Genomic DNA, 1,153,433 nt, shown 5'->3' with positions numbered 1-1,153,433 from the left:
AGTCCTCACCAGAGTTGGCTGTAGATACCATGTCCAAGTGCCTGGAATCCGTAAGTGGATGGATGGGAGAGAACAGGCTGAAGCTGAATCCTGACAAGACCGAGGTGTTGCTTGTGGGAGACAAAGGGAGGCTGGGTATTACAGACCTGATGCTTAATGGGGTGAGATTACCCCTGAAAGACCAGGTCCGCAGCCTTGGGGTCATTCTTGACTCCCAGCTGTCCATGGAGGCTCAGGTGTCAGCAGTGAGTTGGGCAGCTTGGTATCAATTACGTCTGATACAAAGGCTGCGTCCCTACCTTCCTGTTCATCTGCTCCCACAAGTGATACATGCCCTGGTCTCCTCTCGCTTGGACTACTGTAATGCACTCTACGTGGGGTTACCCTTGAAAATGGTCCGGAAGTTACAGCTGGTACAGAATGCGGCGGCGCGCTTGATCAAGCACAGCTGTCGCCATGATCACATCACTCCAGTGTTAATGGATCTTCACTGGCTACCAGTTGTCTACCGGGCCCAATTCAAGGTGTTGGTATTGACCTTTAAAACCCTAAACGGTTTCAGCCCAGTTTATCTGAAGGAGCGCCTCCAGAGTCACCAATTATGCCGCCTGACAAGATCAGCCTCACAAGACCTTCTCTCGGTCCCACCGGTTAAAATAGCTAGGCTGGTGCGGACCAGAGAGAGGGCTTTCTCGATTGTGGCCCCCACCCTCTGGAACTCCCTTCCTCTTGATCTTCAACATACTCCCTCCCTGACAGGTTTTCGCCGAGCCTTAAAAACCTGACTATTCAGGCAGGCCTATGGGATTGGGGAGGGTTAGTTTTATGATGTTTTAATTGGAAACTGATTTTAAATTGACTATGACTGTGTTTTATTTTGTATATTGTATATGATGTATTGTTTTTTATTGTAAGTCGCCTAGAGTGTCCATTAACCTGGACAGATAGGCGACCAATAACTAAAATTATTTTAAAAAAATGATTATTATAAAAAGATCATACAACAGAAAGACCAATATTTTTTCCTTTTCTTGAAAGTGTTCCTGTTACACTTCACTACTAAATGATTTGCCCAGGAAAGTTCTGGGGTCTAATCTGGGATAGTTTGTTTTTCCTTCAGACCTGGTTTTCATTCATAATATAAATTCCCTGAGGAATTATCCTTGAAATTGGAGAGATTTTGCACCAGAGATTTCTGCCAGTTCTGCTTCCCTCCCTGCCCTTATCTGCTTTCTCCAGGGCGACCCATGTACATAACCTCTTCACATGTAGGTATTCAAGCATCTCGGTGATTTACAGCCTGCTTTGGTAAGAACCAATTTGTTACATTAATGGCCCACTGTGATTTATTGCCTCAAAACTCCAGTATGTCTTTGGAATTGCTCTCAGGTAGAAACAGTGGGGTGTTAGGGCTCCTAGAATGAGGCAGCAAGGGGCTCAATGGAACGTGGGACAAGAACAAGTTCAGAGAAACTCCATCACACATCCCAAAATAAAATGTTAGAACTCCATAGTTGGTTGAAACATCATGACGTCAAAAAAAATGAAATAGACTTTCTAGATTAGACATTCATTCTAGAAATAGACGTTCTAGACAGAATGTTTTTAACTGTAACTGTGTTTTAGAATGTTTTTAATTTTTTTTCTTTTTCTTATTAAAATGTTTTGTTGATATGCTTGCCGCACTGGGCTCCTTAAGGAGGAAGGGTGGGATATTAATTAAATTAAATTAAATTAATAATAGATCTGATACTTGCAGAAATGAAAACAATATTAGGGCAATACATGTTTTAGACCAACCAAAATGTCACAAAGCTGACACTCTGGAATGCAGGAATATGTTTTGACTATATGATACTTCTAGAAGGCAACAAATATGAAAAAATTCCTGCATTGCACAGGCAGTTGGATTTGATGGCCTTATAGGCCCCTTCCAAAAAGACCTCTCCAAACTGAGTAAATGGGCAGAAAAATGGCAAATGCAATTCAATATAAACAAGTGTAAAATTATGCATATTGGAGCAAAAAACCTGAATTTCACATATACGCTCATGGGGTCTGAACTGGCGGTGACCGACCAGCAGAGAGACCTCGGGGTTGTAGTGGACAGCACGATGAAAATGTCGACCCAGTGTGCGGCAGCTGTGAAAAAGGCAAATTCCATGCTAGCAATAATTAGGAAAGGTATTGAAAATAAAACAGCCGATATCATCATGCCGTTGTATAAATCTATGGTGCGGACGCATTTGGAATACTGTGTACAGTTCTGGTCGCCTCATCTCAAAAAGGATATTCTAGAGTTGGAAAAGGTTCAGAAGAGGGCAACCAGAATGATCAAGGGGATGGAGCGACTCCCTTACGAGGAAAGGTTGCAGCATTTGGGGCTTTTTAGTTTAGAGAAAAGGCGGGTCAGAGGAGACATGATAGAAGTGTATAAAATTATGCATGGCATTGAGAAAGTGGATAGAGAAAAGTTCTTCTCCCTCTCTCATAATAGTAGAACTCGTGGACATTCAAAGAAGCTGAATGTTGGAAGATTCAGGACAGACAAAAGGAAGTACTTCTTTACTCAGCGCATAGTTAAACTATGGAATTTGCTCCCACAAGATGCAGTAATGGCCACCAGCTTGGACGGCTTTAAAAGAAGATTAGACAAATTCATGGAGGACAGGGCTATCAATGGCTACTAGCCATGATGGCTGTGCTCTGCCACCCTAGTCAGAGGCAGCATGCTTCTGAAAACCAGTTGCCGGAAGCCCCAGGAGGGGAGAGTGTTCTTGCACTCGGGTCCTGCTTGCGGGCTTCCCCCAGGCACCTGGTTGGCCACTGTGAGAACAGGATGCTGGACTAGATGGGCCACTGGCCTGATCCAGCAGGCTCTTCTTATGTTCTTATGATAAAGTGGAGAGAGAAAGTTTTCTGTCCCTCTCTTGTAACACTAGAATTCAAGGACGTCCAAGGAGGCTGAATGTTGGAGGATTCAGGATAGAGAAAAGAAAGTACTTCTTCACTCTGGATTTGGCTGTCACAAGAGGCAGTGATGGCCACCAACTGGATGGCTTTAAAAGAGGATTAGACAGATTCATGGAGGGTAAGGCAATCCATAGCTACTAGCCATGATGGCTATGCTCTGTCTCCACAGCCAGAGGCAGTATGCTTCTGAATACCAGTTACTGGAAACTGCAGGAGGGGAGAGTGCTCTTGCACTCAGGTCCTGCTTGCAAGCTTCCCATGGGCATCTGGTTGGCCACTATAAGAACAGAATACCAATTGCTGGAAACCGCAGGAGGGAGAGACTGGCCATGAGGGACTACTGACCTTGGCCTCAAAAAAAGGACCACACTCTTGCCTTAAAGTCTGTGAGAGGTTTTATTCTCACCCATACTAGCAACGTCCTCTGGTTGGCCACTGTGAGAACAGGATGCTGGACTAGATGGGCCACTGGCCTGATCCAGCAGGCTCTTCTTATGTTCTTATGTTCTAATGGGAATCCCACAAGCAGGACCTGAGCACAAGAGCACACTTTCCACTTGAGATCCCCAGCCAGAGGCATCCTGCCTGCATCAGTGGAGGTAGAACATAGCCATTGTGGCTAGTAGCCATCCATTGCCTTCTCCTCCATGAATTTGTCTAATCCTCTTTAAAAGGCCATCCAAGTTGATGGCCATCACTGCCTCTTATGGAAGCAAATTCCATAGTTTAACTGTGAAGAAGGACTTTCTTTTGTCTGTCCTGAATCTTCCAACATTCACCTTCAGTGGATGTCCACGGGTCCTCATGTTATGAGAGAGGAAGAACAGCTTTTCTCTATCTGCTTTACCAATGCCATGCATACTGTTGCACACTCCTATCATTTTCCATCTTACTCACATTTTCTGTAAACTAAAAAGCCCCAGATGTCATCTTTTCTCATAGGGGAGTGGCTCCAGCCCCTTGATCATGTTGGTAGCTCTTTTCTGAACCTTTTTCAGCTCTGCAAAAGATCACAAACTAGCTTTCCATGAGTGAGACGTACCATCAACTGGAAAGGTGTGCTCATAGATGCTTGCCCGTGAAGTTTGGGGTGTCCCTCCACTGGTGATGCTACCCTGCTCATGAGAGTAGTTACCAGCACAGGCAGTTATGTATAAGAGAGCCAGCTGTGTTAACATACAAGTCAGCTCTGTTTTTTTCCTGCAGTGCACCTGTGGTGTATTTCATAAAATCATAGAATAGTAGAGTTGGAAGAACATAAGAACATAAGAACACTTCTATCATGTCTCCTCTGACCCGCCTTTTCTCTAAACTAAAAAGCCCCAAATGCTGCAACCTTTCCTCGTAAGGGAGTCGCTCCATCCCCTTGATCATTCTGGTTGCCCTCTTCTGAACCTTTTCCAACTCTATAATATCCTTTTTGAGATGAGGCGACCAGAACTGTACACAGTATTCCAAATGCGGCCGCACCATAGATTTATACAATGGCATGATGATATCGGCTGTTTTATTTTCAATACCTTTCCTAATTGTCGCTAGCATGGAATTTGCCTTTTTCACAGCTGCCGCACACTGGGTCGACATTTTCATCGTGCTGTCCACTACAACCCCGAGGTCTCTCTCCTGGTCGGTCACCGCCAGTTCAGACCCCATGAGCGTATATGTGAAATTCAGATTTTTTGCTCCAATATGCATAATTTTACACTTGTTTATATTGAATTGCATTTGCCATTTTTCTGCCCATTCACTCAGTTTGGAGAGGTCTTTTTGGAGCTCTTCAGAATCCCTTTTTGTTTTAACAACCCTGAACAATTTAGTGTCATCAGCAAACTTGGCCACTTCACTGCTCACTCCTAATTCTAGGTCATTAATGAACAAGTTGAAAAGTACAGGTCCCAATACCGATCCTTGAGGGACTCCATTTTCTACAGCCCTCCATTGGGAGAACTGTCCGTTTATTCCTACTCTCTGCTTTCTGCTTCTTAACCAATTTCTTATCCACAAGAGGACCTCTCCTCTTATTCCATGACTGCTAAGCTTCCTCAGAAGCCTTTGGTGAGGTACCTTGTCAAACGCTTTTTGAAAGTCTAAGTACACTATGTCCACTGGATCACCTCTATCTATACGCTTGTTGACACTCTCAAAGAATTCTAATAGGTTACTGAGACAGGACTTTCCCTTGCAGAAGCCATGCTGGCTCTGCTTCAGCAAGGCTTGTTCTTCTATGTGCTTAGTTAATCTAGCTTTAATAATACTTTCTACCAGTTTTCCAGGGACAGAAGTTAAGCTAACTGGCCTGTAATTTCCGGGATCCCCTCTGGATCCCGTTTTGAAGATTGGCGTTACATTTGCCACTTTCCAGTCCTCAGGCACGGAGGAGGACCCAAGGGACAAGTTACATATTTTAGTTAGCAGATCAGCAATTTCACATTTGAGTTCTTTGAGAACTCTCGGGTGGATGCCATCCGGGCCCGGTGATTTGTCAGTTTTTATATTGTCCATTAAGCTTAGAACTTCCTCTCTCGTTACCACTATTTGTCTCAGTTCCTCAGAATCCCTTCCTGCAAATGTTAGTTCAGGTTCAGGGATCTGCCCTATATCTTCCACTGTGAAGACAGATGCAAAGAATTCATTTAGCTTCTCTGCAATCTCCTTATCGTTCTTTAGGACACCTTTGACTCCCTTATCATCCAAGGGTCCAATTGTCTCCCTAGATGGTCTCCTGCTTTGAATGTATTTATAGAATTTTTTGTTGTTGGTTTTTATGTTCTTAGCAATGTGCTCCTCAAATTCTTTTTTAGCATCCCTTATTGTCTTCTTGCATCTCTTTTGCCAGAGTTTGTGTTCTTTTTTATTTTCTTCATTTGGACAAGACTTCCATTTTTTGAAGGAAGACTTTTTGCCTCTAAGAGCTTCCTTGACTTTGCTCGTTAACCATGCTGGCATCTTCTTGGCCCTGGCGGTACCTTTTCTGATCTGCGGTATGCACTCCAGTTGAGCTTCTAATATAGTGTTTTTAAACAACTTCCAAGCATTTTCGAGTGATGTGACCCTCTGGACTTTGTTTTTCAGCTTTCTTTTTACCAATCCCCTCATTTTTGTGAAGTTTCCTCTTTTGAAGTCAAATGTGACCGTGTTGGATTTTCTTGGCAATTGGCCAGTTACACGTATGTTTAATTTAATAGCACTGTGGTCACTGCTCCCAATCGGTTCAACAACAATTACATCTCGCACCAGGTCCCGGTCCCCACTGAGGATTAAGTCCAGGGTTGCCGTCCCTCTGGTCAGTTCCATGACCAACTGGTCTAGGGAATAGTCATTTAGAATATCTAGAAACTTTGCTTCTTTGTCATGACTGGAACACATATGCAGCCAGTCTATGTCCGCGTAGTTGAAGTCACCCATTACTACCACATTTCCTAGTTTGGATGCTTCCTCAATTTCATATCTCATCTCCAGGTCTCCCTGAGCATTTTGATCAGGGGGACGATAGATCGTTCCCAGTATTAAGTCCCTCCTGGGGCATGGTATCACCACCCACAACGATTCTGTGGAGGAGTCTGCCTCTTTTGGGGTTTCCAGCTTGCTGGATTCAATGCCTTCTTTCACGTATAGAGCGACTCCGCCACCAATACGTCCTTCCCTGTCCTTCCGATATAGTTTATATCCAGGGATAACCATATCCCACTGGTTTTCTCCATTCCACCAGGTCTCCGTTATGCTCACTATATCAATGTTCTCCTCTAAGACCAAGCACTCCAGTTCTCCCATCTTGGTTCGCAGGCTCCTAGCATTAGCGTACAGGCACTTGTAAGCAGTGTCTCTCTTCAAGTGTCTTTGGCACTTGTGGTTAGGCCTGTGGTAATTTTGCTCTTCTGAATTTATATCTTGTGTCCCTGCTCTCACAATGCCTACTTCTAGGCCTACCCCTTTTAAAATTTCATCATTTCTTTGGTTTTTATCCCAGGGGGGAGGTTTATTCCGAACCGGACCTTCCTCAGCTCCTGTCGGGTTTCCCCCCTCAGTAAGTTTAAAAGCTGCTCTGCCACCTTTTTAATTTTAAGTGCCAGCAGTCTGGTTCCATTCTGGTTCAAGTGGAGCCCGTCCCTTTTGTACAGGCCCGGCTTGTCCCAAAATGTTCCCCAGTGCCTAACAAATCTGAACCCTTCCACCCGACACCATCGTCTCATCCACGCATTGAGACTGCGAAGCTGGGCCTGTCTGGCTGGTCCTGCGCGTGGAACCGGTAGCATTTCAGAGAAAGCCACCTTGGAGGTCCTGGCTTTCAGCATCCTACCTAGCAACCTAAATTTTGCTTCCAGGACCTCACGGCTGCATTTCCCCATGTTGTTGGTGCCAACGTGCACCACGACCACTGACTCCTCCCCAGCACTGTCTACCAAACTATCTAAACGACGGGCGATATCCGCAACCTTCGCACCAGGCAGGCAAAACACCTTGCGGTCTACACGCCCATCACACACCCCACTGTCTATGTTCCTAATGATCGAATCACCCACTACAAGGATCCCTCCACCCCCTGGATATATATCCTCGGCACGAGAGGATAGCTGCTCATCCGCCAAGGAATGGGTCCCTTCTATGGGATCGTTTCCCTCTTCCTCAGCTGGATGCTCTCCTTCCCCGAGACCATCGTTCTCCATGATAGCAGGAGAGCTATCATCGTTGGAGTGGGACACAGCTATAACGTCCCTGAAGGCCTCCTCCACACACCTCTCTGCCTCTCTCAGCTTTTCCAGGTCCGCCACCTTGGCCTCAAGGAAATGAAGTCGTTCCCGGAGAGCCAGGAGCTCATTGCACCGAGAGCACACCCACGACTGCTGTCCAACAGGCAGATAGTCGTACATGCTGCAGGCGGTGCAAAACACTGGAAAGCCCCCACACCCCTGCTGGCTTCTTACCTGCGTAGTTTTGTTTCAGGGTTATTACGTCAATGGGTTGGAGACTGCGGTTTAGTTGAGGTCAGGGAACAGAAGGGCAGAGTGGGGGGCCCTGGCCTCCTCGCCCTGGCCTCCTCGCCCTGGCCTCCTCGCCCTGCTGCCGAACTCGCTCTGCTGCTTAACTCGCCTTGACGCTTTGTCAGCTGGGGCCTTGACGCTACTGCTGCCAGCCAATCAGAGCTTGGAAAAGTTACTTTTTTGAACTACACCTCCCATCAGCCCAATCCAGTGGCCATGCTGGCTGGGGCTGATGGGAGTTGTTGTTCAAAAAAGTAACTTTTCCAAGCTCTGCAGCCAATGATGTGTTAATTGAGGCTGATGGCTATCAGCTGGGGCTTAACTCTTTAGTATTATCTCAGGCTTCCTTCCTTTGAAGGCAGGAAGGCAGGCTTCCTTCCTGAGCGAGGGGCGGGGCTGTTTAAGCTTTTGGCTGCTTTTAATCTCAGCAAGGGGCTGCAACTTCCAGGCAAGTCTTTTGTGTTTGTTGTTTTCACACCTAGAACAGCCTGACCTTTCTTTAACCTAGGGAAACAGAGCTTGTGGTTGTGTTTCAGGAAGGCTGAAGCTGCCCTTTTTAGCACGGACTGAGCTGACTCTCTCCCTGTATGTATCGGTGGAGTTTCCTTTTCCCCCTTCTCTCCGACTGGAATTTAGCCTTGTTTACAGTGTCCCCTGAAGCTTTCCTGCTAGGGTGGTGTTCAAAACTAGCTTTCTATGGGCTTCCTTCTCCTAGGATCTGTCTCCTAAGATATAGGTTCTTTCAGGATTTGGCTCCTAGCTCAGGGTGACCTTGGGCTGCCCTTATTAGTTATTTCTCTGAGCTGTTTCACTTCAATTAAATAATGGAATAAATGGGAGCTACTTACCCTCTTTTCGCTCTGCTGCTTAACTCGCCTTGATGCTTGGGGGCATCTGGTTGGCCACTGGTTGGTGAGAGCAGGATACTGCACTAGATGGGCCACTAGCCTGGTCCAGAATGGCTCATATGTTCTCATGTTCTGGGAGAACATAGGAACATAGGGAACTATCTCCAACCAAGTGAGATGATTGCTCCATCTTGCCCAGTAGTGTCTGTACTGACTGCCAGCTTCTCTAGTGGCTGAGACAGGAGATTTCCTCTTTAATCCTACTGAACCTGGGACCTTCTGCATGCAAACCAGATGCTCTGCCACTGAGCTAGGCCCTTCCCCAACAAAGCCCCCCTCTTCCATTGCACTATTTCTGTGAGTTAACCAATCACATGAGCAGTTAAATCCGCAAGGTAACATATGGACTGGTCTACAGCACCAGTCCTCTGCAGACCTACTGTATGTAGAAGGATGGCCCATTTAAACTCAGTTGTACTGAAGAAAATAAACATACCTAAGATCACACTGCATTGCTGCAGTCTTATTGGGAATCAGCGTCATTGAGTTCTGTGGGACTTCTGAGCACAGCCTCATAGGAGTCAGTGGCTGTTCTAATTCCTTCCCATGGTGCTCTTTTCTGCGTAACTGTAGATGGAACTGCAGCCTAAGACTTGCATATATCTGCAATATATAAATTAGCAAAGACTAATTCATTTAATAAATGAATAGGATGGAATTTCCTCGATATAATTAGAAGTTGTTGGCCTGTAAATTATTTAATCACATGAACCTAAAATGTGAAAATTACCTAGAACTGTTTTAATTAGGAAAATAAAAAGCTAAATTGCTCGTCCATGATGAGTGGTCCTCAGACTGCAACTCTGTGAACTGTGCGAGCCTCAATTATCTGGAGTTAAGTTTTTTTGACAGATAAATAAATGTTACTTGCCTTCCTATGAGAAATTGGTTCTTTTAGAATTTTAGAACACAGGACCATATCAAGACCTTGAGTTTGCCAAAGATGGTGGCTCCCCTCACAGTTCATTAAATGAAACTGGGAAGTGACTTCTCCTAAAAAGGTGTGTGTGTAAAAAGCAGAAAGCCAGTATGGAGTAGTGGTTAGAGTGTCGGACTGGGACCTGGGAGACCAAGGTTCAAATCGCTGCTTGGCCATGAAGCTCTGGGTGACCTTGGGCCAGTCTCTCAGCCTAACCTACCTCACAGGATTGTTATGAGGATAAAATGGGGGGGGGGAGAACCATGTTTGTACACCACCTTGAGCTCCTTGGAAGAAAGGCAGGATAACAATGTAATCATAAATAAACAAAACACATCCTGGGATTCTTTGGCCCTGTAACCTGACTCTTCAAGTTAAATGGGTGCTGTGCTATATATCTACAAAATTCCACAAACCTAGGGTGGCCATGTGTCCTATTTTATAGAGAACCCTCCTTTCTATTGTGTGTAGAGGGATTGTCTTGCCCCATCCATGCCTATTTGATCCTTCAATCTGTGGAATTTGCACTTGTACAAATGCCACATAATGTCTGTTCTGCATTTGTGAGGAATTGATCCTTTAGCATGCCAGCACCTGCACTTTGAAACTCCCTGCCTATTGGCATTAGGCAAGCAGGCACCCTTGTTATATTATACAGCTTTGTTGTTCCGGCAAGGCCGTCTACATACGTTCTTAATGTTTTAATTGTTTTAGAAGCTTGTAAGTATTTTTAATATGTTTTTATTTTATATTTAATTGTATTATTTCAACACTTTGGTGTTTGTCACCCTGGCTCCTTTGTGAGGAAGGATGGATAGAAACTGAATAAATAAATTCCATGCATATAATTTAGTTTCCCTATATCTGGTTTTGTTGATGTTATTTTTGTTTTAAATGATAATGGTTTGGTGCATGTTTAGGTTTTTAAAATTATTTTTATTTGCCTTTATAAAACATAAAATGGATTTGCTTATGTATGTATTTCTGTATGTTTTGCATTTTTAAAATCTATGTAATCCACCTCAGGACCCAGATTCCAGGTGAGAGGCAGACAAATTATTATTATTATTATTATTAAATAGCACAATACTATTAATACATATTAACAAATGAAGGAGAGCATTGGGTGTGTAATTATATTACATCATGTCAGTGTGCTTACTATTATTTAAGACTTATTTTATTCATCTTTCCAGTGTCATCTTATACAATCATTCCATAGTAGTCCACGCACTTGCAACTTGATGGTGGTTGCAAGTTAAGAACATAAGAACATAAGAAGAGCCTGCTGGATCAGGCCAGTGGCCCATCTAGTCCAGCATCCTGTTCTCACAGTGGCCAACCAGGTGCCTGGGGGAAGCCCGCAAGCAGGACCCGAGTGCAAGAACACTCTCCCCTCCTGAGGCTTCCGGCAACTGGTTTTCAGAAGCATGCTGCCTCTGACTAGGGTGGCAGAGCACAGCCATCATGGCTAGTAGCCATTGATAGCCCTGTCCTCCATGAATTTGTCTAATCTTCTTTTAAAGCCATCCAAGCTGGTGGCCATTACTGCATCTTGTGGGAGCAAATTCCATAGTTTAACTATGCGCTGAGTAAAGAAGTACTTCCTTTTGTCTGTCCTGAATCTTCCAACATTCAGCTTCTTTGAATGTCCACGAGTTCTAGTATTATGAGAGAGGGAGAAGAACTTTTCTCTATCCACTTTCTCAATGCCATGCATAATTTTATACACTTCTATCATGTCTCCTCTGACCCGCCTTTTCTCTAAACTAAAAAGCCCCAAATGCTGCAACCTTTCCTCGTAAGGGAGTCGCTCCATCCCCTTGATCATTCTGGTTGCCCTCTTCTGAACCTTTTCCAACTCTATAATATCCTTTTTGAGATGAGGCGACCAGAACTGGACACAGTATTCCAAATGCGGCCGCACCATAGATTTATACAATGGCATTATGATATCGGCTGTTTTATTTTCAATACCTTTCCTAATTATCGCTAGCATGGAATTTGCCTTTTTCACAGCTGCCGCACACTGGGTCGACATTTTCATCGTGCTGTCCACTACAACCCCGAGGTCTCTCTCCTGGTCGGTCACCGCCAGTTCAGACCCCATGAGCGTATATGTGAAATTCAGATTTTTTGCTCCAATATGCATAATTTTACACTTGTTTATATTGAATTGCATTTGCCATTTTTCTGCCCATTCACTCAGTTTGGAGAGGTCTTTTTGGAGCTCTTCAGAATCCCTTTTTGTTTTAACAACCCTGAACAATTTAGTGTCATCAGCAAACTTGGCCACTTCACTGCTCACTCCTAATTCTAGGTCATTAATGAACAAGTTGAAAAGTACAGGTCCCAATACCGATCCTTGAGGGACTCCACTTTCTACAGCCCTCCATTGGGAGAACTGTCCGTTTATTCCTACTCTCTGCTTTCTGCTTCTTAACCAATTTCTTATCCACAAGAGGACCTCTCCTCTTATTCCATGACTGCTAAGCTTCCTCAGAAGCCTTTGGTGAGGTACCTTGTCAAACGCTTTTTGAAAGTCTAAGTACACTATGTCCACTGGATCACCTCTATCTATACGCTTGTTGACACTCTCAAAGAATTCTAATAGGTTACTGAGACAGGACTTTCCCTTGCAGAAGCCATGCTGGCTCTGCTTCAGCAAGGCTTGTTCTTCTATGTGCTTAGTTAATCTAGCTTTAATAATACTTTCTACCAGTTTTCCAGGGACAGAAGTTAAGCTAACTGGCCTGTAATTTCCAGGATCCCCTCTGGATCCCTTTTTGAAGATTGGTGTTACATTTGCCACTTTCCAGTCCTCAGGCACGGAGGAGGACCCAAGGGACAAGTTACATATTTTAGTTAGCAGATCAGCAATTTCACATTTGAGTTCTTTGAGAACTCTCGGGTGGATGCCATCCGGGCCCGGTGATTTGTCAGTTTTTATATTGTCCATTAAGCTTAGAACTTCCTCTCTCGTTACCACTATTTGTCTCAGTTCCTCAGAATCCCTTCCTGCAAATGCTAGTTCAGGTTCAGGGATCTGCCCTATATCTTCCACTGTGAAGACAGATGCAAAGAATTCATTTAGCTTCTCTGCAATCTCCTTATCGTTCTTTAGTACACCTTTGACTCCCTTATCATCCAAGGGTCCAATCGTCTCCCTAGATGGTCTCCTGCTTTGAATGTATTTATAGAATTTTTTGTTGTTGGTTTTTATGTTCTTAGCAATGTGCTCCTCAAATTCTTTTTTAGCATCCCTTATTGTCTTCTTGCATTTCTTTTGCCAGAGTTTGTGTTCTTTTTTATTTTCTTCATTCGGACAAGACTTCCATTTTCTGAAGGAAGACTTTTTGCCTCTAAGAGCTTCCTTGACTTTGCTCGTTAACCATGCTGGCATCTTCTTGGCCCTGGCGGTACCTTTCAAGGAACCTTTCAAGTCACCCATTACTACCACATTTCCTTGTTTGGATGCTTCCTCAATTTCATATCTCATCTCAAGGTCTCCCTGAGCATTTTGATCAGGGGGACGATAGATCGTTCCCAGTATTAAGTCCCTCCTGGGGCACGGTATCACCACCCACAATGATTCTGTGGAGGAGTCTGCCTCTTTTGGGGTTTCGAGCTTGCTGGATTCAATGCCTTCTTTCACGAATAGGGCGACTCCGCCACCAATACGTCCTTCCCTGTCCTTCCAATATAGTTTATATCCAGGGATAACCGTATCCCACTGGTTTTCTCCATTCCACCAGGTCTTGGTTATGCTCACTACATCAATGCTCTTCTCTAAGACCAAGCACTCCAGTTCTCCCATCTTGGTTCGCAGGCTCCTAGCATTAGCGTACAGGCACTTGTAAGCAGTGTCTCTCTTCAAGTGTCTTTGGCACTTGTGGTTAGGCCTGTGGTAATTTTGCTCTTCTGAATTTATATCTTGTGCCCCTGCTCTCACAATGCCTACTTCTAGGCCTACCCCTTTTAAAATGTCATCATTTCTTTGGTTTTTATCCCAGGGGGGAGGTTTATTCCGAACCGGACCTTTCTCAGCTCCTGTCGGGTTTCCCCCCTCAGTCAGTTTAAAAGCTGCTCTGCTACCTTTTTAATTTTAAGTGCCAGCAGTCTGGTTCCATTCTGGTTCAAGTGGAGCCCGTCCCTTTTGTACAGGCCCGGCTTGTCCCAAAATGTTCCCCAGTGCCTAACAAATCTGAACCCTTCCACCCGACACCATCGTCTCATCCACGCATTGAGACTGCGAAGCTGGGCCTGTCTGGCTGGTCCTGCGCATGGAACCGGTAGCATTTCAGAGAAAGCCACCTTGGAGGTCCTGGCTTTCAGCATCCTACCTAGCAACCTAAATTTGCTTCCAGGACCTCACGGCTGCATTTCCCCATGTCGTTGGTGCCAACGTGCACCATGACCACTGACTCCTTCCTAGCACTGTCTACCAAACTATCTAAACGACGGGCGATATCCGCAACCTTTGCACCAGGCAGGCAAAACACCTTGTAGTCTACACGCCCATCCCACACCCCACTGTCTATGTTCCTAATGATCGAATCACCCACTACAAGGATCCCTCCACCCCCTGGAGATATGTCCTCGGCACGAGAGGATAGCTGCTCATCCCCCAAGGAATGGGTCCCTTCTAAGGGATCATTTCCCTCTTCCTCAGCTGGATGCTCTCCTTCCCCGAGACCATCGTTCTCCATGATAGCAGGAGAGCTATCATCGTTGGAGTGGGACACAGCTATAACGTCCCTGAAGGCCTCCTCCACACACCTCTCTGCCTCTCTCAGCTTTTCCAGGTCTGCCACCTTGGCCTCAAGGAAATGAAGTCATTCCCGGAGAGCCAGGAGCTCATTGCACCGAGAGCACACCCATGACTTCTGTCCAACAGGCAGATAGTCATACATGCTGCAGGCAGTGCAAAACACTGGAAAGCCCCCACACCCCTGCTGGCTTCTTACCTGCATAGTTTTGTTTAAGGTTTATTATGTCAGTGGGTTGGAGACTGCGGTTTAGTTGAGGTCAGGGAACAGACGGGCAGAGTGGGGGGGACCCTGGCCTCCTCGCCCTGCTGCCGAACTCGCTCTGCTGCTTAACTCGCCTTGACGCTTTGTCAGCTGGGGCCTTGACGCTTTGTCAGCTGGGGCTCCCTCTAGCTCGTGGAGCTAGGGCAGATCCGTGAACCTGAACTAACATTTGCAGGAAGGGATTCTGAGGAACTGAGACAAATAGTGGTATCAAGAGAGGAAGTTCTAAGCTTAATGGACAATATAAAAACTGACAAATCACTGGGCCCGGATGGCATCCACCCGAGAGTTCTCAAAGAACTCAAAGGTGAAATTGCTGATCTGCTAACTAAAATATGTAACTTGTCCCTCGGGTCCTCCTCCGTGCCTGAGGACTGGAAAGTGGCAAATGTAACACCAATCTTCAAAAAGGGATCCAGAGGGGATCCCGGAAATTACAGGCCAGTTAGCTTCTGTCCCTGGAAAACTGGTAGAAAGTATTATTAAAGCTAGATTAACTAAGCACATAGAAGAACAAGCCTTGCTGAAGCAGAGCCAGCATGGCTTCTGCAAGGGAAAGTCCTGTCTCAGTAACCTATTAGAATTCTTTGAGAGTGTCAACAAGCATATAGATAGAGGTGATCCAGTGGACATAGTGTACTTAGACTTTCAAAAAGCGTTTGACAAGGTACCTCACCAAAGGCTTCTGAGGAAGCTTAGCAGTCATGGAATAAGAGGAGAGGTCCTCTTGTGGATAAGAAATTGGTTAAGAAGCAGAAAGCAGAGAGTAGGAATAAACGGACAGTTCTCCCAATGGAGGGCTGTAGAAAGTGGAGTCCCTCAAGGATTGGTATTGGGACCTGTACTTTTCAACTTGTTCATTAATGACCTAGAATTAGGAGTGAGCAGTGAAGTGGCCAAGTTTGCTGATGACACTAAATTGTTCAGGGTTGTTAAAACAAAAAGGGATTGCGAAGAGCTCCAAAAAGACCTCTCCAAACTGAGCGAATGGGCAGAAAAATGGCAAATGCAATTCAATATAAACAAGTGTAAAATTATGCATATTGGAGCAAAAAATCTGAATTTCACATATACGCTCATGGGGTCTGAACTGGAGGTGACCAACCAGGAGAGAGACCTCGGGGTTGTAGTGGACAGCACGATGAAAATGTCGACCCAGTGTGCGGCAGCTGTGAAAAAGGCAAATTCCATGCTAGCGATAATTAGGAAAGGTATTGAAAATAAAATAGCCGATATCATAATGCCATTGTATAAATCTATGGTGCAGCCGCATTTGGAATACTGTGTACAGTTCTGGTCGCCTCATCTCAAAAAGGATATTATAGAGTTGGAAAAGGTTCAGAAGGGGGCAACCAGAATGATCAAGGGGATGGAGTGACTCCCTTACGAGGAAAGGTTGCAGCATTTGGGGCTTTTTAGTTTAGAGAAAAGGCGGGTCAGAGGAGACATGATAGAAGTGTATAAAATTATGCATGGCATTGAGAAAGTGGATAGAGAAAAGTTCTTCTCCCTCTCTCATAATACTAGAACTCGTGGACATTCAAAGAAGCTGAATGTTGGAAGATTCAGGACAGACAAAAGGAAATACTTCTTTACTCAGCGCATAGTTAAACTATGGAATTTGCTCCCACGAGATGCAGTAATGGCCACCAGCTTGGACGGCTTTAAAAGAAGATTAGACAAATTCATGGAGGACAGGGCTATCAATGGCTACTAGCCATGATGGCTGTGCTCTGCCACCCTAGTCAGAGGCAGCATGCTTCTGAAAACCAGTTGCCGGAAGCCTCAGGAGGGGAGAGTGTTCTTGCGCTCGGGTCCTGCTTGCGGGCTTCCCCCAGGCACCTGGTTGGCCACTGTGAGAACAGGATGCTGGACTAGATGGGCCACTGGCCTGATCCAGCAGGCTCTTCTTATGTTCTTATGTTCTTAATGCCTTCTTTCTACATTCTTTTGTTCTACATACTTAATAAAATTAAACCACATGGCCTGAAATTTCTCTTTTGTCTTTTTTAAATTGTCCCTGTCCTTTTTGTGTTAATTTCCTCATAAGGGCTATGGTCCATATTTGCTGGTAATATATAGATGCTAAATTGTTCCCCAAGGCTTTCCATCTCCTAGCTGTTGTCAAAGTGCTGCTGTCAATAAAAGTTGTATCAAGTCCTTATCTGAAACATTTAATCCATCATCAAATATAGACAGCAATGCTATCTTTGGGTCTAAGTTCAATGTCTGTCTTGTGATAAGTCCTATTTCATTAAAAACAAAAAATTAAAAATTCTTGTATTTTGGCATGGGATCACCACATATGAAAAAAGGTTCCTGATGCACATACAAACCACACACACACTCTCCAGCATAATGGAATATTATTAGTCGAGATTCTACTAAGACTGTGAACGCTAGTCTACAACAAAGAGTTAACATTAGCCACACCTGGAGGAGGAATGGGTTGATCTGCCAATCAGTTGTGAAACCTCTTTGAAACTGATTTTTTAAAAAAAACAAAACTACGTAAGCTGCTCCCACCAGGTTTTATAGTGAAAAGAGGCGTTGTGTGCCCCTTTTTTCAGAAGAGAGAGGTGAAGACACACTGGAACCAGAAGAACAGGGAGTGTGTTTCTATCCTAAGGATGTGAAGAGTTGGGCACCATCTGTATAGTATTTTAAATGAGTTTTCTTTCATCCTTGATGACACTGACATAAAAGGTATAGAGTCCCAAACCTCATTCCATTTTCTACGGTCAGTGTCAGCTTGTATATTCTGCCCCCATATTTCCCATAAGGAATCTAATGTTGCTGTAGTTTTCTGTAGCAAAAGTTTGTACAGGGATTACAGACATAGTCCCTCCATCAGAAAAGGGTCTCTGTCCGTATATTTGGTTTTAAGTACATTTGTTTTTAATTGGACTGTGGAATTTCGCTCTGCTTTTCTCCAATTTTATTTGTATACCACTTGATCAAGGGGTTTATAAATTATCTTAAAAATGCATGAATATATAAATAAAATAAGAGGGAGGAAAACAGATAAAGCATTTGGGGCTCTCAGGAAAATAAAGTTGGAACTTGGACTATCCCACAAATACGTAATTCAGAGGTTGGAAAAGTTACTTTTTTGAACTACAACTCCCATCAGCCCCAGCCAACATGGCCACTGGATTGGGCTGATGGGAGTTGTAGTTCAAAAAAGTAACTTTTCCAACCTCTGAATACGTTTTGCTATTTTTCAAAAGCAACCTTCTTTTGATATTCAAAAAGTAGAGAACTGACTGAACTAAATCAGCTGAGAGACACGGCCTGATCTAAGTTCTAACCTGTATGGGCACTTAGCCTTGTTACACACAGGCTTCATTCTTATCAAAGGCAAGTGTTGCATCGAGTGGAACAATATACAAAGCTGTCCTTCTGTACGCTGAAGTACCTGAGGAAGCCCTTGGCCAGGTGGAAGGCCCTGTCCCCACACTAACAAAATTGCTCTGGCTCAAGCTGGTTGCTTGGACTTCAATGGGAATTAAAGAGCTAGATCAACAGGTCCAGTGCCATCCCTACCATCAAAGGATCAGGAGCTCCACGTTTGCACCTGAACTCAGCCAGGCTTTTGGATCAGGGCTGCTATCCTTAGAAATAAGATGGCCACGACATGACCAGCGGTTTCAGCTATGCAGTGCCACTCTCACCTATTCAATATTGGCCACTCCACTGCATCCAGCTTTGAAGCTATTTATAAAAGTGAATTTTCATTCCAGGGGAAAATTCCAAGTCATTTTCCTGGAGTGGACAATGGAAAAAACACACCTTTCATCCAAAAGAAAAATGTCCAGTGTTGTTGTGTGTTTTTTTTAAAAAAAGAAATGTCATTTCAGATTTATGCCTTGACATAAAACCTTGTTTTGAAAAGGGAGGGGGAGAAATAGAAGCAAGTTGACATTCACACATGAAAGCCAAGAACCCGTAAAAAATGACGATTCAAATGTTCACGCTGACATTTCTTCCTTCAGTTCAAGTAGATGTATTCAAACTGCCCCCCCCCAAGAATTTTCACTAAGCACCATGAATCTTTTAACTTCCCGTGGAAGTTTCGCAAGTACTTTGCCTGAGCAGGACTGCCCAAATTTGCCTTGAAATTTTGCTTTAAGAGAAATTCACTTTGCCAGTCTCATAGGTACAGTCGTTCTTCTCTCTGCCCCTGCTTTTCCAAACCAGAATAATCCTCTGTGATCTGAGGGTCAAACAGGTGACACAGGCAACAATGGTAAGTGAGCCCTTCTGTCGCTTCCCCTGACAATTTGATGGGTGCTGCTCATACGCTTTGAGCTCTGCCCATATATAGGCTGGGCATGGAAAATACAGAAGGGTTCAAGCTTGGGCACCATCCTGCTTCTCACACCCATCTGTCCTGCCACGGACTCAAAAGGGGACTCAGCAGGCCCTGTCTTCCAGCCACAGTCCCTTCAGAGGCCAAATAGGATATGGGTTTTCCAGCTCAAGCCTTAGTCTTCTTGGAAAATCCTAACCACATATACACTATTGGGGTTTGAACCGTCAGTTACTGATGAGGAAGGAGACCTTGGGGTCATAGCTGATAGTGAGTGGCAGCTGTAAATGCCTGAAAGACCATCTTACCCCTCATATTCCCAGTCAATCACTGCGCTCTGCAGGTGAGGGCCTCCTGCAGATACCATCTCATCAGGAAATCCATTCCACACAACATAGGAATCGGGCCTTTAGTATTGTGGCACCGGCACTTTGGAATTTCATCCCCTTAAACATTAGACAGGCACCACCTCTGTTATCTTTTTGGTTCCTACTGAAGACCTTCCCCTTTCAACAAGCCTTTTAAGCAGAGACCTTATCCCAGCCTGTGACTGTGTTGAAATTGTTTTAGACTTTTTGAAAAAAATGTTTTGAAGATTTTTTAAATACATTTTGTTTTTAAGATTCAGTGTGGCATAGTGGTTAGAGTGTTGGACTATGACCTGGGAGACCAGAGTTCGAATCCCCCACAGTCATGAAGCTCACTGGGTGACCTTGGGCCAGTCACTGCCTCTCAGCCTCAGAGAAAGGCAATGGTAAACCCCCTCTGAATACTGCTTACCATGAAAACCATATTCATAGGGTCGCCATAAGTCGGGATCAACTTGAAGGCAGTCCATTTCAAAGATGTTTTTAGTGTTTTTGTTTGCCACCCTGGGCTCCTTCTGGGAGGAAGGGTGGGATACTAATAATGTTGTTATGTTCCTTCAAGTCAACTACGACTTATGGCGACCCTATGAATCAGCCACCTCCAACAGCATCTGTCATGAACCACCCTGTTCAGATCTTGTAAGTTCAGGTCTGTGGCTTCCTTTATGGAATCAATCCATCTCTTGTTTGGCCTTCCTCTTTTTCTACTCCCTCCTGTTTTCCCCAGCATTATAATCTTTTCTAGTGAATCATGTCTTCTCGTGATATGTCCAAAGTATGATAACCTCAGTTTCATCATTTTAGCTTCTAATGATAGTTCTGGTTTAATTTGTTCTAACACCCAATTATTGGTCTTTTTCGCAGTCCATGGTATCCGCAAAGCTCTCCTCCAACACCACATTTCAAACGAGTTGATTTTTCTTTTATCCGCTTTTTTCACTGTCCAACTTTCACATCCATACATAGAGATCGGGAATACCATGGTCTGAATGATCCTGACTTTAGTGTTCAGTGATACATCTTTGCATTTGAGGACCTTTTCTAGTTCTCTCACAGCTGCCCTCCCCAGTCCTAGCCTTCTTCTGATTTCTTGACTATTGTCTCCATTTTGGTTAATGACTGTGCCAAGGTATTGATAATCCTCGACAAGTTCAATGTCCTCATGGTCAACTGTAAAGTTACATAAATCTTCTGTTGTCATTACTTTAGTCTTCTTGACGTTCAGCTGTAGTCCTGCTTTTGTGCTTTCCTCTTTAATTTTCATCAGCTTTCGTTTCAAATCATTACTGGTTTCTGCTAGTAGTTTGGTATCATCTGCATATCTTAAATTATTGATATTTCTCCCTCCAATTTTCACACCTCCTTCATGTTGGTCCAATCCCACTTTCCATATGATATGTTCTGCATATAGATTCCCCGATGGGGAACCAATCAGTTTCTCCATATTCTGTCCTTACAGTAGCCTCTTGTGCAGAGTACAGGTTGCACATCAGGACAATCAGATGCTGTGGCACCCTCATTTCTTTTAAAGCATTCAATAGTTTTTCATGGTCTGCACAATCAAAGCCTTTGCTGTAATCTATAAAGCACAGGGTGATTTTCTTCTGAAATTCCTTGGTCCATTCCACTATCCAATGTAAGTTTGCGATATGATCTCTGGTGCCTCTTTCCTTTCTAAATGATGATGATGATGATGATGATTGATGATGATGATGAATCCCATGTTAGGGATAATTAGGGAAGGGAATGAAAATAAAACTGCTAATATTATAATGCCATAATACAAATCTGTGGTGTGACTGCATTTGGAATACCGCTTGCAGTTCTGGTCGCCTCACCTCAAAAAAGGCATACTGTAGAGCTGGAAAAGGTTCAGAATAAGGCAATTAGAGTGATCAAGGGGTTGGAGCAACTCTCAGCATGAATGACTTTAAAGGGAGATTAGATAAACTCATGGAGGAAAAGGCAATCAATGGCTACTAGTCCTGATGGGTATGTACGACCTCCAATGTCAGAAGGAATATACTCCAGAATACCAGTACGTGGAGAGAGTTCTGGGGCATCTGGTTGGCCACTGTGAGAACAGGATGGTGGACTGATTTTCTGATGTTCTTGTTGACAGAATGAGCTACTTTATCCTTTGTCCAGCCATTGCTTGATTCAGCCCAGTGCCCTCATCCTTCCTGGCTGCCCTACCTCTGGTCCTTTACTGGAGATTCCAGCATTTATCAATGAAACTTTCCACATTCTGTAGGCAAGATGCTCAGCTGCTTGTTTCCTAGTTTGTTTCTAAACATTCTTGCTTATGCTGGTAAGGAAAAGGCTCCCCCTCCACCCCAACCCCCCCAAAACCCCTCTTTCAGCAAACAAAGCTCCTTCCAGCACAGGAGTTCGTCCCCTTATATATGGTCAAGTCTGGAGACAGGAGGAAGGCGTCTGTCTCTGAGTTTGCAACCTGGAGGCTTTGAAGCGACTGCAGGAGGAGAAGCAGCAGCCAGCTGATTTATAATCCCCATCTCCATAAACGAAATGGCTTCACTATGTTCATCTGTCCTCCCCTGTGATGCCAGTCCTGAGGGCAGTTTTGATTTTCTTTCTTCTGTTTTTGTGATTTCCCTTCACTCTCTCTTCTCCCTCCCTCTGAAGACCCTGTGATACTCTCAGCAGGGGAGTAAAAAAAATGGCACTCTCTCCTGAATACAGGCTAAAAACCTTTGCTGCATCTACTGGTACTGCTATAAAATTCATCCTGTGATGAATTTTTATGACATTCTATTCTCACTGCGAAATTGGGGGTGTGAGAAGGATGTTTGCAAAGAAAATCTGTACCTTGTACCTTTTTTTGGCACCTGTTTCTGGTCCTTAGTCACCCTCATCTGCTTCTGGGTTATTTTTTTTAGGGGGGGTGGACATATCCCCTGATTTCAAAGTGACACAGTGAGGACGAATGCAATCCACAGTCAGAGGTGCACTCAGATGCACACGGTCAATTAATTGGCGTTCCTCTGCACTGAGTTACGGGGCGTCATCCTAAGCTGCCTCAGCAATGGAGGCATGTTCTCTCTTCCGCCTCCAGCCTTACCTGGAGATGTGAGAGTGTGAACCTAGGACCTTTTGCATGCAAGCCCCGTACAAAGCATATCACACAGTTGTGCAAAGAGGCGTGAAAACTGCTGAACAGAAAAGCTCTTTTTTGAGGGGGTGAAATTGTTTGAGAAACTTGCCCTTCTTTCAGCAGGCGGTGCAGGTCTGGCTAACCTCCAGTCTGTCTCTTTCATACAAACAGAGCTTGGAAAAGTTATTTTTTTGAACTATAACTCCCATCAGCCCAATACAGTGGCCATGCTGGCTGGGGCTAATGGGAGCTGTAGTTTAAAAAAGTAACTTTTCCAAGCTCTGCATACAAAATATGGTTGCAATGAATTCTATCAGGTGGATCCACAGCTGGCTCCAGAATCGTACTCAAAGAGTGCTTATCAATGGTTCCTTCTCAAACTGGGGGGAGGTAATGAGTGGGGTACCGCAGGGCTCAGTCCTGGGCCCAGTGCTCTTCAATGTTTTTATTAATGACTTGGATGAGGAGGTGCAGGGAATGTTTATCAGATTTGCAGATGATACAAACTTGGGAGGGATAGCTAATATTCTGGAGGACAGAAACAAAATTCAAAGCGATCTTGATAGGCTGGAGCACTGGGCTGAAAACAACAAAATGAAATTTTGAACTTAAATGAAATGAAATTATAACTTAAATTGGATTTTTGCAGTGTATTGTTTTTTTTCTTGTATTTCTTGTATTTTTCTGCTGTTCACCGCCCAGAGAGCTATCGCTAGTCGGGCGGGATATAAGCCAAATAAATAAATAAATAAATAAATAAATAAATAAATAAATAAATAAATAAATAAATAAATTCAACAGGGATAAGGGCAAAGTTCTATACCTAGGAAAAAGAAACCAAATGCACAGTTATAAGATGGGAGACACTTGGCTCAGCAATTCTACATGTGAGAAGGGTCTTAGAAATGTTGTTGATCACAAGCTGAATATGAGCCAAGAGTGTGAAGTGGCTGTAAAAAAGGCAAATGCTATCTTAGGTTGCATTAACAGTAGCATACATCACCTAGTACTAGTTCCCCTCTGTTTGGCACTGGTTAGGCCTCATCTTGAGTATTGTGTCCAGTTCTGGACACTGCACTTTAAGAAGGATACAGACAAACTGGAACGGGTTCAGAGGAGGGCAACAAGGATGATCAGGGGACTGGAAACACAGGAGAGTTTGAAAGAACTGGGCATGTTTATCCTTTAAGGGGAGATATGACAGCATTCTTCAGGTACTTGAAAGGTTGCCACACAAGAGGAGGGCCAGGATCTCTTCTTGATCGTCCCAGAGGGCAGGACACAGAATAATGGGCTCAAGTTACAGGAAGCCAGATTTCAACTGAACATCAGGGGAAAAGCTTCCCAACTATTAGAGTGGAACCAATGACCTACGGAGGTGATGGGCTCGGCAACCCTGGAGGCCTTCAAGAGGTAGCTAGAAAGTTACCTGTTGGGTATGCTTTAATTTGGATTCCTGGATTGAGCAGGGGGTTGGACTTGATAGCCTTATAGGCCCCTTCCAACTCTATGAGTCTATGAAGTAGGAGAATAGAACAGGAGGATTCTAGTTTTGGTTTCAGCTAAGCCACCATGTGCTCCTCGATCAGGCCATGTCATGCCACCCCCAGTTTTTGTTCCATCTCACACTATGGCTGCAGAACATGCTTAATTCTCACTGAACCCTAGGGGGATTGCCCCTTTTCAGATTTTTTTTTAATTGTACATCTGCAAACTGAGGCTTCGCTCCCCAGTATCCTCCACATTTCTCAGTGGTTTCATCTTTGATGTAGTTCCATCCATACCCACTACCTGAGTTTGCTATTGGATAGAGTGACGGCCTTAGGATAACTACAGTTGCTCACATTTAGCCATTGATTCTCTTCCCAATTCCCTTTTCTTTTCTCACGTTGTAATCTCCCCTCAGTATCAGACTGTATGTTGGAACTTCCTCCGAGCTGGTGCAGAAATTCAATTCAGTTCGTATGTAAAGTCAAATTTATCAAATTTGCACTTAATATGGGAACTGAAACACAGCTATCCTTCCAAATTCATGCTTATCTGAATTTTGCTTTGCAGTTTTTCAACCAAGCAATATTTACAAAAATGCATGTATTGAAGAAAGTGTGCAAAAAATGCATATATCAGTGAAAATAACATACAAAATGCATTACGTTAGGATAAATTGTTTGAAAAAACGTACATTAGTGAAAACTGCGTGCAAAAATGTATATTTTTGAAGTACTAGTTCCCCTCTATTCAGCACTGGTTAGGCCTCGTCTTGAATACTGCGTCCAGTTCTGGTCTCCGCACTTCAAGAAGGATGCAGACAAACTGGAACAGGTTCAGAGGAGGGCAGCACGGATGATCAGGGGACTGGAAATAAAGCCCTATGAGGAGAGACTGAAAGAACTGGGCATGTTTAGCCTGGAGAAGAGAAGACTGAGGGGAGATATGATAGCACTCTTTAAGTACATGAAAGGTTGTCACATAGAGGAGGGCAGGGATCTCTTCTCGATCATCCCAGAGTGCAGGATACGGAATAATGGGCTCAAGTTGCAGGAAGCCAGATTTCGACTGGACATCAGGAAAAACTTCCTAACTGTTAGAGCCATATGACAATGGAACCAATTACCTGGAGAGGTGGTGGGCTCTCCGACACTGGAGGCCTTCAAGAGGCAGCTGGACAGCCATCTGTCAGGAATGCTTTGATTTGGATTCCTGTATTGTGCAGGTGGTTGGACTCGATGGCCTTATAGGCCCCTTCCAACTCTTCTATTTTATGATTCTATGATTTATTAGGAGAAGTTTGCACTAAAATGCTGAAAATTTTTCATGAGGATTTTTTTTAAAAATTGTAAATTGCTGTAGAAATGTGGAGAACTGAATTTAAGATTTAAGACCTGAAACTGATAGATCCTTCCACTCCGGCTGAGTAGAGAGTTTGTCTTTGTTCATGTTGAAAAATGAAATGGACTGCCTTCAAGTTGATTCCGACTTATGTTAACCCTATGAATAGGGTTTCATGGTAAGCAGTATTCAGAGGTGGTTTACCATTGCCTCCCTCTGCTTATAAAGCCCTGTGTACATTGATGACACCTGACAGTGATAGTGGTGGCAACAAGTACAGAGGCTGGCCAAACAATATCCTTCCTCCTATGGATGTCTGGCATTTCCTAGGTGCTTATCCTCCTGCACTGGATTAAGCCCTTCATTTCTGCTCTTTAATCCTGTCTGCTGCGGCTGTTCCTGATGTACATTCCACTTTGCTTTTAACAGTATGAATCTAAGTACTTTATAAATATTAAATGTTTTTTTTTAACATGAAATTTAGTACATCACTGATCATGTACTAACCTGACCACAACATCCTTCAGTGCTATCAATAGGCTTCTGGTCCTTCAGCTCCTTTCCAGCCAAAACAGAAATCCAGCGATGATGTCCATTCAGCTAAAGACCCGCCTGCCTTAATTTGTGAAGCATCTTAGTAACGATTTCCCTATCCACCTCCTCAGACCACAGAGGCACTAAATTAAGTCCTGGGCAATACATACAGCTGAGGGAGGAGGTAGAGTGAAATGTACTACTTCAAGCTGCGTGCTGGAGGTACCATTTTTAAAAAGTCTTCCTGCACATTTTTAAAGGTGCATCAGAAAGAGACAAGCTAGCATAGCTCTTTGCTTCCACTGCAATTTGCAGGGAGGCTTTTTAAAAATACAGATAGGGGAGCATTTTGCATAAACAGGGTTCTCTCTGAGGTGGTTTGGTCTATTCTGTCCCCATGCTTCTTCCTCCTCTTGTGCTGCTGCCGGTACAGACTAGGCCGTAGGGCCAAAGCGCTTTTCATATCGGAGGCCTTTGCTTCAAAAGGCAGCCGCAGGGCCCCCAGTTTGGTTTGAGAGGCAATTCAAACCTTGCTCCCTGTCTCCACAGCACTGATCAAAATCCCCCTCCTCTGAGCTGCCACTAACCACAGAGGAAGAAATATGGGAAGAAAACTTGTGCCAGCATGTTTCCTCCCATTTGCCCAACCTCTGGAACTGGCCCAGGCCACAAGAGTTAAATTTCCCTCTCTCCCAGTGGAGCCTGGTCCATTAGCAAATCTTTTAAAAGTTTCTCCAAAAATCTCCAAACTGTCCCACAGATTCTTCCATAATCCATTTCAACGTAGAGAAGTCCTGGATACAATCTCTTGTTCTTGTGTGTGGTGGCTGTGAAAAAGTGGATAGAGAAACATTTTTCTCCCTGTCATAAAGCTAGAACTTGTGGACATCCAATGAAGCTGAACGCTGGAAGATGCAAGACTAGGGTTGCCAGGTGTCTGGTTTTCACCCAGAGAATCTGATTTTTTGGGGTGCTCTCTGGGTCTCCAGGTGAGTCACCTTACTCTCCAGACTCTTAGCTTTCATTTTTTAAGAAATTAAGTTTCTAGGTGGCCTGGTTCAAACGTTATAAACCAAAATGTCAGCCCCCCCCCCACGTCGTCCTTCCTCCCAGTAGGAGCCCAGGGCAGCACACAAAAGCACTAAAAACACTTCAAAACATTATAGCAGCACTGTTCTCTTATTTTGCTAAAATTGTACTGTGGCCCATTTTACAGGGTTGTTGTGAGGATAAGAATCTATAAAACATTTTGGCAAATTTAAAATGCTATCCCAGAAAGTAGGAAGCCACAGGGGGTGCTTCAAATCAGAATGCAGTATGCAGAGCCTGCATGTAGTATTATGGGACCATGGGTTACACCCAGCCTGCACAACCTCCCCACTTCCCTGCAAGCCCCATGGCTACGCCTTGGATTTGCTGAGGACCTGCATGTCAAGTCCAGTGTCTGGAGATCAAATGAGAAGTCCGCAAACAGGGCTTGAGTGAAACAGCAACTCTCCCCTCCCAGTTTCCAGCAGCTGGGGGGAGAACATAGTCATCATGGCTGGTAGCCATCAATAGCCTTACCCTTCATGACTTTGAGCAAAATCACCGGCTGAGGTTTGAAAAGGAAACATTATCCCAGCCTACCTCTGCAGTAAACCAGGATCCAAAGCCCACATGGCTCTCAGAAAGAAGCTCCCATTGCTGCGCGGCCCCGAGGAACTATGTGTAAGGAAGCCAAATTATTTTTAAAAACCTGCCCTTGAGGACAGACTTTTAAAAAGGCCTCCTTCGCACAAGGTCTAATTAATGTGTGCCACAATGAATGCTGATGGTCACTATTATTAACTCAGAAAGCTAGGCAATCTGCATCCTATATCGATTACATAGTTCACAGTGCACGTCTAAGGGTGAACCAAATAATGACTCTGTTTTCAGGTAAGATGAAGAGAGGGAGGGAAATGGGTTACTTGCAATAATGTTAGTACCAAAACATGGGGGAGGTGGTCAAATTCATGGAAGAAGAGGCAAGATCTACTGGTGGCTGTTAGCCAGAATCTCTAAATGGAACTTCCATATGCAGAGACAGTGTACCTTTGAGTAACATCTGCTGGAGGATAACGTCAGCAGAGGGCTTGATGTCAGGTCTGTGTTCTTCCCAGGGGCATCTGGCTGACCACAGAGGAACAGGATGCTGATGGCCTTCTGGCCTGATCCAGAATGTTCTTCTTATGTCAGTTGTGTAGTTTAGGGATGTGCTAGAATTCTGCCCAATTCAGATTTGGTACCGAATTTTCTATTAATTTCCTCATTCTCAATCACTGAGGATCAGTTTTTAATGTTGCGAATTTCCATGGCTATTTGTGAAAACTGACTTTTTTTAAAAAAAATCTGCCTCTAAAACATCAATGGTAAGAATGATAATTTATCAGTATTTCCTTCAAAATATTGACATTCCCTTCAAAATATTGACATTTTAGAGGAAATATTGATATTTATTGCAAAATATGTGTGGTGTATTGGTGAAGGTGTTGGACTATGACCTGGGAGACCAGGGTTCGAATCCCCACATAGCCATGAAGCTCACTGGGTGGCCTGGGGCCAGTCTCTGCCTCTCAGCTTCAAGAAAACCCTATTCATAGGGTTGCTATAAGTCGGAATTGACTTGAAGGCAGTACATTTACATTACATTTCCTTTAAAAGTATTGATATCAATATTTTTTCTAGGTGAAAAAAACCCCGGATTGGTAAAAGCAGCGATTAGCAGACAAAGAACGAACTCAAATGGCTGCCAGCCTGTCAGGTTGACGGAATGCTTTTGAACCGGCACCGGCCAACGGATCCCGTCCCTAATGTAGATTCAACATAAACAAGTGAGAGAGTGAGAGCGAGAAGAGCAACAGGGACAGATTGTGACTACAGCACAAGACCATCAGTGTATGTCTTGCAAATGCCCTCGTTGGCTCTTACAGAGCAATCATGATGAGAAGACCGAAAGGTCAAGTATAAAACTACTTAGTTACTCTGCCTCTTGTTAGAAACTATCTATTGCCAATGTTCTCTTTCTCCCTGCTCAATTGACTGCATGCATAATAGGAAAATCAGTCTCCCGGGGAAGTATGAGCACTTTCCCCTCTCCTTTATAGACCCCCTTTTAACTTCCATCTTCACTTTTGCAGATTTTACCCACTGCTCCATTTCTCTCTCCCTGCTTTCATCTGGTTCACTCCCCAATCTCTATTGTTTCCTCCCTTCTTGGCTGTCCTCAGATTTCTGGTGTTTTCGCTGTCCTCCTTTTCAAGTTTCTTCCTTTCATTTGGATTCACTTTCTAAAATGCCTATTACCAGTTCTCTTTCAGCAAGAGCCTGAATAACAATATTTACCATGTACATTAGATGTATTGAGTTGCAAAGCAATCTCACTCCTGGGAGTTCAAAGTTCATCTCCCTTCAACCCTGGCTTTCCTTGACATCTGTATTCCTTTTCTTCACAAACAACAACTAGCTTCCAACTTTGCACTCAGTCTTTTTCAGCCGTGTTCACTAAATAATGTTTCTGTCCTTCCTTTGGCACTCTGTCTCCTAAAAGAGGAGGAGGTTTTTCACTGCTGCAGCTGAGACGTTATACGACAGGCTCCTGTGCAATGCTGTAACCCCTCCTTGAGCAAATTAAAGCCACAGGTTCTTTTGATTCCAGTGAAGCAGACGTATCCACCCACAATCAATTCATCATAAAGTGAATGCACACTTAAACAAAATAGTGTCACACACCAGCAAAAAGCAACTTAAAAACAGGCATACATGACTGGATGTACATAGATGGCCAGTGTTTTTACCTCCAGAAGGAAGACAGGTTCAGTAGCACAGAGATGGAGGAGGCAATGGGCCAGTGTTGTGCCTATGCACGGACCCTTCATTGGGGAAGAGTAAGAAGCAAGGCAGTCCTAGTTAGGGGCGAATCTGCCATTTACGATTTTTCTCCATTTCACATCTTTTCAGTTCTCCACGTTTCTGCATCAGATTGCAATTAAAAAAAAAAAAGCCCTCATGAAAATTCATTAGCATTTTAGTGCTGTTGTTATGTGCCTTCAAGTCGATTACAACTTATGGCAACCCTATGAGTCAGTGACCACCAAGAGCATCTGTCATGAGCCACCCTGTTCAGATCTTGTAAGTTCAGGTCTGTGGTTTCCTTTATGGAATCAATCCATCTCTTGTTTGGTCTTCCTCTTTTTCTACTCCCTTCTGTTTTCCCCAGCATTATTGTCTTCTCTAGTGAATCATGTCTTCTCATGATGTGTCCAAAGTATGATAACCTCAGTTTCATCATTTTGGCTTCTAGTGACAGTTCTGGTTTAATTTGTACGAACACCCAATTATTTGTCTTTTTCGCAGTCCATGGTATCCACAAAGCTCTCCTCCAACACCACATTTCAAAGGAGTTGATTTTTCTCTTATCCGCTTTTTTCACTGTCCGACTTTCACATCCATACATAGAGATCGGGAACACCATGGTCCTGACTTTAGTGCTCAGTGATACATCTTTGCATTTGAGGACCTTTTCTAGTTCTCTCATAGCTGCCCTTGCAAGGCCTACCCTTCTTCTGATTTCTTGACTATTGTCTCCATTTTGGTTAATGACTGTGCTGAGGTATTGATAATCCTTGACAAGGTCAATGTCCATATTGTCAACTTTAAAGTTACATAAATCTTCTGTTGTCATTACTTTAGTCTTTTTGACGTTCAGCTGTAGACCTGCTTTTGTGCTTTCCTCTTGAACTTTCATCAGCATTTGTTTCAAATCATTCCTGGTTTCTGCTAGTAATATGGTATCATCTACATAGCTTAAATTATTGATATTTCTCCCTCCAATTTTCACACCTCCTTCATCTTGGTCCAAATTTAAGATCCTGCTTTTATGTGATAAGGCTCTTCATGAGGTCGGCCCACTCTATTTAAAGAGTCGCCTTCACTCGCTCCAGGGGCACTGGCTTACAAGATCGTTCTTGAATGGCTCACTTCTTATACCTCCAGTAAAAGAAGCGAGGTTGGTGAGGACAAGGTCTAGAGCCTTTTCTATCGTGGCTCCTACGCTTTGGAATTTGTTGCCAACTGACCTCCATCAGGCCCCCTCCCTGTTATGCTTTCGGCGGACTTTGAAGACCTGGCTTTTTACCCAGACATGGAATTAGGCTGGCAGATTGCAGTTCTTGGAGGGTTTAAATTCAAATTTAGGCTGGCAGATTGCAGATCTTGGGGGGTTTAAATGTTTAAGCTTTTAATTTTTAATCTCTAATTTTTAGGATTTTGATTATGTCTATATGGAATGTACTTGTGTTTGGTTGTAAATCGCCCAGAGTGGCAGATTAACCTCTGCCAGATGGGCGTCTAACAAATCTAATAAATAAATAAATAAATCCATTGAGGTCTTTCTCTCTTTTTAACTAGAGGGTTTTTTTATGCATTCTTCCCTGATAATGTCTCTGACTTCACTCCATAGTTCTTCTGGTTCTCTATCAACTAAGTTTAAAGCCTCAAATCTGTTCCTTATTTGATCTTTATATTCTTCTGGGATGTTATTTAAATCATGATTGCTTTGTTCTTCTTCTTTAGCTTAACTCTGATGTTCAGTATGACCAGTTCATGATCTGTACTGCAGTCTGCTCCTGCTCTTGTTTTCGCAGAAAGTATGGAACTTCTCCATCTTCTGCTACCAATTATATAATCAATTTGATTCCTATATTGACCATTTGGTGACATCCACATGTATAGTTGTCTTTTGGGTTATAATATAGTTATAGCTTTCCCCCCCTACACTTCTAGAAGCTGTAGGGTTTCTCCCTAGCATGCAGATTCCTCTCTTTTGTTTCTCAGCTGGTTACATAGCCCTTGGCATCACTGCCTGAGTTTAATATTAGAGAGAACTTTGCTGCATCTGAAGATTTAGCTCTCATTTAGCTATCACATCTGCTAGCTTTTTGTATCAACCTATCCTCCATTAAATCTCTCAAGCAGCGTGACAACTGTTTTTGCATGCAGATTGATTTTATGGGATCGGAAAGAATGCCCATAAATTACCAAATTACTAGTGGTGCCTGGCAGTTCCATGTCAGTGGGACAGTCTGTCCCGGGTTTTAGTCTGAACTTTCAAGGAGCAGATTCCACTGCCCCACGGACATGGAGCCATCAGCCGCCACTGGTCCTATACCAGGCATCTCCAACCTGGTGCCCTCTGTTTGGGACTACAACTTCCATCATCCCTGACTGTAAGTCCTAAAAGAACCCAGAGGGCATCATTTTGAGGAATAGTGTCCTATACAAGTATGAACCATGATTACCAGAAGATTTCTTAAAAAAATAATAAGCAGAGATCTCAGGTCAGAACATTTCCCAGCTGAAAAGCAGGCTAAAAAGTGGGCATGGACTTGGTGTCCTTCTCCTGCAAGAACCGTGCTCTTTGTTTTCTGTCGCCCACATCCAGGACATTCAGATGGGCTTAGCAGGGATGATAGCAGTCTTAGGAAGTGACCTCAAGTTGAACTGAAGAGAAAAGGAACAGTTTTGTCATTGGTATGTCAACAACGTAAGAGTCATCTGGGGAAACAGTTCCTTTATCATCCATCTCCATGGAGAGATGCAGGACTCTAACAATCCCCTTCAAGGAAAAGTATATATTTCACAAAGATCTGCTGCATCCTTATATTACAGAGTTTAAGACAGAAACCTCTGTTGCCAAGATTAGATGGGATCTTTTGCAGCAACAGTCTCTCACTCCTGCCCTCCTGGTCCAACCCTTGCAAAGGAAGTCCTTTGGCGGTGCTGAAACATTTTTGCTTTGTCTGGGAGAACTCAGTGATTTTGGAGGAAGGGGGGCTACTGCACATTTGTGCATATGTGAGAAATAAGTGCATTTTGTTATACTTTACGACCACATTTCCTCTTCTGGGAGAGTCAAGGTGGACTCTGAGAAAAGGTGGGCTTCCTCCAGATTTTGCTTGGAAAATTGGCCCTACTCGGTCACTTTTGGAAAGTTCACCTTCTATTCCTGACCCACTAACTGGGGCCCTTGGAATTGCTGTTTTAATTAGATATTATGTTTAGATGTGTTTATTTTCATCACAGTGTAACTTTTATTGTGGGGTCCCTGAGATGGACAACTAGAAAATAAAATAAATATGTAAAATGGACCGGTGCTGATGTACACTTCCATTGGTCTAATCCCTAAAGGTATGTAATGCTGTCCTCTCCAAAATATACTATCTGGGTACATGGATATTGTATTTTCTATTTGACTGTAAATTTAAGCCCTCCCCTCCCTGCCCCAGCTAAATGTATAGCTTAATGATATTGAAAGTATTGCTTACTTAGCTGGAAGGTAAAATAAACTGTTCCCTACTTTGTAGCAGTTGTGTCTGAGCGATGCAGTTGCTCAGGATTAGTAATATTTATCTTGTAAAGCTGCAACTATCTTGCAAGGGCTGAGCTGCATATCTAACAGTCCAGGAATAGCAAAGTTTACCATTATTAACTGGCAAAGGAGCTGGAATCTTAATCTGGGTGTCTGATCTAATGTAGTAGATCAGATTCTGGAAGGCTTGTTTTAATTAGCTTGCAAGGGAGTTAATCAGTCCTGCAAAGGGCACTGCTCTACCCAGCAAAATTATTTGACAGTTTATCATTATTATCAATAACCACATGGCCTACTCAGTGAAGGTGAAACAAAGCAGAAGGTTTGGAGGTCAGATTCCAAAATGCGAGGGAGGTGAACCTGAAAAACAGGTAGTCACCTGCCCTGCTTTGAGTCAGGGGATCACCCTCTGGAATGTGTCTTCAGTGCTAGAGTTATGAACCTGATATGTGAAACAATAAGGGGGAGTGCCACTGAAGATGTGCAGAGGACATTGCTTTCTTCACTGGCCACAGTCACTGGCTGTCCACTAGAGTTATGTGCTGGCCCCAAGATTAATCTTGCATCTGTACGTTTTTTGAAAAGTCCAATCTCTTTCTGAGTCACTGTGTTCTCTCCGCTTTAATCTATGTTCCAGGTCCTTAGTTGTTATCTATAAAATGAAGCTCTATGCTCCCCATCCACTGTAATGGAGAATATAAATTGCTATTACTTTTCCCCTTTTTGGCCAAAGTGGGTGAAATTTACAGGCAGAAAAGCTTCTCCAGAGTATATTAAGCTTGCCAAACTGAAGATAAATAGGTCCAGGGGTTCTTTGTGGGTGAAGTAAAAGGGACTCACTTTCTTCAATCCCAGGGGGTGGGGGCAGAGAAGGGTTTTTTCCCTTAAAATAATTCAGAGGTGGCCAAGTGGTGTATATTCTACTGTGTACATTTTAAAAAACCATTGTAGCTTCATACTGGCCTTTTTTCTGGTAGTTCTTCTGTACCGTACTAGGCCTTCATAGGCCACCTATCGATAGGCATTTTGGGGTGTCCAATAGGCCTTACAATTTGAGGCTGCCTGTGGGATTCTGAAAAGTGTTGTGGTTTTGTTAATGCAGAACAGAGGAGGTTTTTTAAAACTAAAAACTTAACTTAAGCTTTTAACTTTTTTTAAAAAAAATCCTCCCCTCTGTTTTAACAACATATAATATTTTGAACAGCCTTGCTTCTTGCAAAGCCCATGGACCTAGACAAACATAGATATATATGGAAAAATATAGAACTATAAGGAACAGGAAAACAGAGCAACACAGCAACATTAGGTTGTGTGGGGCACTGATCGAACTCAGGGAAGAGGTGTTGACTTCACACTTTGACTTGGGGAGGAAGACCACACCCCAAAATCACCCTGCTTATTCAGACTGCACAGAGAACCACTTCACATCCCTACTGTCTGTCACCTTCACACCCTGCCTGTGGGCTTCCCAGAGGCATTTGGCTACATTGGCAAATGGATTGCTAGGCAAAAATGACTTCAGCCTGATCCAACAGGGTCCTTGATTGTACTAGGCAAAAATCCACATTAAAGATCCCAAGTGCAACAATCAAAACAACTATTAAACAATTAGAACCCAAAAAACATTGAACCAAAAACTGATGAGACCAAATTACATCAGCAGTAAGTAAGGGGAAGGACAAACACTAGCATGCAAAGACTCAAAAATAAAAACCCAGCAGATCAGCCAGACTCGCAAAGCCCCATATGCATTCTGAAAAAGTACTACCTTTGCAAACAGGGCATAGGATAGCATTCCCTAGGGAGGGAGAGTTCTAAAACTTTGATGCCATTGTGAAAAAAGGCTCTTCTGATACATCATCTGCCTGAGATGAAGACAGAAGGAAGTCCAGGTCAGTCACCTCTTCTTTCGGAAATGAACCCATGCCATGGCCTCATTCAGGTTTCCTGGTATTATATTTCTTTAGGACAGAATAGCAACTCTTTTGATCAGGGTCTAATTTAGGGTTCCCGGCAGCAGAGTCTGAACACCCCTTTCCCACACTCTCTCCCCTATGGCCTGAATTTCTCTTAAGCGCAGCCATCTGCCCACCCACTGCAGTCTATGAAACGCCTCAACCAGTGGCCACTTGTCAAGAAAGCATGAGATCTGCAGCATGGAAGGAAGAACATACTGGAAACATTTATCACTGCATGCTTGGAAATATATATATATATATGGCCTAATGTGCCAGGCTGTACATTTTAAATAACATGTGAAGTAGCCAGTTTGTGCAATGTTTGAAGTCTATCTCCTGCCTAGTCATATATATTTTCAAGTCGTCTGCTATAAATTTAGATCAAACACACACTGCAAATGGATGGGAACAGGCCACTTTTCTCCCCATATGGGGCTAATCTCCGGGAGGTGACAGAGACACATGGTAGCAATTCTCGAAGGTTTTGGTTTTTCAACTCGCACTCCAAAAAGTCGCCGTGGAGAGAAGATGGGAAGCCCCAGCAGGTTAACCATTTGCCATCCCTCAACCCCGTAAACCCACAAAAGAAGGTTCCCTGAGTTTTTCCAGATTACGAAGCTTTAGTTCAGTCTTTACAGAGGAGAAAATATGAGAGGCAATTCATCAAAGCCAACTATGTTTGAGGATGGGAACAGTTCCGTGTGGGAAACTCAGAGAGAAGAAGCTAAAAATAAGGTGCCGGCAAGATGAATGGGCGTTTGCCTGAACAAAAGCCCATCAGAATGAATGGCAGCCATTCACACCAGTGGAAAAGAGTGAAGGGATGAGCTTGGGTGCCCCAATGGAGGGAGGCTCAGCCTTCTTGCTGCTCCTGATGAGTCCACAGGGCCATAGAGAATCAAGCCTACCCTTATATTTATGGCCCCACACATTCATCTGCATAGTCTCACCCTAGATTCTTTCTCTAGGTCACTCGAGATCATGGGTCACCAATGTGGCACCTGTGGGCACACATGTGCTCACAGAGGCCTTTCCTGGCATTCATGGTGACATGCCCCTATTCTTCTCCTGCTGAAATTAAGCTTCTATTGTAGCGAAAAGAAGGGTTTTTTCCCCCCCGATCGGAATTGCTGGCAGGGGTGAGAGTAACTGCATGGTTGCGAGGTGTGTGGTTGTGTGTGTGTTGGTCCAGGTATGTGCAGGATGCCCACAACAGTTTCTCCTCACGACAAATCTGCCCAAGGGCACGAAAAGGTTGACAGCCCCTGCTTAAGACTGTGATGGAATGCAGGAAAGTCAGTTTTGTTATAGTCAGGCTTCTTCAGGTTTCTACCATTTGACAAATTGTATACAGTAGGGCCCCACTGATACGGCGAGTTACGTTCTGGACCCCCACTGTAAAGCGAAAACCACTGTAAAGCGGAACCCATTGAATAGAGTGGCACGCAATGCCCGAAAACTGCCGTAAAAGCAGAACAAGCACCATATGAGTGGGGCTTTAGTCTAATTGCATCTAATTGAGACCGCTGTATTAGCGAATCGCTGTAAAGTGAAGCACTGTAAAGCGGGGCCCTACTGTATAAAGGTCATCCATCCATTTGGCATAGAGCACCTGTCTGAGGAGGGCTGCAATTTGAATCTGGCAAAAATTTCAGAAGACTGAATTCTGCTTTGGCATCCTCCTCAACCTGTAGAGGAAGTAATGGAGGCTGGTGGCTCTTGCGTCAGTGGGGCAGTGAATCTGCTCCGGGTTTTTGCTGGAACTTTCATGGGGCTGCCAGCTTCTTGGACTGAAACCCAGCACGCTTTCACTAGCCCACTGACATCGGAGCCACCAGCCTCCACTGAGAGGAAGGCGACTGGGGCTGAAAGACGGAGGGAACGTGTGGAGGTGCACGGGTGGAGGCTAAGTGCTTGTAAGTGAGCCTGATATGGGAGACAGCAGAAGAAGGACCAGAAACATCCATGGCCCTCCAGTCATTGTTGGACCACAATGCTCATCAGCTGCAGCCAGCATGGTCAATGGTCATGCTTTTGAGAATTACTTTACTAATGTTGTCAGTTCATGTCAGAATTCCCAAATATCAAGTTCCTCACGTACGCCTAACTTGCCCCATGGGAAGCAACGTGCTGGTATGGTTTGAAAACAGCACCACACCATCAGCTGATTCACTCTCTTCCACCAAGTTCTTCCACTCTTAAATGTGCAGAATGGACGGAGGATGTGGATGGGCACCAGCCCAAATCTGGTCCCCATTAGACGTCGGGCAGGATAATTCAATGGACTGCAGTGCAGAGTGGGGCAGAGATGGACCACAAACCTCTTCTTGGAGCCATTTAACTCTGCATAAATTATGGCATAATTTAGGTGCAAACTATTTCACGCTCAATTAGTGCCCCTTTTATGGGGAGACAGTTCTGAATGCGGGGCACAGCACGGGAATATCCCTCTGGGCTTGGGGAAATTGTATCTTAAAGGTAAAAGTGTAACCATGGAAACTGCACACAGACATCTTGCCCAGCGCAAGAGACAGATATTGACTGTATCTGAAGGTAGATAAAAAGGCAGGGCACCAGGAAGGATTTATTGGGGGAATTGGATAGACTTCTTAGAGAAACAGGCTGGTAATGATTTGGAAACAAAACCAGTTGGGGAAACGGAATCCTCATTTTTTCCACTTTCACCAGAAGAAGCTGCTGAATTGCTCCGTCCATCACATGAAGGCATGAAGAAGCATGCACTGAAAACTGCTTCACGTGTGACATTTTAAGTGTAAGCCTAAAAATGTCTTGACAATGTGACCGATGTGTGTTTGCAAACCTGTGGATGATGATGATGGTTTCCTAAAAGGCCCAACTCCTTCTGCTGGGGGAGCACTCATGCTTTGCCTGGGCCAACCCCTGGCGCCTCTAAGTACGGCTGAGAAAGAGAGCCTCTGCCAGCCAGTGCTGACAATATTGGGCTAGGTGACTGGGTATAAGCAGTGGGCCATGGGGTGGAGCAGAGTGCCTGCCCGGCATCTCTGCAGCTTATCTACCCTGCCCCATCCAGGTACGTTTCAGGGACACCAGTGCTGGAAGTGCAGCTCCACCTCACGCACTTATACTGGGCATAACGGAGCTTCCCTGGCTCAGAATGAAGGGCCGTGGCTCAGTGGCTCTGCTTGGCATGTAGAAGGCCTCAGGTTCAATCCCCAGCAGCATCCCCAGGTAGGGCTGGAAGAGTCTCCTACCTGAAACCCTGGAGAGCCATTGCTGCCAATCAGCGCAAACAACAGTGAGCTAAATGGACCAGAGGACTGACTCCATGTAGGGCATCTTCCTGGGTTCCTGTGATCCACAGCTCAGAAGAAGAGCATGCACGAGGCCCCAGGCTCAATCCCCTGCATCTCTGAGGAGGGCTGGATTATTATTAGAGTTTTTATCTTGCCCTTCCTCTTGAAGAAGCCTAGCAATGTAGATTCTGTAGATAATACTAAGTTAGGTGAACCAGGGTCTGACTAACTCTAAGGCACTTTCCTATGTCCCTGTGCAGCCCTTTCCCTTAGTCCTAGATGTGCGTGGAATGTACTCTGTCTTCAGGAAGAGAACTCTGTACATGCTCAAAGAGACGCTGCTTTGCTATAACATATTCCAAAGGTAAATCCCGGCACTGAGAGTGGGATTTAGGTTGAGCTCTAGATCAAAGCGATCACGTGGCCCTTGGCTTCATCCCTGCAGAATCAGGGCCTCTTGGAGTTCATCCTGAGATGTCCTCACATAAAACAGCAGCAAGTTATTAATAATCGGGATGATAGAAGTTGCAGGTGACAAAACAGGTTGTTTTGATGGAGAATGCACTTTGTAAAAATGTCTCTTTAGACAACTGCAAAAGCTGTGAATTTTGAATGAGGTGCCAAATTTATATTCATTAAATGCATTGCTGGACAACTGTTTCGTTCTGAATTTTTTTTTTAAACACCCTCTTTTGTCTTATCCTTCTGAATATTCTTTTCTTCATTCCGGGGTCTTCAAAGCCCCGCATATTGAAAATATCCTGGTGCTTCCCCTCATCCAGAGATGCAAATATCAGAATCCTTCCCCCTGGCTCTTCCTAAGTAGCAATTTGCTTGGCAAACGTTTCCTCGCCGGTTCTTCTACTTAATATCATCTATAGATATTATTAATAGTCTGTTTACCTCCCCTTCCACGCCATCAATAAAGATGTTCAACTCAGCCAGGTTTTTCCCATTAAATGCCAATGCCCCTCTGCAGGCCCACATCCAGCCCAGTTCAATGCCATTTATCAGCCAACCTGTGCCAATGGCCCTTAAATCGCTTTCCAAGCAGGTAGGGGGGTCAGAGCCAGGCCAGTCAGAATTAATTTCTCGGGAAACATTTTGTGAGGCACTTTATCAAACCCCTGCTCTAAGTGGCCCCATGGTGCTGGCAATTTCCCTTCTCTTAATAGAAGTCCCTTTGCCGGAAGAGATAGCACACAGGTTGGAGAGCATGTGGAGGCCTCTGTGTCTGATATATGGGTGCGCCACAGCAGCTAGCCAATCCCCAAGGAGTTCCCGTCCTGCCTGCGTTTTTATCTGGGTTCTCGGGCCTCTATATTTCAGGTGGAATCAGAGCTCAGGAAGCCTGGCTCTTTGTGATTAGACATGTCTGGCAGAGCTGCTTGCAACAGACAACAGGTGCATTTAATTGAGTCCAGGGCTGCTGGTTTGTGGGATTTCTGAAACAAACATGCTTGAGAAACTTGAGATACCACCAATTCTCAGCCTTCAGGAAATTCACACGCTTTCTTTGTGCCACTCTCTGGTTTCTTTTAAAGTAAAAAAGTCTGGGTTGTTTTTTTTTATAAATGGCCACCTGTTTCAGATACACTAGAATTAGCTTCCCCACCTTCCTGGGCTTGCAGGAAAGTCCAGCTGAGGACACCACAGTGTGCTTTTGTGTTGTTGTTCCGTTTTGTCTTTTAGGAAACACAGGTACCCAAAAAGGCTGACGAGTGCAGACTGAATACAGAGATGGTCTAGGACATTCGCAAACACCCCTCAGCCACCCTGAAACTCATGAGAAATTCATAGAATCATAGAATAGTAGAGTTGGAAGGGGCCTATAAGGCCATCAAGTCCAACCCCCTGCACAATGCAGGAATCCAAATCAGAGCATTCCCAACAGGCGACTGTCCAAACTTCTCCCTTCTCTTTGGTAATTTTCAAATGTGCTCTCTCTGTATGTATGTACCTATGTATGTTAGGGATAGAAAGAGCTGTCAATTTCAGTTCTCTCAGTTTCTCATTTTTTCCAATCTTAATTTCAGTTCTCATTTCTGCAGCAATTTGCATTTATTTAAAAAAAGAAAAAATCCTCACAAAAATTCTCCAACATTTTAGTGCGAATTTTTCCTAATACACATTTTTATAAGCAGTTTTAACAAAGATACACATTTTTGCAAGCCACTTCTCGTTATCTAATGCTTTTTTGCACATTAATTTCACGCATACATTCATTTTTATGCACACTTTCCCCTCATATATGCATTTTTGTAAATATTGTTTAGTTGGCAAACTGCATTGCAAAATTCTAATAAATGCAAATTTTGAAGGATGGATGAGTTTCGGTTCTCATGCTGATTCAGAAAGTGCAAATTTGATAAATTCTGCGTAAAATGTGAACTGTATCGAAATTCTCACCCATCCCTAATGTATGTATCATGAGAGAGAGAGAGAGAGACAGACAGACAGACAGACAGACAGAGAGAGACAGAGAGAGAGAGAGAGAGAGAGACAGAATGGCTGGAAGAAAGATGAGGGCAAGCTTTTTGGCACAGCCCTAGTGAATGATGGCACAAAGAAGCTCCCTTGCCCGCTTAGGTCTTGCCTTGGCCCCTCCATTAGTCTTCCCTTTCTCGACTCCATGCCACAACATTTCCTCGTCCAAGCCTTACCTTTTTGCCTGCCAATCTGCACCAATGTTTCTGGACCTAATAATGTCTCACCTCTGCCCTGGATCCGACCACCGTTGCCTCTTTCCTGGCAAAGAGACCTGACTGAGACTCTTCCAAAGCCAGGATCATACAAACACTCATGAGCCTACTCAACGTCTGGGTTTCCTGGCATCACATTCTTGACCTTGACAAGGCTTCCAAGCCTGAAAACAAAGATGAACTCTCTAAATATATTCTCTGAGTGGTGCCATCAAAACAAAGCCTCATGATGATGCATCATCAATAGAGCCAGGATTTTTTATTTTTTTTAAAAAAACAGCCCAGATAAATGAAGAAGATCTTGCATGGAGTTTGAACTTGGCAAGATTTGGGGTCTGAGCTAATTTGAACATCACACACAAGCACCTGGCCTCCAGTTTTACAGCATCCCCACCACCACCATCAATTTTCAGCCTGCCTTATTAACTGCTACCCACTTCCAATTTCCATGCCAGCACTGCAGCCAAACAGCTTGCTATCCTGATGAGTTGATGATGGCCTGTCTCTTTTCGCGTGGCTGGCCCTCACATTGTCTCATTAGCCGCGGGTGCCGTGCATATTCCTGGCACGCTCACCTCCGGGATCATTAGCGACAGGTCTCTAAATGGCTTGACATTCTCAGCTTTCCGGAGAAGCGAGCGACGCTGACAGAGCTCTCCAACTGGAATATGAAATCTATTTGTTTAGATGCATAATGACCGATTCATCTTCGAATGCAGCAACTGCCAAACACAAGGGATGGTTAGTTACAGGGGCAGCACCCAGAGCAATCTTCTTTGTGCTGTCACCTCAGAAACTTCCTAGAGAATTTTTATTTATTTACAAAATTGATTTAATCATTTTATATTAGAAATGTCAAAGTGCTGTACAACTTTTTTTGTGGGGAGGCAGAATTAGGGTTGCAAGGTCAGAAGCATCCCAAACCCTGAGATTTCAGGGGCTGATCCTAGTAATGTCATAGGAGTGCCCTGGTGATGTCATAGAGGTAAGTCCTAGTGATATCATAGGGGCTGGCCCCAGTGATGTCATTAAGCATGATACATTATGTACCACTCAAACAAAAAAAATTCTCTAATTGGAAATTACGATAGAAATCTTAGCTAAATGAGGGTGTTTCCAGGTCCAGCTGAAGTGACAGGATCATTTCTTCTCACCTGCTTAAGGAACATTTAATCTAGCCAGAGCTTGGAAAAGTTACTTTTTTGAACTACAACTCCCATCAGCCCCAGCCAGCATGGCCACTGGATTGGGCTGATGGGAGTTGTAGTTCAAAAAAGTAACTTTTCCAAGCTCTGGATCTAGCCTACTTGCTTCTGGCAAGAAACGTTTAAGTGCCCTCATGCCATGCCAGTCACGAGAAGGTCGTTGTAGGAAGAAAGCCCAGTGTTGTGGAGATGTTAGATGGGTGCACTCAGGAGTAAAGATGGATGCCCCCGAAGGCTGCAATTCTAAACACACTTACAAAGGGATAAACCACATGGAACTTAACAGGACTTACTTCTGTGAAGATATTGTTAGGATTGCGGTGTTGGTAAGTCTTGGCCCATGAACATCCCAAATGGAGGTCGGCTATTATCAAAGGTGCTATGGACTTCGAAGATGCACGAATACAGGGCAAATGGGACAAATGAGCTAAGTGGAAGCCACATCAAACAAATTGTCATTGCGACCATCTTCCATCTGGAAACCTATGTCCTCACTGTTGGAGGCTGTGTGGATCCAGAATTGGCCTCCACAGTCACTTACAGACCCACTGTTAAAGACCTAATCTTGGAAGACAATCTTACTCAGCCACGAGTGATCACCAATGAATGAATGAAGGCTTGACTAGGGATCCTCTGCAATGATATCCATATCAAAGCAGGGTTGGCAACCCCCCGCCTGAAATGTCCTGCCTGCCTTTTAAAGTTGCTGCTCTAAACTTCTTTACAGACTTGACTCTTCACTGTAGAGAGGTTTGAGAAATGAGTAAGAGTTAAGAAGATTCTCTACTCTTCCCTGCCTACTCTGTAGGCTGCTATAAACTCACTTTGACAGCCAACCCAATTCCAGAGAGTAATAATTGACAGAGAGAAAACACACATGGTTTAGTCTACCTTCACAGGCAGTAGCTTGGGAACAATAGCAACTGAAGCAACACTTCCCAGTATGTGAATTCTCTTTTACCACTATGGGGCAAGAAAGAAACCATCATGCAAATAACAAGATGCATCATCAGTGGGTTAAAGGGGTTGAACTGATCACATGGAACCACTGTTGTTGCTTCTATGGATGTAAGGGAATGAAGTCAGAGGTAAACAAAATGCAAATAGAAATAGAAAAAGAAAAGACAGTGATGATTTCCTAAATGCAATACCATTCCAAAACCAACAAGATTCCTATGAGTAAGACAGAAAACTCAGCATCCCACAACCAGTCAGGATTCCTAACTAAAACTAAAAAAATCCTGGCAGCCAGTCAGCCAAGGTCACAGAAATCCTTACACAGCCTGACCCCGAGGCTGCAGTTAGTGCAGAATGCTGCGGCACAATTGCTGACATGGGTGAGATCCTATCACCACATAATATCTCTACTCTGAAACCTGCACTGGTTGTCGATTTGCTACTAAGCCAAGTTCAAGGTGTGCTTTCCATATTACGGGTTCCACATAGTACTGGTTCTGCTTTTGTAAGAAATCAACCCTTTAGTGTGGCAGTACCTACACTTTGGAACTCCCTGCCTATTTCCATTAGGCAGGCACCTTCATTGTACTCATTTTCAACACCTGCTAAAAACATCTTGGTTTAGGCAAGCTTACCCAGGCATGTAGAAGCTATTATGTTTTTTTCTGCAACTCAGTGGCAGAGCATCTGCTATACGTGCAGAAGGTCCCAGGTTCAATCCCAGGAATCTCCAGGTAATGTTGGAAAAAAAACCTCCTGCCTACAGTTCTGCAGAAGTGCTGGTGCCAGTCAGGGTAGACAACACTGAGCTAGATGGACTTGCTGGGGCTGATGGGAGTTATAGCCCAACAACACCCAGAGGGCACCAGGATGGGAAAAGCTGACTTGGATCAAAGGCCAGTCCTGACATTTGTCAAATAATTCCAAATAAGAGCGGCAGTCTCTGCCAACGCTTTTCCTTAGTGGTTTGCAAGCTGCTGTATGGAAAACCCAAAGTAACCTCATGACTCTTACCTAGAAGGGCCATTCTCTAGAGGGACGGATAACCTTATCTCCATCTCTCTTCCTCCCTCCCCTGCTTTTCTCTATTGCCTCTCCCTCTCTTGAATCTTAGTTTTTAAGCTCCTCAGGGGAGGGACATGGCTTCTTGTTTGTAACACTCTAAAGCACCATGTGGCGTACAAAGTAATGATGCTTTAGCCACAAGAGGCAGGCAAACAGGTGGGTGGGTGGCAGAAGAATAGGAGATTAGATAGATAGATAGATAGATAGATAGATAGATAGATAGATAGATAGATAGATAGATAGATAGATAGATAGATAGATAGATAGATAGATAGATAGATAGATAGATAGATAGATAGATAGATAGATAGATAGATAGATAGATAGATAGATAGATAGATAGATAGATAGATAGATAGATAGATAGATAGATAGATAGATAGATAGATAGATCGATCGATCGATCGATCGATCGATCAGTGGTCAGCCGTGGGGATAGGGTCATGGAGACATCCTTTGGTCCAGGCTGTATGCAGAGGTTGGTCGAGGCAGGCAGAAAGCACCAGTGAGCAAACGGTCCAGGTCTACAGCTTGGTGGTATGGCAGGGAAGACATCAGAACCCTGAAAATGTATAAACCCTTACTGAAAATGGATATGGAGGAAGAACAAGTAAAAGAGTGTATGGTAAAGTGGGCAAAAAAATTTGGTTATAACATACAAATGGATCAATGGGAAAATATGTGGAAAAAAGGCTTGAGATTTACACTATGCTATAATCTTAAAGAAAATTTCTATAAAATGATGTACCGTTGGTACATGACTCCAGAAAAGTTGTCAAAAATGTATAGTAATGTTTCTAATGTTTGTTGGAAATGTAAACAACAAGAAGGATCATTTTATCATATGTGGTGGCTGTGTAAAAAGGCAAAATCATTTTGGGCACAGATAGGTAGGATGATGCAAAACATTCTAAAGATAAATATTCAGTCAAAACCAGAATTTTTTTTATTGGGTTTTATGGATAAACAAATAGAAAAGAAATATGGAAGAATAATATTATATATGATTACGGCAGCAAGATTATTATATGCACAAAAGTGGAAAATGGAATCAACACCAACAACGGAAGAATGGCTATTGAAATTAATGGACTTAGTAGAGATGGATAAATTGACATGTCTACTTAGAGAAAAATCGACAGATACATTTCTTAAGGAATGGAAGCCTCTCTTAGACTTTCTGTTGAAAGATCAAAATAAAATGATGATATTGGGATTTGACGATTAACTAAGATAGCCTATGGAGAAAAGTGATCCTCTATGTATACATTAAGGGACAGATTTGATGTATATTATATACTTATAGCTGATCTGCGACAAATCGGAAGTCAACTATTTTATTTTTATTTTTTTTGTTGTATTGTTATGTTTTTTGACTTCGTTTTGTTTGTCTTTTGAAAAACTTGAATAAAAATTATTAAAAAAAAAAAAAAAGAACCCTGGACAGGGCACAGAGGAGCTGGATTCAGGGCAATGGCCATCCAAGAATACCTCTCCAACTCACCTGAGGCGCAATATTGCTCGCAGGCATGGCCCAGACTCCACAGAAAGCAGCACCCATCCCAGAATCTCATTGGTTCTGGGAAGTCTTCTTGCCACAGGGGAAATGCAGCGGCGGAGAGGAGGAGTTGCCAAGAGCTCAAGCAGTCTTGTACCAGCGGACATCAGCAGAGGGACATTGCTAGAGATGTGTGACAGAAGCACCGTTCCCAATCATCCCTCCTCTCCTGCAATGGGATGGACACCTTCAAAGGAGAACTCCCTCCAGCCGCTCCTTCCTTCAGTGGTCCATGGTGGGTGGGGTGGGCACCTCCCTCAGTCTCAAGGCCCAAATCACCTTCTCTGATGCAGAGGATTCTGGGCCTGGGACTTGGCAGGAGTTGGGATAAGGAGGAGGTTTTAAACAGCAGCTGCAGACTAGGGGGAGAAGAGGAGGTGTTTCAGGGAGGTATATAATGAAGATATTTGACTTGACAGAGAAGAGGGAAGCTTTTTCGAGTAAAAAAGAGAAATAAGAAGCACCTATCATTATATAGCATGTTCAAAGCACTTTTCGTGCAGGATCACAATAATCCTCACAAAGAGTCTTGTAAGGTAGGCCGTATTGTATCCACATTATAGACAAAAGAGTACTGACTTTCTTAAGGCCACTGAGCAAAGTGATGCTTGAACTGTAGTCTTGCGGTTCACAGTCTAGTCTAGCCTCCCCAAGGCAGATATTTTGGACTACATTTCCCATCATCCCTGGCTATTAGCTTAACTGGATGCAGGAGTTATAGTTCAAAATGCCTAGAGGGCACCAGGTTGGGGAAGGCTTCTATAGCCACTACACTACACCCATCTCAGTACTCCAGAGCACAATTGTCATTGTCATTATGTAGAAGCCAGGGCTTTTTTTTTTTAATTGCCTGTATATCCCAATTCACCGTTGGTCCTCATTTGTAACTCCATGCTGAGCTAATCTCATGCAAATTGCTCCACTTTATCAGAGCTTCTGATTATTCAAGCCTTTTGAATGTCCCTCCCTGGCCATGTTACAGAACTTGGCTTTTCCCTGTGGTAAACACAGCTACAGTGAATAATTTAATTTATTCATTAGCATTGTCACATGACTCATCCCAGACATTTAGGGTGGTCATGATGAAGGCTGCATCAAAAGGACTCGCCTCATTTCGTGTTCATTTTCAAAAAGTGTCAAAAGCTACCTCCCGTTTTTGGCACTCATTACAATTTTCTTCACTTTATTTTAATGTCATTGTGGCAAACGTCTTCACCTTATTTAATTGAACAAATCAATGGGTTGTCACAGGCTGCCACATCAAACAGCAGTGAGGGCAGATGAGGCCAAGAATAGCTGCCATTGACAACTCTTGGTTGACCATGTGGTTTGGTCAATCACATCATGGTGATCCGGCTAGTGTGATGATGTCATGGACAACCACAATCAAAAACATGTGGTTTGTAACAGCAAACTGGATTGCATGGCAGTGTGGGTAAATGAGGGCAAGGACAGTGAAGGCAAAGAAGAAAAAACTTCCTGTATCAAAGCAGCAAAACTCTCCCAAACAGCATCAATACAATGCAAATATACAGCTGGGTGGGGAGGGGTCTTTAATTTGTTCAGCAGGTACATCAAATGTGCACTTCAGAGTGAATGTCAAGATTAGACAATTTTCAGCACATTTGAAATAGTAATATATTTAAAACAAAATTGTCCCTTGATTTCAGTGGGACTGGGGCATGGCCAACTTTCTCTGGATCAGGGCCAGGATCGATGTCCAAGGGAGCTGATTTGCTCCCCCTTTGTATGTTCTCGTTTCTAATGTCTGATTTGCACGAGGACCTCTGTCCCTGGCCACAGAAGCAAGAAAGGAGGATCTCCGGCTCACCCAGGTAGCACCTCCCCAGCACATCTTCTAAAATGCACTCCCAGCGATGCACACATTTCTAATTCAGCTTGCATGAAACAACCTCAGTGAGCCCTGGAGGGAAAATACACCAAACATGATTGTCCGTCACCTGAAGAAAGGAACATGATCAGGCAAGATGCCCTTCCTGGTATTGCCACAGGCAAAATACAAAGCAAGGAAACAAATAAACCTGCACACCATTTGCAAAAGAAAGTACACAAGGAACCGTCCCTTTGCTTTGCGTCCTGAAGAAATGCCCACGTGTCTTCCTGTTACAGCTTGACTTGTTGTTTGGGGCTCCTTTTGGTCATCACATCACCGCCTTTCCATCTCCCTAGGCTTCCATTGCCGACTGCTGGCCTGAATGAAGTGGAGGCCTTTACGCTCCCGTTAATGGCAATGGCCTTTGACAGTCTTTGAAATCCACATCAGCTACGTTGAGCCAGGGTAGAGACTATTTGTGGAATCAATAGGCAGTGCCCTACTGATTGCAGTGGAAACACAGGAGAACTGGAAAGGGAATTTTAAAAGTGGTGGTGCTGTGTAAAAGGAAAGGATGGCAAACGAGATGGGCAGTCCACAGCAGTGATATTCACTGGGCTCAGTTTTTCACTTGCTCACGCTGGTTAGGTAGCAATGCTCAGCTCTCCTAACTGCTCCACATTACTAGATACTTGGTTTTTGTGATGGCTTCTTTCCTTTCCTCTTTAAAATCCAATCACATTTCTTTGTCTAGTTTCTGTTTATATTCACTTATGTTTTCTAAGCAGTGTTACATTCCCTGAACAGCTAAGCCACGCAAGGCCTGAGCTTGCTTGTTTGCTTGCTTGCTTGAAGCTAAACACTTTGCAACACACCTCCACTCAAGAGCAAAGTGGTTAGCCTGTACTTGGCAAGATCTAACATATTGCTTTGATGTTGCAGGCTCAGCTCTTAGATGTTTATTCACTAATAGGCAAAAAACCTTGTGGTTTAGGAACATACCTATAGTGAACAGCAGAGCTTGGAAGATTACTTTTAAAAAGTAATAAATTACAGTTACAATTACTTGGCCCCAAAAAGTAGTAATTACCGTTACAATTACAATTGCTCTGAACGTAACTGATTACTTTACTTTTTCTCAAAAGTAATCACTACAATTACATTTCAGTTCCTTTTTTTAAAAAACTCCTACAAGGTGCTGGCCTTGGCTGCTGCACATCTAAGAAGCCTAAAACAATATTAAAAATAAACACACACACACAGGGGGTACTAGAATAAAAAATTTTATCCGTAAGATTAACATAATGGCATAACAGAATCTCACATCCCCCCAAGCAATGAAGATACCCCAACTCTTGAAATCAAATTTTACACTTGAAATGCTTTTATAATATGTTTCTGTTATGTCTCAAAAGAACAAGATGCTCAAAGAGCATGTCAGACAAGGAATGTCTTTTTACAGTCATTACGTTGCCACCAGTACTCAACAGGCGTTCTACTGTGGCGCTTGAAGGCATGCCTGTGTTGTGCTGCAAAAAACACCGCAGCACACGTGGAAAGCCATGGAGTGATGACACTTCCCTGCTGGGAAACCTCAGGTACCTCACCAGTTCCTCCTCAGCAGTGTCCACTGCTGACTTTTTGCCCTGGGGCAGAAAGTTAAAGAAATCATCTTCTAAGTCATCTCCTTCCTGGTCTTTATCTGAAGACTGATCACTGTCCTCATTAAGTACACCCATCTTTATTTCAGCTTTCAACAAGGCTTCCATTGTGTATCTAAGAAAGAGAGAGGATATGTTAACACATATATGTTAGGAAACCATCATCTGCTCTTCATTTCCTGATGCTTGTCATGTCCCCTGGTTCAGGGTCCAGCCTGAGCCTGTGGATGATGACATGGAAGGTAGGAAGGTGACCAAGTCACCACACTCATGGGGCAGCACAGCAGACCCTTAAGGATTACCTGCAGCAACCCAAGGTTGTGATGAGGAGCCCCAGGAAGAAAAGGCCCAGCCCCTGCCTACCACCTTAAGCCCTCTGATGCCTCCCTTGAGACAACATTTCCCTTGGAGTAATCCACCCAAAGGGCTTCCCTAATGTTCTTACTTGTTGGTATGGGTGGTGGCCTGACACAATTCCAGCCGATCTAGTTTGAAGCGAGGGTGTACGCAGGCTGCCAGAAGAAGCAGATCCCTGCCAGATCCCCACCTCTCAAGGGTTGTCTGCTGCTGCTTCAGCATTTTGGGAGGAGGGGTGTCATGCATTGGTTCAGGAAGGCCACGTCTCCTTGCCTTTATTGCTTCTTCAATTGCTCTCAGCTTCTCAGGGTGTGCCCTCTGAGGAAGAAGAACAAAGCATGAATCCAAGAAAAAATGGAAGAGGAACTTCACAATTTAAACATAAATAGACAATGGACACTCTTTGAGGACCAGCATGACAAAGGCTTACCTCAAAATGTTTCTTCACATTGGATGAGGGGGAAACAGCTGATCTCAGATTTTTGATCCTTGGAAGGCAGTAATTGCATCGTACAACAACATTTTTCCCACTCTGGCTCACAAATGTACAAGCTTTCTCAAAGCCAAACCATGGTACTTGCTGTTCTGCAGATGTGGCTGTGGGCAACTGGCACTGCTTCATGCCCTCCTCCTCCTCGTGCACAGGGCCTCCTTTCTGAACCTCACTTTCTAGTTTTGCCTCCTCAGGATCAACAAGCTGTGACTCAAGTGGCCGCACTAACTGACTGCTGCTCTCAGCAGCAAAACCTGCAACAGGCGTCTCTGTAATAAACAAGAGATAATGCTCCTATATGGGTGAACTTCAGCTGTGATGTGCCCCCATCTCTTCCCCATGCTGCAAGATCCCCCAGTCAGAGTGGAAGTAAGCAGGTCGATAGCACAATTAAAAGAGATCCTATTTGCTCACTGAACAACCCTGCCTGGGCCAGTCTAACCTACTATCTCACAGGGTTGTTGTGAGAACAAAATGAGACTAGGGTTCAAATCCCCACATAGCCATGAAGCTCACTGGGTGACCTTGGGCCAGTCACTGCCTCTCAGCCTCATGAAAACCCTATTCATAGGGTCACCATAAGTTGGAATCAACTTGAAGGCGGTACATATATTTTTTATTTTGAATATGATGATTATGATAATAAATATGCAGCATTTCAAATTAATTCTGTATGAGAAGCATTCCATGCCAAGCTTGGAAAACCAAGGATGAGGTATAAAATGTAGACAAAAATACTTTTGACAAAATGCCGTTTATATTTTATATATATGAGCCTGGGTAGGGAACATTTAATCTAGCCTACTTGCTTTCAGCAAGAAGGGTTAAGTGCCTTCAGGCCAGGGCAGTCACCAGAAGGCCACAGCAGAGACAAAGGAGCCTAGTGTTGTGGAGATGTTAGATGGGAGCTTTGGGGAGTAAAGATGGAGGCTCCTGAAGGCTGCAATTCTAAACACACTTACTAAGGGATTAAGCCCCATAGAACTCAACAGGACTGACTTCTAAGTAGATATAGTTTGGACTGTGCTGTTGGTAAACCTTGACTAGGGTTCTTCTGCAAAGACATCCATATCCAAGCAGGGTTGGCAACCCCCTGCCTGGAATACCCTGCCCTTATCTTTTAATGTGGCTGCTCCAAATGTTTTTACAGATTTGACCCTTTACTTCAGAAAGAGGTCTGAAAAATGAGTAAGAGTAAGAAGTATCTTTTAAAATTGTTCTTTTCAATTCACTCTTGAATGAACATCATACCTAGGGCAGATCCACACCATTCCTTTAAAGCACATTCAACACCCATTTGAAGCACATGAATCCCACCACAGAATCATGGGAACTGCAGTTTGTTAAGAGTGGTGAGAACTATAACTGTGAGGGAGAAATGACACTTCCCAGAATTCTTTAGGGGAAGTCATGCGCTTTAAATGCGAGTTGGATGTGCTTTACACATATTGTGTGAATCCACTTAATAAATTTTGCCTGCACGTAAATTGTTTTAATTAATTTTTCAAAATGGAAATAAGCTATAAAGTGTAGTGGGTGACCATGGGCTACTCACCATTTCTCAGCCTATCTGCCCCTCAGGATGAAAACAATGGAGAACCATGACTACCCCAAGGCATACTTAAAATGTAAAGGAAGTATTGTACAACCATAGTATGCAATTGGATACTTATAGGGACACAGCATGACAAAACTGGGTGGAAGTAATGAGTGGGGTACCACAGGGCTCGGTCCTGGGCCCAGTGCTCTTCAACATTTTTATTAACTACTTGGATGAGGAGGTACAGAGCATGCTTATCAAATTTGCAGATGATACAAAATTGGGGGGCAAAGCTAATACTGTGGAAGACAGAAAGAAAATTCAAAGGGACCTTGATAGGCTGGAGCATTGGGCTGAAAACAACAGAATGAAATTCAACAGGGATAAATGCAAAGTTCTACACTTAGGAAAAAGAAACCAAATGCACAGTTATAAGATGGGGGATACTTGGCTCAGCAGTACGACATGCAAGAAGGATCTTGGAATTGTTGTTGATCATAAGCTGAATATGCGCCAACAGTGTGATGTGGCTGCAAAAAAGGCAAATGCTATATCAGGCTGCATTAACAGAAGTATAGTTTCCAAATCATGTGAAGTATTAGTTCCCCTCTATTCAGCACTGGTTAGGCCTCATCTTGAGTGCTGTGTCGAGTTCTGGTCTCTGCACTTCAAGAAGGATGCAGACAAACTGGAACAGGTTCAAAAGAGGGCAACAAGGATGATCAGGGGACTGGAAACAACGCCCTATGAGGAGAGACTGAAGAAACTGGGCATATTTAACCTGGAGAAGAGAAGACTGAGGGGAGATATGATAGCACTCTTCAAGTACTTGAAAGGTTGCCACACAGAGGAGGGCCGGGATCTCTTCTCAATGATCCCAGAGTGCAGGACACAGAATAATGGGCTCAAGTTGCAAGAAGCCAGATTTCGACTGGACATCAGGAAAAACTTCCTAACTGTTACAGCCATACAACAATGGAACTAATTACTAGAGAGGTAGTGGGATCTCCGACACTGGAGGCATTCAAGAGGCAGCTGGACAGCCATCTGTCGGGAATGCTTTGATTTGGATTCCTGCATTGAGCAGGGGGTTGGACTTGATGGCCTTATAGGCCCCTTCCAACTCTACTATTCTATGATTCTATGAAAATATTTATATAAGCATGACTATCAAATATGTTTATTTATATAACCTGTAAAGATATTTATAGTGCAATCCTATGTTTGTTTACTCAGAAGCAAGTCCCAATGTATTCAATGGGGCTTACTCAACCAGGGAAAACTGCGGCCTCAAGTGATAAGGAACTTGTTCTTTTAACAAGTCCTTTAAGTTGAGACCTTATCCCAGTCTGCGTCTGTGTTGAAATTGCTTTTTAATATGTTTTTTAACTTTTTCTTTAAAAAAATGTTTTTAAAGCTTTAAAAAATGTTTTTAAAGAAGTTTTGTTTTAATATATCTTAAAGTCTGTTTTTATGATTTTTAAAGTGTTTTTAGTGCTTTTGTTTGCTGCCCTGGGAGGAAGGGTGGGATATAAATAAAATAATAAAAATAAATAAATAAATAAACTTCATTCATTTTTTTAAAAAATGAGTATTAGTTTCCTACGTAATAAAAACTGTGATAAACCCTGCCTAATTTCTTTAAAAATAGGGTTGGAGGGAGAGAGATTTACAACACAAACACAAGTCTGCACTATGTTTACTCACAAGTCCCATTAATTTACAGCACAATCCTAACCATGTCTACTCAAAAGCAAGTCCTAATGGAGTTCAATGGGGTTTACTCCAGGTACATGCTTTACTCCCAGAAATGGCTTTACTCCCAGAAAAGCAGATATTGGATTAAATACTTTCATATTTCATAGCCCAGGGACTGACTCTTGGACAGAAGAGGAAAAAAAACATTAAGCCATATTACTTACGCAAACTGCAAAAAACTCAAAGCCACCATATTCTGACGTTCAGCCTAGGCATGCCTGGATCAACAAGTCACAACTCTGGCATCATTGGCTACAATCATGAAAGGGCGGGGTTACAGCCAGAGCTTTGAAAAGTTACTTTTTTAAACTACAACTTCCATCAGCCCCAGCCAGCATGGCCACTGGATTGGGCTGATGGGAGTTGTAGCTAGAGCATGGATCTGTTTAAAAAAAAGTTGTGCGGGGGGGCGGTTGACGTTTTGGTGTATATCTCGGGAATTAGACCACCTAGAAACTTACTTTTTTAAAAAATTGAAGCTGAGAGTCCGGAGAGTAAGGGGTGGTAGCCAGAGAGCCGGAGGGACCCCCCCAAAACCAGAGACTCCAGCCGAAAACACACACACCGGGGCACACACACACAAATCATCATCACTCACCTCCACAGCTCTTCGCCATTCTGCTGCTGTCTTCCTTGCCCTGGCTTTTTCCTCCGGCGTCCATTTTTTCCTCTCAGAGTCAGACGCTAGCTAGCAGGCCCTGCCTATTCACCTCTTCCCTCGTGCCTCCTAACACAGATCACGAGGGAAGAGAGAGTCTGCGCAGAGGTCCAATCAGTGTGAGGCACATGTCTTGTGTTAACCAATCACAGCCAGGAGCTGACTTTCCCTTGTTCCCGCCCCCAAGTAACGTCCAACCTAACGTGGAAACGTTAAAGTTGCAGCTGAAAAGTAGGGAAATTACTAGTCGTTCCTTTACTTGCCAAATGTAATGGAATTACCCACTCGTTATTTAAAATTGTAACTAATTACAAGTAACTCGTTAAAAATAATGAGTTACTTCCAAGCTCTGGTGAACAGATATTTCTATCAAACTTTAAAAAGCAGGGAAATTGGGCAGCTATAGTGAATGCACCAGGGGAGCAGGAGACCTGACCTCTTCTCTGAGACCTGACCTCTTCTCTGAGATATTGTACTACCCTACAAATTTGTCAAAATGCAAACACAATTTCGGTTGGTCTTTCACAATCCAATCCCTGTGTGAAGTGCAATCATGCTTAGAATAGGTAAAACTGACCATGGAGAAGGAGGAGGGAGAAGGGGACAGGAAAGGGAAGGAGAAGGAGGGGGGATTGGAAGGGGATGGGGGGAGGGACGAAGGAAGGGGAGGAGGGGAGGGCAAGTTTGATAATTTGCATGCTTTTTGAGTTCAATAGGATTTACTCCTGTACAATCATGCTCAGGATAGGTGAAACTGACCTGGAAGAGGGGCAGGGAAGAGGGAAGAGGTGGAAAAGGGAGAGAAGGGGAGGAAGGGGAGTGGGAGGAGATTGGGTGGGTGGGCACTGGGCAGAGGGAAAGCCCCTTTGCTTTCCAAAAGGAAAACATTGTTAACAGTATCATGGTTTTTCAGAGTTTTCCCCACCTTTTTATTCTACAGAAGTCACATGTAGCCTCCCACCCAAATTTAAACCAAAGCTGTCCCTGGCCACATCCACACCAGACCTTTATTCCACTTTAGACAGTCATGGCTTCCCCCAAAGAATCCTGGGATGTGTAGTTAGTGAAGGGTGCTAAGAATTGCTAGGAGATGCTCTGTTCCCCTCACAGAACTACAATCCCCAGAAGAGGGGCTGGCCATTGGAGCTCTTTCAGGGGAATAAGAGTTTCCTCTCAGCACCCTTCACAAGCTACACTTCCCAGAATTCTTTGAGGAAGCCAGGATTGTCTAAATTGGAATACCTGTCTGGCCTGGGTGTGGCCCCTGCCTCGCCAAGCCAAACAGCTGCGAGTCTAGCTTTTAGAACACTGACAGTTGGTTCTTACTGAGCATGCCTGTGCTTATCATAGACTCCAATGTGAAGTTTCTTAAATTAATTAAAAATCAGTCATGCATTATTATTTTTAACTTTTAAACTGCAGAAGATGAAAGTCAGAGTATGGTACAAAGTCAGTAATAGGATTACAAGCACTCTGTGGACAAGGCTGATTTTTAATTAATTTCAACAAATTATGAGACCACTGACAAAACAAGTCCAACAGGGATTTGGATTTTCCCCCTCTCTTTTTAGAATTTGAACTCTCGATTCTCTCTGACTGTTTTGTGTATTGCCATGAAAATTGACAGGGTTGTTAAGCAAGCGTTTCTGAGTTCAGAACTATAAGTTTTGTAAGGTTTTGTTTTGAGATGAGTTTATGGGAAGCATCAGAATGGCATGGGGGGTATTTTCAATGTAACATTGCAGAATGTGAAAAATCCACTCTTGTGGCTATATAATAAAGTCTTCTGGAAACTCACAGGCTGCTAGATCAAAGCAGCTCACAAGATGAACTCAAGTGTTTTGCACATTAATTAAGACAAAAATGACATGTGATCTCCCGGATAGCTGAGATCTAAAATTCTGACAGCAGACTTGACAGAGGGAGTCTTGCTTGGCATTTATAAGCATAACAGAATAATGAAGATTTAATTGTACTTTTAAGCCTCAAAGCCTCACAATAAACAACATCTTAATAATTCTGCTTCTAGAAAGCATTTAGGAATCGTATTTGAATGATCATAAAATATTTACCTGGATTTCAGGACTGTACATCAGATAGAGAAGATTATTTATTGGACCAGAAACTCCAAAGCCAGATTAGGAGCTGAGCACCTTGATCCTAAACATGCTTACCTTGGAGTAAACCTCACTGGAAGTAGAGCAGAAATGATTTTTTCCTCCCCCACCATTCTCTGAATTCTCCCCAGTGAAATTTGATGACAAATATTCTTTGAGCATTCAGAGAAATGTTTGCTATTCTGGATCTGCACTTGTCATTTGAAGATTTTGTAGCATATAACAACATCTGAAAGCCATACCAAAGCTGGTCAGTATTTTGAGAAGTTCTGACACGGTGCTGTGACTTGTTGACAAGATTTGACCACTGATGTACAGGATTGGTCAACTAATAGATGACTTGGAACATACACTTGTAAATTTTATACAATCTTCATCCACCCATTCATTCATTTGACTTATCAAAACAGGCAAATACTAGGCTTTCGTGTCAAAATGTGATTCCAGGATTCAAGTTGTGAATTGAGAGGTCAAATTCTGACATAAACATCTGGAATTACAAATTGTGAAAAACTGATACATTTTCACATTTTTGCAAAATTTTATGTCAGTTCTTGTACGATGTGAGGGATGGTGGGCTGGGGGCAAAGGGAGCACTAGCCAGCAAACCTGTCAAGATAAGCTGGTAAGCTGGTGGGACCCCGAAAGAAGCTCAGTCTGTGCCTAAAAACAATTTTCTCCAACTGAGGAATGAGACCAGTGGCAGCAGCTTTATAAGACCAAGTAGAACCCTGAACTGAAGATTTGCTTTATTAATCTTTCAACACCATTATCACTATCACTATCGTTATAGCGCTCCACGAGCTAGAGGGAGCCCCAGCTGATGAAGCGTCAAGGCCCCAGTTGACAAAGCGTCAAGGCGAGTTAAGCAGCAGAGCGAAAAGAGGGTAAGTAGCTCCCATTTATTCCATTATTTAAATTGAAGTAAAACAGCTCAGAGAAATAACTAATAAGGGCAGCCCAAGGTCACCCTGAGCTAGGAACCAAATCCTGAAAGAACCTATATCTTAGGAGACAGATCCTAGGAGAAGGAAGCCTATAGAAAGCTAGTTTTCAACACCACCCTAGCAGGAAAGCTTCAGGGGACACTGTAAACAAGGCTAAATTCCAGTCGGAGAGAAGGGGGAAAAAGAAACTCCACCGATACATACAGGGAGAGAGTCAGCTCAGTCCTTGCTAAAACGGGCAGCTTCAGCCTTCCTGAAACACAACCACAAGCTCTGTTTCCCTAGGTTAAAGAAAGGTCAGGCTGTTCTAGGTGGGAAAACAACAAACACAAAAGACTTGCCTGGAAGGCGCAGCCCCTTGATTAGATTAAAAGCAGCCAAAAGCTTAAACAGCCCCGACCCTCGTTCAGGAAGGAAGCCTGAGAGAATACTAAAGAGTTAAGCCCCAGCTGATAGCCATCAGCCTCAAGTGACACATCATTGGCTGGCAGCAGTAGGTGGGAGGAACCAGCCACACATATAAAGTCAGAGCACCCTAGCGAGGGAGCCTGCTCCACGAGCTAGAGGGAGCCCCAGCTGACAAAGCATCAAGGCGAGTTAAGCAGCAGAGCGAGTCAAGGCCCAGCTGACAAAGCGTCAAGGCGAGTTAAACAGCAGAGCAAGTTTGGCAGCAGGGCGAGGAGGCCAGGGCCCCCCACTCTGCCCGTCTGTTCCCTGACCTCAACTAAACCGCAGTCTCCAACCCATTGACATAATAAACCTTAAACAAAACTATGCAGGTAAGAAGCCAGCAGGGGTGTGGGGGCTTTCCAGTGTTTTGCACCGCCTGCAGCATGTACAACTATCTGCCTGCTGGACAGAAGTCGTGGGTGTGCTCTCGGTGCAATGAGCTCCTGGCTGTCCGGGAATGACTTCATTTCCTTGAGGTCAAGGTGGCGGACCTGGAAAAGCTGAGAGAGGCAGAGAGGTGTGTGGAGGAGGCCTTCAGGGACGTTATAGCTGTGTCCCACTCCAACGATGATAGCTCTCCTGCTATCATGGAGAACGATGGTCTCGGGGAAGGAGAGCATCCAGCTGAGGAAGAGGGAAACGATCCCTTAGAAGGGACCCATTCCTTGGGGGATGAGCAGCTATCCTGTCGTGCCGAGGATATATCTCCAGGGGCTGGAGGGATCCTTGTAGTGGGTGATTCGATCATTAGGAACATAGACAGTGGGGTGTGTGATGGGCGTGTAGACCGCAAGGTGTTTTGCCTGCCTGGTGCGAAGGTTGCGGATATCGCCCGTCGTTTAGATAGTTTGGTAGACAGTGCTGGGAAGGAGTCAGTGGTTGTGGTGCACGTTGGCACCAACGACATGGGGAAATGCAGCCGTGAGGTCCTGGAAGCAAAATTTAGGTTGCTAGGTAGGATGCTGAAAGCCAGGACCTCCAAGGTGGCTTTCTCTGAAATGCTACCGGTTCCACGCGCAGGACCAGCCAGACAGGCCCAGCTTCGCAGTCTCAATGCGTGGATGAGACGATGGTGTCGGGTGGAAGGGTTTGGATTTGTTAGGCACTGGGGAACTTTTTGGGACAAGCCGGGCCTGTACAAAAGGGACGGGCTCCACTTGAACCAGAATGGAACCAGACTGCTGGCACTTAAAATTAAAAAGGTGGCAGAGCAGCTTTTAAACTGACTGAGGGGGGAAACCCGACAGGAGCTGAGAAAGGTCCGGTTCGGAATAAACCTCCCCCCTGGGATAAAAACCAAAGAAATGATGACATTTTAAAAGGGGTAGGCCTAGAAGTAGGCATTGTGAGAGCAGGGGCACAGGATATAAATTCAGAAGAGCAAAATTACCACAGGCCTAACCACAAGTGCCAAAGACACTTGAAGAGAGACACTGCTTACAAGTGCCTGTACGCTAATGCTAGGAGCCTGCGAACCAAGATGGGAGAACTGGAGTGCTTGGTCTTAGAGGAGAGCATTGATATAGTGAGCATAACGGAGACCTGGTGGAATGGAGAAAACCAGTGGGATATGGTTATCCCTGGATATAAACTATATCGGAAGGACAGGGAAGGACGTATTGGTGGCGGAGTCGCTCTATACGTGAAAGAAGGCATTGAATCCAGCAAGCTCGAAACCCCAAAAGAGGCAGACTCCTCCACAGAATCGTTGTGGGTGGTGATACCATGCCCCAGGAGGGACTTAATACTGGGAACGATCTATCGTCCCCCTGATCAAAATGCTCAGGGAGACCTGGAGATGAGATATGAAATTGAGGAAGCATCCAAACTAGGAAATGTGGTACTAATGGGTGACTTCAACTACCCGGACATAGACTGGCTGCATATGTGTTCCAGTCATGACAAAGAAGCAAAGTTTCTAGATATTCTAAATGACTATTCCCAAGACCAGTTGGTCATAGAACCGACCAGAGGGACGGCAACCCTGGACTTAATCCTCAGTGGGAACCGGGACCTGGTGCGAGATGTAAGTGTTGTTGAACCGATTGGGAGCAGTGACCACAGTGCTATTAAATTAAACATACATGTAACTGGCCAATTGCCAAGAAAATCCAACACGGTCACATTTGACTTCAAAAGAGGAAACTTCACAAAAATGAGGGGATTGGTAAAAAGAAAGCTGAAAAACAAAGTCCAGAGGGTCACATCACTCGAAAATGCTTGGAAGTTGTTTAAAAACACTCTATTAGAAGCTCAACTGGAGTGCATACCGCAGATCAGAAAAGGTACCGCCAGGGCCAAGAAGATGCCAGCATGGTTAACGAGCAAAGTCAAGGAAGCTCTTAGAGGCAAAAAGTCTTCCTTCAAAAAATGGAAGTCTTGTCCAAATGAAGAAAATAAAAAAGAACACAAACTCTGTCAAAAGAAATGCAAGAAGACAATAAGGGATGCTAAAAAAGAATTTGAGGAGCACATTGCTAAGAACATAAAAACCAACAACAAAACATTCTATAAATACATTCAAAGCAGGAGACCATCTAGGGAGACAATTGGACCCTTGGATGATAAGGGAGTCAAAGGTGTACTAAAGAACGATAAGGAGATTGCAGAGAAGCTAAATGAATTCTTTGCATCTGTCTTCACAGTGGAAGATATAGGGCAGATCCCTGAACCTGAACTAACATTTGCAGGAAGGGATTCTGAGGAACTGAGACAAATAGTGGTAACGAGAGAGGAAGTTCTAAGCTTAATGGACAATATAAAAACTGACAAATCACCGGGCCCGGATGGCATCTACCCGAGAGTTCTCAAAGAACTCAAATGCGAAATTGCTGATCACCTAACTAAAATATGTAACTTGTCCCTTGGGTCCTCCTCCGTGCCTGAGGACTGGAAAGTGGCAAATGTAACACCAATCTTCATAAAGGGATCCAGAGGGGATCCCGGAAATTACAGGCCAGTTAGCTTAACTTCTGTCCCTGGAAAACTGGTAGAAAGTATTATTAAAGCTAGATTAACTAAGCACATAGAAGAACAAGCCTTGCTGAAGCAGAGCCAGCATGGCTTCTGCAAGGGAAAGTCCTGTCTCAGTAACCTATTAGAATTCTTTGAGAGTGTCAACAAGCATATAGATAGAGGTGATCCAGTGGACATAGTGTACTTAGACTTTCAAAAAGCGTTTGACAAGGTACCTCACCAAAGGCTTCTGTGGAAGCTTAGCAGTCATGGAATAAGAGGAGAGGTCCTCTTGTGGATAAGAAATTGGTTAAGAAGCAGAAAGCAGAGAGTAGGAATAAACGGACAGTTCTCCCAATGGAGGGCTGTAGAAAGTGGAGTCCCTCAAGGATCGGTATTGGGACCTGTACTTTTCAACTTGTTCATTAATGACCTAGAATTAGGAGTGAGCAGTGAAGTGGCCAAGTTTGCTGATGAGACTAAATTGTTCAGGGTTGTTAAAACAAAAAGGGATTGCGAAGAGCTCCAAAAAGACCTCTCCAAACTGAGTGAATGGGCAGAAAAATGGCAAATGCAATTCAATATAAACAAGTGTAAAATTATGCATATTGGAGCAAAAGATCTGAATTTCACATATACGCTCATGGGGTCTGAACTGGCGGTGACGGACCAGGAGAGAGACCTCGGGGTTGTAGTGGACAGCACGATGAAAATGTCGACCCAGTGTGCGGCAGCTGTGAAAAAGGCAAATTCCATGCTAGCGATAATTAGGAAAGGTATTGAAAATAAAACAGCCGATATCATAATGCCATTGTATAAATCTATGGTGCGGCCGCATTTGGAATACTGTGTACAGTTCTGGTCGCCTCATCTCAAAAAGCATATTATAGAGTTGGAAAAGGTTCAGAAGAGGGCAACCAGAATGATCAAGGGGATGGAGCGACTCCCTTACGAGGAAAGGTTGCAGCATTTGGGGCTTTTTAGTTTAGAGAAAAGGCGGGTCAGAGGAGACATGATAGAAGTGTATAAAATTATGCATGGCATTGAGAAAGTGGATAGAGAAAAGTTCTTCTCCCTCTCTCATAATACTAGAACTCGTGGACATTCCAAGAAGCTGAATGTTGGAAGATTCAGGACAGACAAAAGGAAGTACTTCTTTACTCAGCGCATAGTTAAACTATGGAATTTGCTCCCACAAGATGCAGTAACGGCCACCAGCTTGGACGGCTTTAAAAGAAGATTAGACAAATTCATGGAGGACAGGGCTATCAATGGCTGCTAGCCGTGATGGCTGTGCTCTGCCACCCTAGTCAGAGGCAGCATGCTTCTGAAAACCAGTTGCCGGAAGCCTCAGGAGGGGAGAGTGTTCTTGCACTCGGGTCCTGCTTGCGGGCTTCCCCCAGGCACCTGGTTGGCCACTGTGAGAACAGGATGCTGGACTAGATGGGCCACTGGCCCGATCCAGCAGGCTCTTTTTATGTTCTTATGTTCTTATTATTTAAATCCTGCCTTTCTCTCAGAGTGGGACTCAAGGTAAAAGGTAAAGGGGTCCCTACACTTATAGTGCGAGTCGTTTCCGACTCTTAGGGTGACGTCTTGCGACGTTTACTAGGCAGACCGTATATATGGGGTGGGATTGCCAGTTCTGTCCCTGGCCTTTCTTTACCCCCCAGCATAGGCCGGGTACTCCTTTTACCAACCATGGATGGATGGAAGGCTGAGTGGACCTCGACCCCTTTTACCGGAGATTCGACTTCCTCCTTCCGTTGGAATCGAACTCCGGCCGTGAGCAGAGCTTCAGCTGCGTTACCGCCACTTACCACTCTGCGCCACGGAGGGTCTTTGGGACTCAAGGAGGCTTACAAAAATAAAAACAAATACTGTTAATAACATAAATAAACATACAGAAGTTACAATTAAACTACTGACAGAAGAAGAGCAAGAAGGGAGAGCAATCTGTTTTTACTGATTTGTATTGGGGGTGTTAATCACTATGCTTTAAATATTTTTAATTTTATAGTTAGTTTAATTACATATTGTCTGCAAAATGCTGGGCAAATTTGTATATTTAAAATTTTTTTTGTCCTTTCCGTTTATCTCACGGCAGCTCACAACACAATGATACATGGTACATAAAAACACAACCAAACATTAAAATACATAAAATACAGTTAACAATTCAAGGGGGGTGATATTAAAAGGGGCCTAAAGAGATAAAACATGAAAGGGGAGGAAATCAAATCAGTGTCAAGCTATACCAGTGGTTCTCAAACTTTTTTGGTTCACGGCACACTGTAAAACATATAAAGATTTTCTGGCGCACTTCGTGTACAAAGTTAAAAATATATTAATATATGTTAAGCTATGAATAAAAATAAACTATAGAAAACTATTACTTACCCTATACAAATGGGTTTCTTCTAATTTTTAAAATATACTTTCATAATATTTGAGGCACACCTGGCCACACACTGCCCACACCTGACCTGCTTAGCTTCCGTGTAAGCTATAACTGCATAGAGCTGGTTGTTATACGGCCACAAGAGTGGCTGTATACTACAGCCAGCGTGGGTTTTTCACATTCCGCAATGTTAAATGGAAAATACCCCCCATGCCATTCTGGGGCTTCCCATAAGCTCATCTCAAAGCAAAACCTTACAAAACATCTAGTTCTGAACTCAGAAACGCTTGCCTAACAACCCTCTCAATTTTCATGGTGATACACAAAACAGTCAGAGAGAATAGAGAGTTCAACGTTAAAAAGAGAGAGAGAAAACCCAGAGCCCTTTGGGACTTTTTTCTCTGAGAGTTCTCACCACTCACCATATGCTCAAAGGCACATGTTACCAAATTCTTCCAAGCTACACAGCAAGTGGATTGGACTGTGAAAGACCAACCCAAATGGTGTTTGCATTTTGACCAATTTGTAGGGCAGTCCAATATCTCAGAGAGGAGGTCAGGTCTCCTGCTCCCCTGCTGCATTCACTATAGCTGCCCAATTTCCCTACTTTTTAAAGTTTGATAGAAATAGCTGTGGGCTATAGGTATGTTCTTAAACTGCAAGGTTTTTTGCCTATTAGTGAATAGAAGCTATGAATATGTTGTGGTTGATGGGGCCACTGAACAACAAGAATTAAAATTTGAGATATCAGAAAATTTATGTTCATTTGGACGCCAGATACCCTTTTTTGTCAGGCTTTTAGAGGTTGATGGGTTAAGTCATTTTTAGCGTACTCCCCTCCCTACGGCACCTGAACCACGATAGGATGTGGTGGCCCCGTCCATCGCTTTCCCTTCTGCCAGCTCCACTGCTGCTGGCCTCCTCTGTGTTGGATTGCTGTGCCCAGGATTTTATGAGAATTATTTTTAATGTTGTTGTTTATTATGTTTTATATTGCCTTATTTTGTTGTAAACTGACCTGTGACCATTTTTGTCATGAAGGGGTTTGGATCAGGTTCACCAAGCTCTGCCAAACACATTTTTCCTGGTCCTCATAACGTGCAATCCATCTCCTGCCCACAGCTCCTCACTACTGTTAAAAAGCTTCAGGCTCTGAAAATAACTGCTCAATTGACCACTAATAGTAGTAGTACTGATTGTAACTTAAAGTTGACAACAAGGACATTGAACTTGTCAAGGATCATCAATACCTCGGCACAGTCATTAATCAAAATGGAGACAATAGTCAAGAAATCAGAAGAAGGCTAGGACTGGGGAGGGCAGCAGTGAGAGATCTAGAAAAGGTCCTCAGATGCAAAGGTGTATCATTGAACACTAAAGTCAGGATCATTCAGACCATGGTATTCCCGATCTCTATGTATGGATGTGAAAGTTGGACAGTGAAAGAAGTGGATAAGAGAAAAATCCACTCATTTGAAATGTGGTGTCGGAGGAGAGCGTTGCACATACCATGGACTGCGAAAAAAGACAAATAATTGGGTGTTAGAACAAATTAAACCACAACTATCACTAGAAGTTGAAATGATGAAACTGAGGTTATCATACTTTGGACACATCATGAGAAGACCTGATTCACTAGAAAAGACAATAATGCTGGGGAAAACAGAAGGGAGTAGAAAAAGAGGAAGGCCAAACAAGAGATGGATTGATTCCATCAAGGAAACCACAGACCTGAACTTGCAATATCTGAACAGGGTGGCTCATGACAGATGCTCTTGGAGGTCGCTGATTCATTGGGTCGCCATAAGTCGTAACTGACTTGAAGACACATAACAACAACTGGCATTACTACTCCAGCAGGGCAAACACCCAGCTAAAAGATCTGATGATTGTAGCACAGTAGCATGATCCAAAGATCTGATGATTGTCTATGATCTCGGTCGTTCTGGCTACTGATGAAAAAGTGAACATTTCCAAGCTCAATTCAAGGTAGTGTTGCTTACCCGCAAGACCCTATATTGTCTGGAACCTGGAGGAATGTCTGCTTCCACCCAACCTGCTTGTATACTTTTTTTTTTTACAATAATTTTTATTCAAATTTTCATAAAACAAACAAAACAAAATCATAGAACATTCAAAGACAGAAAACAAAACAAAACAAAAATGATTAAACAAAAAAATAAAATGTTGACTTCCCATTTGTCGCAGATCAAATCAGTTATAGGTCTACAATATGTAACAATCCTGTCTCTTAAATTATATTATAAAATCACTTTCCTCCAGTAGTTATCTTAATTAATCATCAAATCTCATAAACATTACTTTATTCTTTCCACAAAAAGTCAAGGAGAGGTTTCAATTCTTTAAGAAATATATCTATCAATTTTTCTCCAAATAAACATGTCGATTAATCCATCTCAATAATAATAATAATCTTATTGTCATAACCATAGTGCAAATAAACATATCGATTAATCCATCTCATCAAAATCTGTTAGGTCCAATAATTTCAATAGCCATTATCCATATTAATTCCATCTTCCATCTTCAATAGTCCTGTTAAGTCCAGTAATTTCAGTGACCAATCTTCCATTATCAGTATTCCATAATAATCTTGCTGTCATAGCCATAGTCATATAATAAGAGTCTGATGGGAATTTCCTCTATCCCAAATATTTTCTTGCCATCGATTCTGAATAAGTTGTTGAAATATTGTTGTAAAGTCATATCTCTGTTCTTCTTTTTTACAAAATGCACTGGCTCATCTCTTAAGAGTTTTTCCATTGTCACATGGCTGCAGTTAATTCCATAGATTTTCTCTATATCAAGCTCCATCACATCATTCCAGTCCAGAAGATTATCCAAGCCATTGATAACTTTATCTCTAATATCTTCATTAATTTCTTCAGAGATAACATTAAATTCCAAACAGTAGATTTTATTTCTAATATCCATAAACTCCAGATCTTTTTCCAATTCCACATTTGTTCCAATCTCCAGGGCTTGTATCTTCCCTTTATTTTTTCTTTTCTCATCTCTGATCTCATTCTCCTCTCTCACAGGATCCCCTATTTCTTTAAGCTCCTGCGTCATTTTGCTCAGTTCAATTTTCAGCTCCTTACTGCCCTGTCGCAGGGTTTGTTTCGTTATCTCAATCTCATCCATTATTTTCTGAAACATGATTACTTCCAGATTCTCAGCCACTTTCTTGATTGCCATTTTTAAAACCACGAAAACAAAACAAAACAAAAATAAAGAAGAACCACTTCTTATTTCAGCAACAATTGGGTTAATATTCCAGGCTTGATGACATCACAGTATAAACAGAGCAGCCTGCCTTATCTCTCTTCCGGGAAGGGTGACTTCGCTTGTGCCTGCTTTTGAGACGGGCTCCTGCCTCAGAAGAAGCTTATTCAGATATAAATCAGTCAGAACATTTTTTTTTCGACTGATGAAATTTCTCCCGGGCAGGGAGAAACGTAGAGATCAACCTCAAAAGCCTGTTTTTGTTGGGAGGACTGGATTTCATTAATTTATGAGAAAAGGTCCAGCCAGCAATGCCGGACGGACTTCCGAACAAGCTCTATCTGATTAATACGATACGTTTATCTTTTCTTCAAAGAGAAAACGGACTAACAGGCAAGCACCCTTCTTTCTATTTTTTTTTTACTTGGTTTAAATTGTTGCAGCAAAAAGAGATTTATCAAATGAATCAGCTTTAAAGAACTTCTGGGTGAGCTATAACTCTTCTCTGTTATTCACGAAATTAACAGCTTATCTCTGTTTCTATTGCAAAAAGCTGTCCTGGAAGTGCATTCTAAAGATATAAACAGAAGAGGGATTTCTATTCCGAGGAACATTATATCGTCTGGGACTATTCTCTTTTTGGTCTATTTTATTTTGACGAATCTGCTTCTTCACGACGCCACTAACTGTTTTGATGCTGGGAACTAAATTTGTTTTGTATTCCCAACCTGCTTGTATACTGAGGTCGTAAGACGATGTTGTCCTCCCAGCGCTTTCACCACCAGAGGAGAAGTGGGTGGTGTCCAGCTGTGGGAGGAGGCTTGCCTGGCTGCCAGTGCCACTATCTTTTTTGCACAAGGCAGAGACCATTCCCCCCTGCAGGTAGGGCTGGGAATGACCCCTGTCTGAAACCCTGGAGAGCTGCTAACAATCAGTGTTGACCAGAGGTGAGGAATTTTTAGCCTCCCAGACAGTTGCTGGACCATAACTCCCACCATCCCTGACCATTGGTCATGCTAGAGGGGACTGATGGGAGTTGGAGTCCAACAGCTTCTGGAGAATGACATGTTCCCTATCCCTGGCATAGACAAGGCTGAGCAGTTAGAGGGACCAATGGTCCACTTGGCAAAAGGCAGCTTCTTATAATGTGCAAAATGTCCTACATTCAGTCCCAGGTCTCTACAGGTAAGGCCTTGAGCGAAACTCTGGAGAGCACGGCCAGTCACTGTTGACAGTACTGAGCTATGGGGATCAAGGGTCTGACTCTCAGCAGAAGGGTGATTCCTATGCTACTAAAATGGAGCCCATGAATGTGAGCTTCCTCCCCCCATTTCATTCCACACACACACCTTTCTTCTATGAGAAAGGCTGGAAAGAAGAACCGCTGTTTGATTCCTATATTTGCTCCTGATGGATCCCCAAGAAATGAAAAGGGTCAACATCCTTTGCATAATGCCCCCCCAATCTTCATGTCAGAGCATAGCTGTGAGTGATAGCATCTCCTCTAAGGTACATTACCCACTTCGACATAAATTTCCTTCCAATTTTATGGGCAAGAACTGAAAAGAAATGGGTAGAGGTAAGGGTGGAGGTGGAGAGAAGGATCTGGAAGGAGAGAGATAAATAATCTTCAGATGGAACAATTAACCATTGATTGTGACACAGCCACAGATCACCCTGCAATTTGGATTTCTCTCTGATTAAGAAAGCGGGAGGTCTGAGAGGCCCTCCAGGGCACAAGGAAGCCATTCAGGGCTGGCTGATGTCACAAATAATCAGCCATTGTTAATCTCTTCTTGTCTTCTCTGCTCCAAGCCCCTAATAAATAGGAGCCAGCAATCAGTGGCAACCTCTGAGAATTTCTCTAGTTCAGAATTTTGCAATGTGTTCAGTTGTTGTTTGCAGAGCTCCCAGTTGGCTGGTTGTTAGGTTGATTTTCCTACCTCTTGCTCTGCAGTATCATCTCCCAACTTTGCTTTTCATTTATATCTCCATTTTTCTACTTTTCCCCCCTCAAAGCAACATGCAACAAGCAAAGTAATCAATGAGAATCAGAAAGTAATTAAAACAGAATATTTAAAAATACAATGCTACCATGACAAGTACAAGCAGCAGAGGAAACTTGAATAACAGCCCTATATCGCTTGGGACCAGGATACCTGAAAGACAGTCTTACCCCTTATATACCCAGTTGATCACTGCACTCTGCAGGTGAGGGCCTCCCGCAGATACCATCTTATCAGGAGGTCCATTCTGCACAACATAGGAAACAGACCTTTAGTGTGGCGGCACCTACCCTGTAGAATTCCCTCCCTTTGAATATTAGGCAGGCACCATCTCTGTTATCTTTTTGGCACCTACTGAAGACTTTCCTCTTTCAACAAGCCTTTTAAGTAGAGACCTTATCCCAGTCTGGGTCTGTGTTGGAATTGCTTCTGAAGATGTTTTTAAACCTTCTTTTTTAAAAAAAATGTTTTTAAATCTTTTTAAAAGATTTTTTTACAGTTTTAAAAAAATGTTTTTATAGATGTTTTGTTTTAATATATTTTAGGGTCTGTTATATGATGTTTTAAAGTGTTTTTAGTGCTTTTGTTTGCCACCCTGGGCTCCTGCTGGGAGGAAGGGCGGGATATAAATCAAATAATAAATAAATAAACAACAGAGCACTAAATGAACTTAAGAAGCAGCCTTATACTGAGTCAGGCCATCGGTCCTTCTAGCTTAGTGTCTACACTGACTGGCAGCAACTCTCCAGGATTTCAGTCAGAAGCCATTCTTAGCCCTACTTGGAGATGCCTTTGAGGATTGAACTTGGGACCTTCTACATGCGAAGAAGATGCTCTTCTGCTGACCTACCGCCTTTCCCAATTTGAGAAGCCTGTCTGAATACACAATTTTTCAAAACCCATCTGAAAGCAGGAAGAGCAAGAGTCTGATAGGTCTTCCTCAAGGTAAGCTCTCCAAAGTATTGGTGCCACCACAAAAAAGACATTCCCTAGTCCTTCTTGTGGTTGGAGTGCAGAGAACAAGGACTCCTAAGAAGACCAGAGAGCTTCTCTTCTGGCCAATTTGGGTTGATTTCTTTTGTAATATTTGCATTCCTTTGTTTCACCCTGGGTCAAACAGAGAGGTCAGAAACTGGTGGTTTCAAGGTAAAGCATGTATTTTACACAGCTACAGGTGAATTAATTTATTATTATTATTATTATTATTATTATTAATTACAATTTACAAAAGTTAAATAACTGCTCTTAGGATAACAATGTAAAATGCACGACACATGAGGGAAAAGGAAAAGGGAAGAACAAGGGGAAAAGCATGCTCAGGCACCAGTTCTTAAATTACAGTTCTTATCATGACCAGCTGGAATGGAAGCAGGTAGCCTGATAGCACGGTGGCTAGTGGAGAGGGCATGGGCAGCTAGTCGCTCAGCAGAGGCGATGAAGCAGCTCAGGGATGGATCAGCTTTGGCACAGAAACAAAACACATCTTTGCTGCTGAAGCCACGAGGCATCCTGGCGAGCCCGTTGCACGGCGCCCTCCTCCCCCACACTCTGCCCCTCTCGCTCGCCTCTCCCTTGGGTTCCTTAGCCACCATGAGGCTACGGAGACGCTGGATATGCTCGGGGTCAGTGGGGGCTGGCCAGCTCAACTCCAGGTACACGTCCTGGCAGAGCAGATATAGATACTATTGTGGTGGATTCAACTATCCTGGAGGATATTTATTTATTTAACCCATTTATCAACTGCTCTTTCCAAGGGCCTTATTATGTTGGATAAAATCAGCTTTAAAACATGTCATATATAATTTTTTTTTAAAAAAAATACAATAATAAACAGCAAGAGTAAAAACAACATTTCAAACCAGTTGCTGGGAATCACAATTGAGGAGAGTTGTCACTACGCTGAAGTCCTCCTGGTGGGCTTTCCAGAGGAGGCATCTGATTGACCGCATTGAGAACAGGATCCTGGACTACATGGGCCTTTGGGCTCTTCTTAGGCTCTGATGAAAAGGAAGAACACACCTATATCTCCCGCGACATGGAGACAACATAAACAACCATGGCCTGTTCCTGGAGGGAAGGGAAACCTAAGAACTAAAGAAGAGCCCGCTGGATCAGGTCAGTGGCCCATCTAGTCCAGCATCCTGTTCTCACAATGGCCAACCGGATGCCCATTATGGGAAGCTTGCTAGCAGGACCTCAGTGCAAAGACCACTCTCTCCTCCTGCAATTGCTAGCAACTGGCATTTGGAAGCATACTGCCTCCAACAATGGTGGCACAGCATAGCCATCATGGCTAGTAGCCACTGCTAGCCTTTTCCTCCATGTATTGGTCTAATTATAATGAATTTAATAATCGACCATGGTATCCTTCTGGAGAGGCTTGCGGAGTTGGGAGTTGGAGGCACTGTGTGGCAGTGGTTCCACTCCTACTTGGCGGGCCGTCTCCAGAAGATAGTGCTTGGAGAACACTGCTCAACGCCGTGGGTACTCCAATGTGGGGTCCCGCAGGGTTCGGTTTTGTCTCCCATGCTTTTCAACATCTATATGAAGCCGTTGGGTGCGATCATCAGGAGTTTTGGAGTGCGTTGTCACCAGTACGCTGATGACACGCAACTCTACTTCTCCTTTTCATCTTCTGCAGGTGAGGCGGTCGATGTGCTAAACCGTTGCCTGGACGCGACAATGGATTGGATGAGAACTAACAAACTGAGACTCAATCCTGATAAGACTGAGATGCTGTTGGTGGATGGATTTTCCAGTCAGGTGGTGGATACATATCCTGTCCTGGATGGGGTTACACTCCCCCAGAAGGAACAGGTTCGTAGTCTGGGAGTCGTTCTAGACTCTTCCCTGTCACTCGAGGCTCATGTAGCCGCGGTGGCACGGAATGCGTTCTACCAACTTCGATTGGTAGCCCAGCTACGTCCCTATCTGAGTAGGGAGGACCTTACATCAGTAGTACATGCTCTGGTAACCTCACGTTTGGATTACTGTAATGCGCTCTACGTAGGGCTACCTCTGAAGACGGTTCGGAAGCTACAGCTGGTGCAAAATGCGGCGGCCAGACTGCTAACAAGAACGAAGCGGTCTGAACATATAACACCTGTCTTGGCCCGCTTGCACTGGCTCCCAATATGCTTCTGGGCCAAATTCAAAGTGTTGGTATTAACCTATAAAGCCTTATACGGCGCGGGACCTCGATATCTGTCGGAACGCCTCTCCCACTATGAACCGGCTCGTACACTACGGTCTGCTACGAAGGCCCTCCTCCGGGTTCCGACTCATAGGGAGGCCCGGAGGGTGGTGACAAGATCAAGGGCCTTCTCAGTGGTGGCCCCCGAACTGTGGAATAGTCTCCCTGAGGAGGTCCGCCTGGCGCCGACACTGTCATCCTTTCGGCGCCAGGTTAAAACCTTCCTTTATTCCCAGGCATTTTAATTTTAATTTTAATTTTTAATTTTAATTTTTGTTAATGTATTGTAATGTCTGAAACTTGATTCTGAGCCTTTGCTGTTTTAGACTGTGATATTTGATTTTAGACTGTGATGTTTTTTGTACCATACTGTATTTTATTGTATCTATGTTCACCGCCCAGAGAGCTATTGCTAGTCAGGCGGTATATAAGTTTTAAAAATAAAATAAATAAATAAAATAAATAAATATTTATTTGTTAATTTGTATTATGTATGCATTTGTATTGTGGTTTTATTGCATATTTTTATAATATTTGCTGTTTTCTGTACACCGCTTAGAGATTTTTATATATATTAAGTGGTATAGAAATGTCTTAAATAATAATAATAATAATTATTATTATTATTATTTTGTTATTATCAAATTGTTATTAGATTATCTTGACCCATTCCAGTCTGCATTCAGCCCTGGTGATGGGACTGAATCAGCCTTAGTCGCCCTGATGGATGATCTTTATCGGGAGAAGGACAGGGGAAGTGCGACCCTGTTATTCTTACTTGATCTCTCAGTGGCTTTAGATACCATTGACCATGGTATCCTTCTGGGCTGACTTGGTGAGCTGGGTATTCGAGGCACTGTTTTACAGTGGTTCTGATCCTATCTCCAAGGTCACTCTCAGAGAATAGCATTGGGTGACTGTCATTCAGCCCCCTGGCAGTTGTACTGTGTCTTGTCCTCCATGCTGTTTAATACCTATATGAAGCCCTTGGGAGTGGTCATCAGGAGATTTGGGGCGAGGCGTCAGCAGTATGCTGACAATACCCAGCTCTATTTCTCTGTCACATCTGAATCTGGAGAGGCCGTGCAAGCCCTGGACCTCTGCTTGGACTCGGTGGTGGGCTGGATAAATAAAGAATAAAGAATCCCCTTCCTCTCAGTTTGTCCGCCCACCTCCAATCCTCCTTTTATGAAGTGCTTCTTAGAAGTTTCCTTTTCATGCACTGTTAGTTTAGTTTAATAATGTATACATTATTTTACACATCCAAGGCCTGTCCCAAAGTGGTTTGCAATTTTAAAAAAAATACAATGTACATAGGAAATTCGATAAAACAGTCCAAATTAGGGATGGGCAAGGATTTCTCTAATTTCAGATTTCCCACCAGATTTTCCTTATAGTCCACCTCCACATGCTCCTCCAACTCTGGCAGCGCCAGAGGCAGGACAGGAAATGGCTCTGGAGGCTGAATGGAGTCCAACGGCCAGGTGATGGACGGGACACTCTCAGACTCAGATACGTCTACCACAGCCAGAGCTTCAGGGGCTAGGCTGTCACTGGGCAAACTACTGACGTCCTTCCCAGTTCCATCCCCCTCCTGCTGGAGACCACTGGGCCCCACCCCTGGATCCCAGTCTTCCTTCTCCTCCATTCCTCTCTGCCAAGAGGTCTCCACAGGGCTCTGTCCCAATTGCAAATATGCCCCCTTGCGGGCGGGTTTGTCACAAGGTAATACCATGATGCTGCTCTGGAGAGAAGACTCCATTTGTCAAGGGAAAGCAAGATTCACTTGCATAAAGCATTATTCAAATGTTCCCAGCTATAGTGCAAAGTAAATTAAAAAGTGTCTAGTTCAGACAATGGTTCCTGAATTCTAATGCCTTACTTAATATACCCCATTAAGAATGGCCTATATTCATTTGCTCTTCCTCATTCACACACACACAGAGTTCACTGCCCCTGGAATACGATTTGAATGTCAGAGCTCATCTGTGGAGAACATATATTAAAATGAATGCCTCTGAGCATGAAAACAGTGCCATTCCCTCAAACCAGCATACGAGGTTCGTTTCATTTCTGTGTCAAGAGCAGAGGCATTGCTAGGGACTTGGAAGATTTGAGTCACAGACCACATACAAAAATTGGCATAAAACGTGCACATGCTAATTTATATTATTATTATTATTATTAAAATTTATATCCCTCCTTTCCTCCCAAAGGGAGCCCAGGGAGGCAAACAAACGATAAAACACAAAAAACAAAACAACTTTAGAAACATCTTTTAAAAAATTGCTTCTTAAGCAAATTTAGAATTTAAATGTCACAGAAGGCAAGCCGACTAACGGTGGGTGAGTGGGTTGTGCCCCGGCCTCATTATGGCTCAGAGCTTGGAAAAGTTACTTTTTTTGAACTACAACTCCCATCAGCCCTAGCCAGCATGGCCACTGGATTGGGCTGATGGGAGTTGTAGTTCAAAAAAGTAACTTTTGCAAGCTCTGTTATGGCTGTAACACATCCACTAAGTTATGGGGTGGGTTAGTGTATCTTTCACTCAGGAGAGAAAATTTTATTTGAAATTTAGTGCTGTTGTCCCTTTACTGTATGCTCTCGAACTGTGTTTGTTGAAATATGACTTGTATTTTAATATTTTTCCCTTTTACATGTGATGAATTGTGGTAGCCTATGGCTGTGAGCAATAAAGATTCATTTCATCATAATATCCCACCCAAATTACCACAGGTAAACTCTTAAATAAATTTGCACCCAATTCCAGATCACCCCAATCAGTTCCTCTTCGATTTATTTACACTCTCCCATTTATTTTATTTTATTAATTTATACATCATTTTCCACATGTGTCTCAAGACAATTCACAAACATACCATGAAAACAACTACAAATAGTTTTGAAAACAGGACAAAAAAAAGCAGAAAATAGTTTTAAAAACAGTACAAAATAAACACCTACGGCAGGAAATCTTTTCATCTAGCTGGAAAAGCTTATCAAAACAAAAACATCTTCAGTTGTTCCTGGAAACTACAAATAGTGGGCACCAGTTGTATCTCAACAGAGATCCTGTTCCACAAAACCAGGGCAGCCACACTGAAAGCCCTGCTCTGAGATAATGTGGAGCAGGCTTCTGATATTTTAGAGATTTCATGGAGAAACTCTCCTGCAGAATGCATTAACTCAGAATCAATATCCTGTCCAGCAACACAGATCACATACACCCCAAATTCCATTTCTCAAAATCCATTACTCACCCAGAAACTTAGGAGAAGATTTGGGGGCCTTGTTGCATGAGCTAGCAATGTCCCTGGTCGAGAGGAGAATGTATGCCTGCTCCTCAACTCTTTGTCCATGTCAGCCTTTTGTTAGGGAAGCTTTAGATCCAAACTAAATCGAAAGTGCTTCATTTTGGAAATGAGAGGTGTTGTGAAAGAATCAGACCAGCCCCTTCACCCTTATCTCGCATTCCGGTGGAGCTCCAGCAGTACTGGAACAGGTAAACTACCTGGTTCTTCTCTCAAAGCAGAATCGCCCCATCCCTGGCACTTTCTGTCCCAACTCCATCAAGAGAGTTTCGGCTATGGGGCGGTATACAAATGTAATAAATAAATAAATAAGTGCTCATCTGAAATTGCACTGAAACTCCTGTTAGAGTTCTTCTGCCACATGTTCAGGATGGGAAGCAGATGTTTACACACAGTAACCTAGCCTCTGTCCCAATATCCTTTATAAAATACACACCACTCCAACAAGCCGCAGTCATTGAAGGTGACCAGGTCCATGGAGCCTAGAAGTGGGAGCGGGGAAGGCGGCTAGTCTTCAGGGGATGTGGGAAAGGGAATTCAGATTCAGGGCCAGTCAAAAGCACCTAAGCAACCAGAAGCACTTCCACAAGACAAGCCCCTCCTGTCTATATAATGAACAGTATCTTTGAGAAACTCCTCTCATGCTATTTGCTTAATTAATGGGATAGCAAACAAACGAACTCCAGCAGTTGTAAATTATGTTTCATGTTATTCTATGTTAAAAGCATTTGAATGTTTAATAAAATGATTCGGAAGGGGTATCTGGCTTTGCGTTAAGGTAAAGTGATGGTTTGACTCCCAATAGGGATTTCTACATGGGAGTGTTTCTTATACTTTTGAACATGCCAGGCGTGAGGCAGCAGTGCGCCACCTGGGGAGTCAGACATCCTCCCCGCAGCCCGGGCAGGTGGACCAGCTCACCAACAAGGGCTGTGTGGAGGCGGAGAGGGACAACTTGGCCGACAACATTATGCGCTTCCAAGAAAAGAAGGACTGTCTCTTCTAAGACCACGTCTGCTGTGGTAACTGTGCATCATTTGAAAACTAAGAAAACATTGTTTTCGTTGCAATTTTTTTTTGCTTTGTTCTTGTTGCATCGTTCTTGCATCTACGTTGTATTTGCATTTTTGTTGTTGCATTGTTTTACTGTATATTTTTTACTGGTTATATCTTGCCATTTTTTTTTGGTAATATGTTTTAATATGTTGTTCATCACATTGGGGGCCTTTTGCCCAAAAAGTGGTATATAAATAAACTATAAACTAAAACTAAACTAAACTGTCTGAGGACGTCACATTGCTCCCCCTCTCCCAGCTCAGAAGTCCTATTTATTTATTATTTATTTATTTAAAAAATTACTATCCCACCCTTCTACCCTACAATAGGGCACTCAGGGCGGCTACAATGAAATCGCACACATACAGTAGGGCCCCGCTTTACGGTGTTCCGTTTTCTGGTGTTCCGCTGATGTGGTGGCTTTCAATTAGGGGAAATTCCCCATTTTAAAACCGATTTTGCACTTTTGCTGCATTTTGCGGCATTTTTGCGGCATTTTCGCGCGATGTGACCCATTATAGTCAATGGGTTCCACTTTACAGCGATTTCCGCTTTACGGTGGGGGCCTGGTCCCTAACCTGCCGTATAAGCGGGGCCCTACTGTATATAATAAAATACACAATAAAACATAAACATTACAGTAAATTAAAATGTATAAAATACTATTAAAATACATAAAATGCATTATGCACATACATACATAAAATGCATTATGCATACACATACAAACATGTATATATGTGCATACACATATAAAAAAGTGAGAATAAAATAAGTGAAAAGATCAAAATAAAAGATAAAAAACTTAAAACAGCGTCAGGCTGACCCATCAATCAGTGCAACCAGCATCTCCACCACTATCAAAATAGCCCAGCTAGGTCAGGCCAATAGTCCATCTAGACCAGCATCCTGTCCTTGTAGTGGTCAACCAGGTGGCTCTAGGGATCCTAAAAAGGAGTGCATGAGCACAACGGGCAATCTCCCCGCTTGTGATTCCCAGCAACCGGCATTCAACAGCACCCTGAGTCTGACGGTGGAGTAGCCCCTCTGAGTGCTAAAGCAGGCTGGGCCCCTTTAAAAAGGAGAGGCTCCTCTCAGAGAAGGTGAAGCTACTGAGTTGGAGCTGTCGGTCCTAAATAAGGCTCAGTCTGAGAGTAGCTGTTGCTGAGGCAACATCTGAGTTCTGTTCGCATCTTCTCAGATGTAGGTGGGGTGTTTGCTGATTAGCCGAGACTGTGCTGCTGTAATCAAGGCTGATTGATGTTCTATAAGTGTTCAGTCATTTTTACTATGATCAGTTATGAGTTCTTAGATCACTTTGCTTTTAATTCAAATGTATGCCTGATGGCGATAAAGCTGTTTCACTGATATTGAATGTAATCACTTATAACCTGATTATTTGCCCATTAAATAAGCAGATGCAAAAATGTGCCTGGAAAGTAATCAATATTCATCATGTCTAGACTCCCCCGAGCCCCTCTTCCACTTTACAAACACTTCTGTGGGTCCTGACAGGCCTGGGGAAAACTTGCAATGGGAAGCCATCATGTTATGCATTTTGCAATAGTTGGCATTATTAAGGGGGGGGGAGAGGAGGAAGAGGAGGCGGCAAGGTACTCCTGCTCTCTGTCTGTGCTCTATGATGTCTTGCTCAGCCTGGTGCTATCGAGATATTGTTAGACCATCAGTCCCATCACTGGCCATGCTGGCTGTGGGTTGATGGGAGTTGGAGTCCAATAACATCTGGAGTGCACCAGGTTGGGAAAGCCTGGTCAGGAATTTAAGCTCAAATGTCAGGGATTTAAGCTCAGTTCACAAATGGTTTGTGGTATCCAAATTCAAATGTTCAACCTGAGGTGGCTGCTAATATTTGGTCAAAGTGTTCTGTTGGAACAATGTGGTACTGACACAACACCACCCCTCTGACCTTTTAAGCAGCTGTCCTGGCCAACCCTGTTGGATTGACATTCAGACTCACTGGTGTGCTTTCCTCTGTTATGTTTAATGTGAAATGTTAGCTGAGAGCATTTCATAGATCAACTTACAGATTATACAGAACTCTGCATCTCTACACAACAAAACTAGGCATTACTTCTCAAGCTAAGACGTTGCAGCAATTAGACATGCCCCTTGAGACCCTTTAAGTGGGCTCAGGGTGGGATCTCTCTATTTGCATGGGGAAGCTTTCTCTGAACAGGATTGCGTGAGCAAGCAATCACTCCTACAGACAGGTTGAAAAGCTGGTGCTACCTGTCAGCACCTACTCATCTGCCTGCATGTCCTTGGTGACGGCAGCTTCTGTTGTGACCCAGTTCAACATCTGTGGCTGCAAAGATGCTTAGTCAGGGTTAGTAAGAGCAAATAGTTCCTTCGCAAAGCCTTTGAAATTGCTGTAACTTTCATGAAAAGAGAAAAACTCACCAGACCAAGTTTGCCTGGATTTCTCGACTTCATTGAGCTCCTCCTCAGATACCACATCTGGCTGAGTCTCCGATACCTCCTCCTCGAGAGGAGGTGCGAGTGGTGGTGTCTCGTGTGACAGGGGATGGCTCATTGTCATAAGAACATAAGAAGAGCCTGCTGGATCAGGCCAGTGGCCCATCTAGTCCAGCATCCTGTTCCCACAGTGGCCAACCAGGTGCCTGGGGGAAGCCCGCAAGCAGGACCCAAGTGCAAGAACACTCTCCCCTCCTGAGGCTTCTGGCAACTGGTTTTCAGAAGCATGCTGCCTCTGACTAGGGTGGCAGAGCACAGCCATCATGGCTAGTAGCCATTGATAGCCCTGTCCTCCATGAATTTGTCTAATCTTCTTTTAAAGCCATCCAAGCTGGTGGCCATTACTGCATCTTGTGGGAGCAAATTCCATAGTTTAACTATGCGCTGAGTAAAGAAGTACTTCCTTTTGTTTGTCCTGAATCTTCCAACATTCAGCTTCTTTGAATGTCCACGAGTTCTAGTATTATGAGAGAGGGAGAAGAACTTTTCTCTATCCACTTTCTCAATGCCATGCATTGTGGTCAGACTGTGGTTCTTCAGTTGTACCCAGAGCTACAGGGGTGAAGCTGTCACTGTCTAAAGTGCTGAAGCCTTCTCCTGGCTGCTTTCACACATGGGACTAATAGCGCTAGTTTAACGGATTAAGAAGATAGCGCTTCTGTCCCGATTTTTAAAATCCCTTTCACACTGCAGTACCTCTTGCGATAAGGAACAGTACTTTTTCAGCCAATATAGCTGCATTTCGCGCAACTGTCTTTCACACAGCTTGTTTTTGTCCCTCTCCCATGCACGCTGTTCCCCACTGTGTAGGAGGTCTAAGATCTTGTCCTGTCACCATGCAAGCTAGCGAAACACTCCCGTGATCTTCTGGGTTCCCAGCCTTGCTAATGGATTATTTCTGGTATCATTTATTGCGGAAATTAGTGCTACACTTGCACTACATTCTACCAGAATTCCAGAGCTTCCCGGTATGTCGTCTGAAAGCTCAGATATAATGTGCAAATTACCAGGTAAGAAATCATCAGGATAACGGAATAAAGTGCAGTGTGAAAACACCCCTTGTTTCAGTCCTCTCCCACTGCAACCCACTGGGCCCCTCCCCAGAGTCCCAGACTTCCTCCTCCCAATTACTCCAGGAACTCTCCAGGGGCCCATGACAGCAGCCAAAGCTGAGCCTCCCCTATCTTTCTTCCCCACCCTCATTAAAAATATTTTCCCAGGTTCATTTGGGGAACCTAAATCTTTGCTTTGATTAAGAGGATAGATGTTTCCAGACAGGGACTTTGTTCTGAAAACAGGTCATTCAGATATTGCATACAGGTTGCTGGCAAAGGGTGTTGGCAACAGAGTTTTTGAATTTATTGGATTTCCCCTAGAAACGGTAAATCCAAATTAAATGGGGAACAATATGGGCTGTCACCTTGATGCCAATGATGTCACGCAGATACTTCAGAAAACTTGCCTGAGGCACCCCCATCCCACAACAGACAACTGTCTGGAAACACCCAGTGTTTGGGGGGGGGTACTCTAGGGAGTAATATATCTTGAAGAAACACTAGCAGAACAGCCTTTCTCCAAACAAATATTAGGTCCTGTGAAGGCAAAATATTGATCTAAGACCATCTGAGTGTAAATGTCTCGACTTCAGTTAAAGCGGCACTCGGATTATCACGCCTCTCAAAGGCCATGGGTTAGGGATGGAAGTATCTCTAATTTCTTTCTCTACATTTCTCATTTTTCCAGTCTTAAAGTTAGTTCCCTAAATTTCTGCAGCAATTTGTAATTTTTTTTTTTAAATCCTCATGAAAATTCTCCAGGATTTTAGTATGAATTTCTCCTAATAAACACATTTTTGTAGGGAGTTTTAACTGACACACATTTTTACAAGTCATTCCTCATCATAACACATTTTGCTTATATTCATTTCTATTCATACTTTCCCCTAATATATGCACTTTTATAAACATTGTTTGGTTGGCAAATTACATCACACATTTTAAAAAACTGTGAATTTCAAAGGATGGCTGTGTTTGTGTTCTCACATTGTTTTGGAAAGTGTGAATTTGACAAATTCGGCTTCAAATGCAAACTGAATCAAAATTCTCATCCATGACTGCTGTGGATCCAGGGAGTCACTACTCTTGAAAGACTCAAAAATAAAAGGTTTAGCTTGCATGAAATAAGACAGCAATCACAACTGGAGCCTAAAGACTCTGCAGATGCTAGTCCTCATGAGATCAGAAAGGCATTAAAGGTAACATTTGAAAGACAAGTCAAACGTACACAAAGTGGAATGGAGAAGGTCAGTAGATAAGGGAAATAACACCATCAGCTGCCACTTCATAGAATCATAGTCTTGTGGATCATGTAGTCCATGAGTGGGGAATCTTTGGCCCTGCAGATGTCCCTGGACATTGGGCCATGCTTTCACAGGCTGATGGGAGTTATAGTTCAGCAACATCTAGAGGGCCATAAGAACATAAGAAGAGCCTGCTGGATCAGGCCAGTGGCCCATCTAGTCCAGCATCCTGTTCTCACAGTGGCCAACCAGGTGCCTGGGGGAAGCCCGCAAGCAGGACCTGAGTGCAAGAACACTCTCCCCTCCTGAGGCTTCCGGCAACTGGTTTTCAGAAGCATGCTGCCTCTGACTAGGGTGGCACAGCACAGCCATCACAGCTAGTAGCCATTGATAGCCCTGTCCTCCATGAATTTGTCTAATCTTCTTTTAAAGCCGTCCAAGCTGGTGGCCATTACTGCATCTTGTGGGAGCAAATTCCATAGTTTAACTATGCGCTGAGTAAAGAAGTACTTCCTTTTGTCTGTCCTGAATCCTCCAACATTCAGCTTCTTTGAATGTCCACGAGTTCTAGTATTATGAGAGAGGGAGAAGAACTTTTCTCTATCCACTTTCTCAATGCCATGCATAATTTTATACACTTCTATCATGTCTCCTCTGACCCGCCTTTTCTCTAAACTAAAAAGCCCCAAATGCTGCAACCTTTCCTCATAAGGGAGTCGCTCCATCCCCTTGATCATTCTGGTTGCCCTCTTCTGAACCTTTTCCAACTCTATAATATCCTTTTTGAGATGAGGCGACCAGAACTGTACACAGTATTCCAAATGCGGCCGCACCATAGATTTATACAACGGCATTATGATATCGGCTGTTTTATTTTCAATACCTTTCCTAATTATCGCTAGCATGGAATTTGCCTTTTTCACAGCTGCTGCACACTGGGTCGACATTTTCATCGTCCTGTCCACTACAACCCCAAGGTCTCTCTCCTGGTCGGTCACCGCCAGTTCAGACCCCATGAGCATATATGTGAAATTCAGATTTTTTGCTCCAATATGCATAATTTTACACTTGTTTATATTGAACTGCATTTGCCATTTTTCCGCCCATTCACTCAGTTTGGAGAGGTCTTTTTGGAGCTCTTCGCAATCCCTTTTTGTTTTAACAACCCTGAACAATTTACAGGAGGACCAGCAGCAAAGGCAACAGGAGCGGCAGGAGCATTGGAAATGAATGGGAGAGATATATGAAAGCATCTTTGGAGAGAAAAAGGAGACCCCATGTGAGGAGGTGAGAGCCCTGCCTGATCAGCCACTACAAGGGGTCGAGGGTGACCCAGGAGTCCAGCTGCAGAGCACCCAGATGGAGGTGGCTAAAGAGATCCAGAAAGTGGATGGGCAGCTGGAGGGAGTGGGCTGTAAGGAGTTGCAGTCAGTAGTGGAGGAAGAAGAAGTTTTGATTGTCCAGGAGCCTGCCAGGGGGGGAAACAGCAGAGAGCTGGAAGTGAAGCCCCAAGATTTGAAGGAGGACAGGCTGGAAAAAGAAGAGGAAGATGCCTTCGAAGAAAGTAAAATAGAGGCTGGAGAAGAGATGCTGCTGATAGATTTCTCTGCTCCCTGTGTGCCAGCTGTGGAAGAGAAAGTGCAGGAGGAAGAAAAAGCTTCAGACAAAGGTGAACTAGAGGCTGGAGAGGAGCTGCCAGCGCCTGGAGAAATGGCTGTGAAAGAAAAGGTGCAGCAGGAGAAACCTGAGAAGGGAGTTCAAGTCCAAGAGAAGCTCCCAGCGCCTGGAGAGATGGGTGAGATAAAATCCCCAAGTGACTTTGTCCCTTGGGTGCCCCATAATGGTCTTGTGGGGTGGGATGCAGCTCCTATGATGGGTGCAGTCCTTGGGCGAATTCCAGCAGTGAGAGGCACCCAGTACCCAGTGAGTTTGGAGGGTAAGAGACACTGGGAGGGTTTCCTGCCTCTGTTTGGGCCCATGTTTCATACTGGAGATTGTGAGGGAGGACAGAGAAGATTTCTTTCTGCCAGCCTGGGTGGACTAGGCCAGCTAATCTTTAAGAAGATCCCCCTGGATAAAGACTTGTGGCAGAACTTTGATTTGGCGTTTGGGGCAGGAGACCAAGTGGACTGGCTTGAAGACTTTTCCCAGAGCAGAGAGTGGCAAGAACATGGCTACAGCCTGCCATGTGCTGGGGAGGAAACAAATCTGTTCCTGGAAAGGAGTCCCAACCCCCTGCAGGCAGCAGCAGGGATCAGCTTGGACTGGGGACGCCATGAAGCCCCAAGACAAAGGGCCATGTTGGCAACCGCATGGCTTCGGGGTGGGGGTTGTGCTTATGGGACTGTGTAATGCTGTTGATTTGTGCCTTTCTGCATGCCGGTGGGGATATGAGCTGTTTAATGGTTTTTTAGGAATCATGCTGATAGGTTTTTTTTTTGTAATAAGATTTTAATGTTTAGGATTTGTTATTCTGTGACTTGGATTGTGGGTGTATGTACAACTGTTTGGGAGAGCAAGGAGTAAATGTACATGTGGTTGAGGGCATGCTTAAACATGTCAGGAACTCAGGCAACTGCCAAGTTATGAGGACTGGGTAAGCTGTTGGATGCAGAACTGTGACTGGGAGCTCCAAAAAAAAAAAGAAGAGGAAGCCCAAAGAGAGAGTAATTAATTGAAAAAGGTGCTGTAAGGGAATGGACTGTTTTTGTACTTGTATGGAAATGAGACTGTAATATGACTATGCTTTTAATGATGTATATTGCAATGTCTTGCTAACCTGTATCTGTTATTTCTTTGTAGGAAAAGTTGTTATTCTGTTGTTGTTTTTGCAGGTCTGGGACAGACCTCTTTCAGAGAAGGGTGTAGTGTTATGAGCATGGGGGGGGCTGGAATGGATGGTTTCTGTGGGTCACCTTTCCAGCCTCTGATTTGGAATCCTATGCCTGGGAGCCTGGCTCTGCTAGCCAGATGAATCTCCTTTGTTAATCAAATAGAGTGGCCAGGTAGTTAATGGGCCTGTTTAATTGCCCTGGCAACTGGTGAAAGGGCTAGGAAGATCCTTTTGTCATTTTAAACTCTACTGGAGGAGAGTCTCTCCCCCCCACTCCTGGGCGGGCAGAAGTGTGTTTGTAGTTGGTAGTGTGTGTTCGGGACAGAACTAGGTCTGCAGGCATGCAGAGAGGCTGGCTCCCTGCATGGTGGCGATAGGATGCCCCTGCACCTAGATGGAAAAGCTGGATATTAGACTGCTGATGCCTTGAACCCCTCCATCCTAAGCTCAGGTTGGAATGTGTGTACATAAATAAACCATATTTCATAAAGACACCGCAGTCTCCGCTGGCCTTCTTCCCAAAGGAAACCAAACCCTGGATGGGTGCAGGGACCCCCTGAAATCTCACCACTCGGAGATTGGGGGAGGCGCGCAACACTATATTTACTTTGATCTTAACCATGTTGTAAGTCACTTGGAGACCATCAGGTAACAAGTGACTAAGAAATCTAAGAAATAATAATAATAATAATAATAATAAGAAGAAGAAGAAGAAGAAGAAGAAGAAGAGTAGGAGTAGGTAGGAGTAGGAGTGGCTTAGGGAGTAGCAGCTTAGAGTAGCTTAGAGCAGTTGGCATTGGGAGAGGTGGGTTGTTGTTATATTGTTTTGTCCTTCAAGTAGCCATAGCTCAGGAAAGGACTGTACCTTAATGGTAGACTGCCTACTTTTTAAGCAGAAGATCCCAGACTGAACCCTCAGCATCTCCAGACATAGCCATGGGAAATCCCTATCTGAAACACTGGAAAAAACCACCCTGTGAACCTCATAACTTAGCTGAGGAGGGATTTGGCCCCAGATCTCCCCAAACCAGGTCACAGGAACATAGGACACCTCTCTCACACTGAGTCGAACGACTGGTCCATCTAGCTTAGCATCATCCATTCCGCCACTGGCAGCAGACTCTCCAGAATTTAGGCAAGGGACATACCTGGTGAAAGCGGGGATTGGACCTGGGACCTTCCATGTGCAAAGCAGGTGTTTGAAAGGTGAGCTACAGCCCTTCTGGAAGATCCAACATCCTCTCTACCGGGCCACTCGTCTGCTCAGTCCTGTTCTTTCTTCGGCTAGTAGTGACCGATGGTGGAGGGAGGGAAGGAGGCTGAAGGGTGGTGCAGAAAAGGGAAAACTGCCAGCCTCAAAATCAAATTCCAAACACTCATCTGCTTCTCTCCAACTTAATTGTTCAGCGGTTATTAGCAGCCACTCAGCCCAGGAGATTTATCAAGCAACCCAAGCTGACCAGGACGATACAGCTAAATCTAATCCTTTATGTGGAATCAATCCTCCTCCTTTCCACCCTCCCCCAGCAGTCCTCCTCTCGTTAAAACAATTCCTGCATCCCTTCCTGAGCTCTGCCTCCTCCCCTCACCCCCAATTTCCAGTGACTTCATCCATCCTGGCTGCCAGTCTTCTGACACCTGCCATCTGCCCTCAGGCCTCGTTCGGTCAGAGTGCTGGTGACCCACAGCATACATCGGGCGAAATGCGTTATTAATCTAAACGTGGCCGTCCACCTGCACCCTCCCCCAGCTGTAACACAAGCACTTCTTGCGTTCCCACCTGCCGCATTCCTTTTTGGGAAGAATCAGACGCTTGCTGCTGAAACCTCCTCACCACCACCACCACCCTTTGACTCTTCAGAGCTGCAAAGGCCCAATCAAGGGCTGAAACCAATTTGATTTCCTTGGTATGGCTAGGATAGGAGTGCAGCAGATTTCTTTAAATGGGAGAGTCAGAAGAAGAGAGGTTCCTGGAGACCAAGGAACTCCTAGACTAAACCCTTTTACTGATTGATTGATTGATTGATTTGATTTGATTTATATCCCACCCTTCCTCCCAGAGGAGCCCAGGGCGGCAAACAAAAGCACTAAAACAACTTTAAAACATCATAAAAACAGACTTTAAAACACATTACAACAAAAACATATTTAAAAATGTTTCTTTAAAAAAAGCTTTCAAAACATCATCTAAGATTAAAAACATTTTAAAAAAGAAGGTTTAAGAACATATTAAAAAGCAATTCCAACACAGAAGCAGACTGGGATAGGTCTCAACTTAATAGGCTTGTTGAAAGAGGAAGGTCTTCAATAGGCGCCGAAAAGATAACAGAGATGGCGCCTGTCTAATATTTAATGGGAGGGAGTTCCACAGGGTCAGTGCCGTCACACTAAAGGTCCATTCCCTATGTTGTGCGGAACGGACCTCCTAATAAGGTGGTATCTGCAGGAGGCCCTCTCCTGCAGAGCGCAGTGATCGACTGGGTATCTAAGGGATAAGACGGTCTTTCAGGTATCCTGGTCCCAAGCTGTATAGGGCTTTATACACCAACACTAGAACCTTGAACTTGGCCCTTTAGAGCAGTGTGCTACGTTTCTAAAAAGGCAAGTGAGGCTGTGGTTTAGGGATAGGGGATAAATTCAGTTCAGTAACTCACACTTCACAAAATACATGGACCGAAACTATCCCTTGAAATTTTGTGGTGCAGTTCTTCAACCAAATAAGGAATACAAAAATGCATGTACTAGAACAAAGTGTGGATAAAAATGAATTTGTTGGTGAAAAGGGCAACCAACATGATCAAGGGGATGGAGCAACTCCTGTATGAGGAATGGTTGCAGCATCTGGGGTTTTTTAGTTTAGGGAAAAGGCAAGTCAGAGGTGACATGATAGAAGTGTATACAGTTTTGCACAGTGTGGAGAAGCTGGACAGAGAAAAGGTTCTTCTCCCTCTGGCATAACACTAGAACTCATGGACGTCCAATGAAGCTGAATGTTGAAAAATTTAGGACAGACAAAACAAAGTACTTCTTTACACAGTGCATAGTTAAATTATGGAATTCGCTCCCACAAGAGGCAGTTGATGGCCACCAACTTGGAAGGCTTTAAAAGAGGATTAGACAAATACATAGAGGATAAGGCTATCAATGGCTACTAGCCGTGATGGCTATGCTCTGCCACCATAAACTGAGGCAGCATGTTTCTGAATACCAGTTGCAGGACGCTGCAGGAGGGGAGAGTTGCTGTTGCGCTCAAGTCCTGCTTGTGGGTTTCCCATTGGGGCAGATATACTCTTGAAACTCAGGGCAGTTACGGCAGCAGAGTGGGAAGCTACATCAGAATGGAAAATACAACCATTGCATGCCGAAATGAAAGAAACTGTATCTTAATACAGTTTAACGAAACTTTAACTATGGCCATGGCTGCTAAAGAAATTGGTCTCAAAAACAGAGCCCCTATGAAAGCATTGTCTCGGGAGCAACAGAATACACGATGACAAATGGTGGATTATGAAGATCGAGGTCCCAGAAAAAATATTAGGGTGAGAGGAGCTCTGGAAGAAAGGAATAAAACCAATGTGACAGAAAGTTTTGTAAGTTGGATCAACAGCTTATTGCCAGAGCCGAATGTGTCAAAAGATGATTTTGAAAGAGTACATAGAGCTCTATATCAGAAGCTGAATGCTAATGACAGACCCAAGGATATAATAGCGTGCTTCACAAGATATCCTCTAAAAGGAGAGATTATGCAAAGGCTTCAAAACTGAATGGGAAGGCGCCTCTGTGCTTATATTACAAGACCTGAGTCAGGATACCCTAAAGAGACGACACGAGTTCAGACCATTCACAGAAGTGCTTGCTAAAGCAGGAATCCAATATAAATGGGCTTTCCCTTCCAGCTGCTTGTCAGCTTCAATAATTTTCCCCGCTCAGTAACCACATCTAAAGAAGCAAAAGATCTATGGTCACAACTGGGAATCAAAGCTAAACCCCCAGATCGCTCCAGAAGCGATAGTGAAGCCAGTAGTGGAGAAGACAAGATTGGTGGCTGGCAAGTCATCCATTGTCGAATATCAGGTCATTATCAGCCTCACAAAGACAACCACCACCTCTGGAAAAGCTTGAATTCTTTATGTTAAACTCAGTATCAAAATGGCGATTTGCCAGGAACAGTGTTAAATGAAACGCTCTTATTAGCATTGTTGGAGACACAGGGGAAATTTTTTTTTTCAAATGTCCGTATCAGTCGGTTGGGCGAGGGAAGGATATAAATTCATCCCCAAGTTAGCTTCTTTACTCAAAGTGAGAGCCTTATCAAGCAACACACAGACTCCGCTTGAAATGTGGGGCCAGGGAGTAATGAAGCTTGGGTTTGGAATTACTGTTTGGTACTGTTTTTGGGGGGAGGGGCTGGGGAGAGAAGGCGTGGGTTGGGAATTAAGGGGGAGAGACATGAAGCAGTCTGCTTATATAGAACAGTATGGAGGTAATTTTCAAATTTCCTGATGGAAGCAATGCATGGCAAAGAGATTCATTACTATAAGGACAAAGTAATACAAAGTAATGACAGATTGCAATATACCTTGGTGCATTAATGACTGATTTAACCATTCTGTCTTCGAATACTAATGGATTGGGTTCAGTTGTTAAAAGAAGAAGAGTGCAGTTGCTGAAGGAAATGAATCCAGACATAGTTTGCATCCAAGAAACTCATGAAAAGAAAGGTAACAAAATTTTTATTCTCACAGAGCACAATGGCATTTGGTTCTCAGTTCCTGGAACTTCACACTCCAGGGGGGTGGCTATATGGTTGGCACACACAATAGGCTTCCAAGTTCTTAGAATATTGAAAAACATAAATGGACGCTTTCTTTTCATTAAGGGGAAGGTGGATGATCAAATATAAACAATAGCCTCTATATACATGCCAAATGCTTATCAGTTACAATTTCTGTGTAATACCATTCATAAATTAATGACTTTTGCAGAGGGGGAAATAATTATTGGGGGAGATTTTAATGCAATTATTAATCCACAATTAGATAAGAATGAAGGAGCACATAAAATTAGTGCGATGATCCCTGGCTCAGGAGTATCCAATTTATGAGAAAAAATTGATTAATTGACTTAAGGAGATTCAAACATCCTAATGAACTTGATTTTACATTCCATTCTTTAAGGCATCATACATATTCCAGAACTGATTATATTCTAATTAATTATGAATTAATCTCAGCTCTTCAATTAGCAAACATTGATTCCATAACTATATCTGATCAGGCCCTGTTTTAATAAAATTGATTTCTCAAGCAAAAAACAGACATCCATTCACATGAAAATTAAATCCAATTTTGCTGCAGAACACGCTAACAATTGATAAGCTCAGAACTGAATTTTTAGCATCTAATGATACAGGAGTCCATACTCCCACAGTAATGTGGGAAACATTAAACGTGGAGTTTTAATAAGTGAATATAGTAGGACTAAAAGGTAAGGGGAACTCGTCCCAGACAAGTTGTGTCTGTGCCTTGTTCCGGTTCTCCTCCTATCCACAGGACTGTTGGTTGTACTGTCAGCCAGCTCTCGGATCTCCAGGTGCTGCTTTTAAATGCTAGGTCGGTCGTTAATAAAAAACCCCTTATCCACGATTTGATTGTGGAGAAGGGTGCCGACCTTGTGTGTATTACCGAAACCTGGGTGGGTGAGCAGGGAGGAGTTGCTCTTTCCCAGCTTTGCCCACCTGGGTATTCGGTGCAGCACTGTGGTAGATCTGAGGGCCGGGGAGGCGGGGTTGCTGTGGTCTATCGGAGTTCTTTCTCTCTCACTAAGCACCCTGTCCAGACGGCGACTGGTTTGGAGTGTCTTCATCTTGTGCTGGGCCAAGGAGACAAATTGGGAATACTATTGGTGTACCGCCCACCTTGCTGCCCAATGGCTTCCCTAGCTGAGCTGACAGAGATAGTCTCGGAGGTATTGTTGAGATCCCCCAGACTTGTGGTATTGGGGGATGTCAACATTCATGCCAAGGCTGTCTTGTTCGGGGCAGCTCAGGACTTCATGGCCTCCATGACAACCATGGGGCTGTCTCAAGTTGCTACTGGCCCGACGCATGTATCAGGACATACTCTTGATTTGATCTTCGCCACTGGTCATGGAGATGGTGATCTGAGGGTGGGGTATTTTTCATCTACTCCATTGTCATGGACAGATCACTGCTTGCTGAGCTTTAGACTCACGGCAACCCTTTCCCTCTGCAGAGGTGGGGGACCTATTAAGTTGGTCCGCTCCCGGAGGCTTATGGATCCTGTTGCTTTCCAGAGCGCTCTGGGAGTTTTTCCGGCTGATAGCACTGGCGCTCCTGTCGAGGCCATGGTCGATCTGTGGAATGCGGAGATGACCCGGGCCATTGACATGATCGCTCCCGCGCGCCCCCTTCGGTGCAGAACTCAAACAGCACCGTGGTATACCCCGGAGCTGAGAGTGATGAAGCAAGAGAGAAGGAGGCTAGAGTGCAGGTGGAGGCGAACTCCTGACGGATGTAGTCATTCTTTGGTGAGTGCTTCCACTAAGTTGTATGTAAAAGCGGTTAGGGCGGCAAAAAAGTCATATTTTGCTGCCACCATTAGATCATCTCTTTGCCGCCCAGCGGAGCTTTTTAGGGTGGTACGAGGGCTTTTACATTCTGGCCCTCCTGATACTAAGGAAACATCGGAAGCTCGCTGCAACAAATTTGCGGAGCACTTCCAGGATAAGATTGCTTGTATCCGTCGGGACTTAGACTCTGATGTTATGACAGATGACTCCACTGAAGTGTCCAGAGTGCGGTCTTGTCCTTCATTGTTGGATGAGTTTCAGTTGGTGCAGCTCGAGGAAGTGGACAAGGTGCTTGGAATGGTGCGGGCGACCACGTCTGCCCTTGATCCTTGCCCATCTTGGCTGGTGAAGGCCAGCAGGGCTGTAACCACCGGCTGGGCCAAAGAGGTGATAAACGCCTCCTTGAGAGAGGGAGTAGTCCCTGGTAGTCTCAAGGAGGCAGTAGTGAGACCTCTTCTAAAGAAACCTTCTTTGGACCCAGATATTTTGAACAACTATAGACCGGAGGCGAATGTCCCTTTTTTGGGCAAGGTCCTGGAGCGGGTGGTCGCCGGCCAGCTCCAGGCGCTCTTGGATGAAACCGATTATCTGGATCCATTTCAATCCGGTTTTAGGCCTGGTTTTGGCACTGAAACAGCCTTGGTCGCCCTGTATCATGACCTTTGTCGGGAGAGGGACAGGGGGAGTGTGACCCTGTTGATTCTCCTTGATCTCTCAGCGGCGTTTGATACCATCGACCCTGGTATCCTTCTGGGGAGGCTCGCGGAGTTGGGAGTTGGGGGCACTGCTTGGCAGTGGCTCTGCTCCTACTTAGCGGATCGTCGCCAGAAGGTAGTGCTTGGGGAACATTGCTCGACACCCTGGACTCTCCATTGTGGAGTCCCTCAGGGGTCGGTCTTGTCCCCCATGCTCTTTAACATCTACATGCAGCCTCTGGGTGCGGTCATCAGGAGTTTTGGAGTGCGTTGCCATCAGTACGCTGATGACACGCAACTCTACTTCTCCTTTTCACCTTCTTCAGGTGAGGCTGTTGATGTGCTGAACCGTTGCCTGACCGCGATAATGGACTGGATGAGAGCTAATAAACTGAAACTTAATCCAGACAAGACTCAGACACTGTTGGTGAGCTCTTTACCTGCCCAGATGGTGGATGTTCATCCTGTTCTAGATGGGGTTACACTCCCCTTGAAGGAACAGGTTCGTAGCTTGGGGGTCCTTTTTGACCCTTCCTTGTCGCTTGAGGCTCAAGTGGCCTCGGTGGCACGGAATGCATTTTACCATCTTCGCTTAGTAGCCCAACTACGCCCCTATCTGGACAGTGACGATCTCGCCTCAGTTGTTCACGCTCTGGTAACCTCTAGACTGGACTACTGTAATGCGCTCTACGTAGGGCTGCCCTTGAAGACCGTTCGGAAACTTCAGCTAGTGCAAAATGCGGCAGCCAGGTTGTTAACGAGGACCCGCTGGTCTGCGCATATAACACCTGTCCTGGCCCGCCTGCACTGGCTGCCTATTTGTTTCCGAGCCAGATTCAAGGTGCTGGTTTTGACCTATAAAGCCTTACACGGTGTGGGACCACAATACCTTGTGGAACGCCTCTCCCGCTATGAACCTACCCGTTCACTTTGTTCAATATCCAAGGCCCTCCTCCGGGTACCAACTCATCAGGATGCCCAGAGGATTGTTATTAGATCTAGGGCCTTTTCTGTGGTGGCCCCCGAACTGTGGAACAGCCTACCTGTGGAGATACGCCAGGCGCCTTCGGTACTTTCTTTTAGGCGCCAGGTTAAGACCTGGCTATACTCCCAGGCATTTTAATGTTCAATGTGTTTCATTTAATTTTTTTTTCATTTAACTTGTTGCTGATTTTATTGTAATTTTATTGTAATATTGTATTTTAATCTTGTTTTGTTCACCGCCCAGAGAGCTATTCGCTATGTGCGGTTTAAAAATGAAATAAATGAAATGAAATGAAAAAATGAAAAATAAATGAAATTAAGAGAACAAGCCCGCATAAAATTGTTACAGGACATTCATCAACTGGAATCAATTCATAAAAATGCACAAGATAAAAATTCATTTACACAATTCGTTTAAAAAAGCATGGAACCAAGCTCTCTGGACACTACAGACATCTCCACCTTGTTACAATTCTTAAACCAAAGTTGGCGACAAATAGTCAAAATTATTAGCTAATAAATTACGAAGAAGAAAAGTGAAAAATAAAATAATATTGCTAAAATGTGGACAACACAAAATTTACAAGACCACCAATATTTTAGAGACATTTTTTTTAAATTACAGTTTCTTACATTCCTCTCAATCCCCCACCACACAGAAAATTCAAGATTACATTGAAAAAGCAGGAATCAAGAAACTCACCACTGAGCATAGCAACTACCTGATTCGTCCTATATCCTTGGAAGATATAAAAAAGTCAGTATCAAAACTGAAACCGTGTAAAGCCCCAGGCCTCAGTGAGTTTAATGGAGCCTTTATTTTAAAAAATTCAAGATCTTTTGCTACCTGAATTACATAAACTATTTAACGATATCATGCAACAAGACCAAATACCGGACATATGGAAACTAACTAGAATCATAGTCTTTCCACAACCTAACAAAGACAAAGAAATAGTTGAATCCTATAGACCCATCTTAATTAATGTAGACGCTAAACTTTTCACAAATATCCACAAATAGCGGAACTTCTTTCAAATCTGGTACCAAAACGTATACATTTAGATCAGACAGGGTTTATCAAAACAAGATCAATAGCTGACCCTATATGCAGATTACTTAATTCGATACACTTTACTAAACAAAAAAAGAGTCGATTGGCCTTGATCTTTCTTGATGCGACCAAGGCTTTTGACAAATTGGAATGGGATTTTCTTTTTAATGTATTAAAATTTGTGAATATAAATAATACATTTTATCCAAGTTTTTCAGAATCTTAACAAGAGGGGGGTCAAGCATGCATACGGATTAATGATATAGATTCAGACAAATTTTTCTATTAACAGGGGCACTAAACAAGGATACCCATTGTCTCCAATTCTTTTTGCAATGGCCATGGAACTGTTAGCAAATGTGCAACTCCCCAAATATTAAAAGAATTAGAATCATAGAATCTAGAATCATAGAGTTGGAAGGGGCCTTGTAGGCCATCGAGTCCAACCCCCTGCTCACAGCAGGAAATCCACAGCTAGAGCATCTCCCGCAGATAGCTGTCCAGCCTCTGCTTGAAGACATCCAGCGAAGGGGATCCCACCACCTCCCTAGGCAGTCGGTTCCATGGCCGAACTGCCCTTACTGTCAAGAAGTTCCTTCTAATGTCCAATCTGAATCTACACTCCTGCAACTTAAAACCATTAGACCTAGTCCTACCCTCTGGGGCAGCAGTGAAAAAATCTGTACCCTCCTCTATGTGACAGCCCTTCAGGTACTTAAAGAGTGCAATCATGTCACCCCTCAGCCTTCTCTTCACCAGACTGAACATGCCAAGTTCCTTCAACCTTTCCTCATAAGACTTGTTCTCCATACCGGCTATCATCCTCATCGCCCTCCTCTGAACCCAAATGGGGGGCAAACACATTTAGTTAATTTTTTTTAGCTGATGACATAGCACTGATGATTTCAAACTGAAATGAAGCTATGCTACCACTAATGACTATAATTAACAATTATGGTGAAGTTGCAGGATTTGAAATAAATTTTCTGAAATCAGAAATGCTTTGTTTACTGCTAATGAACAACTTAAAATAAATAAGCTTGCTAAATTAAAAATCTGCAAAAAGAATCATTTAAATATTTAGGAGCTGAAATTTCTAAAAATGTGGACCATTTAGATAGGGTTGCCTTATTGCCCAGTTAGCCGGGTTTTACCCGGATTCTTTGCATGCCACCTGGCGTCCGGTTAGCCCCTTAGGTGGCCCGGATTCCCAGCTTTAATTTAAAAAAAAAAGTTTCTAGGTGGTCTGATTCTCGAGATATACATAAAAACGTCAGCCGCCCCCGACTATTAAATCTTTCTTTAAACAGTACTGTATAGCACTTTGTAGCTTTAACCCCACCTGTTCAGGATTGCAGCCAATCAGTGAAGCCAGGGTTGTGTTTCAGTTTGATTGACCTGAGGCAGCATCTAGAAAACGTCATTGCAATGCCAGAAAGTGGTGGTTTCCCCCCCTGTTTATCTGAAAAGCTCATAAATTGGGTAAGTACATACATTTCAGTTTTTTTTCCTCTTGTGTGCAGGAGTCAGATCCTGGGCAGTGTTTTGAAAACCTTCCCAATACTTGCTTTTGTAAATACTGATTGTAAATACTGATTTTTCTGCAATGACCAACTGGTTTGACAGTAAACTATTATATGGGCTGTATGTATTTAAGTTTCCTTTTCTTGTTTGTCTACACATCAGAAGTTAGTGAATGTATAACTTTCAGCAGCAGCAATATTGCATTTCTACAATAATATACCAGGAATTTTAGAAGATCACAGCAGGATCTTGGCATATGCAGTAAACAATTTCAGTTATTATGATTATAATAAAAGTGTACATGTATATTTTTTAAATTACTTGCAAAAACAGCGTATTATACATTTTATCTTTCAAATGATTTTTGAACAGAAATTTGAAAAAGTGTACATGCTGCAGCTCATGATGCCATTACAGTATGTTGTACTTTTCTAATTATAAGGAGTCAAACAAGTTTAAATTTTACTGGGCTGTTAAAGAGGGCAGTTTATTTGTCTAATTCATAGCCTGTTTTGAAAATCACCTTCCCAATATGAAGCTTTAATCCTCTACCCAGTTTTCTGGGAGTAAAGCTGCAATGCGAATCCCCCATACCTGAAAGTAAACCCCATTGAATTCAGTAGGACTTACTTTTGAGTAGACATGGTTAGGATTGTGCTGTAAATCAATGAGACTTCTGAGTGAACATAGCAAAGGATTGTGTTTGTGCTGTAAATCTTTCTCTCCCCTCCAATCCTTTTTTTAAAAAAAGCAACTAGGCAGGGCTTACTTGAAATTATTATTAGAATTAAAATTCATTACCTGTCCTTCACCCAAAGGTCAATGCTTTTATTTGGTAGGAAATTAATACTGATTTAAGAAAAAAATATTCTGCAATGACCAACTGGTTTTGACAATAAACTTACTATACAGGGTGTGTGCATTTCTAATCTCCGGTGTGTGTGTATATGAAATCTTTCCAACAACCCTGTGAGGTAGTGTTGGAAACCAAGGCAGCTCATAACAAGAAATCAATCAATTTAAAATCCAATAACCATAAAGCAGATATAAAAGAGTTGCACAACAGCTTAAAGTGGCATGATTCTGAATTTTGAGTTGGGTGAGTGAAATTCCTTATCATTTAAGGTTGCAGTCTTCTGCACACTTCCCTGTTTTAGTAAGCCCCATTGAATATAAATATTTCTTCATACTATGTCCCGATATGTATCTGATTTCACACTATGGTTGTACATTATTATTTCTTCTACATTTTAAGTGTACCTTTCTTGCTTGGGGTGGTCATGGTCCTACTCTGTTGGTTTAAATAGAGAGATGTTGAGTAGCCCATGTTAACCAAGTAAACCTTGTAGTTGATTTCAGTTTTAAAAAATAATTAAAATGATTTATATGCAGGCAAAGTTTATGAAGTAGTGCGGATCCACATAATACATTTAAATCACATCCAACTCACATTTAAAGAGCGTGAGGTCCCCCAAATAATCCTGGGAAGTGTAGTTTCCCACTCACAGTTATGGTTCCCATCACCCTTAACAAACCACAGTTCCCATGATTGTGTGGTGGGATTCATGTGCTTCAAATGTATGTTGAATGTGCTTTATATGCATGGTGTTGATCTCCCCTAGGTATGTTATGCATTTGGATAATTGGTCAGTTGCCTGCTTTGGATGGGGTCATACTCCCTCTGAAAGAGCAGGTTTGTAGTCTGGGGTTCTCCTGGATCCATCTTTGTCACTAGATGCCCAGGTGACCTCTACGGCTAGGAGTGCCTTTTACCAGCTTCTGCTAGTAAGACAGCTGCAGCCGTTTCTGGATAGCCTGACCACTGTTGTCCATGCACTGGAGCTAGATTATTGTAATGCGCTCTATGTGAAGCTGACCTTGAGGGTGGTCTGGAAGCTGCAGCTGGTGCAAAATGCAGCGGCGAGACTGCTCACTGGGGCAGGGTATCGCCAACATGTCACCCCACTGCTGAAAGAATTGCACTGGCTGCCCACTTGCTACCAGGCCAAGTTCAAGGTTCTAGTTTTGGTGTACAAAGCCATATACAGCTCGTGACCAGGATACCTGAAAGACCATCTTACCCCTTATATACCCAGTTGATCACTGTGCTCTGCAGGTGAGGGCCTGCTGCAGATACCATCTTATCAGGAGGGCCGTTCTGCACAACATAGGAAATGGACCTTTAGTGTGGCGGAATCTACCCTGTGGAATTTGTTCCCTCCCCTTAAATATTAGGCAGGCGCCATCTCTGTTACCTTTTCAGCACCTTTTGAAGACCTTCCTCTTTCAACAAGCCTTTTAAGTTGAGACCTATCCCAGTATGCGTCTGTGTTGGAATTGCTTTTTAATATTTTCTTTTTAAACAATGTTGTTTAACCCTTTTTAAATATGTTGTTTAACCCTTTTTAAATATGTTATTAAAGCTTTTTAAAAATGTTTTTAAAGTTGTTTTGTTTTAGTGTATTTTAAGGTTTGTTTTTGGTGATGTTTTAAAGTGTTTTTAGCATTTTTGTTTGCCGCCCTGGGCTCCTGCTGGGAGGAAAGGCGGGATATAAATCAAATAATAAATAAATAAATAAATAATTCATTAGTGAATTGAAAACAGCAATTTTAAAAGATAATCTTTGAACAGGGGAAGGGCTGTAGCTCAGTGGTAGGGCACATGCTTTGCATTCAAAGGTCCAAAATTCAATCTCTGGAAGAGACTATTGCCTGGAATCCTGGAGAGCCAATGCTAGTCCATGTCATCATTACTGAGCTAGATGGTGTCAAATGGCCTGAGTTGGTATGAGGTAGATTCCTTTGTTCCTAAGAGAGGAAAGAGACCCAAGGGCCACAGTGACTCTGCAATATATTTATGTATTTATTTACAACATTTATATACCGCTTTATTGTAAAAAACCTCAAAGCAGTTTATAGAAAGAATTAAAACAATAAGATTATTGGCAAAAATAGTTAAAGATAGGTATTTGTTGTTATATGCCTTCAAGATGATTATGGCTTATGGCGACTCTATGAATCTTTATATATAAAGATGCTGAAAAGAATACAATGAAGGCATCTGCCTAATGTGCCTAGTGAGGCAGGGAGTTCCAAAGGGTAGGTGCTGCCACACTAAAGGACTGATTTGTTACAAGAGCAGAAGAAGCACTATGTGGCAACTGTAACATGGAAATCACACCTTGAACTTGGCCTGGTAGCAAATCTACAACCAGTGCAGATTTCAGAGCAGAGGTATTATGTGCTGACAGGGTCTCACTCATGTCAGCAATTGTGCCACAGCATTCTGCACTAACTGCAGTCCCTGGGTCAGGTTGTGCTGCATGGGGATTTCTGTGACCTTGACTGGGTGGCTACCAGGATTTTTTTAGTTTTAGTTTTTGGTTAGCAATCTCAACTAGTTGTGGGATGCTGAGTTTTCTGCCTTACTCGTAGGAATCTTGTTGTGGTTGGTATGGTATTGCATTTAGGAAATTATCACTGTCTTTTCTTTTGCTGTTTGCATTTCATTTACCTTTAACCTCACTCCCTTACATCCATAGAAGCAACAACAGTGGTTCCATGCACTCAGGTCAACCCCCTTAAACCCATTAATGATGCACCTTGTTGTTTGCATGACAGTTTGTTTCTTGCCCAATAGTGGTAAAAGGTAATTGATTCCATTGTCGTATGGTTCTAACAGGTAGGAAGTTTTTCCTGATGTCCAGTTGAAATCTGCCGTCCTGCAACTTGAGCCCATTATTCCGTGTCCTGCACTGTGGGATGATCGAGAAGAGATCCTGGCCCTCCTCTATGTGACAACCTTTCATGTACTTGAAGAGTGCTATCCTATCTCCCCTCAGTCTTCTCTTCTCCAGGCTAAACATGCCCAGTTCTTCCAGTCTCTCCTCATAGGGCTTTGTTTCCAGTCCCCTGATCATCTTTGTTGCTCTCCTCTGAACCCGTTCCAGTTTGTCTGCATCCTTCTTGAAGTGCGGAGACCAGAACTGGACGCAGTATTCAAGATGAAGTTGAGATCAAACCACCTTCATTCTGCACTCAGAGGCACTTGAGGTGGGAAGTTCAACAGTCTGAGCTGAGGCAGTCTTCATTTGCACGCACAATCCAAGCCTACTTAAGCTGACACGGGGGGGGGACCCAGTTGCTGAGTCAACGTCTTAGAGTTGTGAAGTCATGCTTAATCAGTGCTAGTGCAGAGCTGAGTGCCTAGAAAGAGTAGCTAGGTTAATGAGGCAAACTGCTTTGGATATATCTATTACTTTAATAAAAAGAGAAGAAACCACAGCTGACTCTGAATCTGAATCCCTTGACTTTGGGCAGGACAGTAAGCCTTTTGTAGTGCCTTCTAAACATGAGTTTCCAGCAACTTACTCACTTTGTGAGTGTGTGTTTTTAAACAGGATTGGGAGAACATTACTGAATGAGCAGAGATCTAGGTTTCTGTTCACTATTAAGGAGGAGTGATTTAACTATGTGCATACTCATGAAAATGAGCATAGAACTAAAGCTCTGTTAGGTGCTCAGCATTACTAAAACTGCAATTTTTAAGTATCCAAGTAATTTGCAAGGGAGGAAGATAGGGAAAGAACCAGAATAGGTGGAGGCCGCACAACCTTTTCCCCATTGGAGAAGCAACTGTGGCAGCATCAGGAATCTCTTCTGAACCAAAGTAAGACACTTTACAGTTCAGTTGGGTGCTATTTGTAAAACTACAATGTTAAAGTGTCCACAGTATGTTTACAAGGGAGGAGGATGGGAAGAGAGGGGGAACAGAAATCCACCGTGACCTCATTGGCCACTCCTCCATAGCAGCCCTTCCTAGGCCAGTGGGCACCAGCTGCCACAGGTTAGACATGTCCATTTATTTCAATGTGTCTACTCTTGATAGGCCTAACAACTCTTGCACTTTCTTCACTGTCCACCTCAAGAGCAGAAGAGCCATGTGACAGGGTTCTTCTCACACAAGAAGTGTAACTACTGATGTTCCCAGAGTTACTTGCATTGCAAAGGGCATTTGTACAGCTTGCAATGTTCACTTGTGTTCTGGATCAAGTGCCACCTTCCTCATAAGTTTTCCCCTGGTTTCAAGCATGCACAGAGTTCAATCAAAAGTTACGTCAGTTGGTCTGTAGGTGTTGCTTTGTAAGTCCTTGTAGCACAAAAGTTCTTTGATGTTTCTGACCCCTTACTATCAAGAAAACTCGTGGAATAGCATGAATGACATGAAAAGTCCATTCACCCCAAGTGTTTGGGAAGTAACTGTTTTATTTGAGTCAGTTCTCTTGATTGTTTCTTGTAAACGTTTGTGTGGTTTATGGATCTTCAATCCTGTGTCTTGTTTGGCCCTGAGCATTCACTATATAGTTACAAACACCAATATTTGGAATCTGAATATGTGAATTTGAGAATATGAGTGAAATTTGTCACCCATCCATACACCCATCAGTATTTGTCATTCTGCTCTGATAATGATGCTTTAGCAGCCTTGCAGAGTTTTTAACTGAGCAAAGCTACATATTTTATTCATCATGACTGAGCATGGTCTGGAAGCTACGTGTCTATCCTTCCACCAGAGACAATGTGCTTCCTCACTCTGCCCACTGGGCAATACTGCTGTCAGCTCTAAAATTTAGCTCGCTTTTGTGTGGTGCTATACACTGTTTTCACATATGACCTGTGGCAGCAACTGATTTTTTAAAAAATATATAATTATATTTCCAGGCTATACACAAATACACGATCAACATATAACAACAACAAAAGATTTAATAGCCATCATTATACACAATGATAATTAGGTAAATAATTGTAATTTTCTATTTAGATGTAGATTATTGTTTTTGCAAACATGAAGAAATTGTCCTTTTTTTTGGTTTTTGCTTTTGCAAAATTATCCCATTTCCACCTCTTTGCTTTAGTCCTATTATACAGTAATTCATAGTTGCAAAACCCAACACTTTCATAATCTGTTCTTTTACTGACATTGTCGCCAGTATTTTTCATGCAACATTCTCACGGCAGAGAACACATACGAAGCTAAGCCTCTATTGATTTTTAACTGAGCAAGGACTGAAAGTCATTATCGGCTTGACCTGCAGACTCGTCCTCACACAAGCCAAGACACAAACAACGGGCTCTTCATCCCCTTCTCTCTCAGAATGATCAGCAGCAGAGCCTTTGGGTTTTTCATCTGCTCACTGTGTCTTGGCTTGCACACAGGCATAAACTGTTGGAAGCTCTGGGGTGCAACTCAGCTTGATGAGGGGTTTACATGGGGTTGGAGGAGATGGGGGAGACCTCTGTGCTTCCTATTACTGGGCAAGGTCAGTAATAGCATTACAAGTACTCTGTGAACATGGCTGATTTTTAATGAATTTCAACAGATTATGAGAACTCTGAGAGAAAAAAGTCCAGAAGGGGTCTGGGTTTTTTCTCTCTCTCTTTAGACTTTGAACTCTCAATTCTTTCTGACTGTTTTGTGTATCGCCATGAAAATTTAGAGGGTTGTTAAGCAAGCGTTTCTGAGTTCAGGACTATAAGTTTTGTAAGGTTTTGCTTTGAAATGAGCTTATGGGAAGCCTCAGAATGGCATGGGGGTTATTTTCAATTTAACATTGCGGAATGTGAAAAATCCACGCTGGCTGTAGTATACAGCCACTCTTGTGGCTGTATAATGAGCTTACTGAGTGGTCAATCTGCTTATCCAAAGAGATGTGGCCAAGCGAGATCCTGTTGCTATTGGAACTCTTTTCAGGAGACAAGCCCTTCTTCTTCCCCTCCTGTAGCCAAGGAGAGGCTGGTGTTTTTTCAGTCTTGTCTTGGGGTAAAACTGGAAAGAGACAAAGAGAGGCCTGTTCCTTGGGTCTGAACCCCCAAGCTATGGGCTTTGGGAAGCAAGAACTGATGGACTGTTAATGCTGTGAACCCCTCCATATTACACTCAGGCTGTATATATGTATAAATACATACATATGTGTGTGGTGTAGTGGTTAAAGTGCTGGACTATGACCTGGGAGACCAGGGTTCGAATCCCCACACAGCCATGAAGCTCACTGGGTGACGTTGGGCCATTCACTGCCTCTCAGCCTCAGAGGGAGGCAATGGTAAACCCCCTCTGAATAGCACTTACCATGAAAACCCTATTCATAGGGTTGCCATAAGTCAGGATCGACTTGAAGGCAGTCCAAAAACCATATATCCTATAAAACACCATGGTCTTCGCTGAACTTTTTTCCAAGGAAACCAAACCCTGGGTAAGTGCTGGAACCCCCATAAGTCTTGCGGTGGTACAAAACAATATTATTGATTTTCAGGAGAAAAGTTAAAACATCTATGTTAACCCAGGCATCTGATGGCTGAGAGATACTGGCCATGGCAACTGTGAAATTAGTAACTGTGAGGGTAAGCTTTTTAATTTTTTCGCTTTCTAAATATTTTTAAATGGTTTTAGGTAGCTTTTAATTGTTTTAAATATGTTGTTTGATTTTAACTTGTACTAGCTTAACTTTTTGCTGTTTGCCACCCTAGGCTCCTTTGGGAAGAAGGGCAGGATACAAATTTAATAAATAAATATACCTAGTTGGCCACTTTGAGAAGAGGATGTTGGACTAGATGGGCCGTCGGCCTGACCCAGCTTCAGGGATCTTCTTCTGTTCTTATGTTATTGCCTGTGCAAGTAGTTAAACTGATGCTGAATTGTGTGTGTCAGTAAAACAACAAAAAGCAACACCCTTTTTCAGTGCCTAGCACTTTACATATCATATGGCAATTGATCAAGCACACAAACAAGCACACTTGTGATGGTCTCTCCATCTCAGGGCCCACAATGTAGGATTCTGACAACTTTCAGAAGAGAGAAAATAGAGCTTCTTGACCTCGCCTCCCGACAGGAAATTATTGAGCGCTGCAAGAGTGAAACAAATCATCAACCCAGTCCCTGTGGAGACCCTGGAATGCTTTGTCCACTTCTGCCCCCCCCCATTCGCTCTCTCTGTCACTATCAAAAAATCTAGTCTGTAGCTGTGCTGCTGACCCCGAGTTCAAGGAGTTTGTGTGAACAACTCTCTCCAGCAATGAGCTCCATCGAGCCTGCCTGGAAAAGCTCAGTGATTGATATGAGCGGGGAATGAGTGGGGCTGGAGATGCAGAAATGGGGCAACGGACTTCCAAATTCCCAAAAGTTCCTCTGCCTGATCCAGCAGGGGGGCTACTTTTAAACATGCCAAGCAAGACAGAGTGCTGCAAGAACAATTAAATTGAATTAAATCCTTCTCTGAGCCAGCAGCTGCCCAGACCCCTCCCCCCCACAAACAGAATCCTTTTTTAAATGCTAAAATCTTAGCAATTGGATACTCAGGGGGGTCACTTTGGTCTCTGTCTACTCCACCTTCCGCACCAAATAGCTGACTTGCAGGATTTAGCTACCTGCATGCCCCGTTGCTTCAGAGATGCTGCCTGGGGGTGGGCCAGCACACCCGGAGAAATTCCACTAAGCTTAAATCAACGGTTTCTAAATTCCTCTGCTTTTTAACTAAACAGGGCCCTCTCATTCATTCTGACCAACCATATGGAACAGGGATGAGCTAAAATGCCACCCACCCTCATTCAGCCCTCAGGCAGGAGTGGGAAGCCTTTGGCCCTGCTGAACTACAACTCCCATCAGCCCCAGTGAGGATGTTCAATGGCCAGAGAAGATCATGGGGATTGTAGTTCTGCGACATCTGGAGGGCCAAAGGTTCCCCACACCTGAGTTAAGGGATCAATGGGGAGAGAGAGAGACTGGTGGTGATCTTATTGCCAGCAGCAGCAATGGCTCTCTCCAAAGTCTCAGTGGCTGGTGGCCGCCATTTCATTTGAGAGAGAGAGAGGGAATGGCAGACAACTTTTGGTTTGGTCTTAGCTGAGCAAGGCTATTATAAGATCCCACAACAGGCTGATCCCACTGTCCCTTACAGTGCAATCCCATGCATGTAGGCCTCATTGAATTCATTAAGGCTTATTCCCAGGTAGTGGATAGAGCAGCCTTTCCCAACCAGTGTGCCTCCGGATGTTGTTGGACCACAACTCCCATCCACCTCAGCCAGCATTGCCAATGGTTAGGAAGATGGGAGTTGTGGTCCAACAACATCTGGAGGCACACTGGTAGGGAAAGGCTGGGATAGAGGTTTGCAACCTCAATGATCCTAGAAGTCCTATCTATCTATCTATCTATCTATCTATCTATCTATCTATCTATCTATCTATACACCGCCCCATAGCTGAAGCTTTCTGGGCGGTTTACAGCAATTAAAAACATTAAAAACAAATATACAAATTTTAAAACACAAACAACAATTTAAAAACACAATTTTAAAAAGTTTAAAAACAATTTAAAAACACATGCTGAAATGCTTGGGAGATGAGGAAAGTCTTGACCTGGCGCCGAAAAGATAACAGTGTTGGCGCCAGGTGCACCTCGTCAGGGAGATCAGTCCTAGACCACCCTTTTCCACCTACAGCTGATGGGAGCTATAGTTTAAAACAACTTGAGGGCACCAGGTTGGGGAAGGCTGTCCTAGAGACCTGCAGATAGATATTTGTCTAAAGTTTCACCTGAAGAGGAAGCTTCAGACTTGCTTCAAATTTTGTTTCAGGTGAAGCCCAATGATGATTGAGAGGTGCCGTCCCTGAGAAATTTCACTGGCCTTGTCAAAGCTCTGTTGGGCTTCCCTCAAAATGCCTGTGGGGGAATGCTGAAGTTCATTTCGAATTTAGCTATAGGCAAAATGTCGGTGTCACCTTCTCTTTCCCTGCATCTGTTTTGGATTGTAAGCCCCTTGAGGGAGGGACCTGCTGTTCCTCAGGGCTGCCCTACCATTAGGTAGAGTGTGGACGCTTGCTTCAGGCACCTGCTTTGAGGTGTCATGAAAAGGGCAGCAAATTGTTAATTATTTAATTTATTGTTATTGTCTTTTTAATGCCACAGTGTGAGAGAGGTGCATGTGGGATTTTGAGCCCCTGGCCTGGGTTCCAGAGAGCACAATATCTTAAGCCAGCCCAGATCATTCCAGTTCTCTGTAAAGCACCACATACGTAGGCAGTGCTATGTAAAGAACAATAACTCTGGGAAATAAGACAACCTTAAATGAGGTGACATCTGAACACAGCTCTTCCAGCTATAAGTCTGGATGAACTAGCCTGAACTCTGTGGCGCTTCAGTTAGAAGTGGGATCTCAGTGCCAGGCTTTTCCAAATGGATTTTTTCGTTCCCCTTTAATTTCAACAGAAAGCAAGCTTTTTAAGGTGATCTAAAAATATGAGCATATTATATGCATTATTATGAGTATATTATATGCATATACACTCCAGGTTTCCTATAGTAACCAGCACATGAACAGATACATTCAGCAATACATATAACTGTATAAAATACTTAACATGTTTAATAATAAAATTATGCTGCAGAAATAAAATACTATGAGGTTCGACTCGTTTATACATATTATATGTATTTTTGCAAATGATTTTGCATATGATCAGTCAGGCTTGGTGGAGGCAGGTTGCTCCAATGTCAGCACTTTGGACATCTCCTTAAACGTTTGGATTAAAACCCGGAGCAGATTCAGTAACCCACTGACATCGGAGCTACCAGCCTCCACTGGTCAGGCTTTTTGAAAAATAAATGGGAATACATGTGTCAGGACCCCTCCCATGTGGTCTCCACCTGTCAGGGTCCTACCTCAGGCTCCTGCTTTCAAAACGGTTCTCTCACTGGCCCAAGCACAGATGTCTCAAGATCCCACTGCTAGGCATCACCACCTCACACTCTCTGTAAACAAGATTGCCTTGTGACTGTGCCTTAGTCTTCTCCTGGTCTATTGCTACGTGATGTCTGGGTCCACTTACAGGCCACAACCCCCCTGTATCTTTGTGCCTATAAAGATTACAGCCCTGGGTTGTTTTGGATACCTGATGATGTTACACTATCTCTACACTGCTGCCACCATTGATACTGTTTCCCAACCTTGGTACAGTAGGGCCCCACTCATATGGCAGCTTAGGTTCCAGACCCCCGCCGAAAAGCGAAAACTGCCGAAAAGCGGATCAGCTGTAGTGCAGGGGTCTGGAACCTAACCCCCTGATCACACCGGAGAAGGAGGAGATCAGCTCAAGCGCAGGAGTCTGATTGTGCCAGAAGAGGAGGAGATCAGCTGTAGTGCTCTACAGCTGATCTCCTCCTCCTCCAGCAAGATCAGCTGGAGTGTGGGGAGCTCCAGTCCCCCCTCCAGCTGATCATCCCGCTGGTGCTGTATTAACGGAATGCCAAAAAGCGGGGTGCCGAGAAGTGGGGCCCTACTGTATATGCCCTGCCCACCCTTCTGGTCTGTGAAACCCAGCCAAGGATCAGACGTTTTGGAAAACCGAGAACTATTTATTTATTTACACAGGGAATAACAAGATTACTTAAAGGTTCAGTAACATGCGTGTGGTTTCATAAGATATGTTACTCTTAGGCGGTTCATGACAGATGCTCTTGGAGGTCACTGATTCATAGGGTCACCATAAGTCGTAATCGACTTGAAGGCACATAACAAAAGTCATAAATAACGTGCCTCACTACCCACCTAAATCCAATCCACGCCACCAAAACCCAGAACCACCCTCCCCAAAAGACCCTCTCAGCACTCCCCCCTCACAACTGTCATCCTCCCATTGATACCTTCAGACACCCAAACGCTCAGCCAATCATCACACAACACTCATCAACATTCCAACCCATGTACTCCTCTCTCTCACTCAGTCTACTTACTCTAATAAACTTGTACTTACCATATTTACAGTAATTACATTTACAGGGGCATCATAGCATGACTGGCTCAGAAAAAATTAGTGGTTTAGTGCAAGGGCTGGACCACTGTAGGTAAAGCTCAATCAGGTCAGACTGACCACGTTTCATGTATAAATTCCTCCTCCACCCCTCACCCCGATGTCCTTTGATTTCCCTCCACCTGAAGCTGCCTGTTCCTCTGACCCAAACCAGGGAGGCCATCCACGCTTCTAATTCCCAGCCCTCACTTATTTTCATTACTTCCCTCACTGTATTTTACTCCACACTTTCCCATTTTGATTAAATCCTTCTGGCGTTTCTCACGATCCTTCATAGCTGATATATATATATATATTTCAAAGGAAATAGTTCTCTGTCACTTGAGGAGATTTCATCACCTCTTCTGTCCTCCACAGCTTTCCAAACCATTCATAAATAGATTAATAAACCACAGAGCCAGGACAGGCCCTCCAGGGCCTGACTCTCCTAACCTCCTTTCTCCCTGCGCACCAACGCTCTTTGTTTCCTTGAACATGAACCATTTTTGATCCACAACAGGATGCTGACCCTTCCCCCACAGACATTTATTTTCTTTAGTAGTCTCCTGTGAGGAAACTTGCCCAAACGTCTTTGGAAAACCCAACTAAACTGTGCCCAGGAGTACTCTTGATTTCTTCTTTGCATTAACTCTCTTGTAGGCTTCCTATCAAACACATACTTATAACTCACTGTGGTAGGCATCCAGGGCCATGGGACTTGTGGAGCCTTAGGTTTAATGCTTTTATTTTTTTAACGAGGGGGCCTCCCCTGAATTCTTGCACTATATAGTTTTTCCTCTGCCATCAAACATACACACAAACCAACAGCCAGATGCATCCATCACTGCACAGCCGACCTCTTCCCACAATCCCTAGAGCACCTCAAATGTCATCTGCAGGATGCAGAATGTTCTGCTGTCTCTGCTGGTCAGGTAAACAGAAGTGTCCAACTCTCGTTCTCTTCATTGTGAGAGCTGCTCTGAACTATAAGTAGGGGACGGAGGAGAAAACTAATTTAGTTTGAATTCAGTGTGAACCTAGCTCATTTGCAGTTTCCGAAACTGCCCAGACTGAAGGGCAGCCGTCCTTCAAAACTGGCACTTCTCCAAATTTTGCAGTGCAGTTCTGCAGCTAAAACATGTGAACGGAAATGCATATATTAGGGGGATGTGTGCATAAAAACGCACATACCAGGGGGAAGGGCCACGCGGTATGCATGACGTCGAGGTTGGAGCTACTCAGTGAAGCATTGCTTGCATGTTGAACTCTTAACACCTGGCTAGGGGTGGAAGTATCTGTCAATTTCTCTTCTCTACTTTCTCATTTTTCCAGTCTTAAATTCAGTTCTCCATATTTCTGCAGCAATTTGCATTTTTAAAAAAAAAAACTCATGAAACTTCTTCCACATTTTAGTGCAAATTTCTCACAAATACATTTTTGTATGCAGTTTTGACTAATGTACTTTTTGCAAACATTTTGTCACTTTCACTAATATTCGAGGAACTGTAATTTGTTTTAACTGTTTTTAATAAAGGGCCCCTTCTTAGGGTGGGAGCATGGTGCTCTTGTTTTGCGATCCATGGCAGTGTTGACTCCTGATCCTGCTGCAGATCACAGACAGGGAGCTCCCGGGGACCTCCTGCGACGCCCATCAGCAAGCTCCACTTACCTCTCCCATTGCCATGAATGCTGTGCACGCCACATGCACACACCTACCATTAACTAAGATGATGGCAGAAGCTTCTCTAAGGGGCTGATGCCCCTACCGCCATCTTGGTTGATGGCAGGCAGGTGTGCTTGCGTAGTGTAGCACACATGCATGACATCAACCAAGATGGCAGCCGGGGCATTAGACCCTTAGGGAAGCCCCCACACACAGCCATCTTGGTTCATGGCAGCCCTGCATGTACAGGGTGCAAGGCATCCTTCCTAAGGAACAACAGAAAGGTAGGTGGGGTGGGCAGGTGCCGTGGGTGCCCAAGGACCCAGTCATGCCTGGTGCTGGCCCTGCCAACTGTAGTTAGATGAAAGTGTGTTTGCTATTATAAAGGGTGCTGGCTGTTTTAATTGTTCTCATTTTCTATTATTTTTTTAACATGATTTTTATTTTATTTTTTCTGGGAGCCTAGGGGATATTTTTTCAGTCTACTGTGTTTGCTAGGGGTTTTTCTGTATTTTTTGCAGTTCATTTTTACATGCAAGGTTTATACTAAAGGTTGATACTAAACAGGATGTTCTGTTCAGCTATTAATTGTACTTTATATTTGTGGGGGGTTTTTTCTTATATTTGCCGCTTAAGATGTTTTACCTTACGTTGTGGACTGCCTTCAAGGGGGATTTCATGGTAAGCGGTATTCAAAGGGCACACTGCTTAGAGTTTCATTTAAATATAAGCGGTATATAATTTGTCTAAATAAATAAAAGTAGGAAAGAAATCTGTCCTCAGGACAGGAGGCCCAGAAGTGTCCAGGTCTTTGGCTGAGAGCCAGTATTTTTATTTTCAGCTTCTGAGATGCTGGTTTTGGTCCCCATCCATCTTGAGAGCTGCTCTGCAGTCTCTTTGCTATTAATCAAGTTGACCCAAAGCCAGCAAGATGCCTCCACCTTTTTTAAAAAAACAGGTGTGGGGCAGGGGGGGGAGAGAGAGAGAGAGAGAGAGAGAATGGAAGTCCAAGCTTGGAGTTTCTTTTAACCTGGGTCATCATGAGAAGAAACCCACATCCATGCAGGCCTAAGAGCCACAGCTAGATCTGGCCTCTTGTCAAAGGGCACTTTTGATTCAACACCAAGGAGAGAATGAGAAGTCTAGAGGGAGTTAGATTTAGATAAGCCCTTGGGAAGGTCTTCCTATCTGCTAGACCAGCTCAGCGCCAGACCAATAACAATAATAATAATAATAATATTTTATTTATTGGTCGCCTCTCTGTCCAGGTTAGTGGACACTCTAGGCGACTTACAATAACAAAAAGCTAGGCATAATATACATATACAAAAACAAACCACAGTGCTAAACAATTTAAAACCAATTTCCAATTAAAACATCATAAAATTAATCCTCCTTAATCCCACCAAAAAAAAAAAAAAAAAGGCAGCACACAAAAAACAAACAAAAAACAAACAAACACCCAGGCCACCCCAGCCAGCCGGCTCATGTATCCCTCCAAAGAGGGACAGGTGGTAGCAATCAGTCCCAGCTGGCTGGGTACCTGGGGCCTGGTCCTGCAGGATGCAGGTCTGCCAGGCAGAAGTCCCACAGGGAAGGGTGGTGGAGGTGGTGATCCCACAGCAGCAGCAGCAGACTCTCCTTCCCTGGGCGGCGATGTTCTCTTCCTGCAGGCCCTGGGTCTCCCAGGCCACCCCAGCCAGCCGGCTCATGTATCCCTCCAAAGAGGGACAGGTGGTAGCAATCAGTCCCAGCTGGCTGGGTACCTGGGGCCTGGTCCTGCAGGATGCAGGTCTGCCAGGCAGAAGTCCCACAGGGAAGGGTGGTGGAGGTGGTGATCCCACAGCAGCAGCAGCAGACTCTCCTTCCCTGGGCGGCGATGTTCTCTTCCTGCAGGCCCTGGGTCTCCCAGGCCACCCCAGCCAGCCGGCTCATGTATCCCTCCAAAGAGGGACAGGTGGTAGCAATCAGTCCCAGCTGGCTGGGTACCTGGGGCCTGGTCCTGCAGGATGCAGGTCTGCCAGGCAGAAGTCCCACAGGGAAGGGTGGTGGAGGTGGTGATCCCACAGCAGCAGCAGCAGACTCTCCTTCCCTGGGCGGCGATGTTCTCTTCCTGCAGGCCCTGGGTCTCCCAGGCCACCCCAGCCAGCCGGCTCATGTATCCCTCCAAAGAGGGACAGGTGGTAGCAATCAGTCCCAGCTGGCTGGGTACCTGGGGCCTGGTCCTGCAGGATGCAGGTCTGCCAGGCAGAAGTCCCACAGGGAAGGGTGGTGGAGGTGGTGATCCCACAGCAGCAGCAGCAGACTCTCCTTCCCTGGGCGGCGATGTTCTCTTCCTGCAGGCCCTGGGTCTCCCAGGCCACCCCAGCCAGCCGGCTTATGTATCCCTCCAAAGAGGGACAGGTGGTAGCAATCAGTCCCAGCTGGCTGGGTACCTGGGGCCTGGTCCTGCAGGATGCAGGTCTGCCAGGCAGAAGTCCCACAGGGAAGGGTGGTGGAGGTGGTGATCCCACAGCAGCAGCAGCAGACTCTCCTTCCCTGGGCGGCGATGTTCTCTTCCTGCAGGCCCTGGATCTCCCAGGCCACCCCAGCCAGCCGGCTTATGTATCCCTCCAAAGAGGGACAGGTGGTAGCAATCAGTCCCAGCTGGCTGGGTACCTGGGGCCTGGTCCTGCAGGATGCAGGTCTGCCAGGCAGAAGTCCCACAGGGAAGGGTGGTGGAGGTGGTGATCCCACAGCAGCAGCAGCAGACTCTCCTTCCCTGGGCGGTGATGTTCTCTTCCTGCAGGCCCTGGGTCTCCCAGGCCACCCCAGCCAGCCGGCTCATGTATCCCTCCAAAGAGGGACAGGTGGTAGCAATCAGTCCCAGCTGGCTGGGTACCTGGGGCCTGGTCCTGCAGGATGCAGGTCTGCCAGGCAGAAGTCCCACAGGGAAGGGTGGTGGAGGTGGTGATCCCACAGCAGCAGCAGCAGACTCTCCTTCCCTGGGCGGCGATGTTCTCTTCCTGCAGGCCCTGGGTCTCCCAGGCCACCCCAGCCAGCCGGCTTATGTATCCCTCCAAAGAGGGACAGGTGGTAGCAATCAGTCCCAGCTGGCTGGGTACCTGGGGCCTGGTCCTGCAGGATGCAGGTCTGCCAGGCAGAAGTCCCACAGGGAAGGGTGGTGGAGGTGGTGATCCCACAGCAGCAGCAACAGACTCTCCTTCCCTGGGCGGCGATGTTCTCTTCCTGCAGGCCCTGGGTCTCCCAGGCCACCCCAGCCAGCCGGCTTATGTATCCCTCCAAAGAGGGACAGGTGGTAGCAATCAGTCCCAGCTGGCTGGGTACCTGGGGCCTGGTCCTGCAGGATGCAGGTCTGCCAGGCAGAAGTCCCACAGGGAAGGGTGGTGGAGGTGGTGATCCCACAGCAGCAGCAGCAGACTCTCCTTCCCTGGGCGGCGATGTTCTCTTCCTGCAGGCACTGGGTCTCCCAGGCCACCCCAGCCAGCCGGCTTATGTATCCCTCCAAAGAGGGACAGGTGGTAGCAATCAGTCCCAGCTGGCTGGGTACCTGGGGCCTGGTCCTGCAGGATGCAGGTCTGCCAGGCAGAAGTCCCACAGGGAAGGGTGGTGGAGGTGGTGATCCCACAGCAGCAGCAGCAGACTCTCCTTCCCTGGGCGGCGATGTTCTCTTCCTGCAGGCCCTGGGTCTCCCAGGCCACCCCAGCCAGCCGGCTCATGTATCCCTCCAAAGAGGGACAGGTGGTAGCAATCAGTCCCAGCTGGCTGGGTACCTGGGGCCTGGTCCTGCAGGATGCAGGTCTGCCAGGCAGAAGTCCCACAGGGAAGGGTGGTGGAGGTGGTGATCCCACAGCAGCAGCAGCAGACTCTCCTTCCCTGGGCGGCGATGTTCTCTTCCTGCAGGCCCTGGGTCTCCCAGGCCACCCCAGCCAGCCGGCTTATGTATCCCTCCAAAGAGGGACAGGTGGTAGCAATCAGTCCCAGCTGGCTGGGTACCTGGGGCCTGGTCCTGCAGGATGCAGGTCTGCCAGGCAGAAGTCCCACAGGGAAGGGTGGTGGAGGTGGTGATCCCACAGCAGCAGCAGCAGACTCTCCTTCCCTGGGCGGCGATGTTCTCTTCCTGCAGGCCCTGGGTCTCCCAGGCCACCCCAGCCAGCCGGCTTATGTATCCCTCCAAAGAGGGACAGGTGGTAGCAATCAGTCCCAGCTGGCTGGGTACCTGGGGCCTGGTCCTGCAGGATGCAGGTCTGCCAGGCAGAAGTCCCACAGGGAAGGGTGGTGGAGGTGGTGATCCCGCAGCAGCAGCAGCAGACTCTCCTTCCCTGGGCGGCGATGTTCTCTTTCTGCAGGCCCTGGGTCTCCCAGGCCACCCCAGCCAGCCGGCTTATGTATCCCTCCAAAGAGGGACAGGTGGTAGCAATCAGTCCCAACTGGCTGGGTACCTGGGGCCTGGTCCTGCAGGATGCAGGTCTGCCAGGCAGAAGTCCCACAGGGAAGGGTGGTGGAGGTGGTGATCCCACAGCAGCAGCAGCAGACTCTCCTTCCCTGGGCGGCGATGTTCTCTTCCTGCAGGCCCTGGGTCTCCCAGGCCACCCCAGCCAGCCGGCTCATGTATCCCTCCAAAGAGGGACAGGTGGTAGCAATCAGTCCCAGCTGGCTGGGTACCTGGGGCCTGGTCCTGCAGGATGCAGGTCTGCCAGGCAGAAGTCCCACAGGGAAGGGTGGTGGAGGTGGTGATCCCGCAGCAGCAGCAGCAGCAGCAGCAGCAGCAGCAGCAGACTCTCCTTCCCTGGGCGGCGATGTTCTCTTCCTGCAGGCCCTGGGTCTCCCAGGCCACCCCAGCCAGCCGGCTCATGTATCCCTCCAAAGAGGGACAGGTGGTAGCAATCAGTCCCAGCTGGCTGGGTACCTGGGGCCTGGTCCTGCAGGATGCAGGTCTGCCAGGCAGAAGTCCCACAGGGAAGGGTGGTGGAGGTGGTGATCCCACAGCAGCAGCAGCAGACTCTCCTTCCCTGGGCGGCGATGTTCTCTTCCTGCAGGCCCTGGGTCTCCCAGGCCACCCCAGCCAGCCGGCTCATGTATCCCTCCAAAGAGGGACAGGTGGTAGCAATCAGTCCCAGCTGGCTGGGTACCTGGGGCCTGGTCCTGCAGGATGCAGGTCTGCCAGGCAGAAGTCCCACAGGGAAGGGTGGTGGAGGTGGTGATCCCACAGCAGCAGCAGCAGACTCTCCTTCCCTGGGCGGCGATGTTCTCTTCCTGCAGGCCCTGGGTCTCCCAGGCCACCCCAGCCAGCCGGCTTATGTATCCCTCCAAAGAGGGACAGGTGGTAGCAATCAGTCCCAGCTGGCTGGGTACCTGGGGCCTGGTCCTGCAGGATGCAGGTCTGCCAGGCAGAAGTCCCACAGGGAAGGGTGGTGGAGGTGGTGATCCCACAGCAGCAGCAGCAGACTCTCCTTCCCTGGGCGGCGATGTTCTCTTCCTGCAGGCCCTGGGTCTCCCAGGCCACCCCAGCCAGCCGGCTCATGTATCCCTCCAAAGAGGGACAGGTGGTAGCAATCAGTCCCAGCTGGCTGGGTACCTGGGGCCTGGTCCTGCAGGATGCAGGTCTGCCAGGCAGAAGTCCCACAGGGAAGGGTGGTGGAGGTGGTGATCCCACAGCAGCAGCAGCAGACTCTCCTTCCCTGGGCGGCGATGTTCTCTTCCTGCAGGCCCTGGGTCTCCCAGGCCACCCCAGCCAGCCAGCTTATGTATCCCTCCAAAGAGGGACAGGTGGTAGCAATCAGTCCCAGCTGGCTGGGTACCTGGGGCCTGGTCCTGCAGGATGCAGGTCTGCCAGGCAGAAGTCCCACAGGGAAGGGTGGTGGAGGTGGTGATCCCACAGCAGCAGCAGCAGACTCTCCTTCCCTGGGCGGCGATGTTCTCTTCCTGCAGGCCCTGGGTCTCCCAGGCCACCCCAGCCAGCCGGCTTATGTATCCCTCCAAAGAGGGACAGGTGGTAGCAATCAGTCCCAGCTGGCTGGGTACCTGGGGCCTGGTCCTGCAGGATGCAGGTCTGCCAGGCAGAAGTCCCACAGGGAAGGGTGGTGGAGGTGGTGATCCCACAGCAGCAGCAGCAGACTCTCCTTCCCTGGGCGGCGATGTTCTCTTCCTGCAGGCCCTGGGTCTCCCAGGCCACCCCAGCCAGCCGGCTCATGTATCCCTCCAAAGAGGGACAGGTGGTAGCAATCAGTCCCAGCTGGCTGGGTACCTGGGGCCTGGTCCTGCAGGATGCAGGTCTGCCAGGCAGAAGTCCCACAGGGAAGGGTGGTGGAGGTGGTGATCCCACAGCAGCAGCAGCAGCAGCAGCAGCAGACTCTCCTTCCCTGGGCGGCGATGTTCTCTTCCTGCAGGCCCTGGGTCTCCCAGGCCACCCCAGCCAGCCGGCTCATGTATCCCTCCAAAGAGGGACAGGTGGTAGCAATCAGTCCCAGCTGGCTGGGTACCTGGGGCCTGGTCCTGCAGGATGCAGGTCTGCCAGGCAGAAGTCCCACAGGGAAGGGTGGTGGAGGTGGTGATCCCACAGCAGCAGCAGCAGCAGCAGCAGCAGCAGACTCTCCTTCCCTGGGCGGCGATGTTCTCTTCCTGCAGGCCCTGGGTCTCCCAGGCCACCCCAGCCAGCCGGCTCATGTATCCCTCCAAAGAGGGACAGGTGGTAGCAATCAGTCCCAGCTGGCTGGGTACCTGGGGCCTGGTCCTGCAGGATGCAGGTCTGCCAGGCAGAAGTCCCACAGGGAAGGGTGGTGGAGGTGGTGATCCCGCAGCAGCAGCAGCAGCAGCAGCAGCAGCAGACTCTCCTTCCCTGGGCGGCGATGTTCTCTTCCTGCAGGCCCTGGGTCTCCCAGGCCACCCCAGCCAGCCGGCTCATGTATCCCTCCAAAGAGGGACAGGTGGTAGCAATCAGTCCCAGCTGGCTGGGTACCTGGGGCCTGGTCCTGCAGGATGCAGGTCTGCCAGGCAGAAGTCCCACAGGGAAGGGTGGTGGAGGTGGTGATCCCACAGCAGCAGCAGCAGCAGCAGCAGCAGACTCTCCTTCCCTGGGCGGCGATGTTCTCTTCCTGCAGGCCCTGGGTCTCCCAGGCCACCCCAGCCAGCCGGCTCATGTATCCCTCCAAAGAGGGACAGGTGGTAGCAATCAGTCCCAGCTGGCTGGGTACCTGGGGCCTGGTCCTGCAGGATGCAGGTCTGCCAGGCAGAAGTCCCACAGGGAAGGGTGGTGGAGGTGGTGATCCCACAGCAGCAGCAGCAGCAGCAGCAGCAGCAGACTCTCCTTCCCTGGGCGGCGATGTTCTCTTCCTGCAGGCCCTGGGTCTCCCAGGCCACCCCAGCCAGCCGGCTCATGTATCCCTCCAAAGAGGGACAGGTGGTAGCAATCAGTCCCAGCTGGCTGGGTACCTGGGGCCTGGTCCTGCAGGATGCAGGTCTGCCAGGCAGAAGTCCCACAGGGAAGGGTGGTGGAGGTGGTGATCCCGCAGCAGCAGCAGCAGCAGCAGCAGCAGCAGCAGCAGCAGACTCTCCTTCCCTGGGCGGCGATGTTCTCTTCCTGCAGGCCCTGGGTCTCCCAGGCCACCCCAGCCAGCCGGCTCATGTATCCCTCCAAAGAGGGACAGGTGGTAGCAATCAGTCCCAGCTGGCTGGGTACCTGGGGCCTGGTCCTGCAGGATGCAGGTCTGCCAGGCAGAAGTCCCACAGGGAAGGGTGGTGGAGGTGGTGATCCCACAGCAGCAGCAGCAGCAGCAGCAGCAGCCTCTCCTTCCCTGGGCGGCGATGTTCTCTTCCTGCAGGCCCTGGGTCTCCTTCCTTGGAGGTTTTTTGGATGGCAACTTGTCAGGGATGGTTGACTGCCTGACTGCCTGTCTGGTTTTGTTCTGAAATTTCTATCCTGCCACCTAGCCTGTCCACCTGCAGCTCGTGGATTGGTTTTTAGAACAGGATGATGCCCTGAGCCAAGGCAGGGAACTGGAATAGACTGAGCCTTTCATGCAACTCTTCCCGTTCTACACGTATGGGATTGTTGACAACGCATCAGCTCAGAATGAAAGAGTGAAGATGCTGTCTGAAATACCTTCAGGCGTTTGGAATCTGGCACTCCTGGACTCATTCATTATTATTTAACCAAATTTATATACAAATGTATATACAAATTTATATATACGTCCAAGCATTTATAAAGAGCAATTTTAAAAATTCATTTAACAAAGGAAACATTAAAAGCATTTTTTTATATAAACGGAATCAAAATTGGTTTGTGAAATGTAAATGTAAGCAAGTACAGCGGCATACATGCACACCCTTTGCAGGATCTTTCCTCCTTTCATTTAGGGTTTCTGTCCTGCCGTAGTGCCCAGGGACCTCTCAAAGCAGCTTGTAAATCAAAACTATATTGAAAGAATTGGGCATGTTTAGCCTGGGCAAGAGAAGGTTGAGATATGATAGCACTCTTCAAGTACATGAAAGCACAGTGAGAAATCAAGTACATGAAAGCACGGTGAGAAATTGAAATGCAAACTCCTCCCCTCTGCCGCCACAGAACAATAATGCAGCCTCTGCTTCTGCCAACCATGCCAAAGGGAGCCCACCAACCCTGTCAGAGGGCACTTTTCCCAGATCCCTCCTCAAAACTGGAGCTGGCCCTGTGATGCCTAATTTGAATCACACCATCTCACCAGCGGCAGGCAAACTGCTGCTCTCTCATCTTCAGCCCCACATCTGCAACATGGGTATAAGAACAACATCCTACCTTACAGGGCTGTCATAAGGATTACAAAACATATGTGACCATGAGCCACTTTGAACTTTTTTGCAGATGCAAAATGTCATTCCTGAACCCAGTAATAATTGGAGGGGGGTTGCTGATTATTGTAGATGGATTTATTCCAGCAGGCATTTATTTCTATGTGGCAGATAATGGCTTTCTGCATTTTCTTTTAACTTCTGGCCCTTTATCTTTGGTTGATTGTTTCATTCGTGTGGGCGCGCGGACGCACAGACATGCTCTTACAAAATGGCAATGCTTATTTATTTCATTTATTTTATTTAAAATATTTCTATCCCTCCCTTCTACCCCATAATAGGGCACTCAGGGCTTCTTACAAAAATAAAATTGTAAACAATAAAATCACAAAACATTAAGATAAATTAAAATACATAAAATACAATTAAAATACATAAAATACTACACACACACACACATATACATATACATAGGGAGTGGTACTAAAGGGGACTACAAGGGTAAAATTTAACGTAGAAGGCATAAAATCACAAAATCAGTGTCAGGCTCTACCTTCAGTCCCTCCCAAAGGCTCTCCAGAACAATATCGTTTTCAGAAGTCTCTGGAAAACCATCAGGGAGGGACCAAAGAGGATTTCTTGGGGTAGGGTATTCCAAAGCTTGGGGGCCACAACTGAAAAAGCTCTCTCCCACGTGCCTGGCAGTCTAACGTCTTTCACTCCTGGCACACAGAGGAGACCAGAGACTTAAATGTTGCAAGACACCCTGAGTGGTGCTATGCAAATACCAATGCTTAAAGAAACAAACAAACAAATTTGTATAAATAAATACACTCTATGTAGGGATGCCTTTGAAGACTGCTTAGAAATGTCAGCTGTCTCAGAATAGGCCAGGGATGAGAGACCTCTGGCAGCCCCCAGAAGCTGCCAGACTCCAATTCCCATCAGCCCCCACGGCCAATGGTCAGGGGTGATGGTGGCTGTTGTGGTCCAGCAGGCATTTAGGAAGCATGTGGGTTTCCCATCCCTGAGCTGGACTGCTCCAGCTGACACACAAGCTGTTTCAAGTGAACATATTTCTTCAGCCAGGAGCCCATCCCGTTGTTTGGGCCCAATTCACGCTTACATGGGGATAAGTTTAATTGAACCAATGGGACTGACTTCTGAACAAACCTGTGTAGGGATTGCTGTGTTAGAGTGCTGGCTTTAGCCTTTAAAGACCGGAATTGTTGCTGTTTATTGAATTTCTATCTGGCCCCAGGGTGGCAAGCACATCAACTAACAGGGCTGTGCACAACCCCCCCCCACCTGCCCCATGGCTTCAATTCAGGGGGGTCTTCTGGCCGACCCACTCTGGGTTGACCTCGGAACCACCGCCTGCCCTGCCTCAGATTCACTTCCAAATAGGTTCAGGGCAGGGCTACTTTTAATTAGGGTTTTAAAACCCTATTAAACATGTAGCAGGAAGAGGGGCAGGGAAAGGAGACTTTATGTCTTCTCCTCCTCCCCATGACTGAGACGGGGGTCAATTCTACAGGGTGCTGTGATGCCCCCCCAATCAATGCCTCAGCAGAGGCATTAATGTGGGGGAAGGCATTGCAGCACCCTGCAGAATTGCCTCTCCACTGCAGACCTGAACAGTTGATCAGCAGAGGGTGCAATCTTGTGATGGTGATGCTCCACACCTTTTCTCTAAACTAAAAAGCCCCAAATGCTGCAACCTTTCCTCATAGGAGAGTTGGTCCATCAACTAATGGACTGCCTTCAAGTCGATTTATGACGACCCTATGAATAGGGTTTTCATGGTAAGCGGTATTTAGAGGGGGTTTACCATTGCCTCCCTCTGAGGCTGAGAGGCAGTGACTGGCCCAAGGTCACCCAGCGAGCTTCATGGCTGTGTGGGGATTCGAAGCCTGGTCTCCCAGGTCGCAGTCCAACACCTTAACCACTTTGCCACGCTGGTTCTCTGGTCCATCAACTAGCTAGAGCTAACTAGCTAGGGCTAATTAACTAGACAGGGATAATTCTAGGCAGGGCTTTAAAAAATATTCTGCTTGAGTATAGGTAGCGTCCAGAAAGGTATAGACCAACCCATCATTTGGCCATAGGGTGCCGGTAAAGGGAAGTGTTCACAAACAAAACTCTGCTCATTAACCACACTGGCATCCTCTTGGCCTTGGCGGTACCTTTCCTGATCTGTGGTATACACTCCACTTGAGCTTCTAATATTGTGCTGTTATTATTATTATTAATTAATTTGTATCCCACCCTTCCTCCCAGCAGGAGCTCAGGGCGGCAAACAAAGTGCTAAAAACACTTTAAAACATTATAAAAACTGATCTTAAAATATATTAAAACAAAACAGCGTTAGAAACATTAAAAAAACTTTTAAAAAGGGTTAAAAACATTATTAAAAAACATATTAAGAATTCTAACACAGACACAGACTGGGATAGGTCCCAACCTAAAAGGCTTGTTGAGAGAGGAAAGTGAAACAACTGTTAAACAACTCCCAAACATTTGACCTGCTTTTGACTTTGCCTTTCAACTTCCTTTTTACTAATCTCCTCATTTTGGGGAAGTTTCCTCATTTGACAAAGACAAAATGGTAACATGTGACCATGTTGGATCTTCTTGGCAATTGGCCAGTTACATGTACACTATTAATTGCACTATGGTCAGTGCTCCCAATTGGTTCAAATTTTCAGAAGGCATTTGGAGGAGGAGAGACCTGGTTGTTGCTGCTATTAGGAATTGTCACACACTGAGTTCTTGTTATAGAAGGAAGGCTGAGGGTGGCATAAGTAGCCCATGAGCAGAGCAGAGCAAGGCCAGTCTTCACTCTGGTCTGCTCATGGGGCCCGCCTCCCCAAGAGCCAAACCGCAGGCTGAAAGGCCCCTGTGGGACCACCCCCCCTCCAGTCTCACTAGCGAAGATGGCACGCTCATACTCCTCTTCCATCCCTGCCTCCCTGCTGTGCCGCAAAAGGGGGTTCCAGCCCAGGTAAGTAGTGGCAAATCCAGAAGTGCAGGGTCCCTTCATGATAGTCACAGCTACGCCCCCTCACGGCCATACCCCTTCTAAGATTATACAACCTAATATTATAGAATAACCTGGCCAGGTTTGAATACTGCTTTCTGCTTCTCTGTCCTTGTTAACGCCTTCTCTCACAACTTCCCTAGGAGCCAACTGGCAGTAGTGTTAAGTACTGACTCACCTCCTTTCACTTTGATTGGCTCCAATTAGCAGGAAAGGAGAAAGAAGCCGGCTAGAAGACTCTTCTCAGTGGCTAACACATTCTCCTTTCATGCTGATTGGCTCATAGAATGCTGGAGGCATAGGGGCCCTGCTGGGACCCTGCTCCCAAAAATGTAAAAGATCTAAGACCCCCCGAGACCCTGGATGACTTCACCCCTGAGTATGAGACCCAGATTGATTTGTGTTCCTTATGGATGTTACTGTATTCGTGCTTGTAATTTATTGTTTGTATTGCCCACTACCTGTGCAAAAGGCAGTATCTATGCTATCTGAAGGCAGTGTCTATATCATCTGCCACCCTGGTCTCCTTCTAGGGGGAAGGGTGGGATGTAAATAAATAAATAAATAAATTCTTGGACTTCCTGTAGAAGACATCTTCTGGCAGAAGAACTTCCATCCAAGCTGCTGTTGCTAGCCCACTCGAACGTATTTTCTTCCCTCACGAACCCATCAGAACATGTAATCATCAGTCACTGAGACAGAGGTTGCTTCTCAAAATCTGGGCCCCTCCACCTCTATGCCCCCATGCAAACGGCACTGCAAATTCACTGCCAGTTCTTGCAGACTTTGCCTCATTGTTGTTTTGATCTGAGAAGCAGGCTGATTGCTTTCAAAAGCAGTTGGTCCTCCATCTGAAAGCAGAACAGAGGATAGCCGCTGCCGGAGGCTTTCAAACCAGTATCCAGCTGACAGACTTGAAGGGAACCTATCAGGATTTCTGCAAAAGGACATATGCAAAAGACGGGGAGGGGGCGGCGGGAGGCTTTGAAATCCTTTGTTTTACTGGTGTGAAAGCACCAAAGACAAAAGCGCCACACAGAACGGTTTGGGTTTGAAGTCCGCGCATTTGTGATTCTCACACACGAGGATTCTGGGAGCTATCAAAAGATTGGCAGCAGGTGGGAACCAGCTGCTTACCTTTGAACAAGAGTGGGAGCCAAAGCTTGCACAAGACCCACTGCCAGCCCATTCCCCACTTGGAGCGTAAACAGGCATCAGGACCCGCACTGAGCAGCATCAGACACACTGGGCTCAGGACGAAGCATCCTTCCCTCCTACCGGGCTAAAGAGATGGTTCAGCCCTTAACCTCTGCTGGTGGGTTTAAGGTTGAAATGCTACTTCATTAATCCTAAATAATGTTCATTGGTAATTAATACGACAGCTTGTTAGTACAAAACTGGCCAGTGGATTTCTCAGCTTTGTATTTCAATTGGTGTTTCAACTCTTCCATGTGTGTACATTGCTTCCGGCATCTAGGTATTCATAGAACAGTCTTTCCAACTAAAATGTTGGATAAAAAGGTATGCTTGTTCTAATGGTTTATTGATCAATGGAAAATACTTCATCCTTAAAATTCAACAAAATAAAGTTTCACAATTGGATAGGCAACCTGTCATCTTCCAGCTAACTTCATGCAGCCCTTGACCTAATTTGGAAAGTCCTCTGAAAGTTATCAGTTCTTCAGACCTCTCGCAAGAGCGATCTATCCCTCCCCGGGCAGGCTTCCTTGCAGGGAGAAGGAAGGGAGGAAGGAATGTGGAGAGAGGGAATGGGATGTCAGAAGTAGGCATGGGGGAGAAATTCAATTCTGCTCACATTCATAGTCAAGCCTACCTAATTTGCACTTCTTGAAACAAAACACAAACTGAAACACAGTCATGCTTTCAAATTTGCACTTCTCTGAAATTTGCAATGCAGTTTTCTAGCCAATTGATGTGTACAAAAATGCATGTACTAGGGTAAAGTGTGAATAAAAATTCATATTTTAGTGAAAAGAGCATACAAAAACTCATTAAATAGTGGAAAATTCCTTTGCAAAAATGTGTAATATTGGGCAAAATTGCACACACACATCTGGATATTAAGAGAAATCCACACTAAAATGTTGCTGAATTTTCATGATTTGCTTTTAAAAAAAACCCCACTGATGTGGAGAACTGAATTTAAGAGTGGAGAGATGAGAAACAGAATTTGACAGATGTGCCCATCCCTAATGAGAAAGCCAAGGGAGAATGAAAAATGGGGCGACTCTCATAAACCCAGAGTTTAGCAGCAATCCAGACTCAGAGTAAGAGGCTGCAGAGTCTCCAGCTAAGGAGCTGGACCAGGAACAGGGCTGTGAGCCTCAGGCTGACAGGCAGGAGCCGTACCCCTAGGGCCTGCAGAGCCAGCGAGAGGACACTCACCGGCACCTTCTTCCTGAAGCTCCCAGTGTCTTCCGCAGGGCCTCACCAGTCCAGAGGCACAGGGAGTGCACCAAGTGGGGGGCGGTGGAACAGAGGAGGAGTGCTCACCTTCTGGCCAGAGGGTTGGCCCTTGACGAATCTGGTTATCCGCAAGGGAGCAGAGCTTGGGAGGGGACTGAGGCTTCACAAGGCTCTGCCTGCTGGCCATCTTTGCAAGAGCAAGTTACTCACTCAGAGCTGTCTGTGGTCCTGCAACTCCTGACCTGCCTTGCTCTGTGGAACCAACCCATGATAGTGATCCTGCCCACTTTGGGATCCCATCCCACCCAATACCAGCATGCCGTCCCCAACAGATTGAAACCAAGGGAACATGTTCCTTGACAGAATACCCTCCCGTTTTTAAAAGTGGCACAAAAGCAGAGCTCATGACTGAGGGTAGAGCTACACATTACACTCAAATGGAGGCGGCACAAGCCCAAGAGCCATGAGAAGCAGCCTTGGCCACAATTTGGAACGGAGAAGCAGCGGGAAGGGAAAGGGTTCAGCAACCTCTCCCCATGGCAGCTCTGTTCCAAATCCTGAAACTGTTTCCCAAGGAAGACCCAGCCACTGGGTGTGTTTGTGTGTAGCATGTAGGCTCCAGAACTGACATGTGAAATTGCCTGAGTTGTAAAAGAGTGAAATACAGCTCAAGTAAGGGGAGGTTTTCCACAGGTGGCAGAATGTGTGCCAAATAGGGCCATCCTGAGATCCTCCAGAAGGTGGGTGCCACAGCAGACGCTAAGGCGTGTCTTCTGCCATCTTACCTGGGATACATAACAGGGCTGCACTTTAGGCCCACAAGAAGATAAGAAGCTGGGAGGAGGCCAGAGAGATTTGGCCAAAGGTCCAAATAGCCCAACACCTGGCTCCCAGAGTGGCCAACCAGGCAATGGTGGGAAGCCCCCAAGTAGCTCATGAAGGCAACAGCACATTGGTCTAACTCCCTTTTGAACCCCTTTGTGTGTATATTTATTTTATTGTTACAGTTATTTATATTTTCATGTCACTCTCTGACGCAGAGTTCTTAGTGCTAGGGAAGGAGGAATCTCTCAGTTTCTCACTTTTCCCAGCTGAAGTTCAGTTAGTCACTTTTCCCACGTCACTTTGCGAATTTTTGTTTTAAAGCCCTCGTGAAAATTCATCTGCATTTTAATGGATACTTCTCAAATTTTTGCAAGCAATTTTCCCTAATATAATAAATGTATGCATGTTATTGTCAGTAATATATGCAATTTTATGCACACTTTCCCTAATTATATGCATTCTTTGCATACATTACTTGATTGGAGCACTGCACCACAAAATCCCGAGAAGTGCCTGTTTTGAAGGGGAACTGCATTTCACTTCACACATTCTTTCAGGAATTAGGTGTTGGCAAACAAAACAACCATTTTAAAACAATAAAAGTGTGTGACACAATAGGCATAATGGAGTTGTTCTTTTTAAATTCTGAATTAAAACTAGATCTAAATGCAAAGACAGGAGGGTAAACTTATGAAGCTACAGCAAGATTTTTAAAAGATTTTTTAAAGGCTGTGAAAATTGGAAGGACCTTGCCTGTTTCCAAAAGGGCATTATGGAAGGTGAAAGGTGACCCTCTCTGAAAGATTGCAGGGTCTAGGACAGTCCATGTGGGAAGAAGCAATTGTCCAGGTAACATGGTCCCAACTGCAAAGGGCCTTAAAGGTCAACATGAGTACTTTGAACTGGTCCTGGAAACAGACTGAAAGCCAGTAAATACTGGTGTGATATGTTCATAGTGCCCTGTCCCAGTTAGCTAATCTCACGTCTGAGTCAATGAAGTTTCCAGATCATTTTCAAAGGCAGCCCAACATACAGATTTGGCAGGATTTGTTCTTGATAAATCCATGTTGGCTTCTAGTAATCACTGCATTGTTTACAAGGTGCTTACAGATTGACTGCTATATAATCTGCTCCTGAATTTTCCCAGGGATCGATGTCAGGCTGACTGGTCTGTAGTTCCCAGGTTCCTCCTTTTTGCCCTCTTTGAAGATAGGGACAACATTAGCCCTCCTCCAGTCATCTGGCATTTCATGCATCCTCCACGATTTCACAAAAATAATAGACTGCAGTTCCAAGAGTTCTTCAGCCAGTTCCTTCAATACTCTAGGCTGCAGTTCATCGGGCCCTGAAGATTTGAACTTGCTCAAAGTGATTAGATATTCCTTGACCATTTGTCTATCAGTCTCAAATTGCAATTCTGCCCTTTCAACTTCGCCTCATAGACACTCTTTTGGAAGAAGACTGAGCCAAAGTAGGAATTGAGCACTTCTTATTTATTTTATTTATTTATTATTATTTATTTATTAGTTTTAGGTTTATATCCCACCTTGCCTCTCAGTAGGAGCCCAGGGCCTTTTCTTCTGCCTTTTCTTCATCATCTGTTATCATTTTGCCATCCTCATTGAGTAGCTGTGCCACCATTTCTTTTCTCTGTCATTTACTATGGACGTACCTGAAGAAAGCTTTTTTGTTGCTTTAGGCATCTGTTGCTAGCCTCAGCTCATTCTCAGCTTTAGCCTTCCTGACGCCATCCCTGCAATTCCGTGATACCTGCCTGTACTCTTCCTTTGTGGCCTGGCCTTTCATCCACTTCCTGCATGTGTCCTTTTTTGTTTTCAGGTCATCTGTAAGCTTTCTGTGAAGTCACATTGGCTTATTCTGTTTTCTTCCCCCTTTTTTCCTTGACGGAATTGTTTGCCATTGTGCCTTTAGAATTTCCTCTTTTAGAAACTCCCACCCATCTTGGACTCCTTTTCTCATTGGAGTTTTTTGCCACGAAACCTTACATATCGTTATTCTGAGTTTATTAAAATCGGCTTTCCGGAAGTCCAGGGTACACGTATGGCTACCCTCAGCTTTTGCTTCCTTTAAAATCAAGAACTCTAGTATAGAGTGGTCACTTTCCCCCAGAGTTCCCATAACTGCCACTTCATCCCCCAAGTCATCTCTGTTGGTTAGAATCAAGTCAAGGATAGCTGGTCTTCTAGTTGCTTCCTCTACTTTCTGTAGGAGAAAGTTATCTCCAACACCAGTCAGGAATTTCCTGGAGGAGCCGTGTTTGGCAGAATTTGTCTCCCAACAGATACCAGGATAATTACTACTACATCATGCCTCCTCGAAACATTAGCAGTTTGCTTTGGAAAAGTTTCATCCTCATCTTCTCCTTTATTGGGTGGTCAGTAGTAGACTCCAACCACCATTTTCCTCTTATTCCTTGCCCCATTTATTTTAATCCTGATGCTCTTGATGGGGCTACCAAGCCCATCTACTGCATTTCTGTGCAGGAATATATATTTTTAACATATAGTGCAACTCCGCCTCCCTTCCTGTTCCTTCTGTTCTTTTTGAACAAGCTATTCCCTTTGTTTGCTGTATTCCAGTCATGGGAGTCATCCCATCAAGTTTCAGATATTCCTATCAAGTTGAATCTCACTTTAAGATTTCTGGAGTGGTAGCTGTGTTACGTCTGTTGCATCAAAATCATGTTCTGTTCATCAACATTATGGCACCTTATAGACAAACGTTGTTTATTATGACTTAAGTTCACATCTGATGACACGGACTCTAGCCCATGACGCTAAGGCCATAATAAAATTTGTTCAAGGTGGTACAAGCCTTTTTGTTGAATTCAGTTTATCTGCAATAAAATCTCTCTGATAAGCTCTTTGGGGCTAGCCAAAATTTTGTGGCTTGGGGAAATCTGCAGATGGGCCATGATGAGATCTTGAGAGGTGCAACAAAGCAGGGCTTTGGGGGCAATTTCTACCTTTACGAGTGGTGACGGAGCCAAGCCTTCCTCTTTCAACAAGCCTTTTAAGTAGAGACCTTATCCCAGTCTGTGTCTGTGTTGGAATTGCTTTTTAACATGTTCTTAAACCTTCTTTTTAAAAAGTTTTTAATCTTAGATAATTTTTGGAAGCTTTTTTTAAGAAATGTTTTTAAAGATGTTTTAATATGTTTTCAAGTTTGTTTTTATGATGTTAAAGTTTTTAGTGCTTTTATCGGCCGCCCTGGGCTCCTGCCAGGAGGAAGGGCGGGATATAAATCAAATAATAAATAAATAAATAAGGTGATCCAGGAGGCAAAATCATCTGCTCCTTTGAGACATTTGATTTGATATTATTGTCTTTTCCCAACCATTTGCATGTTGCTGAAGCAAAACCTCTTAGTCTAAATTACCTTGTCAGACTCATACGTGAGGTTGTTGAGAAGGAGAGGAAAAAAACCAATTATGAATTTACCACGTTTGCAAAACACCAGTGGAACAAAAGCAGCACATTTGCTGCTGTTAGCAGGCGCTGGATCCTCAAGGGAGTGACGATCTTTGTTTCCCCAGTGGGAAACGTGCTAGTTGAGGGAAGAAATGAAGTTTGCCACCCACCACCTCATTTCTTAATGATACGTTGGATTTCCTTATGAATTCAGGGAAGGGCTGTAGAGTACACAGGAACAACATAGGAACTGCCTTAATCTGAGTCAGACTCTTTGTCCATCTTGCTCAATATTGTCTACACTGACTGGCAGCAGCTCTCCAGGGTTTCAGGCAGGCGTCTCTCCCAGTCCTACCTGGAGAGACCATTGGGGATTGAACCTGGGGCCTTCTGCGTGCAAGGCAGATGCTCTGCCCATTAGCTACAATGACCCTTCCCCAATGCACCTGCTTTGTATGCAGAAAGCCCCGGGTTCAATCCCCAATGGCATCCCCAAGGCAAGCCTGGGGACATTCTGCCCGAACCCTGAAAAGCTGCCATTAGTCAAGGTGGACAATACTGAGCACGGCTGAATTGGTCACACTGGATCATATCTAATGCTAGTCCTAGTTACTGGGAATGACCGCCTTGGATTCATTCATTTCCACGGGTCTACTTTGAGTAGGACTATTACTAGACGCAACCTATTCTTGTAAACCGCTTAGTGGTTTTCTTACAATCAAGTGGTATATACATTTTGTTAAAATAAATGAATTGTAAGAATTCCCTGCTGTCTTCCCTCCACTGCTATCCAGCCTTTTCGTGTTGTCAGTATTATTTATTTATTTATTTATTTATTTAGTGTATTTATATACTGCCCCATAGCCGAAGCTCTCTGGGCGGTTTACAATAACTAAAAACATTAAAAACAAATATACAAATTTAAAAACACATCTTTTAAAAACAATTTAAAATACAATTTAAAACAAAAAGTAACGTGGCTTATATACCTCTGCCTCCTCCCCGATATTCGGATATTAGCAGAGATTGCATTAGAGGGGGCTTTGTGGGGTTAGAATTGGGAGGAACTCAAAACTGAAACAAGCGGGTGGTTTTTGGAAGGGCAGAGAAACAGGGCGCTCGAGGTCCCAGAGGAGGCTGAAAATGATACACGGATACTCAGACCCTTTTTCATTTTGCCCCAAATAGCTGGAGTCTTGGTTTTTGCTTGGTGTGGGGGGATTGAATATTAGTGACATCTAAACCTCTGGAGACTCTGTTGTGTACCTGGGGGGCCAATTGCAGAGAATAGCCCTGGGGGACCTTGCTTCTCAAGGCCATGGCTGTTAAACTGCAGTCCTGTCTTCTTCTCCCATTGTTCACCTCTACATGAAACTGCCAAGTGTGATCGTCTGGGCATTTGGAGAAATAGCATCAGTATGCTTTGCAGATGGTGCCTGGCTCTGTTTCTTCCTTTCTTACCATTTCACATGGGCGAGGCTTCTGGACCGATGTCTCGGATCTGTAATGAAGGCTGATTTGCTTGAACAGACTTTAATATTGCGTTTCTAAATTGTTGTAACCCGCCCTGGGTCCTCATGATGAATGGCAGGTAAGAACTCTAATAAGCGAATTACACATCAGGATAAGAGATGGGCCTATTCCTTGACTTGGCCCAAGGCAGCTTCCAGCATTCCTAATGGCTTGATGTTTTTCCAGACGTTTCAGCAACTCCGCCCCCTGGGAGATCACTATGTACTTCCAGAGGGGGTTGTGGTCAACAGGAATGGGGGGGTTGCAGATCTGCCCCTGTTGCCATCGCAAGGATGGACGAACAGCTTCCACTAATAAATCTTCATAAATCAGAGAGAATCTGTGTGAGATGTAAGCATTGCTCTTCTCCCTCTCATTACTCAGTAATACTGCTCAAGTGCAACATCCTCCGTCTTGCCTCGTCCCATCAGGCCGCTTCCCTTTTCCCCTTCGATGGGCTCCTGCACCATTAACCAGTGAGAATGAGCAGACATTCAGCTGGTGAAGCTTTTTCCATCATTGTGTCTGCATGCCAGGAAAAAGCTCTGGCTGCTGTGGCTGCTTTGGTACAAAAATTCAATTCAATTCAAAATTCAATTCAAAATTTGTAATTGTTTTTTCTCTCCTTTTGTTCTCAACAACCTCACCTATGAGTCTGACAAGGTAATTCAGACTAAGAGGTTTTGCTTCAGCAACATGCAAATAGTTGGGAAAATACAATAATATCAAATCAAATGTCTCAAAGGAGCAGATGATTTTGCCTCCTGGGTCACCTTAGCTCCCTCACCACTCGTAAAAATAGAAATTGGCCCCCAAAGCCCTGCTTTGTTGCACCTCTCAAGATCTCATCATGGCCCATCTGCAGATTTCCCCAAGCCACAAAATTTTAGCTAGCCCCAAGGAGCTTATCAGAGAGATTTTATTGCAGATAAACTGAATTCAACAACGAGGCTTGTACCACCTTGAACAAATGTTATTATGGCCTTAGCTGTTGGGGGCTAGAGTCCATGTCATCAGGTGTGAACTTAGGTCATAATAAACAATGTTTGTCTATAAGGTGTCATAATGTTGATGAACAGAACATGAACTAATAATGTTGATGAACAGAACTGTGTAATTCAGACGAAGAGGTTTTGCAAAAAGTTCAGGACATCTGAACTTCCACGATTTCCGAGCAGTGGCTGGGTGTCCACCTTTCAGTAGTGCTGTAGGAATCATGGATTTCCTGCATTTTTCTGCCTTTGAGGTTATTTCTAACACTAGAATTCTAGGATTCTTGCCAGAACAAGGAAAAAGCTGGGGGAAGCAGCATCTCTGTTTTGGAGAAGGGGAACTGAGTTATTAGAACAGGAGGGGGGTTGTACTAAAAAGTCAAAAATGGCACAAAATGACCAGCACAACCCTCATCGTGGGTTATTTATTTCTTATTTTTATACCCTGGTTTTCTGTAATTGTCATAATCGAGGCAGGTAAACATACAAGTAAAACCCACAGATAAAAGTTGCCTTCTAGTAACCTTATCAGTTGCGGCACTCCACCTGTGGTATTGCCTCCCTTATAAGGCAGTCTGACAGTGCTGTTATTTCTGTGCCCACCCACCAATCACCTGACCCCACTGGGTGCTTTACTAGATGGGCCCCTATGGCCTGATCCAGCAGGTTCATCTTATGTTCTTATGATCCCGGCACTGTGCTGATCAGCAGCACTTGCAAAGTCCTGCATCAATCAGCTGATTGTTGGTGCTTGCAAAGCCCTGTATATCTATATGCAGAGTTGCCCAGAGCCTAACCGCGACCCCACACTGGCTCTCCTTAACAGTGCTGCATAGGTGCATTGGTCCCAGCAGAAACCACCATTGCCATCTCCGCTTCCCCCATTGCTGCTGCCAACTAAGTTGTAAACCATGTAGCTGCTACAATCGATTATGTATGCTGCCTACCTCTGCTGTCTTCTGAGTCTCTGTAGGTTGGGCTGGTCCAGGACTAAATGGGCAGGATTAAATAAGGATGAGGCTGCAGGAAGACCCAACTCACAGTCACTGCAAGAGATGTTTTTTCTACTTACAGCTGTGCTTTGAAAAATAATGGAGAGAGTGAGTAGGGGAATATAGTTTGATCCTGAAAAGGAGATGATGGCCCTGAAATATAAAGACTGGAAGGCTGAAGCTGAACAAGAAATGATAGGGAGCTGGAGATCATAAGCATTGCTTGCTGGATCAGACTAAAGGTCCACCAAGTTTAATGTACTTCTGCCTCTAATTAAAACAAGCTGGATACCTCTGGGAAACTCACAGGCAGGGCATGGCAGCAATAGCCTGCCTGTGTTTATCTGCAGCACCTGATCATCAGAGATATAGTGTCCCTGAGCATGGAGGTTCTATGACCAATGTGTGCTATACGTACCCTCTGTGAAATTGTCTAATCTCATTTGTGAAGTTAGGGTGAGACGTATCAGTCTATTTCCAGTCTGTGCCAATTTTGCATGTATTCATTATTAAAACCATTCTGGCACATTTCCACATTAATCTGTGAATCTGCTTTTTTAAAAAAAAACTAAGAAAATGTGCATGTAAATAAGTATTTCACACTGAATACATATTTTATCTCAATACACATCTAAATGTTTGTTGTTGTTGTTGTTATGTGCCTGCAAGTCGATTTCAACTTATGGCGACCCTATGAATCAGTGACCTCCAAGAGCATCTGTCATGAACCACCCTGTTTAGATCTTGTAAATTCAGGTCTGTGGCTTCCTTGATGGAATCAATCCATCTCTTGTTTGGCCTTCCTCTTTTTCTATTCCCTTCTGTTTTTCCCAGCATTACTGTCTTTTCTAGTGAATCATGTCTTGTAATTATGTGTCCAAAGTATGATAAACTCAGTTTCCTCATTTTAGCTTCTAATGATGTATTTTACCCTAAAATGCACATTTTGCATTGCATTTTGGTACATATTCAGACCTAAGAACTGTATCAGAAAATATGGAGAAGGGCAAATTCCACAGGATAATTATGTTCCAATTCTTGCATTTGTCCAAGAAGAGTTCAGTTAACAGTGCAGACCAAGCAACGGTGTCCACCACCCCTAATCTAAGCCCACCGCCATCACTACGTCTTTTGGTGGTGAATTTCACAAGGTAATTAAGCCCTGGGGGGAGATTTATAGAAAGAACACCAAGCACATTGAGCTATAAAGAAAAGGTTAAAAATATACTAATTCCAGCTGACCTAGGGAGAGTTCCTGATATTCCTAATAAAAGTGGAAGATTTCTCACAAATGAAGAGACAGTAGAAGGGACCTTCTCAGCACCTGGCATCAGTCAGTGGCAGCTGGTAGATTCCACTGCCCCATTGGCATGGAGCCACCCACTGCCACTAGCATCAGCCAGAGACAAACTTCCTGGGGGTTTGCTTTAAACCTGCCAAGGAGGTTAAGTTGGAGGTTAATTAAATAATGAGTGGCCTGGCAAACATTAAGAGGGAACAGCTGGATTGGCAGCCACGGGAGGGCCAGAGGTCACAAAGGAAACACACGCGCCCCGTTTCAGATGGGCAAAGGGAAACCTTTTCTTCTTTTGTCTAGCTAGGCATAATTGATCTGCGGAAACTGCTGCCCCTGAGAATGGTGGTAGAAACAGCCATACATTAAAATCTAGCATTGTTGCCCTCTGTGCCCTGGCCTGATTTCCTTTGAGGAAGCTGGAACTTGCCACTCTCTGGAACAGAATGTCCTTATTACAGATGCAAAGGAAAACTGGTTCTTACTGTATGTCAGAGTTGCTAAAGTCTATTCTTTGAGGTTGCTTCATAGGCACACATTCAACACTTGACTAGGGCGACAGCCAGTGATGTGTGTGTGTGTGTGTGTGTGTGTGTGTGAGAGAGAGAGAGAGAGAGAGAGGATGGTCCAGTATTCCTTTTCCAGCAATGGATACCTCTGGGCAGCAACAGGCCTCACCTGCTCTCCCACTTCCCGGCACCTTGCATTCAGAGGTATACCACCCCTGAACATGGATGTTCTATGCGGCTTCTGCATTAAGCACTGACAGAACATCAGCTTCTAGGGGAGTCCCAGAGCTCAACACCAGAGCTTGCATCCTTCCATTAGATGACAAATTCACTCTGCACATCCTTAGAGGCACTGTTTGTTTACTTCATAGGCCTCCCAGGGTAAATCCTGTCATCATAAACAGGTGCTGGGCTGAGCCCTGGACACTCTTAACACAAATTCAGCCCTGAATTTATATCACGAATCTCTGATGGTGTTGCTGGTGGGGAGACAGTTTTTGTGGGATGTAGACTAGTAGCTACCTGATCACAGTCTGGACAACCCAGGTAGGGAAGGGTTAACTGCAATCTGCACCTGGACGTCTGCACTGTTACCAGCACTGATGAGGTACAAATTCAAATGACACAAAAGAAGCTTTAAAACTCTCCTCCAGACATCATTCTTATTGTGCATTCATTATGATTTGAGCTCATGATGGTAGTGGAGCGGTTTGCACCTCCAAAGGTTCTGGAGTGGTCACACTGCTTCGTTTCAATCAGGGCAACTTCCTACTGAAACCCTGTAACTCTGCATACCACAAATGAATCTGATTCACTATTTGTCCTGCTTCTGTTTCTCAGTATTGCAAGAGTTCCCCTCCAGGCCGCCAGAAAGAGATAATCTTGCAAAAGCATCACAGAGCTCATGTACATGGGAGCATTTCTTCGTAGCAAATACACTGCTTTTACCTTTGTAACAGATTTGCACTGTCCACAGTAAGTGCTCAATGTCAGCTGCAAACACGGAAGTTTCCATTCACACCCTCTATGAACATAAGAACATAAGAACATAAGAAGAGCCTGCTGGATCAGGCCAGCGGCCCATCTAGTCCAGCATCCTGTTCTCACAGTGGCCAACTAGGTGCCTGGGGGAAGCCCGCAAGCAGGACCCGAGTGCAAGAACACTCTCCCCTCCTGAGGCTTCCGGCAACTGGTTTTCAGAAGCATGCTGCCTCTGACTAGGGTGGCAGAGCACAGCCATCATGGCTAGTAGCCATTGATAGCCCTGTCCTCCATGAATTTGTCTAATCTTCTTTTAAAGCCCTCCAAGCTGGTGGCCATTACTGCATCTTGTGGGAGCAAATTCCATAGTTTAACTATGCGCTGAGTAAAGAAGTACTTCCTTTTGTCTGTCCTGAATCCTCCAACATTCAGCTTCTTTGAATGTCCACGAGTTCTAGTATTATGAGAGAGGGAGAAGAACTTTTCTCTATCCACTTTCTCAATGCCATGCATAATTTGATACACTTCTATCATGTCTCCTCTGACCCGCCTTTTCTCTAAACTAAAAAGCCCCAAATGCTGCAACCTTTCCTCGTAAGGGAGTCGCTCCATCCCCTTGATCATTCTGGTTGCCCTCTTCTGAACCTTTTCCAACTCTATAATATCCTTTTTGAGATGAGGCGACCAGAACTGTACACAGTATTCTAAATGCGGCCGCACCATAGATTTATACAATGGCATTATGATATCGGCTGTTTTATTTTCAATACCTTTCCTAATTATCGCTAGCATGGAATTTGCCTTTTTCACAGCTGCCGCACACTGGGTCGACTTTTTCATCGTGCTGTCCACTACAACCCCGAGGTCTCTCTCCTGGTCGGTCACCGCCAGTTCAGACCCCATGAGCGTATATGTGAAATTCAGATTTTTTGCTCCAATATGCATAATTTTACACTTGTTTATATTGAATTGCATTTGCCATTTTTCTGCCCATTCACTCAGTTTGGAGAGGTCTTTTTGGAGCTCTTCGCAATCCCTTTTTGTTTTAACAACCCTGAACAATTTAGTGTCATCAGCAAACTTGGCCACTTCACTGCTCACTCCTAATTCTAGGTCATTAATGAACAAGTTGAAAAGTACAGGTCCCAATACCGATCCTTGAGGGACTCCACTTTCTACAGCCCTCCATTGGGAGAACTGTCCGTTTAGTCCTACTCTCTGCTTTCTGCTTCTTAACCAATTTCTTATCCACAAGAGGACCTCTCCTCTTATTCCATGACTGCTAAGCTTCCTCAGAAGCCTTTGGTGAGGTACCTTGTCAAACGCTTTTTGAAAGTCTAAGTACACTATGTCCACTGGATCACCTCTATCTATACGCTTGTTGACACTCTCAAAGAATTCTAATAGGTTATTGAGACAGGACTTTCCCTTGCAGAAGCCATGCTGGCTCTGCTTCAGCAAGGCTTGTTCTTCTATGTGCTTAGTTAATCTAGCTTTAATAATACTTTCTACCAGTTTTCCAGGGACAGAAGTTAAGCTAACTGGCCTGTAATTTCCGGGATCCCCTCTGGATCCCTTTTTCAAGATTGGCGTTACATTTGCCACTTTCCAGTCCTCAGGCACGGAGGAGGACCCAAGGGACAAGTTACATATTTTAGTTAGCAGATCAGCAATTTCACCTTTGAGTTCTTTGAGAACTCTCGGATGGATGCCATCCGGGCCCGGTGATTTGTCAGTTTTTATATTGTCCATTAAGCTTAGAACTTCCTCTCTCGTTACCACTATTTGTCTCAGTTCCTCAGAATCCCTTCCTGCAAATGTTAGTTCAGGTTCAGGGATCTGCCCTATATCTTCCACTGTGAAGACAGATGCAAACAATTCATTTAGCTTCTCTGCAATCTCCTTATCGTTCTTTAGTACACCTTTGACTCCCTTATCATCCAAGGGTCCAATTGTCTCCCTAGATGGTCTCCTGCTTTGAATGTATTTATAGAATTTTTTGTTGTTGGTTTTTATGTTCTTAGCAATGTGCTCCTCAAATTCTTTTTTAGCATCCCTTATTGTCTTCTTGCATTTCTTTTGACAGAGTTTGTGTTCTTTTTTATTTTCTTCATTTGGACAAGACTTCCATTTTTTGAAGGAAGACTTTTTGCCTCTAAGAGCTTCCTTGACTTTGCTCGTTAACCATGCTGGCTATTTCTTGGCCCGGCGGTACCTTTTCTGGTCTGTGGTATGCACTCCAGTTGAGCTTCTAATATTGTGTTTTTAAACAACTTCCAAGCATTTTCGAGTGATGTGACCCTCTGGACTTTGTTTTTCAGCTTTCTTTTTACCAATCCCCTCATTTTTGTGAAGTTTCCTCTTTTGAAGTCAAATGTGACCGTGTTGGATTTTCTTGGCAATTGGCCAGTTACATGTATGTTTAATTTAATAGCACTGTGGTCACTGCTCCCAATCGGTTCAACAACACTTACAATCTTGCACCAGGTCCCGGTCCCCACTGAGGATTAAGTCCAGGGTTGCCGTCCCTCTGGTCGGTTCCATGACCAACTGGTCTAGGGAATAGTCATTTAGAATATCTAGAAACTTTGCTTCTTTGTCATGACTGGAACACATATGCAGCCAGTCTATGTCCGGGTAGTTGAAGTCACCCATTACTACCACATTTCCTAGTTTGGATGCTTCCTCAATTTCATATCTCATCTCCAGGTCTCCCTGAGCATTTTGATCAGGGGGACGATAGATCGTTCCCAGTATTAAGTCCCTCCTGGGGCATGGTATCACCACCCACAACGATTCTTTGGAGGAGTCTGCCTCTTTGGGGGTTTCGAGCTTGCTGGATTCAATGCCTTCTTTCACGTATAGAGCGACTCCGCCACCAATACGTCCTTCCCGGTCCTTCCGATACAGTTTATATCCAGGGATAACCGTATCCCACTGGTTTTCTCCATTCCACCAGGTCTCCGTTATGCTCACTATATCAATGCTCTCCTCTAAGACCAAGCACTCCAGTTCTCCCATCTTGGTTCGCAGGCTCCTAGCATTAGCGTACAGGCACTTGTAGCAGTGTCTCTCTTCAAGTGTCTTTGGCACTTGTGGTTAGGCCTGTGGTAATTTTGCTCTTCTGAATTTATATCCTGTGCCCCTGCTCTCACAATGCCTACTTCTAGGCCTACCCCTTTTAAAATTTCATCATTTCTTTGGTTTTTATCCCAGGGGGCAGGTTTATTCCGAACCGGACCTTTCTCAGCTCCTGTCGGGTTTTCCCCCTCAGTCAGTTTAAAAGCTGCTCTGCCACCTTTTTAATTTTAAGTGCCAGCAGTCTGGTTCCATTCTGGTTCAAGTGGAGCCCGTCCCTTTTGTACAGTCCCGGCTTGTCCCAAAAAGTTCCCCAGTGCCTAACAAATCCAAACCCTTCCACCCGACACCATCGTCTCATCCATGCATTGAGACTGCGAAGCTGGGCCTGTCTGGCTGGTCCTGCGTGTGGAACCGGTAGCATTTCAGAGAAAGCCACCTTGGAGGTCCTGGCTTTCAGCATCCTACCTAGCAACCTAAATTTTGCTTCCAGGACCTCACGGCTGCATTTCCCCATGTCGTTGGTGCCAACGTGCACCACGACCACTGACTCCTTCCCAGCACTGTCTACCAAACTATCTAAATGACGGGCGATATCCGCAACCTTCGCACCATGAAGGAATGATCACACCGTTTCCTAATGACCACACCCTCCAATTTACATTTGCTCTCCCTCTGGTTGCCCTCTGGTTTCTTGGTAACCGAGCACGCTCAGTTTGTTCTATCAGCTACAGCAGGTTCCTTTTTAAAAAGAAAAAAACAGAAGTGCAATTATTTCTATTTTCACAGCTATGATACAGCTCAAATTCAAATCTTTGTTTGAGCAGTGTTATGCTTTTGCACACAAGTTAGGGGGGAAAGAAAAATAACGGCACAGTTTTCAGCAACATAAAAAAGGCCAGCAGAATGGAGGAGAGTAGCCAGAAGTTGCTTGCCAGCCCACAGCAAACAAAATGAATGAAGAGAGGAGGAGATAGTGGGCATGGAGAGGGGAATGATTGACACACTGACCTGAAAACAGTGAAGCAACACCCCTACAAGGAGGAGCGCAGTGCAGTGGAGACATATTTTTCTCCACTTTTCGTATTATCAGCGGCTTGGGTTAGCATGGATTTACAGAGGGGAAACTGCGTGATAGCTTCTGTTTGCTGGTAATGTCATGTGAACCATGCAAATTTAAAGATGTGAGTAGCACCAAACACACAGTAAACCACTGTGTAGATGAGCCCACAAAACAAGTTAGAAAGCAGAGTGATGTGTGGATGGTCTGTTATTGACATGTTGCAGAATGCACCCTCAAAAATACCCCTCTGGAGGGCCCTGCTGTTAAAACCATATCAGTGTGATTGGAAGGTGACTTCTGAACAGACCAAGATCCATTTTGCCCCACACTCCAGCGCCAGTCCCCAAATAAAAAGTCCAGCAGCTCTCTCTGAGTCATGCAAAATAGATCAAAACCATTGTTGTGCATAAGAGTTCCTCTTCTACAATACAAGCACATCTTTCTTTAAGCAGCCTAATGTAGACTCACATCAAGTCAGAGAGGGCTTTCAATGAGGAAGGAGATGATTGAGCATTAGCAATCAGGCTGTGAATTGGACGTGAGGCACACTTAACCTACTTCTTCCCATCCCCAAAACAGCCCCTTTCTTTTTAAGAAGTGGGAGGATGTGCACATGTGCGCTTTCCTAACCAAACAAACAAACAAAAGGTATTTTAATCAGCATGAGACAAAGTGCATTTGGACTGCATCAACAGTGCAATTCTAACCTTGTCTACTCAAGAGAAAGTCCTGTTGAATTCAGTGGGATGTGGGTGTAGGATTGCAACCTCATCTATGAACTAACAAGCTGAGGCCTTTCAATTCACTGAAAGAAATGTCGAAGCAAGTGTGCACATCATGACTGCTTCCTTGGTTATCATAACCTCATCATCACCGTACTATTTATAAAGTGCCTTAAACTATGAGGAGTTCTCCCATAATTTTTTAAAGGTCATTTCCTGCCCATAGGGTCACAATCTTATTTTTTTCTTCTATCTACCACACCTCTACAGAACAGTAGAGATTAAGAGGCCAGCTCAGCCACATCCCTTGAGCCTGGGTTTTCACAACAGGACATCATATGAACAGACTACATGCCCGTGTGTCAGCCCTAGACATCTAAGGCACCTTGGGCAAAACACCCCCCATGGGCCTCCTTCAGTGAGTCTACCTCCTTGCCACCAATACCACCAGATGCTGCTCTTCCTTCGGCCTCCTCTTCCTCACCATTGCTTGTTTGCCAGGCAGAGTGAGTGAGTGAGTGAGCAAGCAGGCAGGCAAGCAGTGGCATCTCCTAGCCCTCCTCCTCACCACCACCATTTTCTGGGTCAGAGTGAGAGGAGCATTGGTCCATCTAATTCAGTTATGTCTACACTGACTGGCAGCTGCTCCCCAAGGTTTCAGGCAGGGAATTCTCCCAGCCCGACCTAGAGATGCTGGAAGTTGAACCCAGGACTTTCTGTTTGCCACTGAACTACAGCTCTTCCCCATTGTCAATAGGCCCCCTTCTAGTGTATGGGCCCTTGGCAAATGCCCAGTCAAGCCAACTCCTGGCCCTGGCCCTGCTTATATGGAGTTAAACCATTGACCCCTATAGCCCTATATGGCAGTAGTTCTCCAAGGCGTCAGGCAGGGAAAGAGAGAGATGAAAGGGGGGAAAGAGAGACAGAGAGGTCTTTCTCAATCCTGCAACCCTCTTTTTAAGTGGAAATGCCAGAGCTGTCCTGGACCTCTTGCTCTTGATCTGACTTTTCAGTTATTATTTTGTTGGTCTAAAAGTTAAACCATTTTCTCCTTAAATGAAACAAGAAAAACAACAACATTATTTTTGAAATTAAATATATGAGTGTGGCTGTGCCTCTTTGCAGATCATAAATTTAAAATGATGTTGTACTTGCCGCATTACAAAAGGGGAGCTGGCATTGTAATGTGGCATACGCACTTCGGCAGATGCTTTCGCTCTGAAGCTGATTTATGGCTTGTGCCGTCCTCCGTTCACAGTTCAAATAATAAATTGCACCTCAATGGGAAACAGACATGACACTACCTTTGTCACTGTGCCTCGGGCTCCATCAACATGGCTGGCACCAGGGAAGGGATCAGGGGCAAGACACCCCATTTATACAGAGAAACAGAGGTATACACACCCTCTCTGGCTGAAGCAATATCATCATCATCATCATCATCGTCAATGTATTACCAGCCCTTCACCCAAATGTCCCAGGGTGGGTTACACCAATTTTAAAATACAGCATTAAGAACAATTTTAAATAATCTGAAATCACAAAATAGAGCAGGTCCTAAAAATATACCTTTCAGGTGTCAAAGGCCAGGGTTAAGAGGTGTGTTTTCAGCATATGACGGAAACTATATAATCAGAGTGCCAGACACATTTCTGTGGGGAGGGAATTTGGTAACTTATGGGCCACCATAGAGAATGCACTGTCCTGGGCCAACACCCCCAAGCTTCTGAGGGCAGTGCAACTACCAAAAGGGCCCCCTCTGCTACACTGAGGGATAGAAGACGTTAGCCACCCCTTGTATTCACCACTCCGACAAAGGAGGAACGTCTGTTTGTTTGTTAGATTTATACCACACCCTTCCTCCCAGTAGGAGCCCAGGGCAGCAAACAAAAGCACTAAAAACACTCTAAAACATCATAAAAACAGACTTTAAAATATATTTAAAGAAAACATCTTTAAAAACATTTTTTAAAAGCTTAACATTAAAAAAAAGCTTTAAAAACATATTAAAAAGCAATTCCAACACAGATACAGATTGGGATAAGGCCTCAGAAGCACTAAAAACACTTTAAAACATAATAAAAACAGACTTTGAAACACATTAAAGCAAAAACATCTTTAAAAATGTTTCTTTAAAAAAAGCTTTCAAAACATCGTGTAAGATTAAAAACATTTTTAAAAAGAAGGTTTAAGAACATATTAAGAAGCAATTCCAACACAGATGCAGACTGGGATAAGGTCTCTACTTAAAAGGCTTGTTGAAAGAGGAAGGTCTTCAATAGGCGCCGAAAAGATAACAGAGATGGCGCCTGTCTAATATTTAATGGGAGGGAGTTCCAGAGGGTCGGTGCCGCCACACTAAAGGTCCGTTCCCTACATTGTGCGGAATGGACCTCCTGATAAAATGGTATCTGCAGGAGGCCCTCTCCTGCAGAGCGCAGTGATCGACTGGGTATATAAGGGATAAGACGGTCTTTCAGGTATCCTGGTCCCAAGCAGTATAGGGCTTTGTACACCAAAACTAGAACCTTGAACTTAGCCTGGTAGCTAATAGGTAGCTAGTGCAAAGTTATGGGGAAATCACTCCTTACAGAGTAGCTATTGGAGTCTGGTATATAGTGCAGCTGACTGCAAAACTAAATAGCTGTTGGTTGAAAGAATAACAAAACTTAAGGTTTATTACTACTGGGAAATAGTCATTCTGACTACAGTAATACATGTGGCCATTATAGGGCCACCAGAGCTTGGAAGTAACTAGTTACAAGTAACGAATTACTTGTAATTCATTACTTTTTTGAGTAACGAGTGGGTAATTCCTTTACATTTTGATTGTAATAGAACTAGGAGTAATTTTACTACTGTTGTAGAGTAATTGTAACATTTCCAGAATTACTTTTGGGCATTACTTGGGGGGGCATTACTTGGGGGGGGAGCTCCTCTGATTTGTGGATGAAAATCATGTGCCTCAAATGGGCTTCTGTGCAGTGTCGCTCTTTCCTCATGCTCTGTGGATGGGTAGGAGGTGACGAGGGAGGAGGCGGAGAGTGAGACGGGGTGGAGTGGAGAAAACAATTATTTAAAAAAACAGATAGTGGTGGTAAAGAATGGAGTGGAGGGGAAAAGGATCCGGAGGTCAAGAACATGGATAAAGAAGGAGAAGGAGGCAGCAGCAGAATGGAGATAAAGAACTGTGGAGGTGAAAGATGACTCTGCGTGTGTGTGTGAGAGAGAGGGACAGAGAGAGAGTGAGAGAGAGAGAGTGTGAGAGTGAGAGAGAGTGTGTGAGAGAGAATACTGTGTTTGTACTTGGCACACAAAGTGGCCTCCACCACCCTCTCTGGCTACTGTGCTGCATTTGCAGTATTTTAACTTTTTTGCATCTCAGGGGAAAATGTTTGCTTGAGTGAGTGTCCCTTAGTTGGTGGCAGGGCAGGGTCTGGGAGGTGGTTAAGAGACAGAGATTATGCTGGCTGGGTGAGTGGGGGGGTGGCACTTTGTTTGACATGGAAAGATCTGAGTAGTGGCCTCAGCCTCCCTCCCCACCACCCTTACCAGTGGAGAGACCACCATTGCTATCTTATGAATACAAATAATTATTCTACCACCTCTGTATGTGTTTGTTTATTTTTAATGTTGTTTTAGGCTACTTAGATGTGCAGCAGCCAAGGCCAGCACCTTGTAGGCATTTTTTAAAAGTAACTGAAATGTAATTGTAGTCATTACTTTGGAGGAAAAGTAAAGTAATCAGTTACTTTCAGAGCAATTGCAATTGTAACGGTAATTACTATTTTTTGGGCCATGTAACTGTAACTGTAATTTATTACTTTTTAAAAGTAATCTTCCAAGCTCTGAGGGCCACGAGGCCCACATTCACAGACACTATCTCTGACTAGAAAGGAAGAGGAAGGTAGTACAGTCTGGGGAAAAACGAACAAGTAGTTACTAAAAAAGGAATCAGAGAGGGACGAACAGTTTGCCTTTCTGTCTATCGCCTCCACCTGTGTCAGGTGACTTGTTGCAAGCGTTGGTGCTTTACTCCCAACCAGAGCTTGGAAAAGTTTTTGAACTACAGCTCCCATCAGCCCAGCCAGCATGGCCACTGGATTGGGCTGATGGGAGTTGTAGTTCAAAAAAGTAACTTTTCCAAGCTCTGCTCCCAACGGTAGCCGCATATCGCTAAGCCTAAACAGCTTTTTTCTCTCTTGCAAAGCACCTTTTTGCATTGGTCAAGGGGTGGAGAGAAGGGCCAGAGTAGCTCAGTGGCAGAGCAACTGCTTTGCATTCAAAGGCCCCAAGTTCAACCCGACAGCGTCTCCAGGAAGGCCTGGGAGACACGCCTGTGTGGAAGAGCCTGGAGAACCACTGAAAGTTAGTGCAGACACTACTGAGTGAGACGGAGCAACGGCATGACTCGTGACAAGGCAGCTTCCTCGGTTCCTATGAAGGGAGCGCTCAACCCTTCCCCAGACAGTTGCTTTCACTCTGAATCTATCCTCCCCTCCCCCAAGGCTTTCACCCCCACCTCCATCCTGGGTTGCAGAGCTGGCTTTGCAGAGTAACCCCAGGCTCAAACCACTAGTAGGAGTTATTTCTCCCAGACATATATCTTTATGGAGATTGGGACCTCCCTGGGCCCATAGCTCAATAGTAGCACATGTGGCCTTCATACAGAAGGTCCCTAGTCCACATCCTGAAATCTCCAGTTTTGTTTTTGAACTTCCCCCGGTAGCTACTGGGCAGCCAATGCAATTCTTTCAGCAGTGGGGTGACATGTTGGCAATACCCTGCCCCAGTGAGCAGCCTCGCCACTGCATTTTGCACCAGCTGCAGCTTCCAGAGGCTAAATCCATCATGGCTAAATGTCCCCAGATGTTGGGAATGTCGTCCAGCACCCACTGGAGTTCCTGCTTGGGAAAAGAGATGACAGTAAAGAAAAACAGAGTAAAACTTCCCCAAGCCCACGATGACCAGAAAATGAAAGGGAAAATTGCAAACAGAGGCAGAAGAGGCAGTGGTGGATGAGATCCAGGCGATTTGGAAGGAGTGGATTTTGAGATGGACACGCCATGGAGGTTAATTCCTGCAGCAGCCATATCTCTGAAACTCTTATCTCTCCCCAGCCTTGTGTTTCTTCATGCTCAGGGCAGAGATTTTCTTTCTTTGCTCAAGAGGAAAAGCAAGCATCTAATGACTACAGCTGGGAACTTTGTGTCAAACAAAACTGCCCACAGAACATACATTTGCTTTAACGTGACTAGGGTGGGGGTGGGCTACACCAGAACCTTGAACTTAGCAAGGTAGCTAAGCAGATGCACTGCCACTGAGCTATGAGCTATGTGCCTAAGACCAGGAAGAGCCACTGCCAGTCAGAGTAGACAGTGCTAGGCTAGATAGCTAGTCAGTCCTGCTTCCCACTTGTTCCATTGCAGAAAGTCAGGCTGTGCTGGCTGGGGCTGATGGGAGTTGTGGTCCAAAGCAGCTGGACAGCACCAGATTTAGGAAGGCTGCCCAAAGGTATAATGATGAAACCAAGGAGCATCATCAAAAGGGAGAGGAAGAAATGGGTGAAGATGATATATCCTGAAATCCCCCCAGAACAAGGGCTTGGAACTGCTTCCAATCCTGACTGTTCTGTTGGTATCAGATTCTAATTCATTTTAGCTCTGCAACTGTTAAGTTGGAAATGTAGATTTTGATGGTTATTGTTATTTAACTCTTGTAAATTGTGTTTTGCAAACTGTATTGCTTTATTGGATTGCTTTATTGTTTTAGTGATGTATTCTTATGTTGTATTTTGATATTTGTGTCTTCTGTAAACTGCCTTGAGGGCCTTCGGCCTAAAGGCGGGGTATGTATGTATAAATAAATAATTCAGCATTCTGAGAAATGAAAAAAATCTATCGTAGAAGCGCTATGAGAAGAAAGTGTACAAGTGGGCTGCACATTATAACCAGACATCCATGCTGCTTTCAAGAGTGTAAAAAAGCCAACATGCAGATCAGTCCCAAAGAAATTCAGTGGAGCTTTCCCCATCCGCAAAGTCAAAATCTTTGCATGATGGACTCAAGATAACATCCCCTCTCTTTCTCTACAAATGTTAATCATTAAATGGCTGTTTGTTGTCCAATTGTACACCCAAGCAGGTCACTATTATTCCTATTCCCTATGGGGAGCTGTCAGGCCCAGGGTGAGACTCAGGAACCAGACCAGAGGTTGTAAGTAATTTGTGTTTTATTAGGGTAATGTCCAAACAAAGACTGCGTTTTCTCATGAAGCAATACAGGGATACAGGTCCTGCAACATTGGGAGAAAGTTGACAGAGCAAGGGGCTGCTTCCCGCCTGTTCTTTAAGAAGGGGCCAAACGGGCGCGCAATCTTTCGCTCCTCCTTAACTGCCCCTCAGGTACTGCCCGCCTTCCCCCCCTTCTCTCCTGTCTTTTCAGCTGTCTACGTGTGCGCGGTGAGGGGGGAAGCATCACCCCCTCCTCTTCTGAAGTTTCCGATTCCACTATGGGGGATAGGGAAGGGGCTGATGGTAAACTGCCTGGTAAACTGTCTCGCCGCTTTTCTGCTGTGGGCAGCCCTCCCTCTTGCTCTGAGCTGCGGAGAAGGGGGGGCATGGGAATGTCCAGGGAGGATTCTGAAACTCCAGAGCTCTCAGGCTCCCCGTTGCTAGGCGACCCTATCACTGGCATTTCCTCTGTTTCGTCTTCACTCCAAAGGGGGGAAGTTCCTCCCCCTTCCCTCTGCCATCCATCTGAATCCTCTTCTCCCAACTCCCTGGGACCCCCGGGACCCCAGCTCTGCCTCCCGACACCATCCCCCCTCCCAAGCTGTGCCCCCCTCCCCCTGTCTGGCTTGGGACGGTGGGGAAAACGTTGATGGAAAAGTTTCACCAAATCTGGAGCGTGCACATCAGCTGCATCTTCCCATGATCTGTCAGCCACTCCATAGCCTTTCCAGTGAATCAAGTACTGCAGCTTGTGGCGTCTGATCCTGGAATCTAAGATTTCCCCAACTTCAAACTCAAGCTGCTCATTTACCAGGAGTGGAGCTCCGGGAGGCTCCTCCGGCCGCAACTCACTGGGAGGGGCAGCTTTCGTTAAGAGGGATCGATGAAACACAGGATGTATTTTAAACGTGTCGGGTAGCTTCAGTCGGTACGCCACGGGATTAATTTGAGTTTCTATTTCGAAAGGACCCACCCTCTTGTCTTGTAATTTTCTACATTTGCCTGGCATCTGGAGGAAGCGGGTGGACAGTCATACCTGGTCTCCCGGTTGAAGGGGGGGGGGCTCCTTCCTGTGCAGGTCAGCAACTCGCTTGTACTCCGTTTTGGCTTCGTTTAACTGCTGTTTCAGTGTCTGTTGCGCCGCTTGCAATTCTTTAAGGAAGTTCTCAGCTGCCGGTACCAGCATTCCTTCTGAGCTGCTTGGAAAGACTTTAGGATGGAATCCATAATTAGTGAAGAACGGGGTTTGTTGAGTGCTGGAGTGCAGAGAATTGTTGTAGGCGAACTCTGCAAAATGCAAATATGATACCCAGTCAGTCTGTTGGTAGGACACATAACTTCGTAAATATCTTTCCAAAACGGCGTTCAAGCGTTCCGTCTGCCCATCTGTCTGGGGGTGATGGGCGGAGGAGAGTTTTAATTCCGTCTGCAACTGTTTCCACATTGCTCTCCAAAATTTGGCTGTGAACTGAGTTCCTTGGTCTGAGACTACGCTGTTTGGCAATCCATGCAGCCGGTAGACTTCTTTGATGAATAACTTGGCCGTTTCTTTAGCCTCTAAGGCCTCTGAACAAGGAAGAAAATGCGCCATTTTGGTAAGTAGATCTACCACTACTAAGATGGCTGTCATTCCTTGGGACTTGGGTAGATCAGTTATAAAATCCATGGAGAGGTCCTTCCAGGGTTCGTGTGGGACAGGTAACGGTTGTAACAATCCTGCTGGTTTTCCTGTTTGTGTTTTTGTCCGCAGACAGACAGAGCAGGACTTTACATAGCTTTCAATATCCCGACGCATTTTAGGCCACCAGAAGTCCTTGGCCACGTTCTGAATGGTCTTGTAAATCCCAAAGTGTCCCGCTGTGATGGAATCATGGCACTGGCGTAGGATTCTGAGCCTTAATTCCCCTTCTGGCACATATCTAGCTGTTTTGAACCATAATAGTCCATTTCTCCAGTGAAAGGTTACTTCTGAGTCTTGACCTTGTCCCGTCTCCTGCCGATATTTTAGCATGTCTGCATCTTCTTGTTGTGCCTTTTTGAGTTCCTCTTCCCATGAAGGCTGGCATGCTCCCAACATTAATTTCTCTGGCGGGATCACGTACTGAGGTTGGTCCTCGGGTTCACTTTCCTTGTATTGTGGCTGTCTGGATAAGGCATCCGCTCTCTGGTTTTTGGCTTGGGCATGGTAAGTAATCTTGAAGTTAAACCTAGTGAAGAACTGGGACCATCTTATCTGTCTCTGGTTCAGCTTTCTGGCTGTTTGGAGGCTTTCAAGATTCTTGTGGTCGGAGCGCACTTCAATCTGATGAGAGGCCCCCTCTAGATATTGTCTCCAGTTTTCAAAAGAATCCTTGATGGCCAGCAGCTCCTTCTCCCATACCGTGTAGTTCTTCTCTGCAGGCTTTAACTTCCGAGAGAAGTACGCGCAGGGGTGCAGCTCCTTCCCTTCTTGGTCTAATTGCAGAAGGACCCCCTCGATGGCAAAATCAGAAGCATCTGCTTCCACGACGAAAGGGCGGGTCGGGTCAGCAAAGCGCAGAATGAGCTCGGAAGCGAACCTTCTCTTCAACTCCTCAAAGGCCTTGGTGGCATTCTCTGTCCATTGAAACTTCTTCTTTCCCCTTAAGCAGTCAGTCAGAGGAGCTGTTAATTTGGAAAACCCTGGAATGAACTTTCTGTAATAGTTGGCAAACCCTAGGAACCGTTGTACATCCTTTTTGGTATTAGGCAGGCCCCAGTCCAATATACAACTTACTTTCCCTGGGTCCATCTCCACTCCTTCCGCAGAGATTCGGTACCCAAGGAAGTCCAAAGACTGGAAGTCAAATCCACATTTCTCTAACTTGGCATACAAGTGATTCTCTCTCAGTCTCTTCAGCACTGTTTTCACATGCTGATCATGATCTTCCTGGTTCTTTGAGAACACCAGGATATCATCTAAGTAACAGATTACATACGTGTCCAACAGGTCTCTAAACACGTCATTCATGAACTTTTGAAAAACTCCTGGACTTCCACAAAGTCTGAACGGCATGACCAGGTACTCAAATTGACCATAAGCGGTCAAGAATCCCGTTTTCCATTCATCTCCCTCCTTCATTGTGATCAGATTGTACGCTCCCCTCAAATCCAGCTTCGTGAAGATTTTTGCGGAGTGCAGTCGATCCAGCAACTCTGAGATCAGGGGCAGCGGGTAGCTGTTAGGGATGGTGATCTGGTTCAATGTGCAATAGTCGTTACAAGGTCTGAGTTCCCCCCCCTTTCTTCTTCACAAACAATAGCGGCGCTCCAGCAGGGGACTGTGAGGGTCGTATGAATCCTCGCCTCAGGTTTTTATCCAGGAATTCCTTCAGGGCCTCCCTCTCAATCTCTGTGAGAGAGTAGATTCTTCCCAATGGGATGCTGGCTCCTGGCACGAGATCAATCGCACAGTCGTAAGGGCGGTGGGGGGGTAGAGTCTCTGCCTCTTTTTCATCAAATACATCTTTGAATTCTTCATACTTCGGCGGCAGGGTCACTTGCTCGATCTCTTGCACTGCCCCCGCTAAGGTGTTCTTGATTCCTTCAGGTTGACAGTTCTCCTGGCAATACTGTGAGGTGAACCACACCACCGCCTCCTTCCAACTTATTTTGGGTTCATGTTTTGCTAGCCAGGGCATTCCCAGAATCACCTCGAAGTTCGAGAGATCTGACACGTATAGCAAAATGAACTCTTCATGCCCAGGGATTTGAAGTTTCACTTCCTCCGTGGCTTGTGTCACCCCTCCTGACTTCAGGGGTCTCCCATCGATGGTCTCCACGATTAGGGGAGCGTCCAGTTTCCACCGGGAAATTCCATGACGCTTGACTAGTTTTGCATCAATAAAATTTGTGGAGGCTCCACTGTCAATTAAGGCCGTGGAATTAAACACCACTCCTCTGGAAGTTGTAATCCGAATAGGCAAGACCAACACCCCTTTTGAGGGGGGTTGGATCGTTGGGGGGCCTTTATACAACGCTGCCCCCAGTCCACCGGCCTGCACGTGAACTGGGTGTTCTAGTTTCCCGACGGCTCGGCTTTCCCCCCTTTCAGTCCACAGTCTCTGGCCACATGGCCCGGCTTTGAACAATAAAAGCATAAACGTTCCCGGCGTCGTCTTTCCTTTTCTTCTTCCGACAGTCTTGGCCTAGCCCCTCCCTGTCCCTCAGTTGCATTACCTGCCATCCCTGCAGTGGGAAGGGTCTTGCTGCGGGATGCCGAGGCTGAGTATCTCGGGACCTCCTGCTTCCTTTCCAGGCGCCTTCCTTCCATCCGGTGATCTATCTGTAGGCATAGCCAGATGAGCCCTGGTAGGTCAGCGGGGTGGGGAGGTCCTGGCCAGCTCATCCAGGATTTCAGCATTTAATCCATTCCGGTACATAAACATCAGGGCGGCGTCATTGTAACCTGTTTCCTGGGACAGAATTTTAAAAGCGTTAGTGTACTCGGAAACAGTCCCTTTAGCTTGCTTCAGAGCGCCTAGCTGCCGCGCTACTGTTTCAGCCCTTTGCGGATCTTGGAACATCTCGGTCATCTCCTGTATAAATCCTCTGTACCTTCTTAAGACAGTATCCTTTCTCACGAGATACGGAGTCACCCATTTTGCAGCTTCCCCCTCCAGGAGGCTAATCACGAAGGCTACTTTAGCCCCATCGTCTGTAAATTCCGTGTGCCTGACATCCAGATATAACTCACATTGAGCCACGAAAGTTGCCAACTGATCACTTTGTCCCGCGTATTTTGGGGGCAGTCCAATGGGGACCTTTACTGCGGCAGCTGGAGGGGCTGTTCGCATCTGGTCTATCGTGGCCTTCAAGGTTTGATTATCCGTCTTCAGCGCCTTGACTGCTGCTAGCAGGGCTTGAACATCCGTCTGCAAATCAGCTACCTTAGTCCTCAAGAGTTTCACTTCTTCCGTCTCAGAAGTGGGGTTCGTTCCCCCCGCTGCTCCCTTTGACATCTTGTCCCAGTCAAGTGAAGAGAGCGTTGAGGGTGATTTAGGTGGCTCTGTCAAGCTGTCAGGCCCAGGGTGAGACTCAGAAACCAGACCAGAGGTTGTAAGTAATTCGTGTTTTATTAGGGTAATGTCCAAGCAAAGACTGCGTCTTCTCATGAAGCAATACAGGGATACAGGTCCTGCGGCATTGGGAGAAAGTTGACAGAGCAAGGGACTTCTTCCCGCCTGTTCTTTAAGAAGGGGCCAAACGGGCGCGCAACCTTTCGCTCCTCCTTAACTGCCCCTCAGGTACTGCCCGCCTTTCCCCCCCTTCTCTCCTGTCTTTTCAGCTGTCTGCGTGTGCGCGGTGAGGGGGGAAGCATCACCCCCTCCTCTTCTGAAGTTTCCGATTCCAGGATGGGGGATAGGGGAGGGGCTGATGGTAAACTGCCTTGCCGCTTTTCTGCTGTGGGCAGCCCTCCCTCTTGCTCTGAGCTGGGGAGAAGGCGGGGCGTGGGAATGTCCAGGGAGGATTCTGAAACTCCAGAGCTCTCAGGCTCCCCGTTGCTAGGCGACCCTATCACTGGCATTTCCTCTGTTTCGTCTTCACTCCAAAGGGGGGAAGTTCCGCCCCCTTCCCTCTGCCATCCATCTGAATCCTCTTCTCCCAACTCCCCGGGACCCCCGGGACCCCAGCTCTGCCTCTCGACAGGAGCTGACAGAGCAAGAGTAACTTCGCAAGACTGCAGACAGTGGTCACACCCACACCATACATTACAGAGCTTGGAAAAGTTACTTTTTTGAACTACAACTCCCATCAGCCCCAGCCAACATGGCCACTGGATTGGGCTGATGGGAGTTGTAGTTCAAAAAAGTAACTTTTCCAAGCTCTGCATTTAAAGCACTCTTATACCGCTTTAACAGTCATGGCTTCCCCAAATAGTATCATAGGAACTGTAATTTAAGTGTGCTGAGAATTGTAGCTCTGTGAGGGGTGAACTACAGTTCCCAGGATCACGCACCATGGAGTTTGCAGCCAGGCAGGTGACGGCACTGGGGGCCTCTGTTTTATTTATTTATTTTATCTATTAATATATTTATAAGCTGCACTTTTCATAAAAGTATGTCAAGGCAGCATTAAAACATGATAGAATTAAAAACCAATGAAAATATCATTAAAAACAATAATAAATGCATCTGTAACTACTGCATTGGTTGGAAAATAAAATTCATTTTAAAGGCCTGTTTCAAAAGGAGAGCCTGAAAGAAAGAAGGGATGGTTCCTGCCAAACCTCTCTTGGTAGGGAGTTCCATAGGGCAGGGCCTGCCACACTAATGGGTCGGTCCCTGGGGGAGGCCAACCGAACCTCAGGGGCCATGTGGGGAACCACTAAGAGTGCCCCATGAGACGATCTCGGTGATCAAGTTGCGCCATAAGGAGTAAGGTGGTTCTTAAGGTCCTTTGCGACCAAGTTGTTTGTGAATTAACGCAAGTACCTTGAACCTGGCCTGGAAGCAAATCGGCAACCAGTGCAGCTGTTTCAGCAGTGCACTAACATGTTGCCAGTAACCTGCTCCTGTAAGCAGCCTGGCCGCTGCATTCTGCACTAGCTGCAGCTTCCAGACCAGACACAAGGGCAGCACCACATAAAGCACATTACAGTAATCAACACCAAAAACATCTTAAAACATCTCAAAAACAAAACATCTTAAAAACATATATTGAAAAATCTTTTAAAACATAATCAAAAGCAAGTCCAAAACAGATGTAGACTGGGGTAAGGTCTCTACTTAAAAGGCTTGTTGAAAGAGGAAGGTCTTCAGTAGACACTGAGAAGATAACAGAGATGGTGCCTGTCTAAGATTTAAGGGGAGTGAATTCCAAAGGGCTGGTGCCACTACACTAAAGGTCCATTTCCTATGTTGTACAGAACGGACCTCCTGATAAGATGGTATCTGCAGGAAGCCCTCACCTGCAGAGCACAATGATTGACTGGGTATGTCAGGGATAAGACGGTCTTTCAGGTTTCCTGGTCTCAAGCTGTATAGGGCTTTGTACACCAAACCTAGAACCTTGAACATGGCTCAGTAGCAAATGGGCAGCCACTGCAATTCTTTCAGCAGTGGGGTGGCATGTTGGCAATATCCTGCCCCAGTGATCATTTGCATTCCCACATTTTGCACCAGTTGCAGCGTTTGGACCAACCTCAAGGGCAGCCCCACATAGAGCACATTACAGCCTGGAGGTTACCAGTGCATGGACAACAGTGGTCAGGCTATCTCGGTCCAGAAATGGCTACAGCCGAAGCTGGTAAAAGGCACTTCTAGCCGCTAAGGTCACCTGGGACTCTAGTGATAACGATGGATCCAGCAGTACCCCGGACTGCATACCTGCTCCTTCAGAGGGAGTGCGAACCCATCCAGGACTAGCAATTGACCTATCTCCCAGACTCAGGAACCACCTACCCACAAGGCCTACATCTTTCCACATATTACTATCTGGATTCGACCCTGCAGTTAAGGACAGAGCCACTGCAGCACTGTGCCACCAATACCCATTCCACAGAGCCATTCCAGAAGGATACTGTGGTCAGTAGTATCAAAAGCCACTCAGAGATCGAAGAGGAGGACTGCCCTCCCCCTGTCCTTCTTTCTAGAAAGGGCATCCTTCAAGGCAACCAAGGCTGATTCAGTCCCAAACCCATGCCTGGATCCAGATAATTCAGTCTCATCCAGCACTATCTGCAGTTGTTGCCCCACTTTCCCAGGAAGGGATCATTTGTGACTGGGCGATACTTGTGACTGGGCAATAGTTGTTATATTCCATTGGATCCCAGACTGTTTTTTTCAGTAGTGGCCCCACTACTTCCTCTTTTAAGGCAGCAGGCATCATCCCCTCATGCAAAGAGGCATTTGTCACTCCCTGGACCCACCCAGTCAGCCCTCCTCTGCTCGATTTCAGTAGCCATGAAAGGCAGGGATCGAGAGGGCATGTAGCTGGACGCATTCTTAGAATCCTAGAATCATAGAGTTGGAAGGGGCCTGTAAGGCCATCCAGTCTAACCCCTTGCTCAGTGCAGGAATCCAAGTTAAAGCATGCCCGACAGGTGCCTGTCCAGCTGCTTCTTGAAGGCCTCCAGTGTTGGAGAGCCCACCACCTCCAGAGGTCATTGGCTCCATTGCCATACAGCTCTAACAGTTAAGAAGTTTTTTCTGATATTCAGTCAAAATCTGGCTTCCTGCAACTTGAGCCCATTATTCTGTGTCCTGCACTCATTCCGTTCCTGCAAGCATCCTGTGCATGGTGTCAGGCCTTATACATTGAAAGTAATCTCACAAAGTCAGAGAAGTCGTAGCATTGGACACCTCAGCTGGAACTGCAGCCATAAACAGGAGCATCTAGATTGCTGCGAGTCGAGTGACTTTATCCACCAAATCTTGGGCCAAACAGTCACAGAAGGCTTCCGTTGCCTCCAGAGGCCCATCTCCACCAGCAGGTGAGACCAGATTCCAGACAGCCGGGAAGACCTCTGCTGGACAATTACTTGAGGACACCATAGAGGCTGGGAAGTGAGCCATTTTTGCTGCCCCAGTTGTCCCTGGAACTTTCTGTGGCTGATATGCACTTGCCCTTTGCCTAAGTATGCATGGCAGAGAGCAGCAGCCACAGAAAATCCTGTGGCCTTCAACATCATGAGCCATGCATATGAAGCGGACCACAATTAGGTCAGAAGAACTGATGAAACATGGACACAGCATGTCTTAGGAGAAAGGGGGACAACATAGGTCTGGGCTGCCTTCAAGTTGATCCCAACTTATGGCGACCCTATGAATAGGGTTTTCATGGTAAGCGGCATTCAGAGGGGGTTTCTCATTGCCTCCCTCTGAGGCTGAGAGGCAGTGACTGCCCAAGGTCACCCAGTGAGCTTCATGGCTGTGTGGGGATTCGAATCCTGGCCTCCCAGGTGGTAGTCCAACACTGTAACTACTGCGCCACACTGGCTCTCTACTGGGGTCTAAATCTGTGTTAAAATCTTCCTGAGCACTTGAGAGAAAAGAATGTGTTGCCCATTAGTGTAAGTGTCAGCAGATACTGACAGAAATGAGAGCTGGCTTGGGGATAGGGGATCATTAGAGGAAGCATTAAGAGCACCATGCAAAGGTCAGTGCAGAGATTTCATTCCAATGCAATGATACTTGGGTCTTGGGGAATCCCAACCTGGCATGAGGATGAAGAAAAGAAGAAAAGCTGAAAAGGGTAAACTGGGGAAAGATGAGAAGACAAAATTTAAAGGAAAGCTCCTGGTCTAAAATGGAATTTAGAAGGGAATCACAGAATGGTAGAGTTGGAAGGGGCCAATCCCTTGGAGTTTGTGAAGTTCTGTTAAAAAAGAGTGACGTCCGGAACGTGCAGGCAGAACATGTCACAAACAATCCACGCTGGAGGGGAGGAGAAGGTGGACATCCCAGGAGAAGATTTCTGGAAACCACTCTGGCAGAACCTGAAACACTTTCCCCTGTTTGCAGTCTGTGCATATTTATTTAGATGATTTATATACCGCTCGTTGCACAAGCCACAAGGTGGTTTACAACAAGGCAAATGGATAAAAATACACAAAATCCATTTTTTAAAAAATAACACAATCCTTTGCAAACACAAAACAACAAATCACTGAATAACAATTACTCATAGCAGCACCAGCAACCAGATCTCTCCTCCTCCAAATGCTTTCCGACAAAGATAAGTCTTAACTGGAAAAAGAACTCTAATGCAACGATTGTGAAAAGCACAGAAATGAAAACGTTCACACTATCAGCCCTCCCTAATAAGAGGAGATAGCTGTCTACCCAGTACACTTCCTGGCAGAGGATCATTTCCAACAAACAGTAGTAGTAATAAGGGCCTTCCCAGGAGTCCTTTTGATTGTGCATCCATGCTTATTTGTGCTCATGGTGGGATCAGAACAGTAACAAGCAATCCCATTTCCGATACTGTTTGTGCCTGCAGAAGTTTTGGCCTGGACGTACTGCTTTGTCTCCAATCAGTGCATATCCAATAGCTTCCTGTGGAAATCCTTTTAAGTTTTCATAGCACAAATGTTCTGGGCGGGCGGAAAGCATAGCTGAAGAACTAATAAAGCAGAATTATGTGTGGACAGTCTAGTACAAATCCACCACTCGTGGACTGTTATTGCACAAATGACATGTTTATTTATTCTGTTATTTGATTTATATCCTGCCCTTCCTTCCAGCAGGAGCCCAGGGCAGCATGTTGCAGAAACTCCACGCACACACAGACACACACGCATATAAACCAATCTGGAGGGTTCCTAACAAGTTTGGGGAAGGGCTGTAACTCAGTGGTAGAGCATCTGCCTTGCATGCAGAAGGTCCCAGGTTCAATCCCTGGCATCTTCAGCTAGGGCTCAGAGAGAACCCTGCCTGAAACTCTGGAGAGCTGCTGCCAGTCAGTGTAGACAATACTGAGCTAGATGGAGCAATGATTTGACTCAGTATAAGGCAGCTTCCTGTGTTCCTATGTTCCAACCGCCCCAGTTGTTGTAGTTATGTGCCTTCAAGTCAATTACGACTTATGGCGACCCTATGAATCAGTCACCTCCAAGAGCATCTGTCATGAACCACCCTGTTCAGATCTTGTAAGTTCAGGTCTGTGGCTTCCTTTATGGAATCAATCCATCTCTTGTTTGGCCTTCCTCTTTTTCTACTCCCTTCTGTTTTTCCCAGCATTATAGTATTTTCTAGTGAATCATGTCTTCTTATTATGTGTCCAAAGTATGATAATCTCAGTTTCATCATTTTAACTTCTAGTGACAGTTCTGGTTTAATTTGTTCTGACACCCAATTATTTGTCTTTTTCGCAGTCCATGGTATGCACAAAGCTCTCCTCCAACACCACATTTCAAATGAGTTGATTTTTCTCTTATCTGCTTTTTTCACTGTCCAACTTCCACATCCATACATAGAGATCGGGAATACCATGGCCTGAATGATCCTGACTTTAGTGTTCAGTGATACATCTTTGCATTTGAGGACCTTTTCTAGTTCTCTCATAGCTGCCCTCCCCTGTCCTAGCCTTCTTTCTTATGTCTGAGGCACTATCCCTATTTTTTTTTATCTTTCAGGATGCTTTAAAAAAAATTGTAAATGTACTTTCACATGTTCCTTTCCATTCCACTCCCCTGTAATAGTCTACACACGTCTACCTTGCAAAATGTTACAGAATGTAAGGATAGATGTCCAGTTCTCCTGAAGGAGGTATGTAGGAAGTGGAATCCCCCTTGGGACTTCCTCAGTGATGTAGACTAAGAGGTCAGCAACGAGATGGCCAAGTTTGCAGATCCCACTGGATTATTCAGAGTGGTAAGATAAAAAATAAGGATACCAAGAAGCTCCAGAACTGGAGGACATTATAATGGCAAATGCCATTTTCAATTTAATGTAAGTAAATGTAAAGTAATGCATGGCAGGACATATTGGAATACTGTAGAGCTGGAAAAGGTATGGAAGAGAACAAGTAAAATGATCAAGGGGCTGGAGCACCCCCCTACGAGGAAAGGTTATCATATTTGGAGCTATTTAGTTTAGGGGAAAGGCAGGAAAGACAGGTCATGACAGAAAGAAGTACTTCTCCTCATAGCAGATAATTAAATGGTAGAATTCAGTGCCACAAGATGTAGTGATGTCCTCCAACATGGACAGGTTTAAAAGGGATTTAGACAAATTCACAGGGGAGAAGCCTATTGATGGCTACTATTGTTTATTTACTATTGCATTTACATCCCACCTTTCCTCCAAGGAGCTCAAGGCAACGTAAAAACATAGTTCTCCTTCTCCTAATTTTATCCTCACAACAACCCTGTGAGGTAGGTTAGGATTAGAGGCAGTGACTGGCCCAAGGTCAGCCAGTGAGCTTCATGGCTGAGTGGGGATTTGAAGTCTCCGTCTCCTACGTCCCAGTCTGACACTCTAACCACTACACCACACTGGCTGTGTAGTCATGACAGCTGTATCAGCTGCCAGGGAGCACAAAAAGGAGGGTGCTGTTGCACGCATATCCCCCTTGTTGGCTTCTTAGAGGCATCTGGTTGGAAGCAGGATGCTTTGGACTCCTCCATCAGGGATCTTAGGAACTGCAAATATTCAAGAACAACTGGATCCACTGCAAGATTTAAAACACATTCTTACATTTGAAAAGAAAGGAACTGTGATGACCAGTTTCCTAGCACTCTCTGCTTCTGGTTATTGCAGAATAAACAAACCCTTTTTACAGCAGCTGGAGAAGACCTTTTGGCAATTGGAGAGGCACTCAGCTAGTGAGCTTTCATATGAAAAGAGGGCACTGATAGTACATGGGAGCGCACCTGTTTTCATCTTTGAAATGTTGGAAGATATGGAATAAATACGAAAATTAATTTTTATACCCAGAAGAAAGGGGGCAACTCTGCCATATTCCTCTCCAGGCTGTCTTGAGCTCCTCTGAGCCTCAATCTTTTGTAAAGGAAAAACAATATCAGTTTTCAAGAAATGTTGACTTTGGGATTTGTCAAAAACCCATGGCATAAAATTAGGAAAGAAATTGCAGCAAACACCAACTTCAATATCTTACACACCCAGCTCAGCCCTTCCCCTGTCTCCTATCCCATTTGTTCTTCTTTTGATCAAAGACGATTAGATGAGATTTCAATTTTTATGCTCAAGGCGGCTTACCATACACAAAGTAGAATGACAATAACAGCAAAAGCAGCTGGTTGATCCACGTATTTCATCTTCCTAACCCTGGAAGCAAGCTCAGTTGTTTGTTTGTTGTCATTATCATTGAAGCTCCTTGGGAATTATAGTCATGTGGAGAAACTTTCATTGCAAATTCCGAGTCCCTTCACACAAAACTACAGTCCAGTTGCCAGACTCTTGTGGATGAGCACCATGACTTGGTACTGGTTTAGATTTGCAATGCAGAAATGCAATTTTCTCATCCCAACCCAGATTTCTGAGAGCATTCTGAGCCATGGTTTTGGAGCACTGGCAATATGACCACAAAGCGTCCCTCCAGAAGTCCTTTTCATTGAACATTCATGATTATTTGTGCTCCAGAACAGTCATACACAATCCCACTTTCAATACTGTTTTGCACTTGCAAAAGTTCTGGGATGGTCACCCTGCCGGTCAGTGCATATCCTGTAACTTCCTGCTGATATCCCATAACTTTTTATGCCACAAATGTTCCACTTAATTTTTGTCCCACTTTTGTTGCCATATAGTCCCTCTGGACAACAATAAGGTAGTAGCATTGGGGAAGCATTGCAGAACAGCTAGTAAAGCAGAATAAATCCACTGCTAAGGCTCTGCTATTGTGTCAAGAACATGTTTCAGGATGCACTTGCAATAAAACACCCGTTTGGAGGAGGCCATAATTTCCACATAAGAATCAGCCATCCAAAATAGCCATTCAGTTGTACACATAGGGTTGGATCCAGCTATATTCTGCTCAGAGTAGCCCCACTGAAATTAATGGATCTAAGTTAGGCAGCTCTATTTCTCCTTTCCACCTAATGATACCAAGGAAGCTGTCCAGGTTCTAAACCGATGCCTGGTATCAGTGATGGACTGGATGGGGAAGAACAAGCTGAAACTAAATCCCGACAAGACAGAGGTGCTCCTTATCAGTCGGAAGGGAATAGGGATTCAGCTTGTGCTGGATGAGGTAACACTCCCCCTGAAATCACAGGTTCGCAGTCTGGGAGTACTCCTGGACTCGGCTTTGAGCCTGGAGGCCCAGGTCTCTGCTGTGGCCGGGAGTGCTTTTGCTCAACTGAGATTAGTTCGCCAGTTGCGCCCGTTCCTTGACGTGCCAGACTTGACTACGGTGACACATGCCTTAGTTACATCCGGATTAGATTACTGTAACACGCTCTACGTGGGGTTGCCCTTGAAGACTGCTCGGAAACTTAAATTGGTACAAAGAGCTGCTGCCAGAATGTTAACTGGAGCTGGGCCCCGAGAACATACAACTCCTCTGTTATACCAGCTCCACTGGCTGCCAATTTGTTTCCGGGCACAATTCAAAGTGCTGGTATTGACCTATAAAGCCTTATACGGCTTAGGTCCAGGTTATCTGTTAGATCGTGTCTCCCTCTATGAACCTATCTGGACTTTAAGATCATCTGGTGAGACCTTACTCACTATTCCATCTTTTCCACAAGTTCTTCTTGCGAAAACACAGAATAGGGCCTTTTCGCTGGCTGCCCCCAGATTGTGGAACTCCCTCCCCAGGGAGGTTCGATTGGCCCCTTCGCTTTTGTCTTTTCGTGCCCAGGTGAAGACTGTTTTATTTAGACGAGCTTTTAACTGAAATTAACAAATATTTTTATTTTCTCTTTATTTTTAATCATTTTAAATGTCTTAATCTGTATGATTACTGTTTTAATTGTTTATGGTTCTTAATTGTAAGCCGCCCTGAGTTCTCCAGAAGTAGGGCGGGGTATAAATATTATATAAATAAAAATAAATAAATAAATATCCATTCTTCTTCTCTGTGTATGGCTAATATTTACTATATGGCAAGAAATGCAGCCAGCACAGTAAAGCATACTAACATGATGCTAAGATTACCCTCTAAAGCTGTCGATGATTTGGGACCCGGGTATTTGTTGGAGCACTTCTCTCCATATCAACCAATCTGACCCTTCAGACCAGGGGAGGTAGGGGAGAGCTGTTTGTTGTTGTTATGTGCCTTCAAGTTGATTACGACTTATGGTGACCCTATGAACAGCAACCTCCAAGAGCATCTGTCGTGAACCACTCTATTCAGATCTTGTAAGTTCAGGTCTGTGGCTTCCTTTATGGAATCAATCCATCTCTTGTTTGGCCTTCCTCTTTTTCTACTCCCTTCTGTTTTTCCCAGCATGATTGTCTTTTCTAGTGAATCATGTCTTCTCATGATGTGTCCAAAGTATGATAACCTCAGTTTCATCATTTTACCTTCTAGTGACAGCTCTGGTTTAATTTGTTCTAACATCCAATTATTTGTCTTTTTCACAATTCATGGTATGCGCAAAGCTCTCCTCCAACACCACATTTCAAATGAGTTGATTTTTCTCTTCTCCGCTTTTTTCACTTTCCAACTTTCACATCCATACATAGAGATCGGGAATACCATGGTCTGAATGATCCTGACTTTGGTGTTCAGTGATACATCTTTGCATTTGAGGACATTTTCTAGTTCTCTCATAACTTCCCTCGCCAGTCCTAGCCTTCTTCTGATTTCTTGACTATTCTCTCCATTGTGGTTAATGACTGTGCTAAGGTATTGATAGTTCTTGACAAGTTCAATGTCCTCGTTGTCAACTTTAAAGTTACATAAATCTTCTGTTGTCATTACTTTAGTGTTCTTGACATTCAGCTGTAGTCCTGCTTTTGTACTTTCCTCTAACACCCAATTATTTGTCTTTTTTGTGGTCCATGGTATCCTCAAAGCTCTCTTCCAACACCACATTTCAAATGAGTTTAGTTTTCTCTTATCCACTGTTTTCACTGTCCAACTTTCACATCACTTTCTCATTGTCAACTTTAAAGATATATAAATCTTCTGTTGTCATTACTTTAGTCTTTTTGACGTTCAGCTGTAGTCCTGCTTTTGCGCTTTCCTCTTTAACTTTCATCAGCTTTCGTTTCAAATCATTACTGGTTTCTGCTAGTAGTATGGTATCGTCTGCATATCTTAAATTATTGATATTTCTCCCTCCAGTTTTCACACCTCCCTCAGAGGAAGGCAATGGTAAACCCCTTCTGAATACTGCTTACCATGAAAACCCTATTCATAGGATCTCCAAAAGTCGAAATCGACTTGAAGGCAGTTCATCATCATCATCTTGGTCCAATCCTGCTTTCTGTATGATATGTTCTGCATATATATTAAACAAATAGGGTGATAAAATACACCCCTATCTCACACGCTTTCCAATGGGGAACCAATCGATTCCTCCATATTCTGACCTTACAGTAGCCTCTTGTGCAGTGTATATCAGGACAATCAGATGCTGTGGCACCCCCATTTCTTTTAAAGCATTCCATAGTTTTTCATGATCTACACAGTCAAAGGCTCTGCTGTAATCTATAAAGCACAGGGTGATTTCCTTCTGAAATTCTTTGGTCCGTACCATTATCCAACATATATTTGCAATATGAATTCTGGTGCCTCTTCCTTTTCTAAATCCAGCTTGGATGCCTTGCATTTCTCACTCCATATATGGTAAGAGCCTTTGTTGTAGAATCTTGAGTATTACTTTACTTGCATGGGATATTAAGTCAATAATTCGATAATTACTGCATTTCCTGGGATCCCCTTTCTTTGGAATTGGGATATATATTGAACGCTTCCAGTCTGTGGACCATTGTTTAGTTTTCCATATTTCTTGACAAATTTTTGTCAAAATTTGGACAGATTCAGTCTCAGTAGTATGGTTATTGTTTTATTGCTTATTTTAATTTTGTTTATCAATGTTGTAGATGCTATCAATTTGATGCATGTAAACATCTTTGAGGTCACTGCTGGTGATGGAAAGTGACATACAGGAGTCCCAAGCAAATATTGTAAGTTCTGCTCATTCATGTAAGCATGACTAGTCAGTGGCCTTGTCAAAAGCATGTCTGATTTCAGAATGGCATCCAGAATCTTCCGATGAGAATTTGGAAGTAACAGAAATCTGGATTGCAGTCCTTCTTTGCATGTAGTTGTGGAGAGGGTGGACTAGATACCCGTTCTGAGCCGCCTTTGCCAACCTGGTGTATTGGTGCTATTGGAGTTGCCGCCCCAAACATCTGGAGAGCACCAGGTTGGCAAAGGCTGTTCTAGGCCTTTTTGTGTACAGGTGCAACTTGATTACTTTGGAAATTTGAATTTAATCAAGCCAGCCAGTCATTCGCTGACCAGCTCCAGTTCAATCCAGTTTGTGACTGAGATTGAAAATGAAATATCTGTTCAGTATTCATCAAGTTTCATTTGCCGGCACACAATGACAGCTTTGCCCTCCTTGGGGAGACAAAAAGGAAAAAGACGAAAGGGGGAGAGAGGGGGAAGAGGTGTTATTGCAAAGAGATGCTAATAAGCGGGGGGGGGATCTCCAGAAGAAAAGCGGCGGTTGTTTGGTCGGAGCAGCAGGTCTTGCTGCCTTCACGTCCTTGCCTTCCCTCTGATTTCTTCAAGATGAAGAACAACATCGGCAGCAGGGAATAATTCCTATGGATTCTGAAGGGCAATGAAAGGGCACAGCATCTCTTGTCTTTTGCAAAACAGGCACAGGCAGCTCCTGCAGGCTGGGTCTGCCCACTTTATTCAACATGCGCCAGGATTCCACCAGCCTCGGTCTCCATATCGTAATTTCTGCCTCCTGTCGGCCAGGTTTGCTGGCCTGGCTTAATTTCCAAGTTTGGAATTTGGGTGTTTACACTGGACAAACCCCGCGGATTTGTGACACCCTTCACCGCTTGCCCACATAGGCGACTATAGATTACTTCTGTTTAGAATCTGGATCCCCTTTGAACAAAAGCATGTACTGTGCTTAGCATGCACATAGATGCCACATCTCCTCAATTGCTCTGGCACCATTAATCTGGAAGAACTACCACTGCCTGGCTGGGGGCTGATGGGGGTTGCGCTTGAAACATCTGGAGGGCAGCAGGCTGGCAAAGGCTCCTCACACCTGACCTGTTCCTGGATCCAGCTGAGGAGAATCCCTGAACTCCCCCCACCCCCCACCCCAACGCCTGACCTTATCAGAGCCCACTCAGTGGCGTCTGGCTGAAGTTTATCTTACAAAAGGATGAGTAAACTTGATCTGCAGCCTGTGAAAGCTGGGGAGCCCAACCCCTCCTGTGTGGGCAGCTCAGGCTGTAGAAGATCATTCTCACTGCTTGACATCTGGCCCTGATTTTAAATGTGTTCAGTTGCAACTCTCAACCATTGCCCCCCCCCTCTCTCTCTCTCTGTCTCTCTTCCCCCCCCCCACATTGCCTGAATAAAGAAGTATTTGTTTGGCATCCAGTCGCTGATGTCTCTCTCTCTCTCTCTCTCTCTCTCTCTCTCTCTCACACACACACACACACACACACACACACACACAGGGGGTGGCTTTGGGGCTGTTTTCCTCTCAGCAAGATGGAGAGCCTCATCTAGGCTGTGGCTCAAGCTCTACATACATGTGCTGTTCTTGGTGATGGGCTTCCCATTTGGGCATCTGGTTGGCCACTGTGAGAAGGAGGGTGTTGGACTAGATGGGCCCCCTTTGGTTTGATCCAACAGCCAGGCTCTTCTTACATCCTGGTGAAAGACAGACAAGATACTTCCTGGTTCACCCATGGCTGCAATCGTGTGCACATGTATGTCCGAGTAAGCAGGGTGAGGGTCAGGCTGGAAGCATTCATTGTGCTAAACAAAGGTTTGCCAATGTGGTGCCCTCAAGTGCACATTCCCCCCCCCCGAGGCCTTTCCTGGTGCCCCCAGGGTCACCTCCCTACACTGAAGTTAGTTTTGAAAAGCTCTCTATTGTAGGTCATGGGGGGGGGAGTCCACAACAGTTTATCCAATTCGCAACTGTCAGAGGTAGAGGGGCAGTAACATCATCAACCAAGCTGGCAGCGTAATTTGTTAGCTGCCAATTTTAGCATCTAAACAGTATCTCTCAGCTTGAAAAACCCCATTCCTAACTTGGAAACAGTGGGATATGACCTCGGCCTCTTCCAGAACCAGAGAGAAATCCCTTCAAGCTATTTCGGAGTGCAAGACTCAGCGGACTCAGAAGAGGATGAATCTGATATAGGCCCCAATATAGCATGCAAATCAGCACACCTTTCGAATAATGTACAGGGAACCTATACAGGATATTCTCTGGCAATTCAAGAAGGAACTAGTGGCAGAATGGAAACAAGAGTTCTCTCAAGTAGAAGCTGAACTCCAAGATATATCATGCAAACTTATTTAGCTCATGAAAACAGCAGATGCTGAATTTGAATTGGGTATGCAACATAAAACCACTATTAAAAAGCTCAACACCACCACGGCAGAATTACAGCTATGGATGGAATCCTGGGAGCACCAAAGCCACAGAGAGGATTTGAAGGTGAAAGGAATACCTGAACTAGCTGAAGGGAATAATACAAAATCCTTCTCTCATAATACTAGAACTCTCATAATACTAGAACCGAGCTTGGAAGTAACTAGTTACAAGTAACGAATTACTTGTAATTCATTACTTTTTTGAGTAACGAGTGGGTAATTCCTTTACATTTTGATTGTAATAGAACTAGGAGTAATTTTACTACTTTTGTGGAGTAATTGTAACGTTTCCAGAATTACTTTTGGGCATTACTTGGGGGGGAGCAGGGGAAGTCTTCTGCTCCTCTGATTTGTGGATGAAAATCATGTGCCTCAAACTGGGCTTCTGTGCAGTGTCGCTCTTTCCTCATGCTCTGTGGATGGGTAGGAGGCAACGAGGGAGGAGGAGGAGAGTGAGATGGGGTGGAGTGGAGAAAACAATTATTTTAAAAAACAGATAGTGGTGGTGAAGAATGGAGGGGAGGGGGAAATGAGAGGGAGAGAGAGAATACTGTGTTTGCACTTGGCATACAAACTGGCCTCCATCGCCCTCTCTGGCTACTGTGCTGCATTTGCAGTGTTTTAACTTTTTTGCATCTCAGGGGAAAATGTTTGCTTGAGTAAGTGTCCCTTAGTTGGTGGAAGGGCAGGGTCTGGGAGGTGGTTAAGTGAGAGAGATTATGCTGGCTGGCTGAGTGGGGGGGGTTGCACTTGGTTTGACATGCAAAGATCTGAGTAGTGGCCTCAGCCTCCCTCCCCACCACCCTTACCAGTGGAGAGACCACCATTGCTATCTTATGAATAAAAAGAATTATTCTACTACCTCTGTATATGTTTGTTTATTTTTAATGTTGTTTTAGGCTACTTAGATGTGCAGCAGCCAAGGCCAGCACCTTGTAGGTGGTTTTTTTTTAAAGTAACTGAAATGTAATTGTAGTGATTACTTTGGAGGAAAAGTAAAGTAATCAGTTACTTTCAGAGCAATTGTAATTGTAACGGTAATTACTATTTTTGGGCCATGTAACTGTAACTGTAATTTATTACTTTTTAAAAGTAATCTTCCAAGCTCTGACTAGAACTCGTGGACATTCAAAGAAGCTGAATGTTGGAAGATTGAGGACAGACAAAAGGAAGTACTTCTTTACTCAGCGCATAGTTAAACTATGGAATTTGCTCCCACAAGATGCAGTAATGGCCACCAGCTTGGACGGCTTTAAAAGAAGATTAGACAAATTCATGGAGGACAGGGGTATCAATGGCTACTAGCTGTGATGGCTGTGCTCTGCTACCCTAGTCAGAGGCAGCATGCTTCTGAAGACCATTTGCCGGAAGCCTCAGGAGGGGAGAGTGTTCTTGCACTCGGGTCCTGCTTGCGGGCTTCCCCCAGGCACCTGGTTGGCCACTGTGAGAACAGGATGCTGGACTAGATGGGCCACTGGCCTGATCCAGCAGGCTCTTCTTATGTTCTTATATTATTATTCTTCAAATGGCTCTGAAATTCATTCCCAGATATGGGCATAGAAGACAGAGTTATAGAACAAGTCCACAGAGCATTAACTCCACAGCCTCCCCCAAGAGTCATTATCACTAAACTGGCATTTGTTGTTATATGTCTTCAAGTCGATTACAACTTATGGCGACCCTATGAATCAGCAACCTCCAACAGCATCTATCATGAACCACCCTGTTCAGATCTTGTAAGTTCAGGTCTGTGGTTTCCTTTATGGAATCAATCCATCTCTTGTTTGGCCTTCCTCTTTTTTTATTGCCTTCTGTTTTTCCCAGCATGATTGCCTTTTCTAGTGAATCATGTCTTCTCATTAAGTGTCCAAAGTATGATAACCTCAGCTTCATCATTTTAGCTTCTAATGATAGTTCTGGATTAATTTGTTCTAACACCCAATTATTTGTCTTTTTCGCAGTCCATGGTATGCACAAAGCTCTCCTCCAACACCACATTTCAAATGAGTTGATTTTTCTCTTAACCGCTTTTTTCACTGTCCGACTTTCACATCCATACATAGAGATCGGGAATACCATGGTCTGAATGATCCTGACTTTAGTGTTCAGTGATACATCTTTGCATTTGAGGACCTTTTCTAGTTCTCTCATAGCTGCCCTCCCCAGTCCTAGCCTTCTTCTGATTTCTTGACTGTTGTCTCCATTTTGGTTAATGATTGTGCCGAAGTATTGATAATCCTCGACAAGTTCAGTGTCCTCCTTGTCAACTTTAAAGTTACATAAATCTTCTGTTGTCATTACTTTAGTGACATTCAGCTGTAGTCCTGCTTTTGTGCTTTCCTCTTTAATTTTCATCAGCATTCGTTTCAAATCATTCCTGGTTTCTGCTAGTAGTACGGTATCATCTGCATGTCTTAAATTATTAATATTTCTCCCTCCAATTTTCACACCTCCTTCATCTTGGTCCAATACTGCTTTCTGTATGACATGCTTTTCCATAAAGGAGGGCACCATGAAATAAAGAAGAAATGAAATAAAGAAGAATAAATGAGAAATAAACAAGACCTGCAATGTGGAGAAGCTGAAGTCCTGGTATTTAATTATCTGACACCGAAATGCTACAGAAAAGAAGGAATTTTAAGGAGATTACTGCTAAACTCTGTGATGCTGGTATTCACTACAAATGGGTATTCCCATTCAAGTTATTCCCGTTCAAGTTGCACATGATGACACCACATACAGTTTTGTCTGTGTCAGAAGCCTATGAGATGCTTTCATCCCTCACACTACAGGTTCATCAAACTGTGTGTTTGGTGCTACTCATATCTCCTTTAAATTTGTATGGTTCACACAACATTACCAGCAAACAGAAGCTATCAAGCAGTTTCCCCACTGTAAATCTGTACTAACCCAATCCACTGATAATACGAAAAGTGGAGGGGAAACTTCTCCACTTTGTTTCTCTAGTGGTTGCAGACACCTTGCTCTGATGCTTTTGTGTGGGTGTGTCAATTTCTCCCCTCTCCATGCCCACTATCTCTTCCTCCTTTCTTTTTGTTTCCTGTGGGCTGACAAGAAACTTCCAGTTGCTTTCCTCCATTCCGCTGGCCTTTTTTATTTTGCTGCAAACGGCACCTTTATTTTCTTTTTCCCCTAACTTGTCTGCAAAAGCAAAACACTGATCAAACAAAGATTTGTGTTTCAGCTGTATCCTACCAACCATAGGCACAAAAAGCACAGATATTCACAGGTTTTTTTTAAAAGGAACCTACTGCAGCTAGTAGAACAGACTGAGCATGCTTGGTCACCTAGCAACCAGAGGAAGTGGAAATGTATAATTAGAGGGTGGGGCCATAAGGAAAGAGTGAGACTAATCCTTCCCAGAGGAATGCCTGCTTATGCGAATGGCAAAAAATGATTGGCAGCTAACTTTTGAGCAGGAATTTAATTGTGGATGATGGAAATGAAAAGCTAAGGTAAAAGAAGTGTATTTCCTACAAAGAAATGTTCCCATGTAGATGAGCCCTACAAAACGAGAGCAAGCAGGATGGTCAGGAAGAAGACAGCAAGAATGATTACCACTTCAACCATTTATATGAATGGCAATGTAAAATGAAGAAAAATTTAAAAAAACAAACACACTTTAGGATCTGCTGGACCGAGTCACCACTGACCGCTACACAGCAACGCTTTGGACTGTCTTACCGCTTTTCATGAAACCCTGTGGAACACCTCTATGTTTCCTGATCGATTTTTATCCTAAGGATATGTTGTTGTTTTATATAAGATAGATAACGGTGGATGAGGGGAGGGCAGAATGGGGATATTAACACCTCCCTTAATATTTTGTTTTCTATTCCCTCTCAGTAGTTCCTGAATTACAGGTTCTACTCAGGCGTATAGCACCGCATATTCCTGAGGGGATGGGGGAGAGAGATGAGGATGTTTCCTCAGTGTTGGTTGTTGAGTTATTGTTGTCTAGGGAGGGTAGGAAAGCTGGGAGGGATAATGGATTCAACTGCCTATTGCCGGTTAATCATTCTGCTTCAAAGCCAGATTTTTCATGACTGTAGGAGTCTCCAGATAGATGATCTTATAATTAATAGTCTATGCTGTTAAATCTTTGCTCTTGGAATGTGGGATTGCTAAAATGGGGAAATCCAGACTTAGTGATGATGCAGGAAATGCATCAGAAAAAGAATGTGGAACATATTCCAGGCATATCCCATACAGGAGGCAGATGGTTCCAGTCTTCAGGCATGTCTAAAGCGAGAGGGGTGGGCATACTGATAGCACCTAGGGTCCAATTTCTAGAGTTAGCCACACTAAAAGACCTGGAAGGTCAGTATATTTTTCTTAAAGGTCTTATTCATGGCAATCCAATCACTCTAGGTTCAATATATAGTCCAAATTCTGGCCAGAAGGAGTTCCTTACATCACTTCTACAACAACTGCAAGGTTTTAAAGAGAGCAATTTGGTGATCAAAGGTGATCTGAATTGGGTGGCTGATGGAAATGTGGACAAAAAAGGGGAAAACTTACTTACCATCACAACGTGACTCAGGTGTCTTGAAAGACCTTCTTCTAAAACATAATTTGGCTGTTTCATGGTGTTTAAGGAATGGTACTAAAAGAGATTATTCTTTCTTCTCTAATTGCCACAGTGTTCCCCTATTCTAATAAGCAACATCACAGCTTTCTACATGGGCCCTGTTCTGGTTTCAGACCACAGTCCAGTCTATACATCATTTAACCTTTATTCAGATAAGCCATCATGCCCTAGCTGGAAGTTAATCCCAGCTCTAATGCAGCACAGAGAAGTGATAGATCATATAATTTCTAAGATTAATGATTTCTACTATTACAACACTCCCTGAGAACATCCAGAATACTAGCTTTGGGATTATTGTTGTTGTTAAAATCAAAATTTATATCCCGCACTTCCTTCCAGTAGGAGCCCAGTAATTCCCAGTATTGAGAAGGGAATTTATAAGTGAGTCTACTTGTTTTAAAAAAGGAAGAGACAAGTTTAAAAAATCAACTCATAGCTCAAATAACAATAAAAATGTACTGCCTTCAAGTCGATTCCGACTTATGGCGACCCTATGACTAGGATTTTTTTCATGAGGCTGAGAGGCAGTGACTGGCCCAAGGTCACCCAGAGAGCTTCATGGCTGTGTAGGGATTCGAACCCTGGTCTCCCAGGTCATAGTCCAACACTTTAATGCACAGGTAGCCACAGAATATACAATAGTTTGATCCAAAAAGGGGCCAAATGACAAACTTTACACATTGGGAAAATCTCAACCTCTCTACAATATATCAACCAAACATTTTATGAATTTGGAGATAAGAGCTCCTGGATGTTAACCTCAAGATTAAGGGAAAAAATAGAAAAGAATGTTATTTCCTCTCTTAAAACAGAAAAAAGGGGGGAAGGTGTTCAGAGAAACATTTAAATAATTCTTCAAAAACCTGTATGCTGTTGCTGATTACACCTGGATATGATTCAACAATCTATCCGTAAACACACCCCTAGTATATTAACCCCTGAACAAAGTGATTTTCTTATGAGTCCCATTACAGCAGATGAATTGGACTTAGCTTTAAAAAACCCCTCAAACCCTTAAAAGCTCCAGGAACAGATGGATTCACTGGCATTGTTATATATATATTTAGAATTGGCAAACATATTGTCCCCACATTTGTTAAGACTATTCAATAGCATACTTGCTGATGACCCAATACTTCAATCATGGAAAGAATCCAGGAGATTTTTACCCTTGAAACCGGACAAGGATGCTGAATTACCCGATTCATATAGGCCAATATCGCTCACCAGCCAGGATGCTAAATTATTTACTGGCATTGTGGCCGACCGGCTTGTTGCTTTTCTTCCAAAATTAATACATAAAGATCAATCAGGCTTCAGATATATTAAGGGCCCAGTTTCAATGTCTTTTTAACACCATTTATTATGGTAAACATTCAGGCAAACCATGTGCTGTTATGTTACTTGAAAGATTCCACCAACGCTGCCTCCGGAAAATTCTGCAAATTACTTGGGAAGACAGACGGACTAATGTTAGCATTTTGGAAGAAGCAAAGACTACCAGTGCTGAAATAATGATCCTTCAACATCAACTTCGCTGGACCGGCCATGTTGTTTGAATGCCTGATCACCGTCTTCCAAAGCAGCTACTTTACTCCCAACTTAAGGATGGAAAACGGAATATCGGTGGACAGCAAAAGAGGTTTAAAGATGTTCTCAAAGCAAATCTAAAAAAATGCAACATGAACATTGAGAAGTGGGAAGCCTTGGCCCATGAAATGGCGGCTTAGGTGTAGGAGCTTGCGTTTGGAGCTCCTGCCGTTTACCTTCTTTAACACCTATTTTAACATCTTTTTAACATCATCTGTGCTTTTATGGGAGTAGGTGGATGGGTGAATGCTTTTTTTGGTGTTACCCACCTCTCCCTGGTAAGCTTGGAATAGTGGAACAGGGATTGCGTTGTGGATGCTGTGGACGGCTGGATCTCAAATCGGGAGATGTAAAATCGAAGCCGGGGATGAGCGAGGCCTCTTACCTCTCTGCTAGTATCATGCTGCACCGCGTTGCACTTCCTGCTGTGGCTGTGCCTTTTGCTGCCGCTGCTCTCTGCTGCGGCTTGTGTGGGTTCTGTCTGCGGTCTGCGGTCGCCTGCTGACGTCGCTTGTGCTCCTTGTTGCCGCCCCGCCGCCGCCGCTGCTGCACCCTTCGCTGCCGCCGTTGCCGGGTTCCGCTTTCTTTCCTCGTTTTGTTGCTGTTGTCTCTGTGTTTTCTGTTGCTACCTTCGTCGTCGCTGCTGCTGTGCCCTCGCTGCCGCTGCTATTGGGCTCCGTTTTCTTCCTCGTGTGGCCTGGGTTGCCCCTGTTGCTTGTCGGGGCTGTGGCTGGTCATTGCTGGGCGGCTGTTCTTTTCTGCCGTTGTTTGCAGCCGCGGCGTTTTTCGCCGCTGTTTGTGCTTTTTCATCGCCAGCATGACTGTGCTCTTTATTGCTGCTGCTGTTGCTGCGCTTTGTCCTTGCCGTGGCCTGGGCTCTGTTGCTGCTATGGCGTCTTCTTTTTCACTGCAGCTGGTGTCTTCCTTGCCGCTGTTGCAGCCTGCGCTTTCCATCTCCGCTGCTGCGGTTTCATGCTCTACCTTGGCGGCCCATGTCTCTTCGTCATCATTATCGTCTGGACTTTTCGAGGGTGGCGTTTTTCATGGGAAGAAGAGAGGTTTAGAGCTGGCGTCTGCGTGCACAGAGTGCGGGACTATGTCTGCTGTGTTGGTTTCACTTGGATGAGTGGGTGTGTGTATGAGTGTGTGTTGTGAGTGAGTGTGTATAATTGTCTATATAAGTTTTTTGTACTTATAGTTTATTATGTGCCTGGGGAAGAGGTTTTTCCATCAAGTGGGGAGACTTGAGGGGGCCCCAATTGCTGTAGTGACGGGCAGAGGGAGGTATGGCGTTATGAGAAGGACATGCCAGGTAAGGGGAACGCGGCCCAGACATGTAGTGGCTGTGCCTTGTTCCGGTCCTTCCCATACCCGCAGGGTCATTGGTTGTCCTCTCAGCCAACTCTCAGATCTCCAGTTGCTGCTCTTAAATGCCAGATCGGTACATAATAAAACCTCTCTCATCCACGATTTGATTGTGGACGAGTCAGCCGATCTGGCATGCATAACCGAGACCTGGGTGGGTGAGCAGGGAGGAGTTAGTCTCTCCCAGATCTGCCCACCAGGGTACCTGGTCCAGCATCATGGTAGATCTGAGGGTCGGGGAGGTGGGGTTGCTGTGGTCTATAAGAGTTCCATCTCACTCACCAAGCACCATGTCCATGCAGTTACCGGTCTGGAGTGTTTGCACCTTGTGCTGGGCCAGAGGAACAGGCTGGGAATCCTTTTGGTGTACCGCCCACCTTGCTGCCCAATGGCTTCCCTAACTGAGCTGATGGAAGTGGTCTCAGAGGTATTGTTGAGATCCCCCAGACTATTAGTACTGGGGGATGTCAACATCCATGCCGACGCTACTCTGTCCGGGGCAGCTCAGGACTTCATGGCTGCCATGACAACCATGGGGCTGTCTCAATATGTTAGTGGTCCAACACATATATCGGGACATACTCTAGACCTTATCTTTGCTACTGGACATGGGGATAGTGATCTGGATGTGGGGAGTCTTACATCTCTCCCGTTGTCATGGACAGATCACTGCTTGTTGAAGTTTAGACTTTCAGTGGCCTTTCCCCTCTGCAAGGGTGGGGGACCTATTAAATTGGTCCGCCCCCGGAGACTAATGAATCCTGAAGGTTTTCAAAGGGCTCTGGGGGATTTTCCGGCTGATAGGACTGGCGCTCCTGTTGAAGCCCTGGCTGATCTGTGGAATGCGGAGATGACCCGGGCTGCTGACACGATCGCTCCTGCGCGCCCTCTCCTGTGTACAGCTCATACAGCTCCTTGGTATACTCCAGAGCTGAGAGCGATGAAACAAGACAGGAGGCGGCTTGAGCGGAGATGGAGACGAACTCCCGACGAATGCAATTATGCACTGGTTTGTGCTTCTACCAAGCTGTATGTAGCAGCAGTGAGGGTGGCGAAAAAACATTTCGCCGCCACTATTAAGTCATCCCTCTCCCGCCCAGCGGAGCTTTTTAGAGTAGGCCTACAGGACACAGTAGATACATCGGTGGCCCACTGTAATGAGTTTGCTGAGCACTTCCAGCATAAGATCTCATGCATCCGCCGGGACTTAGACTCCCACTTTATAGCAGTTGATCCTAATGAGGTGTCCGGAGCACAGTCTTGTCATGTTTTATTGGATGAGTTCCAGTTGGTTCAGCTCGAGGACGTGGACAAGGTGCTTGGACAGGTACGTGCAACCACTTCGGTACTCGATCCTTGCCCCTCTTGGCTAATAAAAGCTAGCAGGGATGGAACAGTTGGCTGGGCCAAGGAAGTGATAAATGCCTCTTTATGAGAGGGAGTGGTCCCTGGCTGTCTGAAAGAGGCGGCGGTGAGACCACTCCTGAAAAAACCTTCCTTGGACCCAGAAAATTTCAGCAGCTACAGACCAGTAGCGAATGTTCCATTCCTGGGCAAGATCTTGGAACGAGTGGTTGCTGGCCAGCTCCAGGCGTTATTGGATGAAACCGATTATCTAGATCCATTTCAATCGGGTTTTAGGCCTGGTTTTGGCACTGAGACGGCCTTGGTCGCCCTGTGTGATGACCTATGTCGGGAGAGAGACAGAGGGAGTGTAACTCTGTTGATTCTCCTTGATCTCTCAGCGGCTTTTGATACCATCGACCATGGTATCCTTCTGGAGAGGCTCGCGGAGTTGGGAGTTGGAGGCATTGCTTGGCAGTGGTTCCACTCCTACTTAGCGGGCCGTCTCCAGAAGGTAGTGCTTGGGGAACATTGCTCAACACCGTGGGTTCTCCAGTGTGGGGTCCCGCAGGGGTCAGTTTTGTCTCCCATGCTTTTTAACATCTATATGAAGCCGTTGGGTGCGGTCATCAGGAGTTTTGGAGTGCGTTGTCATCAGTACGCTGATGACACGCAGCTCTAGTTCTCCTTTTCATCATCCTCACAAGACTGAGATGCTGCTGGTGGATGGTTTCTCTGATCGGATGGTGGATACATACCCTGTCCTGGATGGGATTACACTCCCCCTAAAGGAGCAGCTCCGTAGTTTGGGAGTCCTCTTAGACTCTTCCCTCTCACTTGAGGCTCATGCAGCCTCGGTGGCACGGAATGCGTTCTACCAACTTCGGTTGGTAGCCCAGCTACGTCCCTATTTGAGTAAGGAGGACCTCACATCAGTTGTACATGCTCTGGTAACCTCACGTTTGGACTACTGCAACGCGCTCTACGTAGGGCTACCTTTGAAGACAATTCGGAAGCTACATCTAGTGCAAAATGCGGCAGCCAGATTGTTAACAAGGACCAAGCGGTCCGAGCATATAACACCTGTTCTGGCTCGCCTGCACTGGCTCCCAATATGCTTCCGGGCCAGATTCAAAGTGTTGGTATTGACCTATAAAGCCTTATATGGTGCGGGACCACGATATCTGTCGGAACGCCTCTCCCGATATGAACTGGCCCGTACACTACGGTCTACTACGAAGGCCCTCCTCCGGGTTCCGTCTCATAAGAAGGTCCGGAGGGCGGTGACAAGATCTAGGGCCTTCTCAGTGGTGGCCCCTGAATTGTGGAACAGTCTCCCCGAGGAGGTGCGCTTGGCGCCGACACTATTATCCTTTCGGCGCCAAGTTAAAACCTTCCTCTTTTCCGAGGCATTTTAATTTAAGTTAACTTAATTTTAAATGTGTTGTAATTGATTTTAGATTATGTTGTTTTTATATGCTCTATTGTATTATATTGTGTGATTTTATTGTACTCTTGTGTTCACCGCCCAGAGAGCTATTGCTAGTCGGGCGGTATAAAAGTGTAATAAATAATAATAATAATAATAATAATAATAATAATAATAATAATAATAATAATAATAATAATAATAATAATAATAATAATAATAATAATTGGAGGTTGGCTATTATCAAGGGTGCTGTGGACTTTGAAGAAGCACGAATACAGGGCAAATGGGACAAACGAGCTAAGCGGAAGGCACGTCAAGCAAATCCTCATCGCGACCATCTTCCATCTGGAAACCTATGTCCTCACTGTGGGAGGCTGTGTGGATCCAGAATTGGCCTCCACAGTCACTTACGGACCCACCACTAAAGATCTTACCCTGGAAGACAATCTTACTCGGCCACGAGTGATTGCCAATGAATGAATAAAGCATTTGATAAAGTCCACTGGAAATTTCTATGTGAGCTGTTACACAAATGCAGTTTAGTGATGGATTCATAGTTATATTACAAAGATTACTTGGATAGCCATGCAGTGATTAGGGTGAATGGCCAAGACTCGGCTCGCTTCCCAATACAATGGGGCTCCAGGCAGGGGTTCCCATTGTCACTCCAGTTTTTGCCCTGCCTAGACATTGAACCTCTAGCGGCTGCACTTCGAGATAACATTAATAGCAAAGATATTCAGAGGCATAGTACACACAAGGTGAATCTGTTTGCAGATGAGATTGCCCTGATGGTCTCCAAACCAGAGATTTCGATATCAGAGGCCCTCAGGGTGATTGATGCCTATGAATCAGTTGCAGGATTAAAAATTAATAAATCCAAATCTGAAATTCTGTGCATTAATTCCACAGGGAATGTACAACAACATCTGAAAGAACTAAGGGGATTTAAGTTGTGTCACACGCATCTTAAATATTTAGGAGTCCAAGTTCTGAAACATTGGCACCAAACATGGAGACTTAATTTACTCCCATTGGTAAAGAAAATTAAACAAGACCTAAAACGCTGGACCTCATTGAACTTGTTCTGGTGTGGGCAACTAGCTGCGATCACAACGATGGTATTGCTTTATTCTTTTTTCAAGTTTTACCTGTTCGCATACCTTCTCAGTTGCTCAGTAAACAGCAAAAGCTTTGTCTAGCCTTTGTCCACTTATAAAAAACCCAGTCTCAGGTGTATGTACAAAAAGGCACATTTGCAGGGTTTAGGCCTCCCTGCTCTCACCTGATATTATGAAGCAGCTCACCTTCAGAATATTATGCAGATTTTACGTAACTCAGATGAATGCACATGGCTCAGCATGGAACACACTAAAAGTTATCTTCACAAACTCACAGTGCTACCATTCCTCTTCAAACATAAAAAGCAAGTAACAGGGAATATAAATACCTTTTTCTCTGCAGATTTGGAAGTATGGTTACAATGGAAGAAACACCTAGCACCAGATGTATCACCATTAATCTCACTCTGGCATCACCCTCTGTTTTATAATATCAGATCCCAGAATTTCACAAAATGGAAAGAAGTAGGTCTCTATCACTCATGATCTCTTTATGAGGACCAAAAACTTTTGTCAGGACCCCAAATGGCATCTAAACTAGGACATGGGAATTATAACTGGCTTCTATTACATCAAGTCTCGCACTTCATCTCTAACAAAACAGTACAATTACAAGCAACACACAATCTTACTCCCTTTGAGTTTGTGCTCTGGAATATGCCCCCAAAATCAAAGTGAATGCTGTCTATAATATACAAGCTGTTATGTGATTTCCACACAGGAGGCTCTAAAGTACCTCTGGGAAAGTGACATAGGGACTGATACTGAATGGGCAGATTGGAATAATATGTGGGCAAGAAAACTTTGTTGTCAATATCTGCAAAAGTAAGGGAGAATATGTTTAAAGTGCTACACAGGTGGTATCTAACCCCCTTATGTTGCCATAGAATTAACCCCCAATCATCACCTTTGTACTGGAGAGGATGTACACAAATAGGCACACAGTACCACATGTGGTGGACATGTGATATAATTCCAAAATTTTGGACTAATGTGTTTAGTGAGATAACATTAATCACTGGCCAATAGGTTCGCTGCACACCACAACTGGCATTCCTGACATTATTCTTAAATGATCAAGGTAACCTACAACATAAGAAACTGATTACTTTTTTTGCTAGTTGCAGCAAGGCAAGTAATTGTCCAACATTGGAAACAACTTGGTACCTTGTTTGGATATTTGGAGACAAAAGGTTTGGACACTGGCCTTGATGGAAAAACTGACGAAACAAATACCATTTCTGGACCAGGATAGCCTGACCACTGTTGTCCATGCACGGGTAACCTCTCGGCTGGATTACTGTAATGCGCTCGATGTGGGGCTGCCCTTGAGGGTGATCTGGAAGCTGCAGCTGGTACAAAATGTGGTGGTTCGACTACTCACTGGGGCAGGGTATCGACAACATGTCACCCCACTGCTGAAAGAATTGCACTCACACCCATTAGCTACCAGGCTAAGTTCAAGGTTCTAGTTTTGGTGTACAAAGCCCTATAGAGCTTGGGACCAGGATACCTGAAAGACCGTCTTATCCCTTATATACCTAGCAGATCACTGCGCTCTGCAGGTGAGGGCCTCCTGCAGATACCATCTTATCAGGAGGTCCGTTCCGCACAACATAGGAAATGGACCTTAGTGTAGTGGCACCCACCCTTTGGAATTCTTTCCCTTAGACAGGTGCTATCTCTGTTATCTTTTCGGTGCCTACTGAAGACCTTCCTCTTTCAACAAACCTTTTAAGTAGAGACCTTATCCCAGTTTCCATCTGTGTTAGAATTGCTTTTTGATGCATTTTAATGCTTTTTTTAAAAAGTTGTTTTTAAAGCTTTTTAAAAAATGTTTTTAAAGATGTTTTGTTTTAATATATTTTAAAGTCTGTTTTTTTGATGTTTTAGTGTTTTTAGTGCTTTTGTTTGCCGCCCTGGGCTCTTGTTGGGAGGAAGGGCGGGATATTTATTTATTTATTTATTTGTTTGTTTGTTTGTTTGTTTGTTTATTTCACTTGTATACCACCCCATAGCCAAAGCTCTCTGGGCGGTTTACAGCAATCAAAAACATTAAAACAAATATACAATTTAAAACACATATTTTAAAAACAATTTAAAACACAATTTTAAAATTTAAAACATTATAAAAACAATTTAAAACACATGCTAAAATGCCTGGGAGAAGAGGAAAGCCTTGTTCTGGTGCTGAAAAGATAACAGTGTTGGTGCCAGGCGCACCTCGTCAGGGAGATCATTCCATAATTTGGGGGCCACCACTGAGAAGGCCCTCTCCCTTGTTGCCACCCTCCGAGCTTCCCTTGGAGTAGGCACCCGGAGGAGGATATAAATCTAATTAATAATAATAATAATGCGCATTCAGAGGAGACCAAAATGAAGATTACTTTATTGAAATATGGTTTTGCTTTCTCTCTTATTTGAACTCACAGCATCAGATAATGCAGCCCCCAGCAACTCACATAGTTATGGAGGGGAGTCCTGTATTGAGTCTTTACTGTGTTAAGCCCGTGGATAGACATGTTCTCAACTTTATGTACATTCTTAGAAATGTGCAAGGAAAAAGAAAATTATGGTTATGTTGTGAAAGGAGGGAAGGGAAAGGACGGTTGGGGGGAGGGAAGAAGGGAGGGAGGGGAATTGTATACTTGCCTATTTGCTTATTCCTGAACATTTTAATAAAATATATTTAAAAAAAAACACTGTCAGAGGTAGCGCTGGAAATCACAAGTGGGGAGAGTGCTGCTGTGCTCAGGTCCTGTTTGCAAACTTTGCATAGGCACCTAGTTGGCCACTGTGAGCACAGGAAGCAGGACTAGATGGGCCTTTGCAGAATAGACATGCTCCAGCAGGCCACACTCTTCTAATGTTCTCAGGATTGTGATGCGTTGCAGCACAATTCTATACATTTCTACTCAGAAATAAGCCCCATGGAGGTCAGTGGGGCTTACTCCCAGGTAAGTGGGCATAGAATTTCAGCCTTAATCCAGCAACCTCTTCTATGTGGTACCTATGGAGAAGCCCCCCCCCTGAGATTGCAATGGTTTTGAACCAATGGTCTGGGTGCCTACTGAGAGGAAGGGCAGCTGTGGAGTCGGTACGCCAAACCTCCGACTCCAACTCCGACTCCTCTATTTTTCTACTCTCCGACTCTGACTCCTTCATAAATGGCAAATGTATATTAATTAGTAATAACAAATTTACTGTAGTAAAATGGTAGCACATTTCTACCAACTCCGACTCCACCCAAAATTGCTTCCGACTCCGACTCCACGACTCTGTCTCCAACTCCACAGCCCTGATAAGTTTAATAGATAGATAGATAAACATCCCCTGCTCTATTTTATTTCTTTATTGATTACATTTATACCCTGCCGCCACGAGTTCCAGTTTTGGAAGGATGGTGGGATATAAATAAAGACAATAATAATAATAATATTAATAACCCAGAGAGGCTTACATATAGTTTCCAGGAAGTCTCCCATCCAGGCACTGACCAGACCTGGGCCCTGCATTTCTTTCCAAGGTCAGCAGGGAGTGACGCCTTGGTAGGCCTCCTCTGGGAAGTTATGGGGGGCATTGTAGATTTCATCCCTTTACAAGTGCCACATAATGTTTCTTCTACACTTGCAATGAATCGATCCTTCAGTCGGGCAGTGCCCACTCTCTGCAACTCCCTGCCCAGTTTTAGTTTTGCTGTATTGCTTTTAGTGCCTGTTCAAAACCTTTTTTGTTTAGACATGTAACTTTTAACATGGTGTAATTTCAACATTTATTTATTATTTATTTTATTTAATTTAATTTATATACCGCCCTAAGCCAAAAAGGCTCTCAGGGCGGTGTACGTGATTTTATTGTGTATATTTGTTTCAGAACTGCTGGTTTTATTTATATTTTGATAAATGTTATGCAAACCTGTTTTTAACATTTTATTTTATTGGCATTTTAATAAATATTTTATCTTTTATGTAAACCACTTGGAGATTTTTGTGGATTAAACCGTATATACATTTTGTTGAGTAAATCAGGTGAAGCCTAGAGCTGCAGGGTGAATGTGGAGGGAGGCGCATTCTTTTGAACCTGGGACTCCGTGGGTGGCTTCCACACTCACTTCTGAAAAGAGAAGAGAGAAAGTCTTGGAAGCCTTCACCACCTGGTTCCCACTGCCTTTCACCTCTGTCACAGGGACTGCACAGCTGGGCAGCAATCTCTTGCTGACGGTTTTCCTAGAGAGCAGTTTGGAACAATTGATGGCATCACAGCAGCCGACGGCAAACAACAGGTGGGTAACATCCAGCAGACCAATTTTATCTTATGTAAATGAGATGGTTCTTATGGCTCCTGAAATGTGAAGCTGGGATCATAAGCAACTCCACGCCAGCTCTGTGAACCACAGCACAGACTGAGCCAGGCCAGAACACCAGATGCGTCCACTAAACAAGACTAGCGGTATCATTAAATTCCTGAGCCATGAATTCAAAGGATCCTGCGTCCCCAGCCAAGCTTTGCTTCTCAAAAGTGCTCCACCTTCATCATCATCATCTTCTTCTCTCTCTGTCTGTCTCGGTCTCTCTCTTTGAACTGTTACCATGAACAGAATGGCAAAACTGAAATGTACAGCTCCTGTCAGCAGCTGTTACCCTTCTGTCCAACGTGACTCATCAGACATCTACGGGCGTCAGAAGAGGAGCGTGGTGGTTCATAGCAAGAGGAGCCTGCAGGAGCAAACAGGTGGAGTGTTAGAGAGTGCCTGCTTGCGTACCAAAAAAAGAGTCCCCAGCCAATGCTTAAACTTTTGCTTATTTACCGCTCCTGTAGCTGTGCCAAGATCTACTGCGTTTACACCCAAATAAATCCTCCATAGGAGACAGGTGGCAGATCCCACCAGCCAGTTATTTACGGCTACTTCATGGTGGAAACTGAGAATTGTAAAATGCCCATAGCATGCCAAAGAGATTTATACAGCTCCTCGTTTTAAACTCTATTCCCTGCTCCCCACATATTGTGGGCAGGCCCCCCTTGCAAGGTGCTTGAGAGAGTTGAAGCTTCATTTACCTCTCATGAGCACTAGGGGGAGCTCCAGCTGACGAAGACTCTCAAGCGTTGAGTTAAGGAACCTGCGCAAGTTTAGCAACAGGGAAGGAGGTCAAGGTAGCCAACCGCTCCTTTGCTGATCTTACAGTTCCCAAGTTCTCAAGTGAAGAGAACCAATAAACAGTTGGGAAAAGCCAGCAGGGATGCGAGCGCCATCCCAGTCTATTGTACAGAGTCTCACATGTACAACTGCCTGTCTGCTGGACAGACGTGGGCGTGTGCTTAATGAGCTCTTAGCTCTTTGGGAAGATGTTTGAAGTTAAGGTGGTTCACCTGCAGACGCAGAGAGAGGCAGAGATGTACATGGACAAAACCCTCAGGGACAGTGATTGGGACATGCTGCTCCCAGGGTGACAGGTCCTCTCCTGTCAGGGAAAATGAAACCTAAGTACCAAAAGGACGGGGGACAGGAACAAAGGGTATTTGTTCATTCCTTTATATTTATTCATTTATTCATTAAACTTCTATCCCGCCCTTCCTCCCAGAAGGAGCCCAGGGCAGTAAACAAAGGACAAAACACTAAAAATATCTTAAAATGTCTCAAAACTATTTTAAAAATAAAACATCAAAAAAACAGCTTTACAAATATCTTCAAAAGCAATTCCAACACAGAGGCAAACTGGGATAAGGTCTGTACTTAAAAGGCTTGTTGAAAGAGGAAGGTTTTCAGTAGGCGCCGAAAAGATAAGAGATGGCACCTGTCTAATATTTAAGGAGAGGGAATCTCAAAGGGCTGGTGCCACAAGAGTAAATGTCTGTTCCCTATGTTGTGCAGAACGGACCTCCTGATAAGATGGTATCTGCAGGAGGCCCTCACCTGCAGAGCGCAGTGATCAGCTGGGTATATAAGGGGTAAGACGGTCTTTCAGGTATCCTGGGCCTAAGCTGTATAGGGCTTTGTACGCCAAAACCAGTACTTTGAACCTGGTTAGCCTGTGGGCAGCCAGTGTTATATTTTTGATGTGTCCTTCCTCTTATGGTCCCAGGAACTAGTGCCAGTTCAATCTGATCTCTGACCACACTCTGCCACTTCTGTGGGGACCCTCAATCTCCGCCTTCATTCTGGTGAACTGCCATGGGATGATCGGGGGGGTGGAGATCCAGAGGGTGGAACCCCTTAGCACAGATGGCTAGAGATGGGGAAGAGATTTCATTCAGTTCACATTAAAAGACAAATCTGTCAAAAGACAATTCTGGGCTCCTGCTGGGAGGAAGGGCAGGATATAAATCAAATAATAAATAAATAAACTTTAAAAATCGCTCTTTCCAAAACAACGTGAGAACCGAACACAGCAACTCTTTAAAATTCGCTTGTATCTGAATTTTGTAGGGCAGTTCTCCAACCAAAGAATATTCACAAAAACGCATACAGTATATTAAGGGAAGTGTGCATAAAAATGAATATATTTGTGAAATTAACATACATATATTACACATATTAGGGGAAATTGCTTGCAAAAATATGTACATTAATCAACACTGCACATAAAATGTGTTTATTAGGAGAAATTCATATGCAAAAGCTGAATAATTTTCATGAGGATTTAAAAAAAAAGAAAAAAAAAAGATTGCAAATTGCTGCAGAAACATGGAGAAGTGAAAAAATGAGAAAGAATAAAGTGACAACTTGTTCCATCTCTACCGGTGGTCGTGCCTTTCCTCCTCAGTGCCCACCACCAAAACGTGGCAGCCTTTTCTTCAGAGGAGCTATCAGGGCTGCTGGAGATAATGTCCTCCTTAACTAAGCTGGCCGGTGCCTTTGGCAGATAACAAACTTTGTCCCTGCAGGTTTAGTTGGAGTTGCTGCCAATGGCAAAGTGCTGCCTGCTCCAGAAAAAGAGAAACTAGGGATGGAAAAGGAATCAATTTTAAATGGATTTGTACACAGAATTTGGTGGTTCTGTCCAGACGGAGCTTGCCTGCATCGGGCCACCTCTTGCATCCAGGCCAGATTAAAGTCTTTGTAGGCTCTAGGTCAGCCTTTCCCAACCGGTGTGCCTCCAAATATTGTTGGACCACAACTCTCATCAGCCTCAGCCATTGGCAATGCTGGCTGAGGCTGATGGGAATTGTGGTCCAACAACATCTGGAGGCACACCGGTTGGGAAAGGCTGCTCTAGGTAGTCTAATGATTGTTGACCCCTCAATGATCCTCCTCCTTCCTCCTGCTGGAAGGATGGGCGGGATACAAATTAAATAAATAAATAAATAAGAGATCTACACATAAATACAGGTCCCAAAATCATAGATCTATACACATTGGAATGTTGCTGCTACTACTGGAGTTTGCCCTCCGGGTTTTAGTCTGACATATCAAGGAGCTGTCCAAGGTGCTTCTTGAAAGTTTAGACTAAAACCTGGAACAGATTGCACTGCCCCACTGACATGGAGCCACCATCCACAACTGAGTCTGCCCATTTGCAGATTCTGTGAGAGAGGAGACACATGAGTCTTCACATCTGTGAATAAGCTAGAAGACAAGAAGATACTTGGTGGAAATAGTCAGTAGCTAGAGAGAGGTGGGGGCACGCGCGGTAAAGTCGTTCAGTCATTCAGTCAGTTTTAGACTGTCAGCATATGAAAATATGAGATGATAGGGGAGGGGGACAATGAGTTATTTAATAATTTGTGTTTGTTATTTTCTTCATGAGGAGAGAAATCAATGATAGACGGCCGTGCCTTTGCCCCTATGCTGCCATGGAACCAAGCATGCTGAGTGAATCAAACAATAATTTGCTTTTATTGAATTGAATTTCTTTTGTAGGCTCCCAGATTTTTCTTGGGAGTTCCGTAGAGTCTGCTGGGCACTGTGCCCATGGAATCTGATGAATAACCCAGCCCTCATTCCATCAAGCCCTTATCCCATTTGCTACCGGGCCAAGTTCAAGGTTCTAGTTGTTTACCGGGCCCAATTTGAGGTGTTGGTCTTGACCTTTAAAACCCTATACGGTTTCGGCCCAGTTTATCTGAAGGAACGCCTCCAGCATCATCAATTAGGCCGCCTAACAAGATCAGCCACACAGGACCTTCTCTCGGTCCCACCAGTCAAAACAGCTAGGCTGGTGCGGACCAGAGAGAGGGCATTTTCGGTTGTGGCCCCCACTCTCTGGAATTCTCTTCCTTTGGATCTCCGCCATGCCTCCTCCCTGATGGGTTTTCACCGAGCCTTAAAGACCTGGCTATTCAGGCAGGCCTACAGAATCCTCGGGGTGGATGAGTTTTTATAATGTATTAATTGATGTTTTAGACTACCTTGTGCTTTTTTGATTGTATACTGTATTTTATTATGTTTGCTGTAAGTCGCCTAGAGTCTCCGTTAATTCGGACAGATAGGCGACTAACAAATAAAATTTATTATTATTATTATTATTATTGGTGTACAAAGCCCTATACAGCTTGGGACCAGGATATCTTATCCCTTATTTACCCAGTCGATCGTTGCGCTCTGCAGGTGAGAGCCTCCTGCAGATTCCATCTCATCAGGAGGTCCTTTCTTCACAACATAGGAAATGGACCTTTAGTGTGGTGGCACCTACCCTGTGGAATTCCCTCCCCTTAAATATTACACAGGCGCCATCTCTGTTGTCTTTTCAACACCTACTGAAGACCTTCCTTTTTCAACAAGCCTTTTAAGTTGAGACCTATCTGTGTCTGTGTTGGAATTGCTTTTTAATATGTTTTTTAAAAAAACAATATGTTTTTAACCCTTTTTAAAAGATGTTTTAAAAGCGTTTTTTAAAAGAAATGTTTTTAAAGTTGTTTTGTTTTGCTGTATTTTAGGGTCTGTTTTTATGATGTTAGCGCTTCTGTTTGCTGCCCTGGGCTCCTGCTGGGAGGAAGGGTGGGATATAAATCATAGAATCATAGAATCATAGAGTTGGAAGGGGCGTTGTAGGCCATCGAGTCCAACCCCCTGCTCACAGCAGGAAATCCACAGCTAGAGCATCTCCCGCAGATAGCTGTCCAGCCTCTGCTTGAAGACATCCAGCGAAGGGGATCCCACCACCTCCCTAGGCAGTCGGTTCCATTGCCGAACTGCCCTTACTGTCAAGAAGTTCCTTCTAATGTCCAATCTGAATCTACGCTCCTGCAACTTAAAACCATTAGACCTAGTCCTACCCTCTGGGGCAGCAGAGAACAAATCTGTACCCTCCTCTATGTGACAGCCCTTCAGGTACTTAAAGAGTGCAATCATGTCACCCCTCAGCCTTCTCTTCACCAGACTGAACATGCCAAGTTCCTTCAACCTTTCCTCATAAGACTTGTTCTCCATACCGGCTATCATCCTCGTCGCCCTCTTCTGAACCCGCTCTAACTTGTCTATATCTTTCTTAAAATGAGGCGCCCAGAACTGAACGCAGTATTCCAGATGAGGCCTGACTAATGCAGAATATAGTGGGACTATTACTTCCCTCGACCTGGAAACTATAGCTCTGTTTATGCAGCCCAAAACCGCATTTGCCTTTTTTGCTGCAGCATCACACTGCTGGGTCATGTTCAACTTGGGATCCACTACAATTCCAAGGTCCTTCTCATACGCACTACTGCTAAGCCGGGTATTTCCCATCCTGTACCCGTGCATTTTGTTTTTGTGGCCTAAATGCAGAATCCTGCATTTGTCTTTATTGAATTTCATTTTATTAATTTCAGCCCAATTTCCTAGTCTATCCAGGTCCCTTTGGATTTTATTCCTGTCTTCCATTGTGTTAGCTATCCCTCCCAGTTTCGTATCATCCACAAACTTCATAAGGCTTCCCTCCACCCCGTCATCTAAGTCATTGATAAAAATGTTGAAGAGTATCGGCCCCAGGACAGAACCCTGTGGCACTTCACTCGAAACCTCCTTCCAGTCCGAAGCAGAGCCACCGACGACCACTCTTTGAGTACGGTTTTCCAACCAGTTGTGAATCCACCTGACGGTATTTCCATCTAGTCCGCATTTGACCAGTTTGCTAATCAAAAGGTTGTGGGGGACTTTGTCAAACGCTTTGCTGAAATCTAGATAGATGACATCTACAGCATTTCCACCATCTACTAAGCTAGTGACCCGATCAAAAAAAGAGATGAGATTAGTTTGACAGGATTTTTTCTTGACAAACCCATGCTGGCTCCTACTAATCACAGCATTGTCATCTAGATAGTTGCCAATGGACTCTTTTATTATCTGTTCTAATATCTTTCCCGGTATTGAAGTCAGACTGACCGGCCTGTAATTCCCCGGATCTTCTTTTTTACCCTTTTTAAAGAGCGGGATGACGTTTGCCCGTCTCCAATCCTCCGGGACCTCTCCCGTTCTCCAGGATTTCTCAAAGATGATGGCAAGAGGTTCCGAGAGTACATCCGCAAGTTCCTTCAATACTCTGGATGAATGCAGTTCATCAGGCCCTGGAGATTTGAACTCATTTAGGTTAACTACATATTTCCTATCTCCTTATCAATCTTGAACTGCAAACCCGACCCCCTTACTGAGATTGCTACTGATACAAGGTTGCACACTGTTCCCTTTTTGGGAGAAAACGGAGGCAAAATAGGCGTTGAGCAGTTCTGCCTTTTCCTTGTTATCTGTCAACATTTTGCCATCCTCATTGAGCAGCAGACCCACCGTTTCCTTGGTCTTTCTCTTGCTTCGAACATATCTGAAAAACCCCTTTTTGTTGTTCCTCGCTTCCCTCGCCAGCCTCAGCTCATTCTGGGTTTTAGCTTTCCTTACGCTATTCCTGCAAGCCTGAGCCGCTCGTCTGTACTCTTCCTTGGTGATGCGTCCTTCCTTCCATTCTTTATACATGCTCTTTTTTATTTTTACCTCCTCCACCAGTCTTCCATGTAGACACATTGGTTTTTTCCAATGTCTTCCGTTTTTCTTTCTCTTTGGAATTGTTTGCGATTGCGCTTTTTGTAATACCTTCTTCGTGAACTCCCACGCTTCTTGGGCTCCTTTTTTCTTTAGTCTATCTAGCCACGGGATCCTACCCATCATTTCCCTGAGCTTGCTAAAATCAGCTTTCCTGAAATCCAAGGTCCATATTTGACTATCTTCTTCTTTGGCTTTCCCCAGAATCACGAATTCCAGCATTACGTGGTCACTTTCCCCCAAGGTACCGACCGCTTTAATTCCCGTGACCAATTCGTCCCTATTAGTTAAGATCAGGTCCAGGATTGCCGATCCCCTTGTTCCTTCTTCTACTTTTTGAAAGAGGAAATGATCAGCAAGGCCCATCAGGAATTTGTTGGAGGCTTTGTGCTCCGCAGAGTTTGTCTCCCAGCAGATATCCGGGTAGTTGAAGTCCCCCATCACTACTACTTCTTGCCTCCTTGAGATTTCAGAGATTTGTTTGAGAAAGGCCTCGTCTACCACCTCTTCTTGGCCAGGGGGTCTGTAGTAGACACCTACTACCATGTCGGTTTTATTTGTTTCTCCATTTATTTTTACCCAAATGGTCTCTACCGGACCCCATTGTTCGCTCTCTTGGATTTCCATAGAGGTGTATTTGTCTTTGATGTATAACGCTACTCCCCCTCCTTTTCTGTTGCTTCTATTCTTTCTGTAGAGTTTATATCCTTGAATGGCTATATTCCAATCATGGGAGTCATCCCACCAAGTCTCTGTTATCCCTATGAAGTCATATTTGCCTTGATGCACTAAGACTTCAAGCTCCTCTTGCTTGTTTTCCAAGCTCCGCGCGTTGGTATATAGACACCAGAAGTCTCTTTTGTCCTGATTGGATTCCTCCGTTAATATACCGTGAGCTTTGCCGTGCATCCCTTTCTCTCTCCCAGTGTCTCCTGTACCCTTCAAATCCTTGCGTTTACAACCTGCTGTCTTTGGATCGGTCTTTAAGCTATCATCTCCATCCCCCAGAGGCTTTAGTTTAAAGCCCTCTTGATGAGTTTTGCCATACTTCTGCCAAAGAGATTCTTCCCAGTCCTCGTGAGGTGCAGCCCATCTCTTGCCAACAGTCCCCCCTCCAAGAAGCTTAGACCATGGTTCCAGAATCCAAACCTCTCCCGTCAACACCATCTGTGTAACCAGTCATTGACCTGCAGTATCTTCCCTTCCCTTTGTAGTCCTCTATCCTTCACGGGAAGAATTGACGAGAAGATCACCTGCGCCCCCAAATGCTTGACCTTCCTACCCAGAGCCTCATAGTTTGAGGTTATCTGTTCCAAGGTGTTTCTGGCCATGTCGTTAGTGCCCACATGGATGAGGAGAAAGGAGTACCTATCTTGGTTCCCAATTAGCCTCGGCAGGTTGTCAGTGACGTCCCGGATGCGTGCCCCAGGGAGACAAAAGACCTCCCGATTCATTATTATTCATCAAATAATAAATAAATAAATAATACGTGCCCACATGACTTAAGCTCCGTGGGCATTGTCAGTATTTTTAAAAATAAAAGCTCAACTAATTACATGTAACATAAATACATATACTTTATATGTATATAATACATATTAGCTAGTCATTGTAATGATTGTTTTTAATGGGTTTTTAAATGCTTCTTATATTGCTGAATACTGCCCTGATATCTGACGAGAGGGCAGTGTTTAAATACTTTTATAAATAAACAAAAATTTAATAGTCGAGTCCCAAGGCAGAACTATATTTCTGCAGCATAATTTTATCAGTATTAACACAGCCATACCTTTATAGAGCTGTATGCACTGTTGTATGTATCGGTTGATGTGCTGGTTATTTTAGGAAACATGGAGTGCATCTGTGTACAATACAATGCATATAATAGCAAGCATTAAAATGCACCTGATATGCAAGAATTGTTCATATTTTTAGTGGAGCAAGTAAAACAATAAGAACATAAGAACATAAGAAGAGCCTGCTGGATCAGGCCAGTGGCCCATCTAGTCCAGCATCCTGTTCTCACAGTGGCCAACCAGGTGCCTGGGGGAAGCCCGCAAGCAGGACCAGAGTGCAAGAACACTCTCCCCTCCTGAGGCTTCCGGCAACTGGTTTTCAGAAGCATGCTGCCTCTGACTAGGGTGGCAGAGCACAGCCATCACGGCTAGTAGCCATTGATAGCCCTGTCCTCTATGAATTTGTCTAATCTTCTTTTAAAGCCGTCCAAGCTGGTGGCCATTACTGCAACTTGTGGGAGCAAATTCCATAGTTTAACTATGCACTGAGTAAAGAAGTACTTCCTTTTGTCTGTCCTGAATCTTCCAACATTCAGCTTCTTTGAATGTCCACGAGTTCTAGTATTATGAGAGAGGGAGAAGAACTTTTCTCTATCCACTTTCTCAATGCCATGCATAATTTTATACACTTCTATCATGTCTCCTCTGACCCGCCTTTTCTCTAAACTAAAAAGCCCCAAATGCTGCAACCTTTCCTCGTAAGGGAGTCGCTCCATCCCCTTGATCATTCTGGTTGCCCTCTTCTGAACCTTTTCCAACTCTATAATATCCTTTTTGAGATGAGGCGACCAGAACTGTACACAGTATTCCAAATGGGGCAGCACCATAGATTTATACAACGGCATTATGATATCGGCTGTTTTATTTTCAATACCTTTCCTAATTATTGCTAGCATGGAATTTGCCTTTTTCACAGCTGCCGCACACTGGGTCGACATTTTCATCGTGCTGTCCACCACAACCCTGAGGTCTCTCTCCTGGTCGGTCACCGCCAGTTCAGACCCCATGAGCGTATATGTGAAATTAAGATTTTTTGCTCCAATATGCATAATTTTACACTTGTTTATATTGAATTGCATTTGCCATTTTTCCGCCCATTCACTCAGTTTGGAGAGGTCTTTTTGGAGCTCTTTGCAATCCCTTTTTGTTTTAACAACCCTGAACAATTTAGTCTCATCAGCAAACTTGGCCACTTCACTGCTCACTCCTAATTCTAGGTCATTAATGAACAAGTTGAAAAGTACAGGTCCCAATACCGATCCTTGAGGGACTCCACTTTCTACAGCCCTCCATTGGGAGAACTGTCCGTTTATTCCTACTCTCTGCTTTCTGCTTCTTAACCAATTCCTTATCCACAAGAGGACCTCTCCTCTTATTCCATGACTGCTAAGCTTCCTCAGAAGCCTTTGGTGAGGTACCTTGTCAAACGCTTTTTGAAAGTCTAAGTACACTATGTCCACTGGATTACCTCTATCTATATGCTTGTTGACACTCTCAAAGAATTCTAATAGGTTACTGAGACAGGACTTTCCCTTGCAGAAGCCATGCTGGCTCTGCTTCAGCAAGGCTTGTTCTTCTATGTGCTTAGTTAATCTAGCTTTAATCATACTTTCTACCAGTTTTCCAGGGACAGAAGTTAAGCTAACTGGCCTGTAATTTCCGGGATCCCCTCTGGATCCCTTTTTGAATATTGGCGTTACATTTGCCACTTTCCAGTCCTCAGGCACGGAGGAGGACCCGAGGGACAAGTTACATATTTTAGTTAGGTGATCAGCAATTTCACCTTTGAGTTCTCTGAGAACTCTCGGGTGGATGCCATCCAGGCCCGGTGATTTGTCAGTTTTTATATTGTCCATTAAGCTTAGACCTTCCTCTCTCGTTACCACTATTTGTCTCAGTTCCTCAGAATCCCTTCCTGCAAATGTTAGTTCAGGTTCAGGGATCTGCCCTATATCTTCCACTGTGAAGACAGATGCAAAGAATTCATTTAGCTTCTCTGCAATCTCCTTATCGTTCTTTAGTACACCTTTGACTCCCTTATCATCCAAGGGTCCAATTGTCTCCCTAGATGGTCTCCTGCTTTGAATGTATTTATAGAATGTTTTGTTGTTGGTTTTTATGTTCTTAGCAATGTGCTCCTCAAATTCTTTTTTAGCATCCCTTATTGTCTTCTTGCATTTCTTTTGCCAGAGTTTGTGTTCTTTTTTATTTTCTTCATTCGGACAAGACTTCCATTTTCTGAAGGAAGACTTTTTGCCTCTACGAGCTTCCTTGACTTTGCTCGTTAACCATGCTGGCATCTTCTTGGCCCTGGCGGTACCTTTCAAGGAACCTTTCAAGTCACCCATTACTACCACATTTCCTAGTTTGGATGCTTCCTCAATTTCATATCTCATCTCAAGGTCTCCCTGAGCATTTTGATCAGGGGGACGATAGATCGTTCCCAGTATTAAGTCCCTCCTGGGGCACGGTATCACCACCCACAACGATTCTGTGGAGGAGTCTGCCTCTTTTGGGGTTTCAAGCTTGCTGGATTCAATGCCTTCTTTCACGTATAGAGCGACTCCGCCACCAATACGTCCTTCTCTGTCCTTCCGATATAGTTTATATCCAGGGATAACCGTATCCCACTGGTTTTCTCCATTCCACCAGGTCTCGGTTATGCTCACTATATCAATGCTCTTCTCTAAGACCAAGCACTCCAGTTCTCCCATCTTGGTTCTGAGGCTCCTAGCATTAGCGTACAGGCACTTGTAAGCAGTGTCTCTCTTCAAGTGTCTTTGGCACTTGTGGTTAGGCCTGTGGTAATTTTGCTCTTCTGAATTTATATCCTGTGCCCCTGCTCTCACAATGCCTACTTCTAGGCCTACCCCTTTTAAAATTTCATCATTTCTTTGGTTTTTATCCCAGGGGGGAGGTTTATTCCGAACCGGACCTTTCTCAGCTCCTGTCGGGTTTCCCCCCTCAGTCAGTTTAAAAGCTGCTCTGCTACCTTTTTAATTTTAAGTGCCAGCAGTCTGGTTCCATTCTGGTTCAAGTGGAGCCCGTCCCTTTTGTACAGGCCCGGCTTGTCCCAAAATGTTCCCCAGTGCCTAACAAATCCGAACCCTTCCACCCGACACCATCGTCTCATCCACGCATTGAGACTGCGAAGCTGGGCCTGTCTGGCTGGTCCTGCGCGTGGAACTGGTAGCATTTCAGAGAAAGCCACATATCATTGAATAACTCACATATCATTGACATCAAGGCATGAGATGGGAATTAGGAAAAACATGTGGATAATCTCAACATTGAGTTTTTCAGAAAAACCCATTCATAGGAGTGTCCAGATAGGATTTGGTTCCATTACAAAGTCTGCCATGCTCAGAAGAGGAGGGGGGGATCTGCCATTTTATGTCCTCACTGCTCCTGTCTGCTACAGTGAAGATGAGTTTGGATTTGGTTTGGGGAGGGGAATAACTCAAGAAAGTTATATGAGTTAGAAAGTGGTGCTGGAAGAATACTGCTCGACCCCCTGGCCGTTGGCCTGTGGGGTACCACAAGGTTCCATTCTGTCTCCCATGCTCTTTAACATTTATATGAAACCGCTGGGAGAGGTCATCAGGAGATATGGAGTAAATGTCATCGATATGTTGATGACACTCAGCTCTATCTCTCCCTACCACCTGATTGCAGGGAGGGAGTGCTCATCCTAAACTGGTGCCTGCAGACTGTGAAGGGCTGGATGTGGGCTAACAAACTGAAACTTAACCCAGACAAGATGGAAGTACTGCTGGTCAAGGGAAAAACTGCACCAGGGACGGGGTTGCAACCTGTTCTGGATGGGGTTGCACTCCCCTTGAAGGAGCAGGTCCGCAGTTTGGGAGTTCTCCTGGATCCTGCCCTGCTGCTTGAATATCAGGTGACTGCAGCAGCCAGGAGTGCTTTTGGCCAACTCAAACTGGTCTACCAGCTGCATCCGTTCCTGGAGGCAGTTGACTTGGCCACAGTGACACATTCATTGGTGACATCGAGGCTTGATTACTGTAACACACTCTATGTGGGGCAGCCTTTGAAAACAGTTCAGAAATTGCAGTTGGTTCAAAATGCAGCAGCCAGAATGTTAACTGGAGCATGGCACAGGAAGCATATCACCCCTGTGCTTTATCGACTCCGCTGGCTCCCAATTAGTTTCCAGGTCCCATTCAAAGTGCTGGTTCTGACCTTTAAGGCCCTAAACAGCCTTGGACCAATATACCTGAAGGACTGCTTACGCCCATATGTACCTGCCTGGGATTTAAGATTATCTGCCTCTGGTCTCCTCTGCATGCCTGGAATAAAAGATGTTATACTGACAGGCATGTGGGAGAGAGCTTTTTCAGAGGTGGCCCCCAAGCTTTGGAATATCCTACCCCAAGAAGTCCACTCTGCTTCCTCCCTGTTGGTTTTCCAGAGGCTTCTGAAAATGATCTTGTTCCAGAGAGCCTTTGGGAGGGACTAAAGGTAGAGCCTGACACTGATTTTATGCCTTCAGTGTTAAATTTTACCTTTGTAGTCCCTTTAGTACCACCCCCTATGTGTTTGTGTGTGTGTGTGTGTGTGTGTGTGTGTGTGTGTGTGTGTGTGTGTGTGTGTAGAATCATAGAAAAGAATCATAAAATAGTAGAGTTGGGGCCTATAAGGCCATCAAGTCCAACCCCCTGCGCAATGCAGGAATCCAAATCAAAGCTTTCCCGACAGATGGCTGTCCAGCTGCCTCTTGAATGCCTCCAGGGTCAGAGAGCCCACTACCTCTCGAGGTCATTGGTTCCATTGTCGTATGGCTCTAACAGTTAGGAAGTTTTTCCTGATGTCCAGTCGAAATCTGGCTTCCTGCAACTTGAGCCCATTACTCCGTGTCCTGCACTCTGGGATGATTGAGAAGAGATCCCGACCCTCCTCTGTGTGACAACCTTTCATGTACTTGAAGAGTGCTGTCATATCTCCTTCAGTCTTCTCTTCTCCAGGCTAAACATGCCCAGCTCTTTCATCACTTGAGTTTATCTCATGTGCCTCCAGTGTCAGAGAGCCCACTACCTCTCTAGGTAATTGATTCTATTGTCGTATGGCTCTAACAGTTAGGAGGTTTTTTCTGATGTATATATATATGTATGTATGTATGTATGTATGTATTTTAATTTATTTTATGTATTTTAATTTATTTTAATGTTTTTGTGATTTTACTGTTTACAATTTTATTATGTACGTGTTTGATTTTATTTTTGTAAGCCACCCTGAGTGCCCTATGATAGGGTAGAAGGGCGGGATAGAAATATTTTAAATAAATAAATGCCCAGTGCTGCGAGCACCAGCTCTGCTCCTGCCGCCACCTCAGACAAGCCCCGGAATCCCCTCCAAAGCCCCCAACTCTGGTTTAGGATTTATCCAAATCTGCTGCAGATCTCCCCCCCCCCCAAAAAAAAACAACATTAAACAAATTTTGGGTACAGTTTAGTTTTAGCTGTGGATATACTTAGTAGTTACCATACAACAATTAATATGTTTGAAATATAAATTATGGCTTCATTATAAATGTTACTTTAAAAATGGTTATGTTTAAATATGTTACAATTTATTTCATATTCATAATTAAATTATTTTCTCCATTTCATTACATAAATATATAAGAAGAGCCTGTCTGCTGGATCATATCAAAGGCCCATCTAGTAGAGCATCCTGTCCTCATCATGGCCAACTTGATGCCGCAATGGGAAGCTTGCAAGCAGGGCCTAATCTCCAAATCATATTTACTGGCTGTCTACTAATTGGGACAGGGTGTCCATTGAGGCACAAGACTATACATTAAAAATGGCCTGTGCATTGTTAAACAGTGGAATTCATCACAGCAGGATGTGGTAGTTCCATTTCTTGATGCAACAGAACCTTCGCTTCTTACTTTTATAGATACTTTGTTATTTCTCCTCTGATTCCTTGGTTTCCCCAATCAACCAGTATCTACCATTCATGTACCTTCCAGGCAGCCCAGAGTGGTTTACATGGGACTATCCTAACTTTCACCCCTCAAAACAAACTTATCAGTGAGGTTGGTTTAAGGTGTGCTTAAGATCATCCATATTCTGTGGCTGAATAGAAACTAGAATCCAGGTCTCTCCTAAGGCCAGCACTTGACCTTCTGCACCAGCCTTTGCCAACCTGGCTGTGCTGACTGGGGCTGATGGGAGTTGTAGTCCAAAACATTGAACAGGGCACAGGCTGGCAAAGGCTGCTATGCACAACGCTGGCTCTCAGGTGATTAACTTCTATAATCTTGGCCTCCCCAACCAACTCCCTGTGGGTCACCAAGCACTGCCACAACTAGGAAGGGTGGATAGACCTGGCTTTCTGTCCCAGAGAACAATTTGGTCAAATGCCTGGATGGACAAATGCTTGGGAACCTCATGAAAGCTGTTTTGGTCTTCTCAGGGGAAATGTGAAAGAGAATTAAGAACATAAGAACATAAGAAGAGCCTGCTGGATCAGGCCAGTGGCCCATCTAGTCCAGCATCCTGTTCTCACAGTGGCCAACCAGGTGCCTGGGGGAAGCCCGCAAGCAGGACCCGAGTGCAAGAACACTCTCCCCTCCTGAGGCTTCCGGCAACTGGTTTTCAGAAGCATGCTGCCTCTGACTAGGGTGGCAGAGCACAGCCATCACGGCTAGTAGCCATTGATAGCCCTGTCCTCCATGAATTTGTCTAATCTTCTTTTAAAGCCATCCAAGCTGGTGGCCATTACTGCATCTTGTGGGAGCAAATTCCATAGTTTAACTATGCGCTGAGTAAAGAAGTACTTCCTTTTGTCTGTCCTGAATCTTCCAACATTCAGCTTCTTTGAATGTCCACGAGTTCTAGTATTCTGAGAGAGGGAGAAGAACTTTTCTCTATCCACTTTCTCAATGCCATGCATAATTTTATACACTTCTATCATGTCTCCTCTGACCCGCCTTTTCTCTAAACTAAAAAGCCCCAAATGCTGCAACCTTTCCTCGTAAGGGAGTCGCTCCATCCCCTTGATCATTCTGGTTGCCCTCTTCTGAACCTTTTCCAACTCTATCATATCCTTTTTGAGATGAGGCGACCAGAACTGTACACAGTATTCCAAATGCGGCCGCACCATAGATTTATACAACGGCATTATGATATCGGCTGTTTTATTTTCAATACCTTTCCTAATTATCCCTAGCATGGAATTTGCCTTTTTCACAGCTGCCGCACACTGGGTCAACATTTTCATCGTGCTGTCCACTACAACCCCAAGGTCTCTCTCCTGGTCGGTCACCGCCAGTTCAGACCCCATGAGCGTATATGTGAAATTAAGATTTTTTGCTCCAATATGCATAATTTTACACTTATTTATATTGAATTGCATTTGCCATTTTTCCACCCATTCACTCAGTTTGGAGAGGTCTTTTTGGAGCTCTTTGCAATCCTTCTTTGTTTTAACAACCCTGAACAATTTAGTGTCGTCAGCAAACTTGGCCACTTCACTGCTCACTCCTAATTCTAGGTCATTAATGAACAAGTTGAAAAGTACAGGTCCCAATACCGATCCTTGAGGGACTCCACTTTCTACAGCCCTCCATTGGGAGAACTGTCTGTTTATTCCTACTCTCTGCTTTCTGCTTCTTAACCAATTCCTTATCCACAAGAGGACCTCTCCTCTTATTCCATGACTGCTAAGCTTCCTCAGAAGTCTTTGGTGAGGTACCTTGTCAAACGCTTTTTGAAAGTCTAAGTACACTATGTCCACTGGATCACCTCTATCTATACGCTTGTTGACACTCTCAAAGAATTCTAATAGGTTACTGAGACAGGACTTTCCCTTGCAGAAGCCATGCTGGCTCTGCTTCAGCAAGGCTTGTTCTTCTATGTGCTTAGTTAATCTAGCTTTAATCATACTTTCTACCAGTTTTCCAGGGACAGAAGTTAAGCTAACTGGCCTGTAATTTCCGGGATCCCCTCTGGATCCCTTTTTGAAGATTGGCGTTACATTTGCCACTTTCCAGTCCTCAGGCACGGAGGAGGACCCGAGGGACAAGTTACATATTTTAGTTAGCAGATCAGCAATTTCTTTTTTTTTTACAATAATTTTTATTCAAATTTTCATAAAACAAACAAAACAAAATAAAAAAACATAACACAATAAAAATAAAAATAAAAAATTTGACTTCCGATTTGTCGCAGATCAGCTATAAATATATAATATATATCAAACCTGTCCCTTAATACATACAAAATCACTTTTCTCCATAGTCTTAATTAATCGTCAAATCCCAATATCATCATTTTATTTTGATCTTTCAACAGAAAGTCTAAGAGAGGCTTCCATTCCTTAAGAAATGTATCTGTCGATTTTTCTCTAATTAAGCATGTCAATTTGTCCATCTCTACTAAGTCAATTTCAATAGCCAGTCTTCCGTTGTTGGTGTTGATTCCATTTTCCACTTTTGTGCATATAATAATCTTGCTGCCGTAATCATATATAATATTATTCTTCCATATTTCTTTTCTATTTGCTTATCCATAAAACCCAATAAAAAAAATTCTGGTTTTGACTGAATATTTATCTTTAGAATTTTTTGCATCATCCTACCTATCTGTGCCCAAAATAATTTTGCCTGTTTACACAACCACCACATATGATAAAATGATCCTTCTTGTTGTTTACATTTCCAACAAACATTAGAAACATTACTATACATTTTTGACAACTTTTCTGGAGTCATGTACCAACGATACATCATTTTATAGAAATTTTCTTTAAGATTATAGCATAATGTAAATCTCAAGCCTTTTTTCCACATATTTTCCCATTGATCCATTTGTATATTATAACCAAAAAATTTTGCCCACTTTACCATACACTCTTTTACTTGTTCTTCTTCCATATCCATTTTCAGCAAGAGTTTATACATTTTCGCAATTATATTTTCATCATTTGTACACAAACCTATTTCAAAATCAGATTTACTTATTTCAAACCCATACATTTTCTTATCCATTTTATATCTCTCTAACAATTGTAAATAGGCAAACCATTGAGAACTATATCCTTCCTTTATCAGTTGTTCTCTCTCTTTCATTATATATTCTCCATGTACATTTTCTAAAAGTTCTTGATAAGTTAACCATTTCTCTTTTCCAGCCATTTCTCTTCTATAAAACGCTTCTTGACTTGAGACACATAATGGTATTTTCGAATAAAACCTTGGTTTATATCTATTCCATATTTTCAACAGAGGACGTCTTATAAAATGATTATTAAAATCCACATTAACTTTTACTTTGTCATACCATAGATATCCATGCCATCCCCACTTCAGGTTATGACCCTCCAAATCCAATAGTCTTTTATTCCTCAATAATAACCATTCCTTTATCCAGACTAAACAACAGGCAGCATAATAAAGTCTCAAATTTGGTAATCCCAGTCCTCCTCTTTCTTTGGCGTCTTGTAATAATTTAAATTTAACTCTTGGTTTTCCCCCCTGCCAAACAAATTTAGAAATATCTTTTTGCCATTGTTTAAAAGGTAAATCAGAGGATATTACAGGTATTGTTTGAAACAAAAACATCATTCTCGGCAATACATTCATTTTTATCACGGATATTCTGCCCATTAATGACAATTGTAATTTATCCCATTTTAGCAAGTCTTTCTTAATCTCTGTCCATACTTTTTCATAATTATTATGAAACAACTTTGAATTTTTATTTGTCATAATAATATCTAAATATTTCAACTTTTCCTCTATTTTAAAATCTGTCTTGTCCATCAACTCTTTTTGTTCCCTTGAAGATAAATTTTTCACCAACATCTTTGTTTTTTGATTGTTGATCTTAGCAGATCAGCAATTTCACATTTGAGTTCTTTGAGAACTTTCGGGTGGATGCCATCCGGGCCCGGTGATTTGTCAGTTTTTATATTGTCCATTAAGCCTAGAACTTCCTCTTTCGTTACCACTATTTGTCTCAGTTCCTCAGAATCCCTTCCTGCAAATGTTAGTTCAGGTTCAGGGATCTGCCCTATATCTTCCACTGTGAAGACAGATGCAAAGAATTCATTTAGCTTCTCTGCAATCTCCTTATCGTTCTTTAGTACACCTTTGACTCCCTTATCATCCAAGGGTCCAATTGTCTCCCTAGATGGTCTCCTGCTTTGAATGTATTTATAGAATTTTTTGTTGTTGGTTTTTATGTTCTTAGCAATGTGCTCCTCAAATTCTTTTTTAGCATCCCTTATTGTCTTCTTGCATTTCTTTTGCCAGAGTTTGTGTTCTTTTTTATTTTCTTCATTCGGACAAGACTTCCATTTTCTGAAGGAAGACTTTTTGCCTCTAAGAGCTTCCTTGACTTTGCTCGTTAACCATGCTGGCATCTTCTTGGCCCTGGCGGTACCTTTTCTGATCTGCAGTATGCACTCCAGTTGAGCTTCTAATAGAGTGTTTTTAAACAACTTCCAAGCATTTTCGAGTGATGTGACCCTCTGGACTTTGTTTTTCAGCTTTCTTTTTACCAATCCCCTCATTTTTGTGAAGTTTCCTCTTTTGAAGTCAAATGTGACCGTGTTGGATTTTCTTGGCAATTGGCCAGTTACATGTATGTTTAATTTAATAGCACTGTGGTCACTGCTCCCAATCGGTTCAACAACACTTACATCTCGCACCAGGTCCCGGTCCCCACTGAGGATTAAGTCCAGGGTTGCCGTCCCTCTGGTCGGTTCCATGACCAACTGGTCTAGGGCATAGTCATTTAGAATATCTAGAAACTTTGCTTCTTTGTCATGACTGGAACACATATGAGGCCAGTCTATGTCCGGGTAGTTGAAGTCACCCATTAGTACCACATTTCCTAGTTTGGATGCTTCCTCAATTTCATATCTCATCTCAAGGTCTCCCTGAACATTTTGATCAGGGGGACGATAGATCGTTCCCAGTATTAAGTCCCTCCTGGGGCATGGTATCACCACCCACAACGATTCTGTGGAGGAGTCCGCCTCTTTTGGGGTTTCGAGCTTGCTGGATTTAATGCCTTCTTTCACGTATAGAGCGACTCCGCCACCAATACGTCCTTCCCTGTCCTTCCGATATAGTTTATATCCAGGGATAACCGTATCCCACTAGTTTTCTCCATTCCACCAGGTCTCCGTTATGCTCACTATATCAATGCTCTCCTCTAAGACCAAGCACTCCAGTTCTCCCATCTTGGTCCGGAGGCTCCTAGCATTAGCATACAGGCACTTGTAAGCAGTGTCTCTCTTCAAGTGTCTTTGGCACTTATGGTTTGGCCTGTGGTAATTTTGCTCTTCTGAATTTATATCCTGTGCCCCTGCTCTCACAATGCCTACTTCTAGGCCTACCCCTTTTAAAATTTCATCATTTCTTTGGTTTTTATCCCAGGGGGGAGGTTTATTCCGAACCGGACCTTCCTCAGCTCCTTTCGGGTTTAAAAGCTGCTCTGCTACCTGTTTAATTTTAAGTGCCAGCAGTCTGGTTCCATTCTGGTTCAAGTGGAGCCCATCCCTTTTGTACAGGCCCGGCTTGTCCCAAAATGTTCCCCAGTGCCTAACAAATCCAAACCCTTCCACCTGACAATTGTTGTTGTTATGTGCCTTCAAGTCAAACACAACTTATAAGCGACCCTATGAATCAGTGACCTCCAAGAGCATCTGACTTGAGCTACCCTGTTCAGATCTTGTAAGTTCAGGTCTGTGGCTTCCTTTATGGAATCAATCCATCTCTTGTTTGGCCTTCCTCTTTTTATACTCTCTTCTGTTTTCCCCGGCATTATTGTTTTTCCTAGTGAATCATGTCTTCTCATTATGTGTCCATTATGTGGCCAGTATGATAACCTCAGTTTCATCATTTTAGCTTCTAGTGATTGTTTTGGTTTAATTTGTTCTAACCATGCCAATTATTTGTCTTTTTCGCAGTCCATGGTATGTGCAAAGCTCTCCTCCACCACCACATTTCAAAGGAGTTGATCTTTCTCTTATCCGCTTTTTTCACTTTCCAACTTCCACATCCATGCATAGAGATCAGGAATACCATGGTCTGAATGATCCTGACTTTGGTGTTCAGTGATACATCTTTGCATTTGAGGACCTTTTCTAGTTTTCATAGCTGCCCTCCTGAGTCCTAGCCTTCTTCTGATTTCTTGACTATTCTCTCCATTTTGATTAATGTCTGTGCCAAGGTATTGATAATCCTTGACAAGTTCAATGTCCTCATTGTCAACTTTAAAGTTACATAAATCTTCTATTGTCATTACTTTAGTCTTTTTGACGTTCAGCTGTAGTCCTGCTTTTGTGCTTTCCTCTCTAACTTTCATCAATATCGTTTCAAATCATTACTGGTTTCTGTTAAGGTATCATCTGCATATCTTAAATTATTGATATTTCTCCCTCCAGTTTTCACACCTCCTTGATCTTGGTCCAATCCTGTTTTCTGTATGATATGTTCTGAGTATAGATTAAACAAGTAGGGTGATAAAATACACCCCTGTCTCACACCCTTTCCAATGGGGAACCAATTGGTTTCTCCATATTCCGTCCTTACAGTAGCATCTTGCTCAGAGTATAGGATGCGCATCAGGACAATCAGATGCTGTGGCACCCCCATTTCTTTTAAAGCGTTCCATAGTTTTTCATGATCTACACAGTCAAAGTCTTTGCTGTAATCTATAAGGCACAGGGTGATTTCCTTCTGAAATTCCTTGGTCTTTTCTTCTTTCTTCGGAAGAAAGAGAATTACCTGAATTCAATAAATCTGGAGCAGGCCAAGAAAATAACTTTCCATTTCCATTTATCTATTTAATTGTTTGAAGGGTGGATGCTTTTATCCATTCTGTGCTTCTGGCATTTCAATAGTTGCATGTCCCCTTCAGAATCAGAGCTTGGAAAAGTTACTTTTTTGAACTACAACTCCCATCAGCCCCAGCCAGCATGGCCACTGGATTGGGCTGATGGGAGTTGTAGTTCAAAAAAGTAACTTTTCCAAGCTCTGCCCCTTCTCTCGAATCCTTCAATAGGGGTGAAGATTATACATAAATCCAAAGTCATAAATTGAGGCTTCTTGTTTATGTTTGACGACATTCAATGATATATAGAAACTCTAAGTATCTTCTGTACAAGCTAGGAAGCAAGAAAATATTTATAGGTTACCTAGATGAACTAATGAGAGGTTTTTTAAAAAAAAAAAATCTCTCACATATTCCAACATGATTGCAATTTGGATTTTCACCAAACTTTGCATCGGAGGTGTTTCAGCTTCAACTATTATGAATTGAGAAGAAGAGTTAGGATTTTTCAAAACCTGGGGGCTTATGGAAATTATTGATATCAAACACATTTTCACAAACATTCACATGACAGTTGTAGGGGAGGAGGCAGAGCCGGCCCCAGGCATGCCGGGGCCCTTGGGCACCTGCCTGCCCTGGGCCCTGGCACCTGCATGCAAGCCTCACCCACCTACCTACCTACCAGGCGGGGGCAGGACGGTGGGCAGGCGAGCCAGAGGGCGGCGGGGTGGGAGAGGGCAAGGGAGCAGGCGGGGGAGAGCGAGCAGGGGGCAGTGTGGAGGGCAGGTGAGCGAGCAAGTGGGAGGAGGGAGAGGGCAAGCGAGCAGGCGGGGAGAGGGTGAGTGGGCGGGGGAGAGGGTAGGCAGGCAGCTGCCTCCCTGCCATCCATGGCAAGGAGCCTGCCACGGACGTGGAGCACTACTCCCCCATCATAACAAGGGGCCCTTCAGGGGTCCCTGTGGGCCGTGGGGCCCTCGGCCAAGGCTCCACCTGGCCGCCCTCTGGAGCCTGCCCTGGGAGGAGGGGGGACCTCAATACAATTGAATAGAAATTTGCAGGGGTTTTTTTTCCAGAAATTGTGGGTATTTCACTCTTAAAAATTCCAAATGTTTGGGGTGAAAAACTTGCCTCCAAAGAAGGGGATGAAAAGAAACGGAGACATCCCTTTGCTTATCTAAGGGAGGAAGGGTTGTTGTTAGGCAACTGCTCTCAAGTTTAATTAAGGTGTTGAAGTTCTTGAGCCAGAAATGCTAGGCCCAGCTAATTTCTTAAAGTGCTCTGTGGCACCTTTTGAAACTGAACTCATGTAGCAAATTAAAAAATGCTAATAGCTGGCCAATAAAATAAAGAAGTGCCTTCTTGCCTGTAATTCCAGCAGGTCTGTGCATTAATTAACTCTGAGAAATGAAGCCCTTTCAATTCAGGAAAATTAGCAACACAATATAGACACCTAGTTCTTTATTCTTCCCCAGAAAGGTCTTCAGCTGTCAGCTTCTGCATACGGAAAAAATGGCAAAAACAACTTTTCCCCCATTTCACCTTTCAGTAGTTCCCATGGAAAATCAGTATTCCCTGGTCGGGGATTCTGTCCATTTTGGTTTCTCTCAGTTCCCCTTTATTCTAATCTTAAATTCAGATCCCCACATCAACTTGCAATATGTTTTTTGAAGGTCCTCATGAAAATTCTCTAGCATTTTTGTGTGAATTTCTCCTAATATATACATTTTTGTATGCACTTTTGCCTAATGTACACATGATTGCAAAATATTCTCCTTAGTATATGCATTTTGTACACATTTAAATATTTATAATCCGCACTTTCATAAAATCTATCATGGCAGTATACAATATACACATAAAATCAGTAAAAGTATCCATAAATTAAAACGTAATTAAAAGCATCAATAAAACATCAGTTGACACTGGCTGGTTGAAAAAGAAAATTCATATTGTTAAGGCCTGTCTAAATAATGCTGTTTTCAGACAACATCTAAAAGAAGGCAGGAGTTTCTTACTGAATCTCTACTACTAGGGAGCAGAGCTTTGAAAAGTTACTTTTTTGAACTACAACTCCCATCAGCCCAATCCTGTGGCCATGCTGGCTGGGGCTGATGGGAGTTGTAGTTCAAAAAAGTAACTTTTCAAAGCTCTGGTAGGGAGTTCCATAGTGCAGGGCCCACCACACTAAAGGCTCAGCCCCTGTGGGAGGCCAGCCAAACCTCAGGGGCACCAGCAGTGCCCATCAGAGGATCTCAGAGCTTGAGATGGAGCGTAAAGGATCAGACGGTCCTTCAAGTACTTTGGGCCCAGGTTGTTTAGGGCTTTGTGAATTGACACAAGAACCTTGATCTTGTCTGGAGAACTGCATTGGAAAATTCAGAGAAGCATGACTTTCAAAAGATGCTTGTTTTTTTGATTTGCGTATTGTTTCAGAAAGCACGAATTATCTAGGTTTACCTTTTAATCAAATTTCTCCAGCATCCCTGGGGGAGGAGTTGTGGCAGAAGTGGGAGAGGCAGGCCTATAGCCAAGGAGGGGCAAATGGGGGTGCTGCTCCCTCTAGAATTGTGCCCCACCCACTCTAGGAGTTTTGGGGGAAATTGTCTTTTTTTAAATAAATTGTGACATGACAGACAATGACAACCTCCATTTAAAGAATGATAGCTTGTTTTAAGAACAGGACCAATTTAAGAATGGGACCCTCTGAAAAATTCAGTAAATAAGGCAGGGTGAGTGCACAACAAAAGCCTCATTTGGAAGAGCCCCCCAAAGTCTGCTCACTCAAGATTTTCTCTGACTGAAGGGGGAGTTTTAATGATCACAATCACCCTATAATTACATAAGTGATCTTGAAAAAAACATCTTCTATAGTAACATAACCCTTTAAGAATTACTGTAAATGTTAGAACTTTGTATTATGGGCTAGAGTTAGAATCCACCCCTTGGACTTTCCTTTGCTCTGCTTTTCGTTTTCATTTCCATTTTCAGTCGTGTTCACTACCGAGCCAGCAATAAAGAAGCTTGTTTGTCCGCCTGCAGAAAGAAATAATAATTTGTTTATTCTGTCATTATAATGAGTAGAGCAGGATTGGGTGCTTGTTGCGAAAGGGTGAAATAAAGAGATGACCTTACACGGCTTGGGACCACAATACCTGATGGAACGCCTCTCCCGATACGAACCCACCCGCACACTACGTTTAAGATCAAAGGCCCTCCTCCGGGTGCTGTCAGGATGCAGGATTGGGGCCCTGAGGTTTCAGAAGATGAGGAGAGAGAGGGAATCGTTTGGCCAGAGTTGTGGGAAGAAGAAGCAGGAGAGGAGGGGGAGGAAATCCGAGAGATAGAACTGTCTAGCAGCAAAGGCCTTGAAAGTCTCACAGACACCGGCCCTTCCCTGGAAGTTCCCACGCATCCTCCCCCTTCGAGTTCAGAGCAGTTGGAGAAGGAGGGAGGGCCTCCTGAGTCAGGGAAAAGCAAAGAGAAGCCGCCAGACACCCCCCCGCTTTCCCCCATACCTGAGTCAGAGTCTTCAGAAGGGGTGGGGGCCGTGCTTCCCCCTTCCCCGCGTACCAGAAGACAGCTAAAGCGAAGGCAAAGGAGGGAGGAGAGGAGGGCGGTGGATGAAAGCACGTTGAGGCGGAGTGAGAGAATTCGCGCCCGTTTTCACCCTTCTTAAAAGACAGGAGAGATAGTGGCTCCTTGTTCTGTCAACTCTCTTGTATGTCGCAGGATATGTTTTGTAGTGCAACTTCATGAGAAGACGTCGTTTGTGTCTGGATATTACTTTAATAAAGACTGAATTGCTTTCACCAACTGGCCTGGTTCCTGAGTCCCATCCTGGATACGACAGGTGCCTACTCCAAGGGAAGCTCGGAGGGTGGCAACAAGGGAGAGGGCCTTCTCAGTGGTGGCCCCCAAATTATGGAATGATCTCCCTGACGAGGTGCGCCTGGCACCAACACTGTTATCTTTTCGGTGCCAGGTCAAGACTTTCCTCTTCTCCCAGGCATTTTAGCACGTGTTTTTAAATTGCTTTTATATTGTTTTAAATTTTAAAATTGTGTTTTAAATTGTTTTTAAAATATGTGTTTTAAATTGTATATTTGTTTTAATGTTTTTGATTGCTGTAAACCGCCCAGAGGGCTTCGGCTATGGGGTGGTATACAAGTGCAATAAATAAATAAATAAATAAACTTAAAGTGATATGAAAAAATGGCTGCCCTTCACTCTTTTAAAACACTCATATAATGGCTATTTTTTCTTCTTTTTCTTGAGTACTTGATGGCAAAAAATGAAAACAGCCTTAGAGGAGTACAAACGTTACTGTGTATGCTACAATTAGCTAGCTGGCTGGCTGGCTGGCTGAAATTCAGGCCATATTTCTGACATTCCCAATATATGCAGCTCAGCACGAGGCCTTGTCAGTGTTTGCGGACAGAAAAATCAACGCAGGAACCAGTAAAAAAAAATCCAATTGCTTAGTTACTCTTTTGTATAGCAGCCAGTTAAAAAGTTTTCCCTTGATTGTCCAACAGGAAGGAAAATCTAAAGGTCAGGAATAAGACTGGAAGGAGGGACTCTCAAGGAGGATTTAACAAGCATACCCTAAAGTATTTGTTTTCTCTCTGCCTTTCCCTAAACAGTATGGACAAGTTTGTTTTTCAAGTGGAATCTAAAACTGAGATATCTAATGCAGCATCAAAGCCAAGCTCAGGAGCTCACAGTCTTTGCCAAAGTAGTTCAGTTCATGAAGAAACAGAGAACAGGGACAGATCACAGGTGAAAGAGGACTGAAGCTATAGGAAAAGACAAGCTTTTGAGTCTGGTATTCCTTGGGATCTCTCTCAAAAAAGGGTGAGACAATTCAACAGATTAAGAACATAAGGAGAGCCTGCTGGATCAGGCCAGTGGCCCATCTAGTCCAGCATCCTGTTCTCACAGTGGCCAGCCAGGTGCCCATGGGAAGCCTGCAAGCAGGACTTGAGTGCCAGCGCACTCTCCCTTCCTGTGGCTTCTGGCAACTGGTTTTCAGAAACATACTGCCTCTGACAATGGTGGCAGAGCACAGCCATCATGGCTAGTAGCCACCGATAGCCTTCTCCTCCATGAATTTGTCTAATCCTCTCTTAAAGCCATCCAAGTTAAACCTGGGTTATGTAAGATTCATGTAAGTTAACACACTCTGGATGGAGGAGTGAGGGGGAAGGTCACTGTCTTTCCCTTCCCCTGGCCTGGCCCTCTCATCCTCTCCACCAGTGGGAGGGGATTGGCTGGTGCTATGCTCCTCTCCCCCCCCCAATGTCCCACCTAGGTATGTGGCTGCCCCACCTAACAAGTAAGGCTGGCTACAGGGCTGGATAGAGGGGATTGCATGCTCCTGCAAAGATGTGATCTCCCTGCCTCTGTGAACAGAAAGCATTGCAAAATGGCAGAACTCGAGGGAAATGGCCCTTGAGTACAAGGTATTGCAATGCTGCTCACACAGGTTCCAAACTGTACAGCCATCTCACATCCACTCTAGACACTCAAAAGGCCGAAAACAGGTGGGGGGAAATACATTTTCCAGATTCTGCTAGCTCATGTGTCACATTAGGTTATTTAAACAGCATCATTTGTATTTCATTTCCTCTAGGAACTTGTGATATTGTCCCCACCTCGACCAAATAGTCTTTCTTCAAAAACCATGGAACATGTGCTAGGAATGGATGAGACCGTATGGCATTTGCTTGCTGAGCTCTGTATGGAAGTGGAAAACATCATTAGGGTCTGTGTGGGTTTCTAGTTCTCCCTGTGCCTGGCGTTGCAATAAACAAACCTGCCACCTCCCTAGAGAAGCCGGGCCTTTGCATTCTGTCACACTGCAATGTGACATAGACTGTGTACACACTAGGGATGGGTGAAAATTTCAATTCAGTTTCAAGCAGAATTTATCAAATTCACCATTTCCGAAACAATCTGAGAACCAAAACACAGCCATCCTTCAAAATTCACATTTATTAGAATTTATTATTATTACTATTTCCATTTATAAACCGCTTACTTTCTAAAAGATCTCAAAGTGGTTTACAATAGAACACACAAGGTACAATAAAAAAATCAAATTAATTTACAAAGCAAAATACATAAACAATATCCATATACATAAACATAAGCACAGTATAAAAGGCAGAATTCCCAAGGGAAGCCTGTCAGCTGCTCTCCCTGCTTTATGAAAGTGTCAGAAAACTGAAATTTTGTTGACCATGGAGGAGGGCGACAAGCAGGTCGAAGGTTATCGCTCCCCTGGTGCGGCTTGCCCCCATTTCCTTCTCCTTCCTCCCGGGGGGGGGGCGGTGGGAGCACCCGCCGGCTGTGAGGCTCCAGGACTGAAGTCTCGGCAGGCCTGTGTGTCCATTGTTCTGAAGGTGGAGAGAGTTGTGATCAGAGAGCAGGACGGGCTTTAGCTGGGGGCTAAAGGGGGTGGCCGTTGTGTTGATGTTGATGGGGGACTGCATGCCACCCCCATAATAGGGAAAATCAGAGGCTCACTCTGCCTTGTGTGGATAGCTTCAGTGACTGGTCCTGTAGCCAGGAGGACCTGCCTCCAAGGGGGCCCCCTCCGAATCTTCCTCGCCGGCATCTCCGTCTGCAGCGGCTAGTTGGGCGGCCAGTGGCAGCAGCCGGACAAGGAGGTGGTGGCGGCAGCGGCGGAAGAAGTCCAACCTGAGCCTCTCCCGGGCACGCATCCTCGTCGTGGCTCCACGCGGAGCGTCTCCAACTTTTGAAACTTGGGGGGTGATTGCTCGGCACATGAAAAGGGGTTAAGTGGGTGGAGGAATTACCCACTGTCTGCACATGGCTGTCTGTGCAAGGGTTCATATGCACATGTAAGGATCTATTATTACGAGTTAAGTCCCAGGCAAGGATGCAGGTGCAATGTGGATGAGTCAGGAACTATTCAGGAATTTTGGGATGCAGTTTGCCAATTAAACAACATTTACAAAAATGCATCTATTAGGAGAAAGCGTGCATAAAAATGAATACATGAGTGAAATTTTTGTGAGGATTTTAAAAAAATATTGCAGAACACTGTAGAAATGTAGAGAACTGAATTTAACATTGGAAAAATGAGAAATGGAGAGAACCGAAACAGATCTTTCCATCCCTGGTATATACCGTCTCTTTAAAGCACATTTAAAGCACTTGAATCCAGGGAACTGTAGTTTGTTCAGGGTACTAGAAATTGTAGCTCTGTGAGGGGTAAACTACAGTACCCAGGATGCTTTAGGGGAAGTCGTGCTCTAAATGTGATTCAAACGTATGGTCTGTACACACAGGGACAGAATGCAGAGGGGCTATGCATTAAAGATTCTCAGTGCTAGGGACAGACCTTCATAGCTCACTGGTAAAGCCCCTTAGTGGCAGAGCAGAAGGTCCCAGGTTCAAATTCATGGTATCTTCAGTGGAAGGACCTCTAAGAAGAGGGGAAAGGAAAGATCTCTTTGCTGAGACTCTGGAGAGCTGCTGCCATCAGAACAGGCAGGCTTGGAGGCACAAAACAACTACAATACGACAACTTCCTATGAAAGAGCAGTTGCACCTCTCTTTTATCTCCTTTCCTTTGTCTTCTATCTGTGAATGACAGTGGGGAGCCCAACAGCCGCAGACAGGGATGCCTTTTGGGGAACAATCTCTCTTCTCAACTGCCTGAAAACAACTCCAGTCAAAGAATCAGTTCTTCGCTGCTCTATGTCACTTTCACCCATACATTCATTTCATCCGGGTTCTGCACTAATCTTCCACTTTTAAAAAACCCACATGAAAATTTGCAGGTAAATACATATTTTAAATGTTTTTCTCCCTCTCAAAATATTCTTTGAAATAGTTTTGAGCTAAAAACGCATCAGAAGATTCAGGACGCATTGGCCCAGAAGCTGCAAACCAAGTCAGTTCATATGGAACGTTACAAATATCAGTTTCCACAAACGTCCCTAGTTCCAGGGCTGTAGGGGGCAGAGAAGCTGGATGCTTCTTATCCTTCCCCTCCTGCTTCAAAAGGAAACCCAGGAGCTGCATTTGGAAAGTGGAGGAGGGCATTACCTTCTCCTGCTACCTCGGTTCAGTCTGAGTCTCTGGTCTTCAGCTGGTACGCTCTGCAAAAGAGAGAGCCTTGCCACAGATGTCTACACTTCAGTAACATCCAGCTTAGGTTACAGTAATGTATTATATGTAATGCAGTCCTGCCTTTGAAGATTGTTCTGAAACTTCAGGTTGGTTGTTCACTGGTACTAGTTTTGACCTGTAAGGGTGTAAGCAGTTTGCTTAGGACCTGGGAAATGTAAAGATACTATTTGTCTAAAAAGAACCTTTAACCCATGTTGAGTAGGAGCTCATCTACATGGTGGTTTAGAGCAGAGCTTGGAAAAGTTACTTTTTTGAACTACAACTCCCAGCCCAATCCACTGGCCATGCTGGCTGGGGCTGATGGGAGTTGTAGTTCAAAAAAGTAACTTTTCCAAGCTCTGGTTTAGAGTGTGTTTGGTCCTACTCACATCTCCTTTAAAATTGCATGGTTCACATGACGTTATCAGCAAAAAGAAGCTATCACGCAGTTTTCCCCAGCACAGTGGGGAAGAGAGCCTGGCTGGAAGTCCAGAGACTGTGAATTCAAATCCCTGCTTGTGTCTCCTAGGTTTCAAGGGCCAGCTAAAGATCACCCCCACAGCAAGTGGCTCAGGGGTTACGTGCCCTGCCCCCTGTGCAGCCGTGGGCAAGTTGCATAATCCCAAGGAGTCCAGTTGCCCCCCAGCTGACAGTTGTGGACAAGGAAGGGGCCGGCTTGTGCAGCTGTGGCAAGCTGAGCAGGCCCTCGCCAGCTGGGGAGGACTAGCCTCAGAGGGAGGCAATGGTAAACCCCTTTGAATACTGCTTACCACGAAAACCCTATTCATAGGGTCGCCATAAATCGGGATCGACTTGAAAGCAGTACATTTCCTTTTTTCCTTTCAAATCTGTACTAACCCAATCCTCTGAAAATACGAAAAGGGAAGCAAAAAACTCCTTCACTCCCTTTCTCTAGTGCTTGCAGACACTGTGCTCCAATGCCTTTAGGTGGATGTGTCAGTTGTTCCCCTCTCCATACCCACTGTCTCTTCCTCCCTTCTTTCATTTCATTTCCTGTAGGCTGACAAACAACTTTTGGCTGCTCTCCTCCATTCTGCTGGCCTTCTTTATGTTGCTACAAATGGTGCCTTGTTTTTCTTTTCCCCCTAACTTGTGCGCAAAAGCATAACACTGCTCAAACAAAGATTTGTATTTCAGCTGTATCTTACCAGGGAAAACACAGATATTCACACTTCCAGGTTGTTGTTTTTTAAAATGAAACTTACTCGTAGAACAAACTGAGCATGCTTGGTTGCCAAGTAACCAGAGGGAGTGGAAATGTTAAATTAGACGGCATGATCATTAGGAAACTGCATGATTGATCCCTTCCCCTCAGTGTGAATAGAAAACACAGTGTTTGCAGCTGGTATTGAGCCCTTACTGTGGACGTGCAAATAGAAAATGGAGGTAAAAACAGAGTCTTTAGTACGAAAAGCCCTATGAGGAGAGACTGAAAGAACTTGGCATGTTTAGCCTTGAGAAGACAAGAACGAGGGGAGATATGATAGCACTCTTCAGGTACTTGAAAGGTTGTCACACAGAGGAGGGCCAGGATCTCTTCTCGATCGTCCCAGAGTGCAGGACATAGAATAATGGGCTCAAGTTGCAGGAAGCCAGATTTCAACTGAACATCAGGAAAAACTTCCTGTTAGAGCAGTACGTCAATGGCACCGATTCCCTAGGGAGGTGGTAGTCTCTCCACCCTGGAGGCCTTCCAGAGGCAGCTGGACAGCCATCTGTTGGGGATGCTTTAATTTGGGTTCCTGCATTGAGCAGGGGGTTGGACTCTATGGCCTTATAGGCCCCTTCCAACTCTACTAGTCTAGGATTCTATGATTTCAGTTATTACTGAGTTTTAATGCTTTCATTATTTACTTTATTTTTTATCTGACTTTGGGTCTTGTTCTGGATATCCCCACTAGCTCTCTGGAATGAGTCGCATGAAGCTGAATTCAAAAGCCTATTTTCAATAGGCAGCCCAAACCATAGCTAATGTGCCACACCCTTGTTCTCCACCAAGGCCTTTAACGGGCTGCCAGGGAATCCACCCAGCTATTGAGGCTGTTCTAGCGTATTCATAAGAGACTGCATTCCTCACCCCCATCCTTCAGTCAGTGGGAAGATCAGAGAAAAGAGCACAGACCACAGTTGATGCCTTTATGTTCATCTATTTGCTGATTGCAGGTGGAGAAGAAATGGTCATTCCAGGACAGGACAGAAATGAGTCCCAATATCTGACTTTGTTCAGGTTCCAAAGTTCCAAGACACCCACCTTAAACCTTACTGCTTTGTGCTTTCCACTAATTATTTTTATTTCTCTGTTTTATTTCAAAACAATTTCTACCCTGCTTTAATAATGGCAATAGCCAACAGCAGCTTACAAACAAACAGTATAATATGACAACATCTTAAAACAGAAATATGAGAAGAGCAGAACTAACGAACAACATCAAGAGGGAAACAGTAGTTTTTTAAACTTAGCAATCAGATGCCTCCTGATGTAAATCAGCTGGCCTGTCAAACAGCTAGTGCCAGGACCATTCCCCACCCGCAGCCCCATCCTCATGCCAAACATTTCATCTTGATGGAAGAACAGAGAGCAAGGCTGTGGCTTGAAAGCCTTTGGCTAAAGTGGTAGCCCCCCCCCCCGGCTAATGAGGTTCTAATCTTCGTATATTGTCTGTTTTGACATTAAGTTAAGTAATCAGTGGAGACTGGTGGCTCTGATGTCAGATGCATCTTGGACAGCTCATTGAAAGTTCGGACTAAAACCTGGAGTGGATTCACTGCACTACTGACACTGGAGCCACCAGCCTCCACCGGTTGTAACAAAATTAAGTATTATGTTACTGTATTGTTTTAATGCTGTTTCTTGATCTGGGATTGTGTGAACAATGAAGCGATGGGGTAAAAACACAAACACAATTTGGGTTGGTCTTTCACAGTCCAATCCATTCTCTGTGTAGCTTGGAAGAATTTGGTAACGTGCCTCTGGGCATATGGTGAGTGATGGCAACACCTGCAATCAGGACTGCATCTCCAGCCGATCGCTGCGCTCTGCAGGTGAGGGCCTCCTGCAGACACCATCTTATCAGGAGGTTCATTCTGATGGAGACCCAGTGCCTGCAGGAGGAAGAGACCATCACTGCCAAGGGAAGGAGAGGCTGCTGCTGCTGCTGCTGCTGCTGCTGCTGCGCTTTCTATGCATGTTGTATGGATTTGAACTGGATGTGTGGGTGTCTGTATGAATGTACGTTGTGAGTGAGTGTGTATTTTATGTATTTGAGTCTCTTGTATTTTTCTTTCTGTATTTATAGTTTACAATGTGCCTGGGGAAGAGATCTTTCCATCTAGTGGGGAGACATGAGGGGGCCCCAATTGCCGTAGTGACTGGCAGAGGGAGGTATGGTGTTATGAGAAGGACGTGCCAGGTAAGGGGAACGCGGCCCAGACATGTGGCTGTGCCTTGTTCCGGTCCTTCTCATACCCGCAGGGTTGTTGGTTGTCCTCTCAGCCAACTCTCAGATCTCCAGCTGCTGCTTTTTAATGCCAGATCGGTTCATAATAAAAAAACCCTCGTCCATGATTTGATTATGGACGAGGCAGCCGATCTGGCATGCATAACCGAGACCTGGGTGGGCGAACAGGGAGGAGTTAGTCTCTCCCAGATCTGCCCACCGGGGTATTCGGTTCAGCATCATGGTAGATCTGAGGGTCGGGGAGGTGGGGTTGCTGTGGTCTATAAGAGTTCTATCTCACTCACCAAGCACCATGTCCATACAACTACTGGTCTGGAGTGTTGCACCTTGTGTTGGGCCAGAGGGACAGACTGGGAATCCTTTTGGTGTACCGCCCACCTTGCTGCCCAATGGCTTCCCTAACTGAGTTAACGGAAGTGGTCTCGGAGGTATTGTTGAGATCCCCCAGACTATTAGTACTGGGAGATGTCAACATTCATGCCGAGGCTACTTTGTCTTGGGCGGCTCAGGACTTCATGGACTCCATGACAACCATGGGGCTGTCCCAATATGTTAGTGGCCCAACACATATATCGGGGCATACTCTTGACCTTATTTTTGTTACTGGACATGGGGATAGTGATCTGGACGTGGGGAGTTTTACATCTCTCCCTTTGTCATGGACAGATCACTGCTTGCTGAAGTTTAGACTTTCAGTGACCTTTTCCCTCCGCAAGGGTGGGGGACCTATTAAATTGGTCCGCCCCCGGAGACTAATGAATCCTGAAGGTTTTCAAAGGGCTCTGGGGGGTTTTCCGGCTGATAGGACCGGCGCTCCTGTCGAAGCCCTGGCTAATCTGTGGAATGCGGAGATGGCCCGGGCTGTCAACACGATCGCTCCTGCGCGCCCTCTCCTTTGCAGAGCTCATTCAGCTCCTTGGTATACTCCAGAGTTGAGAGCTATGAAGCAAGATAGGAGACGGCTTGAGCGGAGATGGAGACGAACTCCCGACGAATGCAATTATACGCTGGTCTGTGCTTCCACCAAGCGGTATGTAGGAGCGGTGAGGGCGGCGAAAAAACAACACTTCACCGCCACTATTAAGGCATCTCTCTCCCGCCCAGCAGAGCTTTTTAGAGTCGTCCGAGGGCTACTCCATCTAGGCCTGCAGGACACTGTAGATACATCGGTGGCCCGCTGCAATGAGTTTGCTGAGCACTTCCAGCATATGATCTTACGCATCCGTCGGGACCTAGTCTCTCATTTTATAGCAGTTAACCCTAGTGAGGTGTCTGGAGCACAGTCTTATCATGTTTTGTTGGATGAGTTTCAGTCGGTTCAGTTCGAGGACGTGGACAAGGTGGTTGGACAGGTACGTGCGACCACTTCGGTACTAGATCCTTGCCCCTCTTGGCTAATAAAAACTAGCAAGGAGGGAATAGTTGGCTGGGCCAAGGAAGTGATAAATGCCTCCTTGCAAGAGGGAGTGGTCCCCGGTCGTCTGAAAGAGGCAGCAGTGAGACCATTCCTGGGCAAGATCTTGGAACGAGTGGTTGCTGACCAGCTCCAGGCGCTATTGGATGAAACCGATTATCTAGATCCATTTCAATCGGGTTTCATGCCTGGTTTTGGCACTGAGACGGCCTTGGTCGCCCTGTTTGATGACCTATGCCGGGAGAGAGACAGAGGGAGTGTAACTCTGTTGATTCTCCTTGATCTCTCAGCGGCTTTTGATACCATCGACCATGGTATCCTTCTGGGGAGACTCGCGGAGTTGGGAGTTGGAGGCACTGCGTGGCAGTGGTTCCGCTCCTACTTGGCAGGCCGTCTCCAGAAGATAGTGCTTGGGGAACATTGCTCGACACCGTGGGTTCTCCAATGTGGGGTCCCGCAGGGTTCGGTTTTGTCTCCCATGCTTTTTAACATCTATATGAAGCCCCTGGGTGCGGTCATCAGGAGTTTTGGAGTGCGTTGTCACCAGCACGCTGATGACACGCAGCTCTACTTCTCCTTTTCATCCTCTTCAGGTGAGGCGGTCAATGTGCTGAACCGTTGCCTGGACGCGACAATGGACTGGATGAGAACTAACAAACTGAGACTCAATCCTGATAAGACTGAGATGCTGTTGGTGGACGGTTTCTCCAATCAGATGGTGGATACATATCCTGTCCTGGACAGGGTTACACTCCCCCTAAAGGAACAGGTCCGTAGTCTGGGAGTCGTTCTAGACTCTTCCCTGTCACTTGAGGCTCATGTAACCTCGGTGGCACGGAATGTGTTCTACCAACTTCGGTTGGTAGCCCAGCTACGTCCCTACCTGACTAAGGAGGATCTTATATCAGTAGTACATGCTCTTGTAACCTCACGTTTGGATTACTGTAATGCGCTCTACGTAGGGCTACCTCTGAAGATGGTTCGGAAGCTACAGCTGGTGCAAAATGCGGCGGCCAGACTGCTAACAAGAACGAAGCGATCGGACCATATAACACCTGTTCTGGCCCGCTTGCACTGGCTTCCAATACGCTTCCGGGCCAGATTCAAAGTGTTGGTATTAACCTACAAAGCGTTATACGGCGCGGGACCACAACATCTGTCGGAACGCCTCTCCCGTTATGAACCAGCTCGCACACTACGGTCTGCTACGAAGGCCCTCCTCTGGGTCCTGACCCACAGGGAGGCCCAGAGGGTGGTGACAAGATCAAGGGCCTTCTCAGTGGTGGCCCCCTAACTATGGAATAGTCTCCCCGAGCAGGTGCGCTTGGCGCCGACCCTATCATCCTTTCGGCGCCAAGTTAAAACCTTTCTCTTCTCCGAGGCATTTTAATTTTTTGTTAATGATGGTAATGTTTGTAATTTGATCTTAGTTATGCAGTTTTTAGATTGTGAAATTTGATTGTAGATTGTGATGCTTTTGTATTTTCCTGTATTTTATTGTATTTATGTTCACCGCCCACAGAGCTATTGCTAGTCGGGCGGTATATAAGTTTTAAAAATAAATAAATAATAAATAAATTCTGTACAATATAGGAAACGGACCTTTAGTGTTATTTAATTTTGAGAATTGCATTATTTTATTGATGAATGTATTGCTATATTCATATTTTTGTAAGCCGCCTTGAGGGCCTTTTGGCCATAAGGCGGGGTATAATAATAATAATAATAATAATAATAATAATAATAATAATAATAATAATAATAATAATGTGGAATTTCCTCCCCTTAAATATTAGGCAGGCGCCATCTCTGCTATCTTTTCGGCGCCTTTCGAAGACTTTCCTCTTCCAACAAGCCTTTTAAGTGGAGACCTATCCCAGTCTGCGTCTGTGTCAGAATTGCTTTTAATATGTCTTTTAATATCTTTAGCCCTTTTTTAAAAAAGATTTTAACGTTGTTTTGTTTTAATGTATTTTAAGGTCTTTTTATGACGTTTTAAAGTGTTTTTAGTGTCTCTGTTTGCCGCCCTGGGCTCCTGCTAGAAGGAAGGGCGGAGTATAAATAAAATAATAAATAAATAAATAAATCTCCAAAGATGGAGAATTACATTTTTTGTATGTTTGTTGGTGTCCTTCTTACTTTGCTTCTTCCCTGTGTTACTACTGTTTCTATAGAGAATCTAACATAGAAAATTATATTTCATTCATCATATATTGTAGAAATCTGTGTCAAATTTATTTTTATTAATTTCAAAGCCTTTTTTACTGGCCAGTGTCATATGATGGTGAAGACAGCCTTTTGTGTTTCAAACTGGAGGTTATGCTCTATTTCTATTTTGGGTGCATTAACAGTTGAATCTGGAACTGCAGTTTGATGTAAAATCAGACGGATTACAATATGTTTCTACTTAAGCAATGACTCCAGCTGTTGGAAAAAAACAAACTTGGCCTCCCAAGATGCATGTTTTCAGCCTGCTATGCTTAAACCACTCCACTTAAGGAAAGGTGGATACGGTCAATTAAAAACATAGAATTTTGCTAGGATATCTTTCACCTCCCTCTGTCTTATCTTGTGCAAACTGAGAAACTCCTCGTGTCCACTGGAGACAATTCTGCAGAATAGTCAGTGCCATTATTCCACAATTGTTTCTGGAGGTTTTTTTAGTGCAAATTATGCAAAATGTTACTGTACTTCATATATTCACAGAAACAGAAGCAAAAGAAAATAAGTTGTTGTAGGAAACTTCACTAAAATTGCAAAGTAAATCAAACATATTTAAAGTGACTATCTGAACTGTATCAACTGTCATAATATCGTTGCTTCCTCCCTGCTAAAACAAGATCAGCACAGCACATATCTTGTTTCACCACTCACCATATGTTCAGGGTCACATGTTACTAAATTCTTCCAAGCTACACAGGAAGTGGATTGGACTGTGAAAGACCAACCCAAATTGTTTGCATTTTGACCAATTTGTAGGGCAGTACAATATCTCAGAGAGGAGGTCAGGTCTCCTGCTCCCCTGGTACGTTCACTATAGCTGCCCAATTCCCCTGCTTTTTAAAGTTTGATAGAAATATCTGTTGGCTATCGGTGCATTTTTAAACCACAAGGGTTTTTTGCCTATTCATGAATATAACACTATAACACAGAACCACACCATGAAACTGAATGTCAGAGAAATCAGGATGTCAGTGCACACAATGTAAAACTGATTTATGGAATGCATTGACACAAAAATGTGGCAATGGTCATTAGCTTATATGAGGCTTCCGCAACTTGGTGCCTTCCAGATGTTGTTGGATTCTGTGCACCAACTGGCATGGCCAATGAACAAGTTTAGGAAGGCTGGCTGAGATGGCTTTTGAAAGGTTTAGACAAATTCATGGAGGCTATAAGAGTTAAAGCTGAATGGAATCTCTATGTCCATACGCAGCACGCCTCAGATGACCAAATGGCAGGGAATAGCAGCATGGTATTGTGGTCACCTTCCTGCCCTGCTTATGAGCTCCCAGAGACATCATCATCATCATCATAAATTAAAATTATCTCCCTCCCGAAGGACCCGAGGCAGAAAACAAAACATTAAACAACAATCTAAGAATGTTGGACAGGATAGACTTGAGTCTGTTCTCGCAGACAGTTATGTACAGACCATAGTTGGCCAGAATCATGGTCCCAGTAGGTCAGCACTCTGGTTTGGGGCAGTGGCCTGCTGACAGTCTTCCTGCTCCTGTTCATCTGACATACTTCTAATATTTGGAAGCATCTCTGAACATGCAGGCGGCAGCGCTGTCAGTTATTGTGGCTAGAAGCAACCAAGAGACCTCACCTCCACAAAACTCTCTCTCTCTCTCTTTGTGTGTATATATATATGTGTATATATGTGTGTGTGTGTGTGTATGTGTGTGTGTGTATATATATATATATGTATGTTATGGACTTTTCCATAACACCAATAGAGATGCCAGCAGATCCAGCAGCATTGACCAAAAGGGAGAACTTTTGGATTTACTCTCTGGACACATTGGCACCACATGGCCTGACCCTGGAGGACAGTACCACTACTACTTAGCGTCTGCAAGTGAAGCCCCTCTGAGCATTCCATCCTCAAAGCTCTATAACTGCCACCTTGGTAACAGCATTTGTATGTTGGCAGCTGATGAAGGCGGAAGCTGAAACGTTTTGTTAATATAATAAAAACCTCTGTTTGGTTAATCACAATTACGTATATATATATTCACACACAGATATATATATACACACACACACACACACATATATATATATGTATGTATGTATTTAAAAGCCACATACTGGTGGGTTTCACAACATCCTGTGGCAATGGGTTCCATTGGCTGATTATGCAGAAATGCTTCTCTCCATTAAGCTGGCAGCCTCTCCATTTCAACAGATGAGCCTGAGATTTTGTGCATTGAGAAAAAGTAGGACATTCCCCCTCCCCCAAATGCACTTCTCTCCATTCCACTCACAGTTTTGTAAACCTCTGTGACATGTGCCCTTGGGGCTAAAAATGCTCACGTTCTCTAAAATGATATCTCCGCCAGTTTGTTGTAATTTTTCCCTCCCCCCACCCCCACCCCCGCTCTGCCTTCTGCACCTTTGTTTTATTCTTTTTTATAGGAGGCCAGTGAAAATAGCAATAAACCCTCTGAATGTGTGGATGCGTCACAGACAGATATAATGGTTTCATAATGCATGCTGTTCTGTTTTGTTCCTCTTCCCTAATAATCCCCACAGTTGTGTTTGCCTTCTCTGCTGCTATAGTACAACTAGCTTATGTACAGTGAGCTTTTTGCTGTGAACCCCCCAAACACCCCTCCCAAAGGTCTTACTTCAGCAGCAGCAGCCAATTTAGCACCCATCAGAGTGTACTTGTAGTATGGATTGTTTGTCCCAGTGTGCATCATTTAGCAGCCAGCGCTGAATCCCCATCGCCCATTCTGTCACCCAGAAACACAACCTGCAGAGACCTTTGCAGAATGCTTGGCAGTCTGCTTTGGATTTGCCAGCCTTAATAACTTGGTGCCATCTGCAGACTTGGCTGTCTCACAGTTCGCACCACTCCAGAGATAGATCCTGGGAGACCCTGCTCTTTGCTTTCATCCAGAGTGAGAAGCACTTGTTTATTCCTACCCTTTTGCCTGTAATCAGTTTCCCTAACAAGACACGCCCCGTGCTCATATTGAACTACACCTTACATTAATTACGCAGTTGCAGCCTCCCCCAGACTGGTACCCTCCAGATGTGTTGTCTGGGGCTGGCAGGAGTTGTAGGAGAAAACAGCTAAAGGACACCAGATGCACTAGGCTGGCAAAGGCTGCACAATTGCATGCAACCATTTCTCAAGCACAATCAGTGCCAATTTCCTGATACAAACAGTAGCTTTGGGCTTTGGAGAGCAATCCAAACCCAAGATCTGTGGGGATGAGTGGAGTTTGGAATAGATGGGTCTCCAGATGATACAGCTGAGCCTGGTGGATGCCAGCTGAACGCCCTCATCTTGGCTCAGCTGGAGATATGTTGGCATCAGTCCTCCATCCTGGCTCAGATGGGGCTAGCTGAAGCTGGCTGAGCTGAGGCCACGGGTAAGTCCCCAAAAAGGGGCATTCCAAGGGAGTGGCAGGGGCTGGATGGCACAGGGGGAGACATACCTCTGTTCCAAACTTCATTCAGCTCGGTCATGTGGCCTTGCAACCCAGCAGAATTTACACTGGCAAACAGAGTGGCGTAAGTGAAACTCTCTTTTAAAGGCTTGTTTTCCCTCTGTCATGTTCGGGCCTACTCAGATATTCTGGGAATGAGGACATACATAAGAACATCAGAAGAGCCTGCTGGATCCGGCCAGTGGCCCATCTATTCCAGCATCCTGTTCTCACAGTGGCCAGCCAGATGCCCATGGGAAGCCCCAAAACAGGACCTGAGCAGAAGAGCTCTCTTCCCCTATTCTTGAGGTTTCCAGCAACTGGTATTCAGAAGCATACTCCCTCCAACTGTGGAGGCAGAGCATAGCCATCGTGGCTAGTAGCCTTTGAGAAAAATGAGGATGAAGATCTGTGTAATCTTGGCTCGTGCAAGGTCCCACACCTGTGTTTGCCAAACTAACATGACTGCATTGAAGCAGTGATGTAAGTGACCAAAAGACATGGGTTACCTCACAAGAGGATTCCTCTAGCCACGCACACAGAAAGGCTCAGATAGGAACACAGGAAATCGCCTTGTGCTGAATCAAACCATTGGTCCACCTGGCTGATTATTATCTACACTGACTGGCAGCAGCTCTCCAGGCTTTCGGACGGGGGACATTCCCAGCCCTACCTAGAGATGCCAGGGATTGAACCTGGAACCTTCTGCCTGCAAAGCAGATGATCTAACCACTGAGCTAGATGCTGAATAAGGCAATGTAGGACCAGCATTATAAGTGCACCAGATGAAAGAAACAGATTTCATATGAATGACAAACAGCCCATCTCTGCATATTTACTCAGAAGTAATCTGAATGTAATGGAACTTCTTGTGAGGTGACCATAGGACAGCAGCTTTATTCTAGGTTCTTAAAAGTCTACCTGTATTTATGAATTATTTAAAGTTAACATAATTATGAAAAACATGGGATTTCATTAAACAGATAAAATTACATTTCAGTCAAATACCAGAGCCACTCCGCTCAGAAATGCATACTTTTAAAAGTCTCTGTGTTCTATTAAAAAAATTATGAGGCTGCATCCCCTTTGTGGACTTAACCAAATCTGTCAGTTGTATTAATTCAAAGTCAGTCCAGGTTCTGATTAACCAGTCATTGTCTGAAGGGATCCCTTTATATTTTTGTGCTATTTCTACTTTACAAAAATAAAGATTAAAAATTACTATTACTGCAAAGATTTCTCCCATTGTCTTTCAAAACAATAGCCTTCCCAAGGTAGCTTATGTTAATAGCAAATACAAAATTTAATTAATAGCAAACGTTGAAACATCCAATTCAATTTACAATAAAGTAGTCACTTTAAGCCGACTTGCTTCAATAAAATTCAATAACCACCAACAAAAATTGGCTTTTAAATATGTGTTTTTAAATTTGTATATTTGCTTTTATGTTTTATGTTTTAATTGTTGTGAACCGCCCAGAAAGCTTCGGCTATGGGGCAGTATACAAATGTAGTAAATAAATAAATAAATAAATAAATAAATAAATAAATAAATAAATAATAATAATAATAATAATAATAATAATAATAATAATAATAATAATAATAATAATAAAAAGCTCAGCAGCAGGGATATACAATAAAACTTTCAATTTAAATCCCAGGAAAACACGTGAGTGTTTTCAAACATAAAAACATGGAAATTGCCATTTGTTAAGGGTTCTGGGAATTATAGCTCTGTGAGGGGTAAACTACAGTTCCCAGGAGTCTTTGGGGAACATCGTGTGCTTTAAATGTATGGTGTGGATCATCTAGTCCAACCTGCTGATGATGCAGGAGATCTGCAGCTCCTGCATTCCTGAGAGGGGAAGCTATCTTAAGAACATAAGAAGTGCCTGCAGCAGCTGGATCAGGCCAAAGGGGGCCCATCGAGCCCAGCATCCTGTCCTCACAGCATGTCTCTTCGGTGAAACCCATAAGCAGGACGGGAGCACAACAGCACTCTTCCCCCCCACCCCACGATTCCCAACAACTGGTAATCAGAGGCACGTTGGCTCTGACAATGGAGATAGAACATGGCCATAATTTGTTCTGACACCCAGTTATTTCTCTTTTTCCCAGTCCATGGTATGCACAAAGCTCTCCTCCAACACCACATTTCAAATGAGTTGATTTTTCTCTTATCAGCTTTTTTCACTGTCCGACTTTCACATGCATACATAGAGATCGGGAATACCATGGTCTGAATGATCCTGACTTTGGTGTTCAGTGATACACGTTTGCATTTGAGGACCTTTTCTACTTCTCTCACAGCTGTCCTCCCCAGTCCTAGCCTTCTTGTGATTTCTTGACTATCGTCTCCATTTTGGTTAATGATTGTGCCAAATTATTGATAATCCTTGACAAGTTCAATGTCCTCATTGTCAACTGTAAAGTTGCATAAATCTTCTGTTGTCATTACTTTAGTCTTTTTGACGTTCAGCTGTAGTCCTGCTTTTGTGCTTTCCTCTCTAACTTTCATCAGCATCGTTTCAAATCATTACTGGTTTCTGCTAAGGTATCGTCTGCATATCTATTGATATTTCTCCCTCCAAAGTTCACACCTCCTTCATCTTGGTCCAGTCCTGCTTTCTGTGTGGTATGTTCTGCAGAGCTTGGAAGTAACTAGTTACAAGTAACGAATTACTTGTAATTCATTACTTTTTTGAGTAACGAGTGGGTAATTCCTTTACATTTTGATTGTAATAGAACTAGGAGTAATTTTACTACTTTTGTGGAGTAATTGTAACGTTTCCAGAATTACTTTTGGGCATTACTTGGGGGGGAGCAGGGGAAGTCTTCTGCTCCTCTGATTTGTGGATGAAAATCATGTGCCTCAAACTGGGCTTCTGTGCAGTGTCGCTCTTTCCTCATGCTCTGTGGATGGGTAGGAGGCGACAAGGGAGGAGGATGAGAGTGAGACGGGGTGGAGTGGAGAAAACAATTATTTAAAAAACTGGATGGTGGTGGTGAAGAATTTAGTGGAGGGAAAAAGGAGCCGGAGGTGAAGAACATGGATAAAGGAGGAGAAGAAGGCAGCAGCAGAATGGAGATAAAGAACTGTGGAGGTGAAAGATGACAAAGCGTGTGTGTGTGTGTGTGTGTGTGTGTGTGTGTGTGTGTGTGTGTGTGTGTGTGTGTGAGAGAGAGAGAGAGAGAGAGAGAGAGAGAGAGAGAGAGAGAGAGAGAGTACTGTGTTTGCACTTGGCAAACTGGCCTCCACCACCCTCTCTGGCTACTGTGCTGCATTTGCAGTATTTTAACTTTTTTGCATCTCAGGGGAAAATGTGTGCTTGGGTGAGTGTTCCTTAGTTGGTGGCAGGGCAGGGTCTGGGAGGTGGTTAAGTGGGAGAGATTATGCTGGCTGGCTAAGTGGGGGGTTGCACTTGGTTTGACATGCAAAGATCTGAGTAGTGTCCTCAGCCCCTCCCCACCACCCTTACCAGCGGAGAGACCACCATTGCTATCTTATGAATACAAATAATTATTCTACTACCTCTGTATGTGTTTGTTTATTTTTAATATAGTTTTAGGCTACTTAGATGTGCAGCACCCAAGGCCAGCACCTTGTAGGTGTTTTTTTCCAAGTAACTGAAATGTAATTGTAGTGATTACTTTGGAGGAAAAGTAAAGTAATCAGTTACTTTTAGAGCAATTGTAATTGTAACGGTAATTACTACTTTTTTGGACCATGTAACTGTAACTGTAATTTATTACTTTTTAAAAGTAATCTTCCAAGCTCTGATGTTCTGTGTACAGATTAAACAAATAGGGTGATAAAATACACCCCAGTCTCACACCCTTTCCGATGGGGAACCATTCGGTTTCTCCATATTCCATCCTTACAGCAGCCTCTTGTCCAGAGTATAGGTTGCGCATCAGGACAATCAGATGCTGTGGCACCCCCATTTCTTTTAAAGCATTCAATAGTTTTTCATGGTCTGCACAATCAAAGCCTTTGCTGTAATCTATAAAGCACAGGGTGATTTCCTTCTAAAATTCCTTGGTCTGTTCCATTATTCAATGTATGTTTGAGATACATCTAGTGAGAATGAATTTTCCAAAGTTTAACCATGCACAGAAACTGAAGGAGCCAGCCATAATTCTCTCAGAAGGGAATTCCATGGAGTCAGGCATCAGAACAGACAGTGGAAAGCATTACCCAGCACCTACTTAAACTTTGGAATTAGATACCGTCTTTCCTTAACAACCTTTCTCATGGATCAATGCAAGCCAGGGCTTAGCCCCAGAACATATTTTGAATATGGGTGCTGGAACATGTGAAGGAGAGATTACCTCTACACATATGTGGAGTGCTTTCCCCTCACTGCTTTGAGTAATCTAACCACTGCCTGCTCTCTTCTATTTGGTGTAAGGTGGCAGAGTGTCTTCTTGTGGGCTTGACCCTCAGCGCTTCCCTTCCTCAAAAACAGCCTGCCACAGGCCTTCTCTTAGAATGCCAATCCCAGGTGCCATTTCCTTTCCTTGCATGCATTTCCATCTCTTCCCAAATGAGTGCTATTTCATGGCATTTGCACACCTTGTTGATGCTGCCTCTCCTCTTGTCTTTTTTCCTCCCTCTATATCTTCTCAGGCACTTCCGGAGCTCACTTAAGCTGAGTTACCAGCAGGGTCTAGAGATAACGTTTCCCTGACAGCTAGCAACTGTTGCTCGATAACATTTCTATCCTGAAATGGAGAAGAGAGAGAGCAATCTTTTGCATTCGGAGTGAAGATCTTTATCTCCCGAGACGTGGGGGCTGCATCTGGGGAAGAGGAGATTCAGGGAGAACTTGTCCTCCTCCAACCGATTGGCGCTGGTAATCATCACCACCTTGCGCAGAGCAGGGAGCTCATTGTGCCTCACACATCACAACACCCCATATCCTTCTTGGTGTGGTCACTCTGTACATAAGGCCTGGATTGCAGCAGCCCATGAGATTTGGATGGATTTGCATCATGTTGCCCTCACGGAAGCCTGGAAATGGAAAGCAATTCCAGAGTCATTATTTTCAGGTTGGATTCAGTTACTTAAATTGCCCAGTAAGGTGCATTTGTCTCCATCACTATTGACTGTCAGGAGAAAATTGAAAACATCCCTGTTGACCCAGGCACCATTCCTGGCATAGCACAGTGGGGAGGAGAGCCTGGCTGGGAGTCCAGAGTCTGTGAGTTCAAATCCCCGCTCATGTCTCCTGGGCGTCAAGGGCCAGCTAAAGATCACCCCCACAGCGAGTGGCTCAGGGATTACGTGCCCTGCCACCCGTGCAGCTGTGGGCAAGCGGCATAGTCCCAAGGAGCCCAGTTGCCCCCTAGCTGGCAGTTGCGGACAAGGAAGGGGCCGGCTTGTGCAGCTGTGGCAAGCTGAGCAGGCCCTCGCCAGCTGGGGAGGACTAGTCTCAGAGGGAGGCAATGGGAAACCCCCTCTGAATGCCGCTTACCATGAAAACCCTGTTCATAGGGTAGCCATAAGTCGGGATCGACTTGAAGGCAGTCCATTGCTGACCACCTGGAGATCACTGGATAGAATAATATTTTAAAACTGTAACTGCTTTTTTAGAATACTTTTTGTTGCATTGATGTGTTTGTTTGTTTCTTTGTTGCCCTGGGCTCCTTTGGGAGGAAGGGTGGGATATAAATTTAAGAAGCAAATTAAAAAACAAAATAAATAAATAAATCACATACCTGCAAATTCAGGTTGCCCAATCAGAGTTGATGTGGAGGGTCTTGGACAACAAATCTACTTCCCCAAAAGATCTGACTTTTGCGATGAGAAAAGTGATGGGGAAGCTGCTGGAAAGTGTGGGATAACCTTTGCTTTGACGCAACATCATCTAACCTCCACGCAAACAAATCAGAATGCGTGCTCGCTAAACAGCCAATGCCTTCTAACCTCTCTACAAAGAGAGGATAAACGTTCAACAAACGGGTCACCTGGAGGCGCCTGGAGAATCCCATCCCTGAATAAGTAGTATTAGATGGCTAGTAAGAATTCCGTCTCCAGCCTATCCATTCAGGGGCAAACTAGGCATGATATAGGGAGGTGTCAGCGTTTAGCCCTGGGGACTCCTCAAACGAACAGGCTGTTGGAATACATGGGGTTCAACTCCAACTTGTGGGCTGAGGCTGCATGGGGTTAAAAAAGGTAGCGAGACCTCTTGGTTGCTAGGCTATACCTATCCCTTGATCTCCTGCTGTCTCTTCCTTCCTGCTAGACTGATATGCAAGGGATGTTGATCCCAGTTCCTTGCCTCCTTCCCAGTCTTCTTCTTTCTCTTGAGAGGGGAGCAGACGTATTCCTTTGTCTCTCCCTCTCCTCCAAGCATGAGGGCAAGCACTGGGCTCAGTGTTTGTGCCTCCAACTTAGCTAGTTAGCTAGATATAGGACTCTTTCCTATCAAGCATGTACTTCCAGAATAAAGTAGTTATTTCTTATTTTAAAGCTTAAAGTCTCTGTCTGACTAATTTGCAGGGAAGGTATAATCTTTAGCAAAGATTCAAACACATACATAAGCTCGCTAAGAACTCTCAGTTCCCAGCATCGCGACTCTCCGACACAGGCAAGGGGAGCTGGACCTTCCATCAGTTCTCAGCACTGCCAGGAGCCATCAGATCTGAATATCCCTGCTGCTTCTGGACTGGAGAATCCTCATCCCAGCCTCCTGGTTCCTGGCTGGCTTTCACACACACCCCATCTCGCCTCAAGGCCACAGCGTCAGAGGAGATGGCAAACCAAGCAGGAACTTTTTATTTGCAGCCCAAGTGCCCAACTAGCTGTCTCTACAGCTGCTTGGAAGGAGGGGGAAGTGCAAAGAAATACATGCTGAGGTGTAGGGCCTGATAGGAGCCGGAAAGAGGTGGAATTATTAAATTACAATAAAATATGCCATTATGAAAGCAGATAATTCAGTTACAAAAACCAATAATCCATTCCAACCAGAACAATGCAATATTAATCCATTGGAAAACTTTTTAATTCAGTTAAAAAAAAAACCCTATTAATTGGCCAGCTCTCCTTTAAAATAAAAGATAAAAAATGTAAAGTTTTTTTAATATACGTAGGTGTGAAAATTGCAGAAAGGAGCATAAAAAGAGCCCAGCTGGATGAGACCAAACGCCCATTTAGTTTCCACAGTAGCCTGTGAAGGGTGGGGAGAGTTGTTAGGAGACCCCCTCTTCCCCTCACAGAGCTTCTCAGAGGGTTCTAACAATCCATCCTTCTTCCTTGGGAATTGCAGGTCTGTGAACTCCCCCTCCCCAAAAATAGAGAAAGTCTGGAAACATCTCCTGTTTAAATCAACCCCTCAATATAGCAGGATGTTTTCACTCACTTCCTTTCTCTCTCACATGCAAGGGTGTAGTTGTCCATGGTCTTGTGGGAGGAGGTCTTAGACCCCTTACCTTTTTGGGAGCAGGGTCCCTATGTCTCCAGTATCCTACAAGCAAATCAGCACGAAAGGGGAGTTTGTTAGCCACTGAGAAGAGTCTTCTAACATGCTTCCTTGTCCTTTCCTGCTGATTGGAGCCAATCAGAGTGGAAGGAGGCAAGTTAAACACTGAGAAGACTTTTCTAAGAAGCTAACACTCTCCTCTTTCATGCTTATTAGCTCCTAGGGATGTCTATTGTTGTGGGAGAAGGCGTTCACAAGGATCTCATTCTCAACCCACCAGCAAAACAAAAAAAAACCAAAAAGGAGAGAGAGAGGGCGTGGCTGTGACTAACATGAAGGGACGCCGCACCCCTTCTGCACTCACACTCTGGTGGAAATAACAGGAACTTGACCCACAGCACTGGCTGCTGGGTGACTGTGATCTTTATTTCAAAATGTTGGAAACTTAGAAATTCTCTTTTGAAAACTGGGTAGTCTGGAAAAAGTCAGAAATCTTCAGCTAGGGCAGGAAACAGCAAGCCTAGGCTTCTTATTCCGATTAACTTGCTTGTTTTGTCACTGCAATTTGTTATCTTGTTATGCCATTTTTAATCCATATGATTTTCTAAGTACTATATTGTGGTGTTACATTTTCTTTTTATGCTGCTATGTGAGTAACCTGTGGCCCTCCTGAGGTTGGACAATGACGTCTGTCACTCCTGGCCTGATTATTATCAAACTGAGGGGTTTGTTTCAGCTGCAGTCTTGATCCTGTGGTCTTCATCATGAGACGGGCCCCTTTGGGCCTGATCCAGCAGCTGGGCTCTTCTTATGTGTTTATGCACTTCCAGACAATCACTATTTTCAAGTTGGATTTACTCACATCCTGGGAAATTCAGGCTCTGCAATTAAAGCTGATTTGGAGTTCTAGTGAAACAAATCTGCATACCCAAAACATTGGACTTTTTTTGCGATAAGGAAAGTGATAGGAAACTGTACTGGGAAGTTTGGGATAACATTTGCCCTTTAACCTCTGCACAAACACATCAGGATGAAAGTTCATTAAATAACTGGCATCATCTAATCTCTCCACAAACAAACCAGGCTGACTGTTCCTTAAACAGGTCATCTGGAAGTGACCAAATTCTCCCAGAGGAAGAGCATATGTTTGAAACATCTGAGGGGACCCAGTGCTTTGCATAAATTTATCATTTGCACCCATTGATTCTCTTCTTCTTGATCCCTATTGACTGAGTACTCCCCTCTGGTTTCATTAAGCACCCATCTCCAACCTGGTGCCCTCCAGAGGTTTTGGACTACAACTCTCACCAGCCCCAGCAAGCACAGCTGATGGGAGTTATAGCCCCAAAACAAGTTGGGGAAGGCTGCATTAGAGGTAGTGTAGGTAGCACTTAAGTGATTGAAAATATGGTTTTCTCTAAATATTTCGATAAAGTCAGATATCTTTGACTTAAGCAGGTCTAGCAAGAAGACATAGAAATAGACATGTGGGGGATCTTGGAGTGGAAAATATTAGTAAGTAAAAAAACAGAAGAGGAGAGAAGGGGGGAAGCATTTTAAGCCAAGAGCATCTGTGTTTTTGGGCCACTGTCTATGGAAACTTTGGACAAAGAGCCAGCCAGCCTATATTTTCAATTTGAAAATTATTAGAAAACAATCCAGAGCATCATTTTGAAATTAGAAAGAAATCTCTACTCCTTTGTGTGTTTGTTTTTCCACTGCCATCTCTGCAGGCTTTGGAGCCAGATTTTCAGGTCCCTGTTCCAAGGCACTGGCCCAACTCAGGGACGTGGTGTCGGCAGCAGCAGCAAGCAACAGGCAACAGGCAGCAAGATGAACCTTAGTGCTCTCTCTTCTAGCGTGTCCTTGCTCACACATGATCTAGGCAGCCTGTCCAGGCCCAGAGGCAAAAGAATCCAGGAACGACGGGCTGGCAGGTGGGGCAGAGGAGAGCTGCAGAGTGCGAGAGCCGCATACTTTGGTAAGGGCACATCCTGATGACGGCAGGGACAATCCCAATAGAAGCCCCATCAAGTGCTAGTCTGAACACTTCCCAACATTTTAAAGATTCCCCGCCTAACAAACGCTCTGCATGCTGTAAACCAGAACACTAGAGAGAAAGGTTTGGCTTACTCCTCTTGTCGAGGAGCTACTTGCATTCAGAGAGCTCACAGAAATGTCTCACTGCACTCAGAGATGGTACAGCCCAGAATCCTGCCACCTTAATCTATGCACTGTATGCAAACCGGGTTTCAGATATTTCTGAAACCCTGATTGGTTCCCAGCCTGGTTTCCTGATTGGCTGGGCTGGGGAGGGTGGACTTATATAAACTCCCTTTTGTGAAAACCTCTCAGTCCAAAATATTCCACTGGTTGACCTCGTACTCAGCTCTCTGCTTTCAGTTTGGAACATCCTTCGCCTTGAGGAGCTGCCAACTGTGGACGAACAAAACCCAGGCCTTTGCTGCAACATCAGGCCAGAGGAACTCAAAAACCCCATTTGGTTTCTCTTCTTTGTTCATAGCTTGAGCTCTGGCCATCCTCTTCTGACAGCTAAGAAAGGACACAGGAAGACTGCAATTGTGCCCCAGAGCAAATTTCCACTGTGGCAGCGTGGGATGGGGGTAGGGGTCAGTTCGCTAGCTGTAAACCAGCTACAATGCCATCCCCACCCCACTCCTCAATTCCTCCCTGCTTTTCCTCTGTGCCGCTAACCACAGTACTTAGCCACAGACCACAGACAGAGTCCCATCAACATTCTTCTACCCCGGGGTGGGGGGATCACTTGCCTTTTGGCATGCATTGAATTCCAGGTGCACACCTTAAGGTGGTAGTGGCTTATTTTGTTGTTGCGTTATGATTTTAGTTTTTCTGTTGTATCTGTAAGTCACTCGGTACACCCTAGTTTGAGGGAAGAGAACGGAATATAAGCAATCGTAGATGCATTCACTGCAGCCTCCTGGCAAGAGACTGACGCTCAGAGCCCCTCCAGACTGGTGTTTTGTTATTGCTGTTGTTGTTTGCAGGTGACTCCTGCAACATGTCATTGACAAAATAATAGTGCATTTGTGGTGGATTTATACCAGACCATCCACACATCATTCCACTTTATTGGCTGTTCCGTGATGCTTTCCCGTGGTTATTACATAATTGCCATCTCTTGTGCTACAAGAAAGAACAAAAGTGGGACAATACATAAACTGGAACATTTGTGGCATAAAAAGGATGTCAGCAGAAAGTTATGGGACATGCATTGATTGGAAATGAAGCAGTGTGTCCGCCCAGAAACTTTTGCAAAGAGTATTGAAAGCCGGATTGCATCTTCACAGCCCCAATCCCATCAAAGCACAAATAGTCATGAATGCATAATGAAAAGGAAGCCTGGAGGGGCCCTCTCAGAACTTGATGAGCCAATGGGTCTGACTTGGTATGAGGCAGCTTCCGATCCAGGGTTCCCGAGAAGCACTGCAGATTAGTTGTGTGCTCAAGGGATGCAAGGGAGCACAGACAAAAACTAGGGAGCAGAAGTCTTTCAATGCAAGGCTTAGAATTAGTAGTAGTAGTTAGTGAAAGGTGCTGAGAGTTGCTAGGAGAAGCCCTGTTCCCCTCACAGAGCTTCAATCACAGTGGCTGACTGTTGAACCACTCTGGCCACTAGAGCTCTGTCAGGGGAATAGGAGTCTCCTCTCAGCACCCTTCACAAACTACACTTCCCAGGATTATTTTGGGGGAAGCCATGACTGTCTCAAGTGAAATCAAAGTCTGGTGTGGGTGTGGCCCCCTAATGAGGTAAGCCCAGCAACTGTGAGTCTGGATTTTAGAACACTGACAGTTGGTTCTTACTGAGCATGCCCGACGTTATAATACACTTCAATGCTAAATTTCTTAAATTAATTAAAACTCAGCCATGCATTTTTTTTTAACTTTTAAACTACAGAAGATGAAGGTCAGAGTATGGGACAAGGTCAATAATAGGATTACAGGTACTCTGTGAACATAGCTGACTTTTAATGAATTTCAACAGATTAGAAGAACTCTGACAGAAAAAAGTCCAAAGGGCTCTGGGGGTTTCTGTCTCTTTTTAGACTTTGAACTCTGTATTCTGCGTCTGTGTTGGAATTGCTTTTTAATATGTTTTTTAAAAAAACAATATGTTTTTAACCCTTTTTTAAAAGATGTTTTTAAAGGTTTTTAAAAAAATGTTTTTAAAGTTGTTTTGTTTTGGAGTATTTTAAGGTCTGTTTTTATGATGTTTGGGTGTGTTTTTAGCACTTTTGTTTGCTGCCCTGGGCTCCTGCTGGGAGGAAGGGCGGGATATAAATCAAATAATAAATAAGTTAATAAATAATAAATATTTTCTCTGACTGTTCTGTGTATCACCATGAAAATTTAGAGGGTTGTTAAGCAAGCGTTTCTGAGTTCAGGACTATAGGTTTTGTAAGGTTTTGTTTTGAAATGAGCGTAAGGGAAGCATCAGAATGGCATGAGGGGTATTTTCAATTTAATATGGCAGAATGCGAAAAATCCATGCTGACTATAGTATACAGCCAGTCTCGCGGCTATATAATTAATTAAATTTAGTAGCCGCTTGTTATGTAAAAGTTCTCCAAGCAACTTACATTTAAAAACACACATACATTATATCATAAGGAAAAAATCATGTAAAATATTAATATTTCATATGACATATGTAGAAAACCCCAGCCACCTCCATAACAGTGATAGTGGGCTGCCAAAGCTTCCTAACAATAAATCAGACTCAACCCGATCTGGGAAAGGTCATTTCTGCGGCTTGCTCTCTAGCCCAGTTAATGGACCGATGCTACGCTTGCCATCCAAAGGTCTGTCACTTTCTAGCACAGGCCTGCCAAATGCCTCTGGGAAGCTCACGTGTGGGACTGAAAGAGCAGGACCTTTGCCTGTTGTCCATCCCAGCATCAGATGATCATAGAAGAATAGAATAGCAGAAATGGAAGGGGCCTGTAAGGCCATCGAGTCCAACCTCCTGCTGATCAGCTCTCGAAACAAGACCTTTCCCTTCTGCACTTGTCTTGGCTAACTGCCATGGATGTTTGTCTTCTGTGAATGCATTTTAGCTTGAAAGTCCACTTATGCTCGTGGCCATCGCCACCTCCACCAGCAATGAGTTCTAAAAGTTAAGATGCCACGTTTGGAAGCCTGAACGTGGCGAGAGGAATGATGGGGAGCTGGTGTCTCAAGCTGTAAGGAAAGTGGTGAGGTGTCCATGGCAGTAGGAGAGATAAATAACTTGTAAAAAGGACTTCAGTCATTAAAACGCTGCAGTGGTAACAATTAAGGCAGATGTCCAATCTCAGGAAGGTCTGTCTTGTATGGAGGGTTTGTACAGGTGTGATTTATGTCTGCTTTCTCTCCCAGTGCGAGTGGCCTGAGCAGCCACTGCATGTTGCTCTTAATAACGGGTTTTGTTCTGGTGCGATTGTGTACACACAAACAGAAAGGGAATTCAGCAGCACAACTGAAAATACGCCTCTTGGCTCTCAACTGCAGATTCTTAGCTGCCCCATTCTCCTGCTTCTAAATTATTTCCTGAAGGCTTTTAGTTCCTCCAACCAAAGGGTGAAGGGGGGGATTATTCCCCATAAAGACTGAGTTGTGTGTTTGCAGGGGGTGGGGGGTGGGGTGGAGAGGACAAGAAATGGTGAAAAGTTCACACCCAAAGTAAATGTCTTTCCATTTCCTTTCATCGCTGCTGTCACAAGGACAGGACCCCCCACCCCCCGCTGCGCCCTCCCATCCCTGGGTGAGAAAGAAGACACCATGGGTTGATAGAAATGTCAGTTCCATGCCCCCCTTCGTTCCTCGGCCGTGAGGAGAGCCTGGGGTTGTTTTCCTGCCTCTGACTTTTTCACAGTCCTTGGGGGACAGCGCAAGCATGTCTGTTTTGAAAGCATTAAGCTGTGGGGCAAAGTGCTGTTGACCTCCTTCCGAGCAAGGAGAAGGCCGTGAGGGGGGCCGACGTTTAGCCGCCCAGGGGGAGTATTGTCAAGACAGGCCGCAGTCTGTGGGCGTGCTGCGTGCAAGCATGCACTTTAAGGCTGATGCAAAGGCATTCGAAGATGCTGCTTCTTAAAGCAGGATAATGGTGGCCTGGGACCAGTTTCATGAGACTCACGCTGAGTTGGAGGGGATCCAGTGGATCGCCCGAGCAGCAAAACACTGGCACTCATGAGGTCAAAGCGAATTGTTGACAGATTGTTGCCACCAAAACAATGCCTTAGTTTGCCAGGAAGCCTTTTTTTTATTATTGTATGCAGTGCTTGCAGCCCATGCCGGTTGGGGCTTGTGCTAATTGTAGTCCAAAACATCTGGAGGGCACCAAGTTGGTGAAGCCTGCTTCAGATGTAGAGACTTCTGTCCTGCAACAGGTAGACAGATGACTTGCACTGGAAATTACGTACACATTTCCCCAGGCATCACACATGCTCCGTTCTGCACTTGAGCAGCAGGGCTGTGGCCACCCTCTGAGGTCAGCTAAAGGCAGAATCACACCTTGTCTACTCTCAGCAAACTTATCTCCACCATCCCACATTTGCGAAGATAATGCAGAGACAGGGGATACTTGCAGGAGGAACCCAACAGATGGGAGGAGGAGGAGTGCTCAATCCTGTTAGCAGCGCTCCTCCCGCTGTTTTTCCTTCAGCTGGATTTACTTCCAGTTTTGGAGATCTGGTGGGGTTGGGGGAGGGACATGAGCTAAAAGCAGCCCTGGAAGGCTTTTGCAAGAGAAAAGCGGTGGATGTGGGAAGGATTAAGCACACTCCAGTCACCGGCTGATTCTCCCTTGAAAATGCACCCTCCCCTGCTCTTACAAAGGGAAGTGTTGTGTAGTGGTTAGAGTGTCTGCCTAGGAGCCGGGAGATGGCCAGGGTTCAAATCCCCACTCTGCTATGAGGCTCGCTGGGTGACCTTGGGCAAGTCACAGTCTCTCAGCTGAACCTACCTCATAGGGTTGTTGTGGCGATAAAATGGAGAGGGAAGAGAGCCATGTACAGCATCTTGAGCTCTGTGGAGGATAGAAATGCAATAAATGAATAGATCCTTGGGGAAGGGCCCCAGCTCAGCAACAGAGCACCTGGTCTGCATGCAGAAGGCCCCAGGTTCAATCCCTGACAGCATCTCCAGATAGGGCTGGGGGGAAAGCCCCGTCTAAAATCCTGGAGAGCTGCCACTGCCAGCCAGAGCAGACAACACTGGGCTAGATGCACCAATGGCTGGACTCGTTTTAAGGTGGCTAACTATGTTCCTATTTAAAGCAGTCCTTTATTCGAAGCCATGAGGACTGGAACCTTGCTTACTTTTTAGAGGGAGGACCACAGCTCAGTGGCACAGCAAGTGCTCTGTGTGCAGGAAGTCCGAGATAAGGGTAAGAAAGGCCCTTGCCTGAAACCCTGGCAAGGTGCCACTGCCAGCCAGTGTCAGCAGTACTAGGCAAGATGGACCAATGGCCTGGCTCTGTGTAAATCCCCTTCCTAAGTTCCCATGTGGAGAGGGCAGGGCAAGGAGCAGGATAGATGGAAGGAAAAGGCAGTGAGTGGCACTTTGGGAGAGGAACTCTGGGAGGACTGAGCCTGGCCACAGTTGATCCCAGAAAGTGGGCAACAGAGGAGGGAGGGAGGAAGTCCTGGGGGGAGGCTCCCAGCATTGTGGGAGGAAAGAACTGCACCCCCAGCAGCAGTCTATCTGAGGAGTTTAGAGCCCACAGGGAAGGAAAGCGGTTCCAAGGCCCAATTCACCATCCTCACCCCAGAGACTGAAAGGAGCACCTTTCCTCTGATTTCTTCCCCTGCGCCGCAGCTCTGAGGCCCCTGAACATTCCAGCTCTCTTTTCCAAGCTGACACTACCAGGTGCCAGCAGCTTCTCTTTTCAGCATCTCTGTCTTATGTGCATCTCTTTTCCAAAGTGGAGAGCTGGTCATGGGGAGGTTACGAGCAGTGTAGCAAGAGAGTATGTGAGAGCTACTAGCTGTGGTTTGGTGTCTCTTCTGGAGCATGGAGGGGATGTTGGCTGACTGTAGGCACTCTTGGAGGAATCTCTTTTTGCATCTGATCAGGCCATTGGGGCTTGCTGGCATGAATGCGCCAGTTGCCACCCTGTGTGTGCACCATCTGGGTCTTGCGCCAACCTCTTCAATGAGCCTCTGTGATCTCCTGGCTGTCTCGCACTTGGCACAGACCCCTCTGGAATCCAGCAGCCAATTGTTTTCCTCTCTGAGGCCATCTGGATTTGGTTCTCTCCTTGTCTTTGTTAAGGGCCCTTTTATCCAGTTGTAAAACAAGGAAACACGACAAGTGCTGCCCCTTGAACAGTGTCAGGAGACGGGTCCATCCCACTACCAAGCATGCTGATGAATGGAACCACCCACAAAAACCTCGTTAGCACCGCTGAAATGCAAAGGACCATAAAACAACTCAGCAATCACAACTTCCCCCCGTGTGGCCTGAGCCTTTCCAACATGTTGCATGACACAGGCCAGAGCTTGGAAAAGTTACTTTTTAAAATTACAACTCCCATCAGCCCCAGCCAGCACGGCCACTGGATTGGGCTGATGGGAGTTGTAGTTCAAAAAAGTAACTTTTCCAAGCTCTGACACAGGCAAACTGCGTGCAAAAGGCCTCCAGAGGTTGAGCAAAAGGGCTAGAGGTAGCTTGCTGGCACAAGCTACCTCCCCGAATGCTTTGTTCTCTTGCGAGGGGTCCTGGGATGCCCCTCTCAGATTCAGAGCCAGCAGTTGGGGTGCTTGAGGCAGGAAATAGGAATGGTACTGCTGACTTAAGAACATAAGAAGAGCAGTGCTGAGTGAGGCCAAGGGGGGCCCATCTAGTCCAGCATCCTGTTCTCACGGCGGCCAACCAGGTGCCTGGGGGAAGCCCACAAGCAGGTGCTGAGCGCAAGAGCACTCTCCCCACCTGCGATTCCCAGCACCTGGTATCCAGAGGCATCTACTGCTTCTGACAATGGCGGAAGAACACAGCCCTTGTGGCTGATAACCACTGATAGCCTTATCCTCCTGCTGCGCATTAATGGGACTGAGCTGCAGCTCAGTGGTTGCAGGATCTGCCTTGCATGCAGAAGGTCCCAGGTTCAGTCCTCTCTGGCATCTCCAGGTGGGGCTGGGAGAGACCTCAGTCTGCATCCCTGGAGATCCACTCCGTCAGTGTAGACAACTCTGCTCTAGATGGACCAATGCTCTGATTTGGTACAAGGCAACACTCTACGTTCATTCATTTATTTTATTATTGCATTTATATCCCACCTTTCCTCCTACGAACTCCAGGTGTGTATGGATTGCTGCCCCCCCATCCATTTTATCCTCACAACAGCCCTGTGAGGTAGGTTAGGCTGAGAGGCAGTGACCGGCCCAAGGACACCCAAGGAGCTTCATGGCCAAGTGGGAATTTGAACCCTGGTCTCCTAGGTCCTAATCCAGCACTCTAACTACTTCCTATGTTCCTAACATTGGACACAATCCACTGGGAAGTTCTCCTGCATGAGCCTGACTGCAATGAACAGGTCTGATGTGCAAGAGCATGCTATATGCACCCAGAAATAACTATGAGAGACCAAAAGACAAGGGAAAGGGGGGGAGAAGCCTTTTGTCCAGCTCAGACAGAATACCTTTTAGGACAGCTTCTCATGGGCCTGATATTTAAGTGTATACATTAAAATGCAAATGCTACAATCAGGTGCTTGGAACCATTTGAGCTCACTCCTCAAAGAACCGGCCTCAGTTTCAGCCCCCGATCATGTGCACATTCGCAGTTCCAAAACAAGGTTTGTTCCTGTGTAATTCATGAAACAGCCCTAAGCCCTACATTGAATGAACAGAAGGTTTATAGAATATAATTGTGAGCAAGGCAAATGAACCATGCAGCTTCCAAAGGGCTTTTTGGAAGCTATTATTAGCTCCAGAAATACACCTCTCTCAACTCAGGAAGCAAATTTTCTCACTGAGCAGTTGTACCCTTGCCTGTTTTAATTGCAAGACAAAATCTCATCTACAAAAAAGTAGAATGTTTAGAATTTCAAAAGTGAATACACATTAGCTGGGCTGTGAGGTTCAGTTCCCCCAATGGGCAATTATGCAAGCTACATTGATAGGCTTCAGCTTGAGGTGGAGCTTTATTTGATCTGGGTGTCCCCAGAGCTCAGTTCCAGGCCTGTTTTCCGGTGCCCTACAGCCCAGCCATCAAGCAATGGTTTTCTGCTGAGGTCCCTTGGAGATTTGTCTTGGTTTCCTCCTGATAGCACGTTATCAGGAGCCAAGCATGGGCGACACGGAGGGGCAACTTTACCCACCACATGCAGAGGCCCCTGTTGCCATGAGACAAACACTGAAGCAAAATTGTAAGCCATGCTTGAGGGTGCTGCTGATTAGGGATGAGAGAGAGATTCAATTCACTTTGCACTTGAAGGCGAACTTACTTAATTTGCACTTAAACACAGCCACTCATTTCTCTGAATTTTGCACTGCAGTGCTGCAGCTGAGTACAAATGTATATCCCAGGGTAAAGTATGCATAAAAATACAAATATTTAGTGGGGGAAATATACTGGAATGCATTACATTAGGCAAAATTACTTTGCAAGGATGTGTGTATTTGGAGAACTTCACACAAAAATTGTGGTGAATTTTCATGAGGAGTTTTTTTTTTAATTGCAAACTAATGCAAAAATGTGGAATACTGAATTTAAGATTGGAAAAATGAGCAACTACAGGAAATTGAAACTGAGAGATTTGCCCAACCCTAATGATGATGCAAACCTATTTCCCTGGCCTGGATCTAGATGGGGTGTCCAGAGCTTTCAAGATCTGCCAGAGCCGGTCAGAAGTATTACAACAACACAAACAGCATTTGAAATAGAGAGCATGATGGAACAGGCCCAGAGAGAAAGACGGGAGGTGAGCGGACAGGAGGGTGTTTATGCAGGAAAACCCTAGAATGGGCCATCCTGTGTCACTGGACCTCCCACGAACTACAAATGCCAGAGGTCTTCAGTTTCATTTGGCCTTTAGTCTGCACTTGGAAAGTGTGAATTAGCTGGGTTTGCCTTTATATGTGGACAGAATTGAATTTCTGCCTACCTGAAGCGAAAGGACACCAATCTATTCTCCGTTTCTTCAAAACAGACCAGAAGTGGGGAGGATGGGAAGGGGCTATAGATCTTTACTATGTCCAGAGTAATGATGCGGCTGGTCAGCACTCCTGACTGTACACTTTATAAGAAACTCCCAGAATATGTGCCCAGGGATTCCACAGCACACAAAACAAACAGAGATCTCTGAAAGTAGACAGTAGAAACCATGGTCCTAGGCTATTTTTTAAACTACAGTGCCCTGGAGCATGAGCACCTTGGACAGCCCCTTGGACGTTCAGACCAAAACCTGGAGTGGATTTCGTTGCCCCACTGACATGAATCCAGCAGCTGCCACTGACACCTTCCTGCTTGCTGGACTGTCACATTCAACCAACATCCAGATGGGGTTAGAGGGAAGAGCTTCCTTGTCACAGAGGATTAGCTTGGCGGTTGGGGCGGGGGGGCTCTGCTCAGGGGAGAGTGCGTGTTCTGCCTACAAAAGGCCCTGCAATCAGTTGCTTGCATCTTCAGTTAAAAGGGTCTCAGACAGCAGGTGACGGGAAAGGGACGTCCATCATGGTTTCTCACAACCGCTCTATTCTGCACAGTAACTTCCCATAACTGCCACATACAGGGGTAGCAGAGAGCAAACTAACAGGAGTGGGGAATCTCAAGGGCCAAATGTGCCCCTCCAGGTCTGTCTGGCAAACCCAGTGCCTTCCTCAAATGATTTTGCCTGGCTCTAATGTGTTCTTGCATGCTGCATTAATGCCTCTTGCTTTTGGGGAGGCAGATGGGGAGGGTGTGTGTAGAAACCTCTCTGATTTGTGCATGGGATGTAGCTTAGAGGCGAGAGTCACGTCCTGTGGCCTTCCCACTATTGCCTCTTGCCTCGTCCACCGCTGACAAGTGGCCCCTAGAAGATTTCCCATGAAGGAATGTGGCCCTCAGGCTGAAAAGGCTTCTCCCCCCATGCTGCATAGAGTGAAATTTGTTGTTGTTGTTATGTGCCTTCAAGTCGATTACGACTTACGGTGACCCTCTGAATCAGCGACCTCCAAGAATGAAATACATGCCAGCAATGCAAAGGTTCAGACTGTTTTTCCATCATGATTTCCTCAGCGTAGCTAATGACACGGATGTATAACTGGCAGGGCTGATCTGAATAACTGGTGCTAAGCCTCTATTTTTCATTAGTTTAGCAACATGTGCAATTAATTAAAATAATGGCCCCAAATTATCCCCTGCTGAGTGTGTCTGCTGCCTGCTTTCCATGTGCCAGGAAAGCGCGTTTAGGGATGCTAGGCTAAGTTGTATAACTAGCAATCCAGGGGAGCCAGAACAACAGCGTGGTACCCAAGTTCATCTACAAAGCATCAGCTTCTCTGAAATGTATTGTCAAGTTGGCATGGAAGTGTCTTCCATGTCTGTTTGGTATGGCAGTTCCAAATGAAGATTCCCCAAGGAAAACAGCATGAACAAAGCGGCCTTATAATGAGTCAGACCCCGGGCCAATCTGATTAAAAACAAAACGAAACAAAACTTAGTGTTTATACAGTTCTTAGTGTGCAAAGCACTTCACGTAGACTATTTGTTTGTTTAATTTTATAACACTTCTCTTTAAACAAAACTCGCGGTTTACAACATCAGTTAAAACATCTTAAATAAACAGCAAGTACAAAACCCCCCAAATAATTTCTACATTCTATAAAACACAATCAACAACTAAACAGAACATTCTCTTTAGTATCAAAATAAACATTACACATAAAAACCCACTACAAAAACTACAAGAAAAATCCATAATAAACACAGTAAACAACTGAGCAAAATATCCTCTGTACACCACAAATAAAATTACGAATAAAGATCAAGTAAAAAACAGCAAAGATTCAACAGAACATTCATACCAAGCAGTTCCCCTTGTCTCTTAGTCAGGGGTGGGAGCAGAATCTGTCCCTGACAGCCTCTCACCCTGGGGGTACAGAACCACTGTGACCTTGTAATCTTTGCAACAACCCTCAAAGTTAGGCTAGTTTTATTGTCCCTGTGTTGGGAGGGTAGAAATTATGCTGGAAGAATGTTCATGACAAAGACCAGGTTCCTGATTTGCAGCGCAGCATCTTAGCCACTGCACTCTGCACTCTGCGCTGGGAGGCCAATGGATACCTCCTTGCCAGGGATATCAAGCAGGGTCTTTCCGAGCCAGCAGCCATGAATTCTGGTATTCTGGACTTCGTTTGGAAGTGGAGTAACCAAAAAAGCCTCCCTGCCGGGTCTCAAATCTCAGACAGGTCCATGCAGTGGGTGGGAGACACTCCTTCAAAGATCTGAGTCCTAAACTATTTAGTTAGTTATTTAGAAAATCTTTCATGGTTTGCTCAGGGATGCAAGTCAAACTACACACCAAAACAGGAGTAAAATACACAAACCAATTAAAAACAAAATATACATAAAAGCATCATTAAAACCAAAGATAAAATCAATAAAACATTTAAAACAAAAGTAACAAATTCACCTTGATCTGGGTTCAGTAGCCAGTAGGCAGTCAGTACAGATCTTTAAGGGCTGGTGTTATTAATGCAGAACATATTACTTGTGGCAGCTGGTGGCTTCATGAACATAAGAACATAAGAAGAGCCTGCTGGATCAGGCCAGTGGCCCATCCAGTCCAGCATCCTGTTCTCACAGTGGCCAACCAGGTGCCTGGGGGAAGCCAGCAAGCAGGACCCGAGTGCAAGAACACTCTCCCCTCCTGAGGCTTCCGGCAACTGGTTTTCAGAAGCATGCTGCCTCTGACTAGGGTGGCAGAGCACAGCCATCATGGCTAGTAGCCATTGATAGCCCTGTCCTCCATGAATTTGTCTAATCTTCTTTTAAAGCCGTCCAAGCTGGTGGCCATTACTGTGTCTTGTGGGAGCAAATTCCATAGTTTGACTATGCGCTGAGTAAAGAAGTACTTCCTTTTGTCTGTCCTGAATCTTGCAACATTCAGCTTCTTTGAATGTCCACGAGTTCTAGTATTATGAGAGAGGGAGAAGAACTTTTCTCTATCCACTCTATCCATGCCAGTGGGGCAGTGGACTCTGCATTGGGTTTTAGTCCAAACAAAAGTATGGCTTGGTGCCAGAGCATGTGCTTTGCATGCAGAAGGCCCCAGGCTCAATCTCTGGCATTTTCACCCAAACACATGGGCTTCTTGGTGGTAGCACCTTGGTTGTGGAACACCCTTCCCTCGTTTAGGTTAGGTTGGTGCCATCATTAAGTAGTTTTCAGCTCCACCTAGAAACATTCTTTTTTCTGCCAGGCCTTTGAGTGGAGAGTGTTGGCCTATTTATTGAAGTATATTGATTTACAGACTGCATTTTGGTAAAAACATGTTATGATTGATTTTTGGTAGTGCTTCATGTTGTGACCCAGCCTGAGTTCGCTTCACAATGAGGGGTGGAATATAAATTGTCGAATGAATGAATATTGTGGAAAGGGTGCCTAGACAATGCCTCTTGGTGTGAAAATGAAGGGCTCAGTCTGCAAGGGTGCTCCTGCATCCTTTTGAGGAATGTAGGAAGGCGTGTGGCACCATGAAGGTTCCTCAGTCACTGTCAAGGGATTCAGGGCTTGCATCAAAAACCGCAGTGCCTTGGTGGCGAGTGTCCAAGACACTGCACCCTCTTCAGGTGGATAATGGGTGAACAATATCTGCCTCTCAGATTGGCAGGTGGATTGGCCAGGTCTAGTATCAATGTGTGGAGCTTCTCCTTTTGCCCTTGCCTGGTTGATAGAGCAGAATCATCCTGTTGGAAATAGAGTAGCTATGCTTGTAACAAGTGACCTCAACCAGTAGTGGGGGACAGACAGAAAGGCAACATATTCTTCTTTCACCGATTCCTTCTTTATTAACCACTTACCCTAGGGTCGCCATGAGTCGGAATTGACCTGAAGGCAGTCCATTTCCATTTTGTTGATATGCAGATTATACTTCTCAGTTTTTATTCCCTTCCACCTCCTCGTTAATTAATGAGTTACTGTTAACCTCATGATTTCCTAATGGCAATTACAGTATACATTTGTACTCAGAATGCTTTTTATTTTCCAGGAGTAATAAACCTTAAGTTTATTTATTCTTTCAACCACCACAATCTTACCAGACTATTCATTTCTGGACTCCACTGCTATACATACCAAACTCCAACAGTTCCTCCACCCCAGCCCTGACTAGAACATCTTCCCTTGGTCTGTGTCCAGGACTAGCCTGGCAAGACCTGGACACAGGATCTGGCCTGCCCTGATACTCAAACACACCCGCTAATGCACGCATGCACACACACACACACACCACAAACCTAGGCAAACCTAGGGCTGGGAGCCCTTGCAGTCCAACTCCCAGGTTATGTTGCCGAGAAGGCGCAAATCATTCCGCTAAGCCTCCCATTTTGAGAACAGCTCTCCTTCTTCCATGTCTCACTCCCATGCATTATGTTTCATTTCCCTACAGCCACGCTGGGCCCTTTTGCACTCCCTAACACCCCCCTGCCCACTCATCAACTGCCACCTCCCATTTCTGAATTGTTTTGTAGAAATATTGCCCAAATATTGTTAGTCATTGCTGAAAACTATAAATGCTGTGCGGGATCACTCAGGGCAATATTAACTGTTAAGAGACCTGTTTTCCATCTCCATACTTAGCAACTGAAATAAAACAGGTTTGCTAGCTATACTTGGTGAAATTAAGACCCCTGGGGTTGTACTTATTTTCCCCAGGGATGCAATGAGTGTCCATAGTTTGCCAAGGTTAAACGTGGTGAATTGAGTTGATGGCTCCGCCCTACCACTTTCAGCTGTCTTAAGGCACTTCCTTGGGAATAAGCCCCACTGAACACTGGAGTAAACATGCAAGATTTGTTGCTGCACTGCACAAAGTAGTCTCCAGCCTCTGACAAAGGGGATAAAACCAGATTGTATATCGAGGGATGGAAACAGCCATTTTGACCCCAGCATTCTTTAAAAAGTGTTAGTGTTTGCAAGCACTGGGTTTGCAAAGGCATCTCAGAATGTTTTCTAAAGCCTTTCCCTGTGGGGCTTTTCTATGCCACCCAAGGAGGATATCTAAAGTATTTTCATGGAGAAAACCTGTTAAGCGTTAAATGGGTACCCGGGAGGATCAGCTGTCCTAGCATGCCTTGAGGCCAGGAATGCAGCAGCAGGTACCTCAGGAGGCCTCCTGAGTGCCGTCCGTTGTCCCTTGAGAAAGACGTCCCCCCTCCCATCTGAATAGCCCCCTAAAGCCCTCCTTTGCATCTTATGAAGGCCCTGCCATCAACCAATTAAAGCATTATTTCTAAAGGGCTTTCTGAAAATATACCACATTGTGTGAGGCCACACTGCCTCACGCGCCGAGGGGTGACTCCAGCAGGTCTGTATTTACTAACTGCAGAGAAGCAGCAGTTTCAAACAGGACCACAACACACTGAATGTATGGAGTTCACAAAACCTGCTTTTTTCAAAAGTCTTGCTTTGGGTACTTTTCTCGGCCGCAGCCCACCCTATGGGCAAGAGCGGTCTTTTCCCCCACTTTCCCCAAATAGAATCCCCCCATCATCCCCCCAAAATGCTTTCCCCCAAATCCAGAGCAGACCCTGGCAGCAGGTGGCGCTGCAGGCAAAGCGAATCAGTCCATCATCTATATTCCGAAGGGCTGTTTCCCCCATTTTCACCTTCCCTTGAGAAACCACGGGAGAAATATTTTTTTCCCCTGTTGCTCTTAAAAGCTGCATCTTTACGGCTTTGTAATCAGCTCCCCGTGCCAGACAAGGAAATGACGGTGACGTGCCGGGTGTGTGTGCGTGAAAGAGGCAGAGACGGAGAGAAGAATAAAAACAAGCTCTGTGTGCACACACGTTGGTGAAGGAAGGGGAGACGAAATGCTGGAAAAGAGAATTTAGGCAGCGGATGCCATCTAGCTGGGGGCTCAGCCCCCCCCCCCGGCCTATTATCAGAGTTAAGGCTGAGTCCTTTTCATAATGGTTATGAATGGTTATGGAGTGCACATAATTTGTGAGCTCACTCTACTATGAATAGAGATTGCCCATTTGTTGCGATTGTTCGTTCCCTCTGAAGAAAAAAAAAGTGGCTAACTGGGCATTTTGTGTTAATGGTGCATCAGTGCTAATAACTATGTGTCGTTCAGCCCTTTGATGGATTGAATTAATCAATACCTCCTTTGTCAATCGCGTGCAATCTGCAGCGCCATCAGCCTCGAGTCACGTCAATGCAATGGTGCCAGATAGAAAAAAATGCTCTCCATGTTTAATTATTTCGACAATGTGACTAGATTGTCCAGGATCGTGCGGTAGTTGGAAGAAGCTCCTTGATGGCCGCACACACGCACGCACGCACACACAGAGGGAGACCCCCTTTCACTGCCTGTGTGACTGATGACACCAGTGCTTTACAATTTAAATCAGTCATCATGACACCCCCCCAAAAAACATCAACAGTCACAGCTGGGTGAGACTGCTGAGGTTCCTCTCCTGGTCAATATCCCTTTGACAACCCTAGCCCTCACAGACCTCACCAGGAGGAACTATCCACAGGTTGTTTCCAGACTAGGCCTCCTCTCTGGAAATGCCACACTGGGTTCACTCATTGAGACAACGTCACTGGTTGCACTCCCCTGTTTTCTATGTAGTCTTCATCTGCTTTTTCATCACACCTGATTTGTGAAGGTGTTTTGGAGGGGGCAGGGCCATGGCTGAGTGGCAGACCTTCTGCTTTTACATACAGAAGATCCCAGGCTCACTTTCAAAGCTGAAAGCTCTTGTCCTTTTCAGGGCTGTTGTTCTGAGGCTTGACAATATTCGAGAGCCAAAGGAGGTAATGAAAGTAAGTTGCACACATGGAAGGGAGGCAGTGAGCGGAGGCTGTGTGGGAGGTCTCGTGGGAGGCAAGGGCACTGCGTTGGGGATCTGTGCCTTATGTGAACTTTCTGAATGATAAGACGCTCTTAACAGTGCAATCCTGTTATACGTGCCTTCTCAGAAACATGAACCCAATGGTGCTTGCTCCCAATGCGAAGGAAATGTGTAAAATGACTGTAGCCTAAAACTGCAGCCTTGTTATAGGCAAAACATTCCTAATCATTATTTTTAATTCCACCAAGGGGAAAAAAAAAAGTCTCCACTGACTTTTCCAGAAATATTGATGTATGCCACATCATAATGCTTCACTCTTTTTTGTGTACACACAAAAAAACCCTGGAGGAAATTATTTTGTATAAATTAAAATCAGCTTAACATGCTCCATTAGGCTGTGGAGGGGGAGGAGGGGATGTTAAAATTTTGATGCAAATTTGCATTTTTAAAATAAATAAATAGGAGCATTTCAAGCAGCTCTGAGACTTCCCTGAATGCGTGGTTTTGCATGGAAATTGGAAAAAAATTGTGTTTTCCACTAAGAATCTCCATCCAGATGCCATGTTATCCCCCCTTTCTCCACAGTAATCCTCATTTCCAGAGAATTAAGACATTTGTTACTTTGCTTTTGGTATTGCCTCTCCACGCCCCCCTTTTCTCTCCATCTTCACTATACTGCCACGAATTTGTCACCATTAACTTCTGGGCGGACTGTGCACGGTGATGCTGAAGGGGAGTGATGGATGCACATCCAACCCCATCAGTCTGTCTGTGCCAGCAGGCAACTCCATATACAGCTTTCCCCCATTTTGTCCTCATAACAGGATCAGCCAAAGGCCAAAGTAGGCATGATGTAAGAAAGTATGGCTAGGCAAGGGTGGCTATATCTTCCACCTCCAAAAAACCTGCTGTGCCCTCTCTCTCTCTCTCTCTCTCTCTCTGTATGCAGGGGTATTTCCCATTTCAGAGCCCTACTAGTTATGGCACAAGGGTTTGTTTTTAATTTATTCTTTATTTATTACATTTCTATTCCATCCTTCCTCCCAGAAGGAGCCCAGGTGGCAAACAACAAGAGATAAAATACTAAAAACATATTTTTAGGCTTTCAACAAGCCTTTTAAGTTGAGACCTATTCCAGTCTGCACCTGTGTCAGAATTGTCTAATATGTTTTTTAATAATGTTTTTAAACCCTTTTTAAAGGTTGTTTTTTTTAATGTTTTTAATGCTGTTTTGTTTTCATGTATTTTAAGATCTGTTTTTATGATGTTTTAAAGTTTTTTAGCGCTTTGTCTTTAGAACCTTCTAAGAAACATCTTCTAAAAACATATTTAAAACAATTCCAATACAGACCCAGACTGGGAAAAGGCCTCTACTTAAAAGGCTTGTTGAAAGAGGAAGAGTTATCTCCCCCATTCATTCTAAGCTGTTTTCCAAGTCCCTCCCTGCATCTCATTGTATATGGATTTGTCAGCAGACCCAGTTTTGAGCCACCAACTTGTGTGTGGGGAGGTGTTGTCTGTTGCCATCACATCAAGTTGGGTTAATAGTGTTGCAACCATCTGTGCCTCCAGGGAGAACTAGTTCCAAAGCCGGGATGCCACCATAGAGAGTTTACTATTTAACTATTAAATAAATAAGTGGCTAGGCAGGTGTAGCCTTCCTTAGAGATCCAGTGTGGTGCAGTGGTTAGAGTGTTGGGCTGGGACCTGGGAGACCAGGGTTCAAATCCCTGCTTGGCCTGCTTGGCCATGAACCTCACTGTGTGACCTTGGGGGCCAGTCACTGTCTCTCAGCCTAACCTACCTCACAGGGTTGTTGTGAGGATAAAATTGGGAGGGGGAGAACCGTGTTTGTATGCCACCTTCAGCTCCTCGGAGGAAAGAAAGTGAGATGTAAACACTGGGGGACTGGAGAAGACCTGCCCTGGGAGTGACTACCTGAGCATCCGGATGCTTGCTTGCTCTGCCTCTGGATTGCTGTCTCTCGAGACAGCTGAAGTCTGAGAGTACAGGCATGTTCGCTGTCTGTTCAGTGTTATCTTATAGCGTTCAAGCTGTACCATGTCCATGTAATCAGCAAAAGGTGTGATACCCATAATCATTGCATTTTTATTTAGTCCTGAGTACTGTTTGGCTTGCCTCTTCAGGCACTCTTCAGATTCGTAGTCCAAACTTCTTCCACCTTCATTGTAGTAGATGGGATGCAGGAAGGGGGAAATTTGCTGATTACATGGACATGTAATCCATGTAATTATGGATTTGATGCTTGGATGACTGGACTACACCAGGGAGCCATATGACAATCGTACTGTGGTGTGAACAGCAGCTTTATCACAAACCCAGTGGCTGCCTGATACTTCTCAGGGTATTTGCATGAATGTGACATGGGCAGAATGGGTGAGAAAGGACAAAAAAGTATGTGACATTGTGTGAAGCTAGTAGTTTATCTAGCTTCAAAGGAGGTAGCTGATGGGGAATCTTTATATACAAACAAGAAGCAAAATATGTTCTTATATAAAGCTATAAAGGTTTATAATATTTTAGTAGCTTAGTAGCCAGCCAGAACCTTTTTCTTTTCTGAGCTGTCTTCCCTGACTGCTTTTTAGTATGGTACAGCTTGAACTCTATAAGATAAGATAACACTGAACAGACACTGAACATACCTCTACTCTCCAAGACATAGAAAGGATTGCATTAACTGAAATGCTTAGCTCATAGCCTAAATGTACTGGTATGTGAAGTTTTGAACATTGCCAAATTGACTAGAACATAATGCAATTCCAATGCAATGCGTATGCAATGCTGACGTATTGCTCATGTAATGCCTATGTAATGCCTATGTAATGCTGATATGTAGCCCCGATTACGGAAATGCTAATGTCTTTGTCCTGGAATGTATAAAAACCGCAGGCACACAGTGCCATGTTGCAGCTTGTGAGGATCCCACCTCAGACCACCACCTGTCAGATCCCTCCAGTCAGGATCCTGGGTTTTATTTGTTCTCTCACTAGCTCTAGCACAGATCTCGCAAGATGCCATTGCTAGGCAGCACCACCAGCCACTCCCTGTTTCACAATATTGCCTTAGGACTTTGCCTTAGTCCGCTTCTCGCTTATTGTTACTTTGTGTCTGGGTGCACTTGCAGGCCACAACCCTCCTGTGTCTTTGTGCCAATAAAGCATACAGCCCTGGGTTGCCTTGGAAACTTGATGATACACTATCTCTTCACCGCTGCCACCATTGATACTGTTTCCCAACCTTGATAATTACCCTGCCCATCCTTCTGGTCTGTGAAAGCCCCAGCCAAGGATCAGGCTTTTGGTAAACCAATAAAATATTTATTTATAAACACCAGGAAATAACAAGATTACTTTAGGTATATTTAACAAGTGTATGGTTTCATATAGTGTCACTCTTTCCATTCATATATAATCTGCCTCAATATCAGCCAAATATAATCCAACCCACAACCAACTCCAAGCCACAACCAACTGACCACCCTCTCTCATCCTCTCATTTATACCTTCAGCCACTCAAATGCTCAGCCAATCATCATACAGCATTCTTCAGCATTCTAGCCCATGTACTCCCCCCTCTCACTCACTCTACTTACCACATTTACCCTACAAAACCTGCACTTACCATATTTACAGTAATATCTACATACAGGGACATCACACAGCTCTCCACCAACATCATGGGAGACTGACCATGTGCACGTAACCAATAAAGGCCTAATGTTGCTGCAAGCCTGAGTCTTCAATTTCATCTAGGACCCTGCATCCAACAAATCCCAGAATTCCCCATCATGTGCAGTGAAATGAATGATAGGAGGAAGTCGCCAGAGTGAGAGTCTGTAACTGGCAGAAGGTTGGCCCTCCCTGGGTGTGGGACGGGGGGGGAATAGATGTGCCCTGTGAAAAAGATGTTGAGCGGGTCTGACTAAGAACATAAGAACATAAGAAGAGCCTGCTGGATCAGGCCAGTGGCCCATCTAGTCCAGCATCCTGTTCTCACAGTGGCCAACCAGGTGCCTGGGGGAAGCCCGCAAGCAGGACCCGAGTGCAAGAACACTCTCCCCTCCTGAGGCTTCCGGCAACTGGTTTTCAGAAGCATGCTGCCTCTGACTAGGGTGGCAGAGCACAGCCATCATGGCTAGTAGCCATTGATAGCCCTGTCCTCCATGAATTTGTCTAATCTTCTTTTAAAGCCGTCCAAGCTGGTGGCCATTACTGCATCTTGTGGGAGCAAATTCCATAGTTTAACTATGCGCTGAGTAAAGAAGTACTTCCTTTTGTCTGTCCTGAATCTTCCAACATTCAGCTTCTTTGAATGTCCACAAGTTCTAGTATTATGAGAGAGGGAGAAGAACTTTTCTCTATCCACTTTCTCAATGCCATGCATAATTTTATACACTTCTATCATGTCTCCTCTGACCCGCCTTTTCTCTAAACTAAAAAGCCCCAAATGCTGCAACCTTTCCTCGTAAGGGAGTCGCTCCATCCCCTTGATCATTCTGGTTGCCCTCTTCTGAACCTTTTCCAACTCTATCATATCCTTTTTGAGATGAGGCGACCAGAACTGTACACAGTATTCCAAATGCGGCCGCACCATAGATTTATACAACGGCATTATGATATCGGCTGTTTTATTTTCAATACCTTTCCTAATTATCGCTAGCATGGAATTTGCCTTTTTCACAGCTGCCGCACACTGGGTCGACATTTTCATCGTGCTGTCCACTACAACCCCGAGGTCTCTCTCCTGGTCGGTCACCGCCAGTTCAGACCCCATGAGCGTATATGTGAAATTCAGATTTTTTGCTCCAATATGCATAATTTTACACTTGTTTATATTGAATTGCATTTGCCATTTTTCCGCCCATTCACTCAGTTTGGAGAGGTCTTTTTGGAGCTCTTCGCAATCCCTTTTTGTTTTAACAACCCTGAACAATTTAGTGTCGTCAGCAAACTTGGCCACTTCACTGCTCACTCCTAATTCTAGGTCATTAACGAACAAGTTGAAAAGTACAGGTCCCAATACCGATCCTTGAGGGACTCCACTTTCTACAGCCCTCCATTGGGAGAACTGTCCGTTTATTCCTACTCTCTGCTTTCTGCTTCTTAACCAATTCCTTATCCACAAGAGGACCTCTCCTCTTATTCCATGACTGCTAAGCTTCCTCAGAAGCCTTTGGTGAGGTACCTTGTCAAACGCTTTTTGAAAGTCTAAGTACACTATGTCCACTGGATCACCTCTATCTATATGCTTGTTGACACTCTGAAAGAATTCTAATAGGTTACTGAGACAGGACTTTCCCTTGCAGAAGCCATGCTGGCTCTGCTTCAGCAAGGCTTGTTCTTCTATGTGCTTGGTTAATCTAGCTTTAATAATACTTTCTACCAGTTTTCCAGGGACAGAAGTTAAGCTAACCGGCCTGTAATTTCCGGAATCCCCTCTGGATCCCTTTTTGAAGATTGGTGTTACATTTGCCACTTTCCAGTCGTCAGGCACGGAGGAGGACCCGAGGGACAAGTTACATATTTTAGTTAGCAGATCAGCAATTTCACCTTTGAGTTCTTTGAGAACTCTCGGGTGGATGCCATCCGGGCCCGGTGATTTGTCTATTCCCAGTTCTCTCAGAGGCCTACAGAGATAACTGATTTAGGTACGTTTTGTTGGTGGGCTTTTGTTGTGCCAATATCAGGTGTTTAGGAGGAGTCTTAGTAAGGAGGGACATGGGTGATGCCACCCCAATCTTAGTGATCACAGGTACAGGAAGGTATAGCCGTGGGGAGGTGGTGAACTACCACAGAAGCCGAAGGTAAGTCTAACTATGCCTTGTACCTCACTCCCATTCCTCCCATGGACAGTTCCTCATTGTTCATCTGCTGTGCCAACTGTCCTGTGTGTGTTGTTGTTCAATGCCAGATTGGTACACAATAAGACCACACTCATCCATGATTTGATAATGGATGAGGGTGCTGATTTGCAGTGCTTTACTGAGACCTGGGTGGGTGAGCTGGGAGGAGTTGATCTGACCCAGCTTTGCCCACCTGGATATTCAGTGCAACACCAGCACAGGCTGCAGGGACAGGGTGTGGGAGGAGTTGCTGTGGTCTCCAGAACTTCCATCTCTGTCACCAGGAAGCCACTCTGTCTTGGAGCTGGCTATGAGGGCCTGCACCTGGTGTCGGGCCATGGAGATAGGAAACCAGGGCTGCTGCTGGTGTACCATCCACCCTGCTGCCTGGCAGCTTCTCTGACTGAGCTGGCGTAGGCCATCTCAGCTGTGGTACTGGAGGAGCCCAGAACAGTAGTCCTGGGTGATTTCAATGTCCATGTTGAGGCTGCCTCTAATGTTCCAGCCTGGGACTTCATGGCCTCCATGACAACCATGGGACTGTCTCAAGTTGTCACTGGCCTGATGCATAGGTCAGGGCACACCCTCGACTTGGTTTTGCTCCAGATGGAGGAAGGGGTGGACTGGAGATCGGGGGGTGGATGTCACCCCATTGTCATTGTCAGACCACTTCCTGGTGAAGTTTAGATTTATGGCTCTGATCCTCCCCTGTAGGGGTGGTGGACAGATTAAGATGCTCTGCTCCCAGAAACTAATGGAATCCACAGGATTCCTGAATGCCCTGGAGGAGTTACTGGTAGATAGGTCAGGTGACCCTGTTGAAGATTGTGTCATACTGTGGAACAGTGAAGTATGTTGGTCTCTTGACACAGTTGCCCCCAAGCGCTCTCTCTGGCATTGTGGAGCCCAGTTTGCACCTTGGTACACCAGGAACTAAGGCAATGAAACAGGCTGGATGATGGCTAGAGCGTAAGTGGTGACAGACGTGCTGTGAGGCTGATCGACTGTCCTGCTCAGGGTGAGAGCCATGAGACAGAGGCGAAGGTGAAATCAATTCTTGTTTTATTAGAGTAATGGATACATCAAAGGCAGCACGCTTCATAGAACTCCCTATGCTACACTCACTACAATTCCCTAGCTAAACTCTACACATGCTCTGCAGCTTATGGAGTAAGTTGACTCAGCACCCTCATCCGGGAGCTGCAGTCTTGAGTAGGAAAAGTCTTGGATCATAGTCTCTGACTCCTTCACAAGCCCTGCCTCTGCCCCGTCCATTTCTCGCAACGTCGAGAGCAAGGCGAAGGGGGGGCGTGCTTCCAAAGGCTCAACCAAAAGAACCAGCTCCTTAGTGACAGGCTCGAGGTCAGGAGGCGGAGAAGCGTTCAAAGCATCCTGAGAGCCGCTTGGTAAAGGGGGACTCAACACATGCTCTGAAACATCGCCCAACGGTTCTCCTGGCATGTCTGGGGGCTGTGCGCTGTCCTCTTTGGAGGCAGCGCCATCCGTGGGAACTGGCATGACATCAGGGGGTTTGACTGAGTGGATCCAGGGTGTGGTCAATGCATCATTGTAGGAGGGAGTGGTTCCAGCTGCCCTGAAAGAGGCGGTGATCCAACCACTCCTGCAAAAGCCCACCTTGGACCCATTGGTTTACAACAACTACCAACAGGTTGCAAATACCCCCTTCCTAGGGAAGGTGATTGAAAGGGTTGTGGCACAGCAATTGCAAGTACTCTTGGCTGGAACAGATTATCTTGCATTCAGGTCTGGTTATGGGACTGAATTGGCCTTGGTCACCCTGATGGATGACCTTTATTGGGAGAAGGACAGGGAGAGTGCAACCCTGTTACCCTTACTTGATCTCTCAGTGGCTTTTGATACCATTGACCATGGTATTCTTCTGGGCCAATTTGGTGAGATGGGTACTGGAGAAACTGTTTTACAGTGGTTCCAATCCTATCTCCAAGGTTGTCTTCAGAAAATAGCATTGGGTGATTGCCTTTCAGCTCCCTGGCAGTTGTGCTGTGGGGTGCCGCAGGGTACCATCTTGTCCCCCATGCTGTTTAACATCTATATGAAGCCCTTGGGAGCGGGCATCATGAGATTTGGGACAAGGCATCAGCAGTATGCTGACAATACCCAGCTCTATTTCTCTGTAACATCTGAATCAGGAGAGGCCGTGCAAGCCCTGGACAGATGCCTGGACTAGGTAGTGAGCTGGATGAGGGCCAATAAACTGAGTCTGAATCCTAGCAAGACAGAGATGCTGTGGGTTGGTGGTTCCCGAGTTTGTATAATTGGTCAGTTGCCTGCTTTGGATGGTGTTGTACTCCATCTGAAAGAGCAGTCGTAGTCTGGGGGTGCTCCTGGATTCAACTTTGTCACTAGAGGTCCAGGTGACTTCCGTGGCTAGGAGTGCCTTTCACCAGCTTCGGCTGGTAAGACAGGTGTGGCTGTGTCTGGACTGGGATAGCCTGACCACTGTTGTCCATGCACTGGTAGCCTCCAGGCTGGATTACTGTAATGCACTCGATGTGGGACTGCCCTTGAGGCTGGTCTGGAAGCTGCAGCTGGTGCAAAATATGGCAGCACAATTGGTCACTGGGGCAGGTTATCGCCAACATGTCACCCTGCTGCTGAAAGAATTGCACTGGCTGCCTATTAGCTACCAGACCAAGTTCAAGGTGCTGGTTTTGGTGTACAAAGTCCTATACAGCTTTGAAGCAGGATACCTGAAAGACCGTCTTACCCCATATATACCCAATCGATCACTGCAGTCTGCAGGTGAGGGCCTCCTGCACAAACCATCTTATCAGGACGTCTGCTCCGCACAACATAGGAAGTGGACCTTTAGCGTTGTAGCACCAACCCTTTGGAATTCCCTCCGTTTAAATATTAGACAGGTGCCATCTCTGTTGTCTTTTCAGCACCTACTGAAGACCTTCTTCTTTCAACAAGCCTTTTAAGTGGAGACCTTATCCCAGTCTGCATCTGTGCTGGAATTGCTTTATGAGATGTTTTTAAAGATTTTTTAAACAATGTTTCAAAGATTTTTTAAAAAATGTTTTAAACATGTTTTGTTTTAACATATTTTAAAAGATGTTTTGTTTAAATGTATTTTAAAGTCTGTTTTTATGATGTTTTAAAGTGTTTTTAGTGTTTTTGTTTGCTGCCCTGGGCTTCTACTGGGAGGAAGGGCAGGATATAAATTTAATAAATAAGTAAACAAAGTGGATGAGCCAAATGTAGCAATTCCACATTAAACACCTAGTGTGAAGCCACCTGTAATCCAAAGAAACAGACTCTGCACATTACACAGGGATTTGCCCATCTCTGGACAAAGGAAAGGAAAGTGGCACAAGCCTGGTGGTGAAACAGGGACAGGATGATGGGAAGCTGGGGCTGGCATTTGTTCCCCTGCTCAGCTATGGCCCATCTTTATGGCTGTTTGTGGGCAACTCAGAAGGGAACTATGAAGTTCTCTGTGGGCAGGATCTTGCTTATTTTTAGGAGCATATTCCCCATGATCTCCTGGGAGTTCCTTGCTGGGGAAATCTTTGGGATTAAAAAAGATCTCAACTAGCGCTCAGCATCTCACTTTTGGTTGCAGGATTGTGGAGTTTGCTCCCGAGGAGAACCTACCTGAACCCAACATTGATGGTCTTTTGTGAGCATAGTACTGTAAAACATTTCTGTTCTGTTTGGGAGAAGTGACTCAAGTCATTTGGCAGCTGTTTGTTTGTCTCTATGATCAGGAATATTTTTTGCGTTTGATCTTCTTGGTGTGGTTTCATTTGTGACTCTTTCATATTATAGTTTGTTGTGGCAAGTCACTCTGAACTTCTGAGTGGGCTACAAGTCAGCGTGATGAATACTCCACTGACTGCTCGATGAGCTTCGTATTTTATTTATTTATTTATTATTTGAGTTATATCCTGCCCTCCCTCCCGGCAGGATCCCATCTTTTGCCGTGTTCCTTTCCAGCTCCATTCTGTTTCCAGCACTCCTTTTCCCTTTTGGCAGTTATTTTCTCCCTCAACTCCAGCGTTCAAAGGAGGCACAACATTCCCCAAGGCAACACACTTGTGCTGTGGAGAGCCCACAGCCTGGGTGGAAATTCGAGCAGTTCTTTTCCCTGAACCCCCAGGCCCTGTCCCCCTGGCATCATGCTCTTAGCAACCAGAAGGCATCATTGGGATTGGAGATATTTTAAGAATGGTCTCAGACAGCCATGTTGTTATGTCACCTGCCTGCTTTGAAATGGAAGGGGCAGACTTTGATCAGGGAAATTACTGAGGGTGCGGGGCCAGCCAACATCTCTTCCATTTTGCCCTGGGATGGTGCAATGGTCATCGGGTCATCGGAGCAAGCTGGCCACCTGGGTGCCAGACTAGTTGGCATGTTGCCTTGCATTATATTTCTGCCACATGAAAACCTGAATCTGCTCCTGAGCCACCAAGTAAGCTCTTTTTCATTTCTAATGAACCCCATCTTGGAGGCTCAGGGAAAATAAAGGCACACTTCACGTGTGTTTAAATCTTCGAGTTATAAAGCAGCACGTGCGTGGAGATGAGCACAGAAAGTTCCACCCACCCCCTTCTCTCCCTTCAGGAATTGGAGGGGCCAGCCTCGACAGTGGGCAGCCTCCAGTACTCATAGAGGCTCCCTGAGTGATTTAGATCCTAGGGTTCAAAATCACACAGGGAGCATCCCACTGCAGAAGCTCGCTCTCCAACTCACAGAGAGAGACAAGATGTGCTCATCACTTTTGTGGCATTGCCTTTACATGTGAGTAGAACGCCTGAAGAGGTGGCCAGATGCAAAAGGCAATGAGGCTCCTGCACCTTTCATAACCATGCAGCTAGCAGAGGAAGTTTCAGGAGGCTGAAATACCTGCTGAAATGCCTCCTTTTATCCACACAACTATGAAAGGTGGAGGAGCCCTCACCTAGCTCCTGTGAAATATCCGCTGCTGCTTCTGAAAGGATGCTGAAGCTTTGCAAAATTAGTACCAAGGGAGGTTGTGGAGCAGTAGACAGAAAGACCCTAAAGTGAGGTTGTCATGCAATTAAAGAAGTCCTAAGATTTATCATATGAGTTTTAGATGCTCTCGGGAATCACTATGCTTCTTTTACTCACTTCTACATGCAACACCTTCACCCTTTCTTTTCCCTGAGCTGCTTCTGTATTTTTCAGACTGCAGAAATTCCACCCTTTGTCTCCACTGTGAAGGTGCCTCTAGGGACCTTAGGGTTCTGTTGTTTTTTTAAAAGGGCGGGTTTTTTATGTGGGTGGTGACATGTCAGGAAAGAACCTGTCACAGCTCAGCACACACATGGGCTCCATTTTATGGCCCTGTTTTCATGTTTGTTTATTGATCTTTTAATTATTGCTAAAATGCTTTTCAGGCTGTATGCCAGGCTCTGGTAAGACCTCAAACCTGAGGACTCCTCCTCAGATGAGGAGCAAGAGAAAATAGATCCTCTAGCAGATTTCCACATTACCAATGACTCTGTGGAGCCATCGGATCTGGAAATCCCGGCCTCTGGCCTGGAGATCCTCACACTAGGCGCCCAAGTTATGGTCTGACTCTCAGGTCCCCAACCTAACATCACAGGAACTGAGGAGATAGCAAGCTAGGCAAGAACTTCAGAGCCACTGCTTGAATGCCCCACTAGTTGTCCATCAGGCTGCTGAGGAGGGACCTTAACGGCTGGGTCCATCTAACTCAATATTGTCTGCACTGACTGGCAGTAGCTCTGCAGGGTTTCAGGCAACGGTCTCTTCCACCCCTAACCTCGAGATGCCAGGGATTGGGGCCTTCTGCATGCAAAGCAGATGCTTCACGGCCCTTCCCACAAGTGGAAACATCTGCTTGGATCAAGGCAGAGCTGAGAGCCAGGGATGGAACTCCAGCTCCTACTTAAACTTTAGCCTGAGATGCTTCATTGCTAAAGCAACAGCTTTTATTCAAGCTCTAGTCTGGCTGTTGTGGGGAAATAGGCATTATACTATATGTGTGTGTGAATGGAAGGGATAACTTTATAATTATTTTATTTATTTATTTTATTTTATTATACTTGTTTACCGCCCCATAGCCGAAGCTCTCTGGGCGGTTTACAGTAACTAGAAACATTAAAACAAATACAATTTAAAACAGATCTTATAAAAACAATTTAAAACACAATTTAAAAATTTAAACAGTATAAAACACATGCTAAAATGCCTGGGAGAAGAGGAAAGTCTTGACCTGGCGCCGAAAAGATGACAGTGTTATGACAGTGTTGGTGCAATTTTTTACATTAAAAAAAACCCTTTCTGGCCACTGCCATTAATCATGTTGCAACAATTGCAGTGATCAGAAAGTTTTTAAAATTATTTTTCAAAATAATCATTACTCTAGCATAGTGCTATGGTACTATAATAAATTATTGGTGTTTTAGTTCAGTGCTTCTCTTTTCATGTTTTTTTAAACTACACCCAGAAAAATATTTTGGCTATAATTAAATGATTGATTAAAAATGAATAAGCATGTTGTCTACCGCAAGGATTACAGTGAGTGTGTGCTGAGCTTAAGATATCCCCTCACACAGCAGTGATATTATGCCTGTTGGTGTGGAAGGAACGCAGAGGGGTGTGCGCACCAAAAAAACGCAATATTCCTGATAAGTATGGAAACACCATTGCAATTCTGCTTGTCGCTTACAACAGAACAGCAAGGCCTGAGGAACGCTAGGAGCCACCCACCCAACCTCGGTCAATTAATCCATCAGTGAAATGTGCATATTAATAGAAAATAACCACCAGTACATCTAATGCAAGAAGCATACTTTGTTTTTAGTTGAGACACATCTACATCATCGCAAGCATCATCTTATCAGAAATGGGGAAAGGTCTCGTTTAGGATTTGAGGGGGCTTGCCATTTGCAGCCTATGTATTTTTGCAGCTTTGTAAAGTACCACTAGTATTTTAAAAAAAATCTACTGCCCAGTTAACTGGAAGTAGATTTTTAAGATCTAACTGATTTGTCAATTTAGCATTGAAGCCCTGTTTCTAATATGACTTGGGGAAAACAGTTTTGTTTTGTTTGGGGATTTATTTGCACTTGTATTTGTGCTGGGTGAGGGGCAGTTGGATGTGGCAGACCCCTGGCACCACCAGGACGCTGCAGGCTCAGCCGGGGGTCCACCGGGGGTGGCAAGTCCAGCAGATGGAAAGCTGGCAGAAGACCCCAAACAGAGCATTCTGGGGGTGTGGTGGAGCCCAAGGGGGGGACTTACACTTCCTACTCGCATTCGGGGTGTTCTTGCGGGTCCCAATCAGGGCAGAAGTTTCGCCAGCAAAAGGTCAGCGTAGGAAAATAATTACAATGGCACTCAATGGGGAGTGCTTACTCACCGGTAGGAGTATTCGTTGGAGCTGGCTTTTGCTTTTGCTTACTGCTCCTGATTCTCAGGTGCAATCCTGAATACATTTATGCTGGGGAAAACAGCAGGGAGTAGAAAAAGAGGAAGGCCAAACAAGAGATGGATGGATTCCATAAAGGAATTCCAAAGACCTGAATTTACAAGATCTGAACAGGGTGGTTCATGACAGATGCTCTTGAAGGTCGCTGATTCATAGGGTCGCCATAATCATCATCATCATCATCATCATCATCGACTTTAAGGCACATAACAACAAAAGTCCCAATGAACTAAGTGGGACTGACTTCTGAGTATTCCTGGTTAGGATTGGGCTATTAGTTTGGGCAACTGAATTTGCTCACATGCATCCCAGTTTCTACCCTTCTATCTCTTTTCAGATGGATTTCATAACTGTAAGCTCCTTGGGTGCAGTGTACCACCTATATTGATGGTGTCCTATAAACAATAAATGACAATTGCATATACATCATGAGTTGGCCTAGCAAAATGAAGAAGAGTAGTCTTGACCTTTCTTGTGTGTGGCTAGAGTTTGCTGTGAGTGGATGGAAGGAACCTAGCACCAAAAGTAATTTTAAAATTTATTTTACAGATTTATAAACTGCTGTGCAGACTGAGGCCATGACAGTGGTACACAAGATTTAAAAAATCCAGATTTTTTTTTAAAAAAACTAATTCTAAAAATGCAACAATTCCTGCAAATGTACAATTAATATTTCATAAATGACTGGGTCACACCTCTGGGAAAACCTTCTGAAACAAAAACACATGCAGATAAATCTTCAGAAGCTGAGTAATGTTTAAAATTTCAAACTTTTCAGATGCAGATTTTTAAGCCCTCTGAATCTTAATCCTTTTTGACAAATTTCAGGGCCATAATGTTAAACATTTACTTGCCAGAGGAAATACCCTGTTTTTGCAAAACCTCTAAATGAAAACAGCATCTGTGACTGGAAGAGTCTGTGTCTGTGCTGGAATTACTTTTTTAGATGTTTTCAAAGTTTTTTCAAACAAATGTTTTTAAAAATGCTTTGTTTTAATATGTTTTTAAAGATGCTGTGCTTTAATGTCTTTTGTTTTTAAGATGTGCTTCCAGTGTTCTTGTCTGCCGCCCTGGGCTCCTTCTAGGAGGAGGGGAAGGATATAAATTAAATAAACAAATAAATAAACAAGAGGGACTTTCCAGCATCTCATACATGCAAATAAGAATACTCTTCCTCCCCACCCCTTTTTTCATATGATGAAGGATACTCTCTGTTCACACCTGAGATATCATTACCGGAGTAGTACTTAGCAAACGCACACATGGTTGGCCTGGCCTAATCTCAACTGATGTGTCTTTTTGAGCTACTGAGAGAATGTGCCCACTAATAAGGAAAAAGCACCACATTTGGTGAGTAAGGGAAGCTATCTTTACAGTCACACACAGGTCTGCAGCCAGCCTAAAAATTCAACAGGGCACAAAAAAGTGTGTGTGTGAATCTGTAATAAATGTAATGATTTATTTTTTGTAAAAAAAAAAAAAGAGTTGGTAGAACTGGAGAAAAGTTCTTCTCCCTCTCTCAGAATACTAGAACTCGTGGACATTCAAAGAAGCTGAATGTTGGAAGATTCAGGACAGACAAAAGGAAGTACTTCTTTACTCAGCGCATAGTTAAACTATGGAATTTGCTCCCACAAGATGCAGTAATGGCCACTAGCTTGGATGGCTTTAAAAGAAGATTAGACAAATTCATGGAGGACAGGGCTATCAATGGCTACTAGCCATGATGGCTGTGCTCTGCTACCCTAGTCAGAGGCAGCATGCTTCTGAAGACCAGTTGCTGGAAGCCTCAGGAGGGGAGAGTGTTCTTGCACTCGGGTCCTGCTTGCGGGCTTCCCCCAGGCACCTGGTTGGCCACTGTGAGAACAGGATGCTGGACTAGATGGGCCACTGGCCTGATCCAGCAGGCTCTTCTTATGTTCTTAACCATTTTAGGGAGGGCAGGCCCCTCCTAGATCTCCCCCCCCCGACTATGGGCCTGGTAACACACCAGAACCAAAATAGACTCCAAAAATCTAAATAAAAAGTGTGACCTTCAAACTTAGCACCACTGATTGAAATTGTCCCTCCCTGATTAAAATTGGCACCCCACAGGCTAATTGAAGTTTTACAAGTCCTAGGTCATGTGGTGCATGAGAGAGATACAAGCAAATTCCAGTGACTTCAATTTGCTAAGGAATCAGTTTTCCAGATTCATTTCATTGCTGGTATTTGGCCAGTAGGGGTTGTGGCCCGTGTGGATTCAGTTTCCTCTGAGTAACTGGAGGACTTGCTTTTTCCATGCTGATCCTGTGCCCAGATGACCATTTCAGCGCCTGCTGCCTCTAAGGCACGGTTAGTGAACTTGTGGTCTTCCAGATATTGCTGAACTACAACTCCCAGCATCCCTAACTAGGCTGGCTGGGGCTGATGGGAGCTGGAGTCCAACATAAAAAGTGCCCTACAGCTGGATCAGGCCAGTGGCCCATCTAGACCATCATTCTCTTCTCACAGTGGCCAACCAGATGCCTATGGGAAGGCAGCAAGCAGGTCACGCTTATTTTATGTCCTCAGTCTGATTTTGGGGGAGCCATTCGGGGTTCCACGTTGCATATGTTGTTGTTCTGAACTAGTATCCTGGACCAGTAATCGAATTTCCCCCTGTGGTTCTGTTCTGGCTCAGGCTAAACAGAGACTTTCAGAGAATGGTTCCAAGTTCTGTTTTGGTCCAGCAAAAAAGGGTTCATTCTGTTTTTTTATTTAAGTTTGGTTTGACTCCCTGAATCGCCCTAAATATGTCTTTGTCAAAGATTCCCATCATAGAATCAAATCATAAAATAGCAGAGTTGGAAGGGGCCTATAAGGCCATCAAGTCCAGCCCGCTGCTCAATGCAGGAATCCAAATTCATTCCCAACAGATGGCTGTCCAGCTGCCTCTTGAATGCCTCCCATGTCAGAGAGCCCACTACCTCTCTAGGTCATTGGTTCCATTGTCGTATGGCTCTAACAGGATGTTTTTCCGGATGTTCAGTCGAAATCTGGCTCCCTGCAACTTGAGCCCATTATTCCATGTCCTGCACTCTGGGACGATCAAGAAGAGATCCCGACCCTCCTCTGTGTGACAACCTTTCATGTACTTGAAGAGTGCTGTCATATCTCCCTCAGTCTTCTCCAGGCTAAACATGCCCAGATCTTTCGTCACATGAGTTTATCTCATGTGGCAGTGACCATGCTGCTGTGCAACATCCTGCAAGTTTCACAACCCAAATTTATCCATAGAATTATGCAAAGGCATAAAGCACAGAGGTCTATCAAGGACTACTAGTCACCTGAGGCTCAGCTGCCTGGATGCCAAGCACCTGAATTCGAAAGTGCTGGGAATGTGATAACTCAGGGAGGGAAAACCTCTCTGCCCATGATCAAGTGAACTCTCCACAGCAATTGCAGAGCAAAGCCGCTATGCAGAGAATGAGTGACAGAGAGTGGCTTTATAGCTTCAACTTTCAGTGCAGATGAGGCCTCTTCCAACTTCCGCCTACTATTATCTGTTTTTAAAGATTCTGTCACCCCCACCGACATTCAGTCCAGGAACCTGATGCTTCCAGCCCAGCCGCTAGCCTAGTCCAGCCCAAGAGGAACAGCTGGCCCCTGCTCTCATTCAACGCCAGCCAGTGGTATTTGGGTGCAAAAGGTGAACAGAGGCGTGTGCAATTACTCTGCTTCCAAAATGTAGCACAACTGCCATTCATTCCAGTGGAAGGGATCTGTGCCAGGGACTTTCCTGCTAGGTTTTGTGGCCTGTAGCAATTATTGGGGGTCCCAACTAGATGTTCTGCTTCATGCACCCAAATATCTTTGAGATATCCCACCTGAGAGTCCCTGCTAACGTGCCTTGAGAAGGCGCAGAGTCGGAAAGCCAAGCCCCACAGCTGAGCAAATGTGGTCCAGATCCTTGTTGTGCACAAAGTGGGAAGGCAGCCGCTCTGTCCCCCGTCCCCCAGCCCCATTTGGGCTGCCAAGCAGTGGTGGGGTCCTGGGCAAGGTGTGTCATCTCCCCACATCTTCAAACCAGAGTATAAGACATGTGGGGCAAACTTTTCCCTTGTGCTTCTGGAGAGACCCCCAAGCAAGTGTTTGGCTGCTCTGGGAGACTCAGCGTCCAAGGGAAGAAGCGTCCCAAGAGGAGCTCTGTGGAGCCATGAAGTTCTAAGGGACCAAGAGCCCATCTAGTCCCCCCCTCCCACCATGCATCTGGTTGTGCCACCTCTTGCATCGTCGCATGCCTACCATTTGCCAATATAGCGGCAGGGGTGTCACCGTGTCAGCACGCTTGCCTGCCATCAGCCAAGATGGGGGGGCTGTTGACACCCCCGTCACCATCTTGGATGATGGCAGGCATGTGTGCTGATGCAGCGACACAAGAGGTAGCATGGCTGCGTGTACTAATGTGCACATGCACACGCGGGAGGCCACAGCAGTCTGGTGCCCAAGGGCCTGCGGTAAACTGGCACCAGCCTTGACTGGGGTGAGTGGTTGTACGAATGCGTGTTATACATTTGTTGAAAGTTTGTATCTTGCCTTGCCATGCTTTCTGATTTCATATTGTGTATTGTGTATTCGTATTGTGGATATAGATGTTGTTCATATATTTTGTTATGTAAATTTGACATGGTTTTTATTGTACTTTTATTGAGTTCATATCTCTGTACTCTTATTGTAAACTTCTTTGAGATCTTTCTGATGGTAAGTGGTCTATAAATGAAATGAAATTGAAAAATTCTAGTGCCCGTTGTGACCCCCGTAACTGCTCTTTGAAGAAAGCGTTGGGGAGATTAAGTGGAGAAAATCAAGGGGCTGGGCGGCTTGTGGTTTCATTATGCCCCCACCCCACCATTTAAGCTAAGCAGATCAGACTGCCCAACCCACTCCATCGATTGCCACAAGCAGAGAGCAAAGAGGCCACTGGAAGCTGCCCCCCTCCTCTTCCTCCTTCTCCTCAAGCCCACTCCCTTTAAGCCCCACGGCAGTGGAGGAAAGGCACTCCTCCCGTTCTCAGAGGCACTCTTGCGTTGGCGAAAGCACCACCCAGTCCAGGCTCCGTACGGGCGTGGGGAGGCTCCTCCCCCCGCCTCTCTCCTTTGCGGCCTCCCCCCTCCCCCGGGCTCATGTTTAATGCAAGAGCCTTTCTCCGGAGGCCGGTATTGATTTGCAAATGGCCAGGACAGCCCCCCCCCGCTCACTGGCAGCTCGCAGGCTTTGTTCCAGATGCCGGGGCGCGCGGGAGGCGGAGGCGAGTCCTCTCGCGGCTCCGAGGCAGTCCTGCGTCTGGCTCGGCGGGCGAGGAGGCGCTGGCGGCCCGGCGCAGGAGCCTTGCTCCGCGGGCATAGAGCGTCATGGCGTCGCCGGCCCCGAGGGAGGCAACCGCGGAGGCAGCGAGCGAGCCTTGCACCTCGGGCCTGAGGCAAGTGGGAGCTGCTGCTGAGTGAGGAAGGAGTCGTCGTTCTCGGGTGAGCCGCTCGTGGGTACTGCCCGCCGCGAGTCCTGCGCGCCCGCCCGCGCCCGGTTCCGCGTCTCTCTGCGTGGCGAGGGGGTCCGGATCGCGGCCTCGGGCGTCTTGCGCGCCAGGCTCCTGCCTCTGGGCGTGACGGCGACCTGCCCACGAGACGCGGGTCCGGCGAGGCGTCGAGGCTGCGCGCCCAGGGCGCGGAAGCGAGGCGCTGGGGCCTCCTTCCGGGCGCACGTGGGTGCCGCGAGGCGGAGGGGAGCATGTGTGAGAGAGAGTCGCTTGCGCTGGGGGGAGGGAGAACGAGACGGAGGCAGGCGGTGGCCGTCTGTCCCGCGAGGGACTTGGGGAGCTGCCGAACCTTCCTTGGCGGGGCCCCTTTGCTCGCGTGGGCCCTTCTTGGGGGCCCTGCTGGAGGCTCCGCCCCGCTTTGCTTGGCGGCGCGGGCAGCAAAGTGCTGCAGAGAAGTGCTCGGCGCCGTCGTCGGGCGGCCCCTTCTTGGTTGGTTCTTCTGCCTAAGCGATCCTAACGTTGCAGGTTCTTTGCCAGTGTGTGTGGATGTGCAGACGCGTGTCGGCGCCCACCCACTTCCCAACAGGCCCTCCGAAGGTAGCTGGCCTCTTTGGGGTCGGTGTCGCGCGCCGTCGCTCCGCCTTGTGCGGCCACGTCGCTTTCAGGCATGTCCACACACCCCGGGCCATCGCGTCCACAGATGCGTGTGCTGTCTTGGGACCTTTGTGGTAAGGCGCCGGTTTGGAAGGGATAGGGCAGCTTTTTCACGCATGTCGCCTTTCCCCCTTTAGGCTGCATCTTTGTGCGCACATGTGTGGGAATGGCCGGTCGTACTTCAGAAAAAAAGTGCAGGGCAGGACTACTGTGCGTGCTTGAGTACGCTGTGCAGGCAGACGCTGGCTTGGTAAATCCCGCCGGCTTGGGTGGGTGATTGGTGCTTTCGCTGCTGGGCGAGGATATGCCGCCTTCCGCGCGCCAGGGGGAGGTGCCTTTTGCTTCCTCGTGTGGGTTGGGAACGCGGAGGGAAGAGCCCTGCACGCTTACTCGGGAGTAAGCCGCTCTCGAATTCAGCCGGGCTCGCTCTCCCGCTTCCAACACGCTTTGGATCGCGGTGCGTTAGCTAGCGCCTATTCGGAAGCCAAGCCCGCCTCGGCGTTGGATGCGCACGGGTTCGCCGCGAGCCTTGGATCGCCGCCGGCGGATCACGCACAAGTGCCGCTTGGCTGGAGGGTGCGCCTTTTCTTCGTGGTGTTTTTCGGGGAGGGGGTTGATGGCGTTTTGGAGGTGCCCAACGGGGGGCTCCCGTCCGGGCTGCTCTCCCGGCCCCCCCTCCTTTATCCCCTCCCCCTACGTTTCCTCGGCTGGTCACATGGGGGGTGGGGCGCGCGGGCGGCGGCGAGGGGGGGGAGTTTAAAAGAGCGGCTCCGGCACTCCGGCGCTCTCTTTGCAGCCGGTGCAGAAACGCCGCCGCCGCCGCCCGGCGAAGAGCAGCAGTAGAAGCCGCCGCAGCCGGAGCGCTGGCTCGCCGGGAGCCCCGCGGAGGCGGAGGAGGGGTGAGTGGGGTGGAGGGGGCGACTCTGGGCGCGCGGTTCTTGGGGGATTGGACCCCGTGCAACGATGGGGCGGCGGCGCGCGGCTTGGGTTGGGTTCGGGGCTGGGTGTTTCGTGAGCGGGGCCAACAGGAGGCTGCCCCAGCCCTTCGCCGCGGGCTCCGCTCGTTCTCTTTGCAACCCCCCCCCTGCCGCTTTTGAAGTGGAAACTTTGCGGCGCTGTCGAGGGCGGCCGGCGGGGTGTGGTGGGAGCGCGTCTCCGGGGCTTCGGAGGGGAGGGGAGGGGGGCCGAGAGAGAGGCAGGTCAGGGGCCCCTCTTTGCGCCGTCGCCGCCTTTTTGCACGGGAGCCCCGAACCGGCGCCGATTGATGAAGCCGGAGCGGAAACGCGCCCCCCCCCCCGCTTTTCTTCTTTCTGGTTCCCGCTTGCCGGCCTCCCCCGCCCCGGCCGCCGGTTTCCGCGGCTCTCGGAGAAGCAGCTGAGCTGGGTGCGCCTCGGAGCCTCTTGCAGGGGCGGGCAGGGGGCTCTTCCTTTGAAATCGGAGTGGTGGGCGAAGCGGGGGGAGGCGGCGGCATGTGCTCTCGGGTTCAGTGTTGCGGCCGGGGGACGGCAACAGGTTCACCACGCTTCTCTTCTCTCCCCCCCCCCAATTGTTGCCTTCAATCTCCCCGCTGATGGCATCTTTTGCAATACTGATCTGGGAAAGGGGGAATTTTGAGCTCCCCTGAATGTCTGGGCAAGGAGGAAAGGGTGGGTGTGAAGAAGCACCAAGGCAGCGGGAGAGGGCGCCAAGAATGTTCCTCCACTTGGGACACGTTCTCGCGCTCTCCCCTTTGGATACAGATACTTTGTTTTTTCAGTAGAGCTGTGTGGAGCATAAAGTACTTTTATGGGGACTCCTCACGTTAATAACAGGGACATATTAAAAGTGGGTGCAACATGAGCTGTCTCCTCCCTGCCCCCATCAACTCCCTATTTCTGTTTGGATGTTTCTTTCCAACTTCTAAAAAGAATCTCTCTTGATGATTGTCGAAAAAATAACTGCACAGACTTGCCACCCCCAGTTCATTTTTTTTGGGGGGGGGCTATGAAAAGAACCATCTGCTCTCCACCCTAGCTACCTCCCTGCCCATGAAAAATGTCAATATGTTCACCCTCCTACAGTCTTGATTTCCAATTCCCCCCCCCCTTCTGCAAAGGCTCCTTGTAAAATTTGCAAGAACTCAGATGTTTGCACAAGCATGCTTTCCCGCCCTGGTGTAGATTCTTCAATAAGGACATAAGAGTATTTTCTTGGTACGTGCATATGTGGGTCTTGCTAAGCTTGCCTCTCTGGGTAGGTACTGAGAGGGCAGAAGCGAAACAATGGGGCAGATTTTGGGAAGGGGGTATCTAGCCGGACTGATCCCTTCCAAAGCTCCCCCAGTAGGTTCTCCTGTCAAGAGAATTGGAAACTGCTGAACACTGGGATTTGTAAAGTATAAAGAAGTATCGGCACAAGTCGAACTGGCCGTTATTTGCTGCCCCAGAGTTTCAAACATCTGACATGATCTTTCTGAGGTTGGGAGGTACAACTCTTGCTTGTGGGTCAAGGGAGCTCTTTTTATTTGTGGTTCTGGAGGGTGGGACTGAACGGGGCTGTCTTTTTCCCCCATTGTCTGCTGTGCCCAGTCACAGACCTGAAGGTGGGAGAAGGAAGGGACCCTTGGGATCCTTTGGAATCGGCATCCCGAAATCCCAGCGGGAGTCGGGTTAAAAGCTAGTTTCCTAGTTGTTACAAAGTGCAGCAAACATCTCCCCTCCAGCTGTTAGTTTTGCAGAAATGTTTTGGGAGGAAAAATGCATATGAACAGAGAAATTGCCTTTCTTGGATTTTGTTTCCCTGCCTTCCCCGCCCCCCCCCCAAAAAAAACCCCACACACCTTTCTTGAAACTGCAGTCTTCTCCAAGTTTCTGGGAGGGGAGAGAGAGAATCCATACCTGATTGCAAAAGAGCATTTTGCATCTTGGGGAGCCACTCCTCTGATGTCAATGGTTTCAATTGCTTTTTAAATATTACATTATTGTTGGGGTCTGCCGTGTGATGAAGGGCAGGTGAGAAATCCAATCAATAAATTACCTTTTTAAGCGATGGACAGAGATCGAGAGGGCTTGGTCAACATCTGGTAGACCAGTTTGGTTGTCTGCGTCTGCTCTGATTGTGACACTCCCGCAGACTCTTCAGGTATATCTTGCCTTCTGCAACAGTCTGCTCTCTGCCTCGCTGCTTCCCTTTGCGCCTGTCGAGGCTGTGTTCGCAAGTGAATTTCTATGCAGCCCTTGGGATTCCTCTTCCAGCGTCTGCCGGGGACTGTGATTTGTGTGTTGGGGTGGGGGCAGGAAGGAGAACTGGAGGGGGAGTGCTCTGTCTGAAGAGCAAATGTCTTGTCTTAACGGTTGTAGCGGCCACTGTTTTGAAAAGAGCAGAAATGTTGGGGCTTGCATTCAAACTCTGAACTCTGCTGACCCTTAATGTTAAATGTTCTTGTTTGGTAACTTGCAATGAACTGGTGCTTGTGAGGAGGTGCTGGGGACCTGTTCTTCCATTGGATTTTCTCTGGGTTGTATGAAAGGGTTAAATCCCAAAGCAGAAACATGTTGGACAACTCTAGAGTCATCTTCTCCTAGCAGAAGGCCTTTGGCAGTCTTTCATATAATCAAACAGTGCAGAATTTTGGAAGGAACCTCTTGATTAGGTAATTACCGCCCAGTATCTAATATTCCTTTTCTTGGCAAGATAATAGAGCGGGTGGTGACTGCTCAGCTCCAGGGATTTTTGGATGAGACGGACTATCTAGATCCAGCTCAATCTGGTTTCAGGCCAGGTTGTGGAACTGAGACGGCCTTGGTCGCCTTGGTGGATGACCTTCGCAGAGAGCTGGACAGGGGGAGTGTGTCCCTGTTGTTTTTACTGGATCTCTCAGCTGCTTTCGATACCATCGACCATGGTATCCTTCTGGGCCGCCTCGCTGGGATGGGACTTGGAGGCACGGTAATACGGTGGCTCCGGTCCTTCCTGGAGGAACGAACCCAGAAGGTGGTTATGGGGGACTCCTGTTCGACCACCTGGCCATTGACCTATGGGGTCCCACAGGGTTCAGTTTTGTCCCCCATGTTATTTAATATCTACATGAAACCGCTGGGAGAGGTTATCCGGAGTTTTGGGGTTCGGTGCCACCAATATGCAGATGACACCCAACTCTATCTCTCCTTTCCACCTGATGAAACCAAGGAAGCCGTCCAGGTTCTCAACCGATGCCTGGTATCAGTGATGGACTGGATGGGAGCGAACAAGCTGAAATTAAATCCTGACAAGACAGAGGTGCTCCTTGTCAGTCGGAAGGCGGAGCAGGGAATAGGAATTCAACTTGTGCTGGATGGGGTTACACTCCCCCTGAAATCACAGGTTCGCAGTTTGGGAGTGCTCCTGGACTCGGCTCTGACCTTGGAGGCACAGGTCTCGGCTGTGGCTAGGAGTGCTTTCGCTCAATTAAGATTGGTGTGCCAACTGCGCCCATTCCTTGACCAGTCAGACTTGACCACGGTGACACATGCCTTAGTTACGTCCCGATTAGACTACTGTAATGCGCTCTACGTGGGGCTGCCTCTGAAGACTGCTCGGAAACTGAAATTGGTACAAAGAGCTGCAGCCAGGATGTTAACTGAGGCGGGATATAGAGAACATACAACCCCGCTGTTGTATCAGCTCCACTGGTTGCCCATTTGTTTCCGGGCACAATTCAAGGTGCTGGTTTTGACCTATAAAGCCTTATACGGCTTAGGTCCAGGCTATCTGTCAGAGCGCCTCTCCCTCTATGAACCTGCTCGGACTGTAAGATCCTCCAGCGAGACCCTACTCATTACCCCTTCTTTCCTGCAAGTACATCTTGCAGAGACACAGAACAGGGCTTTTTCGGTGGCCGCCCCTAGACTGTGGAACTCTCTCCCTATTGAGGTCCGGTTGGCTTCCTCATTATCAAATTTTCATGCACAGGTGAAGACTGTTCTATTTAGACGGGCTTTTAACCAATGTAGTTAGTTTTAACTTATGTTTATTTAATTCCATTTTAAATTGCTTAAGCTGAATATCATGTTTATTAATTATTGCTGTTTTAATGTTTTAATGTAAGCCGCCCTGAGTTCCTCGGAAAAAGGGCGGGGTATAGATATTTTAAATAAATAAATTTGACCCCGACCCCACATCGCCTAGGGTGTCTCTCACACGTCCAGCAAGTAGTGCTAGGAATCTGGTATATCCAATGGCTTCTTAAATCTCAAAATACTTTTGGTGTTGGGTGGGGATCCATTGCTGGCCACGGCTCCCGGTGCGATGTCAGTTTGTGTCTATTGTTCATATAATGGTGGGTTGTGTGTGTGTGTGAGTATAAGGCAGGCTTGCCATCAGGGTGCCTTGGGCCATGTGGATGTTGGGTTGGAATGGCACGAGTCTCGCCCTGATGGGCTTGGCAACAGGATTGGCTGGCTGTATCTTCAAATGGGTTGCCGTGGGTAATTGTTTTCTCAATTATCGGAACTGCAAGAGCTGCGGTGTGGGTGCCGGGGGGGGGGCTCACTTTGATTGACTTTCGGCACATCCTGCGGTTTATAACGCTGCAGAAACAGTTCATGGGATGCGGAGCCATGTGGTGGGTTCTCTGTTCTCAGGAGGCTTTTTAATATTCCAGGGTAGCTTGGAAGCTTCTGCAACGGCACTCGAAACCTCGAGAGTCCCAGCTTCTTTGCTTTCTCCTACTTTTCTCAAACGAGAGTTTGATTCCAGCTACTGTGGTTTCTGAGAAGTCTTGAGAGCGTGATGGCAATGTAGTGTGTTGCAAAACCAAGAGACAAATAGACTGAATGAGTAATTTCTTGAAGTAGCATGTTTGGAAGGCCTGATCTGAGATTTGTGTGTGTAGGTCTGCTACTTTCAGTGGATTTTTTCATCCTGCAGAGTCGTATGAGCAGCAGGGAACTCCCAGAATTTGCAGTGTTTGGCATGTGCTCCCTGTGCCCAGTAAACAACGACTTTGGCTAATAAAGAGCGTTCCATAGGATCCTGCTTCTCTGGGGTAGATGGCAGGAATCCATGAAAATTAAGCAATCCCTCTTTTCTCCCCATCACAGTGGATAATTATCTGAAGCTAGGGGAAAGAGTAACCCTTTGACTGGCTTTGGGTGTCAAAGAGGTTGGGGCTCTGCATATCGGGGCAACTTGTTTCCGGGCTCCTTTATTCGTAATTGCTACAGATTTGAACCATCAGGTTGGTGACTGAACATCTAAGCCCTTTTAGTTGAATTTTGGTTGGGATGCCTCCATGTGTGTACCTCATAGATGTTTTGTGTGTGTGTGTGTGTGTGTGTGTGTGTGAATATGAATTAGTCACTTGGAAGCCTGTCCTTAATTCGTATTACTTAACTTGTATTGCAACTGCTGAGAAAATAGTGCATTTGTGCTTATGTAATACAGAGTGAGTTGCAATAAGAGGCTGAGATGGCATGTGTCACAAATGTAATGAGACCTAGTCACCTGGTACTCTACACTCTAGCGAATGAGCTTGTGACTAGTAACAAGGCAGGATTGACTAGGAACTCTGCCAAAGTGAGTCCTCTCAAAACAAAGGGGTTTTTCCTCATATGCAGCTCTCATTCAGTGTTTTATTTGCTCTCTTTGTTGCTCAGTGACTGACTAATGTTCACGAGGGGGTTTGTGCTGGAGACATTCCAGCAGGTGGTGCCCTAAGAGGGTTGCCTTGACCATCTAAGTGCACATCTTTTTCAAACCGGGTGTGCTGCTGTTAAAGTTTTCTTGTGCTGTGTTAAAAATTTACTTCTCAGTATTACAGTTTGCATATCAGCATTGATTTTGTGGATTGTTCACACTTGAAAAAGCTGCACTTTAAGGAAGTTTTAATCTGAACAGGGTGGTTCATGACAGATGCTCTTGGAGGTTGCTGATTCATGGGGTCGCCATAAGTCAAAGGCGACTTGGAGGCACATAACAACAACAAGACTTGGCACATTTTTAGAAAACAAATCTAAGGAGGGCACAGTCTGCTGGGCAGTCCTCTTTTGCAAACCCCATTGCAATGCTCCCATTGCATTTCGGTGGGGTTTGCAAAGCGGCACTGTGGGTCTTCACTTCATGGGCTGTGATCCAAATCCTTCCCCCCCCCCCCGAGTGTGGAGGGATTTCCATTGTGCTTTATGAAAGGAGCTGCTCCATAGGGATTCCCCACGGCTCACAGGGACAGTTCTCACCTGCTTGGAAGAGGATGGGAAACCTCGACCCATACGGAGTTTTACGTGCCATGTGGAGCCTCTGGACCGTGGCTCTAAATAGACAAAAACTAAGTAGCTCAAGGGATCTTTAAACTTAAATTATCGCTCATGAATAAAACAAAATTTGAGCAATTAAGGGATTCCAGAATGTTGTGTACTGATCACATGAATTTTGAATTAATGGAGCAGCAAGCCTGGAACGATTGTGTTCCGTTAATAACTTTAAGAATGCTTGACAGATTTTATTTTAAACAACCCTGTGAGACAGGTTCCCGTCATTCCCATTTCTGAGAAGGTGAAGCATCAGGGTAGGCTAGTGGCATGCCCAAGGCCACGTGTAGGGCATGGCAGAGGTGGGACACACACAGAGCAAATGATCATGGAAATCCATGTACAGTATGTGTAGGCAACTGGTTACATTCATGCAACCAAAGAAAGGAAGCAGCTTCTAGCTCATAACTCAGTGGTAGAGCACCTGTTTTGTATGTTAAAGGTCCCATGATCCACCTCTGGCATCTCCAGTTGAAGGATCTCTGGGCGCCAGGTGGCGGGCAAGGCCTCTGCCCAAGACCGTAGAGAGCTTATAGCCAGCACTAGCAAAGATGGACCCACAGTCTTGATCAGATTGTATAATGCTGTTCCATACATTCCTTCTTTCACCTATTCGAAGAGCGCCTAGTAATGGAGTCCAGGATTCCCTGAAAACAGCGAGATGCATCTTACTCCCAAATGGATTACTATTGCCTCAGTTGCGTATGCTCTCAGTGTTGAACCCTTTTGGAGTCGATTAAGACGGTGGACATGTCAACACCCCCTCCGCTTCTATTCATGCAGAGATCATCTGTGTTGGAGAGCGTAGCCTTTGCATCGCTTGTGTTGCAACCACCAGGGTATTAGATTCGCTGACCACCTGCAAATGGTGCCAGTTAGCCAGAGTCTGATGAGAATGCGTGGATGCTGCTCTTCAGGCCCAAGAGTCCTGTGGACATAACTTGTAATGTGTGAAGAAGCCCTGCCTGTTACCCATTTTCCTTCCTGACATGCCCATTGCTGGTGTGTCTTAAATTTGTCTGGGAGTCACTGGACAGAGGCTGCAGCTATTTGGACTGGGGTGGTTCTCATCTTCTCCGTCTTGTGCAGCTTTCCTTACGGGGACTGACTTTTCCCCCTCTAGGTTTGTGGGTGTGAGCTATAGCAGGGTACAAATGTGGGGTGTGTTCTGACTAGCCAAAGAACTATTGAGCCAGATCTCTGCCAGGGCGGCCTTGGTGGAGCCCTCAGTGAGAACTTGGAGGGTTTCTGAACCCCTCTGATTTCCTGGGGAAAATTCCCCCCCTGATTCTTTCTTTCATTCACTCCAGTCTTTTTACTTATTTGACAACGTAGTGAAAGCACGACTTAAATGGTTTGGGTGTCTTGAGGTCAGGGATCTGGGAGGGTGGAAAGGCATTTGAAGAGTGGGGGGCACAGTTTTATGAGAAAGCATTGCATGGCTGGGGAAGGGAGTGATTTTATTATGGACCAAAGGGTTTTTGGGGGGAGGGGATTAATTTTATTCTACTGTTACATTGCAAATAAACTGTGAATCATTTTAAAAAAGAAAGTGACTAGGAAGTCACTCAGACATTGAATGACAGGCTTGGAAGGGTTTAGCACCTGATAACTTTGTCAGCCCTTCAGGTTTATGTTTATGAATTAGTATTTCTGTAAAATTGTAACTTGCTCATTGGATAAACATTTCTCACTGTTGCAAGCTGCCCTGAGAACTTGATTAAAGGGTGGCATGTAAACACTTGAAATGAAACTAAACAGCTAAAAAGAATTGGCAGGGCAAGCTGCTGGTCCTCATGGAACTTGCTTGCTCATTGGTAGTCTCCCTAATTCTGTGATTTGCCCACAGCAGGAGGCTGATGCCGGGTGCCCGGTCTTGCACTGGTGCAAGCGCCTTGGCATCATGTGATAGCCTGGTTTGGGGTAAGTGTGTGCCATTCAGTGCTTTTCCCTTGCTCAAGCCTTTGGCCAGTCTTTCTTTTGTGGCCTGTGGGCATGTGGTGGCATCTGGCAGTACTCGATGATGCCAGTGTGAGGCTGAGCTTTGCCTCAGTGTGCTTGCCGGTGTTCTTGGGGGCTGTTGAGGCCAGTGTCCTTTGTGTCTTGTGGCTGGGATGTTAGCATTGGCAAAGGGGCATCCCCTCCTGTGTCTCTGTCGTGTTCAGGGTTGTGCCGAGTTTTGCTCCTTCCCTTCTGACCTGTGCAAGAGCTGGAGTGCCTTTGCTGCATTTGATCTGCATCCTTGGACTGGTACAAAGGCCCCTTGCAGAGAGCTGATAGGGCTAGGTGCGTCACCCAGCACACCAGGGGCTTGTGCCCTTCATGTCAAAAATGTGTGCAAATCCTGTGGGAAACGGCATACGAGCGCAGGAGCTTCTGGGTCTGAATACTGAGAGCTCACCCTTTTATAGGGCTTGCCAGCACCTTTTATTTTTTGGAAGTTCTTGGCTCTGATGAGCGAGGACACCTTTACTTGAGATGCAAGGCTGTAATTCTGCAAGCTGGCAGTAGGTGGCAGAAGTCCTGCTTGACTTATTTGGGAGGATTTGAATGTGTCGCTGGTTGGAGGTGGGTGAGGTTTTTCTTTTTTTGGTGGTGGTGGTGGTGGGGAGAGGATGCAAAACAGCCCTGTTGTCCTAAGAGCAGGAAGCTTTTGAGCCGGCAGAGTGAGATTGTGAGGCTGGAGAAATACTCTCTTCCCTGGAGTTTGAACCCAGGATTTGTCTTTGTCTTATAGTTCGGCAGAGACCTTGTGGAGTCACCAGGTGTGTTTCCACAGGTGTGCAGTGACACTTCCCTGTCTCGGCAGGGAAGTTGAGCCGTGGAAGTCCAAGTGTTGGTAATGAAACAAGCGTGTGCGGGGAAATAATCCTTTTCATGGTGAGATGGCAGATTCTTCCCCAGCTTTTCAAAATAACTCGGAAGTGGAGATGATCGACGCTTTCTCTGTAAAAGTCTGCTTTGTTTCCCCCAGTGTTTTATTTATTAAAATATATTTATTTTCCACCCTTCCGGTGCAGAAGCATTGTTCAGAGTGACTGGCAACATTTAAAATGTCCATTTCTTAAAAATACCAGTGTAAAACTACTAACCAAGAAGACAAGACCAGCAGCTGAAATCAAACATAAGATGGTTTCTCTCATATGCAATGAAAGCTTGTTGGAATAAAACTGTCTTCAGTAACTGATGAAAGGCAGCAAAGGCCCGACGCGGGGGGGGGGGGGTCTGCAGTTCACCTAATACTTGCTTTTTTAAAAAAAATATAATTGCTTGATCAGACTAATCGCCCTTGAACTCTGCACTGCACAGCTTCCTCAGTGGCAGCTGGGGAGGTGCTTCAGGGCGTTCACAAGCAGTATGGCCTGCGGCTAATCTTTAGCATCTGCTAGCCAGGACATGCTGCTTGCGCACAAAAGGGTTCCCTTACTGGCTATCATGGCTGGTAGCCACTAATTGAGGAAAGCTTTTATAAAACAATGTGAACTTGTAGCCTTGAGTTCCAAAGGCTAATTATATATTTAATGAAGTGTTTCCTTCCAACTATTCTGTGTCTTCCTTTTGCTGGGGGGTGGGGTCAGGTGGAGGGTAACTGACTTCTTCTGAACAATGTGGATACAAATCTTAAGTTAAATCTTCCTCCATAGCAAGAAGATAACATGGGGAAAGGGATGACTTTGCCCCCTTTCTTCGAAAGGATGACCTCCCAGCAATAAAACCCTTTTTGGGGTGGGAGGAACAGCGTTATTATTATTGATTTCGCTCTGTATTTTGAATATATCAAGGCAACCTTGGAAATAAGCCCACAAAAATTACTTGTCTGGGGAAAACAAAGATTTACTAGCGTTCAGGGGCTGTCAGAGAGAGGCGGAGAGCGTCATTTCTTCTGCACTCGCCTGCCTGCAGTTGCCTGGAATTGCTTGCAGCCTCTGGCTGCCAGGTTAGGGCTTTAAATACAAGCACGTCTACTTCATACGCAAGCACATATGCTGCTCCTGACAACCTTGGAATGAGCAGCTCTGAGGATCTGTGTGTTGAATGTATTATTAAAAAGTTTTTAATTTTGTAAAAAATGGTATCTTGCTGCTTTATTGGTGGTAGCACTACAGGGAGCTGCCTTGTGTTGAGTCAGGCCATCAGGCCATCTACCTCAGTGTTGTCTGCACTGACTGGCAGCAGCTCTCCAGGCTTTCAGGCAGAGGGCATTCCTAGCCTACTTGGAGTTGCTGCTGGGACTGAACATGGGACCTTCTGCATGCAAAGCAGGTGCTCTCCCTTGATTGCTACTTTGGGTTTCTCTGGAAGGAAGGATGGGGTAGAAATGAATATTAATCGCCATCATCTGTTTTGAGACTTTTGCTGCATTCGTGGACTCTGAGAATGTGTCTGCTGCGGGGAATGGATTGGCCTGGATCATGCCCTTTCTTAATGTGTTTGAGGCTGGTGGTGTTGCTAGAGGAAAGGCTGCATGGGCTGTGGGCCTGAGCCTTTTGCACAGAAATGGGTGCTGGGGCTAAACATTTGAGGAGCCTCGGTTCATTTTTAAAAAGAGAGGCAGCCTACTGACTGACCTTCATGGTGTCTTGCAGTAAATTTCAAATGCATAGAAGCAGACAGAGTGGGATGTTAGTCCCCTGCCTGGACTGCTGCTGATGTGACTGATTCAAGAGTCACTGGCTCCCACGCCCAAATATGAATGAGCATCTCCTCTCCCCCGCCAGTCCCAGAAGCTGCAACAAATCAAGGCCGCTATATCATATGAATGTTGGAAGATTCAGGACAGGCAAAAGAAAAGTAATTCTTCACACAGCGCGTAGTGCAACTGTGGAATTTGCTCCCACAAGAGGCAGCGATGGCCACCAACTTGGAGGGCTTTAAAAGAGGATGAGACAACTTTGTGGAGGAAAATGCTCTCCATAGCTACTTGCCACAGTAGCTATGCTCTGACCCCACGGTCGAAGGCAGCATGCTTCCAAATACCAGTTGCCGGAAACCTCAGGAGAGGAGAGCTGCTTTTGCGCTCAGGTCCTGCTTGCTTGTGGCTTCCCATTGGGGCACCTGGTTGGCCACTGTGAGAACAGGATGCTGGACTAGATGGCCCATTGGCCTGATCCAGCACACTCTGCTTATGTTCTTATGTTAGTGCCTGAATGTGAGCTGGACTTCTTGGCTTCAAAACATGTACCAAGGATAGCTTTCTGAGTGAAACTGCTGCTGTTGTCCTGTGCATCCCCCATTGAAACGAATGGCAGATGCGTAAGAGCACATAGGGCTGTCGGCAGTCCTACTCAAGACTTAGGTCCATCAATTTCTGCTCTGAGTAGGGACTAGCATTTGATACAGACCATAGTGCTCTTGGGCATCTCCCATTCATTTCAGAGGGACGTGCGAAGGACCATTCCAACAACAGCGTTTATTTATTTTATTCATTTTATTCGATTTATATACCGCCCACAGCCCGAGGGCTCTCAGGGCGGTGCACAACATGGATAAATACAATAAAATCACAAAAACAACAAAGTATACATTATTAAACAAGTAAACAACCTGATATAGATTAAAAACACAAATAGATTAAAATGCCTGGGAGAATAAAAAGGGTTTAACCTGGCGCTGAAAAGATAAAAGTGTAGGCGCCAGGCGCACCTCATCGGGAAGACTATTCCATAAATCGGGGGCAACCACTGAAAAGGCCCTAGATCTTGTTACTACCCTCCGAGCTTCTCTGTGAGTCGGAGCTCGGAGGAGGGCCTTAGATGAGGCCTTACTCTCATTCTGAGTAAGGGCGTCAGCAACAGCAGTGTGAGGACCTGGGATAGTCATCCCCCCTTCTTCCTGGTTGCTTCTCCCTCAGCCTCCTTTGGCATCTGCTATGTGTGGTATAGGCAGATGCCTGCTCTTGCTGTGCTTCCTCCTGAAATGGGCCTTAAAACTGTTCCCTTCTGTTCATAAAACCCCATTCTGAATCTCTGAATGCTGGGCATCTATTCTGTGAGGATGCAGACACCCACTGTGTATTAATATATACTTTATCTCTCCTCCCCCCTGTCCCCCCCCCCGGTCTTCTTGTTGCCAAGAAGAGTGTTTGAGACAGGCGAGGGATAATGGTTCAGGGTCAGTTTCAATATTTATTTTTCGTGAGTATTGATGCTGCCCAGCATCTCCTTTATTATTTGTTAATATTATTCCCTCCCCCCCCACTATTTCCCAGGTGCTTGTTGGGTTAGGCTTCCCTCTGTTGGCAGAGCCGCTGGTCCGTCCTTGCAGCGAGCAGATGTTTGGGTTCCAGGCGGGGATTTTTCCAGCTGCATTTCTAAATGGTTCAGCTTCTTCAGTATCTCTGTGTTATATGAGGGATTGGATCCTTTGCCATAGCTACTGCATCTCTTCTCTCTGCCTTGTGAGGAGGCTCAAATATATGGCAGGAGGGAATCTGATCCCCAGCCAAGCACCCCTCCCTTCCCCGCTGCTCAGCGAGCTGTCCTAAGAAACTGATTAGACCAGGAGAGAACCCCTGTTCTTTGTTTTTTCTTAGACTTTGCATTGGCAGCTCTGACTTGGAAAGCCACCCGTGAGTTCGGGATGTGCAGTGTTGAGCTGCCTTTTACCCTCTTAAGTTGGGCACTGGTTTTTTTGTGCGTGTGTATCTAGGGCCGTGGAGACTGGAGTGGTGTTTATGGGGCATATGAAATGGGTGGGAAGGTCTTCCCTAACCTGATCTCCCTTGGATGTTTTGGACTACAAATCCCATCAGCCCCAGTATCCTTTCCCCATGCTAATGTCTGTGGCTAATGGGAGTTGCAGTCAAAACATCCAAGGGGGGGGGCACCAGGCCCATGAAAGCTGGTCTAGACCCACAGTGGAGAAAGGCTTGTTTTGGCTCTAACCTAGGCTTGCTTAGAGCAGCTGTGGCTGGCCTCTGTGCGTTTGTGTGTGCGTGCGCTGAGAATGGCGTTTGACCCATGCTCAACCCATTGTGGACTGCATGTCAAAGTGGGTATGGCCAATTTTAAATTATTTTTTTAAAAGACACATTGGAAGGGTTGCAAACACTTTGTGGCATCAGAGATTGACAACAGTGTTTTAAATGGACGAAAGCAATACACTGAAGAACTCTATAAAAGAGATGCCATGTGACAGATTCATTCATGGAGGAACGGTGTCATGAAGAACCAGAAATTTTACAATGTGAGGTGAAAGCTGCTCTTAAAATTCTTGGAAGAAACAAATCACCAGCAACAGATGGCATACCAACAGAGTTGCTACAAGTTACTGAGACTGAATCTGTCCAAATTTTGACAAAAAAATTGTCAACAAATATGGAAAAGAAAACAATGGCCCACAGACTGGAAACATTCAATATACATCCCAATTCCAAAGGAAGAGGATCCCAGAGAATGCAGTAACTATTGCCTTAATATCCCATGCAAGTAAAGTAATGCTCAAGATTCTACAACGAAGGCTCTTACCATATATGGAGCGAGAAATGCCACATGTCCAAGCTGGATTTAGAAAGGGAAGAGGTACAAGATATCATATCGCAAACATACATTGGATAATGGAATGGACCAAGGAATTTCAGAAGGAAATCACCATGTGCTTTATAGATTACAGCAAAGCCTTTGACTGTGTAGATCATGAAAAACTATGGAATGCTTTAAAAGAAATGGAGGTGCCACAGCATCTGATTGTCCTGATGCGCAACCTGTACTCTGCACAAGAGGCTACTGTAAGGACAGAATATGGAGAAACCAATTGGTTCCCCATCGGAAAGGTGTGAGACAGGGGTGAATTGTATCACCTTATTTGTTTAATCTATATGCAGAACATATCATATGGAAAGTGGGATTGGACCGAGATGAAGGAGGTGTGAAAATTGGAGGGAGAAATATCAATAATTTAAGGTATGCAGACGATTCCATACTCTTAGCAGAAACCAGTAATGATTTGAAACGTATGCTGATGGAAGTGAAAGAGGAAAGCACAAAAGCAGGACTACAGCTGAACATCAAAAAGATTAAAGTAATGACAACAGAAGATTTAAGCAACTTTAACGTTGACAATGAGGACATTGAACTTGTCAAGGATTATCAATACTTCGGCACATTAACCAAAACGGAGACAATAGTCAAGAAATCAGAAGAAGGCTAGGACTGGGGAGGGCAGCTGTGAGAGAACTAGAAAAGGTCCTCAAATGCAAAGATGTATCACTGAACACTAAAGTCAGGATCATTCAGGCCATGGTATTCCCGATCTCTATGTATGGATGTGAAAGTTGGACAGTGAAAAAAGTGGATAAGAGAAAAATCAACTCATTTGAAATACGGTGTTGGATGAGTTTTGTGCATACCATGGACTGTGAAAAAGACAAATAATTGGGTGTTAAAACAAATTAAACCAGAATTATCACTAGAAGCTAAAATGATGAAACTCATACTTTGGACACATCATGCGAAGGCATGATTCACTAGAAAAGACAATCATGCTGGGAAAAACAGAAGGGAGTAGAAAAAGAGGAAGGCCAAACAAGAGATGGATTGATTCCGTAAAGGAAGCCACAGACCTGAACTTACAAGATCTGAACAGGGTGGTTCACGACAGATGCTACTGGAGGTCACTGATTCATAGGGCCGTCTTAAGTCGTAGTCGACTTGAAGGCACATAACAAAAAAAATTGAGTGGATGGTTGTGAGCCATCTCCAATAATTTCTGGATGAAACTGATTATTTTGATCCCTCCGCATCTGGTTCATGATCTCTCCCAAGAAGAGGGTGGGGAGACTGTGTTTCTGTTGCTTCTGCTTGGCGTTCCATGGTATTCTTATGAGCCATTTTGCCTGGATAAGAATTGGCGGGACTGTTTTGTGGTGGCTCCAGTCCTTCCCGGAGGATGAGTTTCAGAAGGTGGTGCATGGGGTGGGGGGCCCATTCTAGACTGTTTAGCCTTTGGCTTATACATCCTGCAGCATTCCATTTCATCCACTGCGCTTTTCAGCTTCTACATGAAATGACTGAGACAGACAATCCAGGGTTATGGAGTTGGGTATTCATGTATGCAAATGTTACCCATGACCTTTATCGATCTTTGTCATCTCAGTGTAGAAATTCTGCTCTGGTGTTTGATTGGAAGGGATGTGGGTTAAAACTGTGTGGTGGTGTTATATTGTATTATTGTATTTTAATTGCATTTTTGTCTGTTTTTATTAGCTACTTTGTCCCGGTTTGGAGAGAAATTCTGAAGTTCAGCCTATTTATTTATTATTATCTCTTTATTAGATTTATATCCCACTCTTCCTCCCAATAGGAGTCCAGGGCAGCCAACAAAAGCACTGAAAACACTCTAAAACATCATAAAAACACACTTTAAAATATATTAAAACAAAACATCCTGAAAAACATATTAAAAGAGCTTTTGAAACATGCTGTTTTTTCAAAAAGCTTTAAAAACGTATTAAAAAGCAGACACAGACTATGGTAAACTAGCAATGCTTCATCTTTTACTTACTTTGAAATTATAGAGTAAAATGGCAGTCCTTGTAGAACAGGCCATATGTGGTGTATAACTAGTTGGCTTGGAGGGAACAGTGAGTCAACAGGAGGCAGTTCATGGAGGGAGGGCCTGTGTCCCCCAAAAGCTGTGCCAGAGGGCCAGCCAGGGGGCACTCCTGAACAATGTGAGATGAGGCACAGGGGCTGCTGGGAAAGAGGAGCCAGTCCTCCATGAGTTTTGGTGGTTCCCCTCTCGGCAGCCTAGGCACCGCCTTTATACCAGACCCCTGGTTTGCTTCCTGTTTTGTGGCTTGTGGCAGCACCTCTCTGCCTGCAAGTCCTTCCCCGTACCATCCACCGGCATCTTGTCCTATATTGCTCAGGAGAGCCCCCCACCCCTCTTCCAGAAAAATATGTAGGTGGCCTGAGGGGGTGGGGGAGGAGGAGGAAGGACAGGCGAATTTCTTTCCATAAACATTATTTTCTGACTTGGATCCTAAGACAGATGTAGTCCTGGATTTTCTTAAACTTTGTATCTGAAAAAAAAAAAATGAGAAAGTGTTCCACTGCCCTACACAGATGGAGGTTTAATGTGTGTATTTGTTTGACCGGCTTTAGTTGTAATTGCCAAATATATGCCATGTTAATTTTGCGTACTTTATAATTAGCTCCAGAAAATTTCAAGTAGCAAAGAGATGGGGGAGGGCTGGGCAATTAAGTGTGCTTAGTGTGGCTTACATTTTACATATTCAAACAAATGCAAAGCTTTCCTTTGAAATTTATTTTTATTGGAATACTTGTAAATATTTACAAGATGTGATAACTCAGTAGCATGCATTTCCCTTGCTGTGTTTAGGTTTTAAGAAAAATGAAAGCACCAAGGACTGTTTCAACATACTAATTTTAACATGCCTGGCCCTGAAGAACTGTGCTCATAAATATGTACTTCCTAGGGAGACGTCTCCTGAAAAAAAAAAGTTAATTGCAACTAGATTTGATTTGCTATCCGTTCCAGTTGCGCAATTTGACTGGTATTCATTATGTTACCAATACATTTTATGAATCAATGCATTTCTAAATAGTGCCAAAGAGAAACACAAAAGTACAAAATATTTTCTGGCAAAATTTTGATCCCCTCTATCTCGTAGGGTTGGGAAAGGGAGGAGGCCTTTTTTCCCTTGCACCCTTTTGTGGGAAAAGAGAGCGACGGGAGATTGGTTTCGTGCTCTGGAACATAATGTGAATCTGGAGTCCAGAGTTTGCTGAAATCTCATCTATAGTTCCAGCCATTGGAAAATGGGTTCTGGGGGTGGGAGGTTCATTTTGTTTGTTTATTTATTTTAAAAAACCTCTTGTTTTTATTCCAGCTGGTGCTAGCGGTAGGGTGGACATGCTTCACTGACTAAACCACTGGCGGTGTAGTTTTGTGTTACTTGCTTGCTATTGATTTTGTTGTAATGCCTTTGTCTGGGCGGGGTGCTTGGAGCAGACGGCTGCCCTGCTTTTATTGGCAAGGGTGTGCATCTATGGAGGTGCTAAATATAGCAAACAGATGCAGGGCTGTTGCCTTTAGCCTGGTCTGCATTGCCTTGGGGTAGTCCGAATACTCCCTTCATGTCCTCCCGCACACAGTCCTTCCATTGGGGACTGGGTTGGATGATCCTTGCAGCTAAGCCTGGTAGGAGCCGCCTACAGCTCCGGAATTAATTAAAATTAAAATTAAAAAAATAATTTTTAAATTAAAATTAAAATTAAAAAGGTGGCAGAGCAGCTTTTAAACTGACTGAGGGGGGAAACCCGACAGGAGCTGAGGAAGGTCCGGTTCGGAATAAACCTCCCCCCTGGGATAAAAACCAAAGAAATGATGAAATTTTAAAAGGGGTAGGCCTAGAAGTAGGCATTGTGAGAGCAGGGGCACAGGATATAAATTCAGAAGAGCAAAATTACCACAGGCCTAACCACAAGTGCCAAAGACACTTGAAGAGAGACACTGCTTACAAGTGCCTGTACGCTAATGCTAGGAGCCTGCGAACCAAGATGGGAGAACTGGAGTGCTTGGTCTTAGAGGAGAGCATTGATATAGTGAGCATAACGGAGACCTGGTGGAATGGAGAAAACCAGTGGGATACGGTTATCCCTGGATATAAACTATATCGGAAGGACAGGGAAGGACGTATTGGTGGCGGAGTCGCTCTATACGTGAAAGAAGGCATTGAATCCAGCAAGCTCGAAACCCCCAAAGAGGCAGACTCCTCCACAGAATCGTTGTGGGTGGTGATACCGTGCCCCAGGAGGGACTTAATACTGGGAACGATCTATCGTCCCCCTGATCAAAATGCTCAGGGAGACCTGGAGATGAGATATGAAATTGAGGAAGCATCCAAACTAGGAAATGTGGTAGTAATGGGTGACTTCAACTATCCGGACATAGACTGGCTGCATATGTGTTCCAGTCATGACAAAGAAGCAAAGTTTCTAGATATTCTAAATGACTATTCCCTAGACCAGTTGGTCATGGAACCGACCAGAGGGACAGCAACCCTGGACTTAATCCTCAGTGGGGACCAGGACCTGGTGCGAGATGTAAGTGTTGTTGAACCGATTGGGAGCAGTGACCACAGTGCTATTAAATTAAACATACATGTAACTGGCCAATTGCCAAGAAAATCCAACACGGTCACATTTGACTTCAAAAGAGGAAACTTCACAAAAATGAGGGGATTGGTAAAAAGAAAGCTGAAAAACAAAGTCCAGAGGGTCACATCACTCAAAAATGCTTGGAAGTTGTTTAAAAACATTATAGTAGAAGCTCAACTGGAGTGCATACCGCAGATCAGAAAAGGTACCGCCAGGGCCAAGAAGATGCCAGCATGGTTAACGAGCAAAGTCAAGGAAGCTCTTAGAGGCAAAAAGTCTTCCTTCAAAAAATGGAAGTCTTGTCCAAATGAAGAAAATAAAAAAGAACACAAACTCTGGCAAAAGAAATGCAAGAAGACAATAAGGGATGCTAAAAAAGAATTTGAGGAGCACATTGCTAAGAACATAAAAACCAACAACAAAAAATTTTATAAATGCATTCAAAGCAGGAGACCATCTAGGGAGACAATTGGACCCTTGGATGATAAGGGAGTCAAAGGTGTACTAAAGAACGATCAGGAGATTGCAGAGAAGCTAAATGAATTCTTTGCATCTGTCTTCACAGTGGAAGATATAGGGCAGATCCCTGAACCTGAACTAACATTTGCAGGAAGGGATTCTGAGGAACTGAGACAAATAGTGGTAACGAGAGAGGAAGTTCTAAGCTTAATGGACAATATAAAAACTGACAAATCACCAGGCCCGGATGGCATCCACCCGAGAGTTCTCAAAGAACTCAAAGGTGAAATTGCTGATCTGCTAACTAAAATATGTAACTTGTCCCTTGGGTCCTCCTCCGTGCCTGAGGACTGGAAAGTGGCAAATGTAACGCCAATCTTCAAAAAGGGATCCAGAGGGGATCCCGGAAATTACAGGCCAGTTAGCTTAACTTCTGTCCCTGGAAAACTGGTAGAAAGTATTATTAAAGCTAGATTAACTAAGCACATAGAAGAACAAGCCTTGCTGAAGCAGAGCCAGCATGGCTTCTGCAAGGGAAAGTCCTGTCTCAGTAACCTATTAGAATTCTTTGAGCGTGTCAACAAGCATATAGATAGAGGTGATCCAGTGGACATAGTGTACTTAGACTTTCAAAAAGCGTTTGACAAGGTACCTCACCAAAGGCTTCTGAGGAAGCTTAGCAGTCATGGAATAAGAGGATAGGTCCTCTTGTGGATAAGGAATTGGTTAAGAAGCAGAAAGCAGAGAGTAGGAATAAACGGACACTTCTCCCAATGGAGGGCTGTAGAAAGTGGAGTCCCTCAAGGAGCGGTATTGGGACCTGTACTTTTCAACTTGTTCATTAATGACCTAGAATTAGGAGTGAGCAGTGAAGTGGCCAAGTTTGCTGATGACACTAAATTGTTCAGGGTTGTTAAAACAAAAAGGGATTGTGAAGAGCTCCAAAAAGACCTCTCCAAACTGAGTGAATGGGCAGAAAAATGGTAAATGCAATTCAATATAAACAAGTGTAAAATTATGCATATTGGAGCAAAAAATCTTAATTTCACATATACGCTCATGGGGTCTGAACTGGCGGTGACCGACCAGGAGAGAGACCTCGGGGTTGTAGTGGACAGCACGATGAAAATGTCGACCCAGTGTGCGGCAGCTGTGAAAAAGGCAAATTCCATGCTAGCGATAATTAGGAAAGGTATTGAAAATAAAACAGTCGATATCATAATGCCATTGTATAAATCTATGGTGCGGCCGCATTTGGAATACTGTGTCCAGTTCTGGTCGCCTCATCTCAAAAAGGATATTATAGAGTTGGAAAAGGTTCAGAAGAGGGCAACCAGAATGATCAAGGGGATGGAGCGACTCCCTTACGAGGAAAGGTTGCAGCATTTGGGGCTTTTTAGTTTAGAGAAAAGGCGGGTCAGAGGAGACATGATAGAAGTGTATAAAATTATGCATGGCATTGAGAAAGTGGATTGAGGAAAGTTCTCCCTCTCTCATAATACTAGAACTCGTGGACATTCAAAGAAGCTGAATGTTGAAAGATTCAGGACAGACAAAAGGAAGTACTTCTTTACTCAGCGCATAGTTAAACTATGGAATTTGCTCCCACAAGATGCAGTAATGGCCACCAGCTTGGATGGCTTTAAAAGAAGATTAGACAAATTCATGGAGGACAGGGCTATCAATGGCTACTAGCCATGATGGCTGTGCTCTGCCACCCTAGTCAGAGGCAGCATGCTTCTGAAAACCAGTTGCCGGAAGCCTCAGGAGGGGAGAGTGTTCTTGCACTCGGGTCCTGCTTGCGGGCTTCCCCCAGGCACCTGGTTGGCCACTGTGAGAACAGGATGCTGGACTAGATGTGCCACTGGCCTGATCCAGCAGGCTCTTCTTATGTTCTTAATGCAGGGGGCTTTGACCATTGCTCAAGAGTCCAGTGCTGAGTGTGCCCTTCCTCTTTGTCAGGCCCAGGATGTGACTCAGGAACCAGACCAACGATTGTAGTTAATTCGTGTTTTATTAGGGTAATGTCCAAACAAAGACTGCGTTTTCTCACGAATCAATACAGGGATACAGGTCCTGCGGCATTGGGAGAAAGTTGACAGAGCAAGGGACTTCTTCCCGCCTGTTCTTTAAGAAGGGGCCAAACGGGCGCGCAATCTTTCGCTCCTCCTTAACTGCCCCTCAGGTACTGCCCGCCTTCCCCCCCTTCTCTCCTGTCTTTTCAGCTGTCCACGTGTGCGCGGTGAGGGGGGAAGCATCACCCCCTCCTCTTCTGAAGTTTCCGATTCCACTATGGGGGATAGGGAAGGGGCTGATGGTAAACTGCCTCCCCGCTTTTCGGCTGTGAGCAGCCCTCCCTCTTCCCCCTCTTGCTCTGAGCCTGAAAGAGGGGGAGGCATGAGAATGTCCAGGGAGGGCTCAGGCTCCCCGTTGCTAAGCGACCTTATCACTGGCAGTTCCTCTGTTTCGTCTTCGCTCCAAAGGGGGGAAGTTCCTCCCCCTTCCCTCTGCCATCCATCCGAATACTCTTCTCCCAACTCTCCGGGATCCAGCTCCCCGGGATTGGGACCCCAGCTCTGCCTTCCGACACTCTTACAACAGCCTCTCCCATGCGCAGCTTCTGATGGTTGTTGGACTGTCTGGTGGGCTTGTCTTATTTCCTTGTGGTTCATCTAAGCGATGGATCATGCTGGACATCTCTGGTTCACGTGCGCCAGCCTCCAACCTGGTGCTGTGTTCATACATACATCGAAGCACGTCCCATATGTCTTGGTAGGAGCCACCCGAAAGCCACTTAAAACATAAGAACATAAGAAGAGCCTGCTGGATCAGGCCAGTGGCCCATCTAGTCCAGCATCCTGTTCTCACAGTGGCCAACCAGGTGCCTGGGGGAAGCCCGCAAGCAGGACCCGAGTGCAAGAACACTCTCCCCTCCTGAGGCTTCCGGCAACTGGTCTTCAGAAGCATGCTGCCTCTGACTAGGGTGGCAGAGCACCCTAAAAGCTTTGCACATGGCACATCTTAACCCCAGGCTGGATGGGTTCTTGCTTGGCGAAGCCAGATGCTCTTGGCTTTTCATTTCCCCCACTAGAGTTGTGGAGAGTGGGAGATAGTATTGATTTTCAGTTGGGCACTTGTAATGTGCAGTGGTAGTGTCAGTTGCATTGTAGTAGTAGTAGTGCCTATGGCCATACTACCCTGAACATGCCCAATCTCGTCTGATCTCGGAAGCTAAGCCAGGTCAGGCCTGGTTAGTGCTTGGATGGGAGACCACCTGGGAATACCAGGTGCCATCGGCTTAGAGGAAGGCAGTGGTAAACCACCTCTGAATATCTCCTACCATGAAAACCCTATGAATATATCCCAAAAGATTCATAAAAAAATAGACTGCCTTCAAGTGGATTCCGACTTACAGCAACCCTATGAATAGGGTTTTCATGGTGAGCAGTATTCAGAGGGGGTTCACCATTGCCCCCCTCTGAGGCTGAGAGGCAGTGACTGGCCCGAGGTCACCCAGTGAGCTTCATGGCTGGGTGGGGATTTGAACCCTGGTCTCCCAGGTCGCAGTCCAACACCTTAACCACTACATTCATAGGGTCGCCATAAGCTGTAATCGACTGGCAGGCATGACAACAACAGTCGTAGTAGTAGAATTTATTAGACTTGTTAGCCTTTTCTTTCTTGGTGGTCTCCAACAGAGTTACAACACATTAAAAACATAAATAAAAATACATAATACCATAGCACCATGAAACAGAATAAACAACCTGCATAACAGTCACAGAAAGCTTGACAGCACACTAATAACAAAACTGACATTTCGTGCATGAGAACTTCAGTAACTCTCATGTGTGTATTCCAGTGAACAGACACATTTGGAGCTTGGGTCCATCCCTCTGCCACTGACAGCAATCCAGCCCCAACGTAGTGGAGAAGCTTGAACTAACCATAATATAGGATACCATTTTTCATGCAAAGCATGTGCTCTGCGGCTGAGTCTGAGGCCCTTCCAAATGTGGTTTTGGAGGAGAGTTTTGCGAAAAAGACAAATAATTGGGTGTTAGAACAAATTAAACCAGAGCTGTCACTAGAAGCTAAAATGATGAAACTGGGGTTATCATACTTTGGACACATCACGAGAAGACATGATTCACTAGAAAAGACCATAATGCTGGGAAAAACAGAAGGGAGTAGAAAAAGAAGAAGGCCAAACAAGAGATGGATTGATTCCACAAAGGAAGCCACAGACCTGAACTTGCAATATCTGAACAGGGTGGTTCATGACAGATGCTACTGGAGGTGGCTGATTCATAGGGTCGTAAGTCATGATAGACTTGAAGGCACATAACAACAACAATTACCTTTGGTAAGCCTCAGTTGTACATAAGTACTAAGAAAATATAAATATAAAAAATATCCTTTCCGGGATTGCCGCATAAGGATCTTATTTGGATGATGCCTGCAGTATCTTGTAGGTAGACATTCAAGGTATGTGTGCATGTGTGGATAACTTTTTTCTGTGGAAGTGAAAAAGTAAACCTTGCAGGGCTTCCTTCCAATCTGAATTGGGCAAAAGTGTGCCTTGACTATTGCAAGTTGGGGAAATTCCTGGTTTGAAGGAGACCAGTGTTCCAGTCTCCAAGATGGGCTGCAGCAGGGGAACGCTTCAACTCCAGATTGCTGGGTTGCAATTTCACATGCAGTGCTTGGGACTGGCAACAGCCTGGGGTAGTCCCAGTTAATAACTCCTTTCAGGGTGACCCTCCGAGACCTTTTCTCCAACTGCTGTAGCTGCCGCTGTGGCGGCTTGACTCCCTCACAATGGCAGAGCTGTGGATTGGCAGAGCTGACCTAAGATTGCCTCTGCCAGAACCCTCCGGGGAATTCCTTTCCCTTTTATCCTTTATATGATCAATTATAAGAAGCACAGAGTCCCATCCCCCCCTGCCTTTGGTGGCTGGGATGGAAGTGAGAGAAGGGAATGCACTTACTGCTGCCCCCTGTAGGGCCTTGGAGAGAATGCAAGCAGTGCTGCACTTTCTTGTTTACTCCATGACTTGAGCCGCTGATTGATGATGCTACAGGTACAAACAGCCAGTTATCCCTTTTTGCACTTTGAATGATTTCCACACTTTGAATTCTTCTTGCACTCTCCAAGCACAGCAGTTTATGTAGAATTGTGGTGTACCAAAGCATCATGGTCTGCCTCAGCTTTCATGCAGACCTGGCAAGTAGGTTGGCCAGATAGGTGCAAAGGAGCTGCAGCAGCCCAAATCCCCTCTTCTGCTCCTCTGTTTAAAGATAAATGAGCCCCGTTTGCAGCTGGACATCTTAATGGCAGGATTGCCAACTGCTCTGGAACTTCATACGCAATGCTAAGATTGATGCAGAACTGAGGGCTTCTTTGCTAGTGAGTTGAGCAGGAGATGCCTTGACCAGAATTTACAGAGTAGAAGAATTTATTGATGGTTCAGTGATCTGAATAAATGCAGCTATGACAACATCTACGCTGAGCTTTTAGTTCTACTGCCTTTCACACCGTGGGTTCAAGGAATGGGGGACCGAATGGGGGGTGGGAGTGGAGGTGATCTAAGTCTCCCAGGCCTAGTCTTCTCAGAAGTAGGCGGTGTGTTGCTAATGCGTGGTAGTTGCCGATGTAGTTGCTTTTTATGCTAATGGAAGAGTAATCAGAGGATGATGGAAGGTCAGCTTGATGGAATGGATCTATGTGGCAGAAGCATACAGGTGAGTTCGGTAGTCAGGAAAAATCCCCCTGCAGGGATCACTGTGCAGATGAACATGTTCACAGGGAATGTTGTGGAATCAGTGTGTTTCAAGTATAGCTTAGTGGGGGTCTTTTTACCAGAATTTAGTCTTCATCTGTGTTAGAATTGCTTTTAATATGTTTTCTTTAGTAATATGTTTTTACCCATTTTTTTTAAAAAAGTTTTTAAAGCTTTTAAAAATGTTTTAAATGTTTTGTTTTAATGTATTTTATGGTCTTTTATGATGTTTTAAAGTGTTTTTAGCATTTCTGTTTGCCGCCCTGGGCTCCTGCTGGGAGGAAGGGCGGGATATAAATCAAATAATAAATAAATAAAATAAATTTCTTTTTTCTTACTGTGTTTAATTTAAGGATTCATGAATCATTCCTCTCTGGGGCAGCCTTAGGGTGTGCGGTCCGTTTGCCTTGGTGGGGGGAATGGGGACAGCCTTATTCTGCCCCCAGCATTGCCTCCACCTTGGGCATTGGGGGTGTCTCACCTTCATGGAGACAACCAAAGGCTGGGAGTGCCTTCTGGCTCCTGAAGGGATGGGCTTTCTGGTTGTTTTTAAGAACGTAGGAAGCTGCCTTATGTTGAGTCAGGCTGTTGTTCCATCTAGCTCTGTATTGTCTACACTGACTGGCAGCAGCTCTCCAGGGTTTCAAGCAGGGAGTCTCTCGCAGATGTATCTGGAGACGCAGAGAATGGAACTTGGGATCTTCTGCATGCAAAGCCATTGCCCTGTCGTTGAGCGGGGGCCCTGCCCTTTCAGTATTTGCTTTTAAATTTTTCCACTCGTGTCTGTGTGCTGCTAACGGCTTTATAGTTTATGTGAACAACTTGGATTTTTTAAAATTAAATGGTTTATAGACTTTTCTAAACAAATAATAAAATAAAATAATTATTGGTATGCTCTCTTTTTTTTGAATGGCTTTCAAGATGTCTTCGTCAAAGTCCCACAAATATCTGTGGAGTACAAGAATATAGCAATTAAAATTCAAACACAATAAAAAAAACCCCCACCATTTATACAGAAATAATGGAGAGAGTGGCAATTAGCTATTCATCAGTTTATAAGTCTGGTGTAGCCAATGTGATGTCCCCCCAGATGTTGCAGTACAACTCCGATCAGTCCCAGCCAGCATGTCCAGTGGTCAGAGAGGATGGGAGCTGTAGCCGCAAAGGCATCTGGAAAGCACCATGCTGGCTACCCCTGCTATGAGCTACCTGCAGTCTGTTCTAGGCAGGCTGACGTAACAAAGGGAACCAACAGTTGCAATAAATCAAAACCACCTAAATTTACTACCAGAGCTTGAATACCCAGCGCCTGCCACCTAAATGAGGTGGTTGTTAGCTCCAAGTTGCTTGTATGTGTTTGCTGGGCAGTTTCCTAAGAGCTGCTTGGCTTCATGACTAGATCTGTTGGATGACTCTTTGGGCTCATCTGCTGAGCTGGCTGCATCAAAGCAAAAATATTCAGCTGTCTTTGAAAACTATTGAGCTTGCAAAGTTGCGAGTGTTTTCTTATGACCTGCCAAGCTCAGTTTCTGGGCGAGTTGCTCTGGGTACTGCTTGTCTTGAACTGGGCTTTCCCCTAGAGCTGGTATGGGAGGCTGCTAGTCCATTTCTCTCATAGAATCTTAGCATCTTAGAGTTGGGAGGGGCCTATAAGGCCATTGAGTCCAATCCCCTCTTCGGTGCCGGAATTCAACTTGAAGCATCCCCGACAGGTGGCTGTCCAGCTGCCTCTTGAAGGCCTCCAGTGTTGGAGCCCACCACCTCCCTAGGTCATTGGCTCCATTGTCATACCGCTCTAACAGTTAGGAAGTTTTTCCTGATGTTCAGCCAAAATCTGTCTTCCTGCAGATTTTGAGCCCGTTATTCTGTGTCCTACACTCTGGGACGATCGAGAAGAGATCCCGGCCCTCCTCTGTGTGACAACCTTTCAAGTGCTTATAGAGTACTATCATATCTCCCTTCGGTCTTCTCTTCTCCAGGCTAAACATGCCCAGTCCTTCCAGTCTCTCCTCATAGGACTTTGTTTCCAGTCCCCTGATCATCCTTGTTGCCCTCCTCTGAACCAGGGCTGTGGAGTCGGAGGTGGAGTCGGAGTCGGAAGCAATTTTGGGTGGAGTCGGAGTCAGTAGAAATGTACCGACTCCGACGGGCTTCAGAATAAAAACTTTCATAGGAATTTAGGAAAGTTTTCTTGTTCAGAAATTTTAATCAAATAAATATATTTTATGTTCTCTCAATCTAGCGTGATGATTCACGTGGTGGTGATGAAATGCCTTGTGCTACCATTTTACTACAGTAAATTTGTTATTACTAGTTAATATATATTTGCCATTTATGAAGGAGTCGGAGTCAGACAGTAGAAAAATAGAGGAGTTGGAGTCGAAGGTTTGGCGTACTGACTCCACAGCCCTGCTCTGAACCTGTTCCTGTCTTTTTGCTGGTACTGTCTCCTCTTTGGCTCGTTCGGAGCACCAAAATTTTAGTCCTTTTCTGTGTTTGGTTTAGTGCTTAGCATATTGCTGGTGCCACATTCAAGAGCTGTGGAAAGTCGCTGCTGAGATAGAAGCCCAATCTTTGCCATTTCCCTCCGTAGTGCAAACTCTTGTTTGTTTATTTAACAAAATTTATATAATGCTTGATTGTAATAAAACTGCTAAGAAGCTTACAAGAAATATTTAAATTATCAATAAACAGTTAAAAACATTTAAAATTAAGGGTAAGTGAAAAAGATGGTAAAAAACAATCTACAAGGTTGGAGGTCTGGCTGAACAGTCTCTCCAGCTTAGTTGCTGACTGCCCTGTCAACATCTACGTGTCTGGATAGGCTTTCCTAAACAGAAATGTTTTAAGCAGGTGCCAAAAAGAGTACAGCAAAGTCACCTGCTGATGTCTGTAGGCAGGGCATTCCAAAGGCTAGGGGGCTGCTGATTCCTTACAAGTGTGGAGTGAATATTATGTGGCACCTGTAACAGGCTAGTTATGCCGTTGTACACACCTGGGGTAAGGCGATCCTGGGATATGTTTTGGCCCTAGATATAAGACAGTACGTGCAATCTGTTTGCTTGGGTGGCATTTCTCCTCTGGAGGCTTGAATACAACTGAAGGCCCTGTAGAAGATTGGAGAGCATGGTGCAGTGTGCACATGGCTGCAAGTGTTGTGTCCCAGCAGCCGTCTCTGAAGGTGTGCAGTGATCTGGATGTGGCCTGGTAGTTCCTATCAGTCTTGCAAGGCGCTCTTTTTCTGCAATTTTCTCGCTGTTTCCCTGTCTCTCTCCCATCCCCAAATCCCATCCCACATGTTGGAATGAGTGAGCAGTCTGAGACAATTTCCTCTGGGAGCATGGTGTGCAGAGAGGGTCTGATTGCTCTTTCTGATGGCTCTCTAACCCTGCATTACAGAGTCAGTTGCACACATTCACTCCCCCCCCCCCGTGGTCCCAGGCGTTCAGTAGCATTTCCTTTTTTTCTCTCCCCCCCCAACTTCTTCTGCCTGTTTATGTGCTTTTCTGTTTACTGCTAGAACAATCCGAAGCTGCTCTGTGCCACACTGTTTGTAAAGAGGAGGAGGGAAATAGAGGCGGCCTGGTGGATGGGTTTGTCTGAGCATTTATTGAATCTGCTCCCTGGAACGATGGAGGGCTCTCTGTCTCCTCTATCCACAAGCTCTTCAGGGCTCTGGCTGCTGCCATTTCTCCTGCACTGATAGCATAATTAGCCTGACAGGCCCACTGGGTGTGCTGGTGAGCCCCGTGTGCGTGTTTGGTTAAGTGAAACAAAGTATTATTTGGGGCTGGGGGCGGGAGAGGAAGGTGGCTTTAAAAGCAGAGTGCTGGGCAAGCGGGAAGCTCTTTTTTTCTCCTTGGAAACTGGGTGCCTGCTGGCCTCCTAGATGCCAGTGCTGCTCAGGTGCTGTGTGCTGGCACTTGGGCAGTGGTGTTCGATTCCTCTTAGAATAATAGAATCATAGAATAGTAGAGTTGGAAGGGGCCTACAAGGCCATCAAGTCCAACCCTCTTGCATGTCTTTAAATAGCCCTGGTGCGCAGGGCTAAAAAGTACAGTAGGGTTATGTATAGGAGTGGGTGAGACTGCCGAGGTTTGCTCTGGGGCTGCCAGAAAGCTGTGGGGCAGAAGCTGCTCAGCTGGTTCCAGGGGTCTAGGCACCAATGAACCCAGGAAGGCTTTGCCTTTCTCTCAAGGAGGTTTGGCAAAAGCAGCGGGCGTTTGCCAGCCGTGCTGCTGGAAGTCGCCTGTGATTCGGCTTGTCGTTGAGCAGGATTGGCAGTGTGGGGAGCTGGTGGGTTGTTTGATAAGTCACTCCCCTTCCCCTGTTTGGACGTATGGCTGTGGATGAGCAAGATCCTCTCACCTGCAGCCTCTGAGGGGAGGAAACGCTTGCTGGCAGGCTGCATTCAGCACTGTGTGTAGTTGGAGCTAATAAATAAATTCTGCATTCTGTTTTAAATTATGCAAACGTGCATATTCTTTTTTTCTCGTTGTGCCATTTGTATGTTTGCATAAATGCTTCTGGCTGCTTTTTAATCACTGGGCAAGGGGGCTGCCGTTTCCCTCTTCAGTAACCTCCCACTCACCCTGTCCTGGAATGGCCAGACTGCTTCCCACATGACCCTGCAAAAGCCGGGAAAAGCTGCATCCTGCCTCTGATTGCCCAGAGGTTGGCAGGTGTTTGCAGGGAGCCGTGGTGGAGAAGGGCTGTCGCTCCCTGGTAGTAATGCCTTGCATGCAGAAGGTCCTAAGTTCAACCCCCAGTGGCATCTTCAGGTAGGACTGGGAAAGTCTCCTGCTTGAAACTCTAGAGAGCTGCTGCCGGTCAGTGTAGACTGTACTCGGCTAGATGGTCTAAGGGCCTGACTCAGTTTCAGGTGGCTTTGTCTGTCCCTGGGGTGGGTTGGCCTCCTCTCTCCCTATCATTTCTGGTTGCTGCTATATTGGTGAACTTACAAGATCTGAACAGGGTGGTTCACGACAGATGCTCTTGGAGGTCACTGATTCATAGCGTCGCCATATGTCGTAATTGACTTGAAGGCACATAACAACAACAAAAAATGTATCAGTTGTGGGGCACCTTTGGCCATCCAGATGTTGCCGAACTACAATTCCCATCAGCCCTAGCAAGCATTGCCAATGGCCAAGGATGATGGGAGTTGTAGTAGAGCAACATCTAGAGCAGCCTTTCCCAACCAGTGTGCCTCCAGATGTTGTTGGACCGCAACTCCCATCTTTCCTGACCATTGGCAATGCTGGCTGAGGCTGATGGGAGTTGTGGTGCAACAACATCTGGAGGCACACTGGTTGAGAAAGGCTGCTCTAGAGGCTCCTGTGGCATCTGTTAAACTTTGCTCCTTGCTTCCATGGTGGGAGGTGGTGCTGTATTACCTCTATAGAAGCCTTCCCAGACGTTCTGGACCACAACTGCCATCAGCCCCAGCCAAAACCTTTGTGAGATGCTAGGTTGGAGAAGGCTGTTCTAGAGGTAAGAGTTGGTTGTGCTGGCCCAAAACCAAGCGCAACTGTTCCACCCAAACCAAACAAACCACCCAAGGTAAGGTAGTGTCCATTTGCTGGTCTCCCAAATCGATACAAATGGGAAGAGAACTATCAAACTCACCAGAGCTGTTCCTTCCAGCGGGAGACTTTTAAGGCGTGCTGTTGAGCTGTTCTAAAAGAAGCTTAAGTGGTGGATTGATCATGTTCTGTAAGCAAAGCAATTGCAGCAGCAGTCTTTTTCTGAAGAGAGGCAGTTTTTTTTTAAAAAAAAAAAAACCCAAAATGCAACCCAACAGGCAATCAGGGTAGAGCACAGCAGGGAGAAGCAAGATAACGTGTGGGCTCCAAATGAGAAGCCCATTTGCAACCATGGAGTGGTTAAAAGCCTGGATCCACAGCCGTTCTTGATGTTGAGACCACAATCCCATTGGAGTCCCATGCTTGGTTTGCAAGTGTGTATCATCAATCCGGCCCTTTGCCAGAAACTTTGTGGTGGTGGATGAGGCTCTTGCAGGGCACCCAGGACATAAATGCAGCTTAATATTTTTAAAGCTATTTAATTGCATTACTACTTATTTATCTAAAGCATTTTTAACCTGCTGTTCAACTGTAAGATGCTTCCAGAGTGGCTTGCAAATATTAATAATAAAACAGTCCCTGCCTTTGGCTTATAGGCTAAAAAGGCAGAGTACAAAAGGAAAGGTGTTGGGAGGGAAGAGAGGAATAAAGGAACCTTAGGCACTTGTTCTTAACCACAGTTAATGATAGCCACCTGTCAGGGATGCTGTTGCTGCATTCTGAATGGCAGATCTAGCATTGCACATAGGGGGTTGGTCTGCATGACCTCCAAGGTCCCTTTTTATTATTATTATTATTATTTATTTAATTTATTAGTCGCCCATCTGGCTGGTTGTCCAGCCACTCTGGGCGACGTACAAGATAAAACAATACATTAAAACATTAAAATTTAAAACCATAACAGTAAGAAACCTAACCCACCCCAAAAGCCTGCCTGAAGAGCCAGGTCTTCAAGGCCCGGCGGAAGCTCATCATAGAAGGGGCATGGCAGAGATAATTTGGGAGAGAGTTCCACAGGGTGGGGGCCACTATTGAAAAAGCCCTCTCTCTAGTCCTCACCAGTCTAGCTGTTTTAACCGGTGGGATCGAGAGAAGGTCTTCTGAGGCTGATCTTGTTGAGCGGCATCCCTGACGATGCTGGAGGCGCTCCTTCAGATAGACTGGGATAAAACCGTATAGGGTTTTAAAGGTCAAAACCAACACCTTGAATTGGGCCCGGTAAACAACCGGTAGCCAGTGCAACTCCTTCAGCACTGGAGTGATGTGATCTTGCCGGCGGCTGCCTTTAATCAGACGAGGCGCCGCATTCTGTACCAGTTGCAGCTTCTGGACCGTTTTCAAGGGTAACCCCACGTAGAGCGCATTACAGTAGTTTAGGCGAGAGGTGACCAGGGCATGTACTACCGGTGGGAGCAGATGGTTGGGAAGGTAGGGGCGCAGCCTCCATATCAGATGGAGTTGATACAGCGCCGCCCGGCTCACAGCCGAGACTTGAGCCTCCATGGTCAGCTGGGAGTCAAGAATGACCCCCAGGCTGCGGACCTGGTGTTTCAGGGGCAAACGTACCCCATTGAGCACCAGGTCCACATCCCCCAGCCTTCCCTTGTGTCCCACAAACAGTACCTCGGTTTTGTCAGGGTTCAGCTTCAGCTTATTCCTTCCCATCCAGCCACTCACCGACTCCAGGCACTTGGACAGGGTTTCTACAGCCAACCTCGGTGAAGATTTAAATGAGAGATAGAGCTGCGTGTCATCCGCATACTGATGACATTGCAGCCCAAATCTCCTGATGATTGCCCCCAGCGGCTTTATATAGATGTTGAACAGCATCGGGGAGAGGATGGAACCCTGTGGCACCCCACAAGTGAGAGGCCAAGGATCCGAAACCTCATCCTCCAATGCCACTCTTTGGTACCTACCAGAGAGGAAGGAATGGAACCACTGCAATACAGTGCCCCCCATGCCTAACCTCTTTAGGCGGTCCAGGAGGATAATGTGGTCAACGGTATGGAAAGCCGCTGAGAGATCAAGGAGGACAAGGAAGGTGCATTCGCCCCTATCCCACGCCCTCCTCATATCATCTACCAAGACGACCAAGGCTGTTTCAGTCCCATGTCCAGGCCTGAAGCCCAATTGAAATGGATCCAGATAATCCGCTTCCTCCAAGTGCGCTTGCAAGTGTTTTGCCACCACCCGCTCAATCGCCTTGCCTAAGAATGGCAAATTTGAGACTGGGCGAAAGTTGTTCAGATCTTGGGGATCCAAGGAGGGCTTCTTTAAGATTGGTTTTATTACTGCCTCCTTGAGCGATGATGGCATTACTCCCTCTTCGAGAGATGTATTTACCACCATCTTGATCCCCTCACCCAGTCTATCTTTGCAGCTCATAATGAGTCACGATGGGCAAGGATCGAGTAAGCAAGTGGTTGGCTTTAGAGTTGAAAGCACCTTGTCCACTTCATCAGATGGAAAAAGCTGGAACTGATCCCACACCACCAGAGCACCACTGGTCACCTCTGGCTCGCTCACTGTGTCCAACGCATGTGATAAGGAGAACCCTGCTGGCTCCAATCAAGGCAGCAGGGCCATCTAGTCCAGCTTCCTGTTACCACAGTGGTCAGTCAGATGACTCTGGGAAGCCCACGCTTGGGTCACAAAGGAAACAGCCCTCTATTTACGCATGACTGCTAACCAGAGGTGCCCTGCCACGTCATTCTTGCAAAACTGTAACACAAAGGAGAAAATACAGAACAGGGAAAAGTAACAATACATTATCATAAATATTTGTTAGAATTGGCAGTTATTTACGTGAAGTGTAATCATTTGCTGCTATATAACATAAAGGTTATTGCTCCCCTCCCCCCAGGAGTGGGTAAACTGCTCTTGAAAATGGAAGTTTCTTATTTATTTATTTATTTATTAAACTTTTATACCGCCCGACTAGCAATAGCTCTCTGGGCGGTGAACACAAAAAATACAATAAAATTACACAGTAATACAACAAAGCATATAAAAACTACAAAGTCTAAAATCAGATTACAACACATTTAAAATTAAGTTAACTTAAATTATTTATTTATTTTATTCGATTTATATACCGCCCGCAGCCTGAAGGTTCTCAGGGCAGTGCACAGCATAGGATAAAATACAATAAAATCACAAAAACAGTAAAAACATACATATTGAACAGTTAACAATCTGCTATACATTAAAAGCTAAAGATAGATTAAAATGCCTGGGAGAATAAAAAGGTTTTAATCTGGCGCCTAAAAAATAAAAGTGTAGGTGCCAGGCGCACCTCATCGGGGAGACTGTTCCATAATTCAGGGGCAACCACTGAAAAGGCCCTGGATCTTGTTACAACCCTCCGAGCTTCTCTGTGGGTCGGAGCTCGGAGGAGGGCCTTAGATGTTGAACGCAGTGAACGGGTAGGTTCATACCAAGAGAGGCGTTCCGCTAGGTATTGTGGTCCCGCGCCGTGTAAGGCTTTATAAGTCAAAACTAACACTTTGAATTTGGCCCGGAAACAAATAGGTAGCCAGTGCAAATGAGCCAGAACAGGTGTTATATGCGCGGACCGTCTGGTCCTCGTCAACATTCTAGCTGCTGCGTTTTGCACCAGCTGTAGTTTCTGAACTGTCTTCAAAGGCAGCCCCACATAGAGCGCATTGCAGTAATCCAATCTCGAGGTTACCAGAGCATGCACAACTGAAGCGAGGTCGTTGCTTCCCAGATAGGGACGTAGCTGGGCTACCATCCGAAGGTGGTAGAACGCATTCTGTGCCACCGAGGCCACCTGCGCCTCGAGAGACAGGAATGGATCAAAAAGCACCCCCAAGCTACGAACCTGTTCCTTCAGGGGGAGTGTAACCCCATCTAGAACAGGTTGAACATCCACCATCTGATCAGAGAAGGCACTCACCAACAGCGTCTCAGTCTTGTCAGGATTGAGCCTCAGTTTATTAGCTCTCATCCAGTCCATTATCGCGGCCAGGTTCAGCACATTAACAGCCTCACCTGAAGAGGATGAAAAGGAGAAATAGAGTTGCGTGTCATCAGCATACTGGTGACAACGCACTCCAAAGCTCCTGATGACCGAACCCAACGGCTTCATGTAGATGTTAAAAAGCATGGGGGACAGAACCGATCCCTACGGGACTCCACAATGGAGAGTCCAGGGTATCGAACAATGCTCCGCAAGCCCTACCCTCTGGAGCTGGTCCACCAAGTAGGAGCGGAGCCACTGCCAAGCAGTACCTTCAACTCCCAACTCTCAAATGCCATTGTGATTCGGTGAATTTCATTGAGAATTTCATCCTCAAATGAGATGTATCACTGAACACTAAAGTCAGGATTATTCAGACCATGGTATTTCCGATCTCTATGTATGGATGTGAAAGTTGGACAGTGAAAAAAGTGGGTAAGAGAAAAATCCACTCATTTGAAACGTGATGTTGGAGGAGAACTTTCCGCATACCATGGACTGCGAAAAAGACAAATAATTGGGTGTTCGAACAGATTAAACCAGAACTACCATTAGAAGCTAAAATGATGAAACTGTCAGCTCTTCACTGAGACAGCAGTGTCGGTGGGGGTGCAGGCAGGGCTGGAGATTCCTTGGTAATTGCCAGGCCGTAAGTCCTCAGCCGGCAGCTTGGCTATAAATCTGCCAGGCTAGCAAGGAGGAAGCAAGATAAGGGCAGAGGCCGTTCGAAGCTTATGTGCCAAGCCAGAAATCCAGAAGAGACGTCAGTGAAGGTCCGGGTCTAGTTTGCTGAGAGATCAGTCCAAGTCAAGGTTCAGGGGATAGGAAGACACACAGTGGTCACGCCTGACGTTGTAGTCAGCAACAAGCTGAAGCCAAGGTTTGACTTTTAAGGAGCAGGTTTGTCAGCAGGTGTGAGCCCTCAGTGTTTTGGCCTTAAGTGGACAGGCCTGCCCCTCTTCTGCCTGACCTTCTGTTGTCTATGTTCTGCAGGTGAGGGGGGAGTCTCCTGTTCACTGGCTGCGTCTGGCTGAAGGGCTTCAGCTGTGTCTGGGGTGCTCTGCAGCTGAGGGGGAGAAGGAGCTGGGTTCTCAGGGGTTTCCTCCGTTTCTCCTTCTGGGTCTGCTGCTGTTACTCCCGAGTCATCCTTGTCTGATGAGTCCTCTGACGGGGCCATGACAGAAACTGTGGTTATCATACTTTGGACACATAATGAGAAGACATGATTCACTAGAGAAGACAATAATTATGCTGGGAAAAAACAGAAGGGAGTAGAAAAAGAGGAAGGCCAAACGAGATGGATTGATTCCATACAGGAAGCCACAGACCTGAACTTACAAGATCTGAACAGGGTGGTTCATGACAGATGCTGTTGGAGGTCACTGATTCATAGGGTCGCCATAAGTCGTAATCGACTTGGAGGCACATAACAACAAATTTTGTGAAGTACTTTGTTTGCACTGTTTGTATAGGCCACTTGTGTCATCTGCTAACTGGGCATGTGCAAGAGCTCATCTTGTGTTGCGTGATTCATTTGTGAGGTGTTTGGTGTCAACAGCAAATGGTATGTTGAAAAGTATTCTGGGCACACAGTCTCTCCCTGTCCGTCCCACCCCCCTATGTCCTTGAGCTAGCATTCCCTCTGGGCTAGTGATCTGGCTTAGCCAATTTGCCCATGGAAGTTGGGTGCTTCTGAGGCAGTGGTGGGAGTTGCATTGGCTGTCTAGATTTTGTTTGTCAGATCCTGGTGAATCTTGCATTGTTTAATATGTGGCACAAGAGGTCAGCGGTCCCCCAGATGATTTTCCCCGAGATTAGCTGGAGAGTGTAATTGCACGCTTGGGAAAAGAGACTTGACACGATTATTCAGTAGCTTGGCTTTCACTGCAAATAAACAAAAGGCAATTTGTCATGCCCTGGATTGTGGCGGCGGCAATGAACTATTTATATGACACCATCCATGTGCAAAGTGCTCTAGAGCAGTCTTCTACAACCTGATACCCTCTACATCTTTTGGACACACACACACACACTTTGCTTTTTCAAGGTATCTGGGTAAATGTTGGATTCAGAATAATTAATTTGAGCCTAGAGGAAGTGGGGAAGAGTATCACTCTTCCAATTTCCTCCTTCAGCTCTCATGTACTTTTCAGGGGAGGAAAAGGTAGCACCCATTTCACCTTGTGACCGAGGGGGCAGTGAGTGTGTGTGTGTGTGGGGGGGGGGTTTGCAGGTTTTCAGGGTGCCAAAGGAGGACCTCAGGGGCACCACATTGGCAACCGCAGCTCTAGAGAGACAGCAAATAAGCCAGGATGCTTCCCAGGTCTTGCTTAGTTCAGCCACACCTGGGGATACAGTGGAATATGGAGGGCGATGGGGTTGTACTTTTTCCTACATTGCTGAAGACGTGGCTTTTGAGGACAGACTAAATGGCAGAAGGAGAGTTGTGTGTTATGCAAAGTCCACATACCTGGGGACATATGCTTCCAATATAAACGGTGCGTTCCTCACTTCTAACAATCACACGTCTCTATCCAAAAATGGCTGTTCTGTCTTCAGTGATGAGGACCCAAAGTGACACTTCAAAAGGTTGCTCTTGTTTATTTGGGCCGCTGCAGTGTCTTCTCGGGGCCGGGGAACATTACCTAACCTGCAGTGGTCCATTGGCATTGGCTGACTTCCTGCCTTCAGGGGTCGTTGTCGTCCTAAGCGTCCTCCTTTGGCGCTCACTGATGTTCTGGCTTGTGACGCAGAAGAGCCAAAGAATGCCCTCCTTGCAGGCAATTCCTCCCCCCCCACATCTAGCTGGGTTCCCATTCAGAATGCACATAACCTCTGTTTTGAGATACTTGATTGATTGATTGATTACATTTATACCCCACCTTTTTTTTTTCCCAGGCGGTCTCCCATCCAGGCCCTGGCCAGACCTGACCCAGCTTAGCTTCAGCAGGGAGCTGGCCTCAGGTGCCTTCAGACCAGAGCCTGGGACCAAATAGCTGCATTGGTTGATAGTTCATTTCCAGACCCAATTCTAGATGCTCACGTCAGTGTTTGGAGACCAAAGGGCTTTGGGTCCCAAATATCTGAAGGCCACCTCCTTCCGTGCAGGTCCTCTTGGTGTTAAGATCAACATTTGTGGGGCGTTCTCTGTGGCAGCCCACAATTCAATTTGCTCCCCACAGAGGTGCATCTGGCACCCTCCTATAATTTCTATCATACGTGGGAGATGACCCTCTTTATGCTTGTGATACATGCACATATTTCAGGACCCATCCTATTATGACTGTTGTTTGTTTTAATGGATTTTAATATTGTATTTTTTAGTTACTGTAACCTTCTCTGGGACCATATGGTGAAAGATGGGTAGGAGATCTAATAAATAATCATAAATCATAACCCTGGGTTTTAATGTTATGTTAGAGGGAGAAAAATCTCTTCCTATCCACTGTCTTCACACCATGGCTAATTTTTTACACTTCTGTGTTGGCTGCTACTCATCTTTTCTCTAAACTGAAAAGCCCTGCATGCTGTGTAGCCTTTACATAAGAACAGCCTCCTGCATCAGGCCACAGGGGAGCCATCTAGCACAGCATCCTGTTCCCACCATGGCTAACCAGATGCCCATGGGAAACCTCCAGGCAGGACCCTCCTGCACTTTCCAGCAACTGGTCTCTATGAAGGCAGAGCATCACCATCATATCTAGTCGCCATTGATAGCCTTTTCCTCCATGAATTTGTCTCATCTTCTCTTAAAGCCATCCAAGTTTGTGGCCATCACTGCCTCCCCTGGGAGCAAATTCCACAGTTTAACTGTGCGCTGCATGAAAGAGTCCTTTCTTTTGTCCTGAATCTTCCAACTTTCAGTTTCACTGGATGTCCACGAATTATGAGAGAGGGAGAAAAGGTTTTCTGTTTACCTTCTCCATGCCGTGCATAAATTTATGGACTTCTGTCATGTTGCCTTTCCCCTCCAGATTTGTTGGGGTGAAGGCAAATAGTAAAAAATTCCTTGCCACTCTGATACAACTGGTTATTTTCTCCTCAGCCAATGGTTACTTCTCCTCAAACCCAAAATTATCACTCTTGTCTCATAATCTGAATTGCCCTCATTTGGGGAGGGGAGGGTTTCTCTTGAAGACACACAACACACCTTTTCCTGTTTTGTGGACTGTTGCTCTTCGTCCCAACTGTGATGTGTTTTAAGGAGCGAGAGTAGATCCAGCAATATGTGCCATCTTGTCAAAGAGTCGTGTGGCGTTGGTACCCCCTTGAAAGCCAGTGGGAGATTCTCTCATCGTCCTCTTTGCTCTCAAAAGGAACTTATGCAGGTATAGGTGGGTTAGGTTTTATTACTACCGTTTGAGATTTTAATGTTTTAATGTATTTGTGTGTTTTTATTTTGTACGTCGTCCAGAGTGGCTGGATAACCAGCCAGATAGGCGACAAACAAAGAAACAGCTCACCCTTCTGTGCTGAGGAATGCAATTGAAATGAAGAGAGCATCTCTGAACTCGGGAGGGAGGTGAACGCTTCTAACTTGCTGAGTTGCCGTCTTAGAGTGCTAAGACTGGTTTGGGCTTGTAGCACTTCAGAACTTCTTGTGAAGTTGTCCTGGAGGGAGGGGGTGGAGGGGATATAAGAAACCATTGCTGGACCTGAGATGCTGACTAAAGTAGGTGTGTATTCCTGTGATCAAGCAGTGCCAAGCTGTGGTCCAGATGTTGCTAGACTCTAGCTACCATCATCACTGACGGAACTTGGGAGTCCACCAACATGTGGAAAATCACAATCCCCCTGTCTCTGCCTTAACCGGCCACTGAGTGGTTAGTCCGATAATTGTTGCAAGATGGAGGGGGGAAATGTCTGATTTTTAGAAATCTGTGTGCAGGCAGACTAGTGTGTTGGAAGACCCACTAAGGGAAATGGGAACAATTCCTTTGTTGGAGTAGTCCATTTAGGTCAGTGGTTCTCAAACTTTTTTGGTTCGTGGCGCACTGTAAAACATATAAAAATGTTCTGGCGCACTTTGTGTACAAAATTAAAAATATATTAATATATTTTAAACTATGAATAAAAACTTAATAATAATATGCTTTCATAATATCTGCAGCACACCTAGCCACCTCTTGCGGCGCACCAGTGTGGCCCACCGCACCGGTTGAGAATCACTGATTTAGGTTCATCTCGCATCACGGTTTGGCTTGTCCCTGGGCAGCCCATGAGCATGCCATAAAGGTGGCATCAATCTTAAGTGTCCTTTGGCATGCTTCCTTTGACCATGGAGAGAGAGTATCAGTGGCTACTAGCCATGATGGCTATGTTCTGCCTCTACTGTGTGAGGCAGTTGCCTCTAAATTCCAGTCGCTGATTATTGTACGTGGGGGACGTTGCCCTTGTGCTCTTCTGGTTGTGGGCTTCCCATCTGGTTGGCTGCTGTGAGAACAGGATGCTGGCCTAGATTCGGTTTAATCCAGTAGCCAGGCTCTTGTTATGTTCTGTCCCTTGTTTTTTTTAAAAAAGTGAAGAATATTTGTGCTTTATTGCTCACTTAGTACCTGTTGGAATATATGGGGTTCAACTCCAACTTGTGGGTTGAGGCTGCATGGGGCTAAAGGTGTAGCTAGAGAGGAGATCTCTTGGTTGCTGGGCTATACCTGTCCTTTGATCTCCTGCTGTCTCTTCCTTCCTGCTAGACTGATATGCAAAGGATGTTGATCCCAGTTCCTTCCCGCCTTCCACCAGTTTCTTCTTTCTCAAGAGGGGAGCAGACCCCTTTCCTTTGTCTCTCCTGTCAACCAGCATGAGGGCGAGTACTGGGCGCAGTGCTCGTTGCTCCAACATGGCTAGTTAGCTAGATATAGGACTCTTTCCTATCAAGCATGTACTTCCAGAATAAAGTAGTTCTTTCTTATTTTAAATCTTAAAGCCTCTGTCTGACTAATTTGCAGGGAAGGTAGAATCTTAGAAAAGATTCAAACATACACACGTAAGCTCGCTCAAAACTCTCTGTTCCGCTATGCAACTCTGCAGGGTCCTACAGGACATTGGGCCCAGCCTCTTATAGTACCTGCCGGAGCTGGCAGAGGGCTCTGATAGTTAGAAGATACTTAAATGCATGTTAAAAAGGCCAGTGGGAAACTTGGGAAAGTCTGCCACCCTCTGTGTATGTACAGGAGGCATATTCAAAAGAGGAACTTAGTATATGTGAGTGTGAAAGAGCACTGCTTTAACAAAAATAAAGTCAGAGCACCAATCCCAAGTCAGTTCTTCAGCACAAGCCCCAATGAAATAAATGGGAGCCATCCGAGAGTGCAAATTCCCATTTATTTATTATTTTATTTATATCCCGCCCTGCCTCTCAGCAGGAGCCCAGGGCGGCAAACAAAAGCACTAAAAACAGTTTAAAACATCATAAAAAGACCTTAAAATACATTAAAACAAAACAACGTTAAAAAACATTTTTAAAAAAGCTTTAAAAACATCTTTTTCAAAAAAAGGTTAAAACATATTATTAAAGAAAACATATTAAAAGCAATTCTAACACAGACACAGACTGGGATAGGTCTCAGCTTAAAAGGCTTGTTGGAAGAGGAAAGTCTTCAAAAGGCGCCAAAAAGATAGCAGAGATGGTGCCTGTCTAATATTTAAGGGTAGGGAATTCCACAGGGTAGGTGCTGCTATTTATTTCATTGGGGCTTCCGGGGGGAGGGAGAGACTGCTTGGTGGATCATGCCCATAGGCAGCTGGGTTCCAGTTCATGAGGAAACATGTAAGAAGGTGGTCATCAGAGGCATGTGACTTTTTCTGACTTCCAATCTCTGGCCCCACCTCATGTTTAACTTTTAAAAATGGGGGCTTGTGTGTTGATCTGCGTGGGAGTGTTCACAGGACAGGTCCTTAATGACTTCAAAGTGAGAGGAATTTTGCTTAGCTATGTTAAAGGAAAAAGTTTTGTGGGGTTAATAGCCCCGTTGTGCTGTCCTGATGGGGATCAGGCTGGGCGGGTTCGTCATGATGCTTGGGCCTTAATTCCCCATTTCTAGGAGATCTTACTAGCATGCTGTTCATTTTCCCCTCCAACCCTTGCCTTTGCAGACCTTTGGCGGGAAGCTATTGAGCAACAAATTGGCCAGGAGTGTCTTTCATTGCATTCTGCAAAACATATAGGCTGGTGTGTATCAGGTGCTTTGATCTCTGGGGAATTTGTAAGGAATCAAAAGGTTTTCTAATTGCAGGCACTGGGCCAGGCGGTTGAGAAAATAGTCCTCCTTTTAATCAGAGTCCACATGCTCCAGTGTGTTTCCTGCTGCTGCCCCCACTGCTGAATTGTTAAATGTGGTTTTATAAAAATAGACTTCTCCCAGGTAAAAGGGCTGGAAGCTGTTGCAAGACGTAGAGGGCCATGGATGATGTCTGTCTTTCCCAGAATGATGCTACGATCTGCCAGCCCCCAAAGACCAAAATTCTGTAATCCAAATTCCATTTTTTGGTTGTGGACTTAGGGTTTTGTAGACCCCTGATTGTTGAGGTTCCCCTTTCTTTGGAGCTTGTGAAAATTCATAATTTGCACCCACAAGAACATAACATAGAATCGTAGAATAGGGGCCTGTAAAGCCAACAAGTCCAGCCCCCTGCGCAGTGCAGGAATCCAAATCAAAGCATTGCCGACAGATGGCTGTCCAGCTGCCTCTTGAATGCCTCCATTGTCGGAGAGCCCACTACCTCTCTAGGTCATTGGTTCCATTGTCATATGGCTCTAACAGTTAGGAAGTTTCTCCTGATGTCCAGTCGAAATCTGGCTTCCTGCAACTTAAGAACATAAGAAGAGCCTGCTGGATCAGGCCAGTGGCCCATCTAGTCCAGCATCCTGTTCTCACAGTGGGCAACCAGGTGCCTGGGGGAAGCCTGCAAGCAGGACCCGAGTGCAAGAACACTCTCCCCTCCTGAGGCTTCCAGCAACTGGTTTTCAGAAGCATGCTGCCTCTGACTAGGGTGGCAGAGCACAGCCATCATGGCTAGTAGCCATTGATAGCCCTGTCCTCCATGAATTTGTCTAATCTTCTTTTAAAGCCATCCAAGCTGGTGGCCATTACTGCATCTTGTGGGAGCAAATTCCATAGTTTAACTATGCGCTGAGTAAAGAAGTACTTCCTTTTGTCTGTCCTGAATCTTCCAACATTCAGCTTCTTTGAATGTCCCCGAGTTCTAGTATTATGAGAGAGGGAGAAGAACTTTTCTCTATCCACTTTCTCAATGCCATGCATAATTTTATACACTTCTATCATGTCTCCTCTGACCCGCCTTTTCTCTAAACTAAAAAGCCCCAAATGCTGCAACCTTTCCTCATAAGGGAGTCGCTCCATCCCCTTGATCATTCTGGTTGCCCTCTTCTGAACCTTTTCCAACTCTATAATATCCTTTTTGAGATGAGGCGACCAGAACTGGACACAGTATTCCAAATGCGGCCGCACCATAGATTTATACAACGGCATGATGATATCGGCTGTTTTATTTTCAATACCTTTCCTAATTATCGCTAGCATGGAATTTGCCTTTTTCACAGCTGCCGCACACTGGGTCGACATTTTCATCGTGCTGTCCACTACAACCCCGAGGTCTCTCTCCTGGTCGGTCACCGCCAGTTCAGACCCCATGAGCGTATATGTGAAATTCAGATTTTTTGCTCCAATATGCATAATTTTACACTTGTTTATATTGAATTGCATTTGCCATTTTTCTGCCCATTCACTCAGTTTGGAGAGGTCTTTTTGGAGCTCTTCGCAATCCCTTTTTGTTTTAACAACCCTGAACAATTTAGTGTCATCAGCAAACTTGGCCGCTTCACTGCTCACTCCTAATTCTAGGTCATTAATGAACAAGTTGAAAAGTACAGGTCCCAATACCGATCCTTGAGGGACTCCACTTTCTACAGCCCTCCATTGGGAGAACTGTCCGTTTATTCCTACTCTCTGCTCTCTGCTTCTTAACCAATTCCTTATCCACAAGAGGACCTCTCCTCTTATTCCATGACTGCTAAGCTTCCTCAGAAGCCTTTGGTGAGGTACCTTGTCAAACGCTTTTTGAAAGTCTAAGTACACTATGTCCACTGGATCACCTCTATCCATATGCTTGTTGACACTCTGAAAGAATTCTAATAGGTTACTGAGACAGGACTTTCCCTTGCAGAAGCCATGCTGGCTCTGCTTCAGCAAGGCTTGTTATTGAGCCCATTATTCCGTGTCCTGCACTCTGGGACGATCGAGAAGACATAAGAAGAGCCTTGCAGGATCTGGCTGCAAAGGCCCATCCAGTCCAGTATCCTGTGCTCACAGAGGCTAACCAGGCTCCTCTGGGAAGCCTGCGAACAGGACCTGAGTGCCACAGCACTCCCCGCCCCTGCGGTTCCAGCAACTGGTATTCAGACGCATGCTGCCTCTGATTCTCACTCTCTGAGAGAGGGAGAAGAACATTTCTCTGTCCACTTTCTCCACGCTGTGCATAATTCTGTAGACTTCTGTCCTGTCGCCTCTGACTCACCCTTTTATCGAAACCAAAAAGCTCCAAATGTTGTAACATTTCCTCCTAAAGAAGTTGCTCCTGTCCCTTATCTAGCTAGATTGCTCTTTTCTGGGCCTTTTCCTGCTGAACAATGTCCTTTTTGAGGGGCAGCAACCTGTACACAGTATTCCAAGTGTAGTCACATCATAGATTTGCATAACAGAATTGACCTTTTACACAGCTGCTGCACACTGGATTGATATTTTCACAAGCACTGTGAACTCGGTTGTTTCCCCTACCTTTAAAGAAAGGGGACAGTTGGTATAACACAGTGGGAAGGAGAGCCTGGCTGGGAGTCCAGAGTCTGTGAGTTCATAAGAACATAAGAACATAAGAAGAGCCTGCTGGATCAGGCCAGTGGCCCATCTAGTCCAGCATCCTGTTCTCACAGTGGCCAGCCAGGTGCCTGGGGGAAGCCCGCAAGCAGGACCCGAGTGCAAGAACACTCTCCCCTCCTGAGGCTTCCGGCAACTGGTTTTCAGAAGCATGCCGCCTCTGACTAGGGTGGCAGAGCACAGCCATCATGGCTAGTAGCCATTGATAGCCCTGTCCTCCATGAATTTGTCTAATCTTCTTTTAAAGCCATCCAAGGTGGTGGCCATCACTGCATCTTGTGGGAGCAAATTCTATAGTTTAACTATGCGCTGAGTAAAGAAGTACTTCCTTTTGTCTGTCCTGAATCCTCCAACATTCCGCTTCCTTGAATGTCCACGAGTTCTAGTATTATGAGAGAGGGAGAACTTTCCTCAATCCACTTTCTCAATGCCATGCATAATTTTATACACTTCTATCATGTCTCCTCTGACCCGCCTTTTCTCTAAACTAAAAAGCCCCAAATGCTGCAACCTTTCCTCGTAAGGGAGTCGCTCCATCCCCTTGATCATTCTGGTTGCCCTCTTCTGAACCTTTTCCAGCTCTAGAATATCCTTTTTGAGATAAGGCGACCAGAACTGGACACAGTATTCCAAATGCGGCCGCACCATAGATTTATACAACGGCATGATGATATCGGCTGTTTTATTTTCAATACCTTTCCTAATTATCGCTAGCATGGAATTTGCCTTTTTCACAGCTGCCGCACACTGGGTCGACATTTTCATCGTGCTGTCCACTACAATCCCAAGGTCTCATCATCTGCACTGTCCACTTAAGGAACCCTTTTTTTGATACTCATAACAAGATTATGCACAATTCACTTAAATTCTCCCTTTTTCTTATTTGGAGCAAAACAATTCTAGCTCAACACACATTTCCAGGCTAACAAGAAAGAGTGTAACAAACCAAACACACCACATCCATGGTGAGAGTTTGTGTATCTATGAACCAGAACATTGTAATCGGAATGTTTCAACTCTTAAATCTTACAACAGAAATCATGAATTGGCTTCTTTACAGCCAAGACAAATCCCCGCTCATGTCTCCTGGGCATCAAGGGCCAGCTAAAGATCACCCCCACAGCGAGTAGCTCAGGGATTACGTGCCCTGCCACCTGTGCAGCTGTGGGCAAGCTGCATAGTCCCAAGGAGCCCAGTTGCCCCCCAGCTGGCAGTTGCAGACAAGGTAGGGGCTGGCTTGTGCAGCTGTGGCAAGCTGAGCAGGCCCTGGCCAGCTGGGGTGGACTAGCCTCCGAGGGAGGCAATGGGAAACCTCCTCTGAATACCACTTACCATGAAATCCCTATTCATAGGGTCACCATAAGTCAGGATCGACTTGAAGGCAGTCCATTCCCATTTTTTAAAGAAAGGGTGCTGAGATTGCCAGAATGTCAAGTCATACATAAGGTTGCTGGTTCAAATCAAGAGTCAGTTAGCCAAGTAGTTTTCATCTCCAGCATAAATAGGCAACATCTTTGTTTTTGATCTGACAACAGTCGCCACACCCTGCATTCAGCCTTTTGATTTCCCAGTGTAAGGAATGTTTTTGAGATGTTGATGACTGCTGGGGCTGGTGCCGGGTATCCAACCTATTGCATTAGAATGCTTGTATGGGAGCCTGTGGCTCTCCTAGATGGTTCCTATCTTCTCTAACTAGTTGTGCAGTTAAAACAAAGTGCAAGGCAGGCGCTCCCACAGCCTCTGCTGCTTGTGTCATTTAGGCATCTGTGTAGTGCTTACATTTCACTTCTGTTTAGTACTGCAGTCTTAGGATGCATCCAGATGTGCATAGAGAGGGAGTCTGCTGTGAAAACACATTTACTGTGTTAGACAGATGTGTGGGAGGGGGCATTCGTTCTGTTTGCGGCAGGGGCTGGCTGTGCATGGTGCTGATTGCCTGATCCCCTGTAATGTTGCAAGACCACAGCCCTTCTCTGTTCAGAGCAGTTTTTCATCTTTAAAAAGCTGTGACCCTACAATCCATAGGACAAGGGGTGAATGTACAGTTGAACAAATGTAGATCCTGCTGATGCTGATAATGCTGTGCTTTTTTTTTTTAAGGATCTCTAAGTCAGGATTTGATTTGCTGGTTGACATATTCGTCATTAGCATTCCAGATGTAGGACTCCCGTCTGTCTGCATCCTTAGGGATGAAGGTAGCTTTAATTTTAAGCAACAGGAAGGTGGTGATTAAAAGTGAAGGCTAGAAGTAGCATGTTTGGATTAAAGGATTTGTTGCAAATTTCTCAACATTTTTGGTTTGGCTTAATAATCATCTGAAGTCTTCCAGCTGGGATCAAGGAAATCCCTTGCATGGGTGGGAGGCACTTCTATTCATGCATGACCCCCCCCCTCCCAATTCCTTTTGCTCCAGCCTCCGTACAAGATACCACGCAACTCCAGAAGTTGCTTGGTCCATCTGGAGCAATGTTTTGGAGACCATCAGGGCCTGCAGCGGAAGGGGAAGTTTCATCGCGCAAGCAAAGTTCAGTGCACACTTCGGCAGTGTTTTTTTCCTTTCAGTTCAGTGTGGTTAATCATAAAGCACTGAAATAGCTCTGTTTGTACAGCTACTTCCCAGAGGTGTGTTTGGGATTTCTGAACTCAGAATAGGGTTGTGTGTGTGGCTTCTGTTTTGTGTGCTGAATCCTAGCCTTTCATCAGCCTGGTTTTTGACCCAGTAACACTCTGCCCCTTTGCGTGGTGATAGACTGCTGTCTTGCATTCTTCTGAGACTGAGTGGGGAGGTCTGTCTGCACATAATTTATGGAGCGTGCAGGAGTTTTGATAGCTCCTGTGGTGGTGATGGTGGAAACTGTAAAACGGTGAGCTGTGGAATCTGACTGTGGAGGGGTCCAACGCTTGACCCCCTTCCTTATGCTTGCTTAACAATATGCCAGCAGGAGATCCCACCATGCCTCTGAAGTGTGAAATTGTAGGTTGTAGGGAAACGACGGGGCTCCTTTTTATGGAGTTCTGAGGAATCGCTGCTCAGGATGCATCTTCCGTACTCAAGGGCAGAAGCTGGAGAAAAATGGCAGAGAGGAGTGTCTCCACTGTTCCCATCTTGGAAGCTTCCAGAGTCCACCTGGTTGGACTGCTCTTGTAGATAGGATGCTGCTGCTGCTGTTGCTGTTGTAAATGGTCCCTTTTTTTCCGTTTGGTCCTGCAAGATGGTCCTCATATTCTTGTTGGTGGAGGCTGCTGGGAAGTTGAGGGTGAATGGTGCAGAAGGAACAGGCAGGAATAGATGGTTACCCATTGAATTCTAACATATGGAGGGTCCCTGGGATTTGCATCATTAAAAGGCCTTTGGGGAGCATCTAGCTGAAATCTCAACCCCTCTCTTAAGCAGAAAAGGCATGTCTTCTGGAATTCGTTCCCCCTTAAGCTCAGATGTGGAATAGTCTGCAAATACTTTAATGGGTTTGGCATTCTGCATATGTTCAGAGGCACAGTTTCCACTTTTTTCAGCTGAGCTGCACACTAATGCTGTCAGCTTTGGTGCTGTGGAGTGGTTTGGTTTTTTGAGGGAAACGCGGTAGTCTCTGAGGCAGAAAGAGGGTTGATACTGTCCTGCAGGCAGCAATTAATCTACAGTAAACTTCGCAGTTGGCCTCCTTGGCAGCATTCTCCAAAGTCCATCTCATTGGCTCCTCTCTAGAAAAAAGGCCACTGAGCTGGAAACCGAAATGTTAATGATGAAGAAGACTGAGTGTGTTGATCATTTGGCCCCTGGAGCTATTTCTTAAGTGGTTGTAACCTCTTCAGCTGGTGCTGTTGAGAGTCTCTCAGTAATACTGAGCCTGCATTTAGATGAGCAAGACAAAAATTCTAATGCTTTGGCTAAGAGTGTGAAGGCTGTGAGGTCCTGGGTTCAAATCCCAGTGCCGGCAACAGCTCGCTAAGTGGCCTTCGGCGAGCCACTCTCTGCTCTCTCACTTGCACACGAACTCACCCCCCTGATATCTATCAGTAACGAAGCTGCATATTACAGATCGGCTGTTGGGAGTATTGAACAAGTGCATGAGTTGCTTTGAATCCTTGAAATGGGAGGCACAAAATGTGTAGATGAGGCATCTGTGAACAGCTGGCATGGCAGTAGAAAACGCGTGGGACGAGGCTCTGTTAGGAAAATGTGGGGCACAAAGAGACTTCTCGATGTGGCTCCTCAAAAGTGAATGCAGGAAGACACCCCCACCTTTTGAGAAGGGTGCAGCGGTAAGTGCAGGGTGGGCCAAGGAGGCTGGCGGTCAGTGGCTCGTGGTGTTGGGCTGATGGCTTTCTAGAGTGCAGCAGCATGTGCTTGGCAGTTCACTTGGGTGGAGCTGATCACATTGGTGCTGCTCAGTGGCAGAGCGCCTGCCTTGCATGCAGAAGGCCCCAGGGTCAGTCCCTGGCATCTCCAGGTAGGGCTGGGAACCCCTCTGGCCTGCAGCCCTGGAGAGCTGCTGCCAGTCAGTGTAGACAACATTGGGCTTGGTGAACAAATGGTCTGCAATCTGTGTTCCAGTCGTAGGAGGCTTAAGACTAATTCTGGCTTTTGCACGGTTTCTTTCCTATTGCACGTCTTCCCGAGAACATTTGTGGGGGGGAGATACCAGCTTATAAGTATGTGGGGAGTCCTGGCTGATTGCAGTGTTCTGGCGCATGGGTCCGCTTCTCCATCCCTTCCTTCCTTCCCTCCCTCGCCCCCACCATGTGACTAGATGCATGTCGTCCTAGAATGCTGTGCCATTAGCAGAATTGGCCCTTAGCAGGTTCTTGAGCTGGAGATCTCTTAGTTTGACAGTGCTCTCCTAGACTGGTCTTTACAGAGGCAGTGGGGCACATCCATCATGCTTATCGATCCCTTACTTTGGATCATTTTGGCTTAGAGCAGTAAAATTTACAGAAATTTTGAAGCCTTGGGAAAAAAACAGTCTCCCCCCTCCATTGTTCCTCCTGGAAAAAAAGGAAATTTGGGGGGAAATGTGCAAAACGTTTAAACACCTTTTGCAGATCGAAAGTCACTTTGTTTCTTTAGGAACATAACATGTATTATGTGTAACTTGGTTTGCCATTAAATTAATCATGTTTATATTTATTGTATTAAAAGTAAAGTTTATTCAGACAATTACAAATTTAATTTATTTCTTACATTTTTTGTTACAAATGGAGCTGCAAGCTGCTGAACTGTGAGGAACTGCAAGCACCATCTGCTTACGAGGGGGAAGCAAAACAAAAACAGGAGAACCCGTCAAATTTATAGTAAAAAAAAAATTATGTGTTCTGGAAATTATTGTTTCCTCCAGTCCTCCACAGTGACAAGCAGACATAAAGGACCCATTTCCGTAAAGAGTAAACTGAGACCCACTGAGTAGTACCTGAAATTTAATCAGGCTCATTTTCTGAGCTGTTGCTGTTTCCTTTGGCTTCTTCCTATTTGTTAGTGCATTTATCATGGACTTCTAAAAACCGAAATGTGCAAAACTGGATGGAAACAAGCTTCTATACCCTTCCACATGCTGTAGTCAAATTGTTTTTAATTTTGAAGACAAAAAAAAAAGGCTTTGGGGAAAAATGGGGGGAACCACATACACACCCTGAATTTTTCAGTTTGTTTCCGAGCCTTTACCTCATTTGTTTGTTTATATTTATTTATTATTACATTTATATCCCACTTTCCTCCAAGGAACTCAGGATGGTGTACAAACATGGTTCCCCCCCACCAATTTTATCCTCCCAACAACCCTGTGAGGTAGGTTAGGTAGTGGAACAGTGGCTGGCCCGAGGTCACCTGGCAAGTTTCATGGCTGAGTGTGGATTTGAACCTGGTCTCCCAGGTCCTAATCCAGTGCTTTAAATGCTACATCACACTGGCTCAGTTCCAGGCCTGGGTTGCACGAATACTTGCCACAACTGCCTGGATGCTGAATGTATGACTGGTCTCTTTTTCAGAGGTCTTGTGAAGCTGTTACGAATGCTCTGTCAGTAGCAGAAAATCTCTGTTGGCCCCAGGTCATGCAAGGCGGGCAGTGCTCTTGCAGCCTGTCCAAGGCTTAAGCATGCATGCGTTGAACCAGCCTAAGCTGAAAAAGGTTCACTGGACCACTTGGTCCAAGGTCAAATGCAGAACTACAATCCTTCATTCTTTTCTGTTGAAATGGTACACTAGAGTTCTGTGTATGTGTGAGTGCACACTTCATTGGCAAAGCCCACTTTTTATGCATTGAGTCAAGTAGACAGTCTTCCCTGTGAGCCCTTGCCACATCTGCTGCAAGAGAATGATGCACCACAGCACCTTTCTGAAAATGAGCATGGCTGCTCTTCGGAATGGACTGCCTAAAATTTGACCCCGACTTATGGAGACCCTGTGAATAGAGATTTCATGGTAAGCGGTGTTCAGAGGGGTTTACCATTGCCTCCCTCTGAGGCTAGTCCTCCCCAGCTGGCCATGGCCTGCTCAGCTTGCCACAGCTGCACAAGCCAGCCCCTTCCTTGTCCGCAACTGCCAGCTGGGGGGCAACTGGGCTCCTTGGGACTCTTCTGCTTGCCCATGGCTGCACAGGTGGCAGGGCATGTAACCCCGGAGCCACTCACTGTGGGGTGATCTTTAGCTGGCCCTTGACACCCAGGAGACACGAGCGGGGATTTGAACTCACAGACTTTGGACTCCCAGCCAGGCTCTCCTCCCACTGTGCTATCCCAGCTGTCGGCTACTCTTCAGGCACTCTAAAAAGCCTAGCCTCTCAAAAATAAAGCCTAGCCTCTCAAAAATTAATCCTGCTCTTCCAAGCCTGATCTTGCCCTGTCACTTGTTGCTTCTGCAGCCTCTGCACCTTGAGTGTTTTGGTGCTGTATGATCACCAGCTGGCTGTGAAAACACACGCATGCACATAGAGCATTTGAACTCTCAATTAAGCTGTATTTGCTCTGCCTCTAACATGCATATCTCAATACATCTTGCACGACGTCTGAGCCTCTGGGATCCTTAGGTCTGAACTTCAGAGAGCTGTCTGTTTCTAAAAAACAAAAACCCTAGCTTTTTCAAGTCTGAAACAAAGTGGTATTTTTTGGACATGCAAGGATCTCTCTACCCGTACATGTTCCCTGCCCAGGGAGGGGAGCAGACCAAAGGAATGAGTTATTCCCCTCCTCATTTGCTCTGAAATTGCCTCTAGGCTGGAGGTTTCTCTGTCTGAAGCTAACGTCTGTCTGGAGAGTGAGAAGGTGTGCTTGTCACTCCAGACGGCAGCTCAAGTTTCCTTGCCGCATGCCAGAATTTGCACCCTCCGTGTTCCATTGGAGGGATGGTGAGGCCGGCCAGTGTGAGTTGATGAGAGGGTGCACGTCTTCTTTCTGATTCAGAAATGTCTCGTTTCTGATTCTTATTGTGTTGCATACTTTGGGTCTGCTCCTTGAGGACTCTGCAAGTTTTGATGTTGATCGGATGCATTTCCTTGACTTTTCCCCCTTGGCTTGTGCTATGTCACCATCTTGGAATCACTTCTGGTCTCTGTGCCCTGGAGTGCCCTTTGAACAAGAAATATGAGGCAGCGGGGAGAGGGGGGCCAGGTAGGTTACTGCTGGCCCTCTACAGTGTCAAGAGCATACTAGTTCCTGTACTCAAAACGGAAGCTATTTGGTCTCTGGCCAAAGATTCCTATCACGTTGATTTAAACCGTAAGGCTATCAATGGCAACTAGTCATGATGGCTGTTTCCTATGCCGCCAAATACCAGCTGCTGAGAATCTCAAGAGAGGAGGCCACTGCTGAGCTTGTGCGGGCTTCCGAAATGGGCCCCTGGTTGGCCCCTGTGATGGGCCCCCTTTGGCCTGACCCAGCAGCCGGTCTCTTCTTATATTGTTGAGGTTGGCCAGGGGTGGTGTGGCAGGTGAAAGGAGAGGAGTGCTGGGGGTGGGTTGAAGGACGGGGGTGGAGTTCATGCTTTTGTGTGGAGAAGGCTCCTGGGTCAGTCTCCTCCATTTATTTATGAAATTGAAGACATTTATACACTGCTTAATATTTTTAAAATCTCTAAGCGGTATGCTGTACAAGCAAACAATATCATTAAAACAAAAATACAACATAAAACGAATAAAACAGCAGCATAAAATATATAACAGCAAATAGAACACAAAATTGCGGGATGCAGGCACATAAACCAGGGCCCGATTTATGGGTCGGGGAAAGCCTGGGCAAAAAGAAAAGTGTTACAAGGCGTCTCAAGCAACTGATGGTTGCTGCTTCACATATGGTAGAGGAGAGCTGCTGCCTGCCAGAGCAGACCATATGGGGCTAGGTGGTCAGTCTGACTCCATATTTATCGTTGCATTTATGTCCCACCTTTGCTGTAAGGGGCTCAAGGTAGCAGATATAGTTCTCTCCCTCTCCATTTTACCCTTGCAACATCCCTGTGAAGTAGGTTAGGCTGAAAGACTGTAACTGCCAAAGGTCACCCAGTGAGCTTCAGGGCTGAGTGGGGATAAAATAGATGCTGTTCCACACACCGGAGGCGAGATAGGATGTGAATAAGACTGTAATTTCATGTACACTTAGAGCCCTTCCAGACTGGTGTGTGTGTGTGTGTATTTGTGGATGTCTTCTGCAACAAAAGAAGCAAAGTTTCTAGATATTCAAAATGACTATTCCTTAGATCAGTTGGTCATGGAACCGACCAGAGGGACGGCAACCCTGGACTTAATCCTCAGTGGGGACCGGGACCTGGTGCGAGATGTAAGTGTTGTTGAACCGATTGGGAGCAGTGACCACAGTGCTATTAAATTAAACATACATGTAACTGGCCAATTGCCAAGAAAATCCAACACGGTCACATTTGACTTCAAAAGAGGAAACTTCACAAAAATGAGGGGATTGGTAAAAAGAAAGCTGAAAAACAAAGCCCAGAGGGTCACATCACTCGAAAATGCTTGGAAGTTGTTTAAAAACACTATATTAGAAGCTCAACTGGAGTGCATACCGCAGATCAGAAAAGGTACCGCCAGGGCCAAGAAGATGCCAGCATGGCTAACGAGCAAAGTCAAGGAAGCTCTTAGAGGCAAAAAGTCTTCCTTCAGAAAATGGAAGTCTTGTCCGAATGAAGAAAATAAAAAAGAACATAAACTCTGGCAAAAGAAATGCAAGAAGACAATAAGGGATGCTAAAAAAGAATTTGAGGAGCACATTGCTAAGAACATAAAAACCAACAACAAAAAATTCTATAAATACTTTCAAAGCAGGAGACCATCTAGGGAGACAATTGGACCCTTGGATGATAAGGGAGTCAAAGGTGTACTAAAGAACGATAAGGAGATTGCAGAGAAGCTAAATGAATTCTTTGCATCTGACTTCACAGTGGAAGATATAGGGCAGATCCCTGAACCTGAACTAACATTTGCAGGAAGGGATTCTGAGGAACTGAGACAAATAGTGGTAACGAGAGAGGAAGTTCTAAGCTTAATGGACAACATAAAAACTGACAAATCACCGGGCCCGAATGGCATCCACCCGAGAGTTCTCAAAGAACTCAAATGTGAAATTGCTGATCTGCTAACTAAAATATGTAACGTGTCCCTTGGGTCCTCCTCCGTGCCTGTGTTCGAGCATCTTCAGAGCGGGATTTCCGCCACCGGCGTTCTAGTCGTCTCACCTCCTGTCTCAGACTTCGCAACCGGGGTGTGTACCATGGTGCTGTCTGAGTTCTGTTCAGGGGGAGAGGACGTTTCGGAGCCACCCGGTCTAATGCCCTGGTGATTCCCTCATTCCACTCCATCACCAGGGTTTCGACCAGGCGACCTTCAGCAGGTTCCAATTCCCCCAGCGCAGTCAGGAATCCATCCGGATCCATCAGGCGCCTGGGGCGGACCATTCTAATAGGTCCTTTACCCCTGCGGAGGGTGTGTGGCATCGAGAAGTCAAAATTCACCAGATAGTGATCTGACCATGACACGGGGGTAAAAGAAGTGGCCCCCAACTTCAGAACACTCCCCTCCATTCCCAGGACAAATACAAGGTCGAGAGCATGACCGGCTACATGGGTGGGCTCAGTGTTACTAAGGTGCAGTTCCCAGGAAGCCATGGTTTCCAGGAAATCCCGAGGGGCTCCAATGAGAGTGGTCTCAGCGTGTATGTTAAAATCCCCCAGTACTAACAGTTCTGGGGTCAACGTTCGCACATCCGAGACCACCTCCAGCACCTCGGCCAGGGAGTCTGCCGTGCAGCGGGGCGGGCGGTACACAAGCAGGATCCCCGGACTGCCCTTCTGGCGCAACCTCCAGTACATGCAGTCAACAAACTTGGTCCTTGGGAGCGGAGGCCTGGTGAATATCAAGGACTCCCGATAGATGACTGCCATTCCCACTCCCCGCCTTCCTACCCTCGGTTGCTGCACATAACGGAAACCTGGCGGACACATGGCCTCAAGAGTGGGAGCTGAGGCCTCGTCCAGCCAGGTCTCCGTAATACATACCAGGTCAATTATTTGATTTGTATCCTGCCCTTCCTCCCAGCAGGAGCCCAGGGCGGTTGCAGATGAAATGGCCTCTCTGTTTCCTTCACCGCATTACCCTGTAGAGCTCTGTGCAGCATCTATGAGCTGCCTGTCTTTGTCTTTATGCCAGCATGGTTAACAAGCAAAGTCAAGGAAGCTCTTAGAGGCAAAAAGTCTTCCTTCAGAAAATGGAAGTCTTGTCCGAATGAAGAAAATAAAAAAGAACACAAACTCTGGCAAAAGAAATGCAAGAAGACAATAAGGGATGCTAAAAAAGAATTTGAGGAGCACATTGCTAAGAACATAAAAACCAACAACAAAACATTCTATAAATACATTCAAAGCAGGAGACCATCTAGGGAGACTATTGGACCCTTGGATGATAAGGGAGTCAAAGGTGTCCTAAAGAACGATCAGGAGATTGCAGAGAAGCTAAATGAATTCTTTGCATCTGTCTTCACAGTGGAAGATATAGGGCAGATCCCTGAACCTGAACTAACATTTGCAGGAACGGATTCTGAGGAACTGAGACAAATAGTGGTAACGAGAGAGGAAGTTCTAGGCTTAATGGACAATATAAAAACTGACAAATCACTGGGCCCGGATGGCATCCACCCGAGAGTTCTCAAAGAACTCAAAGGTGAAATTGCTGATCTGCTAACTAAAATATGTAACTTGTCCCTCGGGTCCTCCTCCGTGCCTGAGGACTGGAAAGTAGCAAATGTAACGCCAATCTTCAAAAAGGGATCCAGAGGGGATCCCGGAAATTACAGGCCAGTTAGCTTAACTTCTGTCCCTGGAAAACTGGTAGAAAGTATTATTAAAGCTAGATTAACTAAGCACATAGAAGAACAAGCCTTGCTGAAGCAGAGCCAGCATGGCTTCTGCAAGGGAAAGTCCTGTCTCAGTAACCTATTAGAATTCTTTGAGAGTGTCAACAAGCATATAGATAGAGGTGATCCAGTGGACATAGTGTACTTAGACTTTCAAAAAGCGTTTGACAAGGTACCTCACCAAAGACTTCTGAGGAAGCTTAGCAGTCATGGAATAAGAGGAGAGGTCCTCTTGTGGATAAGGAATTGGTTAAGAAGCAGAAAGCAGAGAGTAGGAATAAACGGACAGTTCTCCCAATGGAGGGCTGTAGAAAGTGGAGTCCCTCAAGGATCGGTATTGGGACCTGTACTTTTCAACTTGTTCATTAATGACCTAGAATTAGGAGTGAGCAGTGAAGTGGCCAAGTTTGCTGATGACACTAAATTGTTCAGGGTTGTTAAAACAAAAAGGGATTGCGAAGAGCTCCAAAAAGACCTCTCCAAACTGAGTGAATGGGCAGAAAAATGGCAAATGCAATTCAATATAAACAAGTGTAAAATTATGCATATTGGAGCAAAAAATCTTAATTTCACATATACGCTCATGGGGTCTGAACTGGCGGTGACCGACCAGGAGAGAGACCTCGGGGTTGTAGTGGACAGCACGATGAAAATGTCGACCCAGTGTGTGGCAGCTGTGAAAAAGGCAAATTCCATGCTAGGGATAATTAGGAAAGGTATTGAAAATAAAACAGCCGATATCATCATGCCGTTGTATAAATCTATGGTGCGGCCGCATTTGGAATACTGTGTCCAGTTCTGGTCGCCTCATCTCAAAAAGGATATGATAGAGTTGGAAAAGGTTCAGAAGAGGGCAACCAGAATGATCAAGGGGATGGAGCGACTCCCTTACGAGGAAAGGTTGCAGCATTTGGGGCTTTTTAGTTTAGAGAAAAGGCGGGTCAGAGGAGACATGATAGAAGTGTATAAAATTATGCATGGCGTTGAGAAAGTGGATAGAGAAAAGTTCTTCTCCCTCTCTCATAATACTAGAACTCGTGGACATTCAAAGAAGCTGAATGTTGGAAGATTCAGGACAGACAAAAGGAAGTACTTCTTTACTCAGCGCATAGTTAAACTATGGAATTTGCTCCCACAAGATGCAGTAATGGCCACCAGCTTGGACGGCTTTAAAAGAAGATTAGACAAATTCATGGAGGACAGGGCTATCAATGGCTACTAGCCATGATGTCTGTGCTGTGCCACCCTAGTCAGAGGCAGCATGCTTCTGAAAACCAGCTGCCGGAAGCCTCAGGAGGGGAGAGTGTTCTTGCACTCGGGTCCTGCTTGCGGGCTTCCCCCAGGCACCTGGTTGGCCACTGTGAGAACAGGATGCTGGACTAGATGGGCCACTGGCCTGATCCAGCAGGCTGTTCTTATGTTCTTATGTTCTTAACATGTCATTGATGCAATCACAGTGTGTTAGTGGTGGATTTATTCTGGACCATCTGCACACCATTCCACTTTATTAGTTGTTCTGAGATACTTCCCAAATGTTACTTGCCATCTGGAGGGGCTCTCTTTTGCTGTAGTACAACCAGAGTGGGACACAAAATAAACTGGAACATTTGTGGTATGAAAAGTTGCAGGATTTCAACGGGAAGTTACAGGCCATGCACTGATTGCACAAAGCATCGTGTCTGCCTCAAAACCTTTGAAGGTACAAACAGGTTTGAAAATGAGTTTGCACATAATTGCCGTGTTACTTTCAAGGAGTTCCTTTAAGGTTCGGACTAAATCCTGGAATGGATTCCACTGCCCCACTGTCATGAGCACAAATAATCATGAATGCGCAATAAAAAGGACATCTAGATTGGCCCCCCTAGTTCCTTGGAAGAAGGTCAGGATACCAAGAATCTCCTGCGCAGAAGATAGCCCCCATTTTTTGCCCCTCCCATTTTTTGCCCCTCCCACGACCTGCCCCACAAACTGCTTCAGATAATCATGCAACCGGCCGGATTATGGTTTTTCTGGGAAGCTTGCAGTGTGCTGTCTCCTGGGAGGCAGAAGGGTGCTCCCCCAAATGGGTAGGGGCCTCTGACCTTTTCTGAAGAGGTCTGGAGGGCAAAGAGAAGATTGTCCTCCCTCAAGCAGAGCGGAGATAGATGGTAATTTTGCATCAAGCCCAAACTTTCCCTGCTTTTCTCCCAGTCCATAATTAAAATTGATGCTTTGCTTTCGGGGAAATCTCTTTTAATTTGATTAAGTGTCAAAGAGTTACAGGCAAATAGGTGGAAAGTCTTTTATCTCAAGTGGAGCTTTTTAATTTAAATCAAAGTAAAAAGCTGTTCCTAACCAAAATGTGAAGTTTGAAGTGCAGTTTGGAATTCTGGAATGGAGTTTGCGGGAGGGGGGAGGGTTTAGCTAGAGTGATGTGTCTGCAGTGGTGCTTGCCTGTAAGAGGAAGGCGAGGGGGTTCCATGAAGCTTTAAATCCTAGTCCAATTCTAGAGAATGTTGTTGTTATGTGCCTTCAAGTCGATTACGACTTATGGAGCCCCTATGAATCAGCGACCTCGAAGAGCATCTGTCATAGACCACCCTGTTCAGATCTTGTGAGTTCAGGTCTGTGGCTTCCTTTATGGAATCAATCTATCTCTTGTATTCTAGAGAATACTGTTTTGAAAACATTTTCTTGGGGAGAGCTTTGTCCCTTTATGTTTTTGCTTGATAGAAATGGATGAGATTTTGCATGCCCATCCTTCCTCCTCCCATGAGTTAAGGACCCTCCTAACAGCTTGTAAGTTAGGCTGTGAGAGTGACTCTCTGTCTTAATGGCTGCAAGTATCCTTCCATAGTTTATTTATTTATTCAATTTGTATCCCGCCCTTCCTCCCAGCAGGAGCCCAGGGTGGCAAACAAAGCACTAAAACATCATAAAAACAGATCTTAAAATACATGAAAACAAAACAGCATTAAAAACATTATTAAAAAAACATATTAAACAATTCTGACACAGATGCAGACTGGGATAGGCCTCAACTTAAAAGGCTTGTTGGAAGTTCAGTGCAGATCCGAACCCAGGCCTTTCCAGCTCACCCAGTGGACGAGCCATGGCCCTGTGTGATCCTGTAATTTATTCGCATGTTCATTATTATTCTGGAAGAGCCTCTGTTGGTGGTGTTAGCAACCTGTCCAGCATTACTAAGAAATTTGACCATATAACACCTGTCCTGGCGCAGCTGCACTGGCTACCGATATGTTTCCGGGCCAGATTCAAAGTGTTGGTTCTTACCTATAAAGCCCTAAACGGCATCGGACCGCAATACCTGGTGGAACGCCTCTCTCACTATGTACCTACCCGTTCACTACGCTCGACGTCGAAGGCCCTTCTCTGGGTCCCAACTCATAAAGAGGCCCGGAGATCAACAACTAGATCTAGGGCCTTCTCGGTGGTGGCCCCCGAACTATGGAATGCCCTCCCAGACGAGATACGCCTGGCGCCTTCTTTGTTATCTTTTCGGCGCCAGGTAAAAACCTACCTTTTCGCCCAGGCTTTTTAAACATTTTAAATTTAATTTTAAACCTAATATGGATTTTAATTTATAAACTCAATGGCAATTCTATTTTGGATTTTTATCATGTTTAATGTTTTTATAATTGTATTATATTTTTCACACTTGCTCATATTTTAATTGTGATTTTATTTGTTGTACACCGCCCTGAGAGCTTTCTGCTATAGGGCGGTCTAGAAATGTAATTAAATAAATAAATAAATAAATAAATACTATCTTCTTCCAGTACAGCTTTCACAGATAGACTAAGAGGCTGAAAAGAATAGATAGTCAAAAAAAGGTTAAGGCCCAGTTTCTGGCAATCTGAAATTTGGCAGAGCCTGGGAGGATGTCAGCCAAAGGTCTCCATGCCTGATATGCAAATATTTGTTGGACATTTTCAACGTGTGACCTTCCTAGTGGAGGTGGTAGAGATGTGGATGTGGGATTGACTTTTATGTGAAGTAAACGCTGATTAGAATGTGATGGAGCATAGGGTGTGGATCAGTGGTCCTGGTTATTTGAAGGACTGCCTGCACCAGTATTCCCCAACCTGGTGCCCTATCCCTGTGCAGGCTGGGGCTGGTCGGAGCAGTAGTCCAAAAACATTTTGGGACACCTGCTAGTCGACACCTTCACGAACTAGCCCATGTTTTAAGATCAGCTTTGGGGACCTATTTGTGTGCCTTTAAGATCAATTAGGGTAGTGGTCACAACTGAAAGGGCCTTTTCCGTGGTGGCTCCTGTCTTCTGAGGGAGAAATGACTGGCTCATTCATTCTAGGATTTGAAATAGTTTTTTTTTCCTTTAAAAAAAGAAACGGTTTTCCTTTACTTTTAATTGAAACTGTTAATTATTATGTGAACTGCTGCTGTGGTTCTTGTTGGTGTTTATTTAATTTTAGTGTATTGGTATATTTAAATTGGCTGATTTTGTTTCATTTAAAAAACTGATAAATTTAAATCTTCTGTTGCTCAAAGTAAGCTATCTTGAAAGGCAGCTTAAAATGCCTGAAATGAATAGAAATAAATTCTTCAGTCCTTGGAATTCCCATGTTTGCTCTGGGGAAGTGGCAGAGCATCTGCCTTGCACGTAGAAGGTCCGCCAGTCCCCAGTGGCGTCTCCAGGCGGGGCTGGGAATGTCCCCTGTCTGAGAGCCGCTGCCAAGTCAGCGTAGACAATATGAGCTGATGGACCTCAGTGGTTCTGATTCTATATATCAGGCAGCTTCCCATGTCTTAAGGCGCATCAGAGGGCTGTGCTGCCTGAAGGAGGTGTCCAGCCATCCTCTGTCACTCTGTAAAGGATCCTGAGAGGTCCCAGAGTTTGCATGGATCAATTGGCATCCGTAGGAATGTTGCCACCCCAGTTCAATGGCTTGGGCTGCCTACGTGCCCTGTCCAGGCCAGGGCTGTGGAGTCGGAGTTGTGGAGTCGGAGTCGGAAGCAATTTTAGGTGGAGTAGAGTCGGTAGAAATGTACTGACTCCGACTTCAAAATAAAATTAATATTTTAATATTAATTTTTAATATTAATACATTAATATACATTTGCCATTTATGAAGGAGTTGGAGTCGGAGAGTAGGAAAATTGAGGAGTCGGAGTCAAAGGTTTGACGTACCGACTCCACAGCCCTGGTTCAGGCGCTGTGAAAGACCTAGTGGCAGTTAGTGTGTTTATGTATGCGTTGAGGGTGGGGGGAATAGTGACTCCTCTAGATGGGCCACTTGGAATAATGCAGCGGTTTTTAAAAAATGTGGATCCATTTTAGCAAACACAAGCGCATGGGGGTTGCTCTGGGCACTGTTCCATTCATCCAGACGGCTTTTACATCTGAACTGGTGGCTTAAAAAAAGAAGACGTGGATAAAACAGAGAACTGGGATTCTTGTTGCTATGTTTGCTGGGACCTGATCTGGAGGGACTCTTGATGGAAGGTTCTCAGTGGCTTTTAAGGCGCTCTGCAAGGCTGGCTGTCTCCTGTGCTCTTTCAACTTTGCTGGCCGGGACGGTTGCCAGAGGGCATTTATCTCCTGAGTGCTGGGGAGGGGAAGCCGAGGGAAGGGCTGCTGTGTGCTGGTTGCTGGCAATTGTTCATTTTAATTTCTCTAATGGACCTGGATCTTGCAGAGATGGTCATGGTATAAATAAATCACGAGCGAGAGGACGCGGAGAGAGCTGACGGGTGTGGGAAGCTCCCATTAGGGCCCATTTAGCTGGCAACAAGCCCCTTCGGCCTCTCCAAGGCCGTTTGCCACTGGGCTTCTCCTGCATCTTTGGAAAGGCAGGAGTGACCTGCTGAGGGCATATTTCCGTGGCCTCCCTCAGGGTTCCAGGGCTATATTTTTAGATGGGCTATGCCTGCCTTTTAACGCCAAGGCTTAGCTAGTGGAGTGAGAGTGTCTCTGAGCATGTGCAAGGAGGTCTCTTCCTACAAATAAGAATCCATTAGGGTTGCTGGTTTGTTTAAAGTATTTCTAAACCATTCAACATTTGAAAATACTGTGGCAGTGTGCACAAAAGGAATTAATAGCAAAATACAGCTAAAAACAGTAAAGAATGTATGTAAAATCCATCTGTAAAACCAGCAGGAATAATAGCCAACAGCTCTACCCAGGAAGAAGCCTGCATGGATGAAAATAGCTGTAAGGAGGTGCCTAAAGGCACAAATTGTGCAGGGTTCAAAATTGCCTTCAGCTGAGGGTTGGCAGTGAAATGTGACTGTGGTAGACAGTCTATTAGCATATTCTGTGGGTGCATTAAAGTTAATAGGATCCATAGGCAAGATTTTGGGGGGGGGCTGAGTGAATTGGATTGAGGTGGTAGAGGATGAGGGGCTAAACCCTTTCCCTCCCAGCTGTCTCCCCATTTTAAAATCGCTTCCCAGCCCTGACCCTCCGGCTGGCCACTGTGAGAACAGGATGCCGGATGAGATGGCCCGCTGGCCTGATCCTGCAGGCTTTTCTTAGGTTCCCATGTAATTGCAGTTGTTACCTGGATGGCATGGGAGCAACCAGGCAGCCCTAATTTTCCACAATTGCAAAATGGAACTTCCATGTTCAGAGGCAGAGTACCGGGTGGCAGGTGGGAGCACAGTGGAGAGTGAGCTGGGACCCTGTTTGTGAACATCTGGTTGGAATGAGGCTACTGGACAAGGTGGGCTGTTCATCTGATGCAAGACTGACCTTAGAGCTAGCCTAGTGGTAGGGCCAGGGATGAGCTGTGAGCCTGAAATATCCCAATTCAGATCTGCTGGAACCCTGCGGTGTAGCTTTAGGCAAGCCTCTCTTGGTTTGTTGCATCCAGGCCCCCATGAGCACTACTAGGCATTGGGGAGGGGGGGAAGACTGAGTAACACTGTTAAAGTACTATTATAAGTGCTGACTTATTGAGAACTGATCCTGGGGCACTCAAGGTCAATCAGTGCAGGTCAATTATCCCTCAGTGCCTTAACCTGCTCTGTCACGTTCACAATGAGAGTGGTAAAAAAGGGTCTCCACACACACACACATTTCAGTGCGTTCTTATTGGCAAGTGAGGACTACAATCTGTTTCAGTAATTGTAGAATGGAACCTGTGGCTGTTGATTCTTTGGAATTTAATGTGATCTGTGTTTCTTTGCTTATTGAAATATAATTACATCTCACCTTATTTCATCTGATCTCAAGAATGGGTACATCTTCGTAATAACAAGAGATACAGTAATGCATAATAACATAAAAACATATGTTTGCACATTGCTGGCAAAGAGAGGGTGGCCATATACCCATTTCGCTCCAGGAAGAGGAGACATACTTGCATACACTTTCCATGTGTTAGTCTATGTGTCTAGATGAAGATGTTCAATATTGATGGGCAGCTTCAAGGTCCTTCAAATGGAGGACTGTGCTCTGCAAAGTAGGTCACATGGGCACTTTGGGTAAGAATCATAGAAAGTACAGAAAAATTATTTGCTGGACCAGGATTCGAATCCCTGCACAGCCATGAAGCTCGCTGGGTGACCTTGGGCCAGTCACTGCCTCTCAGCCTCAGAGGGAAGCAATGGTAAACCCGCTCTGAATACCGCTTTCCATGAAAACCCTGTTCAGAGGGTTGCCATAAGTCGGGATCGACTTGAAGGCAGTCCATTTCCATTTTCCATAGTACTTTAGCTTCTGCCTTACAAGGGTGTGAGTCTTTGGTGGTAGCTGAAGGGCGAGAGCAAAGAGCCTCTCACCCTGAGGAGAGGATATCAATGATATATTGATCCAGGCAGGAGGCGTATGGAGAGGAAGGGGGAGCTAAATGGCTCTAGCACATTAGTTGTGCCTCAGTTTGGTCCATCAGCCTTCTGGAGGCACTGTTATTGGGAGTTTGATGGAAATTCACCGCTTTCTCCAGCTCGTTTGTGGTTTTGGGTAGATTGCTTTGGAGTACTGATTTTGTAGTTTTATTGCTGATACGTTACGGTTTTATATTCTATTACTGATGTTTGTTGACATTCAGTTATGTTGATTGTAATTTGACTTGTAATTTGTAATGATGTGACTTGTTTATTTGTAATTAAACTGCTTCGAGATCATTTGTGACAAAAGCGGTATGTAAGTTCAAATGTAATAATAATAGTCATTTAATTATCTCTACCTAAAAGATTGTCTCATTTCTTATATATACCCAACGGATCACTGTGCTCTGCAGGAGAGGGCTTCCTGTAGATATCCTCTTATCAGGAGGTCCACTCTGCAGAATAACAGAATTGGGTCTTTGGTGTAGTGACACCTACCCTTTGGATCTCCTTTCCATTACATATAGACAGGGACCATTTATGTCCGTCCGTCCGTCCGTCCATCCATCCATCATAAAAACACTTTAAAATAAATTAAAACAAAACAACTTTAAAAACATTTTTTTAAAAACCACCTCTGCTGTTTTGTCAGTGCTTGTTGAAGACTTTTTTCTTTCAGCCACGCTTCTAAGTGGAGATGTTTATTCTGGTTCAGGGGGTCCCAGATTGTGGCCCACAGACCACCAGTGGTCTGTGAACTTCATTCAGATGGTCCGTGGCATGTCTGTGAAGAATCCTTACAGTACGAATTCTATAGAATTATGTGGAATTCAAATTGTAATGCAATAAAAGATACATTTATTTATTTATTTATTTTTATTTATTTTATTTTATTACACTTGTATACCGCCTCATAGCCAAAGCTCTCTGGGCGGTTTACAGTAACTAGAAACATTAAAACAAATACAATTTAAAACAGATCTTATAAAAACAATTTAAAACACAATTTAAAAATTTAAACAGTATAAAACACATGCTAAAATGCCTGGGAGAAGAGGAAAGTCTTGACCTGGCAGCGGAAAGATAACAATGTTGGAGCCAGGCACACCTCGTCAAGAAGATCATTCCATAATCTGGGGGCCACCACTGAGAAGGCCCTCTCCCTTGTTGCCATCCTCCGAGCTTTCCTTGGAGTAGGCACCCGGAGGAGGGCCTTTGATCTTGAACATAGTGTATGGGTGGGTTCGTATCGGGAGAGGCATTCCATCAGGTGTTGTGGTCCCAAGCCATGTAAGGCTTTATAGGTCAAAACCAGCACCTTGAATCGAGCTTGGAAACATACAGGCAGCCAGTGCAAGCAGGCCAGAATCGGTTTTATATGTTCAGACCGTCTGGTCCCTGTTACCAATCTGGCCACTGCATTTTGCACAAGCTGCAGTTTCTGAACCATGTTCAAAGGCAGCCCCACATAGAGTGCATTGCAGTAATCTAATTTGGAGGTTACCAGAGCATGGACAACTGAAGCCAGGTTATCCCTGTCCAGATAGGGACGTAGTTGGGCCACCAACTGAAGTTGGTAGAAGGCATTCTGTGCCACCGAGGCTACCTGAGCCTCAAGTGACAGAGATGATTCTAGGAGAACACCCAAGCTACAAACCTGCTCCTTCAGGGGGAGTGCAACCCCATCCAGAACAGGTTGGACATCCACCATCTGGTCAGAAGAACCACCCACTAGCAGCATCTCTGAATTGAGCCTCAGTTTATTAGCCCTCATCCAGTCCATTGTCTCAGCCAGACAATTAAAAATTGTACAGCATGTAGCCCAGTGCATTACAATTCCTATGACAATCGGGGGGGGGGGATGACTGATCTGCCAAGACTCTCATCAGTTTTCAAGTGGTCCATGGGAAAAAACTGTCTCAGTCTGTATCTGTATTAGATTTTATTTTTTTTCATACACACTGATTTCATGTATGTCTTTACTGTATTGTGAAATCACTTTGGAATACTGGTGAGGTGAAGTGAGACTCCTCAGGGTTTTTTTTAACTGTACCATCTAGCTGATGATAGGCATGCCATCTTGGCCATATTTTCCTTTTAGAATTAAATGTGTATTCTGCAACACCAACCCAGCTGAACCAACGAGAACTAATGAAATGGCTCACATCTCAGTGGAAGCAATGAGAGTTGAGCTGCTATGCTAACTACGCTTGAGTAAGTCCTATTGATTTGCTTCTGAGTAGACACGCACCAGCTTTGTGTAAATCTGAGTTCGATGAGGGCTTGCCCTGGTAAAGTTTTAAGTGTAGTAGAAAGCACTGCAGTCTGGCTTTAGCTGGATCGAAGAGATAAATATTCATTACTGTATAGATCACCTTAATTGAGTTACTGAGGATGAGCCCCTGCTCTGCAGGCTTACAGTCTAGCAAACAAGATGATTAGGAGTACAGGTGAGGATGGGCCCAAATGTAAGTTGGAGTGAAGTTGAGGAAATACAGCCGCCAGTTCATAATGTGCTCAAACGTTCCTCCTTGCTGGGCCAGCAGAGCTTGCAAGATCTGGCTTTTATAGGTTACTTTGGGCTTGTCTTAAATTTAAAAAGGGATAATCTCACCCGGTGTTCAGTTTTTAAAATGAGAGCTGCTGGTTTCCTAAACAAGTGTAAAATTATGCATATTGAAGCAAAACAATCTTGATTTCACATGTTCGCTCTTGGGAGCTGAACTGGTGGTGGCTGATCGGGGATGAGACCGTAGGGCCGTAGTAGATGGCTCAATGAAGATATCGACTTAGTGTGCAGCAGTTGTGAAAAAGGCAAATTCCATGCTAGGGAGGATTAGGAAAGGAACTGAAAAGAAAATTGCTGATATAATGCCTTTGTATAAATCTGTGGTGCGGCCGCATTGGGAATACTGTGTCCAGTTCTGGTCGCCTCATCTCAAAAAGGATATTATAGAGTTGGAAAAGGTTCAGAAGAGGGCAACCAGAATGATCAAGGGGGTGGAGCGACTCCCTTACGAGGAAAGGTTGCAGCATTTGGGGCTTCTTAGTTTAGAGAAAAGGCGGGTCAGAGGTGACAAGGTTGAAGTGTAAAAAATATGCATGGCATGAAGAGAGTGGATAGAGAGAAGTTTTTCTCCCTCTCTCGTAACACTATAACTTGTGGACATCCAGTGAAGCTCAATGCTGGAAGATTCAGGACAGGCAAAAGAAAGTCCTTCACGCAGCGCATAGTTAAACTATGGAACTCCCTCCCTCAGGAGGCAGTGATGGCCACCAACTTGAATGGCTTTAAAAGAGGATTGGACAAATTCATGGAGGATAACGGCTTCAGAGGCTACCAGCCACAGTGGCTGTCTCTACCTCCATAGTCAGAGGCAGCATGTTCTGAACACCAGTCTCTGGAAACGGCACAAGGGGAGAACTGCTCTTGCATTCAGCTCCTGCTTGTGGCCTTCCCATTGGAGCATCTGGTGGGCGACTGTGAGAACAAGATGCTGGGCTAGATGGGCCCCCTTGGGCCTGATCCAGCAGGCTCTCCTTATAAGAACATAAGAACATAAGAAGAGCCTGCTGGATCAGGCCCAAGGGGGCCCATCTAGTCCAGCATCCTGTTCTCACAGTGGCCAACCGTGGAGGATAACAGCTTCAGAGGCTACCAGCCACAATGGCTGCCTCTACCTCCATATGTTCTTATGTGGATGACTGTGTGTGTGTGTGTGTGTCTGAGAGACAGTGCTGTCTGTGTTCTGTTTGTGTGTCAGCATGCCCATCAATGTGGATGTGTGAAAGTGCATGCAGGATATGATGGGTCACACCCACCTTTGCTTTGGCCACACCCTCCACAACATGCGGCCCTTGGAGGACGGGCCCACCGAGTTGGTGGCCCTCAGACTGACACAGGTTCCCACCTGTATCCTAGACCAGTATTTGGACTGTGGGATGTACCCTGAATTTCTTTTCAGGCGTGGGCTAGTGAGTTCCAGACAGATATGTTTCCCAACGTATTTCTTTAGGGCCAGGTTTATTTATGTATTTATTATAAATAATAATAATAATAAATTTAATTTTTGTGTCGCCTATCTGGCCGAAACCACTCTAGGCGACGTACAACATTAAATTCAACCATACATAATAATACAATACATAATAAAATACAATGCAGTCAACAATAACCATTTTAAAAAGCGGCAGTACAGGGCCATCAATAGACAATTTTAAAACAATATAAAGAAATTAGCCCACCCCGGGGACCCCAAAGGCCTGTCCAAAGAGCCATGTTTTTAAGGCTCGGCGAAATGTATCTAGGGAAGGGGCATGGCGAAGATCGAACGGGAGGGAGTTCCAACCTAGCTGTTTTCGTTGGTGGGACGGAGAGAAGGCCCTGTGTGGCTGATCTGGTCGGGCGGCTTAGTTGGTGGTACTGGAGGTGCTCCTTCAGGTAAACTGGGCCAAGACCGTATAGGGATTTAAAGGTTAAGACCAACACCTTGAATTGGGCCCGGAAAACAACTGGAAGCCAATGTAGATGAAATAACACCGGCGTGATGTGATCACGGTGGCGGCTGTTTGTAAGCAGGCGTGCCGCCGCATTCTGCACCAGTTGTAGTTTCCGGACCATTTTCAAGGGTAACCCCACGTAGAGCGCATTGCAGTAGTCTAATCGAGAGGTGACCAGGGCATGTACCACCAGTGGGAGCTGATGAATAGGAAGGTAGGGTTGCAACCTCCGTATGAGGTGTAGTTGATACCAAGCTGCCCGGCTCACTGCCGAAATCTGAGCCTCCATGGACAGCTTGGAATCAAGAACAACCCCGAGGCTGCGGACCTGATCCTTCAGGGGCAATTTTACCCCATTAAGATTCAGGTCAGCAACACCCAACCTTCCCCTGTCACCCACAAGTAGCACCTCGGTCTTATCAGGATTGAGCTTCAGCCTGTTTCTTCCCATCCACCCACTCACGGATTCCAGGCACTTGGACAAGGTCTCTACAGCCAACTCCGGTGAAGATTTAAAGGAGAGATAGAGCTGCGTGTCATCAGCATATTGGTGACACCGCAGCCCCAAACCCCTGATGATAGCTCCCAGCGGTTTTACATAGATGTTAAATAGCATGGGAGAGAGGATAGAACCCTGTGGGACTCCACAAGTGAGGGGCCAAGGGTCTGAAACCTCATCTCCCAATGCTACCTGTTGATGCCTGTCAGAGAGAAAGGATCGGAACCACTGTAAAACAGTGCCTCCTATTCCTAATCCCCCCAGGCGATCTAACAGGATACCGTGGTCGACGGTATCAAAAGCCGCTGACAGATCCAGGAGGACAAGAAAGGTGAATTCTCCCCTGTCTAATGCCCTCCTCATATCATCTACCAGAGCGACCAAGGCTGTTTCAGTACCATGTCCAGTCCTGAAACCCGATTGGTATGGATCTAAATAATCCGTTTCATCCAAGTGTGCTGACAACTGGTTAGCCACCACACGCTCAATGATCTTGCCCAAAAATGGCAAATTCAAAATGGGGCGAAAGTTGTTCAAAACTTGGGGATCCAAGGAGGACTTTTTTAGAATGGGTTTTATAATTGCCTCCTTGAGGGCCGGTGGCATTACACCCTCCTTCAAGGATGCATTTACCACTGCCCTGATCCCTTCGCCCAATTTCTCCTTGCAGTTCATAAGGAACCATGATGAGCAAGGATCAGTCAGACAGGTGGTAGGCTTCACCGTTGAAAGTACCTTGTCCACATCCTCAGAAGGAAGAGGCCGGAACCGATCCCACTGAACCGGATTGCAACTGGTTAACTCTGGATCCTCTACTGGATCCACAGCATACAGAATCGAGTTCTTCAGGTGTTCGACTTTATCGGCAAAGTGCCTTGCCAATTTGTCACAGGAAGCCTTTGAATGCTCCAAGGGTTCCTGAGCGACTGGACCGACCAGGCTTCGGACCAGTTGGAACAGCTTCCTGGGACAGCACTTTGCGGATGCAATAGAGGCAGCAAAGAAATCTTTCTTTGTTGCCTTTATTGCCACCTGGTAGGCAGCTATTGCTGCTCTAACCTGTGTTCGAGCATCTTCAGAGCGGGATTTCCGCCACCGGCGTTCTAGTCGTCTCACCTCCTGTCTCAGACTTCGCAACCGGGGTGTGTACCATGGTGCTGTCTGAGTTCTGTTCAGGGGGAGAGGACGTTTCGGAGCCACCCGGTCTAATGCCCTGGTGATTCCCTCATTCCACTCCATCACCAGGGTTTCGACCGGGCGACCTTCAGCAGGTTCCAATTCCCCCAGCGCAGTCAGGAATCCATCCGGATCCATCAGGCGCCTGGGGCGGACCATTCTAATAGGTCCTTTACCCCTGCGGAGGGTGTGTGGCATCGAGAAGTCAAAGTTCACCAGATAGTGATCTGACCATGACACGGGGGTAAAAGAAGTGGCCCCCAACTTCAGAACACTCCCCTCCATTCCCAGGACAAATACAAGGTCGAGAGCATGACCGGCTACATGGGTGGGCTCAGTGTTACTAAGGTGCAGTTCCCAGGAAGCCATGGTTTCCAGGAAATCCCGAGGGGCTCCAATGAGAGTGGTCTCAGCGTGTATGTTAAAATCCCCCAGTACTAACAGTTCTGGGGTCAACGTTCGCACATCCGAGACCACCTCCAGCACCTCGGCCAGGGAGTCTGCCGTGCAGCGGGGCGGGCGGTACACAAGCAGGATCCCCGGACTGCCCTTCTGGCGCAACCTCCAGTACATGCAGTCAACAAACTTGGTCCTTGGGAGCGGAGGCCTGGTGAATATCAAGGACTCCAGATAGATGACTGCCACTCCCACTCCCCGCCTTCCTACCCTCGGTTGCTGCACATAACGGAAACCTGGCGGACACATGGCCTCAAGAGTGGGAGCTGAGGCCTCGTCCAGCCAGGTCTCCGTAATACATACCAGGTCAATTATTTGATTTGTATCCTGCCCTTCCTCCCAGCAGGAGCCCAGGGCGGTTGCAGATGAAATGGCCTCTCTGTTTCCTTCACCGCATTACCCTGTAGAGCTCTGTGCAGCATCTATGAGCTGCCTGTCTTTGTCTTTATGCCAGCATGGTTAACAAGCAAAGTCAAGGAAGCTCTTAGAGGCAAAAAGTCTTCCTTCAGAAAATGGAAGTCTTGTCCAAATGAAGAAAATAAAAAAGAACACAAACTCTGGCAAAAGAAATGCAAGAAGACAATAAGGGATGCTAAAAAAGAATTTGAGGAGCACATTGCTAAGAACATAAAAACCAACAACAAAACATTCTATAAATACATTCAAAGCAGGAGACCATCTAGGGAGACTATTGGACCCTTGGATGATAAGGGAGTCAAAGGTGTCCTAAAGAACGATCAGGAGATTGCAGAGAAGCTAAATGAATTCTTTGCATCTGTCTTCACAGTGGAAGATATAGGGCAGATCCCTGAACCTGAACTAACATTTGCAGGAAGGGATTCTGAGGAACTGAGACAAATAGTGGTAACGAGAGAGGAAGTTCTAGGCTTAATGGACAATATAAAAACTGACAAATCACTGGGCCCGGATGGCATCCACCCGAGAGTTCTCAAAGAACTCAAAGGTGAAATTGCTGATCTGCTAACTAAAATATGTAACTTGTCCCTCGGGTCCTCCTCCGTGCCTGAGGACTGGAAAGTAGCAAATGTAACGCCAATCTTCAAAAAGGGATCCAGAGGGGATCCCGGAAATTACAGGCCAGTTAGCTTAACTTCTGTCCCTGGAAAACTGGTAGAAAGTATTATTAAAGCTAGATTAACTAAGCACATAGAAGAACAAGCCTTGCTGAAGCAGAGCCAGCATGGCTTCTGCAAGGGAAAGTCCTGTCTCAGTAACCTATTAGAATTCTTTGAGAGTGTCAACAAGCATATAGATAGAGGTGATCCAGTGGACATAGTGTACTTAGACTTTCAAAAAGCGTTTGACAAGGTACCTCACCAAAGACTTCTGAGGAAGCTTAGCAGTCATGGAATAAGAGGAGAGGTCCTCTTGTGGATAAGGAATTGGTTAAGAAGCAGAAAGCAGAGAGTAGGAATAAACAGACAGTTCTCCCAATGGAGGGCTGTAGAAAGTGGAGTCCCTCAAGGATCGGTATTGGGACCTGTACTTTTCAACTTGTTCATTAATGACCTAGAATTAGGAGTGAGCAGTGAAGTGGCCAAGTTTGCTGACGACACTAAATTGTTCAGGGTTGTTAAAACAAAAAGGGATTGCGAAGAGCTCCAAAAAGACCTCTCCAAACTGGGTGAATGGGCAGAAAAATGGCAAATGCAATTCAATATAAACAAGTGTAAAATTATGCATATTGGAGCAAAAAATCTGAATTTCACATATACGCTCATGGGGTCTGAACTGGCGGTGACCGACCAGGAGAGAGACCTCGGGGTTGTAGTGGACAGCACGATGAAAATGTCGACCCAGTGTGCGGCAGCTGTGAAAAAGGCAAATTCCATGCTAGCGATAATTAGGAAAGGTATTGAAAATAAAACAGCCGATATCATCATGCCGTTGTATAAATCTATGGTGCGGCCGCATTTGGAATACTGTGTACAGTTCTGGTCACCTCATCTCAAAAAGGATATTCTAGAGTTGGAAAAGGTTCAGAAGAGGGCAACCAGAATGATCAAGGGGATGGAGCCACTCCCTTACGAGGAAAGGTTGCAGCATTTGGGGCTTTTTAGTTTAGAGAAAAGGCGGGTCAGAGGAGACATGATAGAAGTGTATAAAATTATGCATGGCATTGAGAAAGTGGATAGAGAAAAGTTCTTCTCCCTCTCTCATAATACTAGAACTCGTGGACATTCAAAGAAGCTGAATGTTGGAAGATTCAGGACAGACAAAAGGAAGTACTTCTTTACTCAGCGCATAGTTAAACTATGGAATTTGCTCCCACAAGATGCAGTAATGGCCACCAGCTTGGACGGCTTTAAAAGAAGATTAGACAAATTCATGGAGGACAGGGCTATCAATGGCTACTAGCCGTGATGGCTGTGCTCTGCCACCCTAGTCAGAGGCAGCATGCTTCTGAAAACCAGTTGCCAGAAGCCTCAGGAGGGGAGAGTGTTCTTGCACTCAGGTCCTGCTTGTGGGCTTCCCCCAGGCACCTGGTTGGCCACTGTGAGAACAGGATGCTGGACTAGATGGGCCACTGGCCTGATCCAGCAGGCTCTTCTTATGTTCTTATGTTCTTATCTTCTCAACCTGCAAGGTGTGTCTGGCTGTGAGAGTACACATCTGGCCCAGTAGCATCCTGTCGCCTTCCCGGCTCTCCTTCTGTCGTGGAGTTGATCAGATGGTCGGCTGCATAAGCTGGGCACTCCTGTGCTGACTGGCAAATGGCACTGAACATTTAGGCAACTGGGGAAAGAGGCAGCCCGCATGGATGACAGCCTTTGTGGTAAAATTGAGTACCATGTCCTAGTGCAAAGCACTCCTCCTAACCAGATGGGGCCCCTTGTTGCACCAGCTCCCTCTGATAAAGTGAGGTAACCTTTGTGGTCTTGTCTGACCTCTGTTTGGTGCCGTGGTTGATGTGGGTGGGGGGAAGAGGGGGCTTTGACAAATCATCATATTTGACAATCAGGGAGGTATCTTGTCCCATGGATAGATTTGTCCTGTGACAGTGCGACTCAGCTTGCTTGCATGAGTCATCTGGTGCTATTCCTCAGTAAGCATTTCTTGCTGTGAGCTTGCTTTGCGTTTCTGGTGTGTGCTCTGCCATGAATTGCGTAGGCTCACTTGGGGTGAGTGTAAACCTACCTCCCCACCATGGGGCTGGGCTGGATGACCTTTTGGTCTCCTTCAACTCCGCAGTTCTTCAAGCGTTTGGAAGCAACTGTGGGGCATGAGGAGCCAAGCAGGGCAGCAACTCTGTAGAGGATAAGATGGAGGCAAAGGGATTGCAAGGATCTGGGCCAGCTGCCTAACGGGAATGTCAATCGAAAAGTCTGGTACAGTCTCTCCCGGAGTGACGGGAGGAAGCAGAGGTGGCAACGGGTGTCAAAAGTGCTGTACTTACTGTGGCACTCCAATGAAATTTGACAATGATGAGTGTGCTGGTGAAACAGAGGCGAAGCAAAATGCGTTTCCCTCTTATTTTTTGCTGGGACTGGAACAATTGCAGCAAAATTGTTTCCAGCGACTCCAAACTGCCAGTTACCTGACTAATAAGAGTCTTTTAGCCATGGAAGTGCGCTGTAACAAGCCCATCTAAATAAGGGAGCGATTTTAGGTAATGGGCAAGTGGGCAAGTATGTGTTTCCAGGATTTCACGTGCTGGGCCTGGCGCTTAATAGCAGGGCAAGCTGAGAGCATGGAATGCTTTGCCTACCTGGCAGGGTGGCGGCGGCGTTGGACGCTTTGCGGATTCTTGGTTTTACACCACAAGGGCACGGAGCCTGAAGAACTCCACTGATTTCTCTCTTTGGTTGCTAGAGATCAAGAAAACTGTCGTGAGTTGGTGGCTTGGAGGGGGAGGAAAGAAGATGGGCAACTTTTTTGGTGCCCTGGGCTCCTGCTGGGAGGAAGGGCGGGATACACATTAAATAAATAATAATAACTGGGGGAATGAAGCAACCTTGGGAGCGTGGTGCTCCCTCTCTAAATGGCTGCGTTTTGGTGGACTCCTGTCTTAGCACTGGCTGGCCAGACCCTTCTGGAAGCCCACAAAGAGGGCACAGAAATGATGGCTGCTCCCTGCTGGTGTGCAGCACCTGGTACTCCTCGGAGGTCGACTCTCCCTCTGCCTATGGAAGTTCCACCGAGCTGGCATGACCTCTCTTTCTGAATTTGCATTTTAAGTTAGGGGTGATCCCTACACCTTGTGGCAGAGAGTTCCGCCAGCTAGCTATGTGGAAGTACTCCTCACATTTCTCCCCTGAGCTGATAGGCCCAGTCAAACTCCTGGGATCTAGGGATTGATTGATTTGTTTATTTCGGTACAAGACCAGCAAATTTAAAACAATAAGATTGTAAACAATGACCAGATCAGGTACAAAATAGTTACAAGAAATGTTAAAATGCTTGGGCCAAGCTCTTTCTGCGTCCCATGGCCGCCACACAAAATCTCGCCACCATATCCGTAATGAGTGGATCACGGTCGTCAAGTAAAACATGCACCTGGATATCTTCAAAAGGTCTGAATCTTTTTAAAAGGCAAGGAGATATAAACAAAGTGCGAAGGTCTGTATAAAAGGAGGAATGTAATATGACACGCTCTACCCCTTCTATCGCTCCAGAACTACAAATACAGACCCGTTGTTTTAGCGGTACTTTCTTATATCTCCCCTCCAATACAGCAGAGGGGAGAACGTTAAATCTGGCCAGAGAGAACGCCCTTCTATACTTGGGGATGCTTAAGGAAGTTAAATAGGGCGCGGGTACAGGTGCTCTTACACTGGGCCCTATATTGTTGAACGCTGACAATTGGCTCATATTGTGCTGCAGCTCAATGTCCCTAATACGTAAAGAAATAAGCTCTTTAGCTTTAAAGTATCCCAGTCGTAGTATATCTGGCCATGAGAAACCCATAGACAGCAACTTGGAGTTCATCGCACGTTTCCAACCCGATTGATTAGGCTTTCTGAGAGTTAATGGGGCAAGTCCCAGAGGGGAGAAAGTTAACTTTAACCACATATTTATCCTGTATACCCAAGCCCTAGTCTCAACCAGCAAGGTACCTCTCCCTCTGCCTATGGAAGTTCCACCGAGCTGGCATGACCTCTCTTTCTGAATTTGCATTTTAAGTTAGGGGTGATCCCTACACCTTGTGGCAGAGAGTTCCGCTAGCTAGCTATGTGGAAGTACTCCTTGCATTTCTCCCCTGAGCTGATAGGCCCAGTCAAACTCCTGGGATCTAGGGAGGAATCAAGGGGTTTCCTGGTATGTATGGGGTGGTGGTAGTAAGAGTCTGAAGATTAGTTTTAAGGGAACAACATTTTTTAATCCAGAAGAATACTCTTAATTTAGGTGTTAAAGTCAAAAGGAGGTTGTTTTATTGATTATTTTCTTACATTTATATTCCACTTTCCTTCCTCTAGTAGAACCCAAGGTAGCCCTCGTAGATGTGGCAGTTCTCAGGAGGTCATCCATCCAGGCACTGACCAGACCCAGACCTGTTTAGCTTCAGTTCTTGACTGTAGTGTGTAAGCTATTGCTGTCCACCTTCACTAGAAGGCCCTAGGGTGGGTCACAGCAATACAAAATGCAATATTAAAAATAGTTTAAAACAAATTACAATCACAGCTGGAGTGGGTCCTAAAACATCTGTCTCTCAAGTGTCAAAGGCCAGGGTGAAGAGGTGTGTCTTCAGCATATGAGGAAAGTCAGGCACACCTCTGTGGGGAGGGAATTCCACAACTTAGGGGTTGCCCCAGAGAAGACCCTCTCCTGGGCATCCACCTGTCTGAGCTTCTGAGTGTGAAGGAACTACTACATGCTGTGGACTATGGCTTGAGAAGGGAACATCTTTCAAAGAACCGCTGTTTTGCAGAGGTGCCCTTGGAGCGCATAAGGAGATGCTCATGTTGGCGCTTTGTACAGTCCTGGCATCTCCTAACCAGCCTTGCTCAGCCTGATGCCATCCAAACGTCAGTGCTCTTCAGCTATGCTGGCTTGAGTTCAACACCATCAGGTTGGGGAAGGCTGATCTAGCCTGTTGGTGTGCAACCAAGTAAGTGATAGTAGTAGGTGTGGGCATTCATGAACATTTCGCTTCTGTGAAGGGCCTGAGAAGCAGCTGGGCATCTTTGAAGTGAAAAAGGCGACTTGTTGGTGGGTTGGCAGCTTGGTGGCTGAGTGAATTTAACATCTGTCAGTCCGTCCCAGAAATGGGACATGTTTAGGTTTCCAGGTAGTATTTGCCAAGACCCCCCCCCCCAATTCCTCACTTAGGAAACTACTCAACTTGCTGCAAAGTGAAGAGTAAATAAGAATTGTCCTTTCTGGCAATGTTGCCAGAGAAATTGACCCCCCTCAGTAGTTTTCATGCATTTCAAAAGATCGGCGCTGTTCACGTCAGAAAACATTTAACTCCTGCTGCGAAGGGAAATAGGATGCTTGCGGAAAGACTGTCGTTTTAGCTGTTCTCAAAGAAAGGCGGGTGTTACAGTAAACTCGCTTATTCCACCAAAGGGGAATCCAGAGGGCTTGATGGAAAGCGGAGGAGACAGGCACGGCAAATGGGTTTTGTTGTGTGGCTCTTGCAAAGGCCCAAGATGATTAAGGGAGGCTGGCGAGCTGGCCGCGCGCTGCAATAAGCCACCTCTTTCTCCGTCAGGCTATTCATTCTGGCATCTCTATGCAAAGGCAATTGAAAGCAGCCAGCCCAGTGCGGCCCCTTCAGCCCTCCGTTCCCAAAGCCCCTCCATCTTGTCAGTACTGAAGGAATGTCTCTCTCTCTTTGTTGCCTTGCGGCCCCCGAAGCTACCCACGGAGCTGGGTCATACTTCTTAACCTCTGTGCTCCCTGGGTGGAGTCAGGAAACCATTTCTCTTTTAATTTACTCTTTCCCTCCCCCCACAAAAAACCCCCATGTCCCTGAGTATGAACTCCTTGTGATCACCAGGGAGTGAGAGCTTGTTGGTTTGGGCTTCACCCGAAATGGAGAAAGAGGAAGAAGCCCTGTTCAGTGTCCCGCAGTGATCTTAGCTCAGGTATGCCTCTGCAAATGATCAGCTGGAAGTGATTCCAGTGGAGTGGAGTGGTGCATCTGGGTCTAGGGTGGAGCTCCTGCTAATGTAGCAGGGGGTGCTTTCCCCCCCAAAAACCCAGGTCCTCCTTACAGACAGGCAAATGTGTCAGTTTCAGTTCCTCATGTTTTGAGTCTTCAGTTTTCCACATTTTCACATCCGTTTCTGCTTTTTTTTAAAAAAGCAAGTCCTCATGAAAATTCATCAGTGTTTCTGTGCAAAACATTTTTGTCCTAATATACACATTATTGCAATGCAATTTCCTGTAATAGAACAGGTTCGCTGTCTTTAGTTCACATATTGTTTTGGAAAGTGTGGATTAGGATCGAATTTCTGCCCATCCCTAGTCCTTTGCCTGAAATGTCCTTTGCCTGAAACCCTGGAGAGCTGCTGCCGGCCAGTGTAGACAGTACTGAGGTAGATGGGCCCATGGTCTGTGAGTCAGAGGAAAGCAGCTTCCCATTTTCCAATTTTTAAATTGGCAGGACTGAGTTGTGGGCTCAGGTGAATGAGGCTCTTGGTTTTGGTGTGTTTTTGTTTTAAGAGAGAGCAGAGGGGCCTGGCGGGGCGGGGGCAGGAATGTCTTGATGGTGGGACATGTGTTGGATACAGGAGGGTCCCAGTTCAGTCCCTGGCATCTCCTGTTATAGGGAACAGATGCGTTGATGCTAAATTAATTAAATGTGATTGGTTGCTTTTTGTCTGGCAGAATAATCACCTAAAATTGGCCTGTTCAGTTGACAGCTCAAACAATTATAAGTTTATATAATTATAGTTCACTTCTTAACACCTACAGACTCAGTAGAAAGGATGAAAGAGCTTGAGGAGTCTGTCAGGAGGGTGGAAAAATAAATGAGAAACAGCCAGTACCCTGTTAATTTATTCAGGAAAATGTCTAAACTGCATATTATTACATTAATAATGCCCTCTAAGCCAGCCTTTGCCAACTGGTGCTCACTACAAGTTGTCATTCCCGTCAGCCCCTGGGCACCAGGTTGATGAAGGCTGCTCTAAGCAGAGTATGTAAAACAATATATAACCTTTACCAATTTTTATGACTTGCTTAATTTATGAAGCATCCGGAAGCAGTTTACCCTTGTTAACCTTACTGGTGTGGCAGGGTTTGCTTGGAGTGCCCTGTGCCGTTTGGGCTCCCCCGTCTCAAAAAGGAGATGGCAGCAGTGGAAAAGGTGCTGAAAAGGGCTGTCAAAGTAACGTAAGAACATACTAGTGTTCCTAAGCATACTGCCTCCAACCATAACCATCATGTCTACCCATTGACAGCCTTTTCCTCCATGAACTTGGCTAATCTTCTTTTAAAGCCATCCAAGTTGGTGGCCATATCTTGCAGGTGCGAATTCCATAGTTTAACTATGTGCTCTGTGAAGAACTGATTTTCTTCTGTCTGTCCTGAATCTGCCAACATTGACTTTCATTGGATGACCCCAACTGGGTTCTAGCTTACAAGGGAGTAAGGAGAAACACCCTCTCCATTTTCTCCACTACTTGTGAAATTTTATGTGCTTCTGTCCTCTTCCCTAATCAAAAAAGGATTGCCCCCTTAATTAACACAGTAACCTGAATGCTAGATCAGGTCAAAGGCCATTTAGTCCAGTATCCGGTTCTCACAGTGGCTAACCCATTTGCCCCCATTGGAAGCCCATGAGCAGGACCTGAGTGCAAGAGCACTCTTCCTCTCTGCAGCTATCTGGAAGCACACCGTCTGCACCTATGGAGGCAGAGAATAGGCATCGTGGCTGGTAGGCACTGAAGGCCAATTTATCTGCCATGAATTTGTTTAATCCTCTTCTAAAGACATCCAAATTGGTGGCTCTTACTGCCTCTTGTGGGAACGAATTCCACACTATTAATTATGCACTATGTGCAGAAGGACTTTCTTTTGTCCGTCCTGAATTTTCCACCATTCAGCTTCACTTGAACGTCCATGAGTTCTAGTGTTATGAGAGAGGGAAAACCCTTTTCTCTATCCACTTTTTCTCCATGCCATACAAGTTCTTATACACTTCTATCATGTTGCCTCTGACTCGCCTTTTCTGTAACCTAAAAAGCCCTAAATCCTCATAGGGGAGTCGTTCCACCCCCTTGATCATTTTGGTCGCCCTTTTCAGAACCTGTTAAAATTAAAAAGGTAGCAGAGCAGCTTTTAAACTGACTGAGGGGGGAAACCCGACAGGAGCTGAGAAAGGTCCGGTTCGGAATAAACCTCCCCCCTGGGATAAAAACCAAAGAAATGATGAAATTTTAAAAGGGGTAGGCCTAGAAGTAGGCATTGTGAGAGCAGGGGCACAGGATATAAATTCAGAAGAGCAAAATTACCACAGGCCAAACCGCAAGTGCCAAAGACACTTGAAGAGAGACACTGCTTACAAGTGCCTGTACGCTAATGCTAGGAGCCTCCGAACCAAGATGGGAGAACTGGAGTGCTTGGTCTTGGAGGAGAGCATTGATATAGTGAGCATAATGGAGACCTGGTGGAATGGAGAAAACCAGTGGGATACGGTTATCCCTGGATATAAACTATATTGGAAGGACAGGGAAGGACGTATTGGTGGCGGAGTCGCTCTATACGTGAAAGAAGGCATTGAATCCAGTAAGCTCGAAACCCCAAAAGAGGCAGACTCCTCCACAGAATCATTGTGGGTGGTGATACCGTGCCCCAGGAGGGACTTAATACTGGGAACGATCTATCGTCCCCCTGATCAAAATGCTCAGGGAGACCTGGAGATGAGATATGAAATTGAGGAAGCATCCAAACTAGGAAATGTGGTAGTAATGGGTGACTTCAACTACCCGGACATAGACTGGCCGCATATGTGTTCCAGTCATGACAAAGAAGCAAAGTTTCTAGATATTCTAAATGACTATTCCCTAGACCAGTTGGTCATGGAACCGACCAGAGGGACGGCAACCCTGGACTTAATCCTCAGTGGGGACCGGGACCTGGTGCGAGATGTAAGTGTTGTTGAACCGATTGGGAGCAGTGACCACAGTGCTATTAAATTAAACATACATGTAACTGGCCAATTGCCAAGAAAATCCAACACGGTCACATTTGACTTCAAAAGAGGAAACTTCACAAAAATGAGGGGATTGGTAAAAAGAAAGCTGAAAAACAAAGTCCAGAGGGTCACATCACTCGAAAATGCTTGGAAGTTGTTTAAAAACACTATATTAGAAGCTCAACTGGAGTGCATACCGCAGATCAGAAAAGGTACCGCCAGGGCCAAGAAGATGCCAGCATGGTTAACGAGCAAAGTCAAGGAAGCTCTTAGAGGCAAAAAGTCTTCCTTCAGAAAATGGAAGTCTTGTCCGAATGAAGAAAATAAAAAAGAACACAAACTCTGGCAAAAGAAATGCAAGAAGACAATAAGGGATGCTAAAAAAGAATTTGAGGAGCACATTGCTAAGAACATAAAAACCAACAACAAAACATTCTATAAATACATTCAAAGCAGGAGACCATCTAGGGAGGCGATTGGACCCTTGGATGATAAGGGAGTCAAAGGTGTACTAAAGAACGATCAGGAGATTGCAGAGAAGCTAAATGAATTCTTTGCATCTGTCTTCACAGTGGAAGATATAGGGCAGATCCCTGAACCTGAACTAACATTTGCAGGAAGGGATTCTGAGGAACTGAGACAAATAGTGGTAACGAGAGAGGAAGTTCTAAGCTTAATGGACAATATAAAAACTGACAAATAACCGGGCCCGGATGGCATCCACCCGAGAGTTCTCAAAGAACTCAAAGGTGAAATTGCTGATCTGCTAACTAAAATATGTAACTTGTCCCTCGGGTCCTCCTCCGTGCCTGAGGACTGGAAAGTGGCAAATGTAACGCCAATCTTCAAAAAGGGATCCAGAGGGGATCCCGGAAATTACAGGCCAGTTAGCTTAACTTCTGTCCCTGGAAAACTGGTAGAAAGTATTATTAAAGCTAGATTAACTAAGCACATAGAAGAACAAGCCTTGCTGAAGCAGAGCCAGCATGGCTTCTGCAAGGGAAAGTCCTGTCTCAGTAACCTATTAGAATTCTTTGAGAGTGTCAACAAGCATATAGATAGAGGTGATCCAGTGGACATAGTGTACTTAGACTTTCAAAAAGCGTTTGACAAGGTACCTCACCAAAGACTTCTGAGGAAGCTTAGCAGTCATGGAATAAGAGGAGAGGTCCTCTTGTGGATAAGGAATTGGTTAAGAAGCAGAAAGCAGAGAGTAGGAATAAACAGACAGTTCTCCCAATGGAGGGCTGTAGAAAGTGGAGTCCCTCAAGGATCGGTATTGGGACCTGTACTTTTCAACTTGTTCATTAATGACCTAGAATTAGGAGTGAGCAGTGAAGTGGCCAAGTTTGCTGATGACACTAAATTGTTCAGGGTTGTTAAAACAAAAAGGGATTGTGAAGAGCTCCAAAAAGATCTCTCCAAACTGAGTGAATGGGCAGAAAAATGGCAAATGCAATTCAATATAAACAAGTGTAAAATTATGCATATTGGAGCAAAAAATCTGAATTTCACATATACGCTCATGGGGTCTGAACTGGCGGTGACCGACCAGGAGAGAGACCTCGGGGTTGTAGTGGACAGCACGATGAAAAAGTCGACCCAGTGTGCGGCAGCTGTGAAAAAGGCAAATTCCATGCTAGGGATAATTAGGAAAGGTATTGAAAATAAAACAGCCGATATCATCATGCCGTTGTATAAATCTATGGTGCGGCCGCATTTGGAATACTGTGTACAGTTCTGGTCACCTCATCTCAAAAAGGATATTATAGAGTTGGAAAAGGTTCAGAAGAGGGCAACCAGAATGATCAAGGGGATGGAGCGACTCCCTTACGAGGAAAGGTTGCAGCATTTGGGGCTTTTTAGTTTAGAGAAAAGGCGGGTCAGAGGAGACATGATAGAAGTGTATAAAATTATGCATGGCATTGAGAAAGTGGATAGAGAAAAGTTCTTCTCCCTCTCTCATAATACTAGAACTCGTGGACATTCAAAGAAGCTGAATGTTGGAAGATTCAGGACAGACAAAAGGAAGTACTTCTTTACTCAGCGCATAGTTAAACTATGGAATTTGCTCCCACAAGATGCAGTAATGGCCACCAGCTTGGACGGCTTTAAAAGAAGATTAGACAAATTCATGGAGGACAGGGCTATCAATGGCTACTAGCCGTGATGGCTGTGCTCTGCCACCCTAGTCAGAGGCAGCATGCTTCTGAAAACCAGTTGCCGGAAGCCCCAGGAGGGGAGAGTGTTCTTGCACTCGGGTCCTGCTTGCGGGCTTCCCCCAGGCACCTGGTTGGCCACTGTGAGAACAGGATGCTGGACTAGATGGGCCACTGGCCTGATCCAGCAGGCTCTTCTTATGTTCTTATGTTCTTTTCCAACTCTACAATATCCTTTTTGAGGTGAGGTGACCAGAACTCTACCCAATATTCCAAATGCGGCCGCAATGTAGATTTGTACAACAGCATTATGATATTGGCAGTTCTGTTTTTAGTCTCTTTCCTAATGATCCCAAGCATGGAATTTGCCTTTTTCACACCTGGCACGGACTGGGTTGACACCTTCATTGAGCAATCCACCATGACCCGAGGTTCCTGGTCAGTCATCACCAGTTCACACCCCATGAGCGTATATGTGAAATTACAATTTTTTTGCTCCAATATGCATAATTTTACACTTGTATATATTGAATTGCATTTGCCATTTTTCCGCCCATTCACTCAGCATATCAAAATGTTGTTGCACCTTGGCTATGGAAAGACCCACTGCTTAGGGGCCTGAATTCTGGCCATGGTATTTGCCAGAAGGGAATGTGAGGGTTCACACTAAGGGAAGTCTCGGGTAGATTTTGAGGCTAAATTCCTTGTGGTCTGGTTGCAAAGTTAATCCCACTTTGGACTGAACCACTAGAAAGATGGTGGAGTATTCTTAGAGGTGAGGAAGGCCATGGTTTGGGGGGTGCATGTGGGTATGGACACCTGAACTCAAGTCCCATCTTGGCCAGGGACTGCCGGTGTCTGTGCATGTCTAGATCAGCCTTTCCCAAACTGGTCCCCTCTATATGTTTTCGACTGCAACTCCCGTCATCCTGACCAGTGGCCAGCTAGAGTCCAACATCTGAAGGCTGTCAGACGGCAAGGGCTGGTTTAGATTATGGCTAATCTAAAGGATTAATCTATAGGAGGCTGGGCCCAATGTCCTGCAGGACCCTGCAGAGTTGCATAGCGGAACAGAGAGTTTTGAGCGAGCTTACGTGTGTATGTTTGAATCTTTGCTAAGATTCTACCTTCCCTGCAAATTAGTCAGACAGGCTTTAAGCTTTAAAATAAGAAAGAACTACTTTATTCTGGAAGTACATGCTTGATAGGAAAGATTTCTATATCTAGCTAACTAGCCATGTTGGAGCAACGAGCACTGCGCCCAGTACTCGCCCTCATGCTGGTTGAGAGGAGAGACAAAGGAAAGGTGTCTGCTCCCCTCTTGAGAAAGAAGAAACTGGTGGAAGGCGGGAAGGAACTGGGATCAACATCCTTTGCATATCAGTCTAGCAGGAAGGAAGAGACAGCAGGAGATCAAAGGACAGGTATAGCCCAGCAACCAAGAGGGTCTCCTCTCTAGCTACACCTTTAGCCCCATGCAGCCTCAACCCACAAGTTGGAGTTGAACCCCATACATTCCAATAGCTAGCTTAAAATGAACTGCAAATCTGTACATGTACACACGCACACTTACACAGGCGCACACACACACAAAGGTACTGAGGGGGGGGGAAGGAAGCAAAGTTCAGTTGCAAGAGCAAGTTGTGCCCTGGGTTCAACGTGTGATGATGATGATGATGATGATTACATTTGTATACTGCCCCATATCCAAAGCTCTCTGGGCGTTTTACAACAATTAAAAACAAATATACAAATTTTATTTATTTATTTATTTATTTATTTATTTTATTAGATTTTTATACCGCCCGACTAGCATTAGCTCTCTGGGCGGTGTACAACAAAAAATTTAAAACACATTTTTAAAAAACAATTTAAAAACACATGCTAAAATGCCTGGGAGAAGAGGAAAGTCTTAACCTGGCGTCAACGCTGTTATCTTTTTGGCGCCAGGCACACCTCATCAGAGAGATCATTCCATAATTTGGGGGCCACCACTGAGAAGGCCCTCTCTCTTGTTGCCAGACTCCCAGCTTCCCTTGGAGTAGGCACCCGGAGGAGGGCCTTGGATCTTGAACGTAGTGTACGGGTGGGTTCCTGTCGGGAGAGGCGTTTCATCAGGACATCTCCAAGTGTGTCTGTGTTGAAGGCCTTTTGCTCTTTTTGGGTGGCAGAGCTGGGGAAAGATCCATTGCCGAGACACCGTGGAAAGTGGGTGCTATCCAGGGTTGACTCTGCCAGCTTTGGACCACCTGTGGGCAGCTCCTTATTAAATGTGGCTAATAAATGAAATGCATAAGGTGGAGAAAGTGGCAGCAGTTGCATGTTGGGGTAACTCCTGCTCTGCATCAAGGCAGCCTCCCTGCTTTTGGGGAGTCCTGTGGTGCCATGGTGGTTGTGCACTGGCAGGCATCTCTCTCTCTTCCCCCCCCCCCCCCCCCAGCTTCCTCACCCAGAGCACAGTAGAAGAAGAAAGAAACAGAAAGGCTGTCAGTGCCGGGCTCCTTCCCAGCATCATTTACAATTGTAATTGCCTCCCTGGCCTCTTTGGGAGGGGGACAGGGAGGGAGGGAGGGAGAGTGTTGAGATCTGTGGCCTCCCCCGGAGCAGACTTGAAAGTTCCAGCCGCCGACGCTGCCGCCTGATGAGCTGGCGAAGGAGGAGGCTGCGTCCCTTAGATCGTGCCCTTCACTTGCTGAATGAATGTCCTAATTTCGATGCTAATTTCCTCCATGCACTCCCCAGTTTTTGCTGCTGCTGACAGTGGCACTTAAATGACTTTGCACCTCATCTGAACTTTGCTGCGGGTGGGGGAGTTGGCTGGCAAGTACCTCTACCTGCCAGAGAGGCACCTGACACTTTTCTGAAGAGGCTGGAGGCATTGCAAGACCCCGGCTGCTGCAGAGAGGGGCTGAACCGGAGGGATCGCAGTTGACTCCTTGATGCCAGCTGTCTTGGGCTTCTGACAGGTAACCTTCCCCATCGTATGACCCAATTTCTTATCGGGGTGGGGAATGTGGCAGAGGAACAGCCTCAGAAGATGCTTTGAGGAAGCTGACCTTTCTCACTAGTGTGGCTGCACAGGGTCTTAAGTCTTGCATTGGCAGGAGGTGCGCAGGTCTGGCCATTGGGAAACTTCCCAGGGGAAATGAATTCTGCATGTAGAACAGTTCCCATTCAAAACTTGGAGGGGCTTCAAGCTGCTGCTGTTCCTGGTGGATTGTGTTTGAGTGTGGTGGGGCCCCAGGAGAAGTGGCCTCTCCTGTAAGTCCATCCATGCCTCTTTGCTTCTTGCCCAGGTAGTCCTTTCCTTGGGGGGAATTTTCAGAGCTGTCGTAAGAAATTCAGCTTCTGGGCTGAATCTTCCATGCAACCTGTGAACTGGGCTCTGTGATACATTCAGAATATTTGCAATTGCGTTGTGGATTGGGGCCATGTGAAGGTCACTTGTACTCTTGCAGGGCAGTTCGGTGATAAAGACCAAAGTGCCGCTCCCCCCCAATGCCACCAAAGCCTTTTCTCACTCCAACAGTTTTTGAAACCTGTCTAGAGGCTGCACATTTTTCTCATCCTGTTTCTTGGGGTCCTATAAGCATGATGTGCTTTCGTGCTCAAGGATTTGTGGTTTTTCTTGCACAGATTATCGCTTGGATATGCTTCTGGAGTCCCTTTCCAGGTCTTCGTGTGCGTTTTCACACTCTCACACGCAAACACACAATTAGTGGAGTATGCATGAAATGTTTCTGCATGCCATCTTGTTCAATGGAGCACACATCTCATGGGAAATGAAGGACAGAGAGTAGTGTTGATTGGCAGCAAGGCCAAAGGAAGAATGCTTCTGTTGCTCTTGCAGTGTTGCAGGTGGACTAATGTGCTGCTGAATCAGAAGAGTCTGTTTCACTCTGACTAGTGGGCAAGAACTGTGGAATGAGTGAAATGAGTCATGCGACTGTTTTTAGGTGACCATGGAAGATAAGTCTTCCAAAGTAAAGGCCCCAAGTCTTTAGGATTTGATGTGATGTTTGCCCTGTGACATGAATGACTGTGTTACCTATTCATTTAAACTTGTTTATTTATTAAATTTATATTGCACCCATCTCAGGAGCCCTGGGTGGCAAACAACAAGCGATAAAGCAATAAAGACATATTGAAAACAATTCCCAAATATATTAAAACAAAACATCTTTTTTTAAAAAAGGTTTAAAAACATATTAAAAAGCAATTGCAACACAGACACAGACTGGGATGAGGTCTCTACTTAAAAGGCTTGTTGGAAGAGGAAGGTCTTCAACAGGCACTGAACAGATAACAGAGATGGTGCTTGTATAATATTTAAGGGGAGGGAATTCCACAGGGTAGGTGCCGCCACACTAAAGGTCTGCTTCCTTTGTTGTGTGGAACGGACCTCCTGATAAGATGGTATCTGCAGGAGGCCCTCGTCTACAGAGTGCAGTGATCGACTGGGTATCTAAGGGGTAAGACGGTCTTTCAGGTGTCCTGGTCCCAAGCTGTATAGGGCTTTGTACACCAAAACTAGAACCTTGAACTTACCATGATAATAATTTTAGGTTGTTTTCATTGTTTTTAATTATATATTTTAAAACTATTGTAACCTGCCCTGGGACCTCTGGGTGAAGTGTGGGTAGTGGTAGTAGTAGTGCTAAGAAATTGGGTAACTTGCACCTGAATAGCCCAGATGGACACAAAACATGGAGATCTTATTTGGAGAAAGCCTCAAGGCCCTGAAGAGGGAACTCTGGGCATTCTGAGTCAAGCCACAAACACCCCTGAGCTTGGGAGTTCTGATTGATCCAGGAGAGCCAGTCCTCCAATTTGGGCAAGCCACTCCAATTTGGACCCCCCCCCCAGCAGTTGCCCTGTTTCCTTTCTGCCTACTTCCCTCCTGTACTTGCTTCCTGAATCCTTCCTTCCCTACCTTCATATGGCTTTGGTGCCTTTTCTTGCCTGAGGAGAGCTACAAACACGCTTCCCTCTTTCCAGTTTCTCTTTCTCCTTAAGCCACTTTGAAATCTTGCCTGCTAGGATGTACCTCATTCCCCAGGGATTTGGAGCTCTGAGCACCTGTGAACTCAAAGGATGGTTGCAGGGATGATGCTATCCTTGAGCAGGGATTGCCGCTGTTGTAGGCACTGAATCCTCATGCACCCATGTTTGATTTTGTTCCATACCTGTTTTTGTTGTTATGTGCCTCCAAGTCGATTGCGACTTACGGCAACCCTATGAATCAGTGACCTCCAAGAGCATCTGTCATGAACCACCCTGTTCAGGTCTTGTAAATTCAGGTCTGTGGCTTCCTTTGTGGAATCAATCCATCTCTTGTTTGGCCTTCCTCTTTTTCTACTCCCTTCTGTTTTTCCCAGCATTATGGTCTTTTCTAATGAATCATGTCTTCTCATTATGTGTCCAAAGTAGGATAACCTCAATTTCATCATTTTAGCTTCTAGTGACAGTTCCAATTATTTGTCTTTTTCTCAGTCTATGGTATCCGCACAGCTCTTCTCCAACACGACATTTCAGATGAGCTGATTTTTCTTATCCACTTTTTTTCACTGTCCAACTTTCACATCCATGCATAGAGATCGGGAATACCACAGTCTGAATGATCCTGACTTTAGTGTTCAGTGATACATCTTTGCATTTGAGGACCTTTTCCAGTTCTAGTTTTTCACACAACTGAGTGTTAACTTAAGGGATTCCTTGCCACAAGAGATAATTCTGGATGGCTTGAAAGAAAGAAATAAAATTACACAAATTCATGGAGAATAGGGCAATCAGTGGCTATTAGCCATGGTTTTAAAATGGAACCTTCACAAGCAAATGCAGTATATCTCATTTGTTGTTGTTATGTGCCTTCAAGTTGACCACGACTTACGGCGACCCTATGAATCAGCGACCTCCAGAAGCATCTGTCGTGAACCACCCTGTTCAGATCTTGCAAGTTCAGGTGTGTGGCTTTCTTGATGGAATCAGTCTCTTGTTTGGCCTTCCTCTTTTTCTACTCCCTTCTGTTTTTCCCAGCATTATTGTCTTTTCTAGTGAATCATGTCTTCTAATTATGTGTCCAAAGTATGATAACTTCAGTTTCATCATTTTAGCTTCTAGTGACAGTTCTGGTTTAATATGTTCTAACACCCAATTATTTGTCTTTTTTGCAGTCCATGGTATGCACAAAGGTCTCCTCTAACACCATATTTCAAAGGAGTTGATTTTTCTCTTATCCACTTTTTTCACTGTCCAACTTTCACATCCATGCCTGTGGTAAACTGCAAAAGCTGATTATAAATTGCTGAACCAAAAAACCTCTCAAAGCATTTTCCATTCTGTTTTTTACATCTTGCACCTGTATTTTGCCTTTTGAGCCCAGAGTGCACCACTTCTGGACAGCGATAATGGTTAGATCACATTGAGCTAAATAAATAACTTGAAAATGAATCATGCCATTCTGTCCTCCTCTTCCTCCTAGAAGTATTTGCCACAAAATCCCCCCCTTCTGGGCAGCTTTTTTGTGGTCTCTCCTCTTTCTCCTCCCCCCCCCCCTACCAGGAGCAAATGGATGGCAGGTGTAATTTCAATGCAGAGAGCAAATCTCTTTTGAGCCCGGAAGACAAAGGCGGCTTGGGAGCCTTTGTGGCTTGGTGGAGAGAAAAGGCGGGCTATGCAAATGGGGGCTTTGATCTGCCTTCTGCAGCCTCCGTGGAGGAGGCAGCTCCTGCATTGTAGGGCCAAGAGGGCTCCCTGCTTCAGTGTGTGTGTGTGTGTGTGTGTATTTGTGTGACACAAAAGGAGCGCTGGGAGGCCTCACAAAGGATGTGCCCGAAGGCCAGATGAATTGCTCTCTTGACAAGTTGGGGAAGTGGAATGTCTGGAGACCAGCTTAATGTTTTCCTCCTCTTTGAGTGGGGAGGGAATGGTTTTGCTTTGGGAGGGAGGCTAGCTGTCCAGACGGTGGGAGACCTTGCTAGCAGCCTTCTCCTCCTCGACCTTGCCTGGAAGAGGAGGAGGGCATCCCAGGATATCTTGAGGAGTTGTCATTCATAATTCAGCCGATGCAGAGAGGGAGAGGAGGGGAAGAGAACCGGTGGCTCTGGAAACCAGGCTCCAATTCTGCCATGGGCTTAACTGGGTGGCCTCTTTCTTTGGCCTCTGTTCCCATAGTTGTTTGTTTTTATTTTATTACATTTATAACCCACCTTTCCTCCAAGGAGCTCAAGGGTGGTGTACGTGGTTCTCCTCCCTCTCTATTTTATCAACACAACAATCCTGTGAGGTAGGTTTAAGCTGAGAGCCTGTGACTGGCCCGTGGTCACCCAGCAAGCTGTATGGCTGAGTGGGGATTTGAACCCTGGTCTCCCAGATCCTAGTCTGACACTCTAACCGTTTCACCACACTGGCACACTCCAAACAGCACGCTCCTTACAGATAAGGTGTTGTGCTGACAGGCTTCTGGAGGCAAAATGCAAGGGAGGTCTGAATACTTTCGCAAATAAAGTGTTTTAATTGCTAGTGTACCCAAGAAGCAGGTGGCAGATTTAAGCTGATATTGGGAAGATTAACAATCAGAAAAGTGGAGGATACTGTGGCACAGATCTTCTTGGGAAGTGCTGAATAAAAGGGTCTAGGAGGGGATGCTTTAGAGTTTAGGTGAAGGCTGTTGGAGCAGATGACCTTCAGAGACCCCTCCTTCCTCTTCTTATGTATCTAGAAGCATTCTTCCTCCAGGGCAAATCATCTGCTTATTAAGATTAGTGGTGGTATTGGATTCTGCTCTGGTGACACTAGAAAGTTTTGGACCTAGAGGAAAGGGAAACTCTCTTTCGGGTAACATAGAGATTATAATATCTCCAAAATACAGAAATACTTCCTCTTCAGGCACAAGCCCAAAACCACACACATGCATAAACACCTACTACCACCACCACCACATTTCAAAGTTCTAATTTTGGAAAATGTCCCAACCCTCCCAGTCAGTCTGTTCCCCCCCCCCCGGTTTTGGTTTCAATTGCAAAATAGTTGGAATGAAGAGAGATGTAAAGACTTCCACAGGGGGTAGCGGTGATGGTCTTTGGCAGCAAAACCGGCAGCAACTTGCAGCAATTGAAAAAACCAACAGGCCACCCACACTCAGGCCAGAATCAGTTGAGCTTTGGACCATCCATCCTTTTCTCACTGGAGTCCACTTGAGAGTCAGGAGCAGGGTGACCTTTATGAGACGGGTTGGGAATGTGGGCCTGGGAGACTCTGCTCAAGCCAAGCCCTTCACTGGTCTGCTCCATGCTTTCTCTGAGTGCTTTTGCCTGGCTGCAATGTGTCCCTGACCTGGGATGATAAATCTTACTTGCCTGGATGGAGAGTTGGCTGTGCAGTAACTCCCTCTGCTTTGGGGGGGGGGGGGAGTCTGTAGCTCAGTGGTAGTCGACCTGCTTTGCATGCAGAAGGTACCAGTGGCACCCCTAGGTAAGCCTGGGAGAGAAATCCTGGAGAGCTGCTGCCAGTCTCTGTAGACCACTGTTCTTCAACCTTGGCTCCCCAGATGTTGCTGGACTGCAACTCCCATCATCCTTGGTCATTGGCTAAGCTGGCTGGGGTTGATGGGAGTTGTAGTCCAACAACATCTGGGGAGCCAAGGTTGAAGAACAGCCATGTGGACAGCACTGAGCGAGACGGACTCTCTAGAAGGCAACTTCTGATTTCCCTATGTACGTGTAGGAAGCCTCTGACCTTTTTTTTGTGGCTGGAATGCAGGTTTCTGTGCAAAGATAAGAGTCTCATTCATTGCCCCCACCCACCACTGTCATGCGGCCCCCAGAAGGTTGTCCACAAGGAAATGTGGCCCTCAGGCCTGAAAAAGTTCTTATATACATATACACATGCACATAGATTCTGGGGAAATGCTTTTCTGGTCTGGCACTTCCCTAGAACTTGGGCGGACGCTTGCTCAGGTGGCTCCTGTGCCTTCACACAGCCGGATTTGGGGCTTTCTCAGTGTTGGCACCTGCTGCCTGGTGCCCGCTTTGGATATCTTATCTGGCTTCCTTCTACCAACCATTAAAATCCATTTCAATTTTGTTGCATGCTTAATGTAGACATTTAATGTTTTTAATTAATGTGCTGGACTTTTGAAAGACAGCACATAGTTGTTGTTGTTTTAAAAAAACTCTGTTATGTCCCTTGTCATTTTAGTAGGTCAAACTGAAAGTCTGTGTTGGGTCCTGTTAGGAATGGGATCCGTATTTCGGTGCTGGTTCGATTTTCACTCTGTCGAATTTCATTCCGGTACCACTTAATCAAGGGATCAGTGTTAACTATTTGCGATAAATACCAACTTTCCCACAAAAATATTGATATTAATACCAATATTTTAAAAAAACTTCATAGATTCTGTGAAAATATTAATATTTTCCTCAAAATATCAATATTAATATTCTGAGGAAGATGTTGATATAAATATCAATATTTTGTGGAAAATATCAATACTGATATTTTTTGAGGCAGTTTTTTTTAAAAAAAATTCTTCAGTTGCAGAAAACTGCTAGGAAAAAACCCAATCCACAACAAAAAAAATATGAATAAATAGGAAATGGGTGTCAAATTCAAATTTTGCAAAATTTGAGCACATCACTAGACCCCACAAACAAAAATGCAGAGAATCAATAACTAATAGTAAACCATCTGGGGCTTAAATCAACGTTGGCAGGGAGCTTTCAAGTAGCACACAAAAGAACTCTTCTTCAGGCTGAGCTGTTTGGAGCCAAAAATGTTACAAACAAAATTGTTGCTTGGGCAGGTTGGTATTCCTTTTGCCTTACGTGCTGGGTTTCAGATCTCCAAGAATCCTGAAGTTAGTTTCAAGTTATTTCAAGCTCCTCCAGATACAAAGCAAGTAAATAAAAAGTGTGTGTGTGTGTGTGTGTTCGAATGCAAATATATTATTGTTAACTAGTAGATATTTCCCAGGGTATTTCAGGATGTTTCCTGCACCCATGAGGGCTAGGAGCTTGTTTTTGGCACATTGTCACTTTATTTAAAAAAAAAATCTTAAATTCCTATTGTGATTTTGCAGAATTGCAGTGTTGTTTAAGAGGCAAATTCCTGAACTCACATTAGACTTACCCACTTCTGCTTAGTTTTGACGGACAGACCTCCCTACCCCACCCAAGGATACCAGAACTTGGCCCCTTCCAGCTCTCCTAAAGAGCCTCACTCTGGACCTGTTGACCCCACTCTCCTGCGGCCTCTTGTGATGAAAGGCTATTGGTCAAGCTGAATTGTCTGGTGGGTTTGTGACGTGCAAAGACTCCCACCAAGGAGTCAAGCGCCAGGCAGGGAGCTTTCAGCTCAGTTGTGCTGGTGACTAAAATCAAATGAGGACCCAGGATTAAAAAAAGGGGAGGGGAGGAAGGAAACGGGTGTGTGTGTGTGTGTGTGTGTGTGAGAGAGAGAGAGAGAGAGAGAGAGCTTTTCAAGGCCGTGGTGGAGATCCATAGTAGGTGCCTCTTGCTGCTCCCAAAGAACAGTCTTCTGAAATTCCTTGGTCCGTTCCATTATCCAATGTATGTTTGCGATATCATCTCTGGTGCCTTTTCCCTTTCTAAATCCAGCTTGGACATCAGGAATTTCTCGCTCCATATATGGTAAAAGCCTTTGTTGTAGAATCTTGAGCATGACTTTACTTGCATGGGATATTAAGGCAATAGTTTGATAATTACTGCATTCCCTGGGATCTCCTTTCTTTGGAATTGGGATGCATATTGAACACTTCCAGTCTGTGGGCCTTTGTTTTCTTTTCCATATTTGTTGACTAATTTTTGTCAAAATTTGTACAGATTCAGTCTCAGTAACTTGTAGCAAGTCTATTAGTATTATATCTGTTCCTGGTGATTTGTTTCTTCTCGGTCAGTCATTGTGTTCCCCTGTTGATTATTCAACATCCCTACTCGTGGTTTAAATTTCCCTTTCATTTCTCTAATCTTTTGGAACAGGGCTCTTGTCCTACCCTTTTTGTTGTCCTCTTCTATTTCTATACAGTAACTCTTGTAATAGTTCTCTTTGTCCCTATGTACTAGTCGTCATATAGTTGCATTTAGGGTTCTGACCGTGTTTCTATCTCCTTTTGCTTTTGCTTTTCTTCTCTCTATAACCATTTTAAGAGTTTCTTCAGTCATCCATTGAGGTCTTTCTCTCTATTTAATGAGAGTTATTGCCTTTTTGCATTCTTCCCTGATAATGTCTCTGACTTCACTCCCTAGTTCTTCTGGTTCTCTGTCAACTAAGTTTAAAGCCTCAAATCTGTTCCTTATTTGATTCTTCTGGGATGTTATTTAAATTGTATTTTGGCATTATGATTACTTTGTTCTTTAGCTTTACTTTGATTTTCGATACTGACGAGTTCTTGATCCGTAGCGCAGTCTGCTCCTGGTCTTGTTTTTGCAGAAAGTATGGAACTTCTCCATCTTCTTCTGCCAATTATATAATCAATTTGATTCCTGTATTGACCATTTGGTGATGTCCATGTGTACAGTCGTCTTTTCGGTTGCTCAAAAACTGTGTTCGTGAGAAACAAATTTGGCTTCACAGAATTCAATAAGTCTTTCTCCTGCTTCATTTCTGTCTCCTAAGCCCCATTTCCCCACAATTTCTATTCTTCTCTGTTCCCTACTTTTGCATTCCAGTCCCCCATGATTATCAGCACATCTTGTTTTGGTGTGTGATCAATTTCTTCCTGTACTTCTGTGTAAAATCTCTCTGTTTCCTCTTCTTCTGTGTTTGCTGTTGGCATAGACTTGGATGATGGTTATGTTAATAGGTTTCCCATTCAATCTCATTGATATCACCCACTCAGACCTTGTGTTATAGCTCCTAATTGCTTTTGCTATGTCACTTCCCACTATTAGAGCAACCCCGTTTCTTCTTAATTTCTCATTTGCTGCATAAAATATTTAGTGAAAGTGTCCCATTCCCGTCCATTTTAGTTCACTCACACCAAGTATTGTAACGTTGATGTGTTCCGTTTCTTGCTTGACAATTTCTAACCTTCCCTGGTTCATGCTTCTCACATTCCATGTTGCTATTGTGTAAGCCGTACAACTTCAGACTCTCCTTTTGCATCTGTGCGCATCAGCCTCTGGGCTTCCTTTCAGCTTTGACCCAGCTGCGTCATTAGTCACAGCGCTACTCGTACTTGCCCTTTGTTCTTCCCCAGTAGCTCGGTGAGTCCCTTCTGACCTGGGGGTCTCATCTTCCAGCACTATCTTGTGTTGCATATTGGATACTCTGTTCATAGGGTTTTCATGGTAAGAGGTATTCAGAGGTGGTTTACCATTGCCTTCCTCTGAGTCTGGATGCATCTGAGTCTGGTGTCTCAGCTTTGACCATTCCACCTTGGGTGCCCCTGCTGAGTCTAGCCTCTTGGTCTACACTCCTGACAGCTTTGCTCTCATCTTCTTCAACACTCTCAAATCCCCTCACTAAAGGAGGAGTATGTGCTTTGAAGGGAGGAAAATGGTGCTTAGTGTGACTGTATCACTGGCAAATAATAAGGCTGGCCCCTCTGTGAATCCAGGTCAGGGGGCAAGGGAAGTATGTCCAAGACATGGCAGCCAACTTTGGGAAGTGCGGGAAACAAGGCTGCTCCCCCTGGCCTTGAAGTTCCACCTCCAATCCCCATAGCTTGCAAAATGGTGATGTATTTCAGTCGCATCTCTTCATATTCTCAAGTCTGTGCTGAAGCACAAAACCCCTCCCTTGGGATCCCCCTTTGATGCTGAAGATTGAATGGTGGGCTGTTCTGTTCAGTTTGCAGGTACAGGGAAGTGATCAATGCTTGAACTGGTTGTGGTTTATTATTATTGTGGGTTATGCACGATTTTATGCTAATTATGATTTCATAGTTTTATGTTGAGTTGTTTTATAGATTGTACCTTGCCTAGAGATCAATTGACATAGGGTGGGCTAGAAATTTTAATAAACAAATTAAAATGTAAATTAAAAATGAATAGAACCAACCTCAGTTATTGCAATCTGCAAGCAGCTTTTGCAAGTTGTTAAATCCAAATTTCTTTCATTAACAGGCCAGCATGGCAAAAGGCTTGCAAGAGAACTGAGCTAAGTTGCAAAGTGCTTTGCTTTGATAGATAGCACGACCTAACTCTCATCAGCCCTTGGGTGTTTTTTGCCTTAAAATTGACAATAAGATTGCATGGGAAGCCATAATGCAGGCGAAATGGACTGGAACAAAGGCAGGGTTGACAGCGTGGGAGCAAGATTGACTTTAAAAAGGAGCATCTCTTACTCAAATAAGGGAAGTCTTCAGGTCTGTGCATTGCATTATTACTTGGAATGGGGAGGGAGGGAGGGGAAGCAGGTTTCACTTGGCTTGGGAGCATTTCCCCCTTTATATACACCCTTTCTACAATCACATTTTCTTCCATCCGAAGGGCGAATCATTCCAATGTCTAGAGAACTAGCGAGGAGATGGATGAGTAAAGTTGGTCCACCCGAAGAGGCCATGTGGCTCAGTTGCCCAATGGCACTCTTATATGTTAATTGCCATTGGCCTGTCTAGGAACACAGATAGCTGCTTTTATTATTATTATTGTTGTTGTATTAGGTATCCCTCCCAAGTTTGTATAATCTGTAAACTGAATAAGCATTCCCTGCACCTCCTAATCCAAGTCATTAATAAAAATGTTGAAGAGCACTGGGCCCAGGACTGAGCCCTGTGGTACCCCACTCATTACCTCCCCCCACTTTGAGAAGGAACCATTGATAAGCACTCTTTGAGTACGATTCTGGAGCCCACATTTAGCTAGCTTGCTAATCAGAATGTCACGGGGCACTTTGTTAAAAGTTTGCTGAAGTCGAGATATATTATGTTCGCAGCATTCCCACAGTCTACGAGGGAGGTTACCTGATCAAAACATGAGATAAGATTAGTCTGGCAGGATTTGTTCCTGATAAATCCATGTTGGCTTCTAATAATTACTGCATCGTTCTCAAGGTGCTTACAGACTGACCACTTTATAATCTGCTCCATAATTTTCCCAGGGATCAATGTCAGGCTGAGTGGTCTGTAGTTCCTAGGTTCCTCCTTTTTGAGATAGTTACAACATGAGCCCTTCTCCAGTCATCCAGCACTTCACCCATTCTCCACAATTTTGCACAGATAATAAATAGACAGTGGTTCCAAGAGTTCTTCAGCCAGTTCCTTCAATACTCTATGATGCAGTTCATTGGGCCCTGCAGATTTGAACTTGTTCAACGTGATTAGGTATTTCTTGACTATTTTTCTATCAGTCTCAAGCTGCAATCCTGCCCCTTCAGCTCCATATTTCCCAGGAGGGTCATAGACCCTCTTTTGGGAGAAGACTGACACAAGTAGGAATTGAGCACTTCTGCCTTTTCTTTGTCATCTGCTATTTTGCCATCGTTGAGTAGCTGTACCACCATTTCTTTTCTCTGTCTGTTGCTATGAATATACCTGAAGAAAGCATTTTTGTTGCTTTAGGCATCTGTCGCTAACCTCAGCTCATTCTCAGCTTTACCTTCCTGACACCATCCCTGCAATTCCGTGATACCTGCCTGTACCTTTACCTTTGTGGCCTGGCCTTCTTTCCACTTCCTGTATGTGTCCTTTTTTGTTTTCAGGTCATCTGTAAGCTTTTCTTTGATGGAATTGTTTGCCATTATGCCTTTAGAATTTCCTCTTTTAGAAACTCACACCCATCTTGGACTCCATTGCTCATTAGGGTCACTTGCCACGGAACCCTACTTACAATTGTTCTGAGTTTATTAAAATCTGCTTTCTTGAAGTCCAGGGTATGCATATGGTTATTTTTGGTTTTGCTTCCTTTAAAATAAAAAACTCAAGTATAGCGTGGTCACTTTACCCCAGAGTTCCCGTAACTGCCACTTCATCCACCAAATCATCTTTATTGGTTAGAGTCAAGGATAGGTGATCCTCTAGTTGCTTCCTCCACTTTCTGTAGGAGAAAGTTATCTCCAACACAAGTCAGGAATTTCTTGGAGAGGCCGTGTTTGGCAGAATTTATCTCCCAACAGATATCAGAGTTCAGTAGGGCCCCGCTGCTCCAGCTGACAGCGATTAGCTGTAGCGCGGAGAGCTCCAGCCACTTGGCCCCTGAAGCTCCCCCCGCTACAGTTGATCGTGTAGTGCGGGGAGCTCCAGCTGCAGCACTCCAACTGACAATTCTTGGCCCCTGAAGCTCCCTACGCTGCAGCTGTTCTCCCCACTGGTGCTGTATTAGCAGAACGCCGAAAAGCGGGGCCGTACTGTAGTTGAAGTCCCGCATTACTACTACATCATGCCTCCTCGAAACATTAGCAGTTTGCTTTGCAAAAGTTTCATCCTTGTCTTCTCCTTGATTGGGTGGTCGGTAGTAGATTCTAATTCATAGAATCATAGAGTTGGAAGGGGCCTTGTAGGCCATCGAGTCCAACCCCCTGCTCACAGCAGGAAATCCACAGCTAGAGCATCTCCCGCAGATAGCTGTCCAGCCTCTGCTTGAAGACATCCAGCGAAGGGGATCCCACCACCTCCCTAGGCAGTCGGTTCCATGGCCGAACTGCCCTTACTGTCAAGAAGTTCCTTCTAATGTCCAATCTGAATCTATGCTCCTGCAACTTAAAACCATTAGACCTAGTCCCACCCTCTGGGGCAGCAGAGAACAAATCTGTACCCTCCTCTATGTGACAGCCCTTCAGGTACTTAAAGAGTGCAATCATGTCACCCCTCAGCCTTCTCTTCACCAGACTGAACATGCCAAGTTCCTTCAACCTTTCCTCATAAGACTTGTTCTCCATACCGGCTATCATCCTCGTCGCCCTCTTCTGGACCCGCTCTAACTTGTCTATATCCTTCTTAAAATGAGGCGCCCAGAACTGAACGCAGTATTCCAGATGAGGCCTGACTAATGCAGAATATAGTGGGACTATTACTTCCCTCGACCTGGAAACTATAGCTCTGTTTATGCAGCCCAAAACTGCGTTTGCCTTTTTTGCCGCAGCATCACACTGCTGGGTCATGTTCAACTTGGGATCCACTACAATTCCAAGGTCCTTCTCACACGCACTACTGCTAAGCCGGGTATTTCCCATCCTGTACCCGTGCATTTTGTTTTTGTGGCCTAAATGCAGAATCTTGCATTTGTCTTTATTGAATTTCATTTTATTAATTTCAGCCCAATTTTCTAGTCTATCCAGGTCCCTTTGGATTTTATTCCTGTCTTCCATTGTGTTAGCTATCCCTCCCAGTTTTGTATCATCCGCAAACTTCATAAGGCTTCCCTCCACCCTGTCATCTAAGTCATTGATAAAAATGTTGAAGAGTATCGGCCCCAGGACAGAACCCTGTGGCACTCCACTCGAGACCTCCTTCCAGTCCGAAGCAGAGCCACCGACAACCACTCTTTGAGTACGGTTTTCCAACCAGTTGTGAATCCACCTGACAGTATTTCCATGTAGTCCGCATTTGACCAGTTTGCTAATCAAAAGGTCGTGGGGGACTTTGTCAAACGCCTTGCTGAAATCTAGATAGATGACATCTACAGCATTTCCACCATCTACTAAGCTAGTGACCCGATCAAAAAAAGAGATGAGACTAGTTTGACAGGATTTTTTCTTGACAAACCCACGCTGGCTCCTACTAATCACAGCATTGTCATCTAGATAGTTGCCAATGGACTCTTTTATTATCCGTTCTAATATCTTTCCCGGTATTGAAGTCAGACTGACCGGCCTGTAATTCCCCGGATCTTCTTTTTTACCCTTTTTAAAGAGCGGGATGACGTTTGCCCGTCTCCAATCCTCCGGCACCTCTCCCGTTCTCCAGGATTTCTCAAAGATGATGGCAAGAGGTTCCAAGAGTACATCAGCAAGTTCCTTCAATACTCTGGGATGCAGTTCGTCAGGCCTTGGAGATCTGAAATTTAGGTTAACTAGGTATTTCCCGACTATCTCCTTATCAATCTCGAACTGCAATCCCTTACTGAGATTGCTACCGATGCAAGGTTGCACACTGTTCCCTTTTTGGGAGAAAACGGAGGCAAAATAGGCGTTGAGCAGTTCTGCCTTTTCCTTGTTATCTGTCAACATTATGCCATCCTCATTGAGCGGCAGTCCCACCGTTTCCTTGGTCTTTCTCTTGCTTCGAACATATCTGAAAAGCCCCTTTTTGTTGTTCCTCGCTTCCCTCGCCAGCCTCAGCTCATTCTGGGTTAAGAACATAAGAAGAGCCTGCTGGATCAGACCAGTGGCCCATCTAGTCCAGCATCCTGTTCTCACAGTGGCCAACCAGGTGCCTGGGGGAAGCCCGCAAGCAGGACCCGAGTGCAAGAACACTCTCCCCTCCTGAGGCTTCCGGCAACTGGTTTTCAGAAGCATGCTGCCTCTGACTAGGGTGGCAGAGCACAGCCATCACGGCTAGTAGCCATTGATAGCCCTATCCTCCATGAATTTGTCTAATCTTCTTTTAAAGCCATCCAAGCTGGTGGCCATTACTGCATCTTGTGGGAGCAAATTCCATAGTTTAACTATGCGCTGAGTAAAGAAGTACTTCCTTTTGTCTGTCCTGAATCTTCCAACATTCAGCTTCTTTGAATGTCCACGAGTTCTAGTATTATGAGAGAGGGAGAAGAACTTTTCTCTATCCACTTTCTCAATGCCATGCATAATTTTATACACTTCTATCATGTCTCCTCTGACCCGCCTTTTCTCTAAACTAAAAAGCCCCAAATGCTGCAACCTTTCCTCGTAAGGGAGTCGCTCCATCCCCTTGATCATTCTGGTTGCCCTCTTCTGAACCTTTTCCAACTCTATAATATCCTTTTTGAGATGAGGCGACCAGAACTGTACACAGTATTCCAAATGCGGCCGCACCATAGATTTATACAACGGCATGATGATATCGGCTGTTTTATTTTCAATACCTTTCGTAATTATTGCTAGCATGGAATTTGCCTTTTTCACAGCTGCCGCACACTGGGTCAACGTTTTCATTGTGCTGTCCGCTACAACTCCGTTTTAGCTTTCCTTACGATATTCCTGCAAGCCCGAGCCGCTCGTCGGTACTCTTCCTTGGTGATGCGTCCTTCCTTCCATTCTTTATACATGCTCTTTTTTATTTTTACCTCCTCCCCCAGTCTTCCGTGTAGCCACATTGGTTTTTTCCAATGTCTTCCGTTTTTCTTTCTCTTTGGAATTGTTTGCGATTGCGCTTTTTGTAATACGTTGTTCCATGTTCCTTTTATTCTTCCATGGATCCCCCACTCTTGAAGTGTGGAGAGGGTACATTCAGCCCAAATCTTACCAGAGAATGGTCTGTCGGTGAGAATGGATTTACGGCAAGTGCCGCAATTAACAAATCTGCTCTGTGGCAAAGGCCACGTCGAGGTTATGCCCAGCCACGTATGTTGGGTCATTGATGTACTGAGAGAGTCACATGGTTGTCATAGAGACCATGAAGTCTAAAGCTGGCCCATGTGAGGCAACCTCGGCATGGATATTAAAGTCCCCCAACACCACCGTGAAAGGTTTATCCAACACCACATCTGAGATTACTTCCACCAGCTTGGTTAGGGAGGTTGTAGCACAGTGGGATGGATGGTACACTAACAGCATCCCTGTTCCGTCTCTGTGGCCCAACACCAGAAACAATCCCTCGAACCCAGCCACAGTGCAGATTGGTCTGGTGAGCAAGATGGAATTGTTATGGATGTTTGCAACTTCCTGTCCCTCTGACCTGGAATGGTGCTGCAGTGAGTATCCAGGTGGACATATCTGGGTTAGCACACTGAGATCATCCACACAGATCTCAGTTATACATGCCAAGTCTGTTTCCTCATCCACAATCAAATCGTGGGTGATAGATTGACCTGGCATCTTAAGAGAAGCGCCACACGGCTAGAGCACCAGCTGGCCCCCACCCCCAAATTCCAAAGCACAGCAGGTGAAGCAGAGGGAGGAAGGGCTTTGATTTAACTAGCCCTCCCCCCATACACCTTTGCCCACCACCATATCCCCCCCTACCTACTACCGTCACAGGGATGCCAGCCCCACTCCCAGCACCCACCCTGCAGTCCCTGGCCAGGGCACATACTTCCCTGACCTACCTCTAGTAAAACAAGGGAAATGCAGCAGAGGTGACGGAGTCAGGCCGTTGGTCTGTCTAGTTCAGTATTGTCTGCACTGACTGGAAGCAGCTCTCCAGAGTTTTGGGCAGGAGGATCTCCCAGTTCTTCCTGGAGATTCTGGGGATGAGCTAGGAGCCTTCTGCAGGAAGAGCAGTTCCTCTGTGACTCAGTTGTAGCCCTTCCCCTGATTGCTGGAGACTTATCCAGCACTCTAGTATCACTATTTGCTTTTCATTAAATGATCCAAGACATCCTTTGTGACCTTCTAAAGATCTAATTTGTTGGTCCCGGAAGAGCAAAGCGGCTCGTCTGACTTTGCCCCATTTGCTGTCTCCAAGACTGAGAGTCCCCCCTGAGTTTCACATAAGGTGTGTCAAGTCCGGGGGTGGAGGACGTCCTTGGTGGCTGCTTCTCTGATCTAGAGCTTCATTCCTTTCCTTTCCTTTCCTTTCCTTTCTGGAAGTTTGCCAATGTTCAAGACCAAACTTTCTTTGGAAGGCTTATCTTTTCAAAAATGTCCCTCTAATGGATATTGATGTATTGCATATTTTAATAGTGTAGGTTATTTTTTTAACTTATTTGTGTGTGTGCGCGAGAATGTATTGCAGAGAAAGGATTCGGAGCTTAATTTGAGCCAGGAAGCTTTGGAACCGTCTGTTCTTCACCAGAGTTCAGCCGAGGTATGGGCAAGTAAAGATGTGCCTTTGACCATGTGCAGACTCCCCACCCACCTGAAAGGAAGAAGGGCAGAGGGTGTGGGTGTATGACTTGCAGAGAGGTTTTGAGCCCCAGCACCTCACCGTCCAGAAGTGGGCCAGTTTCCCTGATGACGTCTGTGGCTGACGCAGGCGCCCCCCTCTCCAAACTCAGCCAGCATTTCTGTGAGAGCGCTGATGTTTGACAAACCCATTAAGTTAAATTAAGCCCCACGCGCCGCCGGAGAAGAGGCTGGAGGCTCCTGCCTGCCTGCCTGCCTGTTAGCAGAACTGTCTGCTCTCCTCCCCCCCTTCCTCCTGTTTAATTTTCTGTGATGTTGAGCTGGTTTTCCTGCTGACATTTAAAGCTGTACGGAGGGGGTGGTTGGGGTGGTTGTGTGTGGGTCGGGAGCCGGGGGAAGGGAGTCTTTGCACTTGGAAGATTCTTACTGCTGGAAAAGGTTGAGCTAGGCGGGAGTTGCATCCCACCACCACCACTTTTGAGCAGGATGAAACACTGGAGCCTTGAGACTGAATGTCACCTGTTCCTCCCCGGGGAAACTGGCTACAGAATGATTACTGCTGCCATTATCTCATGGAAGGTAGCATTCTCTTATGTTGGGAATTGTGTTGGGAGTCTGATGTGCGCCCCACTGTGTCCGTAAGCGCAGAGATGATGGTGATGATGGGGGGGGGCACAAATGCAAAAGTTCACACATGGTTTAGCTGTCTTTTTTAAAATGGCAGGGGCTTGCTCAGCTGCTAGCAGAGTCAATTTAGGCCCTTTTGACTGGCATGGCTGCTGTTTGTTTCATCATTTCCAGTGCCACTTTAAATGAAAGTGTTCTGCAAACTAGGCCTGTCTGTTCCTTTGCACAGGGCTGGGATTTAGTGGTAGCTCAGTACTGGGCACATGGAAGCATCCAGCAGCTCCAGTTAAAATGATCTCTGGAAAACAGGGCTGGAAACAAGTATCTCTGGCTCTGACTGGCAGCACCTTGCCATGGCCTCAGACAATCCGTCCTTGTAGAGGGTGGCCTCCAACGTTCCAGAGCAGGAGCCATAGCTTAGCGGTCGAACATCCACTTTGCGATCAGAAGGTTCAACCCCTGCTGGCATCTGCAGCCAGAAGGAGGAGGAAGTGGTGCGAGAGACGCGGAAAGATCTGCTCCCGGAGTCGATCGCTGTGGATAAGGAGGACTAAAGCTGTGACTTGATAGAAGGCAGCTTTGTAGGCTCATAAATAGGAGCTATAGTAGCCTACCTCACAGGCTTGTTGCGAAGAGAAAAGCAGTAAAGCACTTTGAACATCAGGTTTGGTTCCTGAAATGGAATGGGTTGCTTTTAGAACGCCAAGTTGTTGCAATATTTGAGGAGAACTCTGCTTTTATTTATTTATTTATTCTTCGGTTTATTAGTCGCCCATCTGGCTGGTTACCCAGCCACTCTGGGCGACGTACAAAACAGAATAATACATTAGACATTAAGCATACCATAAGCATTAAAATTTTTAAAACATACAGTAAAAGTTTCAACCCATCCCAAAAGCCTGCCTGAAGAGCCAAGTCTTTAAAGTCCGGCGGAAGCTCATCATAGAGGGGGCATGTTGGAGATCATTTGGGAGGGAGTTCCATAGGGTGGGGGCCAATATTGAGAAAGCCCTCTCTCTGGTCCTCACCAGCCTAGCTAATTTAACCGGTGGGATCGAGAGAAGGTCTTGAGAGGCTGATCTTGTGGAGCGGCATCCCTGACGGTGCTGGAGGCGCTCCTTCAGATAAACTGGGCCCAAACCGTATAGGGTTTTAAAGGTCAAAACCAACACCTTGAATTGGGCCCGGTAAACAACCGGTAACCAATGTAACTCCTTCAAAACTGGAGTAATATGATCTTGTCGGCGGCTACCTTTGATCATACGAGCTGCCGCATTCTGTACCAGTTGCAGCTTCCGGACCATTTTCAAGGGTAACCCCACGTAGAGCGCATTACAGTAGTCTAGGCGAGAGGTGACCAGGGCATATACCACCGGCGGGAGCAAATGGTTGGGAAGGTAGGGGCGCAGCCTCCATATCAGATGGAGTTGATACAGCGCTGCCCTGCTCACAGCCGAGACTTGAGCCTCCATGGACAGCTGGGAGTCAAGAATGACCCCCAGGCTGCGGATCTGGTCCTTTAGGGGCAATCGTACCCCATTGAACATCAGGTCCACATCCCCCAGCCTTCCCTTGTCTCCCACAAACAGTATCTCGGTTTTGTCAGGGTTCAGCTTCAGCTTATTCCTTCCCATCCAGCCACTCACCGACTCCAGGCACTTGGACAGGGTTTCTACAGCCAACCTCGGTGAAGATTTAAATGAGAGATAGAGCTGTGTGTCATCTGCATACTGATGACATTGCAGCCCAAATCTCCTGATGATTGCCCCCAGCGGCTTTATATAGATGTTGAACAGCATTGGGGAGAGGATAGAACCCTGAGGCACCCCGCAAGTAAGAGGCCACGGATCTGAAACCTCATCCCCCAATGCCACTCTCTGGTACCTACCAGAGAGGAAGGAACGGAACCACTGCAATACAGTGCCTCCTATGCCCAGCCTCTGCAGGTGGTCGAAAAGGATACCGTGGTCAACGGTATCAAAAGCCGCTGAGAGATCAAGGAGGACAAGGAAGGTACCTTCGTTCCTATCCCACGCTCTCCTCATATCATCTACCAAGGCGACCAAGGCTGTTTCAGTCCCATGCCCAGGCCTGAAACCCGATTGAAATGGATCTAGGTAATCCGCTTCCTTCAAGTGTGCTTGCAACTGTTTTGCCACCACCCGCTCAATCGTCTTGCCTAAGAATGGCAAGTTTGAGACTGGGCGAAAGTTGTTAAGATCATGAGGATCCAAGGAGGGTTTCTTTAAAATAGGTTTTATTATTGCCTCCTTAAGTGCTGATGGCATTACTCCCTCTTCGAGCGATGTGTTAACCACCATCCTGATCCTCTCACCCAGTCTATCTTTACAGCTCATAAGGAGCCACGATGGGCAAGGATCAAGTAAGCAGGTGGTTGGCTTTAGAGTTGAAAGCACCTTGTCCACTTCATCAGAAGGGAGAAGCTGGAACCGGTCCCACATCACCGGAGCACTACTGGTCACCTCTGGTTCACTCACTGTATCCACAGCGTACGGAATAGCACTCTTAATACGATCGATTTTCTCCGCAAAGTGTTTTGCAAATTCGTCACAGGAGACCTTATTATGTTCCATCGGTTCCGGAGCAACTGGACCGACCAGGCTCCGGACCACTTGGAACAGTCTCCTGGGACAGCACTCTGCAGATGCAATAGAGGCAGCATAAAAATCTTTTTTTGCTGCCCTTATTGCCACATGGTAGGTTGCCGCAGCTACTCTAACCTGTGTTCGATCGACGTCAGAGCGAGACTTCCGCCACCAGCGCTCTAGCCGTCTCACTTCCCGCCTCAGAGTTCGCAACTGTGGGGTAAACCACGGTGCCGTCTGAGCTCTATTCAGGGGGAGAGGGCGTTTCGGAGCCACCCGGTCTAATGCCCTGGTGATCGCGGTATTCCACCCCTCCACCAGGGCTTCAGCCGAGTGGTTGTGTGCCTGCTCCAATGAATCCCCAAGCGCATTCAGGAATCCATTTAGATCCATCAGACGCCTGGGGTGGACCATCTTAATGGGTCCTCCCCCCCAACGGAGGGTTTGTGGCGTCGAAATATCCATCTTCCCCAGATAATGATCTGACCATGACAAGGGGTTGATGGACGTATCTCCAATTTTCAGATCACTCCCCTCCTCTCCCGAGACAAATACTAGGTCGAGTGCATGACCGGCTACATGGGTGGGCCCCATTGAAATAAGGTGCAGCTCCCAGGAAGCCATGGTTTCCAAGAAGTCCCGAGGTGCCCCAGTGAGACTGGCCTCCGAATGTACATTAAAGTCCCCCAATACCAGAAGGTTTGGGGACTGCACTCGCACATCCAAGACCACCCCCAGCACCTTGGCCAGGGAGTCCGTCGTGCAGCGGGGTGGGCGGTACACGAGCAGAATCCCTAGACTGCCCTTTGGGCCCAACCTCCAGTACATGCAGTCAGCCACCTTGGTCTTACAGAGAGGGGGTCTGGTGAGAATTGAATTCTGCTTGAATTCTGTCTGAACTTTAGAACCCCAAAGAGGCTTGTGCTAGGATTTCCCCCCTTTTTTTATCCTGCAGAGAAGCTGCTTGTTCTGAGGAACTCCCAGCCCACTCGCCTCCCCTCCCTTGATCCATCCTTCCTCAAACTGACCCCCCCATGCCAATTCATGTCTCCTTCCCTTTTTCCCAGCTGCCTTTTCAGTGACAGCAAGGAGGGGGTGGAGAGCCCTCCGTGTCACGGTGCAGGTCAGGCTGAATCTAATTTTCTGCCTGCCTCTAGGTCAATCAGCCTGGAGGGCTGTCGCGTTGTTCCAGTTACTGCTGGAGGCGTCTTTCAGGCTGCACAAAGGCCCCCATTTGAACTTCTAGGGCTTAAGTTCTGAAATGGGAGGCAGTGGGGACTCTGCTCTTGCCATGGAAGCCGTCCCTGGAGAGCCATTTGCAGGTGGGGGCTAGTTAAGGACAGCGGAATCGCCCTACTGGTTTGCTCACAAGGCCCAGCATCCAGGCAGAAACTGGCAAGCCGGGCACGCTGTTGGCTCCTGGCGTCCGGTAATGACAGGAAGACTGGAATCTATCATGCCTAGCAGGCCTGTTTTGCTTTGATTCATTTATATCCTCCTTTTTGGGAAGGGCCGTGGTTCACTGGCAGAGCAGCCGCCTTGCATGCAGAAGGTTCCAAGACCAGTCCCCAATGTTCTCTCCAGGTAGGCCTAGGGACTCCTTCCTGAAACCCTGGATAGCTGATGCCTGCCAGTGTAGACAGTTCTGAGCTGGATGGGCCAGTGGTCTGGCTCAATGTAAGTCAATTTCCTCTGTTTCTCCCAGTTGCAGAAGGCAGTGAGCTTTTTGTTCTCCTGCTGCTTTTGTCCAACAGCCCTTTGAGGTGGGTTAAGCTGAGAGCGTGAGAGTGACTGGCTCAAGGTCTTGCAGCGGGAGCTTCATAGCTGAGTGGGGATTTGAACCTGGGTCTCCCCAGTCTGAGTCTGACACTGCATCTGCTACTCCACACTGCCTCTTTTTACGGTCCGGTCTCTGTGAATGCATCTAACCCTTTAAGGCCATCGTGGGCATTGCGTATCCCCACACTTTGGAGGCAGGGAATTCCTGAAGTTTATGGCTTGGGTGATGAAGCCCCTGCAGGATTGACAAGGATTCTGGGGTGTGTTTGAGGGTGGTATGCTTTCGTTTATGTCCAGGCTTGTCTGATCAAGAAGCAGTAAAAACACAATTAAAAACCGGGCAGCATCTAGCACAGCGCGTTACAACGGCTACAAGAGGCAGAACAGGCATTAAGTGGTCCACCAAGACACTCAGGAATTTTCAAGTGGTCCCTGGGGGAAAAAAGTTTGAGGGCGCCCTGTATTGGTAGATCTCTGGGTAATTTTGAAGTAGATCGTCAAGGGTTTCTGACTCTCAGTTTTCTAATAATAGCAGATAGCAACAAGTAAAAAAGCTTTCCCCTCCGCAGTCAGGTTACAGGGAAGCCAGAGAGGGATTAAGTGTGATAGGACTGGTGAGCTTGCTTCTAGTACTGATCACAAATTTCTGGGCTGAGCTTGTGCTCAGAGGCACCCTCTTCCTTCGCTCTTAACATACGTCTGCCCAGCTCAGGCACTGTTTTGCATCCGGCTCTTGTTAGTGGATCTCGGGGTTCTTGTTAATGACAAAAAGGTGATCCTGCAGTCCTCTGTTTTCCCACTCCTGTCCTAGAACAGTGGTCTTCAGCCTTTTCAGATTCCAGGCCATTGATTTGTCTGGTGCAAGTGCTGCTGTTGTGACCCACATTGGAGCTGGCCGTGAGCCGGCAGCGGGTCCTGACCCACCCGTTCAGGATCAGTGCCCTAGAATGTGCGAGAGGGAGGCTCATTGCAGTGTGTGTTGACACCTCTTCCTCCTCAGGGAATCGTTTGTGCCGTATTGGTCTTGGTAGGAGCACTGGGATGCTGCTGAGGCGCTTTGGTGAAAATGAATGCCCCCCTGTCCCACCTTGTACACAGTGTGTGTGTGTAGACTGTGTGTGTAGATTGTGTGTCCTCCTTTAGGTTTGTCACAATCACAGCTGCTTTTAGTGTTCTGCACAAGCCAGTGGAGTGAATAAAGGAGGCTCCTACTCCTCTTGCTGATGTGTAACAAGAGTGTGGGGGTTGCAGTTGGAAAAAGTGGAAGGTGAAAACCTTGGATCAAGTTGACCCGAAAGTCTGTCCCCCTCCTTGGAGAGCTTTCTGTGCTAGCCTGAAGACTGGATTTCTGCTGCCTGTTTGGGCTGGGCTGGTCCCAGTTCCTTAAGACACAGTTGGAGAACAACTGCTTCTTCTGTGCGTTTGGAAAAGCTGTCCAACTCTCTCATAGGACACCTGCAGCGCAGCTTAACAGCTGTGTGTTTGAAGTTCCCCTGGACTGAGAGGAAGGGCTGCCTGTTTTAAACTGAGCCCTGAAGTCTGGCTGAAAGCTCCAGGTGAGCGTGAGAGAGATGATCGCGGGGTGTGTGGATTCTCTGTTAGGACTGCTATTGTAAAGAGATGATTAAGCACACCCCCACTTTCAAAATCACAGGTATTTCCTAATCTAGCAATAGTGGAAAGAAATTGCCATTTTTCTGTGTGCTTCTCTAGAGGACAGATTTTATGCCCTTGATCCGCAAGTCTATGAATTACATATTCTTGGAGTAGCGTAAAGCAGGGAAATGCAAGGTTTTAAACTGTTCTTTTACTTGTCAAGGCTAAGTGCATTCATAACACATGCCCCCCCTCCCAAACCGCTCATCACGCTGTTGGATTTGTATCTAAATTGCTTGTTTGTTCACTTTCAAGGAAGGCTTTCAATCTGCAAAGTCCATAATAAAGGGCATGAGTCAAGTTAATTTTCACTGGGAGCTGAGAGTGCTCTGTAGTGTTGTCGATTTTCAAACAAGACTTTCTTAGGTCTGTCTGTTGCTGTTACTGAAGACATGCAAAAGGGCAGCTGCATCCAGAGAAGAGAGCCAGTCTTAAGCGCATGAATTAAAAGCATGCTCCCCTCTAAACGGAAGCTATTATCATGCTGCAAAGACCACGAGCCCTTCTTGAGAGTTCCCTTCACATTTTTTTCCACTAGAGAAAGAGAGGTTGGAGCTAGGCGCCAGGCGCAGAACTTAAATAATTTGCTGGAAGTGTTAGAAGGCAATGGAGCGTCTGGACAGTTGCAGGAGATGGTTGGAAAGGGTCTGGCTTTACAGGAGTGCAGGTTTCTGTAAAGATCACACAGTGTGCTTGCAGATTGTGCCAGTAAAAGGGCAAGGGAAAGGATTGCGCTTGTTGACTAGTGTGTCGAAGGGGGTGTTGATGTCATTTGAGGCAAAAATATTCTCTGCCAAGGTCACCCAAGTCCTGTGGTTGTAATAGATACTCTAAAGTAGAGACACCTGCATGCATTTGCTAGCTTCACAGAGACAGGTGTGTGTTTTCTTTTCAAGAGAGGCTGCCTATTGGAACAGATTGGAACAGTGAGGCTGTTGAAGCCCCACCTGCCAACCGCCTTGCCTTACCTCCTCCCAGCCACCCAACCACGTTTTAGAAATGTCTCTTTAGTACTTCTCTTTCTTTTCTCTCAGGCGCAACTTGCTTTTTAAATCATCTGGGCGCTGAATTCTGGGCTACCTTCCATGTTTCTGCAACAAACTTGCATATGCATGGAATATCTTCTAACTGGGGAAGATAGAATTCAATACTATTTCTAGTCGTGGATTTGGACCAGTGTCAACATAATAACATTATATAAATCTCTGTAGAGCTCTATGTGCAGTATTCTTAACTGGAATGGAATTGGGAGACAGAGGAAATTAAAAAATCTCATGCTCCCTGGCAGGAAATGAAGTTTGAGAGCATCACGTTCAGAGGAGAAGAGGCCGGCAAGGCTTCACCACTTGTGAGCCTTCTCCATTACCCATTGAAAATGGAAATGGACTGCTCATGGTAAGTGGTATTCAGAGGGGGTTTCCTATTGCCTCCCTCTGAGGCTAGTCCTCCCCAGCTGGCTAGGGCCTGCTCAGCTTGCCACAGCTGCACAAGCCAGCCCCTGCCTTGTCCGCAACTGCCAGCTGGGGGGCAACTGGGCTCCTTGGGACTATGCGGCTTGCCCACGGCTGCATAGGTGGCAGGGCACGTAACCCCTGAGCCACTACCTGTGGGGGTGATCTTTAGCTGGCCCTTGACGCCCAGGAGACACGAATGGGCTTTTGAACTCACAGACTTTGGACTCCCAGCCAGGCTCTCCTCCCCACTGGGCTATACCAACTGTTCCATTGCCAGTTACTCTCTCCCATTTTAAGAGCAAGATTTTTGGGCTAGGGAAGAGGGGGATGACACAGTGGGCTACTTACAGGTGGGTAGACCCTATTTGGAGCTTGATTGAAGATCTGAGGGTCTGGCCCAGCCTTGACTTCTGACCTGGGAGTTTGTATTTTAAATTCACCCCCATTGCTAGTTTTTGCATCTCACTCAGGCTGTCTGGCTTCCTTAGCCAACCTTTTCTCACCCTCCTGTACTCCATCAGATGATTCTCCTCCTTGCTCTTGAAGACTTCAAAGGAAGTGGGTTCACGGGGTGCCTCCAGACTGTCAGTATTTTGCATGAGGGATTCAAATGCCTACCAGGAACTTAAGGTTTGCACAATTAAATTGGATTCAAGGCTTCGGTCACTCTAGCACAACAAATCCATCTTTAAAAAACCCTGGACTCCTTGCAGTTTGGAAAGTGACAGGGAAAAGCATTGAAAAATGTGAGGTGAACAAATGACTTAATGGGAAGACGTGGAAACTCCTGCAAGCAAATCAGGGTGAATGTTCATTGTCTTATAACAGCCCAGCAAACAAATCAGAATGAATGCCCAATAAAGACTGGGCATGGCCTAACCTCCATGTATGATGAACGTTGTGCAGGCAAATCGGGATGCAGGTGCAATACACAGGTCCCATGGAGGAGCCGTAAAACCTCCCCAGGAAGTGTTTGCCATTGTTGAGCTGCTCTTACACTAGTGATGTTCATATGGCTTACTTGAGGTTCATCTTCCTGTAAAGAGACCCTGGACCAGTCTCTCTCTCTCTCTCTCTCTCTCTTCTCTTCTCTCTCTCTCTTCTCTTCTCTCTCTCTCTCTCTGCCCCCCCCTCCCGTCTCCTTGGCCTTTCTTAAATATCCTTGTGCTTGCCTTGAAAACGTCTCCAATGGTTGCCATTCTTAGTTGTGGTGCTCAGGAATGAACTGCAGCTTTCTTGGCCGTTTGATCTTGGCAGAATATGGGTCCCAGAGACACGGGGGTAGGGTGGGGGGGAGAGACATCTGCTTGTTTTAGCTGCTAAAAATGTTGTATACAAACTCTGGCTCGGTGGAGATTGATCCAGTAAGGCGAATGGGATGTTGTTCCACCAACCTCAGTCTGCCTTTAGCCAGCTGCCCCCCAAACTCCCTGCCTGCCTTCTTACTCCCATCCAGTCCAGGGGGTGGTAACACTGGCCTGCCAGCTTCCTCCTCCTCAGTCTCAGTGCTGCCCCTTGTGGAGAGGAGGGTGGGAAACAACACTAGAATTAGTTGGCTCTGCCTGGCCGTTGACTCTCTTTCGGCTTGCCATTGGCTCTCCGCTGCTGTTAGGCTCCCTGCCGTCCGCCCCGCCAGTCTCAGTGGGCACCAGCCACTGCTTCTCTGGCTGCCTAGTACTAGGTGTCGTCTACTCTGACTCGCGTAGGCCGTTTTTCCCTTTGTGATGCTTTCAGCCGGAGAAGCTGGTGAGCTATGGCCCTTAGCATCTACCTGCACTTCATTCCACACTGTTCAGGAGGGGCCCCCTCCACTGGCCCTCCAGAGAAAGTTTTTGGGTGGAATAGCAAAGCCAACGGCTCCAGCACTCTTGGTGACATCCTGTTGCCCTTTGGATGACTCTGCATGAGGCCTTCAAGTTATCCTGCTCCTCTTCGCTTGACTGGGCCCTCTCCAAGGCCTGCATTCTTTCGAGTCCTTATGTCTACGCAAGGGGGCTGTTTAACTTGGTTTATACTCCGTGTTTGATCCTCCTCAACACAGTTTAATGAATTGACAGTCTGCAAGTTCAAACTGGAATCATCATCTCGTTTTATGCAAGTAGCTGACATCTGTTGCCACTCTTTTTGTTCAGCTCTTCTGAAGTGTGGTGTTTTAATTTTGCTTTTATCACTTTGAAGAGTCGCATTTTATATATATACACATATATTTTAATTGTTGCGCATTTCCTTTTAAACAAATGCAGCTGATGAAACAGGAGATGGCTGGCTGCACCTATTCCGTGGATCTTGACTATTTGCAGAAAACCCAAAATCTTGGTCTTGTTGTAAGTCAGAGGAAGCACATATCCTCACCTTGCAAATTGTACTTTGAACAAATATATCAGCTGCATGACTTTTTTTTTTTAGGTGTTGAATGGGGGGGAAAAAACCCAGGATTAAAATGCCACACACTTTTCAAGTGTGATCATGAGGTTTTGTGTGCTTTTTAAAAAATGTGGTGCTTATTTCAGCTGTTATAGATGTGAACAAAGAACCAACTGGTGGCAGGAAACCATTGGAGGAGGCTCAAAAGACAACAGGAGTTGACATGGCAGGTTTTTAACAATCTGGAAAAGTTGAAAGGAAAAGGGGACCCCGTGGATGCTGTTGGGTTCCTGAAGAGCCGACAAGGAAAGGGCGAGACTTGTGCAGGGCAAAATGCTTTTTAGTCATCTGAAAATCAAAAGGAGAATCGTGAGAAAATATCAAAGCTACTTCCATGGAAGATGAAACAAAACCAAGGTGGCTAGCCATTTTTTGGCCCATGGGCCATATCCAACCTTGCCCAACTCTCTGGGAGCTTCATGTGAGCCGTGGGTGTGGACACCTCACACATGTGCATGCGTGAAGTCAGCTGAAAAGCAGCAGGCGGTTATTGCCTCCACCGCACTCATCACATGTTCAGAAGTGTGATGTCTTCCAGATGTTGGTGGCCTACAGCTTTCCATCATCCTTGCCCATTGAGCATGATTGCTGAAGCTGATGGGAGTTGTAGTCCGTCAACACCTGGAGGATACCACGTTGGCCATCTCTACTGCAAAACAATATGTGATGCTAGTAATTCTTGCCACAACTCTGTAAGGTAGGTCAGTGGTGTTATCCCTGTATTAGCAGTCAGGCAGCTGAGCTGCTGAGTGGCTTTCCTAAGGCTGCACAGGGAGTTTGCGGCTGAGGGAAGATTTGAACCCAGCTCACAATCCTTGCCATTATGTCATATCAGCTCTCATCCGAAGCGAGAGGTTGGAGTATGCTGGTTCTTCCCTACAGCTTGCCTGTCTCCCTCCCAGAAAGTTCCTCTTTGGGTGTTAAAATGCCAAATCTAGTAGCCATTGGTAGCCTTAATCCTTCATGAGCGTGTCTAACCCTCTTTTAAGCCCACAAGTTCTAGTGTTTATATGAGAGAAGCAGAGCTTGGAAAAGTTACTTTTTTTTGAACTACGACTCCTAACAGCCCAATGCAGTGGCCATGCTGGCTGGGGCTGATGGGAGTTGTAGTTCAAAAAAGTAACTTTTCCAAGCTCTGGAGAGAAGGAGGAAAACTTTTCTCCGTCCACTTTCGCCATGCCATGCAAAATTTTATACACTTGCATCATGTTGTCTTTGGCTCGCCTTTTCTCTAAACTAGACAGCCCCAACCACTGCAGCCTCCAATTAAGTTGACCATCTTCTCCTGTGCTCCATCTGAAAACTGTGATTCTCAAGCCGACTTGTGCAGATTTGGAGAAGAGGTAAAAGATTTGCAGCTGAATTGGAGCTGAGGAACTGGGGAGTTGTTTCGCCTGGAGAAATGAAATTTCAGGATTTGGGCATAAGTTTCCTTATGGCACGGGAAAAATGTGTGAGTGAGAATGTGGTTTTCGCTGTAGAGTGGCTACTAACAACAATGGCTGTAAGCTACCTCAAGGATCAGAGACTGCATGCCTTTGAAAACCATTTGCTGGGGATCCTGGGTGGGAGACTGCTGTTCTGCTCGTGTCATGGTTCTGGGCTTCACATTGGGACATCTGGTTGCTTCTGCAGGAAGCAGAATGCGGCACCTGCCCTGTGGAATTCCCTCCCCTTAAATATTAGACAGGCGCCATCTCTGTTATCTTTTCGGCTCCTGTTGAAGACCTTCCTCTTTCAACAAGCCTTTTAAGTAGAGACCTTATCCCAGTCTGTGTCTGTGCTGGAATTACTTTTGAGGATGTTTTTAAACCTTCTTTTTTAAATAAGTTTTTAATCTTAGAAGATGTTTTGAAAGCTTTTTTTAAAGAAACTTTTAAAAAGATGTTTTGTTTTAATGTGTTTTAAAGTTTGTTTTTATGATGTTTTAAAGTTTTTAGTGCTTTTTTGCCGCCCTGGGCTCCTGCTGGGAGGAAGGCTGGGATATAAATCAAATAATAAGTAAATAATCCAGATGGGCCCCTGTTGGTCTGATCCAACTTCAGGGCTTCTCTTACGGTTCTTCAGTAGCAGTGGCTTCAAGATGAATTCAGCCCTAGGCTGTCAGAACCTGAAAGGAGCAAGTCGTTGAGGGAGAGTCTTGTTATTATTATTATTTATTATTTATTGCACTTTTAGACCGCCCTTTAGCGACAAGCTCTCAGGGCTTAAACCTGGGATGGGTGTTAGTGTCAGGGCGGAACAAAATGTTCACAGTCCTTGGCTAAAGAACTATCATGGTGTTGCATTTAGCCAACAAGCCAGCGAGCCCAGTCAGAGAGAAGATGGAAATGCACAGCATTCAACAGCAGTCAGTCTTCGGCCATCTTCCATGAAGGAAAAAGGCAGGAGAGCCAAGCATGATGAGAGTGGTAGTTTTTGCAGCAAATACCAAAATGTGGAAAGTGGGAGGACCCTGCTCTGGCACAGGGCATTTTCAGTGATGGTGCCAAGGTATTTGTGAACCTGGGCAAGGAACGTGCTAAAAAAGTCTTTTTCTTCTGCTCCTGAGAGCCTCCAGGGTCTGAAACGTAATCCGCAGGGGATTTGTTTTCAGCTGTAATTGGCGCCCAGAGTTGGTGCAGCAGCTCATTGGCTGGGCTTGGTGCGTGATTCCCCTCCAGGCTGTTCCAAGTGCTGGCAGAAGGTGCTTGGCTCGCTGGATGCCCCTATTTAAGCAGACATTGACAAAAAAAAAGCAGAGGGGGCAGAGGGAAGGAGGATGCAAGCTGTAATTACGCTGCATTTATTATTAATATGCTGAAATTGCTAGAAGGAGCCTCTAATGTGAATACTGATACAAGTTTCAGAAGACAATTTAGCTCTCATGTCTGTGTTTATTAGCTCCCTCAACCACCGTAGTCACTGAACTAAAGCCTCATTTGCTACTGTCTTGTTGGGAAATTGAATCTCTCCACAGTCTCTCTCTCGCTTCCCTCCCCCCCCCTGCCAAATCTACATCTATGAAAAGGCTGCACTCTCTCTCCATGCCCTCCCCAACTGTTTGTCCCAAAGTGCTGAGGAGTGTTCTGTACTAAGGATTTACAAGGGCTAGCGTGCACTACATGCTGCTCTTCAGACTCGACCAACTTGTGAATTTGGCACTGATGAACTGGAAGGGTTGAGAAGGCAAGCAAGCATTTAGAGCCTCTGGAAAAATTTAAGGGGCTGCAGGCAGCCTTGTGCTCTTTGCCCAGTTAAGAGGGTATCCAAGGACAAGTCCATAGCCGAAGGGAGGCAAGTCAAACCGCTGCCAGCGTTTCTCCAAGGAATACTGGGAAGTGCAGAGATGTGAAAGAGGGCAAAGCGGAGCAGCAGTTGTTGTTGTTATCTGCCTTCAAGTTGATTACAACTGATGGCGACCCCATGAATCAGCGACCTCCAAGAGCATCTGTCATGAGCCACCCTGTTCAGATCTTGTAAGTTCAGGTCTGTGGCTTCCTTTATGGAATCAATCCATCTCTTGTTTGGCCTTCCTCTTTTTCTACTTCCTTCTGTTTTTCCAAGCATTATTGTCTTTTCTAGTGAATCATGTCTTCTCATGATGTGTCCAAAGTATAACCTCAGTTTCATCATTTTGGCTTCTAGTGACAGTTCTGGTTTAATTTGTTCTAACACCCAATTATTTGCCTTTTTTGCAGTCCATGGTATGCACAAAGCACTCTTCTTATGTTTGTATGGAATTGCACCTTGAACTTGAATTGAACTTGAGTGCTGTCTTCATCAACAGCGATTTTACTTGTTGTTATGTGCCTCCAAGTCGACTACGACTTATGGCGACCCTATGAATCAGTGACCTCCAAGAGCATCTGTCATGAACCACCCTGTTCAGATCTTGTAAGTTCAGGTCTGAGGCTTCCTTTATGGAATCAATCCATCTCTTGTTTGGCCTTCCTCTTTTCCTACTCCCTTCTGTTTTCCCCAGCATTATTGTTTTTCCTAGTGAATCATGTCTTCTCATGATTTGTCCAAAGTATGACAACCTCAGTTTCATCATTTTGGCTTCTAGTGACAGTTCTGGTTTAATTTGTCCTAACACCCAATTATTTGTCTTTTTCGCAAAACTCTCCTCCAAAACCACATTTCAAATGAGTTGATGGTGAAAGCTGAGACACCAGACTAAGATGCATCCAAACTCAGAGGAAGGCAATGGTAAACCACCTCTGAATACCGCTTACCGCGTAAACCCTATGAACAGAGGAGCATCAGAGACTTCCTGAAATCTCTGGAGATGTTCCTTAGTTGAGTAAACTCCACCCCTGGTCAGAATGGTCCTCCTTCCCCTCTCCAGGGGAGATCAGAAGCATCTCCCCAGAGCCATAACTGGAAAAGCCCTATAGCTCAGTCTTCTCTATAGCAGAGATGGGGGAACCTGTGGCTCTCCAGGTGTTGCTGGGATACCGCTTCCATCATCCCTGACCATTGACCATGGGGCAGTGGCCCTTCAGGGTTTCAGGCAGCTGTCTTTCTCACCCATTCTTGGAGCTGTCAGGGATTGAACCAGGGACCTTCTGCATGCAGAGCAGATGTTCTCTCATTGAGCAATGGTTCTCCCTCTCCTTTCCCCCCCAGGAACTCACTTGGTGATCTAAGGGAGCCATCAGCCTCAAACTGCTACTACCCCCTGTAATAATGGAAAGAGGTGCCATGTGAGGTTATTGCAAGGGTTTTGTTTAGGACCTGTCTACCCCTCCGTTCTTCTGTTGCTCAAGACAGTGTACAGTGGCCTCCCATCTAGGCGCTGGCCAGTCCTAGGCTTGCTTAGCTTTGGCGAGAAGGTGGCTGCATTGTGTTTTCTTCAGACCATGTCTAGGGAATGCAGTTATATGCCCAGAATTAAATGAAATCAAAATCTAAATCATGTCACAAATATACAGACACTGCTTTGAAAGTGGCCATTTGGAGGGAGGTGAGTCAACAGTTAGTTTTGCTGCTGTGATGTGTCTGCTTCTAGTGTGGGATCGGCCACTGCAGAGTGCTTGGCAGCAAAGTCTGCACTACCCATAATGCTGATCTCTCTAAAATATGGTCCATGCACTTAGGCGGAATTAAGGAAGCTGTGAATGTGTGATGAACGACGCAGACGGCTCAGACCTTGAGCAGACACCGTTCCTTTTCAGAGAAACAAGCTGCCTTGCCCCTGCTGCTTCAGTCTCTGATGCTCCTCTGTTCATAGGGTTTACGCGGTAAGCGGTATTCGGAGGTGGTTTACCATTGCCTTCCTCTGAGTTTGGATGCATCTTAGTCTGGTGTCTCAGCTTTCACCATCAACTCATTTGAAATGTGGTTTTGGAGGAGAGTTTTGCGAAAAAGACAAATAACTGGGTGTTAGAACAAATTAAACCAGAACTGTCACTAGAAGCTAAAATGATGAAACTGAGGTTATCATACTTTGGACACATCATGAGAAGACATGATTCACTAGAAAAGACAATAATGCTTGGAAAAACAGAAGGAAGTAGAAAAAGAGGAAGGCAAAACAGGAGATGGATTGATTCCACAAAGGAAGCCACAGACCTGAACTTACAAGATCTGAACAGGGTGGCTCATGACAGTGGCTCAAGACAATAATGCTGGGAAAAACATCAGGGAGTAGAAAAAGAGGAAGGCCGAACAAGAGATGGATTGAATATGCTCTCCTCGTCCTCTTGGATCTCTCAGCAGCTTTCGATACCGTCGACCATGGTATCCTTTTAGATCGCCTGGAGGGAATGGGAATAGGGGGCACTTTTACGGTGGTCCGTTCCTATCTCTCAGACAGGCATCAACGGGTAGCATTGGGAGATGAGGTTTCAGACTCTTGGCCTCTCAATTGTGGTGTGCCACAGGGTTCTATCCTCTCTCCCATGCTATTTAACATATATGTAAAGCCGCTGGGAGCCATCATCAGGAGATTTGGGCTGCAGTGTCATCAATATGCGGATGACACTCAGCTCTATCTCTCGTTCAAGTCCTCACCAGAGTTGGCTGTGGATACCATTTCCAAGTGCCTGGAGTCCGTAAGTGAATGGATGGGAGGTAATAGGCTGAAACTGAACCCCAACAAGACCGAGGTGCTGCTTGTGGGAGACAAGAGAAGGTTAGGAGATATAGACCTGGTGTTTAATGGGGTAAGATTGCCCCTGAAGGACCAGGTCCGCAGCCTCGGGGTCATCCTTGACTCCCAGCTGTCCATGGAGGCTCAGGTCTTGGCAGTGAGCCCGGCAGCTTGGTATCAATTACATCTGATACAGAGGCTGCGACCCTACCTTCCTGTCCATCTGCTCCCACGGGTGATACATGCCCTGGTCTCCTCTCGCTTAGACTACTGCAATGCGCTCTACGTTGGGTTACCCTTGAAAACGGTCCGGAAACTACAGCTGGTACAGAATGCGGCGGCACGTTTAATTAAGAACAGCCGTCGCTGTGATCACATCACTCCGGTGTTAGAAGATCTACACTGGTTACCAGTTGTCTACCGGGCCCAATTCAAGGTGTTGGTATTAACCTTTAAAGCCCTATACGGTTTCGGCCCAGTTTATCTGAAGGAGCGCCTCCAGCATCACCAATTATGCCGCCTGATGAGATCAGCCTCACAAGACCTTCTCTCGGTCCCACCAGTTAGAACAGCTAGGCTGGTGCGGACCAGAGAGAGGGCATTTTCAATTGTGGCCCCCACCCTCTGGAATTCCCTGCCCTATGACCTCCGCCATGCCCCCTCCCTGCCAAGTTTCCGCTGCGCCTTGAAAACCTGGCTATTTAGGTGGGCATACAAGGTTGCTGGAGTGGGCTAGTCTTATTTTGTTATAGTTGTGGGTGGTTTTAGCTCATTATAGTTGAGGTTTTTTGGGTTATCTGTTGGTATTTTATATGTTGTATTTTATCCTATGATGTACGTCGCCTAGAGTGGCCGTTAACCCGGCCAGATAGGCGACTCAGAAATAAAATATTTATTATTTATTATTCTGCGTTGACTGTGATTTAGCATCTGTGTAGGGTGGGCAGAGAGCTGCGTGCTGCACAGGGCACTGAACTGGCACCTTCATGGTTTGCAGCAGCCCATCTTCAAGAAGCGAAGACAAGGACCTGTTTGGGGGTGCTTTACGGAGAGGCAAAGGTGGCTGGCAGCAGGAAGGCTGGGGCCAAAGCTAGCCAGGCAGCAATAAACTCAGGCCATGATTAACTGTGAGGGCCCCGGGCCGGGGAGCCTTTCCAACAGCTTTCACTTCTTTCCTTAGCTGCCTGAGGGGCACAAATGGAGGAGGGGGACTCTTGTTTTTTTTTTTTTTTCCCGTTGCTGCCTGGAAAAGCATTGCCTCCTGAATTTCTTCATGTTTGTTGTTGTCGTTATGTGCCTTCAAGTCGATCACGACTTATGGCGACCCTATGAATCAATGACCTCCAAGAGCATCTGTTATAAAACCACCCTGTTCAGATCTTGTAAGTTCAGGTCTGTGGCTTCCTTTAGGGAATCAATCCATCTCTTGTTTGGCCTTCCTCTTTTTCTGCTCCCTTCTGTTTTTCCCAGCATTATTGTCTTTTCTAGTGAATCATGTCTTCTCATGATGCGTCCAAAGTATGACAGCCTCAGTTTCATCATTTTGGGTTCTAGTGACAGTTCTGGTTTAATTTGTCCTAACACCCAATTATTTGTCTTTTTCACAGTCCACGGTATGCACAAAGCTCTCCTCCGACACCACATTTCAAAGGAGTTGATTCTTCATGTTAGAGTGCCACAAGTTACAGTTTATAAAGATCTCATGAAAATTTTACCGCATTTTACTGTGAATTTCTCCTAAATTTTTGAATGTTGTTTTGACTAATATGCACAGTTTTGCAAGCAATTTCTCCTAATGTCATGCATTTTGTGTGTTATTTTCACGGATGTTGTAATTTCTGCGCACACTTTCCCCTAATGTATGGATGTTTGTAAACTTTGGTCGGGTGGAGAACTGCATCTCAAAATTCGGACATGTGCGGATTTTGAAGGATAGCTGTGTTGTGGTTCTCATTACTTTGGAAAGTGCAGATTTGATAGATTCATCTTTAAATGCCAGCCAAATTTCAGTTCTCCCCCAGCGGGGAGAGTCCTTGCAGACGGGCTACTGGCCTTGGGTCTGACCGGGGCAGACGTGTCAGTATGTTGCTGAAAGGGCAAAAGTAACAGAAATGTATACTTTTTAAAGAGACGGTAGGAAGCAATATATATCTGTATGTTTTTAGGATGCCTGATCTCCTTACGTTTATTTTATGACAATGAAGCAATACAGTTTGGATCCAAATATGTGGCTTTATCTTAACTGAATTCAGTTTAGTATAGTATTGGAGATGTATTACATTCTATGTCATTTTCTGTTTGGTATAAATTTTCTTATATGAAACATTCTTTTCAAGATTCTAATAAAAAGAAAAATTATGCTCAATAATAACAGAATTTGTGATTGACAAACTAGTCTTGCATGTAGAAGATTCCACCTGTGTTAAGAGGACGACTTGGTATCTGTTCCAGCAGATATTTGAGCAAGGGTCTCCTGTTTCATCTGCATTGTTGGGGGTCCATAGAAATGAAGATTTTGTTCATGTCTGGGGTGGGTGGTGGATAGGAAGGCTCAGGGCCAGCACCAGGCATGCTGGGACCCTGCCCTCGGCCCCGGCCCCTTCATGTACACCCCTCCTACTTTTTCCTTGAAGTGAATGCTGGCTGAGCTGTACGTGCATGCCTACCATCAACCAGGACGGCGGCTGAGGCTTCCCTAAAGGACTGACGTCTCTGTCACCACCTTGGTTTGGAGCGGCAGGGGCATTAGCCTCTTGGGGAAGCCTCAGCTGCCATCTTGGTTGATGTCAGGCATGTGCCCAGCATTCACTTCAAGGAAAAGGTAGGAGGGGGGTGCTGGCGAGTGTTGTGGGCCTGCTCAGTAGTAGGGGAGTGCCTGGGAGCTCCCTCTCTGCTATCTGCGGCAGGGTCCGGAGCCAATGCTGCAGATTGCGAAAGAGAGCGCTACCCACCCACCCTAAGGAGAGGCCCTTGGCCAGGGCCCAACCTGGCTGTCCTCTGGCGCTGGCCCTGGGAAGGCTTCCTCCCCCCACACCATATTGTCCCATGATGGTGTCACCCTTCCCCTGCAGTATGTCCCAGAGTGCTTCCTGGAGGCATCCTTGATCTTCTTTCTTTCTTTCTTTCTTTTATTTATTGCACTTGTATACCACCCCATAGCCGAAGCTCTCTGGGCGGTTTACAGCAATCAAAAACATTAAAACAAATATACAATTTAAAACACATATTTTAAAAACAATTCAAAACACAATTTTAAAATTTAAAACAATATAAAAACAATTTAAAACACGTGCTAAAATGCCTGGGAGAAGAGGAAAGCCTTGTTCTGGTGCCGAAAAGATAACAGTGTTGGCGCCAGGCACACCTCATCAGGGAGATCATTCCATAATTTGGGGGCCACCACTGAGTAGGCCCTCTCCTTTGTTGCCACCCTCCGAGCTTCCCTTGGAGTAGGCACCCGGAGGAGGGCCTTTGATCTTGAACGTAGTATATGGGTGGGTTGGTATCATATGATTATCGTATGATAATTCTCTCCCTGGCTTTCCACACATTGTATGCTGGACTACATCAGTCGGCTGGGTTCTGGCATTGTGGGGTTGGACCAGACGACCATTTGAGTTCATCCCAGTAGTAGAATGTTATTCCAACCGGCTTCAACCTATCACATTGCATCTTGCAGAATTACATTCTAACTCCCTGAATTAGTTGCTGTGGCGGTGGTAGTGTTATAAACCTGGATTTTGGCAAGACTTGGTGCTCCTGTATGCTGTGGTTATCATCAGGGCTGGCCCCTGGGACCACACCACAAAAACAGGCAAGCGAAATAGTGTTATTAGCAACTGTTTGCTTTGTGTCCCTGTGGACAGCTGAGGAGCCCGGGGTCAGCGATCTGAAGCCATGGCTGGAATTATCAGTGCTGCGATCGGCCCCAGGGAGCCATAGTCACTGTGACCTCCTAGACCCCGCTCCTCCTCGAGAGGCTGTGCTCCTGTGACTCAGGCCTGGACTGATAACAACAGCAAGGCCATCTGTCAAGTGAGCCTGCCATCATCCCTATCTGATTGCTGATGAGGCATTTGACCTTGCTCATGACACCGAGTCATGCTTGGCTCTGACTCAGACCCAGAGTTGCTCCAGCACGAGTGCAGAGATAGTCTTGCAGGCCTACTGAGCAGGGCAGCCTCTTGGGGCATCCGGTCCAGCCTCCTTGCAACAGCCAGAATGCCAGTATTGGCAGGTGGGCAAGATATAGGCTAGTTGCCTTGCAGCATGCCTTGCTTTCCAGGGCTGTTTCCATGCTGCTAGGACAGAGTAGGTGAAAAGTGGTTAATTCAGACAGAGTCCCTTTATGCCTTTTGGCTACCGAACAAGCAACAAGCCCTGCGTACTTTTTACTCCTTAATTTGTAATTACTTGTCTAATTGACAAAGTTGCATGCTTTTTCCCAGGAGAAACCTTTTATTTTTACTAATTTAGTTAGCTTTGGAGTGGAGCGGCCATTCTGCAAACTCCCGTGCTGTTGTCCCCCAGTAAAACCCTTCTTTCTAATTAGTTCTAGCTCAGACTGGCTATTAGTCAAGATGGATAAACAGAAACTCCATCGTCAGAAAGGACTTACTCCCCGGGGTACCAGATCTGGAGCTGTTTGCCTTCATGCCCAGCTTGTGAGCTGTCAATCCATCTGTATAGCTGCTGCTGGAGCAAATCTGGACTAGAGGAGACCTATTTTATTTATTTATTGCATTTATATACCGCCCCATAGCCGAAGCTCTCTGGGCGGTTTACAGCAGTTAAAAACATTAAAAACAAATATACAAATTTTAAAACAATTTTAAAAAACATGCTAAAATGCCTGGGAGAAGAGGAAAGTCTTGACCTGGCGCCAAAAAGATAACAGTGTTGGTACCAGGCGCACCTCGTCAGGGAGATCATTCCATAGTCTGAATCACCAAAGTTCTTGCATTTTTATTTTTATTTATTAAATTTATGTATCACCCTTCATCAAGAGACCCCCTGGGTGGTTTATATAGAACATAACAAACAATGTGTGTGAATATTTATTTATTTATTGCATATAACAAAATTTATAGATTGCTTGATTGCAAAAAAACTCTAAGCGGTTTACAAAAGATTACTTAATGCAATATCTGCAATGCAAAAAATTAAAGCAATTATAATAGGAAGGAATACATGATAAAATATGAAGTCTCACAACATAAGTTATTACCTACTTATCTCAGGTACAACAATAAAACAGTCATAATGCACAAACAACAGCAACAACCTACATAATAAAGAAAGGGAAAATCAGATGCAGGGTATATAAAATATAAAATCAATGCATGAGTGTACACAGTCTTCTCTATACAAAAGGAGCTCTTAATTCTGCCCTCACAGAAAGCGACTTGCGGTGCACGTCACTGGGCAGAAGCAGGACTAGTTTCTCTCTTCCCATTCTAAAGCACATCCTCAGGGTGGAGAGAATCCATGTTGCCTGCCTCAATGCAGCAGCAGCAGCAGAAGCTGCTAATCGACACTGTCGCATTTGTGCTTGAGATCTCGTGAGGGCAGAATGTTATGAGCCAAAAAGGGTGTTCCCACGCTGATGAGCATCTCTGGAAAGGGCAGGAGTGCCTAAGGCTTTGCAGCCATGTTCCAAATGCTGAGAAATGGACATTCAGCGTGTTACTTCCCCAGCCGTGCCCCCAAGACTGGAGATTAGCTTTGTCTGGTGGAGAAATGGCCTCAGGGAAGCGAGTGGTATTTGCAAAGGGAAATGAGCTGGTGCTGAAAGGCTTAAGCACCCCTTCCTTTCTGCCCACCGGTTTTGCCCCTGCAAGGGCTTTGCCATCCCTCTCTTGACGGTGGGTTTGAGAGCACTTAGTTGCCAGGGCTAGATGCATTTTTGTGCTCTCCCAGCTGGTATAGCCCAGTGGGGAGGAGAGCCTGGCTGGGAGTCCAGAGTTCAAATCCCCACTCATGTCTCCTGGGTGTCAAGGGCCAGCTAAAGATCACCCCACAGTGAGTGGCTCAGGGGTTACGTGCCCTGCCACCTGTGCAGCCGTGGGCAAGCCGCATAGTCCCAAGGAGCCCAGTTGCCCCCCAGCTGGCAGTTGCGGACAAGGCAGGGGCTGACTTGTGCAGCTGTGGCAAGCTGAGCAGGCCCTAGCCAGCTGGAGAGGACTAGCTCAGAGGGAGGCAATGGGAAAACCGCCTCTGAATACTGCTTACCATGAACATCCTATTCATAGGGTAGCCATAAGTCAGGATCGACTTGAAGGCAGTCCATTTCCATTTTGCATGTCAGGAAGGGGCCATAGCACAGTGATGCAATATGTGCTTCAACCGAAAGGCCCTTGGGTCACAGGGGTATTTTACAGCCCCCTCTGCCCAAGTCTCTGAGGACATCTTCTACTATTCTGTGTGGGCTGCCCTGGGCCAGGTGGGCTAGTGGCCTTGGTCAAAGGCAGTCTCTGTGGTCCATCTCTTCATCAAGTAAACAATTGCTGTACACATGTGCCTGCTGTGGATCGGCTGTGCTGCACCTACTGTGCTGTCAGCCTAACACAGGCTGTTCCCACAATTGCCCTGATTCCTGTGTGAAGATGGAGGGGAGGGGAAGATCACTGCAGGCTGCTGTCTTCAGTGTAGCAATCGTCATTAAGTGCCTCCTTGCTCGTCCCCCCACCACACTGTGGCATGAAGGCTTAGACAACGCCTCAAATGGATTGGAGAAAACCCCTTCAGTCCTGAGCAAGAAATCCTGCAAAGAAGATTCCACCCCTTTTCTTACCAGCTTGTTTAATTTTTCCAGGTGTGTGCGCATCCAGTCCCCCGTCGAGAGTGCTCGTTTCCCCTCTGTGTCTCACCTCTACCACCATCTTGCCTCTTCAAAACATTTAGAAATGATCCTTCCTCTGTTTTCTTTCAATTCACATAGTTGTTGTTTTAAAAAAACGCAACCCAATTTCTCAGTTGCCTGAGCCTGGATCTGATTGGACTAAATGAGGGCCATGCAAAGTGCACCATGTCTCAAGGGCCTTCCTCTGGCCCACACAGCCCACCAATGAGCCGGAGCCGCCTCTTCTTCGTTCTCTCTCTCCAGCCCCTGAAGTGCTCAGCCCTTCCCAAAACAGTTGCCGTTCTTGAGCCTCTGGTGTCATCAATACCTCAAACCTCCATGAAGCTCCTAATTCTGGGAGGTGGCAGGTGGGCCGGTTCCGGCTTTTTGTAGCTTTCCATCTTCTATCAGAAGTTCATTTCTGGTGGGAAATGAAGGGTGAAAGGCCAGAACGCGCCATCAGCAGCCGACTGTGGATCAAGCCACCTGCGCCAAGTCTTCTGATTTTTACCTGTTGTTAAATCTTTAGGTATTTATTTCCCCAGGTTTATAACCCAGCGCATCTATAGGGGCCTGGGGAAGGTAACAACCTTTTGTGAACACAAGAATATTGCGACATAAAAATATTAATTATAGAGCAACCGTGGTACAGGGGGAAGAAATGACAAGATAAAGCATGTCTATATTTAAAAAAGGGTCCTTAAAATGTACTGTTGAAATAAATGCTTGATTAGCCTGAGCCAGTAAAAGCGTGTTCAGACAGGAGAGGCACACAGGGAAAGAGGTTCCGAGGGTGAGTTGCAAGAGGGTGGGGAGCTGAAGCCCACCCGCCAAAGTCTGCTCTCTCTCTCTCCTTGCTCATTGCCCATGGAGCTCTGGTGTAGAGGGTACCCTTAGGCGAATGGGCAGCCCAGTTGTATGAGGTGTTGGAGAGCTGCAATTGCACCTCCTGCCTCTTAAATTTTAGCCAAGCAGCAACTGCCTCCCCTCTTGCAATGCAGATCGGGATCAGTAGCACTTCCTGAAAGGAACAAACAAATCCACCAGTCCCCTCCCTCAGTTGCAAAGGTTGACACGCCGTTTTGATCCAGTTTGGCCCTCCCTCCATTTTTCTTCTGGGGGTCCTTCAGGGGTTGGCATACAAATGGCAGTTTCGTTCCTGTTCCCGCTGTTCATCCATATCCTTGTGAGGTCCTGCACGAAATAGGCCAGGAGGGCCAATGCTCTGCTTTTTCCACACCCAGCTCTCCCAGCAGCTCAATAGTCGCTGCTTGAGTCCATGGGTGATCAGCCAGCCCATGACATACGGTGGAATGAAAGAATCTGCTGCCATGAGATGTCCAGGTGGCCACTAGTTTTGATGGCTTTAGTGAGACATTAGATGGGAGATGGCTCTAAAAAGTTAAGATGGCTGTCTAGAACCTCCATGTTTAGATGCAATCTATCACTGGATGTCAGTTTCTGGCGGCCCACAGTGCCTGTTGCCCTCATGCTTGTGGGTTTCCTGATAGCAGCATCTTGGCCACTGTTGGAAATAGGATGTTGGACCCGCACAGTGGATCCCTTTGGTCTTACCCAGCAAGGCAACTCTTCTGTTCTTATGGTGCGACACCCTGGCATACTGTAGAGCGGAACATAAATGCAGCACATCCCATCTACAGGGGAGAATCCATAGCTCACTGGTAGAGCACATGCTTTGCATGCAGAAGGTTCCTGGCATCTGCAATTAAAAAGCCGAATGGAGTTGAGAGATTTCTTCTTGCTGCTCTGGTAAGAGAGTCCTGGGCTTTGAAGGACTGTTGGTGTGGCTTAGCAGATGGAAGCTTCCTATCCTGTCTATCTTTTGGAAACTACCAGGAGTTAAACAGAGGTTGCAAAAACAACAGTAAAGGACTAAAAAACAAAGTGGTTTCAGATATGGTTGAAAATCATATTTATTTTTAAAAAATTATATCCCGCGCTTCCTCCCAGTGGGATCAGACAATGTCCTAAGCTTATGCCCTGCAATTGCTACCCCCATTTCAAATTTCATCTATGCTGTGAACCTGCTAGACAGCCTTAAGCAAGCTGTTGTTCTGTCTCCACGTAATAATGGCCTACTTTACAGGGATGTTGTAATGATTGCAACATGATATTGTGAAGCACTGAGCATTCTAGGGTGAAATGTGATTGCAAAATGTTTATCACCTTCTGTGTGTTGGAAGCTGCTTCAGCTCAGCTCTCATGGTTTATTTGTCGTATTTGTAAGCCACCCTGTAACAAGGTTGTCAGGGTGGCACTTACAGGATAAACCAAAACAAGCTAAAAGCAGACCAAAGTACCAGCAGTACAATGTGGGATGCACCACTTATGCAGTCTCAAACAAAACTAAAACGGAAAGAACGAAGAAGAAAACCTGAGAGCTTCCATGAGATAAAAAGGCCCTGGAACATTTCTCTTTGCTCAGTGCCTGAAAAGACACTCCAGGAAGTGCTAGGTGGGCTTCTCTGAGGAGGACATACGACAGGCAGGGAGCCACCCCTAAAAGGGCCCTCTCGCTAGTAGCCAGCCTCCGCACCTCATGACTGGGGACCCTGGGAGAAGGGCCTTCAGAGGTGATCTCAGAGTACATGTGGGAAGCGCATATCCTTCGGGTACCGTTTCATATCCTGTGCAGCTTCCATAGGGACCCTCTAGATTATGAAGGAAGTTTCCAGGCCTGAAATAGATGCCTCTGAGGTGAAAGCCACACTCAAGATGCCCAAATTGAGCATGGATCTATGCCAATGGGAAGTAGTCCCCCAGGTGGGTAGAATCATAGAATCTTAGAGTTGGAAGGGGCCTTGTAGGCCATCGAGTCCAACCCCCTGCTCACAGCAGGAAATCCACAGCTAGAGCATCTCCCGCAGATAGCTGTCCAGCCTCTGCTTGAAGACATCCAGCGAAGGGGATCCCACCACCTCCCTAGGCAGTTGGTTCCATTGCCGAACTGCCCTTACTGTCAAGAAGTTCCTTCTAATGTCCAATCTGAATCTACGCTCCTGCAACTTAAAACCATTAGACCTAGTCCTACCCTCTGGGGCAGCAGAGAACAAATCTATACCCTCCTCTATGTGACAGCCCTTCAGGTACTTAAAGAGTGCAATCATGTCACCCCTCAGCCTTCTCTTCACCAGACTGAACATGCCAAGTTCCTTCAACCTTTCCTCATAAGAATGTTGTGCAAACAGACTTGGCACCAGCATGTGTCATTATTTGGCAAAGGCTGCAAGGCCCCTGGAAGGTGCCAGGTGGGCCTTTCTAAAGAGTTTGCTTTTAACCCTTGGTGCGCTGCACTGAGGAGCATGTTGGGGGGGCTGCAATAAGGTAATGGGCTGTCCTTTTAATCACTCTCCAGTGCTGCTGATGTAGATGCCACTGGGGTGATTGAAATGGTGGCTTGCTCCCTCAGTGCAGTTGTTACTTATTTTACAAAATGTTTATGCTGCTTGATTATAAATAAAACCTCTAAACCAGCCTTTCCCAACCAGTGTGCCTCCAGATGTTGTTGGACCACAACTCCCATCAGCCTCAGCCAGCATTGCCAATGGTCAGGAAAGATGGGGATTGTGGTCCAACAACATCTGGAGGCACACTGGTTGGGAAGGGCTGCTCTAAACGGTTTATGAAAAATGAAACAAGCATTAAAATTATCAGTGAAAGACAAATTTTTTAAAAAATCCAAAAAAGGTTTAAAATTCTACAATAAACTAAAAACTGATTAAATAATTTATTTATTTATTTATTGTTTGATTTATATCCCGCCCTTCCTCCCAGCAGAAGCCCAGGGTGGCAAACAAATGCTAAAAACACTTTAAAACATCATAAAAACAGACCCTAAAATACACCAAAACAAAACAACTTTAAAACATTTTTTTAAAAAAGCTTTTAAAACATCTTTGAAAAAGGGTTAAAAACATTGTTTTTTAAAAAAGATATTAAAAAGCAATTTCAATGTTGACTTCTTCACATCTTATGTATTATAACAATAAGTCCAATGCTGACTTCTTCACGTTTTATATATTATAACAATAACAACTAATTAAACGCACCATCTACAAGCGAAGCGTACTCCAGACCCCACACTTTATAATCCTACAAGAACTCCAGCTTTTCTGCTGCAGGGATGGGAACGTCAGGCCTGGGGATCAAATGCGGCCCTCCAGTTCTCTCCATCTGGCCCTTGGGATCCTCCCCTGGCCACACCTCTTGCTGGCCATGCTCCACATCCTCCCCAAGTGCTGTTGCCTGGCTGGAGTGCATTCTCGAACTGTCATAATGCCTCTTGCTTACTTGGATGGGGGATAGAGAGAGATTTGTAGCAGCCCCTGGTTTTTATTGTTTACTTGGGTGGGGCACAGCTTACTGTACAAAGCCTCACATCTTTTGTGACACAATGCCCACCCCTGGAGTGTGACCCCGAGGAAGTTGCCCATGGGGGGGATCATAGCTCAGTGGTTAGAGCAGATTTCTTACAGTGAATTGTGTAGCCTTTTTTCTGTTCATGTTGTGAGCTGCCTTGTGCATAAATTGTTATGGAAAGGCGGCATACAAATAAACAGTGACGATGATTATTTGCTTTGCGTCTAGAAGGTCCCAGGTGCAATCCCCAGTGGCATCTCCTGGGACGACTGGGAAACCACTGCATCTGAAATCCTGGAGAGCTGCTGTCAGTCAGTGTAGACAGTTCTGAGCCAGATGGATCAAGCCGGTTCCTATGCTTCCTAATGTGCCCTTGAACTGAGAAAGAATCGCTAGCCATGGTCTACTTTGACTGGTCGGGGCTGTCCGGCGTTTCATATCAACTGCTGCCTGTTCACTTTTCTGCTGGACCCTTTGCATGCAAAACAGATGCCCTGCCACTGAGCAACGGGGCTCTTCCTCTGCAAATTAAACTGATATAACTGGAAACTTACTTGATTGACTGTGACTTCTTCAGGCTAGTGCCAGCCCTCGTAGTCATGTTATTTTGTCCCAAGTTGAGTTGAGCTGAAATTTCCCAGTTGCCGCTCCCCACCCCAAGGGATTCTCCAAAGCTGTCCTGCACATGTCTCTAACAACCCGGCAGCAAGGGGGGAAATGGGCTTGCTGGTTTGTTGCCAGCACAGTTCAGAGCTGCAAAGGGTCTATCATCTAATTTTACTCAACAGGTCTGTGAGCATTGGGGTACAACATGCAAATGGCAGGTGCGGGGGACACACACACACTCCTGTCACATTTGTCAGTCATTGTTCTGGTGGTCTAGCCATCCTCACAGCATGTGCTCTGAATGATGGGGTGGGAGGGGGGAAGGCACAGTTAAATTTTTCCGTGGCTGACACCTGACAAGCGTGATAAATTGGTGTACGGCAGGGGCTGCCAACGAGACAAACAGCCCGCTCCCTCCTTCAGGCTCCAGGAAAACTTTGCAATTATTTCCTATAGCTTTGCAAATGAGTTTCTCAAGCAGGCTTGCACGGGAGTTTCCCTTATTTACCCCTGTTTAATGGTCCTTCTAAAGATCAGCTCCAAAAGCCTGATGGAAGTCAATGCAAGGACTCCCACATACTTCTAAGTAGTTCTCAGTGAAGTTCTCCATCTGGGCCATTTGACACAGAGCATTGACTCGCCAGGAGTGTGTATTCCAAGCCTGGCCTTTTCCAACAATGCCAACCACGTTGATCAGGCTTGCATGATGGGCATCTTAGTATTTGGTGCAAAGGCAGGTCATTAACTATCAATTGTTACATGCCTTCAAGTTGATTACGATTTATGGTGACCCTATGATTCTTTTATATATCTATATCTATATCTATATCTACATCTATATATCTATATATATGTGAGGTATTCGGAGGTGGTTTACCATTGCCTTCCTCTAAGCCAGTGATTCTCAAACGGTGTGCCATGGCACACTGGTGCTCTGCAAGAGGTGACTTGGTGTGCCGCGAATATTATGAAAGTATATTTTAAAAATGAGAAGAAACCCATTTGTATTTAATTTATTTTTATTCATAGTTAAAATATATTAATATATTTTTAATTTTGTACACGAAGTACACCAGAAATATTTTATGTTTTACAATGCGCCGTGAACCAAAAAGTTTGAGAACCACTGCTCTAAGCCTACGGCACTCAGGCATATTCCCAGGCGGTCTCCCATCCAAGTACTAACTAGGCCTGACCCTGCTTAGCTGACGAGATCAGACGAGATCGGGCGTGTTCAGGGTAGTACGGCCGTAGCTAACTATCAATACTAATAGCAAAAAAGCTGCACCAAGATCTCCTAAGACTTCAGCTGACTCGACATACCCTTTTATCTTGGTAGAAAGCCCTGGATTTCCAAGACGAGATCCCAAAGCAGGCGAAGCGTGGAGAAGCTGGGAAGAGTTGGATGAGCAATTTCGGCCACACTTTGCGATCCGGAGCATCTGAGAGGTGAGTGCCTGATGAAGACAGACCAGTGTGTGTCTGCTCAGTGCCTGTGGAAGTTACTCCCAAGTCCGTGTCTGCATCACTGTGTTTGGGTAATCTTCAAATTGTTTCTTGATGGATGAGAATTGTTACAGGTGTGCTGTTTCTGTTTGGATGCAAAAGTTCTCTCTCACTCTTGCGCTGTCCACTGGTGGCTTCTTGGCACCAAGTCGCCTTAATGATGCCAAATACATTCCGGGTTTTGTCTATCCACCATTGTGGCAAAGAATTGTTATGACTTGGTGGCTTTTTACTATTCTGTTCATGGAGGGCTGTGCATATTTGATAGTTTTTCCACCTGGAAAACTCCCAAAAGCACAGATTTCAGACTTAGCATTGCAGTAAGTGACTTGCGCCTTCCTTCAGCAGCCTGGCTTCAGAAGAGTGTTTGTGTCTTTTGAACTCTCCTTCACTCCCCTGAGAGTTCATTCTTATGTATCATGTTCCAGGGTGATGTCATGAATGATACAGGCAGTATTTGTGTCATCATGACAGTGGTGATGTCGTTGAGTCAGTCCTGGAGATGATCTAAGACTGGTCTGATGTCATTGCTTTTGAGGGCCATGTGAAAAGAATGATTCGGCTGAGACTCCCGTGGGGACTCTGAATGATTCTAGGAAGGTTCATCTGAATTTTATCTGATTGTTTCTTGTTTATGCTTGGATGCCATTTGAGAATATATCTTAAGCCTGCATAATGCAAGACAGGAAATCATTTCTTGAAGCTTATTTGCTACCGAAGGGGGGGAGCTAACATGGAAATTGTGATGGAAATTTCATTGCTATGGAATTCAAGCTGGTGGATGTGTTTTCTTTCTTTTCTTTCCCTTTTGGGGTGATCTAATCTGTAATAGGTTTTGAGGCATGACTGATTTTGATTTGAGTGGTTTCGCCTCTTTTTGAGTTACATGATTGACATTTTGTTTTCAGCTGAAAGGGCATTGCTCTGCAAGTGTCTTTATAATCCTTGGAGAGATTTTATGACATCTCAGTGTATCCTTCCTGGGATTATATAGTCTGTAATTCAAAATACTGTGAGAGGGGAATGGAAGACAGCAGGCATGGGCCTCATCCCTGACCCCTGGTCACAAGAGGAGCATTCCCCCTTCACTTCCAAAGATGTATCCAGTCAATAAGTCTTAGAAGGGCGTCGAGCTGTAGGATGGACACTGAAAAGCACGTCTGAATGTAAATGGGTAGCCTGATCTCCTCAATCTTAACTTTGCATGGCCTATAAAGATACCCCCTGAATTCTCAAATCTCCATTTTTAACAAGGTTCAGGCCCCATGTTCAGAGTCTCTCTGTGTTCGTTATGTGCATGGAGGTCAGGGGCAGAGACCACAGGGAGGTATGAACCTGATTCCCCCCCCCCGCCTGCATACATTGCTACCCAGTTGACTTGTTAGCTTTTCTCTCCTGCACTTCAGAGAATGCCACTGAGATCTCTTTGATATACCAGACAAAAACCTCCCTGCTTGAGCGGCACCAGAGATATGAACAGCGGCTGCCTCTTGTCTGCAAGTTTGACATTTGGGGCTGGACTTGCCTGCTTGTGGGATTCGAAGAGACAGGCTTGCCTGTTTGCTTTACCCAGGATGCAGGTGACACGGGCTAATGCGCTTCTCTCTCCTTGCCCCCAAATCTCTGGTCAAACAACAGCATCTAGTCCAGGGAGCTCACAGCATTGGGGAGACTGGAAATGTTTGCCTTCTTCTAAGCAAAGCCCCTTTGAGATTCCCTCTGCTGCTCACTTTGCCAAATGCATCAGCAACAGGTACTGCTGCTTCGGCCTGTGGTGTCACTCAGGCAGGCGGCATGGGGGCGTTCTCTAGCAGGGGAGTCGAGACAGGCGTGCCCCCAAGGGTTGTTGCAAGGAGCTGGCCTGTCTTTCAGAAGAGGCCTTCTTGCAGCTAACCCTTTTCATCATTCCGTGGCGGCCTCAGCAGCTGTTTCCCATCACCAAATGGTCCCAGGTTCAGTCCCCAGCGGCCTCTCCAGGCAGGTCTGGACAACACTCTCTGCTGCCTGAAGCCCTGGAGAGCTGCTGCCAGTCAGTGTAGACAGTACTCGGCTAGATGGACCCGTGGCCTGACTTAGTAAAAGGCAGCTTCTTCTGTTTCTGTTCCCCTGACGGTTTTTACTTGTAGAATCATAGAATAGAATAGTAGAGTTGGAAGGGGCTTATAAGGCCATCCAGTCCAACCCTCTGCTCTTTGCAGGAATCCAAATCAAAGCATTCCCGAGAGATGGCTGTCCAGCTGCCTCTTTAATGTCTCCAGTATTCTGCCTCTTTGTAGGCTTTACTCCGTCAGTTTGCTCCCCTTTCACCCTGCCCTAATGTAGCTTTAAGATTCCCCCCTGCAGTAATTTGCTCTTCTCCCCTTTTCACTGTGCTGAGCCCCTGCCGACCTGGCTGCCCCCATCTTTCTCACCCCCTTTTCTTGCGTGGCACGTTGCTAATAATAGCAATTACCACTACACATTGGCTGCAAGGTACAGCGGCGATAATGGGATCCGGAGGGATGAAATTAAATATGCTAAGATAAATTAACGCTGTAAAATTAGCCATGGGTCTAGTCAGACATCTGACAAATGTCTCGCAACTTTGTTACGAGCTGGGAGCGTGGCTCAGTTGGATTAGTGGACCAGAGCAAAGTGGAGAGAAGAGTTTATGAAGGCTTTCTTGGCTAAGAAAGTGCTAAGAGTTGGCGCTGCTGTTTCTTCTCCTTGTCGGAGCAGAACACGTTGCCTCTTCGTCCCCTCTGAGAGGTGGAACTCTAGTTCTTGTTGTGTGGCTCTAGGAAGACGCTGGGCCAGTGGGCAGAGTTTTTAGATATGCCGTGAGATGGCCTGGCGGTCCCCTGGTCAATATCGGGAGGGCATGGAGTGTGTCCCACTTGGCCCCAGGGCCAGGAAAGTCTGACTGGCTGGGGGTGGCGGCATGTGGAGGATGCACGGCCAGCCCTAGAGGCAGGGCTTGGCCATTAGACAGAACGGACGGACCTCCTCCTTCACAAATCAGGTTAGATTTGGGAGATGTGCTTTGTATGCAGAAGGTTCCAGGCTGAACCCCCCAGACTCTCCAGATGAAAGAATCTCAGCGATCAGGGCTGAGAAAGACCTTTTTCTGCCTGGAAACGTCAGAGAGCTGCTGGATATGTAGAACAATGGTTTGGCTTGGGCTTGGTTGGGCCCTGGGGCCACTGCTCTCTTAGGACCCTTTGTCAGGCTTGTGCAAAATGCATGTTCCTAGAGCAAGAAAAGGCAGCATGGTGCTCTCCAGATGTTGCGGGACTTCAACTCCCATCAGTCAGCGATTAGGAATGATGGGAGTCTTCATTCCAGTGCACACATGCAGAGCACATGAATTAGCTAGGCTGGAGTCCTCCAGATGTTGTTGGGCTGAGGAAGGTCCATAGCTCAGTGGCGGGGCATCTGCCTTGCATATAAAAGGTCCCAAGTTCATTCGTTTGCTCATTCATTCGTTCATCATTTTATGTGTATGCCGCCTTTCCACAAAAAAAATGTGCTCAAGGCGGCTTACAACAAGGTGAACAGAAATACGTCTCAAGAACAATTGCAAAAATAATTTCCTAATAACAAAAAGTAATTAAAACAGTAACATAACAACAAATACTACAGCAAGCAAAATCAACTTTTCAATATTATGAACATGGCGAAGTTCAATCCCAAACATCTCCAGGTAGGGCTGGGAGGGGTGTCCTTCCACAATCCCAGACAGCGCTGTTGCTAGTTAGTGTCATGGTACTGAGCTTGATAGTCCAAAGGTCTTGCGTCTGTTCAAGGCAGCCCCAGGGGATATGAACATGGCATGGCACCAGGAGGGCACCACCTCAGCTGCCCCTGCTCTAGAGGGCTGCACAAGGAAACTGGCCGGAGTGGAGATGGTGGGAGGCGGGTCCTGATGGCCTTGGGACAGAGGTGGCACATTGACGGCTTGTGGGGTCCCTCCTTTCGTCCTGTTCCCACCACAAGGAAATGCAGAGCGAGGCTTTTCCTCTCCATCCTTTAGAGCCAAAGCGTTCCTGCCGCTTTCTATGCCAGCATCTTGAGGAAGCTTCCCCGCCTGCCCTGCAGCTCTCCGCTGCCATTGCCCACCTGAGAGTGCCAAGCCTTGAGGCAAGTGAGTCTCCCGGGTCACAGAACGGCATCCTCCTCGGTGACTGCGTCCTCTGTGCCCTCATCCACTGCTGGGGGGGCTCCAGCAGGGCATTGCTGCCTTTAACCCCCAGGTCCAGGGAGGGCTAAGAACCTCCAGCGTTTGTGTGTGTCTGTGACATGCTGAAAGCTTTTCACTGTTGGGAGATCCAAGGCTTAAATAAAAAAAATGGGTGGTTTGAGACTTCAAACTTCTCTCATGGCCTGAAACAGTGGCTTAGCAGGCAGTGCAAGGCACCTGGATTTCCCAGCTGAAATTAGTTAGTAGCCTAATACGTTAGCAATACGTTAGTAGCCTGACAGTGTGCTTTGCCTCTTGCACGCCCTGGCAACGGAGGAGTGTGCTTTCCTTCAGCTCTGGAGTTTCCAGGGCAACGCCTTGCAACAACTGTGTGCAAAGGGTTGACCCAAGGGGTCTCTTCCTTTAAGGCCAGTATCATATCCTCCAAAACCCTCCATTTTTGTGCCATAATTCATCCACACACACCGCCGTTCACTCACTCGGTCCACGTTGGCAAAACAAGATGGCATTTGTGTGTCATGGCCAAACTGGAAAATCCACAACCCTTGCACGTGTGTACAGTCAGGGGTTACGAACAGGGCAGTACTGCAGATTGCTTTCAGTATTTTGCCTGTTCTCATCTCTTAGGCCCAGAGATGGATTGATTCCATCATGGAAGCCACAGACTTGAACTTCCAAGATCTGAACAGGGTGGTTCATGACAGATGCTCTTGGAGGTCACTGATTCATAGGGTCGCCATAAGTCGTAATCGACTTGGAGGCACATAGCAACAACAAACAATCTCTTAGGTACCAGGGCGGGTAGCAAAATGGTAGAGGGCTGTTGTGAAAAATGCTGAAACGCTCATAGAGGTTGATGTGGTGCAACACTGACCCTTCCCCACTCCTTACAGCTCTGACTTGAACCAAATTTAAGCAGCGACGGAATGGTAGCTGTCTCCCCCCCCACACACACACTTTTTCTATGAGTTGGGTTTGGGGGAAGAAATGGATCTAGCTGTTTAAACCAGGCTTGGCTAATTGGACAACAGTGCAGGAAGGGCTCAGCTTGGAGGAAGAAATAATTCTCTCTCTCTCCCCCCACGCCTCCAAGCGGTGGCCTTCAAACGGGCAGCCAGAGCCTTTTTAGAGATTTGTAAATGCAAGCTAATTGTGTTTAATGGCTGGTGCATACTGAAGGGCCTGGTGAGGCAGGAATGAGTTAGATCTTCATCATCATCATCATCATTTTATTTGTATGCCGCCTTTCCACATAAAATTGTGCTCAAGGCGGCTTACAACAAGGTGAACAAAAATACATGTCAAAAACAATTGCAAAAACAATTTCCTAATAACAAAAAATAATAAAACAGTGACATAACAAATATAATAACCAAAAACAACTTTTCAACATTATGAACATAATAAAACAATTATTTAAAAACAAAAAAGTAACCATTAACACCCCAAACCCCTAAAGAAAACCATTTACTGTATCTCCTACAAAACTTCATTATTCAGAGGGGAGGCTTGTTTTGTATCAGCACATGTCTACTCAGAAGTACTTCTCACTGAGTTCACTGGGGCTTACTCCCAATAAATTGGTGATAGGATTGCAGTAATCTTGCTTAATAAGATTAAGATCTTGCTTAATAAAGCATATGATCTGGCCCATTAAAAAAAAATACTGCATCCACTCCAGTGTGTGATCCCTGGCAAGGCACTACAGCTGTTATCTGATCGGCTAAGTCCCCCCCCCCCAAAAAAAAACAACTGTCCAAGGAAAATAGGAAGAAGAGTTTGGGGGTGGATGGTTGGGAAAGAGAGGCCAAGTGGAGGTGGATATTTTTCTCCTTCTAAATGTCGTAGCATAGCCTTCTCCAACTGGGTGCCCTCCAGACGTTTTGGCCTGTGACTCCCATCAGCCCTAGCTGATAGCTGGATGTGCTGGAGGCGTAAGTCCACATGGAAATGACACTGGTTGACTTGGCAGTGCTGCTGCCTAATTGTGGGGAAGAGGTGCCAGACTGCAGCTTTCAGGAGTTGAAGTCTGGAACGCCTGGAAGGCATCAAGTTGTTGTAGGGTCTTCATCAGATGTGGGCAAAGGAGACAGGATGTCAGGAGGACTCTGGTTGGGTAAAGGGACACCCGGCACAGTTGGGCAAGTGAACCCCCCTTCCCTACAGACCCTCTCAGTTGTTCAGATTAGCAGAGGGGCCCCTCTTGGTAGTTCCACTGCCCCCAGACATTTGGGGAGTGGGGTGGCGGCCCAGGAGAGGACATTTTCTGTGGCAGCCCATAAGTTGTGAAACTCCCTTCTCGCCGAGGTGCGCCTGGCACCTCTTTATTCTGGCCTTTGGCAAATGAGATGTATATTTTTAGGGCCCACCCTGTTTTTAATGTTGCGTTTTAATTGTTGCAGCCTGCTGTGGGACCTCAGGGTGAAGGGAGGGTCGTATGTCAAATTCATCACCACCACCATAATTGTCTCTGTTATGACGCATAATCGAGTCAAATAAAACTTGATTTTATCGTCATTGTTTTCAGATTTTTAATGTCTGTTATATTTGTATGCCTATCTTGTACGTCGCCCAGAGCGGCTGGATAGCCAGCCAGATGGGCGACTAAGAAATGCAATAAGAAGAAGAAAGAAGAAATGAAGAGGCGACAGGGGCCACCTCTGTTGCTGCCGCTGGTGATGCCGAGAAGTGGGCTTGGGGAGGCTTGGCTGAAATGAAAGAGGCATGGGGGAGGTCCTTCCCTCAAGGTTAGCTCAGCGCAGGACAGGAGGTGCGAGTCTCTCCCAGTAGTGTAGTGCCAAATTCAGAAGTGCAGGATCTCTTCAAGTTAGTCACAGCTATCTCCCCCTTTTTTTAACTGCTCAGTTGAGAATGAGATCCTTGTTAATTCCTTGTCCTACAACAACACATATATGCCTAGGAGCCAATAAGCACGAAAGGGGAGATTGTTAGCTGCTGAGAAGAGTCTTCTCAGTTGCTGGCACACCTCCTTTCACTCTGATTGGCTGCAATCAGCAGGAAAGGTTAAAGAAGCATGCTAGAAGACTCTTCTCAGTGGCTATCATGTTCCCCTTTCATGCTGATTGTCTCATAGGATGCCGGAGACAGAGGGACCCTGCTCCCAAAAAAGTAACGGGAGTCTAAGACCCCCTGAGACCCTGGACCACTACACCCCTGGTCCCTTCCATGACCCTCCTCTGCTTCACCATGCATCCTTCTCAGCTGCAGGGTGACAGCCCAGTTTTCGGTTCATACAGTTGCTTTCTGGGGCTTCCAAAGAGGAGCTCCAGCCACATTGCTCATTATTGTATTTTGTTTGTTCTTGGCTACAGCTCGTGATTAGCGAGGAGAGAGTTTAGCCACAAGCCCAGATTCGGACAACGCACTAACTCAGACCTTGAATTAGCTCAGCACAGCACGGGAGTAACAAGGTCTGAGGAGAGGCAATATGGCAGCGAGTTTCTCTCTGGGAGTGTGCATAGGGGAAGGGCCAGAGGTCAGCGGCAGAGCATGCAGGAGGTCCTGGGTTCAGTCCCCTATGGCGTCTTGAGATAGGGCTGGAGGAGAAGGCCCCTCCTTGGAACCCTGGAGAGCCACTGCCAGTCAGCGCAGACAACACTGAACTAGAGGGACCAACGGTCTGACTCAGTAGAAGGCCGCTGTTCCTACATTCCTATGTTTGCACACTCCTGGTAAGCCACTGAGTGGAACGAATGACATCTCTGACTTGTGCCAGCCAGTGGTGTAAAGATGTGCTGGAAGCTTTTGGACTTGCTTGCCCATCCCTCTTCCTCCACATGTTTGCCAAAGTGCCTTGGCTTGTAAACCCTCTGGGCAAGGATTGCATCACTTCTGTACAGTGTGCGGTACTTTAGCTGGTACTAGTATCATGCCAGGCTACCTAAACCATAAACATCTAAACATTAAAACTCTGTCCTTGACTATGTAACATTTTGCAAAACCTGAAACTGTATTTCCAGTTCAGTTTTCCAAGCTACAAACCAGTGGATTTCTCCAGTAAAGTAGTAAACAGGTGTGTGTGTGTTTCTGTGCTTTCCCAGTTCACAGCAACACTTTGTCTCAAGTCCTTGGTTGCTTTGAGGCATCCGTAATGCATGGAGGATTTTACATGGCTGTGAAATAAAATAATAAATAATAAATTTAATTTCTGTGTCGCCTATCTGGCCAAAGGCCACTCTAGGCGACGTACAAAACAGTTAAAACACAATGAGATAAAATACAATAATACAATAAAAAACAGTATGAGAATAATACAGCAGCAACAATATTAAAACAGGGTAGGAGGCATTTCAGTCACAGTAATTAACCCTCCCCGGAGATCCCAAAGGCCTGTTGAAAGAGCCAGGTCTTTAAGGCTTTACGGAATACATTTAGGGAAGAGGCGTGCCGGAGATCTTGTGGGAGGGAGTTCCAGAGAGTGGGGGCCGCCACTGAGAATGCCCTCTCTCTTGTACCCGCCAATCTAGCTGTTTTTGTCGGCGGGATTGAGAGAAGGCCTTGAGTGGCTGATCTTGTTGGGCGGCATAATTGGTGGCATTGAAGGCGCTCCGTAAGATAAACTGGGCCGAGACCGTATAGGGATTTAAAGGTTAATACCAACACCTTGAATTGGGCCCGGAAAACAACTGGAAGCCAGTGTAGATCGAACAACACTGGTGTGATGTGATCCCGGCGGCGACTATTCGTAAGTAGTCGAGCCGCCGCATTTTGTATAAGTTGTAATTTCCGGACCGTTTTCAAGGGTAACCCCACGTAGAGCGCATTACAGTAGTCCAAACGAGAGGTGACCAGGGCGTATACTACCAGGGGGAGCTGATGAGCAGGAAGGTAGGGTTGCAGCCTTCGTATGAGGTGTAGTTGATACCAGGCTGCCCGGCTCACCGCCGAAATCTGAGCCTCCATGGACAGCCTGGAGTCAAGTACAACCCCAAGGCTGCGGACCTGGTCCTTTAGGGGTAAACTCACCCCATTGAACTTCAGGTCAACATCTCCCAACCTTCTTTTGTCCCCCACAAGTAGCACCTCGGTCTTATCAGGGTTCAGCTTCAGCTTGTTCCTTCCCATCCATCCACTCACGGATTCCAGGCATTTGGACAAGGTCTCCACAGCCAACTCTGGTGAAGATTTAAACAAAAGATAGAGCTGAGTGTCATCTGCATATTGGTGACACTGCAGCCCAAATCTCCTGTGATTGTCCCCAGCGGCTTCATATAAATATTAAATAGCATGGGAGAGAGGATAGAGCCCTGTGGCACACCACAATTGAGAGGCCAAGGGTCTGAAACCTCCTCCCCCAATGCTACTTGTTGGAACCTATCGGAGAGAAAGGAACGGAACCACTGTAATACAGTGCCTCCAATTCCCAATCCCTCCAGGCGATGTAAAAGGATACCGTGGTCGACAGTATCAAAAGCCGCTGAGAGATCGAGGAGGACAAGAAAGGTGAATTCTCCCCTATCTAATGCCCTCCTCAAATCATCTACCAGAGCGACCAAGGCTGTTTCAGTTCCGTGACCAGTCCTGAAACCCGATTGGTATGGATCCAAGTAATCCGTTTCATCCAAGTGTGTTGACAACTGGTTGGCCACCACTCGCTCAATGACCTTGCCCAAAAATGGTAGGTTCGAAATTGGGCAGAAGTTATTGAAAACTTGGGGATCCGACTTCCGGGAAGGGTGACTTAGCCTGTGCCTGCTTTTGAGACGGGCTCCTGCCTCAAAAGAAGCTTATTCAGATATATCAGTCAGATTTTTTTTTTTTTGACTGATTAAACTTCTCCCGGGTAGGGAGAAACGAAGAGATTAACCTCAAAGCCTATTTTTGTTGGGACGACCAGATCTCATTAATTTATGGGACGAGGTCCAGCCGACGAAGGTGGGACGGATTTTCAACAACAAGCTCTATCTGATAAAGCGAACGTTCATCTTATCTTCTAAGAGAGAACGCACTAACAGGCAAGCACCCTTCTTTCTATATTTTTCTTTTACTTGACTTAAATTGTTGCTGTTTAAAAGAGATTTGCCAGATTGATCGGTTTTTGACATCTCACTGGGGAGCCATAACTTCTCTCTGCTACTCACTAATTAATAGCTTATCTCTGTTTTTGTTGCAAAAAGCTGTCCTGGATTTGCATTCTAAAGATATACACAGAAGAGGGATTTCTATTCCAGATTTTTATTTTGAAGAATATTATATTGTCTGAGACTACTCTCTTTTTGGTCTATTTTATTTTGACGAATCTGTTTCCTGACGACCGCCATTAATTGTTTCGATCCTGGGAACTGCATTTTGTTTACTTAAGCATGGAGAGATAAGGCTGTCTGCTCTGTTTATACTGTGATGTCACCAAGTTTGGAGTATTAACCCAATTGTTGCTGAAATAAGAAGTGGTTTTCCTATATTTTTCTTTTAAAATGGCAATTAAGAAAGTGGCTGAGAATCTGGAAATAACTATGTTTCAGAAAATAATGGATGAGATTGAGATAACGAAACAAAACCTGCGACAGGGTTGTAAGGAGCTGAAAATTGAATTGAGTAAAATGAAGCAGGAGATTAAAGATATAGGGGTCCCTGTGAGAGAGGTGACCCTGGAAGGGGTCCCTGTGAGAGAGGAGACCCCGGAGATTGGAACAAACGTGGAACAGGAAAAAGATTTGGAGTCTATGGACTTTAGAAACAAAATCTATTGTTTGGAGACACAGGAGATTAAAGACATAGGGGTCCTTGTGAGAGAGGAGACCCTGGAGACTGGAACAGGGGTCCCTGTGAGAGAGGAGACCCTGGAGACTGGAACAGGGGTCCCTGTGAGAGAGGAGATCCCGGAGATTGGAACAAACGTGGAACAGGAACAAGATTTGGAGTCTATGGACTTTAGAAATAAAATCTATTGTTTGGAACTCAATGTTATCTCTGAAGAAATTAATGAAGATTCTAGAGATAAAGTTATCAATGGCATGGATAATCTTCTGGACTGGAATGATGTGATGGAGCCCAATATAGAGAAAATCTATGGAATTAACTGCAGCCATGTGACAATGGAAAAACTTTCAAGAGATGACCCAGTGTATTTTGAAAAAAAGAACAGAGATATGATTTTACAGCAGTATTTCAGCAACCTATTCAGAATGGATGGCAAGAAAATATTTGGGATAGAGGTAATTCCCATCAGACTCTTACTATATGACTATGGCTTTGACAGCAAGATTATTATGGAATACTGATAATGGAAGATTGGATACTGAAATTACTGGACTTAACAAGACTACTGAAGATGGAAGATGGAAAATGGAACTAATAGGGATAATAGAACAATGGCTACTGAAATTACTGAACCTAACAGATTCTGATGTGATGGATTAATTGAAATGTTTATTTTGACTATGGTTATGACAATAAGATTATCATAATTAGTAATGAGATGGATTAATCGATATGCTTATCTGGAAAAAAAAATTGATAGATATATTTCTTAAAGAATTGAAACCTCTCTTTGACTTTTTGTGGAAAGAATAAAGTAATGTTTATGAGATTTGATGATTAAGTAAGATAACTACTGGAGGAAAGTGATTTTATAATATGACTTAAGAGACAGGATTGTTATATATTATAGACTTATAACTGATTTGATCTTTGACAAATGGGAAGTCAATATTTTACTCTTTATTTTTTATTTTTGTTTTTTTTTTTTCTTTTTTTCTTTTTGTTTAACTATTTTTGATTTTGTTTTTTGTCTTTGAATGTTTTATGATTTTGTCTTGTATGTTTTATGAAAATCTGAATAAAAATTATTGAAAACTTGGGGATCCAAGGAGGGCTTCTTCAGGATGGGCTTTACAATTGCCTCCTTGAAGGCTGATGGCATCACACCCTCTTTCAAGGAAGCGTTTACCACCGCCTTGATCCCCTCGCCCAATTTCTCTCTGCAGCTCATAAGGAGCCATGATGGGCAAGGATCAGTTAGACAAGTGGTAGGCTTCACAGATGAAAGAACCTTGTCCACTTCCTCAGAAGGGAGAAGCTGAAACCGATCCCAACTTACCGGCATGCAACTGGCCAACTCTGGTTCATCGACTGTGTCCACGGCGCACGGGATCGAGCTCCGTAAATGTTCGATTTTATCAGGGAAGTGCTTTGCTAATATATCACAGGAGGCCTTTGACTGTTCCAAGGGTTCCTGAGCAACTGGACCGACCAGGCTTCGGACCACCTGGAACAGCCTCCTGGGACAGCACTCCGCAGACGCAATAGAGGCAGCAAAGAAAGCCTTCTTTCTTGCCTTTATTGCCACTTGGTAGGCAGCTACTGCTGCTCTAACCTGTGTCCAGAGATCTTCGGAGCGAGATTTCCGCCACCGGCGCTCTAGTCGTCTCACCTCCTGTCTCAAACTACGCAACCGCAGTGTATACCATGGTGCTAGTTGAGTTCTATTCAGGGGGAGAGGACGTTTCGGAGCCACCCGGTCTAATGCCCTGGTGATCCCATCATTCCACGCCTTCACCAGGGTTTCGACCAGGCAACCTTCAGCAGGTTCCAATTCCCCTAGCGCAGTCAGGAATCCATCCGGATCCATCAGGCGCCTGGGGCGGACCATTCTAATAGGTCCTTCACCCCTGCGGAGGGAGCATGGCATCGAGAAGTCCATGTTTACCAGGTAGTGATCTGACCATGACACAGGAGTGGCATGAATCACTCCCAACTTCAGACCACTTCTCTCCTCTCCCAGGACAAATACAAGGTCGAGAGCATGACCGGCTACATGGGTGGGCCCAGTATTACTAAGGTGCAGTTCCCAGGAAGCCATGGTTTCCAGGAAATCCCGAGGGGCTCCAGTGAGAGTGGTCCCGGCATGCACGTTGAAGTCACCCAGCACTACCAGCTCTGGGGACAACGCCCGTACAGCCGAGAGCACCTCCAGCACCTCGGCCAGGGAGTCTGCTGTGCAGCGGGGTGGGCGGTACACCAGCAAGATCCCTAGACTGCCCTTTGGGCCCAACCTCCAGTACATACAATCAACAAATTGAGTCCTATGGAGAGGAGGTCTGGCAAAAACCAAGGACTCTCGGTAGATGACTGCCACGCCCCCTCCCCGCCTTCCTACCCTCGGCTGCTGTGCATAACGGAAACCTGGTGGACACGTGGCCTCAAGAATGGGAGCAGAGGCTTCGTCCAACCAAGTTTCCGTAATGCATGCCAGGTCTGCCCGCCCATCCAAGATCATATCATGAATGAGTGAGGTTTTCTGAGCCACAGACCTGGCATTACATAACAGCAGTCGAAGGTCGGTAGGAACCTTGCGTCCCCCAGTTTTCATCTGGTTCTGAGCAGACTGGGAACATGGGATGGATATAATGCATCTATCCCGTGTTCCCCTATTCCGGCATGGTCTGCCAATAGCACCCTTCCAGCGCCTGCCGCCCAAACTTCCTATAACTTGGCCCCCCACTTCCCTCCCTGGCTTGCACATGCCTCTATCCCTATCTGCCAGTCAACAGGTCACCCACCCTAACAATTTTGTCCGGAGACCCGCCTCCGTACCCAATAACAGCTGTAATTAGTTAAAATAAATTAATTTAAATTAAACTAAATCAATATAATTCCCCCACTTTCACATTCACACATTCATACACACTCACACACAACACACTCCCTTCTATTTGCCAACAGGCAGGCCTACTCCCTAAAGCAATAAAAAATAAAGATAAGAAAATACAAATACAATAAAAATAAAATAAAATAAATAAAAAGAAAGCAGCAGCAAGAGCAGCAGGCTGTCCTTCCCTGGGTGGCGATGTTCTCCTTCTCCCGGCAGGCACTGGGTCTGCAGGCACTGCAGGCATTTAGTCTCTGTGTTGTGCTGCATCATGGACTTTGTAGTCTCTATACTGTGTTAGATACAGCCGTGTTGTTACACGTATATTTCTTGCCAGGTTGTGCTGGTGTGTGGGACTCTGCATGAGAGAATTTGGTAACAATGAAACCACAATAACATATCACCCTTGTTGATAGGAGTGTTTTGTATTTTGGTACACCTATTGCAATTTTTGGGGTGGGATTTGAAAGTTTATCATAGCTTCAGCCCAAACTCTTTGGTGGGTTTTTGTAGTTGTTGCTCTTGAAATCTATAGTTCTCCTTCCCCCTCCCCCTGTGTCTCCTCTTTCCCCCCCTATTGTTCTGCACAAACCTACATAGACAGTCATTCTTATTTGTCTCACATCTTCATGAAAGGGACTATGAAAAGCTGAGGAGTAGCCTTGCAGATCACATTTGTCATTGTTTGCATTAAATGCTAAACAGTGGTTTAGTGCTGCATCGACGAGTTGACCAAAGTTTGGACCCCCCCCCCCCCAATTGCAGCCAGGAGGAAGACTTCTGTGGAAGTCAGTTTCACTTTCAAACAATGTCATTTTGTTGTGTTGTATGAATCAGGAGTCCTGGCATGAGACGATCTCTGGTAGGTTTCAAAGCAAGCCAAACCATGGCATATAAAACAGGCCTGTTTGACTAAGTGCAGATTGTTCTAAGCCAGGATTCTTGGTTCTTCGGACAGAACACCATTCTTTGAAAGTGAAGGCCTCCTCCAAGTCATGCAGGAGCGGCAAACAAACACACAAAGCTGATGCTTCAGTAGTGCTCGCTGCGCACTCATCCAGGTAACAGTAAATCACAGCTGAGTGTTTCGTGTGAATGCGGAGCCTCTATGTGCTTTCATCGTTCTGACTTGCCCCTTCCTTCAGGCAGGATCAGTACCTCAATTTTCATGGCACGAGACATTTATTGGTCTTTGTAGTAAACATATACAGGGTGAAGAGGAGTTTGGAAAGACTTCATTCACTATTTAAATCAGCAATAGGAGTCTAGCCTCTTGGTCCAGACTCCTGACGGCATTGCTCCAACAAACCTTTTAGAGATGAAAGAAAACCAAAAGGCAGCCACTGAAAAAAGCAGCTTCCACTGAGCTTTTTTTTCCTCCTTATTCTCTGTGAGCAGAGCAGGCTCTTCCCATTACTCTGGCCTAGCAGTGGGGGTTGTATTTCTTTCTGCTATTGATAGGGAATGCACCAAGCGGGATCCAGGGGCTTCCCCAGAGAGCAGTGTATTGAAAGCGGCTGTGTGACTGAGTTGATGGAGCCCTTATTGGCTGTGTTGTATCTCCTAATGCAAACAGACAGTGTTTCCTGATAAGTCACATCCTTCAGTAGGGATGGCAGTCTATCATGTCTGGCAAATATCGTGAAAATACAGCAGCTGGTTTTGCCGAGAGGAGGAAAGCTGAATTGTAAGATGAAATGCTCTCTGGCTAACACATGCACTTCAGTGTCCTGCGTTAAAACTGTGGCATTAAAGAGGACAATATCTAAACAGAAAAATAAATATTCCCGGGAGCTGTCAAATGTGTTGGTAGCCAGAGAACCACCCACCTGCCTTTCAATAAAACCTTGTCCACTAAGATCCGGCTGGGGCTGCCTGGTGGTGTCCTTGCCATGAACTGGGAGTTGCTAGGAAGTAGGGACATCTCGGTGCTTGGGAGGCCTCTGTCTTGGCTTGTGCATAGATTCCTTCCCTTCCTCCTTTGTAGGGCGGTGGTGTCACGTTTGGTTCAGGCAGCCAGTTGGTGTAGTGGTTTGAGTGTTGGACCAGGTCCCAAATCCCCATGAGGCCATGAAGCTCACCTTGGGCCAGTTACTGTCTCTCAGCCTAACCTACCTCACAAGGTTGTTGTGAGGATAAAACTGGGAGGGGAGAAACAGGCACACCTCCCTGAGCTCCTTGGAGGACATAAGTGTAATAAATGTCTTTTGGGCATTCTGCTCTGCCTCGGCGCCTCTCCTTTTGGCTGTTTGCAGCCATCCCTTTGATCTCGGGCTCTTAGGATTCTCATTACCGGCGTTGTTGCTGTGGTCATTGATTTTGTTGCTCCTGATTGCCATGGGGATCTGTTGCAATAGGAGGGCAGGCCCGCTGGGTCCAGTTAAGGCAGGACTTGGCAACCCTGGGCCTCCAGGTCTTGCTGGACTACAACTTCCATTATCCCCATTTCTTGGCCATGCTGGCTCAGTCTGATGGGAACTGGAGTCCAGCAACATTTGGATTGCCAAATGATCCCCAGCCCTGTGTGACGAGGATCCTGAATCGCAGGATATCTGCCTGCAGAACTGTTGTCAGTCAGAAGAGTGGACTGAACTGGGTTTGGTGGATCAGTGGTGTAAAACAGTGTCACTAGAAATATTAGTGTAGCCTTTGCCAACCTGGTGCTCTCCATATGTTTTGGACAGCAACCCTCATCAGCCCCAGCCAGCATGAAGCCATTGGGGATGTGGGGTAGTGGTGGTAAATGCTGCTGGGGGAGGGGTCTCTTATTAGTGGCAGTCCTATGTCTTTGTGGATTGCAAAAAAGACAAATAATTCGCTGTTTGTTCTAATTAAACCAGAACTATCACTAGAAGTTAAAATGATGAAACTGAGGTTATCATACTTTGGACACATCATAAGAAGACATGATTTGCTAGAAAAGACAATAATGCTGGGAAAAACAGAAGGGAGTAGAAAAAGAGGAAGGCCAAACAAGAGAGGGATTGATTCCATCAAGGACGCCACAGACCTGAACTTCCAAGATCTGAACAGGGTGGTTCACGACAGATGCTATTAGAGGTTGCTGATTTATAGGGTCACCATAAGTCGTAGTCGACTTGAAGGCAGATAACAACACCAAAGTGTTGGAGGAGGGGGCTTGTAAGGGCATCTAGTCCAACTCTCTGTTCAGTGCATAACATGAGCATTTCCAATGGATGGCTGTCCAATCACTTCATGAAGAACTTTGGAGAGGGAGAGTCTCCCCCACCGCAGCCAACCCTAAAACATCTACTTCTGCCCTTTTCACCATTGACACCAGGGCACGCATGTATATACTGCACAGTAAACATTAAATATCTTAGGTTTACACTTTAAAAAAACTTCCTGTGTGAAACATGGGCATCTCTGGGAATTCTTCTGGGGTAGGTGGGCCAAGGACACTGAAAGGGCAGTGTGTGGGGGGGGGAGCAGGCTAGTTTGTCACAAAAGATGTGAAGAATAGAGCCTGTACATTTTGTCTCATATCTCAGGTTCTACAAATGCTAGAATTTTTTTCTCTCTTTTAAAAAAATGAAAGCTTGGATTTGGGGGATTATAGTTCAGCTGGGAGGAGGCTGTGATGTTCCTGCTTATAGTGTAAATATGGTAAGTGCTGTTTATATAGAAGGCATATGGTAAGTGGAGTGAAAGAGGAGGGGGGAGTACATGAGCAGTAGAATGCTGGATGATTGGCTGAGCGTTTGAATGGCTGGGAGTATAAATGGAAGAATGACAGTTGAATGAGGGTGGAGGTCGGGAGTGTGGAGAAAGAGGGAGTTGGAGTTCTGATTAATAATAAGTCAAGTACAAAACAGGAATAGATGAAACCATACGCTTGTGAAACATTCTAAAACTAATCTTGCTATTTCTGATATTTAATAAATACTTATTTGGTTTACCAAAGGCCTGATCCTTGGCTGGGGGATATACAGACCAGAAGGGAGGGCAAGGTAATTACCAAGGCTGAACAGAAACTGTATCTAATGGTGGCAGCGGTGAAGGAGGAATTGTAACAAGTCAGGTATCCAGAGCAACCCAGAGTTGTATGCTTTATATATAAAGATACAAGGGGGTTGGGAACAGCATAAGCACGCAGTCACAAAAGTAACCAGCTAGAGAGAGACTCAGGCAAAGTCTCTGGGAGTATTGGTTATAGGACGTGACTGGTGGTGTTGCCTAGCAGGGGGATCTAGTGATATCTGTGCAAGAGCGGAGTGAGAAACAATATAAAGGACGGTCCGGACTGGTGGTGTCCCTGGTGGTGCCTAGTGAAAGTCAGTAGCCACAAGCAGGTGGGAACCTGACAGGGAGAGCCAGGGAAGGACGTCACAGAGGCCCTCCTCCCCCCCTGCCCCCCAGCTGTGAAGAAGATGCCCTTGCTGCTGCTGTGCTGCTTGCCTCATGCTCCTTTTGGAGCCAGGTTCTCACAGTCGGGGAGTATTTCCCAAACTCCTGCTTGGTGTTTGAGCCTGTGCTGCAGCCCACGGTGATTCCTTTACAAGTGAAGCAGCTCTCTGCTCATTACTGTGTCTAACAAACTCATGGAGACAGATTCTGCAAAGAGATCACACAAGCCTCTCTCTCTCTCTCTCTCTCGTTCGCTTGCTTCACTTTTGCTAAATTGTTGCACTTACTACATGAAAAGAAAAGAGAAAGTTGGATGTTGGGGAAAGTGGGGAGTGAGAGCCGAGACGTGTGCAGACTGCACAAATTTATGGATCAAAGATTTACATGCTCCTGGGATGCTGTATATTTCCTCTGCCATGACATTTCATTGCCACAAATTACCAGGCAGGCACGGGCTTGCAAGTGACAGCAGGCACAGCGGTTAAAACATTGCCGTAAAGGTTGGAAGTGTCAAAAGCACAGCTGGAGCAGAAGGTGAACAGGGGGTAGCAAAGCAATGTTGCCTGTTCAGGAGGGGACAGAGCAAGGGGACTAAGGGGTGCTTGGCAAATAATAATTGGTAATAATAATAATAATAATAAATAAGTAAATAAAAACGCCAGTAAGAGCCTACATGATCAGACTCTGGGATCCTGCATAAGGATCCCTTGTCCTCCTCGATCTCTCAGCGGCTCTTGATACTGTCGACCACAGTATCCTTTTATATCGCCTAGAGGGATTGGGAATAGGAGGCACTGTATTACGGTGGTTCCGCTCCTTTCTCTCTGACAGGCATCAACAGGTGGCATTGGGGGAGGAGGTTTCAGACCCTTGGCCTCTCTATTGTGGTGTGCCACAGGGCTCTATCCTCTCTCCCATGCTATTTAACATCTATATGAAGCCGCTGGGGGCAATCATCAGGAGATTTGGGCTGCAGTGTCACCAATATGTGGATGACACTCAGCTCTATCTCTCATTTAAATCTTCACCAGAGTTGGCTGTGGAGACCGTGTCCAAGTGCCTGGAGTCCGTGAGTGGATGGATGGGAAGGAATAGGCTGAAACTGAACCCTGACAAGACCGAGGTGCTGCTCGTGGGGGACAAGAGAAGGTTGGGAACTGTTGACCTGAAGTTCAATGGGGTGAGTTTACCCCTAAAGGACCAGGTCCGCAGCCTCGGGGTTGTACTTGATTCCAAGCTGTCCATGGAGGCTCAGATTTCGGCTGTGAGCCGGGCAGCTTGGTACCAACTACACCTTATACGTAGGCTGCAACCCTACCTTCCTGTTCATCAGCTCCCACTGGTAGTCCATGCCCTGGTCACCTCTCAATTAGACTACTGCAATGCGCTCTATGTGGGGTTACCCTTGAAAACGGTCCGGAAACTACAACTTATTCAAAATGCGGCGGCTCGATTACTCACAAACAGTCGTCGCCGGGACCACATCACGCCAGTGTTGTTCGATCTACACTGGCTTCCAGTTGTTTTCCGGGCCCAATTCAAGGTGTTGGTTTTAACCTTTAAATCCCTACACGGTCTCGGCCCAGTTTATCTAAAGGAGCGCCTACAACGCCACCAATCATGCCGCCTGACAAGATCGGCCACACAAGGCCTTCTCTCAGTCCCGCCAACCAAAGCAGCTAGGTTGGCGGGCACTAGAGAGAGGGCCTTTTCAGTGGCGGCCCCCACCCTCTGGAACTCCCTCCCACAAGATCTTCGGCACATCTCTTCCCTGAATATGTTCCGCAAGGCCTTAAAGACCTGGCTTTTTCAGCAGGCTTTTGAGACTTCTGGGGAGGCTTAATATTCTTCTGTTTTAAATGCCTCCTATTATGTATTGTTTGCTCTTATAATTTATATTATTTCACTGTATTTTTGTATTGTATTCTGCCATATTTATTGTATGTATGTCGCCTAGAGTGGCCACTGGCCAGATAGGCGACACATAAATTAAATTTATTATTATTATTATATAAGGACATAAGAGGAGCCTGCAGGATAAGGCCCAAGGGGGCCCGTCTAGTCCAGCATCCTGTTTTCACAGTGGCCAACCAGATGCCCCCCTGAGAAGCCTGCTAGCAGGACCAGACATCAGAAGGGACCTGCACAGTGATGACGGCAATGATGTATTAGACTTGTTAGTTGCTTGTTACCCAGAGGTCTCCAAGTGACCTACAACACATAAGCATAAATCCATTATACCATTAATATATATATATATCATACAGTAGATCTATGTGTGCATGTGTATGTATATAGCTACATGTGAATGGACGTCTGCACACATGCACACACCATAACAGTCAAAGCAACTTCATCTCAGCCTGTCAAAAGTCTGGGAAAGAAGTCTTTATCTGGAGCCAAAAAAATGTCTCTGAAGGCACCAGGGGGACTTTGCTGGGGAGAGCATTTCATAGATGGGTATCAGACCAAAGGTCTATCTAGTCTTTCATCCTGTTTCCCTCAACATCCAATCAAGTGCCTCCAGGAAGTGTACATAAGAACATAAGAACATAAGAAGAGCCCTACTGGATCAGGCCAGTGGCCCATCTAGTCCAGCATCCTGTTCTCACAGTGGCCAACCAGGTGCCTGGCGGAAGCCTGCAAACAGGACCCGAGTGCAAGAACACTCTCCCCTCCTGAGGCTTCCGGCAAATGGTTTTCAGAAGCATGCTGCCTCTGACTAGGGTAGCAGAGCACAGCCATCATGGCTAGTAGCCATTGATAGCCCTGTCCTCCATGAATTTGTCTAATCTTCTTTTAAAGCCGTCCAAGCTGGTGGCCATTACTGCATCTTGTGGGAGCAAATTCCATAGTTTAACTATGCGCTGAATAAAGAAGTACTTCCTTTTGTCTGTCCTGAATCTTCCAACATTCAGCTTCTTGGAATGTCCACGAGTTCTAGTATTATGAGAGAGGGAGAAGAACTTTTCTCTATCCACTTTCTCAATGCCATGCATAATTTTATACACTTCTATTATGTCTCCTCTGACCCGCCTTTTCTCTAAACTAAAAAGCCCCAAATGCTGCAACCTTTCCTCGTAAGGGAGTCGCTCCATCCCCTTGATCATTCTGGTTGCCCTCCTCTGAACCTTTTCCAACTCTGTAATATGCTTTTTGAGATGAGGTGACCAGAACTGTACACAGTATTCCAAATGCGGCCGCACCATAGATTTATACAACGGCATTATGATATCGGCTGTTTTATTTTCAATACCTTTCCTAATTATCGCTAGCATGGAATTTGCCTTTTTCACAGCTGCCGCACACTGGGTCGACATTTTCATCGTGCTGTCCACTACAACCCCGAGGTCTCTCTCCTGGTCGGTCACCGCCAGTTCAGACCCCATGAGCGTATATGTGAAATTCAGATTTTTTGCTCCAATATGCATAATTTTACACTTGTTTATATTGAATTGCATTTGCCATTTTTCCGCCCATTCACTCAGTTTGGAGAGGTCTTTTTGGAGCTCTTCGCAATCCCTTTTTGTTTTAACAACCCTGAACAATTTAGTGTCATCAGCAAACTTGGCCACTTCACTGCTCACTCCTAATTCTAGGTCATTAATGAACAAGTTGAAAAGTACAGGTCCCAATACCGATCCTTGAGGGACTCCACTTTCTACAGCCCTCCATTGAACCTGGTTCAGGCACAGCCATCATGACTTCTCTACTTCCACGGATTTCTCCAATCCTCTTTTAAAGGCATCTGAGTCTGTGGCTGTCACTACATCTTACAAGGATGAATCCCATAATTTTAGCTATGCACTGTGTGAAGAAATACTTGCTTTTGCCTGTTCTGAATGTTCCACCTTCAACATCATTGGATGACCTCATTGGATTCTAGAATTGTATCAGGAGAAAAAGAAGTCTCTCTATCCACTTTCCCCACACCATGCATAATTTTATGAATCTCTTACGTGCCTTTTTCTGAATTAAAAAGCCCTGCACATAGTAACCGTTCCTCATAGAGCAGTTGCCTCCTGATAATTTTGGATGCAGATTTCTGCCCCCTTTTCTAGCTCTACAGTTATCTTTTTGGATATTTGGGGTGGTTGAAGGAAGATCTCTGGTATCCTCTTCAGCTGAGGCTCTTACAGGGGTGCTCCTGCTACTGTCAAAGAACATAAGGAAAGCCTGCAGGATCAGGCCAGTGGCCCATGTAGTCCATCATCTTGAAGCCCAGCAGCCTTTCCCAACCTTCAGGTCCCCAGATATTGCTGGACTACAATTCCCATAATTCCTGACCATTGGCCATGACGGCTGGGCCTGATGGGAGTTGTAAGATATGGGGGGGCGGAGGGGCGAAGTCCCATTGCATAAACAGAAATCCTTGTGCTACTCATCTTAAATTGGGCTCATCTAGCCTAGCTTATCATTTCCAGCAGTGGAAGAGAGGAATATGTAGGACGTTTCCTTATACTGAGTCCGACCGTTGGTCCATGTAGCTTAATAGAGGCATAACCCGCTTAACGTCGCTTCACTTAACATCGCCTCGCTATAACGTACATGCTCCGTATGCCTGTATTTCTCCAGAAACGCAGCGCAGCAGCAAAGGCTTTAGGGCGTGGGGGTGGAAATAGATGCGATTGCGCCACCGCAAATCAGCTGGGAGGCCCGATCATGTTCAGCTGGGAGGCGCGGCAGCGCAGCAGCAGAGGCTTTAGCGCGGGGCTTTGAGGCTCCGCATGAAGGAGAGGTAAAAAAAGTTTTAAAAGGTAGTGCTTCACTTTAAGGACATTTTCGGTTTACGTACTCGCTCTGGTCCCGTTGAGTACGTTAATGTGAGGTATTACTGTATTGTCTCTTCAATGACGGCAGCAGGTCTGCAGGATTTGAGACAGGGGTCTCTCCCAGCCCTGCCTGGAGCAGACTCAGGATAGAAGATGTTTCTGCATGAAGCTTTATTCAGGAAGTCAGTACAGGAACACAGCATCACACTCAAGGCATGAGTTAGAATACTGGAACAAGAGAGCTGGTGTGGTAAAGTGGTTAAAGTGTCGGACTAGCAACCTGAGAGACCAGAGTTCAGATCCCCACTCAGCCATGAAGCTTGCCTGGTGACCTTGGGCCAGTCACTATCTCTCAGCCTAACCTATCTCACTGGGTTGTTGTGAGGATAAAATTGAGAGGGAGAAGAAACATGTATGCCACCTTGAGCTCCTTGGAGGAAAGGTGGGATATAAATATAATAAATAAATAATATTTCAGGGTACCAAACAGTCTAGGCTTATCTCAGGGACAAGGCATGGAGGCGACAGCAAGGAGTTGCCACAACAGCACTAAACAGGCATTACCACACTTTTATATCAAAAAGGAGGGGGGACCTATTTCTTCTGGTTAATTCTGGGTCTTTCTTGCTTTTACAATAAGGCGAAAACTCTTCTAGGAGCTGAAAACATCTTCTGAAGCTGTCTCTTATCTAATTTCCTTGACCTTGGCAAAAGCGTAAGCTCCAGCTCAGACTGACTGCTTTTGTTACAATATTCTGAGTTGGAGATCTTCCAAGCATTAGGATACCAACAGAAACTTCTGTTGGTTCTTATGCCTACAAGCCCAGTCCCAGTACTTATGTATTTGGTTCAAGTAGTGGTGACTATAGGGATTGTAATACCGAGGGTCCCCCTGCATCCACTCCATGCATAAATATCCTTCCTCCTTAAAACCCAGTGAAAGCAGGAATCCGAAGCAAGGCTGATAGTTCAAAAGAAGAATTTCATGGATAACCGGAAACAGAAGCAAACACACTCTTCACACTCTTAAGCAAGCAAAGTAATCTTAATATTCACAAACACTAAAAGACAACAAGGATCCTTGGGCCACCTCTCCTTTCCCCGACTGAACAACATGCATCTCTGAGTTTCAAGGTAGGCTAATGGCCCCAGGGTCCTATTTAAATATCCCCCCATTTCCAGTAAGCCCCTGCCCTACTAATTAACTATTAATTTTATGATAATCTTCCTACGTTGATTGGGTCTTACTCTCCTTAGAACATACCCCTCTTGCGAGAAGGATCTGCCCCTGTCTATGTAGATTGTTTATGTCAAATACACCAACATCCCCCTTTTTGTGGTGAATCCTGTGGTTTTTACCTTCTCTCATTTCTCCTTTTCAGGAGAGAAGGGGCTTTTTCTGACCACACTGTCAATCATTACTATGACCTTCTTTATTAAAGCCTTATATGATATGTATCTTTTGCCTATAACTTATGCCTATATAAGCCTTACAACAATGATTTTATCTAAACTGTACCTTGTATTATCTTTAGTTGTGGCATTTTATAGCTGCTATCATTCATTTCAGCTTGCTAGGGACAACAACAGGATGTTCTTTGCAATCTTCCAATGGTACAGAAACAGTTAATATTTCTCTTCTGTTAGTCTTCATTAAATGTTCCGTGGTCCCCACAATCTCTTTTAATTGCCTGCGGTCTCTTCCTTATGCTTTATATACAAGCACCCACAATCTCTGATCTCCCCTCTAAAATATTTAAACTAAAATGGGTTCCTACGGGAGGAAGGGTGGGATATAAATCTAATAATGATAAGTAATAAAATCTTAAATTTAAATTAAAATCTTATATCATGCAGCTCCTTTACCATTTAAATGGAATGTGTACTGCCTTCAAGTTGATTCCGAGTTATGGTGACCTTCTGAACAGGGTTTTCATGGTAAGCGGTATTCAGAGGGGGTTCACCATTGCCCCCCTCTGAGGCTGGGAGGCAGTGACTGGCCCAAGGTCACCCAGCGAGCTTCATGGCTGCGTGGGGATTCCAACCCTGGTCTCCCAGGTCGTACTCCACCACCTTAACCACTACACCACATCATGCTTAACTATCTAGATCACTTAAACTTCTAATATATCTCAGTTTCTTCACCCTCCTGAGATCCCTCTTGAATGTCATATATGAAAACCTAGAAACTGTTATTATTCATATTGTATACCATTGTCACCAATAGATGGGAGTAAAGCTCACATTCACCTTGATCTTAAGAATCTGTTTACCACATACTTCAAGCAGTCGGTGTTAGTTCCTTGATCTTGTGGTTGTACTGTACTGTGTTAGTTCCCTGTTTTTGTGGGGCGCACAGGATGTCATGTGGTTTTGTGACCATTTCCCCCAATGCCACTCTCTTACAAATATTACTAAGAGGGTGAGTTTTAGTAACTCCACTCGTGTTTATTTATTTAATTTGTATCCCGCCCTTCCTCCCAGCAGGAGCCCAGAGCGGCAAACAAAGCACTATAACACTTTAAAACATCATAAAAACAGATCTTAAAATACATTAAAACAAAACAGCATTAAAAACATTTTAAAAACAACCTTAACAAGGGTTAAAAACATTATTAAAAAACATTAAACAATTCTGACACAGATGCAGACTGGGATAGGTCTCAACTTAAAAGGCTTGTTGAAAGAGGAAAGTCTTCAAAAGGCGCCGAAAAGATAGCAGAGATGGTGCCTGTCTAATATTCAAAGGGAGGGAATTCCACAGGGTTTAACTCTGTTAAACCAGAGTTCCCTGAAGACCCTTGTTATGGACCCCTACAGTTTCCAATCTTCTAGACTCCACCACTTCGCTTTGAGCTTTGAGCTATTCATTGATTTTTAACTGTTCCACAGCTAAATCTGGGCTGGGTGCCCAGGCAGATTCATCACTAGACGGATCAGAAGAAAGGAGGAGGGGTTCTGGGCTTTTCTCAATAATTCTATTAGCAAGCCCAGATGCTTCTGAAGACCTTTCCCCTGTGCGTCCTTCATACCTTTCCTCAGTACTTGCAACCACCTCCCCAAGATCTATACCCCATTCCTCATCCTCCCGCTCTTGCCAGAGCTTCTCCTTGGAGCCCATGACAGGCAGATGCTTTACCCACTGAGCTACGGCCCTTCTACATTGGCCAGCCAGACGGTCCTGGAACAACTCACAGGCAGAGCACTCCTCTGGTGTTTGTCCCCACTGCCTGATATTCAGGGCTGCAAGAGCTGCTTCAAGACTGTGTACAGATGGGGTGGGAGCCAATAGCAGAGTGCATTCTTTACCTGCAGGAGATCTCAGGGCCTGAAGCTGGGCTCTTTAGTTAAAGGGATGCTTGACAGGAAAGCTGAAGAGACCATGGAGAGTCTCTGCTAGCCAAAGAGACAGCACTGTGCGCGATGGACTAATGAACTGATTTAAGACAGGGATGGGAGACCTGTGGCCTTCCATATGTGGCTGGACTACAGCCCCCATCTTTCCTGACCTTTGGCCATGATGGCTGGGGGTTGATGGGAGCTATAGTCCAACCACAGCAGGAGGGCCAGAGGTTGTGGTCATCTTCAAATGTTGATGATAAAACACTTAGCGCATTCAGTAAGCTCACCGTAACCCTCCTCTGCTGAGATCACGAAAAAACTGGAGACTATTTTGGCAATTCACGCCTGTGTAAGTCTGCACCGCTTTGATGGGTGCCAGTGGCTTGTGTCTGCTCTGGGCTTTGCCATACCACAGTATTTGTGCTCTTAGTGTTCATTCCTGGGTGTCCCCATGCAACTTCAGCAACAGAGTCCTGGTGCTCAGCAGTCTTCAAACAACTTTTTGTGGAGTTGGCCCCATTCATGTTAGTAGGAGGTTTAAAACAGATGAAACTGCACTAGCGCCCAATCTTGCAAAGCTCGCTCATCAGTAGCCCTCTCAGCAGTAAGTCTGAGTATTCCTCTTCTGATCAAGATGGCACCCTCCTAGCAATCATCCACCCTGTGACTGTCAGGCCAAGCGCATATCTTTCCCAAGGCACCAATAGATGCCAGCTGCAGTTCTCACCCAGGCTGCTGTGTATTCCTACTTGGTTCTGCCTCACCACAGGAACAGACAAGAAGTATGCAAACACTCCAAGGTGGGGGGGGGAGATCCCCCTGGGCAAATGAGACCTTTGGAAATGGCATTGCCATGAAACCCTCCCTGGCACAGTGGCCCTGATGTATTTGTCTGTAGCAGCGAGTTTGGTAAACAGTTATGGGGAAAGAGCGGAGGCTTCTGCCCTCTTGTAGGTACTATCCCAGAATGCCCATGACTGTGTTTGAGTGACCATAGAGAGAAGCACCTGGAAGCGGCTATCTGTGTTTGGTTGGAAGAACTGACATATATGCTTTTCTCCAAAGTGTGTGTTAGGTAGATGCAGGTTAGGTGGATTGGCTCGGCAACAACTCAAGATGATTAGAGTGGAGCATTTTATTTTTCACCCTACTTTGTGTCAAGAGTTGAGAGTAAATTACTAACTGTCCTCTCATCCCTCTCTTTGCAGTAACCTTTGTGAGTTTGGTTAGGCAGATAGGTAGCAGTATGTCCTGGGGCTTCTCAGAGCAAGATCAATGCTTTATGTTGGCTTATCCAAAGTGGATTATTTTGTGTTTCTTCCAAAGACTGAAAAAAAGGCTGGGGAATGTAGCGAGAGACATCTGTTTTGACCACATTTTCAGTCTGCAAAAAAAAAATCATTCCATCTATTGCTCATCCTTATTCCTGGCAAAAGCTCTGCTCCAGGGCAGCTTATTAATATTCCCTTTTTTACAGGTAGGAAACTGAGGCCAAGGACTCTTTTTGAAATGTGACTTGCATCTGTGCATTCTTAATTGGGGTTGGGGCGTTGTCAGGTCACGAGAGCAGTGTAAAATGAGAGCTGGGGGGGCATGGAATTTGACAGCTGTGGCAACTTTTTTAACCATTGCATGCCAAATGTACCTTCAAGATTATGGAACCTGTCGTTTCTGAAATTTTGCAAGTCCCAGGGAAACGTTGCATTGTGTTGCATTTTGCACTGCCCCTACGAATTGTCAGCTGAAGCATCCTAAAGCACAGAACGGAACAGCTCTCGGAGCAGAGCCATCCTGAGAGTAGGTGACTAAAGGATTTGGTCCCAAGGTCTCAGGCCATTATTTTGTCTCTGCTGACTCTCCTGTGATGGTATTTGACCTCATGACATATGGCATGTTCTGTCATGCCTTGCTGGTCTTTAACAGTATTCCCTGACAGTAAGTCCCACAGAGAGCAGTTTGACTGCCTGGTGTGCTTCCAAAGGAATTCATCCTCTTGCTGAATGGGGAGAACTCTCGGCAGGCCCAGCTAAACTCATTCAGCTGCATCAGATATTGCTCATCCACGAGTGACCTTCCAGCCCAGGGTAATGCTCTTGCAAAGGGCAGTTGACATACCTCTAGGCTCCTCTCTTGGGGTCGAGGATGGTTTTTCTGCGGGCAGTGCAGGAGGAGGCTGTGCCTGTGCTTTGCCAAGCGGTGAAATAAGGCTGCCTCCTTCTCCGTCACGAGCCATTACCTTGAAGGGGGGCTTTCATTCACTTGACGAATTCTACTTAATAAAATAAATACAGAGAGAAAATGTAATTGGATTTCATTTATTACCCAGTTCCGCCTAGCAGCTGCCAATTACACAAAAGCAATTAGAGCGAGCTCTCCATTAATAGCAATCTCCAAGACACCAACAGGGTCCCTCCATCAAACTTTCTGGCTCATGTCGGGTTCATTTGTTCATGCTTCCCTACACCCCGACCCCCCTACAGCCCCAGTTCTTTTAGGATGCCAGCTGCGGAGGCGCAAGGGCTGTTGCCAGAGAGTGGACACTATAAATTGCTGCACGTGGCAGCCTCAGCCACCTTAAGGGGATGTGTCTTGTGAGCAGTGGCTCACCCCATAGAATGGCCCATTTCCCCCCACCCTGAAGCACCCAGGGAATCTTCTGCACATGACATGCAATGTGGTAGCTGTAATGTGGCAGTCATAGTGCTTGTGCTGGCTTGGAGTTGCTGGGGGTCCTTTGCAAAAAGAACTCAGCAGGCTTTGGTAGGGTGGGGACCCCCCCCCCCATGAACTCTGATGTAGACTTTTTGCCTTCACAGCTCAGTGGTGGAGTGCACATTTTGCATGCAGAAGGTTCAATCCCTGACATATCCAGTTAGAGCTGGGGAAAGTCTCTGAGAGAGCCGGCACCACTCAATAAAAGGCATGTACACGTGGCGTGATGGAGTCTGTTCAGGGCTTGATGCAAGCATCTTTAGGGGCATCTAAAGTGCCGCAAATGCCCTTCTCAAGTGCTTGCTGCATACTTGTGTACGCAGAGAGCGCTTTCTCGGGTCATCTCCTTCTGGGGTGGGCCTGCCGACCTCGCAGGGGGCCGTGCCACTCCCCTTCACCATGTCTACCTCGTCTAGGAATGAAACAGGCAAATTAGGGAGCGGGACAGTCGCTTTGCCGCGTCTGTGGAGCAATATATATCCCTGTCTCTCAGTATCTCCACCCACCAGTTTCCAACCCTTCTCTTTTGAAAGGTTTCAATTTTTTTAAAAACAAGATATGTGGAAACACTAATTGAGGGGAGGGGAGTTTGAAAACACACCCAGCTGTGTGCAGAGACGACACGGATAGTACTTGCCGCTTTAGATGACATTTTTGTGCAGAGGCAATTGCAAACCGCTGTGTACAAGAGGGCACTGTGGAAAAATGACCCCTGTGCATTTCAGAGGCCACTTGTGCAGGTGCCATAGAGAATACTGATCTGGTCCAGCTCTGTGTCTCATGCGTTGGAAACCTCAGACCTCAGGACTGAATGTGGCCTCTAGACCTCTCTCTGTCAGGCCCTCGGCCTCTCCTCAGCCGTGCTCCACAACCTGGAGGCCTTCAAGAGGCAGCTGGACAGCCATCCATCGGGAATGCTTTGATTTGGATTCCTGCATTAAGCAGGGGGTTGGACTTGATGGCCTTATAGGCCCCTTCCAACTCTACTATTCTATGATTCTATGACCTCCTTGAGTGCCTTTGCCTATCTGGAACAAGTCTTTGGATTCCTGTGTAGAAAGTCTCTTGGCTTTTGCTGGAATAGAGCCTCCTGTACGAAGATACGAGTCACACCCATTTCCCCCCGCCCACTTCTGCTTCTGGCTCCGCCCACCTCTGGCACCCAGCGCTGCCCAAACATCTGGAGGATGCCAGGCTGAGGAAGCCTCTTTTACACAGAGCAGCTTCTTATATTCTGTGCAAGGAGAGGCCCCCGCTTCTAAAATGGCCTCTGGGGGGGGGATTAACAGGAGCTATGGGGACAATCTGTTTTGGGATGATTTGTCCCTTAGGCAATGATGTCGTAAATCTTTCGAGCAGGGACAGGGGGATAGCTGTCAACGAGCAAAGAGGGGGGAAATGCCAGCTGTTTAAAAATGATCATTGCTGCCGGAAGGCAAGCACCCTCGAAGCAGATCAGGAGAGGTATGCCGCATGTACGTATCTCTGCTGTTTTGATTTTATTATACATTATTAGGTGACAGTTGCATGTTCTGCTGTTGTTTGCTGCCTTGGGTGCTCCTGTAGAAAAGCAGCATGATATTTTTATTTATTTATTTATTGTATTTATATACCACCCCATAGCCGAAGCTCTCTGGGCGGTTTACAGTAACTAAAAACATTAAAAACAAATATACATATTTAAAAACACATCGTTTAAAAACAATTTAAAACACAATTTAAAATTTTAAAACAATTTAAAACACATGCTAAAATGCCTGGGAGAAGAGGAAAGTCTTGATCTGGTGCCGAAAAGACAACAGTGTTGGGGCCAGGCGCACCTCGTGGAAAAAAATCATTCCATAATTTGGGGGCCACCACTGAGAAGTCCCTCTCCCTTGTTGCCAGACTCCCAGCTTCCCTCGGAGTAGGCACCCAGAGGAGGGCCTTGGATGTTGAGCGTAGTGTACGGGTGGGTTCATGTCGGAAGAGACGTTCCATCAGGTATTGTGGTCCCAAGCCGTGTAAGGCTTTACAGGTCAAAACCAGCACCTTAAATTTTACTTTATTAGGTGACAGTTGCATGTTCTGCTGTTGTTTGCTGCCTTATGTGCTCATGCAGAAAAGCAGCATGATAATTTTGAATAATAATTGTACCAGTGGATTATAAAATAATAATAATAATAATAAACTTGATTTCTACCCCGCCCTTTTTCCAATAGGACTCAGAGCGGCTTACAACTAAAAAAAAACACCATTAAAACATACAGAAATATACAATTAAAAATAGAATTAAACTATGAGAAAAATTAAAACCATAAAACATACGTTAAAAACAGTGGACTATTTAAAATAATGAAATCATATCCTATAGTCACCAATCCTATGACACTTAATCCTGGTCGTTCTCTATCCCAAATGCCCATTGAAATAAAACAGTCTTTACTTGTCGCCGGAAGACGGCAAGGAGGGAGCTAATCACACCTCACTCAGAAGGGAGTTCCATAGCCTAGGGGCGGCCACCGAAAAGGCCCTATCTTGTGTCTGCGTCATATGTACTTGCGAAGGTATGGGGAGCACAAGAAGGGCCTCACCTGAAGATCTCAAATCCCGGACAGATTCATATAGGGAGATACGATCTGTCAAATAGTCACGATAAGAACATAAGGAGAGCCTTGCAGCTGGGTTGGCCAATGGAGGCCCATCTAGTCCAGCATCCTATTCTCACAGTGGCCAGCCAGATGCCCCACAGAGACCCACAAGCAGAACCGGAGAACAACAGCGCTCTCCCCACCTGTGATTCCCAGGAGCTGCCCCTGACAGTGGAGGGAGAGCATAGCCATTGTAGCTAGTCGCTGTCTATCACCTTGTCTTCTATGAAGTTGTCTGTGCCTCTTTTGAACTTGGTGGCCTTCACTACATGTGTGAATTCCAGAATTTAACTATGCACTGGAGGAAGAAGGACTTTCTTTTGTCTGGCCTGAATCTTCCCATATTGACCAATATCACCAGTCCAGATGAGAAATGGTGTATGTGGGCAGGTACAGACTGTGAAAAGATTAATAAACATAAACCTTATGAAAAATTGCTGCAAAATAATATACAAGTGCTATTACGCTCCAGTTAAATTAGCAAAAATGTTTTTGATAATGTTTGACCTATGCTGCAGATGGGAAAAGCTAAACACACTTTTTCCCATATACGGTGGGATTGTTGTCAAGTAGAATGATTATTGTGAGGAGGGAATTGAATGAAACATCAAAGAAATCTCAGGCTGGGAATTACAGTTCAGCTCTATTATAGTAGGGCCCCGCTTTATGGCGCTTCGCTAATGCAGCGGTCTCAGTTAGACACAATAGACCAAAGCCCCACTCATACAGCGTTTGTTCCGCTTTTACGGGGGTTTTGGGGCGTCGTGCACCATACTATTCAATGAGTTCCGCTTTTCAGCGGTTTTCGCTTTTCAGCGGGGGTCGGGAACATAACCCGCCGTATGAGTGGGGCCCTACTGTATAATGCTTTTGGGTTATGTAAAGGGTTCAGGTATGGAGAAACGTTTTTGTTGTTCTAATTGCTACCAATATGTGTGCCAATCAACAAATAAGTAAAGAGAACTGATAGTCTACCTACAATTGCCCAATTGAAGAGGGATATCATGGTCATGAGTGAAGCTATGACATATAAATAATGATGGGATGGAAGAACTTTTGGACACAGCTGGAATCAATATAAAACAGATGAACCTCTTGTTATGGATACATTAATAGTCTAGGTAATTGTATGTATGATATTGTATGTAAATATAAAGTTAAATATCTAAATTAAAAACTATAAATAAAAAGTCCTTCCTTTTGCTCCTTCAGAATCTTCCAACATTCACTTTCTTTGGATGGGTCCACTGGGTTCCAGTATTATGAAAGAGGAAGAAAAAGATTGCTCTGTCCACTTTCTCCATGACATGCACAATTTTATACACCTTCCTTTTAATTAAGAAAAGGGGAATCCAGAAAATTACAAGCTACTTAGCCTAGCTGTTATCTTGTCAGAATACACTATTAAAACTAGAATTATTCAAACCAGGAGAATGAGCTCTGGAGAACAAGAATCAGTAATGGAAGAACGAGCCCTGCTGACGAAGAATCAGCATGGCTCCTGCAAAAGGGAAGCCCTGTCAAATTAATCTTTTGGACGTGCCAGTAAACATGAAGGTGAAGGCAAAATGACATACACTTTGCTGGCATACAAAATGACATACACCATTCTGCTGGTTCCAGTGTGTCTCCACCTTTCTGTTCTGAAAATGGTGGTATGCGAGGTTAGTCAAACCCCATCCATTTTTTACTGTAAAAATCTGCTGGGATCAGCTTAAGTGCATTAAAAAAAATTCGCAACTGATCAGCAGGTCAACCCATTGCCCCTCCAGGTATGGCCAGTGGAAACACTTTGCTGTAGGTGACTACTGTGCTCATAGCCTTGGACTTTCAAAAAGGTTTTGGCAAAGTCCTTTTATCAAAGTCTCCATCCAGGGTAAACGCAGCAGTTATTGGATAAGAGGACACATAAGCAGAGCCTGATGCATTAGGCAAGGGGCCCATCTAGAAGGACATGAGTGCAAGAGCAACTCTTCCCCCTCCTGTGGTTTTCAGCAACTGGTATTCAGAAGCACATTGCCTCTGACCATGAAGGCAGAGCATAGCCATTGTAGTTAGTGGCTGCTGATAGCCTTCTCCTCCATGAATTTGTCTTTGTTGTTGTTGTTGTTATGTACCTTCAAATAGACTACGACTTATGGCGACCCTATGAATCGGCGACCTCCAAGAGCATCTGTCATGAACCACTCTGTTCAGATCTTGTAAGTTCAGGTCTGTGGCTCCCCCAGTAGCTCAGTGAGTGCCTTCTGACCTGGGGGTCTCATCTTCCAGCACTATCTCGTGTTGCATTTTGGATACTCTGTTCATAGGGTTTTTGTGGTAAGAGATATTCAGAGGTGGTTTACCATTGCCTTCCTCTGAGTCAGGACGCATCTTAGTCTGGAGTTTCAGCTTTGACCATTCTGCCTTGGGTGTCCCTGCTAGGAGTCTAGCCTCTTGGTCTAGACTCCTGATGGCATTGCTCTCAGCTTCTTCAAAACTCTCAAACCCCCTCACCACATAATCCTCTCTTAAAGCTCTCCAAGTTGGGGGTCATCACCGCCTCCTCTGGGAGCAAGTTCCATAGTTAACTATTAATGTCATTGCAGATTTTGTACAAAATACTTTATTTATTGCAAAACACTTTATAGCTCGCTCTTCTGAAGGAGATCAGAGTGGCATATATTAAAACCAGTTAAAAAAAAATAGAAACAAGCAGCAAAATCTGCAGCATCCCAGGGACCTAGAAAGGGCTAAATAAAAAGCCTGTGACAGAAGCAATCGACTGAAAATTGGTATGGATAATCAGCCCAGAATTCTTTGATAGCCCTAATGAGAAGACTAGCCCAAAGATCTGCCTAGTTCAGCCTCCACATCCCAGACCAGGGCTTTCAGAAGCCCACATGCGGAGGATAAATGGAACAGTCATTCACTGTTTGCCCCCCCCCCCGCAGCAGCTGGTGTCCAGAGGGAGATTGCCTCTACCATGGTACCTCTCTCTAGTCATGACTACTGGTAGCCATTGATAGACCCAGTGATGAATGGCATGCTGTGTGTGTGTGTGTGCGTGTGTGTGTGTGTGTGTGTCCTGCTCACTTGAACTCCATTGGGTCACATGGCTGCTTACCAGCAGGTAGAGGGGCAAAGCACCGGTGAGACTGGTCCGGTGCAAATGCACCAGCAGAGGCAATCCAGTGCTCCCACTGCAACCTTTGCATCATGCTGACCTTCCAACGCCTCCCCCCTTCACCTCTACCTCCCGAGACCATCTAGAGGTCAGGTGAGCGGTGGTGCCCCACCATCCGTTCCTTGGTGGACCCTCCCCTTTCTCTCTGAAAATGTCTGACATCCTTCTCAAGTCACCAGTGATAGATAAGTGATATCCTTAGCAGGTCGTGATGAACAGTCGTGCCCTGCACATGCCTGAAGCAATGTCCTTTGCAAGCCACCTAAGCTAGCACCCATTGTCGTATCTTGAATCAGCGTCCCCTGCCCTACCCTACCATGTAGCTCATAGGAATATAGGCAGCTTCCTATGTTCAGCCCATTGGTCCATCTAGCTCAGTATTGCCAACACTGACTGGCAGTGGCTCTCCGGGATTTAAACAAGGGACGTTCCCATCCCTGCCTAGAGATGCTGCTGAGGGAACTTCCGTGTGCAAAGCTGGTCCTCCAGTGCTGAACTACCCCATAAACAAACATCTTTGGATGGTTATTGATGGTCTTCTTACCTTGTGGTCTCTGCTGGACTCTCTTCTGCTTGGAGGCATTTGATCCCATTCATTAGAACGCCTCTTGTCTCCAAGGAGAAGGGGGGGTGGAAGAGCAAGTAGGCAGGGGACGCCTTTGTTCTGGAGACAAATCTAGAGAGGCTTCCCACTGTGAAGAGCGCCTAATCCCTGATAGAATATCTTGGAGCCTCTAATTGGACAAGCTGTTCAATGGCAGTCAGTTCTGCCAGGGACAGCCACGCTTTGGCAGCCGCACATTGACGCTGTTGCCGCAGACGGTGTACAGGTTAATCTGTACTGATGGGTCTGCTTTTTGTTTACAGCCGTGAGGAAAGACAATTATTGCGAGGACGGTTAGCATGGAAGAAGGGAAGGGGGAGGAGGAGGTGGAAATTAGAAAATAATGACAGGTTGCTGGACAACTGAGTGCATGAGCTGGAGTGCATTGTGGGAGCTCAGGGCGTTCATTAAGTGAAAAGGCAAATGGGGGGTATGTGTGGGGCAACGATTGTTGGGAGTGTTAACTAGTTACATTATGACGGAGTCCAAATGTTTACACAAGCTCCCACCTCAGGGAATCTGTCTTCAGAGCCTGCCGGAAGAAATGCTCCATTTTTGGCTTCCTGACCTCAGTGAAACTATCTATATGCTGTTGACCCAGGCCTGTGGCCAGGGAGGGGCAAATGGGGGAACCCCCAGGATTTTGGGAGGGGGGAATTGTCTTTTTTAAATTTTTGATATGAGAGACGACGAGAACCTCCATTTAAAGAATGTTAGCTTGTTTTAAGGACAGGGGGCATGCCTCTTTACAAAGCAACCCTAGCTCACAGTGCCAGCCTGCCTGACTTAGTGGGATGGAGTCAGGAGACTTAGCTACGGGGTCGCCAGCGTGGCTGGTGCCAGCATGCCCACCAGTATCCCCTATGACACCTGTGAAAGCTCTCAGGAAATGTTCCACAATTGCAGGAGAGACTGATTGCTCCTCCTGCTCATTTCTTCTTTGCACGGGCTCGGCCCTACATTGACCATGCTCCATTCAGCATGGCCACGTTTCGTGGGGAGCCAGGACTGGACACCCTTCCTCCCTCTCCTTCTGAACAAAGGAAACGGACAATGAACTGCTCTCTGTGAACAAGCGTGGCAGTGGCTGATGTAGCTGCCCTCCCCCCACTGATGGGGCATTTCGTGGCCTTATCTCTCTTTTTCTGCTCTTTTACATTTGATAGCCGTTTCATCTTAATGGCACCCATTTTGCAACTGGCACCCATGCAACTTTCTAAACATTCCAAAAGTGCCCACAGGCTCTGAAAGCTTGGCAATCCCTGACTGAGCTCAACAGACATTACCCTGTTTTCATTTATTTGATTTATTTTCAAGGCGTCTTACCTGCCCTTATCCGTATGGTCCCGGGGCAGGATACAGCGATAGAACATATAATTATAAAAACAAATCAAGCTATTACAATTTTAAGATGCACGAAACCCTTCCAGCTTGAGATACCTGGCAGAGATTAAAAGGAGGGAGGTGGGAAGGAATCCCCCCTACTCTAATTCTAAATGCAACAATAAAAAAAGAGATCTGTGTGTGTTGATGGTGATACATTTTCCAGCCAGCAGGGTGCCCAAGGAATGGAAGCCCCACGTCTGCTCTCCTGGGGATGTGGCTTCCCCTGAAGCTCCAATGGAGGTCCTCCCCCAAATTCAGACAGACACTTAATCAAAACTAAGTGGCTCAGTGGGAAGCCATCAGCTTTTCCGGTGTAGTACATACATATGTTGTGCGTCACTCTGCCCTAATCTCTCCTCTTTGCTCTCTGTTTCACTCTCCCTCCTTCTCAGTGCTCTGTTCCTTTTCTTCTCCTCCTTTTAGTTATCTGCATCACAATTAGTGAGGAAGAAGGCGATGAAATGGTTACGCATGCAGGCCATATAATGAAAAAGCTTAGGGTGTTTATCAAAGTCAACTGCTGCGAGAGGGCATAGCTGCACATAAAGATGGTGCATTGAAATTCAAAATGGAAGACAGGATTTGGGGGGTTGTTTCCACTGTGCTATAAAATCAGCTAAGCTGCAGAGAGCTGGCTCACTTTCAGGACTGCTTGGAGATCAGAAAATCATAATGGAGCACCCATCCAAAGTGCAAGTGAGCTCCTCTGGGCTCCTTTGGGAGAAAGGGCAGGATTTAGTTAGTAAATAAATTAAATAATCCATTTTTCTTCTTTTAGTAATGCGGGGATGTTGTGATGGATTTGCCAGATCAATATAGTTGGTTAATTGCCAAGTAAAATGCTTGGACGTATGTCTTTGCTCAAGTCTTAGCACTGCAGAATACAATAGAGTGAGATGAAGTGCAATAGTGACACCTAGTGACAGAACATAGCATTAGGCCCCTTAAGATAGAAGAGGATTCAGAGCAGAGAAAAATTGCTACACTCTTTAGTAATGTCCGTGGGATGAAAGTGTAGATGCTGTAGAAGGTATGAAAAAGTAACCATGTGGGTGGGATGGGGGGAAAAGGGGGGAAGAAAACATCTATATGACTATTGTGAGAAAAAGTTACACCATTTGGGGCGTTTTAGTTTAGAGAATAGACAAATAAAAGGGAACGTGATGGAAGTGTATAAAATGATGCACAGAATGGAGAAAGTGGAGAGAGAAAAGCTTTTGTCCCTCTCTCAAAATATTACAACTCATATGCATCCAGCGGAATGTTGAAAATGGGAAGCGCTGATCTGACCTCACAAGGGAAAGTATTCCATAGTCTAGGGGCCACGACAGAGAAGGTTCTGTTGCAAGTATTCACCAATTGGGCTTCAGATATAGTAGGCACTCACAACAGGCCGCCTTCCCCAGCTGTCGTGCAATGGGCATGACTAATGTGGGGAAGGCTGCCCTGGGCTCCTGCTGGGAGGACGGGTGGGATAGAAATCAAATAATAAATAAATAAATCTAGTAAGTAAGTAAGTAAGTAAATAAATAAATAAATAAATAAATAAATAAAGTGAGCAGTCAGATATCTAGGTCCCAAACCGTTCAGGTTGATGTAAGATAAGGCTATCAGTGGCTGTTAGTAACTATGGCTGTGAACCTCCAGTGTCAGAAGCAGTGTGTCTGTGCATACCAGTTGCTGGGAATTTTATGCGGGAATAATGCTCTTGCATTCAGGTCCTGGTTTGGCTTCCTGTAGGCATCTGGTGGGCCGCTGTGAGACCTTAATGCTGAACTAGATGGGTCATTGGCTCTAGATAGCCTTAATTTCTCATGACTTATTTTATTATTATGTGTTCCCCCCTTCACCGCTTGACCTGCTAGGCTCACAAAATGTTGGCATTTGCAGGACAAGACATCAGTGGGCGAGAGGCCTATAGCGTTCACCATTCCCCTTCTTGCTGGCCAGTCAGTGTGAGGAGGTAACGGATTCCCTCCATCTGGAGATGAGAGCTCAGCCACAATAAATATTTAACATGCTTTTAGCTGTGGAGGATTTTGCCGCGAGGCTATCATCCTCTGAAGCGAAGGCCAACCTTGATTAATGGGTCAAAGTACTCCCGTTTATGGGAGGTTGGGATCAGTCCCAGTTCTCAGCTAATTTCCTCAATCTTTAGTGCTGTTTTACTGGGGGAGGATTTACTTGGCAGAGGCTAGAGTTTTAATAGGGCCACTTTAACCGCATGGATTTTAAAGAGGAAAAGCCAAAAGAGGAAAAAAAGAGAGAGAGAAGAAATCCTTTTATTTAAAAAAAGATGTAAATGTTAAAGATGTTAAATGAAAAGGACATTAAGAAGGGAATTACAAAAAAAAAAGTTTCACTTAGTACAAGCCATTTTTCCTCCCCAGTGATTTTATGGCATGTTCCTCGCCCCCCCCCCCAGCTCCTCTGAGTTTCCATTTGCAGAGTCTCCTCCTCTGCACCAGACCCCAGTCCATGGGGTGCTTGTTTCTTGGAAAGCGGTTGGACCAGCCTTGAGAAGGATGGCCCTTCTCTCCCCCCCACACATACACCTGTACACCCCACATGTCCCGATGCATTGCCCCAGCTCCTCTCTGATCTAAGGATCATTGCTCCGTGAAAGAGTATCGGGCTCTGCATGCAGAAGATCCCAGGGCCAGTCCATAGCAGCTCCAGGGCTACGAATGTCCCCTGCCTTGAATGTCTTGGAGAGCCACTGCCAGCCAGAGGAGACAGTACTGAGCTTGACAGACCAGGGGGCTGATTTGCTTAAGGCAGCCTCCTCTGCTCCTTTAGTGGAAGGGCCATAGTTGAGGAGGAGAGCGTTTTGTTTGCATGTGAAAGGCCCCATGTTCAATCGCTGGTGTCTCCTGTAAGAGATGCGGAAGATCTCCTGCTTGAAACCCTAAAGAGCCACTGCTAGGCAAACCTCTGGAGGGCACCAGATTGGCAAAGGCTGATTTAAGTCATCTTCTTCCCTGACCATTGTAAATCATGATTTACGGTGCTGAATTAATTTGCCTTGAGTTTAGGTCAATCCACTCTGTGGTGAATCGTCCAAGACCCACATAATCTGGCTGTGGCAGAGGTGAGTCCTGGATTTGGATGATCCCCAGTGTTGAAAACCCAACTTTCCCTCTTCTGACCACACCATGGGGGTGCCTATATAGTGTCCATTTCTACGACCCTGAATTTTCTTCCTTAGGTCATTACAAGTTGAAACTAAATCTTAAAACATGACCTTCTATGATCCACTGCAGCCTTGCATGGAACGAATCACTTCCTGGTGATGTTTAGACTTATGGCTCCGATCCTTCCCTGCAACAGGGGGTGGACAGATTAAGATGATCTGCCCCCGGAGCCTAATGGAATCCACTGGATTCCTGAATGCCCTGGGGGAAGTCCCGGTAGATAGAGCAAGTGACCCTGTTGAAGCCCTTGTCATGCTGTGGAACAGCGAGGCGCGTCAGACTCTTGACACGGTTGCTCCCAAGTGCCCTCTCCGGCATTATGGAGCCCAGTTTGCACCTTGGTACACCAGTGAGCTAAGGACAATGAAACAGGCTGGACTACGGCTAGAGTGCAAGTGGCGAAAGACGTGCTGTGAGGCTGATCGGGCACGAGTAAAACATCATAACTGTGCCTACTGTGTGGTGGTGAGGGCGGCGAAGAAGGCCCACTTCTCTGCCACCATCGCATCCTCAAGTAGCCGTCCAGTGGAGCTTTTTCTGTGTTGTCAGGGGTCTGTTGACATCAACTTCAGGAAATGGAGTTTTAGACCCTTTGGAGGCCCACTGTGAATTGTTTGCAAGGCACTTTGAGGGTAAAGTTGCTTGCTTCTGTAGCAGTCTTGATGCCCCATCCACATCTACTGTAGTCCCTGGTGAGGTGTCCAGCGCAACGTCTGTTGCAACTTCTTGGGAATGGTTCCAGTTGATGCAGCCTGATGATGTAGACAAGGTGCTTGCGATGATGCGGCCAGCAACGTGTCCTCTCGACTCTTGCCCTTCTTGGCTTATTAAAGCTTGCCAAGGGGGTCTGACCGAGTGGATCCAGGGTGTGGTCAATGCATCATTGTGGGAGGGAGTGGTTCCAGCCACCTTGAAAGAGACGGTGATCCGACCACTCCTGAAAAAGCCCACCCTGGACCCATTGGTTTGTGACAACTACCGACCGCTTGCAAATACCCCCTTTTTAGGGAAGGTGATTGAGAGGGTTGTGGTGCAGCAATTGCAAGTACTCTTGGATGAAACAGATTATCTTGACCCATCCCAGTCTGCATTCAGCCCTGGTGATGGGACTGAATTGGTCTTGGTTGCCCTGATGGATGACCTTTATCGGGAGAAGGACAGGGGGAGTGTGACCCTGTTATTCTTACTTGATCTCTCAGCGGCTTTTGATGCCATTGACCATAGTATCCTTCTGGGCCAACTTGGTGAGATGGGTACTGGAGGCACTGTTTTACAGTGGTTCGGATCCTATCTCCAGGATCGCTCTCAGAGAATAACATTGGGTGATTGTCTTTCGGCCCCCTGTCAGCTGTGCTGTGGGGTGCCACAGGGTACCATCTTGTCCCCCATGCTGTTTAACATCTATATGAAGCCCTTGGGAGCAGTCATCAGGAGCTTTGGGGCGAGGTGTCAGCAGTATGCTGATGATACCCAGCTCTATTTGTCTGTAATATCTGAATTGGGAGAGGCCATACAAGCTCTTGATCACTGCCTGGACTTGGTGGTGGACTGGATGAGGGCCAATAAACTGAGTCTAAATCCTAGCAAGATGGAGGCACTGTGGGTTGGTGGTTCCCGAGTTTGGATAATTGGTCAGTTGCCTGCTTTGTACTCCCTCTGAAAGAGCAGGTCCGTAGCCTGGGAGTGCTCCTGGATCCATCTTTGTCGCTAGAGGCCCAGGTGTCCTCCGTGGCCAGGAGTGCGTTTTACCAGCTTTGGCTGATAAGACAGCTGCGGCCATTTCTGGACCAGGATAGCCTGACCGCTGTTGTCCATGCACTGGTAACCCACAGGCTGGATTTCTGTAATGCGCTTTATGTGGGGCTGCCCTTGAGGTTGGTCTGGAAGATGGAGCTGGTGCAAAATGCGGCAGTGAGACTGCTCAGTGGGGCAGGGTATCGCCAACATGTCACCCCGCTGCTGAAAGAATTGCACTGGCTGCCCATTTGCTACCGGATCAAGTTCAAAGTTCTAGTTTTGGCGTACAAAGCCCTATACAGCTCGGGACCAGGATACCTGAAAGACCGTCTTACCCCTTATATACCCAGTCGATCACTGCGCTCTGCAGGTGAGGGCCTCCTGCAGACTCCATCTTATCAGGAGGTCTGTTCTGCACAACATAGGAAATGGACCTTTAGTGTGGCGGCACCTACCCTGTGCAATTCCCTTCCCTTTGAATATTAGACAGTTGTCATTTATGTTATCTTTCCGGCACCTATTGAAGACTTTCCTCTTTCAACAAGCCTTTTAAGTTGAGACCTATCCCAGTCTGCACCTGTGTTAGAATTGCTTTTAATATGTTTTCTTTAATAATGTTTTTAACCCTTTTTTTTAAAGATGTTTTTAAAGCTTTTTAAAAATGTTTTTAATGTTGTTTTGTTTTAATGTATTTTAAGGTCTTTTATGATGTTTTAAAGTGTTTTTAGCATTTCTGTTTGCCACCCTGGGCTCCTGCTGGGAGGAAGGGTGGGATATAAATCAAATAATAAATAAATAATAAATAGATAAACAAGCCTTTTAAGTTGAGACCTATCCCAATAGAATTGCTTGTTAATATATTTTTTAATAATATGTTTTTAACCCTTTTTAAAAAGATGTTTTTAAAGCTTTTTTCCCCTTTTTTCTTTAAATGATTTTAACATTTTGTTTTAATGTATTTTAAGGTCTGTTTTTATGATGTTTTAAAGTGTTTTTAGCGCTTCTGTTTGCCACCCTGGGCTCCTGCTGTGAGGAAGGGCGGGATATAAATCAAATAATGAATGAATGAATGAATGGTCGGAATAATGCAAGGCTGTGGTGGCGATGGTGGGGAGGAAATGTCTTGAAACTGGGAGCTGGCAGCTGTGCTTTCGAGGCATATCTTAAATCTGCTTGATTGCACAGGAGATGAGGTTCTGTAAAAGTCTTGTGCTCTGATCTAATAAGCTCCGCTTATTACCCAGCTGATGCTAACTGGTAGTGACTTTTTAATAAAAGTTTAGTCAAGAAATTAAAATTTTGGATAGTGCCTTGGATGGTGTTGGTCTGAATGAAAACCAAACTACAAGGCACCCATTGTGGGGAGGCAAGGCTTCAACTGTTAGTCTACAGCAGCCAAGTTGCTGGTGAGGACTGATGGGAATTGTACTCCTAAACATCTGGAGAGGACCAGGCTGCAGAAGCTGGCCTACTGCTCCGAGCAGGAGACGGTGGGTCCCATTTCTCCACCTATCTGGAGCTCGCTGAAGATTGGAGTCCCTGTGAGGCTTTGGTGAAAAGCCGGATGTGATGTTATTCTTGCAGTTAGTTATTCCATCATTTTATTTTATTTTTAAAAGTAAAATAACCGCTGCAGGGCAAGGGATGTGCCACACAGGGGGCTTTAACCCTTTACCAGGGCTCTCATCCCATCCCGTATTCCTCCTCTCCCACAGCGGCTGTAAGCATTGTGGGGACAGCTCTCCTTGGGGACAGTTGGGTGGTTATAAGCATGCTGTAAGGTGCCAGCGATTCTCAGCCCCTTGGTTGCTCTCTTGAGCTATCTCAGACTCAACCCTGGTGTTACTTCATTCCTTTGGAATATGCCTTCACTGCAGCATGCAAGACCTTGAGTACTGGGACCCGATCGGCACCTTGTTCTGTGGAACGGCGTTCCTGTTGGGATACGGCTAGTGCCCACGACTGGCACTCTCTAGAAAACAGCTGAAGACATTTTTGCTCCTAGACGTTTTCCCAGCTGGATGAATGGGTCTCTGCCAGTTTTGTTTTAGGTGTATCTGCTGTCTTTTGTGTTTTTGAACCTTTTTTGCTCTTGTAGTTGTACATTGCCTTGAGACCACTGTAGAAGGTGAATAACAACAACAACAACAACAACAATAATAATAATACTCTACACTTGATTTGTGTGTGCACGCACGTGGTATGTGTGTGTCAATAAATCAGATCAAGCTTCTGCATTATAAAAGGTTGAATTCTACACCCAGTATAGATTATGAATAATTAGAATGTGCATATATTGTGCTTATTGGAAGCTGTATTGGACACTGACATCCTTCCTCCTGGCTACAGGAATTTGTATCAAGTTACCTGGTGTCACACTCAGACTTCCTGGCAGCCACGAGAGCTAGAAACACGGAGAAAAATTGAGAGTCTCAAGAAGATGGATGTTGTGCCTAGTTCCACATTCTGTGTGTGTGGTGTGTGCATTTGTAAGCTCTGCCAGGAAGTTCCTGTTATTGTAGCACCAGCAGTTTGTTAATGATCTGATGAGCCATGATGGGTGGTCTGGCTGGCCATATACCTCCTGGGGTGCGTGTGCAAGTTTTGCAGGCGTGCCCTGGAATTAAGTGGCTTAAGAGCATTATACCTGTTTTCTTGTTATGGTCTGACAAACCTCCAGATGAAATTAATGGGAATCTTGCTTGGCTCTTTTGTCTGTGTCAGATCAAAGGCAGTATAAAAAATTGGTTTGAGATGCTTTGGAATCCTGAGTTGGACTGCATTTTTTGTGGCCGTGTTTGTTTTGTGTTTTCTCCCCTGCAAGCTGCATTAGTTACATTTCTGCACCCTGTGCCTCCCCTCCTCTATCCCCCACCAGAGCAGTGGATGCACAAGACCTTGTTGAGCGCTCTCAGACAAAATGTGTTTCATTAGCCATGTATCAAAGTTGTTTTGCTGCTGTCATGCAGCTGAAAAGTTAAACATGTCTGATCAAAGGCGCGTAAACAGAGCTTCAAAACAAATGCCCCAGGGCCCTGCCAGAAAACACAAGAGCTGTCAGAAACTGAGCCCCCTCTAAAACACCGGGCACGGATTCCCACATGTGTGGCTCTCAGAGAGGATCTGCAAGACCGTGTAATTTTATTTCATTTTTTTTGTCAAAAGAACTATTTATACACCCTGCCTTGCACATAGCCAGGCTTCGAGAGGACTATCAAAAACTCCTGTTGTCTCATGAATGCCAGTGTGTCCTCGTGGAAACTGGGGGTGTTTGCAGTTGTCTGCAAGACATGCTGTTGATGAAGGATGGGTGTTCGTGAGCTGTTGGCATCTATCAAATGTTCTTTCCTTTTCTCTTTCTGTCTTGCTCCAACTCTTCCTCTTGGGCAGCTCAAATGGCATAAATCAGTGTGTCCATTGGAATCCCCCTGGAGCTGCAGGATTTTTGGGCGAGCCTTTGAAGGGCACCGTACAAACACACTCCTCGCTGGCACCATGCTAGAGCCACATCGCTACACAGCGGGGAAGGGGTGAGATTAGCGCTGCCACTGGAAAGATAGCAAGGCTTTTTTAACCATCATAATCATAATACAGATTTATTTATTTTATTGAATTCATTTACATGCTGCTCTTAGTTTCCAAAGTCTCAGAGCAGTTCGCAAATCAAACTAAAAAAAGTGTAGGAGTTGTGTGCTCCAGTGCTGAATAGAGGAGTGGCAAAGTTTTTGAAGTAGTAGAATTGGGGGAGGGGGGGCACAGGGAGAAAAAAAAATATTTAGGAATGGGGAGGTATTCAAAAAGGTGTGGGCAGGCTTCCTGATGTGCCTTGCAGTGATGTCTTTGACTCTCACTACTAGCAGCCCAGAAAGTCATTCAGACTCATTCTATACCCCACAGAAATGTCAAAAGGAGATTTGAGTGTAAAAGTGCTGAAATTTGATTCAACCATTTGGGTGTCCTTTTCTACATGCAACAGGAGTTAATTTTGGCAATTTTAAGATGGCAGTGTTAATCTACCATTAGTACAATTGAGAATGGTGACCACCCTTGTTTTGCATATAATTCAGTAGAACTACTAATCAGTCAGTCACCTGCCATGGATGACCCAAGGTGATGTACAAACTGAGGAGATGTCAGTCAGAAAAAATGAGCTTAGGTATTGTCACAAGCTGTCCTTTTTGCATTTTATGACATTTGACCCCACGTTTTACCATCTTGCCCCCATTTCTGCACCCACGGGTATATATTCTTGCTAACGTAGGCTAACACATCCATGTTCCTGATGAAGTGGACTCTAGTCTGTCAAAGCTTCTGCCAGAATAAATGTGTTGGTCTTCTACCAGTTGGATTTAGGAGTTGGAGATGGTGCTGGAAATCAATCATTCCACCCCTCCCTCCAATAAAGCAGTTACTGGGGTAACTTCTGCAGTTTTTAGCAGTGGTTGAGAAGATCCTCATAAGAAAACTGTATCTGGAAAGGACTCAACATCTTTCTGTAATCAGCAGATTCCAGGGGCCTAGGCTAATCTCCGATCAAGCCCATCCCTCTGCCAAACCCAATGCCTAATGGCGTTAATGAGAAAGGCAGAATGCAATTGGCGCTCCTCCTCATTTGTACTTGTAGAATCCCAGGCCGGCTGAGAAGTCCCCCCAGGTGATGAAAGCTCGGTGAAAGGTCAGCAGCCACGTCAACTTTCATAAATCAGCCCTAACGAGACACAAGAGAATACAGTCCGGAGGCTCTTGACTCTGCCTCCAGAGCCTTGAGGACCTGATTCCTCTTCCTCGTTATTCTTTTCTTGGATCTTGTTCTTAAGATTGAGGGGAGGGGGAGGGAAAGAGAGGCTGGGGGTGGTTCCACGTCAGCAACCCTGGGCAGTGTAGGCTTCAGTTATCGAAGGCTCAAGGAGGCAGAACATGCACTTGGAATGACAACAAGAGCATAAGTCCTGTTTGTAAAGAGAAGGAACAAAGTTATCATTAAATGAGCAGAAAAAATATACTTATGAAATTCCCTCCCCCCCGACACATATCAAGATATACTTAAGGAATGCAACCTTTTACTTTTGGGGTACTTTCTACATCTCATAGCTGTCTCTCTAACTATTAGAGTAAATGGAGGTAGCTGGCGTTGTTTTTCCTTGCAAACATCCTGCCATCTGTGACTGTCCAGTTAATATACTTTCCGCTCGTTGACCTTCCCTGCCACTCCTTTAATTTGTGGCCCATGGACCTTGACTGGCCTGAGACATTTTGCCTCTTCAGATGGCTGCGTTGCATGATTTCAGAGGTGAAGCACAGGCTGCATGTGTGAATCAGCAGCGCAATACATCCTGAAAATATAAAGTTTGTGGGGAGGGGCAGTTCCAGGCAGATTGTCATGCCATGAAGAGTGGGATGAGGTTGTGGGCTGCTGCCCAGTGTTTTGGGGTTTTTGAAATTGGGATGTTAAGAGGGCCATCTGGTTAGACTGGTTCCAGACAAGAGTGGGATGCAATTCCTCCTCTCTTACCTGTGGAATACCTTGGGATCATCCGTAGTTCAGATATGGTTTAGACTGCAACATCGTTCATTGCAGAAGGTCCTACGTCCAGTCCCCACTGAGAATGTCCCCTGCCTGGACCCTTTTGAGGCAAGGGCCTGAGCATGCGGTGGTGGTTGAATTTCATGGAGGATAAGGCCAACAGTGGCTACTAGCCAGGATGGCTATGCTCTGCCTCCACTGTGTGTGTGTGTGTGGGGGGGGGCAGATATGCTTCTGAATACCAGTTGTTGGAAAGTGCAGAATGGCAGAGTGCTCTTTACACACAGGTCCTGCACGCAGGCTTCCTATGGGCACCTGGTTGTGTGAACAGGATGTCAGGCTTGATGAGCCACTGGTCTGATTCCACAGGCTCTTCTTACATCCTTATGTCCTTAATGTGGATTTTCTAGACGTGTTTCAAGCTGCTGTCCAGACTGGCTTAGGGGCTTCAACTGCTTTTGTTGCCCTGATTGATGATCTTCACTGAGAACGGGGAAAGTTGCTCTGTTGATGCCACTGGACCTCTTGGCAACTTTCAATACTGTAATAAGAACATTAGAAGGCTGCTGTTGGATCAGCAGCCCGTCGTCCAGCAACCTGTTCCCACAGTGGCCAACTGGATGCTTATAGGAGGCCTGCAAGCTTTTGACAAAATGCCCCATGATATTCTGATTAGCAAGCTAGGTGAATGTGAGCTGGATGGAACAACTATCAGGTGGATCCATGGTTGGCTCCAGAATTGTACTCAAAAAGTGCTTATCAATGGTTCCTTCTGAAACTGGGCAGAAGTAACGAGCGGGGTACCGCAGGCTCAGTCCTGGGCCCAGTGCTCTTCAACATTTTTCTTAATGACTGGGATGAGGAGGTGCAGGGAACGCTTATCAGATTTGCAGGTGATACACAATTGGGAGGGATAGCTAATATCCTGGAAGACAGAAACAAAATTCAAAGTGATCTTGATAGGCTGGAACATTGGGCTGAAAACAACAGGATGAAATTTAACATGGATAAGTGCAAAGTCCTACATCTAGGGAAAAGAAACCAAATGCGCAGTTATGAGGATACTTGGCTCAGCAATACTACATGCAAGAAGGATCTTGGGATTGTTGTTGATCACAAGCTGAACATGAGCCAACAGTGGAAGGTGGCTACAAAAAAGGCAAATGCTATTTTAGGCTACATTAACAGAAGTTAATGTTAACATAGCAAAGTTTCCAAATTGCATGAAGTATTGGTTCCCCTGTATTCAGCACTGGTTAGGCCTCATCTTGAGTACTGGGTGCAGTTCTGGAGACCACACTAAGAAGGAGGCAGACAAACTGGAACGGGTTCAGAGGAGGGCAATGAGGATGATCAGGGGACTGGAAACAAAGCCCTATGAGGAGAGACTGAAAGAACTGGGCATGTGTAGCCTTGAGAAGAGAAGACTGAGTGGAGATATGATAGCACTCTTCAAGTACATGAAAGGTTGTCACACAGAGGAGGGTCGGGATCTCTTCTCCATCATCCCAGAGTGCAGGACATGGAATAATGGGCTCAAGTTACACAGAGCCAGATTTCGGCTGGACATCAGGAAAAACTTCTTAACTGTTAGAGCCATATGACAATGGAACCAATGACCTAGGGAGGTGGTGGGCTCAGGGAGATGGGGGCTGGGGGCATTGTACTTTAGGGGTTCTGCTCCTACCTCCAGGGGTGTTTGCAGAAAATAGTTATGGGAGGCTTTTGTTCAACATAGTGGGAGCTTTTGTGTGGTGTTCCACAAGGTCCCATCTTGTCCCCCATGCTATTTCACATCTATATGAAGCCACTGGGAGCTGTCAATCAGGAGATTTGGAGTGAAGTGTCACTGATATGTGGATGACACTCAGCACTACCTCTCTGTGCCATCTGAATCTGGAGAGGCAGTTGAGGTGCTTGACAGGCGTCTGTCTGGAGGCAGTGATGGGCTGGATGTGGAATCCTGAAAAGACAGAAGTGCTGTGTGTTCCAAGCTCTCAAGTCCAGGAGATGGGAAGGTGGCCTGTTCTGGACGAGGTTGTACTCCCCTGGAAGGAGCAGGTTCATAGCTTGGGGCACTCCTGCATCCACCATTGTCACTGGAGGCTCAGGTGGCCTTGGTGGCCTGGAGTGCCTTTTGCCAGCTCCGGCTGGTTCACCAGCTATGGCCCTTTTGGACAGAGAAGAGTTGGCCACAGTGCTCCATGCTCTGGCAACTTCCAGATTGGATTATTGTAGTGCACTCTACTTGGGGCTGCGCTTGAAGACGACTCAGAAACTTCACTGTTCCAAAGTGCAGCAGCCAGATTCCTGGCTGAGGTTCCATGTAGAACTCATATAACCCCCGTTCTAAAACAGCTGTATTGGTTGCCAGTTTGTTTCTGGGCCCTGTTCAAGATGCTCATATTAGTGTTTAAAGCCCTTAACATCTTAGTTCCCAAATGTCTGAAAGAATGCCTTCTTCCCTACAGACACTCTCTGATGTTGAGATCAGCAGAGGGGGCCCTTTTGGTAGTTCTGCCACCCTCAGAAGCTCACAGGGTGGCGGCCTGGGTGAGGGCCTTCTCTGTGGAGGCCCCCAAGTTGTGGAATTCCTGCCCTACAGAGGTGTGTCTGACATCTTCACTATACAGTTTGTGGTGAATGCTAAAGACACACCTCTTTACCCTGGCCTTTGGCTCCCGAGATGTATGTCTGTAGGGCCCACTCTATGGTTGTGATTGAAATGTGTTTTCATAGTTTTTAATATTTTAGATTTTGTAACCCACCCTGGGACCTAATGATGAAGGGCGGGCAAGTCAATAATAATAATAATAACAACAACAACAACAACAACAATATAAACAAATAAATAAATAAATAAAATACCAAGCAGCAGCCCTGCTGGATCAAACCGAAGACCTCTCTAGGCCAGTATCTGTTTTTGCAGTGGTCATCCAGATGCCCAGATGGGACACACACACACACTCTTGCATTGACACTTGCATGGGAGTGGGAGACCTTGTGCTCCGATCTGGCAGGCTGATTCTGGAAGGTGGGGCTAAAAGGTTTCTTCGCAGCGTGGCAGCATGTTACGCTGCAAAGGCTTGCGGAGAGCCCTCCTCTCCACCACACCGTTTAACATTTACATAAGGCCACTGTTATATTCACAAATAGGTCACAGGTATTAGCGTGGCTGGCTCTAGTTATGCTTTGGTTGGCTACTGCTGCCGCTTTTATTTACTTTTACTGTTGCATTGAGAGAATTTTTTTATCAGCTGCAGTTTGTACTGGAATTGTATTTTTTGGTCCAGTGGATTCCATCTTCTTCTAAGCTGCTTTGAATACCACTGCGTGGCAGAAAGGCGGCATAAAATATTTCAAAGAAATGAACGAAAGCAAGCCAGAACAAGGGGCAGGCTGTGATTTACACACCCGGTACCCAGGGAAGAAACCAAACACCTGAAATGTAATGACCAGTGCAATCCTACAGGGCACTGCTCCTCAAAAGTAAGCCCCACTCAGGTCAAGGGGACTGGCTCCTAGGGTAAGTGTGTGTAGGATTGTAGCTCAACTGTGTTGCCTGGATAGTTGTGGGTCTTTGCCCAAGATATAGTGGAATGGGAGAGGTTGGAGGACATGAAAGCATGCAGAACCTGTGTAGTTGTAGTGGGCTGAGAATGACCTGTTTTGTGGGACAGGAATGTCAGGGAGTAATTGAAAACCTCCTGACATTTGGGGCCAGCCTAAACTTTTGACTTCGCAAGGGATCTTGGATTGCACCTCTGGCTGGTTTATTTATTGCATCCAGGACATGTTGCTGTCCTAGCTTACTATGTCTGTTGTCTGTGCAGCTTATTATTTATTTCAAATGTATTATTCCCCCCCCCCCGTTCCGCTCGGTTGGTGGAGATGTCGGTAAACATGGAACAGTTTGTGTGCAGTTCAGCATTGCCACTTGTCTTAGTTCATGCATGGTGAGGACTTGGTTTAAATACATAGTGGCTACGGGTGGGCAGAGGTAGAGCCTTGGCGCTTGTCATCAGTGGCTCTGATTTGATTCTTGAGCCTGTTACTTCCTTATTAAACAAATTTATATGCCACCCAAGCATTAAAGCAGCATACAAAAAAAGAATACGTTATACCATGAAAACATTAAATATTACAGAATAAGATAAATCATATTGGTCAATTGTAGATGCAGCAGAGTGTGTGTGTCATGTTTCAGGGGAAATCCTGTGGGGACAAAAGACGTCTGAAGCAAGTGTCTGAAGCTTCCTTCATCATTAGGGAGCAAGTTCCGTAATTCCAGTTAACAGCAGGTGCTGCCCATGTAATAATGCTGAGCTGGAATCGATTTTGCATGTTCTTTTTAATTGTAGTTGCTCTTTCCCAGGCCGATCTTTGGAGTCTCGTCCAGTTATTCTGCAAATAGGTCAATTACTGAGCAAGTTGCAAAAATGTTGAATGTGGCTATTTTGACCAGAACGTTTCTGACTGTCTGTGGATACCATTTACAGTATCCTGTAATTAATTTATATTATAATAGTAATATTAATATGCATACTTTCCCTAGTTTTTACATACTCCGTTTTTGTGTTTGTAGTTTACTGTAAATAAACTCAGCTAAGGCAGGTGCTGCAGCCTCAAACACCTGACGACCTTGGAGAGGACACTAGGAGTGTGGGGCCCCAGCAAACCTGATGACTGTGGTGATGAAGCAGGAACATATGGCATGTGTCCTGGTCCCAAGTTCCTTAGGCCTTTGTGTGCTCACAGTGCAGTCTTGCGGAGTGAGTCCCTGCTAGTCTTGTTGATAATACCCCTTTCCTGAAACCCTGGAGAGTCTCTGCTGCCAGTCAGTGTAGACACTACTGAGCTGGATGGACCAATGGTCTGATTTAGGATTAGGCTGCCTCCCATATTCCTGTGCCACTTTTTGTACATCTGTGATGTTTTCTTATTTAAATGAAAGTTATTGCCAGGATGTAAGACGTACAATTGGTGGGGGGAGGAAAGGGTTGCTTGGGAATAATACCCTGTTATCAGTATCCATGGTGCTTTGCAGGGTAGGAGATGGCAGGCCCCTGCCCCGAGGAGGTTCCCATCTAAAGTTTTAGGAGAGGAAGGTAACAGAGGGATGGGAGAGAGATGGAGGCAGGTTGGTAAACAAAGAAAGAATGTGATCTCAATATATATAAACTGATAAATTATGGAGCAATTTATTTGAAGTTCAAGCCTTGGACCATCATACCAGTCAGTGGTTTTCCAATTTCCTGCTCTTAGGGAACCTTTTCCATGTCAGTTTGTCTGCTAAGAATCCCCTGTGGCACATTCCAGGCACCGTCTTTCTTTGTGTGGGCTTCTGGCTAGCTCCATTTGGCTTTGCCGCTGCCCACGCAAAGGGGGAGCACACCTGAGCAAGGCACCAAACCCTGCCTTGCACTGCCTGGGCTTGCAGAGGAAGATTCATAATAGGAGATGTTGGTCATACTGCCTGTCTTATTATGCATTCCTGATGTTCCTCCATGAAGATCCCTGTAGGAATCTCCTGGCTTCTCAGAATGCAGTTCTGCAAAATGCGTGCTCAAACTCTTTCTGTATTTGTTTATTTATTTATACCCTACCTTTCTTTTCATGGTAGAAACCAAGGCGGCTTACATATGCTTCCTAGGTGGTCTCCCATCCAGGCACTGACCAGACCTGGCCCTGCTTAGCTGCAGCAGGGTGGTCGCCTTATGTGCCTTCAGACCATAGCCTGGGACCTATGCACTGTGTATCCTGTCAGTTGCTCTCCAAAATGCCTGGCATAGATCCATGCTGTGCAAAATCTTTAACTTGATAGTAAGGCCATGGATTCACTCTGGAATCATGCTCCTAACTATTAGGCTATGGGCTCTTCCATAGATCTGTTTTCCCCCCCACCCCCCGGCCTCTGACAAATGGTGATCTTGGGTTCTGCAATCATCTGCCATTTCCAGCCCAGGTCTGGAGGCTCCAGCTGGTGCAAAATGCTGTGGCTAAGCTGCTGACAAGCACATCACTTCAGTGCTCAAAAAGCTTGCATTGGCTACCCATACGACTACCACTCTACGTTCAAGGTTCTTGTATTAGGGTGGTATTCATTGCTAGTCCTACTCAGAGTAGACCTATTGAAGTTAATGGGCATGACTAACAGGTTCATTAATTTCAGTGGGTCTGCTCTGAGTAGGACTTAGTTGACCCCAAGCATACATTTAGAAGTCCCTTAACAACTTGAGTTTGGGATACTTTAAAGACCACCTGATCCCTTATATTCCTGCCTGATCACTAAGGTCTTTGGGGGAGTCACTGAACACCAGGAGCCGTGGGTCTAGTTTCATGGAGCTCCCTTCCAGTTGGGGTGAGATGAGCCTCCTCCCTGTTGAACATCCTCCGCCTACTACGGAATAGTTTAAAAAAAAATATCCATCAGTCATTTTAACTGAATTCTGATTTCATAATTTGAACTTAGTTTTATTTGCATTGTATGCAGGTTTTTTGTCCTCCACTTAGAGACAGTTGAAATTAAGGGGAGTATAAATTGTCGAAATAAATATTTAAAGTAAATCTGTGAGGGTGCATTTTACGGCAGAATGCGGAGGGTCTTTCTAAAACTATCCAAAGGTGGGGCTATTCTGTTCCTCTTCTTTTGTTGTGGAAGAGGCTGTTTTCCCCCTTTTCAGACTTCATCCACCAGTCGGGCATAGTAAGAGCTTGTGGACAAGGATGGGTCAACGAGAGAGGGGGGGGGAGAGAGAGAGAGAGAGGGAGAGGGAGAGAGAGAGAGAGAGAGGGAGGGAGAGAGAGAGAGAGAGGGAGAGAGAGAGAGAGAGAGAGAGAGAGAGAGAGAGAGAGGCTTTGGTCTAAAGGGCAACCATGCCATGAGGAACCCCTCCTTGCTGTGATTGTCACAGAAGAAACAGCCCCAGATCCTGGATTGCTGAAGGGAGAGTTTCCTGAGCAGTTTTTGCTTGGGGGAAAATGTAAAGGAGCCTTAAAAAAGGATCTGAATAGACATGGGCAGACATCCCCCTGTTTGCCTAAAAATGATCAGGCATTTGCAAGCCCTCCAGGGCTGTTGTGAGGGCATGAAAACAATATTTGCAAACTGCCCCCCCCCCATAATGTAATGGAAGGGGGAAATCAGAGCCATTACCTTTGCTTGTCAGGTAGGGAGGGATGGATTTGAGAAAACCTCTCTTCTCTCTGTTGAGAAAACCTGAAAAATGCTGGTGTGGGGGGAAGTGAGGATTGAAAAGTCTGTTCTCTATCCTCCCCCACAGCAGCATTTTTCAGGATACAGCTCCTCAGAGCAGCTCTCCTCTGCTGGCTCTGACCCCCGCCACTCCTTCCTCAAAATCAGTGTTTTGCCTTTGGTTGTTTTATCTTAAGGGGAAGAGGTAGCAGAGGGCTTGGGGTGCAAGCAGAAGGGGGCTGCCTTTTGAGACTGTACCCCCCATTCTTATTGCAACACTTTGTGCAGGGTGCTCACGTTATCAACTCCTTCCTCAACCGGTTTCCTTTTTTCACCCCATCCCAAGAGGCAAAGGAAAAGTTCAGAAATGAAACGGGGGGGGGGAAGCGGGGGGGGGAAACTATTTTCATCTAATGTTGAACGTCACAAGTGAGCCCGGCTTGTTTCAGTTTGGACTCCGAGGATGGTCAAGGTGCCGCCGCTGGCTGCTCTCGCTTAGGGCAGCTTCAGCTACAAAACGCATCAGCTGCCCCCGATATGCCTCACCAGAGATTGCATTTCTCGGCAGGCGGGGGGGGGGGGAGGGAGAAACGTACTGGGGCTAACAGAAGAATGCCGGAAGAGCCCGGCTGCCGGGTCAGCGCAAAAGCCCATCGAGGCCACCGCCCTATTCTCCTGGGAATCCCCCATTCCCAGCCTCGCTTTGGAGTTCCAGCCTCGTTCCCTCTTTTTTTCCTTCAAAAAGGCAGTGGGGAAATGGTTTGGCACTGCAGCCCTTGTCTGTGGGGTAACACTTTCCCTTTGTGCTGTTCTCCTGGTCTGAGTTGCCCCCTCCTGCCCAAACAAGCAGAGGGTAATAGCCGTGTGAGGGATGCCGTCTCCCAAATGCTGATGCTCCCTGCTGCCCTGAGGACCAGCGCAGGGACACGAGTCCTGGCATAATCTGGGAGTCCTTGGCCTGCGGGGTATAGTTCCCACTGAAGAGGTAAGCCTGCAGGTGATGGCTCACATGACTAATACATCTTTGTACAAAAAAGCATTTCTGCAATTAGGTAACGGGTTTGACCCGACTATCTCCCTGATATGGTACTTGGAATCATAGAATCGTAGAGTTGGAAGGGGTCTATAAGGCCTTTGAGTCCAACCCCCTGCTTAATACAGGAATCCAAATTAAAACATCCCTGGCAGGTGCCTGTCCAGCTGCCTCTTGAAGGCCTCCAGGGTTGGAGAGCCCACCACTTCCCTAGGTCATTGGTTCTATTGTCATACAACTCTAACAGTTAGGATGTTCTTCCTGACGTTCTGCCGAAATCTTCCTGCAACTTGAGCCCGTTATTCCATGTTCTGCATTCTGGGATGAAGAGATCCTGGTCCTCCTCTGTGTGGGAACCATTCAAGCAGAATCATGATTCAGAGGATTCAATGGAACAGAGTTCCATGTAAAGGAGCACTCAAGCCATGTGACCTCTGCCAGCAGCCTGAAGGGGTATTCAAGTGTAGCCCCTCAGTGAAAATTCAGCCTGAGACTCGGGAACTTCCACTGTGGTTTGGGTATGCTTGGAATGGCCACATCCACTCCCAATCCCGTGGGAAGTCTTTGGATGCCATCGGCGCATGCCTGGGTGTTGCCAGGGCTCAGCTGCACCGGGGGGGGGGACTTCAGTGGCATCCTTGCGGTGCTGCAAGTGGCTTGCAATGACAAGGAACACAAATATATTCGGAAAGGATTTGGGAGTGAGGGTTGGAATTCACCAGATGAGAACACCTTTGTGCAGGAGCTTGCTTGCCCAGCGTTACCTGCAGAATCTTCCCTCGTGTTGGAATGACTGGGAATGAGCTGGGTGTTGGTCAAGGGTGAGCTGTGGCTCAAACATGGTGCCTTGGGAGGATGAGGAGTTTGTCTTGCTGTGAAAGAGTTTTCTTTAATTTCTTCCCTTTTTTAAAGCCAAGTTTCATGTTGCGTTTTAAGCGCTGAGACTTTTGGGAATAGGATTTCATGTGAACAAGTCTCAGTACCAACTTGCTGCAAGAAGAAATGCTGGTGTGTGTGTGTTATCACACCATGAGTCACTGTTCCCTCCCCTCTCTCCCCCCCCCATGCGTAGGAGGCTGACTCCTGCTGTTTTGAGCCCCAGAGCTCCTGACAGCTTTTCGGCTGGGGAAAGGGGTGGCAGTGGGGAAGACGACTCACCTGCCTACTCATTCCAGCATTACATGGCTGTGTCAACGCTAAGCTTCAGTAGGTACCTCTGTTGATGCCCCCCTCTTCCCTTCAACGTGCCCCCATCCCACGCCTCTGGGTCAGGCGATCCAGCGCTTCCTCTCCTTGTTAATCCTTGGAAAGTTCTTTGCAGCAGTTGCAAAGTCCAACGAAAAACATCTCCTTGGCTTGAGAGCCGGCTACCTGCAGGGCTGCATTAATTTATTTTCTGGGGAAGCACATCCCCACAGTTGCACTTGGTTCCTGTAAGAGGCAGCCGAACTGGGAGAGACTTCCTTTTCAGACTTGGGGCCCACCCTTCGTTCAAAGAGGTCTGTGCCTTTGGTCACCGTGGCACAGTGACTACGCATATAAATGCAAGATCTGGCAGAGAGATGCTGTAGCAACCTGATGCTTTGGAAAATCCCTAGTGTGCTTAGGGAGGGAGGGTGGCAGGCTGGGCTGCAAAAAGGCTTGTCTGTGTGTGGGAAGGGTCCCCTTCATGTCACTGTCTCGTCAAGTAAGGCAAACTTCAGGTGGCAAATCTCATTAAAATTCATCCCAGACAGATGGAATCGCTTAAGAAATCCAAACTTGTTAATGCAAGCCTGTGTGATCCTCCACCTCCGGCTTCCCATTTAGCTCTATGGGGACCACTGCTGCTTCCAGTCAGTGTTCTCCCCCCTCCCACTCCGGCTTTCCCCCCCATCCGCTCCTTTTTTTTTTTCAAGGGACACCTTTTTTGTTTGAGCACAATCATACAGTTTGCAAGAGCAGTTTACTACGGGTTTACTCCTGAAGCGGCCACTTAAAATCTCTCATCTTGCCTTAACTCCAGTTGAAGCAATGCAGGAGGGTCACTGTCTCTCCTTCTTGGCACCCAGGGGGAAAATGAGACAAGGAGAGGAAAGTTTGACTCCAGCAGCTGCATCATGTGAAACAAAGCAGTGTGTTGCTAAACTTAATGTGGGAGGGACCACATGACACACAATTAAGTGAGATGCACGAACAATTTTTATTTATATTTTTAGTTAACAAAATTTGTACACCACTTGATTGTACAAAACCTCTAAGCAGTTTACAAAAAAACATTCAAATTATCAGTAAAACAGTTAAAAATAAGTAAGTAAAAACATTGGTAAAACAAAGCAGACTAAAAAGACTGAAACACAGCAGCATCTGTATTATTTTCCGGGCCCAATTCAAGGTGTTGGTTTTGACCTTTAAAACCCTATACGATCTCGGCCTAGTTTGTCTGAAAGAGCGCCGCCAGCTTCATCAAGGATGCTGCTCAACAAGATCAGCCTCAAAAGGCCTCCTCTCTATCCCACCAGCTAGACTGGTGAGGACTAGGGAGAGGGCTTTTTCTATTGTGGCTCCCACTCTGTGGAATTCCCTCCCAAATGATCTCCGCCATGCCCCCTCTATGATGAACTTCTGCTGGGCCTTGAAGACCTGGCTCTTCAGGCAGGCTTTTGGGGTGGGTTAGGTTTATTACTACTGTTGAGATTTTTAATGTTTTAATGTATTTGTATGTTTTTATGCTGTATGTCGCTGGACAACCAGCCAGTTGCGCAGGTATACTTGATGGTCAGCTCCACTGTTTGGTGCAATTTAGGAGTGCAGAGAGATCACCCTTAATAGTCTGGAGGTGGGTGCTTGAAAGACTGGCTTTGTCTATATGAATCTGCCCCAAGTCATAGAATCATAGAATAATAGAGTTGGAAGGGGCCTATAAGGCCATCAAGTCCAACCCCCTGCTCAATCCAGGAATCCAAATCAAAGCATTCCCGACAGATGGCTGTCCAGCTGCCTCTTGAATGCCTCCAGTGTCAGAGAGCCCACTACCTCTCTAGGTAATTGGTTCCATTGTCATATGCCTCTAACAGTTAGGAAATTTTTCCTGATGTCCAGTCGACATCTGGCTTCCTGCAACTTGAGCCCATTATTCCGTGTCCTGCACTCTGGGATGATCCAGAAGAGATCCCGGCCCTCCTCTGTGTGACAACCTTTCATGTACTTGAAGAGTGCTATCATATCTCCCCTCAGTCTTCTCTTCTCCAGGCTAAACATGCCCAGTTCTTTCAGTCTCTCCTCATAGGGCTTTGTTTCCAGTCCCCTGATCATCCTTGTTGCCCTCCTCTGAACCCGTTCCAGTTTGTCTGCATCCTTCTTGAAGTGTGGAGACCAGAACTGGAAGCAGTATTCAAGATGAGGCCTAACCAGTGCTGAATAGAGGGGAACTAATACTTCATGCGATTTGAAACTATACTTCTGTTAATGCAGCCTAATATAGCGTTTGCCTTTTTTGCAGCCATATCACACTATTAACTCATATTCAGCTTGTGATCAACGACAATTCCAAGATCCTTCTCACATGTCGTGTTGCTGAGCCAAGTGTCCCCCATCTTATAACTGTGCATTTGGTTTCTTTTTCCTAAGTGTAGAACTTTGCATTTATCCTTGTTGAATTTCATTCTGTTGTCTTCAGCCCAATGCTCCAACCTATCAAGTTCCCTTTGTATTTTGTTTCTGTCTTCTATGGTATTAGCTATGGCCCCCAATTTTGTATCATCTGCAAATTTGATAAGCATGCTCTGTACCTCCTCATCCAAGTCGTTAATAAAAAATGTTGAAGAGCACTGGGCCTAGGACCGAGCCCTGTGGTACCCCACTTGTTACTTCCACCCAGTTTGGGAAGGAACCATTGATAAGCAACCTGATTTGTTTTATCAGTTTTATTTTTCACTTGACTTTGAATGCACATGTGCAGAAATATGGTCTGTAAATAAGGTGAAATACTGTTATCTTTTAAATTTTAAATTAAAATAATTGGCTTGCATCCAGTGTAGTGCTAAGTAACCCATTCCAATAGTGCAAAGATTGATGCTTGCTCAGAAGAACTCCACCCCCCACATGCCCCCTAAATCTGTTCTGGCTTTCTTCCCCCCAACCCTGTGGAGCAATTTTGGGGAGGGTTCGGGGCATACTCGGGGAGGAGAGGGGGGAAATTCAACTGTGTAAACATAAATCCTTGCACTAATGGAACTGAGTGCAGGGCCGGATTATCCATTAGGCTTAGTAGGCTGAAGCCTAGGGGCCCGGAGCTCTTGGGGGCCCGCAATCTGTGGAAGCAGGACAGGAGCCGCGGATCGCGGGACAAGAGCTTCTGAACCGCCCGCCATCCCCCCGCTTCACTTACCTTTTTCTCTGCTGGTTTTTGCAGTTTGCCATCAATCAAGATGGCGGCTGAGGTTTCCCTAAGGGGCTGAAGCCTCTGCCGCCATCTTGGTTGATGGCATGCATGCGTGCTACACGCACGCATTGCTGCCATCAACCAAGGTGGCGGCAGAGGCTTCAGCCCCTTAGGGAAACCTCAGCCGCCATCTTAATTAATGGCAAACCTGTGCGTGCATTGCGCGCAGCCAGAAAGAAAGCGGAAAGGCAGGTGAAGTGGGGGGGATGGGATGGGATGGGATGGGACAGGACGGCGGGCGGCTCAGAATCAGCCTAGGGGCCGTCTTCAGCTTAATCCGGCCCTGACTGAGTGCATTGGATACTTCCCACTCTCCAGTGCTTTAACATATATAATTGCTTGTACGCATCCATTATGTGATGGGAGAAATTCCCAGCGACGAATTGCAGGTCACAGACAGCCATGGCAAAAGAAAAGCTGCGAAAACACAGCACTTAAAACCCAAAGTATCTCTGAATAAGGTGCAAGTTTTCTAGTGTTCTTCATCAGGCTAGATGCTGAAAAAAATAAGGTACTGTATTGTGTTTAGAAAATCTTGGCTGATGGTAACGCCACGAGTCTGCATCTGGTGAGAAGACATAATTTGGGAGGAAGTAGCAGATATTCACCCTGTAGGTGCTATGGAGGTTGCAGTTGGTCCTGCTGGAATCAAGAAGCACAGCGGTGGCTGACTCCCCTTCTCTAGAAACGCCTGCTGTTACCCAAGTGTGTCTTCATCCTTGGATGAAACACACACATTCCTTGATAGGTAGAAAAGAAATAAAGAAAAGTTAGGTAGTCTGTATGTTAGTGTTGGTGGAAATTAATTTTAAGATGATGTGCCAGCTAAGAATAGTCAAGAGAAGCCAAACTGACTAACCGTACTTAGCTGTTGGAAGGCATCGTCCTTCAGATCATATAAAATCCCCCTTTACTCCAGTTTAGTATCCTGCTGTTGAAAGTTCCTGTTCGGTATTTTCCAAGTCACGCAAGAAGTTAAGGTAGCTGTGCTGGCCCATAGGACAAATTCACTCTATTTACAAATTTTGAAAATAACGGCAGGCAAATGGCAACAGAGTGGTAGCTTGCTACTAGGAAAAGGTCATTCAGATCCCCCAAATCCTGGGAGAACTGGGGGGTGGAATTTCCAAGGGGGAAAAAACCTTTGCGTTGTTTGGCTATATTCTGTTGTGTAAACAACTCTTTGAGCAATATGAATGCCGCACCACAGCGTGGGCTGGCTGCAAACTGGCAAAGTGTTGCTGTGTTTTCCAGCTGGAGAAATAAGACAGCCTGGTTGCTGGTGTGGTGATGGCACGAGGTCTTGTCTCAGAGGCCTATCTCCTGCTCACTCTTCTGTTCCCTCTGTTGGAGTTGGAGCAGCACCAGCAAGAGATGCAGTCACAACTTAAGCCTCATGGAGGTTTGATAGAGAAAGTTGTTCTTGTTTAAGCAGCAGAGATGGCCCAACTTTTCCTCTCTGAGACTAGCTTATCTCCTGGGGCTTTCGGTGTGTAATTAAGCCTGGACCACCTGAACGTCTGCTAAGCTTCTGATATCCCATCCTAATCCTCTGTAGCTCAGTCTCCTGTGACATTTGCTTGCTGGGAAGCAGCTTAGGTTTTCCCCGCACTTCCCGTTTTGCTCAGCCTCTGTCTTGCTTGGCTCGAGATGCAAACAGGGCAGGAAGATGAGATCTTTTTGTTGCCTTGTTTATTTATTTCTTGCATTTGTGGAAGTGGAGTACAGCCGCAGCAAGACTGCACTGAAAGGCTTGTTGACTTTATTTAGGGTGAAAATCTGGAGTTCCTTTTTTTTTTAAAAAAAAAGAGAGACTTTGGAAAAGATATGTTGGCACTTCTGACCAAACTAGTTCCATTCAATTTTCTGCATTTCTGTGTTTGCCTCAGAAAAACTGTAATTCCTGTCAGGCTCTGGTTTCCCTTGAAGTTTCTTTTTTCAGATGTTCCTCTGCTTTTCCCTTATTTGTTTGTTTGTTTGTTTGTTTATTTATTTATTTATTTATTATTTGATTTATATCCCACCCTTCCTGCCAGCAGGAGGCCAGGGTGGCAAACAGCAGCACTAAAAACACTTTAAAACATCATAAAAACAGACCTTAAAATACATTAAAACAAAACAACATTAAAAACACTTTAAAAAGCTTTAAAAACATCTTTTTAAAAAGGGTTAAAATATTAAAAAAACATACTAACAAGAAATTCTAACACAGACACAGACTGGGATAGGTCTCAACTTAAAAGGCTTGTTGAAAGAGGAAAGTTTTCAAAAGGTGCCTTCAAACTCCATCGCTTACACCTCCGTACCCAAAGAGTGACATGTGGTATCAGGTGACTATATTTCTTTTTCTTTGATCGATTTTCACTAATGACAGGCTCTTCTTGTGACAACCCCAAACCTGTTTACAAAATTTCAGGATGAGAGTGATGTCCATGACTGCATCATGCCAAACCATGGTATTATGGCTCTGAATCTGGGTTCAGCTCACAAACCATCGTCAGCTGTCAAAACAAGGTTATTATCCAGCCATGGTTTCAAGGTGGTAAACTCTAATTTGTACAAACAGTAGTTTTCTATTACTTCTGAATTCACAAATTGTTGGCTCAATTTATTTCTGTTGCTGATGCAGCAGAGAGATGGGCTGGAAGTTTGAAATGTGGAGGAGACATTCAAAGTGTGGTGTGGTGGAACAGCTCACTAACTGCCTTGTCAACCTGGACCTCAAGCAGATTCAGGGCATTTTGACAGCCAGCACACAGAGGTTGGTTGAGGTTGCTTTGCCTTATCTTCTGGCACCATGTGGCAAGTCAGTCTTGTGACAGCTGCCACACCCCATTGCAAATTTCCAAAAAATAAAGAAAGGTGCCTGAAATGGAGTGGTGAAAATTTGGTCTATCTGGATGGCATTGCTGGTTGTGTGTGTGTGATTTCCTCCTCCTTACGTTATTTGGCCGTGCAATGAGGTGGCCGCCTGCTCGCGTTGTCACCTCTCATTTCCATGCAATGAAAATTCTGGGAGTTGTTTATTTCTATGCTGCTTTGGGGCCAAAAAGGGACCTTAAGGTGACTCATGAATCATAACACACAAATGCAAAATTCAAGTACCCGCCCCAAAATACCATTTACCAAAATGTAAAGCAAAACCTTAACATTTCAAAAAAGACTAAAAGCCAAATACTTTCAGGTTCCTGCCAAAAAGGTGAAGGGTAATCCCTCTCCTTATGAAGGGTCCGAGGCAGGGAGGTGGGGCAGGACAGATGGAAAACCTCGTCCCTTAATAGTCCAGCACCATCTCTCCCCTGCAGCAATCCCTTGCAGGCAGTGCGCAAAGCATTCTATCATTTTCCCTTCATGCAAAGACTTTTTGTTTGTATCTGAATATTTATATGTCTGTGTGTGTTCTGAAAACTTCAGAAAAAGTCTTCCTATCAAGGAAATGAGGCAAGAAGCAGAAGCTCATTTGCACTCTGCTTTTACTTGTGCATAGTGCCACTCATAGTAGGGAAAGCAGGAGTCGAAATCTCCCTTTGGGCATTTCAGGAGCTGGCGGGAGTGTGGGCATCCATCTCCATATTGGCCCCTGAAACAAATCATGCCAGCAGTTGGACTGGCTCCCTGCGGATCCGCTCTCCTGAGAATAGACTTCTGCTGCCAGACGAGGCAAGTCCATCCACGACCAACTGGTGTTTGTAGACATAATTTGAGCTGGCTCTGCCTTTGGGCAGGCTCAACCTGGTGGATAAAAGCCCAGCTTCCTATCAGATAAATCTGATCTCTTGCTGACTTTGGAATAAAAGCAAACCTGGCAAGTAGCGGGTTGTGTGTTGTTTTTTTGTAATCCAGGGGCAGATGATGTGGTAACTGTGGGCTTTTTCCTTTCGTATTAAGAAAGTGACAATTTAATTGCAGGCTAGCCCCTCAAGAAGGGGGTGCAAATCAATAGGTGTCAGGCAAGGCACTCGTTTTCAGATAAAATCTATTTGTAAATTACAGTCATTTGTCTGCTTGCAGAGTCAAAAGGAGTTAATTGCAAACAGCTTGAGCTAGAGCTCCAAAATGGATTCTCCCATTTCCCTTCTTCCATCTGAGCCTCGTCCTGGGTGCTGCAGGGGGCACCAAGATATACCAGCCGGATAGCTGCACCTTCCAAGAGCAGAGTTTGGTGTAATAAATCATAGAATCATAGAATAGTAGAGTTGGAAGGGGCCTACAAGGCCATCAAGTCCAACCCCCTGCTCAATGCAGGTATCCAAATCAAAGCATTCCTGACAGATGGCTGTCCAGCTGCCTCTTGAAGGCCTCCAGTGTTGGAGAGCCCACTACCTCTCGAGGTAATTGATTCCATTGTCGTATGGCTCTAACAGGAAGTTTCTCTTGATGTCCAGTCGACATCTGGCTTCCTGCAACTTGAGCCCATTATTCCGTGTCCTGCACTCTGGGATGATCGAGAAGAGATCCCGGCCCTCCTCTATGTGACAACCTTTCATGTACTTGAAGAGTGCTATCATATCTCCCCTCAATTCATGTACTTTGCATGCATCAGGTGTCCCAAGTCTTCAGGGGCAGAGCAGGGACCAGGGTGGGGGGCTCACTGGGGTGCAGGCAGGCTGAGAGATGGATGCCAACTAGGTCAAAAGACCCACTCCCAGGTTCACCCACAAACCAGCTAAGCTGAAGTGTGGGTCTGCGGATATGTGTTAGTCACTGGTGCTACAAAAACTGCACAGGAATCTTAAGTGGCATGTGTGTGTGTGTGTGCGGGAGGCGGGGAGGAGATGTTTGCATCCACCTTTACAAAAAGCAGTGACTTGTCACACTTGAATCCCACCTTGGAGGAGCTCAAGGCAGTGTACATAGTAGTTACCTTATTTTAATCTTAGGTTAGGCTGAGTCACCAGCTGTCTAGGGCTTTGCTGCTGGAGCTGTATGGGAGTGTTGTGTTTTACTGTTTTGGTTTTTATAGTGCAATATATTTGTTTTGTTGGTGTTGTAAGCCACTTTGAGACCTTTGGGTAACAAGCGACTAACAACAACAACAATAATAAAACCACTTGATGCTGGATTTAGATGGGCCCCTTTGGCTTGATCCAGCTTCACGGCTCTTCTGAGAAGGGGATGGGAGATATATTTGGCTCACTTCCCAAAACAGCATGTGAATCCAAAAGCTCCTAGCCTTCAAAATGTGCACATTGCCACATCTTTGCAGTATGGTTCTCCAACCAAAACAATTATGTACAAAAAGGTGTACATTAAGAGAAAGTGTGCAAAAAATTCATATATCAGTGGAAATAACGTACAAAAATGTTAGGGGAAACTGACGGCAAAAATGTGTGTGTTCAGCAAATTACATACATTAAAAGAAATGCACAACGAAATGGTGATGAATTTTCATGAGCACTTTTTTAAAAAATCTAGAACTGACACAGAAACCGAATTAAGTTTGGAAAAATGAGAAACCGAGTTAAACCAAGAAGTGTAGATTCGTCCTTGTTCAGTTCTGTATTGGTCACACAAGATCCGCCTCCATATCTGAGGACTGGAAAGTGGCCAGTGTAGCGCCAATCTTTCAAAAGGGTTCCAGGGAGATTCCAGAAATTATAGGCTGGTTAGCCTAACGTCTGTTCTGGGAAAACTGGTGGAAGGCATTGCTAAAGATAAAATAGCCAAGCATAGAGAAGAACAAGCCTTGCTGAAGCAGAGCCAGCATGGCTTCTGCAAGGGAAAGTCCTGTCTCAGTAACCTATTAGAATTCTTTGAGAGTGTCAACAAGCATATAGATAGAGGTGATCCAGTGGACATAGTGTACTTAGACTTTCAAAAAGCGTTTGACAAGGTACCTCACCAAAGGCTTCTGAGGAAGCTTAGCAGTCATGGAATAAGAGGAGAGGTCCTCTTGTGGATAAGGAATTGGTTAAGAAGCAGAAAGCAGAGAGTAGGAATAAATGGACAGTTCTCCCAATGGAGGGCTGTAGAAAGTGGAGTCCCTCAAGGATCGGTATTGGGACCTGTACTTTTCAACTTGTTCATTAATGACCTAGAATTAGGAGTGAGCAGTGAAGTGGCCAAGTTTGCTGACGACACTAAATTGTTCAGGGTTGTTAAAACAAAAAGGGATTGTGAAGAGCTCCAAAAGGACTTCTTCAAATTGAGTGAATGGGCAGTAAAATGGCAAATGCAATTCAATGTAAACAAGTGTAACCTTATGCAAAAAATCTGAATTTCACATATATGCGCATGGGGTCTGAATTGGCGGTGAATAACCAGGAAAGGGACTTTAGGGTCATAGTGGACTGGTCAGTGAAGATATTGACTCAGTGTGCGGCAGCTATGAAAAAGGCTATTTATTTATTTATTTATTTAATCTGTATCCTGCCCTTCCTCCCAGCGGGAGCCCAGGGCGGCAAACAAAGCGCTAAAACCACTTTAAAACATCATAAAAACAGTTCTTAAAATACATTAAAACAAAACAGCGTTAAAAACATTAAAAAAAACTTTTTAAAAAGGGTTAATTCTATGCTAGGGATCATTAGGAAAGGTATTGAAAATAAACCTGCCAATATCATAATGCCATTATAGAAATCCATGATGCAACTATGCTTGGGGACCTACGTACAGTTCTGGCCACCTCGGTCTCCAAAAGGATATTGTAGAATTGCCTTTAAATTGTGTCATGTCTGAATTAACAGGAGTTAAAAATGCTAAGCGACTCATCCATAATGACAAGTCACAAGGAAGTGAAGGCAGAGTGTGGAAAACCAGTTTTAAGGCTGCAGGCCTATATACCTATATAGGTGACTATATTTAGGTGACAAACAGGTTTTATTGAACTTGGTAGGGCTCAAGCTCTGAATAAACCTGCAAAAGATTGGACTGCAAGTTGTTTTTTGTACGTGTGAGAATTGAAATTGCTAGGGAACTTAACACTGTTGTAGCTGAGCACTGGCTGTGCAGTGTGAAGAATAATACTTTGCAGATGGCAAAATTAACCACAAGTTGGGAGAGAACAGCAATCTATGGTGCTGAATAGCAGTGAGATAGGTTTGTGTGTTACTGGAATAGCAGATACAGACCTGGATTTCCTGTAACGCTAAGTTAAGTGATGGCTTAACACATATGAGCAAATGAGCGGGTTTCCAGACCAGGGATCACAGCTGCAGAGCACCTCCCCGGTCTTGCTGCTGTGCTACCCAGGCCTAAGCCATAGTTTGACTTCAGGCTTATGTCTGAAGTCAGGCTCCCGTTTATCTCGCTCCAGACAAACCACAAACTGTCATCAAGGTTCTGCCTTGGTTTGCCACTCATGGATCGTGTGGGCGTCTGGTTGGCTATTGTGAGAAAGAGGATGCTGGCCTTTGGTCATCTTATGTTCATCTTATGTTTTGCTATATCGACTTTAGAGCAGGCATGGAGAAACTCCAGTCCTCCAAACTCCCATCATCCCACAAGAGCCAGTGATGGCCACCAACTTGGATGGTTTTAAAAGAGGATTAGACAAATTCATGGAGGATAATTAGGCTATCAGTGGCTACGCTCTGCCACCATAGTCAGTGGCAGTATGCTTCTGAATACCACAGGAGAAAGCGCTCAGGTCCTGCTTTTGGGCTTCTCATAATGGGCATCTGATTGGCCACTGTGAGAACAGGATCTGGACTAGATGGGCCCCCGTCTTATTTATTTATTTATTTATATGTTCTTATCCCTGACCGCTTGCATGATTGCTGAGTCCAAAACATCCAGAACTCCATCAGTACTCTAGAACAGCCTTTCCCAACCAGTGTGCCTCCAGATGTTGTTGGACCACAACTCCCATCAGCCTCAGCCAGCATTGCCAATGGTCAGGAAAGATGGGAGTTGTGGTCCAACAACATCTGGAGGCCCACTGGTTGGGAAAGGCTGCTCTAGAGGCTCCAGTTCCATTTTTGCCTGACACTGCAGCACCTAGTGAAGGTCTCTGTTCAGAATCACCAGTTTGTATCTTCATTGGCTTCTATTTATCAGAGTGAAATTATCTGTCCAGTGCCACCTGTGGAGCCGTGGGCAAGCTGCCTAGTCCCAAGGAGCCCAGTTGCCCCCAGCTGGCAGTTGCGGACAAGGAAGGGGCTGGCTTGTGCAGCTGTGGCAAGCTGAGCAGGCCCTCGCCAGCTGGGGAGGACTAGCCTCCGAGGGAGGCAATGGGAAACCCCCTCTGAATGCCGCTTACCATGAAAACTCTATTCAGAGGGTGGCCATAAGTCGGGATCGACTTGAAGGCAGTCCATTTCCATTTGAGATCCAGTGTGGTGTAGTGGTTAGAGAGTTGGACTACGACCTGGGAGACCAGGGTTCAAATCCCCACACAGCCATGAAGCTCACTGGGTGACCTTGGGCCAGTCACTGCCTCTCAGCCTCAGAGGGAGGCAATGGTAAACCCCCTCTGAATACCGCTTACCATGAAAACCCTTTTCATAGAGTCACCATAAGTCGGGATCGACTTGAAGGCAGTCCATTTCCATTTGAGATCCAGTGTGGTGTAGTGGTTAGAGAGTTGGACTACAACCTGGGAGACCAGGGTTCAAATCCCCACACAGCCATGAAGCTCACCGGGTACCTTGGGCCAGTCACTGCCTCTCAGCCTCAGAGGGAGGCAATGGGAAACCCCCTCTGAATACCGCTGACCAGGAACCCCTATTCATAGGGTCACCATAAGTCAGGGTCGACTGGAAGGCCGTCCATTTCCATTTTCGACATCACCATGGTTGCTGTCCTTGGGTGCAGTTGCTTCTGTACTCCGGGTCACAAAGACTGCCTGTTGCATGGAGTTGCCGATGTGGCTCCGCTCAGGGTGCAAAACTTCAGAACGTAACTGACTGTGGTTAGAGGACGTTTCAGTAACAGAATAAGAAAATGCACAATGCTGGCAAAAAGATGAGGGAGTATTTAGCAGAATAATAACCAGGCACTGATCAGCCAAACTGGCACTCGTCAATTTTCAGTGGAAGAATGTTAAATCTGTGGTCTCAGGCTGCTTTACAGAGTCAGACCACTGGTCCATCTAACTCCACACTGTCCACTCTGGCTGGCAATGGCTCTTCAGGGTTTCAGGCAGGAGTTTCTTCCAGCTCTACTTGAAGATGCTGGTAGGGGTTAATCTGGGACCGTCAGCGGATGCTCTTCCAATGAGCCTACAGCCCTTCCCAAAGCTTTTCTATTCTGGTTGCTAGCCTGTGATTTCTGAGGTGAGTAGGCGAATTTGCCATTGCTTACCCAGTAGGCTGGATCCAGGGTGTCTGCGTTCTGCATTACGGTACCGCGCTGGCAGGAGACTTATCTGTTCAGTGTTAACAGGTTTGCCAGCCACTCAGCTTTACAAGGTGACAGTTTTCCTAAAATAAGTGCAGGTAATACAGTGATTGTATTTGCAAAGATGTGATCCCGGATTGATGTTTGCTGGTAATTTGCAGAGATGAGGTTGGTGGAAAGCAAAGACAGCAGGTGTTGGGAGTTGTGAGGAATCTCTTCTTAGTAACAAGGATGGAGGAAATGCCGGGTAAAAGTCTGCCACAAAAGGGACACGCTCTTGGCATCTTCCTTACCTTTGTAGAAAGCATAGATGCCCGGCGTGGGGGAGACTTGCCAAGGCTGTGGGGTCACAAAGGTGACCCACAAGTCCCAGCATTTTGCATATTGTTTTAATGGGGAGGGCTGTGGAGTCTTGTGGAGCATTGAGAAGCTCTGTTCACAGGCATTAGAAACCTCATTTCACAACTCCTCTGGCTTCTGAGATTCTGCTAGACATTTTGGACATATTTTCACAGCCATTTAATGAGGCTTGGAAGCCTGTTTCATTTAATTTGTAAGAAAACAAAATTGGAAGCTGAGGTTTGCAGCAAGCCGTATTCTGCGGCCCTTTTTAGATAACACTGCAAGCCAAAATGAACCTGTCTGAGTACCGACATCATCTTCAATTTCAATCAGGCTTCAGGCCTGGACATGGGACTGAAACGGCCTTGGTCGCCTTGGTGGATGATATGAGGAGGGCGTTGGATAGGGGCGAATGCACCTTTCTTGTCCTCCTGGATCTCTCAACGGCTTTTGATACCGTTGACCACAGTATCCTTCTGGACCGCCTGAAGAGGTTAGGCACAGGGGACACTGTATTGCAGTGGTTCCGTTCCTTCCTCTCTGGTAGGTACCAGAGAGTGGCATTGGGGGAGGAGGTTTCGGATCCTTGGCCTCTCACTTGTGGGGTGCCACAGGGCTCCATCCTCTCCCCGATGCTGTTCAACATCTATATAAAGCCGCTGGGGGCTATCATCAGAAGATTTGGGCTGCAGCGTCACCAGTATGCGGATGACACACAGCTCTATCTCTCATTCAAATCTTCACCGAGGTTGGCTGTAGAAACCCTATTGAAGTGCCTGGAGTTGGTGAGTGGCTGGATGGGAAGGAATAAGCTGAGGCTGAACCCTGACAAAACCAAGGTACTGTTTGTGGGAGACAAGGGAGGGTAGGGGGATGTTGACCTGGTGCTCAATGGGGTACAATTGCCCCTGAAAAACCAGGTCCACAGCCTGGGGGTCATTCTTGACTCCCAGCTGTCCATGGAGGCTCAGGTCTCGGCTGTGAGCTGGGCAGCGCTGTATCAACTCCATCTGATATGGAGGCTGCGCCCCTACCTTCCCAATCATCTGCTCCCGTCGGTGGTACATGCCCTGGTCTCCTCTCGCCTAGACTACTGTAATGCTCTCTACGTGGGGTTACCCTTGAAAATGGTCCGGAAGCTGCAGCTGGTACAGAATGCAGCGGCTCGCCTGATTAAAGGCAGCTGCCGGCGAGATCACATCACTCCAGTGCTCTATGATGAGCTTCCGCCAGGCCTTGAAGACCTGGCTCTTCAGGCAGGCTTTTGGGGTGGGTTAGGTTTTATTATTATTGTGGAGATTTTTAATGTTTTAATGTATTTGTATGTTTTTATTTTGTACGTCGCCCAGAGTGGCTGGACAGCCAGCCAGATGGGCGACTAATAAATTTAATAAATAAATAAATAAAATAAATTCAATGACCCTTCAAGAGCCCTCTTCCTCCCAGTGGCTGGAAAGATGGGCTTCTCTGTGGTGGCACCCTCCTTGTGAAATTCTCTCCCTAGACAGGTCTTCCTGGTGCCATTTTTGTTAAGGATTAGGTGCCAGACTGACACCTTATTTGCCTGAGCTTTTTTTTTTAATAACCGTTTTGCCTACTGTACTTAGGGCTTTATCTTGTTTTTGTTTCATCTTGACATGTTAGATTTTGGGGGTTTTTTTTACCTCGTCTTCTTATATGCGATGTACAAAATGTTTAACTTAAAAGTGAAGTGTGACTTACACATCTTTGAAATGAAATAACTGTGTTGTCTTTTTAAAAACTATTATTATTACATTTATATTCTACCTTTCCCCTGAGGAGCTCAAGGTGGCTTACAAACATGGTCCTCCGCCTCTCCATTTTATCCTCACAACAACCCTGTGAGGTAGGTTAGGCCGAAAGCCTGCAACTGGCCCAAGCTCACCCAGTGAGCTTCATAACTGACTGGGGATTTGAACCCTGGGATATGCTCTAACCACTACACCCCACTGTGATTTGTAGGAATGCATTAAAAGAGAGAGAGAGAGGCCTTAGGTCATTGCTTTCTATTGGCTTTGTTTTCATGGCAGAACAGTCAATGGGACTTCTGAATTAGATTATGAATCTCCCTTTTGGGACCTCATATGTTCTCTAGGATACCCACTGAGACCGTTTCAGGCAGCGCTCCAAAGCATTCACCCCTCCCTCCCCAAAACAGTTGATACAAGGAGTCCTCCTGCAGGTGACGGAAGGGTTTCTCAATTCGCTTTCTCTCCAAACTGCACTGGTTTAGCAATCCAAAATTAATGCCTGGAAGAATTGTACAGTCACATCTGTCCTGGGAGTGACTTTGACCTCACTGTCCCAGGCAGAGCAGAGAGAATGTTGTATCTATATACACACACAGGTAAGGGCAAGCACCCCACCCCACCCATATTCATATAGGAAAATTGCAGTTTTGGGGGGTGGGTCTGTAACAGCCCCCCTTTCTTTGCCAAGCTTGCATAACTTGGACACATCAAACCAAGTGCAGCCCCTCCACCTAGCTGCACGTGGAAGCTTCTGGGTGACACCCCTGGTTTTTTTCCTGTCCCATTTAAACCAGCAGACATGCTGGTTTTAGCTGGTTACTGCACCAGGCAGGGCTTAGGGGCTGTGTTTTGGCTTGATGGGTCCCAGGGTTACCTCTGCAATCCATTCTGCAGTTTGGAGGCCACCACGAATGGAGAGGAGTCATGCAGCAGCCAACTTGTAGGGCAAATGGTGGCCGATAGCTCAAGCAAGTGATTTTTAAAAAAGTTTTACTTATTTATTACATTTATGTCCCAAGGTGCTTAAGCTGGCATACAAACGTAGTTCTCCCCCTCCCAAATATTATCCCCACAACAACCCTGGAAGGTAGGTTAGGTTGAGAGATAGTGACTGACCCAAGATCACGCAGTGAGCTTGGTGACTGAGTGGGGATTTGAACCCTGGTCTCCCAGATCCCAGTCCAACCCTCTGGCCACTGCACCTCATTGGCGTAGAGACCGGAATTCCATAGTGTGGAGAAAAGCAACATTATCTCAGAGCCAGTGTGGCCTCAGGAATTTGATCCTGACCCCAAATTTGGCAGTTGTTTTAAACCTGCGCAAAGCAAACCACGTTACCTGGAGCGGCACGTTTGCCACCAGGGTTGCACCTGTGATGCTCCTAGTGTGCATTGTGCTTCTGCAGGGCAGACTGCAGGGTGATGTCCTGTGCCACTGACTCAGCCCGAAATGATTTTAGCTTGCGGGTGGCCAGCGTGGTGCTCTCCCATCACCCTTGACGGTTGGCTGTGTGGGCTGGAGCTGATGGAGTCCAACATCTTCTGGAGGGCACCCTGTTGGCTACCCCTGTTGTAGACTACTCCCTGTGGAGCGCAAGGATTTCATCTGGTTGGTTTCACTTTCCTGATTCTAGAGGTGAGACAGACCTTCTTTTAATTGTCATTTGATTTTTCTCCAATGCCACCCCTCCAACCCATTCTCTCTGTCTCTCTAAGGTGTGCTTCTTTTGATCTGTGTGTTTTTCACTCGCTGGGCTTGGGGAGACAGGCACACATGACGGCATCCATGCCTTGCAAGTTGCACGTGCTGATCTAGTGCTCTGAGCCTCTTGCAGGGCCCAGAGGAGCCATTGAGAGAGCACTGGGCGCTGACTTCCGGGAAGGGTGACTTCGCTTGTGCCTGCTTTTGAGACGGGCTCCCGCCTTAGAAGAAGCTTATTCAGATATAAATCAGTCAGAACTTTTTTTTTTTTTGACTGATGAAATTTCTCCCGGGCAGGGAGAAATGTAGAGATCAACCTCAAAAGCCTGTTTTTGTTGGGAGGACTGGATTTCATTAATTTATGAGAAAAGGTCCAGCCAGCAATGCCGGACGGACTTCCGAACAAGCTCTATCTGATTAATGCGACACGTTTATCTTTTCTTCAAAGAGAAAACGGACTAACAGGCAAGCACCCTTCTTTCTATTATTTTTTTTACTTGGTTTAAATTGTTGCAGCAAAAAGAGATTTGTCAAATGAATCAGCTTTAAAGAACTTCTGGGTGAGCTATAACTCTTCTCTGTTATTCACGAAATTAACAGCTTATCTCTGTTTCTATTGCAAAAAGCTGTCCTGGAAGTGCATTCTAAAGATATAAACAGAAGAAGGATTTCTATTCCGAGGAGAAAAAAATAAAAAATATGAACTTTGGAACATTATATTGTCTGGGACTATTCTCTTTTTGGTCTATTTTATTTTGACGAATCTGCTTCTTCACGACGCCACTAACTGTTTTGATGCTGGGAACTAAATTTGTTTTGTATTCTTGAACATAGAGAGATAAGGCAGGCTGCTCTGTTTATACTGTGATGTCATCAAGCCTGGAATATTAACGCAATTGTTGCTGAAATAAGAAGTGGTTCTTTATTTTTGTTTTGTTTTGTTTTCGTGGTTTTAAAAATGGCAATCAAGAAAGTGGCTGAGAATCTGGAAGTAATTATGTTTCAGAAAATAATGGATGAGATTGAGATAACGAAACAAACCCTGCGACAGGGCAGTAAGGAGCTGAAAATTGAACTGAGCAAAATGACGCAGGAGCTTAAAGAAATAGGGGATCCTGTGAGAGGAGAATGAGATCAGAGATGAGAAAAGAAAAAATAAAGGGAAGATACAAGCCCTGGAGATTGGAACAAATGTGGAATTGGAAAAAGATCTGGAGTTTATGGATATTAGAAATAAAATCTACTGTTTGGAATTTAATGTTATCTCTGAAGAAATTAATGAAGATATTAGAGATAAAGTTATCAATGGCTTGGATAATCTTCTGGACTAGAATGACGTGATGGAGCTTGATATAGAGAAACTCTATGGAATTAACTGCAGCCATGTGACAATGGAAAAACTCTCAAGAGATGAGGCAGTGCATTTTGTAAAAAAGAAGAACAGAGATATGACTTTACAACAATATTTCAGCAACTTATTCAGAATCGATGGCAAGAAAATATTTGGGATAGAGGAAATTCCGATCAGACTCTTATTATATGACTATGGCTATGACAGCAAGATTATTATGGAATACTGATAAAGGAAGATTGGTCACTGAAATTACTGGACTTAACAGGACTATTGAAGATGGAAGATGGAATTAATATGGATAATGGAATAATGGCTATTGAAATTATTGGACCTAACAGATTTTGATGAGATGGATTAATCGATATGTTTATTTGGACTATGGTTATGACAATAAGATTATTATTATTATTAACGAGATGGATTAATCGACATGTTTATTTGGAGAAAAATTGATAGATATATTTCTTAAAGAATTGAAACCTCTCTTTGACTTTTTGTGGAAAGAATAAAGTAATGTTTATGAGATTTGATGATTAATTAAGATAACTACTGGAGGAAAGTGATTTTATAATATAATTTAAGAGACAGGATTGTTATATATTGTAGACCTATAACTGATTTGATCTGCGACAAATGGGAAGTCAACATTTTATTTTTTTGTTTAATCATTTTTGTTTTGTTTTGTTTTTTGTCTTTGAATGTTTTATGATTTTGTTTTGTTTGTTTTATGAAAATTTGAATAAAAATTATTGTAAAAAAAAGAGAGAGAGCACTGGGCGCTGAGCACTGCCAAGAATCCTCTGCAATCCTCTCCCTTGTGTGGTCTCCTTGCAGGTCACCGTCAAAGTTCAGACCAGCAGGTGCTGGAGCTCGCCCTCCCCCGCCCTCTCCATTTAGCCAGCCTCCGTTCCCAGGCCAGAGATGCTTCCCTCCTGTCAGGTTTGCTTTTTCTCTAACCTCAGACTTGTGAGGGGTGCATGGGAGGGGGGGAGGGAGGCAAGCAACTGCCCTCTGCCCGGGCTGGATGTTTCCCTCTGCTGTGTCCTGCCTCCCCTCTCAAAAGTCAAGTGTAAATATAAGCTGGGCAGTTCCTCTGGCTCCAGAGTGGCCAGGCTGCAATGGCCAGCAAGGCAGGAATGAAGCCCCTGCCCTCCTGTTGAGAGACCAGGCTGCTTCGCCCTTGCTCCTGTCCTTCATCTCAGGCCAATCTGCAGGCCACATGCTGATGCAGCTATAAGCAAAGGTGCAGTCATCCAGGGTTTCGAGTGGTCTTAGATCCCTTAATTTTTTGGAGCCAGGTCCCATCAGGTTCCCTATGTCTCCAGCATCCTATGAGCCAATCAACATGAAAGGGAAGTGTGTTCGCCACTGAGAAGAGTCTTCTAACTTGCTTCCTTGTCATTTCCTGCCTACTGAAGCCAATCAGAGTGAAAGGAGTCCCTATTAGTTCCTACTTCAGAAAGCCAAATTGTGGAGAATGAGAGTTCTGTAACTATAGAAGAAGAGACAGTGAGTCCTGATGGCAGCATCCCATGTACATCGTCAGGCAGTTTGGTAGCAGCAGGAGATAAATGTGTAGACACTGAATCCAACAATTCAAGCAAAATCTCTGACAGTGAGAAGGGCAATCAAATGGTGAGAGTCAAAGCGAAGCAGGAAGCGCTATTTGAGCCTGGCCAGATTATTCTATATGCTTAGAAGGGGCGTGGCTGAGACTATTATAAAGGTACCGTGCACTTCTGAATTGGACACTACACTGCTGGCTATCAGCGGAAGTCTGTTGCGTGTCCACCTCTGGTTGCTCTGGCCAGTGAGGCCAGATAGCAGGCCCTTCTCTAGATTAAGCAGGGGGAGACGAGTCTGAGCTTAACAGTCACAGCCCAGAGCACAGAAATCAACAGCCTCCGCATGCCCCCCTCCCTTCCTCCCACCCTAACCCTCGCAAAAATGAGCCATTTTCCTTTCCACCAAAGGAAATACTGTGGAGCGCTGGCTGCTGTGATGGGCCTGACACCAGCCCCTGTTTGCACTCTGTTGAGCAATCACTGGGACACTTTGTTCCTTGTTGTTCCCAGCTGAAGTTTGGCAGGGGGTCGCATCCCCCTCCCTGGGAGGATGCTTTGGCAGTGCAAGCCCCAAGTGCAACCTGGACGGTACACGTCACCCCTGGAAAAGCCTGGAACACGATGGGTGGGTGGAATGTTTTCTTGTCCCCAGGCAGGATCTGAACAGACAACAAATGGGCTTTCCCTGCTAAGCATTCCTGTCCTGTTTTGTTGCCTCCCCTCTCCTGCTCCTTTGAACTGGGCTGTCGAAAGTGCAGCCTGAGAATAATGTCTAGCTGAGTTGTACCAGTTGGAAGAGGAGCCCGTGGGCTGCAGGGGGCTCTGGCTGCAAGGTTTACTTGGCTGGAGCTGCAGCAGGGTTGCTGGTGGGCCGGGGGCCCAATCTCCGCCTCTGCCTGTTGAAGATCTCAGGAATCTGAGAAAGGCCTCAGTGAAAGATGAACTCGGGACACACACAAACAGGCACGGGCATGCACACATACACCTTGCATGTGCACACAGTGGGGAATCAGTTTATCAGGCTATATTCTACATGTGGTAAAGACACAACAGCCTGGAGAGGTGTTCCGCATCTTGCTCCCACTGTGCCAGTTATGCCAGGCTCTCCCTCTTGCCACCCCAGAGCTACTCAGCATAGGAGTCTGGCCACTGGTCCATCTAGCTCAGTATTGCCAACACTGACTGGCAGCTGCTCTCCAGGGGTCCAGGCAGGAGTCTCTCCCCACCCTACCCGGAGATGCCCCTGGGGATTGAACCCGGAACCTTCTGCATGCAAAGCAGAGGCACTGCTGCTGAGCTGCGACCCTGCTCAAGAGCCGTCTTGCCCTGAGGAAGAAGGGGTCTAGCTTTTTTTGCAGGGGTGGAGGTGTCCTTATAACTTTTGTCTGCTCTTACATAATTTTAATTTTTTAAATCACATTGTGCCGTTTGCCTGAAAAGCGGCATACAAATATTTGAAATAATGAATAAATCTGTGGAAACGTGATGGACCTGCCGAGGAAGACCGGATGCACAAGGGTTCTAGGGCTTTGGACTTCCTTTAGCAGCAGTCATAAAGACGACAAAGGCAATGAATCCATTTAATATATATGAAGGGTCACAAGGGTTCCCCATCCCTGCAGTGTACAGCAGGGGGTTGGTCTTGATGGCCTTATAGGCCCCTTCCAACTCTACGATTCTATGACTCTTATGATTCACTGTTGCTTTTCCAACAAGAGATGTTTCTCCAGGGCACTGGAAATAACTGATGCTGCCAAACAAAGGGGCCTTTCACGTTGACAGAAGGGTGAAAAACGTCAGAGTTGGTCAAAAGGGTCATCCGTCAAGGGCTTCTTGCTCGTGAGTCCCAGTTTCCATTTTGACTTGAAAAGAGCCCCCCACCCCCACCCAGTGGCTGGAAGCTTCTGGAAATGCTTCTTTGTGGTAAGCATCTAAGAATGTAAGAGCAGCCCTACCTTCTGTCTAGCCCAGCGTCAAAACAGGAACCATCCAGATGTCTCCAGGAAGTCCACAGATAGGGCAAGAAGGCAATATAACTCCCCATTGTCCCCTTTCCAGCAACAGAAATCCAGTGGTAGACTGCCCTTGGATATGGAGGTTCTATTTGCTATCATCAGGGATCTATAAATGCTGGCTAGGCATAGTAGCCAGTCATTATTTTGTGGTCTCCACCACACCTGACTCCACCTGGAGACCCAAGAGATGCATGCATAGAGGATGCAGGGAAGAGCCAGAGTTTCATCTGTGGCTTCACGCTGTAATTACAAGGCAGAAGGGACACCCTTCCTTCCCCCCCATAGTTTGAAGCCCAGAAGGAGAAATGGGCTTGATCTCACGTTGCACTAGCACCCAGTGCTTCTGAAGCGCAGTGTGAAGTCAGAAACAAGGATGCTTGCACATGTGGGATCTCCTCCTTATAACATGGCCAGTTGTCATTGAGAAAGATCTCTCCTCCCACATGAATCTGTCTGAGGGTAGAAACACACTCCCTCTTCTGCTGGTTCTAGTGCATCTCCATCTCTCTCTTCTGAAAAAGGGGGCATGCACAACCCTAGTCAAACGCTGCCCCTTTTTACTGTAAAACCTAATAGGAGCAGCTTGAGTGCATTTTTTTAAAAAAAAATAAACTTCAAAGAGATTTTGCAATTGATTGGCAGATCAACCCGTTCCCCCTCCAGGTGTGGCCAATGGAAATGCCTTGTTCTGGCAACTGGTGTGTTCGCAGCCTGATTACCTTTTATAGCTATTACTGTGTCCACACAATGGGACTGAACCGAGTGACCAGTGGTTGTTGCACTCTTAACGGTGGCTACATGGTGATGGCTGGTTCCATGCAAAAATATTTCTCTCTCTCTCTCTCTCTCTCTCTCTCTCTCTCTCTCACACACACACACACACACACACACACACACGCACACACACACACACAGAGAGAGAGAGAGAGAGAGAGAGAGTGTCCTGTTGGAGTTAGCTCCAAGCCACCCAAAGCAGTGGTTTTTGTGACTGAGGACAGAGTTGAATCTGTCTATGCCCTCCAACCCATCCCCAGAATAGAGACTTTTGCAGCTCTTGCTCACATCAACACTTTTTGAGTTGGGGGGGTGTCTTGATGGATCTGGACAGTAGCTGGAACTGAGTCTGAATAGGTTCCAGCTGGGTGCCTCCCTACGGTGGGAGTATTTTTGGTATCCATGAAAATATGTATTATGGTATTAATTCCCCCCCCTTTTTTTTTTAATACTGGGATGCAATTGTCTAACAGACCTTCGCAAAGCCATTTGTTATGTTAATGGGAATCACTTGGGAGGAGATCTGCTGAATTCAGCACTTTGGAAAGAGCGCTTGTCCAGAATTGTTCTACATACACTGATTAATTGGCTTCAGGATCCCCAAATATGAGATGGATCTCTGTCCCTGAAGGGTGGAGATTAGGAATCTTAAGGGCTTGATTCAGAAGCCCTGGTCTGGCTCCCATTCCTCTAATCCACATGGGGCATAATGTAAGGTCCTCCTGCACACATTTCCTTGAGCCAGGCGAGAGTGTCACTGTGTACAGATGCTGGAGGGTTTGTGTTCAATCCATATTTTTAAGTGAACTGGCCTGATTTGCAGTGCTCAGACAAATATGCGAGCTGTTTTTGCACTGCATTGAATTCTTGATACAGTTCTTGGCTCATAAAAGTGCCAAAATGCATACAAAAGCATGCTTCAGAGTAGAGTACATACAAAAAATGTGAGCTTTTTTGTGGGGGGGAAGTGTTCAAAATTGTTATTATTTATTAGAAGCTTTTATAGGCTACTTTATGTCAGAAAGATCTCAAAAATGGTTTCCATATGACTAAAGCATCAATATTGTGGATTTTAATAAATAAATCACACACACACACTCCTACCTCTCCAGAGAAATTAAATGCAGGGTTGCCTGATTTATTTATTAGCAACACTCCTGCCTTTCTCTTCAGTTCACAAGGCACTGGGAGCAGCTTAGCTTCTTAAAAACATAAATGCCGTCAGTAATAATGTCAAAGTAGGAGCACATTGTCACGACAAAGCAGCTAAGATGCGTCACTGAGGAGAGCACTTTAAAAATGGATATTAACCAGCCTATGGAAATTATATTTCAAGGCAAGGGCCTGCCAGCGCTGAAGACATCAGAGGTGGTGCCAGGTGAGTCTCCCGGGGGGGGGAACATGCCATCTGCCAGGCTGCCCCTGGAGGGAAGGGTCTCCTAACCCCAAACTATCTAACTCCCATTTTCTGATATGCTGAGGCATTTGTAGTTTGGTTCGTTGGGGCTAGTTGTGAATATCCTGGCCTTAGTTCTCACAGAACATATCATACAGAAAGGAATTGTCCTGATGCGCAACCCATACTCTGGACAAGAGGCTACTGTAAGGACAGAATATGGAGAAACCGATTGGTTCCCCATCGGAAAGGGTGTGAGACAGGAGTGTATTTTATCACCTTATTTGTTTAATGTATATGCAGAACATATCATACGGAAAGCAGGATTGGACCAAGATGAAGGTGGTGTGAAAACTGGAGGGAGAAATATCAATAATTTAAGCTATGCAGAAGATACCATACTACTAGCAGAAACCAGGAATGATTTGAAACGTATGCTGATGAAAATTAAAGAGGAAAGCACAAAAGCAGGAGTACAGCTGAACATCAAGAAGACTAAAGTAATGACAACAGAAGATTTATGTAACTTTACAGTTGACAATGAGGACATTGAACTTGTCAAGGATTATCAATACCTCGGCACAGTCATTAACCAAAATGGAGACAATAGTCAAGAAATCAGAAGAAGGCTAGGACTGGGGAGGACAGCTGTGAGAGAACTAGAAAAGGTCCTCAAATGCAAAGATGTATCACTGAACACTAAAGTCAGGATCATTCAGACCATGGTATTCCCGATCTCTATGTATGCATGTGAAAGTCGGACAGTGAAAAAAGCGGATAAGAGAAAAATCAACTCATTTGAAATGTGGTGTTGGAGGAGAGCTTTGTGCATACCATGGACTGCGAAAAAGACAAATAACTGGGTGTTCGTACAAATTAAACCAGAACTGTCACTAGAAGCCAAAATGATGAAACTGAGGTTATCATACTTTGGACACATAATGAGAAGACACAAATCACTAGAAAAGATAATAATGCTTGGAAAAACAGATGGGAGTAGAAAAAGAGGAAGGCCAAACAAGAGATGGATTGATTCTGTAAAGGAAGCCACAGACCTGAACTTACAAGATCTGAACAGGGTGGTTCATGACAGATGCTCTTGGAGGTGACTGATTCATAGGGTCGCCATAAGTCGAAATCGACTTGAAGGCACATAACAACAAAGTTCTGGTGTCTGGAGAGAGGCCAAAGGCATCTGGCTTCAGTTTGGTGTAATTGGCTTTAAGACCCAAACATAGGAAGTTGCTGTATAGCAGCTCAAGACTGTTGGTCCATCTACCCCAGTATTGTCTACACCAACTGGCAGCAATGGCTCTCCAGGGTTTCCAGTAGGGGACGTTCCCAGCCCTACCTGAAGATGCCTTTGGGGATTGAACCTGGGGCCTTCTACATGCCAAGCAGATGCTCTGCTACTGAGCGACGACCACGCCCCAACTTGTAAGCCCTGGCAGGCGGTAAAACAACAGGGAGTGGAAGTGTGTGAGGTTTTGCCAAGACTCCTTGGGAATACTGTGGGCTATTTTCGTGCAGCAGAAAAATGGTTTGGAAGCTGAAATGTGATTCAGTATAATTATTCTTAAATGAAGAAGTATCAGATTATTTTGCATAGTTATCTCTTAAAAAGACATCTGGTACTTTAGCCTTAATTTGTATACTTTGGTAAATGTATATTTAGCTTTAGTTTAACATAATGGAGAAAAATGAAAGAAAAAGTTCTTCCACGGGTTGTAGAATCATAGAGTACAGTAATACCTCAGTTAATTAACCCTCCAGGAGCAAAGCTCCTCTTAAGGAAGTTTTTTTTAAGGTGAAACTAACCAGATTTTCAAGCCTCTGCCTTTGCTTTTAGGTGAAACTGACCAGGTTGTGTCTTTGGTTTGCTGCCCTCACCATCTCTGAGCGGGTGTAGGAACCCATCCCTATTCTTTCCATGTTATCCCTGCCTCTGGTACCAAAGTTTCTGTTAAAGAAGTGATGTCCAGGAACGCATCTAATTTGTTAACTGAAGTTATTACTGTAATAGAGTTGGAAGGGACCCATAAGGTCATCAAGTCCAACCCCCTGCTCATTGCAAGAATCCAACTTAAAGCATAGTGCTGATCAGCCTTTGCAATTATTACCTCATTTTCTCCTCTCAATTCCTTGTGAGGTAGTAAGGTGAGAGCCTGAGAGGGCACACCCTGTGAGGTAGTGCAGTGCGGATTCATGGCTAAGAGGATGGGTTATGAGGGCCACTGTTTAAGAGCTGAACTCACTGGAGGCCTGACGCAAGCTTTTTTTCCTCCCAGCTTTGCCTTTACCATCTCTCTGATATGGGGAGAGTATCTGCCCACCTTTCAGGGTTATTGTAAGGATTTCTTTCAGACTGAGAGAGTGCAGGCCTTTGGGTTGGTTTGCTTGCTTAAACTAAACCAGATAATTTGAAACAATGTTTAAATATATAAGTTCTTTGAACACTCTTCAAGTGCTCTATTATTACAAATATTTGTTAGCTGCTAACAAGGTATCATATCTAAACCCAGCACTCCAGTCAATGGATTTCAAGGGGAAATGACTCACTCTGCCATGTGAGTAACATACTTTCCTTTTTTGAAAAGTGTTTCCGTTTGATGATCCATAACAGCCTACAGTTTTGCTCCAGATATGCTGTGTTTTTCAGTCACTTGGAAGGGGCTTGTCAAAGAATTATGGTGTCACTTTTCTGCTCAAACAAGAAGCGTAGGTCACCTTAAGCCTCTGGGAATGCGGTGGAGCTCCATGTTCCCAGAAGGATCCACTTCTGGAAGCAAAGTTTTTTTGGTCCTGGTTTTACCTTTGGGGTTCAAAATGGATTCCCAATTAAAAACAATTTATGAAAGAGCTTTCAATCCTAAAAAAGCTTGAAAGCAGGGTACAATCCGAATATAAATATATCCTACTTTGGACACATCATGAGAAGACCTGATTCCCTAGAAAAGACCATAATGTTGGGAAAAACAGAAGGGAGTAGAAAAAGAGGAAGGCCAAACAAGAGATGGATTGATTCCACAAAGGAAGCCACAGACCTGAACTTACAAGATCTGAGCAGGGTGGTTCATGACAGATGCTCTTGGAGGTTGCTAATTCATAGGGTCGCCATAAGTCGTAATCGACTTGGAGGCACATAACCACAACAAGTGTTAAATAACTTTTGCATTTAACTGTTTATATTTAAACACATTTATCAGCCAGTCTCTTAAACATTAATTTTAAATGTACCCACGTTGCATATTAAGAACTGCCTCTAACGTTTATCTTTGCTGGGAGTCCTTGAACTTACCCTGAAAAGAAATCCATTTGGAGACAGATTACAAAAGCATATGATTTTGTTAAAAGCTGTCAAATGTTTTGAATCTCATTCTCCTTAATCTGCCATTAAGCTGACGCTCACATATTTCTACCAGACTAGAGAACTGGAGATCGACAATTTTCCTTCCTCAAACTTTGTACCATTTTTATCTTGAGAGTTTCCTTTTTAAGACCTCTTGAATGAAATAAATTTTGTGGGTGTGTGTTATATATATATATATATACAGCATACTTTCTCTTGCACATACAGTTCCGTCTTCTCTAATATGGCTTAACTAACTGTTTGCCAAATCCAAGCACTTAACAAATACATCCAAAATAACATTGTGAATAATAACCTTAGGCCCTTGGAGTGTGTGGCCTGGCCTCTTTGCACTGGAAATGTTTGTGGTGCCTGTACTCTCTGGTTGTAGCACACAGGGCTACTGCCAGAACCCACCAAGGCTGGGAATGGCATTTAGATACGGCATTCTTGCTTAGCAGGGGCAGGCTGGGTGAGAATAGTAACATCAGGAGGTAATGGAGGAACTGTCATGCCTGACCTTCATGGGGACTCATCAATCCACCAGGTGCAAAATAACAGGCGAGAACCTCTCCTCACCAAAGAGTTACCCACTTGTGGGTGGGTGACTTAGTGCTGGCATAAAGCGAGATCCTCCCTCTTCATTTTAAAATGTTTTATTGGGTGTTATGCATATATAGAAAGAAAACATTACATGGTTGAACTTGATTATATATGCTAACAGTGTGACCCTTCCCCAACAGCAGCTTCAGCGTCCTTAGAAATTTGGGGTGCATGAATTTGATGCAATATGGATTACTTCTGATTATGTACCCATGGGACAAGATTGTATGCTTAAAATTGGTTGGTGTCCTCTCCTGGTTTTGTTTTGTTTTTAGGTGTGAATTTTTTGGTGTTTGCTACTTTTGTTTTCTTTGTAGATTCCCCTTCCCTCCACCTTCCACATTCTTTGTGATGTGTAGAGGACTTGAAGGGTTTGGGCATCTGGGTGAAGGGCAGACATTCCATCACTGGAGGTCAATTCCAGCACCCTGCCTCTTATTGGTTTCATGGGAACGTTGGGCATACTTTGCCCAAGGGCCGTAGGATGATCTTGGATCAGTGCAGCATGAGGTGTCTGGTTGTCTGCATCCACACTCACCCAGGTCTTCTCATTGCAGTGTCTCCCATTGCAACAGGATCTTGCCTGCTGTGTAGGGCAGAGGGGTGCTTCTGACTTTTCCATTATGCTGCGAATCATCAGGGAGCAGTGGTCACGCAGGTGCCTTTAGAAGATGGGGGAGTCAATCAGGAACATTAATTTCCCTGAGGGGTGCGCCGTAGACTTTTTCAGCAGACTGTGTCCATTCTCCTCACCTCCAGAAAGAAAAATAATGTTTTAGTGAAGTTCAATAACCTCAATTCTGACCCAAGGATTTATTTTGGGGCTGTTATCTTTGTTAAATTGATTTAAAGCACCTGTTATCTCATAATAGACTTAAGAAACAATAAGGAAGATGGACTTACTGTATTTTATCAATTGGCAGGGATGTATAATTTCAGAGGGATTTTTTTAATAATGCAATTCAGTAGGAAAAAAGTGTAAAGCTGCATTGATTTTATTGTGTAATTTATGCATGTGCATTGACTCGCACTTAAGCCAATCAATATCTGTTTTTAATGAGGTCTGAGATAATTTTTATGTTTCTTTCTCCAAAAGGATTTTGTGGTTAGTTTCCACTGTGAGGTTATTGATGAGAGGATAGAATTTATTTTGCAAATTCAATGTTTCATACACCAGAGGGAAATACTTAGCAACCTGTGACTCAGGAAAACAGCTGTGGTTTCTTTCTCTTCTTCAGAAATGTTCTATCAAGTCCAAAATTCAGGATGGCTGGTGGCTTGCTCTTAGATTTTGTCTCTCCTTTCCCTCCCCCAACATACACATTTCTCCAAGCCCAGATCCTAGAGAGAATTGCACTTTGATCACCCCCTCGATAGATTATGAAAGATGGAGAACACACAGCCGAGAGAGTGATGGGCTTGCTGTGAGACCTTGCCACAGCCCACAGAGCTCCTTTTTCCTGCAGCGGAAGAGGAGGGTCATGGAGGCCTCATATCCCTCCATGCACAAGTCCTGTTGCAGTGCTTGTTGAAGGGGAAGGGGTCCCTGTTCTGGAAAATCCACCCCCCCTTTCTGGCAGTAATAATAACAACAACATATATATCCCACCCTTCCTCGCAGAAAAAGCCCAGGGTGGCAGGCAAAAGCACTAAAAACATCTTAAAACCAAATTTTTTTTTTAAAAAAAATAGTTTTATTAACCCTTTATATAACGTACAGAAAGACAAACAACAGTCAGGAAACATGGAAAGAGACAAATCCAGTCATAGAGGAGCTAGACATTTGAAAACTGGCAAACTAAAAAATCTTTAAAAAAATATCAATCCAAAGCAGAGGGGTAGGTCTCTTCTTAAAAGGCTTGTTGAAAGAGGAAGATCTTCAGTTGGCACCAAAAACAACAACAGACAGCACCTGTCTAGTATTTAAGGGGAGGAAATTCTGGTCAGTGATAGAGCACATGGTTTACATGCATAATGTTTTGGGTCCAAATCGCTGCCATCCCAGTTTAAAAGAATCTGAGAGAGAAAGTCTGGGAAAGGGGTCTCTGCCAATGCCAGCTGGGATGAGCATGCTGGTTCTAGATGGACTGGTGGTTTGACCTGATATACAGCAGCTTTACCTCTTCAGCTGGAGGCTTGCTGCCTTTGGATGTGAAACGGCACAAGAAAATGGCATAACTAGATCAGTTTTATAATCTCAGGTCAGGCGGAAGGGGGGGCAAATTTTGAATTGTGTTACTGTACTTCACAGTAACATTTCTTTCCTTTAATCACAGCACTTTAATAGTGTGAAAGAGGACCCTTGGGACAGAGCACAACTGTCTTCGTGCATGTAAAATACTGTTACACCATCTGCTAAGGAATAGTATCATTCATCCATAAAGCACAGGAGAGGTTCATAAAAAAGATATCAGTACAGGAACAGTAATACCCAATTTGGGCTTGGGTTGAAATGTGCATTCTATTAAGGCAGCCTTCCCCAATGTGATGCCTCCAGGCATTGGTGGAAAAGAACTCAGCCCATAGCCAGCCAGACGGATGGAGGTAGTAGTCCAAGACATCTGGAAGCTCAAACTGTGGTGAAGGTTCTAAACTGTGGTTAGCACAAATCATAGTTTGGTGTGATGTTGGAACTGAACCTTTGTGTCATTGTATTGCTGCAGTCAGTGTGTCAAAAACTGAAGCACCAGCAGTCCCCATTCCTATACAACAACAATAACATTTATGTTCTGCCCTTACTCCCAGAGAGAGCCCAGGGCGGCAAACAAATGATAAAGTACTAAAAATAAAAACAATTCCAGTACAGAGGCAGACAGGGATAAAGATCTCTACTTAAAAGGTTTGCAGAAGGCATTGCTAGCACGTGAGGTGGGAATTCCAAAAGGTCAGTGCCACAACACTAAAAGTCCACTTCCTCTGTTATGTGGAACAGACTTCTTGATGAGATGGGATCTGCAGGAGGCCCTCATCTACAGCGTACGATGATCCACTGGGTATATAAGGGGTAAGATGATCTTTCAGATATCCTGGTCCTAAGCTGCATAGGGCTTTGTACACCAAGACTAGAAACTTGAACTTGGCCTAGTAGCAAATGGGCAGCCAATGCAATTCTTTCAGCAACAGGGTAAAATGTTGGCAATATCCTGCCTCAGTGAGCAGTCACACCACCTGTTGCATGAGCTGCAGCTTCCGGACCAACCTCAAGGTCCTCAAGGGCAGCCCCACATAGAATGCATTACAGTGTTCCAGGATGGAAGTTACCAGTACATGGACAACAGTGGTCAGGCTATCCCGGTCCAGAAACGGCTGCAGCTGTCTGATCAGCCGAAGCTGGTAAAAGGCACGCCTAGCCACTGCGGTCACCTGGGCCTCTAGTGACAAAGATGGATCCAGGAGCACCCCCAGACTAAGAACCTGCTCTTTCAGAGGGAGTACGACCACATCCAAAGCAGGCAACTGACCAATTATCTGGACTCAGGAACCACCAACCCACAGCACCTCTGTCTTATTAGGATTCAGACTCAGTTTATTGGCCCTCATCCAGCCCACCACCGAGTCCAGGCACCTGTCCAGGGCTTGCACAGCCTCTCCCAATTCAGATGTTACGGAGAAATAGAGCTGGGTATCATCAGTGTACTGCTGACACTTCGCCCCAAATCTCCTGAAGGGGTTTGATGTCATCTTGAATAAGAACATAAGAAGAGCCTGCTGGATCAGGCCAGTGGCCCATCTAGTCCAGCATCCTGTTCTCACAGTGGCCAACCAGGTGCCTGGGGGAAGCCCGCAAGCAGGACCCGAGCGCAAGAACACTCTCCCCTCCTGAGGCTTCCAGCAACTGGTTTTCAGAAGCATGCTGCCTCTGACTAGGGTGGCAGAGCACAGCCATCACAGCTAGTAGCCATTGATAGCCCTGTCCTCCATGAATTTGTCTAATCTTCTTTTAAAGCCATCCAAGCTGGTGGCCATTACTGCATCTTGTGGGAGCAAATTCCATAGTTTAACTATGCGCTGAGTAAAGAAGTACTTCCTTTTGTCTGTCCTGAATCTTCCAACATTCAGCTTCTTTGAATGTCCACGAGTTCTAGTATTCTGAGAGAGGGAGAAGAACTTTTCTCTATCCACTTTCTCAATGCCATGCATAATTTTATACACTTCTATCATGTCTCCTCTGACCCGCCTTTTCTCTAAACTAAAAAGCCCCAAATGCTGCAACCTTTCCTCGTAAGGGAGTCGCTCCATCCCCTTGATCATTCTGGTTGCCCTCTTCTGAACCTTTTCCAACTCTAGAATATCCTTTTTGAGATGAGGCGACCAGAACTGTACACAGTATTCCAAATGCGTCCGCACCATAGATTTATACAACGGCATTATGATATCGACTGTTTTATTTTCAATACCTTTCCTAATTATCGCTAGCATGGTATTTGCCTTTTTCACAGCTGCCGCACACTGGGTCGACATTTTCATCGTGCTGTCCACTACAACCCCGAGGTCTCTCTCCTGGTCGGTCACCGCCAGTTCAGACCCCATGAGCGTATATGTGAAATTAAGATTTTTTGCTCCAATATGCATAATTTTACACTTGTTTATATTGAATTGCATTTGCCATTTTTCTGCCCATTCACTCAGTTTGGAGAGATCTTTTTGGAGCTCTTCACAATCCCTTTTTGTTTTAACAACCCTGAACAATTTAGTGTCATCAGCAAACTTGGCCACTTCACTGCTCACTCCTAATTCTAGGTCATTAATGAACAAGTTGAAAAGTACAGGTCCCAATACCGATCCTTGAGGGACTCCACTTTCTACAGCCCTCCATTGGGAGAACTGTCTGTTTATTCCTACTCTCTGCTTTCTGCTTCTTAACCAATTCCTTATCCACAAGAGGACCTCTCCTCTTATTCCATGACTGCTAAGCTTCCTCAGAAGTCTTTGGTGAGGTACCTTGTCAAACGCTTTTTGAAAGTCTAAGTACACTATGTCCACTGGATCACCTCTATCTATATGCTTGTTGACACTCTCAAAGAATTCTAATAGGTTACTGAGACAGGACTTTCCCTTGCAGAAGCCATGCTGGCTCTGCTTCAGCAAGGCTTGTTCTTCTATGTGCTTAGTTAATCTAGCTTTAATAATACTTTCTACCAGTTTTCCAGGGACAGAAGTTAAGCTAACTGGCCTGTAATTTCCGGGATCCCCTATGAATCCCTTTTTGAAGATTGGCGTTACATTTCTGGATCCCTTCTGGATCCCTTCTGGATCCATCTCAGCCCTGAATTTAGAGATGATGGTTAGATTCCCCATTAACAGAACATTGCCAAAAGTCTTGGCTCAGTTCAAGGTTTTGGTTTTTACCTTAGATGGACTGGGTCCTTGTTGGGATCCAGTGTGAGCCCCCTTGTGATCTACAGGAGCTTCTGCTAGGCAAAGTCAGGTCAGCTGCCAGGAGCAACCCTTTACTGCAGCTGCCACAAGAGGTTTTGGCATACAGCCTCCCAGAAAGGTGGTTCCCTCTCCGTGACATTGGGAAGGATGCAGAAACCTCCTTTTCCAGAAAGCTTTTGATTTTCAAAGTTTGGCTATTTATCTCTAGTTACATTATTAATTATTTTTGCCTTCTGTATGGTTGGCTTTGCCTTTTAATCTTTGCCATTATGGTAATATTGAAAAGTCTGCTTTTATTGTTTGGGGAAGGGCTGTAGCTCAGGGGCAGAGCATCTGCTTGGCACGCAGAAGGTCCCAGGTTCAATCCCCAACATCACCTGGTACGGCTAGGAGAGAATCCTGTCTGAAAGCCTGGAGAGCTGCTGCCAATCAGAGTAGATAATACTGAACTAGATGGACCAATAGTATGGTATTGTATAAGACGGACTAATGTTAGCGTTTTGGAAGAAGCAAAGACCACCAGTGTTGAAACAATGATCATTCAACATCAACTTTGCTGGACCGGCCATGTTGTTCGAATGCCTGATCACCGTCTTCCAAAGCAGCTACTTTACTCCCAACTTAAGGATGGAAAACGGAACATCGGTGGACAGCAAAAGAGGTTTAAAGATGTTCTCAAAGCAAATCTAAAAAAATGTAACATGAGCATCGAGAAGTGGGAAGTCTTGGCCCATGAACCAAGAAAGGAGACGGCTTGAGTGCAAATGGAGGCGAACTCCCGATGGCTGTAATCATGCACTTGTGAGGGTCTCTACCAAACTCTATGTGAAGGCAGTGAGAGCAGCAAAGAAGCAATACTTTGCTGTCTCTATTCAGTCATCCCTTAACCGCCCAGCGGAACTTTATAAAGTTGTCCGGGGACTTTTACACTCTGGTCCCCAGGACGCAATAACACCATCAATTGCCCGCTGTAATGAGTTTGCGCGACACTTTCGTGATAAGATCATGAACATCCGCCGGGACCTTGACTCCATTATTGTAGCAGTTGATCCTAATGAGGTGTCCAGAGCACAGTCTTGTCCTGTTTTACTGGATGAGTTTCAGTTGGTACAGCTCGAGGATGTGGACAAGGTGCTTGGACAGGTGCGGGCGACCACTTCTGCTCTGGACCCTTGCCCCTCGTGGCTAATAAAAGCTAGCAGGAATGGAACAGCCGGCTGGGCCAAGGAGGTGATTAATGCCTCTTTACGAGAGGGAGTGGTCCCACCCTGCCTGAAACAGGCGGTGGTGAGACCGCTCCTAAAAAAACCCTCCTTGGACCCTGATAATTTGGACAACTATAGGCCGGTAGCAAATGTTCCATTCCTGGGCAAGGTCCTAGAGCGTGTGGTCGCTCGCCAACTCCAGGCTCTCTTGGATGAAACTGATTATCTGGACCCATTTCAATCGGACTTTCGGCCGGGGTTTGGTACAGAAACGGCCTTGGTCGCCCTGTATGATGACCTCTGTCGGGAGAAAGACAGAGGGAGTGTAACTCTGTTGGTTCTCCTTGATCTCTCAGCGGCGTTTGATACCATCGACCATGGTATCCTTCTGGAGCGACTTACAGATTTAGGAGTGGGAGGCACTGCTTGGCGGTGGCTCTGCTCCTATCTCGGGAATCGTCTCCAGAAGGTGATGCTGGGGGAACATTACTCGAGTCCCTGGGTACTCCAATATGGAGTCCCGCAGGGTTCAGTTCTGTCCCCCATGCTTTTCAATATCTATATGAAGCCGCTGGGTGAGGTCATCAGGAGTTTTGGAGTGCGCTTCCAGCAATATGCTGATGATACGCAGCTCTACTACTCCTTTTCATCTTCGTCAGGTGAGGCTGTTGATGTACTAGACCGCTGCCTGGCCGCGATAATGGGCTGGATGAGAGCTAATAAACTGAAACTCAATCCTGACAAGACTGAGATGCTGTTGGTTGGGGGGCCCTCTGCCCAGATGGATGATGTCAGACCTACCCTAGATGGGGTTACACTCCCCCTAAAGGAACAGGTCCGTAGTTTGGGGATCTTATTAGATCCTCTCCTGTCACTTGAGGCTCAGGTAGCCTCGGTGGCACGGAATGCATTCTACCAGCTTCGGCTGGTAGCCCAACTACGACCCTATCTGGACAGGGAGAATCTCGCCTCAGTTATCCATGCTATGGTAACCTCTAGATTGGACTACTGTAATGCACTCTACGTGGGGCTACCTGTGAAGACGGTTCGGAAACTTCAGCTAGTGCAAAATGCTGCGGCCAGAGTTCTCACTGGGACAAAGAAATTTGACCATATAACACCTGTCCTGGCGCAGCTGCACTGGCTACCGATTTGTTTCCGGGCCAGATTCAAAGTGTTGGTTCTTACCTATAAAGCCCTAAACGGCATCGGACCGCAATACCTGGTGGAACGCCTCTCTCGCTATGTACCTACCCGTTCACTACGCTCGACGTCGAAGGCCCTTCTCCGGGTCCCAACTCATAAAGAGGCCCGGAGATCAACAACTAGATCTAGGGCCTTCTCGGTGGTGGCCCCCGAACTATGGAATGCCCTCCCAGACGAGATACGCCTGGCGCCTTCTTTGTTATCTTTTCGGCGCCAGGTAAAAACCTACCTTTTCACCCAGGCTTTTTAAACATTTTAAATTTAATTTTAAACCTAATACGGATTTTAATTTATAAACTCAATGGCAATTCTATTTTGGATTTTTATCATGTTTAATGTTTTTATAATTGTATTATATTTTTCACACTTGCTCATATTTTAATTGTGATTTTATTTGTTGTACATCGCCCTGAGAGCTTTCTGCTATAGGGCGGTCTAGAAATGTAATTAAATAAATAAAAATGAACGTCCCAAATGGAGGTCGGCCATTATCAAAGGTGCCGTGGACTTTGAAGAAGCATGAATACAGGGCGAACAGGACAAACAAGCTAAGCGGAAGGCACATCAAGCAAATCCTCATCGCGACCATCTTCCATCTGGAAACCTATGTCCTCACTGTGGGAGGCTGTGTGGATCCAGAATTGGCCTCCACAGTCACTTACGGACCCACCGTTAAAGACCTTACCTTGGAAGACAATCTTACTCGGCGACAAGTGATCGCCAATGATGAAATGAATGACTTGGTATAAGGCAACTTCCTAAGTTTCCTATGTTATTTAATGTAAACCACAGAAAATGTTTTCTAAAAAAAGAAAAAGTGCTCCAAACAATCTCAGGTGACAAAAAAGATCCCAGTTTATTAGGATTCCTTTCCCTCCAAGATCTAGAGCGAGGGCAGGGAAACCTTTTCAGCTCCAGGGCCACATTTCCTCATGGGCAACCTCCCAGGGGCCGTGGCCCAGCGGTGGAGGAAATGGAGGCAAAAATGGGGGGCACGACAGGTGTGTTTCTTACCTTTGGTCCGTTGGCTGCATTTCAGCTACGCAAAAGCCAGAGAGTTTGACATGTACCTGCATCTCTCTGTCAAGAACGACTTGATTTTAACTTTGTGTGGCATTTTGAGATTTATTTTTGTTTTGCTTTTGAGTTCTGTTGGTCATTTCAATATCCTTCTACTTTATTTGATCGCCATGTTGTATCTTGTTTTTGAGATTCCTTTATATTGTATCTGACTTCGATATGTTATATGGTGTATTGATTTGAGGGTTCTCTCTTCTTTTCTTTTTTGGGGGGGTATTGATTTGTGTTTTTGTACATTTTGCTGTTCCTTTGTATGGTGCTGAACCTTTATTTTTTGCGATGTTTTGAGATTATGTTAGGTTGGATTTGATTTTTTTTGTCCATCGCGTTGAGATTCTTTGAACGTAAAGTGATGAAGGGATTAAATAAATAAACAAACAAACAAACAAACAAACAAACAAATAAATAAATAAATAAATAAATAAGAGCATCACAATTCATGGGCATATTCCAGCCAGGTAAAAGCACCTGAGGAGGAGAGCTCAGAGCAGGAGGGCGTTTGCAGAGTTTCTCCTGGGCAGAGGAGGTTTGACCTTCAGGAAGGGTAAGGGCTGGTAAGAGTTATGAGGGGCGGGGAGGGAGCCACATTCCCGCTTCTGATCTCAAGGGGAAGCTAAGCTTTCCATGCAGGAAAGGGCCACTTGGAATTTGGGAGGTTGGTTTCCCAAGGACTTCTTTTTTTTTTTTTACCAGATTCTGGAGGGTGGGGGGAAGGATGGACTAGATGCCCTCGGGATCTTTCCAATCCAGTTGCTACTATTTCCATATATCGATGTTCTCAGGATCCTCCTGTTCTTTGATGTTTATTGGGCATCCCTCCCCATTATATATAATGTTTCACGACCCAACTTTTTTATCTCAGTACATTGCAAATCCAAACTCCACCAAAACAAGCCAAATTCACATAATTTATTGCAGTTGGAGACTTTGGGAGTATTTTAGGGCAGAATAATTACAGCCTCTCTCCGGCTGAGAACCAGTACACACGGCAAATTAGCAGCTGAGTGTTAACAGCCACGTCCTCTATGGCGGGTGGTTCCTTCAGCCAGGCCCGGTCATGGCGTGTTTAAGATTGATTCTTGTGGGGGAGCTGCAATTTCCCACGAAAGGCATTCCTTCTTTGCATTACATTAGTGTTTCTTAACCTTTCGTCTTCCAACAAGCCTTTTAAGTTGAGACCTATCCCAGCCTGTGTCCGTGTTAGAATTGTTTTTAATATGTCTTTTAATATCTTTAACCCTTAAGATGTTTTTAAAGTTTTTTTTAATGTTTTTAACGTTGTTTTGTTTTAATGTATTTTAAGGACTTTTTATGATGTTTTAAAGTGTTTTTAGTGTTTCTGTTTGCTGCTCTGGGCTTCTGCTGGAAGGAAGGGTAAGGTATAAATAAATAAATAAAACCTGAATAATTCCTCTAGGAGTGGCAGCAGAAGCCTCCAAGCAGATATGAAATGTGAATGAGATGAAGAGAGCCACTGGGCGAGAAAAAGCGAGAGTGAAAGGAATATTTGTCAAGAATGTACCTCACAAGCCTGTCTGGGAAATCTGGGGAGGGATCATTTAAACTACGATAACTGTTGGTAGTGCAGAAAGCATGTTTTAAGTGCTTCAACTGTTTCTTACACCCTTCTCTTCCGTATGTTGGGTTGTGCCCGTAAGATTTATAGTTTCATTAACTTACAGCGTCCCTCACTTTACATGGGCCAGGGCAGGTAGGTTTGCTATTAACTTGCCCTCCCTGACACCAGCCCTTAAAGCTCCCATTTTACAGAGTGGGAAGCTGAGGCTGGGTGACTTAGCCAAGGGCTCCCAGCTTCTCTGCAGATGAGTTGGGATTTCCCCCCCTCTTCTGTGCTACATCAGGGCAGAGCCAGGCAATAGTTTTGTTTTGTTTTCCCCCAGAGAGCTGAGCTTGGTATTGTTACCTGTGGTAAGTTGATACACTCATCCCATCATGATTTCATTAAGTTTTACAGGTTTTTAAAAAGAAGTTTAGAAGAAATTGTTGGATCAGAGCTGGCAGTAAGGGCCTCCCCTCCGGAGAATTCTAGTCTGTCTCCAGCCCACAGTGTGGAATGGCTGATAGCTTCAGGCCTGTAGAAGCGAAGGCGATGCCTTCTGTAGTTTTATTTGGTGGGAAATGTGACAGGCTCACATCTGACTCTGTATATAATCGATGTTAGAAAGTTCTTGCTGAGGAGAAGAGTGCGCTCAGCAGGTCTGGCGTTTGCAGGAGACTGACTGCTGTGAAAAGAAGTATTAAAATTACAGGATTCGCAAGTGGACGCTTTCAGCATTTGCAGAAGGGGCTGCTGTAATAGGCTTATTCTAAATGTTGCCTGGCGCCTCCCCCCCCCCCCCCCCCAGTCTCTGTGTCCCAGCACACCTTGTGTGAGCCACGGCAGGGAGAATGGCAATAGCTCCGTGGTGGAGCCAGGCCTTGCATGCAAGGCTCATGTCCAGGCTCAGTCCCTGGGCTGCCTGCCCAGCGCATGAGTAGCAGGGCGCAGAAAGGCTATCTGCATGAGAGGCTGCAGAGCCGTTGCCAGTTGAGCGGACAACACAGGGTTGGATAGACATACTGGGCATACGGGTTTTTATGATTTATTTGTGTTTGTTTTGCGTGGCCTTTTTTACTTGGGGCAAATCTACTAGCATCTTCAATTTGGGCTCAAGAGGAGCCCCTTTCAGACCTCCTGTACATGCACAATTAGTGTGCGTGGGGGGGGGGGATTGTGCTGCGGACCCTCCCCCCAAATCTGTACACTGTCGCCACTCAGGTCTGAAACGTCTTGTACGGATTCAGCTGTGGGCAACTAGGGCCCCTTCCTGAGCTTTTGGCTTTACGCTCCAAGTTTGGATGTGGGGACGGTGCAGTGCACATCGCTGAGGGAAAGAGAGGCCCAGGGATGATCCCTTCTCCTCTCATGCCAATTGTACACCTGGAGGACACCTGATCAGGGCAAAGAACATGGGAGGAGCCAGTTGTGGGAATGGTCCAATGGGAACGAAGCCTACGAGTTGTTGTGCCACCTTAAGCTTGCTAAAGGTTCGGAAGGCAACAACAGAAAGTGGCTAGCATCCAAACCAGGAAAAAATAGAGGGCAAAAGCCAAGATGCTAGAAAAATAGAAATTTATTGTGTGTTCAAACCCGATGCGTTTCAGCCTCTAGGTTTTTAGGCCTTCATCAGGGGATTGCAGGCTATCGAGAAGTTCAAATGAGCAGACTGCTTACAACAATATAAACGCCTCCATTTGAACTTCTCGATAGCCTGCATTCCCCTGATGAAGGCCTAAAAACCTAGAGGCTGAAACGCGTCGGGTTTGAACACACAATAAATTTCTATTTTTCTAGCATCTTGGCTTTTGCCCTCTATTTTTAAAGGTTCAGAAGGGCCATCACTCAGTGGTGTAGTATGTGCTTGCATGCAAAAGGTTCCCGGTTCAGTCCCCACTGTCTAATATTTCAGGGGAGGAAATTCCACAGGGTAGGTGCCACCACACTGAAGGTCCATTTCCTATGTTGTGTGAATGGACCTCCTGATAAGACGGTATCTGCAGGAGATCAACTGGGTATATAAGGGGTAAGATGGTCTTTCAGGTATCCTGGTCCCAAGCTGTATAGGGATTTCTACACCAGAACCAGAGCCTTGAACATGGCCTGGTAGCAGATGGGCAGCCAGTGCAATCCTTTCAGCAGCGGAGTGACATGTTGGCCATACCCTGCCCCAGTGAGCAGTCTCACAACTTCATTTTGCACCAGCTGCAGCTTCCGGACCAACCTCAAGGGCAGCCCCACATAGAGCACATTACAGTAATCCAGCCTGGAGGTTACCAGTGCATAGACAACAGTGGTTAGGCTATCCCGAACCAGAAACGGCCGCAGCTGTCTTACCAGCTGAAGCTGGTAAAAGGCACTCCTACCCACGGAGGTCATCTGGGCCTCTAGCGACAAAGATGGATCCAGGAGCACCCCCAGACTATGGACCTGCTCTTTCAGAGGGAGTACGACCCCATTCAAAGCAGGCAACTGACCAATAATGCAGGTTCATGAAGCACCTACCCACAGCACCTTCGTCTTGCTAGGATTCAGACTCAGTTTACTGGCCCTCATCCAGCCCACCACCAAGTCCAGGCAGCAGTCCAGAGCTGTACAGCCTTACATAGAGCACGTTACAGTAATCCAGCCTGGAGGTTACTAGTGTGTGGACAGCTTTTGTTCTTTCAAAATATTCCAGGTGCTTCACGTGATGTAATCCTTACAGTAGCCTTGTAAAATGTACAAAAGCCAGTGAGGGGACATTTCAACCCTCTGGAACACTCTGTAAAGTGGCCATCCTTAAACAAAGGAATTTCAAGGGGGCCCTGTAGCATGAAGCCACTGAGTCACGTTTCATCAGGAGGTTCAATGCTGTCTCTTGTGGACTAAACCGCCCAGAGAACTTTGGTTATGGGGCGCTATACAAATGTAATAGATGGATAGATGGATGGATGGATGGATGGATGGATGGATGGATGGATGGATGGATGGATGGATGGATGGATGGATGGATGGATGGATGGATTAGTTAGATAGATAGATAGATAGATAGATAGATAGATAGATAGATAGATAGATAGATAGATAGATAGATAGATAGATAGATAGATAGATAGATAGATAGATAGATAGATAGATAGATAGATAGATAGATAGATAACCAAGGATTCTTATCTTCCTATATATATGTCCAATGTAATATGTATTATCAGTGCCTGTATTGTCAACAACTGTTTTTGTGAATGACCACTGTTAATAATGCCATTATCACCGCCTGTACTTCTCTGCATTTCCTTTCCTGTTGACCATACTGTTAACAGTCCCCCCCCCAATGCACCCAAAATTCACATCACATATGAAGCAGGACATCCTGCTTTGTCACCCAGCCTCTTAGCCATTGAGCTTCGCCACCATTATTATTGAGAATAAAGGAAAGGCTGTTTTTCACCTCCATGAGAGAGATTTTCCTTTTGCAGTGTTTGAAAGTCCTAACACGAAGGGCTTCAGACTCCCTTGCGTCTGCCCCCCCCCCAAATTGCCTGGCCACAGATGCCTCCTCTGATCCCGGCGATCGACCACTGGACTCTGTGCAAGTTCATTAGAGCTCTGCTATCATCTGCTCATTAATTTATTTTTGCATTTTGCCATTGTGTGGAGAGAGAGATCGATAACTCAGCGGAGCATCAGAGTTATTAATTCGCAAACAAACTGTGCCGGGGCTGATGAGAAATGGGAGGAATGTCAATTTTCTGTGCTGGCGTTATGACAGGTGGCCTTCAAGGAGGGTTTGTTTAGCAACTCAAGGCCACCAGAGACAACTTACTCTTTCGCTGGAGAAGCAGGAAGAAGCTGTAGTTGTAGCGTAAAGAAAGGGAGAGGGAATGGGGGATAGTTTTGGTTGGTTGTTGCAGAGAGGAGGGGGAGAGGAACAGAAGAGAGGCAGCTGCTGCACACCAAGTCAGACCACCCGTCCATCTAGCTCAATATTCTCTTCACTGACTGGCAGCAGCTCTCAAAAGTTTCAGATGGGGGACATGCCCTACCCAGAGACATTAGGGATTGAACCTTCTGCATGCAAAGGGTGTGTTCCACCTCTGAACTCTGGCTTTTTTCCTAATGGAATTGGAACCAAGTCATGATGTATCCAGGAGAGAAAAGATCTCTGGCCTGCTCTCCTGAGTGGCCTTCCCTACCTGCCATCCAGAGCTGGGCACAGAGGGCAGGAATTGGGGTTAGTTTTGGGAGCTGGGGGCTCCTGGTGGTGTTGTCTCATGATGCCCCCCAGTGGTCCAGTCCTGCACAGAAATGCAGAAGTGGCCTGAGTGGAATTACTGAAGGAGTTTGGGGGAAATAAAGCCTTGGTGGTTGTCTTCAGTCAGTCAGTGCTCTTTTGTTTAGAAAGGAAGGAAGGAAGAACACCTTTAAATGTTTTATGAGGACTGAGTGATGGTTGTTCTCCAGGGGTAGCCAAAGTGGTGCCCTCTGGGTGACATTGGACGTCGCCTAGAGTGGCCATTGGCCAGATAGGTGACTTATACATTATTATTATTATTATTATTATTATTATTATTATTATTATTATTATTATTATTATTATTATTATTACTATTATTTGACTTCCATCAGGATGATCCCATTGGTCAGGGATGATGGGAGTTGTAGACCAGCCACGTCAGCTGCCCCCTGACCTGCGCAGTGAATTCTTCTCCAGGTGTCTCCCACTGAGCTTGCCAAAAATTATTTAAAGACACTTTGGTAAAGCCGATGATCAGCTAGAGAGTTCAAAACTAAGGTCAGACAAGATTGCCTTGCGAGCAAATAGGCTTCAGAGTCTGATTTCATCTAGCAAGTCCTGCTCTTTGGGGAACGGCTGCGGCTCAGGGGTTGAGCGCCTGCTTTGCATTCAAGGTTCAATCCTCTCTGGCATCTCCAGGTAGGGCTGGGAGAAACCCCACTCTGGAACCCCAGAGAGCTGCTGCCAGTCAGTGTAGGTAATACTGAGCCAGCTGGACTAATGGTCTGACTTGGTATAAGGCGGCTTCCTGGGTACTTTAATTTCTGGTAGTGTTGTCTGAGGAAACTGCAACAGTCCTGGTCTGTAACTGAGCAGAACAGGGACAGCGGAGGCGATTTCAAATTAGTGGAAATGAAATTCAACAGCAGGAGTCTCTTGCTCAAAGAGGAAGAGGCTGCACATCTGGGACTGAACTGTCAGTACGCTCACCTCGCCTCTTACCCTGGAGTCTGTGCATGTGCATCTCCAGTGTGTGTCAGAATGGTTATAATTACTCAGCAGTGAAGGACATGCCATCTTTTCATGCTCAGAGGACCCCCTTCTCTTGATTACACCATCTTTAAGAGCTGAGCTCTGATGTACAAAATAGTTTCTGGAGCTCTGCTCCAGCTCAAATTTAAACCTTCTCGAGTAATATCCACACATCCCTCTTCTAATTTAATGAAGATACTGCACTAGAATCAAATTCTTAATCTAATGTTCTTTAACGTGGCAGGCAGCAGCCCAAGGTGTTGAGGCTGACATTGCAAATGAATGGCTTGCTCTTTCCAACCTTCCTCATTAATTTTCAGATTTGGACAGATGCTAAGTCTGAAGTCCTGATGAAATTTGATGACATTTCCCCCCAAAATTGGACACACTTGCTGCTGTACGAGCATCCATAATGAAAACAAAGGGGCATCTGAGTGGCTGTTCTGTCTCTTTTGGTTGCTCAGCTAAGGAGAAATGAAGATAAAAAGAACAGGAGACCATTTTCCCCCTGCTGCTGTCTTTGCTCATTTGATCCTAGCACAATGCAAGTTCATCATCTTCCCACCAGATGGAAGTGAGCTGTTGCCTCCTTGGACAGCCCAGTTCACAGGTTTGATTGCACTGTTATTCCCTGGACAGTTGGCCGCCTCTTCTCCACACTGTGCTGTTTCCAGAACAACACTTGACTCAGTATGTAGAACATATAACTGGCAAGGCTAAAGCAGGCCCAGTCTTAGGGGCAGGCAAGCTGGGCAGTCGCCCAGGGCACTCAGCTGAGGGAGGTGCCTAGCTGAGCTCAGCGGCTGCGTTTTTAAAGTAACGTCTGCAGGGAGCTGGATGGCGGGAGAGAGGCAGAGTCTGCCACCTTTTTTCCACGGTTCTACAGGTTGTTTGGGTACCAACTACAAAAATGATGTTCCTTCAATTAGTGAGAATTCTCACATGTAATCCCTGCATACAATAATTCTCGTATGTGGTCCCTAGCAGCAGATCCCCAAAACCTTCTGATCACGGGGTGTTGGTGGTGCCAAAAGCACTCCTCGTCCAGGGCCCTCTTCATCCTAGGGCTAGAGCCTCCATTTTCAATCTCAGCAGCAGCCTGATGTTCAGCTTAGCAGTTTAGGATTTGCTGTTGGCATTTTGCCACATCCCAAGTTTGCAATGTACCATGTGACGACTCTCATCCAGCTCTTAAGAAATGCAGGAGGAATCTCTCTCTTCTTTTTAGCCTTATGGTGGTGCAACTCTCCTGTTTCAGTGAGAGGATCTGGCAGAAGCAAAGCAGTAATGAGATTCAAAGCAGTCTTGGTAATAAACCAGGGAACAACAAATTGAAATTAATCAAGGCCAACTGTGAAGTATTTTTCTTTCCTGTGTGTAAGAAGCATGTATAAGATTAAAGTGAATTGGCCACCTCAGAAAGCGCCTTGAGGTTTGTACAAGATAAAAAGCTGAAAAAGAGCCAGCAATGTGATGCTGCAGCACACAAGTCCAATTCCTTTTTAGGGTACAATTCATCAGGAAATTCTCTCCTGCTGTGTTCTTTTGCAACTCCCATTCATTTCAGTGGGCCTTGAGCAGAAGAACTACTCAAGGAAATCTGTCATTGGTTACATCAACAAAAACATTGTTTCTAAAACTTGGGAAGTAAATTTGCCATCTCTTTTAGGACTGGTAGGAAATAGTTTGAAACCCTTTGTTCTGTTCTAGGCATCTTTTGTGGGAAAGGATTCAGAGGTGCACTGCAAAAGGAGTGGCAACCAGCTCTCCAGTCACTCTCTTTTCTACATCATTGTGCAAAAAAAAATCCAGCCCAAAAAAGAAACAAGCACATGGTTTATATATACAAATAGGACACAGAATTATAAAATCGCAAATTAATTAAAAAAAACCAAATAAACTCAAACAGCAGTGTGAGGAGTTACAGAATGCTGACTGACTGTTGTGGGAATCAGAGAATCAGGAAGGGGAGGAGGGATGGAATAGAGTATCCTGGCAAAGGGCATAGCTGACTGGCTGGAACCCTGAACAGGAGCTCTCTAAACTGCAACATTTGTTAAGAGTTCCCACTTGTAAGGCCTAGCTCTCATCTGTTTTTGGAAACTTACAACTGACGGTGTCTAAATCTTTCCTTCTTCAGGAAAGGTGTACCACACCTGTGGGGTGATGACTGAGAACGACACTTGGGTGTTGTTTGTTTGTTTTGTCATCAGATCTTAAGGAGTCGGGGCCTTCCTGCTGTAAAAATATGTGCCCAAAGGCATAGGGGATCTAGACTTGTAGCGCGGGTGAGGTAGGCTTGTAGGAAGTCCGCTCCAAATCTCTGACTCTACTCTTAAGTAGAGCTTAGAGTAAAGCTGTTAATTTACTTGGTCTTCCTTGCTCTGGCCTCATTGGTAGATGTGCAAAAAGAGTGTCCCGACCCACACTCAGTAGCTCAAGTAATCCGCCGCAGATCTCCAGTCGTCACTTGTTTGCATCCCCCACATTTGGTCAGCAGGAACAAGAGTGTCACTTTGCATCTCTCCAGAGACTTGGGGAGTCTGCCTTTGTCACGCTTGTGGGGCAGCTCCGGTTTCTGGGCTAAGGAGAACAAGGTGACAGTGGAGGAAGTAACATGGACTGTCTATCCAGGACGTGAGCAGAGGCTGGCCTTTTGCTGCAGATCGCAGCTGATGGAGAGAAGTGGTGGTGATACGATACTCATGTGCGCGAGGCCAACACTTGATGGCTGAGCTTTCAGTCATGCAGATAAAAGGCTGTGCATTTTCCTCAAGCAGCTGCTCTAGGCCAGACAAGTGGCTGTCAAGGGCTCTCCAAGTGGCCATTATCTCCACGGGGCCCCTGAGCCCTGGGCTTAGAGTGCAGAACTTTATGGTGCACAGCCTCCCACCTAGGGGCACCATGCAGCTGAGATGGAGGTTAAGGCTTTCAAAGAGGCACTTCAACCCAACAGAAGAGAATCCCGTAGCCCTGTGGTCACAGAACAATGGGTTCGATTCCCCTCGTGAATAGATCAAGCACCAAGAGGATTGAACTTTTCTTGCAAAGGCAGCAACAGGAGATGGGAGAACCATGGGAAGCTGCCTTGCCCTAGCTCAGACCAGTACAGTTTACTGTCACTGGCAGCGGCTCTTCAGGGTGTCAGGCGGTGGGAGGCCTCTCATGCATCACCTGCTGGCTGACCCTTTTTGTCAGCCGCAGCTGGGGCTTCGTGGCCATGGGGCAGTGGAATCTGCTCCAGGTTTTAGCCCAGACTTTCAAGGAGCTGTCTAAACTAAAACCTGGAGTGAATTCCACTGCCCCACTGACATGAAGCCATCAGCTGCGACTGTTTTTAACGGAGTGTTTTTTCCTTAAACCATTAGGTGGATACTTTGCACATTCTCTGCCTGGGTGCCTTGTTCTCATTCTTCCACTCTAACAGAGGTTTAGAAAAAGAACAAGCTGCCAAGAGGGATTGGGGCTTCTCCCCACTTTGGATCTTCCAGTGACAAGTTGGGCAGCGGCCTGCTAGGGATGCCTCTGGTATAGAGAGGTACATAAAATTATGCATGGCATAGAGAGAAGGGACGGATAAATGTTTTTCTCCCTGTCTCATAACAGTAGAACTTGTGGACATCCAATGAAGCTGACAGGACAGACACAAGAAAGTCCTTCATCTTCACGCAGCTGATAGTTAAAACTATGGAATTTGCTCCCACCGGAGGCAGTGATGGCCTCCAACTTGGAGGGTTTTAGAACAGGATGAGACAAATTCATGGAGGATTAAGGCTATCAGCAGCTGCTCACCATAATAGCTATGCTCTGCCTCTACAGTTGGAATCATAGAGTCACAGAATAGTAGAGTTGGAAGGGGCCTATAAGGCCATCCAGTCCAACCCCCTGCTCAATGCAGGACTCCAAATCAAAGTATTCCCAACAGATAGCTGTCCAGCTGCCTCTTGAATGCCTCCAGTGTCGGAGAGCCCAGTACCTCTCTAGGTCATTGGCTCCATTGTCGTATGGCTCTAACAGTTAGGAAGTTTTTCCTGATGTCCAGTCGAAATCTGGCTTCCTGCAACTTGAGCCCATTATTCCGTGTCCCGCACTCTGGGACGAGAAGAGATCCTGGCCCTCCTCTATGTGATACCCTTTCATGTACTTGAAGAGTGCTATCATATCTCCCCTCAGTCTTCTCTTCTCCAGGCTAAACATGCCCAGTTCTGTCAGTCTCTCCTCATAGGGCTTTGTTTCCAGTCCCCTGAACATTCTTGTTGCCCTCCTCTGAACCCATTCCAGTTTGTTTGCATCCTTCTTGAAGTGCGGAGACCAGAACTGGACGCAGTATTCAAGATGAGGCCTAACCAGTGCTGAATAGAGGGGAACTAGTACTTCACACGAGGCGGTATGCTTCTGAATACTAGTTGCTGGAAGTTGCAGGAGGGGAGAGTGTTCTTGCACTTCGGTCCTGCGTGCAGGTTTCCCCTGGGCATCTGACCCTGGAGGCATTCAAGAGGCAGCTGGACAGCCATCTGTCGGGAATGCTTTGATTTGGATTCCTGCATTGCGCAGGGGGTTGGACTGGATGGCCTTATAGGCCCCTTCCAACTCTACTATTCTATGATTCTATGATCTGGTTGGCCACTGAAAGAACAGGATGCTGGACTAAGTAGGCAACTGGACCAATCCAGCTGCAGAACTCTTCTTAGAGGCCTACAGTTTAAGCTCTTGTCTGTCTTGTCTTCTCTGGATCCGTTCCACCTCTCTCCCCTGCTTTCCAAAAATCCCAACTCCCTGGTTGCTAAGAAAGGAATATGACTGTTGCACCTGAACAGGATGCCAGACTAGATGGGCCTCCTTTGGCCTGATCTAGCTGTAGAGCTCTGCTTATGGGAACCCAAATAGTGCCTCCCCTGAGACAGTTTTGTAGACGCAGAAATAGATGCACTGTAACCTCATCCCAGCTGGGACATTGGCTTCCCCTTACACAAAAGTAAAGGGCAACTTCAAGGGAAATGAAACCATCTTGTTTGCTCTGTTGGCTTGGATTTTTGCTGAGCTGAGATTCCTGTGTGCTGAAGGAAGGAGTTCTTGCCCAGGCAAAGTGCATCCAGCAAGGCCAAGCTGTAGGTGTTTACCCCCCCTTTTCCCTCTGGAACAAAATAAGCTCTTGAAGTCAACCTTTGCCAGAAGAGCCCTGAGTTTTATTGGACCCGTGGCAATTCCCCAAAGCAAGATGTGCTACTTTTACAGACCCCTGGACTGGGCAAGGCATTAGAAAGCAAGGAAGGCTCTTGCACAGGCCCACGGGGAGCTGGCTTTCCTCTGTTTGTATTTCGAGGACTCTCTGAAACAACCCTTTTTCCATCTCAACCTCAGTTCTGTTCTCAGGCTGGCTTGGCTCTGACTTCTGGCTACCCTTGAGGAGTCCATTTTGCCTCATTAAATCCTCTCACTTTCCACTACTGACACTGACTGGCCAAAGGACAAAAACTGATCTGGACCAGAGGGGAAATTGCCCTGGAAATAAGGATCTCTAGAGCATGTGTTGATCCTTCCAGGGAAGTGCTAGTCTGTTCCAATAAAGGTATACATGGTAGGTTCCCCATAAAGTAATCATCCTACCCCCCCCAAATAAAACACATTTGCCAGTAAATAAATCCCAGTCCTCATTGTGTAGCCTAAATTATTTCCTTCTTCCTCTGTGAAAAGGTCCTCCCCAATTGTCTCTGTGAAGAAATGCCATCTCAAGGCTAAATCAGACATGTGCTAATTGCAAGAAACCAAGTAACTTGCACAACAAAGGGGTATAAGGTATTAAACTTGCCCACCCCACCCTCATGACCCCAGTGCTTCACAAATTCCTCCACAACTCACTGCATTTTCACAATTAACATCAGGTCTAGTAGGATTAAGATGGGGAGGGAAGGAGGAGAAATTTGGTTAGATTTTTCACTTCCTGAGACAATTTGCAATCCTAAACTCAGCTATATATTGGTGAAAATATACAAAAATGCATTACATTAGGGGAAATTGCTGGGAAAATGTATATATTAGGCAGAGTTGCAACAAAAATGTGTGTATTCAGAGGAATGTGGAGTAATGCTGATGAATTTTTGTGAGGACTTTTTTTTTTGTTAAAAAAGTTGCAACCTGATGTGGAAATGTGGACTGAACGTATGACTAGAAAAATGAGAAATGGAAACAAAACAAAATGGTCCGATTCATCCATCCCTAGTTGTGAGTTTGGGCAAAAGGAAGGGGAGAGAGGTTACTGGGAGCCAGTCAGCACGGCAGAGGACAGTTTTTGGGAGGTTGAACAATGAGTTGCTATGAGGCCGCCAATGAGGGAGTGATGGAGAAGCCCAAAGCACAGTGAACCTCTGACATTTGCTCCCACAAGAGGCAGTGAGGCCACCAATTTGGATGGCCTTTAACAGAGGATGAGACAAATTCATGGAAGAGGATAAGGCTCTCAGTGGCTACTAGCCAGGTTGGCTGTGCCTCACCTACAATGTCGGGAGGTGGCTGGCCTCTGAATATCCGTTGTCTGGAATCACAAGCAGGGAGAGATCCTCTCACACTCGTGTCCTGCTTGCAGCCTTCCCATGGGGGCATCTGGTTGGTTGCTGTGAGAACAGGATGGGGCCCTCTTGGCCTGGTTCAGCAGCCAGCCACTTCTCTTCTTATGAGGCTGGTGCGGGAATATAATGAGCGTTTAGTGGGTGCTCCTTCCCCCTTTCATTTGGGAGGCTCTGAAGCGAGGAGGCATTGATTGGAAGAGACTGTTGAAAACTTGTAGCAGCCTTCTTAGGAGCAGGAATAAGGCAAGGAGTGATGTTGCTTCAAGCAGTAGCCTTGCTTTTTATACCAGTTTATTTAAAATCTCTAAGTGGTTTACATAATAATGTTCATTTAAAAAATAGCTGTAAAAGCAGACTTCTTTAAGACTGCTTCAAGTACTGGCCTAGATAGATGTGTGTTTATTCCTCTGCTCTGTCTTTCAAAATCCCTTGAGGGGGGGGGGGATTTCTAATGTGCTTTTTCTTGCGGGTCTTGGAGGCCTCTGGGTTTTTGCAGGGCACTCCTGTGGTTCTCCCAAGGAGTAAAGGCCAAACTTGTAAAGGCCTGAGAAGGTTATGGACGCTGATTTGGGGACTGATATCTTAGCTTGTTTTCTTCTTCTTGTAAATATTTTAAATCTTGGGATATATTTAGAGCTACATTTTGGCAGCTTGTGTTCAATGCAAGGGTGTCTGTGTGTGTTTAGAACTTCTTGGTTGATTGTGTACTTCTGGGTTTATAATAGTTCCAAGCCTTTGGGATCAGGGACATTTTTTTCTTTTTTAAAAAATAATAATAATTATAAAACACACTGGTCCGTTCTGCCAAAGCTGTGTAGTGTCGCAGTTACCAGTGAAAAGTGTGTGGTTAGAAGAATCCAGTTGCGGCCTCTGTTTTTGGGGCTGGAACAACATTTTGCCTGCCAAATTCTGCTGTGTTTGATATTGCGCAAAGTAGCAGGGGGGCATCAAAGGGGATGGTCTACTTTTATTTGTTTATATTAAGTCATTGTTTATCGCAACTCTTTCATCTGCAAAAGGTTTCTGAAGAGTCTTCTCATGAAAAACTACAGCACTGTAATTAAAACTCTTGTAAAGTATCAACAGTGAAATGGCATGCAAAGGAAATCAAAATCTGTTGTGCAAATACACAAACATACGCAACCAAGCCACATTAGCCAAACTTTTTCCAAAGCCCCACAGTTTATGAAGAGTCTTCACCAGCCTTCTTGATGCCATGAGTCAGCCAGTGTGGTGAACCCCCTGAAGCAAGGAGTTTCACAGTGAGCTCTTCCTCCTTGAAGACACAGTCTTCCTCCAAGGCAGACACAGTGGGACCTCTCCTGACAATCCATTGAAGGGCTCATAGGGACGCCCGCCTCCCCCCTCAGCCGAGAGACGCAGCCTTTTTAGGCTTCCGTTGGCCTTCCATAATGAGGGTGTTTCACTCTTGAACTATCTATCAATGAACTGCTTATCAAGGGATGGCAAACAGGCCTTTGCTAACTTTCTTCAATATTTGTGTTCCGCGGAGCAAGGACACATCACAGTCATTGGCAACTTTCTCTTCTCTGGGGCTTTGTAGCTCATGAACTTAGCCTGCCTCTTTCGAAACGGCACATTGGCCTTGTTACTTTCTTCCCCTCTCTGCTAATGTGTGCACTCTTGTGCCAGCATGACCTCCCTGCCGGATGGGGGTGCCTGTGTGGATTTATAAGGACTGGCCTTCTCTTTAGGTCTCGAGATTTTCTATCTGCCAAAGAAGACAGAGGCGGAGAGATCCCCAAGTAGACGCTAGGAAGGAGGAAGTGTGTGTGAGATCATAGCTTATCGGACAACAAACTTTCAGGTGAGAATAATTTTGCACATGCACAGAGAGGCAGATCTGTGCTTGGCTAATTTCTGCCCTTCTCTTAGGGCCTCATCCAGACTGGTGTTTTATTGTGGGTGTATATACGCCCAGAGAGAGCCAGTGTGGCATAGTGGTTAGAGTGTTGGACTACGACCTGGGAGACCAGGGTTCAAATCCCCACACAGTCATGAAGCTCACTGGGTGACCTTGGGCCAGTCACTGCCTCTCAGCCTCAGAGGAAGGCAATGGTAAACCAGCTCTGAATAGCGCTTACCATGAAAACCCCATTCATAGGGTCGCCATAAGTCAGGATCGACTGGAAGGCAGGCCATTGCCATTTTCCATATACACCCAGAGGCAGTCCAAGGTCCTCTGTCAAGGGGGTCTGGCAGAGGAAAGACAAAGAGTCCAGAGGCAAGGTAGGCAAGGTCTGGAGCTGGAAGGAAGAGGCCGTTCCAGCAGCTCTCTCACCCTGGCATTGAGGCTTTGAAGCAGCAGCTGGCAAAGCCCTACCAAGGGTGGTGTTGTAGCGTCTTAGAGGCATATGGAAGTCCTCCCCAGGAGAAGGGCCGTACTCATGGGGAGCCCTTTCTGTAAATGAGCTCTCATCCCGAGTGGATGGATCCTGGCCTGACTCTTGAGATGCCGAGAAGCTCGAGGATTGTTCTACCCTGGCTCATTCTGGACCGTGGGCACGGGCTGCTCCTGGATGACACTGGCTCCTGGGGGGCCCGGGTCCTCCTCAGAGCAGGAATCCTCCAGCGGGTGCATGACAAGGGACAGCTGATATGTGTGTGGCTACTGCTGCCTGAGAGAGAGAGGCAAGGGGGTGCAGGAGGATCATAGAATCATAGAATAGTAGAGTTGGAAGGGGCCTATAAGGCCATTAAGTCCAACCCCCTGCTCAATGCAGGAATCCAAGTCCAAAGCAAAATCCAGGAACTTTGAGGCTCTGGTGAGGGTTCCAAATGGGTCGCCTGGCAATGCTGGCGGGGAGACCTCGATACGTGCAGTGCGCCAGCCACCTGCCTTGAGGTCTAGCGTGTTGGGCTGTCTTACCCAAACCTGCTGCAGATTCCTTTAAGGCCTTCTGCTGCAATTGAATGAGATAATGTGAGCTCAACTGGTCCCCCACCTCACATGAATATCAGCAGCAGATTGTGTGAAAATGTGCCAGGCTCTCAGAGACAACTCAGTTTGCTTCAGGACTTGAAACTTGAGAGATTTCACATCCTGTAAGCCCAGCTCTGCTGCTGAAGCAAAACAGGTTTCTTGTGAAACCCGCAGTCTTGAATACAGCTCGCTTTTTCCAGAAGACAGGGAAAATTTTCTTTTGGGGGGTGGGGGATGCTGATAATGTGATTTATTCCTTCTCTGGGAAGCAAAAATCCCCACAGGAAGCTTTCTCTGTTTTCTGCAATGGTGACATTTTGCCCCTTCTACCTTCTCATAGTTTGTTCAACACATTTCCTTCCAGTCCGCTTCTCCGCCTAGTCCTAGAACAATGCTTAATATTATTACACTTCAGCAGCAGAAGCAGGTAATTTAAGCTCACATCTGCTTGCAATCTGGATGCAGGGAAGGGGCGCGCTGTGCCTCCCTTGCAACTTGCCTGTTCAAAGATAGCCCTCGATTTGCAAACTTGGAGGTGACAGTAAGGCTTTCTCGAGTACCTGACCTGCAGAGCGAAAAATGGGCCATGCTCACTTGGGTGTGTGTGTGGGTGACCCTATAAAGCATGCTGCAAGCAGGACTGCTGAAAGTGCTGCCCCCCCCCAGCTTACCACTGTGAAATGCTGCTCTGGGGACACTGTGTAGAGGTGTGGTTGCAGATGTACACACATAAACACACCCACCAGTACGGTCATGAACCAGCAGGTGGGTCATAATCCAGTCAGAAGATTTAAGAAGGCAACTCCGTGGACATTTGGGAGTCCGGTCCTTTGACCCTGGGCATTTGGAAGATTTTCTTCCGGCTGGGGAAAATAGTTGCAGGGAGACCTTTCATGCTTTGAGGCATATCTTGTATGCACACAGCTAGCTAGAAATTTTGTCCATGGGAGGGACTAAGTGCAATATCTTTAAAATATAGGACAGTTGTAAGAAGAATTTAAATTACATTCTAATAAAATAAGGGCCATTTCTTGTTGTAGAGATTTTGCACCTATTGGCTAGAGTGCTAGAAGGCTCAGAGTACAACTATTGTGTCAAGCAGCTGAGCAGGGAACAGTATCCGTCTTTATTCTAATATCTCCATAAGGCAAAGCCTACTAAGGAGGGTCTGGAGCGTGCCAGAGGGGAAGGGCACCCCCCCTCCAATTGGTTGGCCACTGTGAGAACAGGATGCTGGACTAGATGGGCCTCTGGCCTCATCCAGATATATTCTTATGCTCTTGGATCCTTTCCTACCGTCACGAGTTCTTATGTTCTTATGGACAGGGCTATCAATGGCTACTAGCCGTGATGGCTGTGCTGTGCCACCCTAGTCAGAGGCAGCATGCTTCTGAAAACCAGTTGCCGGAAGCCTCAGGAGGGGAGAGTGTTCTTGCACTCGGGTCCTGCTTGCGGGCTTCCCCCAGGCACCTGGTTGGCCACTGTGAGAAGAGGATGCTGGACTAGATGGGCCACTGGCCTGATCCAGCAGGCTCTTCTTATGAGTGGTCCTTCATGCAGGACCCAAATACCTTTTGGCCTTTGCATGATCGTCCTTTTCGGTCTCGTTCAAGAGCAGTCATGCCTGCGTACCCAGTTGATAACATTGCCATGTCCCCTTTCTGGAAGGATCAGGACTCGTCCCTTTTTGGAGAGGGGGAAAAGCCCCTGGGGGGGATGTATCTTCTCTGACTGACAGTTTCCCAGATCCAGATGATTCTCCATCCCCTTTGTTGCCGAGAAAGAATCTTCCATGTGCGTCAATTTGCAGTATGCACTCCAGGAATTTGGTGAACCTCCCCGAGGTTCCTTTTGAGACCTCGGCTGCAAGTAGATGGATTGCGAAGCACAGTGGAGCCATTGGGGGTGGGGGGAGAGAGAGATGCACTCTCTGTATTTGTGCTTGCTGCATCTTCTGTCAGGCAGCCCACAAGAGATGGCCCCACTGGGAGGAAGGACCAATACCTTGAGTCATCTGCAATAGCTGGGCAGGTTCTTCATCTCACTTGTTTTTGTGGCTCCTCTGAGTGAGAGGACAGATGTGGAGCAAACAGCTGGCTGTGGCTTTCCTTTAGGCTGGAACAATTTCTGCTAGACTGGGGAGGTGAGTCCCCCACTCTCCTCCCCCCAAATCCAACACTTGATTAAATCAGGAATAGGGAACCTGTGGCCCTCCAGATGTTGGTGGCTGGTTTGATTTTGCTGATGGGAGTCCAGCAATATGAGGAGGGCTACAGGCCCCACAACACTGGTTTAAACTAAGTAGGAAGGACCTCTCCTGGGACATACTGGTGAGGATCCACAGAATTGCTGACAGTTTCCATCCCCCTCCCCAAGCTCTGCATGCAACTGGGGGTAGGGAGCCAGGTCTCATGCTGGGGCCAGAATCACAGAGGAGGGAGCAAGCAAGTCAGGTCTGGTGTGCTGCCTGCCATGAAAAGCCAATAGCAACAGCAGCAAACTTAACTGGGTGGTGCAGTGCCAATTTATCCCACTTGCAATGCTCAGCTGTGCTATGAGTAGGGTTTTCTACAAGAGGTTTTCTCTGGTTTGCAGTGTTGTTTGCAGAGGTCAGCATTCAGCAGACATGGGGCAGTTTGCTGAACAAGGGAAGGGGGATCCCTCAGCTGGGGTTGAGAAAGGCACAGAGGCGGCTGCTCCTGCTCCATGCAGCACTGTGGCCCACTGAGCAGCCATGGGCAAGCATGATGCAGAAGTAAGAGCCGGGTTTCCTCTGCCAGCCTCCAGGGAAGGTCTTGCATCTCCCTCCCCCATCCTGTGGAACCTGGTAGTCAGTTTCCTGTTCACTCTTGTGAAACAACATTATTTTTTAAAAAAGGCCTGTAAGTTACAAAGAAAATGATGACCATACCATTCACAATCCATGCATCTTGGTTTTCTCTCACCCTACCACACTTGCCTTCCCTCCCCCCTTAAACTGAAGCATTTTTGCATGCTTTTCAATGCATTTCCACTTTTTTAAAGATCAAAAGGGCATCACAAGAATTTGAGAAGTGCATAATCCAATTAATAGCTGTGTTCTCTGTAAAGAAGTCCAGGACTGGTTAATGAGGTTGGGTTGTTTCAAAATGAGGACTCCATTCCTAGTCATGGAAGCTAAGAATGGAGATTCCACATTCGGAGACAGTCTACCTCTCGAGTGCCAGATGTTGGCAACAGAGACTTCTGTTTTCAGGGTTTCCTGTGTATGATCTGCTCAGTGGCATTCTGGTTGGCTAGCCTTGGTGATCAAGTGTTGGACGTGATCCACGGCAGTAACTTCTTGATCCTGTGAGACCTTGTGGTTGCAAAGAGACTTGTATTTCAAGGTTGGAAGGACAAACACCTTGGTCTGAAGATCTTACTGCCCTTTCTTCATTTGAACATATAATTGTCAATCTCGTTTGTATATCTGTTGTTAAAAAATTTTTTTAGCAAGATTTAATTAAAGAAAATCTCTATTTTGAGCATATGGACTGTTTATATTTATGTATGTTTGGATTAGGATTGGTGGATTATTTGCATTGTTAATGTGAGCTGATGTTATTTCTTTCTGTTATATTTGCCAAAACCTTTTTTTTAAAAAATGGACAGTAACTTCCAGTTCTAAGCAGGGTGATATTCTAACTTCCCTGGTTATGTGGCCTTCTGAGTGCCACCAGCAATAGACTTCTGGTTGTTGGTGGCAGAGAGAAGGTTCAGGGACGCAGATCTAACAGAGGAAGATACCTTGTATCAAGTCAGACCATAGGGTCCATCTAGCTCCATACTGTTTACACTGGCTGGCAGCTGCTCTCCAGGGTTTCAGGCAAGGAACCCTCCCAGCCCTTCCTGGAGATGCCTTTGGGGATTGAACCTGGGACCTTCTGCATGCAAAGCGGATGCTCTGCCACTGAGCCACAACCCTTCCCCGAGCAGTGAGTACTGTGACATTCATATTTCTGAAGGAGTGATGCGACATTAGAAGCAGCCCTGAATGTGACGAGGAAATGACAGATACAGCTGTTTCTGCTGCTGCTGCCCCAGCCTGGCTCGCTCTGTGCAATGGGGTGGTGAGGCAGGCAGGTGACTTTTCAGGTGTGCAATCCGTCAGCTGCCGCCAGAGAAGAAGACGTCCTTCTGGCACAAATCAGTTTTCTCTTCTCGCTCAGCTTGACAGCAACTTTTATCTTGCCTGCCAATAGAGCGAGATCAGGCACCTGGGGAAGGTATTTCTGACGCACGGAGATCTGGGCGATGTTTCCTGAGAGACTCGCTTGTCCTCTCATTTGGGTTTCGCTCTTCTGTCTCCTTGTCAATCATGGCACCACGTAAAACGCCTTCACCAACTCACCTGCTGTGACTCCCCCCCCTTCTGCCATAAACGATTCTTGTTGGCCCTTTCAGAGAGGACAGGCTGACAGGGCCAGTTACAGCTGCACAGGAGACTGAACAGTGGCACTTTGCACCCCGCTCCATCCTGTCCCAACCTGCACGCCCTCGGCACCCTCCCACAACCCCAGCACTGCTCCCCCAAGGACTCTTTCATCCAGGTCCTGCCACTGGTGTGAACCCCTCATGGCTGAGACACACAGAGCATTGCAGCCTGCGTTATGTGATCACCCCTCTCCAGCTGTTTGGGAGAAAATTTGGCCACTACATCTTTCTACCTCCAGGGAGAAAAGTTCCTTGAGGAAGGCAATTTTTAGTGGACAGACTGCCTACAGGTAAAGGGTTCTCCCTGCAGTTCAATTTTTTTAAAAAACCAACCTGTCAGGAAGACCTGTCTTTCCTGGCGTCCATGTCACATGACCCTTGGCCCTTGTAGTCACTTCTCATTCACTCTACTCTGGTAACTCATCCCTGACAACTTAGGCAGATGCTGTAAGAGTGGCCAAAGGGATTCATGCCTTTTGCTAGATTCCCCTGGCACTGTTAGATTATGTTAGATGTAATATTTATACCCTGCTTTACTATTAAAATAATACTCAAAGCAGCTTACAGTACAAAACAAAAATACAATAGAAAATACAGAATACAAATAACATTCAGGATACTAAAATTACGTATTCAGAGCAAAAATATGAAAGCAGGAACACACGCCGCTGTGGAGGATATCGTGACAAGGGAGAATATCATGGGGAATAAGGCTATCAGTGGCTGCTGTTCTATCTCCATGGTCAGAGGCAGGATGTTTCTGAATACCAGTTGCTGAAAACCGCAGGAGGGGAGAATGTTCTTGCGCTCAAGTCCTGCTTCCCACTGGAAGGATGCTGGACTATATGGGCCACAACTTATGGTGTTCCTCTTGCTATCTTCAGTGATCGTTTTCAGGGCAGATCTTGCATGTTCAAACCACTTCTGACATGCTTAGAATGCTCCTTCACTTCCTGAGTTTCCCCAACCCAGGTCTGCCCATTGCTGCATTTCTTCTCCACCACTGGCCAGTCCGATGCCTTCGAGGAGTTCACAAGCAAGGCCTGAGGTCTTCAGGCCCAGTTGTGTCATTTGCTCCTTTGACTGTTTGGCCCCTGTACAAAGTCGCGATTTGAGGCTTTTGCCCCTCGGTGGGATTCCTAGATGTAGCCATGGGAAAGAATGTCTTCTGTTCCTGGGAGATGTCCTTTTCTCATTTGGGGGAGGGGGCTGTTTGTTTATTTTGGCCCGTTCTATGCACATTCTCCAGTTCTCAGCCCCCTCCTCCACCCACACCCCTTGCCATATTCCCATTCCTAGTTTCTCTCTCACTGCAGCTTCAGCTCTGAAGAACATTTGTCTCTGTCCATGTGCGTCCCCCACTCTGTCCCGACTCCCCCCAGTAAGTCACCCCAGCTTGCCAAGATCTGCTCTGGGCAGTGGTGTCCCTGTTCAGTTTGGGTTTTCCACACTTGACATGTTGAGAGAAGGCAGCCAATCCCATGATAGAACCTGAGAATAACCGGGCATGAATTGGTTCCGCCAGAGAGAAGATCCTGCTCTTTTTTAAATTGATTTTAAAAAACAAAAGCAGAACTCCTCTTGGGAGATTAAGATTGATTCTGAAAATTTTGATGTAAGGAATAATTTGGGATATTAAAATCAATCCTATATATTAATTGATTTTTAAAAGCTGGGGTTGAGGAGAGGAAGAAGAGATGAATTAATGTTGTTGATGAAATTATTTTGCTGGTCCCTAGTGAGAGGAGAACCTCGACTCCCAATTGTGCCAGCAGCGAGAGAGGAGCAATTTAGTCAAGTGGGGGGGCACTCCTGGGATCTCTCTCATTTTGGGCTGGGGGCGGGAAAACATTCCATATCCTGCTTGCCACTGAGTTTTGCAGATCTCCCCATCTCTCCTTGGCCCTCCTCCCTGTCTCTCCCCCACCCCGGCTTTCTCTTGGCTTTCCACAGAAACCACTAAAGGAAAGGCAATCAGTTACTGATAACCAATCTCACAAGTGACCAGGACTTGGACATGTTGATTTGTAAGAGCGTGGGAAAAGGCCCAGACTGTTGGCAAACCCAGGTGAAAAATAATTTCACTGGGTTTGGGAGGAAGCAGACCATCTCTCTCTCTCTCTCTCTCTCTCTCTCTCCCCCCCCAGCATATGAAAAAACATTTAGAAGAGAGGCTGTTTTGAGTCTGACAGATCTGGCTCTTGGGACCCCCAAGAGTGTGTGGATGTCTGCATATGCACACACATACTTTTTTCTGAACTTACAGAAATAAAAGAGTTCAGGATGTAAGAGCCATGTGAGCCCTGACCTTTGGAACCAGTCTGAGCAATCTCAACAACTTGACCAGTACCATCAGAATATGGAACCCAGCTTTTCCAAGTAGAAGCCGTTGGCTTGTAGCAGAACATGAAATCACTCAGCAATGCTCATGGGTCACAGAGAGAAACATAGTTAACTTACAGGACTCACTCTCTCCTGATGTGGTGATGTCAGTAGCTCAGAAGTCCACAGGTACCTGGGAATACTGGCTTTGGTGGCTTCCTAGCGGGGAGGTAACGAGCGGGGTACTGCAGGGCCCAGAGCTCTTCCTCATTTTTATTAATGACTCGGATGAGGAGGTGCAGGGAATGTTTATCACATCTGCAGATGATACACAATTAGGAGGGATAGCTAATATCCTGGAAGACAGAAACAAAATTCAAAGGGATCTTGATAGGCTGGAGCATTGGGCTGAAAACAGCAGAATGAAATTTAACAGGGATAAGTGCAAAGTTCTACACCAAGGAAAAAGAAATGCATGTGAGAAGGGTCTTGGGATTGTCGTTGATCACAAGCTGAATATGAACCAACAGTGCAATGTGGCTGCAAAAAAGACAAAAGATATCTTAGGTTGCATTAACAGATGTATAGTTTACAAATCGTATTAGTTCCCCTCTATTCAGCACTTCTTGGCCTCATCTTGAGTACTGCATCCAGTTCTGGACACGGCACTTCAAGAAGGATGCAGACAAACTGGAACAGGTTCAGAGGAGGGCAACAAGGATGATCAGGGGACTGGAAACAAAGCCCTGTGAGGAGAGACTGAAAGAACTGGGCGTGTTTAGCCTGGAGAAGAGAAGACTGAGGGAAGATGTGATAGCACTCGTCAAGTCCTTGAAAAGTTGTCACACAGAGTAGGGCCGGGATCTCTGCTTGGTCATCCCAGAGTGGAGGACACGGAATAATGTGCTCAAGTTGCAGGAAGCCAGATGTAGGCTGAACATCAGGAAAAACTTTCTGTTAGAGCGGTACAACAGTGGCACCAATTACTTAGAGAGGTAGTGGGTTCTCCGACACTGGAGGCATTCAAGAGTCAGCAGAACAGCCACCTGTTGGGGATGCTTTAACTTGGATTCCTGCATTGAGCAGAGGGTTGGACTTGATGGCCTTATAGGCCCCTTCCAACTCTACTATTCTATGTTTCTATGATTCTAAGTAAAGATTGGCCTGCCCCCATCCCTGTGGCCATATGGATCTGCCAAGAATGTTTAGGCCTTGTTGACTCTGTGGGTCCACCATTCCAATCGTAGATGGTTTGCTTAATTTTAGTGACACAGACCTTTAAAAAGTCAATTAACAGTAAAAAATATTTGTGTGAATTAATCCTAAGTTTTTATTGATGTCTTAAAACATATAGTTGACTAGGAACTTGAACTTCATTTTTCTTACCCTGTGCTTTGGTACTCAGGGAGTTGCAAGAGTCTTACTTGGAGAATGAGATCCTTGATTTATTATGGTCCATTTGAGGCCAGGCAGATTCCTTGACCTCAATGCCTGAAATGGGCCATATTTAGGAGAAATGGTATTCTCTGCAGATGGTCGAAAGACAGATGTGCTAGGAAGCCATCTGAGATGAGATAAACTACACAGCTGTAGGAGAGGGCCAAGGGAGCTGGCCTACATTTGCACCCCCAGCCCGAATCCTCACAGCCCCAGCCTCTGTTTCACTGACTCAACTGGGTTTCTGGGCTTTTCAGCATTTCCAGATGCAATTCAGATAGGGAGGAAGCATCCGAAATCTTTGGGGGCCGTTCATTCCCAGAAAGTTTCCAGACCAGCTTTGCAGATGCTTCAAAGTTGGAATGCACTCAAACGAATATTGTGTCTCTTCTTTTTCTTTGCAAATGGGTCAAGCAAAGGCGATGGAAAAGGCACTAGGCAGAAATATCTGGGTCGTTTTTCTCTGGACCAGTCACACTGCAATGAGTGGGACTTGTGCAAGGCAGCCAATTTACTCGCTTATGCTCAGGAGGAATCCCTTGTAGCTTGTGCCAGCATGTGGTTAATTAGATCTAATATGTGCAGCCTCAGTTCTTTGTTGTGATTATTAGGGGGAAATTGAACTTTGCCCTTATTAAGTGCCACTAACACTTCACTTGGAGACTGAGGTTCACTTTTGGGCATCAAAGATTCCAAAGAACTCCCCCCCCCCAGTATGCTGAACATTTCTGCTCCATATTTTATCTAACACAACGTAGCTCATGCTTCTCACACGACTTTGGATGTGGCCAGAGCTTTGAACAACTTGGGTAGTCAAAGGGACTCCTAAACAAAAGCAAGATCCGTCCAGGAAAATGCACGCACCCAGTCAAATGTAATAAAACACCACCATGAGACAGCATTTGGGTTTATGTTCTTGCATGGCACAAATGCTGAACGCTGTATGTTCCAGGGTCATGCTGTCAATGGGACTAATGTTTGCCAAAATATTTTAGCAGGAGATCTCGCCTGCTCATTCAATTACCTCTTTTGATTACTGCTGCTTCTGTTTTCTTGATACACATTTGGAGTTTGTTTACTGAGTGCAGTTGTAGAAAGGGTTAATGCGGTTGGGTATGTGTGCAGGTATGGGGGAGGGAAGGGGAATGCAGAAAAAAACTATTATAATTTAAAAGAATTAGTGAAAATGTAAACTATTAGTGATAAAAGAATAACATTGTAGCAGGACAAGTTAACAATGCGTGTGCAGCAAAGCGCACCCAGGGGTAGCAGTGCTGAGTGACGTAGCTTTTGCAAAGGCGTGCATAATGGAAAAGAGACATGACGAGCCAGGAAGACGGACAGCAAAGGACTCTTTCCGGACTTCTCTCTTTCTCTCAAGCTTTCATGGGACAAAACCCAGAAATTGAGCACTAAACTATTTAAAGGACTGGGCTCTGCATGCTTTCTGGAACCCTGAGTCCCTGATGAATTGCACTGGCTGCCAATTAGCTATGAGGTAAGTTCAAGGTATTAGTATAGGTGAATACAAAGCCCTATAGAGTTTGGGACCAGGATACCTAAAATATTGTCTCATCCCTTATATAAAACACAAAAAATGAGCATCCCAACAAACCCAAGTAAAAAAGTGAAACATCGCAAAATCCTGGCTTTTTTTTTTTTATTAAAGCCCAGTGCAGTTTAGCCTGCTTGTATTCTAGGCCTTCATCAGGGGCGGTAAAAAAAGAACAAGCCATCACAGAAAAAATATTTTTAAACCAATACAAATAATTAAACATTCAAAAATAAATATAAATAATTGTATATACGTACAGAATTCAAAATGAGAAAACAAACTTCGAAGATCTCTGGCAAGACAGTCAATATTTTCTCCTAACACCTCAGATCATCAGCTGAAGGCACCCAGTTATATACTTTATAAAAAAAACCCATAGCAACGGTGTTGCTGATTCAAATTAAGTTATCAAGGTGTGTTTTTTCCAGATAGGCATGACGTTGCAAAAATGAAGAATAAGGGAACGTCACCAAATCCCATACTTTATGAAAGAGGAAACACCACCTTATATACCCAACAGACCGCTGCGCTCTGCAGGAGAGGACCTCCGGCAGACACCTCTTCTCAAGAGGTCCGTTCCATACAGTGTAGGAATTGGAACTTTAGCTTGGAGGTGCCTGGCCTTTTGGATATCCCTCTTGCTGCATAGTAGGCAAGTGCCATCTCTCATATCTTTTCATGCCTATTAAAGACCTAACTTTTTTCAACAAGCTTTTCATGTGGTGATTCTTATTCCAGACTGTATCTGTATTCAACCTGTAGTTTTGTTTTTATTATCAAATTGCTCTGGGGTTCTTTATCAGAAGCAATTCACAAAATAAATAAGTAAGGAAGTAGAGTGCCTCTTTGTTCTCTTGAGATCAGCAAACAAAGCTCTGCCCTGAGTTGCTTTGTTTGCGGCAGTGAAATCTTGCAGCGTCACAGGAGAGGCTCTTTCAGGTTTGACACCCTCTGACAGGATTTTTAAAAAAGTTTTATTTATTATCCTCCTCCCCCCAAAAAGCGCACAATGCACACTCTACTCTGGATTCCAAAGTACTTGAAAAACAATGACAAGAACCTGTTACCACCCCCACCCCAAAACAGTTTCAGGTATTCTATCACATTTCTTTTTAGATTTCATAGGTCTTTAAAGGTCAAACCATAACTGACCATGTGTGAATGGCAATTCATTGAGTGGTCCTGGTTGCTTCCCAGGAGAGACTCTGGGTTCCATTTGGGTGTTTTTTGTGGAGCTTCGGCCAGTAGCTGAAAACTCTGTTGTTCTCCAACTCTAGCTGGTCCTGATTGACTCTGGTTTCACATGTCTCTCCACTGATGGTTTGTAGGTTTTGCACTCACACTACAAGCATATGCATATTTCTGTCATGACTGAATTGATGCAGGTGGAGGTGTCCAGGGCACCATTAGGTCCTATTAGATGGGAGCGGTTTCAGTTCCTGCAGCATAAGGGGCAGGATGGTTGCAGTACATGACCCTTGCCCACCACAGCTTATAAGGGCCAGACTGTTTGGGGCAAGGGTGTTGGCTGGGTGAGTGAGTAAACGGGGTGCTGAATGCCTCGTTGACTCGCTCAACTGTGAGTTGAAAAACTCACAGTTCTAGTTCTGCAGTCTTCCATTGTACTGTCTTGCATTTTGGATCACTGCGGGCACCTTAAACTACATAGGGTGCAAACCTGGAGTTTCCTGGTCAGGGCACCTTCATTTAGCATGTTCTGTCAGAAGTGTCTTCATCGATACATGTATTTCTTTTTGGCATGAGAGAAAGCTTTCAAGCACTATAACAAGTGCTGCAAAAGCTATTATTAGGATGGTAATTTTACTAATAATGGTTCTAGTCCATTGGGAACCTCTCTTGCCTGAGCCCCGCTGGAAGGAATGAGAGTTACACCAGACAGGTAACAGAAGGCAAGGCTGTTAACAGAGACAGGGGATGCAACTGTAGTTAGAAGTGAAAAGAAGATTTTTTTCCCCTCCCCTCTCTTAAAATGTGGCTTTGCAGAAATGATTTATGCATTTAGATATACAAATTATCTAAGCTTAAAATGACTTCAGGAGTGATGGCCATAAGCAGATTAGTGTCAGGATTGTAAAAGATGCCTGGAGGAAATTGGTACCCAAATCATGGCATCCTATCAAATACAAAAATCCATTATCTTAGAAACTACAAGAATTGTCAGGCTTGCACTCGCTATATGATGCCCTGAGTGGCTTGTGTTTCTGTGCTTGCTTGCCTTCCTGTGTCTAAGTAGAATTTTTAAGCAGGAAATAGAGGTGGTAATAAATAATAACCAAGGGTTGCAAAGCTTGTCAGAGAATTCACACCAAAATTTAGATTGGAGATGCAGCTCCTGTGACTTCTCAGGGCATCTCTCTCTCCCTCTCCCCGCCCCCAGGTGTGGCGTGTGTGTAAACTCTCCACCAGTCTAAGAACCTGCTACGGGCAGGGGAAAGAGCCTTCATTTCAGTTGGCAACATCATTAGAGTCAATAGTCAAGAAAATATCTGGAGTGACCTTGGGGAAGCCTCTCTTAACAAACCTTTCTTAAGCCACATTTGCTGGTGACATAAAGGGCACTTAGCAGAGTTTGCCCTTGAGTTTAACATTCTGGCTTTCAAGGCTATTAGCAGAAGGCATTTCTGTTGCTTGTGCTGGGATGGATTGTCTCTGGATTGCATCTAGCCATGTGATTTGCAAAACTGTTGTCTCTGGAATGCTGGCATTGATAGGAATTATAAAAATTATTCTTGCTTAAGCAGTTACTCGCCTCCTCCTTCTCCTTCCTGCTCTATGTATGCTGTTGGGAAGCTGGCGGTATCAGTCATCATACGCAGAATGTAGTTAGAGCAGCTCTCACGCCGTCTCAAACAGCGGCAATAACAGAGTCCCACGTCAAATTCATCATCACACGGAACTCCTGCAGAAGCCTAGAGCAGGTTGCAGGGTGGAGATTGGAAAGTCCCCTTTCAGAAGAGCAGACCTCCGAGTGTATCATGGGCTAGGAGCAAATTGAAGGTGGATGCCTCCATCATACCCTACTTCCCTGTCTCGAAGCTGACAGAAGGGGAACCTGCAGCCCTCCAGATGTTGCTAGACTGCAACTCCCATCAGTCCTAGCCAGCATGGCTCATCTTCAGTTATGATGGGAGCTATTGTCCCTACAGTAGCTGGAGGGCCGCAGGTTCCCCATTCTTGGCCTGCATGGTGCTCCCGTGCAGGAGGATGGAATTTCTTTACTTTCACACAAGCATTTGCACTGCCTGTTTCAAGCATGTCTGGAGAAAGTGCAGTGAGCTACCCTTGGATTGGTCAGTTCTGGTTTCACCATACATTACCAGTGGTGTTGGAGGAGAGCTTTGCACATACCATGGACTGCGAAAAAGACAAATAATTGGGTGTTAGAACAAATTAAACCAGAGCTGTCACTAGAAGCTAAAATGATGAAACTGAGCTTATCATACTTTGGACACATCACGAGAAGACATGATTCACTAGAAAAGACAGTAATGCTGGGAAAAACAGAAGGGAGTAGAAAAAGAGGAAGGCCAAACAAGAGATGGATTGATTCTGTAAAGGAAGCCACAGACCTGAACTTCCAAGATCTGAACAGGGTGGTTCATGACAGATGCTCTTGGAGGTCGCTGATTCATAGGGTCGCTATAAGTCGAAATTGACTTTAAGGCACATAACAACAACAACCAATGGTCAACATAAGAACATAGGAAACTGCCTTAATCTGAGTCGGCCGGTAATTCTTTATTGTTATGGTCAGTGACCAGCATGGCTTAATCTGAGTCAGATTCTTGGTCCATCTAGCTCAGTATTGTCTACACTGACTGGCAGAGGCTCTGCAAGGATTAAGTCATTGGGGGTTGAACCTGGGACCTTCTGCATGCAAAGCAGTTGCTCTGTCACTGGGCTGTGGCTCTTCCCCTAAGTGCAAAATGCAGAGCATGTGGGAGGAGGAGTGTTGTGCAGAGGTGTTTTTTTTTAATGAAAGGAGGAGTGCTTAATTAATACGGGCCTCCCACCTGCAAGTGGCATAGTCCAGGAACCAGTTCTCCACCTCAGTACGGTTAAAGAAATCAGGTATTGCATGTCTTCAGAGTGCTTTGACAATTCCGCTTTCCTATTCATAGGGCCACCATAAATCACAATCGACTTGAAGGCAATCCATCATCATCACCCCCCACAAGAGCACCTCTGACTCCTATTCCGGAGTGTGAGAACTTGAGGCTGATGGTGACTGACTCAAGGCCTCTCAGCAAGTCCAAGGCTGGCTGAGCCAAGGCCCAGACCCGGACTGCTCCTCAGTCTGCCGCCTCCTGGTTCGGGGTGCAGGCTGCAATTGTGTCTTCTCTAGCAATCCCAACATTGTCTTGAAAACAGTTGAGAATGCACCAAGAAGGGAGCCTATTTTTATTTAGTAAATACTACTTCTTCTTTTTTTACAGAACTGCAGTTTTGATTTATAGGCACCTCAGCAGTGCTCCCAGGAAGACTTGCAGAGGTTTAACTACATTTTCTCAGCATCACACCAAGCCCAATAAACAGGTGTCCATGAGTGTGGCACACATTCTCACTCCGTTATAAAAAGGGTTTTATGAGAGTGGAAGACCCCTTGGCTGGCTAGAGCAGATCATGTAGGGCCAGGCCCCTGCGTGGTGGACACTTCTGCACTTCCTCTTCCTCTTCAAGTTGTTAGACTTCAGTTGTCAGCTGTTTAGCTGTGAAGCTTTATGTGTGGCTCTGAGAGAAAACTATCTCTTTAACTACCGCAGTGTCATAAACGGCAGTCTGTTAAACCATGCCGATTCAACAACTGTTTTGCCAAGACCCTGAGTATGATTGGCTGAAAAGGGGTGCTGATTACTCAAGAGGAAAATGGCTTGCCAAGGGCCTGAATTAATTTTAGTTTTTTGCCTAATCCGGGTTGAAGCGTTTGCTGCGCCCACACTTCAGGTTGTGAACATGGGGCTTGTTGCAAAAAGCCGTTAGCTGGTTTACCAAGCCATTGAATGTCCATAAAAAGGGGCCCTTTCAAAATTTAACCTGGTTACGGTCCCTGGTGTACGTGTAACTGGTAGCTGCCCTACTTTCAAGAGAAATTCAGGCAGAATGCGAAATGAAATATATGAAGAAAAAAAGTCTCCTCAAATGCTATATGACTCAATACTGAGTTGTGTCATATCTGAGAAGTCTTTTCCCAGCCTGTGTGCAATTTTTTTGGCTTTTGTGGTGCTACTTTTTCACTCGTCATCCTTCATCTGGAGTACTGTGGCCCTTTCTGGGTGCCAGACTTTAAGACGGATTGTAGACCAACTGGAACGGGTTCTTCATTGGAGGCAACAAAGCAGGGCTGTAGCTCAGTGGTAGAGTTACTGCTTTGCATGCAGAAGGTCCAATCCCTAGGGGCATCTCCAGGTAGGGCTGGAAGAAGCTCCTTGTCTGAAACCCTGGAGAGCCGCTGCCGGTCTGTGTAGACAATACTGAGCTAGATGGACTGATGGTCTGTGACGCAGTAGAAGGCAACTTCCTGTGTTCCTCAGATAAGGCCGGGAGTCTGAAATAACGAAGTCTTATGAGGGAAGTTGAAGGAACTGGTTATATTTAGCTTGGAGAAGAGAAGGCCGTGGAGACTTGAAGGGGTGGTGTCATATAGAAGAGGACAAAGACTTGTCCCAGAAATGGAAAAATGGACTGCCTTCGATCCCAACTCATGGCGACCCTATGAATAGGGTTTTTCATGGTAAGTGGTATTCAGAGTGGTGTCCCAGAAGGCAGCACTAAATGGTTCTTGTGTAAGTTTGGTCAAACTTTAAGTAAGAGTAATTCAGCACTGGAACCTTTGATTGGATGCCCCATAATGAGGTGGGGATGTGATTGTAGAATCCAGAAGTGGCACAGAGTGGGGCGCACCACTTTAAACCACAGGATGGCATCACATCAATGTAAAAATGCCACCCTGCAAGGCGAGAACTAGCATAGCTGGGAGTGAGCAGGGCAAGAAACGTTCTCCCTGATACACTTGAAAATACAAACAAACAGAGGTTGATATCTAAAAATGGACCCCCCCCCCCCCACACACACACCTTTCAGCCAGAACTGGTAGAGTTCATATGACCACTTGAGGATTTTAGAGCCTTGTTCTGCTGCAGCTGTAGACCAAAGATTAATGTCCCCGTGAGTGGCAGTATAGTGACTTGTAATACTGTTAGATCACAAAAAGAGCAAATGGAATGGGAGCCCCTATCTTGCTTCCTTTCAGGCAGCCAAAATTGTATGGGCAGTGTCAACGCATATGGCTTGCCCCTTTGTAGTTTTCATTTCAGAGCCTCAAATTACACAGAGTGGCAAACTTCACTCACAATTGTCCTGGTGTTTCTGCACCTGAGCCGCAGAATGTGTGAGCTGGCAGCAGAAATTGCCATAGGTAATTTTCTGAATATTAACATGCATGTTTGCTAAAATTCCAGCATAACATGGGGGCCTGCTGTAGAGAGGTAGGAGTATCCACATGTGCTTAAATCTCATCATATAAATGGAAATCTACACTTAAATGTGTTTAGGAGTGTATGAAACCTTTCTTTATTTTCGGTGATATTTCTGCCGTCCTGTGTGTTAATCCCTCCTGTCTGGACGCTTATCTTCAAAAGCAGAATGGTGTGTTATTCTTATTGCTTTAATTGTGTATTGTGCTTGCCCTTCAAAAGCACATGAAAAAATGGAACTGGACTGCCTTCAAGTCGATCCCGACTTATGGCAACCCTGTGAATAGGGTTTTCATGATAAGCGGCATTCAGAGGGGGTTTACCATTGCCTTCCTCTCAGGCTGAGCGGCAGTGACTGGCCCAAAGTCACCCGGTGAGCTATTGTGAACTCATGCAAATTTGTATCAGTGTTGCATGTTGCTTTAATTGCATAACAGCTTGCAGAATTATGGCTCTTCACGAAGCCAATACTATATTTGCAGTGCTGCTGCCTGCTTGAGACACTTCCTTCCTTCCTTCCTTCCTTCCTTCCTTCCTTCCTTCCTTCCTTCCTTCCTTCCTTCCTTCCTTCCTTCCTTCCTTCCTTCCTTCCTTCCTTCCTTCATTTATTTATTTATTTAAGTGTTTTGTGTATTGCCCTTCACCAGTAGTAGTGGGCTTCTGCTGGGAGGAAGGGCAGGATATAAATAAAATAAAAATAAATAAATAATAGTCCTCATAAAAATATAAAACACTACAGTAGAAATCAGTACAAACACAATACAAGTCAAACTTGTCCATAATGCTAGATATGATCTTTTCATTGTGGGAGCAGAAAATCACAGATCTGTCAGTTTGATTTTTACCCTTCCTCCAATAGTTCAGCTTGATGCACTCTCCTTGCCTCTCCTGCCCTGTCCTGTCCTCCTCGTCTCCTCATCCTAACAAACCTGTGAGGCAGACTGAGGTGAGAGTCACTGGCTCAGGGCCACCTTTTGCCTTGCTGTATCAGACCATAGGTCTGTTTAGCCCAGCACTGTCTTTGCCACAGAGACCAAGCAGACACTTCCCGGAAGTCTACCAACCAGGGCCTGAGAGCAACCACTCTCCCCTGCTGATCCTCCACCACTCACTCAGTGATTGGCATGTTGTGCTGCTGAATCTGGAAGGTCCAAGCAGCCGTTGTGAATAGCAGCCAGAGCTAGACCTCCCCTTCTCAATGAACTTGCCTAAATTCCCTCTGAAAGCCCTCAAAGCCACTGAGCATTACCACATCCTGTGCCAGCGCATTCCATACCTTAATTATGTATGTGACCAAGTGCTTCCATTTTTCTGTCCTAAATCTCCTGCCAATCAGCTGGTGGCTTTAGAGAGAGTTGAAGCTTCATCTCCTTGGTCTTACGTGCAGCATCCTCACTGCTGCCCCACCCCTCCCCCAGATTCCAGACATTTATGGGTATGTTGCTGCATGCCCCCACACTAATGAATGTGCCCCTTACCCATCACCAAAGGCTGACGATACCTTTGTCTACTTATTCAGAGGGACAGAATTTTGCTTTGAGGAGCAGAGTATGGGTTCATTCTTTTTATATAACATCCAGGGGTGTAGTTGTTCAGGGTCTCGGGGGGTCTTAGATACCTTATTTTTTGGGGAGCAGGGTCCCTATGTCTACAGCATCCTAGGAGCCAATCAGCATGAAAGGGGAGTCTTCTGACATATTTCATTGTCCTTTCCTGCTGATTGGAGCCAATCAGAGTGAAAGGAGGTGAGTCAGCCACTAAGAAGACTCTTTTCCAGAGCTTGGAGAAGTTACTTTTTTGAACTACAGCTCCCATCAGCCTAATCCAGTGGCCATGTTGCCTAGGGCTGATGGGAGTTGTAGTTCAAAAAAGTAACTTTTCCAAGCTCTGCTCTTTTCAGCAGCCAACACTCACCTTTCATGCTGTTTGGCTCCTAAGGATGTCTGTTGCTGTGGGAGCAGGCATTAACAAGGATCCCATTCTCAATCTAGCCGCAAAAAAGAGGGAGAGGGTTATGTCTGTGACTATCATGAAGGGACCCTGAACTTCTGAATTCGTCACTACTAATAACATCTATAGCCTGATCCTCTTCAAGAAACTCAAGAAGATGGCCTGGATACTGTGTGTGAGCAGAGGCTGGATGTGAAACGGCCTGTTCCTTCCCTCCTTTCTGTTCGTCTCCTGTCTCTGGGCTCCAACGCAGGTAGCTTTTCTGGGAGTGCATTGCTTGCGCGATGGCTCTGCTAATCGCCTGTCACTTGCCGAGCGAAGCTGACCTTCCTTGTCGTCTTTTCCTCCTCCCAGTGGGGTTGGCTAAGCTTCTCACATGCTCAGTGCTCTGCAGATGGGCTTTTTGTCACTGGTTAATAATTCAGTCACACACCAGGCTGGGCCCTGCGGGAAGAGGGTTTCTTTTAACAAGGACTGGGGCTGGAGCTGTGAGCAAAAGTCGACAGAGAGACGTTAGATGACCCAAAGAGGTCCATCTGCAGTACTCGGCCTCAGAAGAGGATTCTTTGTTATAACCTTGGGCGAAATCAGTGGGAGGTGCATCCCTCCAGCTACGGGCCCAAGGTTTCGTCACAGTGCTTGATGGTATCATCATTTTTTAAAAGAAATTATATCCCACCCTTCCTCCAAAAAGGAGCACACCTCAGGTTTCCTCAAAGTGCTTGCCAACAGGCACCCAGTGGGGCGTCCAAGGCATGGTTATGAGTTGAGCACCACTTCCTCCTTCAGGGTCTTGCCTTTCCTAGCCTTATAGAGCAGCCGTCGCCAACCTGGTGCCCTTTTGGACTGTAACCCCTGGGAAGGCGGACAAGCCAGTTCATAAATTCCTAGAGTCAGTGTTGCATCCTTGATTGTATACCGCCCAGAGAGCTTGCTACGGGCGGTATAGAAATCGAATCAAATAAATAAATAATAAATAAATAAATCCTTGAACATCCACCATCCACTTCCTTGGTTAGGAATATGGGAAGCTGCCTTAAACTGAGTCTGACCTTTGGTACACGTAGCTCAGTGCTGCCTACACTGACAGGCAGCGGATCTCCAGGGCTTCAGGAGGGAGTCTCTCCCAGCCTTTCCTGGAGATGCTGGGGATTGAACCTGTAGTCTCCTGCATGCAAAGCAGATGCTCTGCCCCTGAGCTCGGCTCTTCCTCCGTGCTCCCTTAATCTTACGCCTGCCCACCCTCCCCACCCACCTTGCTTGTTCTTCCCTGGGAGAGATTCTCCCTCTCTGGTACTTGAAAGATGCTGTCCTGCTCTTCACCCTCTTTGTTTCTGTGACGAAAACACAGCTGCTGCGAGAGGGCATGATTTCACTCTTTAGCCACATAAGACACTCCTTCCCCTCCCAAAACTGCGCCTTGCCGCGAGTGGCAAGGAGAACTTGAATGGTTCATGAAGGCAAGGTCAGAAGCTGGCCTTCCCGTGACTTGGAAGTGCAGGTCTGCCAGTCCTGCTTTCGCATGTCAACAAAACTTGGCAGTGAAAACCAAAGTAGACTCCAAAGCTTCCTAAGATCAAAGAGGGGTGAGGTAAACAAGATCCTTCACAACAAGTCAGACTTCACAGTGTTGCATTTATAATGCATCTCCATACTTGGTCATTATTGTTCTCGTTTCAGAGATGGAACGGACTGAACGTGTGAGAGAAATTTGGCTTGCCTGGGCAGACCCTGGGCATCCAACTCTGGTACGGAGGCAACCTGTCGGTAATAACTGTCTGCCCTGTTTAGACATCAGAGCAAACTGTTCTTGGCACAAGCCACAAAGTTGGGGGAGGATGTTGGCACATATAAGATGGAAGGCTGAGGATGTGCACAAGGTGCAGCCCAGGTGGCCACTGAGTTCAGAGGTAAATCTCCCTTTTGGGGGTGGGCATGTTGAAAAGCAGACCATTTATTTCTTTATTTACTTATATATATATATATATATATATATACATACACACACACACACACACACACACAGCCCCATAGCCAAAGCTCTCTGGGCGGTTTACAGACCTTTACAAAGGCCTGAAGTGAGAGATTAGCATGATACCTTTGCGGGGGTGAACTGTTCTCTCCTCAAAAGCTGCTTACAAGCCCAACGGTGTGCCACAGAGCGCTAAGTGTGGTTAATAATAATAATAATAATAATAGGCAGCCCTTCACCATTACATCCCAGGGCGTGTTACAGAAATTCAAAATACAGTATTAAAAACCATGAAAACACATTACATTCACAGGAATAGGGTGGGTCCTGACAACATAGATCTCAGGTGCCAAAGGCCAGGGTAAAGAGGTGCATCTTTGGCATTTACCGGAAACTGTATAGGAAAGGTGCCAGACACACCTCTGTAGGGTGGGAATTCCACAGCATAGGGGCTGCCACAGAGAAGGCCCTCTCCCGGGCCACCATCCCCCAAACTTCGGAGGGTGACGGAACTACCAAGAAGGCCCCCTCTTCTGCCGAGCAGATTTCTAGGGAAGGAGGCGGTCTGTCAGCTATTTGGGGCCTGACTCATTTAGGGCTTTAAAGGCTGATGTCGAGCACTTTGAATTGGGCCCAGAAATGACTGGTAACCAATGCAACCGTTTTACAAAAGAGCTTATATGAAAATGACCTCGCAGGCCTCACCTGGTCCGTGGCATGAGCAAAGGTGATGCCCTTGCAGCTTCCCTCTACATTACGGGCCCTCCCACTTCTGACATAAATTCTGGAAAGTTGCCCTCTCTTTGGCCAGGAAGCAAAGATGGAGGCTAGCTGGCTGGCAGCACTCGTGTTCCCATAACAACCGCCCTGTGTCTGCCATCCCCAGTGTCCCTTCTTACCAGTTTCCTGTGACCGAGGGCTGGTGCCTCCCCCTCTGTGCCCCGCTGCTACCTCTGCTCCTCTCCTCCCTTGTCAGTCTTGCAAACCCCCCCACGCCCCCCCCCCACTTCCTTGGCTGGCAAAGATGTGCAGTTACAGTAACTTGTCAAAGGTGATGTGGACGACTTTGATGGAATATTTCCCCCCTCCTTTAATTTTGCAGAAGGGCATTAGCAAAAGAATGCGCCTGGTTTTAATGGATTGTCTGACTAATATGGTCTGAAAGGGCCGGCCCAGGGGAATAGATTCCTAATGGTCCTGTCAAATTCTGAAGTGAGGCAGGAAAGGAATCAAGGAGGGAGGGGCAAGGGGCGAAATCCTCAAAAGTTTATAACTTGCTGAAGATCAAGAAAATACCCAAGCCAACCTCTGTGCCTCCCTCCCTCTCCCTTTTCTGCAGGGGGAGGGAGGCCGAAGAATCAGGCTCTGTTTTAGTTTTAAATGAGAGCTGCCTTTTCTCTTCTGTCTTGCTGCTGTCGAGAGAGAAAGAAGAGGAGCTCGGTGCAGGCTGGAAGGTGGCCCTTCTCGAGAAAGAGCATCAGAGGGGCGTGGCTGGGAGTAGAAAGCAGGGATTGGTGTATGCTCCAAACAGCAGTGACCCACTTAGGCCAGGCCAGGGAATCAGCATGCTGACAAGTGGATTTTTTTTTTAAAAAGACCTTTTATTTGGAAGAATAAATGAAATATACCTGCATTTGTAGTCCCCTTAGGTGTTGGATCACCTTACCCTGAACAGAGTCTTCCCTGTAGAATTAGTTTTTGGGAATTGTGTTTACCAGACTGAAGTGCTTCCATACCTCATTGGAGGTTGTTTTTGTTGTAACATACTTTTAGAACTTCATAAAGTTCAAATGGGGGAAAAAAATAGTCAGGTGGAATGTGGAGCTATCCTTTTTAAAATGGTTCCCTGTTTCATCTATTCTGCTTATAATGGGTTGATTTTCAAATAGTAGCAGGATTCATTTGACAGAACTAGCAGACTCGGGCCAATATACGAAGTGATTTTCACCTCATTGGTTGCATAAGCAGTCAGTGGTTTTGTTTGTTACATAATGAGCAACTATTATTGGGGCTCCTCCTCTTAAATTCTAGGCTGTAATGGTCGTATGATTCTTTCTTATTAAAAAGACCTTTGAAGTGAAACAAAAGAGGCCTACGAGCAAGAGAGTCCCTTCCTGCTTGCAACACACGTATGAGGGTGGCAGGCTGGACAAGGTGCTCCGAGGCTGCAGGAACACACAGCTTGAACTGCAGTCGGGTTTTGTGGCAACAGGGACTGAATTGGAACAAATTGCAGGCCCTCTGGAAGTGGCTGCCTTCATGAATGACGGTGAGCATTGTAGACATACAAATGTGATTTGATGGGCTATTTCTGTGTTTTCATATATGGAGCATTTATCTGTCAAAGTGGACATGTAGCCTTTACAACAGTAGTAGTTTCCCCCCAAAACAAAATGTTAATTTGTACGTTAGGCTGGATAGAAATGCTGTTCTGGTGGGGTGAAGTAGCTGATTTGCCTAGTTCCCCATGTACAACTGAGACTTGTTCTGCTGTCTATTCCTGGCCGACTTGCCTGTTCCAAAGATTTAGGCGCTCTGTTGCTTACTGACGTGTTGCATGAAAGATCACTGGTGTTGCTGTTGTTGATCATGTACAGCGGGCTTGCTTCCTTGTGTGAAATACCACTTCTTCTCAGTTGTGTCAATTCTTGGTTACACGATAACCTTTCAGAAACATTTTGTGTGTTCCAGGACACTATCTGGAAGATATGACTATATGACAACACATAAGTAAAGGAATATTTACTGGAACCTTAGTAAAAATGCCTTTAGCCTCTTTCTCCCTGTGCAATGCAAAGTGGCCAGTAAGCTGAAGGGTTAGTGTACGTGAACTTTGACATGGTTCTGCCATATGTGGGGTTGCAAATCCGTTGGCCAATTGCAGTTATTTGCAGAAATGTCTAACAGTAGACAGATGCCAAGCTGCTATCCTTGAGGAGGAATTAGGTCTTTGCAAATTCCAGTGCCTGGCAAGCACCTCCCAGATTCTTGTGAGGATTGGAACATCCCTGGCCATCAGATCTTGCAGTTCTCCAAAAGTTGCACCATTCAGAGAGCTTATCAAAACATGTCTGGAAATACACATTTTGAAACAAGATTAAGAATTTTTGTGTGGAGTTTTTAAATGTTCGCAGAATAATGTGGATATTCTTATACTGGGCAGATTCAGTCACTGGCGTGCCTTTTGAAAGGAGCCACAAATCCCGAGTATTTCAAAAGTTCAAGGCCCTTTTCTCATGACCCTTCAGCAAGCAACCATATTGCTCCCAGTCTGTGGCAAGCTGGCCATGCATACCCATTACAGTGACCAGTGTTCACTTCCCCAATAGGTCTGAACTTTGTACATGGTAGTGGTACAGGCGACTGCCTCACCACAAGAGTGGGTAGTTGAAGCCAGCCAAGGGTACCTCCTCCCAAGGTCACCCTTTGCTGAAGGAGCTAAGAGCATAGGCCCTACGAGTCTTAGGATGCTGAATGATGTGCTAGGTAACAAATCTCACACTTCAGCAGTGCGACAGCACAGTAGATGCAATGCACTGGACCCTTGAGGGACAGAACAAGAACCTACCTAGACTGTGCTTATTTGGCATGGTCCTTGACCCTCCTCTCAGCCAGGGCTGCAGAAGACCAGCTGTTTGTCCCTACATTTAGGAAAACCCAGTTAAAACGATCCTGTTTCATTGTTCCTCCTTTTGTCTTGTGGCCTTCATGGAGAACATTGGACTTTGTGAATCTTTGTGAACCTGTGAAAGATTGTGAATCTGTTTAGGCTTATGCACACCCCTGGGCTCTCCCCAACATTGGTTCCCTGCTCTTCCAGCCCACCTGCTTATCCGCATAGATGACAGTTGCTCTGCTACCTTTTAAATAAACAGGACTCTGCTTTCTTTTTCCACATTGGCAAGACCCAAGATGAAGTAGATTTCTAGCCAGAAGGCCATTGGCAAATCAGCAAAGTCTGCAGTTTGTAAGACACTCTCAGACTTAAAAGCTGCCTTAGCTAGGGATGGAAGGATCTTGTCAGTCTTAGTTCCTCTCAGTTTCTCATTTTTTCCAATCTTCAGTTCACCTGATTTCCACATCAGTTGGTGATTATTATTTTTTAGTCTATTTTGCCTTATATATAAATATTTTGCCTAATGTATGTATACTAGGCAAAATATACAATTGTGCCCAACGTACACATTTTTGGAAGCAATTTCCCCCAATATAATGCCTTTTTAATGTTATTTCAATCAACACTCACATTTTTGTGCATAAATTTCCCAAATGTTCTCATTTTATATGCAATTTTTGGTTGGAGGAGCACATCACAAAATTTGGAGAAATGAAAACATCAAAGAATAGGTGTATTTCAGTTCACAAATCATTTTGGGAAGTGTGAATTTGGCAGGTTCGTATTCAGATGTGAACAGAATGAATTTCTTTCTCATATGTAGACACCATCCCATTTAAAGCAATGTTATCTCCCCCCACCCAAGAATCCTGGGAGCTGTCGCTTGTTCAGGGTGCTGGGAGTTGTTAGTTGCCTTTCATTGTGAACTGAACTGAATTTCTGTCGCAGCCCTAGCACAGACACACTTGGGTCTAGATTTACTCTAAATGTTTCACCTGTTTGATAAATATTATGGGAATAATGTTCAATATTAGCACATCAGAACTCAATACTTTTTGGAAGCACCATTCTATTTCCAAAGAGCCGTGATTATTTTGATCACTTCTTAACCAGGCTTTCCTGTAAAAGCACCTCTTTTGCTCTGAGCAGCTGCATCCAATGACTTCTCCTCCCACTGGCTCTTTGCCTTCCCTGTCTTTCTAGTAGAGATGGAATCCTCATTTCAGTGCCGGTTCAATTTTCGCTCTGTCAAACGTCCTGCCAGTATTGCTTCTTTGGGGATCAATGTTAGCTGTTTGTGATAAATACAGATTTGAGGTTTTTGCAAAAATATCAATTTTAATATCAATTTTTTAAAAAAAATATTTCTCATATTTTTTAAAAATAATACTGATATTTTCTTTGAAATGTCTATATTAATATTGATATTTTTGAGTTGAATTTTTTTTAAAAATCCGCTTCAGCCACAGAAAACCGCTAGAAGAAAACCCAATCTGCGAGGACAAAACAAAAGCAAATAAATAAGAAATCCGGTGTCAAATTTGAATTTTGAGAAATTCAAGCACATCTCTGCTTTCAAGTGCTGCTTCCTCACTCGTGTTTCTCAGTGAGCTCTTCCTTCCGCAGGATGTTTGCTTTGTGGGTCTTCAGCAACAGGGCAGCCTGGTCTCCAGAACACTCTCTCACCTTCACCTTATTGGCTGCCATTGCCATGTCCTGTTTTAATTTTATTTTGGCCTTTGAATGTTGTGGTCCATAAAGTAATCTCCAGTTTTCAGTTTGTGTGCATTTATGCATTTCTTTCATTTATGAATGGCTTTCCATAAAACATGTCAAAGCTATTTAACAATAAAAACAATGTCAAGTCCAGTACAGATGCAGACAGGGATAAAAATATCCTCTTAAAAGATCTATTGGAAAAGGATGGTCTTTAACAGGGTACCTGTCTGATATGTAATGGCAGGGAGTTCCAAAGGGTAGATGCCACCACACTTACGGCCCGATTCCTGCATCATATGGAGCGGACCTCCTAATGAGACAATATCTGCAGGAGGCCCTTTCCTGCGGAGCACAGCGATTCACTGAGTATATGAGAAGTAGGTGTCTTAGGTATTTTAGGTATCTGTTTCTTGGTTGTATAGGGCTTTGTTCACCAGTACCAGCACCTTGAACTTATTTAATTTGATTTCTTTGAGCTTATACCAAGCCAACGTAGCTTTGTTGCCCACTAAGCTGAACACAGGCAAGCTGTCTCTTGGGAAGGGCTATAGTTCTCTGAGAGAGCGCCTGCTTTTTATGTAAGCAGTCACAGGCTCAATCCCCAGCTGAGAAAAAAAAGTGCCCTTCCCCGAAACCACAGAGAAGTCACTACTAGTCAGCGTAGACAGGCCACAGCTGGATGGGCCGGTGGAGTGACTGAGAGTAGAGCAGATCCCTTCGGTCAACGTAGGCTTGCACAACATGTGTTGCATCTTCTTCTGCCCTCCCAGGTCCTGCAGGTTCAAGGTGAATAACACCAACGGTGGAAGGGGACCTTCAGCTCAAGATATCTGGTCACTTCTTTGAGTTGGTGCATGAAATCAAGCCTTGCCTCTCTTCAGCATTACCTTGGCCCACCACTTCCAAAGATGCTTCCGGATGGAGGGTTTTCCAGTTCTTTGGTCTTAAAACACCATGTAAAGAATGCAGGCCACAGTTCCTCAAATCAGGAGTTCATCCTACATGAACCTTAGGAATCCTTGCTTCCTCTCAAGATTCATTATGGCTTTATCATCTTTGGGGGGGGAGGCGGGGAGAAGCCTGCCCTCTGCTCATTTGCATACATTGTCGTTATGTGTTGATTGTGAAGGTCACCCAAGAACAGCCAGGCTAGCAATGCCATCTGTGCATCCAGTCTGAAAATCAAGGGCACTTACCTTGCCTGTGCTAATCAACTTATGCTTCTTGTGTTAAGTTAATTAAGCTGGATATGAGCTGAGCTCTTGCAAACTGCCTCTGCCTTGAGCGAGAGGGTTGGCAATTGCAAGGCTTACCTTGCTTGGCCTACCAGTGGTGTTATTGGGTAGCGACTCTATGTTGAAGTTGATTGTGCTGAGAGAGGCACTTCTCATTAGCTGAAGGTTCTAAACAGTAAAACAGGTCACATGCAAGATGATGTAATAGGGAGGGGGTGGCTTTCAGTCAAATCCACCCTCTTGTAAGAATTACCCCATGCAGGTGCCTGCCCTGAGTTGCAGAATACTACAAGGTAACTAATGGGTTGCTAACATTTGTGTGCCAGTGGGGAGGAGAACCTGACTGGGAGTCCAGAGTCTGTGAGTTCAAATCCCTGCTCGTGTCTCCTGGGTGTCAAGGGCCAGCTAAAGATCACCCCCACAGTGAGTGGCTCAAGGGTTACATGCAGCTGTGGGCACGCTGCATAGTCCCAAGGAGCCCAGTTGCCCCCCAGCTGGCAGTTGCGGACAAGGAAGGGGCTGGCTTGTGCAGCTGTGGCAAGCTGAGCAGGGCCTAGCCAGCTGGGGAGGACTAGCCTCAGAGGGAGGCAATGGGAAACCCCCTTTGAATACTGCTTACCATGAAAACCCTATTCATAGGGTAGCCATAAGTTGTGATCGACTTGAAGGCAGTCCATAGATAGAGGGCATATTTGGAATTTTGAGAAAGCACTATGGGGACCACTCACAAAATCATCTCCGTCATTTGTGTTGTGATTGACATTCTCTGTTTACTCAAGAAAAGCTTGCATATACATGCCAACCAGATGCCTCTGGGAAGCTCACACACAGGACATGAGTGCCATAGTTGTTACTCCCCAGCAAATGGTATCAAATGGAACTTCTTTGTCTGGAGATTCCATCTCTCAGTCATGGCTAATAGCCATTGGATGCCTTACCCTTCATGAATGTGTTGAATCCAAGGCATCGTAGCAGTTGGCCATCATCACTGCATCTTGTGGTACTGAATTTGACAGGCTAATTTTGTGTTGTGTAAGGGATTAGTGACTGGAACACTAATACCTAACAAAGTTGGGGGGCACAGCTAATACCGTAGAAGACAGAAACAAAATTCAGAGGGACCCTGATAGGTTGGAGCATTGGACTGAAAACAACAGAATGAAATTCAGAAGGGATAAATGCAAAGTTCTACATGTAGGAAAAAGAAACGAAATGCACAGTTATAAGATGGGGGATACTTGGCTCAGCAATATCACACGTGAGAAGGATCTTGGAATTGTCATTGATCGCAAGCTGAATATGAGCCAACAGTGTCATGTGGCTCCAAAAAAGGCAAATGCTATTTTAGGCTGCATTAAGAAAAGTATAGTTTCCAAATGGCGTGAAGTATTAGTTCCCCTCTGTTCACCACTGGTTAGGCCTTATCTTCAGTACTGCATCCAGTTCTGGTCTCTGCACTTCAAGATGGATGTAGACAAATTGGAACGGGTTCAGAGGAGGGCAACAAGGATGATCAGGGGACTGGAAACAAAGCCCTGTGAGGAGAGACTGAAAGAACTGGGCATGTTTAGCCTGGAGAAGAGAAGACTGAGGGGAGATATGATAGCACTCTTCAAGTACATGAAAGGTTGTCACATAGAGGAGGGCCGGGATCTCTTCTTGATTGTCCCAAAGTGCAGGATACGGAATAATGGGCTCAAGTTGCAGGAAGCCAGATTTTGACTGGACATTAGGAAAAACTTCCTAACTGTTAGAGCCATACGACAATGGAACCCATGACCTAGAGAGGTAGTGGGCTCTTTGATACTGGAGGCCTTCAAGAGGCAGCTGGACAGCCATCTGTTGGGAATGCTTTGATTTGGAGTCCTGCATTGAGCAGGGGGTTGGACTTGATGGCCTTATAGGCCCCTTCCAACTCTACTATTCTATAATTCTATGAACACAAACAATACATGGCAGGTACTTCTCCCTTCTTCCACACTGAGGCTCTGAACACCCACCCATCTACCCACCTTCTGAATATGTGTGTGTGTATTGTGGGGGGGGGGAGCTGTCCTTAGAACAACTTCCACGCCAGAGAGATGCAGCTCCCCAGCTGGACAGCAGCAACCAGAGCCTGCATGTATCTCCCTGTGAGCTCTTGGCCTGTCAGATCCCATGAGTAAAAGCAAAAGTAATGGGAGAGGGGCACAGCTGGCGGGCAGAAATGCTGTTTCAGTGCTGTGCCTAAATGGGAGCGCTGGGGAAGCCCCCTCCAGCTCTAGAAGCAAATGCAGCTTGTGAAAGGAGAGCCAGGAGCATCCAGGAGGTGAGTGGATGTCTAGGCCTGGACCTGGGGAAGAGCTCTGTCCAAATGCTTGTTTAGGAATGGACTCTTTGGGTGTCCCGGAGAAATCCTTGTCAGGTCCCCATCTGTAAAGTGAGAGTGTTATTGATCTGCCTCACCAGGGAGGTGGGTGTGAAGGTGGGTAATATAGTTATTTTAAATTTCTTAGAGCACTATGTAAAATTGATTTCAGCATTTCAGGGATGCTGAACTGTGTTTGGTTATGTCTAATGAATGGCGTGTGCAAGGGTGCGCACACGGATCCACATGCACCTGCACACACAGAAAGGGGCAAAAAGCAGGGCCCAGTTTTGATTTTGGGGTAAGAGACATTTTCCCTTCCCAACCCCCTCAGAGTTAAATTGTGTTACTCACTTGAACGGGGAAAAGCAATTGTTTCCTCAGCTGCTGCAGCTTTGGACGTGTGTGTTTATTTTCCATTGACCACTGGTGTTTCCTCCTTCCAAATTAAGTCACACAGACAGGTTTTTTTTTGGGGGGGGGGGTTGGTCAAATTAGGGGTCAGGTAAAGAATGGTCTGGTCTGACATCACCATAATAGTAGCCTAGGCTGTGTGATGATGCACTTCACTAGGGTAGGTGATGACAATGGAGAGTAAGGACAAATGAAGGTTACCTCAATGAATTAGTGGACGCTTCTGCTGGAAAAAAATGCTGTAAAGAGAAGGTGCTTAGTAGTACTATTGAAAATGGTTGTGAGGAATGAGGAGTAGTTTGGGCTCAAGATGCAGTAACGGCCACCAGCTTGGACAGCTTTAAAAGAAGATTAGACAAATTCATGGAGGACAGGGCTATCAATGGCTACTAGCCATGATGGCTGTGCTCTGCCACCCTAGTCAGAGGCAGCATGCTTCTGAAAACCAGTTGCTGGAAGCCTCAGGAGGGGAGAGTGTTCTTGCACTCGGGTCCTGCTTGCGGGCTTCCCCCAGGCACCTGGTTGGCCACTGTGAGAACAGGATGCTGGACTAGATGGGCCACTGGCCTGATCCAGCAGGCTCTTCTTATGTTCTTAACTCGAAAAGAAAAAAAAAGAGTAAGGCTGCAATAATGATTGGATGTCACATTGAATTCAATCAGGATTACTTTCAGGTCAATATGATTGGTCTACATATCTAGCATTTTCCATTCTAAATAATAAATACCACTTTTTATTACACTTGAAAAGACAAAAAACCTAGAACTTTATTTTATGTCATTTCAAACAGTATGGTGGAGGGCAATTCTCAGCCCTTGAGACCATAATTGGAAGCTGCAGGAGGCTGTCACCAGGAGCAGAATTGGATTGCCATTTTTATCTGAGGGCAAAATCCATCTCCTTCCATACGGACGTGCCGAGCCTTGCATGGTCATTATTGTTTAGACAACACCACATAGCATATGAAAAAACAAACCATCAGGTCTTTGTCCCACATAGAGAAGCACAGGTAACAAGGGATGTGGGGGGAATTTTATTCAGTTTGCACTGAAAGATGAAGGTCTATAATTCACACTTTCTGAAGCAATATGTGAATTCAAACACAGCTTTCAACATTTGCACTTCTCTGAACTTTGCAATGCAGTTCTTCACCCAGGTACTGTGTACAAAAATGCAGATGCTGAGGAAAGTGTGCATAAAAATGTATATATTAGGAAAAATAACATACAAAAATGCATTATACTAGGGAAAATTGCGTTGCAAAAATGTGTATATTAGGGAAAATTGCATTCAACAAGGTGTGTGCATTGTAGGAAAAAATTGCAGTAAAATGCTGATGAATTTCCATGGACCCTATTTTTTAAAAAATCACAAACTGCCGTGGAAGGGCGGAGAGCTGAATTTAAGACTGGAAAAATGAGAACCGGTGAGGAGCAGAAATGGACACATTTGTGCATCCCTACGAAGAATAGATGATGAAATTGCAGCGCAGTTCAGCTGGCATTGACCTTCAGGTGTGGCCTTGGCTGTCCCCTTTACCTGTCCGCTCTTTTCTTTTTTATGATGCCCCCTCTTGCCCTCTTCGCTATCCTAGTCCTCCAAACCAATAGGGATGCCAACCCAAAATTCATTCCCCTTGTTGTTCCTTACCAATGGAGAACAGTTGACTGTGACCAGCATCACCTCTCTGTCAGGCAAAGGCCGTTGCCAACACCTGATCTCTTTACCTGGTGCTGCCGGCAGGGCTTGAACCTAGGACCTTCTCCATGCAAAGCAGGTGCTCTTCCACTGAGCTATGCCCCCTCCTGGTCTCTTACTCCGTCTCGTGGTGTTCTTAAAAGATCTTTTTCTCTCGCCTCCAGCTTTCCTTTTCCTCTCCCTCCTTCCGGTTTCTTTTCCTTTTCACTTTTTGCTCACGGAGCTTCTTTCTGGAGCACCTGTTGCCACTAATAAACAATAATCCTTAAAGCTGTGGTGGAACACGGGGAGAAGGCAGCCTTTTGGGGGTGCAAGAGGAGCACTCTATCATGACCCCTAAGTCCAGCAGCAAGCCAGGCACAGAGTTGGAAGCTGCAGAGGCACCAGCGGAGGGGCAGGACCACATTCAGGGCTCTGAACCTGCTGCTGGAGATTGAGGCCTCTCCAGCTGCAGCTGATGGATAGAAGCCCCCAGAACAATGCCTCGTAGAACCAGACGCAAACTAATGGAGTTCCGGCAGTGGGGGGAAAATTGTGGACATGTTAATTAAACACCTGATTTCTTCTCCAAAACCAACCCAGGAGGATTCTTGTGCATTAGCCTTCTCTAACCTGGTGCCCTCCAACTGCTTTGGACTACAACTCCCATCAGGCCCAGCATCATAAAGCCGCTACTGGAGCTGCTGGAAGTTGTGGTCCAAAACAGCCAGAGGGCACCAGGTTGGAGAAGTTTGGCATGTCATCAGAATCAGCCTGCATTAGACATATGTTTCTCTCCTCCTAACATGCATTTGGTCCCTGTTACCAAATTGCTGATACAACCTCTCACAAAAATGCTTGTTTGAAAGCTGTCTTGGGCTAGTGGGTGGGTGAGGCCACAGTCCATACACACAGATGGTGCTGTGTCCTTGATAAAGAAGTTCCCCTTGTAAATGTGAGCAAAAGACTGTTTGACTTCCCCCTGCCACTGCCCAGCTGCTCCTGGCCAGTTCCCTTATTTCTGTTTTCCATTTGCCCTGAACATAACACTGCCTTTATGGCTTTGGTCAGGATTTGTTGGCTCGGGCATTTCAAGGGCAGAGAGCAGGGGCTTCAACTCATGTCTGTGGCTCAATGGTGATTAAATTATCTTGCACACAAGCCAACAGTTGCACACAGCTTCTTAAGAACATAAGAAGAGCCTGCTGGATCAGGCCAGTGGCCCATCTAGTCCAGCATCCAGTTCTCACAGTGGCCAACCAGGTGCCTGGGGGAAGCCCACAAGCAGGACCCGAGTGCAAGAACACTCTCCCCTCCTGAGGCTTCCGGCAACTGGTTTTCAGAAGCATGCTGCCTCTGACTAGGGTGGCAGATCACAGCCATCACGGCTAGTAGCCATTGATAGCCCTGTCCTCCATGAATTTGTCTAATCTTCTTTTAAAGCCATCTAAGCTGGTGGCCATTACTGCATCTTGTGGGAGCAAATTCCATAGTTTAACTATGCGCTGAGTAAAGAAGTACTTCCCTTTGTCTGTCCTGAATCTTCCAACATTCAGCTTCTTTGAATGTCCACGAGTTCTAGTATTCTGAGAGAGGGAGAAGAACTTTTCTCTATCCACTTTCTCAATGCCATGCATAATTTGATACACTTCTATCATGTCTCCTCTGACCCGCCTTTTCTCTAAACTAAAAAGCCCCAAATGCTGCAACCTTTCCTCATAAGGGAGTCGCTCCATCCCCTTGATCATTCTGGTTGCCCTCTTCTGAACCTTTTCCAACTCTATAATATCCTTTTGAGATGAGGTGACCAGAACTGTACACAGTATTCCAAATCCGGCCGCACCATAGATTTATACAACGGCATGATGATATCGGCTGTTTTATTTTCAATACCTTTCCTAATTATCGCTAGCATGGAATTTGCCTTTTTCACAGCTGCCGCACACTGGGTCGACATTTTCATCGTGCTGTCCACTACAACCCCGAGGTCTCTCTCCTGGTCGGTCACCACCAGTTCAGACCCCATGAGCGTATATGTGAAATTAAGATTTTTTGCTCCAATATGCATAATTTTACACTTGTTTATATTGAATTGCATTTGCCATTTTTCCGCCCATTCACTCAGTTTGGAGAGGTCTTTTTGGAGCTCTTCGCAATCCCTTTTTGTTTTAACAACCCTGAACAATTTAGTGTCGTCAGCAAACTTGGCCACTTCACTGCTCACTCCTAATTCTAGGTCATTAATGAACAAGTTGAAAAGTACAGGTCCCAATACCGATCCTTGAGGGACTCCACTTTCTACAGCCCTCCATTGGGAGAACTGTCCGTTTATTCCTACTCTCTGCTTTCTGCTTCTTAACCAATTCCTTATCCACAAGAGGACCTCTCCTCTTATTCCATGACTGCTAAGCTTCCTCAGAAGCCTTTGGTGAGGTACCTTGTCAAACGCTTTTTGAAAGTCTAAGTACACTATGTCCACTGGATCACCTCTATCTATATGCTTGTTGACACTCTCAAAGAATTCTAATAGGTTACTGAGACAGGACTTTCCCTTGCAGAAGCCATGCTGGCTCTGCTTCAGCAAGGCTTGTTCTTCTATGTGCTTAGTTAATCTAGCTATAATTATACTTTCTACCAGTTTTCCAGGGACAGAAGTTAAGCTAACTGGCCTGTAATTTCTGGGATCCCCTCTGGATCCCTTTTTGAAGATTGGTGTTACATTTGCCACTTTCCAGTCCTCAGGCACGGAGGAGGACTCGAGGGACAAGTTACATATTTTAGTTAGCAGATCAGCAATTTCACCTTTGAGTTCTTTGAGAACTCTCGGGTGGATGCCATCCGGGCCCGGTGATTTGTCAGTTTTTATATTGTCCATTAAGCTTAGAACTTCCTCTCTCGTTACCGCTATTTGTCTCAGTTCCTCAGAATCCCTTCCTGCAAATGTTAGTTCAGGTTCAAGGATCTGCCCTATATCTTCCACTGTGAAGACAGATGCAAAGAATTCATTTAGCTTCTCTGCAATCTCCTTATCGTTCTTTAGTACACCTTTGACTCCCTTATCATCCAAGGGTCCAATAGTCTCCCTAGATGGTCTCCTGCTTTGAATGTATTTATAGAATTTTTTGTTGTTGGTTTTTATGTTCTTAGCAATGTGCTCCTCAAATTCTTTTTTAGCATCCCTTATTGTCTTCTTGCATTTCTTTTGCCAGAGTTTGTGTTCTTTTTTATTTTCTTCATTCGGACAAGACTTCCATTTTCTGAAGGAAGACTTTTTGCCTCTAAGAGCTTCCTTGACTTTGCTCGTTAACCATGCTGGCATCTTCTTGGCCCTGGCGGTACCATTTCTGATCTGCGGTATGCACTCCAGTTGAGCTTCTAATATAGTGTTTTTAAACAACTTCCAAGCATTTTCGAGTGATGTGACCATCTGGACTTTGTTTTTCAGCTTTCTTTTTACCAATCCCCTCATTTTTGTGAAGTTTCCTCTTTTGAAGTCAAATGTGACCGTGTTGGATTTTCTTGGCAATTGGCCAGTTACATGTATGTTTAATTTAATAGCACTGTGGTCACTGCTCCCAATCGGTTCAACAACACTTACATCTCGCACCAGGTCTCGGTCCCCACTGAGGATTAAGTCCAGGGTTGCCGTCCCTCTGGTCGGTTCCATGACCAACTGGTCTAGGGAATAGTCATTTAGAATATCTAGAAACTTTGCTTCTTTGTCATGACTGGAACACATATGCAGCCAGTCTATGTCCGGGTAGTTGAAGTCACCCATTACTACCACATTTCCTAGTTTGGATGCTTCCTCAATTTCATATCTCATCTCAAGGCCTCCCTGAGCATTTTGATCAGGGGGACGATAGATTGTTCCCAGTATTAAGTCCCTCCTGGGGCATGGTATCACCACCCACAACGATTCTGTGGAGGAGTCTGCCTCTTTTGGGGTTTCGAGCTTGCTGGATTCAATGCCTTCTTTCACGTATAGAGCGACTCCGCCACCAATACGTCCTTCCCTGTCCTTCCAATATAGTTTATATCCAGGGATAACCATATCCCACTGGTTTTCTCCATTCCACCAGGTCTCCGTTATGCTCACTATATCAATGCTCTCCTCTAAGACCAAGCACTCTAGTTCTCCCATCTTGGTTCGGAGGCTCCTAGCATTAGCGTACAGGCACTTGTAAGCAGTGTCTCTCTTCAAGTGTCTTTGGCACTTGTGGTTAGGCCTGTGATAATTTTGCTCTTCTGAATTTATATCCTGTGCCCCTGCTTTCACAATGCCTACTTCTAGGCCTACCCCTTTTAACATTTCATCATTTCTTTGGTTTTTATCCCAGGGGGGAGGTTTATTCCGAACCGGACCTTTCTCAGCTCCTGTCGGGTTTCCCCCCTCAGTCAGTTTAAAAGCTGCTCTGCTACCTTTTTAATTTTAAGTGCCAGCAGTCTGGTTCCATTCTGGTTCAAGTGGAGCCCGTCCCTTTTGTACAGGCCCGGCTTGTCCCAAAATGTTCCCCAGTGCCTAACAAATCCAAACCCTTCCACCCGACACCATCGTCTCATCCACGCATTGAGACTGCGAAGCTGGGCCTGTCTGGCTGGTCCTGCGCGTGGAACCGGTAGCATTTCAGAGAAAGCCACCTTGGAGGTCCTGGCTTTCAGCATCCTACCTAGCAACCTAAATTTTGCTTCCAGGACCTCACGGCTGCATTTCCCCATGTTGTTGGTGCCAGCGTGCACCACGACCACTGACTCCTCCCCAGCACTGTCTACCAAACTATCTAAACGACGGGCGATATCCGCAACCTTCGCACCAGGCAGGCAAAACACCTTGCGGTCTACACGCCCATCACACACCCCACTGTCTATGTTCCTAATGATCGAATCACCCACTACAAGGATCCCTCCACCCCCTGGAGATATATCCTCGGCACGAGAGGATAGCTGCTCATCCCCCAAGGAATGGGTCCCTTCTAAGGGATCGTTTCCCTCTTCCTCAGCTGGATGCTCTCCTTCCCCGAGACCATCGTTCTCCATGATAGCAGGAGAGTTATCATCGTTGGAGTGGGACACAGCTATAACGTCCCTGAAGGCCTCCTCCACACACCTCTCTGCCTCTCTCAGCTTTTCCAGGTCCGCCACCTTGGCCTCAAGGAAATGAAGTCGTTCCCGGAGAGCCAGGAGCTCATTGCACCAAGAGCACACCCACGACTTCTGTCCAACAGGCAGATAGTCGTACATGCTGCAGGCGGTGCAAAACACTGGAAAGCCCCCACACCCCTGCTGGCTTCTTACCTGCATAGTTTTGTTTAAGGTTTATTACGTCAGTGGGTTGGAGACTGCGGTTTAGTTGAGGTCAGGGAACAGATGGGCAGAGTAGGGGGCCCTGGCCTCCTCGCCCTGCTGCCGAACTCGCTCTGCTGCTTAACTCGCCTTGACGCTTTGTCAGCTGGGGCTCCCTCTAGCTCGAGGAGCAGGCTCCCTCGCTAGGGTGCTCTGACTTTATATGTGTGGCTGGTTCCTCCCAGCTACTGCTGCCAGCCAATGATGTGTTACTTGGGGCTGATGGCTATCAGCTGGGGCTTAACTCTTTAGTATTCTCTCAGGCTTCCTTCCTTTGAAGGTAGGAAGGCAGGCTTCCTTCCTGAGCGAGGGGCGGGGCTGTTTAAGCTTTTGGCTGCTTTTAATCTCAGCAAGGGGCTGCGCCTTCCAGGCAAGTCTTTTGTGTTTGTTGTTTTCCCACCTAGAACAGCCTGACCTTTCTTTAACCTAGGGAAACAGAGCTTGTGGTTGTGTTTCAGGAAGGCTGAAGCTGCCCTTTTTAGCAAGGACTGAGCTGACTCCCTGTATGTGTCGGTGGAGTTTCCTTTTCCCCCTTCTCTCCAACTGGAATTTAGCCTTGTTTACAGTGTCCCCTGAAGCTTTCCTGCTAGGGTGGTGTTGAAAACTAGCTTTCTATGGGCTTCCTTCTCCTAGGATCTGTCTCCTAAGATATAGGTTCTTTCAGGATTTGGCTCCTAGCTCAGGGTGACCTTGGGCTGCCCTTATTACTTATTGCTCTGAGCTCTTTTACTTCAATTAAATAATGGAATAAATGGGAGCTACTTGCCCTCTTTTTGCTCTGCTGCTTAACTCGCCTTGACGCTTCGTCAGCTGGGGCCTTGACGCTTCATCAGCTGGGGCTCCCTCTAGCTCGTGGAGCAGGCTCCCTCGCTGGGGTGCTCTGACTTTATATGTGTGGCTGGTTCCTCCCAGCTACTGCTGCCAGCCAATGATGTGTTACTTGAGGCTGATGGCTATCAGCTGGGGCTTAACTCTTTAGTATTCTCTCAGGCTTCCTTCCTTTGAAGGCAGGCTTCCTTCCTTCCTGAGCAAGGGGCGGGGTTGTTTAAGCTTTTGGCTGCTTTTAATCTAAGCAAGGGGCTGTGACTTCCAGGCAAGTCTTTTGTGTTTGTTGTTTTCCCACCTAGAACAGCCTGACCTTTCTTTAACCTAGGGAAACAGAGCTTGTGGTTGTGTTTCAGGAAGGCTGAAGCTGCCCTTTTTAGCAAGGACTGAGCTGACTCTCTCCCTGTATGTATCGGTGGAGTTTCCTTTTCCCCCTTCTCTCCAACTGGAATTTAGCCTTGTTTACAGTGTCCCCTGAAGCTTTCCTGCTAGGGTGGTGTTGAAAACTAGCTTTCTATAGGCTTCCTTCTCCTAGGATCTGTCTCCTAAGATATAGGTTCTTTCAGGATTTGGCTCCTAGCTCAGGGTGACCTTGGGCTGCCCTTATTAGTTATTGCTCTGAGCTGTTTTACTTCAGTTAAATAATGGAATAAATGGGAGCTACTTACCCTCTTTTCGCTCTGCTGCTTAACTCGCCTTGACGTTTTGTCAGCTGGGGCCTTGACGCTTCGTCAGCTGGGGCTCCCTCTAGCTCGTGGAGCAGCAATATCCAGGCTGAAACATAAAGCTGTAGCAAAATTTCATCCGTATTCCAGAGCAAAAATGTGGGGGTTTGTAGCAAAAGAAACAACTGCACAATTTATTGAAATTCCAGTATGCCTGTTCAAACCAAACAAAACTGATTAGAAATCATTTCCTTAATTCTGTGCTTCAGTGGTCTCTGCGCAACTACATATCCTATCATGGACTCCTTTGATAGGATATTAGTAGGAAGCTTTTCTGTCCATTCTAAGTAGCCTTCCCACTGCCCCTGCAGATGCTGGCTGCTTTCCTTCTAACACTACATCCATTATTGCAATCAGGTGCACATGATCAGCCCGTCACAGCCAGTGTTTGTGATGGAGTGGGGAGAGATTAGGGTTGCCGGGCCCAGCAACCAAGAGGTCTTCTGTATTTTTAAAAGTTGTGCAGGGGGAAGGGAGAATTCCACCTTGTGGTTTTTCTCATTACAGTGTTGCAGGAACACCTGCACTTGGCTGACTTTCTCTTCTCCTAAAGATACAGGATCAGTCTCAGGCCATGAACCTGGCAACCCTAGGAGAGATGAGGAACACAACCAGCGCAGAGTGACGGCCTCTCTTGAAAACTAAGGGTAGAGTCAAGGTTACTATTGTGCTGGTTCCGGTACATCTCCCCATCTCTTTTCTGAAAGTGGGGGTTAATCAGACTTTGCCCTTTTTTTACTCTAAAACCTGGTCGGATTAGCTCCAGTGTGTTTTCTAAATAAAAAAATCAGCTTCAGACAGAATTTGCAACTGATTGGTAAATGAACCCGTTGCCCCTCCAGGTGTGGCCAATAGAAATGCTTTGCTGTAGGCTCAGGCAGAGACAGTAATTGGCCCAATAATTTTGCTGTGGGCGGGTCCTGAAGGATCTGAACTCAGCAGTGGGGAAGGAAGGTGTGTCCATCCTAGGGTACAGTCACTTTAAAACACGGCCAGAAAAACCATTCTCGCTGCTTTTGAAGCAACTCATGTGCCTGAAATCTAAGTTTAACAACTGACATAGCAGTGCAAACCCAAATGAGAGCAGAGAATCCTGGGCATAGTGTTGCTGCAGCCAGGAAATATGGCATCTCATGACACAACCAATAATTAAGCCATATCCCAGTTGAAAATTGGAACCAAACAAAATTTGGGTACCATGCTAAAATAAATGTCATCGTGAAGAAGAGGCAAGGGCTCTTTGCTGGCATGTTGTCAAGTTCCCCACCCTCTGGACCTTCTTAGTTCCTGCAATGTCCTGGAAGATTAGACAGGAACTGGGTGCTCCCTATGCCAAGCAGGGGAGGTAGCCAAAAGCCAGCGTGCTGAATTCCCAAAAGGCGAATTGGCAGAGACAACAGTCTGGTTGTCTGCTCATTGCCACAGTCATCACACCTTCAATGTGCCTCTCTTGTGGCTAGGCAGTGCCTGGTGCTCCTCAGTTGTCTAGGTTTGCCCAGTTGCAGAGTCCCTTTGCAGGAGAATGTGGGACCTTGGCCTCCAAGTGGATGTAGGCAGAGGAGTGCTCAGAAGAAGATGAAGAAGAAAATGCTGCTTTGATGCCACTCTTGTGGGTCAAAGACCTTCTTTTGCCAAGAATACTAGTGAGTTACCCTCATGATCCGCTTAATGGGGAGGGCCCTCTGGCTTCTTTGAGCAGCCTCCGTATGGGCCATGCTGCAGTTTTGTGGGATCACAGTTCTAATCCTCCATCCAAAGGGAGACTTGGGGACCTGGCAGCAGTCTAGGCAGGAATTGTTCCTACCTCTGCACAGTTGTCTGGCGTGAAAAAGAAACTGTCTTCCTCCCCCCCCCCAAAAAAAAACCACACACACTCAGTTGTGTTTCTGAAGGTTCAAAGGCTTTCTGGGAAGCCTGCAATGCGTCCTGCGTGCTGGTGGTGGGTCTTCGGGGAGCCACAGAAAACACATTTATGATGATGGAGCCAAGGTGCGCTGCTGCATCAGGGGGCAGAGGTCAGACGAGGGCAAGAGCACAAGGCAAGGTCTGGCTGAATTTTATGTCGCTCTCCCGGCTTTAATGCCTGCATCGTTACGAGCTGACTGGTGATGCTGTCCAGATGTGTGGGGCAAAAGACACGTCTGGGGGATGTTGGCAGCATAGACTGCAAGGTACTACTGTGTGGTGGGAGAGCAGGAGAGAGGACGCATCTACAGGAGAACATCTGTCATTGACGGAAGGAAGAATATCCTCTTCCCTGCCCTTCAGAAACATCTTCTTAGCCATTTCTCCAGTTTTGCTCACCTCGGAAAAATTGGGTGGGAAAGATGAACCTCCACTAATGTCTGGAAGAGTTTGGAACTGAAAAGAACTCTGTGTATGTGCGTGCGTGTATGCGTGCACATTACAAGGGATTCTCAAGGAAATGTTCTTGGGACTTACTTCCAAGTGTACACGATTGGCATCAGCCAACTCAAACTCTATTCCTTTCCTTTGTACGTTTCCAAATGAAAGATGCAGGCACTGGGGTTTTGTTTTGTTTTAACTTGCTGGCTTTAATAGTTTAGCCCCAAGAGTTAATATTATGGGTTGCTGTCTTTTTCTTTCTTTTTTTAAGTGTCCCTTAAGAGCAAATCTTGAAAGCTGTGCATATCAAAACCATGGATTCAAATCCCAAAATTTAGCTGAAATGTCAGCTTGTATCGGATTGTCCCTCGTGTGCTGTGGTTTTACTGCTGTATTTTTTAAAAAATGAATTATGTTTGTGGTTTATTCAGTTTTCACATAATGTTTGTTGCCTTTGAGTAGAATAGGACAATTTCCCCCCTCAAATCCGAGCTTTAGCATGAACCTTTTCAGGCCCAGTTGGTTGCTGCACAGAGTAGGGGCTTTTGAGTGGGTCGGCAATTCCGGGGTGGGGGTGGAGAGACTAGGCACCATGGGCTGTGTGGCCCACAAGAGATTTTGTAGTTGTCCTGTACTGAAGGACAACTTTTTGAACAGAACATTAGCCTAAAATCTGAAGCGAATGTTTTATCATTGAGAAATTTCAATTTTTGAAATCTGAATATTCCAAAGGGACTCAAACCTGGAGCCCTGCTGCATATTGGATCCTGGCTCTCTGTGCCACCCAGTTACTTGGCTGGGCAAGATAATTGCCAGCAATTTGATTCACATGATAGCCCCCCCTCAAGTCCTCTGAAATCAGGTGATGCTAGAGAGCCAGTCCTGTGCCATTGGTGGTGGTGCTGGTGGTTGTTATTGTTTGATTTATATCCTGCCCTTTCTCCCAGTAGGAGCCTTGGGCAGCAAACGAAAGAACTAAAAACAGTTTAAAACATCTTTTAAAAAAAGAGACTTCAAAATATATTAAAACACAACAACAATTAAAAGCATATTAAAACAAAACATCTTTTACAACATTTTTTTAAAAAGCTTTAAAAACATTAAAAAAGAAGGTTTAAAATATGTTAAATTAAATTAAATTCCAACACAAATGCAGACTGGGATAAGGCCTTGGGCTTGTTGAAAGAGGAAGGTCTTCAATAGGCGCCGAAAAGATAACAGAGATAGCGCTTGTCTAATATTTAAGGGGAGGGAATTCCACAGGGTAGGTGCCACAACACTAAAGGTCTGCTTCCTTTGTTGTGCAGAACGGACCTCCTGATAAGATGGTATCTGCAGGAGGCCCTCACCTCCAGAGCGCAGTGATTGACTCGGTACATAAGGGGTAAGACGATCTTTCAGGTCTCCTGGTCCCAAGCTCTATACGGCTTTGTACACCAAAACTAGAACCTTGAACTTGGCCCGGTAGCTAATAGGTACCAGTGCAATTCTTTCAGTACTGGAGTGACATGTTGGCAATATCCCAGTAGGCCTCTGAGAGAATTGGGAACAGTCAGACCCACTCAATATCTTTCACACAGGGGACATCTACTCTCCCCCCCCCCCGCATCTCACACCCAGGAAGGGGCAGCCATCTGCCAGTTACAGACTCTCACTCTGAAGGCATCTGGCAACTTTCTCCTATCGATTAGTTCACTGCACAGGCCCTCACCCTGCACCGGAACTACACATGCACCATACACCCTCCCTACTACCAAGCTCCTCTAGATTGATTAAAAAAAAATAGCAGGGGGTAGTGCCGTCACCCTCGGGATTCCTTAAGGGGCTCCCCAAGAAACAACCCCCTTCGGGTGACCCTGCTGGTGGCAGACCCCTCACCCAAGGGCAGCTGGACTTTTATGCCCCCTGACCCAGCCAGGAAGTGATGCAAGAGGCTGCAAGATTAATTGCAGCCTCTCTCTGGAGCCAGGGTCAGGCAGGGGGTTCCAGTCCTTGCAGCACTTATCAAGGACTTCAGCTGTCTCGAGAGACAGCAATCCAGATGAGCAAGCAAGCAAGCAAGCAAGCACCCGGATGCTCAGGTACTTACTCCCAGGCCAGGTCTTCTCCAGTCCCCCAGTGCTTCAGCTGTTCCCCCACATTTACGCACTGAGGTTGCCGACATCCTCAATCTGAGCAACTCCTCTCTTGACACAGACCTCCCACCAGACTTTAGCTGGCCTCTCTCTGGGTCTTTTGCACCTGACTTTGGCGTCCCCCTTCCCATTCTGATTTGCTCCAGTTCTGCTTTCGGCTTTGACTTCAGAGCCAGCTAATTGGGTGTTGAACATAAGGCAAAAGCGGCAACATCCAGGCCAGGAAAAGGAAAGCAAAAACTGTCAAAACCAATCCACAGCATCTGATTGCAATCTCTCTCTTCATTGCTTCTTGACTTTTACTGGTTTAGGGACACCCTTAAACCTGCTTTATACATTTTGCTTTTCTGAACTGCAGATCAAGTTTGACATGTGGCACAAGTAGTTTTTGCCCTAAATACAGGCAGGAACCAGGCAGGCATACTTACATGTGTGGGGATGCACAGGGCAGTGTTTTTTTTCCTGTGTCTGGAGATTAGGGATGGGTGAGAATTTCGATTCAGTTCGCGTTTCAAGCAGAATTTATCAAATGCACAATTTCTGAAACAGTCTGAGAACTGAAACTCAGCCATCCTTTGAAATTTGCATTTATTAGAATTTGGGGATGCAGTTCGCCAACTAAACAATATTTACAAAAATGCATATATTATTTATTTATTTATTTATTTATTATTTGGTTTAAATCCTGCCCTTCCTCCCGGCAGGAGCCCAGGGCAGCAAAGAAAAGCACCAAAAACACCTCAAACCATCATAAAAACAGGTCTCAAAAAGGCACTAAAACAAAAACCTTTAAAAACAGTTTTTTAAAAGCTTTCAAGACATCTTTTTTAAAAAAAGGTTAAAAACATATTGTTTAAAAAAAAGCTGTAAAAACATCTTATAAAGCAATTCCAACACAGACGCAGACTGGGACAAGGTCTCTAGTTAAAAGGCTTGTTGAAAGAGGAAGGTGTTTCGCACGCGCTGACAAGACAACAGAGATGGCGCCTGCCTAATATTTAAGGGGAGGGAACAAATTCCACAGGGTAGGTGCCGCCACACTAAAGGTCCATTTCCTATGTTGTGCAGAACGGACCTCCTGATAAGATGGTATCTGCACGAGGCCCTCACCTACAGAGTGCAATGATCGACTGGGCATATAAGGGGTAAGACGGTCTTTCAGGATCCTGGTCCCAAGCTGTATAGGGCTTTGTAAGCCAAAACTAGAATCTTGAACTTGGCCTGGTAGCAAGTGGGCAGCCAGGGGAAATATACTAAGGGAAAGTGTGCATAAAAATATATGAGTGAAAATAACATGCAAAAAGCCATGATGTGGTGAGAAATGGCTTGCAAAAATGTACCTGTCAAAACTGCCTTTATTTGGAGAAATGTGCACTAAAAAGGTGGAGAATTTTTATGAGGATTTAAAAAAGAACCTCAGATTGCTGCAGAAATGTAGAGAACTGGATTTAATTAACATTAGAAAAGTGAGGAACGGAGAGAACCGAAACGGACAGATCTTCCCATCTCTACAGTACAGCTCAGAGGAGCACATTGTAGTGATGCAAAGTGTCCTGAACTCTGGTCCTATGGATGGTGTGGTGATCTCTCTCTCTCTCTCTGGAGTGGAGGCTCAGTGGTATATATAGTAGCAGGGCAAGTTGTCAAGCGGAGGAAGAACCAACCGCAAGGAAGGCCTCTTGCCTCTCAACTGGTCCCCATTGCTGGGAGGTGGGCTTGTGGGAGCCCAATGAAGTGTTATTATCCTGACAAAAGTCCACAAGAGACTGGGGGACCCCTCCAGGCATCCTGTTTGTGTATCCATGATGATTTGTGCTCATGATGCTGTTGGGGTGCTTATGCGAGATCTTGCTTCCAATATAATTTGCACCTGTGGGCAGTTCTGCTCAGAGCTTGGAAAAGTTACTTTTTTGAACTACAACTCCCAGCAGCCCCACCAGCATGGCCACTGAATTGGGCTGATGGGAGTTGTAGTTCAAAAAAGTAACTTTTCCAAGCTCTGGTTCTGCTGCTTTGGCTGCAATTGGAGCAGGCCGCGTAGTTCCCTGCTGAAATCCTGCCAGCTTTTTAAACTGTGAATGCTTCTGAGGTTGTTGGGTTGTTGTTTGTGTCCTGCTTTTGCCACGCTCTAGCACAAGAGTGCCCCTGGAGGTGGCAGCAAGGTGATACCACTGGGGAAGCATCTTAGTTTCTTGTGGACTTCCCACAGGAGGCATCTGGTGGGCCACTGTGAGAACAGGATGCTGGACTAGATGGCCCCTTTTGGCCTGAGACAGCTTCAGGGCTCTTCTTACATTTTTATGGTTGTTGTTGTTGTTATGTGTCTTCAATTTCCCTGGTTCATGCTTCTCACATCCCATGTTCCTATTGTGTGCGTCGTACAACTCTAGACTCTCCTTTCACATCTGTGCGCATCAGCCTCTGGGCTCCCTTTCGGCTTTGACCCAGCTGCGTCATTAGTCACAGCACTACTCGTACTTGTCCTTTGTTCTTCCCCAGTAGCTCGGTGACTGCCTTCTGACCTGGGGGTCTCATCTTCCAACACTATCTCATGTTGCATTTTGGATACTCTGTTCATAGGGTTTTCGTGGTAAGAGGTATTCAGAGGTGGTTTACCATTGCCTTCCTCTGAGTCTGGATGCATCTTAGTCTGGTGTCTTAGCTTTGACCATTCCGTCTTGGGTGCCCCTGCTGAGTCTAGCCTCTTGGTCTGGACTCCTGATGGCATTGCTCTCAGCTTCTAAGGTGTGCATCCTAAAGGGGACGTTTTTATGTAGAACAGCTAATAAAGTGGAATGATATGTGTAGACTATAAATCCACCATTAATGCGCTATTATTGCATTGATGGCAGAATACACACACATACACACACACACAGAGTCTGGAGGGTCCCAGAGATGTGTATGTATGGCCATCTGCTGGGTCCCAATCCTGCCTTCTTCTGAGTAAACCTCTGGTAGTTATTTTTATGAATACATTTATATCCCACTTTTCTTCCAAGGAGCTCAAGCTGGTGTACATGGCTTCCCCTTTCCCATTTTATCCTCCCAAGAACACTGCGAGGTTGTAGAGGCTGAGAGACAGTGACTGGCCCAAGATCACCCAGTGGGGTTCATGGTTCAGTGGAGGGTTGGATCCTGGTTTCCAAGGTCTTAATTGAACACTTTAACCACTACCCCACACTGGCTGTGTAGCTTCCAGATCTCCTCTGCCAGCTCTAGACTTCTCGCTGGGTCTGAAACTGCCTTCACTTCTGGGGGAGTGGGGGTGAAGGGGGAGAGGGAGTTGAGATGGGGGTCCAGGTGCAGGGCATGGGGTCATGGGGTGTCTTTGTGTTTGTGTTGGAATTGCTTTTAAGGTGTTTTTAAATCTTTTTTAGAAAGATTTTGAAATACGTTTTGCTGTAATATATTTTAAAGTCTGTTTTTAAGATGTTTTAGTGTTTTTAGGGCTTTTGTTTGCCACCCTGAGCTCCTACTGGGAAGAAGGGTGGAAAAATAATAAACCAACAGACAAACAAATAAACTTGAGCTGCCCGACTGTGATAGCAGCTTTTTCAGGGTCCCCAGTTGTGGTACTAGAGGTCTCTGCAGAGACTCCTTCCTCCCCTTCCTCTTCCTCAGATGAGCCCCCCCCCCAGTCACAGTCAGGCTCTGACACTCTGGACAGAAGCAGGGCTGAAAAGCCTCCGCTCATCCTGATGGCTGAAAGGCTTCAGCCTCAGCTGCACAAGATCTGAATGCATGCTGTGAACATTTCAGAGAAATTGTCCTATAAAAGATTCTGGGATCTGCCTCACAGGTGATCTCAAGAACATCCTCCCGTCTCACACAGTGGCCTCTTTTCTCTTCATCTTCTTTGACCTCTGCAGCATCTCCAGGCTGCTTTTTTCTTCTGGGAAGGAGCCCGTCCTTCAGTTGCTTGTCGCTTCCGTCAGGTGTCTAGCCTGCTACCTGGAAGTTCTTGTGCTGGGAAAGAAATTAAATTGCAACAGCTGCTCATTGGTTTTATAGACTGCCATCATGATCCCTTCAGGGCTGCCACCCTTCATTTAGGCTTCACGTTTTCAGATGTCACTTGGTGGGTTTTAAACAATCGGTTATTTACTCGTTTTGTTTAACCGGAAACAGCATGCCGGCAGACTGCTCCTTGCCAGATGGGCGGCCCACGGCCCGGCTGCTGCCAAGTCACTCTCTCTGCATGGCACGCAGAGCCGAGGTCAGCTGTGTGGTCTGAGGCTCCCTGCCAACTGCCCTGAAAGCACTCACTGAGGCTCAGCTGTGCTGCCACCCTTCCTGGGAAACTGACACACACTCCAAAGACTTCAAAGAAAAGCGTCCTTCCGGAATTGCAGCAATGCACTTCCTGTCTTGCTCTTAGAAGAAAAAGAAGGAAAACTGCTTAGTGTTTTTAGAACAAGAGTCATGATCTGCATTTTTTTAAAAAAAAAATAACTGTATTCATCTCCACTTAGTATTAGTCAATGTATTTCTTACATTGATATCCCACCTTTCCTCCAAGGAGCTCAAGGTGGCATAAAAACATGGTTGTCCCCTTCCCCACTTTATCCTCACAACAACCCTGTGAGGTAAGTTAGGCTGAGAGACAGTGACCGGCTCAAGGCCATCCAGTGAGCTTCACGGCTGTGCAGGGATTCAAACCTGGTCTCCCAGGTCACAGTCCAGCACTCTTAACCATTAAACCACATCGGCTCTCTTACAGTTATTATAACTGCTATAATCACTGGCTACTTACAGTTGCAATATATCTTGAGAGTATATTATGGCTATGAACTGAACTGAGATGTAAAAGGTTTGGACTGTTTGGAATATAATAAGTAGTGTTCTTCCATTTCACCCTTTTTAAAAAAACCACCATGTCCAACCCCCTTTCAGGAGCTGGGGGTGACTGTCCCTGTCAGAGGTCCCTCCCCTTCGCTGATTGGGTAACTTCTGCTCATCATTCAAGCTCTTCCCTTTCTTCCTGTCAAACTCTGTGTGTGGGATGCATGTGGGAAGAACAAGCTCTCTAGGAGACTCTCCAGGATAGTCGGGGTTAGGTGCTCTCCCCAATTCAACAAAATTTTCCTGACTGTGCAAACTTGAGAGAAATTTTGCATCGTGCTTGGCCTCCAAAATGGAGAAGTCCAGCTTTTTATTATTGTTGATGTGGTTATTAAATTTATATCATGCCCTTCCTCCCAAACAGAGCCCAGGGTGGCAAACTAAAACGCTCTAAAACATCTTAAAAACAGACTTTAAAACAAAACATCTTTAAAACACCTTTAAAAATACCTTAAAAGGCAATTCCAACACAGACACAAACTGGGCCAGGAGGACCACTTTCACCTGGGCTGTTGAGATTGGCGCAAGGGCTTTGTCCAGACTGCCCAACACTGGCCAAGGGGTTCAGTCAGCTGCAGGAAGGAGCAGCCTTGATTTCAAATACACAGGATGCAGTTTCCTCCCTCTTAACCCCCTGAGGCCTTTGTAGAAGGGCCCTCGGAAGCTGGCAGCTTGTGGGCCCTCCTTGGGTGGTGGCACTGAGGGTCTTTTGTAACTGGGTCTGTTGTTGTTGTTGCAATGAATTGTTTTGTGTTCAGCTGTGGCTTTTATTTATTTATTTAATTAATTAAGCTTACATACCGCCCGACTAGCAACAGCTCTCTGGGCGGTGAACATTAAAAATACAATAAGAAATAACACAATATAGTATAACATAGTATATAAAACTGTACAAAAACTGTACAGTCTAAAATCAGATTATAATAATTTAGAATTAACAGGAATTAAAATGCCTCAGAGAAGAGAAAGGTTTTAACCTGGCGCCGAAAAGATGATAGTGTCGGTGCCAGGCGCACCTCCTCGGGGAGACCATTCCACAGTTCGGGGGCCACCACTGAGAAGGCCCTAGATCTTGTCACCACTCTCCGGGCTTCCCTATGAGTCGGAACCCGGAGGAGGGCCTTCGTAGTAGACCGCAGTGTACGGGCCGGTTCATAGCGGGAGAGGCGTTCCGACAGATATCGTGGTCCCGCGCCGTATAAGGCTTTATAGGTAAGTACCAACACTTTGAATCTGGCCCGGAAGCATATTGGGAGCCAGTGCAAACGGGCTAGCACAGGTGTTATATGCTCAGACCGCTTAGTTCTTGTTAGCAGCCTGGCCGCCGCATTTTGCACTAGCTGTAGCTTCCGAACCGTCTTCAAAGGTAGCCCTACGTAAAGCGCATTGCAGTAGTCCAGACGCGAGGTTACCATAGCATGTACCACTGATGTGAGGTCCTCCTTACTCAGATAGGGACGTAGCTGGGCTACCAACCGAAGCTGGCAGAACACATTCCTGGCCACCGAGGCTACATGAGCCTCAAGTGTGAGGGAAGAGTCTAAGATGACTCCCAGACTACGAACCTGTTCCTTCAGGGGGAGTGTAACCCCATCCAGGACAGGATATGTATCCACCATCTGATCGGAGAAACCATCCACCAACAGCATCTCAGTCTTGTCAGGATTGAGTCTCAGTTTGTTAGTTCTCATCCAGTCCATTGTCGCACATTTTGTTTGGTCTTGCATGTTACTGATCTGTAAACCACCTCGAGCATAGAAGAAGTAGGATAAAAATAATTAAGTCTCAGGGTGGCAAAGAACATGTTTGCTACAAATTACTTGTATAGCTTGCAGTGGCCTTTATAGTCTTTCTGGACCGCTGCTTTTTAAAGCCATATTGTGCAAAGGATGAGGCAGGCCGGTCTCTTCCACAGGATTGGGGCCATTGAATTTAAGTAGTCGCCACCTTGGGGCTGGGATATATAGCTGGCAAAGCTGAGGCTCACAATTCTTTTGCTGCAATAGTGCCATTGTCAAGCCAACAGAGGTTGCCTGTTTCTCATACAGGAATGGCTCCGTCTTCAGTATATTCGTGGCTTGTATAGTTCACAGCCTTCTAGACGTATTTCAGACAGTGGTGAACTCCTCAAATAGCTCTTGTTTCCTGCAGCTTTTGCCCATAAATTCTGCATTTTACAACAAAAACTGAGGGTTGATTTATTCGGGGGGAGGGTAGCATTAATTTTTCACACAGAGATCTTGAAGCAGTCAAGCAGGTGGGTTTTGCAATTCCTTTGAAAATGTCTTTTGCTGAAGGGAGCTTTGCAAAACCAGGTGGCTTTGGCATGTGTGGCCTGATGTTTCCTGCCATGCCAAGATAAAATCCCTCCCTCTTGTATGGTCTAGTCCACCTTCCTTTCTGTAGAGCATAAGGGGGCAACCACAAGAAGAGAGATTATGATTGTCGGCATGAAGTCACACTCTCAAAATAGCTCTTTTGGGGGAAATTAGATGGTGCATTTGTGCTCGGAGTCTGATCGGCTGCCAGATTCAGTGTTGGTTGTGAAGATCACGTTGCACATTAAGAAAGCAGCCAACCAGGTCTGCCATCAACAGAGATCTTTTAGGAAGAAGTTGTGTCTTCCTGATAAGGAGACTCAGGTTTCTAAAAAAAGATGGTTTGTCACTGTCATATCTTATATTTTTAGGTGTACACTTAAAACATCCTAAGTATGCACAGAAAAAAAAGTGAGGAGTGCCCCCTGGGATTATCTAATAGTGTTGGACTTGCTCCTCTGGTTCCCCCACCCCTGGCTTTCCAAACAGCATGTGGCTTGACGGGCTGGTTTGTGTAATGTGAGGCTATTTAGTCTGCCATCCCAATGCTGCTCAGTCTGTGTTTCGTTGCACTCTTTTTTGGGTTGTATAGACCAAGCTATTGGGCAACTGCTGAAAGGATGGCAGAGGGTTGGACTAGGTGGCACGTTGGTCCCTTTCCAAGTTTGATTTTGAGGACATCTATGGAAGTCTCATTAGTGTGCCTTAAGCGGTTGGAGTGCTCTTTGGAGTGGTGCAAAGCAGCCCCTGCCCTCCTCCCACAATAAATAAGGCCCACTTAAGAGCCTTTCACTTGGCTACAAATCAGCATTTGCCAGCCTGGTGCCGTCATGAGATGGCCTGAGCAAAACTCAACAGCATGGCCGTATGGTGCTAGGGCTGGTAGGGGTTGCAGACCAAAACATCTGGAGGGCACCCAGTTGGCAAAGGCTGCTGTAAGGCTACACTTTGTGTCTTTCCCCTAGAGCCATGTTGCATCTGATTCAAGCTGTTCTTGGGCAGCCCAGAAAAGCAAAACCAGGAGCAGTCTGGGTGCTCCTCGCTGGCGGTGATGGTTTTTGTTGTTGTTGTCAATATCAGGAAAGAAGAGCTTTGGAAATAAAATCTTTGGAGCCTCTCCATCCAGGACCTTCTCTTGCCATCTTTTTCCCTGTGCGGGTGAGGCTAGTATTTGCTCTACTTTTGATACAGGTCAACTGCTGTGCTGTCTCCCTTGAGCAGCTGCAAGAAGAGTTTGTAGAGTGGATTTGCAAGAAACTGTCCTGAAGGCAGGAATCTAGGCTCAGCAGCACCGTAGACCTGTCTGGCCAAAGCGAGCAACCTGCTGGCTGTTCAGCCCAAAACACTCATGCAAAGCCACCTCGCTTCATCTTCCTCTGAATGGTGCACTGGCCCTGAGGCCTGGATCCCACTGAGGAAGTCTAACAGTAGCCTAAAGGGGCTAGAAACGCTGGCCTCCTGCACCTGCGTGTCCATCCTCTCCTTTTGCTGATGGAGGCTGGTAACAGGTTGCATGTGTGTGTATGGAATGCAGGCTTCCCAGAGCAGGGCATTTGCTACCTGATTTTAAAGGATTGTGTTATGTTATGGATGTCAAGTGTTTGTATCTATTTGCCTTGTTGTAAATCACCCTGTGGCTTGTGCAAAGAGTGGTATATAAACGATCTGCATAAATAAATATGCCCTTCCAGTAAAGGGCTGCCCACTTTTGAGTTAGCCCCTCGTGGAGTAGAATTTAGCAGGTGCCCATGTTGAATTCGTTGCCCTGAAAAGCATCACCCAAGAGTCTTTCGCAGATGAACCCTTTGTTACAGGCAGAGCAGGCGAGCCGCATTCTAGCTAGCTGGCAACCTTCCTTCCAACCCCCCTGGCCCTGCGGAGAGTCCTGTTCCAAAGCTAAACTAGTGTGGCCTTGTTACCACTGTGCTGCCCCTCAAATCAGCAGCTGTCAGTGCCAGAAGAGATGACTGGCCTTGGATAGCCGCCCTTTGCATCTGAATAGACCAGTTAATTCTTCTTGTCAGTGAATTCCAGGCAGTGGGAAGTGATCCATTACAGGACTTTGGTAAAAGTAGAGCAGGAAACCGGCTTGTGGCAGGCAGACTGACCGCAATCGTTTCCTTCCTCTTGACTGAGGTGTTTGCAGTAGCTTTTGTAAAAGAGGTATTATTGGGAAGGGGAGTTTGTTCTGCTTTTGGTTGTCTGTGTTCTGGGTGGGGGTGGGTTTTTTCACATATGCCCATTCATAAATCTGTCCTGTTCCATGTTAATTTGTTTTTTTTAAAAAAAATCTGTATGAAAAGTGTTATTTAAAGAATACATATTTTATCTAATGTTTTTAAAAAAAACAGTTGTCTGAAAACACATTTTAAGACTCTATTGGAAAATACAAAGTAGTGCCAAAGCTGCCAGGTTTGTTTTGTTCTTGCCTGTATGTTAGGGCAGGAGGTGTGAATTAAGTTAAGTCAGCCATAAATGAAGTCTGAATGAAATTGTCCTGCATCATTCTATCTGATCCACCAAAAGCGCTCCTGAAGGACATTCTGATGTGACCCACACTGAACTAGCAGCGACTTACAACGTTGTTAAAAACAAAAGTAAATATACCACACCATAAAAACAAAATAATAACCCCCCCCCATACCACCAACAGAAAACTTTGGCAGCACAGTAATACAGCCAATATCATCTCTGTCTATCAGATGCTTGCAGAAAAAGGTCTTTAACTAGTGCTCAAAAGGGGCTAGGTGGACCTCCCTGACCATGACACAGGGACTGCTTTTATGCCCCCCGCCTTCAGATCATCCTCTCCCTTCCCGACTGAGAAAACCCAAATCCAGAGTGTGCCCTACTACATGTGTATTCCAACAGACCCGGCCCTCAAGCCTACCCTGGTGGTGTGGCACCCAGGTGGGCACAGCTGGGAGAGGCTAATCTCACCCAGGTCTTGGTTATACATGCCAGGTCAGCATCCTCAATTAGATCTTGGATGAGAGAGATTTTATTATGGCAGGTCATGGCCTAACAAGGCCCATTGATTTCAGCGAGAGCTTTGCAATAAATTTACAGTTCAATCTAGGCAGATATAAGACTGTATTTAATGGAGTTTACTCCTTAGTAAGTGTGGATAGGATCCAAACTCATGCCTTCCTTTTAGCGTCTGCATGTGCGTATGTAATTTAATTGTAAATATCAGAGGTATGTAGTAGGCTGCTGTTTGCCGTTGACCAAATTTTATCTTCCTTTATGGGCTCCATAGGTGGGTGTTGCATGTCCTGCTACCTCTTGAGTTCTCTTAGCCTTTTAGCCCATGTATGCATTTTTGTTTCTTTTCAGTGTGCCAACGTGTTATACCTGTGCTGAAATAGTCTCAAGTGTTTATTTTGGAGGTAGAAAATGGAGATTTCGGTGGGGTGGAAGTATTTCCTAAAACGATACTTTGGCTGAACGTTAATCTTTTTCTCAGTCTTGATGGATGCCATTTTCTTCTGTGGCGGGTACTGCATCTGCACCGCTGACGCCTCCCTTCCTGGCTCATTCACAAAGATCACACCATGCATGTTGTGATGCTGCAGAGTTGCGTGGAGAAGGCAGGGGAAGTTGTGTGAGGATGAGGACAGTGCAAATGGGTTGCCACACATTTCTCAAGGAACATTTTTAACTGGCTGGGAGAGCGTGGGGCCTTCAATGCTATGGATAATTCTTGTGCAAAGCCGGGAGTTGGCTTAGCTGTAATTCCACTTAATGCATCTGACAAAAGTCCTCACCCGCCCACACACGCACATGCAACAATGACTTATTGGGCCTCCCAGCTGCCCCAGAACTTTTTTTTTTGCTTGGTAGAGTAAACCAACATGGCCACCCTTCCGAAATGGGCCTTATTTATCTCACGCTGTTTGTTTGTTTATGGCTGCCTCGTGTCGTGCCCGTCTGTCCTTCTCCACGCCCCTCCTCCAGTGGCTACCATTGTTCATTTCAGCTGGCACAAATGGCATGAGCTTGCCAAGCAGAGCATGTTTTTCCAGCTGGTTCGCAGTTTGCTAATGACGCTCCATCATGACAGATAAATTATTAATAACTGTGGACCTGCAGCTGAAGTTGTGGTTCATCATTCCAAATCATTGGGTGGAATTCAGCTATCTGTGGATTTCCCCCTGCTGCCCCCTCCTTTCTCCTTGACTGTGGTGCCCTCTTGGCACCCTGGCTCCTAGCCAGCCGGCCTCCTAAGCCCCCGCATCATTAATGAATTATTATTAATGAGAAGAGAGAGAAGAGGCATCTGGCAGGGTTCTCCAGCTTCTTGTAATTGTCTGGATCCTCCAGGCCTCCTCCAACTGTTCTGTTGACAGTCAGGGCGCTTAAATCAGATTAAAGGTGCCCTTTCAAGTGTGAGCAGTGCTGACCCCGCAGGTAAGACTTTTCTGAAGCGCGTATTAGCACAACGCAGAGCCTGCCTTGTCTCTGGGGTTTAATGCTGACAGGGTCTCTGCAATCACCCTGGGGCTTGAGTCCTATTAAGTGAGGCTTGTCAGGACTATGGGATAAGGAGTGAACACCAGCACGCCTTCTCATCCTGCCGCAGCCTTTCATCCTGGGATCTGAGAAAAGGAAATGAGATGACATTTGGACGGGGTTTCATGTTCCATGTTGCCCCTGGCAGTGCACCATCACTCCCCCCCATGCACATGCGTGCACACCCACATGCACACATGCATGCATGTCTGCACACCCACAGAGCTACCACCTCCTTCCCTTGCTGAAGGTGGGGGGGAATAGCAAGGGGAGATGCAGAATCGCCGTACAGTTCTTCACTGTGGGTTTGGGGCAGATTCTTGGACCGCCATAGGAAAGGCTGAAGCGGGGAGGCTTATGTAGGCAGTTCTGGGGAACAGGGTTGAAGTCGGCACACCTTAGCTCTTCCTCCCTTCCCGTAATCCTAACACTGCCCTCCCCTCCCCTGGCAAGAAAAAAACACCTAACCAGGGCAGGGAAAGAGAGAGGCAAAGGTTGATGGAGGCAGCAGTTTGGGCACTCCCAATCCTTGTGCCCTTTCCAACTGGGGACAGAGGGTGCCTGCCTCCTCTGCACCCACACTCTCCCTTTCTCTTGCCCTCAGACAAGCTTCTTTGGCCCAGTGGCCTTGGGGCTTCTCTTGGGGCTTTTTTCTTCCTGAGCCCTGGGAGGGGGGCAACGCAGGGAGGGTGTCGCTTTAGGGCTGGGCGAGTGGGTCCTTCCACTAGGCAGAGAGGCCTCTTACGTGGGCAGGTGCTGGCATCTGGCTTTGCTGAATGTCGGTCCCAGCCAAGGTGCTGGGTGGTCGTGTCGGTCGCTAAGGTTTGCCTCGCCTTAGGAGGGTCCTCTGTCTTTAGCTGGCTCTGTGGTTGTCGTTACCCTGATCCCTTCATGCAGATCTTGCAAGTATGCTTGCTCCCTCCATTTCCACAGGGCTCGCTCTCCTCTGTGCTTTGGATTGTGATGACAGTCACTTTATTCTGAATACAGTTGTAAAGATTATTTTTGAAACAAGCCTGTAAAAGCAATTTAAAGTGCCGTGAATTGACATGAAGTAAATCATTTAGACATGAGGTGTTTCATTTCAGCTTCTTAGCCAATCCAAGGTGACATTTTCAGTCAAAGCAAAAGAAGCGTCATTTCTTCCAAAAACATTGATTTGGGGGTTTGGAGTAGAGTGGAGGGTGGAGGAAACCCAGGGGCCTTGTGAAGAAATCTCCTCTTGCCCTCTACAGGTCTATTCCTCTGCTAGTTTTGAACCACTCTGATTTTCTTCTTATTTATTTTATTTTTTAAAATGCCACTCAGTGATGATGTATGTTAGCCTCTCAATCAGGCTTTTTTCCCCTGTAGACCAACCTTCCCCAACCTGGTGCTCTCCAGCTGTTTCAGACTACAACTGACATCAGACTATGAAGATGTCTTGGCTGATGGGGCCAGTAGCCTAATGAAACATCTGGAGGGCACCAGGTTAGGGAAGGTTGCTCTAGACTGCACATGGTCTAGTGCTCCTCGCCTCTCCTTGAGCCTTCATTGCTTCCAGACCTAAGCCCTAGAAGAATTTATTTTCTCTCTCTCTGATCACAACCTCACGGCTCCTGTGTGAGGATCCAGGCCCCCGTCTATTGTCCCCCAAACACCATTCTGCAAACGCAGCCCATGACCAACAGTAATGCTGATTGCCCTAATTGCTCCATGGGGACTGTCAGAAGGGGAGCACTTTCATCTTCATGGTTTAATTATATAAGGGTAGAAAGTTCCTATAGGCCAGCCTTTCCCAACCAGTGTGACTCCAGATGTTGTTGGACCATAACTCCCATGAGCCTCAGCCAGCATTGCCAATGGTCAGGAAGATGGGAGTTGTGGTCCAACAACATCTGGAGGCACACTGGTTGGGAAAGGCTGCTATAGCCTGTTCTCCGGATGTCCTTCTCCTCGTCTGGTTTGGCTTGCAGGCTTGCTTGAGCTGCCTGGAGGTTTTTATTAAACCTCCTCCTTGTTTTGAGGGTGCTTCTGTCATGCCACGCTTGTGTCTGTGCCACCTTCCCTGCCCCTGCAATCTTCTGCTCCAGGCCTTCCACAGCTGGCACTTGCATAGTGTCTAGCAGGTAAGACTGCACAGCCACCTTCGTACTGCCCAACATGCAATCCTGCTCCCTTTCCCAATTCAAACTGTGCTTCTGGGGTTCCTCAGCATAAATGACCAGATATTTCTGAGACTGGGCCTCCAAGTGCCAATGCTCTGGTCAACAGCACAAGAAAGCTGTTGCCTCCCATTGCCTTAAGGCAGTGACAACTCTGTTCCAGCACCTCCCTCTCCGGAAGCCCCTTGTTGTCCTCAGGGAGAATCAGGGGGCTGCGTGAGATAGATGGGCCTTTTGGTTTAATGCAAAGGGGCTTTCCTTTTATTCTTAAAGGCCCATTCCCTTCTTAATTGTAATTTGATTGTGTTTAGAAATCTCATTTCTTCTCCTTCTCTTTCTCCCACCCCGATTTTTGCACACCACAGTGACGTTACAGGCTTCTGTTGGGGTGCAGTGAGAATGCAATAGTGTACTTTTTAACACACAATCCCCTGAGACTTAAGAAGTTGCCTTGTACCATGTCAGACTATTGGTTCATTTAGCTCACTATTGTCTACTCTGACTGGCAGTGGCTGTTTGGACTTTCAGACAGGGAACATTCCCAGTCCTAGCCAGGGATTGGAGCTGGTACCTTCTGGATGCAAAGGAGATGCTCTGCCACTAAGCCGTCCCCCCCCCCCCGGTACTGCTAATCCTAATGAGGAGTGTGTGTTTACAGGAACTGGATGATATATGGAGTGCTTGGACACAGGCTGAAAAGAGGAGCAAACCAGAGGGAATGCAGACCTCTCCAGTGCTTAGAGTAAGATCTGAAGACCCGAATTTGGATCCTCCTGACTGTGCCATGAACTCACTAGGTGGTGCTAGATCGATCTTCCTCCATGGACCTTAGTCAGCTGCATGAAAAATAGAAAGAGGGCAATGGCTGAATTCTCCTGACACTTTTCTCTTGCTCTGCACTGCCTGAATCAGCACTGTAGCCAGTTGCTGTGTGGCAGCATTGTTCAGGGAGGAGCCCATTGCTTGTTAATTGCTTCCTTCTCCCCTACCCTACCCTCCTGCTCCCCATCTCTCCCCCTCAAGCTTTTGCCCCACTGACCGCTTGTTGTTGTCTGTTTGCTTCCGCAGATGGCTTGCCCTGTGCCGGCGGCGTGCTATGTGGTGCTAGCCGCGGTGGTGGTAGTTTATGCTCAGAGACACAGCCAGCAGGGTAAGTACGCACCTCTCCATTTCTGGATCTGAAGCACCAAGGAAGATTTCGGCTATAGGAATTGCAAAGGCAGTTTATTGCTCCCCCAGGAAAGACACCCTATGCTAGGCCAGTTCGCATGATGGTGCTGGGTGTGGGTTGTGCAGGCTGACTGGATCCGTGCTGTTTCCCAGCATTTGGTGAAGCAGCCACGTGATTGGTCGGCCAGGCACCCGACTCTCCGCCTACATACTCTGTGCCACCAATCAAGCCACACTGGGCAATTCTACCATGGCGCAAAGAATCTGGTTTATATAAATTGGATTTCACTCTTCATCACGAGGTGGGCTGCTTCTTTCTACACCAGCTGAAGCATCTGGACAGTTGTCAGTTAAAGCCCCCATGCACTAGAATGGAGCTCTGTGTGTGTGTGTGTGTGTGTGTGCGTGCGTGCGTGCGTGCGTGTGTGCGTGCGTGCGTGCGTGCGTGCGTGCGTGCGTGAGAGCGTGAGAGCGTGCGTGAGAGCGTGCGTGAGAGAGAGAGAGAGAGAGAGAGAGACGCATGAAGATTTCAGTTGCTCACTTTTTTACTATGACTGGCTGGGTCTGATGTGAGTTGTAGTTCAAAACTTCTGTAGGGCATCAGGTTGAGGATTGATTACATTTCTATACCACTCCATAGCTGAAGCTCTCTGGGCAGTTTACAGCAATTAAAAACAATAAAAACAAATATTCAATTTTTAAAACACAAAAACAATTTAAAAAACACATGCTAAAATGCCTGGGAGAAGAGGAAAGTCTTAACCTGGTGCCGGAAAGATAACATTGTTGGCGCCAGGGGCACCTCATCAAAAAGATAATTCCATAATTTGGGGGCCACCACTGAGAAGGCCCTCTCTCTTGTTGCCAGACTCCCAGCTTCCCTCGGAGTAGGCACCCAGAGGAGGGCCTTGGATGTTGAGCATAGTGTATGGGTGGGTTTGTGTCAGGAGAGGCGGCCCATCAGGTATTGTGGTCCCAAGCCATGTAAGGCTTTATAGGTTAAAACCAACACTTTGAATCAAGCTCGGAAACGTACAGGCAGCCAATGCAAGCGGGCCAGAATCAGTTTTATATGCTCGAACCGTCTGGTCCCTGTTACCAATCTGGCCGCTGCATTTTGCACAAGCTGCAGCTTTCAGACCGTGGCCAGTTCCTACTTTTAATCTTGCCAGCTGTCGGGTGCTGAGCGTTCTTCCCAGGGGCACCTCTCCATGGCTGTATTCAGGGCAAAGGTGGGGTCAGGGCAGGCGAACTTGCTGCAACACTGAGTAGCTTTGCTGGTCAACGACCGAAATAAATAAATTATTATCATTATAACCCTGAGTAGCTGAGCTCTCTGTGGATGGGGTCTCCTTGGCCACTGTGAGAACAGGATGCAGGACTAGATGGGCCCCCGTTGGCCTGATCCAGCAGGCTCTTGTTATGTTCTTAAATGCCTGGGTAAACAGGGATGTTTTCAAATTCTTCCTGAAAGTTAATAATGACGGAGACAGATGCACCTCACTGGGGAGGGCATTCTTCCAACAGGGAGCTATCACCGAAAAGACCCTGTCATGGGTCAGTGTTTGATGGCAGCATCACCAACAAGGCCTTGCGTGTTGATCATAGGATTCATTATTGAGCAAACCGCTTTTGTTTTTTGTTTTTTTTGGTAAATGAAAAGTGTTATAGAAATCTTCTAATAAATAAAATGGCAAATTGAATAAGGTGCAGGTGAATTGAAGTAAAGTGATCCCTAACTATTTATTGAAGACCATGCACCATTATCCCACTTCTAAATTTTGTGCAGCCTTCTAATATTCGTTGTAGTCAAGTTTTGCCTTAGGCATTAAAAACAGACAGACGCAATCTAGCACACTTTATTTTATTTTTTAACATAAGATGTCTTTGTTATGGGAGACTAGTTCAAAAGGGCTCACAGATTACCAACAGATATATGGGACTTCTCACAGGATGCCCAGATGGCTTCTAACATAAATGCCTTTTTTTTAAAAAAGTGTTAGATAACTACATGGAGAGGGAAGATTTATGTGGGGGGAATTGGGTAAAGTAGTATTGTTTAAATCGTTGATGAATATATATGTTTTTCAAAACTTCTAAATAAAAAAAAGACAACTATGTGGAGCGTACAGGCTACTAGCTACGATAGCCTAAAATGCAGACTCTACCGTGAAACAGCTCATGTTATTAGATGCTAGATAATTAATGGCTATGGACAGATTTTGTCATTGTGTCCTGTTTGTGAATCTCTCCAAGGGAACTTTCTCATTTAGGCACTCTGGGTAGGCAGAATGGATCATTGTTCACATTCAACTCATCTTCTTGTATGTTCTAATGGTGTAGTATATAATGGTAGCAAAGTCTTTGTAAACACTTAGTCTTTCCGGGCAAAAATAGCTATGCAGTGTTTGAACATGCTGGGTCTGAACATGCAGAAGCCAGAAGTTCCGCCCCTCTTGAAGATGAGGCAGAAACTCTCATCTAATCCGACCTTAATGGGTTGGGGGGGGGCTGCTTCCTCAGGGCCCTGTGTCCATAATTGAGCCCTCCCTGTGTCCTGCATGCTTCCTGCCTTGCCTCATGATTTCTCTATTTTTAAAAGAGTAATTCTCCATTATTGATCAACACCTTGGCTGAATTAACTCACATTTAAATAATAATTATGTTTTCTCCCGAGAGAGTAGGCAAGGAGGGAGATAAACACCTTTGGAAATGAATGAGCTTGTTTGGGCCGCATGCCGAGGTTAATATATTGATGGGTGTCCGAGCTGCCGCTGCCCCGTCGCTTAGTAACCAGCAATAAGCAATTAGGCTTAGTCATTACTCAGCCAGAGGGAGGGAGATTTGACTTTCTGCATTGCCTCTCCCTCCTTCTCTCCCTCTCCACTGCTGTTGATCTTTGGCAATCACCTCCGCTGCAGTGGCTCACGGAGAAGAAGCCCTGTGTTACAGACGCTGTGGTTGCACTGTGGGCATCTCTGACAGCAAGGGGGCGCTCTCAGGGTGCAAGTTGAGGGGACTGCCTGACTCCCTCATCCATCAGTAGGCACCTGCATCTCTCCCCTACCCCTTGGCAGAAGTTCTTTTTCCTCTCCTCTTGTGAATGCCTTACAGAAGCAAGCCTGCTGCTTCTTCCTGAGCGATCTCCTCCTGCAGGAGTTTTCTGGATGGATTTGGGCATATTCCTTGCTAGGGTTGCTTGTAGTCCAATGACAGAAACCTCCTCCTTGGACACCCTCTCCCCCCATTCCCTATGTGGAGGGTCTTTTTTAAAAAAGGACAACGGTGTAGACCTCTGAGCCTCCACTGGAAATGTGAGAATGTCGAGGGGTGTCAGAGAATTCCAGCGACAGTGGAAAAGGGAGTGGAAATTGCTGGTGTTCACTTATTGGTTCCATGCCCTCAACAGAAATCAGTCCAGTCAATACGATCAGTATTCGCTGCTGCTGTTGCTCTTGGTCCGCAGACAAGTTGTAATTGATTACAGTTCCCACCCCCACCCCACATTTGCATCGAGCTTCCTTTGCACTGAAATGAATGGGGAGGAATAATGTAATGACAACACAATTTGCGTGATTTATCACACAAATTACTTAAGCTGCGCAATTTCGCCACAGCAGACGAGACTAAAGGTGTAGAATGGTGAACCGCAGCAGAGCGGAAGCAGCGCTGCCTGCGACAAACACGGTGGAACAGGAAGATGATGCCTTCTCACATCCCTAGCTCAAGCACATCTGTATCCACTCATTGAGAACTAGGCCTTTGTTAAATGAGATTTACTTTTGAGTAAATGAGCAGCCTTCAGGGCAGGAGAAACTGTCTCATAGGACAAAACCCGAAAAAGTGTTGCATCTTAATGTCTTTTCCTTTTCTAAAGTTTCCTTATCTATTTATTTAATATTTCTCTATTTTATTTATTTATTTAAAATATTTATAGGGCTCCTTGATGAGAGAGCCAGTGTGGCGTAGTGGTTAGAGTGCTGGACTACGACCTGGGAGACCAGGGTTCGAATCCCCACACAGCCATGAAGCTCACTGGGTGACCTTGGGCCAGTCACTGCCTGTCAGCCACAGAGGAGGGCAAAAGGTAAACCCCCTCTGAATACTGCTTACCATAAAAACCCTATTCATAGGGTCGCCATAAGTTGGGATTGACTTGAAGGCAGGCCATTGATGAGTTAAAATCCACTTGAGGCAGCTTCCCTGATAAAGATACAGTTTTCACAGCAACAGTGAAAATCCACAAATCTACAAGCCCACGTATAAAAAGCACATACGCAAAAATTTCACAAATCCATCAGCCCAAAGGAACAGCACAGAGAAGCTCAGGAATAAAAAGCCAGTGAAAATTCATGGGTCTTCAAGGCCTTTCCGAGGACCTGAAATAGAGTGGCTTTGCAGAGGTTAGCGGGCCATGAATTCCAAAGTTGGCAGAGGTGGGAAGCTTTCCTGCTCGTGCCCCCCCCCCCATTTCACAGACCTTACTAGCAGGCAAATGATCTTATCATGCAGGCAACTTGGTATGGATGCAAGTGGACCTTCCAATAACTTGAAGACCGTTTAAGGCTTTAAAAGTTGAAACCAGCGCTTTAATTTGGGCTTCAGTACCAATCAGTGCAGTCATTATAGTAATGTTATTGCATGATCTGACCACCTCACCCCCAGCGTGTCTCAAGCAGCCGCATTCTGAACCAGCTGAAGTTTCCAAATCATTTTTGAAGGCAGCCCCAGGCAGAGCACAGTGCCATAGACCAGCCTGGATGTGATGAGAGCATGGATAGCTGGCCAGGTAGGCCTTGCAGTCGACACACTTACCAAAACTGGTGAAACACGCTCCTCACCATTGCTGCCACCTGAGCTTCCCCAGTTAGCCCAGAAGAACGCCTAAATGGCAGGCTTGGTCTTTCAGGAAGAGTGAGACCCCATCGAAGACTAGGTGGAGCCCTCCTTCTGGAGCAGGTGATTCCCCACCCACTCACAGCACCCCCATCTTGCCTGGATTGTACACTAGCTTGTTTACCCTCATCCACCTCAAAACCACATCCAAGCCACTGGTTCAGGATTTCTACAGCTCTCTGAGATCAGAAGGTATCACTGAGTTGTCTTCTTCATACTGTTGTGGTTGGCAGGAGAATGGAGTGTCATCCTGGCTAAGCAAGGCAACCGTGGTCCATGATTAGGTTGCGAGTCCCTTTCCATTTTAGCTCACAATGACCATGGGAATGAGGGTTGGGTAGGACAATTTGGATCAGGACTTCAGTGCTGGAGAAAAAGGAGTTAACATTTCCCCGGCACCTCCTTCTGTCAGCTTGAATGACAGCTGACAGCCACTGAAAGCTAAAAGAGCCTCTGAGCATTGTGTTCTATGGAAAAACTTGCTTAACTATACAGTATCAGAATATTGTCTGGCTTGCAAATTTATTTATTTCTATTTATTATTTGATTTATATCCCCCCCTTCCTCCCAGCAGGATCCCATGGCGGTAAACAAAAGCACTAAAAACATAAACATCATAAAAACAGACCTTAAAATACATTAGAACAAAACAACGTTAAAAACATTATTTTAAAAAACTTTAAAGACATCTTTTAAAAAAGGGTTAAAAACATATTGTTTTAAAAAAAGGTTTTTTAAAAAAATGTATTAAAAAGCAATTCCAACACAGACACAGACACGGATAGGTCTCAACCTAAAAGGCTTGTTGAAAGAGGAAAGTCTTCAAAAGGTGCCAAAAAGATAGCAGAGATGGCACCTGCCTAATATTCAAGGGAAGGGAATTCCACAGGGTAGGTGCCGCCACACTAAAGGTCTGCTTCCTATATTGTGCAGAACGAACCTCCAGATAAGATGGTATCTGCAGGAGGCCCTCACCTGCAGAGCGCAGTGATTGACTGGGTGTATAAGGGGTGGGACGATCTTTCAGGTATCCTGGTCCCAAGGAGAGAGCCAGCCGGCGCTTAGGCCCTCCTAGGGTGCAAGAACCATGCCTTCCCCAAGCTGTCAAGGCGGCTTTGTTTGCAAGCCCTGGCCGGTACCTGCCAGTGCACAAACAAAGACACATGCATATTTTAAAGGCAGGAAAGAGCCTTCAGGGCCGTTCTGTGTCTTGTGTCTCTCTAATACTGAATAATGGAATTCCATCTTGCCTGTCTCTACTGGCAGACCAGAAGGAAAGGGCTGCAGGTCACTAATTTTCATCCTCCTTCCGCTCTCTGAGAAGTCACTGAACAGACTGGAAGAGGCGCCTGGTGGGGTTCAGTGAATGCCAGGTTATGCAGGGCGACCGCTCAGCCTGGATTACATTAAATGTCTCTCCCCGGACTTTGCACCCCCACTGCTTGGCCTTACTTTGAGAACGGGCTGTCATGTCAATGCCTGGAAGGCTGGTGCAGAATTTAGCCCAGCCTTTCCGAACCTATTGCCCTCCAGCTGTTGTTGGGCTCTGGCTCCCATCAGCTCCAACCAGCATGGCCAACAGTCAGGAATTATGGGAGTTGTAGTCCAACAGCATCTGGGGGGCACCAGGTCAGAGAAGGGCTGATCTATATAGTGAGGGCAGCACATAAAAAGGCAATTCTGTGCCCCGAGGTGCTTTCCGTTTATGTTCCAACTGAGAGAGGAGAGAGAGAGGCAAAGGTAGCATTGGGGAAATGCACCCAAGTGCAGTTGCACATCCTTAAGTTAGCTCAGTTGAGAATGTTTCAGCCGTCTGTTTGATGGTTCAACCTGACCAAGGTTTTATTTTTTACAGATTGTAGTCCATGTATGGAGGCTGCAACATCAGAACTTTTTAATAATAATAATAATAAAGGTTTTTTGCACTTGCATGCAACATTGTCCACTGCATCCTTCCTCAGCATGGTGCCCTTGTGGGATGCCAACTCCCATCATTCCCAGCCAATGTGCAGAAGCCCTGCCTTTTGGCTGCTGGTTCCACTGTGTCTCCTACAGGTCAAATGGCCTCAGGAGTTGCCCACTGATGAGCCTGCGATTAAATTTGACAACCACTCCTGAGCATTGCTTTAGGATGTGTGTAGTGAGCCATCATCAGCTTCCTGCCTGTTCCTCCAAGGAGCTCATGGTAGCATACAGGGTTCTTCTGGCTCCATTTTATCCTCACAACAACCCTGTGAGGTAGGTTAGGCTGAGAGGCAGTGACTGGCCCAAGGGCACCCAGTGAGCTTCATGGCTGAGTAGAGATTCGAAACCTGGCCTCCCACGCCCTGTTCGATCCTCTGACTACTACACCACACTGGCTGTTGCTTACAAGTTAAGTGATCTAAGACTTGCATAGTCAGTTTTTCCACTGCTAGAACCCCTGTGGTCCACTTGCATGTATTAAATGTATAGAGGAAAAAGTGCATATTGAGACCAAATCCAGCTTTCTTAAAGCAGGCGGGCAACCTGTGGCCTTCCAGATATAGTTGGACGCTAAGTCCCATCAACCGCAACCAGCATGACCAGTGGTCTGGGACAAGGAGGGTTTGTAGTCCAACCACATTTGGAGGGCCACAGGCTTCCCACCCCTACTGTATAAGCAACCACAAGGCACAAGATGTTCCACTAGGAGTGGGCCAATGGACCACAGCCTACCTTTTGCCCTTCCTTGAATGTACACAACCAAGACTCAGAGCTGGTCATCCTGGTGGGTATCAGCCTAAGACAGGTGTGGACAGACCTTTGGCTCTCCAGCTGGTGCTGCCCATTGGCCTGGGTCTGATGGGAGTTGTAGTGCAGCAACCTCTGGATGGCCAACGTTTCCCCACATCTGGTCTAAATAAATGCCTAAGGAAGGTCAACTACTTCTACAAAGATGAAGGCACTCCTGGGCTCTACAGTATGTTATTTCTAAGGATTTGCGGGTCCCCTTACTGTGCTTTCTGCCTGCGTAGCCAAAATCAATGACACAAGCAGCCCCAGCTCCTGAGTTGCCTCTATGTCCAGTAATGAAGAGGCAGCCACTCACCCCTTGCCCTGAACTTTTGTTCTCCTGTCAAGACATGCAGCGTGAATTATGGGGGAACTCCTAGAGGCAGGCCTGCTAAGAAATGGGGTCAGTTTCTCCTGTTGTTATTTTAGGAGTCAGCAGGTTCTTGCTAGTGCTTTTCCCCACAACATCGGCCAGGTGGCAGAGGGCAGAGGGGTTTCCAGTCTGCAGAGTCCTCCCTCCCTCATGCCAAGCAGGATGCAAAGGAGCAGGCGTGAGGTCCTCAGTCTGTAGGCGGAATATAACTTTGAGGCAGGCAGCTGAAGACAATCTGCATTCTAGCTGGAAGCAGGAAACCTGCCAGTGATGGTTTGCAAATCTTTATAGTCCCCCCCATACCCGCTGCCATAATCCTGCTGCGACTAATGCTACATCATCACATAGCATGATTCACAGGAGCGCTCTGGAGGGGTAAAGGGTGGCTACTCGTGTGTGTGTGTGTGTGTGTTACCCACAATGCCCCTGTGAAGGATGCTGCATGATGACATAATGACACTCACGGGAGCACTATGGGAGGACAAAGGCCACTAAGAGGAGCAGAGACATCTGGGGACTAAATTCATCTGCCTCCCACTCCAAACACACAACTACAAAATAGCCAAAATGACAAGAGATTTCAGCTCAGTTCTAGTAGGTTCCATGTCTTGGCTTGGACTTCTATTGATGCTTTTCACCAGAACTCATTTAAGCTAGTTTTTGTTTTTTTTAAAAAATGGCCATATCTACATGAGGATAAACTTGGGTCTGCTTTAAATGCTTTGGAATATTAATCTGGGGTGGCAACTGTGTTGCTTTGGTCTTCAGTAAGGTATCCAGGATGTACTGTTGGAGCTATGGAAAGCTTGGGCAGAACTAAGTGATCCTTGATTAGTATAACAAGCTGACATCATTAGGGGACAGGGGTGAGAGAGTGAGCAAACATCTTGTTAAAAAAATAACCCAAGCCTTGTTTACATGATCAAAATACAAAGGTTTTCATCTCAGGGCTGCTCTCCTTAGTCTAGAGAGCGGGTGCCTAGTGTCCCCCACCCATCCACCCTGGTCTCTAGCCACATGTAATTATGACTCTGCAGCATGGCCTATATCTCCAGCCAAGCTACAGAGTGGCTATTATTATGGACAGTTAAAAGGGATTATATGTACTTGGCGTTCATGGTGAAGTTGCAAATCAGTTTGTTTCAAGAAGAAAAAACAGGGAATCTATACTGCTGTAGTTGTTTTGAGCTGCAAATGCAGTCAATACAATCCTAAACATGTTTACTTAGATGTAAGTCCCTCTGAGTTCAATGGGACTTACCTCTTGAGTACAGCCTTCCCCAATATGGTGGGGCTGCTGGGAGTTGTAGTCTGAAACATCTGGAGGGCATCAGGTTGGGGAAAGCTGCTCTAGTAAGTGTGTTTAGGTTTATGCAAGAAATCAGGAAGTCCCTATTCCATACTCTTTTTCTGGGCTCCCCAGAGGCATCTGGAGGACCATGGTGTGGAAAACCAAATGCTACACTGCATGGGCCTTTGGCCTGATCCACCAAGGGCGCCGTACTTTCTTGAGCATCCAGGAGCAGAGGCCAATATTCACATGATTCTCATAGTTCTGAAAGCAAGCTTAGCATGCAACCTGTGGGGAGGATTTTGTTTTATTTTGACCTTAAATGGTGAAAGCTGATATTTACCACATCAGGGCAAAGTGTGAATTTCTCCCTACCCACATGGCTCGCTCCCGGATGGCCGGTTTATGGAGCATTCGTTCTGATTAGTTAGCGGGGAGGTTAGACAGCGTTGCATCGAGCAGCCGCTATCCCATACTTTCCAGGGCATTTCCCAGTTGTAATGAAATGTGTCTTTAAGTTAGATGCAGAGCAAAGAAAGAGTTAACTTTCTCCAGAGGGTATTACACACCCCGGGGGGAGCTAGACTGATTTAGTTACTGGAGTTAGTCAGTGTTGTGTGTGCTGGGTGAGGCCTAGCACAGAACAAGCTCAGATGTTTTATTGTTTTAAGAATTATTATCATCTCCTCTTTTATCCTTGGCTCATCCTGATCGATATAACATGGTGTCGGAATTTAAGAAATCCTTATAGTGTCTCTAGAGTAGCAGAGCTCTTGGGACAACTGGAAAAACAACAACAAAGGAACTCAATGGTAAAGTTTACCCCACCAGAGGCCTTTGGTTTCACCAGGCCTGCAGCATGGCCAGATTGGAAGCAGAGGTTTTCCAGATAACCTCATTGCTACAAAACTGAATGAAGAGACGGAAGAAATTCAGGTGTGCTCCTTGATTTATGCCATGGGCCAGCAAACAGAGCAGATATTTAAATCATTTGAGTTTGCTGCTGCAGAGGACCAGGATGATTATCTCCTAGTCCTGGGGAAATCTGCTGAATATTTTGGGCCAAAGAAAAATCTTGTTCATGAGAGGGCATGCTTTTACCAGAGGCATCAGAAACCAGGGGAATCTGCAGAGGCCTACATAAAATGGCTGCATGAGAAAGCTGATGAATGTGCTTTTGGGGACACCAGGAGTGAAATGCTCAGAGACCAATTGGTAGTGGGAATTTTGGATAAAGGCCTGTCCCAGAAGCTGCAGATGGAATCCAGTTTCACTTTGGAGAGGGCTGTGGAGATGATAAGAAACTCAGAGCTTATAAATGGCCAGGTCCAAGACCAGGATGTTTTAAAAGGGCTGAAAGAAATAGCCAAGAAACTCCTGCGGAAATGGAAACCCCAGACTCCAAACTACCGGAAACAAATATACAGCCAAACATCTAATGCTCAAATAAAAGCCCCTAGATGCACAAGATGTGGGAAAGAGCATACACAAAGAGCAGTCTGTCCTGCAAGGGCTGCAGAATGCCACAAATGTAAGAAGATACACATTTTGCCTCTGTGCCACACTAGAATGGTGAGTGAAACTGTGGAGCAGCAGAAAAGTCAAGAACAATTTTTTCTGGGTCCAGTCACATGGGTGGGAAATTGCACAGATCCTTGGGAGATATTACTACAACTCAGTGGGCTCTTGATAAAGTTTAAAATAGACACTGGTGCAGATGTCAGCATAATTTCTGAGTCTGTTTACAAGTCTTTTTTCTAACCCGCCTAGTCTCCAGCAAACAACAGCAGTTTTAACTGGTCCTGGAGGACAGAACCTAAATTGCATGGGATACGTCATAGCAAGAACCTGCTAAAGAGAATGACTATGACTTTAAGGTCTGTGTGATCTGTGCAAAGACTAATAACCTCCTAAGCTGAGATGTTGCAGCTATGATGGGGTTGGTGCAACGTTTAGATGAGCTTTCCACAGAAATTCCTGACACAGTTGGAACTTTGAAGACACCATCAGTACAGATAAGGCTCAAAGAAGGGGCTGTACCGTATGCTATTCACACTGCCAGAACAATATCAGTTCCACTGCTACCCAAAATAAAGGCAGAACTGGATAAAATGGTTCGCTGTGGAGTCATAGAACCTATCACAGAACCTACTGATTGGTGCACGCCAATGGTTCCAGCACCAAAAAAGGACGGAACAGTACGCATATGTGTGGATCTAAAAAACTAAATAAAGCTGTCAAATAGGAAAAGTACATTTTTCCTACTATGGATGATATCCTGCTACAGTTAGCTGGTGCCCGTGTATTTTCAGTGCTTGATGCTGCAAGTGGATTGTGGCAGATCCGCCTAGCTGCTGACCCTGCTGAATTAACTACATTCATCACTCCATTTGGGAGATACTTCAAGAGACTGCCATTTGGAATTTCAAGTGCACCTGAGCTGTTACAGAGAGAAATGTCGGAGCTGTTACACTTGGAAGGCTTTCCAGTGTTCATGGACAATGTGTTGATTTATGGTGCCACAATGGCAGAACATGATGAAAGATTGGCCAAAGTCTTAGAACAGTAAAGGCAGCAGGATTAAGACTCAACAACAGCAAATGCATCTTACACCAGAAAGACCTTACATATCTTGGACACTGCATAAATGAGTGTGGTGTGAGTCCAGGTCCTAAGAACTAGAAGCCATTTCCCCAATCAAACCTCCAGACTCCATCACAGGACTGAAAAGATTTTGGGGCATGGTACATTATTTAGGGCACTTCTCGCCAAATTTGGCAGAGAAACTACCCCCATTAAATACACACTTTTGAAAGCAGACAGCATATGGTGCTGGGGTCCAAGCCAAGAAAAGGCCTTCTCAGCAGTGAAAAAACTCTTTTAACAGAGGCTCCAGTACTCGCTTACTATGAAGTTAACCAGCAGACCGTAGTGAGTGCTGATATCAGCAGTTATGGCCTGGGAGGAGTACTACTCCAAAATCATGATGGAGAGTTGAAACCAGTGGCCTATTGCTCAAGAACACTAGCAGAAGCTGAGACGTAATACGCTTAGATAGAAAAGGAATGTCTAGCTGCTGTTTGGTCTTGTGAAAAATTCTCACAATATCTCTGTGGGCTAGAATCATTTACACTCTGTACAGACCATAAACCCTTGGTACCGCTGATAAATTGCAAAGACCTGGATTGAGTACCAATACGATGTCAGTGACTCCTTTTACGCATGATGAGGTATAATCCTCAAGCAGAATACAGATAAGGCAAGACTCTTCTTGTAGCAGACACACTGTCAAGAAATCCACTGGAAACTCCAGACCTTGAAACAGCCCAGTTAGTTGAGGAAATCAAAGTCTATGTTAATCTTCTACAAGCTTCTAAACCAATATCTACCACACTCCTTCAACTCCTTCAAGCAGCTACCAGACCTTTCAATGGTGCTGAAGTTTGTCAGAACTGGTTGGCCATTGTACATGTCTGAAGTGACAACTAACCTTAAACCTTTCTCTGCAGAAAAGGGAAGCCTTACAGAATTAGAAGGAACAGTCCTATTTGGTGATAGAATTATCACCTGCTACAATGCAGCTGGAAATATTGGGGAAACTCCATGAAGGTCATAAAGGAGTCTCTAAGTACAGAGAATGTGCAAGAATGACTGTTTGGTGGCCATGAATAGGGCAAGACCTCAAGGCAATAATAGCGAACTGTGAGTTTTGCCAGACAAATAAACCTTCACAACAGAAGGAACCACTCATTACCACTTCATTGCCAGATAGTCCATGGAAGAGAGTGGGAGCAGACCTCTGTGAGTTACAAGGACAAAAGTACTTAGTTGCAATAGACTATTTCTCCAGCCCAATGTCAGACTGCAAGATCTCATGTTGTCACTACCAACAGTGGAACACTCCGAAGGAACAGGAGACATCTACAGTTGGTTCCCAAACCACAACCAATTTCACAACAAAGTGAGAATTCAGAGGCAGAAAAACCAGAAGAGCAGAATTTATTGCCTGAACAATCTCAAAAGACTGAGAACAAAGAACTGACAAACTCTTGTGAGCAAGCATCACCTGCCAAAGACAGCCTATCTCTTGAGAGTCCAAAGAGAGTGGCATCCAGAGGAAGAGTAATTCAAAACCCAGAAAGTTATAGAGACTAAATGTTATTCTACACAATGTGTGCTGATAGAAAAAAATCACACAAAATAAGTTAGAACTCAAAGAAAGGGAAATGTAGTGAAATGTGTCTTTAGGTTAGATGCACAGACAAGAAAGAGTTAATATTCTCTAGGGAGTATTACACACCCTAGGCTAGGGGGAGCTAGACTGATTTAGTTACTGGAGTTAGTGTTGTGTGTGCTAGGTGAGGCCTAGCACAGAACAATCTCAGATGTTTTACTGTTTAAGAATTGTTAAATAAAGAAGCTCTCTTTTATCCTTGGTCTCATCCTGATCAATATAACACCCATCGTTTTCCTTATCTCAAAAAGTCCAGTTTTTAGGGGAAGTGTGTTTGTTGCACAAGAGCAGCAAATCAGCTGTAATTAACACAGTCTGAATTTGCGAGTATGTGTTGAATCCCACTCCAAAATAGCAACCGTCTGGACACGCCCATGGTTAATGCCAGCACTCTCCACATCAAAAATGTAATTGATGTTGTGTCCTAGATGGTATTGAGAGCCATGCTTTTGTATGTTCATTGCATTGTGATGTTTTCCATCTGTTTTCTAATTCTCTTCCAGGGATTTTTTCTTCTTCTTCAGATGGGTTGTCTTTCAAGAGGGCATTGAGAGGCGCTTTGCATTGTGGAAATTTGCTTACAATTCATAATACCAGTATTTGATGGGCTGAATCTAAAAGCAACTTTATATACATGTAGGCATGTGGGGGAGTGAAAATCTCTTGGGAAATTATGACAAAAGCAATGAAATAGTTACATGTGCACATATTGTTAAATCCCCTTGTTTGTTTATGTTCATTTGTTTGCTAATGGTTCACCCCATGGAATTCCAAGACACTCTTGTTGGATGCTTTATTGCTGCAAGATTAACGTTTGCCAGATACTGAAAAACTTGGACTATTCCAAGAACACCGGAATAGCTCAGGGCTTTGTTTATTCTAGTAAACCTCAGAGCCTACCAAAGTTCAACCAGCACAATATCGGAAAGTAAAAGATGTTTGCAGCTCTGTGGCAAAGTGTATCTTTTAGGACAACTGCATGTTGAGATGTGATCTGAAGGTGATTCAGTAAATGTGATGTTGTTTCACTCCAATAATAATTCTCTTCATAAATAAATGAAGTATAATCATTACCTGGAACAAGATGCTTGTGGAGTAGGGATGAAAAGTGTCAGTGGCCCCCAAAGATATTGCTGGACTCGCAGCACCCAGCTAGCATCCTAGCGGACAGCCCATGGTGCAAGGATTATCATCATCATCATTATGACTTATTAGTCACTTTCCTTGCAAAGGAACCCAAACCGACTTACAACAATAAGATTAAAACAGGAGTCCAGAAATATGTGTCCCGTCTTGTGCCTCAGAATGGTGAAGACACTATTCTTGACCTACAGATCATTCGACACTCTGAAAAGCCTCGTTACAAGTTGAAGTATTTGTATGTGCATGCTGGGCTGGGGGTGTGGTCAACTAACATTTACTCAGGTTAGACCTATTGAAAGTAATAGCCAGGACTTAGGTCCATTCATTGAATGAGCCTCCTCTGAGTAAAAGTCAGTTGAATACAGACTTGTGTTCTCAAGGAGCTGCTGTCATTGAGGGGGTGGGGGCGAAGGAGAGGGGCTGATCTGGAATCTACAAGGAGCCTGTGTTGCTGGAAGCATGGCTTCTAGAGCCATACGCATCAAAGTAGCTGATGGAGACCTTCTGAGGCTCTTTTCTTCAGTATGCAATGAAGGGAGGGGCCTCTCCTCCGTCACATGCTCTTTCCTGCCCCCTCCTTCACTGGGCCAAAGACAAACACATTTAAATGCAAACATGAGGGGCCCTCCCCCCAGAGCAATTCAGCCATCACATTGAGGGGGTTTGCCTTAATATGTAGAAGCCTTGTAGATCTCTCCTACTTTGGCTAGGTTCCCATTACATTGCTCTGGAACCTAGTGGGTTTACTATACTTTTTAGTTTGCCTGTGTGCAGCATCCGCATGCCACTTTCCCACCACACAAGTGGTTTCAAAGTAGCTCACAATTGCAATCGTTGTATAAGAAAACAGCACACATCATCCTGTAATAAAATTACCAATGAAGCAGCAGGGAAGGTGGTAGCGGTGATTATTCCAGATTAATTGATCCAAAGTAAACTGCTGTTTGTGATGCCTCAAAGACTAAGGGTCGTATTCAATACTAGTCCTACTCAGGGTAGGCCCACAGAAGTTAAGCGACATGACTAACTTAGGTTCAGTGGGTTTACTCTGAGTAGGATTTTATGGAATACAACCCTGACAAAAAATTATTGTGGCAGAAGCTTTCATGGACTACAGTCCATTTCATCAGATGCACAAAAGCTTATGCTGTCATAAATGTATGAGATTTAAGGTGCTGTTTTTATTGCAAAAGATTTAACACAGCTACCCCTTCTGGATTCAGTAAATGGCTGCAAAGTTTGGGTAAGTATCCTTTTGAGGATTTTGTGCCTTGTGCTGGAATGTAGCAAGGGTGCAGCTGTAAAAACTACCCAAGAGAGTTCCTTTGTGAACCTTCCTCAATTTCCGTGGATGGGTTTTGCCCAATGCAGAATGACTGTGTGTGACCTGAAGTGGGCAGATTCAGCTCTTAATTAATTAACATTGATCGCCCTTCGCTTAGAGCAATAAGAAGGGATCTATAGCAAAATTAGGCAGTGAGGTGTGATAAAGTGTTCCTAGATTATCTGTGACAGCAGCTGCTTAATTCTCTGCTAGAGTTATCTGGCAGCAGGATAGAGGGATGTGGGTGACTGGGGCCCATGGGAGCCGTCTATATCTGCCCCAAAGGTAGATGGAATTATTTGCAGCACTTAGCTGTCTGGGTCCTTTAAGCTAGAACGCTGAAGCCAAATCTTGTCCCTTGAAGAGGGAGGTTGTGATGCCGTATGCTTAGGGGGTGGAGAAGGTATGGGCAACTCATACCTTTTTGGGGGTCACTGCTGGTCCTCAGTCACATCGGGTTGTTTCTTCTGATGGGGTGGGCCGCTATCCAATATTTCTTGAAGTCCTTGGCTTGCTTGAGTGCAGCAAACATAGCACTAAAAATACTCTAAAACATATTAAAACAAAGCTTTAAAAACATCTCTAAAATGCAATTCCAATGCAGAAGCAGGCTTGGATAATGTCTCTAGTTAAAAGGCTTGTTGAAAGAGAAAAGTCTTCAGCAGGCGCCGAAAAGATAACAGAGATGGCACCTGTCTAATATTTAAGGGGAGGGAGTCCCAAAGGGTCAGCGCTGCAACACTAAACTTCCATTTTCTGTGTTGTGTGGAGTGGAGCTCCTGAACAGATGGTATCTGCAGGAGGCCTCACCTGCAGAGCGCAGTGATCGACTGGGTATATAAGGGGTATGACGGTCCTTCAGGTATCTATCCAAGTCTCAAGGTCTTGAGTTCTGTATCTGGTATGGCTCACTTGGCCCAAACCATCAGGAGCTATTGCTGTGCTGGTGCCCCCCTGAAGCATGCCTGATCTTGCCTTGAGGCACATATTGAGGTTTGGAGGGTATAAGAACATAAGAGCCTGCTGGATCCGGCCAATGGTGGCCCATCCAGTCCAGCATCCTCTTCTCAGAGTGGCCAACTAGATGTCCCAATGGGAAGCCCACAGCCAGGACCTGGGCACAAGAGTCTCTCTCCCCTCTTGTGGTTTCCAGCAAGTGGTATTCAGAACCATATGTGTCTTTCACAGCGGAGACAGAACATATCCATCAGAGATAGTAGCCATTGATAGCTTTATCATCCATGAATTTGTCTAATCCTCTTTTAAATCCATCCAAGTTGGTGGCCACCACTGCTTGTAGGAATGAATTCTACAGTTTATCCATATGCTGTGTGAAGCAACTCTTTCTTTTGATTGTCTTGAATCCTCCAACATGTCCACAAGTTTCTAGTGTTACGAGAGAAGGAGAAAAACGTGTCTCCATCCACCTTCTGCGTGCCATGCCTAATTTTATGTGCTTCAATCATGATATGGATAATGGGTGGCTGGCTCTCTCTCCTTGTGCTGGGACAAGCTAGCTGTCTTTGTGGTACATCCAATATCCCTGGTTCTAGAGCTTTGATGGTGTGGGCCAGTTCTCACTATCCAGGGTCCCTGTAGGGCAGGGGTAGCCAACATGGTGCCCTCTGAATGTTGATGGATTCCAACTCCCATTAGCTACAGCCAGGACAGTCAATGAAGAGGGTCTGCTCCACCCAGGGTGAATCCTCAGAAGGTGTGTGCTTTCTCCCACTGGCTCTGATGCTGAGGTTGAAGGCATCTCTTTCTCTGAGTGGGTAAAGACTTGATAAGGGCACCATTGACAACTGTTCTTATGAGGGAGCCTAAGGCCCCTCCAGACTGGTGAGTTTTGTTTGTTTATTTTGAGGGTCTATCCCACATCGTTTAATTGATAATGATAGTGCGTTCATGGTGGATTTACACTGGACCATCCACTCGCCATTCCACTGTATTGGTTGTTCAGTGATGCTTCCCCAATGTTACTGTTCAGTTGCCATCTGGAGGGGCACTCTTGTGCTGTTGTGCATCTGAAATGAAACACACACACACACACCAGCTGCAGGATTTCAGCAGGAAGTTAAGGGACATGCACAGATTGGAAACAGCAGTATGTCTGCCCCCAAAACGTTTGCAGGCGCAAAAACAGTGTTGAAAGTGGGATCATGTAGAGTTGCACTGATACCATCATGAGCACAAGTCATGATGAATGCTCAGTGAAAAGGACGTCTGGAGGAGGGGCTATTTGCCATGAAATGAAGGGCAGGAGAGATTTGGGGGGAGAGGAGGAATTCCTTCCTTCCCTGGGCTGTTGGCCTTCTCCACTTACGTGCTGTATGGTTTTCAATGAAAATGTGTCACCTTTTAATTGCCAGATGTTCTGCTTCAAGTCTCCTGGATTAAAGGGACCTTTAATTTGCAGTATTTGTTCTCCAGGAAGGGAGATGTTATATTCTGTAAAGATGCATTGACAAATAGCTTTGGAAAGGGGTAAGCTGGAGGACGAAAGTCTTCGAATGCCTCGCGATCCCTGCCCGCATTCCGATTCCTTTCTCCAGGTTTTTGCAATTATGTTTTTGGCAGCTTGAATGGAGATGTCAATTTCGCTGATCCATCCCTGGCTGGATCCTCAGGACACCCGCATCAGTATGATGATGGCAGGCACAATCCCACTGCCCGGGTTCATCCTGCCCTAAATCAGAGAGTGGAAATGAAGAGCGGAGGGAGGAGATTGCTGCAGTGGCTAAACCTGGCAGCTACAGTTTCTGTTTCATAGGATGGTCTCTGTCAGCCTTCCCCAACCTTGTGCTCTCCAGGTATTTTGGACTACAGCTCCCATCAGCTTCGCCAGCACAGCCAGACTCACAACTCACCAGTGTTGTTCCAAGAACTGAACTGACACACACTTTCTGGCAGCGTATCTTCTGTTGAGTTACTGTGGAACATGATTTTGCACTTCTAGTAAAATGGGGAAGATCTAGTGACTTTATCCCACTGGAGCAGGGGGGTCTCAAACTGTGGTCCATTGACCCACCAGTGGTTTGCGCTTCATTCAGGTGGTCTGTGATGTGTCTGTCAGAATGCAAATGAAACCATTCAGCATCTAACACAGTGCCTTACAATGGCTACCACAGGCAGAAACATCATTAAGTTGTCCACCAAGATGCTCAGCAATTTTCAAGCAGTCTGTGGGAAGAAAACGTTTGGGAACCCCTGCGCTAGAGGATACCCCCTTAGTAGCTGCCTTACACTGAGTCAGAATATTGGTCCATCTAGCTCAGTATTGTGTACAGTGACTGGAAGCAGCTCTCCTGAGTTTCGGGCAGGAGTCTCTCCCAGCCCTCCCTGGGAATTGAACCTGGAACCTATGGTGTGCAAGGCAGATGCTCTTAGCTGTGGCCCTTCCCAAAAGTATACCGAGAGTTGTAGTTTAGTGAGGGTGTTGAGAATTATGATTAGTTCAGGTTCTTACTCTTGGCCCTACAGAACTCTAGTTCTGGGGGCCATTGGGGAAGATGAAATAAGCCAGTTTCAACAATGCAACAGTATGCGTGTCTATTCAGAAGTAAGCCCTACGGAGTTCAATAGGACTCGCTCCCAGGTAAGTGTGGATAGGACTTGAGAGTCCCATTCATTGGGTTTACTTCTTAGTAGACCTGCGTAGGACTGCACTATAAATCTCTAATGCATTACCTCTAGAATAGCACATGTCACAAACTTTAAAAATAAATGTTCTCAATGTGAGGACTTTTCACCTGTCCCTCTAGTGGAGAGAATTCAGAATGTTGCTAGAGCACTAAACGAGTGTCTCCTCCAGATGAGCTAGCAGAGTGAGTTTGTGAGATCAGTTGTCAGTATCAATTCACCCGAACTCTAGTTGCTTACCATTATAGAGCTTTTGTGGGTGAGAAAGTGTTAATTTGGGAGGATGGCTCGCTGGGAAATGTTAGATTTTTTTCTTAGAAAAGTGGCTGGGGGTGCCAACACATTTTGGACATAAGAAGAACCAAGGAGTCTGTCTCCAGCACTGGCCTGCCAGCTGTCTCTTAAGTGGGATATGAAAAGCACCGCCCTGCCCTGCTGCTTCAGAAGTACACTGCCTCTGAACATGGAGGTTCCATTTAGATACCATGGCTAATAGCCCGCCATCACCCTCTTTAATAGTCAACCAAGGTGCTGATTGCCGACAGCTATTCAGCCAAAAGAGGGCTACTGAGGGGGGGAAATGTGTCATTTTTCTTGGGAGAACCCCAAGGTTTGCTGAAGTACAAGAAATTCTCAAGGGAAAAAAAGCCCAAGGGAGCAAAAAAACAACAACCCCAAAACCATCCAGTGAGGATTGAACATGCTCACTGGCCCCAGGATGCTGAGGGTTTATTAGGGGAGGATGGGAGGGAGTACCCTGGAGGAGGGCATGGCTGTCTGGCACTCCAGACTGCAACATTTTGTTGCAGGTCCCACTTCATGGATTTGTTTAACTTGTTTATGTTCATAGACTATAATCTGTACTGTACGTCAAGTAAACTAGAAAGGATGGGCAGTATTCTGTTAACGAGTCCCATCAACACAAGGATTTCCATTTGCCCAATGGGTTCCTCCCCTTCTTTCCCAGCAGAGACCCTGTGCCATCCCCAAATCTGCTCCAGAGCTTTGCGAGAGCCCCTAGAACAGAGTTAGGGGTTGTGGGAGAGGGGGAGAACATTCTGTTGTGCAAGCCAAAATCCTTGCACTGGCAGAACATTCACCTTTGTGCCACGTTGGATTCCACCCCATGACAATATCTCATAGCAGTGGGTTCCATAAGTTAATTATGTCTCAGGTTGTCATTCTCTGTTGTGGATTCCTCCCTTATGGTCACTGTATACATTTTGTAAATTAACAGGTATCAACCACAATTCTGTAGAGTCTGGAGCCTTGCATGCAAAACTGCATTTTCCAAATCATTTCAAATCTAACTCCCATTAAAACTTGGCTTTTAAAATATATATGGGGAGGGGATTTTGAAAAAGCTGTTTTATTTTTCGGCCAATTATCTGTTGGCCAGTTGTCAGGAGAGCCTTCAGCCCTGTATTTAAAGCACTTAAGCAAATGCTTAAAGTTGAGCATGTGCTTAAATGCCATTGACTTTGCAGAGGCCTGGAATATTTTGCTGAATTAGAGGTTTTATATGCCAGGAAAAGAGGGAGCTGGAGGGAGAGAATTGAGTCTGGAGCCACACAGTTCTTCGGGTTTCACCAGCCGACTCTGGAACTCTCATTTGGAACAGAGAGAGAGAGAGAGAGAGAGAGAGAGAGAGATGAAAAGTAACGATGACATGTTTTAAAATTAAACAGCAGGGGAGGGGGAGAGAAATTCCCTGAACAAATGGAACATTTCACTGAGGAACTTGCAACTCAAGCTATGCACACATGGGTTTTCTTTTTCGTTGAACTGCCTTGCCCCCTTAACAGAAAGTAATTAATTAATAAACTCGCGGTACAATCATGCTCAGCTTAGAAATATATATATATATCTAAGCTGAGCATGATTGCACCGGGAGTTTGGAGGGAGAAATTCTTGGCTTTGGTAATGGGCAAAAAAAAAAAAAATCTTGAAATGAGACTGCTGTGAAAAGGTCGTTAGAAGCAGGAGAATGAAGATGAAGTAATGAATAATAATAACGAGGCAAGAAAGCGATTCATGAGACGAAGGGAGCAAAACACAGGCACAAAAGCTGCAGCCATCGGAGAGCCGGTCTGGACACAAAGTGAAAAGCCAGGGCTGTGCAAAGAGGAGCCCTTCTTCCTTGCTTTCCAATCAATGCAAATCTATGCGCCATCAGAAAGAAAAATGCCTTTTCTGAGGCCTTCAATAGAGAACAATCCTTTCAAATCCAAAAGAAAAGCTGCTGTTATCCTAGGCAAGAGTCGGAGGTTCTGATTTTTGTTCTGCAGGAGAAAGAATGGGAAACATGGATCTTTCCAGGAGCATTGCGGGGATGCAGCCCTGCATAGATTATAGGAGGACCTACTTTTTCCTTTGGTTTACTCTTGAATTATTTGGGCTCAGTATGGCAGAAATGGACTCATGACATTCCACCATGGCGATCTGCCAAGCGTGCTGGTCTGAGAGGCGGCTTGGGGAACTTCATGCAAGTGCAGCCACAGCAAAAGATGAAGGACATGAATGCTGCATCCAGGCGAATAAGAAGGAGCAAAGGCGCCAAATAGAAATGGGGTGCAGGGCCCAATTCCAGCCTGCCGTTTTAACCCCGGGCTTTCCCTGCGTTGGAGGGAGGGAGAAAGGCTGTATTCACACTATACATTTATTCCACTTTAAACAGTCATAGCTTTCCCCAAAGAATCCTGGGAAGTGTAGTTTGTAAAGGGGGCTGAGAGTTGTTAGGAGACTCCCTGTTTACCTCACAGAGCTGCAATTCCCAGAATTCCCTGGGAAAAGGGTTCAATTGTTAAACCACTCAAGGTTCTCTGAGGTGAATAGAGACCTCCTAAGATCTGAACAGGGTGGTTCACGACAGATGCTCTTGGAGGTCGCTGATTCATAGGGTCGCCATAAGTCGTAATCGACTTGGAGGCACAGAACAACAACAACAACTGTTCTGTTGTAATCCCATTTAGTGTTTAATATTTTTGTGGCTTCTCTTCCCTGGTTGCTGGCTGTGTGGAAGGCAGTTCAGTATGTCCACACCAGCTGTCCCCAACCTGGTGCCCTTCAGATATTTTGGGCTACAATGTCAGCCCCAGCATCAGACAGTCATAGTGGCTGGAGCTTATGGGGATTGTGGTCCAAAACCTCTGGAGGGCGCCAGGTTGAAGAAAGTGATCTAGACTGGGGTTTACCAGCTCTATGATGGAATCAGTCAATGACGAAGGGAAGACTTGAGCCCAGCATTTGCTGGCCCACCCAGGTAGAGGGTGGACATGTTGCTGTCCCGCTTCTCAACCCTATTAGTACTTGTTTGTCTAGCAAGGAGGGTTTTCTTGTTTAGGTTCCTTTTCATTAGGCAACCTCCCCTTGTTTCGATGGGCTGGGATTAATTTCTCTTTTTAAACAGCTCTTCAAAATAAATATTTTCTTTTCCCAGCCTACTTTCCTTACCCTGAGCTTAATTGAGATAGTGTTGTTGTTTTTTATTTTGCTTTTTTAAAAAGCTGATCTTTAGTAAGTGACAAAACACCAGACGCAAAGCCAGCAAGCAACTAGGCAGCAAATCTACTCGAGGGAGGCATTTTAAAAGCGATTAAATGAACAAGGAAAAAGGAATATGGGGTTGAGGGGATGTTAATTCTACGTCCTGGTTATGATTTCACGCACCCAAGAGCCACCGAGCGGAGTGCTCCAGCTCCTCCAGGCAGCCGTTATGTGACCGGCACAGGCAGGATGGCCTGTAAAATGAGACCAGAGAATGTGGCGGCAACTGTGCCGCAGGGGCCAATGTTGGCTTGGCCGGGAAGAGTGTGTTTTGGATGGGACCCAGTAGATCTTTTGCACTTTCTCTAATGCTGCTAGTCTTTATTTGAGTTTCTTTTTAATGTCCTCATAAAAAAAAATGATTGCATGCACAGTCCATATCATCCCTGGTGGAAGAGAAAAAGTGTGTGTGTGTGTGTGTGAGAGAGAGAGAGAGAGAGCGCCAAGGGTAAGCGTGACCTCCAAGCAGGTAAAGCGATGACCATTCCCAGCAGTCATTCTCTGCAAGGGAAATTGCCAGCGCAATGCCCTTGGTATTGACATTATGGGGTAATAAAGATTTGCCCTCCTCCCCATCTAACCTCTTACCTTCCCTGCCCCATCCCTGTCCCCACAATAGCCTCAAGCCCAGGGAGGTTTTCTCTAGGCTGAGCCACATGAAGACATTGCAGGCAACTGCATGCTATCAAGAATTCCTCTAAGGAAAGGGGATCGGGGCAGGGCCACAGCTCAGGGGCACAGCAGCTGCTTTTTATTTATTTATTATTAAATTTATTAGTCGCCCATCTGGCTGGTTGTCCAGCCACTCTGGGCGACGTACAAAGTAAAAACAGTACATAAAACAATTAAAAAATTTAAAAGACAGTAAGAACCTAACCCGCCCCAAAAGCCTGCCTGAAAAGCCAGGTCTTCAAGGTCCGGCGGAAGCTCATCATAGACCGGGCATGGCGTAGATAATTTGGGAGAGAGTTCCACAGGGTGGGGGCCACTATTGAAAAAGCCCTCTCTCTAGTCCTCACCAGTCTAGCTGTTTTAACCAGTGGGATCAAGAGAAGGTCTTCTGAGGCTGATCTTGTTGAGCGGCATCCCTGATGATGCTGGAGGCGCTCCTTCAGATAAACTGGGCCACAACCGTATAGGGTTTTAAAGGTTAAGACCAACACCTTGAATTGGGCTCGGTAAACAACCAGTAACCACTGCAACTCCTTCAACACAGGAGTGATGTGATCTTGCCGGCGGCTGCCTTTAATCAGACGAGCCACCGCATTCTGTACCAGTTGTAATTTCCTAACCATTTTCAAGGGTAACCCCATGTAGAGCGCATTACAGTAGTCTAGGCGAGTGGTGACCAGGGCATGTACCACCGGTGGGAGCAGATGGTTGGGAAGGTAGGGGCGTAGCCTCCGTATCAGATGAAGTTGATACAGAGCTGCCTGGCTCACCGCTGAAACTTGAGCCTCCATGGACAGCTGGGAGTCAAGAATGACCCCCAGGCTACGGACCTGGTCTTTCAGGGGCAAACGTACCCCGTTAAGCACCAGGTCTGTATCCCCCAACCTTCCCTTGTCTCCCACAAACAGCACTTCGGTTTTGTCAGGATTCAGCTTCAGCTTATTCCTTCCCATCCAGCCACTCACCGACTCCAGGCACTTGGACAGGGTTTCCACAGCCAACCCTGGTGAAGATTTAAATGAGAGATAGAGCTGCGTGTCATCCGCATACTGATGACACTACAGCCCAAATCTCCTGATGATTGCCCCCAGCGGCTTTATATAGATGTTGAACAGCATCGGGGAGAGGATGGAACCCTGTGGCACCCCACAAGTGAGAGGCCAAGGATCCGAGACCTCATCCTCCAATGCCACTCTTTGGTACCTACCAGAGAGGAAGGAATGGAACCACTGCAATACAGTGCCCCCTATGCCTAACCTCTTCAGGCGGTCCAGGAGGATAGCGTGGTCAACGGTATCAAAAGCCGCTGAGAGATCAAGGAGGACAAGGAAGGTGCATTCGCCTCTATCTCACGCCCTCCTCATATCATCCACCAAGGCGACCAAGGCTGTTTCCGTCCCATGTCCCGGTCTGAAGCCCGACTGAAATGGATCCAGATAATCCGCTTCTTCCAAGTGTGCTTTCAACTGTTTAGCCACCACCCACTCAATCGCCTTGCCTAAGAATGGCACATTTGAGACTGGGCGAAAGTTGTTCAGATCTTGAGGGTTCAAGGAGGGCTTTTTTAAGATTGGTTTTATTATCGCCTCCTTGAGCAGTGATGGCATTACTCCCTCTTCAAGCGATGTATTTACCACCAGCTTGATCCCCTCACCCAGTCTATCTTTGCAGCTCATAATGAGCCACGATGGGCAAGGATCGAGTAAGCAAGTGGTTGGCTTTAAGGTTGAAAGCACCTTGTCCACTTCATCAGATGGAAGAAGCTGGAACCCATCCCACACCACCAGAGCACCACTGGTCACCTCTGGCTCACTCCCTGTATCCACAGTGTACGGAATATCACTTTTAATACGATCGATTTTATCCGCAGAGTGTTTAGCAAACTCGTCACAGGAGACCTTATCATGCTCCATCGGTGCCGGAGCAACTGGACCAACCAGGCTCTGGACCACTTGGAACAGTCTCCTGGGACAACACTCTGCGGATGCAATAGAGGCAGCATAAAAATATTTTTTTGCTGCCCTTATTGCCACATGATAGGCTGCTGCAGCAGCTCTAACATGTGTTCGATCGTCCTCAGAACGAAATTTCCACCACCGGCGCTCTAGCCGTCTCACCTCCCGCCTCAGAGTTCGCAACCGTGGGGTAAACCACAGTGCCGTCTGAGTTCTGTTCAGGGGGAGAGGGCGTTTTGGAGCCACTCAGTCTAATGCCCCTGTGATCGCGGCATTCCACCCCTCCACCAGGGCCTCAGCCAAGTGGCTGTGTGCTTACTCCAACGTATCCCCAAGCACATTCAGGAATCCATCAAGATCCATCAGACGCCTGGGGCGGACCATCTTAATGGGCCCTCTAACCCCACGGAGGGTTTGTGGTAGCAAAAGGTCCATCCTCACCAGATAGTGGTCTGACCATGACAAGGGGGTGATGGATGTACCCCCAATTTTCAGATCACTCCCCTCCTCTCCCGAGACAAACACAAGGTCGAGTGCATGACCGGCTACATGGGTGGGCCCCATTGAAATAAGGTGCAGCTCCCAGGAAGCCATGGTTTCCAAGAAGTCCCGAGGTGCCCCAGTGAGACTGGCCTCTGAATGTACGTTAAAGTCCCCCAATACCAGAAGGTTTGGGGACTGCACCTGCACATCCGAGACCACCCCCAGCACCTCGGCCAGGGAGTCCGTCGTGCCGCGGGGTGGGCGGTACACGGGCAGAATCCCTAGACTGCCCTTTGGGCCCAACCTCCAGTACATGCAGTCAGCCACCTTGGTCCCATAGAAAGGGGGTCTGGTGAGAACCAAGGACCTTCCATAAATAACCGCCACTCCCGCTCCCCGACTACCGACCCTCGGCTGCTGTGCATACGAAAACCCAGCCGGGCACATGGCAGCCAGAGTAGGAGCAGAAGCTTCATCCAGCCAGGTTTCTGTAATACATGCCAGGTCCGCGCCCTCATCCAGTATCATATCATGGATGAGGGATGTTTTTGGGCGACAGACCTGGCATTGCACAGCAGCACTCGAAGGCCGGAGCATGGAGCCAAGCACCCCCCAGCTATCTGTTGGTTCCGGGCAGGCCTGGAACAAGGGACAGATATTACGCATCTCTCTCTGGTTCCTCTTACCTGACATGGCCTGCCCCTAGCTCCCCACCAGCGTCTGCCGCCCAGCCTCGGTATACAATGGCCTCCCACCCTTTCCCCCTCACTCCCCTGCGAGTAGCACATGCCCCAGTGTCAGCTTCCGCCGCTCAGGCAGACTCCCGTCCTTAAAACAGCCCCCCCAAAAGTGGTGGAGATGGCGATGATAACCCAGAAGGTCCCAGGTTCAGTCCCCAGTGGCATCTCCAGGTGGGGCTCGAGTGTCAACTTCCTGAAAGTCTTGGTGAGCCACTACCAGTTGGTGCAGACAACACTGAGCTAGAGGGACCAGCAGCCTGACTCAGTATAAGGCTGCTTCCTAGGCTCCTATAAGGGAGTGCCGTAGCCCAGAAGTAGAGCATCTGCTTTGCATTTGGAAGGTCCCGGGTTCAGTTCCCAGCATTTCCAGGTAGGGCTGGGAAAGACTCGTACCTGAACCTCTCGAGAGCTGCTGCCAGTCAGTGTGGGCAGTACTGAGTTGGACTGATGGTCTGACCTGCTATAAGACATCTTCCTGTGTTCTAGGGGCATCTATGAAGTACTCAGAATTCTGAGAATTGTACCTGGTACTACAACCCAAGCGTTGGGATGGTTCCTGTTGTGCCATTCCAGAACCATAAAATCAAAGAGCTGGATGGAGGTCACCCTGTCCAACCCCCTTACTTGATGCAGGAAATACAGAACTTGAGTGTCCCCTACAGATGGCTGCCAGCCCCTGCTTGAAGAGCTCCAGACCAGGAGAGCCCACATGTCCCTCCACGGTTATTGGTTCTGGGGTCCAACTGCTCTTATTGTCAAGAGGTTTCTCCTAATGTTCAGCCAAAATCTACACTCTTGCACCTCAAGTCCGTTAAATCCTGTCATGCCTTCTGGAGTGGCAGAGAACGACGGTTGTATCCAGTGTAGCACTAAGTTAGAGTCACTTAGCGATATACTTGTTCCGCTGGCAAAATGTTTTGCACCAGTGGAATGTTGTTGCGCCAGAGAATGCAGAAGCAGGTTGCTGGTACCTCCGTTGCGTAGTAGATTTTGGAGTGTGTTTTTGCTAGTGCAACAGTTGCTTTGGATTCATCTGTTGTGGAAAATTAAAACTCACCCTTCAGAGAGGGAATGATGGATGCAGCCCCTAGTCTTCAACTTCCAAACGAATACATTCAGGACAAACATCCACTTGCTGAGCAGATCCCCAAATATTATGCTGTGTGATGTGTTGAAAGTCATCCTCAATGAAACTGGGAGAAGACAACTTTATTTATGACAACAAGCCTTTTAAGTTGAGAACGATCCCAGTCTGCATCAGTGTCTGAATTGCTTTTAATATGTCTTTTAATATCTTTAACCCTTTTTTAAAAGATGTTTTTAATGTTTTTTTAATGTTTTTTTAACATTAAGAACATAAGAAGAGCCTGCTGGATCAGGCCAGTGGCCCATCTAGTCCAGCAACCTGTTCTCACAGTGACCTACCAGGTGCCTGGGGGAAGCCCGCAAGCAGGACCCGAGTGCAAGAACACTCTCCCCTCCTGAGGCTTCCGGCAACTGGTTTTCAGAAGCATGCTGCCTCTGACTAGGGTGGCAGAGCACAGCCATCACGGCTAGTAGCCATTGATAGCCCTGTCCTCCATGAATTGGTCTAATCTTCTTTTAAAGCCATCCAAGCTGGTGGCCATTACTGCGTCTTGTGGGAGCAAATTCCTTAGTTTGACTATGCACTGAGTAAAGAAGTACTTCCTTTTGTCTGTCCTGAATCTTGCAACATTCAGCTTCTTTGAATGTCCACGAGTTCTAGTATTATGAGAGAGGGAGAAGAACTTTTCTCTATCCACTTTCTCAATGCCATGCATAATTTTATACTCTTCTATCATGTCTCCTCTGACCCGCCTTTTCTCTAAACTAAAAAGCCCCAAATGCTGCAACCTTTCCTCGTAAGGGAGTCGCTCCATCCCCTTGATCATTCTGGTTGCCCTCTTCTGAACCTTTTCCAACTCTAGAATATCCTTTTTGAGATGAGGCGACCAGAACTGTACACAGTATTCCAAATGCGGCCGCACCATAGATTTATACAACGGCATTATGATATCGGCTGTTTTATTTTCAATACCTTTCCTAATTATCCCTAGCATGGAATTTGCCTTTTTCACAGCTGCCGCACACTGGGTCGACATTTTCATCGTGCTGTCCACTACAACCCCGAGGTCTCTCTCCTGGTCGGTCACCGCCAGTTCAGACCCCATGAGCGTACATGTGAAATTAAGATTTTTTGCTCCAATATGCATAATTTTACACTTGTTTATAGTGAATTACATTTGCCATTTTTCTGCCCATTCACTCAGTTTGGAGAGGTCTTTTTGGAGCTCTTCGCAATCCCTTTTTGTTTTAACAACCCTGAACAATTTAGTGTCGTCAGCAAACTTGGCCACTTCACTGCTCACTCCTAATTCTAGGTCATTAATGAACAAGTTGAAAAGTACAGGTCCCAATACCGATCCTTAAGGGACTCCACTTTCTACAGCTCTCCATTGGGAGAACTGTCCGTTTATTCCTACTCTCTGCTTTCTGCTTCTTAACCAATTCCTTATCCACAAGAGGACCTCTCCTCTTATTCCATGACTGCTAAGCTTCCTCAGAAATCTTTGGTGAGGTACCTTGTCAAACGCTTTTTGAAAGTCTTAAGTACATTATGTCCACTGGATCACCTCTATCTATATGCTTGTTGACACTCTCAAAGAATTCTAATAGGTTACTGAGACAGGACTTTCCCTTGCAGAAGCCATGCTGGCTCTGCTTCAGTAAAGCTTGTTCTTCTATGTGCTTAGTTAATCTAGCTTTAATAATACTTTCTACCAGTTTTCCAGGGACAGAAGTTAAGCTAACTGGCCTGTAATTTCCAGGATCCCCTCTGGATCCCTTTTTGAAGATTGGCGTTACATTTGCCACTTTCCAGTCCTCAGGCACGGAGGAGGACCCGAGGGACAAGTTACATATTTTAGTTAGCAGATCAGCAATTTCACCTTTGAGTTCTTTGAGAACTCTCGGGTGGATGCCGTCCAGGCCTGGTGATTTGTCAGTTTTTATATTGTCCATTAAGCCTAGAACTTCCTCTCTCGTTACCACTATTTATTATAATAATAATAATAATAATAATAATAATAATAATAATAAATTTAATTTTTGTGTCGCCTATCTGGCCGAAACCACTCTAGGCGACGTACAACATTAAATTCAACTATACATAATAATACAATACATAATAAAATACAATGCAGTCAACAATAACCATTTTAAAAAGCGGGAGTACAGGGCCATCAATAGACAATTTTAAAACAATATAAAGAAATTAGCCCACCCCGGGGACCCCAAAGGCCTGTCCAAAGAGCCATGTTTTTAAGGCTCGGCGAAATGTATCTAGGGAAGGGGCATGGCGAAGATCGAACGGGAGGGAGTTCCAGAGAGTGGGGGCCGCCACTGAGAATGCCCTCTCTCTAGTCCCCACCAACCTAGCTGTTTTCGTTGGTGGGACGGAGAGAAGGCCCTGTGTGGCTGATCTGGTCGGGCGGCTTAGTTGGTGGTACTGGAGGTGCTCCTTCAGGTAAACTGGGCCAAGACCGTATAGGGATTTAAAGGTTAAGACCAACACCTTGAATTGGGCCCGGAAAACAACTGGAAGCCAATGTAGATGAAATAACACCGGCGTGATGTGATCACGGTGGCGGCTGTTTGTAAGCAAACGAGCCGCCGCATTCTGCACCAGTTGTAGTTTCCGGACCGTTTTCAAGGGCAACCCCACGTAGAGCGCATTGCAGTAGTCTAATCGAGAGGTGACCAGGGCATGTACCACCAGTGGGAGCTGATGAATAGGAAGGTAGGGTTGCAACCTCCGTATGAGGTGTAGTTGATACCAAGCTGCCCGGCTCACTGCCAAAATCTGAGCCTCCATGGATAGCTTGGAATCAAGAACAACCCCGAGGCTGCGGACCTGATCCTTCAGGGGCAATTTTACCCCATTAAGATTCAGGTCAGCAACACCCAACCTTCTCAGTTCCTCAGAATCCCTTCCTGCAAATGTTAGTTCAGGTTCAGGGATCTGCCCTATATCTTCCACTGTGAAGACAGATGCAAAGAATTCATTTAGCTTCTCTGCAATCTCCTTATCGTTCTTTAGGACACCTTTGACTCCCTTATCATCCAAGGGTCCAATCGCATCCCTAGATGGTCTCCTGCTTTGAATGTATTTATAGAATTTTTTGTTGTTGGTTTTTATGTTCTTAGCAATGTGCTCCTCAAATTCTTTTTTAGCATCCCTTATTGTCTTCTTGCATTTCTTTTGCCAGAGTTTGTGTTCTTTTTTATTTTCTTCATTCGGACAAGACTTCCATTTTCTGAAGGAAGACTTTTTGCCTCTAAGAGCTTCCTTGACTTTGCTCGTTAACCATGCTGGCATCTTCTTGGCCCTGGCGGTACCTTTTCTGATCTGCGGTATGCACTCCAGTTGAGCTTCTAATATAGTGTTTTTAAACAACTTCCAAGCATTTTCGAGTGATGTGACCCTCTGGACTTTGTTTTTCAGCTTTCTTTTTACCAATCCCCTCATTTTTGTGAAGTTTCCTCTTTTGAAGTCAAATGTGACCGTGTTGGATTTTCTTGGCAATTGGCCAGTTACATGAATGTTTAATTTAATAGCACTGTGGTCACTGCTCCCAATCGGTTCAACAACACTTACATCTCACACCAGGTCCTGGTCCCCACTGAGGATTAAGTCCAGGGTTGCCGTCCCTCTGGTCGGTTCCATGACCAACTGGTCTAGGGAATAGTCATTTAGAATATTTAGAATTTCATTCCTGGGTCTCAACAGAGCAGAAAGCAACATATGGAGAAAGGCCCCTCCTGGGGTAAGATTGTGAATGGCTTTCAAGGTGAGCAAAGCACTTTGACATTCGCACATAGCAATCCAGCAACCTGTGGGGTCAGCATAGAACTAGCCCTGTATGCTCTTTGTTGCTAACGCCAGATGTTAACCTGCCTGCCACTCTGTGGACCAGCCTTTCCCAACCTGGTGCCCTGCAGATGTTTTGGACTACAGTGCCCATCAGCCTTAGCCAGTGTGGAGACCAGTCTAGGGAAAGACGGCTGCTCTGGAGCAACAGTGACTCATTGTCAAGTGCCAAAGTACACGTGGCATCTGAGCTGTGCAAATAATTTTTAGAAATGCAGAAAGTAGCTGCAGGAGGGCCCTGATCAGGAGGGCTAAAAAAGGAAACCCCTTTTTGATGTTGGCACCCCAACAACATTCCCAGAAGCTGCTGTTTGCACTCCCAAGGCAAACTGAAGCTTCTTTTGGGTGGGGTGGAGTGTGTGAGGATATTCTTTGATATCATGACATGGGGAGAAAAGATTGAAATCCCTTTGTTCCTTTACCTCAGAGAATGAAATCCACAGTACTGTATAGGGATGTCTATAGAAGGCCTGCTTCTGCCTTCTCCACCAACTAAAATTGTCCGTTAAATGTCTATTTGTTCCTGGATGTGGCCTTTTAATATCTTCCGTTCCTGAAGGTTCTGCTTCAGTCCTTGTTAGGAATATAGTGCCTTACACGTAGTCAGGCCTGGTACGTTTAGCTCAGGATTAGGGACACTGACTGGCAGCAGCTCTCTGAGGTTTCAGGCAGAGCCTCTCCAGGCTCTACTTGGGGATCCTGGAGATTGAACCTGGGATCTTCTCCATGCAAAGCAGATGGCTCTCCTTGCTCAAGTCGGGTAACACAGCAAAGCAAAGATAACATGTGAAATGTATGTCCCCAGCAATTGTATGCTTGATCAGACTACTGCTTATTATTTAACATCTGTTAACATCCTTTTGTTATTGTCAGTTAGCTATTATTATTATTATTATTATTATTATTTAATTGCATTTCTAAACCACCCTATAGCTAACAGCTCCCAGGGCAGTGTACAACAAGATAAAACCACAATATTTAAAATACAAGCAAGTGTGTATTGCGCATACAATTATAAAACATATTTAAAAACAGAGTAAAAGAAAATAAACATAAGATTAAATTTAAAAAAAACTTAAAATGCCTGGGTGAAGAGGTGGGTTTTTACCTGGCGCCGAAAAGATGACAGAGAAGGCGCCAGGCGTATCTCATCTGGGAGGGCATTCCATAATTCGGGGGCCACCACCGAAAAGGCCCTAGATCTTCTTACTGTTCTCCGGGCCTGTGTATGAGTTGGGACCCAGAGAAGCTATTTACTCCATGGTGTTGCAGTTAACTTTCTATTGCTTTTATAGCTTTGCTATTTGGTAAATTCAATATGAATTAGTTATTTATTCACTAATAGGCGAAAAAAATCCTTGCAGTTTAAGAATGTGCCTATAGCCAACTAATATTTCTCTCAAACTTTAAAAAGCAAGGAAATTGGGCAGCTATAGTGAATGCACCAGGGGAGCAGGAGACCTGACCTCCTCTCTGAGATATTGTACTGCCCTACAAATTGGTCAAAATGCAAACAATTTGGGTTGGTCTTTCACAGTCCAATCCACTTCCTGTGTAGCTTGGAAGAATTTGGTAACGTGTGCCTACACAATTCCTGACAATTGGCTATGCTGGCTGGAGCTGACTGGAGTTGAAGTCTCAAAGTTTGGAAATGTCACTGTATTATAATTGGGGGACAGAAAGAAAAACAAAACAAAACCTGCATTTGTTTTGTACTAACAGCCTGCCAGACGCCATTCAGAATGAAAGGCTTGTGTAGCTCATTTTAAGAGTATTAGACACCAGCAAAGCCAACATTCTCCTGCAAGAACTTCATCTTATTCTAACATTTTCCTGTTTAAATTTAATATCATAGTTGAAGAACAGTGCACTCATCGCCCACTTTGAAGCCCATATGTCCCACAAGGAATTTCCAAAAGGAATAAACCTGGTGCGGCTACTCCCTTGGAGTGATGCTACCACAAAGAGAGAAAGAGAGAGGCTCTCTGTTGAGCTGCTCTAGAAAGGCTCTCTAAGAGCGCTTCAGCAATGAAGCAAGGTTCCTGAAGAGCTTTAGGAATCTGGAGCAGCAGGAGAAAGTTGATCTGCTACAGCTGATTTTAAACAGTTTGGTCCAGCTAATCCCACTAGCTCCCTTACTTGGTAAGACTCCTGCTGGATCAGACCAATAGCCCATCCGGCCCAGTGACCTGTTTCCTTCAGTGGCCAAGGAGATCCCTCTGGGGAGCCCATAAGCAGGGTGTGAGGTCAGTAGCCCCCTCTCACTGTTCTTCCCAGCAGCTGGTCTTCAGAGGCATGTTCCCTCTCGCCCTGGAGGTTCAGAGCTAGAGAGTTCTCAGCCTGGGTTTCTCAGTTTGCTGTAGTACCATTGCACGATGACTTCACTGGCATGGCCTCGTGTGTCGTCATCGGTCCAGAGGCACCCCTTTTGCAGGCTGTGAAGAGCACCGCTGCATCAGACGGGGAGGCCGCCAGCACTCTTGTTTCCCACAGAGGCCAACCCGATGCCTCTAGGAAGCCCTCGTCTGCTTTTCGTCCCTTAGCAACTGACATTCAAAGATATACTGCTACTAGCCAGAATGGCTGTATTCTGCCTTCTGAATGCCAGTTGCTGAGAATGTCATATGGGGAGAGTTGCTGTTGCACACGGGTCCTGCTTTCGGCCTTGCAAACAGGAATCTGGCTGGCCGCTGTGAGAACAGGATGCCGAACTATAGAAGCCGCTGGCCTGATCCTCTGCCGGGCTGCTTTTGTTTGCTGATTTATTGCCATTTATGAATCACTTCCCATAAAATATCTCAAAGTGATTTCCCAATAAAATCAATTCCATATATGAGAAATGAGTTGTATTTAATTAAGATCTACAAAGTAGACCCATTGAAATTAATGAGCCTAAGGTAAACATGCCTTATTAAATTCAGTGGGTCTACTCTGAGTAGGACTACCATTGAATACAACCCAATTATAACAATTAAAAACACTTTCATACATAAAAACAATTTCAAATCCAATGCAGATACAGACTGGGATAAAGGTGGCATGTTCATAGGTTCCATTTTTCTGTCATATTTGATAGCCCTTGATCTTCCTCCATGACTTTATGTAGTGTCCCTTAAAGCCTCCTAAGCCAATGGGGCTGTGCCTAGTTGTTCCAGCACATCCAGTGATTCTACCTCCCGTGTCATTATGCCTCTGAAAACCAGTCGCTGGGAATTAAAAGTGGAGGGAGTTGTGCTGTTGTACTCAGGTCCTGCTTGCAGACTTTCCAGAAGAGGTCACTGGTTGGCCACTCAAAGAACAGTGTGACCTAGTGTACTTGGACTTTCAGGAGGCTTTCAACCAGGTACCTTAAGCTTAGTGGTCATGGAATTAGAGTTCCTTTTGTGGATTTAAAAGAGGATTAGACAAATTCATGGAGGATAATGGTATCAAAGGCTACTAACCACAATGACCATGTTCTGCCTCCACTTGGGTTGATAAAAATCAAATGAATTTTTAAAAAATTAAAGAAATTGATTTTTTAAATTTAAATTGGATTTTTAAAAATTTAATTCAGATTTCAAAAGAGAGCCTAGGTGAAAGATACCATCATGAATACTAATTATACAACTTCTATGAATATTATGTGACTATGTTAACAGCAGTTTTTATGTAGATGGGAGATAACCTGATCTGTCCTATTCTGCGGGTGGTGTACATGAAGTGCATGCTCTCTCTCTCTCTCTCTCTCTCTCTCTCTCTCTCTCTCTCTCTCTCTCTCTCTGCCTTGCCTCTCTCTAAGTGCAAAGATAGAGATGGTCAATGAATAGGGAGTTTGGGGAGATGGAGTAGATCTGAACAAGGAGGAGACCACTGAAGTGGCAATCCAGCTCTTAACAGCAGCAGCCTCTTCTGCAGGTGGAGAGAAAAAAAATTTCTTCCTTTGGACTAACTCATTCTACACTGAGAAATAAGTTTGGAATTGAAAAAGCAGGAAAGCTTGTATTTCTTTTCCAGACAATAAACAAGGAACTGAGTTAACTGTACCACACAATATTTTAAGTTTCTCTTGACTTGGTTGAAATCATATAAATTATGTTTTTAATGAACTTTACATTTATCTAAAAACTGAAATATTTAACCATTCAAAAATCCATGAGCATGTTTTGTTAATGTTGTTGTTTGTTGAAGAACAAAACTAACAAGAAGAATAAACAATCTTATTAGTACAATTTAAAAGCCTGTTTGGTGATGGTGATTCTGGCACATCATGGCAAAAATATTGTGATTAATTGGACAGTTGGAGCTGGTTCATCTCCTGAATGACTTCACTGGTTCATTCTGCTTTAGTACTAAAATGACCAAATTATCATCCCATTTTTGATGTAAATTAATTGGAAAACAATTCAGAATTATTTATTTATTTATTTATTTATTTTTATATCCCGCCCTTCCTCCCAGAAGCAGCTCAGGGTGGCGAACAAAAGCACTAAAAGCACTTTCAAACATCTTAAAAACAAAAGACTTTAAAACATATTAAAACAAAAAAAAAACTTAAAAACATCTTTAAAAACTTTAAAAATGTATTAAAAAGCAATTCCAGCACAGATGCAGACTGGGATAAGGTCTCTACTTAAAAGGTTTGTTGAAAAAGGAACATCTTCAATAAGCGCTGAAAAGATAACAGAGATGGCGCCTGTCTAATATTTAAGGGGAAGGAATTCCAAAGGCTTAGGGCCACTACACTAAAGGTCCCCTTCCTAAAATGTATGGCGCACACCTCCTGATGAGATGGTATCTGTAGGAAGCCCTCACCTGCAGAGCATAGTGATCGACTGGGTATATAAGGGGTAAGACGATCTTCCAAATATCCTGGTCCCAACTGCATAGGGCTTTGTACACCAAAACCAGAACCTTGAACTTAGCGCGGTAGCTAATGGGCAACCAGTAAAATTCTTTCAGCAGTGGGGTGACATGTTGGAGATACCCTGCCCCAGTGAGTAGTTGCCCTGCCACATTTTGCACCAGCTGCAGCTCTGGACCAACCTTAAGGGCATCCCCACACAGAGCGCATTACAGTAATCCAGTCTGCAGGTTACCAGTGCGTGGACAACAGTGGTCAGGCTATCCCGGTCCAGAAACAGCCGCAGCTGTCTTACCAGCCAAAGCTGGTAAAAGGCACTCCTAGCCACGGAGGTCACCTGGGCCTCCAGTGACAAAGGACTACGGACCTGCTCTTTCAGAGGGACTATGACCCCATCCATAGCAGACAACTGACCAATTATCCGAACTCGGGAACCACCAACCCACAACGCCTCCATCTTGCTAGGATTCAGACTCAGTTTATTGGCCCTCATCCAGCCCACTATCCAGGCAGCGGTCCAGGGCTTGCACAGCCTCTCCTGATTCAGATATTACAGAGAAACAGAGCTGGGTATCATCAGTATACTGTTAACACCTCACCCCAAATCTCCTGATGACAGTTCCCAATAGCTTCATATAGATTCATATAGATACAGCATTGGGATCAAGATTGTACCCTGCTTAGAGTGCTTCTTTAAAAAGATCTTTTTAGACAAGCTTTAAAAATCTTAAAAGTTTCTCTTAAAACAACAATTAATTGTTGTAAACCACCCAGAGCGCTTCGGCTATGGGGCGGTATACGAATGTAATAAATAAATAAATTAATAAAAAGTAATTCTAAAATAGACACAGACTGGAATAAGATCTTTAATTGAAAGGCTTGCTGAAAGAGGAAAATGTTCAGTAGGTGCCGAAAAGATAAGAGAGATGGTGCCAGTCTAATATTTAAGTGAAGGGAATTCCAAAGGGGATTGAAGCTGTAAGTGTAAACTTCACCAGGAAGTGGTCTGACCATGACAATGGTGACATCCACCCCCCTTATCTCCAGACCACCCCTTCCTCCATCTGGAGCAAAACCAAGTCGAAGGTGTGTCCTGCCCTATGTGTCGGGCTAGTGACAACTTGAGACAGTCCCATGGTTGTCATGGAGGCCATGAAGTCCCAAGCCGGAACACTAGAGGCAGCCTCAGCATAGACATTGAAATCACCCTGGGCTCCTTCTCCGCCAGCTTGGTCAGAGAAGCGGCTGGGCAGCAGGGTGCACGGTATACAAGCAGCAACCCTAGTTTACTATCTTATTGACCCAACACCAGGTGCAGGCCCTCACAGCCAGCTCCAAAACAAAGTGGTTTCCTGGTGACAGAGATGGAAGTTCTGTAGACCACAGCAACTCCTCCCTCCCATCCCTGCAGCCTGTGCTGGTGTTGCACTGAGGATGCAGGTGGGCAAAGGGTCAGATCAACTCCTCCCAGCTCACCCACCCAGGTCTCGGTAATGCACACCAAATCGGCACCTTCAACACTGATCAAATCATGGCTGAGTGTGGTCTTACTGTGCACCGATCTGGCATTAAATAACAGCACACACAGACCAGAGGGCACAACAGATGAGCAACCAGGAACCCATCCATGTTGATTAAACAGAATCTTCCTCACTAGTGATTTAAACTATGATTTAAATCGTTAAAATTGAGTCCTTCAGAGAAGCTGTTTAAATCATGATTTAAATCAATTCAACCCTGACCTCCACTGTCCCAATTGCTGGGAATTGGAGTTAGGGAGAGTGCTATTGCAGTCAGAACCTGCTTGCTGGCTTTGCATCTGGTTGGCCCCTGTGTAAACAGGATGCTGGACTAGATGGGCCCCCTTTGGCCTGAGCCAGCTGCTTCAGGGCTTCTTAATGGTGCTTGCAGAAGACGCAGCCCAAGAAGTTATCCACAGTGCATTGCTGGAGCATTGGCAGCCAGAGGTAGAGCTCCGTAACAGCCACCCTGTGATCCCTCTTGGCAATCTTCTGAGAACCGGGGAAAGGGCCAGGAGCAAAAGGAGAACTGACAGTGGCGCGTAAGGGGAAGTGGAGTCTCTGGGCTCTTCCAAATGACCTCTTTCCTGAGCATCCATCCTGATTTCTTTGTGGGGTTTGCCTGACATTGCTTTCCCATCACTTTTCTTACCACAAAAACTCTGTGGTTTCCTTTTTCTTTTGGAAAGTGGGTTTGTTGCACGAGGGCGCCAAATCCACTTTAATTGCGCAACATTCCTTTGTTGGAATATGACTGAATCACGCCTACAAAATAGTGGCGGTCTAGAAGTGGCCTCTTCCATACGTGGTAAAACGTACGAACTGCTGCAAGCTGGTTTGGGCGAACTCTGGAAGCAACAGGAATCTGGCCAGTCACTGGAGCACCCAAGTGGCCAAGAAACCTCCCCCAGCCCCCTTGAGCAACCTGTGGAGCCTCCTTATGTATTTCTTCAGCAGCTATTTATTCCCTCTCTCCCTCCGAGGAGCTTAGAACGGCATGCTAAATGCTGTCCCATCCCTTTTATCCTCACAGCACCCCTGTGCAGTAGGTTAGGCTAAGAGAGACTGGCTTGCCCAAGGTTGTCGAGTGAGCTTCATGGCAGAGTGAAGATTCGAACTGGAGTCTCTGCTAGGCTGAGATGGTAACCACTACACCATCCTGCCTTCTCCTGCCAAAGCCCTCTTGCTAGTCTTGTGTTTAGCAGCCAGGTCTGAGTCACAGGGGCCTTGTGGAGTGCTCCCGTAGGCCCCTGCATATGGTCACTCCCTGAAATGGATGGATTAGGTAATCCTGGGGTAGGTTTCACTGGCATTTCCTACTGGAAACCAGATCTCTTCAAACATCGTCCTTCACTCACAGCCGAGGAATAATTGGACTCCGGGGTCCCATCATCACATCCGAAATCCCAGCCGCTCTGGGGACAGCATCCCAAAGAACCGGGAGGTGTTTGTGAAGAACGGCAAAAGGGGAAAGGCGGCTCTGGTCTGCTTGATATTCCTTTGGTTTACGGCTTCCCTTGGCTGGGAAGGGAAACGGGCTCTCAGCCTCTCCAAAATGGGGCTCTGGAGGAAAAAGGTGCGAGGCAGCTGCCTCCGGTCCAAACCTGGATATCCTGTGCAGTGTCAAAGACAGACAGGCTCCCTTCCAGCCTTGGCGAAACTGGCAGAGGGAGGTGGAGGAGAGGAAAATGAAAGGAATCACGGGGTTGGAAGGTGAGGGGGTCCGCCGCTCCAGGACGCACCCCAGCCAGAACAACAGACGAATATCAGAAGAGCCCGGCCTCTGGGTCTGGCCAAAGAGACCTCGACTAGTCCAGCATCCTGTTCTCACAGTGGCAAGCAGATACCCATTAGTGTGGCGTGGCTCTTCTGGGAGAAGGAGGGCTTCCAGAGGGAGGCCCTCCATGCTGCACCAATTGGTGCTTGCAGCCTAAGCTTCCCAGGGCCGCTCCTAGCAGGAAGGGACAGGTTTGGAGCACCGTTAACAGCCTCTGCTTTAGCAAAAGCCGATGCAAATCCTGAGGGGCTGGTCTTGGGGACACAGAAGCACATCTAGCTGCTGCTCTCCCAGCTGCCCACGTTAAGTACATAGGAAACTGACTTGCACCAAGTCAGGCCGTTGGTCCATCTAGCGCGTGTTGTCTACACTGACTGACAGCAGCTCTCCAGGGTGTTAAGCTCAGGAATCTTCCCAGCCCTGCCTGGAGTTGCCAGCGGGGGTTGAACCTGGGACCTTCTGCATGCAGAGCAGATCTTCTGCTACTGGGCTGTGGCCCTTCCCTGCGCCGAGGTTGTAGATGATCTCCTGGGTCCTTCCCTTCTTTTCTCCCCCCCTTCACAGACCCTTCTTGGCCTTGCTTCACTCATTCATGGGCTTTCATGGTCTAGCTTGCTCTGTGCTCCGTCAGACTCCCCCAGCCAAGTCAATGCCAGGTTCATTTTTAATATACCTTGCATTCTTAAACCTGTTGGTTGTTTGGAAGTGTTTTGTGTTTATGAGGAGGGCGGGGAGAAAGATCAGTGTTGGCCAATAGAGAGTGACTATCAAGAGGGCCACATGTTGTGTCAGCTGCTGCTGTTGCATCTTCTTCTTCTTCTTCTTCTTCTTCTTCATCTTATTATTATTATTAGATTTATTAGATTTATATCCTGCCCTTCCTCCCAGCAGGAGCCCAGGGTGGCAAACAAAAGCACTAAAAACATTAAAACAAACATTAAAACACATTAAAACAAAACATCTTCAAAAACATTACTTAAAAAAAACTTTCAAAGCATCTTCTAAGATTAAAAACATTTTTAAAAGAAGGTTTAAAAACATATTATTTATTTATTTATTGTACCTATATACCGCCCCATAGCCGAAGCTCTCTGGGCGGTTTACAATAACGAAAAACATTAAAAACAAATCTACAAATTTAAAAACACATCTTTTAAAAACAATGTAAAACACAATTTTAAACCATTTTAAACATTCTATCTTTCCCGATCTGCGGTATACATTCTAGCTGAGCTTCTATTATTGTAGTTTGAATACCCCCCAATCATGTTCTTGAGGTCCCCTTTCTCCTCTTTTACTGAGACGTTTCCTTTTTTCAAGTAGAATATGACTGTGCTGGACCTTCTTGGCAATTGTCCACTTTGTTCCTAATTGATTCAACAACACACATACTTCACACCATTATCATTATTAAGTCTAGGGTCTCCTTCCCTCTAGTCAGTTCCATGACCAACTGTTCTCGGGAATAGGCATGTAGGATATCTAGACATTCTACCTCTTTGTCATGACCAAAACATACAATTACCCTGTTATGTGAAGGTAATTGGACACCCATTATAAAGCATTTCCTCCTGTGGATGCTTCCTTGATTTCATTCTCCATCTCAACCTCACTTTGGGATTTTGGTCAGGGGGTGAGAGCATGTCCCCAGTCCTAAGTTACTGTTTTAGCCTGGTATTGCCACCCACTGTGATTCTGTGGAGGAGTCTTCCCCTTTTGTATTTCCAGCTTTTTGGACTATTTGTCCTCTTTGATGTACAAAGCAATCTTAAAACAATATGCTGTACTGCCAATAAATACTATAAAACAACTTCAATTAAACAGCAATTCCAACACAGACACAGACTAGGATGAGGTCTCTACTTAAAAGGCTTGTTGAAAGAGGAAAGTCTTCAAAAGGCACCGAAAAGATAACAGAGATGGCGCCTGCCTAATATTTAAGGGGAGGGAATTCCACAGGGTAGGTGCTGCCACACAGAATGTTGCATTTACAGTGTAAACAGCAGACCTTTATTTCAGCAGCCGCTCATTGTATTTCCATTGTCAAAAAGCTCAGTCCAGGAATGTATGAGATACTAAGGAGAGAGCACTGCTAAGCACACACAGAGTGTCTTCCCTTCGTTACTGGACTAACCATAACTCAACCTCCCTCATACATCCGAGATTAGGAAGGAAGGCTTCCTAGAACCGGCGGATGGTGCTGTCGCCCTAGCAGCCTTGTCCTCTGACAGTATCATTTTAAAGAAATTCAGCTGAGGTAGTAGGTAGGGAAATATAACCTCGGCAATAGGCTGAGCTCCAAGGAAGGGTTCCTTGCTGCTGTCAGCCTGCTCTGCAGTGTGGGAAGCCAGGAAGCCAGCCCTGCCCTTGACTTGACTTGACGGCATTTTTAACGCTCAGTGGGATTCCACCTGCATCTGCAGGCCCCATTGCATCCCCACTCGCTGCCCGCACTGGGAACACTTATTAAAAACTCCCCTCATAATTGCTGCCGCGGTTCCCCTGCCAGGCAAGAGTGGGGGTGGCTTGCAAGCACCTTATCTCTTGTGACAACGGCATATTTATGTGGTCACCCAGTTGTCCCTTCCTGTCCAGAGAATCCTTTGTAAATGTTGCATTAACTTTCACGGAACATGCCTGTGCCTCTTCCAGATGAATAGCTGAAGGGGACAGGGGGACGCCTCCTCCCACAGCGGTTGAGCCTTGACTCCCAGTCTAAAATGCCAAGATGCAGGAGAGCTATTAAATTAAAGAGGTGAGGGGGGTTGCCTGTCTCTCTCCCCACCACCGCCATGGGCTTCATTAGAGGAGCTTGCAGGCAGGGCAGGTCCTGTCTCCTCTCTAGATCATTCTCCCTCCCTAGCTCAGTGCATTTGTTTTTGAAATATGAGCAGTCCTGGGGAAAGCATTTACAGAGATAAGCCAATCACGTCAACGGGATCAATCATCAATGAAAAAAATGGAAATGGACTGCCTTCAAGTCAGTCCCGACTTATGGCTACCCTATGAATAGGGATTTCATGGTAAGCGGTATTCAGAGGGGGTTTACCATTGCCTCCCTATGAGGCTAGTCCTCTCCAGCTGGCTAGGGCCTGCTCAGCTTGCCACAGCTGCACAAGCCAGCCCCTTCCTTGTCTGCAACTGCCAGCTGAGGGGCAACTGGGCTCCTTGGGACTATGCAACTTGCCCACTGCTGCACAGGTGGCGGGGCACGTCACCCCTGAGCCACTTGCTGTGGGGGTGATCTTTAGCTGGCCCTTGACACCCAGAAGACACGAGAGGGGATTTGAACTCACAGTCTCTGGACTCCCAGCCAGGCTCTCCTCCCCACTGTACTATGCCAGCGGCAATTCTTGCGAATCAGCAATTATGAAAGCCAACAGAGCTGCCACCATCCATGTGCGCAGTGGCCTGGCACTCATGGTACATTCTGTGGGATCATGTGCCCAGGGGGCAGGGTTGGTGGTCTGGAAAGGAAGAAGCTGACCAGAGAGAGGAGCTGGCGTGCAGTCTGACTGCGGAGGCAAGGAGCTTGGGGGTGCCACTTATAAGAACATAAGAACATAAGAAGAGCCTGCTGGATCAGGCCAGTGGCCCATCTAGTCCAGCATCCTGTTCTCACAGTGGCCAACCAGGTGCCTGGGGGAAGCCCACAAGCAGGACCCGAGTGCAAGAACACTCTCCCCTCCTGAGGCTTCCGGCAACTGGTTTTCAGAAGCATGCTGCCTCTGACTAGGGTGGCAGAGCACAGCCATCACGGCTAGCAGCCACTGATAGCCCTGTCCTCCATGAATTTGTCTAATCTTCTTTTAAAGCCGTCCAAGCTGGTGGCCATTACTGCATCTTGTGGGAGCAAATTCCATAGTTTAACTATGCGCTGAGTAAAGAAGTACTTCCTTTTGTCTGTCCTGAATCTTCCAACATTCAGCTTCTTTGAGTGTCCACGAGTTCTAGTATTATGAGAGAGGGAGAAGAATTTTTCTCTATCCACTTTCTCAATGCCATGCATAATTTTATACACTTCTATCATGTCTCCTCTGACCCGCCTTTTCTCTAAACTAAAAAGCCCCAAATGCTGCAACCTTTCCTCGTAAGGGAGTCGCTCCATCCCCTTGATCATTCTGGTTGCCCTCTTCTGAACCTTTTCCAACTCTATAATATCCTTTTTGAGATGAGGCGACCAGAACTGTACACAGTATTCCAAATGCGGCCGCACCATAGATTTATACAACGGCATGATGATATCGGCTGTTTTATTTTCAATACCTTTCCTAATTATTGCTAGCATGGAATTTGCCTTTTTCACAGCTGCCGCACACTGGGTCGACATTTTCATCGTGCTGTCCACCACAACCCCGAGGTCTCTCTCCTGGTCGGTCACCGCCAGTTCAGACCCCATGAGCGTATATGTGAAATTCAGATTTTTTGCTCCAATATGCATAATTTTACACTTGTTTATATTGAATTGCATTTGCCATTTTTCTGCCCATTCACTCAGTTTGGAGAGGTCTTTTTGGAGCTCTTCGCAATCCCTTTTTGTTTTAACAACCCTGAACAATTTAGTGTCATCAGCAAACTTGGCCACTTCACTGCTCACTCCTAATTCTAGGTCATTAATGAACAAGTTGAAAAGTACAGGTCCCAATACCGATCCTTGAGGGACTCCACTTTCTACAGCCCTCCATTGGGAGAACTGTCCGTTTATTCCTACTCTCTGCTTTCTGCTTCTTAACCAATTCCTTATCCACAAGAGGACCTCTCCTCTTATTCCATGACTGCTAAGCTTCCTCAGAAGCCTTTGGTGAGGTACCTTGTCAAACGCTTTTTGAAAGTCTAAGTACACTATGTCCACTGGATCACCTCTATCTATATGCTTGTTGACACTCTCAAAGAATTCTAATAGGTTACTGAGACAGGACTTCCCCTTGCAGAAGCCATGCTGGCTCTGCTTCAGCAAGGCTTGTTCTTCTATGTGCTTAGTTAATCTAGCTTTAATAATACTTTCTACCAGTTTTCCAGGGACAGAAGTTAAGCTAACTGGCCTGTAATTTCCGGGATCCCCTCTGGATCCCTTTTTGAAGATTGGCGTTACATTTGCCACTTTCCAGTCCTCAGGCACGGAGGAGGACCCGAGGGACAAGTTACATATTTTAGTTAGCAGATCAGCAATTTCACATTTGAGTTCTTTGAGAATTCTCGGGTGGATGCCATCCGGGCCCGGTGATTTGTCAGTTTTTATATTGTCCATTAAGCTTAGAACTTCCTCTCTCGTTACCACTATTTGTCTCAGTTCCTCAGAATCCCTTCCTGCAAATGTTAGTTCAGGTTCAGGGATCTGCCCTATATCTTCCACTGTGAAGACAGATGCAAAGAATTCATTTAGCTTCTCTGCAATCTCCGTATCGTTCTTTAGTACACCTTGGACTCCCTTATCATCCAAGGGTCCAATCGCCTCCCTAGATGGTCTCCTGCTTTGAATGTATTTATAGAATTTTTTGTTGTTGGTTTTTATGTTCTTAGCAATGTGCTCCTCAAATTCTTTTTTAGCATCCCTTATTGTCTTCTTGCATTTCTTTTGCCAGAGTTTGTGTTCTTTTTTATTTTCTTCATTCGGACAAGACTTCCATTTTCTGAAGGAAGACTTTTTGCCTCTAAGAGCTTCCTTGACTTTGCTCGTTAACCATGCTGGCATCTTCTTGGCCCTGGCGGTACCTTTTCTGATCTGCAGTATGCACTCCAGTTGAGCTTCTAATATAGTGTTTTTAAACAACTTCCAAGCATTTTCGAATGATGTGACCCTCTGGACTTTGTTTTTCAGCTTTCTTTTTACCAATCCCCTCATTTTTGTGAAGTTTCCTCTTTTGAAGTCAAATGTGACCGTATTGGATTTTCTTGGCAATTGGCCAGTTACACGTATGTTTAATTTAATAGCACTGTGGTCACTGCTCCCAATCGGTTCAACAACACTTACATCTTGCACCAGGTCCTGGTCCCCACTGAGGATTAAGTCCAGGGTTGCCGTCCCTGTGGTCGGTTCCATGACCAACTGGTCTAGGGAATAGTCATTTAGAATATCTAGAAACTTTGCTTCTTTGTCATGACTGGAACACATATGCAGCCAGTCTATGTCCGGGTAGTTGAAGTCACCCATTAGTACCACATTTCCTAGTTTGGATGCTTCCTCAATTTCATATCTCATCTCCAGGTCTCCCTGAGCATTTTGATCAGGGGGACGATACATCGTTCCCAGTATTAAGTCCCTCCTGGGGCATGGTATCACCACCCACAACGATTCTGTGGAGGAGTCTGCCTCTTTTGGGGTTTCGAGCTTGCTGGATTCAATGCCTTCTTTCACGTATAGAGCGACTCCGCCACCAATACGTCCTTCCCTGTCCTTCCGATATAGTTTATATCCAGGGATAACCGTATCCCACTGGTTTTCTCCATTCCACCAGGTCTCCGTTATGCTCACTATATCAATGCTCTCCTCTAAGACCAAGCACTCCAGTTCTCCCATCTTGGTTCGGAGGCTCCTAGCATTAGCGTACAGGCACTTGTAAGCAGTGTCTCTCTTCAAGTGTCTTTGGCACTTGTGGTTTGGCCTGTGGTAATTTTGCTCTTCTGAATTTATACCCTGTGCCCCTGCTCTCACAATGCCTACTTCTAGGCCTACCCCTTTTAAAATTTCATCATTTCTTTGGTTTTTATCCGAGGGGGGAGGTTTATTCCGAACCGGACCTTTCTCAGCTCCTGTCGGGTTTCCCCCCTCAGTCAGTTTAAAAGCTGCTCTGCCACCTTTTTAATTTTAAGTGCCAGCAGTCTGGTTCCATTCTGGTTCAAGTGGAGCCCGTCCCTTTTGTACAGGCCCAGCTTGTCCCAAAATGTTCCCCAGTGCCTAACAAATCCAAACCCTTCCACCCGACACCATCGTCTCATCCACGCATTGAGACTGCGAAGCTGGGCCTGTCTGGCTGGTCCTGCGCGTGGAACCGGTAGCATTTCAGAGAAAGCCACCTTGGAGGTCCTGGCTTTCAGCATCCTACCTAGCAACCTAAATTTTGCTTCCAGGACCTCACGGCTGCATTTCCCCATGTCGTTGGTGCCAACGTGCACCACGACCACTGACTCCTTCCCAGCACTGTCTACCAAACTATCTAAGCGACGGGCGATATCCGCAACCTTCGCACCAGGCAGGCAAAACACCTTGCGGTCTACACGCCCATCACACACCCCACTGTCTATGTTCCTAATGATCGAATCACCCACTACAAGGATCCCTCCACCCCCTGGAGATATATCCTCGGCACAAGAGGATAGCTGCTCATCCCCCAAGAAATGGGTCCCTTCTAAGGGATCGTTTCCCTCTTCCTCAGCTGGATGCTCTCCTTCCCCGAGACCATCGTTCTCCATGATAGCAGGAGAGCTATCATCGTTGGAGTGGGACACAGCTATAACGTCCCTGAAGGCCTCCTCCACACACCTCTCTGCCTCTCTCAGCTTTTCCAGGTCCGCCACCTTGGCCTCAAGGAAATGAAGTCATTCCCGGAGAGCCAGGAGCTCATTGCACCGAGGGCACACCCACAACTGCTGTCCAACAGACAGATAGTCGTACATGCTGCAGGCGGTGCAAAACACTGGAAAGCCCCCACACCCCTGCTGACTTCTTACGTGCATAGTTTTGTTTAAGGTTTATTATGTCAGTGGGTTGGAGACTGTGGTTTAGTTGAGGTCAGGGAACAGAAGGGCAGAGTGGGGGGCCCTGGCCTCCTCGCCCTGCTGCCGAACTCGCTCTGCTGCTTAACTCGCCTTGACGCTTTGTCAGCTCCAGCAGCGTTACCTAAAGGGCACACTTTTTTCTTCCTTTAATCTACAGAGATGGGGAAACTTTCTCAGCCTGAGGGCCTTACAGGGAACCTTTTGGGGGCCATGTGGCTGGGAGGGGCGGGCTAGAAGCAAAAGTAGGTGGGGCAATGGGTGTGACTTGTACCTTAGTACAGTAGTTTAAATTCCAGCCATGCAAATGTCATGAGCTTTCTGCTCAACACAGCCAGACCTGTCCAGACAAGCAAGAGATGTTATTACACTTCAGGGGAACCTTCCAGCCAAGCAAGGATGGGAGCAGCTGACAGAGTCCTGAGGGCCAGACAGAAAGGCCTGGGGAGCCACATTTGGCCCCCGGACCCGAGGCGCTACCGCCCTGATTTGATATATTTGCATCCCTCCTCATCAAGAGGCTTTTGAAGGTGGCTTACAGTTGCAAAGCAATAAGCAAACTGTTCAAAATTGCACCAGCCATGAGCAAACAAGAGCAAAATGTTAAAATTGCCCTAGCCCCTAAAATAGCAGGAAATGAAATTCAAGAGGCTGAAACTCCTGTGGCACCAGATGAAATATGGTGATGCCATGGGTTGAAGGGCCTGGGCAGGGGGTGGGGCATGGATCACTTGGCACCTTGTGCTTGTGAGGGAGGGTTGGCGCTGGGCACATGGACCTAGGGATGGGTGTTCCAAAGAGAGATGCCGTGGGAAAAGGCCTGGTGATCCCTGGCCACCGCCTCTTCAAATGGGCTCTCAGGTGGGAGAAGGCGGCTCTGGAGATGACGTCTGGAGCAACTGTCAATTTCATGCCTTCAGTTATCCTGGACTGCAACTCCCATCCACCGCAGCATGATATGGCTGGGGCTGATGGGAGTTGTAGTCTAAAACAAGTCTTATAGGACCCTATTGGTCCCCCATGTTATTGGACCCCTCCTGAGCTGGCAACTTCCATTCCACCTGCTGGCCATCTTTGATGGTGGCCCTGGCATGCAGCAAGCAGGGAGCTAGCCAGCAGCTCTCCTCGCCTGGCAAGCTGCACTGGTAATGCAGCATGTGATGGGGCTTGCATGGGACTGCCAGAGTCCCTGACCTGAAACCCTAAATGGTGAGAACACCTGGGGCAGAGTGAGAAGATAAGAAGGTATTACGCGAACACAGAACTCTCTTCTTTCCTTCTTTGGACCAGTTCTGTCCCATATAACTTTTCCTGTTGTGGGACAGCTGTTGGAATCATCTCTGCAGAGACGCAGCACATGGAAAGTCTTGGGCAGCCACAGGGATTTTTTAGGGAGGATCTGAAGAACAGGAAAACGTCAGTAAGCCCATTTAGAACGGAGCATATCCATGTCTGGTCCTTTTGGCTTACCTAGGAATACCTTAACATGCAGCTTAATGATAACTATTTTAATTTCAGATGGTTATAAACCATTTAATGTTTTTTACATCTCTTAAGCTTAAGAAGAGCCTGCTGGATCAGGCCAGTGGCCCATCTAGTCCAGCATCCTGTTCTCACAGTGGCCAACCAGGTGCCCGGGGGAAGCCCGCAAGCAGGACCCGAGTGCAAGAACACTCTCCCCTCCTGAGGCTTCCGGCAACTGGTTTTCAGAAGCATGCTGCCTCTGACTAGGGTGGCAGAGCACAGCCATCACGGCTAGTAGCCATTGATAGCCCTGTCCTCCATGAATTTGTCTAATCTTCTTTTAAAGCCATCCAAGCAGGTGGCCATTACTGCATCTTGTGGGAGCAAATTCCATAGTTTAACTATGCGCTGAGTAAAGAAGTACTTCCTTTTGTCTGTCCTGAATCTTCCAACATTCAGCTTCTTTGAATGTCCACGAGTTCTAGTATTCTGAGAGAGGGAGAAGAACTTTTCTCTATCCACTTTCTCAATGCCATGCATAATCTTATACACTTCTATCATGTCTCCTCTGACCCACCTTTTCTCTAAACTAAAAAGCCCCAAAGCAGTTTTATAACCGAGAGCAAACCCAAAGAGGTTGAAAGAAAGTGATGTCAAGTTTCTTCATTTTGTCTCGGTTAGTTTACCTGGGAGCCACCATTTTGAAAGCATGGTGTGTTGCAGTACTGCAGACAGAACTGAATATGTAAGTGTACACAGCTTGACTATAGCTTTGCTAGTGTTAGGTAAATGCTCATTAAAGTGTGGTGACACTGACTGATCCAGTCCAAAACCAATCCCTCACCAGGTAGTTAAGTCTGCCTTTGCCAATAATATTGTGCCCTGTGGATTTAGAACTGGCTTATAATTAAAAGGTAGAAATTGCCACCCCTAATTGGATTATAATAAAACTGGTTAGCATTTACATAGCACTTTCAAAGTGGCTTGTACCCAGTCACTCTGTAAGTAAAGTTTTTAAAAGAAGTTTAAAGGAGGTGGTTGGAGAGGCACCAGGAGATCTAGGGCCCATTGGGACACCACCCACCCACGCATCCTCTTAGTTTCCCATAGGTAGCTATAATATAAATTAGCATATGCGGATGTTATGCAGATTTGTGTCATGGGTCTCGAAGTACCTAGCAACAGCCCTGCACCAGATCTTGCTGCTCTGTACTGGATTTGTTTCCTGGTGGCCTCTGGCTATCCCAGGAGCAATCTCTGATTCCATCGAAGAAACAAGAATCCAGAAGTGGTTCCATGAAGACAGATTTTTATCTCGCCCGGGCACTCTCTTTCTCTCTTCCCCGCCTTTCACTTACCCTTAAAGTCTCACCTTTTCTTCCTGATGTAAAATTCATCACATTGGAATTTTCCGTAATATTTCCTCCGTAACTGATTTCTTCCAGTGGATTGTCCCACTGAGGGCTTGTCTACATTAAAAGTTTAGCACGGTCCAGTGATGGGCTGGAGTTGATTTAATGCACAGCTGGCCCCCAATGTCTACACTGAAAACATCTGGTAGCAGATGTAGGCTTAGATTTCTATCAGAGATTTCTCCCCTTTTGCCTGTCATAGGGACGCAAGTCAAGTGGCTGTTTCGTCTCAGCCTCGTGGAATATGGCTTGCACTTTTCTGACTCCCCACCCCACACACATTCACCAGCTCATAGGCCCTGGCTTTCCTGGTGATTTCAGCTTTACCTTTCACTTCATTTTCTTACAGATTTGCATCTGTAATATACGGGTATAGTTGCACTGGCCAGGCCTGTTAGGATTATAATGTATGTAAAGCACTCTAGGGTAGGGTTAGTGTGAGTAGGGAATGCCTCACTATGGAGTTAACTTCCTTGCCAGAGTGGAAAAGCAACATGACCTTTGCTCAGCACTCCAAATCTGCCTGTCTGTCTGTCTGACTGTCTATGCAAAAGGGGAGAAGTTATTTGAAATGTTTGGGACATCACTAGAACCACGAGAAAAGGTTGGTGACATTCTGTGCCTAATTTCAAGGGTCAGATTAATTTGATTTGAAGGGCTCATCCTCCAACATTAGTAAAAGCTATTAAAAAGATTTAATAGGTATACAATATTGCACTGGCTTGTGTGTGTGTGTGTGGGAGATTTATTGATGTTCATTAGTGATGTCATGAACACTCTCCTGTTCATCACCCTCAGACAGCCACAGCCCACAAAGCACTTGAGACAGCAGTGGGAACTCCAGCTTGTATGGAGAGCCTGCCCTGGGCTCCCATTTTGCAAGGGTCTAGGGAAATGAAATATCCACATGACTAGTGGGAAAGCTGACCCCTGAAACAACTGACTATCTTGAAGAAAGACCCCTGAGTTCCTGCAACAGCTGAGAAATAGTCCAGCCTGTGAACATAAGTAGAGTCCAGCTGCTGGATCAGGCCAAAGGGGTCCATCTAGTCCAGCCTCCTGTCCTCACAGTGGCCAACCAGGTGCTCCAATGGGAAGCTCGCAAGCAGGACCTGAGTGCAACAGCATTCTCCCAACTCATGATTCTCAGCAGCTGGTATGGTTCAGAGTCAGAACTTAGGCATTGCGGCTCTTAATCACTGATAGCCTTATTAGACTCCATGCATTTGTCTAATCCTCTTTTAAAGCCATCCAAGTTGGTGGCCATCCTTAAATCTTGAGGGAGCAAATTCTGTATTTTAACTATGCTCTTTGTGAAGAAGTACTTTCTTTTGTCTGTCGTGAATCGTCCAACGTTCAGCTTCATTGGATGTCCACGAGTTCTGGAATTGTGAGAGAGGGTGACAAACTTTGCCGTATCTACTTTCTCCACACCGTGCACAATTTTATGTGGTCACTCTTTGGCATGCAGCATGCTGTTGCATGCTCACTGATGCCCACAGGAGCCATGCTGTGTAGGGGCGTTCACCCCTCACCAGAGGTTGAGAAGTATGAAAGCTCATGAAATGACTATCCGTGTGCCCCTCCTCATGACACACATGGCCAATCTTCTAAGAGGAAGGCACCACTGACTAGGCCACTGAAGGAAATACAAATTGAGCTGCTGACTGGCTCACATTGATTAAGTGGAAGTCCTTTAGCACTCATCTGTTATCTCTTAATTAAAGTTCCTTGCTAATTATTTTTCCTTGTCAAGAGAGCAGGGCTGCTGACTCTTGAGATTTCAGCAAACAAACGAAGGCTTTGCTCACCACAGTTCTTTGTTAATGAACAAATTAAACCTGGAACAGTCCATATCTCTGGCTACATTGACACCACTTCATCACATCTGTTTCCCCTTAAAGAAAGGTGTCCTTTTAAATCATGACCACAACAACTGTTGCTGTTTCCACAAGGTCCATCCTTCTTCTTCAAAGGTTGTTTGTGCTGGTAAATAATAATATAGGGAAGGAGACAGAAAAGATGATAAGGAGATTGTTGACATAAAAAGCATTAAATTAGAGTTGCCACATTTCATCAAAAGTGATATTCATGTAGGATGAATCTCATGCTTCCACATACTCAGAGTAGTCCTATGCGAATTCTGGTGGCCTTAGTAAAATCTGTTGTACTTTCATTGCATCTGCCTCACATTTATCCCTGTGTTTGGTTTTAACCATGGAAGCAATTCAGTGTAAGAACTCTGTATCCTCGTTATACTTTCAGTGTTAAAACGTTTTTACCAAATTGCTTCCTGTGATTGTACCCCTATCATGAACACGACAAATCACATGATGCAACACAAATAAACATGGTTAAACACTCATGCATAAAAAATGATTTAGCATTTTTCTGCATTCTTCAAGCAGTCTTCAAGCAGAGGCTGGACAGCTATCTGCGGGAGATGTTCTAGCTGTGGATTTCCTGCTGTGAGCAGGGGGTTGGACTCGATGGCCTACAAGGCCCCTTCCAACTCTAGGATTCTATGATTCTATGATTCAAGATCTTCAGATACCATACACATGCTCTACAAAATATGTTTGCATAATTATGGAATTGTCAAATTGCAGTCTGACACCCAAAATTCCAGAGAACATGTATTCCCTGCTTCTTCATAGGTGAATTTGGAACAAATTTCTTGAAGGTTTATGAGATAATCATTATGAAAACAGTTGGAAGGAAAGGCACCTCTGTGAGGTAACTAAGAAACAGTAATTGATCCTGAAATAAAACAAAAAAAGGGGGCAAATGAAGTTTTCAGGGTTCTGAAATGCAGGGTTTTCCTCACTACCTCCAGAATTCAACGCATGACAATCATGCTGAAACTGAATAGTTAAGAACTCAAAACTGAAACTCAAAATGTTATTTTTCATACTAACATTCTGCTCTTCGTTCTGGGGGCTTTCAAATTTAACTAGATTTTTTTAAAAAAATCTGCACAGGACAAAACAAACGCAGAATTGGACAGCTGCGATTACCTGGTGCACTGCTCAGCTTTTCTCTTCTGCTTTGTATTTTTCAGTCTTTTTGTTTCCTAATACCTGTTCCATAAGAATGCGTTACCAACTCTGATGATACTATTATTGCTGTAGCATGTTCAATGGATGCAACAGCTCACAGCATTAAGAAAAAAGGAAGAAAAGATGAATCTCTGCCCCAGTATGTTTGAAATCTAAAATATGAAAGTGGAGGTTGTGCGAGAAAGAGGAGAAAATAATTGGTCAGTTGCCTGCTTTGGGTGGGGTTGTACTCCCTCTGAAAGAGCAGGTCCGTAGCCTGGGGGTGCTCCTGGATCCATCTTTGTCGCTAGAGGCCCAGATGACCTCATTGGCTAGGAGTGCCTTTTACCAGCTTCGGCTGGTAGGACAGCTGGGGCCATTTCTGGACAGGGATAGCCTGACCGCTGTTGTCCATGCACTGGTAACCTCCAGGCTGCATTACTGTAATGCACTCTATGTGGGGCTGCCCTTGAGGTTGGTCTGGAAGCTGCAGCTGGTGCAAAATGCAGCGGCGAGACTGCTCACTGGGCAGGATATCGCCAACATGTCACTCCGCTGCTGAAAGAATTGCACTGGCTGCCCATCTGCTACCGGGCCACGTTCAAGGTTCTAGTTTTGGTGTACAAAGCCCTATAGAGCTTGGGACCAGGATACCTGAAAGACTGTCTTACCCCTTATATGCCCAGTCGATCACTGCGCTCTGCAGGTGAGGGCCTCCTGCAGATACCATCTCATCAGGAGGTCCGTTCTGCACAACATAGGAAATGGACCTTTAGTGTGGCGGCACTACCCTGTTGGGAGGAAGGGCGGGATATAAATCAAATAATAAATAAAACAATTCCATTTTGACAGTCATGAGGATCCTGGGAACTGTAGTTTGTTCAGGGTGCTGACCTCACAGAGCTGCAAATTCCAGCATCCTTAACAAACTACAGTTCCCAAGATTCTCCATGATTGTTAAAGTGGTATAAGAGTGCTTTAAATATATGGTGTTAATGTGACCAATCAAAAATAATCAGGCACAGATGAGCTTTGAAGGAGGACAGCCAGAAACTATGTAAGAATCAATTTTACAAGCCCAACAACAATAAATTTAGAATCTACTGCTTAGTTCTAAGGCCACTGAGTCTCTGAGGCTTTGTTCTTTCTGTGGTATTTGACAATTATAATCTGAAAGAGTGCAAATATTTAAATAACTAGACCTGCCATCTTAGGTCTAATTTCGAAATGTCAGGACTGGGTAAGTTCTCGATCAACAGGGAGGGACTTCTGGGATGCTCCTAATGCTCTTCAGACTTCCTCTGCTATATTTTCAACATTTGTTGGGTCTGTGTAGATGGCAGAGTACAGTCACTGGTGATCACACTTGTCAGTTCAACCCTGTGGTTTTCATAGCTGTTCGTGGAATCTGTAAATTCAGCCTGATCAGCCATTAGAAGCAAGTTGAGTCAAAAGCCTTTTATCTCATACAAAACAGCACAAGGGAGTGACAAAGGATATCACAGCAGACTGGAGCAGAGGAATGCCTGATCAAACAAAACCTCACTGAGGAATGCCTGGCAAGTTGGCTGTCACGTCGGGGGGGGTGTGTGTGTGTGTGTGTGTGTGTGTGTGTGTGTGTGTGTGTGTGTGTGTGTGTGTGTGTGTGTGTGTGTGTGTGTGTGTGTGTGTGTGTGTGTGTGTGTGTGTGTGTGTGTGTGTGTGTGTGTGTGTGTGTGTGTGTGTGTGTGTGTGTGTGTGTGTGTGTGTGTGTGTGTGTGTGTGTGTGTGTGTGTGTGTGTGTGTGTGTGTGTGTGTGTGTTTAAGCCGCTATTACCTTTTTATTTACTTTATCATTGTTAGAGAAATAAGATTACACACCATATTTTGCTTATTGCAAAACCATGAGTACTTTTCACAAAGAGTTCGAGAGAGCTGGGGATTTTATTTTATTTTATTTTATTGCAGCTGACGAAAGCCGCAACCAAGAGCAGCCATCTGATCATCGGGTTTCCATAGGAAAGGTGCAGTCAAGGAGAACACCACGTTGTTTTCTAGATCCACTCCCTCCACTTGGACCTCCTCACGATGCAGGGCCTGAGATACATTTCATTCTTTCCTGGTTTTGCTGTGAGGGTTTTGCTAGCTTGAGTATCCAACTGGCAGCATCCTCTGGGCAGAAAGAACTGCCAGGGAAGTTCCTGAGGCTTGAAATATGTTAAATTGTAGATTTTCACCAGACTAACAACACTCTAGGACATCGCTTTAAAGGCAGAACAAGATGGCGGCCACATAGTCTCTGCAAGGTGTTGCTAGGAGTTACTGGAGATGCCAGTAGCAACACTGGACTAAAAGCTGGATACATGGGGGGGATTGGGTCCAGCAGGTGCTTCCCCACTCTCCCCCTTAGGTGACTGTAAATTGCATAGTGGGGCTGCCTGACTAGCACTCGAGTCCATGCACCAATATTTAACTGCAGGCCCATGCAGAGAGAGAGAGAGAGTGCCTCTCCAAGTCCGCCCTTGAGCCAGTCTCAAGCTGGTAGGAATTGGTAAAGTGATAAGGAAAGGAATACTCCTGAGCCTATGAAGAGTGCCTTTCTTTCAGCAGTGCATAACCAGAGGTGGCCTCCAGGAAGGATGTGGCTGTGAAACCGGCTTGGCACAGGACTCCACTTCTGCGGGAAGAGCACTCCTTCACCCAGCGCAGGATTGCTTGCTGCAAGATGTGGGGGTGGCTGCTGGCTTGGACAGCTTTAAAAAAAGGACAAGACAGATTCATGGAGAAGGAAAGCCATGGTGGCTCATGATAAAGAGGCAGAATACCTCTGAATACCAGATGCTGGGGGTGGGGTGGGGGGCAGACACTCTTCCCCGGAGGGGCTTTTTTTCCCATGCCCTTTGGGGGCGGCTGCTGTTTTCCAGAGGTGCCCTTGCATCCTGTTCACTTTGTAAGCCACAGAGTTCAGAGCCTGTGCTTTTCATCTGCCTGTCAATCTCTTTGCACACCTGTGACTCTTTGTAAATACAGCATCCATTATTCATGATGCAGAAACACGGCAGGAGAGGTCTAATTAGGCAATGCGCGGATTATCTGCTTTGTCTTTACCCTCGCGTCCGGAACATCCTCCTGTTTGTCCACAATGTGAACACGTTGGAACTGCATTTTTTTGTTTTCTTTTTGTTTTGTATTTTGCCAATCATGCAAGAAATTTATGTATGAACATAATTAGCCCCATTTAGGCTGTGTTAACAGAAGCATGGTTTCTAAATCATGTGAAGTACTAGTTCCCCTCTATTCAGCGCTGCTTAGGCCTCATCTTGAGTGCTGCTTCCAGTTCATTTATTTATTTATTTAACTTCTCTCCCACCCTTCCGCCCAGAAGGAACCAAAGGTGGCAAAGAAAATAAAATCACTCTAATACATCTTAAAAACAGACTTTAAAATATGTTAAAACAACAATCTTTTTTAAAAAAGCTTTAAAAACATCTTAAAAAGCAATTCCAACACAGATGCAGACCTGGATAAGGTATCTACTTAAAAGGCTTGTTGAAAGAGGAAGGTCTTCAGTAGGTGCCAAAAAGATAACAGAGATGGCACCTGTCTAATATTAAGGGGAAGAATTCCCAAGTGTTGGTGCCACTGCACTAAAGGTCCTCTTCCTGTGTTAAGCAGAACGGACCTCATGATAAGATGGTATCTGCAGGAGGCCCTCACCTGCAGAGCGCAGTGATCAACTGGGTATATAAGGGATAAGACGGTCTTTCAGGTATCCTGGTCCCAAGCGGTATAGTGCTTTGTACACCAAAACCAGAACCTTGAACTTAGCCTGGTAAGCTAATGGGCAGCCAGCACAATTATTTCAGCAATTTTCAGTGCAATACTTTCTTCTTCTTTTTAATTTGTTTTATTATTTTTCTGTTAAACCAGTGCAGAGGAGATTGGACATGGGGAGGGCGTGTGGTGCATGTGTAGTTCCAGCGGCGTCACTAGCGGGAGTGCGGGGGGGGTGCGGACCAGCGGCGCGTGCCATCCCAGGTGCATGGACGGGGTGGCTGTTTTTGCGTGCGTGCATGCGCGTGCATGCACGCATGCACTCACCATGCGCTTGAGGCTGGCGGTGGAAGGCCTGTCCCGGCTTCACCGCCAGCGAGCAGGCGCCTGCTTTCAGTCTCGCCCACCCGTCTCCGAGGAGGAATTGGCTGCGCCGCCCCGGAGCGCTTCTCAGCTCCTTTGCCAGGCAACGGGGCGGGGTGGCTCTGGGTGTCATCCCCCTCAGGGTGTCACCCCCCTCAGGGTGTCACCTGGGTGCGGTCCGCACCCTCCTCACCCCGGTAGTGACGCCCCTGTGTAGTTCCTGCACAGAGTGAGAGTCTGTGCAGTGAACTGAATGAGAGGAGAAAGACACCCTAGTTGTCATGGAGGCCATGAGGTCCCGAGCCAGAACACTAGAGGCAGCCTCAGCATGGACACTGAAATCACCCAGGACTATCGTTCCGAGCTCCTCCAATACACAGCTGAGATGGCCTGCGCCAGCTTGGTCAGAGAAGTTGCCGGGCAGCAGGGTGGACAGTACACCAGGAGTAATGCTAGTTTACTGTCTCCTTGGCCTGACACCAGGCGCAGGCCCTCACAGCCAGCTGCAAGAAGAGTAGTTTACTGGTGACAGAGATCTGTAGACCACAGCAACTCCTTCCCCCTGTCCCTGCTCTCCTCTCACCACTAGCTAACTTCCCCTCTATTCTGATAGCCCTGAATCACTCAGGATGGACCCAATCTGATCTGCAGCTTCCTCAACCTGATTAGGCCAAAACTTGGGTCCACTTGATTCGGTTCAGGGTCTGGGATTCTGCTGGATCCGGTGCACAGCCCTAATAACCAGCTAGAGGGTGAGTTCTGTGCCCATAGCCAGATTTCAGAACAGAATGTGAGCCCAACTGGAGGGTATTTGGCAGATGAGACTGGGCAGGTGCAAAAGGAATCCAGCTAGGGATGGGGTTCACTGCATGGATCCACTCTAATTGCATTGTGATAGTCCGTCGTTTGATCCCAGCCTGCCCTTTCTTTGTTCCTGCTTGCTTTCTCACTGGCCAGTTCGATCTGCTGTGCACGGTTTTGGGTGATTTGATCTGCAGGGGTTTTTTGGGGGGTGGCCAAAATTTTGTAGTTATCAACATAGGTACTTATGTAAATGATGACAGCATTGGACATGTTTTTTTGGCAGCAGGAAAAATATTGTGTCAATTTTAGGTAGCTTACGTGAATGATCACAGTGTTATACGTGGTTGAACTCAACGTAACTCAATGTAAAATAGGGGGGAAAGTTTGAGAGAATAAATTCTTGCCAATTTGCATCCGAAGCCACAAAGTCCATGCTGATTACAGCCGCGGCCCACAGCAAGAAAAGGTGCTGGTCCAAAAGGATGGCGAACTATCGACTTCAGCTGAAATCCAGTGCCAGGTCCTCTTTAGCAGATATTCCCTCCCATCCCTAGATCCAGACCCCCTTCCCTGAATTACCCCTTTATCTCTGTATTCATGGGGATGAGGCGATGCATTTGCCAATATAACAAATCTAGTTTGGCCCTCATCAGGAAGGGCAGGCGTACAGTTCAAGTTCAGCTCCAGGTCAAGTAAAAAAAACCTGTGCCTGTTTGTGAGGGCTCTCCAGTGTGGTTGCAGCCTGACACTCTTCTTCCATCTCCTGTCTATTTGGAACTTCTCTGGAGTGGAAAGGCACTGAGGTTCTACAGCTGGAGTGATCTGCAAATTGGCAACAGCTACAGAAAAGGATACAGATTTATTAGTTGTGTAGATAAACACGCAGAATCAGGGTAGAGTCAACACAGCTTTCGTCGAAAGAGAGGTCATGGCTCGCCAGTCTGGAGGAATTTTGTTGCAAGTTCCCAACAGCACACAGATAAGGATCATTCAGAGGTAATAATCTGCACACCTCCCATCTGCACAGTTTATAGGATTGTGGAACTGTTGGGTCGCAAGGGAGATGACAGTGGCTAATCTGGTCTAACACTCTATCCTGAACCAGGAGGTCCTAAACATCAAGTCAGATGGCCCGGCTTTAAAGTGGTTCTTAAAGTCTTAGGGTTGCTTCAGTTATTTATCTACTTTTATTTATTATTTTTATTTATTAAATTTATATCCCGCCCTTCCTCCTAGAAGGAGCGCATTTACTCAAGCAGCATTTTTTACAATGCACGTGAATGCATCTGCTCCCCAGGATCCTTTCCAGGTGAATGTTGGGAATACAGGAAGCCACTCGTGGGGGAAGAGTTCAGACAGATGTGGCATTCTGTGGCAACAGCATCACAGTGTCCCATGCATAGATGGGCAGGGCCATCACTCAGTGACAGAGCATCTGTTTTGCATGCAGAAGGCTCCCAGCATCTCCAGATAGAACTGGGTGAAACCCCTGTCTAAAACCCCGGAGCGTTGTTGCCGGTCAGTGTAGATCCAACGGAGCTGGATGGGTCAATTGTCTGTATAAGGCAGCTCCTGTAGTAGAAGGGGCCTAGCCCAGAGGTAGAGCATCTGCTTTGCATTCAGAAGGTCCCATGTTCAAACCTCAGCATCTCCAATTTGGGCTGGGGAAGACTCCGGCCTGAAACCCTGGAGAGCCTCATGACAGTCAGTGTAGATATTACTAAGTTAGATGGAGCAATTCACTAGAAAAGACAATAATGCTGGGAAAAACAGAAGGGAGTAGAAAAAGAGGAAGGCCAAACAAGAGAGGAATTGATTCCACAAAGGAAGCCACAGACCTGAACTTACAAGATCTGAACAGGGTGGTTCATGACAGATGCTCTTGGAGGTCACTGATTCATAGGGGCTCCATAAGTCGTAGTCGACTTGGAGGCACATAACAACAACAACCTCTTCAGAGTACTGATAAGCCTCTTGTTTTAATTAAAATAATAATTATCTGCATTTATCTGCATTGAGATCACAACTGTGTCTGCTAAAGTAGACACATCCAGCTCAATGCTATAGAAAAGAGCCAAGCTAGGGTGGAGGACACAAGCTATAAAGCAACTAAGCCAGGCTGCCAAACACTCCGGTTTGATCTTTGCAGAGCAGCTGCCCCTCCCCTCAGAGCTCTGAAATGGCACTGCTGAAGAGCACCAAGGCTGGCTGAGCTACAAAGTGTGGCCAGGATTCCACTTGAAGATTTCCTTGCAACACCTCTTATTTATTTTTTTAAGGGATAATACAGCAGATGTAATTAAGCTATCGATACGATGACATATTTTGGAAATCTGCTTCTCTATTCGCTATGCATTTGGCTATCAACTAAGATATCGTAACCAAATTTTGCATGATGGTTCCTGAGATCAAGGAGCAGGTTTCTCCGTTTGGATACAACTGGGTGCCATTTTGAATCAAGATTGGCAGAATGCAATTTTCAAAAGCTGCACTGATTTTTTGGGAGTTTCTTACCATTTTTGAGCAATTCTTGGTAAAAGGCTTCTAGTATATGATCCACAAAGCTATAATGTTCCCAACAATGCATGTGGCTCAATGTTATCTTGTGTTTTGTTGCTTCAATACATTACAAAAAGGCTCCACTTTTCAGTAAAGCAATAATTAAGTTGCCTACCTTCCATTACTCTAACTACATTGGCTATCTTGTATACCACTTCCACTGCTTTGAATAGTCGAGATATATAATGTAGGTGGATGGGGTGTGTGTGTTGTTTTTCTGGTTATAACTAATAGCCATCTGTGCACCTGTCAACATATGTGTCACTATCCCTCTGTTTTCTAATACATTATCCTTTTGAAACATTTTAAATTAACCAATGCAGTAGGAGGCAAACATTTCCAACTCCCTATCTTTCCTCTTGTTCTTTCACCTGCCCCACATACATTCATGTGAGATGGGAAGCTCTTAGGAATGGGTGGATCTGCCAGTCTAGTTTCTTTCATTTTCTCATTTTTCCAATCTTAAGTTCATACATTCACATCAATTTTTTTTTTTGCGGGGGAGGGAGTGAACTCCTTATGAAAATGCATCAGCCTTTTTTGTTGAGAATTTCTCCTAACATACACATTTTATGTGCCTGAAATACACATTTTTGCAAAGCATTTTTAAATGTTTTTTTCCTTGATTTTTTTAGGGATACTTTATCCTAGTATATGTCTTTTTCTACACATTACCTGGCTGGAGAACTGCCTTGCAAAATGTAGAGAAGTGCAAATTTCTAAGGATGATTTTGTTTCAGTTCTCCTACTTTTGGGGGAAGCACAAATTAAGTTCATCTTTAAATGTAAATTGAATCAAATTTCTCCTCTATCTCTAGCAAGCTCTCTCAAGCTCACCTCAATTAACTTGGAAACCCGAGTCCTTCAAGGAAAGAATTTCGAAAAGCTTGAGTAATTTCACCAAGCCAATCCGAGGACCCGGATAAGTCATCTTCCTGTCTCCACTACCCTCCCCACCCCCCAAAAGCCATCTCCACCAGCCCCCAAAAAACACCCACCGACCTTCCCTTCCTTTAATGCAGGGATGGGGAACCCATGACCTTCTGGATTTGTGGGACACCATCTCCCATCAGCCCCCAACCAGCATAGCCAAAGGTCAGGGACAATGGGAATTTAGTCTAGCACCATTCGGAGGACCATGGAACCCCCAAAACTCTTTTAATAGGTGGTATAAGTTGCAGCAGAAGCACACAGTGATTGGGGATCAGACAGAAATTCAGTTTGGTTCAAATGCAAACCTATCTGATTCACACTTTGCAAAGCAATACGCGGACTGGAAAGCAGGTATCCCTTGAAATTCATGGTTCTCCACATTTTACACTGCAATTCTCTGCGAACCAAATTATGTTCACAAAAATGCACACGAGGGGAAAGTGTGCCTAAAAAGCCACAGATCAGTGAAAACAGCATAAGCAATTGCATTGCATCAGGGAAAGAAATCTTGCCAATTGTGTACATTAGAAGAAATGCTCACTAACATGCTGAAGACTTTTCATGAGTTTGCTTTTTTTCAGCAAAAACTGGTGCAGAACTGTGGCAAATGGAATTTAGCATTGGGGGAAAAGACAAACTGAGATAAGTGCAAATGGACAGTTTCATCTTTCCCTAACAGTGAGGGAAGAGGAAGATGTATAAGGTTTTTAAAGAGATTTTGGATCCGCCCTACAAACTTTTCTGGAAAACTTTTTTTGAGATCCTCCTGAACTGTCAGAGAACTTCTGTCCTCTCTGAAGCACATTCTGTGAAATCCCCTCCCACAATTTTGCCATCCACGAATAACATGGGAAGACACTTTCACAGAGTCCTAAGGGATTTTCCTGCCTCCCTTTCCTCTGTCCACCAGTCTGATGCCCTGGGTAATTACCACTCTGATGCCCTTGAACTCCTCACCCTGGAAGGAGCCGGCGGCAATGAAGGGACGTTGGCGGCAGGGGCGCTGAAGCAGGGACAGGCCCAGCAGTTGCCTGCCTCGGTGGTGGCAACGGCAGCCTCTGCCTGGATTCAGACAGCCTTGACTCTTCAGCTCCTGAGTCCAATCTCCTCTTGGGCATTCTGGACAGTCTGGATCCAGACATGTTCCTGCACTAGGGTGACCCAGGACCAGCCTGTCTGGAGAAGTTGCACCAAGAAGGGTGTGGAGGAGAAGAAGATTCCGTACCAGCCTCCCCCATTTCCACTCTGGGGCCCACATCACCCAAGCTGGAGACCATTAATGAACTGATCTGGTTTGACCATGAGTATACCAATTAATGTTTATGTGAATTTGTATACATTTGTATATTTGTATCATTTTCTTAATAATGTTATTTGTTATTTAGTTTAATTTTTGTAAAGTGTATTGCTTTCATTGATGTATTTTTATATTTGTGTGTGTGTGTGTGTGTGTATCCGCCTTGAGGGCCTTTGGCCAAAAGGCGGGGTATAAATAAATTTAATAAATAAATAAAATAAAATAAAATAGCATGCAGGGTGCAAAAGTCCATGGGAGATGCATTTAGTCTCCCTTCCCCTCCTAGTGCCGCTGCTCCCATTAAATGGGAACTCCATTCTCTATGGTTGCTTTTAAGTGGGGGGCAATCTAGAAGGTCCAATCATGGGCTTTCCTGTCTCCAGGGCTGGCCTTGCCATTAGCCAAAGTGAGGCAACCATCTCAAGTGGCAGATGTTGGGGTAGTGTTGGCAGCCACCTTCTAGCCCAGGAGTAGCCAGTGTGGTGCCCTCTAGGTGTTGCTGGACTCCAGCTCTCATCAGCCTCAGCCAGCTTGGCCAGTTTTCAGGCGTAACGAGAGCTGTAATTCAACATCATCATCTGGGGGAGCCATCCTGTTGACTCCCCAGGCTCTGGTCATTCCTCCTGAGATCAGCAACCACTGGTGGCCATCCCTGTCTCCTGCAGGAGTGAATTCCATAGTTTGACTAGGCTCTGCACAAAAAAGAACTTCCTTTTGTCTGTCCTGAATCTTCTGACATTCAGCTTCATTGGATGTCCATGAGTTTTAGTATTATAAGAAAGACAGAAGTTCTCCCTATCTGCTTTTCCATGCATAATCTTATACATTTTTATCATGTCCCCTCTCAGTTGCCTTTTTTCTAAACTGAAAAGCCTCAAATGCTATAACCTATTCTGATAAGCAAATTGCTCCAACCACTTGATCAACATGGTTATCCTTTTCTGATCCCTTTCCAACAATGCAATCTCTTTTTTGAGGTGAGGCAGCCAGGACTGTATACAGTATTCCAAGTGAGGACTAGGGATGGGTGAGAAATTCAATTCAGTTTGCATTTCTAACAAATCCACACTTCCTGAAACAATATGTGAACTGAAATACAGCCATCCTTCCCAATTCATACTTACTCAGATTTTGCATTACAGTTCGCTAACCAAACGACGTTTACCAAAGGGCGTATGTGAGGTGAAAGTGTGCATGAAAATGAACACAGGAGTGAACATAACATGCAAAAATGCATTATAATTGGTTGCAAAAATGTGTGCATTGGTGAAAAATGCCTACAAAAATATGTTTAGTAGGAGAAATTCTCACTAAAATGCCAGAGAATTTTCCTGAGGATTTAAAAAAAACCTGCAAATTGCTGCAGAAATGTGGAGAACTGAATTTAAGTTTTGGAAAATGAGAAATGGAGAGAACCGAAAATGACTGATCTTTCCATCCTTTGCGAGGGCTCACCATAGATTTGAATGATGGTATTATGACACTGGCAGTTTTCTTTTCAGTCCTATTGCTAATGTTCCCTAATGTGGCATTTGTCCCTTTCACACCTGTCACACACCGGGTGGGCATTTTCATCAAGTATCCACTATGATCCCAAACTTCCTAGTCAGTTGCCTCCAGTTCAGTTGCCATAAGCTCATACAGGAAATTGGGGGTTTTGCCCCAATATACATCATTTTACACTTGCTTACATTGAATTGCCTTTTCTATTTTACTGTGAAGAATCCTTTTGTGACTTTTCGGATTCCAATTTTGTTTTAAACGCCTTGACCAATTTGCTGTCACCAGCAAAGAAAGAAACTTCACTGCTTGCCTCCAAACTCCAGGAGGTTTATGAACAAGTTTAAAAGTACAGGTGCAAATGCTAATTCTTGGGGGGGGAGGTGCTTTCTACATTCCTTCATTGGGAGAATGGTGCCTTCTACCAACTCCGGTTGGTGGCCCAGCTACGCCCTTATCTGGACAGGGATAACCTGGCTTCAGTTGTCCATGCTCTGGTAACCTCCAAGTTAGATTACTGCAATGCGCTTTACGTGGGGCTGCCTTTGAAGACAGTTAGTAAACTGCAGCTTGTGCAAGATGCAGTGGCCAGATTGGTAACAGGGACCAGACAGTTGGAACATATAAAACCAATTCTGGCCCACTTGCATTGGCTGCCTGTATGTTTCCAAGACCGATTCAAGGTGCTGGTTTTAACCTATAAAGCCTTACACGGCTTGGGACCACAATACCTGATGGAACGCCTCTCCCGACACAAACCCACCCGTACACTACGCTCAACATCAAATGTCCTCCTCCGGGTGCCTACTCTGAGGGAAGCTGGGAGTCTGGCAACAAGGGAGAGGGCCTTCTCAGTGGTGGCCCCCAAATTATGGAATGATCTTTTTGACGAGGTGCTCCTGGCGCCGAAAAGATAACAGTGTTGGCGCCAGGTTAAGACTGTTCTCTTCTCCCAGGCATTTTTAACAGCATTTAAATAGCGCGTTTTTAACTTGCCTATCGGTTTTTATGGGTTTTAATTTGGTAATGTTTTAAATTTGTATACTTCTTTTTAATGTTTTTAACTGTAAACCGCCCACAGAGCTTCGGGTATGAGGCGGTATATAAATGCAATAAAGAAATAAATAAACCCAGACTTTGTACAGATCATATAATGAAAAAGGCAAAGGAGTCAAAAAGTATTTATTAATACATTTATTTCCTTTTAATGTTAATTTATTCCTGGTTATTTTTATTAACATTTTTTGAGGAAATATTTGAGGAGACAGTGTGTGTGGCTTCTACCTCTTCTGGTTCTCTCTCTATCCTCCTCCTCCCTTCTCAAGAAACAGTAGACACTTAAGCAGTGCAATAGTACAATTGTTTAGCATTTCTTTTCAGGGTTACTTAAAGAGTCTTGCCTTGGTTCAGAAGGGGTCCCTGCTGCCACAGCTGCTTCTCTGCTGGGAGAAACTGTGTGTGGCCTCCACCTCCTCTTACAGCCACCCCTTTCCTCCACGTTTTCCATTATTTGGAGCATTGGTTCAGGAGGTTTCCATGCTGTCGCACTTGGCTATTTATTTATTGGTTTGTGGCCTCCACCACCCCTTACAGCCACCCCTATCCTCCAATTCTTCAGAAGATTTCTCATAATGTCATATTCTATACAAAGTTTGCTCAATCATTTCTCAACTGACAGCATTACCAAGGCTGTGATCTGAAACAGCATTCCTCAGGAATGTCTTCATCTTCTTCAGAGCTTCATCCTCTTCATCCTCTTCAGAGCTTCATCCTCTTCATCCTCTTCAGAACTTCATCCTCTTCAGAGCTTCATCGTCTTCATCCTCTTCAGAGCTTCATCCTCTTCAGAGCTTCATTCTCTTCATCCTCTTCAGAGCTTCATCGTCTTCATCCTCTTCAGAGCTTCATCCTCTTCTGCTGTTGTCATAGGTATAGTCATGAGGATTCTGAGTAAAGCTTGCTCCAATGCTGGCTCCAGATTGTTCTCCAAAAGAAGGTATAGGAGCATGGAAACATCCCTGCATTTGTACAATTCTATCGTCTGGTGTAGGATACATTCAAAGCAGGAGACCATCTAGGGAGACGATTGGACCCTTGGATGATAAGGGAGTCAAAGGTGTACTAAAGAATGATAAGGAGATTGCAGAGAAGCTAAATGAATTCTTTGCATCTGTCTTCACAGTGGAAGATATAGGGCAGATCCCTGAACCTGAACTAACATTTGCAGGAAGGGATTCTGAGGAACTGAGACAAATAGTGGTAACGAGAGAGGAAGTTCTAAGCTTAATGGACAATATAAAAACTGACAAATCACCGGGCCCGGATGGCATCCACCCGAGAGTTCTCAAAGAACTCAAATGTGAAATTGCTGATCTGCTAACTAAAATATGTAACTTGTCCCTTGGGTCCTCCTCCGTGCCTGAGGACTGGAAAGTGGCAAATGTAACGCCAATCTTCAAAAAGGGATCCAGAGGGGATCCCGGAAATTACAGGCCAGTTAACTTAACTTCTGTCCCTGGAAAACTGGTAGAAAGTATTATTAAAGCTAGATTAACTAAGCACATAGAAGAACAAGCCTTGCTGAAGCAGAGCCAGCATGGCTTCTGCAAGGGAAAGTCCTGTCTCAGTAACCTATTAGAATTCTTTGAGAGTGTCAACAAGCATATAGATAGAGGTGATCCAGTGGACATAGTGTACTTAGACTTTCAAAAAGCTTTTGACAAGGTACCTCACCAAAGACATCTGAGGAAGCTTAGCAGTCATGGAATAAGAGGAGAGGTCCTCTTGTGGATAAGGAATTGGTTAAGAAGCAGAAAGCAGAGAGTAGGAATAAACGGACAGTTCTCCCAATGGAGGGCTGTAGAAAGTGGAGTCCCTCAAGGATCGGTATTGGGACCTGTACTTTTCAACTTGTTCATTAATGACCTAGAATTAGGAGTGAGCAGTGAAGTGGCCAAGTTTGCTGATGACACTAAATTGTTCAGGGTTGTTAAAACAAAAAGGGATTGCGAAGAGCTCCAAAAAGACCTCTCCAAACTGAGCGAATGGGCAGAAAAATGGCAAATGCAATTCAATATAAACAAGTGTAAAATTATGCATATTGGAGCAAAAAACCTGAATTTCACATATACGCTCATGGGGTCTGAACTGGCGGTGACCGACCAGAAGAGAGACCTCGGGGTTGTAGTGGACAGCACGATGAAAATGTCGACCCAGTGTGCGGCAGCTGTGAAAAAGGCAAATTCCATGCTAGCGATAATTAGGAAAGGTATTGAAAATAAAACAGCCGATATCATAATGCCGTTGTATAAATCTATGGTGCGGCCGCATTTGGAATACTGTGTTCAGTTCTGGTTGCCTCATCTCAAAAAGGATATTATAGAGTTGGAAAAGGTTCAGAAGAGGGCAACCAGAATGATCAAGGGGATGGAGCGACTCCCTTACGAGGAAAGGTTGCAGCATTTGGGGCTTTTTAGTTTAGAGAAAAGGCGGGTCAGAGGAGACATGATAGAAGTGTATAAAATTATGCATGGCATTGAGAAAGTGGATAGAGAAAAGTTCTTCTCCCTCTCTCATAATACTAGAACTCGTGGACATTCAAAGAAGCTGAATGTTGGAAGATTCAGGACAGAAAAAAGGAAGTACTTCTTTACTCAGCGCATAGTTAAACTATGGAATTTGCTCCCACAAGATGCAGTAATGGCCACCAGCTTGGATGGCTTTAAAAGAAGATTAGACAAATTCATGGAGGACAGGGCTATCAATGGCTACTAGCCATGATGGCTGTGCTCTGCCACCCTAGTCAGAGGCAGCATGCTTCTGAAAACCAGTTGCCGGAAGCCTCAGGAGGGGAGAGTGTTCTTGCACTCGGGTCCTGCTTGCGGGCTTCCCCCAGGCACCTGGTTGGCCACTGTGAGAACAGGATGCTGGAGTAGATGGGCCACTGGCCTGATCCAGCAGGCTCTTCTTACGTTCTTATGTTCTTATGTCCTCCAGCATTAAATGCCTGCTGTGGAAATCTTTGGCTGTGTGTTGGAATCAAAGTCCCCTGTATCAGTGATGAACTTGAAAGATGACTGGTGAATACAAATTGTTCATTGACAAGTGCGATGATGAAATCACAGGTTTCCGATGCCACCCAATGCAGGATCACCTTTGATTTATTTCAGGAAAGGTGAGATTCCAAAGGTAATTCAGCAGATGAGCTTCAAATGGGCTCTCTCACAATATCAATGGAATCCCCAGACTCTGACAGAGATGTCTTCACTGCTGCAGAATCCATGGCTGTTCTTTGGAATCTATTGTAGAGGACATAGGTGTGAGACCTTATTCTATGGAACGGAGATAGCAAGTACAGGAAGAGACCACAGGGCAGAATGAAGGAAGCAAGATAAGCAACCCCAGGACAGGGGAGAAGGAGACCAGAAGAAGAGGAGAGAGCCCACAGTAGGGGTAAAGGAGGCCATTGGGCCTCAAGGTAAGGGAAGAGACACAAAGGTATGGGTGAAAGGAGGCAAGTGGGCCTGGAAGCAAGAGAAGAGACTTACCCGAAGGTGGGGATGAAGTAGGCCAGCAGGCCAGGAAGGAGATACGTGGGATTAATATATTGCCATTCCTACAGTGCTTTTTTTGAAATGGTACTTACCGGTGCAGAGTCCCGTCACCTCTTTTGTTGCTGCCCAAGGACACCATTTTATGCTGGCACCCATGGCACTTTTCTCAAGAGATGACTCCTGGCACCTCATTTCTTTCTCCACTTTGACCCCACACTCGCAGAGGTCATTTGCTTCCGTGCCATTCCTTTAACCACACACTGGGATGGGGATCTCTTCTTTTATTTCCTGGCCCACTGCCTTCTTTCACCTAAACTCTGTTGTATGTGTGTGTGTGGTTTGATGCGCTGGCCCGGAGCCTCGTTCACTGCAACTCTGGGGGTGGTATCTCCTCTTCCTTCAAGGCCTGCTGGCCCGACCGTAAGAGTCATGCCATCCGCTAAGAGAAGAGACCTCAGGGAGTCAGGAAAGGAGGCCAGTGGAGTTGAAATTAAGAGACCAGGGGAAGAGGAGAGCAGCCAGCATGCATTAAAAGAATAGACCTCTCAGGAGGATTGGGGTAAAGGAGGCAAGCAGGCCAGGAAGTAAGAGAAGAGACAGCCCCGAGGATAGGGTAAAGAAGGCCAGTGGGTCAGAAGGTAAGAGAAGAGAGCTCCCTGAGGTTGGGGTAAAGAAGCCCAGTGGGTCAGAAGGTAAGAGAAGAGACAGCCCCGAGGTTGGGGTAAAAGAGGCCAGCGGGCCAGGAAGCAAGAGAAGAGACAGCCCCGAGGTTGGGTAAAGGAGGCCAGTGCGTCAGAAGGTAAGAGACAGCCCTGAGGTTGGGGTAAAGGAGGCCAACGGGCCAGGAAGCAAGAGAAGAGACAGCCCCGAGGTTGGGGTAAAAGAGGCCAGTGGGCCAGGAAGCAAGAGAAGAGACAGCCCCGAGGTTGGGTAAAGGAGGCCAGTGCGTCAGAAGGTAAGAGAAGAGACAGCCCTGAGGTTGGGGTAAAGGAGGCCAACGGGCCAGGAAGCAAGAGAAGAGACAGCCCCGAGGTTGGGGTAAAGGAGGCCAGTGGGCAAGGAAGTATGAGAAGAGAACCGCCAGGGGATCAGATAGAAGGAGCCCAAGAATTAAGAGAAGAGACCTCCTCGAGGGTGAGGGTAAAGGAGGCCCGTTGGCCAGGAAGTAAGAGAAGGGATGACTCTTAGGGTTGGGCTGAACATGGCCAGCAGGCCTCGAAGGAAGAGGAGATACCAAATATAACACCACCTCCAGAGTTGCAGTGAAGGAGGCACCGGGCCAGGGCTTAAAACAAACAGCCACACACACCCACATATAACAGAGTTAAGTTGAAGGAAGGCAGTGGGCCAGGAAATAAGAGATCCCCATCCCAGTGTGCGGTTTGAGGGAGCCAGCAGGCATGGAAGCAAATGACCTCCCCCTGGTCGATGGTCAGAAGGCTACTGGATCAGGAGAAGAAAATCCATCCATTCCCTAAAAAGAGAGATCCATACTCTTTCTGCAACAATCTCTTTTTCCTGAGCAGATGATCCTTTCAAACCTGCCTGCTCCTTCCTCCTCCATGCCCGATGGTCCTGACTAATGGGCCAGGGTAAGATAGCACCTCACAGAAGAAACATCACTGGTGATGTAATAATTCAAAGTTTCTGCGGCAACCGCACATGAAAACACAAAGTTCTGCTCTTTGAAGGTTCTGTGTGTTATTGTGGTGACTGTACATTTCTCCCCTGGAAGTGTGCTACCTAGCAAGCCAGCCCAGATGGCACCAGACGTTTAGGTCCCCAGGTGACTGGGCATTGCCTCATCTGGTCAGATGGATAGTCTGTAGCTACATCTATTGCCCCCTCTCATGTTTACCATTCATTCATTCATTCATTTATACCCTGCCCTTCCTTCCAGTGGGAGCCCAGTCCCTATTACAGAGAATATCGTATTTCCAAAGACAATAAAGATGAATAAATTACAGAAAATCATAATATGGGGGTGGTAGTGGTGACGATGGAATTACAGATCTATAGGGATATAAGGTTGAAACACACCCACCTCTTAAAGTTCTTCCAAAAACGAAAACTGGATCAATACAAATTCCAGAAAGCCTTCATTTGGAGTATAATTTGTGGGAGCTATTTTGCATCTCCACATTTATCTGAATTCCCCCTCCCTCCGGTGTGAGAAGTCCCCTCCTCAAATGTGTCAGAAAAAGATAATGTTTTGAGAGGTTTGTCCAAAGAGGTCAGTGGGCTACGAAAGAGAACCTAATGAGAGGTTTGAGGCCATCAGTAAGCCAGGAGAAGTGTCCCTTTGAGAAGTTTGGCTAGGACAGTGGAGCAGGAAGAGACCTTTTTGAAAGATTACTCCAGAGGCCCCATCCATGTCTTCCAGCGTTGTAGCTTACTGCACAAACTGCACATCCATACCCCCATCCCAGAAAAAAGTTCTTAGTCGTCTGCCTATTTTGTTTCAGTGCTACAGCAGTAGTGTGAGCCTCTCAGGAGATATACCTATCTTGTGATATTAATTTTAATATTTTAATTTTAACTGTGTTCATATCTTCCTTCCATAGGGCGAGCAACTATGAAATATTTCCTCTTATTTACCCATTTTAATCCCACATATCTCCTGTGACTGCCTGATGGGGTAGGTCAGGAGCTGAAAGGTGAAGTTGCATAATAAAGATGAAAGAGAAGGCTCCCTATTGGGTATCTCTGCAGACAGGGAAGGAAGCCGAATGTACCATACTGACATGTCAAATTGGTTATTTATATATGGCACTGACCTGGTCTAGATTGCTGTTGGGAAAATACATCTTTTTATCACTGTTGGGGTGAAAACCTCCCACTGAACTCTGTTAGGTGATTTCTCCGCATCCAGTGGAGTGGACAGGGCTTTTGTTCCATGGCCACCAGAAGGTGGAATGCCAAGCACAGGTGGTTAGCCCCCTGATAAAAGGTACTGCAAGGATTTTGTTGTCAACGCTGATCTGCAAGATTGGTTAGTAACTGGCTAAAGTCTGAGGGAACCTGCCTGGCTTTAAGATAATACTAATGGAGGATTGTGCTTACTATGAATGTGTCATGACCCCTGAATGTAGCAGTGATCTGGACATGGAGTCAGAGGCTGCAGGGGTGCCAGATGGGGAGCTTGGTCAGACTTAGGGCTCAGAGCTGACTGCTGAACATAGGAAAATCAGTGCACCTAAGTGTGTTGGGCAGGAGCCCCCAGAGGAACTCCCCAGACCAACTACCATGACCTATAGGGCTAGAGCCCAGACCCTCATGGGCACCTCCCCTGAGCCTGAAGAACTAGATGCCCCCAACAGCTCATCACCAGTATGACATCTCAGGGAGCACACCAGGAGGGAGGCTATGGAATGGGGGAGGTGTGTCCATATTCAGGCCACAAGGTAGGCCCTTTAAGACTTAGAAGGTCTCTATAGGTGGTAGAGCCTGGAGGAGGTAGTCTGGAGTCAGAGGCATGAAAGGCTGTAGTCTGATCCCAACCTTTGTTGAGAGGGCAGCTGTGAGAGAACTAGAAAAGGTCCTCAAATGCAAAGATGTATCACTGAACACTAAAGTCAGGATCATTCAGACCATGGTATTCCCATTCTCTATGTATGGATGTGAAAGTTGGACAGAGAAAAAGGCGGATAAGAGAAAAATTAACTCATTTGAAATGTGGTGTTGGAGGAGAGTTTTGCGCACTCCATGGACTGCGAAAAAGACAAGTAATTGGGTGTTAGAACAAATCAAACCAGAACTGTCACTAGAAGCTAAAATGATGAAACTGGGGTTATCATACTTTGGACGCATCATGAGAAGACATGATTCACTAGAAAAGACAATAATGCTGGGGAAAACAGCAGGGGGTAGAAAAAGAGGAAGGCCAAACAAGAGATGGATTGATTCCTAAAAGGAAGCCACAGACCTGACCTTACAAAATCTGAACAGGGTGGTTCATGACAGATGCTCTTGGAGGTCGCTGATTCATAGGGTCGCCATAAGTCATAATCGACTTGACGGCATGTAACAACAGCAACAGATGGAGCAATGGTCTGACTTGTTACGTTCCAGTGGCATCCATGAAATACTTGGAATTCTGGGAAGGTGGAAGTTCTATGGGTAGGCGGTTCCTGTATCTGGAATAAAAGCCAGTTGCCTGTTCTGGTCAGGGTTGCCCTCCCTCTAAAGGAGCGGGTATGTAGTTTGGTGTACTGCTGATGCATCTTAAGACAATTGGCTTGTGTGGCTTGGAGTGCCTTTTACCAGTTTCATCTGGTATGCCAGCTGTGGCCTTACTTGTATTGGGACAGTCTGGCCGCTGTAGTACATGCAATGGTAACCTTGAGACTGGATTACTGCAATGCGCTCTCAGTGAGGCTACCCTTGGGCCTGATCCGGAAGCTCCAACTAGTACAGAATGCAGCTGCTAGACTGTTTATTTATTTATTTATTAATTAATTTATATTCCTCCCAGAAGGAGCCCAGATGTTGATGGAGGCAAATGGCCAACAGCATGTGACACCTATTCTAAAATCCCTGCACTGGCTGCCTGTATGCTGCCAGCCAGGTTCAAGGCTCTAGTGTTGCTAACGCAAAGCCCCCAAAAACTTGGGTCCAGGGTACCTTAAGGATTGCCTGAGCCCTTATATCCCAGTGAGATCACTCAGACCATCTAGAGGAGTTCTGTTAGCTGTCCTCCATGTTATAGAGGCCTAACTGGGCTCCAGCCAGAAGTCTGGCATTTAGTCATTCATTCATTCATTCATTCATTCATTCATTCATTCATTCATTCATTCAATTTGTTAGACGCTCATCTGGCTGGTTACCCAGCCACTCTGAGCGACGTACAATACAGCATATAAATTAATAATAATAATAATAATAATAATAATAATAATAATAATAATAAATAGCCGCAGGCTACTCCCTCCCTCAACCAGGGGTGGTCAGTCACTTTTACTGTCCTCGCTGTCAGAATATGCTCCCAGGAGGCTGAGGGAAGAGGCGCCCGCCTTTGAGCGGGAAGCCAGAGAGGTATCCACAGAGGTCTTGTCTGCACTCCCGGCACCTGGGCCCGGCGGCATGTTCCAACTGTCCGCCCCATTTGCCACGCTCAAATCCGGCTTCCTCTTGGCTGTCACCAGCCCGGAGAGTTTGGCCTTGTCAGAGAGTTTCCCGACGCTTCTCTCCCGGCTTTCCACCTTCATCTTCTTTGCTTGCGGCTCTGAGTCCTCTCGCGGGATGTCTGCAGGCTTTGCTTTTGCAAACCATTTAGCAGGACCAGGAGGAGAGTCCTCATCTGAATCGGAGTCTTGCAGCAACTTCCTGCTCTGGCCTTGTTCTAGCATAGCTTTGGTCTCCCGCTCGTCCTCCTCCAGCGCCCGCGGCCTCTGCTGCTCCTCGTTCGCTTGGTGCTGCTGCAGCATGGACTCCAAGTCCACGTGGGCCTGGTGCTGGTTCAGCTCCTTCAGCTCCTCCAGGTTCTGTGTTATGGAACACTCTTCCGGCAGAGATGCAGAGGGGTATCTTCGCTGTTGACTTTCAGGCGTCTCATGAAAACCTTTGTATGTAAACAGCCCTACGTAACTATTTCCTTTTTTTTTATCAGCCAGTCATTTTAATTATATTTTCTTCACATTTTTATGGTGTTCTTTATTTCATTGTGTGTGTTGTTGCACACCACTCTGTTACATTGCATGAACTGGTGATATATAAACAGTTTCCTGGGCCCCCACCCCATGAGAAAGAAACTCAATTAAGAGATCTTCCCGTATGACAGAAATGATCCATTGTGTCTTTGAACTTATTCTGCCATTCAGTCAGAGCAGGAAAGCTGATCTTTCCTCACTGACCGGCAGCTCAAGTGAAGCTCAGCTGCCCAGTATGTTCATTTAGATAATGTGATCCATCACCAGCAATGGAGGCTTAATGTAGATTTATTGTTCCTCCCAGTATATTGTAGTTGGTGCTGTCATTCTTGCAGCGCAACGGAGTACATTTCATCAACTCTTATGAAAGAACTTGTGACAGCAAAACTAGTATAAATAGGGTGTCAAGGTGGGGGTCAGCAGGATATCTGGTGGGGGCACCCTGGATTTCAGGCATGTTCAGGTGTTGGATTCCCAAGATCAATAAAATATTCTCTCGTGTTTTCCACTGGACCAATAGCCCTGCAAAAACCACTTTTTTCTCTTGCTGCAGGCGCAACAAGTTTGGCAGCACCTTCAAGGTTTGCCTGCTTGTTGTTGACCTTTGTTGCAGCATAGCTTTATGTATTGGGGTGAAAGGTGTCGTGTCCACCGTTGTGGAAGCAGATCAGCTTCAGAAATGGGCAATTTAGGAAGTCGGTACTGTTTGAAAAGTTTCTCTTAGGGGTGTCTTCCATAAATCCAGAAGGTTTGAATTCTGACATGGATGCTGTAGCTCTGCTTCTTCAGGCAATTGGCCAGAGCTCACCTTTGGTCCAGTTGCCTTGTTATTTGATCGGCCATTGAGTAGGAAAGTAATAATCAGTGGTTAGATGAGCCAAGTCTTGTGCAGCCCAGCTGGGAGTTTGAGAATGGGGATGCACATCGGGATGCACATCCAAACGAAAGCAGTCACCTTCATGTGGTGTGCATGTGGTCCACCGTTCCAAAAACGGGATGCTCCACAAAGTTACCACGGATATCCAAGGCCATTGGGAGGAAAAGTCCACAGAAATGAAGGGAGAGATTTTGTACATTCTTTGTTGCTGTTGTTGAAGTATCCCCTCCACAGTGCAAATAATTCTCTTCTCTTCTTTGAATCCCAGAATCTCACATTCGCTATGCGCAGTTGGGGACCGATGTGACGATATCATGTGGGTCCATAGACCAGGACGCGACAGTCACTTGGGCGGCCAACAGTACCGACCTAGATGCATCCCATCTCAATGGTTCACGCCTTGTCCTTCGGAATGTGGACCTCTCCCACAGTGGCCAGTACTCCTGCTACGAGGGATCTTCCTGGCACCTCAAGTATCAAGTCATCCTCAAAGTGGGAAGTGAGTATGCAATGGCGGGCAACTGCTTCTATTCCCCCCCTCCCCCACTCCATGGGTGTGTGTTTTGTGTCTATACAAATGTGCACTCCAATTTTATTTATGTTTTTTGTACTTATAGTTCATTTCTGTTCTGCCTTTTTATAAAAAAATATACTCAGGGGAGGCATCTAAAATGACTGCAACATTTTTTAAAAAGCAGTTAAATGCAAACCATAATGAAATTCACAACCATAGTAACTGTTAATATAAATACATGTATATATAAATGCAGCAGCACTCAGAATTTCAGAAACAATGCTTTGTAAAAGAAGAGCGAGCTTACTGCAAATTAATTGTTTTGTTTTGCTTTTGATTATCGTCGCATGTGTTCCAGAGTAACAGATGCAAAAAGGAAAACCAAGTCAGGTCCCTGCCTTGCAATCTAGATTCTAGAATAAATTGGGGAGGAGATTGGGGGGGGATGGGAGCGCAAGGGAAGGATCAGCGGGGTGATGTGGGGAAATAAGTACAGTAACTACAAGGGGGGGAGGGAGGGAGGGAGGGGAGATGCAGAGGGATGGATACAAGTGACTGGGCTTTTCTGCATGGGAGAGGGAAAGAGTGAGAAGTCTCTGTCTTGTTCCCTATTCATGATTTTCTGTGGCACTAGCATCCTGGGAAGGAGTGGTATAGTGGTTAGAGCCAGTGTGACGTTGTGGCTAGAGTGCCGGTCTAGGACCTCATTGACCAGAGTTCATATCCCCGCTTGGTCACAAAGCTCACCGGGTGACCTTGGGCCAGTCACAATCTCTCAGCCTAACCTACCTCACAGGGCTGTTGTGAGAATAAAATGGGGAGCAAGAGAACTCTGTACACACCCTTGATCTCCTTGCAGGAAAGCTGGAGTATAAATGTAATAATTTATATTTTAAAAAAGTTTTTCTGCGGAGGTGTCATTCTGATGGCTGCCTTGTCAGGCTCTGAGTGGGCCATCCTGAGTCTTCTTCTCCAGCTGCCTTGGCAGTGGAAAAAGAACGAGGAGGAGCCAGCAACACAGGTGGCAGAATTGCAGGAGACATGCCCCTCCCCTTCGCCCTGGCAATCCAGTTTGCCACCTGCAAGTATGGGCTCTCTGTTTTATGATTGGTCCAGATCTGGGAGTATGACATTGGAGTCTGGGCCCAGGTGGGGTAAAAGCATGAGCCAAGCTGAGCTCCCCAGCGGTCCTGCTAGGCAACCAGTCTGGTTTGCAAGCCCAGCAGTGAGGGAGGGGCCCCTTCCCTTTCTTGTTCCTGCAGTGTCTGTTCAGCTGCAATGTATTTCTGACTCTGCGCTGGAGCATAGCTCTGCTAAGTCCCTCTTTCTCCCTTGAGGAAACACCACCACTCAGTTCTCAGCCTGAAGCACATCTCTCTCTGAGTGGGAATCCTGCTGGTTTGTATTAGGATAGGGTTCATCCAGAGCTCCTCCCAAGGGTGACCTCAGCCTACAATGTCTCAGAAGGATCTCAAGAATAACAGCGACCTCCTGGTGGTGGTTGTGCAATTAAGTATGCTTGGTGCTAATCAGGTGAGGTACTTTCAGGGTAATTAATTTAATTGGCAGGATTTCAATTGAGTGCTCTCCCTCCCCCAACACATAATTAATAGTGTTGCTGCTGCAATGCCTGCCCCTTTGCAGAGTGGCTCCGAACCCTCTTGAGAGCCCACGCAGGGCGATGGTTCAGATGTTGGAAACCAGGAGGTGTCAGTCGGTTTCCTGCCTCCGTCCTGGGCACGTTTTTGTTGGCTTGGTCATGTCACCCTCTGGCCCAGCTCCTCACGAGTTGAATGGGAGTGGAAGGAATCCGATAGGTGATGAGGAGAGCAAATGTGTATCCTGTATTGGTTTGCTGGCTCATTTTATCCTTGGAACCAGCTTGCGATGTCTGGCCCAGGGAGAGCCCATCAATCCTCAGAGGAGCCTGTCCCTGACATTTCCATGGTGTAGGTAGCAGGGGGCTGGGAAGGGTGAAGGTGGATGAAGACCTTGAGAAGACACTGCCAGCCAGGGCAGGCAGGGCCAGACTAGATGAACCAAGTGGTATAATACAGGTCCTTATCCAAATAATTGGGTGTCAGAACAAATTAAACCAGAACTGTCACTAGAAGCTAGAGCATCTGTCATGAACCACCCTGTTCAGATCTTGTAAGTTCAGGTCTGTGGCGTCCTTTATGGAATCAAGCCATCTCTTGTTTGGCCTTCCTCTTTTTCTACTCCCTTCTGTTTTTCCCAGCATAATGGTCTTTTCTAATGAATCATGTCTTCTCATTATGTGTCCAAAGTATGATTACCTCAGTTTCATCATTTTAGCTTCTAGTGATAGTTCTGGTTTAATTTGTTCTAACACCCAATTGTTTGTCTTTTCCATGGTATGCACAAAGCTCTCCTCCAACACTACATTTCAAATGAGTTGATTTTTCTCTTATCCGCCTATTTCACTGTCCAACTTTCACATCCATACATAGAGATCGGGAATACCATGGTCTGAATGATCCTGACTTTAGTGTTCAGTGATGCATCTTTGCACTTAAGGACCTTTTCTAGTTCTCTCATACCTGCCCTCCCCAGTCCTAGCCTTCTTCTGATTTCTTGACTATTGTCTCCAGTTTGGTTGATGACTGTGCCAACAAGGGTTAATCAGTGCTCACGACTGAGCTTCCATAAGCGAGCAACCTCCTTTTCTTCCTTGGGGAGAGCATCTGCTTTGCATGTAAAAGGTCCAAAGTCTGTGAGTTCAAATCCCCGCTCGTGTCTCCTGGGCGTCAAGGGCCAGCTAAAGATCACCCCCACAGCAAGTGGCTCAGGGGTTATGTGCCCTGCCACCTGTGCAGCCGTGGGCAAGCCGCATAGTCCCAAGGAGCCCAGTTGCCCCCCAGCTGGCAGTTGCAGACAAGGAAGGGGCTGGCTTGTGCAGCTGTGGCAAGCTGAGCAGGCCCTAGCCAGCTGGCGAGGACTAGCCTCAGAGGGAGGCAATGGTAAACCGCCTCTGAATACCGCTTACCATGAACACCCTATTCATAGGGTAGCCATAAGTCGGGATCGACTTGAAAGCAGTCCATTTCCATTTTTTCCGTCTCAAAAAGGGTTTCCTATCGCAGGACAAGTTGTTCAAAAGGCAAGCAGAATGATCAGGGGGCCCAAGCAATTGCCCCCTGAGGAATGGTTTCAGTGTTTGAAGCTCTTTAGTTTAGAGGAGAAAGGCAAATTTGGTGATGCTAGTTTTTGTGGTGAGCAATCCTCTTCACAAACCTCTGGGTGCCTTTGTGTCCAGCCACAGCCAGGCGGGTGCCTTTGGGGACCTCACAGCAAGGCATGGTGGAATCAGAGCCTCCATGCTCTCCGTTCCGCGTATGGCAATCGGTGGTACAATGCCTCTGCACATGGAGGTTCCATAGGTTTTGTGAAAAAAGGGAACAGCTGCTTTTTTCTATTCATGCTCTGCATTGTCCATAACTTCATAAATCTCTTATCCTAACCCTGTTCTTAATATTCCCTAAAATTTGAATTTGTCATCACCGCTGCTGCAGCCCACTAAAGGGTTCCACTGTGGCCTCAGCATCTCTTTCCTGGGTAGTTTCAGCCAATTCTGACTTTATTGATGTTTGTGCAAATATCCCTTTCCAATATACTTCAAATTTTGCAGACTTAACAAATGGACTATTTCCAGTCTGCAGTAGTTTCATGCATTTAATTAGAAGTCCATTCTGTCTCTTATTATGCCATTTTTAAATATAAAAACCAGCCCAAAATGCTTTAAAACTGTGTGCATTTCCCCCTAAAATAGACATCTTTGTAAGCATCTTTTGAGCCAAGAAGTACATCTCAAAATTCTGAGAGGTAGACAATCCAAAGGATTACTACACTCCAATCTGTGTATTATTCCAGGAAGTGAGAATTAAATGAGTTCCCTGAAAGATGCGGCCAAATGTAATTTTCATCTGCTCTGATGGGTGATGCAGCCTGAGACAGAATGCACTTGTAGACATCTGCAGGTACCCTGGCAGGACTGTTCCCGCAGAAGATGTCCAGATGATCTCATTGCAATGCAATGCCAGGGGAGAACTGCGCAGCCTGTGTGCAAAGAGGAGCGCCCACTCCAGGCATCAGCCATAAACAAGTCAATGCTAAGGATGCTTCAAGGGAGGAAGATGATTACATTTATTGGGAAGTCCCTTGATCAGCATTTTGGATGAGCTTACATCCACTCAGCTGGCTTCTCTTACATGCAGATGTTTGTGACCTCAGCAGTGAGCCTCTGAGCATTTAACCTTCTAGGTAGCTCACCAGGTAATGACCCATTGCTGGCCAGTAGAGAGAAAACTGGACTTGAGCCTAGACCTTTTGAGTCTGGCCCTGCCTCTCCTTATTATGCGGCCCTGGGAAAGTCACTGACTTTCTGCTATAGGACTTCATCTGCAAAATGAGAGTGGATGGTCTGCCCACAAGGTTGTTGTGAGGGAAAAAATAATTAATTGTGCTGACATGCTGTGCAAATTAGACATGCCATATCCAAGGAAACTGAAGCAGTTGATTTCATACACATGTACTGTAAATGTACAATCTAACAACTGGGGGCAGAAATAGAAAAGGAGCCCTTTTCCAAAAGCCAGCAGCGGCCTTTTCACCCCTCTTCCCAGACCCTGAGTTATCTTGTGTCTTTGCTGCCTAGAAAGTGGGCTTGGGAGTGCAGTTTAAGTGCCCTGGGGCTCTACCCATGCCCTCCTTCGTCCTGTGTGCCAACATTCCTTCCTGCCCCTCCCGAGAGCCCTCCCTCAGCACAGCCTGAAGAAGCTTCCTTGGCTTGGTCTGCAAAATGTGATAATCCAGGACAGGCAGTGCCAGAAACAATCAAATTCCCCCTGCCCTTTTGTAAACCGTTTGCAGAGCTGCTCTGCCTGGGGCCAAGGGCCGTGCTGGGGTGGGAGGGGCCAATGAGGCTATCAGAGGGGCAAGTAAGTCAGTGAGGACAGAGGATGTTCTTCTCCCCCCTCTTCTCTCCCTCTCCCCCCCCAATATAAAGATTGCCAATGAGTTTAGAAAGCAGAAGCATTAAGGGAAAGTCACAAGCCAGGCCGTCTCCCAGGAAACGAAGATTGAGGGAGGACATGGTAATGGTTTCCAAATATACCATGAGCTGTTATGAAGGCCCCCGGTGCTGTTGAATGAAGGGCCTGGCTTGGCCAAGGTTAGCTTTAGGTTAAGGGAGTGAATCAGTTTTCTAAGCAGAGAGATCGGAATGAGGCAATGGAAAATAGGATCTGGCGGGGCAGAGTTGGCTTCCGTTGGACAGGAGGCCCAGAAGGATGGCACGCAAGTGCAGCGCCCTGGAATGCGCTTGATAAAAAAAGTCAAGAGAGCAAAGAGGAAGGTAGGAAGGTGCTTGCAATGAGTCAGACTATCAGTCCATCTAGATCAGTATTGTCCAGACGGATTGGCCGCGGCTGTCCAAGGTTGCAGGGAAGGAGCTTTCCCCAGCCCTCCCTGGCGATGCCATTGGAGACGGAACTGTGGACCTTCCGCTTTTCCAGACTGTGATCTCCCCCTACAGGAACACGGGACACCACCTTATTCTGCATTCAGTATTGGTCCATCTAGCTCAATATTGCCTGACAGGCAGTGGCTCTCCAGTGTTTCAGACAGGGGACCTTCCCAGGCCTACTTGGCAATAGATGCCTTTGGGGATTGAAGCTTGGACCTTCTGCGAGAGAATCAGATGCTCCACCACGGAGCTATGGCTCATCCAAACACAGAGACTTGCAAACCATTGCGGAGGGCGGTAGGGAGTGGTGTACCATCAAACTTCCTCCTGGTCAGTGAATTTCCTCGTGCTTTGTCATAACAGCCGGTGACTCTGGAAATGCCCTTTGACTTATCCTGCAACATGTGCCTTGCCTTATCTGCTGAGCTCCTCCAGAACGCCTTTCCTGATAAGCTCTTCCCTGTTTGTGGCACTTGGAGGGCATGGAAAGGGGCTGGACTGCTTGTGCAAGGTGGGGGTGAGCAAGCAGGTGAGTTCCTCCTCAGCTGAATACAGCCTTTCCCAGCCTGAAGCCTCTGGGTGATTTGGACTGTGTCCCCCATCAGCTTTGTTGCCTGGGGCTGATGGCAGTTGAGTAATCCAAAACTGTCCTCCCTCTGCGGTTTGATCCAGAGATGCCTGTGTCCCCCTCTCCATTCTGCTAGCTCACCCATCTTGACACATATGAACACTCAAATACAGTGTCTCTGTTCTCTGAATATTAGGCAGGCGCCATCTCTGCTATCTTTTCGGCGCCTTTTGAAGACTTTCCTCTTTCAAGAAGCCTTTTAGGTTGAGACCTATCCCAGTCTGCGTCTGTGTTAGAATTGCTTAATATGTTTTTTAGTGATGTTTTTAACCCTTTTTAAAAGTTTTTTTTAAAATGTTTTTAACGCTGTTTTGTTTTAATGTATTTTAAGATCTGTTTTATGATGTTTTAAAGTGGTTTTAGTACTTTGTTTGCCGCCCTGGGCTCCTGCTGAGAGGAAGGGCGGAATACAAATTAAATAAATAAATAAGTGGCTTTGGCACCTGCGTTTTACCCTTTGGTGCTTTAGTCTCTTTGAATTGCTGTCATGGGGTCCTGCACATTCAGTGCCACGTTCTACTCTTCACCCACCTGAATGATATAAAACATTTCCACTCTTATCCCCAGGGAATGCTCTGTCCCCAGCTGGACACTCCTCAGCTCTTGCAAGTGAACTGTGCTTAATCATTCTTCTTCGTTCAATTGATCGGCAGTTTATTGTAGTTGCCAGTCACGCTGATTAAGACATAAGTATAATGTGATACAGAATCACCTCGGTCTGTCTTCTTGAAATGAAAGGCTCTATGTACATCCTTTTAATAATTAATCATTTTAATAATAGAAGCTGTGTGGTTAGTGGTTAGAGCAGCCTTTCCCAACCGGTGTGCCTCCAGATGCTGGACCACAACTCCCATCAGCCTCAGCCAGCATCGCCAATGGCTGAGGCTGATGGGAGTTGTGGTCCAACAACATCTGGAGGCACACTGGTTGGGAAAGGCTGGGTTAGAGTGTTGGACTGGGCCCTGGGAGACCAGGGTTCAAATTTTCGCTTTGCCGTGAAGTTCACCGAGTAACCTTGGGCCAGGCACTGTAATCTCACTGTAACCTACCTCACAGGATTTTGGGGAAGATAGAAGGAAAGGTGGGATATCAGTGTAATAATAATAAATAAACAAGAACAGTGAAGGTGAAACTGCACAGAAGAGGAGGTGGGGAGAACAGCCTCAAAATCTTTGGGGGATGGCAGGCCTGCCTTCTACAGCAACATGCTATGGTCCATTGGGAGAGTGTATGTAAAGGAGTTGATGTGTCAGACATGATGTTGGAATGGAGGGCCCATAGATCTTCAAGGGCGATTCGTGACCAGAGACGGCGTGTAAATACCTGGGTTCCCACACATAAATGCTTCCTGAAAAACCAACATCCATTTCCAAGGTCATGACATTTTTGATGTGGGTATGTTCTTCTATGGGAATTGCTCCGGATACATTTCCAGGACTAAAAAACGGTTAGGCTGGAATGCAATATCCAGTAAAGGCCTGTGAGCCGGAGATGCAGATTGTCGAGCATCCTGTCCATTAGATCTCTACTGGGGGGAAACAGAGAGAGAGAGAGAAAGAAATCCAATAGGATTTTCAGCTCTGTGGTGTCGTGTTCTGCACTTATTTGTCTGCAGGACTCTATCTAAATGTACTTCTGCGAAGGTAAACATGATGTCAAAACTTGCACTTCAGTTTAGAAGATTGAAAAGGCATTCCTGCCTGCACATGTGCGCAGCAGGCACACTCGCCATCCCACAGATGCTATGGAATGTGGGGCAGGAGTCACCGTTGTGGAGGACGGACCCTTGCTTTGGTAAATCTCAGGACCTCCTTCTCTTCCAGCCACTCTGCCTGACGGATGACGTCGCCTTGGCCTTGGGAATGGACGACAGCCCAGCTTTTTCTCTCATGTGCTTGTTTACCCTTGTTAACATGACAAACCCGGCAAAATAATTAAAGGATCCAAATGGCTGTGTAAACAACTCTCCCACAGCCTGCTCTCTTCCTGTCCTCTAACAAAGCTGCCAGCGGCAATGACATTAACTGTGTGATGGAAGGTAGGGTGGAGCCCTGACTGTCTGCTTCTCAGAAAAAGAATCAGAACCTTCCCACAGATGCTGCTAGCCGGCCCGGCAAGTGGTGGGTGCCGTGCTCCAAATTGTGCTCCAAACATTTGTGTTGATAGCCAGGAGCCGCCCTCTATGACGAGAGAGTTGGTGGTCATCATTTTGGGCTGAGCCACAGCCTAGGATGATGCCCGTTCCTTTTCCACTGCCGTGGCTTCAGCCATCATCTCCAGGATGCATAGAAACAGCAGGCTCGGTCTGCATCTGTCTGCTGGCTGTGAGAGGGGCTGAGGCTGCTGCAGAATCTGATGTCAGATTTCTAGCAAATCTACCCCTGGGACAATCTCATTCTAATCCTTCACAGCCCCAAACTGTCTAATGCCAGCAGGTTGTTTTTTTTATGTTTATGCCAGATTTCTCAGCATTAATTGGTTTCACTCTGAATATAAAATAGTTAGCTCATGGGGTTTTTTTCTGCTGAAAGTTTCCTTGTGTAAGTTTTGAGGAAGGCAACTCAAAATTCAGATAAAAGTAAACAATCCTGGAACTGTCCAACTCTGCTTTTCCTTCGCTGTTCTCAAGTTTGAAGACAGCAGCCTCTGGTGGTGAGTTCCACAGGCTAGTTGTTTGGCTGATGCGCTTCTCTGTCCTCTAGATTTCCTATCCAAGTTGCTCTTTTCAGAAGAAAGTAAAGGCCACTTGAGTTTTCTGTGGGTAGTTATCCTTCTCTTTCTCCCGGGTTTCAGACAGGGGAACATACCCAGACCTGTCTGGAGATGTCAAGGACTGAACCCGGAACCTTCTGCAAGCAGAACAAATGCTTTGCCCCTGACCCGCCTGAATCCTCTGGGAAGGCAGCCAGCATGAAGGCAGACCCCTTTCCTGCAGTGCTCCTCCGTGGCTGCTGTTCCGTGGCCACATTCTGCCCCTTGGTGCAGAGGCTCCATAGCTTTCATGCCTCATAGCCATTAACAGGCCTGCATTTGTCTAATCGCCCCTTAAAGGCGTCTCAGCCAGCCGTCTTTGTGCCGGAAAATTCCATATGCGAATATGATCCAGGGTGTGAAGAAGTACTTCTCTTTTCACTGACCTTTTCGGTGATTCTCAAGGCTAGTATTTTGTCAACAGGAGAAGAATCTCCCTCTGTCCGCTTTCTCCACCTGATGCATTCTTTTGTAAGGCAGGGCTGTGGATCTTGCAGCCCCCTGGATGCTGTTGGACCCTAACCAGCCCCAGCTGGCCTGGCTGATGGTCAGGCTTGATGGGAGTGGTAATCTATTAACCCCTGCAAGGCCACAGGTTGGGAGGGCTGGAAGCTGGTCCATCTAGCTAGAGGTTTCCCACACTGCCTCTTTAGGGTTTCAAGCAGAAATGTTTCCCAGCTGTCTGGAGATGCCAGGGACTGAAGCCGAGACTTTCTGCATACAAGGCTGCAAGACAGATGTTCTGCCACTGAGCTCCTGTCCTTTCTCATCCTTGTCAGCCTGCTGGATCGGGCCAGTGGCCCATTTCGTCCAGCTAGCCAGATGCCTCTGGGAGTGCACAAGAGCACTCTTCCTTCCTGCGGTCTCCAGCAGCTGGTATTCAGAAGCATTCTGCCTTCAGCTGTGGACGTAGAGCATAGCCATCATCGACATCCCTGTTGTAGCTGTGTGCAGTGACAAACTGGCAAGACATATATTTCACTTACACACACACACACTCTTTTCCAGGCAAATGTCTTGGGCCAGCACTGTCCAGCATTTGCCCTTGTCCTTATCAGTCAAGCATCACAGACTAGGGAGGAGTACTGTGCCCCCCATGCCCCCCCAAGACCAGGCTGTCCTCTATTTGGCCAGCTGCCCTTCTTTGCTAAGCTGAACGCACCAGCCCTCTGCTTGCCCACAAGGACTTGCTCTAGCGAGAAGATGCAGGGATCTCAAAGCAGCGCATGTTGAAGCCGACAGATTAGCTGAGATGCCAGGTCCAGCCACCATCCTGGGGCTGATGGGAGATGCAGTCCAAAATATCTGCAGGGTGGCAGACCACTGAAGGGCGCTGCAGGGGGCACGGCTGCTACAGGCCTGCGTAGCAGAAGGTGAAAGCGGAAGGTGAAGAGCTAAAAGCAGGGGGAGAGAGAGCGAGAATTTTTTGCAGCTTTTTCCTGAGGCCGCTCCCTGCCTGAGGCCCTGCCTGAGGCCTCTGGGGGCTTTTGCGCAGTGGTATCTCATTCCCCTCCCGGAGCTGTCAGCATGAGTAGCGTCGGCAGACACAGGATAGTTCCCAGCCGCTCTGGCTCCTGGCGCTTTAATGCTGTTTAAACAATTACGCACTTGATAAATTTTGACAAGAGGAGATAGAAATAGCCCAGGAGAGTGGAACGGAGTGGAAATGCTCTAAACACATGCCCCTTTTCTCTCACCCGGCTGCCTCGGGGGATTTAGCATTGCCTGCCAAAAAAACAAGACAGCCTTCCTCAGATCTGGGGGGGGGGAGGCAGTCTGGAGGGAAAAGGCAACAGAGGCAGGAATTAATCTCTTCCTCAAAATGGCTTATGATATTATCCCTGGGGATCAGACTGCTGCTCCCTTGCTGATGCGGTTTTGCAGCAAGGGATGTTTGGCGCACGTGGTGTGATGGTTGGAGGAGAGTGGGAAGTGACCACTGTCTTTGCAGCAATGCCACTGAACTGAGGCTCCAGGGCTACCAAAATCTTGTCGTTGGTGAACACATTAGGCCTGGCTGGTTGCCACAAGGAAGAGCCTGCAGCACTTTGCACAGGGCTGTTCCTGAGGAAACAATGATAAGCCATAGCACCTGTTGGCCTGCAATCCTATACACCAGCTTTAAGAACATAAGGAGAGCCTGCTGGATCAGGCCAGTGGCCCATCTAGTCCAGCATCCTGTTCTCTCAGTGGCCAGCCACGTACCTATGGGAAGCCTGCAAACAGGACCTGAGCGCAACAGCACTCCCCCTCCTGCAATTTCTTATGTTCTTAAGTGAAATGCACTTGGAAATGCATACAAATTTTCATGAGTACTTTTTGTTTTAGAAAAAAAATCACGAACTGATACGGAAAGAGAGAGAACTGAGCTTAAAACTGGAAAAATGAGAAATGGAAATGGATAGATTTGTCCGTCCCTGAGACCGGGATACGGAATGGGTCATCTGCTCCTGCACAGACCTAAGTAGTGGTTCACAGGAGCCAGGGTCATCTTTTGTTGTTCCACTTCCTAGAGCATCCCATTTCTCCTGCTCATACTAGGAAGCCCTGCGGGTAACCAGTTTTGTTTAAGATGCCCACTTCAGAAGAGGGACAGTTTGGATGTGCCCTTGTGTGCAGGGTAAGCAAATCCCTCTCCCCCTTAATACAAACAACAAACTTTTGGCCTGGTAATTGCATCTCTGAAGCTGCTCTGGGCTGAGGCTGCAATGCGTTATGAGCTCTGTAGCCAAAGTGTTCCTCGAAAAGAGGGCTGTAATGACTTGTTTGACCTCCATTTGCAATTGAAAGCAGAAGACAAGCCGGGTGGGTGAGGGATGCGGTCTGTGAATTGATGCTGTGGACCTCCATATGGACACTGTTAGCTAGCTTCAAGGCAGGGCCTGTTACTGTTTATCTTGAAAGCCTGTTGCACTTAACCAGAAAATAAACTACCTTTCATCTCTAATTCCACGGCTGTGCTGAAATTTTCTTTTTCTTTCTTTGATGGTTTTTACATTCACACCTTTTAGTTAGCCCAGATGAATTTTGCAATGGAGACAAATGCAGGGCCTGGATGAATTTTGCAATTATCAAAATCATCATAAAAATCTTCTTCTACTGTTACCATTATAATTTGTGTTCCTTACAAACCCTTCCCCAGAGGGCCCTAGTGTGGGCTACAGCATTGAAAAAGACAAAACAGGGTTGTTGTTGTTTTAAAAAAGCCAGCCCCACTCATAATTCAAAATCAATAATCCATACAACACATTACAGAGAGAACACCAAACTCGATTCTTCAGTTTTTAAAGGGTTAGGGTAAAGTGGTCCATCTTAGCCCAGGGCTTTCTCTCTCCAGCGTCTCTCTGTGCTTCTGAGGTCTTCTCCCAGCCCTTTGTCACTGGAGATGCTAAAGATACAAACCTCAAAACATATGCTCTGTCATTTAGCTGTAGAACCCAACCCTAACCCTGCCTGAGATTTGGAAGATGAAACTGTTGGGTGATTTCTAAATGGAGTGATTCCACATTCACTGTGAAGCAACAGGGCAGTACAGGGAGATTTGCACTGACATTGAGGCTTATTGCAAAATGCCTAGTTCGCCTAAAGAGAGAGAGAGAAATTCTCATTTTAACAAAGATTGTATCCCCATCTCTTTTGCCTAAAAATATGCACATCGTTTCAAAATGTATTAAAGAACATAAATGCTATTCCTAGATAAAAGCAGCAATTAAATGTTTTTAATTGTACCAAAGCATCAGAAAGGCAAATAAAAGCATTCAACAACATAAGCAGATCACTTTCCCAAAGTACCAGTCTCTATGAGAGATGCGACAGTAATCTGGCAGGTTTGATTTTCTCCTGCAGATATTACAGTTCCAGTAGTGCAGATGGCTCAAATGCACCTTCTGTCTGGTTTACTTTCCATCGAGAGGCAGGGAAAAGTTCCGGGTGTCCACACATGCAAGCTCTCCTTCTGGGCAGCTTTCGGAAGGGGGAGGTTTAAAAATGGGCTTGAAAGCAGATTCTAATCCATCTCCAATATACACCTGAATTTCATATAATCATAGAATAGTAGAGTTGGAAAAGGGCCTTTAAGTCCATCGAGTCCAACCCCCTGCTCAATGCAGGAATCCAAATTAAAGCATACCTGACAGGCGGCTGTCCAGCTGCCTCTTGAAGGCCTCCAGGGTTGGAGAGCCCACCATCTCCCAAGGTCATTGGTGTCATTGTCGTGCCACTGTAACAGTTAGGAGTTTTTCCTGATGTCCAGTTGAAATCTGGCTTCCTGCAACTTGAGCCCATTATTCCGTGTCCTGCACTCTGGGACGATCGAGAAGAGATCCCGGCCCTCCTCTATGTGACAACCTTTCATGTACTTGAAGAGTGCTATCCTGTCTCCCCTCAGTCTTCTCTTCTCCAGGCTAAACATGCCCAGTTCCTTCAGTCTCTCCTCGTAGGGCTTTGTTTCCAGTCCCCTGATCATCCTCATTGCCCTCCTCTGAACTTGTTCCAGTTTGTCTGCATCCTTCTTAAAGTGCGGTGTCCAGAACTGGATGCAGTACTCAGGATGAAGCCTAACCACTGTCAAATACGGGGGAACTAGAGATATTCCAAAGAGTTTCTATAGATATCTGAAACTAAGGGGTGGGAAAGCAGGTGATTCCAAGATGCTCAAGGGGCAGGCTTTATATACCCCATGACCATGTTCAAATCTCCACTCAGCCTTAGTGAGGGGAGAGGCATGAGCAAGGACCTGTTTCCCTCAGCCTCTCATAGTTGCTGTGAAGGCCTCTTTGGGATGAGATGAGAACCGTAATATACATTTATTTTGGATCCTTAAGAAAGCTTTGAAAATAGACAAATCTCAGAGGTGGAGAGTTTGGAGGGTCTGGCTGGTGTATAGACCATAATGTTAATGTGCATGTGGGTCACACAGATGTAATTTTTCCATTTACGCTTTTGTATAAACGCGTCCACATCTAAGCACTTTCAGTTGAACTCTGTCTCAATGTTTCCATCTACACTCGTGGGTGGTGCTGGATGGGATGTTTTTGCTCTGTGTGGGGGTGTCCTCCCCTCAATTAGCAATGTTTAGGGATGGGGGAGAAATTAGATGCAGTTTGCATTTAAAGCCAGATATATCAAATTTGCACTTCCCAAAACAATATGACAAGCAACACACAGCCATCCTTTGAAATTCATACTTATCTAAATGAAGCAATGCAGATTTCCAGCATAGAATGTTCTCTTTTCGGCGCCAGGTCAAGACTTTCCTCTTCTCCCAGGCATTTTAGCATGTGTTTTTAAATTGTTTTTAAAAGATGTGTTTGAAATTTGTATATTTGTTTTTAATGTTTTTAGTTACTGTAAACCGCCCAGAGAGCTTCGGCTATGGGGCGGTATACAAGTACAATAAATAAATAAATAAATAGATAAATAATGTGTTTGCTAGAAGAAAGTGTGCATAAAATGAATATATTAGTGAAAATAAAATACAAAAACGCATTATATTAGGAGAAATTACTTGCAAAACTTAGCCAAAACTGCATACAAAATGTGTTGGTTAAGAGAAATGTGCCCTACAGTGCTGAAGAATTTTTGTGAGGATTTAAAAAAAAAAATGTGCACATTGCTATAGAAATGTGGAGAGCTGAATTTCAGATTGAAAAAACAAGAAGCTGAAAGAAGCAAATTAGTCAGATCTCTCCATCGCGGGTACTTTCCCAGCCTCCCTGAGTTCCAGACACCTGAGATCCGTTGGGACCATGCACACAGGTTTTTGTTTGCCTGTGTTTGTGGCCTTTTTTTGTTGGTTTGTGTCTGAGATACAAAATTTCTAATATTCCAGACTTGCACAAAACAGCATCTTAAAAAGTAAAATGCCCAGCAGCCCACCAAGGAGTGGCTTGCAAAGGAAATTGGGGGTGCAGTGATAGTTGGCACCCAGCAAAACATCACCACACATGTAGAACACACACACAAACTCCACCCATGCAATATGCTTCAGTATGTCCACGGCTGGGTAACATGGATTTATGTTGTTGCTGTTTGCATTACCCATGGATCAGGAAAATCCGAATTAAATGCGGGGGGAGAGAATGTGCAGGCTGCCACATGAATGAGGGCATCATCATGTGGACAATGTGAAAAACAAGCAGACATGAGATGCATCGAATCCATTTTATAAACTGCTGTGTGTACCTAGCCTCTTACTGCGTAGGCTAATCCAACTCCTTTCCCCAAATACTTCAAGCATCTTGAGGCCCCAACAGTGGCTTGTTCGCCCTTTTCTCAGAGAGACTCCAGAACCTTCTGTTCATTGAGGATCTTCTCTGAGGGCACTGTGGTGTTCTCGAGATGTTGCTGGACTGCATCAGCCGGCGTGGCCAGCGGTCAAGGGTGATGAGAGTTGTAGTCCAGGACATCTGGAGGGGCTGTCCCTCTCTAAGGATAAGCCCGCACTAGCAGCCTGTATCCATCTGGGGAGTGCCCTCCTCCTAAATCTGCCTTTCACTGCTCACTTCTGCCCCTCTTTTTTCTGGGAACCGTTTCTTAATGGCAAAGAGGAAAAGGCAGCGGGAAACTTTGTGCGTGTGTGTCTCTGTGTTAGCTGCTCTGTCAGGTTTTCATCCTGTCTGCTAAGCACCCTCATTGGATGTAGTCTTAGGAAGAAATCTTCCTGCAGTTTTGGATCCAAGAGTTTAGCCTGAGAGCATTGCATTTCTCCTTAAAACCACAGTCCTGTGGATGCTCCCCAAAGAGCGAAGCCCATTCAATTCTGAGCAAACATGCAGAGGATCAGGCTCCTAGACAGCTTTATTGGATCCTGAGCTCCCCAAAATGTAGCTCTGTGCCCTTTTGTCAGTCCAGGCTATAAACCTCCCATATCTTCTGTATTAGAACCACAGCTGGTATAGCACAGTGGGCAGGACAGCCTGGCTGGAGTCCAGAGACTGTGAGTTCAAATCCCCGCTCATGTCTCCTGGGTGTCAAGGGCCAGCTAAAGATCACCCCACAGGGAGTGGCTCAAGGGTTACGTGCCCTGCCACCCGTGCAGCTTGAAGGCAGTCCATTTTCCCCATCTGTATTAGAAGTATCTAGGATTGTGTTTCCCATATGTGGCAGGTTTGCTTGAGAGATGCATGCCTCTGAGTACGAGCAGAGTGTCTTCCCTCATTGCTGAGCAGCTGCAGTCGGTTCACAACATGTGTAGCATACAGGAATGGGGCTTGGACTGCAAGCCCCCGATTGTCAGCTGCCCCCTTCTTGTGTTCCAGCTCCTTTTTATCTCCCTGCACCCCGCACCCCCTGGCTGTGGCCGCTTTCTCTGTCCTAAATTCAAATTGCTCTGAGCTGCTGCAAGGAAGAACGCAGAGGAGGTCTGGCTGGGGAGCTGGACAGGAGCCCAAAGACGGTTCTGCACTCTGCACTGCTAATGCGATTAGGGGAGGGAAGCGAAAGCCCATGGGGGGGGCAGCTGCATCTGAGGCAGGCGCATGGGGGGGTCACTCGCTGCAAGGAAAAACATCTGGCTGAGCCTGGACAGGCTGGAGGGGGAAGAACAGCCAAGGCCCCTCCTGCATCAGCTCACATTCGGGGAGCGCACCTGCAGGGGTTGTCGTGTGTCTGTGTGTAAAAGAGAGGGGGGAGGATATGCACAGAAATCTTCCTACCAACGTGTTTGTCACGTCTTTGTTTTCTTGATTGTCCTAAGAAAGGCAGCTAAAAAACACAATTGTTTTATATGCCAAAAAGGTAAACAAAGGAGCCACGTCCATTGAGAATCTTCAGATGTAAAGTAATGACCTAAAAACCCACAAACCTGCAGCCAAAAGATGCTGGCATGAATGTCAGTGCATGAAGTTTTGCCTCCACCCCCTTCTGCCACAGTCCCATGGCCGTCAACGCCCCCCTGCTTGATTTTCCTCTCCCTTTCTGCCGGCAGCATCCAATCCTTCGGCTGTTCTTTCCCCTCTGCGCTGACCTTGCCCTTCCTTCGCAGCCTCTGTTGTGACATTTCATGGCTGGCCCTTCTGCAACACATTGAATGTCTGTGAATATTCCATGGCATCCCACTCAAAGTTATGTTGATAGAAGTAGGGGCTGGGTGGGAGGGTGTCTTGCAGGCAACATTTGGCAGGCATGAGAAAACACAATGATGGCCAGCATCTGTTTTCTCCAAACAGTGGACCAGGGTGGATTTGTATATTGCTTTAGACCCAAGCAAAAATATCCTCCAGATTTTTTGAACCACAGCACCCATCATTCCTGACCACTGGCAATGCTGGCTGGGGCTGATGAGAGTCCAGGAACATCTGGAAGGCACCAGATCAGGGAAGGCTGATCAAATGCTATAGCTGCTGCAGCAGGGTGCTTTTAGTTTGCTCTCAGCTTGCGCCCATGGATCGAAATCCAACATCCCCTGCCCCATAGGCCTGTAAAACCTGTATTTCAAGGCAAGCAAGCGCTCAGAAGAGAACTCTTTCCAACTCGTGCAATAAGGTATGCTTCTATTCATGTGTGTTAATACTTGGTACATCAGCCTTCTGCGTTTTGGACCAGTTTTCACCCCTGGGTCAGATTAGGATTTGGGGCGGGGCCAGCCTGATGGTGAAACCTTTGGTAGCATTAGGCTTGAGGAGGGCAAGAAGAGGCAAGCCTGGGCTGCCACGGTGACGCGGAGGCAGCAATGACGAGAGGGGTGGCAGAGGGTGCCTTGTATGTGGGACCGAGATGGCTTGAGCCCGGCCTAGCTGGAGCCTAGTGGGAGGGAGGGCAAGCAAGCAAGCAAGTGGCGGAGCGGCGGCAGCAGCAAGGCCATAAGATAAGTGTGTGTGGGGGGGAGGCTTGGAGACCCATGGGGGGTGGAGTAGTTTTGGAGGCCCTTGGAGCGGCGGGGAGAGCTTCAATGACCAGTGTGTGTGTGGGGAGGCTCTGATGACCCATGTGTAGTGGGGATGGGAGGTGGCATGGGGCACCTGGCAGAGGTAGGGGGAGAGTGGTAGGGGGCAGCATGGCAGAGGGGATGGCGAGATGGGTAGGGGACGCCTGGCAGACAAAGTGGGGGGAGGCCTTGGGGTGCTATATGTCCCAGGGGGCAAGAGGCAGACACGAGAGGAGGGGCTGCTGTGGTTGTCCTGTGCTTGCTTCTTGGTTCTCCTAGGTTTCCAGCAGGGCTCTCTCCCAGCCCTCCTGGAGATGCCACTGGGGTTGAACCTGGGACCCTCTGCATGCACAGCACATGTGCCGCCCTTGGGCCACAGTGGCTCTTCCCCAGTGATGTCACGGCAGTCCTGGCGGCAGATTTGCACCGGTATGCAGCCCAGCCATGTGACTCACAAAGAAGTCCCACTTACAAGTCAAGGAATCCAGACTAGGCTGTGCCTTTTTCTCTCTTTATGAAAGCAATCGATACATCCAGTGCAGTTTGCCTCATTAACCTAACTACTCTTTCTAGGAGCACTGCTCTAACGCTGACTAAGCATGACTTCACTACTCTGAGGACGCTGGCTCAGCAACCGGGTCGGCTTAAGTAGGCTTGGATCGCGTGCGCTAACAAAGACTCCACCTCAGCTCAATCTGTTGAACTTCCCGCCTCAAACGCCTCCGAGCATGGGGCAAAGGAGGTTTGATCTCAGCTGCTGGCTGCCAGTTCAACTGGGCAGCACTCGGCTGGGAAACGTCTGACGTGCAAGGTTGAATCTCTGGCGGAGGGGGGAAGGTCATGCACAGCTGGGTGGATAGGAGGGAGGGTTTCTGCTAAGCCACATGTGATGATGGGACAGTCATGTCATTGGCTTTAGTCACAGAAGGGAAAGATGGAATCTGTCAAACGCACAGCGATAACAACACAGGCTGCACATTTCAGTTATCAAAGGGCGCATTGGGTGTGCTGGATTGCTTTGCCCCTGAAACGGGCTTTGAGGATCTGCCAAGTGCATCGAGGTGAAGGAGACCTGCGGGACAGGAATCATCTTGCAGGTCAGGAGAATATCAGAGTCAGAGAAGGCGGAGGTGAAGGGAGAGAAGTGCTCCCACCACCAGCTTAGCTTCCCTATAAACAATTTCTCTTCTTGTTCCTTCAGATGCAGTTAGCTGCATCATCTTCAAGCAACCTGATTCCACTTCTTTAAGGGAAAAAAATTAGCTGTCCCAGGCTCCAGGCCAGAAGCTGGCGGAGCTCCTAGCTGAGCCGGTTCCCCCTAATTAGGCAATCCCCAGGGATGCTCATGTTCCTCCTCTGCAGCGCATCCCAGCCTCTTCTGTTACTGCCTTGAGGGGGCTTGTTTAACCAAAGGCGGATGGAGATGCCCCTGACAGCTGGCGAGCCAAAATGGGTTTGGCTCTACTTATCACCCCAAATAACCTTTCTTCTGCAATGCTAAAGTACACCCATTCCCCAGGAACCACACTGGGAACAACGCATTGTAACCTATGTATTGGTTTTAGGAGCGGAGGTAGAATCATAGAATAGTAGAGTTGGAAGGGGCCTACAAGGCCATCAAGTCCAACCCCCTGCGCAATGCAGGACTCCAAATCAAAGCATTCTCGACAGATGGCTGTCCAGCTGCCTCTTGAAGGCCTCCACTGTCGGAGAGCCCATGACCTCTCTAGGTCATTGGTTCCATTGTCGTATGGCTCTAACAGTTAGGAAGTTTGTCCTGATGTTCAGTCGAAATCTGGCTTCCTGCAACTTGAGCCCATTATTCCATGTCCTGCACTCTGGGATGATCAAGAAGAGATCCCGGCCCTCCTCTGTGTGACAACCTTTCATGTACTTGAAGAGTACTATCCTATCTCCCGTCAGTCTTCTCTTCTCCAGGCTAAACATGCCCAGTTCTGTCAGTCTCTCCTCATAGGGCTTTGTTTCCAGTCCCCTGATCATCTTTGTTGCCCTCCTCTGAACCCATTCCAGTTTGTCTGCATCCTTCTTGAAGTGTAGAGACCAGAACTGGACACAGTATTCAAGATGAGGCCTAACCAGTGCTGAATAGAGGGGAACTAATACTTCACACAGTTCGGAAACTATACTTCTGTTAATGCAGCCTAATATAGCATTTGCCTTTTTTGCAGCCATATCACACTGTTGACTCATGTTGAGCTTGTGATGAACGACAATTACAGAACCTTCTCACATGTCATTTTGGTGAGCCAAGTATCCCCCATCTTATAACTGTGCATTTGGTTTCTTTTTCCTAAGTGTAGAACTTTGCATTTATCCCTGTTGAATTTCATTCTGTTGTTTTCAGCCCAATGCTCCAGCCTATCAAGGTCCCATTGAATTTTGTTTCTGTCTTCCACGGTATTAGCTGTGCCCACCAATTTTTTGTTGGGTATGCAGGAGCCCTTGACGTGGCTTTAGAGGTGGCAGGTCAAGTCACCAGGGGGCTGGTGTAGGGAGCAACAATGGCAAAGGGCAAACGGTTTGTGGGCATATCATTCGCTGCCAACCATTTGCCTTTGGGATGGGCAACCATTCAGTGGTAGAACACCTGCTGTGCATCCAGAAGGTCCCAGGTTCAATCCCAGTGGCATTTCCAGGTAGGACTTGGGAAGGGTCTCCTGACTTAAACCCTGGAGAGCTGCTGCCAGTCAGTGCAGACAATACTGAGCTAGGTGGAAGATTGGTTTGTGTCAGCATAAGGCAGATTCCTTAGGTTCCTTATCCTAGCCATGTTGGCTTTCCAGAGCCTTGTGGCAGTAGCAATTTGCAAGGAGCATAACATGCAGGCAAAAAAATGCATTTCCAGCCCCCAGGCCATTATCAGGAGAATAAAGAGCCCCCCTCCCAAAAATAACCCCTAGCCAGCCTGGCTCCTGTAGGCCAGGTTTCAAGGGCTGCATCGTGCAACTTGAACATCATAACACAATAAACAAATTTTAACTGTTGGGGGATGAAAATGTCAGTTCTCCTGTTACACTCTTTTGCCAGGAAGTACAGGATCTTCAGTCGCGAGAGCACTGTGTCACTAGTCTGAAATCAAAATATTAAGGAGATATTGCCTGCAGTCCCTAGAAATCTCAGCTGGAGAGCAAAGACCAAAGCAAAAAGGGGGACAAGGAATGCGGTTTTACTTTCTATGATCTACCAGGGATCACCTGGTGAGTTCAGTGGCCAATGTGCCCCCCTCCCCCCATTTTCCACATGGGCTGAAAATTGCCCTCCGCATCTGATTTTATTGAAATTGGAATTCTAGGCAGGGCAATACAGAAAGATTAGAAAGGCAGAGAGCAGCTGCCTTCAGCTGTCACTGATACATTCCCAATGTCCCAGTTTAAATGGATGTCAGATATTACTCGATTTCTAGCAGTGCAGGGGGGAAAGCCCAGAGTTTCTGAGAGATGGAGGCCCTCTCATCACTGGTACCTTCCAGCATGAGACTGTGTGGATGGTGAAGGCCCCCACAACAAGTATAGCTTGGCTTTGCTCGTACACTGTGCCCTGTACTGCAAACTCCAGAACAAATAGCCCACCTCCACCTCCTCCATAGGAATTTGCAGTTCTGTAGAGCTGGTGTGAACTGCACTTTCCATATTTATAACTTGGAAGAAGAGAGAGGGTTTTACAATAGTACCCCAGGAAGATCCGTTTGAGGACTGTTTTAGCTTAAGGTTTTTAGCTTGATCATACAGAAAGCGGGATTGGACCAAGATGAAGGAGGTGTGAAAATTGGAGGGAGAAACATCAATAATTTAAGATATGCAGACAATACCATACTACTAGCAGAAACCAGGAATGATTTGAAACAATGCTGATGAAAGTTAAAGAGGAAAGCACAAAAGAAGGACTACAGCTGAACGTCAAAAAGACTAAAGTAATGACAACAGAAGATTTATGTAACTTTAAAGTTGACAATGAGGACATTGAACTTGTCAAGGATTATCAATACTTTGGCACAGTCATTAACCAAACTGGAGACAATAGTCAAGAAATCAGAAGAAGGCTAGGACTGGGGAGGGCAGCTATGAGAGAACTAGAAAAGGTCCTCAAATGCAAAGATGTATCACTGAACACCAAAGTCAGGATCATTCAGACCATCGTATTCCCGCTCTCTATGCATGGATGTGAAAGTTGGACAGTGAAAAAGGTGGATAAGAGTGTTCCAAGCAATGGCTTGAAATTGGAGGTGATGGATGGGAAATTGTGCTTTGGGGAGTTGGGGTGAAAAGTGAATTGAGACAAATGAAACCTCATGCATGCTCAAGCTCTGCCACACACAAGGATTGGAACCTGCCTCCCCATCGAAAAAGCCTCCCATGCAGACTAGGGTGTAAGGCACCCACACATGCACGGCCAAACAAGAAAAAACGCATTGTACAGATTTGCATCCAAGCTGCATATGCGAACCTATTCAGAGAGAGGTGCAAATTTAGAAATAATTACTATAGAAATATTGTGCATCTCGCCATCGTGGGGAAGCCTCTGGCCAGGCGACCCGTGGGCCACTGGGCCACCTCAGTCTGCCTCCAGGCTACTACCAGCTAAGTGCTGGACAGAGCACACCCACTGAAGTTAGGAGGTATGGCGGCCGAGGTCCATTAAATTCCATGGGTCCAACCTAAGCTTGTTGTGGGGGCCTTCGCCGTTCACGCACTCCCATGTTGGAAAGAGTAAGTGGCGTCCTGCCCAGAGTGAGACTCACGAGACAGAGACGAGGCTGGAATTAATTCCTGTTTTATTAAAGTAACATAGAAAGCAATGCATCTCATAGGCACGCTATGCTAACTCACTACAGTCTCTAACTAAGCTGCTTAAGGATACTCTGTGGCGTGTAAAGAGAGTTGACTCAGCAGCCAGATCGGGGGGGGGGTGCAACCTTCAATAGGAAAGGTCTTCGCTCGTAATCTCTGACTCCTTCGCAGACCCTCCCTCTGACCGAAGCGCTTCTCCCGGCATCTTGCGCGGGGCGAAAGGGGGCGTGCCTCCTCTGGCTCATCTGACAACACAGTCTCGAAAGGTGTCGGCTCGGCTTCAGGGGGCAGGGAACACTTGACGTGCCATGAGGGGGGCTCAGGGGGGCAGAGCTGGCATGCGTGCCAAGACATCTTCCAACGGTTCTGTTGGGGCATCTGAAAGTTGAGCGCAGTCTTCTTCGGCGGGAGAACTGACCGTGGGAACTGGCACAGTGTCAAACACATCTCCTTCCTCCTCATCCAGGAAAGTCTCAACACCCTCTGATGCTTCCCCCTGCCCTAACGGAAGCTCATCCAGCCCCCCTCCTTGATCCTCCTGAGGGCACTGGGACTCAGCAAGTGGGGAGAGCACTGCTGCCACACTCAGGTCCTGCCTGTGGGCCTCCTTCACGGTCATCTGGTTGCCCTCTGAGAACAGGAGGCTGGGCTAGAGAGATCCCCTTTGGCCTGACTCAGCTTCTGCGGCAGGGCTGCCCTTGCGCATCATGTGCGTTTGGTGGGTCAGCTCAACAATGGGCAGATAAGTTGCCTTCAGTCGTGCCTGCAAGACCCATTGATACACCCGGTTGATTCAGGCAGAGAATCCATGCAAAGCAGATGCGCTGCCCCTGACCCATTGGAATTAATGGACCTAAGTCAGTCATGTGTGCTACCTTCAGTGGGTCTCTTCTGAGGAGGACTAGCATTGCATACAAGGTTTCTTTATCTTTAAACGAGACATGGACCAGACTGTCAGCTCTTCACTGAGACAGCCATGTCGGTGGGGGTGCAGGCAGGGCTGGAGATTCCTTGGTAATTGCCAGGCCGTAAGTCCTCAGCCGGCAGCTTGGCTATAAATCTGCCAGGCTAGCAAGGAGGAAGCAAGATAAGGGCAGAGGCCGTTCGAAGCTTACGTGCCAAGCCAGAAATCCAGAAGAGACGTCAGTGAAGGTCCGGGTCTAGTTTGTCAAGAGATCAGTCCAAGTCAAGGTTCAGGGGATAGGAAGACACACAGTGGCCACGCCTGACGTTGTAGTCAGCAACAAGCTGAAGCCAAGGTTTGACTTTTAAGGAGCAGGTTTGTCAGCAGGTGTGAGCCCTCAGCGTTTTGGCCTTAAGTGGACAGGCCTGCCCCTCTTCTGCCTGACCTTCTGCTGTCTACGTTCTGCAGGTGAGGGGGGGGTATCCTGTTCACTGGCTGCGTCTGGCTGAAGGGCTTCAGCTGTGTCTGGGGTGCTCTGCAGCTGAGGGGGAGAAGGAGCTGGGTTCTCAGGGGTTTCCTCCGTTTCTCCTTCTGGGTCTGCTGCTTCTGGGTCTGCTGCTGTTACTCCCGAGTCATCCTCGTCTGATGAGTCCTCTGACGGGGCCATGACACAGACAGCCCTTCAAACAGAGAACTCTCCTCTGTAAAGTGGGACACTTTGGCTACCCTACTAGTATGTCAGGGAGCGGCTGCGGCTGAACCCTCCTTCTTCCCCCCCCCAACATGCTAGATGTCCGCTACAGAGAGGGCTAAGGTTAGGACAGAAATGTAAGGAAATAAAGACTGAAATACGTCTCCGCAGCGACCGCCGCCCCACAGAGACGTCAGAAACAGAGCAGGTCAAATCCATTCGTCATGGATCCCCTGATGGATCAGCCAGGTAGCCGTGAAGTGGGAGAAATGGAATTGATCCTGGCAAGAAGGGACAAGTTTCAGGGAAGAAACATTATTAGGTGCACCATGTATTAATGTGGGTCCTGTCTGTGCACGGCAAACCTTGTGTCAGTGTTTTCCATCATGTCTGCAGCTTGGGGTGTCTGGTGATGCCTCTTCCTTTGTGTTTTAAAGGGATGGCTTGTTTGGGGCTCTGCCCTTCTGCAAAGAAGCTCAATGATTTCATGCTATGCTAATATTTCTGCTCAGAACAGCTGCAGCATTCCAGTGACAGATGCGGGTACGTTGGATCTCCACATATGAAAAGCAAGTTGGGGGGAATCCATTGCCAGCTGTCCTTTGGGAATGGTCTCCCTTCCGCACATGCAGGAGAGTCTCCCGCCAACATCCCCCTCATGCAAACCCAGTTTGGGCAACCTGCGCGAAAGGCAAGCGCTCTGCCCAGGAAACAGCTATGATGCTGCCCTCCAGGAGAGGTGCCACTTCACCTTGAGCCATAGTGACAGGACCAGCCAGAGTTGGCACAGGCATTTGGAGGGAGGAGAGACCAGATGAGGGCTGCACACTGCCAACTCAGCGCTGACCGGGGTGGGGGTCGGGGTGTTGGTTTTGGATTGCGGAGGAAGCTAGGCGTTGCATTTAATTATTACTTCCCACTGAACCCTTTCAAGGGCATTCATGAGCTCATAAAGAAGCTTTGATATGCCTCTCTCCCAGAGGAGGAGGCAGCAGCCAGAGGCATGGCGGGTCGCTGGGAGGGAAGGACGAGGGTAGCCATTGATGGAACTGATGCAGATGGCCGCTGCTCATTGAACAGCGCTGCTTGCCTGCTTTATAGCATTTTGAAGTCCTGTTTGTCCTCCCGGGAACCCTGTGAAGTCGTGTGGTGGTTCTTCCGGCTCTCTCACCCTGGGCCATTTGGGGTCTTAAGCACTTTGCCTGCTCTCTGCAGAGTTGCTATTCACCAGGGTCTGGCAGCCCAGAGTCAGAAGCATAGAATCATAGAATAGTAGAGTTGGAAGGAGGCTATAAGGCCATCCAGTCCAACCCCCTGCGCAATGCAGGAATCCAAATTAAAGGTGGCTGTCCAGCTGCCTCTTGAATGCCTCCACTGTCGGAGAGCCCACGACCTCTCTAGGTCATTGGTTCCATTGTCGTATGGCTCTAACAGTTAGGAGGTTTTTCCTGATGCCCAGTCGAAATCTGGCTTCCTGCAACTTGAGCCCATTATTCCGTGTCCTGCACTCTGGGACGATTGAGAAGAGATCCCGGCCCTCCTCTATATGACAACCTTTCATGTACTTGAAGAGTGCTGTCATAGCAAGAGCTGGATCTCTGTCTTAGCCACAGACTGCCATCTGTGGTCCCTCCTTTTCCCCATTTCATCCTTGCAGCCACCCTCTGTGGTAGGTTACACTGAGCGTTGTTGACTCAGTGAACTTTGTGGCTGAAAGCAGATTTGAATCCCCCTGGGGATTTGAACTCCGGTCTCCCCAGTTGGGTGCACTAGTCCAGAGGTAGTCAGCATGCTGGACTGCAGCTTCCGCCAGCCCCGGCAAGCATGGCCAGTGGTCAGGGATGGTGGGAGGTGTAGTTCCGCAGCATCTGGAGGGTGCCACGTTGGCTACCTGTGCTCTAGTTGCTTCAGCGCATGGGCTGCATTTTGGTCCCTCTCAAACGGTGTCCTCGAAACATTTACTGTGCTCCCCTAGGACTTGGATGTGGGAAGGGCAGGACTGGGAGAAAGTGCAAAACCTTCAAACAGCACCACATTTTTGGAGTGGGCTCCAAATTTGCCTTGCTCAACCCAGAGTCTTGACGGGGGGGGGGGTTGTCCTCAAGAGCCAGCAGTTCTTTATACGTGCGCTGGCTCCATTGATTCCTTTGGCAGAAGCTTACAGGCTGGCTGGGAAGCCCAGCTTTGCTCTGGTGATAAGCCCGTTCATCTTGAGGTCAGGCCTCAGTGGTGGAGGCCCCAAACCAAGGTCTTCTGTCTGCCTTGCTCACCCTCCACCCTAACAGTCACCTGAGGGAAAGGGCCATAGCTCATCATTAGAGCAACTGTTTTCCATATAAACGGTCCCAGGTTCAACCCCCGGCAACTCCGGGGGACCTGGGAAAGACCCTTGCATGAAACTCTGGACAGCTACTGACAGTCAGTGCTGGCAGTACTCAGGTAGGAGGACTGATGGTCTGACTCGGTATACAGCAGCTCCCTCTGTTTCTTCCAGGGTGTTCTTGTGCTTCACTCATTTTGCCACAATGCCCCCGTTTCTAATTCCTGCTGCCCAAGACACTTCTTGCGTTCTTGAAGACAGGCGTGAGGAGAAGGCAGATTGGGATCTGCTGGGAGACCTGTGGATGATTTACAGTCGATCAGGAATTCTTTTACAATCGTCAGTTCAGCTGCTGAAATGAAGGAAGCTAAGCAAGGAGTGGATTTGTGTGGGAAAGGACTGTGAGCTCAGATCAGATCAGGTCTGGTACCGAAAGCGAATTAGTCTGCTCAGAATGCGCTCAGAGGCATTGCGTGTGGTCACATCCAGACTGTCCATTTAAAGCACATGGCTTCCCCCAAAGAATCCTGGGGGAATCTTTGGGGGAAGCCATATGCTTTAAATGTATGGTCTGGATGTGACCTGTATGTCTTTTGCACCTGGCTCTGGTTGGTAGATCTTGGGTTTCTAGTAAAAAAATAAAGTAGGCTTGGCAATTCTGAAAGACTGTCTTACCCCTTATGTACCCAGTTGGTCACTGCGCTCTGTAGGTGAGGGCCTCCTGCAGATACCATCTTATCAGGAGGTCCATTCTGCACAACAAAGGAAGAGGACTTTAGTGTGGCAGCACCTACCCTGTTGAATTCCCTCCCCTTAAATATCAGACACGCACCATCTCTATTATCTTTTCGGCGCCTGCTGAAGTTCTTCCTCTTTCAACAAGCCTTTCAAATAGAGAACTTATCCCAGTCTGCGTCTATGTTGGAATTGCTTTTTAATATGCTTTTAAACCTTTTTTTAACAATATGTTTTTTAACCTTTTTTTAAAAAAAAGTCTTCAAAGCTTTTTTAAAAAAATGTTGCTAAAGTTGTTTTGTTTTATTGTATTTTAAAGTCTGTTTTTATGATGTTTTAAAGTGTTTTTAGTGCCTTTGTTTGCCACCCTGGGCTCCTGCTGGGAGGAAGGGCAGGACATAAATCAAATAATAAATAAATAAATCAGTCTGCAGTCTGGCTGCCCCTCATTTCAGGGGCAGCAGCGCACTCCGCTGGCTGCAGAGCTGTGCTTGTTGCTGGGAGGTCTCAGTTGAGGTTCCACCCTGCCAAGTCGCTCCTCCATGTCCTCAGTTTCCATTCAGCGATGGCAGTGGCTAACCTCAGAAGGTTGCTTGTGCAAGAGAATGCAGCGAGAGTCGTAATGCACTCCAGCAAATTTAAAGTGCCGTATAAATGATATGTAGCGGTAACTGAAGTCTTTACACAGTAACACGTTACAGCGTGCCAAAAACTGTACAAATGCACAGCGTAAATATAAATGAAATGCAGCCATTATAATAAAACTATCACTATTGTTTATATGGTGGGAGTGAGAGGCAAGCTGTGCTCTCTGCTGCCGTTTAATTTAATTTTAATATCAGACTGGACCAGGTGTTTGGGCAGGGATGACTCTTCAAAGGTTAGTCTGGCCCTGAGGCATTTGGGGTTATTGCTAAGAAACCAGTCCATAGAGCAATGCAAAGGCAGGGAAGAACTCTGTGGAAAGCAGACACACACCTTCCTCCAAGAAAAAAACTGTCAAAAATAAGTGTCTTTACCTAGAAACTAAGCGTACCATCCTCTGAAACAGCAACAGGATTTTGCAGCTATGGAATTTGCTCCCAGAAGCGGCTGTGATGGCCACCGATTTGAATGGCTTTAAAAGAGGGTAAGACAATTCACGGGAGGATAAAGCTGTCATTGGCTACTAGCCACAATGGCTATGCTCTGTGTCCACTGTTGGAGACAGTGTGCCTCTGAATACCAGTTGCTGAGAATCGCAGGCGGGGAGAGTGCCCTTGAGCCCAGGTCCTGCTTGTGGGCTTCCCATTGGGGCATCTGGTTGGCCACCGTGAGAACAGGATGCTGGACTAGGTGCACCCCTTTGGCCTGATCCAGCCACAGGACTTTTCTTATTGTTTTCTCATTGTTTTTGGCAGTGAGAGGGGGAAATTAAAGTAGACAGAGTGCTGGGGTAAGCAGAGCCAGGCTGTTTCATGGGGGTGCAAATTGTGTGCTCCCAGTCACCAGATCAATCATTTGATGAGAGGAGGGTGGGCGATAATCCCTCCAGCTGACTGCACGGATCAGCTGTGTGTGTCCTGGTGTGCCTATGCCTGTGTGTGCCTGTGAGAGTGTGAGGTGGTAATGCTCACTTTTTTGTCCATACCCACTGCTGCCATGCAATCCCTGGAGCCTGGCCCTTGGGCTAAAAAAGGCTTAGCCATCTCTCTTGTAGAGTCGTGTGCCTGGTGAGTATCACAGTGGCCATCTAGTCTGACCCTGCACAACAACCCAGGTGTCTGGACATAAATCAGGGGTGGCCACTCTCTTTGCTAGAGGGTTCCAAGTCAAGGGAGTGGTGTAGGCAAAATGCTGCGCCATGGCTAGGCCCCGGTTTCTCTCTTTGTGTCCCCCGGAATACTGCAGGCTGCTAGTGCCTTACACCCCATGAGAGCTGCATACCTCATTCCATTCTAAGGACAGAAGGCTCCCGGGGAGTTTCTCTAGTGTAAACTTCAGTGACGGTTGCATATGAGAAGGGCTGTGCCTTACAAATCTATCAGAGACGAATGCTCAGGTTGGTCACCCAGACTTTGAATAAGGCTTTGTACAGACTTAGAGGACCACGTTTTGAGCATAGCTATGACTATTAACTCATTGAGCAAATAAAGTCATGAGTTGACCAAGAACTAAAGTAGTAATCAGCGGCAGTGGTCACTCACCCTTTTCTTGGAGTGCCTCTCTCCATCTACGTGGCATCTGTCCGCGGTCCCAGTTTTGGAGAGTGCCACCCTATGTTTGGAAAGCACTCCTGGACAAAATCCTTCAAGGAGGTTGTCTTCATTGGGTCCAAGTGGCACCAGCCACGTGGGCTGCACAACAAGGCATTTTGCGTCCCTTGGGGACTATATCACTGAACACTAAAGTCAGGATCATTCAGACCATGGTATTCCCAATCTCTATGTATGGATGTGAACGTTGGACAGTGAAAAAGGCGGATAAGAGAAAAATAATTTGAAATGTGGTGTTGGAAGGGAGCTCTGAGGATACCATGGACTGCAAAAAAGACAAATAATTGGGTGCTAGAACAAATTAAACCAAAACTATCACTAGAAGCTAAAATGATGAAACTGAGGTTATACTTTGAACACATAATGAGAAGACATGATTCACTAGAAAAGTCAATAATGCTGGGAAAAACAGAAGAGAGTAGAAAAAGAGGAAGGCGGAACAAGAGATGGATTGATTCCCTAAAGGAAGCCACAGACCTGAACTTGCCAGATCTGAGCAGGGTGGTTCACGACAGATGCTCTTGGAGGTTGCCATAAGTCAAGATCAACTTGAAGGAACATAACAACAACAACAGGGACTGCACTGCATGATTGGAGATGCACCCCAAGGACAGAGCATGACTCTGAGATCATGCACACCCTTCTGCGTCAGTGCAAAGGATATCCCTGGCTACCCCTTCTGAATTGCACGCTGTTTCTTAAACACCCTTAAAAGTGTTGCTGTCCCTGATAGATTTGCTGCAGTGAACTTTTGCACAGCCAGGCAAGTCCTGGACTGGACTCTGCCAGCCATGCCCACCAGCAACAGGGATCAGCACGAGCAGAAATGATCCCTGAGTTGTGGACTACTAGCTGGGGAGTGGCGGTGGCATTTAAAGTGTTGAGATTATGTTTTCTGTACCCAAAGCTATCTTGATGAGGCTAGGGGCTCTCTGTGGACAACAGTGGCTGAGGAAGAAACAAGAATATTTATCCCCTCTTGGATGCACTGTCTCCCACAAAGTTACCTTTTGAAGGCCTATTCCCCGTCAAAAAGCCCCTGGTCAATTTCCTCATTAGCCAGAGATCAGCAGAGTTCCCTCTCATTACTGGGAACTGCAGTCGTCCTTTCCTCCCCTGACTCCTTCTTTTCCATCAGGCTTTTTTACCTTGTCTTTTTCTCTCTCCTGCGGTCTGCCGCAGACACCTTGACAATAAAACCCGCCCTCTCCAGGTCTCTCTCGGTCTGTCTCCCATCTGCTTTCATGACAAGGTTGCAGAGGATGGGGGAGCACTGGGGAGGGGGGATTGCAGAGCAGCTGGGGAAGGCAGGCAGGCAGGAAAAGCCTGCACAGGCCACTTCCTCCCCACGTGCTGCCTACTGAGCATGCCATCTATGCAACCAGTTGGAATCACAGGGGAAAGGCACTCGTTGAAGTTGCTCCCTACTCCAAAACTTCCTTACTCCTGAAGTCTTTTCAGCATCTTATAGGAACTCACAAGATATTTAGCACATTTTAGTTTTTGTGGTTAGGAATGCATATGGAGTGATTTTAACACTTTGGCTTCATAGAAGCATAGAGTTGGAAGGGGCTCTGAAGGTCCAGCAGTCCAACCCCCATTCAACATAGGATCTGCAGTGCAGGGTGCAAATGTGTCATCCCTGGCAGAAGGCAGTCCAGCCTCCACTTAAATACCTCCAGCGAAAATGGGGGGAGGGGGGTCCTCCCAAATATTTGTATAACATCCTTGATATTTGGGTTTTATAAAGTAGTTTCCTCCTTGAGCTTCTGTGGGATCACTAAAAACAAAATAGCAAATGTGTCTTGATCCAGTGGCACTCTGGGAGGGAACAGAAGACCATTTCATTAATGGAAGGGTGTTGCTTCCGTCTTTCCCTGCCTCCCAATTGAAAACTGGTGGGATTTTCACGCCAGTGTGTGTGGAGGGGGGGTTGTGCACAGCCTCTCTGGAGCAACAACCCCATTAGGAAAATGAGGTCAGAGCAGCAAAGGGGGCAAAAGGGGGCTGTCAGTAGCGCCGGACTGAGTGTTCCCAGGGGCACAGCGGCCGTTGTGTTGCATTTTGGCCTTCTCCTCCCACCTGCATGTTGAGCCCCCCGGAGTGTCAGGCACTTCCTGACAGTGCAAAAGCGGCAGGGTGGGACCGGGGATAGGGGAGGCTGTCCACTTCTGAGCTGAGGTCTGCCCTTGTCTTTGGGAACACCTCCTAGTTGCCACGTCTTTTACTGGCCCTTGGTTCTGTGCCTTCGACAGCAGCTTGATCTGTAGAGCATAGCAGATAGAATATAGCTTTCCCATGCTGTGAAAAGCCTCGCCTTCTGATTTCTGCTGAGAAAGGCACAAGAGTAAGTCCAGTCAGTTGGGTGCTACCTTTGGAAAACCTTCCCACCATTTCTCTCCCCCCCCCAATCTCTCTCTCTCCATCTTGCTGTGAGAAGGCCAGATCACACTTGCCAAGTCCCTCTGGATCATGATGTGCTTGGTGCTCATCATCTAAAAGGGCTCTTTTCTGCTTGCCGTCTTCTGCAGTCGATCAGATAAGAATTAAAGCCATTCCTCCTATTAAAGCGGCATGGCTAATCTCACAGCCAGTTAATATCCTTTACGCTGGGGCCATGGCCGCAGCTAATCCCTAGGAATTAGTTCTTGGGCAAAAATGCAAAGGGAAATGATGACTTGGGGTGCAGGGAGCTGGTTGTAACTCTGTCCCCTGGCAGCTTTTCTATGGGAAGCTACCGTAAGACAGTGGAAGAGAGCATATATATATATATAGTCTGCTTCTGTGCGGTCTCAGGTTGCATGCCTGGCATCTCCTGTTAAATGATGATGATGAACTGCCTTCAAGTCGATCCCAACTTATGGTGACCCTACAAATAGGGCTTTCCTGGTAAGCAGCATTCAGAGGGGGTTTACCATTGCCTTCCTCTGAGGCTGAGAGGCAGTGACTGGCCCAAGGTCACCCAGCGAGCTTCATGGCTGTGTGGGGATTCGAACCCTGGTCTCCCACGCTGTAGTCCAACACTCTAATCACTACGCCACACTGGCTCCCTCCTGTTAAAGGTTCTACAGCAATAGGGCTGACCCACTGCCATTGGAGCTGATAGCGTTGGACAAGGTGGAACAAAAGCCTGAAGGCAACTCCAAATGGACCTTGGCAGAGAGTGTCTTTGAACTCCTCCAGGTGACCTGTTCATCCAGCATTCTTCCTACTCTGCTTGCACAAAACTTACACGGAAGTGAGATATTATAGCCAGCCTTTATCGAGCATTCATTCAGACTTGTTTGTGGGGCAGTTATACAACAATGAGCATTTGTCCTGCATTCATCCTGATTAGCTTGCATTTGCTTGTGTTTATGCATCCTCCTGTCAATCATTAATTCATCCGACACTTTCTAATGCATTTCCCCGCCACTTTCCAAACTGCAAAAGCTCTGCGTTGCCTGTGGTGAGCTACTGTTTTTAAAAATGGATGTGTTGTGCCAGGATGACAGAGCACTTTAATCCACTCTAATTCTGGTACGTCCTTGAATCCCTCCCGCAGAATATTGCTGGTCTGGAGGCACCGATAGTGCAGTCATCATTCATAGGATGGCAATGCTCACTATGCAAGGTGTGCTTTCGAAGCAGGGTAGAGATAAGAAATGGAGGTGCCTGCTACAAGCCAGTGGCAGGTTCCCTTTTTATATATTCCCTTTTTATATATTGTTGGTTTTGGTTGCTTTCAAACAACCTTCTTAGTGAACATTCATCCTGCTTCATTTACGGGTAGGTTAGATGACGTGTCAAAGGAAGTGTTGTCCCACACTTTGTAGGGCGTTTCCCCATTACTTTCTCAAAAAGGGGGAACAGCAGGTTTCTTAAGAACATAAGAACATAAGAAGAGCCTGCTGGATCAGGCCAGTGGCCCATCTAGTCCAGCATCCTGTTCTCACCGTGGCCACCCAGGTGCCTGTGGTTTCTTGTGCAAGAGCACCAAATCAACTTTAATTGCACAGCATTAATTTCCCAGTGTGTGATTGCATCCTACTCCAAAATTGCAACAGTCTGGAAGTGCCCATTGTTGTTTTTGTAAATAAATAAATAACATAGAAAGACATTGATTTAATCCCAGTCTTAGCTACCACTTCTAGTATAATCTTCCTTGTAGTCCTTTCTCAGTTTACAATATTACACGTTCATTCATTGCTTCTACAGATCCTAAATTTCCTTGAATCTCCTGCAGCACTGAGTACCAACTGCTTAGCATTTCTTTGTATTTTCTTGGGTGTATTCATAAAGCTCTTAATGTAATTACTTTTATGCTCCCACATTTTCCTGACTCAATTCTATCTTGCGTGCACTTCCATTTCTAAAGTATGAATAACACTTCTGTCAGCATCCGTACAAAGATGATACGTTTTACAAAATTCAGTAGAGAGGCTAAAGGATCTACTGACTTTCCACTCTGAAATGTTTTGGTTGATTCTGCTCTTGTGGCTTTACTTGTGGGCCTATCCGTCGTATCCCACTGTTTAGGAAAGGAACTAGCACCTTCTGGGCCAATTCTGCTGATACACCAGCCAGACGAAACCCTGGAAGATGTTTGGTCACAGTAGAGGCTGCTGGTTGAGCATGTGCAGAGTGCCTTTCTGTACGTGCACATAAGGGACAGGCATGAACAAGCTGTCATGCCAGAGGGAAATACTTCCCATTGGGCATGACCTGTGGTGCATGTTTTGCTGCTGCTTCTAGAAAGTGGGCACTAAATGGCTGTGCTTCAGCAATCTCCTGGTTGAGCCCAACAGCCCAGTTAATAAGGCAGGAACAGCTCACCCTCCATCCCTCACCCCTTGGGAGAAGGAGTCTTTTGCCAGAGTGCAGGGGCTGCCTGCCCCTTGTGAATGCCTCATTTCAAACTATTTTGCAGCTCTGGAGCAGCGCAGGAGGATGGCAAGCCCAGGCCTTGCTCTGTCTAATAACTGCCTCAAATGGTTCCTAATTGACAGCTAAAAATGTTGCTAACTCGGTTTCTGTGGAGATAATAGATGGCCAGGAGCAGCCACGCTGCATGCAAGGCAGCCCTGATCAATTATTTCAACACTGAAAATCCATAATCTGCTGATGTGCCATCAGGACAGTGGTGTGTGTTGGCTGGCTGTTTGTTAAAAAGTTATTTCAATTGCTCAGGCAAGTCGCTGCCCTGAGCGTTCTGGGAATTGCAGCTTTAAGTGGCTCTAACCAGTGTGGTGTAGTGGTTAAGGTGTTGGACTACGACCTGGGAGACCAGGGTTCAAATCCCCACACAGCCATGACGCCCATTGGGTGACCTTGGGCCAGTCACTGCCTCCCAGCCTCAGAGGGAGGCAATGGTAAATCCTTTCTGAATACTGCTTACCATGAAAACCCTATTCATAGGATTGCCATAAGTCGGAATTGAGTTGAAGGCAGCCCATTTCCATTTCAACCAAGACCAGTGTTCACGTGGCAAAATTTGCATTGATGGGGCTCCAGTTCCACTGCTGTCATCTGGGAATCTTGTTCACCATGGATCGGGTGTCCCTACAGCTACTCACTGAGGAGGGCAAGGTGCTCCGCATTTCCTCAGGGTCCTCTCTTCTCAAGTAGATAAAGTATTGAAGAATACAAACAACAAGATATTGCACAGGATGAAAGATAAGAACCATAATACTGCTTCTGAGTCCAATTCAACATGCTCACCTCGGTGTTTAAAGCCCTAAACAACTTGAGCCCCATATACCTAAAACGGTGTTTCCTCCGCTGTGTGCCAGTCGGGATGTTTTCATCTGCAGGAGAGACTTCTCTTGTGGCACCTTCTGCCTCGGAGATGCAAGGAGTGATAGCACAGCCTTCTCTGTGATGGCCCCCAAACTGTTGAACTGCCTTCCCAAAGAGGTGCATCAGGCACTGTCTCTTTACAGCTTTAGCCGGTTATTAACAGCAACAACAACATAAAACCATTAGAAATAAATTGCAGCAGGCCAGGCAAAGACCTTAAACACTGTTTGCTCCTTCAAGTATATATATTTTTTCTTCTCTTTCCTTTTTTTTCCTTTTAAAGATGCATTTCTAGTGTCATTTAACTGTATGGATGGAGAGCATCTTGTGCATTGCTCAATGAGGCTGGGCACAGGAAGAACGGTGTATGATCCCTTATGTACCCAGTTGATCACTATGGTCTGCAGGCGAGGGCCTCCTGCAGATACCATCTTATCAGGACAACACAACATAGGAAGTGGCGGCACCAACCCTTTGGAATTCGCTCCCCTTAAATATTAGACAGGCACCATCTGTGTTATTTTTTTAGTGCCTGCTGAAGATCTTCCTCTTTCAACAAGCCTTTTAAGTAGAGACCTTATCCCAGTCTGTCTCTGTTTTGGAATTATTTTTAAGATGTTTTAAAAGATTTTTATAAAAAATACTTTTACGTTTTATTTTTTTTAAAAGCGTTATTAAAATGTTTTGTTTTTGAGATGTTTTCAGATGTTTTTAGTGTTCAGGCTACTTCTGGGAGGAATAGTTGGGTAGAAGTTTAATAAATAAATAAATCCACCAAAATATGTTAGCTCTTTTCTTAGTGGACAGCGTAACCACATGCTGGAGGCAGTGGTTCCCCCTGATATATCTCAATTTTGGCACCTGGCCTGGAACCTCTTGCAATCCCAGGTTAAGTTAGCAAGTATTTAAGCTTGCAATTCCACCATCTGCTGTCTGACATGGGGCAGTCCCAGGTCTGATGTAGGAGAGGCTGTGCCTTGTGATTTCAAAGTTTCAGGTGATGTGGAGAGCAATGGGACTATGTGCAAAAGATTGGTTATCTCTGGAACAACTAAGAGGCTGGCTAAGGGTGCTTCTGCAGAAGCTATTTCACCTAGAATGAGAAGACAACTTTATTGTAAACCCATTGCATTCCTTTAATGTTTGTGGTGGTGGTGAGGTTCTAAGTTGTCCTTCCATCTGGCAAAGTGGTATTGAGGCTGTTAGGGGCTATTCTACCTTTTAATTAGACTTTTTTTCATGCGTAGAGACTCCCTTGGTGTCATGTCTGCAACAAGACCTCCCAGGCTAAAGTCCTTCTCTATCTCCCTTCCAGAGGTATGGCAAATGCACCTCATGCATCCCTCAAGAGTAGCGAAGGGCAACGTGCATCTTACTCATGAACTATCCTTGCATGTCTCATTGGCAAATAATTCTGCTCATTCATCCAGGAAGAACAATTGCCTCTCTGGCAGTATTTAATTTGATGCGATCTGATCCTTGTTGTCCTTTGGCCTTCTTTGATCTTTGATGCCCTTCTGAACATTGTGTTTGATGTGGCACATGAAATTGTGCAAATAATCAGTCTTCTTTAAATCGAGCTGGGTCATGGCTGTTTGCTTAGTCCAGATAGCAACTTGTGCATATGAGTCTTATTTTGGTACATCCCACATTCTGTGCTGAAAGAACGATATGGAATTGGGAGGAAGAGTCAACATGTGAAATGGACTTCTTCTGAGTTGGGCCGTTGGGACATCTTGGCCTGGTGTTGTCTATCCTGACTGGTAGCGGCTCTCTGATATCTCAGTACGAACCCTACTGCCTAAGATCCTATCTCAAATGGAGATGTGTGGGACTGAAACTGGTATCTTCTGCTATGTCCTCTGCTATTGAACTCCAATTCACCCAAACTGGTAGCCCTTTCAGAGGAAGAAACACTAAGGTTTCCTTTTGCAAGCCAAAACAGGACGTGTGGGGAGCATTGAAGCTACCCACCGTTTTTAAAGAAATCTTTGTCAGTGGATCTTTTGCCTTAAAACTTGCCATGCATTAATCAATTAAATATATCTACATTTTGTCAAAATCTCAACATAAGTGTCTTTTCCAGGACATGTATGTGGGATAACATACAATTTGATAAAATCAAAGCTATGATTCATTGTTTGTACCAGGAGCAGCCAAGGTGGTACCTTCCAGATGTTGTTGGACTACAACTCCCATCATCCCTGATCGTTGGCCTTGTTGCCTGGGGCTGATGGGAGTTGAGGGTCCAACAACACCTGGGGGGCACCTTGTTGACTACCTCTAGTTTATATAGCTGAATTGCCTTTTCTTTTTTTCTGTTTTCATTCCTTTTTATAGTAACATGTTAGCAACCAAAACAGCTTTCAAAAAGCATGTCCTTGACACTGACTTAAGATTTGTATTCATTGGTCAAAATTGGCCCCCACTGTGTCTGAATTGAGATCAAAGCGTGAGCTGTTTTGAGACGGTTCAGGAGCAGGGTGTTGGTTTGGGCATCAATGTGCCCTGCAACTTCCTTTCTTCCACAGGAGGGAATGGTAGGCTTCTACAAACCCTAAAGGTTCTGGTTTTGGTGTACAAAGCCCTATGCAGTTTGGGACCAGGATACCTGAAAGATTGCCTCACCCTTCATACACGCAGTCAATCACTGCCCTCTGCAGGTGAGGGCCCCCTGCAGATACTATCATATCAGGAGGTCCATTCCACACAACATAGGAAGCGGACCTTTAGTGTAGTGGCACCGACCCTCTGGAATCCCCTCCCCTTAAATATGACTGGCACCATCTCTGTAACCTTTTTGGCACCTGCTGAAGACCTTCCTCTTTCAACAAGCCTTTTAAGTAGAGACCTTATCCCAGTCTGTGTTGGAATTGCTTTTTAATACGTTTTTAAAGAGCTTTTTTTCTTAAAAAAAGAAGAGATGCTCTTAAAGATGCTTTGTTTTAAGATGTTTTAAAATCTTCTGTTTTTAAGATGTTTTAGACTGTTTTTTTCGTTTGCTGCCCTGGGCTCCTTCTGGAAGGAAGGGTCGGATATAAATTAAATAAATAAATGCTGCTGGAGCAGCAAAAGAACCCTCTGCTTTTCACAGGGAAGTCAAAGTCCTCATAAACGCCCTGCCTTATCAAAACACAACAGAAGGGGGTCTCTCGTGGTGGTGCCATTAATATTTGAGATCTGTCGGTACATTTGCCTGAAGTTGCTGACACTGTGGAGAATAACACAGATGGTTTGGAATCAACAGAGACCAGTAAGTGGCTCGGGGCCAGCGGCTGGCTCTTGCTGACTTGAACCATCCCAGGCCGTGGAGTTAGCTCACCTGGCAGGTGGTAGCTCCAGCAGGGACTCCCCCTGCCAGGTGGCTTCTGTAAGTCAACAACCCAGAGCTGCTAATTCATCAGAGACCAGGTACAAAGTGGTGGCTGACACTTGAATCGGCTTCACCACCTGCTCAAGGCTGTGAATCATCCCTTGCTAGGTTTCTCTGGCAGGCTGGTGACTGCCTCACCCTTTGCTGCAGACATCATTCTTCCAAATGCATCAGATTGTAGCCAGCTTTAATAGTGATAAGTGAGTGTTTACCTAAATAAACATGCTGTGTTTCCTTCCTTTGCAACAAGAAGGTGACAGCTTCCCCCCTGCATCACCAGATCTTATCCCAAGCTTCACTCATTTGTCAACAGCTGCTCTGTAGATTTGTTTCAAATTGGTGCAAGGAAAATAGACGTGTCATCTTTGAGGGCATGAGGGCTCCTCCTGAGCTGCTGCTGATAACTGGAACATCATTTTGAGAGGAACTGAGTCCATCGAGGAGTCATCATCTAAGTCTTTTTCTGGTGGGGAGAGATGAATGAATTCCCCCCTCTCTCCAGTATGGCTCTAGCAGCCACAAAGATGAGTATTTAAAAAGATAACAGGGAGTCCAGCTCTTGAGATAAGAACAGAGAGTGGGAGGTGCTGGGTACTTTGGGTTTGAAATGCACACTGGACCAATTTCCACACACAAAAATCTCTGTCTCCCTACTCGCTTCACTCACCAACTCCCCCCACCCCCAAACAGACACACACACAGAGGGACACATACACAGAGAGACAGAGAGGGACTCTCACACACACAGGAACTCTGAAACACAAATATTTATTTATTTATTTATTACATTTCTACCCCGCCTTTCTTTTTCATGATTGAAACCCAAGGCAGCTTCCGTATGGTTCCCAGGCGGTCTCCCATCCAGGCACTGACCAGACCTGGCCCTGCTTAGCTTCAGCAGGGAGCTGGCCTCATGTGCCTTCAGACTGGGACCAAATACTCAGAAGTGCACACCCCAGGTGCACCACTCGCCTCACCAGCCCCTTCTCACAATTCCCCCCAATGCCTCCAGGTGTCAGTGCATGCCAGCCACCATGAGCCCACTAACACTCCTCACCCATTCCTGTGCAGCATCACTGCCACTGCCCTGCACCGCCACTTCCTCCTCGGCAAACGGCACATCCGCACAATGCACCTAGGGCGTTCACCTGCGTCCTGCCCAGGATGCTACCGCCACTACTTGCCTGCTCATTCCACACCTGCCCACTTGCCTCGCTCACTCACTTGCCTGCCTGCCTGCCTGCCTGCCTGCCCCACAGCTGTCCACTCTCCTCATTCACCCTACAATCAGCCACCTGGGTTGCCCCCCCGCCAGCCATCCTTGCTTCCCTCACGCCCTTGCCTCACTTGTGGCCCTCCTGCCATGTCATGCCCCACCTCGCTCCATGTGATGGCTTAGGAAAATATTATATCATTCAGTGAGATTGGAAAACATCTGGAGAGTACCAGATTGATTCTCATTGCTCCATAGACAACTCCGATGGCCAGCCTCACCTAGCAGAACTTGTGGCAGTTGTTCCAGTCTCCCAGTTCCAAGCTAAAGGTTGAACAGGATTTGTTTGTTGTAATTATAAAAATGCTTTTAAAGTTGCCTTTGCATTCAGAATGCTCGAGGTGCCTTACAAGGCATTGAATCCCCCTCAGTTCTGTTTCCTGACTCTTAACTGAGCAGAGCAGAGGGTGTCATCTGGTCCAGAGGAGATACAAGCAAGCCAGCTTTCAGAGAGCGAGCGAACAGAGCGAGCCAACAAGGAGAGCTAACAGGAGAGGAGTTTGGCGGGGGAGGTCAAGGTGGAGGTCCCAAAACATTTTTCCTTGTACGGCGCACCGCATACCAGTGGGACTCTCCTGTTTACCCTGAAGGAGGACAGGACAAAGCATAGGCCGTTCCAATACAAGCCAGAAGAAAGAAAGAAAAGGCAGTAGAGACTATGGACAGGAAGGACACTCCAGTGGTGGTGACCTGCAAGGTGTGTGCAATGCTTGTTTTATTGCCTGAGAACAACATGCCATACATGTGCAACAAATGCAAGCTGGTGGCACTGTTGGAAGAAAAAGTCCGGGGTCTGCACTGAAGAGTATAAGGCAAAGAGTTCTTAGATAGAATGCTTGAACAACAGCAGCAAAGAGAAGTACAACAGGTGGAAGCCTAACAGCATGTTGAAGCAAAAGAGGAAACTTTTGTGGAGAGCAACAACGAAGTAGAGGAAACTCTGTGGGAAAGGGTGACAGTTAGGAGCAGAAGAGCTAGAGGACACCCTTCACCAGTGGAGCTATGGAACCGCTTTCAACCACTTGAGGAGGAGACTGGAGGACAGCCTGTGGAGGAAGAATTACAGGAGACCCCGTGCGACAACGAGCAAGAGTCTGAAGCTCAATCAAGCAGGGACAATGAAACCACACCTAACAACAAGAAGAGAAGAGTACTAGTAGTGGGAGACTCCCTACTGCGTGCGATCGAAACCCAAGTATGCCGAGAAGATCCGTGGACTCGCCAGGTATGCTGTCTACCAGAAGGACAGATTAGAGATGTGACGGAAAGGTTGCCATCACTCATCAAGCCCGCCGACAGGTATCCCTTTCTCCTCATCCATGCGGGAACAAATGATACTGCCGAACGGAGCTATGAAGAAATCACATCAGACTTTGAAGCTCTAGGAAGGAAACTGAAGGACGTTCAGTCCAGACAGATTTCTTGTCCCTCCTTCCAGTACTTAGGAGTGGAAAGGGTAAGAAAAATACTCCGGGTGAATGACTGGCTACGAAGGTGGTGCAGACATGAGAGATTTGGATTCTGGGACCACGGGCTATGCTTCCTGGAAGATGGACTGCTGGCAAGTGATGGGTTGCATCTCACAAGGACTGGGAAGAATGTGTTTGGCCACAGCATGGAGAAATTCATCAGGAGGGCTTTAAACTGAATCCTAAAGGGGAGGGAGACGTAAACTTGGTGGTAATGACTAACATTGGCTTGTGCCAACTGTGGGAAAATACCATTACTAGCACATGCAGTTGCTCCCTGAACCTCTTCTGGCTGCAGCATTCTGAAGACAGTTCTGGACACTCTGCCTCTTCTCCCAACTTCCAAATCTTTGGGTCCTCGAGACGTATAAGAGGAGCCCTTCTGGAAGGCCCATCAAGTCTCCATGGGCAACTGGTTGGCCACCGTGAGAACACGATGCTCTTCTCCTCCAGCATTGGCCAAGCACATGCCCACAAGGAGAGCATGAAGGTGGTGGCCGTCCCTTGCTGTAGCGCTCTGTTGCTGGTCTTTAGACGTAGGCTGCCATTGCACCAGGAAGGCTCAGTTTGTGTTTATGGCCAAGCGCAATTGATAGTGGAGACTCCTCTGTCGGCCTTTGGGGACTGTCCAAGAGAACTTTCTGGTGAAGAGATTCAGAGGGGAGGCTTGGATCTTGTTTGCATTTCATATTTGCATGTCGGTTCCCCATTCTCTCCTGCCTCCCCCTCCCATGTTGTGTCTTTGCTTGTATTCTTGGAGCTACTTTTAATAGCGCAGACGTGATGTGGAACGGCAGAGACCGCTCTGGCTAAGGCCGACACATTATAAATCTCAAGGAAAACATGCACGGGGGGGGGGAGGTCTGGGGAAGAAAAGAGACCCTGTTCCCAGAGAACAAAAATCTGTTAAGGAAATGAAGGCTGGGAGTGGGGATTCCAGGTCTTTGTGGCTCAACGGGATCCCAAGCCGTGGCTTTTTCTTTTTTCTAATGCTAGAAACGGGTTTCTCTGTATTGCATGGGATTGTCGGGGGCATCTGCACAGCGACCGTAAATAAAGGCAGATCGGAAAGGGGGCTGAGGATGTGGGGTGGGGAGGTGTTGCTGAGATGCTTCAGGAGTCACGTCCAGTCATAAATCAAGGAGGGGGATCTGTCCCCTCTTAACAGACCCCCAAACATCTGCTCAGGATGCAGGGAAATGGCACTTGGCAGCAGCGTTGCAGCAGGAGGGGGGGAAGTGGTGCATGTGTGTGTGATGAGAGCGGGTGCTGAAGTGACTGGTGGCCCATCGGCCAGGATGAGCAGATCCGTTCTCCCCCAGGAGAGCCCCTCACAGCTGACACAGTGGGAGGGAAATGTTTGGTGGGTGGCCTCCGTGATTCTTACTGGTTTTGTGCAGCAAGGCAGGGCAATGGAACCAATGACCTAGAGAGGTAGTGGGCTCTCTGACACTGGAGGCCTTCAAGAGGCAGCTGGACAGCCATCTGTCGGAAATGCTTTGATTTGGATTCCTGCATTGCGCAGGGGGTTGGACCTGATGGCCTGATACGCCCCAACTCTACTATTGTATGATTCCTGCATTAAGCAGGGGGTTGGACTTGATGGCCTTATAGGCCCCTTCCAACTCTAGTATTCTGTGATTCTATAGGGGAGCAAAGCAGGTCCCCTGAAAAACCAGCGAGATGGTGATCTTGATTACGGAAGCAGAAACTTACTCATTGCTTGCCCAGTAAATTCTACCTGGTTTCTTAACTTTTCTATGTTGTGGTGCTAAATTAGTTAAGCAGAGAGTAACAGCAGTCTGAAATGCGAGTGTGCCAGCGTGTGTGTGTGTTTACCTAAGAAAGCAGGCTTTTACCCTGCATTAGGATCAGAGACTTAAGACGTAGTAAAATAAGAAAAGCTACTTTATTATAGAAATACATAGTAGATAGAAAGGCATACCTAGTTCTATCTAAGTTGGAGGCGCAATACCCAGGCGTGGGAATTGCCCTCATGGCTAAGAGAGAGAGAGCAGAGACAAAGGTGTCTCCTCTCTCTTGGACAGATGAAGAAGAGAAGAGAGGAAAGAGCAGAAGGAGGAGAGGCAGGTCAGCTTCCTTAAGATGTATCAGTCTAGCGACGGAAGGAAGTCAGTCAGAGCATCACAGGTAAAGGTAATCAAGCCTCTCCATCTGGAGGACCCGAACTCTTATCTCCCTTCTGGAACATAAACAAAAGAACAAAACAGGAGTTGCATTGTGGAACTTACACAATATTAAAACAAAAACAAATAAAACACACTTTTAAAACATAACAATAAAAAACACAATAGCACTACCACCCCCATGCAGCCACATGAAGGTTTGGAAAAATGGCCTTCCAGTCAATCCCGACTTATGGCTACCCTATGAATAGGGTGTTCATGGTAAGTGGTATTCAGAGGGGGTTTCCCATTGCCTCCCTCTGAGGCTAGTCCTCCCCAGCTGGCTAGGGCCTGCTCAGCTTGCCACAGCTGCACAAGCCAGCCCCTTCCTTGTCCGCAACTGCCAGCTGGGGGGCAACTGGGCTCTTTGGGACTATGCCGCTTGCCCACGGCTGCACAGGTGGCAGGGCACATAACCCCTGAGCCATTCCCTGTGGGGTGATCTTTAGCTGGCCCTTGACCCCCAGGAGACACGAGCGGGGATTTGAACTCACAGACTGGACTCCCACCCAGGCTCTCCTCCCCACTGGGCTATACCAGCACACACAGGAAGGTTTATTAAAACAAAACATCATCTCAATCTATCAAATGCCTGGGAGAAAAGGTACATCTTTACCTGGAGCCGGAAAGATGTCATTGATGGTGCCAGGTGGATTTGACTAGGGAGCATGTTCCACAGATGGGAAGCCACAACTGAAAAGTCCCTCTCCGTTGTCACCACCCTCCAAGCCTCCTTCAAAGAGGGGGTGACCTGGAGAAAGGCCTCAAAGGAAGATCTAAAGGTCTGGATAGTTTCATATTGGGAGAGGCAGGCAGCCAATGCATTGGAACAGGATAGGTGTTACATGCTCTGTTTGCCTTGAACCTGCCAACAGCTGGGCAGCTGCATTCTGCACTAATTGAAGCTTCCGAAGTGCCTTACCCTGTAGTGTCTTTCTTTTTCAATTCTCACCTCTCTGACACTGTAAATGTTGACACTCCCTTGTGTTCTGAGCCTGAATTTCACACCAGGCAAGGCACTTACTAATAGCTGCCATCAGCCTGTTCCTTTGTCGTTTCATTTTCTAATAAAAGGTCACTTAAGAATTACACTTTCTATATTGAGCTTAACAAGCCAGGCCTTTTCTTTAACTGCAGAACCCTCTGTTGTTTGTGTGTGGTGTGTTTTCAGGCCGGACACCAAGAGCTCAACAGCCATTCAAGTTTTCATAAACTGGCTCCTTGGCGGCAGAGTTTTTGCAGCTATCCAAGGAGCACTGAGCATTTCTTTGTAAAATAATTATTTCTCACACAATCTGAAGGGCTGTTGCTGCTGTATATATCCTTATTTCATCCTATCCTCACTGTGAAGTAGATCCGCATTATCTTAGGTTAAATTCAGATATCATGTCATGTCAAGCCATAGTTGTCTGAATTGATGAAACATGTTTTGTGATCAGCCAACAAACTATAATCAGAAACTATGGTGTGAAGTTACTTTGAAAATCATGGTTTGTACCATATGTTGGCATGATATCTGAACTGACAGACTATAGTTACTCCTGTCCCTCTGAGCAGGTAGGAAAGGAAAGCAATAAGAATGGTCAAATTGGTGTATTTCCAGTTCATATCAGTTTTTCATGTGTTTATTCATAAATCTGTTCCGTTCTGGTTCTGTATCAATCTTCAAATTAAAACACACACACCTCGGATAATTTTGAAAATGTTCATTCACAAGTTAAGCACCTTTGTAAAATTTTACTTTAAAATGAATGTTATCCTAAAATATGCATTTTGTGTGCATTTTAACCTAATATATGCATTTTGATACATTTTTTGACCCAAGAACTATATCACAAAATCTGTAGAAGTGAAAAAACTAAAGGATAACAGCATTCCAATCTGCATATTAGTCCAGGAAGTGCAAACCAGTTTGGTTCACTTAAAAATGCAGAATAAGTGAAACCTTCAGATGAAACCCTAAAAGAATAGACTAGCAGCTCTAAGCCACTGTTTGCCTCTGTGCATTTAGAAACTCAGACCAAACTTTGGTTTTCTGTGATGTTTGAATTGAGCATGATTGAGAACCACATCAGGTGCCTCTGAGCCTGCACAAGTTTCCAGTTCTTAGTTCTTGTGGGATGCTGCATGAGTGTAAATTTTGTGGTTCACGCATGGGAGGGCATGAGGCAGTAACATGCATGTGCAAAAGAGCCATTTCCAAATGAAGTGCCGTTATTTCAGAGCTTCCATAGCCTCCACTGTAGCCTCCACACTTCCCAAAGGGGGTCCCCCACATGTTCTGCAGAGGATCACACAAGTGTGGGGACACTGAGGTCAGGGCAGGGATGTGTGAATGTGGCAGGTCAGGCTCTCATCGTCCCAGGCATGGCTTTGCCACCTACAGATGGCTGCTTGTGTGAGCCCAAGCTTTTTAAAAAGCAAATAAGGCTTTGTTGGTGGTGATATGATAAGGTGTCACAAAGCTCAATTCAAGTTTTATGTTTGCCACAGATTCACAATGTGGCCTTTGACAAGTCTCAGATCCCGCCCCCCATCTTACAAAACAAGGATTATTGCAGCCCAACTTCATGGGATTCAGCTGAAAGTATTTATTATTATTTATTTATTAAATTTATATCCCACCCTTCCTCCTAGAAGGAGCCCAGGGTGGCAAACAAAAACACTAAAACACTCTAAAACATCTTAAAAGCAAAAGACTTTAAAACTTATTAAAACAAAACATCTTTAAAAACATATTAAAATAAAACATCTTTTTTAAAAAAAGCTTTAAAAACATCTTAAAAAGCAATTCTAGCACAGATGCAAACTGGGATAAGGTCTCTCCTTAAAAGGCTTGTTGAAAAAGGAAGGTCTTCAGTAGGTGTTGAAAAGACAACAGAGATGGTGCCTGTGTAATATTTAAGGGGAGGGAATTCCACAGGGTAGGTGCCACCACACTAAAGGTCCATTTCCTATGTTGTGAAGAACAGACCTCCTGATGAGATGGAATCTGCAGGAGGCCCTCCTCACCTGCAGAGCGCAGTGATCGACTGGGTATATAAGGGGTCTTTCAAGTATCCTGGTCCCAAGTTGCATAGGGCTTTGTACACCAAAATCAGAACCTTGAACTTGACCCAGTAGCCAAAATAGTAGTCAAAATGATAAAGTTGTTGGCAAATTGTTTGAATTGCTACAAGTATCTATTATTTTTACTTATTTTAAAGTTTACCCCCTGCCTTTCTACTAATCGAAGGCACACTCAGGGCAGCATAGAGTCAAAACAAGATTAAAATTCGAAATGCACAAACTTAAGTCGATATTAATAGACATGACTAACGATATCAAGTAAAATGATAAATTGTGGCTTTATTGGAATTGTCAACATCAGACATTGCCAGAATGCTTAAGTCAGCTGTCTCAAGGCACAGTTGCGAGATTGGCATGCAAGCAGTGGGTTTTTATTATTTATTTACTTATTTAAGCTTTAGACAGTTTGACAAATTATTTGACAAATTCCCTTGATTTGCCTCCTGATCAGTTACAACATGGGCAACAACTGCCACAGCCCTTCCCAAATCTTTGCTACCCCATTAGCAAGGAATGCCCGGACATGTAAGCGTCCTCTTGGATTTCTCCATTTCCCACCCTTCCGCTGCCTCTCATCAAAACAAATGATAGCATCCTCCCCTCCGGGAGGGGAAAATCCCCACGAGAATCCAGCCTTCCTCTGTTTAGTCTGTGAAGAGTTTTGAATTGTCATTCTTCTCCACAAACTGTTCCGTGGTGTACAGATCTTGGGCTCTGCTGTCGTCGTGACAAAAATCTCCCATTAGTTTGATAATTTTAGTCCTGTGATGGTTGACCTGGTTGTTGAACAATGGCTGTCGTTCTGAGTTCCCCATAGCAAAATAAGAAGCAGGCCATTGATCCGTCTACCTCAGTACTGTCTACACAGTCAGTGGCAACAGCTCTCCAGGGTTTTAGGGAGGGAACAGTCACAGCCTTACCTGGAGTTGCCGGAGATTGAACCAGGGACCTTCTGCATGCCAGGCAGAGGCTCTGCTCCTGAGCAACGGCCCTCCCCCAGTACGGATGAGCCTCCTCGTTGCAGGCTTTTTCCCTTTCTCCAGAATGTCTGAATGGAGAAATGGGAGGTTGTGGAATAATGGAAACCAATGGGCGAGTGGGTGGGTGGAGGAGAACCACTAATCGCCATAGTGCCAAGTGGTGGGCAGGTGGTCCCCTTTGGATCTGGGGCTTCTTGCAACTCTCCCATCTTCTGTTGCTTTTGCGTTTAAGTTCCAGGAGGAGCCCTTTATACTGAGCTCTGATCCGGAGCCCACCGGACCAAACGCTGCCCCCACACATGCTTTTTTTAAAAATCTGTCTACAGAAAATTTGGCATGTTGTGCTATACCCCTTAGAATGCAACACCCAGCAGTCGGAAGCCTTTTCCAGGCAGGCAGGCAGAAAAGCCTTGAAAGACCGTGGGGTGATTAGCTGCGGGTCTCCCCATAAACCCTCTCCCTAGTCCTAGGCCATGTGTTGTTTTCTAGAAGGAAGGGGGTTTGCATTCAGCCTGGGCTCTCTTTGTTTCATAACAGTACAACGGAAATGGATGAACAAGAACCAAAATATTATATGGCGGCTCCTGCAGGCCCAGATGTAGTACAGACACTGTTGCTTTCTCCCAACTCTGTCTCCCCACCCCAAAGACTGGCCTTGCCTCTGCCCCACCATTGGAGGTTTGTAGTAAATATGAAACAGGGTGGGAAGAACGGAGAGATGCTGTACTTTGCTCCCCCACCCACCTGCCCCCTTCTCTGTCCTCCCCATTGCCTAATATTAATTTCCTGTGAAATGCTTTTGAGCATCTGATAGTGCTTCCTTCTAAATCTGGTTGAGTTTTCTTCTCCCATCTGTGTGAAGTCCTATTCAAAGCTTGCTGAAATCTCAGCCAACAGGTTGAAGGGAGTCCTGGAGAGGGACCAAAGCCACGCGGCCTTGGGGTGGCCGAGAACGACAGGAGTGGAAGCTGCCATTGCCACTTCCACCTGGGAATGTTTTTTTGCCCTGAAACCTTAACTGGGGAAGCAGGCCAGTTTGCTGCCTCTGGGTTTACAAAGTGGAACCAGGGGTTCCCTGGGCATGTTAAGAGTTGGCTGTATGTCATGAATGCTCAGGGGACTCTAGCCTTTGCTCAATCCCTGATGGAACCCAGACGCACTCTGGAAACAAGGCGCTGGATAATGCCATGAAAAACAGGATTGGTTTTTACTCCGCAAAGTTTGTGCCATTCCCCAAATTTGACTAGCTTATTCTACTCCAGCAGGGCGGTTTGTGTTTCTCCTGCTTTCAAGAATAGGGTGTTGGGTTTTGATTTGTTCTCAAGGAACTTGAGTTTACATTGCTACAAAGAGGGAATCAGTTCAGGTTATTAGGTGCAGGATATCTGGAGGAGCAAGAGCCCTTTCCGAAGGTTTTCTTGGTGTAAGGTGTAAGGCACGATTCTGGCTCAGGATTTGGCTCATGCCTCTCTGCGGACTAAAAGTCTGCAAGTGGTTGGCTGAGCATTTTGAAGAAAGGCAGAAAGGAGGCAATAGATGCTTTCAGGCTACAAACAGACATTTCTGTGACTGCTAGAAGAAGAAAGCAACGATGTGGTGGATGTGGTCCTTGCAGTGGAAGAGGGCACCAGAGAGAATCCATTTTCTGAGGTTATCTCACAGGCTAATCAGAACCATACTCCTATAATTTCCCCCTTTTGGCTGTGAGTCGCACCAGAGAACTGCCAAGGAAGGGGCCTCTCAGGCAATCTGCACTTAAAATACTTGACAAAGAAAAATCGGTCCACTCATTTTACATTAAGTAGACAAAGATCACATGGAACGGAGCGAGCAATGCCAAAGGAGCCTGCTCTTTCCATCCTGTCTGATGGCAGGTGATGCTGCCGAAAAGGCATTTGGTATTCACTTCAAAAATACCTGTTACTTAGAAAACACAGTTAGGTGGCATCCACTTGCTTCTTTCATCATCTCACACCCTTAATACCAAAATATTTGGAGTTCTGAGATTCAAGATACACATGAGATTTTGATTATTTGAATGTACGTATTTATACATTTTTAATTAAACCTATTTTTAGATAGCCTTTCAACAAAGCTATTGGAGCACATGCAACCAGGATAGCAAAACATCGAGATTGTCATAGAATAGTAGAGGTGGAAGGGGCCTATAAGGCCATCCAGTCCAACCCCCTGCTCAATGCAGGACTCCAAATCAAAGCATTCCCGACAGATGGCTGTCTAGCTGCCTCTTGAAGGCCTCCAGTGTCAGAGAGCCCACTACCTCTCTAGGTCATTGGTTCCATTGTCGTATGGCTCTAACAGTTAGGAGGTTTTTCCTGATGTCCAGTTGAAATCTGGCTTCCTGCAACTTGAGCCCATTATTCCGTGTCCTGCACTCTGGGATGATCGAGAAGAGATCCTGGCCCTCCTCTGTGTGACAATCTTTCATGTACTTGAAGAGTACTACCCTATCTGTATGGAAGGTGAACATCATTCTTAGGTTGTGCTGGCCTTGACAATGGGCCAGTGGTCTGACTCCACATAAAGCTGTGTGCTACATTCATCAGGACTTCCTGTAGCTCTGTGACAAATCACACCCTTTGCATGCAGAAGCTCCTGGGTTTAGTCCCTGCAGCACCTCCAGTTAACAGGGTCATTCTCAGCCAGCGGCTGGGAAAGACAGTCCCTTCCAGAAGTCTTGGAAAGGCATTTCTAATGGACAAGCCAAACGTTTGCCAATAAAACATTGGCTCCCTTTGTTCACATCTTTGTAGCTTTCCTCTGAAGTGTGTGGTAGTCTCCTCGATGTTCTAGGCTGGATGTAGAGGGAAAAGCCCCGATGCGGAACGGCAGGGATGGAGACCTTATGGCCCTCCGGATGGTATGACTAGAACTCTCCTCATCCGTGACCATCGTCCATGCTGCCTGGGGCTCTGAGGAGAGCAGGAATCCAACAACATCTGGAGGGCCATAGGTATTCCCCACCGCTGTTGTATGGGGTCGGGGAATCTTCTTAAATCCAGTGGGCTACCCTTCAGACCAGGTTGCCTGAAAGATTGCCTCTTCTTGCATATGGCTACCCAAACCTTAAGACCCTCTTTCGAGGCCCTGCACCAGGTGCCCCCACCAAGTAAAGTGAGGCAGGAGGCTACCAAGAGGAAGGCCTTTTCGATGGTGGCACCCTGGCTAGGAAATAGCCTCCCTTGTTGTTCATTTAGCACCTTCTGTATGATCTTCTCAATGTCTTTTTCGTCACCCTGGCCTGAGATTTTAGGGGCGGGCCCGAGTGATGTCACAGGGTGGGCCCAAGTGATGTCATTAAGCATGATACATTAAGCATCAATCACAGTTGCTTGGACTGTACAATTAAAAAAAAATCTGACTGGAAATTAAGCTAGACATCTTAGCTAAAAGATGGAGCCTGGGTAGGGAACATTTAATCTAGCCTACTTGCTTTCGGCAAGAAGGGTTTAAGTGCCTTCAGGCCAGGCCAGTCAACAGAAGGTCACTGTAGGAAGAAAGGAGCCTAGTGTTGTGGAGATGTTAGATGGGAGCATTCGGGAGTAAAGATGGATGCCCCTGAAGGCTGCAATTCTAAACACACGTACCAAGGGACTAAGCCCCCATAGAACTGAACAGGACTTACTTCTGAGTAGATATAGTTTGGATTGTGCTGTTGGTAAAGCTTGACTAGGGATCCTCTGCAAAGACATCCATATCCAAGCAGGGTTGGCAACCCCCTGCCTGGAATGCCCTGCCCTTATCTTTTAATGTGGCTGCTCCAAACTTCTTTACAGATTTGACCCTTCACTTCAGAAAGAGGTCTGAGAAATGAGTAAGAGTAAGAAGATTCTCTACCCTTTCTGTCTGATAGTTGCCCTCATCCTTCCCCTGCGCCCAGCAGAAGCTCTGGACCAGGCGGGACACAGCGGCATCTCGTAGAGGACACCCTCCTCTTTCATGGGGTGTATGATTTGTCCTGGCCCAGAGCAGATTTTGGGGTGGGCACCCCCAGTTACTTATTTTTTTCTATGTGTTTTTGTCCATTTTGATTTTGCATAGATGCCCTCCTCCATGCCCTGCGCCTAGCAGAAGCTCTGGGCCAGGTGGGACGCAGTGGCATCTCATAGGGGACACCCTTCCCTTTCCTGGGGTATATGATTTGTCCTGTCCCAGAGCAGATTTTGGGGTGGGAACCCCCGGTTACTTATTTTTTCCTGTATGTTTTGGTCTGCTTTGATTTTGCATAGATGCTCTCCTCCGTGCCCTGCGCCCAGCAGAAGCTCTGGGCCAGGTGGGATGCAGTGGCATCTCGTAGAGGACACCCTCCCCTTTCCTGGGGTATATGATTTGTCCTGTCCCAGAGCAGAATTTGGGGTGGGCACCCCCAGTTACTTATTTTTTATGATTTTATGACATCATTATGTATTTATGATAATATCAGAAGCCTGATGATTTTGATTGCATAAATGTATTGTTACTCTTGACGGGGAGAGTCCCCCGATCACAGTGATATATCATACAGGGTAGCCCAACATATATTTTGGGGTTCAGAGATGTTAAGTTTGGTTTGAAGTTGCTGTAGTTGTCAACTCTTCTTTTTTTAGCTTGAACTTTCAAGCAAATAAGGAACTGGGAACTAGGAACCAACTTCAGCGTCATATCAGTTAAATAGATTAAACAGTCGCGGGGGGCGCAGCTGACATTTTGGTGTATATCTCGGGAACCAGACCACCTAGAAACTTAATTTTTTTTAAAATTGAAGCTGAGAGTCCGGAGATTAAGGGGTGCTAGCTGGAGAGCCGGAGGAGCCCCCCAAAAACCAGAGACTGGCCGAAAACCAGAGACCTGGTAACTCTAGTGAGATATCCTCGTCCATTTTCAAAAAAATTAGTAGTGCATCCTTTCAGAAGAGTGATATATAGCTATATCAATCTGCTGTTTGATTTGTTGAGGTCAGAGGTGGGGGGGGCAATACCCCCAAAAGTTAAGAATTCCCTGTGACCATTAACAGCACTACATGTTCCTCCACCCCCAAAAGGCAGCAGCAATGCAATACCTAAATTGTGATGATGAGGTCTTGCACAAGGCTTCCTTATTTATGTGATTGTTTAAAAAATTATAATAATCTATGTACAGTGATTATAGTCTCTAAGGTAATCCTCCAAACTTACTCTGTGGGAGATCTTGAGAGAATAGCTGCTCCGAACTGGGTTGTTGAAATTCAGAACATGCCTTCAGCAGGTGCCAATTGTTAAAGATGGATGTCTTTGGGATGGCGTTGGAGCAGGCGGGCCCTTGAAACAATATGACTGCCTTTGTGCTCAGGTGAGGGGGAGCACATGGAAGTCGTGGTGTGGCAATAGAGAACACCCACAAAAAGCATCACCACACATGTGACACACCACCCACCAAAAAAACCCAACTCACCAATGGTGACTCTGGATGTATCAGGTTTTCTGTCATCGTGGGGACACTGTGGAAAACTTGCTTGTATGAGTACCACCAAGTCCAAATTTCCAAATTCCCGTCTGGAAACCCCCCAGTGTCACATCCACACTATACATTTAAAGCACTCTGATACCACTTTAACAGTGCTGTAGTTTGTTGAAAGTGTTGCGATTTATTAGGAGCTCTCAGAGAACTACAATTTCCAGCACCCTTAACAAACCACAGATCCCAGAACCCTTTGTGGGAAGCCACAAAGCAGTATAAAATTGATTTAAATGTACAGCATGGATGGGAACCAAGTCAGACTGTTAGTTCATCTCACCAAGTATTATCTTCTCTGACAGGCAGCAGCACCCAAAGGTCTCATAAAAGGGATTTTCCCACAACCTGCACCCTAAGAGCCTTTTAACCGGAGTTAACACAGTTGGAACCTGAGACTTTTTGCATCTAAAGCGATGGGCTCTTCCATTCAGCTAGACTGATTTGCATTTAGCACACCATTTGCTGGTCAAGTTCACTATCACTCACTGAGAACTTCCTCCACTGTGGGAGGCAGTATGCGCCTGGCAGGTGGATCCACAGTTGGCTCCAGAATCGTACTCAGAGAGTGCTTATCAAGGGTTCCTTCTCAAACTGGGCGGAAGTAACGAGTGGGGTACCACAGGGCTCAGTCCTGGGCCCAGTGCTCTTCAACATTTTTATTAATGACTTGGATGAGGAGGTGTAGGGAATGCTTATCAAATTTGCAGATGACACAAAATTGGGAGGGATAGCTAATATTTTGGAAGACAAAATTCAAAGGGATCTTGATAGGCTGGAGCATTGGGCTGAAAACAACAGAAAAATTTAACAGGGATAAATACAAAGCTGTACACCTAGGAAAAAGAAACCAAATGCACCGTTATAAGATGGGGGATACTTGGCTCAGCAATACGACATGCGAGAAGGATCCTAGAATTGTTGTTGATCACAAGCTGAACATGAGCCAACAGTGTGATGTGGCTGCAAAAAAGGCAAACACTATATTAGTCTGCATTAATAGAAATATAGTTTCCAAATCGCGTGAAGTATTGGTTCCTGTCTATTCGGCACTGGTTAGGCCTCATCTTGAGTACTGAGTCCAATTCTGGGCACCGCACTTTCAGAAGGATGCAGACAAGCTGGAACGGATTCAGAGGAGGGCAACGAGGATGATCAGGGGACTTGAAAGAAAGCCCTATGAGGAGAGACTGAAAGGACTAGGCAGGTTTAGCCTTGAGAAGAGAAGACTGGGGGGAGATATGATAGCACTGGAGGCTGCAGAACTGACTTCCAGGGAAAAGGCTGGCCGTGTACCTGTCAGAGACGGATACATCACCCTGTCCTGCCACAGGATTATGTCCCACTTGGGCCCATGCCCAAGTGTCACAACTTTACAACCTAGTGCTCTCCAGATGTTTTGCACTACAATTCCCATCAGCCCAGCCAGCGTGCTAATAGCAGAGGAGAGCTGTGCACACCCATCCTCTCCCACCCATCTGGCGTTGGCTGTGATCCAATGCCGTAGCAAAATCCACAGTAATATTTACACCAGGCAGAATCTGAGCCAGGCCTAGAAAGGGCTCATCTGGTGCTTTTACATTCTGTAATCTCCCCCCCCCCGGTCACTTAGCCTTGAGAAGAAAAGACTGAGGGGAGAAAGTAAAGCACTCTTGAAAGTCCTTGAAAGGTTGCCACACAGAGGAGGGCTGGGATCTCTTCTTGATTGTCCCAGAATAATGGGCTCACGCTGCAGGAAGCCAGATTTTGACTGAACATCACGAAAAACTGCCTAACTGTTAGAGCATTACGACAATGGAACCAATGACCTCAGGAGGTGGTGGGCTCTCCAACCCTGGAGGTGTTCAGGAGACAGCTGGACAGTCACCTGTTGGGGGATGCTTTAATTTGGGGTCCTGCATTGAGCAGGGGGTTGGACTCGATGGCCTTATAGGCCCCTTCCAACTCTACTTGTCTAGGATTCTACCAGGCCCACAGATAACATGCTCTTGCACTGTGGTCCTGTTTGCGGGTTCCCCTTTGAGGCATCTGGCCAGGATGCTGAACTAGATGGGCCACTGGCCTGATCCAGCAAGCTGTTCTTACGTCCTTTCCTTCTTAACTGAAGACTCTAGCGAGGTTGTTGCAAAGATAGGAAAATGCAGAATTCTGGCCATAAGGAGCACATAATTGGGAAGAGGTTTTTGAAGAAGGTTTCTTGGAAAAGAAGAAAAAGAAAAGAAGAAAAGAGTTGGAAAAGGTTCAGAAGAGGGCAACCAGAATGATCAAGCGGATGGAGCGACTCCCTTACGAGGAAAGGTTGCAGCATTTGGGGCTTTTTAGTTTAGAGAAAAGGCGGGTCAGAGGAGACATGATAGAAGTGTATAAAATTATGCATGGCATTGAGAAAGTGGATAGAGAAAAGTTCTTCTCCCTCTCTCATAATACTAGAACTCGTGGACATTCAAAGAAGCTGAATGTTGGAAGATTCAGGACAGACAAAAGGAAGTACTTCTTTACTCAGCGCATAGTTAAACTATGGAATTTGCTCCCACAAGATGCAGTAATGGCCACCAGCTTGGATGGCTTTAAAAGAAGATTAGACAAATTCATGGAGGACAGGGCTATCAATGGCTACTAGCCATGATGGCTGTGCTGTGCCACCCTAGTCAGAAGCAGCATGCTTCTGAAAACCAGTTGCCGGAAGCCTCAGGAGGGGAGAGTGTTCTTGCACTCGGGTCCTGCTTGCGGGCTTCCCCCAGGCACCTGGTTGGCCACTGTGAGAACACGATGCTGGACTAGATGGGCCACTGGCCTGATCCAGCAGGCTCTTCTTATGTTCTGATGTTCTTATGGAAGGAGGAAGGGACATCTTGCTGGTTCTTACAGGTTTGTTCCACCTGCTTCCGAAGCAGGTGGTAGTGCCCCTTCAGCTGGCTAGACTGTGGGTCTGACCTTGTGATGAGCATTCCGCAGCCTCCTCCCCAAAGCTCCCCTCATTCAGCAAGTGGGGCGGAAATCACAGCCAGTGAGTGAGTACTTGCAGGTCGTTGGCAGCACCAGTGTATCTTTCTCACTCCCAGAGTGCTAAGTATGGAGGTGAAGGGCATGTCCCGAGGGGTGGGAAATGGTCTGTTTGCTCAAGCGGGCAGCCAAGGGTTCTTGGCAGTCTCCCCCTTGTGGAAGGGAGCCCACTCCAGTTATGCAAAGCAAGAAATATGTCTGTGTAGCCTGGGCGAGGAATTTCCATGGCTCCGTTCTGTGGATTCTGCTCTTTCAGGTGACCGGCTTGGATGGGGGAACCAACAGCCTGAACATCAGTTTAGCGGAAGATCAGCTTTGCTCTCCTTGCCTTGCAACTCCGCTTCTCTTTTAAATCTGCAGCACATCACTTGCAAGGGACGTAACAGCCATGCTCCACTTTCCCTAACCCTTTCCTAGGCATTTATCTCCCAGCTCCTGTCCTAGAGCCATCAGGCAACTGGCCGCTTGCCAGCCCTTGAAGAGTATCCAAAACTTGCAGACTTCCTTTTTTTAAAAAAATTCCTGAGCGCTGTAAATTTGTCAGTGCAACTGAAAAGCTCAGCTGGGAAGTGGATTACGATAATAAAGGGCTGCTGTAACCACACAGAGCTGGAGTAAGGCTCACACGGTGCCCCTCGCTTGTCCACCTTGATGCCAGGAGCTTGTGGAAGATGCAATATGAGAATGAAATTGTGACTATGGGGGGCTGTAGTCTTGCTGGAATCATAGAGCCAAGCACTGTCAAAAAGCACCCACAAATAGAAGGAGACTCCCTAACTGTTAGAGCCATACGACAATGGAACCAGTGACCTCGAGAGGTGGTGGGCTCTCTGAAAGTGGAGGCATTGAAGAGGCAGCTGGACAGCCATCTGTCAGGAATGCTTTGATTTGGATTCCTGCATTGCGCAGGGGGCTGGACTTGATGGCCTTATAGGCCCCTTCCAACTCTACTATTCTATGAGACAGTGGAAGGAGTGCAACAAGCACCACCCAATTTGCTGAGAAGCCACTCCCAACACACCTTCCCACAACCCCTCCCAATGAAGCCCCAGCTAGTATCCATGATTGCTGATTTTAACCTCTCTGTTCAGAGGCAGTCTATCTCTGATTACCAGATGCAGCCATGGGATAAGCAAGGAATGGGAGCTGTTGCTTTCTAGCCCTGCTTGTGAGCTTCCCAGAGGCTAGGATTCTGAACTGCAAGTGCCTCTGCTCCTGACGCAGCAGGGATCTTCTTAGGCAACAACCAGGTCCTCTTTCCACTCATCTGCCCTACGTGTGTTGGAGATGCTTTCTTTCTTTGCAGATTCACTTCCATCCAAGGTTCTCCCTCCAAAAGCCATTTCTTCTCCAGCCCTCAAACCGCCCCTTCGTGCCAGCTCTGCCTCCCTGTCAGCCTTCATAAGAACATAAGAAGAGCCTGCTGGATCAGGCCAGTGGCCCATCTAGTCCAGCATCCTGTTCTCACAGTGGCCAACCAGGTGCCTGGGGGAAGCCCGCAAGCAGGACCCGAGTGCAAGAACACTCTCCCCTCCTGAGGCTTCCGGCAACTGGTTTTCAGAAGCATGCTGCCTCTGACTAGGGTGGCACAGCACAGCCATCACGGCTAGTAGCCATTGATAGTCCCGTCCTCCATGAATTTGTCTAATCTTCTTTTAAAGCCATCCAAGCTGGTGGCCATTACTGCATCTTCCTCAACCCATGCAGTCTGATTCCTGATTTTCTCACTCAGGTCGCTTCCACGTGACCTGTTGATTGAGCATTCATCCTGATTTGTTTGGACAAAAGTTGCAGGGGGGGTGAGACGACCATCAGCTGTTGGTTGACATTCCTTAGTTGCTTTCCAAACTGAAAGATGTTCTTTGCATCACTGATGAAAATGCCCATAGTGAAGGAAAGATTTTGCTGCTGGAGGCACGGGCGTGTGAGCAACCAGAGGACCATTTCCTCTACCATTAAGAGAAGGGACAGTTGCCAGCACTGGCCCCAGAGGAGGCAACAGGGAGTCCAAGACAAATGGGGGCCGGGAGGGGGGATGACACTCTCATTAAAACTCATGAGAGGTTTTGACTCTTTGGTGGAGTCCAGTTGTCCTCAGCAGAGCTGTCCATGGACTCAGCTGTTCAGCACCCAGGGATCTTCCTTGCAGCAGCAAAACGGGGGGCAAATTAATGCTTTGGGCTTCTGGGTCATGCTCAGCTTGTTCTTCTTCAACCAGGAGGCTCACTCGCCTCTTCCTCCAGAATCAGACCTTCACAAAAGCATGTGGCTCTGCACTGTGAGAGGTGGGAGGGTGTTACTGCAGAAATCTCTCTTTAGTACGGTGCTGCATGGAGAGCAATCGGAATCCTTCCTAAGTCCCAGGCACCGAGTCTTGAAGGAAAAACTCAATTCTCACACCCACCTCAGGACCAGCCCACAATCTTGTGGAAGCTGCAGAAAGCAGAGAGCCTCCGCTCAGGTTGAAGAGGCTGGAAAGGGATCTCAGGCACAGCAGTGTCCTGGCAGCAGATCCTTCCCGGACGCTGCTTCCTTTCCATTTAGCAGGTGAATAGAGGTGACTTTGGAGGGGGTTTTAATTAAACATCTGGAGTCTTTGGAAGCCTCCTGGATGTCTAATTGCTACATCTCTGGCCATACCCAGAGGCTGCTGGAGGAGTTCCTCCCAGTCATTAAATACAAGGGAGGGCACCACAGCGTCACTCTTTTCTCTTCCAGACAGACAGGGGGGAAATCAGGCCTTGGAAAGGAGCCACGTCTGGGCAGTAGCATGAGGATGAGCCAGGATCTTTTGCTGCAGAAGATCTCACCTCCTGATGGAGGCCGACGTTGTTGCCCCCCCCTTTCCTGCCCTTTGCTGGATTTGCTGGGTGTGCTGGTGCCCTAGGAGAAGTCTCTCTAGAGCAGGGATAGCCAACATGGTACCCTCCAGATGTTGCTGGACTGCAGCTCCCATCAACCTGACCCTTGTCCATGGTGGTTGGGGCTGATGGGAGTTGTAGTCCATTAACATCTGAGGGCACCCTGTTAGCTATCCTTGCTTCAACGTCTTATCACAGTGTCATTTAAAGTTATCTGAGCCCTGTGTTGGAAATATCTATACTGAGGGGCAGTGTACAATTTGTTGAAGTGAATGAATGAATGAATATGCTATATCTTACTAGCAGTTCCTAGAGATCCACACTTTGTACAGAGAAGACAAGGGTGAATCCTCATCCCATGCCCAGACTCACTCTGGTTCTATGCAGAAGAATTTAAAATTTAACTCCATAATTGCAACATCTGGAGATGCTTTTACGGGGCGGGCGGGCGTAGTATCTCAGGCAAGTTGTTCAGACATTGCAAATGGGTCATTGGCAACAACAAAAAATTGACTTATTGGATAAGCACCAGCCCCCAACCCCCAATAAGCACCCCTCTGGATGCAGCCTCAGATTTCAGATTAGAATGTTTGTATTTAGTCAGTCTTTTACTTTATTTCTCAAAAGTAGTTACAGATCACTTTTCTGCCTGCAAGGGCCTCTAAGGCAATATGAATATACAATCATCAGAAACAATTATTCAAATCAAAGAGTTATAGTCAGCTAAGTCCTACTCAGATTAGACCCATTTTCCATGGGTCTACTTGGAGTAGCACTAGCATTGACTATCACCCAAAACACCAATTAAAAACAGAACAGAGCCATTATTAAAACATTAGACTGCTTTAGAGTTTAATGTTCATAATTAAGTCTGCAAGCTCTAATCAATTTGATTAACTGATTTAAACCCCTTTTTAAATTGACTCAAAAAAGCACCCTTGATTAATTTGGCAGCACTTTTTTAAAAAAAAAAAGTTAATTGTTTTTGTTGCAGATGCCATCTTATCAGGAGTTCTGTTCCGCACAACATAGGAAGCAGACTTTTAGTGTAGTGGTACCAACCCTTTGGGATCCCCTCCCCTTAAATATTAGGCAGGCGCCATCTCTGTTGTCTTTTTGGCGCCTACTGAAGACCTTCCTCTTTCAACAAGCCTTTTAAGTAGAGACCTTATCCCAGTCTGCATCTGTGCTGGAGTTGCTTTCTAAGATGTTTTTAAAGCTTTTTTAAAAAAGGTTTTATTAAAGATGTTTTGTTTTAATATTTTTTAACATCTTTTGTTTTTAAGATGTTTTAGAATGTTTTTAGCGGTTGTGTTTGCCGCCCTGGGCTTCTTCTAGGAGGAACGGTGGGATATAAATTTTTTAAAAATGGAAATGGACGGCCTTCAAGTCAATTCCAACTTATTGCGACCCTATGAATAGGGTGTTCATGGTAAGTGGTATTCAGAGGTGGTTTACCATGGCCAGGTAGTTTACTGTAAGAACTGCAGTCACAGTCTGGCCTCTGGAGATCCAGATCTGGAGAGGCGCCAGATTGGAGAAGGCTGCCCTTTTCCAAAATTGCATCCCTCCTGGGTGATTTGCAACTTGGATGCTACTTGGAGCATTGCCCTGTGTCTTTTCCATGCCATCAAACATTCACCAGGAGTCCCTACATGTGTGACATCAGGGAGAATATGGTTTCCTGGCACCTTTATCCTTTTCAGAAATTAAGACCTGATGGGAAAACAACATGAAATACACATGAATTGCTCTTGCCTCTATGTATCCCTCCCAAGTGCTTCCACCTCCTGTGGAGTGGAAGAAAAGCATGCGTGCGCGCGCACACACATGCACAAGAACCATCTGTCAGGGGAGGGCGAAGAGAGAGAGTCCCCGGGAGGGTTTGGAGACTCGTGGTAATTGTCTTCAGTATAGCCTGTCCTGTGCAAGGAGACCTCCCGGCGAATATATCCTTGGCGGGTGTGTTTCTGCACTCTGTATGATAAACAGCTTGCCCAGTGTCTCCAGAGACCGCCCCCCCTCCCCAATAAATCTGCTGCTTCCAGGGGTTTTGGCGAGACAACTTCGCCGAGGACCCATGACTCTTGTTGATGGGCCCCTGTTGCCTCTGATTATTCCTGCTATTTTCCCCATGTCATATCCATCCAGAGAGGCAGGGAGAATTGATAGTCTCCTTGCAAACTGGAGCAAGGTAACAGAGGGGACAGAGAGGCCGGCGCCGGGAATAAATCACAGCCGCTTGCGTGCTGGAGAGCGCAGCCTTAGCTTGAGCTGTGCTGCTGCAATGTGGGCAGAGGGGCCCCTGGAGCATGGCCTGGAAGAGAAATGCAAGCCACTTACCAGGATTGCTGTAGACTCTCTCTCTTCCTAATCCTGTTTTGCCGCCTGGGGCTCTGCTTGCTCAGTTGGGAGGGAAGGCAGTTCAGAGGGTGCCCGGCTATAGCTGATTTACTTAGTGTCAATCACAGGTCAGTGTGTTTCTTTAGAGCAGCTTTCACCAGCCTGACAGCCTCCAGGTGTCTTGTACTACAACTCCCATAAGCTGTGCTGGCTGGCGCTGATGGGAGTTGTAGTGCAAAATATCTGCAGTGCGCCAGGTTGGAAAAGACTGCTTTGTTGTATGGGGAGCTCCTCACCCTAGAGATCCTACCCCTGTCCTTATTAGGGATGGTTGGAAAACGCAGTTCCGTTCATTTTCACATGAACCTAACTAATTCGCACCACCCTGAAACAATGCACGGACCGGAATGCAGTTGTCCTTCGAAATTCGCACTTCTCTGAACTTTGTGATGCCGTTCCCGAACCAAACCAAGTGTACAAAAATGTGTGTATACTAGGAGAGTGTCTATAGAAATGCATATACATGTGAAAATAATGCACACAAAAATAAGTATATTAGGGAAGATTGCTTTCAAAAATGTGTATATTAGACAAAATTGCATTCAAAAATGTGTGTATATTAGGAGAAATTTGTACTAAAATCCTGACAAATTTTGTGAGGACTTAATAAAAAAAACCTAAACTGATGCAGAAATATGGAGAAAGGAATTTAAGAATGGAAAAATGAAATGTGGAGAGAGACCCAAACTGACCTATTCGCCTATCCCTGGTACTCTTAACCATCTATTGTGGTATGAAGGGTGTGAATCAGAAGCTGGTGATATCTTGAGGATGTCTTGATTCTCTTTTAGCCAATAATGCAGTATCAAATTTAGAAGTAAAGGGTCCCTTTATGATAGTCACAGCCCCCACACACACACACACTTTTTTGCTACTGGGTGGAGAATGAGATCCTTGTGAATGCCTTCTGCCACAACAACAGATGTCCCTAGGAGCCAATCAGCATGAAAAGGGAGAGTGTTAGCTACTGAAAAGCGTCTTCTCATGGCTGACTCACCTCCTTTCACTCTGATTGGCTCCAGTCAGCAGAAAAGGACAAGGAAGCATGTTGGAAGACTCTTCTTAGTGGTTAACACACTCATGCTGATTGGCTTGTAGGATGCTGGACACATTGAAACCCTGCTCCCAAAAATGTAAGAGGTCTAAGATCCTCTGTGACCCTGGATGACTACACCCCTGCTTTTAGCCAATTCATATTCACTCCTTGGATGTGCATTTGGAGGCAAGTTTGGGAACTTCTAGGGAAACCATCTCTTTGGGCCCTTATTAGGTTTTACCACCATTCAGGTCCTTCCTTCAAGGGGACCAGTAGATTGAGCAACTCAGAGGGGTTTCATTTAACTGGGGAGGGGGGGGAGAAGGGGGCACCAACCCAAGTGCAAAGGTGGTTTCCCCACCTTGATACTGACTTCTGTTGCTTGGCCACGTTAAAGAGGCTTCCAGAATGGATGAGTTGCAATTTCTCACCTTGTGCTGAGGGAGCCCAGGTAAACCGCAACTCATCCATTCCAGAAACCTCTTTAATGTGGCCTGAAACAACTTTCTCGGCAGATGGATGCTGACCTTTTGTGCCCATTATCTGGTGACCTGGCTGGCAGGGCTCAGAAAGTTCCCGTCAGTCATTTTTAGCCGTTGGTTTAAAGCAGGTAGAGGAGAGTGCAACTGTTGCTGCTGAGGCTGCCTTTCATTTGGGACGGAGGTATACAAAAAATGGGCTAGGCTCACCCTCCTGCGTCTGCGCATGCTGCCTGGGTAGACGAGATTTCTTAACATCCTTGCTTTGCAGTAATGTCAACCGGCCTTTGCCATCCTGGAGCTGTCTAGATGCTTTGGACTTCAACTCCCATCAGCCCCAGCCAGCACGGCTATTGTTGTTGTTGTTGTTGTTATAGCCAGTGTAGTGTAGTGGTTAAGGTGTTGGACTATGACCTGGGAGACCAGGGTTGGTGGTGGTGGTGGTGGTGGATAGCTGGAGGTGCTGGAGGCTGAATACCACATGGAAGTTACGCTTGCTGCTACCTAATCTTAGATACATGGGGAAAAGGTGTCAGACTGAAATATACTCAGCACATGCTCAGAAGCACACTTCCATATCAATATTACTTCACATAGTCTGATGCTAGAGCTGTTACACTGAAAACAGGTTCTAGTGTTGTGACGTCAGTTTCTAGGACATTGAGGAGAAAGCAGAAGGATCCGTAAATGAAATCCACAAGGCACCCCTCCCCCAATTTCATAGAGAGGGGCCTATAAGGCCATTGAGTCCAACCCCCTAATCAATGCCATCCAGCTGCCCCTTGAATGCCTCCAGTGTCGGAGAGCCCACGACCTCTCAAGGTCATTGGTTCCATTGTCGTATGGCTCTAACAGTTAGGAGGTTTTTCCTGATGTCCAGTTGAAATCTGGCTTCCTGCAACTTGAGCCCATTATTCTGTGTCCTGCACTCTGGGACGATTGAGAAGAGATCCCGGCCCTCCTCTATGTGACAACCTTTCAAGGACTTTCAAGAGTGCTTTCCAATGTCCCCTCAGTCTTTTCTTCTCAAGGCTAAGTAACGGGGGGCAGGGAATCACAGAATGTAAAAGCACCAATTGAGCCCTTTCTAGGCCTGGCTCAGATTCTGCCTGGTGTAAATATTACTGTGGATTTTGCTACGGCATTGGATCACAGCCAACGCCAGATGGGTGGGAGAGGATGGGTGTGCACAGCTCTCCTCTGGTATTAGCACGCTGGCTGGGCTGATGGGAATTGTAGTGCAAAACATCTGGAGAGCACTAGGTTGTAAAGTTGTGACATGGCATGGGCCCAAGTGGGTCATAATCCTGTGGCAGGACAGGGTGACGTATCCGTCTCTGACAGGTACACGGCCAGCCTTTTCCCTGGAAGCCAGTTCTGCAGCCTCCTGGGACAGCTTCTATTACTGCTGAGCTGTCCGCTGAAAGTAACACTTGTTGGGGGGAGCAAGGAGCTGGGTCTTCTCAGGTTTAGCAGCCAAGCCTGCTTTCCGTGCCAGCTCTCATGCCTGACGCTTGCCAAGAAATGCCGTGAGAGAAAGCACCTTTGCTCATTCATCGAGCACCTCCCCTTTCCCTAGCTAGCCCACCACCACCACCATGGAGCCGAGATTTTGGCAGACAGGACTGCGCATCAGAGGAGGTTCTGGCCAGCGTGCAGGGGCTCGTGAGCTGTAGCAGTCCGTCTTTGAGCAACCCAGCACCGTCCGCTGCCCTCCTTGATGGTTCCCTGCACAGCCCAGCTGCCCCTGCATGGTGTTTGATCAGCTGCTGGGAGCTGAGCGAGGGAGACAGCTTGGGCTTCCCAGCAAGGAAGCACCTTTCATCTTCCTCCTCACCTGCCACTCATCTCTCTTCCTCTCTTCTCCCCCTCTCCCCCAACTTCTTAGGATCCTGGAAGGTCTCCAAAGACAGCATTAAGCACCCCTCTCCCACACTCTTATTGATTGGATTTTGCTATTTGATCTCCCCTTTCTAATGCTCTTAGCTGGTTGGGGGTGAGGCAGTAAGGAAAAGGAGGTGGGAAGAAATGCTGACTTAGCATTACGGTTGCCAACTTTCCTGCTTGCCTCTAGCTCTGCAGTTTCATCTACAGACATGAGCTCATGTTGGTGAAAAGCTACACCTGGAGGAGTTCTTTTTTCCTGGTCAGTTGGCCACCCTAGATAACATCAATCTTCCCCAACCTGGTGCCTAGAGACATAAAAGACACCCAGGGATTCATTTTTCCTTAGTGAGGCATATATATATATATCCATAACAAACACAGCCTTTAAACAAACACAGTAGGCTAAAACACTTCTTCAAGCAGCATGGTTAAATTATGGAATCCACTCCCACAAGAGGCAGTGAGGGCTTTAAAAGAGGATTAGATAGATTCATGGAGGATAAGGCTGTCAACGGCTACTAGCCAGGATGGCTGTGCTCTGACCCCACGGTTAGAGGCAGAATGCTTCCAAATACCAGTTGCTGGAAACCATGGGGGGGCAGATTGCTCTTGCGCTCAGGTCCTGCTTGTGGGCTTCCCATAATAGGCATCTGGTTGGGCACTGTGAGAACAGGATGCAGGACCAGATGGGCCCCCGGTGGCCTGATCCAGCAGGCTCTTCTTACGTTTTTTATGCTCTTAAGAGGAGTATATGGCTTAAGGGACTAAATGCATGTTATAGAGATGCAGCAATAAGGGAGCAAGGCTGCAATCCTAACCCCTCTTACATAGGAGTAAGCCCCATTGAATTCAATGGATCTTGCTTCTGAGTAGACACAATTCAGATTGTGCTGTGATTCAACTTTGCATTTGTAGTGGGGAAGGATGAGTTGCGGCAAAGGGCATTCTCCTTTCTGCCGTCTATATATCACCCAGGCACAACATTCTGTCAGGATGTTATTGTCAGAGCACCCTTTGCCAAAAACACGCCCCTGATATCAGACCCAAAGGCGATGCACGCATGCAGGCTTTCTCTCTACCCCCAGCTCCAGCCCCTCTGTTGGCTTAGGCAAAGTCTTAGCAGATGTGGAAAATGTGTTTGCATGGATACAGAAATCCATAATGTTTGCAGGGTGTTACTGGAGACAGTTTCAAGGGTCTAACTTTTCAGACACTAAAGTGGTTTTTTACTTCCCCAGCAAAACAAATCCCACATCTGCTTGGATCAGTCATATCCCCCGCACACCTCCAGTTACGGGAGCCAAAGTAGGAAACAGGAAAGGCACATGCAGCCCTCTGCAGGTTCTTGTGTTAGTGAATGTTAGTGAATGTAGGTAATGGGAGCAGGTGGAACTCACTGGCACATGGTGCAAGGGCAGTAAAAGACTTAAAAAGCTTCCAGGAAATATCAAGGATCAGTAAGGTTGAAGGGTCCATAGGGAAGGACAGTGGTTTGGGACGAGAGATGCCTTTTCTGGCCTGGGCACCTGCCAAAACCTGAGTTTGGATACCATATAACCCAGCTTCCCATTTAAATGTAAATGAATACCTGTGATTTTAGCAGATGGGTTTGTTATAATGTATACATTTCAACTTACTCATTGCCCACCCCGAGCCTGTAGAGTAGGGCCGGCTAGTGATAGCCTGAATTGCTCCCTCCCAATTCATTTGGGAATTGATCAGGAATAACCAGATTAAGGTATCATATATATTATGTTTATATCTAGGAACTTTATACAGACTCCAGATTGGGTCCCTAGGAGAGCAATGATGTTACTGCAAAATTGGGAGGGAAAGCTAATACCTTGGAAGACAGAAACAAAATTCATTCAAGTATCCCCCATCTTATAACTGTGCATTTGGTTTCTTTTTCCTAAGAGTAGAACTTTGCATTTATCCCTGTTGAATTTCATTCTGTTGTTTTCAGTCCAATGCTCCAGCCTGTCAAGGTCCCTTTGAATTTTCTTTCTGTCTTCCAAGGTATTAGCTGTGCCCCCCAATTTTGTATCATCTGCAAATTTGATAAGCATGCTCTGTACCTCCTCATTCAAGTCGTTAATAAAAATGTTGAAGAGCACTGGGCCCAGCACCGAGCCCTGTGGTACCCCACTCATTACTTCCACCCAGTTTGAGAAGGAACTCTTGATAAGCACTCTCTGAGTACGATTCTGGAGCCAACAATGGATCCACCTGATAGTTGTTTTATCCAGCCCGCATTTAGCTAGCTTGCTAATCAGAATATCATGGGGCACTTCGTCAAAAGCTTTGCTGAAGTTGAGATATATTACGTCCATAGCATTCCCACAGTCTACTACTGCCATTGCCATCACCGCTTCCCCCGTTGAACAGCCAGTCTGCTTTTGCTGCTGCTGCCAGCTATTTGTTAAACCATGTAGCTGCTACCATCAATTCTGTATGCTGCCCACCTCTGCTGTCTTCAGAGTCTCTGTAGGTTGGGCTGGTCCAGAGCTCAAGTGGCTGACCACTGTGAGAAACAACATGCTGGATTAGATGGCGATTGGCCTGATCCATGGGCCAGGCTTTTCTGATGTTCTTAAGTCTTTACAAAGGCAAAACAAAGGTTTCAGAGTTGGACCCCAGATGTTCCTCTTTGCTCCTCAGGGGGTTATAGGAGAGCCATCAACAGCTGCATTGCAGAGAGAAGGACCAGACCGTTTGCTTTGGGGCAGGGTGAAAGGGGTGCTCCTCCCACTCACTCACCCACCCACCCACTTTTTCCCTATCTCCATCTTGCGGGACAGGACAGGAGGGAAGCAGAGTCCATGTTTTCCTTTCAGCTGCAGGTTTGCTAGTGAAAAGGTGAAATTACTCCTGACATTAAGCTAAGATGGTTGTAGTCTGCCCTGCGACCTGCTGGTGAAGGGCAGATGATATTGATGGTTATTATGATTGTCCTGCCCAAACACCCAGAAGTCAGTCACAGATGAGGAGCTGTGCTTTTCTTTAATAGGTTTATTAAAAGATTTCGGTTCAGAGTGCTTCATGAATCAGCTTACAGGCTACACAGGGTTCAGCATCATTACTAGGCTAGACTAGAGAAGACTACACTGCACTAAGACGTTGTCGCAGCAACTAGTCTCGCCCCCTCGACTGGCTTAAGTAAGGCTGGGGGGGCACCCTATTTGCGTGAACTGAGTGTCACTGCTGGGAGCTCGCACGCACCCAAGAGCTCCAGGGGAGCAGTTGGCGCACATTGTTCTTGCCGGTGCTGGTGCCTCTGTGAGCGAGGTGAGGGTGGCCACTCCACCTCAGCAGGACACTCCTCCTCAGAGGGAGGCGCGATGCACTGGGGAGGCGGCAGAGCAGGCGTGGGTAGAGGAGGTGCTTCATGCAACTGCCTGACTGGGCTGGGCCTCCTTGTGGGTAACCAGAGCTCCAGGGACAGAACTGTCACTGTCCAGAGCGAGAGAGTTCTCAGAGTCCTGCGGCTCAACATGGGAAGCGTCTGCCCGTTCAAAGTCCTCCTCCTCCTCCTCTGCCATCTTGCTGCTCCACCCCCTTCTGCCAGGCCCGTGATGATGACAACGATGATGATGATGTCATTGGATAAATGTTCACTGGCACCGCATATGGGGAGGGCGAGGCCATTCTTGAAACAATTGCACTGACTTCTCAGTTGTTTCCTGGCCCAATTCAAAGTGCCAGTGGTGACTTCCATGGTTTGGGACCCTCTTACGTGTCCCAGCATCCCCAAAAGTATGCTTCGTTGAGAGTCCCAAGAAGGGGGCGTTTTCCGTGGCTATAGCCAGGCTGTGGGACTGCCTCCCAAAGTCGATTCGTCTTGCTTGCTCCTTAACGGCTTCTTCCAGATTGCTAAAACCTTCCTCTTCAAGAGCTCCTTAGGGACATGAATTGTTTTTGAGTTCCTGCACTGACTGGTTTTTCTCTTGCAGTATTGAAATGTTTTGCGGTTCAAGGATTTTTAATAGTTCAAATAGATGTTTCATTTTTTTTATTTTGCTACTTTTAATAGTTTTGTAATCTCATTCTCTTTTGTTTAAACTTATTGCTCACTGCTGTAAGCTTTTTAACAGACAGGTGGACTATGCATTTTTTCTTAATAAATAATATTTAAATAAATGCAGTGTCATAGCATGCCCCTCCCAAAAACATTCTATTTCATGATGATGGACAAAAAAGCTAACATACCCAAGTGAGTTCATTGTGACATGATCCGGAGTTTCACTGGAGTCTGATTTTGCAGCATCTGTGCTAGCAATCAGCTCATTGTTGTGTGGCAAGAAGGTTGAAGGAAGAACAGAAGGTGGGAAGACTAGGAGGAGATGGAAGAAGAGAGAGCGAGCAAATGGGGGAGAAGAGAGAGAAGGGAGAGGAGATCCAAGGGAGCAACAGGAAGCACTTAGATTAGGCTTGGATCTCAGAGGACGCTGCATGGGAATGTTACTGCTGAATAGTTTTTTTCACACATTTTTTATATGCAAGAATCTTTTACCATTTTTATTGTTTGTCCTCCCAACAAATCTGTGAAGTAGACCACATTTGCTCCTAGCTCATATGTGAAGGAGTAGGTGTGTTTTTGTGGGTGTGTTATGTACCTTCAAGTCGATTACAATGTATGGCAACCATATAAATCAGCGACCTCCAAGAGCATTATAAACTACCCTGTTCAGATCTTGCAAATTCAGCTCTGTGGCTTCCTGTATGGAATCAATCCATCTCTTGTTTGGCCTTCCTCTTTTTCTACTCTCTTCTGTTTTTCCTAGAATTATTGTCTTCTCTAGTGGATCACGTCTTCTCATTATGTGTCCAAAGTATGATAACCTCAGTTTCATCCTTTTAGCATCTAGTGATAGTTCTGGTTTAATTTGTTCTAACATGCAATTATTTGTCTTTTTCGCGGTCCATGGTATGTGCAAAGCTCTCCTCCAACACCACATTTCAAATGAGTGGATTTTTCTCTTATCCGCTTTTTTCACTGACCAACTTTTACATCCATAAATAGAGATTTGGAATGCCATGGTCTGAATGATCCTGACTTTCGTGTTCAGTGATACATCTTTGCATTTGAGGACCTTTTCTAGTTCTCTCATAGCGGCCCTCCCCAGTCCTAGCCTTCTTCTGATTTCTTGACTATTGTTTCCAGTTTGATTAATGACTGTGCCAAGGTGTTGATAATCCTTGACAAGTTCAATGTCCTCGTTGTCAACTTTAAAGTTACATAAATCTTCTGTTGTCATTACTTTAGTCTTCTTGTTGTTCATCTGTAGTCCTGCCTTTGTGCTTTCCTCTTGAACTTTCATCAGCATTCGTTTCAAATCATTAGTGGTTTCTGCTAGTAATATGGTATCGTCTGCATATCTTAAATTATTGATATTTCTCCCTCCAATTTTCACAGCTCCTTCATCTTGGTCCAGTCCCGCTTTCCATATGATACATTCTGCGTATAAACAAGCAGGGTGATAAAATACACCCTGTCTCACACCCTTTCCGATGGGGAACCAGTCGGTTTCTCCATATTCTGTCCTTACAGTAGCCTCTTGTCCAGAGTATAGGTTGTGTATCAGGACAATCAGATGCTGTGGCACCCCCATTTCTTTTAAAGTATTCCATAGTTTGTTGTGATCTACACAATCAAAGGCTTTGCTGTAATCTATAAAGCACAGGGTGATTTCCTTCTGAAATTCCTTGGTCCGTTCCATCATCCAACATATGTTTGCGATATGATCTCTGGTACCTCTTCCCTTTCTAAATCCAGCTTGGACATCAGGCATTTCTTGCTCCATATATGGTAAGAGCCTTTGTTGTAGAATCTTGAGCATTACTTTACTTGCATGGGATATTAAAGCAATAGTTCAATAATTACTGCATTCCCTGGGGATCCCCTTTCTTTGGAATTGGGATGTATATTGAACGCTTCCAGTCTATGGGCCATTGTTTTCTTTTCCATATTTGTTGACAATTTTTTGTGAAAATTTGTACAGATTCAGTCTCAGTAGCTTGTAGCAACTCTATGCCATCTGTTCCTGGTGATTTGTTTCTTCCAAGTATTTTAAGAGCAGCATTCATCTCACATTCTAAAATTTCTGGCTCTTCATCATATGGTTCCTCCATGAATGAATCTGTCATCTTTGCATCTCTTTCATAGAATTCTTCAGTGTATTATACCACATAGTAACTCCACAACAGGCAAAACTCAGTCCCAAGATAAAGTCCATCTTCTGTCCCCAAGTGATTGAGGGTCCTAATGGCCCCTCCAGACCACCTGTTTATTGAGCATTCACCCTGATTTGTTTGCACAAAGCTTACACAGAGATTAGATTATATCTAGTCTTAATTAAGCGTGATTTGTTGGTGGTTATACAACAAGGAGCATTCACCCTGATTTGCTTGTGGGGTGTTTATATGTCTTCCTGTTAGTCTGAGCATTTCTCTGTCGCTTCCCAAACTGCAAAAACTCTCTTGTGCTTCAATCCACTTTAACAGCACAACCCTAAAGTTCCAGGATGTGCTTGAATCCCACAAAATGGTGACAGTCTGGAGGTGCCATACATCTGCATTCTCCTTGTAACTATCAAATGGCTGTAAGTGTACAAAAACACAGACGTAAATGTCAGCACTCCAAGCTATGCTCTACTGAAAGTGAAAGGGTGTTTAAGTGTGTGTGGAGGGAGTGCAACCTTGGCTATAATAACGGCCATCTAATCCTCCAAAATTTAAATAAGGCCAGTGGATCTAGAATCAAGTAACAGCAGCAGCTCACAGTTAAAACAGATAGATGAACACAAGTGTTCATCTTTAAAATGCAGATGCTTCCTACCTTGGTGAACCAGTAAAACCTGTGCAGAGCATGAATTTGCACCCAGGTGGGTACATTTTAGTCTTTCAAACCCCCACCCAAAGTCTCTGCTTTTGGGACCCTTTCGCATTTGGGCCCCCAAGCCCCAGAGCCAAGGAGGGAACCATGTCAAACAGCTCAGCTACCTCTTTAGAGCAGATCAAAAGTAGTAAGATGAGTTTGAAGCCCAGCCCACTCTCAGGGTCAGAATTAACAAAGGCACCTGATTGCCACGTCTCATTAGCACCACAAAAGGAGATTAAGGAATTTTCAGATGGCCTAATTAGAGAACTGCTGGGATGAGGCTGCCCTAGTGCTGGGACTCTAAAGACAGGAGGCAGCTTTCGAGCTGGGCTTTGGAGAAGGAGTTCATAGTGGGTTTTACACCGCGTATGGTTTTAGAGCGAGGGACATAAATTCCTTGCAGCTCATTCAGGGTGGTTGCTCTAAGAACCTGAATGGCATTGGGCCATGCTCCTGTCATCTTGGCTGCCCAAGAGCATCATTTGCTGTTTGGGATCTTGCTGAATCTTAATTTGAGTCAGAATCATCCGGGCTGAACTCAAGAACTAATTTTTAGTTTTACTTGGCCCTTAAGCTCTGTGAATCTATGATAAAGAAGAGAACACTCTGAGCATGTGCAGAGTCCCTGAAACCAGCTTGCAGACATCTCACACAAGGACTCTGGAGGCTGTGGTTTCAGGCAGCCCTCAGTCCCAGCCATGTCAAATTATGTATTTATTTTATTTCTCCGCATGCAGAGGGTTTTCCATTTCCACTAACTCTGCCTTCCCCTGCCCATGGCAAGTTCTGTGGGGCAGGGTTTGGGAGGAAGCAGCCGCAGTGGAGGCGGCTGGACGGTGGCGCAAACCCAGCCCCAATTTGCCTGCTCACCACGGGCAATGGTCTGAGCTGTGTTTTGCTTACTCCGCTCGTTAGCTTTTTGCAGCATCCCTCATATCCAAGAATTGGGTCTCTGCTGGTGCGGGGGCCTGTCAGTGTGGGAGTCTGGGACCTCTTTTCTCCAGCCAGCCCATCTCTCTCCTATTCTCAGCCGCGTCTGTGTCTGTCTTTGCTTGCATGCTTTATTACTGACTTACTTTTTCTCTCTCTTCCTCACCCATTAACTATAATTATGCAATCAACCTTGGCAGAGTCATGGGATGGAAAACTGCAAAAGGGCACGGCCACCATGATAGGAACCTAGGAATCAGGGTGTTGGGCCATGTAACTTAGCATTGAATCCACTCACCAGGCAGTGGGATGTCCAGGAATTGAGGCAAGAGCCCTTCCCAGCCCTGTCTGGAGATGCCACTGGGGGTTGAACCTGGAACCTTCTGCATGCAAAGCAGAACCTCTGGCCACTGAGCTGGGGCCAACATGGAGCCCTCCATTTGTTGTGGGACTCCAACTCCCATCTGACCCGGCCAGTAAGTCCGGCAGTCAGGGATGATGGGATTTGGCTGCTCCCATCTTAAAACGTAAGAAGCTGGCTGATAGCGAGTCAGACTGATGATCCAGCTAGCTCAGCTCAGTCTACACTGACTGGTGGCTGCTCTCTAAGAATGCAGGCAGAGACCTTTCCCAGCCAGGCATACAACTTGGGATCTTCTGCATGCCAAGCGGCTACTACACCACTGAGCTGTGGCGCTTCACCAAAATGCCCTGAATGGCTCAATGGTCACCTTTTGGAGAACTTCTGCGAGCAGGAAGTCGACTGAGTTGAATCTGGAGGGCATTGGATAATATGGCTGATGAAGAATAAAAGTGTCAGTGGAGATGCTGGCACCCTGTTTGGTTGCAGCTGCCAGGTAGGAGTGGGAAAAGGCTGTGCCACCTGAGGCTAGATGGGCCAATGGTTTCACTCGATATAAAGCAATTTCTTGGGCTCCTGTAGCAATGACCTCCTGTAACCTTCCAAGCTCAGTTCAAACAGCAAGTTCTTAACCTGACTTACAAAACTCTCGGGGCCTAAACACCACCGGTAGCTCATTGTGATGTTCAGTGGCGTCCTCAGAGGACGGCGCTATTGCTAACAGAGCCTTCCCTGATGAATTCAGCGCCTGGTTTGGTCTGTACAGCTCCTTGCAGATTGCACCTCCCTTCAGCAGTAGCCAGTATGGCCAGATGGTCAGAGATGATGGGAGTTGGGAGTCCAGCAAGATCCGGAGGGCACCGGGTCCCTAACCCTATCCCTGGATTAAGCAACCTCTCCTACAGGTTGCTACACTAGAGATTCCAGCTTTTCCTGGCTGCACTTGTGTTGGTTGGTTGGTTTTAAAGTTTGGAGACTGTTTGCCATGCATGATTTCAGCCTAGGAGATGTTCAGCATGGTCCATACGGACACAAAGACATTTTCAGATCCCACCCTCAGTTATGGAGGTTCAGCAAAGCTCATCTTAAAATCTTCATACACGTTTTGTTTTCTAGGGCAGCTGTTTCTGAGGGGGTTAAAGTTGGTAAATGGCAGACGAGCATAGCTCATGCAAAAGGGTCAAAGGTTTTTAATTGATTGATTTTATTTAAAAGATTGCTATAATGCCCTTTGGCAAAGCTTCCGCTGTGGTTTACAAAAGCGCAATGAAACCAAACAATGAGACATAACAGGCCATAGCATGTTATCAGCAATACATGGGGAAGCCTGGGAGAATTAGAACTTATTTGCCTGGTGCCGAAAAAGATGACAAGTTTGTCACCAAGTGAGCCTCTCTCTGGGGAGGGGATTCCCAGAGCTTGGAAAAGTTACTTATTAAACTACAACTCCCATCAGCCCCAGCCAGCATGGCCACTGGATTGGCCTGATGGGAGTTGTAGTTCAAAAAAGTAACTTTTCCAAGCTCTGGGAGTTCCACACACGCAGTGCCACCACTGAGAAGGTTTCTCTGACGAACAGGTCCCCATCCACCTCAGCCCACCAGGTGAGGATACCTGGAGGGGAGCCTCCAAAGATGCCCTCGGGATATGGGCAGATTGGAAGGATATCATTCCTTGGCATTTCTCTTGTTTCTTCTGCTGCTCAAATCATTGCATTCATGAAAAAACAAAAATATTTCCTGGTTTTCTCTTATTAACGCTGGCAAAGCTAGCAGAGTTCATTCGTGCAGCACCGAAGCCAGTATAAATAATAAATATAAGACTGCTGCAGTATGCCATATATGAATCACGTTCAGCTCAGACCAAGTCAAGATAACTGGAGTCAAAGTTAAAAATTTAAAAAGGTGAAAGTTAAGTTTAAAAAGAAGTAAAAACACATGCATACAGACTCTCCTAATCAACTTCTTATCAACAAGTGAAGTAAAATGTGGAAGTGTATAGAGCTCTGAGCAAAGGCCTGCTCAGGCACTGTTTCCTCCCAGACTGCCAGAGACCTCATTCTCATATAAATTTAATAAATAAGTAATAATAAATACTTCCTCCGACCATAGGTTCAGAGCATAGTCATCGTGGCTAGTCGCCATTGATAGCCTTTTCCTCCATGAATTTGCCTCATCCTCTTTTCAAGCCAACCAAGTTGGTGGCCACCACAGCCTCCTGTCGGTGCAGATTTCATACCTTAACTGTGCCCTCTGCCCAGAATCTTCCAGCATTCAGCTTAATTGGATGTCCACGAGTTCGTGTTATGAAAGAGGGAGAAAAACCTTTCTCTGTCCACTTCCAGCATGCCATGCATAGTTTTATACACTACTGTCATGTCACCTGTTACTCGCTTTTTCTCTAAACTACAGAGCCCCAGATGGTTCTTTCCTCAGAGGGGACTCACTCTCTTTTGTTGCATTTTTAATGCTCCAGAAGAGGAGAGGCACTTGTGGGTGCTAAAATAACTCAGCCAGCCTGGAAGGATCCTGTGCCTCTTGATGGGGAAAGGGGCACATTTGTTGTTCTGGCTCAGGCACCGCATGGCTGTCACCTCTGGCCTTGCTTGGGTGTCCTGATTCTGGGGGAGAACAGGGGATGGAGGCCACCCCCATCTTGTGTACCAGTGATCTCAACTGGCACGTCTGACTCGTGGATGCCACGGCGCTGAGGCAGGTGGGCTGCTTGTCCAGTCCAGGGATGCTGATTGCACTGCCACCCTGTGGTGGTATCTGTGTAACACAAACCTTGTTGTTGTTTTCAAAATCGGACCAGCCTCCTTTTCTTGGGCATGCAGATCAGAAAGGGCTGGCATGAGGTATGTTAATCCAGGTTTCTCTCTCTCTCTCTCTCTCTCTCTCTCTCTCTCTCTCTCTCTCTCTCTCTCTCTCTCTCTCTCTCTCTCTCTCTCTCTCTCAAAATACATAAAGGCCTTGCAGCAGCCAAGCAGGAGGGAACAGCCTTCTGGCCTTGCCATTGCCTCTGCAGATCTCCCCCCTTCTTTTTCCAACTTGCTGCGGGTCTCTTTGAATAATCGCTCCATCAGACTCATTATCCAGACTCTGGCCTTCGTCCGAAGGCTCAAATTGCCATTAGCTGCGATGCTCACCTCATACCAGAGTAGGGGGTGAGATGAAGGCAAAAGAGGATGCATCTCTTCCTCTCTCTCTCTCTCTCCCTTGGAGATTATAAGCCATGTGCCTCCCCCAAGGGGAGGGGAAGGGGCCGTCACTCCATGGCAGAGCCTCTGCCTTGCATGCAGCCAGCCCCAAGTTCTGTCCCCTGCAGCATCTCCAGGTGGGCCTGGGAGTGACTCCCCGTCTGATACTCTGGAGAGCTGCTGTCAGTCAGTGTAGACAGCGCTGAGCTCGATGGAGCACTGAGTCTGACTCCATTCGAGGCAGCGCCCTGTGGTCCTGGGTCTTCTGAATGCCTGCCTGCAAGACCTCCAGCCTCTATCGGGCCGCTCAAATAGTTTGCCAAGGGGTCAAGGGCTTGTAGGTTGCTGAGAAGCCTGCAGCGGGGAGTCCCTGGGTCAAATCTGTTTCCCCTTTACAAAGGGAGCTACCTTGATACTAGGGGTGCCAGGCTCAGGGCCTGATCCTGATCCTGTATCTTTAGGAGAAGAGAAAGTCAGCCAAGTGAAGGTGTTCTTGCAACACCGAAATGAGAAAAACCACAAGGTGGAATTCTCTCTTCCCCCTGCATAACTTTTAAAGATACAGAAGACCTCTTGGTTGCCAGGCCCAGCCTCCAAGAGGTCTTCTGTATCTTTAAAGGTTGTGCAGGGGGAAGAGAGAATTCCACCTTGTGGTTTTTCCCATTATAGGGTTGCAAGAACACCTTCACGTGGCTGACTTCCTCTTCTAAAGATACAGGATCAGTCTCAGGCCTTGAGCCTGGCAACCCTGCTTGATACCCTCTGCCCACCTAGCCCCAAATTGTCACTGACAGCAGCTTTCCAGGGGCGCAAGGTGGACAAGCACAGAGAGAAGTGGGAGATCACATTCCCAAGTGAGGACCAAGCACCTGGTCCTCCCATGCCAGGTGAGAGAGCTGGTTGATCTGGGTATGGTCTCCCTCCTCAGCCTGTGCCAGCAGCACCCAAAGGGCCTGATTCTGCACTCAGGAAGATGCTTCCACCTCCTGTGGCCTGTACTAGCAGCTGCCGAAAGGCCATTTCTGGAGGCATAAGGATGCACAAGAACTCTAGGTTGTATCGAATACTCAGAGGAGAGCCATTAAAATTAATGAACCTAAGTTAGGCATGTCCATTCCTTCAATGGGTCTGCTGTGAGTAGGACTACTGTTGGATACAAACCCCTGACTTTTGGTCTGGTGCCCTCCACCTCCCTTTTCTTGCTGGGACAAAAACATGATCAAGTTGTCTGGATCATCATTGGCCATGAGGACGGGATGGGCTTACTCTCTCAGAATACTAGAACCCAGCGGGGCCATTCGACAAAGCCAAAAAATTCAAGAGAGCCATAAGGAAGTACTTGCTCATGCAGCGCATAGATAAAACTATGGGATTCACTCCCATGAGAGACTTGGTGGCTGCCAACTTGCCAGCTTTAAAAGAGGATTAGACAAAGAGGCTAATAAGGTCATCAGTGGCTACGAGACGCAATGCCGTCCTCTTCCTCCACTGCTGGCAGCCAAATGCCCCTCAGTGCCCGTTGCTGGGAACTGCAGGAGGGGAGAGTTGCTGTTCTCCTCAGGTCCAGCTTGATGGCTTCCCATTGGAACATGTCCGGTTGGCTATCGTAGGAGCAGGATGCTGAACGTGGTGGACCTTTGGACTGATCCAACTTCAGGCTCTTCTGCTGTGCAAGGTTTGGATGGACTGCCTTCCAGTTGATCCCAACATGGCTGCCCTATGTATAGGGTTAACTGCCGCGTGGAGAGCTGGCACCTGCGTACATGACAAGCGTCAAGACTTTGGGATTCTCTTGTGGCATCCTAAGCCCGGGACTGGAAGGGTTGACACGTTCTTTTTTTTAAGGCATGTTGCCTCTGTGTTTTCATTGCTGTGTGACAGGCAGACAGGCAGCAAGAATCTTACTGTTTTTTCTCAGCATGATGAAGCAGTGATAGGGAAGTGTTGCCTGTTAAAGGCACAGGAGCCCCACTAGGGAAAAGGATTGCAAACCTAGGCATCAGATATCTGAAATCTGGCCCCCTGACCCCTTGTGCGCTGATGCAGTCTACCCTGAAGAGAGAAGTTGTCAGGGTGTCATTATTTAATTCTCTGTCAAGTCGGCAAAAAGAGAGATCCCAAGAGACGGAGATGGAATATGCAAGCATTTGACTTGCACATAACTCTTCATCAGACCTTGATTCAAGTGACATCATCATCCTTCATCTCTCCTATACTTTGGAGCAGAGATGACAGCTCCCAGTTGCTTCTTCCTGAAGAATGGGGGGGGGGAGTTATTTTCTAAAAGTATGTCTGGAGCAGTCACCTTCCCTCAGTCCTGGCATCGTCTTAGGAGAGTGCTAATTGGCTTGTTCCTAAGCAGAGGCAGGCTTCACTCAACCCCAGTTACCTGCCAGGAATCTGAAGGCTCTGCTAAATGATCTTGGTTCAGATTTCTGTGGAGGCAGCAGTCTCAAATCTGTCGATAGCAGCGAGTTTTATTGTGCACTTAATTCAGCCGCTCCGTCACGTGCCAGCTGTCTGCTCCTCCCCAAACATAGAGGCACTTAGTCCTTGCATGCAAAATGGATTTTCTGGGAATTTGCAAGTAAATCCATTCATTAGTTTGGGGCTTTAAATTAATTAAAGGACCTGAAGTCTTTTTAAGGAATTTAACATCTGTGTCAGTCTCTGTAATAGAATAAAACAGACTCTGAGGCTTGTTTGGAATCTTCAGCTGTCATAGCCAGAGGCTGCCTTCAAAGTCACAAGGTTTCCAGTTATTTTTAACTCTTCTTACCAGAAAGCTTGCACGCTTTTGCAAATTGAGCTCATAACTTATCAGTGTGTGCTCTCTGGCTAAGGCTGTTGCAACCCAGGCCTTAGGTTTCTGCCAGTCCTCCATGTTAGGCAAGCCCTCTGAGCCTGTCTGGGAAGGGTCTGAGGTGCAAGACTTGAACCCAGGACCCTCGGGCATTTTAGTCCTTGCCGTAGCTGAGCATTCCTGGAGCACCTTTAACATCTCTGAAATTTAAAGCTATAATTTTCAGCTTTAATGAACCTACACCGTGTGTCAGCTCAGGATACCTTTACATTAAAATGGCCATTTTTAGGATTCTGAATTATGCAACTCATATCAAATTCTGCAGTCACGGTCGGGGGAGGGGAATTTGGGCATCCCAGGAGTTCTGGTGGAGAGAGCTTGAGCTTTTCTCCAGAGCACTAGCCTGATCTACACATGCAGATGAATGAGGTGCTAGAAAAGTATGTACCAATTCAGGATGCAGGATGCCATCTTTGAATGTTAAAACAAACAATGAACAACTTGCCGACGTAGAAAGGCAGTATGGCAGGGAGCAAGCTAGCATAAAAACATAAGAGCGTGCTGTGACAGACATGGCAGCTCCCAATTGCTTCTTAATGAAGAAAAGCATCCTATTTTTGTTTTAACTTTCAGGAATTTATATAGATAGAGGAATATTCTGAAGCAGCCCCTCATACCAGTAGTTTGGAGTGGTGGGATTCATTCTGACACTTAGGGTCCATTTTAGATACCTGCTACATTGGTAGAAGAACCCTCTGTCCCAGCCTTGGGGCATAATCTGGACAGCTAAAATGATCAAAGGGTCTTCTTCCAAAGTTCTGCCTTTTTTAGTTTCAAAAAATGAAAAGACAAGTGTTTTGTCCCATTTGGGTATTGTGAAATTCTCTTCCTACTCCATAATAAACCTGTTGCAGGTAGATAAATCAAAGGATGACAAGTTCCTGATATTAGTCTACAAGTTGCATAGATGGGGGTCACAGAATTGATGAATGCTTTATGGAACAGTTAATGGTTTGGAAATTGAACAACCTCAGTATCATTATGGATGAATAAGTCAGAAAAGGCCTCTCCAAATTAAAATTTGTTATTATCCAGTTTGCTAAGTGTTTGGGATGCAATCAGTGATAATCTGGGTTCTCAATTGTTCCCCCAAGAATCTATCTATATATAACACTGGATTTAATTCACAGCAGAAATTAAACTATTTTACAATAGGAAATAGGAACGGAGACAAATAGTGGTAACGAGAAAGGAAGTTCTAAGCTTAATGGACAATATAAAAACTGACAAATCACCGGGCCCGGATGGCATCCACCCGAGAGTTCTCAAAGAACTCAAATGTGAAATTGCTGATCTGCTAACTAAAATATGTAACTTGTCCCTTGGGTCCTCCTCCGTGCCTGAGGACTGGAAAGTGGCAAATGTAACGCCAATCTTCAAAAAGGGATCCAGAGGGGATCCCGGAAATTACAGGCCAGTTAGCTTAACTTCTGTCCCTGGAAAACTGGTAGAAAGTATTATTACAGCTAGATTAACTAAGCACATAGAAGAACAAGCCTTGCTGAAGCAGAGCCAGCATGGCTTCTGCAAGGGAAAGTCCTGTCTCAGTAACCTATTAGAATTCTTTGAGAGTGTCAACAAGCATATAGATAGAGGTGATCCAGTGGACATAGTGTACTTAGACTTTCAAAAAGCGTTTGACAAGGTACCTCACCAAAGGCTTCTGAGGAAGCTTAGCAGTCATGGAATAAGAGGAGAGGTCCTCTTGTGGATAAGGAATTGGTTAAGAAGCAGAAAGCAGAGAGTAGGAATAAACGGACAGTTCTCCCAATGGAGGGCTGTAGAAAGTGGAGTCCCTCAAGGATCGGTATTGGGACCTGTACTTTTCAACTTGTTCATTAATGACCTAGAATTAGGAGTGAGCAGTGAAGTGGCCAAGTTTGCTGACGACACTAAATTGTTCAGGGTTGTTAAAACAAAAAGGGATTGCGAAGAGCTCCAAAAAGACCTCTCCAAACTGAGTGAATGGGCAGAAAAATGGCAAATGCAATTCAATATAAACAAGTGTAAAATTATGCATATTGGAGCAAAAAATCTGAATTTCACATATACGCTCATGGGGTCTGAACTGGCGGTGACCGACCAGGAGAGAGACCTCGGGGTTGTAGTGGACAGCACGATGAAAATGTCGACCCAGTGTGCGGCAGCTGTGAAAAAGGCAAATTCCATGCTAGCGATAATTAGGAAAGGTATTGAAAATAAAACAGCCGATATCATAATGCCATTGTATAAATCTATGGTGCGGCCGCATTTGGAATACTGTGTACAGTTCTGGTCGCCTCATCTCAAAAAGGATATTCTAGAGTTGGAAAAGGTTCAGAAGAGGGCAACCAGAATGATCAAGGGGATGGAGCGACTCCCTTACGAGGAAAGGTTGCAGCATTTGGGGCTTTTTAGTTTAGAGAAAAGGCGGGTCAGAGGAGACATGATAGAAGTGTATCAAATTATGCATGGCATTGAGAAAGTGGATAGAGAAAAGTTCTTCTCCCTCTCTCAGAATACTAGAACTCGTGGACATTCAAAGAAGTTGAATGTTGGAAGATTCAGGACAGACAAAAGGAAGTACTTTTTTACTCAGCGCATAGTTAAACTATGGAATTTGCTCCCACAAGATGCAGTAATGGCCACCAGCTTGGATGGCTTTAAAAGAAGATTAGACAAATTCATGGAGGACAGGGCTATCAATGGCTACTAGCCATGATGGCTGTGCTTTGCCACCCTAGTCAGAGGCAGCATGCTTCTGAAAACCAGTTGCCGGAAGCCTCAGGAGGGGAGAGTGTTCTTGCACTCGGGTCCTGCTTGCGGGCTTCCCCCAGGCACCTGGTTGGCCACTGTGAGAACAGGATGCTGGACTAGATGGGCCACTGGCCTGATCCAGCAGGCTCTTCTTATGTTCTTATGTTCTTAGGTGATATTGATGATATATGGATCTAATTTAAGGTGAATGCAGTTCTGACGTATGATGGTATTAAATCTATATTAATATTTTCAATCCTCCCTGGTTTGAGTATTTTGAAATTAGATTGTGTCTTACAAACCTGTGAAAAGAATAATTACATAAAAGGCTTCTAAAATGATTAACTGAACTTGGCGCCAGTGAGGAATTTCCTCCAAAAGCAAATTTTAGACTCAGAAGAGGGATTTTCTCCAGGAATGCCGCAGGGGAGGAAAGTGTTAAATTACCCCATCACACCTGCTCTGATCTCAGTAATTATCACTCCCACAGCTGCTGCATTTTGCATTTTTTTAATACACTCCCACAGCAACTGCACTTCAGATGCAAAAATGCACTGGAGTTGCACATGCGGCCTGGCCCTTACTCTCTTGCTGTTGGAAAGAATTATGAATGGGCCAGAGGAACCTGCAACAAAATGTAGCATATTGTCCCTCCTAACAGACGTGTTGCTGTCAGAGTTCGAGCCAGTCATCCCCTACCCATAGGGCATTCCACTCTTCTTTTCCCTGTGCTTGCCCCTTTTCCAATTTTGTGCCACATGCCGTGACTACTGAACATGATCAGTCACTGGGGTAAGTTGGTCTGAATATGTAGCACCAATTCTGGCACAATTGCACTAGCTACCAGGTAATTTCCAGGCTCAATTCAAAGTGCTGTTTTTTACCTATAAAGCCATTTGCGGTCAGGACTCCAATACCCCAAGGATCGCCTCTCCCTATGTGAACCAACCCAGACCCTACAATCGTCATCAGAGGCTCTTCCTCATGTGCCTCCTCCATGGGAGGTTCAGAGGATAATATTGCGAGAAAGGGCCTTTTCAGTGGTGGCCCCCTGGCTATGGAATGCTCTCCATCTTTGGCACCAGGCAAAGACGTTCTGCGACACCCAGGCTTTTGGCCCTTGATGACCTTTTTTAGTGGGGTGGGACTGTTACACCTGCCTATTATTTGTATTGATTGTGTCTGTCTTAATTTGGTCTTAATTTTTAGAGGTGTTTTTTTATGGATTCTGTTGGTTTAATTGGATATATAAGTTGCTTTGGGTCACCTGGTGAGAAAAGTGACATCATCATCATTATCATCATGGTTTGGGGGGGGAGGTCCCCCTTAAATATGTTTTTAAATATTTGTTTGCACTTCTGCAAACCCCAGGATTTCCCTGAGCATGCCATTGCTTTCTCCTTGTTTCTCAGTAGCCCAGGTTTGGCTGCATATCTTGCTGCACTTACCACATGAGTTTGGTAGTAGAGAGAGTGTTTGTTTTGATATTGAGGTGTGTGTTTTTACTACGTAAGTTTCCATTATAAAATTGTTTTGAATGGTCTTTTACAGGGAAATGGTATGGATAATAATTTATTGCTAATGTGTTTATTGTTATGTTTTTGACTGCTTTTAGTGTCACGTAGCTAGAAAAACAGGACCTCTCTCATCGGGGGGGGGGATGCACATGCACACTCTTTTTCTCCAAGAAAGTTTAACAGGAGACAGTGTTAGGGAAGCTACTTTTGTCAACATCATGGAGACATCTGTGTCTTTGTGACATGAGGAGCTGTTACCCTCAATCTGCACCTTCATCACCAAGGGGTAGAAAAGTGGAAGGGTGTAAGAGTCGGAAGTGGGCCAAAGCCAACTGGGCAAAGGAATGTGAGGTGGCCACTCATTAAGCTACAGCCCACCTATATGGCCCCAGTTCCGTACATGTTTCTAGCATGTGGTGGGCATCTCACTAGATACAGATAAAAAATTGTTGCTTGATTTCTGTGGGGTGGTGGGATATTTCATAAGACAGCATATTACTGGGCCGGGGGGGGGAGGGGTTACCAAAAGGGAATTAGATAGATTCCTGAACAATAGGTCTGTCAACAAAATAGAACCTCCAGGTTCAGAGGCAGCATATCTCTAAATATCATGTGCACCAGGGGAGAGTTAATGCCTTCATGCCTTGCTTGGGGGTGTTCCAGGAGTGGCTGGTTGATTGCTAATGGAAGCAGGATGCTTGTTTCAGACTTCTCTGATCCACAGGACATCCCCTTTCCAGTCACACCCCCTCCCTGCAGGCCACCCACCTCACCCACCCTCCCTTTGCACCCTCCTTCAGTGCTTTTGCCTGGCTGGGGTATGATGATGCCTTCTTGCTTGCTTGCTTGGAGGGAGGGAGGACGGGGGAGAGTGCGTGGGAATCTCCCTGCTGCACAAAGGTTAAAACTCACTTTGGTTTCATTGCTGTTGCCTCTGGGCTTGTGTGCCGCTGGCATGTGGCCCCCAGGAGGTTGTCCAGAAGGGAATTAATACAGCTGTTGGGCAGAAAAGGACTTCTTTGATCTGTCTGAGCAGGGCTCTTGTTGCGCCTTTTGGGAGAATAGTGCTGAGTTTGTGGAGGGATCAAAGCACTGCTCCCCGACCCACTCACATCTTGAACCTCACGCCCTCCTCCTCATCCCTTCTGTGGCAGTTCACGGCTCCATTCTTAAGAACCTTCCGTGGCTAATTCTCTTGTCGCTCTGCCACAATTCGTGGGTTGCAGCGGGACAGTCCGTTTTAAGTGGATCAGAGCCAAACCATGCTGAGCAGGGAATATCTTAGCCACAGGCTTAAAAAAAAAAAAAAACCAACCCTGGAATGTATGTCTTTAGGAGGAAAGGGGCCGGCTGAAGGGAGCCCACTTCGGAGGTGCCTTTTTGCCTCTTGCCATGGGAATCTGACCCAGGACAGCAAGCGCTTGGGCTGTGATGGTCCGCCAGATATTCTCGGCCCTGAGTGGAGGCTGAGTTGGCTGATTCTTCTTTGCACTGCGATTGAAATTACTTTTATTTTCCTTTGGAAGGAAGGTGTGGGATTCTTATGTCCTGCAACAAGTGCTGCGCGGGGCGAGTATGGAGGCCTGATATATGTTTGTAATTACTGGAGTTGCTTTAGAATCCTGTGTTCTGACAGTAGATTAGTCCCTCATGACCTTAAATTCAGTACATCGTTGCCATTACAGGGCAGGGGGGATGGAGAGAATGTTTTTCTCCCTCTCTTCTAATTATTTACTTATTTATTTATTAGATTTATATCCCGCCCTTCCTCCCAGAAGGAGCCCAGGGCGGCAAACAAAAGCACTTAAAACATCGTAAAGACAGACTTTAAAATATATTACAACAAAACATCCTTAAAATATATTAAAACAAAACATCTTTTTAAAAAAGACTTTCAAAACATATTAAACAGCAATTCCAACACAGACTCAGACTGGGATAAGGTCTCAACTTAAAAGGCTTGTTCAAAGAGGAAAGTCTTCAATAGGCGCTGAAAAGATAACAGAGATGGCACCTGTCTAATATTTAAGGGGAGGGAATTCCAAAGGATTGGTGCCACAACACTAAAGGCTCAATTCATATGTTGTGCAGAACGGACCTCCTGATAAGATGGTATCTGCAGGAGGCCCTCACCTCCAGAGCGCAGTGATCGACTGGATATATAAGGGATAAGATGGTATTTCAGGTATTATTTATTATTTATTTATTTAGTTGCATTTCTAAACCGCCCTATAGCTAACAGCTCCCAGGGCTGTGTACAACAAGATAAAATCACAATATTTAAAATACAAGCAGGTGAGTATTGTGCCATACAATTATAAACATATTTAAAACAGAAATAAAATAAAAATTAAATTAAAATAAGCTTAAAATGCCTGGGCGAAGAGGTGGGTTTTTACCTGGCGCCGAAAAGATGACAGAGAAGGCGCCAGGCGTATCTCATCTGGGAGGGCATTCCATAATTCGGGGGCCGCCACCGAAAAGGCCCTAGATCTAGTTACTGTTCTCCGGGCCTCTCTATAAGTTGGGACCCGGAGAAGGGCCTTGGAAGTCGAGCGGAGTGAACGGGTAGGTACATAGCGAGAGAGGCGTTCCAGCAGATATTGCGGTCCAGTGCCGTTAAGGGCTTTATAGGTAAGAACCAACACTTTGAATCTGGCCCGGAAACATATTGGAAGCCAGTGCAGTTGGGCCAGAATAGGTGTTATATGGTCGAATTTCTTCGTCCCAGTAAGAACTCTGGCCGCAGCATTCTGCACCAGCTGAAGTTTCCGAATCGTTTTCAAAGGTAACCCTACGTAGAGAGCATTACAGTAATCCAATCTAGAGGTTACTAGAGCGTGAATAACTGAGGCTAGGTTCTCCCTGTCCAGATAGGGTCGTAGTTGGGCTACCAGCCGAAGCTGGTAGAACGCATTTCGTGCCACCGAGGCTACCTGGGCCTCGAGTGACAGGAGCGGATCTAATAAGATCCCCAAACTACGGACCTGTTCCTTTAGGGGGAGTGTAACCCCATCTAGGGTAGGTCTGACATCATCCATCTGGGCAGAGGGCCCCCCAACCAACAGCATCTCAGTCTTGTCAGGATTGAGTTTCAGTTTGTTAGCTCTCATCCAGTCCATTATCGCGGCCAGGCAGCGGTTCAGTACAGCAACAGCCTCACCTGAAGAAGATGAAAAGGAGAAGTAGAGCTGCGTATCATCAGCATATTGCTGGAAACGCACTCCAAAACTCCTGATGACCTCACCCAGCGGCTTCATATAGATATTAAAAAGCATGGGGGACAGAACTCAGCCCTGCAGGACCCCATACTGGAGCACCCAGGGACTCGAGTAATGTTCCCCAAGCATCACCTTCTGGACACAATTCTCAAGATAGGAGCACAGCCACTGCCAAGCAGTGCCTCCAACTCCCAAATCCGCGAGTCGCCCCAGAAGGATACCATGGTCGATGGTATCAAAAGCCGCCGAGAGATCAAGGAGAACCAACAGAGTTACACTCCCTCCGTCTTTCTCCCGACAGAGGTCATCATACAGGGCGACCAAGGCTGTTTCTGTACCAAACCCCAGCCGAAAGCCGGATTGAAATGGATCCAGATAATCAGTTTCATCCAAGAGAGCCTGGAGTTGGTGAGCGACCACACGCTCTAGAACCTTGCCCAGGAATGGAACATTTGCTACCGGCCTATAGTTGTTAAAGTTATCAGGGTCCAAGGAGGACTTTTTTAGGAGCGGTCGCACTACCGCCTGTTTCAGGCAAGGTGGGACCACTCCCTTTCGTAAGGAGGCATTAATCACCTCCTTGGCCCAGCCGGCTGTTCCATTTCTGCTAGCTTTTATTAGCCACGAGGGGCAAGGGTCCAGAGCAGAAGTGGTCGCCCGCACCTGTCCAAGCACCTTGTCCACATCCTCGAGCTGTACCAACTGAAACTCATCCAGTAAAACAGGACAAGACTGTGTTCTGGACACCTCTTTAGGTTCAACTGTTACAATGTTGGAGTCAAGGTCCCGACGGATGTTTATGATCTTATCTTGGAAGTGCCTCGCAAACTCATTACAGCGGGCCGTTGATGGTAATATTGCATCCGGAGGACCAGAGTGTAAAAGTCCCCGGACAACTTTATAGAGTTCTGCTGGGCGGTTACAAGATGACTGAATGGAGGCAGCAAAGTATTGCTTCTTCGCTGCCCTCACATAACGTTTGGTAGAGGCCTTCACAAGTGCATAATTACAGCCGTTGGGAGTTCGCCTCCATTTGCCCTCCAGCCGTCTCCTTTCTTGCTTCATCACTCTTAGCTCCTTGGTGAACCAAGGAGCCAGCTGAGCTCTGCAATGGAGAGGGTGCACCGGAGCGATTGTGTCAACTGCCCGGGTCATTTCCGTATTCCACAGAGTGGCCAGGGTTTCGACAGGATCGTCAGTTTTATCAGCCGGAAAATTCCCCAGAGCCCTCTGAAATCCCTCAGGATTCATTAGTCTCCGGGGACGGACCATCTTAATTGGTCCTCCACCCTTGCAGAGGGGAGAAGAGAATGTGAGTCTAAATCTCAAGAGGTGGTGATCTGTCCATGACAAAGGGATAGATGTAAGATTCCTCACTCCCAGATCACCTTCCCCCATCCCAGTGGCAAAAATCAAGTCTAGAGTATGTCCTGACACATGCATCGGGCCAGTAACAAATTGAGACAGCCCCATGGCTGTCATGGAGGTCATGAAGTCCTGAGCCGCTCCAGACAAGGCGGCCTCGGCATGAATGTTGAGATCCCCCAATACCAAAACTTTGGGAGATCGCAACACCAAGTCCGAGACCACCTCTGTCAGCTCAGTTAGGGAAGCTGTTGGGCAGCAGGGTGGACGGTACACCAACAGTAATCCCAGTCTGTCTCGCTGACCCAACGTAATGTGCAGACACTCCAGGCCATTAGCCACCTGGATGGGGTGCCTAACAAGAGGAATGGAACTTCTATAGACCACAGCGATTCCCCCTCCCCGACTCTCGGATCTACCCAGATGCTGAACCGAATACCCAGGTGGGCATAACTGGGAGAGATTAATACCTGGTCCCAAGCTGTATAGGGCTTTATACACCAACACTAGAACCTTGAACTTGACACGGTAGCAAATGGGCAGCCAGTGCAATTCTTTCAGCAGTGGGGTGACATGTTGGCGATACCCTGCCCCAGTGAGCAGCCTCGCCACTGCATTTTGCACCAGCTGCAGCTTCTGGACCAACCTCAAGGGCAGCCCCACATAGAGCACATTACAGTAATCCAGCCTGGAGGTTACCAGTGCGTGGACAACAGTGGTCAGGCTATCCCAGTCCACAAACGGCCACAGCTGTCTTATCAGCCGAAGCTGGTAAAAGGCACTCCTAGCCACTGAGGTCATCTGGGCCTCTAGTGACAGATGGATCCAGGAGCACCCTCAGACTACGGACCTGCTCTTTCAGAGGGAGTACGACCCCATCCAAAGCAGGCAACTGACCAATTATCCAAACTTGGGAACCACCAACCCACAGTGCCTCCGTCTTGCTAGGATTCAGACTCAGTTTATTGGCCCTCATCCAGCCTACCACTGAGTTCAGGCACCTGTCCAGGGCTTGCACGGCCTCTCCCAATTCAGATGTTACAGAGAAATACAGCTGGGTATCATCAGCGTACTGCTGACACCTTACCCCAAATATCCTGATGACCTCTCCCAAGGGCTTCATATAGATATTAAACAGCATGGAGAACAAGATGGTACCCTGCGGCACCCCACAGCACAACTGCCAGGGGGCCGAAAGACAATCACCCAATGCTATTCTCTGAAAACGATCCTGGAGATAGGATCCGAACCACTGTAAAACAGTGCCTCCAATACCCATCTCACCAAGTTGTCCCAGAAGGGTACCATGGTCAGTGTTATGAAAAGCCGCCGAGAGATCAAGTAAGAGTAACAGGGTCGCACTCCTCCTGTCCTTCTCCCAATAAAGGTCATCCATCAGGGCGACCAAGGCCAATTCAGTCCCATAACCAGGCCTGAACCCAGACTGGGATGGGTCAAGATAATCTAATACTAGACAAATGAAATTGATAGGCAGTAGATTCAGGACAGGCAAACAAAAGTACTTCTTTGCAGGACCCATCTTTAACTCTTGTAATTTGCTGCTGTAAAATGGATGCTACCTTAGATGGCTTGAAGAAGGGGGGTAGACAGCTCTTTCAGGGTAATGAGCTATGGTGACTCCATGGCCAGAAGGAGTGTACCTTTCCAAGCCAGATTTTTTTAGCTAGTATGAGAATAAAGTTAACCATTTGGGGGTACTGTTTGAGCCCCCATTTTGTGAGAGAATTAAGAAAATGTTCAGTTTTTTCTCTAATTGAGATGCCATGGACTACGCATGTAGCAAACTTTGGATTTCTCACAGAATTATTAATTCCCTAGCAAATTCAGACAGGACAGTACCTCTACATGCTGCAGGTTGGGGGTGCTGCCTTTTTTAAAAAATGCTCCCCAACATTTAAAAAGCCCAAATTCTGTTCCGCTGCAAACATAAACTTAGCCGATCAGAGAGAAATGTTCGAGTGCAACTTGTTCCTTGTTGGGCTCAGGATGCCTGCCTGCAGAGCATTTTTCACATGGAGAGAATTCAAAAAGATGGGAGCCTTCACCAGTAATAGCACTCCCCGTTCTGCCACCTCTGAACACTACCACTTCCATCTGCTGTAGTGATGGGGTGAGTATTCATAGCGGGTTCCCCTCCTCTGACATTTTTTCCTTCCAAGAGTGGCTTATGTCTGCACAACAAGAGCAACCTTTCTTCAGACCCACCATTACGGATGGGGGAGAATATTCACTCAATCAGATTTGTTACCAGATTTTGTCATAATCCAACAATCTGCATTGTTTTTGGACCAGCACTGATTTCTTGCGGTGGGTCAGAGCGGTCATTGGCACATTTTAAAAATAACACCTGCTCCAAATTTGACACAACTGTCTCCTCTAAGCTGATGCATTGTTAACTTGACTCAGTGGAACAAGTGCCTACAGGATGAGCATGTTCATCAGCATTTTCATTAGCAATTACGTTGGGAAGACCAAACGAGATGTCTTGATTCCACAAAGGAAGCCACAGACCTGCACTTACAAGATCTGAGCAGGGTGGTTCATGACAGATGCTCTTGGAGGTCGCCGATTCATAGGGTCGCCATAAGTCGTAGCCGACTTGGAGGCACAGAACAACAACAAAATTTTATTTATTTATTACATTTATACACTGCCCCATAGCTGAAGCTCTCTGGGCGGTTTACCGCAATTAAAAAATTTTGCTGGAAAAAAACCATGAATCAGCAATTGCGCAAACAATCAGGAAGAAAAAAATGGCTGATCAGTACTGAAAGCTGGACTGTGTGAATTCAAACAGATAGGGACCACCTACCAAACCCCGTCGCTACGTCCCGTGGCTTTTGACCAAGGAACTCTGGGTAAGTTTTTGCAAGCAACACTGAATCTAGAATGTGTCACTTGCAGATGGTGCTTATTTGGCGTCCACAGAGGAGAGCAGCTTTTAAGTCACATGGCCACACTAGCCAATGTAGATGTGACAAAGGGCAGCTGTATGAGATCTGCAAGACCCTGTCAAAAAGGACCTGTCAAAAAACATCTCCTATGAATTGTCGCCTTGAGAGTTTTGGCACTTCCCTGTCAGAGGGTCCTAGGACCACCCCCACCCCAACGCACACACATATGCTAAAAGCGGGTGCAGCTGTACTGGCGGAGCGCCAGACTTGGAGCTTTCCCTTTTAAAAAAAGGAAGTCTCTTGCCTTTGCAGAACATAAGCTATTGAGCAAAATGTGCAGGCGCTATTTGGAGCAGTGCTTTGTGAGACATGAGGCTGGTCCTGCCTTTCAGATTTTTAGCTAATGAGCGAAGTCAGAGTGTGATTGATGAGTGCTATAGAGAAAGTTTAGAGTCATGCATGTCCCAGCGGAAGACCCCAAAACGGCTTCAAAGTGACTCAGGCAATCCCTCCTGCAGACGATAGAAAAGGAACTTCTTGATTCATTTTGAAGCCACATTTGGGTCTTTTATGGTAAGTATGGTGCAGAGTGGTAAGCGGCAGTAACGCAGCCAAAGCTCTGCTCACGGCAGGAGTTCGATTCCAACTGAAGGAGGAAGTCGAATCTCCGGTAAAAGGGGTCGAGGCCCACTCAGCCTTCCATCCATCCGTGGTCGGTAAAATGAGTACCCGGCATTTGCTGGGGGGTAAAGAAAGGCCGGGGATGGAACTGGCAATCCCACCCCATATATACGGTCTGCCTAGTAAACGTCGCAAGATGTCACCCTTAGAGTCGGAAACAACTCACACTGCAAGTGCAGGGACACCTTTACCTTTTTATGTCACTCTGTCTTTCTCTTGAGATTCAGACAATGATGAAAGGTTTGCCTGGTTCATTAAGAATGGACTTCCGGCTTCAGTTCCAAGATTCCCACCAACCACCTTCCTCTTCACTGAAAGTGAAGTGATTCTTGCCCAGAGAAAGTAATAGGTGGCAGCAAAGATAAACCCAGAACTTTATGCTTTCCTGATTTAGCTTTAATTTATTTTTTTCAAAAAAAACCACCCCAAACTTTTTTTCTGAATGTGTAAACATATTGGGTTGTATTCATCTACGTCCTACTCAGAGTAGACCCATTGAAATTAATGAACCTAAGTTAGTCAACTTCAATGGGTCTACTTTGAGTAGGACTGAGATTGAATACCACCCATAAAAATTTCCCTGCAAATACAACCCATCATTAGTATATCCATATTGGAGGGGTCTGGGTATTGTGGTTGAGAAAGCACAGCTTACATCAGCCCTGCAAAGTAGCCCAGTAGAGCTATACTATGCAGTGGAGGGGAAGAGAGAAGTGTATGATAACCCTCTAGTGTAGTTCAGTGTGTCTTGGTAAATTGTTATGATTATTATTTTAGAGAAATGCACTGGGGGGTGCTGTTAAGTTGATTGCAGTGGCAACATGGAGGAGGGAATGGAGATTGATTAATTGCTTTTCCAGCCATGGGGGGAAGGGGGATTCTGGGAGATGGGTTGTTGCTAGCAATATAAACGCTGAAATGATACATTGATGTGAAAGGCTCAAATCTTTTTGACTCAAAAAGAAAAAAGAGGAAAAGGTAAGGGCGGCTGTTTGACCTGTGCTGATAACACTGCTGTAGTTATTACGCAGTGTAAATAATAAATGACCGCAACAAATGCTCTTAAAATTCCCTGCTTGCTTTTTAACATTTTAATCTTGAAGTTATCCAAGCATGGGCTCCTGAACCTTGGTAGCTGTGAAGCTTCTATCTCTTCCCTGACTTATACCACCACTATCTGAAATGCCATGCTTGGTCTTGTCAGCTGAAGATCAACTGATGACAGATCTACACTCACATATAATGGATTTACAACAAATGAAGTTTAAATGTGTTAGGGTTGACATTGGGGGAGACCAGGGCTCCTGTGTTTTGAACAACTGCGTTTTCTAGAAAACTAGAAAGGGTTATGTCTATCTCAGTGTGGAAATATATTGGGGAAAAGCTTCACCCATTGCCATTCTGTTAGACATGTAATTATTTGTGTGAGACCCCAATTTATTTTTGAGCCATCCACCCCTCCTACAAATGAGGAAACAGATTTTCATACGACACCAATATGCAAATATTATGCAATTGTGCCCTCTTTTGCGAGTCGAGCAGTGGATCCAATCCACACATACAATGTATTGGCTTCCAGAAATCCTGTTGGCACCCCTGAACCCACAGCTTACAGGGGAAATCTGTTGTTATCAGGTGTTTATATATTGATTGATATTTAGAATTCCTAAGTGATGATCATAGTTTTTTAAAAAATGCAATGAATACAAACAACCTTGGAACCTGATTATCTGAAAAATCATCTCACCCCTTTTATACCCAGTCAATCACTACATTTTGCAGGGGAGGGCCTCTGATTAGGAAGTCTGTTCTGCACAACATACAAAGCGGACCTTTAGTGTAGTGGCACCGACCCTCTGGAATCCCCTCCCCTTAAATATGAGACTGGCACCATCTCTGTTGTCTTTCTGGCACCTACTGAAGACTTTCCTCTTTCAACAAGCCTTTTACGTAGAGACCTCGTCCCAGTCTGCATTGGCATTGTTTTTTACGATGTTTTAAAGATATGTACAAGATGTTTTATTGCTTGTTGTTTACTGCCCTGGGCTCCTTTGGAAGGAAGGGTGGGCTATATGTTTAATAAATCAATTAATAAACAAATAAGGATTCATCACAGAGGAGGAAAACTTCCTTTAAAATGCCTGCTCAAAAGGAAAGTCTTTGTTAAGTGCCTGAACTTCAGCAGGGAGGGGGCTTGCCTAATCTGTCAGGAGGGAGTTCCACAGGAGGTGGCCCACGATGCATGGCTTCTGATTGTTGCAAGCGGTGCATCTAAACCATGGGGACCACTAACAGAGACTCCCCCCGAAATCTCAGTGACCAGGCCGGATTATAAGGGATCAGGCAGTCCTTAAGGTATCCTGAACGCAAGTTGTTGAGGGCCTTGTATATTAATACAAGAACCTTGAAGCTGGCCTGGTAACATAGGGGCAGCCAGTGCAAGCTTTCAAGTGCCAGTGTTGTGTCCTGGTGGCAGTCTGTCCCTATCAATGGTCTAGCTCCCGCATTTTGCACCAGCTAGAGCTTCCCAGAGCAGGCGCAACGGTAGCCCCACATAGAGCACATTGCAATAATCATATCTTGAAGTTACCAAAGCACAGATCACCATGGCCAGGCTATCCCTGTCCATAGTCGGCATGCCAGCCATAGCTGATAAAAAACACTCCTGGCCAATGAGGCTATCTGGGCCTCAAATGACAAAAGTGGATCCAGGATCACTCCAAACAATGCACCTGTTTTTCAGAGGGAGAACAACCTCGTCCTGAACCAGCAAATGGCCAATCTCCCAGGCATGGGAACCAGCCACCCGCAATGTCTCCATCTTCCCAAGGTCTGAGCGCAGTTTAATGCCCCTCATCCATCCACAACTGCATCCAGGCCATTCTCAGCCTCTCCTGACTCGGATGTTATGGAGAAATAGAGCTGTGTTGTCATCAGCACACGGGTGACACTTCGCCTCAGCACTGCGCCAGTTTAAGCTTGTTGTGCAGGTTTCGCAAGAGGGCAGGTTGCAGCAAAGGGAGCCTGGAATGACCCTGCCTTTCTCTGTCCCAACAGCACCACCGAAAGAACCCATCCTGATGTGCCGGTCCAATAATTACCCCAGCGGCTTCTACTGCAGTTGGCATCTGCCCAGCCCAACCTACATTCCAGACATCTTTAACATCACCGTCATGTAAGTGTGGTCACCTCCTGGGAAGTGATTATTTCTGAAGAAGGGGGGTGAGCAACTGCTGGAAGCTCAACAGGAGCCATGTGCGTGGCCTTCTCTGAACCAAAGCACAGAGCAAGGTATGTGTCACATTGACTGATTTTATGAAGGTCAGCTTCAAGGCGTTTGCTCAAGGCCGTGGAACGAGCATTTGTGCCCCCGTCCCCAGTGGAATTCTGTCTACCTTTTGAACCTATAAGCAGTGTTGAGAGCAAGGGGGGGACCTGAGGCCCCCTGATGTTTTTGGACCTCAGCTCCAATCAGCCCCAGCTAGCATGACCAGCGGTCAAGGATGATTGGGACTTTGTAGTCCTGCAATATCTGGAGGGCCACAGGTGCCCCAGCCTTGGCTTAAAGAGTGGGGCTTAATTTGGGGGAGGGTTTAGTAGTAGAGCATCTGCTTTGCATGCAGAAGGTCCCAGCATCTCCAGGTAGGGTTGGGAAAGGCTGCTGCCGCTCAGTGTTGCCAGTACTGAGTTGGATGGACCAATGGTCTGACTCTGTATTTTCCTATGGGTAGCATGTGCGATGATTTTATTTATTATTTATATATTAAATTTATTAGTTGCCCATCTGGCTGGTTGTCCAGCCACTCTGGGCGACGTACAAAATAAAAATATACAAATACATTAAAATATTAAAAATCTCAACGACAATAATAAAACCTAGCCCACCCCAAAAGCCTGCCTGAAGAGCCATGTCTTCAAGGCCCGGCGGAAGCTCATCATAGAGGGGGCATGGCGGAGATCACTTGGGAGGGAATTCCACAAAGTGGGGGCCACAATTGAAAAAGCCCTCTCCCTAGTTCTCACCAGTCTAACTGTTTTAACTGGTGGGATAGAGAGAAGGCCTTTTGAGGCCGATCTTGTTGGGCGGCATCCCTGATGATGCTGGAGGCGCTCCTTCAGATAGACTGGGCCGAAACCGTGTAGGGTTTTAAAGGTCAGAACCAACACCTTGAATTGGGCCCGAAAAACAACTGGTAACCAGTGCAACTCCTTTAGCACTGGAGTGATGTGATCTCGCCAGCGGCTGCCTTTAATCAGGCGAGCCGCCGCATTCTGTAACAGTTGCAGCTTCCGGACTGTTTTCAAGGGTAACCCCCCGTAGAGCGCATTACAGTAGTCTAAGCAAGAGGAGACCAGGGCATGTACCACCGATGGGAGCAGATGATTGGGAAGGTAGGGGCGCAGCCTCCATATCAGATGGAGTTGATATAGCGCTGCCCAGCTCACAGCCGAGACCTGAGCCTCCATGGACAGCTGGGAGTCAAGAATGACCCCCAGGCTGCGGACCTGGTCTCTCAGGGGCAATTGTACCCCATTGAGCACCAGGTCAACATCCCCCTACCCTCCCTTGTCTCCCACAAACAGTACCTCGGTTTTGTCAGGGTTCAGCCTCAGCTTATTCCTTCCCATCCAGCCACTCACCGACTCCAGGCACTTGGATAGGGTTTCTACAGCCAACCTCGGTGAAGATTTGAATGAGAGATAGAGCTGCGTGTCATCCGCATACTGGTGACGCTGCAGCCCAAATCTTCTGATGATAGCCCCCAGCGGCTTTATATAGATGTTGAACAGCATTGGGGAGGGGATGGAGCCCTGTGGCACCCCACAAGTGAGAGGCCAAGGATCCTAAACCTCCTCCCCCAATGCCACTCTCTGGTACCTACCAGAGAGGAAGGAACGGAACCACTGCAATGCAGATGCAAGCCTAGGAATTTAGGAGTTCAGCCTGTTTGCCTCTCTAGCCCCACGTGGGCAGAGGTTCACCAGGGCCTCAAGCAGAGAACAGCCTTTCCCGTCACCTGCCGGCTCATCCTTTTAACTGGAGATGCCTTTGGGGACCGAACCTGGGACCTCCTGCCTGCAAAGTATGTGCCCGACGAGTGGAAATGAAAACGATCCAGACAAACACGCTCATAGGAATGACAGGAGCTCAGTGGCAGAGCACCTGCCGGGCATGCAGGAGCTCCCAGGTGCAATCCCACTGGCATCTCAGGGAAGGGCTGGAGGAGACTCCTAGAGAGAGCGGCTGCCAGCCAGTGTAGACAGTACTGAGCTAGATGGATCAAAGGTGTGACTAGGTATTAGGCTTCCTGTGATCCTAGAGAAGACCCATTGAGAAATACATAAGTATTCCATGCTCCAGTTGGGGGGGGGGACACAAAAATGTATATATAAAATAACCAACCAATATTAGATGAGAGTCCAGAGAGTATCTCGTTTCAAAAACCACTTTATCAAAACATGTTTGCTGCAAAATGCCTTCATATATTATTACTTCAGCAGCCACGTGCTCCAGAAGGCATAAACCTTCCTTCATCATGCTGCTGGGAACAGTTGTCAAAGGCAGCACAGGAAACCGGGCTCTGGTCTGAAGGCACATGAGGCCAGCTCCCTGCTGAAGCTAAGCAGGGTCAGGTCTGGTCAGGGCCTGGATGGGAGACCGCCTGGGAGCCATATGTAAGTTGCCTTGGTTTCCTATCATGAAAAGAAAGGCAGGGTATAAATGTAATACATAAATAAATAAATAAAAATAAACCCAGAGCACGTGCTCCGTCACTGGGCTTCAGCCCACCCCAAAGCGGGACAGGACTCCTGATCCTTTAAGAAGTTTGTAGGAGAGGAGAATTTAGGCAGGGTGGCTCATCATGGCCTTGTGTGGGGTCAGAGTCTCCCCACGCGGCAGAATTCCACCTCCTGCAGCGTACTTGAAGGAACAGGAGCCCTGAACTGCTTTGCATTTGGTCACTGGGTGGAGGAGGAATCCTGATCTGTGCTGGTGATCCAAGGGGCAGTAGCTGTGCTTACTCTGAATTAGTGCATCAGGATTGGGACTGTGATCCTGTCAGTAGTGTAGTGGACAATTCAGAAGTGCAGAGTCCCTTCATGATAGCCACAGCCACACCTTTCCCCCCTTTTTTGCTGCTGGGTTGAGAATGAGACCCTTGTTAATGCTTTCTCCCATAACAACAGACGTCCTTAGGAGCCAGTCAGCATGACGGGAGAGTGTTAGCTACTGAAAAGAGTCTTCTCAGTGGCTGACACACACACCCTTCATGCTGTTTGGTTTGTAGGCAATAATGTGGCGGCAAATTCAGAACTGCAGGGTCCCTTCATAATAGTCACAGCCATGCCCCCTTCTAAGATTATGGAATAATCTGGCCAGGCTTGAACATTGCTGTTTACTTCTCTCTCATGGTCGCATTTGGCTGTCCTTTCTCACTGTCACAGATATTGCTTGAATTACTGAATTCAGTGTCTACACATTTATTTCCTGCTGCTACCAAACTGCTTGATAATGTGGCTGGGATGCTATCATCAGCATTCACGGTCACTTCTTCAACTACAGAATTCTCACTCTCTGCAACTTGGCTTTTTGTAGTAGGAACGAATAGGAACTCCTTTCACTCTGATTGGCTCCAATCAGCAGGAGACAACAAAGAAGCAAGTTAGAAGACTCTTCTCAATGGCTAACACACTCCCCTTTCATGCTGATTGGCTCATGGGATGCTGGAGATGTAGGAACCCTGCTGACACCCAGCTCCCCAAAAAGTAAAGGGTCTAATACCCCCTGAGACCCCGGACAATTACATCCCTAGATCCTGTATAATGGCCTACCCAGAGTTGAAAAGGCAAACATGGGTGGAGGATTGGTGCTGAGCACTGGGAGAGAAAAATAGAAAGGAATGCCAAGGCTCTAACAGGTGCTAAGAAATACTCAAAAGAAAAGTTGCTCACCTCTGTAGCAATCTTGATGACCCATCCAGATCTACTGTAGTCCTCAATGAGGTGTCCAGTGCAGCGTCTGCTGCAGAGTCTTGGGATCAGTTCCAGTTGATGCGGCCTGATGACCTGGACAAGGTGCTTGCAATGATGCGGCCAGCAACGTGTCCTCTCGACCCTTGCCCTTCTTGGCTTATGAAAGCTTGCCAAGGGGGTCTGACCGAGTGGATCCAGGGTGTGGTCAACGCATCATTGCGGGAGGGAGTGGTTCCAGCCGCCTTGACCTAGAGTTAGGAGTGAGCAGTGAAGTGGCCAAGTTTGCTGACGACACTAAATTGTTCAGGGTTGTTAAAACAAAAAGGGATTGCGAAGAGCTCCAAAAAGACCTCTCCAAACTGAGTGAATGGGCGGAAAAATGGCAAATGCAATTCAATATAAACAAGTGTAAAATTATGCATATTGGAGCAAAAAATCTGAATTTCACATATACGCTCATGGGGTCTGAACTGGCGGTGACCGACCAGGAGAGAGACCTCGGGGTTGTAGTGGACAGCACGATGAAAATGTCGACCCAGTGTGCGGCAGCTGTGAAAAAGGCAAATTCCATGCTAGCGATAATTAGGAAAGGTATTGAAAATAAAACAGCCGATATCATAATGCTGTTGTATAAATCTATGGTGCGGCCGCATTTGGAATACTGTGTCCAGTTCTGGTCGCCTCATCTCAAAAAGGATATTATAGAGTTGGAAAAGGTTCAGAAGAGGGCAACCAGAATGATCAAGGGGATGGAGCGACTCCCTTACGAGGAAAGGTTGCAGCATTTGGGGCTTTTTAGTTTAGAGAAAAGGCGGGTCAGAGGAGACATGATAGAAGTGTATAAAATTATGCATGGCATTGAGAAAGTGGATAGAGAAAAGTTCTTCTCCCTCTCTCAGAATACTAGAACTCGTGGACATTCAAAGAAGCTGAATGTTGGAAGATTCAGGACAGACAAAAGGAAGTACTTCTTTACTCAGCGCATAGTTAAACTATGGAATTTGCTCCCACAAGATGCAGTAATGGCCACCAGCTTGGACGGCTTTAAAAGAAGATTAGACAAATTCGTGGAGGACAGGGCTATCAATGGCTACTAGCCGTGATGGCTGTGCTCTGCCACCGTAGTCAGAGGCAGCATGCTTCTGAAAACCAGTTGCCGGAAGCCTCAGGAGGGGAGAGTGTTCTTGCACTCGGGTCCTGCTTGCGGGCTTCCCCCAGGCACCTGGTTGGCCACTGTGAGAACAGGATGCTGGACTAGATGGGTCACTGGCCTGATCCAGCAGCCTCTTCTTATGTTCTTATGAAAGAGGCAGTGATCTAACTGCTCCTGAAAAAGTCCATCCTGGACCCATTGGTTTGCGACACTTACCAACTGGTCACAAATACCCCCTTCTTAGAGAAGGTGATTGAGAGGATTGTGGCGCAGCAATTGCAAGTACTCTTGGATGAAACAGATTATCTAGGTTCAGGTCTGGTTGTGGGATTGATTCAGCCTTGATGGATGACCTTTATTGGGAGAAGGACAGAGGGAGTGCGACCCTGTTACTCTTACTTGATTTTTGGCGGCTTTTGATACCATTGACCATGGCATCCTTCTGGGCCGACTTGGTGAGATGGGTATCAGAGGTACTGAAAGAGCAGGTTCCTTGTCTGGGGGTACTCCTGAATCCATCTTCGTCACTGGAGGCCCAGGTGACCTCTGTGTCTAAGAGTACCTTTTACCAGCTTCAGCTAGTAAGACAGCTGCGGCCATTTCTGGACCAGGATAGCCTGACCACTGTTGTCCACACATTGGTAACCTCCAGGCTGGATTACTGTAATGCATTCTATGTGGGGCTGCCCTTGAAGTTGGTCCAGAAGCTGCAGCTGGTGCAAAATGCGGCGGCGAGACTGCTGACTGCGGCATGGCATCAGCAACATGTCACCTTGCTACTGAAAGAACTGCACTGGGCCAATTAGCCCATTAGCTACCAGGCCAAATTAAAGGCTCTGGTTCTGGTATGCAAAGTCCTGTACAGCTTGGGACCAGGATACCTGAAAGAATGTCTTACCCCTTACATACCCAGTTGATCACTGCGCTCTGCAGGTGAGGGCCTCCTGCAGATACCATCGTATCAAGAGGTCCATTCCGCACAACATAGGAATCGGACGTTTAGTGTGGAATTCCCTCCCCTTGAATATTAGACAAGAGAGCCAGTGTGGTGTAGTGGTTAAGGCAGGCTTTCCCACCAGTGTGCCTCCAGATGTTGTTGGACCAAAACTCCCATCTTTCCTGACCACTGGCAATGCTGGCTGAGATTGATGGGAGTTGTGGTCCAACAACATCTGGAGGCACACTGGTTGGGAAAGGCTGGGTTAAGGTGTTGGACTACGATCTGGGAGACCAGGGTTCGAATTCCCACATAGCTTACTGGGTAACATTGTGCCAGTCGCTGTCTCTCAGCTTCAGAGGAAGGCAATGGTAAACCCCCTCTGAATACCACTTACCATGAAAGTCGGAATTGACTTGAAGGCAGTCCATTTCCATTTTCAAATATTAGACAGGCACCATCTGTGTTATCTTTTCAGCACCTACAGAAGATCTTCCTCTTTCAACAAGCCTTTTAAGTAGAGACCTTGTCCCAGTCTGCGTCTGTGATGGAATTGCTTTTTAATATGTTTTGAAAACTTTTTTTAAATAAGTTTTTAAAGCTTAAGCTTTTAAAGCATTTTTTAAAAAAGTATGTTTTTAAAGATGTTTTGTTTTAATATGTTTTTAAGGATGTGCCTTTTACCAGCTTTGGCTGGTAAGACAGCTGTGGCCATTTTTGGACTGGGATAGCCTGACCACTGTTATCCATGTACTCATAACCCCAGGCTGGATTACTGTAATGCTCTGTATGTGGGGCTGCCCTTGAGGTTGGTCCAGAAGTTGCACCTGGTGCAAAATGCGGCAGCATGACTGCTCACTGGGGCAGAGTATCGCCAACATGTCACCCCGCTGCTGAAAGAACTGCACTGGCTGCCCATTTGCTACCGGGCCAAGTTCAAGGTTCTAGTTTTAGTGTACAACACCCTAAATAGCTTGGGACCAGGATACCCAAAATACCATCTTATTCCTTTATATTCCCAATTGATCACTGTGCTCTGCAGGTGAGGGCCTCCTGCAGATACCATCTTATCATGAGGTCCATTCTGCATAACATAGGAAGCAGACCTTTAGTGTAGTGGCACCAACACTTGGGAATTTCCTCCCCTTAAATATTAGACAGGCACCACCTCTGTTATCTTTTCAGCGCCTAATGAAGACCTTCCTCTTTCAACAAACCTTTTAAGTAGAGATGTCTCAGTCTGCATCTGTGTTGGAATTGCTTTTTAATATGTTTTTACACCTTTTTTCAAAAAGATGTTCTGTTTTAACGTTGTTAAAGATGTTTTAATATAATTTGAAGTCTGTTTTTATGAAGTTTTAAAGTATCTTTAGTGCTTTTTTTTTGCCACCCTGGGCTTCTACTGGGAGGAAGGGTAGGATATAAATTTTAAAAAAGAAAGAAAGAAAGAAAAGAAAGAAATAGTCTGGAAAGAATCACAACATTGTAGGTTTTCACTTCTAACTGTAGACAGTAAGATAGAATAAGGAATCACTATTATTATTATAATTATAATTATTTATTGATTTATATGCTGCTTACATGCTGTTATGGATTCCAAGCAGTTTAATCAATTATAAAATCCATACATAATTAAAATACACAATAAAAAACAATCCATCAAAACACTAAAAATACACGTTTAAAATTTGCAATAAAAGAAACCTATTAAAAAGCATAACAATTAAATAGTTTAAAAGGCAATTAAAACAGTTGGATCAAGAAGTTCAAGTGCAAGAGAAGGCTTGCCTAAACAGGTGTGCCTTCAAGAGCCGGCAGAATGCCAGTGCAGTTGGAGCCTCTCGCGTTTCAGCAGAGAGGGCATTCTGCAGTACTGGTGCCACGAGTGAAAAGGCCCACCTCTGTCTTACCACAAGTCAGTTGTCATCAGGCTCTTTCAAAACTAACCGGGTTCCATTTCTTCATTTTAATGCCCTCACTGTGCAGTGCAGGGAAAGGCCATTTTTCAGGTAACCTAGTGCAGAGCTGTTTAGGGTGTGAAATCTCAGGGTTAGAATTCAGCACTGAATGTGGGCCTTCATCCACATTCCCCAATCCAATTACTCCCCATGAATATAGGAAGCTGCCTTTTATTGACTCAGACCATCATTTCGTCTAGTGCACCCTGTGATGGGGCAGTTGTTCTCCAAAGATTCAGTTCTCCCATTTGTGAAGGTCTCTCGACTCCAACTGGTCATGCCTCCTTAGGGCAGGAATGGCCAACATGGTGTCCTCGTTGTTGGACTACAACCCCCATCAGCCCCAGCCTGCCAGGCCAGTGATCACAGATAAGGGGAGTTGTACTCCAGCAACATCTGGTGAGCGCCATGTTGACTACCCCTGCTGTAGGATTTCAGGCAGGCAGATGTCTTTCTCAAAGCTTCTGCCTGAGATCCATGAATTTGTGGTGCATGGGACAACTTTTATTGTCTTTAAATATTCAACTTCTGTCCAACAGGAGGAATGACCATAAATATTCATCATAACTCCATTGTAGATGGAAGGAAAGAAAAACTTATAACAGCAAGAAAAGGAAATGGCAACAAACCACTTTTGACGTGCTCTTCACTTCAGGAGGAGAAGACATAATAAAAGTCATTAATGCTATATGGAGACCATGGAGGATAAGATAAAAATAGCAATAAAGAAATATATAAACATATGGCCTGTCAATTTCTTGTTCACCTTTGTTGCCAAACCTGTCAAGCCTGTAGAGATGGCCATTTCATGAAATTTTCTTCTGAAGTAAAGTCAGCAAAGCAATGCCATATTATAGAATATGGATTATCATGTCCTTGTCGTAGCCTCAACTGGCTATTAGCCATGATGGCTGTGCTCTGCCACCCTAGTCAGAGGCAGCATGCTTCTGAAAACCAGTTGCCAGAAGCCTCAGGAGGGGAGAGTGTTCTTGCACTCGGGTCCTGCTTGCGGGCTTCCCCCAGGCACCTGGTAGGTCACTGTGAGAACAGGATGCTGGACTAGATGGGCCACTAGCCTGATCCAGCAGGCTCTTCTTATGTTCTTACGATGTGCAATTTTTTTCCTATGATAGCCATGCTCCATAATGATTTATACCAGTGGTATAGTGATAGATCAGCGGTAGATTTCCAGTTTGCAGCAATAACTGGTCTTGCTGCTAAAGCCATGTAGATTACAAATTATTTTGATGCTATACTCCAGTGTTCATCTTCAAAAATATTTAGGGATTGTTGGATCCAGACTACATGTGTTTAGTTCCCATTGATGAGAATAGGCCTGAAGTAAGTCATGGCTAAGCTTTCTCAGTGATTTAAATGGGATCTAAGTGTGACTAACATAGGCTGGATCCAATCCTATTCATGCAAATTACAGAAGTAACACATAAGGGTGCGTATAAATGTATACAGCAAAGAATTTCCTACAGGGTGGAGAATAAAGTGGTGTTTTCTTATATTGACGAATGTGGTTCTGCACTCTGATTGTTGGAAGAAACTAGCTGTGATGAGCCATATCTTCACATTGTGAGCCCAGACATTCCTGCCAGACTTCCAATATTAGTCTCCTTCCCCCCTTTTTTTCCTAGGCACGACTCCAAGGAGATTGTTTGTGAGAAGGACGTATCCCTCAAGAACAAATGCTACATCCGGTACCTTCATCTCTTCTCCAGCAAGAAATACAGGGTGACTTTGACGGTCACGAACGCCCTGGGCATCAGCTCCACCTCCATCTCCTTTGATGAATTTGCGATAGGTAAATATGGTGGCAACTACTGGCATCTTGTCTTGGGAAAGGGGTACAACAAGGGTAGCCAACGCGGTGACCTCCAGATATTGTTGAACTATAATTCCCGTGCAGAAAAAAAGGGGGGTGTGGACCCTGAATGCCAAAGAAGGGAGTTTCAATGTATTTATTGTATAAATTCTTTGAAGAAATAGCTTTATAGTATAAAATGCCCAACGCGTTTCAGCCCATCAAGGGCTTTCATCAGGGGCTACAGTCCAACAGAAAAACATCATCAGGACAGACATATATCGCATTAATTATAACTATTGAAATCTTTTACATTATATTAATCATACCCATATTTTACAAAAATTCCTTTTAGGAAATACCCATTCAACTCACCCACATTTACAAAGAAATAAAAGTATAAATGTATAAATATATATATATATATATAAATATATAAACTCACATAATACATGTAATTCTTTAAAAATCATAGCAGAGTTACTCACATTATAGTTGCTAAAAACTCTATATGCACCAGAGGTGCGAAATCACAATACTGCAACAATCATATAAATTCTCTATTAAGTTGTAGTCAGCCATACCTGGAGACCACCTTAGCTTGTCTTAGTGCAACATTTTCATTCTCCTTGTGGGTGTGCCTCACAGATGGTAACAAAGGTCATTCTGGCAGCCTGAGGATTCAGGTGCTCTAAAATCCCTCAAGGAACAGAGTGGTAGGGTGGAGTTTTTGGGGGGGCTGGAATGGGCAACTCAAGAGCAATCGCCTTCATTGATAAGGACCCCCCCCATAATACCTCCCAAATTAACATTTAGCGCTCACAGAATTCTCCCTTTTTTCAACCTCCACTACAAGGATGTGAAGAAGTAATTCAAAATTTGTTTTTTCTTGGGTGGAACTGGTCAAAAAATGGGGATTGTGGGCTATGGTTTTTCTCTGCAGAACAATTCATATCTGTGACCATATATGCACCGGCCGCTAACCCTGGCATAGCTGAGCATTTTTTTATTTGTTTGTTTAAAATATTTATAAACTGCACCTTCATATAAAATCACAGGGCGGCATATAGGCAAAAACAGTGTCACCGTGAAAACAATGAAAGCATCACTCATGTGGCTATTTGGTCATCTGTTCTATACGGCCTTTAGATAACCCAGTGCAAGCTGGACTTCCCCAGACGGCACCCTTAAGCTAAGCAGGGAGCAAGTCATGTTGGACTTAAGGAGATTTACTTGCTAGTGGGGAGCAGGAGGAACACTCAACTCAGGCTGCATTTGAAGGCAAATCTGTCAAAGTCATACTTTCTGGAACAACAACATGAGAACCAAAATTGAGCCAAATTTGCACTTTCCCGAATTTTGCAATGCAGGTCTCAGCCAAAGGATGTTTCCAAAAATGCATATATAACAGGAAACTGGGCCATAAAAATGAATATGTTAATGGAAATAACATACAAAAATAAATTATATTAAGAGAAATTGCTTGCAAAAAAAATCTACATTACATTATGTGTACATTAGTCGAAACTGCCTACAAAAATGTGTCTTTATTAGGAGAAATTTGTACTAAAATGCTGGAGAATTTCCATGAGGGTTTTTTCTAAAAAGAAAATCGCAAATTGCTTTAGCAACGTGGAGAACTGACTTTAAGATTGGAAAAATAAGAAACTGAAGAATCAAAACGTACAGATCTTTCCATCCCTGCTTGCAAGTCAACATACGTGGGAGCGAGGTGCACTGTGGGGCTTTAGTGCTGAATCTGCCATCAGCAGAGCCTGTGGCTCCTCACTGATAGTGCGCTTTTACATCTGTGAAATGCTTTACAGTCTGTACTGGATTCCTCCTTACAACAGCCACCCTTTGAGGTAGGTCCCTACTATTTCTCTACCCACTTTACAGGAAGTGGGTTACCCAAGACCACATTCCATGGCAGAAACATGACATGGACCTAGCTGGGCAGCCGCAGGAGCACTGCGTTGTCTCTCTTGCGCTCACTGCTCATACTTCAGGCTTAGTGCCATGGCAGTCCCATGCTTCCAGTGACAGATGCAGCTTCCGCTCTCTCTCAGTGGATGACCCTGATAGCCTGGCTGCTCCCTGCTCCCCTGTTGCTGCGTCTCGTCTGGGTAGGAGCTGGGTCTACCCAAATTTCCTCTCTGGACAACCCAGTACAAGGGGTTGGGAGAAGATCCTCCAAATGGAAAGGTCGCTGAGATCAGCCAGCCTCCTCCAGCAAGGCTCCTTGCTTGGAATACCCATCTGAAAATTCCAGCAAGATGGAGGAGGAGCACTTAATTGCCTAGAAAACGAGGGGTATGTTCTTTTGATCTCCACCGTTGCAGCTGTGCACCAACAGAGATTAGCTGCCAGCTGTGAGGAGTCGAGCCCCACTTCCATTTTAAATTACACCAGAAATATGTGTTGTTTCTCTGACGTGTCCAGCCCCGTCTCTCAGCAGCACAACAGAGCCAAGCTCTCGCTCTGCTCTCCATCCCGGCAAAATCACTTTGCTTAATGATGCCTTCTGCACAGATAGATAACAGAGATAGCTGAGGTGGGATCTTTGCCAGGATTGCAGAAAGGGACCCAGTGAGCTTATGTGCCAAGAACCGCTTGTTCTTTGCTCTGAGGAAGCCCAGGGCAGATAAAGAAAGGCTTTTTCAAACCAGCTGTACAAGCAGTCAAACTCTGAAGAGGGTCTCGGATTTGGAAGCAGAAAATTAAGAAGCAATTAAAAAGACACTTGAATAAGAAACTTCAGGTCCCTACTCATCACAGGATTTTGTGTGACATTAGGTGCCTCTGTGTGTGTAGTGAAATAAGCAAAAGTAGCACAGACTGTCTTCAGCCAGGGTCTAAATCTTTCCCCTGGGAGCATCAGGGAATGCCATGATAATCAAAGGCAGCTGCTGTATCAGATGTCATTTAAAAGGCCTTTAGTGAGAGAAGTGTAATAACATATTTAGCAGCTATTAAGTCCCAGTATTTTCTAAGAGGATGCTCTATAACCACACCCCATATTATGTCTGTTAAAACCTACTGTTCTGTTTTGTGGTTAGACTTTATAGCAAAGCAATATGCGGATGACACCCAACTCTACTTCTCCTTTCCACCTCATGATACCAAGGAAGCTGTCCAGGTTCTGAACCGATGCCTGGTATCGGTGATGGACTGGATGGGGATGAACAAGCTGAAATTAAATCTGGACAAGACAGAAGTGCTCCTTGTCAGTCGTAAGGTGGATCAGGGAATAGGGATTCGACTTGTGCTGGATGGGGTTACACTCCCCCTGAAATCGCAGGTTCGCAGTTTGGGGGTACTCCTGGACTCAGCTCTGAGCCTGGAGGCCCAGATCTCTGCTGTGGCCGGGAGTGCCTTTGCTCAATTAAGATTAGTTCGCCAACTGCGCCCGTTCCTTGACCTATCAGACTTGACTACGGTGACGCATGCCTTAGTTACATCCCGATTAGACTACTGTAACGCGCTCTACGTAGGGCTGCCACTGAAGACTGCTTGGAAACTGAAATTGGTACAAAGAGCTGCAGCCAGAATGTTAACTGGAGCCGGGCTCAGGGAACATACAACCCCTTTGCTGTACCAGCTCCACTGGCTGCCAATATGTTTCCGGGCACAATTCAAAGTGCTGGTTTTGACCTATAAAGCCTTATACGGCTTAGGTCCAGGCTATCTGTTAGACTGTATCTCCCTCTATGAACCTGCCCGGACTCTAAGATCCTCCGGTGAGGCCTTACTCACTATCCCATCCTTTTCACAAGTTCTTCTTGCAAAGACACGGAATATGGCTTTTTCGTTGGCCACCCCCAGATTGTGGAATTCGCTCCCTAGTGAAGTGCGATTAGCCTCCTCGCTTTTGTCCTTCTGTGCTAAGGTGAAGACGATCCTTTTTAGACCAGCTTTTAATTGAATTGGTTAACTAATTGTACTTGATTTTATTCATTCTAATTGTTTTTAATTTTGTATATTTACTCTTTTAATCTTTTCTATGATTATTCTTGTAAGCCGCCCTGAGTTCTCTGGAAAAAGGGCGGGGTATAAATATTTTAAATAAATAAATAAATAAATAAAGCTGTAGGTTGGGGTGGGTGAGCTGTGGCCCCCTAGATGTTACCAGGCCACAACTACCATCATCCCTGACCATTGGCCGTGTCGGTTGGGGCTGATGGGAATTGCAGGTCAACCCCATCTGGAGGACCTCGGGGTCCCCACCCCTGCTCTCAGGGCAACGTAGAGGCTCGGTGTACGTAAGGCAAAGCAGATTCTGGAGAGTCAGTTCACACAATACTTACATAGTCAGTGAGGGCATGAAGGGAAAGGGAGCAAGATCCTTCCCTGCCTCCAAGGAGTTCAGAGTAGCATACATAGCTTCCCCACCCAACCCCCATCAATTTTTTTATCCTCACAACAACCCTGCGAAGTGGATTAAGTCAAGCGAGTGACTGGCCAAACATATCCCAATGAGCTTTATTGGGAATTTGAACCTTGGTACCCCCAGTCTGTCTAGTATTCTAAGCAGCGCACCACCCTGCCTAGAAGACCTCCACAGGGAGCACTGTCCTTATCTATTGCCTTCCTTTTCCTCTGAGCATGCTTGGGAAACCTCGCCTAGGGCATCTGTTTTAAAAGTTAATGTCCACATCTTAGAAAATTTTGCAAAACTGGGTTATACTGGGACAATGCCTCAAAGGCACATATCAAAGCACTCCTACAACTGGGTCAGTGTGCCAAGATGCACAAGAAAAAGGGTCACTTGGGATCGATGTGCACTGAGTGGGAAGCCGTTTGATCTTTGCTGATCAAATATGGCCCAGGGAGCTCTTGGTGGCTGCGTTGCGGAGCACAGGAGTGTCGCTGAGTCGGGGCAAAAGCTGAGCCACGTTGTTGGATCCCGAGTTGCTTTTTAACAGCTATGATGTGTGGCACAGCCTTGACAGATGGTGTGTTTCCATTCTTGTTGCAAGTGAAGGAAAAACAACAAAGGGAGCAGGAGTGAGAGAGAGCGCCCTTCATCTCTCGCTCTTCTAACGGGGCCATGGGCAAGTTATGGGAAGCGAACAGACCTCATTAAAAATGTAGCATCCTGACAGTGCTAATTATTCTGCATATCAAAAGCCATTCGGGGCGGAAGCAACTTCTGACATGCCATGTGATGTACAGATGATGGGTCCACATATGCCAAGAGAGACATCTATTCATGGTCTGGGGTTTTCTGCTCTCCACACAAGTAGAATAGCTGTTCTCCGAGGAACTGTTGAAAAAAGGCCACAGAGCAGGGGTACCTGCGGGGGGGGGGAGGAAGAGAGAGAGCTCCTAGACATGGTTTCACCTGACTGGCCTGTTCCTAGGAGTGATGTTGGAGGATCTAGAGCATGTATTCACTGGTCTCGTTTGCATGTCTCTTTAAACCATTGCTAAGCAGAAGTTAAAACAAGTTCTGGGCTCCTGCTGGGAGGAAGGGCGGGATATAGATCAAATAATAAATAAGACATGACAGCAGCAGATGCAGGAGAAGGGGCCGACCCAGCAGATATAGCAACACTATTAAAGGCATCATTAGGTCTCTAATAGTATTATATAGAAAAGTGTTGCAGAAAATTGTGACCCCTTCGCTCCTCCCCTGCTCCTCCTCCTGCATTAACTAAACCATGCAGACAAACTGGAACGGGTTCAGAGGAGGGCAACGAGGATGATCAGGGGACTGGAAACAGCCCTATGAGGAGAGACTGAAAGAACTGGGCATGTTTAGCCTGGAGAAGAGAAGACTGAGGGGAGATATGATAGCACTCTTCAAGTACATGAAAGGTTGTCACATAGAGGACGGCCGGGATCTCTTCTCGATTGTCCCAGAGTGCAGGATACGGAATAATGGGCTCAAGTTGCAGGAAGCCAGATTTCGACTGGACATCAGGAAAAACTTCCTGTTAGAGCCATGCGACAGTGGAACCAATGAACTAGAGAGGTAGTGGGCTCTCCGACAATGGAGGCGTTCAAGAGGCAGCTGGACAGCCATCTGTCAGGAATGCTTTGATTTGGATTTCTGCATTGAGCAGGGGGTTGGACTTGATGGCCTTAAAGGCCCCTTCCAACTCTACTATTCTATGATTCTATGGCTTGGCTTAGCATTAGGTCTGAGCGCAGACTCATGGCTTATCTTCCCCCCGGACAAACCATGAGCAGGAAGCCAAGAACAAACCTTGGTTGCAGCTTGTGGTTTGTTTGGAGCATCCACCTTTAAACCAAAGTTACATTTCAGACTTTAAAGTGATGGGTAAAGTAGGCCACAGTGTGTCAGCGTGAGATGTCGCCATGAGATCATGAAGTGGTTATGAAAATCAGGAGCAGCACCTTCCTTCCCCAGTAACAGAAAAAAATAGCAAGGTATCTCTGGTAAATTTATGCAAAATCAGATTATGAAAAAGGCAGAATAATGTTCTTGATGAGAGGTGTCATCTGGCATTTGTCCAAACTGAATGCAGAAAGGTTAGGTTAACATGGCACTAGGTTTCGAAAGGAGGAAGGAAGGAAGGAAGGAAGGAAGGAAGGAAGGAAGGAAGGGTGTGGAGTACAACTAATCCAGGACAGTCAGGTGGCGAGACTTTCCAACTGGGCTCTGGACTGCCAGCTGGTCCTCTTGTTTTTTTTCTCTGACAGATCATGGGTGAAAATTGATTTGTGTAATGCCTCACTTTGGCTTTTCAGCAACAGAACCCTGGCACCCTGCGGAGGAACATGAGACAGCCTTATAAAAGGGTGCATGGAGTGTAGCAAAGTTTTGCCTCCCTCTCTCATAAAACTAGGCCGTTGGATCGTCTAATGAAGCCAATCAGGACAGACAGATGGAAGTCTGTCTTCACACAACACCTCTTTAATTTATGGACTTAGCTGCTGCAAGAAGATTTGCTGGCCGCTGGCGCTGGTAGCTTTAAGAGGAAATGAGGCTATTGATCATGATGGGCCAATGGCCCTTCCATGGGCAGAGGTAGCATACCATTGCATACTAGTTTTTGGGGGGACAGACGCTGTGGGAGGCTTGCTGCCTTCATGCTTTGCCTTTAGAGGCATTTGGCTGGCCAGTCTTGGGAACTGGAGGCTGAACTAGATAGAGCACTGTTTGCCAACCTGGCACCCTCCAAATGTTTTGGACTACAACTCCTATCAGTCCCATCCAGCAGGCTGTGCTGGCTGGCACCATTGGGAGCTGTAGTCCGAAACATCTGGAGGGTGGTAGGTTGGCAAAGGTTGAGAGAGAGCCTTCGTCTGCCCCAGCAAAATTCTTCTGATTTTCCTAGGAACCCATCGCTTCTTCTGCGCTTTGCCCTTTTGGCCTCATATGCCCATCTATCAAAATGTCTCCCCACATGTGTTCCCTTCCTCCCCCCATCCCCATTTTCATTGTGCTATCGGAGTTCCTCACCAGAATTACATTAATGTGGATTTACAAAAGTAGAACTGGACTGATAACAAGGGAAGAGACATGGGCTAGAGCCCACTTTGCCAAAAACACCTACGGAGCAAACGGCTGGAAAATGCTGGTGCCTTCATGCCTTTCCCCCCTCACAGGGTCTCCTGCTGAGCCAGCCCAGCCCTTTTCATCCCAGGGCTCTGTCTGCACAGCCTCCAACATGAAGCTGAATTTGGGAATCATCTGGGTCCATTCAGCAAAGCAACCTCTTCAGTCTTCTGGAAGCCAAAACCTGTGAAATCCATAGATCTGGTGCTGGATTTATGATTTTCCTGATGTGTTTGGACTCCAGGGCCCTTTTAGTGGAAGCTGATGTCCCTCCCTCTCCCCTCATCCACCCCCAAGGCCTGGACTCAGAGCAGGAGGGGGGATTGCACAGCTGTCTGGAATCTGCCCGACCACTCACCCTCCACTGCCTCTGAAGGAAAGCTGCAACCCTTGAAAAGGAATCACTCCTAGCGCACAGAAAAAGCCCCCTCTCGATTAAGAAGCGCCTGGTGGATCAGGCCCAAGGGGACCCATCTAATCCAGCATCCTGCCACAGTGGCTATCCAGATGCCCCAGTGAAAAGCCCATAATCAGAACCTGTGGCTTCCAGCACCTGAATTCAGGGGCATAGTGACTCTGACCAAGGAAGAGCATTTTCATTCATTGGCGATCACTCGTGGCCGAGTAAGATTGTCTTCCAAGATAAGGTCTTTAATGGTGGGTCCGTAAGTGACTGTGGAGGCCAATTCTGGATCCACACAGCCTCCCACAGTGAGGACATAGGTTTCCAGATGGAAGATGGTCGCGATGAGGATTTGCTTGACGTGCCTTCCGCTTAGCTCGTTTGTCCCGTTCGCCCTGTATTTGTGCTTCTTCAAAGTCCACAGCACCTTTGATAACAGCCGACCTCCATTTGGGATGTTCACGGTCCAAGACTTCCCAGTTCTCGATGCTCATGTTACATTTTTTTAGATACATTTTTTTGCTGTCCACCAATATTCCGTTTTCCATCCTTAAGTTGGGAGTAAAGTAGCTGCTTTGGAAGACGGTGATCAGGCATTCAAACAACATGACCGGTCCAGCGAAGTTGATGTTGGAGGATCATTGTTTCAACACCGGTGGTCTTTGCTTCTTCCAAAATGCTAACATTAGTCCGTCTGTCTTCCCAAGTAATTTGCAGAATTTTCCGGAGGCAGCGTTGGTGGAATCTTTCAAGAAGTTGGGAGTGGCGTTTATAAACCAAAGAAGAGCACAGCCATCCTGACTGATAGCCTTTTCCTCCATGAACTTTGTCTAATCCTCTTTCAAAGCCGTCCAAGTTGGTGGCTTTCACTGCCTCCAGGGGGAGCAAATTCCATAGTATGCTCTGGGTGCAGAAGGACTTCCTTTTGTCTGCCTTGAATCTTTCAACATTCAGCTTCACTGGATGTCCACAGGGTCTAGTGTTATGAGAGAGGGATAAAAGAACGACATCAGCAGCTCAGCAAATAATGTGCCCAACCGCTGATGCTCACTCCTTATTGTCTAAGGCCTGAATAAGCTCCAGGAAAAAATGTTCCAGGAGAGTAGGTGCTTCCTTGGGGTTAGGGGAGAAGCGAGAGGATGTGTAGAAAGAAATGCTCCTTGGTCACTTGGAGAAGGAAGCACAGTTGCCTATTAATCTAGTCCTTTTCCGTGGCTCCCAGCATTCTTTTCATGAGCTGCCTACAGCGTACTTGCCAACAGTACTTACAGAGAAGCACTGCTGGCCTTTCAGGCCTCCTTTGCATTTCCTTCTGGCTGTGTTGGAGACTTGTGCTTGGAGACTGTGGTTGCCAGTGCTCAAAGAATCCCAAGGTTGCACCTCGGTGTGGTTGCAGCCACTTTAGGAAGCTAATGAAGTGCCCTAGCTGGGCTTCTGGTTGGTACTCACCAAGCAAGAGAGAGACTGCCAGGATTTGGGCTTTCAGTTGCTGTGGAGCTGGTAGTGCCTGGGCTTGCTGCTGAACTAAGATGGCCATGTGTCCTACTTTACAGAGGACAGTCCTCTACTCTGAAGGGTTGCCAGGCACACTTGTTGTTGTTGTTATCATTATTATTATTATTATTATTATTATTATTATTATTATTATTATTATTATTATTATTACATTTATATCCCACCCTTCCTCCCAGCAGGAGCCCAGGGCAGCATCTGGTGTGTTCTCCAGTACAGAGAGATGTATTGTGTTTCTGTTTAAATTACAGCAATTGTTTTTAAGTTTTTGTTTATACCGTCTGCATATTTTATGAAATTTGTCATCTTTCTCTGGTGATGCAAATCCTCTTTTTTGGTGATGCATCGCTGGCCACCTAGGATGAACCCCTCCTGTTCCTTCTCCACCTACGCATATGTCCAGTGACTGACGGGATAATGACCTGCACTCCAGTCATGCTCTGGTTTAATTTTCATGGCTTCGTACCAGTGAACTGTAGGAATTGTTGTGCTGTCAGAGGAAGGGAAGGAGATTCTTGTCCTCATTGAGTTCCCAGGAAGAAGCCACGGTCAATGATCCAGCGTGAATCCGGAGGAGATTTGTCGCAGCTGCCATAACCCTTCCAACCTGAGCTTGCCATCCTCCCACTATCTGGGCAAAAGGGGGCAAAGCTGTCCTCTGGACAGCAACCCCTAAAAGTTTTGGGCGTGAAGCAGCTTGTATAATGATAAGCGGAACTGAAGAGCAATAGGATACAACTGCAATCATAAATAAGATAAAACACCAGAGCAAGCCAACAGTGTTGTGTCTCTTAAATCAGCTCACCAGAAACAATTTCACCCTTGCCTGCATCATCTCCTCAGGGGCCAGAGCAATCCTGAGCCCAGAGGACTAGTAACCGAAGACAAATCTTGATTCCATTGCCCTTTTTGTCTTTTTATTCCGCCAAGATTTCTGTCCTAGGTTTTCCCAGTGAGTTGTCTTAATAAATAGTTGAGATTTTGAAAGAACGCTTGGTGCATGGTGCTGTTCTTACCAATAAAACAGCCGCGCTGGTTGGGTCCAGCGGAAGCTGCAGTCCAACACTCCTAGAGGGCACCAGGTTGGAGAAGGCTGGAAGACATGATAAGCATTTCCAAATCAAAGCCAGCTGGCCGATATACTGAGAAGCAAAGGAAAAGGAAAAGGTCTTCACCTGGCATCAAAGGGGCATCAAGTTCCAAATCAGCAGAACCTCCTGGGGAAGGGAATTTTGCTGTGGGATGCCACAGTGGAAAGTGGCCCTGTCTGGCCACCACCTGTAGAAGACTCGGGGAAGGGACCCTCATGAGCATAGCGTTTGGGCGTGTTTATGCAGGGAGAGGTGGACCTCTCGCTGCTCAGGTCCCCAAGCCATTCAGTGCTTTGAAGATAAGTACCTTCATCCATTCCTTGCTACCACTCCCAATTAGTGGTCTAGTAATTCTTAGTCACTCTCAGGGATTGGCTTCTCTGGGATGGCACTTGCTGCAGTGTATGTGTGATCTGCAACTTAAGAGATTTTCACCCCTTCAAAACTGTACAAAATTAATTGATGCAATCGATTAATTAACACTTCACTTTAAGAACTGATTAAGAAGAGCCTGGAGAAGAGAAGACTGAGGGGAGATATGATAGCACTCTTCAAGTACATGAAAGGTTGCCACTCAAAGGAGGGGCGGGATCTCTTCTCGATCGTCCCAAAGAGTTAGAATCACAGAATAGTACAGTTGGGAGGGGCCTACAAGGCCATTGAGTCCAACCCCCTGCTCAGTGCTGGAATCCAAATTAAAGCATCCCCAACAGACGACTGTCCAGCTGCCTCTTGAATGCCTCCAGTGTCAGAGAGCCCACTACCTCTCTAGGTCATTGGTTCCATTGTTGTATGGCTCTAACAGTTAGGAAGTTTTTCCTGATGTCCAGTCGAAATTTGGCTTCCTGCAACTTGAGCCCATTATTCCGTGTCCTGCACTCTGGGACGATGGAGAAGAGATCCCGGCCCTCCTCTATGTGACAACCTTTCATGTACTTGAAGAGTGCTATCATATCTCCCCTCAGTCTTCTCTTCTCCAGGCTAAACGTGCCCAGTTCTTTCAGTCTCTCCTCGTAGGGCTTTGTTTCCAGTCCCCTGATCATCCTCATTGCCCTCCTCTGAACCTGTTCCAGTTTGTCTGCATCCTTCTTGAAGTGTTAATAAATAATAATATGGACTGCCTTCAAGTCAATCCCAACTTATGGCGACCCCATGAATGCGGTTTTCATGGTCAGCGGTATTCAGAGGGGGTTTCCCATTGCCTCCCTCTGAGGCTGAGAGGCAGTGACTGGCCCAAGGTCACCCAGGGAGCTTCATGGCTGTGTGGGGATTCGAACCCTGGTCTCCCAGGTCGTAGTCCAACACTCTAACCACTATGCCACACTGGCTCTTAAAGTGTTAAATCCTTCTTAAAGAACTCCTCTGGGTTTTAGTCTGAACCTTCAGGGAGCTTTCCGAGGTGCTTTCAGGACAGCTCTTTGAAAGCTTGGACTAAAACCTGGAGGGGTTCCCTGCCCAGTGATGTAGGAGCCAAATGTTTGCACTGCCCATAACAGCTACAGTCCCCAGCTCAAGTCCCACCTTGGCCACAAAGTCACTTTAGCAAGCTTTTGCAAGGCACTGGTCTCTTGGCCTCCCTCACCTCCAACATGAGGAGAGTGACGCTGGCTGCCTTGCCTCACAGGGACCCACTCCAAGTGCCCCTTTTATTGTGCATTCCTGACTATTTGTGCATCAGGGTGGTTATACCTGCTTCCAAATGCAATACTATTTGGGTTTGCAAATGTTTTAGGGCAGTCATACTGCTTCATAAGCAATCAGTGCATGTCCCAGAATTTCCTGCTGAAATCCTGTAACTTTTCATAGGATAAATGTTCTGATGCCCCACTCCCACCCCTACCCCCTGCATTTGTTGCACAACAGTGCAAGGGTGCTTTGGTGATGTGCGTGATTACATCTGCTTATTTGTGACCGCTCCAGGAAGTTTTCTGTGTGGCGCTGCTGCCATAGACTTCATACATGATGCTTCCTGTATGCGTATTCAGCCGGGGGGGGGGGTCCCCTAGGAAATGACCCATGGCTGCAGATAAGGGTCACATCCGCATCTTAAATTTAAAGCACGTGGATTCCCTAAAGAATCCTAGGAACTGTACCTCTGTGATGGGTAAACTATAGTTCTCAGGATTCTTTGGGGAAAATAATGCACTTTAAATGAATGGTATGGATGTGACTGATACTGCTGAGGAAAATGAATGCAAAAAGCTTGGTATGGGTGATTTCACGGCAACATAGTGAGATTCTGGTCACAATGTTGCAAGCATGGTGAACTGACTTCATGGAGAAAGAAGCGGGAAAGTGCAACTCACTCCTGGGGAAAAGGGGCTGAGGATGGCGGGAACACAAGCAGTGGAATGGGCGGCAGCATTCGGAATGATAAGTATGTGGAGTAAATAAGACAAGACTGTTAGAGAAGCACAACAAATACTCCAACGGGGTGTAGTGTGGACAGTCCAGTATAAATCCACCACTAATTCACTATTAAGGCATCGATGAGGGGGAAAGCCACCAGTCTGGAGGAATCCAAGGGTTATTCTGATGTAGATATTTACTACATTTCTATCTGCGCTTCTATCCAAGAAGGTCAAGGTGGCACTGGTGGTGTTTCCCATTCCTGTTTCATCCTCACCATGGTGTCTGGCCCAGGGACACCCACTGAGCTTTGTGACTGAGTGGGAATTCGAACCCTGCTCTCCCAGGTCCTAGGCCAGCCCTCTACCCACTGCACCACACTGGCTCTCCAGCCCACAGGATTGCTGTGAGGATTGCTGAGAGAAATCTGTGAACCTTAGTGCTACAGAAATGCTTGTAGTCCTGTTTCCTTAGACGTTCTTCCTTCCATTTTCGTCACATGCCGCTCATTAAGTTAGCGGTTTCCAGAGTTGAGAGTGCCGTTGCCCTCCCCGGTGGGTACAGGAACTGATAGCGGTGCGTCATGAGAATGCTGGAAGGGTTACCCGCTTGACCATCAAGGAGCAACCTTTCCCCGGCATTGGCCTTCACTTTGGTGCCTCAGGAACTCCATTAATTCTGAGTTGTCCTTCCTTGCAGCAGCGCTGCCCATTGAATTCAGGCTTCAGTGTAGTTAGTGATTCTCCATTCAGGGCACTGTGTGTTTCAGCAAGGACAAAGGAGATCCCACGTGTGTTGGTTCTACATGAATTGCTCTGTGACACTCTGCCACAGTGGATGCTGGGAAAATCAGACGTCAGCATCAGCATCAGAGTAAGCCAAGGGCGATTCATGGAATCATGGAGTAATAGAGTTGGAAGGGGCCTATAAGGCCATCAAGCCCAAGCCCCTGCTCAGTGCTGATTGTAATGCATTTATAGAAGTAACACTGGTTTTTATTTTTAAAAGGCAAATCTCCTAGCTACCACCAGCTTGCAAGACACATGGTCAGTATCTATCCTGATAGGATGACCAGTATCTATCAGCACCTATCCTCTTGTTCCAGTTTGGGGTTTGGTGGGCACTCCCTGTCGAACTTCCTCTCTCCAGATATATTATTTATAATTTATTACATTTGTATACCGCCCCATAGCCGAAGCTCTCTCTCTCTCTCTGGCTTTGATCTTCCTCCCTCAGCTGTACAACGCTCCTGCTGTCCAGGTGCAAATGGGAGGTCCTCTGTACTGCAGGCCTGCACCGCCTGTGATCCCCAATGCTAAATTTGGGGGTACTCCTGGATCCAACACAGTCACTGGAGGCTTGGAGGGGAAGGGGGCTCAGTGGCCAGGAGTGCCTTTTCCCTGCTGCAGCTGGTTCACCAGCTGAAGCCCCTTTTGGACAGAGATGACTTGGCCACAATACTCCGTGCTCTGGTAACTTCCAGATTGGATCATTGCAATGCACTCTACGTTGGGCTGCCCTTGGAGATAACTCAGAAACTTCAACTGGTCCAAAATGCAGCGGTCAGATTACTGGCTGAGGTTCGTTTTAAAACTCATATAATAGAAATGGACTGCCTTCAAGTCGATCCCGACTTATGGCGACCCTATAAATAGGGTGTTCATGGTAAGCAGTATTCAGAGGGGGGTTCCCATTGCCTCCCTCTGAGGCTAGTCCTCCCCTGCTGGCTAGGGCCTGCTCAGCTTGCCACAGCTGCACAAGCCAGCCCCTTCCTTGTCCGCAACCGCCAGCTGGGGGCAACTGGGCTCCTTGGGACTATGCAGCTTGCCCACGGCTGCACAGGTGGCAGGCCACGTCACCCCTGAGCCACTTGCTGTGGGGGTGATCTTTAGCTGGCCCTTGACACCCAGAAGACATGAGCGGGGATTTGAACTCACAGACTCTGGACTCCCAGCCAGGCTCTCCTCCCCACTGGGCTATGCCAGCTGTTTAGAACTCATATAATCCCTGCTTTAAGACAGTTGCTTTGCTTGCCAGTTTGTTTCTGGGACCAATTCAAGGTGCTCACGTTAGTATTTAAAGCCCTGAACGCTTTAGGTCCCAAATACTTAAACTTCTTCTCTGCCAACCCTCCTGGGTGTAAAGATTAGCAGAGGCGGCCTTGTTGGTATATTCTGCCTCCCTCAGAAGCTCCAAGGATTGTGGCCCAGAAAAGAGCATTCTCTGGGGCAACCCATAAGTTGTGGGACTTCCTCCCCACAGAGGACCGTCTGGCACCTTCACTCTATGGTTTTGAGTGAATGCTGAAGAAGCACTGTGTATTTTTAGGACCCACCCTATTTTTGTGATTATAATTTCTTTTAAACTGGTTTTGATGTTGAATTTTAAACTGCTGCGACCTGTGTAATCATAATTAATAATAATAAACTTGAAGGCACATAACAAAAGTAATAATTTTAGCCCACCAGCCGTGTGTTGTGGTGACAATCCCAACTCCTACCATAGAGATGGTGGTGAATTTCAGAACTGAAGGTTGGGGAAAGAGATTCCCCCCAGTCTGAAATTCCCAACCCCCCATTATGAATGGGGCACAGTCTCCCCCTCCAAAGGAGCTCAGCCCTGTGCCAGGGCTCCCTGCAGCAGCAGGACCCCCACCACCCACCAGGGCCCCCCTTGCCGTTCCCTCCCACAATGACATGGCAAGGGTGCTTGGGAGGGAAGGTTGGCCCCAGGGCCTCTGCTGTGCCGCTGATTGGGGGAGTGGGGAACCTCGGGTCCTGGGACTGGATGTGGCCCTCCATGCAGCTGTACCTGGCCCTCAGAAGATTATCTGCTGGGCCTGCTTGGCACCCTTCCCAAGTGTTTTTGCCTGCCTGGGGCGTGACCATAAGCTCTGATTGTGCCTTTCGCTTCCCTGGATGGAAGATAGAATGGGGACTGTGAGCATGTGTAGAAAACAGCCAACTCTACAAAGGTGGTGTGTATATTCATTTCTCCACCCTCGTCTGCCTCTGGCCCCACCCACCTCTGGCATATGGCCCTCAGAAGGTTGCTCAGAAGGGAATGTGGCCCTCAGGTGGAAAACCTCAGCCTATGCCCTAGATTAACACTGCTGCATTAGCTTCCTAGACTCCCGGGACTCGGCATTTCTAGAATTACGGTTTTGTAGCCGCTGAGGAGATTGTCATCTATTTATTTATTTATTTAATGTATTAGTTGCCCATCTGGCTGGTTATCCAGCCACTCTGGGCAACGTACAACATAAAAACATACAAATTACATTAGAGCATTAAAATCTCAAACAATAATAATGAAACCTAACCCACCCCATTCTGAAGAGGCCATGTTTGCCGTGTTTGCAAGAAATCCTTCTCTCACCAAGTTTTCTCCCTCCTTCTCCCGTGTCTTGTTTCTTTGAACAGTAAAGCCGGACCCTCCGGAGAACGTCGTCGCTAAGCCAATCCCCAACAATGCCCGGAGGCTGCTGGTGACGTGGCAGTATCCTTCCTCGTGGCCCGATCCAGAGTCCTTCCCCCTGAAGTTCTTCCTGAGGTACCGGCCACTCATCATTGACCAATGGCAACACGTGAGTGGCCGCATCGCCTCTTGTTTGGCTGGCGGGGGGGAGGGGCAGGGAAGCTGGCGTCCTAATTGGCGGCTTCGGTCCCAGTCAAGGTGGCCGGCCTCCCCGAGCACTGTGGCTAGTGAGCGTTGACATTCTTGGCCTACTTTTCAAGTTGCCAAATTAAGAGCAAGCGCACTTACATCGTACTTGCATCGAGCCGTCCTTCGTATCCCGAGGGAGTGTTGGAGGGTTGCAGCAAGGGTCTCCCCACTTGTGAAATTCTCTTCCCAGAGAGGTCTGCTTTGTCCTTTCTGCCCCAGGTGAAAACTTAGCACTTTTGCCAAGCATTTTATGGATTAGGATCATTTTGCCATTCACTGATTTTTGCTGCAGATTTATCATGTCTTACTGTATTATTTTTACTGTAATGTATTTTATCATTATTGTCCTTATTTCATGCTATGCTTTATGCACCTAAAATTTTGTAAGTCACTTTGAGACTCCCGATGTGTCAAGCACCTACTAAATGGAGTAAATAACAAATTATCAGGGACAAGAGCAAAACATGGCTGAAGGTCATACCATGCGATCCAGTGCCTGCTGCAAGATAGCTTTATGTTGCAGCCCCCATCCTTGGAGGTCCAAGTTGCAAATGCTGGAGACAAGCATCAGCGGAAGGCCTCTTGCCTTTCTGCCCTGCCCGTGGGCTTCCCAGAGGCATCTTACTGACCACTGTGGGAAGCTGTATCCTGGGCCAGGTGGACCCAGCAGGGCTGCTCTTGATGTTCTTTTGTGCTCCTCGCCACGTGTGGTTCTCCACGCTCAGGACCCAAGTGGTCCCTCTACACATGCAAAGAAGCACGAATGAGACCAGCTTCTCTTGCGGTAACTGCAGAAAGCTGTCTCGGGAGTGGATAGGAAATGGCCCCGTTAATGAATCGGAAGTTTTGTGCTCCAGACTTCAAGCAGGTTAACCAGAATGCATTTCTGTCTCATGAGGGCTCTCGGGGAAGCCACAGTGGCCTGACCAAACACCAGCTCTCAGGCGTCCTCCATGATGGGAAAGGGAGGGTGCAGAGAGTTTTTAACTGGATTCAAATCACTTTACATTAAGAGCGTAAGACTGTCTACTTGGAGCGACATTGACACCTGTGAAACAGCCTGTGCGGACGGGCTTCTCTGACTGCCATCTTTATTACAGAACACAAAACAATGGAGCACAAAGACATGCCCCCTCCCATCTCCCTCTGAACTCTCATTTTGCCTTCAAATACACTCTCCTGGCGCTTGTCCTCTGCAGTCTAAAACTGAGGCTATTTTCCATACATATATTCAACATAAAACTTGCCCAGCAAGATGTAAACGGTATTTAAAGTATAAATGTCACAGCATTTATGCGCTCTCTGGTGTGAGATAAGGTAACTTCTGTCATAACACTTTGTCCTGTCAGGGACATGGAAATTGCCTTGCTGTTATCATATTTCTGCTTGATTATTGCTTTGTCTGGTGGGGTGTGCACATAGAAAATGAAGGCTCTTGGCAGTTCTTAAGGGAACAAATCACTAGCAGAGGGCATTAGGAGGCTGGCAGATGACTTTAAGAGTGACCTGGCAAGATCCAAGGGAGTATTCACAAGTATCCCATTGCTGTCACTTCTCCCTCCACATACACACACGCCTGAGGCTTACAGGGCTGTCACAATTCGAGAGAGGTACCCTGCTCCAGAGGTGTAAACGCTCTGGTATGTGCCTGCAGCGGTCCCCACTAAATTCAATAGAAGGTGCCATTCCATTCACACAAAGGAATGTGTCTCCAGAGTGGGCTCCTCCATAGAAGTGAATGGGGACGTTCCTCATACATCACTGGAACTCAGCAATAGAGCACCTGTGTGTATGCAGAAGGTCCCTGGTTCCGTCCCCCACAGCATCTCCGGGTAGGGCCAGGAGAGGCCTCCGCCTGAGATTCACTGCAGCAAAATGTGAGCGAGATGGCCTGAAGAAGAGGGTGTCGGGTGGTGTTTCCCTTGGAAGTCCATCCATGCCTGGGTCTAGGGTCCAATTCAGCCACAAAAAATTATTTAGTTATAAAAGTGTTTATGTAGTGCCATTTCTATACTGCAATATCAGGGCAATAAAACATCTCTAAACAGTACAAAACAGTCATTAAAATGATTGGCAAATCAAAAGTGTGTGAACAGCTGCATCAGCCTGTTGGCATAAAAAAAAACTTCAAGAGATGCCTGAAAGTCAAAAGCAAGGATGCCTGCTGAATCTCTGCTGGAAGAATGTTCCACCACGTGGAATCCACAATGCTAAATGCCTGACTTCTGGCTGAGGTCAGTCTGTGACACTGCCCTCCTCCAGATGGTCTCAGTGATCGGTGGTCTTAGGTGATGGTTAAGGTATCCTGGATGGACCCAGGTCTTGTTCAGGGCTTTGATTATCAACACCAGAGCCTTGAACCTGCCCCCGTAGGAAATGGGCAGCCAGTGCACATGTTTTAGCAAAGGTGTCACGTGCTGCCCCCATCAAGGCACACTAGATGTTGCAATTCCCATCACCCCTGCCCATGGGCCATGCTTGCTGGGGATGATGGGAATTGTAGTTCAGCAACATCTGGAGTGCCAAAGGTTCGGCACTGCTGGAGCAGTTGCATTCTGCACTAGCTGGAGCTTCCAGACCAGGCCCGAGGGCAGAGAGCACATTATAGTAATCCAGTCAGAAGGTTACCAGTGCATGGGCTACAGTGACCAAGTGATCCCAATCCAGATACGGCCATATGGCAAGACAAAGCTGGTAAAACCACAGAGGTCACTTGTGTCTCCAATGACAAAGATGCATCCAGGAGTTCCCCAAAGCTACATACCTGCTCCTTCAGAGGGAGTGCAACCTCACCCAATACAGGCAACTGGCTGTCTTCTGGACATCTTCCCTGGGTACAAACTCAGTTTATTGGCCCTCAATGCAGTCCAACAGAATTGCAGTCATGGAGGGGCTTCCCTCAAGGTCCGGACTGTAGTGCCCTTTTTCTCACAATGCTTCGCCTTCCCTTGTAGCTTGGCACACGTCCTGGAGTAATCTGGGACTGTGCAATCTGCGGGAACCAACTGCTCTCTGCTTGCTGCAAATCACAGCCTGGGTTGCAAGGGCGAATCTGGGTGGGAGGCAAGCGGACTTGTGTATGGACGCCCCTGCCTGGGCTGTAGGGGAGGAAGGCTTAGACCAAATGGCCTTCCTGTCACCTCACCTCAAAAGAGACATTGGGATTTGCTGCCCTAGGATGTAGTGTTGGTCACCAACCTGAGCAGCTTTCAAGGGGGATTAAACAAATTCATAGTGGAAAAGGCTACCACAAAATATGAGGCCAGTGGCCCATCTAGTCCATAATTCTATTCTCACAGTGACCAGTGCTGGGAATCACAAGCGAGTAGAGCGCAACTGTTGCACTCAGGCCCTGCTTGTGGGCTCCCCATTGGGACACCTGCTTGGCCACTCTTGAGAACAGGATGCTGGAGTAGATGGGCCCCCTGTTGGCGTGTGTGCGTTGTTGCGTGAAACAGCATACATTACGTTGGAGTTAAGTTGAGCAAGAAACTTCTTCAGAGCATTAGAGCATGTTAAGAGTCTTTATTAAGACATTAAGGCTTTTCAGCAGTTTCCCCCCCCCTAGCTCTACAGCACATCTCTCTCCAAAAGCAAAAGTTAAGACAGCCTCTCAGTTCAGAGGCATGGTGCAGAAGGCCAGCCTCACAGATCAGAGGCATAAATCAGAAGAACAGAAGAACCAACAACTGGCTGTTACAACTTTCCCAGCTGTTATCTCCCGTTACCATGACAACCTGTCTGACCTTCAAGTCTGCTCTCTCAGGCCAGACATGGCAGATAAGACTGCTTCTCAAGACACATGCTTGTAACTTTCCAGACCTGATGAAAACATCCTTAGGCAGTACGGCCTAATGCCAACAGCTCCCCCCTTTTCATCATGTCTGTAAATCTATTACAACAATAACACATTTCTACAATACATAGTCATACAGTAATACATTTCTACAATACCTCTTGCAATACATTTCAGTACATTGCATCATACATTTCAGTTCAGTTCAGTACAGTTCAAAATTACATCTCAGTACAGTTCAAAACTTTATTCACTCAAACTTTGGTTGAATACATGTCAAATAAAGTGTCTCAGGATCCATGTCTACAACTTTATTCATGCCAGGACTTGTTATTAATCCCACGGTAAATCTGTCAGGCGGTTTGCCTAAATTTGCTCTTGTAGAGCGTCCTAAAGGAACCAGAGCTTCGGCTCTCTCTGCCCCCCCATTTGTGCTTGTGCTTGGCACCGCGTGCCCAGGATCTTCCATTTCCTCAGCTTTTCGTTTCTTTGATCTGCGTTTTGCACAAATGAGCTCATTCAAAGCATCTCTGAGAGGTATTTGTGTACCTTCCACTTTAATGTCAAAATCTGGCTTAAATGTCTGTGATTGTGTTCGTGTTTGTGTGTCATCTGTTTCTGTAAGAATAACTGTCTGCCTTTGATCCCAAGGCTTCTCTGAGACTTTAATGCTTCTGCTCAGAATTAACTGCTGTGTTTCTGGACACCAAACTCTGAAATACGCATTCTGAAATCCCAAAACAAAACCTTGCTGTGCCCTCGGTGCAAGCTTGCCCCTCCTTTTTCCCTGTGGAATGTGGATCCAGCACCTTGCCCCGAATTTTTGAATGTGTTCTATCTTAGACTTTCTGCCAGTAAGTTTCTCATAAGGAGACGTTCCAATTGCACTGTGTAACACCCTGTTGTGAATATAATTCGCATAAAGAATTGCTTCTGCCCAGAAATAATTTCCTAAACTGCAATTCAACAGCATGGCTCTCATTGCTTCCTGCAGCACCCTGTTTTTGTTCTCTGCAACCCCGGTGGAAGGTTTAAGTGCTATTTTCTTACTTGCCAGCACTTCATGCAATGCTTTACCCATGAATTCTTCTCCCTGGCCTAAGTGTATAGCCCCCACCATGATGCCATGTTGAGTTTCGATTCTCTTAATGAACAGTTTCAGCTTCTGCTCAGCTTCACTTTTATGCTTTAACAGAAAAACAAGACAAAATCTTGAAAAATCATCTACCAGTACCATGAAGAATTTCGCACCTCCTCGTGAAGCATTTATTGGCCCTGATAAATCAACATGAACTAGCTGGTAGGGAGCTGTTGTGGTTCTCTCAGCCTCCCGGTTTATTGGTGCAATAGTCATTTTAGCTTGATTACAAGAATCACAATCCATTATCTGTCCACAGTCTCTTAAACGCATGTTTTCACTGTGCAAAGGGGTTTTCTTAATCGTGTCAAGGTTTGCATGCCCCAGCCTTTGATGCCATTCATGAACGCAGCCCTGATGTGCCTGTGCCTCAGCGTTTAACACAGCACACCCTGCTTGACTGCTCTTTATTACAAACTGTGAATCATTAAGGCTTCCCTGCAAACACACTTGATCTCCCCTCATTATAAAACATTGGTCTTTGTGAAACAAAATTGAATAATTACAACTCACCAGTTTGCTCACTGACAAAATATTATGAGCCAATTCAGGAACAAATAAACAATCTGACAGTATCCCAAGCTTGTCAAACTTTACCAGACCACGAGCTTCCACGTTCTTACGCGATCCATCAGCAAGTAAAACAAAGTCTTTCACTTCTTCTGAAACGTAAAACAAACGTCTGTCTTTAATTAATATATGGCTTGCTCCACTGTCAAGAATCCAATTAACAGGACGTAAATCTTGAGACTTCTGTTTACAAACAAAGTTCACACTGCCTTGCTTCAAGCCTCCGTCCCTGGAGTTTCGCTTGACTGGACAATCTTTACGGAGATGCCCACGAGCCCCACAGGCAAAACAAGACTTCAGCCGCTGCTGCTCCCGCTTGTTTTCCTGTCTGCTTTTGACAGCCTGCTCCAGTTTATTATCCTTCGGCACGGCATTTTTCACCTCTTTGCTTCTGACAGCTTCCATCAGCTCGGCTCTTTTCGCCTTCTGCCTCCGCTGCCATTCCTGGGACAAATCCTGCAACGCGTCCCACATCTGTTTAGCCGACGGCTCATCTCTCACACACATCAGTTGAGAATCCGATAGAGCCAAGATTATAAACGCCTGCGCCCTCTGGTCTCGACGCTTCCAGGCCACGGTCGGTACCGCCGGGGGTTTTTCTTTAATCACTTCCCATAAATCCTCTTTTATCAGCAAACCCCGCATTCTCGGGTTCCAGCTGCCATAATTCTTCTCATTAAGTCGTTCCATCGGCAAGCCTCCCCCAGACGGGTTTACAGCCATGTTGCTCACCTCCGTCTGGTTCAATCAATCAAGCTGCCCTCTCTGGAACTCCGTCTGGCGTTCAGACCAGCAACTTACTCCCGTGTGATGCGCTGTGGATCTGGGCCCATAACCCCTGTTGGCGTGTGTGTGTTGTTGCGTGAAACAGCATACATTACGTTGGAGTTAAGTTGAGCAAGAAACTTCTTCAGAGCATTAGAGCATGTTAAGAGTCTTTATTAAGACATTAAGGCTTTTCAGCAGTTTCCCCCCCCCCCTAGCTCTACAGCACATCTCTCTCCAAAAGCAAAAGTTAAGACAGCCTCTCAGTTCAGAAGCATGGTGCAGAAGGCCAGCCTCACAGATCAGAGGCATAAATCAGGAGAACAGAAGAACCAACAACTGGCTGTTACAACTTTCCCAGCTGTTATCTCCCGTTACCATGACAACCTGTCTGACCTTCAAGTCTGCTCTCTCAGGCCAGACATGGCAGATAAGACTGCTTCTCAAGACACATGCTTGTAACTTTCCAGACCTGATGAAAACATCCTTAGGCAGTACGGCCTAATGCCAACACCCCCTTGGGCCTGATCCAGCTTCAGGGCTCTCCTGATGTTCTTACATCTCTGTGGCACCACACCAGCCACCGGGCTCTGTCTGTGCTTCCTTAAAGGCTCCCCATCAAATTGTGCCATAGTACAAAGTGAAGCTCTGTGCTTGTAAAGTCTTGCCTTCTTCCCCTTAAGAGAAAGGCATCGTGCTTTCTTGAAAGTATAAAGGCTTATTTCCTGCAGGTTAATGTTATTATTTGTAGTATTTCTTTATTTATTTCCCACTCAGTGCCAAACTAGGCTTCTAAGCAGTTTACAATGTATAAAAACTAGTTACTCAAAGATTAAAATAAAAGCATCCATAATTAAAATAAACAATAAAACAGTCCTAGTTATTGTAAACCGCCCAGAGAGCTTCGGCTATGGGGCGGTATACAAGTTTAATAAATAAAATAAATAAAGAAACATTAAAACATAAACATCATTGGTTAAAAATGCAATAAAACAATCCCATTAAAGGAGGAGGAGGAGGAGTATTTTCATTTGGAGCCCGCTTTTCCTCCAAGGAGCTCAAGGTGGTGTGCACAGTTCTTCTCCCTCCCCTTTTATTTTCACAACAGCCCTGTGAGGTAGGTTAGGTTAAAGTTGCTGGCCCAAGGTCAGAGTGAGGATTTGAACCTGGGTTTCCCCACCACGCCACCCTAACCCCTGCACCACGCTGGCTCTCCAGCTCCCCCCCTTCCAAGGTGCTACATGATGTGGAGGCACAGCTTAGCCGCACGAGGCATGATCGAGATGAGAGTCCCTCTGAGCATGCAACTGAGTGGCAGTTCTCCAGTCCTTGGGGACTATCGAAGCAGTTCCCTCCTGAAGTGGCAGTGGGCTGCTTGTCATTCATGAGCAGAGCAGACCTTCCTGCCCCTTCAGTGTCACTGTCTACTAAGGGAAGGAGAGTGAAAGATACAATCAAGAGCTAATTGAGAGTAACATGGCAGCCATTCATGGGACACACGGTTGACAGTGAATAATTCAGTCATAAGAACATAAGAAGAGCCTGCTGGATCAGGCCAGTGGCCCATCTAGTCCAGCATCCTGTTCTCACAGTGGCCAACCAGGTGCCTGGGGGAAGCCCACAAGCAGGACCCGAGTGCAAGAACACTCTCCCTCCTGAGGCTTCCGGCAACTGGTTTTCAGAAGCATGCTGCCTCTGACTAGAGTGGCACAGCACAGCCATCATGGCTAGTAGCCATTGATAGCCCTGTCCTCCATGAATTTGTCTAATCTTCTTTTAAAGCCGTCCAAGCTGGTGGCCATTACTGCATCTTGTGGGAGCAAATTCCATAGTTTAACTATGCGCTGAGTAAAGAAGTACTTCCTTTTGTCTGTCCTGAATCTTCCAACATTCAGCTTCTTGGAATGTCCACGAGTTCTAGTATTCTGAGAGAGGGAGAAGAACTTTTCTCTATCCACTTTCTCAATGCCATGCATAATTTTATACACTTCTATCATGTCTCCTCTGACCCGCCTTTTCTCTAAACTAAAAAGCCCCAAATGCTGCAACCTTTCCTCGTAAGGGAGTCGCTCCATCCCCTTGATCATTCTGGTTGCCCTCTTCTGAACCTTTTCCAACTCTGTAATATCCTTTTTGAGATGAGTCAAGCTGTGAGGGCAAGGCAGGTGGCTGTGTGTGTAAGAAAATCGCTCAGGAAGCCTGTCACCCTCTTCCAGTTCAGTCCTAAGTTTCCAGGAAACACAGTCCAGGAGTCAAGTTCCATTCCACAGAGCCAGCATATTTCTTGCAAATGTGGTCCTCAGGCAGGGGGCTGGTGTCAAGAAGCCTGTTTCATCCTCGAGTTTGGTGCCTGGAGACCATTTCTCGAGAACATTCAGAAATGCTCTGAACTGCCAACTTGTTCAGGGAACAAAATTAAAAATTCACACTCTCCCCAAGAGTATTTGTATTATAACTTTTGCGGTTATGACTGCAGATGGGTCAAGGAGTTTTGGAAAAACTAGATTTTTGTCATTAAAAGAAATTTCCCAGTCTGTTTTTTGTTTTTCAGATTTTAAATTTCAGGTTTTGAAATTTCACTGAATACCAGTTTTGGATAACATCCAGTTCATATCTGTATGTCTCTGAAATCTTCACCTTCCTTCCATTCCTTCCAGCCTACCTTCCTTTGTCATCAGTGCCTCCTCCCTGGCAAATATCTAAGCAGAGCAGCTATTTGTCCCATAACAACTAGTATTCAGTGATAGACTGCCTCTGAACCTGGAGGTTCCATTTACCCATGCAGGCTGGGGCTGATGGGAGTTGTAGTCCAAAGCATCTGGAGAGCATCAGCTTGGGGAACACTCAAGTAGAGGAACCCTGGAAAGTTTTTTTCCCCTTCATTTTCTTTGCTTCAGAAAATGCAGCCTCTCCTGCCTGACTAGCAGATTCTTTTGCAAGGAATTTAGCAGGATTGGTGCTCAGCAAGGCAAAGAAGGAAGGCAATTGTCAGAGGAGAGAAATTCCTCAGCCTGTAGGGAAGTGGATGATGACAGGGCCCCAGACACAGCAATCTGGAGACGGAGGTCAGAGAGGAGGCAGCTGAGTTTGGTTTAAATGTTACCAATCATCTGGTCAAAATTTTTCACATTTTGTCAAGTGTGAGTAAAATATGAACTGAGCAAGTTGGGCTTCCCCCCTCCCTTTTTGCACATGTCTCAATTCAATATTTTGCTTCGCCTTCTCTTCCCAGTGCAAAACGCAGGGCAGCCACTGCAGCTGTGAAATGCCTGGTGGCGTTGTAAAAATCCACACACTTTCCAGTGTTCAGGCTGAGAGGGAACTTGAGGGATGGAGCAGCAAACGGGTTGAGGCCACCCTGAGACAGAATCCATGTGGGCTTCAAACACCAACAGCCTTTGAAGGGCGTACAGTACTCTGTCTCATATTTACTTACTTACTTACATTTATGGCCGGTTTTTGCTATTGGTTCTCCTATTCATATTTCATCTTCACAGCAACCCTGTGAGGTAGTGTAAGCAGAGAGGTACTAACTAACCCAAGGGCACCCAGTAAGATTCATGGCTGAGGGAGGATTTGAACCTGGGTCTCGACAGCCTGGGTCCCAACACTTAGCCCACACCTGTCCCATCTGTCTCATCCTGGGATGCCCCCCAGCTGGCCCCCTTCCTCAGCTCCCGCGCTTCAGCCCTGGGCTTCCTTCCAGGCATGCCCTCAGCATCCCTTTGGGACAGGGCAGGCTGGAAGAGCTCTGTGCTTTGGTTAAATGAGTTCCATGGCAGTGGAAGGATTATTTATACCTCGGCACAGTCATTAACCAAAATGGGGACAATAGTCAAGAAATCAGAAGAAGGCTAGGACTGGGGAGGGCAGCTATGAGAGAATTAGAAAAGGTCCTCAAATGCAAACATGTATCACTGAACACCAAAGTCAGGATCATTCAGACCATGGTATTCCCGATCACTATGTATGGATGTGAAAGTTGGACAGAGAAAAAGGCGGATAAGAGAAAAATCAACTCATTTGAAATGTGGTGTTGGAGGAGAGTTTTGCGCACACCATGGACTGCGAAAAAGACAAGTAATTGGGTGTTAGAACAAATCAAACCAGAACTGTCACTAGAAGCTAAAATGATGAAAATGAGGTTATCATACTTTGGACACATAATGAGAAGACATGATTCACTAGAAAAGACAATAATGCTGGGGAAAACAACAGGGAGTAGAAAAAGAGGAAGGCCAAACAAGAGATGGATTGATTCCATAAAGGAAGCCACAGATCTGAACTTACAAGATCTGAACAGGGTGGTTCACGACAGATGCTCTTGGAGGTCGCTGATTCATAGGGTTGCCATACGTCGTAATCGACTTGAAGGCACAGAACAACAACAACATGGCAGTGGAAGTACCCCGACGGTATCTCTCAGGATCTTACCATTTCAGATGGTGATCTGGGTATGTCTAGGGGCTGGCCGTTCATCAGTCAGGTGTGGAGCATCTGCCCATGTGTGGAAACCTTAGGATGCTTTAACAGCAGCTATTGGCCATCTTGGCTAAATGGAACCTCCAGGTTCTGAGGTAGTCTATCTCTGCATGCCAGTTGCTTGTGGGCAAGTGGGGGGGCAGTGTGCTGTTGCCTTGATTTCCTGCTTGTGGGATTCCCAAAGGCACCTCATGGCTTTGATCTGATGGGGCGCAGCTTCTGTTTTAGTATGGGGTCAATATCAGCAGGGAGAATGGAATATCTGAGGGGGCCAAGGGCCCTCAGTGGCAACATTGTTGTGCTAAATGTGCTACTATTTAGGCCTAAAGAGAAAGAAAATTCAGTGCATAAAGAGGCATCCGAAGTATACCGACCACACGAACAAGAAAGAGGGAAGCTCTTGCGTGCAAAATCTGCTGATTGCATTCTGATGCAAAACACTACTGTATAAGTCAGGGGGTAGTTAACCTCACCTCCCCATACTCTGATGTTGCTGAATTCCGACTCCAAGTCTGATTGGCCAGTGGTAAGGGATGATGATGACGATGATGATGATGATGATGACGATGATGATGATGATAATGGACGTGCAGTCCAAGAACATTGCAGAGTGCGCAGGTTTCCTGCCACCAGTATAAATAATCACAGAATAACGAAGAGCAAAATTAGTTGTGTCCATAGAGGCGCATGGAGTCTGTAAGAGTGCTGTATCTATCTTTAGCATTTCTTTGGCCCTTTGACGGATCACCAGATTGCTGCCATCATGAGGGAGGAAGTGCTTGGGACGCTGCCTGCAGGGCAGCCAGGGAAGGAAGCTAATGCTCCCAACGGCATCTTTTGCAGCTGAGGAAACTGAGGCTGAGAGATCATGCTTAGTCCCAGGTAAATCCATGAATGAGCCTGCATTTGCAAGGCAGTGGGCTTCATAAGGACTAGCCTCATTCACAGTTGAAGGAACCACAGCGATCTGCCTGGCTACTTTCCCTTCCTGCACTGCTTCTCTGAACACCCTTTTCCCCTCCTGCAGCTCCACCCCCACAGGACTTTCGGAGCCTCCACCTTTCCTCAGGCTTCCACATTATTCCTTCCTCCTTTGGCGCCTCCTCAGGGCCACTTTGCTTTTTCCATTTCCTGCATACTTGTCTTCCCTTTAGATCTCCGGGTCATTAAAAAGCCCTTTTCTCAGCCACGAGGGATTTGTCCAAGTCTTTCCAGCTCTCCTTTGCATAAAAACAGAGGTTGCCGTTTGTGCATCAGATATTACCTCTTTATAAAACTGCCAACTCTGCTGCGCTTTCATTTCCGTTTACACTTTCTACCCGCAGTTTCTGCTTTTAGTCACATCGCTCTTTCCTTTTTCCCCCCAAAGCCCCGTATTCTAATTCTACCATTCTTGCTCTTCCCAGGAAAGATGAACACTCGCCTTTTGCAACCACTGTTTCTCACAGTTTCTCATCTCGGCCACCACATCCCCAACTAATTTCTCCCAAAAGGTCACAAGTGGCTCTAGAAACAGTGTCCCATCCCTTGTAGGTTTCCTCAGTTCTCTGACGCTGCAATTCGCTCTGTCTCTAGAAGCTAGGAAGTTGCTAGATATTCATAGTTCAGCTCTTCCATTCCCTCAAATATCTGAGCAGTGTGCACACCCTGCGGTATCCAACACCCTCCTCCAACACACACTAGGTACGAGATCTGTTATCTGGTGCCACTCTGAAAGCACTCAGGCAATATTGATTCGAGTTTGTTTTTTATCTACTATACACTGTTTTTACTGGTCTGATTTTATCCCATCTCCAAAAATATTGACATTAATATTGGTATTGTCTTTCTCAATATTGATATTTTGAAATGAAATATAGATAAATGTAAGAAAATCATATTTTGAAATGAAATATTGATAATTTCCCAGAAAATATTGATAAAGGAAAGCAGTTTTACCACTGCTGCCTCCTTCTCCTCTGTGACTGAGGCTGGTCAGTTTTCACATTAGCGAGCAGAGACTGGCTGTTTTTCTTTTGGAAAGGAAAAGAGGAAAGTAGCTTTAAGTGCCCGCCGCCACATCCTCGTCAGCAAGTCTAGAGTGTGAGTTAGCTTGCTTCCTCCCATTTGGAGTTTGATTATTCTAGTGGTGCTGGGTGGCAGAAAAAGAGGGAGCTGTACTGCTGTGCTGTACTGTGAGTAAAATCAATAAAAGAACAATATATTTGAGGGAATATTCAAGGGGGGGTAAACAGTGTCAAAGGAAAGCCACAGACGGTCGGAGCAAACAGGGTCACTCTTCAAAGATGGAGAATATGCAGACCATTGAAAACTCCGGTGCTAAAGCCAAATTCAGCAGAATTCTTGCCCATCTCTCTCTCTCTCTCTCTCTCTCTCTCTCTCTCTCTCTCTCTCACACACACACACACACACACACACACACACACATACACACACACACCTTGAGACTTCAGGGGAGGGCTCTGAAAGCAACAGTTGACTGATTAAAGGACCTGCTTACACCAAAACAAACTTTATTTTACATTACAGCAAAAGAGTACATAAGAAGGCACAGAGTGTTTGCTAGAGTCCCAGAAGAGATGTTTTCCTTTCTCTAAAATATGTTCCAACTCACCTGCTTTGAACAAGGGCAGTCTGCTTTTTGATCTGATTTCTCTCTGTATATATATACAGTATATCTTTTTCCTGCTTTGAAAATCTGGTAGCTGTTGTTCTGTTTGCTCTTCTACTTCATAGTAAGGAGAGATGTTCAGTGGCTCATTTTTCCATTCAGTTCTCCACATTTCCACATCAGTTTGGAGGGAAAACATTTTTAAAAGTCTTCATGACAAATCATGAACATTTTAGTATGCATTTCTCCCAAAGTACCCATGTTTATATGCAGTTTTCCCTAATATAACCATTTTTGCAAGCAATTTTGTGCATTAGAATGCATTTTTGTATGTTATTTCCACCAATATATGAATTTTGATTCACACTTTCCTCTGATATAGCCACTTCTCTATGCATTTTTGGTTGGAGAACTGCATGACAAAACCTGGGAAAGTGTGAATTTAAAAGCATAGCTGTGTTGATTCGAAAAGTGTTAATTAAGTAGATTTGCACTAAAATGCAAACTGAGCAGAATGTCTCCCTCATTCCTACTTTATGGGTATTTCCTAAGCAGCATCACTAATTAAGGCACAGTTTAAAGAGGGAGGGAGCCTTGCATGGATCTATGAAAGAAGAGGAATGTGGCTATAGTCATTTGAGAGCTGGCCTTAAAGAGCAAGGGTCCAAAGCAAATGCCGCAGCTGAAGGTGGGGGTAGGGGCATATTCTGGAACAGGCAGGCAGGGAGGCAAAGGGAGTCTCTTCAACCCCTTCTCTCAAGGATAAATTGCTGAGACTGGTTGCTAAACCCAGCATCCTTATTTAATCTGTGGAACTAACTGCCACAAGAGGTGGCAGCTAGAAGTAACGTACAGCGCAATCCAAACCCAAGATCCACAGGGATGAGGGAGATTGGATTTGGCGGATACTGAGATTCCTGTGCCAGTGTAAATGCCTCAGTTTGGCTCAGCAGGCAGCAATTATGCCAGCATAATTTACACTGCTGAGAATCCCCAGAAAGGGCTTTTCCAGGGACATGGTGGGATGGGGCAAAGAGAAACTTGCACCTATTGCAAGCCCTGCCCAGCTCAATCATGTCACCTAGGACCCAATCCTCCAAACTCAGGCCCATGCTCACCTGCCAGCCCAGCTGACAATAGCACTTCCCAGAGGCCCTGGATGGAGTGTGGGACACCGGCTTCCTATGGTGAGGATCCCTCCGCCAAACAGTTTCCAAAGGGGGTTAAACAAATTCACGGAGGATTAAGCTACAAACAGCTGTTGTTATGTAAGTTTATATCTCGCCCTTCCTCCCAGAAGGAGCCCAGGGCGGCAAACAAATGAACACCTCTATAAAAACATATTACAAACAAAACATCTTACAAAGCATCATAAAAACATTTTTTTAAAAAATATATATATTTTAAAACCTCTTAAAAACAATTCCATCACAGATGTGGACTACTAGTCAGCACAGCCTTTTGCTACCTCCAGGATTGTGGTAGGAAAGGGGGAAGCAAAGTCCCCCAGCGCCCCCAAGGCTGTCTCCCCCCCCCCATGTGTTGGTTTCACCACCTGATGCAGATGACGAAGACATGGTTTGTTTCTCTGTGGAACATACCTAATGGATCCAGACTGTAGAGTAATGTGTGAAAAGCTTCCCGGTGGGTGGGTGGGTGTGGCTTTTGTTTTTTTGTTAAAATTTTAAAAAGTCTGAACTGTGACATCTGTGGCAGAAAAGCTGAACATGGATTGCTTTGAACCACACTTATGCCAAAGGCCTCTAGAATCTATTTCTGCAAATGTGCATTCCCATAAAGATGCTCAGTGGCATCAGATGAGCATAATAATTATAGTAACTGTAAAAAAAAAAATGTTTGTGGATACTATGGTGGTTCTTCATTTCTTAAGATTGTAAGATACTCCTTTTGCATTCCAATAAAATAGGTTAGATAAAGTAGATTAATTAATAACCATGAATGCAAAGCCACTAGTCCAACAGTTTCCTTATTTAGTGAACTGGTATTCATGGTTATTAACGAATTTCTCATCATTAAATGCCAATATTTCATGTACTTCAATAGGCTTTGTTACCTGCTCACAGCATTGCAGGGGCAGGGAGTGCGGGAGACAGGCCTCAAGATGACGTTTTTCCTCAGGGCACCTCTCTGCAGCCCTGATAAGCTCCTGAACAGCGATTGCTGGGGATCCCCAGTGGAGAAGGCTATTGGCCTCATCACGCCTTACTTGCAGGCTTCCCAGAGCCTGCTAGGCACCACGAGGAACTGGATGGTGGACCAGACAGATGTCAGAGCTGCTTCTGTTGGGCTTAGGAGCTGTTATTTTATTTATTTATTTATTTATTTATTTTATTTTATTTTATTTATATACCGCCCTAAGCCCGAAGGCTCTCTGGGCGGTATACAAAAAGATAAAAAAACAAGCAATGTATAAATACAATAAATACAATAAATCAAGAAAACAAAACAAACAAACAATAAAAGAACCAAACAACATCCAAAATACAAATAATCATGAAAATGCTATTAAAACACACTTTAAAATGCCTGGGAGTATAAAAAGGTTTTCACCTGGCACCGAAAAGATAGTAGCGTCGGCGCCTGGCGCACCTCATCAGGGAGGCTGTTCCACAGTTCGGGGGCCACCACAGAAAAGGCCCTGGTTCTAGTCACCACCCTCCGAGCTTCTCGATGGGATGGCACTCGGAGGAGGGCCTTAGATGTTGAGCGCAGTGTCCGGGTAGGTTCATATTGGGAGAGGCGGTCCACCAGGTATTGCGGTCCCATGCCGTGTAGGGCTTTATAGGTCAAAACCAGCACTTTGAATCTAGCCCGGAAACAAACAGGAAGCCAGTGCAGACGGGCCAGAACAGGTGTTATATGAGCGGACCTTCTGGTCCGCGTCAGCAATCTGGCCGCTGCATTCTGGACTAGTTGTAGTTCCCGAACAGTCTTCAAGGGCAGCCCAACGTAGAGCGCATTGCAGTAGTCCAGTCTAGAAGTTACCAGAGCATGAACAACTGAGGCGAGGTCGTCACTGTCCAGATAGGGACGTAGCTGGGCTACCAGGCGAAGATGGTAGAAAGCATTCCATGCCACCGAGGCCACCTGGGCCTCAAGTGACAAGGAAGGATCAAAAAGAACCCCCAAGCTACGCACCTGTTCCTTCAAGGGGAGTGTAACCCCATCAAGAACAGGATGAACATCCTCCATCTGGGCAGAGAAGGCACTCACCAACAGCGTCTCGGTCTTGTCTGGATTGAGCTTCAGTCTGTTTGCTCCCATCCAGTCCATTATCACGGCCAGACAGCGGTTTAGCACGTTAACAGCCTCACCTGAAGAGGATGAAAAGGAGAAATAGAGCTGCGTGTCATCAGCGTACTGATGGCAACGCACCCCAAAACTCCTGATGACCGCACCCAGCGGCTTCATGTAGATGTTGAAAAGCATGGGGGACAGTACCGATCCCTGCGGGACTCCACAGTGGAGAGTCCAGGGCATCGAGCAATGTTCCCCAAGCACTACCTTCTGGTGGCGACCCACCAAGTAGGAGCGGAGCCACTGCCAAGCAGTACCCCCAACTCCCAACTCCGTGAGTCTTCCCAGAAGGATACCATGGTCGATGGTATCAAAAGCAGCTGAGAGATCAAGGAGAATCAACAGAGTCACACTCCCCCTGTCCCTCTCCCGACAAAGGTCATCATACAGGGCGACCAAGGCTGTTTCGGTGCCAAAACCGGGCCTGAAACCAGATTGAAATGGATCAAGATAATCAGTGTCATCCAAGAGCCCCTGGCTTTGTCGGGCCTGTGGGGTCCTGGTTGGCCCTTGGGGGCCACGTGGCAGTGTCCATGTCGTAAGGTCACCTGACATCACTCAGGCTGGTGCTGCAGTTTAGGTGATGCACTTGAACTTCGCCCACCCAGCATCTTACAGTGGCTATCATGAATGACCTCACTTCCAGGAGATGGAAGCAGAGAGAGGAAGTGGGAACGGCCGTCATTGCCACTACATCAAGGTATTCTTTCTTTCCTTCAGCAGACTTTCTTGGTCTGTCCCCTTAAACACAAAACATTAAATATTTAGGGCATCTTTTCTCTTTCACTGGCTTTTAAGTGTGTAATTCAAGCCGGTTTGGCCTCACTTCCTCTTCCTCCTCCTGCTTTGCAGCCACGTCCTGGCCCAGGCTGAGCACACTCCTAATGCATTCAGATGTTCCTTTAATGGATTACCTAGGCTGGAACTGGATACGTTTGCCTAATGGATCACTAATAGCCTCTTTCTGGTTTTGCAGGCTCCGCTGGTTAACTTACACCATCAACCCAACCACCTGAGCATCCAGGCCTCTCACACATGTTGCCAGTCACACTGACACATCTTCTGAAACCTGCGTCCGTCACCTGCTGTGTGCAAGGGCCCACAAGAGTACGCGCACATCTAGCACCATCCATTCTGGAGGGGTGCTTTCGGCACTGTGAGCCATGCAAGTGCCGGCAGTTGGAAGTGGAAAGGGGGAAACTCTTCCCTCAAGCAACACCAGGTGGATGCAGAAAAGGGCAGCCAGAATGATCAGGGAACTCTGGGAGAACTCCCCTGCCAAGAAAGGGTACACCATTTGGAACTCTTCCACTTAGGGGATGAATGAGCAGTGGGAAATGTAGGGAGAAAGGTGTTATCTCTCTCTCTCTCTCTCTGATAACCCAATACCTGAGGTAATCCAGTGAAGATGAGGGGCAGCAAATGGCTACTGTCACAGACACGGGGTAGTCAAATTCATGGACAAGAGGGCTGTCAATGGGTGCTCGTCACTCTGGCTAGATACCCAAGGTCGGAGGCATCCTACCTTGAGCAGGGGGTTGAACTTGATGACCTTATAGGCCCCTTCCAACTCTACTATTCTATGATACCTCTGCCAATGGCTGGGGAACAAGAGTGGGAGAGCTCCCGTTGATGGGGATGATGTTGTTGTTAATAGAATTTATATCCTGCCCTTCCTCCCAAAGGAGCCCATCTCCCACTCATCTCCCGCTTGTAGGCTTCCTAGAGGCATCTAGCTGGCCCTCATAGATGGCAGGATGCTGGCCTAGATGGGCCTCTAGTCTGAACCACCTTTCTAGGCCTTTCTTGTGCTCCTGGCCCAGCTTACTCCACCTCTGCTGATGATGCTCCTCTTCTCTTGTGTCATTACTTCTTTTCCTCAGCCCTGTTTCAAAGACTCCACTGAAATCAGATAAATCTGCTTTCATTTCTCTTCTTCAGAAAATCAATTGCCTCCTCAAAAACAAAGAATATCAGATATTAGACTGCCATGATTTATGTCTGATGAATGTTTTTGATAATACATTCTTATATCTTTATTGTTTCTGCAGATGACTTTGCTGGATAAACCCACAGACACCATTTCTGCAGGCTTAGTCTTGCCCCATGGGCAGCTGATGAAGCCTAGTTTTGGAGACACCGAGGTGTTTCTTCACTTGATTTTAATCACTACTGTGTTCTCTCGCAATTGCTGTTGTTGTGTCAGTTTGTTACCTGCCCTTCACCATAAGATCCCATGATGGGTCACAATGACCTAAAATACAGTTCAACAAGCCTTTTAAGCAGAGACCTGGTCCCAGACTGCATCTGTGTTGGAATTGGTTTTCAAATATGTTTTATAGATGTTTTTAGTATTTTATCACCTCTTTGCAACCCTGGGCTCCTTTTGGGAGGAAGGGAGGGATATAATTAATAAATAAATAACAAATTAAAGACAATTTAAAACATACAACAAGCTCCCTCTTTTACACACACACGTAGAGGATGCAGTTTGCTATCTGATTCCGTTCCGTTTTTCAATTCATCAAATGGTCTGCCAGTTCCTATTCACTATAAATTGTGTTCCACTAGTTATTGCAATTCCCAGTTCTCCCTTTCCCCCCGTTATTTTTTCTGAAAAATTATGTAATTTTCTTAGTTATTCCTTATGCTGCTGTATATTTATATAATGTATACAGCAGCAGCAGATTACAAAAATAATTATGTAAATAATTATGTGATTCTTGCTGTAGGTTTTTTTAAAAAAATATAATCCGCAAGGTTGTCTGACTGTCAAACAGGGTCCCACTCTTTGGGTGCATTTGTCACTAACAGCCGCGAACACACCCAAAGAGTGGGAGCCTGTTTGACAGTCAGACAACCTTGCGGATTATCCTAGAATTCAATACCAAGTCCAATTTTGCAAATGTTCTACACCATCACAACCACACACACACAGAGGGGGGGGCATTGCCACCCACTGAACATTTTGCCTCCTAGCTAAAAGAGAACATGTTATTGAGCGGGCATATAAATAGAGAAAACAAAAAACATATTCTGATGCAAAGCAGCATCCTATTCGACTTGCTTGTGGCCTCCCAGAAGACTTAGACAGACCTCGCTTTTTGTGGAGTTTGTGTGGGGTTATAATTTAGGATGGCATGGTTTTGGGATTCTCAGAATACCCTGGCCTCCAGTACCACATGCCTGGGTAGGGGGCAGCACCTCAGACGATTGTGAGGATTGCACAAGAAGGGTTGTCAGCTCTTGGTTCATAAATGCTAACAAAGAATGAGAATATTCGCCTCCCTCACAAATCTGAACCAGAATTCCTGCATTTTTAGTCCCAGGTAGGCAATGGAAGGGGGCAGATCCATGGGCTGCCAACACCTCTCTTGGTTTTTCCCCCTCTCTCCCCCCCCCATGACTCACCTGAGCTGAGCACATAGGAAGCTGCCTGGGCCCATCTGGCTGTAACCCTAATTGTCAGCAGCTCTCCATACAGGAGTCTTCCACAGCTCTACTTGGAGATGCCAGGGACTGAACCTCGTGTCATCTTCATGCAAAACATGGCCTTATGACCTTTCTTTCCCCAATGATGCTTTGTAACAGGACAGTGAGCTAGAGTGGTTAGCCTGTCCTGACAGAGTACTAGCATTGTGGCTGTTGGGTTTTTTCTCCACTCCACTCCTCCATTCCAAAATCACCGATTACAGAGTATTATCATCATGGTTGGAAAAAAGAGCAGGTTACAATGCAACATGTCCCAGAACAAAATGGGTTATGGTGCCTGGGATGGAGAGCCATAAATCCAGATTATTGCTTCTGTTTCCCCAGTTCCAACTGGAAACATCACTGAGTACGCGTGTATTCAAGACATTCTTTGAGGTTATGGAGGTTTACCACATGGGCAAGGTGCTTTATTTCTATTCTCAAAGACTAGCTTGAATTACTCTGTTAGCAATTTTTGATCTAGACATCACTAGCATATCTTGCTGTCCACAGCACCAATTAAAAAATTGTGCTAAACCTGAGCTCCTGGACAGCTCAGTCTAAGGTCCTTTGGCAGGATCTTAGATCTGACCTTTCTAGCAGCACTGATTTAACAAAGTTAGCTAAGATAATTTTCAAACAAGTTAAAATCTGGCCGATCTGAGCTGTTCTGCTAAGCCGTGCTTTGATCGTGCAGACAGCTCTTGAAAGACCTTCCGAATTATTTAGGGAAACTGCATGTCCTGGTCAAATTGACCAGAACAACACAGAACCAGGAGATGAAATTTCAGATCTGCTGTTGTCTGTCACTCTCTCAAAATGGAAGAGCTGGCAGAGACAAATCTTGGAACTGATTCTTCCTTGATGGTTTCACAGGGACTGCTCATGTAGGAAGGCGAGTCCAGCCTTTAATCATGGGAAAAGGAGAGACTCGGAGGGTTGTGGACGTATCTGTGCTGGGTCCACTTTCTGATTCCCCTTGATGTATGAAGGGATAAGCGAGCCAGATGAGAGTGTGTGAACGTCTTAGAATTCAGGAACAGATTCTAAACTCCAGTAAGGAAACAAAACACCAAACCACATTGAGGCTTGCCAATCCTGGGTCAGTTTCATCCACTTAACAGCTCAGTTGCATCTCATCTTTATTCTTGAGCTATTAACAGTGCCTCCTACTTCTCTGCTATCTAGTAAGTCTTCCTAGACCTGCAGTGACCTCTTTGACTGGTAACGGCTCTCCATTCTCTTTTTCCTGACTTTGCCACCCCAGATGCTTGGAAATGGACATTCCAAGGTCAGACCTTTCTGCCATTTCATGTGGGGCCCACAGATCAAGAACTCATCCAGAGTTTGAGCACAGCCCGTGAACTTCAGTGGGTCTTGGGCAGGAAAGATTCAAGACTGAGTGTGAGTGGGTTGCATTTGGTTTGGAACTTGTAGAGATGCTCTTTTCTTTAAAAAGTGGGGGGAGGGATAGGCCTGTAAAGCCACCTTACACAGAATTGAGGCATCCTCTGCAGTATTGCTATGTCTTCTCTGCCTCGATAGTGCTTCTGCATGGTCTACAGGCAGAGAGCCTTGAACTGGTGGTGCCAGGGGTTGTAATGAGGAAGTTCTGCATGCAAAGCAAGTGCAGTGGTCCATCTAGCTAAGTATTGCTTACACTGGCTGGCAGTGGCTCTCTAGGGCTTCAGGCGGGGAATCTGTTCTAGCTGTACCTAGAGATGCCAGCAGGGATTGAACCGGGGACCTTCTATATCCAAAGCAGGTGTTTTTTGCCACTGCAGCTACGATCCATCCCCAGTTAGCCTGCCTTCTGGCTGTAGCTATATTTATGCTCGTCACAATGCATATGACATGGTCCACCCAGTAATGTGGCAAGAACTCTGTGGGATTCTAGGCTTCCCCTTGAAGGTAAATGGGAAGCCTGTTGCAACTTTTTGACTCCAGTCCTGGCAACCGGATGATGATGAATGATCAGTCCCTGCTGTTCAGGAGCCCTTGAGTGGGCATTGCGGCCGAGGAAGGCCCCTTCATTATCTGGGGGCAGGAGCAAGCAGAGGCATGGCCAGTGAGGGAAGGAGTAGGGCATGTTTACTGAGGAACTCCACAAGAAGCCTGCCTGCCGCTACAGGAGACTTGTGCTCGTGGATTCACTGGTGGGAGGCCCAGGCAGGTTGGAGGCAGTGCCTCTCACTGGCAGGACCCAGCCTCCAGCCAAAGGTTGTCCAAGGTGGCAGCGCCATCCCGCAGTAACTGCCCAGCCGTACCCACCTCTGCCATCAGCCATGCCCATCATAATCTGGCCATGTTCCAGTGTGAGGGACAAATCCGTTTGCATGTTTATCTATGGGCCTGGAAGAATCATAGAATAGTAGAGTTGGAAGGGGCCTCTAAGGCCATCCAGTCCAACCCCCTGCTCAAGGCAGGAATCCAAATCAAAGCATTCCCGACAGATGGCTGTCCAGCTGCCTCTTGAAGGCCTCCAGTGTCGGAGAGCCCACCACCTCCCTAGGTCACTGGTTCCATTGTCATACAGCTCTAACAGTTTTTCCTGATGTTTAACTGAAATCTGGCTTCCTGCAACTTGAGCCCGTTATTCCGTGTCCTGCACTCTGGGATGATCCCGGCCCTCCTCTGTGTGTCAGCCTTTCAAATACTTGAAGAGTGCTTTCGTATCTCTCCTCAGTTTTCTCCTCTGCAGGCTAAACATGCTCAGTTCTTTCAGTCTCTCCTCATAGGGCTTTGTTTCTAATTCCCTAATAAGTAAGCAAATGGTAAGCAAACGGGTGCATCCTCAGCAACGTCAGGTATGCAGAACTCTGGTGGAGCCCAGCAACTGCCTTGGAACTTGGATCCAACGTTCTAGGTCTTGGGTTAATGGAGATTTGTTTGAAAAAGTAGACAGGTTGCTGCCGATGCAGGAATCTTTGCACAAGAATTAATTCACGATAATCCTGGCAGGGATGTGCGTGTGCATGTTTAAGTGGCTTTTTCTTTCTGTGTCCCACTACCAGAATCCTTTGAGCCTTGAATGCTCTTCCTGTCTTAAAGTGCATGCAAGCCTCCCCACTGTGTAATAGCTTAGGCTATATGCTGCATTTGTGTGCATGGCTAAGACTCTAAAAATAGGTGGGGATGGGTTAAAAAAAAGAGAAAGCAACCTCCCGTTAGGCAAAATGAGGCAACTGTCTCAGGTGGCATATGTTCAGGTATGGTGGCGGCAGCAGCGGCCCCTCTCTGTTCCTCTGAACCTCCAGCCATTCTCATCTGTCCAGAGGCTGGACAGCTATCTGCGGGAGATGCTCTAGCTGTGGATTTCCTGCTATGAGCAGGGGGTTGGACTCGATGGCCTACAAGGCCCCTTCCAGCTCTAGGATTCTATGATCTGTTGCCACAGGCCTGCTTCCAGCCCCTCAAATCTGCCCTGCTGTCCCATCACCAGTTTTGAAGTAAGATTCAGCTGCCGGTGCAGTCGGCTTTTGTGTGTGGAACTGGAGGAGGGGGCACCATTTTGTCCTTCACTTTCAGGAGCAAAATGTCTGGGGCTGACCCTAGAAAAGTGCCCTTTGTTAGTGGAGACTGTGGATTGGATGTCAGCAGAGTTGGCTAAAAGGCATCCCAGGCGATAGGACCTGAGTGCGGCAGGGTCGGGGTGGGGAGGCGAAATGATTTGTTGCTGCTTACCCCCCAGTCCAAGCAACTGCCTTTTTAAAAGAAATGTTTCTGGAAAGCTAGCACTACCAATTTTCTGGAAGTACCAATTTTGTGAGGACTAAAAGAAAAATCCTACCTTGAAGTACAGGATGAATCATAAACGAACCCAGAAATGGCCTAGTATTAGGTGTGAATTGTTGTGACTTTTGTCTGTCATTTTAAGGTTGAAGGTTGAGCAGCAAATGGGGAAATTGAACTTTTCTGAAAGGTGTCACTGAACACGAAAGTCAGGATCATTCAGGCCATGATATTCCTGATCTCTGTGTATGGATGTGAATGTTGGACAATGAAAAAAGCAGATAAGAGAAAAATCAAGTCCTTTGAAATGTGGTGTTGGAGGAGAGTGTTGCGCATACCATGGACTGCAAAAAAGACAAATAATTGGGTGTTAGAACAAATTAAACCAGAACTATCATTAGAAACTAAAATGATGAAATTGAGGTTATCATACTTTGGACACATCATGAGAAGACATGATTCACTAGAAAAGACAATAATGCTGGGGAAAACAGAATGGAGTAGAAAAAGAGGAAGGCCAAACAAGAGATGGATTGATTCTGTAAAGGAAGCCACAGACCTGAACTTGCACGATCTGAACAGGGTGGTTCATGACAGATGCTATTGAAGGTCACCGATTCATAGGGTTGCCATAAGTCGTAATCGACTTGAAGGCACATAACAACAACAAAAGGTGTCAGGTGAAAATAAGTACACTTCCTTTGAGTCAGTCTTCCCCAGCGTGGTGCCTGTGATGCCCTTCCCTGGCTCTCACTGTCAGGTTCCTACCTGCTTGTGGCTACTGCCTGTCACTAGGCACCACCAGGGACTCCACCAGTCCGGACTGTCCTTTTTTATGGTTTCTCTCTCTGCTCTAGCACAGACCTCACCAGATCCCCCTGCTAGGCAGCACCACCAGTCACGTCCTATAACCAGTATTCCCAGAGACTCTGCCTGAGTCTCTCTCAATCAGGTTACCTCTGTGACTGCGTGCTTAAGCTGTCCCAATCCCTTTGATCTATATAGAATGCATATAATTCTGGGTTGCTCTGGATACTTGTGGTGTTATATTCTTCCCTTCACCGCTGCCACCAATTGTTACAGTTTCCCTTCAGCCTTGGTAAGTACCTTGCCCTCCCCTCTGGTCTGTATATTCCCCAGCCAAGGATCAGGCCTCCGGTAAACCAAAATAGTGTTTATTAAATATTAGAAATAACAAGATTACTTTTCTAATGGTACTTAAGCATATGGTTTCATCTATTCCTCTGATACTTGTCTTAGTATTAATCCGAACTCCACACTCTCCCCACATCCACCACCTAACACCCACCTCCAAACACCTCTCAAACACCTCTCAAACCCACCAACGTCCACACAGATTCAACTGTCATCCTTCCATTTATACTCTCAGCCATCCAAACACTCAGCCAATCATCCAGCATTCTACTGCTCATTTACTTCCCCCTCCTCTTTCACTCCACTTACCATGTATCTTCTATACAAACAGCACTTACCATATTTACATTAATACAGGAACATCACAGTGCCCTCCAGATGTTTGGGACTACAACTGTTGCAGTGGGAACTGGGATCTCTAGTCCAAAACAGCTGGAGCCACCAGGCTGGGAAAGAGTGGTCAAAGTTAGAGAGAAAATATATCCACGTGGTCAGGTGGAGAAAAGTATTTTAGTGGTTCACATGGAGTCCTGTATATACTTACCCAGGAGTAAGCCCCACTTAGTATAGTTGGATTTACTTTTGCGTAAACGTGCATAGGATTGCACTGAAAATATATTTTCCCACCATTCAGCAAACATTTATTTCAGTGTGTACGTTTCTCTGTAGTCACACAGCTAGCTCCTCATGTCCAGGATTCCAAGATTCTCTGCATATCCTGGCAAAGTTGTTAGATCTGGTAACTGATCTAAAAGGCTGGAATATTGTCAGCCAAGTAGCGCATATCAATGCTTTCCCCCAGTTGAAATGGAAATGGACTGCCTTCAAGTCAATTCCAACTTATGGTGACCCTATGAACAGGGTTTTCATGGTAAGCGGTATTCAGGGGCGTTACCATTGCCTTCCTCTGAGGCTGAGAGGCAGTGATTGCCCAAGGTCACCCAGCGAGCTTCATGGCTGTGTGGGGATTTGAACCCTGGTCTCCCAGGTCATAGTCCAACACTCTAACCACTACGCCACACTGGCTCTTTAAACCTGCATACCTCTTTAAATCTGCATACATCTCATTCAGAGAAATGGATCCACAGTGTGTCTGGGGCTGAGGTGTGCAGGGTCAGTGTATTGATGCTAGCCTGAGCATTCGCCAACTACTTTGCTGTGGATGACAGGCACAGTTAAAAAGTGCATCAGGCCCACGTAAGACTTGCACCCTCTGATGCTTCCCCACATTTTGGAGAAATCCCACCAACTCTGCAGCCCTCCAGGCAGACGTGACCCTCCAGGGAAAATCAGTTCTCTGTACCTTTCAAAGAGGTAGAAATTGAGACATTGGGTGAAGGAGGGTTGCTCTAGAAGCAGGTTTTTTGTCCTTCCCCCTGGAGGTACGTTGGGCTGTTGCTCAGGACAGAACACATGCTTTGCATGCATAACATACTCCTGGGTTCAGTGCCCAGTGCCTTGTCTCCAATTTTAAAAGCTTCACGTTTCAGGGGATGGTCGGAAAGCATCTCCTGGGCCTGAGACCCCAGAGAGCTGCTGCCAGTCAGAGTTCACAGTACTGGGCCAAGTGGACAAACAGTTCTGGCAGAGTCATTCAAAAACTATTTCAGGGCTTTGCAGCAAGCCCATTTTTTTTTATTTATTTTTTGGAGGGGGAGAGAAGTTGTCCTGTTTGTGGGGAATTCATAGGGGCCTCTTCCAGGAGGGACAGCCTGTCCCATCCACTCTGAGCCCCATGATGTGGAGGTCTGCAAGACCAGTCAGCCCACCCACCTGCCTCTCTTTCCAGGCCTTGAGACATTGTGGACTAGGCATGGGGGAGAAATTCCATTCCATTCGCATCTAAAGGCAAACCTACCTAATTCGCACTTTCCGAAACAATTCGTTGTTGTTATATGCCTTCAAGTCGATTACAATAAGCAACTTGGAACGCAGCTGTTCTTCCACATCTGGATTTTGCAGTGCAGGTCTCCAGTCAGAGCAATGTCCAAATAAAATACATAGTGTGCATATAAACACATATATTAATGAAAATAACATACAAAAATGCATTATATTAGGGGACGTTACTCTGCAAACGTGCATATTAGGAGAAATTTGCACTAAAATGTTATTTAGTACATTTTTAAAAAAATATTTTGCAAACTCATGTTTAGAACTAAATTGAGACTGGAAAAATGGAAAACTGGGCGAAACCAAAATTGGCAGGATTTGCCCCTCCCAGTTCACAACCCTTGCTGACCTTTCCTGTCTTCTTTTTTTCTCAAATGCCCAAGGAGGGCTTGTGGAGCTCCAGTCGCAGCCCTTCCCAATAGAAAATGGGCAAAGGGTGCTCTGGGGTGGGGTGGGGAATGCCAGGCTTGCACGTGGAGGGCGGGCCCTGAAGACGGCCAGTTGGGGCTGGAGGGGGCAGAATGGGGAGGCTGCAAGCGAAAGGGGAAGATAGCCCGTCCTCTCCAAAAGGGAGGGAAAGTCAGTCTGAAGCCAGTACAGGTCTGCTTCCTTGTTGATATGTGATGGGATCACACAGAGGAAGAATCTTCCAGATCCCAAGACTGGCTCCTATTAAGGCTGTGCCCCACATTCACCTGAGGCCCGAACCAAATCAGGCCCATATTTGGGCCTTGGCTGAGTAGGGTTGGGACAGCTGCAGATCGCTGTGGGTCAGGCTGGATGGCCCAGAGCAACCTGGGACTGCATCAGGCAGGAAGCAGAGGCCGGGAAATGCAGAGCCGCGTCTCTCCTTCCTACCAAAGCACCACCCGACAGGATCACTGCGTCTGCTCACCAGCTGATGAGCAAAGGCAGCGATCCTGCAGAATGCAGGTGCTAGTTTGCAAACGGCTTCCCTTCAGGAAAGCCGCTTGCAAAGTAGCACCACGCAGGATGGGTGCTGTGATGATCCCACCGGCTGGCTCTACCTGTGATACTTCCACCAGGGCCACCACCTGTCAGGATCTCAGTTTTTATTTGTTCTCTCACACGCTCTATTATTTATTTATTTATTTATTATTAAATTTATATACCGGCTGACTAGCATAGCTCTCTGGGCGGTGAACAACAGATTAATACAAAATACAATAAAATCCAATAAAACGAACCACAAAGTACAGAGAATGGGAGATCTAAAAACAATTACAATACAATTTAAAACAGAATTAAGTTAGATTAAAAGCCCTGGAAAAGAGGAAGGTTTTAACCTGGCGCCGAAAAGACAGCAGCGTCGGCGCCAGGCGTACCTCATTGGGGAGACTGTTCCACAGTTCGGGGGCCACCATCGAAAAGGCCCTAGTTCTTGTAACCACCCTCCGAGCCTCCCTGTGGGACGGAGCTCGGAGGAGGGCCTTTGATGAAGAGCGCAGTGTACGGGCAGGTTCATATTGGGAGAGGCGTTCCAACAGGTATTGTGGTCTAGCACAGATCTCACAAGATCCCACTGCTAGGCAGCACCACCAGTCACTCCCTGTAAACAATACTGCTAGAGACCTCACCTTAGTCTTCCTATGGCTTGTTACTTTGTGTCTGGGTGCCCTTGCTGTCCACAACCCCCCTGTATCTTTGTCTATAAAGCCTACAGTCCTGGGTTGCTCTGGATACTTGACGATGTTACAGTATCTCCCTTCACCGCTGCCACCATTTATTTGATACAGTTTCCCTCCAGCCTTGGTAATTACCCTGCCCTCCCTTCTGGTCTGTGTATCCCCAGCCAAGGATCAGGCTTTTGGTAAACCAATAAAAGTATTTATTTGATAACACCAGGAAATAACAAGATTACTTTAGGAATGTTCAACAAGCGTATGGTTTCATTTAGTGTCACTCTTTATGTTTCCAGTCTTATATATTCTGCCTAAATACCAGCCAAATACAATGCTACCCTCCCTCAGAACTCTGCCAACCAACTCATCCAAATAACTCTCCTACAACTCTCACAATTCCCCCCCTGACTCAACTGCCATCCTCTCATTTATACCTTCAGCCATTCAAACACTCAGCCAATCATCATCCAACATTCTCCAGCATTCTAGCCCATGTACTCCCCCCTCTCACTCAGTCACTTACCATATATCGCTTAATAAACCCACATTTACCATATTTACAGATATTAAAATACAGGGACATCACAGATGCCTCCGTTGAACTTCAGAGGCAGTGATCCTGCGAGGTGATGGGTGCTCACGCATAAGTGGTTTTCCTGTAGGAAAGGCGCTTGTGAAACAGCACCCAGCAGAATTGGTCCCTGTTCTTGGGAGGGGGAAAGAAGACACAACACCTCCTTCCCCCACCCCCTCCCGCCAAAAGTGTAATTAGTGCTTTTTTTAAACCCTAATTAAACATTAGACCCAACTCTGAACTTATTTGAGACCAGCTCAGAGGTGGAGCAGGTAGCCCCTGGGTCAACCCAGGTCAGCCTGAACACCCCCACCCCGATTGGAGCCACAGGGCAGTTTGGGGGGCGGTGCGCAGGCCTAGCTTTTATCCTTCAGCAAGCTCCATGTCCACTGCCAATAAAGGAGAGTCTGTCTTCCATCCAGGCCAAAAGCTGGGTCTTGGACCAAAGTGGGGCAGGAGATGGCACACAGAACAAAATCAGGTTTGGTTGGAGAGGAAAGATGCAGCCCTAGAGAGCAAAAAGGATGATGGGGCTGGTCAGACTGGAGCAGCAGGACTTCAGACAGTGCTGAAGTTGGCAGCTGAGAATAGAGACAGCCTCCCTGTTCAGCCATTCCAGGGTGGCATCTCCACCTCTCTCTTCTGAAAACGGGGACAGAAGAGACGCTAGCCAAACCCTGCCCCTTTTTACTGTAAAACCTGGTGGGAGCAGCTGGAGTGTTGTTGGTTTTTTTAATCGACTTCAAGGGGATTTCGCAGCTGATTGGCAGATGAACCTGTTCCGCCTCCAGGCGTGGCCAATGGAAACGCTTTGCTCTGGCGACTAGTGAGCTCACCGCCTTGGCCTTCAGGCTAATCAAGAGATCATACCGAGCCCAGTGGGCCGATGAATTGTCTGACTGAGGAAGCAGCTACATACATTTGTGCACCGGTCACGGGTGTCAAGTGGCATTGTTAGCCCTAGATCAGGTTCCAGCAGGGTGCATAATGGGCAACCACCTTTGAAGACTCCCCAGGAACTTCACCTGTCCCAGACTGCCGCAGCAAGGGGCATGGGGAGTGCTCATCCTTCAGAGCGTGCCCCACCTATTCGAAAAGAGTGGCGCTGGCTCGCAGTCTGTTTCAAAACACATTTCAAAGAACCGGTGAAGCCCTGACTGGCTTGCAGGGCTGCCTCCTTCTGCACCAGCTTGTCCTCCCTGCAGGGCCGGGGTTCCTCCATGGCCTGAAGGTGGAGGGACCACAGCTGGTTGGATGCCAGAGACTGTCTTTCCTGGGCCATGCCTAGACTGTGGAACTCTGTGCCATGGGAGGCCCATTTTGCACCTAAGAGCGTCTGTTAAGTCAGACAGATGGGCAACTAACAAATAAAATTTTATTTTATTATTATTATTACGATTCTCGCCTGCCCTTTTTTTTTTTTTGCCATTTGAGGTGTTTCTTGTCCTTTTGCACCATCCAGGTTGGAAAAATCCTTTGTGGTCTACTTTCTGCTTTGAGATGTTGTGATCTGTGGCACGTGTCTCTGCTTGATACTCTAGCATTTTGCTCTTGTCAGGCTTCTGAGTAATTTTTAATCCATCAGAATTTTTAACCCCTGAGAAGGGCCAGGTAAAAATTATCTTCATAATCGAATAACCATTCCTCTGTGCGCCATTTGCCGGGGGGTAGGGGTAGGCTGCACAACCAAGGCGGGTCTGTTCTCCTCGTGCCTTTCTCCTGAACCTCCCAGAGGCGTCTGGCCGGCCACTGCGGGGAAAGAGGCTGCGGGGGATCCATTGCAGCCTGATCCGGCAGTGCAGTTCTTTGCTTCCTTCCTTCCTTTTAGTCACGTACACCCTCTCAGGAATATTCAGCAGCACTCTGCTGTTCACCCAGACAGTAGCCACACTGGCGCCGTCAGTGGATACACACCAACACCAGTGAGACAAGTTCTCAGCTGTGCACATTTGTGAATGCATGCAGATGAGCCCTTCGCTCACTGGTGTTTAGGCACACACTGATGCATTGGTATAGTTACTGTCCATGCATAATCTTACCTGATGACTCTCTTGCATGTACATAAATGTACCAGATAAATGTATGATGGCTGCATGCATACGCTTGCCACAGTTGTGTACACATAGTCATTGAGCAACACGTGTGAGTTACAGTGAAAAGTGACTCCCCTTCCCCTTGAATTCTGCCCCCATGAGCTGCTTCTGTCCTTCACAAGAAAGGACCCTTGTGTCCTTTCCACCTGTGTGGGTACTGGGACTCATGCCTTTCATGGTATTTGCTGATCCTCCTGCATCCCAGAATTATCATGTGTTTTAGTCCTCTGGAGTGGCTTCTGGGGAGACTGCAAAGAGCCCTTGTGCAGAATGAGTTTCCACCAAGCCCCGGGCGTGGGCAAAGCTTGGCTGGGGGGTGATGAATGCCCACCCCATGACCCTCCCCTTCTCGCCCCTGCAGGTGGAGCTGTCAGATGGGACGACCCACATCATCACAGATGCTTATGCCGGCAAAGAGTACATCATCCAGGTTGCGGCCAAGGACAATGAGATCGGCACGTGGAGCGACTGGAGTGTGGCCGTGCATGCCACGCCCTGGACGGAGGAACCGAAACATCTCACCACTGAAGCCCAGGGAGCAGGTGAAGCAGAGGAGAGGGGAGGAGTTGTCTCTGGGGAGAGGGAGGAGGTCTTGCTCGGGCTGTAAAGCAGGACTTGGGATTGGACAAAGTCACGGAGCGGAAGGCTCTATCGATGGCTCATGGCTGCGGTAACTGTGTGTTGTCCCTCCACTGTCAGAGGCAGTAACCCTCCAAAGAATCACAAGTGGGGAGAGTTGCTGTTGCGCTCTGGTCCTGCTTGTCGGTTTCCCGTTGGGGGCATCTGGGTGGCCATTGTAAGAAAAGGGTGCTGGGCCGGGTGCCCCCTCCTTTGGCCTGATCCAGGGGGGCTTTTCGTATGTCCAATGCCCCTGCCCTAATTTCAGACGCCCTCTGCCAGGGATCCCTTCAGACTGCTGGCAAGAGCCTCCGTTCTTCCCCTGCACCCACTTTTCATTCTTGCTTTGTCCACAGCTGGCTTTGGCCTTGCACACCCTGGCATACACACCCCCAATTACGCCCAAGCGAATGCAACTCTCTACAGAAAGGAACCTTGCTGCCCACAACCTGCTTTAAAGCCACAAAGCACCTTACACACCCCAGGGCCCAGGGCTGCTTGCCTCCATTCTTTGTTCAGATTGGGGATGGGCGGTGTCCGAAACGGGGCTGAGAGGTGGCAGTCCTGGCAAGGTCAGTGAAGATGTCAGTAGGATGGGACCTGTGGGGTCCCTAGCAAACCAGAACACGCTGAAGCCTGTTCTGTAGACCAAGGGCAAATACACACTCCATGGTGATGTGCATTCGGGGCTTGATGGAAGCTCCTTTTTGGGGTGCTGTACACACATAATCATCCCCATGTCATCCTTTCCCACACTGTTTGGCAATCTAAAGCGCATTCTGCAGCAATGGTTATCATCCAGTTTGTGCCGCGAATGCCCTTCTCAAGCGCTTGCTGTATAAAGAGAGCGCTTTCTCAGGTCACCTCCTTCTGGGGTGGGCCTGCTGACCTCGCAGGGGGCCGTGCCACTCCCCTTCACCATGTCTACCTCGTCTAGGAAGGAAACAGGCAAATTAGGGAGTGGGACAGTCGCTTTGCCGCCTCTGTGGAGCAATATATATCCCTGTCTCTCAGTATCTCCACCCACCAGTTTCCACCCCTTCTCTTTTGAAAGGCTTCAATTTAAAAAAAAAAAAGATATGTGGAAACACTAATTGAGGGGAGGGGAGTTTGAGAACACACCCAGCTGTGCGTACAGACAACACGGATAGTACCTGCCGCTTTAGATGACATTTTCGTGCAGAGGCAATTGCAAACCGCTATGTGCAAGAGGGCACTGTGGAAAACCAGCCGCTGCGCATTTCAAAGGCCACGTATGTACACAGGCCAAGTGAAGTCTGTTCTGGGAGCCCATGGTAGAAATTCAACATTAGAGCAAGAAGCAGATGAGAGAGGAGAGAGCAGTCAGGCTGCATTCAGGTTCTGCCTGCAGTCACGCACGCTATCTGGGCCTGAGGCCGGCCAGATTTCAGCCAATCAGAAACAAGCCTTGGATGTGACCGATGTGACTACTGTCCAGGAGGCCTTTAACCAGCTTTGAATGTTGAGAACCTTCCAGCCCATGGCTTAGCAACAGCCAGTGTCTGGCACATAAAACCCTGGATTCCTAAGAGCACCCCCATTTCCTCAAAGCCAAGGGGTTTAGAAAACCAGCCACCTTCTCCCAGTGGAGGTGAGCAGGGCCCCAGGGCTTAAATTTATGTCCAGGCCACGGTGACATAGAGAACGTCCCGACAGTATAAGCTACGCAGCAGTGGAACAGGCTGTCCTTGGTCAGGGGCTTTAAGCAGAGGCTGGGTGGCCACCTATCTTATCAGGGGTGCTGTAGTAGCGGGGTTTCTGTTTTGGCATCAGGCTAGACTGGATGACCTTTTAAGGACCTTCGCAGCTCTTTGATTCCACGAATGCAAGCCCTTGTACCCAAGGGGCTCTGGACCCACTGCCTTTTGAGTGGTTCTTCCAGGGTTAAGTGAAACACATCCATTTTGAGGGGCACAGGTGTGATGTGAAAACTCTGACTCTCTCCATCATGGTCCTGACACCAAATGCAGCTTTTCAGTTGGGAGTGCTTTTTAAAAACAAAGCTAAACTCTGCACTCTGTGTCTTAAGTGTTCCTGACTAGGATAAACCCAGTTTATTAGGATGGCAAAGTCCCCTTTTCTCTCTACACCCCCGCATACGTACAGAGAGAGACTGATTATTTTGTCCCAACGGACACATTTTGGTCACTGCCTTTGGGCAGCTGCTACCACACCAACACGTGTGCAGGAGGGACAACTAAGAGCCAGTCGAGGTGTGCAGACGCTGGAAGAGCCCATGGACAGGTCGTCATGGAAGATCTGGCCTCAGCTTCCCTCCTTAAGACACACCTTCTCCTTCCTCCATCTCCCTCAACATCATTGACATCAGCCACCCTGCTGACAAAGCAGCTGATGACTGGCAAGGGTGTTCACATCGCAGATTTGTCAGAGGAGCTTAAGGTCTTGGGATGGCTTTTGCTTCTTCGCCCAGCGCATAATGAAACCAGGGAACTCCCTGCCACAAGATGTGGCGACGGCCCTCAAGGTGCTCCACCCACTGAGCCCCACTCCCTCTCCCGTCATTGAGGAGGAGAGGCCAATTAATGGCTGTGAATCATGATAATTAAATGGAACTTCCATGCTCAGAGACAGTATACCTCTGATGCTGGGAAGAGAGAAGAGGTAGGCCACTACCGTTCTTGTGACCTTCCCAGAATGCTGGACCAGAGAGACCCTGGTCTGATCCTGCGCTCTTTTATCTTCAGCTGGCTGGCTGGCTAGCTAAGCCTTCCCCACACACAGCCCCCTGGACAGGATGGTGGGCTTTCAGGAGCCGAAGAAGCAGCCGCCACTTTGCAGGTCTCAGACAAAAGTGCTGTCCAGCATTGGTATTTGCAAGGGCACAACAGGAAGCCAGTTAGCAAGGAAAGCCACAAAGTGAAGATGGCTCTGTTTCTAGGAAATTGCTGGGCTGCCTTCCAAGCGCATCATGCGATATCAGAAGCAGCCGTGCAGCGTCCGGGCTGGTCCCCTCAGCTGGCACTGCTGCTTGCGGGGTTGGGAAATCAAGCCAGAATGCTGTCCGCTGCTGGGAAAGCACTGGGAGAGATGCCAGAGTCCCTCAGGGCATGTGGCTGCGCATGCACAAGAGGACGGGCCAAGGATCAGCACTGCCGGCTGCATGATAGACCATGCTGAGACTGCACATTTCGACACGCAGCGGAGGTCAGCTCTCGGCAGCCGCCACAGTGGTGGCATATTGCAAGCCTTGCCGGATTTGAGAATGCACCAAGCCACGTAACCCTGGCTCACACCACACCCTAAGTCACGGTGGCTCGTGATATCGGCCCTCTTTTGTTCCATTCAGGACTTTAAGGTGAGCTGAAAATGCTGCCTTAACGGCACCGTTTGTGTGTCAGAGGTGGGTCAAGAGGCCTCTGAGACTGCTACATCTCTGGATGTCCCTTCACCCGGGGACTCACCAAAGTGTAAGCCTGTGCATGCTGCAGACCTTTGCCTTGTGCTTAGCGTTAACTACTGTAGGTGTAGCTGTACTGGATATTCACTTGAAAAACATCTCGGTGCAAACCAGAGAATTTCAAGGGTAGAGATCATTTGCAAGAGCTGGTTGTCTTTTAATCTTATTCTCCACTTGTTCAGGGCTGCTAGTTGCCCCAGTCTGTTAATTTTGATTGTTTGAAGTAAGGGGTGCTGTTGCTTCCTAGTGGCATAATCCCACCCAATTAGAGATCATGTAATGAATATTATGATGTCATAGTGCCATGTAGCCAATTAGCTACGGCTGAATGATGATGTTTTGAAGCCAATTCAGACTGAGGACAGTGCTTCCTGCCCTCACTCTGAACAGGGAAACATGGGAAAGTACCTTATACTCATGTGGGTCCATGTCACCTAGTATTGCCTGCTCTGACTGGCGGCAGCTCGCAGGCAGAGAAGGGTTTTTTCCTGTCACCTCCTACTTGATCCTTTTATAGCTGGAGATGCTGGCAATTGAACCCAGGATCTCCTAAGTGCTTTGCCATAGAGCTAATGGGCTCGTCTTCTTTCAGTAGGTGACCTCTGTTTTGGCATATAAGTAGTAATCGTTTTTTCAGAAATGTTACTGTGCTAAGGAGAGCTGAGCAGCTGAAAGGAGGTGCCTTTCTGCAAAACAAAAACACTTCTGTCCCTGTTCACAGCACACACATACACAAAATCAGTGGAGGGGGGGCACTTGGTGTTCTTTTTTGGATGTTACCTGTTAACTTTAAATCCATGTAGTATTTTACACTGTCACGGATACTTAGTACACAGCTTATTGTAGATATGTCAACCAGTTAAAGCATTTTGATTTACCATCCACCTTTTTACTGATTGATCCATTAACCAATTGCCTTGAACACTAATTTGCAAATTACCAATACCTCAGTGTTGCGAGCACCTCCTTGAGAATCTGAAGGACGTCTGATAGAGCTTACATTGAATCAGCAGGCAATTAATCCCATAGAATGGAACCAGTGACCTCGGGAGGTGGTGGGCTCTCCGACCCTGGAGGCCTTCAAGAGGCAGCTGGGCAGCCACCTGTCAGAGATGCTTTAATGTGGATTCCTGCACTGAGCAGAGGGTTGGACTCGATGGCCTTATAGGCCCCTTCCAACTCCACTGTTCTATGATTCCATGAGCCAAACATAGCCTCTGGAAATGGACAAATCAAATGACCTCACAGTTTGGCGCCATTGATTTATAGTTGCCCCTGCGGGTCATCATTATTCAAATGTTTTGCTTGATTAAGCTACCAGGTGAACTGATTGAACATCTGCTGCCAGGAAGGGCTATGGGGTTCTTTTGGCCTGGTGTTTTTTGAAAGAAATACTCCTCACAACTACAAAAGAGCTGCACCCTCTGAGACCTGCCGCGCCACACACTGCACTAGCCGGACACCAGAGGTGGCTCTGGGATTCCTGGCTGACTCCCTGCCTCTCCTGCTCCTGTGACCCCCCCGGGAGGTGAGAGGGTCTGAGAGCCAGCCTGGAATCCCGGCTGCTGCTGTGGAGTCCTCCAGTCCTCCTCCTGCAGGGATGTCCAGCTCCTCAGGGTTGCTGGCAGTGCAGAGATCTCCTGGAGAGTTCTGGAGACCTTAGGTTTGAGATCTGAGCTGCGTTGAACCTGACAGATACTTACACACAAACTTTCCAGTGCTGTTGGAAGGAAGGCAGGCTTAGCCTTTCTGCATCTCCATTGCTCCGCCTGGCCATTCATCCTGCTGCCCTCATCGCTACTGCAAGACTAACCCACAGCCTGATTCCATGGGGGTATGTAGCGTCTTTCCCCCAGTGACGTTGCAATGTTCTTGGAGCGCTCGCTCATATTTCCAGATTCTATCCTGGTCTCCAGCTTGTCGAGGGAGGGAAGGGTGCATGAAAGAGAGGGGAAGGCAGCCCGGCGAATCCTCAGGAGGCATAAGCAATACCCCGCATGTCCAGAGTGTAAGGAACGGGCAGCAGGAGATGAACAGCTGCTGCTTGAGATACAAAGCAACCAATTTGGGATGTATTGGACTACATGATCGTCTGGGCCCACACCTGGATTTTTGAATATGACTGAACACATTAGAAATAGGGCTGTGCCAAATGTTCCTGTTTTATTTTCTACTATTGTTTCCCATCCCTGCTGCTGGTCTGGTGCAATTTCCCCCCTTTAATTACTGAGTTATCTTCCTGGGAACAGTCATATGGGTGGTCAGCCTATCAGGAATCACACCACCACATAGTCAATCAGTTTGCCTACATGATGTCATAACTAAGGGCAAATGAGTGAGGGGCATTACTTACAAACGCACACACACAAACACTCTGAAGAGGTTGTTTTTCCAAAACAAAATCACAAAATGCACCTCTGGATTTTTTTTTAAGCTCAGCTCAATTTAACATATAAAAATGGTGTACAAATGATTTTCAATAACAATAAACATGTGGGAAAAAATTAAGGATCACCACTAGTACTTGTGACAATTTTGCTCAAAGAAAGATTGAAAAATGTGATCAGTTTTAAAGGCAGGAAGCAAAGGCCAACTTCCTAGGCTTGGCCTTTCCAGTGGGCATGTACTACCCTCTGGTGGCCACCTGCATTGCCATGCAAGTAGGAAGAGCTTCCAACAATGAGTTGCTATCCTCAGTCCCGTTGACTTCAGCGGGATGTAAGCAGTTTAACCAGGTACAGGATTGTGTATTTGGTTCTTCCCAGGTGACAGCCATTTAGGAATTTTCCCCAGTGGTGATTACATGTTTGCATGTGTCTTGGTGGGCCCTCTGTTGTAGCTGTAAATATAGCACAGTTTCTCCCCTTCACCATCTCATTAGTCTTTTTTTCTTTTTTTAAGTGTATGTTTTACATTTTTATTCTGTTTTTCCTCCATGGAGTACAGGGCAGCACACATAGTTCTTCTCACCCACTTTAACCCTGCCAACAACCCTGTGAAGTAGGGTCAGGGTGAGAGACGGCAACAGTGAACTTCATAACTTAGTGAGGATCTGAACCTGGGTCTCCCCAGTTGTAGTCTGACCCTTTAGCCGCTACACCTGCCTGGCTCTCGGCTTGCACATGAGCTGTCTTGCACCACTCTTACCCTCCCCCCCAGCCTTCTGAAACGTGCCCTTGGGAACATGGGGGTGGTGTTGTGTGCTGCCAGCCTGCCCGGTAGTCGTTGTCCCTGCTATAGCAACAGCACCAAGGAGTTTCCCTTTTGCTGCAGGAAGGCGGCTGTCTTCCTTTCTAGAGCTACGTGTGTGCTCCAGCCCAGGAGTGCTGCCGGCTGTATCTGGGTTGAGTTTTCCAGAGATTCCCATCTCATTTCCCCAAATGGATCCCGCTCTTGCTGTTTCTCCCAATGACGTCCTCATCACGGTCCATCGTGTGCCAGCTTTTTTCTCTTCTTCCCAACACCTGTGGGAATCAGAGGAGAATGAAGGTTGGTGCAATGACCCACTCACCGCCAGCAGTGACTATATGTGAGGTGCCCAGCCATTGCTGACAGACCAGGAGGATTTGGGAAGGCATTTCTTGTGCTGTAGCAACCCAGCTTCCCTTGGTGATTCTGAACCTGCCGTGTCGAGTGCAAATGCTGGGAAAGGGTTGTCCTTGGAATCCGGGATGCTGACTTGCTGGCGCATGAAGAATTGCAATGGCAGAAGAGCCTCATAGGGAGAGTCCTGCACTCCTGCCAACAGAACTGGAGCACCAGAGAGCAACAAGGAGAGCACCCCAGGGGGCTGACATTCTGTCGCCGGACTAGGCAGCGTTGGGCAACTTTGTCCCCAGGGTACCCCTGGCCAAGGAGAAGCGTCTTGTCAAGTCACAGCAGCTCTCAGGTACGGCCCTCCTCCGTTATTACAGCGATACTACTCCTCTTTTGGTGGACGTCTGTCACAGGGCTGCTGTCATTCTCTGCTTTGCTTTTATCTGTGTTTATGTTCCTGGTTCTTCTTAATCCTGTGGACTGATGTCTTCCTTTTCTTCCTTCCGCAGACAGACAGTTTATGGACCCTGTTTTCCCTGATCACATTAGCTCTGTCGATGGGTGCCAAATCCCCATCACCTGCCTGGTTTATCAGAGCTCAGAGTATCAGCTGCAAATACATTCTCCCTGAGGCCCATGCAAAGAATCCCAGTGTTCAGATCTTCTGTGCTTGGGTCCCTTGTGACCTACTCTGGGGCATTTGCTGGGCAGTGGGGGCCATTGCTTCTTGGGGATGGAGTGAAGGCAGCTCATGTGGGGCATCCAGAGGAAAGAAGGGCTCAGAGGCCACTGGGGGCAGTGCAAGGGGGCAGGGGCTGTCGTGGCCATTGGTGGGTTTGGCACCGATGATGCTTCTTTGCCACACAGCTGGAGGTTGCAGAGCAAGGTGTTGCCCTGTTTTATGTACTGCTGTACAGCGACAACAATACAAATATAATCAACAATCAATATCCTTACAAATGGAATAAAAACAGAATAGAGTCCGGGAAAGCTTGGGTAAACGCAGCTCAGTGGCTGAAGGCCCCAGGTGCCATCTCCTGCCTTGAACTCTGGAGAGCTGCTGCCAGCCAGTGTAGGCAATACTGAGCTAGATGGACCTGCCGCTTGACTGGGTATAAGGCTACTTCCTCTGTTCCTGAGAGGTGTTTAAATGTCATGACTGCCTCCGCCTGCCGCGAGTGCACTCCCCAGCAGCGGTGGTCAGGGCCCAACCCTGACTCGTTCTCTAACACCTGAGGATGTACCTCCCCCCAAAATGCCAACAAAGAACCTCTTTTGGAGCAAGGTAGTTCAGGACTCAGTAGCAGATTATCAGGCGGACTGTGGAGACAACCCGCGGCTGGAGTGAAGGTGGTCTTCCTGTCCCAACGGTAGCTCCTAGGAATGGCATTGAGCTGCAGGGCCTGTGGCCATGGGTGTGTGCACAGTGGCAACAGAGGCACGTGCATCAAAGGACTCTCAAGTGATGTAAACATATTTTCCTGTTGCTCATTTTCCCGTCCAGGTGGGAGGCTGGAAGACGCCAAATCAGACGTGTCTGTTGGCCCAGCAGATTCCCAAACAGAGTCCCCTGCTCTTTTTGCTGTTGGTGTGACTGAGTCTCATCTGGGTGGCCTGAGGGTGTCTGCTACAGGGCCCCCTGCTTTGGCGCATCATTGCAGTCCTCGTAACCACATCCTGGCCTATATTGGGATTTATCAAGACAGGGTAGAGAGTAGCCGTACGTACCAATTTTACCGAGTCAGCTTGTCAAGGCATTTGTTGGCTAAGTATTTGCTTGTTTTACTGGACAGTGGCTTGTTTACTTTCCATTTCCACCCCTTGCAGTGAGAGACATCAACGCGCAACTCAGAGCTGTGGAGAAAGCCGTCACAGAGATCCACAAGAGACTTAACCGTCTGGAAGCTCTTAATGCGAACACGCCTCCAGAGAACGAGGATGCCAGAGAACTGGAGGCATACCCAAACACCCATCACTCCTTTTCTTCCTAACTTAATGCCACCCCTTTCAGCGCTAGCGAAACCCCCACGCCTTGGCTCCACCCACCAGAAGAGTACTGGCACGGTTTTAAATCCTGTTTCCACTTTGGCCAGCCAGGCATCCCTGGGGAGCCCCCAAGTATTGCATGATGGGATAGGCCTTCCCCCATTGCCTCTCAGGCATCAGGTGCTGCAAAGTAGACTGCAGCTGAACATGGAGGTTTCTTCTAGGGTCATGACTAATGCCCACTGGTAGAGCTCTCCATGGATTTGTGTGATCTTTTCATAGGAGCATTAGAGGAGCCACACCGACTCGGGTCCCTGCCTCTTGCCTATTCCACACACCCCAGCTCTGTTTGTCTGCCTGAGTACTCTGCAAACAAATGGAAATAAAAGTTTAAATTCAAAAATTCTTCCCTAATTGTTGTCATTTTCTGTAGAGATGCTCACAACATTCCCAAAAGCCTAAGGAAGAAAGCACAGCTAACAGTATGACCTACTCAGCAGAGAGAAATGATGGGTTGCTTGGAACCCACTGAGTTCTACTCAATGTAGACCCACTGAAATGAATGGGCCTAAGTTCATCCTGTCCATTCATATGAATATGCCTAATGCTGAATGCCACCTAATAATATCCATCCCCAAACTTGTCTGCAAAGCTTCATTCAGACACCGGGCCATCCCATAGATCAGAGAATCTCAGCATTGCTGCAGCAAGACTCTCCCATGCCAGCCACCATGGCCCAACTGTTGGGATGGCCCCCAAAGGTAGCCTTACCTCACTGGTGACCCAGCCTGGCTCTTTTGCATTCCAGGGATGTCACTGGGCTGTCCCATAGATCAGAGAATCTCAGCACTGATGTTTTCTGACATGTATTGGACACTCTCCATCACCGCCCATTGTTGCATCTCCCACAGGAAGCAGAGAGGTTGAGATAGAGCCTAGTTGGTGCTAGCAAAACCACAGCTTCCTGTGGGCCTGAGATGCTCCTACTCAGGGGCAGATGTTGCTGCACTCCTAACTCCTGTGACCACCCCTGACCACAGGCCATGCTGGGTGGTGCTGATGGGAGTTGGGGGGGCTAAGAGCTCCTCCGGATGCCCTTCCTGTTGAGTATTCCTCATGATTTATGCTCCTGATGTCATCAGGGCAGTTATTTATGCATGAAATGTCTATGCCACCCTTCCTCCTAAAAGGAGCCCAGGGCTGCAAACAATAAGTGATAAAACAATAACAGCATCTTAAAAACAATACCGTTGCAGATGCAGACTGGAGTAAAGGGATATGCAATACTGCTTTCAATATTATTCACACTTGCTAAGGTTTTGGGTGGAGAGACTGCTTTGTTTCCAACTGGTGCATGTCCTGTAGTTTCCTGCTAAAATCCTGCTACTTTTCATACCACAATGTTCGGGGGTGGGGTCCCATTTTGATGCATGACGGCACAAGAGTGCCCCTCCAGAGGGCAATTGCACAGTAACAGTGGAGAAGCATCACTGAACAGCTAATAAAGCAGAATGGTGTGTGGACAGTCCAGTACAAATCCACCACAAATGCATCAATGACTTGTTGCAGAAGGCATCCGCACACCTAAAAACACCCAGTCTGGAGGGGCCGTCACAGCACCGGGAAGGCCACAGGTTTCTTATCTCAGCTTCAGATAGAGACCAGGACAGACAGAATGGAGAAGATTAATATTTTACAGGGGGAACGGGGTGGAAAAGTGGAGGGTTGGATGTAGATTGTACCTTGCTCATTCAGGGAAAGCCAACACGGTGTCCTCCAGATGTCCGGGACTCCCAGTGGCCAAGGCTGATGTGAGTTGGAATCCCAGCAGCTTCTGGGGGGCACCAGGTTGGCCCCCTCTGTCACAGCAACATCTTACCTTATTGGAGATGGAAGAGGAAGAAGCCCAAGCTTGCTGGGTTTGTTGAACAAATCCTTTTTGGACTTCCCACTCCCAGCATGATGAACAGATTTATTTTATTTAAAAACCCAACAATCAAAATGCAAACATAAAAGGGGGAGAGCAGAGTAATTAAAACCATACACAAGCACCTTGGCACCCCTCAGCCTAAGCAGAACAGGATAGAAATAAACGTCGCCATCTGGCTGGCCGCTTCTCATTGGACACGTTTGAGCCGAGGGGTTCAGCAGCCCATGGGCCTGTTCAGGTGGTGCCAGGAAGCCTTGTTGCAAAGTGGAGGTATGGGGAGGCTCAGGAGGAGTTTGTTTTTCTTTGGTGTGGAGCAGGGCACTCTAGCAGGTAGCGTTGCCAGATTAGCTCAGCGTCCCCTAAGCGCTGGCATTCTCTTGTGCAGCGCCCATCCGTGTCAATGGGACGTGCAGCAAATCTCTGGTGAGGTTATGGTTGCACTCGTAAGGACTTAACACAAGAGCATAAGCAGAGCCTGCTGGATCAGGCCGAAGAGGGTCCATCTAGTCCAGCATCCTGTTCTCACAGCGGCCAACCAGATGCCCCAAATGGGAAACCTGCCACCGGGTCTGGAGCACAAGAGCACACTTCCCTCCTGTGTTTTTCAGCAACTGGCATTCGGAAGCATACTGCCTCAGACAGTGGGGGTAGAACATAGCCATCATGGCTAGTGGTCATTGGTAGCCTTTGGCCTGGTCGTTAGTCATCATTCAGGGCTCTCACCCCCGCAAGTCAAACTACAGTTGACCTTGTTTGAGCTCCGGGAAGGGACGGCTCCTGCCTGCAACTCCAGAGAGCCGCTGCCAGTCTGCATAGCAGGCAGTGCGGAGCTCAGTGGACCCATGGTCAAAGGCATCTTCCTGTGCTGCCATGCTGATCCTCACAAGCCCACATGGCCAAACCAGGGGAATCTTGGCTGTGTTTTGCTTTGCACTTTGTAATCTTGGACAAACACCTCTCTCTCCATGGGCACCTTTTCCAGCACTGCACCAAAATGGTCGGGAGGTCCAGTGGGAGGAGAGCTTGTGTCCAGGGCGAGACATGCACATCAAGTTCACAAGGAGGCTTCATGGCCAAATCAGAATTCAAACCCATGTGCCCAAAGCTGCCCCAACTCCACCATGTCAAACTGTGCATGGCTTCTGAACTTGGATTGCCCAGCAAGACTTGGTTCCGGGACGTTCCAAGCTAATTAGAAAGAGGCGAGTTTTTCTTACCATGTGCAGAATAACTGCAGATTAGAAAGTGGAGCATGCAGGCCAGAAGGTGCGTTTTGCAGGTGGATTTTGACACCAGCACCTCTCTGACAGTTTCTCCTTCCACAGGCTACACATGACATTGTTTTTGGCCAGCTCTGTATTTCACTACTGGGACGCTATGCATGGCTCCGTGGGGCAAGCAAGGAGGATGCAGGGGGGGCAGTTGGACACCCGCTGTATCTTTGCCCCGTCATTAATTATTTTACTTTCTTTTCCTCTCCTTCAGAGACGACAACCGCAAGCACCTCGGCATTCGTGGTACCCACCACCACCAGCATCCGTGGCTCAGAGGAGCAGAGCAGTGATGGCGCCGGAGCACCGTCCTGGGTGGCTGGTCTGGTGCTGCTGGCATTCGGCATTCACTTTATTTAGTGAGTGTCCCTTGGGGCCCCTCCTTGTGGTAGGGCAGGCAGAGGGGTGAAAGAAGCCAGAGGCAGGCCTGGATTAGAAGGCCGCGGCAGAAAGCATTGCATGGCTGAGCAGGAAGAGAGGAGGCAGAAAGCAACACCTGCCCCTGCCCCGCTCTCTGGCAGGGATGTAGTTGACTTCATGCCCTCTAACCCAGCTGGGGCTGATGGGAGTTGTAGTGCAAAGCATCTGGGAGGCATCAGGTTTGGGAATGGCTGGGTTAGCCCCTTGTCTGGAAACAGACCCTACCGGAGGAATGCTAGAGTTGCCTCCCTCCACTGTGTTCTGGCCCCTGCAGTGAGCAACAGCTCCTGATGCTGTCCCCAAGTTTGCTTCAGAGCCATCCACGGATTGCCGTTCCCAACACACACACAGACAATTCTGGATGTCATTTCAGTGTATTTTGTGCAGGATGACCCACACTCCATTGCAGAGATAATAATGTTTTCTTCCACAAACATCTGGGGAGAGACCAGAGAATGGCCAAAGATCTCTCTCGCACACATGTGCGTGCATGCACCCACACCTGCCATAGAGGGCTGGACGTGCAATTTGTGGTTGAATCCCAGCAATGTAGAAAGCCAACCAGACAATCTTTAAAACGGAATGAATATATTCCAGTTGGTGCAACTATACAACAACAAACAGAAAATCCGAAAGGTGGTGGTTAGGACACATCTACACTACGGCCTTAAACTGGCTGGGAACTGCTTTCAACTCTTATGCCTCCAGCCCCAAAGAATCTTGGGAACTGTAGTTTTGCAAGGGTGCTGGCCATTCACTGATAGGCGACAAGGGTGGTGGGCATCCACAAAAGCAGGGAACAGAGAAAGGAGGGAGGGGAAACCCAGGATGCCGTCGGAAGAAAATGCAGATAAAAAGGTTCCAATGATTTTATTTGAAAAAGTAAAAGTGCCCAACATGATTAAGCAGTTTGTTCCCTTTTCTGCTCATGGTTTGGTTGTAAAATATGTATAGCAATTTCATATGGATTACGTAATGATTTACTTTATGTTTATTTGTTGTAGCCCCTGACGAAGGCCGAGGTTTATGTGGCCAAAACGCGTTGGGCACACACTTCTTTACTTTTTCAAATAAAATCATTGGAACCTTTTTATCTGCATTTTCTTCCTACGGCATCCTGGGTCCCCCCCCCTCCTTTCTCCGTCCCCCATTCACTGATAGAGTCCCACCGCTCTCAAGATTCCTTGACTGGAACTTGTGACACATGCAGGCCAGTCCTGTGAAGTAAGTTTCAGTTCAGTGGGGCTTGCACAGGAAGGTACCTTGTGCAGACGCAGAAAACTGGCCATCTTAGTATTGTCTACACTGACTTGACAGCAGCAGCTGTCCAGAGTTTCAAGCAGGAATCTTTGCAAACCAGTTGCTCTGCTACTGAACTGTGGCCCTTTCCCTACAAAGAAGCACTGTGAGATTTCAGCCTTGAGCAGGTGTACATTTGTGGTGTAGTATCACAGGAACATTGGAAGCTGCCTTAGGCCATTGAGTTAGACAATTGGCCCATCTAGCTCAGTATTGTCTACACTGGCTGGCAGCAGCTCTCTAGAGTTTCAGGCAGGAATCCAGCTCCACCTGGAGATGCCATTGGGGGCTGAACCGAGGGCCTCCTGCATGTAAGGCAGATGTTCTGCCACTGAGCTATGGCCATGTCACTTGCGAAAAAGCCACTTGTGGTTCTGAGTCTGTCTTGCCCTTCTGCCGCTGGGCACTAGAAGGGTGCCTCTCATTATTATTTTTATTGTTGTTGTTGTTGTTTGATTTATATCCTGCCCTTCCTCCCAGCAGGAGCCCAGGGCAGCAAACAGAAGCACTAAAAACATTAAAACATCATAAAAGCAAACTTTAAAACACATTAAAACAAAACATCTTCAAAAACGTTACTTTAAAAAGCTATCAAAACATCTAAGATTAAAATCATTTAAAAAAAGAAAGTTTAAGACCATATTAAAAAGCAATTCCAGCACAGATGCAGACTGGCATCTCTCATGACCGTCTCTTTCTCAATCTCTCTCCTCTAGACTCAGCCCCGCAGCCCCGCTGAGGAGGTCACCGACTCACCGGAACGTCTGTCTTTCCTTCTGTTTTGCACATGGTCTGAAGGATGTGTCACTTCTCTTCATCGCTGCACTCGCTGGAAGGCTGAGTCCTGGAGATCCAGAGCGCCCCCCCCCCCCCGGTGGCTCTCTGCCTGCCAGCCAACCTGCAGCCTTGCTGGCACTGAATGGCCGAATGCCTGAGGACCCCTTGAAAAGGACAGAGGAACTCTCCTCACCCAAAACAGAAAGGCATGAATGTGGGGTGGGATTGGCCGGGGGGGGCGGGGGGGCCCAGACCTGCTCTGTGAAGTGGCAAGGGAGGGAGGAGCGGAATGGGGCCTCAGCCCTCCTGGCCTCGGTCCGGATCATACAGCTAAACCACCATGCCAAAGATGCTCTGCTGGGCCAGCTTGACACCCACCACACTTGGCAACTGAAAGGGGGGGGCGCGAGCCTGGCACGGAGGGGGAGTCGCGCAGCCCTCCTGACAGCTGCGAGAGAATGAACGGTTGAGTCCTCAGCCAGGCAAAACAAGGAGAAGGGCCAGGGGGGCGGCTCTGATGGGTCACTGTCCTCCCCACCCACCACAGGAAAAGCAAAAGCAAACCTCTGGGAGCCACAAGACTTGTGGACACCAAGACTGATGGTGGGGAGGGGGAAGGGGTGTTGGTTTTTACAAGAAACAATTTGTACCTGTCGCACCTGAGTTCTCGCCTCCCCAACTGAAGCAGGGGGGGGAGTTGCTCCTGGACCACACACGACCCCCCCCCTCCGTTTGTAGCTGTGTGTCCATTCTGTTTATACAGAGAAACATTTCGGTTTGTGTATCTTATTATTGGGGCGTGGGATGTATACCTAATGGAGCTGTAGCCAAACTGAGATGTCCGCCCCCCCCCCCAAAAAAACACCCCTCTGTTCCTCTCCCCCCTCCCAAAGTCCTGTTTTGTAATGATCCTGGTCTCCATTCCCCTTTTCCTCCGCCCCACCCCAAATTCCATCTCTCCCCCCCCCCCAATCTCTCTGGTTCAAAGGGCAGTATTTAATACCGTGCGTCCTATTATTCCAAATGATAAAATGCTGTATTTGAACTTTTTATAGATGTATATAGAAAAATTTTAAAACCACACAAACACACACACTTCTCTGAAGAAGAAAAACCACACACACACACACGCAGGAGAGAGGTTGTTCATTAAATGTGACCATTTCATTATGATTTTTGTGAATGTGGTAAATGGTGGTTTTTCTAAAAAAAATCTCCTGGCCCAGAGCCTTGAATCCAGCAAAGGAGGCCTCAGTTCTGTCATAAATGCAGATTCCAAGGCTACAATGGAAGCATCCTGGATGTCAATATTAGGCCGGGGGGGGGGGGACACAGAAGGGGCAGGTTGGGGTTAAGTTTCTGAAAGAGAAATAACAGCCCATTTCACACAAATTCCTTCCCCCTAAAATATTTTCTTTGACGTCCTCTTGATTTTGATGGAGCTAATGTTCAAATAAGCTTGCTTAAGGCCTGCAACCTTATTGTAATTTTCAGTTTATGAATCACTTATCACTTAGATGTGAAAAGTGCCTTTCCTTCAAGTCACCCCAGTGGGGGAGGGGTACCCTTCTGTGGGGACATTTTCACCCTCATCCCCACCCCCAGTGCAATGGAATTCAAAACATTTGGACCTATCCAGATTTTAGGTCAGGACTCACTCCAGGCCCTGTTTGGCAGTCAGTGAGATGACCGAATGCTCTCTTTGCAGAAGGTCCCAGGTTGAATGACAGCCAGGCCCGGCTTCTGCTCTTGGGCTGAGTCCTCTGCCTGGACCCTGTTCTTCCTGGGGAACATCTGCATGTTCAAGGAAAAGTCGAGAAAAGTGCTTTGCCAAATCCGTGTCCACCGAGTCACTGGTCGTGGGGATTATGTCAACACAGATGTTCAGGGCCTGATGTGTGTATGCGTGTGTTTGCAGGTATATTCTGTAACATATCACTGATGCAATGATAGTGCATTTGTGGTGGACTTACAGTGGACCATCTGCACATCATTCCACTTTATTAGTTCATCAGCGATGCTTCCTCAGTGTTACCACATTTTGCCATCTGGAGGGGCACTCTCGTGCTACAGCAAGACAGAAATAAACCCGAGAACACATGCAGTTTAAAAAGTTATGTAGATTGCAGCAGGGAGCCCCCATTGGAAACGAAGCTGTGCGTACCCACCAAAACTGTGGAGGTTGCAAACAGTATTGACAGCAGGATTGTGTATAACCACCTCAATGCCATCGTGCGCACAACAAAAAAGGACATCTGGAGGAGCTCCCAGTTAGGTTTTAAGCCAACAATCCTTTCAAAATTTCAACAGCAAGAAATACAAGCCCCACAGGGACAAAATTTATTTTGTTATAGTTTACGCTAAAGTAGGGGCTTGGGTTTTTTTAACATCTAAACGAGAAAGCTACAAGATGCTTATTATCCAGGGGGCAGGCAGGGTAAGTAGGGGTTGAACATCAGCATTTATTTAAAAAACTACAGCTGGACCATGAAGGCAGGTTGTAGTCCTGCCGTGATGCAGGAATTTTGAGGCAACTCATCAGAGAGTGGATCTGAGCCCTTTATCTGTTGCTTGACTGGAAACGAAGGCACACAGATGAGAGTTCTAATGGGTGAGGTTTTTGATAAAGAGCTGTCATTCTCGTTCACTGTGCCGGGAGAGGCAAGAGTATTTTTCAAGCAGGAGATCCTGACATGTAGCAGTTTTGCAGGACTAACAGAAGTGCCCCCCTCCTAAGTTCGGACCCTGGCAACTCCGGTCAAATTTAAAACTTAAGCAACGGTGGTGTCAGATGACTGGGTCAGGGGCTGCTCTGCTAATCCCAGTCTTGTACACACATCAAGGTGCTTGAAGCCTGGAAGATCCATGTGCAGAGGAAAGAATTTCCCAGCAACTCCTCTCCCACCAATGATAATTAAGGATGCAATAAAATCCTCACAGGGCTCCTAATTAATTCCTAATGCCTGTTTCCTGAGACCCTGAACCCCTCTGTGGGAGGGGTAGGACTTGTTAATGGGGAGCTGGATGGGGAAAATTCTTGCCAGCTGACGGGGACCTCTGAAGCGCACTCTGGCCAGACCCTCGGCCCCGTGTGGAGCTCCAGGGTGGTGCGATAAGGCTGTAGCACTAACAAGTGGCTTGCTGCCCAGCACTGGAAACTCATTTCTCCATCAGCGTTACAGATCACTTCCCTATAAACCAGAGGGGAGATCAGGAGGTGGGCGGGCTCACTCTTCTTTCACACTGGCTTTGCACAACAGCCCCACCTGTGCCAGGCTCTACTCCTCACTACAGCGACGCAAGACTAGGGATGGTTGAGAAATTCGATTCAGTTCAGCCTGACTCTATCAAATTTGCACTTTCCAAAACTATGAGAACTGAAGCAGAACCACCCTTCAAAATTCACACCTTCAGATTTTGCAGTGCAGTTCACCAACCAACCAATGTTTACAAAAATGCATCTGTTAGAGGAAAGTTTACATAAAAATGAATATATGAGTGAAAATAGCATACAAAAATGTGTTACATTAGGACAAATTGCTTGCAAAAAAAATGTGTGCATTGAGTCACAACTGCCTACAAAAATGTGTTATATTAGGAGAAATTCACATTAAAATGCTGGAGAATTTTCATGAGGGTTTTTAAAAAATTGCAAATTGATCCAGACATGTTGAGAACTGGACTTAAGACTGGAAAAATTAGAAACTGAGCAAACCAGCAGATTGACAGATCTTTCCATCCTTACTCAAGACAATGGAGGAAGAAAATGGCTATATCTTGCGCTGCCTGGATCAGAGAAAAAAGTCCCTTCCAAGGTGTAGGTTGTGGAGTTTCTGACATGAAGCACAAGCATCTTAGAGGACATGTTAGTGTTCCACTTTTTTTAAAAAAAGACATTTAATCATAGTTTTAAATGTTGCATCCACTTTTCCTAAAGAATCGCACAGCACAGCACACATACCAGGATGCTGGTTATAGTTATAGGTAAGACAGGTTGCTGAGACAGTTACTTGAGAAGTATTTTGGAGGGGAGAAAGAGAAATCATAACTCAGTGCAGTAGAATACATGCTTTGTATGCAGAAGGTCCCAGGTTCAAATCGCCAGTTAGAGCTGTTGAATAACAGGAGTTTCTGCTACATCACTGGCCCAAGGTCACCCAGTGAGCTTCATGTCCGAGAGGGGCTTTGAACCCTGGTCTCCTACTCTTGCCATAATATGCAAGTTCCCCCCACTCCCTGCCAGATTACTTAACATCACACTCTTCAGCAACTGACACCTTTTCTTCTGTTGAAGAGTTCTGTGTCACTACAAAGCCTGCAGGTTTCTTCATCAAAAAAAGGGAGGTTTCCATTTCCATTTGGACTTTTTTTGAGGGCATTTACACACACACACATACACACACACATAAAATATCCCCCCTCCTCCCCCTCTGTGTTTTGCCATCCATCCTTCCTCCTCCCCCCATTTACTCACAAGTCGACCCTCTATATGAGTAAGGGCCTCCAGGACTTTAGACAATTAGCTGGCTTCTCGCAGGCTGCCTCTTAAATGCCCCATTACCAGACTACATGGCTTAATCATTTATTAATGTTTCATTAGTGTTGAAAACATCTGGTAATTAATTATGCACTAATTATAGATTCACGGCCCTAAAAGCTCGAGTGATTTATAACAGCTGACGCTCTCCGGAGGGGAACAGGCACCAGCCCTCCTAATGGGAAGCCCAAGTGAGTCGTGTCTGCCTCCAAGGACTGTCCAGGCAGCCGCAGTGGCAGCATTGCCTTTGTTTGGGCATATGCCAGCACAGAGCGAGAAGGCCTTGGTGGCTGGCAGGCAGAGACAGGCTCTTGGCCTGTCCCTGTTGGAGCCAAGATGCAACAGGCAGAATGGACACAGAGGGAAGTTTATTTATTTATTTATTTATTTAATTCCATTTCTATGCCGCCCATAGCAAGCTCTCTGGGCGGTGTACATCAAATAAAAACACAGCAAATACAATTTAAAACGATCTGGTCATCAAATTACAATTTAACCGTCTGTTAGCACATTAAATACAAAATACAAAAATATTAAAAATGTTAAAAAATGCCTTACACCAAGGCAGAGCTGGCCCCTCCTACCTCGGGGGGGGGTTGGTGGGTGTCTTTTGCAACATGGCACAATCATAGTGCATTCCTGGTGGATTTGTACTGGACTGTCCACACACCATTCCGCTTTATTAGGTGTTCTGCGATGCTTCCTCAATGTCACTTCCCCAGTTATTGCCATCTGGAGGGGCACTCCTGCTCTAGAGTGCAACAAACGAAGGACAACGAAGACAACGCCTAGGGCCTGGAACGTTTGCAGTGTGAAAAGTTACAAGATTTCAGCAGGAAGCGATAGGAGATGCAGCAACTGAAAATAAACGGCATGTCCGCTGCAAAACTTTTGCAGGTACAAACAGATTTGGAAGCAGGATTGCATATAACCACTCTGGTACCATTGTGAGCACAAATCAACATGAATGCACAACAGAAAGGACAGGGCCAATGCCAGAGGGTGGCCAAGTCGGGCCCTGGCCAAGGGCCCCTGCAGCCCTGAAGGGCCTCTCCTTAGGGTGGGAGGGTGGTGCTCCTGTTCCGTAATCTGCGGCAGTCGGCTCCCAACTCTGCTGCGGATTGCAAAGAAGGCGCTCTCAGGCACCCCCGCCCTCATAATACAGCGTGCAAGCTTCAATAAGCCCGCATGCATGCCCCACTTATCTCTCCCATCACTGTGAATGCTGTGTGTGCTATGTGTGCATTCCTGCCATCAACCAAGATGGCTGCAGGGACATTAGTCCCTTAGAGAAACCCCCGCCGCCATTGATGGCAGGCATGTGCACCTGCAGGGATCGCAGAGAAGGAGCTCGCAGGCGTGCGCGCAGACACACACACACACACACACACTACAGAAAGCACCCAGGCTTCAGCCCTGAGAAAGGATGTCTGGAGGGCCGCCAAATCAGGCCATGAGGCCATCCAGCCCAGGAATGTCCCCTCTGACTGCTCTCCAGGTCAAACTGAGATCCTTTTAACTGGAGATACCGGGGGGTGGGGTGGGGGAGAACTTATATCTGGGACTTTCTGCATGCAAGCAGGTGATCTACTACTGAACTATGACCCTTCTCCAAGTGGCAGCCGGCCAGGAGGTTCTACAATGGAATGATCACCGATTCAAAGTATTTGAAGAGGAAGCATTTCTCCTTGTTTAATCCAGCCGCCCCTCCCAAGCCAGGATGCCTTGAGAACAAGAGCAGAGCACGCACCATCCATGCAACTGCAGTCCGAACCGACTGATGCAACACACCTGCAGCCAAACAGCATTTGCCTCCTTCTGAAATGCCAGTCTGCAGACAGGCTTCAAAGGGCCATACCAAAGGGCCCCACCCTTTGGAGAGATCCTTTGGCTTGGGTCTGAGAGGATAATGGGAAGGAAGAGAGAGGTGAATAGATGATGGGGAGGGACAGACCTCAGCAAAATCTTGCCAGATTTTGGGAGCAAGGAGCAAGAAGATGTTGAAATTGTGTCTTAATATGCTGTTAACCATTTGAGAGACCTAATGGCCATACTGCAGGAGACCAGCCTGAAATGTAACACAAATAATTAGTGCAGAGTTGTTTTACTAATTTTCAAGACATGCAGCATCCTAACTAATCTGGAGTCCACATTATGTGGACATTGGCTAGATGCAAAACCAGACCTGCTGTGTGTGAGGGCAGTCGTGTTGGGGCAAATTCAGAAGCGCAGGGTCCCTTCATGATAGTCACAGCCATGCCCCTCACCCCCCTTTTTTGCTGTTGAGAATGAGAACCTTGCTAACGTCTTCTCCCACAACAACAGACGTCCCTAGGAGCCAATCAGTATTGAAGAGGAGAGTGTCAGCTATTGAGAAGAGTCTTCTCAGTGGCTGACTCACCTCCTTTCACTCTGATTGGCTCCAAGCAGGAAAGGACAAGAGAGTGTATTAGAAGACTCTCCTCAGTGGCTCACATACTCCCCTTTCATGTTGATTGGCTCATAGGATGCTGGAGTCATAGAGACCCTGCTCCCCAAAAAGTAAGGGGTCTAAGACCCTTCGAGATCCCAGACAACTACACCTCTGTGTGAAGGAGAGGCTATAGCACTCAGGTTCCATTGGGGCATTTGGTTAATCACTGTGAGAACAGGATACCAGACAAGGTGGGCCAATGGCTCAATGGCTCAAGCAGCCAGGCTCATCTTACACTCTTATTTGTAGAGCAGAATTGGCAATCAAGGAGACTGAGGGGTGGGGCTTAACCTTTCCTGCTCTTGCTCATTTGCCTCTGCAAACATTCCCTGATGCTGTTTTCCAGTACTTTGGCTCAATTCTAAGAGACCAGCTTTTTGTTGGGAGAGAGGGATTGTTCATAAATGGCGAAGAGGAGCATTTGGAGAGGAAGGATGTTTCAACTTCCTCTCCCACAACGTCTTCCTTGCAATGCTGCCGCATTCCTGATTTCACCTCTTGAGGAGCCCCAGTTTTTCTCTTAGCATCAAATTCCATTCACGTAAGTGGGCATTCATTCATAAATGAAGGCTTCCAAGGGTCCTGGTGCTTACCCAGAGTTTGGTTTCCTTGGAATAAAGGTCAGAAGAGACTGTGGTATCTTTAGGATATATGGTTTATTTACACATATAGACAACCTGAGCATAAGATGGAGGGGCTCACAGCTTTAACAGGCCAACAGATCTTGCCTCTCATCAGGCGTCCAGGGAAGCACCTCAAAGCCATGGTTTGGCATTCAGGCACAACAAGCCTCTCTCTCTCTTCCCAGATTCACCTCAAGACTAAAACAAAGTCTAACGCACATAGAGATAAACTACTGGGGGGGGGGCTCACTCTCTTGCAAGAGTTCCTATAGGAATAGGACTTCTATTTAGGTTTCTCTGCTACAATTCCACCTGTACGGATTCCACACCAGAGACTGGAAAGGGGACCCAAAGACATCATCCATCTCAACCTCCAATCCTATAACAGTATTTATATACCACCCTCTCACAAAACATCAGGGCAGTCTACAGCAACATTAAAAAGAAACACTTTAAAAGCAGTACAGAGCAATCATTAAAATGACTGGCTACTCAATAAATTGTTAAACAACTGCACAGGCCTGTCGGCATAAAAAAAGTCTTCAGGAGGTGCCTGAAAGTCAAAAGCAAGGATACCTGTCAAATCAAATGCACTCTCTGAGGCAGTAGGCCGCCAGATGCTAATTGCTGGGAATCACGAGTGCTCAGGTCCTGCTTGCAGGCTTCCCACGATGAGCAAGAATCTTCTTCTGCTGTGTACTTTCCAGCAAATGGTAATAATAATAATAATAATAATAATATTTTATATTTAGGCCGCCTATCTGGCCGAATGAACGGCCACTCTAGGCCGCGTACATAATTAAAAATACAACATATAATACAGTTTTAACATATAAAACAATTATAATCCACCAACCTACATCTATACACTGTAAACTAAAATTATCTAGGAGACTTGTATGCCCGCAGAAACCTACCAGGGAGGGGGCATGGCGAAGGTCGTATGGCAGAGAGTTCCAGAGGGTGGGGGCCACAACTGAGAATGCCCTCTCTCTGGTCCGCACCAGCCTAGCTGTCTTAACTGGTGGGACCGAGAGAAGGTCTTGTGAGGCAGATCTCGTCAGGCGGCATATTTGGTGATGCTGGAGGCGCTCCTTTAGATAAACTGGACTGACACCGTATAGGGCTTTAAAGGTTAACACCAACACCTTGAATTGGGCTCGGTACACAACAGGTAGCCAGTGCAGATCTTCCAGCACTGGGGTGATATGATCCCGGCGGTGGCTGTTTTTAATCAGCCGTGCCGCCGCATTCTGTACCAGTTGTAATTTCCGGACCGTCTTCAAGGGTAGCTCCACGTAGAGCGCATTACAGTAGTCTAAGCAAGAGGAGACCAGGGCATGCACCACCCGTGGGAGCAGATGGACCGGAAGGTAGGGTCGCAGCCTCTGTATCAGACGTAATTGATACCAAGCTGCCCGGCTCACCACTGACACCTGAGCCTCCATGGACAGCTGGGAGTCAAGAATGACCCCGAGGCTGCGAACCTGGTCCTTCAGGGGCAATCTAACCCCGTTCAGCATCAGGTCAATATCTCCTATCCTTCTCTCAGAGGTAGACTGCCTCTGAACCTGGAGGCTCCATAGAGCTTTCATGACTAGTAGCCATTGAATAGTTTGGCTAAGGGGTCTCCATTTCTGTTGTCTATACTCTGGTATCCTCTAGGATAGATTACCGCAATGCATTATAGGTGGGGCTGCCTTTGAAGACATTTCAGATCCTGCAGCTGAATTGCTCACTGGGGCAAGACGGTCTGAGCGCATAACACCAACTCTGGCACAACTTCACTGGCTGCCAATTAGTTTCCAGGCTCAATTCAAAGCGCTGGTTTTGACCGATAAAGTCTTATACAGCTCAGGATCCCAATACCTCATGGACCGCCTCTCCCCATATGAACCAACCCGAGGCCTACGGTCAGCATCTGAGGCCCTTCTTTGTGTGCCCCCTCCAGGGGTGTGTGGAGGATGGCAACACGAGAACAGGCCTTCTCAGTGGCGGCCCCCCCACTTACGGAACACTCTCCCCAGGGAGGCATGCCAGGCGCCATCCTTACCTATCCGTCGGCACCAGGCAAAAACATTCCTCTTTTCCCAGGCATTCGGCGCTTAATGTTTAAAGGGTTTCTTATGTTGTAGCCTCTCTTAGGGAGTGGCTTGTTACACTGTCTTATCTACATTTTTAACTTTTTAGTTGTCATCGTTTTATATTGGTTTTGATCTTTTTATTGTATGTCACTTTGGATTCATTTTCATGAAGAAAAGCAGGTAATAACTTTAATTAAAACAACAATAGTAGTAACAATTTTCATGCCGAACCACTAAGGAATGACAGATGCATCCTCAGTTACCCTTCTAGAGTCTTTTCTTCCCAGAGATGCTTCTGGGCTTCCCACCCAGGGTCCCTGCAGGGTGGGCCACTGTGGCTAACAGGATCCTGACCTGGCAGGGCTGTTCCTGTGTCCTTCAGGCAGGAAGAGCGCATCACAGTAGGCCTGAAGCGATCACACAGGCAACCTCTTGCACTGAGCCCAGGGAAGTAAATTATTCAGTGCAGAACTATCTTCATCAATGCACTTCGCATCTTTGTGGTGAGAGGACCTTCTCCCCGGGGCTCCGCCTGCCGAAGCTGCCTCCAGCCAGGGATGAATTGTCTGCTGTCCCTCCAGGGGCATTTTCCAGACCATACCCGAAAGTGCTCCTTCTCATGACTAATGCAAGCTCCATCTCAGCAGCGCTTGGAGAGCACAGAAGGGTTGCTAACTCTCACAAATGTCACTCCAGGTTTTCCATTGTAAGGGAGGCCGTCGCAGGACTGCCGGTGGGCCTGGCCAGGCATGAATCGGAGCAGAAGGGTGGGGGGCGTGACAGCATGCAGGTCCTGCTGGAAGCGTCTTACGTTTCAGAAACAGCTTTGGATTGCCTTCCCCTCTCCGACCTCCAGGCTGGCCTGTGCGGGGGCTGCTGCTGCAAGGAAGTCCTGCCCCTTCACTCTGAGTGTGCAGGGACAGATGGCGCAGTAAAGCAGGAAGGCACTCTGCCCATGCTCGGAGAGACTCCTTTAATGATATGTATAATGTTGTTTCCTTCCTTGACCATTTGAAGAATGAGAAGGGACTAGCCACAGCAAGTCAGAGGGGGGTGTTAAATAGGGTTGCCAGGCTCAGGGCCTGAGACTGATCCTGTAGCTTTAGGAGAAGAGAGAGTCAGCCAAGTGCAGGTGTTCTTGCAACCCTCTAATGGGAAAAACCACAAGGTGGAATTCTCCCTCCCCCCTGCACAACCTTTAAAGATACAAGAGACCTCTTCATTGCCAGGCCTGGCCTCCCAGAGGTCTTCTGTATCTTTAAAAGTTCTGCAGGGGGAAGGGAGAATTCCACCTTGTGGTTTGTCCCATTACAGTGTTGCAGGAACACCTGCACTTGGCTGACTTCCTCTTCTCCTAAAGATACAGGATCAGGCCCTGAACCTGGCAACCCTAGGCTAAATGGGTTTTATTGCCAAACCCAGTTGCAGGCCATTTGCTGAGCCAAGCCCCCTCCCCTTTGTGCTTCAAGCAATGGCATCCACCTACTGGTCTTTTTCAGCCATACTGGGAGAATTTTCTGGCTGTGCAGGGGATGCTTTAATCAATTATTTAATTAACAGGGTCAGAATCTCTCCTCAAGCCTCCTAGCCTGACTCTTGCAGCAACAGGCATTCTCCATTCCTAGCTGTGGGGAATAGGATTGTAGGCAGAGGCTGTACTAGATCCATCCATCTGTCTGTCCATCCCTAGCAGTGGTCCTTGCTATCTTTGCCTCTGGGGAGGGATTAGGGTTAGGTTGAACCCACAATGTTCACACAGAATGACCCTTTGAGTCTCACTGGCTGGCATTTGACTTCCACGGGCTCCTTGTGCGCCTCCATTCAGCATCTGAGGCCTTGCTGCCATCTGAGTTGTGGCAAGCAGCACACAAGGAGCAGGGTCTTCTCAGTGGTGATTCCCATTTTGTGGAATGCTCTTCCAGGCAAGATTTATCAAGCCCAAAGACTATGTGCTTTGAGACGTCTGGCTAAATACTGGTTGTCCAAGGAGGGTTTCAGCTGAGGACTTTCCTTAGGTCAATGCTTTTGGGCTCTTGTCTCATGAACTGTCACTTGACTAAATGTTGGCTTGTTGTGTTCAATGCTCATTTATCTTTATCACAGTTTATTATGAATATTGCTTTGTTTTACATACCATTTACCATCTGATTCTTGTAAGCTGCATTGTGTTCTTTCTGAGCAAAGGTGGGATATACATTTTAAGATGAACAAATTATCCTACAACTGCTGCCCGTGTAACATGTGCAGACACCTCCCTCCATGCAAGATCCTGCTTCAAAAGTGGGTTCCTGCTGGGAGGAAGGGCAGGATATAAATCAAATAATAAATAAATAAAATAAATAATAAATAGGTGCATGACTGGACATCCTCCTAGGTCTTTCTTGACTTGTAGGAGACTAATTATGATTAAGGCCCTATTTAAAAAAAAACCTTCAGAAAGGCTTAAAGATTGCTGGTTGATTTAGACATTGCAAAAAATTTCTCTTGGTGCTGGCTTAGACATGATGTGGTTTTGTTTACTGTGGTGCTTTTCATACTCTGTTAAACCTGTATTTTTGTGATTGTTTTGTAAAGCTGCCTTTTAGGCTTTTGTATGGGGCAAGGTTTGTTTTTTTAATAGCTGGAACTCCAATGCCCAAGTTTGGTGTGCATAAGCGCATTTATTTCAGTGCACTTGCATAGGATGAAGATGGAGGTCTCCGCTGTGTTAAGAGCAGGTTCCTTCCTGAACAACAAGCTTTGACCAGTGTATTAGATGCAGCCAACGAGAGTTCCGTGGAATGGGGGTCAGGCTAGATGAGCTCAGCTGTCCCTTCTAATGTGGAAATGTATTAATTGCACAAAAAGAGGGTGTGGGGGTGCTGTCATCTCTGTTGCTTTTCCTTCTCCTGCCAAACATCATCTGGCTCTCCTCTGTGACCAGCTGCCCAATGGGGTTGCTGAATTTCACAATGGGAACAAGGCACTTGGCTGGTGGTCAGAACTAGAGGCGAGGGGAGCATGAGCCCCTCTACCCACCCAGACAAAAGGGGGAGTCAAGACAGAGCAAACGGACTCAGTACCACCCGGGACTACCATCACTCGGAGCAAAAGCTCCAGGCTGATCCCAGCTGCTGCCGCCCTTGTGCTGCCACCACAAAAGCTGTGATCCTCTTCCTTGCCTCTCCAAAGAATCCCCCAAATTAGTGTGCTACTGAGCAGGCAGGTGGTGGAGAAATCAGCAGGGCTGCTCGTGGGTCTCTGCATTATATGCAACAATGAACTGTAGCCAAGGTGCTTCTGTTTCTCCTGAGACTTTGGCCTCATCCAGCAGCTCTTCTGGAGTGCTCATGCGGAGGCACCGGCCTCAAGTGCCTTTTGTGCCCCTTGTCCCCTCTCCTGCTCTGGCTGATTGGCCAGCGTTGGTTCTGCGTAGGGACGAGGGGAAATATCCGCTAAATCGGACCTGGCACCGAATTCCAGCTGAATTTGATAGTTCACCATTCTTTTGGACCAGCACCTGTTTCTTGCTGCGGGCCGTGGCTGTAATCGGCACAGATTTTGGGGCTGCGGCGGCAAATCAGCAAGAATTTATTCTTTTGAACTTTCCCTCCTATTTCACGTTGAGTTATGTTGAGTTAAACCATGTGGAACACTGTGATCATTCACGTAAACTACCTAAAAAGGACGCAATGTTTTTCTCACCACCAAAAAAACAGGTCAAATACAGCCATCATTTATGTAAGTATCCACGTTGATAACTATGAAATTTTGGCCACCAAAAAAACAAACAAACCACAGATCGAATCACCTAAAAACGCTCACAGCAGATCGAATCGCAAGTGCGAGAGATAAGTGGGAGCAAAAAAGGGCAGATCGGGATCAAACGACAGACTATCGGCTTGCAAGAGGATTGGAACCATGCAGCAAACCCCATCTCTGGTCCTGCGAAGGTCAGATTTGAAAGAGGGAGGTGAGAAGGGGTTAAAAACACTTGGAGTGGCACCCCAAGTGTTGGGGAGGAACACGTCTTCCCCCGGCACTCTGTGTGGCAGGCACTGGTTGCAATGCCAATGTACCCGGCTTCTGGGTACAGCAGGGATGGGCACCTAGAGGGGCCACAGATGTTCCCCACCCCTGGAGAACTGGGTGAAGGCATGACCCATAGGCAGCCACCCAGTCGTCCTCTGGGGGAATCTGGGGGGGTGCTGCAGCTTGGCCCCCTGTTGTGTCCCTGCTGTCCCTGAGGAAAGCAGGACGGCATGCGGGGGTCGCAGCTACCTCTCCCCTCCAGCCTCCCAGGCTCATCCATCTCTGGCACAAACAACAGAGCCACCTTCTTTCTCATCTCTTGCTTCTCAAAAGAAAGAAAACTTGTCTGTCCACACCATCCTTGGTTGTTAGCAGGACCTAGCACCATAGAACAGTAGACTTGGAAGGGGCCTATGAGGTCATTGAGTCCAACCCCCTGCACCTGCAAAGGGACACTCTGTCACACAGAGCTTTGTTTGTGGGAAGCAGGTTTAGCGGCTGGGGGAGGGGGTGGAGCGGGGGGGTCAGGGGGAGGTCTTGGCTCCACTAAATCAGGATGTGTAGATAAGCACCCCAATCCAGCAGGGAATTTTCTTCCACAAACACCATTGCAACAAATGGGATTAATTTGTTTGTTTGATGATGGTTAGGATTAGGATTAAAGTTATTAGAATTAGAATTTATTACCCCCCTTTCCCCAAAGGTCCCAGAGTGGGTTACAACAGTTTTAAAACACATAATTAAAAACAGTTAAAAACAAGCTAAACAACAGCACAGAAAACAGGGTGAGCCCTTAAAATAGACATCTCAGGTGGAAGGTCGGGGTGAAGAGGTGCATCTTCAGCATTCGCAACTTCATTGGCCAAGGATGAGGTTGCCAGACCCACCTTAAATTGGGCCCAGAAACAAACTGGCAACCAACGTGGCTGTTTTAAAATGGGCTGTTTGAGATCTAAAGGGAACCCCAGCCACTAATCTGATTGTTACATTTTGAACCAACTGATGTTTCAGAGTCATCTTCAAGGGCAGCCCGACATAGAGTGCATTGTAATAATCGAGTCTGGAAGTTACCAGAGCATGGAGCACTCTGGCCGAGTCTTCTCTGTCCAAAAGGGGCCAACGCTGGCAAACCACCTGGAGCTGGGAATAGGCACTCCTGACCACTGAGGCCACCTGAGCCTCCAGTGACAGTAGTCGATCAAGGAGTACCCCCAGGCTGCGGACCTGCTCCTTCAAGGAGAGAGCAGCCCCATCCAGAACAGGCCGTCTTCCCACCTCCTGGAGATGAGAGCTCTGGACAAGATTCAAGATTCAGCCTCAGTTTATAGGCCCACATCCAGCCCATCACTGGCTCCGAGCACCGGTTCAACACCTCAACCTTCTCTCCTGATTCAGTTGAAATAGAGAGGTAGAGCTGGGTGTCATCTGCATATTGATGGCACCTCCCTCCAAATCTCCCAGTGACAGCTCCCAGTGGCTTCATATAGAAGTTAAATAGCATGGGGGGCAAGATGGGACCCTGCTGAACACCACAGGACAGCTCCCACAGTGTTGAAGAGTAGCCTCCCATAACCACTTTTGGGAAGCGGTTCTGAAGGTCTGAATGGAACCACAGAAGCACAGTGCCCCAACCCCCACCTCCTCGTGACGTTCCAGAAGGATACCATGGTCAATGGTATCAAAAGCTGCTGAGAGATCAAGGAGAAGGAGCAGGGTCGCATTCCCCCTATCTCTCCCTGACAGATGTCATCAGCCAGGGTGACCAAGGCAGTTTCAGTGCCATGGCCAGGCCTGAAGCCAGACTGGAATGGATCCAAGTAACTAGTTTCCTCCAAGCATGCTTGAAGTGGCACCGTCACCACCTCCTCAAGCACCTTGCCCCAAAAGGGGATATTTGCCACTGGGCGATAGTTATTTAACACATCTGAGTCCAGGGAGGTTTTCTTAAGAGGGGGACATGCATTGCCACCTCCTTGAAGGCAGATGGGACCTCCCCCTCCTCCAGAGGAGCATTAATCACTCCCTGGAGCCACCCAGTCAGCCCCCTGTGGCTACTTCTCAGCAGCCAGGATGGGCCAGGGTCAAGGGGGCAGGTGGGGGGGCCACACTCCTTCAAGCACTTCTGTCCACATCCTCTGGCCACAATAATGGAAACTGACCCACTACAGGTGGAACAGACAGTGCTCAGGACGCCCCCGTTGGACTTGCTGCAACTGTGGCATCCAACTCTGTCCAAATCAGATTGATTGTGTCCCTAAAGTGCCTTGCAAAGTTCTTACGGCAGCCTCCGAGGGAGCCACAGCAACAGTCTCTTGGCCAGATAACAAAAGCCCCTTCACCACTCGGAAAACCTCTGCTGAATGCCTGCTTGCAGATGCAGATACCGGCAGAGGAGTAGGCTTTGTCTGCAGCCACCACAGCCACGTGGTGGGCATGATAGTGCAGCCTTACCCAGGTTCGGTCAGGTTCAGACCGAGAATTGCACCACCTGCGCTCCAGCGGCCAACCCTCCTATTTCATCGCACGCAGGTCACTGGAGTACCAAGGTGACCTATGCGCTGCACTGCGAGGGCAGGGGCAAGTTGATAAGGAATGTCAGGAAATGTTTGTTAACTTTCCAGAGGAGGAACCTGGCTAGTCCCTGGAAGCAAAACTCCTGTGGCATGTTAAAAATCATCAGATTTATTGTGGTGAAGGGTTTAGCAGATGAGAACCCACATCCTCGGGTGCACAAACCACTGTACTCTGGAGCAGGCATATTACTGTATATGTCACACGTGGGACAGTTTACAGAAGCAAGATAATGCATCAAAAACCTGGGGCTTCTTACAAATTAAGGACTGCCTGAGTCATTATATCCCAGCCTGATCACTGGGATCATCTGGAGGAGCACTGTTAGTTGTCCCCTGTGTTACAGAGGCCTGACTGGTCTCAACCAGAAGTCGCGCATGAACCCTCGCTTTTGATCTTCAGGCAACTCTTGGATAGTTTTTTGTGCCCACAGGCCTGTGCAGATGTTTAAAATGCCTCTTGAGTAGCCAGCCAGGGCTGTAGCTCAGGGGCGGAGCATCTGCCTTGCACCAGAAGGTCCCAGTTTCAATCCCAAGCGGCATCGCCAGGTAGGACTGGGAGAGACTCCTGCCTGAAACCCTGCAGAGCCGCTGCCAGTCGGTGTAGACAATACTGAGTTAGATAGACCATTGGTGTGGTCCAGCACAGAGCAGCTATTTCTACCCAAAGGGCTATGAAAAGGGCCCAACTGGTCTCTCACATTTCTGTGCAATGCTCAGATCTACAGCCTGATCAGCACATTGAGAGTTCGCAACAGCAGTAATTGGTGATGACAGCTCAATCTTCCTAGCTTTGCTATGCTAATTTGACACCTGTGGTAGGACAGCGATCCATTGTCTCAATTAAGACTTAAATGACACATTAAGGTCTTCAGCATATTATGGTGAAGCTCATATCGGAAAACATGCAAATCCTGGGAACCTTCTGCCAAACAGCCACAGGCAAATCAGCGGTTTGAAAAAAGGTGCACGTGCTTCATGGAGAGGAGGAGGACTTGTGTGGTGTGATGTTAAGTTTCAGCTCATTTGAGGTCTGATGTCAAGCGCGGGTTCAAGTCATTCATTCCATGAGATGCCAGACCACTGGCTGTTTCCGTTGCTACCTAACTTGTGACCTGCCATTCACTGACTTCAAATGTGCCACATACAATGTCCTAAAAAGGTGTGGGTGTTGACATAAAACGAATCAACCATTTCATGAAATAGGGTAGTAGGTAGCCTGTTATTTGCAGGGATGTCCTCTCAGCAGAAGTGGGATGCCTTCAGAGGTTTACAATGAACCTCTGGCCTTCAGAAATTTCCAGGAGCCTTAGAAGTGGTGCTGCCAACTCTTGAGTTAGCCCTGCAGCTGTGCCTTTAACAAGGGGTTGCTCTACAGGAATTTGCAGGTCTTCATGCTTAGCGCCAGGTTCTGAAATGCTTTACCTGCTAATTGTTGGAAGAAAACCCATTCCAAAGGCAAGAGAAGTGGCGGTGTGGGCACACACACATACACACACACACCCCGCCTACAAAAGGCTGGTCTTAATGTTTCTGTAAATGTTCAGGTGGAGATATGGAATGCAAATCAAAGATTGTGGCTGCCGCTTTCAGAATGTGACCCAAACTTTCTGGCAGATGTTCCAAAGTAAGAGTGCTGTTTCTTCTAGTTCAGCATCTTCTGAAGGGTTATGCTTACCCAAATACACATTTTATAATCACGTAATGACAACCCTCCTCCTTTTACATCAACTTGTTTTGAGTCCTGGCAGTGAAAATCTCCCATGCTGCTGGAGTTGGGCTTTGGGTCGGTATACCCAGGGCTTCATCATGTGGCTCTGAGGGGGCAGAAGGTCTCCCGGGGGGTCCAGGGCAAAGTGTCAGTAGATCAGCTCAAAGGATTCTTCCCGGCTGTTCCTTGATGCATGGGACCAAGCAACACTCGGCTGTGTTCATTTGGGCGACAGTGACAGAATGCAGAGAGGGACAGAGGTCAGATGATATTTTTCAGGACTCAATGTAGCTATCCACATGACGGGGACTGGTCTTTTCCTGGGGAAAATTTACTAGCGCTTTGTTAAAGTGCATAGTATTAGCATAGGCATTCCCGTAAGCTTTTCCTCTCCTGTGTGTTGGGGCTTTCATTGGGCCAGCACAGGAGAGGGAGGGCTCAGAATTGGACTTACGTCTTTAAAGTCCAGCCTCTCCAACTGCACACATCTCACAGAGAGATCCAATTTCTGCAGATGAGAAATTCTGTCCTGCTATGAAATGAAATCTCTGGAGCATGCTCCTTTTACTCCCCATGTCCCTGGAGGAGAGGGAGCTCCGAGGAAGCTTTAGAGAGTCTGCTTCCTTGTGAGCAGAGAGCCCTGGAGACATACAGCTCGGACTGATGCATGTGCTTGCTCAAAACTTAGCACTACAGAGTTCAGTGGGGCTTATTTCAAATAAGTGTGCATAGTATTGCAGCTTTAGGGTGAAATGTGATTAGATGACACAGTGCAAAAGTAGTTATAAAATCATAGAATCATAGCATAGTAGAGTTGGAAGGGGCCTATAAGGCCATCCAGTCCAACCCCCTGCTCAATGCAGGACTCCAAATCAAAGCATTCCCGACAGATGGCTGTCCTGCTGCCTCTTGAATGCCTCCAGTGTCGGAGAGCCCACTACCTCTCGAGGTCATTGGTTCCATTGTCGTATGGCTCTAACAGTTAGGAAGTTTTTCCTGATGTCCAGTCGTAATCTGGCTTCCTGCAACTTGAGCCCATTATTCCATGTCCTGCACTCTGGGATGATCAAGAAGAGATCCTGCCCTTCCTCTGTGTGCAACCTTTCATGTACTTCAAGAGTGCTATCATGTGTCCTCTCAGTCTTCTCTTCTCCAGGCTAAACATGCCCAGTTCTTTCAGTCTTTCAGAACAGAACTGGACGCAGTACTCAAGATGAGGCCTAACCAGTGCTGAATAGAGGGAAACTAATACTTCACATGATTTGGAAACTATACTTCTGTTAATGCAGCCTAATATAGCATTTGCCTTTTTTGCAGCCACATCACACTGTTGGTTCATATTCAGTTTGTGATCAACGACAATTCCAAGATCCTTCTCACATGTCGTATTGCTGAGCCAAGTATCCCCCATCTTATAACTGTGCATTTGGTTTCTTTTTCCTAAGTGTAGAACTTTGCATTTATCCCTGTTTATTTATTTATTTATTTATTTATTTGATTTATTAGATGCCCATCTGGCAGGTTGGCCCGCCACTCTGGGTGATGTACAGTAAGAAAATATATAGTACACTCAATATAAAAGCATATACAGAAAGGTTAAAATCACAACTAATAACTGTCAAACTTGACAAAACCTAGCCTACCTCGACAGCCTGATTTAAGAGCCAGGTCTTCAAGGCCCGGTGGAAGCACATCAGAGAGGGGGCCTGGCGAAGATCAATTGGTAAAGAATTCCATAAGGTGGGGGCCACAACTGAAAAGGCTCTCGCCTCAGTCCTCACCAGTCTAGCTGCTTTAACTGGTGGGATATTGAGTAGGCCTTTCATGGTCGATCTTGTTAAACGGCCCCCCTGGTGATATTGAAGGCATTCTTTTAGGTAGACTGGGCCAGCATCATATAGGGTCTTAAAAGTTAAAGTCAATACCTTGAATTTGGCCCTGGCGACCATTGGCAACCAGTGCAGCTCCCTGAGGACTGGAGTGATATGATCTCGGCGGCAGCTGCCTTTAATCAGGCGAGCCGCCGCATTCTGCACCAGTTGCAACTTCCGGACCGTTTTCAAGGGTAGACACACATATAGTGCATTACAACAGTCCAGGCGAGAAGAAACCAAAGCATGTGCCACCGAAGGGACCAAATGGCTGGGGAGGTAGGGGCGTATCCTACAAATCAGATGGAGTTGATATAACGCCGCCTGACTTACGGCAGAAACCTGAGCCTCCATAGATAGCTGAGAGTCAAGATTGACCCCAAGACTATGGACCTGGTCTTTCAGTTGAGTACCAGGTCAGTGATCCCCAATCTTCCCTTGTCTCCCACCAGCAGAACCTCAGTTTTGTCAGGATTCAGCTTAAGCTTATTCCTGCCCATCCAGTCACTCACTGACTCCAGGTCCTTGGATAAAGTTTCTATTGCCACCAGCGGTGAGGATTTAAATGAGAGAGAAATCTGCTTATTGTCCGCATATTGATGGCATTGCAGGCTGGATCTCCTAATGATATCTCCCAGCGGCTTTATATAGATATAGAATAACACTGGGGAGAGGATAGAGCCCTGCGGCACCCCACAAGTGAGAGGCCAAGGATCAGAAGCCTCTTCTCCCAACATCACTCTCTGGTATCTCCCAGAGAGGAAGGAACGGAACCACCGTAGTATGATGCCTCCTATACCTAACCTCTCTAGGCGATCCAAAAGGATACCATGATCAACGGTGTCAAAGGCCGCTGAGAGATCAAGGAGAACCAGGAGAGTATATTCACCTCTGTCCAGCGCCCTTCTCATATTGTCCACCAAAGCAACCAAAGCTGTTTCTGTCCCGTGTCTGGGTCTGAAACCTGATTGAAATGGGTCAAGGTAATCCGCTTCCTCTAAATACGCTTGTAGCTGGTTCGCCACCCCACCCGCTCAACCATCTTACCCAGAAATGGTAAATTTGAGACTGGGCGGAAGTTGTTTAGATTTAGGGAGTCTAAGGAGGGCTTTTTTAGAATTGGTGTAATTACTGCCTCCTTAAAGACTGATGACAGATGTTGAATTCATTGAGTTGATTCATTGGTGAATTGTTTTGGGTGAAGTACTGAAGGAAGCCAAATGGATATTGTATTACGTCAGCCTTCCCCAAGCGTAGCTGGCTGAGGCTGATGCAAGTTGTAGTCAAAGACCTCTGGAGGGCGCCAGGTTGGCAAAGAATGATGTAAAACCATTGAGGCTTTGTGTGTAGGTCCTCAGAATTCTATGGACTGGATTAGTCAACACTCCCTTAATATAAAAGGCGATGAAAATATAAGACACATTTTCTATTGTGTGTGATGAAATAATAATACTTTTCCCTGATAATAAAATAATTTATTTGTAATCATACCTTAACCAAATACTTGTAGTGCCCTTATGACCCGCAAATCATCTAACTGGGATTCTTCAGAAATACAGCATGGTTAATTTGAACATTAATTATATGTTACAACATGGGGAAAAGCCTGGATGGCATTTAGATTGACACAGAATACTATTTCCAACACAAAAGCACCTGTTCCGCATGCTGCTGACTCAACTCCAGGTATTGTGTGGAGTGCCTGGGCAAAGCCTGGGAGGAGAGACATTTGGGGAAGCGCTGTACCTCCGTGGCAGGGCATCTGCTTTGCATGCAGGGGGTCCCACGTTCAACCCTGACCATCTCCAGGTGGGGCTCAGAGAGGCCCTGCTTGAAACCTTGGAGAGCAGCTGCCCGTCAGTGCTGACAACGCCAAGCTAGATGGACACATGATCTGACCTGGTATAAAAGCAGCTTCCGATGGACTCTCCTTGGGGCTTGGGGTGTGGCAGAGATTTCCTAGGTGTCCTTGGATTACCTGGATTGGAACTTTGCCTATAGCATGATTAATTTACAAGCATACAGCTGGGTGTGTCCAGAAACCAGCAGGATCACAGCAGCCTCTGTCCGGTATTCCAAGTCCTTTAAAAATGTGTCTACTAGCCGGAAACCTCCTCATGACAACTCAAACATTCAGCCTGTTTTCTTTTTCTTCCTCGTTTTGAAATGTCTTTTTATTAACTTTTCTATAGGTACATAACAATTATCATGGCAAATTACATCACCACCTCATAAAACAAACAATCTAAATGAAAAACCAACTAAATAATTTGTGCATTACGAAATATTGGCTGTATAAATAATGAGAGTTCAACTTTCAGATTTGGGGGGACAACTTGTGGCTGGCAGAGGAGCAGAATCAAAATCAGCACAGAGAAATAAAAATGATTATATTTCTGGTTTTGAACAAAGTTTTAAGTCCTGTTCTTCTATGGGGTGTCCAGTTGTCCAGCTTAGAATGTCCAAAAAAGAAGCATACTGTGCTGGTAAAAAAAGGAAAATGTCCTGCCTTCAAGTCGATTCCGGCTTATGGCGACCGGATGAAGAGGGTTTTCATGAGGCTGAGAGGCAGCGACTGGCCCAAAGTCACCCAGGGAGCTTCATGGCTGTGTGGGGATCTGAACCCTGGTCTCCCAGGTTGTAGTCCAACACCTTAACCACTACACCACACTGGCTCTCACTGTGCTGGTACCACGGTGATATTATTTTTTATTATTAATATAAAAAAATCGTGCCAAATTGCATCAAATGACTCTGTGTCATCTGTTCCCTCCATAACGCATAGCTGACGTCTTTTCTTCTTCTTAAGCCAAATTCACACTGCTGGACATTGCAGTGGCCAAGGTGGGCAGCCTTTATTGCCTGGGAATGGGCAGCCATCGTTAGTGGCCAAAGTAAAGCAGAGTGCAGCCTGGCCCACCCCATGAGATCATGAGATTATGACAAGAGAGCCTGCTGCCATTGAACCCCTTTTGGGTCATCCCAGCAGCGAGGGCTCTTTTTGGTTTCCCCGGGGTGATTCTTGGAGGTTTGCGCCCTGCTTCTTAGAATGTGTTTTTGCCAGGGTGAGAGATGGGGGGGGAGTTCTTGCAACATCCCAGGCTGATGGGGTGGTTTCTGGTTTGTGGCTGGAATGGTTGGGTCAATTGTTTTGTCTGCGTTCTTTTGCTGCGATTAGAGGTGGGTCAAGACAATTATGTGGCTGGCCCAGAGAGAGGAGGGGAGTGGGGGACCGCCATCCCTGTGATGGTCGGGAGGGGTACATATGGAAGTGGGCAAAGATATAGTGGTTAGAGTGTCGGACTGGGACCCGGAAGATGGCCAGGGTGACTTTAGGCTAATCACTGCCTCTCAGCCTAACCTACCTCACAGGGTGGTTGTGAGGATAAAATGGAGAGAGAAAGCACCATATATGCCACCTTGAGCTCCTTGGAGGAAATAAACTGAACAAAACTAAAATGGCATGTGGACTTTGCTTCCTGTTTTTAGGCTGCCGTTCTATACAAACATACCTGGGAATGTCCCATGGAACTCAACAGCACATTCCTTCTCGGAAGAGGCATGTAGAGGGCAGCACGGTAAGGACAGGCTTTAATTTTTATCATGTTAAGTTGAATTTATCATCATGTTTAATAGGGATTTATGAAACTTTCTCTTAGCTTCCAGGTGCAGATATTATTCTGCTCTTTGCAAACTATATCCACAGTTCCTGGACTCTGTTCCTCCACAATGTGCAGGATTAGAAATATGGCAAATTTCCACAATTTCCCATTGATTTTTAGAAGGCCATTTCTTGATGCTCAAAGTATGTGCTTTCATGTTGCAATTTTCTCAGAAACTTTTCTGGGCTCCTTCTGGGAGGAAGGGTGGGATATAAATTTAACAAATAAATAAATTTCTTCCTATGCAGAATGGAAGTGCAAGCTGCAACCTCAGCTCTTTTGTAAAGCTGTGCCTTGGCTGTTCCGCTTCAGCTGGCGGCTTGTATGCAAGAACAGATCTCTAGAAATAGTCCTCTCAGGGCAGAGACTAGGGCTGGGTGAGAATTTCGATTCAAATCGCATTCCAAGCAGAATTTATCAAATTTGCAATTTCCAAAACAACATGAGAACTAAAAAGACAGCCAGCCTTCGAAATTCACGTTTATTAGAATTTTGAGATGCAGTTAGCCAACTAAACATTTACAAAAATGCATAATTACCAGAAAGTGTGAATAAAAATGAATACACGAGTGAAAATAATAAATGAAATGGTGAGAAATGTGCACCTTTGTCAAAACTGCCTACAAAAATGTGTTTATTTGGAGAAATTCACACAAAAAGGTGGAGAATTTTTATAAGGATTTAAAAAAAACCCTCAGATTGCGGCAGAAATGTAGAGAACTGGATTTAACATTAGAAAAGTGAGGAACTGAGAGAACCGAAACGGACAGATCTTCCCATCCCTAGTGGAAACACACTTACTGTTGTGCTGGCTCCTGTGTGCCTCCACCTCTCTTTTCAGAAAAGGGGGGCACGCAACACTAGTCAAGCCCTGCCCCTTTTACTGTAAAAACTCATCTCGAGTCAGGTTTTGTTTTTTTAAAATCACCTTCAAAGAGATTTTGCAGCTGATTGGCAGATCAACCCTTTGCCCCTCCAGGTGTGGCCAATGGAAACGCTTTGCTGTAGGCGCCTCGTGTGCTCACAGCCTCAGAGAAAGACAGATGCACAGAGAGAATAGCTAGGATTCTAGCCTTGCCTTCTCGATGGCGTGCCAGTCTGTACGGAGAAGCATTCAGTGACGGACCCCTCCCTCCCTCCCCATCTCTGACAGCTTTTCCTCCTCATCTGCTGTTTGTGCGAACCAAGTCTGAGGGGGTCTCTGTCATGCAGGCACAACTCTTCTACTCCCGGCAGTTTCAAAGCACAGGCCAGGGGTGGTTTGAGGGCCACATTCCCCTGTGGGGGTGCCAGTGACGGGCTTGGCCAGAGGCAAAAGTGGATGCCGCAACAGCTGGGACTGTTGCCGTTGGGCAGGAAGCCACATTCCAGCCACGCAGAACACCTGTCGCTTCTCCGTGCACACACCCAGCCCTCCATTCCCCATCCACGCAAGCAAGGGGCACCGTCGCAGTTCAGGGACGCAGCCCAGCCTGGCAAAAGCCCGTGAAGGAGGGGCAGTGAGGGGGGTGGCTTGGGGGGGACCCTGAATGATAAAAAGGGGAGGGCTGTGGCTGTGCTGCAGAGTAACTGCTTTGCACGCAGAAGGTCCCAGGTTCAATCCCCAGTGCCATCTCCAGGTTGGGCTGGGAGAGATCCCTGCCTGACACCCTGCAGGGCAGCTGCCAGTCAGTGTGGGCGATACTGAGTAGGTGGGCCAACTGGGCCTGACCCAGTATAACACAGCTCCCTGTATTCCTATTCTTATAGTGGCCTCGGGAGAGTCCAGGTGGCCAGACAGAGGCCTAGAGGGCAGCCTTTGGACCCTGTGGCTGAGGCCCCTCTCCTCTGGGGTGGAAACCCTCCTGGCAAGCTGCTGGTGAAATCTCCTTTAACTCTGCACTGAACTGCAAGACACTGGAGGCAGCGTGCCTCCGAATGCCTGCTCCTGGGAACCGCAGGAGGAGAAAGTTGCTCTTCCGCTCAAATCTTGCTCTCTGGCTTCCTATTGGGGGCATCTGGTTGGCCCCTGTGAGAACAGGATGTTGGACTAGATGGGCCCCCTTGGCCTGACCCAGCAGCCGGACTCTTCTTATGCAGCATAGCTACTCTAACCTATAGCTGCTTTCTGAAGCTGCCCTCTCCAAACTGCTGTGGCCCACATGCTCTACGACAATGTTACATGGCTGCTGCTACCTGCATTTTGGTTTCCTGTGGTGGACAAAGCACTGGAGACTTAGGGGGTATTTGCAACATCCGCTTTATATGCAAATGTGCAGGCAGGGAGGCCAAAGGGCCTATTGCACAGAAGAGGGGATTTCAACAGCTGTAGCTTGCAGGATAAACTATGCTTGCTGAGAAATTTCCCCAACTATTAAAAGGTGCAGGAGTCCTTTGGCATTATATTATATTATGTTGTTGTTGTTGTTGTGTGCCTTCAAGTCCATTATGACTTATGGCGACCCTATGAATCAGCGACCTCCAAGAGCATCTGTCATGTACCACCCTGTTCAGATCTTGTAAGTTCAGGTCTGTGGCTTCCTGTATGGAATCAATCCATCTCGTTTGGCCTTCCTCTTTTTCTACTCCCTGCTGTTTTTCCCAGCATTATGGTCTTTTCTAGTGAATCATGTCTTCTCATGATGTATCCAAAGTATGATAGCCTCAGTTTCATCATTATATTATATTATATTATATTACATTATATTATATTATATTATATTATATTATATTATATTATATTATATTATATTATATTATATTATATTATATTATATTATATTATTTGATTTATACCCCGCCCTTCCTCCCAGCAGGAGCCCAAGGCAGCAAACAAAGGCACTAAAAACACTTTAAAACATCATAAAAACAGACTTTAAAATACATTAAAACAAAACATTTTAAAAACATTTTGAAAAGCTTTCAAGATATCTTTTTAAAAAAGGTTAAAAAACATATTTGTTTTCATTAAAAAAAAGAGGGTTAAAAACATATTAAAAAGCAGTTCCAACACAGACGCAGACTGGGATAAGGTCTCAAAAGGCTTGTTGAAAGAGGAAGGTCTTCAGTAGGTGCCAAAAAGATAACAGAAATGGCGCCTGTCTAATATTTAAGGGGAGGGAGTTCCACAGGGTCAGTGCTGCCACACTTGCCACCTTGCCTGAACAGACAAAATGGGTCAGCTGATATCATTGTGACATCTGGTGACTGACAAGTGTGCTGCCACAGCCACCTACCAAACTTGACCCATGGGGGTGGGTGGGATAAGGACCCAGCCCAATGGCAGCATCAAGTTCCTTACCTCTGCTGAGACTCCTCCACAACTCTCTGGTCGGAGGAGGTGAGCTTCTGAATACCAGTTGCTGGAAGATGCCAGACAAGACAGTGATCTTTGCACTCCGGTCCTGCTTGTGGGCTTCCCAGAAGAGGCGTCTGGTTGGCCTCTATGAGAACAGGACGCTGGACTAGATGGGCCCCCACTGGCTTGATCCAGCAGGCTCTACTTAAGTTATGTTCTTGGCCAGTGACTTGCTCAACGTGGATAAAATTCTTTGACGGTAGCAATTCTGCCAGTCAAAGTGACTTGCAACACCAATACAACAATAAAAGCTTCAGACAGCCAGATAATAAAAATAATGAATTGGATACTTTCTGTATTTTAATCTGCTGAAAACAGCAGAGAGCAGCAAAGAGTCCTTGTGGTCTTTTAGCACCCTCATGTGGACATATCTGGAAAGTGCAACAATATCACATAGTCATGCTGCTGATCCAGCAGAGGAAAATATCTGACAGAGACAGTAGCACAATACCTTTTTATTACAATCAGCTAAAACGTTTCAGCATGGTGAACTGAATGCAGAACTGGTGTTTTGGCAGCTCCAATAAATTTATAAGTTCAGATAATTTTACAAGCATGACTTAAAGATTCTGTTTATTAGACACCTTCATTGTTATCTACTTCTGTGGAAAAATTAGCTTCTTTTGTTTTGCATGGATGCCTTGAAATCATTTCAGGGCAGCCAGGCTTGCATTTCTTGCAACTGAATTTGGGGGGGGGGATTATTCAAATAAATTTGCTTGCCACAGAGGAAACACCATGATCTTACAGTTGTGTAAGCATGTTTTTGTTTTCATGTCATTATTTTGCTAGGGTAATTTTAAATGTTATTGAATTTGATGTTTGTTTATTTATGGCTTTGGTTTTAATAACAAAATTGATATGACATTCAGACTTCTGCTGCTGCTTAGCACAAAGGTGGGGTTGTGAGTGGGACCTGCTCTGCAAAGAGCAGGTCGTCCCAGGTTCATCACCAGCAAGTGATGGGCAAGCCCTCTCCCTGAGGTCTTGGAGAATAGCTGCCTGTCCGCACAGGTAGTACCGATTTACACAGACAGCCTTTAGTCTGACTCAGGATCAGGCACCTTCTCCTTTGCACTCCCCAGTGACCCCGCTGACCTGGTTTGCGCAGGCAGGCTCTTGTCACATGTCTGCCTGGCCATTCTGCTGGGCTGGTGGCCCAGAGCCGGAGGCATCTTGAACAAGTGAAACAGCACTTCCCACTTCAAGCTAGGTTCTTTACCTGGTATTACTCAGGAGCAGAGAAATAGGCAAAAAACTCACGAAATTTAGAAGCCACACCAGCAAACTAGAAGCAAACTGTGGGAGAGTCAGACTTTTGGACTGTGAAGAACTCACTCTGCCACCCAAGCAAACTTCAGATGCTAATTTATTACACAGGAAATTATAGCTAAAATTAATGCTTCTCCGAAATCTACTTACTAAGTTTTAACCTCCACCTACCCTGAACACCTAGCTCAGGAAACCTCATAGAATCGTAGCATTTTTAGAGCGGGAAGGTGCCTTTGAGAGCATCGAGTCCAACCCTGCCCCCCACTACCACGGCCCTGCTAAGTGGAGGAATTTTGAAACCACAACCCAGCATCCTCCTGGGCAGGGAGGTGCTGGTTTCTCTGAAGGCAGTGCTGTCATCTCCAAGCCTGGCTTTCTCTCTCTGCCAGTTTCCACATGGTATGTGTCTTGTTGTTTTAGGGGTTGGGGTGGGAAGGGAGCACCAGGAACCAGATCTCACTCAAGACAAGGGGGTGCTTTTAAAGAATACCTTGTACTCAGATGTTATGAAGCAAAGGGCAAAATGGCTGCAGCATACGTTGGACCTGTATTTTACCCATTAACACCATGGCCCTGAACACTGGCACAATCAGAGTGCAGCCTGTTTCATCTTGTCATATCTTCATAGAAACATAGACTCCAAAGGTCATCCAGTCTCACCCCTGCTCAGTGCAGGATCTGTGATTCAGAATCCAGCTGCAGCATGCCTGATGGATGGTTGTCTGGGCTCTGCTTAAACTCCTTCAGCAAAGGCAAGACAATCTACTCTACTGCTGAGCAGCTTGTACGGTTGGGACATTTTCCCAAATGTCTCATCAAAATATGCTTCCCTGAAATGTCCCTCTTCTGGTTCTTGTCCTGCCCTTCAGAGCAACAGAGAGCAAGCCTGTTCTGTCTTCTTCATGGCAGTCCTTTGGATATTTGAAGGCTGCTATCCTGGGTGCCCCAACCCAGCCTCTTCTCAAGGCTAAATACAGTGGAGACTGGTGGCTGTTCTGTCAGTGGGAAAGTGAATCCATTCCGGGTTTTAGTCCAGACTTTCAAGGAGCTGTCCAAGTTATATCACCTTGGACAGCTCCTTGAAAGTTCGGATTAAAACATCGAGCAGATTCACTCTCCCACTGACAGAACAGCCTCCGGTTTCCACTGGCTAAACATACCCATCTCTTGTGACCATTCCTCACAGGACTTAGCTTCCCGACTCCTCACCATCCTTGTCAATCTCCTCTGTGGACACACTCCAGTTGGCCAAACTCCTCCTTAAAATATGGTGCCCAGAACTGGATACTCAATACCAGTCTCACCAGTGCAAAACATAGAATCATAGAATCATAGAGTTGGAAGGGGCCTTGTAGGCCATCAAGTCCAACCCCCTGCTCACAGCAGGAAATCCACAGCTAGAGCATCTCCCGCAGATAGCTGTCCAGCCTCTGCTTGAAGACATCCAGCGAAGGGGATCCCACCACCTCCCTAGACAGTCGGTTCCGTTGCCGAACTGCCCTTACTGTCAAGAAGTTCCTTCTAATGTCCTATCTGAAGCTACGCTCCTGCAACATAAAACCATTAGACCTAGTCCTACCCTCTGAGGCAGCAGAGAACAAATCTGTACGCTCCTCTATGTGACAGCCCTTCGGGTACTTAAAAAGTGCAATCATGTCACCCCTCAGCCTTCTCTTCACCAGACTGAACATGCCAAGTTCCTTCAACCTTTCCTCATAAGACTTGTTCTCCATACCGGCTATCATCCTCATCGCCCTCTTCTGAACCCGCTCCAACTTGTCTATATCTTTCTTAAAATGAGGCGCCCAGAACTGAACGCAGTATTCCAGATGAGGCCTGACTAATGCAGAATATAGTGGGACTATTACTTCCCTCGACCTGGAAACTATAGCTCTGTTTATGCAGCCCAAAATCGTGTTTGCCTTTTTTGCCACAGCATCACACTGCTGGGTCATGTTCAACTTGCGATCCACTACAATTCCAAGGTCCTTCTCACACGCACTACTGCTAAGCCAGGTATTTCCCATCCTGTACCCGTGCATTTTGTTTTTGTGGCCTAAATGCAGAATCCTGCATTTGTCTTTATTGAATTTCATTTTATTAATTTCAGCCCAATTTTCTAGTCTATCCAGGTCCCTTTGGATTTTATTCCTGTCTTCCATTGTGTTAGCTATCCCTCCCAGTTTCGTATCATCCGCAAACTTCATAAGGCTTCCCTCCACCCCGTCATCTAAGTCATTGATAAAAATGTTGAAGAGTATCGGCCCCAGGACAGAACCCTGGGGCACTCCACTCGAGACCTCCTTCCAGTCCGAAGCAGAGCCACCGACGACCACTCTTTGAGTACGGTTTTCCAACCAGTTGTGAATCCACCTGACAGTATTTCCATGTAGTCCGCATTTGACCAGTTTGCTAATCAAAAGGTCGTGGGGGACTTTGTCAAACGCTTTGCTGAAATCTAGATAGATGACATCTACAGCATTTCCACCATCTACTAAGCTAGTGACCCGATCAAAAAAAGAGATGAGATTAGTTTGACAGGATTTTTTCTTGACAAACCCATGCTGGCTCCTACTAATCATAGCATTGTCATCTAGATAGTTGCCAATGGACTCTTTTATTATCTGTTCTAATATCTTTCCCGGTATTGAAGTCAGACTGACCAGCCTGTAATTCCCCAGATCTTCTTTTTTACCCTTTTTAAAGAGCGGGATGACGTTTGCCCGTCTCCAATCCTCCGGCACCTCTCCCGTTCTCCAGGATTTCTCAAAGATGATGGCAAGAGGTTCCGAGAGTACATCCGCAAGTTCCTTCAATACTCTGGGATGCAGTTCATCAGGCCCTGGAGATTTGAACTCATTTAGGTTAACTAGGTATTTCCTGACTATCTCCTTATCAATCTCGAACTGCAGTCCCGACCCCTTACTGAGATTGCTACCGATGCAAGGTTGCACACTGTTCCCTTTTTGGGAGAAAACGGAGGCAAAATAGGCGTTGAGCAGTTCTGCCTTTTCCTTGTTATCTGTCAACATTTTGCCATCCTCATTGAGCGGCAGTCCCACCGTTTCCTTGGTCTTTCTCTTGCTTCGAACATATCTGAAAAACCCCTTTTTGTTGTTCCTCGCTTCCCTCGCCAGCCTCAGCTCATTCTGGGTTTTCGCTTTCCTTACGCTATTCCTACAAGCCCGAGCCGCTCGCCGGTACTCTTCCTTGGTGATGCGTCCTTCCTTCCATTCTTTATACATGCTCTTTTTTATTTTTACCTCCTCCCCCAGTCTTCCGTGTAGACACATTGGTTTTTTCCAATGTCTTCCGTTTTTCTTTCTCTTTGGAATTGTTTGCGATTGCGCTTTTTGTAATACCTTCTTCATGAACTCCCACGCTTCTTGGGCTCCTTTTTTCTTTAGTCTATCTAGCCACGGGATCCTACCCATCATTTCCCTGAGCTTGCTAAAATCGGCTTTCCTGAAATCCAAGGTCCATATTTGACTATATTCTTCTTTGGCTTTCCCCAGAATCCCAAATTCCAGCATTACGTGGTCACTTTCCCCCAAGGTACCGACCGCTTTAATTCCCGTGACCAATTCATCCGTGTTAGTTAAGATCAGGTCCAGGATTGCCGATCCCCTTGTTCCTTCTTCTACTTTTTGAAAGAGGAAATGATCAGCAAGGCCCATCAGGAATTTGTTGGAGGCTTTGTGCTTCGCAGAGTTTGTCTCCCAGCAGATATCCGGGTAGTTGAAGTCCCCCATCACTACTACTTCTTGCTTCCTTGAGATTTCAGAGATTTGTTTGAGAAAGGCCTCGTCTACCACCTCTGCTTGGCCAGGGGGTCTGTAGTAGACACCTACTAACTACCATGTCGGTTTTATTTGTTTCTCCATTTATTTTTACCCAAATGGTCTCTATCGGACCACTTTGTTCGCTCTCTTGGATTTCCATAGAGGTGTATTTGTCTTTGACGTATAACGCTACTCCCCCTCCTTTTCTGTTGCTTCTATTTTTTCTGTAGAGTTTATATCCTTGAATGGCTATTGTCAGGATGCAGGATTGGGGCCCTGAGGATTCAGAAGACGAAGAAAGGAAGGGGGTCGTTTATCCAGAGTTGTGTGAAGAAGAAGCAGGAGGAGGGGGGGGAGGAAATCCCAGAGATAGAACTGTCTAGCAGTAAAGACCTTGGAAGGCTCACAGACTCCCTTGAAGTTCCCATGCCTCCTCCCCCCCTGAGTTCAGAGCAGTTAGAGGGAGAGGGAGGGCCTCCTGAGCCAGGGACAAGCAAAGAGAAACCGCCAGACAGTTTACACATTGCCCCCCCCGCTTTCACCCATACCAGAGTCAGAGCCTTCAGAAGGGGAGGGGGATGTGCTTCCTCCTTCACCGCACACCAGGAGGCAGCTAAAGCGAAGAGAAAGGAGGGGGGAGAGAAGGGTGGTGGATGAGAGCACTTTGAGGCGGAGTGAGAGAATTCGCACCCGTTTTCCCCCTTCTTAAGGGACAGGAGAGATAGTGACCCCTCGTTCTGTCAACTCTCTTGTATGTCGCAGGATATGTTTTGTAGTGCAACTTCATGAGAAGACGTCGTTTGTGTCTGGATATTACTTTAATAAAGACTGAATTGCTTTCATCAACTGGCCTGGTTCCTGAGTCCCATCCTGGATACGACAGCTTGACAGAACCACTTATCCCATCCTCAGCGCTTCCACCACTTGAACGTGACAAGATGGAAAAGGGAGCAGCAGGGGGGACAATTCCCACTTCTGAGGCGGAAGAAGTGCGACAGTTGAGGACTAACGTTGCAGACTTGCAGGCAGATGTTCAAACCTTGTTGGCAGCAGTTAGGACGCTGAAAACTGATAACCAAGCCTTGAAAACCACGATAGATCAGATGCGGTCAGCCCCTCCAGCCAGTGTGATGAAGATCCCTATTGGATTACCACCTAAATATGCGGGACAGAGTGACCAGCTCTCCACCTTTGTGGCCCAATGTGAAATGTATCTGGACATTAGAAATGCAGAATTTCCTAGTGATGTGGCCAAGGTGGCCTTCGTGATTAGCCTATTGGAAGGGGAAGCGGCCAGGTGGGTCACTCCCTACCTGGTAAGAAAGGATACCCTTTTGGGAAGATACAGAGAATTTGTGCGAGCCCTGACCGAAATGTTTCAGGACCCGCAAAGAGCGGAGACCGTGGCGAGGCAATTGGGCACTTTGAAGCAACGGAAAGGAACTGTTTCAGAGTACACTAACGCCTTTAAAATTCTGGCTCAAGAAACCGGTTATAATGACTCAGCCTTGATGTTTATGTATCGGAGTGGATTGAATGCTGAGATCCTGGATGATCTGGCCAGAACTACACCCCCAAATAACCTGCCTGGACTGATTCGACTGTGTCTGCAGATCGACCACAGGCTGGAAGGAAGACGTCTGGAGAAGAAACAGGAGGCCCAGAGATATTCAGCTTCGGCCTCACGCAACAAGATCCCTTCAACCCCAGGAGTGTCAGGTAACGCGGGAGAAGGACAGGGAGGGGGTCGTCCGAAACTGTCAGAAGAGGAAAAAGAAAGACGTCGTCAGGAACGTCTCTGTTTTTATTGTTCAAAGCCGGGCCATGTGGCTAGGGAATGTGGACTGAAAGGGGAGAAAACAGGGCCGTCGGAAAACTAAAATACCCAGCTCTCACGAAGGCCGGAGGGCTGGGGGCAGCGTTGTATAAAGGCCCTCAAATAGTACAGCCCCCCTCCAAAGGGGTATTGGTACTACCTATTCGAGTTACAACTTCCACAGGAGTAATGTTTAACTCCACAGCTTTCACCCATACCAGAGTCAGAGCCTTCAGAAGGGGAGGGGGACGTGCTTCCTCCTTCACCGCACACCAGGAGGCAGCTAAAGCGAAGAGAAAGGAGGGGGGAGAGAAGGGTGGTGGATGAGAGCACTTTGAGGCAGAGTGAGAGAGTTCGCACCCGTTTTCCCCCTTCTTAAGGGACAGGAGAGACAGTGACCCCTCGTTCTGTCAACTCTCTTGTGTGTTGCAGGATATGTTTTGTAGTGCAACTTCATGAGAAGACATAGTTTGTGTCTGGATATTACTTTAATAAAGACTGAATTGCTTTCATCAACTGGCCTGGTTCCTGAGTCCCATCCTGGATACGACAGCTATATTCCAATCATGGGAGTCATCCCACCAAGTCTCTGTTATCCCTATGAAGTCATATTTGCCTTGATGCACTAAGACTTCAAGCTCCCCTTGCTTGTTTCCCAAGCTCCGCGCGTTGGTATATAGACAGCAGAAGTCTCTTTTGTCCTGATTGGATTCCTCCGTTAATATACCGTGAGCTTTGCCGTGCATCCCTTTCTCTCTCCCAGTGTCTCCTGTACCCTTCAAATCCTTGCATTTACAAGCCGCTGTCTTTGGATCGGTATTTAAGCTATCATCTCCATCCCCCAGAGGCTTTAGTTTAAAGCCCTCTTGATGAGTTTTGCCATACTTCTGCCAAAGAGATTCTTCCCAGACCTCGTGAGGTGCAGCCCATCTCTTGCCAACAGTCCCCCCTCCAAGAAGCTTAGACCATGGTCCCAGAATCCAAACCTCTCCCATCAACACCATCTGCGTAACCAGTCGTTGACCTGCAGTATCTTCCTACGCAGCCAAAGACTACATTAGCGGTTTTAACAGCTACATGATATGGCTGGCTCATGTTCATGATAAACTAAGATGCCTAGATCCTTTTCTGCAGGGGTCACACCTCCCCTTCTTTGCATCCTAGAATTGTGCCCTGTGTTTTTGTACACACACCCCCTGCAGGATTTCATGTATATATCTTTTGAATGCCACCTTCTTGATGTCATCCCAGTGTTCCAGCCTGTCAAGTCCATTTTGAGTCTTGAGTCCCAGCTTTGACTCATCTGCATATTTGATAAGCATCAGCTGTACCCCTTCATCCAAGTCACCTGTAAAGATCTCGAAGAGGGCAGGACCTTGGACTTATCCTGTGGCACTCCACTTGAGATCTCCTTGAAGCTCTTTGATGCAGAGTCATCACTCACTGGGTACATTACTGCAGCCAGCTCTGAATCCATTGAAACTTGTCATAGCCAGATTGAGTCAAGGCCCAGACATTTTGTTTGTAGCTTGAAGAGATGTCTACATTTAGAAAACGTATTCTTTATTGTATTGTTTATTATTTGTAAAGCTTTTTTACCTTATTCTTCAGCCAACAAAGCTCCCAGAACAGCTTTCATAAGATCAATTAGAAAACAGTAGCAAATCATTACAATAGTAAAAAGTGCACATGTTTTTTAAAGCAGCCTATTTAAAGAGGTGATTATGATGATGGCTCAGTTGACCAGGCCAATGCTGTCTGATAATACAAAAGCATTAACCATCAATTTGAGAAGACTAAATCCCATTTTGAACATTGTTGTTGTTGTTATGTGCCTTCAAGTCGATTATGACTTATGGCGACCCTATGAATCAGTGATCTCCAACAGCATTTGTCATGAACCATCCTCTTCAGATCTTGGAAGTTCAGGTCTGTGGCTTCCTTTATGCAATCAATCCATCTCTTGTTTGGCCTTCCTCTTTTTCTACTCCCTACTGTTTTTCCCAGCATTATTGTCTTTTCTAGTGAATCATGTCTTCTCATGATGTGTCCAGAGTATGATAACCTCAGTTTCATCATCTTAGCTTCTAGTGACAGCTCTGGTTTAATTTGATCCAATACCCAATTATTTGTCTTTTTCGCAGTCCATGATATCCGCACAGCTCTCCTCCAACACCACATTTCAAAGGAGTTGATTTTTCTCTTATCCGCTTTTTTCACTGTCCAACTTTCACATCCATACATAGAGATCGGGAATACCATGGTCTGAATGATCCTGACTTTAGTGTTCAGTGATACATCTTTGCATTTGAGGACCTTTTCTAGTTCTCTCGTAGCTGCCCTCCCCAGTCCTAGCCGCCTTCTGATTTCTTGACTATCGTCTCCATTCTGGTTAATGACTGTGCTGAGGAATTGATAATCCTTGACAAGATAAGGCTGCAATCCTAATCTCACTTACCTGGGATTAAGCCCCATCGAATTCAGTAGGTCAGGGCTTACTTCTGAGTTGACATGGTTAGAATTTCACTGTCAGTACATTTTTTTGTGACTAGGATCTGATCTAACACATCACTGCAGAGAACAAGTGTTCTGTGTGCACCATCCTGCCAGCAGAGGGCAGCATAAGCCAGAGCTCCCGCCCCACTGAGTTGCTGGGGTGTGTGTGTGTGTGTGTGTGGAGAGACAAACAGAGCTTTCTCACTTTTTTTGCAAACTGGGACTGATGGGAGGCTAAACTCTTTCCCCCATGAAAAGAAGGTGCTTTATTTGCTCCAATGGACTAAACTCTAGCCACTAAAGGATGGTGACCAAGCATGACCTGAGAGGCTTTAATCTGTTTGGAAATAGTAATTTTAAGAACATAACAAGAGCCTGCTGGGTCAGGCCAAAGGGGGCCCATCTAGTCCAGCATCCTGCTCTCACAGTGGCCAACCGGATGCCCCAATGGGAAGAGGCCCTCAAGCAGGACCTGAGTGCAAGAGCACTCTCCCTCCAGCGGTTTCCAGCAACTGGTATTAGGAATGCTCTGACCACAGGGGCTAAGCATAGCCTTTATGTCTAGTAGCCACTGATAGCCTTTTCCTCCATAAATTTGTCTAATCCTCTTTTAAAGCCCTCCAAGATAGTGGCCAGCACTGCCTCTTGTAGGACCAAATGCCATAGTTCAACTCTGTGCTGGTTGAAGAACTTCCTTCTCTCTGTCCTGAATTTTCCAGCATTCAGCTTCATGGGATGTCCATGAGTTCTAGTCTTATGAGAAAGGGAGAAAAACTCTTCTCTATCCACCCTCTCCATGCCATGCATAATTTTATACACTTCTATCATGTCACCTCTTACTCACTAAAAAACCTCAAAATTCTCCAGTCTGTCTTCATAGGAGAGTTGCTCCATTCCCATGCTCATGTAAGTTGCCCTTTTCTGAACTTTTTCCAGCTCTACAATATCCTTGAGGTGACCAACTGTTCCCAGTGTTCCAAATGCATTCACCCCATAGGTTTATGTAACAGCATTATGATATCGGCAGTTTTATTTTCAGTACATTTCCTAATGATAGCTAGCATGGAATTTGCCTTTTTCACAGCAAGCTCATTCTGGGTTGACATCTTCATTGAGCTATCCACTATGATCTCAAGGTCTGATTCAATCATTAGGAACATAGACAGTGGGGTGTGTGATGGGCATGCAGACCACAAGGTGTTTTGCCTGCCTGGTGTGAAGGTTGCGGATATAGCCCATCGTTTAGATAGTTTGGTAGATAGTGCTGGGGAGGAGTCAGTGGTCGTGGTGCATGTTGGCACCAACGACATGGGGAAATGCAGCTGTGAGCTCCTGGGAGCAAAATTTAGGTTGCTAGGTAGGATGCTGAAAGCCAGGACCTCCAAGCTGGCTTTCTCTGAAATGCTACCGGTTCCACGCGCAGGACCAGCCAGACAGGCCCAGCTTTGCAGTCTCAATGCGTGGATGAGATGATGGTGTCGGGTGGAAGGGTTTGGATTTGTTAGGCACTGGGGAACATTTTGGGACAAGCCGGGCCTGTACAAAAGGGACAGGATCCACTTGAACCAGAATGGAACCAGACTGCTGGCACTTAAAATTAAAAAGGTGGCAGAGCAGCTTTTAAACTGACTGAGGGGGGAAACCCAACAGAAGCTGAGGAAGGTCCGGAATAAACCTCCCCCCTGGGATAAAGACCAAAGAAATGATGAAATTTTAAAAAGGGTAGGCCTAGAAGTAGGCATCGTGAGAGCAGGGGCACAGGATATAAATTCAGAAAAGCAAAATTACCACAGGCCAAACCACAAGTGCCAAAGACACTTGAATTGAGACACTGCTTACAAGTGCCTGTACGCTAATGCTAGGAGCCTCCGAACCAAGATGGGAGAACTGGAGTGCTTGGTCTTAGAGAAGAGCATTGATATAGTGAGCATAATGGAGACCTGGTGGAATGGAGAAAACCAGTGGGATGCAGTTATCCCTGGATATAAACTATATCGGAAGGACAGGGAAGGACGTATTGGTGGTGGAGTCGCTCTATACGTGAAAGGAGGCATTGAATCCAGCAAGCTGGAAACCCCAAAAGAGGCGGACTCCTCCACAGAATCGTTGTGGGTGGTGATACCATGCCCCAGGAGGGATTTAATACTGGGAACGATCTATCGTCCCCCTGATCAAAATGCTCAGGGAGACCTTGAGATGAGATATGAAATCGAGGAAGCATCCAAACTAGGAAAGGTGGTAGTAATGGGTGACTTCAACTACCCGGACATAGACTGGCCGCATATGTGTTCCAGTCATGACAAAGAAGCAAAATTTCTAGATATTCTAAATGACTATTCCCTAGACCAGTTGGTCATGGAACCGACCAGAGGGACGGCAACCCTGGACTTAATCCTCAGTGGGGACCGGGACCTGGTGCGAGATGTAAGTGTTGTTGAACCAATTGGGAGTAGTGACCATAGTGCTATTAAATTAAACATACATGTAAATGGCCAATTGCCAAGAAAATCCAACACGGTCACATTTGACTTCAAAAGAGGAAACTTCAGAAAAATGAGGGGATTGGTAAAAAGAAAGCTGAAAAACAAAGTCCAGAGGGTCACATCACTCGAAAATGCTTGGAAGTTGTTTAAAAACACTGTATTAGAAGCGCAACTGGAGTGCATACCGCAGATCAGAAAAGGTACCGCCAGGGCCAAGAAGATGCCAGCATGGTTAACGAGCAAAGTCAAGGAAGCTCTTAGAGGCAAAAAGTCTTCCTTCAGAAAATGGAAGTCTTGTCCGAATGAAGAAAATAAAAAAGAACACAAACTCTGGCAAAAGAAATGCAAGAAGACAATAAGGGATGCTAAAAAAGAATTTGAGGAGCACATTGCTAAGAACATAAAAACCAACTACAAAAAATTCTATAAATACATTCAAAGCAGGAGACCATCTAGGGAGGCGATTGGACCCTTGGATGATAAGGGAGTCCAAGGTGTACTAAAGAACGATAAGGAGATTGCAGAGAAGCTAAATGAATTCTTTGCATCTGTCTTCACAGTGGAAGATATAGGGCAGATCCCTGAACCTGAACTAACATTTGCAGGAAGGGATTCTGAGGAACTGAGACAAATAGTGGTAACGAGAGAGGAAGTTCTAGGCTTAATGGACAATATAAAAACTGACAAATCACCGGGCCCGGATGGCATCCACCCGAGAGTTCTCAAAGAACTCAAATGTGAAATTGCTGATCTGCTAACTAAAATATGTAACTTGTCCCTCGGGTCCTCCTCCGTGCCTGAGGACTGGAAAGTGGCAAATGTAATGCCAATCTTCAAAAAGGGATCCAGAGGGGATCCCGGAAATTACAGGCCAGTTAGCTTAACTTCTGTCCCTGGAAAACTGGTAGAAAGTATTATTAAAGCTAGATTAACTAAGCACATAGAAGAACAAGCCTTGCTGAAGCAGAGCCAGCATGGCTTCTGCAAGGGAAAGTCCTGTCTCAGTAACCTATTAGAATTCTTTGAGAGTGTCAACAAGCATATAGATAGAGGTGATCCAGTGGACATAGTGTACTTAGACTTTCAAAAAGCGTTTGACAAGGTACCTCACCAAAGGCTTCTGAGGAAGCTTAGCAGTCACGGAATAAGAGGAGAGGTCCTCTTGTGGATAAGGAATTGGTTAAGAAGCAGAAAGCAGAGAGTAGGAATAAACGGACAGTTCTCCCAATGGAGGGCTGTAGAAAGTGGAGTCCCTCAAGGATCGGTATTGGGACCTGTACTTTTCAACTTGTTCATTAATGACCTAGAATTAGGAGTGAGCAGTGAAGTGGCCAAGTTTGCTGACGACACTAAATTGTTTAGGGTTGTTAAAACAAAAAGGGATTGCGAAGAGCTCCAAAAAGACCTCTCCAAAATGAGTGAATGGGCAGGAAAATGGCAAATGCAATTCAATATAAACAAGTGTAAAATTATGCATATTGGAGCAAAAAATCTTCATTTCACATATACGCTCATGGGGTCTGAACTGGTGGTGACCGACCAGGAGAGAGACCTCGGGGTTGTAGTGGACAGCACGATGAAAATGTCGACCCAGTGTGCGGCAGCTGTGAAAAAGGCAAATTCCATGCTAGGGATAATTAGGAAAGTTATTGAAAATAAAACAGCCGATATCATAATGCCGTTGTATAAATCTATGGTGCGGCCGCATTTGGAATACTGTGTACAGTTCTGGTCGCCTCATCTCAAAAAGGATATTCTAGAGTTGGAAAAGGTTCAGAAGAGGGCAACCAGAATGATCAAGGGGATGGAGCGACTCCCTTACGAGGAAAGGTTGCAGCATTTGGGGCTTTTTAGTTTAGAGAAAAGGCAGGTCAGAGGAGACATGATAGAAGTGTATAAAATTATGCATGGCATTGAGAAAGTGGATAGAGAAAAGTTCTTCTCCCTCTCTCATAATACTAGAACTCGTGGACATTCAAAGAAGCTGAACGTTGGAAGATTCAGGACAGACAAAAGGAAGTACTTCTTTACTCAGCGCATAGTTAAACTATGGAATTTGCTCCCACAAGATGCAGTAATGGCCACCAGCTTGGATGGCTTTAAAAGATGATTAGACAAATTCATGGAGGACGGGGCTATCAATGGCTACTAGCCGTGATGGCTGTGCTCTGCCACCCTAGTCAGAGGCAGCATGCTTCTGAAAACCAGTTGCTGGAAGCCTCAGGAGGGGAGAGTGTTCTTGCACTCGGGTCCAGCTTGCGGGCTTCCCCCAGGCACCTGGTTGGCCACTGTGAGAACAGTATGCTGGACTAGATGGGCCACTGGCCTGATCCAGCAGGCTCTTCTTATGTTCTTATGTTCTTAAAGAGAATTGGGGCTAGTAAACATCCCTGCTTAACTCCCCTTTGGATAGAAATGGGGTCTGTAAGTGTGCCTGTAGCACCCACCCTAACTCTGGCACTATTGTCAGAGTATAGCTTTCTGATGAGGAAGAGAAGACGATTATCTATGTTGGTATTGGCTAGTTTGTTCCACAGTCTTACTCTGTCTATAGAGTCAAAAGCCACCACTAAATCCACAAAGGTGGCATATAAATGTTTCGTAGGGCCATGCATGCTTTTCCTTGCAAGATAGTATAAAATTAAACAATGGTCCATGGTGCTTTGGCCTTTACAAAAACCAGCTTGTTCTGGGGAAATAACATTATTTGTAGCTTCCCACTCCTCGACCTTAGTTAACAGGTATTTAGAATACAATTTAACACCTATGTTAAGCAGGCTGATAGGGCAATAGTTGTTAGGGTCAAGCCTCTCCCCTTTCTTATAGATGGGTACAACAATACTTTGCTTCCACCCCGCTGGAAAGGTACCGGTATTGTTAATTTGTGTAAACAGTTTGGCCAGGATAGGAGCCCACCAATCCGACAAATATTTAAAAATCTCAGCGGGGAGCATATCCTCACCAGGGGCTTTACCAGATCTCAGAGTAGACATAAGCAATCTAATTTGAGCGGTCGTTACAGGAGGCCAGTCAGGTAAGGGGAGAACCAGGTGGTGTAAAGCTGGAGGGGCTTTGTCAGATAACGCATAGAGCTTATTAAAGTGTGTATGCCAATCAGCAGCCAATATCTGGGAGGGGCTTAGAGAGCCTAGTGTATGCATCCCTTTAGCCACCAGATCCCAGAACAAAGGCTAGTCTTTTTTTGCCACCGCCTGCTCTAGCAATTGCCACTGGGATCTAGCAGACAGATCTTTTTTCTGTTTTAATAGTGACTTATATGCAGCACGTAAATAGATAAGGTGTGTGCTCTCAAAATTTTCTGGGGTTCTTGTCGAAGAGCTCTGGACCCAGGACCGAGCCCTGCACTGCCCCCCTCGTTACCTGCCCCCAGTTTGAGAACTATTGATAATTGTACTCTCTGAGTACAATTCTGTAGTCAGCTGTGGATCCATCTGATAGTTGTTCCATCTAGCTCACATTTAGCTAGCTTGTCAATCAGAGTATCATGGGGCACTTTGTCAAAAGTTTTGCTGAAGTCAAGATATATTATGTCCACAGCACTGATCGGGAGATTACCCGATCAAACAATGAGATAAATTAGTCTGGCAGGATTTGTTCTTGATAAATCCATGTTGGTTTCTAGTAATCACTGCATTGTTTTCAAGGTGCTTACAGACTGACCGCTTTATAATCTGCTCCAGAATTTTCCCAGGGATCGATGTCAGGCTGACTGGTTTGTAGTTCCAAGGTTCCTCCTTTTTGCCCTTTTTGAAGATAGGGACAACATTACCCCTCCTCCAGTCATCTGGCACTTCATGCATCCTCCACGATTTCGCAAAGATAATAGACAGTGGTTCAGAGAGTTCTTCAGCCAGTTCCTTCAATACTCCAGGATGCAGTTTATCAGGCCTTGCCGATCTGAACTCGTTCAAAGTGATTTAAGTATTCACTGACCATTTGTCTATCAGTCTCAAGCTGCAATCCTGCCCCTTCAACTTCACATTTCTCAGGAGGGTCACAGACCCTCTTTTGGGAGAAGCCTGAGCCGAAGTAGGAATTGAGCACTGCTGCCTTTTCTTTGTCGTCTGTTATCTTTTTGCCATTCTCATATACCACCTTTTCTTTTCTCTGTCCTTTACTGTGGATGTACCTGAAGAAAGCTTTTTTGTTGCTTTTGGCATCTCTTGCTAACCTCAGCTCATTCTCGGCTTTAGCCTTCCTGACGCCATCCCTGCAATTCTGTGCTGCCTCTCTGTACTCTTCCTTTGTGGTCTGGCTTTCCTTCCACTTCCTGCATGTGTCCTTTTTTGTTTTCAAGACATCTCTAAGCTTTCTGTGAAGCCACATTGGCTTCTTCTGCTGGCTTCCCCCTTTTTTCCTGTCAGAGAAGTGTGTTGTATTATTCACTGTCTGTGGGGCAGACACCTTCAAGTGAACAGTCAGAATCTCTCTTTCAGTCTCTCCTCTGCTCAGTAACAACTGTTCTGACTCTCTAGGACAAGTCTAATGCTGATGATTTAATAAAGGGTGGCAAAGCAAGATTTATGCTTGTACCAAAGATACATGGTGCAGAGAGAAAAGGCAACATATTTTGCAGTCTTGCTTATGGATCTTTAAGTTAGAGACTAAACAGAAGGGTCAGGCTGCAAAGCTTCTGCTACTGCATACTATGCAATCTGAGTTTGGCCATCTTGGAGACTCTATGTAAGGAATCAGTCCTCTGAATACCCATTGCTGAGATCACAAGTGAACTGTGAGTTGCCTGAACCATCATTGGGCTGCAACTTCTCCCTTTGAGGAGCTGGTGCGGGATTTGTGGATCTGTTGCCTGCCCAGGGAGTGTGCCTTGCTTCTGGTCTGCTCTACTTGACTGTTTCTAAGCCACGTATTGCAAGAGCACCATAAATCACAGGCACTTCTCTCTCATCCAAAGAGAAAGAAGGCCAGTAGTGGCTGTTCCTGGTTTCTGATTGACCAGGCAAGTGGAACATCCAAAAATATGTTCAGTCTTCTTTAGATTATTAGTCTGGTGGATTGCTAATTGGTGGCTAATTCTGAGCTCCCTTTGGGAAGAAGGTTGAGGCAGAAATTTAATAAATAAGTGAATAAATAGCTGTACTTGATAGCAGGCATAGAATTGGTGCATAAGAAATAGAAGATGGGGGGGGGGAGTGACAGCAAGAGTGCTTTTCTCTGCAGGGCCTCCCCATCAGCTCTGCTGAAAGACCAGCTCCATCCAGCTCCTCTCCAGATCCTTCAGTTCCTGCTGTTCACTACAAGATCTCCATAACTAAGGATTAGTGCCAGAGCTTGCCTTCCTCCTCCTCCTCCCTCCCAATCCCCTTTCCTTTTGTGTTGTGTCTTTTAGATTGTAAGCCTGACAGCAGAGATGGTCTTATCACTGATATTTGTAAGCTGCTCTGAATTTTTATTTTTTTTTATTTTTGGCCGTGGAACAGGATAAAAATGCTTTAAATGAGAAGAGCCTGTCTGCAGGATCCGGCCCAAGCGGGCCCATCTGCTCCAGCATCCTACTCTCACAGTGGCCAACCAGATGCCAATGGGAACCCTCCAGGCAGAGCTGGTAGGCAGAACCGGCACACGCTAGTTTTTTTCCCCCATGGAAAATCCAACAAGAATAATTGCTGTTTCCACAGACACTGCAAAGTGGAACTATTTATATCTTTTAAAAATCTGAAAATAGCAATATAATTTCCAAAAAATGAGAAAATGATTCAAAAGAAAAAGTACCAGAACACTTACAACCCAATGACCCACCCAGGAGCGGAGGGAGACCAAGCCCTCCTCAGCTTTTGCCAGGCTTGGCAGGGATGAGAAGCGCTCAGACAGCCACGGAAGAGGCCGCTGGGCTCAGCGAAGCCCCTTGACCCAAGGCAGCCTCCCCCAGCCTGGTCGCCGCCGGTCCGGACGAGACTGCCGACGCTTCCCCGACGCCGACGCCTCGGGAGCGGGTTTCGGGCGTCGGGGCGGGACGAGGCGTCGGGGGGCCGCGCCTGCTGCCGCGCGCCCTCCCACGAGGACCCCAGCCGGGCAGGCGGCGGCACCGGCACCCGAGGAGCCCCCGCGACGCCGCCGCGTCCCGCCGGGCCTGCCCGGGCCCTCCCCCGCCACCCAGGCAGCGTCCCGCCGGCTCGGATTGGCCGCGGCCTCCGCCGACTCGGCGGGGCGGGGCGGGACGGGGCGCGCGGGCCAAGCCGAGAAGCAGGCGGGCGGGCGGGCGGGCCGACGACCTCCCTGCCCCCCGCGTCCTCCTCGTCCGGAGGAGGCGGAGCGGAGGCGGCAGAGCAGGACGACCGGCCGCCGGCATGCGCGGGTAGCAGCCCCGGGACTGAGGAGGAGGAGGTAAGAGCCCGAGGGCAGGCGGCTGGGCGCCAGAGAGGGCGCGCGCCGGGGGAGCCCCCTCCCAGAGCACACGGCCTGGAGGTCGCCGTCTCTCCCCCCGCCGTTCCTCCTTCCTTCGGCTTCTCCCCCCCGCGCGACCCCTTGATCGCCCAAGGAGAAGCCCCCCCCCGGGATGCCCTCAGTCCCAAAGGGCTCTCGAAACGCCCCCCTGCGCCGGCGGAGTCATTCCAACCCCCCCCGATCTTTCCCCCTCCCCGATGACTGCCTCCCCCGGGCCGTCCGTAGGACCGTCGCAGCCCGGCCGCGTCGCAGACAGCTGTTCCCCTCGGCCGCAGCAACGGCCGCCTCCCCCCCCCCCGAAGTCTGCGGGTGGGGGTCCAGGAGGCCGTCGCCTGCCTGCGGCTCCCCGCGCAAGCTCCCTCCGCAAGGTCCCTGTTTGCCTGGCGGGACTCCCCCTCGTCCGGGACCGCCAGCCAGGCGGACGCAGCGGAGAAGGGCAGCCCCGTTTGGGCTGGCGGGCAGGACCGGGGACCGTAAACATCTCGGCAACAGCCGCAGCCTGGACGGGGTGGTGCCTTTCTCCCTCTCCCCCCCCCCAGGCCTTGGGGATCCTGCCCCTGCCGGCCTCTCCGCGCCCACCCCTGGCAGCCCTCCTTGGAGACTACACAGGGACTTCCTCCCCCATCGCTCTCTCTCCTCCCCCCAATCTCTGCAGCTGCAGATGGCAACCCAACTTTTATTGCCTGAGAAAGAGGCAGCTCACTGCCCATAAAATGCCAGGCAGGCGGGAGGAAGGAAGGAGGGAGGGGGCACTGCTGCAGCCCAGGGCCCCTTTGCTCAGCCCGTCGGCTCGGATCCTGGGGCAACTGTCAGAAAACGGGGGTGGGGTGGCCTGAACACTGATAGCACACATTTCAAGCGTCCCCTGCCCTCCCTTTCCCCCCCACCCCATGGAATTGGGAAATGCTCCGTCTTTTGCTTCTTATGATGGGAACTGCATATGGAAAGGTAAACTCTGGATGCAGCAATCGAGAACTCTCTGTTTCAGAACACAAACGCTCATAAATCTCTTGTGGACACTTCCATGTTTGTGACTACTATATATGCTTGCACGCACAGCACACTCAGGCACGCACACACGTATGTCTACAAGGGTACAAATCTTTCTATGCAGAGAGTATCCTGGGATATACGCACCGTTCACGTGGTCCAAAGTTTTACCCATGGATTGCTGCCTTCAGGCCTGCATTCACTCAGGCCCTCTCTTAAGTCCCAGGGGCATAAAACGGCCCCCAACTTGATAAGGCTGCTTGCTTGCATTGAAGAAGGGGTGCCTAGGGACCTGCTGCTTGTCTCTTCACCCTCCCATCCCCTCCCTTCCTAGAAGATCTGTCTCTCATGTGATTCAGAGCTCCAGAGAGGTCACATGGCATTGTGAATGCTGCGCTGGTGCTCGGAAAGGTGGCATGTTTTACAAACCCTGCGGACTTTGTTAGAATGGACAACAGGGCTCCCTGATGATGGGCAGCCAAAGGCTCGAGTGGCAGCTGAGGGGATGGAAGATGTGCTGAAAGGATGGAGAAGCACCCTGGCATGGGGAGTGTGCGTGTGTGGCCCTTGTTGGGCACACTTTAGGCCCTGATGAAGAGTCACGTTGCGTTCACACAAGATACTATAGCAGGGATGAGGAACCTCAGCCCTGGGGGGGCCACATGTGGCCCTCATAACTCTCCACAGGCCACACACCCCTTCTTCTTTCAGCCTGTTCTTTCATCTCTAAAATGGGGGTGTTTATGATTTCTTATCTTGTAAGAGTTGTGGGGAAGGGAGTTGCATAATAATGCTATTTATCATGTGCCCAAGGTGTGGATCCCTTCTGGCACCAGCACGGTGCAACTCCGTGGGAGCCTGTAGAAGGGCCCAGCTCTGTTCCAGGCACCTCCCAGTGACAAGGGGTCTTGCATAGACCCTGCAGAGCTGCTGACTGTGCCCGGGTTTGATGGCCTGTTGCTCTGATTCCAAACAAGGCAGCTCGTTTTGGGTCATAATCATCTTGAAGGAACATAACAACACTGTTGTTTTCTTATATCCTCGTAAGGGAAAGTCAGGGGGATCACCGGCTCAGTTGTGTTGTGGTCGTGATGATCACGCTGCAGAACCCCAGAGCAATCTGGCCTTGCAAGGAGGGCCAGCAGAAGACCAAATGCGGTAGAATCAGATGTTGTAGGATCAAGCCCCTTAAATATTAGACAGGCGACATCTCTGTTATCTTTTCGGCGCCTACTGAAGACCTTCCTCTTTCAACAAGCCTTTTAAGTGGAGACCTTATCCCAGTCTGCGCCTGTGTTGGAATTGCTGTTTAATATGTTCTTAAACCTTTTTTAAAAATGTTTTTAATCTTAGACGATGTTTTGAAAGCTTTTTTGTAAGTAACATTTTTGAAGATGTTTTGTTTCAGTGTGTTTTAAAGTTTGTTTTTATGATGTTTTAATGTTTTTGGTGCTTTTGTCTGCCACCCTGGGCTCCTGCCGGGAGGAAAAGTGGGATATAAATCAATAAACAACAACAACAACAATAATGATAGAAGGCCCTGTTAGGAAGCGGCCATAGCTCAGTGGTAGAGAATATATTTTATATGCAGAAGGCCCCAGGCTCAGTCTCCGGCTCCATCTCCAGGTGGGACTGTCTGAAATCCTGGAGAGCCAGGGTAGACAATACTTAGCTGAATGGACCAAGGCGCTGACTCTGTGTGAGGCATCTTCCTGTGTTCCTTTGAACAGTGTGTTCAGGAAGACTTGCAAAGGGGAATTCCTCCCGTTGTGGTGTGCTTGATATGCAAGAGCTCTTCCTTCTTGAGTAAGCCTTTCAAAGCAACGTGGCCTTCTCACAGTCACTGCGTATCACAAGTGTGTGCGTGGGTGAGGAGGCTACGTCTGCCAGGCTGCAGCGGCGGTGGCACAGGGTGCCCCTTTGCCCTCTCGATCCAACCCCAGCACAATGCCCTGGTACTGCAGAAACTTAGCTAGTATCTTGCTCATTGGCTAGAGAGCCTGTGGGGGTAATATTTCCTTGCACAATGTGCTTTCAGTGTGTTGTGTGAGTCTTTTCTGGCTATTCTTGTCCGTCTTGCACCTGCACTCTCTGCTTGTGGTGTGGAGAGACTGAAGAGAGGGCTCCTCCCCTGGGTCTCAGGGCGCTCTTGATTCTGGATCATCCAGTGAAATGCATGCCTATATATGCTCAGGCAGGAGGCAGAAACACCACCAAGAAGAAAGTATTTTGCTTTTTCATGCAGTTCATGATTGACGTGCAATGTTGGTTGTTGCCACAAGGTGGGGTGATGGACTGTAGCAGAGGCAGATTTTTGGATGGGAGAGATGCATGGAGGAGAGGTTGGCCAATTGTTGTTAGCCATTATATCTCTGTGCCAGCCCTCCCCAACCTGGTTGTCCTCCAGATGTTTTGCACTACAACTCCCATCAGCCAGCTGGGGCTGATGGAAGTTGTAGTCCAAAGCATCTGGAGGGCACCAGGTTGGAGAAGGCCGCTCTCTGCAACCTCCATGTTCAGATGTAGTTTACTTTTGATTATCAGATACTGGGAGCTAAAGGGGTGGGCTGCCCCCATCCATCATGCAGCCCTTGTGAGCTTCCCAGGAGTATCTGACTGGGAGAGAGACTCAATGGATGTTGGATGCAGTTGGAAATGGGCTGCCTTCAAGTCGATTCCAACTTATGGCAACCCCATGAATGGGGTTTTCATGATAAGCGGTATTCAGAGGGGCGTTACCATTGCCTCCCTCTGAGGCTGAGAGGCAGTAACTGGCCCACAGTCACCCAGGGAGCTTCATGGCTGTGTTGGGATTCGAATCCTGGTCTCCCAGGTCGTAGTCCAACACTCTAACCACTACACCACACTGGCTAGAGGAGCAGCCTGAGTTGACCTGTGGGAAGCTGGTGGCGGGATGTTCTTGCTTCCAAGTATAGGGCTGGGCAAGATCCCAGTCTATGAGTTTGGCTTAGCTTAAAGACCAAGGGAATGATTCTTTTGGGATGTGCCTGGAATATAATACCTTCACTTGTGTTTTTGTTAATGGGTTTGCCAACTCTGGTCCTGCTAATTATATTTTAAGCCAAAAATATTAAGTAGCAGCTTGCTAAAACCCTGTTCTTTCATGTCTTGTTTTTTTCCCTTAAGCTTTTCACTCCCTCCTGAATCCCCTTTTACCTTTTTCTGGTGTGGCCTCTTAAAATCGCCTAAAATCTGGGAATGGGATCCCTTCCTCGTCCCGGGGGCGTTCCTTGCCTCTGAGCCTCTTGGCTCTCTCTGTTAGAAGCCTCTTGGACCCCTTTTTCTTTGGGCTGCAAAACTTTTTCCCTGGCGCGCTGCAAAGGAGACTGGCCAGCAGGAAGAGTTGGCAGAACACAAGCAGAGGGGGGGGGCTGAGGAGGAGCAATGTCTCTGGCAGCTGGCCTTTGGAGGGAAAGGGCAGAAGGCAAGGGGTGACTCCAGGGAGGGAGGCTCTTGCGTGGGAGGGCACAGGAAGCCTGGATGGGCAGAACCAGGCAAGGACATTGGAGCCGGCATGGCGAGGGGGTCCCCCTTGCAGACTGGGTCTCTCTGGAAGCAGGCCGCAGCTCTGGAGAGGACAGATGTGTGCAGCTCCCTTCTGAGATGGCTTTGCAGTGGTATCAGTTGCTCCCACACGTGGCAAAGTCCAGTGTTGGGGTGGGAAGCCAGGATCGCACTGCACGTGATGTTGGTTAAGCAACTTTCCCCTTGCTGTAATGAAATCCTCTAGCCGTGGCAGCTGGCGTGGAGGGCGGGAGAAGTCCCTTGGCTCCTCTGGCCTCGCTTGCGGAGCATGAATGAATCAATGTATGAATGAACGGGCTGAGGGAGTGACTCAGCCTGCCATCGGTCCCCAAGCCCGGATAATCTTGGAAGCACCACAAGTTTTCTCTTTTGTGGCCCACAGCCTTATCGGAAGCCGTGCACCTTGATTTATAGCCAGCCACCCCGCCTGCTGGGGCAGTGTGGGGGCAGCAAAGCAGCGCCGACTCTTCCTGGAGAATGTTGGCCGTGGGACCCAGCCACAGGCAGGAGAGGGAGCACCCCCCGGCTCTCAGAGGGCCCCCTGCGAGCTTGGTGGAAGATCGCAAGCTACAAGTTGGACTTCAGGACTCCACTTTGAAAGCAGGGAGCCCTTTTCCCTTGAGGGACTAAAGTTGTAGAATTGTGAGGTGAATTGTTTGAGCCGGGGTGGTGTGTGTGTAGTGGCCAGAGCATGACATGATAGGACTGCAGAGTGCTGGGTTTGAATGCCTACTCAGCCATGCAGCTCACTGGGTGACCTTGAGCCAGTCAGAGTCTCTCAGCCTAACCTGCCCCACAGGGTTATTGTGAGGATGAAATGGGGAGGGGGAGAACCCCATAGGCCACCTTCGGTTCCTTAAAGCAAAGGTGGGATATAGATGTAATCGTAAGAGAACTTCGGCTATGGGGCGGTATACAAATGAAACAAGCAAACAAGAAAGATGAATCCTGCCCATCCCCTTCTCCCAAGATGAGATCTTCCTCACCTCAAGCTGTGGGTGACCGCAGGGAAGAGAGAATGTGATTGCTTCGTAGATGGCTCCAGTAAGTGAGCCAAGCCACAAGACAGCACTTTTGAATGATGGAATGCTTTTCATTCTTTTTGTGGGTGTGTCTCCTCACAACCAGCCTCTAAGGTGGGTCACATTTTCTTAGATGGGTTGCTGTGGCTGGGAGAGGCTTGACTGTGGCCATTCAGTGAATCCGTGGCACAGTGGAAGAATCCAGCTCTCCCTTCCACATCCCTTGCATACCCTGCGGAGAAGTTGCAACATTACAAACCCTTTTAGGATCTCTAGTTGAGCTGAAAGAGGTGGGCACGTTTGGGAATCTTTTTCTTACTACAAATCATGAAGTGATTGATCTGCGTGATTAATATTTCTCAGGTTCCATCACAGCCTCTGCAGATTTCTGCAGGCTGTTCTTGATTCTGACATTTGTTTGCCAGCCATATGAAAGTATTCTTGCTGGTTGCCCCATTGTGAAAGAACCCCTTCCTCTTGGAGACTCGCCAAAGCCCAAACCTGAGCATGAGAACATGCATGGTAGTGTAGTGGTCAGTGCCCAACTTGGACTGGGGAGAATCATAGAATAGTAGAGTTGGAAGGGGCCTATAAGGCCATCAAGTCCAACCCCCTGCTCAATCCAGGAATCCAAATCAAAGCATATCTGACAGGTGGCTGTCCAGCTGCCTCTTGAATGCCTCCAGTGTTGGAGAGCCCACCACCTCCCTAGGTCATTGGTTCCATTGTCGTATGGCTCTAACAGGAGACCTGAGTTCAAATCCCAGCTCATCCATGAAGCTCACTGGGTGATTGTGGGTCAACTACTATCTCTCAACCTAACTTACTTTGTAGGATAAATGGGGGAGGGGTTACATCATATGTGCTACTTTGAGCTCCTTAATAGAGACATTTTCTAGAAGTTCTATGACCCCTTATTTGGTCTGGCTGATAATTGTTGCAGATAAGCAGGGGCTAAGATTGGGTGGTGTTTTTTTAAAAAACAAACAAACCTGGTTGATTTATCTGCTGGCTCCACATTCATGACTTGCTGCCCACTACATCCGAAAAGCTTTGCCAAAGAGCTTTGCACATTTTGAGTGGGATGATCACGTGCATTTGAAAAACTGTTGGAGGTGCAGAGACCTGTTGTGGCTAAAACCGTGAGAAAACACAGACCGTCTCTGGCCTTGGTCTGTTGACTCCCCTGAATCCCGGCCAACCTCTTGACAGCTGTTATTTATACATCCAGATTTTAAATGGTGGAATCAGTCATGGGATAGGTCAGTTGAAAGAAATGTCCAAATGCATCCGTTGCTTTCAGTGACTGTAAGAACTCACATCCATTCCTAATTTGCTTGATAGTCTCTAGAAGAAGTTGCTATCACCTGTTGGGCCTCTCTGCCCCTGTGTACAGACTCTGTGATTGTCCATATGTTGTCTGTCTTTCTCACAGAGCAGAGATCTCAAAATGTGGCCCATGGACCACTGGTGGCCTGTGAGCTCCAGGAAAATAGGAAATAGGAAAATACTGAGACCGTTGGTCCACCTACTTCAGTATTGTCTACACCGACTGGCAGCAACTCTCTAGGCTTCCAGGGAGGAATCTTTCCCAGCCCCACCTGGAGATGCCACTGGAGATTGAAGCCGGGACCTTCTTCATGCAGTGCATCTGCTCTGCCACTGGGCTACGGCCCTTCCATTACAGTGGTCTGTGGAAAGATTCCCATTCAGTTGAAAATCTAGAGCCGTGTGTTTCAAAAGTTTCCACCCTGTCTGTGCACAGAGGAATTTCTCCAGGGAAATTCTCAAACAGAATTTTCTCGGAGGTGTAGTGGCAATAGCAGAGAATTTTTTTTCTTTTTGCCTAGTTTTACCCCTCTATTGGAAGCCTGGCAATTTTTGCAGTCTTGCATCCTTCAGTGTCCCAGGCTGTGAGTTCATAGAATCATAGAATCATTACAAGGGGCCTATAAGGCCATCAAGTCCAACCCACTATTCAGTTGTTCCAGGACTTTATGTGTGCATGCGTGCATGACGGGGAGGGCAAAGTGGGGGAATCAACATAGCAGGGGTTCCCATCCCCCCCCACAGACCACTGAAAATTGCTGAGGGTCTTAGCAAACAACTTCATGATTTTTCTGCTTCTGGTAGCAGTTGTAAAAGCAAAAGTTTAAAAGCAAGCAATTTGTATGGCTTCCAGGAATGGGCAGTGTTCCCTTGCACTTGGGACCCTAACAATTTTCCATGGGTCCTGACTGAAAGCTCCTTTAGAATTGTTCAGGTGTCCAATGAACGTGAGGTCAGGTGTGTGTGTGTGTGTGAGACTGAGGTTAGAGTCGCTGGCTCCATCCATTCCTCCAGTCATTCCTGCGTACTATGTGCACGAATAGGTCCTTGTAGACGCTATCTACCCCACTGGAAAATGGTGAGTCGGATTGCATGCTGAGGATGTGTACACCAAACAGCCCATGCACAGGTGGTGCTTGAATGTGTGAGGGTTGGGACACGCGCATCAACAAGATCACCGCTCTCCCTCCATCCTAACCCACGTGCACACTATGTGCATGGTATTTCGTTTGCATTTTCCACCTAATGTGTACAATCTGATAAGGCATGAATTCCCATTACTACATATGCACCTCAGCCATGCTTGCTGGAATGAGCTCAATAAAAGTGATTTGTTTGTGATATCAAGTCAGTAGAAATGTCTACAGTATATCACCTGCCTGAAACACTGTAATGTTTTATTTTAATAGGCTAATGAATCCACTAATCAGTGAAAGGCCCCCAGAAGCAGTTGATGGCCCCCCACAAAGCTTTAACTGATTACTAGGCCTAATGGTCTCTGGTAAATGCCTTGAAGGGATCTTTACTCTCCTCTTTCCATCCTGTTGTGCGGTTTGTCAGAGGATGCAGAATTGAAAAGGCAGAACATTGCACCCCGCACCACCTCCAGCTGAGTCTTCTCCATGGGCAAATTGGATATTTGAGGCCAGAATGCCAGGATTTCTGCTCATAACCAACAAATAAATGAATGGTAGCCCTTATGTTTGAAACCAAGCAGCATTTCCTGTGATTTAGGAGAAAGCTTTAGGATCCCGGCTGCTGTTCCCAGCATAGCCACCAGTCTCTTCTGAGCTACTGTCTATTTTGCATCTCAAGGAAGGCCATAGGTCAGTGGTAGAGGACCTGCCTTGCGTGCAGAAGGCCCCGGGTTCAATCTCCGGCATCTCCAGGTAGGACCGGGGAATGTCTCATGACTCATAACCCATGGAGAGCTGCTTCCAGTCAGTATAGATGGACCAGTGCTCTGACCTGGTCTAAAGCAGCTCCCTATTTGTCTACTCAGGCGGGCTTGCTGTAAAATGTGTTGCATGCGTGCCTAGGCTCTTTCAGAGGTTCTGCCAATGTGCCGAGGGAAGGGGCCAGCAAGGGGCCATCCCTTCAGTGGACCCCCTCATAGACGCCTGCTCAGTCCTCTACCCTTGTGGCTCCAGGTGCATGAATGACAGCTGCTGGGTCTAGATGCAAGAGGAAAGGCGACAGCTCCCTGCAGCCGCAGCCTTCTCATCGGGAAGAGTTTGAAGAATATTTGCATGGCCACTACCGAAACATGGAAGATCTGCGCAGCTTGGTGATCTGTCGATTTTGTGTGGGCATCAGCAACTGGAACCTTCTGGGTCAAATTCTGCCCCCTCGACAGGCGACGGCTGGTCTTGCAATTGCCAATTCCAAGTTGTGGTTAGCATGGTGCAGCAATGGGATGTTGAGGAAATGGAGCTGGCAGCCTGGTTTCCAAAGATGCCCTTTGGCAGAACACGGTGATGATTGATGAGAGCTCCCAGGACAGCCAGCTTGGATAACCACAGCCGCCACACAACTCAGGCCACACTTTTCCCTGCTCCGTCAAAGTGGGCTGCATTTTTATTTACACAGCACCACTGGTGTATTCGTGGTACTTTACATTATAAGCAAAAAAAAGCCTCAAGAGACAAGTGGATATTGACGAAGGATTTGCAGGAAGTGAGAGGTGGCTTGTGTCCCAGGCTGTACCATTGCAACCCGTAGCCGTGCTCGCTAGGGCTGATGGGAGTTGTAGTCCAAAACATCTGGAGGGCATCAGATTAGCAAAGGTGCTGTAAGGAAAGCCAGCACTATAATCCCCCTCGCCTCCGGTTGCAAATGAAGGGACTGTGGCTGGCCTAAATCCACCACGTGAGTTCATGGCAGAGGCAAGATTTGAGCTTCCTGATTTGTAACTCAGCTTCCTAGCTATACCAGCTCTTTAAGGTCACAGACATGTTTCTCCCATGGAAGATTCGACTGATGGTCTTCTGCCTGTAAGTGTGGATTCGTAAATGGAAAACATAGCGAAGATGTACTCATAATATATTTATTTATTCAAAGCATTTTTAACTGTTCTTCAGCCTGAAAAGACTCCCAGAGGATAAAGATCAATAATGAGGGAGTCCTTTCTGCTCTCAGGCTGATCTCACTCCCTGATCTTTTATCCTGGGCATCTTCTCTTCTCCAGGAATGCTGTGCCAATACCTGTTGCAGAGAGTTTGTTTGTTTCTCGTTTAAATTGTCCCATTTGGTGCTGGTTGATCCAGAAGCCATCCTTGTTTTCTGTTCGTATGGCTGCCTTTTCCTTTTCATTTCTGCAAACCTGTATTTGAAAGTAAAGATGGAGGATCTCATCCCTCTGTGGGAAATAAAAAGGCATCTGTGCTTTCTGCAGTGTGTTTATGTTGAGATTCAACCCTTAAAAAAAAAATCCTTACCTCTGCGTCTTCTGTCTTGCCCACTCTGGCGCAAACTTCAATACTCCGTGGAAGTAAATTTCCACTAATACAAATAAAATCAACTTATTGGCTGGGATTCAAAGACCTGCATAATGATTAGAAGTTCGGATTAAAATCTGGAGTGGATTCACTGCCCCACTGACATCATTTGCAGCATTTGGGGCTCTTTAGTATAGAGCAAAGGTGAGTCAGAAGTGACATGATAGAAGCATATATAATTATGCATGGCATTGAGAAAGTAGATAGAGAAAGGTTCTCACAACGTTAAAACTAGTGTTCATCCAATGAAGCTGAATGTTGGAAGATTCAGGACAGACAAAATAAAGTATTTCTTCACACAGTATATAGTTAAATTATGGAATTCGCTCCCACAGGAGTCACCAATTTAGATGGATTTAAAAGAGGATTAGACAAATCCATGTAGGATAAGGCTATCAGTGGCTACTAGCCATGATGGCTACGCTCTGCCTGCATAAGCGGAGGCAACCTGCTTCCAAATACCAGTTGATGGAACCTGCAGGAGGGGAGAGTGCTCTTGCGCTCGTGTGCTGTTTGCAGGTTTCCTGTGGGCACGTGGTTGGCCACCGTGAGAACAGGACGCTGGACCAGCTGGGCCACTGGCCTGATCCAGCAGGCTCTTCTTATGGTTTTTTCCCTGCCTTTTTCATAATGCTAGAATCCAGCTGGGACCATCCAATGACTTTGAATGTAGGAAGACTCAGGAGAGACTACAGGAAGAACGTCTTCACACAGCATGTATTTAAACTGTGGGAATGTGATGGCCTTCAGCTTTGACAGCTTCAAAAGGGGGTCAGACAAATTCATGGGAGTGTTAGGAACAAATTTAAATACCCCCTCCCTTCTCTGGAGGGGTGAGCAGGCGTATACCTTAATTCTAATTAGGCACACAAGCTCAATAATTTATTTTACCTGTTAGTGGTCCCACCAGATACCAAAAGTAAAGCAGACACACAGACAGTTACTTGCTTGATCAAGAAAGGGTCTCTAACCATACAGACCACAGTCTGTCAGGAGAGAGAACAAACTTTATTAGCCCAAAGCTTCATTTATATAGGTTTCATTAGCAAAACAAGATGCAATGTTTACTAAAATCATAGAATAAAAATACAATATTACAGAATAAAACAAGCGCATTTTCTTATCCTTTGTTACACTTCTCATAATTCTAAAAGTGAGAGTTTGATAAATAATTCATACACATGTCAATCTAAGCAGCTTAATATGAGATAAGAACTGAGGAAATGCGAGGAAGAGGGTTAGATTGACATTTGGTGAAAAGGTAAACATGAGGCTTTAGTGTGCTTGTGTCAGCAGTATGACGTAACACTATGGATTCATTCTAGCAAAGTGTTTAGGAACCCTTGTTCTGTTATGCTATTTAGCTACAATGTCAGGGTGTGTATGAAAAAATGAAGCAAGACAAGAGAAACTATCAACAATCAACTGGGATACATTTTATCTTTCCAAGATATTATTATTCCAGCCAGAGAGGCGCCTATGGGTGTTATTTCTCATGGGAAGAAACTGAACTTTGAGTTGTGTTTCTCTAGGGTCCAGAATTCTTTGCAACATTGGTTCTGACAGAAATGTAGGTTCTTTTAAACCACTCTTGACAACCCTAGGCAACTTTTTGGGGTCTAAAATAAATGTATTCCTAACAGGAGAATCAGGATTGTGGTGTCTGACTTCCAGTTACGGTTCCTGGCCCCCGACTTTCTCTATACCGCTAGCCCTGCGCCAGCACTGACAGGAGGAGCCTCTGTGTAGGCTATCGTGGAGCCAGCATTTTGCCTCTTTTTTTGTGTGGAAATAGCTTTGCTTGATTCCACAACCTGCAGCTGTTCGCTCTGCAGGAGCAATTTTTCTGCACCGCTCTGGCTGGTTGCATCTTTCACCAACATGTGATCAGGATTGCGTTGGCTGGCTAACTTCCGCGATGGCTGGTAGATGGCTGGTTCCATCTTTGGGCAGGAAAGGGTTGGAGGAGATGGCTGATGGGTTCTTTGACTACCACCTCCCCTCCCCAGATGTTATTATTTTAACTTTGGCCTGACCACGGAATGGGCACCTCCGTTTTCTTTGTCAGTTCCGGTCGGTTCTCACTAAGCTTTACTCTTCTCAGAGTGCTCTTGTTGATCAAAAGGCCACTGAATTCTAATCTGATCTTTTACTGCTTTTTGTGCAAACACACACACTCTTCAGCAAAAGCCACCAGGGAGTTGTCATGGCCCTCCAAATATTTGCAGATCCTTAAGATGGTAAGTACTGATCTCCACCCTCTCGAACAACCTCATCGCTTAATTTTTTGTTTTTCTTTGAACTCTTTTGCGTTTTCTTGAGTTTTCTCTCTACAAATGGGTCTGGATCTTGAAAGTTGTTTATGTGCATTGTTGTCAAGCTTCTAGTCCTTAAAGTTTAAAGTTCACCACCTCTTTGTCTTGATTGTGTGGGAATATCTTTAGGCCTATTCATGCTATTGGAGGTCACTGATTCATAGGGTCGCCATAAGTCGTAATTGACTTGAAGGCACATAACAACAACAACAACAACAATTCATGCATTGCTTCATGCGGAAATCACAGTGTGTGTGGGGGGGGGAAACTGAGCCTGCTGGCTCTGCCCTCCAACTTGTCAACAGAGCCCAAGTGTAGCATGCATCACTTGATGGCCCTCACTATGGCAATTGCTATTTTCCTTCTGTGGTGTTGTTGTTGGGGCCCAGTAGAGATTAGGCTCTCTAAGGAGTCAATATTTGCAGTTCGTGGAGGATGCTGTCAGTCAGACCGAAGGGACTGGAGGTGAGTGACACTCTTGGAGGCAGGTATGGGTTGAGTTCCAGAAGCCAATAACGATCAAAAGGAGCAGCCAATTAAGTGCCCGAAGCATGTAGCGTAGTCACAGATTGGTGTGTATTTAAGGGTTGCATTCCAAAAGGCCATGGGCAGGGAAAGGGAGCAAGAGCTCATCTTGGTCCAGGTGAGGTCTACTCTGATGATGCACACAGAGACAGAGGAGCGCCTCTGAGGCTTGGACATATGTAGGGCCTGCTGGGCAGGGATTGGCCCTCAAGGGTCAGCTGGCTACCAGCCAGTGGGCAGGACCAGTGGTGCTCTTGAAGACATGCTCAGTGTGTCAGGCAGGCTTCTGGTCAGCATAGTGTGCTGGTGGCCTAGGAAGTGAAGCTCCAGAGTGGCTGCAGGGAGCCCTGGCCCCAGACTCCCTCTCCCTTGTGCCTCGCTGTTGTGTTCTGTCCAGACGCATGCATTTGGGTCTCTTCAACTTGTGTCTGGGCCTGTGCAGCATGAAACGGGGACCATGCTGAGGCCGCTACAGATTGCACACAGCAAGCCGTGTGTGTGTGGCGGCAGCAGCAGCAGCCGCCAGCCCTGCCAAGTGGGCTTGCCTCCTTGGTGCCACAGAAGGTTGCTGTCAGCAGTTTGCAGCAATGTGGGGGAAAATAGCCTGGTGGCAGCTGACATCCGTGGTAAACCGCTGTAGTTCAACGGCCTTGCCCTATGGGGCAGCCCCCAAAACAAATGTAGCTATAAGCAGCCTTGCTGAGGTATCTGCTTTGGAAGAAGCAGCCTACAGCAAGGATCTGAGGTGGTTCTTCTCAAAGTGAGAGAGGGTGCTGAATAGCTGAACGTGAGAGTGTCAGTTAAAAATTCAGCCTCAATTGCCGATTAAAAAGTAGTCAAAGGGAAGGTTACCGCCACGCTGTCCCCAGCTATTCTTTAAAATAAAATAAAAATTATTAAAGTTTTACTGTAACAGCATAATCCTGTAGACCCCTGAGACTACAGGGTCGACCATACAACATTATTATCAAACATAAACGGAGTACATTTTGCCAAATCAAGTATCTCTTCAATTACAGCTTGCTTGTTTCCTCAATCAGTGCTTTATCTTAGTGAAGAAAAGGGGGGGAAGGGGAGAGGAGAAAAGGGGGGAGAGGGTAAAGTATTTATATAAATATAAAGAGAGAGAGAGAGAGAAAGAAGAAAAAAGGGGGGAGTATATTCCAATGTACAAACAGGAGCATCATACAGGAACATCCCTAAGACAACAAACGTAACCTCTCCATAAGGAAATATGCTTTCCTGGAGGGAGTACAACATTTGTATAACCATTTATGTAGCTCAAAAAAAGGAACCAGCATTGCATCAAAATTGTCTTTTGTGGATTGTCCATGGGCTACTCTGCTATGATATATAAGACGCTCTGAAAGTGCTGTCTCCCAAATCTTCGACATCCAATTATCGGTTGACAGATCTACACCCGTCTTCCATTTGGCTGATATTTCCAATCCAGCTGCATCCCCAGCTATTCTGTGGGGCTGGTGGGGGTGGGCCTGGCCAACAAAAGTGTCAACTGCTTCTTCTGGCAATTGAGTTGGGCCATGTCTTTCCTTGCCACGAGCCAGGGAGCCGCCATGGATGGGACAAAAATGACCACTGAGAGCCTGGTGGCTGTTCAGACTCGCTCCGACTTTGCTGCTGTTTTCCAGCCTCCTTTGGATCTTGGGCTGAAAGGAGAGTAAGAGGCAAGTCACTTTCTTTGATCTTGGAGGAGGAGAATAGCTGAAGGAAATAAAATGATGGAAAGGGGTGGAGAGAAGCTCCGACGAGGAGAAACACAGAATTCGGTGCCCGTGGGGAGACATGATGATTCTTTCTCTTTTTTGTTCATACATCAAAGTTTGTCATAAAACTTTTACTGTGAAGATAAATGATTTGCTTGTGTGTGAAATGTGCAGAAGTCTCAGAAACGCATTTTTGCAGCAAAGCCAAGAAAGAAACCCTACCCTGCTGCCACCCCCGCCTCGTGGCCGACATAAAACGCCTCTGGCTGCATATGGAAAGGATCCCATTGGCATATGTTGTTCCAGTTCTGGGTTTGCGTTGTCTGCTTTCCTGATACAAACCAGAAGGTTTCTGTGCCAGGCGACAGCGTGAAGTTTCTCATCTGCCATGATTTCAGGCCTGCAAGAGAGGGGGGGGGGGTTCCTCATGGCACCATGTGAAGACACTGCGTGGCGGGTGTTAATCTTTAACCCCGCTGGAGAGGCCTGATGGGTTCAGTTAGGAAGGATGCAGGCTGAAGGGTGAATATTTAAAAGGGGAACTTCAGCCAAGTTAAGACCCTTTTTTCAATTGTTGTCAGGAAGCTAAAGAATAATGAAAACGCCCTTTCCGTCACCCCATTTTGTACCCTGCTTGTGTTGGACTACGACCTGGGAGACCAGGGTTCGAATCCCCACACAGCCACAAAGCTCCCTGGGTGACCTTGGGCCAGTCACTGCCTCTCAGCCTCGGAGGGAGGCAATGGGAAACCACCTCTGAATACCGCTTACCATGAACACCCTATTCATAGGGTCGCCATGAGTCAGGATTGACTTGGAGGCAATCCAAATAAATAATAATGTCCTACCCAAACACCCAGAAAGTCACTAACTGTATTTTTCGTTTATAGGTTTATTGAGAGATTTCAGTTCAGTTGTTGTTGTTGTGATGTGCCTTCAAGTCGATTATGACTTATGGTGAGCCTATGAATCAGCGACCCCCAAGAGCATCTGTCATCTTGTAAGTTCAGGTCTGTGGCTTCCTTTATGGAATCAATCCATCTCTTGTTTGTTCAGTTCAGAGCGCTTCACGAATCAGCTTACAGGTTACACAGGGTTCAGCATCATTACTAGGCTAGACTAGACGTAAGGCTGGGCGGGCACCCTACTTGCGTGAGCTGAGTGTCATTGCTGGGAGTGCGCGCGCAACTGAGAGCTCCGCCTCAGGGGAGCCGTTGGCACACGTTGCTCTTGCCAGCACTGGTGCCCCTGTGAGTGAGGTGAGGGCGGCCGCTCTGCCCTGGCTGGACCCTTCTCATCAGAGGGAAGTGTGATGCACTGGGGAGGCGGCAGAGCAGGCATGGGTAGAGGAGGCGCTTCAGGCGGGGTGGCAACTGCCCGACTGGTCTGGGCCTCCTCATGGGTAACTGGAGCTTCAGGGGCAGAACTGTCACTGCCCAGCGAGAGAGAGTTCTCAGAGTTTTGCGTGCCCGAAGGCTCAACATGGAACACGTCAGTCCATTCAGAGTCCTCCTCCTCTTCCTCTGCCATCTCTCTGCTCCACCCCCGTTCTGCTGGGCCCCTGACACCTGCTTATGGCATCCTCATAAATATGTCTGCACAAGTTACCAGCCTGCTGGTGGCTGGCAGGCAGGAGACTAGATGCCCCCTGCGTTTCTCTGGTGGGCCTAGAGGAAGGCTCTCCCATCCTCTGGCAGCCCACTTGTGTAGTATGGAGGGATGAAATGCTCCGTCCATTTCCCCCCAGCCCCCTTGCTTGCTGCATGTCATTCATTGGTGCTGGCCAGCGCCCTCAGCATACTACAGGTCCCAGGATTCCCCACAACTGCTAGAGCACTTTTAAGTGTATGGTGTGAACGTGACCGTAATCCAAGACTATATTAAGGGTACATTTCCACAGGGATCTGGTAGTCTGTTGTGAGAATAGGATGCTGGACCAGAGGGGCCCCCTTGGGCCTGGTCCAGCAGCCAGGCTCATCTTATGCCCTCAAGTACACTGACAGAATGGCAGTAGCTCCACGAGAGAGCAGCCACTTTGGCTTAGTCTGGGGCCTGGCATCTCCAGGGCAAGAAGAGCAGCAGATAAAAGACCTTTCTCTGCCTGGAGTGCTGCTGGCAGACACAGTGTCATTATTATTTTATTAAATGTATATCCTGCCCTCCCTCCCAAAGGGGCGGTAGCTCAGTTGCAGAACATCCCCTCTGCATTCAGAAGGTCCCATGTTCAAGCAAAGCTCTTACAGTCTCCACGGGATGGCACCCTTTACCTCCGCTGTAAGCAGCAACCTTCCTGCTGGGCACTCAGACACTGGCGTCAGTTGAAGAAGGTGGGGCTTCTCTATCAGGGACTAATGGTGGACCTCGTTGCCTTTTTCTCTTCATACCAAGTAGCTCCAAGTAGAAGAAGGGTTTAGGCCATCCTTTGCCAACTTGGTGTCCTCCAGATGTTTTAGACTACAACTCCCACAAGCCCATCAGTCGATGCTAATTGGAGCTGATGGGCATCATAGCCCAAAACATCAGGAGAGCACCAGGTGGCATGAGAAGTCCTAACCCCAGTCCTTGCATTCCAGCTCCTCCTGCTTTAAAAAAAAATGTTTTCATGAAGGGAGCCAGTTTGAGTGTGAGCTGTCAGCCAGGAAATCCCTGGTTCAAATCCTGCCTCACCTATGAATGTATTGGGTGACCCTAGGTGAGCCTCAGCTTCTATGTGGAAGATATCTATACTGGCCTGCTTTACTGGGTTGTTGTGAATGTTACTGAAATAACATCTATTTAAGCACCTCACGTGCATAAATTACTAGTAAGTGAATTGTTGTTGCTGTTACTAAAGAGTTAAGTAAAATCAAATCTCAGAGTTTTTGAGAAAAGCTTTGCGTTGATCCTGCTCCTGTATTTGGATTAGGAAAATAATTCTCATTGAGGTCCTTTTCTCATAGGAAGTTTGGCAATCTGCGTGCTACAAAACCTGGTTACCCTTCTTGCTTCCCCCCCCACCCAGTCTCTTCTCATTGCCACTGAGGCCATGTATGTCTGCGTCAATGAGAGCCCAGAGCAGTTTCCAAGGAGCCTCACTCTGAGTCCTTGGCATGGATTTTGCAAATTGTGACTTTGCATAATATATTCTGTTTTGCCCAAGGCTTGGGGAGAAAGGGGGCAGGTGACAATGGACCCATTGCTCACTGGCAGAGGACCTGCTTTGCATGCAGAAGTCTCTAGGCTCAGTCTCCGGCACCCCCAGTTAAAATCTGGATCTTTGGTAGTAGAGAGTGAGGAAATCTCTTCTCTGCCTGAGGCCCTGAAGCGCCACTGCCAGTCAGAGCAGGCATTACTGGGCTCAATGGATTAATAGGTATTGGGCAGTACCATGTTCTTAAGCATTTGAGTGCTGCGGTTGTGCAGGGGGCAGCTTTTCAGCCCGGATTGTGTGTGCCCTTGTGTGGTGCTATAGCAAGTGTGCAGGGGCTGTGATGCACCCAGCAAGCACAACATGAGCAGTGACCGCACCATGCCGAATAAGTATGTAAATAAATAATGTGTAATTGAAAGTGAAAAATGGTCTTCCTTTGTGCAGCTGTGGTGGAAGAGAACGACAAGTCTCCTTGAGCGCGCACCACTGCCATAACTGGTAAAAATAGCAGTCCTGATTCTCGCCACCCCAAGGAATATAAGCTTTCTAAACTAATAAATAATAAAACTGTTTTTGATGCAGGATTCAGGCATGAGAAGGACCTGATGGATCGGGCCAGTTTCCTGTTCTCACCGTGTCTTTTCTCTGTCCTGCATCTTCCATCATTCAGCTTTATTGGATGTCCACGGATTCTAGTGTTACGAGAGAGGCAGTGTGTGTGTTTTGAATCCATTGCCTCCTATGCCATCAGGGCCACTTTTCTGCCACAAGCCTTGAAGGCTGAAGTGTGTTTTTTCTAGGGCACCATCTAGGCTGCGATACAAGCCACATCACTTGGCTCAGCCAGCTGACCTGCCCCCCTGGCTCAGTCCAGCCCTACTGGGCCTATAAAGGCCAGCTCTGATGGTGGAGTCTTCAGTATGTCTTTCTGTGAGAGGACCCTGTTAAGCTAAGCAATGGGCCAACCTTCCAGTAGCTGCTGTTGGATAAGCTGCCTTGATAACAGCACGGTGCCGACAGAAACATCTGGATCCTGCTCCCACAGATGCAGAAACTGACTATAGTCTTTGCCAATTTGGTTCCATCCAGATGTTGTCGGCTACAACTCCAACCAGCCCCAGATAGTACTCCTCGGCTGATAAGAAATGGAAATGTACTGCCTTCATGTCTATCCCGACTTATGGCCACCCTATAAAGAGGGTTTTCATGGCAAGCGGTATCCAGCGGCGGTTTACCATTGCCTTCCTCTGAGGCTGAGAAGCAGTGACTAGGCCAAGGTCACCCAGCGAGCTTCATGGTTGTGTGGGGATTCGAACCCTGGTCTCCCAGGCCCTAGTCCAACAGCTTAACCACTACACCACACTGGCTCTTATTGAATATATTGTATGAAATGGAAATGGACTGCCTTCAAGTCGATCCCGACTTATGGCGACCCTATGAACAGGGTTTTCATGGTAAGCGGTATCCAGAGGGGGTTTACCATTGCCTCGCTCTGAGGCTGAGAGGCAGTGACTGGCCCAAGGTCACCCAGGGAGCTTCATGGCTGTGTGGGGATTCGAACTCTGGTCTCCCAGGTCGTAGTCCAACACCTTAACCACTACACCACACTGGTATACACACAACCTTTATGTTTGTTGGGCAAAATCTTCATATCACAAAGACTAAAGTAATGACAACAGAAGATTTATGTAACTTTAAAGTTGACAATGAGGACATTTAACTTGTCAAGTTAAATACCTTGGCACAGTCATTAACCAAAATGGAGACAATAGTCAAGAAATCAGAAGAAGGCTAAGACTGGTGAGGGCAGCTATGAGAGAATTAGAAAAGGTCCTCAAATGCAAAGATGTATCACTGAACACCAAAGTCAGGATCATTCAGACAATGATATTCCCGATCTCTATGTATGGATGTGGAAGTTGGACAGAGAAAAAGGCGGATAAGAGAAAAATCAACTCATTTGAAATGTGGTGTTGGAGGAGAGCCTTGCGCATACCATGGACTGCGAAAAAGACAAATAATTGGGTATTGGATCAAATTAAACCAGAACTGTCACTAGAAGCTAAGATGATGAAACTGAGGTTATCATACTTTGGATACATCATGAGAAGACAGGATTCACTAGAAAAGATAATAATTTTGGGAAAAACAGAAGGGAGTAGAAAAAGAGGAAGGCCAAACAAGAGATGGATTGATTCCATCATGGAAGCCACAGACCTGAACTTCCAATATCTGAACAGGGTGGTTCATGACAGATGCTGTTGAAGGTCACTGATTCATAGGGTCACCATAAGTCGTGATTGAGTTGAAGGCACGTAACAACAACAAAGCCATCTGCAAATGTTTCAGAACATTCACAAGACCTGTTAGTAATGGTAGTATCCAGTGCAGAATCATCTGGTGTTAAACTTCAGTTGGGGGGGGATGTCAGTTGGCCATATGTTCTCCTCATCTCTGAAAAGGGTTTGTTGCTGTTTTTGTCCTTTAAAATAGCCGTCAGATTTATGGAAAAATTGTTGTGAGGACTGATGTTCATAGAGGACTAGAAGCTACAAAGATGCCAAGCAAATCTCTGAGCAATGGGTGCTTTTGACCAAAGCCTGCAATCGCCACCTCCCAGGTAGCAGTGGTTAAAAATGTCTTTCTCTTGACAGGTGAGGGAGACTTTCCCCCTTCTGGAATCTTCTCTTGAGATCCTTTCTGCCCCTGGGCAGATTCTGGGCATCCTTGACTGTTCTTAGTGCAAAGTGTCTGAAAGGGCAGCCCCCCTTGAGTGAATGCACTTTGCCTATGGTGGGATCACTTTCCCCGTCGTTTTATTACCGTGTGTGGCATTCCATAGTTCCAGACTGCTGTAGCAATTGCAGGATCTGAGTGCTGCCTTGTCGTAGGAGATTCCCCAGTAATGCTGGTCTAACTTAGGAAACATTTAAACAGAAGTTTGAGAGGGAAATGGCCTAATCTGAGCCTTCCTCCTCCTCCTCTTATGCCAATATAAATGGAGCAACTCCTGTTTGAATCCCTAGCTGAGTCTCACACCATATTTTTCATTTGCTGGCTGCGGTTGTAGCTGCTGGCATTGCCTTGGCAGAGAGGATAAATCTCTGGTTTGTGATTCAGAAGGGACCTCTCTGCAAACAGAGACAGCTGCTTGCTTTTGCCGGTCGATGGCATGGTGCTTTCAACAGACGATGCCTCCTGCCGGCTCTGAGCAGGAGTGGGGGAAGGGAGTGGTTTAATGTTTGGTTTACAGTCCGGAACCTGCAAAGCAAAATGAGGCCCCCAAGAAGGATTTCTCAAAAGCGTGGTGCGTTTATGCAGAATTCGTGCCTGGAGAAAATTCGCTGCCTTACAATATTTTTCTGTTAGGATGGAAAACCAGGAGTCTGGTTCACCATTCCTGCTCAAAAGCAAAGAAAGGATCCCCAACTTTTGCCCTCACTTCTTCCAAGTGGTTTGGTTAGAAATGGGAAATGTTTTGCCCAGTTCTGTAGGCAGGAACAAACTCGGAAGGGAAGGAGACTCATCTGACTGCCAACAGCAGCTATCAGCCAGATTTTGAATTCAGATTAACTTAATTCATGGGTATGAATTCCTAAACGTTTCCTCAAAATTGCTCTGCTCTCCTGGCCTGGCTTGACCTCTGATGTTTCCATCACTTATCAACCATCATACATGTGGACTGCATGAACAGTAAGAAAGTGGCCCTCTCTGAAGCTCCTTGATGCTCCTTGTGTGTCTCCAGCCCCCTCACCTGTCTCTCCCCCCCACTCTAAATTATTCCTACATCAACGGTCAGTTCCTCTTTACCATTCTGATTGTGAGTACTGATTTAAGGATCAGCTAATGTATGTTAAATGTTTTCATGTCTGTGCCCCTAAATACCTTGTCCTGATTGACCTGAAATTCCTTCTTAAGAACATCAGAAGAACGTGGCCACTGGATCAGACTAAAGGCCCACCTTGTCTAGCATCCTGTTTTCCACAGTGCTCAGCCAGAAGCCCTCAGAGAAGCCCATAAGTGGGACAGTCCTCCTGTCCTGCTCTCTCTATTATTATTATTACTTATTAAATTTCTATACCGCCCCATAGCCAAAGCCCTCTGGGCGGTTGAGAACATAAAAAACAAAAAAATACAAAATAAAATATACAATTCATATTCAGTACAATTAAAAGGAAAAATACATCACATTTTACATAAACATAACTAAACAATAAATCTCAACAATGTACATAACAACAAAATAAATAAACAGAACATAACAGTTATAAAACTATCTAAAACTATACCCCAAAACCTGGCAACAACTACACTGCCTCTGAAACAATCACTGGAAAACAGGCCGCCTTCTAAAGCCATCAAAGCAGCAGCAGCTGCCACTGCATCTGTGGTGGCAGTGAGTTCCATACATCAACTTGTGTGTTGTGCAAAATAGCATTTCCTGTTGTCTCTTTTGAACCTGCAACCTGGCAATTTCATTGGGTGTCCCTGAGTTCTGGGACTGAGAGACAGGGAGAAATGTTTTTCTCTCTGTTCGCTTCCTGCCTCTTTCCACGATTTCCCTTCTTGCTTTCCATGCTGGCCCTACAGGCATTGCTCTGCTTGGCTCCCCACAACTTATTTTTCTCGCATGGACAGCCAGCTGCAACCAACCGTGCCCTCTCTTCAGTTTGGCTTCCTGCCCTGCTGTGTCTTTTCTGGGATCTCCTGTGAGTCCTGTTACCCAAATGGCTTCCTGGTCTTCAGCTGTTCCTCCCGGCACATGAGTACTTCAGTCAATACCTCAGTTCCTCAGTCAATCCAGGAGCATAGAAGCTGCCTCACCCTTGATCCATCTAGCTCAGTATTGCCTACACTGACTGGCAACAGCTTTCCAGGGTTTCAGGGAAGTCTTTCCCTATCTGGAGATGTTGGGGATTGAAACTGGGACCTTATGCATGCAAAGCAAGTGCTCTGCCACTGAGCTATGGTCCTTTCCCTTGTAGTATGTGGTATTCCCCAGTGCCATGTGGTCTGGAGCTGTCACTTGTGGCAGGTCTTCTGTGGTAGGAGAACCAGGGCTTGACCTTCAGGGAGGTTCCATAGCTCAGTGGTAGAGCACACACATGGCATTCAGAAGGTCTATGAGTTCAGTCCTTGGTATTATCACTGAAAGGATCTTGCATGGTTGTGCTGGGAGCAGCCCCTAGTCCGTGAAGAGCAACTGCCAGTCTGAAGAGACAGTGTAGGGCTAGACGGACCAGTGCCCTGACTTGGTACAAAGCAACTTCAGATGTTCGTTTCTGAGTAGGTGGACACAACTAACCAGTGCAAGGGTGCGGCCCACAGGCAAAGAGTGCAGTCTTCCCTAGCTTGGTTAGGACAGATGTGGACAGGGGCTGGTGGGAGTTGTAGTCCGAAGGCGCCTGAAGGGCACCAGGTTGGGGAAGTTCTCTGGAATGCTCTACCAATGGAGGTTCAGCAGGGCGCCTTCTGTTTTAACCTTTAAACGCCTGCTGAAAGCTTTTCTGTACTGCCAGGCTTATGCAGGCACTTAAGGACTCTTTGCAATAGCTGACTTTGTTTTTACTCTGTTTTTAACGGTTTTTGTTATACGGATTTTATTTGTTGTAACCGCTTTGATTTTTTTTGAAATGACATGCCAGTATGTACAAATGTGTTCAAAAATAAATAAGGCTGGTCTAGAATTTGCAGGATCCCAAGCCAGTGCAAGTCTGTGTCTGGGCACTGATGATCGGAGTCTTTTGGTGCTGCTGCAGCTCCAGATCCCTGTGCACAGCGTTGCGCACCTGACTGGCATCCTGCCATCAATTCTCGGCTGTTCATTCAACCTGCTGTCCTTGCTGCCTGTCACTGTGGTTTATGGTGCTGGCAAGAACTTAATTACTGGCCTTGTCCTCACCCAAGGACCACATCCCCTCCGGATAATAGAGTGTGTGGCTGGAACACAGAGGCTTGGTTCTGCTCAGCTGAGCTGCTGATGGCTACAGCTAACCTACGGCACTCTGTTTTCTTCTCCTTAACATGCACATTAACATTTATCTGACTTGCCCAAAGGTCTCTTGTGTGTCTTTACGGCATTTGGTGAAGGATAGCCCCCTTTCTGTGGTGAAGGAAACGTCTGCTCTTTCTAGCCTCTGGTCCATATCTGTTTTCAGGAAGTCAGATCTTTATTTGTTTTTATGCATTTAACAAAACTTCTGTACTGCTTGATTGCAAATAGGACCTCTGAGTCACTGTTCTTCAACCTTGGGTCCCCAGATATTGTTGGGCTACAACTCCCATCAGTTCCAAGCAGCTTAGCCAGTAGTCAAGGAAGATGGGAGCTATAGTCCAACAACATCGGGAGACCCATGGCTGAGGAACAGTGCTCTGAGTAGTTTACAGCAAACATAAAAAATGTCAATAAATGACAGGTGTTTTTTTTAAGGGAATAAGTGGGGGAGAGGAGAGGAAATGAACTGCAGGTACACCTGAGCTGGTAGTACAACACAGTCCCATGATGACTACATTCTCGCTCTCTTGGCAGTGTTCACACGTTACATTCAATGAGCAAACCTGAATTGTAGCTTATCTGGCCAGGGACAACCTGGCTACAGTAATCTGTGCGCTGATAACCTCAAGGCTGGATGATTTGCAATGTGCTTTACGTGGGGCTGCGTTTGAAAGCAGTCCAGAAGCTCCAATTAGTGCAGAATGCAGCTGCCTGACTGTTGATGGGTTGGAGTCGAACAGATCATACACCAATCCTGTTCCCATTATGCTGGGTGCCTGTAGACGTCCGAGGCCAAATCAAAGTGCTGGTTTGGGGCTATAAAACTCTTTATGGTGCAGGACCCTGATATCTTCTGGAACTCCTCTCCCAATATGAACCTACCTATTGGCTTTTAACAATGTTGTAAGCAATGTTGTAAGCAGAGTAATTCAATACTTTATTGAGGAATGAGTGGGTAATTCCTTTACATTTTGATTGCAACAGGAGTAATTTTATTACTTTTGTGGAGTAGTTGTAATGTTTCCAGCATTACTTTTGGGCATTACTTTGGCGGGGGGAGCAGGGGAAGTCTTCTGCTCCTCTGATTTGTGCATGAAAATCATGTGCCTCAAACTGGGCTTCTGTGCAGTGTCGCTCTTTCCTCATGCTCTGTGGATGGGGAGGAGGTGGAGAGTGAGACGGGGTGGAGTGGAGAAAACAATTATTTAAAAAAATGGATAGTTGTGGTGAAGAATGGAGTGGAGGGGAAAAGGATCCGGAGGTCAAGAACATGGATAAAGGAGAAGGAGGCAGCAGCAGAATGGAGATAAAGAACTGTGGAGGTGAAAGATGACAACATGTGTGTGTGTATAGAATCATAGAGTTGGAAGGGGCCTTGTAGGCCATCGAGTCCAACCCCCTGCTCACAGCAGGAAATCCACAGCTAGAGCATCTCCCGCAGATAGCTGTCCAGCCTCTGCTTGAAGACATCCAGCGAAGGGGATCCCACCACCTCCCTAGGCAGTGGGTTCCATTGCCGAACTGCCCTTACTGTCAAGAAGTTCCTTCTAATGTCCAATCTGAATCTACGCTCCTGCAGCTTAAAACCATTAGACCTAGTCCTACTCTCTCTCTCTCGCTCTCTCTCTCTCTCTCTCTCTCTCTCTCTCTGTGTGCTTGCACTTGGCACACAAAGTGGCCTTCACCACCCTCTCTGGCTACTGTGCTGCATTTGCAGTATTTTAACTTTTTTGCATCTCAGGGGGAAATGTTTGCTTGACTGAGTGTCCCTGAATTGGTGGCAGGGCAGGGTCTGGGAGGTGGTTAAGTGGGAGAGATTATGCTGGCTGGCTGAGTAAGGGGGTTGCACTTGGTTTGACGTGCAAAAATCTGAGTAGTGGCCTCTGCCTCCCTCCCCACCACCCTTACCAGCAGAGAGACCACCGTTGCTATCTTATGGATAAAAAGAATTATGCTACTACCTCTGTATGTGTGTGTTTATTTTCAAGGTTGTTTTAGGCTACTTAGATGTGCAGCAGCTAAGGCCAGCACCTTGTAGGGTTTTTTTTTAAGTAACTGAAATGTAATTGTAGTGATTACTTTTGAGAAAATCAGTTACTTTCAGAGCAATTGTAATTGTAATGGCAATTGCTACTTTTTGGGGCCGTGTAATTGTAACTGTAATTTATTACTTTTTAAAAGTAATCTTCCAAGCTCTGGTTGTAAGAGACCTTCTGGTAGAAAGGGATTAATACATCTAATTAATGATGGTGATAATGATAATGCAGTTATTCACAAGATGTGAGGCAATCTGTGGACACAAGCAGTTGAGCCATATGTATCAGCAAGTGTACACTCTTTCACACAAACGTGTTCATGTGTAGAAGCAGTTTGTACCTGTGCTCAGTGTATCCTGTGAACAAGCCGTTGTTCTCCTTCTTTCAGCCTTCAAATAAAAGAGAGTGCTGTGCCAAGCCAAAATAATGTAGTACTGTAGTATCTGACTTCCCTGTCCCAGTTGCCCTGGGCCACTAGGATGGCCATCAATTTACGAGGCTGGTTCATCATGACTGCCCTCACAGTCCAGGACTCAACACATCCCAGAAAACCATCCCAAGAACACAGCAAAGAAGGCGGTGGCGTTATTGTGTCTTACGCCAGTTAAAGCTATGCAAACCGCTGGAGCCAGCTTATTTTGATCTCCATACAAGCCTGATCCTGGTCTGGCAGTGCCATAACAGATACTTGGAAGAAGGTACCTTGGCAGTCCCGCCCCCCTTACTAATTCTGCACCAGTATGACAGTTTGGAGACAAATGTGTGGCTCAGATTGTGTCTGCCCCTTTAAAATGGTTTCTTTCTTGTCCACTCCTAGGTTGGTGGGTTTTGGGATGTGGGCACTTCAGCATTTGCGTGCCTCCGGGAGGGGGGGGATTGGCTGTGCTTAGTGGTCACCCAAGAGGGAAAGGGAGGAATGGTGGCCAAGGTGCAATGTGACCATATGTTTGGCCACTAAGGAGCAAACTTCCCTGTTTTGAGGGACTCTCCAGAAACTTCCTGGGGGCTTTTTCCAGCCTGACTGTGCTGCCTCTCTGCAGTTGGTGTGAATTGTGGAATGACTGCAGGTAGCCTCTTGCAGCATCAGACACAGAGCGGCTAGAGGTGCTTCCTGCACAGTAGCAGTCTCTGTTAAGGGCCGGCCAGGGAATTGTGTGGGAAGCTCATCCTCCTGCAACCTCAGCCAAATCCTTGTGACTTTGATCTGCGTGTGCTGATTGGCATTGCCTTTACAGGGCCAGGGAGGGTAGGAAAGGGAGGCGAGGATCTGGCTGATTTGTCAGCTGCTTCAGGTGGACCTGTGTTTTAAGGCTGTCTGTGGGGAAAAACAAGGCTGTGGGGGGGGGTGCTTCTGCATGCCTATTGATATAGCTGTGCAGTGTGGAATTGAAGTTAGTGGCCTGGTGGGAAGGACACTCCATGATCTTATCTTTCACTTATTTAAAAGAACTAGAGGCTCTGCCCCTACTCGCTTCGCTTGCCAACCCTGCCTACTGTTGCCAGTTCAACCTTCCATGGGTTGCCCGTGCTACTCCCTCCCCCTGCACACAGGTCAACAGCACTCCCCCTCCCTCCCCACCATGGGTCACCAATGCTCCCTCTCCCCCACAGGTCACCAGTGCTTCCCCTCCTCCATGGGTCACCAGCCCTCCCTCCCCCCATAGGTTCCCCTCCCCCCACTGGTCTCCCTCAATCCCCCCCACCATCCAACCCACCAAGGCCTGGTCAGGACCAGCCTGGCCCAGTTGCCGCTGGCATCTTGCTCACCTCTGCTGCCTCCCTACTCGCTTCCTCACCTGCTCGCTGCTGGTGTCTCCATTGCTGCTGCCAGGCGACCTGCGTGACCCTCTTGGGTGACCTGGGCGACCTGCCCTCTGCTGCTGCCGCCACCGCCGCCACCACTACATACGCCTGCACAGAAGCATGGTGGCATGATGCTTTAAAAAATGATATATAGGAAGAAGCAAAGAGTAAGAGCCCAGTCAGCAACTTTTTCCAGTGCAAGCGCTTTGGAATGTGCCCTCCTGGATTCTTCAAAACAAACCAAGAAAAGCTGTATGAAGCAGCATCAGGTGGCTTCATTGTTCCCTCCTAGCGTCTCCCCTTCCCCCCCTTTTTTGTACTTGATAGAAATTGTAAGTGCTTTGAAGTAAGAGAGAAATTTAAATGTTTTTAAGCGAAGACCTTAAATTTAAGTTATTAGTCTTGAGTATACGAAATAATTTATCTTGAGTGAGTGGAGAGATAAAATGAAAGGGGAGGGAGAGGAGAAGATAGTGGGACAGGTCTGAAAGTTATAACAGTTTGGAAAAAAGTAGGAGAACATGGGAGAAAATGGATTGTAGGGAGGAATATTATCTTTGTGGGGTTTTTTTCATTCCACTAGCTGATCAAGAAAGCCCAGCTCTCAATGAATTTATTGTTTTGTTGGTTGCTCTGTGCTCTTCTCTGATAAGCTATTTTAGCCATTAGAGAAATTTCCCAGATTTTCTTTAACCGTTCAGCCATTGTGGGGGTTCTCTTGCTTTGCCATAACTGGGCAATACAAATCTTTGCACTTTTAAGGGAAACTTGTGTTCTCCTCGTTTCTAGTCCTTATGGATGATTATTGTTTGTGAACATCTGAAAAATGTCACTATTTAGCAATTCAGAGTGCACAGAAGGCTTACATACATTATTAGCCCTCCTATTGATAGGCTGGAGCATTGGGCTGAAAACAACAGAATGAAATTCAACAGGGATAAATGCAAAGTTCTACACCTAGGAAAAAGAAACCAAATGCACAGTTATAAGATGGGGGATACTTGGCTCAGCAGTACATGTGAGAAGGATCTTGGAATTGTCATTGATCACAAGCTGAATATGAGTCAACAGTGTGATGTGGCTGCAAAAAAGGCCACAGATCTACTGTAGTCACCGGTGCGGTGTCCAGTGCAACGTCTGCTGCAACGTCTTGGGATCAGTTTCAGTTGATGCGGCCTGATGATGTAGACAAGGTGCTTGTGATGATGCAACCAGCAACGTTTCCTCTCGACCCTTGCCCTTCTTGGCTTATGAAAGCTTGCCAAGGGGGTCTGACTGAGTGGATCCAGGGTGTGGTCAATGCATCATTGTGGGAGGGAGTGGTTCCAGCCGCCTTGAAAGAGACGGTGATCCGACCACTCCTGAAAAAGCCCACCCTGGACCCATTGGTTTGTGACAACTACCGACCGCTTGCAAATACCCCCTTCTTAGGGAAGGTGATTGAGAGGGTTGTGGTGCAACAACTGCAAGTACTCTTCGATGAAACAGATTATCTTGATCCATCCCAGTCTGGGTTCAGGCCTGGTTATGGGAGTGAATCGGCCTTGGTCGCCCTGATGGATGACCTTTATCAGGAGAAGGACAGGGGGAGTGCGACCCTGTTATTCTTACTTGATCTCTCAGTAGCTTTTGATACCATTGACCATGGTAGCCTTCTGGGCTGACTTGGTGAACTGGGTATTGGAGACACTGTTTTACAGTGGTTCCGATCCTATCTCCAAGGTCACCCTCAGAGAATAGCATTGGGTGATTGTCTTTCGGCCCCCTGGCAGTTGTGCTGTGGGGTGCCGCAGGGTACCATCTTGTTCCCCATGCTGTTTAACATTTATATGAAGCCCTTGGGGGCGGTCATCAGGAGATCTGGGGTGAGGTGTCAGCAGTATGCTGATGATACCCAGCTGTATTTCTCTGTAACATCTGAATTGGGAGAGGCCGTGCAAGCCCTGGACCGCTGCCTGAACTCGGTGGTGGGCTGGATGAGGGCCAATAAACTGAGTCTGAATCCTAGCAAGATGGAGGCACTGTGGGTTGGTGGTTCCCGAGTTCAGATAATTGGTCAGTTGCCTGCTTTGGATGGGGTCGTACTCCCTCTGAAAGAGCAGGCCCGTAGCCTGGGAGTGCTCCTGGGTCCATCTTTGTCGCTAGAGGCCCAGGTGACCTTATTGGCTAGAAGTGCCTTTTACCAGCTTTGGCTGATAAGACAGCTGTGGCCGTTTCTGGACTGGGATAGCCTGACCAGTGTTGTCCACGCACTGGTAACCTCCAGGCTAGATTACTGTAATGCGCTGTATGTAGGGCTGCCCTTAAGGTTGGTCCAGAAGCTGCAGCTGGTGCAAAAATGCAGTGGTGAGACTGCACACTGGGGCAAGGTATCGCCAACCTGTAACCCACTGCTGAAAGAATTGCACTGGCGCCCATTTGCTACCAGGCCAAGTTAAAAAGAGAGCCTGCTGGATCAGGCCAGTGGCCCATCTAGTCCAGCATCCTGTTCTCACAGTGGCCAACCAGGTGCCTGGGGGAAGCCCACAAGCAGGACCCGAGTGCAAGAACACTCTCCCCTCCTGAGGCTTCCGGCAACTGGTCTTCAGAAGCATGCTGCCTCTGACTAGGGTGGCAGAGCACAGCCATCATGGCTAGTAGCCATTGATAGCCCTGTCCTCCATGAATTTGTCTAATCTTCTTTTAAAGCCATCCAAGCTGGTGGCCATTACTGCATCTTGTGGGAGCAAATTCCATAGTTTAACTATGCACTGAGTAAAGAAGTACTTCCTTTTGTCTGTCCTGAATCTTCCAACATTCAGCTTCTTTGAATGTCCACGAGTTCTAGTATTCTGAGAGAGGGAGAAGAACTTTTCTCTATCCACTTTCTCAATGCCATGCATAATTTTATACACTTCTATCATGTCTCCTCTGACCCGCCTTTTCTCTAAACTAAAAAGCCCCAAATGCTGCAACCTTTCCTCGTAAGGGAGTCGCTCCATCCCCTTGATCATTCTGGTTGCCCTCTTCTGAACCTTTTCCAACTCTAGAATATCCTTTTTGAGATGAGGCGACCAGAACTGTACACAGTATTCCAAATGCGGCCGCACCATAGATTTATACAACGGCATTATGATATCGGCTGTTTTATTTTCAATACCTTTCCTAATTATCACTAGCATGGAATTTGCCTTTTTCACAGCTGCCGCAACAACCCTGAACAATTTTGTGTCACCAGCAAACTTGGCCACTTCACTGCTCACTCCTAATTCTAGGTCATTAATGAATAAGTTGAAAAGTATAGATCCCAATACCTATCCTTGAGGGACTCCACTTTCTACAGCCCTCCATTGGGAGAACTGTCCGTTTATTCCTACTCTCTGCTTTCTGCTTCTTAACCAATTCCTTATCCACAATAGGACCTCTCCTCTTATTCCATGACTGCTAAGCTTCCTCAGAAGCCTTTGGTGAGGTATCTTGTCAAACGTACACTATGTCCACTGGATCACCTCTATCTATATGCTTGTTGACACTCTCAAAGAATTCTAATAGGTTACTGAGACAGGACTTTCCCTTGCAGAAGCCATGCTGGCTGTGCTTCAGCAAGGCTTGTTCTTCTATGTGCTTAGTTAATCTAGCTTTAATAATACTTTCTACCAGTTTTCCAGGGACAGAAGTTAAGCTAACTGGCCTGTAATTTCCGGGATCCCCTCTGGATCCCTTTTTGAAGATTGGCGTTACATTTGCCACTTTCCAGTCCTCAGGCACGGAGGAGGACCCGAGGGACAAGTTACATATTTTAGTTAGCAGATCAGCAATTTCACCTTTGAGTTCTTTGAGAACTCTCGGGTGGATGCCATCCGGGCCTGGTGATTTGTCAGTTTTTATATTGTCCATTAAGCCTAGAACTTCCTCTCTCGTTACCACTATTTGTCTCAGTTCCTCAGAATCCCTTCCTGCAAATGTTAGTTCAGGTTCAGGGATCTGCCCTATATCTTCCACTGTGAAGACAGATGCAAAGAATTCATTTAGCTTCTCTGCAATCTCCTTATCGTTCTTTAGTACACCTTTGACTCCCTTATCATCCAAGGGTCCAATCGCCTCCCTAGATGGTCTCCTGCTTTGAATGTATTTATAGAATTTTTTTTTTTTGGTTTTTATGTTCTTATCAATGTGCTCCTCAAACTCTTTTTTAGCATCCCTTATTGTCTTCTTGCATTTCTTTTGCCAGAGTTTGTGTTCCTTTTTATTTTCCTCATTCGGACAAGACTTCCATTTTCTGAAGGAAGACTTTTTGCCTCTTAAGAGCTTCCTTGACTTTGCTCGTTAACCATGCTGACATCTTCTTGGCCGTGGCGGTTCAAGTTCAAGGTTCTAGTCTTGGTGTACAAAGCCCTTTACAGCTTGGGACCAGGATACCTGAAAGACCATCTTACCTCTTATACACCCAGTCGATCACTGCGCTCTGCAGGTGAGGGCCTCCTGCAGATACCATCTTATCAGGAGGTCCATTCCTCACAAAGTAGGGAACGGACCTTTAGTGTGGCGGCACCGACCCTGTGGAACTCCCTCCCTTTGAATATTAGACAGTCGTCATTTCTGTTATCTTTTCGACACCTATTGAAGGCTTTCCTCTTTCAACAAGCCTTTTAAGTTGAGACATATCCCAGTCTGCGTCTGTGTTGGAATTGGTTTTTAATATGTTATTTTAACCTTTTCCCCCCTCTAAACAATATGTTTTTTAACTCTTTTTAAAAAATGTCTTTAAAGCTTTTTTAAAAAATTGTTTTTAAAGTTGTTTTGTTTTAATGTATCTTAAGGTCTGTTTTTATAATGTTTTGAAGTGTTTTTAGTGCTTTTGTTTGCTGCCCTGGGCTCCTTCTGGGAGGAATATAAATCAAATAAATAAATACATACATACATACATACTCAGGCAGTCCTTAATTTGTAAGAAGCCCCAGTTTTTAAATGTATTATCTTGCTTCTGTAAACTGTCTCAGAATCTCTGCTGAATGGTGAGATATAAATCTGATAGACCCTCACCCCAAACAGCTCCCTTTCTAGCCCCAGCCTGTTTCTGCCTTCCAGGGATCTCGTTCACCTCTTGCCCCACTCCCCACTCTTTCTGAAACTTTCTCCACTCTGTAACCCCAGTTGCTGCAAAAAAAATCAAAAATCAGATTTTGCAGAAACCCAGATGCTGCATCTGGAAGTAATCTGGAGGAAAGAATTAAGTAATTTTCCTAACTTATTCTGATTGCAGAATTTGGTGGGCTTCAGTGTAGAAATCCACACGGCCCTGACCACAGGAGAACATGAGGTGCTGAGAGTGAGTCATTCCTGGCTGCTCTGCACAGTCATTTGTTTTGCTGGGGTCCCGTTGAAGGCCATCAGGCTGCCCCACTTGGAGGAAGAAGCCTTTCTTCCTTGTTCAGACATGGTTCCCAGGCTCCGTGAAACAGCTATAAATTCTGTTCTAACAGTTATGTGGCGTCAGTGGTGAGATAGGCGCAGTACAAGGGTGTTGATTTGACGTGGTCCTTGGCGAGAGGAATTCTAGTGCAGCGTCAAGGCGAGTTAAGCAGCAGAGCGAGTTCGGCAGCAGAGCGAGTTCGGCAGCAGGGCGAGGAGGCCAGGGCCCCCCACTCTGCCCGTCTGTTCCCTGACCTCAACTAAACCACAGACTCCAACCCATTGACGTAATAAACCTTAAACAAAACTATGCAGGTAAGAAGCCAGCAGGGGTGTGGGGGCTTTCCAGTGTTTTGCACCGCCTGCAGCATGTACGACTATCTGCCTGTTGGACAGAAGTCGTGGGTGTGCTCTCGGTGCAATGAGCTCCTGGCTCTCCGGGAACGACTTCATTTCCTTGAGGCCAAGGTGGCGGACCTGGAAAAGCTGAGAGAGGCAGAGAGGTGTGTGGAGGAGGCCTTCAGGGACGTTATAGCTGTGTCCCACTCCAACGATGATAGCTCTCCTGCTATCATGGAGAACGATGGTCTCGGGGAAGGAGAGCATCCAGCTGAGGAAGAGGGAAACGATCCCTTAGAAGGGACCCATTCCTTGGGGGATGAGCAGCTATCCTCTCGTGCCGAGGATATATCTCCAGGGGATGGAGGGATCCTTGTAGTGGGTGATTCGATCATTAGGAACATAGACAGTGGGGTGTGTGATGGGCGTGTAGACCGCAAGGTGTTTTGCCTGCCTGGTGCGAAGGTTGCGGATATCGCCCGTCGTTTAGATAGTTTGGTAGACAGTGCTGGGAAGGAGTCAGTGGTCGTGGTGCACGTTGGCACCAACGACATGGGGAAATGCAGCCGTGAGGTCCTGGAAGCAAAATTTAGGTTGCTAGGTAGGATGCTGAAAGCCAGGACCTCCAAGGTGGCTTTCTCTGAAATGCTACCAGTTCCACACGCAGGACCAGCCAGACAGGACCAGCTTTGCAGTCTCAATGCGTGGATGAGACGATTGTGTCGGGTGGAAGGGTTTAGATTTGTTAGGCACTGGGGAACATTTTGGGACAAGCCGAGCCTGTACAAAAGGGACGGGCTCCACTTGAACCAGAATGGAAGCAGACTGCTAGCACTTAAAATTAAAAAGGTAGCAGAGCAGCTTTTAAACTGACTGAGGGGGGAAACCCGACAGGAGCTGAGAAAGGTCCGGTTCGGAATAAACCTCCCCCCTGGGATAAAAACCAAAGAAAAGATGAAATTTTAAAAGGGGTAGGCCTAGAAGTAGGCATTGTGAAAGCAGGGGCACAGGATATAAATTCAGAAGAGCAAAATTACCACAGGCCAAACCACAAGTGCCAAAGACACTTGAAGAGAGACACTGCTTACAAGTGCCTGTACGCTAATGCTAGGAGCCTCCGAACCAAGATGGGACGAGTGCTTGGTTTTAGAGGAGAGCATTGATATAGTGAGCATAACGGAGACCTGGTGGAATGGAGAAAACCAGTGGGATACGGTTATCCCTGGATATAAACTATATCGGAAGGACAGGGAAGGACGTATTGGTGGCGGAGTCGCTCTATACGTGAAAGAAGGCATTGAATCCAGCAAGCTCGAAACCCCAAAAGAGGTAGACTCCTCCACAGAATCGTTGTGGGTGGTGATACCATGCCCCAAGAGGGACTTAATACTGGGAACGATCTATCGTCCCCCTGATCAAAATGCTCAGGGAGACCTTGAGATGAGATATGAAATTGAGGAAGCATCCAAACTAGGAAATGTGGTAGTAATGGGTGACTTCAACTACCTGGACACAGACTGGCCGCATATGTGTTCCAGTCATGACAAAGAAGCAAAGTTTCTAGATATTCTAAATGACTATTCCCTAGATCAGTTGGTCATGGAACCGACCAGGGGGACGGCAACCCTGGACTTAATCCTCAGTGGGGACCGGGACCTGGTGCGAGATGTAAGTGTTGTTGAACCGATTGGGAGCAGTGACCACAGTGCTATTAAATTAAACATACATGTAACTGGCCAATTGCCAAGAAAATCCAACACGGTCACATTTGACTTCAAAAGAGGAAACTTCACAAAAATGAGGGGATTGATAAAAAGAAAGCTGAAAAACAAAGTCCAGAGGGTCACATCACTCGAAAATGCTTGGAAGTTGTTTAAAAACACAATATTAGAAGCTCAACTGGAGTGCATACCGCAGATCAGAAAAGGTACCGCCAGGGCCAAGAAGATGCCAGCATGGTTAACGAGCAAAGTCAAGGAAGCTCTTAGAGGCAAAAAGTCTTCCTTCAGAAAATGGAAGTCTTGTCCGAATGAAGAAAATAAAAAAGAACACAAACTCTGGCAAAAGAAATGCAAGAAGACAATAAGGGATGCTAAAAAAGAATTGAGGAGCACATTGCTAAGAACATAAAAACCAACAACAAAAAATTCTATAAATACACTCAAAGCAGGAGACCATCTAGGGAGGCGATTGGACCCTTGGATGATAAGGGAGTCAAAGGTGTACTAAAGAACAATAAGGAGATTGCAGAGAAGCTAAATGAATTCTTTGCATCTGTCTTCACAGTGGAAGATATAGGGCAGATCCCTGAACCTGAACTAACATTTGCAGGAAGGGATTCTGAGGAACTGAGACAAATAGTGGTAACGAGAGAGGAAGTTCTAGGCTTAATGGACAATATAAAAACTGACAAATCACCGGGCCCGGATGGCATCCACCCGAGAGTTCCCAAAGAACTCAAATGTGAAATTGCTGATCTGCTAACTAAAATATGTAACTTGTCCCTCGGGTCCTCCTCCGTGCCTGAGGACTGGAAAGTGGCAAATGTAACACCAATATTCAAAAATATTCAGAGGGGATCCCGGAAATTACAGGCCAGTTAGCTTAACTTCTGTCCCTGGAAAACTGGTAGAAAGTATTATTAAAGCTAGATTAACTAAGCACATAGAAGAACAAGCCTTGCTGAAGCAGAGCCAGCATGGTTTCTGCAAGGGAAAGTCCTGTCTCAGTAACCTACTAGAATTCTTTGAGAGTGTCAACAAGCATATAGATAGAGGTGATCCAGTGGACATAGTGTACTTAGACTTTCAAAAAGTGTTTGACAAGGTACCTCACCAAAGACTTCTGAGGAAGCTTAGCAGTCATGGAATAAGAGGAGAGGTCCTCTTGTGGATAAGGAATTGGTTAAGAAGCAGAAAGCAGAGAGTAGGAATAAACGGACAGTTCTCCCAATGGAGGGCTGTAGAAAGTGGAGTCCCTCAAGGATCGGTATTGGGACCTGTACTTTTCAACTTCTTCATTAATGACCTAGAATTAGGAGTGTGCAGTGAAGTGGCCAAGTTTGCTGATGACACTAAATTGTTCAGGGTTGTTAAAACAAAAAGGGATTGTGAAGAGCTCCAAAAAGATCTCTCCAAACTGAATGAATGGGCGGAAAAATGGCAAATGCAATTCAATATAAACAAGTGTAAAATTATGCATATTGGAGCAAAAAATCTGAATTTCACATATACGCTCATGGGGTCTGAACTGGCGGTGACCGACCAGGAGAGAGACCTCGGGTTGTAGTGGACAGCACGATGAAAATGTCGACCCAGTGTGCGGCAGCTGTGAAAAAGGCAAATTCCATGCTAGGGATAATTAGGAAAGGTATTGAAAATAAAACAGGCGATATCATAATGCCGTTGTATAAATCTATGGTGCGACCGCATTTGGAATACTGTGTACAGTTCTGGTCGCCTCATCTCAAAAAGTATATTCTAGAGTTGGAAAAGGTTCAGAAGAGGGCAACCGGAATGATCAAGGGGATGGAGCGACTCCCTTACGAGGAAAGGTTGCAGCATTTGGGGCTTTTTAGTTTAGAGAAAAGGCGGGTCAGAGAAGACATGATAGAAGTGTATAAAATTATGCATGGCATTGAGAAAGTGGATAGAGAAAAGTTCTTCTCCCTCTCTCAGAATACTAGAACTCGTGGACATTCAAAGAAGCTGAATGTTGGAAGATTCAGGACAGACAAAAGGAAGTACTTCTTTACTCAGCGCATAGTTAAACTATGGAATTTGCTCCCACAAGATGCAGTAATGGCCACCAGCTTGGATGGCTTTAAAAGAAGATTAGACAAATTCATGGAGGACAGGGCTATCAATGGCTACTAGCCATGATGGCTGTGCTCTGCCACCCTAGTCAGAGGCAGCATGCTTCTGAAAACCAGTTGCCGGAAGCCTCAGGAGGGGAGAGTGTTCTTGCACTTGGGTCCTGCTTGCGGGCTTCCCCCAGGCACCTGGTTGGCCACTGTGAGAACAGGATGCTGGACTAGATGGGCCACTGGCCTGATCCAGCAGGCTCTTCTTACGTTCTTATGTTCTTATGTGGGGGACATACGGTGAGGCAGTTGTGTGCACAGGAAACTCTTGGCTGAGGAAGAGAAAGGCCCCTCCAGGCTTGAAAAGAAGTGCCCCGCAAGTGGGGGAGGGGGTGGAGTTCAACGTGTGAAGGTGAAACTTTTTATCATCATGGTTCCAGTCCCTCCCCCTCCCCCCCCAAGTTTTAAGTACAGCAACAGAAATTAACAAACTGAACAGTTTGTCAAGGAGGTCCTCCAGATGACCTGTTTATTGAGCATTCATCCTGGTTTGCTAGCACAAAGCTTACATGGTGGTTAGGTTATGTTTGGCATTTACTGAGCGTTCGTTTTGATTTGTTTATGGAGAGGTTGTAAGGCAAGGAGCATTCATCCTGATTTGCTTGCTAGGGGGCTGTGTATCTTCCCGTTAGACATTTGTTCATGCTGCAATTCCCTATAACTTTCCTATCCTTGAAAAAGTCTTTTTATTAAAAAAAAAAATTGGATTTGTTGCTCTAGAGTGACAAAGCACCTTAATCCACTTTAACTGCAAACTTAAAGCTCTGGAATGCACTTAAATCCCCCCCCCAATGCAAAATAGTGACAGTCTGGGGGCACCTTTAGATTAGAGTCTAATTTAAATGCCACTCTGTACAGAAGACTGCTCAAAGCACAAATACACAGGAAAAAACAACAGTACCATTAGGAAACTAGGAAGCGGCCTGATACTGAATGAGGCCAATGGTCCATCTAGCTCAGTATTGTCTCCAACAGGTTTGGCGAACCTTTGGCTCTCCAGATGTTGCTTAACTGTAACTCCCATCACCCTGATGGGGCTGGTGGGAGTTATAGTCCAGTAGCATCTGGAAGGCCAAATGCCCCCCACACCTGGTCTACACTGACTGGCAGCAGGTGTCCACCAGTCTCTCCCAGCTCTACCTAGACATACTGGGAATCGAAGCCAGGGCTTTTCTCCATGAAAAACAGATGCTCTAGCACTCAGCTACAGCCCTTCCCTGTTTGCCACTGGGGCAAGCTGCTATTCTGCATGTAATGCCCACCTGTCCTTTGCGTGGATTATGGCAGCATTCTGGGAAAAGCAGCTTGTGTAATTTTGGGAAACTTTTTCAAATTGTTCTCCAAGCGCCTCATTCTCCACTAGCAGGAACAAAGAGCATTCAGTCCAAGAGGATGTTGGTCATGTGTGTTGGCCCTGACTGGATCATTCTGTACGAGGGTCAGGAGTAAGTTACAAAAAAAGATTGCCAGTATAGTTGGTGGTCTTACGTATTAAATTGTTTTTATCCAGCTCTTCAGCCAAAACTGGGTCCCAGAGCGGCTTACAGATCACTACCAAGAATGCAATCCCAGTCCTTGTGCTTGCAATCAAAAGAAGAAATAGATTTAGAGTTCTTCTAATGAGTAGAAAAGTTCAGCAAGCAGAGGAGCCAAAAGGTGCTGGCCTGTGGAGTGGCCCCTCATCTGTTCTCCTCCCTCGTGCCACCAGGTGTTAGTTGGTCTGCACCACAGAGGTGCAGCATCTGTTAACAGGAGAATGGCTGTTACTGCTCTCAGAAGCGTTCAGGTGTTAATAACGGATACTGGGCTCATTCACAGGGAGCTGAACTTCGCAGTAAAGACGCAGCTTTTACCATCGCGATAGATTTGCAAGGTTCATACTTTGTACCTTCAAATCAGCTGTTTTCCTTTAACACAAGTAGGAGTTCCTCTGGAAAGGTTTAGCATGGCTGTTTCCTTGTGGCTCCACCCCTAATTTTACTCCCTCAGGAGTATGGATATTGGTAATAGAGAAGGGATGGGTTTTTTGTCAGTTTCATTGTGTCTTGTCAATTGCATGCCTCTCCCAGAGTGGGAGTGCAATTGATACTAAACTGTATGAAACTGATTAGAGGGGGGAGTGAGTTGAAGGCAAAGTAGGCAGCCCCTGTCTCAGCTTTTGTGGGCAGCAGAGGGAGGGAACTGGCGATGGGGCATAAGAGAGCCTGCTGACTAAAAAAACATCAAGGCGAAGCGCCTACACTGAGGAGTGCAGCGAAGCGGAGACGGGTTTTCCTTTCCTTTTCGCATTAGAATTGGATTGGGTTGATACGGGAGAACTGTGTGATAGCTGCTGATTGCCTGCAACGTCTTGTGAACCATGCAGATTAAACGGGGATGCACATAGCACCAATCTCACAGTAAGTCACCGTGTGAACGAGCCCACTAATTGTTAAGACAAGCTCTTCCTTGTGCAAGCTAGGGCTGATGGGAGCTGTAGTCCAAAATGGCTGTGTTCAGCTAACACAGCTGATGGACGTTGTAATCCAAAGCAGATGGAGGGCAGCAGGGAAGGCTGGTCTACACTCTTTTTTTTTTTTTTTTGCAGTTGGCTTGAGGAACTGCACCCCAGCAGTGTGGCCCTCGGTCCAACTCTTCCAGCCTGCTTGAGCCAGTCCGGCTGTACCCAGTGAGCTCTTCTGCCCTGCCTGGGGCTGGTGGTGCATGAAAACGCTCTTCTGCCTTGGGGAGCTTCTCTCAACACTTGCTGACTGCTCGGGCAGGTGTTTGCCATTGCCCATAACTTGCACAGAAGTTGGCTCCTGGCTCTGACAAGCCCCTGCGGAAATTCCCGTCTGTTCTGAATGCCTTTCGTCGAGCCAGCATGCCTCATTTAGGATAACTGCCGGGCGTAGGGGGTGGGAGGTTGGGTGGGAGAGGGAGGGAGGAAAGGGAGAAGGTCAGGCAGAGAGGGCGGCTTCCTTTTGCTAGCAGTAGTTATAAAACGATAATTGCCCTGGGTTACTTGGAGTTCTTTTCCCTTTGCTTTACAAGAGGATTTGTGGGAGAGGGGCTTGTGTACATTTTCAGTGAGCTGAACACAGCATGTAATGGGGCCGCTGTGGCCTAACAAAGGGACTGCAAAGCAGGGTAGTGAAAGAGTCCCCAGGAATCTCCTGGTCTCTGCTGGAAGCACTTACCACCTGCCTTCTCGTTGAAAGCAGAAGGTTCTAGTCAGGGAGCGGACAGCTGCGTTGCAGGCTGGAACACTGGGGCCTTGGACTTACAGGTTGCCGGGCTGAAACCGGTGCCCTACGGATGGCCAAGAGTATCTCCCACACGTCCCAAGTGCCCTGGCGCCGTTGCAAAAGAGCAAAGGGGCAGCCAGAGTTCACTTCCTGCCTGTGTGAGAGTCGAGTGAGCACGCTAGCCAGTTATCTGCCCTCTGCAGCTGACCTCTGCCCAGGAAGGGAGCCGCTTCCCGCAGCCTTGAAATGCTCTGGAGAATGCCTGGATGTGTGGAAACCTAGCTGGGGGCGGTGGTGGCTGGGGAAAGCAAACAAGTCTCCACGAGCTAGAGGGAGCCCCAGCTGACGAAGCATCAAGGCCCCAGCTGACAAAGCATCAAGGCGAGTTAAGCAGCAGAGCGAAAAGAGGGCAAGTAGCTCCCATTTATTCCATTATTTAATTGAAGTAAAACAGCTCAGAGCAATAAGTAATAAGGGCAGCCCAAGGTCACCCTGAGCTAGGAGCCAAATCCTGAAAGAACCTATATCTTAGGAGACAGATCCTAGGAGAAGGAAGCCCATAGAAAGCTAGTTTTCAACACCACCCTAGCAGGAAAGCTTCAGGGGACACTGTAAACAAGGCTAAATTCCAGTCGGAGAGAAGGGGGAAAAGGAAACTCCACCGACACATACAGGGAGAGAGTCAGCTCAGTCCTTGCTAAAAAGGGCAGCTTCAGCCTTCCTGAAACACAACCACAAGCTCTGTTTCCCTAGGTTAAAGAAAGGTCAGGCTGTTCTAGGTGGGAAAACAAAAAACACAAAAGACTTGCCTGGAAGGCGCAGCCCCTTGATTAGATTAAAAGCAGCCAAAAGCTTAAACAGCCCCGCCCCTCGCTCAGGAAGGAAGCCTGAGAGAATACTAAATTGTTAAGCCCCAGCTGATAGCCATCAGCCTCAAGTAACACATCATTGGCTGGCAGCAGTAGCTGGGAGGAACCAGCCACACATATAAAGTCAGAGCACCCTAGCGAGGGAGCCTGCTCCACGAGCTAGAGGGAGCCCCAGCTGACGGAGCGTCAAGGCCCCAGCTGACGGAGCGTCAAGGCCCCAGCTGACGGAGCGTCAAGGCCCCAGCTGACGGAGCGTCAAGGCCCCAGCTGACGGAGCGTCAAGGCCCCAGCTGACGGAGCGTCAAGGCCCCAGCTGACGGAGCGTCAAGGCCCCAGCTGACGGAGCGTCAAGGCCCCAGCTGACGGAGCGTCAAGGCCCCAGCTGACGGAGCGTCAAGGCCCCAGCTGACGGAGCGTCAAGGCCCCAGCTGACGGAGCGTCAAGGCCCCAGCTGACGGAGCGTCAAGGCCCCAGCTGACGGAGCGTCAAGGCCCCAGCTGACGGAGCGTCAAGGCCCCAGCTGACGGAGCGTCAAGGCCCCAGCTGACGGAGCGTCAAGGCCCCAGCTGACGGAGCGTCAAGGCCCCAGCTGACGGAGCGTCAAGGCCCCAGCTGACGGAGCGTCAAGGCCCCAGCTGACGGAGCGTCAAGGCCCCAGCTGACGGAGCGTCAAGGCCCCAGCTGACGGAGCGTCAAGGCCCCAGCTGACGGAGCGTCAAGGCCCCAGCTGACGGAGCGTCAAGGCCCCAGCTGACGGAGCGTCAAGGCCCCAGCTGACGGAGCGTCAAGGCCCCAGCTGACGGAGCGTCAAGGCCCCAGCTGACGGAGCGTCAAGGCCCCAGCTGACGGAGCGTCAAGGCGAGTTAAGCAGCAGAGCGAGTTCGGCAGCAGGGCGAGGAGGCCAGGGCCCCCCAATCTGCCCGTCTGTTCCCTGACCTCAACTAAACCGCATCTCCAACCCACTGACATAATAAACCTTAAACAAAACTATGCAGGTAAGAAGTCAGCAGGGGTGTGGGGGCTTTCCAGTGTTTTGCACTGCCTGCAGCATGTACGACTATCTGCCTGTTGGACAGCAGTCGTGGGTGTGCTGTCGGTGCAATGAGCTCCTGGCTCTCCGGGAACGACTTCATTTCCTTGAGGCCAAGGTGGCGGACCTGGAAAAGCTTAGAGAGGCAGAGAGGTGTGTGGAGGAGGCCTTCAGGGACGTTATAGCTGTGTCCCACTCCAATGATGATAGCTCTCCTGCTATCATGGAGAACGATGGTCTCGGGGAAGGAGAGCATCCAGCTGAGGAAGAGGGAAACGATCCCTTAGAAGGGACCCATTCCTTGGGGGATGAGCAGCTATCCTCTCGTGCCAAGGATATATCTCCAGGGGGTGGAGGGATCCTTGTAGTGGGTGATTCGATCATTAGGAACATAGACAGTGGGGTGTGTGATGGGCGTGTAGACCGCAAGGTGTTTTGCCTGCCTGGTGCGAAGGTTGCGGATATCGCCCGTCGTTTAGATAGTTTGGTAGACAGTGCTGGGAAGGAGTCAGTGGTCGTGGTGCACGTTGGCACCAACGACATGGGGAAATGCAGCCGTGAGGTCCTGGAAGCAAAATTTAGGTTGCTAGGTAGGATGCTGAAAGCCAGGACCTCCAAGGTGGCTTTCTCTGAAATGCTACCGGTTCCACGCGCAGGACCAGCCAGACAGGCCCAGCTTCGCAGTCTCAATGCATGGATGAGACGATGGTGTCGGGTGGAAGGGTTCGGATTTGTTAGGCACTGGGGAACATTTTGGGACAAGCCGGGCCTGTACAAAAGGGACGGGCTCCACTTGAACCAGAATGGAACCAGACTGCTGGCACTTAAAATTTAAAAGGTGGCAGAGCAGCTTTTAAACTGACTGAGGGGGGAAACCCGACAGGAGCTGAGAAAGGTCCGGTTCGGAATAAACCTCCCCCCTGGGATAAAAACCAAAGAAATGATGAAATTTTAAAAGGGGTAGGCCTAGAAGTAGGCATTGTGAGAGCAGGGGCACAGGATATAAATTCAGAAGAGCAAAATTACCACAGGCCTAACCACAAGTGCCAAAGACACTTGAAGAGAGACACTGCTTACAAGTGCCTGTACGCTAATGCTAGGAGCCTGCGAACTATGATGGGAGAACTGGAGTGCTTGGTCTTAGAGAAGAGCATTGATATAGTGAGCATAACGGAGACCTGGTGGAATGGAGAAAACCAGTGGGATACGGTTATCCCTGGATATAAACTATATCGGAAGGACAGGGAAGGACGTATTGGTGGCGGAGTCGCTCTATACGTGAAAGAAGGCATTGAATCCAGCAAGCTCGAAACCCCCAAAGAGGCAGACTCCTCCACAGAATCGTTGTGGGTGGTGATACTGTGCCCCAGGAGGGACTTAATACTGGGAACGATCTATCGTCCCCCTGATCAAAATGCTCAGGGAGACCTGGAGATGAGATATGAAATTGAGGAAGCATCCAAACTAGGAAATGTGGTAGTAATGGGTGACTTCAACTACCCAGACATAGACTGGCTGCATATGTGTTCCAGTCATGACAAAGAAGCAAAGTTTCTAGATATTCTAAATGACTATTCCCTAGATCAGTTGGTCATGGAACCGACCAGAGGGACGGCAACCCTGGACTTAATCCTCAGTGGGGACCTGGACCTGGTGCGAGATGTAAGTGTTGTTGAACCGATTGGGAGCAGTGACCGCAGTGCTATTAAATTAAACATACATGTAACTGGCCAATTGCCAAGAAAATCCAACACGGTCACATTTGACTTCAAAAGAGGAAACTTCACAAAAATGAGGGGATTGGTAAAAAGAAAGCTGAAAAACAAAGTCCAGAGGGTCACATCACTCGAAAATGCTTGGAAGTTGTTTAAAAACACTATATTAGAAGCTCAACTGGAGTGCATACCGCAGATCAGAAAAGGTACCGCTAGGGCCAAGAAGATGCCAGCATGGTTAACAAGCAAAGTCAAGGAAGCTCTTAGAGGCAAAAAGTCTTCCTTCAGAAAATGGAAGTCTTGTCCGAATGAAGAAAATAAAAAAGAACACAAACTCTGGCAAAAGAAATGCAAGAAGACAATAAGGGATGCTAAAAAAGAATTTGAGAAGCACATTGCTAAGAACATAAAAACCAACAACAAAAAATTCTATAAATACATTCAAAGCAGGAGACCATCTAGGGAGACAATTGGACCCTTGGATGATAAGGGAGTCAAAGGTGTCCTAAAGAACGATAAGGAGATTGCAGAGAAGCTAAATGAATTCTTTGCATCTGTCTTCACAGTGGAAGATATAGGACAGATCCCTGAACCTGAACTAACATTTGCAGGAAGGGATTCTGAGGAACTGAGACAAATAGTGGTAACGAGAGAGGAAGTTCTAAGCTTAATGGACAATATAAAAACTGACAAATCACCGGGCCCGGATGGCATCCACCCGAGAGTTCTCAAAAAATTCAAAGGTGAAATTGCTGATCTGCTAACTAAAATATGTAACTTGTCCCTCTGGTCCTCCTCCGTGCCTGAGGACTGGAAAGTGGCAAATGTAACACCAATATTCAAAAAGGGATCCAGAGGGGATCCCGGAAATTACAGGCCAGTTAGCTTAACTTCTGTCCCTGGAAAACTGGTAGAAAGTATTATTAAAGCTAGATTAACCAAGCACATAGAAGAACAAGCCTTGCTGAAGCACAGCCAGCATGGCTTCTGCAAGGGAAAGTCCTGTCTCAGTAACCTATTAGAATTCTTTGAGAGTGTCAACAAGCATATAGATAGAGGTGATCCAGTGGACATAGTGTACTTAGACTTTCAAAAAGCGTTTGACAAGGTACCTCACCAAAGGCTTCTGAGGAAGCTTAGCAGTCATGGAATAAGAGGAGAGGTCCTCTTGTGGATAAGGAATTGGTTAAGAAGCAGAAAGCAGAGAGTAGGAATAAACGGACAGTTCTCCCAATGGAGGGCTGTAGAAAGTGGAGTCCCTCAAGGATCGGTATTGGGACCTGTACTTTTCAACTTCTTCATTAATGACCTAGAATTAGGAGTGAGCAGTGAAGTGGCCACGTTTGCTGACGACACTAAATTGTTCAGGGTTGTTAAAACAAAAAGGGATTGCGAAGAGCTCCAAAAAGACCTCTCCAAACTGAGTGAATGGGCGGAAAAATGGCAAATGCAATTCAATATAAACAAGTGTAATATTATGCATATTGGAGCAAAAAATCTGAATTTCACATATACGCTCATGGGGTCTGAACTGGCGGTGACCGACCAGGAGAGAGACCTCGGGGTTGTAGTGGACAGCACGATGAAAATGTCGACCCAGTGTGCGGCAGCTGTGAAAAAGGCAAATTCCATGCTAGGGATAATTAGGAAAGGTATTGAAAATAAAACAGCCGATATCATAATGCCGTTGTATAAATCTATGGTGCGGCCGCATTTGGAATACTGTGTACAGTTCTGGTCGCCTCATCTCAAAAAGGATATTCTAGAGTTGGAAAAGGTTCAGAAGAGGGCAACCGGAATGATCAAGGGGATGGAGCGACTCCCTTACGAGGAAAGGTTGCAGCATTTGGGGCTTTTTAGTTTAGAGAAAAGGCGGATCAGAGGAGACATGATAGAAGTGTATAAAATTATGCATGGCATTGAGAAAGTGGATAGAGAAAAGTTCTTCTCCCTCTCTCATAATACTAGAACTCGTGGACATTCAAAGAAGCTGAATGTTGGAGGATTCAGGACAGACAAAAGGAAGTACTTCTTTACTCAGCGCATAGTTAAACTATGGAATTTGCTCCCACAAGATGCAGTAATGGCCACCAGCTTGGATGGCTTTAAAAGAAGATTAGACAAATTCATGGAGGACAGGGCTATCAATGGCTACTAGCCATGATGGCTGTGCTGTGCCACCCTAGTCAGAGGCAGCATGCTTCTGAAAACCAGTTGCCGGAAGCCTCAGGAGGGGAGAGTGTTCTTGCACTCGGGTCCTGCTTGCGGGCTTCCCCCAGGCACCTGGTTGGCCACTGTGAGAACAGGATGCTGGACTAAATGGGCCACTGGCCTGATCCAGCAGGCTCTTCTTATGTTCTTATGTTCTTAAGTCCACCATTTAGCGGTACACCTGCTTGCCGATGGGCAGGTGGCATAAGTGGCCAGGGCAGCCTTCTGTCATCTCCATATGGTCCAGCAACTTCCTGCTGATAGTTATTCAGGCCAGCTACCTCCAAGTTGGATTATTGTAATGCATTTTACATGGGGCAGCCCTTGAAGACAGTCCAGAAACTTCAATTGCTCCCGCATTCAGTAGCCAGACAGCTGTCTAGAGCTAGCAGCATAGGTGACATTATGCTACCTCTGTGTCAGCCTCACTGCATAGCAGTTTGTTTCCAGATCAACTTAAGGTGCTTTCTTTGGCTTTTCAAATTCTAAAATTTATGGTCTAGGCAATGATCATACAGGTGGACATGGTAGCCAGCCAATGGGTCATTGAGGGAAACGCACCTGACAGAGATATTTGTAGAGGTGTACAGGTGTGTTTATGCTTAATGCTAGGAACTTCTGAGCCAAGTCAAAGGAACTGGAATGCTTAGTTTTCAAGGGAGAATTTAGATCAAGTGGGCATAGCCAAAACTGGTGGTCTAGAGAGAACCAGCTGGGTACAGTTCTCTGGATAGGAACCCTCTAGCAGCAATAGCCAATGTAGTGCCCGCCAGACATTGTTGGGATACAGCTTCCGTCATCCGTGACCATTGGCTATGCTGCCTGTTGGGTTTGATGGGACTTGGAGTCCAGCAGTGTCTGGAGAGCACCATGTTTCATACCCTCTGCTCTATGGGAAGGATGTGGGGGGGGGAGGGCAGTGGCCCTCTGCATGTCAAAGAAGACATCCTTTCAAAAGGGGCAGAATCGCTGTGGTTGGCAAATACCGGCTCCAAAAAGTAACTTTGTACTTGGGGACACGACTAGAGCACCCTGCCCACCCCACCCGCCTCCCAAACTTTCAGGGTTGCCTTGAGATGGAGAATAAAATAGAAAAAGTCAGATTGTGGTCCTAGGAGCAGCGATCTGCAGCAGGGCTTCGCTGTGAAGGCTCCCAGGTAGTGTAACTCTCTCCCCTCCAGGTTGCGCCTTGTGCTATCCCCGTGTGGTTCTTGGTGCTGTGTCAGGGCACATCTCTTTACCAGGCTTTTGGGTGAGCAGCTCTTTCCCCTCCTCCTGTTGTGCTGATTCTTCTTAGTTTTGTGGTTTTAATCCAATGCTTGTCATGTGTGGTATACTGTTTTAAGTTGTGATATTTATGTAAGCCACCCTGGGGCCATTCGGCAAAGGGAGGGCTATAAGCATTTATATTTATTTATTTATTTATTTATACATATATATTCTTTTTTAAAGGCTGGATAGAATTGTTTGGCCAAGTGCTAGTTTCTTCCTGGGGCTCTCCTGACAAACCAAGAGCATGCGTTATGTAGCCTGGTGGAACATGGGTGGGTTCTTTGTTTGCTTTTTGCTGACGTTTGCTTCTTTAGGAGTTAAGAAAAAATGATCTCGGATAACCGGACTTAATTTGATTTCTCTTAAATCAACAATGAAGCAAAATTACCAGCTAATCAGCCTTTTCTCTCCCTAATAGAGGCACGAGAAGCATTTACTTGTCAGCTCCCCGTTAACCCTTTGCAAGGAGCAAGTAGGCAGGATTGTCTTACTGGAACAGTGTAGGAAGTGCCTTTTACTGGTCCATTTGGCCGGCAGCAGCTCTCCAGGATTTCAGACAGGAGCTTCTCCCAGGCTTCAATGGAAATGTTGAGGATTGCACCCGGGGCCTTCTGTGCGCAAAGCAGATGCTCTGCCACTGACCCAGGGCCCTTCCCTGCCTCACACACAATGGGCCCTGAATTGTGGCACACATGGACGCTGTTTTGTCTTCTGACTGGTTGTGTGTGCGGGATTGCAAAGGTTGCTGTTCCAGCTTTGCAGGGTTGAACATGGATGCAAATAGCAGCTGGGAGCCAATGTCCTGCTGAAGGGATCAGCTGCCTTATTCCAGGTCAAAGTCTTTGAACCTCTCATGCCCTATTGCTGCCTCATGAATGGCGGATGCTCTCCAGGTCCTGAGCTTAGGCAAGGGCCTCTCCCATCAGCAGCTACCCAAGCTCCTTTTAACTGGAAATACTGGGGGATGAACCTGGGACCTTCTGAGTACATCTCTTAAGAGAGGGGAAGCCCACAGTGGTCCCTAGCCAGCGTGGCCAATGATCAGGGCTGATGGGAGTTGTAGTCCAAAACATCTGGGGAGTCTCACGTTGGCTGCTCCTGCCTTAAGACATCAGAAGCTGCCTCAGGCTGAGTTAGAGCACTGGTCCATCCAGCTCTCTAAGTGTCATCTCTTCACTGAGACAGCAGTGTCGGTGGGGGTGCAGGCAGGGCTGGAGATTCCTTGGTAATTGCCAGGCCGTAAGTCCTCAGCCGGCAGCTTGGCTATAAATCTGCCAGGCTAGCAAGGAGGAAGCAAGCTAAGGGCAGAGGCCGTTCAAAGCTTACGTGCCAAGCCCGAAATCCAGAAGAGACGTCAGTGAAGGTCCGGGTCCAGTTTGCCGAGAGATCAGTCCAAGTCAAGGTTCAGGGGATAGGAAGACACACAGTGGTCACGCCTGACGTTGTAGTCAGGAACAAGCTGAAGCCAAGGTTTGACTTTTAAGGAGCAGGTTTGTCAGCAGGTGTGAGCCCTCAGCGTTTTGGCCTTAAGTGGACAGGCCTGCTCCTCTTCTGCCTGACCTTCTGCTGTCTACGTTCTGCAGGTGAGGGGGGGTATCCTGTTCACTGGCTGCGTCTGGCTGAAGGGCTTCAGCTGTGTCTGGGGTGCTCTGCAGCTGAGGGGGAGAAGGAGCTGGGTTCTCAGGAGTTTCCTCCGTTTCTCCTTCTGGGTCTGCTGCTTCTGGGTCTGCTGCTGTTACTCCCGAGTCATCCTCGTCTGATGAGTCCTCCGACGGGGCCATGACACTAAGAAACAATGCCTAATATTGACATAACTTGGTTCATCGGTCACATGGCAATAAAATAATATTTATTTATTAAATTTCTATCCCACTCGTCCTTCCAAAGGAGCCCAGGGTGGGGGTGGGGTGGCAAACATCAAAATGTTAAAGCAATCCAATTTAAAATTAAAACATGTTTTTAAAAACTCTTTTAAAAAATAGAACATCTAAAAAGTTTTAAAAGAGTAGAACTGGGGAAAACACTGAGAAGACCCTAGAAGCAAGGAATTCTCAGAATCATGACAAGGATATAATGTGTGGGAGACAAGATATGCTCAGCTCTGCTTGTCTGCCTGGTCAGGTATCCTCCTGCGGTGGGGCAAACGGCACATCAGAATTGGCTCTTGGCAAAATAAAGCTGATCCAGAAAACAAACCTGAGCTGCCTTTAGCAAAGCCCAAATCCTTGCGGAAGGCACAGCTTCACTTCTGCACATTGTGGGATTTCTCGCTCCCCCTTCCCCTGGCTCGCTTCCAGCTCAACAACCGCCTCACCGCTTGTAAAACAGCTCAAATGAAAGACTGCTGGATAAGTTTTGGCTGCCAGTCGAGTGTCTGGCCCAGGAGGCAGCGAATGTAAACGTAAATGGAGCCTTTCCAAAGGCTTTCTTTCCCACATGTTAAGAACATCAGAACATAAGAAGAGCCTGCTGGATCAGGCCAGTGGCCCATCTAGTCCACCATCCTGTTCTCACAGTGGCCAACCAGGTGCCTGGGGGAAGCCCGCAAGCAGGACCCGAGTGCAAGAACACTCTCCCCTCCTGAGGCTTCCGGCAACTGGTTTTCAGAAGCATGCTGCCTCTGACTAGGGTGGCAGAGCACAGCCATCATGGCTAGTAGCCATTGATAGCCCTGTCCTCCATGAATTTGTCTAATCTTCTTTTAAAGCCGTCCAAGCTGGTGGCCATTACTGCATCTTGTGGGAGCAAATTCCATAGTTTAACTATGCGCTGAGTAAAGACTTCCTTTTGTCTGTCCTGAATCTTCCAACATTCAGCTTCTTTGAATGTCCACGAGTTCTAGTATTCTGAGAGAGGGAGAAGAACTTTTCTCTATCCACTTTCTCAATGCCATGCATAATTTTATACACTTCTATCATGTCTCCTCTGACCCGCCTTTTCTCTAAACTAAAAAGCCCCAAATGCTGCAACCTTTCCTCGTAAGGGAGTCGCTCCATCCCCTTGATCATTCTGGTTGCCCTCTTCTGAACCTTTTCCAACTCTAGAATATCCTTTTTGAGATGAGGCGACCAGAACTGTACACAGTATTCCAAATGCGGCCGCACCATAGATTTATACAACGGCATGATGATATCGGCTGTTTTATTTTCAATACCTTTCCTAATTATCCCTAGCATGGAATTTGCCTTTTTCACAGCTGCCGCACACTGGGTCGACATTTTCATCGTGCTGTCCACTACAACCCCGAGGTCTCTCTCCTGGTCGGTCACCGCCAGTTCAGACCCCATGAGCGTATATGTGAAATTAAGATTTTTTGCTCCAATATGCATAATTTTACACTTGTTTATATTGAATTGCATTTGCCATTTTTTCCGCCCATTCACTCAGTTTGGAGAGGTCTTTTTGGAGCTCTTCGCAATCCCTTTTTGTTTTAACAACCCTGAACAATTTAGTGTCGTCAGCAAACTTGGCCTCTTCACTGCTCACTCCTAATTCTAGGTCATCAATGAACAAGTTGAAAAGTACAGGTCCCAATACCGATCCTTGAGGGACTCCACTTTCTACAGCCCTCCATTGAGAGAACTGTCCGTTTATTCCTACTCTCTGCTTTCTGCTTCTTAACCAATTCCTTATCCACAAGAGGACCTCTCCTCTTATTCCATGACTGCTAAGCTTCCTCAGAAGCCTTTGGTGAGGTACCTTGTCAAACGCTTTTTGAAAGTCTAAGTACACTATGTCCACTGGATCACCTCTATCTATATGCTTGTTGACACTCTCAAAGAATTCTAATAGGTTACTGAGACAGGACTTTCCCTTGCAGAAGCCATGCTGGCTCTGCTTCAGCAAGGCTTGTTCTTCTATGTGCTTAGTTAATCTAGCTTTAATAATACTTTCTACCAGTTTTCCAGGGACAGAAGTTAAGCTAACTGGCCTGTAATTTCCGGGATCCCCTCTGGATCCCTTTTTGAAGATTGGCGTTACATTTGCCACTTTCCAGTCCTCAGGCACGGAGGAGGACCCAAGGGACAAGTTACATATTTTAGTTAGGTGATCAGCAATTTCACCTTTGAGTTCTTTGAGAACTCTCGGGTGGATGCCATCCGGGCCCAGTGATTTGTCAGTTTTTATATTGTCCATTAAGCTTAGAACTTCCTCTCTCGTTACCACTATTTGTCTCAGTTCCTCAGAATCCCTTCCTGCAAATGTTAGTTCAGGTTCAGGGATCTGCCCTATATCTTCCACTGTGAAGACAGATGCAAATATTCATTTAGCTTCTCTGCAATCTCCTTATCGTTCTTTAGTACACCTTTGACTCCCTTATCATCCAAGGGTCCAATTGTCTCCCTAGATGGTCTCCTGCTTTGAATGTATTTATAGAATTTTTTGTTGTTGGTTTTTATGTTCTTAGCAATGTGCTCCTCAAATTCTTTTTTAGCATCCCTTATTGTCTTCTTGCATTTCTTTTGCCAGAGTTTGTGTTCTTTTTTATTTTCTTCATTCGGACAAGACTTCCATTTTCTGAAGGAAGACTTTTTGCCTCTAAGAGCCTCCTTGACTTTGGTCGTTAACCATGCTGGCATCTTCTTGGCCCTGGCGGTACCTTTTCTGATCTGCGGTATGCACTCCAGTTGAGCTTCTAATAGAGTGTTTTTAAACAACTTCCAAGCATTTTCGAGTGATGTGACCCTCTGGACTTTGTTTTTCAGCTTTCTTTTTACCAATCCCCTCATTTTTGTGAAGTTTCCTCTTTTGAAGTCAAATGTGACCGTGTTGGATTTTCTTGGCAATTGGCCAGTTACATGTATGTTTAATTTAATAGCACTGTGGTCACTGCTCCCAATCGGTTCAACAACACTTACATCTCGCACCAGGTCCCGGTCCCCACTGAGGATTAAGTCCAGGGTTGCCGTCCCTCTGGTCGGTTCCATGACCAACTGGTCTAGGGAATAGTCATTTAGAATATCTAGAAACTTTGCTTCTTTGTCATGACTGGAACACATATGCAGCCAGTCTATGTCCAGGTAGTTGAAGTCACCCATTACTACCACATTTCCTAGTTTGGATGCTTCCTCAATTTCATATCTCATCTCAAGGTCTCCCTGAGCATTTTGATCAGGGGGACGATAGATCGTTCCCAGTATTAAGTCCCTCCTGGGGCACGGTATCACCACCCACAACGATTCTGTGGAGGAGTCTGCCTCTTTTGGGGTTTCGAGCTTGCTGGATTCAATGCCTTCTTTCACGTATAGAGCGACTCCGCCACCAATACGTCCTTCCCTGTCCTTCCGATATAGTTTATATCCAGGGATAACCGTATCCCACTGGTTTTCTCCATTCCACCAGGTCTCGGTTATGCTCACTGTATCAATGCTCTCCTCTAAGACCAAGCACTCCAGTTCTCCCATCTTAGTTCGGAGGCTCCTAGCATTAGCGTACAGGCACTTGTAAGCAGTGTCTCTCTTCAAGTGTCTTTGGCACTTGTGGTTAGGCCTGTGGTAATTTTGCTCTTCTGAGTGGAACACACTAAAATTTCACAGCGTTGTGTGCATTGCCTTGCTGGGGAAGACCAGACCAACTCCTTCAGTGTTCTTTGGCCAGCAGTGGCCAACATGGTGTCTCTGGGAAGTTCCTAAGCAGAGCATGAAGGCAACAGTCTTCCTCTGTTCCAGCCTCTGAAATTCACAGGTATACTGCTTCTGAGCAGGGTGGCTCCATTCAGTGATCATGGTTAATAACTGTTGACAGAGTTGTGCTCTAATTCTTTTGGAAAGCCATCAGAAGGAGTCCCCTTGTATTTTGTTGGGCCCCAAAGGCGGAGCATCACATGAGTCACTGTGTACGCTGCAAGGCCAAGGCAGAGATTGGTCTGGTTCACACACAACACACTAAACTGTGGTTTATTGAGCCATAACTTAGTGTTATGTGTGAATCCTGCCCAGCAGCATGATTTATTTATTGCCAACAGACCACAGTCTGAACCCATGGTTTGTTGATAGTTTACATACGTGTGTTTGTTTTAACTATGGCTTGCCATTACATGTGAACCCAGCGTCCTTCCTTATCCATGATTTGTTTTATGGCCTTTCCCAGAGGTTTTCCAGGCTACAAAGGCACAAGACGAGAGGAGCTGGAAAAAACCCAGTTTTTTGAAGAACAAGCCATGGTTTCTTTAATCGTCTGTGGGACAACTTGTGGTTTGTGAGATAAACCATGGCTTCGTACTATGTGCAAACCAGGCCTGTGACTCAGCATCTTTCCCTGAATATTGAGTAACTGCAACCTGTTACACAAATCTGGGTTTTGGGAACAGTGTTTTCAGATTGGAGAGTGTTTTTTCCAGGGAGGCTGGAGCTCCACAGTGTTGGCTCTTCTTAGACATTAATAGCTTTTCAAGAGTTGGAACAGATCTCTGGAGTTCCTTCTGCCCTCCTCAACACTCTGTGCTTTAGCTTCCAGTTCTGCGCAGAACCCAAATGCCGTGCGTGTCTGCTAGCTCCTACAGCCTGGAATGCAACCCAGGAGACCTGCCTCTCAGTTTTCACACACAGCTGCCTTAGAGCTGGAATGTAAACCCTGGCATCCTGAATCTGTTGTCTAGCGGGCGCTGCTTGGGGGCTGTGGCTTGCTGGGTGCGGGGAAGGGGTGATGGAGAAGCTGCCTGAGTGTCGCAGTGTGAGGGCAACGAGCCATGGAAGTGTCTGCCTGCGTGACTGGCTTGTTGAGTTCCCAGCAGTAACTTTAAACCCTTCTTGAGTGCTGCCAGGTCTGTTTCCCCTCCCTGGATGTGGTGTGGCCAGGGAGCTCAGGAAAGCCATGCCTGGGGAAAATCTCTAGACAGACCCTAGCACTTGGAACTGGGGCCAAGGAGGGCACAATCTTTGTGATGGCCAAGGAAGGGAAACGATGCGTTTGGGTTTTTAATTTTCTTTTTACTTATAGTTTAAAACTGCCCTTCAAATCAAAGGTTCCCCGGACGTTATGCCACATGTAAAATGAAATGCAGTGTGCAACCATAAAACATGTACGCAAAAACCTATCGCTAGAAGGGCAATAGCAAATAATTCAGCGGGGAGCAGCCAGCAGGGTGCTTGGTGGTCTCCAAAGTCCTGGAGGAATTAAAGTGTCTTCAGTCAAAGACCAATACTGTGGGGAGAACCGTATTAACCACCAGGAGAGAATTCCACAAGGGGGGGGCAGCACAGGATGACATGCAATCTTGTGGTGCCGCTCACAGGTCTGGCAGCTGCATTCTGCACCGGCTGGCGCTTCAAGACCGTCTTCAAGGGTTTTGGGGAGATATGTGTGGAGTGAATGGGTGGCGTGTGGGGATAGGGTTCATTCCCTCCCCCACATGCACTGCAGCTCAAAGTCTGACCAGCCATGCGCACACTTCCTTGACAAGAGTAGGACAATAACAGAAAAACTGGCTTTATTTGCTCTTGTGATGACTCACCTGTCAACCTTATCTGAAAATCTACAGATTGAGCTTTCAGAAGGATAATGGAGAACTTTATCGTACCTTTTGTTCTTTTTACTGACGTTAGATGAACTACCAGATGCAATTCACCTGTATATAATTATTTATGTGTGCCATGCCTTGATGTTACCTGAAGTTAACACTATAAATGACATGCTTGCCTTTGCTGTCTTCCTCTGTTTCCAGGTTAGCAGATTTCCCCTTTTCTTCCCTTTTACTTGTGTTTTTAATGCATCAAGGAAAATATGGAAATAGGGTGCTCTGTATTCCATGTTTGATAACAGTATCAGTGCATCACTATTGCACATCTGCGATTGAGTTCCAGCTCAGATTAAGACCTGACATTCACCAGATTGCTTTATGCTCCCATTCAAGGCAGGGGGGGCATCAAACGTCAACCAGCACCTTTGAGTGCCTTCTGCCCCTTGCCTACTTGTGTGTCTTATTTGTGGGGCAGCCACCCCCTGGGAGAATGTGGGCCATTTTAGTCTCCCACTGATGCCTCACCTCAGAAAGGATATTGTAGAGCTGGAAAAGGTTCAGAAGAGGGCAACCAGAATGATCAAGGGGATGGAATGACTCCCCTCAGAGGAAAGGTTGCAGCATTTGGGGCTTTTTTGTTTAGAGAAAAGGCAGGTCAGAGGAGACATGATAGAAGTTTGTAGAATTATGCATGGCATGGAGATAGTGGATAGAGAAAAGCTTTTCTCCCTCTCTTGTGAGAGATCTTTGACATCCAATGTAAGCTGAGTGCTAGAAGCTTCACGTCAGACAAAAGAAAGGACTTCTCCACATAGTACATAGGCAATGATGGCCACCAACATGGATGGCTTTAAAAGACTATTAGATACGTTCCTGGTGGATAAGGCTGTCAGTGGCTACTAGACATGATGACTATGCTCTTGCTCCATAGGTGGAGGCTGGATAGTCCTGAATAGCAGTTGCTGGACACTGCAGGAGGAGAAAATGCTCTTGCGCTCAGGTTCTGCTTGCAGGCTTCCCACTGGCCTGATCCAGCAGGCTCTTCTTATATTCTTATATGGTCATAGAATCATAGCATAGTAGAGTTGGAAGGGACCTATAAGGCCATCGAGTCCAACCCCCTGCTCAATGCAGGCATCCAAATCAAAGCATTCCTGACAGTTGGCTGTCCAGCTGCCTCTTGAAGGCCTCCAGTGTCGGAGAGCCCACCACCTCTCTAGGTAATTGGTTCCATTGTCGTATGGCTCTAACAGGAAGTTTCTCTTGATGTCCAGTCGGCATCTGGCTTCCTGCAACTTGAGCCCATTATTCCGTGTTCTGCACTCTGGGATGATCGAGAAGAGATCCTGGCCCTCCTCTATGTGACAACCTTTCATGTACTTGAAGAGTGCTATCATATCTGCCCTCAGTCTTGTCTTCTCCAGGCTAAACATGCCCAGTTCTTTCAGTCTCTCCTCATAGGGCTTGGTTTCCAGTCCCCTGACCATCCTTGTTGCCCTCCTCTGAACCTGTTCCAGTTTGTCTGCATCCTTCTTGAAGTGCGGAGACCAGAACTGAACGCAGTACTCAAGATGAGGCCTAACCAGAGCTGAATAGAGGGGAACACTGACTGCCACAGCCTTGCCCTTTGCAGCACAGCTGAGGCACTAATATTATTTTGGGAGAGGAGGAAGCCTGCCTGCTGGGCAAACAAAAGCCAGCAAGTGTGAAAATATGAGCTGGTGACATGCTGCATCCTCTTGCAGGACTTCTTGCAAATAGGTGCATAGAGAGGGAGGGGAAAGGAGTTGCCCACAGGAGAGAGTATCCGGCCAGGAAGCCCTGGGCCTTGTGGAACAGCTGGGGAGTCAGTGCCTCTGGTCTGTATTACTCCTGTTAGGTGTTTCCTGCCGCTCTCCACCCCCCCCACACACACACACCCATAGTGCATATAGGGCAGGGATTTGCTGGATCCTCAATTGAATTGCTGCCTTTTCAGAAATGCTGCCTGCACCAAGCAAAATAGGAAGCTGGCCAAGGCAGGAGATGCAGAGGACTCTGTTTGCATGTGCTGCATTTGCTGGCTGACAGCACTCAGACCCTCTTAGAGACTGCCCAGAGACGTGGCACCTCCGGTGGCCCCAGTTTCCGAGGGCCAGCCGCTTCCTAGGTCAAGGGGGAGAGGGATATTCCTTCCTGATGAACCGTCAGCAAAGAGGGTAATGAAATGCCGCCAGATGGGCAGATGTGGGGCAGTGGAAGTGCCAGGAGGAGGTAGGCAGGGCAGGGCTCAGAGGTCTGATGTTCAAGTTTAACGATACAGAAGACCTCTTGGTTGCCAGGCCCAGCCTCCAAGAGATCTTCTGTATCTTTAAAAGGTGTGCAGGGAGGAGGGAGAATTCCACCTCGTGGTTTTTCCCATTACAGTGTTGCAAGAACACCTGCACTTGGCTGACTTCCTCTTCTAAAGATACAGGATCAGTCTCAGGCCAAGAACCTGGCAACCCTATCTGTAAATGAAGGATAGTCTTTGTGTGGTGCTCCTCTTTGGCAAATGGCTTGGGTCTGGATGTGTACTTTTTAATATGCTTCCGGCTTATTAATGTGGGTGTCTTGTAGAAATTGTGGTTTTTAATTCTATTTTTCATTTTTATTGTTTTTGAAACTGTAATTTTAAATTGTTTCTATGTAAGCCACCTTGAGAATGTTTTACTCAGAAAGGCAGCCTATCAATTAAGCTGAGTACCTGTAGCCCATGGGGGTGGGAAAGGATAAAGATTTAGAGGTAATTAATAAGTCACGGGAGTTGGATGCTATTCTTCTGAGAATGTGAAACCCGTCTTTTAATGAAAATCTGTATCAGCAACAAATTTGGCCTCCATTGTTATGGACCTGTTCATTGTATTTGGCAAGAATCAAATTAACTAGGTTTTTTCACACTGACGTTTTGTTTCTTGATACTACAGTAAATTTTAACAATCCTGTGTATTAAGTCATTGTATAAAAACCCATTTTCTAGTACTGTAGCTTGCTTAAATGTTTAAATATTTTATTTAATTCTTTGGTAGAATGTTTCCATGCTGTTCCCCCCCCCCAATGCTTCAGTGACTAATTGCTTGTCCTTCACCACCTTTTCCTGTTCTGGGCATCACTGCAGGCATTTCCCTACCTATGTGTATGCATCTTTAAATATTTCCCCCCACTTATCATAGAATCAAAGAATAGTAGAGTTCAAAGGGGCCTATAAGGCCATCGAGTCCAACCCCCTGCTCAATGTAGGAATCCAAATCTAAGCATTCCTGACAGATGGCTGCCTCTTGAATGCCTCCAGTGTCAGAGAGCCCACTACCTCTCGAGGTAATTGGTTCCATTGTCGTATGGCTCTAACAGTTAGGAAGTTTTTCCTGATGTCCAGTCGAAATCTGGCTTCCTGCAACTTGAGCCCATTATTCCGTGTCCTGCACTCTGGGACGATCAAGAAGAGATCCCGGCCCTCCTCTATGTGACAACCTTTCAAGTACTTCAAGAGCGCTATCATATCTCCCCTCAGTCTTGTCTTCTCCAGGCTAAACATGCCCAGTTCTTTCAGTCTCTCCTCATAGGGCTTTGTTTCCAGTCCCCTGATCATCCTTGTTGCCCTCTAAACCTATTCCAGTTTGTCTGTATCCTTCTTGAAGTGTGGAGAGCAGAACTGGATGCAGTATTCAAGATGAGGCCTAACCAGTGCTGAATAGAGGGGAACTAATACTTCATGTGATCTGGAAACTATACTTCTGTTAATGCAGCCTAATACCATATTTGCCTTTTTTGCAGCCACATCACACTGTTGACTCATATTCAGCTTGTGATCAACGACAATTCCAAGATCCTCCTCACATGTCGTATTGCTGAGCCAAGTATCCCCCAACTTATAACTGTGCATTTGGTTTCTTTTTCCTAATTGTAGAGCTTTGCATTTATCCCTGTTGAATTTCATTCTGTTGTCTTCAGCCCAATGCACAAGAAGTGCAGAAGAGCAAATGTCACCAGCTCTTCATTATCATGTTTCACAGTGGACGTAATGGAAACTTGTGCTTGTGGGGTGTTTTTTGAGGGAGGGGCATCTATTTCCATTTTGTGTATTTAGTTTTTTCTTTAATACAGAGACCTTGCACAGTACTGATATTTAACTATACAGTGTACTGAAATGCAGATGAAGAGGGCTTGAGCATGACCTCTGCATCAATTTTTAATGTGTGTGCCGCCATGACACTCTCTGAGGTAATCCCTCACGTGCGCTTTGTGGACTTCTTGAGAGAAAAGGTCCTCTGACTCAGGTTGTTGAAATTTGGACATGTCTTCAGCATGTGGCTGTTGTTGCTGTTATTGTTATTATTGTTTGTTAAGCTTCTACTGAGCCTAGGGTGGCAAACAAGAGACAAAACTCTAAAAAATCCTAAAACATCCTAAACACAAAACATCGAAAAAAACTCTCTTAAAAAAAAAACGCTTTACAAACATCTTATAAAGCAATTCCAATGCAGACGCAGACTGGAATAAGGTTTCTGCTTAAAAGGCTTGTTGAAAGAGGAAGGTCTTCAAAAGGCGCTGAAAAGACAGCAGAGATGGTGCCTGCCTAATATTTAAGGGAAGGGAATTCCAAAGTGCTGGTGCCGCCACACTAAAGGTCCGTTTCCTATATTGTGCAGAACAGACCTCCTGATAAGATGGTATCTGCAGGAGGCCCTCACCTGCAGAACGCAGTGATCGGCTGGGTGTATAAGGGGCAAGACGATCTTTCAGGTATCCTGGTCCCAAGCTGTACAGGGCTTTGTGCACCAGAACCAGAACCTTGATCTTGGCACGGTAGCTAATGGGTGGCCAGTTAGTGGTAATAGGAATGCTCCTATTGTTTTGGTTGCTGGAGGCAAAACAGGTAGGGTTCTGCTTAGGTGAGGAGCAAATGGAAGTACGAGTGCGGTGACCAAGACCACCCACCAAAACATCATGTGACAAACTGGCCCCACCTGCAAAGCACTAACAAGTTTTCACACCAGGAGTGACTGCAGATGTGTAACAGATAGGAAAGGGCCAGTCTGCCCATTTGTTTCCCTCTCTTTCTTCTGGAGGAAAGTGGTGGGTGCCACCACATTGTGGAGGGCTTTGTTCACCCTTCTGCCGTTGGGCTGACACCCCCATCCCCCTATGATTCCTGTGTGTTGCTGTGTGGGCTACTGAGGCAAAGGATGGGCCGAATTGGCCAATTTTGCTTTCTCTCAGTTTCTTATTTTTTCCAATCTTAACTTTGCCGCTCCACATTTTCACATCAGTTTGCAATTTTTATAAAATTCTCATGAAAATTCATCAGCATTTTAATGTGAATTTCCCTAATATATTGTGTTTGTTTGGAATTTTGCCTAATATACACATTTTGCAAATTTCCTGCAATTTCCTGTAAAATAACACATTTTTAATGTTATTTTCACTATGCATTTTTAGGCACACTTTACCTTAGTATATGCATTTTTGTACAGATTGCTTGGCTGGGAAACGGCAATGCAAAATTCAGAGAAATGTGAATTCTGAAGGGTGGTCATGTTTTGGTTCATATACGCAAATCAAGCAAGTTCACCTTTAAATGCAACTTGAATCAAATTCCTCCCCCATCCCTAGTAATAGGTTGTTTTTATTGAGCGGTTTTTCCAGAGTGAGAGAAAATCCAGATGAAATGTTAAAAAAAAGAAAAATGTATGGGTTGGCATTTTGATGACGACTGTGTTGTGTGTGGACACTGCAAAAAAATTGTGTCCGATTCCACAGTAAACTTCCTTTTGGAAGAACCCATCATCTTCTGGGGGTCTTGTGGAGCAACCTCCTTTTTGTCTGTCAGCCTTGTGGCTGATGATGGGCCAGAAGGCTGCTCAGGGTGGGGAAGGGGAGTGTGTCTCTGTGTGTGTGTGTGTGTGTGTGAATGCGAGGGGGTACTCTTTTCTCAGGACACTGCCCCCGGTAGCGTGCTGCAGTCATCTGGACAAGCCTTGTATTTTTCCAAAGCGAGTAGCAACTTCCCATCGGCATCGCCTGCCTTCCCCAAACCCACATCAGGGCCCCTCTCTCCACTCTTCCCCCCCCCCAGTCTCACTGCAGGAGCTGGAGAAGCCAGCCCCTCCAGCCCTGATTCAAACAAGGCTCCCCTTTTCTTATTTTTGAAGCCTATGTTTCCCATCCCCCTCACTTCTGCACCTTCAGCATCTGGGTTTGATAGAAAAGTGTATGCACACGGAATTCCACCCAGCAAAGTTTTTTTTCCTCTGTTGGTTTTTAAATATATGTTTTCTGTAGCTCTACTTGGCTGCGCTTGAACCCGGGCCAAGGCAAATGCACCTGAGGGAGTCTTGTTTTACTGCTCCCCTTGCCAGGACCAGCTTAGAAACATGGCCTCGCTGACTGCTGGGGGAAGGTTTTGGCTCTTGCTTTGCTGACTGGGAGGGGAAGGGAAGGGAAGGGAAGGGGGGGTGCGCTGACAGCATGTTGCCAGCTGTGCCCCGTGAACGCTGTTCTGTGTTGCAGGGGCCAGGAGCAAAGGCTGCTTGCATTGGGGGCAGAGAACGGAGGGGGGGAACGGGGCTGGATGCTCAGTCAGGCCTTCAGCTGGCTGAGCACCATGTCTCTGCAAAGCGGCCTGGACTGCAGGCAAGGCCCATGGAGGATGCCAGCCATGTGGCGCGTGTGTTGCCCAGATAGGAATAGGTCTGCATCCAAATTCTGGGTATTTTTTTCGGTCAGCTTGACCTCTGGAGGGTTCTTTCAGCCCTGCTGCCAACTCAAATCTTCCATGTGCGTTGCTTCCCTCTCCTGTTTTTCTGTCACAATTCTCACGCTGCAAATCTTTCAAGCCAGATTCACACAGCCACCGGTTGATGTGCAGAAGTCAGCCTCAGCTGGTTCTCCGCTACCCCCTCCGCCCAAGGTTTTCATTTTTAAGATCACCTGGTCTTCTGAATGGTTTTGTGCTTGTCTAACTGCAAGATAAGTCCAAACGACCAGCCAAAAGGTGGGTCCGTTTGGGGTCCGGTGTGGTGACTTGAGCTCTTGGAGAACACTGGGAGAGCCCGGCCAAAGGCCCACCTTGTCCAGCGTCTGGTTTCCTTCAGCGGTCACCCAGGAGCCAGTGGGAAACCCAGAAGGCAATAGCTCACTCCCACTGCTACACTCCAACTCCCTGCCAAAACTTGCTCCAGTGGGGGGTTTTGGGGGGTGATAGCATTGACAAAGCGCCATCTTGGTGAGCCTCCTCCTAAATGGGGGAGAGGGGATGGCAGTGGCACCAATGTGGAGTAGCAGAACACTGAGTGGCTGAGAGCTGCCATTTTATTTTCCCACAATGCCCCAGATGTATCATTGCGCCTAGGCATTGTGGGAACCTTTAAATGGTGGCCTCCAAATCCAGTTGCATGAAAAGCATTTTAAGGGAGGAACCTTTGGGCCCATCTGGAGTACCATGCAGTGATGCTGGGCTTCTCCCCATGAACTGCCATTCAAGTTTACACTGCCTTTGAAGCTGGAAATAGCCATTGATAGAACTTGTTCTCCTGTAGAACAGAGGAGAGGAATTGATCTCTACCTCTCTCGGTTTCATATCCAATAATCTCCGGCCTATGGCCCTAGTTTGGCCCTTTAGGGCCCCTCAATTTGCCCCCTGAGGCGATATCTGACAAACCACACTAAACCATGCTCCTGCATCCCATCCACTTTCTGGATTATCTGTGTTGGCTTTGCTGGGGTGGGCAGAATTTAAAAAATGTTTTGTCGTATTTCAAAAGATGCTTGGAAGGGAATATGTTCCCTGCTGTGAGGGTTATTGGAGGCCTGATCCCTGCTGACCTCAGGTTTGTAAAGCTCATAGTAAAACTTTCCTGCATGTTCTCGAGGTTGCAGACAAAAAGGCACAAAACTTCTTAAAAACTATGCTCTGATCTTCTGGATCCGCTGAAAGCTCAGACCATTTCAGGGCTCATGTAGACAGCTCCTGTTTTGTGACCTTTTAGCATATAACCAAGACTGTAAGAAGTTACCTGCAGAAAAGCAAGCCCTGTTCTTGTGGGGCATCCCTATAGGCAACCGGCGGAGGGAAACCGTCTCTGCTGGGCCTGCAACATTTCTTCCCAGGTGCATGTCGTAGACTGGCACACCTGAAAGCCCAAGCGCCTGGTCTGTGGGGAACCTGGACGTCTCAAAATGAATTGGGTGGACTAGTTGAGGCTGGTGGTTCCATGTCAATGGGGCAGCGGAATCTGCATCCAGGTTTCAGTCCAAACTTTCAAGGAGCTGTCGATGGTGCTTCAACATGGAGCCACGAGCTGCCATTGGGGTGAACCATTCCAGTTTGAGAGCATGTTGGGGAACAGAGAAGTATCTGTGATACTTCTCTGTTCCAAGCTGAAGTGTTGTTGGGTCTTTTGGCCTGTCTAGAGGAGAGGCCCTTCTGGAAAACTATGGAAGTTACGGAATTCATAGAGCGCTTTTAGCTCTGAGCTTCCTAGAACTCCTGGGAAGGAGGTATCATTATGGCTTAAGGTGAGAGCTTCAGTCTTGCATTTTCATTCTGGTCTCACCGGGGTTGCCTGCAGCTTTTGTCGTGGGAAAGGGTTACTGGGCAATTCCACCATAGGGACTCCTTCCCGCTTGTGGGATGCTTGGTCCCTGGGTCACAAAAGAGGCAGGCACTCTTTCATCCTAGTTTCTGTGGAGACCACCACTGATATGGCAATAGATGGCAGAAGAACAAGGAGAAAGTGGCATACCACCTTGCAAATGTTTCCATTATATGCACTCTGCCACTCGCTCTAGATATGCAAATTCCCCAGTGTGGTCCAGTGGGGATTAATTCAGGGTCAATTCCCATAGTCCCAGCCTATGGTCTGAAGGCACATGTGGCCAGCTCCCTGCTGAAGCTAAACAGGGCCAGGACTGGTCAGTGCCTGGATGGGAGACCACCTGGGAACCATATGTAAGCTGCCTTGGGTTTCTAGCATGGAAAGAAAGGTGGGGTATAAATGTAATAAATAAATAATTCTATATGGAACCGTTATATCACAAAATGCCCCCCACTGCCCCCCAAAATATGTGGACTTCGGGCCTGTCAAGACTGATGTCTTTTTGCAGGTCTATTCTGCAACATGTCACTGAAGCAATAGCAGTGCGTTTGTGATGGCATGATACTGGAGTGACCACACAGTTTTCTGCCTTATCATGCATCCTCAAGGTTACTGTATTATTGCTGTCTGGAGGGGCACTCTTGCATTATAACGCAAGAAAGGTGGGACCAAACTAAAAACCTGGAACATTTGTTTCATGAAAAGTTACAGGATTTCAGCAGGAAGTTATGAGACATGCACCGGCTCAAAATGAAGCAATATGACTGCCCCAAAACTTTGCAGACATGAACAGTATTGAAAGTGGGACTGCGTAGAACCAGCCCAACAGTATAATGAGCACAAGTTGTTATGAATGCGGAATAAAAAGGACACGTGGAGCGGCTCCTATTCCAGCCTTGCCTTTACATTTACGGAATTTAAGCCTCTTTCCTAACAGAGACCAGCTCAGTAGAAATGCTCTTCTTGATCATAGAGCTGCCGTTTATTTATTTAGTGCCTTTTTACCTGAGAGGGCTCCCAGAGTGCCTTACGGATCAGTTTAGAAACAGCAACAACAAAAAGACAATTCCTGGTGCCAGGATTGCAATCTAAAAGACAGCACAAAAGGAAAAGGAGATAGGAGGGCGGAAAAGGAAGCTCATGCAAGAAAATGTTTCAGTAAAGATGAAAACAGTTTGGGTATCCTGATGGAATGGCTGCTGCTGCTGCTAGGCTATGGAATTATAGAATTGTTAGAAGGGGCCTATAAGGCCATCAAGTCCAACCTCCTGCTCAGTGCAGGAATCCAAATCAAAGCATCCCCGACAGGTGGCTGTCCAGCTGCCTCTTGAAGGCCTCCAGTGTTGGAGAGCCCACCACCTCCCAAGGTCATTGGCTCCATTGTCATTCAGCTCTAACAGTTAGGAGCTTTTTCCTGATGTTCAGTTGAAATCTGGCTTCCTGCAACTTGAGCTCATTATTCCGTGTCCTGCACTCAGGGAAGATTGAGAAGAGATCCTGGCCCTCCTCTGTGTGACAACCTTTCAAGTACTTGAAGAGTGCTATCATATCTCCGTCAGTCTTCTCAAGGCTACACATGCCCAGTTCTTTCAGTCTCTCCTTACAGGGCTTTGTTTCCAGTCCCCTGATCATCCTCGTTGCCCTCCTCTGAACCTGTTCCAGTTTGTCCAAATGTGCTGTGTCTGGGTTCTAACTGAAGGAGAGACAAAAGGCAGCTGATCTTTCAGCAGATGCAATGTAATAGGCCTGCTTTGCTTTTCTCTCTCTCTGCTCTGCAGCCTGATGGGATTTTATTTATGTATTTATTACATTTATATCTCACCTTTCCTCCAGGGAGCTCAAGGTGGTGTACATGGTTCTCCCCCTCTTCATTTAATCCCCACAACAACCCTGTGAGGTAGGTTAGGCTGAGAGGCAGTGACTAGCCCAAAGCTGAGTAGGGATTTGAAGCCTCGTCTCCAGTACATCACAAAGCCAAAAGCAACGTCAAAGCAGCAGTGAAACACATGAAAGTATGTGAAAGCAAATAAAACAGTAATTCATAGGATTCAAATACGTAAAAGAGGGTCCAATCTTACGGGCCAGGGAGAGCCTTGGCAAAAAGATCAGTCTTCACTAGGCGTCCGAAGCAACTGGTGACTGCAGCTTCATGTGTCGCAGAGGGAAGGACATTCCACGGTGCAGGGGCAACAGCAGAAGAATGCCCAGGAGTTCTGCATATCTGCTGCTTCTGCAGCCACAGAATGAGAGTCCTTCCCTTTCCTGTGATTTGTTTCTGACGTGAGTTGCTGTGGTGATGGCCACCACACGGCTTGGCAAGGTCAGAGCTGAGCAGAAAGTGACTGATGGAACAGATCATGTGCCGTCACCCTCCACATGGTGCATTTCTAACATCCTACTTGGACTTCCTTTTTCTCTGGGAGCTTAGAGGTTAATGGGCCCCTCCCAGGCCGAATCTACGGCCCGGCACCTTTTGGGGGCTGTTTCCTGTGCCAAGTTTCAGGTGCACTGAGACCAAAAGGGGCCTTTGTTTTGGAAGCGAGTCCGTGGCAAGCAGCAGAGGGCTGTTTTGCACAGCTGGAATGCGGTGTTCCCGTCCCAGGGAGTGAAGGAACGGTGGGCTGTTTGCTTTGGAGCTCGCCTGCTGGCTGACCCAAGCGCCTCCGTGCTTGTGCCCTGTGCCAGAAGGCTCGAGTATCCAAAGCACCGCTATTCAGCGTGATCCAGCAGGAAAGAGGTTGCACTCCGGTGGTTTTGGAGCAGGGGGGGAAACCACAATGAAGGGACCCAGGTGCTCTGGGAGTACTTTGATCCCTCTTGCTACTGCCAGGGGGCGGGGCAGGGAGCAGCAGCAGAATTGGGGCCTCTCCCAGTTCAGCTGGGCATCTTAGCAAGGCTCTCATCTAACTGCTTGCCCTACCTAGGACAGGAGCATCCCAAACAGGCACCTTTACTTGAAAGCCTGGAAGGATGGAGATTCTACCCCTTGGGAAGGAAGTCTCATGTCTGGAGGCTGAATGTGGCCCTCCAAGCCTCTCTGTCTGGCCCCCGGAACTCTCTTCTGGCTACACCACTTCACCAGCCCTACTGGCTGGAAAGGATCCTTAAGCCCTGGTAAGGCCTCTTGCTTGTCTGGACGGAAGACACGGAAGAGTGTCTGAGTGCGGCGGAAAATTGGCCGGACAGTTTACATTTGTTTCTCCGCCCACTTTTGCCTCTGGCCCTGCCCACCACTGGCATGTGGCCCCTGGAGGGTTGCCCAGAAGGGAACGTGGCCCTTGGGCTTCCCCACCCCATCCCACACCCTCCTTAGGCAGCCACAGGGGATAAGAGTGGGGGTCCAGAGGGGCACCAGACTGAGGTGTAGCTCGCCTCTGCCTTGAACTCCTTAGGTTGTGGTAGGCAAGCTATTCCCCCTCCACCTCAGGTCCCACACATCCCTAGTAACAAGGCTGACCTACCTGGCAGGGTTGTTTGTATGTATTAAAAAAGCTTATGTATGTGAAGCACTATAAATACTATGAAATGCTCTATGCATGCTGCTGTTATCAGTTGCTTCTTGGAAAAATGGAAATGGACTGCCCTCAAGTCGATCCCGACTTATGGCTACCCTCTGAATAGGGTTTTCATGGTAAGTGGTATTCAGAGGGGGTTTACCATTGCCTCCCTCTGCGGCTAGTCCTCCCCAGCTGGCTAGGGCCTGCTCAGCTTGCCACAGCTGCACATGCCAGCCCTTTCCTTGTCCGCAAGTGTTAGCTGGGGGGCAACTGGGCTCCTTGGGACTATCAATCAATCAATCTTTATTTTTACCCCGCCCTTTTTCCAAAACTGGAACTCAGGGCGGCTTACAAATAAAAACTACACATAGGTAAAAAACATACAAAAATATACAATTAAAATAGAATTAAACTATTCGTAACATTAAAAACATAAAACATACACTTAAAATACTAAGACAATTTAAAACTTTAAGAATAGGGCCATAGAACAATACAACAGACCTTATGAGGCCCTATCTTACTGCACAGGCTGCCCAGGTGGCAGGGCACGTAGACCCTGAGCCACTCCCTGCGGGGGTGATCTTTAGCTGGCCCTTGACACCCAGGAGACACGAGCGGGGATTGGAACTCACAGACTCTGGACTCCCAGCCAGGCTCTCCTCCCCACTGGGCTATACCCACATCCTAAGTGGACAAAGAGAACAGCCGTTCCCTCTCTGTTCTACTTCTCTTTTCAACTCCTGAAAAGTCTCTTGATTATCTGTGCTGTGTCTAGTTCTTGCAGGCTTTCAGGTTTGTTAGCCACCCTCAATCATCTTGGTAGCTCTCCACTTGATTCTTTCCAACTTGCCAACATCCTGTTGGAACTGCAGTGGCCTGAAATGAATCCTGGACTCCAGTTGAATATATTTGTGCTTTGAAATTAATGCTTCTGCAACTTAAAATGGTGTTGTCCATATTTGCTGCAGAATCACAGTAGTGGCTCAAGTTCATTTTGTCAGCTTGTTATCCAGAAGACCTCCCAAACTATGTGGGCCAACCCCTTCCCTCTTCCCCTACCATCAGCTGCCCTGCATCACTGTGTCTGTTAGCAGAGTCTGGCTGAGAGAGCCTCACTCGTAACCGCCATGTTTCATGTATGCGCATGCATATCATATGAAGTGTGGGGCTGGGAAGAAAAGTGGTTCTGGCTACTGGGAGGAACAGTTGAAAATGTAAGGCCAAGGGAGAGAAAATGAGGCAGAGACTTGGCTTGGAGAGGCTTTGCCAGTCTGGTGGGGCATGTGGTCTGCCAGTAAAAAAGCAGGACTTGCATCTAAAGGTGGACTGGAGGGAGTTCCGAGGGCCATTCAAGGAGGCCTGGAGGGCCTCATTTTGCTGCAGGGTCGGAGGCTCCCTGCCCATGTTCTGCCAGCTACAACAGAAGGCTTCTCTGCACCCTAATTTCAGCGGGGGAGGGCTGCCTGCGGACACCAGGAGACACTTCTGCAGGTCCGTGTGTGCCCACGGGAGAGGACACGTTGGTGACCCCTGATCTGAACTCTGTTCCTACCAAGCTGGTGGCTGTCAGGGAATTTGTCTGAACGCGGTTCGGCCACAAGTGACAGCTTGCTAGCCTCGTTTCCGCTCACAGGAAGTTGAGCAGGGCTGCTTGGTTTGTGTGGATTCTCACAATGCCCCTAGGTTTCATCCCGCTGTCATCCTCGCCGCCACCCAGACTGATGCCCAGGCCTGTGCAGCTTGACTTGTGTGCCAGGTGCTCAGCACCGTCCCTGGAAACCGCTCCCTGCAGAGCAAATTGCTGGGGCCTGGATGTAGCTCCTCACATCTGCAGCCTGCAATTGAACCCAGCCCCCTCGCTCCCCCACCCCTCACTCCAGCCACTGAGGCTTTATGAGCGCTTTGCTTCTGACATTATTTTTAGGAATTTCTCCAGTGTGTGGCTGGGGTGGGGGGTGAGGGAACAGTTTTCCTTTCCTCCTAAGCAGGCGGGAGCCTCTGGGCTGCTTTGGCTGCTGGTTAACAGAGCAGTCGCTGTTCAGCTCCAGCCAGAGCTTCAGGTTACTGGTGCACGAGGGGCTCTGGTTGGGTGCAGTGAGGCGGCCGAGGGGAGGGTGTGGGCTGGGGGCTTTGGCGAGGGGCAGAAACGGTGGAGGGAATTGGGTGAGTGTGTTTTCAAGTCTCCCGCTGCAGTCAGCATTAAGAATAACCCTCCCCTCTCTCATTCTTTTTATTCCCCCCCCCCAGAGTTTTTGTGATCCGGCAGCTTGAAGGCCATGGGGAACAGGAGAGGCAGAAGCAGCAGGACTTGAAGGTAAGCAGTTGCTGCATGGGAGCACTCTGGAGTTCTCTGAAGAATGAGGGAGGGAGGCTGCAGGCTTGCATTCATGGGTTTTGGAGCGATGGTCTTATCCAGCTGCAACATGTGCCAGAGGAGGAAAGATTCCATGCATCATAACTGGTGCAAAGCGCTGCTTGTGAAACTGTGTGCCTGAAGGAGACTTGCCTTGCATGAATCTGTCCATCTTTATACTGTGTGTGCGTTTTTATATCAGTGGGGCATGCCCCAAGTGTGCCAAGCTAGCCGTGGGTTCCCATGGCTAATCCTGGCCAAGTTAGTTTGGCTCTGCCAGAAGCAATCCTGCATCTCTGAGTCATAATCCACTGAGTCAGAACTCCAGGACCCCTGAGTCAGTGAGGCCACTCCACACGGTGGGCTCTTGTGTATCTGAGTCAGAGTGTTGGTAAGCGCGCACTCCTGTGTAGCTAAGTTCAAAGAGTCTTGTCAGGTGCAATGCAACAAGCTTCTTTATCTTTGCAATGTGTGTTTTCCACACAATAAGAGAGAGTTGTTACAGCTGCAGCAGTTTGGTTATTAAATATATTTAACTCCACCATTTAGGGCAAAACCCTTACAAAGCAGCTTATAGCACTTAAAAAATGCAATATAAAACAATAGAAACATTGCAAGTTTGCCACGTTTGTATTGTCCTGTTGCCACTGAAAAGGGTTCCTCCCAAACTTGTTGCAATTTTCTTCCAGTAAAAATAACACCAATGCGCTCTTGCAGTGGTGGAGGAGGATGCTTCAGTGCTATCACTGTGCTCCTTACAGGAGTGACGCTGAACTTACACTCAGATTTCTCTAAGTCAAAATGTTCCTCTAGATCTCTCAGCTGAAGGAAAACCAGAGCTAGGATTCCAATAGCAGCAGCCACAGTCCTGGTGAATTGTATCTTCAAAGTCAAGCAAAAGCAACCTTTTAACAGTGCAATAAACCAGGAAGGTCTGTGGAAAGTTCCAGCGCATGTGCTCTGCATTTAAGGAATGCTCTCCCTTGGAGATTTATCAAAGCCTGGCATTACAATCTTTTGAAAGCAATGCAAGATCTGCTGGTGGTGGCTTCTTGTACAGCGAATAAGCAGAGCGAAGGTTGTGGGGTTAAGAGACCAATTGAGCTTTCGCTGCTGAATGGGATTCTTAAAGTGGATATTTTGTGTGTTTAATCTATTAGCTGCCCTGAGTCTCCCAGATGGAGTGAGCTATGCCCTCATTACTGCTCTTTAATTAGCCTTTTATTAACCAGATAGCTTGCTTTGGGTTTATTTCTGATTGATCCATTCCTGTGTACAATCTGTCTAAACCTGGATGGGGGATGGTTTCTTCCTTCCTTCCTTCCTTCCTTCCTTCCTTCCTTCCTTCCTTCCTTCCTTCCTTCCTTCCTTCCTTCCTTCCTTCCTTCCTTCCTTCCTTCCTTCCTTCCTTCCTTCCTTCCTTTCTTTCTTTCTTGATATCACTCTGGCTGTATTGCTCCAAGTTTACCATACACTTTCTGGTGCAAACCCAGTTCAGTTGCTCTGGAATACAACAGTAAGGGCTTGTGTATGTTTAGCCTGGAGAAGAGAAGATTGACGGGAGCCATGGTGACGATAGCTGTCTTCAGAAGGGGCTGTTGGGCTGTGTGTCTCACGCAGAAGATGGAGCAGGCTTTTTAGATGTTGCATCAGAAATCAGGGCTAGAACGAGAAATTGCAAGGCATTAGATTTCTGCAATAAACATTAGGAGGAATTTCCTAGTGGTCAGAGCAGTTCAACAGAGGAAACGACTGCCTCAGGAAAGTGATGTTCAGGGACTGAACTAGAGACCTTCTGGTTGCAAAGTGCGTGCTCTATCACTGAACTGCCGCCCGTGTCCTACAGTATAGAAGACAGTCTTCTGTCTGAAGGGTGCTCCGGTCCAAAACACCTTCTCTGAAGAAGAGAAATCAGGAGCCATCAAGAGTGAACAGCAGCACCTGGACAGCAAACTGAGGAGGCAAGCACAAACACTCAGGTCACCACGTCACACTCCTCCCCTTCACACCCCCATGAGGAAGTGTGTGTATTTCTCTTTAAATGATTACAGTAGGGCCCCACTCATACGGCGGGTTACGTTCCAGACCCCTGCTGTAAAGTGAAAACCACTGTAAAGCGGAACTCATTGAATAGAATGGCGCGTGATGCCTGAAAACCGCCGTAAAAGCGGAACAAGTGCCATATGAGTGGGGCTTTAGTCTAATTATGTCTAATTGAGACCGCTGTATTAGCGAATCGCTGTAAAGTGAAGCACCATAAAGTGAGGCCCTACTGTAGATCTAATTTTTCATCTATAAATGCATCCACCTCCTGTGTCAGAAGCAGTCTACCTCTGAGTACTAGCTGCTGGGTATCACAAATGGGGAGAGTGTCGTTGCACTTAAGTCCGGCGTAGGCATTTATTTATTTATTATTTGATTTATATTCCACCCTTCCTCCTGGCAGGAGCCCAGGGTGGCATCTGATTGGCCCCTGTGAGAACAGGATGCTGGACTAGATGGGCCCCTTTGGTCTCGATGCAGCAAACAGGCTCTTCCTATGTTCTTATACAAATGGTGCCCTCTTCTTAGGGATGTGTGACGCCTCCAGCAGACTGTTGTGCCTAAAAAGCTCAGCTGAGCAGGCAAGTCTTGTTCAGCCAACCGGTTTACGTTCCATGCTGGAGCGTCTCTGCTGGCAGCAACCGGACAATATATTTGGCACCAGGTGAGACTCCTTTTAGATAGATGGGGTGCAATAGCCAAAGAGGACCCCTTCCCCAGTCACCATGGTGGAGGAGGTGACAGAGAGCCTCAGTTGATGGCAGTGGTGTTTGGGCAGACTCATATTGTAGGATCCCGTCCTGAAGGCCTCAGTAAAAGACTGAGGTGCCTGGCACTCCCTGAAGGCAGCCCCATCACCAGCTCCAGCGTTTGAATCGGGCACCTTCTGCATGCAAAGCATGTTGCCTGCCACTGAGCTCTGGTGGCTCCTTACAACAGGTGAAGCCCTGAGACTAAGGCCCCAACAGAAGATGGCCAAGGGATGAAGTCTGCCTGAAAGTGCTTGCCCCTATTCTAAGAAATGCACAGCTTAGCTGTGACTACTCTGTTCTGACAGAAATCCATTATGTACATGCTCAAGGGCACTTTTTTTTTTAAGTTGCCGCATCAAATTTTTTAGGGCCGAGTCCCAGCATTCGGAATGCGTTCACTGTGGCTGAACTTTCCTGAGCAGCAGCGTGTAGGAAAGAAGCTAGAGGGTTGGAGGTTGAAAGTATGGATTTCAGCGTTGGAATGAAATTAAGTTGTAATGAGGTTTTATGTCTCTGTTCATTTTATTGCCTTCCCTTAGAACAGAGCAGGCAATAAAATAAGTTGTCCAGCTTGCCAGGAGAATTCTGAGCTACCACCGGAAGACCTAGCATTGGCCTGTTGCCACGGGAGTGCGGCCATGTTAGGAAGCGAAGACAGTCGCTTCCGTCATAGAGGCTGCTGTGGCACCAGCTAGCGTGGTAGGCAGTGAGCTGGGGGGGAGGGCTTGTAGTTCGTGGAAGGACTCATAGTTTAATTAGCAAAAGGGCCCGGTGTTACTCCCTGCCACCTCCAGCTCAGAAGAAGAGGCCCCAGATTCCTGGAGCAGGACTCGTGGTCTTGGTTGAGGTGGCACAGGGACTGTTGTTTTGAAGCGAGGAAGCTGAATCATAGAATCATAGAATAGTGGAGTTGGAAGGGGCCTATAAGGCCATAAAGTCCAACCCCCTGCTCAGTAAAGGACTCCAAATCAAAGCATTCCCGACAGATGGCTGTCCAGCTGCCTCTTGAAGGCCTCCAGTGTTGGAGAGCCCCCTACCTCTCTAGGTAATTGGTTCCATTGTCGTATGGCTCTAACAGTTAGGAAGTTTTTCCTGATCTTCAGCTGAAATCTGGCTTCCTGCAACTTGAGCCCATTATTCTGTGTCCTGTACTTTGGGACGATCGAGAAGAGATCCCGGCCCTCCCCTATGTGACAACCTTTCATGTACTTGACGAGTGCTATCATATCTCCCCTCAGTCTTCTCTTCTCCAGGCTAAACATGCCCAGTTCTTTCAGTCTCTCCTCATAGGGCTTTGTTTCCAGTCCCCTGATCATCTTTGTTGCCCTCCTCTGAACCTGTTCCAGGTTCAAGTTGAGGAAGGGAGGCCAGTTGAGGCATCGATAGCAGGTATTCGGTGCCAACGTCAAGCCTTATCTTAAAATGTCCATTGTTCTCAGAGCCTCAAGCCCACAGCAGCTCAGTGAGAGAACTCTTTGGCGGTCAACGTGACTAAATGGCTTCTGTCCGTCTTGGAGTGCTCAAGGTGTAAAACAAAATGGCTGAGGTGGTGGTGATTTTGTGTAGACCTCTAGCCAGTTACTTCACTACAAGTATTTATTTTAGTGTTTGGTTTTTTAAAAAATGTAATTTTAAAATTATGGACTTTTTCCAGGAGTGATTTTGAATTCAGGGCACAATGATGGAAATTTTCCAACCCTGATGAAATTGGAACAGTTGTGTTGGATATTGGTTTCTGGCAATGTATGTTGACAGAGTTCATCATTGCTCAGTATTTGTTCATTATTTTCCCCCTTGTCCTCATAAATCTTGGGAGGTATTTCCGGAAACGCAGAGAATGTATGTTCAGCACTGAGTGAAAACGGGTTTTACATCCGCATCCCCTCTTCTTAGGAGCTTCTGGGGTTGTTGTTCTTGAGTGGGGGCCTAGGATCTCTAAGAGAATTCAGAGCACCTTGCCAACAACAATCCCCAGGATTCTCAGGGGAAAGCAATATAAAATGAAGTCAGCAGTGCAGATACGACCTGAAGGCACTTGAATATTTTGAGTGTGCCCCTTGGCTTTTTCTGACGGAGCATTTTAAGGATATGTTCATCCTAGTTGTCTTTCCTATTTCCCCTCAGAAGAGAGCCAGTACGGTGTAGTGGTTAGGGTGACCTTGGGCGAGTAACTGCCTCTCAGCTTTAGAGGAAGGCAATGGTAAAACTACCTCTGAATCGTCGGAATTGACTTGAAGGCATTCCATTTCCATTTTCATAATTAATGCTAAAAATGCTTTTGGGGCTGAAAAGTGTGAGGTTGGTTATTGAGAATGCAGAAAGTGGAAGATGGCTCTTTTAAATATAGAGTGCAACATGTTAGTTAATGAAGTTTTCATTCTGAACTACGGTTGTGGGGAATGAGGGGGGGGGAATAACTGATTTACATGTCAAGAGAAAATGGGCTGAGGCAGTATTACTCTGGCTCTGTTCTTGAGAAAGAGTTTCTTGGATATTTTCTGGGGTTCCCTGAAAAATAGGTTGTCCACCACTACTGATCATATCCTGTGATGTGCAATGCAGGAGAGTGTTGGGTGTGTTCCTGTGATGCATTCTCAGCTTACACAGAGCCACAGTGACGTCCAGCAAGATTGGCCAACACACCGCGTGAATGCCCTAGGAGGCATACCACAATCCTCTGCAGCAAACAGCGGTTCCTTGGCAAACCCACGTCAGCTTGGAAGGGGTTCTCTGAAGCTAGAAAATTTTGAAACCCACTGGAATAATGAAGCATAGATGTTGAAATCAATGTGCCATTTTGCTCCAGTGTTTTGAGCATTCTTTTCTGCCTGTAAGAAAGTGGATCACAAAATTTGAACATGTTTGCAAAGAAATCTGAACATTTTAATAAGAAATACAAATAAGCCCCATGGTGAGAGGCTTAGGGGGTTGAATTGCAGGGATGCAAACTGGACTTTCTCTCTGCATGTATTAAATGCACATGTGGGGAGGTGCTTGCGGGAAGTGATGCTTGAGTACTGCATCTAGTTCTGGACACGGCACTTCAAGAAGGATGCAGACAAACTGGAATGGGTTCAGAGGAGAGCAACAAGGATGATCAGGGGACTAGAAACAAAGCTGTGTGAGGAGAGACTGAAAGAACTGGACATGTCTAGCCTGGAGAAGAGAAGACTGAGGGGAGATGTGAGAGCACTCTTCAAGTCCTTGAAAGGTTGTCACACAGAGGAGGGCCAGGATCTTACCTGAAAGAGCGCCTCCACCGCCACCAACTATGCCGCCCTACTAGATCAGCCACACAAGGCCTTCTCTCAATCCCGCCAACCAAAACAGTTAGGTTGGTGGGTACTAGGGAGAGAGCCTTTTCTGTGGTGGCCCCCACTCTCTGGAACTCCCTCCCATGTGATCTCCGACATGCCCCTTCCCTAGACGTATTCCTCAAGGCCCTGAAGACGTGGCTATTCCAACAGGCCTATGAGGTCCTTGGGATGGGTAAATCTCCATGATTTTGTCATCTGTCGTATGCTGCTATTATAACTGTTTTTATATGTACCGATGACTGTCCAATATTTTATTTATTGTTATTATGTGATTGCATTTGAATTTTTGTATTTTATCTCATTTTAATGTACGTCGCCTAGAGTGGCTAATTGCCAGATAGGCGACAAACAAATTAAAGATTATTTATTTATTTATTTATCTCTTCTCAGTCATCCCAGAGTGCAGGATACGGAATAATGGGCTCAAGTTGCAGGAAGCCAGATTTCGGCTGAACATCAGGAAAAACTTCCTAACTGTTAGAGCAGTACGATAATGGAACCAATGACCTCAGGAGGTAGTGGGCTCTCCAATCCTGGAGGCATTGAAGAGGCAGCTGGACAGCATTGATTGGGGGTTGGACTCGATGGCCTTATAGGCCCCTTCCAACTCTACTATTCTGTGATTCTATGATGGGCACTACAGCCCTTTGCCAGCCTGCATGTGACAAGCAGTGTGGTTTTCCTTTTGCAACTCATTGTCTTCTGATCAGCAATATGTACCCATTTGCTCCTTCTACATGCAAGTATTTTCTAAGCATGCAGGTGAAGAGGGCATGGAGTAGCTGATGAAATTCTACTAAATTCTGTTTCATCCACAGGAGAAGCCTTGTCCAAGTAACCAAATGGGATGTGGGGGGCAGGGGAGTGATCGGTCCTGGTGTCAAGCCATGTCTGGCCTCCATATGAGTGTTTACGTGTGATAGTCTGAAGAGGCTGACCTCACTGCTTTTCTCTGCAGAGAGCCTTCATGTGGGATCCATGTGTGCCTTGTGCAGAAGAGCTGATAAATGGAGAGGCTGAGAACAGAGTGCTGGAGGAAATGGATCCAGTGGGGATCTTAGCATATAGTTACATTTATGCTCTTACTGATTGTGGGGCTCGCCAGTGTGATCCATCACTTCCCCTGCTGCATCGGGGGGGGGGGAGAGAGAGAGAAAGAGAGAGAGAAGGAAGGTGGTTCAAGGAATAAAGCAGAATCAGTGCAAGTTTGGTGTAAATTTGAACTAAATCTTTTCGTAAGCAAAATATGTTTTACATGCTAGTTTCCTTTGCATCAGTCTGAGAATATTTTGGAATGGATGCAGGTGCAGTAGAGACCTTTTATGACACGGTTCCAACTGGACTTCCTTTGCTGGGGGGAGGGAAGAAGAGGGACACATTTCCCCCCTTTAAGCAACACACAGGTCCATGTGGTCTCCTGATACAGCTATCATGGCCGCTGCGTGCACTTTACCTCTCCGTGCATGTCTTCCTGTTGTCGCTGCCCAGAAGTGATGGCCAGGTGCAGGCCCCTTCTGCATATGCAGTTAAAGAAGTATCATACTACTTTCAACAGTCATGGATTCCCCAAAGAATCCTGGGAAGTGTAATTTGTTACGGTTGCTGAGAGTTTTCAGGAGACCCCTGTTCCTCTCACAGAGCTACAATTCTCAGAGTGGTTTAACAAACCATCCCTCTTCCCAGGGAGCTTTGGGAATTGAACCACTGATAAAGGATTCGGGTTCTCCTAACAACTTTCAGCATCCATAAAAAATGACAGTTCCCAGGATTATTTAGGGAAAAGCCATGCCTGTTTTAAAAGGTATGCTGCTGCTTTGAATAGGGTCTTAGTGTGCTTAGCTTAGTGTGTGCATGGGCACGTGTGCCTTTGTGGAGTTGTCAGTTTATTTTTTTTTAAAGGATTTACTCTGTCTAGAGACACCACACCCCTAAATACCAGTGGAGAGGGCTGTTTATTTGTTATTTATTTAGGTGGTTTGTTTACTGCCCTTTGCACACAGTACAGCTCCGTTTCTAGCAAAAGCAAACAGATAAAAAGACTAAAATCCATTAAAAAAATAATACAACCCTTTAAAACACACACAGGAACAATTCACAGATTGACAGTCTTACTGTTAATAATAATAATAATAAACTTTTTTTCTACCCCGCCCTTTTCCCAATAGGACTCAGAGCGGCTTACAACTAAAAACAACACCATTAAAACATACAGAAATATACAATTAAAAATAGAATTAAACTTTGAGAAAAATTAAAAGCCATAAAACATACGTTAAAAACAGCGGACAATTTAAAATAATAAAATCATATACTGTAGACACCAATCCTATGACACTTAATCCTGGTCGTTCTCTATCCCAAATGCCCGTTGAAATAAAATAGTCTTTACTTGTCGCCAGAAAGACGGCAAGGAGGGAACTGATCGCACCTCACTCGGAAGGGAGTTCCATAGCCTAGGGGCGGCCACCAAAAAGGCCCTATCTCGTGTCCGTGTCATATGTACTTGCGAAGGTGTGGGGAGCACAAGAAGGGCCTCACCTGAAGATCTCAAATCCTGGACAGGTTCATGTAGGGAGATACGATCTGTCAAATAGTCTGGACCTGAGCCGTATAGGGCTTTGTAGGTCAAAACCAGCACTTTGAATTGTAACCGGAAACAAATTAGCAGCCAGTGGAGCTGTTGTAACAGGGGAGTTGTATGGTCCCTGTAACCAGCCCCGGTTAGCACTCTGGCTGCAGCTCTTTGTACCAATTTAAGTTTCCAAACAGTCTTCAAAGGCAGCCCCACATAGAGCGCGTTACAGTAGTCTAAGCGGGATGTAACCAAGGCATGCATCACCCTAGTCAGATCAGGCAGCTCCAGGAACAGGCGCAGCTGGCGCACCAGTTTTAATTGGGCAAATGCGCTCCTGGACACAGCAGTAATCTGGGCCTCCAAATTCAATGCTGAGTCCAGTAGTACACCTAAACTGCGAGCCTGAGACTTCAGGGGGAGTGCAACCCCATCCAGCACTGGTTGAATCCCTATTCCCTGATCTGCCCTCCGACTGACCAGGAGTACCTCTGTTTTATCAGGATTTAATCTCAACTTGTTTGCCCTCATCCAGTCCATCACTGATGCCATACAATGGTTTAGGACCTGTACGGCTTCCTTGGCTTCAGGTGGAAAAGAGAAATAGAGTTGAGTGTCATTGGCATATTGATGGCACCGAACCCCAAAATCCTGGACAACCTCTCCCAGCAGTTTCATGTAGATGTTAAATAACATGGGGGACAGAACGGAACCTTGAGGGACCCCATAGGTCAATGGCCAGGGGGTCGAGCAGGAGTCCTGTTGCCTTCATGCCCTGCTTGTGGTGTTGCTGGAAGCATCTAGCCAGCCACTGGTAGAGACAGAGTGCTGGGCTAGAGGGGCTCACCTTTATCTAATCCTACAGGGCTCTTCATATGTGCTTAATTATGCACCATGAGTTGTAGACAACTAAATCCTACTCAGAGTAGACTCACTGAAATTAATGAACCTTAGTTATGTCTATTAGCTTCAATGGGTCTACTCTGAATAGGACTAGCAGTGAATTCCACCCCACAGGTATGCCAAATCTGTGCTGGGCCAAGCGCTGCTGAAATGACTGGAGGCTATACCTTTAATTCTTGGATCTCACCTGGGTCTGTGACAAAGTAGTTCCAAATCCACAATTTTGCAATCTAAGTAAACTACTTAATCCTGTAACCTGCAATTTGTGTGAAGCATTTGACATGCCTTTATGCATTGTTGGTTCAGAATTTGTGTATATTCTCCATGGTTATGTCCTATTTATATATTTGCGGAAAGCAGTTTTTTGGATTGTGAGTTAACCTTGTGATAATTTTGCTAAGATCCTGGAAGGATGGGCATTTGTGTCTTGACATTCTTCAGCGAAAGCACAAGAGACTTTAATTCGATGGTTGAATTGCTGGAGGTGCTTCCTGCTGATCACAGTTTTGCAGAGGCACATGAGGAGTCTTGCACAATGTGCAGTAAAATGGTTGAGAGCTGGCGACTGTTGAGTGTGGAGCTAGGAGCCTCGGCTGATGGACATGGTGCAGGCATCTCAATTTCCAAAGTGACTGGCCACTCCCTAACCCATCTTGCAGCAACGCAGTGGATTGTTTTCTAAACCTCCTGTATCATTTCTTGGATCTGGATCTTGTATACAACAGATGAAATAGTAAAACTGTGTCTGGATTGTACTGCTTCAGACTGTAGATTAGGGCTCACATTACTGAATGCTCCTCTGTGAAACAGCATACCTGTGTTTAGAAATCTAGTATACTGGGGCGACGGCCAAGCTAAAAATGCTTCTTTTCCCAGGCATCTAGTTAAGGAACGGAATGTTCCTTTCCATGGGAATCCACCTGCGGTCTCAAGTTGCACAGTCTGGGGACCAGGCGTATATGAGCTCATCTGTTCTTTGGGGGTACGAGGGCTACAGCTGCACCTTGAATTGTGTAGTTCTTGGGATGCCAAGACACGGTTCACTTAGGTCCTCCTCACGACATGCAGATTTCACTGTCACAAGAAATGGTGATGATCATTAATTTAGATGCTTTAAACAACAGGGTTGGAAAACTTGTAGAGGACAAATCTATGAAAAGTATCATAGTTACTTGGGATCTCTTTGGAACACCAGATGCAGGGGCACAAACAGGCAATGATCACTCACTTTACATGCTCTGCTCATTAACTTCCTAGGTGCACATTCATCCGGTTGGCCAATGTTGGAAATGCTGGATGTGATAGATCTTCAGTTGGATCAGTTGCCGGAAGCTGCAGGAGGGGAGAGCGCTCTTGCACTCAGGTCCTGCTTGTGGGCTTCCTATTGGGGCATCTGGTTGGCCACTGTGAGAACGGGATGCTGGACTAGAGCAGCTGCCTTGGCCTGATCCTGCAGGCTCTTCTGATGTTCAGTCTGTTGCAGCAAGGAACAAAACCATATGTTGCAGCTCTTGCCATCCTATAGCCTTCCAGATGTTTTGGGCTACAATTCTCATCAGCCCAGCTGTCATGGCCACGCTAGCTGGAAGTTGTAAATGAAGGCCGGTTTAGGGAGTTATGTCTGCCTTTCTTCACATTTAATGTTTACCGCAAGAAACATTGTTGGAATACCAGGGCAATTTGTCTGCCACAGACAGCATGAAACAGCTCGCAATTTCTTGCTAACAAGCTGGTCTTTGTTTGTCAGGATGGCTGCACCCTGAGATGGATGCATACAGCAGGCAGATTAATTCGAAAGGGTGGGGCATCATGCCAGGGAGGGGTAAGGCCCATTAGCACTTGGGTGGGGGAGAAATTGCAGCTGATCTGCCCCATCTTCCAGAAGGGGGAGCACAGTTGCTAGGATGGTGGTGGTAGCAAGATGTTCAAACTCAGCAATTCACATCTTGTTAATGAGTTGAGGTGTTCTCCGTGCATGGATGCCAAGCACTTTGCATCCTGTCTCTCTTTGTGCCTGGACTTCTCACACCAGACAGATATCCTGTGTGGAAGACACTGGACTACAAGAAATGTAAAAATATGCTGTTTGCTAAATGGAAGCAACTTTCCCTGGAGGAGGAGGAGGAGGAGATATGCCATGTGTGAAATGGCCTTAGAGGACACCTCCCATGACTCTCTTTTTCATCCATTTCTTCTCATTCCTGGCCCAAAACACACACGTGAGAACCTCTGCTGCCATAGGAAGTTTTCTCGTGGGCATCAGGTCATGCAGTGAGACCTGATTTCAGCATTCCCGCGGAGGCATTTCAACTGTTTTTGGGAAACTCACAGGCTGAGCATGAAGACAACAGCCTTCTCCCCTTGCCCTTGTGCATACGCACAGTATCTGATATTCACAGATACACTGCCTTAGAACATGGAAGCTCTACCATAGCTAATAACTTTTGACTTATTCCCTGCAGTGTAGGTGGACAGCATGCACGTAGCCCTCCACCTCCCTCTCTGCAGCCCCTCAAGGCCTCCATGCTTTCCACTGCCGTTGCTGCTGTCAGAAAGTGACATTGGTGAAGAAGAAATGTCCGGACAGGGAGGCATCCCTACGTAGGCCAGGCACAGAGTGTGGGGGCAAGAGCAGCCCTCCCAAACACTCTCTGGTTTTTCTCAAGGGAGGGGCCCTTTGGAATGCCGCTGTAAGACCCGGGCTCTGTGGTTTCTCCTCTAGACGAGCCTCTGACAGTTCTGTTTGCTGTTTGCCTTATTGACTGCAGGAAATAATTGGTGGATACAGGCTGGGAGGCGGGGAAGCCCTGAGGGGGGGAGAGATTACATTTATATCCCACCTTTCTTCCAAGGAGCTCAAGGAGGTGTACATGGTTCTCCCCTCCCTACTTTGTCCTCACAACAACCCTGTGAGGTAGCTTAGGCTGAGAGACAGTGGCTAGCTCAAGGTCACCCAGTGAGCTTCATGGCTGAGTGGGGATTTGAACCCTGGCCATCTCCCAGGCCATAATCCAACACTCAAACCATATCCCACACAGTCTCATCCAGCAGATGCATGGGTGGGTGGAAGAGGGAGACTGTGTGTGGGGGGGGGGGATGGATGGATGGATGGAAGAGGGAAACCATGGATGAATGAAGGAGAGAGGGGGAGGGGGGACAGAGAAAAGAGCCATTCCTGTTCACTTTTGGGCCACCCCTGACCACTTCCCCTTGACCCCAAAGGTTTGCCTGTTCCTGCTGTACAAATTTGCATAACCCTTTTTAAAAACCATTTAAGTTCATGGTTGGTAGCTCTTCTTACCATCGTATCTTGCAGCAGCAAATCCCACAGGTGGCCTGTGCACTGTGCATATAACGTCTTGGGCGTGTCATGACCCTCCTTCAAATCGGCTCCAGTGGGTCTCCCCGATTATTGTGTAGGATGCAGTTAAGGACTGTTGTCCCAGGGTGGCCGTGAGGGGGGTGAAGAAGGAATAGAATTTCTCGTGCACATGATGATGAAGTCTGGAGCTCTGGAGCATGCTGGTGCAAGGGAGCCATCCTCGATGTGAGACTGCAGGAGTGATGACCACCCTGCCCTGGAGACGCCTGCACATTTCCATCCAGAGCTAAACTCTTTGCTTGGCCCCGAAGTGCCTCTTGCCATGCGGAGGATGCTGCCCTTCTTTGCTCAAGGCTCAACATGGGGTCCCAAACCTGCCTGCCAGCTTGCAGTCTCTTTCAAGAAGACTTTCCATTCCTTCCTTTTCATCTCCAGAAGCCAAACCAAGCTCTTGGCCTAGAATAGGAGCTGTTCTGCAGAGCGCTCAGCTTTGTCTCTGGAAAGAGACAGCAGGATAGAATTTCTCCTGGAGAAAGTGCAGTTTGAAATGTGGCAGCACAGCCAGAGCTTGGAGGGGATTTGTGGGCTGAGGGAAGTTCTCCAACCCCCAGACGCCTTCAGGATGGCATAACATGGGCCCTGCTGCTGAGGCTTGCTGTAGCTCAGGCTTGGATTAACCACTAATGATGGAGGGTAATCAGTGCGCAATCACAGCTGCCAGTTTGTGCTGGGAAATACAAACATGCAAGCCCTCTCAATCTCTCCATGCAACTGCCTGTTCTCCCATAGCTGCTGGGCCCTAATCCACAGAAGAGGTGAAACAAAATACCTCTGAGAATGTGCAAAGTGCATTTCCTCCATCACTGACTGATGGCCGCTGCCCCTTGCACACTCCTGGGATTTAGAGGCAGTGACTCTAGGCAGGCATTCAGCTCAGTACCCCTCTTGTCTGGGTGCTGCTCAGCGTTGCCCATAGTTCTTGGCAGGCCCCTGGAAGAGGCTGGATGGAAACCAGAGCTGGAGGTTGGCTCCTCTTCCTCTTTGCTCTGCTTTGCTCTTAAAAGCTTGCCCTGGTCCTGGAGCTGCTGCACCATTATAACCTGATGCAATTAAACCCCCTATAAAATGCCAGCATGGAAACACTCAATGAAGTAAAGAACAGGCTGTTTGTTGTGCTTGGCAGAATTAATTTTATAGAGCCACGATGGCAAGAGGCACCCTCTGACCATTCCAAGCTTGGTGGGCTGGTGGGGGAGAAAGGGTGGGTCCTGGGCCACAGTGGGGCTATGCCAAATTGTCTTCCTCTTACATTGGGGGGAGGGAGGGAAGGAGGGGGAAACGTTGAATGGGTTCCACCACCACTGTTACTCACAGCAGTTGTGGTTTCCTCTTGCTGTGGCTGCATTGACATGCATTCAACGTTTCCCCCCTCCCACCAGCCCACCAAATCCACCAACCAGTCCAGGTCCTTACAAGAGAGGCACAAGTGCGATTAAGCCTGCTGCTGCTTCCTGTGAGCACCTTGGGGTGGCACGTGTGAGTGCTGCAGCATGCCTTGAGCTCCGTATGGCACAGCAGAGAGAGTCCAAGGTGTAACGGGTGTTGATGAGAACCTCCGGGAAGAAATCTGGTGAAGGGCTCTTCTGCCAGACTCCGGGCCACCCTGTTTTCCTTCTGTGCACCCACACGGCATGAGCGAAAGGACGCTGAATGTTCCCCCTGCTCGGCTTGCTCTCAGACCACTACCCTGTTCACATTTCGAGTTTCATAGGTTTTTACCCCTCTGCTCAAGTACGTCTTCCCAGGGCGTACACACAATGAAAATGTAACGCATGCAATAAAATATAAGGGCAATATAATAGACAAAAATTAAAAACAGCAGGAGAAAGCATCAGTTAAATGTTCATAAAAGGCCTTGCGGGGGAGGGGAAATAAAAGGTCTGCCTGATGCTTAAAACGTGACTATGTAGGTGCCAAGCCCAACTTTCCTTGGGAAGAGCCGTCTATCAAATGGGTGCCACCACCAAGAAGAGTTGTCTGGCACAACCTCCCTAATATTTCCTTACTTGAAGTGGGTGAGTAGTTCAGTTTTGCAGCCTTCCTCCTTCTGTCTGGGATGGTTTCGGGGATAGGTGTGTATGACTGACACCTGGCACTCGTATAAATATATAGCCACTTGGGGTGAAATGAGGCCAAGTTAGAGGGGGGAAGGAGAACTGATTCTGGCACATCATCTCCTAACCGCTCCCAGGATGCCTCCAAGCCACGAGGTGATGCAATAGAGCAGGGATGGGGAACCTGTGACCCCCCCCCCCGTGTTCCAGGACTCCAGCTCCTATCAGCCCCAGCCAGTGGGTCTAGTGGTCGAGAAAGATGAGAGCTATAGCCCACAGGTTCTCCACCCATGGACTAGACCATTTGCATAAGGCCAGTCAATGTGTTTGATTTTTCACAGCTTGATTCACTTTAGCAATTATTATAGCACCCCTCCCCTCCCCGAAAATCTCATAGCAGCCCTTTGAGGCTGAGTGAAAATGCATCTTGGCCAAGGCCACCCAGCAAGCTTCTAGCCAAGCAGGCAACTGAACCTGAATCTCTCACGTTGTAGCCGCTCACCCACATCGAAGTGGGGTTGTGCGTTTTCAGCTCCAAGCCCACCACGAAAACACCCACCAGAAAACAAAGTGGGGGTCCCTCCTGTGTCTCTAGGAGGAATTGGCCAGGATTCCTCAGGAAAGAGTCCTAAAAGCCAGCCCTTTTCAAGAGCTTGAAAACCTAAACCTTCCCAAAGGGAGATGGAGAGCAGATTTTAAATGATCTAAACCTGATGACCTTCTCTGCATTTAAAACAACTCTTTTCACCCTTCGATGCTCTCTTCGATGCTGTCATATACTTGAGGCTCCCAGAAAGATACCATATGTTTGTGCCCAAAGGGTCTATTTGGCAAGCCAAGGGCAGAGAGGGCCCTGATGGTGGTGTTATTTGTATACGCAAAACCACAATCGCACGCCCAACACTTGGCTAATCACACCAGTTTTGCTATCAGCTTGGGCAGCTGATTCCTTGGGACCCATGTGGCACCTTCACTTCCCTCATGCCAAGCAAGGCGGCAAATATGCAGCACACAAGCACCTTCTGCCTGCTTTTCAGGACAGGTGTGCCTTGCAGCCTTGCTTTGGATGCATTCTCCCTTCCAGAGTGCAGTCCTGCCCTCCCCACTCCTTAGGCAATGTTTACCTTTGCAATATACACCCAGAGTGACTCTTTCAGCTGTTTGTTTAGCCTGTTTTGATGACGACAGACATTTGCTGGTTCTCAAGTAAGAACTGCAGGAATCTGAGATACGAGAGGGAGCAACTCTGAACGGAAACATCAGCTGACCAAAACTCCCAGGTGGGATGAACGAGTAGCAGAGCTGGGAGGCAGCAAAAGATTGCCCAGTCCAACCACCCTGCCCAGTGGCAGTGCCAGCAGAAGGCAGGTCTTGAGACGTTCCAAGCAGGAGGTGCTCTGCAGACAGGCACTTGCAGTTTCTCTAGAGCAGCCCTTCCCAACTAGTGGGCCACCAGATGTTGTTGGACCACAGTTCCCATCTTTCCTGACCATTGGCAATGCTGTCTGAGGCTGATGGGAGTTGTGGTCCAACAACATCTGGTGGCCCGCTAGTTGGGAAAGGCTGCTCTAGATCATTTGAGTGAGTGAGCCAAGGTATACACTGCAAGCTGTGACGGGTGACAAAGAGGAGGTGACATTGTGCAGCTCCTGTTTGCCTCCATCTTCTCCCAAAAGGGGAACTGTGTGCCCCCCCCATTGTGCAGATGGGGAACTGGGTCTTCTGTTGCAGCCACCATTCCTTTGGCCCCTGGTAAATCTGGCATGGAGATTTCACAGTTTCACTCTGATCCCAAGACCACCTGATCCTCCCCTCCCCCTAACTCGGCATTCTTGCTTCTTCCTTCCTGTGTCCCCACCCTTGTTCAGGTGGGATCCATTACTTAGGGTACTTCCCGATCGTCACTATTTTTGAGTTGGATTCAGTCACATAAGAACAAATCCGGGTTGCGCAGCTATAGTTGATTTGGAGGCCTTACACAACAAGCCCCTCTTTCCCAAAAGATTGGACTTTTTGCAATAAGGAAACTTGACAGGGAAATGCACTTCCTTTCACACAACGTCATCTAACCTCTCTGCATACAAATCAGAATAAACGCTCATTAAGTAGCGAATGCCGTCCAATGTCCCTGCAAACAAATCAGGATGAGTGCTCAATAAACAGGTTGTCCGGAAGCACCCTTAGTGCCTAAGACTGGGAGAGTGTGGGGGGGGGGGAGAGAGGATTAGACATGCCCCACCTAATTCTTCCCAGTGCTGTGGAGCCTCTGAATCCATCTCAGATCAAGCAAGTACTGCGAGGGGCCAATCCAAGGATGTGGGGGGTAGGACTGCCAAGTGTTCTCCCCTTTTCAGTGGTAGGAGGTCTTGGACCACCAAGGTGGCTTTGAGCAGGGGGCATCAGATGGCCCTTGTGGCATTGGGCCATTGGCCTGGCAGTCCCCACCCTCCCTCCCTCTGTGTCTTCAACCAAGGAACCCACATTGCAGCTGATGCCCTTTCTGTCATGGAAAGTTGGTCCCAGGCCATCAGCTACGCCAGGAATCCCAGTCTGCTCTGTGCCAGCCTCTCCCCTCCATCTCCCCCCCCCCCAATCATCCAAACACAGCCCTGAGCATTGATCTGTCACCCTCCAGGAAAAGCAGGTCCGGCAGTAAAACTGAAAGGGAGGTTTCTTGGAAGAACATCTGCTTATTTATTTATTTATTTATTTATTTATTTATTTATTTATTTATTTATTTATTTTTAAAACTTATATACCGCCCGACTAGCAATAGCTCTCTGGGCGGTGAACATAGATACAATAAAATACAATATAATACAAAAACATCAGTCTAAAATCAAATTTCACAATCTAAAAACAGCAAAGGCTAAAATCAAATTACAAACATTACAGTCATTAACAAAAAAATAAAATGCCTTGGAGTAGAGAAAGGTTTTAACCTGGCGCCGAAAGGATGATAGTGTCGGCGCCAGGCGAACCTCCTCGGGGAGACTATTCCATAGTTTGGGGGCCACCACTGAGAAGGCCCTTGATCTTGTCACTGCCTTTATTGTTATTGGCGTGGGGGGGGGATGGCCCCCAGCCATGCATGCTAGGCGCTGTGGTCATTTCCATCTACTTCACAATCTGCAACAGATGGAAATGCACACTGATAGGAGGAAAAGCTTACAGCTTGACGGAAAGAGGCAGTCTGCCGGTGGAGGATAAAAGGAGGTCTTCAATCTGACGCTGCCTCTTTTATACGAGCCTAACTTCCGGTAGGCACAGCCAGCGTTACCAATAGTGGGGGGTTGGTGGCAGTTGTAGTCCAGCGATATCTGGAGGGCACCAGGTTGGGGAAGGTTGCTGTATAGTTTCTCTTGCAGTACTGCAGCTCCCAACAGGCTCTGTAAGGGAAACGGAGCCAGGAAGCAGAGAGCGAGCCCCTGGGTTGAGAAAGAGATAAAGATCAGAATAGCTGGCGTGGGAATAAAGCGGTTAAAGCAGTTCACTAAACAAGACACAAGTGCACATTTGCCTCATTCAAACACGTGTGAATGAACGGGCCCTAGGTGATGGGTGTTTTGCTGACATTTACAACCTTACTGATTGCCTGCCTGACTGGGGAGGAATTTCACCCTGGATGAAACGGAGGCTCTCAGTGCAGCGTTTCCATTCCTTGGCCCACAAGGACTCTGCTTCCAAGCACAAGCAGGCACACGCAGACAGCAGATGTTTCCCCTGACCAACCCTGTGTGTGTGCTGCCACCTGGGGATTTCAGTGCTGTCTGCCACAGCCACTGACTGGGGACCTCTGGGGACCCAGGCGGGCTTGCTTGACGAGCATCAAGGGTCAATGAGTTTCAGTGCGCTGAAGAGGCAGCTTTTGAATTACAATCAGGGAAGGAATCAAAGGCGCTCTTGTTTGGGTGGGATGTGGCTTGGCTGTGTGGGTTCTCACTGTGGGATTCAGGCTCAGTGATACATACAGTCACTTCCACGCACCCCGCACCAGGCCAGGAAGTGTATGTGTGTCTTAAATTATATCCTGGAAGTGCTGTCGTTCTCTGGATTGCAAGGAGGCCGGGACCATTGGCACTTCAGTGTCTCATTTTCAGCCTCTCACCCGTTTTTCACAACTGGCTTTAAGCTTTTATCCTTCAGCCATTATTGTTGCTCAAAATGTCTTTGCCAAAAGGCTGGCTAGCAGAATGATGAGGTGCCCACCAGGAAAGAGCTCATCTCTCGCACACAGTTTAAGCCAACTTTCCCAGATCTGGGGCCCTCCACATGTTTTCGACTACAACATCTGCAGAGCTCCAGGTTGGGGCAGACAGGACAAGGAAGGAAGCTTTTGATTGCAGGTTTCTGTTGACCCATTTTTTTCCTGGAGTTTCTCTTTTTGCTGCTGCTTCTAAAAAGGGAAGGGAAGAGAGGAAGCAAGGAGGAGTGCTGGCAGACCAAGAGGTGAACGGCCTGCCAGTGTGAAGACTGAACCGTTGCCTGGCCGCGACAATGGACTGGATGAGAACTAACAAACTGAGACTCAATCCTGACAAGACTGAGATGCTGTTGGTGGATGGTTTCTCCAATCAGATGGTGGATACATATCCTGTCCTGGATGGGGTTACACTCCCCCTGAAGGAACAGGTTCGTAGTCTGGGAGTCATCTTAGACTCTTCCCTCACACTTGAGGCTCATGTAGCCTCGGTGGCGCGGAATGCGTTCGGTTGGTAGCCCAGCTACGTCTCTATCTGAGTAAGGAGGACCTCACATCAGTGGTACATGCTATGGTAACCTCGCGTCTGGACTACTGCAATGCGCTTTACGTAGGGCTACCTTTGAAGACGGTTCGGAAGCTACAGCTAGTGCAAAATGCGGCGGCCAGACTGCTAACAAGAACTAAGCGGTCTGAGCATATAACACCTGTGCTGGCTCGCCTGCACTGGCTTCCAATATGCTTCCAGGCCAGATTCAAAGTGTTGGTACTTACCTATAAAGCCTTATACGGCGTGGGACCACGATATCTGTCGGAACGCCTCTCCCGCTATGAACCGGCCCGTACACTACGGTCTGCTACGAAGGCCCTCCTCCGGGTTCCGACTCATAGGGAGGCCCAGAGGGCAGTGACAAGATCAAGGGCCTTCTCAGTGGTGGCCCCCGAACTATGGAATGGTCTCCCCGAGGAGGTGCGCTTGGCACCGACACTGTCATCTTTTCGGCGCCAAGTTAAAACCTTTCTCTTCTCTGAGGCATTTTAATTCCTGTTAATTCTAAATTATTATATTTTGATTTTAGACTGTACAGTTTTTTGTACAGTTTTGTATTGTGTTATATTATATTGTGTTATTTTTATTGTATTTTTAATGTTCACCGCCCAGAGAGCTGTTGCTAGTCGGGCGGTATATAAGCTTAATTAAATAAATAAATAAATAAATAAAAATAAGATCTCATGGAAGACCATAAATTGGCTTGGCTTTGAGTGGAGCAGGCCCAATAGTTTCTTAGATTTGTGCAATGGACAGAGTTTGCAATATGGAGACTATGGCATATAAAATGACCAAACAGCATGTCATAGAATCGTAGAGTTGGAAGGGGCCTATAAGGCCATCTGGTCCAACTGCCTGCTCAGTGCAGGAATCTAAATTAAAGCATACTTGGCAGGTGGCTGTTCAACTGCCTCTTGAATGCCTCCAGTGTTGGAGAGCCCACCACCTCCCAAGGTCATTGGTTCCATTGTCATTCAGCTCTAACAGTTAGGAAGTTTTTCCTGATGTTCAGTCGAAATCTGGCTTCCTGCAACTTGAGCCCATTATTCCGTCTCCTGCACTCTGGGATGATCGAGAAGAGATCCTAGCCCTCCTCTGTGGGGCAACTTTCAAGTACATGAAGAGTGCTATCCTATCTCCCCTCAGTCTTCTCTTCTCCAGGCTAAACATGATCAGTTCTTTCAGTCTCTCCTCATAGGGCTTTGTTTCCAGTCCTCTGATCATCCTTATCGCCCTCCTCTGAACCCATTCTTGTTTGTAGGCATCCTTCTTAAAGTGTGGTGTCCAGAACTGGAATCGGTATTCAAGATGAGGCCTATCCAGTGCTGAATAGTACTTCACACGATTTGGAAACTATACTTCTGTTAATGCAGCCGAATATAGCATTTGCCTTTTTTGCAGCCACATCGTACTGTTGGCTCATATTCAGCTTGTGATCAACAACAATCCCAAAATCCATCTTGCATGTAGTATTGCTGAGCCAAGTATCTCCAATCTTATAACGGTGCATTTGGTTTCTTTTTCCTAGGACTTTGCACTTATCCCTGTTAAATTTCATCCTGTTGTTTTCAGCCCAATATTCCAGCCTATCAAGATCACTTTCATGATGATATCCTGCTTTCAAAACTGTTTGTGCCCACAAAAGCTTTTTTGGGCGCATTGTGTCATTTCCAATCAGTGCATGTACCATAGCTTCCTGTTGAAATCCTGTAACTTTTCATACTGCAATGTTAACTGGTTTTTTGGGGGGGGATTCCTGATTTTATTGCTGTGTAGCACAAGAGTGCTCCCTCCATTTTACTCTGACCCCTGGCCCAGCCCAGACCAAAGAGGCAAATCTGCTTCAGTTGTTACTTAGAGTCTACCCTCTTTGCCAGCCGCCCGTGGGGTGATCTGCTCCGCTGTCCTCCACTTAGTGCAGAACTTAGGCAACACTTGTTTAGCTAGCCTTTGTGTTTGTTGCAGGCAGGTTGGGCTCAGGAGAAGAGGGTGCCTTACCACAAGGCCTTGGCTCAGTGTTTTGCATCAGGCTTTCATAACTGTGCCTCTGCTGAGTATTCATTGGCGTTGTAGCTGTGTACCCGGCTGCCTTGGCTAGCCCTTAATCACTCCAGCCTTGCTCCTGGCCATAAGTAACGACATTAAACCAGGAGAGAAACAGGTGGGCTGGCAGCAAAGCTGGTGTCCCGAGGTACAACTCTTGGGACCTGAGAGTAAATGAGGCAAGGAAGGGGAGACTTCCCATTGATACCGTTTCTCTGCCATCCCCACCCCTCCAAATTCTGCTTGCTGAGCTAGCACCAGTCTCTGCGTCCTCTTCCCAGTGTTTGCCTGGACAGCTGTGGCAACTCGCCTTATGATATCAGCTGCAAAGGCTTCTGGGTTTGTGTAAGTCCTCCCCCCCTCCCCATATCTGTTTCAGACCTTCCTCCCCTGACACGTACTTGCCAATGTCATTTCCCTTCCCTTTTACGGTTTTAACCTCTTAGGTGTATGCAAAGACAGCCCTTGAACTTAACAACTGAAGCCAAGATGCAATCCTCCTCTGCTGTGTCCTGAGCAGGAGGGGAGCTAAGTGACCCCCCTCTCCAACTCCCCTTTCCCATCCCCCCCAACAGCGGGGAAGGAGAAAGTCTAGGGTGAGATGCTTTTCTATATAAATTTCAGTAATTCCAAATTTGCATCTATACCTTTGAATTAGTGTATGGACATTTTATGCAAATCTGTTCCCCCCACTTTTGTTTTGGTGCTGCAAGAGGGTCCATGCCAGAAACAGCTTCTCTGCCTCTTCTTTTGTAGACCCTTTCACAAGCTTACTTCTTCAGCAAAGCCTTTTCTCAGCTATCCTAACCCTATCCTAAGAACACCGGCAGTCTGGCTGCAGGATCAGTCCACAGGCGCCCGCTCCAGCCATCTCTCTCCCCCTTTGGCCAGGCAAGTGCCTGAAGAAGAAGCTCACAAGAGGGACATGAGGGGAACGGCCCTCTCTTGCCCTTCCATTTCCCAGCAGCTGGTTCTCAGTGCCCCACTGCCACTCACCAAGAAGCTCCAAATATTAGCAACTGGGACTAAGAGCCCTTCACAGTCCAGTCCAGTTCTCCTCCTCCTCCATAAATTTGTCCAATCCCTTTTTAAAGCCATCTAAGCTAGTGGCTCTTGCCGCATCGTATGACAGCAAAGTCCATAAATGTAATTATGTATTCTGTCCTGGGAGGGGAGGGGAGGGGAGGGGGGAGAGGTTTTCCTGAACGTAATTGCTTTGCTTTTGCGATAGAACTTCAACTGGATGTGCATGGGCCAGGAGTGGACCCTGCTGCCACAGTCCAGCCGCCCATGCCTTGAACATCTGGAAAGGGGCGATTGAGAGGCACTCCAGATGCCTGCCTCACACCTGTGGAAGTCCCTTCCCTTGGATGTTTGATTTTCTGCAGAACTCCCTTCTCCACAGAGGTCTGTCTGTCTTGTCTTGTCTTGTTAGGTAGGATTGGCTCTGCATTGTCAGGATAAAGGAGATGGGGAATAGGTCACTCACTTTTGTGCAAAGTAGTTTCTATTTAAAGGATGCTTTGTCTTTTTGGTGCAGGGTGTAAAGTATCATTGCCTGGTGCCCAACACAGGCAGCTTATGAGCAGGGATGGGTGACTCCTCAGTTTGGTTCCTCTCAGCTTCTCATTTCTCCAGTCTTAAATTCAGTTTTCAACATTTCCACATCAGTTTGCAACGTTTTCAAAAAGCCCTCATGAAAATTCATCAGCATTTTAGTGTGAATTTCTCCGAATATCCACATTTTTGCATGCAATTTTACCCAATATAAACATTTTTGCAAAGCAATTTCCCCTATATAATACATGTTTGTATGTTATTTTCAGTAATATATGCATTTTTATGCACACTTTATCCTAGTATACGCATTTTTGTACACACTGCTTAGCTGGAGACCTGAAGTGCAAGACCAAAGAAGTGCGAACTTTGAAGGATGGCATATTGCTTTGGAAAGTGAATTTGTTGGATTTGCCTTTAAAGGTGAACTGAATCTAATTTCTCTCCCCATCCCTAGTTAGGAATGAAAACGGAGTTTGTCCAGAGCTATCCCAGCTCTTAGGCTGCATCAGACTATTCGCCCATCCATCCCAATATTACCTAAACAGTCACTGTCTTTCCACCGTCTCCGCCTCAGGTGTTGGGGGACCTTTGGCCCGGCACAAGTTGCTAGACTGCAACTGCCATCATCTCTGTCCATGAGCTTTCTGGGTCTGATGGGAGTTGTAGTTCAGCAAGATCTGGAGAGCCGAAGGTTCCCCACACCTGCTCTGCTTGCCATCCCTATAACTGGAAGTCTTGGGAATTGAACCTGGGGTCTTCTGCACACAAAGCATGTGCTCTGCTTTGGAACTATGGACCTTTCCGTCACTTGAGTAGCATTTCTCCAAAAAAATGGAGATTATCGCTGCTATGAGGCAAAAAAGTATCCTCCTTGCAACATACCCATGAGCTCTTAAAACGTTTTTTTAGGAATGCATTTGCTTTGATTCTCATTGTCGCTTTGAGCCTCGTTAGTAAACATACTTGTATGCCATTGACTTCAGAGGCACTTGAGTGTTAATGTGTTTAGAATTAGGTCCTCTGTTGATCATTCATAACCCGCAATTATTTGTTGTTTATGTCATTCATAAATTGTAGCTTGTTACTTCATAAGACTGCTGGGCTCTGATCTTACGTGGCTTACTCATGGCTGAAATCCCCAAAGGCTTAAAATAGTAGAATCCTCAAAGCCAGTGACTTGTGAACTCTCTGAAACATTTGGTGGCCATTTGTTCCTAAAAGGGATGCAAGTTCAGAGTTGCCAAGTGCCAGGCTTGTCGTTGAAGGGCCTCATTCCAGACATTTAGCACAGATCTGTACATTTGTCTGCTTGCAGTCAGAGCAACAGCAGATTAATTAAGAGCTAGGAAGAACAGGGACATTCTGTGGAGAATCAGGCTGTCTGCACATGTTTCTCGTACACCAATTCTCCGGGAACTTCAGCTATGCAAGTTTTTCTCAAAAGCACCACATTTTCTCTCTGCCGTAGGCCTTGTTCCGGAAATGTCCCAGTGAAATGAAGTTCCTAGTGGATTGTGTGGTGAAAAGGGGGTTACCACAAAGGAGCCCCCCCCCCTGGTTTGCAGAGCTTCTGTCCCCTCGGGGGAAAGCCAGGTAGCCACAGCAATTTTGCCTGGCACTTGTGGTTTGCTTCAGTTACGTTGCAAAGCTAAGCGGCAGTCTCTAATGTGTGACTGAGGGAGTGAGAGGCTGGCACTGGCACACCCCTCCCCGGATTGCTTTGTTTTGTTTGCTTTAAGCTCTTGCTGAATTGCACTGCAGGCTGATTAGAGAAGAACAAAAGCGGGGTTAGGAGGATCCAAGGAATTCCTTGTGTGGATGGAATATATCCAGTGTGGTGGGGATGCATCACCGAAGCTGGATTATAACTGTGAATAACAGAATTCTAGTGTGTCTGCGTTTTTAAAGAGACAAATGCTTAGAATCTTGTTGTTGTGGCTGTTGTTATTGTTGTTGATGATGATAACAAACAAACAAACAATTAAACAAGACATTGCCACCCCCTTGTGTATATTTGTCAGGCTGCCTCCCTCTTTCCCCCAAATCCCATCTTGAGACCTGATTCTTCAGCAAACGCCACATCCACCCCAGACCTTTATTCCACGTTAGACTGTCCTGGCTTCCCCCAAAGAATCCAGGGACGTGTAGCCTGTGAGGGTTGCTGAGAGTTGTTAGGAGGCTGTTATCCCCCTGACAGAACTCCAGTGGCCAGAATTCTCTGGGAACTACACTTCCCAGGAGTCTTTGGGGGGCATCAGGACTGTCTAAAGTGAAATAAAGGTCTGGCGTGGGTAAAGCCTCTCTGGAACCAGTCTGCCTCACTTTTATTGATCCTTCCATTGCCATTCCAACTTGGTGCCTTAGGATCCCCCTCTCCCCACTGCTTCTTCGTAGAAGCCTTTTTTCTTTTCTGTTTTGGTCTGCTGTCATTTGCCAGACCTCAGGCAGGAGCTGTCTGCAGTTTGTATATCTGTATTTTTTTAAAAAAAAGTTGAACCACATACCCCTTCAAAAATATTCTGCCTGATTTAATCAAGGATGTTTATTTAGCTGATTAGAAGTTTTAAAACTGGACTCCCAGTAGGACCCCCGCTTAGGAGCTTTGATTGTTAAGCCAAAGCAACTCCAAAAATAGGTCAATGGATCCAAGATGAGTTGCTATTAGGCAGCGCACAGACTAGCAACAAGGGTGAAAAAAGAGAATGAAGACAAAATGACCGAATTATGCGGCAAAGTAGAGTTATGTACTGACCAATTAGGAATTAAAGCACAAACTCTTCGTCTCCCCACCCCATCGGTCATTTAATTTCTTTTTTTTCCCCTCATTCTCTTTTATTTTCTTCCTTTCTGCTAATACTCTTCCAATTATCAAGGCCACATTCACACCATACGTTTAATTCCACAACTATTCCTCTTTACAGTCCTGGCTTGCCCCAGAGAATCCTGGGAAGTGTAGTTTGTGAAGGGTGCTGAGAGTTGTCAGGAGACTCCTACTCCCCTGGCAGAGCTCCAGCGGCCAGAGTGGTTGAACAGTCAGCCCCTCTTCTGGGGGTTGTAGCTCTGCGAGGAGAATAGGGGTCTACTAACAGCTCTCAGCAATTTTCACAAAGTACACTTCCCAGGATTTTGTGGGGAAAGCCATGACTGTTAAAAGTGGAATAATAGTGGAATAAATGTATGGTGTGAATGTGGCCCAGATAAGGGGGGCTGGAGAACAAGTGGGCCTGGGCTGGGACCAAATCTGTTTTGTTATTCATGTTGCTGAAAAGTGTTTGAAAACCTTAAATAACATATAAATAACTTTAAAACTTCCTTGTTATTTAAACTCAATAAAAATCGGATGAAAACCAATTACTCGGTTAAATGTTGCAGCCCTGGAGGTTGAGTTTTATCAGTCCATGTTCTTGTAAAGGCTTAGAGGCCAGAGAGGATTTGCTGCACACCACGAGACAGGCCAGGCGTCACAAGGAGTTTGCGTTGTGCAGCTGGACTTGAGGTTTCTGCAGGATTTGTTTTTCCGTTGGGTGGGGACCTCAGACCTGTTTTTCCAATTCTACAGGCAAGAATTCCTTCAGGTTGCTCTTTATTTCTGCCTGTGCTTAAAATGCAATATAATGGCAACAAATGTAATGACCCTCTGGGATCTGCATTTACCCAGAGACCATACTTGCTTCTGCTTGGCGTTGGTTTCCTCTTACCTCGGACCAGGCTTCCTATGGGAACAAAGGAAAAACAGCTTTCGTTTATTTATTTGTGATATTTTTTGCCTTTAAACTGAAATACCATTTCTCTCTTCTTAGCCAGCTTATCGGTCCCTGCCCTCCCCATCCTTGGTACACGAAAGTGGGGAGGGGGCTGCCGTCCAGTCTCATTTCTGTACCTGGGAAGGGGGATGTGCTTGGATGACTGGATGAGGGTTACGATTGCTTGTTAATCAATTGGGGCTGTAAAGGATTTCTCATGGGATTGGATGTGGGCCCTTTCCCTTTCCATCTGCCTTTGCAGAGCCTAACCTCAGAATTCTTGCGGATGAGCCTGGTTTGGCACCCTGATGTGTTGTCGTTATGTGCCTCCAAGTCGACTACGACTTGTGGCGACCCTATAAGAGCATCTGTCATGAACCACCCTGCTCAGATTTTATAAGTCCAGGTCTGTGGCTTCCTTGATGGAATCCATCCATCTCTTGTCTGGCCTTCCTCTTTTTCTACTCCCTTCTGTTTTTCCCAGCATGATTGTCTTTTCTAGAGAATCAACCCTGATGTGTAGCCTACAAAAATTGGGACTTGAGTTGACTTGTGTGTCCTTGTGGAGCTGCTTTGGCAGCCAGACACTGCCTTTCTTCCTCGCTCTGCATGGGATTTTTTTTTTCATAATTGCTTTTGACTTAAAAAAAAGAAGCAGCAACAGCGAAGAAATACAATTTCACAACTTAAGAGAATCCAAATATTTTCCTTTCAGAGTTAGAGTTAAATGCAAAATATGGCTAGCTAGTGTTGCAGCTGACGAGGTAATTTTTACTGGGCAAGCACTTGAGCATAATCTGTTTTTCATGTGTTTTAATGGGAAAATCATGTGGAGGCTGAAGGACTTATAGTTCCATTATTTACAGGTGGGGCTGAGAACTCGCGTGCCAGAGGGGAGAAGTTGCCAAGTCGAACAATGGACCCACTGCTGCCCTGGGCTCCTGCCGTGAGGAAGGGCGGGATATAAATCAAATAATAAAATTAATACATCTAGCGTAGGGTCCCATCATCTGCGCCAGTCTGTACTGGGTGCAATGGGGAAATGGTACAGGAGGAAATGTGATGGCACTTGGTCTGACAATAGGAGCAGACGAAGCTGCCTTACGCTGCGTCAAACCAGCGATGCATCTCATAGAATCATAGAATAGTAGAGTTGGAAGGGGCCTATAAGGCCATCAAGTCCAATCCCCTACGCAATGCAGGAATCCAAATCAGAGCATTCCCGACCTGGAGATGCCATTGGGGATTGTTCTCGTTTCTATTCTAGTAAACAAAAGTGTTGGGAAAAAAACCCATAGTGAAAGGGGGTGATCTTTTTGCTTGCCCTCAACAAACGTTTCTCCCAGGCACTGGTGTTGCTCCCGTTCCCTTTCCTTTCCCAAAGGGCAAAGGGCTGCATGCATCATTCTTGACATTACTGAGTACAACTTGCTTATCACATCTGTTTGTTCTTTCACAGGTTTCTAGAACTCATTTCTGCAAACAGGGCAGAAGGGAAGGGCTGCTACAGAGCCCTACTCATTTTCTTGTTGATATGACCTTTCCCATACATCTGTCCCCCAACTTTTCATTTCCTGATTCTCTGACTTCCCCGCTTCCTTGCCACAAGCACACAGTTCTTTGGAAATGTGCCTTGAAATGAAGATACAAATTATGTGTGGGGATCCAAATGTTGCACAGTTTGTTCTGATTAGAGGATTTGGGATTAGGCTGGCACTCTCCCTTGGAAAGAGCCACAGGCGAAGGTGGACCACTGTGAGGAAAACAGTGACTTCCATATACAGCAAAGGAGACTCTGGTTAAATCAGGGGAGGGAGGGGATGCAGTTTAGTCGCAGGCCAGGCTCCCAAGGAAGGCTGCAGGCGCTCCCTTTCTCTGTGCCCTGGGAGCACTGAAGAAAAAGCTGGCTGGGCGTCTGGACTGGTTTACCATTTAATGTTTCACCTCCCCATCCCATAGTTATGTAGCCACGGCAGCAGCTATTATAGAATTGTATAAGAAGAGCACAGCTGCTGGATCAGAACAAAGGGGGCCCACGAGTCTAGCATTCTGCTTCCCACAGTGTCCTTCTAGATGCCTCTGGGTAGCCCACAAGCAGGACATACCTGCAGTGGCCTTTTCCTACTCATGATCTTGAGCAAGCGGAACTCGGAGCCATGGTGCCTCTGATCAGAAAAGCCATTCTGGCTAGTAGCCATTGTCAGGCTTATCATCCATGAATCTGGCGGCCATCTAAATTGGTGGCCATCACTATATCTGGTGGTGGTGAATTCTGTTGTTGTTACGTTTATTGCCCTTCCTTCACCAGCAGGTCCCAGGGCAGGTTACAGTTAACAGCAGTTTGAAAATGGAAATGGACTACCTTCAAGTCGATCCTGACTTATGGCGACCCCATGAATGGGGTTTTCATGGTAAGCGGTATTCAGAGGGGCGTTACCATTGCCTCCCTCTGAGGCTGTGAGGCAGTGACTGGCCCAAGGTCACCCAGGGAGCTTCGTGGCTGTGTGGGGATTCGAACCCTGGTCTCCCTGGTTGTAGTCCAACACATTCACCACTATGCCACACTGGCTCTCAATAGCAGTTTAAAATTCAAGACTTGGTTTCCCTACGTTCTGTATGAAGAAGCGCCTCCTGTTGCCTGTCCTAAATCTCTCACTCTTCAGCTTCACTGGATATCCCTGGCGGGGTTCTTGCGTTGTGGGCGATGAGAAAAGCTTCTCCCTATCCACTTTCTTCACACCATGAACGACTTTTCCCTTGACACGCCGAGATCTGTTTCAAGCCTGTTTAACAGTCCATACTGACAAGTGAGGTCTTCTGTGAATTCTCAGGGCCTGCACAAAGGTACCATTTCCAAGGTTCTTGTGCTGACAGATAAACCAGCCTGAAAGCAGTTTGGATATGTAATGCCAATGAGTCCACTCAACCTTTTGCCGCCAATAGATTAGCTTCAGTTCAAAAGCGTCTCTTCTTCACGCACACACACCGCGCCCAAATTCCTGGCAGGGGTTGTTCATCTGGAAACGCTTGTCTGTCTCATGCAATCCCAATTCCTGAGGGGAAATTGCCAGACCTCTGGCCTTGGCCCAGCCCCATCCTGTGGCCCTGAGTTCCACAGTCATTAAACCACCAAACATTTGGATATATAAGAAAATAACTGAGCAGGCCAGCCTTGTGATTCATGCTGCCCTGAAAGGTTTGAAAGCTACCCAAATAGAAACCACATTTTGCCCTCATTCCAATGGGCTCTTCTCCCCTATAAGGTCTGATTTTTTGTGACAAGGTCTTGGCAGAGGCAGTGTTCAGGGTCAAAGAACTATTTGATGCCTTCAAATAATATTTTGCCCAAAGGACAATGTGAGTAGAATGTGAGCAATGAGACAACCATTGGCTTTTAAATATGTGTTTTTAAATTTGTATATTTCTTCTGTTTTTAATGCTTTAATTGCTGTAAGCCACCCAGAGAGCTTTGGCATTGGGGTGGTATTCAAATGTAATAAATAAATAAATAAACCAGGGAGTCCATACGAAGGGGAGAAATAATTAGGTAAGCAGATATGTAGTGACCATGAATGTAGAATCACAGATGCGCCAATGGTGAAGGCTCTCTCTGTTGCAAAGCTGACGCCCCAATTTGACTGGGGGGGCTCCAGATTGCTCACCAGCATGGCTTGTGCCCTGAGTTACTACCAAAGACTTTCCTTCTGTGTTCTCAGGCCTGTCATTTTGAAAGCCCCTCAGGTTTGATTGATCTGTACAGATGTGGCTGTTGAAAATGATATCTATTTTTCTTGTGGGACTGTCCATGAGTTTTGGAGCCGCCTTCAGAAAAGGAAATCAAAGAGCAGAGGGTGGAAAAACAGCCCACTGGACCCTCCCGTGAGCCACAGCGGGCGATAATAAACAAACAGAGTGACAGTGGTGGGCACAGACTAAACACTAGTGTTTGTGTCCTGCTGGAGGGATTTGTTGGTAGAGACGGCTCTGCAAAGATCCTGCCAGGCTCATAAACATGCTATAGGCTTTGCAGCGCTGAAAAAGCCATGGAGGGAGTTGCTTGCAAAGGAAACCTGTTCTAAAATGGTATTGCACCTCTTCCTTCAGATGCACTACAGCCTTCTGTGGTCTGCAGCCGTTTGGCATGGGCAGCGGGCAAGCAGCTGGTGTGCTGTGGCCATGTCAGAGGTGGGTCCCCCTGCCTAATATAGACACAACACCCAGCTGGCCCCTCTTCAAAACCACAGCCTGACCTGACCCGCTCTCTTTTACCACTGCTGTGTGAACCCCTAGAAGTCGCTCTGGCTTTGCTGAACAGAAGTTCCTGACTGAATCCCCTTTTGTTGTTGTCTGTATGGCAGGCTGCTTTCTCCACTCAGCCCTCTGCCCCCTCCCTTGGGTGTTAATAAAGAGAGAAAGCAATTGGCAAGCGAGTGGGCCTCCAATTGGTCTGTTTCAGATTTCTGCTCTGTTTGCAGCCCCTCTTCCCACTAGGTCCCTGGAATCTGTGTATAAATAAACATGCAAATCCATTATAGGTTGGAGAGACGTTATTTTTTCCATGTCAACCTATTCCAGACATCTTGGTTCACCAAAGTCCTTTTTGCCTGGTCCAGGCTTAAAAAGGATTTAACCTTGCTGTTTTGCTAATGCCTGGAGGGGACAGTGTGATACCCACAGGCTAATCCTGCTGTGGTTTCGGGGAGTTAGGAGGGGCCAGCGAGTCCCAGCACACAGCAATGCTTATTCTGGAGTTGTGCTTTACAAGAAATGAAAACTCGTATTCAGGATCTATGGTTAACTCAGAACAATAAAGCCTTAGTCTAGTAACATACTGCCAGCTAATTAAAGGAATATTTTCAGCTAGCTCCAGATGCTTTTCACTAAGCATGAGAGCCAGTGTGGTGTAGTGGTTAAGAACATAAGAACATAAGAAGAGCCTGCTGGATCAGGCCAGTGGCCCATCTAGTCCAGCATCCTGTTCTCACAGTGGCCAACCAGGTGCCTGGGGGAAGCCCGCAAGCAGGACCCGAGTGCAAGAACACTCTCCCCTCCTGAGGCTTCCGGCAACTGGTTTTCAGAAGCATGCTGCCTCTGACTAGGGTGGCAGAGCACAGCCATCACGGCTAGTAGCCATTGATAGCCCTGTCCTCCATGAATTTGTCTAATCTTCTTTTAAAGCCGTCCAAGCTGGTGGCCATTACTGCATCTTGTGGGAGCAAATTCCATAGTTTAACTATGCGCTGAGTAAAGAAGTACTTCCTTTTGTCTGTCCTGAATCTTCCAACATTCAGCTTCTTGGAATGTCCACGAGTTCTAGTATTATGAGAGAGGGAGAAGAACTTTTCTCTATCCACTTTCTCAATGCCATGCATAATTTGATACACTTCTATCATGTCTCCTCTGACCCGCCTTTTCTCTAAACTAAAAAGCCCCAAATGCTGCAACCTTTCCTCGTAAGGGAGTCGCTCCATCCCCTTGATCATTCTGGTTGCCCTCTTCTGAACCTTTTCCAACTCTAGAATATCCTTTTTGAGATCAGGCGACCAGAACTGTACACAGTATTCCAAATGCGGCCGCACCATAGATTTATACAACGGCATTATGATATCGGCTGTTTTATTTTCAATACCTTTCCTAGTTATCCCTAGCATGGAATTTGCCTTTTTCACAGCTGCCGCACACTGGGTCGACATTTTCATCGTGCTGTCCACTACAACCCCGAGGTCACTCTCCTGGTCGGTCACCGCCAGTTCAGACCCCATGAGCGTATATGTGAAATTCAGATTTTTTGCTCCAATATGCATAATTTTACACTTGTTTATATTGAATTGCATTTGCCATTTTTCCGCCCATTCACTCAGTTTGGAGAGGTCTTTTTGGAGCTCTTCGCAATCCCTTTTTGTTTTAACAACCCTGAACAATTTAGTGTCGTCAGCAAACTTGGCCACTTCACTGCTCACTCCTAATTCTAGGTCATTAATGAACAAGTTGAAAAGTACAGGTCCCAATACCGATCCTTGAGGGACTCCACTTTCTACAGCCCTCCATTGGGAGAACTGTCCGTTTATTCCTACTCTCTGCTTTCTGCTTCTTAACCAATTCCTTATCCACAAGAGGACCTCTCCTCTTATTCCATGACTGCTAAGCTTCCTCAGAAGCCTTTGGTGAGGTACCTTGTCAAACGCTTTTTGAAAGTCTAAGTACACTATGTCCACTGGATCACCTCTATCTATATGCTTGTTGACACTCTCAAAGAATTCTAATAGGTTACTGAGACAGGACTTTCCCTTGCAGAAGCCATGCTGGCTCTGCTTCAGCAAGGCTTGTTCTTCTATGTGCTTAGTTAATCTAGCTTTAATAATACTTTCTACCAGTTTTCCAGGGACAGAAGTTAAGCTAACTGGCCTGTAATTTCCGGGATCCCCTCTGGATCCCTTTTTGAAGATTGGCGTTACATTTGCCACTTTCCAGTCCTCAGGCACAGAGGAGGACCCGAGGGACAAGTTACATATTTTAGTTAGCAGATCAGCAATTTCACCTTTGAGTTCTTTGAGAACTCTCGGGTGGATGCCATCCGGGCCCGGTGATTTGTCAGTTTTTATATTGTCCATTAAGCCTAGAACTTCCTCTCTCGTTACCACTATTTGTCTTAGTTCCTCAGAATCCCTTCCTGCAAATGTTAGTTCAGGTTCAGGGATCTGCCCTATATCTTCCACTGTGAAGACAGATGCAAAGAATTCATTTAGCTTCTCTGCAATCTCCTTATCGTTCTTTAGTACACCTTTGACTCTCTTATCATCCAAGGGTCCAATTGCCTCCCTAGATGGTCTCCTGCTTTGAATGTATTGATAGAATTTTTTGTTGTTGGTTTTTATGTTCTTAGCAATGTGCTCCTCAAATTCTTTTTTAGCATCCCTTATTGTCTTCTTGCATTTCTTTTGCCAGAGTTTGTGTTCTTTTTTATTTTCTTCATTCGGACAAGACTTCCATTTTCTGAAGGAAGACTTTTTGCCTCTAAGAGCTTCCTTGACTTTGCTCGTTAACCATGCTGGCATCTTCTTGGCCCTGGCGGTACCTTTTCTGATCTGCGGTATGCACTCCAGTTGAGCTTCTAATATAGTGTTTTTAAACAACTTCCAAGCATTTTCGAGTGATGTGACCCTCTGGACTTTGTTTTTCAGCTTTCTTTTTACCAATCCCCTCATTTTTGTGAAGTTTCCTCTTTTGAAGTCAAATGTGACCGTGTTGGATTTTCTTGGCAATTGGCCAGTTACATGTATGTTTAATTTAATAGCACTGTGGTCACTGCTCCCAATCGGTTCAACAACACTTACATCTCGCACCAGGTCCCGGTCCCCACTGAGGATTAAGTCCAGGGTTGCCGTCCCTCTGGTCGGTTCCATGACCAACTGATCTAGGGAATAGTCATTTAGAATATCTAGAAACTTTGCTTCTTTGTCATGACTGGAACACATATGCAGCCAGTCTATGTCTGGGTAGTTGAAGTCACCCATTACTACCACATTTCCTAGTTTGGATGCTTCCTCAATTTCATATCTCATCTCAAGGTCTCCCTGAGCATTTTGATCAGGGGGACGATAGATCGTTCCCAGTATTAAGTCCCTCCTGGGGCATGGTATCACCACCCACAACGATTCTGTGGAGGAGTCTGCCTCTTTGGGGGTTTCGAGCTTGCTGGATTCAATGCCTTCTTTCACGTATAGAGCGACTCCGCCACCAATACGTCCTTCCCTGTCCTTCCGATATAGTTTATATCCAGGGATAACCGTATCCCACTGGTTTTCTCCATTCCACCAGGTCTCCGTTATGCTCACTGTATCAATGCTCGCCTCTAAGACCAAGCACTCCAGTTCTCCCATCTTAGTTCGGAGGCTCCTAGCATTAGCGTACAGGCACTTGTAAGCAGTGTCTCTCTTCAAGTGTCTTTGGCACTTGTGGTTAGGCCTGTGGTAATTTTGCTCTTCTGAATTTATATCCTGTGCCCCTGCTCTCACAATGCCTACTTCTAGGCCTACCCCTTTCAAAATTTCATCATTTCTTTGGTTTTTATCCCGGGGGGAGGTTTATTCCGAACCGGACCTTTCTCAGCTCCTGTCGGGTTTCCCCCCTCAGTCAGTTTAAAAGCTGCTCTGCTACCTTTTTAATTTTAAGTGCCAGCAGTCTGGTTCCATTCTGGTTCAAGTGGAGCCTGTCCCTTTTGTACAGGCCCGGCTTGTCCCAAAATGTTCCCCAGTGCCTAACAAATCCGAACCCTTCCACCCGACACCATCGTCTCATCCACGCATTGAGACTGCGAAGCTGGGCCTGTCTGGCTGGTCCTGCGCGTGGAACCGGTAGCATTTCAGAGAAAGCCACCTTGGAGGTCCTGGCTTTCAGCATCCTACCTAGCAACCTAAATTTTGCTTCCAGGACCTCACGGCTGCATTTCCCCATGTCGTTGGTGCCAACGTGCACCACGACCACTGACTCCTTCCCAGCACTGTCTACCAAACTATCTAAACGACGGGCGATATCCGCAACCTTCGCACCAGGCAGGCAAAACACCTTGCGGTCTACACGCCCATCACACACCCCACTGTCTATGTTCCTAATGATCGAATCACCCACTACAAGGATCCCTCCACCCCCTGGAGATATATCCTCGGCACGAGAGGATAGCTGCTCATCCCCCAAGGAGTGGGTCCCTTCTAAGGGATCGTTGCCCTCTTCCTCAGCTGGATGCTCTCCTTCCCCGAGACCATCGTTCTCCATGATAACATGTTAAGGTGTTGGACTATAACCTGGGAGACCAGGTTCGAATCCCCACATAGCCATGAAGCTTACTGGGTGACTTTGGGCCAGTCACTGCCTTTCAGCCTCATGAAAACCCTATTCAGAGGGTCGCCATAAGTTGGAATCGACTTGAAGGCAGTACATTCACTGAGCACTAAACATCTCACTAAATCTGACCTTGTGCAGCACCAGGCTGGTAATTATATATCCCTCCCAGAAGTGTGCTGCCTGTTGCCCTGTTTTTTGGGGGGAGGGGCACTTGATGTTGTGGGCTGAATTTGTTCCCAAGACTAGGTTCACCAGCTTGCCAAGAGCAGCTCTTTTGGCTGAGCCAAGATTGGCTGTTTTCTTTGGGAGGTTGGATCATAGCAGCTTTGCTAAGCATGTGCTGAATGTATTTTCAGACTGATGCTATCCAAATATAGCAAGGTCTTTTTTTTTTTGAGTTGTAGAAAATTGAATACTCTGAAGTGAATATTCCAGAATTCTTTGGCAAGGACTTACCTACCAGACCAGTGGAAGGGACTCATTTATTTGGTTCCTACCCTTCATACGGGTGTGATATGTAAAACTAAAATGTGCATTTTCCGCTGTCAGATGTTGGGAAGTCATGGCATTGTCAGCAGACGTTGCCACTGAAGTTCACTTTAATACCAGTCTTGAGTTAGCTTCTCTTTACCTTTTCCAGTTCAGATTTCTGTTGGCACGAAGCTGAGAAGAATGGCTGCTTCCAACATGCCGCCGTGGCCAGTTCCACAACCTTGATCAGGACGTAACTGTCTTCTGGGACAGTTGTGTTGTGCATGTCTTCATGATCCAGATTTCTGGAGCTGGAACTCCTGGCCATCTTTTTCCTTTACAAAAAGCAGCTGGGGGGGGGGGACTCAGGGGAGCTAGGAAAGAAGGGGTTAACCCTTGTCCCCCTGTGCCGTTTTCTTACTGACCTCCCTGTAAGCTGCTGCTTGACCCAACTGAGAAAACAGGCATATCTAGCCTTCCTGGGCTAAGGTAGTCTTCACCAACCTGATGCCCTCCAGGTATTTTGTGCTACAACTCCCATGAGCTCCAGCCAATGCGGCTGTGCAAGGTGGGGGTGGTGGGAACTGTAGTCCAAAACATCTGAGGGCATCAGGTTGGTGAAGGCTGGCCAAAGTCCAACACACTAATCATTACGCCACTTTGGTAATGACGGCTTGGACCCATTTTGCCTTCTTCAGAGGTGAGGGCTCTTCCTGTGCTTTTATGCTGCTAGATCCAGGCTGCTGCTCAGGTAGAAAGTGGGTCTGGGCTCACTTCTTGCCAGTGAGCACCATGTCCAGCCTTGGCCCTCAACCTTAGCCCCATGGCAGCAGGCTGGAGATTTAGCACTCGGTTCATTCTCTGTCTCTTGCACATGCATGCAATATGGCAGATTGTTTGCGTACTAATACTAATGTCATCAAGGGTACTTAATATCTGTGGGATATTAGCTGGCACAGAAGAAAGAAAATAGACAAAATGTGGCCATTTCAGTGTTATGTCTTTGCTAAATGCCCTTTGCCTTTAAAATGTCAGGCCCCTCCTGGTCCAGACTAGCCCAGTCCCAAACCATCATCTTGGAAATTTGGTATCTGTCATGCCCTGTGACCAGCGTGGCAGCAAGTGCCTACAATGTGCTTCCTCCAGCATGCCAGTGGCAAGGTCATCCTCTCTGCCCCCACTGTCGCGCTCAGCACAGGTGATTCCCGGCGGCCTGCGTTGCATCACATCCGCTCATTTGACACAGGCACCTCTTTGACTGTAAGGGGATCAGGGGCAATGAAGGAGAGATCCTCCCACTCACGAAGCAGCCTGCCCTGAGGTTTGTCACTCATTTAGTTAGGGGGGCAGGGGGTGCTTGAACTCCATCCTTGGACCCTTTCCCGGGAAACAGCTCTCTGGGAACGGGCATTTATTGAAACCAGATTGCGGGAGGGGTTCTCTGTCCACCCATCACTCTCCACTTGCACACTAAGCCCTCTGGAATGAACTCTGCAACCTGGAAAGGGATCTGCACTGGCTCCTTACAGCAAGTCATGGAGGGGAGCGGGGGCAGGAGTGAGGCAGTGCTCAAATCACTCCCATAGGAGTAGGCACAGGCCCACTGAAAGAGGTTCTGTTTCTTGAGCATCAGTGGATCTAAAATACATTTCTGCCCCATAAGAACGTTGGAAGTCATCTTGTATTAAATCAGACCACTGGTCCTTCTATCTAAATATTGTCTACACAGCAGGGAGTATTTCCCATCCCAACTTGGAAATACTGGCCCTGAGGACCTTCTTTCGCTCTCCAGTCCTCACGTGACTGCGGTCCACTGGTGTGAAGGTCAGCAGAGATAGAGGGCTGGGCGGAAGTGACCTTGTTGAGTTGCTCAGTGTGATCAGGGCTTTGTAAGTCAAGGTTATAATCCCTGCTAATCGGAAGGCCGGCCACCCCATTTCCACACCATATAAAGGGGGGGGGGAGCCCAGTGGGGAGTCAGCATGCTCTGTGGCCATGCTGAAGGCAAGAGGATGGGTGTCGTCTTTGGATGGGGCCCTGAACAGGAGCGTTTCCATTCGGAGGAAGGGAATGCAGTTACATTTTTGACAGCTCCCGTGTGTGAGAGAGACGCATGCACCAGTCATAGGGAGCTGCGTTATTCTGAGTCGGACCATTGGTCCATTTAGCTCAATGTTGTTTGCACAGACCGGCAGTGCCTTTCCCACCCCCTCCAGGGTTTCAAGCAAGGGTCTCCCAGCCCTACCTGGAGATGCTGTGGACTGAACCTGGGACGTTCCACACGCATCGCAGATGCTCCACCACTGAGCTGTGGCCCAGAACATTCATAACATTCCTTCACCCTCCCGCACAGCCTTTGCCAATCTGGTGCCTTCCAGCTGTTTTGAAATACGATTTCCATCAGCCTGTTGGGAGTTGTTGCTTGGAGTTCTTTCCTCTTCCAACGAGCCTTTTAAGTTGAGACCTATCCCAGTCTGCGTCTGTGTTAGAATTGCTTTTAATATGCTTTCTTTAATAATATGTTTTAACCCTTTTTTTAAAAGATGTTTTTAAATTTTAAAATGTTTTTAACGTTGTTTTGTTTTATGATGTTTTAAAGTGTTTTTAGCATTTCTGTTTGCTGCCCTGGGCTCCTGCTGGGAGGAAGGGCAGGATATAAATCAAATAATTAATAAATAAATAAAACTGCTGGTTGGCAAAGGCTGCTTTAGCATGGCCAGGAAACAGAGCCCATGGGGCTAGCTCAGTGCTCTTTGGCTCTATTGAGTACACCCCCTCCCCAAAAAAGATTTTATTTATTTATTATTTTATTTTATTTAGGTTTCTTACCCACCTTTCACCCTGAGGTCTCCTCCTATGCCATGTTATGTAACACCATCCCAATACAATTTAAAATAAAATAAAACCAAACCACCACACACAACATAGACCCCACTCTCCAGCCCCAAAGAGTTCCCAGAGAGGATAACAGTTTGTTTGTGTGTTTTTTTAAATTGTTAAAACAACAAAGCCGGTCATCAATAATAAAATATGAAAACAGGACACTGTAAACAAAGACCGATGTTAAAACCTCATAAAGGCAGGGCCAACAAGATAAGAAGACGTTACAGCAGCCCAAAGTCCCAGAACAAATGAAAACTTTTTCACCTGGTGCCAAGAGGTACAAAGCCAGTACCAGGTGAGCCTCTCTTGGGAGGGCATTGCAAAGATGGGGTGCCATCACTGAGAAGCCCTCCCTCGGCCTTGGTTTTGCCTCACCTCAGATGGCAGGAGACAACCCAAAGAAGACGAACATCTCAGAGTCCAGGCAGGTTCATGTTGGGGACAAATTAACAAGCTGCAATCTGGGTAACAACGTCTAGCTGTGGACACTGGTCAATGGGATAAATCCTGGTTCAAGCCCTCCACTTAGCAACAAATCTCACTGGGTGACCTTGAGCCAGTTGCTCTCTCTCGGCCTGACCTACCTTGCAGGTTTGTTGTGAGGATAGAACGGGGGGAGCCACATAAGCTGGCTTTGAGGAAGGGTGGGATGTAAACATGAATGAAACTGAGTAGGGTTTGGAAAAGACTGGAAAATCCCACCCTTCTGGTTCACTTTGTGCTTCATGGCTTTAGCTAGTAAATTGATCCCAATCAGGCCCAGGGAATGACAGGCAGGGAGCAGATCAGGATGCCTCCATAGCTACTCCCTCAGCCTTTCTGCTGTAGTGCCCAGGGAAGGCTGTTACCAGAGACTGGCTGCCTAGCTGGATGACCCATTGGTGTGGTCCGGCCACTCCATCCCTGAAAAGTGCAGGGAGCCAGTGGTGCCCCAGAGCCAGCGTTTGCCGAACCCGGGATGAGTAAGCCTGGCCTGTTGGCAGGTGGGAAGCAAAACTGCTGGAGTCGCCTCATTGTTCTCAAAGAAAAATATTGTTTGCCGTTTGCCGTTGGCCAAGGACAGATTGTACGTTTATCGGCGGAGGATGTTTGCCAGGAATTCTCAGTACCAAGTTCTCTTCATGCTTTCCTGACCTCCAGTGTGGGCTGAGGGTGGTGCAGGGAGAAGGGACAGGTGCTGTTGTCACCTCCAAGGAAAATCCCATTCGTGGCGAGGGTTAGGGGGTCATTGTGGCCCTGCTGTTGCCTCCTCGAAAGAGAGTCTTTGTTTGTGCTTGTCTGATTTTAGTAGTCAGAATGGCTTGAAAAGACCTTTGCGCCCTGCAACCCTGAGGGCTAGCGCTCTCGGGGCCAAAGTCGATGTTGAATGCAACCGAGGATTTTGTAACAGGGAAGGGTCATAGCACACGCTTTGCCTTCACATGGTCCAAGTTCAGTCCCCGGTGGCAGCATCTCCATGTAGCACTGGGAGAGAATCGTGCCTGAAGCCCTGGGGAGCCCCTGCCGGTCAGTGTATGCAATACTGAGCTAGATGGATCGATACTCTGACTCCGTGTAAGGCAGCTTCCTCTGTTCCTATTTCCTCCCAAAGCAAACGGTACTTTCGAAAGGGTGGTTTTCCCTGCACCACACAAGGGAGGAAGAGGTAAATCCACCCTCCACATCTGCTGCAGTCCTAATAATTACCAACCCCTCCCCAAAGTGGCAGCTGATGCATCATGTGCAAAATGCCAGGTCTGGTCTGACTCTTGTTTCATTTACGGAATTGCTGTTGGTTCCTCTGAGTGTCTATTTCTGCGGTGCCCTCTTTAAAAAGCTCTTCAGATTTATTTTGCATTATATGCATTGTAGGATTTGTACTGCATGTATTTGCATGTGTGAGGGAAGGGCTGTAGCCCAGGGGCAGAGCATCTGTCTTGCACGCAGACGGTCCCAGGTTCAATCCCCAATGGCATCTCCAAGTAGGGCTGGAAGAGACTTCCTTGCCCGAGGCCCTGGAGAGCCGCTGCCAGCCAGTGTATACAATACTGAGCTAGATGGACCAGTGGTCTGACTCAGTAGTAGGCCATTTCCTATGTTCCTTGCTGTGCCCTGTGTTCCTTTTATGGCTTCAACATAAAGCACACACTCCTGTTTCAAGGATTTTGCCTTTGCTTTATTAGATTTTTGCTGTGTTTTAAAACTATTGTATTCTGACCTGATAATTAAGTTGGTGCTTACTGAGCATGCCTGACATTATCATTGAGTTCAATGCTAAATTTCTTAAATTAATTAAAAATCAGCCAGGCATTTTTTAAACTTTTAAACTGCAGAAGATGAAGGTCAGAGTATGGGGTAAGGTCAGCATTAGGATTACAGGTACTCTGTGAACATGGCTGATTTTTAATGAATTTCAACAGATTATGAGAACTCTGACAGAAAAAAGTCCAAAAGGGCTGTGGGTTTTTTGTGGTTTTTTTACACTTTGAACTCTCAATTCTCTCTTACTGTTTTGTGTATCACCAGGAAAATTGAGAGGGTTGTTAAGCAAGCGTTTCTGAGTTCAGGACTATAGGTTTTGTAAGGTTTTGTTTTGAAATGAGTTTATGGGAAGCATCAGAATGGCATGGGGGTTATTTTCAATTTAACATTGCGGAATGCGAAAAATCCATGCTGACTGTAGTATACAGCCACTCTTGTGGCTGTATAATAAAGACAACTTTTTGGCATGCAGCAAAGAGGTAGAAGCTGGAGGTGCCTGTGAGTACCTGCCACCCCCCCACCCCAATCCAGATTTGGCTCAAGAGTGTCCACATGGCCCACCCAGAGGGTCTTCTATGCCTTCACCCCCCCAACGCCACTCTGCCTGCCACGTCCACTTAATGTGGCCAACAGCAGCTTAGGAGGGGGCTCCAGAATTGGAGGACTCCCCCCCTCCGCTTGCCTCTCTCTGGCCCAAACCCGCCTTCCTGAGCAGGGCACTCTGGAGAGCAACCCCGGAATGCGGCCCTGCGGCAATTGGAGGCATCTGCTTTGTTTCCCAGCTCCAATTCCTGCCTGGGCCAATATTTGCCGACGGAGATTAGCAGTTTGATTTTCCATGAGCGGCTCCAAGGTGGTCCGAGCCAGCCAGATGACTTCGTTCCTGCCACCCTTGCAGCTTTTGAGAAACCAGCACAGTGGGGTTCATTTCGGGGCTGGGCTAAGAGGATGACTGCCCCCCCCGCCGCAAAAAAAAGCTTAACATTAGTAGTCCTCACCATACATGGTCACAAAGCAGTTCATAGAACAATTAATTTTTAAAAATTAATCAGTCAAATAATGCAGTGCTTTTATTCCATAGGTGAAAACGTCAGTTCCATACGTAGGCTTAATACAACTTCCTTAAAGTGCCTGTTGGAATGGAAGTATGTGGGCTTGTGTGGGTTCCCCCCTCTCCATCTCATCCCTATGAAAAGAGCAGCCTTTCCCAACCTGTCACCTTCCAGACGCTTTGGACCACAACCCCCATCTACCTCTGCCAGCATACTTATGTTGGCTGGGGCTGGTGGGAATTTATTGTAATCAACGGTTATACCTTTATCCCACCTGTCCTCTAAGGAGCACAAGGTGGGATGCCTAGTTCTCTCCCTCACCATTTTATCCTCCTAACAACCCTGTGAGGTAGGTTAAGCTGAGAGATAGAAACTGGCCCAGAATCACCCAGTGAGCTTTGTGGCTGGAGTGTGGATTGGAGCCCTGGCTTCCCAGCCTGAATCCAGCACTCAAACCACCACACCCCGCTGGTGTAGCTAGGAAAAGCTGGATAAGAGGATAAGGCAGAGAAGGGAGGAGGAACAATTGCCAAAAGACTCATAGGAATGGGGAGCAGGGTGTGTGCGTCCTGATTGTGTTTTCTCCTTCCTAGTAGCCAATTTTGAGAATTAATCCCCCCTTATATTCACCCTTTGACAACTTGCCTTACAGTATTTATTCTTTCTCTTCACCCCCTCCCTGTTTCTCTGGCTCTCAGATGCTGACCCCTGTCTCATATGTCGGCAGAGTGGTGGTCCTCTTGGCGGCTGTTTTGGTGACCACATCCATCACCATGTCGGGAGAATGGGGAGAAGAAGGTGAGCTGACAGCTGCTGGGTAATGTCTGCCTGGGGTTTGAAGGGTTCTTGGCAGAACTAGGGCCAGGGAGTCTTCCCAGAATCAGGCGAAGGAGCAGGCAAGGTGAGAGCGACCAGGGCAGAGAGGCAGGAAGCAGGTGCAGCGGATGGAGGGGTGCTCAGTGGGAGAGCAGGACAGGAATGTAAGGAGCTGCCCAATATTTGGACTGGGTCCAGGGTGACCTTAGGAGAAGGGCTGTGGCTCTGTGGCAGAGCATCGGCCTTGCATGCAGACGGTCCCAGGTTCAATTCCCAGTGGCATCTCCGGGCAGGGCTGGGAGACACCTGCCTGAAACGCTGGAGAGCCACTGCTGCCAGTCAGGGTAGACAATACTGAGCTAGATGGAGCAACGGCCTGACTCCATAGAAGGCAGCTTCCCGTGTCCCTATGAACTTGGGGACTCCCTCTACCAACTTTCCCCAACCTGATGCCCTCCAGATATTTTAGATTACAACTCCCATCAGCCCCAGCCAGCACCTGCAGGGAGTTCTAGCCCGAAACATCCAGAGGGCGCCATGGGCTCCTTCACCAGAGTCACCAGAGAGCCAGAGGTTCAAGGACTCACCTGTCTGTCATGCATTTCATGTTGCTGACAGCCGCATCTCTTGACCAGTTTGGGAGCAGCCTGCTTCCTTTTCCTGCTGGAGTGGGTGAAGCTCCAGCCACCCAAATCTGCCTCGTTCCTTGGATTGGGGCTTGTGAGCTGAGTTAAAAGCAAGCTTTCACACAGCAAGCTTTATGAAGACCCCACTCTGACAGAATGCCCTCTTCCTAAGCCCCTTTGTCCTTCAGTTTAATCTCCCTTATGGCTCCTTGCCCATTGGCCTCTGAAGCCTCAAGCGAGCCAGTCCCCCAGGCACCTGGTTGGCCACTGTGAGAACAGGATGCTGGACTAGATGGACCACTGGCCTGATCCAGCAGGCTCTTCTTATGTTCTTATGTTCTTATGTTCGACTGCTGCAAGGCAGCTGCTCAGCACAAAGCTTTGGGCATCCGGGTTGGGACTCTTCCTACCAAGGAGGGTCCCATTATTGGGGGATTACCCAGAATAGTGCTACATTCCACGGACGGGGCTGAGCCAGGAACCAGAAAGCAGTTCCTTCTGTCCTCGCCAGTTTCCTCATGCTCATGGGCCACTCTCTCTTTTCCAGGGGTGACGTATGGCCAGCTGGGAAAAGATGTGATCCTGACGTGTGCGGGAGCGAGTCCAGGGTAGGTCTCTCCAAGTGGTCGTGGTCCCATCCAGAGGGGTCATACAAAGTCTCTGGTCGCTGGAGGTGAGGCGCAGGCCACTTTGGGGCACAGCAGGGTCGTGGAGGCTGGTGGCTCTATCTCAGTGGGGCAGTGGAATTCACTCTTTGTTTAGTCCAAAGTGGGACCTTGGACGGTTCCTTGAAGGACTAAAACCCAGAGTGGATTCTGACGCCCCACTGGCATGGGGCCGCCAGCCACCACTGGAGTAGGCTGATTCCATGTGACAAGATGCCAGCGCTTCCCAGCCATCTCATACAGTGCGCCACCCTTTGTTTACTGCAGCTTTTGCCCCAATCTGGTGCCCTCCAAATGTTTTGGACTGCAGACTGCATCTCCCATCTGCACCAGCCAGCCCAGCTGTGTGATGCTAGGGCTGATGGGAGTTGTAGTTCAAATCAGCTGGAGGAGAGCAGGCTGGCAGAGGGTGGTGTAAGGCATCCAGGGCTTGCCCCCGCTCTTCCCCCAGTAGGTTTCCCTGCTACTACCCTAAGCTCTCTTAAGAGGTCAGGATTTCGGGTGAGGAAGAATTCTTCTCCCTGCCAAACCTGCAGGTTTTATGTTCAATATTGCCTTAACATTTTTGTTTATGAAATTCAATCTTGAGGTGCTTTAAAGCATGGGTGTGGCCCTTCAAGCCTTTCCGCTTGGCCCTTGGGCCCCAGGCCATGCTCCTCACTGGCCCTTACTGAGGCCTGACTGGAATGTGGCCTGGAATAGGGATAGCACCCCGTGCTGGCCTGGATGGAGAGGAGCCTCTGCTTTTGTGTGGCTGGACGACACTCCACGATTCAGAGTTAAAAATTGCATCTGTTGCTCTACCTCCTTTTGCCTCTGGCCCCCAGAAGGTTACTCAAGAGGGGATGCGGCCCTCGGATTGAAAAAGTTCCCAACTCCTGCTTTTGCGAAACAAAAAAAAAAACACTGAATCTTAATTGTTAAAGTTTAGGGTGTGTATGTTTGTGTTTAAGTGCTTCCCAAGATGGAGTTTCACATGCAGAATCTGAAAAGCAGTACTGCATTTTGTTTCAACTTTACTTCGTCCCCCCCAAAAAAAAAACACTAGAAAAATTTTTCTCGCGCTTCCCCCCTCCTCCCCATCTCTTACAGGTCTTCCTCTAAGAGCAGCCGGAGGTGCCCTCCCATGGCAATCGCAGCTGTGGCACGGTCGCCGTGGTGTTTTGTTTGGTTAAAAAAGACGGCTTTCCATTGTCACTGTCATTTTATTGTGCAGTAAAAACAGCTGGGTGGGGAAATGGTGCTTTCAAAACCAAATAGCAGCCAGCATGTGGGTGTGCATGTGAGCATGCTTGCGCATAGATATTAGGTGGGAACCAGTAGGGGCCCTGATCCAGATTGGAAGGGTGGTGCTGGATCGTGGCCGCCTCAGTGCTGCTTTTCCTTCAAAATCAAAGTGACAGCATTAAGCACACTTTTCCCATTAATACATAAGCACATTTTTAGATGGTTTTGAATAGAGCTGGGGGGGGAGCCCCCAGTTCCCTCCCTGCCCCTTCTGCCTCCCACTCGGCCTCATGGCGGCTTTCTGGCTTCTAGCTCCCCGGTGGAATGGCGGTGGGATGGCGCCACGGTGCTCCCGGGGGACTCGGCAGCCCCGCCAGGGCAGCTCCTCCTGCCCCGTGCCCAGCTCGCCTCCGAAGGGATCTACAGCTGCCACGACACCAGCGGGCTCCTCCTCAGCTCCACTGCGCTTCGTCTCGGCCGTAAGTTTGGGGTTGGTGCAAAGGGGCCGGGGCCTTCTTGGGAGCGCAGGAGAGATGGCTCTCACACTCCTGTGTTTCGCTGGGCCAGCCTGGAGCTTTCCGAGGGTGAAGGGGGTGGTCTGGTCAAAGCTCTGCCTGTCTTGGGCAGGAGGTGGGAGTCATCCAGGGAAGGCCAGCCAGCCTCCTGCCTCTGGTTGTGCCTACCACCAAGCAGCGCCTTGCCTCCCCTGCAGGCCTGCCCGGGGTGCCCTCCTTCTCCTGCAGAGCGTCAAACTATGAGAACTTTTCCTGCTTCTGGGCTTCCAGTGTCGAGACCTTTCTGCCAACCAGATACATCGCCACCTATAGGTACGCCCGCGCATCTCTGTGTATATGTGGGCCTGTGCTTGTGGGCCTGCGCCACGCTGCGTTGTGTGCATCACTGCAGACTGTTGCAGATTTGTGTGTGTGTGGAGTGTCCACGAAGGAGAGTTCTGTCTGAGTGGCTTCTGGTCTGGGCACCTTCTCCAGAGACCCCTTTGCTGGGGAGCAGAGGGCACAGAAACCAGCCTGTGAGGGAGCAGAGCAGGCACAAGCTCACATGGCAAAGCGTCACCTCTCCGCTCAGTGGCAAGCCCTGTCCCCTTCTTAGTGGACGGGTTTTGTGCTGGATCTACTTTGACAGGGCTAGCTTCATCCTTGCCCTCCTCACCCTGACCCTCTTGCTTGCAGTTCAGCTCTTCCCATTGTGGGGAATGAGGCTTCTTTTGCAAGACTGACACTTCCCATGCAGAGGTACATCTGGCAGGACATGAGCTACTCCTTCTTTCCTTCCGGAACCAGCTGCCACATCAACAGGGCTGGCTCCTGGAGAAACACGGCCACTCACTTGCCTGCAAGGTTCAAGGATGGTTTGTGGCCTTTGCATGGCAGTCTGTTGCTGTGGCAGAAGGGAGAGGCTGCGTGATCCTCCCTTCTGCAACTTGACACGCACACACATGTAGAAATGAATGACCCAATGTAGATTCGTTGGGGTAGCCTTAAGCAAGTCACTCAGCGCCTCTGAGGATTATCATCCAAGTGTGTGGCACCTCTTAAGTTTCATGTTTTTGATTTGAGCTTTCCATTTCATGGAAAGGCGGGATACAAATATCAGTAATTAAGGCAATAAATTAAGAGAAGCAAGTACGAAATGCTGGCTGAGTTTTCTTTTTCCTCCTTCCCCCTTACCTCTTTTCCTTTTGTGTCCTGTCGTTTAGATTGTACGCCTGAGGGCAGGGAGCTGTCTTATCACTGACATTTGTAAACTGCTCTGGGAGCTTTTTTGGGCCAAAGACGGGGGTGTGTGCATTGGTTGTTGCTCTGGTGACGTGAGCAGCTCCATCCTCCGCTACTCTGTTCACATGCATACATCATTTTCATGAACTGTTGCGTTTGCAAAGAAGTGGCCAATTGTGGCGTATGAACTGATCCTGAGCTGAGACGTTTGCTTTTTAAAATCTTGCCTGGAGCCACTTAGTTCTCCGACTCAACCATGTAGCCCCTCCGGCCTTTTCTGCTGCACTTCTGTGATGGCATCGTGGACTGATCAAAGGACTGGTCAGCTGGGCCAGTGTCTTTCATGGCACTCGGACCCATTTTTTGGTTGGTGCAGGCAGAGTAAAGGGATAAGGTGGGCCTGGGGGGGTGGGGGACAAAGATAGGGAGGGAAGCTGCTGCTTCAGCTGCTGCTAGAATTCTGGCTTGGCTGCCTCTCAGCGTTCTCCTGCCCTGCACAGAGTAGCAAGATTGTTGTGTTCTTTTCCAAGCTCTGTTCGCTGGAATGGAGACCTTCCCAAAAGCGCATCACACAGGTTTCCATTGCTCCATCCAAGCCGATACTCACAAAAAGATTTGGCTTTCCAGCCAAAGGGGAGGGGCTCTGACTGGCCACCCAGCATTCCAGAAGGGTGGAGTCACCGTGCCGAGACATGGAGCGGGCCCTTCCAGGCGCACCATCACCACAGCGAGAAATGGAGGGAGAAGCCCCTTAGGCACATTTCTGCCACAATTGGCAAGGCAGCAGAAATCCACTCTCCAGGGCCAAGAAGCACATCCATCCAGGGCAGGACTTCTGCATGGAGGCCTTGTGGAGGGGGGACAGCCTGCCTGGTTTATTAGCCTGGGCTGGAGGCAAACAGGCTGCAGTAAGCAAGGCCAGCCAGTTGAACCGATGCAGCAACAGACCAGGCCGTGCATCGCCCCATCAGTTCACCATCCTAGCATTCTTTTAAGAAGAGTGCCTGCGCTGGATCGACTCATGGTCTGGGCAGCCTTTATCTGTGACTGGGATGCCAGAGAAGAAAGTGGATGGATGCAGCCATCGCCACCCCTCCCCAGCCCGCAGTGGGGAAGTCATCTCACTAGTCAGAAGAAGCTGGAGACAGCAGCTGAAGAGGGCTTGGAGGCGAAGGCGTGCACTTGTCAGGGTGGAGGCCATTTTGTCCCACTGTTGGCTCTGCTCAGGTGGCCTTTGCAGGATTTCTCATCTATTTTTTAAAAAAGATTAAATTATTATTATTATTATTATTATTATTATTATTAATTATTATTATTATTATTATTTATTACATTTGTATACCGCCCTGTAGCCAAAGCTCTCTGGGCGGTTTACAATTCAAAACATTAAAAACAAATATACAAGTATACACATTTAAAAACACTTAAAAAAAAAAACAATTTAAAAACACATCCTAAAATGCCTAAATTGAATTAAAATTAAAGATATTCAAGACAGGCAAAGGTGAGGTGAGTGTACATGCTGTGAGCAGGGATCCCGCTTTTGTAAAGAACGATCTTTGTCCAGCATGAGCTGGATGCTGGCTTCTCCATAGAGAACATGAGATTAATGGCATCAGAGAGGTCTTGTATGAAGAACGTATGAACTCAGACTAGGAGCCTGTCGAGACCAGCACTGTCTGTCCTGGCTGACGGTGGCTCCAGGGGGCCTTTTCCTGTCCTGCTGCTTGAAATCCTTTTACCAGGGATTAAAGCTTGGGGGGCCTTCTGGGTGTGCAGTGGGGGCTTCTGCCCCACTGAGCTAAATCCCCAGACCCGCTTCATTCCAGGATCCAGGCTGGCAGGAAACCAACAGAGCTGCTCCAGGCAGGCTCATCAAGCTGCTCTCTCCCCCACCTTCAGCAGTTTAAGGTTTCTTCAGCTCCACCTGCCTGGCTTGGTTTTAACTCTGGGCGAGAGCCAAGATGAAGCTCAGCTGTCCAGCTGATGCTCTGCCCACGGCTGGTGGTGCTCGGAAGAACTGCACAACTGTGCTCAGCGCCTACAAAACCTCAGGGGCAGGAGGTTGCTGCCCCATTTCTGGTTTAAAGGCAGGCCCTTAACTGTAGATTTCCCATCGGAGAATCATAGAATAGAAACAAGCATAGTAGAGTTGGAAGGGCCATCCAGTCCAACCCCCTGCTCAATGCAGGAATCCAAATCAAAGCATTCCCGACAGATGGCTGTCCAGCTGCCTCTTGAAGGCCTCCAGTGTCGGAGAGCCCACTACCTCTCTAGGTCATTGGTTCCACTGTCGCATGGCTCTAACAGGAAGTTTTTCCTGATGTCCAGTTGAAATCTGGCTTCCTGCAACTTGAGCCCATTATTCCGTGTCCTGCACTCTGGGACGATCGAGAAGAGATCCTGGCCCTCCTTTGTGTGACAACCTTTCATGTACTTGAAGAGTGCTATCATATCTCCCCTCAGTCTTCTCTTCTCCAGGCTAAACATGCCCAGTTCTTTCAGTCTCTCCTCACAGGGCTTTGTTTCCAGTCCCCTGATCATCCTTGTTGCCCTCCTCTGAACCTGTTCCAGTTTGTCTGCATCCTTCTTGAAGTGCGGAGACCAGAACTGAACGCAGTGCTCAAGATGAGTGCTGAATAGAGGGGAACTAATACTTCACGCGATTTGGAAGCAGGAGAGCTTTCCAAAACCAGAAGATTCTCTGTGGCGAGGGATTTCATATGCTATAAATCTGGGCGTGTAGTTTCTGCCTGCTCAGCACATGGCTGGCTTGGGAGTTTATTTCAGGCTATACAATGTACTCAGTGTTTGTGGGTAATGGCTGCCCCACTCAAAGAAGCCCCACCTCCTCCAACCTGGGGGCCCCTAAAAGTATTATTGATTAATTTTGTATCCCCTTCTTCTTCCAATGGAGGCAAGGAAACACCATAAAACAATGCAATTAAAAATGAAATAAAAACCATCTAAAACCATCTTTCAGACATCTGAAGAAATGTAAAATACTCAGATAGCCTCAGAGCTGCTAATTTCAAGGTGGCCAGGAACAGCCAGCCATCAAATGTCTGGGTGAGCAGGAATGTTTTTAAATTCCTCCTGGATGTTAATAATGAAGGAGACAGGCGCGCCTCACCAGGGAGGGCATTCCACAAACAGCCACTGAGAAGCCTTGTCCTGGGTCAGCACCAACTGGGCACCACCAACAAGGCTTCCCCATTTGCCCTGCTAGGCCATTTTGGCCTTGGCAGGTATGAGGCAGGTAAAGACACTACTCAGCCAAAAGTGGTATTTGCTGGCACTGCTGATCAGCTAATCGTCATTTAGTTCGATATGGAACCACACAGGGAAAGGAAAATGAGTCACCTGGCATCATTGTGATGTCAAGTGATTGACAGGTGGACAACTTGGCCCATGGGGGTTTGAGGAAGTAAACATCCAGCCTTCCAGGTGAATCCAATTCCCAACCTTGATTTAGAGGGATCCCTTCTGTCTTTGTCCAGGGGACTTACATCCGCAGTGCCATGCACCCACCTCTGCTGTGGAGCACAGCTGCAGTTTGAGTGCACCTGGCAGCCTTTTGTGGCCCTGAGTATGCCCACCCACATGGGGCCTCCTGGGCTTCTGAGTGTTAGCAACAGCGCCCCCTGGTGCTGCACTTGAGTTTTGGGTTGCATCAGGCTTTGATAAGATGGTGGCCATGTCTCCTACTTTGCAGAGGGGGGCAGGTTTCCCTCTGTTGGAAGCAGTGGCCATTGGTGGCTCCATGTCAGTGGGATAGTGGAATCCGCTCTAGGTTTTAGTCTGAATTTTCAAGGTGCTGAACTTAGGACAGCTCCTTGAAAGTTTAGGCTAAAAGCCGGAGTGGATTCCACTGCCCCATTGACATGGAGCCACCATGGATTGGAAGGGCTGTCTGACGCAAGCCCGGTTTAAAGTTAAAGAACCCTAAGAGAGGGGAGAAATGGGAAGGCAAGGTGAAGGCCTTGAAGTTGCCCACCAGCCATTACCAGACATGCAGGGTACTAGTCACTGTCCTGGCCAACCCTACTGGATTCAGGCTCACTGATGTATTTTTCTCTGTTGTGTTTAATGTGGAATTTCGGCTTGGAGCGTTTCATAGATCAGCTTACAGAGTACACAGGATTCTGCATCACTACGCAACATAACTAGGTGTGACTACTCAAAGCTAAGACATTGTCACAGCAGCTAGACACACCCTCTGAGGCCCTTTGAGGAGGTTCGGGGTGGGCTTCTCTGTTTGTGTGGGGAAGGTTTCACTGAACGGGCACTAAGTTGAAAAGCTGGTGCTATCTGTGCACACCTGCGCATCTGGCTGTGCGTCTTTGGTGGCGGCGGCACTTCGTCAAGATCCGCCTTGGATACTGATTCAGGTTCAGCCTTAGATTCCTCTCCTCTAGAGGAGGCGCACGTGGCGGCAGCAGAAGAGGGAGGGTGGCCCTGGCTCGTGGTCAGGCAGTGTTTCTGCAGTTGTAGCTGGAGCTAAGGGGGTGACGCTGTCACTGTCAGAAGTGCTGGAACCTTCTCCCTGTGGCAGACCGCCGGGCCCGTCCCCTGGCCCCTCTTTGATCTCCTCCTGATCTCTCCAGAAGGCTCCACCGGGCTCATGACAGCCACAGTCTTGCCTACTGTGGTGAGATACGTTGCATTTCTAGTTAGACTCCATTCATTATTTCCAAACTTGCTTCTGTACATATAAATTGTCAGGTGCAAATGGTGCCCTCTTTTGTTCTTTTTTGGGGGGAGATGGATTTCCTCTACCTTTATTTTGTGCTGCGTATGCATCAACCCTAGCTAGGCTCTGAGAAGAGGCTGCCTCCTTCTGGACAACCCTGGGAATTATGCTGGAGCAGCAGGCTGGTGGCCATTGCACCTTACCTTGCAGAACAGAACAGGCCCCCATGTGACCTGTAGTGGTGAGTGGGTGCTGGCTCACAGTAGTGAGTGTGCCTCCCCCAAAATGCTTAGCAGGAGCACTGCTGATGTAGCATAGGAGATCAACAGCAGGAGCTGTGAGCCACAAAGTGCAAGGTAGCCCTCCCCTCAGCCACAAGCTCTCCAGCGAAGTGTTGCTCATGTGCCACTGTCACTCGGTCCTGGCCTTCCCTTCCTCCATGTTGCCACCATTCTCCAGTATGGGGATCATAGTGTAATCATAGTTGTGTATCTATCTATCTATCTATCTATCTATCTATCTATCTATCTATCTATCTATCTATCTATCTATCTATCTATCTATCTATCTCTCTATCTATCTATCTATCTATCTATCTCTCTATCTATCTATCTATCTATCTATCTATCTATCTATCTATCTATCTATCTATCTATCTATCTATCTATCTATCTATCTATCTATCTCTCTATCTCTCTATCTATCTATCTCTCTATCTCTCTATCTCTCTATCTATCTATCTATCTATCTATCTATCTATCTATCTATCTATCTATCTATCTATCTCTCTATCTATCTATCTATCTATCACCTTCCAGATACTTCTCAAGGCAATGTACAAAATACAATAAAAACTGCATAGAAGGTTTAAACGACACACACACACCAAAAATAACTCATAATTTGCAAAATAGATTCCTGTGGTGGCATTCATCTGACTGGGAAAGCCCGTTGGGGCAAAAATGTCTTGAATTGTTTCCTGAAAGGGCAGATAGTGGGAACTTACCGTATTTTGACAGGAATGCTATTCCAAAGAATTTTTTTTTAATGTTTTTAACGTTGTTTTGTTTTAATTGTATTTTAAGGTCTTTTTATGACATTTTAAAGTGTTTTTAATGTTTCTGTTTGCTGCCCTGGGCTCCTGCTGGGAGGAAGGGCGGGGTATAAATCAAATAATAAATAAATAAAAGAAAAGGAGGGGGCGGCCACACTGAAAGCCCTGCTCCAAGTCACTGTGGTGAGTAACATTAATAACAACAACAAACAACAACAACAATAATAATGTAATAATTACAATATAGTTGCAATAATTACTGAGATAATATATGTGAAGCAACTTCAACTGTGTCCTATGAACACTATGATTTTTCTGTATTTTGTACAGCACCTGACACACACTGAATAGATGGTATATAATCGTAAAGTTCTGCTCTCAAGCTGGCAGGCTGTTTTGACCCCACAGCCCCTCTGCTGCTGCCTTCTGCTTCCGGGTGGGCTTCCTGCGTTTGCTCTCTTCTGTAGTGATTGGAGGGTCCCTCATCCCCCCACCCCCATGACAGATCTCCTCGGGAGGTTGAAAGGGCCCTGGCTTGAGACCCTGGGGTCGGCGAATGGCCTCATTGGTCTGGCAGTGGGCGTGTTCCCACCCCTGCTTGGAGAGCTGTTTCAGGATGAATGGCAACCCTTGAATGGGGGATTGCCTCCTCCTGACGTTTGCTGTGCCACTCAGAGGTGGACAAACCTCTGTTGTTGCTCTTCTCCATATTCATAATTCATTACCACATATGCAGATTTATTGCTTCCCCAGACCTTGTCATTTAGGTTGAGCTGAGAATAGCGAAGGCCAGAGCAATTATTGATTTATTTATTTTATTACATTTTTAGACCACCCTATAGCAACAAGCTCTCAGGGCGGTGTACAACAGGGTAAAAACAGATTAAAATACATGTGGGTATGAGTACAATACAATAGAAAACATTTTTAAAAACAAAATTAAGACAAAAGATTAAAATTAAAATAAATGAAAATTAAATTTAAAATGCCTGGGCAAAGAGGTAGGTCTTTACCTGGCGCCGAAAAGATAACAAAGAAGGCGCCAGGCGTATCTCGTCAGGGAGGGCGTTCCATAATTCGGGGGCCACCACTGAGAAGGCCCTAGCTCTAGTTATTGCTCTCCGGGCCTCCCTATGCATTGGAACCCGGAGAAGGGCCTTCGATGTCGAGCGCAGTGACCGGGTAGGTACATAGTGGGAGAGGCGTTCCGCCAGGTATTGCGGTCCGATGCCGTTAAGTGCTTTATAGGTAAGAACCAACACTTTGAATCTGGCCCGGAAACATATTGGTAGCCAGTGCAGCTGGGCCAGGACAGGTGTTATATGGTCAGATTTTTTAGTCCAAGTAAGAACTCTGGCCGCAGCATTCTGCACCAGCTGAAGTTTCTGAACCGTCTTCAAAGGTAACCCCACGTAGAGTGCATTACAGTAGTCCAATCTAGAGGTTACCAGAGCATGGATAACTGTGGCAGCCAAGTGGCAACTGTTGCATTTCCTACATTTTGAGGCTGCTCCTACTAAGGAATGCAGACGGACGCATTCGCTTTGTGGAATGCCTGCAGTTTTCTCTCTGGACCGAAGTATTGCTAATAAGCTAGGTTTCTCAATGCCTTCCTCTGTGTCTCTTCTTTTCCAGGAAAAGGCTCCAGCAGCCCAAAGATGAGAGCCAAAGGTAAGATCTAGTAGTCCAACCCCTTGTCCCAGGACCAGCTGTCCTGTTTGTACCCCAGGGATCCCCACGGGATGGCTGATTTGGCTTCTTTTCTGAAAACTCCGTTAGAGGGAAAGCCGAGTGCTATACTGGTCAGGTGCTTAGGAATCGTTCGCCCAAGACTGAGCCGACATCCACCTCCCTCTAGCCTGGGGCCATACCTTTGATCTCTATCCTCAGTAGATAAGCGAACCCTTCCACCTCTTCCTTCTATCATTTTTTTAAATATTTGCAAACTGCTCACATTGATTATTCTTTAAAATGTATTACAACACAACCGTGTAAGTTCCTTATTAACTTGAGCTGGGGGCTTAACAAGATTGCCTTTCTTACAAGGTGCTCGAGGAGGTTTTCTCTCTCTCTCTCTCTCTCTCTCTCATAACCTTTTCTTCCAGGAAAGGTCTGGGAAGTGTGAGCAGTGTAGCCATGTTTGTTTCAGGCTGGCAGGACTTATGGATGATGAATTCTGCCCCCACTTAACTCTCCTTTCCTGGAGGCGAACCATACCCAGTTCCCTTTGGCTTTTCCTCCTAGGAAATTGGGGCCCTCAGCAGAGGAAGGCTGAATGTTTTCCAGTGGGGCTAGTCGGCTCCTTCCTTTGTGCCTGCGGAGCTTGCATGCTTTGGCCCGGCTGGTCCCATAACTCGCGAGCAGTCACCTTGCCTTATGACGTTGCTCACCCAGAAGGATCCGGCTCTGCTTCCTTTCCATGCTCATGAGGCCTTTTGCAACCTGTTTGCAACCTTCTGGGGATGTGCGGGCGTCTTGGCACTCAGCCAGGAGCAGAAAGCCCCCAGAGGAACTTGTCTCTGCCAGGACTGGCTGCGTGCAAGGACACACTTAGGCGCACAAATCACACTGACAGGCACTATTCCTGAACAGTGATGTAACTTTGGGCCAGAGGCCAGACGGGCTAGAAATGCTTGCAAAAAAGCATTGCCAGCCTTTATTGGCACTTCCAGCCTTTAACTAAACTGGTTTTCCAGTCTTGGCTTCCAGTGCAAAAAGTACACACGGCTTTCGGCACAGAGATGTGAATGGAAAGAGTGATGCCAGTCTGCACCCACAGAGGATCGTGGGCAATGATGGCTTTCAGTTTTTATCAGACATGCAAGTTGTGTGACTCTAACCCTTTGTAAAATCTCCCTCTCTCTCTCTCTGCCTGGCAGAGTAGGAAGTACTCCCCTTCAGCAAAACATTGCACCTCCACACAGGCAGGGCCGTTGGGGAAGAGCCATGGCTTGGTGACAGAGCACCTGCAAAAGGTCTCAGCTTCCATCCCTGGCTTCTCCAGGTAGGGCCAGGAAAACCCTGGAGAGCTGCTGCCAGTCAGTGCAGTCAGCACTGAGCTAGATGGGCCAATGGTCTGACTTGCATGAGGCAGCTTCCTCTGTGTTCCAGAAGGTGCTTTGCCTGCGTCCAGCCTGTGGGCCGGATCCTGATCTCCTCCACCCCCTGAGAGGCCCTAGTGTCACAAAGATGGCAGGTGACCCATTTCTGCCTGTGTGGGCAACCAGCTGGTGGCTGGCACTTGCAAAGCGCTGTGCACAGGGCTTCACAGGTGCCTGCAACCCCCCTTTGGCCCAAGCACCTCTTTACCTGCCCCACACTGGCCGTCATGTATGAGGTCATGTATAAGGCCAGTGGGCAGGGCTTGGCCAAAGTGACCTCATGAGATAAAGGGGAAGGCCTTACAAGCTCCTTGTTATTGTTTTGTAAACGTGGTGGTGGTGGTGTTCATAAGTGGCCTTGGCTGTGGGTGGTCCACCTTGTGGTCATTGTCTGTCTGCTGCTCCCAGCAGCCGTTACTGTTGCCCCCATCCTAGTCACCATCATGTTTCCATGTGGAACTATCCACATTTGTGCACCTGACACTTAAAAGCAGTGGCCACTACGAAGGCCCAAAACTGCAGCCATATATGAGAAGAAGAGCCTGGAGGACTCAAATCCCCGAATGCTCCAACCTTTCCTCCGAGGGGAGCTGCTCTGTCCCCCTGAACCAGAATGATCAAGGGGATGAGCTCCTCCCTTTTGAGGAAACCTGCAGCATCTGGGGCTTTTTAGTTTAACGAAGAGGCACGTCCGAAGTGGCATGGTAGCAGTGTATAAAATTATGCATGGCGTGAAGGAAGTCCATAGAGGAAAGTTTTTCTACCTCTCGTATAGCACTAGAACTCATGGACATCCAATGAAGCTGAATGCTGCAAGATTCAGGACAGACAAAAGGAAGTACTTCTTTACACGGCACATAGTTAAACGATGGGATTCGCTCCCACAAGAAGCTGTGATGGCCACCAGCTGGATGCCTTTAAAGACAGATTAGACAAACTCATGGAGAATAAGGCTGTCAGTGGCTACTAGCCATGATGGCTGTGCTCTGCCCCTGGGTGCAGGAGGGGAGTGAATGCTTCTTCAGAATTAAAAGGTAAACCTCCCTGCATGTAGAGGATTCACACATCAGGGAGTTGGCTAGACTAAAATCACTCAGGTGTGCTAGTCTTCGAAATGTGGGGGCCTTTTTCTCATTTTTTAAAATAAGTTTGATAATGTTGTTGTCATGTGCCTCCAAGTCGACTGCGACTTATGGTGACCCTATGAATCAGCGACCTCGAAGAGCATCTGTCATGAACCATCCTGCTCATATCTTGTAAGTTCAGGTCTGTGGCTTCCTTTATGGAAAGTTTGATAATATTCCTATATAAAAGCACACACCTTCATTCTTCTGAAGCGGTAGAGCTGTGACACAAGATTATTCTGACTGTGTAGATCAGACTTCCCCCAACCCGGCGCCCTCCAGATGTTTTGGAGTACAACCCCCATCACACCTTGTCACCATAGCTGTGCTGACTGGGGCAGGTGGGAATTGAAGTCTCAATATCTGGAGGGTGCCAGGCTGGGGGAAGGCTGGCATGGCTTGCCTCTAGGGCACAGCCAATGTGTTGGTCACCATCACCACTGTGAGGAAGAGTTCTGGTGAACTTGAAAAGGTTTCTGTGCCCTTCCAACTGGTGCTAGTAAAGCTTCTGTTTCTTGTGTTGTTTTTTCCCTTGTGGACCAACATGGCTGCCTGCATTTTTTTCCTTTTAATCACCTTCATGGGATAGGCTGGAGAAGGAGGTGGTTGCTCAGGAGAGCTGACTGATCAGACCAATGTTTTCCTATCCTGTCTTTTGTGTCTGGACAGGTCTCCGACTAGCGACATGGGGCTGTGCATCCAGGATCCTGCCCACCCGCTCTTGTGCACCGTCAGCAAATCTCAGTTCTGGAGCTCCTACCGCATGAATGTGACGGAGGTGAATCCGCTGGGCTCCAGCTTCCGACTCCAGGACATCACCGTCCAAGCCATCCGTAAGTTCTGCCCGTGGGAAAAGGAAAAATGAAAGCCCGGCCTGCCTAAGAAGGTGGACATCTTCAGGGGTGCATTGGGGCCATCTATTCTTTTGGAGCAGGAAGGAATTCCCTCCCTGTGCCCACCTCCCACCGGCCAAACTGGCTAAGGGGCCTGACTTGGTCCTTCTCCCTCATCTCTGTCCTTGGAGCACAACAGACTGTGATAGCATAGGTGCTGCAGCTGTGTGAGATCACTCCAAGTGGTGAGAAATCGTTTCTATCCAGAGACCAGCTCTAACCCAGAGGCCTAAGCAGGGAAGCCGTTCTCTAGACACCCGCCCTTCCTCCCAAAGGAACTCAGGGCAGCACACACACGAGTGACAAAACATCTGAAAATTATTGCATTTATAGTGATGTATAAATGATCGAAACTCGCACAGCATTGTCATCTGAGAGGAGGCAATCCTCCTGTGCATGAGGGAAGGGGCAACGCTCGTTTGGGAGAAGGTGCCTTTCTCAGCAGTACAGCATCTGCTTGGCATGTAGAAGCTTCCAGGTTCAGACCCCCACGTCTCCAGGCAGGGTTGGGGGAGACTCCCTGCCTGAAATCCTGGAGAGCCCCTGCAGGTCAGCGAAGATTTTTGATCCTCTCTCCTGAGATAGATGGTCCAACTGTAGGATAAGGCAGCTTCCCACATCGTTGCATTTAAAAATGGTGCTTGCCATCTGCAGTATTTATAAGTATTTGTGTTAAAATTAAATTCTTCTTTAAAGTTGAAGGCCTTATTCTAGTTGATCATAAAGTTTTTCTTAGCTGATTAATCTAACTTAGGTTCTTATGGTTGTTTGACTAAACTTTGTGGTCTTTCTTGTTCAGAACAGGGAGGAGCTCAAATGTCTATTAGGAATGATGAGGTCAGGGAGGAGACATGGAGGAAACATTTAATAATAATAACAACAACAACATGTTATTGTTATTATTTAGATTTATACCCCCCTCTTCCTCCCAATAGACATGGGTTAGACATGAGAACTAGAAACTTAGGAAGGTAATGTGGAGAATCCTGTATAGGATTCCCCCAATCTTGGGCTGTGAACACACTAACACAAAGCATTTCCATTAGCCACATGTGGAGGGGGAACGGGTTGATCCCCTGATCAGTTGCAAAATCTCTTTGCAGCTGAATTTTTTAAAAGGGCTGAAGCTGCTCCCAGCAGGTTTTACAGTGAAAAGGGGCAGGGTTTGACTAGCGGCCTGTGCCCCGTTTTCAGAAGAAAGAGGTGGAGACACTACCCTGGAACCGGCAGAACAGGGAGTGTCTCTCTACCCTTGGATAGCAGAGCATTTTCCCCATATAAACGTGACCATCATCACTGGAGCCATTTTCTTTGCTCCAGATTATAAGGGGTGGGGCGGAGTACTTCAGATGCAGGTCTCCTTATTCCAGCAGTGACACAACTTCTATGCTGCCCACACACACGCAGACAAGTCTAGTTCCAACAGTGTGGCGTTCCCTGGCAGGGGGCAGCTGAACAAGGAGGACACCAGGCTCCGGCTTCAAATCTCCTCAGTCCTTGCAGCATCTCTCTACTTTGTTCCCCAGTCAAGCCAGACCCCCCAGAGGGCCTGCGGGCAGAGCCGGTGCCTGCGGCCCCAAGACGGTTGCACGTAAGCTGGGAGTATCCTTCCTCGTGGCCCAGAGAGCCTCACTTCCAACTCAGGTTCCGGCTGCAGTATCGACCCGTCATCTACAATTCCTGGTCTGTGGTGAGTCGAGAGCACCAGGAGTGGAGAGTAGGGAGGGTGTAGAATATTGGCAAAATCAGATTTGGTTTTTTATTCTGGGATAATCCGCAAGTTCGTCTCATTGTCAAACAGGCTCCCACTCTTTGTCTGTGTTTGCGGCTGTTAGTGACATTGTGATTTTTTTAAAAAATCTGTACCTAGGATCACATAATTATTTATGTAGTTATTTTTGAAATTTGCTGCTGCTGCATACCTTATATAAATGTACTGCAGCATAAGGAATAATGAAGAAAATTACATAATTTTTTGGAAAAAATAAAAAAAAGGGAGAGGTAAGAATTGCGCTAACTAGCGGAACACAATTTATAGCGAATAGGAACCGGAAGCCCATCTGATGAATTGAAAAACAGAACAGAATGAGAGAGTGAGCCCAATCCCTAGTGGAGAGACAGGGGCTCTGGCAGAAAGAGGGTCTCCTGCCCGCTTTGGAAGCGATGGCTCTGCTGCCTCACCTTGTGCTTGCTGTTGAATACTGACCTCCCACTTTTCTTCCAAACCTGGGGCTCCAGGCTGAGAGCAGCAGAGGTCACAATCAGTGGCTCACAGTTGATTCTTTCCTGATGCATCTCTGTCATTCTGAGCAGTCTGCCCCTTGGCAGCAAGTCCTCTGGCAGACTGCACTTGGTAGTGCTGAATGCAAAAACTGGTATCTCGGTGACAACTACAAAAAGCTATGAACGTTGCTGAGGGGAAGGTGCCATAGCTCAGTGGGGGAGCACCTGCCTTGCAGTCCACTCCCTGGCAGCATCTCCAGTTAGGGCTGGGAACGAACATCCCCGTCTAAAACCCTGGAGAGCTATTGCTGCCAGGCAGTGTAGGCAGTACTGAGCCCGATGGACCCTTGGTCTGACTTGGGATAAAGGCAGCTTCCGCTGTAGCTTATCAGGGCCTCGTAGTGGACAACCTGCCCTGAAGACATTTGTCCATCGTTACCAGTCTAGAAATATGCAGCCACAGGAGACCATTAGGCACAAATCTATCCCACAGGTAGCTGCCTTATACCGAGTCAGACTGTTGGTCCATCTAGCTGAGTGTCGTCTACACTGACTGGCAGCAAATGCTCTCCAGCAGAGCTTGGAAAAGTTACTTTTTTAAACTACATCTCCCATCGGCCCCAGCCAGCATGGCCACTGGATTGGGCTGATGGGAGTTGTAGTTCAAAAAAGCTCTGCTCTCCAGGGTGTCAGGCAGAGGACATTCCCAGCCCTACCTGGAGAAGCCTTTGGGGATTGAAACTGGGGCCTTCTACATGCCAAGCAGATGCTCTGCTACTGCGCAGTGGCCCTTTCCCCCGTATTGCCACCATACTCCCATTTGGTGCCAGTCAGATCCAGTGGTGCTGTCCACCCCTGAACTGGGAGTGCACCTCAGCACCCTCGCAAGGCAGAACACTGGGAAGTGGAAGGCAGTGGCCCCATTCTGCACCTGACCACTGGGCATGCCCTGGATTTGCAGGTGGAGACAGCCAATGTGTCCGAGGTGATCACCGATGCCTTCATGGGCTTGGAGCATGTGGTCCAAGTGAGCGCTAAGGACTTCCTTGATGCCGGGAGCTGGAGCGAGTGGAGTGCTGAGGCGTGGGCCACGCCTGCCACTGGTAAGGGGCTTTGCCGGGTACCGGACACAGGCATCATGTGAATGGCTGGAAGGAGGAGGCCGCTCCAGCCGTGGGAGTTCTGGGGAGCGGGATTTTGCAGGAGGGATCCAAGAATGTATCAGAACGTCAGGTTCGTGTCATTGGAGTGGGTTAAAGCACCCTGTCGCTTTGGCACAACCCGTCCACAAAACGAAAGAACCAGGGAGAGGGAAATGCATTGAAAAGTGTATTGGGGGGAGCAACTGACTAAGGGAAATACATGGAAACACCCTGCTAGGAAACTGTGGGGGATGCAGGCCGAACTTCCATTGTCCTAGAACCACCCGTCAAACAAATCAGAACAAATGCTCCGTAATGGCTGTAACGGAATGGATATCCTCAAACCTCCATGTGCAGGAGGATCAATGCTCATCTGGAAGGGCCCTCGGTGAGTTTTGGAGAACAGGACCCGCCTTGCGTGCTCTGTGTGTGTGTTAGAGGATGCAGCCTACAGCAGGTGGGGCTGGGAGGTCTCTTTTCCTTTTCCTTGCAATTGGGAGGTGTCTGGCAGGAACTATTGGTTGGCACTGCAGTGGTGCTGGCGACGGAACAACCCCTGCCTTGAGCATACATAGGCAGCCATCTTAGGCAGGCCGGAGAATCCCCTTCTCAGTCTTTCCAAGTGCTGCCCTCACCTCCACCTGCTGCCAAGCGCCAACGGCCCCGGGTCCATGCTAGAGAACAGGAGCTGCTGTCTCCTCGATGGGCCTGTGGCCCTCTTGTGCCACGACCCTGTGCGCGCCCTGCAGATGTTGGTGGACTGCAGCTCTCCTCCTCACCCCTGGGCACTGGCCACGCTAGCTGATGGGGCAGGGCAGTCCAGCCACATCTGGAGGGCCACAGACACTCCCCAGCCCTTTCTCTTGCAGCTCCAGGCCTCTTCTGCTCCTCCAGGCAATCCTCTCTTCTCTTCCACGTAACACCTCTGTTCTCTTTCCTCAGGACAAACGGCAGCACCCAGCGAAGCCGCCACTGCCGCCGCCGAGCCCGAGTGGCCAGCTGAGGAGCCCTCTCTGGCCCCCAATAATGAGCCTGTTGGTACGTCCCTTGGAACGGCCCACACAGAGAGACACGCAGCAGCCACTCTCGGCCTGCAGCCCCAAACTCAGACCCTTCCAACCGGTATTGGGCCAAAGCGTTTGGGATGGGACAAAAATGCTCCCCAGGAGTTGGATTAATCTTTGGGATGCAGGCAAAGTCTAAGAAGAGGATGAGCTTCCCTTTAAATATAAGGTGGCCGAAGTTTTTTAACCCCCCCCGGCCCAAAAGCTGCTCCCAGCAGCCCATCTGGAACAGGAGGCCCCTGGGAATGATGCTGGTCAATGTGTCATCATTCTCAGAGGGTGTTCTGTCCCAGGAAGATGGCTTGGCTGCATGGCGTGGGTCACGGAGGGCAGTCAGAAAGCAAGAGAGATGCTCAATCAGCTTCTGTCTAAAAGGAAAACCATCTCCCTAAAAAGTCTTGGAATTTATCCACGCCCACTGGAAGTCACTCAGCATTCCCCCTCTCTTTCATGGGGGGGATGAATAGTCCTGTGAAATGGGTGTGGGTGTGTGCGTGGGTGTATTCAGCTCACCCCAGAACTTTTTTAAAAAGGCAAAAAGTGTAAAACTCTATGGAAGGTAAGTCAGGGCCAATGTTGGGCAAAGATTTTGTAGGACTGAGCTGGGAGTTTGCTTGTCCTGTAAGAGTCCTTGTGGCCTCTCTGCAGCTCTCCCTAGGCTTTGCATGTGAGCATTCTGTTTTGGAACAGGTCCATGATCCTGATCCATCCCCTCTTCCCATGCTGCGTCCTCTGCCCAGACCTTTAGTTCCATGCCATTTGTATGCATCTTCTACAGCACAGGTATTGGGAACTGTTGCTGAAATACAACTCCCATAAGCCCTGCGCATTGGCCATGCTTTCTAGGGCTGATGGGAGTTGTAGTTCATCAACAGCTGGAGGGCCCAGGGTTCCCCATACCTCTGCTGTAGAGGGTGGTGGTGGCTTCAGTCCAGTCTCTGTTAGGACAGGGGCCCCTTTCTGACTTCAGCGTCTCAGTGTGGACCTGGCTGATGGAATCCCATGGGTTTGGATCAGACATTTGTGTAAGAGCATAAGAAAAATCTGCTGGATCAGGCCAGTGGCCTGTCTAATCCAGCACTCTGTGGCCAACCAGATGCCCCCAGTTGGAATCCCAGAAGCAGGACCTCTCAGCGCAAGAGCACTCTCCCCTCCTGAGGCTTCCAGGAACTGGTAGCCAGGAGCATACTGTGTCTGACTGCGAAGGCAGAGCATAGCCATTGTGGCTGGTAGCCACTGAAGGCCTAATTATCCTCCATGAATTTTCTCTAATCCTCTTTAAAAGCCACCCACGTGTCTCACTCTAGAGTTGTGTTAGGGTGAGTGGTGAATCATGGGCAGAAGCTGCTGGTCAGCCACAAAGGACCCACTTTTCCTTCTGTCACCAGCAGGCCGCAGTGACCCCACGGAGAAGGTGGCAGTTCTGGTGTCGCTTGGCGTCTTTGCCTTCTTTGTCTTGGCGGTGATTCTGGCCTTTGCCTTTCTGTTGTGGTAGGTGTGATATCACTTGCCCCTCCTTGCGCGCTGTCAGAAGGGGCCTTGGTCATTGAAGAGGAGCTGCCCTTTCCTCTCTGATGCTTTTGCCACTTGAGAAGGTATCAAGCAGGGCCACGTCCATGTTTGTGGGGCCCTTGGCCACGCACTGCCTCTACCTCCTCAAGCCCTGCCGTCTGCCGGAGCGAGCCCTTCATGTGGTCTCATCAGCGGGCATCGCCCACACACAGGGATGCAGGATGGGGCCTCCTCTCTGGTGGTGGCCCCGTTGTGGATAGGGAGCAGAAATAAATCCGACTCGGTTCACATTGAAAATTGAATCTACCTAATTCGCACATTCCAAAACAATATACAGATTGGAACACGGCCATCCCGCGGTTTCACAGTGCGGCTCTGCAGTCAAGTAATGTGTACTGTCATGCACATACGCAGGCAAAAGGTGCATACGATGCATATGTTCATGAAAATAAGATACCTAAATGCCTTTCGACAGGGGAAGTTGCTTTGCAAAAATGTGCATATTAGGCAGAATTCCTGGATACGATTATTTTGAATGATGCTGCAGAATTGATTTAATGGTTTGATTCACATTTACTGATGTTTTCTTACCTGTTCTGCTGTTTGTTTTGTCCACTGCCCTGAGATACTTGGGATGAAGAGTAGTCTAGAAATATAAATACTAAATAAACAAATGATGCTCCTGGGGGGGGGCACCTCACCCCTGCTTACCCCTGAATGAGCAGGCGGGTGATGGTGGCGAACAGTGCCACCCTGGGCTCCTACTGGGAGAAAGGGTGGGATATAAACCAAATAACCAAATAATGAGTGGCTTCCAGACTCACTCACTTGGCATCTCCCTCTAAGCTAGGAGTGGGGATCCTTTGGCCCTCCAGATGTTGTTGGACTACCATCATCCCTCACCATTGGCCATGGTGGTTGCTGGGCCAATGGAAGGCTGCAGGTTTCATCATCCCTGCTCTCAGCAGTTTGTCAAAGAGGAAAAGGGGCCCAAGTCTTCCAGGGAGGGTATTTTCATTGCCACAGGCAGTGGCAACTGCTCCTTCTCCTTTTCCTCAGCTGCAGCTGGCCAAGACTTGGCACTGGAGCCACAGCAACTACCTAACTGTGCCAGCCTCTGGCATCAGGACTCTGATACCCAGAGGTTAAGGGCTGGTGACAATTCTAACAGGATGCAGGCCAGGAAGTCTGGCAACCACCTCTGGCCCCACAATCCACTTTCCCTTCGCTGTGCAACACCTCTGCCCAGCCTGTGGTGCTTTGCTGGCTGGAATCCACTCTGATTCTGGAGACCATCCACCTAAAACAAGGCGAAAATTGGTTGTGTCGCCAGTGCTGGAGCTCAAGGAGGAGAAAAGCAAAGGCTTCCAGTTCCGGGGAAAGGAAGTGCGGGGGGCGGGGCGGGCTGGACTTGGCTTGCTTTCCTGGGAGGGTCAGAGGAGCATGCAAAGAGTTCTGCCGGACGAGACCAGACCAGAGACCAGCCTAAGTGGGGGCTATCTAGTCCAGCACCCTGTTTGTTTATTTATATTTATTTAAAAAATATATAGACTGCCTCCTTATATAAAATATCAAGGCGATGTACAACAAAGAATGCAAACAATACAAATGATCATAAAAATGGCTGGCTCATCTTGAAAAAGTTTCAACAGCTGCGTAGGCCAGTTGGCATAACAAAAGTCTTCTAGCGATGTCTGGAAATTCTTAGTGAGGATTCCTGCCAAATCTCCACCAAAAAGAGCGCTCCACAGCATGGGACCATCAACACTAAATGCCCGGCTTCTGAGTGAGGCCAGCCGGGCCTCTGTAACGTGAAGGACAACTAACAGCGCTCCTCCGGATAACCTGAGTGATCGGGCTGGGATATGAGGGCTCAGGCAGTCCTGAAGGCACCCTGGGCTCAAGTTGGTCGGGGCTTTTTTATATCAACTCAAGAGCCTTGAACCTGGCTGGTAGCATATCAGCAGCCAGTGCAGATGTTTCAGCAGAGGCATCACAGGCCGTTGGCCGTCTGCCTCCATCAACAGTCTAGCTCAACCTTTCCCAGCTAGTGGGCCACCAGGTGTTGTTGGACCACAACTCCTATCAGCCTCAGTCAGCATTGCCAATGGTCAGGAAATATGGGAATTGTGGTCCAACAACATCTGGCGGCGCACTAGTTGGGAAACGCTGGTCTAGCTGCTGCATTCTGCACCAGCCGGAGGTTCCATATGAGGTCCAAAGGCTGCCACATGTGTTTTCCAACCTGGTGCCATCCAGGTGTTTTGGACTACAACTCCCATGAGCCTAAGCTAGCATAACTGTATGATACTAGGGCTGATGGGAGTTGTAGTCCAAAATATCTGGAGAGCACGAGGTTGGGCATGGGTGCCCTGATCAATATAGACAGCCAGAGGTGACGGATCCCCTCTGGTGGTGTGGCTGTGACCAGGCGTGGACCCAGGCAGAGCTGTCTTCAGATCTCTATGGGCCCACAAAGCTCACTGGGTGACCTTGGGCCCGGCAGAAAAGTCACACTGCCTTTGCAAGGTTGCGTGTCCCATTCTCCCTCTCCCTTGTTTCCAGGATCCGGATGAAGAAACACAGCAAAGAGGCCACCAAAAACCATGACCTCCTCGCAGCTGCTATCCACATGAAGGCCTTGCCCAGTGAGTACAGCCCCGTGGCACTTCGTGGGGAGGGCGGGGGGGAGGCACCCCCTCACTTTGGGGTAGAAAGAGAGGCAGAGCAGATGCAGCTTCACCTGACAGTGCACAAAACCTCCTCTGGCTGATGGCTGCTCTCACACGTCGTCCTATCTCTGGCAGAATCTGGCTTCTGGTTATTTGGAGGTGAGGGACAGACATTTGGATGCATTTCCTTATTTATTATGACTCTGCTTGTCCAAACGTCAGGGGCTGGGCCTTTGCTTGGTTTAATCCTGGAGCCAAGAGGCTAGCCTTCCTGGAATTACATTGACCTGAAGATGGAAGATCTGTCTCCCTCCTCCTTAAACTCTAAAAGTGTGGTCAGTTTTCTCTGAGAAGTGAGAGATCTGCACATGCCTAGAGGTGCTCCCCGCCCCCGCAATATCTCTGTTATATTGGGGTCAAACCTGATATTCCCACCACCCAGCAGTTACTTGTGAGGCACAGCTGCGGAAGTGTCTGCACCAAAGTTGCCTCTCCATTTTCTTCTGACATCCTCCAGCAGGTCCCAAGCGCCGTGACGTTCACAGCGGTGACTGTGAGGAAGGGAGGTGCTGCAGACAGTTTGGGCTGGAGATTCGTCCACCCTCTGGCCTGCAGGACCACAGTGGGGCTTCTCATGGGGGAGTCCTGCAGGCAGAGACCTCACCTACATGGCTTGGGACCACAATACCTGATGGAACGCCTCTCCCAATATGAACCCACCCGTACACTACGCTCAACATCAAAGGCCCTCCTCCGGGTGCCTACTCCGAGGGAAGCTCGGAGGATGGCAACAAAGGAGAGGGCTTTCTCATTGGTGGCCCCCAAATTATGGAATGATCTCCTTGATGAGGTGAACCTGGCGCCAACACTGTTATCTTTTCGGCACCAGGTCAAGACTTTCTTCTTCTCCCAGGCATTTTAGCATGTGTTTTTAATTTTTTTTAAGCGTTTCTAAATTTGTATATTTGTTTTTAATGTTTTTAATTGTTGTAAACTGCCCAGAGAGCTTCGGCTATGGGGCGGTATACAAATATAATAATAATAATAATAATAATAATAATAATAATAATAATAATAATAATAATCTGGCTGGTTTCAGGGGCGAGTGCAATGTTCCAGACACACCAGCCTGGATGTTGCTGGGAACACAGCTGTGTGAACAGCAAAGCTCATAGGACAAAGTAGGCATTAGCAGTAAGAGTTGGGATTCATACAGACCTTGTTTCCCAGAGCTTCCCAAGGGTTCCGACGGCTTCCTGGACGTGACTGCAGCAGAGTCTCGTGCCACTGACAGGCTAGCAGAGCTATTCTAGCATCAGCTGTCATGGACCACAGCACACTTTGTCACGTCCGTGAAGCAGGCAGGCTCTGGTGCACGAAAGCTGGTGTCGCAATAAGTCTGTAAAGTGCCAGGAGATCCTCCTGTGTATGCCAGTCATTTGGTCTTCTAGGTTGCCCCATGATCCCTTGGGCCTGGGGCATGTTGCAGAAGGACCGTTCAGATCAAATCCATGAAGAGCTTAGCCCCACCGCCAAAGGCCAGCCCTAGAAAGCATGCATGGCATCCAGCAGAGGGTTGGGCCACCCTGGGGCCCTCCAGAGTGGATGGTCTACTGCATCTCCCATCATCCCCAGCTACTAGCCCTGCTGGCTGAGGCTGATGGGAGCTGGAGTCCAGCCCCATCTGGAAGGGAAGGCTGCCCGAGGGAGATGGACCTCCATAGTTCTGACAGCATCATCTCTCCTCCCTCTCTCTTTCTCCCCCTGCAGAAGCTCAGATCTTGTAGCAAGGACCACGACCATCCCCCAGCAGCACAGCCCCCACTCCCAAGAGGGGGCACAACAGCACCACTGACCTCACCACCTGCAGCTGCCCATCAACCCTCGGAGAGGTGCGCTGTGGGGTGCCCCTTCCCCTGCCCCACCACTACAGCAGAAGGACCCTCTTGGGAAAGAAGCTCAGCACCCGGGCCTTTTGGGGGAGGCCCACTGGCCTGGGGGGCACCGTGGCTGCCTGAACACCAGTTCCCCCCTTTGACACCAGCAAACCAGATGCTGGAGGCTTCTGGTTTGGACTAGGCGATAGCACCCTCTGCCCAGCGCAGAACAGCAGGAGGACAACAGCAAAAACTGCCGTTGAGATTTCCGTGCCCGCTGAGCCTGGTGGACAGCATCTGTGCCAGGAAGGGCTGGCAGAAGGCCTGGCCCTGTTGCCCTTGCTTCTGGTGCCATCATCCCCCGCATGGAGCTACAGCGTGAGCCGTGGGACAGTTGCGAGGTTTGGCTACGCTCTCCTCCTCCCCACCCCGTTTGCCACCCGTCAAAGGCAGCATCCCTCAGTGAGCCAACGTCCGTCTGGAGCCCAGGCAGGGGATCTGCACCGGGGGAATCCTGCACCCTCTTCCAGGAAGGGAATGGCAGACAAGGAGAGAGACCTTAAGGGGCGGAGCCTGGCAAAGACACCCCCCCCCAAAAAAATGACCGCGTCCGGCAGCAAGAATGGCAAAGACCTGGGGCCCTTCAGGTGTCATCGGACTTGCAGCTCCTCTTGTGCCAGCCAGCACAGAAGGAGGGTGACGGGGTGACGGGAGTTGGGATGGCAGCATCTGGAGGGCCAGAGGCTCCCTAGCCCTGCAGTGTGGCAGCCGGCTGCGTGTGCGTGTGGGCATGCTCGTGCACACACGTGAACCCGTTTGGATGGGACTCCTTTCAGCGTTTGGGACCTGGAATTTAATTCTCTTTGTTTTAATGAATATTTAGCAGTCATCCTTGCCCTGGTCTCTATGAGGGCGGCAGCTGGAACATTGTAGTTCTGTCAGGAAAAAATGTTTTCTGAGAAATCCCAGCTCCCCCTGCTCTGATTCCTGTGCGTGTGTCTCTCCAGCATTTTTAAAGCAGGGCAGGGGGAGGTACGAGGGCCCTCCTCCTACAGCAGGTGTGGGGAGCCCCCTGTGGCCCTCCAGATGTTGCTGAACTACAGCTTCCCTGATCCCCAGCAAGCATGGCCAATGGGCAGGGACGGTGATGAGAGTTGTAGTTCAGCAACATCTCTGGAGAGCCAAAGGGGTTTCCCCCATACCTCTCCCACAGCACGGCAACACCCACACCACACCACACCACAGAGGAAGGGCATGGTGCTTTGGCTGTGATGTCGGTCATTTGGCTATTGTGCAGAAAGGCCCTGTGTGTGTGTGTGTGTGTGCGTGCGTGCGTGCGTGCGTGTGCGTGTGTGTGTGTGTGTGTCTTTGTTTCAAGCTCCATCTGGTGAATTTGATATAAGGTATAAGAGTTCAGTATTTCAGCTTCCATTTTTTTTAAAAAAAGTATGGAGACTGAAACTGGGTGGAGTGGGGTGAAGGGGTGGGCATGTCCGGGGAATTATCAGGAACGAATAGGGTCCTCAGCAGGGTCCAGTAGGGCTCCAGCATTCTGTTCACTCCTCCTCCATCCACTCTGAACAGGGAAGCTGCCAAATAAATAAATCACACAAATAGCAAAATAAATTATGCAAAACCATAAGATACGCAAAAAAAGGGGGAACACAAACCATTGCAAAGCACACATTTATGCAAAAAGTGCTTACTCTGCATGATTTATTCAGCTTGCAAATTCTGGGCTTGGCAGAGATTTTGCCTTGTTTTGGTTACATTGCAGGGAGAGACCAGGTCCACGTGTGAGTAAATGTGATTCTTTGGTCTGGAAGAGCAATGGATGATGTGTGTCTGTGCCATGTGGGGTCCTCCAGTGCCTGGCCTGAGGGGGGAGACCAGCTTGCCCTGCTCCCCATGGCGCCAAGCTGCAGGTGACACGCCCCTTCCCCTCCTGGACAGAGTCCAGAGCCACAAGAGGACCCCTGCCTCTTCTCCTCTGCTCTGCTCTGCTCAATGAATCAACCCCAACCAAGCGGACAGCTGTGGTTCTTCCTTGCCATGGGCTCCTCTAAGCTGGTTCCATCCTGTGCTCTGTTTTTTTTTTTTTTTTTTTTGGGGGGGGGGGGGGGATGTGGCACTCCATGAACCTGGTGACAATAAGCTAATTCCAGACTGTATCAGCCGTGGGTTTATCATACTTGCTTATAAATAAAAATGAAGGAAAGCGAGACTCCGTTGTTACCTCCAGGGCTTCAGAGCAAGCAAAGCACTTAAATGTTCTCTGTGCTTTCAAAGGTGTGCGAATGTCACACTCAGTCCAACAGCTTTGGGAAGCCATCACATGGTGGCTGCAGCCATTCGGAAAGGAGGAAAGAGTGACTAGAAGTTGTGGCCACAGAAGGGAGAAGCGGCTCCCTCCCCAGGAGAGGCCACCTCAAAGGCCTGGGAGTATACTCAGAGCGGTGCACCTCAAGAACAGCCAACTTCTGGACTTCCAGGGGCGCCTCTCTTGTCGGGAACCTCAGCCACTTTGTCACCTACACTGGCCCCATCTTGGGTGGTCAGCATCAGCCACCCTCAGCTTTCCCCAACCTGGTGCCCTCCAGATGTTTTGGACTACTGTTGCTGGCCCCATCCAGCATGGCCACAAAGCCAATCTCCACATTTGGCAATGCCAATAGGGTCCAAATAAAAATTGCTTCGTGGGCTGGATCTGGCCACTGTGCTGGCAGTTGGTCTTCTTGGCTGTACCAGTAGACCCCTGTCCAGCCTCCCATTCTAAGGCACATAATAAAGCTGAGATCTTCTTTCACGGGGAAGGAAGTTAGATGGGATGAGCCACCATAACCCTTTTGCTCCTGTAGCTTGCTTCAGCCAGCAAGGTACGGGGCAGGATGAGGGGTAGCGACTTCCTCCTAGCTGTTACTGTGGCAGTGGCTCTTGTTAGTTTTGGTATTCAGATAACTGTTCAAACTCAACAGAGGACAAGAAGTCATAGAATCATATCACAGAATCATAGAACAGTAGACTTGGATGGGACCCATAAGGTCATCCAGCCCAACCCCCTGCTCAGTGCATGGAAGGGGAGCCTGCCTCTGGTGCTGCCTTATTGCAGCCACTCCCACAGCCCAAAGAATTTGAAATTGACCAGACGGGATCATAATGGCTTTTGGGCTGTCAATTTCACACTTAAGAGAAACTTTCTTCATCAGTTCCATTCCTTCTCTGCTCCAGGAAGCAAAGACGCAGAAGGCAGCGGGGGAAGCAGAACAAGAGGGGAAGATCCTTGTCAATGCCACCCCAATCCAGCCCTTTTTTGTGGTTTTCACCCCTCCTGTGCGGGACTCTGCAGTCTTACATTATCAGGGTAGTATGAGATTGAGCCGCATGAGACTGACAACAGCCCAACCAACCCCTGAAGCTGATCAAAATGCCCCAAAATTTGCTGTCCTTTTTACAGGAAGTGAATGGGGGGGGTAATTCTTTGAACGTTTTGGAGGATTGCCATTACCAGTGCAGATGTCTTTTAAAAGTTCCATCACCTGCAGCAGCCAAGGACGTTCAGCAGACACATGCACACACACCCTACACAAAAATGCAGTGCGGTTCTCAGGAAGCTGCTGCTGGCAGGTGGGTTAATGAACAGTTAAAGTGGAGGAGGCATGAATGGTATGCACCACAAATCTCTGAAGAATTTTGGGAGAGGCACTGAAATGGCACCCACGTGCAGGTGGAGTGTTAATTCACACACAAGCGAATTGAAATGTCTTCTTGTAGCAACCCAGTTTCCCCTGCTCAAGGAATCAGCATCCCCTGGTGGCAAAAGACACAGACGACCAAGGCCGCCCCCATCATCCCCATCGGTGGGGAAAAAGAGGGCTGGCAGCCAGAGGGGGGTGTCAGAAGCTTTAATTCTGGGGGTGTTGTAGATCTCGGTCCTTCCAGGGAACAGCAGCTGAAATATATCTGGGCGACCAGCGCTGGGCATGTCGGGCCAAATAGAGGCAGCCGCCTGCAGAGCATCCTTAGTGATCTGGCTAAAGACGGGAGGGGGTGGAGGGAGGGGGCGCAGAGGTGCTGGCAGCAGGGAATGGATCGCAGCAGGCCCCCCTGGTGGGTAGAAAGCTAGAGGGAGAAAAAGGCAAGGAGGGTGAGAGGAGCACCATTTACATCAACCTACCCCTCAGAGCTGCACTGGCTGATGGAGTGGCCCAAAACAGCGGGAGGGCACCAAGACTGGGGAAGGCTGCCCTGGACCCTTTGTCAGTCCCCTGCACATTCAGTCAGTCATAGCCAGGCATCCTTGCTAGAGTCTACTCTGGAACTGGCTGTGGAAGACAGCTGGGAAGAGACTGCTGTCATGCTTTGTCTCTGCCCCCAAATTCATGCCTGCAGCTCGTTCCAGGTGCCGAGAGCAGCCACAGTATGGCCTCTCTGGGGCAGGGTGCTCGGACTAGCGAGGCACACCTGCTACTGAGAGAGATCCAGCCTGACAGCTGATCTCCCCCCACGCACGCAGACTTTGAACTCCCACCTTGACTCTGTGCTGTCCTGTTTAATCCTCGCAAAGGTTTCCAAAATACAGCTACTCCTGGTAACTAGGCTAAGAGGGGCCCCAAAGTTTGGTGCCAGAGCGCGTGCTTTTTTGTCTACAAAAGCTTCCAGGTTCAGTCCCCAAATGGCATCTCCAGTTAAAAGGATCTCAGGTTGCAGAACATTTCGGCTTCGTATCAGGTTAGCCAGGGCCGATCTTGCTAAAGCAACGCAAAGTATGACTGCAAAGCTGCTGTGCAAATTAATGAATTAGACTAAGTCTGACAGAATCTGAGCTCATTTAAAGAAGAGGCCTTTAAAGGGCTGAGTGACGCTCATCCCTTTCGGTTAAACGTCTTAAAAGGAAGAGTTGGTCACTTGAGTTGCCCTTTGGGGGGAGCTGCAGTTCTGTTGTACCTTTCTGAAAAAGAAAAGATGTTCTTACCAGAACTGAACACACTTCTATACTGGCGTTATACTACGTCTAGAGACAATGTCCTAACAAAGGGACATCGCTCAGTGGAAGACAACCTGCTTTGCACACAAAAGGTCCCGGTTCAGTCCCAAAAGCATCTCCAGGCAGGACCAGGAGGGACCCCTGCCTGAAACCCTGGGGAGCTGCTGCCAGCCAGTGCAGGCAGTACTGAGCTAAATGGGCCAGTGGTCTGACGCAGTATAGGTTCCTAAATCTTGTGAAGCTGTCCGTCTGCTTTGCACACTCCAGTGACCTTTTTGGTGAGTTTTGTCTCTGTCGTGCCACAAAGCCTCTTTTTGGAGGGTGAAGGGCCAAAGCTCACTAGCTCTGGGTTCAAACCCTGGCACTTCCAGGTAGGGCTGAGAATATCCCCTGCCTGAACTGAAAAGCTGCTGCCAGTCGGTGTAGACCACACTAGGCTAGAAGGACCAGTGACCAGACTCAGTATGAGGCAGCTTCCCAGCATCCCTTAGGTGGGCATAGTCAACTGGGTTATCTTTTCTCTTTGGGCGCCATCCTCTCCCATTAGATCCCATTACAGGCAAAGCGCTGCTGCACTCCAGCTCCAGCATAGCAAGACACCTTCCCTTCCCCCTCCACCAGGCCTTGAAAGGAGAGCAAATCTTTTTAATTTCCCAGGTGTGTGTTGGACGACAGGAAAACTAATCCGGAGAGGGCCTATAGGCAAGTAAAGGTGATGGCATCGGTCCCAGAGTCTGAAGGCAGAAGGGCCAACGGTCACATGGTGAATGCTCCCACCAACAAGACTCTGTTCCTCCACCAGAGACGCCGGGGGGGGGGCAGCTGCTGCTGTTTAAACTTTTCGTTTCTTTTCTTTGCAAGGTATCTTTTCCTCATGCAAAGCAAAGCTTCTTATTCACATCAGTCAGACACCAATACAATCAAATACAGACAAAAATTAACAAAATCAAAGGGGAAAGGGAACAAAGTCTTTCAAGGCACATATCTAAGAACAAAACCAGCTAGGGTTGCCAGGTTCATGACCTGAGACTGGTCCTGTATCTTTAGGAGAAGAGGAAGTCAGCCAAGCGCAGGTGTTCTTGCAACACTGTAATGGGAAAAACCACAAGGTGGAATCTGCCTGGTCTTTGACCGAAATAAATCTATTCATTCATTCACAAGGTGGAATTCTCCCTTCCCCCTGCACAACTTTTGAAGATATGGAACCTTTTGGTTGCCAGGCCCAGCCTCCAGAGGTCTTCTGTATCCTTAAAAGTTGTGCAGAGGGAAGGGAGAATTCCACCTTGTGATTTTTCCCATTACAGGGAACAACTTGCACTTGGCTGACTTTCTCTTCTCCTAAAGGTACAGGATCAGGATCAGGCCATGAACCTGGCATCCCTAAATCCAGTTGATAGGGCAATAGCTCACATTAACTTTCTGTAGGACAACTACTGTGATGATGCATTTTTCCAAATCTGCCAGGCCTCTATGGATGGGCAACGTACAAACGTATCTTCAGAGGTATATTCAATAAATGAATGCCAAACCAGGCCACTGTAGCTTAAGGTGATGCCCTTGGGACAAGGGCCTGGGTGCCCAGAAGCATCCACATCTAAGTCTCTTTCACACAGTCCATGCCCCAAGCAGTTTGGAGTCTGGACACTAATGACCAGAGAGCAGGCGGGACCAGAGCCAACAAAAAGAGTCCATGTTTTACAAAGTGTGTTGGCAGCTCTAGGTTAGACATTCTCCTTCAGAAACGTTTTAGCCCTGCCTGATCCAACCTGGTGCCCTCCTGATCCCGTTTTGGACTACAGTTCCCATCAGCCCCAGCTATGCTCCCTTCACCCTCAGCATCATACACCTGTGCTGGCTAGAGGCTAATGGCAGTTGTAGGCAGCAACACCTGGAGGGCATCAAGTTTGGGAAGACTTGCTTTAGCTCATTGCAAGTGTGTGAGTTTGCTCTGTGAATAACTAGACAGAACTTCCTTGTTCTCACTTTGAAGTTATGGATTCACAGCTCTGTCTGCCCCCCCTTTGACGCTACCCCCACCTGGTTTCCTGACCAACGGCCCATCCCAGCTATTGCTCTGCAAAGGAGTCCCATGTACCTTTTATGGCTGTTCCTTTTTGTCTCTCCTGCACATCCTGAGCCAAGGGAAAAAGTAGAAGCAGCCCCAATAAATCCTGGAAAACAGAAGCAAGAGAGGGTGATCTCCTGGTGACGGATGGGGGGGGGGGGAAGAGAAATTTGATTCAGTTCACACTTAAAGATGAGCCTGCCTAATTCTCATTTTCCAAAACAAACACAGAAACCGCTGGAATCTGCATTCGCCAAATCTTACAGAAAAATGAGAAACGGAAGGAAACCGAAATGGAAGGGTTCCCCCATCCCTCCTCCACCAGGATGCCGTGCAGAGGGGCTCCCCACTGTCTGCCGCCACCTTGGGGAGGGAGCAAATCCGCAGGAGGTCAACACAGGTAAAGAAAGGAGGTTGGTCCTTCAGGTCCAGAGGCCACCTCCTTCCGCTAGCCCAGTGGCCCTGAGAAGCAGGAGGGCCGCCCCACAGGAATGAGTCGTGCATAAGGGTTGCCTTGACGGATCACACCAAAGGCCTCCAGGCCCAGCACTCCATGGCCAGCCAGCTACCCCGGGAGGACGAACGCAGGCAGGGAGAATGGAAAGGCACAAGACGACGGCACTGAAGGGCCGATGATGTTGATGATTGACAGCCCCCCATCCTTTACCCTAAGATCCCAGGGCGCCACACAACAATTTAAAATACGGCACCGAAAACAGTCAAAAACAAATTACACTCACAAGAATAGGGTGGATCCCAAAAATGCACCTCTCATGGGTCAAAGGCCACGGCAAAGAGGTGTGTTAACTAAGAGAACTGAAGCTGCGGTCTAATACACGTTTACCTGGGAGTAAGTTCCACTGAACCCAATGGAGCTTGCTTCTGGGTAGACGTGGATTGGGTTGTAGCCTTAGTGTATTAATTAAGCTAAATATGCAACGTGCGTGGGCAGGGCCGGATTCAGCTGAGGAGGGCCCCTCGGCTGCTTGGTGCTTGGGGGGCCCTTCTCCTCTTAGGCAATATTTTTCTCAGGGCCGGCTCCGGGCATGATGGGGCCCTTGGGCACCAGCATGCCCTGGGCCCCTCCGCTCCCCTTCCGCGATCCGCGGAAACAGCCTCAGGAGGGATCGCAGGACAGGAGCTTCTGAGCTGCCCGCCATCCCATCCCATCCCCCCCGCTTCACCTACCTTTCTGCTTTTTTTGCAGCTGCGCGCACTATGCGCGCAGGTTTGCCATCAATCAAGATGGTGGCCAAGGTTTCCCTAAGGGGCTGAAGCTTCTGCCGCCATCTTGGTTGATGGCAGCAATGCACACATGTAGCATGCATGCGTGCCATCAACCAAGATGGCGGCAGAGGCTTCAGCCCCTTAGGGAAACCTCAGCCGCCATCTTGATTGATGGCAAGCCGCAAAAAACAGTGGAGGAAAAGGTAAGTATAATTTTTTTTAGCTTATGCAGGGGGCCCCAAGAGCTCCAGACCCCTAGGCTTCAGCCTACTAAGCCTAATGGATAATCCGGCCCTGTGCGTGGGGCGTTGCGTCCATCTCCCCTGTGCCCTCCCCCCATTATCTTAAAATCACAAGGAAGAAACTCCCACAGCTTTGATCCTTGGCTCCCTGCCTGGGCTTCCTACTGGTTATTATTATTATTATTAGTATTAGTAGTAGTATTTCCATTTATATACCGCCCTTAGCAGAATAGCTCTCAGGGCGGTGAACAAACAAGATAAACTACAATATATCATAGTAAAAAATCACAAAAACATGTACAAACAAACAACAGAAAGCACAACAAAAACGAAATAGAACACAAATTAAGAAGGATACATGTTAAAAGTAGAAAGATTAAGAAAATCTAACCCTGACATGAATTCCCTGGACTGGGTCAGCCGCACTCCTAGATCCGCTTGCAGCCAGCCAGCCAAGACTCCCTCACCTAGACCTCACTCCCCCTGACTTGGCCACCAGCTCTGCAACAAGCTGCTTCCTCACACACTGGCCCGAAAAGCTGCCCAGACAGAGCTTGGCAACCAGAGTCACCAGCTGCCCCCTTGGGGGACTTACAGCCACACTCCCTGAGCTGTTTCTGGAAAGTGGAGAGTACTGAGGCAGTTGGAGGTTTGTCCCCAAAGGCAGAGGCGGGACACCTCAGGCCCTGAGGCTGAATGTGCCCCCCACATGTCCTTTATTTGGCCCTCAGAACTCTCCCCAGACCACCACCCCCACTGGTCTTGCTTCACACCCTCCCTGCGTGTTTTGGTCAGGCTGGACTGTGTCCTGGACCTCCAAGATGGCCTCTTCCTGGTCTGGATGAAGGACAGAGAGGAGTGCATATTGTACAAAGGCAACATTGACATTAATTATCCCACCTGCTTTTGCCTCTGGCTCCACCCAGCACTGGTGGCCCCCAGAAGGGAATACGGCCCTCAGGCTGGAAAAGGTCCTCCACCACCTGCCGTAATGCTAACTGCAGCACAGGGGAGTTAAACCTAAGCTGCGTTCACGCCATACATTTCTTCCATGGCTTCTCCCAAAGAATCCTGGGAAGGGTATTTTGTGAAGGGTGCTGAGAGCTGTTAGGAGAACCCCCTCTTCCCCTCCCAGAGCCACAATTCCTGGAGTGGCTTAACAGTCGGTCCCTCTTCCCAAAGAACTCACAAATAGTTGCTAATGACAAATTTTGCGTAATGTCTAGTTTGACCCAGCTGAAGAGCAAGCTTGGAGACTGGAGATTCAGGACAGACAAAAGGAAGTACTTCTTTACTCAGCACATAGTTAAACTATGGAATTTGCTCCCACAAGACACAGTAATGGCCACCAGCTTGGACGGCTTTAAAAGAAGATTAGACAAATTCATGGAGGACAGGGCTATCAATGGCTACTAGCCGTGATGGCTGTGCTCTGCCACCCTAGTCAGAGGCAGCATGCTTCTGAAAACCAGTTGCCGGAAGCCTCAGGAGGGGAGAGTGTTCTTGCACTCGGGTCCTGCTTGCGGGCTTCCCCCAGGCACCTGGTTGGCCACTGTGAGAACAGGATGCTGGACTAGATGGGCCACTGGCCTGATCCAGCAGGCTCTTCTTATGTTCTTATGGAGGTGCTGGGGACGGAAGGGTGGTGGGCAGGCCAAGGGTGGGGGGAAACAGGAAGGCTGCGAAGGAGGAGGGAAGGGAGGTCACTGAAAAGCAACAGGTCTCCTCCTCACCTCCTCCATGCAGGTGACACCCTTTGTTGTTATGTGCCTTCAAGTCGATCACAACTTATGGCGACCCTATGAATCAGCAACCTCCAAGAACATCTGTCATGAACCACCCTGGTCAGATCTTGTAATTTCAGGTCTTTAGCTTCCTTTATGGAATCAATCCATCTCTTGTTTGGCCTTCCTCTTTTTCTACTCCCTTCTGTTTTTCCCAGCATATTGTCTTTTCTAGTGAATCATGTCTTCTCATGATGTGTCCAAAGTAGGATATCCTCAGTTTCATCATGGGGTGCCACAGCATCTGATTGTCCTGATGCGCAACCTATACTCTGGACAAGTGGCTACTCTAAGGGCAGAATATGGAGAAACTGATTGGTTCCCAGTTGGAAAGGGTGAGGCCCTTAATGCAGGTAAAGTGGGAAACGGCTCCCAGGGAGGGTTTGGCCTGGCCAGCAAGGCAGCAGATGGCGCTGGGGAAGGTTTTGTACTCACTCTTCATGGATCGACTCTGACTCAAAGTCCAGCCTCCAGTTGCCCGAATTCACCCCTTCTTTCTGCGGAAGCAGGTCTCCACCCTGCATGGAAAAAGAGTCAGCATTTCTGTCTTGCACCTCCCCCCTACACACACACACACAGTCAAAGTCCTGCAGTTATCAGCTGTGCAATGCAGCTATAATTTACATTGTCAACAGCCCTGCATCACATCAAAAGGGCCTGGTCTGAAAACAGGTCTGGGCAACGGAACTGCCATCCTGCACATCTGTCCCTTTTGCTTGCTTTCTGAGCTCCTCTTACTGGCACGTTCATTGGCTCCTCAAAGTACCTCAAGAGTATGTGTCTGGTTTTTAAAAATTATGAATCTTGGTCACTTTCTCTGCCCCAAGGCTGGTTTTATCAACCTCTCTTGTGTCTTTCCTCCTGCAGGGATCTTTCTCCCTCCCCTGAGCTAAGATGCCTCAACCGCTTAAGCGGCCAGTGTCTCCCCCCTCCCCTCCGTCCGGAGTGGCATCCCTTTTATTGTGCATGCATGATTAGTTGTGCTCTTAATGGTGCCAGGCCAGTTACTCATGAACCAGCTTTCAGCTCTGGTTGCATTTGCAAAAGCTTTTGGGCGAACATACTGTGCCGTTTCTGATCAGTGAATGCCTCATAACTTCATGCTGAAATCCCATAACTTTTCATACCACAAATGTTCCTGTTTATTTTTTGTCCTGCTTTCGTTGCACTATGGCACAAGAGTGCCCCTCCAGACTGCAACAATACAACAGCATTGGAGAAGCCCCACAAAACAACTAATAAAGTGGAATGATGTGTGGACAGCCCAGTATAAATCCACCACTAATGCATGTTTACTGTGTCAATAATAAGTTGCAGAATACACCCATAACAAAAAGCCAGTCTGGAGCCCCCCCCCCCCAGTCTTATTAAAGGCTCCTTTCATTCCAGGTCCGTGCAAGGTGACACTCCCAGAGGGCTGCTGGATCCAGATCCTTCCCCCAAAAAAGTTTCTTCCTGCTCATGAAGAGCAGTCAGCAAACAGAGGAAGCGAGCTCTCAAAGAACAGAGAACTTTGCCCTGATTTTTGATTTTGCCATTCAGATTTTATTTATCTATCAAATATATTTATTATTACACACCCATCACCGGAAGGTCTCAGGGCAGGTTGCAAAATAATGATAATTTGTAGATGTCAACATTCATAGTAGTTAAAAACATCAAAACAATCGGAATCCCTTAAACCATTAATATATGTGTATGTATGTATAAAAAGATTTGCGCTCCAAGGCGTAGCTGCGGCTACACGCATTTTGTATAGCCTAAAAAAAGGTGCAGTGTGAAATAAGTTTTTGTGCACCTGATCATACGGGATTTAGTCAGGAGCGAGGTAGTTTCTAAAAAAGAAATAGAAGGGAAAAGATAAAAAGAAATAGAAAATGAAGACAGACACTGGTTCCTTTCAAACCTTCATAACCTTATACTACTAGTCAGAGCCTTTTCTGTAAAAAACCAGGGGCCTGTACTCATATACGTATTGATAAAAAGTAGTGGCCTGCTCCACGAGCTAGAGGGAGCCCCAGCTGACCAAGCGTCAAGGCGAGTTAAGCAGCAGAGCGAGTTCGGCAGCAGGGCGAGGAGGCCAGGGCCCCCCACTCTGCCCTTCTGTTCCCTGACCTCAACTAAACCACAGTCTCCAACCTATTGACGTAATAAACCTCAAACAAAACTATGCAGGTAAGAAGCCAGCAGGGGTGTGGGGGCTTTCCAGTGTTTTGCACCGCCTGCAGCATGTACGACTATCTGTCTGTTGGACAGCAGTTGTGGGTGTGCCCTCGGTGCAATGAGCTCCTGGCTCTCCGGGAATGACTTCATTTCCTTGAGGCCAAGGTGGCAGACCTGGAAAAGCTGAGAGAGGCAGAGAGGTGTGTGGAGGAGGCCTTCAGGGACGTTATAGCTGTGTCCCACTCCAGCGATGATAGCTCTCCTGCTATCATGGAGAACGATGGTCTCGGGGAAGGAGAGCATCCAGCTGAGGAAGAGGGAAACGATCCCTTAGAAGGGACCCATTCCTTGGGGGATGAGCAGCTATCCTCTCGTGCCGAGGATATATCTCCAGGGGGTGGAGGGATCCTTGTAGTGGGTGATTCGATCATTAGGAACATAGACAGTGGGGTGTGTGATGGGCGTGTAGACTGCAAGGTGTTTTGCCTGCCTGGTGCCAAGGTTGCAGATATCGCCCGTCGTTTAGATAGTTTGGTAGACAGTGGTGGGAAGGAGTCAGTGGTCGTGGTGCACGTTGGCACCAACGACATGGGGAAATGCAGCCGTGAGGTCCTGGAAGCAAAATTTAGGTTGCTAGGTAGGATGCTGAAAGCCAGGACCTCCAAGGTGGCTTTCTCTGAAATGCTACCGGTTCCACGCGCAGGACCAGCCAGACAGGCCCAGCTTCACAGTCTCAATGCGTGGATGAGACGATGGTGTCGGGTGGAAGGGTTTAGATTTGTTAGGCACTAGGGTACATTTTGGGACAAGCCGGGCCTGTACAAAAGGGACGGGCTCCACTTGAACCAGAATGGAACCAGACTGCTGGCACTTAAAATTAAAAAGGTAGCAGAGCAGCTTTTAAACTGACTGAGGGGGGAAACCCGACAGGAGCTGAGAAAGGTCCGGTTCGGAATAAACCTCCCCCCTGGGATAAAAACCAAAGAAATTATGAAATTTTAAAAGGGGTAGGCCTAGAAGTAGGCATTGTGAGAGCAGGGGCACAGGATATAAATTCAGAAGAGCAAAATTACCACAGGCCTAACCACAAGTGCCAAAGACACTTGAAGAGAGACACTGCTTACAAGTGCCTGTACGCTAATGCTAGGAGCCTCCAAACCAAGATGGGAGAACTAGAGTGCTTGGTCTTAGAGGAGAGCATTGATATAGTGAGCATAACGGAGACCTGGTGGAATGGAGAAAACCAGTGGGATACGGTTATCCCTGGATATAAACTATATCGGAAGGACAGGGAAGGACGTATTGGTGGCGGAGTCGCTCTATACGTGAAAGAAGGCATTGAATCCAGCAAGCTCGAAACCCCTAAAGAGGCAGACTCCTCCACAGAATCGTTGTGGGTGGTGATACCATGCCCCAGGAGGGACTTAATACTGGGAACGATCTATCGTCCCCCTGATCAAAATGCTCAGGGAGACCTTGAGATGAGATATGAAATTGAGGAAGCATCCAAACTAGGAAATGTGGTAGTAATGGGTGACTTCAACTACCCGGACATAGACTGGCCGCATACGTGTTCCAGTCATGACAAAGAAGCAAAGTTTCTAGATATTCTAAATGACTATTCCCTAGACCAGTTGGTCATGGAACCGACCAGAGGGACGGCAACCCTGGACTTAATCCTCAGTGGGGACCGGGACCTGGTGCGAGATGTAAGTGTTGTTGAACCGATTGGGAGCAGTGACCACAGTGCTATTAAATTAAACATACATGTAACTGGCCAATTGCCAAGAAAATCCAACACGGTCACATTTGACTTCAAAAGAGGAAACTTCACAAAAATGAGGGGATTGGTAAAAAGAAAGCTGAAAAACAAAGCCCAGAGGGTCACATCACTCGAAAATGCTTGGAAGTTGTTTAAAAACACTATATTAGAAGCTCAACTGGAGTGCATACCGCAGATCAGAAAAGGTACCGCCAGGGCCAAGAAGATGCCAGCATGGTTAACGAGCAAAGTCAAGGAAGCTCTTAGAGGCAAAAAGTCTTCCTTCAAAAAATGGAAGTCTTGTCCAAATGAAGAAAATAAAAAAGAACACAAACTCTGGCAAAAGAAATGCAAGAAGACAATAAGGGATGCTAAAAAAGAATTTGAGGAGCACATTGCTAAGAACATAAAAACCAACAACAAAAAATTCTATAAATACATTCAAAGCAGGAGACCATCTAGGGAGGCGATTGGACCCTTGGATGATAAGGGAGTCAAAGGTGTACTAAAGAACAATAAGGAGATTGCAGAGAAGCTAAATGAATTCTTTGCATCTGTCTTCACAGTGGAAGATATAGGGCAGATCCCTGAACCTGAACTAACATTTGCAGGAAGGGATTCTGAGGAACTGAGACAAATAGTGGTAACGAGAGAGGAAGTTCTAGGCTTAATGGACAATATAAAAACTGACAAATCACCGGGCCCAGATGGCATCCACCCGAGAGTTCTCAAAGAACTCAAATGTGAAATTGCTGATCTGCTAACTAAAATATGTAACTTGTCCCTCGGGTCCTCCTCCGTGCCTGAGGACTGGAAAGTGGCAAATGTAACGCCAATCTTCAAAAAGGGATCCAGAGGGGATCCTGGAAATTGCAGGCCAGTTAGCTTAACTTCTGTCCCTGGAAAACTGGTAGAAAGTATTATTAAAGCTAAATTAACTAAGCACATAGAAGAACAAGCCTTGCTGAAGCAGAGCCAGCATGGCTTCTGCAAGGGAAAGTCCTGTCTCAGTAACCTATTAGAATTCTTTGAGAGTGTCAACAAGCATATAGACAGAGGTGATCCAGTGGACATAGTGTACTTAGACTTTCAAAAAGCGTTTGACAAGGTACCTCACCAAAGACTTCTGAGGAAGCTTAGCAGTCATGGAATAAGAGGAGAGGTCCTCTTGTGGATAAGGAATTGGTTAAGAAGCAGAAAGCAGAGAGTAGGAATAAACGGACAGTTCTCCCAATGGAGGGCTGTAGAAAGTGGAGTCCCTCAAGGATCGGTATTGGGACCTGTACTTTTCAACTTGTTCATTAATGACCTAGAATTAGGAGTGAGCAGTGAAGTGGCCAAGTTTGCTAATGACACTAAATTGTTCAGGGTTGTTAAAACAAAAAGGGATTGCGAAGAGCTCCAAAAAGATCTCTCCAAACTGAGTGAATGGGCGGGAAAATGGCAAATGCAATTCAATATAAACAAGTGTAAAATTATGCATATTGGAGCAAAAAATCTTAATTTCACATATACGCTCATGGGGTCTGAACTGGCGGTGACCGACCAGGAGAGAGACCTCAGGGTTGTAGTGGACAGCACGATGAAAATGTTGACCCAGTGTCCAGTTCTGGTCGCCTCATCTCAAAAAGGATATTATAAAGTTGGAAAAGGTTCAGAAGAGGGCAACCAGAATGATCAAGGGGATGGAGCGACTCCCTTACGAGGAAAGGTTGCAGCATTTGGGGCTTTTTAGTTTAGAGAAAAGGCGGGTCAGAGGAGACATGATAGAAGTGTATAAAATTATGCATGGCATTGAGAAAGTGGATAGAGAAAAGTTCTTCTCCCTCTCTCAGAATACTAGAACTCGTGGACATTCCAAGAAGCTGAATGTTGGAAGATTCAGGACAGACAAAAGGAAGTACTTCTTTACTCAGCGCATAGTTAAACTATGGAATTTGCTCCCACCAGATGCAGTAATGGCCACCAGCTTGGACGGCTTTAAAAGAAGATTAGACAAATTCATGGAGGACAGGGCTATCAATGGCTACTAGCCGTGATGGCTGTGCTGTGCCACCCTAGTCAGAGGCAGCATGCTTCTGAAAACCAGTTGCCTGAAGCCTCAGGAGGGGAGAGTGTGCTTGCACTCTGGTCCTGCTTGCGGGCTTCCCCCAGGCACCTGGTTGGCCACTGTGACAACAGGATGTTGGACTAGATGGGCCACTGGCCTGATCCAGCAGGCTCTTCTTATGTTCTTATGTTCTTAAAGCGTAAATAAGCAACCACAATTCCCCAAAAATGGGTAAAAAGGTGCACGTTCAGATGTCTCCTAAACATAGACCTGTCCCCAGGGAGGCGCGCCTAGTGCCTTCTCTGTCCATTTTTAGGCACCAGGCAAAGACTTTCCTTTTCACTCAGGCCTTTGATATGCTATCTTAGTCCTTTTCGGGGGAGATTTGTATATTGTATGCTTTTAAATTCATTTTGTATTGTATGTTTTTAAAATGTGTTGTAAGTCACCTAGAGACCATTAGGTATGATATACAAAGTTGGGGCCATGCACACATCTGAATGTTATGTTTTGAATACAACATTTCAAACACTATATCTGGGTTGTGATTTCCCTCGGCATTCACAGTTCTACTTGCTTGGGAATTATCGCCTTGCCTGAAAGTGGCATTTTTCTCCTTTGGTTTCCTGCTGCAGAGCCCTTTGTACTTCCAGGCTGCCCTGTGGATGAAATGATGGACATGGTTGGACCCTTGCGGGGCTGTGGGTGTGCGGCTGGAGGGCTAGGAGCCTGCAAGGCTTCTCTGCGCTTGGTCCTACCTGCTCCGAGCATTCCTCTCCTTGCGTCAAGTGATCCTCGCACACTCTGGCTTCCAGCAGCTGCTGAGTCAGCTTCTTCTTCTTTTTCTGGGGGCAGATATGGAGAGACCAGAGGATTGTCCAGGCAGCTCAGTTTGTCTGGGCAGGAGCAGTAAATTGCCCACGAGGAGCCCTGGCACAGTCGCCTCTTTCAGAGACAAGGCACGCAGGGGATAAAACGATCGACAACTGATGTAGGCAGGGACGGCTGGTGCCCACTGGGGACTGGCAGGGTGGAAAGCGGGAGGCCAGCAGTAGGTAGAGCCAGAGCCAAGGACAGGGGGCACCAGTGAGACTAGTGTAGAGAGAGACACACTTGCACTTTTGCTGGGTTCAGTGTGTCTCCACCTCCGTTTCCTAAATGCACGGGACACACGACGCCAGGCAAACTCCTCCCCTTTTACCCAAAACCTCGGTAGTTGCAGCTCCAGCGCACTTTACCTTGAAAGCTTCACACAGACTGCAAAACTGATTGGCCATCAACCCCGTTGCCCTTCCAGGTGTGTCCAATGAAAACACTTTGCTGTAGGCTAGGGCAGACACAGTGACTGCCCCAACCCTTTGCTGTGGGCGGTCCTCATCAGTAGTGGGGAACGAAGATGTGTCCAACCATGGGCAGAATTGTTTGAAACCTCAACTAGACAAAACGGATTTGCTGCTTTTGAAACAACTAGTGTGTGCATAGTCCGAGGAGGAGGAACCTGACACTGGCTTGCTTGTAAGAAATGGGGTCTGGCTGAGGGCAGACTGAGGTCAGTTGGGCAGTGCCCATTTTGTTCTAAAGGAGCAGCCTCCCATGGATGGAGGGAGAGGTGGGTGGGTTTTCTAAACATAAATGTAAATGTACTGTCTTCAAGTCGATTCCAACTTATGGCGACCCTATGAATAGGGTTTTCATGAGGCTGAGAGGCAGCGACTGGCCCAAGGTCACCCAGTGAGCTTCATGGCTGTGTGGGGATTCGAACCCTGGTCTCCCAGGTCGTAGTCCAACACCTTAATCCACTACACCACACTGGCTGTCTTTCTAAACATGGGTGCATGCAAAATAACTATGGAAATAGATTAGGGACGGGGGACAATATCCGCTAAATCAGACTTAGTGCCGGATTCCGACCGAATTTGACAATTCGCTGTCTTTTCGGACCAGCACTGATTTTTTGTGGCGGGCTGCGGCTGTAATCAGCATTGATTTTTTTCCTGAATTTCCCCCCCTGATTTTACTTAATTATCTTCATAATTTCCTCTAAGTTGATGCATTCATGTGTAGGTGTGATAAACAGGAAAAAATAAACCACGTAGAACATTGTGATCATTTACAGAGGAATATTTGTTAAAAACTGTGCGATTTTTTTTGCAACCAAAAAAACAATAGCAGGTGCCAAAGCAAAGGAGAACAAAAAAAGGGTGCATCAGGAATGAACGATGGACTATCGGAATACAAGCGGATCAGAACTAGGCAGAGAACCCCATCCCTAAAATAGATGGATATTAATGAAGATGCAGGCCGTATGGATGGATATGGAGGTTAAGGTCCCAGGTTCCGTCCATGTCCAGTTAAAATAAAATAATCAAATGGTAGGACATGGTGAAAGGTCTGTCTCTCTCTCCCTGCCTGAGAGTCTGAGAGCCAGGGCCAGCCAGAGACAGCTACACTCCAACCCTAGATTACTAGGTGGAGAAAGGATCTGCCGACTTTCTTGGTTCTGTGAACTAGACAAATAGTGTGTGTCTGTGTATGTTGGGGGGAAGAGAAGGAGAGAGGGGAGGATGGATGGATGGATGGATGGATGGATGGATGGATGGATGGATGGATGGATGGATGGATGGATGGATGGATGGATGGATGGATGGATGGATGGATGGATGGATATGAAGAAAAGATGCATGCATTTTTATGAAGATGAAAACATGAATGGGAGGATATGAGTAGAAGGATGGCTTCATATGATGGTCAAGAAATAGATTCTTCAAAAACAGCAGGCTGGAGGTGCCTGTGTGCAAATAAGAGAATATTCAGATAGCTGTGACGAGAAGCAGTGAAAGGATAAACCTAGACCAAGGGGACTCTGGCTGCTTCCAGACAACCTGTTTATTGAGCATTCACTCTCATTTGCTTGCTGGAAGGTTAGACGATATTGCATCAAGCAAGAGTTGTTGCACACTTTCCAGTGCATTTTCCAATCATTTTCCTTATCACAAAAAGTCTGGCATTTTTTTTGGAGGGGGGAGTGGGTTTGTTGCCCAAATCAGCTTTCATTGTGCAACCTGAATTTGCTAGTATGTGACTGAATCCCACCTGAAAATAGTGACATTCTAGATGAAGCACCCGCAGATTCCTCAAATGGTGGCCACGCAGCCCACAGGTGAGCCCCCTTGGATGAGCCTCATCTGCCTCATGGGACCGATATGAAGACAAAACGGATGGATCTGACAGGGAGGGCACCCACCCTCCTATCTCATTCCGTGTCTCACCTCCTGATACCTCCCGACTCTGCAGCAAAGGGAGCGGGTAACAAGTGAAGCCAGGCATGACATGTAGCACAATCCAGCCTTTCAGCTGGCAAAGCATCAAATAGCTGTGCATGGAAATGGCGGCTCCAGGCTCCCTTCTGGTCCCAAAATGCTGGGTGATGCATCCTCCCCCTGCAGGGCACCAGCCTCCCACTGCCTCCCCCCTCCCCCTTCACGTCCTGTCCTGCCAGGCCAGGCCTCCTGCTTGGGCCCACTGACCTGATAGCTGCTCTCTCCTCGCATCATGCCTTTGCAGTTGCCTTTTCTCTCCCAGGGTAGCCCAGACACCATCTCCCTCCTGTCTGACATTGGCTGGGCTACGGGGACTGTTTGACCATGGAGGCCGTACATCTCAGTCAACAGAGGCTCCATGGCAGGTGACACGAGCCAAAGGGATGCCCTGAGGAGGACACCAAATTCGTGGGTCAGGAAGTAGGAATCCTCCACCCCTCTCCCACACCCTCCCATGCTGGGGCACTTAAGGAAGGCACTGCTGTGCCAGACTAATGGTGCTGCATTACACACACACATTTAAGAGGAAGCTCCCCCCCCCCCAGGCTGGGTGCTCTTTAGGGTTCAGCTGCTCATCTCTTTGGGGAAGAAAAGCCCTCCACACCAGGGTTGCCATATTCCAGCTCCACAAATGTGGGGTGGCTACTTTACATATTATGCAAATTATTGGCTAATTATGTGAATTAAGCATAGTAATGGTTGCATTGTTCACTTGTTTTGCTTTTGTGCCTAGTAATTACCACCAAAAACTGGGGGAAGATGTGAGGAATTTTTTTTTAATTAAAAAACTTACAGTTTCAGCCTTAAACTCCTAGACTCTAGTATCCAAGACTATGAAATATTTATTTATTTATTAAGAGGATTTATATCCTGCCCTTCCACTGTGAAAGAGCTCAGGGCAGCTTACAAACATAATACAAACAATAAAAATACACAATCAATACAAAAACATAATAAAAACAGAAAATAGAAACAAACATAAAACAAGTCAGGGCAACAGTGTAAAAATCCAGCATAAAACAAAAAGCCAGCAAAGCATCAATTAAAGGGAAATATTGTGACTGAGAGGTTGTCTGTACCAACAATTAGGAAATGTGAAACGAACACACCACTACAAATTGTAACGCAGATAGAAATCAAGATTTCAATATTATCAGTTCAGTCAGACGTCTTATTTAAAGAAAGTAGTGTCTTGGCATGTGAGAAGTGTCTTTAGTACACTGATTCCAACATACCAGATCAGGGAGAAGGGACACATAGCCTTCTATGATAAAGGCTGGAACTTGATGGAGACTTGAGTGCTGGCACCTCTTTAAAAAAGATGCAGTGAATTCTAGAGACCTCGCAGGTATGCTAGCATTAGATAGGGCAGCTGTTCCATTCCTATTGGTCTTAAAAGGAGGAAAGCCATTCATATGGGTCTGGGGGGAAAGGTTACACACACACCACTGAATTGAGGAAATGAAGTAGGGTGACCTTTGGTGGGGAGATGCCTGCCAAACTTTTTGGATATGTATTAAAAATACTTTTTAGCCTTTTTTGAATTGCTGGTCTGCCAGGCAACAGGGTGAGCGAGGCTACATTCCAGTGCAACTTTACTTGGGAGTAAGCACCAATTGACAGGGTGGGGACAGGGCCGATAAAGGCGAATACTAATACCACTGCCTCTTCAACAGAGAGGTTTGCTTTTATATCTTGTATCTTGCAACCCCACTGTACACACACACACACTCCTGCTGATTTTAATGTGGTATTTTTATCGTGTTGTAATCCGCCCTGGAATAGTATGGTGAAGGACATGTAAGAAATGCAATAATTAATAATAATAATAATACCTCAGGGCTAGGGTCCTCAGAGCCAAAGTGGGCCTAGAGATGCATGGGAAATAGCCGCTGTGGAGTGGGGCTCTGCTGGCATCCTGAGGAGGAAGGTGTGGGGCTCCACTGGAGCACAAGGCTTAGAGCTGAGTCAAGATTGGACTGTGCCAACCACGGGGGTGGGGGGAGCCCTGGGAGGCTCACTCCATCCCCCACTGCGGAGTCTTCTGGCCCAGCAGAACAGAGCGGCCGCACACACCTCCTCTCTCAGGCCGCTTCTTCCTCCCTCTTCCTCCCTCCTCTTCAGACCTGTTTCTTTCCCAGACCATACTAGCCTCATCCCCACGGCTGCTTCTGCTACCTGACTCTCCCCACCCTGCTCAACTGCCAGCTTCTGGCCTCGCCTCCCATCTAGGGTTGCCAGGTTCATGGCCTGAGGCTGATCCTGTATCTTCAGGAGAAGAGGAAGTCAGCCAAGTGCAGGTGTTCTTGCAACCCTCTAATGGGAAAAACCACAAGGTGGAATTCTCCCTTCCCCCTGCACAACCTTTAAAGATGCAGAAGACCTCTTCATTGCCAGGCCTGGCCTCCAAGAGGTCTTCTGTATCTTTAAAAATTGTGCAGGGGGAAGGGAGAATTCCACCTTGTGGTTTTTCCCATTACAGGGTTGCAAGAACACCTGCACTTGGCTGACTTTCTTTTCTCCTAAAGATACAGGATCAGTCTCAGGGATTGACCTGGCAACCCTACTCCCATCCTAGTTTTGCCCATCTGCTCTCAGCCCCAAGACCCTGAGCAGAACAAAAACAAACTTGTCTTTTTTTAAAACAAAGAAGAGCCAAGGTATGATACTAAGCCATGGCACAAGCTGGGGGGCACACTTTGGGACAGGATGAGTCAAGAGCTCATGCTGTGGCAAAGATGTGCCCCATGTTGCTGGCCAGGTGCCACCCCACAGGCTGCTCACACAAGAAGGTGTCTTCCTGCCCTCTCAGTGCGGACATCGGGAGCCTGCAGTCCTCCAGATCCTGTTGAACCTCAACTCCCATCAGCTCCAGCCAGCATGGCCCATGGTCAGGGATGATGAGAGGTGTGGTCCAACAGCATCTGGAAGGCCTCTGGGTCCCCACCCCTGCCTTTACAGATACAACCAGCAGACATACCTCCCGATGTGAAAACATCCCAAGAGAAATGAAGTGAAATGAAGCCCACCTCAGTGACGTCCACCTTCCAGGTTGGCCAGTCTGATTCGCCAGGCTCTGTTGCAAGGAGTCCTCAAGGAGCGAGAGAGGCTTCTACTGCCTCTCAGCTAAACTGAGGGCTCTGTGACCGGTGGAGAGTTGGCTTAAAGGGAACACCTGGGAAGGCCACCTCTCCAAGGGGGAAGAAGCCACACTGCAGCCTCTGGCAGTGGCTGGCTGAGGGGACTCTGTTGAACCCTCGTGTCCAGTAGGAAGGGTATAGCCCAAGATGGCTGCCGGCGTCAGTTTCTCCACCTTCGGAACACTGGGTCAGAGTTCCGTGGTTCTGTGGCACCAAAGAGCCAGTAGAATGAGGGCCAAAGACAGGTAGACACAGCCAGCATGGGGCAATGGGGGGAATTCAATTCAGGTTGTCTCTAAGGGTAACCTGCCTAATTCACACTTCCCAAAACAGTATGCAAAGTGAAACGCAGCCATCCATCGAAATGTCCACTTCTCCAAATTTTTCAGTGCTATGCTCCAGTCAAGTAATGTGTATAAAAATGTACATACTAGGGTGAAGTATTCATATAATACATGCATATATTATGGAAAATAACATACAAAAATGTGTTGTGTTAGGGAAAATTACTTTGTGATACTGTATGTGTATATTAGGCAAAATTGCACACAAAGATGTGTATACTAGGGGAAATTCACACTAAATGCTGGTGAACTTTTATGAGGGCTTTTTTAGAGAAAAAACACAAACTGATGTGGAAACGTGGCTAATTGAACTTAAAAGTGGAAAAATGGGATGCTGAGATGAACTGAAGTGGACAGATGTTGCTGGACTCCAAGCCCTATAAGCCCCCGGTCAACATGGATAATGGTTGGGGAATGATGACAGCTGCAGTCAGTAAGCATCTAGAAGGTCACAGGTTCCCCTTCACTGCTATATAACATGCATGCTTCAAAAATATACTCATGCTGTGTTTGCAGATGGGAAGCCCAGACTGAAGTCTTGCTTGGCTGTCAAGTTCACCAGCTGTTCCCATAACCCCTGAGCATAGAGAAGTGCATTCTGTTCCAAAAGGAAGAGGATACAAATCATGCACAGGAACTGATAAACGCATTGAATATAAGGAGTGGTCCATACATAGTTGCACATCAGTGGTAACTGCAGCAAAGGCTGACTTTGCATATCTGACCATCATGTGCAATGCTTTTCAGTGGAGGCAATTCACACATGCAGTACGGCTGCCACATTGCTCAACTAATGTACAAGTACACATGGCCACTCCATCCCTGAGTTGTTCAGCAAAGGTAGGAAATGGCTGACAGTCAACTCTTTTGGGAGGTGCTTTTGAGTACAGTTATATAGGGTTGTACATTTTCCACTTTGAAAATTTGAGAATTGGAGCTGGGGGCAGGGTTGACTCCAGGTGGGGTGATTAGGGGGCAAGCACACACCCTCAACAAGTAGCTCACCCTCACCTATTGCTAGACCCTTGTGGTTACTGGGAAAGGGCACGATTCCTATAATCAGAGTGCTTTCCTTTATTCTCTCTCTCTCTCTCAGAAATATATAGATGGTATTCCCGATCTCTATGTATGGATGTGAAAGTTGGACAGTGAAAAAAGCGGATAAGAGAAAAATCCACTCCTTTGAAATCTGGTGCTGGAGGAGAGCTTTGTGGATACCATGGACTGCAAAAAAGACAAATAATTGGGTGTTAGAATAAATTAAACCAGAGCTATCACTAGAAGCTAAAATGATGAAATGAGGTTATCATACTTTGGACACATAATGAGAAGACATTATTCACTAGGAAAAACAATAATGCTGGGAAAAACAGAAGGGAGTAGAAAAAGAGGAAGCCCAAACAAGAGATGGAGCTGAGAAAGGTCCGGTTCGGAATAAACCTCCCCCCTGGGATAAAAACCAAAGAAATTATGAAATTTTAAAAGGGGTAGGCCTAGAAGTAGGCATTGTGAGAGCAGGGGCACAGGATATAAATTCAGAAGAGCAAAATTACCACAGGCCTAACCACAAGTGCCAAAGACACTTGAAGAGAGACACTGCTTACAAGTGCCTGTACGGTAATGCTAGGAGCCTCCAAACCAAGATGGGAGAACTGGAGTGCTTGGTCTTAGAGGAGAGCATTGATATAGTGAGCATAACGGAGACCTGGTGGAATGGAGAAAACCAGTGGGATACGGTTATCCCTGGATATAAACTATATCGGAAGGACAGGGAAGGACGTATTGGTGGCGGAGTCGCTCTATACGTGAAAGAAGGCATTGAATCCAGCAAGCTCGAAACCCCCAAAGAGGCAGACTCCTCCACAGAATCGTTGTGGGTGGTGATACCGTGCCCCAGGAGGGACTTAATACTGGGAACGATCTATCGTCCCCCTGATCAAAATGCTCAGGGAGACCTTGAGATGAGATATGAAATTGAGGAAGCATCCAAACTGGGAAAGGTGGTAGTAATGGGTGACTTCAACTACCCGGACATAGACTGGCTGCATATGTGTTCCAGTCATGACAAAGAAGCAAAGTTTCTAGATATTCTAAATGACTATTCCCTAGACCAGTTGGTCATGGAACCGACCAGAGGGACGGCAACCCTGGACTTAATCCTCAGTGGGGACCGGGACCTGGTGCGAGATGTAAGTGTTGTTGAACCGATTGGGAGCAGTGACCACAGTGCTATTAAATTAAACATACATGTAAATGGCCAATTGCCAAGAAAATCCAACACGGTCAAAAGAGGAAACTTCACAAAAATGAGGGGATTGGTAAAAAGAAAGCTGAAAAACAAAGTCCAGAGGGTCACATCACTCGAAAATGCTTGGAAGTTGTTTAAAAACACAATATTAGAAGCTCAACTGGAGTGCATACCGCAGATCAGAAAAGGTACCGCCAGGGCCAAGAAGATGCCAGCATGGTTAACGAGCAAAGTCAAGGAAGCTCTTAGAGGCAAAAAGTCTTCCTTCAAAAAATGGAAGTCTTGTCCAAATGAAGAAAATAAAAAAGAACACAAACTCTGGCAAAAGAAATGCAAGAAGACAATAAGGGATGCTAAAAAAGAATTTGAGGAGCACATTGCTAAGAACATAAAAACCAACAACAAAAAATTCTATAAATACATTCAAAGCAGGAGACCATCTAGGGAGACGATTGGACCCTTGGATGATAAGGGAGTCAAAGGTGTACTAAAGAACGATAAGGAGATTGCAGAGAAGCTAAATGAATTCTTTGCATCTGTCTTCACAGTGGAAGATATAGGGCAGATCCCTGAACCTGAACTAACATTTGCAGGAAGGGATTCTGAGGAACTGAGACAAATAGTGGTAACGAGAGAGGAAGTTCTAAGCTTAATGGACAATATAAAAACTGACAAATCACTGGGCCCGGATGGCATCCACCCGAGAGTTCTCAAAGAACTCAAAGGTGAAATTGCTGATCTGCTAACTAAAATATGTAACTTGTCCCTTGGGTCCTCCTCCGTGCCTGAGGACTGGAAAGTGGCAAATGTAACGCCAACCTTCAAAAAGGGATCCAGAGGGGATCCCGGAAATTACAGGCCAGTTAGCTTAACTTCTGTCCCTGGAAAACTGGTAGAAAGTATTATTAAAGCTAGATTAACTAAGCACATAGAAGAACAAGCCTTGCTGAAGCAGAGCCAGCATGGTTTCTGCAAGGGAAAGTCCTGTCTCAGTAACCTATTAGAATTCTTTGAGAGTGTCAACAAGCATATAGATAGAGGTGATCCAGTGGACATAGTGTACTTAGACTTTCAAAAAGCGTTTGACAAGGTACCTCACCAAAGGCTTCTGAGGAAGCTTAGCAGTCATGGAATAAGAGGAGAGGTCCTCTTGTGGATAAGGAATTGGTTAAGAAGCAGAAAGCAGAGAGTAGGAATAAACGGACAGTTCTCCCAATGGAGGGCTGTAGAAAGTGGAGTCCCTCAAGGATCGGTATTGGGACCTGTACTTTTCAACTTGTTCATTAATGACCTAGAATTAAGAGTGAGCAGTGAAGTGGCCAAGTTTGCTGATGACACTAAATTGTTCAGGGTTGTTAAAACAAAAAGGGATTGCGAAGAGCTCCAAAAAGACCTCTCCAAACTGAGTGAATGGGCGGAAAAATGGCAAATGCAATTCAATATAAACAAGTGTAAAATTATGCATATTGAAGCAAAAAATCTTAATTTCACATATACGCTCATGGGGTCTGAACTGGCGGTGACCGACCAGGAGAGAGACCTCGGGGTTGTAGTGGACAGCACGATGAAAATGTCGACCCAGTGAGCGGCAGCTGTGAAAAAGGCAAATTCCATGCTAGGGATAATTAGGAAAGGTATTGAAAATAAAACAGCCGATATCATAATGCCGTTGTATAAATCTATGGTGCGGCCGCATTTGGAATACTGTGTACAGTTCTGGTCGCCTCATCTCAAAAAGGATATTCTAGAGTTGGAAAAGGTTCAGAAGAGGGCAACCAGAATGATCAAGGGGATGGAGCGACTCCCTTACGAAGAAAGGTTGCAGCATTTGGGGCTTTTTAGTTTAGAGAAAAGGCGGGTCAGAGGAGACATGATAGAAGTGTATAAAATTATGCATGGCATTGAGAAAGTGGATAGAGAAAAGTTCTTCTCCCTCTCTCAGAATACTAGAACTCGTGGACATTCAAAGAAGCTGAATGTTGGAAGATTCAGGACAGACAAAAGGAAGTACTTCTTTACTCAGCGCATAGTTAAACTATGGAATTTGCTCCCACCAGATGCAGTAATGGCCACCAGCTTGGACGGCTTTAAAAGAAGATTAGACAAATTCATGGAGGACAGGGCTATCAATGGCTACTAGCTGTGATGGCTGTGCTGTGCCACCCTAGTCAGAGGCAGCATGCTTCTGAAAACCAGTTGCTGGAAGCCTCAGGAGGGGAGAGTGTTCTTGCACTTGGGTCCTGCTTGCGGGCTTCCCCCAGGCACCTGGTTGGCCACTGTGAGAACAGGATGCTGGACTAGATGTGCCACTGGCCTGATCCAGCAGGCTCTTCTTATGTTCTTATGTTCTTATGTTCTTATGATTGATTCCCTAAAGGAAGCCACAGACCTGAACTTACAAGATCTGAACAGGGTGGTTCAGGACAGATGCTCTTGGAGGTCGCTGATTCATGAGGTCACCATAAGTTGTGATCGGCTTGAAGACACATGACAACAACAAAAGGACTTGTGGCTCAGTACCTCATAGCGCCATCTGCCAACAAACCGTGCTGCGAACTACAGCATGATGACAGCAGGAGGAGGCGGCCCAGGTGAGCCGGAGGAGGAGTCATGACAGGCCCAGGGAGTTCCTCAGCAGCCGCCCTGCTGGACTCCCTCTGCTGCTGCTGCCCACCTCACCAACACCACCGTTTCAGCCTTGGTGGTGGAGGGCAAGGGCAGTGGGGGAGCAGGGCGGATCCTGAGGAGCTACCCCAGCCTGTCATGACTATTCCTGTGCAGCTCACCTCAGCTGGCTGCCTCCCTCCTCTGCTCACAGAAGAGCGTCTGAAGAGGGCAGAGAGAGGCATGGAGACCTGTAAAGTGTGGGGGGGAGAGAGAAAGGAGCTTTGGTGGCCCATAGGAGGGGGGGCAGAGGAAGGAGGGTTGGCCAGGTCTAAGGGTTGGGGAAGTTTGGCAAGGCCTGAGGGGAGTGGGGAGTTTGATGGGGGGCAGGGCTAGGTGAGGTTGGTGTTCCTTTGCAGCTCCAGCATAGGGGGGAAGGAGAAGTGGAGAGAGGATCATAAAAGGATTTTGGAGAGCTCAAGGGAGAGGGGTGGTTTGGATGAGGGGGTTAGGTTGCAGGGTGGGCAAAGTGGGTGAGGGCAGCAGCCCCTACTCTATCTATCTATCTATCTATCTATCTATCTATCTATCTATCTATCTATCTATCTATCTATCTATCTATCTATCATCACTCACACAGATATACATATATACATATGCCAGCCTGAGCTTCTTTGGAAGAAGTGCAGGATATAAATTTATAATATATTATTATTTATTTATTAGATAGACATCTAGAGATATTCCTGCCACATATATCAGTCCTGTGATGTTCAACGACCCCTGCTAGAAACCTTAGTAGAAAGGATTACTGCCACAATCTGGTGCCCTCCAGTTATTTTTGATTACAGCTCCCAGGCATCGTGCTTTTTTGCAAACATGTTAGGATGAATGCCGAATAAAGACGCTGACTGGAAGGAAATTCTCTTCCCCAGACCAATAGAACTTGTTTCAGAGGAAATGTGTTCAGAATGCGACTGCTAATGTGAAATTTGCTGTTATCTCTTTTAGAAATCTAACATGTGGACACTGCTTCACCCACCCAAAAATGCACTTTGCGCCTTCTCTCACCACTACTCTGGCCCCAATTTCTGGTGCTGCTGCTGGGCAGGGCAGGGTGGGGAAGACGGGCTTTAGGCAGATGCAAGCAGGCAGCCATGGACTGCTCTTTGGGGGCTACTACCCTAACACAAATTTCTAGATGACAATGGAACCAATTACCTAGAGAGGTGGTGGGCTCTCCAACCCTGGAGGCCTTCAAGAGGCAGCTGGACAGCCACCTGTCGGGAACGCTTTGATTTGGATTCCTGCATCGCACAGGGAGTTGGACTTGATGGCCTTATAGGCCCCTTCCAACTCTGCTATTCTATGAAATTCAGGTGCACCGTGACAAAGGAGGCTACGGTGGCCTTGGAGGTGTCAGAGGCAGGTGGCCTGATTGCACAGCGCCCCTACTCATGAGTAGGAGCTCCATGTGCCCTTTCTTTACTCACTGTACACTGTTGCTGACAGAAGATTTCACAGCTGGGGGCTGGGCTAAAAGCATGGCCCCACTCCGCACACACACCCTACACGTGAGTAACACACACATTGGGCTTCTCTCTTTCTGTCTCAGAGCCATGCTTGACTCTAGTCTCTTCCCCTCAGTCTCTGGCAGCTGTTGTGTTTATCATCGGGATGGCTCAAGGCCCCAAAAGGATTAAAGTGTTGCTTAAGAATCTTTAACTGAGGAGCAGCTTGCCAGTCTGAGGGTTCTTCAGCATCATGGGACCAGAGTCCATGCTGCACAACACCCCTCCCATTTTGTTTTTAATGAAAACCAGCTGCTGGATGGTGCAGCCAGGAGTGGAGGAAAGGGGGGGGGTTAGGGCTGCAGTGGGAGCAGGAAAAGATTGCTTCACCCCTTCCCTCCTCTGCTGCCTTTGCTCTTAAATGGAGGTGCTTGGGGCATTGCCCTGCACTGAGCCAGACTGCTGGTCCATCTAGCTCAATATCACCTACACTTGAACCTGGGACCTTTGCATGCAAAGCAGGTGGTCTGCCACAGAGCTCTGGTCCCGCCCTTGGTTGACCTCCTTTGGTTTTTCCTCCCACAATATTCAGATAATGCTGGGGGGGGGGAGTCAGTACAAAGTTAGAGAAAAATCGCTGTAAGACATTATTTGGGCTTTCAGGTGGTTTCTCAAGCACGTCCATGGATCCTGGAATAGGAAATACACCTGTAGTGCATCAGCTGAGAAGATTGGCTGCGCATGTCACCAGCTGTGCTTTCCTTTTGACAAAGCAGAAGGAGATTCTGGGAAAGGATCAGGCCCTTCTTGGTTCTGTGCTTTTCAAGTAGGGAAATGCTCATTCTCAGCTGTTGTGCATCTCACAAAGGATTTGGGGGAAGAGCCGTTGTTCCCAAGCGATCTTTTATTGGACTGAGACAAAGTTGTATGTAAGCTTTCCAGTTTCACAGAACTCTTTCTCAGAAAATAGTGTGATTTACACCAGGCTAGGAACAGGCAACTGGAGGCCCAATCTGGATCCCAAGAACTGGCCGTCACAGCCCCTCTATGCCCCCTTTCTATTATGCCTCTCAGAGGTGTACCTCCTCCCACCCCCACCCCCAATGCTCTTTAAGTGAGCAGTGTGGGTTTCCTAGAAAAAAACTGAATTAGAAAATTTAGTAGAAAAAATCTGGAAATAGTTCCTATGCAAATCACTATGATTTGCATTGGGTAATCTGCCCTATAAAACTAACTTAGTATGTTCATTTTTCTTTTATTTAGTAAATAAAGCTAAAAACCCTGACACTGTCAAGCTTGCCTGATATTTCTTTGCAGACATTCATGGCACCCATTCGTTGTTACTAATGAACTTAGATTCTGCAAAACAATAATAATAATAGGCACTGGGAAATTTTCTGCATGCTATTTCTCTATGCCCCCCTTGCTCAAGTCAAAATGTGGACCCTTCAAAAAATGAGTTGCTACCCAGGGCTGCACACAGTCCTCTGCAAATCAACAGACACCATGTCACCTACTTTCCATCTCCTGGGCTGTTGTGGTGGGGTGGGTTTAATTCCCTTTTGAATGTACAGGTTGACAGAGATGCATTCCTGACAAAGCCAGCAGTTTAGGAGGATTAGATTTGGTGGGGAGAGGGTTAGTGTTCCTGGTTCTTTCACTGGTTGGAGTTAGGATTGCATCCACAAGAAGTGGCCTCCACCCCATCCCCACACCCACCCCTGACCACACAGCGAGAGGCACCAACCTCCCTGAGAGAATGTGCCAAATCAGATCACCTGTTGGCTCAACCCCCGGTATGGCCTCAGATTTTGCTTCCAGAAGCAGCTCTTGGTCAGAGACACCCTCGCGAGAAGCACCCCCCCCATTCCCTCCGTGCTCAATTAAAAACAAAAGTGGTCTTCCTCTTCCTCACATTTCCTTCCTGCCAGGTAGGAGCGCAGGAAGGAAGCAGCCTTATTTGGCCGGAGAGAGATTGTTGGCCCACTGGGCCCAGCACCTCAAAATGCTACATCAGAACAAGAATAAGGTGTGCTGGGGGGGATAAATGGGGGGGGGCAAAGAGTAAGCCAGGTCAGTCAGTTGCATCAGGAAACCCCAAGAACTGTGCAGAAATGTCAAGGCAATGCTTTTCTTAGGAGGGCTGAGCCAAGGGAGGGCAGCGAGAGAGAACTCGCCCTCACCAAGGCAAACGAAGGCAAAGGAGGTCCTCTCCATACCCCTACGCATTGAGTATTTTGTGATGTCCTAATACAGGTATTAGCCTATGGTTACCTGTTCATTTATTTATTACATTTATATCCCACCTTTCCTCCAAGGAACTCCAGGGTGCATACATAGTTCTGTTCCTTTCCATTTTATCCTCACAACAACTCAGTGAGGTAGGTTAGGCTGAGGGGCTGTGACTGGCCCAAAGTCATCCAGTGATTTCTCCCCCCCTCCACTAAATCAACACTGCTCCCTGCAATCTCGAAAGGGTTTTGTTGTGCCTTAAGGACCTATTGTGGCAGAATGTTTGCAGGCTAGAGATCCCTTAGAATGATGGATGGTGTGTGTTCTCAGCTGAAGGCAAAGGGGGGGGATTTCTTAAAATTCCCTCCCACCATATTCAGATTTTCCACTAGAGGGCAGCCTTTGACTTCAGAGAATAAAAGGATTTCTTGCACTGTCTCAAGCTGTATGACAACTCAGGCGAACAGCTGGACGCATGGGGGGGTAGAGGTACTACCATGCTAGCTGTTTTGTCCAGAGTTAATATCATCCATTCACTTGGGTCTTAAGGCTAATCCAGATGACATCATTGGCCCGTCATCCTCCATCGTGTCCCTCTTGACTTTTTTAAGCCCTGGAATCGGACTGTGGAGATTTTTCCAGGTACCAAACTATTGCTGCACCAACCTTTCATGCGTGGAGTGGCAAGTGCAAGTGACTCCTCCGGCAAGAGGGAGCACACCTTCAGGCAGTTAGTGACGTGGAGGGGTGGTGAGGATACCATCTCTCCACATGTCCTGGTTATCCTAACAGCCATTGCAATGTCCCAGCTGCCACAAGGTCCTCCCCCCATCGCTGGAGTTTTGTCTTTCTTTTTTATATTCTCATGTTGGTTTTGCATTTCCTAAAGCACAATTATGAAAATAAAATATAAAATTAAACAACTGTTTAAAGCTGTCCAAGTTAGTGACTATCACGGCCTTCTGTGGGAGCGAATTCCACAGTTTAATTACGAGCTGCACAAAGAAGGACTTTCTTGTTCTGTCTTGAATCTTCCAACATTCAGCTTCATTGGACGTCCACAGATTCTATATTGTTGTTGCCGTTGTTGTTTCTATCCTGCCCTTCCTCCCAGAAGGAGCCCAGGGCAACAAACACTAAAAATATCAGAAAACATGTCAAAAACAAAACATATTTTTTAAAAAAACACTTTAAAATATCTTAAAAAACAATTCTAAAACAGACACAGACTGGAATAAGGTTTCTGCTTAAAAGGCCTGTTGAAAGAGGAAGGTGTTTCGCACGCGCTGACAAGACAACAGAGATGGCGCCTGCCTAATATTTAAGGGGAGGGAATTCCAAAGGGTCAGTGCCACTACACTAAAGGTCTGCTGCCTGTGTTGTGAGGAATGGATCTCCTGATAAGATGGTATCTGCAGGAGGCCCTCACCTGCAGAGCACAGTGACCAACTGGGTATATAAGGGGTAAGACGGTCTTTCAAGGATCCTGGTCCCAAGCTGTATAGGGCTTTGTACACCAAAAACCAGCATCTTGAACGTTGCCCAGCAGCTATGCAATTCGTTCTGCAGTGGAGTAACATGTTGGTGATACCCTGCCCCAGTGAGCAGTCTCGCTGCTGCAGTTTGCACCAGCTGCAGCTTCCAGACCAACCTCAAGGGCAGCTCCACATAGAGTGCATTACAGTAATCTAGCCTGGAGGTTACCATTGCATGAACAACAGTGGTCAGGCTATCCCGGTCCAGAAATGGCTGCAGCTGTTTTACCAGCCGAAACTGGTAAAAGGCACTACCAGCCACTAAGGTCATCTGGGCCTCTAGAGACAAAGATGGATCCTGGAACACCCCCAGACTACGAACATGCTCTAGTGTTATGAAAGAGAGAAAAAAGCTTTTCTCTATACACTTTCTCCACACCACGCATGGTTGTATATCCTTCTCATTTCGCCTTTCCTCTAAACTAAAAAGCCCCAAATGCTGCAACCTTTCCTCACAGAGGAATTACTCCATCCCCTTGACCATCCTGGTTGCCCTTTTCTGAACCTTTTCTACGATATCCTATTCTTGTCTGTGTTCTGTGCCCCAGTTCTCTGTTGCCAAGGCCCAATCAACACATCTCCTGCAGCAAAGAGCTGCAGCTGGCTATCCAAACCAGCTGCAAACGCCAGCAAGTTTCTCTTTCCCCAAGCTCACGTGCTTCTCCTCACAGTGAGGTTCATGCCACCAATGTAAACATTTCCTACAATCAGCCCCTTCTTGGAACAAGCCAGCAAGTTTCTTCTGCTCTGGAAATTTCCCTTGGTGGCCTGAATCAGGGTCATTCTGGCTTCTCTTTCAGGAAAACGTTTTCAAAAGCAACCCTGGGGAGTGCCTCAAACCGGAACAGAAACTGATAGCAGAACTTGCCAGTGGCCATCAGGGATGCCAGTCAGATCTTGGAAAGAGCATGCTTAGGGACTCCTGCCAGTTATTTGAAAGAGTGGGTGCTATGACTGTGTACTGTTCACACATGTTCTAGCCTGGAAGAATGCCCCTCCCCCTTTCCCAACAAAGAAGGTCACGGCAGGTCCACTGAAGCCATGGCAAGATTCCCCACAATGTTCTCCAGCTCTCCTTCCAAGTCAGAACAAGTCTTTCTCAGCTCAGTCCTGTCTGCACTGACTGGCAGCAATGGCTCTCTCTGGTTTCAATCATCCCATCAAAGGTTTCCCCCATCAATTTCCTTATTGTGAAGAATCCAGTTGTGAGGGCAAGGGGGTTTCTTTGCACAAGACCAGCCAATCAGCTGTAATAGGGCAGCCTGAATTTGCCAGCATGTGGTTGAATCCCACCTGAAAATAGTGGCAGTCTGAAAGCCCCCTTCCTTGCTTTAATGCCCTGTCTCTTTTTAGGCCAGCCTCCCCAACCTGGTACCTTCCAGAAGTTTCAGACTGCAGCTCCCAACAGCCCCAGCCAGCATGCCCAAAACATTTGGAGGGCACCAGGTTGGAGAAGGCTGCTTTAGGTGGATTCGTACGGGACCCTTTTCCCTGTGGCTTTCCCCAGCTGTTCGGCTGATGTCTATGTGGGGGAAGCACATCAGTGAGGTGAGTCCTGTGGCTCCTCTTAATGCCAGCATCGCCCTCCTTATGCCATCGCCTCTCCACGCCCAGATGGGGCTGCCTGCATGTCATGGGAAGGAAGCACGGAGCAGCAGCTTCCACACCCCTCTGATGATGCATGAATTGGCCCCGAGCAGGAGGGATACAGGAGTTCAAGCACAGAAAGGGTTTGCATGGATGGGACCCTAGGGAGACGGTTGAAGAAGACCATTTTTCAAGGAAGGCTGCATTGCCCCAAATCAAGGGCAACCAATGTGATGCCCTTCAGACATTGTTGGACTCCATCAGGGAGGGTGGGGAGTTGGCTAGTAGCCATTGATAGCCCTGTCCTCCATGAATTTGTCTAATCTTCTTTTAAAGCCATCCAAGCTGGTGGCCATTACTGCATCTGGTGGGAGCAAATTCCATAGTTTAACTATGCGCTGAGTAAAGAAGTACTTTTTTTTGTCCGTCCTGAATCTTCCAACATTCAGCTTCTTTGAATGTCCACGAGTTCTAGTATTATGAGAGAGGGAGAAGAACTTTTCTCTATCCACTTTCTCAATGCCATGCATAATTTTATACACTTCTATCATGTCTCCTCTGACCCGCCTTTTCTCTAAACTAAAAAGCCCCAAATGCTGTAACCTTTCCTCGTAAGGGAGTCGCTCCATCCCCTTGATCATTCTGGTTGCCCTCTTCTGAACCTTTTCCAACTCTAGAATATCCTTTTTGAGATCAGGCGACCAGAACTGTACACAGTATTCCAAATGCGGCCGCACCATAGATTTATACAACAGCATTATGATATCGGCTGTTTTATTTTCAATACCTTTCCTAATTATCGCTAGCATGGAATTTGCCTTTTTCACAGCTGCCGCACACTGGGTCGACATTTTCATCATGCTGTCCACTACAACCCCGAGGTCTCTCTCCTGGTCGGTCACCGCCAGTTCAGACCCCATGAGCGTATATGTGAAATAAAGATTTTTTGCTCCAATATGCATAATTTTACACTTGTTTATATTGAATTGCATTTGCCATTTTCCTGCCCATTCACTCAGTTGGAGAGGTCTTTTTGGAGCCCTTCACAATCCCTTTTTGTTTTAACAACCCTGAACAATTTAGTGTCATCAGCAAACTTGGCCACTTCACTGCTCACTCCTAATTCTAGGTCATTAATGAACAAGTTGAAAAGTACAGGTCCCAATACCGATCCTTGAGGGACTCCACTTTCTACAGCCCTCCATTGGGAGAACTGTCCGTTTATTCCTACTCTCTGCTTTCTGCTTCTTAACCAATTCCTTATCCACAAGAGGACCTCTCCTCTTATTCCATGACTGCTAAGCTTCCTCAGAAGTCTTTGGTGAGGTACCTTGTCAAACGCTTTTTGAAAGTCTAAGTACACTATGTCCACTGGATCACCTCTATCTATATGCTTGTTGACACTCTCAAAGAATTCTAATAGGTTACTGAGACAGGACTTTCCCTTGCAGAAGCCATGCTGGCTCTGCTTCAGCAAGGCTTGTTCTTCTATGGGCTTAGTTAATCTAGCTTTAATAATACTTTCTACCAGTTTTCCAGGGACAGAAGTTAAGCTAACTGGCCTGTAATTTCCGGGATCCCCTCTGGATCCCTTTTTGAAGATTGGCGTTACATTTGCCACTTTCTAGTCCTCAGGCACGGAGGAGGACCCGAGGGACAAGTTACATATTTTAGTTAGCAGATCAGCAATTTCACCTTTGAGTCCTCTGAGAACTCTCGGGTGGATGCCATCCGGGCCCGGTGATTTGTCAGTTTTTATATTGTCCATTAAGCCTAGAACTTCCTCTCTCGTTACCACTATTTGTCTCAGTTCCTCAGAATCCCTTCCTGCAAATGTTAGTTCAGGTTCAGGGATCTGCCCTATATCTTCCACTGTGAAGAGAGATGCAAAGAATTCATTTAGCTTCTCTGCAATCTCCTGATCGTTCTTTAGTACACCTTTGACTCCCTTATCATCCAAGGGTCCAATTGTCTCCCTAGATGGTCTCCTGCTTTGAATGTATTTATAGAATTTTTTGTTGTTGGTTTTTATGTTCTTAGCAATGTGCTCCTCAAATTCTTTTTTAGCATCCCTTATTGTCTTCTTGCAACTCTTTTGCTAGAGTTTGTGTTCTTTTTATTTTCTTCATTCGGACAAGACTTCCATTTTCTGAAGGAAGACTTTTTGCCTCTAAGAGCTTCCTTGACTTTGCTCGTTAGCCATGCTGGCATCTTCTTGGCCCTGGCGGTACCTTTTCTGATCTGTGGTATGCACTCCAGTTGAGCTTCTAATATAGTGTTTTTAAACAACTTCCAAGCATTTTCAAGTGATGTGACCCTCTGGGCTTTGTTTTTCAGCTTTCTTTTTACCAATCCCCTCATTTTTGTGAAGTTTCCTCTTTTGAAGTCAAATGTGACCGTGTTGGATTTTCTTGGCAATTGGCCAGTTACATGTATGTTTAATTTAATAGCACTGTGGTCACTGCTCCCAATCGGTTCAACTTTTGAAGATGCCTTATTGCTTTACCACTTGTATGTTTGCCTCCCTGGGCACCTTTGGGAGGATATCAATTTATTCCAGCAAGCACTTGGACACTTGGATTGGTATATGTTTGGTTCTTCCGGAAAGGGGCAGGGGGCAGGGAGGGGACAAAGAACTATTGCTGTCAGGAAGCCTCAGCTGGCTGCATGATCCACGTAAAGTTTGTGTGCTGGCCTATGGAACTCACTGACACAGAGCAGGCGTAATATCTGTGCTCAGGGCTGGATGAACTGTGGAAAGCCAGGAGGAAGGCTACTGGGTGTAATCCTGCCTCCTTGCATTCATTCACAGTTAGAAGATAATCGACAGGGATGATGACATTCCTCCCCCCCACCCCTCACCCGCAATCTCTGCCAATATAAAGCTGGGGGATCTGGGATCCTTCCAAATCCTTTTGGCTCTTCCTTCCTTTTCTACCTTCTCGGATAAACATGACTGTGAATGTAATGGCTTCATGGAGCCAAATATTTGCTGTTTGTTTCTTCCCAGAAGGAGCCAGAATCCTATCTGACAAGCAGATGCATCATCTCCTGGTAAAATCCCAAAGTTCTGGGCATCAGCTGCAGCCGCTCAGCTGCAGCCGCTTGACGGTAGCAAAACTCTCCCACTATTTCCATCACTGATCTGCAATGTGGTCGCCTTTGGCCCTGCGTGTGGGGGAAGGTGCATCGCTCTGTGGCAGAGCATCTGCCTGGAATGCTTGAAGGTGCCAGGCCCATCCCTTGGCATCTCCAGGTAGGGCTGCTTGAAATCCTGGAGAGCCGCTGACAGTCTGAGCGAGACAGGCCAATGGCTTGACTCGGTGTAGCGCCGCTTCCTATATTCCTGTGGGGGCACCTCTCTGGCCACTTGATTTTTCTTACTCCTCTCTTGGCCCTGTGCTGTCTGGGGCTGGTGGTAACTGTAGTTCAAAACAACACCTGGAGGGCACCAGCTTGGGGATGGCTGCTTGAGACTCATCATAGGCCAGGGTAGAGTCTAAAAGCCAGAGTCCCTCATCCTGCTCTCAGTTCGCTCTCCTTGCCGTGCCAGAGAGACACATCACTTCTGGCTTCATTCTTCTAGTCCTTGCTGCAGCTCGTCTGCTCTGGACTTTTCCATCCTTTCTCATTCTGATGGATGTCATTAACCCCAAGGACAGTTTGTTTTTTCCGTTGCCCATCTCTAAAGAAAGAGCCTCTTAATTGCTTAAGGGGGAGAAGAGCGTCGACCTCTGGGCTCCCCAGTTGCAGCTTTCTTCCTACCAAGGTCCTGCCACCCACACAGTCTTTCCCATTCTCTCTTCCCCGTTTCCTCTAAGGCCATCCCAGTACGTGAGGCCAGCCAGCACAGTGGGAGGTCACTGGCCGTGGGTAAACAGAAGCCAGGCCCTGTGGGACTTTCCATGGGTCCACTGTCGTAGCCTGAAGGGTGCTGGAAACTCTCTCCTGCTGTTTTAATGTACACCAAGGAAACAAGGCAGGTCCACAGAGGCTAATCTACCATAAGAACATAAGAACATAAGAAGAGCCTGCTGGATCAGGCCAGTGGCCCATCTAGTCCAGCAACCTGTTCTCACAGTGGCCAACCAGGTGCCTGGGGGAAGCCATGGGCTAGCATTCTCCTCTACTAACAAAACGTGCCCTTTGTAATTACTGGAAACTTCATGCAGAAGAAAAATGGACTAATTTATTTATTTAAACTTCTAAATCTTTCCTAGAAATATTGCATATGTAATAAGGGACTCTCCTATGATATAACTGCAAATATGGGCTTATTCTACTGCGTTCATATCATTTACATCAAATCCTGTCATGATCTAAGACCCATTATGGACTGTAATCTCAAATGATATAAATGAACAAACAAACCCAGTTTGCTTAAAATCTGCTGATGCCAGAAACTGAGCTTGAATGTGCTGCCATTTCCCATGAATTTCAACTTTAAACTCTCTTTGGGCTTTATTAATGGACTGCCTTCAAGTCGATTCTGACTTATGGCGACCCTGTGAATAGGGTTTTCATGGTGATATTCAGAGGGGGTTTACTATTGCCTTGCTCTGAGGCTGAGAGGCAGTGACCAAAATGTTACAAAATGGTGAGCAAGCTTTTGAGTTCTCCAGAACTCTTCATCAGGTGGGATATTAAAAATTCAAGGGGAGAGAAAAAGCTGAGGGACATACGCTGAGATGGCATTCCACATACATAGCTCAGATTGTACAGAAATCCTGCATCAGCACATATTTCATAAGAGGGAGGGGGGATCTGGTTCCCTCCAGATGTTGCTGGACTCCAGCTCCTATCAGCCCCTGGCCAGCATGCATCATGGTTGGGGAATGATGGGAGCTGCAGCCCATAAACATAGAATCATAGAATCATAGAACAGTAGAATTGGAAGGGGCCTATAAGGCCATCAAGTCCAACCCCCTGCTCAATGCAGGAATCCAAATCAAAGCATTCCCAACAGATGGCTGTCCAGCTGCCTCTTGAAGGCCTCCAGTGTCGGGGAGCCCCCTACCTCTCTAGGTCATTGGCTCCATTGTCGTATGGCTCTAACAGTTAGGAATTTTTTCCTGATGTCCAGTCGAAATCTGCCTTCCTGCAACTTGAGCCCATTATTCTGTGTCCTGCACTCTGGGATGATCGGGAGAGACATCTAGAAGGCCACAGGTTCCCCATCACTGCTTTATGACATGCATGCTTCAAACATAGGGATTGGAAACCCACGACCATAGGAAGACCATTGGTCCATCTAGATCAGCATTGCCTACACTGACTGGCAGTGGGTCTCTGGGGTTTCAGACAAGTAAGTCTCCTCCAGCACCTCCTGGGGCCTTCTACATGCAGAGCAGATGATCTATCCACTAAGCTACAGCCCTTCGCTGACAGGATCTTTAAACTCTGAATAATGACTCCAAACACAACGCTTTCAAAAGTAAAGAAGGTAATTTACTTTGGTTATCAACTTAGACTGCTTAATTAAAGCATTTTAAAGGGAAGCTGGCATTTGCAGAGTTAAATATGCCATAAATTTTAATGATCCCTGTAGCTAGTTCATGTAAAATGATCAGAAAAGCAAGGTGTGGTGTTGTTTCCGTGGTGTTCCTAGCAACTGTTAAAGAGATGGGGAGAAAGAAGAGGGGAGGCGAACATAAGCAGAGTCTAGTTGGGTGGCAGTCAAGGGGTAGTCTGGGCCAGAGCTTGGAAAAGTTACTTTTTTGAACTACAGCTCCCATCAGCCCAATCCAGTGGCCATGCTGGTTGGGGCTGATGGGAGTTGCAGTTTTAAAAAGTAACTTTTCCAAGCTCTGGTCTGGGCAGAGACATTGAGAGAGGGGGTTGACCATGGGAGACTAGACTGGGAAGGATTGCAAAGCGGACAAGGTTTGGGGCAGAGGAAGAGGGATGTGGGGTGTGGAAGACGCGGTCGATCAGCGTAGGGAGAGGGATGCAGGTGACGGAAGGAACTCTCTAGCCTTTCAGGGGAGGGCTGAGGGACTGAAGGCATTTGTTAGTGTGTGTGTGTGTGAGAGAGAGAGAGAGAGAGAGAGAGGGAGGGAGGTTTCCAGCTAGTTAATGGGGTCCCTAGGGACCAGGATGGTGGAGATTTACCATTCTCAACTGCCACCTTGAGAGCAAGGAGTGGGGGCAAAGCAGCCCAAGAGCAATAGCAGGGCCGGCACTACTATTAGGCGGAGTGAGGTGTCTGCCTCAGGCAGCAAATGTAGGGCGTGGTGGCAAAGTGTTGGAGGGCAGAGCCACCACCTGTCCTGAACCCCTTCTGGCTAGTCAGCTTCCCTCACAGTCAGAGGAGGATGCTGTCCCACCCCTTCAGACTGGGTTTTTCTTTGGTTTTGTGGGTGCATCAGCAGCTTCTTGTTGAAGCAATAGTAGTGTGTTAGTGGTGGGTTTATCCTGGGCCATCCACACATCATTCCACTGGATTAGTTATTAGTTGTTTTGTGATGCTTCCCCAATGTTAGCATATTCTTGCCTTCTGGAGGGGCACTCTTGCAAGAAAAGGGGTCCAAAAACATCCCCTGAACACTTGCGATATGGAAAATGATCAGATTTCAGCAGGATGCCGTGGGCCATGCTGCCACGATCCCTGAGACCAGCATTAATGCAGGCACAGAGTCGAAGGCTGCATCCCCCTAAGCCTGAGAAACCAAATGAGCCCCTGTACCTGCCCACTACAGTGCTGCAGGGACCACAGCAGGCAGGAGGGCATATTGTCATTATTTTATTGTTATTTCTTTATTTATATACTGCTTACGGGCTACAATGTCTTTTAAGCTGTTTACAAACAGAAAATCAATTATAAATTCCATACCTAATTAAAATACGCAACAGTACAGGGGTGGAGCGCCTCTCTTCAGGCCAGAGGGACGCCCCTTTAAGGCTCTGAAGTCTCCACAAGGGGGCAGAGCCCAGAAGAGGTAGTCTTGAGGGAGAGGCTTGAAAGGCCTCCTCAGTCTGCGCTCAATCTCGGTTGGAGCAAGTTCTTCTCTTGGAGCTATCTGTGGTCCTGCATCTCTGGCTGGCCTTGCCTGTGTGCAGACCCAAACACAGCGCACGCACTCCCTCATTGGAAGCGGAGCAGTATGCCCACCCCAAAACATGTGAAGCGGCAAACAGTATTGAAAGTGGGATTGCCAATACCCCCAATACCATCAGGAGCTCAAATCATCATGAAGCCACAATATAAAAGAGTGTCTGCAGGGGCCCTAAGAGTCACCGGCTAGTCTGCACAGCTTCTGTCCCACAAGGCAGCCTTCGGCAAGGGGAAAAAGGTGAATGGGGGCAAAGGAGAGACTCCTAGAATCCAGCAGCTTCCTTTTTATTATAACAATAATTCAGATAAAAATAACAGTGCTTTCTTCATTCCCAGGGTGCGGGGTCTCATAAAATCTTAATTAAAAGGATCAAGAGGTGTAATTCCAGAGAGAAGACTCACTGCATGACTTCAGCCATCTCAGTATCAATGTGAGGGGGGGGATTTTATTAGCATTTCAACTGAATCCATTCCTGGCCAGACAATTAGTTCTTAGAAGGAGACATGCCTAGGCCTGTTTTACTTGTGACAACTTAAAGAGAAGATGGCAGGATGGGAGAGATTAAGCACAGGAGACAAAGACAACTGATTGCCGGGAGGTGTTGAAGACATGTCACAAGTTCTGATGACCTGCAACTGTTGAGCTCTGATAGTAGAGAATTCCTCCATGCCCATTTTGAACCCTTCAGCAGCACCAGTCCAGTTCTGGGGCAATGGCAGAGTGTGCACATTTGGCTATACCTGGGAAAAATGAAAGAGCAACAAAAATGATATCATAATCTATTTTAGCAAGAGGTCTGTTGCTTTAACTACAATATAATTAATTGCTTTCACTCTGGTCCAAAACTATTTTAGGCAGTCCGAAAATATTGGAGCATCGTTGTAATTAAAAAACAAACAAACATCTGGGATGCCAAAAGCAGACTGAAATGAAGCCCTCAGAAACACGATCTCTTAATACGAGACTTCAGTAAGAGGTAAGACAGAGATGTAAAAGGCATAGGAGGAAGATTCAGTCAGCAGCCCTCTTTCCTGACCACTGAGCACTTTCTGAGGATGCTCTTTGTCAATTCTCAGACTTCTGGCTGGTTAAAACATGCCAAACCCAACAGTACAAACTGATGTTATGCCATAACAATCATGGCAAGAAATGAAATGACACATTTTAGGCTAGCCTTCTCCAGCTTGGTGCCTTCCAGATGTTTTGGACTACAGTTCTCATCAGTCCCATCATCATGTGGCTGTGCTGGTTGTGGCTGATGGGAACTGGAGTCCATAACATGATCCGGAGGCTATCAGGTGCAGGGAGGCTGTTCTAGCCTAGCCAGAGGGTGGGTGGCAAGGAGAAAGCCTTTGCAAACATTATTTATTTATTTAATGCCATCAGATGCACATGGCATTGTATGTAAAATGAAATAATAAAAACAAGGCCCTGCCCCAAAAGGCATGCAATCTTAATAAAATAAAATGTGTGCAAGAGAGCTTCGGCTATGGGGCAGTATACAAATGCAATAAGTAAATAAATAAACGAAGGGAGGAGAAACACAGAGGACCAAGTGAGGACTGCAAAGACACACACTCTAGGTATTCATAGAATCATAGAGCTGGAAGGGGCCTGTAAGGCCATGGAGTCCAACCCCCTGCTCAGTGCAGGAATCCAACTGAAAGCACACCCGAGAGGTGCCCTTCTAGCTGCCTCTTGAAGGCGTCCAGTGTTGGGGAGCTCACCACTTCCCTAGGTCATTGGGTCCATTGTCGTACCGCTCTAACAATTAGGAAGTTTCAAATTATACAAATTAAAAAACCTAAGCTGAAATTCCTTCCATTTGGGGGGGGGGGGAAGGATGGTTTTGCTTAAACACTGAAATGGAGGGAGCAGCCACAAGTGCTCCAGGAGTCAATTCCAGGAATATGGAGCTGCAAGAGAAAATGGACCAAGTCAAGCTAAAGAGCAAACACCCCTGGGATGGGTAAGAAGCCCAGAGTTTGAGGAGCTGAGATCCCAAGCAGGGCTAGAAGGGGAACTAAGAACTGAGAGGTAAGGAGGAGCCAGGCGCAGGCCATGGACATTTTGCTAGCTGTCATAATCAGGGCTGGCCCAGGAATTTCTGCTGGAACATAGAACATAGGAAGGGGCCTCCTACCTAGTCAGACTCTTGGTCCACCCAGCTCTGGCAGTGACTGTCCAAGGTTTCAGGAAGAGGTCATTCTTGTCCCTGCCTGGAGATGCCGGGGTTGAACCTGGGACCTCCTGCAAGTGTGGTGGATGCTCTAGCACTGAGCTACAGCCATGATCCTGTGCCCATTCCATGGACAGAAGACGACTGAACTAGCAGCTGAACCTTACATCAGTACTGTTGCTAATGCAGCATCCTCCACTGCACCCAAAGGCAATAGGTGTCCTGCCCAGAGCCCGAGACACGAGACGGAGTCAAGACTTGGTTTAATTCTCGTTTTATTAGGGTGATGGTTACATCCAAAGCAGTGCGCTTCATAAACCTGTCTACTCCAGCTCACTACTTTTCCTAGCTAAGCTACCTAAACAGTCTCTGCAGCATGTGGGGAGAGCTGAATCAGCACTAGAGCCTGGGGGGGCCCCTGCTTAAGTAGGGGAGGTCTTTGCCCGTAAACGATGGCTCGTCTGAAACGTCACCCTCTGAAAGTCCCTCTACTTGCACTTTCTTGTGCAGCATGAGGGGGAGCAAGCCTCCGACGACCCATTCAACAGTGGGGCTTCGCTAGGTGATGGCTCGGCTTCAGGGAGCGGGAAACTGGTTGGCGGGGAAGCGTTTGAAGAGCCAGGTGGGGATTCCTGCGGGGGTGTGGTTGGTGTGTGTGAGGGGTCGCTTCCTAACGGCTCAGGTGGGGAGCTCACAGGCGGAGCGGAATCTGCCTCGATGGGTAGGCTGGCCGAGGAAGTCTGCAGGCTGGCAGCACTCCCCCTTCCTTCAGGGACCTCGTCTTCCTCTGACTCCTCCCCCTGATCTAACTCCCCTTGTGACTGGGGCACAACAGTAGGCTAGCTGAAGGGGCAAAGGGCAAGCCATGTGGCACACACAGCTCTGTCCTACGATGCTTTGCTGCCATCCCCCACTTCCACAGCGTTTCCTGCCTGAGGCAACTGCCTCACTCTGCCTAATGATAGGGCCGGCCCTGATTATGATCTCATTCATTTTATACAGAAGGGGACAAACCCAAGTCTGCAGCAAAAAGGAAGGCAAAAACGCCAGAGACAGCAGGCTGAGGTTGCCATTAAAGGGGCTGAGTGGGAGGCAAGACTGAAAAGCCCTGGGCACATCCCCCCATTCACTTCCATGGCACAGGAGAACTTCACACCTGATTGTGCCCTGTCCCCATCGGTTAGGAAAAGGTGCCATTTGGAGCCGTCTGGTCTCAGAGGAACCAATTAACTTGGGCCAGCCTTTCGGAGCCCACATGTTTGGCAAGGGTTTGTCAAATGCCATGCCCATTATATAGAGCACCACCCCGCAGGGTTTGTTTTTCATTCCCCCTCCCCCCAAGTGGGGGCCACTGGCTTTAAACTGAGCCAGGATGAGACCCTTTAACAAAGATGTGAGATTCGACTGCCAGGAGGAGCCAAGAGGAGAGCGCTGGCTGGAAGGGGTGGGATGGGGAGTCACAGGGAGGCCTCCGGGAGGTGTTGGGCAGGCAGGGAGTGGGAGGCAATGGGGGCTGCGTGAGAGAAGAGCAAGGTGTCCTCACCAGCTCCTCCCCTCTCTTTGTCCTCACTCCCCCAAAATGATGGAAATGGAAATGGAGGTGCATCAGGCCACAACGGACAGCAGCCTATTTCCTTTCCTCAGCTGCTTTCTTGGGGAGGGAGGGGGATGTTTGGGTTTTTTAAAAAATAATGGTCATGCACCTCCAGTCTCATTGGAAGGTCATTGCTGTGATCTGTACTGGCCCACACCAGAGATTCTCTAATGGCAAATTCTCTTGCAGGGGCTGACCACCAGCTTGAGTGATAATGCAACACATTTTCTGGGGCTAGTTTTATGTCCACTGAGCCGCTCACCTCCAAGCTGTGACTTCCTGGAACAGCCTGCCTCTTTTCTCCAGCATAATTTACTTGTCCAGAATATACTGATATAAGGAGTTTACTGCCACTTAAATCTCTGTGTCGCCTTTGCTCTGAATACACAGTGGGGCAAGGCGGGGAGGGAACCGGGTACTTTTCACTATGGGCTTTTCCCTCTGGAAAGCCCCAAGACACTCCTGGGCGGGGGATTTTTGCCTTGGGTGACACTGGAGGCCACACATGCAAAGGCCTGCTTATCAGCTCCTGTTGGTGTGGCTACAGTTAAGAAGAGCGACAAAGGCAGGCTGCCAGCCACAGATAAGGAAATGCTTCTGTTTCCACTTTCTCTGAGTTCCCCATTTTTCCAGTCTCCGCATTATCACAACGTTTTGCAATTTCTTTTAAAAAAAAGGGTTTTTTTAAACAAAATGAAATAATGCGCATTGTAATGTGAATATCTCCAGCCACTGAGAACTACGAGGCTCTCTGCAGTGAGAAGGTTTTTTCCCTGATGGTGTTGTGTGGCAATGGGGATGGTGGTGTTGGATTATACAGCAGGTGGGGCTGGCAGGACTGTGGGGCTAGCTGAGCACCTGATGGTGAGCCGAGAGGAAAACTGGCCCCAAGAAGAAGGCCTGTTCCTCTGGGCCCAAGCCCGCCTGAGAGCTCTGGGGGCCAGTGCCAGTCGGAAGAGACCAACCTAACTTCCTAACTGTTAGAGCCATACGGCAATGGAACCAATGAGCTAGAGAGGTGGTGGGCTCTCCAGCACTAGAGGCATTCAAGAGGCAGCTGGAGAGCCATCTGTCGGGAATGCTTTGATTTGGATTCCTGCATTGAGCAGGGGGTTGGACTTGATGGCCTTATAGGCCACTTCCAACTCTACTATTCTTTGATTCTATGACAGTGGTGAGCTGGAACAGGCTCAGGAGGTTTATTTATTTATTTGATTTGTATCCCGCCCTTCCTCCCAGCAAGAGCCCGGGGCAGAAGTTCAAGGAGGTGAAATCACCAAGATGGGGAGACACCTTGCTCCACCCTCCTTTGTCCGGAAAGGGAAGATATTCAGGAAAGCAAAACTACAAACCAAATGCTCAGGAGAGCAAAGCGTGTGGGCTGCTGGGGGCTAAACACAGGATGAATCTGCCTTATCTTGCACCAGAGCATTCATCCACATAGTGCAGCACTGCGTGCTCTGAGTGGCAGAGCTTTCCAGGGTCTCAGGCAGGCAGAGAACTTTCCAGAGCTGTCCCAGACTTTCTGCCACCTGACGCTGACCAACAAACGCTGCTGCCTCCCTCCTTTCCCTCCTTGTGCTGTCCACGTGTGCTGCTCCAGGGTCTTCTGTGATTGGCGATCACTCGTGGCCGAGTAAGATTGTCTTCCAGGGTAAGGTCTTTAGCGGTGGGTCCGTAAGTGACTGTGGAGGCCGATTCTGGATCCACACAGCCTCCCACAGTGAGGACATAGGTTTCCAGATGCAAGACGGTCGCGATGAGGATTTGCTTGACGTGCCTTCCGCTTAGCTCGTTTGTCCCGTTCGCCCTGTATTCATGCTTCCCAGCACCCTTGTTACCTTCTATCGGACTTCAAAGGGTACATTTTTGCCATCACAGTAAGGTGATCATGCAGACGCTCTCTGGGATCACCTTAACCCATAATGCCTCACTTCGAAGAAGGGCATTGGGGCGACCGGGCAAAATAGTCCTGGGCAGTCCTGGAGAACTGACTGAAGGAAAGCTACTGTTTAAGCCTGACACTATATTTTTTGCTGTTAGGCAGAATGGTGGGGCTGCTCTTGCAGGTGGCCCAGGGGCTGATGGATGGGGCCCTGATTTATGGCTCCTGGCAATCTGCTTCAGACAAGGGGCTCGGCCGAGTTCGTGGAAGAGCCCAGAGTCTTCCCCAGCACTTCCCACTGGACCGGAGGTAGACCTTCTGCATGCAAAGCAGGTGCTCTGTCCTACTGACCCATGATGCCCTTTTGCTGACCAGAGAAGCGGCACAGGGAGGCACTTTGCAGCTGCACCATGCAGCTGGAGAAGTCCCCCCTGGCCATGAGGATGCAGGAGGGCAGGTGTGACTTGTGCACAGCCACACACCATCCAAGACCTTCTGCTCCATGGCAAGGGGTCCTGCCTGGGGTGCAGAGCTCTGCTTCCTCCCCTCTTCATTGACCTCCCCCCAGGTATTGTCACCCGCAGCAGGGAATGGGCTGAATCGCTGGTGCTGGTGGTGAGTCAGTCCTGCCTGCAGTCAGTGGTTCAGAAGCAGGTGTTGGCACATGCCTGGGAGGGGGCAATTGCATTGTTCATCACCAAGGACCCCTTGAACGTCTGTGAAACTTGCATAACATTTCAAACTGCAACAACCCTGCAAGCCTGGGGAAAGTATCTTGTTTCTCAATTATACATTGTGTGTCACACATATAATTGTGTAATATGTAGTGGTTTGAATGTCCGGAAAATACACTATTCCACAAAACCAGAAGTACTTCCTTGAGGGGAAGATGCCTAGATCCCGTTCAATAAGTAAGCATTATTGCTTTTCAATAAAAGCAATTTTGCGGGACTATGACCGTAAATCAATAAACGAACGAATTTGAAGCAACAACGGCCCAGGCCACTCCCAGCCTCTGCCAGCCTCGGGGCATCTGTCCTGCCTGGAAAGGGTGCAGTGGGTCACCACTGCTGCTGCTGCCATCTACTCCTTCAGCAAGGCTGGATTGTAATGGTGCTATTGGAGCAATTGCACCAGAGCCCACGCCTGCAAGGGGGAGGGCAGACTCTGTGCTTTCATTAAAAAAAAAAGACAAAGTAAGTACCTGGCCCTCCTGAAGGAATGCTGTGAAGCAGAATATGTAGGCAGTTTTCTAGGTGACTTCTGTGAGACAAGCCTGGCTGGCTGCTCCCACCTTTGAGTGTTTTTATTAGCCAATGAGTGAAGTGACAACCATGAATGATGACTGAGTTGGACATCAGGGTATAGGAATCCCTCTCTGGGGTCCTCAAGAGCTGTCGTTTCCCTCCCCCTTTAATGCACTTTTCTTACCTGCTTCTGTCTCATTTTCTAGTTTTTGGAATCGCAGTTTGCCCTTCTGTTCTTTCTAACAACCAGAATTCATCTTTTCTACGGTGGATTAATCTGAGATTGAAAAATGAAAAAATGAAATGGACTACATTCAAGTCAATCCCGACATATGGCGACCCTACGAATAGGGTTTTCATGGAAAGCGGCATTCAGAGGGGGTTTACCAAACCTTCCTCTGAGGCTGAGAGGAAGTGACTGGCCCAAGGTGACCCAGCGAGCTTCATGGCTGTGTGGGGATTCGAACCCTGGTCTCCCAGGTCATAGTCCAACTCTCTAACCACTAGGCCACACTGGCTCCCTTTTGTTACTCCCTATAAGTGATTTTCTGCAAATACTACTACACAATATGTCTGGGTGGACTTATTTGCGCAATAAAGGCAAACACCGAATGTGGAAACTGTGCAAAAAAGGCTTACGCATGATTCCTGTGCAAGAGCTGAAATCCAAGCATTCATGAAGAACTCACTGCATAGTTAACTTAAAAATGGTATACAATACATATCTACTCAGAAGTAATGGTCTTTATGTATAATGGGGTTTACTCCCAGGTAAGTTGGCTCAGGACTGCAAAATCAAATAATATTTTAACACAATTAAATTATTGTTTATGACATAAGAATGATTCAATAACATTCTATAACATTTAAAAGCCTGGTTAGTTATCTTTGTGGTTTTGCCATCGGGGCAAAACATTGAAAAGTGAGAGCAGGTTTAATTTTTTTACAGAGCAATTAGGAAAAAATACTATGCTTTTCCTTGCTATTTACCTGTAAAAGTAAAATAGTAAAAAGTGTTGCTGCTTATTCTTGCTCCACTTCAGATTTGTGCTCCGTGAGTTCATAACCAGCAGCTCTTGTGGAAAACTTCATGACGGAGGGGAGAAGATGTCCTTGAAAAAGCGTTCTCTTTCCAGAGCCATACCTCTGTCCCGCCAGGAAAGTAAATGAGGAGAGGATGCTGGTCTAAAATTTAGCCATTGCAAGCGGAAGGCCTGTTCTAGCTGATACAGGTTGTCAGGTGCAAGCAGAATTGTGGGTGTCTTCTAACCAAAACTGTAGGGATTTCCTTTTTCTTCTTCAGGGAACTATCAGTTCAGGACCATCTGGATATACCCCCACAGTTAAGTTTCACTGGCATGTAAAATTTAAACTCTGAGCATCTTCCCAAAGAAATAGCTGCACTGAGGTGGTTTGGCAATAGCTCAGTGGCAGAACATATTTGTTGTACACAAAAGGTCCCAGATTTGATCCATAACATCCCCAGATAGGAAACCAGTATGGACAACGCTGAACATGAAGGCCCATGGTGTGACTCACAGAAACAAAGAGCTGGAAGGGATCTTAATGGTCAATTTGTTCAGCCTCCCCCCACCCACCCATCAATGCAGGAAATCTTGCTTCCACACCATCCTTCAGTGGTATTTATTTATTTATTTATTTTATTTATTTATTTAATTTCATTTTTAAACCGCCCATAGCAAATAGCTCTCTGGGCGGTGTACAAAAGATTAAAAGTACAGAAATACAAAATATCACAATAAATAAACTGAAACAAAGAGATTTAAAATTGTAACATTAAACGCTTTAAAATGCCTGGGAGCATAGCCAAGTCTTAACCTGGCGCCGAAAAGATAGAAGCGTCGGCGCCAGGCGTATTTCTTCAGGGAGGCTATTCCACAATTCGGAGGCCACTACAGAAAAGGCCCTAGATCGAGTAACTGTCCTCCGGGCTTCCCGATGGGTTGGTACCCGGAGGAGGGCCTTAGACGCTGAGCGAAGTGACCGGGTCGGTTCATAGCGGGAGAGGCGTTCCACAAGATACTGCGGTCCCACGCTGTGTAAGGCTTTATAGGTCAAAACCAGCACCTTGAATCTGGCTCGGAAGCAAATAGGTAGCCAGTGCAAACGGGCCAGAACAGGTGTTATATGCGCTGACCGGCTGGTCCTCGTCAGCAGTCTGGCTGCTGCGTTTTGCACTAGCTGAAGCTTCCGAACTGTCTTCAAGGGCAGCCCTACGTAGAGCGCATTACAGTAACACCTGCTTTGCATGCTGAAGGTCCCAGGTTCAATTCTTGGCATCTCCAGGTAGGACTGGGCAACTAAGAGGCAACCATCTTCCCAACCATCTTCTGGGACAGCCTGTTCCACTGTCGAACAGCCCAATGTGAGGCAGATTCTTACTTTTTTCAAACGAGACATAACTTTCATTCCCTTTTTTATTAAAAAATTACACAGATTACAGGCAGAGGACAGGAAGGACGGAAATAACAATTACATCCATTTTTACGATCGACTAGTAAATATCTGTAGGACATATAGAAACCACTACTGTGAAGCGAAGAAGGGAAAATAAAAGACTTTGCAAAAGCCTCTGGGGTTCAGAATAAGTTCACAACACTTAACATACTTTTAAACTTTTGAACACGTAATCAAGGAGACGAAAGAATAGTTAAAGGGTGAATTTACTCTCCTCTTCTAAAGAACGTTTAAAGAATAGAAGCTGACTTGAATCTAGGTATAGTTATGAAAACGCTAACAATTAACGCATGCAGGATTTTTAAAAACCACAAAGCATTATAAAGGACAGAAGACACTGGCAGCGCAAAGGGGAGCAGTCAATTCTACTTCCCAGTTTGGACCAAGGTGCTACTCATTTGGAAACCATTGTGCGTCTGTCCCCTCCACAGCTAACAGCTAATTAGGGCTTAAATGAAAGTTCAGAATTATTCAACATTAGCCAAAATTTGCAGTTTTGCCATTCAGAACCCTTAACATTGCATTTTGTATGTAAAATGTTTGCCCCTGGAAATGCTCTAGCCTTGTTCGCATTTCTTGATTGTTAGGCTCAACTGCCAAATCCTCATTATCAGTGCAAATTTTATATTTCAAGTGCTGTTAAATAAATACATCAAAATGCCTCTTCTCTGCACTGTCATGGAGATTGGGTATGCTCTAGGCTACGCTGCTCCTTCACAACGGGCATCAGCTGCATGTGGACCCAGGAATTTTCTGGCATGCTTGGCAATGCACAGGGGTTCTGTAATGGATATGCAGGCTTCCTTGGCAGAGCAGACAAATTGTGTTGGAGTGTGTTCCCTGAAGACTATGAGGAAGTAACAAAAGGGAGATGCCCCTCCCCTTTTCCTACTAGCTCATGTCAACAGGGGGCCGGAGGGAGAGAAACCTCAGTTGCCTCTAATGCCATGGGAGTCCATCTCCCATTGGCTCCAGCCAGTCTGGCCAATGGTCTGGGATGCTCATGGGAGTTGCATGGGAGCACCTTCTGGAGGGCACAAGTGCCCCCTCCCTGGCTCAGAGCAATGTTCTGCATTCGCCTCCACTTCTTGTGCTCTTTTAGCCTTGCGCTCTCGCCTGAGCACCACTGCCTTGCTCCTTAACCCACCAAACACAGCAATAGCAACAGAACAATGGCAGGGAAGGTTACACAATAAGAAGGAAACAGCCCAGGCAAAAATGTTAGTGGGTCCCCTGAAGCAGAAGGCAATCTCCTCATTCCCTGAAGGGTAGCAAAGGTAGCCAGACTGGGACTACGAAGAGGAGGAAGGCGACAAAGAACCCTCCAAGCCAAGTAATGTAAGGCCAATCCCTGCCAGAGTCAATGGGGGTCAAGGAAAACCAGGCAATCTACTGAGGCAATGGGAAAATGTGAACTTCTTGAAAAACTGGAACCTTTTTTCTTTCTTTCATGGAGCAAATGGCTGGGAGCTTTTGCAGCTGGTGGGTCTGATTCAGGTAACCCAAGATGGACATTTGCAAATGCAGAAGGTATAGGAAGGACTGTACAGTCATCTAGCAGCAAAGACCCAGGAACTATTCCTATAAGAGGGCAAGTTGGTTGAACGTAGGAATGCAAGAAGAGTCTTGCCAGAGCAGGTGAGTAGCCCATCCGGAGGAACATGTGCAGTGAATGAAGCTGATTGGTTGAGGCTCCTCCTCTAGGATGCAAGGTGGCCAGCTGGCAGTCTAGAAGGAATTCCAAAAAGACCTCTAAGAGAAGGGAGGGGGAAACAGTATTAATAGGTTGGCTACCCGATCCTGCCACAACTCAGCAACCACCAAAGCAGGTCACTGGCAGCATTTCTGTAAATGGTTGTCCCACCCTGTCACAAGGGCTCAGGGCAGATTGCAATAAAGCCCACTGTTTTATACTGACAGCCAGGGAGATCAAGACATTTTGAGGACCCCTCAGTGAGGTTCTTGCTCAGCAGAGACTAGCCATCTCTTTCCATCCCACAGTCACTGTGCTGCTTCAGAAGGAACCAGTGCCTGAGTCAGTGCCAAGGAAGTCACTGTCATCTGCCCTCAGTTGTGCAAAAGCAAAATGGGCATAAAAAGCATGGATAAGAAAATTTTTAGAAAATTACCCAATGTGTTTGGGCTTGCTGCTCTTTTTAAATGTTTCCTTTTGCAGCTTTTCACAGGAAAAAAGTGGAAGGCACTGAAAAAAAAAAGGCACACTGGAGGAGAGTGCAAGAATTTTGTAGCATGTTGGATAACCTTCTAAAATTTAAAATTGGTCTTTGATGGAACTGTTTCCTCCTGCTCTGAGTTGCCTTGCAACAAAATATCTGAATAACAGGAAAACATTTAAGATTTTGAATGCTTTCCCATTTTCTAATGAGTTTAGGGCTTTGTTTTTCAGAAAGCCATGCATCCTATAATTATAAAATTGTTTTCTAAATTGAATTTAATTTGCTTCAATAGTTAGAATTTAAATACTGGTGTCATAATTGCCATCACTATCATCCATGCCCAAATCGTATACATTTGGTGGGCATGCATACAAATGATAATCAACTGCTTAAAAATGTGTATAGATGTTTCTCTTAACAATTGAGGCTTCCCAGCACACCCAGGGAAGGAAACAAATGTGTTTGTTCTTTTTTCTTCACCATTTATTTGTTGTATTTAAGAGCTGGTCTTAGAGAGTCTTCTTGTTTCTTTTAGATTAAAAATGGCTTAACTAGAGTGGAAATTCTATGAGTAGTGAAAAATTGATTATTAGAATTTCATTTAATAGTATGATGTGTGACTAACATTCTGTACGTTTCAGGCTGATATCTGGAAAAAACAAGACTGCTGGGCTATTTAAGATGCCATGTTAACTAATACAGACTGCAACAGTAGAAAAGCTTAATTTATGCCAGAAGCTCTGCAAATTACTAGCAGGTGGATCACAGTGCAGGGGAAGACACTTCAGCTTTGGAGTGAAAGTTAAAGAAATGCTGATACATAATTGTGTTTTAAATTGTTTTTTAAGAAGATGTATTTTAAATTGCATTTGTTTTAGTTACTGTAAACCACCCAGAGAGCTTCGGCTATGGGGCGGTATACAAGTATAAATAAATAAATTAATTAAATAATAAATAAATAATAAATAAGATTCCTATAAAGTGGCACTATTGGGAGAATGAGCCTTGCAAAACTCACAGGGCAGTAAAAAGTTCAACGGAAGAGAAATAATAAATGGTGCATTCAAATGGCACAATGTGTGTGTGTGGTTACTACTAGATTGTCAAGTGAATATTCAAGCATTAAACTCACATCTATCTATCTATCTATCTATCTATCTATCTATCTATCTATCTATCTATCTATCTATCTATCTATCTATCTATCTATCTATCTATCTAATCACATTTGTACCTCTGCTCGTCTTCCACGGAGTTCAGGGTGACACATCCAGGTTTAGATCATTGTAATCCCACAACAATCCTGTGCAGTAGGCCAGGCTGAAAGGCAGGGACTAGTCCAAGGTCACCCCATGAGCTTCATCATGGTTGCTCAGGTATTTGGACTCAGGCCTGAAATCCATGAGCCTAGGCAGTCCAGCAAGCTGGTAGCATAAGGAACCAGAGGCATGGGACCCTGACGGCAGAATCCGAGGGAAGCCAAGCAAGTAAGGGAATAAGAGGCAGGGCCTGCCAAGTGCCCGCTGCCTGAAATGCATAGTGTGCACTGCTGTCTCCGTTTTGCTTTCAAAAAATTGTAACATTAAGCATGGAGGGCACCAATCTCCATCAGGACTGCAGAACATGGAGAGGGGAAGTTAACCCTCCCCTCCCCAGCTGCAGTCCCCATGAATTTCTCCCCCGAGACAATAAGCTGGGGGGGGGCTCCCATTGGAGCCACTGGCTCAGGTAGCCCTCCAGTTCATCCTGCTAAGTGGGGTGAGGAGAATTCTACCTCACTTCCACACTCGATCAGGAATCTGGGGAACAAGGCCTGGTAACGTTCTCCTCGGTGTTGGGGCAATTAAAATTGCCATCTCTGTGCAGCCACAATATGCATAAACAGGAGTCGGGGGGAGGGGAAATCTGCCAGGAACACTTTAGGCCAGCCTTCCCCAACCTGGTGCCCTCCAGACCTTTTGTACTACAGCTCCCATCAGCCTCAGCCAGTGTGGCCAATAGTCAGGGAAGATGGGAGTTATGGTTCAAAGTGTCTGGAGGGCACCAGATTGGGGGAGGTTGGTTTAGGTGCTTCAAATAATCTCATCTCTTAGTGCAGGGAGGGGCGGGAGGGGCGGAGTCAACTAGAGATAACAGCTCAGAATTCTTCCCACCCATTGGACTTCGTCTTTGAATCATAGAGTTGGATGGGATCTCAAAGGTCACCTAGTCCAACCCCCTGCCAATGTAGAAGGTCCGCTATGACAGGAACAGGGAACTTCTGCGGCCCCCCAGATGTTGTTGGACTCCAGCAGTCATCAGCCCCAGCCAGCATGGACAATGGTCAGAGGTGATGGGAGTTATAATCCAAAAGAATTCCAAAACCTCGAGGGCCACAGATGTCCCCTCCCCCCCGTGCTATGCTGCTTCTGCTAAAGGAGTGTTTGTCCTGCCAGCAGAGAAGAGACCTCACAGCAGCCATGCCAGGGCCAAAGGATGGGTGCCTAGTTGCCTAGCCCTCACCTTGTTGCTGTAGTAGCGCTGGCGATCCACCCTTGCCTTTAGATGCTTCACCCACAGAGCGTAGGGAGGGGCACAGAGAAGTTTCCCTCTGACAGTGATGAAACTAGAAACAAAAAGAGCAAAACGTTGGGAGCAGATGACTGGGTTGCCTCTGCAGTCTCCGCCGTTGCTCCTAGGGAGCCTGTTGGCAATTCTCCTTGTTACATTGCCATTCTCTAAGCACATTGGGAATTGCCCCTTCGAGTGAAGCAGGGATAGGGAGCAACATGGGGTGGGGTGGGGCTGGGGCAGATTCTTGATTCTCTGGCTGTTGGAACAAGATCTGGAGCAAGACCTTTGAGCCGACCTGTTATTTGCACTGCACATTCCCCAGCCAGCAGCTGCCATCTTGGTCCTTCCCCAAAGGAGCAAAGATTCAAAGTGGACCAAATGACCTCTTTCATGCTTTCTAGTTTCATGGAGCCTTTTCAAAGAATCATAGAGCTGAAAGGGACCTCTAAGGCCATCCAGTCCAACCCCCTGCTCAATGCAGGAATCCAAGTTAAAGCATACCCGACAGGTGGCTGTCTAGCTGCCTTTTGAATGCCTCCAGTGCTGGAGAGCCCACCACCTCCCTAGGTCACTGGCTCCACTGTCGTACTTCTCTAACAGTTAGGAAGTTTTTCCTGATGTTCAGCTGAAATCTGGCTTCCTGCAACTTGAGCCCATTATTCCTTGTCCTGCACTCTGAGATGATAGAGGAGAATCCCTGATTAGATTCCTGGTGAAATGGTCCATGCAATTCAACACTTGGATCTTCTCAAAGCAACCTAAGTTGACTGAGTGGGATCTCGTTTCACCTCCTTTGTGTCTCCTTTGCACAACTTGGCATCATGTCAGTGAAATGACTATGAAAGAGGTGCGGTAGCCGAAGTTTGCACCGTGTTGTTTAAAGGGTTCTGCAGATGGAACTGAGAATCCTTTTAGCCATGCTTTGGCTGCAAGCCACAGACCACTGAAGTTAATCAGATTATCCGCACGGTTGGTAGCGTGAAAGAACTGTAAATTATACTCAGGGGAAGATGGGGTACAGATGAATATTGCTCTCTTGGGGGATTTATTGAGGGGGGATTCAGTTTACATGTAAAGATCAACCCACACAATTCACGGTACGAGATCCGAAATGCAGCCGTCCTTTGACATTTGCACTTCTCCAAAGGCAGTTCTCCAGACAAGGAATGTATACAAAAATGCAGATAGGATAAAGTGTGCGTATCAGCAGAAATGTTGGTGGAAATAACATATAAAAATGCATTCTGTGAGGGGAAATGGCTTCACAAAAAATTGTATATTAGGCAAAATTGTTTTTAAATTGTTTTTAAAAATGTGTTTTAAAATTTGTATATTTTTAATGTTTTAATTGTTGTAAACCGCCCAGAGAGCTTCGGCTATGGGGTGTAATGTAATAAATGTAATAAATAAATAAATACAAACATTTGTATATTAGAAGAAATTAGCACTAACATGCTGATTGTCATCAGGATTTTTTAAAAAAAACACTCAAATTGCTGCAGCAATGTGGAGAGCTAAATTTAAGAGTGGAGAAAGAGAAGCGGAGGAAAACAAACTCGGCAGATTTGTCCATTCTTGGGGGAAGGGGGTTCAGCAATGGAAATATAAATCTTCCTCTCTTGTGGGTTTTACAGAGCATGGAGTGGCTTGTAGTGGCCCCCAGTTATAAAAGGGCTGCAAAGATGGCAGGCAGCTGGCTAAATGTCATTCTCCCACCCACCACACCTCTGCTGAAGTCTATTGTTCCATGCAACAGGCACTTCTGAAAACAGACACTCCCAACTCGTGTGATATTCCAGTTCTTCCTAAGACAATCCCCATCTCAAAGGAAGAACACAAAGTATGACCATTCCATTTTTTAAAAAAAGAACTTTTCACTAAATATGCTCTCACTCAGCAGCACGCAGCTGTCAGCTAGATGGGGGGAGGGTGCCTCATGCCAAAGTCTAGACCAGCCTTTGTCAACCTGGTGCCCTCCAGATGCCTTGAACTACAACTTCCGTCAATCGATGGATGTTTGTAGTCCAAAGCATCTGGATGGCACCAGGCTGAGGCGGACTGGCTTATCAGCTGCCGTTTTGGCCTGGGATGGCTGGCTGTTGTGTGCTGATGCTTTGCCAAACATAAGTATGCTGTTGCCTGTGTGAGGAATTATGTCAGAAGCACATAAAGGAGGGGATGCGAGGTACACAGAGCTATCTGCCATTCTCTTTCCCACCCTTGGCCTTGTGGGAATCAGTTGAGCATGTCAGAGCTCTGAAAATCCCCCCTGTGAGCGTAAACTAATCCTCCATGTCAGGTGGGGCTCCATCTCTCTCTCTTCTTCCCCACCCCACCCGGTACAAGTCTAACCTGGCAGCCACGCAGGATTGGAGAGAATGGTGTCAAGCTACAAGAGAAGCCTGGAGGTCCACCCTGGTGACACAGCCTGGAGCAGACGCAAGCTGCAAAAGAGCCTGCCGTGGGCCTCTTTCACACTCGGCTGCTTGGCATCGGGAACCGCAGGCGTGTCAAGTTCACAGCAGCTGTAAATTCATCACAACCAAGAAAAGTAATTGGACTGGAAGAGATGCAGCTGCACCACAGTATGGAACGGTGAGGGCCAACAGTGACTAAAAGGGGGCACAGAGAGAGGAGAAGCGTCTGCTGAGCCAGATTTGTTCCATCTCCAAGTTAATGGGGCAGCAAAGCTTCTGCAGCCTCTTCTGGATTGGCCCTACTGGCTATCACCCCTCCAGGCCTGGGTCCTTGTTTTTTTTAAAGTCTAAACATGTTGATTTGATGGACCTTAAAACTACACATCCTGGAGGTGCTGCCATGCCAATCTCTCTGTTGATTCCCCACCCCCTTACTCCACTCAGCAGATGTGGGGAGAAGCTGGGCTAGCAAGAGGAGCAGAGGTCCAAACTAATTGTAGCCCTTTAAGGACAAGTCAACTACAGTTCCCAGGGTTCTTTGTGGGAAACCACGTGCTTGAAATGCAAGGTGTGGATGTGATTCTCTCTCTCCCCACCCCCACCCCGTTCTCTCATTTTCCCAATGCAGGGAATGCATTTCCCAATGCATTTCCCAATGCATTTCCATGCAGGGCACCTAATAGTCTGTGGACATAACATTGTCCCTCTTTAAATATAAAAATGAAAAGGCCACCCCAAGAATGCAAAGTAGAGAGACCACAACCTACATCACAGCCTGGACAGGGCAGCCTTCTTGAATGTGCTGTTCACGGTAACCTCGGACATATTTGGCGGGGATGAAGACTGGACTGGTCCGCACGCAGCAGTCCATGACCTGATAATAGCCAGATGCTGGGGGAGGGAACAGAGGAGAATGTCATGTAGAAGGAAGGAAGGACGGACGGATGGAAGGACGGACTGTGGGTTTCCCTCTCTCCCAGCATGCTTAGTGATGTGGCTTATGGAAGGAGAGTTGTCCTGGGGCAAAGGCACTGCAACGTCTCTGCACCAGCTAGAACAGTCAGAGCTGGCCAAGATCTCATAGGGCACTTGGTCCCTTTGGGTAGCCAACTGGGAGGTGGGAGGGAAGCTGTGACTTTCTCTGCCAGGTCAGTGGAAACTTGCTGCTGGTGTCCGTCTCCCTGCCCAGCCCAGATCTTCAGGACCCTTGGACTGTAGTTGCTGGTGGTGTTTTGAGTTAAGATCAAGGTGGCCACCTCAGCAGAAAATGACACCATTTTTTAAAAAAAACTACTTAGAGGTCTTCACATTCAAGTGATATATACATTTTGTTAAATAAATAAATAAAAAGAGGTTGCAAATAGTTCTAAAAAAGATCTCTCCAAACTATGTGAGTAGGCATTAAAAAGGTAAATACGGTTCATTGTAAGGAACTGTAAAGTGATGCAAATTCAGACAAAAAGATGACTGACTTCACATACACAGTGATGGGTTCTGAGCTCGCAGGGACTGACCACAAAAGAGACCTCTGGGCTGTGGTGCATAGGTCAATCCAAACATCAGCCCAGTGTGTGAGGCACCTATTAAAAGGGCAAATTCCATCCTAGGGATCATTAGGAAAGGGACTGAAGAGAAAACCGTTACAAATGCATAGTGTAGCCCCCACAAAGGTTGTACTGTACTGCGTACCATTCTGGCCACTGCATCTCCAAAAGGATGAAGGGGCTGGAGCAGCTCCCCTATGAGAGAAGGGGACCACGTCTCTTGGGCTTTTCAGCTCAGAAAACTGGTGAGTGAAGGGGGACACGAAAGAGGAATATAAAATTATGCCTGGGGTGGAGAAAGTGATTGAGAAAAGTTTTTCTCCTTCCCTTATAGTCCTAGAACTCGGGACCATCCATTGAAGCTGAACTTTGGAAGATTCAGGACAGACATAAGGAACCATAGAATCATAGAACAGTAGAGTTGGAAGGGGCCTGTAAGGCCATCCAGTCCAACTCCCATTCCAAGTGCAATACATTTGTCCACAGCCCATAGAATTTTCTGGCACAAGAGGTGGACAGCTTTAAAGGGGGGATAGACAAATTCATTGGGAATAAACCTATCAACATAGGAACATCGAAAGCTGCCTTACACAGAGTCAGGCCATTTGAGTCAGGCCGTTGGTCCACCTAGTTCAGTATTGTCTGCACTAGCTAGCAGTGGCTCTCCAGGGCTTCAGGCAGGGACTCACTCCCAGCCCTACCTGCTGGGGATTGAACCTGAGACCTTCTGCATTCAAAGCAGGCACTCTGCTCCTGAGCTACAGCCCTTCAGGGGTTCAGCCACAATGCCCGTGTTCTCCCTCCAATATTGGAAGTGACATGCCTCTGAATACCAGCTGCTGGGCATCACAAGTGGGGACAGGGCTGTTCCCTTCACGTCCTGCTTGTGGGCTTCCCAGAGGCATCTGGCTGGCCACTGTGGAAAATGGCATGCTGGACTAGATGGGCCTGTGGCTGCATCCAGGGGTGGCTGCTCTTATGTCCTTATGGGAGGAAGTATTTGTAGGCAAGGAGGCCAGCCATTTGTCAAGGAAGAGGCTTAACCACTAGGAGGCACTGCCCAGGCTGAGGGACCTCCCCAGTACAGATATGGGGCTAGAGAGCATTTTGAATGAAAAGCTTCAGCCAACTTAACCCCAGCAGAATTCAGGGAGAAATGTTCTGGGGAGTGGAAGAATTTCTCTGATCTGAGATGGCCCAGCTGCATAACCTCAGTGGCACCTTCTCTCCTGAACATCTGAGCCAAACAGCATGGAGCAGCAGCCCCACTAGAGAAGGGCTCCACAAGGGTTGCCTGTTGAGGGAAGCTGCCTTGTAGCCAGTCAGGCCAGTGGTTCATCTCTTCTAGGTTAGTATTGCCTACCCTACACTGACCGGCTGCAGTTTTCAAGCAGGGTCTCTCCCAGCCCAACTGGAAGTTGCTATTAGGGGCACCTTCTGCCTGCAAAGCAATGCTCTGCCCACTGAGCTGCCTCCTGGCAGGAAATGGGGAGGATGTTGCATCTTACCCTGCGGGATGCTCCAGAAGGAGAGTGCCACCAAGCAAAGGAGCCACCAGCAGGGCAGCGCCATGCCTGCTGGACCGTTGTGGGACTCACGGTGGTGAACAGGACAGAGGAGCAATCCAGCCAGCCCTGCAGGACCACAGCTTGAGCCTTAAGCCGGCTCCTGCCTCTGCTATTTATCAAGCCTCCTTGCTCTCATTTTCAGTTTCTCGCTGTGAGCAACCAGGAAGCAGTTGCTGCTGAGGGAGACAAGGGAGAGCTGAGCAAGAGACGGTGCTTCTGGCCTGGGCCCTGAGCCAGGAATGCCTGGGACCTGTGGGGCATCCAAGGTCAGGCTTGGCCTCTTTGCACAAGCGCTGTGGTGGCTGAAGTCCTGCGCAGGGATTCTTGAGCGGAGGGCTGCTCCTTTTACTTTTCAGTAAGCTGAAGTGGAAAGCTGAAAGGAGCTGGCTAATGGGTGCTGACGTGCCTGGAGGGCCTCTGGTTCAGGTGTGGGGGAGACTGTGGAAGAGCCCGTTTGGCCCTTTGGAATGTGTCCGGCAAAAGGATTCCAGAGGAAGGATCTCTGCAGCAGGCAGGGCAGGAGGAGCCATTGACGAGCTCTGCTGCACATGGCGGTTGCTGCTGCTCTGCCACTGCTGGGCGACTGATGCTGCTGTCAAAGGCTGTCTGTCTGAGGTCACTTCCAGACAACCTGTTTACTGGTGCCTGATTTATCTGAAGGGAGACTAAGCAATGGACATTTCCAGACAGGTGGGATTCAATCACATACAGCTAAATTCAGGTTGCACAATTATAGTTGATTGGGAGGTCTTAGCAACAAACCCATTCCCCCCCCTACACACACTAAAAAAAAGGTATTTGTTGTAGAAAAATGCCCTGGGAAGGGTGTGCTAGCACTTGACTTGATGCAACTTCATTTAACCTCGCCCCAAACACATCACAATAAATAGCCAACGTTGCTTAAGCCATATCCACACCAGACCTTTATTCCACTTTAAACAGTCCTGGCTTCCCCCAAAGAATCATGGGAAGTGTCATTAATGAATAGTGCTGAGAGTTGCTATGAGATGCTCTGTTCCTCTCACAGAGCTACACTCTCCAGAATTGTCTGAGAAAAGAGGCTGACTATGAAACCCCCTCTGGCCACTGCAGCTAAGAACATCAGACTGTTAAGGAGGGTCCCGCAGCCACTGGATCAGGCCCAAGGGGGCCCATCTAGTCCAGCATCCTGTTCTCACAGTGGCCAACCAGATGCCCCAGTGGGAAGGTTTCAAGTGACGCGGAGGTCTCTCCCCTCTTCAGGCATACATTTCATTCTGTATATCCCAGTTTCTTGAGGGCTGGAGGGTTCCCTCTCCCGCACAGCCGCTACCACCACTCCCGGGCATTTCATCCATGCCGTCTCAGACTTTTCAATGGAATGTGAGGTCTCAGGGAAGGTTACAACAATTTAACCATGCAATATTAAAATCAGTTAATAATACATGATTTGTATGTCCTGTCTCCAAGAGAAGGTGGGTGCATGGGTACCCAGGATGAGGCTTTTTCCCTAGTGGCCCTCTGACCGTGGAACCACACACACACGGGAGGTGTGTCTGACCCCCATCTTTGCCTACCTTTCAGGTAGGCTGTAAAAAGTGTCTTGTTCCACCTAGCTTTCATGGATTTCAAATTCTGCTCTCTAGGTTTGTTTTAATAATGTTGTTCTGCTTTAATTTGTGTTTTTGATTTGTATTACCACTGCTTTTAATTATTGTATATTGGTTTGGGAGCTCTTGTGGGCAGAAAGGCAATTCATAGATACTTCTAATAAAAATAATTCTTTCTTTTCCTTTTTTTGCAGGATTGCAGGTAAATCACAAGCCAAGGAGCCACTAGACACATGCAGCATGCCTCTGGCTATAGGGAGAGCTTGTGAGTACTCTCAAAACATTTTGCCTCATGCCCTGCCCCCTCATCCTTTGGGAACCCTTATAAAGGCTGTCTTGTCCGATGATGATGATGATGTCAAAAACAAAACATTTTAAAATAATATTTTTTATTATTTCCCGTTAGGTCCCAGAGTGGGTTACAAAAGTTTTAAATACAGTATTAAAACCAATTAAAACACATGGCATTCACGGGGATAGGGTGGGCCCTGAAAACATACATATCAGGTGCCGAAGGTCAGGGTGAAGAGGTGTCCTCCAGATGTTTTCAACTAGAACTCCCATTGTACCACTTCCACCTTGAGAAAGGTGGTCTGAAGGAAGAGACTCTTAAGGCCTCCAGCCTTCCTTCCTTCCTGTCTGTCTGTCTGTCTATCTATCCCGCCCTTCCTCCTAGCAGGAGCCCAGGGCGGCGTTTGTGGCGACTGACTAGCAGTTGCCTTGGTGTTGTCCATGGTGCTGCTTTGTGTGGGTACCTGCTCTGGATGAGAACATCAGAAGAGGCCTGCAGATGGATCAGAACAAAGGCTCACCTAGGCCAGCATCCTGTTCTCACAAAGGCCAACCAGACTCCTCTGGGAAGCCAGCAATGCATCTGAACACAGCCCTTTCCTGGGCAAGGTGTTGTAATAAGTAGTTGCCAGCCAAATCCCGGCGCTCTTGGATGAAACTGCCTCAGTCGCCCATGCAACCCTGTTGGTTTTTCTGGACCTGTCCAAGGCATTGGCTCTCATGTCCTGTCGTATCCTTCTGGAGAGGCTACCTGTAGGGACTGGCCAGTCCTGCTTTTGAATGGTTCTGCTTGTAACAGGACAGCAGAGATCCATCTGGCATCTACTGGGTGAAACATTCTTAGTGGAAGGAGCAGGAGAATCCTTGGGAGAAGAGTCATCAACATTTCCAAAGCCATGCCACTCTTGTGCCGGCCAGGATGGAAGGTGAGGTGAGGGAGTGGGTGGAGGGTAAATAAGCCTGCCAACTCCAGGGCCCCCTTGTTGGGGGCACAGGAGGGTCCAAAGCATCTCTTGATCTGCCCCTAATGTGTCTATCTCCAGGTAGGCCATTGCTCAGAGGCAGAGCACATGCCAAAGGCCCAGGCTTAATTCCCAAGCATCATAATATTTGAATTATTTTTCTATTGCTTATTTGGAAAGGCTTCATTTTAACTCTGTATCTCTTTTCTTTTCGGCTCTTTTGGATAGAGGAAAGGTTCTCCTTCCTCCCCCACATCATTTCCTTTAGTCTTGGTTCATTTTCTTAAAAAGCTTTGAGCCTGTAGGTAGCAACCTGCTCATGTCACTTCCGTGCAGTGTGAAAATCACCACCACCGCCACCTTTCCCAGATGGCTGAATAAGGTGTCCTGTTGGGATTGTTGTTACGCATCTCCTGGGTTTTTTGTGCTGTTTATAAACTGGTTTTTAGCTGTTTTATCATATTTTGTACATTGCCCTGCAACATATATTGAAGACAATTAATACGTTTACTATTTATGATGATGATGATGATGATGATGATGATGATGATGATGATGATGATGATGATGATGATGATGATGCACTGAAGATGTTCTCCTTTCCTTTCAGGTCTCTACTTTACTTTACAACATACCTCTACTTTAAACATACCTTTAAACTGTAAACATACCTTTATTTTATTGGCTTTTTGCCTCACTCCACCCCAAGGCCTTAGGGAGAGGATAGCAACTCTTGAACAAGGGTTCAGTAAAGACGAATTCATAGAACACCCATTGAACCACTAATCTTTATTATAGACCGAAATCAGCTCGGACTTACTTAGCCTCGGCCATTGAAAGGCATCTTGAATTAGCCTGACAGCCCCTCTAGCAAATGCTCGAGCTCAGACTTTGGTGAGTCACCACTGGAAGGAAGGTCCCCAGTTTCAAAACAGCTACCAAGACCATACGTGAGTGCGCAAAGAGTCAGTTGGACACTTCTGGCTTCCCATGAAAGCTCCTGCTACAGATAAATCTCTTGCAGTCAAATCCTAGCTTCTCTACTCAGAAGTAAGTACTATTGAATTCAGTGGAGCTTACTCCCAGGTAAGTGAGGGTTACGATTGCCGCCTTAGGGTTGTATCCAGTGTTACTTCTACTCAAAGCAGACCCATTGAAATTAATGGATGTGTCTAACTTAAGTCCATTAATTTCAATGGGTCTGCTCTGAGTAGGATTTAGCTGGATCCAGCCCAATGCTTCTGATATGCCACCAGACTCTTTCTTGTTCTTAAAAGTGATGCCACTTTAAGGGGTTTTTTTTGCAGGCAGGAAATGCTATCTAAGAGTAGAACAGCCCCAGCCAGATGATCCAAGGAATATCTTTTTGGCTGTACTTGGTGGAATTTGGCAGACGAGAGGGGAATTTCCCCCACCCTTCCACCCATCCACCTGCCATAATATGTGATAAGGAAATGTGAATGGCCCAATAAAGCCCTCACATGAATGGGGCTGGGAGTCACCTTTGTAAATAAGGATCAAGTTTCTGGATCTCTTTATTCCTGTACGTTATCTCAATAATGCATCATTAACTAAAGTCCTTGGTTCAATCTAGAATGTTTTATAACTATACATACACACACACCTGTTAGAGGTCCTTTCCTCTGTAGTTTAGGCAAGAGAAAAACAGATTTGCTAATTAGTGCATAGTTCTTAGAGAAAGACAAAGTTTGCACACAAACAACTGGAATTATTTCCCCCAGAAAACGAATAGCTCCTATTTGCTTTAATATTGCCTACTGCTTCACCTAAATCTGCCTCCTGATAGTTAAAATGCATTGCCCTGGGTGGACAATGTGTACCTCTCTTCGCTGTGAGAGCCATTCATTGTGTGGGAATTCAGAGCAAAAGGACACATTTGCTCAAGGGCTGGAGCCATTTATAACATCAACCTCTTCAGTTCTTGCCATGGGGATCTCTTGGCTGAGATGTCAAAGAGAAAAATAAAGCAACGCATGCACATTGTAAGAAATAAGTGTTGTTTTTAATGAAGCAAACTGCAGTATAAAACAGTGGGGATTGTCACAGATAATGCCAGAAAAGCTGCCCTTCTATTACATGTTCAGGTTATGGCATTGCAAAGATCTGTGTCGGAAACATTCACACACACAGCAGAGCCACTTTCCCATTCCTTAATACAAAGAGCCATCCTTTATCATACTGAGAGAGGCCAAGGCGCCAGGCAGTGATGGGTCCCTTCCAGGATGGATTTTCTAATGCTGGCCAGAGGGCCATGTCTTTTCCCAGGGCACAGCACATCCAGGGACGAATGGCAATGTCAGCTGATTCCTCAATCAAAGTAAAAAAAATAACCCCCTCTCTCCCCTGCCCCCCCTTGCATGATAAACTACATTTCAATCATTCTCAAATTCACTCAAGGGATTTTTGATGTCATTTGCAAAAATAATAATCCCCATTTCCTATGAATACTACCATCACAGTGAAATGGAAAGCTGCCATCTTGAAGGAAGTACCCAGCGATTAACTTACTTTAAAAAAAAAGAACTATTGTCGAGGCTCTGGCCTCCAAGGAACTCTACTCATTGCCCTCAAAGCGTTGCCCGAATGTGTGAGGTTTAGGCTGTGTTTGCTGACTGGTTAGGGATATGCACACTCTGCCCATGCTCAGAGGTGTGTCCATTTCCTTATTACTTCACATGTCCTAGGGATGGGGCCTGACATCAAAAACAAGTCCTGGGGCTAAACGCCAGCTTTTATTAAGGCCTGGATACCCCTCTCATGGGTGCAGAGTCATCAGCTCAAGCTGTCAGTCTGTAGGCTGGGGGCTGAATGTTGGGCATGACTTCTCTAAGCTAAGAATTCAGATATTAATAATTTCAACGACCACTGAAGAGATGGCTTGAAGAAACTCTTTGGGAGGGCAACGCATGCAAGAATAAACTGGGGTGGGGCAGGAACTGAAGAGGTTCCTTTCTAACCAGCCACAGGTCTACAGTTGCAAAGAAGAAGGTAAGTATGGAGGCCAGGGCCTGTATTCACATTCATTGCAGAGGGATTTTCTTCGCAGTTCCACTCCATCTGGCAGTTGACTCTCCTGGAGGGGAAGAGAAGGGTGGTTGGTTAAAAATGGCTGGACCTAGTCCCAAGAAGAAGGTAAAGACATAAGAAGAGCCTGACTGTAGGATCAGACCTAAAGCCCACCTAGTCTGCCCATTTGCTACCAGGCCAAGTTCAAGGTTCTAGTTTTGATGTACAAAGCCCTATACTGCTTTGGACCAGGATACATGAAAGACAGTTTTATCCCTTATTTATTTATTTACTTATTTATTTATTTACATACCCAGTTGATCATTATATTATTATATATACCCAGTTGATCACTGTGCTCTGCAGGTGAGGGCCCCTTGCAGGTACCATCTTATCAGGAGGTCCGTTCCACACAACAGAGGAAGCGGACCTTTAGTGTAGTGGCACCAACACTTGGGAATTCTTCTCCTTAAATATTAGGCAGGCGCCATCTCTGTTATCTTTCCGGTGCCTATTGAGGACTTTCCTCTTTCAACAAGCCTTTTAAGCTGAGACCCATCCCAGTCTGTATCTGTGCTGGAATTGCTTTTTAATATGTTTTTTAAACCTTTTTTAAAAAAATGTTTTTAACTTTTCTTTTTCTTTTTTTAAGATCTTTTCAAAGTTTTTTTAAGAACATTTTTAAATACGTTTTGTTTTACTGTATTTTAAAGTCTGTTTTTATGATGTTTCAAAGTGTTTTTCATGCTTTTGTTTGCTGCCCTGGGCTGCTGCTGGAAGGAAGGGCGGGATATAAATAAATTAATAAAATAACTAAATAGTCCAGCATCCGCTTCTCACAATGGCCAGCTACATGCCCCTGAGAAGCCCCCAGGCAGGACTGGAATGGAACAGCAGCCCTTTCCTCGCTTGAGTTCCCCAGCAAGTCGGATTCAGAAGAAGCATACGCTTTCTGATGCTGGAGGTAATAACATATAGCCATCATGACTAGTAGCCACTGATAGCCTTATCCTCAACGAATTTCTCTATAAGAACAACATCCATGAACATCTTGAGCCCAAACATGCATTTGCGGGGCCACTCTTTCATTTTTTTTAACCATCTGTATAGCGCTAGCACTGCCCTTGCAACCTGCCTTAGGTCAGGCTGTAACGGAGTAGCGCTCCCAGCCCCCTAACTAATGGACTAATGAACTGAAGCCCACTAAAATGATGCTCAGCAGAGGGCAAGCCAAATTAAAAGGTGAGAATGAATATCCAGGTTTAACTATGCATGTTAAGAGGAACTGGCTCCTTCAGGGCTCAGGCAGAGTCTATGGGGAGGGGCCGTGGCTCAGGGGGGCAGCTTTGTAGAAGCTTTGAGCATGTAGAAGGTGCCAGGTTCAATTCCTGCCATCTCACAAAACCAACACAACTCCATCTTTATGGGAGGGATTTAGACCAGCCTCCCCTCCCCCCCAACCCTCCCCGCTATGGCATCACGAATCCTCACCATGCCTGCCCCCTATGCTCTTCGGGGTTTGGAAAGCTTCCGGGTCCGCCTGCTGTTCAGGATCTGGACAATCTGCAGAGCATTCGCATCATCGGGACGAAAACACAGCTCGCGCCCTCTCTTGGTGATCAGCCTGAGCCGGGACAGGGGAAGGGGGAGAGTTAGGGCACTTGGAGGGTGCCTCCATCGGCATGTCTTCGGACAGGTCAGTTTTGCAGAGCTCAGCAGGAGAAGGGGGGACAAAACCGGAGTTGCTCTGGAGCCGTTGACTCTGGCTGTGATTGTCATTGGCTTTGGGTCCCCCGGCTGTTGGCCTTCCCCGCTCCCAGTCCCCGTGGCTGCAACGTCTGGGGCTCAGGAAGGTTTGCCAGGAAGCCCCTCGTCCCCAATTTGCCAGGTACTCACACAATTGCCTGGAGGGGGCATCCCATCTGCGGCCCCTGGATGATGTAAGACCGTATTCGGTGTGCCAAAGTTATGGGGAAAGTTCCTCCACTGATTCCAGTGCAGCAGTCCAGAGCGGTGTTCTCTCTTCCTGAGTCAGAAAAAAGAGAGACTTTTAGGTGAGTTGAGGGGGTGTTATTTTTCTGTGCTCTTCTGAAGGATTAGTATGCTCATCTGTCTGGGAAGCAGGTGGATTGCTTTAAGTGTGTCAGTGACTCATGAGTTGCTGCTCAGTAGACTTGTAGATCAGGGATCAAATCCCCACTCCGTTTTTGAACTAGGTGGGTTTTGGGGCTAGTTTACTCTTGGCGTCAGTTCCTTCGTCTGTAAAATGGGTACAATGAAGCCTCTTCAGGAACACAGAAGGAGTACATGTGGTACAGGGTAGGGAATTAGGCTCCCAGAGAATCACAGCTTTCTTTTCTAAAGCAAAGTTCTGGCCCTTGTGGCTGTGAAAATCTGCTTGAGATTCTGTTAGCAATTTCTGCTGAAATGTCAGCAGCCAGAAGGGCTTCATCAGCACCCTGCATTGCAACTGTCCTCTCCCCGTGACTAGTTAACCCAGAATAAAATCATGCAAAGCAGCAACAGTGGCAGGATACATTTGTAAAATAAAGGAGGCAAATCAATTTGCATAATGTTTACAGGTTGCAGAACCCAGCTATTCTTGGTAGATGTTTGGATTACCTGGGGCCAGAACTATGAATTTACAGTTCAGAGTACTGTATAGGGTGAGAGAGGCGTATGCTAGAGGTTTGCTGAGCAAATGTCTACTGTGGAAGCCTTTGCAGACTAGAAGTACCATTTGAATTAAGACAGTACACACTAGAGAATAAGGTGACTGAGCCCAGAAGCTGTCACCGACAGGGTGTACAAAAGGAGGAGGAGAAGAAGCATTTGTTGCAAATAAAATGTGAGTTCTAGGCTGACATTTCCCTTAAACTGCATAACCCCAGCAGATAGAGATTGGTAGATAGAGCGAAGTTCCAAATCTGTGGAGTGGTGTACACCAGCTCATGCTTAATCTCTCTCTCTGTCACTCACACACACACACACACACACATACAGGGTACCTTGAGCTTGGAGGATGCAGAGAGCAGCAGCAACAGCCAGGAGGCAGAAGGCGAGCTGAGAAGGGAGAACCATTGTGAGCGCAGAGGCAGCCAGAGCTGGGTTCTGATGGGCCTGTCAGGAAGGACTTGGCCACAGAGAGCTGGACTGGCTAGTCTTTCATTTGCTGCCCCCTCTATATACCCCCTCTGGGAAGCCTTTCACTTTCATTTTGCCTTGCCTTGGCACCTGGCCTGCTCCTTCCTGCCAGGACATGTGTTGGACTTGGGATGGGAGTGTGGGATAATATTCCTGGCATTCTCTTGGAAGAGCCACCAGATAGTCGCTTGGGCAGCTGCCAACCCCTGGAGCAGATTCAAGACAATGTCACACAGACGATGGACTCCGTAGCCCACTTTATTTTCTGTGTGTGTACATGTTTTGTTTTGTTGTATTTCATTTTAATGTGCAGATTACGGGAAGTAGCACTCATCATTCCAGCACAGAATAAACACAATCCAGATTTCAGGGAGTGTAATCTTCCTGTTGTTGTTGATTCTCAAATCTAACACAGCTTTACAGCCAAGTGAGGCAGGCCAGAGACAAAAGACAAGACGGTGCCTGCTCTCCCCTCATTCCTCCTACAGAAGCCACTTGCAGTGGCACTCAAATCCTACTTCAGTACTGAAGATGGGTCAGTGTCCACTGCTGCACCTGAGAGAGCACAGCCTGCATTGCATTGCACACAGGGATGGGTCCTCCTCAAACACTTTGTTCATGGTCACCTCCGCTCCCCCTGGCGCCTGCTTGCTGTGCACTCAGACAAACGCTGCAAGGCAGGGGCAGCGTTGCATCACGTAAAAAGTGCAATGCATGTGCATGTGTGATGCCTGCAGGAATGTGTGGCCTTGACTGTCTTTGCCTGCTCGCTCAGCCAGGGGCCGTTCCTCATGGCAATGGCTGTGAGGCGTTGAGAGCAGGCAGTGAGGTGAGAGACGCACAGGCAGCCCAACCCAGCAACAAGCAAGCATCACTGCTGACAGAACACCAGCTCAAGGGGAGGGGAGGGGAGGGGAGGGGAGGGGAGGGGAGGGGAGGGGAGGGGGAGGTTCAGCTGCCCCTCCAGCATCCACTGCCTGAAGCCACCAGCTCACTCTGCCAACTGGTGGGGCCAGCCTAGGAGCCAAGCAGTAACGTATCAGCCAAGCACCCAGACAGACATCATCCCATTTTCCCTCTGCTTCTGCGTTCTTAGAGAATGGTAGAGTTGGGAAGGACCTCAAAGGTCATAAGAACAAAAGCAGAGCCTGACAGCTGGATCCGACCAAAGGTCCACCTAATTCAGCCCCCTGTTCTCATAGAGGCCGACCAGATGCCTCTGGGAACCCCACAAGTGGGACGTCATGGGAGGCGATGTGTCTGTTGCTGGGAATTGCAGGGGGGGAGGGGGCTGTTGCGCTCAGGGTCTGCTTGTGGGCTTCTTTCTTTCTTTCTTTCTTTCTTTCTTTCTTGTATTTATATACCGCCCCATAGCCGAAGCTCTCTGGGCAGTGTACAATAACTACCCAGGTGGGCTTCACCCGGCTGGTCCCAGAGTGCTGGACTTGTATTTATTTATTTGATTTTTATCCTGCTGAAGGAGCTGGACAGGCCTTTGGCTTGACCCAGCAGGGCTCTTCCTGTTGGAATATGTGGTTCAACCCCAACTTGTGGGTTGAGGCTGCATGGGGTTAAAAAGGGTAGCTAGAGAGGAGACCTCTTGGTTGCTAAGCTATACCTGTCCTTTGATCTCCTGCTGACTCTCCCTTCCTGTTAAACTGATACGCAAAGGATGTTGACCACATCTCCTTCCTCCTTTCTCTTGAGAGGGAGAGCAGACATATTCCTTTGTCTCTCCCTCTCCTCCAAGCATGAGGGCAAACACTAGGCTTAGTGTTTGTATCTCCAACTTAGCCAGTTAGCTAGATGTAGAACTCTTTCCTATCAAGTACCTACTTATTTTATTTATTTATTTATGAGATTTGTAAGACGCCCATCTGGCAGAGGTTAATCTGCCACTCTGGGCAACTTACAACCAAACACAAGTACATTCCATATAGACATAATCAAAATCCTAAAAATTAGAGATTAAAAATTAAAAGCTTAAACATTTAACCCCCCCAAGATCTCCAATCTGCCAGCCTAAATTTGAATTTAAACCCCCCAAGAACTGCAATCTGCCAGTCTAATCCCCTTCCCATGCCTGGGTAAAGAGCCAGGTCTTCAAAGTCTGCCGAAAGCATAACAGGGAGGGGGCCTGATGGAGGTCAGTTGGCAACAAATTCCAAAGCATAGGAGCCACGATAGAAAAGGCTCTAGACCTTGCCCTCACCAGAATAAAGTAGTTATTTCTTATTTTAAAGCTTAAAGTCTCTGTCTGACTAATTCCAGGAAAGGTGTAATCTTTAGCAAAGATTCAAACACACAAAGGCTCACTCAGACTCTCCATTCCCAATTTCACTACTCTGCAACACTTCTTACGTGAGTGCAATAGCCTTCTCCCTACTTGTGATTTCCAGCAACCGGGATTCAAGGAGCAGCTCAGATTCAGAGGTTATCTTTGACAACAGCAAATACCAATTTCATTTGCCTGCCTGGTTTCTGTACCGGTTTGCAGATGGATACACAAACTGATGCAATATCCAGGACCGTTTCCCATTGCAACAGAGTTCTCCGACATCCTTAATTTCTAGCTGCATTGCATAGTTGACTCCATATGAAGCTTGCAGGCTACTAAAAAAACAATGCTTTTCACATGTGCTGTTGTCAAGCCAGGTGTCAACCATCCTATATCTGTGCATCTCATTTTCCTACCTAAATGCAGAACTTTCCATTTATCTCTTTTGAAATATATTTTATTACCTTTGGCCCAGTTCTCCATCCTCTTAGATCCTGTTGCTGCTTTCTAAGGTATTAGCTACCTTTTTGGGGCCATCTGCAAATTTGATGAGCATCCCTTATATTCCTTCATCAAATATTCCCCTTGGAATCAGGGGAACAGCTGCAGCACTGGGGACTGGAGAAGACCTGGTCTGGGAGTGAGTCTCTGAGCATCCGGGTGCTTGCTTGCTTGCTCCTCTGGATTGCTGCCCCTGGAGACAGCTGAAGTCCCTGGAAAGTGCTGCAAGAACTGGGACCCCCTGCCTGACTCTGGCTCCAGAGAGAGGCTGCAGTTAATCCTGCAGCCTCTTGCATCAGCTCCTGGCTGGGTCAGGAGGCATAAAAGCCCAGCTGCCCTTTGGCGGCGAGTCTACTGCCAGCGAGGTTGCCACCAAAGGGGTGACATCACAGGGAGTCACCCCTTTGGGAGTCACCCCTTTGGGAGTCACCCCTTTGGGAGTCCTGAGGGCAAGGGCGTGGGCCCTACCCCTTCTATTTCTTTTTTTTCAACCAATCTAGAGGAGATTGGTAGTGGGGAAGGTGTATGGGGCGCATGTGTAGTTCATGCGCGGGGTGAGGGCCTCTACAGTGAACTGATTGATAGGAGAAAGTTGCCAGATGCCTTCAGAGTGAGAGTCTGTAACTGGCAGAAGGCTGGCCCTCCCTGGGTGTGAGACGGGGGGGGGGAGTAGGTGTACCCTGTGTGGGACTGACTGTTCTCAATTTTCTCAGAGGCCTACTGGGATAACTGGTTCAGGTAGGTTTTGTTGGTGGGCTCTTGTTGGGTCCATAACAGGTGTTTAGGAGGGGTCTTCGTAAGGAGGAACATGGGTGATGCCACCCCAATTTCAGTGATCACAGGTAGAAGGAAGTATAGCCTTGGGGATGTGGTGAATTACCATAGAAGACGAGGGCCAGGCTATCTATGCCTTGTTCCTTGCTGCCACTCCTCTCATGGATGGTCGTTGCTCATCTGCTGTGCCCACTGGCCTGTGTGTATTGTTGTTTAATGCCAGATTGGTGCACAATTAGATCACACTCATCCATGATGTGATTGTGGATGAAGGTGCCAAATTGGTGTGCATTACTGAGACCTGGGTGGGTGAGCTTGGAGGAGTTGATCTGACCGAGCTTTGCCCACCTGGCTACTCGGTGCAACACCAGCACAGGCTGCAGGGACGGGGGTGAGGGGTTGCTGTGGTCTCCAGAACTTCCATCTCTGTCACCAGGAAGCCACTCTGTCTTGGAGCTGGCTGTGAGGGCCTGCACCTGGTGTTGGGCCAAGGAGACAGTAAACTAGTGTTACTGCTGGTGTACCGTCCACCCTGCTGCCCGGCAGCTTCTCTGACCGAGCTGGTGGAGGCTGTCTTGGCTGTGGTGTTGGGAGGCTGATCGGGCACAAGTAAAACATCATAACCATGCCTACTCTGTGGCAGTGAGGGCGGTGAAGAAGGCCCACTTCTCTGCCTCCATCGCATCCTCAAGTAGCCGTCCAGTGGAGCTTTTTCCGTGTTGTCAGGGGTCTGTTGACATCAACTTCAGGAAATGGCGTTTTAGACCCTTCGGAGGCCCACTGTGAATTGTTTGCAAGGCACTTTGAGGGTAAAGTAGCTCACCTCCGTAGCAGTCTTGATGCCCCCTCCACATCTACATGCCGTCCCCCTCCCAGGCAACTCCTGCCACTGTCGTGAACTGGATGTGCAACGTTCTGTGGCACCGTGGGGATGCATCAGAGTGCTGTGCATGCATGCTTGCTATCAGCCAAGATGGCGGCAGGGGTGTCAACGTGTTCATGCCACCTTGATAATGGCAGGCATGTGTGCGCAGCACATTACTCTGTGACACGGCCAGGCCTATACAAGCCCCCAGTGGTGATAGTGCCTTCGCCACTGCCACAGGCCTCTGCAATCTGGTGCCCAAGGGCCACTGCAGGCTGGTGCTGACCCTGATAATTAGGGACCACCTGAACCCTCATATCCCAGCTCGATCATTGAGATTATCTGTAGGAATGTTGCTGGTTGTCCCCCAAATTGGTGAGGCTCATTTGACAACAACACGACACCAAGCCTTCAAAGTGTTGCTGGCTCACTCCTGAGTGATTCAGCACGTGCCTTTGTAGTAACTTTCAAACATTTGCTGAAAACCTTTCTTTGCCACCAGGCGTATGCAGACAGTTAATGAAAACAGTTTCCGTAACAGCTGATGATCTGTTTTAATTTTCATGTGGTTTTTACTATATTGTAAATGGCTTTGGTATTTAAATATATAGTTCTTCTGACTGAAATTTCTTTTAAACTGTTTTTAATATTAAAGTTTTTGACCTGCTCTGGGACCTCGTGGTTAAGGGCGTGTTAGAAATTGAAATCATTGCCAGGGAAATATTTTTTGGCAGAAAAATCACTGTCCCCTTTTTCACCTTCTCAGGGATGCCTAAAATATACTTTGTGTTGATTGCCAGCATTGTCATTCCTTGAGGTTCAGTTCTCCCTCTCCAGCCTTGATCCTCAGTTGAATCCATAGTCAGAGACAGCATGCTTTTGAGTAGCAGTTGCTGGAAACCACAGGAGGGGAGGGTGCCCTTGTGCTGAGGTCCTGCTTCTGATTGGCTGCTGTGAGAACAGGATGCTGGACTGGAAGGCAATGGAGACTGGTGGGTCCGATGTCAATGGGGAAATAAATCCACTCTGCTTTTAGTCCAAACTTTCAAGGAGCTGAGTTCGGGCTAAAACCGAGAGCTGATACACTGCCCCGCTGACACCAGAGCTACCAATCTCCACTGCTAGATGGGCCATCAGCGCTTCTTATGTTCCTGAGTGGAGGTGCCTGGATGCATCTTGTCTCTTGCACACATTAGGCAGGCAGGACGTGGAACATCCTTGCGGTGCGCAGCCAGCCACAGCACACACTGCAGCTACTGAGATCGAAGTTGAACTGTTGCTAACATATTGTGTGGCAATTAAGCGTTTCTAGTGTGTCTTTAACTGAAAGAGCAAACACCCTCTTGACTTTTAAATCAACAGAGAGCAAGCTGTTGGACAGCAAATGAACGCAGCATACAGATGGCAACGAAGAGTCTCGGGGGGGGGGTTCCGGGGGGGATCCTTGGTATGAGATTTTAAATATGTTTTCCTAGTTTGTTTTTATTTTAATTTTGTGAAGATGGTTCACAGATGCATCTGCCTGGATGCATCCCTGGGAACACTCAGGAAGCATCGTCTGCAGGCAGAATTACACAGCAAAGTGGGTCAGCCCCCAAATGCACCACTCCGCCTGGGGCATCTTTCCTAGAAGGAAAGAATATGCGTTAGTTTTAGAGGGAAAGTGACTTAGATATAATGGAGATCTACAAAATTATGCACCTTGTCAAGAAAATGGGGAACAGTACTCAGACCCGCTGGGGTCATCTAATGAAGCTGGATGTTGGAAGCTTCAGGGCAGACAAAAGAAAGTACTTCTTCTTCACACAGTGCACCTCTTGCCTTCTTTGGCTGACCCACACAAACACACACACCTCAGAAAGAGAAATGGTTGCCAGATATTTTCACAGACTCCTTTGACTGTAGTCTGGCCTGGAAGTATCAACTGGACTAATATGCAGATTGGACTGTAGCTTTCCTTCAGATTTTGCAATGCACTTTGTGGCTACTTTACCCCCAACTTAAGGATGGAAAACATAATACCGGTGGACAGCAAAAGAGGTTTAAATATGTTCTTAAAGCGAATCTAAAAAAATGTAACATGAGCATCGAGAACTGGGAAGTCTTGGACCGTGAACATCCCAAATGGAGGTCGGCTATTATCAAAGGTGCCGTGGACTTCGAAGAAGCACAAATACAGGGTGAATGGGACAAATGAGCCAAGCGGAAGGCACGTCAAACAATCCTCATCGCGACCATCTTCCATCTGGAAACCTATGTCCTCACTGTGGGAGGCTCTGTGGATCCAGAATTGGCCTCCACAGTCACTTATGGACCCACCGTTAAAGACCTTACCTTGGAAGACAATCTTACTCGGCCACGAGTGATCGCCAATGAATGAATGAATACAATGTACAGGAATGCATTTTAGAATGCATATTTTGAGGGAAAATATGTTCAAAATACATATTTTTGTGTGATTCTTTAAATTTAAAAAACTCTAATGTGTGCAGATGAATGCAGAAATGGGATGGGAGTGGACCAAGAATAAACACATGCAAAGGAGATACCATCTGGGGACTGTGCTAGCAGGGCAAGAGTAAGCTACTGGGGACAAAAGGCTAGCTAAACTGGTCCTGGAATGCCTCACTTGCCTTCAGGGGCAAGAGGGTGAGAAGAGCAGCATTGCCCATGCCAAGAGAAACCCACACACGTACGCACATACACTGCATGGTCTATCCCACACCTACCCCTGATTTCCCCTAGCTCAGTGCCCCCCAAAATGCCTGTTTCCTGTGCCACACAACACAGCCCCTCTTGCAAAAAAAAAAAAAAGCCCCTTTGTCCAAGATGTCATGGCCAAACAATGACTTGCATCCAACCAAGTCACACTGAGAGTAGTAGACCCACTGATATTTATGTATTTATTTATTTTATTATTTGATTTATATCCCACCCTTCCTCCCAGAAGGAGCCCAGGGCGGCAAACAAGAGCGGAAAAAACACATCAAAACACCACAAAAACAACTTTAAAAACATTTTTTTTAAAAAAAGCTTTAAAACATCTTTTTAAAAAGTGTTAAAAACATATTGTTAAAAAAAAATTATTAAAAAGCAATTCCAACACAGACGCAGACTGGGATAAGGTCTCAACTTAAAAGGCTTGTTGAAAAAGTCTTCAAAAGGCGCTGAAAAGATAACAGAGATGGTGCCTGTCTAATATTTAAGGGGAGGGAATTCCACAGGGTAGGTGCCGCCACACTGAAGGTCCATTTCCAATGTTGTGCAGAACGGACCTCCTGATAAGATGGTATCTGCGGGAGGCCCTCACCTGCAGAGCGCAGTGATCGACTGGGTATATAAGGGGTAAGATGGTCTTTCAGGTATCCTGGTCCCAAGCTGTATAGGGCTTTGTACACCAGAACCAGAGCCTTGAACTTGGCCTGGTAGCTAATAGGCAGCCAGTGCAATTCTTTCAGCAGCAGGGTGACATGTTGGAGATACCCTGCCCCAGTGAGCAGTCTCACAACTTCATTTTGCACCAGCTGCAGCTTCCAGACCAACCTCAAGGGCAGCCCCACATAGAGCACATTACAGTAATCCACCCTGGAGGTTACCAGTGCATAGACAACAGTGGTCAGTCTATCCTGGTCCAGAAAGGGCTGCAGGTGTTTTACCAGCCAAAGGTGGTAAATGGCACTCCTAGCCACGGAGGTCACCTGGGCCTCTAGTGACAAAGAAGGATCCAGGAGCACCCCCAGACTACGGATCTGCTCTTTCAGAGGGAGTATGACCCCATCCAAAGCAGGAAAATGAGCAATTATCCAAACTCGGGAACCACTAACCCACAGCATATCCATCTTGCTAGTATTCAGACTCAGTTTATTGGCCCTCATCCAGCCCACCACCGAGTCCAGGCAGCGGTCAAGGGCTTGCACGGCCTCTCCCGATTCAGATGTTACAGAGAAATAGAGCTGGGTATCGTCAGTGTACTGCTAACACATTGCCCCAAAGCTCCTGATGAGCACTCTCAAGGGCTTCATATAGATGTTAACAGCATGGAGGACAAGATGGCACCCTGCGGCACCCCACAGCACAACTGCCAGGGGGCTGAAAGACAGTCACTCAATGCTATTCTCTGAGAGCGACCTTGGAGATAGAATTGGAACCACTCTAAAACAGTGCTTCCAATACCTAATATCCGTAGTCTGGGGGTGCTCCTGGATCCATCTTTGTCGCTAGAGGCCCAGGTGGCACCCCACAGCATAACTGCCAGTGGGCTGAAAGACAGTCACCCAATGCTGGTCTTTCTCTGGGCACGGATCCACTGTAAAACAGTGCCTCTGATACCCATCTCACCAAGTCGACCCAGAAGGATACCGTGGTCAATGGTATCAAAAGCCGCTGAGAGATCAAGTAAGAATAACAGGGTCGCACTCCCCCTGTCCTTCTCCCGATAAAGATCATCCATCATGGTGACCAAGGCCGATTCAGACCCATAACCAGGCCTGAACCCAGACTGGGATGGGTCAAGAGAATCTGTTTCATCCAAGAGTACTTGCAATTGCTGCGCCACAACCCTCTCAGTCACCTTCCCCAAAAGGGGGGTATTTGCAACCGGTCAGTAGTTGTCACAAACCAATGGGTCCAGGATGGGCTTTTTCAGGAGTGGTTGGATCACCGCTTCTTTCACCACTGGAACCACTCCCTCCCGCAATGATGCATTGACCACACCCTGGATCCACTCAGTCAACCCCCCTCGGCAAGCTTTAATAAGCCAAGAAGGGCAAGGGTTGAGAGGACACGTTGCTGGTCGCATCATTCCAAGCACCTTGTCTACATCATCAGGCTGCATCAACTGAAACCATTCCCAAGATGTTGCAGCAGATGTTGCACTGGACACCTCACTGGGGACTATAGTAGATGTGGATGGGGCATCAAAACTGCTACGGAGGTGAGCAACTTTACCTTCAAAGTGCCTTACAGACAATTCACAGTGGGCCTCCGAAGGGTCTAAAACTCCATTTCCTGAAGTTGATGTCAACAGACCCCCTAACAATACGGAAAAGCTCCACTGGAAGGCTACGTGAGGATGCGATGGAGGCAGAGAAATGGGCCTTCTTCACCGCCCTCACCACCACACAGTAGGAACAGTTATGATGTTTTACTCATGCCCAATCAGCCTCACAGCACGTCTTTCACCACTTGCGCTCTAGCCATCATCCAGCCTGTTTCATTGCCCTTAGCTCTGGGCTCCACAGTGCCAGAGAGGGAACCGTGTCAAGAGCCCAATGCACTTCGCTGTTCCACACCTTGACAAGGGCTTCAACAGGGTCACCTGCTCTATCTGCTGGGAACTCCCCCAGGGCATTCAGGAATCCAGTGGATTCCATTAGTCTCTGGGGGTAGACCATCTTAATGTTATCTGTCCACCCCCCCTGCAGGGCAGGATCAGAGCCATAAGTGTAAACTTTACCAGGAAGTGGTCTGACCATGACAATGGAGTGACATCCACCCCCCCTATCTCCAGACCACCCCTTCATCTGGAGCAAAACCAAGTTGAGGGTGTGCCCTGCCCTATGTGGCGGGCCGGTGACAACATGAGTCGGCCCCATGGTCGTCATGGAGGCCATGAAGTCCTGAGCCGGAACACTACTGGCAGCCTCCGCATGGACATTGAAATCATCCAGCACTATCATTCTGGGCTCCTCCAGTACCACAGCTGAGATGGCCTCCACCAGCTCCATCAGAGAAGCTGCTGGGGAGCAGCGTGAACGGTACACCAGCAGCAACCCTAGTTTATTGTCTCCTTGGCCCGACACCAGGTGCAGGCCCTCACAGCCACCTCCAAGACAGAGTGGCTTCCTGGTGACAGAGATGGAAGTTCTGGAGACCACAGCAACCCCTCACCCCCGTCCCTGCAGCCTGTGCTGGTGTTGCACCGAGTAGCCAGGTGGGCAAAGCTCGGTCAGATCAACTCCTCCAAGCTCACCCACCCAGGTCTCAGTAATGCACACCAAATCGGCAACTCCATCCACAATCACATCATGGATGAGAGTGGTCTTATTGTGTACCGATCTGGCATTAAACATCAATACACACAGGCCAGTGGGCACAGCAGATGAGCAACGAGGAACCAATCCATGAGAGGAGTGGCAGCAAGGAACAAGGTGCAGATATTAATGGATTTAAGATTGTCATTGCAAAAAAAATGTTTTTTTGTAAACTGCTTAGAAGTCTTTACATTCAAGCGGTATATACATTTTGTTAAATAAATAATGAGTAACTCAAGTCCGCCAATTTCAGTGGGATAAGGAGGAAATTCAATTTTGTTTTCCTTTTAATGAGAAACTCCTTAATCTGCACTTCTTGATCGAATACACAAACCAAAACACACCTATTCTTTGAAATTCACACTTTTCTGAATTTTGTGATGAAGTTCACTAGCCAACCACTGAGTACAAGAATGCATACATTGGGGAAATGTGTGCATTAAAATGCATATATTTGTGAAAACAACATACAAAAATCCATTATATTAGGAAGAAATGCTTGCAAAAGTTATTGAGACTGAATCTGTCCAAATTTTGACGAAAATTTGTCAACAAATATGGAAAACTAAACAATGGCCCACAGACTGGAAGCGTTCCATATACATCCCAATTCCAAAGAAAGGGGATCCCAGAGAATGCATTAATTATTGAACTATTGCCTTAATATCCCATGCAAGTAAAGTAATGCTCAAGGTTGTACAACAAAGACGCTTACCATATATGGAGCGAGAAATGCCAGATGGCCAAGCTGGATTTAGAAAGGGAAGAGGCACCAGAGATATCGCAAACATATGTTGGATAAGGGAACGGAGCAAGGAATTTCAGAAGAAAATCACCCTGTGCTTTATAGATTACAGCAAAGCCTTTGACTTTGTAGATCATGAAAAACTATTATTATTATTATCTTTATTTATACCCCGCCCTTTTTCCAAACTGGAACTCAAGGCAGCTTCCAGATAAAAACAAGTACACATCATTAAGAACCTATAAAAATATAAAACATATAAACATATAAAATCAGCATTAAAACAGGATTAAACTATTAAGATGTTAAAACCAATTAGATATACACTTAAAATACTGCAACCCAGTTTAGGAGCATACAAGTAAAACGATAACATACAGCATCCTCTTCAGTCACTACCCTTAAAGCCTTCAGTTCCAAAGGCCTGCTGGAAGAAAAAAGTCTTTAGCTGTCAGTGGAAGGACTGCACAGAGGAGGCCATTCTTGCCTCCCTAGGGAGGGAGTTCCAGAGCCTAGGGGCAGCCACCGAAAAGGCCCTATCTCGTGTCCCCACCAGTCGCACTTGTGAAGGTGTTGGGATCGTGAGAAGGATCTCTCCTGAAGATCTCAGGGCCTGGGCAGGTTCATATAGGGAGATGCGGTCTGACAGATAGCCTGGACCTAAGCCGTATAGGGCTTTATAGGTCATAACCAGCACTTTGAATTGTGTCCGGAAACAGACTGGCAGCCAGTGGAGCTGTTGCAGCAGGGGAGTTGTATGGTCCCTGTAACCAGCCCCAGTTAACATTCTGGCTGCAGCTCATTGCACCAACTGTAGTTTCCGAACAGTCTTCAAAGGCAGCCCCACATAGAGCGCGTTACAGTAGTCTAAGCGGGATGTAACTAAGGCATGTGTCACCATAGCCAGATCAGACGACTCCAGGAACGGGCGCAGTTGGCGCACTAGTTTTAACTGTGCAAAAGCATTCCTGGCCACTGCAGAAACCTGGGCCTCCAGGTTTAAGGCTGAGTCCAGGAGCACACCCAAACTGCGAACCTGCATCTTAAGGGGGAGTGTAACCCCATCCAGCACAGGCTGAAGCCCTATTCCCTGATCCACCTTTTGACTGACCAGGAGCACCTCTGTCTTGTCTGGATTAAGCTTCAGCTTGTTCACTCTCATCCAGTCCACCACTGCTATCAGACACTGGTTTAGAACCGATACAGTTTCCTCGGAATTAGGTGGAAAGGAGAAGTAGAGTTGGGTGTCATCTGCATACTGATGGCACCGAACCCCAAACCTCCGGACAACCTCTCCCAGCGGTTTCATGTAGATATTAAATAGCATGGGGGACAGAACTGAACCCTGAGGGACCCCACAGGCCAACTGCCAAGGAGTCGAACAGGAATCCCCCAGCACCACCTTTTGGGTTCGCCCCTCCAGGAACCAACGGAGCCATCGTAAAATGGTGCCCCCAAGTCCCATCCTGGTAAGGCGACCCAGAAGGATACCATGGTCGATGGTATCGAAAGCCGCTGAGAGGTCCAACAGAACCAACAGGGACACACTCCCCCTGTCCAGTTCTCTGCATAGGTCATCCACCAAGGCGACCAAAGCCGTCTCCGCCCCATAACCAGGTCTGAAACCAGACTGAAATGGATCTAGATAATCCGTTTCATCCAGGAACTATGGAATGCCTTAAAAGAAATGAGGGTGCCACAGCATCTGATTGTCCTGATGCGCAACCTATACTCTGGACAAGAGGCTACTGTAAGGACAGAATATGGAGAAACTGGTTCCCATTTGGAAAGGGTGTGAGACAGGGGTGTATTTTATCACCCTGTTTGTTTAATCTATACACAGAACATATCATATGGAAAGCGGGATTGGACCAAGATGAAGGAGATGTGAAGGCTGGATGGATTTCTGTTCTGGAGACAGGAGAGCAAGGGAAGCCCATTGGCCGTTTCTGCTCCCGTTTCCCTTTTTGCTGGAGTCCTCTGACATCCCTTGGGGTGAGAGTCCCTGTCTCCTTCGCACAAGCTGTCCAAAGGAGCAACATGGGGAAGGGCTCCCCTATTTTGAGCGTTAAGACTCCCTGAACAACTCTGCCCTTCCAGGAGCGAGGGGCGGCTGCTGTCACTGAGATGGAGAGAAGCCCTGACTGGGGCAAGCTGGAGTGTTGGCGGGCGTGGAACAAGCAGCCTGCAGGCCCCAAGTCCCCAAAGGGGGGGGTGAGAGGCTTGCAAAGAGTTGGCCAGCAGATCTCGTGGAGGCCAGCATCTTGAAGGGTGGTTCCCACTTGCACTCTCTCTCTCTGTGCTTGCATTGGAAAGCCCCCTGGCGTGGCTTCCCCCAGCCCCAAACACTTCTCTGCCTCTTGACCGTTCCCCCTCCTGCCACCTCTGTAACTCAAGGGAAGGCTCTGCCTGGGGGTTGGTGGAGATCTACTCCCTGTTCTGCTGGCCTGTTAACTTAAACCATCCAGTTGAGAGCTGGCTGGGAAAACAAAACTACAGAACAATTTCCAGAAAGGCAGCTGGGACAAACCCTCGTGTAAATCTTGTCTGCCAACACCTGAGAATCTGACAGAGGTGCTTTTGGGGTTCTTGCCCCTTCCTGAAAATGTTGCCAGGCTCCTTGTGAAAAGAGGTTGATCATTCTAATGTTCAGATTCTTGTGTTTCTGAAAGTATGAAAAGAGTCGGGCTCAGTGTGACCCAAAGTTTTGCCCCAGAAGCAGAGCAGGGACTGGATGCAGATGGCCCAGAGCTGGGGGGGGGAGGGAAGGGCACACCTGTTTTGCCTGTGGAGGTCCCCAGGGCCTTTGGTAGCAGGGCAGGAGGAGACCCTTTGCTAGAGGAGATCCTGGTGAATAGCCAGAAGGGGGCTAGATGGAGGACCCACTGACTGGCCTCATGTTAGAGCAAAAAAGAGTTTTTCACAGAAGGCCCATCACTTGCTGGTAGAGCTTTTGCTTTGCCTGCAAAAGGTCTCTGGTTTATTTTCAAGCCAAAAGGACCACAGGTATTCATCAGGGCTGCAACAAGCCTTCAAGAGACACTGCAGTCAAGGCAGTACTTGACCAGGTGCACCAATGGCTTACCTTGGTACAAGGGGATGCTTGAGTTGGCAAACTCCCAAATGAAGTCTCAGATGACCCAAAAGACACTCTCAGCTCAGGAGTGCAAGCTGTGCTCTAGACAGAACTGGGGAAGACTAATCTGTCAGTTTTAGTTTCTCACGATTTCTCATTTTTCCAGTGTTAAATTCAGTTCCCCACATTTTTGCAGTAATCTGCGAGTTTCTTTTTTTAAAAAAAATATCCTTATGAAAATTTGTCAGATTTTAGTGTGAATTTCTGCATTCACTTTTGACTTTGTTGTTACGTGCCTTCAAGTCGATAACGACTTATGGCGACCCTATGAATCAGCGACCTCCAAGAGCATCTATCGCAAACCACCCTGTTCAGATCTTGTAAGTTCAGGTCTGTGGCTTCCTTTAGGGAATCAATCCATCTCTTGTTTGTTATTCCTCTTTTTCTACTCCCTTCTGTTTTTCCCAGCATTCTTGTCTTTCCTAGTGAATCATGTCTTTGTTGGCGATTGCGTGTGTAGGTCAGACGTGGTTTGAATCCAAAAGCCGTTTAGAACAGGAATAAGACAGGCCAGGCAAGTTTCATGTAAGAGTCTTTACTAGGCAAAGACATTAGAGACATCTCTCTCCATTGACATTTCTTCCCCCACTCTGAGATCCTGCCAGTTCCCACCTTATCACACTCTCAGCCAGCCACACTGACCTTGATTGTCTGGAACTCTGTTCTCACAGCTTAACCCTTCTGCTTCAGGTTTCTCTCTCTCTGCTAAAAACATTGTCTGTGAGTCTCACAACCTGCGTCACTGACCAACAGCCCCCACCTGAGACTTACAGACTACAAAACTTCATGTTTCAATTATTACATTTCTACAACATTAACTTTTCATTACAAATACATTTCAGTACATGGTTTCTTACAGTTTCTATTTACAGTTTCAGTTCAGTTTCTCTTTATTCTTTACTTACACAAGTTTCACAGATTCATGTTTGCTTTTATTTGATGATACATTTACATTTCATTCTTCAACACAAAACTTCCACATTAGATCCATTGTTTCTTTATCTATTGGTCCCTCTTTTTCCCATTCTACTGGAATTGTATCTGTTAAACATAAGAACATAAGAACATAAGAAGAGCCTGCTGGATCAGGCCAGTGGCCCATCTAGTCCAGCATCCTGTTCTCACAGTGGCCAACCAGGTGCCTGGGGGAAGCCCGCAAGCAGGACCCGAGTGCAAGAACACTCTCCCCTCCTGAGGCTTCCAGCAACTGGTTTTCAGAAGCATGCTGCCTCTGACTAGGGTGGCAGAGCACAGCCATCACAGCTAGTAGCCATTGATAGCCCTGTCCTCCATGAATTTGTCTAATCTTCTTTTAAAGCCGTCCAAGCTGGTGGCCATTACTGCATCTTGTGGGAGCAAATTCCATAGTTTAACTATGCGCTGAGTAAAAAAGTACTTCCTTTTGTCTGTCCTGAATCTTCCAACATTCAGCTTCTTTGAATGTCCACGAGTTCTAGTATTATGAGAGAGGGAGAAGAACTTTTCTCTATCCACTTTCTCAATGCCATGCATAATTTTATACACTTCTATCATGTCTCCTCTGACCCGCCTTTTCTCTAAACTAAAAAGCCCCAAATGCTGCAACCTTTCCTCGTAAGGGAGTCGCTCCATCCCCTTGATCATTCTGGTTGCCCTCTTCTGAACCTTTTCCAACTCTAGAATATCCTTTTTGAGATGAGGCGACCAGAACTGTACACAGTATTCCAAATGCGGCCGCACCATAGATTTATACAACGGCATTATGATATCGGCTGTTTTATTTTCAATACCTTTCCTAATTATCGCTAGCATGGAATTTGCCTTTTTCACAGCTGCCGCACACTGGGTCGACATTTTCATCGTGCTGTCCACTACAACCCCGAGGTCTCTCTCCTGGTCGGTCACTCCCAGTTCAGACCCCATGAGTGTATATGTGAAATTAAGATTTTTTGCTCCAATATGCATAATTTTACACTTGTTTATATTGAATTGCATTTGCCATTTTTCTGCCCATTCACTCAGTTTGGAGAGGTCTTTTTGGAGCTCTTCGCAATCCCTTTTTGTTTTAACAACCCTGAACAATTTAGTGTCATCAGCAAACTTGGCCACTTCACTGCTCACTCCTAATTCTAGGTCATTAATGAACATTAATGTTTCATTATTCTGTTGTGTAACATTAAATGCAAATCTCTGAGGAGGTTGACCTTTCGTTTTTCTCTCTGATTTCCTGACATTATCTATTTCCATTTCTTCTTCACTCTCAATTTTACTCGGACCAGCACCACTAGTACTTGGTATTTCTGTATCATGTGTTGTTATGTCTTCACCTCTCAGTCTTTTAACAGTACGTTTGCCACTATGAATTAAATCTTTTAATGCAGTTTTTAATGGAATTTGCTGCCCGAAAGGAACATCAGCAGCTTCCTGTTTGTTTTCACTCTCTAGAATCACTGTTTGACTGTCTCTCCAAGGTTTATCTATCACCTTTATGTTTCTGCTTAACACTACTTGTTGTTTCTCAGGCAACCAAACTCTGTAATATGAATTCTGAAATCCCAAAATGCGTCCTGCTTGTGCTCTTGAGTGTTTTACAACATGTACCCAGCATTTTGCCCCAAAACGTTCTATGTGTTTCACCCTGGGTTTTCTTCCAGTCAGTTTCTCATAGGGAGACATGCCTATTGTTCTGTGCATTAGGCGGTTCTGAATATAAACAGTGTACAGAATACATTCACCCCAATAAGTGTTATTCATATCAGCATCTGCTAGCATTGCTCTCAATGAATCCTGCAATGACCGGTTCCTCCTCTCTGCTGTTCCGTTGGATGATGGGCTGAAGGGAGCAGTTAGACTTTGAATTATCCCCTTCTTTTCCAAATATGTTTGAAATGAATTACTGGTAAATTCACCACCTCTATCTGATCTGATATTTTTGATAACAACCCCATGTTGTGTTTCTGTTCTCTGTATGAATGCCTTTAATTTCTCTTCTGCATCACTTTTCTTTTTCAATAAGAACACATGTGTAAATCTGGAGAAATCATCCACAATCACTAAATAAAACCTTGCTCCACCTTTTGAGCACTGAAAAGGTCCAGCTAAATCCACATGTATGAGCTGATAGGGTTCTGTAGTCGTGCTTTCACAGCTCTTATTTACTGGATTTACAGTCATTTTTGTTTTATAACATACCTCACACTCATCCACATGCTCACAGTGTTTTAACTTCAAATCTTGACTATATTTTGGGGTGTTTTGTATCTTTTGAAAATGGGTGTGTGCTAGTTTTCTGTGCCATTCATGGACACAATTATCATGTTTCTCTTTATTTACTGCTATCCAAGCACACATGTCTTTATCAAGCTTGCACTCAACCATAAACATATTGTTCTGTAATTTCCCTTGCATGCATATTTCACCATCTTTTCTCACAAAACATTTATCCCCTTCAAATGTAACTTTACAACCTATTTGAGCCAATTTTCTCACTGATAGAATGTTATATTTTAAACCAGAAATCAATAATACATCTGTTAAAATTCCCAAATTACCCATCTTCAGTGTTCCTCTCGCAGCCGCGTCCTGAGTTGATCCGTCAGCCAGATAAAGCTTCTCCTGCGTCGGCTTTGAAGTGTAAAATAAACTAGAGTCTGTGATTAGGCAATTAGACGCTCCACTGTCAAGAAGCCATTTAGAGTTAATCAGTTTATTGCTCTCCTTAGAAACAAAGTTCACGCTTGCTCTCTGACTTTCAAAGTTTCTGTAATTCCTCTTCTTTAAACAATGTCTCTGTATATGCCCACGTGATCCACAAAAATAACATGTTTTAGTCTCTTCCCTGCTTCTTTGATTTTGTTTTTGTACAGACACAGTCTCAGCCTCTTTTAATTCTGTTTTCTTATTCTCTTGTCTCCTATACCACTCTTGTTGAAGTTTCTGTTCCACAAAGTCCAAAGTTAGAGTCCCGTCTGGTTGACTTTCCAGACCAGAGACCAGCACGTCCCATTTTTGATCAAATGGAGATAACAGGAGATAAACCATCTGCAAGTCATTATGATGAACGCCTCGATCTTGCAGCTCAGCATTTAATCTACGAAATTCAGCCAAATGCTCTTCCATAGTCACTTCATCTGTAAAACGCATCTGATATAGCTTCCGTGCTAAACACAGCCTGCTTCCCGCAGTTTGCTGTACATGCGCGGCTCTTAACTTTTCCCACATCTGATTAGCAGTCGGCTCATTACTCACCAGCAACAGTTGTGAATCTGATAGCCCTAGAGTAATAAAAGCCTTCGCTTTCTCGTCTTTCTTCAGCCACGCTGCTGAAGGAGCTGCCGGAGGGGGTTTTTCCACGACATCATTCAAATCCTCTTTAATCAGAACAGCTCTCATTCTCCATTTCCAGCTGGAGTAGTTTACAGCATTCAGCCTCTCCATCGCCATCCCGGAAGACAGATTTACAGCCATGTTGCCCACTCTTACTTGCCTCTCACTTGCGCTTTGTTTCTCTTTGCAACAACGCCACTTCACCGGCTCTCGAACCTGCTACCACGCCTGATAATCTGGGCCCATAACCCCTGTTGGCGATTGCGTGTGTAGGTCAGACGTGGTTTGAATCCAAAAGCCGTTTAGAACAGGAATAAGACAGGCCAGGCAAGTTTCATGTAAGAGTCTTTACTAGGCAAAGACATTAGAGACATCTCTCTCCATTGACATTTCTTCCCCCACTCTGAGATCCTGCCAGTTCCCACCTTATCACACTCTCAGCCAGCCACACTGACCTTGATTGTCTGGAACTCTGTTCTCACAGCTTAACCCTTCTGCTTCAGGTTTCTCTCTCTCTGCTAAAAACATTGTCTGTGAGTCTCACAACCTGCGTCACTGACCAACAGTCTTCTCATGATGCATCCAAAGTATGATAAACTCAGTTTCATCATTTTAGCTTCTAGTGACAGTTCTGGTTTAATTTGTTCTAACACCCAATTATTTGCCTTTTTTGCAGTCCATGGTATGCACAAAGCTCTCCTCCAACACCACATTTCAAAGGAGTTGATTTTTCTCTTATCCGCTTTTTTTACTGTCCAACTTTCACATCCATACAGAGATTGGGAATACCATGGTCTGAATGATCCTGACTTTAGTGTTCAGTGAAACATCTTTGCATTTGAGGACCTTTTCTAGTTCTCTCATAACTGCCCTCCCCAGTCCTAGCCTTCTTCTGATTTCTTGACTATTGTCTCCATTTTGGTTAATGACTGTGCTGAGGTATTGATAAAGTGACAAGTTCAATGTCCTCATTATCAACTTTGAAGTTACATAAATCTTCTGTTGTCATTACTTTAATCTTCTTGACGTTCAGCTGTAGTCCTGCTTTTGTGCTTTCCTCTTTAACTTTCATCAGCATTCGTTTCAAATCATTCCTGGTTTCTGCTAGTAGTATGGTATCGTCTGCATATCTTAAATTATTGATGTTTCTCCCTCCAATTGTTTTCAGGCCACAAATGATGTGTAACTGATTGTGTGTCTCTCCCCCCACCCCGGTTGCATTGTGTTTCCTTTGTACTGAAATGAATGGCGTGGAATAACATTACAAAAAAAGGGCTACCTGATTTATGTAATCACTGCATGCGACAAATGCAAGGTGGAAGAAAATGATACTTTCTTACCTCCCTACTCCTGCCCTCCCTGTTTCCTCATCCTGCCACTTACCTGGGCCCATGCCCCATAGTAGAAACCCCAATGGCTTCTCCAACATCCCAGATCCCCCCAGGACCTACCTGCACTGAGCTGAGCACCAGGATGCTACTCCAGCCCAGAGGTGGAACGACCATAGCTCAGGGGCAGAGCATCTGCCTGGCATGCAGAAGGCCCCAGGTTCAATCCCCACCGGCATCTCCAGGCAGGGCTGGGAGAGATCCCTGCCTGAAACCCTGGAGTGCAGCTGCCAGTCAGTGCAGGCAGTACTGAGCTAGATGGAGAAGGGTCTGATTTGGTATAAGGCAGCCTCCGATGTTCCCTCCTTCCGTAAAAATGATTCACTTTTCCATTGTGGATTCATAAGGAAGTAGCTGTGCTTCATCAGTTTCACATGGCTAATGTTTCTTATGAATGTGCTGCTGATGTGGTGACAGCTGATGTTTAGCAAACAGAGCCTCATCTTATTAAGCATTTCCAATCATGTAGGTCACCTCCACAGTGTCAGTGTTTTGCAGGAGCAATTCAAGTGCACACTGGAAATTTAGGTTTGTGCAATTAAAATGGATTACAGCGCTCTGTTGCTGTAGAACAACAAATCCACTCTTTTTTTAAAACAAACTGATTTTTTTGTGGTTAGGAAAGTGAGGGAAAATGTGCTGAAAAGTGTGTGAGGAATGAATGATTAACAGGAAGATGCATAACCACCACACAAGCAAATCAGGATGAATGCTCATTATTGCGTATCTTAAACAAATCAGAACAAATAATAAAGATTGGACATAGATAGTCTAACCATGTAAGATTTCTGCAAGCAAGCCAAGATGAATGCTCAATAAACAGGTCATCTGGAGGAGCCCATAGTAAACATCTCAGCCATCATCATGTGTGTGAGAGAATGTTGTACATGTGCAAAAATAAGAAATCTTCAGATGAACTGATTAAATGTTAAAAATCACCTCTTCAAAAGTGAACTTGGGAATTGAGGTTTAGACCTTCTTGGCAATTTTCCTTTCGCAATATGTCTATTTTTTTTCTAATTTAATATCAGAACTGGATATCTTTTCTGCATTATATACATCCCACACTCACTCAATTCTGCTGTTTAAGAGTCCCTGGAAAGTGATCCTCACCCTCTCCTGGGCATCTGTCTGTCTGTCTGCCTGGCAACGATTGTTCCCTGAGGGTACTCCCAGGTGGACGCTTTTCAGACATTCAGGTTTTTGGCAGCACCCACACAGTGCTGTTGCCATCATAATGCCAGTGCCTCCCCCCACGCATTTAATTCAGTTTTTTTTTAAGCCTGTTGCCAATGACTAGTTTGCAAATTAAGCCCCCATCCAGGAGCACCCTAAGGGTGCTTCCAGATTGTTCCTATTTTCAGGTGCGATTTAACTCGTGCAGTTGCAGTTGATTTGGCACAGTTGTGCAACAATCGCACTTCCCTGCGAAAGATCAGACTTTTTACAATAAGGACAGTTATGGGGCAATGGCCTGGAAAGTGATGGGATACAATGCCATATAACCTCCTGGAAACAAATAAGAATGAACGCTCAATAAATAGGTTGTCTGAGCAGCCTGAGTCTTCATGTCAGTTTGAAACGGATGCATAAAACCTCCCTCCCTCACGAGTCCTCTTGCTCTACATCAGACTACAAGCCTGCTCTCCCTAAAAGGAGAGGATTTGAGTTTTCCTTGATAGACATTATCAGCAGAAAGAATAACTGACTAGAATGCAGGCTTGGATGACTGTCAGGGTGCACTGTGCTCCGCAGACTAGCACGCTGTGCAGGGGGCCCTCTTTGCTCTGGGGTGGAAAGCAGGCTACACCCATTTGCCCGTGGAAGTGCGAGAGTGGAAGTTCTGGGCAGAACACCTGCTTGGCATGCAGAAGGCCCCATGTTCAATCCCGGCTGGCATCTCCAGGGAGGGCTGGGAATGTCCCCTGCCTGAAAGCCTGGGGAGCTGTTGCCAGCCAGTGTAGGCCACTGTTCTTCAGCCTTGGGTCCCCAGATGTTGTTGGACTGCAACTCCCATTGACTCCAGACAACATGGTCAATGGTCAAGGATGATGGGAGTTAGAGTTTGTCATCTTCTGGGGAGCCAAGGTTGAAGAACAGTGGTGTGGACAATGAAAAATGGAAATGGACTGCCTTCAAGTCAATCCCGACTTATGGCCACCCTCTGAATAGAGTTTTCATGGTAAGCGGTATTCAGAGGGGGGTTCCCATTGCCTGCCTCAGAGGCTAGTCCTCCCCAGCTGGCTAGGGCCTGCTCAGCTTGCCACAGCTGCACAAGCCAGCCCCTTCCTTGTCCGCAAATGCCAGGTGGGGGGCAACTGGGCTCCTTGGGACTATGCCGCTTGCCCACAGCTGCACGGGTGGCAGGGCACGTAACCCCTGAGCCACTCCCTGTGGGGGTGATCTTTAGCCGGCCCTTTTTACGCCCAGGAGACACGAGCGGGGATTTGAACTCACAGACTCTGGACTCCCAGCCAGGCTCTCCTCCGCACTGGGCTATAGAATACAGAGCCAGAAAGGCCATCAGGTCTGATTCAATGCAAGGCATCTTGCTGTGTTCCCATGGCACTCACCCAACAGTATGTTCTATACATTCCCCCTAAACAAACATTTTCTATTATTGGAGAGTATTCCTTTGCCCTGCAGGTACACCTTATTAGCATTTCCCCCCTATACAACTTACAGCTGCCATAGCCCAGTGGGGAGGAGAGCCTGGCTGGGAGTCCAGAGTCTGTGAGTTCAAATCCCCGCTCGTGTCTCCTGGGCATCAAGGGCCAGCTAAAGATCACCCCACAGGGAATGGCTCAGGGATTACGTGCCCTGCCACCTGTGCAGCCGTGGGCAAGTGGCATAGTCCCAAGCTGGTGATGACTGACTTTCACAATCTTTGCCAAATCTCCTGTCTCACATTTCATTTTATAAGAATCCCAACAGGATCCTGTGGCCTGATTCTCAGGCTTCTGACCCAAATCTTCCCTACACGGATGCTTCATGGTGGCTCTCCCTCCCTCTCTCTCTGCCTGAGCGAGCCCCCATGGCATGTTCGCACTTGATCCTTCCTCAGCCAGCCAGTCCCTTGCCCCATCCGGCTGCCTGTCAATCTTTGATCATCCCGGGGTCTTTTTTCTTGGCAAAAGGAGCTCTTCTCGTATGGAAAGCACTTGGCAGGGAGTCAGGGGCAGAGATGGGCAGGGATGGGCAGGCATGGGCAGGCACAGGTTGGGCAGGGTGGAACAGTTGCAGAGGGAAGGTGCAATTTGGCCTGCTGGAGGGAAAAACACACACATTTGCTCAGAGGTCCCTGGGCAGGGAAAGCCAGGCATGTATGCCTGTTTGGCACAACTGAGTCAGCTGCAGCAGTCTGGGCACCTTCTGTTCAGGGTCTGGTTGAAGAGCTTGTGGTGGGGCTTGACTCACAGGAGAAGATGGGAACTGATGGTCTTTGGGTCCACGTCACGGATGTAGACCACCCCACCTTAGGGTGGCACTACCAGTGTGACCTTTCCACACTGATTCACATGGCTGAAAGAGAAGGGATGTGCATCCCTTTCTGGAAGAGTCTGTCTTGGATGGGCAAAGGAAGGCTGGAGTGCTCTGGACCACGGGACATCTAGTGGAGAAATTCTAACCTAGTCCCACTCCCAAATTACCAAATTACAGGCGCCTGTCGGGGAATGCTTTAATTTGGATTACTGCATTAAGCAGGGGGTTGGACCTGATGGCCTTATAGGCCCCTTCCAACTTGATGATTCTATGATTCTGTTCTATGCGTCTATGTCCAAAAGAGCCAATGGGTTACCAAGTACCCCTAATATCTAGCATTTGCTACAAGAATGGTAGCCTGCACCTATTATTATTATTACTAGTATTACTAGTAGTAGTAGTAGCAGCAGCAGCAGCAGCAGCAGCAGCAGCAGCAGTGTCAGCTCTACACTGCATCAGCAGTGCCAGGGGGGGCTAGAAATTCCTGGGTCTTTGGCAGGGAAGGAAAGTCCTTAGCCAGCAGCCGGGTTGTAAATCTGCCAGGCCTATCCGAAGCGTACTTGCCGAGTCAGTCCAGAAGCGAGGTCAGTGGAGGTCCAGGATCAATTGCCAAGGAGGTCAGTCAAAGAGATGCTGCAGGGAAACTAGGTCTACACAAAGCCACGCCTGACGTTGCAGTCAGCAACAGGCTGCAGCCAAGGTGTGCCTTATAAAGAGCAGGATGGACAGCAGGTGTGAGCCCTCAGTGTTTGGGCCTTAAGGAGACAGGCCTGCCTCTCTTCTGCCTGACCTTCTGCTGTCTACGTTCTGCAGGTGAGGCGGGAGTATCCTGTTCATTGTCTGTGTCTGGCTGCAGGGCCTCTGCTGTCCCTGGGGTGCTCTGCAGCTGAGGGGCAGAAGGAGCTGGATTCTCAGGAGGCTCCTCCATGTCTCCTGCTGCTCCTGGGTCTGCTGCTGTTACTCCCGAGTCATCCTCATCTGAGGAGTCCTCTGACGGGGCCATGACAAGTAGTACCTGTGGGTTACAACAGTTTAAAATTCAATATTAAAACACATTTCAATTACAGGAATAGGATGGGTCCTGGAAACATGCATCGCGGGTGCCAAAGGCCCTGGTACAAAAGGCACACCTCTGTGGAGATGGAGTAGCACTGCTGAGGAGCTGCCACAGAGAAGGCCCTCTCCTGGGTCACCATCCCAAGAACTTCTGAGGGAGGCGGAACTATCAAAAGGGCCTCCTCTGCTGATCTTAACACCTGAGAGGGTCTGTGGGGAAGGAGACAATCTCTCAGGGTGGAGACACACACATTGTTGTGCCCGTTCCAGCACATCTCCACCTCTCTTTTCTAAAACTGGGGGCATACAACACTAGTCAAACCCCACCCCTTTTAACCCTAAAACATGGTCGGATCCGCTAGAATGAACTTTTTGTTATTATTCAGCTTCAGACAGATTTTGCAACTGATTGGGAGATCAACCCATTGCCCCTCCAGGTGTGGCCAATGGAAATGCTATGCCATAGGCTCAGGCAGAGACAGTGATTGGCCCAACGCTTTGCTGTGGGTGGTCCTGAAAGATCTGATGTCAGCAGTGGGGGAAGGAAGGTGTGTCCAGCAGAGTCACTTCAAAATGCAGCCAGAAAAACCATTCTTGCTGCTTTTGAAGTGACTGGTGTGCCCACAGCCTCAGATATTTGTGGTCTAAGTCATTTGGGGCTTAAAACACTGGCGTGAGCACCTTGGATTGGGTCCAGGAGAGCGCACAGGGCATGCTCAAGCAAACTGAGTTATAATAACACCTCCTGCTAAGTACGTTGATTACCAACCCCTTTCACTGTAAATCAGCCATTCTCCCTTAACACTTGTACATTTAAGCAAAAGAGAATCAGATTTTGCTTCTTGCTGCACCATTCAAGGTGGGCACTTTACATAATCCCTGCTCTATACAGGAACTGGCTTTTGGAGTGTGCCTTGTAAGGAACAGCTATAATGCTCACTCAGGGCCACAAATCAAAGCCTCAAGTTGCCTTGTGAGCTGTCTAGCCCTTAATGAAATGCCTTAAATTGGGTGACATTCATAGCAGCTGTATTTCCAGCCACACATCCATAAAGAGCTTGTCAGAATCCAAGCATGCCTTACCAGTGCTGTTCGTGGGAAGAAAATGGCAACCCTCCCTTGTAAATGTCCTTATTGCCCATTTGCGGCTACAGAGCAGAAATCAGACGGGTCTCCCTCCGAGAAGTAAGTAAGCCAGTAAAAAGAAAAGCAGAGAGGCCACTTCACAAATGCCACAAGACTCGGCCATCTTGGTGGCTGCCTGCCCAAATCAACCCCCTCCTTCCCAAGTGGCCCTGTGGAACATGAACAGCGCATGGCTTGACTATGTGCATGTAGCTCAGACTGGTATAGCCCAGTGGGGAGGAGAGCCTGGCTGGGAGTCCAGAGTCTGTGAGTTCAAATCCCCGCTCATGGCTCCTGGGCGTCAAGGGCCAGCTAAAGATCACCCCACAGGGAGTGGCTCAGGGGTGACGTGCCCTGCCACCTGTGCAGCCGTGGCAAGCTGAGCAGGCCCTGGCCAGCTGGGGAGGACTACCTCAGAGGGAGGCAATGGTAAACCCCCTCTGGATACCGCTTAGCATGAAAACCGTATTCCTAGGGTTGCCATAAGTCAGGATCAACTTGAAGGCAGCCCTCCAGCTCAGATTCACAGCCCTGGTTCTGCTTAAATCACTGCTCCTGGCTTCTCTCTTCCTGCCACTAAGAGGTTAATGCAGAAAGCTGAGGGCACTTCCAGACTTGCTATTTTCCAATGGGATTCAATCACATACTGGCAAGTTCAGATTGTGCAATCATAGCTGATTAAGAGCTCTTGTGCAACAAAACCATTTCCCCCAAAGAACAGACTTTTTCTAATAAAGAAAGTGATGAGAAACTGGAAGGTGTGGGATAATATTTGCTTTGCCGCAATGCTGCCTAAACTCCCTAAAAACAGATGAGAATGAACGCTTATTAAGGCTGCGTACACACCATACATTTCAAGCACATTTAAAGTACATGGCTTCCCCTAGAGAATCCTGGGAGCTGCAGTTTACCCCTCACAGAGCTACAGTGCCCAGCACCCTTAACAAACTACAGTTTCCAGGATTCTTGGGGGGAAGCCATGTGCTTTAAATGTACAGTGTGTACACAGCCATAATAGCCAATGTCGTCAAATCCCCTTGCAAACAAATTAGGAAGAATGGTCAATTAACAAGTCATCTGGAAGCAACCTAAGTGTTGCCATGTTGGGGAAGACCAATGAACCACCAGGCTCAGCATTCTCCCACCCAAAGGTGGTCACACAGTGGCCCCCAGAGTGCTCACAAACAGGTTGCAATCTTTGCATCTGTGTATTTTCCCATCACTAGATGTTGGCATGTAAACCATCTTAAATTCAGGAATGGGTCAATTTATCCAGAATAACCACTGCAGAATGGCTCTGCATTCACATCCGGGGGGGGGGAGGGAGAAATCCTAGCTCAACCCTATGCTTGCCTTGGAAATCTGGGGGAAGCAGAAGAATCCACCTTTGGGTCATACTTTAAGCCCCCTGCTGGTGAATAAGAGAGGGGAGGAGGACAAGGAGTTGCTCAAAGTATGTTAAGCAGTCTTCTCGAGTATGAGCTCTGGAGACAGTGCACTTCACAGGCCATCAAGTCCAGGCTGGCCATTTCTCCTACCAGTTTATCAAAGCCTTTAAAAAACCATTGATGGCAGGGGCCATCACAACAAGTTGCACATGTTAAGAAAATAATAAGCGCCCTGCTGGATTAGACCAAAGTTCCACCTTGACTAGCACATTGGCCAGTGAGGTAGACTGCCACTGAACCTGGAGGTTCCATTTAGCCATTTTACAGTCACGGCCAATGACTGTTGGAAAACTATCCCCCAGGAATACGTCTAAACTTTTATAAGAGACACACTGCTGGGTGAGACAAAGGCCAATGTAGTCCAGCATCCCCTTTCCAACCATGGACAACCAGATGCCCCTATGGGAAGGGAACACCCCCACTCTCTTGCAGTTGCCCCCGAGGACCAGCTGGCCCCTCGGTGGACACACTTGCCTCTCTTCATGGAGATGCCATTTAAATAGTCTGAGAAAGAGAATTTTTTCCCTATTCACTCTCTGCGGCACAGAGACCAGTCATAATTTTATAAACCTATATCTTTATTTATTCATAAAAAGTATTTATATATCACCAAGTCATATAACATGGCGGCATACAACAATATACACAATAAAATATAAAAACTGTAAAAGAGAAATCATTAAAATGACTAGCCAATCAAAAAACGTTAACAGTTACATAAGGCTGTCTACTGAACAGGTCTTCATGAGATGCCTGGAAGTCACTAGCCAGGGTGCCCTGCTGCATCTCTGCCGGAAGAATGTTGCATAGCACGGGGCTGGTGATCCTAAATGCCTGACTTCTGGTTGGAGCCCTGTTAGGCCTCTGTAACACGGAGGACAGCTAACAGCGCTCCTCTGGATGATGACCTCACACATGTCTTTCTTCAAAACGTAAAACACACATAACCCATTTAAGGCTGCAGTCCTAAACTCGCCAACTTGGAAATAAAAAGCGCTGTTTGAAAATGAAATCAGTCCGGCTTTCAAAGGATTCAGTTGATGTCTGCCTTGCTGAAGGCCCAGGGGAGCTTTCTGTCTGCGTGGCCGACTTGGCTTATTATTTCCAAGGGGATTTTGGCAAAGCTAACTCATTGGACTGTAGACATGTCTTTATGAGGCAGATGATCCATCTGCCCACTGGCCCCCTCCAGACATTCCACTTCCCCCTTGAGAGCTGATTAACCAGCGGCCCTGGGACCTTCCTTTCCTAAAGGGATGAGATAATGATTTCATCAAGTGTTCTTCCTGCCCCCTTTTTGATCCAGTGAGAGTCAGTGTGGCGTAGTGGTTAGAGTGTTGGACTGCAACCTGGGAGACCAGGGTTCGAATCCCCACACAGCCATGAAGCTCACTGGGTGACCTTGGGCCAGTCACTGCCTCTCAGCCTCAGAGGGAGGCAATGGGAAACCCCCTCTGAATACCGCTTACCATGAAAACCCTTTTCATAGGGTTGCCGTAAGTCGGGATCGACTTGAAGGCAGTCCATCTTTTTGATCCAGTAACATCTGGGTCAGCACACCACCTCTTTATCCTGGCCTTCTGGGAGCTGAGGTGTTTGTTTAGGGGGGCTAACTTTACTCTCTGTGTTAAATTGTATTTGGGGGGTTGCACTATATATTGGTTTTATTTGATTGGAAATAAACAACATTGTTTTGTTGCAGCCTGCCCTGGGACTTTATGGCGAAGAGTGAGGGGGTAAGACATCCAATAAATCAATCAATAACTCAAGGGAGGGCGCCTCTTTGCTCTTGCAGCCCATGTTCTGTGATCAGCCTCCTTCCTCTGTGACCTCATCAGATCAGCCGCCTGGCAACCAAGGGACAACAGCAGGAGGTCAGGCACCAAGGAGGAGGCAGTTGGAGGTCCATCTGGGCAGATCTCTCCGCCAAACAGGGCCGGCTGCATACACAGAAAGCCAAACACTTCCCCCTTGAGGTGAGTTGCGATGGGGGTCTTCCAGGCCCACCCAAAGCTGGGGGAACAACAGCAGGGAACGTTGGGCGTCATCTGGAGTGGAAGGATGGACTGCTCCACGTGTAGAATTTGTGGCAGGATTTTGTCCTGGTGCCATGAGAGTGGGGGAAGTGAGGGGCTTCCTCTTATTTCTTACGCCCCACTCCTACACACAAGGTCTTCTCAATAACAGCGTAAAAACCAATCACAACATTAGCAGGTAACAGCAGTCACCAAGTCAACTTCAACATCACTCATCAAACTCCAATAAAAGCAAATGAAAAATGGTATTTTCAGTTGCCTCCTATAAAAGAGGAAGCCTGATGGGTGATGAAGGAGGGGTGGGATTCCAGAGATGAGGCACCACAAGCAAGAAGGCCCCGTCTCTTGTCATCACCCTCTTCACCTCAGAAAGTGGAGTCATTTTAGGCAGGGCCTCAAAAGAAGACGTCAGTATGCAGACAGATTTGCGTAGGGGCAAGCTGTATCCCAGCTATCCTAGTTCCTAACCATTTAGGACTTTTAAGGTCAAAACCAGCCCTTGGAATTCTTCCTTGAAAGAAGCGGGCAGCCATGGTAGTTCTTAGCAGCCTCATTGCTGTATTTTCCACCAATTGTACTTTCTGAACAGTCTTCAAAGGCAGCCCCATGTAGACCATGTTGCAACAACTTGGATGTTATGAATGCCTGTTTGACTGTGGCCTGGTCCAGTTTTTCCAGAAACAGCACTCTGTGGTATAGAGGCAGGAAACCTTCCACTGACCCCTCCAAGACCACACAGCTCTCCCAGTCTCATATACATCTCAGGTTGGTGTGCTTTGAGTTCCAGGCAGGCTGCAGCTGAAGCTCCGCGCTCTCATGCCTGCTGTCACCATCTTTCAAACTACAACAGCTCTCAAAGTGGTTTGCAATAATAACAAAAACATCCATTAACTTCAGTTAAAGCCACCACCAGTAATTAATCAGACACAGCAAAACAAGAGGGGAAATGATGGCCCATGGCAGGCATCTCTCCAATATGGTCAAGTAAAACCAAACGGAAAAGACACAACAAAATGAATGAATGGGGGCTCCTGAGGAGGGGGGGCACAACACTGCAACCGAGAGGAGCTTGCAGTGTGAACTCCCCCCTCACCTCAAAGTGCCTGTTCCCTCAAAGACCCCTTTCTAAAGTTCATAATTCTGTAACATGCAGTGCAGGATTCCCTTCCCGACAAGGGAGGCCTTGGAAATTTCCCTCTCTTTTAACTGTAAATAATATCATTTCCTGCTTGGGGATCTTGGGGTTTAATCAGGAAACTATGAACCTGCAATCGATTGGCAGGAAATCACATTCTGTGCGTCATTTGCAGCCTTGTGTGGGGCCTCTGTTATCTTTGGCCGGCTGTAAGCCTCCCCTCTCCCCCCAAGCAAGGCTATTTTGACTTGGAGGAAAGTGGGGTGGCCAGCAGAAAAGGGGCAGCAACAGCAAAGAAACCTGGACTTTTTGTGGGTTCCTATCAAGCAGTCAGGAAACAAAAGACCTTGAGGTTTTTTGAGCAGGCAACTGAAACACTTGAAAAGCCCACTGAATGTTCAGCCCAAGCCTGAGTGGGCTAGCATATCTATAAACGTGGCCTTAAGGGGGATCCCAAACTAAGCTTGAGAATTGGCTTAGGATGGATGCTGGAGATGCCCTAATTCTGCTGGCAAAGGGAGCCTACCTTTCAGACGATGTGGAGAAGCTGGAAAAGGGTATGGGTTGGGTTCATAGAATCACAGAATCATAGAATAGTAGAGTTGGAAGGGGCCTATAAGGCCATCCAGTCCAACCCCCTGCTTAATGCAGGAATCCATATCAAAGCATTCCCGATAGATGGCTGTCCAGCTGCCTCCTGAATGCCTCTCCTGACTCTGGAACTCACATGTATCCTCTCTGTGTGGGGGAAATGAGCAAGCCCCCCTCCCCGTACAGACTTTACACCACCACAGGAGCAAACTACACACAGTCCTCTTTTCCTCACAATCTTCTGAACACCTGAAGAGGCAAAAGGGCAGATCAGAGGCCCTTTCCATTCATTTGTGCCACATGACATGTCTGGTGCTCTGCTCTGAGACATCTTAGAATGATGCTGGGATACATGCACCATTTACTGTTGGCCAAGGGATAAAAGGAAGCATATTCTCTCAGCCAAAAGGGCTCTCCTGCACTGCCCTCTGCTGGGGGTACATGAGGATTCTTTTGTTTTATTTTGATTCCAGTGGAGTTTTATTGGACCAAAGATCAGAGGGAATTGGGTGGGAATTACACCTCATCCATAAACTTCTTGGTGGCCTTGATGACAAGTCACCACCTCCCAATTGATGACTTACAACACAGTGCTGTTTGTTTATTTATTTATTATTTGATTTATACCCCGCCCTTCCTCCGGGTAGGAGCCCAAGGCGGCAAACAAAAACACTAAAAACTTTAAAACATCTTAAAAACAAACTTTAAAACAAAACATTTTCAAAAACATTTCTTTAAAAAAGCTTTAAAAACATCATCTAAGATTAAAAACATTTTAAAAAAGGTTTAAGAACATATTAAAAAGCAATTCCAACACAGATGCAGACTATTGTGATTATTAGTGACACAGCAATTTGCTCATGAAAACATGGGGCACAAACAGAGCCTGCCTTTACCCTAGGTCTTGGGGCTGGCTGGAACTTTTTAAAAGCCAAACCACAGGCAGGTGGGGGGGTGGGAGAGACAAAGAACCCCAAATGCCATTATGATGTGATTGGCTTTTTAACTGGCTTTTTTCAATCTATTTTTATCTACTTCTCTTTGTCTGCTCTTAGGATGATTTTTTTTTAAAAAAAGTATATTTTAAATGATTTATTGATTCCGTTGTGTAAGCTGTCTTGTGTATCTTCAGTCAGAAAAGTGGGATAATAGCAAGCTCAGGTGGTGAGTGCCAACAGGATTATAACTAAAACAGAGTCACTAAGAAGTACTAAGAGGGAGGTATCCTGTGAAGTTTGCAAAGGTACACCAAAAAATTAAAATAAGGACACCCGGGGAAGGGGGAACCTCTCAAAATAAACAGCCCAATCAGGCATTGAGCAGGGGGTTGGATTTGATGGTCTTATAGGCCCCTTCCAATTCTGCTGTTCTATGAAGGCTGAGTAGCCATGGAATGAAAAGTGTCAGTTGGAAAAGAAAAATGGAAAACTGGGGAGGGGGAGGATGGAATGGAGCATCCTGGAGGAGGGCATGGCTGACTGGAACCCTAACCAGGAGCACTTCCATGAGGTGTGAATACATTATAACATTTTGAGGAGGCCCCACTTGTTTAATCTTATTTATAAAAGAACATGGCAAATCCTACAAAACAGAAAAAGAAGCCCCAACTATGCACCCTCTCATGTGATGAGGAGACGCAGAGGGAAGAGTGTTCAAGGCTCCTGGACCTCCAGGTGCTGCTCAGAGGAGGGAATTTCAAGCAGATGCAGCTTTCCCCCCTTTTGCATGACAAGCTGGACCCGCCAAAATTCCACTGGCCCCTTTAAACCACACAGCTACTCCTGTGCTCCTTTGCACCTGGGAGTCCTTAACTCCACTGTTTCAGCTGCAGCAGGATTTTGCCATCCTGCTGTTCCTCGTGCTCAGTTGCCCTGAGATTAAGAAGAAAAGAGCAGGTGCAAGTGAGTTGGTTCTCTTCTTCTGAGGCATGTCTGGTAGCGGTACCCAGACCCCTTCCTCACTTCTCCCTGTGCTCTCCCTTCTCTTGCCTGGGAGGGCTGCCTACTTGATTCCTTTCCAATGAAGATCTGGTCTCTTTCCTTCCTGGGATTTGTAACACTGTCTGTGACCCTGCATGTACCGTGCGGCAAACCTTGCACTAGCTGTAAATGGTTTAATGCCTGATCTACTGTGGAACTGAGAAGTGGCTGCAGGGGATGAAGCTGTGTCTGCCCAGCATTAAAAAAGAAAAGCACAAATTCTGCACCCTTGCAATCCAAACTATGCATCAAGGAAAAGTGAACCCAGCGATCTGTATAAGCTATTTTTAAAAATAAAATCTTCAGAGTTTTCCTAGTTTTGCAAATGAAGGGAAGGGGCAGAGAGGTGTGCAGGGACACTGAAGCCCCCTCCCTCAACCCCAACCCCACCCCAGTTACTGGCCATCTTGCCCTTGTGGCTTCTGAGACTGCAGGCAGGAAGCCGCCTTGCTCACACAGTTCTGAGTACAACCTCAAACCATGAGGGCAAGAAACTTGATTTAAAGAAAGGAAAATTATTTACAGAGTTCCACATTGTTTGTGTTCTAGTGGAATACACCCTGCCCTCGTTATGTATTGTTCTCAGAGAACCATATAGGCTCCTGCAATTTTGATATTCGATCACCTGCTGAAAACATTTCTGTTTTCTTGAGCATTTCTAGAGAATTAATGTGATTCAGTGTGTTGGTCATTTGTTCTGTATTCCATGATTTTATATTTTTATGATGCTTTTAATGATTTTATTCTACACCACCATGTTTTTTTTTTAATGAGTTAGTGGCTTATAAATAGTTTGATAAATAAAGACATTAAAGGCAATGTTCAAGACTGAAAATTTCTGGGTGCATCATTAGAACAGGGCAGGCCTCGTGCAAGAACTTCCATTTCTTCCTGTCTGTCTCTTTCAGCCTTCAGGCCATGGACCACAGAGGTTCTGTGTCCCCCAACCTCCTAGGTAAGAAGGGCTACTTGACACCCTGGACACGAACACACTGTATCCTGCAGGGTAGGACAGGGCCTGTGTGAGGATCAGTGGAGGGAGGTGGCAGAGGCCGGCGGCTGATGTGAGCGTGACACTAGGGGGCACGGGGCTGTTTCAAACAACCCTGGGGATGGGGAGGAAACATCCAGCCAAGACCAAGGGCCACCTCTTAACTGCATTTAAGGCTGCGTTGTAGAAAGGCCAAGATAAAGTCCTTCCTTCTGTTGGTGGCAAAACCTTGCAGGAGAGAAGGGCCTCCTGCAGCTTCTGGAGAAAGTAGAGCTGCCTGTTCCCCTCAACACAAAAGGGGAGCTGTGGGTTCCTGGGGTGCAAGGGAGCTGGAGCAGGCCTGGTCAGCTGCTCCGGTGCACCATCCTCTTAATCAGCTCCAGGCAAGGCAGCAAGAAGGATGCTGTGCTTTGTCTAATCCAGAGCCCTGTGGAGAAGAAAGCCAGTGGGTCCCCAGAGATATAACCTCTCTGAACCCTGATCATATGGCCTAGAGAGAGAGAGAGAGAGACTAGCCTCTGGCCTCTCCCTAAACTGCAAACTGGGAGAGAGGAGTGACAGGAAAGGAGAGGCTGATTCAGAGTGAAGGCAGCAGCCTGTCTGCACGAGGGCTTTCTCCATGCATCGCCCGCCAGTTGTGTGCTCCAGCTGACTTGTACTTTACAAGGCGGATCAGAAGTAGGGAAACAGGCACAGCTGCAAACTCAGGCTACCGGCTGCAGAGTACCTTAGTCCTCCTCATGTTGCAGTTGCACCCATATCTGTGGAGACGTTCCCAGAATGAGGCAGGGCAGGGCAAGGCAGGCGTGGGTTGTAAAACCTGGCAGGTGGAGTGGGCGCTGATGGGCTTCCATTTCGGCCCCGATCTGCAGAAATGGTCAGAATGGTACCTTGGCCACAGAGAGGAGGGCAGCAAAGCCAGTCCACAGCACTCTCCAGGTGGAAGTGCTAGCCCACCACTAGCACCATCCCGGCCTCCCCTCTGGGGCTCTCCCCACCCCTGCTTATTTGCCACCCCCCACGCGCACACTTTTCTTTCCTCTCCACAGCAGATCCTCGATGTTCCATGAGTGAGAACCCCACTTGTGGAGATGATGAGCTGGACGAGGAGACTGTGTAAGTGCATCCTCAGCTGCACCGAGGGCAAGGGGGCCGTGCTGGAAAATGAGACCACCTGACTCCTCCATCTGGCAGAGGACGTTCTTGCCGCAGGTGGCCAAGGGAAGGCCTGTTCCCCATGGAGACCAGCTCAGCCCTCCAGGCTTAACATGTTGTGTAGGGGAGGAAGCCCTCCCAGGAAGGGGGTGGGTTATCCAGGCCATGCTAGATGTAGGCAGCAGGGCCAGCCCAAAGCATTCTGCTGCCTGAGAGGATGGTGCCTCCCCAGCCTCATTCCATGTACAAAATCCAACCAGGAGGGCACAATGCTGCCAATGGGTCAGCATCCTCCAACGTACCTGAGGGTGGTAGGCTAGGTTATGGGGAATGGGGGGCAGGCCAAACGGTGCACCCAGCTCTCTCTGCTGCTCTACCTTCAGCGATTGCCGCGAGGCAGTTGCCTCACTGTAGGGCCACCCCTGGATGAAGGCAACTCAGGGGGGCATCCCACAAACAGGGACTGCCCTCTTGGTTCCCGAGGGCTCTAGCCCTCTTCTTGGAGCAGTGCTCATCCTTGTCAACAACATTTTGTACCCTACCCTCCCTGCAAGGAGCTCCATGTGGTGTACGACTCTCTCTTCCCCCATTTATTATCTTCTCGGCAAGCCTGTTGTGGTGAAGGCTCAGGCCTGAGAGGGTGACTGGCCCACAGTCAGCCCCAGTGAGCTTCACGCTGAGCAGGGATTTGAACCCAGGTCTCCCAGTTCCTGGTCTGACACTCAAATCACAAGACCATGCTGGCACTCTGCACAGGTCAGCAGCATTCTAGGGGGATTATCAGTGCTGCACGATGGCTGGGTGTAAATGAAGCTGTCTTGCTGGCCTTAGATTCGACACTTGGCAGTTAGATTTGTTTTAATTTTTATTCCGCATAAAGCGACTAACAAAATAATAAAATGCATTAAAGAGAAATAAAAATTCTCAGCATTAAAAATGCATTAAAATTCATCTTATTTCAATTTATCCAGTAGTCAATTTCTCTGAAAAGAGAATGTGCCTGGAAGCGGCTGTCCCAAATTTCAAATGTGCAGGGGTTGGCAATAGTGAGGGGAAATGCATTCTGCCCATGATCAAAGGCACTCTCTTTGTCATAATTTCTTTGCATGTACCCAGGCAAGCCTTGCAACTGAAAGCAGGCATCTGGGCTGATCTGCCTCTTCCACCAGTCCCTGATGCCCTCTGTATCAAGAGAAGGACTGCTGAATTCTGGGGAGAAGAGGGGCTGCCTTCCATCCCTACTTGTGGGCTTCCCAGGGTTGGCTACTGTGAGAAACAGATGTTGGATCGGGTGGCCTGCTCTGGCAAGGCTGCTCTTAGTCTGGATTCCTTGTCCTCTTCTCAGGAACTTCATCACAGCCTTATATGAAGCTTTGGGGCCTCTGCTGCCTGAAGTGACCAAACTCCAGAACCCCCAGGACCCTCCTGCCCACCTGATGGTTGACATGAGGACCAAACTGAGGGAGATGGGCTCAAGCGTCTCTGACGCTAGGAAGAAGATGCTGAAATACAACATCTATCTGGTGAGTACCACCATTGGCCTGGCCTGCTGATTCCATGGCCTGCTTCCCTGCTGCTGGGCCACTTCACACCTGCCACCAAACTGAAGCTGCCCTGAAGGAAGGAAGCAAGGAATGTCGGTGCTGATGGTGCCTTTGCCTTCCTCCCCGCAGAAGAGGCGGCTTGCCAGAGCTGTGCAGGAGAAGAAAGCCTGGAGGGAACAGCAACAGAGGCAACAAGAATGCAATGAGCAGGTAAGGCCGTCCTCCTCTCCCCAGCCGCAGTGGGATGGAGCCACTTCCGTGCCTGCATTGCATGACCCTCTTCTCTCTCTCTCTAGCTCAGCCCAGTCCCAGTCGCACTGCCAAGGGGGTTCAGGCTAGAGATGGAGCCGGGGAAATCCAATATGGGGCCAGAGAAGAACATCCAGGTGAGTGGTGGCAAGAGGAAAAGAGGAAAAGCTATGCTTGCACACTGGCACATATACACACACACATTGTATATGGAATGGGGGGAACTGCATGGTTCAGGCCTTGGGGAACACATGCATTTCTTCATTAAAACATCTGCTAACACATAACACTAAAACTCAACCTCTCAATAGAAGATTACTGAGGTAACAGAATAAAAAATGTAGGAGAATGCTCAACAGAGAAAACAGTTCATCTGTATTAAAATCAAATACCATTAAAAGCCAGTGAGAATAAAGACAGGTTCACCTGTCAGCTCAAACAGCTTCCAGTGAAGTAGCCACATCAAGTCTGCTCAGTTGATTGATGGGCATCCCGTTTTGATGTTTTGTAAAGATGATGGTGTGTGCGTGCGCGCGCTTCAGCCATGTGAAGGATTCCATCTGGGCTGCTCTGCATGGATGATCATGAAGTCTGAGGGACGGTCCTTTGAAGGAGGGCATCACAAGGGCGTTGGGCAGCAAATGCAAGGCAGTAGTGCTCTTGCTCGTTCAGAGGAGCGGGTATAAATCTAAATAAATGCATCCTGAGGTCATTCAGATTCTCGTGAGGGGTAATGTATTGTACGGCCATACTTGGATGCTGGTGCCTCTCACCTACAAAATGCATTCTTCTAATTAGAATTCACATAATGCTGTCAGGGGGTAAATTGTCCATAAATAGCAATTATCCTTCACAGGCAGGGAACGCAGCCTGTCTCCACTAGGCCTGGCAGATATACAGAGCTGTTAAAAATGGTTGCACCCCTCCCCTTCCATTGAAGCAGAAAAGAGTGGATGGGCCAGGAGTCCAGGGGAGACTGACACACAGACACAACACACAGGGTTTGCAAAGCTCTACTTGAATCATCAGCACAACCAAAGCATCATGCAGAAATTGTCGCAGTACGGGGGCTGCCAAGTTGCAGAGTGAGGCTATTGCAGAAGTTAACATATTATCCAGGTACTTCAAGGAGTGCATCATCCCGTATGAGTCCATGCATGAAGATTTAGGGGTCATAGCTCAGGGGCAGCAGTGCACCTGCTTTCCATACAAAAGGTCCCCAGGTTCAATTCACCTTGGCATTCCCAGTTGATAACAAAAGGGCCAGGTACCAGGAGCTGAGAGTTGATGGTACTGGACAAAGTGGGCATTCAGGGTGGGTTTCAATGTTAGTCCTGCTCAGAGTAGACCCACTGAAGTGAATAGACATGACTAACTTAGGTTCTTTACCTTGTAGGACTTTAGTTGAACAGCCACCTGCCAGGTATGCTTTGAGTTGGATTCCTGCATTGAGCAGGGGGTTGGACTCGACTGACTTATAGGCCCCTTCCAACTCTACTATTCTATGATTCTGTGGATGCAACCCACAATCTGATCTGCCATGAAGCAGTTCCCTCTTTCTCCTGTGGATGCCCTTCTCCAAATCCAGGCAAGGTTATTTACTAGAAGCACAGAGGGATGGCCTTTTTGGTGATGGTGCCTTAGCCCAGGAATTTCCTACCAAAAGAAGTTCACCGGGTGCCAAGTTTCTTTTTAAGGCCAAGTGAAACCCTTGTTATTTTCCCAGGCCTTTTAACTCTGTGCAGAGCCAGTGTGGCATAGTGGTTAAAGTGTTGGACTATAACCTGGGAGACCAGGGTTCAAATCCCCACACAGCCATGAAGCTCGCTGGGTGACCTTGGGCCAGTCACTGCCTCTCAGCCTCATGAAAACCCTCTTCACAGGGTCACCATAAGTCAGAATCCACTTGAAGGCAGTACATTTACATTTATTACATTTGTATACCGCCCCATAGCCGAAGCTCTCTGGGCGGTTTACAACTATTAAAACATAAAAACAAATATACAAATTTAAAAACACATATTTAAAAGCCAATTAAAACACATGCTAAAATGCCTGGGAGAAGAGGAAAGTCTAAATTTACATTTTAACTCTGTGATTTTTTTAAGCTGCTTTCAGCCAGATGGGCTGCTTCTATGTTGTTTGACTGAATTTGTATTATGGTGTTTTTCACTGCTATTTATCTGTGTCTCTGTGTTTAAAGTATGATACTGTATTACACTACAAGCTGCTCTGGGAAGCTCAGCATTGAAAGGTGGCGCATACTGAGTGCTTTAAACAGACCAACCTCTTTTCACACCCTTTCCTCCATTTAGGAGATCCCATCTCCGGAGCTGGTGAGGACTAAAATGCCGGAGAGGGGTCATCGGCGGGGTGTGAGCCTGCAAGACCCTCATTTTGTTCCAATGGTGAGGAAGCCACAGGGCAACTACGGGTTAGAGGCATTGCGGTGGGTGGGAGATGAAAGCTGAAAACAATGGGAGCCGGCTAGAATAATGGCGGCTTGGCCAACGTGTGGCACAGGGGCAAGGCTGCTGGGTTTGGGGTGTAAAAAGCCCCAGTTTAATCCAAAAACTCACTTAAAAACCTGGGGCAAACTGCATTTTCTTAGCCCCTCCCAACTGTACAGGATAGCTGTGAAGTTGGGACAAAACAGAGTGAAGTGAAAGTGCTGTAGGGTATGTGTGACTGATGGCAATAAGGGGTGAGTGGAGTCCTCCTGGCTTTGGAGGTTGGATGTATCCAGATTTTGGTCAACTGTGACTCTCACTGTGCCGCCTTTGGCTGTCTCTTGGGGTTGTCCTGCATGGGGGTAAGGGGAAAAATATTCTGAGGCCTGCACCTTGATATCATGCACTGACCTGTTTTGCCACGCGTGTGTGTTTGGAAGCCATTGAGAGGGCAATCACTAAGCTGTGGTCATTGCACCTCTCCGCATGATTCCAGTCTCCAGGTGCTCTTGGGGGAATAAGCAAAGGGAAAGGTTGCTCCCACGCCACTGTTGGCAGTGCATGGATTGGTCCTCCTGCCATGGTCCTTATTCTGGACTCCGGAGTGAGGAAAAGGTTCTTGCCTAGTGGGGGATTCTGCCCATCCACTTGTGAGCTTCCTGTGAGCAAATGGGCATGAAAGGAAAGCAACTGAAGATAGCTCAGAAACCTCCTGCAGCACCATCCTGCCCCTCCTGCTGAAGGAACCCCCTTTCCCTCTCGCCCATTGCACCCAGACTCAGACCCACCCATGCATGTTTGAGCACAGTGGTTTTGCTGGTGAAGAGGGGGGTCCCCCTTTGGGTGACGAGGACTGACCACCCTCCTCGCCCCATCCAGTTCACCTCGTCTTCTCCTTCCAGCCCCTCCAGGAGATAGTGGACGAGCATGGCCGCGTGTGCATCGCCCCTCAGGGGCTGCTGCAGAAGAGTGGTTGCCGGCTGGATAACATGCGTAAGTGCCTACTCATACCCTTGGGAGGGGCAAGCCTACACGGCGCTGCACTTACCAAGGCAGCAAGGGCGTACCGTTCCCTCTGTCTCCTACTTTTCTTGGTGTTTTGTGGAATTGAAACCTTTGCAACTCGTATCATCAAACTGCTCTCAATTCCACCCCCACTTCACATGGGCTCCATTTTAAGCTCCATTCAGTGAGCCCCATTTGGGCTGTTTGACCAGTCATAGAATCAGAGACTTGGAAGGAACCTCAAAGGCCATCTAGTCCAACCCCCTGCCAGGGCAGAAGTCTACTGCTACCCCAATAACTGGCTGTCCAGCTTCTACTTAAAAACCTCTACACAGAAAGAGAGAGTCCACCCCCTTCCAAGGCAGTCTGTTTCCTGATTCTGTGAGCTTTTGACAGTGAAATTCTTTATGGGCAAGGAAGGGGATTTTGATTTAATTTTGACTCATTGGCTCGGCTCCCACTCTCTGAAGCGTGGGTGGCCAAGGTGGTGCCCTCCAGATGTTGCTGTACTCCAACTCCCATCAGCCTTGACCACTGGTGATGCTGGCTGGGGCTGATGGGAATTTGAGGGAGGAGGCTCCAACAATATCCAGAGGGCACTACGTTGGCTACCCCTGCTCTGGAGCATCAGAAAACAAATCCGCTGCATTTATTTATTTATGTAAGACATTTATAGACTGCTTAATCATTTGCATTTCTAAATGAGCCACACATGACATGAAACAATAAAGTCATCCTAAAACCAAACCACTACCTTAAAATGCCTGCTTAAACAAGAAAGTTTCAGTCATAACGCCTGAAGTTCAACAAGGAGGGTGCCTGCCTCATCTCAGGTGGGAGGGAGGTCCACAAGCTTGCGCCCGCTACGCTGAATGTGCAGCTTCTAGTATTAGGAGCCGTGCATCTGAGCCAGGGGGCAGCACCGACAGAGACTCCCCCAAACCTCTCAGTGATCAGGCTGCAACATAAAGGGATCAGGCGGTCCTTAAGTTATCCTGGACCCAAGTTGTTAATTAATACAAGAACCCTGAACCCGGCCCAATAACGTATCAGCCAGTGCAAGCTTTTAAGCACCAGAGTTACGTGCTGGAGGTAGTCTGTTGCCATCAACAGTCTAGACGCAGCATTTTGCAGCAGCTGGAGCATCCAGACCAGGTGCCAGGTAGCTCCACATAGACCGTTCTGAGGTTGCTAATGCCAGCCTGAATCATCACAGCCGGGTTACTCCTGTCCAAGAATGGCATTAGCTGGTGCACCAGCTGTAGCTGGTAAAAGGCCCTCCAGTCTATGTGACAGCGCTTCAGACCATTGAGAATGGCCGGCCTATCCCCTCTTAATGGTCTCTTCTCTAAGCTAAAAGTACCAGACTCCATCAACCTTTCCTCCTCATAGGACTTGTTCTCTACCAGGCCCTTCACCACCACGGAGACAGTGGGCCCAGTTTGTTGATATCTTTCTTATAAGAAGTGGCCTTGCAACTGCACAGGTCCATCTTCCTCTGCAAGTCCTTCTCTGCATCCCCATCCCATCCTTCCCAAGTGCAAAGGCCTTAGAGGAAGGGGGGCTGCTCACTTCAAGCCTTGCAGGGCCTCCCCATAGCTGCAAATGTTGCACACACAGATCATCCGTCTCTGCTACACTAGGCAATGTGGGCTTACAGGTCCCCCACGCTTTCCCACAGGTAGCATCTTTGACAGGGGGAAGGCTCCAAAGAGGTGGAGGATGGCTGGGAGGGTTGTGTAGTCCTGGTGAGGGCTGGGTGCAAACCCTGTTTTGGACTGAGCCAGACTTGTGAAGTTGTGGGGGAAGCTCACATTTCAAAGTCTGGCACCATCAAAATGCCCCTCCAACCCCAGCACAGCCACCGGACACTTCCTGGCCTCATCTACACAGCTGATTTTCTCTCTGTCTCGACTTGCTGAGATCAGCTGCAAGAAGCGCGAGGAGCAGGATCTGCACTGCTGCTCTGTTCTGTACACCAAGGTCTAGCGCCTTGTTGGGGCTCAGGAAAGGCAGAAGAGCAGCCTGCAGCATGTGCTTGCCATAGCAGTGCAGTGGCAGAGTGCATGCAAAGGGTCCCAGGTTCAGTCCCTAATGGTGTCTCCAAGTAGGAGTGGGAAAGGCCCTTGCCTGAACCCCTGGACAGCCTCTGTCAGTCAGTGTTGTCAGTACTGGGCTAGGTGGACAAATGTTCTGATTCAGGCTAAGGCAGCCTCCTGTGTTGTTCCTACTTTGAATACCTCGTTCTGGAGTCTAACGGGATGTTTCTCATCTCCCCTCTTGCAGCTTCCCGCCCATCCCTTGACAGAGGCCAAATGTAATCACGGAAGGAGATGCACGGATCTCTTGGCACACGCGGCTTCCCTGCTCTCCTTTGGGGACGCCCAAGGATTGACGTGAGACCCAACCAGGCTGAGCTCTGTCCCTTCCCACCCAGTAGCAGCAATTAAACCTCATTCCTGCAATGCGTCTGCGGTGACTGCCTCTTCTTTCCAGCAGGCCCACTCACTCTTGCACAGGTTGTTTTACCCATGGTGGGTTCTCCATTATGGGTCAGTGACGATGCACACGGACAATTTTCAAAGGATGCTAAAGGGTAATGACCAGAGAACCTGTAAGTTTCTTCAGGTCAATTCATACGTCTGTCTTTTACTTCTTTTTCAGCTTGTGACAGCTACTAAAATTTGGCAGCTCTCTGGGTGATATTTCACTCCCGATTATTTAACTGTTATACAGGTTTAGTTAGAGCATCACCATTAGGCATGAATAATCTCTCTATACTGGCATTCCAATTATCTTGTCATGCATGATGCCACTCTCTTTAAGAAGGCTTGACTGTTTTATGATTATATTAAAGAGCTTTGCTTATTTTATGCCATTTAATGTTTTATTTTGTAAAAGGAATGTTTATCCTACTCTTTAAAAAAAATTTGGAGTGGCTAGCAGTAAAATAGAGGGGGGGGGACAAGCAGACCAATCAAGGCATCAATACAATCCACAATACACACATCAAAAACGGATATAGAAAAAGATGGTCAACAGGCCCTACTGTAGCAGTAAAGAGAAAAACAGTCCAGTTGGCTTCTGCCAAAAGCTGTCTTGATGGGACAACAGAATGGAACAAAGAAAAAGCCAGACAGGTTTCCCTGGAGAGGACATTTTGCAATGTTTGTCCCACAATGAATGAGGATGTCTTGTACCTTGGATTTTATCACCTGCGCTCCTCCGTGGCCTTGAGCATAAAGTGTCCATGGGAAGGAACAAGTAGGGGAAAGTGACCCTTAAGGTACCCTGGCCCCAAACCATTCGGGCTTTAAAAGTAAGAGAACTAGTGCTCTTGCATCAAGCCTGGAAATTAGTGGATTACTGATGAAGATCACAAAAGATTTGCCCACATCATATGCTCTCTTTGGTCAGCCTCTGCCAACAACCTAGCAGTGGTGTTTTTGACCAGCTGAAGTTTCCAGATGCTTGTCGAGGGGGAGCCCTATCTATACTCTGGTACAGTAGTCCGTTCTGGTGGCTACTTGAGGACAGAAAAGGAAGCAGTCAGGGTATCACCCAAAGCTGTCCAAAAGCCCTGTCTGCCTTGCTTACCTCCAAGTGAGAAAATACTTATCTCACTCAAGTACCGGATCTCTTTACAGCTAGAGATATGTCCAAAACGAGCTTCCCATCTCTCACCCATGATGTGATCTCCTATTCCAGGCATTGGGAACCTTTGGGCCTCCAGATGTTGCTGAACTACAACTGCCATGAGCCCTAGCCATTGGCCATGCTTGCTGGGGCTGAAGGGAACTGTGGTTCAGCAGCATCTGGAGGGCCAAGGGTTCCCCGTGCATGCTCTCTTCCATATTTCAGTTCATTCAACCCCAATAATAAAATAAGATGTTCTGTATTTAATCCAGCTTATTCTAATTTAGAGGATTTTCCTCCAAAACACACACACAAATCAGAGGTAACAGTATTAATCGATGAGGAAAAATCCTAGTGGTTGGAGGGCATAAGATTCCCCACAAAAATCTAGACGAGGGAAGCCGAAGCTTGAACAAGGAGACTTTTCATTATTTGAAGATGGGGCATTACTTCAAAGAGGGGAGATTGCATGTCCTCTAACCATGTGACTTCAACTGACTTTTTAAAAGTAGAGCTTTTAGTACTGCCTAAAATTGATCTCCAACTTCACAATATAAAGAGAGGCTACCACATTTCTCTTCTGCTCTCTGCCTCACAAGACCATTCTTTTCTGCTTAGCACTGGGCTCAGATGCAACGGACAGCCAGATTTTAGATTTCCAACTGTGGGGGGAAAGCCCTTGATGCTTTGTTCCAGCAGCCCACTGTGTAATCTGAAATCTGTTTTGCACCTAGCAGGGGCTAACCTAATCTAATTCAGGCTGCTGTAATGAAGTGTGCAGTTTGCATATAAGCCTACAGTTCTCACATATAATCCTGACACTCAGTTCTAGGGATCTTTTGATGCTGAGACCTGGACACATGCTATAACCCAGATGGGAACCTGCTGCCCTCTAGCCTCTGCCCATGTTCAGGGGTGATGTGTGAGTTGGAGCCCAACAACATCTGGAGGGCCACAGGTTCCCCCAAACCTTGCTCTATAAAGTTACTACACTGAGACCCCAAAATAATAGCAACTATGAAGGCTGGGCCTCTCCTTGAAATAGCTGGATAGGCCGGGCCCTCCCTGAATTCTACCTTTGCTTACCATCAAATCTGGAGAACTCGAAACCTTGCTCACTGTTTTGTGACATTTTGGGTGGTCCTACCCTACTGTGCATTAGTGCTTGGGTTTGATTTTTTTAAATTTATTTTTTAATACGATGCTAAATGCTACTGAAACATAACTTTCAAATTTTCCTTCACTGTTGTATATCATCAGTATATATGTTCAATTCATCTGTTAACCAGAGGTTGCCAATCTTTTGGGGCCGGTGGGCACATTTGCAAACCAGAGAAACAGCCCTGGGCACCAAACACACACAACCAAGCACACACTGCAACATATTAGTTCCAGCAGAATGCTTCTTTCAGGCCTAACTTCAGGAGGCAGGATCCTGTGGGCACCAAGGAAGGTCTCTATAGGTTCATATGCATCCATGGGTGCCACATTGGTGACCTCTGTGTTACACTACTGGCCTGGTAGGGCAACATGGTTGAAATCAACCAAACTCTTCCAAATACAAAGCATCTGTTTGTAAAGTCAGGCACTATGAGCCATCCATCTCATTGGATTTTGGTTCCTGTGACTTTCTCTGTTCATCAAAAGAGGGGGAAGCCTAGTATATTTCCCAGACTATAATGATCTGAAATGTATCCTCCTTTTCCCAAAGCTACTTACCCAAAGCCTTCTCAGTGCAAGTTAATTCCCCCTGAAATAGCCTTTTGTGGATCTCATTTTGCTCTGACTCCCTTAGCTCTGAGCCCTGGCTCCTGGTTCCTGACTCCCACTCTGCTTCCCGGCTCCTACTCTGCTCTAATAATTGTTTTGCTGCTTCTGGTTGAAAGAACACACCTCAGTGCCCATCAAGGCCAATTCATGTGATTATTTTTGAGAGGACTGAGTTGCCATTTCACTTCTGTTTTTTTGTGGGAAAAATGGTTTTGGGAAACAGCCCTTCCCTCTAGTTCATTAAGATCACAACTTATGTCTGATTTGAAAAGCACTAGGAAAAAAAACACATCTGGGAATGCAACTGCTGTTTCTGTACGTGCAGTTTATTGGAGGAGGGTAAAGAACACAACAACTAGAGAGTAAGAGGACAGTGTGTGTGTGTGAGAGAGAGAGAGAGAATGAATGTCACTGAAGAAAATTTCACACCCAACTTTCACCTTTAGAAACTTAAGTTGGCATCGCAGGACCTAAATAATTGTTGCATTTTTTTAGAAGGATGTGACTTTTTTTCCGTTGTGGAGCTCTGCAAGCCCCCATCTCCCTGCCTGGCCATGTCATGGGTTGAGCTTAATTATTGGCAACATCCTCCAGAGTCCAGACCAATCTCACCTGACCACCTCCTAGGAACATTTAGTGACAAGACAGTGTGGAAGGCACCATCTCCTCCTAATGGTCTCATATTAAAGATGAGGATCCAACAACAGATTAAAATGAGGCCTATCTGGGATTCTTGTGCTTATATTCAATGTACAGTCTTCCAGGTTTGTGAACTTAGCCTAAGAAGAGGTATATGTGCTCCTGATAGGAAGGGGAGGAAACAGGTAAGGGAGAGTTGGGGGCATGCGGGGTGCTGTTACTGAAAACCTGTTACCTGCTACTGGTGAGGCCCCTGGAGTTAGGGACTGAGATGCTGTGCAGTCACAGAATATTCACAAACATTCTGTGTTCTATTGGCAGCAAGGGTTGGGGGAAAAAACTGAGGGGTTGAAAGTCAAAGTTGGAGGAGGACCAAGGAAGAAATGGGGGAAGAGACAGCACAGCTGAAGGAAACACGGCTGAGAAGCAGGGAACTGAGGGAAATGGGGGGGGCAGAAGCAGCAACAGATTGAGCAAGAATGGGGGCAATTGGGCAGAAGGCCCAGTGTTCAGAAAGGAGGGCAGGACAGGAGAGAGGCAGAGGGCCAGGGAAGGAGGAGACCTTTACAAGTTGGGAAAGCTGATCAAGAAGCTGACCTTCTCTTGTTGTAAGAGGAAATCCCTCTTATCCAGTTTGGGAACGTTGACTAGCCATTGCCAAAGATAGCCAGACCACGGGAGTAAAGCAGTTATTGCAATTTATTGCTCAGAGCAAGTCCTCAGTCTATGAAACTTAGAACTGAAGCCCCGAACTGTGGATACAGGTAACATTTATATGTTTCAAACAGCAAACTTGCATAGGAGTTTTTTCATATTAGACACATCACATGGTTTCCATAGAAACGATCTTTGCATAGATAAGAACTTAGCACTTTTCTAACCACACAGGCTATGTAGGACAAAAACAAGCATACAAGTTATACTTTGCATATGTTCCATTGCACCTTTGTTAACCACATAGACATACCTTCCTGGAACAAAGCTCTCTAACAATAGCTATAACAAGCCTTGCGGTTTCTGATTACACAGGATGCTGCAGGTTTCTGATTACACAGGATGCTGCTGCTCTGCCTATGCAACTTCTAGGTAGTATAGTACACTCAGTGGTGTGCTGGAGCTGGCTCGTAGGGGCTCGCAAGAGCCGATTGTTAAAGTTTCGAGAATTTTGCCAGCAGTTTGTTAACAGAAGGAGCAGGGGAAGTCTTCTGCTCCTCTGATTGGTGGACGAAAGACATGTGCCAGAAGCATGGGCTTCTGGGCAGAGCTCAGAAAAGTTGCTTGTTTGAACTGCAACTCCCATCAGCCCAATCCAGTGGCCATGCTGGCTGGGGATGATGGGAGTTGTAGTTAGGGTTGCCATATTGCCCGGTTAGCTGGGTTTTACCCGGATTCTTTGCATGCCACCCAGCGCCCGTTTAGCCCCTTAGGTGGCCCGGATTCTCAGCTTTAATTTTAAAAAAAAATTAAGTTTCTAGGTGGTCCGGTTCTCAAGATATACATAAAAACGTGAGCCACCCCCCCAACTGTTAAATCTTTTTTTAAAACAAATCTGTCCTGTATAGCACTACATAGCTCAGTCTAACCCGCCCGTTCAGGATTGCAGCCAATCAGTGAGAAGCCAGTTTGGTTGACCCGTGCAGTGTCTAGAAACCTTATTGCAATGCCAGAAAATGGTGGTCCCCTCCCCCGTTTATCTGAAAATCTCATAAATTGGGTAAGTATATACATTTCAGTTTTTTTTCCTCATGTGTGCAGGAGTCAGATCCTGGGCAGTGTTTTCAAAACCTTCCCAAAAGTTGCTTTTGTGGGGGTAAAAGCATGCTAATCCCATATGCCCAGAGTAAATCCCATTGAATTCAATAGGACTTACTTTTGAGTAGACATGGTTATGAATGTGCTGTAAATTAATGGGACTTTTGAGTGAATGTAAAAAAGAATTGTGTTTGTGTTCTAACTCTTTCTGTCCCCCCTCCAGTCCTATTTTAAAGCAAGTAGGCAGGTATTACAGTTTTTATTCTGTAGGAAATTAATACTGATTTTTTTAAAACTAATACTGATTTTTCTGCAATGACCAACTGGTTTGACAATAAACTATTATATGGGCTGTATGTATTTATACATCTGCAGAGAGAGAGAGAGAGAGAGAGAGAGAGAGAGAGTGTGGAGTCTTTCCAACAACCCTGTGACGTAGGGTTGGGAAACCAAGGCAACTCACAATAAGAAATAAATCCCTTTAAAATCCAATAACCATAAAGCAAGAATAAACAGTTGGAAAATAGCCTAAAGAGGCATGATTCTGAATTTTGGGTTGGGTGAATGAAGTTTATTTATTTATTATTTGATTTATATCCCGCCCTTCCTCCCAGTAGGAGCCCAAGGCGGCAAACAAAAGCACTAAAAGCACTTTAAAACATCATAAGAAACAGACTTTAAAATATATTAAAATGTCTTTGAAAATAGTTTTTAAAAGCTTTAAAAAAACCTTTTTTAAAAAAAGAAAAGGCTTAAAAACATATTAAAAAGAGATTCCAACACAGACTCAGACTGGGATAAGGTCTCAACTTAAAAGAACAAGTTGAAAGAACAAGTTCCTTATCACTTGAAGGCTGTAGTTCTCTGCACACTTCCCAGTTTGAGTAAGCCCCATTGAATACATTGGGACTTGCTTCTGAGTAAACAAACATCTGATTGCACTACAAAAATATTTAAAGATTGTGTAATTCATAAACATATTTTGATAGTCATGTTTATATAAATATTTCTTCATACTGTGTCCTGTGATGTTCCTGTATTAATGTATATATGGTAAGTGCTGTTTGTATAGAAGATACATGGTAAGTGGAATTAAAGTGGAGGACAGGGCTATCAATGGCTACTAGCCATGCCACCCTAGTCAGAGGCAGCATGCTTCTGAAAACCAGTTGCCGGAAGCCTCAGGAGGGGAGAGTGTTCTTGCACTCGGGTCCTGCTTGCGGGCTTCCCCCAGGCACCTGGTTGGCCACTGTGAGAACAGGATGCTGGACTAGATGGGCCACTGGCCTGATCCAACAGGCTCTTTGATAGTCATGTTTATATAAATATTTCTTCATACTGTGTCCTGTGATGTTCCTGTATTAATGTATATATGGTAAGTGCTGTTTGTATAGAAGATACATGGTAAGATTCAAAGTGTTGGTTCTTACCTATAAAGCCCTTAACGGCATCGGACCGCAATACCTGGCGGAACGCCTCTCCCTCTATGTACCTACCCGGTCGCTGCGCTCGACGTCGAAGGCCCTTCTCCGTGTCCCAACGCATAGGGAGGCACGGAGAACGATAACTAGAGCTAGGGCCTTCTCAGTGGTGGCCCCTGAACTATGGAACGCCCTCCCTGATGAGATACGCCTGGCACCTTCTTTGTTATCTTTTCGGCGCCAGGTAAAGACCTACCTCTTCGCCCAGGCATTTTAAAAATTTTAAAAATTTTAAAATTTGAATTTAAAATTGAAAATTTTAAATTATGTTTTATTGTGTATCTACATCCACTTGTATTTTAACCTGTTTTATTATGCTGTACACCGCCCTGGGAGCTTATTGCTATAGGGCGGTCTAAAAATGTAATTAAATAAATAAATAAATAAATAAACAAATTCTTATGTTCTTATGTTCTTAAAGAGGAGGGGGGAGTAAATGAGCAGTAGAATGCTGGATGATTGGTTGAGTGTTTGAATGGCTGGGAGTATAAATGGAAGAATGACAGTTGAATCTGGGTGGACGTGAGTGGGTTGTTTTGGTGGGTTTTTGAGAGGTGTTTGAGAGGTGTTTGTCAGGAGAGTGTGGAGAAAGAGAGAGTGGAAGTTCTAGTTTATGATAAGTCAAGTATCATAGTAATAGAAGAAACCATATGCTTATGTGCCTTTATAAAGTAATCTTGTTATCTCTGTTATTTAATAAATACTTATTTGGTTTACCAAAGGCCTGATCCTTGGCTGGGGTTTCACAGACCAGAAGGGAGGGTAAGGTAATGACCAAGGCTGAAGGGGAACTGTAACAAATGGTGGCAGCGGTGAAGGGAAGAATATAACACCACAAGTATTCAGAGCAAACCAGAATTATAAGCAGTCTGAGTAAATCAAAGGGATTGGGACAGCTTAAGCACGCAGTCACAGAGGTAACCTGATTGAGAGAGACTCAGGCAGAGTCTCTGGGGATACTGGTTATAGGACGTGACTGGTGGTGCTGCCTAGCAGGGGGATCTGGTGAGGTCTATGCTAGAGCGGAGAGAGAAACCATAAAAAAGGACAGTCCGGACTGGTGGAGTCCCTGGTGGTGCCTAGTGACAGGCAGTAGCCACGAGCAGGTAGGAACCTGACAGGGAAAGCCAGGGAAAGGCGTCACATGTCCCAATAAGTATTTGATTTCATGTTATGGTTGTAGATGATTTTTTTCCTCTACATTTTAAGTGTGCCATTCTTCCTGGGGGTGGTCATGGTTCTCCGTCGTTTTCATCCTGAGGGGAGGATAGGCTGAGAGATGGTGAGTAGCACATTTAAGGTCTCTTCACCTCCCCCCTTTTTATTTGTATTTATTTTATATTTCTCCAATATCTTCCCCTGGCTGTTTTTATGTATTTTAAATATTTTTAGATTAAATAAATAGGAAATCATAATTGTGAACCTCCCTAAAAGCAATTTACCTATCCTTATGTTTTGGCAAAGTGATGGTGTGAAGGCATGCTGGTAGAACAAGAGACCATGTTTGAGGCATGTTATAAGGTGTTTGAGGACTTTGTCACACATTACTTTTTGAGACTTGTAGATTCATGTTGGAAAGAACGTGCATGTATTGAATGGTGGCTTGGGTGCTGTTTTTTCAGTCTGTGCTGCATGCATGGGGAAGGTGATACATCATCTGGCAGCTAGCTTCATATTGTGAGAATGAAAAACATTTGGATCACCATTCACTTGTTTACTTTTCTCACTATTGAGACCACTTCATATATTACTTTTTCATACACAGAAATTTAATCTTTTTATAGGAAAAAGTATTTTGTAAAATATGAAGGACAGTGGCTGCCCAGTCAGTATAACCACTGTACAAGATCTACTCAGCCACTGTAATTACCTTTTTGTTTTGAGTGCCCTGTTGTCTGGGTCTTGGTTCAGGTGTGTATCCAACTTTGATGTGCTTATGGAAGGGGTGTGCAAGTAGTGCCCCCCCCAAGTGTGGAGGCTTGGACAAACATTGTGTTATGGAAAACCAAAGTCTGTGAAAGTACGTATTTGGGAATGCCATCAGTGTAATCGTAAACACACTTAATAAATAATATCGAACTTGCACGTCACAAAATATATTACGGTCATGTCCATAAGCACCAGGAGGGTAGTCGCCCAGGGGGTCTTAGTCCCTCTGCTTTTTTGGGAGCAGGGTCCCTATGTCTCCAAGCATCCTACAATCAGCATGAAAAGGGAGTGTGTTAGTCACTGAGAAGAGTCTTCTAATATGCTTCCTTGCCTTTCCTGCTGATTGGAGCCAATCAGAGTGAAAGGAGGTGAGTCAGCCACTGAGAATACTCTTCTCAGTAGCTAACGCTCTCCACTTACATGCTGATTGGCTCCTAGAGATGTTTGTTGTTGTGAGAGAATGCAGTAACAAAGATCACATTCTTAATCCAGGAGCAAAAAAGGGTGTACCTGGCTGCAACTATCATGAAGGGACTCTGCACTTCTGGATTTTCTACTAAACAAGTGACAAATACCTATGTAACTTTGTGTCTGGAGACTTATTGTTAAGAATCACTTTCCATAACTGTAAGGAGGTGTGTCCACACGCAAGCATCCCAGGCACCTAAATGAGGGGTGAGAGCAGGATAGGGACATAAGCAGATGTCTTATTCCAGGGGTTTCCAAACTTTTCTTCTACATAGACCACTTGAAAATTGCTGAGGGTCTGAAAGTATCTGAAGATTTACTATGGGCATATGCAAGATAATTAACTCCCATTAGTGATAACAGCAAGAATTTATGATTATTATTTTAATTAAAACAAGAGGCTTATCAGTACTTCGAAGAGGTTGTTGTTGTTATGTGCCTCCAAGTCGACTATGACTTATGGCGACCCTATGAATCAGTGACCTCCACGAGCATCTGTCATGAACCACCCTGTTCAGATCTTGTAAGTTCAGGTCTGTGGCTTCCTTGATGGAATCAATCCATCTCTTGTTTGGCCTTCCTCTTTTTCTGCTCTCTTCTGTTTTCCCCAGCATTATGGTCTTTTCTAGTGAATCATGTCTTCTCATGATGTGTCCAAGGTATGATAACATCAGTTTCATCATTTTAGCTTCTAGTGATAGTTCTGATTTAATTTGTTCTAACACCCAATTATTTGTCTTTTTTGCAGTCCATGGTACGCGCAGAACTCTCTGCCAACACCACATTTCAAAGGAGTTGATTTTTCTCCTATCCACGTTTTTCACTGTCCAACTTTCACATCCATACATAGAGATCAGGAATACCATGGTCTGAATGATCCTGACTTTAGTGTTCAGTGATACATCTTTGCATTTGAGGACCTTTTCTAGTTCTCTCATAGCTGCCCTCCCCAGTCCTAGCCTCCTTCTGATTTCTTGACTATTGTCTCCATTTTGGTTAATGACTGTGCCAAGGTACTGATAATCCTTGACAAGTTCAATGTCCTCATTATCAACTTTGAAGTTACATAAATCTTCTGTTGTCATTACTTTAGTCTTTTTGACCTTCAGCTGTAGTCCTGCTTTTGCGCTTTCCTCTTTAATTTTCATCAGCATTCGTTTCAGATCATTACTGGTTTCTGCTAAGAGTATGGTATCCTCTACATATCTTAAATTTCTGATATTTCTCCCTCAATTTTCACACCTCCTCATCTTGGTCCAATCCTGCTTTCCGTATGATATGTTCTGCATATACATTAAACAAATAAGGTGATAAAATACACCCCTGTCTCACACCCTTTCCGATGGGGAACCAATCGGTTTCTCCATATTCTGTCCTTACAGTAGCCTCTTGTGCAGAGTATAGGTTGCGCATCAGAACAGTCAGATACTGTTCTTTTAAAACCGTTCCATGGTTTTTTGTTATCTACACAATCAAAGACTTTGCTGTAATCTGTAAAGCACAGGGTGATTTTCTTCTGAAATACGTTGGTCCATTCCATTATCCAGTGTATGCTTGCAATATGATCTCTGGTGCCTCTTACCTTTCTAAATCATAAGAACATAAGAAGAGCCTGCTGGATCAGGCCAGTGGCCCATCTAGTCCAGCATCCTGTTCTCACAGTGGCCAACCAGGTGCCTGGGGGAAGCCCGCAAGCAGGACCCGAGTGCAAGAACACTCTCTCCTCCTGAGGCTTCCGGCAACTGGTTTTCAGAAGCATGCTGCCTCTGACTAGGGTGGCAGAGCACAGCCATCATGGCTAGTAGCCATTGATAGCCCTGTCCTCCATGAATTTGTCTAATCTTCTTTTAAAGCCATCCAAGCTAGTGGCCATTACTGCATCTTGTGGGAGCAAATTCCATAGTTTAACTATGCGCTGAGTAAAGAAGTACTTCCTTTTGTCTGTCCTGAATCTTCCAACATTCAGCTTCTTTGAATGTCCACGAGTTCTAGTATTATGAGAGAGGGAGAAAAACTTTTCTCTATCCACTTTCTCAATGCCATGCATAATTTTATACACTTCTATCATGTCTCCTCTGACCCGCCTTTTCTCTAAACTAAAAAGCCCCAAATGCTGCAACCTTTCCTCGTAAGGGAGTCGCTCCATCCCCTTGATCATTCTGGTTGCCCTCTTCTGAACCTTTTCCAACTCTAGAATATCCTTTTTGAGATGAGGCGACCAGAACTGTACACAGTATTCCAAATGCGGCCGCACCATAGATTTATACAACGGCATCATGATATCGGCTGTTTTATTTTCAATACCTTTCCTAATTATCGCTAGCATGGAATTTGCCTTTTTCACAGCTGCCGCACACTGGGTCGACATTTTCATCGTGCTGTCCACTACAACCCCGAGGTCTCTCTCCTGGTCGGTCACCGCCAGTTCAGACCCCATGAGCGTATATGTGAAATTCAGATTTTTTGCTCCAATACGCATAATTTTACACTTCTTTATATTGAATTGCATTTGCCATTTTTCCGCCCATTCACTCAGTTTGGAGAGGTCTTTTTGGAGCTCTTCGCAATCCCTTTTTGTTTTAACAACCCTGAACAATTTAGTGTCGTCAGCAAACTTAGCCGCTTCACTGCTCACTCCTAATTCTAGGTCATTAATGAACAACTTGAAAAGTGCAGGTCCCAATACCGATCCTTGAGGGACTCCACTTTCTACAACCCTCCATTGGGAGAACTGTCCATTTATTCCTACTCTCTGCTTTCTGCTTCTTAACCAATTCCTTTTTGCCTCTAAGAGATTCCTTGACTTTGCTCGTTAACCATGCTGGCATCTTCTTGGCCCTGGCGGTACCTTTTCTGATCTGCGGTATGCACTCCAGTTGAGCTTCTAATATATATTGTTTTTAAACAACTTCCAAGCATTTTCGAGTGATGTGACCCTCTGGACTTTGTTTTTCAGCTTTCTTTTTACCAATCCAATCATTTTTGTGAAGTTTCCTCTTTTGAAGTCAAATGTGACCGTGTTGGATTTTCTTGGCAATTGGCCATTTACAGGTATGTTTAATTTAATCGCACTATGGTCACTGCTCCCAATCGGTTCGAAAACACTTACATCTCGCACCAGGTCCCGGTCCCCACTGAGGATTAAGTCCAGGGTTGCCGTCCCTCTGGTCGGTTCCATGACCAACTGGTCTAGGGCATAGTCATTTAGAATATCTAGAAATTTTGCTTCTTTCTCATGACTGGAACACGTATGCGGCCAGTCTATGTCCGGGTAGTTGAAGTCACCCATTACTACCACATTTCCTAGTTTGGATGCTTCCTCAATTTCATATCTCATCTCAAGCTCTCCCTGAGCATTTTGATCAGGGGGACGATAGATCGTTCCCAGTATTAAGTCCCTCCTGGGGCACGGTATCACCACCCACAACAATTCTGTGGAGGAGTCTGCCACTTTTGGGGTTTCGAGCTTGCTGGATTCAATGCCTTCTTTCACGTATAGAGCGACTCCGCCACCAATACGTCCTTCCCTGTCCTTCCGATATAGTTTATATCCAGGAATAACCGTATCCCACTGGTTTTCTCCATTCCACCAGGTCTCCGTTATGCTCGCTATATCAATGCTCTCCTCTAAGACCAAGCACTCCAGTTCTCCCATCTTGGTTCGGAGGCTCCTAGCATTAGCGTACAGGCACTTGTAAGCAGTGTCTCTCTTCAAGTGTCTTTGGCACTTGTGGTTTGGCCTGTGGTAATTTTGCTCTTCTGAATTTATATTCTGTGCCCCTGCTCTCACAATGCCTACTTCTAGGCCTACCCCTTTTAAAATTTCATCATTTCTTTGGTCTTTATCCCAGAGGGGAGGTTTATTCTGAACAGGACCTTCCTCAGCTCCTGTCAGGTTTCCCCCCTCAGTCAGTTAAAAGCTGCTCTGCCACCTTTTTAATTTTAAGTGCCAGCAGTCTGGTTCCATTCTGGTTCAAGTGGAGCCCGTCCCTTTTGTACAGGCCCGGCTTGTCCCAAAATGTTGCCCAGTGCCTAACAAATCCAAACCCTTCCACCCGACACCATCATCTCATCCACGCATCGAGACTGCAAAGCTGGGCCTGTCTGGCTGGTTCTGCGCGTGGAACCGGTAGCATTTCAGGGAAAGCCACCTTGGAGGTCCTGGCTTTCAGCATCCTACCTAGCAACCTAAATTTTGCTTCCAGGACCTCACAGCTATATTTCCCCATGTCATTGGTGCCAACATGCACCACGACCACTGACTCCTCCCCAGCACTGTCTACCAAACTATCTAAACGACGGGCGATATCCGCAGCCTTCGCACCAGGCAGGCAAAACACCTTGCGGTCTACACGCCCATCACACACCCCACTGTCTATGTTCCTAATGATCGAATCACCCACTACAAGGATCCCTCCACCCCCTGGAGATATATCCTCGGCACGAGAGGATAGCTGCTCATCCCCCAAGGAATGGGTCCCTTCTAAGGGATCGTTGCCCTCTTCCTCAGCTGGATGCTCTCCTTCCCCGAGACCATCGTTCTCCATGATTTTATTTATTTATTTATTTATTTAGTTTAATTTATATACCGCCCTAAGCCCGAAGGCTCTCTGGGCGGTGTACAAAAAGATAAAAACAAGCACAATATATAAATACAATAAATACAATAAATAATAAATAATAAAAAAAACAATAACGAACCAAACAACATCCAAAATATGGAAATGCTGTTTAGCAGGAGAGCTATCATCCTTGGAGTGGGACACAGCTATAGCGTCCCTGAAGGCCTCCTCCACACATCTCTCTGCCTCTCTCAGCTTTTCCAGGTCCGCCACCTTGGCCTCAAGGAAATGAAGTCGTTCCCGGAGAGCCAGGAGCTCATTGCACCGAGAGCACACCCATGACTTCTGTCCAACAGGCAGATAGTCATATATGCTGCAGGCAGTGCAAAACAATGGAAAGCCCCCACACCCCTGCTGGCTTCTTACCTGCATAGTTTTGTTTAAGGTTTATTACGTCAATGGGTTGGAGACTGCGGTTTAGTTGAGCTCAGGGAACAGACGGGCAGAGTGGGGGGCCCTGGCCTCCTCGCCCTGCTGCCGAACTCGCTCTGCTGCTTAACTCGCCTTGACGCTTTGTCAGCTGGGGGCTTGGATTTTTTTTCCGGAGAGCTGGTTGTTAAATATTTACCAGCACACCACTGAGTACACTCCATACCTTATGGGCTCAATTGAATTGATAGAGACAGTCTCTTTGCTCAAAACAAGATGGGGAAACTTTGGTTCACAAGATGGGGTAGGCCTAACTTTAGCTCACTCTGCATATCTGGCTAACATAACAGAAAGATTCCCCGTATAATTCCAAGCAAGAGAAACAGCATGCTAACAAAAACAGGTTTATTAAAAAAAAAACACGTACACAAACACTATTATTTACAAACACATCCCCCCCCAACAAAAAAAAAAAGCTCTCATAAAAATAAAGAAGAACTATCCAGGGTTCTCCTCCTCGCTCTCTGGTGAGCTCCAGAGCTCCCTGCGCCTCAAAAGGATCTTTTCTTTTAGGTTGCAAAACTGATCTTCAGAGGGTGCCGTGCTCGGTCTGCCCCTGTGGGCTGTGGAAGCAGAGCCCCAGAGGCCTTGGCACGACTCCTCCTGGGATCATCGGCACAAGACAGTCCTGGAGCTCCGTGCCCACTTCTCACCGTGGCTCGGCAGTCCCGATGCTGCGCTTTTAAAACACCACTTTTTAAGAAAGTGCCACTCTGTCGAGATGCCCTTAATGGGGCTTGCTCGTGCCAATGGGCCGTCTCTTCCTGCCCTGCCTCTGTCTCCGGGACGTGAGAAAAGCATTGCTCTTTGAATCTCACACGAATAAGGGATCCTGCCCCCTCTCTCGTTTGGGATGCTCCCTGGGGTGGGCTTGGAGGTCTCCCTTCCCAGCTGCCGGAGGTCCACAGGTCATTGCTGCGCAATGGTCTCTCCATTTCCCCTTCCCTAATCCTGGGTCTCTTTTTTCTCCTGCTGTTGCTGCCAGTAGATGCCCATGTCCTGCTGCCAGCTTTCCTCTCAGCTGGCAGCTCTGGGCTGCGCATTTGCTGGCTTCTCCTCCCTCTGGCCCCAGAAGACCTCATGCCTGAAGCCTTGCTGCTGTTCCTGCTCCAGGCCAATGCATCGCCTGGTCCCTTGATCTTCTCTCCATCGTGGATCACCCTAGGGGGCCACCCCAGGAAACACTGGTTGGAGGCTGAGCTTTTGGAAAGGTCAGATCTGGTGTGGGATCTTGCGTTCTCTGCTGTAAACTGCCGCTTTTCTGAACCATGAGTTTTGTGGGCCTGTTTATCAGACCGAGCTGCCCATCTCCCTGCGATGCCTCCTTCCCCAGCAGGCTCAGGATCCCCATGAGAATCAACCTTGGCCTTCTTAATTGCCTCTCCTTCCTCCAGGTAGTCAACAGCGGGGGCTCCTTGCCTGGTCACTCCCCTCCCGAACACTCTCCTCCTGCCCTGGCTTTGCAACCAGGCGTGCAGCCCGTGCTTCAGGTATAGTTTCCTCTCCAGGATTGAGCCAATGATAGACAGGCCCCTGTCGGCATCCTTGCAGGAGGTGGTGGAGGGCAGAGTTCCTCCCTGGGGTCTCGGGGGGGCCTCAGGGGCGGCCTTTGAGCAAGACCCCTCCACAGGCCTCCAGGCCACATTCTGATCAGCGCTTTCCTCCTCTTTTCCCAGGTTCTCGCTGCTGCAGACTCGGACATTGTCGCTGTCCCAGTCCCCTACTCTCTCCCACTCCCATTCTGTGCTGAACTGGGACTGGTCCTCTACTGGTGGGGGGCACACCCCAGGGAATTCGCCAGACGGTTTTTCGGGGAAATGCCCCCAGAGGCCGAGATGCTGCTGATGCTCTCCGACATTCCCTCTGCACCCTCACCTTCGGTTTCCGAGTTAAACCAGTCTGGCGGAGGGAGTGGAAGTGCTTCGCCTGCGTCCAAAGAGGAGGCCGGTGAGGGCTGCTGTGGGCTGGACTCCCCTGAGGCTTCGGAGCCCTCGCCTGAAGCCTCTCCACTGGCTTCTGTGCTGTGGGGGCATTCACTGGTCTGCTGCTCCAGAGATTCCCCACTGGTGTTGATGGATGGAGGAGAAGGTCCCGGGCTGGGGGTTGCCTCGCCCACCTGCCCATCAGCCCAGTCCCCTGACTCTGCAGATGCTGGCTGCCTCCCACCTGAGAAAGGGGCTGCGCAATCCTGGGTCTGGAAGGGCAGCCCCACCCTTCCCACTGCGAACCGTCCAAGGGTGTCCCTTCCCCCGTGGAACTGGCCACTTTGCCTCTTCCGGCGCTCTCTGCCTGCCTGCCTGATTAGCCCGGCCACCATATCCTCATAGATGGAGCACGAGGAGATGACATGGGCAGGAAGGACAAAGGACCCCAAGGATCTCTGCCTGACGTGGGCCCTGAGCAGGTGACTTGCTGCTCCTTCAGAAGGCTTGAGGAGGCCTTCATGCTCTGAGAGATTAAAATCCACTGTGCTTTCCGAAGAACGCTGTGAAGAAGACAAACTGGAATCCTCCTTGGTTTCACTACCTTCCAGAGACATGGAGCTGGTCCCTGCACCCTTTGCCACGGTGGGGGTCTCCCCTTGCTGCTGCCAACTTTGACTGGCATCCCTTTCATAGGGGAAAACCTTGCTTCTCTGATAAGCTGCAGTGTGGCATGCACAGGGAGAGCACATCACATGAGAGCAGATCACATGCACGATTTCTGGGGATTTCATTGGTCCCAGTGGATGGTGGCTGTTCTGGACCATCCTCTGGATGCCACGTTCCAGCTGCCCTGAAATCTTCTCTTTGTCCCAAAGCAACATTTCGACGCAAGTGTCAGGGGCTGATTCGGTGCTGCTGTCCAGAGAGCTCAGTTCCAAAGAGTTGGGAACTTGGTCATATCTAGGGCTGGGAGCAAGCGGCAGGATTTCACCCTCCTGCGGCCCCTGAGGGGCTCCTGGGTCCTGCTTTGGTGCCATCTCCTGCACAGAGATGTACAGACTGGATCTCTCCACTGGCTTCTTCTGCAATGTTGACATGCCCCCTTCAAGCTTTATCTCCAGGCCACCACCTCCTGCTGAGATCACCACGGAGGGATGGTGCTTTGGAGAAAAGGAGGAAGGGGCCTTCCCATGGGCCACCCAAGAACCAATTCTCCCACCAGGCCCCACTTGAAGCCACAGCTCAGTCCGGTAGATCTGTGGCTGCTCCTTCACAGCCAAGTGGGATCCCAAGTCTGCCTCTCCTTGGGATCGGTCTTCAAGGACTCTGACTGGTTTATAGTAGCCATGAACCCAGGGCTGGGAACTGGGCAGAAATGCCCTCAGCAACTCTTGGAAGTTCCGCTTAGGAAGACCCCACCTATGGGTCACAGCCTGTCTTCTGGAGTGGGTTGCCACGTGCTCCCTTGGGTCTGGCCACATGCTCTGGCCACGGACCTGGCCTCCCTTGGCAGCCTGGGGACTCTCAGCTGCAACACTCATTCTCTCTCTGACCTGCAACCTCTCATGGGCTCCTCTCGTCCCCCCTCCACCTCCCTTTGTAGACGTGACCTGTGGCTGGTTCTCCCCAGTGGCTCTTGCTGCCTTTTCTGTCAAGGGGCTTTGCGTGCCTGTGCATCCTTCCTCCTTGGACGATGGATGCTCATTTGGGATGCTCTCTTCCTCGTTGGCCTCTAAGCTCTTGTCCGTGGTGCTGCTTATTTGCGCTGTGGCCTCTGGGCTGTCACCAGCAACAGCAACTTCCTCTGCAGTCTCCCAGGAGGAACGATGGCCTTTCCCTCTTCTCTAGCCTGTGGGCTCCCACCAACAGGACTCACCGTTTCCTCTTCTTCCAGGGGGCTCCCTGTGGTTCTGACCCACGGGCTCTCTCCAGTCACACTTATCCCATCACCTGCCTCCTCTGCAGCCTGTGGGCTCCCAGAAGCAAGGCTTGCCCCCTCCGCAGCCTGAGGTGACTCTCCAGTAAGGATCGCCTCTTCCTCTTTCATCAGAGTATCCGTTTTGACAGCATTCCTTTCCCCAGAGGTCTGTGGGCTGTCTCTTCCAGTGCTCCTTCCCTCCATGGACAGCAGTCTTTTCCTGGTGGCCCATGTCCCAAGTGGGCTTTCTCCAGCGACAGTCTTTGCCCTGGGTCCACTCTTGCGCACTTGTTCTACAGTGGATGGGCTCATTTCCAACAATGCCTCTGAGCTCCTGGAAGACATGGTTTCACTTGCTGCATCCTGTGGGTTTCCGCCATCAGTGGCCACCTCCTCTGTGGCCTGCAGAGTTTCAGTAGCCACATTCTCTGTAGCCTGCAGGTCAGCCATGCTGACCTCTTCTGTAGGTAGTGGGCTCTCACTAGTAACAATGGCTTCTTCGGCTGCCTGTGGACTCCTGGAAGCAACATTCTCCAGCTGGGTTCACAACCTCTGTGGCCTGTGGGCTGTCATCACTCACTTACTCCGTTGCTTGCTGGTTTTCTCCAGACTGGCTCCTTTCATCTCCTGCAAGTAGCTCCTTCCGAGCAGCACTGCCTTCTTCTGCAGGCTCTGAGCTCTCACCAGTGACTCCCTGCGTGGGCTGTGGGCTCATCTGTGGCTTGAGATGAGGCAGGCAGAAGGCAGGCAGGGATTCCTGCACAACTAGCGGTAAGCCCCAGTGGTGGCAGACTTTCTTGTCTAGGAGATGGCATTCCAGAAAATCCTGGGACTCACCTTGAGAGGCCACGAGGTCAGTCGCCTTGGCACACACTGATTGCTCCTTGTAGACAGCCCTCCCTGGCTCTCCCCTCGCCTCACTTCCGCCCACGGCCACCCAGGGTGGCCCAGGGTAACTCTGTTGACTATCGGCCAGGCTGCAGAGGCTGGGTCTTTCCTCCTCAAGGACTCAATGTACTCACTAGGTGGACCCCAGAGGTACTTCAGGTACTTGTGTCATCTCCACCTTATCCACCACTTTCTGCTCCACGAAGGGCAGAAAAGTGCTTCTGGGCTTTGCCTCACTGGAAAGAAGGGCCAGCTTAGGAAGAGGGTAGGCAAGCATGACCTTGCGGTCTTCCAAGGGCAGAAGTTTAATTCCCATCGACTTTCTCCTGAGGTGGCCCTTCAGGGTGCATTTCCATGGAAGGTGCTGGGAATCTGTAGCTGAGGAAGATGCCGGTGGCATGTCTGTAGAAGCTTCTTCAGGCACTCTCGCTGTTGCCATTCCCTGGTGTGGACTAGCTCTTGGCAATGCTGTGGTCACCTCCAGTCCTCGTGCGCTTCTGCCCACAAATTTTGCAAGCTCTTTCCGGTAGGGCAGCTGTTCTCTGACTACCAGGACAACAGGGCAGAGTCCGCGAAAAGAGTCGTGGATTCTCTTCGGGAGGCCCCACTTCTGATAGATTTTCATCCTCTTCATACTGTCCTCCAGGTTCTTCTGGAGAAGCACAGGCAGGAAAGAGGGTTCTTTGACCTGGATTCTTATTTCCTGGACCCTCCTCCAGGGTGGAGGATGGGTTGGCGCGAGCACAGGTGGGGCAAAGGCTTGCAGAGACCTTTATAGGGTCACTGGCAGGCCCCATTGGTGCTGGAGCCTCCTCTTCTTGATGTGATGTTCCAGCACTTCCTTCTCCCCATTGTGCAGGAAAGGGGCCTCCGCTTCCTGGAAACTGACACTCTGCTGGTTGGCCACGGTCGGGGTGTGGATTGCCAAGGCCACCCTGGAGAGTGGCTCCAAGTACTTGTTGGGCAGACCCCATACAAAGCTGAGGTACCTCTGCTTTACATTCATTTCCAATGCATTCACAGTATCTGGGGGAAGAAAAACAGGACCGCAGCTCTTCTGGGGAAGCATTTCTGGCCAGCATGGATCAATGTGGGGAGGTGCCCCCTTTCCAAGCTTCTGGCTTCCTCCCGAGACGTTCTCACCAGCCTGGGAGCCACCTCTAGGTGCATCTCAAGGGCTTTCCTGTTGAGGTGGCTCTGCATGGCCCGGTTCTGCTCTGAGCAGAAGGCATTAGCCAACATTGTCCACCTCTGGCTGATTTGTTCCTCTCCTCCTGCCCATCCTTTACTGGGAGAAAGTGGAGTCCTCCTCAGAGAGGCCAAAGGAAGGAAGATCTTCAAGGAATTGAGGACCCGCCTAGGCAAACCCCACTTCTGATGCAGCTTCTGCTTCTGAATGTGGTACTCTAGGCGAGTCTGAGTTACCCGGGAAAGAAAGAGTGGCTCTTGTGCCAGAACATGAACATAAATGTCTGGCTGTTGGTGCCTGGGCCATGAAGGAGCTTTGTGTATGAAGCCCACAAGGGACCTCTGGACAAGGGCTGGGAAGCCCCATGCATGCTGGATCCTCTTCTTCTTAATGTGCTGTTCTAAGACTTTTCTGTGCACGTCCTGGAGGAAGAGCGTCTCCGCCTCCATGAACTCAATGTCAGCCACTCTGAGGTTGGAAAACTGGGTGGGTGGCCCAGGCACCATTCTAGCAAGTGGCTAGAACATACCTGGTGCCCAGACCCCACAAGGAGGCAAAATGATTGCGCTGGATCACCAACTCAAGCTGGCCAATTTCTTTGGCAGGCAAAATAGGCAGGGAGAAGCTGCGAGGCTGCAGGGTCCCTTGGCCAGGAAGGATCAGCTTGGGAAGGGGTTGTCCTGAAACGAGATGTGCACATTGCCCAGAGACTCCAGCAGCAGCTGGGAGAATCCCAAGCTGGAGCTCCATGCATTTCTTAGCTAGGTGAAGCTGCATCTTCCTCAAGCTCTTGAGTCCCACCAGTGTAGGAAGCAGACGAGCCCCATCTCCTTGCCTGCCACTTGCCACCCCTCTTGTTTCCCAGATGTCCTGCTCTGTGTGCGCAGCTCCCATCGGCCACCATCCTGGAGGCACATTCCCAGAGCTGGGCCAAATCTCATCAGCACAAGACCTTGGTCCTTTATCTACTGGCATGTGACCCGCGCACACCTGCCAAAGGGGCTGTAGCACCCTCCTGGGCAACCCCCACTGGCGCTGGACATTCATCTTCCGCACATGGAACTCCAAGCGACTGGAGATCTCTCGGGGTAGGAAAGGTGGCTCTTGTCGAATGATGTGGACATTAACCTTGGTCTTTTGTGGAATGGGGAGAAGGGAAAACCCCTCCATGAAGGCTTCCAGTGATTTCTGGACAAGAACTGGGAAGCCCCACGCGTGATGGATCATCTTTTTTGTGACATGAACTTCTAAGGCTTCTCTTTCCTGCTCCTGAAGGAACAGCGTTTGTGCCTCTGAGAACTCAACGCTGGGCCTTCTCCTAGGTCCCAGATGCTGAGAGGACGGCCTGGGCGCCATCCTGCTCAGACTCTCCATGTAGCACGTTCCCAGACCCCACAGGGATGCCAGGTAGCTGCACCGAATGGCTATTTCACTCTGCTCAGCATTCCCCGCGTAGAAGTGAGGTGCAGGGGTGCCATGACGCTGGTGCAGCATAAAGCCAGGAGGGATCAGCTTGGGGAGGTGTTGTCTGGGGGGAAAGTACATTTGTGACCAAGAGAGACTGATGACCTCTGGAATCCCTTTCAACTGCATCTCCAAGTACTTCTTAGCTAAGTGGAGCTGCATCTTTTCCATGACTTTAGGCCCCAACGTGGGAAGAACTTAGGCTCGCCATAGGGTGGCAGCTATCAGTTTGGGAGCTTTCCCGTCCGTTCCAGTACTGACCGCTGGGAGCTCAGGCACTGCCCCATAAGCAGGACAGCAGGGGAGGGCTCCTCTGTTCCCAGCCCTTTTCAGGGCAAAGGGACCCGTCCCAAACTCAGGGAAGAGAAGAAGCTTGGTGGATTCCAGAACCCTCCGAGGCAGCCTCCACCGTTGCTGGAGCGCCATCCTCTGCACATGGGACTCCAAGCAGCTGTAAGTGCTCTGGGGAATGAGAAATGGGTCCTGCCATAGGACACGGACTTGGGTTCCAGCCTTCCGGAGGCTGGGCTGTAGGGGAGCCCTTGGCATGAAGCTCCTTAGAGATTTCTGAATAAGGCTTGGGAGGCCCCATTCGTGCTGGAGCCTCTTCTGTCCGATGTGCAGTTCCAAACTCTCTCTGGCCTGGGCTTGGAGGAATGTGGTCAGGTCTTCTGAGAACTTAATGTCAACTTTCCTTGCTCTTAGAGGCCTGGAGGGCAGCGTGGGCTTCAGGGCACTCACGGCCTCTGTGTAGCTTCTGCCCAGCCCCCAAAGTGACCCCAGGTGATTGCGCAGAACAGCCAGCTCCATCTGACCCACCTCCTCTGGCCGTGCAAATGGCAAGAAGTTGCTGCGTGGCTGAGCGGCCTGGTGGCCTTGGGAGATTGGCTTGAGGAGGGGTCATCTCAAAAGCAGCTGTGCACATTGCCAAGATTGTCTTGCCACCGCTGGGAAAAACCCCACGCTCACCTCCACGCTCTTCCTGAGGAGGAGGAGATGCATCTTCTTCTGAACCTTGGGCCCAGATGTGAAGAACAGCTGGACCTCAGGTGGAGGAGAAGCTGCCATTTCCCTTCCAGCTTCCTGACCGACCAACTCTTCTCCAGCCCAGGATTCCAGCTGCTTCCTCCAGCTCCTTTCTGGAAGTGGACAGTGAGGCCTTGGAGGGAGGGTCATAGTTTGCAATGTTGTAACTTCATCCAAACTAAGAGGAGGTATGGCAAGGTTCTTGGTGTATTGAGATGGCCCATTAACAAACCACTTGCACCATGATGATGTCACCACATTGCCATGATGATGCCATCACACTGGCACTTTCATATTGGCAGCTGATTATCTTTGAAGTGGGAAACACCATGTGGTGCCGAGTCACTTTCAGATGGTCAGATTGTTACATGAGCAAGGGTCCTTGGCAGTTGGGCTTAGTAGGCCAACCTCAGAAAGAAGCAAATTACTCACCTCTTGGGCCACGGAGAGAGGATTCATAGCGGCCTCATGTTCCAGTGGAAAAGGCGAGATTCTTCTCCAAACCTTGCCAATTATCTTGCCACGCACAAAGGAGCCACCCCAGATCATTTTGGCGAGGTAGATAAAGAGGGCTAATGTGAGGGTGCCATACAAGACAAAGCAGCAGTCGAAAGGGTCGTCATGGGAAGCCGGCTCCATCATTACGAGCTTTCGTTATCACAACAAAGGCCCAAACACATTCTACGCACACTTCTCCCAGACAATGCTGCTCTTTCAGCATTGGTCCAGAGTAGCGTTCTAAAGTGCATCACAAAGGAGTAATTCTCCGTTCAGTTCTAGAACCAACATTCCCAAAAGAACCTTTGGAATTCTCAGGGTTCTCTCCAGCCACAGAAGTGACCTGCCTGGGCTTAATTGCATCCCATCATAACAGCGGAAAAACTGGCCACAGCAATTAATGGCTAATGCACCGTTTGCAGAAATGCACACTTCAGAATTCCACAGGTTTGCACTGCTGCAGTGAATGTGAAGTAAGTGATCAATCCGATCAATCCGGTACACTCATTTGGAACAGTCAAACTGCACACTGTGAGGGTGTTCAATGGAATTCAGGCCAGAGGTCAGAGTATGGTATTGTTATTACCTGGAGAAACTAAGCTATGCATGGTTCACCACATGGACATGAAATCTTGATAATACAGCACATATTCAAAGCAACTTTTTCGGTCTGATGGCTACAGAATTATGCAAAAGAAAGAGAATGAAAATATGCTTGATTTACAAAATATATTTATGTTATATATTCAAGACAGACCCAGAAAGTGGCAGAAGAACACCACTTATCATGTACATCTCCCAGGTAAAACCACTCCAAGGCATCATCGGTGAAATATAGCCCATCTTGGATAACAGTATGCCCCTTTCACATGCCGGGAGGAGGGTGGCAGGTAGGCCTGTCCTTGCTTACAGACAACCCCACAAAAGCTACTCATTGCCACCAGCAGGCCACATAACACAGACATAAACACAGGAACCAAACCCTATAACAAGCTTTGATTACAACCCCTGTACCCCATATCCTTCAATGCTATCATAGGACATAATGACTGGACCTAGTAACATCATCCCCAACATCAAGGGTTCCTCTTCCACCATGGCATCTCCCTTAATCTGCCAGCCAAGCCCTTCTGCTTTCTCCAGAAGACAAACACGTCAGTCTCTACACAAAAGAATAAATGGACACAAATCTGGCATCAGACGGCAACTTCCAAAAAGCAGTGGAGGAACATTTCAACCTCCTTGGACATTCTGATGTTTACCTTAAACGGGACATTCTCCAACAGAAGAATTTCAAAGGGAGCATGCAGCATGCAATAGCTGCAATAGAACTAATCAAGAAGTTCAATTCTATCCATTTGGGTTTCAATAAAAACAACTGTTTCCTGTCCCAGTACAAGAGATTAATAGCAATGGTAAGATTATTGTTTATCACCAGTCACCAATTACTGCTGTTGCAAACAACTGTTTATTATGCAGGCATTTAAGCTTTAGTTGAATTGTCACAGACTGTATTTTTGCACTTGATTGGCATTTAACCCCGCCTATTAAGTGTACAGTTATGTGAAGCCAATAATTTGTTTCTTGCAAACACATTTGTTGAGCAACCAAAAATACGACTGTACACGTGAAGATCACCAAATGGTCAATATAAAAATCAAATTGATTATATAATTGGTAGCAGAAGATGGAGATGTTCCATACCTTCTGCGAAAACAAGACCAGGAGCAGACTGTGGTACAGATCATAAACTAGTAATATCGAAAATCAGAGTAAAGCTAAAGAACAACAACAAAGCAATCATAATGCCAAAATACAATTTAAATAACATCCCAGAAAAATATAAAGATCAAATAAAGACAATACCTCTAGTTAAAAAGAGACAAAAACCTCAATGAATGAATGAAAAAACTCTTAAAATGGTTAAAGAGAGAAGGAAAGCAAAAGCAAAAGGAGACAAAAACACAATCAGAACCCTAAATGCAATAATACAGTGACTATGTAGGGACAAAGAGAACTATTACAATAGTTATTGTACAGAAATAGAAGAGGACAACAAAAAAGGTAGAACTAGAGTCCTGTTCCAAAAGACTAGAGAAATGAAAGGGAAATTTAAACCAAGAGTAGGGATGTTGAATAATCAACGGGAACACACTGACTGACTGAGATAAAATTAAAGGAAGATGGAAGCAATACACTGAAGAACTCTAAAATTAACAGATTCATTCATGGAGGAACCATATGATGAAGAACCAGAAATTTTAGAATGTGAGGTGAAAGCTGCTCTTAAAATACTTGGTAGAAACAAATCATCAGGAACAGATGGCATACCAATAGATTTGCTACCAGTTACTGAGACTGAATCTGTCCAAATTTTGACAAAAAATTGTCAACAAATATGGAAAACTAAACAATGGCCCACAGACTGGAAGCATTCAATATACATCCCAGTTCCAAAGAAAGGGGATCCCAGGGAATGCAGTAATTATCGAAGTATTGCCTTAATATCCCATGCAAGTAAAGTTATGCTCAAGATTCTACAACAAAGGCTCTTGCCATATATGGAGCGAGAAATGCCAGATGTCCAAGCTGGATTTAGAAAGGGAAGAGGCACCAGAGTTTATGTTGCAAACATACGTTGGATGATGGAACGGACCAAGGAATTTCAGAAGGAAATCACTCTGTGCTTTATAGATTATAGCAAAGCCTTTGATTGTGTAGATCATGAAAAACTATGGAATGCTTTAAAAGCAATGGAGGTGCCACAGTATCTGATTGTCCTGATGCGCAGCCTATACCCTGGACAAGAGGCTACTGTAAGGACAGAATATGGAGAAACTGATTGGTTCCCAGTCAGAAAGGGTGTGAGACGGGTGCATTTTATCCCCCTATTTGTTTAATTTATATGTAGAACATATAATACAGAAAGCCAGACTGGACCAAGAAGAAGGAGGTGTGAAAATTGGAGGGAGAAATATCAATAATTTAAGATATGCAGACGATGCCATACTACTAGCAGAAACCAGTAATGATTTGAAACGAACGCTGATGAAAATTAAAGAGGAAAGCGCAAAAGCAGGACTACAGCTGAACTTCAAGAAGACTAAAGTAATGACAATAGAAGATTTATGTAACTTTAAATCTGACAATGACGACATTGAACTTGTCAAGGATTATCAATACCTTGGCACAGTCATTAACCAAAGGGAAGACAAGAGTCAAGAAATTAGAGCCATACGACAATGGAATCAATTGCCTAGAGAGGTAGTGGGCTCTCCTACACTGGAGGCATTCAAGAGGCAGCTGGACAGCCATCTGTCAGGAATGCTTTGATTTGGATTCCTGCATTGAGCAGGGGGTTGGACTTGATGGCCTTATAGGCCCCTTCCAGCTCTGCTATTCTATGAAATTAGAAGAAGGCTAGGACTGGAGAGGGCAACTATGAGAGAACTAGAAAAGATCCTCAAATGCAAAGATGTATCACTGAACACCAAAGTCAGGATCATTCAGACCATGATATTCCCGATCTCTATGTACAGATGTGAAAGTTGGACAGTAAAAAAAGTGGATAAGAGAAGAATCAACTCATTTGAAATGTGGTGTTGGAGGAGAAGTTTGCAGATACCATGGACCGTGAAAAATACAAATAATTGGGTGTTGGAACAAATTAAACCAGAACTGTCCCTAGAAGCTAAAATGATGAAACTGAGGTTATCATACTTTGGACGCATCATGAGAACACATGATTCACTAGAAAAGACAATAATGCTGGGGAAAACAGAAGGGAGTAGAAAAAGAGGAAGGCCAAACAAGAGATAGGTTGATTCCATAAAGGAAGTCACAGACCTTAATTTACAAGATCTGAACAGGGTGGTTCACAACAGATGCTGTTGGAGGTCGCTGATTCATAGGGTCACCATAAGTCGTATCGACTTGAAGGCACATAACAACAACATTAAGTGTACAGCCTGCATCTACAGTATATTTGGAATTGTTTTCAGATTACATATTTTCAGATGTTTTAATTGTTTTATTATTTTGTGTTTGCTGGATGTTCATTTTTAAGATGTTTTATAGGTTTTGGTTTCGTTGTTTGCCGCCTGGGATCCTTCTGGGAGGAAGGGTGGGATATAAATTTAATAAATAAATGTTCCTGCCAGTTTAGGATGACACTTTATTCACATAAAGAAATGAACTCTGGTCTATGAAAGCTGATGCCTTGTCCTGAAGATGCTACAAACTTCCAGACTGACATTATTTTCATGTGCAATATTTATTATTTATTTAATTGATATCCTGCCCTTCCTCCTAGAAGGACCCCAGGGCAGCAAACAACAAAAGCAAAAATCATCTATAAAATATCTTTAAAATGAACGTATTAAAAACCATAGTAAAACCAAAACATCTTTTTAAAAAATATATTTTAAAACATCTAAAAAAGCAAGCCCAAAACAGAGACTGGGATAAGATCTCTACTTAGAAAGCTTGTTGAAAGAGGAAGGCGCCGAAAAGATAACAGAGACTGCTCCTGTCTAATATTTAAGGGGAGGGAATTCCAAAGTGTCAGGGCCACAACATCAAAGGTCCGTTTCCTATGCTGTGCAGAAGGGACCTCCGGGTAAGATGGTATCTGCAGAAGGCCCTCAACTGCAGAGCGCAGTGATCGACTGGGTATATAAGGGGTAAGATGGTCTTCCCACAAAGATGGAACTTTTTGTAATAAGGAAAGTGTTGGGGAAATGCACCAGAAAGAAAAGGGTAATGCTTGATGCCACATCACCTAACCTCCCCGGAAACAAATCAGGATGACAGCTCAATAAACAAGTCATTTGGAGGCACCTTTTGTGTTTACATCCAATTTAGGTTTTATTGGAGCAGATTTTGTTTAGTACAGGCTATCGCAAACTAGGAGAGAGCCAGTGTGGTGTAGTGGTTAAGGTGTTGGACTACGACCTGGGAGACCACAGTTCGAATCCCCACACAGCCATGAAACTGTTGGAATAGGCAAATATTGCATGGTCACTTTAAGGGATATTTGGGAAATATTCCATATACCTGTTTTACCATGATGTAACTTCCTAATGGGTGGGGTTACTTACCTGACTTCCTCCTCCTTTGTCCTGGGGGATTTTTGAATATCCTCTATTGCTGATCTAGCCACCACTGAGAGAGGCTGCATGGCACAGATGCTCTCTGTCTGAGAGCATCCATTACTAAAGACCAAGATGGACTGAGATTCCTATTTTTCTTTCATCTAAGCTATAGAGCCTATGTTCCTAACATATGAGGTCGTAAGTAAACATTCTTTTTCTTTTACCTAAAGGATTGTGTCTGTTGTTGTTTATTTAGAGAAAGGTGGGGCTGGTTTATTCTCATTCTGCTGCTTGTATTTTTACGACTCTGCTAAGAAATAGGACCAACCAAATTAGTTCCTATTTCTGTGTGTATTTTTATAATACTGAACAGAAACTCACTGGGTGACCTTGGGCCAGTCACTGCCTCTCAGCCTCATGAAAACCCTAGTCATAGGGTCACCATAGGTCAGAATCGGCTTGAAGGCAGTACATTTACATTTTGCAAACCAGATGTTCTGGAACCTTGAGGTATACATAGTGGTTGGCTTGTGCTGTGTGTGTGCATGTGTAAGAATACCTGGAGCATGGTCTGTTTCCTTGTGGGCCTCTTTCAAGCTTGTTAGGAATCAGCACATGAGATGCAACGACAGCCGTCATAAATGCAGTGAATCACTCCGAATCACCAGCTCTAACATTCCAATGGGATTTACATCCAAATGAAACCTTTTCCATTATTGCATCTCCTGCTATTCAGTCACTAGGTGGCAGCAATTGCTGGTACAAGGATTCCAGAAGCATCATATAGCAAAGTGCCCAGCTGGAGCCTTGCACAGGGAGTTGGAGGCAAAACGTGCCATCCGTTCAAGAGCATGAGAAGGGCTTCAGATGCACTTTGCAATGGACTTTGTGTCATCATGGACTTACATTGGCTATGATTTCCAAGCTGTAATCAGCAGGATCCTTTATTTATTTATTTATTATTGAATTTCTATCCATCCCTCCCAAAGGGAGCCCATGGTAAACACTAAAGTAGGTGTTTACCAGATTAGGAGCCAGCAAAGCTATCTGTTGTTTTGGATAATCTGCATGTTACTTGAACCATAAGGCATCTGTACCAACCTTTCCTTCCATTGTTTAATCAACCTTGGATGTCCTTTCAAGCTCTAAATGAATTTCTAATTCACGCATGCGGGCAGTGCCTGTACCTACTAAAGGACCAGTTTCTGGAGGCTGGTCAGACCCAACTTCAGTTAAGAATTGGCTGTGATGGGGTGGGGTGGGAGCGGCTGGTTCACTGGTTTTGTTCCTTTGTTCTAAACATGTGCTCAGGCCTCACAGCATAGAGGTAGATAAGAACCTGATTTTAAAAAATGAACTTTAATTCCTAGAATTCTGAAGCTATGCAGAAGCTTGCCTTTTTTATCATCCAAGGACAAATATTACATGTTATCCAGATTTTAAAATACCTTCTTTTCATCATTGTTTTCATGCCAAGTGACACTCATTCCCTAAAAGAAACCGATATTTTTCTATTTAATTGCATTGGTGAGCCGGTGGATTTAAACTCTCTATACCAACCACACTCAAATTCTCTGCTGCATTCATGATATTGCCAAGAGACCTTTGGGGCTTTTATGTATTTGAGACATCCCATCAGTGCTGCTGGCTCAGATTGTCTCCCACTGACTCTGGGCTTTTCTTAGAGTGACAGATCACATTAGCAACACTTGTGATCATGCCTATGTAGAACCTGCTGTCTGACCTGCACGATGCCACACCTGAGAAGGACACCACATTTTCTGCTACACAAGTAACAAAGCAACAACTGGATTTTGGATACTGAGAAAATGCTACATCCCTACAACATGAGTATAACCTTGGAAGAGAAAGGTTCCCTTCTGCAAGAAATGGACATTCATCAGGCAGAAAGGCCCTAAACATGATCAATGGTAATTTTAGGTCGTATGTTGCTGCTTCATTTTTTTTAAGCATCCTTTGATGCTGCTTCCGTATTGTATGTTGTTTGTTTTAGTGATTTTGTTTTAATATTTTCTTGTATTTTGCCCAGATAGTGAGAGCTATCATGGGCCTATAGAATAAAACAGAATCAAGATATTTTAAAGTTTAAGGCTCAACAGTAACCACCAGCATTCCTTTTGTAAATCCTGAGCAGGATATTTCCTGCTATACCTGCCTGCAAGACCTTATCTAGCAGCTCAAGCATAACAGCTTCTCTTCATTCCTTTTTTTTTTTCTGTAGAGCAGTTGAGGTCTTGACTGAGCAGATCAGGTTCTGCAAGACTAACTAAGATTCATGAACTGAACATGACCAGTCAAAGCAAAAGACTTTGCAACACAGCCCAGCTCCTTTACAAACTTTGTTCTAGAAAGCTCTTCTCTTGGAGACTCTTCATGGCCAAGACAGGAAGAAACTGCAATAAAGTCAAAATAGATCAGAACAGAAGGCAAAATGTGCAGGTGGCATTTCAAGGCTTGAAGACAGAGGCCTAAAATGAACTACAAAGCATCTGTACCAGCTCTTTCCCTCCAGTTTTTGATCGGCCTATGAAGCTCTACAGTATTTCCTACTTACAGTCATTAACCAAAATGGAGACAATAGTCAAGAGATCAGAAGAAGGCTAGGACTGGGGAGGACAGCTGTGAGAGAACTAGAAAAGGCCCTCAAATGCAAAGATGTATCACTGAACACTAAAGTCAGGATCATTCAGACCATGGTATTCCCGATCTCTATGTATGGATGTGGAAGTTGGACAGTGAAAAAGGCGGATAAGAGAAAAATCAACTCATTTGAAATGTGGTGTTAGAGGAGAGCTTTGCGGATACCATGGACTGCGAAAAAGACAAATAATTGGGTGTTAAAACAAATTAAACCAGAACTGTCACTAAAAGCTGAAATGATGAAACTGAGGTTATCATACTTTGGACACATCATGAGAAGACATGATTCACTAGAAAAGACAAAAATGCTGGGAAAAACAGAAAGGAGTAGAAAAAGAGGAAGGCCAAACAAGAAAAGGCGGGTCAGAGGAGACATGATAGAAGTGTATAAAATTATGCATGGCATTGAGAAAGTGGATAGAGAAAAGTTCTTCTCCCTCTCTCATAATACAAGAACTTGGGGACATTCAAAGAAGCTGAATGTTGGAAGATTCAGGACAGACAAAAGGAAGTACTTCTTTACTCAGCGCATAGTTAAACTATAGAATTTGCTCCCACGAGATGCAGTAATGGCCACCAGCTTGGATGGCTTTAAAAGATGATTAGACAAATTCATGGAGGACGGGGCTATCAATGGCTACTAGCCGTGATGGCTGTGCTGTGCCACCCTAGTCAGAGGCAGCATGCTTCTGAAAACCAGTTGCCGGAAGCCTCAGGAGGGGAGAGTGTTCTTGCACTTGGGTCCTGCTTGCGGGCTTCCCCCAGGCACCTGGTTGGCCACTGTGAGAACAGGATGCTGGACTAGATGGGCCACTGGCCTGATCCAGCAGGCTCTTCTTATGTTCTTATGTTTAAGAGATGGATTGATTCCATAAAGGAAGCCACAGACCTGAACTTATAAGATCTGAACAGGGTGGTTCATGACAGATGCTCTTGGTTGCTGATTCATAGGGTCGCCACAAGTCGTGATTGACTTGAAGGCACATAACAAAGTCAGGAGAAGCCAAGGTGCGGAGCAGTCTGAGGAGGTCAACCACTGACTGGGAGGTAGCCAGAGCACAGGGATACAGGGCAAAGTAATGGCGGGGGCTGTCTGAAAGGCTAAGTGTCAAGGCCAACAGCTGTGTGGTCTGCAGCCACGGAGTAGTGGCTTTTTTGTTGGAGGCACTAGAACAGCAGGTTCAACATGTCTAAGAGACCCGATTGGCTTTCTCCCAAGGCCTGAACAGCAGCAGGCCATTTCCAGGGGCAACAGTACAACAATGTGGTTATAGCGCCGCCTAGTGTCCGAGGACACTAGTGCCCTTGAGCTTCTTCTTCCAGTCCTCAATCCATTCCATTCCAGAGGAGGCTGAAGGAGGACATCTTAACCACAGTCGCATGGTGAACACGCGGCAGAACTATAAGACATAGAAAAATACAACTGCAAGCACAATGTTGTTATGTGCCTTTGAGTTGAGTACGACTTATGGCGACCCTCAATAATACATGCAGTAAAGTCTTGACTATTTCTTAACAAGAAACACAGTAAATTCAACAAGAGAAAAGCAGCCTTAGCAGTACATGTACCTGACACGTAGTGAAATAAAAGTATAGACAGCCCACCTAGCAGGGAGGGCCCTGGTGGCAACATACCTTGTAGTGCAAGCTAAACAAGTTAGGGCTGGACCAAATAGCAGCCTAGCAAATGACCACAAGTGAAACTTTAGTGGCCATGGCAGCCAAGATGGCCACTGACCTTGTGGAGTGAAGCATGATGTAAGGAGGCCCCGGTAACTCTCATGCCAGAGAAATGTAAGCTCTCGGCTAGTAGGACAAGGTAAAACTCAAAACCTTTTCTCACAGCTAGCAGGACAGTATAGAAATGGAAACCTTTCCCCCCAAGTTCTTGGCTGTAAAGAATTGGATGGAGACTCAGGCCAGCAAATGACCCGGGTACAAGCAAGGTAAACCTAGAGATCCCTTCGTACAACTAATGAATGTGCAGCCTTCTCCAGAGTACGAGCCAGATTGGAATGAGATGAACTGAGACATAAAGACCAAAGGATGCCTACTCAGTGAAGGTTGTCCTGGCAGAGAAAATATAAGGGATGGCTGAAATCTGATGTCACAGAAAGTTAGGCTTCGGCCTCATCTTCAAACCTGGAAGGAGGTACCCCCTGGGAAGCAGAATATCATCTCAGTACATATATGCTAATGTGTGTAACCTTGAGTCAAGTTACACAAATTGAACAGCGAAGTAAGCCTTGTTGTTGTTATGTGCCTTCAAGTCCATTACGACTTATGGCGACCCTATGAATCAGCGACCTCCAAGAGCATATGTCATGAACCACCCTGCTCAGATCTTGTAAGTTCAGGTCTGTGGCTTCCTTTGTGGAATCAATCCATCTCTTGTTTGGCCTTCCTCTTTTTCTACTCCCGTCTGTTTTTCCCAGCATTATGGTCTTTTCTAATGAATCATGTCTTCTCATGATGTGTCCAAAGTATGATAACCTCATTTCATCATTTTAGCTTTTAGTGACAGTTCTGCTTTAACTTGTTCTAACACCCAATTATTGGTCTTTTTCTCAGTCCATGGTATCCCCGAAGCTCTCCTCCATCACCACATTTCAAATTAGTGGATTTTTCTCTTATCCGCTTTTTTCACTGTCCAACTTTCACATCCATACATAAAGTAAGCCTTACCAAGGCTAAATTGTTTTGATAAATTTAATATGGAATTTTCAACTGTTGTAAGTCACCCAGGAACCTGCCGGTGAAGGGCAGGACTTGTCTGAGCAACCACCATCTTCCAGGAGAACCGCACCTCGGCACACATTCGCTAACTCCTTATTGCACCCGTGCCTTCATCTCTATCCATCATTTCCCTGTTCTTTAAATATCTGGGGTACCTCAAATGGTGCATTTAGTTGAAATATTATTTCAGCCGGATGGAGGACCTGCCAGTGCTTCTCTGCCTCATTATCAGGGCTGCTGCATCATTTCAAAGGACTTTTCAGATGTGGCCACAGAGCACACTTTCTAGCAGAAGCTTTCATTTCAGAGCCTCGGAGCAATAATGATTCCGGCTAATGCCTCACCAGCACCTTCATCTCACTGCCTTTACCCTCAGAACCTGGCATGTACCTGGGAACACACAGCATGGATCCAGGCAGACGTCAACAGCAGAAATCAAATGTCAACCAGCTGAAAATCAAAGAGTCAGCTCAGTGAAGAGCTGAAGTGGCCTTACCGGACCGTCATCGAATCCAGCCAAATGCAATGAATCAGAGATGGATCATAGATCAATCCTTCCTCAAACACACACACACTCTCATACACAACACAGATTAATCCTCGTCAGTTTAGATCTGTTAGGTGCCAAACGCAGCAAGTCAGCGAGTTTCTAGTTCCTGTGGTGCTAAGAAAGGAAAGGCCAGAAATATCCTAGCAATGCCTGAGGAATCTTCAGAGCCACAGTGTGCCTGGTAGGGAATTCCAGTAGCTGGATGGGAGGGGAGCACCAGGACTTCAGTGCACTGCTCAGGGCCCCTCCCCAAATCTAGCAAAAGGGCTGCTTCCATAGGCCAGCAGCGCTGGGTAAAGGCACAGCTGGGAAGCCTGGGCTTAAAGGGTTGGAAATGGCAATGGACGGCCTTCAAGTGGACCCCGACTTATGGCGACCCTATGAATAGGGTGTTCATGGTAAGCGGTATTCAGAGGGGGTTTACCATTGCCTCCCTCTGAGGCTAGTCCTCCCCAGCTGGCTAGGGCCTGCTCAGCTTGCCACAGCTGCACAAGCCAGCCCCTTCCTTGTCCGCAACTGCCAGCTGGGGGGCAACTGGGCTCCTTGGGACTATGCCGCTTGCCCACGGCTGCACAAGTGGCAGGGCATGTAACCCCTGAGCCACTCACTGTGGGGTGATCTTTAGCTGGCCCTTGACACCCAGGAGACACAAGCGGGGATTTGAACTCACAGACTCTGGACTCCCAGCCAGGCTTTCCTGCCCTCTGTGCTATACCAGCTGTTACCTTAAAAGGTTAGGGGGGCACTTTAGACAGCCACATGTTCAACTTCAGTTATTGTGATTGAAGCACACAATCCATGCGCCCCTTCTGCCTCCTGCCCCACAGTCATTCCATGCTTTACAACTACATGATAACACTAGAAGAAGGAGGGTACAGGTTTGTTCTCCGCTGCCCCAGAGGGTAGGACTAGGTGTAATGGTTTTAAGTTGCAGGAGCGTAGATTCAGACTGGACATTAGAAGGAACTTCTTGACAGTAAGGGCAGTTCGGCAATGGAACCGACTGCCTAGGGAAGTGGTGGGATCCCCTTCGCTGGATGTCTTCAAGCAGAGGCTGGACAGCTATCTGTGGGAAATGCTCTAGCTGTGGATTTCCTGCTGTGAGCAGGGGGTTGGACTCGATGGCCTACAAGGCCCCTTCCAACTCTATGATTCTATGATTCTAACAACAAAGAACAGTTTGCCAACTCTGGCTTCTTATGTTTTTTAAACAAAGGAATACCGCCTTATACTGAATCAGAGCATTGGTCCATCTAGCTTAGTACAGTCTACACTGACTGGCAGCAGTGGCTCTCCAGGGTTTCTGGCAGAGGTCTCTTCAAGCCCTGTCTGGAGATGCCGCTGTGGGAGTGAACCGGGAACCTTCTGCATGCCAAGCAGATGCTCTGCTGCTGAGCTATGGCCACTCCCTGCATCTTAAATCAGAGCACCATCATGACTGCAGGAATAAAATGGGTTTGCTTCTGATGCTAAACATGTAATAAGCACTAGTTTGTTATTTTTAAAGTAGAAAATACCAAAACAAGCCTCTGTAACCCTGTACATATCTGGCCAGCTGCCCCCCTTCCACGACTATAAAACAGTTTTTTAAAATGAAAAGAAAGTTTTACATTTGTGTGTGCATGTATTTCTCTTTGTAATATTTTTTTTTAATTATAAGAAGAAAGGTTGCTGTGGTGACTGACATGGACCCTGGTGGACCCCAGCATGCCCAATGCCAGCCCAGGTGTTGATGTGGGGCCTGCTGTCTCCATCATCTGCACTTCTCAGGGTGGCCATTTAGGGTCATATGCAGGGCCGGGACTTCAGCCGCAAAGGCTAGGGTTAGCTGCTCCGCTAGTCCAGAGTCCAGCTGCAGCCCCACTGGAGGGAAGGACTTGTAGCCTGACCCAGAGGACAGCGGTTGCCAGGATCCTGAAGGGACAGCCATCAATGCCATAAACGCCTTCAAGTATCACTATATCTCCTCCTCATTTTTTTAGAGATGTTTAATTGTAAGCCACTTTGGGAGCCCAATGGAGAAGCGGTGTATAAATATATATTTTTTTTAAAAAGCTGAAATACTGCCAAAGAAGAGAAATCCTACAGACTGATCATCTCTCACTCCTCCTCTCCCCCTCCTTGCCCCAGATCTCAGTCTTGCCACCAATAGTGCTCATCACCAGAGAGTCATTTTGGTGCATCTGCCTTATCTCTGCAGCTATTAGGCCGGCGGGGGGGATGGATGGTGCTCCCCACAGTCATGCTGCTGACATGCACCCAGTTTTCTTCCTCTTCCCTCCTCAGTACTGGATCCAGCAAAAATCAGCTCACATAAAAACTATAGAAAACAACAAAAGGTGTCCAAAACTACCCTGAACAAACCCCAGTCTGGAGACTAAGCTGGGGAATCCCTCCCCTCCCCTCCTCCCAAGCAGATTTATCACCTCATTATCCCAATTAAATAACTGGCAACAGCACCTCTACTAGAAGAACAGCTGTCTTAATTTGTAGATCAAGAGGGATGGAGAATTCATCGCCAGTCCCCCAAGCAGCTGGCTCCTTGTCCCTGGCAAAATGCAGCAGGCCCAAGTCTCTGATGGGAAAGCACGTCATGGCTATCCAGTCTTAACCCAACAGGAAAAGGGGAAAGGTATCAAATACCAACAAAAGAGAGATGAAAAGCAAAGGGAGCCATGTGGCTCCATAACAGCAGCAACAGCAAAAAAAAAAACCTTCCAAAATCCACAGTTGGGCAATTGCAGTTTATTGGTACCAACAAGCATGTCACAAAAATATGGCATGCTTTGAGCTATCCAGAGAGCCAGTGTGGTGTAGTGGTTAAGGTGTTGGACTATGACCTGGGTGACCAGGGTTCGAATCCCCACACAGCCATGAAGCTTGCTGGGTGACCTTGGGCCAGTCGCTGCCTCTCAGCCTCATGAAAACACTATTCACAGGGTCGCCATAAGTTGGAATCGACTCGAAGATAATACATTTACATTTGGTTTTGAGCTATCCAGAACTCTTCATCAGACTAGATGTTACACAAAGCAGGGAATGAGGGAATATTGAGACACAGGGTAGAGACACACTTTCTGTTCTGCCAGTTCCACCTCTCTTTTGTGAAAACAGGTGAACCTTCCCTTTACTCTTCTGCTAATCTTCCCTCCTGTAAATGGATACTCTTAGGGAAACTGACCGCACATTCCAAACTCTCCTTCCTGTTTCTTCTCCAGAGACATCATTGCTTTGTCTCTCTCACCTTAAGCAGGGGGGCAGTGACTGTTGGAATGTATGAGGTTCAACTCCAACTTGTGGGTTGAGGCTGCACGGGGTTAAAAAGGGTAGCTAGAGAGGAGACCTCTTGGTTGCTAGGCTACACCTTTACTGATATGCAAGGAATGTTGATCTCAGTTCCTTCTTGCCTTCCCACAGTCTTTCTTCTCTCTCGAGAGGGGAGCAGACACCTTTCCTTTGTCTCTCCCTCTCAACCAGCATGAGCGCTGCACTGGGACCAGTGCAGGCTGCTCCAACATAGTTAGTTAGCTGGATGTAGAACTCTTTCCTATCAAGCATGTACTTCCAGAATAAAGTAGTTCTTTCTTATTTTAAAGCTTAAAGTCTCTGTCTGACTAATTTGCAGGGAAGGTAGAATCTTAGCAAAGATTCAAACACACACAAGCTCGCTCAAAACTCTCCATTCCGCAGCGCAGCATTTCGACACTCTCTGACAGGATACAGGCCCAGCCATGCAAATGGAGATTTGAGCAATTAAAGGAGCTTTGTGTTGCGAATCAAGGAAGCTATTACAGACCTTCCAAGTTTAGTCAGTGAAAAGAGTTAAGCCTTTACTTAAGGATGGCTACCGTGGCGGAGCTGCTAGGTCTCGACAAACTCGTCCCTGGAGAATGGAAGCTATGGGAATTCCAAATGAGAAATCACCTGAGGCAACAGAAGCTGTCGGACGTGATTACAGGATCGGAAGCAGAAGGGGCTTCTCGGGAAGTGCAAAGAGTTTGGAAGGAGAAAAATGAAACAGTACAGGATCTTATCACTAAATGTGTGAGTAATTCCCAGATTCCCTTGATCATGAATTCTAAGAATGCCAGACAGATGTGGAAAACTCTTGAATCCCATCATCAGCCGAAAAGTGGAGGGCATTTAATTGCAATGTTAAGAAGTCTTATTAATCTGCAAATGAGGGATGATTCTTTTGAGGAACATCTTACGAAATACATGGTGTTAATTCAGGGAATAGAACAGGCAGGAACAGAGTTACATGAACAGATACAAATAGCCTTATTCCTGGACTCTCTCCCAAAATATATGGAAACTTTTGTACTTATATTACAACAACAAAACAAATCCTTAAACAAAATGATTTCGGAAGTGAGAGAGCATTTGTCTCAGAAAGCAGCTACGGAAAAGGACAGTGTCTCCTCTTTCCTAAGTAAACAAGCTAGCAAAGAAGCTGCTGGATAGGCAGTCAAATGCAGATTTCGGGAACAAAGGGAATCCAAAGGTGTGAAAGCCAAGCGTTGCTATCTATGTAGTTCAGAAAAACACCTTAAAAGGGAATGTGATAAGAGAGAGAGGTCTGAGGGACAAGGCTTTAAAGGAACAGAAAAAAAAATGCCAAGAGTTTTCAAGTAACTCGTGTTGAAAAATGTTACAATAATTCAAAATTATATGTGGATTCAGGGGCAAGCACTCATTTAATAAATGAAAAAGCCCTGTTTGAGAAATTAACCCCAGGTGGAGGATCGGTCACAGTGGCGGATTCGAGGGAGGTGCCCATAAGGGCGCAAGGGGATGCTAAGCTGGTTTGCCAGACTCCAAGCGGCACGGAGGAAATTTATCTCAGGAATGCGCTCTGGACCCCAGAAATCTCGAACAACTTGATATCAGTCAGTGAAGCCACGAACAAAGGATGTAAAGTGTTATTTGAACAGGATTCCTGTGTAATTTCTAGAGATGGTGAAATTTTATGCACAGCTACTAAGCGAAAGGGAATGTATGAAATTGATCCACAAAGTCCACAAGCTAATGTTGTGAAAGAATGCTGTAACAAGTCATGTTTGCATATGTGGCACAGATGACTTGGGCATAGAGACATTGCAAAGATAAATACACTTCAAAAGAATAATTTAGTAAGAGGCATGAAAATTGAACCCTGCCAACAAAAGGGGAGATGCACATGCTGTGTTAAGGCTAAAGGGACCAGACCCAGTTTTCCTGAGCAGAGTGAAAGGAAGACCAAGCGCCCCCTAGAGTTAATTCACAGCAACATTTGCAAAATGCCAATTCATTCACAAGGTGGGAACAAATATATTGTGAGTTTTATTGATGATTTTTCAAGATTCACTGTAATCTATATGTTGAAGGAGAAGGGGCAAATGCTTCAGAAACTCAAAGAATATATTGCAATGGTGACCACAAAATTTCAGAGAAAACCACAAATTCTACATTCTGATAACGGAGGGGAGTACATGTCACATGCGTACATGTCACATGCTACCCAGCAGTTTCTGCTTGAAAATGGGATTGAGCATCAAACCACTGTACCCCACAACCCAGAACAGAACGGAGTCTCGGAGAGAAAATTCAGAACCCTTACTGAGATGGTGAGATCCATGCTAGAAGATGCCAGTCTCCCACAGAAGCATTGGGGAGAGGCAGTGTATACTGCCACCTATCTACAAAATCGTTTGCCAACAAAAGCGAATGGCAACAAGACTCCATTTGAATTATGGTATGGGTGCATACCCAGTTTGGCTCATTTAAAGGTGTTTGGATCAAAAGTGCACAGTCACATTCCACACCAGAAGAGAACCAAATTGGACAACACTACAAAAGAAGGAATCTTGGTTGGATATTCTTCAAAACAAAAGGGATACAGAATCCTAAATCCCAAAACAGAAAGGATTGAAATCCAAAGAGCTGTCTACTTTGATGAAGGTCAAGGTGCATTCCAACCAGAAGGGGCACCATCCCAAGACCACGACAGTGAAGAAGATAAAGTAGAAATACCATAGAGCACTACAGATTACAGCGACATGCCAGCACTGGAGGACAGTGAGGAATCAGAGCAAGAAGGGGAACCTGCACTGCCAGAAGGGGCAGCAGAGAGTCCTGCACCAAGACGCTCTAACCGCACCAACAGAGGTGTACCTCCACTGAGACTGTCCTACCTGGCAAGAGCTGATGAACTTCCAGAGCCAGAGACCTGGAAAGATATTGAAACTGTAGTCAAGCATACAACAATCAGGACACTCCTGAGTGTCGCTGGCAAGAAGAAGATGCAAGTAGAGCAACTAGAAATAAAAGCTGTTAGAGCATGGAATGACAAAGTGAACCAAATGCTCTTGAAACAAGGCTATAAAAGAGGCGACGCAAACAAATGCCTATATAGCAGATTCAAGAACAACAAATGGACTTATATCTTGATTTATGTAGATGATTTACTACAGGCTTATGAGAATCCACAAGACAAGCAAGAGTTAGTAAATAATCTAAGCAAGGAAGTTGAAGTCAAATGTCTGGGCGACATCACGTACTACCTTGGAATACAAATTGAAAGAGAGGAAGATGGATCCTTTCTTCTAAACCAAAAACAAAAGATTCAAGACCTACTTGAGAGTCTAGGACTGAAGGATGCACATCCAGCATCTACACCAATGGAAGTAGGATACTTGAAACCAGACCAGAACAATCAACCCTGGGAAGACAACGAAAGGTGCAGACAAGCTATAGGGAAACTCCTGTACATCAGCACAATAACCAGACCAGATGTGGTGTTAGCAGTGGGATACCTTTGCAGAAAAACAAGCTTGCCAACCAAGAAAGACGGAAGCAGTCAAGAGAGTGGCAAGATATCTGAAAGGCACTGCAAACTTAAAACTAAAGCTATCAGCTACTCGAGATCCTAAACTTCTAGGATATGCTGATGCTGACTGGGCTGGAGACACCAAAGATCGTAAGTCAACCAGTGGAGAATTGTTCTACTATGGGCAGTCACTTATCTGGTGGACAAGTCGAAAGCAAGAGACTGTAGCACACTCATCTACTGAGGCTGAGTACGTATCAGCTGATGAGGCATGCAAGGAAATGCTGTGGCTACGCAAGGTTCTAGGAGACTTGGGCGTATCTGAACCAGAGCCTATCAGAATACTTGAGGACAATCAAGCCTGCATAAGACTCACGGAATCAGAAGGGCAAAGTTCTCGCATGAAGCACATTGATGTGAAGTTCCACTACCTGAAGGACATAAGGGAGAAAGGACTTCTAGAGATGACCTACTGTCCAACAGAAGAGATGACAGCTGATGCTTTGACCAAACCATTGGGCAAAGTCCGACACCAGAAACTACGAGGCAAGATGCACCTTGTAGAATGAACCCAGTTCTCGTTGAGAAGGGGTGTTGGAATGTATGAGGTTCAACTCCAACTTGTGGGTTGAGGCTGCACGAGGTTAAAAAGGGTAGCTAGGGAGGAGACCTCTTGGTTGCTAGGCTATACCTGTCCTTTGATCTCCTGCTGTCTCTTCTTTCCTGCTTTACTGATATGCAGGGAATGTTGATCTCAGTTCCTTCCCGCCTTCCCACAGTCTTTCTTCTCTCTCGAGAGGGGAGCAGACATCTTTCCTTTGTCTCTCCTCTCAGCCAGCGTGAGGGCTAGCACTGAGACCAGTGCAGGCTGCTCCAACATAGCAAGTTAGCTAGATATAGAACTCTTTCCTATCAAGCATGTACTTCCAGAATAAAGTAGTTGTTTCTTATTTTACAGCTTAAAGTCTCTGTCTGACTAATTTGCAGGGAAGGTAGAATCTTAGCAAAGATTCAGACACACACACACACGCTCGCTCAAAACTCTCCGTTCCGCAGCGCAGCATTTCGACACTCTCCGACAGTGACTGCATCTGGTTTTTGCAGCTCTGACTTAGCTAGTTAGCCAGAACTTGATGGCCATTCGTATCTCCTGGGTATTTCTTTCATTAAAGTAAGCTTTTCTTATTTTACCAGCATCTGAAGCCTCGGTGATTACAGCAGTGGAGCAAAAGCCTCCTTCCGACAGGTCAAGTCACGCTCACTGGCGCTGCTGCTGCTGCTGCACTACAGCAACTAACTCTGCTAACAAACTGAATGCCAAATTACAGCTGTGGCACATGTGGACTGATGATAGTAAATGAGAGGGCCTCCTCTGAACATGTGCAGAGTGCAGTCCCCTACCCACTGAAAAGCCACAGCCCTGCCCACATATCTGAGATGAGCGCACTGGGCTTCTGGGTGCACTTGAGCTCTGTTAAGTAGCTCAGCACATCTCCGTCTGATGCGAAAGCACTGGTTTTGCCTTCCTTTGCAGGCAGCTGCTCTGAATTTGTTTCACTCCCCAAGTGCTTCCCTTTGCTTCAGCTGAAAAGAGGCAATCAAGCTGATCTAAGTGCCGCTGCAAATGGAAGGTGGCTGGGGAGGAGCTGTGTGCAGTCCCTCCTGGCAAGTGAGCCATTGTCACACCCAAATCTTCCAGCGTAGAGGAAGTAGGGTTGCCCCTTTGGGCCAGGGGATGCCCTCTGGGCTAAGGGGGGGGATACGGAGTGGCCATGAGGGCTGCGGGGACATTCCAGCTCTCCTCACCAGCAGGCTGGAAGGAACGGTGGTCGCGCCGGTAGCTTTGTGCTCTACAACGAGGGTTGCCAGGCTCAGGGCCTGATCCTGATCCTGTATCTTTAAGAGAAGAGGAAGTCAGCCAAGTGCAGGTGTTCTTGCAACCCTGTGATGGGAAAAACCACAAGGTGGAATTCTCCCTTTCCCCGCACAGCTTTTAAAGATAGGAACAGGGAGAGGAAGCTGGCTCAGTGATGGCGGACGAGGGAAATAGCAGTGGAGTCAATACCGTTCCAGGAAACCTGTCTCTCCGGCAAAACCTTCCCAGTCTAGGCTCAAGAAACACTCTCCTCTGCACTCCCGGCACATCCAATAGGCGAAGAAGCAGGACGAAGGCTTGAGGAGGAGGCAGAAGATGGCCAGGCTGGCGCTGAAGCGGGTGGTGTCGAGCAGCAAGGAAGTGATACAACCTACTGCTTTTCCTGGGCAAAGGGAAGTCTTACTGGAGCCGCCTCCAGCGTATGATCCCGGAGTCGTCCATTGCTGGCCGGCACGGAAATCTCACCCCACTGACTCCCTGCGCCTGCTGCAAGCCGAGCCTGACCCAAGTGTGGCTCCTGTGCTGCCTTCAAGGCCCCGGCCCCCTCTAACCTGCCTCTGCCGGGACTCCACTGTTTCTCTCCCCTGGGCGGTGGTGGCGGCGGCGACAGCTCACTCCGGCTCTGCCATGGCTGGAAGCAATGAAGTCAGTTGTTGCCCAGTGAGGGTCTGATATAAGAGGATATTGGGGGGGTAGCTAAGGGGAGGGAATTCCACAGGGTAGGTGCCGCCACACTAAAGGTCCATTTCCTATGTTGTGCAGAACGGACCTCCTGATAAGATGTTATCTGCAGGAGGCCTCACCTGCAGAACGCAGTGATCGGCTGGGTGTATAAGGGGCAAGACGATCTTTCAGGTATCCTGGTCCCAAGCTCTATAGGGCTTTGTATACCAGAACCAATGCCTTAATCTTAGCCCAGCAGCTCATTCGTTCAATCCCCAGCGTCTCAAGGTAGGGCTGAGAAGGACTCCTGCTTGAAACCCTGGAGAAGCACAACTGCCAGTCAGTGTAGGCAATACTGAGCTCAGAGGGCTGCTCTCTGATAGCCCTTCACAATAGAGGACTGTCCTCTGCAAAGTAGGACCCATGGCCACCTTCTTCCCCCATCTAGACTGGCCTTTCTGTCTCCCCAGTTGCCTTCCACTGGAGACATGGTCTGGGCAGGGGCTGCCTGGGCCACTTCAGAGTTCTGCCTGTTACCTCCTGGTACCGTGGCCACTAAATCGAGACCAAACAGGAAACAGGAAGGGAGCATTTTGATGTGGTGATAAGGCATGCATTCTCCACCAATAGGAGGGTGGACTTAAGAAAGCCCCCTTCTGTGCCCTTTTATCTAGCATCATTGTTATAGGACTCAGATCCCCCTTCTGCCCAAATGTTCCTCCTGCAGGGTCCAAGGCCTTTGGTCAGACTTTCCTCTGACTGGAGGGAAGGAAAGGGAGGGAGGTCCATCTTGCAAACCTGCCTGTCCTCCTGCCATCGGTCATCCACGCAGGCTCACTGCATGGAGCAGGGGGTTGGACTTGATGGGCTTAGAGGCCCCTTCCAACTCTGCTGTTCTATGATTCTACAGCACATACTGGCCATCAATATCAACCGGAGCTAAATAATTCACAGGCTGTTTAGGATCCTGTTGTTTAAGTCCAGCTCATGCTGTGCTCATTCCTTAGTCATGATGAAGAAAATCTCCAGAGCACCTCCCATCCATCTCCCTCTCCTTGCGTGCCTTGGAAAGCAGGAGTCAGGCGGAAGCGTGTCCAAATGCACCAAGGTAATGGCAGCTGGTATACCCAGTGGGGAGGAGACCCTGGCTGGGAGTCCAGAGTCTGTGAGTTCAAATCCCCGCTCATGTCTCCTGGGCGTCAAGGGCCAGCTAAAGATCACCCTCACAGGGAATGGCTCAGGGGTTACGTGCCCTGCCACCTGTGCAGCCGTGGGCAAGCGGCATAGTCCCAAGGAGCCCAGTTGCCCCCAGCTGGCAGTTGCAGACAAGGAAGGGGCTGGCTTGTGCAGCTGTGGCAAGCTGAGCAGGCCCTGGCCAGCTGGGGAGGACTAGCCTCAGAGGGAGGCAATGGTAAACCCCCTCTGGATACCGCTTACCATGAAAGGCCTATTCATAGGGTCGCCATAAGTCGGGATCGAATGGAAGGCAGTCCATTTCCAATGGCAGCCTCTGAAGGGAGAGCAGGCTAGCCTGGGCAGCCCCTGCTACTCATGTTCTGCTGACCGGGGAAGGGAGGGTGCCAGATTCAGAGGAGGGCTCAACGAGAGCATTTCCACAGAGCACAGCCTGCGCTTAGCCTCACTGTCGTGATGAGGGAAGGAGGAGGAATTCAGTTCTGTTCACATTGAAAGGAGACCCTGTGAGAACTGAAGCAGAGTGACACCACTCCAAATTTTTACGTGTTTTAACTTCCCTCCCCCCCTTGAAATTTAGGGAATATTCTGTTTAGTCTATTATGTATATTATGATTTTTCCTTGTATTTCTTGTACTTAACTTTATATGCAATGTTTATATTATGTTGATACTAAAGAGGATGTTTTGTTCAGTTGTATTTTATTCTTTGTTTTTTGTAGTTGCTGTTTTAAGATATTTTGACTTGTACACCGCTTAGAGTTTTATTTAAATAAGCGGTATATAAATGGTCTAAATATTAAATATATATATATTAATGTGTATTAAATTTTGCCATGCTGTTCTTCAGTCAAGGAACGTGTATAAAAATGCACATGGTAGAGCATATAAATGCACATATTACTGAAAATAATGCACACAAATGCATTATACTCGGGGAAATGCTTTGCAAAATGTGTGTTAGGCAAAATTACATACAAGAGTATGAATATTAGGAACAATTCACACTAAAATGCTGCTTAATGTTCATGGGGGCTTTTTTTTAATGCAAACTGATATGAAAATGTGGAGCAATTAACTTAAGATTGGGAAAATGAGAAATGGAGAGAAAGTGAAATTGGCTGATTTGGCACACAGCAAGGCTGAGGAATCACAGGGGGGTGGGGGTGTCAGCCCAACAGCAGAAGGATGAACAAAGCCCTTCACAACGTGGTGGCACCCACCGCCTTTCTCTGTGTTAGAAGTGGGGCAAGAGCAACTCCCAGTTGGTCCTCTTGGCATGGGGGGGGGAGAGAGAGAGAGTCCTTGCTGTCTGGGCTGCCACTGACCTGCTCTCATCTTTTCTGCCGGTCTTCCTTCTGTGTAAACTGATATGTGTCAGGGAGCTCTTCACACCTCTGACTCGCCTTCCTGTTTCTCTCTTCTCTGCTGACCACCGATGGATGTGGGGCAATGTCCAGGCATGGCCACTGCAGCCTCCGACTTAGTTCTCTAGATGGAACCTTTCCTATCCTGTATGTATTTCTATTAATGAAGGCGTCTCTTCTCATTTTGAAACCAAGTCTAAGTCTGAGCGATTTAAAGCAAGGTGAAAGCTCAGGTAGAATCACACCCCTGCAGCACAGAGCGCTGAGCAAGCAACAGTAAGCTAAACTCTGCTAATTTACTAAATCTCTAATTGGTCTACCAGCCATTGGAGATCCCAACACTCTAGACGTTGCTTTTCCCTCCTGCCCTAACCAGGAAGCCTCAGAATGGACAGATAACTGGGAAACCAGGCATAGCCTTGGGGTATTTTACCAATGTACACCACACCCGGGGTCTGTGTTCCTCTCCATTTCCTTCCACATCTGCTGCTGGCCGTTACCCCTGCTGCAGTTCTTGCACTTCCCCTCCACCAGCACACCTCCACCACAGTCCTGGAGCACCATTGCTTGGGGGAAGGGGTGACACATCACTGCACATAATATGAGTGCACCTATAGCTGGTTCTTTGTAAAGCCAGCTCTGCAGAAAGCTGGCTCATCACTATCTGTTCCTTGTGTATCACCCAAACAATCGCCTAAATCTCCTAAATTTCAGCATTCTGCAATTCACCTTATTAAGATTCTCCTTTCACCTGGTCGGGGCCCAAGCATGGGGGTAGGAAATCAGCAGTTCTGGCCCATCATATATACTGTAGATATTTATATATAAAGATAGATCGATCGATCGATCTCAACTTCTAATCCACCACAGTTTGCATGAAAGACCCCGCAGGCTACCTAACCTTGGGTACCACTTAAGAGTTGAGGCAGGTGGGTCAGTTCCACCTGATATGTTCCTCCCAAGACCAAAAGTAGCCCCTCTGGTCCCCAGTAGGGGCTGAAGGAAATGTATTTAACTGGATTGTGCTCCTGGGGAACCAGTTCCTCTTGATTTAGTGGCATTCACAGGTATAGCTGCATCATCTCTGGCAATCATCCTTTAAATGGCAAAGAACTTGAAAGTCTATTTAAGGGATAACGAACAAGATGCTCTTTAAGGAGTCTGTGTACTGAGGGTTGGCTGGGAGATGCGAAACAAGCAAATGCATAGAAAATGATACACCACACTCAGTTTGGAACTTAACATGGCCTTAAGGCAACCTCATGTGTGTGTCACCTTTGAACTTCTCATGAGGTGTTTCTGCGTGTGTGTGTGTGTGTGACAACAGTGCTAATACAGCACAGAAAGCAGGAGAGAGCCATTGAGGCATTTTTAAGCTCCTACAAGTTTACATTCACATCATTTACAGAATGTGGATTTGCAAAAGACAGTTTCAGACTCTCAGGCAGGGAAAATGTCCTGCACGTCCTGAATAATATCTGGACCTTCATGTCCATAACAGTGATTTTCTCTCCAGATCTTCGGTACATCAGATGGATCACTGGTGTAGATCTGCCATTCCTGCGAACGTCATGCCATTTTGGGGATAGCAGATGGGTCACTCTGGTCCTGAGCGCCAGAGGGAGGGCCGTGCACTGCTGCAAAGCAGCATCTACAGCTCTGGGGAACTACAGATCCCAGCATGCGCTTCTCTGCCTGAGCATCATCACCACTCCACACTGCACAGCCATCCACACCTCCTGCTTCCCTGAGCTTGCTGGAGATGCAACTGCCTTGTGATGAAAACAATAGAGCCTCTTTCAGTTCCACTTCAGATGAGCTTATGAAATTTTAATATGCTAAATGGCTTTACCAGGGCAGGGCAAGGCGCTGCTGGGAATGGCAAAGCAGGTATGAGAGATGAAAAGAACTGGAGTGGGGGCAGAAAACAGCTGTGCTTTACTCATGCATTCCATGTGCCTCCAGTGTGAGCATGTGTGCACACAGCCAGAGAAAGATGATTGGTTATTATTAGTATAGTTTCCAAATTGCGTGAAGTACTAGTTGCCCTCTATTCATCACTGGTTAGGCCTCATCTTGAGTACTGCATCCAGTTCTGGTCTCTGCACTTCAAGAAGGATGCAGACAAACTGGAACGGGTTCAGAGGAGGGCAACAAGGATGATCAGGGGACTGGAAACAAAGCCCTATAAGGAGAGACTGAAAGAACTGAGCATGTTTGGCCTGGAGAAGAGAAGACTGAGGGGAGATAGGATAGCACTCTTTAAGTACATGAAATGTTGTCACATAGAGGAGGGCTGGGATCTCTTCTCGGTCGTCCCAGAGTGCAGGACATGGAATAATGGGCTCAAGTTGCAGGAAGCCAGATTTCGACTGGACATCAGGAGAAACATCCTGTTAGAGCCATACGACAATGGAACCAATTACCTAGAGAGGTAGTGGGCTCTCCGACACTGGAGGCCTTCAAGAGGCAGCTGGACAGCCATCTGTCGGGAATGCTTTGATTTGGATTCCTGCATTGAGCAGGGGGTTGGACTCGATGGCCTTGTAGGCCCCTTCCAACTCTACTATTCTATGATTCTATGTATAGCTCCAGGGCACCCTCCCCTGCTGGGTAGGCCACCTCTCTCTCCTGGGGAAGGGAAATGGGCATTGCTCACGTGCATTTCATGGGCATCCACAGGAGGGAGAGGGGCAGTTGTTCCCTCCCTTTGATGAACCCTAATCCCCAGACAGCCAGTGTGGTGTAGTGGTTAAGGTGTTGGACTACGACCTGGGAGACCAGGGTTCGTATCCCCACGCAGCCATGAAGCTCCCTGGGTGATCTTGGGCCAGTCGCTGCCTCTCAGAGGAAGGCAATGGTAAACCCCCTCTGGATACCGCTTCCCATGAAAAGCCTCTCCATAGGGTCGCCTATAAGTCGGAATCAACTTGAAGGC

At 46.6% G+C, this 1,153,433-nt stretch overlaps 6 protein-coding genes, 2 long non-coding RNA genes and 2 pseudogenes across 34 annotated transcripts; 4 read left to right on the top strand and 6 right to left on the bottom strand.

Moving 5' to 3' along the window:
- Nucleotides 1-262,693: 262,693 nt before the first annotated feature.
- CNTFR (ciliary neurotrophic factor receptor) lies at nt 262,694-808,369 on the top strand. Of its 14 annotated transcripts, none has more exons than XM_061613107.1 (12): nt 504,400-504,654; nt 525,664-525,731; nt 528,023-528,224; nt 532,061-532,246; nt 563,225-563,306; nt 639,653-639,883; nt 734,354-734,471; nt 743,963-744,129; nt 760,435-760,598; nt 792,281-792,461; nt 801,018-801,233; nt 801,341-801,902. In XM_061613107.1, exons 4-12 carry the CDS (start codon nt 532,145-532,147, stop codon nt 801,502-801,504), a joined length of 1,425 nt encoding a protein of 474 aa, XP_061469091.1. In that variant the 5' UTR covers nt 504,400-504,654; nt 525,664-525,731; nt 528,023-528,224; nt 532,061-532,144; the 3' UTR covers nt 801,505-801,902. The 14 variants fall into 14 exon arrangements, with proteins under 14 accessions (XP_061469132.1, XP_061469126.1, XP_061469091.1 ...); XM_061613092.1 differs by having other exon boundaries at nt 525,664-525,893; XM_061613159.1 differs by lacking the exons at nt 801,018-801,233; nt 801,341-801,902 and adding exons at nt 804,915-805,059; nt 807,136-808,369 and having other exon boundaries at nt 504,405-504,654; nt 525,664-525,893.
- LOC133375750 (5S ribosomal RNA) lies at nt 286,622-286,740 on the top strand (annotated as a pseudogene).
- Nucleotides 396,187-396,308, bottom strand: LOC133375822 (5S ribosomal RNA; annotated as a pseudogene).
- Nucleotides 637,806-639,468, bottom strand: LOC133375551 (splicing factor YJU2-like). The gene is made up of 2 exons (XM_061607311.1): nt 639,463-639,468; nt 637,806-638,342 (listed from the first exon to the last, which is right to left on the bottom strand). The coding sequence occupies exons 1-2, from the start codon at nt 639,466-639,468 to the stop codon at nt 637,806-637,808; spliced, it is 543 nt and encodes a 180-aa protein (XP_061463295.1).
- Nucleotides 808,370-852,133: 43,764 nt separating the features above from the next.
- On the top strand, nt 852,134-992,024 carry IL11RA (interleukin 11 receptor subunit alpha). Of its 5 annotated transcripts, XM_061613046.1 has the most exons (15): nt 852,134-852,287; nt 921,997-922,063; nt 945,151-945,326; nt 965,409-965,508; nt 966,700-966,760; nt 968,357-968,523; nt 968,757-968,871; nt 977,163-977,198; nt 980,422-980,585; nt 982,172-982,335; nt 983,830-983,971; nt 984,953-985,048; nt 986,463-986,565; nt 989,152-989,234; nt 991,029-992,024. In XM_061613046.1, exons 4-15 carry the CDS (start codon nt 965,409-965,411, stop codon nt 991,043-991,045), a joined length of 1,248 nt encoding a protein of 415 aa, XP_061469030.1. In that variant the 5' UTR covers nt 852,134-852,287; nt 921,997-922,063; nt 945,151-945,326; the 3' UTR covers nt 991,046-992,024. The 5 variants fall into 5 exon arrangements, 4 of the variants coding, with proteins under 4 accessions (XP_061469030.1, XP_061469046.1, XP_061469024.1 ...); XM_061613062.1 differs by lacking the exon at nt 945,151-945,326 and having other exon boundaries at nt 986,466-986,565; XM_061613040.1 differs by lacking the exon at nt 945,151-945,326.
- A 2,998-nt stretch (nt 992,025-995,022) lies between these two features.
- Nucleotides 995,023-1,012,912, bottom strand: LOC133378264 (uncharacterized). 2 transcript variants are annotated; one of them, XM_061613083.1, is made up of 7 exons: nt 1,012,568-1,012,912; nt 1,010,940-1,011,120; nt 1,008,171-1,008,257; nt 1,008,009-1,008,071; nt 1,001,873-1,001,955; nt 998,215-998,290; nt 995,023-995,254 (listed from the first exon to the last, which is right to left on the bottom strand). In XM_061613083.1, exons 2-6 carry the CDS (start codon nt 1,011,090-1,011,092, stop codon nt 998,218-998,220), a joined length of 459 nt encoding a protein of 152 aa, XP_061469067.1. In that variant the 5' UTR covers nt 1,011,093-1,011,120; nt 1,012,568-1,012,912; the 3' UTR covers nt 995,023-995,254; nt 998,215-998,217. The 2 variants fall into 2 exon arrangements, with proteins under 2 accessions (XP_061469067.1, XP_061469059.1); XM_061613075.1 differs by lacking the exon at nt 1,012,568-1,012,912 and adding an exon at nt 1,011,968-1,012,029.
- A 20,327-nt stretch (nt 1,012,913-1,033,239) lies between these two features.
- LOC133375602 (uncharacterized) lies at nt 1,033,240-1,041,208 on the bottom strand. Its single transcript, XR_009760253.1, has 3 exons — nt 1,040,884-1,041,208; nt 1,040,078-1,040,170; nt 1,033,240-1,033,728 (listed from the first exon to the last, which is right to left on the bottom strand). It is a non-coding gene; the product is annotated as an uncharacterized LOC133375602 (long non-coding RNA).
- Nucleotides 1,041,209-1,042,317: 1,109 nt separating this feature from the next.
- CCL21 (C-C motif chemokine ligand 21) lies at nt 1,042,318-1,052,850 on the bottom strand. 2 transcript variants are annotated; one of them, XM_061613031.1, is made up of 4 exons: nt 1,052,571-1,052,807; nt 1,050,286-1,050,409; nt 1,047,051-1,047,153; nt 1,042,318-1,044,123 (listed from the first exon to the last, which is right to left on the bottom strand). In XM_061613031.1, the coding sequence occupies exons 1-4, from the start codon at nt 1,052,632-1,052,634 to the stop codon at nt 1,044,100-1,044,102; spliced, it is 315 nt and encodes a 104-aa protein (XP_061469015.1). In that variant the 5' UTR covers nt 1,052,635-1,052,807; the 3' UTR covers nt 1,042,318-1,044,099. The 2 variants fall into 2 exon arrangements, with proteins under 2 accessions (XP_061469015.1, XP_061469007.1); XM_061613023.1 differs by lacking the exon at nt 1,042,318-1,044,123 and adding an exon at nt 1,049,454-1,049,626 and having other exon boundaries at nt 1,047,082-1,047,153; nt 1,052,571-1,052,850.
- Nucleotides 1,052,851-1,060,032: 7,182 nt separating this feature from the next.
- LOC133378185 (uncharacterized) lies at nt 1,060,033-1,104,787 on the top strand. 8 transcript variants are annotated; one of them, XM_061613001.1, is made up of 10 exons: nt 1,060,037-1,060,195; nt 1,090,575-1,090,755; nt 1,095,429-1,095,475; nt 1,096,561-1,096,627; nt 1,098,012-1,098,189; nt 1,098,340-1,098,420; nt 1,098,507-1,098,596; nt 1,100,775-1,100,867; nt 1,101,812-1,101,902; nt 1,104,201-1,104,787. In XM_061613001.1, the coding sequence occupies exons 3-10, from the start codon at nt 1,095,439-1,095,441 to the stop codon at nt 1,104,233-1,104,235; spliced, it is 672 nt and encodes a 223-aa protein (XP_061468985.1). In that variant the 5' UTR covers nt 1,060,037-1,060,195; nt 1,090,575-1,090,755; nt 1,095,429-1,095,438; the 3' UTR covers nt 1,104,236-1,104,787. The 8 variants fall into 8 exon arrangements, with proteins under 8 accessions (XP_061468959.1, XP_061468953.1, XP_061468985.1 ...); XM_061612994.1 differs by having other exon boundaries at nt 1,090,482-1,090,755; XM_061613010.1 differs by lacking the exon at nt 1,060,037-1,060,195 and adding an exon at nt 1,060,487-1,060,553.
- On the bottom strand, nt 1,060,493-1,064,651 carry LOC133378221 (uncharacterized). The gene is made up of 3 exons (XR_009760919.1): nt 1,064,386-1,064,651; nt 1,061,508-1,061,562; nt 1,060,493-1,060,525 (listed from the first exon to the last, which is right to left on the bottom strand). It is a non-coding gene; the product is annotated as an uncharacterized LOC133378221 (long non-coding RNA).
- Nucleotides 1,104,788-1,153,433: the final 48,646 nt, after the last annotated feature.

Source organism: Rhineura floridana, chromosome 1, assembly GCF_030035675.1.
Source record: "Rhineura floridana isolate rRhiFlo1 chromosome 1, rRhiFlo1.hap2, whole genome shotgun sequence".
NCBI classification, from domain to species: domain Eukaryota; kingdom Metazoa; phylum Chordata; class Lepidosauria; order Squamata; family Rhineuridae; genus Rhineura; species Rhineura floridana.
Note: the sequence above shows the minus strand (reverse complement) of the source record. Positions and strands in the feature narration are given on the sequence as shown.

Excerpts from the sequence above, each read along its gene's own strand:
- CNTFR (XM_061613124.1), top strand. The coding sequence starts at position 532,145 with ATGAAATCAAGCCTTGCCTCTCTTCAGCATTACCTTGGCCCACCACTT. Across the intron at positions 734,472-743,962 it reads ATCTTTAACATCACCGTCAT|GCACGACTCCAAGGAGATTG; the intron begins GTAAGTGTGGTC and ends TTTTTTTCCTAG. Across the intron at positions 760,599-792,280 it reads TCATTGACCAATGGCAACAC|GTGGAGCTGTCAGATGGGAC; the intron begins GTGAGTGGCCGC and ends TCGCCCCTGCAG.
- LOC133378185 (XM_061612969.1), top strand. The coding sequence starts at position 1,060,468 with ATGGGGAAAGTTCCTCCACTGATTCCAGTGCAGCAGTCCAGAGCGGTG. Across the intron at positions 1,098,597-1,100,774 it reads GGCCAGAGAAGAACATCCAG|GAGATCCCATCTCCGGAGCT; the intron begins GTGAGTGGTGGC and ends TCCTCCATTTAG. Across the intron at positions 1,101,903-1,104,200 it reads TTGCCGGCTGGATAACATGC|CTTCCCGCCCATCCCTTGAC; the intron begins GTAAGTGCCTAC and ends CCCCTCTTGCAG.
- LOC133378264 (XM_061613075.1), bottom strand. The coding sequence starts at position 1,011,990 with ATGTGTCCCTTCTCCCTGATCTG. Across the intron at positions 1,011,121-1,011,967 it reads TGTCCCTTCTCCCTGATCTG|GGCATCCCTTTGGCTCGTGT; the intron begins GTATGTTGGAAT and ends TGTCCTCCTCAG. Across the intron at positions 1,008,258-1,010,939 it reads GAGGAGAGAGCAGCTATCAG|AAAAAGAAGAAGAAGCTGAC; the intron begins GTCAGTGGGCCC and ends ATCTGCCCCCAG.
- CCL21 (XM_061613023.1), bottom strand. The coding sequence starts at position 1,052,634 with ATGGCGCTGCCCTGCTGGTGGCTCCTTTGCTTGGTGGCACTCTCCTTC. Across the intron at positions 1,050,410-1,052,570 it reads CTTCTGGAGCATCCCGCAGG|CATCTGGCTATTATCAGGTC; the intron begins GTAAGATGCAAC and ends TCCCTCCCCCAG. Across the intron at positions 1,049,627-1,050,285 it reads TGCCCTGTCCAGGCTGTGAT|CTGCTGTGAACTTGACACGC; the intron begins GTAGGTTGTGGT and ends ATGAATTTACAG.
- IL11RA (XM_061613040.1), top strand. The coding sequence starts at position 965,409 with ATGCTGACCCCTGTCTCATATGTCGGCAGAGTGGTGGTCCTCTTGGCG. Across the intron at positions 968,872-977,162 it reads AGATACATCGCCACCTATAG|GAAAAGGCTCCAGCAGCCCA; the intron begins GTACGCCCGCGC and ends CTTCTTTTCCAG. Across the intron at positions 983,972-984,952 it reads GTGGGCCACGCCTGCCACTG|GACAAACGGCAGCACCCAGC; the intron begins GTAAGGGGCTTT and ends CTCTTTCCTCAG.